General features: G+C 34.8%; 25 protein-coding genes, 1 long non-coding RNA gene, 1 other non-coding gene and 1 pseudogene across 41 annotated transcripts in view; 14 read left to right on the top strand and 14 right to left on the bottom strand.

The window, feature by feature from the left end:
* The window catches only part of LOC149423630 (uncharacterized), a 34,562-nt gene extending 11,147 nt beyond the window's left edge, over positions 1 to 23,415 (bottom strand). Inside the window, exons 1-15 of one of the 2 annotated variants that reach the window (XM_089631691.1) lie at positions 23,284 to 23,415; positions 22,088 to 22,274; positions 14,992 to 15,133; positions 13,223 to 13,439; positions 11,710 to 13,108; positions 11,406 to 11,600; positions 10,150 to 10,401; positions 9,546 to 9,714; positions 8,521 to 8,677; positions 7,619 to 7,778; positions 6,366 to 6,499; positions 3,706 to 3,833; positions 3,315 to 3,501; positions 1,695 to 2,084; positions 472 to 619 (exon numbers count right to left, since the gene is read on the bottom strand). In XM_089631691.1, coding sequence (XP_089487817.1) covers positions 472 to 619; positions 1,695 to 2,084; positions 3,315 to 3,501; positions 3,706 to 3,833; positions 6,366 to 6,499; positions 7,619 to 7,778; positions 8,521 to 8,677; positions 9,546 to 9,714; positions 10,150 to 10,401; positions 11,406 to 11,600; positions 11,710 to 13,108; positions 13,223 to 13,439; positions 14,992 to 15,133; positions 22,088 to 22,269 — 3,860 coding nt within the window. In that variant the 5' untranslated portion in view covers positions 22,270 to 22,274; positions 23,284 to 23,415. Of the gene's footprint in view, positions 1 to 471; positions 620 to 1,694; positions 2,085 to 3,314; positions 3,502 to 3,705; positions 3,834 to 6,365; positions 6,500 to 7,618; positions 7,779 to 8,520; positions 8,678 to 9,545; positions 9,715 to 10,149; positions 10,402 to 11,405; positions 11,601 to 11,709; positions 13,109 to 13,222; positions 13,440 to 14,991; positions 15,134 to 22,087; positions 22,275 to 23,055; positions 23,135 to 23,283 lie in introns of those variants that run through there. The other variant, XM_089631692.1, reaches the window with a different exon arrangement.
* Positions 23,416 to 24,440: 1,025 nt separating this feature from the next.
* Positions 24,441 to 38,601, top strand: Taldo (transaldolase). Of its 2 annotated transcripts, none has more exons than XM_089632049.1 (7): positions 24,441 to 24,654; positions 26,726 to 26,849; positions 29,021 to 29,128; positions 29,227 to 29,358; positions 33,553 to 33,678; positions 37,414 to 37,642; positions 38,268 to 38,601. In XM_089632049.1, exons 1-7 carry the CDS (start codon positions 24,591 to 24,593, stop codon positions 38,451 to 38,453), a joined length of 969 nt encoding a protein of 322 aa, XP_089488175.1. In that variant the 5' UTR covers positions 24,441 to 24,590; the 3' UTR covers positions 38,454 to 38,601. The 2 variants fall into 2 exon arrangements, with proteins under 2 accessions (XP_089488175.1, XP_089488176.1); XM_089632050.1 differs by having other exon boundaries at positions 24,508 to 24,654; positions 26,709 to 26,849.
* Positions 38,602 to 39,458: 857 nt separating this feature from the next.
* On the bottom strand, positions 39,459 to 54,620 carry Ugalt (UDP-galactose transporter). 2 transcript variants are annotated; one of them, XM_089632046.1, is made up of 6 exons: positions 54,512 to 54,620; positions 53,965 to 54,026; positions 53,636 to 53,746; positions 49,968 to 50,182; positions 46,533 to 46,805; positions 39,459 to 42,648 (listed from the first exon to the last, which is right to left on the bottom strand). In XM_089632046.1, exons 2-6 carry the CDS (start codon positions 54,008 to 54,010, stop codon positions 42,289 to 42,291), a joined length of 1,005 nt encoding a protein of 334 aa, XP_089488172.1. In that variant the 5' UTR covers positions 54,011 to 54,026; positions 54,512 to 54,620; the 3' UTR covers positions 39,459 to 42,288. The 2 variants fall into 2 exon arrangements, with proteins under 2 accessions (XP_089488172.1, XP_089488173.1); XM_089632047.1 differs by having other exon boundaries at positions 54,504 to 54,608.
* Positions 54,621 to 57,060: 2,440 nt separating this feature from the next.
* On the top strand, positions 57,061 to 62,476 carry LOC149423627 (uncharacterized). Its single transcript, XM_089631689.1, has 2 exons — positions 57,061 to 57,562; positions 61,394 to 62,476. The coding sequence occupies exons 1-2, from the start codon at positions 57,211 to 57,213 to the stop codon at positions 61,495 to 61,497; spliced, it is 456 nt and encodes a 151-aa protein (XP_089487815.1). The 5' UTR covers positions 57,061 to 57,210; the 3' UTR covers positions 61,498 to 62,476.
* Positions 61,896 to 106,792, bottom strand: LOC149423626 (uncharacterized). 5 transcript variants are annotated; one of them, XM_089631684.1, is made up of 23 exons: positions 106,451 to 106,792; positions 105,661 to 105,766; positions 104,121 to 104,326; positions 102,848 to 103,069; positions 100,290 to 100,442; positions 97,597 to 97,989; positions 96,078 to 96,230; positions 95,357 to 95,602; positions 88,811 to 89,017; positions 88,157 to 88,424; positions 87,790 to 87,913; positions 87,266 to 87,597; positions 85,343 to 85,539; positions 81,150 to 81,346; positions 75,336 to 75,456; positions 74,636 to 74,887; positions 74,048 to 74,174; positions 68,192 to 68,283; positions 67,653 to 68,102; positions 66,357 to 67,030; positions 62,956 to 64,582; positions 62,208 to 62,283; positions 61,896 to 62,007 (listed from the first exon to the last, which is right to left on the bottom strand). In XM_089631684.1, exons 1-23 carry the CDS (start codon positions 106,577 to 106,579, stop codon positions 61,991 to 61,993), a joined length of 6,369 nt encoding a protein of 2,122 aa, XP_089487810.1. In that variant the 5' UTR covers positions 106,580 to 106,792; the 3' UTR covers positions 61,896 to 61,990. The 5 variants fall into 5 exon arrangements, with proteins under 5 accessions (XP_089487810.1, XP_089487811.1, XP_089487812.1 ...); XM_089631685.1 differs by having other exon boundaries at positions 88,157 to 88,418; XM_089631686.1 differs by having other exon boundaries at positions 88,157 to 88,409.
* A 3,251-nt stretch (positions 106,793 to 110,043) lies between these two features.
* On the top strand, positions 110,044 to 145,000 carry Naglu (N-acetyl-alpha-glucosaminidase). The gene is given in 16 exon segments (XM_089631682.1): positions 110,044 to 110,289; positions 110,371 to 110,531; positions 110,635 to 110,810; positions 111,307 to 111,525; positions 119,007 to 119,168; positions 120,214 to 120,343; positions 121,171 to 121,316; positions 133,942 to 134,020; positions 134,948 to 135,097; positions 135,397 to 135,612; positions 136,863 to 136,949; positions 138,113 to 138,303; positions 138,451 to 138,571; positions 138,895 to 138,988; positions 141,498 to 141,668; positions 144,484 to 145,000. Coding segments are annotated over 16 exon segments (2,406 nt in total). The 5' UTR covers positions 110,044 to 110,192; the 3' UTR covers positions 144,690 to 145,000.
* A 145-nt stretch (positions 145,001 to 145,145) lies between these two features.
* Positions 145,146 to 151,298, bottom strand: LOC149423624 (antileukoproteinase-like). Its single transcript, XM_089631683.1, has 3 exons — positions 151,149 to 151,298; positions 146,558 to 146,755; positions 145,146 to 145,432 (listed from the first exon to the last, which is right to left on the bottom strand). Exons 1-3 carry the CDS (start codon positions 151,201 to 151,203, stop codon positions 145,155 to 145,157), a joined length of 531 nt encoding a protein of 176 aa, XP_089487809.1. The 5' UTR covers positions 151,204 to 151,298; the 3' UTR covers positions 145,146 to 145,154.
* A 17,390-nt stretch (positions 151,299 to 168,688) lies between these two features.
* LOC149423623 (whey acidic protein-like) lies at positions 168,689 to 233,301 on the bottom strand. Its single transcript, XM_089632272.1, has 3 exons — positions 233,247 to 233,301; positions 169,993 to 170,182; positions 168,689 to 168,920 (listed from the first exon to the last, which is right to left on the bottom strand). Exons 1-3 carry the CDS (start codon positions 233,299 to 233,301, stop codon positions 168,689 to 168,691), a joined length of 477 nt encoding a protein of 158 aa, XP_089488398.1.
* SP1173 (major facilitator superfamily domain-containing protein SP1173) lies at positions 193,355 to 349,886 on the top strand. 2 transcript variants are annotated; one of them, XM_089631679.1, is made up of 16 exons: positions 193,355 to 193,437; positions 193,779 to 193,918; positions 262,816 to 262,904; positions 336,239 to 336,459; positions 337,328 to 337,466; positions 338,123 to 338,303; positions 338,715 to 338,819; positions 338,908 to 339,084; positions 341,043 to 341,268; positions 341,994 to 342,195; positions 342,585 to 342,842; positions 343,497 to 343,661; positions 343,944 to 344,110; positions 344,584 to 344,751; positions 344,992 to 345,186; positions 347,994 to 349,886. In XM_089631679.1, the coding sequence occupies exons 4-16, from the start codon at positions 336,396 to 336,398 to the stop codon at positions 348,083 to 348,085; spliced, it is 2,139 nt and encodes a 712-aa protein (XP_089487805.1). In that variant the 5' UTR covers positions 193,355 to 193,437; positions 193,779 to 193,918; positions 262,816 to 262,904; positions 336,239 to 336,395; the 3' UTR covers positions 348,086 to 349,886. The 2 variants fall into 2 exon arrangements, with proteins under 2 accessions (XP_089487805.1, XP_089487806.1); XM_089631680.1 differs by having other exon boundaries at positions 193,416 to 193,537.
* Positions 240,460 to 287,040, top strand: LOC149423622 (uncharacterized). Its single transcript, XM_089632271.1, has 3 exons — positions 240,460 to 240,645; positions 240,769 to 240,950; positions 286,902 to 287,040. Exons 1-3 carry the CDS (start codon positions 240,460 to 240,462, stop codon positions 287,038 to 287,040), a joined length of 507 nt encoding a protein of 168 aa, XP_089488397.1.
* A 52-nt stretch (positions 349,887 to 349,938) lies between the features above and the next one.
* Positions 349,939 to 366,876, bottom strand: ADD1 (ADD domain-containing protein 1). Its single transcript, XM_089631678.1, has 6 exons — positions 366,612 to 366,876; positions 366,457 to 366,528; positions 364,859 to 365,109; positions 359,048 to 359,196; positions 357,817 to 358,450; positions 349,939 to 354,411 (listed from the first exon to the last, which is right to left on the bottom strand). The coding sequence occupies exons 1-6, from the start codon at positions 366,706 to 366,708 to the stop codon at positions 352,627 to 352,629; spliced, it is 2,988 nt and encodes a 995-aa protein (XP_089487804.1). The 5' UTR covers positions 366,709 to 366,876; the 3' UTR covers positions 349,939 to 352,626.
* Positions 360,767 to 363,667, top strand: LOC149423620 (uncharacterized). Its single transcript, XM_089632227.1, has 3 exons — positions 360,767 to 360,825; positions 361,129 to 362,796; positions 363,664 to 363,667. Exons 2-3 carry the CDS (start codon positions 361,130 to 361,132, stop codon positions 363,665 to 363,667), a joined length of 1,671 nt encoding a protein of 556 aa, XP_089488353.1. The 5' UTR covers positions 360,767 to 360,825; position 361,129.
* A 5,900-nt stretch (positions 366,877 to 372,776) lies between the features above and the next one.
* LOC149423618 (bestrophin-4-like) lies at positions 372,777 to 489,804 on the top strand. 5 transcript variants are annotated; one of them, XM_089631674.1, is made up of 13 exons: positions 372,787 to 372,879; positions 373,106 to 373,558; positions 454,346 to 454,456; positions 459,369 to 459,540; positions 461,137 to 461,339; positions 462,114 to 462,282; positions 464,413 to 464,673; positions 465,306 to 465,563; positions 467,308 to 467,548; positions 471,934 to 472,078; positions 482,886 to 482,989; positions 486,641 to 486,817; positions 488,593 to 489,804. In XM_089631674.1, the coding sequence occupies exons 2-13, from the start codon at positions 373,488 to 373,490 to the stop codon at positions 488,865 to 488,867; spliced, it is 2,187 nt and encodes a 728-aa protein (XP_089487800.1). In that variant the 5' UTR covers positions 372,787 to 372,879; positions 373,106 to 373,487; the 3' UTR covers positions 488,868 to 489,804. The 5 variants fall into 5 exon arrangements, with proteins under 5 accessions (XP_089487802.1, XP_089487801.1, XP_089487799.1 ...); XM_089631676.1 differs by having other exon boundaries at positions 372,777 to 373,558; positions 465,306 to 465,521; XM_089631675.1 differs by having other exon boundaries at positions 372,777 to 373,558; positions 467,308 to 467,521.
* Positions 489,805 to 491,568: 1,764 nt separating this feature from the next.
* Atox1 (Antioxidant 1 copper chaperone) lies at positions 491,569 to 494,920 on the top strand. Its single transcript, XM_089632045.1, has 2 exons — positions 491,569 to 491,695; positions 492,392 to 494,920. The coding sequence occupies exons 1-2, from the start codon at positions 491,687 to 491,689 to the stop codon at positions 492,599 to 492,601; spliced, it is 219 nt and encodes a 72-aa protein (XP_089488171.1). The 5' UTR covers positions 491,569 to 491,686; the 3' UTR covers positions 492,602 to 494,920.
* Positions 494,921 to 495,047: 127 nt separating this feature from the next.
* On the bottom strand, positions 495,048 to 497,908 carry LOC149423616 (uncharacterized). Its single transcript, XM_089632044.1, has 6 exons — positions 497,672 to 497,908; positions 497,369 to 497,587; positions 496,835 to 497,160; positions 496,463 to 496,547; positions 495,837 to 495,956; positions 495,048 to 495,547 (listed from the first exon to the last, which is right to left on the bottom strand). The coding sequence occupies exons 1-6, from the start codon at positions 497,789 to 497,791 to the stop codon at positions 495,359 to 495,361; spliced, it is 1,059 nt and encodes a 352-aa protein (XP_089488170.1). The 5' UTR covers positions 497,792 to 497,908; the 3' UTR covers positions 495,048 to 495,358.
* Positions 497,909 to 498,208: 300 nt separating this feature from the next.
* Positions 498,209 to 540,631, top strand: Ranbp21 (exportin-5-like protein Ranbp21). Of its 2 annotated transcripts, XM_089631671.1 has the most exons (20): positions 498,209 to 498,284; positions 498,753 to 498,919; positions 503,656 to 503,815; positions 504,886 to 505,104; positions 505,915 to 506,085; positions 506,403 to 506,567; positions 515,247 to 515,375; positions 515,485 to 515,870; positions 517,342 to 517,489; positions 518,016 to 518,202; positions 518,956 to 519,239; positions 519,931 to 520,205; positions 521,140 to 521,302; positions 521,805 to 521,974; positions 522,730 to 522,941; positions 524,183 to 524,331; positions 524,700 to 524,902; positions 533,250 to 533,478; positions 535,737 to 535,868; positions 536,489 to 540,631. In XM_089631671.1, the coding sequence occupies exons 2-20, from the start codon at positions 498,780 to 498,782 to the stop codon at positions 536,651 to 536,653; spliced, it is 3,687 nt and encodes a 1,228-aa protein (XP_089487797.1). In that variant the 5' UTR covers positions 498,209 to 498,284; positions 498,753 to 498,779; the 3' UTR covers positions 536,654 to 540,631. The 2 variants fall into 2 exon arrangements, with proteins under 2 accessions (XP_089487797.1, XP_089487796.1); XM_089631670.1 differs by having other exon boundaries at positions 498,215 to 498,919.
* LOC149423615 (myrosinase 1-like) lies at positions 499,769 to 501,980 on the bottom strand (annotated as a pseudogene).
* A 110-nt stretch (positions 540,632 to 540,741) lies between the features above and the next one.
* RpL39 (ribosomal protein L39) lies at positions 540,742 to 543,369 on the bottom strand. The gene is made up of 3 exons (XM_089631672.1): positions 543,244 to 543,369; positions 543,035 to 543,138; positions 540,742 to 540,876 (listed from the first exon to the last, which is right to left on the bottom strand). Exons 1-3 carry the CDS (start codon positions 543,244 to 543,246, stop codon positions 540,828 to 540,830), a joined length of 156 nt encoding a protein of 51 aa, XP_089487798.1. The 5' UTR covers positions 543,247 to 543,369; the 3' UTR covers positions 540,742 to 540,827.
* Positions 543,370 to 545,494: 2,125 nt separating this feature from the next.
* Positions 545,495 to 559,760, bottom strand: Tdrd3 (Tudor domain containing 3). The gene is made up of 7 exons (XM_089631669.1): positions 559,637 to 559,760; positions 559,374 to 559,458; positions 558,895 to 559,294; positions 556,803 to 556,993; positions 555,152 to 556,528; positions 552,385 to 552,499; positions 545,495 to 549,686 (listed from the first exon to the last, which is right to left on the bottom strand). The coding sequence occupies exons 1-7, from the start codon at positions 559,669 to 559,671 to the stop codon at positions 549,580 to 549,582; spliced, it is 2,310 nt and encodes a 769-aa protein (XP_089487795.1). The 5' UTR covers positions 559,672 to 559,760; the 3' UTR covers positions 545,495 to 549,579.
* Positions 559,761 to 564,579: 4,819 nt separating this feature from the next.
* Positions 564,580 to 599,020, top strand: Tsp74F (Tetraspanin 74F). Its single transcript, XM_089631667.1, has 6 exons — positions 564,580 to 564,825; positions 592,194 to 592,282; positions 593,276 to 593,467; positions 596,989 to 597,246; positions 598,163 to 598,294; positions 598,390 to 599,020. The coding sequence occupies exons 2-6, from the start codon at positions 592,205 to 592,207 to the stop codon at positions 598,435 to 598,437; spliced, it is 708 nt and encodes a 235-aa protein (XP_089487793.1). The 5' UTR covers positions 564,580 to 564,825; positions 592,194 to 592,204; the 3' UTR covers positions 598,438 to 599,020.
* Positions 599,021 to 599,175: 155 nt separating this feature from the next.
* LOC149423609 (protein kinase C-binding protein NELL2-like) lies at positions 599,176 to 717,592 on the bottom strand. Its single transcript, XM_089632270.1, has 17 exons — positions 717,498 to 717,592; positions 717,159 to 717,352; positions 634,911 to 635,012; positions 623,151 to 623,301; positions 619,144 to 619,420; positions 618,709 to 618,864; positions 617,276 to 617,404; positions 617,000 to 617,093; positions 611,053 to 611,244; positions 610,605 to 610,724; positions 609,522 to 609,782; positions 608,623 to 608,862; positions 608,110 to 608,217; positions 605,641 to 605,915; positions 604,323 to 604,490; positions 602,867 to 602,916; positions 599,176 to 600,390 (listed from the first exon to the last, which is right to left on the bottom strand). The coding sequence occupies exons 1-17, from the start codon at positions 717,590 to 717,592 to the stop codon at positions 600,183 to 600,185; spliced, it is 2,820 nt and encodes a 939-aa protein (XP_089488396.1). The 3' UTR covers positions 599,176 to 600,182.
* On the bottom strand, positions 687,749 to 688,976 carry LOC149423610 (uncharacterized). Its single transcript, XR_016302221.1, has 3 exons — positions 688,299 to 688,976; positions 688,120 to 688,198; positions 687,749 to 688,037 (listed from the first exon to the last, which is right to left on the bottom strand). It is a non-coding gene; the product is annotated as an uncharacterized LOC149423610 (long non-coding RNA).
* Positions 717,593 to 735,393: 17,801 nt separating the features above from the next.
* On the top strand, positions 735,394 to 742,932 carry Aasdh (Aminoadipate-semialdehyde dehydrogenase). Its single transcript, XM_089632269.1, has 5 exons — positions 735,394 to 735,734; positions 735,840 to 736,705; positions 737,195 to 738,134; positions 740,156 to 740,471; positions 742,636 to 742,932. Exons 1-5 carry the CDS (start codon positions 735,502 to 735,504, stop codon positions 742,930 to 742,932), a joined length of 2,652 nt encoding a protein of 883 aa, XP_089488395.1. The 5' UTR covers positions 735,394 to 735,501.
* A 787-nt stretch (positions 742,933 to 743,719) lies between these two features.
* On the bottom strand, positions 743,720 to 745,741 carry Gdi (GDP dissociation inhibitor). Its single transcript, XM_089631666.1, has one exon. The coding sequence runs from the start codon at positions 745,640 to 745,642 to the stop codon at positions 744,311 to 744,313; it is 1,332 nt and encodes a 443-aa protein (XP_089487792.1). The 5' UTR covers positions 745,643 to 745,741; the 3' UTR covers positions 743,720 to 744,310.
* A 1,650-nt stretch (positions 745,742 to 747,391) lies between these two features.
* On the top strand, positions 747,392 to 946,775 carry LOC149423605 (phospholipid-transporting ATPase VD). The gene is made up of 15 exons (XM_089631665.1): positions 747,392 to 747,570; positions 749,945 to 750,751; positions 916,344 to 916,548; positions 929,714 to 929,906; positions 930,322 to 930,475; positions 931,584 to 931,743; positions 932,411 to 933,903; positions 934,427 to 934,664; positions 935,495 to 935,585; positions 936,360 to 936,511; positions 936,706 to 936,829; positions 937,898 to 938,160; positions 939,628 to 939,815; positions 941,212 to 941,355; positions 942,705 to 946,775. The coding sequence occupies exons 2-15, from the start codon at positions 749,955 to 749,957 to the stop codon at positions 942,757 to 942,759; spliced, it is 4,257 nt and encodes a 1,418-aa protein (XP_089487791.1). The 5' UTR covers positions 747,392 to 747,570; positions 749,945 to 749,954; the 3' UTR covers positions 942,760 to 946,775.
* LOC149423606 (U12 minor spliceosomal RNA) lies at positions 809,160 to 809,308 on the top strand. Its single transcript, XR_016302248.1, has one exon. It is a non-coding gene; the product is annotated as a U12 minor spliceosomal RNA (small nuclear RNA).
* Positions 946,776 to 952,268: 5,493 nt separating the features above from the next.
* Positions 952,269 to 959,389, bottom strand: Syt12 (Synaptotagmin 12). The gene is made up of 8 exons (XM_089632042.1): positions 959,030 to 959,389; positions 957,256 to 957,458; positions 956,009 to 956,166; positions 954,333 to 954,980; positions 953,840 to 953,969; positions 953,393 to 953,596; positions 952,856 to 952,981; positions 952,269 to 952,762 (listed from the first exon to the last, which is right to left on the bottom strand). Exons 2-8 carry the CDS (start codon positions 957,439 to 957,441, stop codon positions 952,445 to 952,447), a joined length of 1,770 nt encoding a protein of 589 aa, XP_089488168.1. The 5' UTR covers positions 957,442 to 957,458; positions 959,030 to 959,389; the 3' UTR covers positions 952,269 to 952,444.
* Positions 959,390 to 1,001,310: 41,921 nt separating this feature from the next.
* On the top strand, positions 1,001,311 to 1,003,998 carry LOC149423603 (uncharacterized). Of its 2 annotated transcripts, XR_016302220.1 has the most exons (4): positions 1,001,311 to 1,001,825; positions 1,002,325 to 1,002,486; positions 1,003,045 to 1,003,140; positions 1,003,804 to 1,003,998. XR_016302220.1 is itself a non-coding variant. In XM_089632041.1 (3 exons), exons 1-3 carry the CDS (start codon positions 1,002,375 to 1,002,377, stop codon positions 1,003,908 to 1,003,910), a joined length of 315 nt encoding a protein of 104 aa, XP_089488167.1. In that variant the 5' UTR covers positions 1,002,198 to 1,002,374; the 3' UTR covers positions 1,003,911 to 1,003,998. The 2 variants fall into 2 exon arrangements, 1 of the variants encoding a protein (XP_089488167.1); XM_089632041.1 differs by lacking the exon at positions 1,001,311 to 1,001,825 and having other exon boundaries at positions 1,002,198 to 1,002,486.
* Positions 1,003,999 to 1,117,470: the final 113,472 nt, after the last annotated feature.

Raw genomic sequence — 1,117,470 nt, 5'->3', positions numbered from 1 at the left:
GGTAGAGAAGATGTAAGAAGAGACTAGAAGAGACAGAAAGGGGCGATAAGATGTAAGAATATGCAAGAAGAGACGAGAAGATACAAATATATGTAAGAAGAGCCAAGGCGAGTCAAGAAGAGGCCAAAGGAGCCAAGATAAACTAGAAGAAACAAGAAGAGATAAGAAGAGCCAAGAGAAGAGACCATCCTTTACTCTTGCATTGTACATTGTCCCAAATCTCGTGTCGCTTTGTAATATATTGGACGTAAGTCAGTTAATTAATTAAAAAATAAATGAACTTGGTGGAGAACATAAAAAAAATAGTAGGTATAGTTTAATGGTTCCATGATAAATACTAGATTAAACAGTTACCTACATAACCTATTTAATCTAGTTTTTGATTGATCACGTTTCATGACTTTATAACTTTTTAAAGGTGTGTTGAATTATCATTTTGATGAGTTATCCGGTCACCAGTTTAATGGTTACCTGTGTGAGACAGAAGGAGCGACAGACAACAGCGAACTGCAAATCTTCTTCTTCTCTTTGGCTTTCTCCAGAACATTCTTGGCGTCCCCTCGCAGAAGGCCCAGCACAGCCCACAGATCCCAATTCAAATTTTCTTCATGCTTGTGTTCTGTAAAATAAAAACACATTATGTACTACTTTTTAATGTATCCAACACAGACATAGGAATTAATAGACGAGAAGATAATGGCGAGGGGTAAAATCAACTGTTGAAGAACGAAGGGAGTAAGGCTGACTGTGATTCGTCAATAAATCAATCTGACAGTAAATAGGCATCTCGCATTATAATATCACCATTTACTTCTTAAAAGTAAAATCTGCCTTTGAATGAATAGACATTTTTACATGGGAGCGCAAATTACTCGCCACGTTATGAACAAATTTGCGAAGTCCAAATTCGGCAAAAAAATTCGGTTCTATTTTCAGAGTCGAATATTTCGTTTAAGTATTTAATTAAGACACTTTTATAAATGTTCATAATTTACTTCCCAGCAACCAACCAGCTTTGTGTTTCGCGTCCAGACGTTTCTCGATGTGATAGTATATGTTTCTAAAACTGATCTATATTATACGATGTGAATATGCTTAAAATAAAGTAAAATAATGCTTATATATGGAATGTAATACGACAATTGGGTTTATTCTCTTTTTCACATCTATTTTTACAAGTTTTCATAGTACAAGTCAACATTTTGCCATGTTATTTCGTAAAATGAACCGATGATGCCTCGACCATAGTTCGCACAAGAATGATGACGTCACGTTTTCAAATTTCACTTGAGGCCATACGCGAGCACAGCCGGCTCCAATGGAACCGGTATGGGGAGTGGGGATAATACGCTTTTAATCACTTAGGGCAGGTCTACTAATATTCATATGTCTATGGTATCCAAGTACTTTGAATGAACATTTTACGCTGATTCGAAATTTCCTTGATAAAACATTTGAATTGCATTGTGATTTACCAATGTTTTGGCAGTTGGATAAACCACTATTGAATAAATTATATATATAAGAAGGTGCGCAGATGCACATCTCTTGCTGTGCATAGAAGGCTCTGATTTATTAGTAATTCGTTAGTGGCTTGCCACGCCACACTCGCCTCCCGAACCTCGCTTCCTTCTGGAAGACCCTAGGGAATGGTCTTTTATTTTTGGTCAAACTATAGCAAAGTTACAACTTACGCTCCAAATCTAATAATTCCGTGACATCATTATAGCCCCCATATATCTTGAGGTAATCATAGCCGTTGCTGTAGTCCAACTCGACTGCGTTTTCGTCATCTCCTTGAGATTTCCTAGCCACGTACTGTTTGAAGAGCCTCCTGCATCCTTCCCCCGGATCGCTGATATCCTTATACTGCTTCCACAGCATTGCCAAAGGTGACTGGTTCCTTGAGGATTTCTTCTTTGGTACTTTCTGTAGAGTGGCCAACTGCTCCGAAGACTCGTATTTCTTTGGGCATTGTTCTTCGCTCACAGACAGCAGGGACTGAGGAGTGGTGTCGTCACTTCCCAATTCTTTGGATTTTACTGCGTTGCCTTCTACTAGGGCTAAATTCATCTTCCTCTTCACTGAAAACATTCAATTATTATTATGAGCACAGAGTATTAAGTAGTATAACAAGAAACCCCCGACCACCCTCTGTTTTGATGAAACTATAATAGATGGCAGTGCACTTTCATTCACTAGCAACCAACTTCATACCTAAGCACTAATTGTTAATTATTCTGTTTGGAGCAGTTTATTTTTGATTTAAGATAATATGTACTACCTTCAGCAAAAGTAAGATTGAGGGTTTTTTATTATAGTTATCATCTCTCAATATTTAATGATTCACTTAATTAATTTATTATTCATTTACCTAGAACATGGGAGTAGTCTAATAACCCCGTATAATGGAACCACTTTTACTTAGTAAATTTCCCACCAAACTTTGAAAAGAAAAAAAGAAGCTGGCAAATAGTGTTTGTGAAAATACATGGTGAATTCACTTCAAGGACACTCGATCAATATGTTTGGTAAGGTACCTCCAGACTTACAGAACATGTTGCTAATTGACAAATTTTTCAATAATTGTTTTAACAAGTGCATATTTTGCATGAAACAATAATTGATACAGTGTAAAATGCACTCAATAGGAATAAAATGTACTGCCAGTCGGGAATGTGGGAAAAGATCATTGGCGCTAAAAGCCGTTTTTTGGTTTCCACCGTTTTTTCATGCGTTTGTTTTTCATTACATTACTTATTTAACAATCATAAGTTTAATTTTCCTTAGATTATATTTTCTAACTCATATATAATTATTTCCACAAAGATATACATATTTTTCATTATTTGGGGGTCGGGGCTACACGGACTCTCCCTAATGTGTTGTATAAATGGGTTACTGAGATATATGGTTGAAGAGATAAAATCAGATAAAAATATATCCAATGTCCAAGTGGTATAATTTACTGTAGATAATAATTCATGTAACGTACTGAAAAGAGAATTTTAATGGCTATTGGACAGAAGTACATATTTCAAGGGAGAACCTTATTTAAAGGAAAGGAACGAATCAACCTCAAACGGCGGTTCGCTTCTTTGTTCCTTTCCCATGATTCGTGGTTCAACTCACATATGTATATGCGTCATTATGAGACATAGCAAGGGAGAGAAGATAGAGACAAATCAAGAGAGAGAGAGAGTAAGCACATTCGGGGAGGAAGAAGACATGTCAAGGGAGAGAAAGCGTTATTAGGGAAGGAATAAGGCACATCAAGAGAAAAATGCATAATTAGAATAGTATTGGCTACTAACGTTTAAGTTTCCTATGGTCGGGCAGGTCCTGCGGGGGGTGGTTGGTGAGGTCCCATACGCGCAGAGTGAAGTCCTCCCCAGCCGAGATGACAGATAGCGGGTTGACGGGGCACCACACGCAGCACAGCACGGGGTCCGCGTGCCCTAGCAGCGTGTGCGACACGCACTTGTTCAACACGTCCACTACCTAAAATAACAACACATATCATCACCATTAACTACAAATAAATTATTTGCAATAACCGAGACATGATCCCTTGCAACCATAACACAGTGTGATGGAAACCCGCTTATGAAATTCCAAACTAGAATTAAGTGGTCAATCAACACAATCTAAGAACTAAACAAATTTCATTCATTAAACAATTGAAAATAATCAAAAGCTAAGTACCTGAACGGCTTGATCGTGGGATACGGACAGGAGCTTCCCATTGTGGTGGGGGCTCCAGCATAGCTTGTTCACCCGGAAGCGGTGATGGCTGAACTCCTCGTAGGACTCCAGCTTTACTGATCCATCGGCTGAAAATCATTGAAAAATATGTATGTAATTGTAAACTCTCTTTCTGTTCCATGCAGTGGTGGATCATACCTTTGGAGTGTGCTACAGTGATAAGATTGAAAAATAAATTATTGGTGTTATTGTAGTGGAAAACGATTTTTTTTTTTAAAACATTATAAATTGTAAATGAAAAACCTTCAACAAAAAACATAATTTTTGAAAAAAATAAATATATATATATTTTTTAATTTAATTAAAATCAAATTTACATATTTCATATTCTGTGGGGGTATTTTGTATCATGTTTTCTTCACATTAATGTTATCTTAATTGTTTAATAATGATGAAGCAGTTATTAACACATTGTTTGCGGGAGACGCTTAAAAGCGTCTTTTGCGTACTGTTGGTAGAGAGCGGGAGACGCTTAAAAGCGTTTTTCGTATTTGTACACTATTGGTAAAGCGCGGGAGACGCCAAAATGGGTTGTAGGTACACTTAGAGTAACAATATATTACGAGTAACGTATGATGTTGGTTACTCTGTGAAGTAAAACTTATGCGTCAGCTCTCGTGACACGTGTACTAGGTACCTGGCAATTCGTAGAATTGAGTCGGGTGGCCGGCCGACTGTGGTCATAAAACATACACTTGAAATAAAATAACTGTAAGATAAATATTTCGTTTTTTTTTTAAATCTTTATATTTCTTCATTGTTAAAGCGATATTGTTTCGTTCAAGACGTTCTCTATTTTCTTTTCTGTCTACATTCCGCTTTAAAAATTTCGTACAAAGTATTTGTGTGCTGTGCTCGAAAATTTATTTGTTACATAATAAAGGGATATTTTTTCATAAAAAATACCCTATAAACTGGACTACGGTAATGATAATCGATTACAATAAATATATGAAAGCCATTGACCTAGCAGACCAATATCTTTCGTATTATTATATTTTAAGAAAAATCACTAAATGGACAAAAAGACTAGCGATGTATATAACAAATTGTGCATTATTCAACTCATTTGTTGTGTACAACTCTGTAAAAGAAAGGAAAATAAAATATAAACAATTTTTTAAGGAAATCGCAGAGCACTGGGTGGCTGATCAGATTTCGTCAGATAATAGTCAAGACCCGGAACCAACACCATCAACATCTGGTATCGAAAAAAATCTTCAAAATCTGATCCTCCAGGAAGACTATCGATGGATATGCGAAAACATATATTGGAAAAGATTGAAGGCCCTGGTAAAAATAAGAATCTGCGAAAGCGATGTCGTATGTGCGCGGTACACAAAATACTTAGCGAAACCCGGTACGTGTGTAAATTCTATGATGTACTTTTACATGAAGGGAATTGTTTCCAACGATTTCATACTTTCAAACAATATTAGTGTTTAGTGGTGTGTATTTAAAAAAATATATATACTTTGTTGAATGTGCATAAAATGACTAAATAGACAATACGACAAAAGTGCAGTTTTTTCAATTTTTTTTAAATTTAAACTTATATATCGTAATTTTTTTTTCAAAAATATAAAAATTTGTGACCAGATCATAATAAAAAATTTCAAATAAGGTAAAATACTGAAAATTTTACTTAAATTTGATCAATAGTTCAGAAGTTATAGCTATTTTACATGAAACGGAATTTTGGGCGCGAACATGATAAAAATTGCCCGCTTTACGGCGTAGATTGATTAAAAAACCCCCCGCAAACATTGTGTTAATTTATTTAAATGTGTTATATTGTTTAGGTTTTGTGAACATAGTTCTACCTGTTAGTGCCCATAAGTATGTAACCTGGCCGCCATCTTACAAAAAAAATTTTTTTTACAAGATTATATTTTTTTTCCTAAATAATATTTGACAGAAACAAATACGATTTTTTATATGCTGGGGGCCCCAGGGAGATAATTTCCCCCAGGGCCAGTATCGCAGTACACAATACGCATGAAAAAAATTAAAGGAACCTATGTGTCCTGAGTTCCAAAGAGCATTTCCATTCAAATTATATTTACCTAATTTTTAAATTGCACACCTTTTATTTTTATTTTATTATTAATAAATGTAAGTTTCTACATAGTGTATATAATTTATCATTTCTATATTTGTTTAGGTTCTGATTTATAGTTGGCTACTGTGACAAAATTATTGGTCCATTAATCCATCCACGACGTACAAATATGATGCCACGTCCCTAAACTCTAAATCAATTGAAATAATTTTTTTTTATAATTTACAATCTTTAACATCAAAAATAAAACAAAATATGATATTTTCTTTATATATTTCTAGATTTTATTTTCTTTAGGCCGCCACTGGTTTCAAGTGTAGTTTATGAGAAAGAGGGAGACATTAGCGCCCTTGAGCTGAGTTATCAAAAAAACCGCACTACACAAATCATCCAAATTTTTTTTATTAAAACTGATCAGCGATACTCAGTCATCTTTAGTACTCTCTTATAACCATCCTCGATAGCTTATCCAAAGAATAACATATATTTTAGATTTAAGCAGGTTAACAAATAAAGCAGACACGTTATAAAGTGGTACCTTCATCTTTTATCATTTTCATGATGACAATCGTGGGAGAAGTGGAGGAAACAGCAATCAGGTCATAATAAGGTGATAAACCATCTTCTGAAGACACAGCCAGTGGGTGCCAGGCGATGCACTGTATGCTCTTTCTGGAATAACAAATAAATTAAATATTGTTAAATAATCATACTATATATGGTGGATGTTATGCCTCTCGGAGACTTTACTCCGCCACTTCTGTAGTATCCCTCCATTATCTCTGTACCATCCATCCAACTAAGCTTAGGCCTCACACTTTCTTTACAGAGGAATTGCATTAGAAACTCGTTAATTCGAAATCCACGGGACATCAAAAATCAAATTTCGAATTAACAAATTCCCTCGTAATTCGAAATTTTATGAAAAAAAAGGACCCCGAAAATCGAGTTCCTTGGCCGCCCCTTCAAATTTGGGTAGTATCTTTGGAGTAAATCTAATTTTCACAGCCGATTACCGTCGCGTCGGCCCTTCAAGTTCAGTTATTCAAAGTAAATTCGTTAAAATACCACACATTTCCGCATAAGTCACAGTCGGCCCTTTTAATTCTAATAAAAGTAAAAATACGATGTATATCCACGTAAATTGAAATTTCGCAGCCGATTTTCGATGCGGCCCGCCCTTCAAGTTCAGTTATTTTAAGTGAATTTGGAAAAATACGATATATTTCCGCGTAAATCGAAATTTCACAGCCAATTTCGCTGACGGCCGCCATTTTAAATTCAGATATTTGATGTAAATTTGTAAAAATGTGGTATATTTCCACTAAAATCGAATTTTCTCGGCAGAATTTCCTCACAGCCGGCCTTTTAAATTCAAATATTTGGTGAATATCGTAAAAATATGGTATGTTTCCGCCTAAATCGATTTTTTTCGGCAGATTTTTTATCGTGGCCGGCCTTTTCATACTCATATATTCAAAGTAAATTCGTAAAAATAGATATATTTACCCGTAAATCGAAATTTCGCGGCAAATTTATACCACCACAAAAAATTTATGAATTGTATACACATCTTAAACTGGGGTAACTGTTTTTCTTATCTATAGTTCTTTTTCCTTATAATTTTTATGATTCTATTTGTTATTTTATTTTGTATTTTATTACTAGATTATGAAAAAATTTGCTCACATCTAAATAAAGCTTAAAACAAACAAATAAAATCTTAATGTATTACACCTATTTAGGCATCAAGAAGAATGCAGTGAAATAACAATGATGAATGTTGGTTACCTGTGCGGCACACCCGAGGCGACCATGTCGTAGGGGTAGTCTGGCTTCAGCAGCCCCAGCTGCCCGTCTGAGGAGCCCACGGTGAGGAAGTCCTCGGTCCACACCACCGTAGAGACACCCCACTTCCGGCCATTAGACATCACCGTCAGCTTCTCGGGGTCTGAAAACAAGAATGTAAACAACATAAGAAAGATAATGATTAGTTTCTAAGCAGGCGTGAAAATTAAAATATGTGGCTTTGTACAAATTATAAATACATAATCCTCTCACTAATTCGCCACCCCAAAAACCGTGCAAGAGTCCAATTAGTGAAAGCGGCGGATTATTACGATATATACAAAATATCCTAAAAATTAAAACGAATATTTCATAAAAACAAATAAACACGGCTATCGATCTTTTGTAAAGTTTCCATTTTTTGTAAGTAGGTAGTTGTGGCGGATTATGGAAGTTGTTGGATCGAGCAGTGGTTTACTTAATAGTACTGTATTAAGAATTGATTCGAAAAAATTTATAATACTAATAATTTTTAATTTTATCATTGGTCACATAAGAATTGGTAAGGTTCGATAATTCGTGGGAAATCCCATGCACTTTTATATACTCCGAAAGTGAGGACTTCTGCCTATCAGAATGCGTCCATCAACAGAGCAATTCAACTGCTTAATGATTTACCATCAACATTTTCAACAGCACGTACAGACAGTTCAGCAACTATATTTTGAAGCACGTCACAATATAGTAAAACTGCCCCCATGACCTTTTTATACTTACTTGTAACTCAAGTTTGTAATATTCTCAATATTATATTGGTGTACAAATAACCGTTTTATGGAGAACATGAAGATATAAATAATTAACATCAATTTTGTGGCGCTAGCGACCGGAACGGATTAAAGTACCTCTGTTAATATGGCTAGTGTTATACACCACCAGCTCTCCCCCTCCGTTGGCAAATAACACATTCCTGGGTCCCCAGCAGATGTTGTAGACCCCCAGGGACAGACCGGGCGGCAGCACCTTAGCGGGGGACATAGCGCTGGCGTCTAACAGGCCCACCTAAAATTCATGAATAATTTAAACTCAGTTCCAGAAATAAAGGGCACCGGAGCAGTTGAAAGCTCCAGGGGCGAGATTCGGTTCTACTTAAGAATAAGGAACTGTCCTTTATCTTTATTCAATTTATTAACGACTTTTACGTTAGTTTTCCAGTTCTCTCATGAACGAATGACAGCAGAATTGGGAATTAACGACTTTTTCGTTAACTGCGATTCCGGAAGACAACGAAAAAGTTGTTAATTTTAAGATTAAGGACAATTCCTTATCCTTAAGTAGAACCAAAATCGTCTCTCTGGATGATTTAATCATTGAAGATAATATGTATTAACTACTCTCAAACAAAAAAGGAGGAAAATAAAAAGTTTAGGTCTCATCTAGGAATTGAACCCATGACCTCGGCTTTGTCGGGGCTTTGTAAGGCTGATATCCCGGGTTCAATTCTATTTCTGATTTTTCTGTTTCACATTTTTCATTTGAGAGTCATTAATATAACTATAACTAATAAACCAGTGTAGAAGATACTCTTAGGACGGGTTGTTTTGAAGAATTTGAACAATTCTTCAAATTTCAACGTTAATTTGCGAGCTCTGTGAAAGATATTTTCTAGTTCTGTTATTATTTCAGTTCTGTCAAGAAACTAGCCTATAATGATATAATATCAGAACTTGAATAGGACTTTCACAGAACTCGCAAATTAACATTGAAATTTGATGAATTGTTCAAATTCTCCGAAACAACTGGTCCTTAGTATTGCTCATTTCCATAAAATACCACCAATAAAAAGATAATTTGGATTAAATTTGTTTAGTTTTGGCTCAAAGCTCAGTATGTTGTAAGCTATGGTGAATATGTGGATATTAGCACTCACCCTGCCCTCTGAGTTGCTGAAAGCGAGGCAGTGTTCCCGCGTGGGATGCCACGCCACGGCCTGCACGCGCCCCTGCACGCCGTTCCAATAGTGGCGCATGCCACTAGCAACGCCATTCTCAATACGTTCCCACACTCGCACCATGCCATCGCCAGCTGCTATTGCAAACCTATAACATAAACAAATACCGCTAAATTATCTCAATGTTTTAGCGTCTACTATGGTTACGTCCAAATAATATCTGACAACTGGTAAAATGGCCACCGAATGGCTTTATAAATTACCATCCTGGAATGGTGCAAGACTCTATGTGAATTAAGATCACAATTGATGCAAAGCATCAGTGAAGACTTGAGGAAAGCAACAACAAGCTCATACAAGTACAGGCTACAGTCGATTCCAAGTGGTCCTCACAGCTTTAGAAACACAAGATTTATGCCTCCATTCAAATTATATCCAACACAGCAGTCTGACAAGAGAGAGCTAGTGGAAACTGGACACACGTGAAGTTTTTGCAAATGGAAAGCACCAACATCTATAGGAAATGTGAAAAGGATAAGAAAAACACAATTCATTTAATTCCCAATTCATGAAAAGATGTTACCTTGAAGGAGCAATGGGCGACACGGCAATGTCGTAGACGTGCCCCCCGAAGGTGGTATAGTTGGCCGCCACCTTACTGTCGTCGGCCGAGTAGCCCACGAGCATACGGTCCTGCCCAGCCGTCCAGATGGTGGGCGAGGCAGCCGGGTTTCGCCAGTCCTCATCCGCGCTGTCTGTTGCACTAGCGCCGATGGCAAACAGGCCGCGGTTGTGCTCCTCGTGCAGGATGGTGAAGCCGAAAGTCTTGGATCTACTGTAATAATAATATTGATATTTTATAGATAGCTTTAGCTTGATTAGCCTGTAAAATTCGTGAGAGCAACAAATGTTGTTGAAACATTGCTGAATCAAACCCTTATTGAGAGGTTAATGAAATTCTCCCTTAATTCTGATATTTTAAAAGTGTTATAGTTTTCTATTTAAAACAATATAATGCACTAGCTGAAGCCCCCGGGGTTGTCCGGGCTTTAAGCAGGGTTTTTCAAAATCTGGTAGAGACAGTAATTTTCCTCTTATTTTGATTGCCTTGGCAATCTTTGCACAGCAATATTGTGTTTGCGACATTGCCTTTGCACACTTGTGTGCAAAATTTCATCAAAAAATATCAAAACTCCAGTTTAAGTGGGGGAAAGGGGAGGTGGTTTTTCGAAATTTCATGTATGCAAAATAAACCTTCCTCTGGTTTTTTCAGGCCTTCATTAATCTTGGAATAAAACTATAGAATTGTTGAAACCGACACCGGGACAGTCTTCTTTTAATACAGGGTGTTAAGGGATGTACTTGACCAGTTATTCCAGGCATTATTCAGACCAGTTATTAGGGCATTATCTCACGAAAATGGCGTTATATAAATTAGCCAAATATTATTATTATTTGGAGTAAAAAAAATAAACTAAATTGTGACCTCTGCTGACAAGTTTTTTGACGAAAAACATTGAAAAATCAGCAGGTTTGACAGAAAGGACAGTTGAGGTCGGGGTGAGGGGTTGAGCGGTTACTCGGCAGATAAAAATTCTTAATAAAATTATGACTGATCAGCAGAGTGGTCCAAAGTGTTCCTTTCCCTCCAAGGCATTGTGGGTTCAATTCCCTGTTAGCTAAGTCCTCCAATATTGCACAAGCAATATTTCCAGCTTATAATGATGAAAGGAATTTAAATACGGTTAAGTTATTCATAACACGGGAATATTTTCTACTTGAATCGAATAATGCGTACAGAAAAGCGTGAGTATTTGTTTAGTGCACAATTTAAGTTACGAGTAGCAGGCGTGGAAGTTGCAGCGCAGTAGCTGCGAGGATTTGGAGCAGCAGAGCAGCACCCGCGAGGAGGGCCAGCTCAGAGCGCCCCAAGGGTGCCCCATCTTCTTCTGCTTCTCCTCCTTGGCTTTGTCTGCCATCATGATGGTGCCCGAACACACCAACCCACCACCCCAGCGCCAAATACACACTTTCCTGAAACACAATAAATTAAACATCAGAAATGAATACATAGAAATTTGAGCTAAAAACAAAGCATAGTTAAGGATTGATTGATAGATGTAAAAATGTATTATAAAATTACCCTTTCTTACAGCAGGTGGCTAAAAAGACAGAACTTTCACCAGTCTTGGCATCACCTTCAGTCTCAAAGCATTCTTCTAGTTTTGTGGCCAAAGAAACACCCACATCACTGGGCGTCTCCAACTCCAGCTTCTTCACATTATTAGACAGCTCAGAAATCTCATTCTCTGAGGAATTCTCATCACTCTTCCCGGCCACCATCTCCTTGAGCTTGGCACATTCCAACAGAAAGTCGGAAGAGACTTTGACCCTTGGTTTTTCATTATCCGCTTCGTTGTCTGACTGGCTGGGAATGTATTTAGAGTGACCAAATTCATAAAATGAAGGCTCCTTGTAAATATCAAAGATATCAGATTCATCGGCAACATTGACGCTGCTCTCATTCCTCAAACTGTGGTCTAGGAAGTCATCGTCGGTGTTTGCTTCATCAGTAGATCTGTGGAGATTCTTATCGGATTCCTTATCGCTCTCTTTCTTCGCCAGATCTTCATCTTGACTTCTCCCCGAGAGAATTTGCTTCTTCGATTCCAAAATATCTTGCAGTTTCTTGCACGCATCTAGGAAGTCCACACTGTGTGCTTTTTTACCCACAGCTTCAACATTGCACGGGGCTGGGACTACTTTGGGTTTCTCACGGTCATCTTCATCGTCAGATTGACTGGGGACATATTTGGAATGGCCGAATTCATAAAACGATGGCTCCTTGTAGATATCAAATATATCCGACTCATCGGCTGGATTTATAGAAACATTGGCACTGTCAGGTTCGACTGGTACGACCTCAGCTACGGAATCATTAAAAGAGTCATCAATCAGGAAGCTATTGCTCACTTGTGATTTGATTGCTTTTCTAGAATTCATCAAGTCTTGCAACTTCTTGCATTCGTCTAAGAACTTGGAATTGTGGGCAGAATCTTTGTTAGGGTCTTCATCCTTAATTTTGATGGATTCCATGGCTTGAGTTAGATTTGCGCTGCTCTTATCTAACTTTTGGTATTGGATATTTTTCCTCAGGAGCATGGAAGGGGTGTATTTGGTGTTGGCATTATCCTTTTCAGAATCTGAATGCGGATTGTAACCGAATTCTTTGTAAGAATGTTCTTTGTAGACGTCGAATATATCTGATTCATCGGCCTCCTCACCTGACGACTGTTCATATAATCCATACTCAGATGTATTTAGGAAAGCCTTGTCATCCTCAACCACCTCATTTGGCTGGCCGTTTTTCGATATAACTTCAGTTTTTTTGTTGGCCACCTTTCGCAATTTCAAGGATTTTATTTTGGGTCGTTTCATGGCCAGCTGCTTCTCCAGGGGCTCACAGTGCGGTGAGGGACACCAGCAAATAGAAGTCACTTCAGTCTCATGGCCGTGGACTTTGAATAAAATTTTGAAAGAATCTGAAACACAAAGATCATTTTACATAAAAAATGCCTCTAAAGCAACTACCGCCCCTAATTACCGAATAAAGTACATCAGATATTTATAGTACATATAGTGAATATAGTGATCACCTTCAACGGACACAACCAGAACGACTCCTTGCTTGGTGCCCAGAGCCACAGCGTGCTTCCTGTGCGGGCAGGCAGAGAGGCAGATGGGCTTGTACGACTTGAGTAGCTTGGAGTCCACCTTCACGCTGTTCTGCCGCGAGTTCCACAGCACCAGCACCCCCAGGCTGCCGACGGACACTATGTCCCTCTCGTCCAAGAAGGCCACCCCTGCTACCGTCTTAGTAAACAAATTCAATTTAGTAACAAACAAAAGGACAACCATTTTATGAAAGCATGTAAAATAAAGGTAAAGAACTTTTATTAAATGGTGGCTATAATACTCAGTAGCATGCTTTTATGCATAGATAATAGAAACATTGGAGATAGACCATGAATCATTAAGTTCTCAGTTTGGGTTATAACTACTCGAACGAACGCGTTAATAATTGAAAACCGAGTCAAGCGACTGTGATTCCTTAGCGTAGGATTTGGAAACTTGCCACCACATAAAAAAAATCATACCTCCGAATTTTAATACAGAGATATAAACTGATTATAGCCAATGAATTCATCTATATTTTACCATTTATCCCATATTTAAGACTTATAAAAAAATTATTAATAAAATCATAATCTTTATAAACACGCTAATTCTGTTCGTTAGTTCCCTTGAAATTGTAGTGCAAGGTACTTATTTGGGTCAACATTGGATTTTTCTATTTCTGTATGTTGTCTATGGTCTACTTTATAATCACAGATACAAATATATATTATAATTATGAATTTGAATAGGACGTTCACGGAACACGAAAATGATAGTTGAAATTTGATGAATTGTTCAAAATCTATGAACCAACCTAATATAGTAATGCAGTTATTGGTTGTGTGTTCTAAATATTAAATAATAACTACTGAAATTAGTGCAGGTAGGTAGGAACTGTCCGATATTACTGTGCATCGGGCACTACATAAATGCATCTATAGATATTGGAATTACCGGTCGCTACACAGTGGTGTTGTAGCGATGCTACGAGAATTTTCTAGTATGTTCCCCAATGCAAAACGCATTTTAGCGAGAACGCTCTAGTGGCAATGCGAGTGTTCGGCGTCCTATCTACAGTTATGAAATGTTCTCGAATGCGCCCGGGCGGCTATATAATGAGGCGCGCCCAGAAGTACTTAGCCAGTCTTTAATTTGATTCTTAGAATCGTGCCTAAACAAAGTGGGGCAGTGGTAGCGTTCGACCACTGCACGAAATGACTGGCCGTGCGCCGGCAAAATGACCGGTGGTACGCCGTCATCGCGTTCCACTCGGTTCTCAATTCTGAGAATCTTGCCTTAACACAGGAGCAGTGATAGCGTTCGACCACTGCCCACGCCCTTTGAAACAGGCACAAGGCCCTGAAAAAGGCAGACAAGCAGCAACACTCATCAGCTCTACTTCTCTCTCTGCTCTGCACTCTACCTCGCTCCGACTTCTGCCTCTGCTCCACTTTTTTCTCTTCTGACCCTCGCCCTCTCCTGGACCACAGATTTCTCTACCTTTTTGGACCAGACCCGGAAGCGTCTACAGAAAGAACCCTGCAAGCGATCGGACCAGCTACAGAGACTGCAGACTACAGTGGCTACAGATACTGCTCGTTCTCCTCCCCCACGCCACTGAAGGAACGACATCTTCCGCCTCCACGGATTGGAACCTCCAGTACTATTACAGTCTTGTGTATCTCACCCCGTCTGATACATTAGGTATTTTATACATAATATAGTTTGATTGTTGCAAATGACTTACCTCCTTGGCTTCAGCATGGGCATTGTGTGCCACAGCATATGAATAAGTCTCGGCACTCCACAGCTTCACCAGGCCATCATCAGCTGCGGATACAAAGTTGCGTGTGGTCAACCAGCCTGGACACAACGCTATGCAAGTTACCCTAGAAGTACAACATTCAGAACTTGAAGGTCAATGGTCAATAGTTGACTTCAGTCACATAATGTGACCTCATATCGTCAGACTGATGGAGATGATATGGAAGATGCCTGTAGAGAAGAAAACGTATAGAAAAAGTTAGAAATTGCTAAATCATCGTTTTATACTTCATGTTGAAAAATTTATTCTCTAAAGTACCGTAATCCGGGGTTATTCTGCTCCCAAATATATAACTTTGCTCCAAAAACTAAGGAGGTTTAAATATAAAAAATATGTATTTAAAAGCATTGCAACATTTTTATTTATTTTTTATTTTTAACTGGCTGTGTGCCTTAAGAGTGGGTTATAGGGCAGAATGGTGATTTGCTGGAAAACGGCTCTCTAAAACGGCTTAATACTGCCTTTCGTATGTCATTCTCAAACTTCATATTCTTTGTTACCAATTAATGGACTATTATTTTTCAGTCTGCCTATTTTTTTTTTGTTGTTGTAGGCATTCGACCATAAAAAATAAAAACATTGATACACCATACAACCCACTTTTAAAACTTGGATCTATGATTATCGCGTTAATAACGGCTTTACACAATATTTTTAATTTAAAATATGTATATAATACACACATCTGTAGAAGTACGGCCTCTTATTATCGTTATGCTATCTGTGGATATTAACAATTAAATAAATACTTCATCTTGCACCAAATTTTCAACACATTTCACAGTTTTTTAATTATTCCGGGATGGAAGCCCCCGGTGATGGCGGTGAAACTATACGCTCCCTGTTTTACGGCGTATATATTTCGAAAATGCCATCAAAATGTTTCATTAATGGGTCTAAAAGTAGAATACCGACTCACTTAAAGAATTGCAATAATCTAAGGAAGCTACAAAAACAGTAAGTACTCACAAATTCTCTTTTTTCATGTAAATTTGACGTATTGTATTTTTTCAAGTGTCATATTTTTTAAAAGGCGTAAAATACAACATTTAATATGTGTTCCTTTTCCTAACGGTTAGCACTAACGTCATGATGTTTACTGGCGGCATCTTTATGCAAGTGTGTGTGAGAGAATTCATTGTCTTTACGCGCTCTGACTAAGTGGGAGAGTGAACGTTTTTTCATATGGCACGTTAGGTAATTAAACCAAAAATTACCATCTCACGCCAGATCATTTGTTGGTTTGGTAAAATCGGACGTTTTAAGTGAAAACAAGTCAAGTTTTTCACTGTTCCTACCTTACATGGTAAGGGGTATTAACACGTTGAACGCCATTGTGGAAATGAAAAAACATTACCATTTTAAATTTGAAAAAAAAATACTCAGATGGCATCGGCGACCATCAAAACGTATTCCTTTTTTTTTTACCAAAATTTTCCATGAAAATCAAGAAAATTAACTGCGGTCACCGGTGACCGTCATGGCACTATGGGAGAAAAATGACGATTTTCGTTATGAGGAGTAAACAAGTTTATTACCGTTTTTTTTATTTTTATCTTTAGATTAAACAGATAAATTTTTTTTTTAAGGAAATTAACAATACCATCGCCTTTCTGCATATAAACACGTAACCATTCACACGTTGTCAAATCATAGATATTCTATCTATGTGTTGTGTTGTAAATTCCAAACAATAATATTATTTTTCTCTTTGTAGATCAATATATGATTTATCCATGGCAGCCGGAAAAAATACTCCAAACAAGGTATGCTTCAAGTAACGAATAAATGAAAAAAGATTATTGTTTAGTTGTACTAAATAACACAGAAAAATTTAACAAATATATAAATAAAAAAATATAATTTATTTTATTTCTCGAGGTCAATTTATTAATGATGTTATTAACGTGTATAGATATTCTATCAAATATAAAATTAAGAAATTTACCAAATAAATCCACCTTCGATTTTCTCGAAAACGAAAGCTCAAATAAAAAAAGTCATAACCCAAAATTGACAATAAATGAAAGGTTATTCACAAGTTATCCCTTTATAGGACAACTTTTTTTTAAACGATACGCCCTTAATGGTTTTATTTATGTATTCTATATTCATTTTGATGAACAGAAAAAAACTTTTTTTTGCTTAGCTTTTTTGAAATTTTCGATTTTCCAGCGGGTTTTTTTCTGACCATTTTTCTGGTCCATTTAAAAAAAAAATGATATAAAATTATTGTTTTCATTACAAAACGACAGGTTGGTAAGGAAAAATGTACTTTTATTTATTTGCGTTACAGGGGAATAACTGCTTTGATAATTTTATAGAGAAACTGACCAGGACGCGATTTTCGTAAATTTACTCAACATGTGCGAACTTCGGGCGGTTGGTTCGATTCAAGACCTCTGTGCGTTACCTCAGAATGATTACAACCCAAGGGGTTATAACTTGTAAACATAAAGAAATATAAACCTTAATGTTGCAGGTCTCAAAACTATCCGTTTTTAGCTTATGACCTATAAAGGGTTTTACCGTTTATACCACGAGTTTCCGAACACCGTGTAAAACAAACTATATGTATCGGAAATGTTCCTCAACACTAATGACAACAGCAAGTGAATGACGAAACATTTATAAAAAATGTCAAATTAAATGCTTTACCAAAATAGTAGGTTCTGCAAATAAGTCATACCTTTTTACTAAGTTGTTTGTTTTACTTAATATTTCACATTCATATTATACGTTCGTTGCTTTGCGACAAACGCACATGTGACGTTATATTTTAACAAGTTCATTAATGTACAACTACCGTCCTCTAGTGACAAAAAAATGAAGACAGTTTGCGAAATTTCGCTATCATATAACAAGCGCTTAAGCGCCGGCCATACAAAATGAGCGCGTTAACACGCTGTTCTATATGACGATTTTGCTTGTCAAACTCAAGTAATTTGAAAAATCTAAAATATGGAACCCACGGTGACATCTAGTAGGATGATGAAGAAATAATTATAATATAACAGTTCACAGATTATATCGACTTTAGAGTGATCTAAATGAAGCTTCAAGGTATCGGTGTAAAAAAATTCGCGGCCTGTCGGTACATCCAAGCAAAATGCCTTCCGGCATTTAAAGGGTTAAGGAAACAAACAGTCATTTATATATTTAGCATAAACAGCAATTATTTACATGTTCTAGACCAATAATGTTCCATTAAATCTAGTTGTTGATTCAATATTACATTTTTGCATTAATTTTTATTTCATGATTAGAAACATTCTGAGTTTGGATATATACAGTTTTCTATCTTTCAACCATTTTATCGATAATTCATGACATTTTGTTACAAATAATAAAGTGAACTGTTGCAATGTAATATAGAGTAGTTTCACTGCTCCATCTCACGTTTTCGTTGAAAATTATGATTTTTAACCCCTCAGACTAATTTATTCACTATTGGAAACAGCTCATATGGTCTCATAGAAATTATTGTCATTATCATCTCCCTTAGGATCATGGTTACAAATATTGATCGAACGCAATGCTACCCAAAAGCCACAAAGCAGCTTTCTGACCATAGAAGGATAAGTAAGCTAATATTTACATCGTATCCCCTTCCCGACCAGGGATGACTGACTAGAGCGAGAGCTGCGGACCCAGCATTTACGTCGCATCCTCTCTCTTTTGTCCAAGCGCCGAGCCTGGCCAGACACTGACCAGCGATCGTAAGCCAATCACCGCAAAGCACGAAAAAGCACATATAATTACGCAAATTAATGTTAGATTTGCGTGAGTCTAGCCGCAGTAATGCAACATAAAAATATACAGATTGAAAGGCTGGACTCGCGTCTATGTTGTAAAGTAAGATTGAAATATGTAAACATTAATACTAAGTAGTTATAAGGATTCCCTCACACCAATGTCGGGTTGAGGACCCACTGATTCATATTGTACAATTTATTATAAAAACATAAAAAATGCTAGGGAAAAGCAGTTTTCATTAGACGAAGCGGCGTAAAGGGTACTATGAATAAATAATTTTAATATTGACTATTAAAGTCACGTGAAAACACATTCAGCTGCACAAAAATGCACCTCGTTAACATGGGACGGTCCTGACGCATGCACACCGATCTGTGCACGGTCCCGCTACCCCCTTTATATACTGCGCGAAAAGCAATCTCAAGTCTCTCTCTTCCGACATCTACTCTGACCGCTTCACTCTGGACTGCTTCTTCCCGCTGGAACCACTACAAGCGCCTTTTACTTCCAACCTTGCGCTTCCTTGGACTACCAACTACTCTCTCCTTGGATATACTACATCACAGCAACCGGACCAGGCCCTGAACATATAGCAGCTCACCGAATAGAAAACCCAGCACCCCTTATTTACAGACAATGTAAAGAACTCCGATCTGATACAAATATGATCTCAACTTGTAAATGTTGTTATATATACAAGGCGTATCCAGAAAGTAAGTGTACTGAGGCTCTCACGACTGAATGAATTTTATTTTCAACATGTTAGCTACACTTACGTGTAGCCTGACTCTTCCCCTCCGCAACGAGACCGGTTCAAGGTCAGTATGTTGAGAAGTGTCGACGCGACAACTTTTCATGAAAAATGTCAATCCAATCTCCCGCCAAATGCGAAATACGCGGCGTCATCCGTTATCTCGTTTAGAAGGGAAAACCTCCGTTTGAGGTTTATAATGAGGTGAAAACTGCATATGGTGATAAAGCTATGAATCGTACGAGCGTGTACAAGTGGCATCGCGAGTTTAAAAACGGTCGTACGTCTGTGCATGATGATCAGAGGAGCGGAAGACCTTCAATTGTGACTGACGAAATTGTGGAAAAAATCGAAAATAATAAAAAAATCCGTGACGATCGCAGATTGACTGTGGAAGAACTTTCTGCGATGTTTCCACAAATCTCCAGATCTCTACTACACGAAACCATCACAGAAACCCTCGGATATCGGAAACTGTCCGCGAGGTGGGTCCCAAAACAGCTGACAGACCAACACAAGTTGAATCGAGTGGAAACCGGACAAGCGTTTTTGAGGCGCTGCAAACTCCATGGAGATGAATTTCTCCGCTCCATCGTTACTGCAGATGAAACTTGGGTTACACACTACACGCCTGAAACCAAAAGGCAGTCTCAACAGTGGCGTCACACCTCTTCACCCTCCGCCAAAAAGTTCAAAACCACAATTTCGGCCAAGAAAATCATGGCATCCGTGTTTTAGGACTGTCAAGGCATAATTTTGATTGAATATCTGCCTCAAGGGGAGACCATCAACTCTGTTATTATTGTTAGACCCTAAAAAAATTGCGGAAGGCGATTCAAAACAAGAGGAGAGGCATGCTGACAAAGGGAGTCAGCATGATGCACGACAATGCCAGACCACACACGGCCTGCTTGAAGGAACTGCTTGCCTCGTTTAAATGGGATGTCCTGAACCACCCCGCACATTCCCCTGACCTAGCACCTTCAGATTATTATCTCTTTTCCTCCCTGAAGCTGTACATGGGTGGAAAAGGGTTTTCAACCAACGAGGAGGTAAAGGAGGAGGTGGAGAAGTGGACGAAGGGGTTAGCGGGAAACTACTTCGAGGAAGGCATCAAAAAGTTGATACCCCGCTTCACCACCTGCATTGAGAGGAATGGCGACTATGTCGAAAAATAGCTTACATATGTACTACGGTAACCATGTAATTTTTTTGTTTCAATAAAAAATTTTGTAACCTACAAAAATTCAGTACACTTATTTTCTGGATACGCCTTGTATATATATATCCACAGTCAAACATGGTTATTTAACGATAGTGGCAATAGCGAGTTCACGGCTATAATGAGCAATTACAAAACAATATTTTAGTTCAGTCTTATCTTCATATAATTTTTTACTGTTATAACGAGGTTGATTCACTGAGCAAATAATTTCGTCAACACAATTTCTGAATACATGAATCGGTCATAAGGTCTGAAAAAATAGTTGGGAATTTTTCAAGAATTTCCTAACCCGTTAGGGAGGGATTCATATATTTATGGCACTATCTGTGTAAGATTGCCGGCTATGTGAATCATTGCTATCCATCGGACACAATGTAAAATTGTCATAAAATCTGCAAAAGTCATGCGAAATTTGAGCTTTGCAAATTTGTTCCCTTTTTACGCCTTCTTTCGTATTACAACTCACCATTAATTCTGTTTTAAAAACCAATGTTTATGGAGGTACCTAGTTTCGAGTACCTACATCTCTGCATGGGATATATTTATGATAGTGATGCACAACTTTTTCAGCAGAGGGGCCGTTTGCCTATTTTTCAAACAGGCCGCGACCTACAAACATTTTTTTTTGTGTGTTAATTCAAGATTTTAAGGTTTCTGTTGATTGAAATGCAGAGTAAATTAACCAAAATTCTACATATTAATACAAGTTGGGAGATTTAAGTCACCCAATAATAAAATATTATTTACTCATTGTAGCGAAGATCTGATTGACTCTTTTGATTGACCACTTTGCATTTCGTCTGTCGGTAAATTTGTTTGTGTGTTCCGTGTCCAGTCAATCCTGTAAAGATGTTTCATCAATCAAAATATTTGTGGAATGAACGAGAGATTTGCTAAAAACATAAATGTATTCTGCTCTCCTGAACATTAAGTGTTTTGGAGTTGCATCCGTATGCTTCTCGGGTACAGATATCTTCTCTTAAATTTCTAAACCCCCAGTTAAAAAGACCACGAACCGCCACTGCAAATAATTGTCAAAAGTGCTATTATTGAAATAACCGTGTAATTAAAAAAAAGTGTATCTGTACTTCCCAACGATCCTCTTCTCTTCACCCCTCTCCTTCCCCTCCCACTCAGCCTCACAACATACCCCACTGCATGTTTTAGCTCCTTCTAATTGAACTCATTGCCTTTCTTAGATATCTCAAGCGCCTAGAAAGCATTAATTTAAAAGTTCCAACGACTGAACTTCTGTATAATAAATTCTTTAAATTATGAACACTTACCTCAGTTTATGAGCCACATGTATAATCTTTATGGAGAAGGTTCGGTGCAAGGGGTCGGCATTGGGGGTGAGGATGGTAATGAAGTTGGCACAGGATCCGTACACGATGCAGCCATCGGGAGCCACACACAGCACGCTGGGCAGGTACCAGTTGGGCGACGGGGGAAACACTACCTCCAACATGTTTACTGAAATAATCAACCATCTAATTGAAACAATCGAATGTGTAAACATCAAGATTAGATTATTAGTGTTTGAAACAACTATGGAACAATGTAAGGTAAAATTAACAAATTCCGCCTCGGGGGAAATGTAAAACATGCATAAAATAGGTTTTTAGGTTGTTCTTTTAATAGTTAATGCATTTTTCCTAACCCTCAAACCTAACTTAATTGAGAAAAAATGGAACTTTAAATTTACCATCTCCACCCTGACAAACCGTTGTTTCTTGAAGTAATTAAATTGCAACCAAGAGCTATTTTTTTTGCTTATTAAATGCGAGGCAGAATTCCACAACTTTATCCAATGTAAAACATAAAATACAATTTCAGAATGAACCAAAAGACGAAAGTAAAATACAAATAGCATCATAAGAAACGTAGAATAAAATCTTCATAACACCGCAAGTAATAAAAGTTGATTTTATTGTCATTCTTTGTGGAAGGATTTGAAAACATGCTGTCAATGTTTTTTTTGCAAAAATATCATAACAATGCTAAAAGTGTAGACGACAATCTTGTCATTGAAATACACGAATAAAATAAGGTATGATATCAGATTTGTTAATTATTTGATAAAGTATTAAGAATTTTAACTATTTTGAGAGAACAAAGGACAATAATAGATTAACAGAACGAAGAAAGGAGAGCCGAAGGAGTAAGATTTTGCAAAAAAAAATAACGGAAAATGTGATCGTTCTTCATTTTAAGCTCAAAATACATAATATTTCAACAGGTATTCTGTTTGTACCCGTAATTCTTTGTTAGGTGTTGAGCTCACAATCATAATCACACAAGCAAATACATAACTATATGTTTTTATAAAAATCGATTGTATGTCGGATGCAGTCGGCAAATGCAGCAGACAAAATAATTGAACATACGTTAAGATTCATTTACTCCAAAAAAATGTGCGTTACTAAATTTTGAACAATACGAAAATACAGACGAAATTTTATGTGAAATGGAGAATAAATACCTCAAAACAAAAATTAAAACGTGAAAAACCGTCTGCAGAAAACCCGGCAAACAAAGCGGTAATTTCTGACAGATTTCAAAAACTGATTTTTCTTCTTGTTTTTGGTCTTCGGGCTGCTGTGAAGATTCAAACTTCATACGAAAGAGCATTGTCTATGGGTATGGATTTGATGAGAGTGGTATATTTATGGATTTGATCCTGGACCTAAAAAGCCGAAGTCGGAGCAATTCGACAACAATTAGCCGCGGGTAGAGAGGAAAGATGTATGGAAATTCCGAAATCTATTTAATTTTTTTAATGACATATCCCATTCCTTGTATCATCAAATACTAAAAAAATCATAAGCCGATATAACTGCATTAACAACACAAAAATAAAATAATAGTTCTTTATGCACCACTTTGCATACAAACCCTTCCTTCCCTTCCCCCCACCCGTGCTTCAAATTGTTTTCGAATAATTCCGTCCGTCCTAGGCCGGCCCCGGCGAATTGTCATAGCGCCAAGGAACTGATAATACCTAACACCTAACGGTCCTAACACATAGCCCTTCAGATTTATTTCATAAAAACGGCCCTATACAAAAATACAAATCATTAATGAATAACATTGATTACAGTGATCACATATCTTGGCATCTACTGGTTTTGACAATGGGCGCTAAAATTTTACTCGCGCCAGGCGCCGTCTGGTTCAGAGACGGCCCTGCGTCCGTTGTTAGGTTGACAGGATTCAGGGGCAAAATAGCGGATATTACACGACCACTTCGGAGTGATGGTACCACTCATAAATCAACTTCTAGTACCACTCAAACAATGACTTCAGGCCGCCGAGCAGAAAAGTAAAGTCCGAAAGTAAGGTAGCGGTTTACAGCACGTTCCAATGTTGGACTTTTCTATAGCTTATTCACGTAAATTATCATTTTAGCGTTGAACTCTAATATTTTCTAGTTTCCCACCCCCCTCCCTCTCAAACTTAATTCTGTCCCTACTTTGGCCATTTAAGGATTTTAGCTACTATTTCGCTCTTTTTCAGGTTTCATCTAGCTTTAGTTAAAAACACTGTTTACCTTATTTTTGTTTCGGTTTTAGCATGGTTCGAGCTACTACAAGCTATTAGCAACCAGTGATTGGTTTATTTATACTAGCAACATTGTTCACAAGTGTCATTGAAACACCTTGAATTATTATTTGCTATCGCAAGTCGCGTCATTTTATCATTTATTGCTATAATATCATTTCATATAAGTTAGTCGCTTAGGTTAGAGGTACAAAGTGTAGTTACAGCAGCAATAAAAAAATATCTAAAATGAGTTCCCTTTCACAACTTAAAACAATGACGTTGGTGGTGGCCGATACCGGGGATTTTGAAGGTATTATTTTTGTGCTATGTATTTATTTCGTGAAAGGATTATTATTGTATTAACATCTCAAAATTTGATAAAATATTCTTAGACCCTGACATTGCTAAAGCCATGTAATACTGAAGGTGCCCCAGATTTATAATCATTAAAATTTATTTCTGCAATAAACCGGTGTTTAGAAGAAACTATGTTTCTTTTTTGTAATGCTCCACTTACATTTAGCGCGGATAATTATTACATCCAGTTGGATTCTTGTTACAACTATGGTCAACAATATTACGTTGCATAAAAATGCGTTTTGAATCACAAATAAAGTACATAAGTAGGTAATTGTAATACATTTGTCATAATTTTATTGCTTGGAACCATCATACTATTCACCATTATGGTGCCCTGGTATCATGGTATGATACAGTCTCAAAGAAATAAACAAGTACTCAATGACGTTACAATTGGAAGTACCAAAACTTTTTTGTATTCTCGTGGAGGAAGGAACATCCAACCACAAAATAAATATTATGCATTATGTATATTGAATGTTAACTAAGTAACTTTCGTGAAATTGTTGAAATTGGTCAAATGTAATACATCTATCTAGACGTACAATAGTATGTATGTAAGTGATTCTTTTTCTGTCAAGAATAAATAAAATCCTTGACATTATTATCACAAGTAAGAGCTGAACCGGCATATTGTACTACTAATAAATAATTTAATTCATCAATACGTGTGTTCTCTATGTTTGTTCCAACTTTATGAAACTCTAAGATCATTTAATTGAACAAAATTATTTACGGTTTTTATGTTTAATTTGTAGATCTTCATTTATTTTTTGCAAGCTCTGCTAGTTTATTATATTGGAAAATGACAGCTGAAAATCATCAAACTGCCATTGAAACAGACAGATTTATTATTCCTTCAGAGGGCAGCAGACCAATGCAATAAATAAAATTTATTATTTACTTTATTGTATTGCACAAATTTTCATCTTAAAAGATAGCTGGAGAAATTTAATAGCATCATTCGTAATCACTAACCATTATTGCGATTCTTTATCTATGAATTAATATTGATTTGATTATTAAAGTTTATCTTGGCAATTGAATTCTGAAGTTTTATAAATTTGATTTGGTAAACAAATAATTGACGTACATTCGCTTGATGTTTTCTTTTGATAGTACACAGTATCTGTTGATATCACAGCTGACTAAAAGATATTATTTTAAGTCGAGTACTACTTGGAGACCTTGAGGAATTCCCTCAGGCCTATGTCACAAGTATGCGTGATGTGTGAATGGTTACTTGAGGTTTTTTGTGTCAAGGATATTATGTGTGATTTTATTGTACATTCTCTATAAACTAATTAAATTTAACCATTAATCTGTGATTGACTTTTCTACAGTATGGTGAAAAGGCTTGGTTTCTCACGCACCACTTGCCACCAGAGGTGGCTGGTGACTCATTCACTCAACTATGTTAAATTGGCAAAATAATTGAATATATAATATAATATATAACACTATAAAAAAAAATATATAAAAAAATCAGCGTTTGCAAAATCATCTCGATAGTAAAGGACACGCAATTCATTGCTGAAAATCTCGTGAAACCGTATGTCTATGTCCGAAACCATTTAAATTCAGGGCCAATGTGTGAATGTTCCAGCTTTAAAATTGTAAATTAGTATTCCTAAACGAATTCCTTCCAGACACATTGCATTACGCCTCACCAAAGTGGAGCAAAATTCAAATGCCTTCAAGGCGTTTCACGCGTGTCGATATTGCACGGGATGAGTTATATATCTGCACTACTCCAATACATGATTTGGCATTATGAGCATAATCTGTCTCGCTCATGTCAACGTTTTGGTGGACCAAACTGGTCCAGTAATTAATCTGGAAATCGGTCCATTAGTTATTGAGTCTGTAGGGGACAAACAAACAATAGATGACTCGACAGTTGCTTACCACTGACGTATAAATGCACAATTGGGCCGAGGGATTCACTTTCTTATTTTCTTCTCTGTAAATGCCAGATCAGGTGTAAATTAATAAATGTGAAAGTAATTATTTTATTGTAGCAATGAATGTGTACAAACCTCGAGATGCCACCACCAACCCTTCCCTCATCCTGTCCGCCGCTGGAATGCCACAATACAGACCTCTGGTGGACAAGGCTGTTAAATATGGAAATGAAAAGGGATCGTAAGTATTCAATCTGTTCCTTTTCTCGAAACAATCGCCAGTGTAATTCTGTATCTTTTGCGTTAGCTTAAGGGTTACACAATCTTGGCTCTAGGAAAAATAGGTATAAACATAAAAATAAATTTTGACACAGCTATTAAAGATATAAAATAATTTTTATTTTATATATATACAGGGTTTTCCAATAAGAGGTGTTATTTTGAATAGCCCGCTATTTCGGTAGATGTTACTTTTGAAGCTGTCATTTTTTGACATTTGACAAGTAGAAACTACGCCATTAATAAAAATGGAACGATACACGCTTCAACAACGCATTGCAATTATTAAAATTCACTTGAGTGAATCAAATGCAAATCATCTTGAGTGATGAGGCCCATTTCCACCTCGGTGGCTTCGTCAACAAGCAAAATTGTCGCATCTGGGGCTCGGAAAACCCAAGAGTTATTGTTGAAAAGCCTCTCTATCCTCAATGTGTGACTGTTTGGTGCGGTTTATGGTCCGGCGGAGTCATTACTTTTACAGACCTTACTTTTTCGAAAATTAGGCTGGAGCAACAGTTACGTTGAATGGATCGCTATCGAGAGATGATTAATGATTTTTTTATGGCCGGAATTGGATGGTATTGATCTGGACAACGTTTACTTTCAACAAGACGGCGCTACGTGCCACACAAGCAACGAAACCATTGATCTTTTACGATTGAATATCAAAATAACACCTCTTATTGGAAAACGCTGTACATAGTAGTTTTATGAATAATTTGAAATGATAATGAATATATATTTTTTTTTTTAAATAACAGGTATGACCCCTCAAGTAGGACCCTCTTTTGAAAATCCTTGCTAATAGTATTTTTTTTTTCTGTCAGGCATCGTCTGAAATTTTTTTTTTAATTATTTTAAAGGTAAATTACCTAAGATGTTGACGAGGGAATTTTTTTTTGTAGAAATGTAAGCTGTTTATAAAAAAAAACTGATTTCTATTTTGAGTTTTTTTTTTTTAAATTTTAACTTATGAACGTGGCATCCAATCAAAAATAAATTTCCGCTACATCTTAGATAATATTATTAAACATATGTGTTGTAAATTTTAAGAAAGTGGATCTTGAGATATCTTGTATACCAGTTTGTAAGAAAGTAGTTTTGAATAAAACACAATACACCAGGTCTTCCATTGTTGCCGCAATGTCTTCCTACTCCTTTTGAGAAGCTCTTTTCGATTTCCTGACCTCTTTAGTCTTCTGTTGGGCTCTCATGTTGGCTATAGATATTCATCCGATCGCTACCTGAGTTTGCCGACTCTGCCGCGCTCACTTCTAAATAATTAAAATTTTGAAATGGTTAAACGTTTAAAATATTCTTTAAAGTATAAACAATTTATCTAGCCAAAAACAAATGATTCGATTTTCTGAAAATCTCAAGGTTGTGTAACCCCTTAACGTAGGTTAATCGGCGTTAAATCAGTTGAATGTATCGTACATAACAGGAGTTTTGATGAAGATGGGTCGGACGAGGATCAAGACGCTAAAGAAGTTCTGATGATGTAATAAGATATTGCAAACAGTTTTCAAATCTCGAAGTAATGATGGCCATGTATAATTGCATTATAATGCCTAAAATTGAAATCGCCTGAGCTGTATGGGCCCCATAACAGCAAAAATACATTGAGAAATTACAACAGATTAAAAAAAAGTTCCTTAGATTATATGAGAAAAAAGTATATGAGAATGCATGGAGAGTACCCGCGATTCATGCATCACAAAGATTTGTTCAAAAAAACGCACTACAAAAGTCTCCAGTCGAGGAGGAGTGGGGCACTTGCAGTAACGGCTCTTACCTACTGGAATGCTATAAGTTATTTGTACCAAACAACTACAGCCAGGGACAGCACCATTATTTACTATGCATCCCACATAGCAGAACAGACGTACTGGCTCGGCAAAGTATTACACGAGGTATGGGGCTATTAAACAATGTCATTTGTTGACATTTTTATCAGTAACCTTGAAGGATTCAAGGGGCATTTAAATGCCATTCATTACCTATTGTAAATATTATTTTATTTTTCTTCTATTTTTTTATATTAGTTTATGATACATGTGCATTGTAGAAGGACAAAAAGTCTGTTATGCATATAAAAAATACTAAGCATTTTTTTTTGTTTTATTGCAGCACCCTTGATGATAAGATTTCAGAGACCATGGATGTGCTTAGTGTAGCATTTGGTTGTGAAATATTAAAGATCATTCCTGGTCGAGTGTCCACTGAAGTAGATGCCAGGTAATGAAATCCAATATAATAATGTTTGGTCTGGGTTTTAAATACGCTCCAAAAGTTTTTAATAATGATTCATTAATTTGTGAATTTCCCAATTTCAGATTATCATTCGACAAAGAAGCCAGCATAACCAAAGCATTGAAACTAATTAAGCTTTACAAGGAGAATGGAATCGAAAAGGAAAGGGTTCTTATAAAGCTTGCGTCCACATGGGAAGGCATCCAAGCTGCCAGGTATAATATCATTGAATTACTCAATGACATTACAATACATGTAGTAACCTTATTGTCTCACTAAATTTAAAAAAAAATGTGACAAGTAACAAAAACGTTTCCAGTAAATTCTTAATTCAAATGTGGTTCAAAAATGACAAAGATAGATTCAAAGACTATGCGTGTATGAACAAAATACAGGGTTTTCCAATAAGAGGCGTTATTTTGATATTCAATCGTAAAAGATCAATGGTTTCGTTGCTTGTGTGGCTCGTAGCGCCATCTTGTTGAAAGTAAACGTTGTCCAGATCAATACCATCCAATTCCGGCCATAAAAAATCATTAATCATCTCTCGATAGCGCAATCCATTCACCGTAACTGTTGCTCCAGCCTCATTTTCGAAAAAGTAAGGTCCAATGACTGCGCCGGACCATAAACCGCACCAAACAGTCACACATTGAGGATAGAGAGGCTTTTCAACAATAACTCTTGGGTTTTCCGAGCCCCAGATGCGACAATTTTGCTTGTTGACGAAGCCACCGAGGTGGAAATGGGCCTCATCACTCAAGATGATTTGCATTTGATTCACTCAAGTGAATTTTAATAATTTCAATGCGTTGTTGAAGCATGTATCGTTCCATTTTTATTAATGGCGTAGTTTCTACTTGTCAAATGTCAAAAAATGACAGCTTCAAAAGTAACATCTACCGCAATAGCGGGCTATTCAAAATAACACCTCCTTGGAAAACCCTGTAGATACAGGACAGGGCTGTGTTTTTGTATTTAAACAGTTGCGTTGAATAGTACATACTACATTACAGGTGTGAATGAGATGGCCCTGCGCTTACTCGCTTACACTAAGATGAATACGGAACACTATATGAGACAACTTACTGCCAGTAGGCTGAATTTCTTATACTTAAAATAATCAAAAGTACGACAATTACCACGTCTTTCCTTTGGCACTTTTGAGATCTCTACAACGTGTCTATAGTTTTTAATTTCATTGGAATTACTTCCTTTTTTTCCCCGACATAGTTAGGAAAAAAAATCTTTAAGAATTTGAAATAAATAGGGCATTTTAAAAGTCAATAATTCATGATATTTTTGACAGGCCAAAGTATATTGGCCCGAACGTAAACATATTTTTGTATCAATTTCTGTGATCTAATTTCTTATAAATGTATATTCACTAAATACCTTATCTTAGCCGACTAAATTAGGTCAGTATTAAGAAAATAATATTTATATTTGGCACATAGTTTAAATCTTTGATTAAATCATATATGGTGCAAAACTTTTACAAGAATTTGGCTACTAGTCTGGCTACTTAGTTTATTTTATTGAATACTAACTGTGCCCGGCCTACGCGGTGCTGTGGCTCAGCAGTCCGTGCAGATAGAGAAACAATAGAGCTTGTTGCTTTTACGTCCAATAGATGGCGCTATTTAACAAAAAAAGCATGTTTTCCAACAGATGGAACTGTTTTTCAAAAACCATATTTTTGCCTGTCATAGATATCTATGCAATATAGATATTTTTATATACATATATATATACAAAAACACAGGCATATTTGAATGCAATGTTGTGTCAAAATTTCAAAGCAATCGCAAGCAAAATTTCAAAGCAAATTTCAAGTTATAGCATTTTCCAATATGGTGATTACTTTTGCCCCACATGTCTTGTTGATTTGTATTCTGCGTTTGTTAACTTCACGAATATCAAAACCAAATTGACATTTGGCGCCATTTGCAAAAGTTGTAGTGTTTTCCAATAGGGTGATTACTTTTGTACCACCCTGTACAACGTGTTATTCTATTCACACATTATCTTCTCGGATACAATAAGTATAATAATTATTTACTTAGAACTTACATATATCTTATATGAAAATAAATTTTACACCATCCTCTACTGCTCTGTCAACTCTTCGGGGATAAAAAATATTAGTAGATATAATAAGTACAATGTTATTTCAAGAACCACATCAAAAATATGAACATGGTAATCTTAGTATTCTCTCAATTCATTATTTGTTGTTAAAAGTAACATCACAAATTGAATTCCCCTAAAAAATCATGTAAATTATAATATGCCCATCATCCGGGTAGTAAGGCTATAACCCTTTATTTCATATACTACAATACTAAAACAGTAAACAAGCACAAATTTCGCTCCTACAAAAATCTAGTAAACTATATGTAAAGTGTGTTATTTGTGAAACTCGAATTAAAATATTAAATTCAACAATATACATTATCCCAATACAGTGAACAAAAGTGATAAAACTAAAATAAACATAATTTTGTGCTAATCGCCACACTCTGTTATATTTTTCGAGGTTATGTTAGTTGTCAATCCATTAATAACAACAGCAACGAAAGTTAACTGTAATTAAAACAATTTAAACTTAAACTAAACCATAATAAATTAATAATAAACCTTAACAATTATTAAATCACGCCGTAACATTGCGAAATTTTGTGAGGTTAAGTGATCATAACATAAAAAAAAAAAAACAAAAAACAAAACACCAAATGAACTGAATGTGAACTGTAATCAAGAAAAAATAAAATAAAAACTCCAATTAAATAACAAAAAGTTGCTGAATTACTACAATTAAAACGAACAATTTATTTAAATTCTAAATTAATAAAATTTAACAACTCTTTTAAAAACAGTTCTACAGTGACACCTCTTGGCGCAAACACAAAGCTAATAATAATAATATTATTTAGCTCCATCTTTCAATAATTCTTGGAGGTATAACAATAATATTTTCATATCATTATAATAAATTTAATATAAACTCGACATTCCAAAATGAAGAATACGAGGGCAAACAAAGGCGCTGAAGAACCTTTACAATTAAATGAAATCGTAAACCAACTTACAAAAACCATCGTTGAAAAATTTAAGGAGTTAGAAAAAAACATTATGTGTAGACTTGACACAAAATTAAAGGAATTTACGGAACAATTAGAACCCATTATAAAATCAGTAGAATTCTTATCTACGGAAGTTGAAACTTTAAACGGCAAAGTACTAACTTTAACCAGTAAAATCGCTAAAATTGACCCTCTCGAATGTGAAATTATTAATTTAAAGGAGATTATTAAGGAAGTAAATACCAAAAATAATCAACGAGAACAATTTGATAGACTGAGTAATATTGAGATTCACGGAGTGCCAACTTCTAAAAGTGAAAACCTTCTTAATATCGTGGAAAATATATCCCAGAAGGTTGGATTCCAAATACAAAAAAATGACATTGATTTTATCCAAAGAGTGCGACCATGGCCAACTACAACTCCAAAAGTTGTACCAACATCCACAACTACTTCCAATATTATCGTACGTCTTCTTCGGCGGGATTGCAAGGATGCTTTATTGACAGCTGCCCGTCGCCACCGGACCCTGACCACAGCAGACATCGGCCTTCCAGGAGTAGCAAGCCGCATATTCCTCAATGACCACCTCACACCTTCTAATAAACTTTTACTGAAGAAAGCAAGGGATCAAAAGACTCAAAACCACTTCCAATATTTATGGACAAAAAACGGCAACATATTTTTAAGAAAAAATGATGGTTCCCCCGTCATGCGGATTTCTTCCGAGGCAGATCTAAAAAAAATCTCTTGACATATTCTTTTTAAAATTTCTCCATACTTCTTACTATTTTATTATCATTACTACTTTCCTAATCACCTTTTACTGTTTCTTTATAATTTTTCTCTAAACTTATATACTATTATATTTATCAAAATTTAAAGGTACTTTACATATTATATAAAATTACGATGTTCACAATACATCCATCTCAGATTTTATTATATTACATTTATCAAAACTTAAAGGTACTATTATGTACCTAAGTTAAAAATATTACTTCTGTATTGTTTAGTATTCTCTTTTTAATCATTTTTCATACACACTATGTACTATATTACTTTTTATTAATTTATAGCTTTTATAAATGTTATAAATGGAACTTAAGTGGTTTAAATCATGTTCTATATTTTATATTCAATTATTTTTTGTATAACTGTATGTTTCCTAAATAAACTAAAAAAAAAAAAAAAAAAAAAAAACCCTTGTGGACATTGCCCCAAAAACATACTTTGACAGTACATAATACAATACTATTAGGAATTATCTATCACTGGAGAATGGAGGTACCTAATACTATGTATGTTGGTTTTTGGTTTCAGGGAGCTTGAGAAGACCCACGGCATCCATTGCAACCTGACCCTGCTGTTCTCGTTCGCCCAGGCCGTAGCATGTGCCGAGGCTGGAGTCACCCTCATCTCCCCCTTCGTGGGGCGTATCATGGACTGGTTAGTACCTACCTATCTGCTTTTGCCGAGAGACCCATTCAATGCAAATATCTAATGAACCTGATATTAATGATTATCTAATGGGAGCTGAAACTTACAAATATTATCAGTAATAAAGAACTCCAGTCAATACAGTCACATTAAAGCACACCATTAGTATAATAATTATAATATATAATATTCACACATATTAATATTAATTATTATAATATATATAATAATTTATTTTTTTTATGCTTCCGATTTTTTTGTCCGGGTTAAATCTTCCCCATAGGAAAAACTAAACCCTTCCACTCACTTTTCCACAAACGATCATCTAGTCAATCTACACTATGCAAGTGCATTATACGAGGCGTATCCAGAAAGTAAGTGTACTGAATTTTTGTAGGTTACAAATCTTTTTATTGAAACAAAAAAATTACATGGTTACCGTAGTACATATGTAAGCTATTTTTCGACATAGTCGCCATTCCTCTTAATGCAGGTGGTGAAGCGGGGGATCAACTTTTTGATGCCTTCCTCGAAGTAGTTTCCCGCCAACACCTTCGTCCACTTTTCCACCTCCTCCTTTACCTCCTCGTTGGTTAAAAACCTTTTTCCACCCATGTACAGCTTCAGGGAGGTAAAGAGATAATAATCTGAAGGTGCTAGGTTAAGGGAATGCGCGGGGTGGTTCAGGATATCCCATTTAAACGAAGCAAGCAGTTCCTTCGTGGCGTTGGCCGTGTGTGGTCTGGCATTGTCGTGCAGCAGGCTGACTCCCTTTGTCAGCATGCCTCTCCTCTTGTTATGAATCGCCTTCTGCAATTTTTTTAGGGTCTCACAGTATCTTGTAGAGTTGATGGTCTCCACTTGAGGCAGATATTCAATCAAAATTATGCCTTGACAGTCCCAAAACACGGATGCCACGATTTTCTTGGCTGAAATTGTGGTTTTGAACTTTTTGGTGGAGGGTGAAGAGGTGAGAACCGTTTTTAAACTCGCTATACCACTTGTACACACTCGTACAATTCATAGCTTTATCACCATATGCAGTTTTAACCTCATTATAAACCTCAAACGGAGGTTTTTCCTTCCAAACGAGATAACGGATGAGCCGCGTATTTCGCATTTGGCGGGAGATTGGATTGACATTTTTCACGAAACGTGTTGTCGCGTTGACACTTCTCAACGTACTGACCTTGAACAGGTCTCGTTGCGGAGGGGAAGAGTCAGGCTACACGTAAGTGTAGCCAACATATCGAAAATATGATTCATTCGGTCGTGAGAGCCTCAGTACACTTACTTTCTGGATATGCCTCGTATAAGCAAAATAAATACAAAACAATACAATAACAACATGTCAACTCACCAGAGATTAAATGGGAAAATAATTCACCGACTCCAGATATTTTCATATCAGAGGGTTCGGCTCGGTAGAACTTATTAATTAAACTTAATAATTATAATATATATTTTATTATATATATTATATATTAATTATTATATATTGTAATAATTATAATATATAATATTCACACCATTATACACATAGTACAACTTAATCTGCTATTGTTCACAACCAGTCTACGTGATAAATATATCTATGGTCTACAATATCCACAACAGGGTTGCTAATTCATGGAAAATTCCCCATATTGTGGGATATTTCTAAGATTTTTCATGAATTGGGTTTTCGCGGGGAGAACCGTTTGTGTGGAAAATTCAGGGATTCCGAAAAATTCTAGAAATTAAAGAGAAAATGACTAGATCATAAAAAGTAAATGATAATTTCTATAGAGTTTTGTTTCTGTTTTTGAGGTAAAGGAAATTGTGGGGAATCTGAACATTCTCTTCATCTCTTGTGGGTATTTTAAATGTTGTAATGCAGGTTTTGAAATCAGATGCAGTCGTGGGTGTTATTTTGCATATTGGTTCAATACCATAACATTAATGATGAGATGCTAACATTTTACCTTGTGTTCTTCAATGTTAAAAGCGGGTAATCTTAATAATAAACGTCATACGTCATGTCCATAGTTTTGGTGCGTTTTCGGAAGACCCAAAAAAATTTTAACTTTGAAAATTATTTTAACTATTAAAACTAACTACAACAATAAAAAAACATACTGGTATATAAGTTACAAGGTCACTCACTATTGATTTAAAAAAAATGGACTGGAGTTCCTTATTAATAAAGTGTAACAATTTATGTAATAATAGTTGTTAGTACTTTGCAAAAATTTACTAATGAAATTGAGGGTAGGTACTTACTTCCTTGAGGGATTTCACTTCGTATTTGAATGTGTTCTACTTTTAAAGTTCACTAAACAATATCATTTTATTACTTTGTTGTTTTGACAGATGATGCCTTACGGAGGGAAAATTGAAGTTTAGGCGGGAAAAAATAGGGTTAGTAAAAGGTTTCAGATTAGTAAAGTTTGAGATCTAAGAAATGTGTTGCCTAAATGATACACCAAATGCAGGTTTTGATAAGAAACGGGAGAAAAGAAAATATTTTTATCAAAAGAATTGTGTATTGTAAACACACAATAAATAATATTGTAAGAATAAAAAGTTTCAAAGTATGACTATCTATTAAATTTAATGGTTTAAATTTAGTGACCGTTTAGACACTAAAGTTACAGATAACGCGGCAGAATCAGGCATACATTTATGATTAGAATTCGGTCATAAATAATGTTATGTAAATAGTTGCTGGGCACATAATACCGCAAATGTGAAAAATTAAAAAAAAGAAAAACTAATTTTGAAGCAATAAATTTCTGAATACGTAATAATAAATTGGCAGTCTCCCTTTATTTTCTTGCTTCGAGATGAGTTTTATCGCTCTCCTGTAATATAATTTTTTTTTTTCACCATCAAATGTCACAATCAATACGGTGACCGGATAAATCATCAAAATGATAATTCATCACATCTTTAAAAAGTTATATAAAGTCATGGAAAGTGATGAAACAAAAACTTTATTAACTGGGTTAAGTAGGTTAGGATAGGTTAAAAAATAAATTTCTTTCATGGTTTTTAATGACTTTATATCACTTTTTAAAAGTGTGTTGAATAGTCACTGTGTTGAGTTAGCATGGAACTAATCAATACATATGACATACTGAAACTTGTGGTAAAAGCTGGAAAATTGTGTAGAAGTTGTATCATGAATATTATGAATCGATGTTTTAATGTCTTACCATCTAAGTTTTGACAAAATTATACATAAGCAACAGTGTTTGTGAAAAAAATTTGAGAACAAGATGTGCTATTTCACATTTAAGTAAATAAATTAATATAAATTATATTTACGCTTCGTTCTAGAATGGAAGATAGATACCACAGTAAAGATGCGACCGTTCACCATAGAAAAGTTGCTTGAAATGACCAGATTTGAATAAGCAAGTACTTTCCAACCTTTATCATTTCCCATTCATCCCACACATTCCCCATTCCCCAAAAGGCTAAGCCACAATTCCACAAACTGGCAATTGCAATTCCTGTACATTTTCATAAAACATTTGCCACATGAGAATGGGTTGTGTTTATGACTCATTCTTGTATTCAACTGCTGATGTATTCCGGCCTATGTGGTACCTTCTCAAAATAACCTCAATGCAACATTCCCTTAGACAACACTAGGCCCCGAGGGAAATGATTTCCCTTAAGGCCTCATGTGTAAAGTTAATAATATAATTTTATTATTATTTCAATAAGTACATAATGTAAATTGTTTTTGTATTACAGGTATGTAGCAAATACGGCCCAGAAGTCCTTCAAGCCCGAGGAAGATCCCGGGGTGGTGTCAGTCACACAGATCTACAACTACTACAAAAAGTACAACTACAAGACGGAGGTGATGGGGGCGTCATTCCGCAACACAGGTGAAATTCGCGCCCTCGCTGGCTGCGACCTGCTCACCATCAGCCCCGGCCTGCTCAAGGAGCTCGAGGAATCTACCGAGCCCATTGTAAAGGTGGGTTTATGATTCAATTAACTTAACTCGCATCCAGAGGTTGCTAATTCCAAACCTCGCTACTTTGCACCTTGTTTTGAAGGAAAATAAACTCCCAGATCACCCTGGCATCTGTCTGTTAGTACACTCAGTTTTTCTAAACTATGTAACGGAGTTTGATAGGGTTTTTTTTACTATCATTTAGAGACTTTCTTCTGGAAGGTTTATATATATAATACATGGATATTATATTTATTGAAAGTAGAGAAAAATGGAGCGACGCCGGGTACACGTCAGCTAGTTTTGTATTAAATGGAAAAGTATAGGAAAATCATTTTAAAGAGGACATGTTTGAATATATTTGTGCACACCGATAGTCCCGCAGTCCCCTCTTAGCCAGCAAAATCCCATACAAACTTTCTGTTAATCAGGCTCTTGACATGAACCCACTCAAGTATTAGATCTCTTGATCATGTTACATCTTCATCGGGCATCTTTCTCCTGTCTTCGTTCAACCGTTCCGCATGTCCAAATTATCTAAGTGTCCCTTTCTTAATCTTGTGTTCAGCCATGTATTTTTTCAGTGTCTCCACATTTGTAACACGTTAATGCCTTTCCCTAATGTTTGTATTATTTGTTGTTGCAGAAATTGGATGCGAGCTCTGCGACCAAATTGACATTGGAGAAAGTGACCCTCTCGGAGGCCGCCTTCCGTTGGCAGCTCAACGAGGACCAGATGGCCACCGAAAAGCTCTCCGACGGAATTAGGAAGTTTGCCGCAGATTCCCGCAAACTGGAAACCCTGATCAAATCCCTGATCGCCAAGGCATAATCACATCCAAACTGTACATTCTATTAATTCCTGTTTCATTCCAAATGAGTGTTGGCATTTTTATACATATTTTTTTACACGGTGCGGCAATTTTGGTGACTTTTTGTTACATAATTTTATAAATTAATAAATTTTCTAAGGAATCACAGTTGAGGTTTTCGTTTATTTTTTAATCCCTTTGGTCTTTTTGTGCCTTTTACATCTTTACCTTGTACACCGACGACAATCTACTGCCGGCACAAACTGGTAACGTCTCTGTGCTATCTCATTTCGGCAGTCTTAGAAAGTGATAACACCACACTAGGTATTATCATTTAAAAGTTTACAATAGACACTTTTTAAAATAATTGTAATACATATTCTAAAAAGACATCGACGGCCATTGCTCGCGTGTTTGCAAAAGATTTGTCAAAGTTTGTGAATTTTTTATATGAAATGAAAAAGTGACAATAACCTATTATAATAAATACATTTGTGTGAACTAAATATATTTTTAGTTTTGTATAAAGTGGTATTTTTACAGTTCAGAAAAAAACAACTGTAAAAAATCCCTCTATTTATGAAATCAAATTTTTTATATTTTCAACTGCAATATCTGTTTAAAATTTGAAAGTCTTTCATCTGCTTTAAGATAAAAATTTCATTTTGGGAAAATTTTCCAAAAATAGCTAGTTTATTGGAAAATTAATGGCAACCCAGAATATTTCTAAATAAGTCGTGACTGACAAAATCTCAGAATACCCCAGAAGTTACATTCCTGGGTTACAAATAATAACCCGACAATTTAATTATTTTTTTTATTTTAAAAACTCTTATTACTTACCATCAAGTGGAAAATGTTGCTTATGCAATGATGGAAGACATAGCTAGTATGTAGAGGAATTGAACACATGAAGCCTGGGTGGGAAGGATGCATTTATCTATTCGGTTACTAACCGGTCAAATAATAATAATTTTATAATGACAAGTACATAATGTATAATAATATTGATTTTATTATTAAAAATAAGTAGTTTGAAATACATTAAAATTAACAATACCTAATTCATAATAATTAAATGCATTATTGACTCGGTAAGTACCTACATCAGATCACATTTCATAGAAATTTTGATTTATAATAATAATACAAATAGAAAATAATTCTATTTCGTATTGAAAATTTATAATAAAATATTACACAACATTTAAATTTAGCTCATTTAAAAAAGCTGTTTTCAGTCGAAAGATATTTGACATAATTTATTTAATTAATAATAAAATAGCAAGATGTAAAAGAAATACTGAAGAAGCTGAGTATCAGGAGATCAACATAATAATATATTAACGAAGGTAGTGCCGTGCACGGGTTAATAGTAATATTCATTCCTGACTAATGATATGGTCGGTGCAAGACCAATACCGCGGAAGAACCATTCGTAAAAATGTTCAGAAGAGATGTACGACTGGGGATGGTTCGTTCACGGCATTGTCTTTAACCGAGTAGTCTATTGGTCAATTTCTAAATTTGAAACCACCAATCAAAGAAAGCTTGTGCTGTTCCACTGAAGCACCAAAAAACGTATTTTGAAATTATTAGCTAATACGTGGTATTGAATTTACATAGACGATATAGTACCTACTTAAGATACACAAAGACGAATTCATAAAATTTCATCACTAAAAAATAATTTATAAAAATGGCATGCAGCCGTGTATGTATTCACAAAAGTGGCTCGAAAATGACAGATATTCTTAAAAAATTGGCGATTCGGGATACAACATACATTTTTATGTGTTTTTTTTATGTTAAAAAAGTTATTATTTATTTACACAACATATCCAATGACAACCCTGGTGAACTTTATAAAAGGGACCAGGTGACTGTTACAGGAATGAGGTAAAATGGGAGAAAGCACAATGGGCCTATGGCCTAAGTGCTCACAGGAACTATATGTAAACCGTCTCCGCTCTATAAATACACAACCCTCATATAAAAAAAAAAAATTATTCTAAAATCAATAATAAATTATGTCTTTTTTAACATCAATAATCTTATCAATTTTCATGCCAGTGATTCAAAGGGTAGGATTGGTAAGATTGTAGGGTGATCAATAAAAGTGCTTTGGGGGGTTATTTTATATGATTTGGTGATTGGGGAATAGGCATACTTTGTGCACTTTCTTCATTATAAACTCTGTAGAAATAATACAGTGCTTTTTTGTTGAGATTTACGTTTGGTGCAACTTAAAAGCTTCCGTTTCTTAACCACTCGAGCGATGGCTATCCAAATTCAGGTAGGTGAATCAAAATTAACTATAAATTTAATGAATTTTGAATGTTTTTTTAAAAAAACCTAAAAATTTAAGATAAACCGTGAAATCTGGGTGGATTAATGTGTTCCGTATTAATATTTGCAGGTATGATATTAAGTAAATTGAATGACTAATAGAAAACCAAACACCTGAAAATCTCCATCCCTCGAGTCGATAAAATTCCAAATGTTTTCATGACAAAAACTCACTTACCGAATGATAAGAATCAACAGCATTTATTGGTTTGTCCTTCGGACTACAAAATTTTATGGATGGAATGCTGAAGAAAAATTTACTTTAAAAGTGGAAATGGGCCCAAAAAGGTAACCCGTGTTAAGCCAAAAATGAATGTTATTTTGCGATAGCCACTTTCTGTTGAAATGAGAACTCAGGACAGGTTTATATAATACTTAACAGGATTTTAATCTCAGATGCTTATAAATTATAAATTGTCAAACATGAGTAATTATTTTCTTAAACTTGTGAGATGTGATAGTAAAATGTAGCATTATTTTGATAAAATTTTGTAAAGCCTTAAAAAAGAAATCTCCAAATAATCCATAAGAGTGATTAAACTTTAAAAATATATGATGTAAGATAAATAATGTTTAAAAAAAAACTATTTCTAAAAACTTATAGGAATTCAAAAGTTTACTGGGCGGCTGGTCGAGCCATAAAGTACGAAATAGTATTAGGGCCAGTTCTTTATCATAAATTCAAATATGTATAACATTTTCATCAAATGGCAAATCAGCTCCATTTTGTTTTTTTGACCGTTGAAATTTCCTCACTGAACGCCGATTCTAGGTTCGTTTCAGCTTTTGAACAATTTGTGATCTTTGATAGAAAGCTGAAACCACAGACCAAAGAAAAGATAGATCTGCCCATAAGGGCGAGGGAAACAAACCAACTAGCGCGGAACGGGGAGGTGTCGTGGGCCGACAGTCTACAGGCAACTCGCATTGTAGAATCACTATTTAGTCTTCGAAAATAAAATCTGCTTATGAATAACTAGTCCTAACAATGGTCCATGAATTGTTCGCTATGTAGTATCAGCTTGTTTTCAAAATCGAATATTTTGTTACAGTATTTAAAACACTTTTACAAATGTTTTATAATTTACTCACCGTAGTGCACATGAAAGATAAGTGAACACTCAGGCGGTCTGGAGAGAAACAAACATTCAGGCCTTGCACATAAAAGTCCCACAATGAACTGTGCTGCAAACCTTTACCTTACTTTAATGAACGTTACTTTTCTGCGCAGTTGGCGGCCAGTGTACGAATGATGTCTTAGTTCATGACATACTCTACCCCTGCTGGTGCCAAAAAGATTGTCACGTGGTTTGCCTCCAGCTCGTCGAAATGATGCTCAGATTTTGCTTTAGGGCATGTCTATATCTTCCGAGTCTATGTCTTCATGTGGTTGAAACAGACATAGAATCGAAAAAAATTAAAACAAAATGGGGCTAATTAGCCATTTGATGAAAATTTTAAATTTGAATTTGTGGGAAAAACCCCAATCTTAGAGTCATCAATATTTTACACCTTTAGCGGTACGCTTTCTGTTTTCTTGGGCTCATAGCCGTAGAGGAATATCGAACTGATAACCAGAAACGTTCCCAGAGAAAACTGAAAGGTCAGGTCAAAGTCAAACAGATATATGGAAGCCACGCATGAGATGATGATGGCCAGGGATGTGGCAAACCCCTTGAGGATGTTATCTGCGTACTTGACCACGACAGCCACCACCAGCCCGCCGCCGGCCTGCAGGCACACCAGGTACCAGACAAAGCCATCGAAGCCGTTAAGCAGTTCCCCCATGTTGCCGCCGCCCAGCAAGAAGGTGATGAAGCCGAAGGGCAGGGAGAGGAGACTCAGCTGGACATTTCGCATCCAAACCTGGAATTGCATAATTTCATATTTGTTAAAAAAACACCAAAAAACACACACACAACTTAGAGTTTTAGTGACCATTAAAACTCTAAGTGACCATTAAAACTCTAAGTGACCAACTCCTCAATCCACTTACGTACTTGATAAACCGTAGAAGGTATTTTTCCAAGCTGCTTAAAAAATGGACTAGTAATTCCTATTTACAAGTCAGGACCTAAAAATGATATCAACAACTACAGACCTATTACTCTACTAAATACTTTATCAAAAAGCTATTAAAGAACAGCTCTACCATTACCTAGAAACCAATCTTCTACTCTCGAAGAACCAGCATGGCTTTAGAAATAACAGAAATACACAACGCGCCACAATAACAGACTTTATCAATTCTAACCTTGACTCATAGAACAAAGTAATCTCAATATACCTAGACTTATGTAAAACTTTCGATACAATATCTCACAATATTCTATTTAAGAAACCTATTAAAAAAAGAAAATTTGAAAAAGTACAAAAGGCAATTATTAAACTAATTCTTCAAGTACCATGCGATACAGACTCCGAAAATATTTTCAGACATCTCTATGCAAAATCGTCTATTCTTTTCCTCTTCAAATACAAACCACAGATCCCTTCACTATCTCAGTCCTCAAGAATAAACCGGTCTTCATCAAACCTAACAATCCCGCTAAAGCACACGACCCACGGACAAAGATCATTCAACTACTACTCCATTAAACTGTATAACTGCATGCCACCTTCCTAGAAACAACCTGCTGATAATTCACCAAGACATCAACTGTACCGGACGGTGTGTACCGCTCTCGGCGGCCGACATTTCATAATGGTCGAAGCAAGGAGCCGGAGCGTGGTTTTAAAACTTACGTTGAGCCTCGATACCTCGAGTCCCGCTCGCCCCCGCGTCGCTTCCCCTCAGCGCGGGCGCCCGGCCGGCCCCAGGCGACCGCCTGGAACCAATCAACGCGCCCGTAAGCAACGCCGTACGGCAAAACATTTTGAATTGAAGATTTATTGAAATGTTTAGACTAAGTTTGAGAGAGTTTGGCCGTAGATATTACGAAATAAAATACATTGATAAAACGGCCGGACTCTCCTAAACATAATTAGTTAATAAAAATTAGTATTAATTTAGAATTAAGAAAATTAATTACGATTTCCCCTGAATATGTTGGGCCGGGGACCCCACACTGAATGAATGTATGTACAAATGATTAATAACTAAAAATGCCAGAGAGGAGTGGTTAGGATCGATTAAAAGAGCATAAAGAGTAGAGTAGTTCTAAAGGTTGTGACCTCCGCTAATTAAATCTTAGCGGACGTCACAGCCCGCGGATCATCAACAACCCGCGAATGAAGGCAGCGCGTCGACCCCGCCCTCCCCAAAGTCGGGAGAGGGGGATTGCACAATAAATACGGCGCGCCAGCCTTCAGCTCGCTCTCTCTGCCTTGGACCGCCACCAGCTACTCTACTCTGCTCTTCCCGACCACTTCTCTCTGGATCTGAACTTGGATACTTCTTTGACTTGGCTCCCTCCTGGATTTCTGCCCCTGCCTGCCTCCTCCCGCACCGAGGATAAAGCAGATTCCGGCCCCGAACTGAGCAAGGATAAAGAAGATTCCTGTACCGACCGGAGCAAGGATAAAAGCAGATTCCTGTACCGACCGGAGCAAGGGATAAAGTAGATTCCTTTACCGACCCGAGCAAGGGTAAAGCAGATGTCTACCCGGACCTAGCGGCCATCTACGGACTGACCGGCCCCCTATTTTACAGTCTGTGTAAAAGACCCAACTGGTCGATTACATCAACTAAAAAAACATATCACAGACTGGATAAAATCTAAAGGCACACTATTTTTCCAAAACCTATTTGCTCCAAACCAAACATAATAATTAATTTAGAATTTAAAGTATACAATTAACTGTAATATAACTTCTGTTTTGACTTTTTTTTCCTCTCAGCTTAACTGCTCGTTAAGTTCCTTTCATGTATATTTCTTACTTTTCTTTTCATTACTCATATATGATATTATGAAGTTTAAATCATGTTCTACATTTGTAAAATGTACCTGTCTGTACAAGAGTACAGACAGATACAGGTACAGTGTGTCTACAGAACATTTTGATACGTAACTTACCTCAAATTACTACATTGTGTCTATATAAAATTACGATGAACATGTCAACACAGCTTCTAACTTCTAACCTAGTAATGTAAAATACTGCCACCATGGGTGGAACTACGGTGGAGACTCCCAAGGAGGATATTGTGTTTCCACCTATGACGGCAGAATAACACCCATGCCGACACCTCGGCATAGGTTCTCCTAGTCATCAATCTAATCATATCACATTTCATTCTACTACCACGTTTTATATATGGAACATCTGTTTGTATTACTTGCACCCAATGTCAATATGTATACATACCTATAAACTGTATGTATAAGTGAATAGATAAATAAATAAATAAAAAATAAATGAAAAAAGTGATTTATTTATGGGCTATTATGCCCTTTTGCGCTACCTCCTTCTTTAGACAACATTTTGAGGTTTTTAACATTAAAACATTGGCTAAAGAAGTAGGTAGAGCAGCACGGCATAATAACCCAAAAATAGATTACTATAATACTTTCGGCCATGAAAATCTCAAATCATATCAGTTCGCTTATGATACAATAATACATTGCAAAATATGGCTTTACAGTTTAAATATTTATACATCTTGACAGACTCCAGATTGTGCTTATCTTTGGGCCAACAATTAGGAACTCGATCTCACACTTATCGATTATCCTTCCTAAACAAATATCATATTTTTTACCAAGCTCAATCTAAAAATCTAGAATTGCCTTCCCTCCTTTTGTGATTACATCTCCACAGTCTCAAAGAATTGTTGTGGTCTGCAGTCTGTAGGGTGAAGATTTCCCCGATAATAGGAAAAGGCATCAGAAGAAGAAGAATGGTCTCAACAGCATAAGAAATGTTTAAATTATTATTTACAAAAATACTTACTAAAACAACGCATTCCCCCTGAATCAGTGCTAAAAACCATTGTGGTATTATATTTAGATGAGACATGAAGTGAAAAAATAGGTTCCTCTTTTTACCTCCACTTGACCTCCAACTGACCTCCGGCTGACCTCCAACTCTCCCAACGCTCTAACTAAAACTACCGAATCCGGTCTACACGCACCGATTATCGTGTTCTAATAGTGGAACAAGTTTCAACGAGATAGCAGTAGAAGCAGTAGCGCCTCCAATTGTAGTTCTATGCTATGAACCCACTTTACGGGGTGAAAGCAGTGAAAGCTAAACAAGATTGGAAAAAAGCACTTACATTAACAAAGTAAATTCACGCACACAACACAAAAATCTTTAAAATTGCAAGCCTAATTTATTTGTATTATTTGCTTATAATTTCTCTTTCCTGCATCAAATTTCACTATTTTTGCACAAGTAGCTAGAGTAAATTTATATCCATTTAGAGCGCCCGCAGACGAGAGACTTTAGTCGCTGCGATAGTTGCGTTGCAACAGTTGCAGATGGATAAAAATCCATTACGGTATATGGAGGTGCGCACATGAGTGATGCAACATTAGTTTGAATTTGTATGAATTTTGGAATAGTTTCCAACTGTCGCCGCAATATAAGTATTTTGTCTGCTGGTGCCTTTAGACTATGATAAATCTGTTTACATGTACATATGTACAAATCGGTAACCGGGTAAAACAGAACATGATAAAATAATAGGTTAGGTTAAGTTTGAAATTTGTCCTCACTTGTCTTCCATGTTCCGTTGTGTTTTGTCATGTAACTGTAGGTACTGATCAATCAATAAATAAATACAAAAAAGTGTTTTATGTACTCACAGATATGTCGGAGCCTTTGAGCATCTTTTCAAAATATATTCCTGCAAATCCAGAGATAAAGCAGGCGGCTAAGGCGGCAGAAAAGCCAATCAGACGGGACTGCGGGGGGGCGTTGAGGTTGCTCACGGGGGGTGGGGGGGACGAAGACAGCTGCACCAAGGCAACACCCAGGGCCAGGAGCGCTAAGGCAACCCATTGACCGTTCTTCAACACCCGTCTCAGAACCAGCACGGCGAAAAACGCCGTGGTGAGAATCTTCAACTGGTAAGTCACCTAGAAATAAATCAGAAAGATTGGTACCTGAATAGGTCAGACCGAGGAAGAGGTGGCTAGACTGTGATTGAAGCTAGAACTGCTTGAATGAGGATTGGAGTAGGACAGGAAGAGAATGGCGAGGGATGAGTTCCTGAATAGCCTTACTGTAAAACAAAAATCTGTTTCTGTATCACTAAAAACAGTGAGACACCACCAATTCTCACAGCTCTATCTGGCTGAAATCTATAGGTCAATGCAACTATTTACAATTTAAAATATCATTTCTATCACGAGTTATAGACCTTTGTAATATCCATTCACCTGTCGTAACATGTATGAGATGTCATATTTAGTATAACAAAATTATTGGAACCAAATCAAACATACTATTTCGGATTTCTGTGTGTTCTCATGAACTCTGATCCAATATAACTAGTACAATAACTGCCTCAACACAGGCTAGCCACTAGCTTAGTGGGGTTATGAGAATCCTAAACTTTATCAAATTGTTATGTATTCTATCTATTACATGTTTACAGCTACAAATTTATTAAATAAAGATATTATTATTATTAATGAACTTAAACTTATTTTGAATTTAAGTATCATTTTCAAAATTCAAACTTCGTGAAGGATTCAGACAAGTGATAAAGTAGGTACCTACCTGTAATATGTTTATTTTATTTTTATTAATACCCCAAACTAGGCAAATGCCCTTATTATGGTGGTAACATAAATAAGAAAATATAAAAATAAAACATAAGAAAATATAAAATGAAATATAAAAATAATTATACAATGTTGTACATTATATCGTTATGCAAATGGTAAAACAAAAACAAAAATAATAAATATATATACGATAATATGGATTAAGTCGGAATGAATTCACTTAATGGTCTTTTTTCAGTCAGACAATAATTTCTTTCAGGAAGCTTTCCGATTATAATATTTGAACAGATTTTTTTTTTTCAATATTTGAATTATAATTTACAACTAATTTAGAACTAATAAAATCCATGTACCTAAAAGACCCTGGAACCTGGACAGAGAGAATTAGGGTGATTTTTAATGAATGACGTTGAAGTCAAATCTAGGGTGAGGTGAAACTGCCTGGCAGCCATCTTGTATTCAAACAGCTGTCATCGGTAATCATGACACACTTTTGAAAATATTTGTAAGCAATGTGGTATAAAATTAATTATTTTATGTTTATATTATTAATACATATAATGTCTTATGATTTTTTTTTGTTATTTGATGAGAGAGAGAATGGGACGTGTTATGATAAAATTAAGTAGGTAAGGCATTTTTTATACATCCTCCCCCTCACCCCGCAACCAGTGGCCGCCAGCTAATATGTGCTCCCGAGCGCCGAACAACCAACAAAATATCCGACATGGCTAATCGCAATACGATATTCGGTTCGGTTACAATATCTCATACAAAAGGTACCTACTTATTAAGCGCGGTTAACTTGCAGACCCGACTGTGTCTTGTGCCTATGTTCGTAGCAGTTCGTTTTCGATTGTGAACCAAAATTTGACTGCTTTGTTCGCGTATTCTGTGGAACAGTCGAAAGCATGGGTACATACTATTCTTTGCAAATATTAACATAGCGAGGACGGCGTCCGGAGCTTTACCACCACATCAGAAGGAACGGTTTGTTCAGTAGAAAGTTAAACCAAAACGCAGATGTGTGATATTATTGTCGATATTATGTCTTCAATTTACCATCTGCTCTTTTTCAGCGAATGTTCAGTTAAAAGGTGAACTCCCCTAACGATTTTTCAAATGCTGATGACACTTTGTCAATTTTGCAACTTTTTAATAGAACATACTTGTTTATTAGAAGACTTTTCCGAGACTGCAAAATTACTAAAACTTGTGTGCAACATTACAATGACCTGAGTTGAAAGTGAAAGATGTTTCTCAACGTTAAAAAGAATAAAATATAATAAAAGGAGCGGAGAATAGAATGTCTTTATAAATAGGTAGGTGTACCTTTATTTAATATATTTTCTGACTTAATGTTGTATTCCTTTGAACCCCTACATATTTTGATCATCGGCCGCCACTGCCCGCAACATCAAATTATTCTCAAATAGATCTATCCAGGGCCTTTTAGGTTCATGATAAAATCAATCAAATCACTCATTGAATAGAATCTTATTTGTACAATCAAACCTTATATTTAAAAACAGTTTTAGATAACCTATAAAGGCATTTGACTTAAAACATAAATTTGTTATTATTTAAAAATTATATAAAATAATAATGTGGGTGTGGAATCTACGTGATACTTGTAATTTTTGTTATCAGTTCATGAATGACCACTAAAATTCATTAATGACTAAGTATTGGGATTTAAAAACCGCCATATCTGTTGCTGATAAGTTATAATTAGGTAAACTTATAGATAATATGTATATACGGATAGATAAAAAGTTACATCCGATTGAAAAGTTAGATAAAATCATATTTTTGTAAGCCTTTCCCACAAAATCCATAATTAAATTAAATAGAAAAACGACATAAAAATAATGTTATGATTATTCACGTTTACTTCTTCGGATTCCTTTTTGTAGCTTTATTTTGGTTTTAAATTTTGAATGTTGTAGAAATTTATATCATTGACCAGTAAAATAATGTTATTGGTCTATGATATAAATTTCTAACACTGTCAAATATGAATGCAAATAAATAAATATAAAATCCCAATGTGAGCAAATAAAATTAAACCATGTTATTAAAATATATTTAAATAAAATGTATATAATAAACTAGGTGTCCAGAGGTAACTTTGGGAGGTGATTACTATTAATAAGTACGAGAAAAAAAGATAAATTACTTTTTATTCGTAATTTAAAGGTAGTTTGCAGGATAAAAAATTCTTCTACGGAAAAATATTTTTGTATTGGTAAAAACAATGGAATTTCGAATAAAGTTGTTTGTTTTTTTTACTTCTACCACCATCATCATGTAACCATAGTATAAAATCACCTCCTGAAGTTAGTGCCCTTTACCCCCGTACACCCTGTATATGTATAGTAAATTTGCAACACGTAGAGTGTTACATACTCTCAATATCGCTGGATGGAGGTTCTATTCAGAATGGTTGCTTGAGCAGTTGGGACTCTGGCTGAGATGTGGGATAGGCTTAATAGGGTTTATTCTCACTTGATATGTGGCTGCATCCAAGTTGGAGGCGGACACATACAGTAAGTTGTTCTGCAGGATGTACAGGACGGAAGGAACACTTATCCGCAGCGTGTCGTAGGGGTGACCAAACACCGTCACCCTGATCGCCTTTATCCCCTGATGCGTGCTGCCAGTCTCTATAATCACCAACCCGATGCACACAAAGAGTTTCACCAACTCTGCCAAGAGAACAGCTGAGAAAAATTGAAACATTTTATGATTAATTATAACATATTTTTGTTAACACCCTTTTTTTTCAATATGATCTGAATTTTTCACTGACTAAAGTTTTATTATATCCCAATTACGGTGAGTTCCCAAAGTGGCCAAAGAAATAGGAGGTAGAAAAGGAACAGGACGAAGGGATGATAGGGGTATACACATATACAAGGTTTAGGTGAAATGTTTAGCATACAGTTTGAATTCAATTTTTTTCATACAACGGAAATGAATTTCACGAAACAGTTGAATACAACTCTTTTTTATATTGGTTTTGGGAAACTCGTAGTACAAGCGGGAAACTGGTGATTTTTATATTGGTTTTGGGAAACTCGTAGTACAAGCGGGAAACTGGTGATTTTTCAGAATAACTTTTTTTGATTTGAGCTTTCGCTTTCAAGTAAATCTAGTGCGAATTTGGAATTTTATATGTCAAATTTTAAAGAAAAAATACAGTCACTAGGGGGTTAATATCAGCTGTTCAATTTATTTTAAAATGCATTGAAGTGTAGACATGACTGCAAAAAAAAAACATATATTATAAGGCTTTCCTTTAAATAAATACAGTAAATCCGAACTATGACATTTGACTTTGAATTTTGCAAGGCGCCTTTTTAAAGATAAAATAAATATGTTGGCAAGTGACGAAAGGACAAGCTAGAATATTATTAACACATTTCTGGCGGGTATTTTTTGCGCTGGCGCTACGCTGTCTCTAGGCGAAAATAAAGGTCCCGCAAGAATTTCTTTAATTTGTTTTAATGAATGAATTTGTTTTAATATCTTCGAAAATAATTAAAATATTTTAATAAAAATTTCTAAGTATGTTATTTCAGTATGTTAGGAGCATTTTTTAGGTTCAAAATACTATAAACTGAAGCAAGTGTGATGAGCCACTAGCATAAGGGGTTAAACAAGATAATGTGTAGTCGAGTGCTTTGACCACAGATATAAACCTTTGTCTAATATAATCACCAAGAGATTTAGCTAAGACTGATAATTAATAATAATATACCTTTGAAAGTAGCTATAACTTTGTGGTTATCCATTATAAATAAATTAAGCAATTTTTATTTTTTAATAAACGCCGACCGGTTACAAAACAACCATCCCTTCCTCAGGGCAAAATATATGCTAACTTAACCTTACAAAAGTATGGGTTAACATAATACAGGGTTTTCCAATAAGAGGTGTTATTTTGATATTCAATCGTAAAAGATCAATGGTTTCGTTGCTTGTGTGGCATGTAGCGCCGTCTTGTTGAAAGTAAACGTTGTCCAGATCAATACCATCCAATTCCGGCCATAAAAAATCATGAATCATCTCCCGATAGCGCAATCCATTCACCGTAACTGTTGCTCCAGCCTCATTTTCGAAAAGTAAGGTCCAATGACTCCGCCGTACCATTAACCGTACCAAACAGTCACACGTTGATAGAGAGGCTTTTCAACAATAACTCTTGGGTTTTCCGAGCCCCAGATGCGACAATTTTGCTTGTTGACGAAGCCACCGAGGTGGAAATGGGCCTCATCACTTAAGATGATTTGCATTTGATTCACTCAAGTGAATTTTAATAATTTCAATGCGTTGTTGAAGCGTGTATTGTTCCATTTTTATTAATGGCGTAGTTTCTACTTGTCAAATGTCAAAAAATGACAGCTTCAAAAGTAACATCTACCGAAATAGCGGGCTATTCAAAATAACACCTCTTATTGGAAAACCCTGTATATTACGTGTAGTGGGGTTTGTTGGCGTGACTAGGGATTAGTGAAGAGTAGGATGTAAAATTTTATATATTAATAATTTTTCAGTTCAATGTTGCAAAACTCTCTAATATTAAACCAGCTTTTTATACAAGAAATAATATTGATATGTTTTTGAGGAACGCTAAAGATAAGGACCACAAATTGACTTATTCCAGCACATATAAACCAAAATGATGTTCCTCATTTTATATCGGGAAAAGAGGCCAAATAACATTTAGAATCAGAGAACATTTAAGGTGTCCATATCATATATCATTGCCAACAATCATAGTTCTGAAAAAATGCAGGGATAAATATTCTTCATAAATAATAAAGGTACACAATGACATAACTTTGAAGTCTTGAAATAAAGAAATCCCTTAATAATAATGAGTCCATTATCAATAAACAAAAAATGTTATCTTATAGTCCCATCTTAGACATGTTCCCTTTCACCGTACGTTCCACCCCCACCCCCTCCCCCACTCTTTACTAATCCCAAGTCACACCCACAACCCAATACTTCAAGGAGTATATTATGTTAACCCATAGTTTTGTAATGTTAAGTAAGTATGTATTTTTCCATGAGAAAGGAACGGTTGTTCCGCAAACCTGTCAGCGTTTATTAAAAAATAAATATATAGTGGTTCAAAGTTACATTTTTTAATTTATAATAATAATATTGTAAATTATTATGAAAAATTATAAAATGAAGTAAATGAAACATCAACCTTGGCTTGTGACTTAAAAATCCTGTTAAAATATTATTAATCTAGAATTACCATTATTTGTTATTTAAGTACTATTTACATAAAACTTATCTTTATTGACTGTTTTATTGGAAGATAAACATAGCAAACTCATAAAAGCTTGCAAATAAAGTGTCGTTCAATGTGAAAATTTTCAATCAGTCAATATTTTCTAAAAGTGAAATTTTTTTATTGTTATTTATTTTATAATCAGACACGATTGAAATATTGTTTTGTTTAGAAAACATACTATGAAACAGGCATCTGGATGTGTAATTTGATTTGAAATAAAATTTATGAATAACTAAGTAGTAGATAATAAAATAATTAAGTATTTTATATGTGCAGCAACACTAAATGATATTGTAGATATATTAGTGTTGGGTTTATCTATATCAAACACCTATTTAAATTAGGCCCCAAATATGTGTGAGCTGCTGTTAGTCTACTGGCAGTACCATAGGCCCATTCTGCAAGTCTTGGGACATGTTGTAGTCTAAAGTGAAGGAAAATCCAATACTTAATAAATGGAGTTATGCCAGTTAGTATGTTCATTTCCAGACAAGGTATGTGGTTTCACAGAATTTGAACAATCCATCAAACTTCAAAGCTGATTTTCAAGTTCTGTGAAGGTTCTATTCAAGTTCCGTTATTATATCACTATTAGCCAGTTATTTTTCAAAACTGAAATAATAACAGAACTTGAAAATCAAATTATTCAAATTGTGTGAAACAACCCATCCGTAGTTATTTTGTACAATAAAGGTTTGAATTTGAATAGATCACTAAAGTGATGTTTGTCGCGGTGAAGAAGAGTTTTTGGATGTTGCGGATTATTGAGTTTAGTGGCAAAAAGCGTAGGGGAGATAAAGAAGGCTGGCAGAATGTGTGTAATGTACTCTTGTAGGAAAAAAAACTAATAGTCGGTGCTTACCTGCAGCCGATGAGAACATTTCCACATCTCTGGTCCGAGCATATCGCATGCTGAGCCCCAGAACGGCATTCTGAACTGTTAATATAACTAAACTCACATATTTTATATAATCTGAAACAAAAAAAAAACATATTTATACAGTAATCGAATTATTAACCATGATTTTGTAAATACACCATTAAAGGCTAGGCCATTCTTATCCCACATTTCCCATTCGCTGCTTGGACACTAGAATTCACTCTCCCATTCCGCATCCAGATCATTGGATGATCTATGTAAGGGTAGGGCGATACCTTCAGTACAAGATAAAAATACTAAATATTTCTTACTGTTAGGTTTATGCATGATGAGCGCTGGAGGTTCAGTGGCAACCATCTTCTACCATTGCCATCTAAAAGGAATTACAAACATTATTGCACATTCTAAAAAATATAGCATTGGAATGTTTTATTGCTTGAAAAAAGTACCAAAACAGTTGGACTATTGTTGTGTTTGCACTTTCCCTGGATCCAAAGTTTTAATATGTGGTATTTATAGTACCACTATAAAATTCCATAAGTTTATCAACTTTACTAACTAAACCAAACGCGATTATATTATTTACACTCTTCATATGAGCAGATCAAACCGCATATAATAAATCAAGACAGTTTATAATTAAAATTAAATCAATTATGACCGATCTTATTTTATAAAGTTTATAAACTAGGTTCTGAATAAAAATAATCCAAAACAAATTATTTTGAGCGCAATAAAACATATAAATATTATTTCAAATTTCTACACCAAAACGGATACTTTTATGACTTTGCGTTGACAGGTATTACTTAAAATGTAAACCACAATTAAATACAAAAAAGTAACACACATAATCACCATAAAAATGATAATCACTCAAAGTATACGGGCATTAGAATACAAATATATATTTTAAATAGCGCAGCCCCCACGTCAACATTTCAAATTTGACATTGGTGACGTGATTAGAGAAGAGGCGTATTTATCGTACCCAGTAAAAGTACCGGGTATTTTCATGCGGTACTTTGTACTTGTGACAAATCTCCAAAATACCTGGTTCCAAAATACTTGGTTGTATTTGTATCACAAGTTTTGAAGTACTTCGTACTTTAAAATATTACTGACTTCTCACTCTCGTCTGCTAGAAAGTTATATGAGGAAAAGGGAAAGAGTAATATTTTTTCCTTCGGCACTGTAAAATACAAATGCCTTTTCACAAACACATTGCATTTCAAACATTTTAAGCTATAACGAGTATATATTTAATTTTTGATATCGTCATATTTTGCTTTTTTATTTGAATATTATGAACGTTATAATGTTGGGATTTTAGGATAAGAGTGGGATTTCATTTAATTTGTAAAGTATTATTATACAGGGTATATCGGCACGTACCCGACAAACTTTAACCAGCAATTCCTTAGCATATTTGGAGTAAAAAAATTTATGGGCACTTTGCTGTACGGTAACATTTTTTTTTCAATTATAAACAAAAAATTAATAAAAAATCCACACTCCGTCACTGTCATTGGAATTGTTTCTCGTGTTAAACAGCTGTTATTAGCAAGTGTGTCAATAAGTGTCCTCGCTCTTTCGTACACACTAAATAATAATAGTTAAAAATGAGACGAATGGTGCCGTGCCATTTCGTTTTGATTGTAAAAGCGCGCCAACGTAGGTACGTACGTACATTATTCAACGAAACTCGAACAAAATATTGCCAGACGGGTTTTCAAACTTTGAGAAAGGATAAAACATTGGTGACATGTGGTGAAAATATGAATAGTAATTTTTTTATTAAAAAAAATGTTACCGGACAGCAAAGTGCCCATAACATTTTTTACTCCAAATGTGCTAAGGAATAGCTGGTTAAAGTTTGTCGGGTACGTGCCGATACACCCTGTATAACAATTTATTTTTATATAAAAACTTTCACAAATTGGTACATAGTTTAACGCATATATTAATTTTATTTACGTGTTTCTTTTTCTTATATAATATTTTGTAATATGAACCAAGATCGCCAATTTAACTGTCCAAAAACGGGACTAGTAGGACAGTCAAAGTCTTCAATGGATTGAAAAATAATTTTTGTACGGTAAAAAATAAATTTATACATTTTTATAGAATATATTATTTTTTAATGTATAGTATTCATTTAAAATTACTCCAAAAGAGGTGTCTGTAACCAAATTCACCATAATGTTTTATGAAACCTGCCTAACAACATTACGCTACGAATGTACAAAAAATAAAAATCTTACAAAAAGTTTGCAAACATTATTTATTTTGAACACCTGTAAGTAATGTTATACCTTCTTGTTCCTCCCATCCCTACCCCCAACTTCCCTTCTCAGTGCTCAGCACGCCTAAGGTCCCCGTGACTCGCCGCGCCGTCCCCAGTCCCCAGTTGCCCCAGTTGTACCTCAGCACGTCTCAAGCTGGGTCCAGACATGTTCTTTTGTACGTACCGTACCTCCGTTTCGTACCAGCGTCGCTATCCAAAAACTCTGGACGCATCATCTTTTGTCCGTACCGTACCTCCGTTTCGTATCCACGTCGCGATCAAGAGCCCGTATCTCCGTAACGTCGCTGCGATCATCGCGTGTTCATTTCCTCCCACCATGTCGTCGACTGCGGAAGTGTTTGAGAATTTGACGATTGCTTGCGCGTCCTTCATTGTTATTCACAATAATATAACGAAAAAAAAACAAAAAAGGCGACGTTGGTGGGAGTTAGAATTGTTCAAAAACAGAGAAAGATGTCGCACGCCGCGAACACGTCCAGACTGGCGCAGACCCGTACCGTATCGCCTTTGAACGGGTCGAAAAACCGACTCGCGATGGATCGGGGCGTACCTCTATCCGTATCAAGACGCCGTACCACCGTACCGTACCGAACGAGCGTCCAAACTAGCGTTCTTGATCGCGACGCTGATACGAAACAGAGGTACGGTACGGAGAAAAGAACATGTCTGGACCCAGCTTCAGGTCTCTGTCACCATCCTTCATTTTATAGTACCAGTCCCCAGATTACTCAAAATAGGTATAAAATACTTGAAAGTATTTTGTACTGGATATTTTTACCAGGTATTTTTTGTACCTGGGCTCACTAAATCCAATATCGGATCGTACTCACAGAACCCACCTCTAGACGTGATCTTCGTTTCATTTTAGCTATGGCTTTTATTTTTTTATACTCTTTTATGGCAAGTCGCAAACATAATATCTAGCAAAGGTCATTATGACCTTGTTAGAGTAGTTCTTGCTCTACGGGAATTTACTTGCTTTCTAAAAGTAGTCTATGTTCCTATACTTGAGAGATGTTTTAAAGGTCACTTTCAAATATCAGTAAATTTATGAACATAAGTATTTCTAGCTGCTCGTCAAATGTCATCATTCGAATGACAAGACATTCCGGAAATATAAAATAGGCCATAGAAAAGTTACGCTTTGCAAAATCGCTTGATCGCTTGCTTGCGGCCGGTGCTCTCAGTTTCTGTTTACACACAAATTATTGTTGAAATATAGTATATTTTTAATAAAAAAATAATAATAATGGCTGCCACAAATTATGACTATAGTGGTTTCTTCGAACAACGCCCCCAAATTGCTGCTCAGTATCATTTTGGATCATGCAAAGTTGAAGCAGCGCGTGGCAATCACTACACCAGTACCAGCATAAAAGAACAACAAAACAGCCAAATGATACATATTTCAAACAACACCTATTATGGTCATCATCCAGCGAAACCTCACGGCGCAGGACCCCATGATGGCGATGACACCAGGTTAATGGATTGCGACATGGTTCCGATTTCGTCATACTGTACGCCGGAACGGACACTTGGCAGAAAAAGAGCCAGCGATGACGTCAGTTATGCAAGTTTCAAGCGATTCAGACAAGAAGGTACGTTCTATAAACAAACTATGTTTCGGTATACGCATGTAAAAGTGAACGTTACGTCTCCATTGGGGGCGATACTTGTATTGCCACTTGAAGTTTAGTACTTGAATAACTTAACGGTACTGTTTACCGTCATCACTTGTACATGCATTAAATAACCGATTCTCTAAGTTAATTTGCCATGGGTTATTTATTCACAGATTGCTTTAAGTGGAGATAAGTGATTTCATGACACCGATGACTATTTTAAATAAAATAATATTTCCTGGTGGCATGCATACAAAATGAAATGTAATAATATTACAGCGATTTTAACTAAAATGTACCGGTAGTCGGTTTAGCATACTGACTACAGCTCCATATCTTCATAATCTAACTCGCTCAAAACTGCCAAACCTTGATAAAAATCTGAACAATTCAAGTATTGTGGTGGTTCGGTAATAATATATTGTCTGTTGATTACGCAGAGCACTTTATTACTCTGTTAAATATTTCTTATGAAAAGGTTCCATAAGCAAACTGACTAGTTTTGGTGATGTTAGTTAAGATTTCAATACATCGTTAAAAGTTTTATCAAAAAATTACAAGAATAGTACGTTGTTAAGATTCCTATTTTTAAACAACATAATAAACAATAGTTAGTCATTTTTTGGAATGTTTAAACATGATAATTTTTCAAGTTTTCATTAGAGTTCAAACAAAGGTATTCGATTAACAAGTAAAACCACAATGGAGTCGCCATTCAGTTGTGGAATTTATCTTTTATTCATGAAGTAAATAATAATGTGTTTTTACTGATTAAATAATGAACCTATGTTTATACAGTTGGAAAGATATAACCTTATTCTGCTACTTGACACAAATGTAGTCATAATTATTTGAGTTATTAGCTACGCTGAAATGTGAAATACGCTGTCTACAGTAAACCTACATACATACATTGTTTTACAACAGAATACATTTGCATAAGTGTTGATTCAGAATGTATTTAAGAATGGGAACGACAGTCAAATGCTTTCACAAAAAATATCTAATTAATTTTTCCATTATCCTGCGCTATCTGCAATATTACATTTTTCAATGTCTTCAGTCAATTTTTTCTCCGAGATATAATTATTCTGGTAATCCATATTATTACTTAATCAATTTTATTGATTCCATGGATAACCATTTATTTAAAAAACATGTTGTCCTTCAATTATAACTAGGAAATTTTGTTGGGGATGGTGCGACTAACTCAAAAAGATACTTAACGGCCTACGTTAAAATATATTTTTTTGAAATAAATTACAAGTTATATGGTACTAACATAAAAACATTTTTATTGGTGTGCTAGAAAAATTTAAATAATTTATTATAGCTTTTGTTAAATACGTTGTAAACTGTTTTCTACATCGCTGTGTTGAATACAATACCACAGCCAGTCTAAAATGAACGTTTTTGTTCAAAATAATGAACCAACATAATTGCTTTATAAAGTTTATTGTGATTATATGGAATTAAACCTTAAAGTATAGGAAAACAACCTGATTAAATTTATTCACACTTTACTGTATAAATTTTACTACCGTCATGAAGAAAATAAACTTTTAAATGTAATGAACAATAATTTCGCTTTTATTTTTTCTCAAATCATGATCTCAAAATCTTATTTTTTTATTGTGTTGGTCTTGTATTCACAGAGATATGAGACGATGTATTTTATATTCAATTTGGAGTTTTTTTTTTTTGCTTGTCATTCATCTATGCACAAAATTCTTTTGCGAGAAATTAATAACAATTATTCTTATTTTTTCCAACATAATGTTACGCAAACATAGCACACATATTCTGGTGATGTCTGAAATAGCTTCTTTGCTTCAATGGTTTAGAAACTTGTTTCGATCAAGGCACAAGAGAAAGTATTTTGTAACAGTAAAAATACTTCATACAAGTGGATAAACGTTTTACATCTCTATCTAAGCTGCCACAGACTAACGCAACTATTAGATGTAACTATTTCTGACTCACCTCTATTTCAACAATATTTACTTAATGACAGTAAACCAATGTTAATCTTTTCTCAGTCGATATCAAACTGAATCAGTTAAACTTTGATATTCACATATTTTCAAAGAAAGGCCCTGATCTTTTTAGTTTAGTTTTTGTGTAATGTTTTGTACAAACTTACATATTCTGTTTTGTTAGCACCACCGCTACCTAACATAAATTTCAGATGCCAAATAAATAATCAAGCTTATGTCTTCGAAAACTGTAGTTTGTAATATTATACAGGATGTACAGGAGGTAAAATGCACTAACTTCGGTAGGTGATTCTGCTTGATGGTAGTAGTAAAAAAGATAAATAACTTTTTCGAAATTTCATTTTTTTCCCCTACAAACAATTCAACTTTTTTTTTACATGAAATATACCTTTAAATGTAGGAATTTCAAAAAAAGTTACTAATCTTTTTTTACTTGTACTATCATGTAGAATCACCCCTCCCCCCCCCCCGAAGTTAACGCACTTAACCCCCTATTGTTACAGCACTGTATATTTTTTTAATAATTTATTTTTTATATATATATATAATTTTGTTTTTATACTGTGGTTTTACTCAGAACCATTAGTTTTCAATCAATCGATCTCTTCATTTTGTTTTTTTAACACAGTACATAATCAAAAAATTTGTTAATCAATTGACATTAATTCGGGTGAGAAAGGGTTAACTAAAGATCATGAAAATAATACGCTACTTTATTTTATATTACTTTGTGCTGGAGGGGTTTGGTAGAGGAAAACCCCGAATAAATAATAAACACAGAACTCTTGGTAATCTGTCCATCTGCTCCATTATCCAACAATTACTATAATTCGCCCTTATTAGTATGCCAAATTTAGCAGTGTGCCTAGACCCGAGCGCCAAGCTTTGTACACCGACGGGATGAGTTATCTTAATCACTCAGTTAATATACCTCCGTTTAGCTTGCTCTTGCTGATCATTTTGCCAATCACCGTGGTTCATTGTTCTTGTTTTAGAACATTTCTGTTAGTCCTCTGTGTATTCTAGAACGTGTCGCATGTGGTTCTGTTTGTTTCATTCTGCCACATTTTAGTTTGAATAAGTTTACAAAATGAAGTCTCGCAAGCGTAATGTAATTATGGAACCTTAACTTTAAACTAAAATTATACTAAAGATCGATAGCGGTGTTTGTTTTCATTTTTAACATATTTTATATGTATGCACTGTAATTCACCGCTTTCATTAATTAATTGTTTCCTGGATATTGGAGTGGCGGTTTAGTGAAAAGAGTACTATATTTACTTTTGAATCTAAATAAAATTCATAGAATTTATTTGGTGTAGTAATATTTCATGTATAAACTTGTTACTCAGTTGCTTTGAAATAAATTTGTTATTAATTCGGTTCCACTACTCAACCCCTCTTTCAAATTGTGGTTTGGGAAAATATAATAACTAAGTACTAAAAACAGTGCATCATAAGTTGACCAGAAGCCGGTGATTCAATACTAAGTGGATATAAAGTCAAGTGATTCATGTGCAACAATTTAGGAATATTTCTGCAATATTCAAGAAACAGGGTCGGTCTTCCCGGATGGAGCTCAAACGATGAAATCAAATAAACGATTGACAAAAAATGATCAGAAATAGATACCACCAATCAGGTAAGTATATAATCTTATTTTGTTTCTCCCGTCTAAGGGTGAAGTCTGAGGAAGATCGACCATGGTCGGAGCTTTCTGGTCACCTTGTGATTGTGACGGTGCTTCACTTATCTCCACTTGGTAAGTTCGCTGGGCAGGTATTGTCACTGTCTGTGGCTTGCCTTTCAGAGCTGGTGCCCCCCCCACAGGCCTACCAGGCCCCCCAGAGCTTCGCGCGCCCTACGCACTGCAACCCGGACGTAACCCGCTGCCTCATGGCGCACATGATCTAACTAACCCCCCGAGTCTCGTCGCTAAACTGGGCCTTGTTTTCTGCAGTGGACAGGACTGAGGGAGCACGGAGAGTCAAGCCACCCCAACCTCCCTCGTTGGAGGACCTCCTGGCGGGGACGCACGGCTGCCACATGTTCCATTACATCCAGTAGCAGCAGCAATTGGCAGAAGGCTCAGTGTTGTGTAGTGTTTTCTGTGCAAATCTGTTCATTCAATTATATTAATTTGAGTTAAGACTAATTTTTATCATTAAATAGTTTAAGTGGTGTTCTAAATATTGTTGTACCATATGATTGTATTGTTACTATGAAATATTTTTACTAATAAAATTTACATTCTCGCCAGGTGTTTCATTGAAATAAAAACAATATCCTTTTATAGTTTTAAAAATTTATTAGCCTTTTAGAATACACACACTAAGTTAAATATAAATAAGTCAATGTTATTATGATTGGCAATCCGTCGGCTCACGTGTCGGGTGTTGTTGGGTGCTCACGCCTGACTCGAGTCTGTAACAAAACATTTCATTTCGTGTTACTAAAGTCTTTGTTTGTTTCAGGTACCATCGCAGTCATCAACTTAATCCATTCATATTTATTACAGGCAACGGCGGGGATGCAATTTCTCGAGCTTTTTGTACCTCGTATTCAAGGCTCTTGAAGCTGGTCCCCGGCGTGTGGTCACGCCAAGGCATGTCACTAATACGCACCGCTTTGGTTTCCAGGGTCCTCCGTCTGCTGCAGGCGCGTCGGGACCCGGTCTAGTCCCAGCCATTCGGCTTCAGCCTTTAAAAGAAACAGGCACTTAAGATGATTGTTACTAAGTTTCATTTAAAACTGATCTAATGAAGATCTGTGATATTTTCTGTGATAGAAGCATTCAATTAACTATTACCACTATTGTTCTTTGCTGTTTACTCATGTTATTTATAAATAAACTTGTACAAATTATTATTTAGTATTTATTACAATACCTTTCCCATCTATCTATATAAATAAAAACATTAAATGTTCATTTGTTCAAAATCTTAAATCTCCAAAAGTTCTTCACCAATTGCTTTGAATTTTGTTTTTTATATATATACCTATATTAAATGTGTCTTCAGGTGACAGGTAACAACATGTTTTTTAAAATAGCGCCATCTGTTGGGCATGAAAGCTACATGTATACCCTATTTTTTCTCTATCTGCACAGACAGACGTGGCGGGGTACAGCTAGTTTTTAATAAAAACATAATGAGATGGCTGCATTCAAGAAATACTATATAAGAGTTATTAGAAATAATTAATTAATAAAAATTCTAGATCTAGTTGATTCAATTTCAAAAACATAACATTTTTTTTTTTTATTTGCAATTATTTAGAAATGAAACTATCTATGATTAAAGAGATAAGTATTGATTATACATAAGCACATGGGCGTTTCATCTTTAAGTGAATTCTATATATGCAACCTGCCTCAGTGGGGGTCTGTTCCTCCGTGTCCACCACATCAGGTAGGAGTCCATCCAGGCCACCATCCCCCGACGTAGCGGTTGTCTCCGATCCATGTCGACTCTGATCAGCTTCGGCCAAATCTCCATTGTACGTCTCCACACTCTCTATCAAGTCTATCTTGGATTCCGGCATGCTGCCGTATCTGTTGGATGCTTCGTGAGATGAGCTGTTAGGCGGGGAGTACAGTCCCATGGCTTCATTCTGGCTGCCGATCATACTGGCTACACTGCTCGCCGCCCCCATTTCTGAATTGCCCAACAAATGCTGTGAAAAACTTCTTTCATTTGTATTATCCTGATATGACAGGTGACGTTCCTCTGAATGCAGAGCCTGAGCTATCTCTCCGGAGCTTTCCGTCGCTGCGCTGGAGGATTGCTGGTTCTTTAAGTCGGCAGCGGAAAGAATTCTAGAGATTGCAATCAATAAGTCATCGCTCACATCTTCCAATTTGCATCCTCTAAATTTAACAAAACAATCGCGAAGATTCTGATCAAGTTGTGATTGGTCAACGTGATTTCCTCTTGCTGCCATTACAATGTGTCTTAAAGATTCTATTAATTCATCGTTGCAAATCTCCGAGTGATGAGAGAGTATAAATCTCACCATTTCATTGGTAATATCTAAATTTATGACCGCCGACTCATCAATAGGCACCCCTTGGTTTTGACTCCCACTCAAATTTCTCCGTAGGCTCCTGTGATCATCGCTGGCGTCATAGGATTCAGATTCCACGGCCAATAAATAATGTGAGATTAATTCCTGTATAGATTGCAAAGCTCTTTGCCTCAGTGTGTCTGAACTAATCTGTTGTAGATCTCTAAATAACTGTATGAGAAAATGTGGACGAGATTCATTAGCGCTTATTAGAGCAGTTACTTCAGAGTAAACATTCTCGCGAAGCAGATCAAATAATTTGGTTGTGGATTTTTCTTGTGTGTTGGAGGAGCTAGTGCAAGCGAGATTCGGGTTAAAGACTTCATTGCTGGCGTTAGTTTCCACATTTCTATTGTGAGCATAGTCTAAAGAATAGTTTCCAGCATTTGAAGAATTCTTGGCGGGAAGTTTGGAAGATGATTTCTTTTTGTGAGCGCCATTAGATCTTGGCAGATTCAGATTGTTAGAGTGAGCTTGTATGATTTCTGGGATAGGATTGGTGGTCAGCCTGTTGACGTTAACGTTGACTGAGCCATGAAATCGGTTGTTGCCTGGCAGTGGTTCCTCGGAATTGGATAATAAATTAGTTAATAACTGGTTAGGCTCTGCATCGAGGTTTTGGTTAACGTTCAGAACATCAGGTGGGGCGGTGAAGTATTCAGTTTCTTGCGCCAAGTTTCTCCGTCCCCTGCGTTGGGTGCTGCTATCAAAGCTGAAGTCAGACTGGGAGTTATGTGGGGCACCGGAGGGGTAAACATTGTTGACGTTTCTCTTGGGGGTGTTGGTAGCTTGGGCAGTGCCTGGGGTAGCGGAAGGGGCCCCCGAGTGGAGGGTGTTGTGGGACCTCTCCACCAGGGGGTGAGGACTGTGGGTGGGGAAGGCCGGGTCCGCATTGCTCTTGCTGCTTCCCGACAGTAGATTCTGTCTGGAGTAGCTAAAAATCAAATGATCATTTTGTAACTTTATTTATTGCTAATTGGACAGCATGGTGAATGTTATAAAGATTATAATATTTTGCTAATAAAACAAGTTTTAAAACATCTTGCGTATTTATTGTTTTACAAAAATATTTTTTTTACATTTAGTTATGAGCTGGTAAACAATAAACAAACTGTATGAATTATCGAGTATATTGATAAATTTTCACTAGATTTTCATTGGGAAGAATAGTGTATGGAAATTAAATATCCAAGAATATGAATATTGTTACCTACTTATAAAGGTATGTATTAACTAATTGAGAATAATTTTAATATCAAAAGGAAAAATTGGAGGGAGACGGAAAAGCTATAGTTCCAGATGGGTTGGTTGGTTTATGCAGCCAGGGTAAAATTTTTAAAGAAGGTCTTGGAAAGAAAAATATTTTATTAGTCAATTTGGCGAAACTGTAAAGCGTGGTCTCCTGTGACCGTTTCCACAAACAATACATCAAACATTTTTGTTTTCGTCCACATTACGACTCCTCCCTTTGTTGAAACATTGGGGCACGGTGGGAGTGGCCATAGACATTTTCTCATTATTTTGTAGATGTCTGATGAGGAAGACGCATGTACTCTCGGTTTTTCGCTGTCAACTGTCAAGATGAGTTTCTGACGAGGAAGACGTTATCGTAGAAATTATTACACCATGTAGGGAATACAGATTTCGAGTTCGACCGTACCTTCGACCTCGAAAATATAATTTGTATCCAAAATTGAAAATAGAAGACAGATTCGATATAGGTAATTTCTTCCGCCTCTCGAAAACTGATTTCGAAGAGTTAGTTTTATTTATTCGGCCAGATATTTAAATGTTATTTCGCCGGAAATGAGACTTGCTGTTACATTAGGATTTCTTGTAACTGGGGATTCATATACAAGTCTGATGTCCACTTGAGAATCTTCAAACAGCAGCCGTCAAAAATTGTTCCGGAGGTTTGTTGGGCCGTCTACAATAGACTTCAAAGACAAAGATAGAAAGAATCATCCATACGACATTATATTTTTACAATTTACTAAACTCACAAATATTATACTCGCTCAGTGCACACAACCTCAAAAAATCATACGATTTATGCTTCGTGACAGACCACACCGCGCAGTGGCTTTCAAAAAAATTAAATAATCCCCCCCTCTGTCTTCCCGTTTTTAACATGCGTGGAGAGTTTTTTACATCGGCCACGGAAAAGACGAACATTGCAAAATGTGGATGGGAACCCCCCTTTTCGAATGTTTGATGCTATGTTCGTTGTAATTTTGAAGTAATTAATGTAGTGGAAACGATAGCTGGAGATGCGGCTTAACAAAACATATTGCATGAGGTGAAATGCACCAAATCCAAATTCAATTCATAAATAAAAGGTGGATGAAGAAATGACTAGTCCACAGAACTAAGAAAGGTTAAACTTGACCCTGATCTAAACATTTATCAATTATACAATGCGGCCGATATTGAAACTAACTTTATTATGAGGTTAAATTTTTACTTTGGAAATCCTGCCAGAAGTTCACACAATTATAAAAAAATAAAAGTCTTAAACACCAGGGGAAAACGTGCTTCGAGATATATCGAGATATCCTAGTAAATTCTTTAGTCTGTGGACTATTTCAATTTTTGACAGTTCAAGCATTTCTCTGTAAATGTATGTTTGCGAGCATTTAGTGTTTTAAGAATGAATGAGTAAATAAAATACGGTAAAATGAAATGAACAGTTAATGAGCACTACTTACCTCCTGAAATTGTCCCAGTAATTGTTGGCGCGGTTGCCGGGTGGCACCTGATTGTTTAGTGCGGTGCTCTGTCCAGAGAGAGTTTGCGTCCCCATCAGGTGAGGATTATTCATGGCCACATGCGGTGTTAGGTTAAGCAGGCAATTGGGATTCCGGTTGTTCTGGATGGGCTGCGGGATGGACTGGCTGCTCAGCACATTAGGGTTAAGTTGTGCGGGAGGCGCGCTATTGTTAAACAGCGGCTGATTACTCAAAGGCACGTTGCTGTGAGGTACACTCATCATGTCACTGGACTGATCACTTTGGTAAAGGTTGGAAGGCAAGGTAAAATTCGCCGGGAGCTGATTATTGAAGTGTTCGGCGGGGAAAGGTGGGATGTTCGGAGTCACTTTAGGAGCTCGCAATTGGTTTAAGTTTGAAGGGTAGACATTGGCCAGGCCGGGAGGGGGCGCTGGGATGTATTGAGGATTGACAGCCGCGTTTGCGTTGCTAGTATCAATGTTGGAGAGATTAGCCTGCGATTGTATGTTCCAGTACTGTGATTGGGAACCGGACTGGGCCGAGTTGGCCCTAGCTCCGAGTTGACTCGGAGTGTTCTCCGGGAAGTTTACATGGGGCGGGGTGGAATGCGCTCGGGGCATGTTCAGGTTCAAAGTTTGCAGCCTTTCCTCCAACTGAAATAAATTATTATAAAAAAAAATTAGTCAATAAATCACAAAATGATTGTATTACTTTTTTGTTTTATTTGAACTGAAAATTTGTACCTGTATTATCGCAGATGTAATGTAACTTGCCATGTCACAAAGTTTGTAACAAAAAATATCAATAATTTAAAGCAGATTTTTAAGATCCAAGAACCAAAAATATTGCAAAAGTAATGAAATGTGAATGTGCTCCCTTAAGTCTTTCTTAGCTACTGATTATATTTTAAAATGATATTCCCAAATACTCTTAACCGTCTGGGGGCAGCGAGTCTATGGCATAAGGGGGGCCAATTGGGGTAAGTTCTGAGGCTGAAAGGGTGGGGAGGAGAAGTACCTGGCAATTCAGATATGGTCACCAAAGTCAGGTGGTCTTACACCAGGGCGACACTGAGAGTATCTTCCACTCTGGAATGTGCCGCAAATATACTATCTATATGTTATTTTTAAATGAATAAGTAGTGAAATAACACAAAATAAACCTGCCACCTCAGGATTGCTAGTCGAGAGCCTTACCCCTCGACCAAGGAGGCCCTTAGTATTTACCTACACGTCTCGTATTATCACTAAATAAATAAATGTAATTTTAACTAACATTGCTGACAGTGGACCTCAGCGAGGATATCTCTCTCTGCTGAGACAGGAGGTGCTGTATGCAGTGAGCGCTGCCCCACGCTGCGGCCGCCACTTGCTGTTGCTGCAGGGCCCACAGCTGCCCCCCCGCTCCCATCATCATGTCCTGGCTGAAGTTGGGCATCATCATCCCTCCCATCCCCATATTGGGAGGGGGCATGAACATGGGATTGTTGGCGTAGTTCTGGAACATGGCTGGGTTTGCCGCTGCATAATTGGGGTAGTTTGGATGGGTAGAGTGCGTGGGCAGACTCATGGTGCTGTTGTTCTGGTAGTTGGGTAGGAGGATCGAGTTGGGGACTTGCGTAGTTTGCGAGGAACTGTTTAGTGTGGAAGGAGTCATTTGGCCAGTCCTCTTGTCTTGCAGAAGAGACTGGCAGAGGTTGTTGGTCATCTCCAATTGCTGTTGCAGCTGTAATAGAAAGAAATCAAATTGAATTACTAAAGTTTTATAAAGATTAATAATAATAAGGAAATAAATTGTTTGGGGTTTACTTTTACCTGGTTAGCTTTGTTGTGCCACCACATAGTGACTTGAGATTCTGAATGAGGGTTATGCCACTGTGGAGGCACCATGTCGGGGTTAGAATGATCTGCAATCAAATAAAAACAAGCTTTTATAAATTACGTACATAAAAACATTCACAATTAGTATTTTTGAATAATAAGTAGGTATACCAGTCCCAGGGAGAGATCGTATGCAAGTCATCGACAATCGTCCTAAAAGACGTTTATAAAAATCTTCCTATTCACACGTCTTGTATGAAAATTAAAAAAACAGAAGATACTAGAATGTCGAATGTCTAATCATAATCCTTTCCTGTAGATATTTCGCAAACGTACATTTTTTTCGAATTGTATAACTATTATGGTATTGCCAGCTGTAAAAACAAGAAGAAAAAAAATTAATTGATTCAAGTAGAAAGCATCTTGGCCTTGGAAATAGTAATTAGAAATAAAAAGTCGTTTTATCATAAGCCTAGAAAAAATAAATAAAAATACTCTGAAGCTCGAAATCTCCTATTTATGAATCTCTTTTCAAATGCAATTTTATTGTATAATGTTGCAAATTAAGTTCTTTGCAAAATAATTGAAGAACATTTTAACATTTGTGCCTGAATTTCATAAAATAAAATAAAACATGCATTTTGGGGATGTTTTTTGCACGTCGAATATGTAACTAAGAATTTTAACCTTTTGCAATCCACCGAAAGACTTATTGATTGATCATATCAGTTAGTACCCACACCGATTTGAAGACGAACTTGTGCCTCTGGCCACACAATGCTTTGCTCGGCGAAAAAGATCTCTTAATAACCGAATAACAAAATACCGTTGGGCTAGAGATTATTAAGAGTCTCAATTGAATTTTAAATATCGCACGCTTTCGAGCAACAAAATCAATGCACAGTGGTCAAATTTTAAGAAATCATAAATTATTTAATAATTATTAGTTAAATTAATTTTCCATATAAATTTAATTTAAACAACAATTTATTTAGCATTACTGTTTGGACTACCACATTAATTTAATAATAATAATAATTGGATAATTTGTATAGCGGAGAAAGATCCTGGAGGATAATGGACTAAAAATTAGCAGGAAAAAGACGGAATATTTGTATTTACCATTTGAAGACCCAAATGCTGTAACTCCTTCGATGCAATTGGATGGAGTAACATTAGCCAACTGTGACTCATTTAAGTATCTGGGCTCACTCATCCACAGAGACGGAGGATGTGCAGCGGATGTCAACCATAGGATAGGAGTGGGATGGATGAAATTTAGATCCGTAACAGGAATTTTGTGCGACACGAAAATGCCAATAAAACTTAAAGGAAAGACATACCAGACTATTGTTAGACCCGCGATAATGTATGGCTCCGAATGCTGGACTATGTACAACTCCTACTCTAGGCAACTCGAATCAGCAGAAATGCGAATGCTTAGATGGACGGCAGGAGTATCATTAAAAGATAAAATTAAAAGCTCACGCATTCGTGGTAGCCTGGGTGTCACTGACATAAACAGTAAGCTAGAGGAACGACAGTTAAGATGGTATGGGCACATAAGACGGAGACCACCAGACCACACTGTGAAGCAGGCAATGTCTATAGAGCTTCAAAGACAGTCATCCAGAGGTAGACCAAAAAACTCCTGGATGACCCAATGCTCCAAGATCCTACAAAGAAACGGCCTAGATGAAAGCGACACTCAGAACCTAACCTAACCCTATAACCTGAGAACGAGAAGAGCCGACCCCAACAGCCTACCTAGGCAATGAGTTGGGATAGTGCTAGGAAGAAGAAGAAGAAGGATAATTTGTATAGCGCCGTTTGAAAAATCACCTAGGGCGCTCTACAATTTATTATGAGTTCTTGGGGTTTAGCTAATTTTATGTACTTATGTACGTTATATAGCAATGGTATTTTTAAATTTCGCCTTTATATGAAATTATTTTTAACATCCACATAATAATATCAAATATCAATAGAATAGGTAGATATTATAAATTATATGTAAAATGTGTATATATCTTACATAGCATAATAATGATATATATTATGTAAAATTGATTAATTTGCCCTTTTCACTGATAAAAAATGATTTGTTGGTTGGGAAATGCATCGGACAGTTGGAGCGCAGTGGTGTACAGGGCTATTCACATTCATGCATCATCTCGTACATAATCTTCTTAGAGTGTTTAGGGGCTTTGGAATTCCTTGCAATTTGGAGCGCAGTGGTGTACAGGACTATTCACATTCATGCATCATCTCGTACATAATCTTCTGAGAGTGTTTAGGGGCTTTGGAATTCCTTACAATTTGGAGCGCAGTGGTGTACAGGACTATTCACATTCATGCATCATCTCGTACATAATCTTCATAGTGTTTAGGGGCTTTGGAATTCCTTGCAATTTGGAGCGCAGTGTTGAACAGGGCTATTCACATTCATGCATTATCTCGTATATAATCTTCTTAGAGTGTTTAGGGGCTTCGGAATTCCTTACAATTTGGAGCGCAGTGGTGTACAGGACTATTCACATTCATGCATCATCTCGTACATAATCTTCATAGAGTGTTTAGGGGCTTTGGAATTCCTTGCAATTTGGAGCGCAGTGGTGTACAGGACTATTCACATTCATGCATCATCTCGTACATAATCTTCATAGTGTTTAGGGGCTTTGGAATTCCTTGCAATTTGGAGCGCAGTGGTGTACAGGACTATTCACATTCATGCATCATCTCGTACATAATCTTCTTAGAGTGTTTAGGGGCTTTGGAATTCCTTGCAATTTGGAGCGCAGTGGTGTACAGGACTATTCACATTCATGCATCATCTCGTACATAATCTTCTGAGAGTGTTTAGGGGCTTTGGAATTCCTTACAATTTGGAGCGCAGTGGTGTACAGGACTATTCACATTCATGCATCATCTCGTACATAATCTTCATAGTGTTTAGGGGCTTTGGAATTCCTTGCAATTTGGAGCGCAGTGTTGAACAGGGCTATTCACATTCATGCATTATCTCGTATATAATCTTCTTAGAGTGTTTAGGGGCTTCGGAATTCCTTACAATTTGGAGCGCAGTGGTGTACAGGACTATTCACATTCATGCATCATCTCGTACATAATCTTCTTAGAGTGTTTAGGGGCTTTGGAATTCCTTACAATTTGGAGCGCAGTGGTGTACAGGACTATTCACATTCATGCATCATCTCGTACATAATCTTCATAGTGTTTAGGGGCTTTGGAATTCCTTGCAATTTGGAGCGCAGTGGTGTACAGGACTATTCACATTCATGCATCATCTCGTACATAATCTTCTTAGAGTGTTTAGGGGCTTTGGAATTCCTTACAATTTGGAGCGCAGTGGTGTACAGGACTATTCACATTCATGCATCATCTCGTACATAATCTTCTTAGAGTGTTTAGGGGTTTTGGACTTCCTTGCAATTTTACTTGTAAATATGTGTTGTAAATATCTAATTATACGCACTGGGAAGATACTTCTGTACATGTAATGAAGGGCGCTGCTGCTGAAGAGCGTAATGCAGGAAGAACGTTTGGATTGAAATGGTGTTTTCGAATATATTTTATTTAGTTATAGAATTTTGTCCTATTAAATCTAGTATTTTACTTTTACAGCAGTGTATAATTACCTATTCCTACCAATATTACCTAACTAACCATCACGCCGTTTCACCACAGGGGTGGGCAGACAGGACGGACCGCCAAACAACTCGGTCTTGGCACACACTTCTTGCCTCGTTCACATTCATACATCGTCTCATTCATACTCTTCTATTATTCTGACTCTTGACATGGCCCGACTCGAGTATCTGATTCACTTGATCGTGCCATATCTTCCTCGGGCTTCCCCGACTTTCCAACCATTCGCATTTGCATCATATATTCTCCTTACACTTCTTTCTTCGCTCATTCGCTCTACATGCCCAAACCATCTAAGTATCCTTTCTTAATCTTACTCATTACGCTTACATCAGCCTTGCACTCTTCGCGGATCTCCACATTTCTCACACGATCATATACGGTTTTACCACACATATGCCTCAGAGATCTCATTTCAACAGCATTCAGTCTACTTTCATCCTTTCTCTGTTAGTTCCATGCCTCACTTCCATACATCAAGGTAGGTACCAGCACTCCATTGTGGACGGATAACTTAGCTTCTTTGGACAATTTTTTGTTAGCGCCAATTGCGTTCGGTCCTTCATTAATGGATTAATTAATTACCTTTGTACTAAAAAATTTCTTTCACAGCATCGCAAGGCTTTCAGCTTCCTTTAAATTAGTATCGTTCCAATGATGGTAATGATCAATGGTTTTTGGGGAATCATTCCATGTAAATAGACAGATTGCCATATTTAATTTCTTTCACAACATCGCAAGGCTTTCAGCTTCCTTTAAATTAGTATCGTTCCAATGATGGTAATGATCAATGGTTTTTGGGGAATCATTCCATGTAAATAGACAGATTGCCATATTTAATTTCTTTCACAACATCGCAAGGCTTTCAGCTTCCTTTAAATTAGTATCGTTCCAATGATGGTAATGATCAACGGTTTTTGGGGAAGCATTCTATGTAAATAGACAGATTGCCATATTTAATTTCTTTCACAACATCGCAAGGCTTTCAGCTTCCTTTAAATTAGTATCGTTCCAATGATGGTAATGATCAACGGTTTTTGGGGAAGCATTCTATGTAAATAGACAGATTGCCATATTTAATTTCTTTCACAACATCGCAAGGCTTTCAGCTTCCTTTAAATTAGTATCGTTCCAATGATGGTAATGATTAATGGTTTTTGGGGAATCATTCCATGTAAATAGACAGATTGCCATATTTAATTTCTTTCACAACATCGCAAGGCTTTCAGCTTCCTTTAAATTAGTATCGTTCCAATGATGGTAATGATCAACGGTTTTTGGAGAAGCACTCCATGTAAATAGACAGATTGCCATATTTAATTTCTTTCACAACATCGCAAGGCTTTCAGCTTCCTTTAAATTAGTATCGTTCCAATGATGGTAATGATCAACGGTTTTTGGGGAAGCATTCCATGTAAATAGACAGATTGCCATATTTAATGCACAGCCGAAATGTAGGAATGCTTGTTTGACAATCATTTTTTGGAGCCTGCTCTAAGGAACTATCAGCATTGATCACCTGTGCACAGGTGAACATGCGCAAAAGTCGAAAGACGCGAGCGGAATACCCGTTCACAGTTGATCTAAGTTCGTGAGAACGGGTCGTTTCTTCAACTTGTTTTTGTGTAAGTCGGCTCGTATGTGGAACGGGCTACATAAAACTGTTACACCTACTTAATTCACTCCAGAACTCTTCAAAACCCGTATTAATAAATCCTTTCCTACAGCCCCTTCCTTAACCCGTCCCACAACGCTGCGCGACCGGCAGCGATATAGCTCCACCGTTTTTATACTGTATAGACAGAGGCACTCAAATTCATAACAGTTTCATAAAAAAACAGTTTTTTGTGATTTCTCTAAAATTTGATAAATGGAGGTTACACATTATGTGAATTAAGAGGTCGATGTATGAGTTTTACAGTGTATTTTGACAATCCAGTTTTTATTTTATTATATTTTTTGTATTTACGACAAATTTTACCAGTGTGTGTTTTAGGGCGTAACTGCGAGTTGCAGGTTTGGCGCGGACTTCATGTCTCATCAAGTATTTTATAATGCTTCATAAAACGCCGAGCCCCTTCCGATTTGGAAATAATTTATGACGTACATTAGGTACTTTAGAATGCTCCATGATGACGTGGATACGAGCTCTGCCTGGTTTAGTAGTGAAAGGTGAGTAGATACCGTGATTGTTCTTGAGATGCCTGGAGGGGTGGCGCGGGGGAAGAGTGGCCATGGGGGGAGGGATTGGGTCCCCCTCGCTGGTGCTGCCGCTGCTGGCGTTCGACACATTACTCACGTCACATGGATCCTGAAAACAATCATTATGTTCAATTTTAAAAAACATACCACTGAATAACTTCAATAAGGATAATCAGATTGATCTTATATTGAGTTTGAAAAGACAGAACGGAAAAACCCTATCTTTTACTTCAATGCATTTATGGAAAACTTTTAAATAGAAATTCATAACATGTTGTTCTCTCTTTCTAATGTTTAATTTAACCACATGTAAATCATATATCTCATCGTAATACAAAATGAGATAGCGTGAATTTTATAGAAATATCTCTCAAAAAGACTAAAAAGAGAAAAACTTCCGAAAATTATTAATTAATTATGTATTCCATATTAATCTCAAGGAATGATCAAATACCACCAGAATGTTGGTGGTATCTGTATTGGCTCCATGGAGGAGCCTTGTCCACCGTGGAATTTGAAGTGTTCGCAATCCTCGGCAATGAAGAAAGAAGAATTGGTCTCAAGCGTCACCTTGTTCCTCCCTGTGCCCCCGTTGTTACTGACGGGCAGCGTCAGGAAGCAGTCGGGCATGGGTTGGGGCGGCGGCTCCCCCTGCCCCTTGACCCGCTGCTCCTGCATCTCCTGGGACAGGTCCATCAGCGTGCGGGCCAGGGCCGGCTCCCGATTGTGCTGCTTGCTGCTGCCGGGCTTGATGTGCTTCATGCTCTGGGAAGTGAAGGATCCGTCCAATGACTGTGTGGAATCGCCGAAATAGCTGGTGTCCTGGATATAAGAAAAAATTTATAAAATCAACTTTTCAAATATGTACGTTTAAACCATTATTATATGTCCTTATGTGAGACCCTAATGATAGTTTTTTGACGGAACCATGATTGGTAAATCGATATTGTCCGCTTATAAGTGAAGAGGTAAACCAATTTAACATAAAGTAAGCTCAATTTTATCTTACTTTATGTTAAATTGTCCATACATTTTTGTAGTGGACGGGTGCGCCACCCAAGTACAGCAAGTACACAAACAAGCCATACACTATAATATATTAAAATTCTAATATCGTTTTATAATATTCTTACAGCAGCCCTCTTATAACATTTGACTGATTCCAAACTAGTTACTTTATTTGACTTAAATTAAGTAGTAAAAATTATTACGACTGGGTTTTTTAATCAATATGATAATTTCAATCAAGTATAAAAGGCAATATCTGTACCTTGAAGTTGTCAATAGATGAACCTCTGGATGGGAGCTTGTGAGAAGGTTCTCCGCTGAGCTGGTTGATGTTCAGCTGGTTCCGGGATGGAGACAAGTAGGCCTCATCGTCATCTTGGTCACTGCAAATGACAAACTTTTCAACAAACAAAATTTTTTAAACTTAATTTACTAGTTTATTTTATAAATAAAATCCAAAATTTACTCTCAAATGGGGTAAGATTTGTAAGTAGATACTTAAATACCTACCTACTTAATTGCAAACAATGAATATTTTATTTTTTTTTAAAATTTTACAATTTTTCGAAAGAAATTTCACCAATTCTTTTTAGCAACTTTCTTCAGGCAGGTAGGTAGGTACTATAATCATAGAATGAACCACGATCATGCAGTATCCAGAAGGGTATAACTCCGATCGAAAATTTGAATCGAAGAAAAGACACGGTAATCTCCATGGCTTGTGACATCACATCATTTAACCACATCCACCAATGAACAACTCTGAAAATCTATGGAAAAACTGTTGGAGGCTGAGTGGTTTGATACGATTCGATTGATTGTCCGTAAATGAGGTATAAAAAAAGATACTTTTAAAGCTCTTTTTCGCAGGGCAGTACTTTAGAATCCGGTTGTCGTGGGTGAACATTTTGAAATTCAAATATTTCTATTTTTAAAATAATATGTTATTTATTGAATGGGATAGGCTCGGAATGAGAATTATATTGTCTATGGCCGCACCTTTTTTTTGAGTTTCCTCTATCCTCGCCGATGGTGTATGACATAGAACAGTTGCACGCATAAAGTGTGTCTAAATATTGGCATATCTATGGTTAAATAGAGGACCAATTTGTTTCATGCATAAAGCATGGAGTTATCATTCTAATGAGTGGTTTATTTATGGTAGTATCTAGCATGGCAACAATCTTGAACCGGAATGTAACAAACAAATTTACAATTATTTAAATGCCAAACGGTCGAGTTAAAACAGGACTTCACTGCACTCAGTCAATTAAACAACACATATTTTTTTTGTACGTCAGGAGAGAGTGAACTTTTCAACAATGGAACTGATGTGTTGAAGAAATCAACAAATTAAAAAAAGAATCTTTTCAAAACCAGACAAGCAATTAAGTAGACCCTGTGATGTTTTGGATACTCACATAAAATAAACGAGACAAACATACTCCAAAAAAAAAAAAATTTTGTTTAGAATATGAGAAGATTTATTGACAGGCGGGCCTTGAAGAAACAGATTCCCACGGGAAAGGAGAGATCGGAGGGACAGTCGAGTCTTGAACTTAGATACGTTGACAGCTCCGAGAAATCAATACAAATCAGAAGTGTTGTGTGAAATTAGAGTTAATTAGTGAATTCAGATGGTGTTAGAAAGCTTTGTTGGTTTTTGAATTAAAGTGAAAGATTATTGAACCGGTGTTTGTGTGAAGTGAAAGTGGTTCGACTCAGTGAGAATACAATTAATAATAATGACAATAATAATAATTGGATAATTTGTAGAGCGCCGTTTTGTGAAAAATCACCCCAGGGGCGCTAAGGGTTGGGCGATCGCGATTATAATATAAAATGTGTTAAATTAAACGTGATTTCGTAAATGTGTAGTTCAAACTAAATTACTTGTCTTAAAAACATGAAAATAATAATAATAATGATTTCGTTTTAAAACAGAGTGACCGTATATAAAGGCAGCAAGTTTTTAATCGGTCTAGGGAGGAATTGATTTGGCGAGATCTATCCACGGAGACCGAAAACCAGAGGATCAAACAAATTATAAACTCGGGTTCGAATCCCAACAGAGATTAGGGAGGTACAATTGTATTTACAGAATTATTTAATTACCCTTTTATAAGCGTAGGGAGGGGACCAAAATTGAACAGATTGCAAGGAAAACAGATCGCTAAAATGAGGAAAGAAGCCGATAGGGGGGAGATCAAAAATTGAAGTGATTTAGCTATATAGTGTAACCAGGTAAGCTTCACGCTGAGAATGAGAGATGACTAACTGGGTGAGTTTTTTTAATATTATTTATTAAATTTCAGAGGACCCCTTTAAAAGACGGATACAACCGAGGTACAGGAACTAAGTTTACGACACCTGCCGCCCAAATAATGTTATCATTAAAAGGGATGTGCTAGGCGAAATGTCAATCAGCCGTGAGCGAGAGACGAGCCAACGACCTTTTCATATGTAGGCCGATAACTTTGTCTTAGGGGAACGCCTTGGACCGAGGGTCATATCGAAAATTTACCTACCTGCCGATCTGTTATTCTTTTAAAACATTACGAATCAAATCATGACGTTGTAGGTATTGAATCGCCGACGAAACAAAAAATACCTATTACAAATTAGGCCAACCAATATAAATTCGCAGTATAAAAATACCTATCTACAGGGTACCTACCACAACACGGGCGTACAATTGAAACAGCGAACACTATGAGGCCGAGAGGCGTGTAGGCTATGGCAGTGTACAGTCAGTCAAAGGGGAAGTTTTGCTAGCGTATGCCCTCCCGAATTGAAAGCGATCGGATGCAACCAGACGGAACAAAATGAAAACTTTTCTTCTGTTATTTGACTTTCTAATTTAATACTTTTCATCTATTGTTTGACTTTCTAAGTTACGAATTGGGATGCACAAAAACATATCTAGAGGCAAAAGAGGGAGATGGTAATCTCCGAAATAAAACTACCAACCGAACAACTTTTCTCAACAGGTACCTTTCGAGAGGTAGGCAGCCTCTTTAAATTAAATGCAAAAATCAAACCAATTATCCGTTTATACCTACCTGAGAGGATAGGTATTCAGTAGAAGTTACCCATACCTAATACACGAGGATGCTAGTAACCTCATAAAATAATTACTAGAACCAAATATTAAAATACAGACAGTCCTCATCCTAAATTTGGCATCTCGAGTAGACCTTACATATATCTCACATGATAATTGGCTGAATGGGTAGGCACACAACCTATCGCTAAAAAGCAGGCTAAATGTCGACAAGATTGTCGTGTGTTATCTATGTTATTGACCTAGAAAGGGATGTAAATCCCCGACGACGAGGGAGTTACAACGTTTTCTAGAGGTGGCACGTAACTTAGGACCTTACGTGTCACATTTTCGCGACTAGATTCGTGACAAGGGATGTCATGGCTTTCCCCTTCTACACTCAGTAAAGTAGATTTCCTGGAGGTGTTTGAGGTTGGGGCAATTCTGAAATTGGTGATGAGACCTGGTTTTCTTTATTCTGGCGTGACGGTTGCCGATTTGGAACAAGGGGAGACCCGGCCGGTTGTGATATCCAGACACGCAGATATCGATCGCCTTGCTCAAATTATCATCCATCGGTTTTGTTTGGTAAAGAGGAGGAGCCAATCTTAACTTGAAAAAAATTCATTTCCTTTCCTCTCCTTCCCCTCCCAAAATATATACATGGATGGCGCCGACAACTAACACCATAAATTTATCGTATGTATATCACATATATAAAATCTAACACTTTATTATATTCACATTACCCTACGATAGATAGAATCGCGTAGCCAGTTGGGGGAGCAGGCGACTTAGAAGAAAGGTTTATAAAATGGCTTTAAAACACAGCGGTAATGGATTCAACTCACTCTATCTCAAAAGAACCAAGGGATACCACACATACATAGATAACTAGGTTTCTAAACCGAGAAACAAAAAACCAACACAACGTTCGGTGAAACCTTTTTATACTGAACCGTCACGTGAAATGAGTACGTTCAAGGTCGTACGTCACGTAGACAAACTAGGAAGTACACACTTGAAGGGGTGTGTAATAAGGAGAGGGACAAAGGCTTGAAAGACGGAAGGGAAGACATTCCTACCCCGGATATATACATAACCAAAGCCTTATGGAAAAGTTACCTACGGGACTTAAGGAAAATTTATCGTAGAAAGAAGAGAAGAAAAAGTTTGAAGTAGAAAGGGTAGATCATTACAACCCAAAAATATAACATAGGTATTATAAGCAGACAATATCGTTTTTTTTTCTACATTTGAAATGTGCATACATTATTATGACTCACTTTTACAGGGCATTTTTAAAAGTGGAACTATGCAAGTACATAGTACATCACGTGAATTAAAAATATAAACTGAATAATTAATTTGAAATGTGCATACATTATTATGACTTACTTTTACAGAACATTTTTAAAAGTGGAACTTACAACTTGCAAGTACTTGGTACATCACGTAAATTAAAAATATAAACTGAATAACCAATTTGAACTTTATAAGTTTTTAACTAAAGAAACCAGATTCAATAGACTAAAGTTCAGAAGGAGAAAGAACTTAAGATTTTAGTTAATTAAAACACATTTCAAATAGAAGATGATTAAGACAGACAAGATGTGCATTTATTCCACTAAACTGCACTTGCCCATCTCATGATGGTGCATATTAATTATAATTAAAATATATCATACCAATGCTAAAGGATGACTAACAGATGACATAATATGTATTAATACCTCAACCTTCTTATATGTCATATTCTTCAGTGTAAAGGCACTTAACTCAACATTCCTATAATTATTAAGATTTCTTAAAATCACTCAATAATGCGATTTATATACTAATGGCCTGCAAACATAAGTAGCGTAAGAATATATTCATTTATGTAGTTTAAATGACAATACAATTAACCCCCCAGGCCTCTGGTATATTTTGGCAGAAGATCAGAGTATTACCGCTTTGCCATAAAATCCAATTAAATGGAATATTTATGAAACTAAAAATTGTTTTTGAAAGGTGATTAAATACGCTTACAAATGTTGTTATTTGAAATAAACATATAATTTTTGAAATATTAAAATTTATAATGCAAAAGTAAAAAAGTTTTAAAAATGGCTCACCTTACGTTTTTTATAACTAAAATTACTGTTAACGATTAAATAGAACAACACACATACATTTTATTAGGAAAATGGTTCCACGATATTTCATCAAAATGACAATTAAACACACCTTTAAAAAGTGCTGAAACAAAACTAGGTTAAATAGTTACCTATGTAACCCAGTTTTGTTTCAACACTTTTCATGACTTTATATCACTTTTTGTAGGTGTGTTGAACTGTCATTTTGATGAGATACCCGGTCACCTAGGAAAATGTATTATATATGTTACAGTCACCTCACTTTTTTGCCGTTCATATAAAAATAATGAATGAAAAATTCACAAAGTTTCATACATTTTTTCGAATTGCGATCGGAAACTTTGGTTCCATAGAGGTCCACATTTTAATTCTTCTATGGTTAACTTCTAGATTTAAAAATAAAGCAAGGTGTTTTCTCTTTCTAACACCGTTTAGATCATATTTCTCACCATGACGGTAAGGGAGACAAAACGATTTATATGAGCTGTTTCCAAAAGCAAACAAATTAGCCTGAGGAGTTAATTTCTAAAATTTAAAAATTTACTGAGTTCCATAAAGCATGGTTCTCAACTGCTGATGAATATTAATTGAAAGACACAACAAACAAATTTTAATGCTAAATTTGAAGTGATTTTAGACAATTATAGAATTGTGAGATACTAAACTTATGAAAGAACTTTTATCAATCCCAGGAAATTATTCAACAATTTTTCAAAACCTAAAAATTCTTATTTCTCCCCTATTCTGTTATGATGGGCAACTAGTGTTGTTGTATTTTGGATGAATGCATACATACTTACCAGATACTAGTTGAATGGTAGTCTTACATGCCCCTTAAGATATTCTGCAGAGATCATAAATTGCTAAAATTGCCGGTATTTAAACGCACACATACCTCGAGTACCCATTATCAATGTCGGTTCGCATGGTCAGCGCAGAGCAGGCGCAGTCATCCTCAGCAGCGGGGGGCCCCGGGAGCCCCGCCCCCCCAGGGAGCCCCATGGACGCTGCCTCCTCAGCCCCAGAAGGGGTCGGCTTGGACACAGCAGATTGATCCAAGGCGAGGGACTGCTGGTTGGTCCTGTGGTCCACCTGCCATTCAAATTAATATATATTAGTTTGGGATTAAAAATACCATCAACTCAATGCAAATCAGGCAATGTTTTTAGCCACTGGAGCGTTTTTGGCCATATTTTGTCCAATTGGCAACACACGCGAGCGCACGCTAGCCAAAGGCCAATTTAAAGAGATACATTAAAACATTTATAGGAATTATTTCAAAAGTTCCCACGTGTTCGCAACTTGGATATTCACAAAGCTAGTAGTTTCACAGATTATCAATAGATGTCTCGTTCCTCTAGTAAATACGGTTCCATGATAACTCATCAAAATGACAATTCAACACACCTATAAAAAGTGTTATAAAGTTATGAAAAGTGATGAAACAAAAACTAGGTTAAATAGGTTACATATGTGTGACTATTTAACCTAGTTTTAGTTTCATCACTTTTAATGACTTTAAAACACTTTTTATAGGTGTGTTGAATTGTCATTTTGATGAGTTATCTGGTCACCAGTAAATACATAAAGATAAACAATTATCTCAGTCAAGAGTTTTTTTTTTTGACGGTATGTTGTCACGTTAAAAATTCCTGTGAATGTTTATTTTACACAAATTTTGTTATGTATCATGTATCAATGTATTCGTTATTAAATTCTCTGCTTATTTAAAGTTATCTAAAATTAAAAAAAGATGTGAAAGCGAGTTTTAATTTGCACCTAACAAAAAATTTACTTTTTTGGTGCAGTATGTGCATTGTCCTTAAATAAAAGGTGTAATATTGTAACTTATATGATTATTAATCCTAATTTAAAATAATAGAAATAGATACAATTTTTATTATTCTAGGATAAACTTTAGTCTGATAAATTATGATTGAAAAATTATGTCATGTGAAAAACAAATGATTTTTGCAGTTTTCGTAAGTACATTCTACATTTTATTTAAATTAAAATAATAATATGTAATGTTAAAATATATCAATAATACATTTACAAACATGCTGTAAGAAGTACAGTTTTAAACCATTTTTGTTCATCAGACGATATTCACGCGTTTGTGAACTTGATGATTTTTTTTTAATAAAACCTACAAACTTAAGATATACATATATAGAAATATAGGTAAATTCATTGTCTTTAAACGACAGTTAACAGATCAGTATTTGGAGGTATGATTTTTTTAATGAACGCAGGTAAATTCAAATCCAAACATATGAAAATCTCCAGCGCTCAATGCATTTTATCGTAAACATCTTGGCGCTCCAATGGCTAAAAAAACCCCTATGGGAAGAGGTGGATTGATATTGTGTGAGGTCAATACCCCAAGTAACATACATTGATCAACGTGTTGACTTTTGTCAAATGAGAATGGGTTGTTTTTATGAATCCTTATCAATAGCAAAGTTTCACAATAACCAGTTAGCTTTGTTTTTTTTATATTTGAAACATCTTTTGGTACTCCTAGGGAGGGTAAAACTGACTATTGCGTAGCACAGTACGTTAAGACAGGACAACGCACTAGCATGGACCGAGAGCTTCATTCGGCTAGCCTCATGACTCGTCGGCTCTTTCCGCCCGACGGCCAAGACTCTGTGCGGTATATTTGCATCTATTCTTACTAAAATTGGCAATGGATCTAAATCAATCTATCTAAATGATGAATTTTTAAGTTGTAAAATATATTCACCGGCCTCAAAACGCTGAGCAACCGGGTAGCGACATAGTTCTCCTGCCTTTACACTGTACAGAACAGACAGGGCTGCTCTTGTGAGACGACATAATAAATTTAATTTTTAAGTTGTAAAATATATTCACCGGCCTCAAAACGCTGAGCAACCGGGTAGCGACATAGTTCCCCTGCCTTTACACTGTACAGAACAGACAGGGCTGCTCTTGTGAGACGACATAATAAATTTAATTTTTAAGTTGTAAAATATATTCACCGGCCTCAAAACGCTGAGCAACCGGGTAGCGACATAGTTCTCCTGCCTTTACACTGTACAGAACAGACAGGGCTGCTCTTGTGAGACGACATAATAAATTTAATTTTTAAGTTGTAAAATATATTCACCGGCCTCAAAACGCTGAGCAACCGGGTAGCGACATAGTTCCCCTGCCTTTACACTGTACAGAACAGACAGGGCTGCTCTTGTGAGACGACATAATAAATTTAATTTTTAAGTTGTAAAATATATTCACCGGCCTCAAAACGCTGAGCAACCGGGTAGCGACATAGTTCTCCTGCCTTTACACTGTACAGAACAGACAGGGCTGCTCTTGTGAGACGACATAATAATTTTAATTTTTAAGTTGTAAAATATATTCACCGGCCTCAAAACGCTGAGCAACCGGGTAGCGACATAGTTCTCCTGCCTTTACACTGTACAGAACAGACAGGGCTGCTCTTGTGAGACGACATAATAAATTTAATTTTTAAGTTGTAAAATATATTCACCGGCCGCAAAACGTTGAGCAACCGGGTAGCGACATAGTTCTCCTGCCTTTACGCTGTACAGAACAGACAGGGCTGCTCTTGTGAGACGACATAATAAATTTAATTTTTAAGTTGTAAAATATATTCACCGGCCTCAAAACGCTGAGCAACCGGGTAGCGACATAGTTTTCCTGCCTTTACACTGTACAGAACAGACAGGGCTGCTCTTGTGAGACGACATAATAAATTTAATTTTTAAGTTGTAAAATATATTCACCGGCCTCAAAACGCTGAGCAACCGGGTAGCGACATAGTTCCCCTGCCTTTACACTGTACAGAACAGACAGGGCTGCTCTTGTGAGACGACATAATAAATTTAATTTTTAAGTTGTAATATATATTCACCGGCCTCAAAACGCTGAGCAACCGGGTAGCGACATAGTTCTCCTGCCTTTACACTGTACAGAACAGACAGGGCTGCTCTTGTGAGACGACATAATAAATTTAATTTTTAAGTTGTAAAATATATTCACCGGCCTCAAAACGCTGAGCAACCGGGTAGCGACATAGTTCCCCTGCCTTTACACTGTACAGAACAGACAGGGCTGCTCTTGTGAGACGACATAATAAATTTAATTTTTAAGTTGTAAAATATATTCACCGGCCTCAAAACGCTGAGCAACCGGGTAGCGACATAGTTCTCCTGCCTTTACACTGTACAGAACAGACAGGGCTGCTCTTGTGAGACGACATAATAAATTTAATTTTTAAGTTGTAAAATATATTCACCGGCCTCAAAACGCTGAGCAACCGGGTAGCGACATAGTTTTCCTGCCTTTACACTGTACAGAACAGACAGGGCTGCTCTTGTGAGACGACATAATAAATTTAATTTTTAAGTTGTAAAATATATTCACCGGCCTCAAAACGCTGAGCAACCGGGTAGCGACATAGTTCCCCTGCCTTTACACTGTACAGAACAGACAGGGCTGCTCTTGTGAGACGACATAATAAATTTAATTTTTAAGTTGTAAAATATATTCACCGGCCTCAAAACGCTGAGCAACCGGGTAGCGACATAGTTCTCCTGCCTTTACACTGTACAGAACAGACAGGGCTGCTCTTGTGAGACGACATAATAAATTTAATTTTTAAGTTGTAAAATATATTCACCGGCCTCAAAACGCTGAGCAACCGGGTAGCGACATAGTTCTCCTGCCTTTACACTGTACAGAACAGACAGGGCTGCTCTTGTGAGACGACATAATAAATTCCTTTGTGTATGTTTTAATAATAATTGTTAATAACTTGGGTCTCCTCAATACCCACAACCCATTCCTGAACAGAGTTAAATTTTCAAAAGTATTACATATTTAAGAACCCTTGACACGAATTTCATGATGAAATTGTAAACACATAGATCATTTGAAACTAAAAAAAAATGAGTGATGTATGCCGGTCAATTAACATAAGGTAACAATTGATTTAATTATTTAACACTCAGTATAAAGTGTTCTCAAAGTGACAGTCAACACAGTAGATAAAGACCAAATCTGTTGTGTGTTGATTTATAATCTGTGCGGGTGACTTACATCCTTGCTCATGAGGCGCTCCAGCTGTTTCTTTTTGGCCTCCAGCTCGGCTTTAAGCGCCAGCTGGCGACGCTCCACCGGGCCCCCATAGGGCGGGTAGCCCACCACTGTGTTGGAGGAGGTGTTGCCCCCGCTTAGACTATTGGTGCGCTTCTTGTCCTCCGACTTGATGGAGGAGCCACTGGACATACATGTGTCTGGAAATTATTTTTCATTCATTTAAAATACATTCGGTACATACTTAAAGAAATATCTCTATTCTGTCTTGAAAATGATTTTTAACCCTTTGTACTACAAATATTTTTTATATGGTATACCAGCTACTCCATAGAGTGCAATGTAAAAATATGCGGAAAAATTAGATAGAAATGTTTTTTGGTAAGGCAGTAAATAAAATGATATGTGATGTTTGGTAATAAGTTGGGTTTTCAAGCGATAGATAGCACCAGTCATAAAGCTTACTCCAGAGTCCGACAGATGTCGCTAGAGTGTAACAATTGCCTGTGGGATATTATTGCCAGACAACAAGCTTCTAGAAACAAAGAATTACCAACCCTCGGGTAATGAACAGTGTAGCTAAATCCAGATTTATTTATTGTAACGTAAATAAACGCAATTATTGTCAGAACCTTTTACTTTTTCAAAGAGTTCCCCAACACAGAAATCTGCAAGTAAGCAGAGATATAACAGTTATGTTAAGAAATATATATTTACTATCATATAAGATTGTTAATAAAAGAAAAATTTGCATATTCTATTCTTTATAATTTTTTAACGTGTGGTATTTTAGAAATCAGTAGCCCAAATGCATACGTGGCTTGTTAGGACACATGTCACAGTACTGGTTTCCCGTCTGCCACCTTTTACTTCCCTTTTCGAGCAGACCACACAGTCCCGCTTGGGACCTTTTCTTAAAATATGGAGGTTCCCATTGGCCTGGTCTCTGATGGAGTGAGAATATTTATTGCCCAGTAAAAATATTCAAATAAAATGAATGCATTATGTTAAATTGTGAATAAAATGAATGCATTATGAAAAATATTCAAATAAAATGAATGCATTATGAAAAATGAAAAACAGAGCAAAAAGCACAACCAATCGTAAGTGGGTACAAGTCTGCAGTCTTTGCAAACCCTTCCCCTCATACTACTTCCCACTCCCATTTTATGACAAGACATTAACTCTACCTATATTTGTTGTTGTTTAAGACGATTAGAAGAGTTTTTAATATGTTTTGTATGTATTAACAAGTCTGCTGTCTTGACAAACCCTTCCCCTTGGTATGTAAGTCTTATCTATGGTATTTAAGTCTCCTTCTCTATGGTATTTAAGTTAGAAGATCATTGATAAAAATAAAAAGATGGAGTGCAGTTCCCCATTACTGCACATGAAAAGTTTTAGCCCATCGTCCCACAGGTCAGAAAGCAATCAACATAAACCGAATGCTGCGAACCCTGCGCAGGATCGGATACAAATAATTTGTAAAATTTTTAGAACTGGTAATTGGTAATCTGAAAACAATACTTTCTGTGTATGGGATTTTGAGCTGGAGCTCGGCATATCAAAGGTTAATCCATTTTGTCCGAACCGCCACAATTTAGGGCGGCTATCTTAGAAGGCCTTCTCTCTGGGCCGCCATAATTTAAGCAAAAATGTTTATTTTTAAGTAAACAATTGCCATTCAGCCATCTTAGGCATTTATTTTTATATTATTAAAATTAATAAAAAAAATTATATTAAGAAATTAATTTATATTAAATAAATACAAAAACAAAAAGTTGTTATTTTTACTACATCAATAAATTCAGGAAAAGTTCTTACAACAATTAATTCAGTTGCTGTGGTCAGATTCAGTGAAAATAATTTCAGATGGGATGGGTTAAAAGCAATGCAGGTTTCTGTGCTGATAGTAATGATTAGTACCTCTGTTGGTGGCGTGTTTCAGGCGCCTTCTCTCTTCGCTCAGTCCCTGGGCTGCCTGCTTCAGCTCGTGGGTCAACTGCTGGATGACTGCCAGACCAGAACCAACACTGTCACCAGTACCTGTGGTTTGGTTTTGCTCACTGACATTAGTGCACTTATTGGATCCTGACGATATGCAATTCTGAAGTCTGGACAATCCCAGAGGAGTGTTCTGACTCTTGGAGTTGGCGCCACTGTTCTGGGCCCCCGACTGGCCGTCTTTCATTATTTTAGAAGATGAAGACGAGTCTGTTCTGCAGAGAGGAGCATTGTTCACGGATGATTCAGAAACTCTGGAAAAAAAAACCTCTTTTTAGATGCAGAAGCTGTGCGAGGAGAGACTGGGCCAGTGATGGACTGAGGCCTCCAAAGTAGAGCAAGGACACCTGAGGTTGTCTTGTCAAAACAATGGTTACCTGTCTCCACTAGGTAAAAAAAAGAAGTAAAAAAAACTCGGCAGTCACGAACAAAGGATAAATATGTACCTATTTTGATTTCTGTTATGGTTTTCTTGAGGAATATGAGGAGTATTGTGAAACACATGTTCTTCGTCAAAAGTTGAATTGATTCCGAAATTGTTTTGGATAGAATCTACAGTCCTCAGCATATCTGAAAAAGAATTAAAATTAATAAACCTTTAAAAATATAATTCTGTTTTTGAAGTGGAGCATATAGTAGTGAAGCTACGGGATTTTGCCATGTACACATAAAATTTTAAGAAAACACTCTTTTTTTTATTACTTAAGGCTACCACAGATTAACCATAATCTCTATGGACTTCATGCCTTGAACAAGCATTTTTAAACACTAATAGGAATGATTCTACGTCGTAAATTACTTTAATTAACTCACTTTTCAGTCTTTCCAGTTCCACTTTCATTACATTGACGGCGGCCACCTTGTGTCTGATGGTGTTCTCAATGGTGCCCCCCTCCTCCTCGCTGGCTTCAGAGCCCCCCCAACCTCCGCGGCCACCCTCCTGGCTACCCCCATCCCCACGTCCCCCCTGTCCACCCAGGACCCCAACATTGTCTATGGTCGGGGGCATAGAGACGGCGTCAGCCAGTGAAGAAGTCGCCGCGTGAAGATTCTGGATTTTTGCCACCTGCGAACTCTGAAACTAGTTAGAATCGTGTCAGGCTTAGAATACAAAATATATCATTACATTTTCTAACAAAAAAGTCAAAGATTCCCGAGTTACGAATAACTTAAAATATTTAGAAAAACTCCTACTACCATCACTATAAGCGGAAAATGTTGCTAATGTACTGATGGGGGTCTAAACCAAATACAAATAAATATCAGTTATTTTCCAAAATTTAAAATATTGAATTATCAACGAAAGATATTAATTTATTTATAATGAGTCGTGATTACAATGGTCCTGCCGTTAAAAGGTTTGTAACCTTACTTTCCGATACATGCATTTATTAGAAAAATGTAGGCATTTCAATGGAAATATCATGAGTACTCATAGGTGAAGAGTATTCTCTGAAGTGTGCATACCTGGCTCTCCAGATGCTGTCGCCTCATCTGCAGGTCGCGCAGCATGTCAATCTCCGCCTGGTCCGAGGACACCACCGCCACAGCCACCCCGCCTTTACTGCTGCGACCCTCCGAGGGTTCGCGCACAGTGGAGAGAGTTCGCTCATTCAGCTCACGCTCTCGAGAACTCGATGCTCGTTTGCGGGCTCCCTGGTTGTTCCAATTATACTGGGGAAATATATTATAGAATTATAGGGTACTTGTTATATGGACACATCATTCAAATTTAAATAAAAACCTATTTTCTTAACCTAACCTAACCTAACCTAACCTAACCTAACCTAACCCAACCCAACCCAACCCAACCCAACCCAACCCAACCCAACCCAACCCAACCCAACCCAACCCAACCCAACCCAACCCAACCCAACCCGTGGCGGTAAAATGCCGAAAAATTTATTTTTAAGTGGTTTTACATCATCCTAATTAGTATTGTTATTTTGTAGATCTGAATCAATTTACACTGGATATTGTCATATTTTTAGAAATTATTTAGAATATCTGAGTTTGAAGGGCCGAGAAAATTCGTTTTACGCGGAAAAATTTCGTATTTTTTACAAATTTACACCAAATATCAGAATTTAAAGGGTTGGTCGCGAAATCTCTACTTACACGGAAATAGAGATTTCGCGATACGATAGTATTTTTACGAATTTAAGTCGAATTTAAGAGGAAACCGGGTGGTGTTTTTTCCATACAAACGTATTCCTCATTTCCCTCTCTGGATTTTGACACTAGAGAAAATATTTTTTTTACATAATATGAATATTGACCGCAAGCGTGTCGGTACGTTTTGATTTTTTTGATAAGTTACTTTTTATAGGAGTTATAACCCTTCAAAAATTGTTAAAATTGCCTTTTTTTAACGCCATCAACAAACGTTCAGTATACAAATAAGACGATGTATTTTTAAAAAAAGCAAAACGTACAGACATAGAATGTTTTCTTCCAATACATTTGGTAAAAAAAATCTTGGAAATCGGTTCAGTTTTGGAGTAGAAAAATGAGGACTACAAAACCTCGATTTTGACAATTTTATTTAGGTATTTTCAGGCTGAGGTGCATGTGTCCCTTTCTCTCAGTATTCGGGGGTGAGGGTGGGCGGAGAGGGTTTTGTTGAATACGTATACAGTCAACGAAGTGATGTGACATTCTCAATAATTATATCAATACACTAGTCCACTAGTGTTGTCATGTCCCGAGTTATCGATGTTTTTTTAAAATTATTTTTCTGTTTGGTGACTTATCTTGAGTGTGCCAATACTTACCGAGCTTATTTACTAAAGTTATTGTGACAAATTTAATTTGTTTACGTCAAATAAATTAATGGAAAAAAATTGAAAAAAAAACACCTGTTACAGACAGACCCCGAGATGATTCCGTTCCGTATTGCCGAGTTGGATATGGAACACAAAAATTAATTAAAATATTTTTTGATAACTTTTGAAGGTTGTACTCAACATAATATTATCCCTTTATAGGACACTTTTTTTAAGATACAACTACCGAACCAAAAAAAAACTTTTATATTTGACTAAATATATTGTTCTAGATTTAAAAAAAAAAAAAATTATATTTTACAAGAAAATGTGTGATGGTAAGTACATACACCACTGATCGTTTGATGGAATGCTGGTACAGCGTATGTTCAGTGGTACATGCATCTACCACATGTTGTTGAATCGATTATGTTATTATAATATCATATTATACAAATGAATATTGAAATCTATGTATAAGAGGCACCATATTGTTTATTGTGCTACATATTAGGTACATACACATAACTAGTTTAGTTTTTATTTAATTTTTTTAATACGTTATATTATTACAGAAAAATGCACTTTTGGGAATACCTCCTACATCACTTGACATTTTCAATCTTCTTCAATGATCTAATATTTTTTTGTTTTTAAATGCTTTATTGTAAAAAAAATTACTGTTTAACATCTACACAATGAAATTAAAACAATTTATGGTCCAGACCTTTCCCTCGCCGGTAAATTTCTTGGTATGCGACCGTCAATTATTTCTGGTAAAAGGCATTGGTGGTAGAAATTTTCTAACAGTGGAACGATTTTTTGCCAGATTTCATCGTCCCTCTCAATTTTTTCATACAGCAAACCTTTTGGACTCCACACAACAAAATAACAATAATTACGACGAGTAATATGTAACTGGCCTTGTACTTGGTAGAAGTAATATGTAACTGGCCTTGTACTTGGTAGAAGTAATTATGATTCCGTTTTAATGTTAAAGAATGGTCTTCCAATTTACAGTAATCAATTATCTTTTGTGCAATTCCCTCTTCTGGTGACATATTTGCTATACTATAAGGGCATTTAATTTCAATTATAGAATCCTCACCGATAAGGCCATCCGGACTTGCCGCTAAAAAGTTTTTGGTTTTATCGATAAATAGCCCACAAGCGGATACCTGCAAACTTGTTTTTTTTTCAAATTGCTCTATTGCTAGGCTTTCATTTTCTTTTCCATAATTTGTGGCCATAGTTCCTTTGAATTGTGAATACAGTATAGAGTTTAATACTCCCGTAACTGAAGTTTTTTGCCGAAGCTTATATATTTTTCCAAAGTTAGACGCCGTTATCCGCTTACGTCTTTCAATTGCCCACAGATTGTTATTGCTTTGGCCTACCGTATTCCGTTCGAGCTCTTCCTTATTCGTTTAAGATAATTCTTTGAGAAATTCCTCTTTTTTCGTTTCAAATATTTCAGGTGGCATATCTGGTTCTAATTCCAATTGACCATAATTTTCATCAGGCCCTGTAACTTTTTTTCTTTTTTCTGTCGTATTTTCATTATACTTTAGTTTTTTTTTTCGACACATTTGTGTATTCTCCTTCGAACGTCGTTTTCTCTCTATAAAGTGCTTCGTGTATTTGCCGGGACTGTGGCCTTGGATTTTCTTTTGTATTCTTGAATGGGTTGCCAATTCACTATTCCACGAAGCTACTGCTCCAAAACATCTTGCTTGGTAAGATCCTCTTGTAGTAAAATTTACCCTTTTTTCACCTACAAATTTAGCGATAACGTTGTTGAATTGCTCCACAGTGTTATTTGTCACGTCAATAATAAGACTTTCTGCATTTGCTATTAGAGACAATAAGAATTGTTGGATATCAGTCCATATTCCACAATCTCGAAGATCGCTTACTAAATTTGGATCATCAGTATACTTCTCCGGCTTGCAATAGTACGATGCACAATTTTTATGATCACCAAACACATGATTTGCGGTATTTTTTATGTCCATTTTCAAATTTTTTATTTTATCACTTTGTACTGTGTTTTCTTGCTCTTTCCTGTAATTTACTGCTCCAACTACAGCTCTTCTCATGCGTAAAACGTTTGCTTCAACCTTTTTCCTTATATGAACTGGTACAAAGCCTTTAGCGTTGTTGCTTTCATTTTGTTGCAAAAATTGCGGAGTAAGTGATTTTTGCACTCTATTTTTTGTACTATAAGGTTAGGACCATATGGCATTTGTTGCATTATTTTTTTCATGATGCTGGAGTCGCCATCACCAACTAGTTTGTTAAATTTCAATCCATGCATTTCCATGCTTCTCGAGAACCCTTCTGCTATAATGTGGGCTTCCATGGCATTAGCACTGTCACGCCAGTTTATGAAGCACCTGTGCTCAGAAGCAACTATGTGTAGTTTAGTAGCTCTAGCACATATGCAGCAGTATGAGTTTCGCACTCCCAGAAATAAAACCTTTTTAGTTCGTAGTCCAACTATGCACCCTGCGCCAGATGAGGAGCTAAATCCACTTTTGTACGACCTCTTTGCCCAGGAGCCATCTGCAACCACCGTTACCAAAGGATAGCCACCCTCGTCTACGTCACCGTTTAAAATGGCTAGCCTTTTTTCTTCTTCACCAGCTGCGATCATTTATTCTAAGGCACATTCTTCAATTGTTGGCGCTAAACATTGTTCTATGTTCGTGTAAGTCTTACAATCCATATTTGGCATATTTAAAACCCCACAAATTTCATTCCATTGTGGCGATTGAGCCGCGGAGATGATGACTGTAGTGTTACAAAGCACGAGATTCGTCCGTGAGTATTATAAATTTCGTTATACTGTGTTAAATTGGAAAACGAAAGGCAGCTAAGGAGGGTAGAGGCACAGAGGTCGAATACTACGTGGCTGATACATAGAGTTCCAGCTCACATTTGGCATATTATAATCGCCTATTACTAGAAAAATGTCATTTGGAAATTCAGTAGTTAAGTCAGATATGGCAGTTGTATGACTATTGATAATAGAGAAACGCTGTGCATTAGACAACTTAGGACTAACTCCTGGTAAGTAAGAGCAACAAATATGAATATTTGAAACGCAATGTTTTGAATGTCTTAGTAATAGTGAGATCCATATATCCTCGGCTTCTGATGTCCATGATTTTTGAGATCGAACTTTAAAGTCTTTTTTTATACCTATAGTAACGTCACCCCCTTTGTTTTACCCATTCAATTAGTATCTCTATCATTTCTATATACGTTATACCGGCAATCAAACAGCTCATCATCGGATATGCTGTCAACTAACCATGTCTCGCTAATTAATATTGTCGAATTCGTTGATTAGGACGTTTTGATAGAATTCTTTCGTCTTGGATCCCGAGCATAACCATATACCATGTTCATTGATTGCTTGTTGCTTTTTACACGAGGAACATTACTGTTTTGGATGCTCTTCATGCCATCTATATTATCATATTTTTGCTACATTTTGTGCTTTAGACGGTTTGGAGATGTTTGCTAGGGGCTCCATACAAAGTGAAATTTCCCAAACTGCACGGTTAGCTTCATCGCACAGTATGGTACATACAGTGGAACCTCTCATAACGAGTAATTTGCGTGATGAGCAAAACAGATTGTGAAAAAAATGCTCCCTTAAAGAGCGACATTTCGCATAACGAGTGATGCAGAAAGGGGAAGTCCCATTTTCACATCTCTCACTTGTGAGCCGACTCTTTCGCGCCAGTGCGTCAATCTTTGGTTAGCACTCGTTCCGCTAGCACGCTAGTGTCGCACATGATCACTCATTTTCACATCTCTCACTTGTGAGCCAACTCTTCCGTGCCAGTGCGTCAATCTTTGGTTAGCACTCGTTCCGCTAGATTGTTAATTAGAGTTACATAGTTTATAGGCTAATGTGAACAACAATTTATTCCTTTTTTATTCAATTGATTTGGAGGATATTGGCAGATCATATATTTTTATTTCATTTTCTTAAATTTCATGTTACCTAAGTTTCGTAAACTCTTGTTTCATGTTATCTATATTTTGTTAACCTATGCATTGTTAAATCTTATATTTTATGTAATCTGTATATTCTTATATATATATACATGGTGTCCGAAAACTCGTAGTACAAGCGGGAAACTGGTGAATCTACATCACATTTGGAGTCGATTTTGTAGTATAATTTTTTTTGATTTGAGCTTTCGTTTTCGAGTAAATCGAGTCAGAAGTTGATTTTTTTTTTGATCAAATTCTTATAAATTATTACTGAAGATCAAAGTACCCAACTAATTAAAACTATTTAAAAATTTAAAAGTAAAACAAGTAATGTCGAAAAAAATTGAACCCTGAAATAGCCGAAAAATATATATTTTTGGTTTTTTTTTTTTTTATAAAAATTCTCAAATCAAAAAATTTTATGTTTTTTTGGGTTCCCCGTGTGGTATACATTCTCTAGTTTCCGGCTTGTACTACGAGTTTCCGGACACCATGTATATATATATATATATATATTTTTTTTTTAAACTTTGTAAATTTGTAAACTCTTTACTGTTATTGTATTTAAAAAACATAATTACATTGTATGTAAAAGCCCTATGGGCGTTTAAATGAAATAAATAAATAAATGATCACTCATTTTTCCAAACTTGTATTCAGAGAATATTTGTAATTTTTTTTGCAATGTTTTAATAACCTTTGCAAAAATGTCCCTGAAGAAAAAGCCACAAAAAGACAGCCACAAGACAATAAAAGTAACTAGAAACAAAACGTAAAATCATTGAAAAGCGAGAACGAGGTGTGAGCGTGGCTGATCTAGCAAGCACATTCAATCGGTTATATCAACGATTTGCACTATCCTCAAGAACAAGGATAAAATTAAGAAGATAGTTGCAGCAACACCACTCCATTATGGTTGACAAGATGTGGGAATGGGTTACCAAGAGGACCCTCACTTCTGCTTGGAAGAAGCTTTAGACAAAGAGGTGGCAAATTTATTCAATTATAATGCTATGTCATATTTTCACCAAATTTTGAAGTGTCGGCAAAAACAATGGCAAATTATTTATGTTGAATATTAATACGATTTTTTTATTGTTTTTGCAAATCGACATTGAATTCCAGGTTGTTACGCTACTCAACAATTTATAAGTATGGGAAAAATTTCATATTTCATAGCAGGAAATTTGTGATTAATATATATATATATATAGCTTTAAAATAAAATAATGGTTACATTATTGTTGTGCTGATTTCCATCGGTCACGTGAGGCAGCGTGGTGGCCACTCCGATCTGGTTAGAGCCATAAACCCTGGCAGTCTGACCTTGATGGGCTAGGGGCTGGTGGTGGTAGTTGGAAGGTCCCGAGGAGCCCTGGTGCTGTTGATGCTCGTGCAGGTCACCCCCCGAGGACCCCGGGTGCTGCTCCTGATGGCCGTTGCGGGAGAGATGCATCTCAGCAAGTTGCTCCTTAGCATCGGCCTGGAAGGATAAATTCATTGTAATTAAATGTAGAATAAAGAAGAACATAATAAATGCTGTGTAATTACAGGGGGGGGGTGGTACATAAAAGACAAAAAAAATGCTCACAACCTGATTAGCCGTTGGGACAGAGAGCTGGATAAGTTGTAAGTTCAATATAGTTGATTTTTATGAGAAAAAAAAAGTGTTTTATGTATAGTGAGATGCAATAAATAAATAAATACAGCGTATGAGCCAATAATTTCAAAATACGTTTTTTTTGGCATTTTTAGTTGAACAGCACAAGCCGCATTGATTGGTGCTTTCAAATTTTTAAATTGACCAATAGGCTGCTTGTACTCTTAAAGTCAATACACAAATGAACCATCCCCAGTACATAAGCAAGCAAGAGCGCAAATATCCCAAGATAGTATTTGTCCCTCCTGAAATTTTTTTTACAGTATTGGACTTACCCGAAACATATAGGAACACATACCTGATACTTAAGCAGCCTCTTCTGCTCTTGTAGAGCAGCTGCCAGCCGCAGTTGCGATATCTCCATGTTCGCCTTTAGTTCGTTCTGCCAGAGGTCATTATCGCTGTACGCCGACACGCTGCTCTGCGCGGAGGGGGGGCGAGGGATAGCCTCCTATAAGGCATGCAACGTCGGGGTTACCACAAATATAATTATCACAATAAAGGAGTCAACACTGATTCCAGTTTGATAGGAAGAAAGGATAGGGTTTCACAACATTGAACATGTCCCAACACGAACAAAATACATCAACACCGTCTGTGAATTTCTTGCATCTCTCTGCGAATTATAAATCTGAACTAATTAAAGTACTATATATTTAAAACTGAGACTGTACATTGCATTGTTTGTCGAACATGGCACCAAACTTAGATCAAAAATACATTCAATGTTTTATCTTGCGTGTTATTTGAGTATGTTAAAAAGATTTAATCCAATCCAATCATACAATCAGGTCATCACACAATTCTTGTCACGAAAACACACATCTTGTGTAAAACCAACATTATTTGTATATACACTTTCAAAAAGAGGCCAAAACGTTAGGTTTGCAAGACATCAAGGTTAAGAAAACAATTATACACAAATATTTTAGAATAAAACAGCCGACAAGAACATCTTTGCTTTGTTGAACATGTCAGCCTGCATTGGTATAGCAATGAAATTATCAAACATTTCAGTAATGCAGAAGTGATATCTATTAAGCGTTGATAATGATAAAAATTATCTGCACTATCGAAAATCAAATTACATTTGTTATTTCAAATAATATCATTTTTTTTTTAGTATCTATGACAATAACATAGCACATTATATACCAACTATAAAAGGGCAGAAGGGAATATGTAACACTTTTTATAAAGAGAATAAGGATTATAATATGTTAATTAATCTTTTAAAATCGAATGGACTCTTCTATCTGATAAGTAACTTAAGATATTCGGCTTGTTCTCTCTTCATTGCATTATAAATAAGTCATAAACAAATTGGTAGGTGTCCTTGCTCTTTTGTTGTTAAATGCACCTTGAAAATGATTTCTAGCATTTAAATATCACCCGGCACATCCGGTTACGTCTACCTTGATAAGATTTTAAAATTAAGGTGAAATTAAATATTTTTTTAATTTATCACTATCACTTATATAATACGTATTTCCTTTTGTCAGAATACCAAAAAGGGGATTTACGTGAGGCTACTTTCCTTCTGACTTTTCAGTCAATATTGTTGGTCATTGAAGAACAATTATTTTTTGTGCTAACAACGGTTACGGTTAAAGATCAACATACCTCTAACTTGAATTAGTGAATCTAAAAACACCTACAAATGAAACCATAACTATCCAAAAGGAATGTTTGCGCATTTATAAGGGTTATTGTATCATTGTATCATGCAAAAACACAGCAACCAAACAGCAAAACAAATCAAACATCGGTAGCGGGGAATTGTCCAAGCTTTGAGTACAGCTCCATCAATAATTCACCTGGTCTTTCAAGCTAGATTCACTGGCTTCCGTTACATCTGTGATAGTCACACTATCGTTGGACCTCACAGGAGTCCAATCCTTCAGAATGGACACTTCAGAATCTTGATTTTGAGAAGACTCCGAAGTCTTTGCTGTTTCAGGTTCGTGGCATACAGCCTTAGTCTCCAGGATGCCTTCATCTTCATCGTCTGACCATTTATCACCATATGCTGTTAGTATGTCTTCCAGCTTTTTCTCGCTGTCTTTGAGGTGGCTCAGGGTTGCCATCAGGTCTGCGACGTCGCTGTCGACCTCTTCCCTTTCACCTCTTTCAGGCTCCTGGCAAACACTCCCAACCGTCCCCATTAGCAAATCGTTACAGCGCCTCAACGAGATCAGTCTTGTTCGTAACTGTACAACATCAAATTTATTTCACGACGTACATTATTCAAATGGTTAAAGTTGTTTAATTCTATCGATAACATTATAATAACATGATAATATTTCCTATTACAGTAGAACCCCGTTAATTCGAAATCCAGGAGACTTAATGAATTTTCATGTAAAAAAGCGGCGAAAATCGAGTTTCGCGGCCGTCTCTTCAAATTCGGATAGGTTCTATGGTGTAAATTCGTAATAATACGACTTATTCCCTTGTAAATCGAATATTCGTAAATGATTTCCGCCGCGGTCGGCCCTTCAAGTTCAGTTATTCAAAGTAAATTCATACTAAAACGAAATATTTCCAGTTTTTCGCAGATTCAAATTCAGATATTCAAAGTAAAATCGTAAAAATACAATATATTTGATCGTAAATCGAAATTAAAAAAAAATGTCGTATTTCGAATTTAAAAAACATTATGTATTAAAATAATTTTCTGGCGAAAAATTAAATTATGCATTTTTTCAAATTACCGGGGTTCGAATTATCGGGGTTCGAATTATCGGGGTTAGGTAGTGATAAGAATACAATAACTTGGGTCAGGTTAGTGCTGTATATTCAGCAAGAACTATAAGTAAATAATAACAACTTTGGTAGCCATAGCTCCAGTATTTCAGTAGTTGGCTTTTTATGCTTATTTTATATTTATATTGAGAAGTTGTGAATGATGAATACATGGAGCAGGCGAAAGGGTTTGTGTATTTGGAGAGAAGAAGTGGAAAGGCTGATAGTGATACTGAAAGAAGGGTAAAAGTAGGTACATAACTCCATTAATAGAGGACTGAACAACAATGGAGTGTGGGTACCTACCCTGATGTATGGCAGTGAGGCATGGAACTGGCAGAGGTGTACGTGTGGTAAAACCACGTATGATGGTGTGAGAAATGAGTAAAATTAAGGGGGGGCTAGGGTTTTAAAATTTTTTTCTTGCATTTTTTTATTTTTTTTTAAATAAATGCTTAATATGTTAAGAATATTGTCTTCAAATTTCAAGTTGATTGGAGCAAAATTGACAAAGTTACGAGTATTTTTATACCTGTCGGATTTTAATCCCTACCCGACCATACGTATAAGCCGAGCAAAGCAGGAAGCTGAGAGACAAACTAAAGAAGGCAGGATTCGTCGTAGACAGGAGCAAAAAGGTGCTTTAGACATCATGGATGATAGCAACATCCTTTATGGACCTGGCATTGATGATTCAGTGTGAAGTAAGCTGATAAAATTTGCTTATAAACGTTTGATACCAGATTTTTTAGTGTTCTAAACTTTATAGCGTTTTTCCCACAACTCACGTTTTCAAAGTCGGTGACCGTCATAACTTCAAAACTACTGCACCGATCCTTTTGAAATTTTGAAAACTATTTCTGTACATAATTTACGAGGTAACGCTGGAGAGTTTTTTTCGAATTTGTTAATAATTATTATTTTACAATAACAAATTAGCCGATTTTTTTCACTAAAAATAGCGTTTTTCCCTTCAAAGTGTTTCAAAAAGGTGAAAAATTAAAATTTCGAAAAACCCTCCCAGCGTTACCTGGGAAAAACTATTATCTAACGAATGAACTTTGATTTTTTGATTTCAGATGACCCAGCACCGAGTTATGAGGGGCACCGTCATTCTACTTTTTTTTGAGACACGTCCGAATAATTGCTGCCATTGCCGTGTTTTTTAATATTTCTCTGTGAAAATTTTATACAACATTCTTAAAATGTCATACTTTACTGTCTTATTAGATTTAATAAAGAAATTTTAACTGTGTTGTCACAAAAAATTCACAAAAAAATGCCTTTTTTCGTACTAATTAACCCTAGCCCCCCCTTAAGAAAGGGACATTCAGATGGTTTGGGCATGTAGAGGGAATAAACGAAGAAAGGAGTGTAAGGAGAATATATGACTCAAATGTGAATGGTAGAAGAAGCCAGTGACGCCCAGATACTTGAGTTGGGCCATGTCAAGAGTCAGAATAATAGAAGAGAAGGAACGTGAATGGGGCAAGGAGTGTGTGCCAAGACCGAGTGTTTGGCTGTCCTTCCTCCCTGCGGAGAAACGATGTGATGGTTGGTTAGTTAGATAACCCTAATCCGACTCATAACATTCTTGAGTATAATGAAATACCGGCCTGTAGTAATTCATGGCAAGATATTGCACTGGCGCATCTCTTCAAAGTAATACTTTAAGTTTGAATAAAGCCCCCCTGCACGCTACAATATGTTTGTTGGGCAATCTGCACGAATGAGCTTCAGTAAATCTGATGGGGGAATGGCTCACCTCATCCTCCGAGTTCCTCATGCTGTCCACGAGGGTGGAGGTGACACGGATGTACTCTCGGATCTGTCCGAGACGCTGCTCCACACGAGCCGTGTCAGGGCAGGCGGCCACCATGCTGTCTCCGGTGGAACGCGCAGCCTCCGTCCGCGGGAGCTGATCATGGAAAACATCTCGTTGAAAATATCGATTCCATCAAAAGGAAAGTTAGGAAAAGTGAAAAAAAATACCTAACTAAACTAATTTAACCCCTAACCTATTATTTTATCTGTTCTGTTTTGCCATCATTCTGTTTTATCCGGTTCCCGAAAATATTGTACAAAGAACTCATTATCATTGGAATTGTTGACAATTTGATTTTATTATTAGTGGCAATCCAATTATTTTGGAAATCTGCCTACTTAAATTGGTATCATACAATTTTAATATTAATTCTATGCAAATAACATTAATAAATACACATCGTCACTATGGTTTGACAAGGTTCTAACTGACAATTTGGACCAAAATAACCTTTGAATGGGAAACCGTTTCTTTAACTCATATCTATGTCCAAAAGTAATTCTGTTGAGTATTAACGAAGTTAGTAATGTGCCAGAGTTCTAATATCAGACTTTTATTTTTAATTTATTTTGACAAGGATCTGTTCTCCAACTTTCTGATATCATCTTTAAGAAATATAACGGTCAATATGTCAGATGCCTGAAGGGTTAATAATAATGAAAATAAAGACACAACTTTGCAACGCACCATTTGAATCCAACAAGTTTTGTTTCTAACTGTGAGTTAGGAACAAAATGTCAGTTGAACAAGGAGCAAAAAGGACGTTATAACCTTGTAAAATTATACACGAGGGTGATCTGAAAAGTTTCCGACCTCAACGCAAAGATGGCTGTACTCGTCAATAAAAGCTAGTGAATGTAGTTGTGCATCTTTTGACAGTTACTCACCAAAGTTTCGGCCATTTTGGACGTGCCGTTTTTAGTTTACAGTCGTTTGAGTGAGTCGATGTGTGTGTTTTCGTGAAAATGGAAAAAATTGAGTATCAAGCTGTTATTAAATTTTTTTTTTGAGGGCAATACGCCTACGCAAATCAAAGATGAGTTGGACTCTGTGTATGGGGATATCATTTACCACAGTGAAATTTTGGGAGGCTGAATTTAAAAGTGGCCGTAAGAGCATGGGAGACGATGAACGTTCAGGACGTCCAAAAACTGCAACTACTAACGATAACATTGCTAAATTTCACCAAATAGAGTTAGACAACCGCTGAATTAAAGTGAGAGAGATAGCAGAGGTTATGAAAATGTCCAAAGAACATGTCTGTCACATATTAAATCAAGATTTAGACATGAGAAAGCTGTACAGAAAGCTGTTGGGTGCCGCGTTTGTTCACGTTAGACCAAAAACGTGTTCGAATGAACATTTCCAACGCTCTGTTGGCGCAGTTTAGGCGCAATAAATCCGAGTTTTGGTGCCGATTAATTACTGTAGATGAAACTTGGATAACCATTATACGCCAGATGAGGAGGCAATCACCTTTGTGAACAATTATTTTGCAGAGAAAAACGCCGACTACTATTTGGACGGGTTAGAGAGATGGGAGCATCGCTAGGAGAAGTGTGTAGAGTTACAAGGAGACTATGTAGAAAAATAAATAAAAAAAATCTTGTTTCATTGTTAGGTCGGAAACTTTTCAGACCACCCTCGTATTGTGTCCTTGCTGGTCGAACATGTTTCTAACTTCACAAGTAGGTATGTTCAAGAATCTAAAATATACATCCAATTTGTACATTTCTTTTCTTTGTTTGTAGTGAAAAACTAAAATACTATTAACACATTAGATCAAACCATAAATTTAGCAATTGTTATAGACATTATGAGAAATTGACATTGTAATGTTTGGAACCCCATAACTCAGAATAAGGTAATGTTCAGTTACAACCTTGTCAAATCAAAGTGATGATATACAGTAGAACCTCTCATAATGAGCTTCATTCGTTTGTTATGTGAAACACTCATTAAACCAAACAATTTTTCCCATATAAATCAACTAGCTGACATGTAGTTGGTGATGCTCCACTTTTCTCTACTTCCAATAAATAAAATATCCTTGTATTATATATATAAACCTTCCGGAAGAAATTCTCTAAATGATACTAAAAACCCTATCACACATAGTTTAGAAGGACTAAGCTCACAAACAGAGAAGCGGATAGTGACTTTGTTTATACTATTTAGAGATGTAAAATACTATAATGCATTCCATGCCAAAAATACACAATTTTTTTACATTTATTTAAATAATTACGTTGCAACAGTTTCCCATGCTTTTAGCATTTCTCTTATTGCGCCAGAAAACTGTTGCTCTGCTACTTCCTCCTCATCCACTAACAAACTCTCCTCCATAACTTCTTGGTGTGAAACCAATGCAACTCCATAAGCTCTTCTGTGGTCAGCTCTTGACTGTGCTCTTCCACAAGCTCATCAATATCATTGTTATCCACCACATTTGACAACGCTCTTTGTCTAAATTTTCACAAAAAGTTAAAATATTATACCATGTTATGTTCCTGTTGATTCTGCACCATATTCTCATTGCCGTGTGTCTGGCCGTTGCCGCCATTCTGGTAGACAGAATCATGGGAGTCGTGGGCCGTGTTGGTGGGCTTTGGGCCGCCCCCGGCCGGGTGGGGACACACGGGGGCTGTGTTACTGTAGGAGCCCTCGCGGCTCGAAGAGGAGCCCCGCACGTTGTTCCTCGCGCCCGAACCCGAACTATTCTGAATGACGAAATATACAATTTAGACAATAATTAATACAAGATAAAATATTTATTTGTAAATGTCTTGTAATTTAATAATTATCATCAATTTTTTGGCTATTTTATGGCCTCTGTGGTTGAGTGGATACGAAGTAAATTCATTCAAATTAACTTATTTAGGGTTATTTCATAATAATTTATTAATTTAAAAATAATACATAGTATGTTAGCGGCACGTTCCAAGGCGGTAGATACTTTCAGTATCTCCCTGGAATTGAGGTACTTCCCCACCTTCCCCATCTCCTTCATCTTCCCACTACCTTCAGCATCACAACATAACTCAATTGGGGTTACCATAGTCTCACTGGCTCCAGACGGTTGGGAGGAGTTTATTATTGTGACTTGTGACAGTTGTTACAGAGTTCAAAGCCTATATCAAACTGTATCAAAAAAGGCTAAATGTATTTTAGTTTCTTAAATCCTTTAACCCTTGGTGTACGCAAGCTAATTGCTAAGTGCTTCAATAAAATAAGAATTTATGAATATTTATACTACGTACATAAAGAGAAATAGACATAGTATTATGATACAGAGCTATTGTTTATGAAAGTTGTGTTTAATAAAAAGTACACAATCCAGGATTCAAATTCGAGTCTGCGCACACCAAGGATTAATATTTATTATTCATTAGCGCCCTATCAGGCTTTTACAGAGGAAATATACAATTTATATATGTAAGTGTAACATAATGCATAAATAATAGCATAACTATATACATATAAAACAAACAATTGACCAGTTATAAGAAGCCGAGTAAAAAAATGGATCAGGTTCCCACGCAGGTGTGGTGGGTTCAATTCCGCCGCTACCTAAATCCTCCATCATTGTACAAGCCACATCTTCCTCTTGTAATGATGATAGTAGGAGTTTTTCAAATATTTTCAGGTTATTTGTGACCTGGGAATGTTCAAATCAAATCAAAAATTATTTATTGTAAAATAAAAATTACAAAAGGTGTAGCTTATGGGTAGACCTCATTTCTTCCAGCTAACACCACATCTTGCTCATACCATATTCTGATTAGAGTTTGGCGTGGTGGGGTTCACTATCATGATAGCCGTGTGACTGGTGTGGGGGCTGTGTCCCCCGAGGATGCTGCCGTAGGGGGCGCTCTCCTCGGCACTGTCCAGCAGGTCGCGCTGGCGGAGCACCAGAGTGCGGGGCTGCGGGCGGACTGGCACGAACCTGCTGCCGCCTTCGTGAGTCGTGGAAGAATCTAGGTGGATACATTGATTAGACCACAATAATAGGTGGAGACACGTCAACATAATGCATGCATCATTTTGTAATGTGAATACAGCACAACAGTCCACACTGCTCCCAACCATCTGGAGACAGTGGAACTACGGCATCCCAATGGATATTTTGTGAGGTTGAGGACAGTGAGCAGAGGAAGGAGAAGGGTAGAGGAAGGTGGGAAAGTACTTGGCTATTCAGATTTAGTCACCAAACAAGGCCAAAAGCCACTTCAAGCAAAGTATCTATTCTGATTGGTGGTCTTTCTCCAGGGCAATACTGGGCATAGCATCCACTCTGCATAAATATTTAAAGTTTTTTTTATGTGAATACTGCACATGAGTCATGTCTTCAAAAAATTTCATACCAATTTAAAGAAACATTTTGAAAACTTTTTTTAAAGATTTTTCTTCCTCATCTCCTTCCCCTCCCCAGTACTTTCAGCCCCACAACACACTACAACTGGGGATGCCATATTCTCACTGGTTACAGGCAGTTCAAAGAACCGGACCTCATGTCCAAAGTATGTTTCTAGTCTTCTCTTATATAAATCGAAAGCAAAATTTCCTCTAAAACCATAATATTTGTAAGTAGGTACTTAAATACCTACCTACTTAATTAATAATCAATTCACATTTGATAAATAATCTACACTGAACCATTAACGGCCACCATCTTCAATCGGAATGTAACAAACAAATTTCCAGACAGATGAAATGTCAAATGGTCGAGTTAAAACAGGACTTCGCTACGCTCAGTCCATCAATTTTTCCGTGCAGTGTCAATTAACAATAAACAAATTTAAAGTAGACAAAGAGAGAACTGCAACGTTCAATACAAAATTAGGTAAGTTGCTGAATTCCGCCTCAACATGCAATTTAAAAAAAAAATAACACTAGATTTCAACTTACTTACTACTGGGAACAACTATTTAAGTCGGTGGAGATGTAAAACATAAACAAAATAGGTTTTTAGGTTGTTAATTTTTTGGTTATTTTAATAATTTATGTGTATTTCCTAACCTTCAAACATAACTTCGATTAAGAAAAAATGGAATGCAATGCATCTTTTACCATCTCCCCAGACATAAACTAAGTTGAAACCAAGTGCTGCTTTTAATTTTTTTTGCATAATAAGCGTGAGGCGGAATTCGGCAACTTTATTCAAAATTATTCCAAGTACAATCTACTTGTAAATAATTCAGTTAACATAATATGGTTGTAATACAAAATGTAATACTAATACACTATTTTATACATGTGATAACATTAATTGAGTAATCATGGAAAATATTATATGGACTTGAATACCAACCTAATTCAGCGAAATCATTGTCTGTTGGTATGTTGGTCGGCTTGCGGGATTTGTTCTGTGATGATCTCGTATTATGTTCAGATACTGACAGCCAATCCACAGATGTCTGTTATTGGAAATACAATGTTATTAAACACCCAATTATAAACACAATGTTGCTGAGAGCAGAATGTGAATCATTCATGTAGATATTTATGTAAATGTGTTATGGCGAGACACTTGATATACCTATTATTAATAACATCATTCACAAAATATTTTAACATCTAGGAAGACACGTAATTGAAATTTGTCAAACCAATTGCTAACACGAATAAGAACAGAACTTAACACTGAGAACATATCTCAGGGTGAGCAATTTTGTTAAAAATACAAGTTGGGAGTATTTATAAATTACTGTCATTGTGAAATCCACCACATCTAAGGCTTCTTTTTAACGACATTTTATCAAATACCGTACCTTCAAGAAGGTCCTTTTTATATCAAAATGGTAACTTCGAATTCTAGAACCGAGCCATAGTTACACTGTGTTCTATGCACTGCCAACTAATTTTGGAACATCGTAAGCAAACTTATCTAAATTTAGAAGTCTCGTGTGGCAAAAGCGTGTAAGAGAGTTTGGCATTAAGTCAGCAAAATTCAAACAGTTACCGCCTTTTCACAATGGATCTGATATACAAATTGCACCGGTGGAATATGAATTGCACACAATTATACGAAATGCCACCACTGCAAGTTCAGTATGCAATTTTGATGATTCTAAAGTTAAGTCTACAAATATTTTGCTTACCGTCATAATATTTGTAGAGTGAATATCTCTACGGGTAGGTGTGACAACTTCTTGAGGAACATTGGAATTATTTCGAGCCTTTGTTTTAGGCACCGTGCCTGTTTGGCGATCGCTCCCTCCAGAGGCCATAATCGTTTTCAGAATGTAGCTGTAACATGTAACACCCAATTATACATTTTCCTTCATAAACGGATGAAAAAATGTTATTCCATATATGCCGCACTTCCGATTAGACAAAAATGCCACTTTAAACGGTGGTTATAGTTTCCGTAAATATTTTTTACACATGTCCAGCGCAAATTGAAAAGCAACACAGAATCATCATAGAATTCCAACTGTCAAGCTAAAATGAAAATGATCAAAATAAGATCAAAATAGTTGCCTTATATAGAAGTATTATAATTTACTCCGGTAAGCAGGTACCCCTTTCAGGTGAAAGTTTTTTTTTTTTTTGGGTACTATTTTTGCAAAAAAATATATTGTCATACGAAAAAGTGGGACATGGTTAATAAGCACATTGAAAAAAGTACTTTGTCTCAGTTAGATAATTATGAGAAGTAAGTATTTCAGTTTCCGGGAATGGAAAATAAGGCATTTTAATGTTTACGATTGTGCACTTGGCGGCCATTGTTATTGCTGGGAATGTTTTAAGGTTAGTATTATTTCTTCGCTTATTTAACCAAAAACATAAATCTTAGAATTAAAAATAGCTTTTTCATTTGTTTTTTTTTTTAAATTAACAACCTCTATTTAAAATTGTTATGTCAAAACATGGCGCAGAGAAAAGACAAAAGATTATGCGTTTTTTTTAACATAATAGCTATTGAAATTTATTATTTTCCATTTTCGGTTACTGAAAAAGTTGTTTCTCATTGTTATCTAATAAATCGTTTTTTTTTAATAAAAATTAATCGTGCCTTATGATCGTTTTAGACCACACCTTTTTTCATCCAGTTTGTCTAATACCCCTTTCTCTCAGGGCGATTTTAGTTGATCAAGTCAGAGTTGAATGACACTTGAAAGCTAATTGACAAGTGTGAACAGCCTTTTATCAGAGTTGATCAAGTTTTTAGTTGCACGACAAAATTTGAAAGCCCGTCTACTTTTGTTGTTCAAGTATGAATCATCGTTCGATTTTCCTGCCGAATCGAAACGTGTGCACATATGTTTCAAGTCGCTTGCGATTTTTATAATAAAAATTTTATTTCCCTTCCGGTCGGTATCATGGCATCCATATGGCATCTACTTCAATGAAAAAATGTATTAAGTGGTCGGATGACATGATGTTTAGATGTATCGATCTATATCAAAGCCATCCCTGTATTTGGGATCAATAGCAAGTATTTAACAAAAATAAGAATGCCCGTGACACTCCAATTAATAATATTATTTTTGAAATGTCACTGTAACTTAGTAGTTATTATTATTAAATAACAAATCTCTGAATGTTTCAAAAAATTATATTTTTTTTACCTTCATAACAAATTTTAGGGCATCAACTACTGCAACGAACACTTCTTTTATAAACAATCATATCGTATTTTTTGGAACTCCGTGCATACGTCAGACCTGAAGAAGAATCCCCGTTAAATTTGTAACTTAGTTTTTGCTGGGACAGCCGCGCGCATAACTGTGTCCTGTTTTTGGATATTTTCTTGAATCTTAGACAACAGTACATCAAATTGTTCTTCCAAAGTTCGTAAATGATTGCGATAGCCTTCGGTATCTTCTAACGCCGTATAATTAAATCCTTATATTCCATCTTTTAGCCCACATAAGAAGGTTTTTGTGCTTTTTCATATTCTAAAGTTCGTTCCGTAAAAGGTCCGAAATCATAGGGACGCGCGCAGCAATAACTTCGCTTGACGCCATCTTGATTAACAAAATCGGTTCGAGTTAAATTGAAGCGTCTGAACGACATCTTGTTCAATTTTTGTCGTTGAACTAAAATCGCCCTGTCAGAACGGGGCATAATAGATATACGAGCCGGCATAATGCCGGCGCCAGACATGTGTTCAAATAAGTGAACACTTATTTGAAGACTTTGCTCACACATTTGGTCACTTATGTGTGTCTCTGCCAGATATGTGTTCAAAGATTTGATCACTTCTTTGAGCTCACAGTTTTCAAATAGACCTCACAATCTCACATAACATGGACGACGATTTGGTCGACACAGTTTGCTTATTTTATTTATGTGCTAGTAATTATTCTCCTCGATAGCGCAAGGTATTGAGAAATTCCGTTGAATACGGCTCCAGGCGTCATTAACGTTATTTCTGTTTTTATGCCCTTTTCTTTTTGTCAGGCTCTCCTTGTAATAATTCAATGAATTCAAATACGCCCTCATTATTCCACTCCATCGCTAGTTCGCTTGGTTATGGCTTGTTTGTGTACGCACGCGGCACGACAACTCTCCACGGCGACGTCTGGCGACGTCGCGCTCATAAATGAACCGAACCTGTCACGCTACTGGGCTTCGCGCAGTGTGGCAGGCATGCAAACATTTTGACTTTGATCCCTTTGGAACCTGTCACGCTACTGGGCTTCGCGCAGTGTGGCAGGCATGCAAACATTTTGACTTTGATCCCTTTGATTTGCGCCAAAGAAACCGACACGGAACGGCAAAGCGCACTTAAGTGCGCAAATAAGTGAACACAGTATCAAATGCCCGTGCCACACATGTGAACACTTATGTGAACACTTCTTTGAACACATGTCTGGCGCCGGCATTTACGAGTGATGATCTCTGGTTATGTACAAGGTGTTGTAATTTTTTGGCGCTGTACTGTCCCAAAATATTATTTCTTCTCTAATGGCAACTATCTGTATGAAATCGTAGGTATGAAAATACGAAAATGGTCATCGTGTAAAGTGAGTAATTTATTTATGGTGTAAAGCGAAAATTTCCCGAATGGGTCCTGATTTGGGAATCGGTATGAAAAAAGTATCGTCTAAAGCACACATCTCACACCTCAGTGTATTTACGATAATTTGTTGTAAAACGTGCAGTTACTTATCTGATAATTCTTTTATTTAAGTTTCCACTGTTACATTAACTAATGTAGGCATCTGCCTTATAATGCTACGTAAACATACGCAAGCCGAACTGAACCTCAACTTATGGGAAAGGAATGAAGCAGCCGGAAATGGTGCGAAACGCCGCTTGCAGTTGTTTCGTTCCTTTCCCGTAATTCGTGGCTCGGTTCGCGTTTCGGTTCGCAAATGTATACTTTCAATAATGAACTATGTACATATCATGGGTAAAAGTTTTTTATAATATCTTCTAAAAATGGTATCATTCAACGAGCAGTAAAAAATGTAGCACCAGACATTTGTTTTATTTCTAAAAATGTTTTTATTATTTCGAAAATAATACAAAATTATCTGATTAGTCTATGGTGTTAAAGGAAGTAATGCAAAGTAATGTGTTTGTCTATTCAGAAAAATGTAGTGCCAAAATTCAAATTTCATGCTGATAAAATAAAATAATAATATTATTATTATCTACCTCGCGGTTATAGAATTAAACATCTTTGTTTTCCTGCAATCATGACATTTAAAAAAATGATAAGATACGGTTCAATAGCTTATGAAATACGGCAAGAGGAGAACAGTGGAGAAGTTGGTAGATCGCGCGGAGCAGAGATCAGTTGGGTCAGTTGTCAGTTCAAGTTTTTATAAACAGAGTGGTTTATTTATGTTATAAACTGTCAACTGCTGTCAACAGTGTCAACGCCGAATGATTGTCAATCTCGACATAAATATGTCATTACGTTTGTTTTTAGCAATACTGATTTCTTTAGTAGTTTTTAATGAAGTGGTAGCAAATTTGTCAGGTATAAGTTATTAATTTACGACTGCAATAATTTTGTGAACTTTAAAAATTGCGCTCTCGAAATTGGTGTTTTTTTTTGCAGAAACGTTCCAGCATTTGGACCGTATTCGTTCTCAAACGCCTTCTGATGCCCAGGCTGAAGCAGCTAAAGGGGTTGTAAAGCGACTATTGCCAGATAAACATGACGTTTTCACAATCGTTGTAAATACAACAAATGTAAAAGATGGCAAGGATTCATTTTCGGTTAGTTGTATTATTTAATGAATTTGTTTGGTCCTTAATAATAATTTGTCGCCTAATTTGTAAATTGGGTGTAACTTTTATGACCAGATTTCTTTGTCTTTAGATTAAAAACAACAACGGACAAATTGAAATTTCGGGCAGCAGTGGAGTGGCTGCCATTTGGGGTTTTCATTATTATCTAAAAAATTACTGCAACTGCCATATTGGTTGGCAAATTCAACAACTCCATTTACCCGAGGTACTACCGGCAGTAGACATCACTATTAGTGCAAAAGATAGGTAAGTTATGCACAATACAGTTTTTTGATTACCAGTAATTGCCCTTACGAGCCAGACTCTTCCTCTCCGAGTGGTCCTGCACTGCACGGAGAGTTGCGACAACCAAAAGTTCCGTACGCCTAAATTCAGGACGCCCGTGATCTGTGATACTTGAGCCAGCATTTGTTTTAATGACTATGTTCCACAATTTTTTTTCTCTCAACAATATAATTTATTGAACCCATTGTAAGTCTCTACCTAGTGTGTGCCGTATGTATATTATGGTATATTTGTATTTTTTATTTATTTTTTTTAAAAGAAAGACAAACATTCCCGGGTCACGGATAACCCAACAATGTTTGAAAATCTCCTACTACCACCACAGAAAGCCGAAAATGTTGCTTGTGTTGTGATGGAGGACTTAGCCAGCCGAGGAATCGAACACGCGACGCTCGGGTGAGACCCAAGCGCTATGCCCACTCAACCACTGACCGGTCAAATTATTTGATTTTTCCAGATTTCGTTATTATCAGAATGTCTGCACCACTTCGTACAGCTTTGTATGGTGGGGGCTGGAGGAGTGGAGGAGACACATTGATTGGATGGCTCTAAATGGAATAAACATCGCTCTTGCTTCTCACGGACAGGAAGCCATCTGGGAACGAGTTTACAGGAAACTGAACCTTACGGAAGAAGAGATTAGTCTGCATTTTGCAGGCCCTGCATTCTTATCTTGGTATGGTTTTGATGATTTTTATAATAGCTCTTCAGCATACTGTTGTACAGCTTGTCATTAAGCTTGAATGTATATCTCCATGAAGTCAATTATTTCCTGCACAAGGAATTCTGTTGTTGAATTCCAAAACAATCATTTTTCTAATTGGATTCTATTTGAAACAGGTTTGCCTAATATCTGGAAGATGGCGGTACTGAAATAATTATTTTATTATAATATATATATGTTTATTTTATTGTTGGTCTAAAAGTTTATTTCTAAACATATTTATTTGCTAGACGGCAGTATTGCAGAGCAGATTCAGATTATTATGTTTTTACATAATGGTTAGGGGTAGAGTTCTCGACATCGAATCCGGAGATCTAAAAGTTTATTTACAAACATATTTATTTGCTAGACGGCAGTATTGCAGACAGTAGCGGCGTTAGGGTAGGGCGCGGTTGGGCGACCGCCCAGGGCGCCGGATTTAAAGGGGCGCCACAGGCGCCCGGCGCGCCCCTTTATATCCCTCGTTCTTGGAACGAGGCCTACTTAACTACTTACTCGTAAATTCCCTAAATATAAGGAAAAAATTGTTATGGTTGCAACGCTAGAATCTAATTCAGCGTCGTTGGTTAATATACTCCGTTTCTAAGGATCAAATTTACTGTTTTTGTTACAAGCTATTTGATAGTAGCTCAACGTCGAGTTTAGTATCTGAAGGATATAACAACTGGAAACACTTGTCTGAAATGTTAAAAAATCATGAGAATAGCACTTCACACAAGAAGTTTTACCTTTCATGGGTTGATACTGAACTACGATTAAAAACAGGAAAAACAATAGATTGCCAAGAGCAACATTTGATTAGAAAGGAAACTACCAGATGGAATAATGTTTTGTCTAGATTGATGCATATTACACTTTACTTAGCTGAAAACAATATGGCGTCCAAAGGTACTTCTGACAAACTATATACCCCAAATAACGGAAAGTTCTTGGGCTTAGTACAACTACTAGCCAAATTTGATCCAGTTATGCAGGAGCACTTGCGATTAGCTATGAAGGGTGATGTTTCAGACCACTACTGCGGAAAAGACATTCAAAATGAATTAATAGAGTTGATCGGTGAAAAAATAAAGTCAGAAATCATATCTCGCGCAAAGAAATCAAAATATTATTCTATTATAGCTGACTGTACTCCGGACATTAGTCATGTAGAACAACTTTCACTGACAATACGATTTGTTGATTTATCATCAGATGACGATAAAGTATCAGTAAAAGAGCATTTCATAGAATTTATACCTGTAAATGAGTCGACTGGTGAAAAACTGACTGAAGTTATTATTGATGTTTTAAATAAACACGGACTGGAATTGAACGACTGTAGGGGTCAGGGTTATGACAACGGAGCGAATATGAAAGGGAAAAATATTGGGGTTCAAAGGAGGATTCTGGACATAAATCCCTTAGCTGTTTATGTACCTGGTGGTTGTCATAGCTACAATCTCGTACTATGCGATGCCGCTAAGTCATCCGAAAAATCAGTCACTTTGTTTGGGGTACTTCAGAGGTTGTTCATATTGTTTTCAGCTTCTGTTCATCGATGGAAAATTCTAACCGATCATTTGGGATTATATACTATAAAAAAGCTCAGTGACACACGTTGGGAAGCAAGAATAAACAGTGTTAAAGCAGTCCGGAATCAAATTAGTGCCATCCATGACGCTTTAATTACTTTGGCTATTGAAACTCAGAAAACTGATGTTCAAGTCTCTCATGAGGCTACTACTCTAGCCGAACAGTTAAAAGATTTCAGCTTCATAGTTTCGTTGGTTGTTTGGTATGACATACTTTTTCAAATTAATGTCGTTAGTAAATCTCTACAATCAACAGATATGGATATCAGTAAATGTACAGAAATGTTGAAAAAATGCTGCACTTTCTTGGAAGAATATAGAAATACTGGCTTTAAAAGCGCCATTTTAACTGCGAAGGGATTGGCTGAAGAAATAGAAATTGAACCTGTGTTTAGAGCCACAACAAGAATTCGATTTGTTAAGCGTCAAGCTGGTGAAACTGCCCACGACGAGCCTATAACTTCTCCAGAAAAAAATTGAGGGTGAATTTTTCAACTCTCTCTTGGACACTACATTAATTTCAGTTAATGAAAGATTTGAACAGTTAAATGAGTACTCGGAATCTTGGTCTTTTTTGTACAATATAAAACAGATTCCGGAAAAACCCGACCTTGTCAAACTCTGTGGTAATCTCCAATTGAAATTAACTGTAGACTCTAAATCTGATATAGATGGTTGTATGTTGTGTGATGAACTCGTAAGCCTGAAATCTTGTTTGCCTAATCAGAATATGGTTACCCCTGCTTATGTTTTAAATTTTATCAAAGATCGCAACCTACAAGAACTGTATCCAAATGTGTGGATAGTATTGCGTATATTATTGACTATACCTGTAACGGTTGCTAGTGGGGAGAGGAGTTATTCTAAGCTTAAGCTGATTAAAACCTATCTGCGATCGACAATATCATAATCTAGATTGACAAACTTGGCAACTTTGTCAATCGAAAATGAAATTGATGAAAATATCGATTTTGATAGCCTTATAAAAGAGTTCGCCGATAGAAAGGCTAGAAAAGTGAAGTTTTTTAAATAAATAGTTTTTTTTTTAATAAACGGTTATTCCATTATATTCATTGCCTTTTTTCGTATGGAATTGAATTGCAGTTAGGGGGCGCCGTAAAAATCTCGCCCAGGGCGCTGATAGTACTAAAACCGGCCCTGATTGCAGAGCAGATTCAGATTATTATGTTTTTACATAATGGTTAGGGGTAGAGTTCTCGACATCGAATCCGGAGATCTAAAAGTTTATTTACAAACATATTCATTTGCTAGACGGCCTAGGAAATACATAATATTTTTGATGATAGAAAGAGAAATAATATTTATAATGGATGTCATTAATAATATCCTAAATGTCAATAATAAAATCCTAAAAATAGCTAAAATGAATAATTCATATTTCGTGCCGCTATTGTAACAATCGGTTTAACTTTAAAAATTATTTTTTGTTTTTTATTATATGAATGAGATAAAAGTGAAGTTACAGTTTTCTTACAAATTCCCCAAATAAAACGATTGTCTTTTTAAAATATCGACATCTCTCAATTTTTCTACGATTGAAGTTAAAAATTAAGTAAAAATATGATTAGCGTTTTTCACGTTTGATATTAAAATTTTATTATATTAATTTATTTAATTTTATTATTATTTTAAATACATACACAGGAAAGATAATTTTATCTTGTTTCTAAAATAATATTTTTTTGACAGAAAATTATAAAATAAGATGTATATAGCGCATTTGAAATACACAGAAAACATTGCAAACTGAACCCTTCAGTACTTTCAACACATTGGTTTATTTATTATTTCACATTTATTTCATATAAAAAAATATATATTTATTTTACTGGTGAAAGACCATTAATCAGAATGGTAACGTTGCTTTTGTTACATTAGCTCCACACAGGAGGCCCTGAGAAAAATAATTTCACTCATAGCTTAAGTCATCTTTGGGGTTGTGTGGAGGTTTATTTAAAGAAATGAAAGAGAGGATGATCTGAAAAGGAAAAGGTATGAGGGGTGTGTAGGAATTTGGGGGTCAGTGTGTCCAGCAGTGACGGAGGTTTGAGTTCATCCGAGAATCCTGTTGAATAGGTAAAAAGATCTCCCTCAAATGCACCCCTTCACACGGTACGTGGGCAGACATATCTCCTGCCAAGACCTAGAGAAAGCTCACCCCATGAACCCGGGTACCCCTGCTAAGAGACCAAACTTAGCAAACCACTTAGGGTGACCTATGGCAGAAATGTTGGTTATCCAATGAGTAGATCCCGGGGCGGCGGTACCTATAGCCGCCTCCCAGCTTGGAATGGCTTCAGCTGTGTTTCGTGACTAGTTCTGAATAGCTAATTATGTACTTAATTAAGGAGTTGGCGGCAGGTAAAAACATAACAATTTGGGAGTAATAAGTGGTTAGGGAAATGTCCGAGACTAGGAACCCGGAGGTTGCGTGATACATTAAAATAATGTATATGTTAAAAAGGCCTACAGAAAAGTCGGCATTGGTAAATGTCTATCTCCTAAAGATAACCCTCAGCAACGCCAGGTACACGTCAGCTATAATTAGATAAAGAGACCTTGTGAACGCTTGCTGAAATTCAACTACATTCTTAAAGAATAAAATCTCACTCAAAAGTACACATTTTTGGTGAGCGGTAAAAAACCACGAATATATACTCGTAAAGGACCCAAATCATGCAAACAAAAGCTTACATCTGGCAACCGGGAAGAGTCAGTCATCATGTAGCAGGTATGAACAAGGGACAACTAAATGTCTAGTGCTGTCTGGAACGAAAAGAGCCGCGCAAACATGGTAGCCTTTTTTACATAGGTACTTCTAGAAATTCTCATTCCTAATGAAATAGTTCTTTAGTTTAAAAGAGATTCCAAAACCGTCCTATGAATTATCCACCTAGTATTATTTATACGTCTTGACACCTTTTCTAGTGACAGTCTTGCTTTATAAGATGTTTCCACTTACTCTCTGCTGCTATGCTGCTATCTAACAAAATACAATCCTCTATTCACCTGCAGTTATTTTAATATTGGAATTTTCTCATCGTTTAGAATTTGTGGATTTTTCGATGTAATTGCTCCTTACAAAAATCGTCAGCGATAATTTTCTTCTTGTGTGGAACGTGTTTCCCGTTTGGGATGGCAAGTTAATTATAGGCAGGTACATACAAGTGAATGTTGTCAAAAATACCCTCTGTTATCCCAAAAATTTGGTTTCTAACTAGAAATATATGTTAGATTTGTCGGAAGCTAGTAGTTTGATATTAATTTATTTATTTTTTATTTTACGCCTATAAGGCTTTTACATATGTATATATATAAAAATATTTACGAAATTATACTCGTAAATAGTGCAGGAAACACCTGTTTAAAACACGTGCACAAATTTAATATAAAGTTAAAATATTATTGAATTTGATCCACACAGTAGGTAGGTACAAAATATAAAAAATCCAAAATAATTTTTTTCTTTCAGCCGACAAAATACTGTTAATGTGTTAGTCAATTTAAATACCTTTACTAAAATATTCCCCTACTTGATGAAAAAAACTTCAATAAGGTATGCTTATATATTGAAATTGATGTACTAAATATATCAACAACATCGGAGTATTTGTTTCCTAGCTGTTGAATCCGTCGCGTAGGAGTGTAATATTGGGACGTTGATGTAGAATTGCTACAATAATATGGTAGGTACTGTCTTGTAACTGACCTGATTTTCCACTAGAGAAACCATGTATAGGAGAAATAACGTGGTTTAATCGGAAAATAATTTTAATAAAAATAATTTTTTTATAAACTTTAGGAATTGTTGATAAAGGGCACACCGGTCTGTAATTAATCACCCCGTGTTTATCGCCTTTTTTAAAAATAGGCGTAAGGAAGCTGAATTTCCATTTAGTAGAAAAACATCCTGTTCGTAAAGACTGATTAAACAGCAAATATAAAGGATACGCCAGATTGGTAGCACAATTATTCCAAAATACAGGAGGTATTTTATCTGGTCCACCACTTTTGCTTTGATCTAGTAATTTTAGTTCAGTCAATACATATATCATTATATTCCATGTGGATAACAGATAAATTAAGATTATGATCAGTGGTAAAATTTGATGCTGTACTAGAAGAAACTGGTGTATCACATTCATAAACGATACTTTGAGTGTCTTTGGCCTTTTTACCTCCATATTCCAAGTTGGCGGGTATACCAAAGTTATACCAAAATTATTTTTCATTGATTTTGCATAGTTCCAAAAATTCTTTGCATTATGATTTATTGAAGTTTCAACATTATTACTAAAAGAATTGCAGGATATTTTTGATAAGATTTTACAATCTTTTCTAACGTTTTTAAATTCAATATAATTAGGTATTATAAATTGATAAAGTCCTGTCTTCTTTATATTTCTTATGTACACCTTTTTAAAGAGCAGTTAATTGAACAAGTTCTTTATTGAACCATCTCGGATATTTCGATTCTTTAAAATGAATGAGTGGGATGAGATCTGAAATAATTTTATCCAGCCTTCTTTAAGAAATTACCAATCTTCCTTGTGGAGACGATCATTTGTGTCCCGATAGTTCGCATTTTTAAAGTTAAACGTAGGAGTTTAAATTTTTTGATTACCTTTCATAGTACAAGGGATAAATATTGCTAGTGGGGGATGGTGGTTGAATAGACTCTAATGATTCATTTATAATTCCGTTGCTCTCATTTGACAAAACTAGATCAAGAACACGTTTATTAATATTACGTACATGGTTAAATTAAAAAGTAAAGACACATCTAGGATTACTCGTTCGCAGGAGGCTGCTGGTATTGAATTAAAATTACTGTCTAAAACTTTGAAATTGCAATTAGGTAGGTAAGGTTAGGTTAGGTCTAAAACGTTGAAATTGCAATTAGGTAGGTTATAATCACCGCAAATAATTATTTTATGATTTGGGTATTTTGTTTTTACTAACTCAACATCTTCACAGTGTTTTTTATAGATTGATATGTTGGAATTGGGAGGGATATAAACAGTTCCAATGATAGTTTTCTTGAAAGCACCACTTAATAATATGAACATTTGTTCCACATCAGTATTTTTGATTTTAAGTACTTTCGCTCTTATATTGCTCCGTTCGGATTGAATTGGCTTCAACTTACAGTAAGATAATTCATTAATTTAATAATAGCGAAATATTTATGAGATGGTGATTTAAAAATATGAAAATTATTTTAAAAAGTGGAGAAAAATAATGGCAATTCCATCTCATTTCGTTTTCATTATTGTTTACGAAAAAATTAAACCACAGAATCCTAATCTCATTTGTTTTTTTAATTTCTAGAAAGTTTAGAAAAAAACCTTCAAGGTATTTTTTGATATTTTCAAAATTTAAAAATTACACTCCATTTTAACTTTGCAGGCTGTCGATGGTGGAACTAAATATTATTTTTTCACAAAACGTACTTTTCATTTTGAATTGAAAGTTTAGCTGGGTTCACTTTCAGAAAATAAACAGACGTGTGATCTATACAAGAAATTACATAAGATATTTCGACTCATAGGTTCCAGACAGTCCAAGAAATTGTGTGTTCAAGATGAAACTTCGATATTCGAAATAAGTTTTTCCCAAAATATGGGAAAATTGACAATTACTTCGGGCACACCAGACACGCCCACAGCACACTTATATCGGTTTATCTCTTTAGTGACTCAAAATCAGGACAACTTGGCGCTTCCTAACATACAACCAATAAACCTCTGTAATTTTTCCAAATCATTGAAATAAGTTAATTCAATTGATTGAGTTAATTCAGAAAAACGTGCATACATATTATATAATTTATTCCAGGCAGCGAATGGGCAACATCCGTGGGTGGGGAGGCCCTCTCAGCTCCCATTGACACCAGCACAGCCTGAGCGTGGAGCACTTTGTGGTGGAAGCCATGATGCAGCTGGGCATGACACCCGTACTGCCCGCCTTCGCAGGACACGTGCCCAAGGCATTCAAAAGGTCTCCAACACATTTCTTTACTATTTGAACATAATAATAATGTTATTTTTATATGACTAGTATAATTAGTACCGTTCCGTAGCATCGTCAGGAATGTGAATGATGCAGGAAGCCACCAACTAACACTAGACAACTATAAATAAATCAAAACCTTTGTTTACCACTCCTTATTTTACTTTGCGCTCTATTTCTGGGGTGCTAGAAGTGCCTATCAAATACGTGATTTGTTCAAGAGAGTTTATTGTTTGTCGATTTCTTGGCCTAAAATATACGGAAACTTCTTTTTGTTATACACATTAGATAGGCCACAATTCCATTAATCGTGAATGGTTGTCATATAGCATTTTTATAGCAATCAATGAACGGAGTTCTTTCTGACACCTAGCTCAAATTATCAAAATGGACCAAGGCACTTCTTTAGAGTTCTTTCTGACACCTAGCTCAAATTATCAAAATGGACCAAGGCACTTCTTTAGAGTTCTTTCTGACACCTAGCTGAAATTATCAAAATGGACCAAGGCACTTCTTTAGAGTTCTTTCTGACACCTAGCTCAAATTATCAAAATGGACCAAGGCACTTCTTTAGAGTTCTTTCTGACACCTAGCTCGAATAATCAAAATAGACCAAGGCACTTCTTTAGAGTTCTTTCTGACACCTAGATCATTTGAGGATCAAAATGGACCTAGGCACTTCTTTAAGCCCCAGAGTTATGGTTAAAAGCACTATTCGACTTTAAGAGTTTTACCTCTCTTAGAATTCTCCTTATTCAACAATTAAAAATATAAAGTGTACAATTTGGCCGTGTATTTTTGTGGCTCTTTTGGCATCAGACTTTTATTGGTAAAAAAAAGCTGAAATGTTTTAGAATTATGTTTCGGGGTGACAAAAGGTTCCTCTCTGGATGTTTTATTTAATTAGCAATGTTCTCTATCTCATTGTCATTAATATTATGATACACCTTAGCTTGCATTGTCGTAACAGCACTGTGAGGCTTTTGACGAATCTGAGTGTGCCCATATATTATAGCATTGTATTCTGTTACAGGTTGTTCCCTGATGCAAAGTATTCAGATGTGGAGCCATGGAATCGCTTTAAGTCGGAATACTGCTGTCCGCTGTACTTGCAACCCAATGACCCTCTGTTCCTTACTGTTGGAAACATGTTCCTGACTGAAGTAACAAATTCAATTATTTAATGCCTTGCAAAACCAATATGATCCATTAACCTCTCAGCCAGTGAGTTTGGCGAACTTAATTGAATGTGGGGAGTGAATTTTTTTTATGTTCAGTTTTCTTTTTTCTAAATATAGATCAACTAATAATCATCTTATATTTTGAAAAAAACCTCATCGACATCAATGCACGCAAATAAAGCAAAAAAACTGATAACGTGTTTTAGTAAAAAAAAAGTCAGATATTTTCATTAAATTTGAGAGTGTTTGAATATTAAGAGAGCTTAAAATGAGACCTTCATTTTAAACAAAAATAAAGTTTTTAAAGTCACACAACGATGGTTTTTATCCTGGAACTATGATTGAATCACACTCTTTGGCTTTTATTGTGTAAACTGTGATTACTCTTTACACAAAACTAAAATGCATATTTAATTAGAAAAGGGTATTATAAAAGTTATTGTCACTTCACCTTTTTCATTTAATATAAAAATGTTTATTTAAAAATTTGAAAACCTGGACAAATATTTTTGAAATGCTAAATGATGTTTCATAAAATTATTTCAAATCATTCGGGAGCGTTTGTGATAAATTAATTTATAAATTTTTTAATGCAAACTAAAATCGTGGAATTCTCTCTCTCTCTAACACTGTTTAAATCATATTTCACTCCCTAATACAAAATTAGATGTTATAACTTTTATCAGACCGTCTCAGGCTGGGCAATATATCTCCTAGAAATACTCAAACATATGGTTGTTTGTTGTCTGGAAGAAAATCTCCCAAAATTTGCTTACAGAGTCAATTTCATCAATTTGGGTTAATTTTAGATGATTCAAGAATTTGGTGCCTCGCATGTGTACAGCAGTGATCCATTCAATGAAAATAAGCCAACGTCTGATGATCCGGAATTTTTGAGAAGTGTCGGAGCTGCCATTCATCAGTCCATGGTCATCGTTGATCCAGATGCTATTTGGTTAGTTCACAATAAGAATTTTATAAACTAAAATATATGAATATGATAATTTTAATGATATTAATGTAACATTATGATCATCAAGTCATAATGTTTGCAATTCATTTGGTTAAATATTCACAACTGCTTCACCACACAAAGCTAGTTAGCATTTCCCATGTCTTTAAAGCACTGGTTTTTTGTTGTAGTTGAAAACAACTTTTTTCACACACTTACATATACGTATTATTATATACACTAACACTATTGTATTTTCATTATAAAAATTCAACATAGGTATATACATACACAATGTATTGTCGCGCGTCGGACCTGGGGGGGGCCCTGACTTTCCCTCGGCCAGCTCAGAGCGGGGCATGAGACGTCTCTCTCATAGTCAGGGTTCGGGGTCAGCGCGAGGCTCAAGAATCCATATCCCACCGTCTACACAAAACACTCCCATACGACTGCTATTCCCAAATGAAAGAGGTTAGGTTTTTATGAATCAACATTGTATTTGAGCGGCAAAATGGACATTACATGGGTGAATAACAATAGAATACAGGTTGTTACATCCTAACTGGAATTATCATCAAAGGGTTCCCTAATCTCTCTCTGGGGAATAATTAACAGCTCTCTCTCTCTAGACCGACAGGCAGCGTGGACGAATTTAGGTTATTAGCGGACACATTCAAGGGTAATAGGAAACGTAAGAGACTCACAGCGTGGTGTTGTCGGGGTATCCTGTTGATTGTAGGGCTGAGCGCCGTGTTTCAAACAAACGGTGCCAGCCTGCCGATGTTCAAAGCGCGCCATTCTCGTACATATTGCTTTTCGACCGAGCGGTGCGAATTTGGGAACGCGGGCGCTGAGACTAGCACACGTCCAGCTAGGTCAGAGGTCGGCGCGTAAGAAGGAGGAACGAGGCGCTTGGTCGCCGGGGGTGGGGGGAACTGTAGCGGATCTTTTGCGCGTTATTACTACGTTTGGCCCAGCAACTAACCTGATAATTCCCGCTCTCAGGCTGGCAACTGTAGGATCTTTGCGCCTAAAATCTGTTATATGACACCTCCCCCCGCGCTCGTAAAAAGGGCGACGTGGTAATGGAGCATCGGGGTTAAAAGATCCTCTATGTGCCTCCCTTGGGGTTTTTTGACAAAACAAGAGTTGCCCTTAGTTTGAGAGACTTGGATGGCCAGAGAGATGCCTAGCTAAAACATAATGACTAGCTTATGCCATAGGCTAGGTAACAATATTTGTGGGGAGAAATGAGGAAGGGTACATAGCATGTTTGGAGCAAATAATTTTGGGGAGAGAGCAGGTGTGGAAACAACAAGTAAAATTATGCAATTAGAAAACAATAGACATGGTTATGCAATTGAAAGACAAAAGACAAAATTATGCAATTGAAAGACAAAAGGGCATGGTTATGCAATTGAAAAAAAACAATAGACAAAATTAAGCAATTGAAAGACAAAAGGGCATGGTTATGCAATTGAAAAAACAATAGACAACATTATACAATTGAAAAAAAAACAAAAGACGGAATGTTAAGGTGTGATTCTAGGGTTTCATTGGTCTGGAAGCTAAGTTTGCGTTGCGTTGGTTTTTTTGGTTTCGAAGAGTTGCGAAGGAAACGAGTTTTCACTGACTCTAAAAGATTACATTATCACTGTAATCTGACCCATTGAGATAACACTCAGGAGTACACTTAGGCCTTGGAAAAACACTTTGCTTCGTTGTGGGCGTTGATGTTTGCGAAGTGGGGCTGTGGTTTGCGGGGCTGCGGCTATGGTTACAGTGGTCATTGGAGAGAGTAGTCCAGGTTCCGTAGTTATGCCAGTACGAGTCCTATGTGCTATTATGGTGGGCACGGATCGTATGTGTTGGTTATCGGAGCATAATGTAGCTCAGGATAACTTTTTAGAGGTGCGCAGTTTGTTGTTTACTGGAGGGGCAAAGGGTAATTATGTTTCACCCATGACCTGGTATGTGTCACTGCATGACAGAGCAAGAGACGGTATAACTGGCATTGGCATTGAGGGCAAGAAATTTGAACTCCGGGACTAGCGTGTCCGAAAGGTAGTTCAGAGTGTCATAAAGTATAGTGGGACAACTCGGCTTGCAGTGGTGCGACAAACGTCATACATATGAGTGGTATTGTCTGTGCTTTCAGGAACAAGATGGAACAAGTGTGTAGCGAGTAGTAGTCGAGGGGCCTTTGTAACCACAGCGCAGGCTGCTAGGAGGTGAGGCTCAGCTTGGCTGCCGGAGATGGCGTCCGCCTGGGCTTCTTTTTAAATCCGGGGGGAATTATTATTAAAGCAAATTTCTTGAAGTTTACCTGCCTAGGGACCAATGAAGAAAAGTTTGGAGAGAAACAAAATGTGTCCAGAAAAAATAAACAAACGAGGTTTAGCTGCCGGTCCGGAGAGTGACGAAGAGTGTGAGAGAGAGGTAGAGAGAGGTTCCTAACTAGTTTTGATTACATAAACATTATCCTTTATTAGGATGACTTGGCGTTTGCCGAATGACAAACTGTCTTGGTTGAAAAAACAACCGGCCTTCTTTGGCCTATGTTAACATACAGGTGGTAACATTTTCGTAGGATTTCAAAGAACAAGACAAAAAATTCGTGAACGAGTCACGGCAACAGCAGGGAAACTAATTCATGAATAAAGGTTGTCAGAAAAGACAGACGATACGCCAAGTGCGTATCATACATATTCAAAATTCATGAATGTGTTTCGTTGAGGAGAGAAAAAAATGACAACATACGTGAAAGGTGAGGTAGGAAGCCTGTTGGTGACCGGAACAATTACCGATTCGAACTCGAAGTGAGGGCGAAATATGGTCGACAACAGATTTTCCACTTCGTACATATGCCTGAGGGCATGGGGATAGGGAGGGGAAGGAAAAAGGACGGGAATTGAGTTACGAAATTTGCTAGAGACTGGACTAATTTCCAATTCAACCTCTATGTGAGAGTGAAACATATTCAACCAGCAGATTTCCTGACTCTTTACATTTTAATAAAGTGGATTAATTTTAAACAGTATTTGAATACACATTGTACTAAAGAGGCTAATCTTTTGCGTGTATTTGGCAAAAGATTAGGGGTCGTTTTAAACTTCTACATGATTGTGAGAAAAGACAGACCCTAGTTCCAATTTCACAAACCTGGGATTCTTCTTATTCGTTTCCCAGACGACGAGTTTAGTGGTTTTGTGCCCATCGATTAACTCCTGCGGCACTATGCCCCATAATTGACAGTGAAGCTGAAAACTAGTCCTTTTGGGATAGTAGATATTCCTGGGCTTCTTTTCTTTTTGGAAAGCAGCAAAAACAGGAAGTCCACGGGCATTGGCGTTGAACAAAGAGGTTTCTGTGAAATACTTACGTAGTTCACATATAAAGGTTTGATATTATTTCGTTCGCACGATTCATGGTGAGTATTGTAACGTCTTCACGTATAGTGTACAAGTATGCAGTATATGCAAGGTACAACTCAATTATAGACAGAAGTCAAAGAGTGTAAAAAAACAGTTCCTTAAAGGAGATGACGATGTCGATATTATGTCGTTCACACGAATCACGGTAAGTATTATTATTACGTCTCCACGTCTCGTGTACAGGGTTGTACACAATTATACACAAAAGCGGTTCTCATGACATGTTAATGACACACGACCAAATTATACACAAAGGCGGTACTCATGGCAAATTAATGTCACACGACCAAATTATACACAAAGGCGGTACTCATGGCAAATTAATGTCACACGACCAAATTATACACAAAGGCGGTACTCATGGCAAATTAATGTCACACGACCAAATTATACACAAGGGCGGTACTCATGGCAAATTAATGTCACACGACCAAATTATAACACATGGTTATAAGTATTAAGTAATTGTAACGAACTTCTCGTGTAGTGGTGGATTTTGTAAGGATCTCTCCTATTGCGTGACAATTTTTACATTTAAATATAATTCAACAAAAGCTAGCAATATCATTTGATACTGTTTGCAAAGATTTGTTAGATTGACTAACTCCGTAGCCTGGAGAGGCGTACGATGGAACAATAGAGAAGATAAACAATTTTAATGTTACTTCATGTGTTACAAGGTGCAAGATGATGGTAGAAGGTATTTCTACTTACATCGTGCGATGGGTGAGAACAGGCCCATAATGGCTTTACATACTGTTCATTGTAGCGTGCAATTGGGTTGCAAACACTTGGTTAAATGGTGAGACAAAGGTTGGGTGTTTATATTATGCAACGATGATCGAACAAAGTCCTGTTGATTTACGTTGTGATATAATTATTTGCGTTCGAAGATCAGGATAACCGTAAGGTTTTACTAACCTGTCCCGTAGGGTTGAAACGTGAGGTACGAGACATACGTGACGTAACAGTAGAGAAAAAGAAATCGAGATCTCGTCATACAATAAAAGACCTTAATGGGTTTTACATACTTTTAGTTGAAGCGAGTCCAGTTATGGTATATGGTTTTATAGGACCGACATTTGGTTTTCTTTTATAAATACAATTTCCCAAAATGGATGTGTCAAAATCCGATTTTTGGTAAATGTGAGCTTGGGTAGGACGCCATCAATTTTTGAAAGGAAAAAATTGAAAAAAAATGAAAAAAAATTATATACATACAAAGAAGACAATTATGTGATTAATTGCTACTTGGTTCTTGCCTTTGAGACCACTATAGGGTTTTACATACTCAAGGTAACGTTGAATTGGACAAGAAGGAATTAATGGCTGTACTTGACAGGTTTTCTTTTTTTTTAAAAAAGGGTCGGTATTTAACACTTTGGAATTTACAAAATCCGAACTCTTTTGGATGGCACTCTTATGAGTGATTACCAATCGTTATTTTACAAGGAACAAAAACAAAAGTGGGGTGGTTCTTTCTAACACGACGAAGGGAACAAAATGAAACGAAAAATGGGGTGACATGACATAAACATTGCATAGTGTAGAAGTTGAGAAGCAAAAGCGGGTTCGCGACTTCCCGGCGATTGTAACTCGAAAACGTGTCTCTATTCTAAAATGATCAGTTTCAGAACAGGTGAGAAAATAAAACGTAAAAAGGGAGAAAACGATTGTCGTGAGGGAAAGAACGTTATTACAGGAATAATACTTCATGGTCATAATATGTTAATATACATTTATTTACAAAGGTAGGTTAAACTCGTTTTGACGAATAGGTTGACATGTAGTTGACACTTTACACGCCTAATTATGGTAAGACTTCATAAGCTTACAATAGTTTGTGATAATACACAATGGGTTAGTTTAAAGTTGCTGGGGTGGTGGGGCAGTTTCAACTGTCTCCTCACTTCCAGACTTTACAATGTCCTTAATATGGTAATTACCAGTATGTTTGCCAGAGGAGTCGGACAGGTAGTAAACTAAGTCCGATATTTTTCTTACAACCTTGGCCTTGACAAAACGGGGTGCCAGCTTGGCAGAGAAGTACAGGGCTCCTTGAGAGAGGGTGTTATTCCTTCTCCAGACAACATCGCCTACATTAAAAGTGATGTGTTTCCTACGTAGGTTATATCTGTCCGCACTTTTTTGGTGGGCCAGCAATAGGGCATCAGTAACTTCACTATAAATGGCAGTAAGTTCTTCCAAACGATGAGCGTAATCAACGGCAGGATTGCTTGTGGAGGTGGTTGACGTGGGGAAATTCGTGTTCCAGTGCAATGAACCATGTACCACCTGTTCCATACCGTGTTTTAAAAAGAAGGGGGTGTAACCAGTGGTTAGGTTAACAGTGTTATTCATGGCAGCTTGAATTTTATCTAAATTCTTACACCAATTACGTTGGTCTTTGTCAACCAAAATGGCCAGAGCTGTGTTAATAGTCTGGTTATACCTTTCGACAGTGTTATTTTGGGGAGTGTACAAGGTATTATAATAAATATCTTTAATCCCGTATTTAGCAAGGAAATCTTTAAATTCTTGTGCTATAAACTGTTTTCCGTTGTCAACTATTACGGTTTTGGGAGTTCCGTAGGGTATGAAAATGTGTTTTTCCACAAGTTTGACAATGGCGGCGGCGTTGGCTCTTTTTAAGGGGAAGATCCAACAAAATTTGGTAAAGATATCCACAATGCTGAGTATATGCATGTGTCCAGAATAACTCCTGGGAAAAGGTCCGACGAGGTCCATAGATAACGATTGGAGGGGTCTATCAGCACGTTTGGGTTTTCCCATTAGGCCGGCAGGGGGTGCCGTACTATGTTTGTAAGCTTTACATGTTTCACATTTGGAGATGTAGTTGCGAACTTGCTTGAAAAGACCAGGCCAGTAATACTTCAAGGAAATCTTTTTATACGTCTTGAAGGTTCCTGGGTGTATAGAGTCGGGGGCACTATGATTGTTGATGATTACTTGTTTTCTCTTTTCGAGGGGCACAACGAGTTTCCAAGAGTAATCTTCAAGGATGGACAGTGGGGCCTTACAATTGCGATATAGTTGTCCTTCTTTTATAATAAAATTGGGAAACTTTTGTTGATTGTTTTTGCACCCTTCATAGATTTTAAGATACCATTCATCTTTTGTGGATGGGGTAGAGGCAATTGTATCGATGTTTAATGTGGCAAGTTCAATTCTTGACAGGGCATCTGGGACAATATTGTCCGCACCTTTACGGTGGATGACATCGAAAGTGTATTGGGACAAACGAGAAGCCCAGCGAGCGAGTCTGCCGGAGGGATTACTTAGAGAGATCAACCATTTCAAACTACTATGGTCTGTGACTACAGTAAATTTGCTACCGTCTATGTAACCGCGAAAATGGTGAACAGAATCCAATACTGCCAGTAACTCTTTTTCGGTGATTCCGTAATTTTTTTCGTGTTTATTCAAGGTGCGGGAAAAATAGGCTACAGGGTGTTTGCCATCGGGGAATTCCTGAGTTAGGACTCCACCGATCCCTACGTTAGAAGCATCCGTATGGAGGGTAAAAGGTAGTTCCATCTTTAGCTTGTTTGCAACAAACCGAAGAAACATTTAAGGTCTGGTTAAAATATTTAATGTGTGATAACCAATCAGTCCATTCCTTAGACCTTGGTACAGAATGAATACCTGAGAGGTTATTATTTAGTTTTTTGGTTTTCTCGCATGAAAATTCGGTGGGGGTTTAGAGAAATCCACTTGAGGTTTAACAAAGTGAGGGTCTTGCAACCTTTCCATGTTATTTCTTGATTTTTTGAAAATTTCACGCAGTTCGTCGCGTGGAGGAGAACGATCCCTGGAGCGATGTCTCTTTAAGGTTCTGGGTTCTTTAGCTTCCAGAAATTTGGCCTGCTTGAAACAAGTGGTTGCTAGGTGACCTACTTTTTTGCAAAAGGAGCAAACTTTTTTGTTGTCAAATTCTGGTTTTAATCCAGAAGGACGGCTTGGTACAGTGATATTGTCCGTGGTGGTTTTGTTGTTTTTCCTGTCTTGGTGGGATTCCAAAATGAGGCAAACTTCGTTTAAATGGGCCAACGACACAATTTTCTGTGAGGTGATAATGTTTTCATATCTTTGTAGGAGGCCATCAGTTATAACTGGTAATAATTCGGCTTCCGAGACAGGGTGGGAAAGTTTGATGTTGATGGATTCGGCCCTCTCTATGAATGTTGCCACAGTTTCGTTTACTAATTGTTTAATGGATAGTAACGATAATTTAATTCTGTGTTGGGCCTCTGATTTGCCGAAGCTAGTGATCAGGGCTGATCTGAGTTTATTCCAGTCCTTGCATTTTGATTTTTGTATTCTGTGCCACGGGATTAATTCTGCAGATATTAGTTCTATAAAGTTTTTCTGCAGCACTTCAAATGGAACATTTTTAATTGAGGCCGTTTCTTCGATTCGGTCAATGAAATCCAGTACATCAGAAACACCGTTATATTTGATCCTCCAAGGAGTGAGATCGTATGTTTTTTCTTGTGCCGTGATGGGTGCATTGTCTTGTTTTAGTGTAACATGTGTCCTGGTTTCTTTGTTAGAAACGGGGATTTCCAAAACTGGGGTATTGGGTGCCTTGTCTTCACTTGCAACGGATAGGTTTATTTTCCTGATGAACTTCTTGTTGAATAACAAAGCGTATGCTTTCAATGCTGACTTTGATTTGTTTAGTGGTGATATTCCTCTGTCTTTTAAGACGGCTTGTAGGTGCACTTTGGATAAGTTGTGTACATTGGGAATGACACCCATGTCCAAAGATGTAGCCATTTGATTGGAATTCATTGTTAAAAATGGTTTAAGAAGGAAAAAAAAACTCCGAAATTCTTCTAAGTCTTTTTGAAGAAAATTTGGCCAGGGGGACACTTTAGGATTTGCATTATTTAATTTTTGTGGGCACTATTCGCACTTATATTCACTGCACTCGAGGAAAGGCACGAAAAAGGCACAAAAACAGCACTTTAGAAGCGAAAAAACACTTTTGATGGAAAGATTTTATATTTGCTTCATTTACTGGCACTAAATCGTGAGATTGAACACACGTTCTTATTATTGCGTCGAGAAAACACTTTTTTGCAAAAAAACACTGCACTTCTGAAGTTAATTTGAAGCAATTCACTTAAAATCACTTTTATAACAGTCAAAGCTGAAAAAAAGAATATGGACAAACACCGTACCTATATAATTAATCGGGATAAAGAATTACTTGTGTTTTACAGGTTGTAGCTGATATACTTTTTAGAAATCAGCTTCGATGGGCCGTTGGGTGTATTGTGCTTTTTTTTTTAAAAAAAAAAATCACTTCCGGTGTAAAAATTGGCTTCACAGTTCTAAATCCTGACTGTTATTATTACGGTGCAATTTATGCCGAAATTAAAACAGTGGGTTTGTTTTGTTTAAACAAAGAACACAGAATCTATGTTATTGAAAAAACATTATGTTCAAACTTTCGTTATCACAGCATTTTGGCGGGAATTTCGCGCGTCTCTTTTATTCGTTCGAGAGGGTTCCTACCGTTATTTTTTCGCGGCAAAAATGCGCTTGGCAACAAAATTGCATAGTACATGTTTTCAAATTGGGGACAATCATAAAGGCAATTCTGTGCAGTCGGGAAGGATATGTTTAAAAAAAAATTCTGCCCTATGTTGGTCGCCAGTGTCGCGCGTCGGACCTGGGGGGGGCCCTGACTTTCCCTCGGCCAGCTCAGAGCGGGGCATGAGACGTCTCTCTCATAGTCAGGGTTCGGGGTCAGCGCGAGGCTCAAGAATCCATATCCCACCGTCTACACAAAACACTCCCATACGACTGCTATTCCCAAATGAAAGAGGTTAGGTTTTTATGAATCAACATTGTATTTGAGCGGCAAAATGGACATTACATGGGTGAATAACAATAGAATACAGGTTGTTACATCCTAACTGGAATTATCATCAAAGGGTTCCCTAATCTCTCTCTGGGGAATAATTAACAGCTCTCTCTCTCTAGACCGACAGGCAGCGTGGACGAATTTAGGTTATTAGCGGACACATTCAAGGGTAATAGGAAACGTAAGAGACTCACAGCGTGGTGTTGTCGGGGTATCCTGTTGATTGTAGGGCTGAGCACCGTGTTTCAAACAAACGGTGCCAGCCTGCCGATGTTCAAAGCGCGCCATTCTCGTACATATTGCTTTTCGACCGAGCGGTGCGAATTTGGGAACGCGGGCGCTGAGACGAGCACACGTCCAGCTAGGTCAGAGGTCGGCGCGTAAGAAGGAGGAACGAGGCGCTTGGTCGCCGGGGGTGGGGGGAACTGTAGCGGATCTTTTGCGCGTTATTACTACGTTTGGCCCAGCAACTAACCTGATAATTCCCGCTCTCAGGCTGGCAACTGTAGGATCTTTGCGCCTAAAATCTGTTATATGACAGTATATGCAGTCAATAATTAATAATAATTTATCGGTTGTCGTAGTATCATTATCAGAAAAATGAAGAGCTCGGAGCAAAAGAAAAAAATCTATCTTGCGAAAATAATATTTTTGAAAAAGGTGTTTCAATTATTGGATTATTTGTTCAGTATTTCTTCAGCGAGTTTTTCCCACAAGTCCCATAAGCATAATCGTGGCTAAAAATGTATATATTTCAGCCTCCGTGGTGTCTTTCCACTTTATCATTTTAGACTTCAGAGAAATGTCTAAAGAAAATTTTGCAGCGTATTTATTTGTTTCGCTGACAATTATTTTTACTGTATCAAATGTGAAGAATAACTCAAAAAAGTCTATTTCCAATGAATTTTCACTAACTATATATTTGCTCTTATACCTGAGTTAGTTGAATCGAATTCGTGAATAATGGGCGTAAACTTACACTGATCCCATTTACGATGATCAACTTTTCTCTTTTTGGATGTTGAACAACTACGGAGAGTTTCATTCTCATCAGATGTATCAGATTCGTCGAATGAGCTATCCGAATGTATTGGCAAATCATGAAGATCCTCGTAAACATCTTCATCTTCACTTTCGAATAAAATATCAGCAATGTCTTGTTCATTCAAATGGTTAATTGAACAAGTTATCAATACGAAACACAAAGTCAAATCACAGTATAACGAATAATATTTTAAATAGTTCACAGCACTAAGATTAACACTATTGAATTTTGTTCAAACTGTCAAAAACTGTATTCAAACTGAAAACAAACACTATCGGTACAATATATGTAATAAATATTCACATCCAAACACGTGAGGTAATTTTTAATGCAAGATGATTAAGTTATTCAGTGTAAAAACGAACAAAAACCACAAATTTCACTTCACACAAGACGTCGCTCACAATAAAAATGTTGTTTACCACCAACTGCCAGACAGTGACGTCACGGAATATTTAAATTGTGAATAACTCCGTTGGTAACATACCCAAATTGCTAAAAACTTTTGCAAGTTATGACAAATTGTCCAGAGATGGCAGTAACTTTCGGTTCTCCGGAAGAAATTCAATAATTAATTAATTTTAGGCGCTATCGTACGGGTACGGTCATACTCCTTGCGAACTATTTTTGTCACGCCGTACCTGTACAGTCATACTACCGGACAGGTTAATAAAATTTATCGACAGTCGAAAATAAAATCATTCTTACCTTAATGACTGCATAATATTAATTTGTTGCTTGGATTTTTGCAACAATTTTATTAAAACATTTTACTGATTATAAATTTAGGTTGCTTCAGAGCTGGATGTTTTTACATGAAGTGTTTTACTGGACGCCTCAGAAGGTGGAAGCTCTTCTGACCTCAGTTCCAGCGGTGAGTTGTTCTGGCCTGTGGACGTGTATTGGGACTTCTCACACTTCTTGGCTTTGGATTCCATGCTTCATGTTTTGTTACTAACTCAATGCTCTCAACTCTTTGCTTTAACACATTCATGGACAACTTCTAATGACGTCGTTTTTACATGAAGTGTTTTACTGGACGCCTCAGAAGGTGGAAGCTCTTCTGACCTCAGTTACCTCCAGCGGTGAGTTGTTCTGGCCTCTGGACATGGATTGGGACTTCTCACACTTCTTGGCTTTGGATTCCATGCTTCATGTTTTGTTACTAACTCAATGCTCTCAACACTTTCCTTTAACACATTCATGGACAACTTCTTTTAGTCAGGGATGCACTACAATGGACTGGGAAGTCAAGTTTTGTATTGTAGTATGTAGAACACTTTTATGCTTGATAGTGTCACACCCATAGACATCCAAATTGATAGACTTGCCCTAACATGTATTATTTCAACGAGCTGGAGGCCAACCACACTATATTTTGGGCACCAGGAAGGTTCGAGAGTGCTTTAAATAAACTATGACGACAGTTGTATATTGAACGCCGAAGAGCTCACATTGAAATAGCCATACCATGCGCAGAAAAGTAATGTTCGCTAAAGTAAGGCAAATGTTTGCAGCGCAGTCCATTGTGAGACTTTTCTGGGCATGATCTGAATGCTTTTCTGGCGACGCTAGAAATGCGTGCGGTGGGTAAATTATAATACGTAAAGTGTCTAAATTTGAATATTATGTTAAACTAAATAGTGTTAAAATATTCAATTTTGGAAACAAGCACAATTTTTGTTTACCCGATTTGGGATTTGTAGTTAAGTTTTTTATGCAGCCAGAAAATTACGCTACATTGTAAAAAGGACTAGTAATTCGTAAGCAGATTTTATTTTGGAGGACTGAATAGTGATATTACAATGCTAGTTGTTTGTATACTTTCAGATTAATTTATTGACAAATCACAGAAATTAAGACGGTCACTCCGCCTCCTGCTTCCCCTTCCAGTTGTTAGTTCCCCTTTCCCCATTTGACTGGTCTATCGATTTGAATTTCTATGGTCACACCCAAGGTTTACATTTTTATTACACTGACTTTCATCGACTTCACAAAACACATGTGACAGCGTGTGTCGTGTCACAAAGCTCTGTTTTCCAGCGTTTTCTGGCAAGTGTCTGTCAATGTGTTAAACTAACTGCTCCCCCGGTTGCTATTTAGAACACACCTTTGTCTCTATTAATGACTGATGATGGACATTGATAAATAAGTAAATTGCCTCTTTAACACAAAACATTGTTTATTATTTAATTATAGTTGTGAATCTTATCTCAAAGGCAGTTTTCAATGACCTCAAATCCATTTCCCCAGGTTGTTGCAAGCTTGGATGTTCCTCGATACTTATTGGACCCCGTTATTGGTTCGTTCTCTCCTCACCAGTATTCCTGAAGTAAGCTTGTATTATAATTCTTCACCTCGGCTTAGTAGTAAAGTTGTATACATTATTCAATAGATTTAAATATTACAGTACTAACTATTCTGCCGTCATATTATTCCTTTCTTCAAACATAACACCTGCATAAGTTAATTAACAATAATTGCATGAAATTGCTTTCTGTATCGCATTGGAAAGAATCACCTTTCTGATATTGAAAGGTGATTGATGAGGCCTCAGCTACGGTCTCATAGTATACTTGAGATGCCTTTGGTCTTTTGGATTATATTACCACTAAGCAATTACCTATAGCCCGTTAGCCATTATATCGCTCGCCATACAATCAGTATGATTCGGAAAGGGACGCTTAGATGTTTTGGATGAAAGCGAATAAACGGGGAAAGGAGTGTAAGGAGAATATATGACGCAAATGTGAATCGTAGAAGAAGTCGGGGACTCCCGAGGAAGACACGATCAAGTGAACCAAATACTTGAATCGGACTATGTCGAGAGTCAAAATAACAAAAGTGTATGTATGCGTGTGAATGCGGCAAGGAGTGTGTGTCAAGCCAAGTGTTCTTTGGCGGTTTGTTCTCTCTGCCTACCCCTGCGGAGAAACGGTGTTATGGTTAGTTAGTTACAATCCCGGATAGTTGTCACAGATAGGTAATATAATATATCTGTGACCACCGTATGGGATTGTACGGCGAGCGATATCTTAAGTTTGTTCTCTCTACCTACCCCTGCGGAGAAACGGTGTGATGGTTAGTTAGTTACAATCCCGTATAGTTGTCACAGATAGGTAATATAATATATCTGTGACCACCGTATGGGATTGTACGGCGAGCAATATCGTGAGTATTGTTTAATGTAGGATTTTGAAAGGCAACACAATATAGTGAAATATTATTAACATGAGACTCAAACAAATCTATTTTCCAGGGTAAAATGTTAATTCTGGACCTACAATCGGAGCAGTGGCCCCAATATGAGAGGTTCGATATGTATTATGGCCAGCCTTTTATCTGGTGCATGCTTCACAACTTTGGGGGAACTTTGGGGATGTTTGGGGATTCCCAGAGCGTTAATACGGTAAGTATATATTTATCTTGACTCTATCCCATTGTGTGCAATTATTTATTTTTTATGTTACACCCCTGTCTTACACTGTACAGTGAAAAAAAAGGGAGGGAATTATATCGCCACCCGATTGGGCAGCATTATGAGGTGGCTTAAGATAGGATTTAATAATGGGGGTATTGAAGAGGCCCAGATTATATGAAGTAGGAAAAACAGATGCCGGTAATATTCTCCAGCTATTCCTCAAAAATATATCATTCAATATGTAATAGTAAGTTATTCCCTTTAATTATTTAACATTTATATTTCAGGACGTGTATAGTGCCCGCCGTAGTCCCAACAGTACCATGGTGGGCACAGGCCTCACTCCCGAGGGCATCAACCAGAACTATGTGATGTACGACCTAATGTTGGAGTCAGCCCTCAGGGATGGACCCCTGGACATAGACTCTTGGGTGCAGAATTACACCGTCAGACGGTACGGATTCAAGGATAAAAATGCTGCCAAGGCTTGGAGCATTTTGATGGTCAGTCGAAACGTCTTCTTTTCTAGAGCTGAAATATTATCCTTTTTTTTTAAAATTGTTATCCTATCAAAAAAAAAATGATTTGCAAAGTTCTAGTACAGTAAGAAAGAACTTTATTATCTTTTTAGTCATTTGTTTGTATTTCTTTTTAATCAACTATTTTCCCCTTCAAGTGCTTTGCCCAATAGTGCAAATTAGCAATGTGTAAAAAAAAACAAAATGGAACTGAACAAATTTGTGCACAATTTGAGAGAATATGTCAAATACTTACTTTGTTATAGCTTTTTAAAATGGCATACATAATAAATGGTTCCATGATATCTAAAAACCAAAGCAACCTGGGTAACATGCATATTAGTGCAGATAAAATAAATTTTTGATTTAGTAAAATAGATTTCAGTAAAGGCCCTGGACCTGATAAAAGTTTGTCAATTGCTGTGCAGATTCTTTACATTTACCGCTTTTTTATTATTTTGAATGAATCTTTAACCATGGGAACTTTTCCTGACTTGTGGAAAGAGGCACATATGGTATTTAAATCAGGTGACCAATATTTAATAAAAAATTACAGACCAATTAGTATACTAACATTTTTTTGCTAAGGTTTTTTAATCGCTGATATATAAAAATATTTTTCACACTTTGAACCCCTTCTCTGCGCTAGGCAACGTGGGTTTGTTCCTCACAGAGCTATCAATTCAAATCTTTTGTAATTATTTGTGCAATTCTTTTAATGAAAGTTTACAAGTAGATGCAATTTATACCGATTTCCAAAAACCTTTTGATAAAGTTAACCACTCCATCTTACAAAAAACGCTTGATTAAATAGGAATACACGGAGGCCTATTTTGCTGGTTGAAATCATACTTATATAACAGAACACAACTAGTGCAACACAACGTCTGGTGTACCATAGGCTCAAATACCTGCTTTTTGTAATATTCATAAATTACCTTAAAAATGATTTAAGATTTTCACGGCCAAAAGTATTTTTGTTATTTGTTTTTGTGGTGTTATGCCGTGTTGCGCTAACTCCTTCTTTAGCCATCGTTTCGAATATTGTTACAGTCCATCATCAGGGCAGATGTATAAATCACCTTGGTTCAAAATTAAACTGCGATCATGCTTTAATAATAATATAAATATGTACATACATCCATAGTTTTATAAAATAAGTTTCTTTGACTACTACTACTACTACTACAGTAAGTTGGTTTTTTACTACAACTTATTTTTCATTTAATTTGCAGAGAAGCGTTTATAATTACACAGGATTGAACAAAATTCGAGGAAAATATGTCATCACCCGTCGCCCTAACTTAGATATTAAAACATGGGTAAGTTGTTAATATTCCATTCTACGTTTAAAATTGTTTACTAAAAGTATACATACATCATAATACTATCGTAGAATGGGATAACAAAAATGTACATACACAATAATACTACCATAGAATGGGATAACAAAAGTGTACATACACAAAAATACTGCCATAGAAATGGGATAGCAAAAATGTACATACAAACATGGGCGCCCGCCGAGGGGGGGGGGGGGGGGGGGGCACTTGCCCCCCCCTGGATTGATTGAAAATAGTCAAATAATGTTACTTTTGTTTTAAATCACTTTGTGTTGGCCACAAATTTACACGAGTTTTGAACAGTTTGAGGATATAATGTCTACTATTAATCAGGAACACCACATTGATAATTTTGAAACTGAAGCCTTGAGTTGGTTTGATTTTTGGAAAATGCGAGAATACAAAAGTAGCCAAGATTTCATCGACTTGTTACCTTTTACAAAGTTTTATCCGAGTGTCAGGTATGCCTTACTAGTTTTGCTAACATTACCAGCAACAACATGTACGGTAGAGCGATCGTTCAGCACATTACGTCGTGTAAAAACATGGCTGAGATCTACAATGTTATATGAACGTCTGTCTGGATTGTGCATGTTAAGCGTACACAGAGACAAAGTGAACTGCAACAAAAAAAGACTTTATGGACAAAATTGTAGATATGTTTGGTAGTGATAACAGACTACTCCAGTTTTTGTTTAAAGAATAAATTAAATATTTTTTGTTATGCTCGTATATTGTGTTAATAAAAATATGTTGCTACAGTATGCCCTTCATTACTACTGTGTCCTGTCCGTTCGTTTACCATACAAATACGCTACAATAAATTAAAACTACATTAAAACATTACTAAAAAATATTTTGCCCCCGTCCCCCTAGAAAATTTTCTGCGGGCGCCCATGCTTACAAAATAATACTATCATAGAATGGGATAACAAAAAAACACATTATTATGTTTTAACCTCAACTAACTATACTTTTATTTTCTTTTTATCTTCATCATATTATTTTTGTTTTTTTTTTTTCTGTCAATTTTATAACCTTAAAAAAAAAACTACAAATCAATGTACAATATTCACCATAATATGCATTTATAGTTGCAATGTGCAAACTTTCTTAACTAAAGATATATATTATTATTACAGACTTGGTATTCCAGCGCGGAATTGTTAAGTGCTTGGGAACACCTGATTGAAGCACGACATGCCTTAAATTCTTCAGCTGGGTACAACCACGACTTGGTTGATCTGACCAGACAAGTTCTGCAGTATAAAGGAGATCAAATCTACCCTTTCATCATGGAGGCTTTCGAACTAAAGGATTTGATAGCATTTGAGTAAGAACCTGAATTTAACCACTTATAATTTTGGCGGCCACCGTAGCGTATAGCAATGAGCGGAGACGAGATCTTCATTCACTTGTGGCATACGGTGCTGTCTTTGATATCTGTAATATTTAAATTATTATTTTCTTCCTTTTCCAGAAAGCATTCTGACATCTTTATGGATGTTTTTGCTGATCTGCAAGAGATCTTGTCGACAAATGAAGGATTCTTACTGGGAAAATGGATAGAAGCAGCTCGAAAAGTAGGATATAATGAAAAAGTAAGGGAATCATATATTCATTTTAAATACACTAATTTCCCATACATTCTGCCATCGGAATGTATGGGAAATGTAAGAAGTTGGAGGTATTACATATAGGTTTATTCACAGAATAATACGAGAAAGCACTAATAATATTTTGGCGTGGAATGCGGGCGACTAACTGGGTCAAGGTTACTAGTTTGACGTTTCTCCGTTGTCTGAATGGACGGAGGCTGCTGAAGTAAAACAGGACAAGGACGCCTAGAGCCGACCCAACTAGGACAAGTGGAGGATTGATTACGAACACCAACATAATTTAATTGAACAATCCTTTTTTCCAGGATAAAAAACTATTTGAATACAATGCCCGTAATCAAATAACTCTTTGGGGGCCAAATGGTGAAATAATTGACTATGCAAACAAGCAGTGGGCAGGTTAGTTATCATATTTTTTTTAGGCTAATATGTCCGCTTTTGGGAACAAGTCATATGGAGTCATAGAAATCCTTGTATCTCCCTTACTGTCATGGTGGGAAATATGATATGAACGGTGTTAGAAAGAGAAAACACCACCCTTTATATTCAATTCTAGAAACCACAGAATAATTAAAGTGTGCACCTTTATGAAACCAAAGGTTTCGAACGCAATTTGAAAAAATATTTATGAAACTTTGTGAATTTTTTATTAATTATTTTTGTATGAAACGACAAAAAATGAGTTGACAGTAACGTTTGTAATACATTTGTCTAATAAAATGCGTGTGTTTTATATATTTTTTAGTTATCCGTAATTTTAGTTACAAAAAACGTAAGGTGATCCATTAAAAAAGTAAATAAAAAAATTTGAATATATGAGGGTTGTCTGAAAAGTTTCCTACCTAACAATGAAAAAAGAATTTTATTCTTAAGTTTTTTATTTATTTTTCTATACAGTCTCCTTGTAACTCTACACACTTCTCCCAGCGATGCTCCCATCTCTCTAACCCGTCCAAATAGTACTCGGCGTTTTTCTCTGCAAAATTATTGTTCACAAAGGTGATTGCCTCCTCATTTGACGAAAATTTCTGTCCTCCGAGTGCAGTTTTTAGATTAGGAAACAAAAAGAAGTCGCTTGGGGCTAGATCTGGTGAGTAAGGCTGATAGTCAAGCAGTTCAAACCGTAATTCGTGGATTTTTGCTATGGAAACCGCTGAGGTGTGAGAAGGCGCGAAACTTCTTGGTGAAACAGGATTTTCTTTTTCTGCAAATGTGGCCGTTTTTCCGCAATTTCTGCCTTCAGCTTGTCAAGTAATGATTTGTAGAATGCTCCTGTAATAGTTTTTCCTTTTTGAAGATAATCAATTAAGATATCTCCATGACTATCCCAAAAAACAGTTGTCATCACTTTCCCAGCCGAGAAAACAGTTTTTGCTTTTTTTGGAGCCGGTTCCCCCTTTGCAGTCCACTGTTTTGACTGTATTTTTGTTTCGGGCGTATAATGGTGTATCCAAGTTTCATCTACAGTAATTAATCAGCGCCAAAACTCGGATTTATTGCGCCTAAACTGCGCCAACAGAGCGTTGGAAATGTTCATTCGAACACGTTTTTGGTCTAACGTGAGCAAACACGACACCCAACGCCCGGACAGCTTTCTCATGTCTAAATCTTGATTTAATATGTGACAGAGACGTTCTTTGGACATTTTCATAACCTCTGCTATCTCTCTCGCTTTAATTCGGCGGTTGTCTAACACTATTTGGTGAAGTTTAGCAATGTTATCGTCAGTAGTTGCAGTTTTTGGACGTCCCGAACGTTCATCGTGTCCCATGCTCTTACGACCACTTTTAAATTCAGCTTCCCAAAATTTCACTGTGGTAAATGATGGTGCAGAGTCCCCATATACAGAGTCCAACTCATCTTTGATTTGCGTAGGCGTTATGGGGGTTGGTAGAGTGATGTGCGATAGAGATGCCCATAGATTATCTGACTCCAATTTATAAATTAAATAAATCATTTAAAGTTACAAGGAACATCCGTAAATTTATCAGAAGGAAGAGAATAAGAACTAGATAACTGTAAACGAAGGGCGCGAGATCTCGAATGATTTACAAAATGGTTTCGTTCAACAGCTGACGCCGGCACGAGGCAGAATTGCTATCTTTCAAACATTGCCAGCGGCCAAAAAGAATATCAAACCATGATAAAGTGTTAGTTTTTGTTCTCTACAGCGTATTGCCTTTCAAAAACAAAAATTTAATAACAGCTCGATACTCAATTTTTTCCATTTTCACAAAAACACACACATCGACTCACTCAAACGACTGTCAACTAAAAACTGCGTGTCCAAAATGGCCGAAACTTTGGTAAGTAACTGTCAAAAGATGCACAACTACATTCACTAGCTTTTATTGACGAGTACCGCCATCTTTGCGTTGAGGTCGGAAACTTTTCAAACCACCCTCGTACTGTTTTTAGTTTTTCGGATATGTACAGAAATATTCCATTTATTGAATAGTGGAAATACTTCGACCTTATGTCAAAATATGGTAGAGTCTTGAGGAGTCTGATCTACGAGGCTGTCACATATGTGGTCCATGGGCGCAGGGCTGGCTCTAACCAAACCGCGCCTGGGGCAATTAAAATTTTGGTGCCCCTTGTCAAAACCAGTAACCACCTAGGGAGGTAATCACTGTAATCAATAATATTCTGATGATTTGTATTTTTGTGTAGGGCCGTTTTTATGAAAAATAATGTCAAAGGTTGGGGTTAGGACTGTTCCCCGTACATGGATGTCACAAATGTGATCCATGAAGCTTCACTAACAAACCACTTACATTATATCAATGTATGCTGAATGGTGGGATACATTGCGTTGAGACAGCCTACGTCGTGATGGTTAAATTTCTCCAAATATATTTTAACCTTTATATGTATCAATAATCTGATTGAAGTATTCATTTTCCAGGAATAATATCAGACTTCTTTGCCCCGAGATGGAAAGGCTTCCTTTCAGCGATGTTCAACTCTGTTTTAAACAATTACAAGTTTAATAAAACGGCCGTACAAAATGCTATATTTGCTACAGTAGAGAAACCCTTCACATTTGAGACAAAGGAATATCCGAATTTTGCCATTGGTAAATATAAGTTATTTTCCTTATAGATTTCCACGAAATTTACGAAATGTCGGGTTAATATAATGTTATATTATTGTAATGTCTTTGCAATTTGTATAATGATCTTTTTAAGGTTTTACTGTCTTATTGGGAAGGCAGAAGTGTACATAGCCTTCAGACTGATTTGTGGACGGCTTGAAAACTTTACTACCATGGAGAGCATTAATTTCAATGTTCCTGATGGTTTTCTCCATCACCGATATTATAGACTGCTATGTTTTATTTCCCATCCTGCAAGACATTATTTGCGGCACATTCCTGAAGAAGCTCTTAGTTTCGCCGTATTATAAGACCACCTTTCAGAATTGAAAGGATGCTTGAAATGGCTTTGGCCGTATTTGGTGACCAGATCCGAATAGCCAGGTACTTCCCCACTTCCTCTTACCTTTCTCCTTCTCCTCCACACTACCTTCAGCTTCACAACATACCCCAATTGGGGATGCCATAGTCTCATTGGGTTCTAGACGGTTGGGACTAGTTACGACTCTTTTACGGTTTTTACATATATATTTTTTTCTTAACTTTGGATGTTGGCATATTTAACATCAATTTTTTTAATTTTTTATTTTATTTTACAATTTAAACCTGCTAAACTGCTTTTGCAGATTGTCAGCTGACAATCGACAGACAGACAACACTTCATACAATGACACTGTTAAGTTAATATAACACGGTTAAGTTAATATAACAGAATAGAAAAAATTTAAATATATTTGCAGTATAAGTTTTAAACAGGGTTTTCCAATAAGAGGTGTTATTTTGAATAGCCCGCTATTTCGATAGATGTTACTTTTGAAGCTGTCATTTTTTGACATTCGACAAGTAGAAACTACGCCATTAATAAAAATGGAACGATACACGCTTCAACAACGTATTGAAATTATTAAAATTCACTTTGGCGAATCAAATGCAAATCATCTTGAGTGATGAGGCCCATTTCCACCTCGGTGGCTTCGTCAACAAGCAAAATTGTTGCATCTGGGGCTCGGAAAACCCAAGAGTTATTGTTGAAAAGCCTCTCTATCCTCAACGTGTGACTGTTTGGTGCGGTTTATGGTCCGGCGGAGTCATTGGACCTTACTTTTTCGAAAATGAGGCTGGAGCAACAGTTACAGTGAATTTTTTATGGCCGTAATTGGATGGTATAGATCTGGACAATGTTTACTTTCAACAAGACGGCGCTACGTGCCACACAAGCAACGAAACCATTGATCTTTTACGATTGAATATCAAAATAACACCTCTTATTGGAAAATCCTGTATATCAGACAAGTACAATTGAAACAGTCACATCGAAAGAAAATCCATATTTAGCTTACATACTCGTAGGTAGGTACAATTTACTATATATTTTTAAGTTCCATTGCGAATTCCGATTATCTATACAAGGCCTCAGTAGGGCATCAGTACATATCATCTGTGTCCAATAGCCATTTTCTTAGATTATATTTGACTCTAGTGGTACATAAGGTATTATTTTTGATTGACATTGGTAGATTAGATATCTTGGGCGCAATGTAGTCTAGAGTTCTTTCTCCGTACTTATTGGTACATTTCGGAACCACTAATCCATCATTTTGAGTGAATCTTGTATTATGTATATGGTAGACTCTTTCCTTATACAAGGAATCCGACGATATAATTTGTTGACTTATGATATTATTACATATTAATGAAGCAGAGTTTTTAAATGGCAAGCTTTGTTGCGACTCGTATTAAACCTGCATTTTATAATAAATGTCTATTTGTATTCTGTACTTGTACTGATTGTTATTAATGTTTAATTATTAATTGTAATTTAGAGATTGTCTCATTTTCATGTCAACCATCTCATACAAGTCACATATTAACACACTTTATACGGGCAAAAACAAGGGTCCCATTCTAGAAAATGGATTTAGTTTTTAAACAATATCATTTTTTAACATAGTACTCATCACACCTTAACTATAAAATTGTTGTCTGAAATTAAGCCTACTTTTGTAATGCGACTCCATAATCTGAAGTTGAACGTTTAGAAATCGCTAATATTGTCTTCAATAATTAAATATTACAATTTGAGGTATTACTCAATAAAATTATTCCAAAAAATAGATATTAGATAATCCAAGACTTGCAGAAAAGTCAATAGATGTCGCACATTAAAATAAATAATAAGATAGGTTTATCTAATGACGCTGTCTAGATTGCATTTAGTTCGGGTTGAATCTTGCGATCATTCTTAAAGATAGTTGCCAATAAAAAATGTGCAGTGAAAAAATGAAGACAATGTTCTTATTACAACAAAGTTAGATATTAGTATTTGAAGTATGATACAGTTAAATGTGACCGAAGGGGATAGGGTCCCATTAGCTCAGTGGTAGAGCGGTGCCCCGGCAAGACAAGGGTCCTGGGTTCGAGTCCTAGATGTGACGTATCCTTTTCTGATTTTTTCTCTTTCAGATTTTCGTTTAGAAATCGCTAATATTGTCTTCAATAATTATTTTTTTGTGCTCAAATCATTACAAAACATACTACGGGTTTAAATATAGTTTACTTTTGATTAAATATTCTTCCATTCAAAAGACAAGGATTTAAAGATATGGGAAGACTTGGTTCACATTTTCAAATACATTTACATATAGTTGGGACCCTTACAAAGAGATTGGTATAAAAAATTATATAAAATTATCGGACAGTAATGTATTTTCCGCCATTCAAGCAGGACCGGTGTAAAAGTGTGTTAATTGCAGTTATAAACAGCATATTTTTATGATAAATCAAAAACATTTTCCAGGTAGCACAGTGGAAATAGCCTTGAAAATCCAAGCCAAATGGCAGCTGGTTGACTTCCCTGATATTCCAATAAATATCATCTCTAAAAAGGTGGAGAGATCGGACGTGTCCTACAAGAGGCTTCTCTTCAGGCAACAGAGGGAGACAGAAGGAGATGATATGGACATGGACAATGAGATCCAGTACCAAGTTGTACTCAGTCCTTAAATTACATTATTATTCGAAAATTTAATGACAATAAATAAATTAACTGTAGATATTAAATGTGAATCTGTAATAAACTATATATTATGTATGTATTGTATATCTCTATTGCCGCTCACAGAAAATAAATTAAAACACTGTTTTATTTTTTTCGGGATAATTTTTTATATGGTTCAAATTTAGCAATAAATTATTCTGTACATAAAAATGACATGTACTGTGTATGTTCCATTGAAAACCAGATATCAGAGACTGTCCCCAATGATTTTTGAGAATTTATTCTAACACAAATAAATGCTGTTTTGTAAATGCAATGCTTTTGAGTTTGAAAATTACCCCTTTTCAGGACATCCTAAAACCTAGAAAAGGCTTATTGCGGTCAATGGAGCTGACTTAGGAACCGTAAGGATATTATATAATAGTGGCACTGGCCTGGATCAGTATTTTATTGGATTAAGTTCAGAGATATTATTCAATTGCCAGTTCAGGTTGTTCAGGCAACACAGGCTGAGCTGGTCTTGCAAGCATTTCTGGCTGAGGGGGCCTCTCTGGCTGAGCGGGTCTCATAGGCCTGGCGGGCTGTGCCGGTCTTACGGGTATCACAGACAAGACGGGCGGGTAGCACCCCTTGGCCCCGCACTTGTTCTTGCAGCACTTGGTCTTCCCGTGGCAGTCTCCGTCTGAGGAGCACATGTTGGAGCAGAACCAGGGTCCTACGGGCACATCAGGACACAGTCCAGGCTTCACTGCAATTTCAAAATATTATGTTTATTTACTGCTACCTTAGCATGTGACATCTTTAACCATTATTAAATTTGGTAATCTTTTTTAAACTTTTGTTTACCTAACTAACTATACGACCCATTGTAAGGCAAAATATTCTGTATTGATCTTCTGTGGTTTCTTGTAAGCAATGTAGTCTTTGCCCAGACAGATGCGGCTACTGCAGCTAGCATTTGGGGCAGTTGGCATTTAAATAATTTTCACTAAATAAGTAATTTAGCAGTCAAAAGGGCAAGATGAAATAATGAAGATGAGAAATCATTTGAGACTGTCCCATATAAATCAACTAGCTGACGTGTACTCGGTGTTGCTCGACTTTTCTCTACTTTCAATAAATATAATATCCATGTATTATATATATATATATATAAACCTTCCAGAAGAAATTCTCTAAATGATATTGAAAACCCCATAGAAACTCGGTCGCATAGTTTAGAAGAACTAAGCGCACAAACAGACAGATGCGGATAGTGACTTATATAGTGATACCAATGTATTGTCATGATTGCGAATTTACTAAAAGTTTATCAGAAAACGGCCTGTAATCCCGTTTTTAGTTCATTATGATCTGGGGTGTTCCAGAATATTACCGAACATTCCACAATGTTGTGGAATGCTCTCGAATAGTCTCAAATGTTCTGGACTGTTCTATAAATTTTTAGAGGGCGAAACTTCCAGCCCTTATATCTTCAAAAGCAAGCCCTCCAGGTAAAAACAGGTACCTTCTTCATGGATGGGGAATAGAGGGATATCACACCATATAACTCCCTTGATCGTACCGGGACTTGTTTCTGAGTTTTAGCGGCACGCACATTGTACACTTACTTTTATAATAAATATTGATTGATTAAAAAATATTAAGAAAAGCCCAGATGTATTAATATTCGGCCTTTTCCATTTGTCAACTATTTTTTGATTCACACTTGTCTAGCTCATTTGTTACAGTGGAGTCTGGATGAAGTTATTGAAAGTGGATCTATTAAAATTGACTCAGTTTAAAAAAAAATGGTTCAGCTGTTGTAAAACATTTAAAAAAGTATCTACTGCTCAATCTGGAAGATAGGTAAGTACTGTGTTCTTATTCTTACCTATGCGTAGGTTTTTGGGTGCGGTGACAGGACGAGAGCACACGCGGCCCCCGCACTCCGTTCCGCAGCATTTGATGCCCCCTGGGCAGTCCTGGTCACTGTTGCAGGTGTCCCAGCAGACCCTTCGCGGCAACAAGGGGGGGCAGACCCCTTCCTTCTTCGCCGGCGTCGAGTTGGACTGTTGGGCATAACTGCCACCTGAATGTAGACAAGTTATCAAAATAAGATCTTAATTTTACATTGATTACATCTCTATAATACTAGGAGAGGGCTCCATTACTGATGTCTCCCTTTGTTTCCTTATCCTTATCCGACCATCTAAGTTAAGGTCTTCCCTGCAGTTCAAATTCTTGAGTAGTTTTTTTGGCCATAAAGTACAAAAAAATAACACATGTAAAAACAAAAATGTCAAGCATTCGCCCAACGAGAATTGTATATTTATGCGCCCAACGTTCCGGGCTTTTTAGGTTCTTGGTGAAATCCCATGTTTGTTAATACATCGACCCTTTTTACATATTCGTACACTTTTTCCGTTACCTATGAAAAAATTAAATGCCATTCGCCAATAATTTTGCAATATCTGCTTCTCTTGTATTCACGAAAAAACATGTTTAAGACGATGCACTACGTAGTAATTCAAAATCATGTGTTTTTGGTTTGAAAATTTGGTCGCCTAGGGTTTCAGATGCTTTAAATAAATACCGCGAGTATAATACATCTTGGCCTTTGAAATAATCGAGTATTTTTTATAAGCCCACAAAAAAATAATTTATAAGGCCTATGAAAACTGCTTTAAAGTTCAAAATTTCCTATTTACGAACCCATTTTCGGTTATGGTTTTATTGTATAATGTGGCAGATTAAGTTATTTATAAATAATCGGAAAACATTTAAATATTTATGCCTGAACATCCACAAAATAAAATAAAAGGCACTTTTTGGCCATGTTTTTTCTTGCCTAAATCAAAACAGCTGGATGGTGTTAAGCGGGAATTTAAGCCTTATCGTCATCTACGTAAGGAATGTTATTGATGGCGGCTCGATTCAAAATATTACACGACGTAGTGTATCGCCTTAAAGGTTATACTTTAGCATTTTACGTAGATGAATTAAATAGATTTAATTTTATCTTCGATATATCAATATTTTGTCATTCAAAAATGGTGTCATCATATACCTAATAGCTACCTACATGAGAGGCGAAAAGGATGATGGTTTATTTTATAACCACTATACTTTTTTTATTCTTCTTCGTGTGATTCACCCTGTTTCGCGAATTGCACTATGACCAATAACTTAGTTCTGTGTTTGCAAAGGTTTCTGTGTAATTGGTTTGTTTGCTGCACGATGCCTTTATTCAGTAATTTATATCCTTTTTTAGCTCGTAATGATCGCATCAGTTGATGATTCACTATATATCATTGTTTAATTCCTTGCCGAGTTCCATCAAGATGTGCCAGAACCTAAACTCGTATAAAATAAATGTTAAAAGCTGGGTAAGAAAAAATCTGGAAGTGAGAGAATTTTTTCTGTAATTTGTACTACGAATATAGCTAAAATATGCCATTACCGTCTACATTTAAAAAAAAAAATCTATTTAACTTCAACTTTAACTGTTTAATATTTATTTATAGTTTATTAACTTTTATTAATTACGCAAAAACTCCAGTAAAATCACATTAATCTAACTATAGGTACTATATTTCTTTTTTTCTTTATTTAACCACCAAAGTTTTGAATTCATAACTTATAATGCCCACTCACAGGCTTCGCCTTTGTGGGATTTTTTTTGTTACTGTCTTATGTTTTGTATAATTATATATGTACCAGTATGTATAAAAAAAATTGGCAATAAAAAAAAAAAAAATATATATATATATATATATATATATAGGGTTTTCCAATAAGAGGTGTTATCCGAAATAGCGGGCTATTCAAAATAACACCTCTTATATTTATATACAGGGTTTTCCAATAAGAGGTGTTATTTTGAATAGCCCGCTATTTCGGTAGATGTTACTTTTGAAGCTGTCATTTTTTGACATTTGACAAGTAGAAACTACGCCATTAATAAAAATGGAACGATACACGCTTCAACAACGCATGGAAATTATTAAAATTCAGTTGAGTGAATCAAATGCAAATCATCTTGAGTGATGAGGCCTATTTCCACCTCGGTGGCTTCGTCAACAAGCAAAATTGTCGCATCTGGGGCTCGGAAAACACAAGAGTTATTGTTGAAAAGCCTCTCTATCCTCAACGTGTGACTGTTTGGTGCGGTTTATGATCCGGCGGAGTCATTGGACCTTACTTTTTCGAAAATGAGGCTGGAGCAACAGTTACGGTGAATGGATTGCGCTATCGAGAGATGATTAATGATTTTTTATGGCCGGAATTGGATGGTATTGATCTGGTCAACGTTTACTTTCAACAAGACGGCGCTACGTGCCACACAAGCAACGAAACCATTGATCTTTTACGATTGAATACCAAATTAACACCTCTTATTGAAAATCCCTGTATATAACTACTCGAATTAATGAATGCTGCAAGACCCTGCATAGAAAATTAAGATCACTATAGCAAGGTGTCAGCAGCGCAGTTCAGTGTGGTACGTTTCTGCGCAGGGTCTTACAGTAGTAGATTGCTTACCGACCCGTGGGACAATGGGCTTATAAGAAAACCACATAATAATTAATATTGTCGGTGTTTACAACCGTCATAGGACAAATGTAAAAGTACCTACTAGTTACAAGCATAGATATACCATAAATCATATTTTATGGCGATTATACACATAGGTGCGAGCGTAACATTGGAATGGGAAAAGAACGAATCAATAAATAAAAATAAGTACCTAATTGAATGGAACGAACCAACCGCAAACGGCGCGAACCGCCCACGTTTTATTATAATTTGTGCAAACCATCGACCAAATGGGACGAAAGTTTTTCTAACTAGTTTAAAACAACCGCCCGCAGTAGACCAAGGTTCTTAGAAAATAAAATACATTTTCTACGAACACACTATTTAAAGTGTTTGGGTTCAAAAATCAACCAGATTTTTTTCACTATTTCAGCTCTCTTGAAAAGTTTCAGTTTGAGTCTACAGTTGAGCCGTATTCAATTTTTTTGACAACAGAACAATTTTTTCAATCGGTAACTTATAAATTGTCCTTTCAGAATCGAACACATTTTATATTTATCGTAATTCACTTGTGAATAATAAATACATTTCAATCCAGTGAAACGTATTTATGATTGAACCCACGTTAAGATATATCTGTGATGTTAAATATTAATAACAAATTTAATGATGAAATATGTTATCGTAAGGTCAAATAATGTTGTGTTTACTAAACATAATTTTATTTTTAAACTATCCGATCAATCAATATCAACATTAAATTTACTGCAGTAAGGACAGGAGTAAGAATTAATTCTTGTCAAATACTTTTACGTTTGAATGTATTTGTGCACACCGATGATTGACAGTGGTTTCTGTTAGCTTCCTAACAAAAATAAAATAATTAATAATTAATAAAATAATAAATTATTAAGTAAAACTATTTTTGATCCATACAGTACAACACTACAGAAGAAAGGGTCTCTTTAAAATGATTTATCTGCAAGTAATAATGACTTTTTGAATGCGGTGATATTTTATTTAACGCGATGCACTACGACGTGTAATATTTTGAATCGAGCCGCTATCAATAACACACCTTAGGTAGATGGCAATAAGGCTTAAATTCCTGCTTCACACCATCCACCTGTTTGGATTTATGCAAGACAAAAACATGGCCAAAAAGTGCCTTTTATTTTATTTGGTGGATGTTCAGGCACAAATATTTAAATGTTTTTCGATCATTTTATAAATAAATTAATTTGCCACATTATACAATAAAACCATAACCGAAAATGGGTTCGTAAGTAGGAGATTTTGAACATTAAAGCAGTTTTCATAGGCCTATACATTATTTTTTCTGGGCTTGTAAAAAGACTTATCTAAAAAATACTCGATTATTTTAAAGGCCAGGATGTATTTTACTCGCAGTATTTAATTGAAGCATTTGAAAAAATTCTAGGCGACCAAATTTTCAAACCAAAAACACATCATTTTAAATTACTACGTAGTGCATCGCCTTAACCAAAGTAATTTCTACAGCATGAAAACAAATCTTTTTTGCTTTAATCGTCGTGTGTGAAATTATATCAACCGCAAAATTGCAGAAATAATAAATATTTCACAATTGACGTAATAATTTAAACAGTTCACACACCGTATCTCACGGATCGGTTATTAGAAATTCACATCGGTAGACGAACAGTTAAAAATCCGCAAAATAAGGTAAGGTACTGAATTCTTTCAAATGTTGCAAAAGAAGCAAAAAATGCGTAAACTTTCGATTGCACTGCACAGATGACAAAAAAATCATAATAAGTATAACAAGCAGTGGCGGTTGGTGCCATTTTTATGTTAATTGTTATTTATTTTGGAATCCGAAAAACATGTATTGATGAAGAAATTGGTCGCAACTTACATATATACATACATGTATAGTTAATTGATAGATAATGATGCAAACTTACCTGTCAAAAAAATCACCACGGTAGAGAGCACAACCAAAAAAATTAACCGACTCATTTTAGAAGCTCACAAGTTTTGCTTGCAAGTTACAACAAATGGTTTCTTCACTTCTCTTGGCTCCGCGCAACCTTCCTGCCTTCGCTTGTTCTCAACAACGAATGGGAAATTGTTCTAAGGAGATGTGAGTAATATAACGCAACGATTGCTGTGAGGCATAATGATATTATGATAACATACTATAGTACATAAGCCACCGCAACGTCCGCAAGGCTTTTTGCTTTTTTGTAAAGGAGGGGGATTTTCCGCTCTTGACATTATTTTTTATTATTATTTTATTTTTTATTTTTTTATTATTTAACATTATAAATGATAACAATATGCAGACTTATAAATAATTTGTTCATTATTATTCTATTTCTCCATAAGTTGAGCTCCAGGAGCTCGTGTTTATGGGAGGAGTCTTTACATTTAGTTCTAATGATTTAACAATAATCAAAAACTTTTGAAATAAATACAAACATAATATTAACATAGGTACACAAATTAGAAAATTGTTTTTTTAAAGATAATTAAAATAATTCATCTAATTCATCTTAATCTTGACATTGCGGACAAACCAATAAGGGCTCTAAATATCAAGAAAATGCTTTTCTTTTTTATGATTCTTATATGTCTTTTATTTTATTATTATTTTTATTTTTATTTATTACAAGTAAATTATTCATTACAAATAATGATAACAATATACAGACTTATATCTTTTTCTACTACTCCATAATTTGAGCTCCAGGAGCTCGTGTTTTAATTTTTTTAAATTTGTTTATTTCATCAAAAAAAAAACAGAATATTTAATATATCATTAGTAAGTAAAATACCTAAATGTAAGTTAGTAACAATGACATAGTTGAAAAATTAATGTTACAATAATAGAACAGTTTCTAATAGAAGAAAAAGTAAATATGTATGAGTGTTATAAAGATATGGCATAATATACTATATTTTAAGTTGTGCATAACCTGCCTCACTAGGCGAACTTGTGTTGAGGCAGATTTTTTAGTTAATTATTTCTCGCATTTTGGGGGGAGGGGCACCAGTATATGCTCGATCATTTGAATAAATCCAAATTTTAATATTTTTTTAAAACTTTTTCTGTGTTTGACTCAGTTTAATATTTTCTGGGAGCATGTTGAATATTTTTGTGGCAAAGTATCTAAAGCTACGTTGACCAAAGGTGGAAGAAAGAGCTGGAGCTTGCAATATGTCTTTGTTCAAATTACGCGTAAATCTTAAGTTAATTTTTTTTTTCGTAAATTATTTGTTTTTTTTTAAAGAGATGCATGAGGATATTTTTTACATAGATCTGTCGAACATCAAATACTCTCATTATGTGGAAAATTAAGTTTGAGAATAATTTTCAATATTGTTTTCTGCGCCTTTTCAACAGGATCTAGAGCTGATGAAGTAGCCCCTCCCCATGCAATGATACCATACTCAATGATGGATTGTGTGATTGCAAAATAAATCGTTTTTAGAATTTATAAGTTAAGTAAGTTCCTTATGGATCTGAAGAAATGTATTTTTTTACTAATTTTATTTGCAATGATCTGAGTATGTAGATTCCATTTGAGGTATGGGTTAATGGTGAGGCCGAGGTACTTCATCTGTGGAGTGCGCTCTATACTGGGGCACTCATTACATTCATTGGAATTCGTACAATTATGTATTTTTACGGAGTAATCATCATTAGGTTGGCCTGAAGTATTGGTGCTTGAAGTGACATATTTTGTTTTTTTCGTGTTAAGGGTAAGCGTGTTTATATCTAACCATTTTTTAACTAAGTTAATATTTTTTTCAGCTTTTTAAATACAGCTGACCAATTGTTGTCTTCGAACAGTAAGATAGTATCGTCAGCAAAGCTAACAATGCTTCCCTCGATTTCTAGGTTGCAAAAGTTGTTAATATACAGTAAGAACAGAGTTGGTCCCAATACGCTTCCTTGTGGAATTCCATAGTCAGTTGAGCGCTGATTACTGAGGGTATTCTGTATTTTAACCTGTTCTTTGCGTCCATTTCGGTAGCTTTTAAAGAAGTTTAGCTCTTTGTCCGTAATGCCGATTTTTTCTAGTTTTTTTAATCAGTTTGCTGTGTGATATTGTATCAAAAGCCTTAGAGAGGTCTAAAAAGATTGAGATACATTTATTTCCTTTATCAAGGCTTTTTACAATGAAGTCTGTCACACTAGCAATGGCATCTGAGGTACTTTTGTTTTTTTGAAAACCATGTTGATTTTTTTAAAGTATTTTATGGCTCTCGACGAACTTTAAAAGTTGTGCATTAATGAGTTTTTCAAAAACTTTAGATAAGCTATTCAGTAAAGTAATTGGTCTATAGTTGTTGGTATCTGTCTTGTTTCCAGATTTGTAGATGGGAATTACAATACTTTGTTTTAGGTTAGAGGGGAAGTAGCCCTGTGTAATGTAGGTTTATAAGGTATTATAGAGGCAATTTAATCTCCGAAGACGGAGTTTTAGGAATTTTGGTTGGAATTTCATCTGGTCCAGCAGAAGAATTGTTTTTGAGAGATTTAATTGTTTTGAGAATTTCTTCCTGTGATACAGTTTGGAATATAAATTTTGTATTTTTGTTATTTGCTTGATCCACTGCATCGATAGATTGGGTGATTCCACTCTGGGCAGTTTGAGAAGCAAGATTTGGATCGATATTAATAAAAAAATGTTTATTTTTGTTTATGGGAGGAGTACCTTTAGAGTAAAAATAATGTTCTTACGATTTTTTTAAACAATAATCAAAAACTTATGATATAAATACAAACTTTATAGGTCATCCTAAGTGGTTCGCTAAGTTTGGTGTGCCTGGGTTCGTGGGGTGAGGTTTGTCCAGGTCTTGGAGACGGGCTGATGCGTCTGTCCACCAACAGCATGACAGGGAGAGGCCGGTTGAGAATACGGTTTGCAAATCCCACCACACCCTTTTCAAAGCCTGCGGGATTGTGGGATATAATTTATAAATCCTGCGGAACTTTTCGGGATTTTTATTAAAGGGTATTAAATGATAAGTTGAAATGATACCAATATTCATATACAATTAATTAATCATTTTGAATCAATTATCTTTGATACTAAAATATTATAAAAAATACTTTGAAAAGGAAACATTGCAAGTCGTTTAAAAAGAATTTTTGTATCCACCATTTTTGGAACTAACATATTATTATAAAAAATATATTGAAAAGGTAACATAATGAACATTTTAAAAAGACTTTGATAAAAAAAATCGTTAAAAAATATTTCTAAAAAACTGTCATTCACAGGACTCTCCACAGACATTTGCGATCAAATAGTGAATATTTAATATATTATAAGTTTTAATTTTTTTTTCGCCAATTTAAAAAAAAAAAAACAAATTGTTTATTGCTTAACTACTAAAAAATGTATTTTTCTCAGTGGAATATTAAGAGTGTGTTTTATGTGTTATGTAACAAAATTATAAAAATATTAAATAATAATAATTTTCTGCGCACTTGATTAAAAAATCTTTTCCATAATAATAATAATATTTGGCTTATTTATATATCGCCGTTTTTGTGAAAAATCACCTCAAGGGAGCCGTTCAAATATATTTATCATTTAATAAATATATTTGTACTGGGCCCTTCTTATATATTAACAGCTAAATTATGAAATCGACTTTAATATTGAAAAAAAACCTTTTTATTTCCATTCTGTAACTATATGCAAAAACTGCAGATAAAAGTTTCGATTTTTTTAATAACTTAAAAAATATTCATTGCATTTGAATGTCAAATTATTTTCAGCTTTATAATTAACAAAAAACACATTCTTTCAATATTTATTAGTGAGAAAAAAGATGATAATGTCCTATGCAAAATCGTTGGACAGTTACAAAATGGTACTTTAGGTTACAAAGAGGACTTTTAAAAAGGTTGGTTCACAAACACCATGTTTGCATAAGGTCGTAATTTAGGGCGAAAAAAATTGTATTTGTGTAGGGTGTTTTGGACTCTTGGTTTGGACTGGTAATTTCAAGTAGGTAATACCTCATTCACAGCGGGTTGATACGCAGGGCCACAGTGGGCTGAAAATCGCCTTTCATAGACATAGAGACTTGAATTTTCAAGGGTAATTTTTTTGGCTAGAAATGGATTCTGCTGATCATTACTATGCTATAAAATGTCGTACGAAGCAATTGCGTGTACAAATGAAGGAGTTATATTTTTTTTAAGAAAAATTTGTATGGAACTGACATTAAAAATGAGGCTATCTCTGGAATCGTAAGGTTGGCCGTTCTATCCTTACACACAGATAATACTACTATTTATTTGTATTTTTTTGACATACTTCATATTGTGGCACAAGGTGCGATTTTTTTTTTTTAAATCCTAAAGTGGAAAAAATATCTTTTTTTTGTTGATGATTCATTTTAATGCTTAAAGGCTTTACATATGAGTATGCTTTGTCTAGTTTACAATATTTTATTTACACTGCAAGCCAAAACACTGTGCACAGTGGGCTGAAAATCGCCTTTCATAGACATAGAGACTTGAATTTTCAAGTGTATTTTTTTTGGCTAGAAATGGATTCTGCTGATCATTAATATGCTATAAAATTTTGTATGAAGCAATTGCGTGTACAAATGAAGGAGTCATCATTTTTTAAAGAAAAATTTGTATGGAACTGACATTAAAAATGAGGCTATCTCTGGAATTATAAGGTTGACCATTATATCCTTACACACAAATATACTTCTATTTATTTGTATTTTTTTGACATACTTCGTATTGTGGCGAAACTTGTGATTTTTTTTATAAAATCCTCAAAGTTGAAAAAAAAACTTTTTTATGTTGAAGATTCATTTTAATGCTTAAATGCTTTACATATGAGTATGCTTTATCTAGTTTACAATATTTTATTTACACTGCAAGCCTAAAAGCATTTAAGCATTAAAATGAATCATCAACATTAAAAAGGGTTTTTTTCAACTTTGAGGATTTAAAAAAAAAAATCGCACCTTGCGCCACAATATGAAGGATGTCAAAAAAATACAAATAAATAGTAGTATTATCTGTGTGTAAGGATAGAACGGCCAACCTTACGATTCCAGAGATAGCCTCATTTTTAATGTCAGCGCCATACAAATTTTTCTTAAAAAAATTATAACTCCTTCATTTGTACACGCAATTGCTTCGTACGACATTTTATAGCATAGTAATGATCAGCAGAATCCATTTCTAGCTAAAAAAAATACACTTGAAAATTCAAGTCTCTATGTCTATGAAAGGCGATTTTCAGCCCACTGTGGGCCGGCCCTGAGCCGAACGGCTGCCGCGAGTAAAATTTTAACGCCCCTTGTAAAAACCAGTAGACGCCGGAGATAGGTAATCAGTGTAATCACTGTAATCAATAATATTCGGATGATTTGTATAAAATTATGAACCTTTGGTTCGAAACGATACCAACCACTGCAAATTAGCAAAAGATAACTTTTTTCACTAATTTACATGGCGTAATGTTAAGACCTATAAATATATAGAAAATTGGGACACATTTTTTTTTTTTTTTTAATTCTTTATTCATAAAAATATATTTGGATACAGGTTTTTACATGCTTCTCGACTATCACATGTCCGTATTATGGTAGTCGAAAGTTTAATATGCACATTTTATTTTAAAACAGCTTTAATTAACTAATAATGAAAAGTGTTTCAGAAAATAATGTATTTTAGTAGCTATTTAAAAAAAGCATAATTTGACTGTTCTTCGCGCCATGTTTTGTCGTGATAATATTAAAATGGTTTTTGTATGCTACTTTTTTGGTTTATTTTTTCTTTAAACCCATACTAAGAAGTTATTATAGGAATAGGATTTGGGATGAGAAAAGAAAAAAAAACTAACCTTAAAACATTCACGTCAACAACAATGGCCGCCAAGTGAACAATTGATTTTAATTTAAACGAAATGAATATTAAAATGCATTTATTTACATTTCCCGAATTATCTAACTTCAAACGTATTTTCTGTGATACACGAGGGTGAACCAGAAGAATATCACCGGTCCGTTGGAGTGATCAGGGCCGGCCCTATGCGGGCGCAATTGGAACAGTCTGCTCCGGGCGTCGAATTGGCAAAGCGCCAAGGCCCTGAAAATACCTGCCACCTATCTCATTACATTTGAGATTATTTTTAAAATACGGCGCAACTCAAACATAAAAATCATCAAAATATTATTAATAACAGCGTCAGATCACCTACCTAAAGTGACGTCTACTGGTTTTGACAAGGGGCGCCAAAATTTTACTCGCGCCAGGCGCCGTATGGCCCAGAGCCGGCCCTGTGAGTGATCACATCGGTGTCCTTGGCTCGCCACGCCCCGCTGAACCTCGAGGAGTGGAAGTATTAAATATTCAGCCTTTATTTTTCAAAATAATAGTCAAATTAGTTGGTTTCTTATTATATTAGAATATATATTGTCAGTTGAATTGTGAAGCTGATTTTTTAGATATTTTCAGAAAGAAAGAAATGTTTTACAGTATCTGATAGTATTAATGTCCCAGTGTCTGGACGATGTAGGCCCTCTGATTGGTCAAATTAAAATTGTGTGATTCGGATAAATTCTGCATTGGGGGTCTGCAGGCAAAAAATACCACTCTGCCCCTCAATTTTAAGCAACCGTAAGGTTCATTTCGGTTTGCAGGCGACCGGATACAAAAAAAAATAAGACATTAAAAATTAAGACACGATTTCATACTGAAATAGAATCGCCACATGTAATACGATATTTCTTCAAAAATATCGTTTCTGCTCATACAATTTTTGGATAATATCGAAGAAAATATGTTTTAGAAAGTTCATAATCCATGGGATTAATTACATTACAGTGAAAATTATCCACAATTACGTGATTACGTTTGACGTTTGACGTTTGACGAAAAAAGCACGCGTTAATTTAATATGGCCGATACGAACCGCGGCAATAGGTGGCCGACAGAGCGCACCTCTGGCGGTGTAAGAACGAACCAAATGACTGGCGCGTATATTTAAATATGCAAAATTACTTGAACATCAAGCGTTTAATAATAAGATTTCTTCTGGAAGTTTATTTGAACTTTGCAATGACAGTTTGATAATGCCTTCAGAGGGCGAAACAGCTGTCACGCGTAATAATAATTACACAGCAGAACTTGTTTAAAAATAAACTGTTTTTATAAACCCAATAATAATATTATTGTATATATAAAAAATAAAAAAATAAAATGGAGTTCTACAAATTAAACTTAATAACAATAAAAAAAATTTGCAATGGCATTTTTCATTATTATTTATATTTTTTTTTGCTTATTAATTATATCTGATTATATTGACATGTTTTCTAATTTCTAAAATTTCAAAATTATTTATTTGCGATGCTTTAATCCTGAGTGAAGACCTGAATTTTTATCGAAAGTGTGATTCAAAAGATGATTTAAACTCAGATTCACTATTTCCATTTAGAACCCTGAGATGTGTTTTAGTTCTGACTTCAAAGTTTCTATTGGTTCTACCTTTGTAAAAGAAATTACAATCATCCCAATTGAGTTTATAAACTCCTGATTTTTTTGTTTGATTTTCGCCATCTTTATTATTAAGAATATATTTCTTCATTCTGTTATTAGTGTAAAACGCCGGTTGAATAGTACCAGGAATGTTTTTATGTATAATTTTAGAAGTATCGTTATCCACAAACAGAATTCTACGCCATTGTTTATTTATATCTTAAGAAATAGGGTAAAAATACCGTTTGAAGAGAATATGTTTAATTTTTTTATTTAGTATTTCAACTATCAATTTACTAGAATAACCGTTATTAAATGTTATTTGTCTTCTGAATATATTGTTTTATGGTTATATACAATTTTTTTTCAGGTCTTTAAATACTTCACACAGGATATAAAGCATCACAAATAAATAATTTCGAAATTTTAGAAATAAGAGAACATGTTTATAAAAGTAGATATAATTAACAAGATTTTTTTTTATAAACTCTCTTTTAAATATTTTCCCACTTAACTGGTCTTTCATATTGTAATTCCTAATTCTTATAAACCCGCCTACTCTTACCCCTCCCCCCTCCTTCGACTTCTTTTTTCCAATTGTAATCTATATTCAATTTTTGACTTCGGTGTATACTTCGTTCATGAAACATGTATTGGTTGTATATGATAAAGTGATGTTAAAAAGTTATTTGTTTTTTTAATAAAATAAAGTTTAATCGGATAACATTATTTTATCTATTTCCATTGTATATCAATGCATACGTACATAATAAAATGTAAACATTATATTTATTTATTTATTAATTGGACAATTTGCATAGCGCCGCTTTTGTGAGATATCACCTCAGGGGCGCTATATTGTAATAATCTACCTTTATATATAGATTTTTACTCTCGTGATGAAGGTGTATATATAATCTAACTTTAAACTTTTTTAGATACAGTAACAGTTTTAGGTAAAGAATTACCACCAGTTGGAGTAAAATTCACACCTTTTAATTAAACCGACTGCTTTTTTTTATATATTTTTTTTATAGTGAATACCTCACAAGAGTCCCAACTGCTCCCGTCTGGAGCCAGTGAGACTATGGCATCCCCAATTGGGGGATGTTGTGAGGCTGAAGGTAAGTGGGGAAGGGAAAGAGGAAGGTGGGGAAGTACCTGGCTATTCAGATCTAGTCACTAAACACGGCTAAAGCCATTTGGAGCAACGTTTCAATTCTGAATGGTGGTCTTACACCAGGGCGATACTGGTAGTATCTTCCACTCTGGAACGTGCCGCAAATATACTATATATTATTTTAATTAATTAATTGTGAAATAACACAAATTAATCAAATAAAATTTACTTGCGCACGCCGGGTTCGAACCCGCGACCTTCGGAATGGCAGTCCAATGCGTTACCACTGGACTATGCCGGCCGACTGCTAATCTCATCGCACAATTACCCTCCTTTTATCCATAAACACGAGTACAATTAATCAATATGTAATAATCTATTATTTCAGTCAACTTTGTTATAACTATCTTTAATTGTTGTGACAAACTATACGATATTGATTCAACATAGACATTGACGGTTGTAACACATATTTAAGCACTGCAAGTCTCCTATGATTATATTAGGTACCATAACAGTTAATATCAGTTGTAGACATGTAGTCAATAATAGTGTTTCATTTGAAATAATCCATCACAAATACGTAAAGTTTCATTTATTCAAACAACTGTCATTCTTATTATGCCTAAATTGAGCATATTATTATTCATTAACTCCTTCCTGTTCCGTGTTTTAACAATATATACTCACCCTCTCTCTGTGAATGACCTAATATCTATCTATTAAATGTAACTGTTGTTAGTATCACTTAAACTGGGCGCAGCCCAACCAAGTGCCGCCCACAGGGCCTAGCAGCAAAAACCCACGGAGCGGGTTTTTAACTGCTAGTATATATTTATTACAATAGTTTTGTTTAATTTATATTGTGATTTACATCAGTTTCTCTCGATACACACAAATTATATACTATCACCGGTTCCATGCTAACTCAACACAGTAACTATTCAACACACTTTTAAAAAGTGATATAAAGTCATTAAAAACGATGAAAAAAAATTTTTTTTAACCTAACCTAACCTAACCTACTTAACCCAGTTAATAAAGTTTTTGTTTCATCACTTTCCATGATTTTATATAACTTTTTAAAGATGTGATGAATTACATTTTGATGATTACACTATCACCATATGTACTTGAATATTCGTCGCATTGTTTGGAATTGGCGGTATCATTGTAATAAGCTTATCAAAATGGTATCAAAGTCGCTAACTCCGAAAGGTGACTTTGATCATTATTAATAAAAGTTGGTGAGTAAAAAAACATAGTGATAGTTTAAACATAAGTTGTTTAGTTTCATTGTTTAGATGCACGGTTTTCAAAAATAAGCAAATAATATTGTGTCTAAACGCCTTACTATTATTTTTATGTTATTATCAATTGGGGGCGTTTATAAGGGATGGGGGGAGGGTTTAACCCCCCTCAAAATTCCGTTTACCTATCGTTTTAGTAATGTGATATGTAAATAATAACTCTTCACTTCTTTCTGCACCTCCAGGAGGGGACCCCCCTCCCATTCGAAAGATATAGCTACGCCACTGTTATTTATACTTACCTGCCATTACAAGAGAGAAAATTAAATTTTCAGGTAGGTATAAATGCTTTGAACCTACGTAAAATCTACTTTACAATATTTAGGTATATGTAAGAAAGAAACCTGGATTTCTTCAAATTGGCGATGTTTTTCTAAAAAGATTATAACTAACTCAAAGATTTCAAAGAAATCATATTATAACTGCTACCTAAAAACTGGTATTTCTTATATTTTTTATGCAATTAATTATGTGCACAAATGTTGTCTGGGGTCAGTGCTCCTGTTTTCCCGCTTAAGGCGATGCACTACGTAGTAATTCAAAATCATGTGTTTTTGGTTTGAAAATTTGGTCGCCTAGGAATGTTTCAGATGCTTTAAATAAATACCGCGAGTATAATACATCTTGGCCTTTGAAATAATCAAGCATTTTTTACATAAGTCTTTTTATAAGCCCAGAAAAAAATAATGTATAAGGCCTATGAAAACTGCTTTAAAGTTCAAAATTTCATACTTACGAACCCATTTTCGGTTATGGTTTTATTGTATAATGTGGCAAATTAAGTAATTTATAAAATGATCGGAAAACATTTAAATATTTATGCCTGAACATCAACAAAATAAAATAAAAGGCACTTTTTGGCCATGTTTTTTTCTTGCCTAAATCAAAACAGCTGGATGGTGAATTTAAGCCTTATCGCCATCTACGTAAGGAGTGTTATTGATGGCGGCTCGATTCAAAATATTACACGAGGTAGTGCATCGCCTTAAAGAGCCAAATCTTCAGTTGTATTGTTATCAAAACTCCCGGTTAACCACAAGTCTTACGAGTACCGCAACAGGATGCCTCCACTAATCTTATATTTTTCAAACATTGAAAAGTCGTAAACCATAATCAGAACAATCAACTCACCTTACTATATTAGGGACTAACCGCAAAAACGAATATGTACTTATAGGTCTCGCAAGTTAAGTTGGCTTCATCACAGTACTCACACAGATGCAAAACTTACATACAGCGTGTTTCGATTTAAGATTGAAAAAAAAAACAATTGATGATTATTTCACAATTGAGAACTCTAAGCCAAAGCGTGTTGAAGTCGGTCACATAAAACTTATTTTGTTTTACGACATCGTTATTGAAATATTGAAGTTTATCATTTTTTTTTCTAAGACTTATGAACTAAATGAAAATCATACACACATCTTCTAATAACTTCCTTACCGAAATCATCCACATCTGATTTGGTTGATAGTCTGCGTCGTTTCTTCCCTGGTGTGCTGAAGGTTGGTCGTTGAGTTGACGATGATGACGGTTGTGTTTCTGCTTCCTTTGCCACTCCAGTTACGATACGTCGAATACTAGTCTGCGATACTCCAGTTGCCTTAGACGTCAAATCATATAAGTCAGTCGTGCTTAAAAATTGACCACCGTTTTTTATATTATGCATAAAATAATTAAACACGCGGAATAAAATTTCACGACTTTGTCCATTCAGTGATTTGCCACGTCCCGTTTTGTAACAGGACTCCATGATGTCGTAATAAATATTCACTTGCACACTTTAAAAACACTCTGTAAATCTACTAATTCGAATTAAAAATGATGAAAACTATTTATTATTTCAAATTCAAAAATTGGTAATTATTTCACTTGCGATATGTAGGTGCACGTATGTTTAAATCAAATTACGAACTGAATGAATAGGACACCCCGTAAGTATACCCCGTAACGGTATTGTTAAAACTTGCCTCTCTTCTAACTAGTTACAATAAGTGAGCGTAAGCAAGACAGAGAGCCTTATCGCGTTAGTGGGCGGCGCTTGACGTTCACACAGATAGACCAATACATCAATTCTAAGCATTTTTATTGCTTCCTTCTTTCGTTGCGTTACCTATACCTACCTAATAGCAACAGATGATGTAAGATTGTGTTAATATGTGTGTTTTGACTACCACAATAGTGGAGTGCTTACTTTATTAAACTACCTACCTAATCGGATACGTGAGGTTTCAATGTACCTAAATTTACTTAAAACCACCAATTTTAAATGCTATCTTCCTTTTTATAAAATTAGAGATAATGATATCCTCCCGTGCTAAGGATTTCATTTGCGTATTATTAAAATACAGTAGTATGGATAATACAGGGTTTTCCAATAAGAGGTGTTATTTTGATATTCAATCGTAAAAGATCAATGGTTTCGTTGCTTGTGTGGCACGTAGCGCCGTCTTGTTGAAAGCAAACGTTGTCCAGATCAATACCATCTAATTCCGGCCATAAAAAATCATTAATCATCTCTCGATAGCGCAATCCATTCACCGTAACTGTTGCTCCAGCCTCATTTTCGAAAAAGTAAGGTCCAATGACTCCGCCGAACCATAAACCGCACCAAACAGTCACACGTTGAAGATAGAGAGGCTTCTAAACAATAATTCTGGGATTTTCCGGGCCCAGATGCGACAATTTTGCTTGTTGACGAAGCCATCGAGGTGGAAATGGGCCTCATCACTCAAGATGATTTGCATTTGATTCACTCAAGTGAATTTTAATAATTTCAATGGGTTGTTGAAGCGTGTATCGTTGCATTTTTATTAATGGCGTAGTTTCTACTTGTCAAATGTCAAAAAATTACAGCTTCAAAAGTAACATCTACCGAAATAGCGGGCTATTAAAAAAAACAACTCTCATTGGAAAACCCTGTATATGAAGTAGGTAATTATAAATATATGTAGTGTTTTTTTCTGAAATAATTATAAATATATTACCGTTGGTTTTTTTAGTGCTGTTGAGTAGTTTCGGTTTCAGTCTGTATTTGGTTTCAGTGCATTCTCTATTTCTGACCTCCCTCTGTTTTGTATCCAGCTTTTTACTTGAGATTTGAATAAATATTGTTGTGAGTTTTGAATGAGTGTTGGATTTTGTTGTAGAGTTTAGTAACATCGTATATGAAGCTTTTTCCCCAAATGTTGTATTTTTTGTAGTTGCTTGTTGGATATTTATTAATTTTCGTGAAAATATGTTTTTCACCCTAAGATATAGTTTTTCTAAAATATGTGTTGGTTATTATTTGTACGTTGTATATTTATAAAGATGAATGGTTTTAGAATAGAGTTGTTAAATTGTTAAGGTTGTTGAAAATTTCGTCAGTGCTAGTTCTTACAGGGACTTTGAATAATTCTAAGGTTTGGCCTGCGCTTGCGATTTCTAGTCGCGCGATTGTTTTGTCGCAAAAATTGAAGTCTTTGTTTCAAATACAAGTGTACAACAATCGCAGCGATTAAAACAATATAGCCGGTCCTATTTTCGCTGCGACGCGCGACGCGACTGTCGCTCTACCCAAATGGATCAATAGTTTTACTTGTTTAAAATGTCTGACAATAAATCTACCTGAGGTGATGATGGACGAATATTAACACTAATTGATACTGAGTTTCTGATTAAAGAATTTTAAAGGAGACCAGCTCTTTATAATACACAAACGACCAACTATTATTACTAAAGTTACTGACAAACCTTCTTCTGAGTATAGTTTCTCCGCCTGTATACATATTTGTTACATAGACTTCACGAGGTATTATATCTGTTTTGAGGTCTACGTTTTACAATATTATTGTTTTACATTATTCTTCTATGGTGATTTGATCCTCTAATATAACAATAAACAAAGAGATGTGTTAATAAATTCCTTAGTGTGTTACTCCTGTTAATTAATGTGCGTGTTATGTATGATTTATCTTGTTAATTTTTTCCAGTTTTCTAGCAATTCGTCAAAATACTTTTTTTCATTCGGTAATACAGGAAAAACTTTAAAGGTTGCTCATACAAATCTTCAAATAACTTGTAAATATGCCCTTTAAATAATCCATGACTTGTTATGTACCCAATAACGATGCTTCCGCCGTTTACTTCTCGCCCGAAGCAAAATAGCGATCCGAAAGAAGTAGTTTCAATGACATCGATTGGAAAAGTGTTCAAATTTAACGATTTATTTATCGCAGTGTGTGTACCTTGTAAATTTTCTGCTGCAGCGATATTTTGGTCGCCGCGACTAGGAATCGTGAATGCCAGGGGATCTAGCATAGTGAAATCGATTACTTTATAATATCGGATCGGTAAGCTTAACTACCGATGATTTTATAACGATTTCCCTTGCACGGTCGCACTTATTGATACCCAGACCAATATTTACAATGCAAATCGTTGACATACGCTGTCTGTGAATTGAAATTCCTAAATGTTAGACTTTAATATACATTTGCAGTCCGCCTATACTTTTTGTCACTAAGAAGTTAATTAGTTCAAAAAGTCTTTAGTTATTGTTTTGGCTTACAACTTCTGTTTCTCCAAGTTGGCACAGTATAAATTGATTGCTAGAGGAATTAATTAAGTCTATGAGTCGTATACGGTTTCTCTCAGCTCTAAAAGTTTAGTTAGTTCACTCCCATACAACGTACAAAAAAAAAATACAGAAAATTTTATATATTTTGTATTTGTTATTGAATACAACTAACAAGCTCTTTGCTCTAAGGTGAAATAATTTTAATTAAAAACATGTTTAGTAAGTGTTTATAACAAAATATTATATGCAATTTGACGGCTTCGAACCCGCATTCTCTATCCACTGGCAAAAGCTCCTAATCCAACATACTCCAGCCATTGAGCAATGAAGGCCACCGATGTGTTTGAGGTAGGCGTTATACGTGTATTCTGAAAATTAACTTGCACTTTAAAAACATGGATGGGTCAGTTGTGGTGGCAATCATTGTACAGTCTGACAAATGAATGGAAAAAATGAAAAGTTTAAATTGCTTCAATTGGCAACACCAAGATACTTAAATGCGCTATACTTTGTTGAAAAAATGAACTTACTAGGTTTAAGTTTAAACTTTTACATGTACCAAATTTACCTACATAGTACACATATCTTTCACAACCGGTCTGATAATTACATAAATATTGCTTAGTTTTTATAACTAACTTATTTATTTTAACTTCATTACTCTGTTTATTTTACTTTATTTTATTTTATTTCTTTAAATAATTTTAAGTTAACATAACTTTAAAACAGTCTATTTTATTTACTCTGTATATACATAATTTGTTTAATTTAACATAACTTCAATACAGTCCATTTTATTTACATTCATAATTTGTTTAATTTAACATAACTTCAATACAGTCCATTTTATTTACATACATAATTTGTTTAATTTAACATAACTTCAATACAGTGCATTTTATGTACATACATAATTTGTTTAATTTAACATATGTAACTTCAATAAAGTCCATTTTATTTACATACATAATTTGTTTAACTTAACATAACTTCAATACAGTCCATTTTATTTACATACATAATTTCTCACAAAAAATTGTAAACCGAATAATATTTTATAAAAAATAAAAACCAATTATGTACTAATAAATAAAAGACATTATTAATTTATATATTGTAAATAAAGTATTTAAATTAACGTTTAAACTAACCGGTTTCGATTCCACCTGAACTTTGGTCATGGTTTTATAAAAACATACTGAAATAATTACAGTGTACAGGAAACATGGAAGAAGGAAAGAAAACATCAACTTTGGTGATGGTGCGAGGGAGAGAGGTATGAGAGAAGGGGTAAAAGTGGGTTTAGGGAAAGGGAAGGTGAACATGTTAAAAATAGGGCTGTCTCATAAATCTAATTGTTTATTTTTAAAACATATACATAATTTGTCTGTGATAAGCAATGTATATATCTTATGTATCTTTCCATGAACTATTTTTTGTCAGTTTCTGTTTTACTTTTCAATTAGTAAGGTTTTCATATACACGGTCGTTCATCAATAGAATAAAATTTCACCACATTTTTAGTAAGACCGTTAACGTATTAAATTCTATTTTTTTTCTAATTTGGCTCTGGGCACCTTAGATACAGGTAAACTTAAACAAAATATTAAATAATTATTCGAAGACAATATCAGCGATTTCTAAACGAAAATATGAAACAGAAAATGATACGGTCACATCTAGGACACGAACTGGACCCTTGCCTTGCCGGGGCACCGCTCTACCACTGAGCTAATGGGATCCTATCCCCTTATAGATGTGGCCTAGATGTGACGTATCATTTTCTGATTTTTCTGTTTAGAAATCGCTGATATTGTCTTTAATAATTAAATATTACAATTTGAGGTTTTACTCAATAAAGTTATTCCACAAGATATTAAAGTTGTATAAACGTTAAGCAGAAACGTTTTTAAATTTAAACACTACAATAATGCAGAAAATATATTGAAAATAATCACTTGTGATATGTTATAGATACAACTATTCGATTTAGATTTTTTTATCGCTTTTGTTGGAACACGAAATCACAGAATACAAAACCATTTTTCACTCAAATGAATGAAACACGGAAGACAAATCGAGCAACCTGTCGTGAAGACTAACTTCCCAAATTTCAAACGGCCTGACCTTGACCCCAAGTATACCCTAAAGGCAGCTTGAAGATCATTGAATAATTTTATTCCCTTGTAAACAACATGATGCTGGGCTGCTGTTGCACGTAACAGTGGTTCCGTTAATCCTCCCATGATGTTTTTTCCAAAACAAGTATTTATTTCTGAGTTTACTGAGGTCTTAAACTTACTGGTGTCAGTCGTAAAGTATATTGTATGTTTTTCATGAAGTTTAATTCTGTAAATTATTTTATTATGTTTTTTATGAACTCTGGGGAAGGTTAAGGTAGAACCGATTGTTTAAGATATTCAATAAAGTGGTATCTTAAGAGGAAGCTACAAGCCAAAAAAGTGTATATTCTTGTTATACCTTATATTGTAGGTAACAGGCATTAAAATCGCTTGAGTCGGAGTCTAGAAAGGTTCGATTTCAAGCACAAAACTGTTTTTTATTTATTTTCTAAATAATTAAGAAAGCAAAAAAGTTAATCAAGTAAAACTGTCACAGACAATCTTAGCCATAATAATTTATTTTTTAAAGTTGTTTCCTTTACGCGTTCACATATTTCTATTGAAAAAATATTTATTTTAGTAGTTTACATTTATATTTTTTATTGAATAATTTATTTTTTATTTGTATTCTACTCAAGCGAAACGATAGGAAAACCTTCAATTTATCTAAATCATATTTTTTGGTATTCATAATGTACACCAATTCTTTATTAAGAATAATCAAAATGGTGATTTAGCATTTAGCTTCGCCTTAACTAAGTTTTTTTATTCTAATTATTAAAAGATTTTTCTGAAAAATGTTTGTCAGATTTAAAAATAACAACAACAGCGGGCCAGCTATTAATAGTAGGGACTGTATTATTTCTTACCAGCAAGCGGATTTTTTACGTCCAGTATCTGTCCAGTAGATTCCTCGATGATGGGGCTGGAGCACACGCGACCCCCGCAGCCAGTTACGCAGCACTTGATATCTTTAGGGCAGTCGTCGTCCACATCGCACATATTCCAACAGATTTGCGGAGACAACGAGAGGGGGCATGTTCCGTCCCTCTGCCGAGGTGACGAGGGGGGCGTAAAGTAGAACCGCGGACTGGAAAATACAGGGTTTTCCAATCAGAGGTGTTATTTTGATATTCAATCGTAAAAGATCAATGGTTTCGTTACTTGTGTGGCACGTAGCGCGGTCTTGTTGAAAGTAAACGTTGTCCAGATCAATACCATCCAATTCCGGCCATAAAAAATCATTAATCATCATCACTCAAGATGATTTGTATTTGATTCACTGAAGTGAATTTAATAATTTCAATGCGTTGTTGAAGCGTGTATCGTTCCATTTTTATAAATGGCGTAGTTTCTACTTGTCAAATGTCAAAAAAGGACAGCTTCAAAAGTAACATCTACCGAAATAGGGGGCTATTCAAAATAACACCTCTTATTGGAAAACCCTGTTTATACATAGCTTAAGGAACTGAAACTTCCGGACACCAGAGAATGTTCAAACATTCAATGTGAGATGGTTCGTTTCAATCAGAGACACCTTCAGCCCACGAGCACGCTTCTGCTTTGGTCTGGAGGTCTAGCACAGTGAAATCGATATCTTAACAATATCGGATCGATAGGCGTAACTACCGATGAGTGTATACAGATTTACCGAGCACGGTCGCGCTGTCGATAGCCAGACCAATATTGATAATGCAATAAACAAAAAATCGATGTAGGCTGTCAATACTGGAGGTATTGTCTATGAATTGACATTCCAACATGACATTATGGTAAGTAGAGGTCCCAAAACCTTTCTAATAATTTTCCAACCCCCCTTTCGCCTTCAAAAACTTTGCGACACCCAGGAAGAAAAACGATGGTCCCGCGTTGCCCAGACAGTGACCTTCCTCTTGTTTTTAAGGTCAAGTGTGCTCTTCTTTTTAAGATGCTTGCGGAAAACAACACACAAATCAGCAGTGACAGTAACCAACTGTCATTGCTCGATGGCAATGACTTTATCACGTGACAGTTCAAAATCCGTCGCACCCCAATACCTGTACTGTAGTCGGCCTTGATTAATTTTTCTACATAAACCTCCATAAATATGCTGGAATTCATCTAGTAAAGTATAAGAGTACCAGTAAATCTGCTAGGAATTATTGTTTTTTTTACCTGCGGACCCGTATTTGGGCACGGTGATGGGTATCCTGCACACTCTCCCTCCGCACTCCGTCCCACAGCACTTGGTACCTTCTTTGCAGTCGTCGTCAGTATCGCAGTCTTCCCAACAGGTCCGCGGTAACAAGACGGGGGGGCAGACCTTATCCTCATCCCTCGGTCTCCCGGGAGACCGTCCAGCAGAACTGCCAACTGGAAGCGAAAAGGAAATAAAGTCAATTTACCTCTTTATAGTTTTTATCAATATTCAAATGGAGACTGTTGATTCATCTAAATATGGCTTCATTGGCATCCCTAATTGAGGTATATTGTGATACTGGAGGGGAAGGAGATGAGGAAGGATGTTAATAAAGTCATTAATGGTGCTAAAGCGGTAGGTATGGCAATGAATAAGTTTAGACTTTTTTGGTATTGAAATTTTGCCTTTGGCGCCTATCCTTTTTTGAAAGTATGAAAGGGTTTTTGTTTATCTCTCGAAAAACTACAAAAAATCAATTAGCGCATAGAAAAATGTTTTATTTGAGCAAACTGGCGAATCCTTGACTCTGTGCAGAAACGGGCAGTCCGTTTGATAGATTCCCCAATCTTAACAAATGGACTACAATCTTTAGAGCACAGGCGTCAGGTAGGTATGCTGTCCTTGTTCTATCGGTATTACAATGGAAGATGCTCTAAGGAACTAGCGTCATTGATCCCTTCGGCACCGGTGCGTAGTCGGGATACACGCCAAACGCGCGCCCAACATTTGTTCTCGGTTGACATTTGTCACATGAGAACGGGTCGCTTCTACGATTCGTTCTTAGGTTCAACAGCTCGGCTGTGGATCGAACTGCCGGCCTCTGTGTTTCCTCCCTCCTACAACTTGGGACTTTTCAAGACCCATGTTCACTCCTTCCTCTCCACAAAAAGACCCTCCACACAGCATCCCCAAAGATGACATAGGCCCTGAGGGAAATTATTTTCTTCAGGGCCTCCTGTGTGGAGTTAATATAAAAAAAAAGAATCACAAGTAAAAAAATAAATTTAAAAATCGGTAGATTTTTGGAAATTTCGGTTGATTTTCACAAATTTCGGTAGACCCACATCAAACCCACAATGATAATGGATAACTATGCAACAAGAATGGAGAAATTGTATTTTTATTCAAAAAATAACAAACAGTGGCGGTTGGTAACATTTTAACATTCTAGTATTATATTGTTTTTGAATATTTTCTTTGAAGTCGATGTAAATAGCATTACAGGTTGAAAAATTGGAAAATGAAAAAACTTACCAATTACACAAAGCACCAGGGCAGAGAACATAATCAGAACGGTAAATCGACTCATTTCATAAATAAGTCTGTATTGTTAGGCGCCACGCAATCTTACTGCCTTCGCGGGATCTAACCAACGAATGGGAAATGATGTGTGGTTGGTAGATACATGAAATTGTGATAACGTACGTAAGCCACCGATAGACATTCGTATTATTACAGAGGAGCACAAATGTATTTTAGGCTTTTGAAGTGAAACCTCTCCGCCTGATGTATATGGATTATGATGGCCAACGATTGCCCCATTCCGACGGCCTTGGGATTTTTAAAACTCCGGCATTTTATATTTTTATAATAATAAATTGTTTTTTTACGGAATGTGGGGATGTTAATGTAATCCCACACACACATATGTATATATACAGGGTTTTCCAATAAGAGGTGTTATTTTGAATAGCCCGCTATTTCGGTAGATTTTACTTTTGAAGCTGTCATTTTTTGACATTTGACAAGTAGAAACTACGCCATTGATAAAAATGGAACGATACACGCTTCACCAATGCATTAAATTATTAAAATTCACTTGAGTGAATCAAATGCAAATCATCTTGAGTGATGAGGCCCATTTCCACCTCGGTGGTTTCGTCAACAAGCAAAATTGTTTCATCTGGGGCTCGGAAAACCCAAGAGTTATTGTTGAAATGCCTCTCTATTCTCAACGTGTGACTGTTGGTGCGGTTTGCGATTGCGCTATCGAGAGATGATTAATGATTTTTTATGGCCGGAATTGGATGGTATTGATCTGGACAACGTTTACTTTCAACAATAAAGCGCTACGTGCCACACAAACAACGAAACCATTGATCTTTTACGATTGAATATCAATATAACACCCTTATTGGAAAACCCTGTATATGTCCCATAAAGCAAAATTATACATACCAATCATCACCAGTTTACAAGCTAGGGGGGCAGTTTAAATTTTTTATAGAGCTTACAGGGAAGGAACAAGGAAGTAAGTCAGAATAAATAAGAAATATTTACATACAAGCTACGTGTACCCGGCGTCCATCGGGGTTATGAACAGGGCCGGCCAACGCCGTGCCTGCCGCGAGTAAATTTTGACGACCCTTCTCAAAACCAGTAGACGCCTAGGTAGATTTAATAATATTCTGATGATTTGTGTTTATGTGTAACGCCGTTTTAAGACCTTTAGGTTGTAACAGTTTTGAAACAACAAACCCCAACTTCCATTACTAATATCGATTCGAAGATCTAGGCAATCGTATCGATGCGTACCAACACAATCAGGTGTGTTTGGCTTGCTGAACATCAGCGATGCCATACCCACCGATTTCGGCAAATCTACCGAAATTTGTGAAAATCAACCGAAATTTGCAAAATATCCAACCAATTTTTTATTTTATAAAAAATAATTTTGTTCGAAAGTTGAAAATTGAATAAATTCACCCTATTTTACGATACCTAAATTTCATAAATCAATTTTAATGGTTTAGTTTTTAATTTACTTACAAAGAAAGGCCAATGAAAATATGATTTAAGATTTTCACGGCCAAAAGTATTTTTGCTATTTGTTTTTGGGGTGTTATGCCGTGTTGCGCTAACTCCTTCTTTAGCCAACGGACAGCATCGCAGTGTCCATCATCTGGGCAGATGTGTTATTTATATAAATAATAATAATAATATAAATAACACATCTGCCCTGATGGTGGACACTGCAATGCTGTCCGAAACGTTGGCTAAAGAAGGAGTTAGCGCAACACGGCATAACACCCCAAAAACAAATAACACAAAAAAAGCCAATGAAAATGTTTATCTGCTCAAGAAAGTATTTCCTTGTTCTGAACGGATTGATCAATTTACCTGAAGTAAGAAAAACTCAACTTATTTCGGGCACATGGACACGCCCACTAAATATGTTTGTCTGTTTACCTTTTCATAAGATAATATATTTTAGTTATATACAGTAGTCACAGAGAGAGATGGAATGCACATCATATACGACCGTCCTAAGACCATATCAATAAAATCTTCATTCTCCCACTTCAGTAAAAAACGAAAAAGACAGAAGACGAATGTCGAAAATCTCTTTAAGGCGATGCACTACGTCGTGTAATATTTTGAATCGAGCCGCTATCAATAACACACCTTACGTAGATGGCGATAACGCTTAAATTCCCGCTTAACACCATCCACCTGTTTTGATTTATGCAAGAAAAAAACATGGCCAAAAAGTTCCTTTTATTTAATTTTGTGGATGTTCAGGCACAAAAATATTTAAATGTTTTTCGAACATTTTATAAAAAACTTAATTTGCCACATTATGCAATAAAACCATAATCGAAAATGGGTTTGTAAGTAGGAGATTTTGAACTTTAAAGCAGTTTTCATAGGCCTTATACATTATTTTTTCTGAGCTTATAAAAAGACTTATCTAAAAATATTAGATTATTTCAAAGGCCAAGATGTATTCTACTCGCAGTATTTAATTAAAGCACCTGAAACATTTTAGGCGACCATATTTTCAAACCAAAATCACATAATTTTGCATTACTACGTAGTGCATCGCCTTAACCATCACCGCCATCTTTATTACTACAGGCCGTGCTGTAGAAAATGGACTGACAGTTAAAGATACTTGTTTTCGGACATCTGCACTGGGTTTAAAAAGTTTAAGTACTAATCCTTGCTACTAACCTATCCTAACTATACTACTATACAGGGTGTCCGGGGGTAAAGGGCGCTAACTTTGGGAAGTGATTCTACATGATGGTAGAAGTAAAAAATTTAAATAACTTTTTACCAAATTCCAATGTTTATTTTCCCATCCAAAAATATATTCCATGGCAGAATAATTATGTTCTCTTACAAACAATTCATCTTTATTGCCTGAAAACTACCTTAACATTAAAATTTCGCCCCCTAATTAAAACCCCCCTAAGTTAAGCGCATTTTACCGCCGGACACCCTGTATATACTAACCCAGTGCAAAATTTCTAAAACAGGTATCTTTAACTTTAAGTTATTTTTTTACAGAACGGCCTTTATTACTAAAAGATGGCGGTGCTTTAGCCGCTTTTAATGAAAAACTTTAATGTTTTAATTCATAAAACACATAAAATTTGCACACGAAGAGGTAAAAATCACACATGGTAAAATTTACATGATATCTACGTTAAAAATTAACTAAGTTCCTTTCTCTCATTGTGAAAATGTAATTTGACGAATTCTCTGTTAATTGTTTGTAAAAATTTAACTAAATTAAAGATTATTTGGATACATTTTTAATCTACCTAGGAATGACATCTAGTGGACAAATAATTTATTAACAGTGATGACAAAATTATTATGATAAGCTTAAATTGTCGGTAAAATGGGAATTTCCTCTTTATCCATATGGTTTGTTACCACGGAAGTAGGTACCTACCAATGTGAGGTTTTATTGAGAAAAAACTCCATCCGCCGTCAAGTTGACCGTGGTGAAATCAGGAACACCAATTAATTTGGCACAATTTTTTCATAAATATTACACCATAGTATATTTTATTTCTGATTCCACCGCAATCAATCAATCTTAAATATTTATGTGCCACTGTTTACCCTATTTTAGAGGTTCCCCTCATTCCTTATATTTCCCTTCAGGTAAAGTAGTTATTTTTGTTAATATTAGAATAATTTTGAAACAAACATAAATACATAAAAACCCTCGGAAGAAAAAGGGCTCTAAAAAGTTAGAAACTTTAACTACAATCCTTATTATCATTTTCTTGGTTCTTGTTCATTTTGGTTTAAAAGAAGATTCACGGTCTTATTTCTGCTGATAATTCCATCGCCAGTATCGCTTAATTTGTATTCAAAAACGTCAGTATTTCAACATGTAAACTTCTAATTTACTATTTGACCCATTTAAGTAGATGACGACATCTTCAAGGTAGGAACTTATAAAAGTATTTATTTTTACCAAAGAAAATGTACATAAGTAATTTATTGTCTGCTGTCAGTCGACTATTTCTACATAGCATGAGGTAGAGTGCTGATATTGACTTATTTGCTGATTTTACTTTTTCATTAATGTGCTTAGCCCGCGTTAATTTAGATCAGAGGTTCCCAAACTTTTTTGCCCCGTAGACCACTTGCCAAATATTTTTTTCCGTAGACCCCCTGCCTGCCGAATATTGAATTTTCATAAAACTATTAACGTTCCATGTGCTAATCATTTATTTTTTTCGTAAAAAGATTCCCTTCCCTTGCCTGCCCTACAACCGGGTGGCGATATAGTTCCTCTGTTTTTGCACTGTGCAGACAGGGGCGACCTTGTGAGGTATTACACCAAATGACAATGGAGCAGGATAAGCAACGGGAATTTCTTTCTGTTGCTAGCCCTACAGAACTGCCCCTTAAGTTCTTTGTTAGCGCTTATTCCGATCAGTTCTTATTGGCATATGATGTCCGATTTTCAACATTCCATTTTCACAGTCAAAATGTCCTCAAACTTAGTTTTGAAGTCTGTGAGAAGTACATCTAAATGTTGAACGCCATTGTTAACCAGGACGTTTTTCAAAAACAAGTTGGGGAACTAGGAAAATTTGCGGCTTCCAATGTGCAATGTTTTGGTTCAATATATTAATTCTGGCGAGAAAAGGAACGTAGACTCTATTTATATACCTCAATGAACAACTTTACGATATTTAAAAATACAAATATCAAATAAGTAATTTATCAGTCTATTATTAGTCTGTGTTATTTGTGTTAGGTGTATTGTGTCATTTACGGAACTCCTAAATATTGAGTTGAGGTAAATGGGGGTCCGCTCGTATGTACCCTCATTTGAATCTTGTGGACCCCCAAATTTTTTATAGACCCCAAGCAAGCCGATATCGACCCCTGTGGGTCCATATAGACCACTTTGGGAACCTCTGATTTAGAGTCTGATGTTATTACGAGGTATTTAATTGATTTTTCCCCAAATAGTATTATGTTCGCGGGCTGTTTAGGCACTCTTCGAGAAAAGACTGTCGCAGCACTTTTAGTGGGATTAATTGAAATTCTCAATTTTTTACTGTAATTTTTTGAGCTGTACGCGGCGTGTAGCAGTGGTAACAACAGGTGAACTTGAAATTACATTTGTATCGTCTACGAATTGAGAAATGTTTTCGTCATGGTTGGGGAATATCGCTAGAATATACGTTATACAGAACAGGAGACAGCGATGTCCGACTTCGGGTACACCGGCTTTTAGTGGACGTGTTGAGGATAGAATATCATCCAATTGTACTTGTAAAGTACGTTCTGAAGGCTAGCATAATTTCATTTCAATAAACGCTTTGGTAAAGCCTATAAGATACGTTTTATATAGTAAACCGTAATGCCATACTCTTGTAATGCTTGTCTTATGTCGAGCGTATGGAAAACCGTCATTGATGTATCAATGATCACCGATCACTTTCTGAGATGTGCTCGACTACGCGGAGAAGTTGATGCATTGAAGAATGTCCCGGTCAAAAGCCGTGTTGGAAATCTGGCAATGTTTTATTTTCACGAGTAAATGATTCTAATCGAGTTTTAATGATTTTCTGTAGTATTTTACCTAAGCAAGAAAGGAGACTGATTGGGTGCATGTTTAATGCTTTAGGAAAGCAACTAGGTCGTAGTGACGTATTGTACATGGCTGTTAGGGCGCAGATGCCTTTAATAGAGAGACATTTTACTACTTTATTTGATATGCAGTCTGGACCGGCCGCTTTTTCATCTTAAGAGAGTCAATAATTTTTTTTGATTTCATTAGGTGTGGAGAATTCGATTGGCAAAATTCTGTATTTAAAGCATCGAAGACTCGGGGCTAGTTTACAAGCTACAAACTAGCGAGTTTGCTAACAACTTGTAAACTGGCCTTGTGTCATCGGCTTTTTTACAATCTGTTAGTTGACTATCCGATTGTAAAAAAGAAGCGAGTAAAATAAAAAGCCGGGCTAATTTACTTGCCATTTGCTGGCGTGTTGGCTTATAAGCTAGTTAACTAGCCGTGTGTCATCATCGCTGCTATTGCGAGTATCTTTGCGTTTTGGCAGTCAGCAAAAATGTCAATGGAAATAGTTCGCGCGGCAGTGGTTATCTTAGGCTGGCCGCATACATACGTTTTCCGTATTCGATTTCCGAATTCGTTTTCCGTGAGACTAGCGCAAACGTTCGTTTTTCTTCATTCGGAATGTATAAACGTCAGTACCAGTGTTGCCAACAAGGGCGATATATCGCCATTTAGGCTACTCTAAAAAATCTAAAAGGCGACTGGTCGCCAATTAAGCTACTTCGAAAACATCAATTTTAAACATGTCCCGAAATTCTCTAGCCACCCCCCCCCCCCCCCCATGAAATTTATTTGGGGGCAAATTTTATATTTTCTTCAAATTCTCTAGCCACCCTCCGCATGAATTTTTTTTATTTTCTGGGGACAAATTTTATTTTTTTGAAATTCTCTAGCCACCCCCCCCCCACGAATTTATTTATTTTCACGTAAAAACATCAATTTTAAACATGTCCCACCTAACAGCAAATTCGGCTACTTTAACAGATCCGTTGGCAACACTGAATTACGAACGGAAATTTCCGTACGTTTGCATCGGCACAAACAAACTGTATGCAATAGCTGCGTTCCACATGACGTCATTGGGTTTTTTCCATTCGGTTTCTCCGAACGCGCCGGCTCGCATTCGGAACGTGCGTAAGGAATTTGTTCCGTTCGGAACTAAAACGAACGTGTGCGGCAGTTAATGTATTTTCTACTGATTCCGTGCATTCGGATGTCCGAATACGGAAAACGAATTCGGAAATCGAATACGAAAAACGTATGAATGCGGCCAGCCTTAGCTTATGCTATCAAGAAGGATTTACGACGAAAACTAAAGAAAAACTTGAAGCAGAAAAGAAAATGGGCAAGATTATGCATAGAAAAACTCGATGAATATGGTGCTTCCAGCCGTTTATCGAGAGAGTTAAAGGACGAAGATCCTTTAGCTTATAGAAATATGTTGAGATTAAGTAGTTCCAAATTTGATGAGTTACTGCAGATGGTAGATAGAATTCAAAAAAGAAAAATTACGACAGTGAGTCCGGCAATACCAGTATCTATGAAATTGGAAATAACATTACGTTATCTAGCCACGGGCGATTCTTTAGAATTCTTTAGAAGTCTTTAGAATACCTGTTCAGAGTTCCAGAATCAACTATTTCGAAGATATTTCTTTCTTTTAAGTTCTGTTGTAGCAAGATGGCTTGTCGCCTTGGTAGAAGGCGGAGCTCAGATGCAACCACAGACATATGAATATTAATAGACTAGAAATTAAGGATGAGGGGTAAAATCAACTGTTGAAGAACGAAGAGGGTAAAGCTGACTGTGATTCGTCAATAAATCAATCTGATAGTATATAGGCATCTCGCCTTATAATATCACCATTTAGTTCTTTAAAGTAAAATCTGCTTTTGAATGAATAGACATTTTTACATGGGAGCGCAAATTACTCGCCACGTTATGAACTAATTTGCGAAGTCCAAATTCGGCAAAATAAATTTCTTCTATTTTCAGAGTCGAATATTTCGTTTATGTATTTATTTAAGACACTTTTATAAATGTTCATAATTTACTTCCCAGCAACCAACCAGCTTTGTGTTTCACGTCCAGACGTGTCTCGATGTGATAGTATTTATGTTTCTACAACTGATCCATATTATACGATGTGAATAAGCTTAAAATAAAGTAAAATAATGCTTATATATGGAATATAATACGACAATTGGGTTTATTCTCTTTTTCACATCTATTTTTACAAGTTTTCATAGTACAAGTCACCATTTTGCCGTGTTATTTTGTAAAATGAACCGATGATGCCTCGACCATAGTTCGTACAAGAATGATGACGTCACGTTTTCTAAATTCACTTGAGGCCATACGCGAGTAATACGCTTTTAATCACTTAGGGCAGGTCTACTAATATTCATATGTCTATGGATGCAACAAATTTTCCAAACTGGTCATTGGGCTTCTCATCAGATGACTCCTTGGCAATTTCATCCAATTTTTAATAGTTTGGGATATTTCAGAAAGTGTTTCTTCGGTTGCTGGACGTTTTTAAACCTTTTCTTTGACGTCGGGGGTGGTTTCATTTTTTCAGGCAACTTCTTAGAACGTTCTTCTGAGTAGTTGATGTTTTCAGACTGACTACTTTTTGACAGTTCCTGGAAAATATAACTTTTTTTTGTTCTCAGGTCCCTAAAAAAGCTGATGAATGGAAATAAATCGAAAATAAATTTCTTCAGCGTTGGAATTTTCCTAAATGTTTTGGTGCAATCGACGGGAAACACGTTATCATTAAGAGGCCTCCTTGTTCCGGTTCAGTCTACTTCAATTATAAAAAACCTACAGTATAATATTATTTGCTATGGTTGATGCAGATTAATGCTTTACTTACATTGACGTAATAATAATATTTTCAAGACCGATTGATTTGGCACCGGAAACTATCGATAAAGTGATTTGGGCTGCTTGCAGTCTTCATAACTGGCTACGAAAGTCCAGGTAACTACAGGCCACAACAAGACCTTTGGAGGGTAAATGCTAATATTGTGCAGCCTATTAATCACCTACGAGGAAATCATTACAGTCGGACTGCTGCAGCTGAAGGGATCAGAAGAGCATATGTTACCTACTTTACAGAAGAAAATCCAATGCCTCGGCAATGGGAGAACGCTGGAGTAACGGTCTAATAATAAATATATTGATTTGACATTAAATATATTTTATTATGTATTTCTTATCAGTATACGTCTTTAATTGATTTTATTTTTGTCTTCAATTGCTTAATTCTATTGACTTAGAAGTGGCGAAGTGACTTGCTTCGTCGGGAATAGAAGTTGACACTGACGTACTGTCACTGTGTCATTTAATTTTTATTACGAGTTGGCTTGTATGGGACCATTGGATTATAACCACCTGTGGTCGGATGTGAGATGTAGGGAGTGTACATAACATGTATCTTTTAGCATGACAATGTCGATTATATCCGGCTTGCCATTTGGAGGATAATGTGTGGGTAGGTCCGGAACGTCTATGACAATTGAATTTGATATAGAGTATTTTGGCTATGTCAGGAGGCAAGTTTCGCATTCAAGTCACCGGCTATAATAGTGGGGACGTTTTCAGAGAGGAGTGAGTTTAGTTCGGAAATAATAAAATTTTGTTTGAGAGGAGTATATACGGATATGAATATAACTAGGCCATAAGAAGTATTGATTTTAACCGCAGTGGATTCAATATTATCGTTTGAAAAGGAATGTGCTATACAATGGTCAATGTTACTGTTTACAAAGATAGCGGTGCCACCTCCTTTAGTGGTGGTTCTGTCGTCACGGAATACGTTATAATTTGGTATTCTTAGATTCTGTGGTGGTTTTAGCCACGTTTCATTAATAAGAAATACGTCTAGATTTTAATCTTGGAGAAATTCTATGATATCTTCGCGGTTTGTAAATTGATTTATCTAGAATCTAGAGACTCCTGTCTCGGATTATAGTCGTGTGGTGGCTGGTGGATGTGTGGTAGCTTAGCAAACAACCACAATCCCCAAAGCGGAACCCTGGTTAAAAAAAAAACCTATTAATCACAACACAATAAAATTAAGAATAAATACCCACAATAGCTTTGCAAGATTTAGACAAGAGAAAGAGAGATTCACGAACGAACTATCCGCAAAAAAAAACAAATCTAAACAACGTTCAAGTTCAACTCAATAAACCAGTAACTCCAAATTACATTCCAAATCAGCAATGCCCATGGACGCAGCGATCACCTATAATACAAATACTATCATAATAAATATAATAAGATACTATCATACATGCTCTCTCGGCTTTTTAGGTTCATGGATGAAATGTTGCCCTATCCTTGTGTCGGCTGCATTTGACATAATGTTGCCATCAGCATTTGGAGGACGTGCGAAGGAACAAACTAACCCGTTTCAGACGATAGCCTTTATGAGCTCTGCGACACCTGTGACATGATATTGATTGCCACATGAACAGAATATTAACTAATAATGTGACTAAAGACTTGTTGACAATAATAAAGTTTCTACCTGTTGACAATAATAAAGTACCAGATTTCGACAGCGGCGTTTAGCGCCGTTTGCGGTTCCTATGCGTTTCCATAATTCCAGTTCCCAATTTGATTTTGTCCAGTTTATACGCAGAATTACGTGTGACTGTGGAAAACTGGGCACGGGTGTATGAAAAATGAACGACTGTTCGATTACAGTTGATGATAGAATTGTCCGGTTCCATTTTGACCCTTGTATACCAGTGATTTGTTGATTGCGGTGGAATCAGACACAACCATAGATTAAAGGTTTTCTTCTTTATTCTATGGAAACAACAGATATTATAGTGTGATGTTTAAAAAAAATTGTATCTAATTAACCGCTATTCCTGATTTCGACACAGTCAATTTGTCAGTGGTAACAAGGGAGATAGGCCACGAGCGATTATTAGTAGGAGCGTATCGTCGCCAATATCTTTCTCCCATAATACTGGCGCATGTTAAGAGTTTCCCGGCAAGGACCTGGCTCTGTTTCTGAAATTGAGGAGACTCTCAACTGCGGAGTGGGGATTGCGTTCTCCGACACATCGTCTCCTGTATGGGGGGGATATACGTGGCGCAAGTCTCGTATGCAGCCTCTGTGTGGGAGCATCGTCTAGATAACGTATTGATGCACTCTGCACTTAAGCGAAGCCAGCGAAATCCCTTGAGGGCACTGGCGGCTACAGAACTGTGGCTTTGGAGACTTTGCCTTTTCTTGCCGGCATTTTGCCCATTGATTTGGGAATAGGGGAGGTGCTGACGAGCTAATAGATGAAGGCCAGCTGTCCACCAGGGTGTTGATTTAACTGTTGAAAGAGATGCGCGAACTCACGAGTGAAGTGAATGGCAAAAACGTTGGGATAGGTCGAATATGTGTGGATGGCCCTTCAGTTAAAGACAGAATGGAAGGGGCTTTTATCAATTTGGATCATCACCTAACACAGATACTATCCGGTCATGGAGAATTCAGGGGAAGATTACACAGCCTGACCCTGTCTCCCCGTCCAAACTGTGTGTGGGGTGACAACAACCAATCAGCCGATCACATTCTGTGGCATTGCGAGATTTTGACGGACGCAAGAGACGAAATGGTCTGAAAGTAATCATGTGACCAGCTTGGAAAGCTGATCTCTTTTCGAATAAAGAGAATCCGAATGCCTGGGGAAATTTGTAATAAATTTTATGAACTTTTTCGTCTTGGCAAATGTGTAGAAATTATCTTCAGAATAACATAAATTTAAAGTGTTCAAGGGAAATGTGTTATAAATCGGTAGACATTCGGAATGCGTGGTCTTAACATTGAGGTATATACCATTATATGACAATTATAATTAGTGTGATCCAAGCTATTTATATGTGTATATCATTTATTATTATAACACTGGTGAAAATCACTTAATGCCATGATTGACGTCAGATGTATTTTTGTACCCGCCTCAGTGAGACATCCTTTCTTTATTAACTCTAGATCGATCTGCGAATATCACCTACTTCCACCGGGTGCTATCGAATGTCACAAAGTAAACAGGTAATTGAATCACCTGACGCGGGAAGCGGCGGACGGAAGTGCTGCCAATTTATTCCGCCGGAGAATCTTGTTAGTTTAGTGTTCAGTCCATAGCCTGCTGCTAATTATTACGTATAATGGATACAGGTGATATGATATCACAGAATGTCGCTGGAATAGATTTTTTTAAATAGAATTATATAATATATTAGTTACGTTTTACATACTTGAGATGTACAGGGTTTAGTATGGCACATAAGTTCATTGGTGCTAGAAGCTGTCACCAGCTGTCACGAACACGTCGCTCTAGGCTCTTTTTGTGATACAAATTGCCTCCCTACGCTTTTGAGAGGTACTCAAATCAAAAACCAAATCTTTTTTCCATTCTTGTGTGCTCAAATATCACTCATTATTTCAATAAACACAATTATTCACACAGATTTTTGTTGCATGCTCGCCCGTCAGTGGACCGCCGCATAAAGAAATGGCGGGCGTTCATAATAATACTCGTATAGTTGTACTTACATATTCTTTGAATGGATATCCCTTTCTAATGCGTTCCGTTGTATGCTAGACAGGCATGTGTATATATTTCATCTATTCACGTACCGTTATTAGCTGTCTTTTCGTATGTGTTTCGTTATTTCGCTTTGCATCTAAAAACTAAACGTGCTTTATTTTGTGTTCTATTATTATTAACACATACCTATTTCTTTCCAGGAATGACTCACATTAACAAACCTCCTTTTAATCTAAAAATCGTTCAAGAATTTCAGCTTAAATTCCAGAATCAATTATGTTATTTTTTTTTCTGTTTTCGAAAAATCTTGCGTTTTTCTTGATATTGTTATTTGTAATATTTTTTTACTGCAATGATTTTATTAGATCTTAAATTCCATCACCAAAATCTCAACTTAAATATTAATATTTTACAATGTGACCAATAAAAAAATAATATATAAAACTTATTTTTTATTCTTTTCTCCCGGATGCAACCATGGCCCTTTATATTGTCGTAGATCAGTTTTGACAAATAATTACAAGACCCAACTTGTTAGTAAGTCGATTGTCTAAAACAGAGGTTCTCAAAGTGGTCTATATGGACCCCCAGGGGTCGATATCGGCATGCTGGGGGTCTATGTCAGCGAAAAAAATTTGGGGGTCCACGTGATTCAAATAGGGGTACATACGAGCGGACCCCCATTTACCTCAATTCAACATTTAGGAGTTCCGTAAATGACACAATGGACCTAAGACAAATATAATAGGCAGAGAAATTACTTATTTGATATTTGTATGTTTAAATATCGTAAAGTTGTTTATTGAGGTATATAAATAGAGTCTACGTTCCTTTTCTAGTCAGAATTAATATATTCAAGCAAATCTTTGCACATTGGAAGCCGCGAATTTTCCTAGTTCCCCAACATGTTTTTGAAAAACGTCCAGGGTAATAATGACGTTCAACATTTAGATGTACTTCACACAGACTTCAAAAGTAAGTTTGAGGACATTTTTACTATTAAAATGCAACGTTGAAGAATCGGATATCATGTGACAAGAAGAACTGACTGGAATAAGCACTGACAAAGACCTTAAGGGGCAGTTCTGTAGGGCTAGCTACAGAAAGAAATTCCCGTTGCTTTTCCTGCTTCATTTTCATTTGGTGTAATACCTCACAAAGGTGTCTCTGTCTGCACAATGTAAAGACAGAGCAACTATACCGCCACCCAATTGTTGAACAGGCAAGGGAATGGAATATTTTTACTAAAAAATAAATGATTATCACATGGGACGTTAATAGTTTTAGTAAAAGTCAACATTCGGCAGACAGGGGGTCTACGGAGAAAAAAATTTGGCAAGTGGTCTACGGGGCAAAAAAGTTTAGGAACCTCTGGTCTAAAAAAACCTTTATTGCCGTCGACGATGGAAATTCATAAAGAATGCTGTTATGAAATTAACCTTAGGAAGATGTAAATTTTCTAAAATTTGTATGACACGCACCCTCCGGATATTTATTGCACAGTCATGTCAATGTCATGGGTTTAATATTTTTTACAGAATTGATTAATTCTGTATATTTAAATGTACTTGTATCATAAATCAATTAGTTTCACTCAAGAATGACCTGTAAAGTAATGTGGTTGCACTTTTAAAAATTTTGGAACGCAAAGTCTGGTAAAATATTTTATAAGTAGGTGAAGATATTGGGTACTTACTTATTTGGATTTACATAGAATTTTTGTAATGAATGTATCATTAATCCATGCGTTCACTGCACTTCAATGAATGCGTCACAATTCATGATAATCACGGTCGTTCTAGAAAGAGTGATATCAGCAGCAACTTCTGCTGGCTGCAGTCATTCTCAATAGTGCACAGGAGTGATGTCAGAGCTACTGCACATGACCTCGTCCTATAAGCACGACCAGAGAAGGTAACTCAGTATGCAGTGCCATTACTTTCACTACTGTTCTTTATTACTAACAGAATGCATTTCATTTTCAATACAATTACATTGTTTTGTTTATTGACTTTTTAGATCTAGGGCGGGTATTATTAACTCTATTCTAGACACATTTTTTTACTCCCTGCCGTCATTTAAGGCGATTCACCACGTCGGGTAATATTTGGAATTGAAACAAAAGTGAATTTTTTATAGATGTAGGGGGTCTTACATTTTATTAGCTGTCCTATTATGAGCTATGTAAGGGGTTTTACAATGAGATTCCTCATGTTAAACCCTCTCCCACTGCCTCTACCCCTTCCCCAATAGTAGACAGATTTCATTCAAATACCGTTGTTGAACAAGGAATAATTAGTTTACCCGCTGTGTGTATCGAACTCGGTCCGATTCGATCCAAGTCGAGCGTCCTACCCACCAGGCTACCGACAGTATCTCCCGCATCTGTTGTATGATTACACAATATATTATTTATTTATTTATTATTCATTATCGGCTGTTACAAGGAAATTGACATTTGGTTACAGTGTGTAAGAATAGCAGGATACATAAATATAACTGCAGTAACGCTATTATATTATTACCTTTAAGACATTCTTAAAAACATAATATCCGCGATATAAAAGAAGCCTTAAATTCCCCAATAACTCCCCTCAAAGAAGGTTCACGGGGAATTCCCCTTCGCTGCAGCCTTTGGGATATTGGGTTTCACCTACAGCCTAAAAGCATCGTAAGATGTATTTACCTTCTCAGTTTCAGCAATCACAGTGCATAACGGAGTTGCTGACAAACTGAGGATTATTAGCTAGAGAATAATATATGAATTTGACCATTATTTATTTATACGGTTTTTGACATTACCAATTTGATTCCCAGCAATTTTTCTCTTGGTGTTTGAATTTTGAATGCGCCTGTAACAGGGTTTTAAAATCCGGAGCCGAGAAAAAACGACAAGCAAACGAAAAATTTGTTTCCTATTCGAAATGAAATAAAGCAGCGACTTTCAACTCAACAATCACTAGTTGCGGGCAACGTATTCCTCATCCCAAGAGATCGATGTCTAGCACGGTTGATCGATAAATGTTTTATCGATAATGTCCGTTTTCATCGTTCCCGAACGTGATTGCAGATTGTCAATGTACAAACAACAGTTCATAACGTGTTCTTAATTTATTCGACGTGAACTGTTATTTGTACGTTAGCGATCTGCAGTAGTACTCGGGAACGATGACAAGTTATCGATAGTAGCGATAAATTCTTTATCGATCGATCGTGATCCACCCCTATTTTCCAGTCTGTGTTTACTTACTTTAAATAAAACAAATTTAAGTAAAATAAAAGTGATGCATAAAATAAATACGAAAGCAATCAATGTACTACCAACTACCAACTCGTGCTCAATGCTTAAGAGGAAGCTACAAGCCAAAAATGTGTATATTCTTGGTGTACCTTATGTTGTAGGTAATAGGCATTAAAATCGCTTGACAAACGGAGTCTAGAAACGTTCGATTTCAAGCAAAAAACTGTTTTTTTCTTATTTTATAAATAATTTTATAAGAAAGCAAAAAATTTAATCAAGTGAAACAGATAATATTAGCTATAAAAACGTTATTTCATTTATGCGTTCATACTATAAATACTCTATTGAGAAAATATTTTTTGTAGTAGTTTGCATTTATATTTTTTATTGATTTTTTTATTATTTGTATTCTACTCAAGCGAAGCGATAGGAAAACCTTTAATTGAACTAAAACATATTTTTTGGTTTTCATAATGTACACCAATTCGTTATAAAGATTAATCAAAATAGTTGTTTGGCATTAAGCTTCGCCTTTTTCTGAAGGCTCCCGGTACCTGCTCAAACTATATCAAAGGTTAGTTGGAAAACGGATAATTTGTTGTGATAGTTGGAGAGGTATAAACATTTAATTATTATCGGGGAAATAACTTTATTATAACAAAGAAGTTACCTACAGTATTTCAAATTAATTACAGAGTGACCTTGTTTATTTTTAATACGTTTTTCATAATCATCAATTGCAACCCTCGGAGAGTTCTGACCACCTCTGGGAAACGCTTACATTCCTGCTGGTCTCCTGCTGGTCTCCTGCTGATCTACTGCTGGTCTTCTGCTAGATTCATGCTGGTTTCCTGCTGTGTTCATCCATCTATGCATAAGATTAGGCTGGTGAAAGATCACCTTTCAGAAGCGAAACGCTGTATGAAATGACCCACTGGCTCTGGACAGTAGGTAGCAGTTGGAACTATTTTTATTTTATTTATTTATTTTACGCCTATTAAGGCTTTAACATACATATATAACAATATTTAAGCAATTATACTCGTAAATAGTGCAGGAAATGACTGCTTAAAACACATATATAAATAAATATATTGTTGAATTTGATCCACACAGTATGTAGGTACAAAATATAAAAATAAAAAATCCAAAATAATTTATTTTTTTTCAGCCGACAAAATACTGTAATACTATCAATTTAAATAGCTTTATCAAAATATTCCCCTACTAGATGAAAAAAACTTCAAAATGTATGCTTATATAATGAAATTGATGTACGAAATATATCAACAATATTTGCGATACATATTCATTTAAGAAAGGAAAGTTTTACTAGACTCGCCATATTATTAAGTCGTACCCATAGGTAGGGTCGTCATAAATCCATCCTTACCACTTTTCCAGACTGCAGAATGAAACGAGTAATCTAGCCTAGTGTATAGTGTATTGTACTACTATCGATCTTATTATCAATCCTAAGCTCAGGGCTTGTGGCGTCAGATTCCGGGGGCGGGGGGTGGTTGGCATTGTACAATGTTAATCCCAATTAAAGCAATTTCCGTTGAATGGATGCTGTGATTGCATATTCCGGGTGACTGACAGACTTGAATGCTGTAACGTTTAGGAATGGTTCATTTTGGTATCGCACATTAAGTTTATTTACTAAAAACAAATAAAGAAATCCTGTCCATTGTACCTATTCAATTATGAATTATCATAGGTTCTCAATTTATGTATATGTAATATTTAAGAGAGTACTGGGATCTCAAACTTTCAATCCGTGAAATCTGTTTTATATTTTTTTATAAACCGTAAGGAAAATGAGTTTATTAGTAGGTAATAAGTATGTATATGGATTTATAAATTCGGATGAGCGTGATATTGCAAAGCGTGATTACCACTGTCCTAGCATCTCTGTTCTTATGTTAATTCTAGCGCAAACCAGTGAAAAATCACGGGATTGTCTAAATTCTTGACACAATCAGTTCCGATTTTGAAAATGGAACTTAAATTCAAACCAAATCAGAGTTCACTGGACCAGACTTAAAATCACAGACAGACACACAGCTTAAATTATTAGGATTTTTGATTTTATTGGATATTAATAGGTACACACAATAATAATGATTTCTATAGACATTATGTTGATAAATGTCTTTATACAATTATTTTGGTACTTAAGAATACAAAACTTTAATTTGGATTTGGGGCTAAAATACCCTTACCCTTACCTGAATTTCTTTTTTTAATCCAAAAGCAAATAAATCATACGGAGTTGTAACTAATAAAATAATAATCTTGCCTTATCAACCGTGTTAATATTATGAAAATAAATTTTTAAATAATATCGTAAAAAAAGCGTTATTTGGGTGGAAATTTTAATTTACATCCGACAAATTTGTGTTCCAATGTCATTAGTATTTTAAAATTAACGCCCATCAATGTGCTTTTTTATTTACACTTTAACATAGTAAATATATCAAAATTATTTTTTAATAATTATCATTAACTAAAAAATAAGTTTCCTCTAAAATCATGAAGAAATGAATTCTTTAAATGGTCTATATTGTACAGGGTTTTCCAATAAGAGGTGTTATTTTGAATAGCCCGCGCTATTTCGGTAGATGTTACTTTTGAAGCTGTCATTTTTTGACATTTGACAAGTAGAAACTACGCCATTAATAAAAATGGAACGCTAATGCACGCTTCAACAACGCATTGAAATGATTAAAATTCACTTGAGTGAATCAAATGCAAATCATCTTGAGTGATGATTTACATCATGAGGCCCATTTACACCTCGGTGGCTTCGTCAACAAGCAAAATTGTCGCATCTGGGGCTCGGAAATACCAAGAGTTATTGTTGAAAAGCCTCTCTATCCTCAACGTGTGACTGTTTGTATGGTTTATGGTCCGGCGGAGTCATTTACTTTACTTTCAACAAGACGGTGCTACGCGCCACACAAGCAACGAAACCATTGATCTTTTACGATTGAATATCAAAATTACACCTCTTATTGGAAAACCTTGTATAATAAATTGTTAATAAATAAAATAGTACACATCTTTATTAGATATTTGCTATATCTTTTGATGAAACCAATAATTATTCAGTTTGGCTAAGTATTTTGGCCTCAAATCTAAATTTAAGTTTTGTATGAAAATTTCCCTTATGCAAACTCTCACAAATGTTGTAAGAATGAAAAATGCGACGATTTTATTCTGACTCCTAATTACGGGCAATTTCTTTACACCTTGCTAGTGTTGCAATAACATTATTGGTCATTGCTTCGTGATGATATCATAATAATTATTTTATAACTTACTGTTGGCTGGCCATCACTGCCACTGAGCCAACACATTGTCTTAACACATTGCTGACCGGTATAATAAATATATTGATGATTTTAATTTCAGGGGAACTGCGTGCACACAAAATAACATTATAAAAAAGATGTTTACGTAATTCAATGATATTTTACCACAAGTGCACAACTTCACTCGCACATCTTCGGAAATAAGTAATATATCAAACCCAATCATCAATATTGACATCAGTTGAATGTACATCTAATGACCTACTATCAGACAAGAGTTTCATTTCATAAACGATAGAAATTTTCCGAATACAGGACGTTAAAAAATGATGCGGGTGGTACAACATGTGTCATCTTCTTGACCTAAAAAAGGAGCAGGTTAAGTCAAATATAGGTCATTCACTATACGAACGTTGAAGAGGACACACGTGAATAATTAGAAAACAACCCCTTAAAATGAACACCACAACTAGACTAACTCGGCAACTTGCCGTTCGACGGATTTTCAAACTGTTTAACTCGTCGGCATACCTGCAGCCAAGATTGATTGGGGGGTTTGCACTTTTTTCGCATCGGCATATTGCCCGCCCCATTGGGGCGACTAAAACTTTTCCCAGATACTTAGATAGTTCACAATAAAATTATAATATACTCGGTGTCCGGAAACTCGTAGTACAAGCGGGAAACTGGAGAATCTACACCACATGGAGAACCCAAAAAAACATAAAGTTTTTTGATTTGAGCATTTTCACAAAAAAAAAAAAAAACAAAAAAAAATATTTTTCGGCTATTTTAGGGTTAAAGTTTTTTCTGGTGTTTAGGGTTGAACAACAGATGTTTTAACCCTGCAGAGCAGAAATATTTTATGATTACACCGGGTTAAATGAAGGGTGATTTCAAAATAATGCTTCAAATAGTTTTAATTAGTTGGGTACTTTGATCTTCAGTAATAATTTATAAGAATTTGATTAAAAAAAGAAAAAAAAAAATTTACAAAAATCAACTTCAAACTCGATTTACTCGATAACGAAAGCTCAAATCAAAAAAAAAAATATACTACAAAATCGACTCCAAATGTGATGTAGATTCACCAGTTTCCCGCTTGTACTACGAGTTTCCGGACACCCTGTATACAAAAGCATAAAAAGTGTTTAATTTGGGAAAATATGGGGTGATAATCCTTCTCAAGTATGCACAGATGTCACAAAAAAAATTAGTATGCCGATGGGTTAAAAAGACAGTGGCTTCATCCGGAGGCGTGAATCAGGGCGACGACGCGCGACGCTGCAAACCAAAAGAGACGATCACTTTATTGTCTCGTAAGATTTTGCAGTAGGTGCGATTTTTGTGATGCTGGGTGTACCTAAGTTGTTGTTTCTTTTTAATTACTTACTTCAATAATAATTAACTGTGGAACCTGACTAAAAGAACCATCTTATCGAATATACTTTAACTAATTTGATATCCATTTTTTTATTGGAAAAACTTTTCTTTAATAACTTTTGAAGGTTATGAATGTATTATATCATTGAAGAAGAAGATAATAATAAATCTAAAAGAAACATTGAACAGAACAAGACACGTCTTTAACCACTCGACCATTGGGACCTAATTATTATAAGTCATTGTTGTCGATCTCATATTTCATATTCAAAATTAACAAATATTATCTTTCAACTAATTTTTACCATATTTAAAAAATAAAAATTAGTTGCATGATAATTTTGTTTATTTTGAATTTGAAATACAAGATCGACAAAAAGAATTGGTTTCTCACCTAAAATATGAGAAACATGTCCGATTTTTATGGGATTACTTTGATTAGGTCCCAATGGTCGAGTGGTTAAAGACGTTGTCCCGATAAGACCGAGATGCTGCATTCGATTCCGAGTTGATACCGATTTCATTTTATTTATTTGTCTTTTACGGTTTCATGTTTCTCCTCTACCTTCCATATACAATCATAGTCTCACTTGTTCCAGACGGTTGTGAGCAGTTGGAACTCTTGAGTGGTTTCCACAGACATAGGAATTAATAGACGAGAAGATAATGGCGAGGGGTAAAATCAACTGTTGAAGAACAAAGGGCGTAAGACTGACTGTGATTCGTCAATAAATCAATCTGACAGTAAATAGGCATCTCGCATTATAATATCACCATTTACTTCTTAAAAGTAAAATCTGCTTTTGAATGAATAGACATTTTTACATGGGAGCGCAAATTACTCGCCACGTTATGAACAAATTTGCGAAGTCCAAATTCGGCAAAAAAATTCGGTTGCATTTTCAGAGTCGAATATTTCGTTTAAGTATTTAGTTAAGACACTTTTATAAATGTTCATAATTTACTTCCCAGCAACCAACCAGCTTTGTGTTTCGCGTCCAGACGTTTCTCGATGTGATAGTATATGTTTCTAAAACTGATCTATATTATACGATGTGAATATGCTTAAAATAAAGTAAAATAATGCTTATATATGGAATGTAATACGACAATTGGGTTTATTCTCTTTTTCACATCTATTTTTACAAGTTTTCATAGTACAAGTCAACATTTTGCCGTGTTATTTCGTAAAATGAACCGATGATGCCTCGACCATAGTTCGCACAAGAATGATGACGTCACGTTTTCAAATTTCACTTGAGGCCATACGCGAGCCCAGCCGGCTCCAATGGAACCGGTGTGGGGAGTGGGGATAATACACTTTTAATCACTTAGGGCAGGTCTACTAATATTCATATGTCTATGGTGGTTTCACATTTAAAAACATAATTTTAAAATCGAGAGGTAAAAAATATAAGGTACCTACATCGATAAAATGAAATAATATAGAGTGAGAATAAAATAATTATAAATACATTAAAAATATTTAAATATTTCCGACTAGATTTGATAGTTTTCTTTCGTTGATAATGATATCTAATTGTTTTAAAATGTTTTAAACTAAAAATGAATTAATGCTTATTAGCGTTTCTTACAATTTACGATGAATTTTTTTCATAATTTCAACAGGAATTCCTCACTCGTCAAAGTCTAAACTTGTCATTTCAAGATCTAAAATAAGGCCGAAGCTCCCCCATGTCTCCAATGGGTTTATATCAACTTTATTTTTACTTTTTTATTTCCGATTCAATGGCCGATCCCGTTTACGCGGCAAAAGCGAATCTCATCTGCACGACACAAAAATATGTCAAAGAACTATATACAAAAGGTATTTTTCAAATACTCTTTACAAATACTGCGTTTACGTTTACGCTTTGTGATGCTTTGACTTTTTGATTAGGTGTTTATGTTTTGTTTTCCAGATCTAGGTAGGCGACAGTATAGCGTTTTAGCCACACGCCACCACATTGTGCGCCAGTTACCAGTTGCTTTTTGGTTCATGTTGCGTGAGCACGCCTTGAAGCGTTCAGTGTTTTCAGTTCTGGCAATACTTCAGCCGCGGTGGCGCGCATTTCCCGTTAGTGTTCTTTTTCAAACATTCGACAAACGCCCCCATTTTCATTATTATGATTATGATACAAATTCGTAGTTCCGATTTAAAACGTTCTTAATTTGAAGTGTTTTGTTTATTTTTTATTATATTTTATAGCTGCAGTTTGATTTTTATGTTTTGTGTTATTTTATTAAGAACTTTCGTGAAATTGCTAAAAAATCATTACTCTCAACTATTATTTGAATTTATCTGTGGAATACATTGCGTTTATTTGAAACGAATAAATTCCACATTTTAACACTAATAGTCGTTTGAGAGGAGTGTTTTCTTTTATTAATAATTGTTAAGAAAAATTTGTGTTCCAGGAATTTAATTTTATAAGTTACGAATTCAGTGTTGTGTGTGTCAAACTCATTTGATTTGTTTATAACGAAAAAGTGGTGACTATAAAACAGTTTTACGACTGGACCCATAACTGAAGGACACTAAGAAACATCATCAAACTGTAAGCATAATATTATGTACCTACATTTTAAATAACATTATTATTTTATCCAATTATTGAATACAAAATTATTAAATAAACGCACCATATTTTTGTACCTACCTAATGAATTCACGAATTTAGCTGGCATAAGAGAACAGGAATCTTCCAAATTTTAAAGTAGGTACTTATTTTAAATTTGAGGCTGATTAAATTTCGTTTTTTTACTCTGCCATATTTGGATACGCAGCAGTGGGTATGACTCACATCGCGAACTGGCCTCAAAACAAGAAAAGTAAAAAAGTAATCAAATTCAAAGGTTTTGTTTTATGACTTGATGCTTGAGTCACGCTGCATTGTGATGTGTGGATATGGTCTTGCCGCTGAGAACTGCGTTGTGAACCAGAAAGAGGGAGAGGCTACAAAAGAGCTAACAACGGCATATCTTTACCTGCACAAGTTCGAATGAGGAACTTTTAATTTTCCCCATCGATACAGGAAAAAGTGAGATACCACCTATTAATTTAGTTACTGCTGTCTCAACGATGTGCCTATCAACGGTTTTTGCGCCTATCTTTTTCTACCTCAACATACCCATGAACTCTTTGGCGTCACTGAAAGTACCTACCGAATGACTACTGATTTCTCCATCGGTTGTTCATCTTTCGAGAAATGTGCCAAGTTGACAGGTACGCAATTTTTTTTAAACACAAGATTTAAACTTAATTGGAAATAAAGTGTTATCAAAAAAATTAACATCTTTTTTACTCAAGGGAGATAGAAAAATATGTACAAAATAGGTTAGTAGTTCCTTAGATTGAGTTATTTAAATAATTTATGCTTATTTCCGAACCTTCACTTTAAGGCGATGCACTACGTCGTGTAATATTTTAAATTGAGCCGCTATCAATAACAACCCTTACGTAGATGGCGATAAGGTTTAAATTCCCGCTTAACACCATCCGCCTATTTTGATTTATGCAAGAAAAAAACATGGCCAAAAAGTGCCTTTTATTTTATTTTGTGGATGTTCAGGCATAAATATTACTTTTTTTTCGATCATTTTATAAATAACTTAATTCGCAACATTATAAAATAAAATCATAACCGAAAATGGGTTCGTAAGTAGGAGATTTTGAACTTTAAAGCAGTTTTCATAGGCCTTTACATTATTTTTTTCTGGGCTTATAAAAAGACTTATCTAAAAAATGCTCGATTATTTCAAAGGTCAAGATGTATTCTACTCGCAGAATTTAATTAAAGCATCTGAAACATTTCTAGGCGACCAAATTTTCAATCCAAAAACACATGATTTTGAATTACTACGTATGGCATCGCCTTAATTGAGAAAAGAAGGAAAAAATCTCCCCCGACATAAATAGTTGGTTGTTTCTTGTGGTAGTAAAGTTGAAACCAAGTGTTATTTATTTTTATTTTTTGCGTATAAGCGTGCAGCGGAATTTGGCAACTTTACCGCCATTTGTTTTTTTTTAAGTCTTCATCTCTTGTTTACTTCTGCATAAGTTTATTTTTTGATCTCTCCACGTGATGTCTAGCGAACATATGTTCATCGCACGTTGCTTTACATTCAATTTTTTGACCGCATTATTTCTATTTAGGTTAGGTTAGGTTTTGCATTCGTGTTAATGTATGACGTGTTTTGTAGAATCCATTGGAACTATTAAATTTAAGTATTTAACTATTAAATTTAAATTTAAGTATTAATTTCTTCGGGGGGTTATGAGGAGAAGAAAAAGATGAGGGTTGAAATATATTTGCGTAGTGGCTATGCAGGTCTAGTCAATAAACATAGTCAAAACCGTCTAAGGTAATGTTTCAATTGTAAGTGGTGATATCTGGTTCAATGACATTTCATAAAAATGAAAATTCAAAAAGCGATAGTCATTAAAAGTGATGAAACCAAAAATAGATTTTTAAATTCTCCAATCTCCAATCGAGGCGCTTGCAATCGCCGTCGAAAGTACATACATTGGTCGACATCCTTATTCTTGAGTCTCGTCGAAGGGCCACACTTACATACGTCAAACGTCAAAAGTCACTCCACTCGAACAACGAGTGGGTCGAACCACTCGTTGCTCGAGTGGAATGACTTAGTCGAGAATCGAGGCCAAGGGCGATACTGAACTTATGTGAGTGAGGTTTAGACGAAATAATATGAAACGTAACCCATAGTGAACTAATTAAATATACCTTCATTTTTTGCGCCCACGCCGGGATTTGAACTATCAATAAATATATCAATTATTATGATTTTATTCGTGAACAGTTAGACAATATACTAACAATAAGTACCTACAGACTACAAATCAGAGAGAAACCAACGTCAACCATCATACCTACTTATTCATTATCGAGACCGGTCGGTGGCCGAGTTGACATCGCGTTTGGGTTCCACCCAGGCGTAGCGTGTTCAATTCCTCGGCTGACTAAGTCCTCCATCACAACACAAGCAACATTTTTTGCTTAATGTGGTGGTAGTAGGAGATTTTCAAATACTTTCAGGTTATTCGTAACCCGGGAATGTTTGTCTTTCTTTTTAAAAAAAAGAAAAAAAAAAGAAAATTGTCTACTGGGACACTGTTTGCACAAACATAGAATCAGATGTTTGCGCAAACATGCAAAATGGAAGCGTGGCTGCACACTTGTATGCAGATGCAATGTTTGTGCAAACAGGAGCAGGAGACACGGTTTTATCCCGGGCCCATACATAAAATATTCTTAAGACAATCTTGGCCAGTGATTTCTCCATTCATACTGCGAAACAAATTAAAGCTAGAAATTGAGCTACATAATTTATCACTCCTTTGTTTAGAAAAAACATCTCGTTTAGTTCGTGTAAAAAGTTAACGCTTGAAAAACACGTTCCTCTCGATGACATCATGGCTAATGTTGGAATTACATAGGTCTGGTACAGAATTGAATAACTTCCACACCGACTGCGTTCCGGCTCAAATGTACCACGATGCATAGGAACTACTTACTTCTAATTAAAAGCGAGGTTGTGTATTTTCACCTTTTCTACTATTATAATAACAATAATTTACTTACAAAAATTGATGTTAACTTACAAGAAATTTTTTGAAAATATTAATTTTTTGGAGATTGAATGGATACAAAAAAATGTTTTAAAATAGTTCATTCGTTGGATATTTCCTGTTTTAGATTAATGCACTAGTGCACAGATCTGTACTTGAGTTGGACGCTACCAAAACACACTTTTTCGACATGACATAAGGAATTTTATTTCTAAAAAAAATTTTGTGATACAGACGTGCTGTGCAAATTTCACGACGCCAAAGCTCTGAGAGCACCCTGCTCGGCAGTTTTTGCTGCCTCAGACACAGATTTTCAATGCTATACTCTATACGCTATATAACTAGATGATTAAAGGTAAAAGTGCGAAGGTAAGTGGTACGTATTATTGGATTTCTAATTGAGAGAAGGTATGTTAGGTTCCTACTGTGATGTTGTTTTATCCACAGTACCTACCTACATTTCTAACCATCAATGTATAGGTCTAGGTGCTAATTTGAAACTATTTGAAAAATTCGAAAAACAGAAGAAAGTGAAAAATCGATTTCTTCTGTTTTGGCCGGGAAGAAAGAAAAGTATTGTCTTCGCGAAGTTTGTTGTGAAGAAAAAATAGTTTTTTTCGTAATTACCTCTTAGGTATGTGTTATTGTTGGGCTATCGTTAAAAATGCTAAAAATGGCTAAAAATGGAATAAATAAATGTGTTTTATATAATGTGCTCGAATTCCTCCAGCAGATGTTCTCGTGGCCTCATTTTCTTGTTTATATCCTTATACACACCCAATTTCTTCAAACATTTTTGTCGATAAATATTATTGTTTTACAGTTCATTTACAAGTTCGTCTGAAACTATATAATTCTGTGCAGTTTCCAAAGTAACAATTTTTTATTTTATTTTATTTTATTTTTTTTATTTTTTATTTAATATTTTTTTTACATAGATAAATAAGGATATTGACAAGATATAAAACAGTAGAAATTATAGCCTTTCCTCACCATAAAGAGACAATGCTCTTGTGTTTGGTGAGGGAATTCTAGTTCAATTATGTACATAATTAAAGTAAATAAATTATTAAGAAAGAACACAAGATTTCAACAATATTACTTCTAGATGTAAGTAGTGAACGTATTATGGACTTATAATAGTTTAGGGTAATTTTTTAATTTAAGGTGAAATTCCTGAATGTTTTCGATATTATAATTAATTACCTACCATATTACATAATAATATGGATTTATGTTTTTTACACAACATGTTAATGTTTCAAAACATTAAAAATTTGTTTGTAAACAACTAAAGCAAACTAGCCTCCCAAAAATCTAAGCTATTCGCGCTATTCATACCAACATTATAATAACAATAACGAACAGTTCTCACAGTAGCAAATTCATTTCTACTGTCTTTTAATTTGGGAAAATGTCTTGTAAAGAATACCTTCATTTACAAAATTAGGTCGCACCATCACCCGTCATATGTCATTCATTGGATTTGTGTGTCGAATGACACATATCCAATACCCGTGTATGGTCCGTACTTGCAATGTAATTAATATGGACGTGAATAAAGTACTAACCAAAAACAGACGTCAAATTATTCTTTTATCGAATAATCAATCACTTGCTAAAGATATACCCTTGAGAGCTCCGTTGTAACTTCTCTTCCTGCCGCTTTCTTATTATGAACAAGAACTAATATCAGATAATAAAAAGTCTAAGCCACAGGACCATATTGTCGTCTACTTCAGCCCAAAGCCATGGACCTACATCATTTTAAGGGTCACGGGACTTAATTATGTTTATGTGAATTACTCACAACTAAGTCCCACTACTCGAAGCTAAAGTTGAACTGTAGGGTTTTCCAATAAGAGGTGTTATTTTGAATAGCCCGCTATTTCGGTAGATGTTACTTTTGAAGCTGTCATTTTTTGACGTTTGACAAGTAGAAACTACTCCATTAATAAAAATGGAACGATACACGCTTCAACAACGCATTGAAATTATTAAAATTCACTTGAGTGAATTAAATGCAAATCATCTTGAGTGATGAGGCCCATTTCCACCTCGGTGGCTTCGTCAACAAGCAAAATTGTCGCATATGGTGCTCGTAAAACCCAAGAGTTATTGTTGAAAAGCCTCTCTATCCTCAACGTGTGACTGTTTGGTGCGGTTTATGGTCCGGCAGAGTCATTGGACCTTACTTTTTAGAAAATGAGGCTGGAGCAACAGTTACGGTGAATGGATTGCGGTATCGAAAGATGATAAATGATTTTTTATGGCCGGAATTGGGTGGTATTGATCTGGACAACGTTTACTTTCAACGAGACTACGCTACGTGCCACACAAGCAACGAAACCATTGATCTTTTACGATTGAATATCAAAACAACACCTCTTATTAGAAAACCCTGTATAAGTAACTAACTCCAGTTGGGGGATGTTGTGAGATGGATGATTTGGAGAAAGAGAAGAAGATGTGAAAAGAGGAAGGGTAGTAAACAGGATCTGGCTGTATCGCAATTATGCTTTTTTTATTAGCGAACATACATAATATGCGAAAATCTAAAGCAATTCGAAGAGCTTTTGTTTATTTGATTATTGAAGATGTGTGACTAGTTTTAAACACAAGACAAATATACGCAGAGCATTGACTACAATATTACTACCTTCATATAAAAATATGTACAATTGTATAGCGCCTAAATGGATTTAATAAAATGTCAAAGCTTAGTACGAAAAATAATTACCGTAATTAGTAAATTCCAGACGGAAAAAGCTGTCCAATATTCACCACGCCATAGTTCCATATAAACTCAACTTAAAATGATAGTAGGTTTTTATTGTGTTAATAATAATTTAATCTCATGTAAGGTTTCCAAACCCCAAACGTTTTTCAAATCCCGCGGGATTGCGGGATAGAATTTAGAAATCGCGTGGGAATAACGAGTTTCTTTTACTTAGGGGTATTAAATTGAAAAATATTTTTATTTATTATTTGTTATACATTTAATTATCTTTGATATCAATATATTATTTTTTTTAAAGTTTAAAAGGTAACAAAGTAAGTCATTTATGTAATTTTCGTATCAATAATCTTTGGAGCTGCATTATTATAAAAAGATTTTGAAAGGGCAAGATCATAAGTAGTTTTAGAACACTTTGGGTTAAAAAAGTTCATAAATTTTTTTTTTTTTTAAATGTCACTGACCGGACTCCAAAGTTATTTTCTCTCACAGCGATCAATCTTTGGTCAAATAATATTATAAATTGTCTTTGGTATTAGTAACATAACAATCTTTGGTACTAGTAATATTATAAAAATTAAAACTTGTAGTAAGCATTTTAAGAAGACCGGGAAGAAAGATCGGGATTGCGGGATTCCAAACCCTAGTCTCATGTGGTTGATCGTGTACCCATTGTATTATGTTTACGAGTAGTGATATAAGTATAGGCCATTTGTAAATTAACACCTACCTAAACATATGAGCAAATTCAAAGTTCGGAATAAAAAAATAAAAATTATTAAGATAATAAAAAATATAAAAATTTATAGTATGTTGAAGCAAGTTCCGGGTGGAAGATACTCTCAGTATCGCCCTGGTGTAAGACCACCATTAAAAATTGAAACGTTGCTTGAAATGGCTTAGCCGTGTTTGGTGGCCAGAATAGCCAGGTACTTCCCCACCTTCCTCTTCCCCTCCCCACTACCTTCAGCCTTACAAAATACACCAATTAGGGAGGCCATAGTCTCTCTCCCTCCAGACGGTTGGGAGCAGTTGGGACTCATGGGTGCGGTTTCATCTCACTTGTCTTGTATGAAGACGAAGAAGACAGAAGATGCTAGAACGATGAGTGGGATTTTTATACAATTATAACATACTCGAATATCGTTAAGGCGATGCCATACGTAGTAATGCAAAATCATGTGTTTTTGGTGAAAATTTGGTCGCCTAGAAATGTTTTAGGTTCTTTAATTAAATACTGCGAGTAGAATACATCTTGGCCTTTGAAATAATCGAGTATTTTTTAGATAAGTCTTTTTATAAGCCCAGAAAAAAAATAATGTAAAGGCCTATGAAAACTGCTTTAAAGTTCAAAATCTCCTACTTATGAACCCATTTTCGGTTATGATTTTATTGTATAATGTGGCAAATTAAGTTATTTATAAAATGATAGAAAAAAATTAAATATTTATGCCTGAACATCCACAAAATAAAATAAAAGGAACTTTTTGGCCATGTATAATATATAATATATAACTTGCATAAATCAAAACAGGCGGATATTTAAACCTTATCGCCATCTACGTAAGGGTTGTTATTGATAGCGGCTCAATTTAAAATATTACACGACGTAGTGCATCGCCTTAAATAATCGTGCGAACTGTGTAAATATTTATTTTAAACTTCTATTTTAGAAAATATCACATGACTCGGTGTTTTTGAACTCCTGGCATTTGTGGCTCACCCCAGTAATAACAATGGCTACTTTTTTATTACATTTTTTCCTTCGTCCCACAAAAGCGGTCGTCTCCAGTCTTGTTGGAAACCGTCGACCGAATTCATTATTAACACCACCGGGACAGTACAAATTCCTAGTTTCCTAGAAGCACCACAGTCGAATCAACCAAACCAAAAAATCATCATCAATCTATTTCTCATATGCTTGGTCTTACCTTTTTAACAAAGTGCGTTCATTTTACCTGCAGTTTACCTGTCATTTTGTTAAGGTCTAGGCGCGGTTAAGGAATTATTGACGGATTATGTTAGGCCGGTCATTTGATCTTTTTAATATTTTTTCATGTTTATTATAATGCAGGCTTAAATTCTGCATAAGGTATAAGTTTTGGTATTGATTTATGCTTATCCGATTAACGTAATCCTGCACACATGTTTGTTTGCTGCGTGTGCCTTAATTCAATAAATATAACTTTTTAGCTTGCATACAAAGAATGCAAGGGTAAAACGGATATTAGAACCTTTAAAAAAATTCTGTCTAAATTTGTGTTTTTTCCTTGTCCGGTCAATCCTGTCAAGGTGGTAGCCGTGTTGGATGGTATCTTTTTACTCCGCCAGAGTTCGCATGAGCGTTACGAGGTCTACATTTCACAGAACTACTAGTCAATGTTAATTTTTGCTTCCTTAGGTATTAGACGTGTTTTTATTTCCAAGTTGATGAGTGTTTTAAAGTAGGTACCTATACATTTTTTTATTTTCCAAAAATATAACAACACAAGTAACGTGAATGACAGTTTTTTAAATAGTATTATTATAACCTCGTCATGTTATTATAACTGAACAAACCACATCTAATTAAATTTTATCGTGCGACTCAGAATTCATATTGTAGGAAAACTAAAATAAAACAGGACGAACCTTCAAAACAGATTATTTCAACAAATTTTAGAACATTGCAAAATGAACGACTAGGAAGAGAATTTCGACCCCTCAGTTCAGGGGCTGAATAGATAAGAGTTTGTGGGGTATATGGGAGATATATGGGGGTTACAATTTTTGTCTGCTAATCTCTCGAACTCGGGAACGATATTATGAAACAGATTTTTTATTTCTCAAAGCTGACGTATTTTCAAAACAATATGTACTATGACAACTAGTATTGATGTAATGAGAGACCTTTATTCTCTCCCAAAACCTCCCTTTCCTTGGTATTGGTTATGCTGTTAGTTCTTTTTATTTATTTTTAAATCTTACCCTATAATGGTATTTAATAAAAATAATTGAAACTAAGTTTTGACTTAACGGAATTTTTTTAAAATGAATAATTAATAATATGGATTTTTTCAAACTACAATGTATTATACATAAACACGTGTTGGAAGTGCAGCCTCACTAATAAACGTAGTAAACATTTTATTCAATTGATAAACAACTGTGTATTCGAAAATCTTACTAATAGACACGTAAAATAAAATAAAAACTGACATAAAATAGCTCACGGAAAGAAATATAAATTGTTTGAACAGTTAAAGAGGGTTGTTTATCTGTTGTATATATACTTGAATTTTCTCATCGACTCATCGATATAGAACACTTTTTATCTCGTTTTATTTTATTTTATTTTTATTTTATTTTATTTGGGATACCAACAGTTTACATCAATAACAGCATAATAATAATTTAGTTACAGTAAATAAACCATTTACAGGTTTCCATATAGGTATTATATACAAGTGTAGTGATTACGAGATATTTACTAATGAAAATTACTTTTCAAGAAACAAGTTATTTAGGGGGGAATAGGGAGGGGGTAGGATGAGGAGGGATCGGTTAGGTTGAGGTATGTATAAAGGAAGATAATAAAGTGGTGGTTGTATTAGATGGTATTTGTAGTTATTGTTATTGTAAGGTATCGAGAGAGTGTCTGTGGGATTTTAAGGAGTGTGGTGCAGAGTTAAATATGTTAAATTGTGAATAGTGTGTGTTAAAAGTGTTGGACGCACGATAGATGAAAGAATTAGTGTTGCATCGAGGGAGGCTAAAAATCATATCTGATCTGGTTCGTCTGTTAGGAACTCGTATCTGTATTCGTTCTAGAAGTTCTGGGCAATCAACAACGGACCTGGCTATTTTTTGAAGAAAGAGTACATCGGCCGAGCTTCTTCAAACTTCTAATGATAGTATATTGAAGTACTCTGCTGAATCATGGTGACTTAGATGTGGGCGGTAGCTGCGGAAATCCAAGTATCGTAGAAAACGATTTTGAACACGTTCTAGAATTTCCACATACGATATGTATTGCGGGTTCCAAACTTGGGACGCGTATTCTAGTAAGCTGCGGATATAAGCAAAATATAGGATTTTCATTGTTCTAAAGTTATTGAATTCTTTACATGTCCTAAGAATGAATCCTAACATTTTAGAGGCTTTTGATGTGACTGAGTCTATTTGAATATCAAAAATAAGCTTAGAGTCCAATGTCACTCCCAAATCTTTGATTTTTGTTTTGTTGATTAATATTGAGCCGTTCAGATTATATATTGATAATGATATTTTTATTTCGTGTGAAATTCACAACGAAACACTTTTTAACATTAATTTTAAGGGTATGCTGTGTACAGTAAATATTAAGACGGTTTAGGTCCTCTTGTATTTTTTGACAGTCAGCAGTACATCTGATAGGATAAAAAACCTTCATATCATCTGCGTAAAGTAATGTTTTGGAGTATTTGAAGTATTGGCCTATATCATTGATGTAAATGTTAAACAATTTTTAACATTAAACAATTATAGTAATAACTCTCAGAGAATAACAGACATTTATTTTATTTAATAACATAACTTTCATTGAATTCTTATTAAATTCACGCGTCAAGTCAATTAAACATAATGTTTCCGAAATAACCTCACTTTTTACAGGTGAAAATTTCATGTATTAGTCTGCTGACTGAAATGCAAAGTTGCCAGCTCTTTTGTTGCACAGTTAAAGACGTCTTTATTCAATGCGTAACTAAAACACAATTTAACGGTTGGGAAGTGTTTTTTTATTAGTAAGGCTGATGTAGCAGATAAACGATAAGCGAAATAATATTATGCATACGGAAACCAAACATGACATTTTTCGAACTATTTGAATGCCAATGCAAAGTTCAAAATGTTCGGTATTGAAATGTGAACACAGACTATATAGGTACAGTACGTACCAACTCAAATAATATGTTATCACGTTATATTATTCTTTATTGCACTCTTAACCTCAATTGATCAAAAGCAGAAAAACAAATAGGTGGTCACAGACAAATATAAACAAATGTCGCCATCTCATTCATAGATAGATATCGCTCTACAACAGAGGCGGATTTGCAGTCTTGGCCGCCCTAGGCCCCAGACCATGTAGCCGCCCCTTTCTCAGTACCCATCATATTGACCAGGAGTATCCAAACTTTTCAGTAAGTTCCTAGGGTCAAAACCGTTTTCATTTTCCTGCCATTATCATTCATGGTTCATGGGGTGAGATTTGTCCAGGTCTTGGCGGCGGATACGTCTGCCCACCTGCTGCGTGGCGGGCCGGATCGAGAGAGACTGGGTGAGGGAGGCCTTTTGACCTTTCCAGCCGGACTATCTTGACCCATCGCCTTGCACCGCAGTTGGAGGGATGTATTCATACGTATGTCACTCCTGGACACACTAATCCCCAGACTCCTACCCACCGCTCATACATTTTCCTTTTCAGAACTTCCTATCCTTCCCTTCCTTAAAAAGAACCTCCACACAGCATCACCTAAGATGACATAGGTCGTGAGGGAAAATATTTTCCTCAAAGCCTCCTGTGTGTGGCGAGGGCGGCTGCGGAGCGTGGGGGCGCGCTGTGTGCTGTGTGTGAACACGCTCTTACATATCGCTATTTTGTACGTAGAATATTTAGGTACTTAGGAAGTAATTTCTTGTTATCATCTGTGACTTTTTTGTCACGATTGGCCGCCCCTAATATCTGGCCGCCCTAGGCCCGGGCCTACATAGGCCTAAGGGCAAATCCGCCTCTGCTCTACAATTAACATTATTTTTTTCTGACACATTAACCCTATTCAAACTATGTAGTTATTTTAATAACCAATCACCTGATAACAAGTAGTAGACTGGCGATCATTCATTGCATCATTGCATGGAGGAAACAATGTTCACGTAGTGTTTAGTAGTGTCAGAGTTTAGTGTGTCAAATGGCCGCTTTGATGTAATCTCCTACTCAAATCATCCACAGTTATGAATGAAACGTACTAATGAATCGAGGCGTGTGTCGGGTATTTTAAGTACCATTTACGAGTAACTGCAATGCTCATCACATCCTACGTAAAATGTTACACGCAAATCGTAAAGTACTAAAGTACATTGTTGCATCTGGTATTTTTAGAATGCAGCTAATAAAGTAATCTTGAAAGATACAGTTTTATGGGAGGCAAACTTCTTGTACATTTTCAGACTGTTATTTTTAATTAGGTAGGTACTTAAGAGCCTTTAAAATAAATCTACAAGCCAAAAATATGTATATTCTTGGTATGCCTTATATCGTCACGAAAATAGATAATGGGCATTAAAATCGCTTGGCAAACGGAGTCAAGATGCGCTCGATTTCAAAAGCAAAAGTGGTTATCATTTATTTTGTAAATAATTTTATAAGAAAACATAAAAATTAATCAAGGGAAACTGTCCCAGATAATCTTAGCTATAAAATTGTATATTAGTTGTTTAATTTATACGTTCAGACATTTCCATTGAATAAATACATTTTTTAGTAGTTTATATTTATATTTAATATTGAGTAAACATAATTTTTATTTTTACACCGCGCCTTTTCCCAAGGGATGATTTTGAGTTTCCACAAAATGTTCTCCACTAGTTCTGAGCCATTAAGTTTTCAAGTCTTCCCATCTTGTTCCAATATACCTCCACTCAACCAGTCCACCTCGTCTAAAGCTCAGTCACCCACTACGTCATAGTTTTCAAGTCTTCCCATCTTGTTCCAATATACCTCCGCTCAACCAGTCCACCTCATCTAAAGCTCAGTCACCCACAACGTCATAGTTTTCAAGTCTTCCCATCTTGTTCCAATATACCTCCGCTCAACCAGTCCACCTCGTCTAAAGCTCAGTCACCCACTACGTCATAGTTTTCAAGTCTTCCCATCTTGTTCCAATATACCTCCGCTCAACCAGTCCTCCTCGTCTAAAGCTCAGTCGCCCACTATGTCATAGTTTTCGGCGTCCTGCCATTTGGTATTCTAATCTCACGGTTTCATGGTTAATTAGATTTACATTATTGAGTGTACGGTTCATTTTAATTCTGTGTGATTCATGGGTCGATAGTTCATTAGAGTACCCATGGTGTCCCTGGAAGATATAAAGGTAATCAACTAAAGCTAACCCTAAAAAGGAACCATTATAAGATAAATAATGAATGGATATAATTTCAAATTTTTATATCTTAACCTTTCGGAGGTTAAAGTGGTTGACTTAATATAAGATTTGAGTCATTCACATGAAGTGACGGATTGAACAAAACAAATTTGGCCGTTGCGATGTCGCCCTCGCTGCATCACTCGTAATTATAGTTGTTGCAACATAATATATAATACGCTTTCGTCAGATTTAAAAAAATTTTAACTTTCACAAAATATCGAAAAATATTTTTATTAGATTGCCACGCCATTTTTACGTTAGTTAAATTCTAAAAAGGAATCTCAACTTACATAATACGCTTATGATTACGAATGGACAATAAAAAATGCTTAAACGAAAAAGGTTCTTTATAGGTATGCCACTTGTTTGTATAAAATAGTTTTCTTGTGGAATTTTCGGAAAGCTTTCCTTCTTACTCTATTACAAGGTATATATCTAAAATGTGCATAAATTGATTCAGTACAGAAAACTTAACTACGTTGACCTGTGACCCGCGATTGACCCAGTTCATATAAAACACGTAATTGTTTCACATGCAGCAATGCACTTCTACTCTGTTCTAATATTTATCAGGCATTGAAGTACTGAAGCTTTCGTGCTCAGTGTCCATTTAATCCCAAAGGTATTTTTATTTCAATGAATGTGGACATTAACAACAAATTAACAAGAAAATAATGTCACGCTCTGCGTCATGGCAAATTTACACAGACAGGGGGAGGTCTGTACCTAAATTTATAATCTGGTTAAAAATACAAGGCCTATTTGAATCCGCTAATCATCAAAAGCAAAACACCTCTCACCCTTCCCATGTTACCCCAATCCTTACCGTTGAGGTATCTCAATGTTCCTTACACCCCATTTAAAACTTATTTCATCCTCTGGGGATATTCTGAAAATTTACACTTGTTTTTAAATCTTAATGTTTCCAATTAGCCGTTACTTTCAGAGAGCTATGTTTACAGTTAACACGATAATTAAAACACGTTCTGCAAACAAACCAGAAAATCAAAGAAAGATCTTCATGTGATATATACACAAGCATTTGACTGAAAGATCGGCGCTTCCCTGATTGCTACTGAGTACTACATTACAGTCTCTCTTTCTGATACACACAGTATTTATGTTAAAGGGGGAGAGGTTACAACGGACCTACCAGCAGTATACTTATAAAAAAATCAACAGTTTATATTAATCCGTTAGGCACAAAAATGTCGAGCGTAAACAACCATCACCTCTCAGATAAACTCCAAATTATCAGGAATATACGTATTTAGTATGTAGGATCTATTAATAATGTTCTAAGCGCCATCAAAGAACTCGAATGGGTGTTGATAAGATGCTTTCCCAAACGCGTCGGGGAGAAATAATTCAAGACACTGCCTTCAGATTTCACCAAATCTGAAGCTAGTTCTTGAATTATTTCGGAAAATATGATCTTTATTTATAGTCCAGATTGTGGAAGCAAACATATTTGATGTTCTGTTCAATAAACATATTTAGCACAAAAAGGCTACCAGATAACGCGAATATTATCGACATCTAAATGATCTACATGTCCTTTTATTTTTTTTCTAATTGAAACTTTTTTTGAATCAATATTTAACAATTTCAATTATTACGGTATCATTATTACGATAGTCAATAATGAACATGTTATGTATAGGTAAGTGCATATATTTAAAAAAAAAACTTTGAAATGTTTAAACATAATATCAGAGGGTTAATAGCACTGGGAGCCACAATTATCAACAATGTAAAATTACCCCGATTCTACAAATTTGTAACTATGAATAGTTATTAATGTACAAATGTATGGACCGTTGAATCGTGATTTCTCGACAACTTAGGAATGTACTACGAGAACTAAATATAAAATTAATGACGCAGGCAATGCAGGCATTGCGTTTTTAAAAGATACATTCACAGCAGTAGCATTTCAATTGAACTATATACACGATAAGGAATATAGCTAACAACACAATAGCATATTGAAATGGTAAAAACACCACGATATGTGACCTGTTTGCCAGTCTATACTTGCCTTGCCTGTTGCCACGCATACGGGGAAATAATTGTCCGGTGGAATTCGCGTGCGGAACAAGGTCTACAAACTTGTCGCATTACAATTTAAATTACTAAGTACATCGCCTGTGTGACTGGTCACTGCAAACAATTATTTCTGGACTTAGGATCCTTCTCATCTTACGACACCAAACGAGCCAACTTCTACCAAGAAATGTAGCAAAGTTGCAACTAAGCATATATGCTTTTAATTATGTCTATTTTTAATATAAAACAATAGGCACAGCCTTTTTGTAAAAAGACATGACTGACTTAGTACGAAAATATTCACCAAGATGAACTTTTCGCTAGAGCTTGTTTTGTTCTGGACCTAGACTCACTAGTATTATTTTTTAGACTTCTCCCGACGGTTATTCTTTTGTCTCGTTGATGGAACTTTGCTTTAACGTAGCTTATTCCAAAATTTAGCAATTAAATAAATAATCTTTTGATGTTTGTCTTTCCTCAATATATTGCTTAAATAAATTTTTGATCGATTATTTCAAATGTAGTTTCCACTATTCTTGCTTGGAATTTATACTATGATAATGTGATATACTATGATAAATAGTGATCGTGGAAATCTAGACTGAACGACATTCATATTGGAATACTGACCGACATATTTTTAACCTCTTTTATGAGTTTGGTATAAACGTTCCGAGACCATGAATTCAATATATATATTACATATATTTACTTATGAGAAATTAATGGTGCCCCAGGGTTAAATTAAGCTCTAGGTTTAAATATGGTTTCTGACTAATATGGTAATTACGTAATTAAATTAGTAATTATATTATTACACGGAAGGGCAGAATATCACCTGAATAGAATAATATGTCTAACATTCTAAATTCTCTTCATATTATCCCTTTTCTCAGTCTTCTTGCATGAATGTCTGGCATAATTTTAATTTTTTTTAAATTTATTTTAAAAAGAAAGACAAACATTCCCGGGTTAAGAATAACCTGACAATATTTGAAAATCTCCTACTACCACCACAGTAAGCTGAAAATGTTGCTTGTGTTGTGATGGAGGACTTGAACACACTACGCCTGAGTGGGACCCAAACGCGATGTCAACTCGCCAACCGACCGAGAATGAAATTTGAAAAAAAATGTCGTTTATTTTCAATCAATACATATATATAGAAATCAATGAACGTACTATGTTCTTTCTGAATTGTACCCTTTCGTTGTGCGTTGTGTAGAAATAGTAATTGAAACTAATATTGTTTTTGGTTTCGACAAAATCGTTGAATAAATATTTTTAAAATATATATATTTTTTTTTAATAACAATGTTATTTATTAAATAATTAATCAATTTACAGTATAATAGTATTACAGAGTATAATCAATAATGTTAACTAAAATAATTCATCCAATTAGTTTTCACTGCTTTTGATTTTTTAATGTTCCTCTTCTGTAGAAGCTGGCGCTTGTGTCTAGAAGAGTGGTGAGCATCAAGATTAACAATATTTAGTGTTGGTAATTATGAATATTAAAATTTATAATTACTTAAAAAGATAGTTTCATCATTTTGGTATTTTTACATTGAACTTCTCTTCAAGGCGATGCCATACGTATCAATGAAAATTCATGTTTTTTTGGTTTGAAAATTTGTTCACTTAGAAATGTTGTAGATGCTTTAATTAGATACTGCGATTAGAACACATCTCGGCCTACTAAATGATCCAGTATTTTTAGATAAGTCTTTTAATAAGCCTAGAAAATAATAGGTAAGTTTTTAGATTTTCACGGCCAAAAGCATTTTTGTTGTTTGTTTTTGGGGTGTTATGCCGTGTTGCGCTAACTCCTTCTTTAGCCGACGTTTCGGACAGCGTTGCAGTGTCCATCATCAGGGCAGATCCGGTAGATCCGAAGATGTGTCTACCGGATCTGCCCTGATGATGGACACTGCAACGCTGTCCGAAACCTCGGCTAAAGAAGGAGTTAGCGCAACACGGCATAACACCCCAAAAACAAACAACAAAAATAGAAAATAATAATTTATCAGGCCTATAAGAACTGCTTTAAAGTTCAAAATCTCCTACTTACGAACCCATTTTCGGTTACGGTTTTATTGAATAATGTGGCAAATTAAGTTTTTTATAAAATGATCGTAAAACAATTAAATATTTGTGCCTGAACGTCCGAAAAATAAAATAAAATCCACTTTTTGGTGATGTTTTTTTCTTGTATTTATCAAAAAAGACGGATGGTGTTGAACGGGAATTTAAACCTTATCGCCATCTACATAAGGGGTGTTATTGTTAGCAGCTTGATTCAAAATGTCACACGACGTATGGCATCGCCTTAATTGCTTTTAGTGGGTGTTTATCGTTTTCTATTGTTCTGATATTTTCGGGTAGGCTGTTGAAGTATTTTTTTCCCTAGATATATGTAATGATGTTGAGCAAAAGTGGTGTTACATTTTTCTGCTGGAAATATATGTTTTTGACGAGTACGACTTTCAGTTAAAAAGCTGTGACTTTTTTTGCTTCTATTATTTGAATTATTATGTTTTTTGGACAAGATTCTTCAAAAATTCAAAGTATTAATTAAGCTTCCACATAATATTATGTTGACAGATTTGGTATTAGATCTACTCTAATCTGTTATTCGTTATCCGATCTGGTTGGCTTTCCACAATTTTCGACATTAATGCGTTCCTGCTATTAGCTTCCATGGAAAATGGACCAAGATATTATTTATGGAAAATATTTACTGTGCCTTGAGAAATCACGCTTCCAATAGTGACGGCGATGATATAATCATATTATTATGATTACGCTATAAAAATAGCTTTCTGGCGTTAACATTAATGAAATCTGTTAGGAGATGAAAGCAGTTGGCTTTGGCTGTTTGGAAGAATGAGATCATTCTTAATCCGCTCCGGATTGAATCACATTGGTCTTCCGGAAACTGCGTGAAATGTTAATAGTATTAAAAATAAACGTCTCAAAGTAATTCTATTGAATTTAGTGGCATTTATGAAATTATTAACGGTGTGGAAACATGGACACTTAGCCCGTCGTTCCCAAAAATCTCACAATGGCTGCTCTGCAAATCGCAGCGAACATTATTTCTCTGCACACCGAGCCGGTGCAGTGGGACGACGGTCTTAGAGCCAGCGAAATAACCCTGGAAATGTGGTGCTGGAGAATTCCAGGGTTGCTCAGGATTCCTTTACTATTACTCATTTTCTGTAAAAAAAATTGTTACGTATAACAATTTATATTTTTCTATTGGTTTATAAGAAGTGTTGAAACTCCTGGTCATGTTTGAAATATAGATTAAAACATAAAATAATAATTAATAAAGTAGGTAGGTACATCAGAATCAACCTGCAATCATATCAATACATTAAATTCCACTTTGTTTGCCCAGTGTTCAGTGTTCAGTGTTCAGTGTTCAAGCACACGGGAAGTGAAGTAAAACGTCAGGTTCCCGTCAACAGTATTATGGCGAGCAAACAGGCCTCAGGCCACTCCCCGCACACTTATTATTCATTCAAATATTGAACGTAATGGCAAATGTCCGAGGGATATTCGATGTTAGGAATAAGGCGGGAATTAGGTGTGTTATATTTAAATGAGACATGAAGCGAAAAAAATGGTTCCTTTTTTACTACAATATTGGAATAAACAATTGTGACGAAGTAATCGTTGAAAACAAACATTAGAACTTACCTCAACACTATAAACAAAATAATATCATCGATATTCCTCATCGATTGATGAATAATCGAAGACTGTACTGATAAAAGTGTGCAATTTACATAAATTTCGGAAACTATACAATTTTTTTACGTAAATGTCAATTTTGTTAAATTTTAGCAAAGATTCACGTACTTAGCGAACATAAAGATCAACATATATAACCTATTATTGTTTACGTCAGATTCTATGTGTGGCTTACGGATGTGGAGGGAATATTTAGTTTCATTGGATTGCATGTAGAAATTTCATTAACCTATTGTTTACATTATTATAATACTAGCGCAGACGCTTGACCAATTTACTTTATCGCTTTACAATCAATTCCATTTTTTTTTTAAATGTTACTTAAAATCAAAACAAATCGAGCTCAGAACCAGAGTTACAATCACAGGCAGATCCACAACCGAAATTAGTATGTTTTTGTGTTTAGCAAGGCTTAAAATTTAAAGGTTTTTGCAAATGATATTAAATTAAGAGAAAGATTTTTATGAATATGTTTTTAATCTACTTGTAGGGAACGATAAATCCCAGAGAGTATTATGAAATTATCGTTCTAGTATCTTCTCTCATTTTCGCTTTCATACAAGTCGTGTGAGAAGGAAGTTTTTTCGTCGATTACCTACGTACAACTTTTCTCTGGGACTACTACTTGTCAAAAATATTTGGACTTCAAATAAGACGATTTGTATTTGAAAAATGCTGTGGGTACATTTATATTTTATCCTTTCTTTGCTCAACTATTGCAATGTAATTTTTTATCTTTGATGTTTTCTTTTAGATAATTACGACACAATAAACCTCGAATAAGACAACATACGAACATCTGTCATTTTGTTTGCACAACCTTTTTAGAAGCTCGAGTCGTGGCTAAGAATATTAATTATTTGATGTTTTGTTTTGATTACGAAATAAAACATCAAACAATGTATAAATATCTTACCGGTTGGGTTAGGTTAGGTTGGATAAGCACTACGCTTTACCCACTGAACAGATAATCCCTAGAAATGTAATAGATATTATCGGAATTGAAAGAAAACTAATTTCGCCAATTTACACAATACTTTTCGACTCCTTTACACAGACTAACAAAATCTGCTCAAGAAAGAATTAAGATATTTAAAAATGGTTTGTCAATTTCTCTAGAATTGCCCTTTTTCATTCCACACGGACCCGCACTCAACCCATTTCTATTTTTTACCACGTACTTTTATATTAATTGTAAAGGTAATTATTTCTGCATGTTTTCTAGTATCTGCATACATTTTGCACTTTTCATAATAATTATTTGAAAATTGAACGTGTAGTTTTATTAACGGTAAAACTCTTAAATGCAACGGCTTTAATTAAAAATTCAACACATTAGTTCGCCATTTAGCTATATTACCTGCTTGCAAAAAACTTATGTAAATACGTTATGCACTTTTGCACAGTGCGGTATGGAAAATGAACAAAACGACTGTGCATGCTAATATGGCAGAATTACTAAATACTATCCACTCAACTAGCACTCACTCACATTATTCAACCAATAATACAAAACTATGCGATTCTTTATTTAGCACCCCAGGCACCCTTACTATATTAAATCAAAACATAAGATCCCTAAACAAAAACTACGACGAACTAGACATACTATTGTCCTCCTTTAAAATAGACTTCAATATTATTATATTAACAGAATGCTGGATCCCAACCTCTTTTACTGTAAAATACAAAAAAAACTACTCCTCATATTTCACAACAAAATACAAAAACCAAAATGATGGAGTTGTTGTTTACATAAAAGATAATCTTAACGCCTCTGTCTCAGAATTCACCCTAGAAAACTCAAACTGTTTACAAATAATCGCTGACCCAGATACGTGCATACTCGCTATTTACAGATCACCTTCATCACACAACATTACACCCTTTCTAATAGCTCTCGACTCTCACATAAAAAAAATTACCCACTTCAAAAACATCATCGTAACTGGTGACCTAAACATAAATATACTCCCACAAGGCCATCCCCAGAATATCGAATACCAACTGATGCTCCTGGAACATGGCTTAATAAGCGCCATCAACACTCCAACCAGAGTTACCAGAGACTCGGAATCATGTTTAGATCACTTAATGATCAAATCCAAAAACAAATTCTGTAGCGTAGTTTTCGAATCCACAATCACAGATCACTACACAACAATGATAGGACTGACCACACAGGCATTGAACCCAACAATTCAAATCAACATCACAAAATTTGAAACTGACTACGTGAACCTAAAACATTGCCTAGAAAACCAAACGTGGGAACACCTTAAAAAAATTAACAACACTGAAGAAGCCTGGAATTACTTTATTACATACCTACAAACGCTCATTACTCAAAACACCACAAAAACATTCAAATCCTTCACGCACCGCAAAATAAGACTCAAAAAATGGATTACCCAAAGCATAATAAATAGCATTAAAAAACGGGACAAACTGCACAAACAAGTCAAACACAACCCAAATGATACTTTTCTGAACTCTTTCTATAAAAGGTACAGAAATACTTGCTCTCTAATTATACGAAAAGCCAAAGAATTATATTACAGAAACAAACTGGTAACTGCTAACTTTGACCCGAAAAGCGTTTGGTCTATTCTGAGGGAAAGTACAAATACACAAAAAAACAAAGATGATGAAATAAAAAAAATACTTATCAACGACGAAGAAGTCGACTTCCACAAAAATCCTACACTTATCCTGAACTACATAAACAGACATTACACAAATATCGGAGCTAGCCTAGCCGAAAATATAAAACAAAAATCATCTAGTAACGATAATCAAGAAACTCAAAAAATTCCGACTCAGTGCACACACAAAAATAGTGACAGTCTATTCAAATTACATAGAGTAACTCTGGAAGACACCAACAAATTAATACATTCCCTAAAGAATAATACAACATCAGGTCCCGACGGAATAGACTCTAAAACAATAATTACACTAAGCCAACAACTACTTACTCCACTAACATACGTTATTAATCTTAGCCTGAAAGAAGGAATTTTTCCGAGCATCCTAAAAAAAGGTTTGGTTATTCCTATTCATAAATCAGGACCTAAAAATAATGTAAACAACTTTCGACCCATTACACTATTAAACACATTGTCAAAAATTCTTGAAAAAGCAATAAAAGAACAGCTGCAACAATATCTGGAAAACATGCAAATACTCTCAGTTAACCAACATGGCTTTAGAAAAAATAGGAACACAGAAAACGCAATTGCCACTGTAACCGAGTTTATTACACATAATTTAGATGCAAAAAAAAAAGTTATTTCAATCTATTTAGACTTATCTAAAGCCTTCGATACAATTTCGCACAAAAAACTTTTCAAGAAGCTAAAAGACATTGGCATAAATGGAGTAGAATTTGAATTAATGAAAAGTTTCATGTCTGACAGAACACAACAAGTTAAAATTGATAACAAGACAAGTGAACCACTCTTAATCACATACGGAGTCCCACAGGGGAGTGTCCTTGGTCCATTAATATTCCTCATATACATAAACGAATTATGTGACATTGAAATTGATGGTAAACTCGTGACCTTCGCTGATGATACAGTTCTTCTGTGTCAAGCAGCCACATGGAAAGATTTATTCATAACAGCTGAAAAAAGTTTGTCTATTGTCATAAAATGGCTAAACAGAAATACTCTTACCGTTAACACAGTCAAAACAAAATATATCACACACAGTATTACACAAAGAGGTCAACCTCCGTCTAACTTGGACTTGTTTTTGCATGAATGTAAACAAACATCATCCAATTGCCAATGCGAACACATTGAAAGGGTTAAACAAATAAAGTACCTAGGAGTTATTATTGATGCATACTTACAATGGACTGACCACATTACTTTTATTACCAATAAACTAAAACGAGTCTTACACCTAATAAAATCCATTAAAAACATTTTCCCACTAACAATACTCAGATCAATATATTTTGCACTGTGTCAATCCATTGCCACTTATGGAATATTAGCTTGGGGAAGCGCTACAAACACAACAATTGACCCAATTCAAAAAGTTCAAAAGGCAATAATAAAACTCATATTGCAAGTACCATTCTACACAGACTCAACCAAAATCTTCAAAACACTAGACGTCATGTCAATAAGACAACTTTACGCCAAAACTGCTCTCCTACACCTCATCCATAATAATCTTCATATTACAAATCAAGCAAAAGCCATAATAAAAACCAGGTCCTCAACAAATAAAACACTGAACATTCCAATAACACACACCACACACGGTCAAAGACACTTTCAATACTACGCAACCAAACTTTTTAACAGTATGCCCATTACTTTGAAACAATTATTGACTACAAACACATCTACAAACTTTCTCAAAAAACATATCATAGCCTGGATAAAAAATCAAGATATTCACTTTATTCAAAAGATTATAATTCCAAACCAAACATAACCAAAATATAACAAGTAAAATTTAATATTATACACGTTCATCAAGAATTATCCACAAATTCATACACTCACATATAAAAGTGTGTTTTCATGTTTCAATATATGTCTGTGAAAAAAAAAAAAAATAATAATAACTTTCTACCACAACACATAAATACCTGTCACCCTTAACCACAAACACGTTAACACCTCAGCACAGGTTCTCCTAGTGAGGTGCTCACGTTACATATAATATCACACACACACACAGTTTTACCTAAATCAACCTATGTTCTTCATTTTTTATACCTTTTTTCTTCATTTTTTATACCTTTTTTCTGTACTTCTTTTTCTCTGTACTGCAATATAAACCACTGTAATAATTTGTAAAACGTGTATTCAAGATTAGACATAAATAAATAAATAAATAAATAAAATGTTTAGATAAATACGTACGTGCAACCAATGCATTTATCGCTGTTCAAACTAGGTACAAACTTCTACAATAGGTAATAAATTATGACTGATTGTCTTGATTCCTTATTTTATATTTTTTAGAGTAACCGGTAAATAATATTGCTTGGATTTTCCTGAAGTCTCGATAACAAAATAGAACGTACGATACGATGTATAAATTAAAATGAAGCGAGGAACGTAGAACGTACGTCTAGAGGTCTAGGCAGAAATATAAGATATAGGAAGCGAACACAGCAGCGTCCGTACGATAGAGCATCCTCTATTGGCAGCTCGTCCACCAATAGCAGACGCGATGATTGGCGTTATGCCTCCTGCACCGCGATGGGCCGAGCCAGCCGGAACCGATTCATTCCATTCCTGATTGCCGAGATTGCGACACCTTATAAAGTGTTCCCGTGTTCGCTCTTCACCTTCTCGTTAAAATATCACTATTTAATTATGAGTGTTAACTGATTGTAAATTTACTTGTAGGTAACTTTCTTAGTGCACCTTCTTCATGTTAGGTACTTTGGCGCCCTCTCCTATCCTATTATCCAACTATTATCAAGTCAATCTTCACCATGCAGGCTATAAGCCAGAACAACACAGTGGTACTACACTCGTACGATTTGTACCAATCTTCAGAATTCACAATTGCGTAATCGTATATTTCTTGTGACCAAGGCACTGGAACTAACAGGAAAATACCGATTGTTAGTTGGACGAGCTGTCCAGAACATCGGGTTCCCAGTATTCCCACCAAGGCGTCGCGGGTTAAATCCTCTATTAGCTAATAGCTAAGTTTCACTACGCAAACGACATTTTTCTCTTATTTTTTATGGTAGTTGTATGAATTCAAATAAGTTATTCATAACCTGTGAATTTTGATCTTTCTTTGATTTAATAATATTAATTATTAATTTATTGTCTATCAGGATGGCGTAAATTACACCACGTTTAAAAACTCCCTATGTGAAAATAGACAAAGAAAAAACATTTTAGTTTTCGAGGCTTGTGAATTACGAGCTGTGTTGGATGTTTTAAAAGTGCCGAACCTTTGCTTTGTTGAATCTGTTATTGATAAATGGCCTTTCAGACTATTACAAAGCTTTTAACTGTAGATAGTAGTCCATTTCATAAATTAGATTCAGTCAAAGTTCCTTTGATGTCGCCGTTCTTGCCATGTCTACACCGCACCGCCATCCAAGCGATTGGTGGCCATACACCATCGCATCATCATCGTATATGGAGAAACCGTGACAAAATGTGACCTAAAACCTTAGCCGGAGTTACAAAACCAAATCAAGGCCAAAAATATACAAATATTTCTAGGACCTAAGCTAACCTATCCATGTTAACTAATATTTCTAGGTCTTGAAGCCTGACCAAGTTATCTAACCAATCAAAATACATACACATTATTAGGTAGTTTTGATAACTATTATATCTTTTTATAGATAACGTTCTTTACTTAATTACCCTAGAATTGTTTTTGTATAATTTTGAGTTATACCTAATGTACGAGTAGTTTCTACTCACTGCCCGGTTTAACCCGAGTTTCAACACCCTGTCTGCGAAATCTTCGATCTTATTGAACAATTAGAAAAATGTTACACACAATTTGTGGATTGTATTTAGTTCTTGAAGAATCTTGAAATTATACGTAAGCATCCAATCAAAATATACGTTAAGCAAATTAAGATAATGTTGGTAGTTCTTAGTTAAAGAATGATACAGTTAAATATGACCGAAGGGAGTGGAATTAGCTCAGTGGTAAAGCAAAGCCCCGATAAGGCTGAGGTCTTGGGTTCAATTCGTAGATGCGACCGAATCTTTTTCTGTTTCAAATTTTCGTTTGAGAATCGCTACTATTGTCTTCAATTATTAAATATATTTATAGCATTTTGCGCCATGGGCCAAGAAAATTCAAATAGAAAAGTCAATGTAAATTTCATGACAAATGTCCTCGTTCGACAGTTTTTTTAAAGTAGGACACACAACGAGATTATCTACTAGTTAATGCGTGTATAGAATATTGAAAAGTATTTGGTTTTGAAGTTCGGTTGTAGGTTGTGAGTGAGTCAGTGGATATAAGTGGTGAGCGCGACAGGTAATATAAATGGTGAATATGACAGGTCAATTCGTGGTACAGCATATATTTTATGACTGCCGACGTCAAATTCATAACTTACTGGTTATGACGTCATGTCCAATTTACCAACAAGACGCAAAACTTTTATCCACTGTATTCGAAAAAGATTATAAAATAAAGTTAACCCATAACACATCAAGTTTAAGTTTATATTTTTCTATAATCTATATAATTAATTAGCTGTCTTTTAATGTTATGGAAGAGAAGTAAAAAAGTACAATTTTATAAATATAAAATAAACAGATGAGTCCAGTCGAGTAGAAAATAGGAAAAATGGGGGATAAGGTTTTTAAATAATGTTACAAAAATGGGGGATAAGTTTATTAACTAATGTTACAAAAATGGGGGAGAAGTTTATTAACTAATGTTACAAAAATTGGGGATAAGCTTAATAACTAATGTTATAAAAATGGGGGATAAACTTAATAACTAATGTTACAAAAATGGGGGGTAAGTTTATTAACTAATGTTACAAAAATGGGGGAGAAGCTTATTAACTAATGTTACAAAAATGGGGGATAAGCTTATTAACTATTGTTACAAAAATGATATTAAAAATAAGTAGCTATTAAAATCTGATACAGGGTGGCGCAAAATGACCTTCGCGGTTTTAATTCATTACAACTTTATTTTGTATTTCAGAGTTAATTATATAATACATATTTTATTTTATTTTATAAAGTACAGTAGGAATACAAATGGGGAATTTTATTGACCTCATTGGAGATAAAAAAAGTGTAATCAATTTTTTCGCTTCATATCTCATCTAAATAAAATAAATCAATGGTATTAACGCATTTAAACCATAAAGGTCATTTTGCAAAATCCTTTATAAGAACCCACTTTACACGTATGACCAAAACATTATATATTTTTATCCAATTTTTTTTATCAAAACAGCAGGCATACTTGCTTTTTAAACTTGGTTTGGAGATTTGAGACAACATGACGATATAATATAGCAGAGATGTATGGAAATTGAACTAAAATTTTTATATGGATTGATGAAGCAACGTAATGTTAAAATCGTTTTGATGTATTTTTTTCATGGACGAGGATTGTAAATACATACCACATGAAACATTTATTATGTAATGAAATCAAATCAAATCATGAGATGCTTCACAAGCGAAAAAATAATAATTAAGTACTGTTTCTCAAACATAAACTTCACTCGTTTGTGCACTGTGTCATCGATAATGTGACCTAAAAAACCTCGAGAAAAACGACTTCGCAGTTTTCTAAACGGCTTTCAAATCTGTTTTTTAGGAGTTTTTATTATGCTAAATTCTTAGAAGAATGCCCCCTGCTGAACAAGTACAAAACAATATCAACTCAACACTCCCACATCCATGTTGCTCGCATGTTGCTCGCATGTTGCTCGCATGTTGCCGAATGTTGCCAAAAGCCGGATTATCGTGTCTCTCTTCACGGGAACAGTAACTAACCGCGCGTTGGAATAAATGCTCACAGCGAAAACTGGTGATGTCATCCTTTATTATTATTTTTCTCATTCCGCCATATTGCGCTCCGTGATGTCATTTTTCAAATCAAAATTATATTTGAATTTCGAATGCAGAGAGAGTTCCACTTTTTTTAAATGTAAATTGAAACCGCCAGAGCCATTAAGCCATTAAAAAATTAAATGGCCGCATTGGATCGGTGGCATAATATCAAACATACAATTTCCGGAACACACTTTTAACGGGCTTTTGCGTTTTTCGCTCTAAATTGATTATTTTACAACAAGATTTAAAGGTGCAAACACCAAACTTATAATACAACTTATTGTATTAATGAATTTGCTAATAATTATGAATGATTAGTAATTACTACCCGGCGTTGCACATGTTTCAAAACTCTTTTTCTAAATCATCTTTTCTGTTAAAAAACAGTTTTTCTGCCTTTTTGAAGATGAACCGCGTATTTTGAAAATCATTTGTATTTGTTTAATTTTTATTTGCACGTGTGTTTAATGTTTACCGTTTAAAATTAGTAAACCGCCTGTCTACTTATACACTGTCTACCAACCTGCTTCGGTTCGATGTGAAAATAACACCTATTTATACTGTTGCATAACACGTGGGGGCGTCGCTATTGTACATATTATAGACACAAATATAACATAATTTAAAAAAACACCTCCCACCTAAGGGAAGGAGATGAGGTAGAGAAAGGTTAGGAAGTGGTATCTGGCTATTCAGATCCGATCACCAAACACGACTAAATACATTTAAAAAAAACTTTGTAATATCATTTAAATTCTTTTTACATTATCTCCACACAAGAGGCTCTGAGAAAAAAAATTCCCTCATGGCCTGTCATCTTTGGAGATGCTGTGCGGGGGATCTTCTTAATTGAAGAAGTTCTGTGAAGAAAAAAGTATGAGTGGGTGGGAAGCTGGGGGTTAACGTGTCCTAGAGACCCACTAAGTTACCGAACGTAGTAATGGGGTGACGTATGGCAGAAGTGTTGGTTATACAATGAATGGTTCCCGGGGCAGCGGTACACATACCCACCTCCTAAATTGGATAATTTTTTATTAAATTACTGTATTGTGCATTTCACATCCTTCGTGATTCAACATTATTAGAATTATTGACGCATCCAAACAAAAAATACAATAAAAAACAACAGATTACAGTTAAGTAGTCACATTTACAGTGTCAATCAAAATAACCTGTGACCCTGATAATGCTAATCAAAATGCTGCTATTTTCATTTCTACATGTTCAGCATATCTCAATTTTTCATTCTTTTAGAAGAGTCATAGGACCTCGTTTTATATGTAGAATAACAAGCGAAAACCCGTGAAAAATCACGGGATATTGTTATTGTAGGATTTGTGAAGCTGAAAGTATTATTTTTATTATTATTAAAAATATATTTACTCAGAATCATTGCCTTTAAAAACAAACGTTGTCATTTTGAGAGACTATCAGAAATTGACATTTAACCATCACCGTTAGTAGTAAACATGAAAAATTACTTCATCTGTCAAAAACTTTAACAAAAGGAAAAAACATTTTAAATACGGAATTATCAATTAATTAATTAAAATTAAATAATTTTGGTAAATACTTGTATTGTTCTTAAATTAGTTCCAATATTGAAAATTACACTTAAAGTAAAAGCAAATCAAGGTTCTAGAGTTAATTTAACCGGAACCACAACCGAAATTAGTAGTTTTATAGAAACGTAAAGCCATTTCAAGAAATAAATGTATTAACTACAATGCGTATACAGACAATTATATTATTATTGAACAGAATAATTTGGGGGAATCGCTATCGTGAATAATGGCTTCTTGTTTAATTTTTTTTCTTCATCTTTTGACTGTATTCAAAAATACTACTGTGTAATATACGTATCGTGTTATACAAAAAACTTAAACACGGAAGCATTGATTTCAGAAACTTAGAAATACTTTATTTATTTTCATTATGAATGGATTATTGTTATTGCCAAGTCGTGAAAAACCTCACTTAAGTAGCTATAGATTACCCAACAAAGATCATTCAACATTCAATCATGATAAAAGAATGGCAATAGCTAATGATTTGATGTTAGTTATTATTGTTAATGCCAAAAGTGAAGTCTAGCCTCACATAATCCTGCCACTGAGAACTCTATTCTATATACCACAATGATTATAACGGAGAGTTTACAACGGATCCATCAGTGGTTTGCCTCACAAATATACCCAACAGTCGGCAGATATTCGCCTCAGCCCGCAGGCTTTGATTCATTTGCGAGACAAAATGCTGAGGAAATAAAACGGCAGATTAAAGTCCAGACATTCTTAAAGTGACGGAAATTTGAGTCTGGGAGTCAATTGGATTTAACGCACATGTTTAAAACTCTAATGGTACGTTTACATTTGCGAACCGAAACGCGAGCCGAGCCACGAATTACGGGAAGGGAACGAAGCAAGTGCAAGCGGCGTTTCACGCCATAATTTTATATTTAACTCGGCAGTGCAGCTCGCGTATGTATACGTAGCATTAGAGAATCCTAAAAAACATTCCTGGTTTATAATAATTAGCTAGTTTCACCTCCCGGGTCCGCGTGGATTATTATTATTACTTTATTAACTGGATTTAGTAGGTTAGGTTAGGTTAAAAAAATTCATCGTTTGTAATGACTTTAAAAGTGTGTTGAATAGTCACTGTGTTGAGTTAGCATGGAACCTGCTGGACAGCTGAAAATAGTAATTATACATAGAAATTTTAAATAGAGAATATTTTGCAAATTTCGTGGCGTCAGAGGTTTTAGAGTAAGCTTGTAAACCGATTTTTTGCTTAAAAATTAAGTAATCACAAAATTTCAGATGCTTTTTACAATAATTGTCCAGTACATTCATGTTCTTTCATTCAATTTTGAAAGCAAGAAGTTAATAACGGTTTTATTTCTTAAATTACAGGTACCATCCTACCTGGACGTTTATAGTATGAAATATACCCTCCAATATTAATGTTTTTTCAAATGTATTATCACTACAGCCGAAGTCGATACCATGACTTATTCAGAGTAGCAAAAGGCAAAACCGACGTCCTGGCAAAGCATAGCATGACGAGGGGAGTGGTGCTGTTGAACGAACTAGCAAAGAATTTGGATGTAAGTGACTATTCTCTAAATGACCTAAAACAATTATTGAAGAGTAACTTACCCAAATGCTGATATGTAAAATTGTACTGTAAGTGGAATGAATGTTCTGTTGTACAAAAAAAAATCATTTAATAAATTTCATCGACATTAATTTTTTATCGTTTTTAATATGACATTTGTTTTCCTGTTATTGCTAATTCTTTATCTCTTTTTAGACAATTGAAAATTGAGACATTTGAAATACTTTTATATTTATGCGCCACGGTTCATAAACCTCCATGCGTAATGGCGACTATATATAGCGAGCTAAAAATAAAATATATATCACATTATTGCCGTAATGTGGTAATGTGATAGAGGTGAATTGTAAACCGTTCAAACTTTAAACAGTTTCAAATTAGGTTTCCTTAACGGTTAAAGCTGTTGTACCTAACTAGTTTTTTTAATAATCCATCTATAGAATATAATAGCATTGTCATATCATTAAATTATAATAAATAAATATCACAATTATTCATGAGAGGAGTTCTTTTAGCACGATGCAATTTTCGGAAGATACATACAAGTGACTGAGCTCGGTACTAGAACGCTGGAATGTTCGTCTTCCTTTCACGTATGTTTTGGATATTCATCTTTTCTTAGTGAAAATTAAATGACGCCTACTGAAGGAGCAAATGTAGATAAATTCCTGTTAGATTGCATTCACATCAGAATAATAGAGATAAACAAAATTAAAAACACTAATTTCATTCGTAACTCCATCTATCTGTCTGTAATTCCGGTTCAATGAACTCTAGAACTAGGATGTGCTTTCTAATAAAGCGATAAATCAATAAAGGCTGCCTTATAATATAATATTTTAACAGAAAATCATTTCCATTTTCTTTTTCGAAATCGGAATTTTAATAAATACCTTGTGTTTTATAAATAAAACACCTGTCGGCGGGAACAAAATGCCAGGAGCACACACATATATATAACAGGGTAATTAGTATTAATTTCCGCAGTGGCCTAAAAAAATAAAAGTCAAAACGTGAACCTGCCGACAAGAACAAAATACTAGGAGCACAGAAATATGAACGGGTATCTCCGTTTGGTTATTAGGTATTAACATTTATTGCTCGGTGACAGTAGTTGTTAGAAATCAAAGTACTGTAGGTACTAGTAAATAGCTTCTTACTCACAACTGATTCCGTATGATTGAATGAGTCAATGAGCCTCTCCCACGTGCTATTAAATCAATCGAGCGTCACATTATTCATTTATATAGCTTCTCCAGCCCTCTTCAAATCAGACATGGGCCATTTATATTATTCGGAATATTTTGACATTGATAATAGGCCAGCTCGAATATCCCACAAGGTAGAAATAATGTTACTTTACATTTGATTGAGCGGGCCATTCATGGCATCATCTGTAAAAAGTAACAATTATGTCATTTCAAAAAATTGTGTTACAAAGGCTTACATTATTATCATTATGTTAGAATGTTAACGGCTGATGACATAAGCCAAACTGACAAACAAATTTAAGTAAAATGTAACACAAAAAATATAAAATTCTGTGAACTAAGATGTTAAATACATGAAAATCGCTTGAAAATATCCATCAATCCATAAAGAGATGCATTATTTTCGATTTACGGCAATTAATAGGTAATTTTATTTTTAAATCTTACAGGTCAAAAGAGTGTCCCTGTCAGGCACAGTGAAAAGACAGCGGAACTTTATTGCCACCTGGTTGGGAATCATTGTGAGGCGCCTTAATTAGGTAGTAGGCTGTAGGAGGGGATTTACTAATGAGGGTCTTAAAGAGTCCACATGAAGGAATAAAAACAGAGGTAGCTCGTACATGCGAGCCGTATCACACAAAAACGAGGCGAAGAAACCACCCACAACAATCAACAACAACTGTGAAAGGTGACCACTCTTGTTCGCCGAATTTCGCATAAGTGCACCCGTGCATAGGGGGTCAATGCTGCTAGTTCCTTTGAGCCACTCCATGGAAATACCTGTAATATCTTCGATTGAATCATTGATTTCGTTATACCTTTATGTGATCGAAAAAAACATTGCTAGTAGTAGCCGGCGAGCCTATGAACTAATAAGGTTTTTAACTTATCCTCAGGCTTAATCTTCTATTTGCCTCCACATTGATAATTAAGATCCAACATTATATCTATGTTAGACCTATTTCAGTCCCAAAGGTTCGGTTGGAGGTAAGGGTATGTTTGTTTTCGTAATATAAATAAGATAAATTAAGAAGATAATCCTCACCCCGCTTTGCTTGAAATATTGTAACACATTTGCCCTTTCCGTCGTTTCTTATTATTTACCGGACCAACGGTGTCAATTTTCCTTTCAATCAATCAAAATTAATTAAGTAATTAAAACACAGCATTTCATAGACATATCCGATACTAGATTCCGAATTCTCACGATATTATTAATTTCATGGACTAAAATTATGAACAATTCTTCAATCCATTTATCACCCATTTTGAACAATAATTAAGTAAAGTAAGGAACTTTAAATTTGATCGTAACTCAATATAATTTGGGGTCTACTTCATGGCTAACATTAATCGACCCAACGTGACGTTGATTAAAATAAAAATCAATGAATAAATTTTAAATTGCGGCTTCCTGTGTGCAAAAAATACATTTGGATCGCTTCCGCTGCATTTTTTTGGAACGAGACTTCCAAAATTAGCGATGATTTCCTTAGTGGCCAAATGCTAACCGTAAACCGAACCAATCTATTCAGAGATGAATAAATTATGAATACGTAATTACTGGGCTTGGCTAGTGTCAGAATTCGGACTTGCGATTATATTCTTTGACGTGTGTTTTTTTTGCTTTACCGCTTGTCTGTTACTTTATGCAGTCAGTTGTTTGAGATAAATCAGGTCATCTATTTTCGAATGAAGGAGGGAGGCCGATGCTGCGAGCTAGATCAACATTTTTTTGATACAAAACAAGTTTTTGCAATATTGTAAACGTTTGTATAATGTCATGTTTGGATTCTAATATAATTTCGGCTGTGTTTTTTCGGACTTGGCCAAACGACCGTACCTTGGAAACCTGTTCGGTTTATAGTTTTAGGCGATAGCCGGAGTGTTACGAGTTGTGTTGCTTCTTTCGTAATGATCGACATTATTAAAACATATAAAGCTTTACAGTTTATGGCACATTATTATTTATGATGATCTGATGTTATGGAATCTTCAAAACACTGATAATAAACTGTATCTTATTCAGACATCTCGAGTACCCTCATGTTCAAAAGTATGTCGTAAATTATATTATTGTATTTATTTTGGCAGAGGAAAAAGCTCTACTGCTGGCATTTTGGAGAACCCACCTCCAATATAAGGTTATTAAAATAACATTTGCTTTGTAAGTCGTTTATATTAATTAGTATGTATGCTTCGTATACCTGTATATAATGTACAATACAAGTTCTTTTTACAATAATAACAGATCCACACCCCACGTGTTATCTTCCTCTCCTGTTTATTATTCCTCTAATTACACCTGCACTATTTCTTACTTTCCTACTTCTTCTGACCTCCAAACACACTCAAAATTTTCTCCGACTATTAGTACCACTACTCTAACTTGTTTTCTCTTCAAAATAATCTGCGTGACTAAAACAAATTCATTACTTTTGTTTGGTGCATTGTGAGAATGAAACATGGTCATATAATAGACACAACATAGAAGTATAAATGATATCTGTGAGGCAAACATAAACCTCCCAAATATCATTTCTACTTCTAGCAGCAGCCGTATTCTGATTTACGATTGCGGATATCCGAAAAAATACAATACAAGACTGATGGCGTAATTAATATTTGTTATTATTTATAATATAATATATATAAATGGTTCCATGCAGTGGCGGTTCTTCCCTTAGGTCAATTGGTGTTTGACACCCCAAAATAATAAGACAACAATAATAATGTGTGGGATAGCTCGGATATTACTTCTAATCTGGTGTCATGTTGTTATCTTGATGTTCCTTCCCAAGCCGATCAATTAGAGGTAGAAGGTAGAAGTAGTCGGGTTCGCCCCACGGAACTAGTTGAAAACTAACTATGGCTGGGTGCATAGAATGTGAAAGAATATTATACAAGGCTTGATTATTTTAATCAAATTGTTGTCAGTTATAGTTACCTAATATAAGTTGACAGACATCCATTCCTCGACGCCGTTGTCATCGTTGGGGATTTTGTGATGAGGATTTTTTGGTTGTGTGTGGATTTAATATTCATAAATTATCCTTTTATTGTCAAACGCTTTCTTTGACAGTGTTATATCTCTGCTTACTTGCAGATTTCTGTGTTGGGAACTCTTTGAAAAAGTAAAAGGTTCTTTACTATAATTGCGTTTTATTTACGTTACAATAACTAAGTCTGGATTTAGCTACACTGTTCATTACCCGAGGGTTGGTAATTCTCTGTTTCTAGAAGCTTGAAGTCCGACAATGATACCCCACAGGCAATTGCTACACTCTAGTGACATCTGTCGGACTCTGGAGTAAGCTTTCTGACTAGTGCCATCTATCGCTTGAATACCTAACTTTTTACCATACATCACAGAAAGGAAACTAAATTACTTTGGATCTTGGATCTACATATAAAAATAAAAATAAATTATACATTACTTAGGATTGAAGTGTCAATTTTATTTTTGATATCTACGAAAAAATGTGTTATAGAAATGATGATTTACTATTAAAGACGAACTAAATTGCAAAGAAATATATACCTTGCTTTTTTATTTCTTAAGTGATTATCGCACAAGTCTCCCAACTGCTTCCAACCGTCTGGAGCCAGTGGGACTATGCATCCCCAATGGGGGTACCGATCTTAAAAGTTGCCTGGCTTTTAAGATCTGGTCAGACCATTCAATCAACGTTTAAGAAGCAAACTAATCTAGGAGTATGGTTAACGTCTATTAGGTTAGGTTAGGTACATAACAATACTGTTCGTTCAAATGGTTACTTCTTGACGGCAATTTATCTTATATTGATAACTAGGAAAATTTTAAGGAAGACCTCCGGCTCAATGGCAATGCATAATAAACCAATATTTTTTTTAACCTTTTCTGACCAATGTTTTTTTTTGTAACAATGTGCTTACAAAAATGGTGATCTCACTCTCATTAGTGGCGTCACATGACGGTCACACGTGTAATCCGTTACATTAATATTCATAATAATTCACTTTTTTAGACTACAGGATTCAAATCCAACTATTTTTGGAGGCTGTAAAAACTATGACATCATGTTTCGTAACCGTTATAACACCTGAAATTAACTAACAAGAAAATAGATGGAAAATTAAACTTGATTACACTGGAATCTATATTAATGCAAATTGCACCTCTACTCTGTTTACAGAGAGCTAATCACAAATTAAACTAAATGACATGTGACTTACAATAATTTGGGAACATATGCTTTACTCATGGGCTTTGCTAATAAACATTTTTTAATGTACGTGAATGATGGTTGTTTAGCAGTAGTTAAAATTTTTAAAACATCTTTATTAGTAAGGTTTGTAATAGGTAGTAGTTAAAACCATTCTAACTAAATAACTAACTATCACGCCGTGTCCCCGCAGGGGTAGACAGAGAGGACACAACCCGGTCTTGGAGCACACTCCTTGCCTTATTCACATTCATACATCGTCTCATATTTATGATTCTGACCCTTGACATGGCCCGACTCAAGTTTCGTTGAACGTGCTATGTTTTCATCGGGCGTCGCCAACTTCTTCCACCATTCATATATTTACGTCATTTTTCAGAAGTGAATTTTGTATTTATAAGATTACTTCTTACGCGAATACCAACTAATACGAGTGAGTTGGATAGAGGCATGACCAATGCGTATGTGTTTTGATGCTGAAGAGAATGGGGAGGAGAAGGAGATAGGAAAGATGAAGCCTGGAAAGTGTCTGAATATCCTGATCCCTTATGTAGACACTTTTTTTTCACTAGGGCGATACTGAGAGTACCTACCACTCTGGAAAGACATTTTAAACTATAATGCATTTATAAGTGAACAGAGTATAGCTTCTTGTTAGCTATTAGCTATTAATCATTTCTCTGTATACTCAAAATTACTAACTTACTAACTTACTAACTTACTTACTCTGTATTGTTAAAATTTTTAAATTATCTTTCTATATTTTGTTATTACTGTTTGTACTGTTTTTCTTATATTAACGAGCACTCCTTCAAAAAAAACAAGCACCAGTTTACATTAGGAAAGAATATAATATCACACAAAATTATACGTTGCAAAATAATGTAAACAAAAAAATAATACTATCTAATATAGAAAAAATATACATGTATAATATTTATTGTTAATTGTATCACGTTTATATTCTTATTTTAAAAATATCCACCAGACAGAAGTGGTTTTTCCTTATTTTGCTTATATGTAGGTATTGCATGAAATGACAGAATATCATTCGGTTTTCCGTTGTTGACAATAAATTTAATAAATGCAATTAGTTGATTATTTTACTTCATTTTATTACATACGTTTTTAGTAATGATGACATCATGTGACAACCTACACAATACAGTGTAATAATTTCACACACTCCATGCGGGCACTTTAGAAATAATATTATTGTTCATATCCACGGAAATGTTAAATTTACATTATGCATAGCTTGTACAGCTGGTGGCCTAGCCTGCATAAAATGTTTATGCAATTTCCATATTACATTTACGATCGGCTAAATTCAATAATTTATAATATTGTATAATACAAGTTGTATTGTATTATGCGACCATTGTGTCTCGGTGCTTGCATAATAAAGGTCACTGCTGGGATATTCGATTCATTACATTAGATTAGATCAATGGTTCTCAACCGGTGATCCTCAAAACACTAGTGTTTAGTGTTCCGTGAACCTGTTACAATAATTGTTCAGCGACATTATTAAAGGGTCAGTGGCGGTTCATAATGAGACAGGAGAGGCTGTGCCTCCCATAAAAAAAGAGAAGAAAAGGGGAAAAAGATGAAACTGAAGCTCTAGCTCACTGAAAAGTCGCGGACCGCCACTGGTATCCAAGATATGATAAAACTTGAATTTAATATTTTCCAATTTATACGAGTATGTTGTGCCTTAAAGTTAATTCAATTTAAATATTTCCCATTAATATTTTCGTATTTCAACTTGGAGTGCTTGTCTTTATGTAACTCACCCTCTTGGAAAACTGTTGGCCAAACTTTGAGAAATTTTTGATTGTCGTCCAAACAAAATACTCAGCTTTCCACGGGGCAGTGAAATATTAATTTTAATATATTATAACATTTGCATGAGTTGAGTTTTTAGCATAAAATCTAAAAACAAATACGAAGAAATGAGGGTCCGTAGCATTGTCACATAGTATTGTAGAAGTATAAGGACACTAGGCACAGGCAAATCATTTAAAGAGACCCTTAGTTGTGAAGTGGTGATTGGATGGATAAAAATAATTCAATTTTATAATAATTTTGTAAGGAAGCTGAAGAATGAAACAAAAAAACATAAATAGTCTAAATTTAAACGAAATCGACTAATATCGCTAGACACCGCGGGGTAAAAGGAAACTGCGGGCGGGTGTTCTAAACTAATTAAAAAAGTTTCTTGAAACTATCGACGCCAAATGCGTATTCTTTAAAATAATTCACGTGCACCAGTTTTTGTAAATGAATTATTAAAGTTTTTGTGTTTTTACTGTTACGATTATAATATGTATTGAATTGTTCTGCATTTTTTCTGAAATCAAATAGTGGCTTCAAATAGTGGCTTCAAATATGTTAAGAACCACTGAATAAAATATTATAAAATGTACTAATGTGCAACAAACAATACAGAATACACTACGTACATATATTATAAAAATACCCATAACCTCGGCGTCAGATCTTCCTGTTACAAATTGCTGTCTCCAATCTCCACGCTTAATGAAGAGTGGAGAATGAAATTATTCTTTCTTGCTCTTCCAAATGATTTAAAAATTTACAGCAACTCCTTGGCTATCGAAGCAAATTTATTATATGATATGAAAGACAGGAGTAGTCGACCAGACTCTTTCAAAGTTTTAGTGTATTTTAATGATAAATTTATTTATTTTACAATAATGTTTTCGTATTGTTCTCAATTTTTTGATCAATAAAATAAACAATCGTAATTTATTGTTCGTTTATTGAATACTCGTCAAAATATGAAACATTACCTCATGGGTCTATAGCCTTTTAAATACAAGGTTTTTGGGTAGGTCTGTACAATAGAACAATACGTTGTGTGTAAGTATATCTAATAGTCTTTATATTTTTACTCGTAAAATCCGAGGCTTAATAAATTACTTAAATGACTAATTACTTATAGAAGTACATATTTAAATACTATTACGTAATAAAATAAAGGAGTAATTTTTTTATCTGTTTTTTGAAAACAGTTCTTTTCAAAGACTTTCGAAACAAGTTATAAGATAACCTACTTGTTGGACAAAATCAAATGCATTTTTAGTTGGCAAATTTATGAACGTTCTTGACCTGTGATCTTTGACCTTCGCTTCGGCGTGATCAGAATAATGATTATTCCCTGAGATATTTCTGACAGTTGACACGAACAAATATTGGCACACATCATGTGTGTCTGTATCATTTATAAATATACTCAATTACCTCAGACGAACACAGGCATATGTACCAAATGACATCATCTTATGCAAATTAGCCAATGGTTCGTGAATATCTAATAACATAGGTGTTCAATCCAACCTTATGCATTTATACATTTCTATAAATACATGAAGTTGTATCATGGTGTCATAATATCATTGCTGTTCTGACTCAACCTCGTATCTACAAAATCATGTTTTCGCAGGAGTTGAAAAACTGTATATTCTGCTAACCTCTAGTGCAGTGGTTCTTAACCTTGTTGGAGGTACTGCCCCCCACCAGTTTCATGTGCGGATTCACCGAACCTTTCTTAATTGGAAAAATAAAATATGATTTTTTCAAATTCAAAACATAGGTGGACAAAATGAACAAACCATTAAAACATTTTGTGAACTCCTGCAACTTATAAACATACATACACCCACAGTAACAACACGACAAAATACAATATTCTACAGCAGCACACATAAGCGTAACTACATTGCCCACTCTCCGATACAACGACTTCACACCATGGGAAATCATTACTTGGGTGATATTGACATATTCAATACCAACTTGGCAAGTTTTGTGGATCATTTAAAACATTTATTTCAACAATACTCCTAAACACATCATGTAAACCAAAGATATTAGATGTAAACCTACAAAAAGCTGTAATTTTCTGTTTTTGTTTCTTGTGTTTGTATGACTTGTTGCATAGATTTTATCAAATGTAATTTTATTCTTATTTTTTATGTTTCAAAATATCTGTCAAATTAAAATTATACTACCAACCATGTAAAAGCCCTCTGGGCGTTAAATAAATAAATAAAATAAAAATAAACATGATTTTCACACAAAAATTATATTTGTTATACATGTGAATCCATATTGTACATATTCGTTTGACCACTTTTGTATGAAGGGATTCAAGTATAAAGAAAGTATCACACAACGTACCATCACAACAGTTACAATTTGACTACTGGGCACACCAAATTCCCTGCAGCACAGATAGGCCAAGCGATGTTGCGTGATCACCTGCAGGCAATGACGGACAAGCGGGTCGTGTCATTACGAATCAAATGAGTCGAGGGTGTATCTTGACCTCCGCCGAACCCTCGAGACTAAATCACCGAACCCTTGGGGTTCGATCGACCCCAGGTTAAGAACCACTGCTCTAGTGTGCCGACGCGCGACGTACCCAAAATACACAATCAAAAAAATTACTTCGCTTAAGTATTCTGGGGAAACTGCTTATGGTAGATTATATTATATTTATATAAACGTATAAACCCATTCATTATATGGTAACATGTTCCAATTTACAGTAAAAACAAATTAACGTAAATAGAATCAATCAACTGGCGGACAGCGAAAATTTATCGTCGGCGTACCAAGAGTTGAATCATTTTAAAGCAATGTTTTTCTTTACTTTATGAAATCTTATAATATTTTTAATATTAATTCAATTAACCCCTAGAGACTGGAGCCCTGCATTTGCAGTGTTGAATTATCGTGCAAATAATAGAAGAAGAAGATAAAAAGATTATAAGGGTTCAATTCCTAGTTAAGTTTTATTTTTCTATTCTTGTTCTGTTTCATGTTTCGTTTAAATTTATTAGTATTATCTACTTTTTCAATAAAATAAAAATGTGTTAATTAATATAATCAACTGAAAGATGGTAGACGATTATTTTTAATTACTGGAAATAGACTATCGTACCAAAGAAATGTATACAGTCTAATTAATTATTCATGCTGACATTATTCAAATGATGTTATGATTACGGTTTAATTTGACATTAATGAATTGTTTATGGTTAACCGCGTGGATTTACTATCTATAGCGAGTCGTCCTTGTTTACTCGCCATAGATAACAATATGAGTCCTTTATAGGATGATCCTCGAGGAGTCATTGGGTTTGAGGGAATGCAGTCTGACCACTGATAATGATGCATTATTTCTGAGTCACGCAGACTGGTCTGGTCAGTTGTGCGTCACTGAGTTCCCCGTATCCAAACGTCATTTTGCTTCTTATCACAAAGGAGTATAATGATTAACATCCTTTGTAAATATATATTTTAGCGTCTGCCCACGTGTACATACGCAATTTCTATAGTATATATATATATTGTGTACATACAGGGTGTTAAGAGACGTATCTGTATGTACATAACTTCAACCAGTGATTCCTGGACATATTTGGAGTAAAAAATGTAAATAAAAACCCGACCCTAACTAACTGTACAATATCTACTGATTTAGCTTCTGAAAAATTGTAAAAAACTGAAGATGGCTGTGGTAGGCTGAAACCGGTAACGGTTAAATATTTTAAAAAGTGAATAAAAGTTTTCAATTGTTTTAATAAATCAAAAATGACATCGGGGATCAAAATGTCACCTACATTTCTTACTCCAAACAACCTCAAGCAACGGTCAAAAATAAAAATAAAATAAATGATAAAATTATTTTTTTCAAATCACCAATCACTTAACATCTTGTATACAGGGTGTATCGGCATGTACCCGACAAACTTTAACCAGCTTTTCCTAAGCACATTTGGAGTAAAAAATGTTATGGGCACTTTGCTGTCCGGTAACATTTTTTTTCAATAAAAAATTTACTATTCATATTTTCACCACATCACATTGTACCACAAAATTGTAAAAAAACTGAAGATGGCTGTGGTAGGCTGAAACTGGTAACGGTTAAAAATTTTAAAAATTGAATAAAAGTTTTCAATTGTTTTAATAAATCAAAAATGTCATCGGTGATCGAAATGTTACCTACATTTCTTACTCCAAACAACCTCAAGCAACGGTCAAAAATAAAAATAAAATAAATGATAAAAAATTTAATTTTTTCAAATCACTAATCACTTAACATCTTGTATACAGGGTGTATCGGCACGTACCCGACAAACTTTAACCAGCTTTTCCTTAGCACATTTGGAGTAAAAAATGTTATGGGCACTTTGCTGTCCGGTAACATTTTTTTTCAATTAAAAACAAAAAATGATAAAAACAATCCACACTCCGTCACTGTCATTGGCATTGTTTCTCGTGTTCAACAGCTGTTATTAGCAAGTGTGTCAAAAAGCGTGTTCGCTCTTTCATACACACTAAATAATAATAGCTAAAAATGAGACGAATGGTGCCATGCCATTTCGTTGTGATCGTAAAAGCGCGCTAATGTAGGTACGTACGTATATTATTCAACGAAACTCGAATAAAATATTGCCAGGACGTGGGTTTTCAAACTTTGACAAAGGATAAAACAGTGGTGACATGTGGCGAAAATATGAATAGTAAATTTGTTGTGCCCATAACATTTTTTACTCCAAATGTGCTAAGGAATAGCTGGTTAAAGTTTGTCGGGTACGTGCCGATACAGCCTGTATATGTATAAACATGAATCAAACATTTTATGCGTATTTCAATTTAAATATTAAGTAGGTACTTGAATTTAAAATTATTATCAAATTTAATAGTATAATCATTAAGTTCTGCAAGTATTTTTTGGCTTTTGTTATTGTTACAGCTGTTTCGGCTTTCAATACCATTTTCAAACTGTAAATTTAAAAAAACCCATTTATTATGATGGTTTGTTATGTTAACATTACTGGGCTATGTTTTGATTTTTTTATTTGATAATTTTTCTCTATTCTTTTTTAAAATTTCCACCATGGAGTAGGAGCGGAACTGTTGTAGCAGGAATGTTGATGCCTGACCAGGGCAATAAAAATACTATAGTCCTTTTATATTCCTGTTGAAACGAGATCATTTACCTGGTTTCGTATGTATACTTACATGAGAAACATTATTATTTGCATTATGTGGGGCTCGTAACGTTCTTCTATTGTGAATTTTGGGCAAAATCAATACTCCCCATCGTCTTAATTTCCCTATAGCGTGTTCCGGTAACATAAAAATATCTCGCAACTCCGGGGGCAGCTCGCGTCAACTCAACCTACGACGTGCGTCATATTATGTAAATCGCAATGAAGTTACCGCCTTTCTTACGCCGAACAATTTCACATAGTTATTTGTTTACGTAATATTGCACCTTCCATTGAAAAGAATTCGCAATTATGGATAAATCAATCATGGAAAATTAGGTATCTACCCACTACCTTCTAACTAATACCTATTAATTAATTTATTTATTTATTGGACAATTTGTATAGCGCCGCTTTTGTGAGATATCACCTCAGGGACGCTTAACAGTTGATGCAGGTATTACAAAAAATATAAATATTACAAAAATAAAGTTAAGTTAAGTAAAATGAAGAACAGCAACATATGACACGAAGATAGAACATGGAGTTTCTGCAGCAAGAATTCTAGGTGGTGAAGAAACTGGACCAGCTGCTGCAACGACAGGTACAACGCGTCCACCAACAGTACCAGCACGAAGTTCGTCTTCCGTCCAGGTATGTGTCTGCTGCTAATAAAGCGCTGACACAATATCTTCACAAAGATAACAGACCTTGGAATGAATTCCAGGAGATGACCGGATAGTTGTGGGCGTGTTCGTGTCCCCAAAGTAAGCTCAGTTTTTCTTTACTTCTGGTGAAATTGATAAGAAATTTGAAATATCAACATTCTTTCGTGAACACTTATTCAATTTCTTTAACCTGTCTGGGGCCTAGGAGTGGATTTAGATTTCTAGAGATTACGTATTCAGTGCTAAACTTTAAACGAATCATTCATTTGTGTGCCGTAATGATTCTTTGAAAACGATGTAGGTTCTCTGAACTTCAGGAAGGCAATAATTATATCTACCTCAATTAATGTTGACTTTTTTTCTTTTTAGTCGAGTAATTAATCGTTATTATTATAAAAACCTAATACTAATGCCTCGTTTAACGTAATGGGATCGGCTCCATAAAACAATTACCTATAATAATTAAACACAAGACAACATCGACGAATGTTTAAAAAATGCTTATGTAAAATCTTCCTTCTCACACGTCTTGTGTGAAAACGAAAAAGACAGATAATAATATTAATAATATTTGGCTAATTTATATAGCACCGTTTTCGTGAGAAATCACCTCAAGGGCGCTGTACAAACATATTTCTTAAATAGTTAATGTAATATCTTGGTACTAAAATGATGACTTCACATAAGACCAATATCTGGAGCTACTATTTATAGGAAACTTCGTTATTCGACAAAAAATGCATAGAAAAGCTATACCTACTGATTAGGGTTTGCAAATCCCACACGCTTTTCAATCCCCGCGGGATTGCAGGAAAGAGTTTAGAAATCCAGCAAGATTTACGGGATTTTTAACAACGGGTAATATTGTGAAAACCATAGACTAACGAGAGTCCTCTCACCCATACGTGAACGGACATTAAATTTGTGCGCGCAATAGCCCAGAAGCGGAAAACGCTTCCACACTAGTTGGTGGGACTATCAACAAGAAGTTGTAATTTATCTGACGGCATCTCCCTCCGATAACTCCATTCTCACTAAGGGACATCTCTTTCTTCAAAGTAGATTCTAAGTCTTAAAGTTTCCAAGCTTTTTCCGATGCTTCCTAGCATCAAGATGAGTTCCGCTTTCAATGTCAAATATTCATGCCGCTAATCACAAACGTGTGCAAATCAAAACAGCGTGTTTTAGTGTAATCCCGCAGATCCACGGAATCAAATATTGCTGTAATCCCGGGGGATTGCGGAATGCGGTATTGTGGGATTGAAAACCCTAATACTGACGGTGTAAGGGGTAAGTAGGTACGATTTTGTAGTTACACAATATTAAATATTGCTAAATAAGTCAATTTAAACATTATTGAATTAATTCAAAATAAAATTGTTCATCTAAAAATTCCACATTTTGGTGCTGTATTATAATAAACCAATCAATCGTAAAGCACTCAAGAACACCATCCTTATAAACTTCACACATACATTAATATTCCCACATTACCATGTTTTATACTATTGAATAAAATATTCATCCCCTACTTTCTTGAAGATAATTCTATAGATAGATAAATAGTCCTGGGGGGGCGGGGGGTGGTTTACCCTCACTCTGTACTTCAGTGGGCTGGGGTCGTTATTATGATCGCCACAAATAATAGATGTTTGTAGAATATTCCTTGCGTCGTGCAGTAACACATCTGTTAACGAAGCTGTTTAGGACAAGAAAAGTTTTATTATGTTTTAACGATGAAAACAAATTCATTGAGTGTTTTTTAAGTGCTGCGCGACACAAGCTGGTGTAATTATGAAATTTTAAAAGTCCATTTTGAACATGGAGATGTCAAGACTTTTATTTTGATTTTAAGAAAGACTACATCCCGAACTACGAAAAATCTGACAATGTTTGAAAAACTCATCATAATATCATCATTATAAGCAGAAAATGTTGCTTGTGCAATGATGGAGGACTTGGCTACCAATTGAATAAAATGAATTGAACTCACTTTGGGTTCCCGACACATTTGTTCACCCGGCATCTAATTGGATTTTTTTCCTGTTTGACAAAGTTAATTCTGTGTGTCTTATATTGGTTGTTATACAAGATTATTTAAAAAAAATTATCTTCGTTCTTACTAACTGATCCAAACTCAACTGGCAGCTGGCAGCGTCCGTATGAAATAAAATAAAAATAGATTCATTAGAATAACATACCTAGTATTTTAGCTGCAAGGGGAATCGAGCTCATTATAATTTCTAGACTCAAAACCAAAATCTTACCCCATTATGCTGTATAATGTACGTAACTTATAGCATGCTCTAATAATGCCAAGTATTTATAAAGAAAAAAAACATTTTTGTGAAACACAATGTCTCATATAATCGGGATACCAGAGTAGTATTCTTTTACCTTTGACCGCCAAGCATTTCTTTTATGGCGGAGGGCGATGAACGGGTCACTGCTCCACAACAAGGTATGGATATTATATACCTCATAGTTAACCCTTTCCTTACCAGAGTTCTTCTGGAGGAACACGAAGGAAAATATTTAATTTCTCTTGATTTTACGAACCAAATAGCCCCGAATTTCGCATATCGCTTGAGGAAGATATTGCTTATAAGGAATAGAACAAATGTCGCACTGGAAACCCATAATATTACTGTTATTTCGAATTAAAAACGCGTGTTTTGCAGCTTTTAACGGTTTGACATTTCTCGGATTTCAACATTATTTTAAAGGTAAGATATCGCATATTTCTGTGGAAAAAAATTATTATATTGTATATACATGTCTAATCTGATATGTTAATATGATTTCCATTAAAAAACATTGGTTTTTCATTTGGTTTTCGGTCATAACATTCATGTTCCTGAGCTGGCACTTTGGTCGTTCGTGGATGTTTTTCATAGAAATCTTTCTTTGGCCTTTAATATTGTTTTACTTGTTTTTATTTGATTCTTTCAAGATATATTAATTTATTTTATTATTTTCCGGTAGACTTTAACTTATTTTATTCATTTTTATAGATGGAGCATCGTGGTTTGACACATGAGGAGATCACAGTGATTCTGGAAGGAGATATTTCCGACGTGGAGTTGGAGTTGGAAGATGAAGATGAAGAGGGCTGGTCAGTTGAATATTTCCAATATGCTGCAGAGGAAACCAATGTGGAGACATTGAGCCAAGCTTTTGGAATGGATGTGGAAGTCCATGTAAGTACTTTTGTCATTATTTCTTATTTTTATATTACAGCAATTATTGCGTTTGAAGTAGATTTAAGTATGAACAAATTTGGGTTTTAAATGAAACCATAAAATATATATTTTTAATTATAGACTTTGGAAGAGAGGCAGCAGCCAGTGGAAGACGAGCCAGAGTCCTGGACCGTGCCGCAAGGACATCCCAGTGAAGCCTCAGCTTCCCATGGACGGAGAACCGATCTACGGTGGATCAAGAAAGATGTCGATCATGTGGACTCCTACTGTGATGTTACTTTCTCAAAACCACCACTGGATATGTCTGTTCTACAATATTTTTTATGTTTCATAGATGAAAATATTATAAAAAATACTTTTGAGCAGACAAATTTGTATTCAGTTCAAGAAAATAGCACCAGCGTCAACACCACATCATGATGGGTATCCTTAAGTATCCGGAATTCCACCTTTACTGGGCCAATGATACGAGGCTCTCTCTCATCGTTGATGTCATGCCTAGAAATCGTTGCACTACGTTACGCTTGTGTCTTCATTTAAATGACAATAGCTCGTTGATTCCAAGAGGACAAGAAGGTTACGACAAATTATTTAAAATAAGGCCGATGGTAAATGCCCTCCTTGAAAATATGGCCAAGATCGAACCTGAGGAATTCAATTCTGTAGACGAGCTCATGATACCGTTCAAAGGGAGAAGTAGTTTGAAACAATATATTAAAAACAAGCCACACAAGTGGGGCATCAAAGTCTTCTCCCGAGCGGGAGCCAGTGGGCTCGTCTATGATTTTGGAATTTACACGGGCAAAAGCACGAATGTCGGTGTGTGTCTCCAAAGAGAAAGAAATTGTTTTGTTTTATTTCACCACAAATATTTTTGTTCTATTTGTTTTTCTTACGTTAATTTAGGGTAATGGTCCGTTTTTTAAAAACAATATATATTTTGATTTTTTCTTTTTTACTAAAATTATTTTACCATAATATTAAATTGCAATTTAATATGCTTGCCTTTACAGATTAATAGAATTGATTTTTGTGTATTTATTTTCTATTTAAACAATTAAAAACACTTTAAAATTATGTATGCTCCTTGTACTACCCGTTCTTTGACTTACACCCCCTAAGCCCCAATGTTCTTCCTCAGGAACATGAAATATTTCGAAAACCGTATGGAAAAAAAAAAAAATTTTTTTTGTAAAAATATTGAAAAAAATCACAGAACTCAATAATGTAGACAAACATTTTTTTCGTTAGCTGGAAAAAGTCTGGTATTGAAAGGGTTAACTATGGCTGCCAGTGTTGCCAGGAACGTTTCCAGTTGCCACACTCGACACAAACCCTACCAACCTACCAGTTGTACCTACTTACCTTAGGTCAACACAAAGAGGTATGTGGGCTACCACCTTTGGGATCAATCCCTCTACTCTTAGTTTGTGTTAATGCTTACGGGTAAATACATATAAAAAACTAATATTACCCATGATAGCAAATAATGATAATCGATAAAATTATTGAATTTGTGATTCATAATAACTTTTATTTCAAAACGCAATTAATTTCGTTTTAATCACTTCATTTTTTTATCTGCCCAAGAATACGTCAGTTAATCGGTTAATTAATGTCATTTGTCTGGATATAAAAACAATAGAAGTTGGCATTCAATTCAATTTGTATTATTCTGATATTACTACAATGTTCACTGTTTAGGAACTATCACATACAATAATTTTTACGAATTGTTAAGGGTTAAACAAAGTTTTGGAGCCAGATCTACGCTTCGACAAAACAGCTGTTATTAACACCTTAACAACATGTTGTATCACAAATAATGGAATGGGTGGTAAATAAATAAAAATAGCTAATTTGATTACCGTTCCCAACACTGAATACACAATTCCATGAAGTGTGATCTATAGCGATTAAAAAGTTACACAATAATTGTTGTCAATATACATTGGACTCTCTTTTTACACGGTGGACAATTCCGTGCACAAATATCGTATAAAAAATATACTAAAATAATTTAAAAATAATGGTTGATAGTTTTCCTTGTATAAAAAATAATTAAAAAATAATGGTTGATAGTTTTCCTTGTATAAAAAATAATTTAAAAATAATGGTTGATAGGTTTCCTTGTATAAAAAAAAATCAGAATATCAAGAAATAAAATTCTTTATTGTTTGTTGTGTCGTAATTTTATTAGAACCCTTAGGGTTCATTTGTTCGCTTTTGGAAACGAGGCACATGGTCTCATAAAAATATTTATACCTCCCTTACTGCCATGCTGATCACACGAACAAAAACACAACGCTTTATATTCAAATCTAAAAATTAACAGGAGAAGAAATAAAATGTGCACTTTTAAGAATGCAAAGGTTTCCTACAAACGCAATTTAAAAAAATATAGTAAACTTCGTGATTTTTTAATTATTTTTTGTTTTTGAAATAACAATAAAGTAGGATAACAATAACGTTTGTAATACATTTGTCTAATAAAATGTGTATTTTTTTTTCGTTATCAGTAGTTTTAGTTAAAAAACGTAAGAGAGCGATTTTTTCTTTTTTTTATGTGGATTTCAAAATTTTAATGTATCGAAAAATATATTTTTATTTACAATTGTAAAATTTGAAAGCGAATTTTATCACCTTTCAAAAGCAGTTTTCGCATACGTTCTGTAATATTACAATTATTTCATTGCAAAGCAGAAATACGGTGGAGGGGAACGGAGTTAAAAAATCACAAAAAAATCGTAATAAAGATTATTCACCATCAGAAATAGACGAACCCGTTTACTGGATTTAAACAAATTTTCTGTTATCTGTGACCGTTTTTTTGTTAGTTCTCTGTATAAGTCTTGGTAACGAGCCATGCAAGCGGTCAAATCACGTTGTCATTATAGAACTCGTTCAAAGTTTGTGATCATTTGTTATAAAATGATTTCCAAGTTTATCAGTACTTCTTCCTGCTTTCCGCTCACTGCGCATAGTACATACTGAGTAGTAAGTACATGCAAGGAATATACCACAGTGTTATTTCGAAACCGTGCTTAAAAAACAGCGCAAAAAGAGTCCAGTGTGTATATATTTTGAACTTTGTTTTTACAAAAAAAAAATACATGTAATAATAGTTTAATACATATAATATGTACCCCCATAATGAATGTAATTATTTATGTAATTATTAGGCCCCCGACAAGCCAGTAAAAATGATTTCATGTTCAAGATATAATTAAGATATTTTATCACACCCGAAGAAAGATACAATTGGCCTTACTTCAGGCACACAAGCACAAGGACACGTCCACAGCATACTTCTATTGGCCCGACTCAAGTATCTGATTCACTTGATCGTGCCTTATCTTCCTCGGGCGTCCCCGACTTGTGCTACCATTCACACTTGCGTCATATATTCTCCTTACACTCCTTTCTTCGCTCATTCGCTCTACATGCCCAAACTATATAAGCGCCCCCATTACGCTTACATCTTGAACTCTTTGTGGATCTACACATTTCTCCTTCAATTTCCATACTGATTTTATATATTATTATGCAATCTTGCAGCGCGTTGCCACATGAACTATTCGACATTATTTAAACAGTCATTGGCTAGAAAAACATCGCGAATTTTTTTTACTCCCAACGTGAAAATTTGTTGTGCTGCAATGAATAAGTAATCACGCCATCTGGCCGGCACCATAAAAGGTGATCTGAAGAAGTGCCGGCTGTCGCCGGGCCATCGATCTGCTTGATGAATGCATTATTAATGCGGCCCCACTCGCATCAGGCTGCATTGCATTCAAAGGAAAGGATTACGACTTCCTGCCCCGTTTCAGACACAGTTATATTCTCACCGTGTTCTGTACTTGCATTGTTTCAAATTTAAATGGATTCGCTTTCAAGAGGCCGGTATTTCGTGTATGTAAGCAATAAGCATCAGTCTGGGAATTTCAATTAAGATGTTTATTGTACCTAGTTATTAGTTATTCCGAAAATAAATTTAATATTTTTACCCGCAGTTTATTTGCTCGGGATATGGGAGCAGATAATCAATTATTAGTCGAAACAGTTGTTTTTAACTTATATCATTTTGAGGTTAGTATTATTCTAACAGGGGTGCCCAAGTTCATGGGGTGAGGTTTATCCAGATCTTAGCGGCGGATGCGTCTGTCAGACCGGATCGGGAAACTGGTTGTGTGAGACCTTTTGACCTCTTCAACAGGACTCTCTCGGAACATACCGAGTGTGAGGGATGGGTTTATACATCCGTCACTTATGGACTCACTGACCCCAGATTCCTTCCCTTCTCTCATACCTTTTTCCTTCCCAGAACTTACCATCCTTCCTTTCCTAAAAAGACCCTCCACACAGCATTCTCATTAATAAATAGGTAGGCAGATATAATTCTTTATTTATTTTTGTTTTATTTTTTTATTATGTACAATATTTTTTTATAATTCAGGTTTTCCAGTAATGTAGGTATCACTGGGTGGCTTGCCCGTGCTGAGGCCTTCATTTTATAATATGAAATATAAACTACATAATACATTTAATGAGAAAAATTATACATTTAAAATTAAAAATACATAATAATATATTTAAAATTAAAAAAAAATAGTACATTGAAAATAATCTTGTGTGTTTATGAGTGATGTGTGTTTATATTGGTTTTGTGTGTTACGTGAAGGTTTTATTTTATTATATTTTATTTTGACATTTAAAAAATAAGCATCTGCACAGACGTAGGAATATAAGCAAAAAATAAGCCTTTTCGCATGAATGGATTTAATTTTCACAGGCCCCAAATTTAAGGTGACAAATCCAACTATCAGAAAGCCACGATTTATTGGCATTATATCAATACGAATATCTTTTTTCTGAGCATCATTCGTTCCACAAGAATGGGCACCACGTTTTGCGTAGATCGTTTTAAATTTAAGCCCACATTTTTTGCGAATCATCTATAATATTAGTGTAAAGATGAATTATGAGTTTCCTCCCCAAGATAAACAGGGTTCGATGTTACTTTGACAATAATCAAACATTCTAATTTCGGTTGTAAGTCTCGGATTTGTTAAGAATTTAATTTTTAAAATAGGAAATGATTGTGTCAAGAATTCAGATAAGCGATAAAGTAGGCAACTACCTTTGATATACAGGGTGTATCGGCACGTACCCGACAAACTTTAACCAGCTATTCCTTAGCATATTTGGAGTAAAAAATCTTATGTGCACTTTGCTGTCCGGTAACGTTTTTTTTTAATAAAAAATTTATTATTCATATTTTCACCACATGTCACCACTGTTTTATCCTTTGACAGAGTTTGAAAACCCATCTGGCAAATATTTTATTCGAATTCCGTTGAATAATGCACGTGTGTACCTATATTGGCGCACGTTTTCAGTCACAACGAAATAGCACGGCACCATTCGTCTCATTTTTAACTATTATTATTTAGTGTGTGCGAAAGAGCGAAGACGCTTTTTGACATACTTGCTTATAACAGCTGTTTAACACGAAACGCAATGCCAATGACAGTGATGTAGTGTGGAAATTTTAATTTTTTTTATTTTTAATTGAAAAAAAAATGCTACCGGACAGCAAAGTGCCCATAACATTTTTTACTCCAAATGTGCTAAGGAATAGCTGGTTAAAGTTTGTCGGGTTAGTGCCGATACACCCTGTATATTTTAACAGAAAATTATTTTTATTTAATTTTCAATATTGGATCTGATGAGTTAAGAATTGAGACAAGCGATAATTTTTTTTTTTTTTTTTTTTTTTTTTTTTTTTTTTTTTTTTATATTTACTCCACACAGGAGGCCCTGAAGAAAATAATTTCCCTCAGGGCCTATGTCATCTTTGGGGATGCTGTGTGGAGGGTCTTTTTGTGGAGAGGAAGGAGTGAACATGGGTCTTGAAGAGTCCCATGTTGTAGGAGGGAGGAAACACAGAGGCCGGCAGTTCGTTCCACAGCCGAGCTGTTGAACTTAAGAACGAATCATAGAAGCGACCCGTTCTCATGTGACAAGTGTCAACTGTGTACAAATGTTGGGCGCGCGTTTGGCGTGTATCCCGACTACGCACCGGTGCCGAAGGGATCAATGACGCTAGTTCCTCAGAGCATCTTCCATTGTAATACCGATAGAACAAGGACAGCATACCTACCTGACGCCTGTGCTCTAAAGATTGCAGTCCGTTTGTTAAGATTGGGGAATCTATCAAACGGACCGCCCGTTTCTGCACAGAGTCAAGGGTTTTTTTCAGGTATTTTGGGGCTCCAGACCAGAGATGGCTGCCAAATTCGACAGTAGGGCGCACTTGCGATTTGTACAGGGTGAGCAGTTGTGTACTATTAAAGTATCTGCGGGCCCTGTACAGTACGCCCAGCTTCTGAGAGGCCAACTTTACTCTAGCTTCGATGGAGCCCCCGTACCTGAGCTGGTCACTTATAGTTACACCAAGCATATCAATGGAAGGCCTGTTCGGAAGATTGCTTCCGTTGAAGGAGACTAGATTATCATTTGGATCCCTTTTAGACGTAATCAGACAGGATTGGGTCTTTGAAACATTAAATTCGACGAGATTATTTTTACCCCAGGAGGAAATACTCTCGAGATAACCGTCCATTCTCTGCTTCAAAGCCCTCCGAGCCGTTGGAGTTTGTGTGCCCTTTGGGGGCTTGTCAAACAAAAAGCTATCATGAACTGTACTGTCATCCGCGTAACAATGAATCGGTGCACATGTCAAAAGGTCATTGATGTGCAACAAAAACAAAGTCGGAGACAGAACCGATCCCTGTGGGACGCCAGCATTTATGGAGTGCGAGGAAGAGGTGAAACCGTCAGCAACCGCCTGAATCGACCTATCCCTTAAAAAGTCAGCAATCCACGTACACAGGGATGCGGGAAGTCCGTAAGAATGCAATTTGTTGACAAGTCCTCGGTGCCAGACCCGGTCAAAGGCCTTGGATATGTCTAGTGCGACCGTTTGGGTCTCACCGTGACGTTCCAGGCACCGCCCCCAAACATGCGTCACATACGCGAGAAGATCACCGCACGAGCGGTTCCGCCGGAATCCGTATTGACGGTCGTTGATAATTTTGTTCTTCTCGAGGTATGTGAGCAGTTTGTCGTTGATCACACGTTCCATCACTTTGGACAGAACTGATGTGATCGCTATGGGGCGGTAGTTGGCCGGGTTGGAGCGGTCACCTTTCTTGGGAATAGGGTGAATTACCGCTTTTTTCCAACCAGAGGGCACAGTGCCACACTTCAGGGACATTTTGAAGAGCTTTGTCAAAACTGGAACTATTTCCGCAGCACACCTCTGCAATACCAGGGCAGGTATTCCATCAGGTCCACTAGCTTTGTTAACATCGAGCCCCCGTATGACGTGGAGTACATCCCGATGCCGGATCCTCAGCTTTTTCATATAGAAGCCGCAGTGAGGAACCGACGGCGGAACAGCACCCCCGTCGTCGAGGGTTGAGTTTTCCGCAAACATTTTCCCTAAAAGGTTTGCCTTTTCGGTGGCGGTGTTTGCTAGTGAGCCGTCAGGTCTGGTAAGAGGTGGCAAACTGGGTTTGCAAAAATTTCGACCTATTGAGCCCGCAAGCGACCAGAATGCTCTGCTGCCATGCGGGCAGGCAGCCAGCTTTTTGCTGATCTGCAGGTCGTGTTCGAATTTTGACCTATTGATGATTCTCTTGCATTCCTTTGCCGATTTGTTGTATGCTGATCTGCTTTCGGGCGTTCGAGATGTGTTGTAGGCTCGGTAAGCCGCGTTTTTTCGTCGAACTGCTTCGGAGCATTGTCGACTGAACCACGGCTTTGAGCCCACACCAGTTTCTTTAGTAGTCGATTGTATGAAGCCATCCATCGCCGATTTGATGACTTCACCAATCTCCTGGGCACATCTTGAAGGGTCCGAAGTCCGAAAACAAACAGCTGACCACGGAAAAGCATTGAAATGGGCCCGCATACCGAACCAATCTGCTGACCTATAGTGCCACACTTTTCTCCTCAGCCTCTCATTGGTTGGTCTGAGGCTAACGGGGATTGATGTCGTCACTAGGCAGTGGTCAGATGATCCCAGAGGCGCTGTGACGTCAATCTTATAACCGTGTGGCACAGTAGTTAAGAATAGGTCTAACAGATTGGAGCGGTGAGTCTGGACATCAGGAACCCTTGTAGGCTCCTGAACCAATTGCTCTAATCCGTAGCAAATGGCAAAGGATTCCGCCTGTCGGCCAGCCGAGTCCGTTGGGCCTGAGAACTTCAACCATGGTTCGTTATGAACGTTGAAGTCCCCCAGAACAACAAACTCGGCCGAAGGGTAGCGGGGCAAGAGATCATCAATAGTATCGCTCAAATGTTTGAAGAGCTCGGAAGTGTCTGATTCGCTATGGTTCGGTGAGCGGTATAGACATGCGTAGAATCTTGCCGTACTGGCAAGATTGACGCGCACCCACATTACGTCGAATCTGGAGTTTTCCAGACTCAATAGTCGCACACAGTTGACGTCAGCTCGACTATAGAGGCAGACTCCTCCTTTCAGTCGGAATTTGCTTGCGAGGGTAAAGCCCGGGCAGTCCAGATAGGAGGAGTCTGGCGGCTCGGCTATCTGAGTTTCGGATAGGAAAAGAAGGTTGGGACGTTGGGACAAAAGATGGTGATGGACGGAATTTAAATTTGTGTGCAGGCCGCGAATGTTGGCAAAATTTACCAACAGTTTTGGCCCGCACCGGGGACGCCTGCTACTCGCCGCTGTAAAGATGTTATGTTTGTTTTTATGTATATTCATGATTTTAATTTTTTTTTTTTTTTTTTTTTTTGTTTTTTTTTGTTTTTAAGGGTATGAAGTGAAAGGAAGGTCTGGAATGGAAAGGTGTGAGGGGTGGGTAGGAATATGGGGTTCAGGCTGTCCAGGAGTGATGAGCGTTTGGTTCCAGCCCACCCACTGCGGTGCTAGGCGATAGGCTGGGAGAGTCCGGCTGGAGAGGGCATCCAATGCGCCCCAAACGCTGCTGCTGGGTCCCCTCCGGTCACGAACCGGCACAACAGCAGTGGCGGGGTTTTTACACTCGCTGATGGGGCAGCCCACCCTTAGTCGTGAGCCTGAGGGTCGGGCCCCTGTACTATCGAGCGGCCCGGACAGCGGTAACCGGTTGTAATAATAATGGTCTTTATTTTATAATGTTTGTAGGCAAGTGAGCAAGACAAAACGTCTCGTAGAGAGTATAATACAATTCAAAGTTACATACAGGGATTTACGGGACATTAAGTAAGAAAATATTTGTAAATAAGAATAAAAATAAAAATAAATGGAAAAAATAGTAGTATCATAAAATAGATACAATAAAAAATTTAAAAAATGAAATATATCATTATTTATTGATCGCTTATATGCGTTATTGGTCCAACAGATAAAGTACCTACATATTATATAAGTAATACTTTTTACCATATTATTATTTTTATATTAAATTGAAATTTTTGCCATTTTCAAAAAGCGTTATATTTACTAACTAGATTTACTAACATTTTTCAAAGGTCTGCGTAAGTTAAAGACAATAACGAAAAATATTTTTGTGATTTTTACGTCACTATTCAAAATGGCTACCGTAAGTATTTTTTTTGGTCCGTGGTAAAATGAAACAATAGCTTTTTTTTCGCTCCATTTTTCGTAAGATGAATAGAATGTCAAATATCAGATACGGAATACGATGCATTGTATCATCCATAGACATATGAATATTAGTAGACCTGCCCTAAGTGATTAAAAGCGTATTATCCCCACTCCCCATACCGGTTCCATTGAGCCGGCTGGGCTCGCGTATGGCCTCAAATGAAATTTGTAAACGTGACGTCATCATTCTTGTGCGAACTATGGTCGAGGCATCATCGGTTCATTTTACGAAATAACACGGCAAAATGTTGACTTGTACTATGAAAACTTGTAAAAATAGATGTGAAAAAGAGAATAAACCCAATTGTCGTATTACATTCCATATATAAGCATTATTTTACTTTATTTTAAGCATATTCACATCGTATAATATGAATCAGTTGTTACTATCACATCGAGAAACGTCTGGACGCGAAACACAAAGCTGGTTGGTTGCTGGGAAGTAAATTATGAACATTTATAAAAGTGTCTTAACTAAATACTCTGAAACTAACTACGACTCTGCAAACAGAAGAAATTTACTTTGACGAATTTGGACTTCCCAAATTAGTTCATAACGTGGCGAGTAATTTGCGCTCCCATGTAAAAATGTCTATTCATTTAAATGCAGATTTTACTTTTAAGAACTAAATGGTGATATTATAATGCGAGATGCCTATTTACTGTCAGATTGATTTATTGACGAATCACAGTCAGCTTAACCCCCTTCGTTCTCCAACAGTTGATTTTACCCCTCGCCATTATCTTCTCGTCTATTAATTCCTATGTCTGTGGTATCATCATTATTTATGAGGTAGAAAGGGTAAGTACCTAGGTAGGTTACCCGCATAAAATATTAAATAAATTAATATATTTTGGTTACATGAAATTTTTTAAATGTGCATAACAAATTGAATAGAAATCTTTGCTACCTTTTTAAAATATATCAATTATTATTAGAGCACCATTCCAAATAAGGGGTTCGAATTACATAAAAAAATAACAATATGGTGTTCCCCTAATGCTCAATTTGTACCGTGACAGTTGTATAACCCGAGCCAATTATTTATTATGCTTTATCATTATACCCGTAAATCAAAGGACAATGGACTTTATTACCATTTCACGGTTTGCTAATAAATTCGTCTAATATGCTATTTTACTTGCTATGATTTTTTCAAAGCCATGATTAGTGCTCGTAGGTAAAATAGTAAATACGTACATATTACAGAATAACTTTAAGGTTAAACGCAACGCTCGTTGTATTCTACGTGTTCACAGATGGCGTTAATTAATTAATTTTGTTTAAATACGCTTTTGCAAGGTATTGCTTTACAGTATTAAGACAAATTATTTGTTTGCGCCCTCGTATACGCAATATGAATATGAATAATTAGTTTTGTCCATATAAAAACTCAATTCTATCGAGAAAGGCATACAAATACAATATTGGATTGAATCATCGGTAAAATATTGTATTTGTGTGCCTTTCTCGAAAGAATTAAGTCTTTAAACGAACAAAACTATTGATTCATATTCATATTGCGTATATACGGGCGCAAACAAATGATTTGTCTTAATATTGTAAAGCAATACCTTGCAAATAATTAATTAACGCCATCTGTGAACACGTAGAATACAACGAGCGTTGCGTTTAACCTTAAAAACTATTTTTGTCAGTAACTAAGTTGGAATAATTTTCCAACAACCAATTTAAACTCATGATGAAAGAGAAAGGGGCCTTTTTGGCCCGGAGCTCTGTATGCCAAAATGACAAAACTAAGTTGCAAGGTAGGTAGGTACTTACCATAGACAAGAGCAGCTTACTCACCAATAATCTCCCACGCTGTAAGTATTTGAATTGAATTACAAAACAATATGATAATATTTATAAAATCCTAGCTTTTAGTCTATTAACGGCTTTTTAAGGTAATTTGAAATACATTCATAAAACATGAATTATTATTATACCGGAGTGTGGATTTCTTATGTATTACCCATAGACCAATAGTCTTATTACATCAATGATATTACCGAACAAATTTTCATCCAGTTTCTAAATGATTCGTTTTTCATTCGCACGAATCCATATTTGGGATGAAAAAAGAGCATGTTCAATTTTTATACCGATTTTCGTATAGTTTAAGATGGCGGACATTATTTTAAATCCGTCATCTGTCATTATTTTACGTAACTATATTATGTGAAAATATATGTATGTATATTTCGTTTTATATTTAAAATGTTGATAAAAAGAGAAAAATATGTGTTTATTACGGATTGTGAAAGTGTATTATTGTTCGGGATTGTGAATTTCGCCTATATTTTTGATGATTTGTTGACGGCAACGAAAAATGACAGAAGATGCTTTTATTCGGCCTAGGGTTATGTTCAGTGTTGCCATTTTTGACGATTTAATACCTTCCTGCCTCTCTAATGAAAACTATCTGCATAAAATAGTAAGTTTGAAAATAATGATCGTATAAAACAATGATTTTTCATATAGGAATTGATATAGTTTCCAATGTGATTATTGCAATGATAAAAATCATCGTGTAAAACACCCACTACTTCGTGAAATTCCATCTCCAAGGTGGGAAGAAGGAATAGTAAAGAGGAAGATTGACAGAACCTACCTATTACTGGAAGCAGATAATATCAATTTTGTTGATTTTCAATCAACAAAATGCATATTAATTTATTGCAAGATGCTCGCATTGTCTCCTGTCCAAGCGCTGACTTCTACGAAAGATGCTTTTAACCTTGACAAGTGTTTACCTGTAATATTACGATGACGCCACACCCACTGACATTATCCGTTAACCTCGAAATTATTATTAAAATAGACTGTAGATTAGGTAATACGAGTATTTGATTATCATGGACAAATCTTGGCATCGTAACAAATAAAATTCCACAACGGGTACTGACAAAATTCTTTTTCAAAACAATGTATACCTACATACCAAAAACTCTGTACAATAAATCTTAAATTTAATAGATTTTTTTGACGGTAAAATTGGCTTAACGTTTTTACTGTCATTATTTCTCCCTCTTTTTTTATACTATTTCAATAAAATAATTCAAAATGACACCTGAGTTACCTGCCGTAATTATTCTAAGTCTTAAAAATGGGGGACTATTGCAGGAGTATGAAAAGGGTGGCCCGCGGTGCCCATTCGTTACCGCATTTTACATTTCCACCCCAATTGAACCATTGAACCATTGAACCCGTCTTGACAAACGCACGGCTGGCGATAGAACCGAGAGATAACACCCTAGAGTTATGGGGTAATTTCATTTTAAAATAAAATAAAAATTATTATTATTGCAGCTGTAATGTGTAAGCAAGGGAAAAGGTGGTGCTCAGCGTTACATTGAATGCGCTTTTTAAATACGTATTTTTACTAATTTATTTCAGAATGTCAGCTTGTTTGATCGTAAAAATGTCAGTTTCGAACACTGATCTTAATTAAAATATTTTTAATAGGTAACCGGATAAATCATCACAATGATAATTCATCACATCTTTAAAAAGTTATATAAAGTCATGTAAAATGATGAAACAAAAACTTTATTAACTGGGTTAGGTTAGGTTAAAAAAAATTTTTTTTCATCGTTTCGAATGACTTTATATCACTTTAAGTGTGTTGAATTGTCACTGTGTTGAGTTATCATGGAACCTTTTTAATAATAGTGCACATCATCGGATATAAGATCTATGTACGAGACAATATACTGTCCGTACAATAACTGTAGATACGAAGGTAGCTGGGTACACTTGTCAGCGTTTTCAGTCTTGGTAGATGTTGTAGAAGTTCGTGGTAGAGTTTGAAGCCACGATCAGAGAGGAATTTATTTCCAGATCTGAACTGACGAAAAGAATTTAATACTTGGCAAAACTGAATTTACTACTGAATAAAACACTTGAAAATATTTCTTGAGACTTTTGGAGACTTGGAGATGGTTCTTCAGGAGAGAGGATTCTCTTTCAGAGGTAGTTGTTGAACTGACTTTGTATGGAATTCGGTTCTCTATTTATAGAACGTTTTCAAATCGAACCCTCTCGGAGGCGTTCTATCCTCTTTCGTGAGGAGTAAAGTGGTTAGGTATTTTGAATCTGTTATCAGTGTTTGATAAGAAAGTCAAGGTGACATGCTGGGCTGTGATTGGTTGGAGACGGCGGCCATCATGGAATTTCATCCGGGGAGTAGTGGAGGGGGTCCTACGTAAATACTGAGTAGCCTTCCTAGCCGCGGTCACTTCGTGGGTTGGTGTGTCCGAGGGAGGTGGTGGATGATTATTTTCAGATGTGTTTCAGGTTCTGCTATTATATTGCTATGTAATTATCTTGATTAATCACATATAATACATCATTTGATTGAGTTATTTTGATGTAAAGATCTCCAAATGTGTCGGCGACACGGTATCAAGCGGTTTCGGGGTTTGAGTGTTTTTGTGATTTTGAGGTTTTTTATCCAGTTAAGAATTTTTCCTCATAAAACTTATTAATGTAATATAAAATCGGTCAAGTAAATACAACCATCAGATGGTAATAGTAATAAGGCCAAATGAGCCGCAGTACTAGTCAGCTAGAAACATGAAGGGTATTGTTATAAGCCCTAGCTAGTTAGAGGATTACGAAAGAATCCATAAAATCAAAAAAAAAAAGATTTTGGCGTAAATATGAATTCTTTTGAAATATTCTGGAGGTCTGGATACGTATGATACAATCTAATTAGAAGTAATATAATAATACATTATGCATGTATTATTATATTTTGCACAGAAAAAAACGCATTTAAAAAATAAAGTACTTTATTTATTGTCTAAGTTGAAAATATCAGGATATAACAAATGCGCTGTATGTGCATTACAAGTTTCACTTTTTCAAAATTGAAAGTGATGAGGTGATATCGAGATACTCCTATTGGCATCAAAACTTGAGATAATATCTCAACGTGTAACTGAAAAAACTGCAACTCTAATAGCTACCTACTTCTAAAGAGAAAAAATCAGTATATTATGTCCTATAAGGGCTCTCTCTCTCTCTTTGCTTAACCCTTTAAGTTATCAAAAAAATAATTAGTTAGTTTTGAAGAAAAGCGGTAATTAAATGAAATTCCCTCGATAGAAAAAAATCGCAATGGTCCGAAAATTAGTAAAAACACGTTTTGTTCTGTTATTTTATATGTTATAGGTATGAATTGAAAATTCACAGTACATCTTTAAACGCAACTTAAGCATTTGTCGAGAGATTTTTGCACTATTTCAAACGAGTCGTGTTTTATAAAATATTTTTACAATTTTCGCTTAATTAGTATAGTTTTTTTTTAATATTAGCGCGCTCTCTCTAAAATTTTTATTTACATACCTCCCTTTCAAACCATATTTGACCGCTTACTTACGGGACCTTAATCGATTAGACAACCCTTGAATTTCCGAACCGCCACTCGAAATCATTCACACTTCTCTTCAAAGGATCACACCTTTGAACAAGCTACAATATGATATACTGGGTTTCATTTTATACGCTACATTCAAGACTAAAAGAGTCGCATAGGTGTTGTTCCCACCAGATCATTTTGCTATCCAATGCTTCCCCACTTTACAAAACTGGGTAAGTTCAGCTTTAATAGATTAGTTACAATTTGGGAGGCGGGTATAGGTACCACTGCCCGGGAAATATATTTATTGGATAACCCACACCTCTGTGATCCTTTCTTCAATAAATTTGGTTACTTAGCAGGGGGCCCCGAGTTCATGGGATGATGTTTGTCTAGGTCTTGGCGGCGGGTTCGTTTGCCCACCTACTGCGTGGCGGGAGAAATTGGTTGAGGAAGACCTTTTGTCCTCTCCAGCCGTTCTCTATCAACCCCAACGCCCTGTACCGCAGTGGCTGGGAACTATTCATTCATCACTCCTGATTCATCATCAACATACTTCTCCCCGGATTCCTACCCAACCCTCATACCTTTTACCATCTCAGAACTTTCTCTCCTTCCTCCCCTTAAAAATATCCTCCTCACAGCATCCCCAAAAATGACAAAAGCTCTGAGGAAAATTATTATCCTGTGCTTCCTATGTGAAGTTAATGTTAGAAAAAAATCTAGTGAAATTTAAAAAGTACCTACCTTAAGAAAATTACAAAATATATATGTATGTATTAGAAATTTAAATTAGAATTTTAAAATGGACCTGTGTCATTGATATATTCTTCTTTGACCTGTGTATAATAAATATAATAAATAAAACTGGGTTGCTTGGAAAAATGCCACCAGGCGAAGGCCCACCTTTATATCACCATAAAAATATATACCTTAGCATATATTCCAAATAAAGTAATAATGAATAAAAGTTCGATTACTGTTAATAGCAGCATTCAATCACAGTGACGTTAAGATAAAATTTCCAAGTACGTCCCCATATTACAGCTGTCCCATACTTGGCTTTGAAGTTGGATTCAATCCACAGCTCGAAATGTCAAGTACGCAGAGTTGTGCCTATGCCGTAATATACTTGTAAATAAACGTGACATGTTTATTGAGATATTGAGCCCGCTCATTGGAATAAGCCGTTTAATCAGACGGGTTTTGTTCACCTTGTACCGGCCTGAATGGATATATTATTTGTTTAATGCAAATAAACAGGCGGTATGATTTTACATTCATTAAAATTTTATCTATAAGGACGGTTTGTTTCACAAAATTTGAACAATTCATCATCTTTCAAAGCTGATTTTCAAGTTCTGAGACGGTTCTATTCAAGTTATTTTATTAGTTCACTTTTTTAAAACAACTGGCCAATAATGATATAATAACAGAACTTGAATAGAACCTTGACAACCGTGGTAACGACTGTAACGAGTGGTACCAACACTCTAAAAACATGTTTTGATAATTTCGATAAATTCATCGAGAAATGTCATTAAATAAATTTAGAGGAAGTTACAAGCCAAAAATGTGTATATTTTTGGTATACCTTATATTGTAGGTAATAGGCATCAAAATCACTTGACAAACGGAGTCTATAAACGTTCGATTTCAAGCACAAAACTGTTTTTTATTTATTTTTTAAATAATTTTATAAGAAAGCAAAAAAGTTATTCAAGTGAAACTGTCACAGATAATCTTAGCTATAATACTATATTTTTTAAGTTGTTTCCTTTACGCGTTCATACATTTCTATTGAAAAAATACTTTTTTTAGTAGTTTACATTTATATTTTTTATTGAGTCATTTATATATTTATTTGTATTCTGCTCAAGCGAAACGATAGGAAAACCTTCAATTTATCTAAAGCATATTTTTGGTATTCATAATGTACACCAATTCGTTATAAAGATTATTCAAAATATTGATTTGGCATTAAGCTTGGCCTAACGTTATAAGTAGATACAAAGGAACGTGGATATTTGTTTGGAAGATTAAAAGGTTTTTTATTAATGATTAAGGCGATTTTTTTGTGATAATGATTCGCCATTGCAAGTAACTTACAACAGCTTTCATGCCTTCATTATACACAATACAGATTACACATACATACATGAATGCAATTTTAATTTAAAGCCTCCAAAACAATGCCTTTTATCTTCCAGTCCGCCGTAATACGGACTGTAAAGCTTTCCGGCCATAGAAAATTTAAAAGCTCGTTTTTTGCTCCTGTCTGCGAAGTATAAAGCAACATTATTGCTGTCTGAAATGCTGGGCTTTTGGTTTAAAGAATTCTCTTCCGTCATGCACTTTGTGTGGAGTTAGAAGTAGGCTCGACTCTTTGTAGAATTAAACACAATGCAACCTAGCATGATTCTATGCATACAAATATTTAGACGCTGTTCATTAAAACTTATTCATTCACTGCAGAAATTATTATATGAACATTTAAGCCCCAAAGTTAAATAAAGGTTAATTTATGTAGGTAATTTGTTAAATCTGTAACCTATTTTATGTAATATTTGTTCTTTTTTAAATCAATGACATAATATGTTTTATATTTATATTATTTCATCCTTGTCCTTTCTAATTAATAGCATAATGTAATACTTTTTTTCTTCTTTTTTCTTGGTCGTTTTTAAAATTAATAGTTTTTAATGTCTTTTTACAATCAAATACGTGTAACACCTCATGGTCACTCTAAATGTTTACTAGCCTATATTATAATGCTGGAATTATCTTAGTAGGTACAGAATTTGTAGAAACATAAGGCTAAAAATTCTAACGTAAAAAAAGAAATAAAAAAGAATAAACAATAAACAATAAACAATAAAAAATAAACAATAAACTATAAACAATAAACAATAAAAAATAAAAAATAAACAATAAACAATAAACAATAAACAATAAACAATAAACAATAAACAATAAACAATAAACAATAAACAATAAACAATAAACAATAAACAATAAACAATAAACAATAAACAATAAACAATAAACAATAAACAATAAACAATAAACAATAAACAATAAACAATAAACAATAAAGAATAAAGAATAAACGATAAACGATAAACGATAAACGATAAACGATAAACGATTAACGATTAACGATAAACGATAAACGATAAACGATAAACAATAAACAATAAAAAATAAACAATAAACACTAAACGATAAACGATAAATGATAAATGATAAATGATAAACTATAAACGACGTTAATCTTTGTATTATTTTGTAAAAATTATTAACCATCAATACAGGCTTGTCCTAGTGAGGTTAAAAATTCGAATGTAAACAATGATACAATGTAAAGAATACTATGCATAAAGCAACAATATGTAAATTGGGTATACAAAATAAACGGTGACCGGTTAAATCATCAAAATGATAATTCATCACATCTTTAAAAAGTTATATAAAGTCATGGAGTGATGAAACCAAAACTTTATTAACTGGGTTAAGTAGGTTTATATATAAATATTATATGTCTTATTTTCAATGAAAATATTTTGAAAGACACGTAGAAAATTGAGTATTGCTGATTTATTGAAATCCGGCTAAAAAGGGACTGCACGCCGTTTCCTAATAAAATTTTACATTCAGAATATATAGGAAAACGTGTTCAAGGAACTGTGTTTGCCCTGATAATATACATATAATGACGAAATGCGAAAATATATTGATTTTTATTATGAATACGTGTTCCGACATCGCGATAATTCTATCTTTTTTTACTAAGAGTTTAACATGAAACTAAAAAAATATTAAATCATTCGTTGCAGTTCCCTTTTTAACTGGATGACGAATAAGTTGAAGAGATTTTTAATAAAATAGCAATATTTGGCAAAATCAGTGAGTTTTTAAGCGCACGTTAATTAATAACAATAATACAATTATTTATTTTTAAAAAAAGCCAAATCGAATCAATCAATCACTTTGCTTTATGAATTCAACAAAATTGATTTACCAGAAGGTAGGTACAAATAAATCTCAAAATAATATTAAATGTATTACGTTTACTACCATATTTCTTTTGGGACATTTTGAAATTATGAAAATATCTACTTTGTCGCTTTGTTTTAGCAATGTCGAGTTCATTATGAAAACTCTAATCCTTGCCAGGTAATTGGTAATTTGTAGTCTTGCCTCTTGCCACACCCAGTCGTCGTACACCTGCCAATCTGCAATCCACCTGCCAAGAGCTCTCGCAAGTGGCAAATATGAATGCCACGCATGAAATAGTGCGCCGTCGGAGGCATAACCATGAATGAATTACCAACCCACCGACTAAGCTCCCTGATCATGCATATTTTACACATATTGTATGCAGATGGGAGAAAGATAATATTATACTCTCAAAATATTTGCCTCCTAAAAATACAGACTTTTATCTATGAAATTTGTAGGTAGAAAGGTATTATGTATAGGTACATCGGCATTATATTTTCTTTGCCTCACTTCCAAAGTCTGTATAATAACAAAGATTTTCCATCGAAGGTACAATGTAGATATCCTTTCAAAGATTCCTATGAACTGGAACGCATTATTTTAAGGGGGGTAGAGTCTTCAGATATCCTCATTTATACTTAACTGCACTCCTTGTAAGGGATCAGGGCCGATACCCCTGTATAATGCCTTCATTAAAGTGCTTATTTTGACAATATCAAATAATGGGAATACGTGCAGACATTTTTATTCACAGGGATTTTTTCGTCCTCCGCCATTGACCACTTAAAAGGGGATAGTTCATTATGTTGAACAAACCTACTCATTTATTTTTGATGTGCAAAAACAATCATTCTTTGGAGTATTTTGAAAATATTAGAGTACGAGCCCATATTATGAACTATACGATACCCACAAGGGGGAGCTATCACAACCAAAACTCAACAACAAAACACTATAAATAATAATAAAGCCATGATGAAATAGAGACGTTAATATTATTGTAGATAATTTGGACAGCAAGACGACTTCACACTCTACTGATTCCTGATTCATTACTATAATTCTCATAGTGTATCTTGCATCGAAACAGGTCGAAATATATGATTCATATTCAATATAAGAGTATGTGCAAAAGCACCCATATACGGACTGGTTGGTCTATTTTTATCCGATTCAGTACTGATTGTTTTCGGGGCATCTTTATGAAAATGCATCTAAAAAGACCTTTCGAATTACTTTTTTAAATTTCACACAAAGTGTATCTTATTTCAACCTCAGAGAAATCTGCCTGAAGCTTCTATTCACTTTACTCGGAAGCTTCTTTTAGCTACCCTTGTTTGTCTTTCATCCCCTATCCTTCTCCCTTGTCCTGCGGCTACCCCCCGGCCTCTCATTAGCCCTAATACATATTGCATTATTTGCAGGCGGTTCTCATTTTAAGCACGTCGCTTGGGGTGATTATTGGGGTGACAATTATCACAGGTTTTACTTTTTGTAAAACATAATTGAATCGCGAATCGATAACCACAGTGGAAGGCAGGTAAATCAAGTATTGTCGCAGTGAACGAACACAGACCAGAAATGAAACTGAATCTTAAAGATCAAGTCTTTGAGGTGATCGATATGCCGGTGAGATTCTCAACTAGCAGCCGAATGATTTCTATATTTCTCTATACCTACTTCTATTCCTCCATCCCATGTTGGTGGTGGAATTTGGTACAGGATGCTTTTTTTCATACCGATTTCCACATGGAAACTACATCGAGATCCGAATGAAAAATCTTTATTTTACTCTTTTCATTACGACTTCATACAGATATTTTACCAATAAAAACCTAATAAGTAAAAAAAAAAACATGCGAAATTCACAATGCTGAACAGTAATACACGTTGACAATCAGCAAAACGCGTGTTACAATCTTCCATTTCAAATGTAAAACGAAATAAACCTGCAATATTTCCACATGATAAATTGTAAAGCAATGACAGACGACAGATGCCAAATAATGTTCTCCATCTTAAACTCTTTGAAAATCGGTACCAAAATTGAACACCTCATTTTTTCAACCCGAATCCATACCATGAAAAGACGACCATTATGGAAATAGGACCGAAAAAAGCACCGTAAAACGCCAGTCACTGATTTTTCAACATGTTATACTTAAAAACGGTGTATTAAAATGGTGAAACGGTCTGTATTATAAATCATATGGTTTATCTACATTTTTTTCAAGTTAGCTTTTTCCAAACCATCTTCTTCCCCTTCTCGATCCTCTCTCGTAATAACATTGTTCCACTTTCTACTCCTGGCAGTATGAACTTTTGTGAGATAACACTCATCTTTTTTTTAAAGTATTAGAGGTATTGAGTCATGTTAGGTAATCAGTAGCCAGATTCTATCATCCGTCATCTACTACGTCCCTTACTTCATAAAATTATCCTTGTTGGGAGTGCCATAGTCCCACTGGCTCCAGGCAATGAGGACTTGTGTGGCCATCACAAAATGCAGAACAGTTTAACCACCATTGACTAATATTCTTATTATTGTGATTCTTGGCATTATTAGTAGTAACTCACTGATTACGGTCGATTTATTTCTCCATCTAACGACCCGATAATTGGATTTTTATGCCGCCCACGTCTCTGGGCCACGGATCATTTTATTTAGAAGATTATTACTATATTCAACATTCAACTGATGGTTTAAATTATGTACCTTTTCTTAACATGTACATGTAATAACCGTGTCTTCATCTGAAAGATAACGAGCATCATGAATTATTTATAAAAAACTAATCATTCTAATACAATCTACAGTAAATATTTGAAGAGATACTAAATCACTCTGATTGTTCGATTTTTTAAAAATCTGTTAATGCGAATGACTGGTAGTACTAGTGGTAGTGTTAGTAACATTTCGAGTAAGTTTCTTTGCGTTTTCAAATTTAATTTAGTGATGACTTACCTGTTTTTCGTTTGTAGGTTCTCGACAGTCTGCAATATTCATAAATTTATTTACCACAAAACTTTATGTATCTGCAAAACAATTGAAAAGTATAAAAAAGACTGCTTTTGTTTGCAACTTCCTAACTAAATTCTCTTATTTTATTCCAGATATTTGCGGGCGGCAGGAACATAATTATCATCTCAGGAACTAGCCGAAATTTACAAGCTGATATTGCGCCAAAATTCACACTCATAAGGTAGATCTATTTGAATAATTAAAATAACATTATTTATTATGATAAATATATGATATAATAAATATATATATATAAACTAAGTTATTGTGATAAAATGTGTTTTTATGTATGTAGAAGTGATACCGTTCTGCGAGCGTCGATCCTCGCGTGACCGGTATTTCAGTATCATAATTTGTTAAATTAATGTGGTTTTCGACGTTTAGTTTTGGTATAGCCGACGAGTACCGGACGTCGTCTCTATTAGTTAATATTGATGGAGTTTTGTTGATTTCAAGGAAAGAAGGAGGAAGCGCAACACAGCATATTATCTCATACCCCAAAAATAAATCACGATAATACTTTGACCGGGAAAATCTCAAATCATATCTCACTAAAACAATATTTACGTTATGTGAGATATTCTTGGTTCGCAGTAGTAGAAGGCTGGAATTCTAGAGTTTCCACTGCTGTCTATAACGAAAAATAATTAGGAGGTTCTGACCTCGGATTCCAGTCCGAATGGAAAGCAAACAATATATCGCAGGAATTCATCTCCTGTTGCAGTATTCGCAGGCACCGGGGAGATGGGAGGGACCAAACACGCGCGCTATTTTATTTCGGAAAAAGATATAAATATTTTTCTATTTATTTGCAATATTCAAGAACTTACAAATTTAAACATAGGTACACCAACTGAAAAATTGATAAATATGGATCAAACAGAATGGCGTCTGTCTTATTTTTGGTACTCAATTGGCTATTCCTAAACTCGATAGTAATTACAATTACAATTTCAGGTTTTACTCATAAGTTATTCCAAAAAATAAAATATTCACCATAGACTTGCAGAAAAAAAGTCATTAGATGTCACACATTAAAATTAAAATAAGATATGTTTATCTAAGACACTGGTCTAGATTGCATTTAGTTCGGATTGAATCTTGCGATCATACATAAAGAGCTGCCAATAAAAATGTGGGGTGAGAAAAATGAAGATAATTTTGGTAGTTCTTCTTCGAAGTATAATACGGTTAAATATGACCGAAGGAGATAGGGTCCCATTAGCTCAGTTGGTAGAGCGGTGCCCCGGCAAGGCAAGGATCCTGGGTTCGAGTCCTAGATGTGACTGTATCTTTTTCAATTTCATGACACCTGACGGTGAGCGTCTTCGTTCGGGAGTTTCTACTCGATGGATTTTACGAAGCGTTGATTATAATTGTCGAAAACAAAGAAGACATTGTATAAATAAAAAACTACGGGATTAACAAACACAATCACAATTCTCTACTCTTCCATAGAAGTGACATAGTGATCATAGGACTGTCACACACATCGTGATATAGGACTGTCAGACCATCGGCTCGTTTGCACTGATATTGATTTTAACCCGCCTAGAGTACCATATAGAACAATTGTATCAAGGGAATGGCGTAAATTTTGCTTTAGCGATTTTCTGGAAGAGTTACAGACCTCTCTCTTATGTACACCCAATGTTTGGGAAACAAAGACCCCTACCGAACTTGTCAAGACATATAATAAAACACTTTCATGTCTGTTAAATAAATATGCCCCGACATCATCAAAAACACGGAAAGTTCGAAAGTCTGACGGCTGGTTTGACGATGAATGTCGAAACCAGAAGAGACTTATGCGGAAATTAGAGAGGACCTATAGGAAAAACTCTTCTGTAACTACAAGAGACGAGTGGATCCTTGCTCAAAAACTGTATACGTGTAAAATTAATTCCAAAAGATCAGACTATTGGAAAGAAAAGATTAACTCTGAGCGAACCAACCCGCGACGTCTTTGGAACTCAATAAAGACTGTAATTTCCGAAGTCACTGTTCCAAAGAAAATAGATATTACCCCGGAAGCCTTCTCAATTTTTTTTTCGGGAAAAAATTGAATCCATTCGTGCTTCCGCATCTCACGCCCCTCCGCCAATATTCACTTTAAATTCTAAAGGAATTTTGTCGTCCTTCAAACCCACAACGCTGGAAGAAGTAATAAAAATTATTTCAAGCTCGCCTAATAAACAGTGCAGTCTTGATCCCATACCGACATGGTTATTAAAACAATGTTCTACTGTTTTAGCGCCATTCCTAGTTCACGTTTTCAATAAATCACTTAGCACGGGTGACTTTCCTGAACCACTCAAGTCAGCTGTAGTTACACCAATCCTGAAAAATTCAAAACTAGACGCCGATAACTTAGGTAATTATCGACCCGTTTCAAATCTACCATTTATTTCAAATCCTGGAGAAAATTGCTGCCGCACAAATAACCAGTCACTTGAATTCAAATAAATTATTCACAAAACGTCAATCTGCGTACAGAAAGTTCCACTCAACTGAAACCGGACTACTTCGTATGCTATCAGACATAACTCTTGCCGTAGAGTCAGGTAAGTTATCACTTATCTCACTCCTAGACATGAGTGCAGCGTTTGACACGATTGATCATGAATTCCTCATAAGGAGATTAGAGGAAACATTTGGTTTGAAATCCGACATAAAAAATTGGCTGGTATCCTATTTATCCAATCGCTTACAAGCCGTGAGGGTTGGAAATAAACTCTCCAACTTCGCAACACTTTCTTCAGGGGTACCCCAGGGATCCGTTTTGGGTCCACTTCTCTTCATCCTTTTTACAAATGATGTCGCCAAAATAATCGAGTCATTTGATCTCTTGTCTCACTGCTACGCTGACGATCAGCAAGTTTATTTTTACTGTGCTCCAAATGAAATCAATAGTCTCAAGATCCGTATAACTGAATGTCTAGAAGCAATAACTCGTTGGATGTCTTCAAACAAGCTGAAGCTCAATCCATCTAAGACTGAGTTTCTCTGGGCAGCCACAAACAAACGTCAACATTTCATAGACAATTCACCTATTACTATTTCCGGCAGCGATATCATCCCAAAAACAACAGTTAAACTTCTCGGTGTCAATTTAGATTCAGACTTTTCGTTTAAAAGTCAAATAAATAGGACTGTAAGCACCGGTTTTTTTCACCTAAGACAACTCAAGTCTGTCCGAAGAAACCTTCCTACAGAAGCAACAAAACTACTTGTCAACTCTTACGTAGTCTCACGTCTCGATTACTGCAACGGCATTTATGCCAGCCTTCCAAAATATCAAATTGACAAACTTCAATCAGTGTTTAATGCAGCAGCACGGCTCATAACCGGGGTTTCAAAATATTCACACATTTCAGAACACCTTCGTAACCTTCACTGGCTCAAGTGCCCTGAAAGAATCCAGTACAAACTGTGCTGGGTGGTGTTTAAATCCATCAATGAAATGGCCCCACCCTACATCTCTGAACTATGCGTCCCGGAAAACACTGGTCTGAGGCAGTCAACGCTTAGATCAGCAACATCATCAGCTGTAGGCAGACTGATAGAACCTAAGCGCAAGCCAAATACTAAGTTTGGTGATCGCGCTTTCGGAGTATCTGGGCCGAAGGCTTGGAATAAACTCCCTCCGGAACTAAGATCCATAACAAGTCCAACAGAATTCAGGTCTAAACTGAAAACTTACCTTTTTGAGCTGTCGTACCCTTAAATTAAATATACCATTCCTAAGAGAAAGTCCAGTTGTATTCAATTTTTCAATAAAGTCCTAAATCCTGTATCTAAATTCCGCCAATAAACAATTCGATAATGTTAATAGTGTTAATCTCAAGTGACCTACCAGGTAAGTATTGTACTGTATATTTTCTCCATAAGTAGTTAAGTAAGAACATAGATTATAAGTTTGTACAGCGCCCTTGAGGTGATTTTGCACAAAAACGGCGCTATACAAGTCATCCAATTATTATTATTATTATTAAGTGTACAATTTTATTGCCTAGTTCTCTGAAAGTTGATAACTTATAAAATAGTGAGACGTGATGCTGTCAAGACCCACTCAATAAATAATACTGCTGTTCAATATTTTTACAGAATTTTTAAGTAATTTCACTGCATGATGTAAGACGGCAGAAGAGTAAGAGAGGTAAACCTTCGGTAATAAACTATTTATGTTCCCTCCACGAAGACATTTGCAAGGAATACTTACCGATTTCATCATCGTCATCACTTTAAAGTATTAAACAGAAGCGGTGAGCAATTAAACCCCTGCGGCATTCACTATTAAGTTTCCGTGGCATTTTATTGACTTGACCCACTTCATCCTTTAGTAATAAGCATAGCGACCGGTAAATGTTGGAAGTATTTCTTGGAACACGGGAAATCGACAAGCTTTATGACAAAATAAATCTACAAACTTGCAAATAAATAGGATATTGCATTGCATGAGATACTGAAAGACACTTTCTTTGGTGCAAAAACCATGCTAAGTGCAGTTCTTAGTAGGTACCCTCCTATCTACCTACGATGGTCTGAAAGTGTAGAGCAGATGAATGATGAAAGGAGTGTTAATATAATAATAGAAGTTAAGGACGCCCGAGGAAGCCGATGCACAATAAAGTAAATCCAATACTTGAGTGGTGTTATGTCAAGAGTCAGAACAACGGAAGAGTATGTGTTAATGTGAATGAAGCAAACGGTGTGTGCCAAGACAGATTTGTGTTGAGGAACGGCATTGTTAGTTAGTTTAAAGAAAAATGAATAAATTGTGACCCTTTCTTAAGAAAGGCACTGCCTTTAAGCCAATCTCTCCGTAATCTTCCTTGTATAGACATTGTTGACACTATCATTTATTTTATACCAGCGTGTTATCAATCAAAACATGATTGATTGGTAAAAAATATCAGAGCCAAGACAACCGAATTCGTTAAAGCTTCAGCCTTGTGTTACTTCATACGTTACGTAATTTTCAATTATATAGTTGACTGAGTTGACAAATGCGTCGGATTACCACCCAGACGTCGTCGGTTCAATTCCTCTAGCCTAGCTAAGTCTTCGAACGTGGCCATGCAGGAATAATAATATATGCATGGAGAGATAGCTAAAAAAATATTACCCAACTTATGTAAATTTGTGAAATCTCCAAGGAATTCACATAGTATTCCATAAGAGAGAACGAGATATGAAAAAGTTTCAAATAACCGTGCGTGGAAACCAAGGTATGAAGGCAGTTTACAAATTCAAACCTAACATTATGTAGGGCTTTACAGTGAAAATGTCAGCAAAACAAGTTTGAAGCATTTGCAGTGTTTTCATACAAAAATAACATATAAATATACCTATCATAAAAAATCATGTTACTAGTGGTCGGAAAGAAAATTTTTCTTTTTTATTATTGTTTCTACTCGAGTTGTAGGTACTTCTTTTGAAAACCATAAATATGTCGGTGAATATATTATTTCCATGCATCGTACCCACAAGCTGTTCCTAAAAAAGTATTATGAATATTGACAATTTATTGGGGTCGATGGAGATGTAAGCTCCCCTGGTGATACTATAGGCTATTTTACGACACAAATCGGTTACAATTTATCCCCACGTAAAGTAAAAGACGGGCGTTTTAGTTATAGAAGTATGTTATGTACCATGGTAATATTTGAATATCAACTTGTTGCTACGGAAAAAAACAAGGATTCTTTTGACTGATTTTAAATTTGTCAACATCATAGATGCCTCTCAGAACCTAGCTAACATTATAATGAAATATGTGTAGATACACATGTAATTATTTTGTATAGTACTTATTTCAAATCGCTCTCTCAAAGCTCGATCCAGTAAAGTAATAGATTTGTCAGATCAAGAGTCACATAAGGCTAGCTTTAGACTTGTAAGTTTTTTCGTAAATTTACGACTTCTAGCCAATGGGCATATTGCATTTTGAAAATCCAATATGCCTATTGGCTAGAAGTCGTAAATTTACGAAAAAACTTACAAGTCTAAAGCTAGCCTAAGACGCTCATCTGAAGGGAATTAAAAATAGCGGGAAATAAAAATTATTAATTTCATACTTGAGTGCCCGTTGATATTTCATTCTATACATTGCCTAGGCTTTCTTTAGAATGCCCTATTATCAAAAATTAATCACTCTCTCTGACTATATCCCAGGGCGTTTAGATGATCGCTCACCATGGACTATTACATATTATTCACTTGGTATAACATAATATTACGTGATATTAAATAATAATAATTATTATTATAAATCCACTCATTTGGTTTCGCGTATTACATCGGATGGATTGTTCGATAGGGGCACGTGGATCTCTTTTTACCTTACGAGTAATGATAATTAGGGTGAACTTCCGATTTTTCCGAAATTTGAAACTCCAGGCGTTATCTATCCATCAAGAGAAGTTGACAGGGCGCTTTTGGGCTGGGCGGACGACATACACTCATAATATATCATACCGGACATGTAGCATAATTCTCCACTTAGCAGGGTGGGTGCTTTGAGACTCCACGACAAAGCAATACCTATTATAAATATTTGAATGGCGTCACTGGACGACCAAAATGTTTCAAGATGGTCAATATTAAACCTCTATAAAGATAAATATTTATCTGAGGATATTTTTATTCGAGTTTCAGTCATGGTGTGCCTTGGAGATCAGGAAAGACCACCCAATGAAATTATATCGTAATTTTTGTGTTACCTTTTTAAATCGGGTTTAGGGCATGGACTTTTATGTAGGCTCGTATATTTTATCCTTTATTCAAAAGGGTATTAACAGAATGTTTGGTTTTGGCATTTAAAACTATCGGCTTCCTATACGTTGATAACAGATCTACAAAGTTCTGTGCAGTCGATCGATACTGTATATTATATTGTGTATTAGCAATATATTGATTAAAAAGATATTTTTATGGTTCTGTATTTCCTCATTTGATCACCTGCAACGAGTATAAAAATATGGCTTTATAATTTCGACAGGATTTTTATTTCATAGTCAGTTCTGTGCCATAGAAAAAACTATCTACAAAAGTGTAAAATAGAGCAAACTTTACACATAATTTTAATCAGTTTTAACTTTACGGATCCAGAGTGGTAGATATTCTCAGTATCGCCCTGGTGAAAAACCACCATTCAGTTCAGTTCAGTTCCGATAAATCGGCGTTAATTTAAATATTATTTTAATATTTTTATATAACAACAAAAAGAACAACAATATTAGTAGGTACCGTAATTGATACCGTACCGTGTTTGATTACCTTGGCTACCTCACAAGGTGTAACCTGTTCTGAGGTAGATGACAGAAATATACAATACAAATATCAATTGCAATTTTATTGACAGATTAAGGAACTGTTTAATTAAGATAAATATGTGAAGAAGAATTAATAAAGTGTAAAAGGAGAAGAAAAAGAATACATTTTTCGACATGTGAAAATGTTAAGACAGTAGGTACTAATATGAATGCATAAAGTCTTCAATTACTATTTCATGAGATCTTCAATTTTTCGTGATCTTATCTCAATAGCAATTCAGAAATGTTTTTGTAAAAAATATTTTTCATTCTTCTCTTCTTCCTTTCTCCTTCCCCTCCCCACTTGCTTCAGCGTCACACATACCTACCCCCAATTTGGGATGTGCAGTATTTACTAAAAATTAATTTTGAAATTTACGAAATAACTGAAATTATTTTAATTACAAACTGCATATCTATCAATTAGTATTTTTTATTATGTTTTTTTTCGTTTCTACGGTAAAGTTTTTACAAAATAAAGCATAATATAAGAATAAATACAACGTTTTCAGAGTCCTCCTCACTATGGTTTCATGTGCTATAATGGCCTGCAGTTTTTTTGTTGTTATTTTTATTTATTTATTTAGTGTCTAGTTGTCTTTATATTCTCTTCGTAATATTTGCAAGTTGATTGTCATTCATATCTCGTAGGCATGTTTTTATATTTGTTGTATTTGGTAATTAATCATTCTCTTTTCAAAAATTATATTCAAACTGGGAGTAGGTAAGCAGTATATTTTGGTCTATTGCCCTGGTTGAGTGTTTATGTTGGGCAGTGGAGTATTCAGAATTTTTTTAAATTTTATAAATAATTTTATTAATAAAGTTTGAAACATTTAAAATTTTGAAGATTTTAAATGTTTCGTCTGTCGGAGTTCTAACCGGAACTTTCAGAATTGTTTTCAATGTGCCCTTTTAGTTTACTAATTATTTTCCCATTTATTATAACTGTTGCATGATTTTACTGTGGTTGCATTATGCATTGTGAAGTAAGCTACAAATAGGTCGATCGATCCGGCGCGGCAGCGGGGGCGTCCCATTGAGTCATTGGTCCACTTTAAAATTAGAAGCTGTTTACCCCGACGCGAAATGCTCGGGGACATTGCTTTATCTGTCTATGGACGCTGATCTATGGTTTCTTTCTTGCTTGTGGCTTACTGCGCTCACAAAGCCCGCGATGCGTGAAAATAAACGAAGCGTAATAAATATTAGTATGAGGCAATGACATTCAAATGTTATCTCCATTTCCGAAGGTTTCACAATATTTCTATGTGTTGGTTTGTATGGTATCATCAGCCCTGTGTAACTCTGGTTCAATAAACTCTGGACTCGGAATTGCTTAATTAAGACAAGCGATAAAGTACAGCGAAAAAGCAGATATATAATATTTTAACAGAAAATTATTTTAACTGTCATTTTCTTAGTCAAAGATATTAGTTTCGGGTCTGACCTGTAAATCTGGTTCAATGACCTCTGGAACTCGGATTTGCTTTAAATTTGTCATTATCAAAAGTTGAAACTGATTGTGCGAAAAATTCAAACAAGCGATAAATTACCTACCTAGAATATAAAATTTTAACAGAAAATTATTAATACTTGTTCGTAAATGTTCTAATTTGTTCTTTACTATTGTATCTTTTTCAATTTCATGACACCTGACGGTGAGCGTCTTCGTTCGGGAGTTTCTACTCGGTGGATTTTACGAATCGTTGATTATAATTGTCGAAAACAAAGAAGACATTGTATAAATAAAAACTACCGGATTAACAAACACAATCACAATTCTCTACTCTCCCATAGTAAGTGTACAATTTTATTGCCTAGTTCTCTGAAAGTTGATAACTTATAAAATAGTGAGACTTGATGCTGTCAAGACCCACTCAATAAATAATACTGCTGTTCAATATTTTTACAGAATTTTTAAGTAATTTCACTGCATGATGTAAGACGGCAGAAGGGTAAGAGAGGTAAACCTTCGGTAATAAACTATTTATGTTCCCTCCACGAAGACATTTGCAAGGAATACTTACCGATTTCATCATCGTCATCACTTTAAAGTACTAAACAGAAGCGGTGAGCAATTAAACCCCTGCGGCATTCACTATTAAGTTTCCGTGGCATTTTATTGACTTGACCCACTTCATCCTTCAGTAATAAGCATAGCGGCCGGTTAATGTTGGAAGTATTTCTTGGAACACGGGAAATCGACAAGCTTTATGACAAAATAAATCTACAAACTTGCAAATAAATAGGATATTGCATTGCATGAGATACTGAAAGACACTTTCTTTGGTGCAAAAACCATGCTAAGTGCAGTTCTTAGTAGGTACCCTCCTATCTACCTACGATGGTCTGAAAGTGTAGAGCAGATGAATGATGAAAAATAGAAGTTGGGGACGCCCGAGGAAGGCGATGCACAATCAAGTAAATCCAATACTTGAGTGGTGTTATGTCAAGAGTCGGAACAACGGAAGAGTATGTGTTAATGTGAATGAAGCAAACGGTGTGTGCCAAGACAGATTTGTGTTGAGGAACGGCCTGATTGTTAGTTTAAAAAAGAACGAATAAATTACGATCATTTCTTAAGAAAGGCACTGTCTCCGTAATCTTCCTTTTATAGAATTGTTGACACTATCATTTATTTTATACCAGCGTGTTATCAATCAAAACATGATTGATTTGTAAAAAATATCAGAGCCAAAACAATGGCATTCATTAAAGCTTCAGCCTTGTTGTGTTACCTCATACGTTACGTAATTTTCAATTATATAGTTGACTGAGTTGACAAATGCGTCGGATTACCATCCAGACGTCGTCGGTTCAATTCCTCTAGCCTAGCTAAGTCTTCAAACGTGGCCATGCAGGAATAATATGCATGGAGAGATAGCTAAAAAAATATTACCCAACTTATGTAAATTTGTGAAATCTCCAAGGAATTCACATAGTATTCCATAAGAGAGAACGAGATATGAAAAAGTTTCAAATAACCGTGCGTGGAAACCAAGGTATGAAGGCAGTTTATAAATTCAAACCTAACATTATGTAGGGCTTTACAGTGAAAATGTCAGCAAAACATGTTTGAAGCATTTGCAGTGTTTTCATACAAAAATAACATATAAATATACCTATCATAAAAAATCATGTTACTAGTGGTCGGAAAGAAAATTTTTCTTTTTTATTATTGTTTCTACTCGAGTTGTACTTCTTTTGAAAACCATAAATATGTCGGTGAATATATTATTTCCATGCATCGTACCCACAAGCTGTTCCTAAAAAAGTATTATGAATATTGACAATTTATTGGGGTCGATGGAGATGTAAGCTCCCTTGGTGATACTATAGGCTATTTTACGACACAAATCGGTTACAATTTATCCCCACGTAAAGTAAAAGACGGGCGTTTTAGTTATAGAAGTATGTTATGTACCATGGTAATATTTGAATATCAACTTGTTGCTACGGAAAAAAACAAGGATTCTTTTGACTGATTTTAAATTTGTCAACATCATAGATGCCTCTCAGAACCTAGCTAACATTATAATGAAATATGTGTAGATACACATGTAATTATTTTGTATAGTAGGTACTTATTTCAAATCGCTCTCTCAAAGCTCGCTCCAGTAAAGTAATAGATTTGTCAGATCAAGAGTCACATAAGACGCTCATCTGAAGGGAATTAAAAATAGCGGGAAATAAAAATTATTAATTTCATACTTGAGTGCCCGTTGATATTTCATTCTATACATTGCCTAGGCTTTCTTTAGAATGCCCGATTATCAAAAATTAATCACTCTCTCTGACTATATCCCAGGGCGTTTAGATGATCGCTCACCATGGACTATTACATATTATTCACTTGGTATAACATAACATTACCTGATGTTGAATAATAATAAGTATTATTATAAATCTACTCATTTGGTTTTGCGTATTACATCGGATGGATTGTGGGATAGGGGCACGTGGATCTCTTTTTACCTTACGAGTAATGATAATTAAGGTGGACTACCGATTTTTCCGAAATTTGAAACTCCAGGCATTATCTATCCATCAAGAGAAGTTGACAGGGCGCTTTTGGGGCTGGGCAGACGGCATACACTCATAATATATCATACCGGACATGTAGCATAATTCTCCACTTAGCAGGGTGAGTACTTTGAGACTCCGCGTCAAAGCAATACCTATTATAAATATTTCAATGGCGTCACTGGACGACCAAAATGTTTCACAATGGTCAATATTAAACCTTTATCAAGATTATAATTATTTATCTGGGGATATTTTTATTCGAGTTATTCAGTCGTGGTGCCTTGGAGATCAGGAAAGCAAGACCACCCAATGAAATTATATCGTAATTTTTGTGTTTCCTTTTTAAATCGGGTTTAGGGCATGGACTTTTTTGTCGGCTCGTATATTTTATCCTTTATTCAAAAGGGTATTAACATAATGTTTGGTTATGGCATTTAAAACTATCGGCTTCTTATACGTTGATAACAGATGTACAAAGTTCTGTGCAGTCGATCGATACTGTATATTATATTGTGTATTAGCAATATATTGATTAAAAAGATACTTTTATGGTTCTGTATTTCCTCATTTGATCACCTGCAACGAGTATAAAAATATGGCGTTATAATTTCGACAGGATTTTCATTTCATAGTCAGTTCTGTGCCATAGAAAAAACTATCTACAAAAGTGTGAAATAGACCAAACTTTACACATAATTTCAATTAGTTATAACCAAAGAGTTATTACCATACTGATCCAGAGTGGTAGATATTCTCAGTATCGCCCTGGTTAAAAACCACCGTTCAGTTCAGTTCCGATAAATCGGCGTTAGTTGAAATATTTTTTTATCCAACAACAAAAAGAACAACAATATTAGTAGCTACCGTAATTGATACCGTACCGTGTTTGATTACCTTAGCTACCTCAGTAGGTGTAACCTGTTCTGAGGTAGATGACAGAAATATACAATACAAATGACAATTGCAATTTTATTCACAGATTTAGGAACTGTTTAATTTAGATAAATATGTGAAGAAGAAGAATTAATAAAGTGTAAAAGCAGAAGAAAAAGAATACATTTTTTTGACATGTGGATAAAATAATACAAAGTGAAAATGTAAGACAGTAGGTAATATTAAGTCTTCAATTACTGTTTCATGAAGTCTTCAATTTATCGTGATCTTATCTCAATAGCAATTCAGAAATGTTTTTGTAAAAAATATTTTTCATTCTTCTCTTCTTCCTTTCTCCTTCCCCCCCCCACTTGCTTCAGCGTCACACATACCTACCCCCAATTTGGGATGTGCAGTATTTACTATAAATTAATTTTGAAATTTACGAAATAACTGAAATTATTTTAATTACAAACTGCATATCTATCAATTAGTATTTTTTATTATGTTTTTTTTCGTTTCTACGGTAAAGTTTTTACAAAATAAAGCATAATATAAGAATAAATACAACGTTTTCAGAGTCCTCCTCACTATGGTTTCATGTGCCTGCATTTTTTGTTGTTATTTATTTTTATTTATTTAGTGTCTAGTTGTCTTTATATTCTCTTCGTAATATTTGCAAGTTGATTGTCATTCATATCTCGGAGCCATGTTTTTATATTTGTTGTATTTGGTAATTAATCATTCTCTTTTCAAAAATTATATTCAAACTGGGAGTAAGCAGTGTATTTTGGTTTATTGCCCTGGTTGAGTGTTTATGTTGGGCAGTGAAGTATTCAGTTTTTTTTTTGAATTTTTCAAATAATTTTATTAATAATGTTTGAAACATTGAAAATTTTGAAGTTTTTAAATGTTTCGTCTGTCGGAGTTCTAACCGGAACTTTCAGAATTGTTTTTAATGTGCCCTTTTAGTTTACTAAATATTTTCCCATTTTTTATAACTGTGACATGATTTTACTGCGGTTGCATTATGCATTATGAAGTAAGCTACAAATAGGTCGATCGATCCGGCGCGGCAGCGGGGGCGTCCCATTGAGTCATTGGTCCACTTTAAAATTAGAAGCTGTTTACCCCGACGCGAAATGCTCGGGGACATTGCTTTAACTGTCTATGGACGCTGATCTATGGTTTCTTTCTTGCTTGTGGCTTACTGCGCTCACAAAGCCCGCGATGCGTGAAAATAAACGAAGCGTAGTAAATATTAGTATGAGGCAATGACATTCAAATGTTATCTCCATTTCCGAAGGTATCACAATATTTCTATGTGTTGGTTTGTATGGTATCATCAGCCCTGTGTAACTCTGGTTCAATAAACTCTGGACTCGGAATTGCTTAATTAAGACAAGCGATAAAGTAAAGCGAAAAAGCAGATATATATTATTTTAACAGAAAATTATTTTAACTGTCATTTTCATAAAGATGCTGGTTTTGGGTCTGACCTGTAACTCTGGTTCAATGACCTCTGGAACTCGGATTTGCTTTGAATTTGTCATTATCAAAAGTTGAAACTGATTGTGCGAAAAATTCAAACAAGCGATAAATTACCCACCTAGAATATAATATTTTAACATAAAATTATTTTAATTAATTATTTTTCGTGAATGTTCTAATTTGTTCTTTACGTAAATTTTCAGCCTCACAAATCTAACATTTTTCATATCCCGTGATTTTTAAAAGAGTGCGCTAAATTGAATATTTTTGTGTTCAATCTTAGTATATTTTTTCTAAAGCCCAATAAGTAATTTTTTCTTACTTTTGCTGAAATTGATTTTTTTTTCAAACATTTTCAAATATCGAAATTATTTCATGAGCAGAAAATCTGTCCAGTGGCTTCATAGAATTTTCCTTATTTTTTTGTAATACTTAAATTTTACAATGGGAAAAATAATTTAGTTTAAAAATATATCCAATGGACATCGAAGATGCATAAATATTGGGTTGAACTTTCGCATTCAAGTTCAAGGGGTCTTTCCGAGTTGAACTTCACCGCGTCTGGTTCACTGAACATTGATTAGACTTGGCGGTGACAGCTGTACTGATGGGTACGTACCCACCTTTACAAGTTACAAGTACCTTCTTATCTATATATACTCTGTAGGCACTATAGGTAGGCGCAGTGGGTAGGTACCTACAGAAATTTTAAGAACTAAAGCCAAAATTTAACATTACCATGGCAACACAGATTTTCGAACAAATTAATATTCTTTATATTCTTTATATAAATTTAAATGTGGGGTTATTATTAGGGTTGCCAGACGTCCTTTATTTTAAAGGACGTCCTCTATTTCAGACCCAAAAATTGATCTTGTTCTCTAATTTAAAATCTTCAATAGAGGACAATACTTTATCGTTTAATTTGGCAAAAATAAATGAATCAGCGTAAATTGATGCATTGTATGAAGAGTTCTGTATATTAAAGCCTCTCCTGACGAAAATTATAGACAATAAGAAGTGTGAAAATATTCTTGAAATTTGGATTCAGATTCTCAAATCTACGGATGAAAACAAGAATCTGCTAAAAATAATACAATACGTATTTTCCATCCCCGTTTCTAATGCCCAAGCCGAAAGGATTTTTTCCTTGTGTACGAATCCGTGGACCAAATACCGAAATAAGTTAAATATTGATACTGTAAAAGCAGAACTACAAATAAAGTCGAACTTCAACATGAAATGCAAAAAAAAATATATAATTTCATTATAGCAAGCGAAGAAGCTCTTAGAGCAGCCAAAAGTAATACCAAGTATAAACTTTATTTATTACTTTAAATGCAAAATGAATAATTAAGGTCGTACTTCTTACTTGGCTTCCATTAACATTGTGTATTAACATTGTTTTTTATTAATAAATGTAACTACTGATACCATAACAGCATTTTATTAAAAAAATATTGATGTCCTTTATTTTCATCATATGTCCTTTATTTAATCATATTAAATCCTCTAATTCATAAAACGGGAGCTGGCAACCCTAGTTATTATTGACTTGAACGAATCGATAGAAAACACCTCTTTCTTCCACATTTAATTTTTATTTTGCATGAACGTCGAATGCTCCTTTATACCCAAATATGTTTTTCAGAAGTAATAAAAACACAATTCAATGCAATTAGCGTGCAAAGCGTAAAAAACTACAAGCTTAAATTTGATATTACCTCAGAGTAATTAGATATTTTTAAAAAAAACCGCGTGAATTCTGTTTCAATGGTTCTGGTAGCTCCAGTGAGTACGTACTGCAGGTAGGTTAATATATTGACACTCTAAGGTAGGTAGGTATTGACCAACGTTGCCAGATTATTATTTAAAACTCGGTATTTAGGATCAAAGATCAAGAATTTAACAGTCTGCGACAGGTAATAAATTTGTCCTTAAAAAGCGTCCCGCAAAATACGGATCGTCTGGCAACGCTGGTAGGTAGTAGCAGTAGGTACTGTGCTACTGACTGTCAGTGGAGGAGGTCTTTAGTAGCTCTGCGGTCGGTTGACCCGCGCTGTGCAGCGGGCCGTTTACTTTCCGGAATAGTGAATACCTCCCACATTCTCATCACACAGCGACAGCACACGGCTGATCATTTTGTCAGATTAGAGCAAACTTTCCCCCTTCAATTGAACTGCCTTCTAGGAAATTTAGGTATTTGGTAAAAAATAAAGTAGGTAACCCTTCTTTCCGTTTTACCTTACATCCATTTAAGATTGAGATTATTAGCCCCGATAATGCAAGACTATCTAAAACTTATTATCGTTGAGAATATAATGGAGTTTTAAATATTGGTTTCATTATTATCTTAAGAGGAAGCTACAAGCCAAAAATGTGTATATTCTTGGTATACCTTATATCGTAGGTAATAGGAGTAAACGGTAAAGGAGGTAACGGAGTCTAGAAACTAGGTTTTTATTTATTTTGTAAATAATTTTATAAGAAAGCAAAAAAGTTAATCAAGTGAAACTGTCACAGATAATCTTAGTTATAATACCGTATTTTTTATAAGTTGTTTCCTTTATGCATTCATACATTACTATTGAAAAAATATTTTTTTTAGTAGTTTGCATTTATATTTTTTATTGAGTAATTTATATATTTATTTGTATTCTACTCAAGCGAAGCGATAGGGAAACCTTCAATTTATCTAAAGCATATTTTTTTGTATTCATAATGTATACCAATTCGTTATAAAGATTAATCAAAATAGTGCTTTGGCATTAAGCTTCGCCTTAAACGATGGCGCAAAAAGTAGGTTACTACACTACCAGAAATAAAATTATAGGTATAAAATGTATTTCAGTACAACGTGACAAGTTGATGAACTTCGTATCGCCCTTTTTCTTTGTTTGAGCCGTGGTACACTCCCCAAATTGCTTTTCACTCCCTGAAACCAATTCCTGATGGCGTGACGTGATTTGGTGTTTGTATTCACATGATAATATTTAAACACGTGTGTATTATGTAAATAGAGGTGTAACGAAAAAAAAAATAAAATAAATGGTCCTTTTGTGCTTTATTCCCAGCTGTGAGATGGTAGTAAGCTATCATATTATGGAACAGGATACGAACGACACCAAAGCCAGTACCTTTTATATTAAATCTTCATTAATAATTTGACCTTACCTAATCTAACCTGTTTTCATAGTTCGCCTGAAATCTAAATATTGCGATGATTCTGCCAAGCCAATAATATGCCAAGTTAGATTCTGCACTAAAGTCTTAAGAACCAAAAACATACAAGAACCAAAATAATATCACCCTAATTGATTTTTCAAATTTAAGACAAAAAACACAGTAAAACAAGATCATGATTACGCGCTGCTTTTTGTTATTTCCTGAACTTTATTAATAAAAAATATACTTCCTAACACTTCCTAACCAGTTGAGTGCAGTCATTTATCACGTGTTTTATGAACTCACAATGTTTCTTCTGAAATGGCTTTGGGCGGTACTAAAAAGCAATGAATAAGTACATATTCCATCGCGTCGACAGTAGAACGAATAGAGCATGGGTGTAGTCGTGTGCTGTGGCGGTTCGTGTTCTTTTCAACTTGGGGTTCAGATATTTAAGAGAAGATATATTTAATCAAAATGTACTTACTGTTTTCGTCGCTGTATACCGGAGAAAGCTAAGTATTGCATTACTATCGAGTTAGACAATAAGGAATTTGCCGAATCTTTCGTAAAAGTAAATAAAAAAAGGGTTAAATTTTAAATACGAAAACATAAGTACCAACAGATAGATTAAAATTTGTTCATTTTACTAGTAGATTTACAGATGCCATTAAGCAAAAGGTTGGAGAAATGCAGGAACATGAACGTAAAAATGTAAAAAAAAAACTAAAACTTCCATAGAATGCTAAATACCAAAAAATAACAATTAACTTGAATCCTTATTGTGACCAAAGACTGGTCGACCGCTCCATACGCCAATCTCCGGAGGTCGCGTGCCATCAAACATCGTGCTTGACGGCGCACCAGGATAGAGTTAATTTGGCATAGTAATAATAATTGGATGACTTGTATAGCGCCGTTTTTGTGCAAAATCACCTCAAGGGCGCTGTACAAATTTATAATACATTTCTACAGTGATCTATGTTATTACTAACTATTTATGGAGAGAATATACAGTACAATACTTACCTGGTAGGTCACTTGAGATTAACACTTAATTAACATTATCTAATTGTTTATTAGCAAAATTTAGATGCAGGATTTAGGACATAGTTGGAAAATTGAATATAACCGGACTTTCTCTCAGGAATGGTATATTTAATTTAAGGGTATGACAGCTTAAAAAGGTAAGTTTTTAGTTTAGACCTGAATTCTGTTGGACATGTTATGGATCTTAGTTCCGGAGGGAGTTTATTCCAAGCCTTCGGCCCAGATACTCCGAAAGCGCGATCACCAAACTTAGTATTTGGCTTGCGCTTAGGTTCTATCAGTCTGCCTACAGCTGATGAATTTGCTGGTCTAAGAGTTTACTGCCTCAGACCGTTAAAATTAAGCATTTTGTGCTGATTCTATAACGCCCAAAACGGAAATACTCTTCGACCTCTTTTTCGGTCGCTTGGATTTTAAAGACAGAATTTTAATGACGCACTGTTTATAATGTGCTGATATTATTATAATGCAAGTTCTTAAATACTTTCATTTTCTCGTCTTTTTAATAGGGGGGCTCACCGCGCAAACTCTCTTTTAATAAAACCGCCACTGATCGTGTGAATGGTGTTAATTAATGTTAGATGCATCGGGAATCCTCTGTTTATTTCTGTCTAACACCATTTAAACATGATTATTGCATATCTCCGATGGGAGACAACAACCGACACATTCGTACAACATGATACATTATGGCCTGGTTATGTGGAGCACACGAGATTAGCCGTTGCAGTAAAAATAAAAGTGCGATTGTGCATTGTGCGTGACGGACGATCACGTGGCCAGTTTGTGTAACAATAAATACCTATTTATTTTTTTTAAACGTAACGTAGTTACTACTTACTACTTGACCATTTTTTGATTTTCTCTAACTTTTCAAAAGAGCGAAAAGTAAAATAATTGCAATTTTTTTTTCTAAACTTTATTATTTTTGTATTTTAAATATACATTTCAAAGATTCGTAGATTTTTATTAAAGTTACACTAAGCTGAAAATAGTCAAATGATCTTGCATTCAAATTTATTTTAAATGACATAAACATCAATCGGTTAATTCACCGAGCCGAGGGGAAAATGCATCGAGTCCAGACGTCACAATTTAATTCCTCTGCTTAGCTAAAACCATTGCTCAAACAACATTTTCCGCTTAAAGTAAAAAGATCTATGTAAACTTAAATTAAGATGCATAATATTGTAATGTGTTTATATAGGTAATCATTCTAGTTATATAAGGGAAAATGTAATTGGCTTTTTTTTGGAAAAAAAGGTGTTAAGAGTTGTAGGTTTTTACAGCAATGTATAAATAAGGCGATGCACTACGTAGTAATGCACAATCACTTGTTTTTGGTTTGAAAATTTGGTCGCCTAGAAATGTTTCAGATGCTTTAATTAAATACTGCGAGTAGAATACATCTTGGCCTTTGAAATAATCGAGTATTTTTTAGATAAGTCTTTTTATAAGCGCAGAAAAAAATAATGTAAAGTCCTATGAAAACTGCTTTAAAGTTAAAAATTTCCTACTTACGAACCCATTTTTGGTTATGATTTTGTTGTATAATGTGGCAAATTAAGTTATTTATAAAATGATCGGAAAAAAATTTAATATTTATGCCTGAACATCCACAAAATAAAATAAAAGGCACTTTTTGGCCATGTTTTTTTCATGCATAAATCAAAAAAGGTGGATTGTGTTAAGCGCGAATTTAAGCCTTACCGCCATCTACGTAAGGTGTGTTATTAATAGCGGCTCGATTCAAAATATTACACGACGTAGTGCATCGCCTTAATAAAGTATAGTTAATCTGCAACCATGTGCGTGATTATTGCGCGTTTGGAAAAGCGTCTTGAGCGATCGCTTGCCATAATGTGCCAAATTTATAGAACCTAACAATATGAAATGTAGGTGGATTCGTTGGTTTTAAACCGCAGTAAGTAGTTTTCATATGTTTCCGTAATAATATCTTGAGGAATGATATTAATAAAATCTAATGGCCAAATCTAAAACAGAACACCCATCGCTCAAGTGGATATACATCTACCTATAAAACGCAATAAAAGTTTCGGAAAAAAGGGCGGAATTGTTTACATAGCTTTTGGAGCTTTATGAAGGGAAGACTACCAAAGAATGCCTAATGGCCGGAACTCTGCAGGCTTTACGCTTCCTTGCACCACCAGAATGTTATTATTTGATTCCAAATGGCGATCATTATATGTCTATCACTCTGTCATCCCCGGTGCACAGGACCCCTCTCTCCTCTCTTATCCCGTTCAATGAACTACTACGTCGTAAAAACTGAATGACACATCGTAGGTTGTTGTATCAGTATGAAAATTGAATGAACACATGATAGGTTGTTGTACCAGTATGAAAATTGAATGAACACATGATAGGTTGTTGTACCAGTGTGAAAATTGAATGAACACATGATAGGTTGTTGTATCAGTATGAAAATTGAATGAACACATCATAGGTTGTTGTATCAGTATGAAAAACGAATGAACACATGATAGGTTGTTGTATCAGTATAAAAATTGAATGAACACAATATGATAGGTTGTTGTATCAGTATAAAAATTGAATGAACACATGATAGGCTGTTATATCAGTATGTAAATTGAATGAACACATCACAGGTTGTTGTATCAGTATGAAATTTTTATATAGCTTTTATATTGTTGAATCCATGCGAACTTATTGTCCTTCATTGTGTATTCTAGGCTACATTGTATTTTGTAGGTGAAGTGAGAAGTAAGCGGTGAGCATGTTATAACGAGTAGGGGTTCCTTCCATTGATTAATGTATAATGTATAATATACATCAATGGTTCATTCGCATTGTGTCCGTACGAAGGTGGCGTGGAATCTGGTACAATCGATCCCAAATTAGGGGAAAATGTGAACGACCCCTAAAAAGGCGAAGTTTACGAGGACAAACGTTACTTTATTGATTTCAGATTATAAAACTAGTTTTTTAATAATAATGGCCAAAATTATTATTTTGCTCACTTCGATTGCCAACACTGATTGGTACGACTTTTGGTTCGTGCTTTGCAGCAATTTTATATTTTAAACATGTTTGCAAAATACTTGTCTTCGGTTTTAAGCATGCACAGATAACCCTTAAAGCCTCTGACATTTAGCAATCTACTTATCATGATAAGAACTGTCAGAATTCAGATTGCGCTGAAAATATTTTCAATTTATAAATTCGCTATTTTTTAATGTATTTCGAAATAAAATACCGTTCTTGAAAGCAGATGAAAGACCTTCAGATTTTAGGATTAAAAATCGATTATGCAATTAAAAATATTTAAATTTTGAACGCAGTTTTTTTTTAAGTCGCTTACCGATGGCTTTTATCGTGTAAACTGTAATTAGGTCATAGACATATGAATATTAGTAGACCTGCCCTAAGTGATTAAAAGCGTATTATCCCCACTCCCCATACCGGTTCCATTGGAGCCGGCTGTGCTCGGGTATGGCCTCAAGTGAAATTTGAAAACGTGACGTCATCATTCTTGTGCGAACTATGGTCGAGGCATCATCGGTTCATTTTACGAAATAACACGGCAAAATGTTGACTTGTACTATGAAAACTTGTAAAAATAGATGTGAAAAAGAGAATAAACCCAATTGTCGTATTACATTCCATATATAAGCATTATTTTACTTTATTTTAAGCATATTCACATCGTATAATATGAATCAGTTGTTACTATCACATCGAGAAACGTCTGGACGCGAAACACAAAGCTGGTTGGTTGCTGGGAAGTAAATTATGAACATTTATAAAAGTGTCTTAACTAAATACTTAAACGAAATATTCGACTCTGAAAATAGAACCGAATTTTTTTGCCGAATTTGGACTTCGCAAATTTGTTCATAACGTGGCGAGTAATTTGCGCTCCCATGTAAAAATGTCTATTCATTCAAACGCAGATTTTACTTTTAAGAAGTAAATGGTGATATTATAATGCGAGATGCCTATTTACTGTCAGATTGATTTATTGACGAATCACAGTCAGCTTCACTCCCTTCGTTCTTCAACAGTTGATTTTACCCCTCGCCATTATCTTCTCGTCTATTAATTCCTATGTCTGTGAATTAGGTACTATTTTACACGAAACTTTTTTTTAAAATTAGTCAATTATATTTTTAAAGTTACTGTCACTTCACTTTTTTTCATTTAATATAAGAATATTTATAAAAAAATTATCAACCTTTGATAAATATTTTTCAAATGCTAAATGTTGTTTCATAGAATTATATTAATTTTTTGCGAGCGTTTACGCAAAAAAATTTAGTGTAGACTGAAAGGGCGGGATTCTCTCTTTCTAAGACAGTTTATATCATATTTCGATATATTTCAAATTGTCATAGGTGAAATGTTCAAATTACGCGTTTTTTTCATGTTCGCGATGAAATATTTAAAAAAAAAATAATGATATGGTTTATGTGAAAAAACAGGCAGTTTTAAAGGATGTGGATTTTTCACGGTAACGAATATAAACCAGCGGGCATTTCGGTGTTTTCATACGATATTTAGTTATCAATAATAGTTACAATATTATTTCAAAATAAACAAACAAATTATCGTGAGCCAAAGCTAAAACAATATTGATGATTAAAAATAAACTAAAATTCCGACCCTTACAAAACAAAAGAGGTTCATTGTACCGAGAAGTCCAGCCATCGGAGAACTGAATAGAATAGGGTACACCGTCCCGAGCTACGAAGGGTCTTCGTGACCCTTCCTCCCCCCATCTCCTTCCACCAGAAATTCCTCCCCCGCCCCCCGCGGGTTGATTGCTGGTGATAGTGAGTGGTCACGCATTCTGTGCTACCCCTGTCTGAGACCCTTAATCGTAACGGCTATTTTTACCAACCCTTATGTTTTGTATTGCATGGAACCCATCATAGTATGTTATGATTAGTCTTAGTTTAAAGTTAAGCAAACGATACGCCGATCATGTGTGACTACACTATATTATTTGACCAAAATACTAAAATTGTATAGATATACCTAAGTTGTTAAGTAATCTCTTTTTGGATTTACAATTTCTTTAGAAACGTTTCTAGTGGAGATGGTGGTCTGTGGTGTCAGGTAATTCAGTAATCGGATATGTTAAGGCTAATACTCCTGCTTCTTTATCTTTTCGTTATATTATGCATATCGTCGGCTTAATTAACTCTCTAACTTTATCTTTGTCACAGTTAAGAAATGGCTAAAACCGCTGTCCTTTTGTATATATATTTTCCCCCGTGGTGATGATCTGGCTTGTAAACCACACAGACCATCAGGGAATAATTAATTCCCTATGAAAAAAAATGAGTTGATTACAAAATTCACTCTGCAGGAAAAGTAACAAATTATAATCCAGCCACCAAATACAAAAAAAACAGTGAACTCACCGAATATATCACTCGCAATGAGTTTGCAGCGATTCCTTAATCTCCAAATTCGGCAGCGGACGGCAATCGGCACAACAATACTTGCATTCGCACCATGAAATTATAATCTGTCACGACTAGCTCTCAAGACAGTAGAATTTAGAAAAAAATAATTAACACATTGTAATTCTAAAGTACTGTCACTTTATTGTGACAAAAATATTTTAATCCTTTAGTCTTAAATCGACCAAACAGGAATAGTGGTGCCCTCTTTTGTCAAACAATATAATTCGGATGAATCCAGCTGATTAATGCATAGATGACTGTACTTAACTATCACTTCACCTGCAGAGCAAAATCTATGCGAGAATTCCCAGAGAGGTCTATCCTGTCCATTATTTTTAATTTTAAGTTAACTAAATTTTAGTTTACTGCTTCTCCACCCCGTCTAATAGAAACGTTAATAAATTGCAAAAAGTTATCTCACTCCGTACAATACATGAAGTAGGCAAAATTCTTAAAATACTAGTAATTATAGAGTTATACTTTAATTATTTATTCTCCATAAATGTATATTTCTTAATCATTATATTTTATGCGAACATATATTATAAAACATATATACACAAATAAATTTTACTTGGCACATTGATAATTAAGCTGGTGGTAACAAAATATGCTTACAAATTTAATGAGTTCGTTACTTTTCTTTCACAATTCTTACCTTTTTAGCAATAAAAGGTGTAAATAAATTAATGTTTTATACTGCGCCATTTTCATGTAAAAATCACAAAAAATGCGCTTGAATCCACCCGTATTCTGCACAATGTTTCTGATAACCTTTTTGTTATTTCCTTTAATAATTAGCGGTGCTCTGCCGTTTTACCCACCCGCCACAGGCGCGCCCCATCTCCTTGCCCTCCCCGACAGGTTTGGCCCCACGCCCCCGGCCCGCAGTCGCACCCGACACGCGAGGTGCGTGCTGTTTACCTGTGAACTAGTTTAAACTTGCCGTGGGTTACAGCATTGAGTTATCGCTTTCATTTTAATCAAAACCTGGGCTTGTCTTCAACTTGCTACCGCTCAATAGCTACTGGGTTCACTAGAATCACTAGACCAACAATACGACAAAACACAGGTGTATAGAGGCATATCCATCGAACAGGTAAAGCCTGATTAACCGCTAAACCTGTGGAAGTGAGCTGTGGGCGTGCTTTCCTGGTGTGCGGTGAAAATAATGCCATTTTTTCCTTACTTTCGGTGAAATTAATCAATCTTTTTGAAATATCGTTATTCATTCTCACTGATACCTAATCAATTTGATTTGCCTGTCTCGGACCTAGGTGTCAAAAGGTCTGATGTAATTTTTATAAGATTGAATTATGTAATTGTGTACTTATTTAAGTTTAGTTAAATTTCGTGAACACCTCTCTAATAGAATCGATGCCGAGGTGTTAAAGTGTGTATGTGTTAAAATTGTGTATGCGTTATAATTCGGTAGGTATGTACGATCAACGATTGATACGTCTTTATGGCTTAAAAATATATGTAGGCATCGCATTATATCCCAACATCAAGCCAATTAAGCGATCCAAGCAACATAAAAACCAGTCAGTGTGTTATTAAGTTTCATATATCTGACTATTATGAAACGGAGCAAGCATAATAGTTAGCTAATTGATCAGAAATAGAGATGAACAACATGATGTAGCGTATATATATGTACTATAGTTAATGTAGTTTTTAGCGCACACCTACTGTCATCTCTTGAGATGGGACAAGATCTAGATACAAGGTCTCGTGACCCGTGTGAACCCCAACAAGTGTTGGAGAGAATCCATTGTAGTGATGCTGAGTGTTGGCGCGCGGCCATTGAATTCCTTTCACTAGAACTCTTTGGTAATCAGATCGTTGTGATCTAGATACAGATGTGTCTGCCGCAAACTGCCGGTGGGATCCACTCTTACTTTCATGTCTCTTTTCATCCAAGTGATTTATTTGTCGCATTGTTGAGCAATTGTGTAGTAATAAAAACATGTTCACGTAGGTTAATACAATGCCTAAATCATTGATGGCAGACTCATCGCTTTTAAATGAAGACTTCGTCAAGCGTATTTTCAAACTGATTACTCATGTATTTTGTTCTCTGAGCCATCATATAAGTTACCTTTAGGCATTGAAGGAAGACCTTGGGGAAACCTGACGGTTAGTTAGAACATTTAAAATAATTTTCTTAGGTATTTTCATAGAGAGCAAGTACTTTTTCATTATTAGGTATACGAGTACATATAAAGCAATCTACTTTAAAATGCTACTCCTTATTCATATTTTTGACGCCGATAAGGTATCGCTTGTACCCTTGGGGTGATTTTTCACGAAAACGGCGCTATACAAGTTATCCAATTATTAATATTATTAATATTAGACAACTTTACAGCAACTGTGTTCAGTAACTAAGACTGAGTAGCCAGGAATTACTTGGGAGGGTATGGCAGTGAGACTATTGTGTGGTGTTACATTAATAAATAAATAACTTTTCAACTGGAATCCATTAAAACGAGTTTATAGCTAAATAATTATTACGTATCTGCACAGGAGTCACATTATATGTTTTTTTTCATAAATTATCCCGACAAAAAGATATTTCTTTCAAACTAACTGTTCTAAAATAATAATTTTCAGATATCAGGTAAGACAAACCTACTACATAATGACATTTACGTTTTTTTATTTGTTGAGTTAGTTTCTACATATTACTTTTTCGTAAATAAAATGGTCTTAATAATATAACAGGACGAAATGCAAAAATGTGAGTACTTTGATGAACACGTGTTCGGACATCATGACAAAACATTTGTATTTTACTTTAAGTATTTTTGAATACCTATCAATTCATTCGTCAATGGCCTACAATCCCGTTTTAAGCAGGAATACGAATAATTTGAATAGATTTTTAAAAATTAACAATATTTTTTATCTGGAAGTTTTCTCCGTGCGGCAGTTTAATTCTATTCACATTTCTGGTTTCACAGTTAAGTTTATTTTTATTAAATACAATTTAATGTATCCAAATAGTTAACGTATTTTGGCATTTGGTTTTTCATAATTTATAACCCAAAATTATTTTTTTACACATTTGCCTTTCCTTAGAATACATCTCATAGCTCTTTTTTGTATAATTTCTAGTTTCTATAATTTAGTACATATCAAGAACAAACACTGCTCACTTGTCATTACTATCAAAAGAGAAAATTACAAATTACAAAATTTAACTCAAGTCAAAATATCCCGCAAATTATTCGCAGCCGCAGAGATATAGGAATTCAAGCGATGAGATGATGCGGTGACATCACCAGCGAGAGGTCGCTTGGCTCATGGGCTGTGGGCCGTGTGCTTCGGGCTCTGTGACTTCACTGATCACTCCGCATGGGAGGCAGACGGTGTCGGCAGTCGGCAGTCTGCACCCGATAGCACATGGACCAATTCTCCACTCGCCAGCCTGCCTCACTACCCACACACTGCCTTGCTAACTGGTACAAGGACGCTGTATTAATCATGCTTGCTATTAATAAGTGTTATTGTCTGATAAATTGTGTTTTGTCTTTGGTACCTTCAGTCACTAACCGGCATCGCCCAAAGGTCGATTTAAAATATTAAACTAACAATATTGATATCAGAGAATAATTTTTTTTAAGCTATTCTAAAAACTCAATTTTAACTACGTCGTGTAATATTTTAAATTAAGCCGCTATCAATAACAACCCTTACGTAGATGGCGATAAGGTTTAAATTCCCGCTTAACACCATCCGCCTGTTTTGATTTATGCAAGAAAAAAACATGGCCAAAAAGTGCCTTTTATTTTATTTTGTGGATGTTCAGGCATAAATATTTAAATTTTTTTTGATCATTTTATGAATAACTTAATTTTCCACATTATACAATAAAATCATAACCGAAAATGGGTTCGTAAGTAGGTGATTTTGAACTTTAAAGCAGTTTTCATAGGCCTTATACATTATTTTTTTCTGGGCTTATAAAAAGACTTATCTAAACAATACTCGATTATTTAAAAGGCCAAGATGTATTCTGCTCGCAGTATTTAATTAAAGCATCTGAAACATTTCTAGGCGACCAAATTTTGAAACCAAAAACACATGACTTTGCATTACTACGTATGGCATCGCCTTAAGTACGTTAACAACTTGTTCAATCTCAGTTTAACATGTTAACCAATTAAAATATCGAAAATTATTCCTGTTTTAATAGCAATTGTACTTATATCTTCCCCTAACACGATACAATCGCAATTTTACACAATAAATTATCCACAGTTATAATTTATTTCAGTAATAATAATAAACAAACTTTGGGGTAGATGTACAAACATTGGCGAGTATTTTTTTACGACAGCGAATCATTTCTGATTATTTTATTAGCAGTTTCGAGTCAGGCTCATTTCCGGGCCATTCGAGAAATGAACACGGGTTTCATTGTATGCTGTATGGAAATTGGCCCGAAGAAATCACAGTGAGGAAGCAATTTTATTATTTGTTACTTTTTATGACTTGAGAAGGGTGGGCCACCCTAACTCCTCCCAACCCCACGTGACTGAATGTCTTGTATCATGGTAGAACCATTGATAAGGTTCTCAGTAGATTGGTGCTTTCTGCGCAAAAAGAACATAATAAAATTTTATAAATAAAATTAATATACTCTTTTTGAATACCGAACAAGAGTCTAAACTGCCCAGAGCCAGTGTGACTATGGCATCCCCAATTGGGATATGTTGTGATACCAAAGGAGTGTGGACGGGAAGGAGATGGGGAGGAGGAAGGTTGGAGAGTATCTGAAAGCTATTTCAAGCAACGTTAGTGATGGTCTTTTATCAAGGCGATACTGGGCAGAGTATTAACCACTCGAAAAATGTCAAATTTAAATGAATTTTATACTGTTTTTCCATTCTGTAGTCTGATTGTTGAGCCCAATTTTCTTTATTTGCTTGCTAGCGGGGGCGCATCTAGCAGATTGTATAGCAATGCCCATGTAAGGGTGGCCTACTTCGCCCTCGTCTCTAGATTGCTATTTTTGGACACAATCCATGTTATTTCAAGCCAAAATTTGGACATAATCCGTGTTATTCCAAGCCACAAGATATGTTTTATGATGAAAATGTACGAGTAGCTCATTACGCCGTAACATAACACTGTCTTCCAAGTGTCCTGTTATATTTTCTTTATTTCCTCTCTAGTTTTCGCCGCTTCATGTTCTAAAGTCAGTTTTCACCAGTTCTCGAGTCAATTAATAACAGTTTCGTTTATTATTCTTCTACAATAACCTTCCCACACGCAAGTCTATTATTGAGCTGTTTATCATTTCGACATTATTTGTTCTGCAACTGCATTTAAAAGTTCATTAGTTTGAAGATGTGTATTTAATTTACTAACGAGCGAACAATAAAAAAATATATATTTAGTCTGCCAAATAAAAAAGATAAAAAGTTACTCCATTGTTATTTACTTGTTTTATAATTTCACTAGTAAATATCCGGCTTAGCCCGATTTTCAAAATAACTGATTCCATGTCTTTTTTTCTTATTTCACAAATTGAAATTATGGAACAAGTAATATGGCGTGGTGTCTTATTTTTTAACAGCTTAAAATAGTTAAGACGGAAATGAAGTTGCGAGGTTAGTTGTGTTGTCCTAGAAGTTCATAGAATTTAAAAAAATCCCACCAACCGACATTTTCCTGCTTTGTACATAAGATTTCATGCTTAATATATTTAAGATTTCACGCACCTAGTACCTACCTACTTACCCAGATATATTTATTGGTGTTGGTAGAAAATACGATTTTTTTTGTCTGGGTTTATTGCCAATATTCCAAACGCACATATTTTCACAATCTGAAAGGAAATGGATTCTAGTAGACAGGTACCTGTCTAGTTTTAGTAAATAATATTTATATTCGATTTACCAACCAGAGACTAGACTATTCACTAATGTTAGATTTTTGTTGACAAGTGTTGCCCTTGTCAGCTCTTAAGTAACTTTACTTATTTCTAAGTAGATACGAGATAATTAATTACTGGCAATAAATAACGGCATTCTAACCCTCCAATGTATCATAGAGATTTACACTCAAATGTAAGCATTCCACTTATGTGCCCCAATAATTATAATTGTTTCTTCTACGTCCATAAATCACGACATCTTTATGTTCCAGTGAAATATTTATTCTATGTATCAATTTCTCAATTACACCGACGATAAATGTGTTTATATTTTGAAATACACTTCACGTGACGGCGGTAATAATTCACGTGTTAAATATTCTATTTTTTTAGATCCCTTCGTAGTATTTAACAAGACCCTAATCCAGGGATGGCAAACCCATTTCCTCAATAGTTTCAAACTTGGAGCGAGGAAAGATAGACCCCTTGTATCATATTTTAATTGAGATTTTGATGGTGACGGATACGCGGCTGTCACAAATATGATCCATGATGTTATATAGTCGATAAATACTTATTGGTATTTTTAGATAAGGTATTTTTTGGTCAATATTTATTTAATTAAGACATTTTCCAAAGATTTCTTCATTACGTCAGGATGGCAACGCTCTAGAACGTAAAAAAACATCCAATAATTTTTTTACGATTGGTTTACATTTTAAAATAAACAGTCCGCACCGACTGAGATCGTCAATTTGACTTTAGTAATTTCTAAAAATTTAAAATACTAATGGCCGATCCATTGTTATGTAGCAATTTAAAAAGTATTTAGTGAGGAATTTAATAAAAATAAACATAGAGCATTACAAAACATTTTTTTGACGTCATAGCTAAATATCAAGGCCGACTACGGTACATTCCTTGGCGCTTGATGAATTTTGAAGCGTCACGTGATCAAGTCAGTGCCATCGGCAATGACTGTTTATAAATGGCGGCGATTGTTGTTGTTACTCGTAGCTTTTGAGGATTTTGTGTCGTTTTATCGCAAGTATATTAAATAAACAGAGCTATTAGACTATTTTCAACAGCTAAGTTTATTTAGCCACAGCACTAACTTCGTAAAGCCTGTACTCTAGTCGGCCTTGCTAAACATCACAAATTTAATATTTTTTTAAAACTGTAAATATTAAATTTTTCGTGGCATTTTCGTATTCTCAATAGAAAAATCTATTTGCTTTTTTTTTCTAAGCCAATGTAAAATGTGTGTAGTGAGTCACCAATACTGTTGCAGCCTAATTATTGTGGACATGTCGACAATTTTTCTTACGTTCAATAAAATTTATCAACGAAAATAATAATTTGCCCACGTTGACCCAAACATTGTCAAAACACCGAAAATATGAAAAAGCGAAAACGTATTAATTCAACGCATATCAGGTTCGCTATACCCTCTCTAAACTTTCGTTCTACCTTCCTTTCCTTCTCTTTATACCCTTCTAGATCTCCCCCATGGCCTACTACAGTACAACCAACAGCATGCACGAAGATTATTCTTAAGGCAGTTCTATACTTTAGGGTTGATGCTCCCCACGGAATCATTTATTTCCACTTAGGCGCATTAGCATATTTCTCAAGTTACTCGCTTTGCCATAACATTTTGGTAGAGAAGGGTCATTTAGTACGTTAGTTCCGCAAGTGCGAAAATTGAGCTTAGTTTCCTTCCACGAACACATAGACATCCTACGAACATTATAATGTAAGTAATTAGACAGTCCCTAAATCTGTGATCTATGCGGATTTGAAAGAAAACTTATTGAAACGTCAATGTATATTTCACCTTTCGACTCCTATGCGCCAGACATGTTAATTAAATTGAGTACCTACCTGTTCAAGATAAAATAATATGTGAAAAAGTTTACTCGAAAACATAGAAAATTGATTCATCAACAAAACATCAATATTTGCGGTAGACATACTTTCTTAATTCATTTTTTACAATTATTCACACTTGTACTGGACACCTACGCCAGTGACATCAACTGTAAAATGCCGGTTTCCTCTCGGGAGAACCATAAGGAAGGATTTGCAATGAAACACAACTTCACGAAAGTCGTCGGAAAACTGACTGATTGGGCCAGTTGTTTGCGTATTTATTGGGTTAAAATTCAACATTTTTACACGTGTTAATGTGGAGCAATTATTCTTATATCTAAACAGAAATATTATATGCGTCACAGAGCCGAGAATTAATTAGTAAGGTCCCACAGTTTTGTCGTGCGAGTAATTCATCCTTGAACTGGTGATATGACACGCGTACGGTGATTTAAAAACTTATAAAAATGACTCATCGTGTGAGATAAGCCTGAAAGGATTCGGCATCGTAAAATGTGTGATAACAGATAAATATTCATCTCCTTAATTATTTAGGTACATCCCTCTGCTGTCCGGTACAACACTTTGAACACTTTTAATCTCAGTAATTTTATTCGGGATTTTAGAGTTGGACGGCCTGGTACATAAGAGATATCTGGGAGCTTGTTTTCTTCCTTGTTGGCAATCTAATTTGCTTTGCATTTCTAGTCCCAAATGTCCGTGCATCTCCTGAATGTAATTTATTTTTCTTTTCAGTTCCTTAGACATCATACCTATGTTTATTTTATGTATGAACATAAATACATTCAATTATATAGTTTGCTTCACCGTCATCAATGTTAGCAGTAGCAGGTATATGTGATTTTTAAGATTTTTGTACCGCTGAATGTTATGGAAGGTACTAGGTACAGATATATGTACCGTTGAATGTTGTGGAACGTACTAGGTACAGATATAAATTCTAAAATCGTCATCTTATTCGCATTCTTACATAATATTTGCATTTGTATGTAAAAACCTAAATTCATAAATAAATTAAAATTCTCCGCTTCCCAATTAATAATTAAGTGCCAGTATCACGACGCGCTTAAAATATCGTAAAGTGAATTTTTGATGTTGCCTAGAATCAATATCTATATTATTTAATACGACGCAATAAAATGCCAAAATTATTCCTTTTTAATATGCGTGCCTGCATCTGCTAGAAATACGTATGTTCATCATTATTCATGACTTATTTCTCAGTAAAGCCGTATATTTAGAAGCTTCTTGTATCAGGTACCATTATATTCAATAATAATTTTATTACATTCATCTTAATAATAATTGGGCGAGATAAGATCTCTATTAGTAATTCAGCAGGTGGTACATAACATGTAACGGAGATGGTAAACGGTGAATAAATTGCAATCATTTTGTACAACTACCCGATGGCGATTTTTAGCAACTGTTTTAGTTTCTTATGAAATATCGCACAAGAGTGACTCTTGAAGAGACTATTAAAGAGTTTCAAATGCCTGGAGCCTGGAGTCAATTGAAGTAGGTATGGCAACCCTAAATTGGGGGATTTTGTGGGGCTAAAGTAACGGGAAAAGTAAATAGGAAGGTAAGGAAATGCCTGGCTCTTCAGAACTGAGTCACTAAGCTTGGCTATATCATAACAAGCAAGATTCTGAATATTGATCTGTTAGCAGGAATGTGATAACAAGAGTACCATCCCCGTCAGTTGCTATAATTTTATTTAGTAACTCATCACGCCGCTTTCTTGCAGAGGTGTGCAGTGAGGATAGAAATCCACACAACTCTGTTACAGCGAAACACTACGCAGTAATGCAAAATCATTTATTTATGAATTAACGCCACTTTTCGGGGCTTTTACATATGAATATTAAGAAATTTACATTATTTATTGTACATAACTTAATTGCTTCATTAACAACATTTTATATTTGTTTAAAGATAAATTGAAGATGTCCACTGACTTGGTATAATTGTTTCCCTCCATTAATATTCTGGGCAAAGACGAATACATATTATGGTAGTTAGTCCCAGAATTTCTGCACTGAAATAAATCCTGACTTCTAGTATTACGTTGTGGAATCCGGAAGCTTATCAATTCTAGCAATACCGGACTAACAACTAAATAATTTAGAATTTCATATAGAAATACCAAGTCAGTGAAAATTCTTCTGTCAATTTGAGCATATTCATATAATTTAACAGAGTGTTGTAGTTCAACATAATTGCTGGAATAGCCATTTTAAAATTTATAAAACGTTAGAATTTGTTTTGTATTCTTTCAACAGCTTGTATATTATAATGTGGGTTCCAGACAGGAGAATTGTACTCAAGTTGACTTCTTACATAATAATATTTGGCTAATTTATATAGTGCCGTTTTCGTGAGAAATCACCTCAAGGGCGCTGGTAGACAAAATATAACAATTTCTGGTTAGCCTAGTTATAAATCCCAACCTTTTTAAGCCCTTATTAGAGATTTCTGTTATGTGGTTAACAAATGAAAGATTTGATTGAAAAGTGATTTGTGTTAATGTCTCAAGAGCATTGTTATCAATGTTGTAATCAAAAATCACTGTTTTTTTATTCTCAAAAATATCTAACTATTTGACATTTTGAGATATCTAAGTAAAGTCTATTTTCATTACACCAAATTAATAATCTGTTGATATTGTCTTGAAGAATGTTGCAATGGTTAATACGGTTATTCGTATTTTGAATAGTTCTATAAATTTTGAGGACTTCAGCAAAAAGTAAGATAGATATATCATGAAATTTTTTTGGAAGATCATTTATAAACAAGATAAATAAGATTGGGTCAAGGTGTAAACCCTGTGGAACTCCACTTGTTGCATTAATTTTTTGACAATTTGTTGTCTACCAGTAAGTTTTTATGTTGGTTGTGTTTTTGGTTTGTAAATTTAATCGATTAGAATATATAACATTCTTATATAGTTTATATACTAGTAGAACACATCTTGTTCTTTGAAATAATTAAGCTTTTTTGATTATTAAAGAAGTGCAGAAAAAAAATCAAGTAAAAGGCCTATAAAAACTACTTTAAAGTTCAAAATCTCCTGCTTACGAAACCATTTTCGTTTTATTTCCATTATGGTTTTATTGTATAGTGTGGCAAATTAAGTTATTTATAAAAAGATCGAAAAAGATTTCAATGTTTGTAACTTAACTTCGCAAAATAAAATTAAACACACTTTTATGAACTGGTGTCAAACTAAACCTTATCGCCCTCTACATAAGGAGTGTTATTGTTAGCGGACCGATTCAAAACGTTACACTATGTTGTGCATCACCATAATAATGATTCGAATAGCGCCGCTTTTGTCAAAAATCACCTCAAGGGCGCTGTATCGTAATTCTTCTAACGATCAATTCTATTACCATCATACTTCAGACATAATCATGAGGCCTCCGTGGTCGAACGGTGGCATTCCGGAGGTTCATAGTCTCACTAGCTCTAGACAGTTGGAAACGGTATTAACATTAAAAAAATACATGCTCTTCTGTTGAAAGTTATGACATGAAATTACCTTGTGTACTCAAGTACGTAATCTATTTACACAATTTTTTTTTTATTTGAAACGTTTCTGCCTAATCATTTTCGAAATAGAAGTTAAATGGATAATATTAACCAATAAGATACTATACAATCTCCCTCTCTTATTCTAGGGGTACAAGAAATAGCGATCCCAAGTCCCAAGGCTTTCCTGGGAAATTTATCTAAGGCGGGAAAATAGGGATTTCTGCACGTAGATTATTATATTTATTTTTCCCTCTGAGAAAAACTGCGCTTTTTGTGAGGGTCGTTACATTAATAGCGAAGTCATTAAAAATAGGTACAGAACTTTTCCTTTAATGGCTTGGGGACTTTAAAAGAACATCTCAGGAACGTGTTCTTTATTCAATTTTATAAAAGATTCAACCCCCGAGGCATTTCGAAAGAAATATTTTAAGGGTGTTTTCTATGCTAAAAGATATTTTGTTATTGCGGTGTTTATACTTAATATCATTTCATGTGAATACCGCACAAGAGTCCCAACTGTAACCAACCTTCTGGAACCCGTGATACTATCGCATCCCTAATTGGGAAATATTGTGAGGCTGAAGGTAGTGGAGTGGGGAGCGTACGGTGGGGGAAGTACCTTGCTATTCAGATCTAGTCACCAAACACGGTTAAAGTCATTTCAAGCAACTTTTCAATTCTGAACAATGATCTTTTACCACTTAAAATTTTAAGGGCGTACTTCTGCTCTTAATTCTGGGCGCAATGTGCTCTTTCATAAAGGGTGCTTATTTTATTATTTCAGAATAAAAAACACTCTTTGAAAATCATGCTTTAAAATATTAAGATTCATTATTTGTTTGCAATCGACACTCGCAATATGAATATGAATGAATAGTTTTATCCATACAAACTCAATTCTTTGTTTGCACCCGTACATTCGCAATATGAATAAATGGTTTTATGCATACAAACTCAATTCTTTCATAATAATAATTCATCTTAATATTTTAAAGCATAACTCGCAAAAACTGTTTTGCCAAAAATAATTAAATTAGCACAATCAATGAAAGAACAGATTATTAATTATTATAAAATTACCCTTAAATGAATAAATCGTAAAATAAGACAAATTGTTTAAATAAAATTTTCATGGGCACACCGGGATTTGCACCCGCAACCTCCGGATACGTAGACAGAGCCTTAGGGCCCGTTCCCACTTCCGTTTTCAAATCGGAGGCGGGTCCCGTTTTAAAAACGGATGCCCTAGTGGCTGTAGTGGATGTATGGAGCTGTTCACACTTGTCCGACACGATTTGAAAACGGATCCGACATTTTTTGTCGGATGGCTCGCCTACGCAGCGCGTCCGTTTTCAAATCGTGTCGGAACACGCTCGCTCATAGTGTTGTATGGAGCTGTTCACACTTGTCGTCCAGTCGTTCCGGCAGAGTCCCCGCCAAACCCCGACCCCTCCCCGCCCGCTCCCTGTCGCAAGGAAGCAGGCACGCTGCGTGCTTGTATTTGGTTATTTTGTTAAGTAAATAAATCAAAACTACAATAATGGATAAGGAAATAAATCCCGAAAATTTAATACCACTGGTCGAAGAAAGAGTATGGTAATATTTTATCTTTAACCAAATAAAAACAAAACACTTGGTGTACACAACTTTTGTACATCAAAATTTTTATTTTTATTTTTTTAAGTTTACTTTTTTTAAATTTTAAAGCTTTAATGAGATGCACGGAAGAGCTTATTATTTTAATAAACACATAATAAAAAATATTTGAGTTGTTATTGTTTTCTTACTTTAAAATATCGATAGCCTTTCTTCAGGACAAATGCACTTTCTCAATTTTGTATTTTGATATGTTAAGCTCTCTGAAACTCATTCCAGTAGATGGTTAAAGGAAGTGATAGACATTCTCTTAAGCCATTAAGCGCCCTTGAGGTGATTTTTCATGGTGAAAACGGCGCTATATAAATAATCCAATCATTATTATTCTAAAATAATTAAAGAACTTTAGTTCATCACTTCTCAACTCACCAATTAACACTTGGAAAATTCCTACAGAAAATCATTCGGCTATGATTGGGTGTACCCAAAATTTTCTTTTCACTTTTTTCCTTCTTTTTAATAAGTACAACATGACAAAAAGAGCTTCATCGTCGTCCATTGCGCACCATTACTGAAGAATGAGCAAATAACATGTTTTTGTTGAATCGACAATTATTTTTTTTTCGTAGAGTATGGTCCGTTTTTAAAACGGATCCGTTTTTAAAACGGTAGTGTGAACAGGGCCATTGGCCATCCGTTTTTAAAACGGGACCCGCCTCCGATTTGAAAACGGAAGTGGGAACGGGCCCTTACCCCTCGACCACGAAAGCCATCAAAAGTATATTTTATCCATAGAAACTTTTAAGTGTTTTTGACTTTTTGTGACCTACTAGTGTAGGTTGGTACTTATCGGATGCAAGAATCATCGGTGTTTTTTATTTTAAGTTTTTAACCCTTTGGGGACGACAAATATATGATATGTTTTGTTAGATTGGTAGTAATATTTCTCCACAACTTAAAACCTTACATTAATACACGTTTACTTACGCATTTGCTGCAACACGTTTTTGTTCACCGTGTAGGTCACTAGGCTTTTGGGGTGACCATATTTTTATTTTTTGAAAATAAATGGATCTACGTAAAATATCCGGAGGTAAGGTGCTCTATATAATGATTTGTCTTTTGTACTTTTACCATCATGTGGAGTCACAACCAAAATTATTGCTCTTTACCACTGTATATTAAAATAAAATGTTTTTTTATGCGATCAGTGTACAAGTTGTCATATTATAGTTGCAATACAATCTTGGAGGTAAATGGCAAATTTAGTCTTGACAAAGCGTCCGATGTTAATTTTCCTTAGTAAGGAATAAATTAATATTTATTATATCCACAGTCAGAATCATCCAAAACTTGCCAATATTTGTACAATAAGATTTATGCAGGATGGTCACCGTATACTTGTGTACTAATCCCTCGAGCAGGTAGATAAACGTACCGGTTCGAACGTACAGTACAGGCTGGTTAATAACTTTTTTGCAACTGATAAAATATGAGAGTCAAATAATTTTAGGAAAATACGTACTTTCGAATAAATGTGTCATTAAAATTGGGTAATTTGCATTTTCGAGGATTTTTCACACCTGGTATAATCATAATTAAGGGAAAATTTACTCCCGATTTCTCAGAAAACGTATTCAAACAAGCTGGACACTGTCACGCGCAGTGCGCGGGGTACGACCATTCTGACTAAATATGATCCCGCGCAGTGCGCGGCATTCGCCCGGAAATGTTAAAAGCCTGTGAAAGTTCAGTGTAGATTTCGTTTTGTGTGTGAATATTTGATAACAAATGTAACAAGAACCAAGTAATGAATACCTATGGCCTTTCAGATACATTGATATTTCAAAGCTTTGCAGTTCAAGGTAGAATTAACATTTCAAGCTTAAACTAGTTGCATTGTCCTGAGAATTCATGACAACAGAGCTCAATCTTCAAGAGTTTTTGCTACTAAGATAGGTAAGCGGATTTCTGCTTTATAAGATCTGTTAATATGGTAAATAGGTAATATTTTCAGTAACAAACTAAATGTGTTATCCTAGAGAATTGTTTAAGATGACACTCAAACTAAACACAACAAACTAAATGTGTTATCCTAGAGAATTGTTTAAGATGACACTCATAGATGGCACTAGAAAGTAGTTAAAGAGGCTATCCATAGATATAATATATATCCATACTTGTTCTTAACAGGAATGCTCGATTTCAATACATTAGAAGCCCACAGAAAAATATTTTTAGGCAAACACTTTTTTAAGTTAATCTCTGATACAATACACAATCCGCCTACGTTGAAAGAGGTTAACTTTTATGTCCCTAACAATTATACTCGAGGGAGATCCCATGCACTCTTATATGCTCCGAAAGCGAGGACTTCTGCCTATCAGAACGCGCCAATAAACAGAGCGACTCAACTGCTTAACGATTCTGCATTAGCCATCGACATTTTCAATGTCACCTACAGACAATTCAGTAACTATCTTTTAACACATGTCACAAAATAGTAAAACTGCCTCTGTAAACTTTTTAATTTGTAATCTTCTCCATGATATATTGGTGTATAACCGTATTATGGAGAACATGAAAAAATAAATAAATAAATTACTGTCGATAAGGGAGGTACTGAGTCTGTAATAAATGGGGTTGCAAACTTAAGGTCCAGGTCCACAATAAATTCTACCGCCTGTTAAGGAAGCCATCTGAGTTCATTGTATCTATCACAATAAAGTCCAAGTGCTATGTTGAGCCGGAGTTTTAATTAAAGAGTTGTAAGAAGACCCGGAGATACAACACTACATAAAACATTACGGATGTCTATTTTTGAGACGAGGCGTAAGTCTTAGGATTTCATTTAGCCTTAATCTCGTTACGACGTGACTTAATTGCTTTTCATTATCTACTTTCTACGTGGATCCCACAATAGATGAATAGACGGATTATGTCTAAAAAAGTCTGAGGTTTTTCAAACACCATTTTGTTTTCGTACCTCTTTTAGTTGACATCCTACATTAAAAAAATAATGATTAGTTTATCATAGCACATAGTAAACAAAGTTAGTTGAATTCCATAATGACACTAATAATTTTTTTTTAAAACCGCGAATTAGCGACAAAATACTGCGCCCGCTTTTTCCGTATCTACCCATTTCTGACAAATGTATACATGTAGATATAACAGTAAACCTATCAATTCTTTCGTTAGGTGCCTGCAATCCCATTTTTAACCAGATGAAGAATAATTTGAAGAGATTGTTAATAAATTAACAATGCTCATTTTTCTCCGTTTACATTTGGAGTCGATTTCGTGATATACATGTAGATATAACAGGAATCCATCCATTTCTGACAAATGTATACATGTAGATATAACAGGAATCAACCCATTTCTGATAAATGTATATAATATGTAGATATAACAGGAATCCACCCATTTCTGACAAATGTATATAATATGTAGATATAACAGGAATCCACCCAGGTAAGTTTTTAGATTCTCACGGCCAAAAGCATTTTTGTTGTTTGTTTTTGGGGTGTTACAAGATGTCGCCACTTCCGTTGGCATTTCGCACTTGGACGGGCCCAGGCCACAAATAAATAAGCACAAACTCGACAACCAAAATTTACACATCTTCGGATCTACCGGATCGGCCCTGATGATGGACACTGCAACGCTGCACTGTGTTTCGTTTCATATAGCTAGACGGAAAAAAGTCACTTTGGAATTCTTGAAAAATGACGTCATGGGGGTATTAACAGGTAGTTAGTGTGACAAATTCTTTTGGAATTGGGGTAATTAATGCACGGGTTGACTCATACCAGAGCCCTAAAGTTAGGTAAATTAATTAATGAATTATCAGTTGCTTTTATTCGCATCTTGTCGCGCGAGCTGTAAGGTTGTTTATGTGGTTAAAATAATGTGTTTTGGTTCTAAAAAAAATGGAGGCTACTTTGGAAGGTATGTAGTATGTTATAATTGTAAAATTTTAATATAAAACATTACAGTTTTTTTAAAAAATAATGTTTAACTTGTGTATTTTTTTGTGCTTTAAAAATATTCAATTTCTAACTTCTCGAGAATTTTTTTCGGATAAAGTATCAATAAGGTTCCGTGATTTTTTTTTTTGTAGATTAAACAATTAATTTTCTATTCAAATCAGTTTCGATATTTTTGCTCATTAATGCTCACCAATCATAATTTGTCATTTCACAGGCACCACATACCAGATTTCCAGGCAGGAATTGTTCGAGACGTGGAGAAGTTTACCCAAGAAAGAAAGGTTTCAGGGAATATATAATCATATTTTAAGTAAATTTAAACGTCAAAATCTCAGTGCAAGCAGTGAAAAAAAATTGAAAAGCCAAGTACAGTTAATATCTTTGAATATAACCAAAAAGTGGATCGCAGTTTCTCGGATTTGATAAATTTTAGAATTAACATTGAAGATGTAGATTTGAAAATGTAAAATTTAAAATGTTATTAACTATGGTAGATGGCAAAATTTGCAATTTAATGGAAACAAGTCGACTATGTCGTGTTATATCTGTGGTGCCAAACCCAGTGAAATGAATACTACGGTTATCAATAGAGTTCCACGACAAGAATTTTATTCCTTTGGCTTATCTACATTGCATGCCTGGATAAAAACTTTTGAATGTTTTTTGCATATCGCTTATCGAATACAACTCTGGCAAGTCAGAGGGGATGCAAATAAACTAATTTTAAGTACTAGAAAAAAGGGAAAAAAAATTACAGGAACGGTTTAAAAGTGAAATGGGATTAATTGTAGATAAACCAAAACCTGGGTTTGGCAACCCAAACACTGGTTTTTTCGGCTCTGCGGGGGCATATGCGGGGCTCATCAAGAGGTTTTGTATAATTTTGAGTACAATAGCTTCTGGGTATAGCATTAACATCGAACATTTTGAACAGTATGTGCATGACACTAAGGAGTTATATCTTAACCTATATGATTGGTATACCATGCCAACAACTGTTCATAAACTTTTATACCATTCATTTGATGTGATTAGTTCGTGCATTGTACCTATTGGGCAGCTGTCAGAAGAGGCGCAAGAGGCGCGAAATAAAGACTGTAGAAGATTTAGGTAATTGCACACCAGAAAAATCGACCGAACATCAACAAACAGAGATATGTTAACCATGCTATTAATTACATCAGATCCAATAATAAATAGTTTTAGAGAGGTTCCAAGAAAAAAAATCGAGCTCACTTCCCTCTGATGTGTTAAATTTACTTGAAACACCCAATTCCGAGTCAAGAACACAATGTTTGCGATCTGATGACTCCTCTGAACATTATTCTGATGACTCCTCTGATTATTATTCTGATGATTCCTCTGAACATAACTCAGATAGCATCTAGTTTCAATAAGCATTATGTTTAAGCACTTTCTCACAAATCTATTGGTTCTGTACTCTGTCTTAAAAAAATTAAAGATGTTTATGTGCAGTTAATTTCTCTCGCCGCAAATGACTCAGATACCACTTTATTAGATAAGTAATATTTTTTGTTTCGTTACTGTTCTTGCATAACTTTTGATATTATTATTTTATTTTCTGACTGTACTTTCTGCAACTAATGCTTGTTTTTATTAAGTTCCGTTGCTAAATATGACTAAAATTGTTTTCCTAGATTAGTAATAATGATTGTTTTGATTATTTTTTAGCTATTTTTTATAATTTTTTTATACTTTCGCAATTGTTTCGTGATTTGTATTATATTTTTTGACTGTGCTTTTACATATTTATTATTCTCAAAATAGACATATTTTTAACTTTTTAAATTTGTTTTCTTCAAAAACCTCAAATACGGTATTAATACTGTTATGAATTATTTAAAAGATTTTTTTCCGATTTTTTTTAGAAAAAAATTAAATTAATCACTTTCAATCCAAATTTTCAATACATTCAGATTAAATACTCCCCACAAGAGGGTTCCAAACACTTTATAATTATAAAAGAGTTTTTTCCGTCTAGCTTGTATGAAACGAAACACTGTGCGCTGTCCGAAACGTCGGCTAAAGAAGGAGTTAGCGCAACACGGCATAACACCCCAAAAACAAACAACAAAAAGGAATCCACTCATTTCTGACAAATGTATACATGTAGATATATGACGTGTTCCGACATCGTACTAATATATTCCTCTTTTACTAAAAGCTTAACAGGAAACCTATCAATTCATTCGTTAAGGGCCTGCTAAATAATTTTAAAAGATTCTTAATAGTTTGGAGTCGATTTCGTGGTATAAAATTTTAAGTTATAATTCGTAAACTTCGTGTCCTGCATTGTTGCTCGATATTTATGTCATCCCTACATATGACAGATGGTTCCAAAACATTTTCCTAAACATTAACTTTGCACGTTTTATTTCAACGGCCCTGACACGACCGGGAATTCTCGGGAATTTTAACAATGGTGAATAGTGTTTAAACACGAAATATGTTGAATAATGTAATGATCACGAGGCGTGTGTCGTGTATAGTGTAGTGTGTGTGCTGAGTCTTTAATGTGATCCATATCCGTTCATTAAAACACTACAGATGCTCCTAATAAAGCCGGTCACACATTAATAATAGCAAGCTCCAAACAACCGTCGTTTCCGACTATCTTCGTTTTCTATCGCTTTACCAAATTTAGTTTATTATATCTGATCACGTCACCGGACATAGAAAGTACCACGACATGTTTCTGTGCTAAAGTCTTGCCAAGTTAGAAATTCTAGTGGGCATCTGATAGTAACTTTGTGTTAAAACAAACCCTTTTCTGCGGAACTCGACTCCAAGCAAAGGTTGATATCAACTATTTGTAAGTACATCACACATAATAGCAAGTTTTCATTCAACTTTGGAGGCAGGTACCGCCTCAATAAATTAATCAACACCTCTGTCATAGGTCATCCCATATGGTTATCTACTTTTGGTAACTTTGCGGGATTGCCCGGGGTTTGCAATGGGTGAGGTTTATCCAGATTTTGGCAGCGGGTGCGTCTGCCCACCAGCTGCGTGGCGGGCCGGATACGGAAAGACCGGCTGAGGGAGACCCTTTGACCTCTCCATACAGACTCTTTTGACACCGCAATGGGAGAGATGGATTCATACGTCCGTCACTCCTGGATATACTGACCCCCAGATACACCCCTAATACTTTATTCCTTCCCAGAACTTCCTCCCCTTCTTTTCCTTAAAACAGCATCCCCACATAGCATTCCTACAGATAGGTCCTGAGGGAAATATGTTTTCTCCTATGTGGAGTTAATGTAAAAAAGAATGAAAATTATTGATCTCTGGATGTAGATAATTACCTAATATTTTCTAAATTACGATCCAAAAACCAACTTGTTCATATCCGCTGTATCTAGACACGAGACTGATCAGGGCTCTAAGGGGGTCAAGTGGTCTGAGACTGCCAGTGCGTAATACGAGGCAGTCCACGGCATTGAGACACTGATTAATACGGGTATTTAAAGACACATTTATTAAAGAAAACTATGTAACAATAACCTTGCGCGACTGCAAATGAATTAACCCACAAATGCGTTGAGTGAATCTAATGAAAACTCCTGACTTCTGATGGATGTGAATGTTGCGAACTGCCAAGAAACATCAAAGCTAAAAGTCTTGAAGATATGAAGAAGGACCCCAGGGTATCTAGCACAGTCGATCGATAAAAAAATTGTCGATAACTTTTCATCGTTCCCGTGCACGACTGCAAATTGCTAAGGTACAAACAACAGTTCACATCGAATAAATTAAGAACACTTAATCGTTGTGAACCATTATTTGTTCATTGGCGATCTGCAGTTCTGCTCGGGAACGACCACAAGTTACCGAATTAACCTTTATCGATCGAAAATGCTAGATGCCCAGAAAGCACTATATCGTCAATTATCCAGATTTGATGACGGGACATTATACTCTTCACAGTTTTGGCACTTGCCACACCTATTCTACGGTCGATAAATATAATATAATCAAAACCGTATGGGTCGACGCCATGAGGTCAAAAAGTTCCCATAAAAACCAATATAGGATAAAGTTGAATATTTTTCTTTAAATACCAGAAATAGCAGCCAATCGCAGAGAAATCAATCAGATTAATATTTAGGCTAACAACCTTTTAATGGCTAATGTGTTCAATGACTCCGGCGATACCACTAATCTTTTTTTAGCTCCCAAGCAGCATCTGTAAAATATGCCTTATTTTTGGGTGGAACTGCCTTAAGCCCCATAGACAATTAGATACATAGAGGTACATAATGTTCCCTTGAAGCGAAACGTGAGCCATAAACACGTTAGGACTTTCGTACAAATTTCCCATTATCCACTCTAATTCACGGTTACGTTCGGCTGTAAACTTGGCTATTAATCTTTTGGATATAAACATCGAACATGCTGTTTTGGCCTAGATAATGCTTGATGATAAAATGTTTATATAGAAAACAAAATTAATTATACTTTCTAAGAGAAACTAAAAAGAAGGGATTGTTTATCTTACCTATTATTTTATATTATTATTATGACAACATACAACAGAAAAGCTTTGTGTATTCGATAGTGATCTAAGTTCTAAGTGATTTTTTAAGTATAGTAGTCTCTTCGTATAATATAGATAGCTGATACTGCTGACATTGACCATTATTCTACATTCTTATACTGTCGTGGGTTGAACATATTTTTTATTCGTCTTATTTTATAACACAATTCGACGACCTCTGTGGAGGAGAGGAAAGGTCTTTTTTTTATTAGCTTCACACAGGAGGCCTAGTCATCTTTGGGGATGTTGTGTGGAGGGTCTTTTTAGGGAAAGGAAGGAGAATTGGGGGTCAATGTGTCCATGAGTGACGGACTTATGAATCCATCCCTTCCACTGCGGTGCAAGGAGATGGGTCGAGAGAAAGTCCGGCTGGAGAGGTCAAAAGGTTTCCCTTAACCAGTCTCTCACTATACAACCCGTCACTCAGTAGGTGGGCAAACGCATCCGCCTCCAAGACCTAGACAAACCTCACCGCATGAACCCGGGCACCCCTGCTATGTCACCGAAAGTAGCGAACCACTATGGCAGGAGTTGGTTATCCAATAAATGGTTCCCGTGGCGGCGGTACCCATACCCGCCTCCAAAAAGATTCTGGGTGTCCAGACTAGGATTACGTGATAGAAAATCGATGATTTGCGAATAAACATTATGTACCTACACCTGGTGATTTTTCACACATAGGGAAAAAAAACTTTTATGTTCATTTTCACTTCGTTTCGGAATGGAAGTAACTTTTAGTTTTGGTGTTAGTTATAATTTGTTGAAACTAGATTCGGATAACAAAGTACTTGCCTACTTTCTACACGGAGAAAAATTAGCAGTAATCATTTTTCTTGATTTAACCTCTGTATTCCACATTTCCTACTCCATATCCTTACAAACAACAATCCCCAAGTGGGAATGCCATCATAGTCAATACTCGAGTAGCGGAACTTTTGGTTAATATTAAAACATTAAAAACAAAAAAAACTTTCCATAATTTAAGCAGGGTCCGATTGTTGTTTTCAATTTACCCACAACAAAACATTAATCCGTCTTCGTCTTTTCTAATTAATTTTTAATCAGCTTTCAGGCACTCCACAAGAAAGTTTAAAAACAATTAAAAGGCGGTATAACTTTTTTACACGGTTTGTTGGCAACACCATAAGGCTCTTTCCGTTCCGCCAGATCCTAATTAGGGGGCTATTGTTTCCGGGAATTCTACTTCTAACGAATTTACATACAAACCCGCTCAGACAACGTAGTTCTAGGCACAGACGGTTCCATTACCATAACTCAGACCTTGGGGCTAAATCAGTCAAAATTACAGATGATGTTGTACACTATACACGCCTAAAGCCATAGGATATCTACAAATCTACACTACTATTTCATACTAAGTATACCCTTTAATATACTAGTATACCTATGGTTCTAGATAATCATAATAATTCAACCGAATCTCCTCTACTGATGATAACATTATTTCCACGACATTAATTTGTACCGGACGCGGACGTCAGGAACTTATACCTATGTACATTATACCTTCGTCAATATTCAGTTCGCACTACTATATTTGTGGTATGTGCACGTCTGCGATCTTCAAATAAAATGAAATGAAAAAGATTAGAATACCAAATTAGTTGTTCGCCAACTTCTAATATTAGATGAAATGTTTTCTTTCACAAAACCTCAACACTCCAAAACAAAGCTTTGAAAGTGGAAGCCGCTTTCTATCACAGAATAATGATATTATTTTGGACGTCTTGTTCCCTACAGTATTCTAGTAAATTTACAATATTTTTCTTGTAACCCTCTTTTCCCCACTGCTTTCCCGCCTAAACTTTTGTTTTCCCTCCAATTGCTTCAATAATCCATCTATCAAATACCTAAATGTTGTGCTTTTGTTTATTACACATTAAAATCGAACACATTCAAATATTAATAAAATTCTTAAGCAAGTAGGTACCTACCTAACGCAATTTGGACATTGTATTGATGTTATTATTGATATTAATCTTGACATGCATGTATGTGAATGAAGCAATACCCATTCGGGCAAACGGCGTGTTGGTTAGATAGTTAGTTATTAATTATTGATATCTGAAAATTGCAGAGGGTACCTATTTAATAGTTTATTCTTTTATAATGTTGTCACAAATCTAGTATATCCACTCATGTGATTAATTTCGGAGTGCTTATGCATGAAATTTGAAAGTTAAAATTCCCTCAATAAATTCGCCGAATTTCAGACCTGGCCTGGCCAGTTATTTGTTGCTTTTAATCTCTTATTAAGTTATTTAATGAAAGGGTGTTTCAGGGCCAAGCCTTTTCGAGGAAATTTAAAATCTCGCGTGATAAAATTGTAATGTGCTTATTTCGTTAATTCTTTGTTGTGATGGTGATATTGCAAAGCAACCGGTGAACTAGATACACATCCACAAACACTCCCACTTTGTGATCATCAAATAAATTACTTAGCGTGATATGGACTTTTTGATATACTTTACTTGGGTACTTTATTTGCTGGGTGATGCTGTCTATTTCTAGCAATACCAATAATGGCTGCTACCCATTGATGTAATATTGGTCGATGCTGCTACCAATCTTTTAATTTAAAAAAAGGTGTGCTTCGGAGCGAAAGGTAGTATTTTTTTTTCTCTCGGTGGGGTGTCATTTTAACATTATTTGACGGTTAACATATCGGTCCCCATTGCAAAACTTTAGTTCAATGTAAAAATGATTTGGGTATTGACAATACTGTGTAAAATAGTGATTAATGCTACTAATTAACCCCTAATTTGGCTAATATGTTCGCTTTTGGGAACAATTCATATGGTCACACAGAAATCGTTATGTATCCCTACTGTAATGGTGAGAAATATGTACTAAACGGTTTAGAAAGAAAACACCACGCTTTATATTCAAATCTAGAAGTAAACCACAGAAGAATTAAAACATACGCCTCTATGAAACTAAAGGTACCGAACGTAATTTAAATAAAATTGTGAAACTTTGTGAATTTTTGTTAATTATTTTTATATGAATCGAAAAAAAAGTGAGGCAACAATGACGTTTGTAATACATTTGTTTAATGAAACATTTTTTTAAAGAAAGACAAACATTCCCTGGTTAGGAATAACCACACAATATTTGAAAATCTCCTACTACCACCACAGTAAGCGGAAAATGTTGCCTGTGTTGTGATGGAGGACTTAGCCAGCCGAGGAATTGAACACAATACCCCTGGGTGGGACCCAAACGCGATGTCAACTCAGCCACCGACCTGTCAAATATATTTATTTTTAATTTTTTGTTTTTTTCGTCCTTAATAATTTTAGTGACTAAAATTGAATTTATGCCATTTAAATTTTTTTATGTTTGCATTCATAATTTGAATATTACAAAAATATACATATTTTTTAGTTAAAATTTGAAAACCTATTTCATCACCTTTCAAAAACAGTCTTTAGATTTCGGATGTGTTCAGAAATATTCCATTTATTTGTATTTTATTGCAAAGCGGAAACACTCCGACATCATTCTGACAGAATATGCCAGAGGCCTGGAGGGTTTAAGTGCACATCTCCTAGAAGTCCTAAGACTCCTTCGTCCTGCAAACCTATTATAGACGGCTGATAAATGATAACATTTAATCATAAAATAAATCCATGATTATTATTATTACGTAGAACCAGAGATGTGCTTTATTTCAAATAAATCCATTTCAAATGGAAATGCAAAATGCAAAATGGGTATATTCCATTTTGAATTTTAAATGCTTTTCTAAAAACCATTTTGCATTTTGCATTTTAAATGATTTTCTCAATGCATTTTCCATTTTAAATGCTTTTTGCAACATTCTTCCTACTATCTCCACTCATCTTTTTTTCATAAGCCCCAAATATCAGTCGGTCCTCAACCTCGCTATGAGAGATAATTTACATTTCTCAAGTTGCTCCCTGGTAGGAGCCCTGGCAATTGAGTGATACCATTACAAAAAATACTGAACAAGGGGCCATGACGCTGTAATATTAAACGTTAGATAGCAGTTTCTATGTTTTACGTTGGCAACATTAGTCCCGCGCAAATTTTTTGTGGTTTCATAATCTGTAGTCGTGGTGTTTTTGGATTTACCATCATGTAATATGTTTGTTCTACATTGATGTCCATTATTAAATGACAAAATTGTTTAAAAATTCTATAATTATTTTAATTGTTTGACCTGAGAAACCATTTTGCATTTTCAATGAATTTTGAAAATAGGTATTTTGCATTTTGCATTTGAAATGCTTTTCTAAAAACCATTTTGCATTTTCAAATGGAAAAGTTTTGACCCATTTCCATTTTGCATTTCAAATGGTTTTGGGTACCCATTTTGCACATCTCTGCGTAGAACATAATGCAACCGAAGACGTTATTTTCGACACTCCAAATAAAAATAGGGAGAGTCGGTAAGCAATCGATGTAAACCAAACGCTTTAAGACCCTGCGCAGAAAAGGTCTACACTGAACTGCGCTCAGACTATTACCTGGTTTGTCTTCAAAGGTTCCGCAACCGACTAGCCAACAGCCCGCCATGGGTGCTTACAGCCCATTAAACTCACACAAGAGCACACTTGAATTAAATAAAACTATTCCGACCCACAAGTTCTACGGTCTTCAATGAGTTTGATTGTAAACAATCGATGAAGAGCACCTAATTACAATACATACTGTAATCCGCTTACATTACCGCACGCCATAAGCAGCTAGAGGCATCACCATTACGGACGATCCAGCCATTACAGTAATGAAATAACATCAACACATCCGACCGCATAACAACACGTTGCCGCTTGAATTACACACTTAGATTAACTGTTGGATAGTTATTACTAGTGAGACGTGTTGAGGTTTGTTGATGTTTGTATTTCACTTCACTTTCCGCTAATATAAGTGCCCATAACCTACGAGTACAACAGTTATAGGTACAGAATATTATTTTTGGTTAGTATTGATTTGATTCAATATTAACTACTGCGTGTGCGTACTGTTGACATAATTGCTTATTGTATACTACCCGTTTATCATATTAAGGTTCCTGTACCTATTACCCTTCTTTTGGTGCCCTATCCCATCGGAGGTTGGCTTTCTTCATGGCAATGTTCAGTATGTTCACGCTGCAGGTTGCAACGCAGAACCACGTGAGCCACAATTTGAGACCACGAGGAATGGTAGCTAACAGTGATGTATGTCCAAGATATGTCTTGCACATTTATCAGCTTTTAGGCTTTCGATGAAGAAATTCGAGCCTAATGCTAAATCACTATTTTCGATTAATATTTACTACGAATCGCTTTACTTTATGAATACAAATAAATATATTTCCTATCGTTTCGCTTGATTAAAATTAAAATAATATTATCGAAGAAAGCAAACACTTTGTGGCTTGACATTATACAAAATGAAACAAACACTTAGTTTTAAACCACTTTATTTATTAGTGGTTTAAAACTAAGTGTTTGTTTCATTTTGTAAAATAATATTGCTAATTCTAATTACTTCATAAAAAATATTCAAACAATTAAAATTACTAAACAATTTATTTTTGAAGCATAAATCTATGAACGCAAATACAAAATCATTTTTAAAATACATACTTTTATGGTTAAGATTATCTGTGACAGTTTCCCTTCATTAACCTACTTGTTTTATAAATGTTTTCACAAAATAAATAAATAAACACTTTATAGTTAAAATCGACCGTCTCTATACTCCGTTTGCCAAGCGGATTTTATGTTTACTACCTGTATTCGTGGTGATATAAGGCACACTAAGAATATACACATTTTTGATACACAGTATTTTGAGGATATGCCTAGCTAGATATTCCACTAGAGCGTCCTAAACCAAATAATTAATGAGATTTTCATTGTTTCTGGGGAACAATAGCACAATCCTTTAAGTAAAGTGAGTTATCGTCTTGCTTTTAGAAATCAAAATAAATCCAATTGGCAGCCATAACAAAATTATTAAACGAAGGAAACTAGTTTCACTGCGGCGATATAAAACTCACTCAACTGAATTTAAAAACAAACACCGAAATAAGTTATAAAAGCAGACATTTTATGTATTCATAATACATTTATTTATATACGATTAATATTTACTACGAATCGCTTTACTTTATGAATACAAATAAATATATTTCCTATCGTTTCGCTTGATTAAAATTAAAATAATATTATCGAAGAAAGCAAGTCATCTCTTTTTCTCGAAAGAAAAACACAATATTATATCCATACTTAATTAAGAACAATATTTTAAACAGGGTAAATGTAATAAGAGATCTTGGAGTTCTATTAGACAGTAAGCTTATGTTTCAATCTCACGTCGAGCATATCACGTCAAAGGCTTTGAAAATGTTGGGATTTATACTTAGGGTAAGTTCAGTTTTCAAAAATCCACAAACTTTTAAGATTCTTTACATCTCTTACGTCAGAAGCCACCTGGAGTACGCTTCGACAGTGTGGAACCCTCATTGTTCTACTTATAAAGCACATCTAGAAAGAGTTCAGAAAAAGTTTATCAAATATGTCTCCTATCGCGTACGAAATGATGAATACTATGTCCCTATAAACCTTAAATCTCTTGAACAACGCCGTGATATCAGAGACCTATTGATGCTCTATAAGATACTTCATAACCATATTGATAGCCCATACTTACTACAAAATATTCATTTCAAATGTCCAAAAAGAGTTACTCGATCTTTGGATACATTTTATATACCTAAAAGCAATACAAACTACCTTGAAAATGTATTTATAAGAAGAAGCTGTAGCATATTTAATAGATTATGCCCAAACATCGATGTGTTTAACACGAACCTAGCTAAATTCACAGCATCCGTAAAAAAGTGATACTGCATCTTATTTAACCAAAAAACTTAATAGTTCATTGATTTTTTTTTAAATATTTCAATTGATTAATACATTTTTGATAATTGATGTACTTTATCAAAATTGTTTGTATTAGGTATGTTGTTATGTATTTTTCTGTTATGGTTTGTTTTGTCGTTATTTTATTGGTCAATGACATAACTACTCTGATCACTGTCAAATATGCATGTATAAAGACTGTTTATAACGCTAATAAATAAAATAAAATAAAATAAAATAAAATAAAAATAAAATAAATACTTAAACCATTGAAAAATATGGCTGCAAGATATTTTGGGGTCTTGTCTTATTTTTTGAGAGTAAAATTTATATTATTTAAAAGCTCTATGACTTGCGACACAAATCGCTTTAAGGCGAAGCTTAGTGCTAAATCACTATTTTGATTAATCTTTATAACGAATTGGTGTACATTATGATTACCAAAAAATATGCTTTAGATAAATTGTAGGTTTTTCTATCGTTTCGCTTGAGTAGAATACAAATAAAAAAAATAACTCAATAAAAAATATAAATGTAAAGTACTAAAAAAAATTTTTTCAATAGAAATGTATGAATCCATAAAGCAAACAACTGTAAAAAAATACAGTATTATCTGTTACAGTTTCACTTGATTCACTTTTTTGCTTTCTTATAAAATTATTTACAAAATAAATAAACACCAGTCTAATGCTTGAAATCGAACGTTTCTAGACTCCGTTTGTCAAGCGATTTTAATGCCTATTATCTTGAATATAAGGTATACCAAGAGTATACACATTTTTGGCTTGTAGCTTCCTCTTAAGGTTAAACGCAATGCTTGTTATATTCTACGAGTTCATAGATGGCGTTAATTAAATAATTTTATTAAAATACGCTTTTGCAAAGTATTTCTTTACAATATTAAGAAAAATCATTTGTTTGCCCCCGTATATACGCAATATGAATATGAATCAATAGTTTTGTTCGTTTAAAAACTCAATTCTTTCGAGAAAGGCATACAAATACAATATTGTACCGATTATTCCATCCAATATTGTATTTGCATGCCTTTCTCGATAGAATTGAGTTTTTATATAGACAAAACTATTTATTCATATTCATATTCATATTGCGTATATGCGGGCGCAAACATATAATTTGTCTTAATACTGTAAAGTAATACCTTGCAAAAAGCGAATTTTGATCAAATTTATTAATTACGCCATCTATGAACACGTAGAATATAACTAGCGTCGCGTTTAACCTTAAGATGTGAAAATAGTTGCGTCGATCTACAAATTCAAGACAGAACATGCTGTGCAAATTTCGTAATATCACCATTAGGTGAGCTCTGGCGTTATGAAATGAATTTAAATATGAAAATTGTGCGGCCGAAACCATTTATTGGATAACCAACACCTCTGTCATAGGTCACCTCAAGTGATTCGCTACGTTTTGTAATTTAGCAGGGGTGCCCGGGTTCATCGGGTGATATTCCCACCGGCTGCGTGGTGTGCCGGATCCGGAGAGGCTGGTTTGGGGAGAGCCTTTGATTTCTCCAATTGGTCTCTCTTGACGCATCGTCTTGCGCCACAGCGGGAGCGGGTACCCACCCCTCACCCTCTTTTCCTTCCAAAAACTTCATCTTCTTAAAAATACCCTCCACACAGCATCCCTAAAGATGACACAGGCCCTGAGATAAATTATTTTCCTCACCGCCTCCTGTGTGGGGTTAATTAAAAATAAATAAAAAAATTAGTAGTTTTTAGTCGTACTCCTAAACAGATTTTACTTATTGTATCGCCATAACGCCAAAGCACACCCATAAGAGATTTGTACTCACAAACAGATTTGCTGCTTTATCGTTATGATTCTGTAATGTGTCACGTATTGCATTTTCATAGCGACACGAAAAAGAATGCATGCACAAAGAAATACTTAACATTGTTTTTGTACTACTTGTGCTCGAGGGCAAGGAACTGTTAGTTCTAGAACTTGTTCTGTGGAAGACAATGCCATGCCATGGCAATTAAGTACGCAACCACACAACACACAAACACACACACGTCTTGTCTCCGGCAGGAGAAGAATATATCATTTGATCTTATCTTACTCTTATAAAGTTTAGCATTGAAGGAGGTATCCAACTTGATTTATTGGCATCCTATAAATATGTGTGCAATCGTTTTAAATTTAAAAAAAAACACATTCTGAAACTATAGGTACTAGAAAATATGGACTGGGCAGCTGTCAAAGAATGGCCAGAAAATCACAATAAAATTGGCCTACGAAAGTTAATGATCACCATAAAGTATGTATTTATAAAAAAAATATTTGAGAATCTAATCTATATTAAATATTTAAAGAGATAATAGAGAATAAATCACATCCGATTAATCGAAAATATTTAAATCTCGGAAAATATATTTAAGTATACATATATTGCCTGCATAAGCTAGACAGACCGCGAACTATGAGTATGAATAAATTTATATATATTAAAAAAAATATTTATTAAACTTTTGTAAACTACATAATAATTAGTTTTTCAATGGGTTATTGTGTATCTTATGTTTTATACTGCTCTACCATGAAAAGTGTTTGCTTGTGAATGAATGATTGAATTGAATTTTTACACTGCTTTCCCATAAATTAATTAGTTTCTTTTTAAATGAATTAAAAAAAATATATGCTTCAAAGCTCTATAACTCGTGATGGAAGTGATGTAGTTAGCTGGATATAATTGTGTTTCCCACCGTACGAGAGTTTTTTTCTCGATTCATGTAATAGGATTTCTGCTTACCATAATATTATCATTTCAAAGGCTTGTACTTTTGTATATTTTTTATTACCTCTTATAATGTTCTGTCGAATGTGTTCAGGATCCCTGAGATATAAATATAAAGGTCTGGTAGCTCGAGGAATGAATTACATGGTTAGTCGGAAAATGTTTCTGTAATCGTTGAATTCTATCACGTTTGTATTCGACTCGACGAAAAGCGCACGCATTGAAAAAAAGTTTGTCTTGCCATCAGGAGTGGACTAGGTAAAGGAGTGAACAAAGCAACAAGTTATTGTCAAGACAGAATTGTGTGGTGGTCATCATCTCTACCTACACATACGGGGAAATACCACGATGGTTAGTTAGTTCATACAGTAAAAAATCTTTCTACCACAGATCTACACTAGGTAGATACGTCGCGCGTCGATGACACTAGGTATCATTTTCTGTTTGTTTTATGGAACCAAATATTCAAAATGGCGCTGATCATTCAAATGTAACGGTCGGTCAAGCAACTGACCCCAAATAAGTTTCTGTGAAGAGTTGATTACATATTATGTGAGTGGAATATACTCTCTCCCTTATAAAAGACCACCATTCAGAAATGAAAAGTTACCTGAAATCGCTTTATCCCGATCTAAATAGCCAGATATTTACTTCCCCTTCTCACTACCTTCAGCCCCAAAACATGCATTGGGGATGCCATAGTGTGACTGTTTCCAGGCGGTTGGGGCAGTTGGGACTCGTGCGTGGTATTGAAGGTTATGTTAATGTTACATTATAAAAGAAAGTTTATTATGTTGATGGTTGCGAATGACTTTTATTAAGGCTATACACCACGTCGTGTTACATTTGGAATCAGGCCGCTAACAATAACACTTCTATAGATAAGGATAAGGTTTAAACCAAGGCTGCCCAACCTTTTTAACAGTTGGGCGAAATTGACGATTTTGAATCACTGGCGGGCCACTGAATTCCTGACGGTTCCTATTTCCATGGGGGGGGGGGGTTGTTAGAGAATTGAAAAATTTCCGCGCACCCAAATACATCATATGTGATTCCCCATAACAATTTTTCGAATTCCATGGGGGGGGGGGGGTGGCTACAAGATTCCATTTCGGAAAAATATTATATCAAAAACCGGTGTATTTTTGTTTAAAAAGTAAGTTCAACAGGTTAGATTTTTTCGTCGCTGATTCTTGTTCTGAGTAGCCTAAATAGCGATAAATCGCCTTCGTTGGCAACACTGGTGACCGCGCGCAAGCTGCATTGTTTGTTTTACGGCGGGCCCGCAACACTTTTTCAAATTGGTGGATTGGCGGGTTTTTTGAAAATGGTTCACGCGGGCCACTTATAATTCGTTCGCGGGCCACATTGTGGCCCGCGGGCCTGGGGTTGGGCAGCCTTGGTTTAAACGATGGTTTGAAATGGAGATATGTAAATACGTATGTAAGAGGGAGCGCTCTAATATTTAAAATACAAATATCTAAATTTGATGCTTAAGTTGCATTTAAAGATACACTGTGTTTTTTTTTCATGCCTATAACATATTAAGGTGATGTTCGTCGTTTCGTCACCACGTCGTTTAATATTTTGAATCGAGCCGCTATCAATAACACACCTTACGTAGATGGCGATAAGGCTTAAATTCCCGCTTCACACCATCCACCTTTTTTGATTTATGCAAGAAAAATACATGACCAAAAAGTGCCTTTTATTTTATTTTGTGGATTTTCAGCCACAAATATTTAAATTTTTTTCGATCATTTTATAAATAACTTAATTTACCACATTAACCATAACCGAAAATGGGTTGTAAGTAGGAGATTTATAAGAGAACATTAAAGCAGTTTTCATAGGCCTATACATTATTTTTTTCTGGGCTTATAAAAAGACTTATCTAAAAAATACTCGACTATTTCAAAGGCCAAGATGTATTCTACTCGCAGTATTTAATTAAAGCATCTGAAACATTTCTAGGCGACCAAATTTTCAAACCAAAAACACATGATTTTAAATAAAAGAACAAAACGTGTTTTTAATAATTTTCCGAGCTTACTTAGCGATTTATTTCAATCGGGGAAATTTCGTATAATTATCGTTTCGGCTTTACAAATGTATAGATATTATCTTCAAAAATAAGATATTTTCAATAGTCATATTTCTTTTGGAACTTAAAAAGTTCAATAAATGAGAAATGTGTTATAAATCGACGCCTGTTTTGATTTATGCAAGAAACGATGTGTGAATTTTTTAGTTTTTTAAGTTCAGGCACAAATATTTAAATGTTTTGCTATAATTTTCTAAAGAACTTAATTTAATTCCAAGTTTACCTCTGCATAAGAAGCAGACGGCGCGCGGCGGCCGCCCTGAGTCAGCCATTGAGCTCAGATAAAACCTGTGCCACTCGTATCTGATTCACAGAAGTCGCTCGCAAAGAATACCAACATTATTTTGTGTTAAATTATATACCTAACTATATATAACCTTTTAAACATTTCCCAGAAAAGTTTTCGATGTATTATTCGATTGTTCGGAAATTTTGGCCAAGGACTTTGTTGTTTGTTGCAGTTTGCAATCATTTTCATATTTGTACAAATAACGCGATGTTTATGGTTTTACAAGGGCATGCCAGGAATCCCTGGTGCATAAAAAAATAGCTTAATGGGTACTCATTTCGAACTTCTCCTTATTTCTCATAAACAACGCATTTATCAGAAACAGTGGTTACAGCGGAGCTCTCAGGGGCAGAACAATAGGAAGGTACCTAAATCCGTTCTTGACTAAAATAAAAATCATTATTATTATTAACTACGAATTCCTACTAAAATTCTGAATTCTTTTTTTTGCTAACTTAGAAGCAAGGAAAATATTGCCTATTTCGAAGCTCCATGTAAGAATAAAATAATTTAAAAAATAAACAAAAAAATTATAGGAAATAAGTTTTTTTGTTTAATTTATTCAGTTTTTGTTTTACAATTATTTATAAAACTGAGTAGATTTAGTTAATTGTAAGATATGTCTGTTATACATATAATGCTAGTTGAAGTTCCCGGGCCTTCGTAGAGTTTTTAGAAATTGCATGATGACACTGACTTCCCTCTTGTTTTGAAGGTCGAGTGTGAAAAAATTCATGGTAACTGGGAAACTCAGGAGAGCGGCAATTCAACACTATCGTGATAAGTGACATAAAGTCATGAAAGGTGATGAAAAAACTAGGTTAAATAGGTTACGTTAGATTAGGTTTATAGGACGATTTTTTTTTTCATCACTTTTAATGACTTTATGTTACTATGTGTGTTAAATTGCCACTGCCCTGAGTTGCCATTGAACTAATTTCATCAATCTTGGAATAAAACTGTAAATTTGTATAAAAATCAAATCCACGCCGCCCGCCCTGTGTCCACTAGACACCACAGGGCACTAAATTAATTAACCAAAAACCCTTACTCTTTTCAGTTATATGTAAGCGCATTTTTCATGGTTAAAACGGTATTACAATAATTTAAAATCTGCTCTTTGTTTCAGACCATTCGATCATGAGCCACTAATTACATAAAGAAAAATTATTTAATACAACAAAACTATGCTCTCAGTTGACGACCCCTGGACGTCCATAAAGTTGAATGGAGCACTTGAGACGGGAATACATCAAAATGATGAGCCACTTTTTATTTCTCAAGAAACGCGCGTTTGTCTCCGTCACAGGATTCCAAGTTTTTTTATTCATTTAACTCCTCTCTTAGGCCCTGTCCGCACAGCGTTTTAAATTCGCGCGTTTTAAATTCGCGCGAATTATATTCCGCGATCGGAATTACAACTAGTACGCACTGCGAATAAAATTTCGTGCGATTTTTGACAGTATAATATAGTTCTCGGCTAAGACGCACGTGTAAATGGATAACAGAACTAAAATTTTAATGTATCTAATTCTACGGCGGCGGCGTAACAGAAAAAGATGTCACGAACATTGGATTCACCCATTTACAGCATTGAGACCTATGAAAGGATTTTTCTTTATAAAACATCAAGAGCTGCGAAAATACAATAAAAAGTTTTTTGGGTATTACAGAATGACAAAAAAATCATTTGATAATTTACTACTAGATACTAGTTGGTCCGGCTATTACCCATCAAGATTCGAATTGGAGAAAAGCAATTTCAGCTGAAGAGAGACTCTCGATAAGTCTAAGGTAAGATATTTATATTACGTACAGTCAACAGCACATCAGGCTACCAATCGACTATGTGCCTTACTACAAACAAGTTAATACAATCGATTGAAGACATTCGGTTGAAGACGTTTTGACAGTTTTGGGTAGTCTGAAGTGCCGTTGACCGTACCTATATTTCTGTAACATTCCAATGAATATTTAATAACCGACAGAGGTTAATAAAACAATAATTAGTCATATAGCATCATTTTTTTATTTTTTTTATTTTTTTTAACCAATACATTTTAACCAATATGATATTAACCAATATCTATACATAATATATAATATTAGTGGTAACCATACCTCCCTAATTGAGAAATTCTCGTGTTTAGAGAGGGAGCACTATCAGATTGACAGTACTGTACATACTTTTAACAGTTGTTACAATTTGGATGTATGTAGAACTACTTTTTTATACATAAAAAATAATAAATTGGCATTTTTTTGGTACATAATGAAACATAATGTGAATTTTCATACATAGAGAAATTATAAGTTGGCATTTTTTTGTTCATAATGGAAATATAAGTTGGCACATCGTTACACATACTTAAATCTAGTTAATAGTAAAATGTTTTTTAAGTTTTTGTTTAAAAAAAAAAATTTACATAAATTTATCAAAATTTTACATATATAAAGAAAATTACTTAGGTAACAAAAATTTACATAAAAAAAATATTTAACAAAAATTAACTTTCATTTAAATAAAACATAATTTTTCATATCAAAACCACTCCCCTCTAATACGTATGAAGATCGACTATTTGGAAAATTTGAATCGAGAGAGAGCGCATATTGGGTTGGAGATTGATCAGGCTGAGATTGAGGAATGACAGTTGGATTACGAGATGGCTCGTATTGGGTTTGAGGAAATAGATCAGGTGGAGTTTCAGGAACTTCAGTTGGATTACGAGATGGCGTGTATTGGGTTTGAGGAGATGGTTCAGGTGAAGTTTCAGAAACGACAGTTTGATTACGAGACGTGTAATGGGTTTGAGGAGATGGATCACGCTGATATTGAAGAACGACAGTTGGATTACGAGATGGCATGTATTGGGTTTGAGGGGATGGATCACGCTGAGACTGAGAAATAACAATTGGATTACGAGATGAAATTTGGGGAGAAGGAGATTGACGGATAGTATTTGGATAGGGTGACGGCATATTTGGATTGTAAAATGAATAGGATGGTGATGAAGATCGATGCTGAGACAGAGTGGAACTGGCTCTAGGTGGCATAAAATTTTCTTGTGAATATTTGGTTGCTCTGTTAAGTGCATTGAGAATTTCAATTTTAGCGTAATGTTTTTGCTCTGTTGAAAGATTTTTGAGCATTGGTATGATCATTTCACAAAATGAAACATCCTCGTCGTATGTCTTATTTTGCAATAATTTCAATAATTCATCAACGCTATTATTCTGAATTCTGGTCTTTTTACGCATGCTCGCTTTATTTCTTCTATTTCGTGTAACTTCTGTGTCAGTGTCCTCGTCGGATGGATTAGTATGGTTTTCGGCATTGCTGTTGGTGCTTTCTGTATCTCTAATATTATTTGTCGTATCTCTGATTGATTTTTGACTGGATAAAAATGAAAGTGAACTCATGTGTATGTATGGTCGTTTTTTCTTCTTTGCGGCTTGACCGGAAACTACCGCTTTATCCGCTGCTACCTCTTTGAAGTACGTATCTTTAAGATTTTTCCATTTTTTTTGTACATCAGCTCCTGTCAAAGAAAATAAATGATTTTATTTTAAAGTAATTTAATTGTTACAACATTGTACAAAGGCACTACATATTAGGTACTACAGAAATCTCTTCCTGTAGGCCTGAGAGAGGAAATGTTACGTGTGTGCTGGTTAATATACTAACATAAACCGTAATTACATATACCTAAATACATACATACTCAATTAAAACGTACATACACATATATACATATATATATATATATATACATGGTGTCCGGAAACTCGTAGTACAAGCCGGAAACTGGAAAATGTATACCACACGGGGAACCCAAATAAACATAAAGTTTTTTGATTTGAGCATTTTTATAAAAAAAAAAAACTAAAAAAAACTATTTTTCGGCTATTTCAGGGTTCAAATTTTTTCGTCATTATTTGTTTAATTTTTAAATAGTTTTAATTAGTTGGGTACTTTGAACTTCAGTAATAATTTATAAGAATTTGATCAAAAAAAATCAACTTCTGACTCGATTTACTCGAAAACGAAAACTCAAATCAAAAAAAATTATACTACAAAATCGACTCCAAATGTGATGTAGATTCACCAGTTTCCCGCTTGTACTACGAGTTTCCGGACACCATGTATATACATATATAGATATTTAATTTTGCGTTAATTTTTCATATTATATTTATTATATTATTGGTTTTACATATTTTTTACGACTGTTGCAGGTACTTGGCTTCAGGAAATAGCTACCATTCGCTATATTATGAATATTTAATTGGTATCTCTACAATTGGCGAAATTATAGAAGACACGTGTAAACACCTATGGTCATGCTTACAACCTTCATACATGCCAGAACCTGATGAAAGAACTTGGTCCCATACTGCCGAAATTTTCTATAAAAGAACCCATTTTCCACACTGCTTGGGAGCGGTGGATGGAAAGCATATAAGGTGCGAAAAGCCTAACGGCGCGGGCTCTGAATTTTATAATTACAAAAAATATCATTCCTTAGTTTTGATGGCGGTTGCTGATGCAAATTATAGTTTTATCAGTGTTGACATAGGTGCTTACGGCAGCGGTAGTGACTCTACGATTTTTAAAAATTCTGCATTTGGGAAGAAGCTTGAAGGTGGTCAGTTATTACTTCCATCACCAAATTGCCTGCCAAATGATGAAAATGGGAAAAAAATGCCTTATGTCTTTGTTGGAGACGAAGCGTTCGCTCTCTCAGAACACATATTGAGACCATACCCTAGAAGAAACCTGTCTGTAAATCAAAGAGTTTTTAATTACCGACTCACGCTAGCAAGAAGATTTGTAGAATGCACATTTGGCATACTTACTAATAAATGGAGAATTTTACATCGAGCTTTAGATGTAAAACTTACAACTTGTGACCAAATAATTAAAGCGTGTTGCATTTTACATAATTACGTTCGCAAACATGATGGAATTCGGTTTAGCGACAGATTGTATGGGACAGAGTTACAAAGTTTGCGCCCTAGTCCTGTGAGATCTAGAATATCCAGCATTGAAAACAGACAATATTTTGCAGAATATTTTGATTCATCGAAAGGGTCAATTTCATGGCAATATGAAAGAATATAAATATCTAAACATCTACCCTATACCTACACAAAGACCGAGAAAAATTAACGATACTTATTTTCAAAAAATATGGATGACGCCGTATCCCCGCATATCGCACTTCGATTGAAGCCGGCCATTTTAATTCTACTTACATGCCGCATACGTACTATATACTTTACCTAAAGATGTGTAAATAAATAAATAAAGTATTTCGACTACCATAACACAGGCATGTGCCTAGCATGGTGGTCGAAAAATCCCACAATGCATGTAACAAAAATCCAATGAATAAAGAAAACTTAAAAAAAAACTGTAAATAAAAATAATAAAAAAATACTTACCTTTTTGTTTTCTTTCGGCATTGCTGCAGTGTTCCCAATTAAAATATAAGTTTTGATATATTTCCTCCCACAATCTCGCCTTTAATATTCTGTCGTGGTACTTTTGATCAAACTTGTCCCACAGGGGAGGCCTCCTGTGCATCAGCGAGATTAATTGCTCCACATCAATTTCGTCATTTTCTGGTAATTCCTCTGCGCTCGCCGATCGGGTGGGAGAAGAAGCGCGCGACATCCTGTCAGTAGCAGCGACGTAGCACAACTGATGTGAAACGCGCGAATTTTATTCCGCAGTGCGGCCATGGCCATACTATTTCATACTGCACAAAATATTCGCGCGGAAATAAATCCGCACCGCATCGCGTTCAATTTGCAGCAAACCACAGAATTTTTATCCGCGCGTTTTTTTTACCGCCAGTGCGGATAGCCCTATAAGATCCCATGTGTCACAGAATTTGCGAAAAAAAAACGCGCGGTGAAAAACCGCTGTGCGGACAGGCCCTTATTATTCTACCAGTCAAATATATAAAACACACCAGAAGGGCCCTTCGCTGAAATAATAGACAGTAATAACATCGATCATATTTATATAAAATCATTTTGATTGATATACTTATACAAGCAATATACGTAAGTAGTACTGGAAAATAAATGCCGGCCGTCGGTCAACTTCAACTTGTTCGTTGAGTTTGGTCGCGTTAAGGATTCAGGCGACATCAGGAGACAGTCGCCACACCTCACTTCCCGCACGGAAACAATATTTCACACTGATATTGCAAGGAATGTAGAATCTATCTATATGTAACTCAATGTATACAAATACCTTTTACTACCCAGTTTTGTCGAAGTTTCTAAGGTTCCTATTCTACACCATTTGGATCGAATGGATTTTTATAGCCCATAAAAATAACTGAGCTGAATATAGTTGCGTTGACCTATAATTTGGGACAGAAAATATCAAATAAAATGTCTTAAAACTAAAAAAAAACGTTCACGCCGTTCACGTCTCTGAGTATGTAATAACAATTAATACTTATAATATTTACGGCGCTATTTTTCTTAAACGTCTCCTCATAAAAAAAGATTAACTGTTCAATTGAGCCGTGGTACGGTTTACCGAGAGTCTACGAATTCGGCTTGTCAAAAAGAGCTAGTTCAATTGTGCGACTCGTAATCGCTACATTATGGTACTTATACATTTGCAAACCAAAACTTGAACCGAGCCACGAATTACGGAAAAGGAACAAAGCAACTGCAAGCGGCGTTTCGCGCGATTTGCGGTTGCTTCCTTCATTTCCTATAAGTTGAGGATCAATTCGGCAGTTCAGCTAGCGTATGTATACATAGCATTACACGCGGTCAACTAGCGCGTTATCTCAGTAACGTTGTCTCAGTAAGATTTTGAACATCATTTTTAACGCAGCTTAGCGTCAACAAGCGACCATCTCACCGAGTAGAAAATGTTTGTTGAAATTTGTCTCTTGTCTCTAGCCTCTACCCTTTCAGTTTTTTTTTGTTTTATTTTATGTGATGGTAACACGAAAGTGCCAACTACCCAGAGCCATTGGGGATATGGCACTACTCCCAAAATCGGGGATCATTGTGAGGCGGAAGTGAATGATATGATCGCTCATTTAGCCCAGTCAATGAAGGTTTTGTGTCGGAACTAATTCCCCGGAAGCTGAATTTTTCACAGATGTTAGAAGACCTTTAGACATGTATTTTTACAAAAGTCCCCGACTTTCCCCCTTGTGCTTCCTTCCCCACCCCCTCTTGAATATATTTTTCAAAGCCTTTCGGAATACGCTAATATCTCCTTAATGGTTTTATAAAATCATATTATTTATTTTTTTTTTAGTTTTTAATTAGTTATTTTAAAAAATTGTACTCTTTCATTTTTGCGAGAAAAGTTATACAATCTCTACAATTTATTAGTAAAGGAAAAATATCAGTTTTTAAAATAGTATTTCAGAATATATTTGCACATAACTTTTTTCTGAGCCTCTTAACGAAAAAAAATAAATCAACAAAACTTGTAGAAAATATTTTTAGCTATAAAATAATGTATATAATGATGGGTTTTAATTTATAATAAGGCACGTAGGCTGTTAATAAGGAGCACGGCGCGCGGCGGCTCGAATACGCAGCGGTTCGCGGCGCAGCGAGAAATTACAAAAACCTAAGGAAAGTGATGACTAATTCATGGGTTTGCTTTTTTTATAACAAATTCATTTAACGTTGAAGAGTTTTATTGTTATTTACCAGTTTTAGTTCGGAGGGGAGGGGGGTAATATAAATATTTTCCCCTGCCCAATGAAGCGCTTTCATTATCCACCAACCGCCGTGCCCCGGTCTGGCTAAACAGTCTTATTATTTTGTATGATTGTTTGTTACTTATTATTTAAATAAAGGTATGTGGGAAATTTATGGGAATCAGTTTACGCGTCCTCAACAGTAACCCACATGCTCCAGGGACATGAATATTCTCGGGCAAACAGAGCCTACACTTTAACAGCAGCGTCTCTTGTCCACGTAATGAGAGAAGAATACCAAGATATTGATGGTAAATTAAGACAAATAGAAAAAATGTATCAAGATTTAGTTACGTGGAAAAAAGATATGGAGGAGGTTAATAATGATGACAATCTAAAAGAGACGATTTCATATACTGTAGCAAGTGAAGGCAGGATTAAGGAATCATCGAGTAGGACTGCCAAGTTATGGCTTTACCTTCTACATTGCATCGACCTCATGCTTAGATTTATATTTGCAGAGAAGTCCGGGAATCGGAAAATGCACCTAAATACTATTGTTGATATGCTTCCATTTTTCCACCCGGCAGGACATTTACCATACGGAAAATCAGCATATATGTACGTTCAAAGTATGTTGCAACTCGAATCAAGAATAACTAAAGAAGAATATTTACTATTCACTGAAAATGGGTACTTTACAATAAGAAGAAGCGACAGATATTGGTCCTGTACGTGGACGGACATGATCATCGAGCAGTGTCTCATGCGACCAATGAAATCAGTAGGAGGTTTGACACTTTGGCGCGGAATCACTGACAGCGCTTTGTCAAAGTGGAAACTTGGAACCACTTACTGCGTGAAAGTGCAAGAGAGCATTGAAGAATTCATCGGTATAGAATTTAATTTTACTGAACAGCATGTTGAGCTGCGCGAATCACGGAAGAAAAGGGATGAGCTAGATATAGAAAAATATACATCATGGCTAAGACAGCACAGCCCGTTCACCAAGCTCTCGGGGGAGCTGGTGTATTTATCTTCAGGGTTTATTTCAGATAATAGTGTCAATTGTGATAACGCTTATGAGGTGAGCCTGGCAGCTATGCAAAAAATGAAAGGATGTAATTTTGGAGATATACGACTGAAAAGGAAAGACATGGTGACTACCCAGCAAGATTCAAATCCGCAACTGTTAGGACGAGACAATCTGTAGTAAACCCCCAGCAGCTATTTAACAGAATACTGTGCATTAGTGATAGTCCTAGCAAGCTTTAGACCTACTTAGGATATGAATTGGCTTCATGACCCCTTCTATTTTTGATGAAGTCTCCCTTTGTAAAGGAACAAAATCATGTATGGCGAAAGTATTTAGCGAAAGTATTCATGACGAAGTTGATTTGGAAAATGCTGCAATAGTCATCGATGGGGGATACCTACTACACTCTGTTGTTTGGCAAACTGAAACTGCTTACGGAGACATCATTAAATCATACTCACGTTTCGTCCATACAAAATTTGGCAAACATTCTATTGTCGTTTTCGATGGATACCCTGAAGAACCAACTGTAAAATATGAAGAGCAAAAACGAAGGTCGGCTAACAACTCATCGTGCGATATTCAATTAAACTTCACTACACGTTGTTTGACTAAGAAGGAAGCTTTCTTATCTAATAAGAAAAACAACAAAAATAATGATTGAAGCACTGTGTCATGAATTTAGTGAGTCTGGTTTGAAAACAGTCACGGCCGCAGGTGATGCCGATATTGACATTGTACTAACCGGCATCGAACAACTCAACATCTTCTCAAAAGTGATTGTTGTTGGCACGGATAGTAATCTTTTGGTATTACTTGTAAATCTTGCTCCTGAAGGAAAATCTATTTTTTTCTGTATAGATGTTGGTGGAAAGGCCTATTCAAGAACTTTCTACATCATAGAGAAACCTATAATGTTACATAAAGAGATTCTAAAACACGTGCTATTTACCCATGCCATTACGGGCTGTGATACTACCCCATCTTTATATGGGTTAGGAAAGATAAAAGCTGTTGACATGATGAAAAACAATCCCGAAGCAAAACGCGCAGCTGAGGCATTTCTGGAAAAAGATGCAACTGAAGAGAACTTGTTGCAAAATGGAGGAAAATTCGCTCTCGCCATGTATGGTCTTACTAATGTAGTAAGACTGGTAGCTACTCTAATTGAAACGAAGCTCGATACTATAAGTTTACCAGACTAACGACAAAATCAGCTTTTAAATCTAAATTTGACTTAGCAAAACTACCACCGACTTCAGAATCGTATCATCAACATTTGTTGAGAGTTTATTTGCAAGTACAGTTTTGGTTAGGAAACAAACTAAACCCTATAAACTGGGGATGGAGGTATGAAAATGGTGGAAAGAAGAAATTTTTAAAATCATTTGCTCCTGATGACCTTACTGTGGCTGCAGAAAATCTGGATTTACCTGCTCTGCCATGTGCTACAACCGTAACGGATTATCATGTCTGAACACACCCCAGTATGATGAATAAATGGAAGATTCTCTTGACTAGAAAATTATTTGAATATTTGCCTAATTTTGTCATAGATAATATTGATAAGTATATAATATAATTTACAAACCGTTTTGTCATTATAATTTTTTTTTAGGTGTATTTTAAGAAGCTTTTTTGAAAGTAAACCATTTTAGATCTATGCACTATTTTTAGTGATTTGTTGTGTCGGTATTTTATTGTTGATAGGTGCACATAATAAAACAAGTGAGAATTTCCACAAAAGATTTTTTAGAACTTCGCCATAACATAAGGTCTGCAATATTTTAATGTTGTTAAAGGGTAGTCCCACGCTGTTGTAGGTATTTTTGGCTTATTTCACATAACTTTATTTAAATAATAAGTAACAAACAATCATACAACATAATATGACTGTTTAGCCAGACCGGGGCACGGCGGTTGGTGGATAATGAAAGCGCTTCATTGGGCAGGGGGAAATATTTATATTACCCCCCTCCCCTCCGAACTAAAACTGATAAATAACAATAAAACTCTTCAACGTTAAATGAATTTGTTATAAAAAAAGCAAACCCATGAATTAGTCATTACTTTCCTTAGGTTTTTGTAATTTCTCGCTGCGCCGCGAACCGCTGCGTATTCGAGCCGCCGCGCGCCGTGCTCCTTATTAACAGCCTACGTGCCTTATTATAAATTAAAACCCATCATTATATACATTATTTTATAGTTAAAAATATTGTCTACAAGTTTTGTTGATTTATTTTTTTTCGTTAAGAGGCTCAGAAAAAAGTTATGTGTAAATATATTCTGAAATACTATTTTAAAAACTGATATTTTTCCTTTACTAATAAATTGTAGAGATTGTATAACTTTTCTCGCAAAAATAAAAGAATACAATTTTTTAGAATAACTAATCAGAAACTAAACAAAAAATAAATAATATGATTTTATAAAACTATTAAGGAGATATTAGCGTATTCCAAAAGGCTTTGGAAAATATATTCAAGAGGGGGTGGGGAAGGAAGCACAAGGGGGAAAGTCGGGGACTTTTGTAAAAATACATGTCTAAAGGTCTTCTAATATCTGTGAAAAATTCAGCTTCCGGGGAATTAGTTCCGACATTGGGTCTTTTTTTCCCTTCATTGACTGGGCTAATTGCATGGTCTTGTATTATATCCGACGTACAGTCTGTTTGATGTGAATTCACCTCTTGTTCCACAAATGAAATAAATAAATAATTCAACGCCTGCAGTCCTCTCTTGCGGCACCGCCCGGCGCACAGTGGGCTGAAAATCGCCTTTCATAGACATAGAGACATGAATTTTCAAGGGTATTTTTTTTGGCTAGAAATGGATTCTGCTGATCATTACTATGCTATAAAATTTCGTATGAAGCAATTGCGTGTACAAATGAAGGAGTTATCATTTTTTAAAGAAAAATTTGTATGGCACTGACATTAAAAATGAGGTTATCTCTGGAATCATAAGTTTGGCCATTATATCCTTACACACATATATACTATTTATTTGTATTTTTTGACATACTTTGTATTGTGGCGCAACTTGCGATTTTTTTTATTTTTATCCTAATAGTTGAAAAAAACACTTTTTAATGTTGATGATTCATTTTAATGCTTAAATGCTTTACATATGAGTAGGCTTGCAGTGTAAATAAAATATTGTAAACTAGACAAAGCATACTCATATGTAAAGCATTACGGCATTAAAATGAATCATCAACATAAAAAAGTTTTTTTTTCAACTACATATTAGGATTTTTAAAAAAAAGTCGCGCTACAATACGAAGTATGTCAAAAAAATAAGAATAAATAGTAGTATATCTGTGTGTAAGGATATAATGGTCAACCTTATGATTCCAGAGATAGCCTCATTTTTAATGTCAGTGCCATACAAATTTTTCTTAAAAAAATGATAACTCCTTCGTTTGTATACGCAATTGCTTCGTACAAAATTTTATAGCATAGTATGATCAGCAGAATCCATTTCTAGCCAAAAAAATAACCTTGAAAATTCAAGTCTCTATGTCTATGAAAGGCGATTTTCAGCCCACTGTGCGGCGCTGTGTATATTCATAAATATATGTCGCCAGTCGCCACCACAAACACTTTTTTCGCTATTTTACATTTACTGAAACGGAGCAGAAGAAGTTGACCTTTATAAACCTCTAAATTCTTGAACAGACTGACAAAATAAATTAAATAGTACTAGGTAGGTGGGCAGTTCCTACCTGCGTTATTTATACAACTCTTTCCTTTAGTTCAGTTTCACGGCCCTCCACACAAGCGACCACAAATTCAAAAAAAAGGATTGTGCTTAAGAAGAAGCTACAAGCAAAAAATGTGTATGTTCTTGGTATACCTTATATTGTAGGTAATAGGCATTAAAATCGCTTGACAAACGGAGTCTAGAAACGTTCGATTTCAAGCACAAAAGTGGTTTTTATTTTTTATTTTTTTATTTTTTTTTTATTTAATGCAATAAACAACATAATATATTATAAATTTACTGGTCTTCCATTAAAAGCCTTAGCTTGTGGATGGAAGAAGAGTTAACATTTCACATATTATGTACAAATAAAGTCACGTGTACAGTTAATACAATGCAGTTAATACAGTTAATACATTTCATATAATTACAATTACTATTTACTATAATCATTTATTTCAATATATATGTATGTGTAGATAATATAGACACATGGCAATCAGACCCGTTAACTAAAATATGTAAACATATATGTATTCAGTAAGAAGAAAAACAAGTAAGATTTTTAGTGTGACATTCTCTAAAATACTTTTTGATGGAGTTCAACAATTGAATTTTGTTCCTAATGCTTCTGATTTCTATTGGTAGGTTATTGAAAAAGAATTTTCCTTGGTGAGTATAATGGTGTTGTGTAAAAGAAGTGTTTAATTTGGGGCACACAAATACATGTTTAAGTCTAGTACGATTTTCAGTTATGAATGCATATTTATCTTTTTCTTTTATAATTTGTATAATTGAATTTTTTATAAATAAGTTTTTAAATGTTGGAACTTTGAATTCTTCGAATATGCTGTCAGTTGGGAAGTCTGGAGGTTTTTTTAGTATAATTTTTATTATTAGTTTTTGAACAATTTCTATGGGGGTCAGATTAGTTTTGTAAGCTGCTCCCCAACTGATAATGGCATACTGAAGAATAGACTGTACTAATGCGTAGTATATTGAGTATAGGTTTTTCGTTGATAAGAAGTTTCGTATTCGTAAGAATATATGAATTAACTTCCTAACTCTTTTTATTGTATGGTCGATGTGATCTTTCCATTTTAGGTTTTTATCTATGATTATTCCAAGATATGTAATTTTATCCGCTATTTTCAGAAGTGAACATTTTTGTTGGCAGTGATTAGTATCGTGTTGTGCGAGAGAATGATTATGTAAGAATATTTGAAGATTTGGAGGTACAATGTTAGTGTTAATTTCGAAAGGAATGACATATGTTTTATCACTATTTAACGACAAGAGGTTATTGTCAAACCATATTTTTAGATTATTTATGTCTTCTGTAGCTTTTAGATAAATTTTTTCCCAAGTTTTTTCTTTTATTATAAGGACTGTATCATCAGCGTAAGAGATAATTTGGCCATGCAATGGTTGAATAAATATGTCGTTTACATACAAAATGAACAATATTGGTCCAAGCACGGTGCCCTGTGGGATACCAAAATTTGATGTTTCTTGGTCGCTAGTTTGGTCATTTATTTTAACAAATTGTGCACGATTGTTCAAATAACTTTCTATCCATTGGACGGCTTTATCATTGATGTTATTTAATTTCAGTTTTTTGATAAGCTTTGCGTGTGAGATACTATCGAATGCTTTTCTTATGTCTATGAATATTCCTGCGCATTTATTTCCTTCATCAAGTGCAGAGTATATAAATGATGTTACATTTGCTATTGCATCTTGTGTGCTTTTTGTTTTTAAGAATCCGAATTGATTGGAATGTAATATTTTATTGTTTTCTAGAAAATCAACAACCCTTTTTTTCACAATCTTTTCAAATATTTTTGCTATATTCGATATTAGTGATATCGGTCGATAATTTGAAACATTTTGCGGGTCGCCGGTTTTAAAGATAGGGGATATTATAGATTTTTTATAATTTGTTGGGAATATGCCTTTAGTCAGACTGAGATTGATAAGGTGGTTTAGTGGTTTCAGTAGATACATTTTCATTTCTTTAAGAATTTTCACAGAAATGTGGTCAAAACCTGGAGAGGATCCGTCTTTCATGCTTTCTATTACAAGTTGTATTTCAGTTTCGGTAGTTTTTTTAAAAGTGGATAGTGTATTTTGTTTTTGGGTATTAGTTGTTATAGTTTTTGGTGTGTGTACAGATTTAGTGATTTTATCAGCGAGATTGTTTCCTACTTTAGAGAAATAAGAATTAAAAATGTTTGCTGTTAGTTTTGGGTCTTTGGATACATCTATGATATTATTTTCATGTTTTAAATATTTTATAGAATTATTTTTTTTCTTATTTTCAATTGCATAGTTTACCGTTTTCCAAATAACTTTTAGATTGTTTTCTGAAGTAGAGATTATTTTTTTAAAGTAGTCGTCTTTACTTTTTTTAATTAAAGCTGTTAATTTATTTCTATATTTTTTGAGAACTATCTTAGCATTTTCATCGTGTGGATTTTTAATTGTATTTTTATATAGCCTTTCTTTTTCTCTGATAGATTTTATTAGGCCACAAGTGATCCAAGGTTTTATACGTCTGAATTTTGAATTCGTGTATAATGAGACCTCTGTTGTGGAGGTTTCAATATGATCCATAATTTGTTTTTCAAACATATTTGAGTATTGTTCGACATCGTTAGATTGTAGTATCGTACACCAAGTTTCTGCTTTCAATTTTTTCTCTAAAGTGGCAATATTTGTGGTTTTTTTAATAGTAATTGGAGCCTTAATTTGTGATTTTATTTCATTATCATACAATAATAAGCAAGTGTGGTGGTCAGTAATATTCGTTTGCCAAATCATTGTTTTGATTTTATATAGGTTTTGTAATTTTATGTTTATCCAAATATGATCTAAGCAAGACGATTTTTGTCCGTGCATTTCTCTAGTATTTTTGTTTATGCATGATTTAAAATCTAATTCAGTCATACAATTTAGGAACTCATTTTTGAAAATATTTTCTGATTTTTCGTTAATGTTAATATTAAAATCACCCGCGATAAAACAGGTTTTATTTTTAAGCGGTAGTAATATATTTTTCAGTTGAGTTATAAAATGTGAAATATTTGATTCGTGTGTTCTGTAAATGGCAATTATGTGGTAAATATATTTATCGAGTTTAATTTCGATTTGAATACAGTTAGTCAGTAATATTGGGTGTTCTAAAGTCGTGACAATACTGAATTTGGTGTGAACGAATATTGCGATTCCACTATTTTTATTGATATTTATTTTAGTTGGGATGTATGTATAGTTAGGAAGTTGAAAAGCTGGTGACTCATCATTTGTAAATGTCTCTGTTAATATTATACAGTCTGGTTGTAATATTAGATTATTGATTTTAATAATAAATTCATCAAAATTTTGAAACATACTACGAATATTTTGGTGTAATATGAATAAACCGTTAAATTTGTGTGGGAAAAATTCATTACATGTCTCTGTGCTTGCACATTCGTATTCATGGATTTTGTAGAAATTTTCTATTTGGCTAGATATAAAATCATCCATTTAAAATTAATTTTAATTCATTTAGAGCAATTGATAGCACATACATCCATAAGCTTGCCAAAACTATGAAGAATTAAATTAAAAGAATTACGCTCCGTTATTATAATTATATCGGTATCGTGTCTATTAGTGAATAAAGTGTACATTGTATCTGTTGCGAATGTATAACATGAGCATATAAATAATACATAACATAAGCATATACCTAAATAATATATAATATATAACAGAAGAGTGTGTAAGAATGTGAACGAGACAATAAGTGTGTGCCAAGACAGAGTAGTTTGGCGGTCCGTCATCTCTGCCTACCACTGTGGGGAAACGGCGTGATGGTTAGTTAGTTAGTGAGTTAATTATAAATCAAATCCAAATTTTCCTCTGAAATCATAAGATTTGTAAGTTGGTTCTTAAATAACTACCTAATTAATTATAAACTATATATTTTATGGAACACACTTATAATAAACATCGTTCAGTCGGATTCTCGAGGTTGCCGGGAAATGTTTGCCCTTTTCATTCTCATTTTCGTTTGATGTCACAAAAAATAAAATCTCGTTTCGTGACGACATTTGGAAAATTTTTTACATTTCAATTAAAATTTTAAATATTATTTAAAGTATTTTTTTATTGTTTTAGGTGGAGTCAACCAGTGGAGCAGCATGGGGAGATAGCGTAACATCTCCAAGTACAAAGTCACCACCACCACAGCTGGACCGCGGGAAGGGGTACAGAGTATCATCACTAAACAGCACAAAACGAGTTTTTCAATGAGGACCTGAGCAAATACTTCAAAATGAGGCAATATTTTAACAAAAATCTTGTGACGCTAAAATGCGTTCTCTTCGCGTTTTTCGCGGGTAAGTTTTTCATTTTTTTAAGTACATACCTACCTACGTACATTTTTTGCGCCACTCTTTAGGTAGGTACTCACCTACATAAGGCATATTATAATTTGTCCGTCGCCTGTTCTAATACTACGTATACATTTGCCGAGCCACGAATTACGGGAAAGTAACGAAGCACCTGCAAGCGGCATTTCGCGCCATTTTGCGGTTGCTTCATTCCTTTCCCATAAGTTGAGGTTCAGCTCGGCAGTTCGGCTCGCATATGTATACGTAGTATAAGACTCTGCCAAACTCAAAATAATTCGTACCAACGTCATGTTTCAAACTAAATTGATGGTTTATTCTAGTTTAGTTTATCCATTTATTTAATTAAATTCACCAATATAATATTTGAAAAAATTGTCTTCCAAAAAAAAATCAATCCTAAAATAACTTTTATTTTCCTACTGATATTAATGAAGAAGAAAAAAGTAAATATAAATAGAAAAATGGCACTTCTTGCCTTCGTTCCAAGGCCAATATAAAAGCTTTGAAATACCTACATAAAAAAAAAAATTCATTGGCTCCGTCCACACGATGCCCGCACAACCCACTGAGAATGCTCCCAACTAGCAAGCAAGTTAATAAATACTTAAACATTGATGGAAGGCCCGAATACACTATTGTGGTCACATTTGATTTCATTCACTTTATTTTGCCCTTTTGACAGCTCAATTATTTATTTACTAGTTGGGAGCGGCTTAGTGCGTTGTACGGGCGTCGTGTTGACGTAGCCATTGATTGTTCAGAATTTTCAGTGTTATACCTGCTTATATGTTACCAATAATTATTTCAAACTCTAAATTTTCTCTTTAATAACTAATGTATTATTTGGTACCAGGTATCGGCTGCTTGTTCCCGTTTATGACAGCGCACATCCGGGCAGTGGGACTGACCTTTGAGGATGCCTGCATCATCTCTATCGTGGCTCCGTTCTTCGCTATCTTGGGACCCCTCATCTTCGGGCCCCTTGCCGACAAGTGAGTCCATATTCTACTCACTTATTGCAATAAACGTACATCGGAGATGGCATAATGAACGCAAACGTATGTCCTGATTAATGTAAGAATGTGAAAGAAGGCATAAAAGGCATGTACGCTTGTTCAAGAGATCTCTTTCTTTTAAACCGCCAATCAAGTTATCCCTTAAGATAAAGCTACAAGCCAACAATGTGTATATTCTAGGTATGCTTTATATTGTCACGAATATAGGTAATAGGCATTAAAATCGCTTGACAAACGGAGTCTAGAAACTTTCGATTTCAAGCACAAAAGTGGTTTTTATTTATTTTGTAAATAATTTTATAAGAAAGAAAAAAAGTTAATAAAGGGAAACTGTCACAGATAATCTTAGCTATAATACTATATTTTTTTAAGTTGTTTTCTTTCCGCGTTCATACATTTCTGTTGAAAACATGTGCTTACTCCTGGCACAAGAACACAAACAACCCACTTATATCGGTTTATCTTTTCAGTGTAAATAAAATCAAGTTTAACATAAAAAGTTTTTTTTTAACCAATTGGGGTGATGTCTTTATGATAACAAAAATTACACTTGTAGAGATAAAACTTTTATTTTCTCTCCTGTACAATAAATAATAATTAATTGATTTCATCTGCCCATTTTTGTGTTCTAGACTCTCCGTTGGCCGAGGATGTGAGACGACCATAGCAAATGGCAAATCAGACAATCCCAACGCCAGCATCATAGTCAGCAGTGGTAATGGGGTGCTCAGGTTCATGATTGCCACTTGCATCTTGCTATCTGCACTGTTCTACGCACTGCTGATGGCTGTTCCTTATGCTGAATCCTTGGAGGTAAAAGAAATCATCAAAAACTCAATAATTTAAAAAAAGTAAAGAAATATACTGACACAAATATGATATGCCAAAAAGTTCACCGCTTGCATAATTTGGTGTGGCATAATCCTTTATTCCAATTAATTACTTCGGCGGCCTATGAGAACCGCTACACTGATTACGGAAATATCACCTGTCTATTTTTGTTGAAAAGGAAAACATATTTCAGAAAATCTGTGAATGGATCTCAATGAGAGGAATCAAATAAGCAATGTTACTATAAAACCATGGTTACGTGGTTTTGTCGTAACACGGTAGCCTTCTACGACCCATGGAACAGAAAGAGAATTAGGAATGGACCTTCGAACGAACGGAATTCTGTGCATTTGCAAACTTTCATTAATCTTTTGAAATTTCTATTATTTTTAGCCTCGCATGTCATCTGTAAGTTTCATGTGCGATGCCAATGGAGCCACGGTCTTCCAAGAGATGTGCAGCGAAGAAAAAACCTGTCATCATTGGGATAGTGAAAAGGTTTGTTTAAATAATTAATAAAAAAAAAGAAAAAGCTCAATATATAATAAATTGATAGTTGATATTTTTGGTTCATTGTGTGTTTTAGTTGGGCTCCCTGCTGCTGTCAGACTGCCACTACGAGTGCGAGAAGCCCCCGGAAGTGCGGCCTCTGTATCTCGGTTCTGTCTCCACCTCTGAAAGCCCCAGTGAACAGGACTATGATATCTATGACACAATCAAGGAGGGAGAAGGTGAAGTGGGTCCTGAAGCCGAAACACTGGTGGTATGACATATTTTCCAATTCATCTTGTGTTATAATATCTCCCATATTTAATCCTGGACTGATATGAATGTATAATATAAAACTTTAATGATAGACGGTGACTTTTTATCTTGAACTAACAGTTTATTATATTATTTATTTATTTCCAAGCCCACCCTGGCACAAGAGGTAATGTAACTAGGTGTAAATATTATATAATCAACGTTGTAAACAGTAAATTTAAGCATGTTACATATTATCAAATAAAATGTAAAATGTTTGATATTTATCAAGTTATTAACCTGTAAGTTGCAGACTGCATGCATTTTCAATGTCGTTTTTGCTAATTAACTTTGTAAAAACTAAATATCCTCTATGTTCATTAGCGCATTTGAGCCAATATATTAAAAATACGTGTTTTTGGCACTTCCAGTTGAACAGCACAAGCCGCATTGATCTCCCTTGCATCTCAGATTTCTTATCAAGAACTCTTGACAAGGGTGACCAGGTTGATTTAGCTTACTTATTCGACAAGAAGACAATTCTGCTAAACAAGTTAGCTTCGTTTGGTTTTTCCTTAAGACTATTCCATTTTTTGCTTCATAATTCCGAAATCGTAGATAGTTCGTTTTTTATAAGGGTTCCAGTTCTTTGGAAATAAATGGTTTTTCCTAGAGTAGGAACAGGACAGGGGTCTATCCTTTTTTTCTGCCCTTCATTAACGATATTCATACTTTTTACTTGAATGATGACTTGAAACTATTGTTCAATTAAAAGTCTTCTTGACTGCGTTCTTTTTCAACGTGATATCGACCGTGTCTCAAACTGGGCCAAAATAAATGCCCTAAGCTTATATACGCCGAAGTTTTGTACATCGTCTCGTGTACAAGATCGAAGAATCTGTACGTAATTGATTGTACGTAATTGAACAAATCAAAGATCTAGGTGTTTATCTACGACAATAAACTAACTTTTCACCAACATATCAATGATTTAGTAAGCAGAGCATTCAAGCTTCTTGGCTGGGCAATTAGAAATTCGCGTTTGCTTCACAATGCACAAACCCTAAGAATGTTATATAACACACTAGTCTTAAGTGTATTGGAGTCAAATTCAATTATCTGGGCCCCACACGAACTAGCGTACATTTTGTGCATTGAAAGAGTCCACAAGAATTTTATTTAGATTCTTATTTTTGCGTCTCTATGGATATTACCCCTGGCTATACCCAGCTATTTATATTTTGGGCATGACCAATTACCTCTCCTTAGAGACACATAGAGGTATTGATCTGATTATATATTTTTATCTTTTACTAAACGTATACATATCTAAAAATGAGATTCTGGATCAAATAAATTTCTTTGTATCAGAGTCTCACTCTTGAGGACGTAACCATAATCTCCTTTACTACAGAACCAGCCGCACCAATTTGTTCATGAACTCACCGGTGGGGAGAGCCACATACTTCCTAAATGCAGTTGATCAAAAGATCGATATGTTGTTCATTCTTATAACTCACTTACAAGACTTTTGGTACTGAACAAACTACATTGTTTAAACAGTACAACAACATAGACCCAAAATCTGTAATGTTAAAAAAAATTGTATGATTGAATGGAATAAATAAATATCACTTGATAGTTTTTGTCCCTCTTGGACAATTTTACAAATGATTCTTCAGCAGTATTGGACTTACATGATGATATTTATGCGAATAGTGTATTAGTAAATATCCAGAATGGAATATTGGATGACTTTAAGAAAGTTTCTCGGACAAAAAGTAGGGAAATGCATGTTTCATTGTTATTCATGTTGTTCAGGAAAATATTCTAGCATGGTATTAATACATAGTAAGGCAGGATTAATAAATTATTGCTAAATAGCTTACAGGTTAGTGTAAATGTTATCAAAATTCAATGGTTATGTCGTTTTACTACAACTACAAATTAACACTTCTAATGACAACTGTTGTTCAGGAGGAGGATGAAGGAGACCGCAAGCGCCGGGCCCTGAAGGGCGAACCTGACGTGGAGCCCCCACACCTCTGCCACACCTCAGCGGAGCGCGAGGTGCTGTGCGAGGCCTTCACCGAGAACTCCAAGCTGCTGAAGATCGACGCCAGCCTCCAGTCCGCCAGCCCCGTCATCCAAGAAGAAAACCAGGAGTCTGAAAATGCTACTTCCTGGTGTAAATACCCTATGGGTAAGCATCAACCTTTTTAAATATGCAAAACAGTGTGGAGTTAATGCTGGAGAAGATTGCTCAGGATGACAGCTTTTTTTTATTTTTTTATAGTGAATACCTCACAAGAGTCCCAACTGCTCCCGTCTGGAGCCAGTGAGACTATGGCATCCCCAATTGGGGGATGTTGTGAGGCTGAAGGTAAGTGGGGAAGGGAAAGAGGAAGGTGGGGAAGTACCTGGCTATTCAGATCTAGTCACTAAACACGGCTAAAGCCATTTGGAGCAACGTTTTCAATTCTGAATGGTGGTCTTACACCAGGGCGATACTGGTAGTATCTTCCAGCTAAGTGCACAAATAAAGTTTTCTGGATGAACTGTAGGGAACCCGCTTGCACAGCGCAGGTGTGAACTATGCGCCCTAAATTTTAGGTTTAGACTTACGGAATTCAATACTTTGTTTGTGTGAAAGCACTATGAAACAATACATGCTTATTACTTCAATGGCATAAGCTAGAGATGAAAAAAAAGAGAACTCGACTAGGAGCATCTCATGATAACTGGCAAATTGAAAGACAGGAGAAAGAAATGAAGAGAGAAGAAAGAAGAAGTGTTGACCTATTCTCTATGTGGTGTAGGATCGTGTGGAGTGCAGCAGTTTGATTCATCAGGGCAATTGAAATACTGGTCTCTATCCTCGACAGATATTAATTTATAACAAAATAACCATTTACTATTGCTTTTCAGGAGGAAACTTCCAATGCCTGGTTCCTGCAAAGTATGTGAAGTGGCTGGAGGAGAAGCAGGAAGATAATTCCACCTGCAACCCCGTCATCCAGTGCAACGTGGAGGACCCTTACGACTCCCCCGACAGCGTGTTGGCCGAGTCCCAGTGCAAACGCTTCATCGGAGATCCCTCCTTCAGCTTCTGGACATATTTGGTGTTGAGGTATACTGATTGTTTTTAAGGCAATGCAATGCAAAGTAATCTAAAATCCTGTGTTTTGATCGGATTTTGAACACATTACTGCTGATGATGGTTGCAATATTCGTATACACCAATTTACCTTGGCAGCAGTGGATCAAGTAGGGATGATGAAAAATACATAAACATAAATAGAAATTATAACAACATTTTTTTAGCAATGGTTTATCACAAAATTTGTATCTACCCATGAAACACATATGTTTTTATCACATCAACAAATAATTATAATCTCCACTCGCATTTAAAAAAATAAAATAAAAACCAAAAAAAACAAAAACCAAAATTTAAAGACAAAATTTTCTTACTACAGTCAGTAGCTATATTAACATATTTTTATTGTATCTTTACAGAGTCCTGGGTGACATTTTCTTTACTGCTGCCCTCTGCCTCCTTTGCACAGCCTGCGTGATTGCCACCAGGGAGACCTCCATCGGCCGAGGAGACGTAGGACGTCAACTTCTGTTCGGAGTCATCGGCCTCACTATCATTCCCCCACTGATTGGGCTCATAAACTTGAGTGTTCCCGAAGCTACTCCGACCTACGTGGTTCCCATAACCTCTGCTGTTATCCTGTTCTTCATCGCTGCTGTGATTATGCTATTTGCAAAGTGAGAAAATGTCATATTCATAACACAAATAATATTATGTATTCAGTGCAATTTACTTGCCTAGATTTAGTTTAGTTCATTTAAATAATGACTGTACCTAGTCTAAATTCGTTCAAAAGATCTCAAATAATGACACTATGACACTAACAAGTGTATATTATTTTGTTACTGAAGGGTCTTATCGCCCTCTGCAGGATTTTGTCTCAAACTAGGATTATTGTAAGGCTAAAGGAAAGGTGATATTCGATTCTGACATTTCAGACTCCATGAAATACACCAATTTCTTATCATTCTTTTTCTCCAGACATGAAACAAATAATAAAAGTGATAAAGTGTCAACTAGTAAATCTTAACAATACAATATGTTTCTCGAAACAGCTAAACTCTCGAACAGTGACCTCTGGCATAAAATTTACTTATCTGCTTCCACCAGAAATTTTTGGATTAAGCACAACTCTTTTCCCCTGCACCTTCATGGAGTTTCCATAGCTCATGAGCCTATATTTTACGACTTCCTATCATAATGAGAAGCCATAAATTGCAAAAAAATGTGAGGAGATGCCATATTTTTCAATTCAATTCTCAGGTAAAGCCATGTATGTAGTAAAATCAAATGATTATAGTTTGTTGATACCTGCTATGTTTGTTTTCTAGGGAAATCCCATTGTCCCCTCCTGAATGGTGGTGGCACACCAAATCGGGTATGCTGGCCCTGCCCATGAACACGGTGCGGCGCTACGGCCTGGAGATAGTGGGTGTAGTGCTGGTGTTGGTGGTCCTTGGAATCTTCTGGAGCGGACTCAACACTTATTTGCCATGGTAGGAAATCAAACTGTTACTAACCAAAATGTTGTCTCACAGATAATGGAACGCTACAAGGCTGTGTCTTGAGCCATGTCATAAAATATAATTAGGTACTTATTATATTGGCAAGAAATCAAACTGTCTAAACAAAACTCTATCTCACTGTAGCATTAGGTACAGATAATGGAATGCCACAAGGCTCCGTCCTGAGTCCTGCCATAAAGTATAAATACTTACGTATTATGATTTTGATAAGGCACTGGATGATTATCACAACCATATTCTTGTTCTTTCCAGGGCTGTGAAGGAGATGATTGGAAGCGATATGATTCTCAGCCTCACCATGTCGGTGGGTGCCCTGCCGGCTATTCCAGTTTTATGGAAAGCAGAGCGCCTTGTGGATTACTGTGGACACTCAAATATCTTCATTGCTGCATTCACCTTCTACATTCTTAAATACACAGGTAAACAAATCCAATATTACAACACTAACACACATTCTTCTTCTTTGGTCACTGATTTGATCTCTTGGTATACTGTTACCTGGTATAATACCTAGTTTATCTGATACCCACATCTACAATATGCTTTGTGATATCAGTTCATTATAATGTTCTCCTCAACAAGAGTTTTCAAAATGGCAAACCAACATTATTTATGGCACATTTTTTTGAGTCTCAATGAAACTTATGAACCGTTTTGTTCTCAGTCATTTTCAGTTAAAAAATGTGAATGGGTTTGATTAGTGAAGTTTTCTCGTTGACTTCATTTCACCATGTTTTTTAATTTCATTGTCTTATAATATTATAAACCATGGCCTTTGCTTTATCAGCATTCTGAGAAATACTCATGACTATTATTTAACGTGACAATAAGGACGGAGAAGAAGGAACAATCAATATTTTGACAATGTAAAACAAATGATTATTCTTTGCAGGCATGGCGATCCTCGACAATCCCTGGTGGGTGCTAATGTGCGAGGCCTTTGAGATGTGCACCCTCAGTCTCATGTGGGTGACGGCCGTGCTGTACTTCAGACACCTGGTACCCAGGAAGTTCACCAGCACTGGACAGGCCCTGCCTGTCGTTGCTCACTTCTGTCTTGGTAAAATATTTACAGCTAAAACTACAGCTCTAACCGGTGGAACTGTTACGTAGTAATCTCAAATCCAGAAGATCTATTTATATGAAGCAGAAAAAACTCTTGGACATTGAGCTCTGGCATCATGAAATTTTCACATCTTTTCAGCTTAGAATTTTTAGGACATCGCAAGTATTTTCAGAAAAATTATGTATCTATGGTTTCTAAAATTTGTTTTATCATTTTCCTAATTGTTTTCTATAGGTCGGTGTTTCGGTGCTCTTATTGGCCTGGCTGTGAAGAAGAGCCCCCTCATCATGAAGCTGCAGTCCATCTACGCCGCCATGGCCATCGCGGCCTGCGTGCTTGGTCTGGTGTACCTGGCGCTCTACCACCTGCTGCTGGCGCCCTGGTGCAGGGCCTCCACCACAGGGCCACCCAACCCCCTGGCCATGCAAGGTAACAATTATCCACCTACCATCAATCTATAATCAACCTAACATCAATATAATCTGAAATCGACTTGACATTAACCATACATCAAAATATTATCAATCTAACATTACTCTATCGTCAACTAAACATCAATCATGACACTAACCCAACATCAACTCCTTGGCCATGCAAGGTAACAAACACTATCCGTAACTCATCATAGTTACAGCTTAAAGTCAATCTTAAATCAATATAACATCAGCACCTGTGAGGTGACTTTTCACAAAATTATTATTATCACCAAAAAAATCCAAATGTTTTGTAATTAGATGACTAGGCTTCCTCCGTAATGCAAAGACAAGTTCTTAGTTTTGGAATGGGAGGTTGAAGGTTCGATTCCTGCAGCAACCTAAAAACTGATGATGCGAATTTGCAAAAAAGGCAAACGGGGAGATTGCGATGTTACCTGTTGAGTTCGTTGGACCTTTCGAAAAGTATCATAACAGATGTCGTTTGCTAGATAGATAAGTACCAACATTTCATAAACTCTGCCATTTTGCCTCAATCCAATAGGTTATCAGCCTTAGTTAGACTGTGTAAAAACGTTTTGTATGTAAAATGACCTTTGTGATAAAGCATCTGTAATCATAATCTGTTTTTTAATAATTTGTTTTTTAAATGCGGTGTGCTGCAAAGATCGTGTAAGTTCCATTGTATGGTAGAACACAAAATGCTTTTTTGCAAAATGTGGGATGAGTCAATTGGAAAAATACCAAATTATTTATTTACCATTTGCATTGTCACAGAAATTTACTTTCCATCACAAGAGCTGTTTTTGCTGGGCTTGTCACTGATTCTTCTTTGCAGAGCAATAAGCGAGGCTAATTGGCTTTCTAGAACATACTTAGCCAATTGTGTGTTCAATTTATCACCTATTTAGTCCATAAAGTAAAATCCATTCATTTTTATTACTTACGATATTTGCATTGGCAGCACTGCTAAATAATTTTATGTTTTGTGTGAAATGCTTAAAGAATATGGCAGAATTATTTCTGGCATTTTCCTAGAACTTATATACCTACATTAAATTTTAACTAATATAAAGCAGAAAATTGTGTTTTAAGGTGAGCTCTGGCACCATGAAATTTGCAATTTTTTCTGTCTCGGATCTATTATTATCAGCTCGCAACTCCATTTACAACATGAGCTATGGGGCTTTGAAATATCAAATAACAACATAAAAAAGTTTAAAATAAAACAAGACAAGACACCGTAATAGTATGATTGGTTTGTTCATACTGTTGAACAAGAAGGGGTGTTGAAGATCAGACGAAATTATTGATAGATTATAATTTATTATCTTAACAAGAAACTATAAAATTGATCTGAATCTGGCAATAGTATTGGCAAATAAGGGACTCGCACTGAATGTTTCAAAATTATGGGGTATAAAATTAATTAATGATTATTTTTTCCATGCATATTGTTAAAGCAAGCACCGTGGAAACAGAAATGAGAGGTAAAACATTAGTGGGTGAAAATATTAGAATATGCAGCACATGAGCACATGAACAAAATTGCAAAAAAACTCTGCATAAAAATATACTGTAATCAATATTATATTGCATGGAATTTAATACTATCTACTTAGTTATGTGGGATATTTGAAAATTTGTAAAAAAAACTTTATTGCACTTTTCAGCACTCTTTTTCATATGAAACTAAGTTTTATGCACAATATTATAACACATTATTGAATTGTGCACTTTTTAATATTATGATACTTTTGATACGTCTGCAATATAAAATTGTCTTCTTAATCTATTATTAATATATTATTTAATTGTAAATTTTGCGCAATGGCAATACTGAAACCATAAAATTAACATGTGGGTTCAATTATTGTTGTTGGTATCATATTTGACTTGCCATTGAACATGGAGGAATAATTCGAGGTTCAAATTCGGTCACGGAAAAAAAAGAATACGCAAAACATTTAAATATTGTATACTAGCACAGTCCCTGGTGGTGTCCGGGCTTTACGAAGTTTTCAAAATCAAATGTAATTTTCCTCTTATTTTAAACGTCAAGTGTGCAAAATTTCATCCAGAAGTAACAAAACTCTGCTTTAACCTGTTGAAGGCTGGAGCATAAAACGAAAAAAAAATTTTGAGACGTCATTCATAAAATCAAAAGTAGAATCTAAAGTTTTATTAGATCAAGTGATGCTGATTTTGTTTTTCAAACATTTTTCGAAGCATTAAGGGCAAAATAGCATCGCAAATTATTCTAAAAAGTAAAATATTAGAATGCTTGCATGTTCTCCAGAGACCCATGGTTAAAGGGCGGGAAAAGGGGACGGGGTGGTTTGTGTGACCTTCCTCTTGTTTTGAGGGCCAGTGTGCAAAATTTCATCTATTTGTATAAAAACAAAGCCACCCACCTACAGGTACTCTTCATATATTAATGTAAACATAAACTAATATCTTCAAAATCCCGATTGTTGAGAGCACTTTAAAGTTTATTTAGATTTAATCAGTTAATATTTGGAATTACAGTGATAAACATAAACTTTAAACAGCTCTCCTCAAAAATGTGGATTTCCAAGATACAATAGTTTACATAGGAGGGGTCGATACATAGACTATCCACATTTTGTTCCAGAGTGTTAGATGGATACCTTCTCTCACTATCCATTGCGAGATACTTTCCAATGTTCCTCTTCCCCATCGCCATCCTCTCTCTAATCCCTCCAGCCTCTCAGCATTCCCCTGATTGGAGATCCCGATGCCACTGATTCTCAACTAATAACATATTATGATTGATTATAGGACTAAATGGAAATGGAACATCAAACGGAAACTACACTCCGCTGAGGGTCTACCACAATGAAAGGGGGAGGAAGGGACAGTTCAGATATTAGAAACCTCTATAATTCATACAATAGATGTCTTAATTATATTTTTCAATACGCTTCTCGAAAAATCAGCAAGCCCAAGCTTGCGCCCTTTTCAGCTTTTTGTCTTGGAAACACATTGTCAGTTGATAGAACTATCCATTTTCATGTTTGAAAAGGCTTTTGTTGTATTCATTCTTTCAATCTTCCCTTCCATATGGGTTTACAAATTTATTATATATGTAATGTTATCACTGTTTTCAGAATCTCAAAAAATAGGATTTAGCGATTTATGTAAAGGAGTTTGTGTAAGTCATGAAGATTGCTTTTTTCAACTAGCTTCTTCACATCTTAACTGTTAATTTTTAAGTATAAATATGAATCAATTTTCTCAAATGTAAATATATAGCAACCTTCGGAGTTCAATATTAACAATCAAGATTCGCAGGAGTAAGTCCAATACCGCAGGAGAACCATTTGTAAAAATCTTCAGGATGGACTAAAAACTATCTAGGAATATATGCACTCTTGCTTACTTAGGTGCCGGGGATGTTTCATTCGCAGTATTGACTTTAACCAAAACCTCTCAGATCACAAGGCCGGGATACTGAATCAAATCATCCTCCTAACTTGTATGAGAAACTCCAAAAAAACTTTTTTTTTTTTTTTAAATTGGCTAATTTTTTTAAAAATGATTTAATTAAAAAAAAAATTACAATTTTTTTTTTAGGAGGCTGCTTTAAATGAGTGTCCCAGCCTTGTAATCTAGGAGCTTTTGCTTTAACAGAGTACAAGCAGTCTATTGGTCAGTTTCGAAATTTGAAAGCATAAATCAAAGCGCCAAAAAAACTTATTTTGAAATTATTGGTTCATTTGCTGTTTTGAACATCCATAGACAAATTGATCGTTCTGGTAAAATGAAACTTATTTGTTTATATTGTACAGCATATTTGTTAATATTGCACATCCAAATAATACTTTCAATATGATTGATTCACTCCTCATTCGTAACAAACGTAGATGCCGTGTGTTCATATTCGGAGTCAAAAAAACCCTGGCATCTTTCAATAACCAATGACAGCCTCAAAAAGACCTCAGGAGATTTATGACTTCCAAAGTAAACAGAGCATTAGATGTCCCTCATTTTTTAAGAAGCCTCATAATTTGTAATTATTATTTTTGTAATGAAAGATATTATTAAATTTTGTATAAAATACTAAGTACTAATGATAATTAAGTCACAATAGTGTACTGCGACACGTTAAAATTTATGTTTGTGATAAGTATGACAGCTTTTCAATGACTTCTATGTTTGAATGTCTCTTTTAGGTATCTAGCGAACATGATTTTAAAACGACCAAAACATTTTGGATGTACTGAAGGGTAAAAATTTTGATGAAAGTGTGCCTATCTGTATTTTATCAATAAAATATAAAAGAATCAGAAATCCGTGCAGTGGAATTATTAATGTCAAGAAAATTTTCTGTAATAAATAAAAATATTTGAAAGTAATGAATAAGTTGTGTTCAAGTATCAGTGTTCCCTAGCATTATTCACCTCGGATTGGTGTTGTACTCTTAAATATATCACCTGCCCGCTGCCTCTAAAGATTTAAGCATTTATAACATTGTCAAAACTTGCACCTTGATAATATTCATTGTTAATATTAAGGATATGAAAGAATTCATATTTATTGTTTCGTGTATGCATTTCCTAGTTCATATTTTTTCGATGTGTTCACCATGTTAAAAATTCTGTGTAAGTTTTTATTTAAAGTTTTATATTGAATATTTCTATGGCAACATTTAAAATAAATGGTTTAATTTTTTGTGTGTTTTTTATTGATGAAAGGTAACAAAAACGGAATTAGACAGAAAGAAACAACGGTTTTCCACAAACCGTATAATTAGCAGTATGTAATAAGCAATGAATTACAACAATGATTATACAATACATTCCCATACTTCTTATTTTATTCTTAAAAATATCTTAATTTGATTACATAAAAAATATTTAACAAACAAAAAATGTAGTTTTCATAAAACTCAATCAATGTCTAAATGAAACCATTAAGTTCAATCACTACTACATTATATTAATTACATCAATACATTCAAATGAGTGTTGAATTTGTGAAGAAGTTTAACATCAAACCATAATAGGATACAAAAACAGTGCTTCCATTCATTAAATACAGTAAAACCCTAATATAAAGTTCCCCACTAAAGTTTTATTTTCCGGTCCCTTGAGAAAAACCTTATGAGAAAGTTTCACTGTGACTTGAGGATTATTGTCAAACATCGCTATTATGGTCAACTGTTTGTTACCGAATATTTATCCAATTCAGTAATTATGTAGTTCATAAAGGAAAAACATCACTGCCAGCTTCTATAATATAATGAAGAAAATATAAATATATTTATATTATCATCGGTTCAAAGGTAAAACTCATTATGTGGTATCTTTGGACCGACGGTATAGAACTCTGAAGATATACGAGACAATTTATGATAATATTATATACATTTTAAATTATTCCTAAGTCTTTATAATAAAAGTAGTATTTCACAATACCTCCGAGTCCCGATTCCGAATGCAAAACTTCAAATTCCAAAGTAATTTTTTTAAAACATACATAGTTTGTCAAATTAACATGAAAGGACTTTTACACTAATGCATTTATTTACGTACAAAAAAAATTTTTAGTTAAGACTATTAAAATAATTTCCTAAAATGCAGCTTTTGCAACAGATCTCTGATTTGGAAACTTCTTATGAAACATAAAACAACAACATTATTCGAGTTGGTGGTCTACAGATGCCACTACCGGTGACACTTGGTGGAATTTCGGGAAGAAATTAATTGTTTTGGAGAAGTTGGACCAGTTGAAGAAATCCCAAAATATAATTAATACATTAGTATATGAACTAAAAAAATAAAGTAGATATTTCCCTCAGAGAATCGTCAAATTAATGTGTCAAACATGTAGATAATAACACAGGGTCATTACTACAATATTGTAATTAGGTTTGTCTCTCTGAAATCAGATTTTTCGAATTACACACAAAATACAGTAGAACCCCGTTAATTCGAACCCCGATAATTCGAAAAAACGCGTAATTCGAAATTTTCACCAAAAAAATATCCACAGAATATTTTTTTTCATACAAAATGGTTTTCTAATTCGAAATTCGTTAATTCGTAATTCGAAATTTATTTTTGTCCGCACACGAAAATTTGTCTGTGTAATTCGAAAAACTCGATTTTTTCGAAAATATATCATAAAATTTCGTAAATCTGAATCTAAAAGACAGCCATAATGGTAAAATGCCGAAAAGTGTATTTTTACGTGGTTATACATCGCCCGACGAAAAACGGCTCCCAAATTTCAATTTACGCGGAAAATATCGTATTTTTTACTAAATTTACTTCGAATATCTATGTTAAAAGATCCGGCGATACGGAAATGGGTTGCGAAATTTCTATTCACGCGGAAATTTGACTTATTTTTACGAAATTTACTTCAAATATCTGAATTTAAAGGATCAGCCGCTACCGAAATCGGCCACGAAATTTCAGTTTACGCATAAATATATCTTAATTTTCGAATATCCGAGTTTAAAGGACCGCCCGCGACGTTAATCGGCTGCGAAAATTTGATTTACGCGGAAATATGTGGTATTTTTATGAATTTGCTTAGACTAACTGAACTTGAAGGGCCGATCACGACGGAAATCGGCTGCAAAAATTCGATTTAAACGAGAATAATTCGTATTAATACGAATTTACTGAGAATTTGAAGGGGCGGCCGATGAACTCGATATTCGCCATTTTTTTTTTTTTTGTTCATTTCGAATTAACGAGGTTCTACTGTATACCTCTATTTCCTAGCCCATGTAAGCCTCAAAAATAAAATATGTATTTGTGGCATACATGTACCCAAATGTAAGCCACAAACATATAATATATGTTGTGGCATACAAGAGCGAGATATGGTTTTGTGTGCAACTGGATAAAGCTGATTTGGGAGTTACCTAATTGCAGTAATTACCCCACGATATTGTTTCATGTGTTTGTCTCTTAGCCGAAGCTTGCGTGTTGCTGGAAAGAGAGCAGCACACATACAGAATTCCTATCATCACAACAAACAATTCTCTAATCCTTCCGTTCATGCACTTGGAAAGTTAAGTTATCACTATTATATACATTTACAGATCGCAACTAAACTTAGGAAGCCTAGAACATCAAAAAGGTGAAACAACTTAGAATTTAAGCAAACCATAACACTAAAGTAGAAACTTATTCCCGAGCTAAAAGTCTGTAGTCTGTAGGTAATATATTTCTTAGAATAAAATTCATAAAATTATTCTTCGTGTCACAAATTTAAGAATCCCAATTAGCTAAAGAGCTCGCATCGTAGTGACGGCAACTCTCGATAAAGAATAATCAAAATGAATGCTTCAGCCGATCCTTATTAACGAAATACCAACACAAATCATCACAGATGGCTGTACACTTCCTAAAGCCATAATTTTCTCCTTTGTATATTAAAATATACTGTAAAGGAGTTACTCTGTTGCGTCCGCGGTATTGGCATCTCCAGTTGGACCATTGTCTGACAAGGTATTCTCTAAATTCTTTAATTCGTCTATTCCTGAATCGGCTTCCATTGGCTCAGAATCGTACAGCAGTTTATTAATGATGTCTTCCCCCATGGAATCGTCAGTGACCTTGGAAATTGGTTGGGCGCTATAGCTCGTCTCTCCATTCTTATCTGGAGAATGTTTACCGTTGGATAAAACGTCATCGGCATTGCTAGTATTAGTATTATCATCTACATTGCTGGTGTTTTCATCCATGGTACTGGTGTTCTCGTCAACATTACTTAAACTATCCTGTTCGTCATCTTTCTCTGTTTCACCCGTGACTGTAGTGTACTTGGCATTGGGAGTGGTCGCATCGGTCGATTCAACTTTCTCATCTGTATTTTCATCCTTATCTTTCCCTGAAGAGGTCTCTTCATTCACCTCGGCTTCTTTATTAATATCTTCTGAAGTATTGAGAGGATCCTCAACAGCTTTCTCTTTTTCGTCACTCTTATCACCATTTTCACTTTCTCCAATATCCTCAACACATTCAGGCTCAGCAGCAGTTTTGGTAGAAGAAAGAGTAAGGTTTCCAGCAACATCCTCTTCTGCCTTGGAAGAAGCCACAGAAGTTTCATCTTCTTTGGCAGAGTTTTCCTCCACTTTAGCGTCATCTACTAATTCACACGAAGCATCTTCCCCATCTCCCTCACCGGAATTATTTTTAGTAGAATCATTAGAATTTTCATCAATAAAGATTGGTTCATCATTGCTGGTGGGTTTGTTGGGTAAACTTGGCTTCTGAGCTTGAGATTCTTCGGTCTGCAATATTTGTACTTCATCCTCGTCATCACTCAGCATATCCGTACAATTCTTTTCTTTCAGCCAATTCTTGTAGCCTGAATTGAGAGTTTCTCGAACTTCCTCGAATCGTTTGCATGAGGTTTTGAGGGTTTGTTCAAAATTAAGGTGCATCTCTTTGACGTCGCTTATGCTTTTTGTCCGCAATTCTTGGGATGAGTTTTTGATCTTGTTGAGTTTTTGTAAAACATAATTCATAATATCAATGGCATCCACAACGTTGAACTTGAACCATTCTACGGATCCAGCTGGAGCATTATTGTCTACAACATTCTTGGTGGGGGGCGGAGCCAGAGAGGTGCTGGAGACAATGCGGGGGCTGCTGACGGCTTTCCCTTTCTTGGTGACCACTGGGGTGGTCCAGCTGTGCAGCTTGGGGGGCGGCGAGGGGACAGGCTTGTTCTGTCGCTGCAGGCGCTGCTGCAGTCTCTGCGAGCGTCCCTGTGTGATACCGCTCCGAGCCAGACTGGCTTCGTCGATAGCCACTATGGTAGCCGAGTATCCACCTGGCATGTTGGGATTGTTGTTGACGGCAAATATGCGACCGTCGGGTAGTTTGTACATTTTACTAGAAGACAGGGTGGACGGATCCACCTTGAACTTGAGTCCGCCCGTGACCTCGTTAATGGTGACATCGTTCTCCGTCATCTGAATGATGTTGGAGAATGCTGTGGAGGGGAGTACGGCAGGGTACTGGCGTGGCTTGGGTTCTGTGAGGGCGGACAGAGGCTTGGGTACAATCTTGGGTGTGGGGGTGAGGCACTGGACATCATCATCGGGCTTGGTGGTGACCACCGGCTCCTCTTCCTCTTCCTCCTCTGTGTCCATGGGCAGGTCGGGAGTGCACACCACCGCATCGTCTTCGTCTTGGGAGCTCATGGTCGGCATTGCTTGCATGTCCAGCCCCTTCAAACATTCAAGCAATTTCAACATGTTATTAATTAATCAAGGAAATTAAACAAAAACGAGCTGATTACAAATTCATCGCTATTTTGTTAATTCATTTTCTATGTCAATAAGCAATGACAATACAACATTTGTACATTTTTCAACTATCAGTTACACATTGCTTGCTCAGAACCCCAACGGTACTCAATCTTAGGGAACACTGATTACGTATTTATTTGTTGTGTAAATAACAAGATATGGAGCAAACTAAGAAAAAAAAAAAGGCTGATAAAATTTTTTCTGAAAATGTACAAAAAATCCTAACACCCTTTATTCTGTAAAGTTAAGCTTCAAGACCCTAAGGGCGTGAGCACACAGAGAGCGGTCAGAGTTCTGCGTTCTAGTGACCGTTGACCGCTCAAGAGTTCCAACGCACACAAGCGGCGTTCAAATTCTCGCGTTCTAGTTTCGTTTGGGTCTTTGCATATGCAACATGTCACTAGAAAGTTCATCATCCGTGAAAATATATTGCTCTTGTGGAGCTTAACAGCTTCTAAAAAGAAAAGAAAGCATTGGGTGCACCCAATCAACACAACGCGAGAAGAACAAGGCGAATTTACTAATAATAAAATTTACTTAAAATTTAAATTTACTAGTAGCAATTTCAAACCAAGCTTCGACTTTTTTTTCGCGTTTTTTATAATTTACATCACTTAAATCGTATAACAAACTCCTTTCCCTAACCAATTCAATTAACTTTTCTGTGTTTGTAACCTCAAACATCGCGGCGTTCTGGCGTTCTCTGCCTCGGCGGCAAAAGAACTCTTAGAACGCGGCGTTCCGTTTTGACCGCCGCGGTCTGACTGCCCGCTGTGTGCGTTGTTGTTATAGTATCAGTACATTCTAATGAACGCCGAACGCGGAACTCGGAACTCCTGACCGCTCTCTGTGTGCTCACGCTCTAAAAGTAGAAGTATGACGAATCCAATGGCTGTGATTCAGAAGGCGTTTGAATCACTCCAGGTTAGCAAAATATAATGGAACTAATCCTGCCGGATTCACTCATTCCGAACTGTAGGTGGAACTGAGAAGCCGGAACCAAACATATTGGTTGACGAAAACATTTTTCAAAAAGAAAGTGTATTATCTCGTAATCAAAAGATAGCTAAAAGCATTGCCTTTTACCTTTTATTGGTCTGCATGGAACAAATTTGTCTTCCAGCAAGTTTGCGCCAACTAGGTATTATTCCTAGCTTAATGAAAATCATTTCTCAAACACAAAATTGAAGCAGGTATTAATATTTAGGGGTCACCGCATTAACAATAATAAAGTCTGGTTGTTGGTTTTCACTCAATTACCGTGGTCAGGCAGGTGTCTATTGCTTTCATTAATATAATCTTGGTAATATGGGATTTTTGGATCCCATATTACCAAGATTACAATAGACGCCTGACAACTGTAATTGGGTGAAAACCATTCAATTAAGGTATTCCCTAAATAAATAGACAATTAATATTTAACTAAGAACAATGAATGGTGAGTGTCATTTAAATAATAGATAGTTAATGAAATCAAATCTTGAAAAGCAAGTAAGATGTTATGTAATGGATACATTTATTTTTAGGTCAAGAATAAATCAAGAATTTGTTCCGATTCTGTGTCTTAGGTTAGTAAATCTGATAAGTTTGTTCACTCTTCTGAACTCTTCTTGTAACTCCGTGACGTTCCTTCGGGTCCGGCGAGCCCAGCTGAACTAACTCAATGAGTCTGGTTCCAGCTGATTCGATGAGTCCGGAGGAAAGACACAACGTGTTTGATTCCATAGGGTTCGGTGATAGGGTGGAATGAAAGGAATTAGGTTCGATTTTTATTTCGTTTAAATAGTAGGATAATTTTTGTTATTTTATTCCACTTTCAAGTATTTAAAAAATAAATCGAAATCAATATACAGTCAAACTTGGTTATAATGAGCATGAGGGGACTGACTAAATTTGCTACTTATAACCGTTAATCGTTACAACCAAATCAGTTTTTTTTAAATCTCTACTATCAATATACTCACAAATGTGCAGTATATTTTCAAAATACGAGTAGGTATTACTTATTAAAAAATACACTTATATTTCTCAAATTTACCAGCAATGATTGTTTTAAAGATTACGCTTTCATGCTTCTCAATTTCTTCTTCAAAACAATCAACGCATTATAACTATCATCACATAGTTCAAGGCTTCCAAGAAAAACATAACTAAATTATCTATCTTTTTATCACCAGCTTGTGCGTGCAGTGTGCGGGATTGTTTTGGTTTTCAACTGTAAAAATTTACTTGTCAAAAGCTTGTGATGCACAACCCGCGGCCCCATTCTTGCGGCCCGCGTGCCAATTTTATACAGCCCACTTCGCTATAGAGAAAATCTAAATGTTTGGGCTTTAAAAAAATAAATAAAAATTTTGGGGTAATTCTTGAAAACACTGGCTGAGAACATTGTTTTATAGTTTTGGTTAATTTACCCTGCATTTCCTAAATGGAAACAAATTTGAAGAACCGGTTTGCCTAACACAAAATTCAACAGAAACCACAACTCTTGAATATCGCTGTCCTCCCCCTCCCCTTCAACGACAACAAAAAATAATCTGCCTGTAGGTCGCGTTGTCTGTTTGAAAAATAAGTAAAGCGGTCCCTCTGCTGAAAAAATTGTGCATCACTATCATAAATGCAGGGATGTAGGTACCTTCATAAACATCTTTATTGGTTTTTACGGTGAGTTGTAAATCAAAAGAAGAAGTGAAAGGGAAACAAATTTGCGAAGCTCAAATTTTGCAGATTTTATGACAATTTTACATTGTGCCCGATGGATAGCAATGGTTCACATAGCTGACAATCTTACACAGGTAGTGCCATAAATATATGAATCCGTACTTAACGGGATAGGAAATTCCCGCCACTTTGTTTGTCACTACTTATTTCGAGAATAATTCTTGAATAAATCCCAACTATTTTTTCAGACCTAATGACCCATGTGTTGACAATTATATGAGGATAAACCTGTACTAAAATATTGTTTTGTAATTGCTCATTATAGCCATGAACTCGCTATTGCCGTGATCGTTATAACCAAGTTCGACTGTATTATAAATTCTTTTACTTAATAATAAACCCATTTTCCAACCAACAACGATTTCATTCCTCTTTTTTCTACGTACGCCACTATGTGTTTGTAATTTTTATTTTTTGTGAATGTGAATACTGAACTAAGAATAGTGTATATTTCTGTACCGAAAACTATAATATAATAACAGAACTTGAATAGAACTTTTATGGAACTTTAATCATAACTTTGAAATTTGATGAATTGTTCAAATTTTGTGAAACAACTGGCCCATAGAAATAACTATTTTATTGTATAAAAATAGAAGTCACCTGAGTTAAGCTGTCCAGTGAGAGATTGAGGCTATCGTTGACGATGACATTGGAATAGAGGTCCCTCACGGGCACCGAGTAGTTCTGCTGCGGCACATATCCATTGTACATGTTCATTTGGGGCATAGACTTACGGCCCTGCTTCCTCTCGGGGCGCACCATGCCTGGCACCATACTGTTAAAGCGCGCCACCAGCGGCGGGGGTAGGTTCTGCGCCATCACGGGGGCGGACATGCGCACCCGCTTGGGAGCACCCCCAAACTGGGTCGCCATGGGGTTCATGGATACCTGGGGAAGGGTCATTTTCATGTTAGCCATTGTGTGCATGGGTAGCACAGGCTGGATAGGAATTGACGGGACCGTCACTTTCTTGATGCTGACTGGAGAACCCAATCGCTTTATAGCTTGCCGAGCTTCATTGATAGACAGCGCTTTCTTCTGTTCGGGTGTTTGTAGTTTCACTTCAGGTAATATGGTCTTCTTCACATCGCTTAATCTCTTCTTGTTGTCTATGATAGCGGGGGCACTGTTCCGTTGTCTGCCGGTGTTGCGCTTGCAGCATTCTGATTCGTCCACCTGACATTTTCTAAGCAAGATTACCTTTTCAGCGCTATCGGTGCAGCCTTGAGCTTGCCTGAAAAAGAAAAAATCATTTTTAAATACATTACCGTGTGAATAGCATGAGCACAGATTTTCCTAGAAGACATGGCTAATATAGATTAGCTCCACGCACCCAGAGGGAAATAATCTCCCTCAGGCCTATGTCATCTTTAGGGATGTTGTGTGGCGGGTCTTTTTAAAGAAATTAAGGAGAGGAGTGGGTAGGAATCTGGAGGTCGGTGTGTCCAGGAGTGACTTAATCCATCCCTCCAACTGCGGTGCAAGCCGATGGGTGCAGCGAGTCCGCCTGGAGAAGTGGAAGAGTCTCGCTCAACGGGCACGCCACTCACCTGGTGGGCAGATGCATCCGCCACCTAGACCTGGACAAACCTAACCTCACTGAATGTAACTATAATAAACAATAAATTGAAGTGCGGATTGGAGGGACTCTTTATTCAAATTAATAATCTTGACTTATTCAATGAATAAGAAACTCTTTCACACGTCATAATTATTGTAATTTATAAAAACAAATAATTCAAGATGTGTGGATGCAAAAAAAAATCAAGGATTGTGGTCACAGCGTTGTGTGATTTTTCATGCTCAGGGGAATATTTAGTTATTTACTCACTTGTTTTTGAAATTACAGTAGAGGATGAGGACCCAGTATCGAGCCCTGTGGAGCCACAGTGGTTTAGGATTGCAGACAAAACATTTCCAGTCATCGTTGGATTCTATCTCGTTGATCTTTTGTACGCCAAAATTTCTTTTGATGCATTTCTGAGAAGAAAGAAGAATATAAAACAATAAACTTATACAGGTGACCACAAAAAACGAAATTAAAAAATATCTGATAATTCCAGGATAAAAGTTTTAAAAATTTTGTGTGATATGTTTAATTTGAAATACAGGCATATCTTTCAAAAATTTATTACAAATACTGCAAAAATTTACATTGTTTTGACATTTCATCCACACCAGAAGAGTCAAATAAATTAATATACATAATTCTAAAATGCATTATTCGAAATTTATGCCAAAAAAAAACCATGGAAAATAATAAAATAGAAAAAAAAATCATTTGTTCTTAATTTGAAATTCATTTTTGTCTACATAAAAAAAATCATTTTTGTCTACATAAAAAAATTCAATTTGTGTGAAAATACATGATTTAGTTTTTTTTTAAGTATGTTTACTCAGTTTTTTTATGTACATATTTCATTTTACACAAATCTTCAGTTTGATTGTAAGAATTGTAAGATATATATGTATATACATATATGATTTCGTATATCTGAATCTGACGATATCTCCATCCAATAATTCCATATTAACCACTTAGTGCTAGGGTTTTTTAATATATAAAAAATTGTCAAATAGTCTATAAAAATTGCCAAAGATATATTTCCCCCATCTAAATTTTTTATGATATTTTCTATGGCGTTGGCAGTAGTCAAGTTTTTCCTAAAACTTAAGTACAGTTGAAGTTGTTTTTTTAGTACTTTTTCCAATATTTTAGAAAGGTGCTTAGAAGGCTTATCAGTCTATAGGTATTGATATCATCTTTACATCCTTTTTTACATATGGGTATAACAGTAGCTTCTTTAAGAGACATAGGAAATATGCTTTTATTTATGGACAGATTGATAAGGTGTGTCAGTGTGTAAGGTAATTTATTCACAGAGATGTTTTATAGCATTGGTTGAGATAACTTCATCCCCTGATGATACATTTGGTCTTAAGGATATTTTAACATGTTTTTATAGTTCATAATAGAACTAGAAACAAGGTTTAAAATAAGATATATATCATAACATTAAACATTACTATTTTTACTTAATTACAATACATTTGTTTTTTCATGTTGACAGTTCATTTTTCTATCGTAATTAACCTTTAATTGCCGACGTGGGTGTCTGTTAGACGGCACGCATACATTTAATCCTATGTTTCCCTCTCGTTCTGCCATTCCACCCCTCCAAGTACCTTCCTAGGATCCCTTAGTCTACCGATCAGGGTGCATTTCGTCATCGGAGCAGTAACAGTGTTTGTTGTGTGCAAATCGACCCGTCTGGTAGGCGGGTGGTCAGCAATAACGTAAGTATTTACTTGCTGTTTCTGAGGCAGGTTATCAGTATTGGGGTGATTCTCTCATAGAAACTTACAGAAATTGTAATTTTATGTGGAATAAAAACATATGTAGGGTCAGTGGGTTAACAGTGAACCAGCAGGACACAGTGAACCACCACCTCAACAGCAATAACTGTAAGTGTGTTAGTGTTAAGCTCGTACTTGCAGTGCCGTCTCAGGAACAGACAAGATTTGATTTAGTGTGCTCCAGTGTGCAAAGGCGACAAGACGTTTTAGAAGCTAATATCTGATTTTTGCAAAGCACAACATCATTTTCACGTAAGTGTTTTTGTTTCATTACTAAATTATTTTGTTGCCAAGGCGAGATTTTTTACTGCTTTCATATTAAGTATTTAGTTTTAATTGTTACCTATTACTAGCAATTTTCAATATCTTATAGGTTTAAGAAATATTGGCTAGTTAATTCAACATGGCATCATGGTACACACTGAACCAGAGTTATGTGGGACACAGTGAACTGGTTCACTGTGTACACTGTATCTGGTTCACTGTGTACATGGCTTCTGAAATAATATGGATTCATAGAATTAGATCAACTTAAGTGTTTTCTTTGGTCAACAGAATGGGTCGTAAGCAGAAAGATGCAAGGAAAATCGGTAAACACACGGAGAAAGAGATGAAAAAAGGTTTGGAGATGATGAAAGAAGGGCATAGTCTTCACAAATCTGCAGAAGCTGCTGGCATCCCGTACCCAACTTTTCGGCGCTACTGGCTCAAGTCGAAGACTTCGGAGCAGCCCATAAGATTAGTTCCACATTACGACGTTAATAGAATATTTAGCGAAGATCAAGAACGGACCCTAAAGGAGTATATCAAGAAATGTGCTTCTTTGTTTTATGGACTATCAATCTACGAATCCCGAAAATTAGCTTATCAGATGGCCAACGTGAACGGCATAAAAGTGCCGGCATCTTGGCATGCCAACAAATTAGGTGGCGTCGACTGGCTTCGTGGCTTCCGCCAACGACATCAAGATCTATCTCTCCGTAAACCTGAAGCCTGTAGTTTGGCTAGAGCTACCGCTTTCAATAGACCAAATGTGGATACGTTTTTTGATAATCTGGAAAGAACGTTAATGCGGAATCCTGCTGCTTTTGCTGATGGAACCAGGATATTCAACTTGGACGAGACTGCCACCACCAACGTACACAAACCGGTTAAAGTTCTGGGTCCAAAAGGAAAAAAAAATCTTGGAAAAGTGACGAGTGGTGAAAAGGGCACACTTGTCACTACGTGTGGCATTATCAGTGCAAGTGGACAAGCCTTGCCACCTGTTATGGTATTCCCAAGAAAAAACTTCTTACCGAAAATGATCAAAGGTACACCACCTGGAACATTGGGGCTGGCTACTCCCACAGGTTGGATGAATAGTGACCTGTTTGTAGAGGTGATAAAGCATTTCATCAAGCATTCTGGCAGTTTACCCCAGCATCCAAGTATTTTGATATTTGATAATCACGAATCTCATTTATCTATTGAGGCGTTGGATCTGGCAAAAGCATCTGGAGTAACGATTATCACATTACACCCGCACACGTCTGCTAAGCTCCAGCCTTTGGACGTTGGTGTTTTTGGCCCCTTCAAAGCTTACTACAATAGTGCAATAGATTCATGGCTGCTGAGAAATCCTGGTATTCCACTGACTATCTACGAGATCGGCGAAATGGTGGGATATGCATTCCCACGAGCCATGACGCAAGTAAATATTATGCATGCTTTTAAAAAAACCGGAATTTATCCATTCGACAGAAATATATTTACGGATGATGACTTTTTACCGAGCACAGTGACAGATCGCCCAGTTCCTGTCCAGACATTACCAGATGGTCGACCATCAAACTTAGTTATTGAAAAAGATACATCACCAGCAGACTTCGAAGACCTTTCAATAACTGGACCCTCTGGGCTTTCAAGAGCAGAGTCTGTTTCTTTTATTGGTCCTGAACAATTCCGCGATTCAATGAAGGCAGGCCCTCGGAAAAATATGAGAAAGCCTAGACAACTAGGTCGTAGTTTGATTGCTACAGATACGCCTGAAAAAATCGAAATCAATCAACAGCGATCAGCTGCCAAAAAGAGGAAGGATGCCAAAAATAAAAAAATTATTCGTGCCGTTTTAGCATCCAGTTCAGATGATGAAACAGAAATCTCCATTCATGATTCAAGCATTGACATGAATTGGATGGAGAATGATGAGATAGACCTGACAGAAGAAATGATGATGGACCCGTTAGAGAGATCCCCCGGCGAAGGAGATTTTGTTGTGGTAGTGTTTGACACGAAAAAAACAAGAATTTATTATGTTGGGAAAGTTCTTGAAACAAGGAATGATTCCCTTGAATACTTCATCAGTTTTCTTAGACTACAGAAAAGAGGTCCAGAACAATTTTCTCTACCCAATGTTCCTGACTTATCATATGTAAAAGAGCATGACATTAAATATATTCTCCCAAAACCTATTGTATCTGGAAGCACTAAGAGGCAGCAGCAGTCATTTTATAAGTTTGATGTTACCTTTGCTATAAATATTCGCTAAATCTTTTGCTCTAAAGGTAAAAAATTACATTACTTATTTTTGTATAGCTCTGCGAGTTTTCATGTTTTGTAATTTGTAGTTTTTTTCTTATCTTGCTACTTTTTTTTAGTTATGGGTTTTTCATATTGTATAAATTATGTTTATAAATAAAGTCCTGATTATTTTCTTCATTTATTTGTTTTATTGCGAGGATTATTTATATATTTTTCAGGAGAATTAATATGTTGGTTCACTGTGTCCTTCTTCGGCTCACTGTGTACCATGCCTGCGGTTCACTGTGTACCAGCATTGTACACAGTGAACCAAAATGTCATTTTTTATATAAATCATTATATATAATTACCAGTAATTTCTGCGAAAATGAGTTTATGCACATAGAAAGCCAAATAAATACTGAAGACAGCAACATTTATTTGACAGTTCTACGTTAAATTTTGGTGGCCCAGGTCAACTCGGAAAAAAGTGTGGTTCACTGTTGACCCACTGACCCTACTCTTATCAATCTTTTTTAATAAATAAAAAAGCAAGCTTGTTAAATTCAATTGTTTTTGCCATTTAAGTTAATAAAGTTCCTCTTATTCTGAATTGTTTTATTGAACTTGTTTTTTGTTCTAAAATTAATAAAGATATCTAGAAAAAAAAATTGAAAGTATTTTTTATGTTTGTACAAAATTTTGAAGGCAGTAAGTGGTACACAATAAAACCCGTCCCTCGGAAGGGTCCTCAACAATAGTGTACCTACTAACCCACGTCAACAGTTAAAGGTTAAACAGACTAAAAATTGTCCTAGAATAATAAAAATTATATCTATTTCTTTGTTATGAATCACTCTAACGGAATTAATATTAAAAGCCGCACACATTAGGATATCAGAAATTCTTCAGCTGCTAACAAAACTACACTTTCACATTTTATTTTTAATTTCAAAACTTTAAATTAACTTAAATTGAACAGAGAATTTAAAACGAACACATCAACATTTAATACATAACAGAATTTAAGCTAAATAAACACTTTTTTAAACAAAACCACCGCAAACATTGTGAATGAAAAAATAATTCTAACTATTACATGGACTACTTAACTGTCAAAATCTATGATTATATTCATTGAAAACGGATGAAAGTCATCTTTTGACTAAGGGTGAAAGAATTAAGTGATTCCATTATGAAAGCATCTACCCACTTCGTGGGTGCCAAGCATTCCAGTAGTTAATAATAAATAAATTGAATTTACATTGATAACCTAGTGTCGTACGACAAAATAAAAATATGCACGACAAAATAAAAACACGGTCATGTCAAGGGAAATATTGTGTAGATGTATTAATTTGAGTTAGTTAAATGTATCTTTTTCCATCACCCCTGCCTAGGGCCAGCCCTGTGCAGGTGCAATTGGAGTAGTCCATTCTGGGCGCTAACTTGCCAAGGAGTCAAAGCAATGATAATACCTAACACCTGTCAAAGCGCCCTTGTGCATTTTACCAGCGCCGGGCGCCATTTGGCTCATGGCCGGCCCGGCCTCTGAAGTATATAGTTGTTTGTAGTAGTAATTAAGTTGAAACGAAGTGTTATTTAAATAATTTCTGCATATTGAGTAGTAAGCGTAGTATGGAAAATTTAAAGACTTAAGTGAATCCCGAAGCACGATAGATGCATGGGATAACGGTTGATAAGACTAACATTTGTTGATGGAGCTAGCCAGTGACCAATCCAAAGCGATAAGTATATTAGTCAAAAGTCCAATTTAAATTACCTCACAGAACACCACAGGACAGCCAGAGCAGCAGTAGACCTGCCCGCCCTGCCCGCACCAGCGGCAGTATAGCTCGCTGCCATCCTCGCCCTTCTCAAATTCCCCACTGTTGTAGAAGTCCTGGCATGAGATGCACACCAGTGAACGCAGCAGTGGGTGCATTCGGTAGCGGTTGGTGTGGCGCGTCAGCAAGCCCAGGTGCTTATCGCACGCGGTGCAATGGAGTCGCCCCTGCTTCACATTCTTCAACTCTGGAAGACAAACGAGTATTTTTACTGGTTGAAAGCATAAAATCAAGTTCTATAATTCTCTGACATTCGTGTGTCAAATTTAGTAGTCCGCCGCATGCCTAGATACGAGCCAAGCTTTAAACATCGACTGTCCCAACTGCTCTTCACTGTGTGGAGCAGGTGAGGAAGTAGGAACGGGAAGGAAATGGTGAAGAGGAAAATTGAAAGTATCAGGCTATTCACCAAGCATGGCTAAAGTCATTTCAAGAAATGTTTTGATTCTGGGTGGTGGTCTTTCACCAGGGCGATACTGAGAGAATCTTGGATATACCCGATTCAGTGATTATGCAATTACATTTACACTAAATCAGAAGGATTAACGTGACACGGAGGGATGTTGAGCTTGTCAAAACACCAAAGAGAAATGGACTGCTTGCCCGTTAACTGTTCACTTATAATGTCACAAATATGGAATGGTATGTTAATATTAGTTTGACATACTCTACTACATATAATTATCCCTGCGTAATAGTTACACTGTTCCCTAACATTCTTTTTCTTAAAAGTGACTTACTAACCAACGCATACCAGTTTGGAGTAACATTTGTTCAACAGGGATTACGGAGAAGATCTTGGTGGTTTTAAAATCTGAGTAAGCTCTACGAAATTTTACTTCATCAAAAATATTATAATAATATTTGGATGATTTGAATAGGGCCGTTTTTGTGCAAAATCACCTCAAGGGCGATGTGCAAATATATAATACATTTCTACAATGATCTATGTTATTACTAACTATAGACTAGTCAAACTTTTATCAATTTATGTCTAACAGATTGCATCCACCTGTTCGTCGATCACTAATACAAAGCTATATAATAATAATAATATTTGGACGATTTGTATAGCGCCGTTTTTGTGCAATATCACCTCAAGGGTGCTGTATAAATATATACAATGCATTTGATTGATGAACATTATGCTAGAATAGATGTACAGATGTTATCATTTTTATTTATATTTTGTACAGGCAGATAATATGAAGTACCGTGCTTACCTGGTAGGTCACTTATAACCAGATATTTGGAACTAGATTCACTTGTGTGATAGGATTTAAGACCTAAATGGCCATTTTCAATCAAAATAAGGTGTATTTTTACTTTACAAATATATTAGGAAAATTAAAGTTTTTAACGGTTTTTAAGAAGGCCGAAAGACAAGTAAAAACTTAGGAAACGACAAAAGCTTATTTAAATTTACAACAAAAGCTGCCTTACATTTACCTTTTCAAAAATACCATTAAAATTAAGTATAATTTTTTTAGAGGTTTTATTTTTAGTGAATAAAGAAATAAACCGTTCTACTAACCATCAAATTTCTGCAGATAATACTTGCGTTCTTCTTGCTCAATAATATCCAGAAAATCGGAATCACTGGGATCTGAAAATAAATAAAAATTATCACTACAAATCAATTTGAAGAGCAGAATAAGACACAAGCACAATTTTTATGTGTATACGAACCAGGAATATCGTCAAGAGGGTCTATTTCGCTGTTAGCCGCGTTAGAACCTGCTCCAGAGTCGGCATTTTTACCGCCCTCGTCCACAATTTTAGGCATTTTGACGGGAGTTAAGAACTAGTATTATAAACTATACATTAAAATTTAAAGATACTGAATATGCTTATGTCTTTAAATTACGTGTTATATTCCAATATTTTAAAGTTTTCCCGATTAAAAACAAAAATGAAGTTACACGGAATGCCTCCAAGAGCAAGCTTCTCTTCTCGACGCCATAGAAAACAATGGTTTTTCATAGAAACAGAGACTAGAGACAACGAACTTCTATTTCAACCACCAAAAAATGTCGAATATCTCAAGGCCATTTAACATTTTTCATTGAATTTATTTTTCAATGTTGGTTCAACTGATTTCTGGTACGAATCCGGACGTGGCAGTAATGGCCAACCCATAAATAAACCGGCCAACCTGGGCCTACCGGAGGCTGGACACCATTGTTGCTATTTATATGATATTTAGTGATGGCTGCCTGCCAGTTTTTTAAAGTAAAAACTTAACCAACCGAAAAGTGAGATTTTTTTTATGAAACTAGACGTTTTTATTATTATTTATTTCAGTCTAATTTGATAATTCATTCATGTTAAGGCCGGTGACAGACCACGCTATAAGCGCGCTATATTTTCGTATCTTGGAGTATTTCAGCGTATCGCTCGCCATGTATTCCAAGGTAGTGTATGGCGATCGATTTGCTAAAATAGACAATTATATGTTTTAAATAATTTTAACAATCACATGTCTATAAAAATTACCTAGATTAACCCTTAGGAAGCCGGGGATAAAATGCCAATCGCCCGCCGTAGACCGGCTGGCAATGTTGTCGTAATAACTTATTTGTTTTGTTTTTTAAATAATGTTTTTTGTAAATCTTACTGGATGTGTTACCGTATTTAAAAACAAATTATATATCTATCTTATGTGATTTTCCCGGAATAGCTACTTATATTCAGAAAAAATATTTTTTTTCTCTATCTAATGTTAATGAATAAAAAAATATAATGTAACTAGCTGACGTGTACCTAACGTTGCTGGTAGACATATATCATCGCGGACTTTTCCGTTGGCCTTTTTAATATATACAATTCTGTACTATCATTTCGATATGTCTCATGAGGTTTAGCCAGCGTTAGCAATGTAGTTATCGAAAATATATTTTTACATCTTGATTATAAAAATCCACTTTTCTCTACTTTCTTTATGCATGTATCACAAATGTAAATTTTCCGGAAGAAATTCTCTTAATGATAGTGAAAACCCTATCAAAATCGTTTAGAAGAACTAAGCGCACAAACAGACAGACGCGGATAGCGACTTTATTTTATACTAAGTCATGCGAAGTAGTCGAGAGAGGGTAAACCTCTCGACTAACAATCCAAAGATCGCAGGATCAATAAAGTAAAATTTTATTTTATCAATTTGTGTCATGATAATAATATAATCATAATAATAATAATATTTGGATGATTTGTATAGCGCCGTTTTGGTGCAAAATTACCTCAAGGGCGCTGTACAAATATATATTACATTCTACGATGATCTATGTTATTAAAGATAATACAGGGTGTCCGGGGTGAAAGTGCAGTAACTTCCATTCAACATGATGGTAGAAGTAAAAAAGATAACTTTTTTTGAAATTTCAACTTTTAGATGTACTTTTCAGCTACAAACGAAAAATTGCGCCGGCGTGTGCGTACTGCATTATTATTGCTTTTGGATCATTTGAAATCGACCGGCCGATCCTAGAACTAACACCCGCTAACCCCCACCCCTTCCCGCGCTTTGGGGCTAACAGTTGGAAGACACCAAGACACTTTCTGTGAACGAGTAACCATCGTGTTCAACCCCTTAAGAAGATACTTTATTGTCCGAGGAAACTATTTGGTGAAAAATTCTTTTTGTACCGGACAGCAGGTGGATGTACCTAAATAATTATTGAAATAATTAAGGAAATTAATATCTTCTGTAATCACACATTTTACGACGCCGAATCCTTTATGAGGCTTATCACCGGACACGTATCATGTGTCAAATGGGATTTAACCGTAGTAATTAAATTTCGGTTATTTATCTTGGTTCCTTAATGCTCTCATGCATCCTGTTTAGAGATAAGAATAATTGCTGCACATTAACATGTGTAGACACTGTTGAATTTGAACCCAATAAATATGCAAGCAACTGGCCCAATCAGCCAGCTGTCCGATGACATTCGTGAAGTTGTATTTCAATTGCAAATCCTTCCTTAAGGTACCCCCAAGAAGAAACCGGACTTTTACAGTCAATGTCACTGGCATAGTTGTCCAGTACAACGTGTGTTTATAACGAGTTTAATGTAACTGGGACCTAGTGATTGTCTTTAACTTTTCAGGGATCTGGTAGTGGAGACACGATGAAAGAGGTTGTGAAGGTCACAGTGTTTTTATTGTTGAGTCAGAATGCAGCATGGGAGATGACTTCGGGACCGAATGATGATGACCGATGACACCGGATGCAGGAGGTGAAGTGGTCTAGGTGGACTCGTGGTTGTGTCAGGTAGCCGAAGATACGATGGACCTGTCGGCGGTTGAACGGGAGATATAGGCCGGCGAGGATGTCGCGGGCCGATATGCGGACCGGCGAGGATACCGCAGGGTCCAGGCGCGTCGATGTAGCGCAGGCCAGGAATGCTGAGGCCAGAGCGCTGTGATGATCCCGTAGGAGTCCATGGTTGAACCGTGCAGAGCCGGGTTTATGTATCGGAGGTCCGAGGTGCGGCGCGGAGGCGCGGAAGTCACTCGCGAGATTGCGGATCGCTACAACTTTATTGTTTTATTAAAACTTGATAATGTAGTGTCTTTATCCAGTGTGTATTTGACAAGACATCCCCATTCTGTGCGTGTTTAGTTCAAATAATTTTAACATCAAGTTTATTTAGTTAGAGACCTACGTAACTGTTAAAATTATGTTTTTTTGCGTAATTGTAATTGATTTACTGCACTTTGACCCCGGACACCCTGTATACAGTACCATACTTACCTGCTAGGTCACTTAAGATTAACTAATTGTTTTAGCGAAATTTAGATACAGGATTTAGGACATAATTGGAAAATTGGATATAATTGGACTTTCTCTCAGGAACTTTATATTTAATTTAACTTATGACAGCTTAAAAAGGTAAGTTTTTAGTTTAGATCTGAATTCTGTTGGACTTGTTGTGGATCTTAGTTCCGGAGGGAGTTTATTCCAAGCCTTCGGCCCAGATTCTCCTAAAACGCGATCACCAAACTTAGTATTTGGCTTGCGCTTAGGTTTCATCAGTTTGCCTACAGCTGATGATGTTGCTGATCTAAGAGTTGAGTGCCTCAGACCTGTGTTTTCCAGGACGCATAGTTCAGAGACGTAGGGTGGGGCCATTTCATTGATGGATTTAAACACCATCCAGCACAATTTGTACTGGATTCTTTCAGGGCACATGAGCCAGTGAAGGTTACGAAGGTGTTCTGAAATGTGCGAATATTTAAAATCCTAATTATTCTACTACTCCATATGTGCTCCAGTAGCTCGTGTTTACAGGGAGTATTTACATACAAAAATAATGCATAATTGGAACAATATGTAAAAATTTAGCCATTTAGTCAATTAAATTTTTCGGTTCAGTTAACTCCAATGTTATTTTTGTGTACTCTGTAGCTCAACCTGAGACCGACTCATAAAATTCGTTCTATCTCCTTTTGTATTACGGTGAGACATGATTTAAGCTGTTTTTGAAAGAAGTAATACCATAAAAATTTTCCATACACTTCCAAATAAGTGTAATATATTCCAAAAGATTTGTCAAAGTTTGTGAATTCTTTATTAATTATTTTTATACGAACAGAATAAAGTGAAATGAAAATAATCTATGTAACTAATTTGTGTAATAAATTCGTTTTTTAGTTTCGGTTAAAGTGGTATTTCTGCAGCGTCAAGGGGACAAGTTAAACTTTTTTTTACATAAAATGACACCCCCGGTACACTTGCGCTCGCCCCGCGTAGTAGGTCATACCGTAACTGACACACACGCTGTATCTTTTGCACACACCGCCCCAAGTACACTATTGTAAAATTACATACGAAGGTGAACGCTGTAAAATGATATTGGATTATTGAGTTACGATAAATTACGTTTAAAATAACCGTTTTTTTAAATATATTTTTGTTTGTTAAAAATAAATAAAATAATAATAATCCCACATAAAGTTCGTAACATATCGTAACCCACAAAATGACAATTTTGTGGGTTACGATATGTTACGTAGGAGGGGTCGATATTATAAATAGTAAGCCAAAAGTAGGTACACATTTCTAAACCTTAACCCCAAAAAATAACAATATTTGAAATACATTATCATAACTTCGGTGGTTGGTTATTGATTTTTCTATGATAATATTTTAATAGTTTTTTTTTAAATATTTACAAACAATATACAGCTTAAAATCACCTACATGAAATTTCAATTTCGTCAGAAGTATAGTAGATAAATATGTATATAATATAAAAAGAAAACTCACAAACAAAAATTTTCATACAAAACCAGAATGAAATGGAATCAAAGCCTACTTTCATAAATAAACTCACCAAATCGATATTTTCTGGCTTTTGTATGTAACAAATTGGTCCTAAAAAGGCATAGATATTTCAATATATAGACAGTACAATTCTAATTCGGAGTCTACTTATTATAACTATACACCAATGAAAAACTCTGAAAGTTCATTCCATAGTAGGCTCAGTTTCATTGGTTTATATAATTAGGCAATCATATGACGTCACAATATTTCGGTTCCAATTTCCGATCGGAGTTATACCCTCCTGCCTACTATAGTCATGTAGTAGGCCGTAAATTGGATGCGATGACATCAGAATCAACCGATTCAGTCGTGCCAACCAAACAGGGCATTTTTAATATGAGGGCGTTTTATTTATTTTTAAAGCACGATATATAAATTCTGCTCATAATAATATTAAATAAAACTTATATATTCAGAATCAGAATTTATTGATCTATATGAATATATTTTTTTAAGCCATAATATCTGTCACTTGGGGTATAGATAGAAAGATAGAAAGGTGAAACGTATTCATACTTAAAAAAGAACATTTTGTTTCAAATTTACGGTATAACATTTTATTGTTTTGGGGTGTTCAATGTATTTAAAAATGCATCAAAGCGTGGACTCAGTTTCAAAAGTTTTTTTAACCCTATCGTTGACGAATTAAAAAATAATAATTAAAAAACATTGAAATGCTCTGATAAAAAAAAGTTGGGGTTCTCTATGTGATTTGGATTCACCAGTTTCCATTTGTACTCTGAGTTTCCGGACACCGTGTTTCATATAAATCAAAATGGCGCCTCAGCTTCAGAGAAGAAAGGTTCCCAACCCCTGATGTAGAGCCATGAGTAGCGCTTCGCAGCTATGTGCCATAAACCCAAAAGACCCTGGACGGAACTATTCGAGAACAATTTATAATCAAAGTGAGGGGGGAGATGTATGAACAATTCCAAAAACCTACTCAAATTTTAACATTCCCTGTCTCATCAAATACACCAAAAATTATAAGCCCTTACAATTGCATAGTACAAAAATTAAATAGTTCTCTATATATTTCAGCGCCCCTGAGGTGATTTCTCACGAAAACGGCGCTATATAAATTAGCCAAATATTAAATATTATAGACTTTGCGTAGAAATCGTTTCAAAAGTTTGTCATACAAGATGGCTGCCAGGCAATTACCCTCACCCTAGATTTGGCTATTCCATTCGTACAATTTCATACTAATACTCTGTCCAGGGTGTTTTAGGTTAGTGCTATGCACGTAGCGCAATTCTTTTCAATAGTTAGTAGGTTAGTACTAGTTCACCCCTGAGTTTATGGTATATTCTCATGCCGGCCTATAGACAATAAATCTCTGAATAGAGTTAGCCTTTTATGTGCACCAATCACGAGACTGCGCTGTGTGTTTGCTGTTTTGTGATTGGATAATTGCGCACTTCATATTTTATCGGTGCACATGATTTTGCAAGTACCGCATACATATTACAAATGGGATGTACAATACTTCAAAAATCTGACAGTTTACAGGCAGAATTTGCCGCTATCGCAGGTGTTTTGTTCCGTCTTCTGTATTGACTTCTTCGATCCGCATTGCGTGCGGTTCGTTTATTATTTTAACCGTTATTATAACTTGCGTTTTCCGTAATTATATCTTTAAATAGTGATAAAAATTATAATATATTGTGTTCCTTTATATTGCATTATTATGTGATCGTGTTTTATTGAAGAAATTAATTGTCAAGTTCTGTTTGTTAATGCATTGTTTTAAAATGCAATGTAAATAGTGCACTTTATGCAAGTATCCGCCTGTTTGATGTGATTTTTTTTCTGAAAAAATAATTTTGTGTTTTGTAAATTGTTTTGACAGACGGCGTAAATTGCAAAATTTCGAAAGATAACTGCCATAGTTATTGTTTGCGAAAATGAATTAAAGCTGACGTTCACGTATTATTTCATATACAATGTAATTATATACGAATATGAGATTAACATTCCTGAAATGAATTTGGGATAGTGAAAGAACAATTTTACTTACTACAATATGTAAATAAGTGCATAAAATATACGGTTTCTGTGATTTAAAAATAAAAACATTTTTGACGTTTTTTTAAATAATCTTTCGGCTTTATAATTAAGCGGCAAGTATTAGCAATTTCCTTTTTGGAAGATTGTGTAATCTGTGATATTTATAATTAAATTATAAACTGTAGTAGTTGTATGATAATTTATTAAAAAAATAAATATTAAAAATGACAGTGACATATACAGCGGAGGTAGCTACCTGCAAGGGGTTCGGATGCTTCCTCAAACTATTGTTCAGGTAAAGAATCCGATTTATTTATTTTTTCTGTAGGGTCTTGTCTATACCGATTTTTTTTAGTGTAATTCAAAATTAAAATACCCCCATGCTAATGAACAACCCTAATAAGAATCTGACCCTTCAAATTGTAGGTACATTATTAATAATAAATAAATTATATACCTGTACATAGGTACCTACTGCAAACCCGTAAGAGTGGAGATACATTATGCTATACGCATCATGGATTGGTCTATTTCAGCATATTGCTAGCCATACACTACCAATGGGAATGTATGGCGAGCGATATGCTGAAATAGTCCAAGCCACGGAAATATATTTCTCTTACAGCGTGGGGTGTCACAGGCAAGCAGAGCAAGTTTTTGTCGGCAAAACTTGCTTGTTTTACAGGTACATGCGTGTGCTCATCCCGGTTAATCTCAATTTTTGCTAAAATTTTTTTATTATATGGCTATCATTTCAAAACTTTAAATATTTTAAGTAGGCAATAGTTTGGGAGAGTAGGTACGGCTGTGAAGAAGTAAGTAATAATTTCAAACTAAAATAAATAAGATTTTTGGCCTTCTAAAGTGGTTTCTTGGCCTGAAGGCATCTACAACTGACTATGCTACGCCTACCAGATCATAAGGAGATGGTAGTTAGGTAAAATTGCTGCCCGTTCGTCCTCACAAAGTCATTCGATGGTTAGTTTATTGAACCCAACATAATTACTGCAGTTAGGCGAAAATTTAAGCGCACCTAAAACATTTATGCGCGGATTTCATAGTTAGCATAGCCAGTCCAAAAGGAGAGGAAATAACAATTTTGATTCACGTAACAAGGCCTGTAAAAAATTACAAATTTAATACAACACTTAATTTCGTTCTTAATTTGTAATAAATATAGAGTAGATCCAAAAGGAATGCAATGTAGATGTATGTGCATGATGCTTCCAAGCATCGGGGGGGGGGGGAGCTTAAAAAATATAGAGCTTACAGGGAAGGAACAAGTAGTCTAATTAGGAAAGGTCAAATAAAAATGAAATATAACCCAACTGGAGTAAAGTGACTAGAAAGAAGTGATTGGAAAATGGAATCTCCAATTGGGGTAGGTGTGTGGTGAAGGGAGTAGAATATGAATTGTTACTTATTATTATCACTGAAAAAGCGCCGCAGGCGAATGTTTTTCCAAGTGCTTTTAAAATGCTTTCGATTTTTATTTTTCGGAGAGAAAACATTCTAACAAATTTAGACGGATTCCGTCGGAGTTAATCTACTGCAACATTTTCCGCTTACATATAAAAATGAAATAATTAGTCCTGTATCCTCAATGTGTACCATTTTCATAGCATCCCTAAAGATGTCACATTAGGCTGCAAGAAACTTATTTCCCCTCAGGGCCTCCTGTGTGGAGTAAATTAAATAAAAATCGGTCCCTAGATGAGGTCCTAGGCCAGGCCTCTCGGCCCTAACCGAAACGACGCGTTACGCACGTATCTGGCACTAAACTTGTCACATTTTCTATTAAAAGTTTTGGCGCCAGTTATAAACGTTTTTTTCCTTTAAATTATTTTTCACCTGCTGTGCTGGTACCTACCTTGATGTATGGAAGTGAGGCATGGAACTGGCAAAGAAAGGATGAAAGTAGATTAAATGCTGTTGAAATGAGATCCCTGAGGCGTATGTGTGGTAAAACCATGTTTGATCGTGTGAGGAATGTGGAGATCCGCAAAGAGTGCAAGGCTGATGTAAGCGTAATGAGTAAGATTAAGAAAGGGACGCTTAGATGGTTTGGGCATGTAGAGCGAATGAGCGAAGATAGGAGTGTAAGGAGGATATATGATGCAAATGTGAATGGTAGCAGAAGTCGGGGACGCCCGAGGAAGACATGGCACGATCAAGTGAATCAGATACTCGAGTCGGGCCATGTCAAGAGTCAGAATAATAGAAGAGTATGTATGAGACGATGTATGAATGTGAATGAGGCAAGGAGTGTGTGCCAAGACCGAGTTGTTTGGCGGTCCGTCCTCTCTGCCTACCCCTGCGGGGAAACGGCGTGATGGTTAGTTAGTTAGTTAGTTAGTCTGCCACCCCTGCCGACGCCCATGTGTAGGTGTAAGTAATTAACGAGATCAAAGGGACGCTTAGATGGTTTCAAAGGTAGAATGGATAGACTTCCCGTAGTAAGACAAGGCACGATCAAGTTAATCATTCTGACTTTCGATTTGAATCATAGCACCTTGTTTTTGTATTTTGTAGGAGTCGATAACAATAAAGCACATCAAATGCACCAGGTACCGAGGTACCTGCTTAAACAAATTATTTTTCAGAATCGGAACAAAACAGTACAAACCCGTAGGGGCAAATGATGAAGGATAATAATTCTTTATTTAAATTTGCTGGCATTCGGTGGATAAAGGGAAGCCACATTATTCGATCCATTCTAATAAATGTAATTACCAATATTGTGTACTAAACGTAAACTACATATCATGGGCCTAGCTTTGTGTTAATAGTGATGTAATAAAAATTCGACATTCGACATAGGTAGATACTATTTCGAAAAGCTTCTTATTCCAGTATTATATAGTTCGAATGAATAAGGGGCGTACAGATCGACACACTTCATTTTGCATTAGGGGGCGTCGCCACTGTTCTGTTCCGATCCTTCGTTCATGTTTTTGCTCTTTTAGCCTCCTGTAAAGTTAAGAATGTCAAGTTGTACGTTGACTTCAATAATATGTGTTTTTTTATTCATCAATTAATTGGAGTGTGCCTTACATACCTACGGTAGTAAATAATATTTTTATTAGTCGACATAATTGATACTTTTTTAGCAATCTAATTAAATTTTTATTTGATCCCTGAATTAATAAATTTTATTTCGAATTAACAAAAAATCGGCGTCATCGTTAGTTTTATAAAATTGAAAAGATTTTATATTAATTTTGTTTTTTTTTTTAGTTCGCACATCTTACTCCAAATCGACAGTTTATTTCCGATGGATTGTTTCGAAACATCATTCGATTTTTTAAATGTATCCGCCATTTCGATTACGAATCAAATTGTTTCAATAATGCCCATCACTATACATAAACAGATAGGGATATTCGTGTCAGCGGTCTATAATGGCGAGTTCACGTAACTATCGCTAATTCCTAGTAAATGCTTTCAAATGCGACCGTAGTTTCGTCATCAGGGGACAAATCAGATAAAGCTCACCTGTGCCCTAATAATTCTCACTTGTGTTTTAATACACCCTCCTGTATTTAGGGTTGAACTACGTAATGCCTTTACATTCCAATTAAATATAGTGGAAATATGTATACGTGTACATACAAGTATAATTATTTGCGTAATATTTATGTAATGGGAATAAAATTATTTTGGTGGCTCTTTGGGTGTGTCAGGTATAGGCGAGTATCTTGAATTTGGTACAGGCAAAAGTGTATTATTGTCTACTAATTTGTATAATTATTTAAAACATTTCGGAACGTAGCATTTTAAAATAATATGAACTTCTGTGTGATTTTTTATTTATTTTTTTATTTTAGTAAAAGAAATTAAAATATTTTCCTTTCTAGCTAAATACATAAATAATTTCACACAATATAACAATAATACACAAACATATCATCAACAATTATTCTACATTATTGTACATTATAAGTACATTACAATTCTGTTCACTTATCTTAATATATAAGTACATTATAATTCTGTTCACTTATCTTAAGAGGAAGCTACAAGACAAAAATATGTATATTCTTATATTGTAGGTAATAGGCATTAAAATCGCTTGACAAGCGGAGTCTTGAAACGTTCGATTTCAATCACAAAACTGGTTTTTATTTATTTTGTAAATAATTTTATAAGAAAGCCAAAAAGTTAATTAAGTGAAACTGTCACAGATAATCTTAGCTATAATACTGTTTTAAAAAGTTGTTTCCTTTACTCGTTCATACATTTCTGTATGTAATTTATATTTATGTAATTTATAAGCACACAACATTTATTAACACAAGCAACATTTTCGGCTTTCTGTGGTGGTAGTAGGAGATTTTCAAACATTGTTGGGTTATTCGTAACCCGGGAATGTTTGTCTTTCTTTAAAAAAAAAAAAAATAAATAAAATATTTTTTAATGAGTAATTTATTTTTTATTTGTATTTTACTCAAGCGAAACGATAGGAAAACCTTCAATTTATCTAAAGCATATTTTTTGGTATTAATAATGTAGGTACACCAATTCGTTATAAAGATTAATCAAAATAGTGATTTAGCATTAAACTTTGCCTTGAGATATACTCGTAAGTACATTATAATTCTGTTCACTTATCTTAAGTATGAACATTTTTTCTTAAATATAATTTTCGTATTTAATTTGATTTGATTAAAAAAAAATCAAATTCACATAAAGAACTTTTAATTAAGCTTGCGAATGGGAAGCTTTTAGCTTTTTTCTCTTTGTGATTTTTAATTGACTTTTCCCATCTAGCAATTAACCAAAATGTATTCAGTAATTTCTTTTTCAACATCATTAATTCGAATGTTGAAAATACATATTAGATTACTCAATTATTATTTGTTTAAAATTTCTCTCATATTTCTATTCTATTTTCACTCCCTCGACCCTAGTCAAGCTAAATTCTGATATTTTACTTACCTACTATAAAAAATAATGTGATATAATATATAAGAGAGAAAAAATATTTGTACGATGTGTTTTATTCGCAGGATTTAATTAAAGCAATAAAATTATTTTATTATTTGTATACTTTATTTCTAGTCGATCCATTTTTAACCAAAAACATATAATATGATTCAACTTAATTACTGTATTGCGTAGTTAGTTCAAAGAATGGCTCCGTTATAAACGGACTTCCTTATAAATGTAAGGCTTTATACCTATAGTTTTCCTCGTATCAATTTAATAAACATATGATGAGAATTTTATGGAGAATTTTTTGGAGATGATTATGCATATTTAGAGACACCCATTCATAGCTTTAATTTTTAAGAAATGTAGCATTAATTATTGAAAAAATAGCTTTTATAGCTTTAATTTTGCGTTTTCATAGCGTTTATAGCTAAATAGGATAACGTCAAGGAATGGGAGTCGACAAGAGGGGAAAAACAATTAAATTAGCAAAATCACTTGAAACATGTTTATTGTATTATTGATTGAAACTCAACATGGCACATGTTTCTACAGTAGAGTGTGTCATGTTCGTTCTACGATCTGTCAATACAAGATTATAGCGACTAAAAAATCTTTTTTAGTATCGCTAAAAACACCATTTATCGCTTTATCGCGAAAATATCGTTAATGATATGAATGGGTGTCTCTATGCATATTTATTGTAAGAGTAAAACATCGTAATTTTCTCATGAAATCAAAAATTTCTATGATGGGAATTAACTTGTTGTGGTTACACTTAAAATATCAGCGTCATAATTCATAATGCTACATCAACAAAAAAACCACAACTTGCACTTTTCATTAGAACCCAAAAGAACGAAAGATTGTAAAAATACGATTTTCTACTTTCCTTTTTTACTTCATAACTTTTTTAAAGCTTATGTTATTGATGACAACCAGAAAAACCTTGATTCTATTTATTAAAATACATATTATAATAGTTTCAGGCTAATAATTATTGCTTATAAAATAATTGTTACCCTTTGTGCTATGCATAAAAAATCTTGTCTTAAACATTAGTTTACCAAAAAATAATAATTATTATAATACATATAATATACCTACTAGCGCAGACCCGTTAATTAATTGTATGAATTTATGGATTATTGATTGAAGGATTGTAATAATTATGGACTATGAATTGTAGGATTTATGAACCTGTAGTTTGAAAAAATGTATTTGCGCCTTTCAAACAATTTTGTCAATTTTAGAGACGATCAGAAATTTACCTTTCGAATGAGCACCGTTAGTAAACTTGAAAATTGCGACATGTGTCATAAATTTAAACAAATGAAATACACATTTCGTATGTGGAATTATTAGTTCATTTATTCAAATGAACAAATTATGAAAACTACTTTATTGCTTGTCTGAATTTATTGTTCCTATAAAGTTCCAATTTTAAAAACTACACTTAAATTCAAAGCAAATCCAAGTTCTAGAGTTCATATTAGTTTGTTAATTTTTTGTTTTATTGTCAAGATCGCATTATCATGACAGTTAAAATTAAATTTGAATAGATGTCAAATTAAAATATACCAGTCTGAATATGCTTGTATAGGGTGATACCATAGACTAAATACATACATCAATGGGTGATACCAGTCCGGTCTAAAATAAATATGTGCTGAAACGTTATTTAAGGCCCAGTTGTTTCGCATAAATTCAGGTGTGACAAAGTCAAATCAAATGGCCATTGTGTATTTTTGACAGTTTGAAGGTTCCCTTTAAGGCGATTCCGATACGTAGTAATTCAAAATCATGTGTTTTTGGTTTGAAAATTTGGTCGCCTAGAAATGTTTCAGATGCTTTAATTAAATACTGCGAGTAGAATACATCTTGGCCTTTGAAATAATCGAGTATTTTTTAGATAAGTCTTTTTATAAGCCCAGAAAAAAAAAATGTAAAAGCCTATGAAAACTGCTTTAAAGTTCAAAATCTCCTACTTACGACTTACGAACCCATTTTCGGTTATGATTTTATTGTATAATGTGGCAAATTAAGTTATTTATAAAATGATCGAAAAAAAAAAATATTTATGCCTGAACATCCACAAAATAAAATAAAAGGCACTTTTTGGTCATGTTTTTTTCTTGCATAAATCAAAATAGGCGAATGGTGTGAAGCGGGAATTTAAACCTTATCGCCATCTACGTAAGGGTTGTTATTGATAGCGGCTCAATTTAAAACATTACACGACGTAGTGCATCGCCTTAAATGCCGATTCTAAGTCCGTTTCAGCATTTGACCAAATTGTGATAAGTAGAAGAGGACTCTCAGGATGTACAAATTTGTAGTTTTGCAGTAGAGCTTATTAAAGTTGCGTTTCTGAATTTTTACTGTTTTCGAAATCAAGAAATATAGTATGGTTTGATATTTTGCATTAACCCTTAGTTATTTAATTGTAGAAATATGTTGACAAAAACAGTAAAAATGAAGAAACGAAATTTTTATCAGTTCTACTGCAAAGGTACAAATTTGCACATCAGACTTTGTTCTTTTTCAAAAAATTGAAACATAATAATGTTGTAGGTACGTTTATTATTAATTGGGGTCCCATGGTTATCCATATGTTGAAATCATTATCGAAGCAATTTACAGCGGGTTTTTAGATCTCAACATTGATAAAATTTAATTCGTCAGTCCCAGTTTATGGATTTAGGCAGTCAATATTTGGTTTTCTCATCATAGAGGTAGTTATTTACGGGGTCAATAAACTTGTAAGCACCAAAGCAGTTATAATGTATCTAGGTGTGTAGGAAGAGATTAACGTGTTGAACTATGAATGTGTTTGTGTTATGTAATTTGTTAGATTTGCACGGTGGTGTAGAAATTGCTTTGATTTTATAATGTTCTGAAGAAGGTATTTATATAAATCATCTTCTTATCTTGTAACATTATATAAAAAATAATGATATATGTAAGCATAATGAGGATGATAATCTAAATAAAAGATTCATATTAACGGAATATAATTTATTGTATAACAAAAACATAGCAAGAGACTCAAAGAATAATTTAAATATAAATAATCTCAGGGTGCGACTAACCTCGAAGAAACGTTAGTAGGTCGGTATTATTATGTAAAAATAATTAACATGGTGATTGAATAGTTATTCTAAATTGTAGGTGGTAAAATGAATTATAATTTTTAATATCATTACTATAAACATTAAGGGCGCCAGTTCCATATAACGATAGAACAAAATTTATTAAATTATAGTAAACCAATATTGCAAACAGAAAGAAACTAAATATTGAATATTTGAAATGAATATTGAAATGCATGATGATAAACTAAAAACTTCCCGATTTCGTGTTGACCGCCATCCGCGAAGAGTCCTTTCTTCCCCGTACGTGTGATTGCTGGATCCGCCACCCGAATACTGAAGACGAAGCTCCTTTTGTTCTGTCAGCCAAACACCGAACCTTCTCTCATGGTGTCGCCAGTTGTCGGACATCCACACCAAATAATGTAAATCAACGGGTACTTAATTTATCCCGTTACATTACCCCTTTCCGTTGAGAAAAAAAAAATTATGTTTATGTTATATTATAATTATTTTTTTTTTGTAGTGCCTCCTGGCACTTCCTTAAAGTCCATTTTGGGTACAGTGCAGCCCTCCGGTTATAAGAAGTTTGAAGAGAATATCCAACTCCGCATGAAGCCTTTAGAGCCAAGCTATTCCATAATTTCTTCTGAGATGAATGCCAAAGGGTATATAGTTCATTATGAAGTAGAAGGCTGATAGTCGTTGAATGTGGGGTTGAGAAGAATCCAAGTAGTTTACGTCTTGATGATGAGATTGCCCGTAGGAGATGCGAAGTAAAGCCATGCGATGTTCATAGCCTCTGTAGTAGTCAATTGCTTCTATGTTGAGATCCTTGGTTCCGCTTCTTTTTTTCCAAGTCTTCTTAAAGTCCCCTATTTTCTAACCCCTAATTTATTGGTTTACTTAACAAAGAAAGGCAAGAAGAAATTATAATTAATCATATTAATAATATAATCATAAAATAGAAGTGATGATAAACACTACCAAAAGTTATAATTTTGATTGAAACATACTGGCCCCAATAATCATGATATAATGAAATTGTCATAACCAATTATATGGAATTTCCTAAATTTCCAAAAAAATAAAATAGAAATGTATGAGCATCAGAAGCGATCAAACTGCAATGCCAGTTATTATAGAAAAAAAACCAAATGTGTCAATTAGTTCTACTTATGTACGAACATTTAAAAAAAATTAGGTAAACAGTGTAAAATAGAATTAAACACCTATTTAAAATTCAATGGTATTTTCTAAAAAAAATATATAACCAATATTAATATCAATTAATGTCAACATCCTATCCAAGGTGCGAACCTTTTAGTTAAAAGTGAGCTCGAAGTTTAGAACAATTTCCAAAAGATGGCAGTTAATATTATTAAATTTCAAAATAATAATTATGAAAATCACAAATCTAAAGTGTGAAAATGTGTAAAGATTACATCATAAGTTCCTATATTATGTATCTATAAGTTGAAATAAAGACCAAAATAACTTTACTGTTAAGTCAAGCGATAAATGTTGTCATATTTGAGCTACCCTGTAAAATTCGAATGCGAGATCATTTATGTATGAATTTAAAATTAATATTTAAATCATCATTAATTATTATCGATGAATGAAAATGTAAGTTGAATATTAAATTTTATTTTACTTTAAATAAACTGTACGAGCACAAGAACTCAAAATTACTGATAGATTGTATAAAATTGTACTTCGATTGCCATCAAATTGAACTTATTTTAAAATAACAAATTCAATTGAATTTGTTTCTACCTGATATGAATATCTCAGGAATATTATTATGTAAATAACAATAACCATATTACGTTATTAATTACTTTTGAAATCCAAAAAACAAAGTTTCCGATAAATCCTCTATTATAGAGAAGGAAAATGACCAAAATAGTCCGAATTTATAAAAAAAAATCAAAACAATGGACAATTAAACATAAAAACACTGTTTATGAGTTTCCAACAAATCCTCTATAAGAGATGGAAATAGTATGAATTACTGAATTTACAGCAATTGAAAAAGAAATTGCCAAATAATATCTTATATATCCTCTGTAATAGAGATGGAAAATAGCAAGAATTGTCTAAGATTTACTGAATTTACAGCAATAAAAAAAAATAAAATTGTCAAATAATAACCAACATATCCTCCGTAATAAAGATGGAAATTAGCATTTGAACAATTTAATCCTTTACTTAAAAAAAAAAACAATAAGAAAACACAAAACAAAAACACGCTCTCACAAGGAAATTAACGTTATGATTTTCCATTTTTAAAAATTATCACCTTCCAAAAAAAATGCCCAAAACACTATCAACTATTTCATCAGGTGCACACTCAGAGGCTTATACAAGCATGGCGGCATTTAAGAAAATGTACTCTCAGAGGCTAAAAAGCATGTAGTACTTTTCTCCCGAGAAAAATTGCAACAAAAGCCAATTGCTTTCACTATATCACATAGCACATAGTTCCCCTGTCTCATGTAGGCAAAAACATCCACACGCTACAGGCCCTCTATGCCCTATGGACATAAGATGTAAATACATACATCATTCCCACCCTTACAGTCAACCCTTACGAGCTGTACAAAGCCTCAGCGGTTTTATATTAAAAAACATGTGCAATGTAAAAGAAAAATTCACTTTCAGAGGCTACCCAAGCATGAAGTGACATTCCCACTGCAAGATACAGGCTACATATATATATATATTTTTTTTTAAGTTGAAAATCATACGTTAAGACCTACCCAAACAAAACTTGACATTATGACAAGACACTGAACAAGACTAAAACAAAACATACATTTAATGTGTAAACATACGCGTTACGTTTACGCATCAAATGTAAGCGATCAAATTGTCATTTCTCGTTTGTGGCGTTCAAACGATTACGAGAACTTGTTAAGAACGAATAATATAAATATTTATAGTGAGATAGACAACATTATTTTACCATGTTGTAGTAAAATATTCAAGTGTATTTTAGTAAATTTTACTTGAAAAATCATCAACATCAAATATGTGTTGTGAAAGAAAAAAAAAATATGCATATAATAATAATTGTGTGTGTGTGTGACGTTACTTTTTTTTTATAGATAATATTGACATTATAAATCTTTCCTCGAATAAATATGTAACATTGTTCTGTATGTAAAATGTTAAAAGAACCATTCTAATTAAAAGGGTGATTTTATTTTAATCATTTAATAATCTCCTTTAGAAATAAAATAACGCAAAAATAAATGTCTGACTTCAAGAAAAAAATTCTTCAGAAAATTCAAAATATCAAACTAGGCAAACTATGTGTTACATCCACAATATAGCAATAAGTTAATTATATCGAAATTACTAATGGACTTCCATGTTATGATTTAAATAAAGCATGTAACATTGACTATCAATTAATCCCAGATGATGCAATACCAATTATAAATTTAAAGTACCCACAATAAAAAATTAAAGGTTCCACAGTTAAAAAAATAATTATTGAGAAAAATTTTTGTTTTTGTTTTTACTTGAGTCAACTCCTCCGAAACCAATTGAACCGATAAAATGACTTTAAATCCTTCCTAGAAGATATCATTATATCACCTCGCATAGCCCCAAAGAAAATCAACAAAATAAACAAACAATATAACCTCTTTATGCAATGCTTATACAGGCAAACCGCAATATACAGGAGTCGTCTGCCGCAGTGATGAAAGACGTCTCCTCCAAAACTACCAGCAAGCGATCCCGTGATACTTGACTGCATTGATGTAGAAATCTGAAATTCACATTTATATATTTCATTATCTTATCTAAAAATAAATAAAAATAACTCCCTTTTGTTATTGATGGAAAGTTTAATTATTTCCTATAACAGGAAAATATATTTCAAAATAAATAAATTGTTAATTTAAAAATAATTTCTATGTATGCCTTATAACAGGAAGATTTAAAAGTCTATGTCAATTGAAATGAAAATGACTAAGAAGTATCATATTATAATGTTATTATTACAATTATACAGGATTTGAAATGGTATGCAAATGTAATTCAACATAACCTGAAAGAGGAATATTAATATATCTTGAGGAAATTTTGCACAAAAATGGCGTTATGTGAATCAAATAATAGTAATCATTATTATTATTCATTTATGAGAAAAAATCCATGATAACAATAAGAATTTAACTTACTCCGTTTGATCAATTAATTTTGTTGCAATAAATAGTCACCAAAAATTGCGACGCATGTTGTTCACGAATATTGTGAAAAAAATAAACTACCGGTGCACTGAGGAAAAAAAATTATAATTAGTTTACCCACACATAATCATTATACATATTGAAATAATATTATTTGCCAGTGAATCAAGTATTCTGATTCAGAATGTTTTAAATAACGTGATGACGCCTTACTAAATACGTCACGGATTCAAAACGGTAACAATTAAAATAAAATATATGACGAAATAGAATTTTACGTCACAAAGAAAAAAAATAATGAACGCTTGGCGTTCTGAGTATTTGGTGGCGGACTGCAAAAAAATGTTCAAATTAAAATTAAACCCCCGATTGCAATTATAACGACGGAAGAACAAAAAACTCTCGCGAATCAACACGAACTCGTGAAGCTTCATTTATGCATTTCATTACTCAAAAATTTTAAAAAAATACATGAAATTAACATGAAACTATTCAAACTACCCACAACAGCACATTAAATCACCATGAAACAACAACAAAAAAAAACGGTTTAACCACGATGGGTCGCCATTGTAACATTATATAAAAAATAATGATATATGTAAGCATAATGAGGATGATAATCTAAATAAAAGATTCATATTAACGGAATATAATTTATTGTATAACAAAAACATAGCAAGAGACTCAAAGAATAATTTAAATATAAATAATCTCAGGGTGCGACTAACCTCGAAGAAACGTTAGTAGGTCGGTATTATTATGTAAAAATAATTAACATGGTGATTGAATAGTTATTCTAAATTGTAGGTGGTAAAATGAATTATAATTTTTAATATCATTACTATAAACATTAAGGGCGCCAGTTCCATATAACGATAGAACAAAATTTATTAAATTATAGTAAACCAATATTGCAAACAGAAAGAAACTAAATATTGAATATTTGAAATGAATATTGAAATGCATGATGATAAACTAAAAACTTCCCGATTTCGTGTTGACCGCCATCCGCGAAGAGTCCTTTCTTCCCCGTACGTGTGATTGCTGGATCCGCCACCCGAATACTGAAGACGAAGCTCCTTTTGTTCTGTCAGCCAAACACCGAACCTTCTCTCATGGTGTCGCCAGTTGTCGGACATCCACACCAAATAATGTAAATCAACGGGTACTTAATTTATCCCGTTACAATCTGAAAATAATAATCATGAATAACCTGCTTTTTCTTATATTATGATTGTGATAAATAAAATAATCTCAAACTTTAGTTGGACCTTTTTTTAAAGAACTGTTTAACTGGGCAGAAAATATATTTTTTTGTTACCAAATTGAACAATATAATTTAATTGATCGGTAAACTAAATAAAATTCGGAAATGAAAAAGTGTGAATAAGCTAAAAAATGCTATTATTAAAAATACGTTATGTGGTTTATGAAAAAAAAAATTCCACGTTTATTTTTTGATGATTTCCACAGTTTTGCTTATGATTAGGTTCATAAACCCATTTCATAAACGCATTCACTGCCGGGAGTTTTTGTTACCATTAAAATTACATATGATTGGTCCGCCATCATAAGTGTTTTTTTAGCAGAACGTGATCATTAGCTTTATTATAGGTTATGTATGTAACATTCAATTGAACTCTTTGTTTCCTCTCTCCTACAACACAGATCTCTTCAAGACCCAGGTTCACTGCTTCCTTTCCTCTAAAAGACCTTCCACACAGCATCTCCGAAGGCGACTTAGGCCATGAGGGATGATTTTTCCGATCGGCAGTTTAAAACAAACAGAATAAATAAATTTATAATTTTTGATTTTACCGAATGCCATTTCTAATATTTTGCTGATAGAATAAATAGACTATGATTTCTGGTAAAAACATAAATATTGGATAATGAACTTAATAACTAGATTATCAAAATATATTTTTGGGAAATCGTTAATTATAATTTGCTGTCCAACTTTCAGTGCTCAAATCAAATATGATTGCAAAGTAAAAGTTGTTTTTTCTAGTTTTTGAAAGTGGCTGATTCCTTTCAACGGCTTTGGAATCAGCGTGGGAAGAACATTGCACTCAATATCTACAACAAACTAGTGAAAAAACCCCGTTAAAATTGAATATAGTAAATGTAGGATTGATAATTGCGTATTGAATAAAAAAAGCGCAGACCCTTGAAAAATCACGAAATCTGACTTTACTTGTGTATTAAACAGAAGAAGAAAACATTTAAAAAATAATTAAATATGTTTTTGTTGAAAACTATACTACATTACAGGTGGGTACATACTTTTATCAACTGTCGGAATTCTTGACACAATCAGTTTCAATTTTGAAAATGACATTTAATTGCAAAATATTCATTCATCATTCAGTTCATTGAACCAGATTTACATCACAGACTCACAACCGAAATAAGTATGTTTGAAATAGCATAATGCATTATGGTGGTAAGTGTTAAAGTGTGTCTCAGTTGACCAGAGTAAGATTTTGAATGTCCGGTGTTGCATAAAACGATATTCATTCTTCTCAAGCCAGTCTAGGGCTTCGGGCGTCGCCACGTGGACCTCATCAATCCCGCCGGGGAATGAATGGAGCGGGCATTCGTTGACCACATCATAAAAACTATATTCATAAAATATACCTTTCCTTTACGTCTACTATACTATAGGCGTGATTTATTTTACTCATATCAGAGTAAAATACGTGCCCACACTATCGTATTCGGTCAACTTCGATCAACTTCGCGAGTAGTGTAGCTGGGCTATAAGATTGTATATTGCGCCTGGTTTTAGTGGTACCATAAAATGGGGTGACTTTGTCAATTTTCAACATTGAAAATAAATAACTTTTTATAAAATGTGTCGAAAAATATTAATTAAGGACGGGTTGTTTCGGAGAATTCATCAAATTTTAACGTTCATTTACGGGTTTTGTGAAAGTCCTATTCAAGTTCTGTTATTATATCATTATAGGCTAGTTGCTTGACAAAACTGAAATTAAAACAGAACTTGAAAAAATCTTTCACAGAACTGGAAAATGAACGTTGAAATTTGATGAATTGTTCAAATTCTCCGAAACAACCCGTCCTAAGTATTTCATATTAATTGCACATGTTCAAACTATCGAAATGTACGTAAAAATGTTTACAAGTTTGGGGAGTCAAAAAACACGGTTTTCAAAGTCACCTTTCGGAGTCAGATGTAATATTTTTTATAAACTTATTATAACGATAATCCAATTGCATTTTTTAAAAGTAGTACGGAAATTCAGTTATACATTTGTATATGTATATCGATGGAGACACTGATATACTTGACAATACAAATGACACTAAACTATTACAATCGTTGAGGAATTTATAAAATGAATATACATTTTTGATTTCTCTTTCTGAAAATATCTAGAAAACACCTTCTCAGTTCAATCACCAATATGTTTGAATATAACTAGAAACCCAGTCATTTTATCCATCGTACCCACAAAAATATTAAAAAGAAGCGAGTCATTCCTGAGTGGTATTCAGAATTATGCAGATATCCGTGAAGATCAAAGATGCCCCCCGATTCAAAATTCGCCCCATACTACGGTACATTTATTATTATTGACGGCGGATAGTCTAATCCTGTTGCAGACAATCTACAAGTTTAGTAATCTACATACGTTTGTAAGTTTGTACGTGCTATGAAAAATGTGGGTGTGTCCACGACTCCTCTTCTTTGTATTCTGCGGTACATTTGTTTATTCCAATACAGATATAATATTATGTCCTGCCACTGAGAAATCCCGCTGAAACCCCTCTTTCTGTTACATACGTCCTTTACGAGAAAGAGGGAGAAGCTACAACGTATCTATCAGCGATTTATGCTTATAACGTGGCACACGTGTGTAAGTGGTAGAATCTGTAGTGGTGTTGGTGTTCAGGTAGCATGTACCATTAAATTTATCCTTGACCACGGATCGTGTTTGAATCCAACAGTCAGTTGTTTCTAACCGTTTGTAGACCGCGAATCTCTGCAAAATAGCTTTATATTATTCCCATGTCGAGAGCATGTCGAAAGTTTAATCAGTATGCGAAATGCATGTTAGAACTTCAATCACTTTACTGTATGCACGTGGAACTTCATTATGGCGATTGTATGGCGTGCAAAGCTTCCGAATGCACTACTGAGAAAGTAGGTAGCAGCTTAGAGACGTTGAGTGTTTGCGTTAATTAGTGTACGGAATAGGTTAGATCTTAGATCACATTCATGACCTAATGGGCACATACTAATGAGACAGTGCTGCCATCAAATCCCTTATTTAACATGAGTAATTTCTGGAAACTTATTGTTAAGTGCTAACTTTAAAAAATTGGCTGCTGAGGAAATGGGTAGTACTCATTGACTAATACATCAATGGTACTACTACTACATGAGAATTACAAATGTAGCCAGTATATCTATGTATGGTATGTCTTTTTTAAGGCTTGTTGTTTGGCTGAAAAAGTTGTGGGGGGGACAGGATAAATGTGTTGTCTTGCCTAAGGACGATGATGTCTTCTCTCACACTGTATGACCCCTAAAGTCCAGAAAACCCTTCTGGTTGGAAGGAGAGGGTCTCCTCCAGATCGGTGGAAACTTGAGTGCAATAGGCTGAAATGAGAAATGCTCTACTCGCACATGACCCCAGTGTGAGACCGCCTGGGTTCTCATTGTCTCGTAAACGTTGGACCTCACTTTGTTCCGACAGCCGTTGTGCCCACACGAACATGAACCTGCTCACTAAATACAGCCAAGCAATATTTAAGGTAACGTTTTGGTTATGAATGGTACTGCGAGTATCTCTCAAAGTAGAATCAAATGAATCGACTAGTTACATTGACCAACGAAGTCTTGGGAAAGGGCGTGCGGGTGTTGACACTTGACACCGAAACTTTTTGTTGGTATCCAAAAAACAAATTTGTCTCCCAAGATATTATGCTTTTGCAGCGCGATGATGGGACGGGATTATGGCGAGTGTGATTATGAAATTACTCTTTGGTAGGCCGAATTTGTAAGAGTTATCTATATAAATAAAAATGTAAATGTTAGCTTGTTCAAAATCTTAAATCTCCGAAATTTCTTCAATGATTGCTTTTAAATTTTTCATTCGAATACGCGTGTATTTTTATAGGGTGACCGGATAAATCATCAAAATGATAATTCATCACATCTTTAAAAAGTTATATAAAGTCATGGAAAGTGATGTAACAAAAACTTTATTAACTGGGTTAAGTAGGTTAGGTTAGGTTTAAAATTATTTTTTCATCGTTTATAATGACTTAATATCACTGTTTAAAAGTGTGTTGAATTGTCACTGTGTTGAGTTATCATGGAACCATTTTATAGATGTTACCTGTGACAGGAAAAAACATGCTTTAAAAAAAAACAGCGCTATCTGTTGGAGGTAAAAGTAAAACGCGCTATTGTTTCTCTGTCTGCATAGACAGACTGAGCCACAGCAACGCGTGACGAGGTACAGCTGTTTAGAAATATAGAGGTGCTTCGGTAATTATATATTGATTTTTTTTAATAGATGTACCTGTGATATAGCATTTATCAGCTGAAACCGGTTTGTTAAGGAAATTGAATAACACATCTATAATCTGCACAGTATCATAATAGATGATGATGATGATATGATACGTATGATCCTGCCGTACCCGCAAGAGTGGGCAGATAGATGACGTTTTAGTTAATTAACGTTTAGCGTTTCAACGTAACAAGGTCATCAAATGAAATCATTAAATAACAAATTTGAACAATATTTATCAGATTTTAATAATTTGTGCCTGCATAATCGATTTCTACATGCGCTTTACTCGCGATCGTATGAAATAGAACCGTTTCATGTTATTCTTTTTCGCATTGAATATGATTATATGCCCCATTTGACATGACCTCAACATATGGGGCATCTCATACGAAGTCCGTTATAAAAACAACTTATTTTACTCTGCAGAGGAATACCACAATGTTTACATTTACTTATGTGTTTCTACTTTCGCCACCATCACAGATCAAATAAAAGATTCTGAAAATCCTTCATCGAAATGTAATAAATTAATAAATAATGGAGTATTATTTTGGTCTGCGGCTCAGACGCATGGCAGCACTTTGATGTAACTGATTCCAACCATCTGGAGCCAGACCATGGCATCCTTCTGTGAGGCTGAAGGTAGTGGGGAAGAGGAAGGCGGGAAAGTACCTGGCTATTCAGATCTGGTCACCAAACCCGGCTAAAGCCATTTCAAGGAAGGTTTTAATTCCGAATGGTGAACTTTCACCAGGGCGATGGTAGTCGAGTGCCTTACCCCACCACTGAGGCCGTCATGAGGTAATGACATGACGTAGTCGTGTTCCATCAAAATCCTGTGCCATAAAGGTAACATAACTTAACCACTTCTTCATTTATTGTTATTTAACACAATTTCAATCATTATATCTCCGTTTCACCCTAACTGCGTATGAAATTATAGAATGAAATAAATAGTTTTTTTTTAAAATTTAATATTTGAAAAAAATATTTATTTACATAGATAAGTATACAGGATATAAACAAGATATAAAACAATAGAAATTAAAGTAGCCTTTCCTCGCCTTAAAGAGACAATGCTCTTGTGTTTGGTGAGGGAATTCTAGTTCAATTATATATATGTTAGTATTAAGGTAAATATATTATTAAGAAACAACACAAGATTTAAACAATATTACTTCTAGATGTAAGTAGTGAACGTATTTTGGACTTATAATAGTTAAAGGTAATTTAGTTGAATAAATAATAATATATATAATCATAATTTAGTTGAACTAAATACTAAAATAATTTTTGTTAAAATTTTTTTTTTTTAATTTTGCACTTTAAGTTTTCCTAAACTTTCTTTTTGGATTTTTTTCGAAAGAGTTTAAAAACGAAAAAGAAAATCTTGTGAAGAGATTTCATTTCATGCATCGGATGCAAGCTTTCTGCCCAAAATCGCGTCGTGCTTCACTCCTCGACCATCTCATGTTTCCCGCACTGATTTGCTCCTCTAGGGATATTTTTACTCTGTGGCCATCATTAATTTCTCCAAATGCCCACAGAACTATTTTCGTACTAGAGTTTTAGAACTTGTGATAATTTTTAATTAGTCATAATTTCGTCGACCGCGTGCGCGTGTTGGGAATGCCCGGTTTCCCGCGGCAGCGGACCCCTTGAGTAGACCCAGTCAAGGATCTTAACCTACTCAGTTTATACTTTATATGACGTGTTTCATTCTTCAAAGCACATTTTGATTATCATGCCAAATAAATATTCCGTCGACTTACCTTTGTAATAGTAAAAAAATAATTCAATCTTTATTAAATAATATTATATTAGCGCAAACCCGTGAAAAATAACCCGTTAGTTAGTAAATAACGCAAAATGGATAATCGCAGACCCACGAAAACTGACTTTATTTGACACGACAAAGCCATAGAAATTTGTACAAAATAAATATTCAAATATAGAATTGTATGATAGGTAGGTTCTTTATTGCTATTGTGAATTCTCGACACATCAGTTCTAATTTTGAAAATGACAATGAAAATAATTTTCTGTTTGTATATTATATTATAGGTAGGTATTTTATCGCGTGTCTGAATGCTTGACACGATTAGTTCCAATTTTGAAAATTACACTTAAAATCAAAAGAAATCCGAGTTGTTTGAAACAGAATTACAGTCAGACAGACAGACTTACAACCGAATGTACCTAGTATGTGTGATGACAGTCACATGTATTTATATTTTATGTGTTACTGCTTCGGTTATTGGTCATTTCAGCCCGGAGGTAGTAGGAGCAAGGAATCCTTAATTTGTGAAATGCTGTGAAGCTGGAGGAAGTGTGGGAGGGGAAGAGTCCGGTTGGATCTCCAAACATTACTAAAACCATTTCAACCACCATTACCACTCTAAATGGTGGTCATTCACCAAGGCATTAATTACTGAAGGTGTATTTGACTCTGATTATTGAAATATAGATATTTATTTAATTATTATTATCGCAGACATATTATTATTCGCTCTGATTATTAAAATATAAAGAATTTATTTACTTATTTTTATCGCAGAAATTCGATACTTGATATTTTTAGTAAGATGCAGTGTGATAAGTGATAAATTAATGTGTATAATATAAATGGTGTTTGGAAACAAGCGGAGAATAAACATCAATTTGCAGTCGATTTTGTAAAAGAGCTTTTTTGATTTAACCTTTTTTTATCGAATATATCGAGTCAGAAAATAGAATTTAAATAATTTATAGAAGTCAAATTTGAAAAAAATGGCGCTGGGAGTTACTTTCAACTGTTATTGTCTTTTAAAATGCGTGAAAGCGTGGATCCGCCTGCAAAAGTTTTTTATAAAAAAACATAGTTTTTTTTGGGTTTTCTATGTGATGTAGATTCACTGGTTTCCGGACACCGTGTATTTCTAAGGCCTTCTACCAATCTCCAGTCTAGATAAATTTGATAAACCCAGTGGGAAGCGAATTATCGACCAAATTATATTTTTTGTCGGACGGCCTCGTCGAACCGCGGAACCCAAATTACATTCCAGGTAGGTACTCTCTTGATGGAGAACATTGTTTCCCAAACTATCGACATAGCTTTAGACACCTCTTTTTATTTATTAATGTTGCTGCAAAATTTAATTGCGTTATTTACATTACCTGCATATAGGGTTGCCAGATGGTCCAGATAATTTTTTTTTTTATTTTTATTTATTTATTTTTTTTTTTTCGTAGGAAGCAATCACTTTGTGGTTAGACATTATATATTAAATCAAATAAAACACTTTGTTTATTAACCATGACATAAATAGTAACTTGTCAGACCATTTATTAAATACACAAATTAACTTATCTAATCAAAAAAACACATTCTATAGTCCTATATTTAACTTGTTTCCCACAATACATTCCACTCCTTAATAATATGTTTATCTTTTTTCTTATGTCTTTAAAATGTATTATTATATGTATAATTCATGTATAATTGCTTTTTTGTACTTTGTTATTATATATCTTTAATTCACTATGCCTATGTAATATTTGACTCCTCCCACTTTTATAATGTGTTATATTCTGTCTCCCTCTGCTTTCTTATAAATATGCATGACCTCTGTCTTAGTTTTTAGTTATATTTCACATCCCGATGAAGCTCGACCGTAGCGAAATCGGTAGATGTAATAATAAAAAAGTCGTGGTTAATAAACAAAGTGTTTTATTTGATTTAATAAAAATTTTGTTGTTTTGATTTTATTTTTTTTTTGTACATTTTGTCGAAAATCAAAGGTTCCTTCGATAATCACAAACCCCTTTGGTTTTGGCCAAAACAAAACAGAAAAAATCACCGAAAATTTCTGAGGGTGAACACAATGAAACATTTAGTAAACATTAAAACTTATATTTATTATAGCCACTATATGCTACTCCTTTAAATAATCGTTTATTGCCTGAATCGTATCTTTAAATTCGGTGCAACTGACATTTAAATTGAAGAAAACATATAATACCTACGCTTTTTACGGTATTCACACCTAGTAGATTTCTTTAGTCAGTCCATACATTACCCATTACACTAAAAACTCTTTCTACGATTGCATTGGAGACGGGAAAACTGCACATATATTGTACCATTTTGAACAGATTTGAGCAAGTCTTGCTACCACCCGCCAGAATCGCTCACGCCTTTTGCTCTGTAAATTATCTCGTGGGTGAGGTATATATCTCGCGTATTTAAAAAAAACCGGACATCTGGCAACCCTACCTGCATACCTCGCTAGGTGAGGCGGGTGGCGGAAATGTTTAATAAAATATTTCAATATTATAATATAAACTAATATTGACAGATACAAGACATAGGTATGTTATAGACAACCCTATTTTTCAATATTTATATCTGTACCTCAGAAGTCAAAGGTCGGTTGTCACATTTTTGAAATTGTTCAGGAGAGAGGAAATAGTAAATTTTTTCCTTTGAACATTGTAGGGATACCAGACCTTTTATGTTGACCTAACTTAGTTTCACATTGTCGTGGGACAACCGTCTTTATACTTCTGTGTAGATACTGAAAAAAACTAAAAAGTCTCATACATAATTAATTTTCACAAAAAAACTGGACAACCGACCTTTGACTTCTGAGGTACAGATATTTAACTGATAAAAACTAGTAAAAATCACGGAATATAACATTAAAATATATATATATATATTTGAAAAGAAAATTGCCACAGCCGAGAATCGAACCCCAATCAACTGCTTAGAAGGCAACTATGCTGACCATTACAGTACCAAGAATTGTAAGAACGGGTGCATAAATTCATTATTTATGTATGTACTTACTGAAAATATAAGAATTGTGTATTTTTGAATTTTAGAATGTAACAAAATCACGTTTTAGAATGTAAAACTCAAAAATCCAGGGATAAGTAGGCACTATTGCGTACTAAAATATCTCCAAACCACACAAGAAGCAGTGCGCGGGGACTGGATTATATTGCACTCATAACACAAATAAGGTTGGTCGTCGTTGTCACTGGAGTTGTATTCAAACCAAGTAGTGAAACATGAAGCCATTAAAAATCCGAATGGTTTATCAGAAAAACGTATTTGTGTTTTGTTTTTTTCTAAAATTAGAAACCGATAATATTATGTACTTAAATCACTGCTTCAAATTCAAACTTTTTAATGGCTAAAATATAACTTATTGATCGGAAAAATATTGTTGTATAGTACGAGCAAACTCCTGACGTATACGTACGTATATGTACGCCATAATATAATGATAATGCTTTAATTTGAAAAAAGTTAAACCTAACCCGGTTGAACCTCTTCAGATCATAGTTACAACAGTTTGGGAAACACTGGCGTTGGATACAAATAATATAATTCGCCGGTAGGATGGCGTAATTACTATTTAATATGTTTATGGCTAACTCCAGCCATAGAATGGATTGTCTTTTGCCATGGGTTAATGGCATTACTTTGTCTCTCCACGTGCCATTAATTAATATGGATATTAAATGTTTGCATTCGATAGTATTTTGCTTCAGAGTAGTAATAGGAATCATAGTCTCATAGGAGTCCCGGGAAGTGTGAGATAAACAGGAAGACGTGAAACGTCAGTAAATTCTGTGACAGACCACGCCATATTTTCGTGGCTTGACCTATTTCAGCACATCGTTTGCCATACATTACCATTGGTGAAATAGGCCAAGCCATGATGCGTGTACCGTAATCTGTCGCCTACCTTACAGAGATCTTCAGCTATGTATGCATCATCGGATTTCTTAGTTTTTAATGCGAAGTATTTTAAATAATGTTTTTTTGGGTTAATATGCCAAACTTTTTTTGCCAAGTATTACATACTTAAATTCAATGAACTGACAATGACGTGAGTTATTTCTGTATTGTGATGGTAATGTAATAATAATTGGGTTTCTTTGTCTGACATTCGTTCAACAGTGATTTCCAGCCCAGGTTCGAAATGAGTTTGTAATCACTTGCAAGGAAAATCCCAAAATCTTATTTTATGCAACTGAAAACCGGTGTTGGTGTTGAAATGCCACGAAAATATACGCTTATATATAGTGAACATGATCGTATTGCAGTCATCGATAAATATAAATAATGAGAGATTGATCAAATACTGGGAGATATGTCTACGTAATCTATTATTGAGAGAAATCGCCGCATTGTTATCTGGGAATCCTTTCAACAAAAAATAATATTTTAAAAATGTCTGTGATAAATCAGTTATCTCTTATCATTCATCGCGTTTGATAAAAACCGCGTGTTTCCTTTGTCGGCTATCTGAAATCCCAGCCTGACGTGTTCGTTACTATTTTGTATGCATTTTATGATATTTTCTCGTTCAACTGTCACACTAAAGAGCGTATTTTAATGGTGATCAAATATAGTGCCTACGTAGAGCTCCTGTCGATAATGCGATTGTTATAAATCCAAGGACATCCGCGTAATGATGCATGATTACTGTTGCATAATACCCCCCTCCCCCACTTTTGTACATAATTCTGTTTATAGATTGTAAATAATGCAATAATTCTTTATCGAAAAAACTTTTATCGCCGTTGAAGTTTGAGTAATGTATAAAATTGCGGTTACAACGTTTAAAAAATCGGCAAAGTTTACTCAGTAATAATGTTGCTAACCGCAATCTACCTTCAATTTAAACGAATCTCTTATATTAATTTGTCTTTCCGTGTAGCGTTTACTTTTCATAAATATATTTTGAATATGCAATAGTTCTTGGCAATGCATATATTCTGATCATTTCCGTGTCAAGGGATTTCACGGACAACTAGTGTAAATCTTTCGTGCCATTATTTTTGATTTGTTGTATCACTTTTTTATCATCTCGTTTTCACGATCAAATGGAAGCATTGAATTATAGGTGTCTGTCTATTATATAAAATATTCAGATATAGGACTCTTTTTGCGTGTAATATTGCAAATCAATATTCGCAGTAAAGACAAGCACGTGCGGATCTTGCAAGAACAGGTGGATTCTCTTCCATACTTACTTTAGAATGATCTCATCGCGCCAGGGTATCATGTTTTGGTAGAGATTATGTAATTCCACTATTTGTAAAGCTGTTTTAAGCTATAATTTTAGAGCATCATCTGTATTGCCGATATGCACCATTTAATTCCGAGAAGTTGATGAAGGCTGTCGTTCTATTTATCATTTGACGCATGAAGCAATCACTTATGTATTTTTTATATCTACAAAGAGATACAAACAGGGTCATGAAGACCTAAATCGGACGTTGGTTAAGTTTCGTGTGATCTTTATTGGTCACATCAAGAATCGAGGGTTCAACAAAATACAATTTTAAATGTATTGAGTCTAATCTGCTTCGAGTTGTTTTCTTTGCTAAAATAATGATTTTTGTATATCCGGGGTTTTCTATTAATCACTCTTATTCAATAAAACTCCGGCTTCAACACAACACTTTTATTGTGATAAATTAAAAAAAATGGTTCTCATATCTTAATTTGCAAACGGTTGGAATAATATGGACCCCTACCTTGAGTTTTCTCCGTATTTATTATCCTACTACTCTCCACAGCTGACGCCATCTATGGGTAACCTACTAAAATAATTACGTGCCATCTATGGGTGAGCTCATACACTGACATGAACAGCGCCCTTGAGGTGATTTTGCACAAAAACGGCGCTATACAAATCATCCAAATATTATTATTATTATTACAATGATGAAATTAATATTAATTAAAGCTGCAAATCTAGCTAAAATTTTACTTTTAATCTGTTTGTTTATCTACCCCCATCAACAACGAAAAAACCTTGACAGCCCAGATATTTATTAAAACACATCTTTGTACTGATCGATTTTTCTATGTCAGTAAACATGCATCCATTATAACTATATATTTTTATGCAATGCATAATATTTGTGACGATTTTGTTTTAGATATACAATTCAATAATAAGAAAAGAACTGTTGTATAATAATATATCTTGCTGAAATCGGCAAGTGTCCTAACAAAACGACGATTCCCGACTCTTCTAAGTATAAAATGAATTAAAGTAATGATTTTCTTTCTTCAAGCAGGTACCTACCTAAATAGTAGAAATAATTCCACAAAAAATCGGGAAAATACTTTAGAATGGAAATCCATCAGTATTCAAATTTATGGATTAATGAAAGAACATCAACATTAGAAGCATATCGCCTCAAATTAACTATGCCGGTGACACAATGAAGTGTGATTCATTCACAAAACAATCAGCTTACCATATCACAGGAGAGACAATACCGTTCATAATCCACGATATAATTTACAATAAATGACGGCGTCCTGCTTCGAGTCCCGCCGAATGCCTCAGCTAGGTTTTTAAAATCCGGATTTATTTAAACTCAAAATCCGGATATCCAGATAAAAGTTTTATAAAAATATCATTAAAAATTCACATTATTATTCACGTTATCATAAAAACCCCTAGTTTTACTGATGTCTGTTGATGTAGAGGAACATATTATTAAGAGGGTGCATTGTCGAATTCGTAGGTATATGATACGTGTATTACTATTTAGAACGACAGATGTCCACGAGAAGCTGTGGAGATTTTAGACTTCCCAAAATAAAATGTCGGGAACCAAAAATAATATTAAAGGTATTTTTTTTATTGTTACTAAGTTTATTTTGTAGAACTCCAATTTATTTTTTTTATTTTTTATATATTCAATAATATTATTATTACGCGTGACAGCTGTTTCGCCCTCTGAAGGCATTATCAAACTGTCCATTTGACACAAACTGTCCACAACTGACAGTTTGATAATGCCTTCAGAGGGCGAAACAGTTGTCACGCGTAATAATAATTACACAGCAGAACTTGTTTAAAAATAAACTGTTTTTATAAACCCAATAACAATATTATTGAATATATAAAAAATAAAAAAAATATTAAAGGTTTCACGATATTTAATGAACTACCGACGGATGTTAAAGCAGCTAAAAGTCTTGCCTAAATGATATATATTTTTTTAGATATTTGTAAACCTAATAAAATAAAACATTAAAAAACCTTTTAAAGTTTATTTTTCAGTAAAACACATTATTTAAATGCTCTGGGTTACGAATAGCCTGACAAGAGTTGAAAATCTCCTACCATAATAAATGCGAAAGATGTTGCTCGTGCAATAGTGGAGGATTTCGCCAACCTAGGAGTTGAACTGCCGACGCCTGGATGGTAACCCGACGCATTTGTCAATTGAGCCACCGTCCGCCCCATTATTACATTCTATTTCTCATTCATATTGTTTATCTTTCTTATATTTAATATGTTTCTCTGTTGCGTTTAATATTTTTGAAGCTAAATAATATATCCTGTGTTGTTGTATGATGTGAAAATTTGGTTATTAACATCATCAGCTGTAGGCAGACTGATAGAACCTAAGCGCAAGCCAAATACTAAGTTTGGTGATCGCGCTTTCGGAGTATCTGGGCCGAAGGCTTGGAATAAACTCCCTCCGGAACTAAGATCCATAACAAGTCCAACAGAATTCAGGTCTAAACTAAAAACTTACCTTTTTAAGCTGTCATTCCCTTAAATAAAATATACCATACCAAAGAGAAAGTCCAGTTATATTCAATTTTCCAATTATGTCCTAAATCCTGTATCTAAATTTCGCTAATAAACAATTATATAATGTTACTTAAGTGTTAATTACAAGTGACCTACCAGGTAAGTATTGTACAGTATATTATCTCCATAAATAGTTAGTAATAACATAGATCACTGTAGAAATGTATTATAAGTTTGTACAGCGCCCTTGAGGTGATTTAGCACAGAAACGGCGTTATACAAGTCATCCAATTATTATTATTACTAGGCCAGCAACCCATTGATGTTTAGTCTATGCAGCAACCTCATACTCTTTCATAGGACAGTGCGTTGCAAAACACTCCTTTTTTCCGAAGTTCTAAATACTTACGAACTAAATACAGTATTTGAAAATCTGACCAAAATTCAGATTGCGTTGTGAATAATTCGAAAATTCGGATTATTCGAAATCCGGATTTTCCGGATTGCCATCTCTAGCATCGGCTTTTTGCTTCCCACCGTGACCTTCAAGGTGGCGTGCATAATGAAAAAGAGACCGACACTGCTTGGAACCAGTCAGCTACGCGAATTTGGCCGTTTTTATATTGGTTTTTATGCCACGATGAAGCAATGGTACCTACCTACATCCTTTTTACAGACACTATACATACAAAGGTTGCCGTGGACTGAGTTTCCACGAAAACTTTATACAAAATATTTATATGTATAACAATTGTTAATGGTGTACCTATGTGTTATTTTAAACACGTACTTGAATTTAACTTTTTTTTCCGTAATGAATGAATGCAAATCTTTGAAGCGAATATTAACCCATTTCCCGACATCCAATCGAGCTTTTGCAGATTTCATCGTTGTCGATGACAGTGCATTCTATCAACTTTTGGTGGCAATCACACATACACACGCGGACATATAAGGATTTCTCTGAAATCGGTTGACATTACAGCAGTTAATGTACTAAATAAATTTCGGTCCTACCAGATCGGCATTTGGCGGGATTGGTAGAGTTGTCGACTCCGATTCCTGGGTAGGAAGGTTCAATCCTTAGTCAAACCATAATGTTTCACAGGTCACAATGATAATTAATTTCAAGCTGAAAATAGTGTCCAGAGGGTTCAAAGTTTGTAGGTTTTTTTTGGCTGATTTTATTTAAAAATTGATTGATTTAAATATTCGATTGAAATTTATTGCTCTGTTTCGATTTTTAAAATGATTACTTGATATTCGTTTGAGTATTTAGATGTTCAACACAATTGATATCGTTTTTACAAATATAAAAAACAAAATTGATATACATATGTTCAGAACATCGGTTTATCGATTGAAATTAATTCGAATAAATAATCGACTTCTACAGCGATTAATTGAATGAGTTTTATGATAACTGGCCAATACTTCAATATATTCAGAACATCGATTTATCGATTGAAATTAATTCTTATAAATAACCGACTTCTAAAGCGATTAATTGAATGAGTTTCATGATAATTGGCGAATACTCCAATATAATCAGAACATCGATAGAAATTAGTTCGAATAACTAATCGACTTCTAAAGCGATTAATTGAAAGAGCTTCATGATAATTGGCCAAAACTTCAATATATTCAGAACATCGATTTATCGATTGGATTTAATTGTAATAAATAATCCACTTCTAAAGTGATGAATTGAATGAGCTTCATGATAATTGGCCAATACTTCAATATATTCAGAACATCGATTTTTTTTTAAATTTTTTTTATTTAATATTTGAAAAAAAAAATTTTTTTACATAGATAAGTATACAGGATATAAACAAGATATAAAACAATAGAAATTAAAGTAGCCTTTCCTCACCATAAAGAGACAATGCTCTTATGTTTTATTTATCGATTGAAATTAACTCTAATAAATAATCGACTTCTAATGCGATTAATTGAATGAGCTTCATGATAATTGGCCCATACTTCAATATATTCAAAACATCGATTTATCGATTGAAATTAATTGGAATAAATAATCGACTTCTAAGGCGATTAATTGAATGAGCTTTGTGATAATTGGCCAATACTCCAATATATTCAGAACATCGATTTAACGATTTAAATTAATTGGAATAAATAATCGAATTCTAAAGCGATTGATTGAATGAGCTTCATGATGATTGGCAAAACTTCAATATATTCAGAATATCGATTGAAATTAATTCGAATAAATAATCGACTTCTAAAGCGATTAATTGAATGAGCTTTATAATAATTGGCCAATACTGTAGGACAGACAGGCAGGCGCCCAAAATTTAAAACGGTCGATGTCATCAAAGTTCTGACGTCGTTGTTTTTAATGCAACCCGTTTACAGAATGACCTCCGTGGCAGAAGCACTTTCTCTGAGTCTGGAAGTACATGGGTTCAAAACAAATAAAAAGGTTATCTGCTCGGATTGTTACACATGTTTACTGTTTAAAATATTATAATACATGTACTTCTTTCCGGAATGTAATATTCCCGCATTCAATTAGGTCTATCCACCGAACAGAAAATCGCTAGAATAAGAAAATCCATCCCGATTTTCGAAAATGTTAATTAATATTCAACTGAAGTAGACATCTAAGATAAAAAATGACCTTACTTCGGGCCCAGATACATGCCCATAACACAACGGTTCTATCAATTTATCTATTCAGTGGTTCTTTCAAAAATACCAATTTCGGTTATGGGTCTCTCCTACTGTCTGCCTATAACTCTGGTTCAATAAAGATTTAAATATGATTTAAGATTTTCACGGCCAAAATTATTTTTGTTATTCGTTTCTGCCGTGTTATGCCGTGTTGCGCTAACTCCTTCTTTAGCCAACGTTTCGGACAACGTTGCAGTGTCCATCATCAGCCCTAAAGAGGGAGTTAGCGCAACACGGCATAACACCCCAAAAACAAAAAACAAAAAGAACTCAGATTTGTTTTGAATTTAATTGTCATTTTAAAATTTGGAACTACCTATCACCCATATTTCAGTACCTATCTATAATATCATTTTTAACCGAAATTTATTTTATTTTACATTTCCAAATTGGATCTGATGTGTAAAGAACTAAGACTATCCCGTGATTTTAATTATATTTGAATAATATACTGTGCTTTATCGTCCCCTATTCTCTTTCATCTCCAGACTTTCTACCTCCTCACAAGATTATTCCCCGATTCATGTTGCTATAGTCCCACTTGCTCGGAACAGTTTCACACGTGTGTAAGTAGGTACTCACCTTAAAACTATTGATGGTTATACGGAACAAATCCACAAAAGCATACCATTTGAATAATTTTCCAATTATATCTGTGCATTACTGTGAATAGCTCAAATATTTAAAGCGCATAATTTTAAACCTTTGCTAGAAGCAAGATTCTCAGAAACACGATGTAATTTGTGCAAACTATTCACATTATTTAACCCACACACAGAAAGCCGGCTTATTTTCCCACACAGGTGTAGGTTATAATTTTATATCTTCGTGTGTATTGACGAAGGTGTTGTCGGTTTATTGACTCAACATGTTTGCTGCATTCACGTATGTTTGTGGTAGGTACTTGTTTGTTGTCAATCCTTTAAATCTGCCAATGATAGCTACGTTTTGATATTTCTCCCTTTTTCATAATGGACGCATGTGACAGAAATAGAGGTTTTAGCGACAGAAACATAAACATTAATTACGTTTAAAATATATATATATATATATATAATTGTTTTTTTAAGTATTATCCCGTTAAACTATAATTAAGCAGTTTATTAAGGCGAAGCTTAATGCCAAATCACTATTTTTTAATTAACCTTTATAACGAATTGGTGTACCTCCATTATGAATACCAAAAAATATGCTTTAGATAAATTGAAAGTTTTCCTATCGTTTCGCTTGATTAGAATACAAATAAAATAATAAATTACTCAATAAAAAATATAATATATGTAAACTACTAAAAAAATTTTTTTTTAATAAAATTTTATGAACGCATAAATGAAACAACTTTAAAAAAATACAGTACTATAGCTAAGATTATCTGTGACAGTTTCACTTGAATAACTTTTTTGCTTTCTTATAAAATTATTTACAAAATAAATAAAAACCAGCTTTGTGCCTGAAATCGAACGTTTGTAGGCTCTGTTTTTCAAGCAATTTTAATGCCTATTACCTACAATATAAGGTATACCAAGAATATACACATGTTTGGCTTGTAGCTTCCTCTTAACAGGATGTATATGCATGTTCAATAGCAATCTAATTATTATTACTAATTATAATATACATAATTCATTGTTACTACTTATATAATATTCAGATTATTATTATTGGCACATATAATCTAAAATAACACTAAATCCACATGCTAATAAATAATAACTATCGATCGATTGATCGATAGTTATGACTAGTATAAAATATTACTACTTATGAGCAACATACAAGCATATATCTTAATCTATTTGGGAATTTACATTTTTTTATGTTACTTGGCAACATGTTGAACATTTTGGGCACGTTATATTTATTCTAGGGTTCGCTATCCGTATTTTGGAACAAGCATGCCTTCATTCTTTGTGAACCTAGTGTGGTGTTCATGTTCCAATTTATTTTTATATTCAAAGTCATATATATGGTGAATCAATACTGTGTCCCATAGTAAGGCATGCACAGGCAAAATATTTATGATTCGATACAACAGTGAAATGTTGAATTAACTCTGTGAATTTTTTTTAGTAATTTAACCATAGAATTTTGTTCTGATTGTAGGTAATTTAAATTAGTTTTACAAGAATGTGTCCCCAAGTGGTTATTCCATGTAGTTTGTTTAGGCAATTTTCAGTTTGTTTAGGCAATGTTTGAGTGATAGGTTTGTTCCTCATAATTTATTTTCGTTTGTTTTTCACAAAGATATTAGAAGAACGAGATATGCTATGTTGGTCGCCGGACCGTAGCCGGAGTACTACCTAATTAGGGTACTTTGAACGGTATCGGGACGTGTACGTACAGAAATCTGTTCTATGTATTAGTGCGGATACCTTAGCGTAAGCGAAGGTTTGCAGTAGTATTGGTGAAGAAAACCGGCGACACTGGGCAAAACAATTCCACACAGTATGAACTGCTCATAGCACATCTCGTTCTTCTAATATCTTTGGTTTTTCACAACGATTTTAACGGATCTGCTTGTCATTTATTTGTTCACACCATTAAATAAGGTTTCCCAAAATTTCTTAGTTATTACTCTAATTAAAAAAGTATTATGGAACGGGATAAATTGACAATTTATTTTTAAAATTACGCTGTATTAAGTTATGATATTTTGTCATATTAGACTTTATTATTCACTTTGCGTAATGATATGTTTGGGCCAACACAACGTCAACTATTACAGGTCAATAACTAGTAAATTTGTGTACAGTAGACTTCGCGTAATGTTGATCCGACTTGACAGCTCGCATCAGTCGCAACGCTCATGCGCTCTGGCATGGCTCTGGCGGAAAATAAAGGTACTGTCTAACACGAACGCGAAATGCGAAAAGTGGTCTAGACGAAAGAGGACTTCGCTACGCTCAGTCAATTATTGTAAAGAGCACTAAAAAGTGTTTTTTAGCAAGAACCTCGTTTTACAAATCGTGTGGTTACTGCCAAAAGTTGGTAACTACATTTTTTGGGTTTTTGAGGTTGCGACGATTTTAATGTTTATATATTATAATCTAAGTTTGAAATAAGTCTATAAAACTTTGTAACTTTATTTCTTTACAATGAATAGTAAGAGAAATTACTTACACAAATAAGTATGTTTGTTTAAGAAACAACGCCGTAATAATTTTTTGTAATTAACATTAACATTATTTCCCAAAGCCTTGTATTCATAATGAAGATTAAATTATTAGATTGAGTTTACTCCTAAACATGTCTTGGTTAGTTACCAACTTTTGGCAGTAACCCCACGAAATGATCAAATTATCATTAATTTAGATTCAGGGCATATATTCTTCAATCTTAAAATTCCAGACAATAAAGAATGAATGTTTAATTTCTTACATTGAAGTTAATTGCCCAATTTAAGCGTAATCTTGAGATTCCCAATCTTGCCACACTGTCCCACCAAGTTCACTTCTGTCGTATGTACGCTATGTGACATGATAAAATGGAAGATGTGTTTCCCGTGGCCTGGCCTATTTGATTCTGCAACGTTCATTTGAATTTTCAGAATGTTCAAACAATAATTTAAGTTGTATAATTTTTTTATAAAAAGGTCTAATTATTTTTATTTCTGATAATAGAGCTCTGTTAGTCGTAATTACACAATATTTAAATGTCATAAATATTAATAAAGTATCTCAGTTTGTCTATTCTAGTCGTTTGATAAAACTCCCAGATAACCACTGTTATGATGCGGTGTAATGAGATCATTTAAAGCAAATCTCTATGAAGTAATGCAAAATCATGTATTTTTGATTTTTAAAATTTAACCGTCTAGAAATATTTTAGATGTTTTAATTAAATACTGCGAGTAGAACATGTCTTGGCGAGTAGAACATGTCTTGGCCTATGATAAAAAAAAAATTGATGAAACTTTTTTTAAACCCAGAAAATAAGTTCAAAATATCCTACTTACGAACCCCATTCGGTTATTGTTTTATTGTAGATATAACGTGGCAAATTAATTTCTTTGGAAAATGATCTTAAAACATTTAAATATTTGTGCCTGAACTTCGCAAAATAAAATAAACGTACTTTTTGGCGGTGATATTTTTTTGCACAAATCAAAACCAGCGAAACCTTATCGCCATCTACATAAGGATTGTTATTGTTAGCGGCCCGATTCCAAATGTTTCATCACCTTAAATAGGCTTCGAACAATTTATGTACATATCGTAATAATAATATTAAAATTCGAGATGGAGTGAGAATTATAATGAATGAAGAAGAATTATTGAAATGAAATGTATTTTGATCGGCGATGAAATTTTATTGAAATCTATCTATATATATATATATATATATAAATAAAAATGTAAATGTTCGTTCGAAAGTTCTTCACCTAAGAAAGACATAACGTTTCACCCGAATACGTTTTGTTTTTGCAAACCTATGTTTTATACATGTCACCTGTGACAGGTATATGTTTTTTTAGAAAAACAGGGCCACCTATTGTATCTCTATTTGCACGAGATAGACTGAGCCACAACAATGCGTGGCGGGGTACAGCTAGTTGAAAATTAAAAAAAATGCTTATCAATGAAAGTTAAAGAAAAAAAATAATTAGAAGAGCAAAAATTTTGAAAGGTAATCATTTGAAAATTTTACAATAGTCGTAAAATTTTACAAATGTTTACTCTAAATTTTTGCTGTCCTATTTATTTTTATTCTTTAAGGCGAAGCTTAATGCCAAATCACTATTTTGATTAATCTTTATAACTAATTGGTGTACATTATGAATACAAAAAAATATGCTTTAGATAAATTGAAGGCTTTCCTATCGCTTCGCTTGAGTAGAATACAAATAAATATATAAATTACTCAATAAAAAATATAAATGTAAATTACTAAAAAATATACCTATCTCTTCAATAGAAATGTATGAACGCATAAAGGAAACAACTTAAACTTAAAAAATACAGTTTTATAGCTATCTGTGACAGTTTCACTTGATTAACTTTTTTGCTTTCTTATAAAGTTATTTACAAAATAAATAAAAACCAGTTTTTTTCTTGAAATCGAACGTTTCTAGACTCCGTTTCTCAAGCGATTTTAATGCCTATTACCTATGATATAAGGCAGTGCTCCGCAACCGGTGTGCTGTGGCACACTGGTGTGCCGTGAGCCGGACACAGGTGTGCCGCGGTCAAATTCAATCTATTTGACATTTTACAATATTTCATTATGTATTTAATACACAATGACAAAATATTTGTCATAATATTGTCTATTTTTCATTGTCTGCCGATACTGTTAAAAGAGGTATTTACGATATATATTAGAAACACTGATTAGAAAACTGTTATTGGCTGAAAAATTTGGGCTTCAGATCAACGAAACAACCGATATTAAAAATAAAGCACAGTTGATAGCTATTGTACGTTTCGTTGACGAGGACTTTATTAAAGAAAATTATTTATTTTGTAAGGAGGTTCCAGAGCGAACTACCGGTGAAGAATTTTTTCAAGTAACCGATGATTTCTTTAAAAAATATAATATTAAATGGAGCAATTGCATTGCTGTTTGCACGGATGGCGCTGCGGCAATGACGGGTAGTAAAAAGGGTTTTGTCTCTTGTTTAAAACAAAAAAATCCAACATTACAATTTACACACTTGCTGCATACATCGAGAAGCATTGATGGTCAAAAATTTACGGAGGAACTTTGGAACAAGTTGAATGAATGAATGAATTAAAATCGTAAACATAATTAAATCAAGAGCCCTAAACTCACAAATCTTTGGAATACTCTGTGCAGAAATGGGAGCCGAATATGAATCCTTATTGTTTTGTACTAAAATTTGTTGTCTATCCCGAGGCAATGTTTTGGCTAGATTGTTTCCAGCCAAATCTAGCTTCTTCACGAGGTGTGTGAGTTTCTTTTAAATCAAAATATGCCCAAACTATATCAGCACCTAGATGATAATTACTAGATAGCCAAACTTGCATACATGGCTGATATATTCGAGCATTTGAATGAACTTAATAACGAACTTTGGCAGAAAGAGTTGCAAAAGGGATGTTTGGAAATGTACCAAAGGACCAACCATAGTACAATTGAAAAAAAAAAACAATTAACTGTGGATCTGGCCCAACAACATTTAAGTTTGTTTCAGCAGAAATTTGATCAATATTTTTATTCCATTAATACGGAACAATGCGATTGGATTCAAAATCCTTTTGCAACCAATGCAATAAATTCTATGGAAGCACTGCCTCTGCAAATTCGAGAGGAATTTACAGATTTAAATAATTACATGACATTAAAAATTCACTTCTCCGAAGATCCATTAGATGTTTTCTGGATTTACGTTAAAAAAGAATATCCTTGCATTTTCGTCAAAGCATTCTTAACACTACTTCCATTTTCAACGAGATATTTATGTGAGCAAAAATTTTCAACGCTTGTATTAATTGAAAATGATAAGCGGTCATGCTTAAAAGGTCTTGACCAAGAACTTCGGGTTGCGCTGTCAAAAACCGAGCCAAATATAAAACTTTTGTGTTCATTGAAACAAGCGCAGGTTAATTTAACAATTAATCGCTCATTAATTTATTATTATTTTATAAAAATTATTAAGATTGCGTAAAAATAAATATGTTATAGTTATATGTATGTATGTATACTTTTCGAATAAAAAAACAAGAAATTATTGTAAAATTTGTGTATCAATTTAATACCTATGTATTTTAGCTTTTGGTGTGCCGCGGAATTCTAGGAAGAAATTTGGTGTGTCGTAGGTGAGAAAAGGTTGCGTAGCACTGATATAAGGTATACCAAGAATATACACATTTTTGGCTTGGAGCTTCCTCTTAATGAGACGATTAATACAATCAGTTTTTACGACGGGATGTGTCATTTCCCAGTATTTTATTAATGATTTTATGTATTATTTCATATGTTTAATAATGATTATTTTGCAGTCTTCCTTAGGGGTAGAAATAATGCTAAATAAAAGTACATACGAAATGTATATATTTAGGTGATATATGGTTAAAGCAATGATAAAGTAATTTAACCATATAAGATATTAGAGAAATAGAAGCGACGGGATTGACAGGTTGGGGGAGGTGGAAATAGGTTGTATTACCATCGATTGGAAACATGCCAAGTATGGGCCTGCATGTAAAGTTTCATTGATTATTTATTAATGACTACCGTTCCATAAGATGGCGAAACGTGAACTTCTATCTATCCAAATAATCCTAACCGTCTTGATTGTCCTCACAAGTAAATCAATCACTATAAACTCATATTGTATACATGGTGCTTGAAAACTAGTTGTACAAATTGGGAAACTGGTAAATCTACATTATGTTTGTAGTCGAATTTCTGGTAACTTTTTTTGAATTGTGCATTCGTTTTCGACTCCGAAGTTGGAATTTTTACGTTCATTTTGAAAAAAAATGGTCTTTACTATCAATGTTTCATTGTATTTTAAAATGCGTTAAAGATCCCCAATTCAAAATTATTTTTAATCTCTTCGTTACGCCAAAAAAGAAAATAAACGTTAAGATTCACCAGTTTCCCGCTTGAACCACTAGCTTCCGGACACCATGCATAGGTATTTTAAAAATACTTAAATAAAAACTCAAAAGTTAAATAAATGTCATTCATTTTACCGTACAATGTTGATTTTTTGACCACTCTAAACACAACTATGAAGTCCAATATTATTTGTTTGAAGTCCGGACAAAAAGTTTGTATAAACATACCCTTGACCTTCCAAATGTTTTGCGAACACAAGCTCAACGATTGACGCGCGCAATCTTAATAAGAATAATACGTAAAAGGAAAAGTTAGGCTCACAATACATTTTTTCAACAAAGTATTTATCAAATATGTCGAGTTGCTATGTTCGAAAAACTTTGTTCGAATTTTTTAATAATAATGATTTCTCGACGTTGGTCATCCCAGCCCGGGTCATAGATTGCAGAAGATTACAGGCTGGGAGCAATTGCAGATGGAGATGTTGTGATGCAATCACCTTTAAAGAGAAGGAAGTCAGCTTCTATTCTGGTGTGTTATTTATAACAAGACCTCTGATGCTAATGAAAGGAATGACACGACTGATATAAAATTGCAAGTTATTCCCTTGAATTACCTTAATTGAGTTTGTCGTTCTCTGGATTTTTCTTATTTCCTGACATACTTAACAATAATAATTGTTAGTTCCTTGACTTGGCAGCATAATTTGCAATTGAAATTGATAAAATGCTTATCAATGAGAATTTAACGGATAATTCTCCCTAATACCACGCGAGCGTAGCCGCAGGTAATGAAATTAATCAATGGTTGTTGTTAGGGAAACACTTCGCAAGAGCCCTAAATAACACACTTGTAGTTACCGTAGAAAACCACAATTATATTCTTTTGATTTTACACAATTCCGCAGTGATATTTAATAAAGTGTAAATTCCCACTGAAATGTTTGTCCAAGGATAACATGAAAGATAAGGAAGCAAGCGTTTTCTAGAACATGCCAGTAACCGTGGTGTGAAAATATTATTTATGGAAAATATACCGAATATATGGATCTAGAATTTTATAACTATCGCACTAGAATACTTGTTTAGGTCTGCCTACTTGTTTATGAAATACCAGGGGTTAGCCCAAGACATTGTCAGAACCAAAAAAAAAACCATTTCAAAAGAAATTGATGCGTCACTCAGTTTTCTTCAATTTTGTTAGCAAAAATAATGTTAGGTATGTTACGGGGGAAAAAAGTTAGCATTTGTTTATTTATATCAAATAATATTTAGCACACTTGGAGTGCAAAAATGAAATATCGATAGTGATCACTGTGATCAGTGATCGATTACTGATATACTGCCCAAGAATCTTAATCTTGTTGTTAAAAAGTAAATTCAATAATAATTTTTTTGAGGACTCTGATAAATTTTCTCAGACATCATATAACTAGTCTACTAATTTAATTTAAATCAGTTTTTGTTAATGTCATTACCAGAAAGTGCTCTAAAACGTCCTTTATTTTAATACTGTCAATATGTGTCAGGTGCTCTGCATTGATCAAATTGTGACCTATCTAATGTACAATTCAAAATGTTGTTTCATCATCTTCATTCTAGAGCGATTTACTAATTGATCTTTTAGCATTAAGCCCCAGAAATCAAGTAGTGTGCTTGTTTATGTGCCATAGACTTAAGAAAAATGAATTAAATAGATAAAATAAATGAATTTTAAATGCTTGATCAAACTGACATTTGAATTATGGACCAAATCTATGTTGGTACTTATTTAATTTATGTATTATTAGCAGAGATGTGCAAAATGGGTACCCAAAACCATTTGAAATGCAAAATGGAAATGGGTCAAAACTTTTCCATTTGAAAGTGCAAAATGGTTTTTAGAAAAGCATTTGAAATGCAAAATACCTATTTTCAAAATGCATTGAAAATGCAAAATGGTTTCTCAGGTTCAAAATAATTATTGAATTTTTAAACAACTTTGTCATTTAATAATGGACATCTTCTTCTTCAATGGCGCTACAGCCCATTTCGAGCCTTGGCCTCCTTTAACATGAGCCTCCACCGCCCTCTGTCCTCGGCCGTCGTCTTCCAATCTGCAACATGGAGTAGTCCTCTGGAATCTTTCCTGACATCGTCCTCCCATCTCAGCCTAGGTCTGCCCGCCTTTCGTTTGCCTCCCGGGTGTCCTGTTAAAACCTTCTTTGGTACACGTGTGCTTGGCATTCGGTGCACATGTCCGGCCCATCTTAGTCTTTGGAGCCGTAAATGAGTAGAGTCTGGGAGCTTGGTAGATGTCATATAGCTCCTTATTGTGGCGGATTCTCCATGCCTCTCCCTCTCGCACCGCTCCTAAGATTCTTCGAAGTACCTTTCTTTCGAAGGTGTCCAGCCGTTCCGCAGACTTTGCTGTCAGTGTTCCCGCCTCACATCCATAGGCCAAGACCGTTCTAATAATTGTTTTGTACAGGGTTATTTTGGTTTTCCTATGGACGTTTCGGGATTTGAACACTGGCAGCAACGCGAAGTAAGTGTTGTTAGTGGCTGTGATGCGCTTTCTTACTTCTACTGGGTCTTCGTTGTCCTGCGTTATGATGGAGCCCAGGTAGGCAAACTCTTCGACCACTTCAAAGTTATATGAGTTTTTAAAATTCACTTTATCTTTTATTCTGCGGTGTGGGGTTCTGGTTTGCATCCTGATTTTAGTTTTGTTCTCGTTGATTTGCAAGCCCACCTCTCTTGCTGCAGTCTCCAAAGGGTCAAACACCTCTCTTACAGCCTGTAAGGATCTTCCGACAATGTTAAGGTCGTCTGCATATCCAACTATTTGATTGCTTTTGTAGCAAATGTTTGAGTCGGTAGCAATCATTGTCTTCCTCACGACGTGCTCCAGAACAATATTGAAAAGAGTGGGAGCTAAGCCATCACCTTGTTTCAGCCCCTGGGAGACGTTAAAATCCTCAGTTGTTTCACCTCCTATCCTTACTCGACATCGTGAACCAACCATCGTTGCTTTTACAAGCTTGACTATTTTGGGCGGTATACCAAAATTTAGGAGTATTTCATATATTTTCTCCCTATCTATACTGTCATATGCCTGTTTGAAGTCAACAAATAGTTGATATATGTCTATATCGAATTCCCAGCATTTTGTCAGGATTTGTCGAGTAGTAAAGAGTTGATCAGTGGTGGATCTCCCCCTCCTAAAACCTGCCTGATACTCTCCCAGCAAGTTCTCTGAATGACGTTCTAGTCTTTCTTTCAAAATCGTTGTGAAGATTTTATACGCTGTACAAAGTAGCGATATTCCTCTGTGATTTTCACATTTCAATTTGTCTCCCTTTTTATGTATGGGGCATATTATACTAGTTTGCCACTCTTCTGGTACTCTTTCGGCGGTCCATATTTTTACAATAAGATTGTGTAGCAGGTTTTTCAGATGTTCGTTTCCATATTTATAGAGCTCTGCCGGGATATTGTCTCCTCCCGGTGTTTTATTGTTTTTCAATTTATTTAGGGCAGCCCTTACTTCTGCCACCGATGGCGCTCTAGTCGTTTCATCATTATTTAGCTCATCCGGAATGTGAGTTGGTTCGACTGTCAGGTTGTTATTGGGATTCAAGAGCTGTTGGAAGTATTCTTTCCACCTAGTCTTAATCTTTTCCTTATCTCCTATTATGTCTCCATTACTATCTCTGCACAGGGATGTGTTGGGTTTGAAGCCCTTTTTAAATACATTGACGCCTTTATATGCTTCACGTGGATTGTTATTAGCAAAATCATTTTCCATTTTCAACAATATGTTGTTAAAATATAGTCTCTTCTTTCTTTTAATCAAATGGTTAGCATCTCTTCGTGCTTGTTCGTAGGCTTGTCTTTTTGATCTTGTTCCTATTTCTATACATAATTTTCTTAGCTCATTTTTCTTGCAGACGCTCTGTATGCACTCCTCATCGAACCAGGGATTTCTAACCTGCCTAGGTCTATTTCCAATGCCTGATTCTGCCGCTGTCAGCAGTGCATCTCTCAGACTGGTCCAATCCTCTTCTAAATCGTTTGAGGAGAGCTGATCACTCAGTTGGTTTGGTAGGTTTGTTGACAGTGAGTCGTGGTATCTATCCAATCCTTCTGGTGTTTTAAGAGCATCGATGTTTAGCTTTGGGATCCTTGGCTGATTTCCTCTTCTATCTCTTGCTATTCTGCATCTATAGCTGGCTACTACCAAATAGTGATCCGAATCACAGTTAGCTCCTCTGTAACTTCTTACATTTGTGATACTGGTCGCCCCTCTTCTTTCAATTAGGATATGGTCTATTTGATTATGGTATCTGCCGCCAGGTGATGTCCATGTCCATTTATGTATATTCTTCCTTGGGAACTGTGTTGAAGCTATTATCATGTTTCGTGATTCTGCAAAGTCAATCACCCTTGTTCCATTGTTATTGCTTTCCATATGAAGACTGTTTTTTCCTGTAACCTGTTGGTGTGTCGGATCCTGACCGATTTTAGCATTAAGGTCTCCAATAACCATTTTAATATCATTGGATGGTATGGTGTCATATGTCTGCTCCAGTTTGTTATAAAATGTATCCTTAGTTGCTTCATCTTTGTCTTCTGTCTCAGCGTGAACATTTATGATGGAAATATTAAAGAATTTGGTTTTTATGCGGAGTATGCATATTCTTTCGTTTACAGCCTTAAAGCCAATTACTTGATTCTTCAATCTTTGATTAACGATGAAGGCTACTCCGAACTCATGGTGTTTTTCATTGCCACTGTGCATTATTGTATGCGTTCTAGTATCAAATGTATCAGTGCCTATCCATCTAGTTTCCTGCACTGCTAGTATATCTATGTTGTACTTTTCCATTTCTCCAAGTACTTCTCCGACAATAATGGACATCAATGTAGAACAACTTGTGGAATAACAAATCATACATACTGATATGTCCTGTGTAAAAAACAATTGTATTTGAGTGGAATATAATAGAATCTATTATTAAATATTGTCATTTTTAATGATTTTTTCTTAGGGCCATCATCATTTGTGTAGTAACTCTCTAGTGAGGGGACATCCACCAGTGAACAATAAAGAAATACAGGACAGTGAGAATCAGACAATATAAAATGTTGTTTTCTATTGCGCACCCATTATTTGACCATAGATTGTCACAAAAAACTCCAAGCAGGCGCACTAGAAAACCCACAGATAATATAATACAACTTTGAGAAAACCAATATATATTCTATATTATATAGGTGTTATGTAGCCTTAGCCATTATTAGATTTTAGAATAACGAGCTTCTCAAAAACATCATCACTCATCTTTCTTCTATGAGGTCTCATGATTATACCTCCATTTGAAAAGAGACATTCAACTGGTGCTGAACTCGGAAGACAAGTATTGCATTTGATGAACATGTGCCTAACAGTAGGGTAAAAAATTTGCTCGGGACTAATATTGGCAACGTAAAAAATAGAAACTGCTATCTAAAATTTAATAATACAGCATCATGGCCCCGTGTTCACTATTTGAATCTGTATTTTTTAATGGTATCACTCAATTGCCAGGGCTCCTACCAAGTAGCAACTTGACAGACGTAAATTATCTCTCATAGCGAGGTTGAGGACTGACTGATATACGGGGCCTATGATAAAAAGATGAGTGGAGATAACAGGGAGAATCTTGCAAAAAAGCATTTAAAATGGAAAATGCATTGAGAAAAGCATTTAAAATGCAAAATGCAAAATGGTTTTTAGAAAAGCATTTAAAATGCAAAATGCAAAATACCCATTTTGCATTTTGCATTTCCATTTGAAATGGATTTATTTGAAATAAAGCACATCTCTGATTATTAGTCAATTGCGATGATGATCGGTGCGTATAATATTGCAGAAAACATGTAATTTCCGTAAATAGAGCTGAATTCAGACTGTTCCTCCATTATTTATTAATTTATAACGTATACTCGGTTAAACCTTGATAACAACGGACATCTCGGATTGCCGGAATGCATTTCCTGTCTTTCTGTACTCGTTCTAGGAATAAATATTTTTTGCAACACTTTGCCGCACTGTTTTCTTCTTTTTGGCTTCATATAAAACTTTGGACCCGGACCGAACGTGGTTTGACCGGGATTTGCAATGAATTTAACAAACCGAATGACGATTTAAGAAAACCATGACGTTCATAACTATTAATTACACACTAGATATAAAATGTAAAAAAAATAAAGCTAAATAAAATATGCTTTAAAGAAGTGAAATAAAAATTAAATTCGTATGCAAATTATCTTTACCTTAAAATATCATTCCGTAGCAAAGTTTTAATTCTTCGTTTGTTGTGGAATTTGTTTCGCCAAATCCTCCAAATATTTCGCTTTTTTACATCAAAATATATCATTCTCCAAGATGGTAATTTTTTTTTTTTGAATTCTGTTTACCACCTCTCCAATTATGTGTGGTTTCCCCCTCCCCTTGATGACAAATATGAAAATCTACTTTTTTCGAGCAGTGAAAACACGTGCACGACCGATTAAAATCTGGAAAAACGAGCACAAGTCGATGACCGATTTATTTGAGTTTCGTTTCATATCGAGTGTAGCGTAAATTCATGCGAACTAGAGGATTAGGTTAAGGCCAAGTTTTCTCAAATATCGCTAGATAAAAATACCAATTTAGTTGAACTTGAGCTATTTGGTTCGGACACTTCGAGCATAGAATAACACCAAAATGCCACTGCACCGTTATGACAGATGTGAAATGTTGCATAATGTAGCAAAGTGTTAATTTAATGGGCGGGATCAACGTTAACTACAATAATTATTAGCTTTGCCATTTCAGGCTGAAGGTACGTTAGTGACGTGACACACGCTACGCGGCGGCCGTCAACCATCGACGCGACGTCGAATATTATTTCATCACAATTTATTCATGTAGTTTTAATTGCTTCGCCGGAATAGCGACATCTGCATAGTATAATTAATCCATTTTTACATAGAGAATTGGACGCTTTCAACCATCAATTTGTCCAGTTATTTTAAAACGCTGTAACTACCCAAGCGTAAAAAAATAATGTAAGCTAGTATTTAAATACACAGGTTTGAGTTTATTGATATAAAGTAGGGGTTATTGAACTTGGAACCATGACCCACCAATTTTAGAACTCGAGAAATAATAGAACTTGAGCGAGGAGCGCGAAATTAATGTAGTTTTGTTATACAAAATATAAAAAAAAATGTTTCGGTATCGAGATACTACTGAATACGCAAATCTACTGTTGTACATTTATTCTGAACATGGAAGTACTATTACATTTAGTCCTACGTAGCTCCGCTGTTTCTGTTTAAGAACGTTGAAGTGAATAGTTCTGCTTTATTTCTGTCTGGAACGAACAAGCGAACTACGCTAGTAAGGGAAAACATTGACCCTCAAAAGGATAAACACATATGTTTACATTATATAAGAACATTTTTCCTTCCTTTCCTCTTTATTTTGGCTTTCGCGGAAAAACACGTTTCAAGCAGTTGAACATTATTAATTTCACGTGTAAAATTCCAGCACGCGATTTCGTGAAAAAACGCGATGTGGAGCGTATTTTTATTATGTCTTTTTGACGTGTTTTTAAACCTCGATTTAACTAGAACTAGAACTTTGTGGGAGTGTCTGGTAAAAGCTCTTATTTAACATTTGTATTAGACCGTATACGTTACGGAGGTTAAAAATAGTTCCAAGCACCTGTTCTGGAAAGGTTATACCCATTAATTCATTGATGTGATACAAATACGCAAGAATTACCCTTTTGTCCAAAAGCTATTGTGTAATATAATGTGATATGAAATATTTTTGGTTGTTTTTTTACTTAGAAGTAAAAAAACTTTTTTCTTATGTAATATCTGAAGCTGCAAAATTCTGGCGTCATGTAGTTTGCACAGCTTTTCTTCTCTGGCTTTTCGAGATAAATACATTTTCTGCTCGCGAGATCTGTTCCTTCAAGAATCTAATAATACTCGTTTTAACTTTGATGAAGGACTTATTGTACCTAAGCACATAAATAAATATGGACAAAGAACGTTAAAATATATGATTCCCAGTTGTTTTAATATGTTACCTGCTTAAATTAAAAAATGTGCCCAAAACAAACAATTGGTGAACTTACTGAAGACTTTCTGAAAGAATTAATTTGTATTAGCTTACAATGATATATTATTCTAAAGACTTTTAAAATTGTTATTTATGTTTTTTCATAATTTTCGTTTGCTATATTTCTGTAATATTTTTAATTTTTTGTTTTATACATATAATTGTAAAAATGTAATTGTAAACTCACCATAATAAGATTTATAATGTAAAGAACCCGTTGGATAAACTGCTAAAAAGCAGTTTATCGGGACTTTTTGCCTTATATTTTATGTAAAGGTTGTAAAATATAATTTAAAAAAATCATGACATGAAGCATAGAACTTGATTGTCAAAACGTAGACAAGACGTCATATTATTTGTACCATATTTTTCCTTTAGCTAATAAGGAGAAGATTTTTCTCGTGTAATATCTGAAGCTGCAAAATCTGGCGTCATGTAGTTTGCACAGCTTTTCTCCACTGGATTTTCGAGATAAATACATTTTCTGCTCGCGAGATCATTTCATTCAAGAATCATGACATGAAGCATGGAACTTGATGGTCAAAACTTAGACAAGATGCCATATTATTTGTTCCATATTTTTCCTGTAGCTAATAAGGAGAAGATTTGAGCAGTTAAAAATTACATGTTTAGTTCGTATTTTTTTTAATATGTCATTATATAACTAACGTTGTATAATTTTTTTATTTCTCTGTGTTGTATAGCATCTATACCAAGTGATGCATTTCTAAATAGTATAAAATAAAGTCGCTATCCGCGTCTGTCTGTTTGGGCGCTTAGTTCTTCTAAACTTATAAACGGATTTTGATAGGGGTTTCACTATCGTTTAGAGAATTTCTTCCGGTAGGTTTACATATATAATACATGCATATTTTATTTATAGAGGGTAGAAAAAATACGATGTTTTGTAATCAAGTCGTATAGATATATTTTCGGGCACTACATTGTTAACGCTGGCTAAACCTTATAACATACATAAAAATAATGTTCTACGGATTTATATATCTTATAAAGGCCTACAGAAAAGTACACGATGGTATATGTCTATGTCCTAAGGATAACCCCCAGCATCGCCGGGTACACTTTACCTAGTAAACCATAAACTATACATCATGTGAACATTTTTAACGTGATTGTTTACACTTACGCACTTCCCAATACTAATTTTATAAATATGTCATGTTAATACTCTGTAAAAAAAGTCTGATTCTCGGCTAACACTGAGCACGGATCGAGGTTAGTATTTTGTTCATAGTTAATATTCTTAGCTATGTCTACAATATATCATTATATATAATCATATTATGTACACAACACATATTCCTAGCCATACGTCTTATTTTTCCCACAATAGACCAATCCCTTATTTTGTGACTATAACAGGTTTTCTGTTTATTTTCGTAGATAAACTAAGAAATATTCAAAATAATCTAGTATTTGGCGTCCTCCAGAATTACAAGTTTATTTATGTGTTGCTATAAATTGATAAAGAAGATTGCTAGATTACGACATATTTCAACGTACCGAATTGGGTGCCAAGGTACATATGTGTAGGTTTGCCGCTCGATTTTGACATTATATTTTTATTGTACAGGTAACCTTTAGGTAAATTATTCTCAGAAATCGTTTCCATTGCGTAACTAAAACTAGCATTGATAAAGTGCTAGTATTTAAGTATGGTTTGACGTTTTTATTTTAGAAATATTAAGTTGTTGTCCTTTTAGGTAGTAGTTTAATAGATGTGTAAGGAATAATGTGACCATTTTATAATAATACTAGGATTTTTTTTTCCAAAGGGTTTTAATTTTGCGATGGCATTATTAATTTAATTATAAGACTAAAAACTTGGTTTGAATCGCTTTATTTAATACACAATTAACGTATTTCGTGGATGATGTCCAATTATTCAGAAATAACTGTATACAAAAGTTAAAAATTAAAATATACATTACGTATCGCTAGTTAAAGTTCTCGGCTTTGTCTGGGTTTTAAACAGAGTCTTAGAAAATCAGATGTTCCCCCTTTAATAATAAACGTTTATTTTAAATATATACATATATAAAGATATATTGACTAGCGCATACCAGTGAAAAATCATGGGTGGTATAAATTTAATTTTTATCTGTCACAGGTGACATATGATATATGTATATAAAACACACGCGTATTCTAATGCAAAGTTGTTGCAAATAATCTTTACGGAACTATTAAAACGGCCATCATCTTGAAATGGAAACGGAACGTACAAAAGAATTTAATGGCAGACGAAATGCAAAACGGTCGAGTTAAAAGGTCAGTTCGTTTTGCCTCCTTATCTAACTTTTTGTTTATTATTTTCCATTCACTAGATTTCTTCATAACATTACACTGTATGTAGGTATAATATCGACATCATTTTCCATTTGCAGCAGTCCCACTGTTCTCCATTACGCCTTAGTACAAATGATAGAGGTAATTGCAGATACAGTACAATCATTTCAATTTTATGACATTTCATTATTTTTGCCCTGTCTAAATAGGCCAACGGATTGTCTAGTGATATTATTCATCGATATTGATTCCACCTTGCGACCTAATTTTGTGAATTTGTTCTAGAAAACGTATGAAATTTCAGCCTTCTATACTTTAGCACGAAAGCAGTTTGTAGTATGAAAAAGTTTCTTTGTAATACATTCGAAGAATTCTAGGAAAAACTAACACCATGAGTTGGTGTTTTTTCGCATGTAAAATAATGTTATTATCTACTTGGATTCCTCGGCATTTATTATATTATTATATGTTCATCAAGGTGGGGTGAAAGTATTAAAATTTGAAAAAAATGTTAATTCTTTTTTGTACGCATTCAGCTTGACACGGTTAACTTTGTAAATTCAGGGGATAGCAGTGCAAAATAAGTCCCTAACTAAGGCTTTATTTTAAACAATTAATTCTGCTCAACAATTATTTATTATCTGAATTAATTTATTAATTATCATCTTGATTTATTTAAATTTAATTAGGAGTTTTAAAAAATAATATCACAAGGAAACATAAAATGATAATAGCAAGTCATGAGTACCTACCTATACACGGTGTCCGGAAACTGCGGAAGCAACAAGGGAAACTGATGAATCTACATCACATTTGCAGTCGATATTGTGGTACAACTTTTTTGATTTGAGCTTTCGCGTTTCGAGTGAACCGAGTCCAAAGTTGGATTTTTTTCGGTCAAATATGAAGAAAACAAAATCGGTCGCCAGGGGGGGGGGGGGGGGGGGGCTAATATCAGCTGTTTGATTTCTTTTAAAATTTGTCTAAGAGAAGGTACATACATCCGGCTTTAAAAGTTTTTTTACTCTAATTGCCGAAAAAATTTAAAAAAAGTATATTAAATGCTCAGATGTATAAAATTCAAAAAAATATTTACTGCACAAAAATACAGGGTGTATCGGCACGTACCCGACAAACTTTAACCAGCTATTCTTTAGCACATTTGGAGTAAAAAGTGTTATTATTATTTTTATGTCTCAAAGGGTTATTTTTTATTAGTAAGGAAAAAACCTATCACACAAACAAATGTTTTTTTTTTTTAATATTAATTTACAGTTTAACGTACATAAATACAGGGTGTATCGGCACGTACCCGACAAACTTTAACCAGCTATTCCTTAGCACATTTGGAGTAAAAAATGTTATGGGCACTTTGCTGTCCGGTAGCATTTTTTTTTAATAAAAAAATTACCATTCATATTTTCACCACATGTCACCACTGTTTTATCCTTTGTCACAGTTTGAAAACCCATCTGGCAATATTTTATTCGAGTTTCGTTCAATAATATACGTAAGTACCTACATTGGCACGCTTTTACAATCACAACGAAATGGCATGGAACCACTCGTCTCATTTTTAACTATTATTATTTAGTGTGTATGAAAGAGCGAAGACGCTTTTTGACACACTTGCTATAACAGCTGTTGAACACGAGAAACAATGCCAATGACAGTGACGGAGTGTGGAATTTTTTATAATTTTTTGTTTTTAATTGAAAAAAATGTTACCGGACAGTAAAGTGCCCATAACATTTTTTACTCCAAATGTGCTAAGGAATAGCTGGTTAAAGTTTGTCGGGTAGGTGCCGATACACACTGTATAGAGTACAAAGGGTATAAGGTATACCTTATAGGTTACATCCTATTTCTTCCAGCTAACCCAACAAATACACATTATATTACATAACCCAACAATTACATGTTAACAAATGTATGTAAATAAAAAAAAATATGTAAGGTATTTATGGTGTAGTGACATTTGTTTAAAAGAAATGTTTTTAGTGATGATTTAAATTTAAGTATGTCGGTTATTTGTTTGATGCTACGTGGAAGGTTGTTATATACTTATGGCCATGTAGTGTGGTCCTTTTAGAAAAATATTTTTGTTTGCTTTTGGGATTAATAAGTTTTCTGTGAACCTTGTATACATAGATACATCAATGGCTCAAATCGATTTTCCGGACACCGTGTATGAATATAAAAAATATGTTTAATGTAGTATCTAAAAAAACCTACAATAATGTTTCGTGCATATATTTTCGTAGGGTTTCCCATTTGTAACGCTTATATAAATAAATATTTAAAAAAAAAAATAAAATAAGAAAGTTTGACGATTGAAAATAATTTGACGGTCGTTTCACAAAACACATTGCTATTTTTATTTAACCGTGTCAAGCTTTACAGTTTTTTTATTACCTATACAACAAAAATCATAGATATATGTCGAATAAGTCCCATTCCAACGCGTGTATAATAATTTTCTATGCAAACACGAATCACTTTTAATATGGAATACGACAGAATGTGGACATTTTGCGGATTGTCGTGTACTTGTTGTTTATTGCCGTGTCAGTCAGGTTGTCATGAAGCCTTCTATGATGATAAGTTATGCAAATACCTACTATCAACATAATTGGTCAACTTGTATAATGTAGGTAACCATGTTACAGATTATATTTTCGTAGCTCTAAGATAATCGTCCTTTAATAAATAACCAATAAATCCATAAAAAATAAGACAAAAATACACTCAGACGTATATATATTAAAATAACTAAAATATAAAAAGTAACGATAAACAAAATATGAACATGAGACAAAACAAGTCAAATGAATAAAGAAGAAAAATAAAAATAAATCTGACAACATTTAGGATGGGTTGTTTCGGAGAATTTCAACAATTCATCAAATTTCAACGTATATAATGATTTAATAACAGAACTTGAATAGGACTTTCACAGAATCCGAAAATGAACGTTGAAATTTGATGAATTGTTCAAATTCTCCGAAACAACCCGTCCTTAGTATTGAAACACTTTTTACGTTTTTTTACTGTGACAATCGTATTAAGGTAGTTGTGCCAATCATCAATCTAGTCTAATAGTATTATTGTCCCAGCGTCTGGACGATGTAGGCCCTGTGATTGGTCAAATTCAAATTGTGTTTAAATAAGACTTTAAAGATTAAGACACGATTTCATACTGAAATAGAATCGCCACATGTAATACGATATTTATTCAAAAATATCGTTTCTGCTCATACAATTTTTGGATAATATCGAAGAAAATATGTTTTAGAAAGTTCATGATCCATTGGATTAATTACATTAGAGTGAAAATTATCCACAATTACGTGATTACGTTTGACGTTTGACGAAAAAAGCACGTTCATTCAACATGGCCAAAGCGTCAAGCACCGCGTCAAAGATAGCCGACAGAGCGCTCCTCTGGCGGTGAAAGAACGAACCAAGGGGCTGGCGCGAATATTTAAATATGCAAAATAAAAAGATTTCTTCTGGAAGTTTATTTAAACTTTGCAATGTCATCGTTTCTAAAACAAACATTTGATTCAACTTAATGACAATAAACAACAACTCTTTGCATGTACGATTTTGAAAAATATTGATATTTAATATTATTTACGTAAATAATAATTTCGCATTATTTTGACAGAACACCGATATGATATACGCGAAAGTATAGGCACTGCCAACTCAATAAAATAACATGAAAGACAATCGGAAGATAGAAACGCTTCGTTGATTGTAAAATTAGCCAACAAATCTCTCTAATCTGACATGTACTTATATGTATAATAAAACAATCATTTTGCCAGGTATAAATATTTATATAATATAATATATTAAGGTATTATTCGGAAACGCTGGACAAGGATAATACGAAATATTTTTAAGTAAAACCTTCGGATTTACCTTAAATAATATAGAAGGAATCTGAATGCATTCGGGAATTTTTGAATTTTAGCATTTTAATTTTTAATCACGTAAAATTAAAATTTGCTTTCGTTGTATTGGATGACAGCCGGAATAATTTCTATTGATGACATTTTCTTTTTTTGGTATTCCTGATATGAGTGTCTAGAATTTTTACCATAATTTACTCTATGCAAATATTATTTTGGTATTTTGGTTTCTTTTACAAGTAAGGAAATATTTAAAAAAAGGTTATTATAGGTTAGGATAGGTTAGGTTGGGTTATGCTAGATTAGGTTAGATTAGGTTGGATTAGTATAGTTCAAGTTAGTTTATAGGTAAGGTTAGATTAAGTTGGATTATTATGGGTTAGGATAAGTCAGGTTATGTTAGGTTAGGTAACGTTAGTTTGGGTTATTATGGGTTAGGTTAGGTTGGGTTATTATAGGTTAGGTTGGATTTGTATAGGTTAGGTTAGGTTAGGATAGGTTAGGTTAGGATTGGTTCGGTAAGGTTAGGTTAGGTTAGGCTAGATTGGATTATTATAGGTTAGGTTAGGATATAGGTTAGGTTAGGTTGGATTATTATAGGTGAGTTAAGTTTAGGTCAGGTTAGATTATTATAGGTTAGGTTGGATTATTTTAGGTTAGGTTGGATTATTATAGGTTAGGCTGGATTATTATAGGTTAGGTTAGGTTATTATAGGTGAGGTTAAATAAAATAATAGTCAAATAAATCATTTGTGCTAAGTAGGCACTATTTTGCCGGAATATTGTATTACATACCGACAAAAAAAAATGTTATCAACAGAAATTATTCAGGCTGTCATCCCATACAGCGAAAGCGAATTTTCATTTTACGTAATTAAAAATTAAAAAGCTAAAATTAAAATTTTCCCAAATGCTGTTCGATTCCTTTTATAGTAATTAAGGTAAATCAGAAGGTATTATTTAAAAATATTACCTATTTTCCGTGTCCAGCGATTCCGAATATTTACCTATATTAATTTACCTTTAGCCATTTAGGCAATTATTCGGGAAAGGTAAAGTTTTACCCGAACAACTGTCATTATTATTATGCCTAAACGCCTTCCTGTTCCGTGTTTTAACAATATATACTCACCCTCTCTCTGTGAATGACCTAATATCTACCTATTAAATGTAACTGTTGTTAGTATCACTTAAATTGGGCGAAGCCCAACCAAGTGCCGCCCGCAGGGCCTAGCAGAAAAAAACCCGCGGAGCGGGTTTTTAACTGCTAGTTTAGTAATTAACGCTTTAGCTTAGTGGAGACTAATGGGATTTTTATAGGTTGTAGACACGATACAAAATTAACGTACTGAAAGCAACGTTCTATAAAGTTCTACATCGATGAATGACATTTATTACCCAGTATCTGCTGTGGTTTTCGCAAAAAACGGGCTAGCCTTTTTTGTTAGAACGATGAAGATGTTATGGAAAACCAGAACGCGATGTTTTTCAAAAAAATCCAATAATATATTTATTGTTTTTGTGTTTAATTCGTAGAACTCCATTTAATGGGATCCCCTTTAAGCCCACTTCTAGCGGAGATATTTATGGATCATATTGAAAATATAATTCTTAAGTCTCCCTTAGCTAAATATATAATATACTATGTCAGATATGTAGACGATATCTTAATATGTTGGAAAGGCACCAACCATCAATTAGATATCTTTATTAATTGGGCCAACACTGTTAATAATAAAATCTGCTTCACAGTCGAACATGAGATCAAAGGTAAAATAAATTTTTTAGATCTAACAATTGGAAAGAGTAATAATAGACATACTTTTGTAATATTTAGAAAACCAACTTTTACAGACACTACAATAAATGCAAATTCAACTCATCCTTGGTCTCATAAATTATCAGCTTACCATTCAATGGTACATAGAGTCATTAACATTCCATTGGACAATAAAGCGTATGAGAAAGAAAAGGCAACGATACAAACCATCGCGGTTAATAATGGATATAACATAAATAACATTGAAAAAATTATAAAAAATAAGAAATATAAAAATAAAATTAATTTAATATATCCGGCAAATAATAAAAACATAAAAAAATTTGCATGTCTCGAATTTATCGGTCCAATATCCATAAAAATAGCAAAAAAATAAAAAATGCGGTCTAAATATAGCTTTCAAAACCAATAATAACATAGGAACAAACCTTAACTCTAAAAGTAGAAATCCCAAACTTAATAATAGTGGCATATATTAATTAAAATGTGACCACGCCGACTGCAACGCTACTTATATCGGACAGACGGGAAGGGCTTTCTCAAATAGATTTAAAGAACATATAAGATGTTATAATAATAAAAGCACCTTTTCAAAATTCGCAGAACATCTCTTAGTAAATAATCACGTCCCGCTTGACAACAATGAACTTAAACCCTTGCAAATAGAAAGAAAGGGCCTTAGATTAAATTTACTTGAACAATTAGAAATCAATAAAAGAACCAATGACCCTAATATAACATTAATTAATAAAGTAAGGAAAATTATTTATTCCCCGCTTCTAAGTATGTTCACAAAACCTAAACAATATAATGGGACTGGGACACGGTCAAGCGGCTTGATCGCAAGCACGTAGTTTATTGTCTATGGCACTTTGTGACAAGCATTTTGACCGTGTACCGAAGCTGGCTTGCAAGCATTGCGCAATTCTACGTGCTGGCGGCGGGGCTTGATGCGAATTTATATTTTTGTGGGAATAGACAAACGACAATAGACAAATAAATATCACGTATCATAAACAATGATATAAATTGAATAAAATTGTTATAAAATAGGTACTTAGTTATTGTTTTTGTGTTCAATTTGTAGAAATCCATCTAATTTAAAAATTCTGGAAGTATTTTAGTATTTTTTAATAATTATGACAGCGGTTTTTAAGGTCATTAATAATCAAACTGTAGAATAAATAATTTTCTGAATTTTCAATGGAGAAAACATATTTTTTGTATGAATACCGCACAAGATATTCATACAAAAAATAGCTGTAGCCTGTAATACACTTTGCAAATGCTCATGGGTAAAGCGGTACCTTAACTTGTACCATTCTTGACACCAAATTCGTTTCTTTTTATTATTTTATTCAAACATAAAGCTAACGTAAGAGCCAAGAACGCTTTGTCTTTGACAGATTCCATTTTGCCGCGAGTCACGAAATGACAGAAAGGCATAGAAGTACATATACATAGACCACCACGAAATCACAGGAAGGCGTGGCCATGCTTGACGGAGAGGCTTGATGCGGGCTGTCAAGCCGCTAAGCATAGACAATAATAGACAACAATAGACAAAAAAACTACGTGCTTGCGATCAAGCCGCTTGACCGTGTCCCAGTCCCTTAACACATTTAAATAAATTAATAACTGCTACATCATTATTGAACAATTAAGAAAACATTAATATGGGGAAAACAGACTTCAAAATACCCCCACAGAATATGAAATCTATTGTCACAATTATTTTTATCAGTAAATTGGTTTAACCGGTAATAAATCATTTTAAATTTGGGAGGGGGTAAAATAGAATCATATTAATAAGTCGTCTAAACGTGGATAAACCACAGTTTGAAAATGGCCTTGTAAGCCGAAACAGCTGTAACAATAACAAAAACCAAAATAAATTTGCATAACTTAATAATTATATTATTAAATTTGATTTTAATTAAATTAAAAAAAAATCCAATAATAATTTATTGTTATCTCTACTCTTTAAATTTTAACTTTTCAATTGCGATAGTAGTGTCAACAAACACCCTAACAATCATTTTGAGAGGCGGATTTTGGTACTGCCCCTCCCGGGCACCATTTATTGGATAACCAATACCTCTAACGTAGGTTTAGCAGGGGTGCACGGGTTCATCTCTGCGTGGCGTGCCAGATCGAGAGAGACTGGTTTGGGGGACCCTTTGACATCTTCAACTGTCTCTCGATTCACCGCCTTGTACCGCAGTGGGAGTGGGAGTGGGATTCCTACCCACCCCTCATAAGTTTTTCCTTTCCAAAACTCCTCCTTCCTTTCATTAAAAAGACAAAAGAAAGAAAGATTTGTTTTCCTCAGGGCCTCTTGTAGGGGTATAATGTAAACAAACCAACAACAACAACTTACGCAAGCCTCCCTAAAAGATCATATTAAATATTATTAATTTTTTTTTACATAATATTCGTATAATTCGATTGAAACAAGGAGTTTGAACTTTTTTTAAACTTTGTTAGTAGACCTATTTTTTTAATAGTTATTTTTTACTCGGCTTTAGTCCATTACAGAAATTTTCGTATCTTTTCTAAAGTCTTTAATTACTTCTTTTCAGTTTTCCAAACTGTTCATATTTTGAATACCTTGCTTTTTAAAATATTTAAGAATGCTCGCAGTTGACGATTATCAAGAAGAAGGCTTATGATCACTATGAGTTATAATTGTCTTTTTAATTCTGCTGAAAATAGATTATTTATCTGAATTTCGAGAATTTTACACTTTTATTTATTAGTTTTCCACGAACTGGTCAAATTAGGGTTAATACATTTTTTATTAAATTTTCCGTAATGTAAAAGAATTTTTTTTCCGAAAACATTTATAAAGAATAATCTAATCATATAATGTCATTGCTGAGAAATGTAGAACGTGATGGTGAATTGAGTAAAAAGTCGGGGACGCCCCAGAAAGAAATGACAGGATCAATACTAGAGCGAGGCAAGACAGGTTGCATCGTGTGCTGTTACATTCTCTTCCTACCCCTGCGGTGAAAAGGTGTGATGATTGTTGCTATTCATATTTCGTATCAAGTACACGAAAGTTTACTCGTGATAACTAAACTATTTTTAAGGTCCTGCCGCTGAGAGCTCCGTTTTCACCTCTCTTTCCTATGTGTCGTTTATGAGAATAGGGAGAGGTTTACAATGGAGCTCCCAGCAGGATGCCACTAACTGAAATTAGTATGTTGAGAAAAAATATATCGATCGGGTTTTGGTAAAACTCTTCAAACCACATTTTTTGGCAATGTTACTTTCGGTGACCGGATAAATCATCAAAATGATAATTCATCACATCTTCAAAAATTATATAAATTCATGGAAAGTGATGAAACAAAAACTTTATTAACTGGGTTAAGTAGGTTAGGTTAGGTTAAAAAAAAATTCATTGTTTTAATGACTTTATATCACTTTTTAAAGGTGTGGAATAGTCACTGTGTTGAGTTAGCATGGAACCGTTACTTTCGAGTGGTTTCATATAGAAGAGTCTTTAAAGTACAGCTTGGTAAAATAATTTTTGCCGATGAAGGCATTTTTTAATACTTGAACCGTAAAATTTTTTTAGGTAATTTCTATAAAACTGTTGATGAAAGTGCTCAATTCTCAAATCTCTCATAATTTTACGAAGGATAGAATATTTCACATTAAAATTTTGGTAAACAATAACCACGCTCATATAAACACGATTTTAAGTTAGTTTTACTAATTTGTAAATATTCGTTTTTATCGTCTCCTGTAAAATTTTCACTTTGTGACCTGAATATTTACCAAAACACAGTCGATATTCTATTCCACGTAGTTTCCCAGGATAGCTATAGCTACTCATATTCAGAGAAATGTTTTTTTCTATCTAATATCATAAAAAATATAATGTCATGAAGACATGCAAAAACATTTTTTTTTTTTTAAAAAAGAAAGACAAACATTCCCGGGTTACGAATAACCTAACAATATTTGAAAATCTCCTACTACCACCACAGAAAGCGGAAAATGTTGCTTGTGTTGTGATGGAGGACTTAGCCAGCCGAGGAATTGACAATACGCCTGGGTGGGACCCAAGCGCGATGTCAACTCGGCCACCGACCGGTCGAAACATTTGTGAGTTTTATTATGTTTTCCAGCTAAGTCAGCGTTCTTTACAAATAAGTCATGTGAGACCATAAATACAGTACTATGATTTAAAAAATCATATCATGATATTTGGCATTGAATTTTTTCACAGATAAGTAAGTGACCAAACGACAAGCTAGAATAATATTGAGATAGGTACGCTAGGAGCATTTTTTAGGTTCAAAATACCATACAATTGAGGCTAGTGCGGTGAGCTACTAGGAAATCCACGGTGGATTTCATAAATATTAAATCCGACAAGATTATTATTATCATCTTATTGAAATCACTACCGACAGTTTCTACTACTTGACATACTTGGAATACGTAAAGTAAGTAATAAGATAAAATATAAAGTAGTAAGATAAGTAATACGTATAAGCAAGTTAAGTTTACGTACTCGTGACGCCCCCTGTTGTGACGTCAGCCTCTCCTCAGACCTCGTGACGCCCGACTCTAATCGGAAGTAGAAGTCACGTCACCAAGAGACGCACGCTGATCCGAATATTCATGATATTTTTATCATGCGTTGAATGTTATCATGTTATCAATCAAAACCGTTATGTTTGGAATTTATTTCGGTGGATTTAAAACGTTTTGCATATTTGATTGATTACGCGATCTTCAGTGATTGCGTGTAATAATATAAAATATTTTTGTACTGTTAGTTTATCACTATTTTCTTATTCTTTCTTCTATGACTGTTATTAAATTTACTAGCGCAGACCAATCTTGAATCAAATATCTTCAAATCAGTTCCAATTTTGAAAATGTGTTATATTAAATATATTTAAAATATTATATTATATATAGGTACATTATTCATCGTTTGTTTAAAAAAACTCTTTACGCAATTTCCTATTTTGAAATTTTTTTATTAAAAAATATTCTGTTATAGGTACCTACCCTCTTTTTAGTTTGTCTGGATTCTTCCAATTTTGGTTATAACACTTAAATTCAAACCTCATTGGACCAGATTTCACGTAGGACTAACGCACAGCACTGACAACCGATATTAGTAATGTTTGATTATTATTGTTATCCCTATCTATTAAACCCCCCCCCCCCTAATTAAAAATTAGAAAATTTTCTGTTCCTTTTTTCTGGATAAAAGAAAATTATATTTTTACTTATTTAACTAGAAATAACTAATACGTTACATAACGATAATATTCACTTTCATAGTTTTGTCGATTGAGCATAAAAGTGAACTTTTTTTAAAAATGTTCCTATTGATAATATTCACTTTCATTGTTTTGTTGATTGAGCATAAAAGTGAACTTTTTTTGTTAAATGTTCCTATTGATAATATTCACTTTCATTGTTTTCTTGATTGAGCATAAAAGTGACCAATTTTTTTTTAAATGTACCTAATGATAATATTCACTTTCATTGTTTTGTTGATTGAGCATAAAAGATAACATTTTTTTTAAATGTACTTAATGAGATAATTCACTTTCATAGTTTTGTTGATTGAGCATAAAAGTGAACAATTTTTTTTAAATGTACCTACACTTTTTTCATTTTTAATTCAAATAATTGTCTGGGAGGCAATTATATATGTTGCTTTCCTCGTAATTAATCGATTACTTGCCATAGTGAGTATGTATGGTGTTTAAATGTATGTTATCGTGTTGCAGTGTAAAGTGTGTGTGTGTGTACTTGGGACGTTTAAATGAGTTTTGTATTTGTATGTACGAGTTTATTATTTATTTTGTATATTAGGAGACATGTATTATATTCATATAATTTTTTTTAATGTTAATAGTTTTGTTTCCATGTATATTTTTTTGTGGATGTTCTAGGTTTGAAGTGAAATAGCTTTTTGATTACTTTGTTTTGTGTTACCTTTAGTTCTTTTATATATGTTTCATATGGTTCCATGATAAATCAATACATCGACAATTCAACACACCTTTGAAGTGATATAAAGCCATTAGAAACGATGAAAAAATAATAATTTAAACCTAACCTAACCTACTTAACCCAGTTAAAAAAGTTTTTGTTTCATCACTTTCCGTGACTTTATATAACTTTCACCGTTTCATATGCCAGATTTCAATCAACTACAGGGTTTTCCAATAAGAGGTGTTATTTTGAATAGCCCGCTATTTCGGTAGATGTTACTTTTGAAGCTATCATTTTTTGACATTTGACAAGAGAAACTACGCCATTAATAAAAATGGAACGATACACGCTTCAACAAAGCATTGAAATTATTAAAAATTCACTTGAGTGAATCAAATGCAAATCATCTTGAGTGATGAGGCCCATTTCCACCTCGGTGGCTTCGTCAACAAGCAAAATTGTCGCATCTGGGCTTCGGAAAACCCAAGAGTTATTGTTGAAAAGCCTCTCTATCCTCAACGTGTGACTGTTTGGTGCGATTTATGGTCCGGCGGAGTCATTGGACCTTACTTTTTCGAAAATGAGGCAGGAGCAACAGTTACGGTGAATGGATTGCGCTATCGAGAGATGATTAATGATTTTTTATGGCCGGAATTGGATGGTATTGATCTGGACAACGTTTACTTTCAACAAGACGGCGCTACGTGCCACACAAGCAACGAAACTATTGATCTTTTACGATTGAATATCAAAATAACACCTCTTATTGAAAAAACCTGTAGTTCAAATGTGAATGTACTAGGCTATACTATATACCTTTTTTAATTTTATTTGGTAACAGATATGATAACCGTCTAAATACGCTAATTAAGGGGGTGATTTTATCTATTAATTTAAGGTAACTACATTTTACCTCAATTTTCATGGAGATCGACTTCTAACAAGAATTATTTTTTCTGTTGTTTTTTAGTTCTTTCAAACTATGAACAATTAACAGTTCCATTAGCAGATAATCACGAATCTAGCAAAAGCTATTAGTCATTTGACTGGGATTTATTTTTATGGAAATCATGTAATATCAATCAACATTTGGAATGTAAGCTTAGATAGCAAATTAAATGATCTCTTGTCTTCTAAATGATATCAAAACAATATCGTTTGGATTTTGTTCCTACTATTGTAGTAAAAATATTTTTTTCCCGAAATCTTAGACAAATAAATAAAAGTCAGACATCTTTCCATGTTGATACGACTTTACGCGCTTATCGACCCTTCCTACCCCCTAACGACCCCTGGCGAAATATTACATTGTAATACCTACAAACGTCGCCACCATTGTTATGGAATCACGGAACTTATCGGGGTATAAAACTGCGAAAGACATTTTATTTATTACAAGATAATACATTACAAAATTATAACAAAGTTATAATGTGTTATACAGTGAGTTTACAAAACTCGTTTCGGGAAAGACAACATTAGATTACAATTTCAATTACAATTACGATTGACAAGATAACACAAATACATTAAAATAAATAAACGCAGATGTTATTATGGAGTTCCAAAGAAAGATGGTGTTCGTCATTAATAAAACTGCTGAGGAAAAAGCTTTTAAGAGCTTTTGCCAATGTTTTTTGTTCGTTGCCGGAAGTTTTAGATTAATAGGTAATGCGTTGTATTGCTTAATTTTATGATTGGGTAGGTACTGCTGGACATTGACTTTGTTTCAAACCATTACAGAAATTAATTATTACATTAATTAATAACTCATCCCCCTGTTACTTTATCCAAAAATTACTCTTATATAATAGCTCTGCAGACTGCCTGTGGCTTAAACAACCTATGTTTGATCACATTCTATTCATAATAGTGATTGTTTCTAACTATTTATAAGTACTGCAATCAATACAGGTCTACGCATCGATATTCTTACAGCATGACAGTTCATAAATATGTTAGGTATTTTTAGAACCACATTAATAAAATTCTCTTTACCTTGTATGATACTTTGGTATTCTAAAATTTATGTCAATAATACATTACACATTGATATAATATCTATTCGTGCATTTTAAATTCTTGAGATTTGTCCACGTGAGGGAGTGTGGCTACTACCCGTGACTCTGTCCTACAGACTTTCTTTTGGGTGTGCTCGGAATGAACTATCTACGAGTCAGGAGGGATGTTCGCATTGCTACACATCTCTTCAGACTGATTCGTGGATGGTTTGAAAACTCGGTCATCATGGAAAGCATTCATTTCATGTTCCCGATGGTTATCTCCGTCACCGACAACATAGACTATTCTATCTTCCAGCCTGCAGGACTAACTTGCCAATGGTCATGCCTGCGGGGAGAGCAATCTTGCTGTTGAACAGAATCAATTCGGACATCGACATTTTTAGCATCAATGATGATGCTAATTGCAAGAATCTTCGAAAAGGTCATCTTAAATTTAAAGGAAGATAAGCTCAATATCAAATGGGCTTCAAAGCTGGATGCTCTACTGATACGGCCATATATAGCATGAAACAAACAATAGAATACTATAAAGCCAGAAAAACAACGGTGTACGCATGCTTCCTAGACTTAAGCAAAGCCTTTGACAGGGTTTGTCATAATGCGTTGTGGAAAAAACTGACCAAACGACAAGTTCCACCACAAATTGTTAATATACTGAGAACATGGTACAACCAACAGGAAAACTTGTCAGATGGAATGAAAGCCTATCAGAAGCAGCCAAATTAAAGTGCGGCGTAAATGTAAGAATTTTTATCACCAAATGTATTTCAAAAACGCATTCAAATTAACAATTTTTTAATGTTTTTAAAATGAATTTATCAATTAGGATTTAGTGGAACTAAACAAGGCTAGAAAAAAACACTAACAAATCAATGCTTTCCGAATAATACCCCATATTGTTTTTTGGTATTCATAATACCAAACTTGTTTATTCCATTCTACTGGTTGTCATCCTTACTCGAGTTTGCTACAATAATAGCTGTAGACTGTAGACGGTATTGGCGATTAACGGTCATTGGAAAAGCTTTCCACGTCAATCAGACTTCAGAACCCCTGACACTCAATTACTCTCTTAATGGAGTTTGTATCGGAGTGCTCGCTAAATACGCACTCAATTCTTTACCAGTTTTATTGGTACTTTTCATGCTGCGCCACAGTGACAGTGTACGGTTTTGGTTGACATATTGCTTAAATTATAATTATTTTTTTTTAAACTAATAAATTTTAAAATTTGAAGTGTGGACGTAGTTGAAACATTTTACATTGAGAGTGATCGTAAAGGTGAGGTTTACGTTCTGCGACACCATGGCGACCAAACAGATAACACTTACGTTATGTTTTTAAAGCAATTAACTTTTGCAAGAAATCCATTCCAAATCCATTCATAACACTGCTCATATTCTGCTTGAAATTTTTCAAAGAAAAAAATGGTCCTATTTGAAGAAATATTTATTTTATAAAAAAGCGTACTTTCGATAACCCTTCTTTTTCGGTGCTAGAAAATCATTCCAGTTCTGGTGCCTATGTATTCAGTACACTTAGAATTTCGTCATTTTTATGTTTTATTGCGTAAATCATTTTATTAACAGCGCCCTTGAGGTGATTTTTCACAAAAACGGCGCTCTACAAATTTTTTCCAAACTTCCGATTTAGTTGTCCGGGTTAAGTCTTCCCCAAAGGAAAAACTTAACCCTTCCACTCACTTTTCCACAAATGATCAGCTAGTCAATCAACACTATGTAAGTGCATTATATAAGTAAAATAAATACAAAACAATACAAGAACAACAACACGTCAAATCACCAGATATCAAAAAAAAAAAATCCAATTATTATTATTATTATTATTATTATATGGACACGTGGTAAAAGTAAAATATTATGTTTTTGTGCTGAAAGTGAGAAAAAACCATCAGTATGCAATCATAAAACGGATGATACGTCCATGACAACTGCGCATCTTGCCATGATGAGCTTATCGCTGTAACAATCTCGCTCACGTATACGTTGTTTCCCCGGTTTTTCGATAAAACCTTTTTTATGTTGCGTTCGATAAATACTTACATATTTTAATTATTTTATCCAAAACTTTGTTGCTGAGTAACACCTAATTTTATTTTATATATTTTTTTTTTATTAAAAAGAAAGACAAACATTCCCGGGTTACGAATAACCTGACAATATTTGAAAATCTCCTACTACCACCACAGTAAGCTGAAAATGTTGCTTGTGTTGTGATGGAGGACTTAGCCAGCCGAGGAATTGAACACACTACGCCTGGGTGGGACCTAAACGCGATGTCAACTCGGCCACCGACTGGTATATTATTAGACTAATATATGAACCCTGTGTTTAGTATAAATACTTGCAGAGATATTAAAATAATTGTTGACATCTCTAATCAGTTTATAGCACCGGCTAGGAAGGGTTAAGAAATTATCTCAATTAATCATACTATTGTCTAAGCTTCCAGTCCCACAGCTTTTCCAGATAATCCCTAATAATGTTCCACCCCGTGGGGTCATCTCTGGTGATTAGAGCGTCATCCCCAATATTCCTATATCCTTTTAAATATTCATAGGTCCAACCCCTCACCTAGTTATCACCACGCTACAGTCACTTTTCTAGTTTAATAAGTATTTCTTATTAATAACAAATAAAACGTCCTACAAAAATAAGTATTTATATAATATTATTGTGTATTCATAAGTACTAACCTAATCAAAACAAATCGAGATAAAAGCGATGACATTTAACCAATTAAAAATATAATCCCCTTCAAGGCTTCCTCACCTTGACGATGAAATCTCAAAGATTGCAGCATCTGACATCAGATGAAAAATTTGAAAAATCGCATTAACCTTCAATACATAAAATACATTCTTGCTTTCAATCCTCATAACCCACTAGCCATAACAGTTTGAAGAAATATTTGATAAGATCAGGAATCAGGAGACATTTAAAAGACATTGGCAAAGGCAAAGATTCTTTAGCGACTGGTCCTGTCTATTAAATAGAAAAAAAAAATTATGAATGGGGCGTTTATGGAGGATATTTGACCGCCTCTCGTCTCCACAGGTCCATTAGGGGAGGGAGGGAAGGGGGACTCCGTCTATTGTACCTTCGTTTAAAATATCATATAAAAAGTGAACATCTATAGACTATGGAATTTTTTTAACATTTGTATTGATATTTAAAATGTCCATAGCTCAAGGAAATGACATAGAGTGATAAAAACAGCTGAGTGCTAGAAAGGGTTATGCAATTTTCATAGCGCTAGAGGTCACCAATCCTGAGTTCTTTATTGATAAATGCAAATACGTATTCATTACTCCGTACAGATTTTCTGCACCATTGTTTTAGAACTTGATAAATAAATTTCGAAATTTGCGTTTGGGTGCACCGTTCAAGAATGGAACAAAGAATTCATTTCAGTGATTATATTGTTGAAGGAAAGAGCCCATTAAGCCTGACGTCACCACACCGGTTTGAGAGTGACTTAGCTCAGTGACAAATCAAATATCTACATTAGGAAGCGAGACCAATTTCCTAGAAGCTGAAACACTATCCAACCAAATAATACTAGCCTCGGGACAATTAGGACACTATAAAACCACTTTGTTCACTGATCATTATAATCCCTAGAAGTGTGATCCATACCGATTTTGAAAGAAAACTGATTTCGCCAATCGCATATGACCTTTCGACTCCTAGGCCTTTGATAGGTCAATGAAATTGCGTATCAACTCAAGAATTGTATTAGTACCATTCATCAAAGACCTTGGAGTTATTTCCGACAAATTCACCTTTTATTGTCACTGCGAAAGGACTTCAATAAGACAAATAAATTTAAAGTTTTGTAATACAAAAGGGTTCGTATAAACAGGATAAAATTTCCGCGAGCCAAGTCACGAATTACGGGAAAAGAACGATAATAATTGAACAAACATTGTGAAAATATTTAATGAAACACGACTCGTTTGAAGTAGAGCAAAAATCTCTCGACAAATGATTTAGTTGCATTTAAAGATACTGTGAGTTTTTTCATGTCTTTATATTATATAACATAACATAACAGAACAAAACATGTTTTTAATAATTTTTGGACCTTACTTTGCGATTTTTTTCTGTCGAAGAAATTTCATATAATTAACATTTCAGCATAACAAATTTGTAGATATTATCTTCAAAAATATTTTTTTTTTTTGGAATTTAAAAATTTAAAGATTTAACGAAAAACTTGTTAAAAATCAGTAGAAATTCGATATGCGAGGACTTAAGTACTATAATAATAAATATAATACTAGAATTCATCGTATCGTCCACTGTTCATTTTCGCAATCGTTCAATTCCTCCAGAATGAAATACAGTAATTATTATTAATAGAACAGTAGATAATGACGAATAGAATTGTTTTAATTGAAAATATGGACAGATAATATGTACATACCGTACATTCCGTGAAAGCAATTTATTTTATTTTATTTATTTATTTATTTATGATTTCTTCTCGATGGACACAGCTTATATACATAAATATAGGTGTAATTATGTTATTATTTTGCTTGTGATGGGGCTCCTGTTATGTGTGATTTATGGACCCAGGAAAGATGCCAGAGGACTACTCCATGTTGTAGATTGGAAGACGACGGCCGAGGACAGAGGGCGGTGGAGGTTCATGTTAAAGGAGGCCAAGGCTCGAAATGGGCTGTAGCGCCATTGAAGAAGAATACATACATACTGATGTGATATATCTTTTTTTAAATGTTTTTTTTATGTTCATTTTTATTAATTACATTTAAAGATGTGCTGTGCGTCTCACTAGTATCTCCTGTGTTGAGAGCAGGCGCAGTTTACAACAAGCAGTTTACAACAAAAATAAAAATAACAACTATATTACATTTTAAATAAAAGGCGAGCAGCATCTTTTCATAGAAACGCATACTTATTGAATACTTTTAATAAAGTCGTTGATGTTTGATTTGTCTTAGCTGGCGATCAAAGACTTACGGCCGTTGTTCCCAATCCTACTTATCAACTAATGAGCCGAAATTTTGGCTCAAATGCACAACTAAGTCTTTCCAACGCAAAAGTGACCACTGAGCGATCAACTATCTTAAGGAACCTAATTTACTGGATTTGTATTTCAAATAATTTGTGCTCTGTCTAATAGCCAGTTGAAGTACATCGTATACCTAGCTTTGTTGCAAAGTATCTTTGTCAAAATTGATAACTAATTTATAATATTATGCCTACAAAAGGCATTAGCCGTGGAAAATATATTGCCATGGTAATGCTAAGCCGGTAAGCAATAAATATTTTAAGATGATCGTTATATTAATTACGTGTTCAATGTTTTTTCAATAAAAATAAATTTCTATACAAGGGTGTTATAATTTAAAATCTCGTGCGTAGCTGGGTAGTAAAGCCAGTGTATTTATCTCTAAATATAGGGTTTTCGAATAAGAGGTGTTATGTGTATTTAATTCCGGCCATAAAATGATTTTTTATGGCCGGAATTGGATGGTATTGATCTGGACAACGTTTACTTTCAACAAGACGGCGCTACGTGCCACACAAGCAACGAAACCATTGATCTTTTACGGGAAAAGTTTCCGGACCGTGTTATCTCTCGAAGTGGTGATCACAATTGGCCATCGAGATCTTGTGATTTAACACCTTGCTACTTCTTCCTTTGAGGCCACGTGAAAGAGAAGGTCTACGCCAACAGCCCAGCGTCGATTCAAGACCTCAAAGATGGAATTCGTGAGGCTATCGAGGACATAAGGCAGCCACTTTGCGATTTGGTTATGGAAAATTTCATGAAAAGGATATGGTCCTGTAGGCGTGGTCGTGATAGTCATTTGACTGATGTTATTTTTCACTATTAACGACATACCTTCATCTTTATAATGAAATAAACTTTCTATTATTTCTATTAAAAAATGGCATTTTTCTTTGAATATCAAAATAACACCTCTTATTGGAAAACCCTATAGCATAAAATAAAGTCGCTCTCCGCGTCTGTTTGTGCGCTTAGTTCTACTAAACTAAGCAACGGATTTTTATATGGTTTTCACTCTCATTTGGTGAATTTCTACCGGAAGGTTATATATATACATAATACATGCATATTATATTTATAGAAAATAGATACATTTTAAAGACGACGTTTATCCTGGAATTTACAACCTCAAAAGTTTACTCCAAATCACAGCCCTAGCAACGCCGGGTACACCTAAGCTAGCAAAGAATAATTCTCCTTGACATTAACATTGTAATTTTTAATGATGTATTTCACGGAATTACGTTTGCCAAAAAAATATGCGTCAGTTTCTTTTATAGAACTTTTTGCAACGTAGCGTGTCCTAAACCCATACATCACAAAAAGGAGATAATGTTCGCATTACATAATACACATATACATATACGTGTATACATATATACATATATACATGGGTTCATGTGTACCATCTAGTAATGTGATTATGCTTTTATGAGTAATGATTGTTAGAATTCCAGTTAAAAACAGCAAAGGTATTTTTTTCTCAATTAACTACCAACCACGTAGGTACCTAAAAACAATGTGAGCTCATTATCAAATTTTTCGTAATTTGGTAAGAGTTTCTGGGAATTTATTATTTTTAAGAATTTTGTATACGGTGTCCCGAAACTCGCTTTACGATAGGGAAAATACTTAAAACTTTTTTTATTTGAGCGTTCGTTTTCGAGTAAATCGAGTCCGAAGTTGGGTTTTTTTGGTCAAATTTGAAAAGGATCGGTCTGTAGCGGGTTAATATCTGCTGTTTTATGTATTTTAAGTTGCGACGAAGTGTAAACCCGGCCCAAAAGTTTTTTTTAACCATTTAGGTGGCGAAAAAAACGGTTAAAAAAATAGAAATGCTCCCATCGATTTTTTGTTTTTTGGTTCTTTGTGTGATGTAGATTCTCCAGTTTCCCGCTTTCATTTATTACAAGTTTCCGGCACGGCGTCACAACTCTTGGGGAGCCCTGGCCGCCCCACTCCTTCATATTTCCAAGAGTTTTCCGAAGCCAGTGCACAGGGAAAAATGAGTATTGCTGATTTATTAAAATCCGGTTAAAACCGGGATTGCACATGTTCATGCACCCTGATTTTATATAATGACGAAATGCGAAAATATAATGATTTTTATGAACACGTATTATTATTACTCTTAGTAAATTAATTCGTTAAGGGCCCGCAGTCCCGTTTTTAATCGGATTACGAATAATTTTAAGAAATTTTAAATTAATAAATTAGGAATATTTTCTATGGTAGGTATGTTGCGAGGTTGAAGGAAGCGGAGAAGAGAAGAAGATGGGAAAGAGGAAGAGGAAGGGATATACCTGGCTCTTCAGAGCTGGTCACTAAATAAGGTTAAAATCATTTTAAGCAACGTTTTGATTCTGAATGTTGGTCTTTCGCCAGGTATTTCTTTTTGAGAGTATCTAAATTAATCCCGTTTGACCTTGAACGCATCATAAATTCAACTTGACCCCATGAGTGAGCACACTTTTTACCCACCTGTAGAAAAGCCTCGATATGGTTCAAGTCGAGTTCAATTGTTACTAGTACATGTATTTAAAGTTCAATGAACTTTTGATTCAAAATTGGAACTTCTCAACATATCAGACAAGCGGTAAAGTAGGTGCCACAATGTATTATTTTATTCATTATTCCTTATTTTTTAGAAATATGTTTTATTTTGTTTAGATGTTTGACAGAAGTTTAGATGATTTAATATAGTGAAGATACGTTACTGAGACAACGCGCGTGGTAGGTCCAGTGGACATACTTTAGCGTCCCCTTCATAAGCGTACATATAATTTGAATGGCTATCCTTTTCATAAACGCTACTACATTTTTTGTTCGATTAGTATGTAAATAACGTGTCTTGTATTTTTATAATGTCATTGGGTTTAGTTTACTAACATTAAGTATTAAGTTTACTAACATTCGATAGGTAAATTTCTACTTTTAAGATCCCGAGAAATATTTTTTTATTAATACTTACGAATCTTACGATTATAATGTCCCGTTATTTTTTACGAGTCTACGTTAGTATATTATAATTTCCTTTGTTTGGACCTTTAAATATTACAAAGTTAGTCCCACTTTTAATTATTACCTGCGAAAGTACGCCAACCACAATATTGCATGTGCATTTTAAATTTAGAATAAAATGATCGCCCGACATCAAATAATATACATTGTAACTTTGGATCTGATAAAAAAATATTCCACGTCGTTGCAAATATTATTGAATCGATGGGAACCAAACAAACCTGGTTAAATAAATTGCGTTTTGCGGTTGACTGTGTGAATTACTCGCCCAAGTTTTAATGGGAATTCTAGTTTATGAGAATATTTAAAAAAAGTAAATATCGGAAAAATTTAGGAATTTCATTTGTTTTTTTTTCAGATTTTGTTACGTGAGGAACATTCTTATTTTTTTCTGTCACGGATTTCCAACAAATAAAAAATTATATGTATATTATAACATTACATGCATATCAAAAAATTAAATAGTAATATGCATAGTATTTAATTAATGCATGACAGGATTATGATCTGTTTCAAAGAATATGGATTTCTACTCATAGGGAATTAATTCAAACAAAACCACGTGTTAATTTTACTTGGCTCATTCAGGTGTTCAACAGCTCAGCTACGAATGATTTGCCGCCCTCTGTGTTTTCTCCCTCCAAAATTGTTGTCTTCAAGACCAAGGTTCACTCCTTCCTTTCCTCAACAAAACCCTCCTCACAGCATCCCAAATTTCCGTCAGTGTCACCAGTGCGGAGTTGATATAAAATTTTATAGTGATTTTCCTAAATTTGTTACAAAAAAGCTGCCCGGAGTCTTTCGGCAGCAGATAGAAAAAGTCACCGTGTTTACTCTGCTGCTGTCTGATAGCGGTTTAAGAGGAAGCTATAAGCCAAAAATGTGTATATTCTTGGTATACCTTATATTGTAGGTAATTGGCATTAAAATCGCTTGATAAACGTAGTCTAGAAACGTTCGATTTCAAGCACAAAACGGGTTTTTATTTATTTTTTAAATAATATAAGAAAGCAAAAAAGCAAAAACTGTCGCAGATAATCTTAGCTATAATAATGTAATTTTTTTAAAGTTGTTTCCTTTACGCGTTCATACATATTTTTCTTAGAATATAATTTATTAAAATATTGTTTTTAGTAGTTTAAATTTGTATTTTTTATTGCGTAATGTGTATTCTACTCAAGCGAAACGATAGAAAAACCTTCAAATTATCTAAAGCATATTTTTTGGTATTCATAATGAACACCAATTCGTTATAAAGATTAATCAAAATAGTGATTTAGCATTAAGCTTCCCCTTAATAAAAAGACTCGCAAAACTCTTGAGTGAATAATTATGATTTCATTTGAACCCTTTTGAACTTGGCTCTGCCCCTATTCTTAGATAGTTGGTTAAATCTCTTTGTTCTATTCCGGTTCTAATGTCGTCATCGGCCTGATCCAATGACATTTCAGTTAAATGGAATCGAGCAATTAAACCCCGTGCTTCCAACAGTCACTCCTTTTATATTTTGGCAGACATGGTGGCATCTGTTGTACCTATTCTTGAACTTATTCCAAATGCTTTTTTTAATTCTTCTTTTTCTTATTTCTACTAATACTCATTACTCATCTGTCCGCGTTTCTCCACAGAGGTCGAATATTAATTTATTATAATGAGTTTGATGACTCTACTCAAATAATCAAACGTTCATTAAGTTACGGAAATACATGGTTATTAATTTTACTTGCGATTTTTCCAAACTAGCGTTTTCTTTGCGAATGATTTCAACTCTTAGAAAAATGCCTCAAAAGCTTTTTTACTGCAAATATCAACAGGGCTCTTCATTTTCTCTCATTTGACCTCTTTTTTTACATTAGCCCATACAAGAGGCAAAAAAATCCCTCAAGGAATATATTATCTTTGGTGGTCTTTTTTGGAAAGGAAGAACAGGAAGCTCTGGGAAAGAAAAATGTTTGAGAGGTGGGTAGGTGCGCTCCCACTGCGGTGTAAGGCGATGGGTCGAAAGAGTCTGGCTGGAAAGGTCAAAAGGTCTCCCTCAACCAGTCTCTCTCGATCCGGCCCGCTACGTGTAGGTGGGCAAACGCATCCGCCGCCCAGATCCAGACAAACCTGGCCCCTTGAACCCAGGCACCTGCTAAGTCACCAAACGTAGCAAACTACTTGGGGTGATCTATGGCAGGGGTGTTGGTTATCCAATTAATGATTTCCGGGGCGGCGGTACCCATATATGTGTAAAAATTGTCCGTAACCTACTGTTTTGTACCCCGATATTGCAATTATTTTTAAATTAAACTGATATTTAGATTATTAAATTGTTGTAGAAAACAATTTTAAAAATTATCGGATACATATATATGTGTATATCAATTTCAATAATTAAAATGTAACGGAATCCAATTTATCAAACGTTTCAGATACCGATGATATTTCGATTATTAAATTGTTTCAATATGTATTATGATGAAATTCCATCACGAATTGTCAGTTTCACTAATTGTATTAAAAGCTGCAAACATGGCCTTATTTTTATTATCCTTTAGTAGATATAGTTACACTGCGGAAACTTATTGAAAAAAAATATTGCAATTTTTTTTTAAATGTTGACAAATTTTTCGTATTCCTGTAAAAAACGCGACTTTAACGAACGAATAGAGGCACATTTATTTCGTAAAATAAATATTATTAAATGGTACACTATTGTTCGCTAAAATGTTTCTTTCATTCTTTAAAAAATCCAATTAACGCTCAGCACTGCGAAGTAATTAAAAATCAAGTGTTTTTGGTTTGAAAATTTGATCTCGTAGAAATATTTTAGATACTAATAAAAAACGGCTAGTAGAATACGCAACTTGACCTTTGGAATAATCGAGAATTTTTTTCAAAAGTAACTTTAATAGATTATAATAGTCTTAAGTCTTTTTACAATCCCAGAAAAAATAAAGTATCATTCCTATAAAAAAACTGCTTTAATTTCGTAATCTCCTACTTACGAACGATCTTTCGGTTATGGTTTTCTTGTATAATGTGGAAAATTTAGTTCTATTTAGAAATTGATTGCGAAACCTTTATATTATTGTGCTAAAATAAATTAAAATAAAATAAAACACTTTGGCGGCTGTTGTTAAGGCGAAGCTTAGTGCCAAATCACTATTTTGATTAATCTTTATAACGAATTGGTGTACATTATGAATACCAAAAAATATATGCTTTAGATAAATTTAAGGTTTTCCAATCGTTTCGCTTGAGTAGAATACAAATAAAAATATAAATTACTCAATAAAAAATATAAATGTAAACTACTAAAAAATATATTTTTCAACAGAAATGTATGAACGCATAAAGGAAACAACTTAAAAAAATACTGTATTATAGCTAAAATTATCTGTAACAGTTTCACTTGATTAACTATTTTGCTTTCTTATAAAATTATTTACAAAGTAAATAAAAACCAGTTTTGTGGTTGAAATCGAACGTTTCTAGACTCCGTTTGTCAAGCGATTGTAATGCCTATTACCTACAATATAAGGTATACTAAGAATATACACATTTTTGGCTTGTAGCTTCCTCTTAAGCGGGAATTTAAACCTTATTGCCATCTACATAAGGAGTGTTATTGTTAGCAGCTCGATTCCAAATGTTACACGTCAGACGCTCTCGTACTTAGGATTATTTACAATAACATTATATGTCATTGAATAAAAGAAGATAATACTAATAAATCTATACGAAACGTGAAACAGAACAAGACACACAAAAATAAAAAGATAACGATGACATCTAGGAATTGAAGTTAGGATCTCTTATCTTACCGGGACAGGTGTATTAAACCAAGAGATGCTGGGTTCAATTCCTAATTGTGACCGTTATATTTTTTCGTGTTTCGTTTTGATTTATTAGTATTATATTCTTCTTCAATGATGTAATAAATTGTTGGGTATATATAACCTTCAAAATAAGTTAAAAATAAAAGTTGTTCCTGAGTAACATAATATTTTGTTTGAGTTTTTAGTTTTGCTATTTCCAAAACAGTTGTCACATTATGTCGTAATGCACAACTGAGTTAAAAAAAACTACTGACACCAGCATTTCGTATATTTAATATTTGTATACATTTTTACGGTAACCGGATAAATCATCACAATGATAATTCATCACATCTTTAAAAAGTTATATAAAGTCATAGAAAGTGATGAAACAAAAACTTTATTTACTGGGTTATGTAGGTTAGGTTAGGTTAAGTTAAAATAAAAATAATTTCATCGTTTCTAATGACTTTCTATCATTTTTTAAAAGTGTGTTGAATTGTCACTGTGTTGAGTTATCATGAAACCATTTTTACAGCACATTACCTGAAATTACTGCAAAGTAATCCGATTCCATGATGTTGCATTTTACAATTTTCCGATCCATTTACTTACATTAAATTTTCTCGTTAGTAGGTACCTACTTACGTAAATTCCGATATGCATTTGAAATTTTATTGTACACGTAAATTAATGGTCTTTTCCGGTGAACATAATAGTATTTCAGTGATAACGTACAAGTAGTTGCCTACGTATATTTAAGCCCTAGAAATGGAAATGGCAAAATGACCATTGGTTCAATTTCATTGCCTAGTTTTTCCTGAAAGGGCCTGGGGAACAGTGTTGCCAGTATTATACAAGCCAGTTATTCCCTAGATTCTCCTACGGCCGTTGTTCCCAATCCTACTGAGCAACTGCTGACCCGAAGTTTTGGCTCAACACTGCTCAAACGCACAACTATGCTCTTTCCAGTGGAAAGGTGACAATTGAGGGATCAACGAATTTAAGGAAGCCAAATTACTGGATTAAGCTTGCCGCAGTAAATCACTAGTTATAAAAAGTGAAAAATATTCACAACGCCAAGGCACAGTGATATTAAAATCAAGCCAACACTTTATTTTTAACATATTTCATATGCTTGCTTAAAAATATATAAAATATCGGTTTACGTTTTACAGTATTTGTTGAAAAATGTTAAAAAATATATGCATTAATAATAAATACAATAATAAATTCGTTAATATTAATTTAGCATTGAAAGATTTTACTTTCATGTCATTTTATTGTCTATGAAAATGGGCGGGGCCACTTAAGATAATCAACAGTAAAGATGTTTGGAAACAGGCGAATCGAACGATATTGAACAATTCACTTGGCTGTTCGGACTCCGAGATTGATCGTTCGAAATGTTGGAAACAACGTCCGTTAGTCTCCCTTCTCGCCACTTTTCGCCCTATACATAATATTATTTTGATAAAAAAATTTATATACAACACTTATTTAATTTGACGAATATCGCCCGCAACCATTTCGCGGGTAATCATTCGTTATTCGCAATCCGGATGTGCCGCCTGTGAATAATAATGAGCAAAGTCAGATTATGCAAATATTTTAGTTCCCTAGGAATGAAGTGAAGTCAAGTGCTGAACACATGAGTCTGTTTATGTCAAATAAAATTACTTTATTTTCATTCGGCGTGAAAGCACAAGTGTATTCCCTTGAGGAAACTCGTTGGAAAAGTGGCATCAGATAACTATAAACTATAAACCCTCTTGGACCCTCTTAGGCATTTGACAAGAATTGTCCATCGGTATCATTTTGGGAGGTGAGTATGGTAACCATTCATTGGATAACCAACACCTCTGCCATAGGTCACTCCAAGTGGTTTGCTACGTTTAGTGACTTAGCAGTGGTGTCCGGGTTCACGGGACTGAGGTTTGATTATGTCTTGGCGGCGGTTGCGTCTGCCCATCAACTACTGGCCGGATTGGGAGAGGTCGGTTGAGGGAGACTATTGATTTGACCCCTCTAGCCGGACTCTCTCGACCCATCGCCTTGCACCGCATTGGGAGGGTGGATTAATCCCCTGATGCTTTTTCCTTCCCAGAACCTCAATTTTAATTTCCTTAAAAGACCCCCCCCACAGCATCCCCAAAGATGACATAAGTTTTCAGGGAAATTATTTTCTTCATGTACAAAAAAAATTGAACCTAGCCTTGTCACAGCATTGTACCTACCTACTACATGAGATGATGTTTGTTTGGCATCGAGGCAAGGAGTGTGTGTGTGTGTGTGATGGTGTGAGGGTGTGTGTGATGGTGTGAGAGGGTGTGTGTGTGTGTGTGTGTGTATAGACAGAGTTGTGTTCGATCCATCCTCTCCACATAACCCCGTGATGAAATGGTGTGATGGTTAGGTTAGTTTTTATGTTTCAATTTTGCTTACTTTTGTTTGCTTCTTTTTCTAATTATTTATTTATATATATACGCCCAAAAAGGCTTTTACAGGAGATACTGACAGTAAAAAGATATAATCCATTGTAAAGTAGATACAAAATACACAATTGTAAAATTGTAATTACAAGTATAATGAGAAAATATTAAGAAATAATTTAAAGAAAAAAAAACTAAATATGAAGCAATATTAGTAAAACATAAGAGTAACATAAAGTAAAAAATAAATTACAACAAAACTACATATAAGACAAAACATTAAAACTAATTTACCAACGCAACTCTAATTTGTAGGATTCGACAAAGTGTTGGTATAGAATGTATAGATTATGCTTAATTCTATAAATGGAGTCAATAAATAAATCAATAGCACCCCTATACTTGTTGCCCAGATCATGCATCCTATTGGTCAGTGAGTGTGTCTGATAGTGTATGTATTGCAGAAGAATGTTATATTTTGTCTTGTATTCCTAGTCGGCACATGGAATTCTTTCTCTTTCGATCCCTTACCTATGCTTTACAGCGTGCAGTTTTCCATTCCGCGTTGCTTTGCTTTCAGCTTTGAACGCCTCGTTAAGAGCTGTTATATTATCTCTAAAAGTGCTAAATGTTAGGCGGGCAGTAGATACTCTGTTAACAACGATATTATATTAGTGCAATGCAATAATTATTGCCATCCTTATTTTGTTCTAGCTGTACCCCGCCACGCGTTATTGTGGCTCAGTCTGTCAGTGCAGATAGAGAAATAATAACGCGTATTGTTTTTACGTCCAACAGATGGCGCTGCTAAGAATAAAGCGTGTTTTTACCTGTCACAGGTGACACTTATACAGGGTTTTCCAATAAGAGGTGTTATTTTTATATTCAATCGTAAAAGATCAATGGTTTCGTTGCTTGTGTGGCACGTAGCGCCGTCTTGTTGAAAGTAAACGTTGTCCAGATCAATACCATCCAATTCCGGCCATGAAAAATCATTAATAATCTCTCAATAGCGCTATCCATTCACCGTAACTGTTGCTCCAGCCTCATTTTCGAAAAAGTAAGGTCCAATGACTCCGCCGGACCATAAACCGCACCAAACAGTCACACGTTGAGGATAGAGAGGCTTTTCAACAATAACTCTTGGGTTTTCCGAGCCCCAGATGCGACAATTTTGCTTGTTACGAAGCCACCGACTACGTGGAAATGGGCCTCATCACTCAAGATGATTTGCATTTGATTCACTTAAGTGAATTTTAATATTTTCAATGCGTTGTTGAAGCGTGTATCGTTCCATTTTTATTAATGGCGTAGTTTCTACTTGTCAAATGTCAAAAAATGACAGCTTCAAAAGTAACATCTACCGAAATAGCGGGCTATACAAAATAACACCTCTTATTGGAAAACCCTGTATAATACAAGTATATAAAAACACACGCGTATTCGAATGCAACGTTGTGTCACAATTTCAAAGTAATCAGTGTAGAACTTTCGGAGATTTAAGATTTTGAACAAACGAACATTTTTATTTAAATAGATGGAATCCAAAGATATTAGAAATGGAATCTGTCGTGTGAATCAAATCAAGTTGAGTTGCCGGCCGGCGAATTTGCAAAGCAGTTTATGCCTCTGTTTAGTGTTGCAATTGGCTAATTAAAGAAAATGCTTGTTCTTTGACTCACAGAGCAGGCCATAAGTAGAATAACATAACAATAATAATTATTAAATTATTGTTATTGAATGCATGTTCGTGTGCTTGCGAGTACCTTCTGAATCAACCGGAAACTGCGCTTTGAATCGTTCTCGTATGTTATAATTTTATGCCACATCAAAGGTCTACCCGACATTACAGAAAGAAATATATTTATTCAGTGGCGTAGCGATAGTGCTAGTACAATTTAAGCAAAATTTGTACCTGCTCTGAAAATTTTTTCTTGTTGTTTTCTTGACAAAATACACCTACAATTTTCGCCTGAGGTGCTATTATTCTCATTTTTCTTTACTCATCTAATTTTAGGCTCAGATAAATGCATGTTAAATGTTAACGCTCTGTTGTAAACATTAAAAAAGAAGAAGAAGATGGTTTGAAAGGGATATATGTAAATACGAATTTTAGAGGTAGCCCGCTAATATAAAAAAAGGATCGTTAGGCGTTAATATGCGTAATTAATAGGCGTAAGCAAAAATATTTAATAAAGTATGTCCTATTATAAATGTAGCAAGTATCTCAAATATCTAGAGTAAGATTTAAAGAAACATTGTGTTTTTTTCATACCTATATCGGCTCGGAAAAGGTATAGAGATTATCTTAAAAAATAACTTTTTTTTAATAACGTTATAAATCTGTAGAAATCCGTTATATAGATCAACAAACGCTGATTCTGAATTTATAAAAGTTTTATTTTATTAAATTACACGTAGAATGAATATATCGTCAACGATTTAAACCGTGAGACCCTCAAACGCCCTGTGATTGGTCGGCGGGTTCTGACAGCACTTAAACGGCTATCGCACGGGTTGACCGGCCGCGTGCATTAAGAATCGCACAATTTTGTGCCAGTTTAGCTGCGTATACTCGCACATGGGATCACTACTGCGGTTTACAAATTATTTAAAATAAATCAGGTTTTTTGGATATCTTGCCAAATGTTAAAATTAAATTGTTTTTTTTTTGTTTTCATCCCGACCCGAGTGGGATTGAACTTACACCGATAAAACCGAGGTGCGTTTGACGTCACGCGTACCCCGTCAGATTTTGATCGTTTTGGCGGACTTTGAAAAATGCAAAATATTAAAATTATTTCACCTATGAAATCAACATTATTTAAAAAAACAAAATAAATATTGGTATTTAAGTTAGGAGGTAATAGGTAATGTTTTATGTATTTTTTAATTTGATTGGAATTCCTTATTTTCGAAGTGAAACAAATTAATATAATATTATTCACATCTATTTTTATAGACTTCTTGAGGCTCGGGGTTTTAAAAAATTATTTGTTTATTGTTATGTGAAACCGCACAAGAGTCCCAACTGGTCCGAACCGTCTGGAGCCAGTAAGACTATGGCATCCCCAATTGGTGTATCTTGTTAGGCTGAAGGTAGTTGCGGTGGGGAATAGAAAGAGATGAGGATGAGGAAGGTGGGGAAGTAACTGGCTATTCAGATCTGGTCACCAAACACGGCCAAAATCATTTCAAGCAATGTTTCAATTCTGAATGGTGGTAAAATTTACTTGCGCACGCCGGGATTTGAACCCGCGACCACCGGCTTGCTAGTCGAGAGCCTTACCCCTTGACCACGGAGGCCGTTAATTTTTCGCCACGCCTCTATTTTGACAGCTACAAAACCATTCGATGTTATTTTTACGACTAGTATTAAACTCACTTTACTGTGAGTACTTGTTATATCCAATACTGTACTATAGAGAATCAGTAATAAATAATACTTCATATATTTTCCACTGTAACAATACGATGAGTGATTTGGTAAACTTTATTTAGGTCATAATGTTAGTAGTGACGAGATTTTCCCACGAATTTTCCTATTTTCGCGGAACTTTTACATATTGACACAACTGAACAGAATTATTATGCCATCCTTATCTCTAGGCATGAGTCAGAACACGAAACTTCAATGCTCTCAGAAAGATGAATGATTCGTTTAAATATTCGGAAGGGTGACGTACGGATCGGATGCCCGAATAAACATTTAAATCTCTTTTGAATTATGAGATCCTGTCAAATCATAGTAATTGGTTTTAATAAGATTGTGGCCAACAGGTGAAACGTTATTAATTTGTCGTGTCTTGAACGGATTTGCTTTCTACTATTTGTTTAAGTGTTTTATATAGGGTGAGTGTCCGGGGGAAAGTGCGCTAACTTCGGGAGGTGATTCTACATGATGGATGGTAGAAGTAAATAAAAACTTTCTTGCCTACAAATTACCTTCAAACGTTGGAATTTCAAATTTTATTTTTCTTTTTTGCCTGCACTATCGTGTAGAATCACCTCCCGAAGTTAGCGCACTTTACCCCCGGACACCCTGTATAATGTGTTCAACGAAAATAGCATTTCTACAGAAAACTCCTGCATTAGAAATCCAACAACTTTTAAATGGGTTGTTATTTAAAACATTATTTATTTAATTATTGAAGACAATATTTGCAATTCTTAAACGAACTTTACTGAAAAATATACGGTCACATCTAGGACATGAACCCAGGACCCTCGCATTGCCGGGGCATTAGATTTTAGAATAATGAAATAATACACTTCGAGTACAACTCCTAAAGTTTATCCAAATATATATATATATATATTTTTTTTGGAAATTTAATTCAATTTTTCTCAATAATAGCTCTGAGTAAGTAGTGATCTAGGTAGGCATGTAATAATATCAGATATTAATATATTTTTTGATTCGACATGGAATTCAGAATTAAGCCGGTTGGTACGCAGGTACTTGTGGAGTGCCTGCAATATGGGGGACCAGGAAATGTTATCCACTTTTTAATGGTGGAGAAAATATAAAATAAGTTTTTAAGGTATTCATATTTTAGAGACTTCGGGACTTTCGAGACCAGGTTATACGTCAGCCTTCTTATCTGGAAAACCTTGCTAGCAGACGGAAAGCTGCTTTGATGATAATGGCCTAAAACCTCTTGATCGGTCACATCAGCAATCCAGAAATTTTAGACAAAATTGTCCTTTATGTCCATGACAGTTTTACAAGAGCGCGCATGGACAGACTTTTCCTTGTTCCGAGATGCAGAACTAATCTACCGTTGATAATGCCACTCAGGAAAACTATGAACTTGCCTGTTGTCAACGTTTTCCTTGTGAAAATTTTTAAATTAAAAATGCTAATAATTAAGTAACCAGTATCCACTGTAATCACTACTATTGTATACATTTGTTATTGGAATGTGTTTCTGTAATTATATATTAATGTGTACATGTAAAAAAAAGTTATAAATAATTGATTGTGCGAGGTATGTTTATTAATTGGCTTTAAATATATTGTTTTCCAGGTGGAAGGCGAGTATCTACAAGCTAGTATGGCTGGACCTGCTCTGTTTCCTCAGCATCTATTACATGCTCAACTTCACCTACAGGTGGCTGCTGGACGACCCAGGAAAAAGGTAACCAACAATTCTACAGGAATTTTATACTTAAGTCTTAACCCTTTCAATACCGGTGTTCCTCCTGAGGAACATAAACAAAAAAATTAATATGTATTGATTTTGTGAAAATAATCGTTCGCTTGTGAAGGATATGCCTCGTGCCGTCTATTTTATGCTACGTTGCAACCTTTATTCCAGCAACAAATAGTGTAAATGGTTCCATGATAACTCAACACAGTGACAATTCAACACACCTTTAAAAAGTGATATAAAGTAATTAGAAACTATGAAAAAAAAATTAAACCTAACCTTACCTAACCTACTTAACCCAGTTAATAAAAATTTTGTTTCATCACTTTCCATGACTTTATATAACTTTTTTAGGATGAGATTAATTATCATTTTGATGATTTATCCGGTCACCAGTGTAAATATAATGACATATCCGTTTTGGCTGTTTTGCTGTTGGATTCATTATTATTTAAAAAAAATTATGTTATCTTTATACAAGGTGTATCCGCACGTACCCGACAAACTTTAACCAGCTATTCCTTAGCACATTTGGAGTAAAAAATGTTATGGGCACTTTGCTGTCCGGTAACATTTTTTTTCAATAAAAAACAAAAAATTATAAAAAAAATCCACACTCCGTCACTATCATTGGCATTGTCAACATGTGTGTTCTCGTGTTCAACAGCTGTTATTAGCAAGTGTGTCAAAAAGCGTCGTACGTACATTATTCAACGAAACTCGAATAAAATATGGCCAGATGGGTTTTCAAACTTTGACAAATGATAAAACATTGGTGACATGTGGTGAAAATATGAATGATAATTTTTTTATTAAAGAAAATGTTACCGGACAGCAAAGTCCCCATAACATTTTTTACTCCAAATGTGCTAAGGAATAGCTGGTTAAAGTTTGTCGGGTACGTGCCGATACACCCTGTATTTATGTACGTTAAACTGTAAATTAATATTTAAAAAAAAAAAACATTTTTGTTTGTGTGATAGGTTTTTTTCCTTACTAATAAAAAATAATCCTTTGAGACATAAAAATAATAAAAATCAAATTAGAAAAAAATCTAAATTGGTAAGAAAAAAAAATTATACTTACAGGAAAATTTTGCAAATAATTGTTTAAGTTGTTATCAAGCTTAAAATATGGTCTATACTCAGAAATAAAAGTGCGGCTCTGAAAGGGTTAAATGTATTCTGCCTTGAATTTTGAATATTGTAGCCCACCTAAATACAATAACATAGTGCAGGTTTTAAAAATTATTTTTACCACCATATTTTAAAATAAGAACAGACAAAAAAATATCGTAAGAATTCGGGCCCCACTCCTTAAAAGCATGCGTCACTGGTTAGCTGGTGGAGGGGAAGGAGATGTAGAGGAGATTAACTATGGTTCAATAATAATATCTCAAAAAAAAAAGAAAAATTGTCTTCGTAATAATAATATATACTCTCCTAGGTGTTAAAATAAACTCATTTTAGGTATCACTTTAATGTTTTTAAACTGTGTAATGAGTTTTTTAAAGTTATTATTTACAAATAAAAATTGTTTAGGCAATTTATTAACAATGGAAAACCACCAAGGTATTTTCTCATTATTGTCATTATTCATCAAATCTGTTTCTTAGATGTATTTTACATAATCAATTGCAATTATTGACTAATCATTATTATCAGTTATGTGGTTGTTTAGATTAGATATTCAGAAATTTGAAAAATGTCATAAGTGAGAAAATAAGAATACAGTTTGAGCTGAAGAAATTAAAATGCGCTGGAAGTTTTTTAAATTTAAAAAAAAATATATATTATTATGTGAATAACCAACAAGAATCCCAACTGCTCCCAAACGCCTGGAGCCAGTGAGACTATTGCATCCCCAATCGGGGTATGTTGTGAGGCTGAAAGTAGCGGAGAGGGGAAGTATATGGGGAAGAGGAAGGTGTGGGAGTACCTGGCTATTCAGATCTGGTCACCAAACACGGCTAAAGTCATTTCAAGCAACGTTTCAATTCTGAATGGTGGTCTTTACAATAGGGTGATGCTGAGAGTATCTGTTACTCCGGAACGTGCTGCAAATATACTATATCTTATTTGAAATATAAAAAAATGTGAAATAACACAAATTAATCAAATGGAATTTACCTGCGCACGTCAGGATTTGAAGCAACGAACTTCAGATTGCTAAGTCGAGAGCCTTACCCCTCGACCATGGAGGCGGCGTCAAATTGGAAGTAACTTTATATCATCCAAATTCATTCACTTATAATAATATGAATTTATTGTTTTCATTGTTGTACAGAATTTCTCTTGGAAGTAAGAACCTGAGGAATGGAATTCTGTATGTAAAGTATGGTAGGCAGCTTTTAGGGCATACTTGAGGTCCTGTCGTTTACCTGTATTTTACAGAAGGTGCCCAGAGCCGAATTAGTTCAAATTAGTAATTAATATATTTAAACTTTTATAATAATAAAGTTCCCAATTTTGTAAATAATCAACAAATATATGTAGTTCATTAATAATTGTTATTTTGCATTTGTGTAATATATTATGACGTGTCCGATCACTAATACAAAACTATATGTACAATGTTTGATCAACCAATGTGATGCTGCCAATGGACATATGTCACAATTTATTTACATTCTGTACAGGCAGATAATATAGACACTGGACCATACTTACCTTGGAGGTCATTTGAGATTATCACTGTTAATTGTCTAATAGTGAAATTTATATACAGTTCACGTGCAGAGGACATAATTAGAACATGTGTAATTGGAAATGCTATGATTAATTCTTGTATTTATTTTATTAATGTATAATTATGTTCTTTAATGAGCGTGTTTAGGAGAGGAAAAGCAACTCTTATGTTGGACGGTACAAAAATACAAGGATTTGATTAGAATTTATCTTCCCAAATGTGATTCGTCCCTTGGTAAGTCGCTTCGAATAATGTAAATCCAATAAGAAAAGTATGATTAGAATACATTGTAGACAATAAAAGAATGCTGCTCTCAGGCACGTATGTTTTGTTTAAGGGTATAAAAGCCTATAAAGGTATGTTTTTAGTTTGGACCTGAATTCTGTTGGGCTTGTTGTACCTATCAACTATTTTTTATTGTTTTATCAGGTTCCCAAGAGATTTGGAACATCAATTTTTACTGGAAACCTAAAGACCACCATTTTATTTTAAGTGTTGTCTTGAATACTGAAAATTTAATGTACTTACTTAAGATTTCTTAGGTCAGCTACACTTCCTTATGCTACGTCATTAGGTTATTATTATAAATTTGTTTATTTTTGATGATTATAAAAATGTAACTACTACAATTGAAGTGAGGAATGTCAATAATTACATTTCAAAAGAGATGTTCAATCATTACTGCCCGACTGTGGTTTTTCCAATTTACAATGTTGGTTGATAAGCCGATAATGTTTTTATTTTATTTTTTTTATTTAATTCTTTTATTTTTCCCAATTTTTACATTAATTACATACAATATTATATAAATCAATACGAATAATGTGAACAAACTATGGCGCAGCCTGTGCGTGGGTAATATATTTAAGTTATTATATTGTTGTACCTAGAAATAAACAAACTGTGGGCATATAAAACAAAAACAAGATTAGATTTTCTTTTGTCCAAGCGGTTTGTATAAAAATTGTTTCCAATAGAGTATAGTGAAGTTATAAGTGTTTAGTGTAATATATGGTGAATATTTTATGAGAAACATTAATTGATACAAATTAAATAAAACAAGTATCAACTGCTGTATCGAAAAGCCATAATTTTAACTCTTTCAAATATTGAGGATTTGCCCCAAGTTTAGTAATCACTTGAATATTTTTCGGTAAAAGATTGAAAGTACAAGGTCCAATGAAACTGCAGTGTGTTTGCATTTGTTTTGTGTTCGTTTGGGGAGTATAAAATACATTATTATTTCTAATGTTGGTTCTGTTTTCATTTATTTCGAATTTATTTTTGTTTTTAAAGATGTATTTCACAGTTTGCAAAATAAATAGTTTATAGAGACAGAATAGTTTAGATTCTTTGTATAACTTATCTGTTGAAAATGTTCTTTTCCGATTATACATAACTTTGATGGTATAATTTTGAGTTATTTGTAAAGGTTTTATATGTGCATGAAGCGATTCTAAATTGGATTTACCTCATAATGTACTCCAAGTGGCTAGATACGTCGAATTATACCAATGATCAACTGTCATTATGTATCTTTCTTCATCTCGCTTTCTTCTACTTTTGTTGAATATAAATTTATATTAGGTATTTTATATTACTAGATTTTATATTGCCCCAGCACAGGTAAAGTACCCAGTGAGGCCCAAATTATCACAAAATATTTGAAAAAAATACATTATATTATGTCAATAAAAAAATGTATTTAATCTTTATTACTAGATTATGTTATACCAATATCTTTAGTTGATTTCGCCAATGTTGGCCAACATTTGGCAAAACAAATTGTTACAATATATTTATCCAATAAAAATGCAACTAACAGAACATATGAAATATGAATTGTAATTTGTAAGTCAGGTTTCCGTAAATATTATTTTTTCAATTGTGAAATCCTTGTGTTGTTTAATTAAGTAGGTAGGTATTTAAGTACCTACTTACAAATCTTGTGATTTCTGACGAAATTTAGGTTTTGCATTTTTTTATTTATTTACTATAACTATAAACTATATTACTAGAACTGTATTTATTTTTTCTAATATCATTGTGGAAAACAACTTTTTTGACAGCTGGATCTTGTTTGGGTGCTTTTTTTAATTTTGAAGCAGAAATCCCAGCTAAATAAAACCCGTAGAAAGATGTTTTGACTGAAATTCTTTGCTGATTGTGAAAGGATCAAATCAAATAATATTTGTTACTGTATTTATTTCAGAGTATTTGAGGGCATAGTGCACTACTGCCTAACATACAGCGAGTTGATTCCCCTTTCCTTCGTGCTGGGTTTCTATGTTTCCATTGTGATGACGAGATGGTGGAACCAGTACATCACCATACCCTGGCCAGACTCCATCGCTGTGTTCGTCAGCGCCCATGTTCATGGACAAGTGAGTAACTGTTAAAAATATATATTTATATATACCAGTGTTGTTTCCGCTTTTAGTTTTTTTTGTCTTTATGATCAGCGAGAAGGAATCATAAAAAAGTCCTATATATTAAGTAGGTACAAAAGACTAATCGGGATTTTTTAGGGTTCATCTAATATCATATAATAATATATCATATAATAATTTCATTTTTTAGGGTTTATCTAATATCGTCACACACAAATAAATGTAGTTATGTTAGAAAAGTATACTGCCATGAGCGTTTTTCTATAGAACCTCTTGAACACAGCAAAAATTATAAAATACTTAAATTTCTTTAACCAGTCTGCACATATTTAGGTCTAATCGCTCTAGGCCTTGAGCGATGCTTGAACTTTAAACAACAGTAAGCAATTAATATGTTTCCATATTAACATTCGAAGTTATGATTTTTTGAATGAGCGCTGCTCGAGGCGAGCCGTATTTAAACAATAAAATAAAGTTGATTAAAACAAAAGAAAATCAGTAAATATTTATAGATGTCGCTGCTTGGATTACTAAACATACAAACTGTTAAGAATGACACAGATAAAGGTCTAAATTTGCACATGGAAAGCTAAATCTAAATTGGCACGCATATGTTGAGTGAATTGCCAACATTATTTGTCTTATCTTCTTCATTTAGGACGGGTTGTTTCGGAGAATCTGAACAATTCATCAAATTTCAACGTTCATTTTCAAGTTCTGTGAAAGACTTATTCAAGTTTTGTTTTTATATCATTGTAGGCTAGTTGCTTGACAAAACTGAAATAAAAACAGAACTTGAAAAAGTCTTTCACAGAACTTGAAAATGAACGTTGAAATTTGATGAATTGTTCAGATTCTCCGAAACAACCCGTCCTTGATCTGTGCCTCTTCAAGAATTTGATTAAAAAATCCCTTCCTCATCTCACCTTTCAAACCAAATTTTAAATTAAATGGATCCAAAATTTAATAATGTTCATCTTGTAATACACTGAAGAGATTATGTTCTAAGATGTGTCACATAAATTGCCTCACGGTTCCCTATTTGGTCATCCTAATGGCGATTTACCTAATCAGATGATTACCTAGTATGGTTAAGTACGTAATCTGGTAATTTACCCAATGTAATAATCTGGTGATGTACCTAATCAGGTGATGTATGTAATCTGGTAATGTACGTAATCTGGTTATGTACCTAATCTTGTGATGTACCTAATCAGGTGATGTATCTAATCAGATGATGTACCTAATCAGGTGATGTATCTAATCAGATGATGTACCTAATCAGGTGAAGCATGTAATCTGGTAATGTATGTAATCTGGTGATGTACCCGATGATGTACCTATTCTGTCATTGAACACAATCTGGTGTTGTACCTAATCAGGTGATTTTTGTAATCTTGTAATGCAGGTAAGTAATCTGGTGATGTTCGTAATCTGGTGATTTAGGTATGTAATCTGGTGATCTACAAAATCGTTTCTTTCTCTTTATAACATGGCACTGTGAAAATTTCTTGCGAGAAGTCACATGAAAAAAAAACCTATGAAGTTACAATTAATGACATTCCTTTGACTTTATTTTTCCCTTCTTAGGACGAGCGAGGGCGGCTGATGCGGCGCACCATGATGCGATACGTGTGCCTTTGCTTAACCATGGTGCTGACCAACATCTCGCCCAAGGTGAAGAAGCGTTTCCCCACGCTGGACCACCTCATTGAGGCAGGTCTGCTGCTGGAGAACGAGCGCCAGATCATGGTGGACCTCAACGAGAAGTTTCCCAAGCCTTCCAAGCATTGGTAACACTCTAATTTCATGATACATGTGTATTTTTAACCTGATCTACGCGCCTGTTGCATTTGTGATCCATTGGCGGATATCCCCGTACACGGATATTGCATGTATAATTCTAATTTCAGTAAAACGTAGGGTCGGACAGCAAAAAACTTGATTTATTACAACGGCTTAGGTATAGTTAACCCCTCAGGCCTCTGGCATATTCTGTCAGAAGAGAATTATGTTGCTATAGAATAGAAATAAATGGAATAATTTTTAATGTATCCGAAAACTAAAAACTGTTTTTGAAAGGTGATAAAATACGATTTCAAATTTTATTGTTAGAAATAAAATGTAATTTTTAAAGTTTTGAATGCAAACATAAAAAAGTTTAAAAAAATGACAAATATATTATTAACATTATTGTTTTTTGGATTTCATTAGATTATTCATCACAAAGTTTCATAAAGTTTTCTCAAATTGCGGTCGGAACCTTTGGTTTCATAGAGGTATACATTCTAATTCTTCTGTGGTTAACTTCTAGATTTGAATATAAAGCTTGTTGGTTTTTTTCTGACATGTTTCTAACTATGACCGTAAGGGAGACAACGATTTCTATGAGACCATATAAGCTTTTTCCGAAAGCAAAAAAAAAAATTATCTGAAGGGTTAAAACAGCCTTATTGGGCTTAAGGCCAGTTTAATTATACCAACGATGAACCGGTGTGTAAGAAACTAATAAGTAAGACAGTTTAAGTTTAATAAATTATTTTATGTTGACGTTTGGTTATTTTCAGGTTGCCGATCGTATGGTCGGCTAGTATAGTAACGCGGGCGCGCAAAGAGGGCAGAATCCGCGACGATTTTGCCGTGAAAACTGTGATTGACGAACTCAATAAATTTCGCGCCCAGTGCGGCCTACTGACAAGTTATGATACCATAAGCATTCCTTTAGTGTATACTCAGGTTAGTTCTAATTACCATACATTTTAATACTTATTTATTGCACATAAACCAAAATTCTAAGCCAGATTCTCATATGGCCGTCAGATAAAAATAGAGTTTTAAATCATTTCATTTTTGAATTTTCTATATTATTCCCATTGGGATTGTATGGTGAGCGATATGCTGAAGTAGGCTAAGTCTCAGCCCCATTAATGAGCAGGCAGGATTTTGCTGATGCGCTCATATCTGATTTCACAATAAGTTTGAAAGTACTTGTATTATTTTTTACATGAATTTTGACTACCAAACTAGACACATGCCCGTATTACGGCAGTCGAATTAGCATTGAACTGCTCTTTTTTCAACAGTAGTTTTATTTGGATTTTATTTTATTTTATCATATGATCTTTTCACTGCCAGAAGATACTTTGATGTACGATTTCTGTCCCCTTTGTGGGGGGCATTTAATTATCATCTCTAAATAGTATAAAATCAAGTCGCTATCTGCTTGTCTGTTTATACGCTTAATTCTTCTAAACTATGCAACGGATTTTGATATGGTTTTATAATTTAGAGAATTTCTTCCGGAAGGTTCTCATATATAATACATACATAATATATTTATATAACGTAGAGAAAAGTCGAACAATGCCGGGTACACGTTAACTAGTTATTACTATTAGTTAATGAGCAGGCAGCATTCGGCTGAAGTGCTCATATCTTATTTCACAATAAGCTAATCCTTTCTTCTCTCCAAATACGTATTCAATCGAGTTTTAAATTACTTTATATTAGTAGCATCAACGGCGTGTTGTGGAAGTTTGTTCCATGCATGAACTACTAGGAATGGATGCAAAGGTGTTTTGTTTCACATAGATTTATATTTTTGTTATTAATGAAAATTTCTTGGATGCCAGGGCAATTATAATGTCCAGATAAAATTTATAAAGTCTCAATCAAGTCACCCCTTTCTCTTCTTTCTTTTAACGTTGGTAATCTTAGTTCCTCGAGTCTATCTTCATATTGCCGGTCTTTCAAAGCTTTTTGTAAATCGTCTCAGTACTTTCTCTATTAGATCTATATCCTTCGCAAAACTTGCAATCCATATTTGGAAAGCATATTCCAGGAGAGGATGGACATATGTTTTCTATATTTTAACGTCATGTCCAGTGATATGTGAAGGAAGGCTTTCCTGATAAAATTTTTTATTGATTATTAATTTGATTAATTTTTGCTCTTTTGACAATCGCTGCGATATGCCGTTCCCTTTTTAAGTCTTGTGATACCATAACTCCTAGGTCTTGTTATAACGTCACTGCTTTTAAAGGTGTTCCATTAACCCATTGGCCTCAAACGACGCCGTCGCGGCGTGTGTATGGCGGTGTGTCTTAAAATCAAACGACGCCGTCCCGGCGGGTCAGATGTTTGTCGGCTTAAAACCGAAAAAGGATACATTATTGACATCTGCGTTTAAAATTATAAATGCCAATCGGTCTGTAGATAATTAAGCATTCATTTCGTAGTAATTGGCAGGACTCCGTTGGTACAGTTTTTTCCTGATATTTACGATTGAAATTTTGTTTCGGGAATTCACAAGCTTGTTCGTAAAACACGTGGTGGGCGGCTAACATCAGCCCAAATTGAAAAAATATATATTACGGTAATAAGTATGATAAATGTAAAACTTTTCATCCAATTATAAAAAAATGAAAAAAAAAAATTGGTTTCTATAAAAAAATATTTTTATGTCCTCGTTTAATCATATTATTATTATTTTTTTTTTTAAATTGCATATATTTTTTACATACCTTAATTCAATGCATAAGTAAATTAAAATAATTGTTTCGTTTGCATGTTTAGTTTAAATGTTATGTAAGATTTAGTACACCACTGCAGATTTAAAACTTTGGTACAAAATTAATTCGGATGTGAAGGACAATTTTTTAGCTAAACAATTTGGAGGCCAATGGGTTAAGTTATTCGACTCTAATGAACTTTGCCAAAGGGAATGGACAAGGGAATGAAAGATAAAATATGAAAAAAATAGGGGGGAACAATAAATTAGCACATTATTCGAGTTCTTACAAAAGCTACATAGATTGACTACCGAAATTATAAAGCATAAAAAACACCGATCTATAAACTTTCCAGGTGGTTACCCTGGCCGTGTATTCGTACTTCGCCACGGCCATAATGGCGCGGCAGTGGACCGAGGACAAGATAGTGACCACCAAGGCGGGCGCCACGGAGAGCAGTTACGTGAACAACATCGACGTGTACTTCCCCATCTTCACCACGCTGCAGTTCTTCTTCTACATGGGCTGGCTCAAGGTGGCCGAGTCGCTCATCAACCCCTTCGGAGAGGATGATGATGATTTCGAAGTCAATTGGATGGTGGATAGGAATATCCAAGTAGGTGTCATATTCACGGTTTTAACTTATGAATTAACCGTTCATAGTTGCTTTAATTTAATTTTTTTATTATTTATTATTATTAAATCAATTTTTTTTACCTATATGCTACTATGCATTAGGTATATATACAGGGTGTTACAGCACTTACTCAAATGATTAACCAGCGATTCCTGGGCATATTTGAAGTGAAAAACGCAGATGGCTGATGATTTTTTTTTTCAATTACAAACAAAATATATTTTAAATCACTCCTCGCGACTGATTAACACACAACACAATGATATCCTCACTGGGATCTCCCATGCTGAGAATATTATTCTGCCTGTAGAATATTATTTGTGTACTAGTAAATTGTTGGTTGTCCTTGAAAAAAAACACGGAATGTTACTTGACTTGCTGCACAGTTCAACTTATAAAAATGGCTTGTAAAAGTAAATTTGAAACATAGAATTAAAATAATTGTCTTTTAAAATATATTATAGGAACTGAATCGATTGTATGGATTTTAAAAGATTTTTTTTTAAATTTATTCAACAAAATCAGACACGATTTTTAAAAGTTTATGCTTTTACCTGACAAGGAAAATATAACGTTTAATAATTTAATATTTACAAATTATAAATTTGCAGGTATCGTACTTAATAGTGGACGAGATGCATCACGAACACCCCGAGCTGATCAAGGACCAGTACTGGGACGAAGTGTTCCCCACGGAGCTGCCGTACACGCTGGCCTCCGAGGGAAACCGCGAGTCTGCCCCGGTCCCGTCCACGGCCAAGATCGAGGTGCCCAGCAGCCAGCAGGCAGTGGTCATGACCTCCTCGTCCGTTAAGATCGACGAGCTGGTGCGTGAACAGAGCGTTAATTACAAGTTTACGCCGCCCGAGGTTAGACATGTTTACAAGGACGCCTGCATGTGGACGCAGCTTGCCGGTGGATTGCATTTTGCCAATCACGCACCCTATTGTGGTTAACCAAAGGTTACGGTTGTAAACATTCAACAATCTCTTTATTGTTCTGAATAATCTTTTTCATTCTGGTTGTGTTAATAATAAAAATAAATTTTATTTCGGCTTGATATCTTTAATATCCATTTTAAAACATTGTTTGCTGACATTTTTTGCAAATCCACACTGAAAAACTAGTGTATTTAAAAAAAAAATTATACACCAAAACATTTCACAAATAATTGCTATTCCTTCTATTGCTTATTTTGAACTAAAACTATCAACATCTTCCATACATTTTCTAACTTAAATTAAGACATATTTGCGAAATATTCCATAATATGCAAAAAATTGTTTACTCGTCTCTGGCTAACAATGTTTTTTAGGTGTAATTTTGTTGTCTTCTACAGCGCCCTTGGAGGAGATTTTTTCCCAAAAACGGTGCTATATAAATTAGTCAGACATTATTATTATATCAATCAAAATTCTTAATTATTTATCTCTTATGCATGTTGTCTCTTAAATATGACTTTGTTATACTGAACTGAAACCAAAACTCCTAATTATGTTTTATAAATAAAATAAAAATATCTTAATTTGTAAAGAGAACCAGCATTTAAAAACTTCAATATTCATTATGCAATCATTTCAAACCATATTTTCTGATCCGCATAGTTTAAACGACAATATGAAATTATCTAGTAAATATATACTGGTAATTTTAGGTTACAGCAGCATAGATAATCTGACTTTGATTTGCATGTAAGATTAATTCTTTGTGCCTTATTTTTGACAATAATAATTTTCTTCTATGGAAATTAACCCTAATGTTAATTAATTGTTTGTTTAACCACTAACAAATTTTGTTGAAACTAAAACAACTAATGTGTGAGTTTTGTATGTAATCTAATTGTGTTGTGTTATTTTACTAACGCAAATGACTTACGCTTGTAAAAAAGCCCACCTGTATCCAATGGCAGTTAAACCAGATAAATTTAATTTGGTATACCAAATTCTGAGAATAATTAAAAACAAATTTATTAGTAAAGGGTTCCTTTCATACTTATTCTAACAATAACAAAATATAATGGGTGTTTTCTATTAATATTCACAGTGTGAAGCATGCTTATTTATCTTGTAATTTAAATTTAGTTAAAATGTATAATGTAATCAGAGTGTTTTCTTATCATAAGAATGCGGGTTCGATTCCTGCCTTCCATCAATATAAATTTGATGTTTTTTACTTTGAAATATTTTATAGTGACTTTTCAACAGAAAATTAACAGTAAATTTTATGGTCAGTGCTGTCTTTTTGTGCAAATAAGAGAAATTTTTTCTCAAATAATTCAAAAATAATTATTTAACAACAATAACTTACTTACCTCGGGTGTTTCAAATTCCGTCCCTGTTAAAAGTTGATTCTCAGTCCAGCTTTTGATCAAATTGTGATTGGCTGTCAAGTATAACGGTCACGTTGTTATGCTTGTCAACTGATCACACTGTAATCTAAAGCTGAGATGGGCCGAGAAACAATACAAACGGTAATAAATATTGATTAAATTGAAACAAAATGTGATAGAGTTTGAAAAACCTCAGCTTTAATAATTTAACTGTTTTATTTAATATCCTTTATTATAACTAAAAAAAAAATAATAATTTAACTAATCATTATTTTGTTAAGTAGAATCTCAACGATGACGCAGTTTCCGGCATTCACTTCTCGGCCAGCGGGCGTCGAAGCATCCGCCGTAAGCCGTCGGTCAACTCCTCGGCTTCCCTCCAATCCACGATGCAGACCCCCGTGCCGGGATCGTCCATCCCGAGGGTGAACTCCGTCACCTCCGTGCTCAAGAGGATATTCTCCCGGGAAGATGCCTCCCGGGTCGAGACAGACGGAGGTACTAATGAACTTGGCAGAGAAAAAAGTATTTATGATTTCATTTTATTTTTATTATTATTTTTAACGGTTCCACGACAGAACAGAACAGTGACAAAATAGAATATTGAAGAAAAGTTAAGACAAAAAAAAACTCAACCTACTATTCTTTTATTATGTTCTGTTTTGTAGCTTTTTAATTTTTTCCGGTTACCAATTTAAAACACCCTTTCACAAAGAGGAGTAGATATTCGGTTATGGTGTTTCAAACTCAAATCTGACAATCAGCGACTTTTTGAAATTTGTGGGTCTCTGTTAAATTCATGTTATCGGCCCATTTCAACTTTTGATCAAATTGTGATCTTATTACACTATTACACTTGTCAACTTTCACAATTTGATCAAAAGCTGAAGCAGGCTGAACCAATTAGCCATCTTTGATTTATTCTTTTTGATTTTTGGCCTCTATAATCATCAAATTCCATGTAAAGCCTAGGTAATAAATAAATCCAGAAAGGAGCTTAACAACTCACTTAAATCTTTGCAATCGTCTAACAAGATTAGAAAATAATTAGTTTAACCAAATACCCTATAATATTAATAATTCCTCCATCTTCTGACGTTTTGCACACATTCTGATGGCAACAAGCTACATGAAATAATATATTTTTATTTTCCGTTAATAAATTATGAAAGTCTAAAAATTTAAAAAAATTTTATATTCCACTTATGACCTTACTGCTTTTTTTGATCATACAATAAAAAAATATGAAAGCGGCTATTAACTCTGTCTTTGATGGTTTAGAAAGGTAATAAAATACTAATAACCCATACTTAGCAATATTTATAATTATATTTTCGTGGTGTAATCAACGTTTTACGTAATCAAGAAAAATTTTTTTGCTTGGATTTGACGAAATCATTTCACCAACTATAAACCTGTCAATGTTTTTTCGTATCTTGAAAAATGACTTGGGAGTGTTTTTGTTCACAAACTGAACCACGGAACCTATTTATATTTTTTATCAAAATACAAATTAGAAAGCGCAAAATACCGCCATCAAGTATTAAATAAATTCAATTTGCCGCCATTGAAAGGAATGTCAAAGTCAACATGCTACACTAGCACCTCTAGCGGTTTGAGTTGTTGATATTGCCACTATTTTACTGGAGTTGGACGTATTATTAATATTATAGGGTATTTGGTTTAACAAAACATCTATAAATATGCAAAATTATGACACAGTAATGTAGGTTGACAGTTATTCTAACAAACTTGTAACATTCGACCTGTGCGTGTGTTCATGTCACTCTGCATTTAGAATGTTTCACACGGCGTAAAATATGTTTAGAATTTCATCTTTATCTAAATAATTTGTTTTTACAATCCTGTTGGATTTTGACACACTGTAATATTAATTATTTTACTAAATACAAAGTGTAGCCGTATGAAGAGGCTTTACAAACGGCCACTTTCTCCACGCTTACCAATTTCTATGAATGCATCTAAATAATATCATGGCCCCATCTTGAAAATAATAAAGCTTCGTTTGACTACATTGTGTTTGGGAAACAGCGGTGTAAGTTATAAACGAAATGTCATTTTGTAAAAAAAGCAAACTGAATGTCGTTTTTTTTCTTTATTATTTTCTTTTTTAAATTCACTGTACAAAACTTTTGGCAAACAGAAAAATATAATTTTTATTTTATTAATATTTTACTATTATTATATGTATTACATAATATTTATATTAAATAAATATTTTAAAATAAAGGTGTCAAAAATCAAACCAAAACACTTAAACACGGTGTCCGAAAACTGGTGGTGCAGCAGAAAAATCTAATCATTTGCTGCAGATGGAGAACCTAAAAAAACAAAGTTTTTTTCGATTTGAGCATATTACTAAAAATATTTTTTGACAACTTTAGAGTAAAGAAACTATTGAAGCCAGGTTTATGCTTCGACGCAGTTTAAAAGACAAATGACAGCGGATAATAATTCCATAAGCAACCGAAAATAATTTAATTTGAACAAAAAAAAAATTACAATTTCTCGAAATCAAAAGCTAAAAAAAGTCATAATTCAAAATCTACTCCAAATGTGATGTAGATTCACAAGTAATACAGTTTATTCCATGAGTTTCTGGACACCGTGTATAACAAACTTTCCATGTATCAGAAATGTTCTAAAGGCGATTTGTAAAGCCAACAGCTGTTCAAATCTAATTATAATTTGACACTAGCAAGCGAATGATGAAACATTTATAAAAAAGGTCAAACTAAATACTTTACCAAAATAGTAGGTTCTCCAAATAAGTTATACTTTTTTTTACTAAGTTGTTCGTTTTACTAAATATTTCCGATTGACTATATTGCTATAGTAATGCATGATGAACGCACGTTTGATGTTGTATTTTCACAAGTTCAAATGCAAAATTACAGCCCTCCAGGGACAAAAAAATTAAGATGTTTTGACAGTTGAGAAAATTCACTGGGCATGTAACACCCGCTTAAGAATAAAAAATGTCTCAACTCTCAACACCGCCATACAAAATACAATGCCTGTTGAAATAAAACATTTTCTCCTTTTGACTAGTCACGTCACACAGACAGATCCGAAATATTAATAGTTTTAAAATTATTTTAACTATTAAAACTAACTATAAACGTAAATATACTAGTATTTAAGTTAGAAAGTCATTGATAAAAATGACAGTAGGATTTCTAAAAAATATATTTATAATATTATTATAAACATTATTTTATTTTGTTCTAATATTAATAAGTTTTCAGAAATTTTGACAGATTTTTCGTAGTTGTTTTTTGATCTAAAGTAACGATTTAGAATTGTTTTAGTATGGAACTGGTAAATATAAAGAATAAAGTATAATTGTTAAAAATAATAACCACTGTCATTCTAAAATTACCATGTTGGAACTAGTAGATATCAATATTCTAAGAATTTCCTCATACTTAACTCAAAATTTTTTGAGTTGATGCACTTTGGAAATGAGGTATCGAATATATTAAATTGATCATCATTGATTGACATTTATAAGATTTTTTTAAAATTGGCTCCCGAAAATAAATTTGTTTGTAGGTATATTTTGCCCACACCCGGGAATTTTATAAACTTGCATTGAATCTAATAACAATCTTCTCGTTGATAATTTTCTTACTTTGCTTTTCAACATATTACAGTAGAACCTCGTTAATTCGAAATCCAGCGGACATCAAAAATCAAATTTTGAATTAACGAATTCCCACGTAATTCGAAATTTTATGGAAAAAAAAAAAAAAAAGACGGCGAAAATCGAGTTCCTCGGCCGCCCCTTCAGATTCGGGTGGTATCTTTGGAGTAAATTCGCATTAATACGAATTATTCCCGTTTAAGTCGAATTTTTGCAGCCGATTTTCGCCGCGATCGGCCCTTCAAGATCAGTTATTCTAAGCAAATTCATAAAAATACCACACATTTCCGCGTAAATCAAATTTTCACGGCCGATTAACGTCGCGGCCGGCCCTTTAAACTCGGATATTCGAAAAATACTATATATTTATGCGTAAACCGAAATTTCGCGGCCGATTTTGGTCACAGCCGACCCTTTAAATTCAGATAATTTAAGTAAATTTCGTAAAAACACGTCATATTTCCGTGTGGATCGAAATTTCGCGGCCGATTTCTGTCGCGCCGGATCTTTGAAATTCAGATAATTGAAATAAACCAGTAAAAATGCGATATATTTACGCGTAAATCGAAATTTCGCGTCCGATTTCCGTCGCGGCCGACCCTTTAAATTCAGATATTTATAATGAATTCGTAAAAATACGATATATTTCCGCGTAAATCGAATTTTCTCGGCAGATTTTCGTATATTCGTAAAAATATGTCGTATTTCCCCGTAAATTGAAATTTGGCGTTCGAATTCCATCGCAGCCGACCCTTTGAATTCAGATATTTGGTGTAAATTCATAAAACTACCAAATATTTCCGCGTAAAACGAATTTTCTCGCCCTTCAAACTCGGAAATACGAAAAAATACGACATTCCAGTGTAAATCGATTCCGATTTACAAAATAATAATACTAATTAGTGCGATGTATAATCACATAAAAATACACTTTTCGGCGTTTTACCATCATGGCTGTCTTTTAGATTCAGATTTACGAAATTTTATGATTTATTTTCCCAAAAATAAGTTTTTCGAATTACATAAACAAATTTTTGTTTGCGGACAAAAATAAATTTCGAATTACGAATTAACGAATTTCGAATTAAAAACCATTTTGTATGAAAAAAATTTTCTGTGGATATTTTTTTGGCGAAAATTTCGAATTACGCGTTTTTTCGAATTATCGGGGTTCGGATGAACGGGGTTCTACTGTATATAAAAATAAAATTTTTTAATTATTTGCATTACATAATTTGTTTAGGTTTCCGAGCCGACACTACCAGCACCACGAGCATTCCTGGCAAATATGCCGGTGGAGGAAGCATGCGCATCGCAGACCAGGTCATTGAGGAGTTGGATGAACAGAACACCATTACCAGTATGGCTACCAAGCAACAGGAGAACAGGTTAGCCAATCTTTTCCTATTTGCTAATTTTTAAAGTTTTCTTATATTATTTATTTATTTATTTATAATGTATTACAAAAAACATGGTAAGTAACACATTATTCCCAATGAGTTGAGATAAAACTCATTACGGGAAGTACAGACACATAAAATACATTTTACAAGGATATTACACTTTTAAAAAAATACAACATATTGAAAAGGAAAAGAAAAATAAATAAAAAAGGAAAAATACATTGTTAAGAATAGAGATTTTAGAAATACTGAGAGACATCTCTATACACATGAAACATAGTAAACCAACATATGAAAGCGAGCGAAAATTCACTGGTTTAAAAACATTTTCAGGAAATAATCTTTAAGCGTTTTAACTAATATTTTTTTGTTAGTTACTGATTGCTTTATTTCATTAGGTAATGCATTGTATTGTCTATATGCAATATATTGTAATGAGTTAATACCAAATTTTGTTGTGTGGGTAGACGATGCTAGGTGTATTAGATTTTGGGACCGTGTTTTGTGCTGGTGTATGTCTGAATTAAATGCTGGTTTGATGTTAGTGTGTGAGGATCTATGTATGATTTGTAATATTGTACAAGTGATATTGTATTTAGGTAGAACCGTAAAAGGAAGTATGTTTGTCTTTAAATATATATCTTTGATATGTGTATCCCACGGTAGACGGTAGATATTCCTTATTGCTCGATTTTGAATCACTTGTATTTCTGATATTTGTTTTTTAGTAATAGTGCCCCAGATACTAACTAAATAACTCAGATGGGAGTGAATCATCGCATAGTATGTGGCCCGTAGTAGAGATGTAGAGAGAAGACCTTGGAGTCGGTACAGTACGCCGGTTATTGGGGATATTTTAGATTTCACATGCTCAACATGGGAATTCCACGAAAGTTTAGAGTCTATTAATAGCCCTAAATATTTCGTGACTTCTATATTTTGGAGCTTCTCAGTTCCAAGTGTGATATTCATGGGCACATAATCCTTATTACCGAAAGTTAGGTAGTGTGTTTTTTTTTATATTGAGGCTCAATTTATTAATACGCAGCCAATTAGCTAGAATTGAGACATCTACATTCATTTGAGACTCCAGGTCACTCAGGCTTGTACTGTGATAATAGATTACAGTGTCATCCGCATAAAGTTGGAGGTTTCCAGAGATACCACATTTAGTTATGTCATTGACATATAGCAAGAAAAGCAGAGGCCCAAGAATTGATCCCTGTGGCACTCCACATGTGATTTTACCTAAGCCACTCGAGACACCTTTGACTTCAACAAGACAAAATCTATCATCTAAGTAGCTTCGGAGGAGATTTAGGGGCTTCCCAACAATTCCCAAATATTCCAATTTCTTTAAGAGTATTTCATGATCGACCGTATCAAAGGCTTTTTTGAGATCTATAAATATGGCTGCCACATATTCACCCTGGTCTATATACTGTTGAAGGTTGGAGATAAAATCAAAGGCGGCACATTGAGTACTAGAATTTTTCCGAAAGCCATATTGTTGTGGTGTAAGGATATTATTCGCAGATATGTATTTTAGGAGTCTATCTTTGATTATGGTCTCAAATACTTTTGAAAAAACCGATAGAAGTGATATAGGACGGTAGTTAGAGATACATGTTTTACAGTCTCCTTTGTGTATAGGTATTATCTTCGCTAACTTTAATTCATTTGGAAACTTTCCCGAGGACAGTGACCAATTAAAAAGTTCTGTAAGGTGACCCGCTAATTCTTCTTTACAAGTCTTAAGAACTGATGGTGTTACTCCATCGAGTCCCGGTGCTGCTTTCAGCTTAGTTTTAGAGATGATCCTCAGTACCTCATCTTTGTTTGTCCTAGCCATGTACAAGGATTGGCAAGCCTTCGGTTCCACAAATACGGTATTACAGTCATCCGGGAATGACGGAATGGTAGCTGCTAGCTTTTTTCCTATTGAGAGAAAAAACTCATTAAATGCGGATGCTATTTGGCTCGGATCCTTAATTACGCAGTCATTTACCACGAGGGATTCTATTTCGTTAGTTGGTTTATGTGTTCGGTTTGATAGAATAGAGTTTATGATTTTCCAGGTTTTAGTGGGGTTATTTTGGTTTTGTTGAAAGCTGTTCGCATAATATTTGTGTTTTAGATTTCGCCTATAATTAGTAATGGTATTTCTCAATCTCTTTTTAAGTGTTACAAGAGTAAGATTACCAGGGTCTTGTTTCCACTGCTTGTGAATCTGGTTTCGTTCTTTGATTAATGTATTTAATTTTTTATTATTTTATTATTGATACATTTTTTTTACAATATTTTATATTTCAATTTAGTAATGTTGGCCTCACTGGGTTGTTTACCCGTGCTGAGGCCCCCATGTTATAATTTAAGAATTTATACATTTAAAAAAAATAAAAGAAAAGAAAGACAACATTAAAATAAAGATAAATTTAAAATAAAAAATAAAGATTAAAAATTAAAATATAATTATAACACTAAAAGAAAAATATCAAAAGAGAATGTAAATCGGCATTTATAATGATATATGTGTTTGTGTGTGTTGTGTGTTTTATATTTTTTTTTTGTGTTGCGTGTATATGTTTTATTCTTTTATGTTATAGTATTTTGGTAATAATGTCTTTTTGTTCTTTAATCCATTTTTTTATTTTGTGTTTGAATTTATTTTTATTTTCCTCAATTTTTGTTTCAAGTGGAAGACTGTTGAATGCTTTAATAGCGTGGTATTTATGGTGTCTTTGTCCAAAGGTAGTGTTTACCGTCGGAGTTTTTATGTTTTCTTTGTACGCTTGTCTGACCGGTCTATAAGTGATATTTTGTGTTTGTTGGGGTTTGTTTTTTTGGTCGAAAATGTAGTTTAGTAGTGTTTTAACATATAATTGGCGTATATCAAGTACGTCACAAGGACAGGACCTCCTGGAATACCTGATGACAGTGAACCTTGAGATTCTTAATAGAGGTAGGGAACCCACCTTCGTTATAAGTAACAGACAGGAGGTGATAGACCTGACCCTAGGAACATTGAGAGTCTCAGGATGGAGAGTATCGGACGAACCATCCCTGTCGGACCACCGACACATAGAATTTAAACTAGAGGGAGAAACAAGCAAAACGGGGACCGATACATATAGGAACCCAAAAGCAACTGACTGGACTAGATACTCGGAGGAACTAAATATAGGAATGACAAGATTCCCAGCTAAATACGGCTGCCCCGAAGAAATTGAGGACGCAGTAGAAGTACTGAGGGACTCAATGATAAGTGCATACGAAAATAGCTGCCCTCTGAAGACAAGTACCAGGGACAAAACACCGTGGTGGAGCAGAAGACTGCAGGAGCTACGGAAAATAGTAAGGCAAGCTTTCAACAAGGCCAAAAAGTCAGGAAACTGGGATGCCCACAAGCAATACCAGAAAGAGTACAAGGTGGCAATCCAGAAAGCCAAAACATGCTCCTGGGAGAAATACTGTGGGGAGGTGGAAACCATCCCACAGACTGCAAGAATCCAAAAAATTCTTGCAAAAGACCCAGGGGCAGCAAAAGGCCCATTCAAAAAATCTGATGGAGGATTTACCAACAGTTGGGAGGAGGAGTTGGAGGTACTGCTGGGGAAACATTTTCCCGGCTACAAAAAGTTAGAAGCAGATGACACCGGTCCACCACCAGCCCGAGTTACACGGGAAGGTAAGGACTGGGACACTGCGGCTAAAATAGTTACTCCCTCCAGAGTTAAATGGGCAATCAGAGGGTTTGACCCTTTTAAAAGCGCAGGAGAGGATGGAATCTTTCCGGCACTTCTACAGAGGGGCCTAGATACAATCCTACTTCCGGTGACGAAGATCCTGAGGGCATGCTGTGCCCTCGGATACATCCCCATACCATGGCGGAAGACAAGGGTAGTGTTCATACCCAAACCGGGGAGAGCTGACTACGACCAACCAGGTGCATTCCGCCCAATTAGCCTCACCTCATTTCTTTTGAAGACAATGGAGAGGCTAATGGACAGGCACATAAGGGACGGGGCACTGAAAGAGAAGCCCCTCCACGAGTTACAATTTGCTTACCAAGCAGGTAAGTCAGTCGACGCGGCACTGCACAGGTTGGTGTACAAACTGGAGCAGGCACAAGCGACTGGGGAACTGGCGGTAGGGCTATTCCTGGATATAGAGGGAGCATTTAACTGCACCACTATTAAATCCATTGATGAAGCGGTAGAAAGACATGGACTCGACAAAACCACCAGAAGGTGGCTGAGGAACATGCTCTCGGGCCGGATACTTACGGTGACAAGGGGTGAGGTAAGCATCAAAGTGCTGGTGACACGAGGGTGTCCACAGGGAGGGGTCTTATCACCCTTGCTGTGGAGCCTGGTGGTGGACAACCTCATCCGGAAACTCAACAACAGGGGCCTATATACGCAAGGGTATGCGGATGACATTGCAACCATAATAAGGTGTTGGGATGCAGACACAACCCGAGGCCTTATACAGTCAACACTGGCAACAGTGGAAGAATGGTGTGAAGAAACAGGACTGTCAGTCAACCCAGACAAGACAGAACTAGTAATCTTTACGCGTAAAAGGAAACTAGAAGGATGGAGCAATCCAACCTTCTATGGAAAGGAATTAGAACCCTCTGACACGGTTAAGTACCTCGGAGTCATCATAGATGCCAAACTGAGCTGGAAAAACCAGGTGGAAACTGTAGGCAGAAAGGCCTGTGCTCTGATGTGGGCAACTAGGCGAATCTGCGGCAGAACGTGGGGTCTCAAACCTAAAATGATGCAATGGCTTTACACAGCCGTTGTAAAACCAAGGATCATGCACGCAGCCCTGGTCTGGTGGAGGAGAACAACACTGAAAACAGTGATGGTCACACTCAATCACATACAGGGACTTGCATGCAGAAGCATCACAGGAGCCATGAGAACCACTCCAATACTAGCCATGGGAGTGCTGCTGAACCTACCCCCACTAAACATAGAAATAGAGGGGGCGGCGATGGCGGCAGCCTACAGGTTACATTGCAATGGCCAATGGAGAGGAGAGTTGCCCAGAAACAGTCACACGGAGATAGGAATAAGACTGAGGGCAATTAGTCCGACGGCTGGGATGAAGCAGGACGGCAAGCAAGCCGAATACTTCTTCGGACAGCTGTTTAAAGTGACGTACCCCACAAGGGAGGAATGGGACACGGTCCCAGGTCCAAACTCCAAACAGGAACTAATCTGGTTCACAGACGGGTCCAAGATGGAGGAAGGAACAGGGGCCGGGGTCTGTCTACAGGGATCTAAGAGGGAACTCAGTATACCTCTAGGAATGCACTGCACTGTGTTTCAAGCTGAGATGAAAGCCATCTTAGCCTGCGCACAGGAGAATATGAGTATCGGGTACAGAAATAAGAACATAAATATATGTTCAGATAGCCAGGCGGCCTTAATGGCACTGGAAAGTAACCGATGCGACTCCAGACTGGTGATGGAATGCAGGACTATCCTTATAGAACTGGCGACCATCAATAAAGTAACCCTGCTCTGGGTACCAGGACATAAAGGTATTGAGGGCAACGAGCGGGCTGACGAACTAGCAAGGAAAGGGGCGAAAGCACCACTTGCGGGATCCGAGCCGGCCGTAGGAGTAGCAGCTTGCCACACCAAACTACATATCAAGAGGTGGGTCAAATCCCAACACTGGAAGGAATGGAAGAAGGCACCCGGAATGAGGCAATCTAAAGTACTCATAAACGGACCGGACCCTAACCGAACCAGGCAACTACTCGATATGGACAGAAACTCACTGAGGGAACTGGTAGGACTATTAACGGGACACTGCCATCTCAGGAGACACATGCAACTGTTGGGAGTGGAAAACACCAACATCTGTAGGAAATGTGAAGAGGAGGAAGAGACTCCAATTCACCTATGGTGCCAATGTCCCGCTCTGCTGGGAATAAGGCTCAGATACCTGGGAAGACACAGTGTGGAACCAGAAGACATCGCCACATATCCAATGACAGCCCTGGTGAACTTCATTAAAGGGACCGGGTTACTGGCAAGGGAATGAGGTAAAATGGGAGATAGTACAATGGGCCTATGGCCTAAGTGCTCGCGGGGAACGTAAGTAAACCGCCTCCGACTTAAAAAAAAAAAAAAAAAAAAAAGTACGTCACAGCTTTTAAATATTTGGTCTGTGTCGGTTAGTTTATGTTTTTTGAGTATTACCTTTAATATCGTTTTCTGTGCGATTTCTATTTGAGCGATAGCTGCGTTTGTCGCTCCTCCCCAAGCAATTATTCCATATTCTATTATTGATTGGCATAGTGCATAATATATTGTTTTCAATTGTTTTATTTTATATATGTTTCTTATGTTTAGGAAAATGTGTATTGTTCTGAGGAGTCTATTTGTGATTTGTTTGATGTGATGTGTCCATCTAAGATTATGGTCAATTAGGATTCCTAGATACTTTATTTGTTCTGTTTTTTCTAGAGGGGGGCAATCGCAGATGTTGGTGTTTATGCATTCGTGTATTTTTATGGTGTTTGTATTGTTTTTTGGCTGTCCTGTGTTAGTTATGCTGTACGTTGTGAATTTTGTTTTCGATATGTTTAGTGTGAGTGTATTTGAGTCCAACCATTTTTTCACTTGCGTGATTCCTAGATTCGCTATGTTATAAACCTTATTCCAATCCTTAGATTTAAATAATAAAACTGTGTCGTCTGCGTAACTAATTATTTCTCCATCTATTTCCATGCTGCAAAGTTCATTTATGTAAATTATGAAAAGAACGGGCCCTAGTATGCTTCCTTGTGGAACTCCGTGTGTAATCGGCAGTGGTTTGCTAGTATAGTTATTAATTTTGACTTGTTGTGTTCTGTCGCTCATGTAGCTTTTTAATAGTTGTAGTTCTTTGTCTTTGATACCCATATTTTCTAATTTTTTAAAAAGTGTTTTGTGGGATATTGAATCAAAGGCTTTAGCCAAATCTAAATATATCGCTATGCATTTAAACCCTTGATCTAAGTTGCTATGTATATAATCTATTGTACTTGCTAAAGCTTCTTTTGTGCTTCTTTTTTCTCTAAATCCATATTGTTTGTCCGAGATTAATTTGTTTTCTTCCAGGTATTTTATTATTTGGTTTTTTAATAGTCTTTCGAAAATCTTTGATAGAGAGTTTAACAAAGTAATTGGTCTATAGTTAGTTAATTTGGAATCAAACCACGGAGTATTCAGTTGTACCCGACTTCTTAATCCTGTTTTTGGTGTAGTTGTACCTGATTCTATTGCCTTTTTAATGTGATAATTGAAACTTTTAAAAGGGTCTTCTGAGTTGCTTAAGTTGATCGTGAAATTGTTATCAAGAAGATAGGATTTTACTGACATACTGTTGATGATAGGTCTCGTAATCCGGGATTTGGTTCTATTATTAAAACATTTTTTTAAGTTGTTCTTATAATCAACAATAAGTATATTATGGTCACTAAGTGGATCATCAATATTCGATATAGTAGTCTGAATGTTTTGCCTATTTGATAAGATGTGATCTATTAAGGTGCAGCTTGTATCAGTGACTCTCGTGGGAAATGTTTTGTTATGTATTGAAAAATTGTAAGATTGTAAGATGTTGCAAAAATTTAATGAAGAGTGTGTGGATATGGATATGTCAATGTTAAAGTCTCCGAATATTAATGTATCTTGTCTACTTTCGTTCAGTATTTTTTCTAGATGTATTAGAAAATCCTGCATATTTGTGTTGGGTTTTCGATAGATAGCATAGATGTTAACTGGTTTCCTATCACTGCTACTAAGCGTTATACCTAAAAAGGAATTTTCATTTGAGAAATTTTCAATAATTGCACACTTCATAGTATCAATCACATATATTGCTACGCCGCCTCCTCCTTCGTTGGGGCGAGAAGCAAAAACACTTTTGTAACCATTCAGGGAGTAAAACTTTTCCTCTCCAATCTTAAGCCACGTTTCCGTAATGACGAGCACGTGTACAATGTACCGCGAACTTCTTACTTTTTCTTCGATCTCATCAAACTTATTACGGATGCTTCTCGCGTTCATATACATTATTCGTAGACAGTTCGTCACAGGATTATAATTCTCGATGGTGAGGCACTTATGCTCATGTATGTTACACTCCATAATCTATAGTTGCAAGGTCGTTCTTGAGTGCAGCGATGTAGGCCGGGCAGTTGTCCCTATCTCCAGTTGAGTGATCAGCAGGCTTACCAAATCTGGTGCATGTCGCGCAAACTGGTTTGATGGTGGAATTTGGGCAGGACTCACCAGTATGATTCTGTTGAGCACAATGTCCACATGTGGGTTTGGTATCTCTGCAATACTTGTATGAGTGACCAATCATGTGGCATTTGGTGCAGACAGTAAGGCCAATAAAATCTCGGACGCGGCAAATAGTCCAGCTTATAAATACTTTCTCTTGCTCGACTAGAAATTTACGTACGGTAGCGGGTACTGCGTAGATACGGTGACAAGCGTTACCTGTGCGAGCACCAGCCAGGTGACTTAGTTTACAGCCTGCAATAGTTTCTTCAATGTCTTCAACGTTGGGAATACCAGTGAGAGCCATCCTTAAAAAATCTTCGTCGTTCAGGTCCCGGGGAACATTAAAGAATATCAGTCTCGGTAGACGCTTTGACGGTAGTCGGGCCTTCAGTTTGCTCGAGTTGTCGAAGCAAGGTGCATTTAATAGCTTTTGTTGTTCGCCCGTGGTTGCCGTATTGATCAAGATACCTTTATTTCTTATTTTTTTTATTCCCGTGACCCGAACGCCTAGTTCAGATGGCCGAATTGTATCTTCAATCATTTTTTTCGTACCGTCACTGTCCTTTGTGGCGTCCGCATCCGTTGGAAAGATGCAAACGGCAGGTCTTGGTGGTCCGACGCGATGTCCTTGTTGAGTGATTGGTGGGGGTTGGTGAGCATCATATGGCTGTTTTCGGGCGATGTCAGCAAAAGAGAGGGTAGCCTCCGTTGCCACTGCCACTCTCCGTATTACAGGCCCGAGATCAGACTCTAATTGTATGATTTTTTGCTCAAGGTGCCTTTTTTCCCTCTTCTCGTGGCGTATTTTTATTTTGCCATTCTAAGTTGTGCTGTAACTGTAGCTAAATCCGCACGCATCGTCTCGCGCTCCAACAACAGCTGAGATACGGATCTGAAAACTTCCGATACGTTTCTAGCGATCCTCAGCTGCTGGTCTTTTGAGACCTTAGATTGCTTCTCTGCTAACACAAGTTGAAGAGCTGTCAAATGTGCTTGGGTTTCATTGAGCACATCTACTCCTGAAGCGCAAGGATATTCCGCTTCGGTGACGTCCGAGCCTTTGGATGACGTAACCGAGCTGTTTTCATCCGCATCCTCAATCGTGACGCACTTTCCTCCTATATCCTCTGGACTAGGAGACATCATGGTGCTTATGTGTCGTTTTTTAGGACGATTCATTATTAAACACTACTTTATAAGGACACATAAAAAAAAAACAATGTTTGAAACAAAGTATTAGTTCTGTTCAGCTTTGCGCCTGAAAATTCGTAGGTGGGCAATCGGTCTAGCTCTATGTAAATCAAAACAAAAGTCGCCGTATCGAGTTTTTATATCACGATTTTTTTTATATTTGCACTAATTGAGCACAAATAACTTTAAACAGTTTATCACTATGAATGTATCTACGAAATCCACTATCGGTTTTACCGAAAAGTTTCTGTTTTATTCACGAAATTATCGGATATGTTTTTTTGTAGGTTTTGGATAATTTTATTTAAAAGAAAAAATACACAAATGTATACTAAAAAGTATTTTGCGAGATGAGAGTAATCTCTTTCGACGCACAATTGTCACTTTAAAAGGATTTAATACAGAGAATTTAGATAGTTTCGATTGTAAACAAGGGGTATCACAAATTCACAACACAAAAGCAACCAATAGGAGCCCTGAAAGGTGAGCTCATAATTAAAGCGGCCAATCCGCGCACTTTATCCGTTGTACACAACACTTTGGTTTGGGATGCAGTGAATTTTATAGTTTATATTATTAAAAAAACAATGGTAAAATGTTAAAAAGTCACTGGAGAACACTACCACGTGTTAAACTTTCGTTGTTTTTAACGACGATTACGTTTTTTCTTCCGTCGGATTTATTATAAAGTTGTTTACTATTATTAACGATAGCTTGACCAAAAATTAAATTATAAATTATTAAAAAAAAGAACTCTAGTACTTCAAAAACTCGCTGTGATTGATGGATTAGAAGATGGGAGGATAAACAGACGATCCCCTAACTTCAATTAAAAGAATCAGAAAGAACAGATTGAAAAATTCCTATTTAAAAAATGACAAGCAACATCTTGTTTGCCTGTTTCAAACTTGGCTTAGCTTAGGTAACTCATCCCTTATTATCCGCAGGTCCACCCACCATTTTTCTCAATCCATAGATAAAAAAAATGATATCAAGAGTCAGGGGCAGCTGCCCCTTTAGGTCAGTTGGTCAATATCCCCCCAAAATTATAAGACGGTAATAGTTGATATAAAATATTAAACAAATCATATATCCCGCAAGGCCTAGGGGAACAAACCAACTTTTGTGGACTGGGGGAAGCGGCATGGGCGTGTCCCTTTCAGTGATGTGAAGAATGTTCGGAGATTTAAAATTTTGAACAAACGAACATTTACATATTTATTTATAACGATTGAATAAATCGGAAAGAACAGATTGAAATTCATTCTTTTTAAAAACTGTTTATCATTGAATCATTTCAGACCAACAGCAGCGAGCATCTTTGGCCCCCCTCCGCCCAGCGCCCCCATGAACATGCCCTCTCACCCCCTCACTAACTTCAGAAACGCCTTCTCCAACGAACCAAGTAAGATGACAGCCATTCTCTTTAAACTATAACACGGATACGCCAAATGATGAAACAATAAACACAGCAATACTCATTTGTAAAAGTCGTCTTGGCTGCGTATTTCCTTTTCCGTGTTCAGTAGGAGGCAGTACGGCAGTACTATGTACCTTGAAACACGCACGGGTTTGTTATGCTAATTGTCTTTCTAAACTCTAGTAATGCCTCCTATTAAACACGGAAAAGGAAATACGCATTCTGGCTAACTGAGAACCATTTGAGATTAATAATATGTCGATACATCTTTTATTATTTTTATTGTTACATTTTTGTTCTTACAAAACAATCTGTAATGCTTTGCATTCAAATTTTAATATTTGATTTAAAGTTTTAGTTACTTTAATAATTACACAAATATTGCCGCCGATTCAAAGTAGGTATGCATTAAGAGGACATGCTTTCTCAATAACAAAGAGCCTAATTTAACCTGCAGATCTTTCTTTTTTTCTTTAAAAGCATGACTCCCACTCCTATTCCGCTCAAAACGCTAAAGAAGACAAAACAAATGTGACATATTTATGTAATATATTTTGTTAACAATAAGCAAGAAGATGCATACGAAACTATTGTTACAGTTCATTAAAATCTGTAAAAAATAGATACTTTGTCAAAAAAATAATGATTGTACCTTTGATTGAGTTTGATCTCTCCTTTTAACCATTTAATTAAACCCGTGCGGTTGCGTAAGTTGTCTTCGTGTGCAGAAATGAACATTAAAGGGAATGTTCATTCTATCTCGCATGGTTTTCTAGAAACATCTTCAATTTAAGCAATGTTAAAAACACCAGCATGTTAAATTAAGATAATTCTTAAGGATTCCGTAGTTATAGATAATATTTAAGTGGTGTAGGTTTTATACACATCTCTTATTATTACTTTGTATTAATAATTTAGACAAGCTCTCCATAAAATATTCTGCATATTTGCAAATCTGTTATCTACGCAAGCCAACTTTCGAATCGATAAAATTTTCCTATAATAAACATAACAAATATTGCAACCCGATTTTGCTGATATTTAAAAATAATATTCTTTAAAGAAAATGTCAAATCCTACCATATTTTTTAACAGTTAAATAAATATTTTAAAGCTTCATAGGTCGTGATGGAATTAACATTGCAAGCTGAAAATAGGTGGGTTGACTTTGAAATTCCATTCAGATTATTTGAGAATTATCGCTGTTTTTGACAACCTGTTTTTCCACTATATGTTATGATACTTGTTGTAATATCAATATCTAAATGATTTGTGACAAAAATAGAAAAAATTTCAAAGTCTCTTAGAAAGTAACAGATTTGCAGATACATTATTTTGAAGAGGTTAATATGTCTGTGAAAAAAGAAATTATTTATCTTGAAAATGCAGTTATGGAGTTTTGGTTTGGTTGATTGTCGATTAGCCCATTGCCCCATGATTTTCAATTCCGAAGACAAGGAGGTTAGTTTTAAGAAAATGTAGAAGTGGAATAGAATATTGCATGCCCTAGAAATAAAGGGGAGATGGTACAGAATCATTCATGGTGAGACAAAATATCTTCTGGTATTTTATACTCTTTGTTACCATACATCACTATTTATATTACTTTTTATGTGTAGATACAATGTTAGTATATTATATTATATTATTTTGTGTAATTTGTTTTTTCTAGTTAAATATCTTGACTTTACATTACTGTGGATTCATCACCGCTTTAATCTTCCCCATATACCATTTAACTTCAGCTATCATAATGTGTATATACGTGATGCCATAATCAAAGTATTAAAATCATAAAGCCAGCCATTCACTATTATATATACCCCGACCCGACCGCGGACCCGTTCATACACCTTATGAACCTCTATCGGTGCTCAGTCATTACCGGCCACGTAGTTTGTCGGATCATGTGTCCTTTCATGAAGTTGCTCTTGCAGTCGGTGTAGAAAAACCGAGCCTTTCGACATAGTGGTTTCGGGTTCGGTGTGAGGTTCAGTGGTCATTCGACCGGACTGCCCTTCCGACACTTCCAAGCGGATGCTAGTGGGAATGGACCGATACGGCGGATAGGCTACAACGTGAATGGCGTGCATAAGAATCCCAACTGCCCGAAGCTAGTGGAACTATGGCATCCCCATTTTACATTGCGGAATATTGTGAGGCTTAGGAAAATTTGAGTAGGATCTTCAACATCTATCTTCAACTCCAAAACCAAACTAATTTATGTGAAGATCTGATATTGTTTAACTTTTTGGACGCGATCGTATCAACTGATACTGCAAGAAATCATAATTGATAAGTAGCCGCATCAACCCTTGATACTGCAACTTAGTTGTCGATAATGTTCTGCATAGAGGGAGGTATTGAAAACCTGAGTTAGTTAATGCGGCCAAAAGGTTAATAAATATTAATTTACATATTTGCCTTGGCCGAGTTTCGAACCATCAGCCTACTGGGAACAGAGTAAAGGAGCTTACCGCTGTCAAAGAGGTCAGATAAAGCATTGCCAATATTTATAATGAAAATATTTTGTTCAATGAATTCATGAAATTGCCTATTTTTCTTTGTCTTGTGGCCGAATATGATTTAAGCGGAGATGAATTCACACTGGTGTCTAGGCGATGTGATTGATTTATTGATTGATCATTCAATGTGTCACTCTAATAATTAAGCGCTGTGTAGTACAAATTGCCTACAGATTCTAGTGCTTAGGGTTCTAACCCCAACACCGATATAATTTAATAATTAATTTAATTTTAATTTATCAGTGGAAGCTTGGGCCTAGCTTGAAATGTAAGAAAATTTTAATCTTAGCATGTCTCATTAACCCTTCTCGCTATACATGTGAGAGATACATGTCACAAACGCTATCACGTCACAACTGGCACGTCTTAACTGACATATTTGCTGTTATATCTCAACTTATACGACGGGTATTAATCTAGATCGGTCCAATATTATTTATTCATCAAGGAAATATTGATTGAAATTAAACAAATCTACGAAAATATCACAGCAGATAATTTGTTTAACAAACAGCAATTAGTTGTAAACAGGTAAAAAAATTGACATTTGGACAGATGGAAATATTAATCACTTTGTGTTTGAACGATCCTGATGAAAGGATATATTATTTTTTTACCTTTCCACATTTCACAACAACATGATGAGAATAAATAATATTCGGAATCTCGTAAGGTTTTTAAGTAACTTGCTAAGCTTTACACACATGTTATCATTTAGTGCAAGATTTTTCTGTTTAGCATTTCAAGCATGCTACAAAATGCTAAAAAAATATTATGATATACAAATATATTTTATATCTTATTTTATTGGGTTGTGAATATTCCAAGCTTCATAAATATATTTAGAAACTATGAAAATATGACAGATCTAATCATGTGTAAGAATTTATTTGCTTAGCATTTCAAGCATGTTGCAAAATGTTGAATATATATTTTTCAACCTACCTTTGTACACATGTTGGGAAATGTTGAAAATGCTCTATCGGGTTAGCAATTCAAGCATGTTGCAAAACGTTGAAAATATTTTTTCAATCTGCCTTTATGCACATGTTGGGAAATGTTTGGTCTAATCGGGTTGTGGTTCTGCCGCTAATAAGCCATTGCCTTCCAGCGTTTAACCAGGGCAGGCCCGTCACAGGTAACCACCTCATGTCGAGCTCCGCCCCCCTGGCCTGGGGGGAGCTGGCCCTGCCACCCTCACCCGGGGGGCTTAGCCTCGAGCCCCCGCGCTCCCGCCTCGACAGCGACATCGGGCCTTCGCTGAGCGCCGCCGCCAGTCGCGCCATGGGTAAGGAACTGGCCATACACACCATAGTGTGTCAGAGCCAGTGTCACGCGGTCATACAAATAAAAATATGGTTTATACAATTTTAAATTGATGGATTGAATAAGATGATTTTTATGATGATTCATTCAAAAGCCCATTTTTGTTGTTGAATTACCATTATGATATTATTGATTTCATAACTCACATAACACTATATTAAAAAACATAGGGTGCAAGGAAAGATGGTAGAATTACTCCCGGTCAGGTATAGAAAAGGGACTTATTTTTGATAAGCTATTATTTAATAAAGCCAAAATCTCTTTGACTATGATTTGGAGAAATAGATTATTTTTTATGCCTAAGATTTATATTATTGCCTAAAATCAATATCTAAAATCTTGAAACATTTTTATCTTTATGATGTGAAAATCAATTTATCTTGTAACACCATTATTTTATTTTGTTTTTATGTTAATATGTGCTCACCCCTCCAAAAGTCCTGTGTAACATGTCATGTAGTGTCCAAACATTTGTTTTGTTGTTTTTAATTTGTGTGTTGTCTAATTTATGTCACTAGATCCTAAACCTCCAGACCCGGACCCTCCGCTCGCCTCCATCCTGCGCCCCTACCCTCGCACCCCCACCCCCACCCCCACCTCGGACACTCCCGCACCCCCTTCCAAGAGTATTCGTATCATTACCTCGGAGCCTTTAACACCCAGTGCTACAGTGCCCAGTCCTACGCCTAAAACATTTACCCCTTCAGATCAGCAAGCCCCCACAATAATCCCCCCAAAGCATCCTACACCCACAATCTCAGGAATTCTTAAACCCACTCCCTCAAGGATTATAAGACCCACCTCCACGGGGCGACGAGCTCCCGAAGTTCCACACAACGTTACTCCGAGCTATAAGAGGAGTTTCAGTCGCACCCCAACAGAACGTCGCACTCATGTGAAAAGACATAATACCCCGGCCCGTATTCCAACACTGCTTCCCGTTAGCGACCCGACTTTCTCAAGGAAAAAAACTTCTCCTTCCGCCGACCCCGGACCTTCGCGACGCACTACTCCTTACCCTTCATCTTTACCCAGTGGAGGCAGTTCTCGACCCGCTAGTCCTACTCGAGCACCCACTTCAGGTCACACTTCACCGTCTTCTAATGCCAGCACTTCACAGCAAACTTCAATGTCTTCTAGTAGAAGCACTTCCCCTGGCACCCCCAGATCAAATAGTCCTCCAATAGACCCTTCTCACCCTACTCCAACTCGCCGTCCTACAACTAAAAAACATTCTAGAATTCCTAAAAGAAAATCAAAATGATCCTGATCTTTCCTAGAAACTGTTCCGTGAAAAAGGTGTAAATTTAAATATTTTAAAAATTGTTCAGTAAAATTAATAGTATAGTTTATCTATATGTAACAGTAAAGAGAGTTGAAATTCTCAGTTAATATGATTTTAAATTATGTGAGATAAAAATACGTAATACACAATGTAATTGTTATTTCTGTCTGAAAAGTAAAATGTAATCTATGTATGTTTCTAGCATTGAGTAACAATTTATGAATAATAACTATTGTAGCTACTCTCAACTTTCCAACTAACATCTATTTAATCAAAGCATGCCTCATTGGTGTTGGAATAATCTAACAACAATTTAAAACTAAAATTCTAACCCAGCTTGTTCGGTCAAAGTGTGCTAATTTCCTAGACCAATGTTCATTAATTGTAGATCATTGCAGACATTTGTCGATATAGATTTGAACGAATAATGATATTGATTATTAATTCCGTAGTTGCTGAAGATGAAACGGCAAGTATATCAGGTTCGGAGGAGGGAGAAGAAGAAGATGAGTTCCACCGCTTGAAAGCCGCACGAGAGCAGGAGAGGCTGGCACGCTACAGACAGAAGCTGATGGCGAGATCGGTGAGTGCGCAGCAGAACATGAGCGCCGAGTGCTACGCGGACAACGAGATACTCCTGGCGGAGCTGGCTAAGGAATCCAAACGAAGGAATCAATCCAAAAGCAACGAGGGTTCAGATTTCAGCACCAGCCCCAAGGAAACATGATAAACATTCAAAGTCAATGTGGAACATGTCTAAAGATGCAAGATAAAGTATTTTGATACATTCAAACTAAATGTGGTACAAATTTACAACTGCTCTAAAAATACATTCAAACTAAACTCGGTACACATTTAAAAACTGATCTATATATACATACAATGTGATAAAGATTCAATGATTTAAAAGTGCTGCAAGTTTAAAACTGAGTAGATATTTGTTCCACAATTAAGTAGTTATTTTTATATGATTGACCTGTAAGACTCGACAAGTGCTATTGTATTCAAGTAGTTTTTATTACGATAATTAACATATACTCAAGTAGTTTAATGTCACAAGTAAATGTGTTAGAAAATTTATGTAATATGTAGTCATAGGTAACCCATTCCCCGTGCTTTAATTAAGTGTCAATGCATGCAAGCCTAATCTGTTACATTTGTAGGAAATATCACATAAAACATACAGTTTGAATTTGTTTACTAAAATGTAAAACCATCAGTCGGTGGCTGAGTTGACATCGCGTTTGGGTCCCACCCAGGCGTAGTGTGTTCAATTCCTCGGCTGGCTAAGTCCTCCATCACAACACAAGTAACATTTTCCGCTTACTGTGGTGGTAGTAGGAGATTTTCAAATATTGTCAGGTTATTCATAACCCGGAAATGTTTAGCTTTCTTTAAAAAAAAAATACCACCTTATCCCTGTCATGTTTAATTTGTTAACATGTTTTCTCTTTTAATATAATATTTTGTGAGTAGACAAGATTTAATTCGAAATAATATGTGTCCACATATTATTAATTTGTAATAAAAATTTTGCAATAAAATTGTAATATTTTTTTGAGTGTTCAAAATTGATATAAAAAGTCATATTCATCATTCAGTTCCAAATTGTTAAATATAAAGTAATAATTATGTACTTACTAGAATATTAATTTTAATGTAAAAGCACAAACTTTCGGAAGTTAATTGTATTATTATGTGTTTTTAATGCTGTTCTATTCATTTGTTGTATTGCGTCCCTCATTACTTATATTATAATTATATTAATCAGTACCAGCATATGCCTTTCTATCATGCGATTTTTCATTAGTAGAAAAAATTACTATCTTAGAATTAAAAATAATACCACGCTTTTAAAATTATGATATCTCTCATTCATCATCACTATGTATTCTGTTTCGTGCCTTTGTTAATAGGCAGATGATATTTTATCTAATAATCGCATTTTACAAATAATATAAAGATAGATAATGATGATAGATTAATACAATCGTTCCCTATTCAATATTTTTTCAAGATTGTAGAAATTGATGTTCACTAAATTTAAGTATTAATTTTGCAAGTTCAAGTAACCAAGTATAAATACTTATCACATTGCTGTCTGATTTCGAATCATCTATAATAATTAATTAGGTGTTATTTTCGAATTTGACAAATGTACCTAAGTGAAAGTTTTCTGTGATACATAAATCCATCTGATATTTTATTATTGTATATATTCTTTTGCATTTTCTATCTGTTTTTCTTTTGGTACTTTACGATTTCATGTCTACCAACAACTGATTCAATAAGCAGGCAACCAACATTACGATACTCGATAGGTAACATGCCTTTTTCTAACCTAACCTAGTTTATTATAATGGCTTGCCCTGTAATGGTAGACATGAAATTGGTTATCGCCCTTTTTCTGTGTGTATTGAACCTTGATATTATTGTTCTTCTTTTAACATATTTTTATTAAATTCTTGACTTTTAATATTATATTGTATGCAAAATTTTCAGCACTACTAATTACAAATAACTTTGTTTCTTTCTATAATACTTTTTGCATACCACAATAATATTTTTTTAAATATGGAATCAATAATACACATCACATTCCATTTTCATAATATTATATTATTTTCCCCAATGATAAAATTTAAAACAGATAGTCGTATATCTTAAGTATTTATTTAATGATAATAAAGATTTTTCTATTGAAACCTTTTTTTATTATTTTGTTTTTTGATGTTGATATTATAAAAGGAAATCTTGATTCTTCATCACATCTGTTGTCTAAATAGCTGGGGACTTGACTATTAAATTCTTAAGTTCCTCGAAAGTACCCATTGGATATGAAAGATTTGTATCCAAACGCCGGCGTGTCAGTTGAGTAGTCTGAAAACATCCTTTTTTTCATAGTATTTTGCATCTTAAAAATGTTGGTAGATTACTAAAATAAATCTTATTCGATTGGCAACAATTTAATAAATCACATAAGAGTTCTTGCTTTTCGTTTCGTAAAGAGTAGATAATTATAAATAATAACAACTGTGTCATAATATGTCCACCCAACGCACAGTTCGTATTGTGTGCATTCTTCATTGTTTTCTTTATATTTTATTAAGAAGTATTACACTACATACTACGAAGGTATATTAGGTTACGGGAGCTCGGAGTTCCAAAGGTTAACTCTTGAGATCCAGGCGGAAATAAGCCAATTTCTGTTACTTAATTTAATTGTTTTTTTTCGGGATGTTATGAAAATGAATCACAAAATACTTGTGAAAATGATTTCTATTTAGATTAACTCAATGAGATTATTTAAGTACGGCAACATTTACAATGGTACCAACATTGCGATACGAATGTGTGTTTATGTTGTTCGACTGACTGTCACTTTCGTTTGACAGCTGTTGTCGGTCAATTTGCGGCAGGTTTGGATTGGTTTGGATTGACCTATTTGGACTTGTTGAGATATTACAGATTAAAGCGATACCTACAGCACGTATCTTGAGATAATTTTTCCCATTGGGTACAAAGGAAAAGGAAAATCTTTCGACAATGTCGCAAGTATGACAAATCTAATTTTAAAATTTCATTTTTATACCTACTAGGATTGACATAATGTTATTTTATTTTTGAACAAATGTTACTGAGTGCGTCGTTAATTACTGGTAAAATATTATAACGTAGGTAAAAAATTACCTATTATAACAATAATGTCACAGGAAATATTTATGTGTATATGTTATTACCCTGCAATTCTCCAGCTTTGTACAAAGCAATTCCTTTTCATTCAGCTCCATTATTCAACAATTGAAGCGGAAACTCAATGATTATACAATAACTATTTTCACTAAACTTATCTTAACCTAATGACTTGCGACATACTTCTAGAACAATATTAATGATTTGATAAAATAGTTTTCTTAATCAATTCACTAATCATTGAATTAAGATTAACTGTTGCAAGGTTCATTGAACTTACGCATTACTTTGAATGCCACACTGAAAAACTCCCAGTATCACCCTAGTGAGAGACCACCATTCAAAATGGAAACATTTCTTGTCATGTTTTTCCTATGTTTAGCTTTAGAGACCACATGTGAACAGCCAGGTACTTCTCAACCTACCTCTTCTTCTCCCCCACTTCCTTTATCCTCATAATATTCCCCCAATGTCAAAGTTCTACTGACTCCAATTTTTTTTATTGCAAAATATTTTTTATTCTTATTCGTCAGAGTAAATAATTATTGTCTATCGTAGGTTCACGCTTTCCAAGTTAAAATGACGTGCGAAGGCTGTTCGGGTGCCGTGGAGCGCGTCCTCAACCGGCTGAAGGGCGCCGGAGTGGAGGACTTCAGTGTCAGCCTGCCTGACCAGAAGGTCATCGTCACCTCGACCCTCGGGAAAGAGAAACTTCTCGAGATCATCAAGAAGACCGGCAAGGAAACCACCTACATCGGCCAGCTGTGATCTATCGGTAGTGTTAGGTAGGGTAGCTCTTTCACCTTTTGATCATTATTAATGATAAATTATTGTTATTTTAATCATGTTTACTTTGAAGCCGTTGATAATGAAGGCATGAATGTTTAAGTAATAGTAGTTAATATTTAAATAAAATTTTAAAATGTATATATTTTTTTTACATACATATCTGTTAATAAAAGCAAGGGAGATGGGCCTTGGACCGTCATTAGTATGATACCGTACGCACAAAATTGTCGCCAATATCTTTCACCCATATTACTGAAGATCGCATCTATCCTCAGCGGCGCCCCGTCTTTGTTTTTACCTAAACACCAAACGCATTACTTTCATTTCATAGCCGCTTTGATAGTTAGCGTAGTTGGGTCATAGCTTGGTGACAGTCAGCATTCTTCCATGTCAATTCTCCCTGTGCTTCTATTATCTGTAGTTATGTATTAAGTTTAGCTAGATTATCATTTTCGTGGCAGTTTTACCTTTCGAAGGCATAATCTATAAATACGTATGACTAATTAAATTTAAATTATAAACAATACATAATAATAATTCAAATAGAAATTTAACTGGTTCATTATTTAGGTAGGTAGTTACTATGAGATACTTTGAATATTGAAATTGAATCGGCCTTGAATGCCGAAACAGCTGTCACAATAATAAAAACACTACCATACTTGTGGAACTTATTAATATTATTAAATTTGAATTACTTTAATTTCATATTATAGAAGCAAAGTATTTTGCTTGAAATCCCTAGGAAAAGTGTATTATGTACATAAGTAGCGCAGACCTGTATAAAATCACAGGATATTCAAATTTCAATTTTGAAAAAGACACGTAAAATATTTATTTGTTTAATATTATATATAAGTTCATCGCTTGTCTGAATTCTTCATATAATCAGTTTCAGCTTTGAAAATGATTCAAAGCAAATTTGATTTCATAGAACCAGATTTTGAAGCAGGATGTGCAGACAACCAAAATTAGAATATTTTTTTTTTGGTACAAGTCATTTTATGTACAAAACCAAATAACATGTATTTCATACAATATTTGCATAAAATTCCAATAATATTTGCTTTCTCTTGAAACAGTTTTATTTTATGTCGCATTGTTTATTGTATTGAGCGGTATTGTTTTTGTCTCATTGTTTATTGTATTGAGTGGTATTTTTTTTGTCAACATGATTTTTTCAAATTTTTATTTGTAGAATTTTAATATTGATAGATCCAAATTTACGAAAATATCTGTGATTGCATACTTAGGCTCAAATTTAATGAAACATCACGCCACTATGTCAGAACAGAGATATAAAAAGAGTAATGATTTATTTTGGCCGCGCTTTGGACATTCATCAAAAGACATTATGCTCAAATAACCGATCAGTGGCCGAGTTGGCAAATGCGTCCAGTTCCCTCCCAGGCATCGTGAGTTCAATTCCTCAACTGGCTAAGTCCACCATCATTGCACAAGCAACATCTTCCACTTATAATGATGGTAGCAGGAGATTTTCAAATATTGTCAGGTTATTCTAGACCCAGGAATGTTTCTTCAAATATATATTATGATTATGGCAGCTCATATATTTTTATAATAATGTAAAATTAAAGTAATGAATTTTTTACATTAATAAAAGAATTTTTATTTTAAACACTTTTTTCGATTGTGTGAACAAAAATATGTATTTTAAATTATTGATTTTATTTGTAAGTCTGTTAATAATGATTATATTATAAATATAAAACATAATATTTATTAATAAAATAAATGTAGCTTCATAAAATAAATACATAATGTCAAAAGATGAAATTATCATGCACATAGTAAAAAAGTTATAAAAGATTTGAGTTTTCTAAATTGGTTACTCTTTGATCCAGTATTTGCAGAATGTTTTGAATTGACAAAAGGTTACAAATCATTGCCTTTACAGTGGGCACAATGGTGGAATCATCTGGGTAAATTATGCATGCAGAATTATCTTGTGTATAAACTGGTTCACAAAAACAATCACCAATTCTTTGTTTCTTTGACGCTGGTTCTTCCAACTGTAAATCTGGCACCATTGGGAATTCCGGTTGTTTCAACATATCATTAGAATCACAAAATCTAAAGTAGAAATTACCAGATCCAGATGTTGGAGAGACTATTTCCAGCGGGGATCTAGGAATGTGAATCTCTTCAAACTGTTCATCATAATATCTTCTGAATAAATTACTGTAATACAGGTTCCTTTTTGAGTTGGAGCCGTTGGAAAATTTTGATTTTGAAGGATTCGGTGTAGAACTGAAATTTTCATGTCTATAAATCAAACCGGAGTTTGATTTGCATCCATCTTTGACATCGCAGCACTCCTTTATTTTGAAAAATGTGCGAGAATAAAAAGAAAGACAATTCGATATATACAATCGTATTATATTTTCAATAAATACATGTAAATATTTTGTTAAAATAACATAACTTAAATGTTCAACAAAAACTGTTTTCACCTTACGGTGAATGAAATAAACAGTCAATTGTTGAAAATTATACACAAGATATTGTTCATAATAATGATCAAAAACATGATCATTATGTTTACAATATTAGACAAAGCGCCATTATACACCAATAGAAAGAAAAAGTTTTATCTTTGCTGCAGAAGTCATGTATGTACAGCAGAAAGCAGGAAGGGAGGAGGATGTTTATTTTACTATTGGTCAAATAGTAAGCATTTGTTACCACCAGGAAGTGAAACAATAAATCAAAAATTTATGATCTAACCTCATCATCATTATCACTATCTGGGCGGAAGAAAGTAGACTTTCTGGCATCAACTAATTTTGTAAGATCAACCTTTTTTTCTTCTGCAGTATCAATGGAAGAATCTAGCGCTGAGATGTTTTCTTTAGAATCTTCAAAGTTTTCCGCATTAGCAAAATTAGTTTTCCAAATCATTATCTAGAAAAAGACGGAACATAGGGTTTATTATAATTATATTTAGCAAGCATGGAAAATAGCCGACCATCAACCAACTTCTCTGTCATAAGCTTGCAGAATTAAATAGCATTGGGAGGTCAAAACAATAGTTGATGTTATAGATGGTGTTGAAGAAAACACTGCTTTTTTAAGCAAAATAAACTGGAGGTAGATAAATAACAGGAGTCCAAGGATTGTAGTTCTGATGATAATGAAAGTGTTTATTCATGCCAAAATTAAGCAATTCTTCAAAGCAAAAATTATTATTTACCTGTTTGTCAGAACCTCCTGAAGCAAAATATTCCCCATCATTGGAAAAGGTTACAGCTGTGATTGGACCATTATGTCCCATAAGGGTGTAAATAGGCTGTCCTTCTAGAAGGTCCAGGATCTACAAAAAATAAAATCTTATGTGATCAAAGAAATCTGTTATTTTAATTCAGGCCGCATGTGGCCCACGAGCCCACCTCGTGCGGCCCATTTTGTACCACACTTGTACTCCAGGCATGCCCGCGAAGGTTTGTAAAATAGGTAATGCAGCCTGCTAAATAGATTGTGCACCACTGTTTCGATTCTAAGGTACACACGTATATTCATGCTCGACGGTTAGGCTTGATCGAAAATGTTGACTTGGAAGTATGCTTGTCATTGCGTCCATGCGAATGTACCCACATTGAGACATGTTTGAATGAGCGTAAAACCATCGAGAATGAACAAGCCTCAGTACTTAGCTTAATAGTTAAGCTAGAAGAAATTAGATAAAGTAAAAAAAAAACAAGGGTTGATTATATCTTTAGTTTGAAAAATCAATAAATTTGAAATTAAAACACGTCCCATTATGCACGGCTACTGAAAAATGCATTCTGGCATGTTGTTACACTCGAGTAAAATAATCACCTTCATCTTTTTATCTTGACTGGCAACAATGAGGAAGTTGCCACTTGGGTGAAACGATAACTGGGTGATGCCTCCTTCATGTGCTCTGCAAAAGATCATATAAATTCATTAGAAAACTATCCAATTTTACAAGAAATTATTTATCTATCGGAATTTTGCAATGGTAACGCATTCGCCCTGGAAAGCAGAAGATTATACGGAGTTTGCACCTTGGTTGCACATGTGCAAAAGGATTTAAACTTAATATAAGTAAATTTTCTTCGATTGGTGGAGGTCATGATAGACATCGAGATCCCTGAGTTAGTCTGGGGCTTCAGGCGTCGCCCTGTTGGACTAATGATGAAAATTATTATTGATAAAAACAATTCTTACCGATAATGCTGTAGAAGACAGTTTTTCCTAACATCATACAGTTTAATGGTTCCGTTGGATAGGCCGACTGCTAAATAGGACCCTGAAGGATGCCACGTGACGTGGGTTCCGTATCCTTTCAGCTCCTCAAAGGTATGGATGCAGTGGGCACTGTCTGCATCCCACAGTTTAACGGTTTTATCGTCGGAGCACGATGCTACCATGCTGCCGTCTGGTGAGAACCTTGCGCAACGCACCCAGTTTTTATGCTGCACATATGATTGGAGGAATTTCCTTCTGTGTACAGTCCATAGTTTTAGCGTTTTGTCATCTGATGCAGTAATAAGCTAGAAGTAGCAAACATTATTTTTAATACTACATGCGTCCAAGGAAAAAAAAGTCTATGTAACGATTCAAAGGAAGAATCGGTTTGCAGCACTTTATTTTTCTGTATGTACCCCTTTAATGATAAACATAGTAAATGTTAAGTGAATGTCTAGGTAAACGCAATTATGGAAATATATATTTATGTTAAGGAAAAATATGATTTATTACCTTTGTTCCTGTGGGCGAAAAGTCCACAGATCTCACAGATTTCGAATGTGCACGAAATTCTCCACACTCTCCCCTGACGGTGGGCACCCACAGACGTACTGAGCAATCTCTAGATGCAGATGCTATCAGTTTACCAGAAGGAGAAAAACTTGTATCAAGCACAGCATCCCTGTGGCCTTGAAATCTGTAGCATCTTAAGGTAGATTGAAAGTTCCATAACTACAAAACAATTAAAATATTTAATTTATTGAATCGTACAAAAGAAAATATTGGAAAGCTTAATTTTTTCAACTGAAAACATACCATAATAGAATGATCGAGTGAACTCGATGACAACTGGTTAGTTGATGGATGAAAGGATAACGAAGTTACTGTATCCCTGTGACCTTTGAATTGTCTTTCCAACGTGGGATCGGATTCCATTTTTGTGTTTAATAAGGGCTAAAAATAATGTTTAAAAAGTTCAATAACAAATAGATGAGTGGTATCGTAAATAAACCACTGGTATTATTTCTAACAACTTTCTGATTTCAAACTTCAAATTTGCCATGGAAACCAAAACCTTTTCATAATAGCAGCCAACATAACAATAATTTAAATTGTACATCTTTCTATGTTTTCATATCATATTTCAATAAAGTGGAATTTACGCATTTCATTTAAAATACATAATTAAATATTTGTTAAAGGTAATTTAAAATTAATGCTAAAACATATTTATTTGGCTTTGAAAAAGTATTTAACCAACAATTTATTTACGATTTTTTTATTTTATCAATAAACAATAATTTAGAAGAGAGGATGTAAGCACTATGGCACTATGGTAACATGATGGTAACACTTTATTAAAAATATCAAGTTCTCAGTGGCACGAGGCGTTCTTATGTTTTTAACGACGAATTATTATAAAATTTTGGTAAATAAAATAATAAAGTTATCAAATAACCTCATAAAATACAGCTAAATACTTTCAGTAATAATCTGTTTGAATTAAATACGATAACTTCGTGTCTACGTTGACATCTATCGAATTACACATGGCGATGTTTTGCAGCTGCTTATTTCTGTGGCCGGCATGATTTTGAAGTTTCTCTCGTAGTACGAATATCTTCCCGTCATAATTGTCCTTTTAAAATTTATTAAAAGTCTTCGTGCATATTGCACTTATATAATATACTTGTCTACATCGTCTCCCAAGAATGTGAAATGTAGACTTATTGCATTTGTTTTTAAATTAGAATGCAGTGAATAGTCAAAAGTTAGTTGTACTGTTGGTTTGTAGTGTGCATTAGCTGGGGGTTTGTTTTTTTTTTTAATATTGCCGGTGTGGGCACGCTTATTAGCCCAAAGAGGAGAGTTCCCGAAGTGTGTGTTCTGTGTGCAGATATACCAAGAGGAGTGAAGCAGAGAAATGAACGGCGTGGAGTCGGGGTCGTGCGGAGGAGCCGAGGGGGCGGCGCTGGCCGAAGAGTTAGCTCGGGCTGTGGAGCTGGCCATGAGCCCCACCGCCTCCCAGGACATCCGGCGACAAGCCTACAACGCTTGCGAAAGGTTTGTCCCAACATTCCGTCATAATTACCCCAGTTACATCATTAAAAACTGGACAATCAAAACATTTCTAATAAATTTACATTCAATCTTTAATATGATTGCAATTGGATAGTTTATTATGGAATAATTTTGTAAAGAAATTACCTCAAGGGCACTTTGCGTAGTTATTGTATGTATTTATATTTTACCTTTTTAAAAATTTAGTTGTTTTTTTAAAACTGTCGATGCAAATTGCAATCTCTGAAATATGCTGTTCTTGTTTTCTGTACATATTCGAAAATTCAAATCGACGTCTGGAACATACACATCTTAACACTCTGAGGATTTGACTTGTTTCTTTCGTAGCAGGTGGTTAGCATCTTGATAAACAGCTTTTATGTTTCCTAGAGTTTCCTTGACATGATTATATTAATTTGACTATGATTTTTAGTTTTACAATGTGTCTTGCATCTGGTACCATTGTAAATACTATTATAAGTTGATTTATTTATTTCAAATTTTACCATGTTTGTATTCTCCTTGGCATTGTGTTTATTGGTTTTCAAAAATTATTTATTTCATTTTGTAAAATCTGTTTGCATGTCAAAACCTTTAATAACCTTTGAAATAATGACAAAGGCATATTAAAAAATTATTAATAATTGACATCGCATTAACTATTAGATGGTTCACTTTGGGAAAAGTAGGGTCTTGGATAGAATGGCTTGTATGTGTAAAGTACCTGAAGTCTGTGGTCTTCAAGTCGCATGCATAAGTAAATTTTATTTAATTGATTTGTGTTATTTGTTTGTTTTACAATTAAGTCATTTAAACTAATAAAGGGTATATTTGCGGCGCATTCCAGAGTGCTCAGTATCGGCCTGGTGTAACACCATAATTTAAAATTGAAATGTTGCTTGAAATAGCTTTAGCCATGTTTGGTGACCAAATCTGAATAGTAAGGTGCTTCCCCACCTTCCTCTTTAAAATCTCATTCCCCTCCCCACTACCTTCAACCTCAACCCAAAACAATTGGGGATGCCATAGTCTCACTTGCCTCCAGGCGGTAGGGAGCAGTTGGAACTCTCGTGCGGTATTCACATTTAAAAAAGCCACTAAACATACCTAAAGTCATTTAAATTAACTTTTCAGTTCTGAATGGTGGTCTCTCGTCAGGACGACACTGAGAATATCTTTAAAAAAAGAAAAGTAAAATGATGCCATCAAGGCATAAATAAACCACCCTAACTCTGATAACTCTGTGATTTTTGCAAGTTGGTCCACTATTTAATTTAACCATATATATGCCAACATTTGTTTTTCATGTGAAACGTCTACGTCTTTCACACCATCGACGAGGATAGAGGAAACTAAAAAAAAAAGGCGAAACCATAGACAATATCATTCTCATTCGGAGCCTGCCCCATTCATTAGCCTAAAATATTTTAAAAATAAACAGTCAAATTTTTTGAAGCATTGAATTTTGATTTTTCTTTACAAGTAACAGAAAATGAAAAACTCAGTTACTTGTTAAGTATTTTTATTTCAGCAAGACAGTTAATTATAGCTACATAGTAAGTTAAATCATTAATGTAATAGAATGATGGAATTATACCTTGCGTGATATAATTAAGGTTCAATACGGCATCACAATACGCACAATCCTGGGAGGAACAATGATACATAATAGAGCTGGAGTAGTGATTTAGTTCGAAGAAGGCGTAGGTCCCCTTGACGCACTCGACTTCCTCAGGAGTGAAGGCGGGAAGACGAGAGGAGCTGAAGCCCTGCTGCGCACTGCGCTGGGCTATCTTCTGCTTGAATACTGCGGGGTAGTCGCTTTCCTCAGAGAAAATTGGATGACCGTACCACCCTGCCCAGAAATTATTTATTAAGCATAAAACACTAAAATCATTTTAACAAAAAATAGAGGGTGTGTCGGCACTAACCCGACAAACTTTAACCAGCTATTCCTTAGCACATTTGGAGTAAAAAATGTTATGGGCACTTTGCTGTCCGGTAGCATTTTTTTTTCAATTAAAAACAAAAAAATTAAAAATTTCCACACTACATCACTGTCATTGGCATTGCTTTTCGTGTTCAACAGCTGTTATAAGCAAGTATGTCGAAAAGCGTCTTCGCTCTTTCGCACACACTAAATAATAATAGTTAAAAATGAGACGAATGGTGCCGTGCCATTTCGTTGTGATTGTAAAAGTGCGCCAATATAGGTACACACGTGCATTATTAAACGGAATTCGAATAAAATATTGCCAGATGGGTTTTCAAACTTTGACAAAGGATAAAACAGTGGTGACATGTGGTGAAAATATTAATAGTAAATTTTTTATTAAAAAAAACGTTACCGGACAGCAAAGTGCACATAAGATTTTTTACCCAAATATGCTAAGGAATAGCTGGTTAAAGTTTGTCAGGTACGTGCTGATACACCCTGTATGATGATGAAATGAAATCAATGACAAATTAAAAATGTTACCTACACTGTTGCTTGTAATGTCATGTCTATAAGTTTCTCACTGTGAACTCAAAACCTTTTTAAAAAGCCTCGAGATCAGCAGCAGAATTAGGATTTCTGGTTCATTCCAATCAATGTTAATACTCATTCCCACTCTTCCTGAAAGCATTAAAGTAGTGGATTGATATATTTCTTGGTTTTGTCTGAATACATCATCGTAAAGATGGTAGACCCTGTTGTGGGATTTGATCAGAGTGTGTGCACACAAGTAGTCAGCAATATCTAGGAAATTACCAGAAATTATTAATACATAACTTCACAAAGATTTGTATTTTATTTTCACAACATAAGATTCTTGCCATTGAATGTTTATGCTGATTTTTTTACCTGAGAAATTCAATGCAGGAGCCTTTCCAGTACCTCCACCTCTATATCCTTGCTGGCATACTATGGGAGGTTCTCTAAAAGTCAACCACTTTGTGACTCTATCTCCGGATGTGTGGATAGCAACCCGAGCGTAATTTGCAAAGTGTTTTTGATCAGGGGGTTCAGCCACCCTCCACTATCTTGTAGCGGTTGTGGAGGATGTCAGTGGTACAAAGACATCTCGCTAATATCTGATACACAATATACTAAAATCTGTCTTTATATTTAAGTCTCCACAACAGCGTAGTAACTAACACAAAGTTCAAGATGTCAAACCACCATACCATAGATCAGGGCTCCGCAACCTTTTCTCACCTAAGGCACATCAAAATTTTTCCTAGAGTTCCGCGGCACACCAAAAACTAAAATATATAGGTATTAAATTGATACAATTTTTTTTTTGTTTTTTTATTTGAAAAGTATACATACATATAACTATAAGATATTTATTAAATATTATAAAATAATAATAATAAATTAATGTGATACCTGCGCTTTTTTCAATGAACACAAAAGTTTTATATTCTGCTCGGTTTTTTAAGCACGACCGCTTATCATTTTTAATTAATACAAACGTTGAAAAACTTTGCTCACATAAATACGTCGTTGAAAATGTTAAAATTTCTAAAATAAAAAAGTAGTGTTAAAATTTATTTGTTCAAAATGCGAGGAAATTCGTATAGGATAACGTAAATCTAGAAAACATCTAATGGAATTTCGGAGAAGTGATGTTTTAAAGTTATGTCATTACATAAATATGTAAATTCCTCTCGAATTATATAGAGGCAGTGCTTCCGTAAAAATTATTGCATTGGTTGCAAAAGGATTTCGAATCCAATCGTATTGTTCCGTATTAACGGAATAAAAGTACAGATCAAATTTCTGCTGAAGCATACTTAAATGTTGTTGGGCCAGATCCACAATTAATTGTTTGTTTTCAATTGTACTTTGGTACATTTCCAAACATCCTTTTTGCGACTCTTTCTGCCAAACTCGATTTTTTTTTCAACCCTAGTAATTTGTATTTTGCATTTTTTTAAAGTTCATTCAAATGCTCCAATATATCAGACATGTATACAAGTTTAATCAATCAGTAATCATATAGTTCGTGCATATTTTGATTTAAAATAAACTCGCGCACCTCGTGACAAAGTTCAAACAATCTAGCCAAAACTTTGCCTCGGGATAGCCAACGAATTTCAGTATAAATCAATAGGGATTCATATTCGACATCCATTTCAGCAAAGAATATTCCAAAGATTCTATACTATCCTTCGAAAAATAGACAATATTATGTAAAAAAAATTGTCATTGTGTATTAAATACATAATGAAATATTGTAAAATGTCAAGTACATTGAATTTGACCGCGGCACACCTGTATCCGGCTTACGGCACACCAGTGTGCCACGGCACACCGGTTGCGGAGCACTGCCATAGATATAGCACTCGGCTGTCAACAATTTTTCCATAGACATTCAGAGTTTTACATTGGTGGATGTACTGGTGACCTTTTAGACCATGGAGATTACCGTGGCTAATTACTCATATTTGTCCTTTTTCCTCGTACACCTTTCTAATAGGACCGAGCAAAAAGGCATCAGTATTTTACAGTGCGATGCATCACAGCAATCGATAAAATATACCAGATATACCTATGTAACATACCAAAGTGAGAAGTTAGTAGTATTTTGAAGTACGAAGTAAAGTACTTCAAGGCATGTGATATTTATAAATACTAAGGAACCAGGTATTTTGATGATTTGTCGCAAGTACAAAATACAGCATGAATATACCCGATACTTTTACTGGGTACGATAAATACACCTCTCTATTGTGCACTTGTTTTGTTGCAGCTTCAAGGAGGGTTCACCGTGGTGCGCGCAGGTGGGCCTGCTGCTGACCAGCGGAGCCCACTACTCCGCTGTGGTACGCCACTTTGGACTGCAGCTAATGGAGCACACCGTCAAGTACCGCTGGAATCAGATCTCACAGCCCGAGAAGCTCTTCATCAAGGTGGGTGTTTGAATCTTACTAACACTAGCTAGCAGGCCACAATGGATAACAACCTTGATGTATGTCAGTGAGGTATGGAACTGGCAGAGGCTGAGGCTTATGTATTGTAAAACTATGGAGATCTAGAAACAATGCAAGGTTGATGTATCTAAGTGTAATGGCACAGATTAAGAAAGGGACGACACTATGGTTTTGGCATGTAGAGCAGATGAAGAAAGAAAGGAGTGTAAGGAAAATATATATATAACGCAGAAATGGATGGTAGAAGAAGTTTGATATATGCTTGAGGAAGACACGAGTCATAATAATAAAGAAGAATTTATGAGACCATGTATGAATGTGAACAAAGCAAGAAGTGTGTGCTTAGACAATGCACAAAATAATGATTCGTGTCCACAAGCCCTCCTACCTAAAAAAATCGAACAAATGCAAAATCTGTTGTCAAATTAAATAGCTGAAGATACAGTATTGAATTTTAATAAAACCGTTTGAAGGTGGATTGTTTCACAGAATTTAAACAATACATCAAATTTCAAAGCTCTGTTATTATATCACTATGGGCCAATTGCTTCGCAAAACTGAAATAATAACACGTTGAATAGATCTTTCACAGAACTTGAAAATTTACTTAGAAATTTGGTCAAATGTTTGAATTCTGTGAAACAACTGGCCCTTAAACTTTATTCCACTGTTAATTTTTGGTAGGCTGAACCGGTTTCAAACTGTAATGGTAATCTTCAGATTGGTGCATAAATAAAATACTTAACCCCTGTAGTGCAGCTGGCTACATTTGCAGTCCAGTGAACATATCTATCTTGAGGTGCACTGCAGTGTGCTAAAGATAATTTAATGTTTTGAATGTATTTCATTATTGTCAATGAAAATTCCAAACTAAGTGTTTCTATTATTTTGATTATAGTTTTCAATATTATATTTGGATTTGAGAAATTTACTAAATTTCATCCTTCTCATAGGGGTTTAAGTAATGCGTGCACCAGTATAACTTTGCTAACCATGTAAGTGTTCTAATATCTATTCTAATTAGAAATAATATCTATTGTATTGTTCAGGAGAATGCAATGAAGCTGGTGTGCGCCGGAGGTTGGCCCGCCACTCACATGAACGATGCGCTGGCCCGGGTGGTGGTGGAGATGGCCAAGCGCGAGTGGCCGCAGCAATGGCCTGCATTGCTCAGCGAGCTCAGCGATGCCTGCTCGCGGGGCACGCGCCACACCGAGATAGTACTGCACGTGCTGCTGCGTCTGGTGGAGGATGTGGCCACCTTGCAGGTAATATCACCCATGACTCTGACCGTCTGTCCTTTAGATAGGTGTTCAATGTCATTAAAATTATTCCAACTTTCCATTCATATGGCGGTGTGATTTATCCCATCTCTCTATTTAGTCAATGAGACTCATTACATCCCCTTAAAACAGATGGCCAATGTGACTTATAGCGTGTTTCCTGTTATGTGAAATATATCAGGGAGAACAGGCTTTCTATGTCATAGAACGCCATAGAAATATAAACTCAATTTGAATCAACTTCAACTTTTGTTCTATCCTATAAAGAATAGAGCAAGAGTGAACGCGCAATAATTGCTTCCCATTTTTCAAGTTCGTTCTATGAAATAGATCGTAGAATATATAAGGTGGGATTCCAGCTTTATATGTACATTTTCATAATCCATCTCTCCATAAAGGTGGCCAATTCAACTTCTTTCCATTGACAATGTGATTTTTTTTTTTTTTTTTTTTTTTTAAAAGAAAGACAAACATTCCCGGGTTACGAATAACCCAACAATGTTTGAAAATCTCCTACTACCACCACAGAAAGCCGAAAATGTTGCTTGTGTTGTGATGGAGGACTTAGCCAGCCGAGGAATCGAACACGCGACGCTCGGGTGAGACCCAAGCGCTATGCCCACTCAACCACTGACCGGTCGTTATGTATCGTATCTCCGCATTGCAGTGGCAAATGTGATTTATCCCATTTCTCCCATGACTAAAGTTGACATCTCTCCATATACGCAGATGACTAACCCAATTGCATAATCTGAAAAATAAGAATAATTGTTAATCTAAAGTATATCTCTCCAGACTCTGGAGTCCAATCAACGAAGGAAGGATATCTACGCGGCCCTCACCAGCAGCATGGCGGAGATATTTGCATTCTTTCTCCGTCTCATCGAACTGCACGTTCAGAGGTTCCGGGAGTCCACCCAGGTGGGCAACTACCATGTGGCGGCTGAACATGAACGCGTTGTGCAGGTACCCATTACATACACCATCCATTATTGTTGAAATAACATTTTCCAACTCTCTGTTAAACTTACATAAATACACCATTGGCACTAAAACCTTCAGAGTCGTGGCCACCCCTAAGAAATCTGTTTACATATGCTTCCCCACATCCAAGGCAGCGGTGTTTGCCTCCACACCATCCATAGGTGATCACCTAAGCCTCCCAACACTTTGTCCTGCAGAAGCTCTAATGGTCAGCTTTTTTCCATTCTTGATCTATGTCCTGCCTAGAGATGCCCCGTCTCTGTTAGCCGCAAATAACCATATCAAAATTTTGTTTTCAGGTTGTCCTCATGACTCTGACAGGCTTCGTGGAGTGGGTGTCCATGAACCACATCATCAGCCAGGACGGGCGACTGCTGCAGATCCTGTGCATCCTGCTCAGCGACGAGGCTTTCCAGCTTCCCGCTGCCGAATGCCTGCTGCAGATTGTCAACAGGAAGGGACAGGTTTGTGACTTAATCTTTCTGCTGATTTTTAACGCCACATTAAGAGGAACGGATGCGGGGCTTTTTTCATACAGAACTTACATTTTAAGGCCAAAATACCCAACCAAACTGCATAATAATTTTTTTGATCAAAAGGAATCAATTTGTATTGAAATGGTCGCGCAGCCAATCCTATTAAAAGCACTAGTCATCAAAAAATTCGAAATCGAAAGGGGTGTGGCATTTTAGGAGGGATTGTAGAGTACTTGAAAAGATTTGACAACCAATAAAAAGAAACGGCGCACCAACTATTAAGGTAAGTTACGTTAACAATTTAGGTGAATCAAAAGGTTTTATTAAAAACAAAAATTGTGGGTAAAATAGTAGATTAAGAAAATAGTAAAGTACTAGATTTAAAACAACTAAATAAAATATTTAAAAAAAACACCACTTCATTCCAAACGACTCTCCAGCATCACGCTCTTCAGCAGCAGCGTTCTTCATTACGTCAACAAAAGTATCTTCCCAGTGTGTATAATTAGATTAACACATATTTACAAGTAACATTGTTACAAAGTCCAAAGCCCCTAAACACTCTAAGAAGATGATACATGAATGTGAATAGTCCTACACGTGTACACACACCACGCTCCTAGTGTCCGAGGCAGTCCTCAAACACAAATAATTCTTTTAGCAGTCAGTCAAAAGGGCAAAAATTAAATCACAAAAAACACATCTAATTACTTTTTTTAGCACATTTTACATAATATGTACTATTTAATTAATATTATATACACACATATCATTTATAATATTTTAATATCTACCCCTTCTATACATATTTGATATGTGGAGTTTAAAAATAATTTCTTATAACGGCGGAATTTAAAAAATCGCATTGATCGCCAACTCGTAATAAACTGTTCACAAAAATGGCGCTATAAAAATTATCCAATTATTATTATATTATTAAATGAATGTGGTAGTTCAAACAGTAATGCTAAATAAGTTGTTTTAAATTAAATTTATATGGAAAATGAAATTAACTAATAATTTACGATTTCTTAAAATTTGACCACTGTGCGTCGATTTTGTAGTTCGAAAGCGCGCGCTATTTAAAATTCAGTTGAGACTCTAGTTATCGATAGCGTAATGGTATTTTGTTATTCGACAAGGATATTTTTCACCGAGCGAAGCGTCGTGCTGTCGGAGACACTGAACGAGACCGTCTGTTAGCCTCAAAAATAGAAGTTAGAAAAAATAGTTAGAAATCTGTACAGATACTAACCGAAAAAAAGTCACAAATTCATTACATGCTTGAAACTTGAAAGTGTTTTTAAGTCTAACTTCACTCTTTTTTTCTAGGCTTATAAAAATACTTATATACATTATTTCCAAGGCTAAGATGTATTCTACTCGCATTATTTAATTACAGAATCTATAATGTTTTTTTTATTACTTTGCATTGCATCGCCTTAAGTAACCTTGGTTTAGTGCATAAATAAACCACTCACTAGATTGATAACTTCGACCTTTTGTAGGGAGAAATTTTGTCCACCGATGACGTCATTACAAGATTTGAGTCATAAACAAACCACTCAGCAAAGTATAGAAAACAATAAAAAAAGATGATCTTCCCTAGGTAGGCACCTAGGGAAGATCATATTGTGCCATTCATCAGCCTAAAATATTATTTTAAAAATAAATGTTAGAAATGTTAACAGATTCTCTCAGGATGACAAGGCTCCAACTCACAAAGTGCGGTCCTGAGAAAATGAGCTATAAGGTATCATTCCTTATGGCACATTTTCTCAAGACGGCGCTTTGTAAGTTGTAAATCTGTTTTCCCGAGGCCGTCGTAAAAATAGCTTGAAATTACTTGAAATTTGAATTCCTTTACTTTAAAAGGAAAAACATTTTGATGCACAATGATTGTGCTTTTCTACGACAGTATTGAATGTTAACATTTCTCTGTTTATCAGAAAAATGAAAAACTTTGTTACATGTTGTGAAGTATTTTTATTTTATTTCACTAAGATAACAGAAACAGGAAACACAAATAAATTTATAAGCACAAAACACATTTTAAATGTACCTATACCAAGACTGCGAATGAATCTTTTTCTGGTTTAAATATTCATTTGGGTCGCTAATAATGTTATAAATGATTAAATATTTCAATTTGAGGTTTTAGTCATAAAGTTATTCCAAAATTAATATGATTAAAGAATTTATGAGCACAAAATATATTTTATATGTGTATCAAGGCTGCGACTGAATCTTTTTCTGCTTTAAATATTCATTTTAGAGTTGCTAATATTGTTTTTGACGTAGGATGCCCATTATCCTCATTGAGTCTGGTCCATTATACGGTCTTGTGTCTTTGCCACTTTTTTTTATTGATATCTGCACACCAAGAATTACTGATGACAGTGAATTTAATAATTGCATCGACCAATTTTTGTTTTGTGTCCTACAATTAATCCAATCAAAACGCACATATTTGGCAATAGTTTCGTTAATTAAGGGGACAAGATGTAAATTTTCACAATTATGATTAAGTACATACTCAACAACATAATGAATTTCCAGAGCATTGATAGAAAAGTTTTTAATCGAGTAATTAAGGCAGTCTCTCTGTAATGTGTATTCACACGATAAAATGTAAGAATTTATGGGATCACAATATGGATCACCAATGCAAGATGATTTACAATATTTCACTAAATATTTCAAGCCAATGATTACATTATTCAAAACATAAGGAAAAAAATAATGATTATCAAACAAGAAATTATAAATATTCTTACACAAGGATGCATCGTTTTTCTGTGTGGCGACTGAATTACTGCCGCTGGGTCGAAGTAGGAAGGAAAGGAATTAAAAATCTGCATAATTGATGAAGAAATTTTAGAATATTTTCAAGTAACATAGAACAGATGTTTACCTTCGTAATCTTCTTGACCTTTTAGTAGAAGGAACCACACCGCTGGTACATGGGATGATATTACGTTCTGGAATAAACATATTTATTGCTTTAACTAAAGTTCGTGTACTAATCTAAGAATATTATTCCTTTTCAAGTAACGTAGAACAGATGTTTACCTTCATAATCTTCCTTAATCCTTTTGGAAGGAGGATTTATATCTTGTAAGACGTAATCATGGTCTTTTGTGACATCACACCGTCCTGTAATGTAGGGCGGACTGTCTGTCAGTACAGCCTTTCATGTTTACCTTCATATTACTGGACAGATATCAAGAATATGTGTTAAATATATTATCTAAGTATGGGATTTCAACCTAACAAAAATATTTAATTTTATCGTTATGTTTAAAAATGAAATATTTGTAATATTATTTAATGCTAAATGCATGGAAAACTATTTCATCATATTAACTGTTCATTACTGTATTATGCTAAGCATAAACACAGGTATTATAAAAAAATGTATGTAATTATATTGAGTATTAATTTGAAACATTATACAGGGTGTCCGGAAACTCGTAGTACAAGCGGGAAACTGGTGAATCTACATCACATTTGGAGTCGATTTTGTAGTATAATTTTTTTTTATTTGAGCTTTCGTTATCGAGTAAATCGAGTTTGAAGTTGATTTTTTTTTTTTTTTTTTTTAATCAAATTCTTATAAATTATTACTGAAGATCAAAGTACCCAACTAATTAAAACTATTTGAAAGTAAAACAAATGAAGAAACTCGGATTTGAAGCATTATTTTGAAATCACCCTTCATTTAACCCGGTGTAATCATAAAATATTTCTGCTCTGCAGGGTTAAAACATCTGTTATTCAACCCTAAACACCAGAAAAAACTTAAACCCTAAAATAGCCGAAAAATTTTTTTTTTTGGTTTTTTTTTTTTTTTTTTGAAAATGCTCAAAAAAAAAAACTTTATGTTTTTTTGGGTTCCCCATGTGGTGTAGATTCTCCAGTTCCCCGCTTGTACTACGAGTTTCCGGACACCGTGTATAGAGATATTTCTTATAGAAATATTTCAATATGTAAAATCAACCAAACTTCGTATCAGCATCTTATTTTACTGCATCAAATTCAACTACAAATTAAATGGCGCATAATAATTTTCAAATATAGGTAATGATAACGAAATAGAAAGTAGTACAGTAAATAATTTAGAAGATTGGAGAAAAAAAACAAAACACAAATACGTCTAATAAACTTGTTTGAAGCACATTGACATTCTGATGCTATGTGAAACATCTATTCAAACTGAAAGTATGTGTATGTACAATATTCCCAGATTTAATGCATATAACTACTGCAGGACTGATAAGTCAGGTGGAGGTGTTATATTGTGTATATAAGAAACAAATTTAAATTTAGACTAAAAACCTTACAATCTTATTACATTTTGAAAATATAATAGGAAAGCTCATACTCCAGGACAAAACTAAAGTCAATATAATAGCTATCTATAGACCTCCTAATTTCAGTAAATCTTCATTTCTGACGGAATTATCATCATATCTTGAGACAGAAAATATTATCTTACTTGGAGATATAAATCTAAATTTGCTTAATGAACAAGACAATATTGCAACTTAATATGAAAACTTACTTACTAACCATTATTTAACTAAATGCATCAATGTAGTAACCAGAGAAGCTGTATTAAATGGACAAATTTAGAGGCAAGAAAATAACTGCTTGCGTCTGTGAAAATAATATTGCCGATCATTTTATCACTGCTATTAATATAAAATCTCATAAACGTCAGGTAGAATTTGCAAATAAGTATATTCAAATCATCGATATTGATAGATATATCAGAGATTATAACTGGAGTAAACTCATAGAGGGAGAAGGATTGTATTTCATTATACATATGAAAAAATAAAATCTTTATTTAACAAATTTTACAAGAGTAGTTCTAAAACGATAGTGCAAAAACCGAAAACACAACCTTATGCAATAAATGAATGGGTAATCAGTGAATTATTATGTCATATAAATAAAAGGGATAAATTATATAAAAAATGGAAAAGTACACCAACAAACAGAATACAAAAACTAATCAATAAACTTGTAATAAAGATAAAACTAACTTTGTACTATAATAATAAATTTAAAAACTGTTTTAATGATACAAAAAAAACCTGGGACGAGATAAATAACATTTTAGGAAGTAAACCCAAAAACGATTGTGATGAAACTATAACACGATATACGTTAAAAGGGTGACCGGATAAATCATCAAAATGATAATTCATCACATCTTTAAAAAGTTATATAAAGTCATGGAAAGTTATGAAACAAAAACTTTATTAACTGGGTTAAGTAGATTAGGTTAGGTTTAAATTATTTTTTTTCATCGCTTCTAATGACTATATCACTTTTTAAAAGTGTGTTGAATTGTCACTTTGTTGAGTTATCATGGAACCGTTAAAAGATAGAACTGAGGATTCTGTGTCAAATGATTTCGTGAATTACTTCTCGGATAGCATCAGCAACACGTTACATAAATGCAATCACAAAGCTACTAATATAGTACTGGAAGAACTACCTCACAGTTTATTTATACCAAGAGCTACTATAGCTGATATTGAAAACATTGTTAAAAAAATGTAAAAATGTAGCATTACTAAACCAATATTTAAAGGTGGAAAACACATTGAACTGGGAAATTATAGGCTTATTAGTATACTACCTGCGTTAGAAAAAATTCTCGAAAAATTTTTATCAAATAAATTAAATAATTACATTGAAAAATTCGCTATCATAGATCCAAATCAATATGGCTTTCAAAGAAAAAAAAATACTGAAAAATTACTGCAAGAGTTTTCCAATTACATAAATAATCAATTAAATAATACATTACATGTTATTGTGTTATTTATCAATAACTCTAAAGCTTTTGACACAATTAACTCTAAAAAACTGCTAGAAACCTTTGAAAAAATTGGAATAAGAGGAAATGTGTTAAATTTATTTAAAGATTATCTTAGAAATAGAAAAATATGTACCAAAATAAATAATACTTTTAGTAAAACAAAGAATGTATCTGCAGGAGTTCCACAAGGTTCCATATTGGGACCTACACTATAAATAATTTATGTAACTATAATGAAAAAACTTTTCTCTTTTGTTAAACATTTTGTATTTGCAGATGATACGGCATTGGTCATATCACATAAAGATCTAAAAATTGCAATTGAACTCATGCAAATTGACTTTAATCAACTTTGCAAATGGTCACATGATGCAGGACTATTAATAAATGCTAAAAAACCAAAGTAATGCATATAAGATCACCTAATACCAAATTTCAATTTAATCCTAATATTATTTCTCATAATTTTAATTGCATCCATAAAAATATTCAAGTAATTGTAAATGTGAAAACTTGGAATTAGTTATGGAAAATGTCTATCCTGGTATTACAGTAGATTGTTTTTAAAATGGGACAAACATATTAAAAAAACCTGTAAAAGGCGTCGCATGGTTTCCCGGGGAAATGGAGCATAGCCTCTCTTTCTGTTACACGGGTCTTATGCTGGAGAGAGTGAGAGACCAAACCACGACGGGTTTTCATTGGATAGTTTTGTGAAGACGTCATCAAAAAACCAAAAAAGTATCGGAGTTATACCCCCCGGGTTTAGTGTTCACAAAGTAAGAAAATCATTAGCCACAAGGGAGGAATTATCGGCTAACAAACCAAAACCTCGGGATCAAAAATGATGAGATAATATAATAATAATAACGGGAATTATGTAATTGTGGGATTTGTGAAGCTGAAAGTATCTATGTATAAAATTCAGTCTATTTTCATCAAATTTTCATAAAATAATTTTGGTTCCGACTTTATTGGTTTCTGTTTAGTTCCAATTTTGTAAATTAAAAGTTCATTGTGAACTTGAATAATGTTACGCATTACATTGGAATATTTCACATTACTTACTTACCTATGCATTAGCAGAAATTAGTATGTATGTTTGATCAATTTTAAATCAGTCATACTCAACCTGCAGCCCGCGGGCCGCATGCGGCCCGCCGAGCTATTTTGTGCGGCCCTCAATACATTTAATATCAGGAACATGATTTACAAAATCTGGCATTCTATATCACGTTTCACGTTAATTTGAGATTAATTGCGACTTTTACTTTATTTATTTATTTATTTATTTATTTATTTGTTAAGACATACACAGTACAATAAGATACAGTTAGATTTTTTTTTAGTTATTACATAGTTGTAGTACCTATTACGTATGTCCATAAAATGTCATTACGTAATTTCGCCTGAGATTGTTATAAAAGGAAGGAAGTGTGTGGATAGATAATAATAAATGAATTGAAAATAAGAATTATAATAAGCTCACGAATTGTAATTGACTGTTAATACATAGGAGTTTTGAAAAATGATGTGAAAATATTTTTGAAATTTGTCATGCTAAGAAATTTAATAAGTTAGTTTTGTATGTTAGAAAGGAATCATGAAAGATGTCTAAATGTAGTAATTTTTCGTAATGGGTGTATGTTGTGATTGCGCGAGTAATTACTGAGTTTTTTGCTGCATTGGTATTGTTGGCTTCAATATGAAATAGTGTAGTGTGCCTGGTACGCCTCGTTGGAACATTTAAACCAATGACGGATAGCAATTCGGGACTATCTATTTTATTATTTAGCAGATTATGTAGAAACAACAGGTCTGACAATGTGCGTCTTTTTTGTAAAGTTAACATATTATTTGTAGTATTGTTGTATTTCTTGAGTAAATGTTTCGAAAATTTATTCTGTATACTTTCTACTAAATCTATGTATACCTTATATTGAGGACTCCATATTGTGGAAGCATACTCCAGTGGACTTCTGACCAATGAACAAAACAAAATTTTCAGAGTCTTAGCACTTTTGAAAACTTTGCATATTCTTAATAAGAAACCTAGCATTCTGTAGGATTTAGAAATAATGTGTTCAATGTGCTTGTCAAAAATTAATTTGCTATCTAAGTAAACACCTAGATCCTACGTACAGACATTGAAACCCGAAGAGGATAGTATAAGTATAATATACTATCTATCTAATATAATATGGTATAAGAGTGTTGCTACTGCACACCATAACTGCACACGCTATATCTATCTCTAAAAATCAAAGATTTGACAGACAAATATACGCGCAAATAATTTTGCTCGTGGCAACACATAAATTTTTGACAGTTCCAAATTTAAATGGTTAACAGGGTTACTACCAACGAAGGCGATGATTATATATCTATTTGATATAATTGTTTTGCGGCCGGAAATTTTCTAAAATGGAATTCTCTAGCTACCCCCCCCCCCATGGATTTCGAAAAATTGTTGTGGTGAATTACATAAGATGTTTTTGGCTGTGCGGATTTTTTTCAGCGAAGTTCTATAACAACCCCCCCCCCATGGATTTTAAATATTTTGCGGGGAGCACTCATTTTGTATTTTTTTTGTGGGGAATTATTATGTTTTACAGAAATTCTCTAACAACCCCCCCCCCCCCCCATGGATTTCGAATAATAAAAGGGGGAGCTCACACCGTTGGCAACACCGACCAGTATAGTGTTGCGGCCCGCGTAGCTTTACAAACATATGAATGTGGCCCGCAGAAGAAAAAGGTTGAGTATCACTGGTTTAAATCCTCCATAACAGTAATCCTTTTACAACACAGTGTGTATTTTGTTGTTCTCAGGTGAAGGAACGCAAGCCTCTGATGATTCTGCTAAGTGAAGACGCCATAAGCTGCATACACCGAGCTGCATTGGCCAACACCAACACCCTGGATGAGAAGCATTACCTCTTTCTGAAAAAATTGACACAGGTATTTCATACTTTAGCCCCTTTAGACACCTAATATTAATTATCTCTTCCTTTTGTGTCCCAGATGAGCTACATTGTTCAAATGAGCTACATGTCTATAACAATTTCAGGTTCTTGCGGGCATCGGTCAGCAACTCTCCTCGCTGTGGGGTCGGGAGGAGGGTGTCACAGAGCGCCCCCCACACCTGGCCATCTTCCTGGAGTCGCTCTTGCTCTTCTCGGCGCACCCCTCACTCTGCCTGGCGCATACAGCCGCCTCCGTCTGGTCCGCCCTCTTCAAGCACGAGCATGCGCAGAAGGACCTGGTACTACTGGCGTTTGTGCCGCGCTGGGTCAATGCCACCGCCCCCAAGCTGCTCAGGGTCACCTACCCGAAGTCCAGACCCGTCGGGGTGACCCTCGACACCGCCAGCTATGCCGCCATTGATTTCGATTGCGAAAATGAATTCTCCATGTACTTCTGCCGGTGTAGGACAGACTTCTTGGATAACTTTAGGTGAGATTTCTTTCATTTTGTGTTTTGTAGAACTTATTTGTTCACTTAACTTGATAAAGTTATCTATACATGGTGTCCGGAAACTAATAGTACAAGTGGGAAACTGGTGAATCTAGAATTTCACATAGAAAACAGTATTTCGGTTTGAGCATTTAGATTTTTTTTTAACTCTTCCGTTAATTTGTTCCCTTTTGGGAACAACTCATATGGTCTCACAGAAATCGTTAAGTCTCCCTTACTGTTGTGGTGAGAAACACAATCTAAACGGTGTTAGAAAGAGAAAACATCACACTTTATATTCAAATCTAGAAATTAACCAAAGAAGAATTAAAATGTGCACATTTATGAAACCAAAGGTTCTGACCGCAATTTGAAAAAGTTATGAGACTTAATAAGTGTGTTCCATTATGTAACATGTATTTTGTAGTGTGTAATGGGTAGAGCATATTAACCTTGTTCAGAGGGAATTGTGGGAATATGAACTCACAAATAAAACTCTCATTTCTCACGTTCTTGTAATTGTGGAATACATTCTTAGCTCGCTATGTTATCTCCCAAATTTGCTTCATCACACCAAGCACCGGGGATATAGGAAGCGAAATCTTCGTGACTCAAACTGATGCACATAAAAAACAATTGGAGTTAAATTCACTTGGAATATGTGTTTTTATTCCATGTCAGCCCACTGTATCCTCCAGTCTCTAGTCCATGAACCTCTCCTTTAAAAGATTCCCCGTTCAATGACTGCCAGGCCCGTAGGCCGCTCCACCTTCCCACTCTCCTTGAAAGTAATTCCGTGAATGTTGGCTGATTTGATTCTCCGCACGGACATTCGGGGACCTTCGTCTGCTCGGCAAACTCCAGCTAGAGTTGGGATAGCAGGAATAGGGATGTATATGAATAGGGATTTGGGTACCAACTTATTAGTAATAATTTTAGTTACAAAAAACGTAAAGTGAGTAACTATTTTTTGTCAACTAAAAGTTTTAGTGCCGGGTCTATGCTTCGACGCACTTTAAAAGACATTAAACAAATGATATTGACCCCCTAATATACTCGAAAAAGAAAGCTCAAATCTAAAAAAGTTATTCATACCACGAAATCGACTTCAAACCTGATGTAAATTCACCAGTTTCCCGCTTGTACTATGAGTTTCCGGATACTGTGTATGTATGAAGAATAGTGTCTCTGGGTTTGGTTTTTTATGCAAATCTACAGTTTTATTCCGAGATTGATGAAATTTTGTACACTTGAACTTCAAAACAAGAGGAAGGCTACTGACTCTACAAGATATTTCGAATAACAACCCCATCCCTTAAAGCAGAATAAAGCCCGGACAACGCTGGGTGTAGTATTATTATTTGAAATTGAATTACAATGACCAGGTTATTTTATCATATTACGTATGATGGCCCTTTCAGCCTTGTTATATTTTAGGTATGATAAAGTTAGATAATATTTGCATCCTCAGACAAGCGACCCTGATAGCACCTCTGGTGACCTTTGGCTACGTGGACCAGTGGGTGCGGGTGGTGCTGGGGAAAGCCGTCTCACATCAACACAACACAGATGGAAACATACACGATCCCGTATATCTGGAGTGGGAAGCTTTGTCTATTGTAAGTATCCAATCTTACCCATAATATACTTGTTTTACGTCCATCGGAGTTTGGCTACCTAAACTTAAGTTGGGAGGCGGGTTTGAGTACTGTCGTCCCGGGAACCAGGTCACCTCAAGTGACCTGTTACGTTTGGTGACTTAGCAGGAGTGTCCGGGTTCATGGGGGAAGTTTGTCTAGGTCTTGACAGCGGATGAGTCTGCCCACCTTCTGCGTGGTGGGCCGTTGGAGATACTGGTTGAGGGAGAAGCTTTTACCTCTCCAGCACGGCTCTCGACTTTCATCCGTCCGTTACTCCTGGATTCACTGACCCCCAGACTCTTTTCCTTCCCGGACCTTCCTCTCCTCCCTTTGCTTAAAAAGACCCTCCACACGGCATTCCGAAAGATGACAGGCCCTGAGAAAAATTATTTCCTCGGGGCCTCCTTTGTGGAGTTATACCAAATAAATCAGGAGATGCGGATGTTACCCAATAGTTTTGTTACCTAAATTAAAGGAATCTTTGTTTTACATGATTGATTTCTAGCTGCTGGAGAGTGTACTGTCCCGCATCCTGCAAGTGAGTGAGCGCCCCAGCGTGGCGTCAGGCTTGGCCCTCTTGGAGATGTGCCTGTCGCTGGAGACCCAGGACCCACTGCTGCTCAGCCTGCTGCTGTCCTTCATATCAGCGCTCTTTGTTTTCCTCACCATGTCCTCTTGCCAGATCAGCCAGGGTGAGACCTCCCATACTTTTTTGTCTTTGCCTCTTAAGTATAAGCTAAGCCATCCTTTTTAGAGAGAAAAGGAAACTAATAAATCTTTGAGCAATCTTACCGCAGGTCGTGTTTTATTTTAGTGACTATTTAAACAATGTACATATAAAATGTGATATTGAATATATGCATAGTAAATTGTGTTTGTTTTCTATGTTTTTTTCAGAATTTTTTCATTAATGTCTTTCAGCCAGATTTTTGTTCTTGGTTTGTAATCGTTAAACTTTTCTATTCACTTTATATCTGGGGGAAGGATCTTGTGGAGTTTTGTCGCAAAATAAATGTAGTTTATCCGAATATGGTTTTATAACTTGGAATATTTTTTATGTCTTTGAGATTTGATCTAGTGTGATGAATACGCATTATTGTAGAGGATTCAGTATTTTTGAATAGTTTCAATAATATATTTTTAGCATATATTCGTTGAACATTTGGTACATCAAAACTATTGAAAAATTTAAAAATGGCTCACTTTACGTTTTTTCATCTATACACTAAACTCAAATTACTGGTATCGAAAAAAAACACATTTTATTAGACAATTATTATAAACATTTTTGCCACCTCACTTATTTTTCGATTCATATAAAAATAATTACCAAAAAGTTTTTTAATTATTTCTTATTTTGTGTTATCAATCGAGTGACAAATACTATGTTGATGGGTTTTTGTGAATTACAGACTATTTTTTACAGCATATTTTTAAATTTGCAGGTAACTGTGTGGCCATGTCGGGCGTGAACCTGCTCCCGCGTGTGCTAGACAAGATATTCAGCGCACTGGTGTACACGGGCTGCGGGCCGGGCCAAGAGGACAGCAAGGGGGCACGGCCACGCTCGGTGCGCAACGTTCGCCGTCACGCTGCCAGTCTGCTGGTCAAGATAGGACACAAGTACCCCCTACTGTTGCTGCCCGTCTTCCCGCGCATACACACCACCGTGCGTAAGTTGTGCCAGGAGCCCTCACAACTCAGCACTATGGAAAGGATCACTCTGCAGGTAATTTTAAAAATATATAGTGAAACCCACTCGTAAGGTTCCCTCATTAGAAGTTTTAATTTTTTTCTGGTAGTATAACCAATTAGTGGAATGTTTTGATTTGGAGTGAAGTGGAGAAGGGAAGAGGATCGTCGGTGTTCCGTGCTCACTAAGCACTGTTTCCATTCCATTATTTTATAATGATGAACCTGCATGTCTAACTTTTCAATTTAAAACTTCACTTTGTAAGTTTTCACTTTAAACTTCACTTAAAAATTATCTCTTAACTTCACTTTATAATATTTCATTTTATAACTTTACATAACTAATATGCAAGGAGATAGGGTCCCATTAGCTCAGTTGGTAGAGCGGTGCCCCGGCAAGGCAAGGATCCTGGGTTGGAGTCCTAGATGTGACCGTACCTTTCTCTGATTTTTCTGTTTCAGATTTTCATTTAGGAATGGCTTATTTGTAATACAATAAAAACCAATATTATTATGTTGCAATACAATTTTGTGATCTCTCTCCAGGATGGTACTGAAAGTATCATCCATTCTGGATACAGATCATTATCCATAATATTATCAGCTTGTCTCATTTTACCAGATGTAATTAGATTTTTATTTATATTGATGAAACTGATCAAAAACATCCTACTTATCAAAATGTGTGTCAAAATTATTTATATGCAATAATTTGTTCTCCATTCCAGGAAGCCCTACTCCTCATATCCAACCACTTCTGCGACTATAACCGCCAGAAGGCCCTCATTGGCGAGATCCTGGGGTCATGCGCAGCTCACTGGGCCGCCATGGCTCCCCACCTGGAGTCTCCCGGAGCCCTGATGCGCTTCGTAGGGCTGGACCGGGCCCCCGTGCCCCCCTCGGCCCACGATCACAACGGGCAGAATCGCAGCCATCTACTGCACTGCGTGAATCTCATGCTGGGTGTCATCAAGCGGTGCGCTTGGCCTGACGATCCAGACAAGTGAGTAATGTCTGAAATTTGATTGGTTATTTTTTCATCTTAATTTCTTACTTTTCATCTAAATAAATTCAATTTGTCGCCATTGCAAGGAATGTCAAAGTCAATATGCTATACTAGCTCCCTCTAGCTGCTAGAGTTGTTGATATTGCCCCTATTTCACTGGAGTTGGACGTATTATTATTATAGGGTATTTGGTTTCACTAATGTACATTTTGTCGATCTAAAAAAAATTTGGTTGCAAAAATTTGTTTTTATTCCTTCTTTGAACGACTGCAAAATTAACCATGTCGAGCTGTACTTGCTTTCAAAAGGTATTTTGTTTTACCTTTTTGTAATATACTTCTAGTAATTTCTTCCGCAACAAAAGTATTCTTGACTCATTCAACTAGCACAAACTGTGTGATACAGATTTAAAAGTTGAAATCTTTTTGTGTTACTGACCATTTGAACCCTCAAATCACTATCTCTTATTTCATACAAATTTTATTTATTATTAATAAAATATGTATGAAATAAGAGATAATGAGTTGCGGGTTCAAATGGTTACAAACACAAATTCACTGATGAATTCGAGGGCATAAAGTCAAACAACGTTATTTACAAAATTAGAACCAAAAGTAAAAATATATTGTTTAGGGCCGATCCTAATTTTGGCATCCCTTGTCAAAACCAATAGATGCCTAGGTATGTGATCACTGTAATCAATAATATTCGAACGATTTTATTTTTGTGTAGTGCCGTTTTTATGAAAAAAAATCTCGAGGGCGATGTGGACTGTTATAAATTATCTGCGCCGTGGTAATTGTGCGCCCGGAGTGGACTGCTCCGATCGCGCACAGATAGGGACGGCTCTGAGTGATGGCCATTCATTTTCCATAACTATTTCAACCCGTCTGCGTCTATGAAGAGAATCATTAATTTCCATTTATTCCAGAGCTTCACGTGGTGGCTTTGGAACAGGCGTCACACCCGGCGGCAACCCTATCTGGAGGAATCCATGCGCTGAGCTAGTTCTGCCCATCCTGCCGCACGTGCTGGCTCTGTTCCGGGCTCTCAACCAGCTGTACGACCCACAAGCCATGCAGCTGCTGCATGAGGTTGTTATTTCATACAATCATTACACCAGTTTGCTTCACTTATGTCTGGAACCTAACCTAGATATTTTCATTGAATCAACCAATCTAATGGATAACAATTGGCAAGAGTGGTTGAAGGTATTTTCACAAAAATCAAAGTTGTCAATGAGTCATTGTACAATAGAGACAATATCAAAATATCATATTTCGGTTTGTTCTTTCTGTAAGTGTAAGACGACGTGATTGCCTCGTGTCACCCTACGTGTCATAGAGAAGGACTTTGTTCTCCTCTCTGCCTTTGAACACCTGTGAATTCAAGCTTGAATGCCCCACACCAAAATGAGAGTATTGCACAAGAAAGTGTACTGATCGCAGGCACCTCTTAACATGGACTATCTCCCTGTGAATGTCACTATAGATGTCAAGGTCGTTATTGGTGCAGAAAAAATTAAATCCATCAGGAACCAATAGCATAGATATGTCATCACGAAACAATAAAGTAGAGTCTATTGTATTATTTCAGGGCTACCGTTCTGCCTATAACATGCTGGAGGTGGAGCGACAGAACCTATTGGGGCAGAACTGGGGTGTGGCAGACCCTCTGGACCCCAATGTGAAGCGGCCCCAGTCTCCGCTGGATCGTATGCAACACTTCCTCTCCACACTGCACGACTCCTGCTGTCATATGCTGGGGTAGGTCCTACGTCCCATCTCTCAATCAATGACACGCTGGTGTTTTGTGCTATTTATATGGATAAACCTTATCTAATGGAATATGTCTGGTAGAAGAGACTTCAAATGAAGAGAATCAAATACTCAACTCCGAACAGAAGTTGTATGTATGAATTTGAATGAAGAAAGGAGAGTGTGTTAAAATAGTTGTGGAGATCCATCCATTCTGCCCACCTCTAAGGGGAAATAGCGTGATGGATTAGTTAAAAATTTACCTGCTCAGATGATACAATAAATATTTTTTTCACATTTTATATCAAGTAACAAGTCTGGACATTCATTGCCTTATAATGATTTGTCGTTTTCCTTTATGATAGTGCAACTAAAGAGTACATCAACTGTAGGCTGTCCACAAGGGTCAATATTAATATCGTGTGCTGGCGAATCTATCTGGGATTTGCTTCTTACCACACTTACCTCGATTTTATGACATTTTGAACCAAAAATGCTCCTAGTTTACTAAAATGTCTATTATTCGCTTGGCAAGGAAATAATGTTTCTTAATATTATTCTAGCTAGTCATTTTATAACTTACAAATATGTTAATCCTATCTGTGAAAAAGTGCATTGCAAAATTCCATGTCAATTGTTATAATTCCCATTTTCAAAAGTCACATTATTTATTTACAGGAAAGCCTCATATCACTTATTTTTATTGTGAGGAATGCTCATTTAGCTGGAAAATAGTGCTAAATCTTTTGCATTTGATTGTTTAGTTCTGCGGGCCCATCGCTAGGCCGTGAGCTCTACCAGATGGAGGGCATCGGGCCGGCCATGGTCCAGTCTGTGTTGGTGGGATTGGACAACGTGCCCGATTACCGGCTGCGCACAATCGTGCGTGTGTTTCTGCGCCCCTTCGTGTGCTACTGCCCGCCCACGCATCATATCGACGTCATCATGCCCATCATGGCACACATGGCCCCCTTCAGTAAGCCAATATTCCAAATAGATAACTCATTTGTTTCTAACTAACTTGATATCTTCATAAGCACCATTTCAAAATTAGCACTTTTCATATCATCACAAAAGGCAGAGGGTTAACATAAAAATTACAAAAATATGACTATGATTAAAAAAGAAATATATCAACTGTCCAATAATGCTGGACAACATCAATATGTATACAAGAGAAAATAAAGTGTGAATCAGGTGAAAATAAAATAATGCTTAATCCCTCAGGGTAATAATAATAATTTTATTGCAATGCAGCAATAATAAGGAATATATAAAATTAACTAAAAAAGGGATGAATTATTAGCATAAATACATTAAAATCTGTTCATTTTGCTAGTAGATTTACAGTTGCCAATAAGCAAACGGAACAAGAAAATAAAAATTTACTACAACTACTATAGAAAGTAAAATATCAAAACATAATGAATAACATATAACTGGTCAGTGGTGCCGCAGCGAACAACGGATATCCGTGATTCTCTGGAGGTCACGTGGCATCAAACATCAAGCTTCGCGGTGCACCAGGATATTCTTAATTTGGCATAGATTTGCGACAAAACCGTCAGGGCGATTTAGTTGTTTCGATAACACACAAAATGGGATTATCGGGTTGCTCTTGGACCGATTTTCAGTCCCATAGATTTTATTGGCATACTGTTTGTAATGTGCTAATAATATTATATTGCAAGTTTTCTTAAATAAATAATTTTTCTGTTCTTTTTAATGGGGGTTCACCGAACAAATGCACCTCAGAGAAAACCGCCACTGAATGGAAGTACATAAAACAATATTATACATATTAAATGTTTTGTAGTGGGTATTAAATTAGGTTCCCTTGTATATAATTTGTTATTTACATTGAGCAGTTTCAGGGTGACATATATAGTGTAAAGTGTGTGTGTGTGTGTGTGTTTATAGGTGTGAGAAGTATTGATATTGGTATTGAACAGTTTATATCATTGTTCGGTACGGTCGATGTTATTGTTTAAAATTCTTTGTAGAAATGTTATAACAGCTAGTGTTCGCCTTTGTTACAAGTTCGGTACGGTCGATGTTACTGTGTAAACTTCTTTGTAGAAATGTAAAATCAGCTACGTTCGCCTTTGTTACAAATATCGAAATGTACATTGAAAGTTATTTTTGAATTTGAGTACCGCACAAGAGTTGTCAACATATTCTAAAACGTATTATTTTATGATAATCTTCTGTTTGCAGTGTTGAATCGGCTGTGCAACCGCTGGCAGTATATCATGTCTCTGTATGAATCTGGAAAGTTTGAAGAGGAGGGTTCCAACGACACCCAGGAAGTTATAGAAGACATGCTCAATAGGAACTTGACTAAAGAATATTTGGATGTCATTAAGGTAATAATAATATTAAATAGTTCAGATCTCATTAAATTATTTCAAAATTATTTTTCGCACAGCCATAATTAAGGTTTTTGATTTATTAATCTAACCCATATGTCTTCCAAAGTATGTCATTTTGTTATTTCAGTTTTTAATGCACCGAATAACAAACTTCTCAAACATGAAAACTTATGTAAGAACCTTATTTGTGATTTTAATAACATTTTATAATACTTATACAAGATAGAGTGCCTTATAACTTAATATTCTATAAGAGGATCTTATATAAATAGGCGGGCAAGTTGATTCAGCGTCCTGGCCTGGGTCGAGGTGGTGATGGTAGTGGTGATGTTATATTAACATACTATTTGCTGGTACTTCAGGCGGCGCTCATTGGAGGCACCCTGCCCCCCCAGGGCGAGGACGGCATGGAGGCGGAGGACAGCATGGGCATGGACAGCGCCCCGCGCACACCCCACAACGCCCACACGGCACACGCACTCGGCCAGGAGCATGTGGGCGAGCTGGGCACCATGCTGCTGGCTTGCGAGCAGACCAGCACGCCCATTCTCCTCACCATTCTCAGGTAGGAACTCCCATAATGGTTCCATAGCAACGTAAGACAGTTCAACAGCAACAGCAGTAGGTGACAGATGAAATGTAATGTAAGGGTGTTTTTCAGCTCAGCCTGCATATGTTGCCAGAGACTCCCTTCTAGGAATATAGTGGTGTGGAGGCTGATTAATGTGTAATAGTTTAGCATTATAAGGATGAAAAACAAAAAAACTTTGTCACATCTGATGAGCATGGACCCTTGTCAATCACCAGGGCTATGATGGGGCTAAGGCAAGGAGGCAGAATGTGTGAAAGCATTGAAGAACCTTGATCATGTTGTCATGTCTGAAGGTGTTTGGAGAGTCCGCCAGCGGTGAGCAGGACGACAGGTCCCCGTGAAATCCGTATGAGTTAGCTCCGGGTAGAGATTCGTGGGAAGGAGTGCGCGAGGCCATCCTCAATTAATCAGCATCCATTGAACGTTTGGCAGGCTACGTGGGGACAATGATGATTCATCTTTGTGTCACCCCGACAGCATGCTTGGTAATCCAGTTTAGTCTCCAAGGAATTACACTTCAAAAACACTCACAAATAAAACTATTTTATAATCCAAATAACTGATTGTCATCAAACAACAACACTCGAACAAAGAACACGCTGATCTCACGCAGGAGTCAAAACGTTTGTTTTATGTTTGGTTAGTTTACACAGAAAGTCTGTATCCTTCAATATTTTAATCTCACCGAACAACAACACTCGAACAAAGAACAGGCTGATCTCGCGGAGGAGTCAAAACGATTGTTTTATGTTCGGTTAGTTTACACGGAAGTCTGTATCCTTCATTCTCCGAAGGATCGGTTCATGGTATCTGCGTGCTCTTTTTCATTTTGTCGTCTGTGTTGTCACCCCGACCTTCCTACCCGCGTTATCTAGCCCGCCCCGTACCACCGATCGCAGGGCAGCCACCCAAAAAACTCTCAACAAAACTATAATCTGGCACCACCCTGGCAATCCAAACTTGCACAATTCTATAACGTTACAACTTCTAATGTCAATCAATCGCTATAATTAGCATCAAAAACACAATTCCAAAGTGGAATCCTGGTTAATCAAATGAGTACCCCTCATGATACATAATAAAGTATAAATACCCTACATCAGGGTTCACCAAATGGCGGCCCGCGGGCCGGATCCGGACCACCGACCTATTTTGTGCTGACCTTGTGGTAACAATACAAAATATTATACACATGTAACTTGAGTACGTAATTTTATAATTTTTCCCGCACTTTATCTTTGCTGCCGTCAATTTGCCAACGGATGGGCGGGCGCAGAACGCAAGATCGTCAGTCGTCGGGTGGGTAAAGGTTACGGAGCGGTGTGTGGGCGGAGGTGTACGCGCTCACTCAGCACGGCCCACGCCGCTGCCCGCGCCGCGTCTTCAGTGTTTTTTTTTTGTTATGTTGAGTGACGGACGCGAACACCGCGTTTGCCTGGCTACGCTGCGAGTTAAGGTACCTGCTTAAATTTGCACATTATTTTTACAATGGCACTGAAATAAAGAAAGGTGGAAGCCGAAGATAGACAGTTTTTGCCAGAATGGACCGATTTGTATTGTTTCACGTTGCCAAATCATTCACCTGTGTGTTTGATTTGTCAACAAAAAGTTTCATTAATTAAAACTCGAATATAAAACGACATTATGAGACCAAACACAAATCATTTGCTGACAATTTTCCACTTGGCAGTAACCTGCGTAAATCTAAAATTGCAAATTTAATGTCAAGCTACGCATCTTCGACTCAAGTCGTGAGTCCTTCAATGACCGAGCAGGAGAAATGTGGTGAGGCTTTATGTATTTCTTGGATTCTTGCTAAGCATACGAAACCATTCACCGATGCTGACATACTTAAGGAATGCATGCTCGAGTCAGTACATATTCGACAGATTCCGTTATCTGCGAGTACTAACTCAAGAAAACCACACATTTTGGCAGAAGAAAATCATTATGATGTGAAACGGCAGTTGAATATCTCCGACTATTATGCCTAGGCTATGGATGAATCATGTGACATTACTGATAAAGCACAATTGGTTATTTTTGTACATTTCTTGGACAAAACGAGAGAAACTTTTGAAACGAGGAGAAGACATGATCGACGCGGTGATGGATTATTTTGTTAAAAATGAGTTAGACTTAAGAAAACTTTTATCATACAGTTTATTAGCAACAACAATCACGAACGGTTCAGTTTTAACGTCACAATGAGGGAAAAAGTGAAAAAATCGTTATTAATGAACTTCTTACGTTTTTATTCAATAAAGTAGATGTGTTAGATGAAGTGTCAATCGTACAAATTTGTTCCACGCACTTCAGTGAAGACAGGTTGGAACTATCGAAAGATCTCCACTTTCCGGTCCGATCGGTGGCCGAGTTGACATCGCGTTTGGGTCCCACCCAGGCGTAGTGTGTTCAATTCTTCAGCTGGCTAAGTCCTCCATCACAACACAAGCAACATTTTCAGCTTACTGTGGTGGTAGTAGGAGATTTTCAAATATTGTCAGGTTATTCGTAACCCGGGAATGTTTGTCTTTCTTTTTTAAAATTAAAAAAAAATAATCATAATAATCTCCTGTACTCAGAGGTTGACGACAGAAGAATCACCAGGAAGGGCGATGGAAAAAAGGTAAAGAACCTTTATTAATGCCAACTTTTGTGGCTAAAAACCTGCACAAATTACCTCCAGTTTGTTTTGATTCAGTTGACATAACCTCACTTTTAAAAGATATTTTGTCTTTAAAAACTGAGCTCTTTACCATAAAGGCACAAATGTGCAAACAAAATGATGTAGAAGAGCTACGAGAGCAGATGACCCTTTTGAGGAACGAGCTGAAATCAAGGAATGTCAATAATCAAAATGATTATTCTAAATGTATCGAAGAAATGCCCTTGGTTTGTCAAGGTCACGGAGCAGGACAGTATTAGTACGCACACCAAACAAAAGACGTATTCTAATGCACTAGCTAATAAATCAAGCGTGGAAACCCAGAAACAGTTAGACAACGGCCCGCGGTCCGATACAAAGACATCTCGGAATTATCAAAACAACGATATACCGGTTTTACGGTTGTGAAAAAACGAACAGTAAATAAAAATCACAAGGGAACAGGGCTCATATCTAATATCAAGGCAGTTCCTCTAAGAACGGCAATCTATGCCTCAAGATTCGCAACAGAAATGAGTGCTGATGACCTCAAAAAATATGTTACTTCCAAACTCAATCTTTTATAGACGTAGAATGAATGAAATCATTCAAACCGACCCCTTTCAAAATAACAATTCTCGCGCAGAAAATCAGTATTTTTATGAAGAAAGATTTTTGGCCTGAAGGAATAGTGTATCGAATCTTCAAAGAAAGAAATCACAGCTCAGAAAAAATTCAAACAATACACATAATGGATCCTCTTAAAATTATTACTATCAATTGCAGATGTGAAGAATATGATGGTATTTTATTACAAGAAACATGGCTATTACCCACTGACATAAATTATCTTTTAGAAATACAGTGAAACTCTCTTAAGAAGTTTTCCAAGGGACCGGGGAAAAAAAACTTCTTAAGTGGGAAAACTTCTTAAGTGGGATTCAATTTTAGCCATTTAATAACTCGAGTCCGGGGCATACGTCATTCCTATGTCTACCTACGTTAAATTGTCGTGAAAACAAGCTCATATGATCCAAGCGGTCAAAAATAAAAAAATATATATATATACATCTTCTAGTTATCATGGTAATTAGTATTATGTATTTAGAAAAAGGTGGGAAAGTGAAATAAATGAAAAATGGTAGAACATAGTTGATTATAAAAAGTTTATTTACATACCTACATATAATTTTTTTTTTTTTCGAAGTATTTATCTATAGTAGATTGCTTAACTCTATTATTGAATTCTTTTGTTGTAAAATTTTGACTAAACATTACAAATCAAAACAAAACCATCCCATGGACAAAGTAAACACAATTTTAAAACTGTTAAAGTACATCCCTCGAAAAAGCCACTCGAATTCGGATAGTAAAAGTTGCAGCATTCCAAAAGGTTCATACTGTTGATGTTACTTTAAATTGGTGTAAAGGCAATGGATTATACATATTTACTTGTTAGTGATTACTCACTCTTAACTTGACAGTTGAAGACAGAGCTGTGGATATACGCCGTCTCTTTTTTACGCTTTCGTTTACTATATGAACTGAGGGAGAAAGAAAGACTTGTTGTGGTTAATTTTACCAAGCGGTTTGATAAAAGGACACCGCAAGTAATTTTGTTAACCGCAAACTAATGATAGCGGGTTCTTTGCCTCAGAACCGTTTGCGTACTGCAACCCTGCCATGGCACTGCACAGAAAAATCTCACAAAGTCTATGCGGCAAACTGCTTATTAGTTGGCGGACTTTAACTTTTTTGCACGCTTGCTGCTTGCTCCAATGGCATTTGAGATTTGAGAGACTATTGTTATGATGTATTTTCGCCAGGCACAGTCGACTATCGTATATTTTTAAAGATATTTTAATCCTTTTCTAGAAATTCCTTATGAAAATAATATGCGCAGCTCAATATTATGTACCTGTAGGTTCATTTATGGTCCTACCTAACTAGCAGACATCGAATAGCTACGATTTCGCACATATGTAAATAAATGGCTTGATGCTTGAATCAGAAAGTTATATCATACAAGCTGTTTGACGCTGGAATTATGTATAATCTGTGAACGCATCCAAAAACTACAAAAATCATTTGCGAAGTTTCGTTTCAATCTACATTTTAAATTTATGCATATGTATTTCCTAACCTTCAAACTTAATTTACGACAAATGTCAGATGAAACATGATGCACGGCAATTTTTGATGTTTGAATGAAAAAAACGTAATTATAATGCATATTTTACCATCTCCCCCGCCATATAATCATGTTGTTATGTATTTAAAGGTGAAATATTCCGTATTAACCGTGATCCTATAGATTATCAAAAGTTTTTCGTGTTTTACAAATTCGATGGAATAAAAATTTTATACAATAATATTACGAAACATCTCTATGTTCATTATCAAAGAGAAGATTATTGAAGGAGGCGTCAAATGTATGCAAATGTAGATCTAGCCCACGTTGTCATTAAGGTTGAGTTTAATATAATCTTTCATGTTATTTCGGCCTTAAAGACGCTTGCATATTTGTTACATAATTCCGCATTGTTTATTCGTTCCATTGCTATTTTACCTAGTTAGGGGATTAGGAGACGGGGTATTTGGTTTATTTATTGGATGTTTATTGGTTACGGCAGGTTACGGCTTACGGCCCGGCGGCCGACAAAGGGTTTTATGGTCTCAGGTACTAGGTATGGGTTTCAGTCAACGTCTTTCAATTTATGACTTGGAAAAAGGTTCATTTTAGATATTTTGCGACACAATATTTCGTTTGTGTTGATTTTACCGCCGGATTTCTAAAACCTCTTAAGCGGGAAGCAGTTTTAGCTCTAAAACTTCTTATGTGGGAAAAAATCGTGTTTTTTGTATGGAATTTTCAAGGGACCAAAAATCAAAACTTCTTAAGCGTGAAAACTTCTTAAGTGGGAACTTCTTAAGCGAGTTTTACTGTACACCCAAAATTTTCAAGCTTGAGCACGGCACCATAGATACAACTACTGGCATACTTCGAGGGTGTCCCCACGGTGGAACGGGCATATTATGGCGCAGCACAATAAGGGCCAAGGCCATCGACTGCAATGACAATAATTTATCGGGAATAGAAATAAAACTGGATGAAAGATTGTTGTGCATTCTCACAGTTTACATGCCAACCTTCTGCAATGATAACTTACCCGAATTTTAAAGATGCCTGGTAAACCTGCATTCACTTATTAAAGATAAACAATATACGAACTGCCTTATTATGGGTGATTTTAATGCCGATCCAAGAACATTATTTGGGAAAGATTAGTATCATTCTGCAAAGAAAACAAATATCACTGTATCGATATTGAAAAACACATAACACAACGAGCTGGTTAGATCACTGCATAGGGGCGGCCACAATTCAAAAGATGACAAAAAATATTTGGGTAAAGTACGATGTTGACTGGACAGACCACCGGCCCATGTTAATTTGTTTAGAAACAACAGGTATAACTGCAACCGTGGAAATTTCCCTGATGGCTTTGGATCCAGTAAAATGGAGAACACATAATAAATCGCAGATCATGTCATATTCTGCAACAGCATCATTTTTAACAAACCCACAGACATAGGAATTAATAGACGAGAAGATAATGGCGAGGGGTAAAATCAACTGTTGAAGAACGAAGGGAGTAAGGCTGACTGTGATTCGTCAATAAATCAATCTGACAGTAAATAGGCATCTCGCATTATAATATCACCATTTAGTTCTTAAAAGTAAAATCTGCTTTTGAATGAATAGACATTTTTACATGGGAGCGCAAATTACTCGCCACGTTATGAACTAATTTGCGAAGTCCAAATTCGGCAAAGTAAATTTCTTCTGTTTGCAGAGTCGTAGTTAGTTTCAGAGTATTTAGTTAAGACACTTTTACAAATGTTTCATAATTTACTTACCCCAGTAAACAACGATGAGCACACTTGAGAATCGCTACATTGTGATGTGATAGTATATGTTTCTAAAACTGATCCATATAATACGGTGTGAATAAGCTTAAAATAAAGTAAAATAATGCTTACTTATGGAATGTAATACGACAATTGGGTTTATTCTCTTTTTCACATCTATTTTTACAAGTTTTCATATCACAAGTCAACATTTTGCCGTGTTATTTCGTAAAATGAACCGATGATGCCTCGACCATAGTTCGCACAAGAATGATGACGTCACGTTTTCAAATTTCACTTGAGGCCATACGCGAGCCCAGCCGGCTCCAATGGAACCGGTATGGGGAGTGGGGATAATACGCTTTTAATCACTTAGGGCAGGTCTACTAATATTCATATGTCTATGAACAAACCGCATTAAATGTATCAGCGGGGTCGAACTCTGTAAAAAGTCAGGATGCAAAAATAACTTTCATAAAGATGCCATCGATGAACTATAGGGGAGGATTGTAGAGTCACTAAGCACTGCCGCTAAAAACGTCTTTGAAAGTGGGCGCAAACATAATAGAACCACATCCAAACATATTCCTGGATGGAATGACAATGTTTCGATTCATTATGAAGCATCACGAAATGCACTTATGAAATGGATTGAAAATGGAAAACCCCTCTCAGGTCCCTTGGCAGAAAATAGAAAAATACTGAGAAGAAAGTTTAAATGTGAATTAAGAAAATGTCAAAAAAACAGCGGAACAAATAAAAATGGACAAAATATCAGGTGCAATTGAGAACAGAGACTAAAGAACTTTGGCAAAAAACAGGCAACGTTTTAAAAGCTAAAGCACAGATATCCACCCATATTGAAGGAGAATCGGACGCAGAAAAAATTGCTAATATTTTCATAACCAACTTTTCAAAAATATCAGAAAGAAACGAACCCACCATCTTAGAAAAACCATTCGAAGATGAGGACGATAATTTTTTTCAAAGAATTTTTTTTTGAAAAAAATTTCGAATTATGCTGATGAAACGTCAAAATTTTAATTCTAAAATATGTACATTTTTAAATATGTGCCCTTATATCAAATAAAATATATCAGGGAAAATGTAAAAATTGCTCTGGAATTATCAGGGAATTTTTAAATTCGTTTTCTGTGGCCTTGAATATTAGGATTTTGTTTATGTTACATTTGTTAAAAACAGAATCACCCTAGTTGAACCCACCATCTTAGAAAAACTATTCGAAGATGAGGACGATAATTTTTTTCAAAGAATTTTTTTTTGAAAAAAATTTCGAATTATGCTGATGAAACGTCAAAATTTTAATTCTAAAATATGTACATTTTTAAAGATGTGCCCTTATATCAAATAAAATATATCAGGGAAAATGTAAAAATTGCTCTGGAATTATCAGGGAATTTTTAAATTCGTTTTCTGTGGCCTTGAATATTAGGATTTTGTTTATGTTACATTTGTTAAAAACAGAATCACCCTAGTTGTTTTTATGCTCACTTTTCTCCTAGGGAATAATGATTTATTATTCTGATATGGTTCAAATATTGTTACAATGTATACTCAAAGTATGGCCAACTGGCCACATATAACATATTTTTTCTTCTTTCTTTTCTCCTTGTAATATTTTCATTTGATTAATTATGTGAAAACTTATGTTTTGCCAGAAGCTATAAATAATACCTGCCATGGAGAGGTCGATTAGGGCATTTAGAGATTAGATTATGTATGTGGTAATTATAATTGCAGTGCCCTCTGGTGGAGTGACAGCATCTGTTCATTGCGCGCCTGTCTTCTGATGAGCAGCTGTGCCCGTTCCCCGGTGTCCCTGCCCCCCTCCTTCCCACCGCGAGCGCTGACTGCCGTACTGCGTGCCCTGCAGCAGCATGGCCAGCACGACGCCAACCAGGCGGCCCTGCTGACCCTGGGCGTGCAGCTGCTGGAGGCGCGGCGACCCCGCTGCCCCGCCATGCTGGAGGTAATACACATGACGATACTGCTCCCTGGTGTCTCTCCCAATTGCTCATAATAGTCAGTTAGTAGAATGTATTGCAGTCTTTGAGTACAGACGTCAGGTGGGAATGCTGTCCTTGTTCTACCCATAATGGAAGATCCTCATTGATCCCTTCAGCACTGGTGTACAGCTGGGAAACGCCAAAGTGACAATGAATATGATTTACAGTTATGTTAAGAAAAATAAGAAATAAATTAGATGTAAATTATCATTGAAGAAGAAAATAACATTAATAAATCTTATTGTATTTGTGCAATGGAATGCTGCAAATTCATCGTAACATAAGATTTTATATAAGTAATAGAAAAAAAGGATAACAGTGCAGTAATAATGAAAGAATTTGTGCGCCAAATATCGATGTACGAACCTACGCTCCGCTCATTATAGATTCCCGCCGTATCATTTAAACCTTATCAATTCCGTACTAGACTCGCGTTGTGCATATGTAGAAATGCCGAAGACGTGGCGTAACATGACGTGTTGTCACTATGAGCACTAGCTATAGTTGCTGGAACCGTGACATGAGGGAGACAGACTACTTTCATAATGGCACTTCACTTATTAGAGCAGTCAGCTCGTGCATTCACTCTGCAAGCCCAGATGCATTCTTGGTCGTTGACAATACCTTGCACATGCGTATACCAAACGTTTGGAATGAATTAGTTGGGATTAACGGATTTGGAACTAATTAACAATGTTAGAGGGCTATAAATCTAGATTCAAACTTGACGGTATGAATTCGTTACTAGGCAAAAATTGTGAACCGGGTATTTAAAAAAATAACTTTAATCTACATTATCATGGCTTTGGTGATGTGATTGTTAGTTTGCCGTGTACAATTTTCGAAGTCGATGTATTGTGGGGTGACGGATATGGATCCTTTTACTGAAAAAAAGGGAATTACAGGTATGCAGCTCCCGTTATCACTTAACCCTCAGGCCTCTGGCATATTCTGTCAGAAGGTCGGAGTATTTCCACTTTGCAGTAAAATCAAAAAAAAAAAAATTATTTTTGAACTTATTCGTTAACTAAAAACTTTTCTTGAAAGGCGATGAAATACGCTTTCATATTTTCGTATTAGAAATAAACATATAATTTTTAAAATTTTAAATGCAAACATAAAAAATAAAATGGTTCACCTCACGTTTTTTGTGACAATTCTTACTGATAATGAAAAAAAAAAACACATTCATATTTTATCAGAAAAATGTATTATAATCGTTATTATCACTTCACTTTTTTGCCGTTTCATATGAAAATAATGAATAAAAAATATCCCTTAAATTAAGTTCTGTAATTTTTTTCTTAAAATCTCGGACATAGCGATTGGTTTTATAGAGGTGTACATTTTAATTATTCTGTGGTTAACTTCTATATTTGAATATTAAGAGGGATACAACGATTTTATATAAGACCATTTGAAAAAAAATCCCAAAAGTGAACATATGAACCTGAGGGATAATTTATCTATATAGATAACATGTCACCATTTTTTAGTGCAATGCACTGCTGTCAAATTCAGTCACGAGCCGCTACCTCTGCATGCAAGTAATTTTAAAGGTTTATACTAGATATAAAAAAATTTAATTTTTTATAACTAAATAAAAACACTTAAATTCCAAACAATATTTGAATATAAAGTGTGAGATTTTCTCTTTCTAACACCCTTTAGATCATATTCCTCACCATTTTCGTTTCTGAATAGTTTGACCTGCCTTTTACTGAGAGTATCTACCACTCTGGTACAATTCTTTCCAATCTTTTTTTAAATTTTTATAGTGAATACCTCACAAGAGTCCCAACTGCTCCCGTCTGGAGCCAGTGAGACTATGGCATCCCCAATTGGGGGATGTTGTGAGGCTGAAGGTAAGTGGGGAAGTACCTGGCTATTCAGATCTAGTCACTAAACACGGCTAAAGCCATTTGGAGCAATGTTTCAATTCTGAATGGTGGTCTTACACCAGGGCGATACTGGTAGTATCTTCCACTCTGGAACGTGCCGCAAATATACTATATATTATTTTAATTAATTAATTGTGAAATAACACAAATTAATCAAATAAAATTTATTTGCACCGGGTTCGAACCCGCGACCTTCGGAATGGCAGTCACATAGTATGCGTTACCACTGGACTATGCTGGCCGTCGAATTGAATGAATGCTCAGATTGAAGAGATGTTTAAATTACATAACATATAAATGAAACGTGGATTATCTTTCAGGTGATGCAACAAATACCAAATGTAAATGTGGCAGACTTGCACAAGTTGGATGAGAAGCTTGCAGCTCCGCCTGCTAAGGGCAACAAAATAGAGAAAGGAAAGAAGGATCTTTTCAAGAAAATCACTAGTCAGGTTAGTTACAATAATCATACATCACACTTTTTTTTTAACTTTTACCATGCAATCTATCAAACCATGAGGCATGTTTTAAAACATTGTATGTGTTTTTACTTCATGGATCACATAATATACGACATACGCTTACGGGGACAGCCGCCGATGGATTACTTGTGCTATAGCTGTGTAGATGAGGTTAACCCATTCAGACAAAATGTTAAGTTTTACTTAAATACATAGTTTTTTTTTGTATTAGGCAATTCTACTTAAATAGTAGTATGCATTTCCATTTTACAACATATTTTTTTAAATTTTAAAAATTTATTAATTTTATTTTATATTAAAAAATAAAATTATTTTACAACATATTTTTTTAAATTTTAAAAATTTATTAATTTTATTTTATATTAAAAAATAAAATTGTTTTAAATAAATACAAAAACAAAAAGTTATATCATTTTAACTACATCAACAAATTCAGGACAAGTTAATTAAGCAAAATAATTAATTCACTTGGTGTTGTCAGTTTCAGTAAAAAAATAACTTCAGATGGATGAGTTAATCAATAATCCCGTGTATATGTTTTTGTTACATACAATCTAACTGTTTTGTGTTAATGTTTTTTTTGTCATCAGTTAATTGGTCGCAGCGTGGGGCAGCTGTTCCGCAAGGAGGTGCGCATCGCCGACCTGCCGCACTTGGTGCGCCCCGCCAAAGACCGCTCTTCGCCCCCGTCGCTGCTGGACACCCCGGCCGGGGCCAGCCTGGGCAACTTCTTCACAGAGAACACCATCTCGTAGCACCCCCGCATTCCAACCACCCATTATATGTACTCACCGTGTGATTTGTTCCTTTTTGTCGGTAAGGAGACGACTGTGTTGTGGGTCTGTTGAAAATCATTTAATTCTAAAACCTATTCTGTTAATATGTAATACCACAATACAAATTATTATTAGTGCTTATTGAATGTTTACTGCTTCTCTCTCTTAATTTGGTGAGTGGGACACTTTACAGCGTCTTCTACCATAAGTAAATTTTGAAATGAGTGAAATCTATAAATATGCGGCAGCGGTGAATGTATTACTTATTATCATTACTGGCTTACAGACTCCATCTAATTTGAAGTAAACTTGTTGAAAAGGATAGGAAAATGGATTTGGTTTACGGAAATGGCCTAACATTTCGATATGTTTCGTTAGATGAATGAATTCGCAACGTTAGGAGCATCGGTACTGTAGCTATTTTGATTCGGACACAAATAAATGTTGTTCGTTTCTGTTATATAGTTCATCCTGCCCAAATATGTTTGTAAATCCGTTTTTCCCCTTGTTTATGTAATAATAGCTGTATACTGTGTCTCTCTCTGGTTTATTCCTTACTGTTGCATAGATGGCGCAACATTCCATACTGAATCATGAACATTTTAGTGATTGCTACCTTCCAATCCTGGAGATAAAGTCATCAGTGCATGTAAGTTTGGATAGGACCTATCCCCCCCTATGCTACGTTAGTTATTGGCACATTAAAGTTGTGGTCCTTTGGCCTGATGGGGTTAAAGGCAATAGACAGCCAATCTTTTGTGCAGAATGCGCTTCTTTTATCTGCAATTGAAGTGTAGTTTTCCCAAATTAATCATGTTATTGTGGCAAACAAATTTTGGTAAATGCGAGATGTGTATTGTACTATATAAAATGTGTATAATTTGATATCATTATTTAGGCATATATTATAAATTGTGTAGGTCTTAATCAGCTCTATATATAAAATAAATAGTTAGTACCTCTTTCAATTTAACAAAATAATATGTGACATGTAATTGTCTTAAAAATTCCCAGTTAATTAATAACTAGTAGATAAAAATATAGAAATTGTAACCTAAATGTAAAACATATTATGATCATTAAAAAAATAATGAATTGAACTTAATTATTTTTCAGTTACCTTTTAAAAAGGCAAGATTTTGGTTCACTAAGGACGGGTTGTTTCATGGAATTTGAACAATTCATCAAATATCATAGTTGATTTGCAGGTTCTATTACTATGCAATTATTGGCCAGTTATTTCACTAAACTGAAATCACAACAGGACTTGAATAGAACCTTCACAGAACTTGAAAATCAACTTTTAAATTTGACAAATTCTGTGAAACAACCCGTCCTAAGGATGTATCGTCATATTATGTATTAATGAACTCATCGAAGTAATAAAGTGAAATTGTTTTATATTTCTGTAATAATCACTGCCCGTTTTGTACAAAAGGTGACAATGTTAGAGTGAATGCTGAACATATAAAAATGTCATCCTTGCATGTGCCTGAATCTAATGGTTTGATGGAGCAATAAATAGAAGATCTAATTTAGTGTAATGGTCTATGCATTTGACTAGGTTGAAAGTTGCCGGTTCAATTCTCACTCCAGTCTGAGTATGTATAATCACTTTACCGGCACCTCTATATCTCTTTTTGTAAGGTTCATCGAACTTAAGTATCTTCTACCTCCTGTACTAAAAATAAATGCATAGACAACTTGAGGTTGATTGTGAATGAATGTTTTAAAAATGGTTTTGGTTGTTGTAATAAATATAATATGCATTTCCTTACTGGAAGGAACACTGGTAGCTAACTACTAATGCTACTTTCACACTAAAAATAGTTTCTACGCATCTGTATTTAAAATAAATATAGCCTGTATTTTTAATAATTATAAATTTATTACAGATTCAGTGTTTTTATCTTTTTAGGTAAAAGTATGATTTTCTTCTTATCCTTGTGTATTTTCTTCTTATGCTGGGCGGATCTAACTTTTGTGAACGATTGATTCTCTTTGATTTGTTAATTATTGTAAAAATTGTAACAAATATTTATTTTTCCTCCACCTTTAGTTTCATGACATAAATTAATAATATTATAGCGTGTAATTATTGTAACGACGGAATGTGAATATATGCCTAATAAAATTTTATAAATTAATAAATTGTTATACAATACATGTGTATATGAAATGTAATACATATTTGTGATGGACATAGAACTGATTTGATACTTATATACCTTTTTACGAAATAATATTTACTTTGAATAAATGTTTTTTTTTTGTTATCACATCACATCAACATAATTTAGAACAGCCAATCAATTATTACTACTAATTGGTAAAGATTTTAACATTCTTTTTTTATGATGCACTAAAATCTGTCAAATCCAAAATGATGGTTATAATTTTTTTTTAGAAAATCGTAATTTTACTGCAAATATGTAATGTCGGGACAGATATGCGGCGTGACCTTAGATCAATGATACTCAACCTTTTTCTTAAGCGGGCCACATTTATATGTTTGTAAAGCTACGCGGGCCGCAACACTATACTGGTCAGTGTTGCCAACGGATCTTGGCCTAATGTTGCCGTTTTTCAAACATTAAGTAGCCTAATGTAGCCAAATTTCAGTTGCAGTAATTCTAATGAACTCGTATAAATTCTGCCCACATATTCCCCACAAACATTTGTGAGCTTGATTCCCCCTTTTATTATTCGAAATCCATGGGGGGGGGTTGTTAGAGAATTTCTGTAAAACATAATTCCCCACAAAAAAATTCAAAATGAGTACTCCCCACAAAATATTTGAAATCCATGTGGGAGGGGGGTTGTTACAGAACTTCACTGAAAAAATTCCACACAGCCAAAAACATCATATGTGATTCCCCACAACAATTTTTCGAAATCCATTTCGATTTTTTCGTTGGCAACACTGATAGTGGTATGACAAAGTTGTGATTTGTTTTTTGGAGATAGATCTATTGTGTGAAGTAGCAAGACTCTTATACCAGATCTGATGTCGACACAACAACTTTCCTCTTCGGTTTCAACGCAATTAATCTCAAATTAACGTGATATAGAATGCCAGATTTTGTAAACCATGTTCCTGATATTAAATGTATTGAGGGCCGCACAAAATAGCTTGGCGGGCCGCATGCCGCAGGTTGAGTATGACTGCCTTAGATTATCAATTTCCACTTCAGTTCTGAATCATACGGGTTTGACAGGGTTTTAGAAGTGAGAAGATCACCAATCATCATACAGTATCTCTTGGAAGCTGAACTAAACTAATGTTTTAAACATCAACATATGTATTTTCCCAAGCAATTTTTACTGACAATGTTATTGAATGTTTTGAAATAGGTGTTATAATAAATTGTTATTTTTTTTTGTTGTATGTTACTCAGCATCTGGGCTGTACTGAAACTATTTATTATTATTTGCGCTTTGGTCAATATTTTTTGTTTAGTGTTAAGTTTTATATACAATATGAAAATGTTTTATTTTTTAATAGTGGTTTACTGTGATCGATCAATCACATTGTCCAATAATTATTCACTTTTAAGAACTTTGGAACATAGTTTCAATGATCAATTTCTGCAACTGCCATACATTATTTACGTGAATATAATTTCTTTATACTTATTAAAAAATAAATAAAAACAAGTCTTTTCTTGTTCAAAGATGACTGACAACACAAATTGCATGCATTTAATGGAATTGGAATGAAATAATAATGCATTCAAAGATCTCTGCAGTAAGAAAACTGACTTCACCAGAGTGTATGAAAATTCATCATAATAAATGTTTTAAAATATTAAAGTGATTTTATTTGTCTTTGTTTTCATGGTTCTTTTATCAGTAAAACGAAGAACTAAACACCCTCCGTAAATGGCTGGTTTCATGACAAATAAATTTGGCAGGAAAAGCATGGGAAGTAAAAAAAACTAGATATAGAAGCAGTCACCCATATTCTACATTGCCTCTCTATCAGACAAATTGCAATTAAAACTAAAACTTAATAAGTAAGTTAGGGTGGGGGGATCTGGGAGAACAAAATGAATGAATAGAAAATGTTTACGGATCAGAAAGACTTAATTTATTAGTTGACCATACATTGTACCACGATATTCTGTAAAGGTAATGTAGTTTGTGGTACAGCTTACAGCTTCAACTTTGTACGCCTCCAGTGACGCCTCTTGGCGTTGTATCTGAAATTAAAAAGATACAGTTAAAACCGTGTTCACTTAGTTCAATTCACAGGTTACAAAATTCATCAGTAATTAATTATTTACCCAACGACTGCACTTTTAGCCACAGATTATGGAAATTACACTTCGTTTCAACATACACTAAAAGAAAAGTATTTACATATACAAAATAGGTTCTTAGTTACGGTTAATTAAGTAATTATACGTATTTAGATTTAAACAAAACTCACAAACGTTAACCCATTCTAAAAAAATTATCCAAAATGGCCGCAAAGGAATCATTTTACTGGGGAAATTTTGAACTTAAAATGAAAATGGATTTTAATTCATCTTTTATCATCTCTCCTGTCGGAATTACTTGTTTCTTGCAGTAATGAAGTTGAAACAAAGTGAATTTTCCTAAATCTGCGTATTAAAACTGAAAGGGTTAATTAAATATGAACAAAATCATCATGGTCGAGCAGTGATGTTAACTTCTAGCCAAATGTTTCACAATATATCCACATGCCTGATTTGGAGGACAACATGAGGAGATTAAATTAAAGGTTCCATGATTTTCGTTTTCTTTTTTAAAAAGTGATATACCTAGTCATTAAAAGTGATGAACAAAAACTAGGTTTAAAATATAGTTACATAGTTTTTGTTCACTTTTTGTAGGTGTGTTGAATTGTCATTTTGATGACATACCCGGTCACCGTAACATTGCTCACTAATAATAAATACATTATATTGAGGTGCAAGAATATTGGGTAAATTTTGGATAGGGCCTGACACGCTTATTACGAATAATTTTTAGAAAAAAACTTTATATTCGCCTTAATTACAATAAAAGAAAACTTTTTGCATTTCGGGCGGCCGAAAATTATGCATTTTGATTTTCAATTGCGTAAAACCAAAATTCACTCCGCGAATCGATGTGGCGACATTAGGAACGCACTGTTATGTTGGTATCACTGATGCATTAACAAGAGCTAAATACGACCGTTGCTATCTTCGTGGGATACCTAGGTTTGTGTAACATGGTTTGTGATACAAAGGAAAGTGCCCCTTAATAACGCCTGCTCGCGTCAAGGCAAGAAAAACATCCCAGTTTTCAACTAGTTTACCGGCTACGCTAGGTTTGTGTAACATGGTTTGTGATACAAATCCATTTGTCTTCCACGAAGTTAGCCATAGTCGTATCTACGCAATGTATCAGGGATACCAACATAACAGTGACGTACCTAATGGCAGCTGATTGCCGCCGCATCGATTCGCGAAGTGAATTTTGGTTAACGCAATTGAAAATTTAAATTCATAATTTTCCGCCGCCCGAAATGCAAATAGTTTTCTTTTATAGTAATTAAGGCGAATATAAAGTTTTTTCTAAAAAATATTCGTAATAAGCGTGTCAGGCCCTATCCAAAAATTACCGAATATTGAATTATTAAAATATTATGTTTTTTACAAACATAAATCAGCCAAATAATATTTTAACAATTTGTAGAGTGCAGTTTTTGTGAAAAATCGCCTCAAGGGCGCTGTACAAATATAAAATGTATTTCTACAATGATCTAGCTCAGAAGTAAGAGGCTGAATTAAATTTTAATAATTTGTTGTAAGAATTCCACATTAATACAGCGGTAATATAACTGTGCTACCAAACTTGCAATGATTTGGGGCAATATAATTTAAGCTTCGCTAAGCATTATGAATAATATATAAATAAAAACCATTATGAATAATATATAAATAAAAACCATTATGAATAATATATAAATAAAAACCCTTATGAAAATAATTGCCATCATACTATTTCTGAAAGTAAAGCCTCGAATCAATTACCACAACGCCATGACATGACAGCCGATTATAGGTTAGAATTCGACTCGGGCTAGAAAGCCGCGATACGATTACAAATCATCAATCTTTAGAACATGCGTTGGAACATTTTACGAGGAAAAAATGCGTTACAATAATAATACATGTGAACGAAACCGCGAATATGATCACAGCCGTTCTCATAATGTTGAGACATAAAATTTGAAAATGAAGTTTGAATGTTTACAAGTATGTATAACATCGTAAAGTAAATATGAGGCAAATTCACAATAAATCTAAATCATGCGTGCAAAAATAAATAATGAGCCGTAAACATTACAAATAAAAGGGCATTTACCTGATAGTGTTACCGGTGCGCATTCTGATCCATTGGGGAATGGGCCTGTTTTGTTTCAGCTTTTTCGCAAGCTTTCGCTTGATGATGAATGTCTTGTGGGCAGACTGAAAGAAAAGGAAAACTGATTTAATAAACGTTTAAAAATATCAAAAACTACGAAATATAACTGATGTTTTTGATAATAACGGATTTTAGTCAAGAAAACGCACCATGTCACCGATCTGTCAAAACACTTAAGGAAGAGGAAGTGCTCGCCAAAACCATAGAATACTAATACTAAACTACAGGTTTACCAACATCAGCAGATGAGCTCGTCATTTTCCGGCAAAAGTCAGTACCTACCTACATCAAAAATAATAGATTCAATTTGATTATTATGACGTACAATCTGCAAAAATAACAATCAAAGCGCTGTTTTCGTGAGAAAAAAGATATATTCAGTAGAATGTGTGTATGTTGTATGTCAGTAAAAAAATATTTGGGTAAAATTTCAATGCTCGATAGACCTAACATTCAACCAAGGAACTAAAGTTAGTACGATTTTGTATGAATGATGAATGGCATTGAAGTCAAATCTAGGGTGAGGGAAAATTGCCTGGCAGCCATCTTGTATGACCTTTTGAACTGATTTGTATGCAAAGTGGTGCATAATTGTACTATTTTAATTTTATTTTTGTGTTGCTAATGCAGTTATAACGGCTTATGATGTTTATAAAGTGTTTGATGAGAAAAGGAATGGGATACGTCCTTGAAAAATTGAAGTAGATTTTGGAATTTTCCGTACATCTTTCCCCTCATCAGCGGCTTCAAACTGTTCTCGAATTGCTTCGTCGTTAGGTCCATGCATTCAACTGAGTGGTTTATTTATGCAGGCCTTCAAATTTGGCTTCAATGCCATTTGTAGTAACTCTCTGTCCAGGGTTTCTTAGGTTCATTACTTGTAGTATCCCACAAGCAAGTTTTTATTTTATTTTTTCAAACGTTTCTGGCTTTCACCCTTCAATGATGTTCTTGGCCATCATTTCAAATTATGGAGAGGTGAATTTATATATTGATTTATTTAAATTGGCAAATTTCAAAATTATATGGAAGATTGGAGTCGAATTCAGACTTGGAAAATATGTATGAGATGTTGAATGGAGGGGAGGCAATTTTAGATAAGGCTTGATAGAAAAAAAGGATAAACCTAAAAATATGTGATAATGTTAATGCTAATTTTCCCACTTCTAGACAATGTACAATATGAGGAGCCAAGCAAGTGAATTTTAAAAAGATGAGAAGGAACGGAACAATGTCCAATCCTCGAATAAGTGAGGATTTCTTTTTTGTAGAAATGAGGCAACTGTTGAAACCACGGTTTTGATAAGACAGTCCTTTGTATTGAGGCAGAGCAGGCTCACTTGGATTGACTAGCAATGTGCCAATACCCTGACCAAACATTGCAGGATCTAATCTTTGAAAAATGTCAGAAAGGGGAATGTGGTTTACGAGGGTAACAATAGGGTTGGATGCTCCTTGTTCAACAAGCAAGTTAAATCCTCATATGTTAAAAAAAATCATCAAAACTTCACGATTATTAGTCATTTTATTTAATTTTACTCGTTAAATGTATGCTCACTAACTACGCATAACGGCTCCCTAAGCAGACTGATTAAAGTTGGTTCAATCACCCAACCACTCTACAGACGATCCAACTCGGTTGGGTGGTCTGGCAGTACAATCGTTAAATTTATAGCTACACCCCCTTTTCGCATCTCCACATGGTTCAATTCAACCAGATTGATACAACCGCTCAACCAAATTGAATGGTCTGTAATGCCCATTACGTAATCCCCTTCTTTATCTTCCAAAAAAAAATTATAAAACTTCATTTCAACTCAATGACTACGAGAAACAACTATTTATTTACGTCGGGAAAGATGGAAAAAGTTGTATAAAGTTCCAATTTCAAATTAATGCTCCTATGTTCACAGTATTTCTAAGCCATGTTTAATCTTGTTAGTATGTGATCTTTGCCAAAAATTTCCACTTCAATCTAAATATGCACAAATTATAACCTAACCCAAACTAAATTCCTATTTTGTGTGTTATACCACAATATAAATAGTGTTTTTGTACTGAGCTGAAACCAAGTGTTATTTCAATATTTTGGGCTTATTAAGAAGCAAGCAGATTACGGAAATTTTACCATGATTTGATTTTTTTCTCAACACTTTGCCCCCCACCCCAATTATAAAAATGCTGCCCTGCAGATAGATAGCTATTGCTCTTGAACTACAAAACATCATGATGATTTTGATCGTCCGATAATCAAAATGTATCGATCTTCCTTCATTTTATATTATGTAAAAGCCGAGGGTTATACTTCCGGATATTCTTGGATGGGGAGTTATTTTTCCTTGTCTAAAACACAAATAAAAATTATAAGTTCAGAAAAAAGATTTTTTTATTTATTTCTGATATGACTACTATAATAAATAATACATACATTAATTTTTGCTGCCAAATTAAGAAAATAATTGATGACAAGATGTAGTTTTCACAATCATACAATGATCCTCCAGCTGAATTTCCACAATCATATAGGTTTAAGATGATCATAATGGACAATAGTAACCAAAACAAATGATTTCATTATTATATTTTTATGTTGGAATATATTTAAAATTAAACAGTTTTATTTTTATTTATTGGTTGGTAGATAAATTTAAGCTTTGTCCTCTGCATAACAATGTGGGGATTGTGGGGGCATGGAAAATATGATGTTGCTTTTGCGTAAAATTCGGAATTAACCCTTTCTCAGTCAAATTAATTTCTTATACATATGTACTTATTTTGGGTGTGATTTTATTTTACTGTAGATAGTTTTGTGACATATCAATGTAGATTTAGAAAACAGTATTTTTGAAGTGCACTAAACTACATTTAAATTTAAAAAAAAAAAAAACATTTTTTAATGTCCTCATTTTGGCACAAAAACAAAAAAAAATGTATATATGCACGTATATTGCGATTAAAATTAATACTGATTGAGAAAAGGTTAAAACTGTATATTAATAATTCATCTTAAACACCATGGTCCAATGGTTAATGAGATTTTAATAACCAAAAAAGCGTCACTGAAAAAAAAAGGTTTACAGTAACATTACTATTAATGGTATAAGAACTGCCTCCGACAATGTTAAACTTAATAATAGATATAATTTAGTAAACAGATCAGATCAGCATTAGGAACATTCCAAAAATTAACATAACACCAACATTCAACAATAAATCATTAAAACACTTCTAACCTAGAATTTATGACTGGGCGTAGAAATCATGACACCTGTTCTGCTACTGCACATACATCCGTCTTATCTTTCCAAGTCAATAATTAATAATATGAATGTGTTAGTTGAACATGAATCCTCTAAACAGTTCAATGGACTAGTCGACTACACCTGCAAAATATAATATTTAGAAAACTAGTTAATTTGTAGTGGATCATTATTAAAAATACATATCTTGGTACACACAACTTTGAGTTGGAAATTGTTTAAGTTGGAGAGGGAACGGTTGTTAGAAACAAGTTGGATTATGTGATATTTGCAATAAAGAGCGACTGATGAAGAGACTGATACATGCATTCATACATTTATATAAGATCTGCAAACATCCTTACAGATTTAAACTCAAGTAAAGTAGTGTTTACTGAGATATGTATATAATTCCTAAGTTGAAACGCATAGGTACATTTAAATGGGAGGATCTAGATACTTTTTATAAGTTTACTTTAGTTTAAAATATATTTTTTTTGTATTTTTCTCATAATTGGATGCAGAATATTTGCATCGTTTGTAATAGTTAATAATCTACAGGGGAGTACAGATCCAGGGCTAATGTGCTAGTTATTTAGTATTGCCAATTTAATAGTTAGTCAATAAGATTATTGCAACATTTTGGTAAAAAAAAATTACAGTAACTATCACTATAAAATAATGTTTTAGTTAGTTTGGTTTATATGTACGTAATTGAGATGTTCCGAGCTCAATAGAGACAGAATTTATTGCTTGAAATTATTAATTGTATTTGTATATTGAACATGATTGAATCAAAATTTTTCTGATTGGTTGCTTTTCATTCGGTATTGTAATATGTAGTACATAATATGTGATAGTACACTTACAAATAATAATATTATCGACTATTTATAAATATAACGTTATTCATGTCAATAATACTTGTAGGGTGGAAATGTATCATTTTTATACGAAATGTTAGCTACGTATTTCAAAATCATGTACCAAAATGTGTAAAATAATTTCTCTTGTATATGGTTCATATAAAATTCAAAAAATTGCCCACAAGACGATCAACGACAATTGTCAATATTTTATAAGAAAGACTAACATTGCCGGGTTATGAATAACCTGACAATATTTGAAAATCTCCTACTACCACCACAGTAAATGGAAAATGTTGCTTGTGTTGTAATGGAGGACTTAGTCAGTCGAGGAATTGAACACACTACGCCTGGGTGGGATCCAAACGCGATGCCAACTCGGCCACTGACCAGTCAAAATATTATCATAAATAATTCGTCCATGCGCGACGAACGACCTACACAAGTGTAAACAAGTATCGAGCAATACGTAGCTGCACACTAATGAAAATATTATTAACAGTCACAAATAATTTCATGCATTTTATTTTTGCCTTTTGGGAGCTTAATTATTTATTTGCTAGTTGGAAATGTGTGTTTTGCGTTGCTTGAAAGGTCTGAATGAAAGATTGACAATATTGATTTTCTCATGGGCACTTAATGTATCTGTGATTCACCAACATATAGATTCTGATAATTTCATCATTAATAGTTCAGATCTTGTTCACATTGTGATTTAAGTTTTTACCAATTGATTTTCTCATTAATCTACTGCTGTGCACACACGGTATGAGCCGAAATCTAAAAAATCCTATCTTTTCATGAAAATGTTTGTCATCTACAACTGGAAAGTGATTACCCCAGAAGAATAAAGTTATTATGTATAAATTCACATTTATTTCAAGAAACATACAATCAAATGATAATTAAAAATAAAGATATATGAGCGGGCAAGCACCTCACCCTGTGCAGTAACCGAAGATAGCGAGGGTAACAGAACGGGGCGCGTACTTCACTCAATGCGGCATTTATTACTGTCACTTTCATAATTCGATTGTGACTGACAGGTGATCATTGGGTGAGTGCGCATAGTGTGTGCAGAGCGGAAATATAATGAACTAGGATTATCTAAACTCCCGAGATATTTCGTCCATTGCTTTTCCTCGCAAACTGCAAAACACAGGGTTTGCCGCGCGCCCGGCAGTAGGTTAAAGTTACATTACGTTTCTATCAGTCACTTTCATCAATAAAAACCAATCGCTCAGTTAAATAAATAGTTTAAAGCTTAGAGATGGATTAATCAACAGTATTTATTGTTTGCGGAGCGACTGAACATTCACTCAATGTATTGTTTGCGAAGTGACTGAACATTCACTCATTGTGTTGTATGCGGAGTGACTGAACATTCACTCATTGTGTTGTATGCGGAGTGACTGAACATTCACTCAATGTGTTATTTGTGGAGTGACTGAACATTCACTCAATGAAAAATATTAAACAGAAACTAAATACTTTTGTGAAAACACATTTTATTTTGATTCCTGAAATACATAACCCAATAATGTTTACAATTTTATTAGACATTTTAGAAAAATGTTGTGTTTTTGATTCTTTTTGCTGTCATTGCAGTCGACCTACCAAAAAACATCTGTTTTGATGCTTTAATCCGCTTCAATTAAAGCATGCTGTTGAGTGAAATAATGCTCAGCCACATCAGCTCAGGTCACTGAAATTACGCCATTGACTCAAATCTTAGTGCTCAGTTGATGATGTATTATGTATATTTTTTGAACTACTTAGTTTGAGCCAATACTTTATTATAAAAAAATAGACACTAGTATAATTATAATATGTATAAAGGAAGTTGCATTGATAGAATGTTATGTTCATAGTACAATTTCACGCACACAAGTAAAAGGCAAATCCAGGCAGTATGGTCTACTCATAAATATAACCGTGAACTATAAAAGAATTACCCGGTAAATAAATAATCGCCAGAATATTATGTACAGTACCTCAAAAAATAATTTTTCACTATAACTTCCATTCATTAAGTTAATAAAGACTATTACAAAACATTTGTGGTAGTTGTCACTCGCAATATCTGAATAAATCTATCTCATAAATTAATATGCTTAGGGTTAGAAAAATAATTAAATTTAAAACATTTACTACTTAAAATAATAAACTCAATTATAGTTAAGGAAACGGGATAAAACAGAAAGCGGTAAAGACTGGAAAATTGGCATAGAAGCGTTATTACTAGTAAACGAGTCCAAGTCAGGCTAAATAATATTCTATGTTTCACTGAGGACTCGGAAAGGTCCGGTTTGGGCACTGTCTCGCTGGGGGCCCCTGGCTCTCGGGAAGGGGGGCCCTGGGGGACCTCTCAGACCTCCTGCTAAGGCTTCCGCTGGGCCGGGGGCACATACATGGGCTGGTGAAAGCGGCCAGGGCGGCTGTCCCCGCGCGTGGGGGCTCCTCCATCGCGGTTGAAAGGGCGCCCCACTGAAGTCAAGGAAAACAAGAAATGAGACAATTACCAAGATTAAATCACGTATTACTAATTGGATACCATAATGAATATTTTATTGGGGGAAAATTTAAAGAAAATCCCAACGGCTGGCCTCAAACAGCAAGTTTCACATTTAATTCCCACACAGTGCAAATATATATAAACATGGTGACATTTCAACATTATGTGCGTATTTGTTATATACAATTAGAAATAATAACACATTTGGTGGTGATGAGGGTGTAAAATTGATGTAGGGAAAAAGATTAAAACGTAACAGAAAAGCAATACTGCTGTTAAGACAATTACAGCTAATGGTACGTTTACATTTGTGAACTGAAACGCGAACCGAGCCACGAATTACGGGAATGGAACGAAGCAACTACAAGCGGCGTTTCGCGCCATTTGAGGTTGCTTCGTTCCTTTCCCATAAGTCGAGGTTTAGTTCGGCAGTTCGGCTCGCGTATGTATAGGTAGCATTACACAGAACATTCATTGCATGCTTTTTAAATCTCATTATTCTCCCCTTGTTCCTTGGCTATAAGAAAATTTTATTAAGGAGAACCGTTGAGCGGCCTTTCTCATATAAAACTTAGAAATTGAGGACAAGATACCCAACTGAACTGAATATTTTTATAATCAAAGGGTTAGCAAAAATCTAGTATGGATTTGTGCTGCTTTATTTATTTGTTTTTCATATTATAAAATATGTGCAATTAAAGAAACTGATTTTTCGCAATTTTAGAGGCAAGTTTGGCAATTAATTGTGACTTAATGGTACTTACTGAAAAAATAATCTTATCTTTTTTATATTCAAATATAATGACATATAAAATATATTTATTATTAAAAAAACTGTTTTGATAGCTTTACATTTAATTTTCAAATGACCGATTTATTACGTCCGAACAAAAATTTGTCCTAAATAAATTTTTAATACTGACACAAAAAATGTATAATTTATATATAGTTGTATTTGAATAGTTGGTTGGGAAAGATTATGTTTTAATAATTAGCATTAACTCACAAAAGTTGTCAAAGTTGCCTCTAAAATCCTGAAAAATTGATTTATGAATGGTCTATATTTTTATTTATTTATTTAATACATGTTACATTATTTTGAAATTTACATAAAGTAGATATAATGAATCACCATACTAGGCGGCTGCCTGTTTCATGGTGACCAATTGAGTGTAATTAATTTGTATGAAATATGAAATCTAGTGTAAAGATATGAAATTAGTAACTATAGATGAAGCTAAAATTTTGGAAAAATTGTAATAAAAAGTAGAAGATAGAAATTAGAAAGGAGAAAGAAGTAAATTAGCATTAGATTGTAAAAATGTACATAATTAAATATATAATTTTTAATATGTGTGCATGCAAGCACACATGTGTATATAGCAGCAGACATACCTATATATATAACAACTTTTCTAATTTAAAACACAAATAAATAAAGCAGCACATTTACAAACAAGATATTTGCGATAAATTTTGATTAAAAACAATAAATATTTAGTTTGGTCAAGTATTTTGGCCTCAAATCCCAATTTAAGTTTTGTATGTAGAAGGCCACGTAGACGTTCTTCTTAACACTGGTTGAAAAGGGAACAAGTTTTTTTTGTCCGATTTAAAACTTAATTTTTGACTGTTTCAGCAGTATTGCTTACATTTCTATGTAATGGGGGATTCACGCTATTGATTAGCGACTCGCTGCACAGTCACTCTATTTTCACGGTCCTTTAATATCACATGTGACTAGTTAAATTTTGCTTAAAAATTGCGGCGAGTGATCGATCACCTGTGACTGAGCGTTTTCACTGTCGATTTTGTCACCCGCTGCGTGCGATCTATCTCCCCAAAGCTGGTCTTGGTTGCAATTTTAGTCACCTACAGCTTGTCCAAACAACTATTTACAGGTAAATGGAAAAAATCGACTCTTGTAAATCCCGCATAAGTTTTCTCGAGTTAAGGGGCCGTTCAAGTATTATGTAAGCACTATAGGGGGGCAGGGGGGTCATTGCTTTGCTTATTTTTGATGACATGGGGGGGGGGGGGGTCGAGATAGTGATTACGTCAGCACTGCTCAGCAGTAGTTATTTTTTTTTACACATTGCCACCCTACACATTGTCTATGTTTAAAAACCGAATACAAGAGCACCTGAGGTGATATCTCACAAAAGCGGCGCTATACAAATTGTCCAATAAATAAATAAATATTCGGGGATTCCCACAAATAATTAATACGTTTAGGTACTCGCTTAAAAAACAGAAAAATGCATATAGGTACCAATTTTTACGTAAGCATGGGAGGGAGGGGGGGGGGGGTAAGAGCTTTGCTTACTTTTGGTGACAAGGGGGAAGAGGGGGTAAATAATTGTAATAAATCTGCTTACGTAATACTTAAATGGCCCCTAATGTTTCACAAAAAAAGTTTTATAAAATTTAGCTAAGTATTAAATTGCATTCTATAAATATCCCTAAAAAATAATTATTTTTACTCAGAACAAAAATTTTTCAAGCATCAGAAAAGGTTGTTGACCCTATGCACAAAATGGAATTAGGAACATAACAAGTAAAAAGTATGAAATGGAATTGAATTCAGCTGGTTTGTTAGTAAAGATATGTGTGGAGCATGAAAGTACTACTTACTAGTTGATTAGTTGTAAAATTGGATACTAAAATTACCAGGAGTATTTGGTGGAAGACAATCAGTTTTCAGAACCTCCTCATGGTTCCCATAGGCCAGGAACCGGACCACAACGGTACTAGCCGAAACCCCCGTTATCTCTGCATCGTAGAACTGGAATATTATTAAATTAATTATAATTTATCAGAACTTATTTACTTATCCTTAAATCAATACAATAAGGAAGTCCAGTGAAAAAATATTAGGGCTTACATAAATATGTTCATTTATATCAACAAATGCTGATTCTGAATATATGTTTTATTATATATTACTATAAGTATTATATATTTATAAATCTTCAATTAACCACTCAGAACATTAGAACGTCAAAAGACGTAAATATGATAATAGCTGTCAAGACATTAGAACGTCTTTTCACGTAAACGCGCGAGATTTTACAAAAATCGATTTATTTCCATCACTAGCATACGGATTGCCATGATTTAAAAAACAGAGTATCGATAATGAATAACGCTACGCGTCTGTATTCAAGAATATCTATGGAACGTAGAGGTGCATTATCTAAGCCGATTGAATCTGTCATCTTGTTCGTTCATAATTTATTGCGTTTCTAAATAATTTATTAAAAATATTTTAGTTTGGACGGTTAATATTTTGAGGTGACTAATAGTTTTTAATTATATTTCTTCAATATATAAAGTGTTATTTCTTTATGATACTCAGAAAAAAGTACATTTTTCACAGCTTTGAAATAATGGTAAGCGATTTTTACATATTTTTGACGTTTTCATAAAATGTATATTTAGAAACGCAAATATTTACGTATAACAACACAATACGATAGTGGATTTCATAATCTTTCCAAAACATTTTTTAGAATGAGGCTACGTTTCCCAAAACGTGAGTTATGAAGCTTTTAGCAAAACTCGTAAATAACACAAAAATTATCACGTTTCGACAGTTCTCAAAGGAACACATAGTAAATAAAAGTCTTTGTCTGAGAGGTTAAAAACTAATATATACAATAATTGTGAGAAAGTACTATATTTAATTTAAAGTCTATTTATATAAAACAGAATTTTGTTTCATTTTGCAGGTAAAGGAAGGCGTGGGGATTGATTGATTATGCCTTGGCAAATCTGGTCCACATTCACATTAGAACCTATGAAAATGTTGAAATGTAGGTTTTTTTAATACTGGTAAATTGTTTATAGGGTGCAGTCATTGGTGTATTTTGGCATTTTGGTTCGATACAATAACATAAGTGACGAGATGCTACTTTATATAGTGTTATTCAATGTTAAGAGCGGGTAGTCTTAAGAATAAAAAATGTCACAACTCCCATACAAAATACAGCGCTGGTTGAAAAAAAAGTAGGCTCTTTGTAATAATTATAAAACTAACTACAGTTAAACTTGGTTATAACGAGCACGAAGGGGCTGACTAAATTTGCTCCTTATAGCCATTAATCGTTATATACAAAATAGGTTTTTAAAAGTTGTATGTACCTACCTACCTGCCTCTACTATCAATATATTCGCAAAAGTACTGTATATTTTCAAAATACGAGTCGGTATTACCTATTAAAAAAGAATTTAGAAAAATAGTCTAATTTATCATCAATGATTGTTTTAAAGATTTCGCTTTCATCCTTCTCAATTTCCTCTTCAAAACAATCAACGCATTATAACTATCAACACCTGGTTCAAAGCTTCTAAGAAAAATATCACAAAATTGTCTATCTTTTTATCACTCCCTTGTGCATACTGTACCTACCGCTTGTAAAATCGCACTTGTCATAAATAACTAGCTTTCGAGATAGTTTTGGTTTTCGGCAGTAAACCCGCGGGCCCATTCTTGCGGCCTGCATGTCAATTTCATATGGCCCACTTGGCTATGGAGAAAAACATATAAATTTGGGGTAATTCTTGAAAACACTGGTTGAGAACATTTTTTAATAGAGTTTTGGTTAATTTACACTGCATTTCCTAAATGGAACCAAATTTGAAGAACCGGTTTACATAACACAAAATTCCCAACCTAATAACCACCTCCCCCTCAACAAAAACAAAAATAAAATCCGCTTGTAGGTCGTCTTGTCGCTTTCGTCTTCGCTTGTCTCTGCTGAAAAAGTTGTGCATCACTTTACCCCGTGCAGGGATGTAGGCTCTCGTAACTAGGTACCTTCATAAACATATTTACTGATTTTTAAAACAAAATTGACGATGAGTTGTAATACATAAGAAGACGTAAAAAGGGAACAAATTTGCAACGCTCAAATTTTGCATGACTTTTGCAGATTTTATGTCAATTTTGCATTGTGCCCGATGGATAGCAATGGTTCACATAGCCGACAATCTTACACAGGTAGTGCCATAAATATATGAATCCGTACTTAACGGGATAGGAAATTCCCGCCCCTTTGTTTGTTACTACTTACTTCGGGAATAATTCCCAACTATTTTTTTAGACTCAACAACCCATTCACGTGTTCAGAAATTGTATTGACAAAATTATTTGCACGGTACAACAGTGAATCCACCTGGTTGTAACAGTCAACAATTATATGAAGATAAGCCTGAACTAAAATATTGTTTTGTAATTGCTCATTAGAGCCTTGAACTCTATTAATTAAATTGAACTATTGTCGTAATCGTTAAAACCAAGTTCGACTGTATAACAATAAAAAATACAGGTATTTAAGTTATAAGGTAATTTTTTTTTTAAAATGGACCGGAGTTCCTTATTTGCATGAATTTAGTTTACACAGTACAGAAAAATGAATTATATGAATTTTCTTACTGTATTATCTTCCCAATACTTGGCGTGGCATCGGTCACCAATGATCCAATTGATTTCTGATCCTTCTGCCAACATCTTTCTCGCCTGTTCATTAATGCTTGCATTTTGAAAACCTACAATATTGTTGGCCTGATAAAACCCATTTCCTCGCGTGGTAAAGTTATTCCTTTGGTCGGTATTGGGGTTGGGTGGTTGCTGTTGTTGGCGGAAAGCTTCCATGACATCCGGCTGCCTGAGGTGGTTTTGGCCAATCTTAGCTTGGGGTTCAGGGTACGGACTGTAGAATGATTGTCCCATGGGCTGGCCGTTGGGAACATTATTTGGCATTTGAGACTTATTACTATTTACGAACTGAGCCCCCCTCTTGAAGTTCTGGTCAGGGTAAGTATTCTGATTGCTATAAGCTGGCTTCCCCGGGTAAGCGAAGTTGTTAGGATTGGAATAGTTGTTTTGCGTCACGTTTGGTCGGCTGTTGAAGCGGTTTTGAGAATTCGTTTCTAGGCTCAGATTGGCAGCCGCCTCGGCGAGACTGTCCATGGGCGGCTGTAGAGGTTGGCTGTAGAAGTTCCTGGGCGCCTGGTTCCTGCTCTGGTTATCATTCATATTTCGCCGCTCGGGATTGTAGCTCGGCTGCGATTGAACCGGCTGTTGGTAAGCAGGAGGATAGGGAGATTCTTGAGGCATGTTTATTGTTTGTTGCCTTCTCACCTCTCCGTCATGTTTCTTTTGGAATCTAGGAGCTTTCTCATTAGGAACTTGGTGGGAGTTATAAGAATTGTGAGGTCGGTCTTCCCTTTGGTAATTGTTGTAATTTCTCTGCGAGTCATTATGGCCATACGTTGGATTCTGAGAGTGAGGATATTCATTGCGACTATTGTGTCCCATGTTAAAGTTCTGTCTGGGAGCTCCCCCGGCTCCCCGTGGGCCTCCCCGACCACCGCCCTTGGCGCTGTGGCCGCCCCGACGGTCCGCATTATTACTTCGGTCTTGTCTGGTGTCCTCCTTCATATACTGAGCAGGTTCGTTGGACTTGGCAGGTTTTTCTGGCTCAGGAATGGCGGGAAGTTTATCCTCCAGGAAGTCGAAGAGGGAGACCTTGCCGGATGGTTTTACGGCGATCACTCCGTCCTCATCGACGGCTTCCCGGGAGCGGCCCTTGCGCCCGCCACGCCCCGTGGGGGCCTCCGAGGGCTGCTTGGGAGGACGCTCCTTCTTGGCTTCCACAGAACCCTCTCGCTTTTGAAGTATTTTGAGAGCTCTGTCCGCATTGTTTCTGGTTAATTTGAGGGTATTTTCTGCCTGCTCTTCGCTAAATCCAGCATCTACTATTTTCTGTACATTTGTGTCCAGCATAGGCTTGGTTCCACCCCCGAATACCTTAACAGAAAAAAAACTAAGAATTAACATTTTTCATTTAAAGATCAAAGGACCATTTTCAAGAAATAACATACATTTACGATGGGTTGTCAAATTTCAATGTTATTATTTCAGTTCTGTGAAGCAACTGGCCCATAATGATATATTATCAGAATATGAACAGGACCTTCACAAAACTTGAAAAATGATGTTGAAATTTGATGAATTATTCAAATTTTACGAAACAACCAGTCCTTTAGAGTAATCTAAAATTATAAATACGGAATCATGTTACCTTCTTGGTCCCGGACATCTTCTGAGCCTCCGCAATAGCTCCCTTCCGCTGCGCCTCGAACTCCACATTGTCCAGCTTGGCAGGGTCCTGTAGGCTTTTGAAGTCAGCACTCGGGTCCCGCCCGTCCAGCGGCTGCCCAAAGGGGATCCACGGTGGCGGGGCACCATCACCTCCTCCCCCTGATACAAACACTTATTAGCAACAACAATCAAATAGTCAGAATAACAGAAAAGTAAGTATGAATGCTAATGAAGCAAGGTGTTTGTGTCGGTTCATCCTCTCTGCATACCCCTGCCGGGAAACGGCGTTATGGTTAAAGCTTTATTGATATTGTGATTAATATAATATGAAAGGATTCTAACAATCCCTGTCTAATAAAATCTAAGAACTACAAGTCAACTCCTAGCTGTCTCCGAATGGTAGGTGGGGTAACTAGAGAATTTCCAAAGAAAAATTCCCCAAGATCTACGAGGTTTCGAAAACTTCAGTATATTTGTGTGAATATCGGTGTATTTTAATTGTATTCGGTAGATTTTCTATGAATATATTGGTAGATGATTTTTTGCCGAAATCGGTAGATCTACCGAAATTTCGGTAGGAGTAGCATCACTGTTAATATGAGTAAACAATACTAACAGTTGCTTAAAAAGTGTATGAATACTCAAATGGTTAATGCTCAGACTATAGTCGTTTCACTCTCACTATAACAAGTAGGGCTCAGACTCTCGATGTGGGTTTTGATTTATTGCTTCAATCTCCAGACACGAATTGGTGATGCGTTTTGTATTTTCACAGAATTATTATTCTCGTTTAAATACTGCATCTTCCACTAGTTTGCCCTTGGCACGTTAATAAAAAAAATAATGGTACGTGTTTAACCAGCGTGCTCGCTCTCTCCCCCTCCAATACACATACGCCTATGTGTGTCCTTTGCACTCATCCTCCACTTATTAAAAACTGATTGGTTACATTAAATCTTTTGAGAAATGTGAAGAAAAAATATACCGGTTGGATGAGAAAATAAATTCCTGACGCTGCACTTTCAAAAACAAAACAAAAAAAAATGGTTGGATTCAAAAATAAATTCCTAGTCCTTGCACTTTTCAAGCAATAAACCAAAATCAAATTAAACCCCCCATCAAGAGCCCGAGGTCTAATAACAAGAAAGTTCTAATTTCACAAAATATAATATAGATGTGATAAATTTACGAGAACTATTTTTCTTGTATGAATACCAAAATATAAAACAGAAATCTGAAAACTTCAATTGGGCCACAGGTTGGGCATGCCTGAGTTAGCAGCTTGCTTATTGACGAGGAAACTACAATCGGCTGTTGCATTTTACTATGGTTGACAATTGGACAATTCTGGTTGAATATTTTAGGTCGCTCCTAAAATATACAATGCATTGAACACCGATGTAAAGTCAAATAATTCTATATCCACTTTTATTTGAAAAGGGACAAGCTTTCTTTAAAGAATAAATGAGTTCCTAACACTGTTCTATCATCTATCATGCTCTATCATGTAATTTTTATTTTTTATATCACTAAATTAAAATGTGACCGTAAACAGTTACACTTCTAGATAAGCACGTACCATGATTAACCTGTGTTAAATAAAATATTGATACAAAATAATTGGTATAATTCTGTATTTTTCTAAGTATTTTAATGTCACTTTTAATATTTTGTTTTTTATTTCTATTTTCTTTAAAATATATTTTTATCAATCAGTTTAATCTTTATTTTTAATTTCTAATATGGTTTCTATAATAATATGCATTTTTGTTTTACCATAACATGTTCTTTTCCCTTGTTTTATTATTTGGTCTACAAAATATTATTTTGTTAGTTCTTACATAATTCATGTACGACTACCATAATACGGGCATGAGCCTAGTATGGTTGTCGAGAAAATCATCAAAATTATATTTATTTTTAATTTCATCAGGGCTTCGTAGACACGAAAAAGTAACTTTTATTTCATATAACAACAATATATATTTGTATAGCGGCTTGAGGGGACAGTTGGACAAATTGTTATTAATCATGTGCAGAATAAGGAGATAATAGCTTGATTAGGTAAGTACCTCTGGTATGCTTGGCCAAACTTCTGTTCAGCTCCCACTTGTCCACCATGTGCGTGACATGACCCCCCAACACCTTGAGCGAGGTGGGCCCCACGAACAGGAAGCCATGCGCTGTTGTGAGGGGACCCGCCTTCAGCTGCAACTTGGTCCCCGGGGGGGTGTTTATACTCAGGCAGGAGATGTGCTCCACTTCTATGGCCTGGCAAGTCAAGTGGCCGTCGGTCAAGATCAACTTGAGCATTCGCGGAGCATGTTTCGATTCTTCGTTCGCCTTAGGAGCGGATATGTTTCTGACTTTTTGAACTTGCACAAAAACTGGTTCCTCCAGGATTTCGCATTTTGTACCACTCTTGCAGAACTCTTCCGGAAATGCAGGCGCTCCGATTTCTCTCAAGTCCAACTGTAAACAAAACGATTTTCAAATATTTTGGTAAATATTACAGGGGCCAATCAATACCATTCGATCACCTGATACTTACATCCAGGACTTTCTTCAATATTATATTAGGATCCGTTGTGGTTTCCGGAATCCCAAGGGTTTCGATGCCTTCTGAAGTTAAATGACTGCAAAATAAAAACAATGTTAATCGGCATTTTACACAAAAATAGGCAAATTACGTAGGGGTTCCACCCACAACAAAAAATGCCTCCATCATTAAAAGTGAGCATTCAGTTGGGAAAACGTGTCGGTTCTATTATAAATTGAGCGGCTAATACGACTGCAAATTAGCTGTATATTTACCATCCTTCTTCTTTTAAGATATCAGAAATAGCCATGATTTACAAATCCCAGATGACATTACTCCACAGACGGAAAAATCAAAACCGAAGTTAGTCGTTTTAGGATTTCGTAAACAAAGATGACATCTTGAAGAAATAAAATGTATTGCCATTTATAAAAAATATTTGTTCCCGTAAGTAAGTCCTTTTTCATATAAACACTTTTGGATTTGAGGTTAAAATACCAAACCAAACTGAATCTTTTTATCTCAAAGGTATAGCAAATAACTAGTACTGTTCATAAGTATTTTTTTATTTATTGTTCAATTGTAAAATTTAGGTATTTACAAATTAATTTTTTTATGATTTTAAAAGCAACTTTGGAAGTCTCTCTTGGAGGAAATACGAGTATATAACACTACTCATTGTGATGAATCAATTTATTTCATCTCATTGATGGAATCTAAATCGTAGATCAGAATTCGAATAATGAAGTCCCCGGGTTGTCCGGACTTCTACAGAGTCTTTCGAAATAAAACTTAGTCATTGACCTTCCTCTTGTTTTGAAGGTAAAATGTGCACAAATTTCATCAATCTCGGAATAAAACTGTAGATTTTTATAAAAATCAATAACGATTGTCCGCCCGGTGCCCGCCCGGTGTCCGCCCGGTGTCCGCCCGTCCGCCGGCCGCCACAGACAATCTTATTTATATAAATTAATAGATCGACAGAAGATTAATCTGATTACTGAATTTATTTTATTCACCTTTATGACGAAATATTTTAAAGTTTTTGGAGATCCTCATGGCGTTCATGGTTTATTAAATAAATTTTACATTATTACGCACCATTATACCAGAAATATCGGTAAGAAGAAAAAAGATACAAGAACAGCCAGGAAGAGACAAGACCAGTCAAGAAAGGGCGAGAAGACGCAAGAAGATCCAAGGCGAGCCATGAAGAGCCAACATAAACTAGAAGAAACGAGAAGAGACAAGATTAACCAGGAAGAGACAAAAGAGGCAAGGAAATGAAAGAAGACATTTTGCCTGTTACATATTCCATTTTCCTGCCCATACTAAATTAAAATAATGGCTATATTGGTTGATTAAACTTCAACCTCCTTCCCATCCTCAGAACACGTATTCCAAATCCTAACAAATAATTGCCCCATGGTGTACCGGTGACACCGGGGCAGAAGTGCTCCTGGCTGGGGTGGTACAATCGTATCGTATCGTTTGTGTCGATTTAAAAAAATCTAGATTGACTGGTCTACCCAGGTCTACCATGATTATTTCTACATTTTACATGAATTAAATACATCTGTTTCTATTTGTGTATGTAAACATTGTAAACACTGTAATACGTGTGCTTTATTTTTTGTGAATTATCTGCAAGAAATAGGATGTACCCAGGGTCGGCCCTGAGCCAAAAGGCTCCAAGCGAAAGTAACATTTTGGCGCCCCTTGTAAATGCCTAGCTAGGAGGTCGCTTCAATCAACAACATATCAGTAGACGCCTAGGTAGGCGGTAGGATGTCGCTGTAATCAACAATATTTGGACGATTTGTGTTTCTCAAGTCCGATGTGTTAGGTGAGGAATTATCGGCACTTTGGCGCCTTGGCGATTCGGCGCCCGGAGCGGACTGCTTCAATTGCGCCCGCATAGGAACTGACCTGGATGTACCTATAAGCCACCTATATACCCTTTGTGTTTTTTTTTATATTTATCTTCAGGAACTTTCCCAGATTTGTGGAAAAATGCACATATTGTTCCAATACATAAATCTGGTGATAAATCTTTTGTGAAAAATTACCGATCAATCAGCATTTTATCTTGTTTTGCGAAAGTCTTTCAATCTATAATTTATATTTCTGTATTTTCACACTTTAAACCCCAATTATGCATTAATCAACATGGGTTTGTTCCCAACAGATCTACTAATTCAAATCTTCTTGACTTTTGTGATTATGTTTGTAATGCTTTTAATGAAAGAACTCAAGTAGATGCCATTTACACAGATTTTAAAAAGGCATTTGATAAAGTTAACCGTTCTATTCTACTACAGAAGCTTGATCGAATAGGTATTCACGGTGATCTTTTTAGATGGCTTAAGTCTTACTTAAAAAATAGAACACAATTGGTACTTATGAATGGGTACGAATCACCTCCTTGGCCCTCTGCTTTTCTTAATCTTTATTAACGACCTTGGACCTATGTTACGCTGTGATACGACCTGTGACGTGACCTGTGTTACGATTTTGTTCTATTTGCCGATGATCTCAAGATTTACCGCAAAATTTCCACTGATTCTGATCATGTTAAGCTTCAAGAAGACCTTTGCACACTAAATAGCTGGTGCATTCAAAACGATATGTTTTTAAATATTTAAAAATGTTACATTATTACTTTTACTCGTAACAGAAAACGAAAGGATTTTGCATATTCCATTAATAATGTACGATTAAATGCAGTCACCACTATAAGAGATCTAGGAATCACTCTTGATTCAAAGTTTATGTTTGATGTACACATAAATGATATTATAAGTAAATCAATGAAAATGATTGGATTCATTCATAGAATATCGAAACCATTTAAATACCCCCAATCCATTATAACATTATACAACTCGTTGGTCAGAAGCAAATTGGAATATGGGAGTGTTATCTGGAACCCACATTATATAAAATATTCTAAAACTATTGAATCTGTGCAAAAAAAATTCCTAAGACTGTTATCATTTAAACTTGGATTAAATGCCTCACTCAAATCTTATGAAGAACGACTACTAAACTTCAAATTTACAACATTGGAAAAAAGAAGACAATTTGCGGACTTAATATGTTTATATAAAATTATTCATGATAAACTTCTTACCACTAATTGTCTGAGCAATATTCATATTAAAGTCCCTAATAGACATAATTTAAGGAGCAAAAATATATTCCATATCGAAATATTTAATAACAATATTGCATATTTCAATCCACTATCTAGAATGTGTCATCTGTACAATACAGTTGAATGCGACCTTATAGATATATTCGCAAAGAGTCTCGCATATTTAAAAAAACCAATTAACAATCTTCTACCATGATATGTTATAGAGAACAGTTAAGAGATATAATTGCTTTATTATTTTCTTTACTTTTCTTCCTTATCCTTTCTCTGTACATTGACTATATTTTATATTTCATATTTAATATTCATGTTTTATATTTCTTTTATTATTATATAAGTTTTTTTTCTTTCACTACTAGCATCTCCGCCTAATATCAACTAAACCTTGTTTACGCATGCTGTGAACATTTTTAATTGGGGTGTTAATATCTGTGCACATTCCCACCCAAATAATATAAATGTAATAATTGTTAACACTCTGTAAATGTTACAAACAATAAATAAATAAATAAATATATTATAAAATTAATGCATTAATAATGTCCGGAGTTACTAAATAAGACGCTCTTTTGTCCTATTCAAAGTGTAACAATGTAAAACAAACTGTAAACAAAATTCTTGCTTGAACAAACTCAGGGCGCCCCATAAATAAACCCCCCACGCCCGCGCCGGCCCTGAGTCAAACGGCGCCTGACGCTGTGTGATAGTACATTGGGTTCATGACTCTTCGGCGCCTTTTTAAGTCTGCGCTGGCACAGTGCTAGCCCTGAATACACTATGTAATGTTTAAAATAGGTAACATTATATTAAAAGTTACAAACATACCAAAATAAAGCCATTCGCACAGTCCTGGGAGCCCCCAAGTAAATGAGGGTCTCCCAGCTCCACCGTGACTCCGAAGTCCGCCTCCTTAAGGACCACGTCATAAGTCTCGCGGAATCCTTTTATTAGGGCATTCCAACCCTTACTAACTCGTCCATTAATTGTCTCGCCCAGTACGACGCAAATGCCAAAACTCAATTTAAAAACTCAAACAAATATTACGATAATTACCCCCCTTATTGCAGCCATGTTTTCAAATTCAAAAAAAAATTTCACAACAAAAAAAACCTAAAATAATTTTCCAACAACCAATAATACTCATGATGAAAGAGAAAGGGGCCCTTTTGGCCAGGAGCTCTGTATACCAGTGATACAAAATGACAAAATGATATCAAAAGTGGATATCTTCCAATACGTACAAAAAGTCTTTAAAATAGTGTTTTTCTGACAATCTCATGAGTAACTTTTCTGTTGTTGTTTATGTAATTCTGTAATGAATTTAATTGTTTTACGTCTTGTCTTCTTATTATATTATAATATAACGGCTGTTTGTTTGTTTGTTTGAAACGTATAATTCTGTTTTGTTCATTTCGCATGACAAGGAGGAAATCTATATTTGCTTTATTTTTGGTTCAAAAATTAGTAAATAGTAAGGTATTTATTTCCCTAATCGCCACACCCTTAAGCACAGATTATAGAAATTAAACTTCGATTCAATAATTTCAACAAGTTAATATTTACATGAACAAAATAGGTTATTAGGATCTTAGTTTAGGTTAAATAATTTATGCGTATTTAGATTGAAACCAAACTTTCGAAATTATCACTCCATACATAAAGTCCGAAGTGGTGGCACAGGGATCATTTTATGAGGTGAAATTTGAACATTGAATAAAAATGGAATTACAATGCATGTTTAACCATATGTCCCGACGCAAATCGTTATTTTGTGTAGTAATTAAGTTGAAATGAAGTGTAATTTCCATAATCTGTGCGTATTAAAAGTGCGGCAGTTAGGGAAATATTTACTAATAATAATATAAGATGAAAAGTATATTTATAGTTTAGTTACTTTGCTATAAAGTCCAATGCCTTTTCCCGCCAATGCACCTGTATTTTTTCACAAGAGGAGGTGGCTGGTCGTTGTTTTGCCCCGCCCCCCTCTCCTTCACGGAGCAGCAAACCATACACCGGCAGAACTCTACACCTACCCATACCTTTACAGCAGTGTTAGTTTAGACTCCGTGTTCGAGTGCCGCGCTTCTCAGTTTTTTAATTTTAAATTTCGATCTTCGAATAAACAAAGATTTAAAAAAGCAGCATTCTTGAAGTGTCAACGTTTTTAGTTAATTGACGTCGTTCGTATACATAATAAATAAGTGACAATACTTCTTGTGTTGTATTTAAAAGTTTGTATTGGTGCCGTTTGAGTGATATTCAGTTTAACAAAAAAACATAGTTTCATCTGGAATTAGTTTGTGCATGGTTTGTACCTATCTACTATACATATTTTTAATCTATTTTCAGTGACAGTAAGATTAAATTACGTGCACGTACTTTTTGGGAAATTTGTAAAATTGTGGTTTAGGTATGTACCTACCTAATGGAGATTTACGTTTTCTAATACTGTTTTTTATCCAAAAATATATTATGATAATAATACCAAGTTATTTAATGTGTCTAACAATGTTTCGTCAATTAATTTCGCATTGTTTGAATACATCAATCATTTTGAACATTCTCGTATTTTGGCTCGTGAGAATAACACTAGTCGCAAAGAAAGGGAAAACCTTGGGAACCGCGATTCAATTTGAAGGAAAAATATAAGAAGACAGGTGACTAGAAGATGCTTTATTTCAATACATAGAACCTGTAGATAGTGTAGATAATAATGAGTCAATAACACAAAGTTTATATCATCTTTAAAATAACTTTTGTTTTACCGCTAAATGTTTTCGCAAATTCGGCATCTTTATGTGCTAAACGAATCTGCATTAGGTCAGTTACAGTACGGATTCTTCAATTATTTATTATCAGTTTTTTGTGTACAGAGACAGGTCCGTTTTGAGACCTTCGTTTGCCCTCGGCACTTTTATTTCTAGAGATGCAAAATTTTAAGAAAAAAACTGTCCTCTCCAAAATTTGCGCTTACATTTTATCATATTTCTATATTTCGCAAGTAGATACAAATTAATAATCCATTTATAAATCTTGAATTACCTTTCAATCGCAATTCGCAATGCACAGTAAGTTCTTAAGGCCCCGTAGTAAGCGTTCAAAGATGGTTTGAAAGGGAGATAAGAATATACGAATGTTAGTAGGAGCGCGCTAGTATTAAAAATATGCGAAAATAAGGAAAACATTTAATAAAACACGACTCATTTGAAATAGAGCAAAAATCTCTCTGCATTTAAAGATATATAGTGATTTTTTTCATGTCTATAACATAATAACAGAACAAAACGTGTTTTTAATTAAGTTTTTGTTTAAAACAACTTTGTTTTATACTATTTAAAGAACTTAAAAAACACAGAATGACTGACATTGACCAAATATTCAACATATTTGACATACTATATACATATACGCCAAACATACATAAAACACTACTATAGTACATTTATGACCAAAAAAACAATTTTCAAAAAACAAAAACTACCATCTCTCAGTTATACAAGAGTGCAAAAAATATGAACTCACTGGGAATAATAATTATTGTTATTATTTTGTTATGTTTTATCACTAAATAAATAAATAAGAACTCCGACGGTAAACACAAGCTTTAGACAAATGCACCATAAATACCTGGCAATAAAATAATCTTATTGTAAAGGTATAAAGAGATATAATGAATTACCGACCGATGTTAAAGTAGCAAAAGCCTTACCGCTTTTCGTGGGTTATGCCAAGATGCTCTAAAAAATATAAAAATGTATTTTTTATAACTAAATTAAATAAAACATTAAATAAAATAATAAAGCCACTCATTCAAAAAGATTCAAATACAATCATTGAACGATGGGTTAAATAACAATAAAGGGAAATATTACGATATAAATATTTTTTGTTTCATTACTGCTTTTATTATTTTATTTTATTTTATTTGATCTCAGTTTTATTTTATTTTATTTCAATTTATTATATTTTTATAAATTATAAAATGGGGGTCTCAGCGTGGGTAAAGTACCCTGTGGGGCCGCATTATCATTTATAATGTTTGAAAAATAATAATATTATTGAATAAATAAAAAAATAATACCGTAAAAAAATTCATATCACTATGCAGGAATATATTTTTTTCACGAATAACTTGTTGGCCGGGGACACTTGTTAAAACGTACGTACGTATGCTAGATAAAAAAGCAGGCACCAAAAATATTTTTATCTTTTAGTGAGAATTTGTGATACTTAGAATAATAATCTTCTTCAACAACCCTTAATTTTTCTCAGCGGAACCCGATTTGCGAAATGCTGGGATATATAGAAAGAGCGTTTTGACTCTCAATATACTCTCAAAATTATATCAATTCGGCCTAAGAAAAAAAAAGAAAATAGTACTCGTAGATTACAATCATGAAAAACACAACAATATTATTTGCACCAATTTTTTTATCAATGTGATGTAAATAATAAATTGTTGTAAGTATAGGTCCCAAAAAAACTTTTTAATAAATTTTCCAACTCCCCCACTTTTCTCCCTTACCCCTACCCCAAGGTGAAACCCCCCCCACCCTTACGATCGAACACCCCCTGACAGCGCGTTTTGGTTTTACGTCCAAAATATGGCTCCAGTTTTTACAAAAAAAGCATGTTTGTCCAACAGATTACGATGTTTTTCAAAAAAGGATGTTTTTACCTGTTGCAAGGGACATCTATACTATAAAATAGATATATAAAAACACACACGTATTCGAATGCAGCGTTGTGTCAAAATTTCAAAGCAATTGTTGAAGAACTTAAGGAGATTTAAGATTTTGAACAAACGATAATTTACTATTTTATTTATATAGTTATGTATGTATGTTTAGTGACCAGATCTGAATCACAGTTCCCCCCGTTTCTTTCTCTTACTTTCATCATCCTCTCAGCTTTCCCTAAATTAGGATGAAATAGATCCACTGGCACTGGCTCCGGGTAGTTGTAACTCTTGTAAGGTAGTACCACGTTAAAAATAAATTTAAAGTAGTGAAGACGCGACTGCGTTGGCGGACTGCGCAGCCCCTGCCCCTGCAAATATGTACTTATTAAAAACCCTTGAAAAAGCTACTAAAAGTTTTAACTGCGGTATGTTTAATAAAATACATTTTTAAAGTGAATTGAAGGTATTTAGGGTCTTGGTAATTACTTACCCACTGTTCATAATAATAAAAAATTGTATAAACTGGGAAAGGTCCGTAATATATTATGTCATCTTTAAGGTCGTCTACTATTATGACTGTCCAATTTTTCAAAAGATGAGGGTACATAAATAGGTAGGTACTTACTACATATTTATATACAATGTCAGTACCTACGACATAGGACATACAAGGCAGATACTATAATATAATCACTTGATTACCTTTAGGACGTAGTGTGACACCATACTATTAATAGGTGCAGGTGCTTATACATTATTATATAAAGCAATCTGTTTTATTTCGCGATGACCATGCAGATACAGATTTATAGGTTATGTCTGACCACCGCGTTTCGGCCATCGCTGAATTTGCATCAATGTGTTATTATAGTTCGACCTACATTTGCCCGCGATTTGTAATTACGAAGGTTAAATGACTGATCCACTGAAAACCATTGTGATATATTATGTAGCTATGTTAGCGCACAGAGGTTCGAATTGCAACTTTAACTGGACCAAAAGACCAAGTTAAAAATGGAGATGTCTGATTTTAAAATTATATGGTGGTAAACATTTTAATGACGATTTTCAATCAGGAATCTTTGAATAAGAATCACATATTTCCAGCTGGTTTGAAGTCGTAAACATTTTTCCATTGCAAGACTAGGTTTGGTAAATATTTTCTATTTAGACACTTCATTTATACTTATCGCTAGCAAAAACGATACTTCATTTCAACCCAAGTCTAGTTTGTGGGCATCTTGAATGTTTATAGAACTATTACCTGTATCAATGTGACGTTTGAAGGTAGGTTCTGCTAAAAATAACGAAATAGGAATGCAAAACTTATCTATCTATCTATTCTATCGATTAAAAAAAAACTATATAATTATTTATTCATATAAAAAAATGTCTTTAGCGGTCGGCGCGCAATTGTTTAATTTATATACAAATCTATAGTTATAATCCTTGATTGATACACACTTGATCTTCAAAATAAGAGGAAGGTCACTATCAAAGTCTGATTTCGAAAAACTCTGAGTAAAGCACGTGCATCACCGGGCACTTCAGATAGTAATTTAATAATGGATTGCTTGCTATTTGTATGAATTATTCTCCATTTTCGTAAATTTTAATATTTTTTCTTACCATAATTTGGTTGAAACGAAGTATTGTTTCTGGTAATTATGCGTTTTAAGAATGTGTCTAAATAGTAAATATTCATCCGATATTCATTGGAAAGAATTCGAATATTCTGTCTATTGGTGATAAGTTTTTTTTTTTTTTTTTTTATATTTACTCCACACAGGAGGCCCTGAAGAAAATAATTTCCCTCAGGGCCTATGTCATCTTTGGGGATGCTGTGTGGAGGGTCTTTTTGTGGAGAGGAAGGAGTGAACACGGGTCTTGAAGAGTCCCATGTTGTAGGAGGGAGGAAACACAGAGGCCGGCAGTTCGTTCCACAGCCGAGCTGTTGAACTTAAGAACGAATCGTAGAAGCGACCCGTTCTCATGTGACAAGTGTCAACTGTGTACAAATGTTGGGCGCGCGTTTGGCGTGTATCCCGACTACGCACCGGTGCCGAAGGGATCAATGACGCTAGTTCCTCAGAGCATCTTCCATTGTAATACCGATAGAACAAGGACAGCATACCTACCTGACGCCTGTGCTCTAAAGATTGCAGTCCGTTTGTTAAGATTGGGGAATCTATCAAACGGACCGCCCGTTTCTGCACAGAGTCAAGGGTTTTTTTCAGGTATTTTGGGGCTCCAGACCAGAGATGGCTGCCAAATTCGACAGTAGGGCGCACTTGCGATTTGTACAGGGTGAGCAGTTGTGTACTATTAAAGTATCTGCGGGCCCTGTACAGTACGCCCAGCTTCTGAGAGGCCAACTTTACTCTGGCTTCGATGGAGCCCCCGTACCTGAGCTGGTCACTTATAGTTACACCAAGCATATCAATGGAAGGCCTGTTCGGAAGATTGCTTCCGTTGAAGGAGACTAGATTATCATTTGGATCCCTTTTAGACGTAATTAGACAGGATTGGGTCTTTGAAACATTAAATTCGACGAGATTATTTTTACCCCAGGAGGAAATACTCTCGAGATAACCGTCCATTCTCTGCTTCAAAGCCCTCCGAGCCGTTGGAGTTTGTGTGCCCTTTGGGGGCTTGTCAAACAAAAAGTTATCATGAACTGTACTGTCATCCGCGTAACAATGAATCGGTGCACATGTCAAAAGGTCATTGATGTGCAACAAAAACAAAGTCGGAGACAGAACCGATCCCTGTGGGACGCCAGCATTTATGGAGTGCGAGGAAGAGGTGAAACCGTCAGCAACCGCCTGAATCGACCTATCCCTTAAAAAGTCAGCAATCCACGTACACAGGGATGCGGGAAGTCCGTAAGAATGCAATTTGTTGACAAGTCCTCGGTGCCAGACCCGGTCAAAGGCCTTGGATATGTCTAGTGCGACCGTTTGGGTCTCACCGTGACGTTCCAGGCACCGCCCCCAAACATGCGTCACATACGCGAGAAGATCACCGCACGAGCGGTTCCGCCGGAATCCGTATTGACGGTCGTTGATAATTTTGTTCTTCTCGAGGTATGTGAGCAGTTTGTCGTTGATCACTCGTTCCATCACTTTGGACAGAACTGATGTGATCGCTATGGGGCGGTAGTTGGCCGGGTTGGAGCGGTCACCTTTCTTGGGAATAGGGTGAATTACCGCTTTTTTCCAACCAGAGGGCACAGTGCCACACTTCAGGGACATTTTGAAGAGCTTTGTCAAAACTGGAACTATTTCCGCAGCACACCTCTGCAATACCAGGGCAGGTATTCCATCAGGTCCACTAGCTTTGTTAACATCGAGCCCCCGTATGACGTGGAGTACATCCCGATGCCGGATCCTCAGCTTTTTCATATAGAAGCCGCAGTGAGGAACCGACGGCGGAACAGCACCCCCGTCGTCGAGGGTCGAGTTTTCCGCAAACATTTTCCCTAATAAGTTAGCCTTTTCGGTGGCGGTGTTTGCTAGTGAGCCGTCAGGTCTGGTAAGAGGTGGCAAACTGGATTTGCAAAAATTTCGACCTATTGAGCCCGCAAGCGACCAGAATGCTCTGCTGCCATGCGGGCAGGCAGCCAGCTTTTTGCTGATCTGCAGGTCGTGTTCGAATTTTGACCTATTGATGATTCTCTTGCATTCCTTTGCCGATTTGTTGTATGCTGATCTGCTTTCGGGCGTTCGAGATGTGTTGTAGGCTCGGTAAGCCGCGTTTTTTCGTCGAACTGCTTCGGAGCATTGTCGACTGAACCACGGCTTTGAGCCCACACCAGTTTCTTTAGTAGTCGATTGTATGAAGCCATCCATCGCCGAATTGGTGACTTCACCAATCTCCTGGGCACATCTTGAAGGGTCCGAAGTCCGAAAACAAACAGCTGACCACGGAAAAGCATTGAAATGGGCCCGCATACCGAACCAATCTGCTGACCTATAGTGCCACACTTTTCTCCTCAGCCTCTCATTGGTTGGTCTGAGGCTAACGGGGATTGATGTCGTCACTAGGCAGTGGTCAGATGATCCCAGAGGCGCTGTGACGTCAATCTTATAACCGTGTGGCACAGTAGTTAAGAATAGGTCTAACAGATTGGAGCGGTGAGTCTGGACATCAGGAACCCTTGTGGGCTCCTGAACCAATTGCTCTAATCCGTAGCAAATGGCAAAGGATTCCGCCTGTCGGCCAGCCGAGTCCGTTGGGCCTGAGAACTTCAACCATGGTTCGTTATGAACGTTGAAGTCCCCCAGAACAACAAACTCGGCCGAAGGGTAGCGGGGCAAGAGATCATCAATAGTATCGCTCAAATGTTTGAAGAGCTCGGAAGTGTCTGATTCGCTATGGTTCGGTGAGCGGTATAGACATGCGTAGAATCTTGCCGTACTGGCAAGATTGACGCGCACCCATATTACGTCGAATCTGGAGTTTTCCAGACTCAATAGTCGCACACAGTTGACGTCAGCTCGACTATAGAGGCAGACTCCTCCTTTCAGTCGGAATTTGCTTGCCAGGGTAAAGCCCGGGCAGTCCAGATAGGAGGAGTCTGGCGGCTCGGCTATCTGAGTTTCGGATAGGAAAAGAAGGTTGGGACGTTGGGACAAAAGATGGTGATGGACGGAATTTAAATTTGTGTGCAGGCCGCGAATGTTGGCAAAATTTACCAACAGTTTTGGCCCGCACCGGGGACGCCTGCTACTCGCCGCTGTAAAGATGTTAGGTTTGTTTTTATGTATATTCATGATTTTAATTTTTTTGTTTTTTTTTTTTTTTTTTTTTTAAGGGTATGAAGTGAAAGGAAGGTCTGGAATGGAAAGGTATGAGGGGTGGGTAGGAATATGGGGTTCAGGCTGTCCAGGAGTGATGAGCGTTTGGTTCCAGCCCACCCACTGCGGTGCTAGGCGATAGGCTGGGAGAGTCCGGCTGGAGAGGGCATCCAATGCGCCCCAAACGCTGCTGCTGGGTCCCCTCCGGTCACGAACCGGCACAACAGCAGTGGCAGGGTTTTTTCACTCGCTGATGGGGCAGCCCACCCTTAGTCGTGAGCCTGAGGGTCGGGCCCCTGTACTATCGAGCGGCCCGGACAGCGGTAACCGGTTGTAAAGGGTCTCCCTCAACCAGCATCTCCCAACCGGCCCGCCACGCAGAAGGTGGGCCGACGCACCCGCCACCAAGACCTGGGCAAACCTTAACCCATGAACCCGGGCACCCCTGCTAAGTCACCAAACGTAGCGAACCACTTGGGGTGACCTGTGGCGGAGGTGTTGGTCATCCAATAAATGGTTCCCAGGGCGGCGGTACCCATTCCCGCCTACCAAATTGAATATAATACATTAAAAACTTACATATAATATTTGACAACCTTTTTTTAACACCGTTTTTGTTTGAAAACAATTATTAAATCACATGGTGCAATTAGATCGATAAAAAAGAATTTGATGTAATCTAATTTAATCGATTTTTATTTTTTTTATTCTTCCCTTTTTTGTACAAAATATGTATGTTAATTCGTCCAAGCTTTGACTCTCCTGAAACCGGAATTCCTCCTAGTTAAACAGTCTAAATAATTAATTTAATACAAATGTTCAATATGTATATCCTTATTAAATAAATATTTAAAAAATAATAGTAAGTTAAATAGTTTTGTGGGTAAAACGGTTCGGAGAAATTTCTCGCAAATAAAGCAATAAAAGTAAAAGTATATTCGTCAAATTCATTTTTTCTTCCAGAAAAAACTACTATTTTTATATTCATAGAGTCAATTAAAATCAAATCAAAAGAAAATAATAATATTATATTATATAAAATATTATATTTATCAAATTTATTTTATAAAAAATCAAATTTACATTATAATTATGAAATTTACAATATATTTATGAAATTTACATTATATTTATTAAATTTACGTTATATTTACCAATTTCACACTATATTTATCAAATTTACATTATATTTATCAAGCTTATATTATATTTATCAAACTAGCGGACCCGGCGATGCATCGTTATTGCGAATATCTCCATCGGTCGTCGGGACTTCTTTCACCATTCACTGCTGCACATCACAATGTTACTTTTAAAGAAGAAATTCTCTAAATGATAGTGAAAACCCTGTCAAAATCCGTTGAGATTTTATACTATCCTCACTACCTTCAGCCTCACAACATACCCCAATTGGGGATGCCATAGTCTCACTGGCTCCAGACGGTTGGGAGCAGTTGGTATTCGAGACTGACATCCATACAAAAAGGTTAAATAGATGGCGGATGCATAATATTTGTGTAGTGATATTTATCAAGATAATTTAATGCTTCTAATGAGTTTTAACTCTTTTAAAACCCGCATTTTTGGTCATTAGGTGTTGCGATCCGGACGTCTGTGCGATGGCCTTCCTATCCGTAGATTCATTAGGTACATATATGTTACTACGATTGTATCACCGTATGTTCAGTTTACTATTCGCCAAGGCTTATTCAATATGACATGAAGGAAATGCTACCATTACAGGAAGGTATCTTGTAATAACGCAATCACTTTGCAATCCGGAATAACAATATTAAATTGACGGCATTGCTTACTATTGACACACATAAATATTATCTCATGTATATGAACACAGTGGCGCATGGCGTAACGATCGCCTTGTCAATATTGCTACCCGCCGGGGACTTCCGAAGCCGCACGGTGGGCTGAAAATCGGCTCTCATAGACATAGAAACTTGAATCTTCAAGGGTATTTTTTTGGCTAGAAATGGATTCTGCTGATCATTACTATGCTATAAAATGTCGTACGAAGCAATTGCGTGTACAAATGAAGGAGTTATAATTTTTTTAAGAAAAATTTGTATGGCGCTGACATTAAAAATGAGGCTATCTCTGGAATCATAAGGTTGGCCGTTCTATCCTTACACACAGATAATACTACTATTTATTTGTATTTTTTTGACATACTTCATATTGTGGCGCAAGGTGCGATTTTTTTTTTTTAAATCCTTAAGTTGAAAAAACCCTTTTTAATGTTGATGATTCATTTTAATGCTTAAATACTTTACATATGAGTATGCTTTGTCTAGTTTACAATATTTTATTTACACTCCAAGCCAAAAAACTGTGCACAGTGAGCTGAAAATCGCCTTTCATAGACATAGAGACTTGAATTTTCAAGGGTATTTTTTTTGGCTAGAAATGGATTCTGCTGATCATTACTATGCTATAAAATGTCGTACGAAGCAATTGCGTGTACAAATGAAGGAGTTATTATTATTATTATTATTACACGCCCTATTGGGCTTTTACACACCACAAAGTTTAATAGTAGAGTATCACAGTTATTATAGATTCTACAAAATTAAAACAATAAAGTTATAATTTTTTTAAGAAAAATTTGTATGGCGCTGACATTAAAAATGAGGCTATCTCTGGAATCATAAGGTTGACCATTATATCCTTACATACATACTACTATTAATTTGTAACTCTCTCTAACTAATTTGTAAAAAAATTGTAACTCCTTCATTTGTACACGCAATTTCTTCGTACGACATTTTATAGCATAGTAATGATCAGCAGAATCCATTTCTAGCAAAAAAAATGCCCTTGAAAATTCAAGTCTCTATGTCTATGAAAGGCGATTTTCAGCCCACTGTGGGGCGTCCATATTTTATAAAAGTATTTATCTTTTTTTCTATGATGCGGAATTACGTAATTTTTTTGACTCTAAAAAAAAAAATATAATATATATTTCAGTTTGCCTCTAGTATAATGGTTTGCATTAGTAAAATCATAAATATAACAAAAATGAATGATTCATATAAAAAAATATTATTTAAAAATAGTAATGTTTAAATGCAAACACCGGAAAGATAATTTTATCTAGTTTCTAAAACAGAATTTGTTTTTACCGAGAATTTAAAAAATTAGATGTATATAGTGAATTTGAAATATTTAGAAAATATTGCGAACTGAACAAATGTGTTGAACGTACTGAATAAGTTATATAAAAAAATCTAAAATTATGGTGCTTGAATTATTTTTCTTATTGAACAATTGCGGCGATTAACAAAAATTAGGCTTTAAAAAATGACCATATCTCTACTAGGTCTGTGATAGTTCAGTAATTCTGAGCACCACTTAGGTGACTTTTTCAACTGATTAGGACTAAACGTCCTGGCACCCAATTCGCCAGACTAACCTGACGCTATATTCTTTTTATAGGTCACAGCTAGCGACAGTTACCACAAGTAGGTTCAGGTAGGAGGTACAAAAACAGATCGATACCTTTATTTGTATACTGGGAAAGGGAGACACAACTAGCATTTTAATTTACTGTGTAGTTATTAACTTACTGTTATTCTGACTCTTGGTAAGGCTAGCATTACACTTGTAAGTTTTTTCGTAAATTTACGACTTCTAGCCAATGGGCGCATTGGATTTTCAAAATGCAAGATGCCCATTGGCTAGAAGTCGTAAATTTACGAAAAAACTTACAAGTGTAATGCTAGCCTATGGCCCAATTCAAGTATTTGATCTGCTTGGTCGTGCCATGACTTCCTTGGGCGTTCCATAATTCTTCTATCACTCTCCACTCTTTTGTGCATTCGTACTTCATGTCCAAACTTTATCACCGTTATCAATTAACCGTCGCTTTCTTAATATTATCCGTTTCTCTTACATCAGTCTTGCATTCTTTATGTATCTCCATAATTTGACATAGTACGCCTCAGGGATCTCTTTTCTACAGCATTCAGTCTATTTGCATCCTTCCTCTGCAAGTTCCATTCCTCCCTGCCATAAATACAGGGTTTTCCAATAAGAAGTGTTATTTTGATATTCAATCATAAAAGATCAATGGTTTCGTTGCTTGTGTGGCACGTAGCGCCGTCTTGTTGAAAGTAAACGCTGTCCAGATCAATAAAATTCAATTCTAGCCATAAAAAATCATTAATCATCTCTCGATAGTGCAATCCATTCACCGTAACTGTTGCTCCAGCCTCATTTTCGAAAAAGTAAGGTCCAATGACTCCGCCGGACCATAAACCGCACCAAACCAGTCACACGTTGAGGATAGAGAGGCTTTTCAACAATAACTCTTGGGTTTTCCGAGCCCCAGATGCGACAATTTTGCTTGTTGACGAAGCCACCGAGGTGGAAATGGGCCTCATCACTCAAGGTGATTTGAATTTGATTCACTCAAGTGAATTTTTATTAATGACGTAGTTTCTACTTGTCAAATGTCAAAAAATGACAGCTTCAAAAGTAACATCTACCGAAATAGCGGGCTATTCAAAATAACACCTCTTATTGGAAACCCCTGTATAACCTTATGTTTATTTTATTTGTAAGTACGGGATATAAGCAGAGTTTTTTTTATAAATGTACATGTCATAGACACCTTTATCTTCTTTTGTAGGTCAAGAATGCAAAATTTCATCAATTTCGGAATAAAACTGTAGATTTGTATAAAAATCAAATCCACGCCGCCCGCCCTGAATCCGCCGTTCTTCATATAAAAAATAGGTGACCGGGTATCTCATCAAAATGACAGTTCAACACACCTTCAAAAAGTGATATAAAATCATGAAAAGTGGTGAAACAAAAACTAGGTTACATGTGTAAAGAAATCATAAGTGTCAATGGATATTGTTAAATGTCTGTTAAAACGGCTAATTAATTCACATGGTCATACAAATATTTGGCCATTAATAAAACTGTGTATGAACTAGAACATTTTTGAGACTTTCCAGGAATCAGGAAATAACAAAATCAATTTTTTTATTTAACTATTAAAACTATAATGAAAATTTTTCAATAAAGAAAGTTTATTATAATTAGATATTTAATTAGTAATTTATTTAACCTAGTTTTTGTTTCATCACTTTTAATGACTCTATATCACTTTTTAAATGTGTGTTTAGTTGTCATTTTGATGAATTTCTAGTGCCTTTTATAATGTTGAATACATACGTTTGATCAAACTCATTTTGTTTTATAATCTCTTATTTATTAAATGTGTGGTTATTTTATTGCATAAAACAAAGAATCATAATCATTATTTCATGAATATTATTTACTATACGGTCATTACTTAATGTGTATTCATTTTCAGTGCTTAAATCATTTGTTTCTAGTAATGAGGAAATATTGAATAAGCGTACTTTGTATACTATAATATATTATGGATGTTACAATGTCAGCTTGTTCATGCAGTAATTATTATTATTGCGAATCCTAATTTCAAGGTTTTCGGTGTTGGTATTTGCTCTTCCCAATTATTTTGCAAATTAATCACTACATACGGAATCATGCATGAATCTAATTTTGATACGTTTATTATTTTAATTTCAAAATTTAAAATATTGCCGTTAAGAGGAAGCTACAAGCCAAAAATGTGTATATTCTTGGTATACCTTATATCATAGGTAATAGGCATTAAAATCGCTTGACAAACGGAGTCAAGAAACGTTCGATTTCAAGCACAAAACTGTTTATTTATTTATTTGGTAAATAATTTTATAAGAAAGCAAACAAGTTAATCAAGTGAAACTGTCACAGATAATCTTAGCTATAATACTGTATTTTTTTAAAGTTGTTTCCTTTACGCGTTCATATATTGAAAAAAATAATTTTTTAGTAGTTTACATTTATATTTTTTATTGAGTAATTTATTTTTTTATTAGTATTCTACTCAAGCGAAACGATAATTAACAATTTATCTAAAGCATATTTTTGGTATTCATAATGTACACCAATTCGTTAAAAAGATGATTCAAAATAGTGATTTAGCACTAGGCTTCGCTTTAATTCCAAATAACCAAGATTTACAGTAGGTAAAAAAATTTGCAAGGTTTTTTTTATGGATTGTATCCTTCGCTTAATTATCCTTATCCTTCATATGATTGATCCATATACCGTGATTTTTTCGGTATCATTTATTTTAGTTGGTTATCTTTGCACCAACTGAAAGGGTTTCATAATATAATTTGGATAAAATTACACAAATGATACGAAATAGTCCTTGCATCTTTTTGTAGCTGGTTGGAATAATTAATATATATTATGTAGGTAATAAAAAGCATTAATAATTACGTCAAAATACCTAAGTACAAGCTTGAATCAGTACTGTGACACATCTTCGGATCTACCGGATCTGCCCTGATGATGGACACTGCAACGCTGTCCGAAACGTCGGCTAAAGAAGGAGTTAGCGCAACACGGCATAACACCCCAAAAACAAACAACAAAAATGCTTTTGGCCGTGAGAATCTAAAAATTTAACAGCACATATCATGTTTAGGAAGTAACAGGTTTTGTATTTAGTTTTAAAAAAATGAAAACAATAGGAAGATTACCTACATATCGTTTTTCAAAATTTAAACGGTTAAACCTAGCCTCCACTTGCGATTTCTAGTCGCGCGATTGTTAATAATAAAACTCATTGTTTCAAATACAAGTGCACACATTTACGACTAAACAATCGCAGCGATTAAAAAATTGCAACCGGTCCTATTTTCGCTACGACGCACGCGACTGTCACTCTGCCCAAATGAATCACACGGATAGACATGGACAATATGGACAGGCATCTACATACTATAGTTTAGTCGCAGTTCTGAAGCAGCCTCGTTCTGGTCTCTCTTTAAAACACTGCAATTAATTGCAATGAATCTCTCGGAGGTGATGATGGACTAATATTAACAGTAATTGATACCTAGTTAATAATTATAGAAATTGAAAAGTGATCAGTTCTTCATATTAAACAATTACAGGAATATAGTGACCAAAATGTAAGAGAAAAACTGTGGGCTGAAGTTTGTAGTTTTTAATGTTCATTTGTTTTGTTTGGACCACAGACATAGGAATTAATAGACGAGAAGATAATGGCGAGGGGTAAAATCAACTGTTGAAGAACGAAGGGGGTAAGGCTGACTGTGATTCGTCAATAAATCAATCTGACAGTAAATAGGCATCTCGCATTATAATATCACCATTTAGTTCTTAAAAGTAAAATCTGCTTTTGAATGAATAGAAATTTTTACATGGGAGCGCAAATTACTCGCCACGTTATGAACTAATTTGCGAAGTCCAAATTCGGCAAAGTAAGGCAGCTTCTATTTTCAGAGTCGTAGTTAGTTTCAGAGTATTTAGTTAAGACACTTTTACAAATGTTTAATAATTTACTTACCCCAGTAAACAACGATGAGCACACTTGAGAATCGCTACATTGTGATGTGATAGTATATGTTTCTAAAACTGATCCATATAATACGGTGTGAATAAGCTTAAAATAAAGTAAAATAATGCTTACTTATGGAATGTAATACGACAATTGGGTTTATTCTCTTTTTCACATCTATTTTTACAAGTTTTCATATCACAAGTCAACATTTTGCAGTGTTATTTCGTAAAATTAACCGATGATGCCTCGACCATAGTTCGCACAAGAATGATGACGTCACGTTTTCAAATTTCACTTGAGGCCATACGCGAGCCCAGCCGGCTCCAATGGAACCGGTATGGGGAGTGGGGATAATACGCTTTTAATCACTTAGGGCAGGTCTACTAATATTCATATGTCTATGGTTTGGACCAATTATTCCCAACAATTTGTCAAAATTGCCTTTTGTCATTGGATGTATCCATTGACGAAGCGTCCGCCGTTTTTTTTTCTCGGCCGAAGTAAAAGCGCGATCGATCACACAAGTATGAAAATATTTTACTGACATCCATCGGAAAAGTGTTCAAATTCAACAATTTGTAGTAGGTTTAGACAACGAAACCTTGTAGATTTTTTGCAGCAGCGATTTTTCTGGTCGCCGCGACTAGAAATCGCAAGTGGAGGCCAGGCCTTAAGTTCAAAAAGGGTCTCTGCTTAGAACATATTGACGATGTTAACATGCTCCTTGTATATTTATATTTACCAATCTGCTTCCATGTGGGTATGCCTATGTCCATTATGTCATCAGTTGCACGTTGGTGGTTATGCATTGTTGTGTAGGGTTTTTTCTGATATTTCTACATTGTTGGTCACAACTACCTGCTTATCAACAGTGTTACAAATTCAAATAGTTTGGTTCAGCACTGCTTAGGAAATGTTGACATGTTCCTTGTAAAGTCCTATTAAGTGGGTAAGTAAGAACTACCTATACCAATCCATTATGTCATTAGTTGCATAGGTACTGGAATATGCAAGTCGACGGTTGTGCAAATTTCAACATTGTTGCTTACTAGTAATTTTAATTACTCGCATTATAAATTATTGCATGTACGCACACTTCAGGTACCTATTTCTATACCACCTCTTAACATTTGTTTCTTATGAAGTTGCTATTTATGAAAAATATTTTATTTTTATTCTCTGTAGGTACCCTAATGATGACACAGGTTGTGTCGAAACTGGTAGCCGTATGTAAAAAATAATTGGTTTTTATCAATAAAAAAGTTTGAAGAATGTGTAATATGTTTGTTCTACATTGATGTCCATTATTAAATGACAAAACTGTTTAAAAATTCTATAATTATTTTAATTGTTTGACCTGAGAAACCATTTTGCATTTTCAATGCATTTTGAAAATAGGTATTTTGCATTTTGCATTTTAAATGCTTTTCTAAAAACCATTTTGCATTTTGCATTTTCAAATGGAAAAGTTTTGACCCATTTCCATTTTGCATTTCAAATGGTTTTGGCTACCCATTTTGCACATCTCTGATCTTCGAGAGTGTCAACACATTTTTGATGGTCATCTGGAAACTACACATTATAAGACTTTTGTTGTTAACATGTATTTACACCTAAAATCTGTTTTGTAAAATCTAAAGCATACTCACTTTAGAAACATCCTGTAGAACTCGAACTTCAATTTCGTGAACATACAACTGCATCAGTAAGTTGATTACTATGATTCATCGTAAGTTGTTTTTTATTATGTAATCATACGGATTACTATCGGCGTTAGTCAGAATGACGTTGAATATACCTACGTTATAGGTACAACATTCTTAGCATTACTTTGAGAACACCAAAAATGTTAATTTAAAGAAGAAGAAAAAAAATGTTAGTGTTTGGTAGGTCGTGAGTCTATATTTGTTTTGTTGTTGAGAACTATTTCTAATCGAAGAATGATCACAGTCTTCACAGTTTGCACAGTAGAAGTGATATTGTACCTTGGAGGAATAATGGAGACAGTCGAAGGCACACACCACTTCCCCGAACCATGCAATTCTCATTTAAAGAATCTACTTTTTTCTGAAACGTAGCTACTGTTGAATGATTCTAAAAGTCCCCACTGTCATATATACTTACCATAAACGTAAGTGTTCTCATCCAAGGCAGTTAGAATAATGGATACAAATGGTAGTTAATTGTGGTTATAAGGTACATCGGGACAGAATAATATCTGGCCAACAGCAAGCAGTGGCCACTGTGGCCATTGAGGAGTAGGTACGTGAAGGAGGCGGTGTGGCCGGTAGTCAGTTGGCAAGTTTGTTTGGTAGCTGGTCTTGGCTGGTCTGTTGGTTTGGTGTGACACACATCTGACATCGGGCCCGGGGCCGGCCTTGTCACCGGTCGCCAGTCGCCAGTCGCCTAGAAGTCAGTCGTCACTTTCACCTGGCCCAGTGTCGCTCAGTGGCCACGGAGAACGCTGCGCTGGTTTCGCTTTCAGCCAGGCTCTGTCAGATCAGGCTTCTATAACCTACAACACAACAGACAGACTCGGACACTTTATTACACTGCAAGTTCCCAGTTTTTGTTGCTCCCAAAAGTAGACTGAAGAGAATTTTCGTACTAAGGAGGACTTAAGCCTCTTATACTGCCGCGGTAACTAAAAACACTCACTCTGCCATGAGACTCTCAAGGAAGACACTGTGTTTTTATATGTATACCACAGCAGTATAGTCCTAGAGAGTATATTGTCAAACACGGCTACCATCTGGACAGGATTGACTGGGCACGGAACACACAAAAAATGTACAGAACTTGGCTACGTTCAGTGAACAATAAAGTGTTATAATATTTTGCTACAGTTTTTTTTGTAAAAATATATTTAAGGCTTCGCACGAAAAAAAAATTTAAATACATCTTTTTGAATTTCTCAGTCAAAGCAATTCAATTTTTTTTTATTTAAAAAGTCACCACGAAGGTTCAATCGTCAAACTAAAAAAATGTGCATTTAAATACACATTACAGCTATTTGTAGCTGCATAAAATCAACTTTTCGAGATAGAAGAACATTATCATTAAATTCTTAAATCCATGTTATTAACCCAATTAATACGGGAATAGTAATTTTTATGGAATTTATTATTATCTTGATTTCAATGCATGTAAACTACTTAATTAGTGCCTACCTAACAATGGAGTCAAAATCACATTATAGGTAGGTACTAGTAGATATCAACCATAATGAATTATAAACAAATTACTAAATAAAAACAACGTAAATTTTGAACAGTGGTATAGCCCGCTATTCGCTGTTGTATAAGTTTGATAATCGCATTACGCTGGAACACTTTTATTTTTTGCATTAAATCGTCTAAAACCGTAACAAAAACTGTAATGGATTATTGAATCTCGTTCTGCAGAATGAAGCTAGCCAACACAAAACAAAACGGGGATAAAAAATGAACACATTCGTGAAGAGTTCATTTTTCGGGCTAAATACAATAGGCTGACAAATTGAGAATTGAAATTAATTAATGTCTATGGATAACCTAAACAGAGCCCCAACTACTCCCAATGACTCCCTGGGTATCTATCACGATCGACTGATAAAGGTTTTATCGATAATGTCGGTAACTTGTCATCGTTCCCAAGAACGACTGCAGATTGCCAACGAACACACAATGGTTAACAACGACTAAGGACTTGTTGTTCCACAGAATTTGAACAATTCATCAAATTTTAAAATTGATTTTCAAGTTTTGTAAGTTAATAATATTAATGATTGGATAACTTGTATTGCGCCGTTTTTGCGAAAAATCACCTCAAGGGCGCTATATGTAATATATATGTACATATAATTATTTTTTTTATTTAATATTTTTCCTCCGGCTCTCGTAACTTCCTGCTCAGTTGGGCTTCCACTTCTGCAACATGCGCACCATTGGCTACATTACACCCAGATCTGCGCAACTGCCAACTGCTGTATTTGTAAACACTTTCTCGCCGACATACAAGCGAAGGCGGAGGTTGTAGAATGAGCCAGTTGCACGATAATTTATTTTTTCGGTTAGGACAAGAGATTGATGATGAGGTGAGATTTTTACTGTTCAAAAAAGATTTTTAAGGCAGTCACTATTATTTAACCCGTTTTCATCGTATTTTAAAAACTGAAGCAATTTACAAAAATATATGTTTGTATGTTATATAATTGAATTTTGAAATCATTAAAGCAATCTTTGTGACGCTTTAATTTAAACAGATGTCTATCTATTTATGTAAAGAAGAAAGATAGCTGTGTTTTTTTTTTGTTTTAAAAAAATCTTCAGTTTTATTCCGAGATTGATGAATTTTTCACACTTCAAAATAGGAGGAAGGTCACTGTCTACATGAAATTTTTAAAAACCCACCCCCTTTTCTCATCTCTAAGCAGAATATTGATACTTCTTGATGAAATTTTGCACACCTGATGTTAAAAAAACGAGGACAATAACTGTCTCTGATTCTGATTTCGAAAAACTCTGCATAAAGCTCGGGCAACGCCTGGGACTTCAGTTAGTTTGTAAAAGAGTCCACGTTATTTAAAACATGTCGTGATCCCGTATCTCAAAATTAAACACTAAAAAGATGTAGGTAAATAACATCGAGTTAAGTTATTTTAGTTAAGTTAAATAAATCCAACAATAACTAACGTGAAGAACCTAAAATCATCAATTTCACTGTTAGTTTTAAACCCATCCAGTGCTATATTAGTAAAGCTCAACTAATAGTAGTAAAAGTAGTTTTATAAAAATAAATGAAGGCGAATAAAAAAATCAGGCTATTTTCACATTGCGTCGCGATTAGCACACATTTTTGATGTACGTTTAATTTATTATAAACAAATCAGTAGGTGGATATTAAAGAAATAGCATTTCCCAGTTAAGAAATCTAAAAATAATTAAATTTAAGTCAATTATAAATTCACTCCAGTGGCTCATTAGGATTGAATTGACACCGGCATTATTTGGACAAAACTATTGGGAATGGCAAACAGAGGGAATGTAGAATGTTACGTGGTACATATTCCACAAATACCTGAATGCTTTGTATATTGTTGGATAGGACGTAAGATAAGAGAACGAGGCTTGACTTCAAATTCCTACTTTTGAACGTTTTGGAAAGTTTCATAAGGTTTTGCAGGAAGGTTATGTATTGCGTATCGAAGCCAGATTGTATTCACCGCGAAAGAGTAATTTCAAAGACACATACAGCTTCCGCCAAACGAACTGAGCGAACTACGTTCAAACGTCACTGATGTGTTCAATATGGGTGTCACCGAAGCGATTGAGAGTCTAAGGAAAACATAAAAAATATTTATCGCAATATATGTAATACGTAAATAATAGAATAAATAAGAACCCAATAATGCCTTGTGGGCGTGTTTCATGAACCAAATATTTTCCCAATCTAGGTTTAAATTTCCAATACAAAACTGTGATTACGAAATACAAATGGAACGGAGATCTACGATGTCAGGCGAGTGGAAACAAAACCTCCTATATCACAAGGCCGGGACACTGAATCAAATCAGCCTCCTCACTTGTATGGGAACCTCAAAAATTTAATTTTTATGAATTTTTTAAATTAACTTAATTGAATATATATTTTTTTTTTTTTTGCAGAACCTCATACAAGTAATGAGGCTGCTTTGAATGTGTGTCCCGGCCTTGTGATCTAGGAGGTATTGGTGTAAGTGAGAGCAGAGAGACTGAGTGCTGGGTTATTGGGCTAAATGGAACATTTGTTTCCATTCAAATGTTTATGAAAGGCATTTCTAGTATGTAGATAGTTTATAACAAAGTAAGAATTAAAATCTCCTACAGTATCTAGCAGCGATATTTGTTTCTTTATTTGAATACCGCACAAGATTCCCAATTTTCCAGAGCCAGTGGGAGTCCAACCAACTCATCCGTATTCACAACCCCTGTTGTGAATAGGGATGAGGAGGTGAAATATACGGGGAAGAGTAAGGTTGAGAAGAAGAACCTGGGCAATTCACATCTGGTTTCGAACGTTCAATTCTAAATGGCGGTCTTTCACCAGGACCGGACCGATACAGTGACTCCGAAACTATACTCATACCTAAGTGTTACGAAAATTGAAGGATGTACCTACGACATGTGTAGTATATTAACAATTACAGATATATTTTTAATTTTTACATTATTTTAGAAACAAACAGTACATAGACAAAATGAGTGGTAAACAGTTTTCAAGGTGTTATTACAAGTATCGGTACCAATGACATGTTTCTACGAAATATCTGGTGGGTGATTATATACATTTACCGGGCGGGGTTAGTACATACATGCTAGGGATTGATTTGAGGTAAAGATAAAGATAAAGGATATATAGAAATTATTACAAGTATCGGTACCAATGACATGTCTCTACGAAATATCTGGTGGGTGATTATACTGATTATATACATTTACCGGGCGGGGTTAGTACATACATGCTAGGGAATGATTTGAGGTAAAGATAAAGGATATATAGAAATTATTACAAGTATCGGTACCAATGACATGTCTCTACGAAATATCTGGTGGGTGATTATACTGATTATATACATTTACCGGGCGGGGTTAGTACATACATGCTAGGGAATGATTTGAGGTAAAGATAAAGATAAAGATAAAGGATATACAGAAATTATTACAAGTATTGGTACCAATGACATGTCTCTACGAAATATCTGGAGGGTGATTATGTAAATTTGTCGGGCGGGGTTAGTACATACATGCTAGGGAATGATTTGAGGTAAAGATAAAGATAAAGGATATATAAAAAGTATGTAGTTTGGTGTGTAATAATTTGTAATATTTAGCGTTCTACGTACTTTAATTTTCGTAAATACTTCGTAGGTACGAATATGGTTTGAAGGCATGATGATTCGTAGATTACATTCCAAGAAAATACAAGAATGTTATTTGCGGCATCTCTTTAATTATTATTTATTCTATTTTAATGTGATCTAAATAATAAGTTGTGGTTAGTAGAGATGCCAAAAAACTTATATAAAAATTAATAACTAAAAATTCCCCCCTCCCCTCTTGCAATCCGCACGATCCAACCTCCCCCCCCAGGGTCGAACCTCCCCCCCAGGGTCAAACCTAGGGTCCCCTTTAATGTCGAACCCCTTCCCCGCGTGAATGCTATAGCTACCTTACTGACACACATCCCTAACTACCTGAATTTAGGCCTCCAAAGTAAACCTTACTACGAAACCACATATCACAAAGAAGTCTTCAACTCAATAAATTATTATTTATTGTCCATTGTTTAAGCTTCCACCAAACAGCATTAATTGAGTTCTCAACATTAAACTTGAGGCCAGGGCATCAAATTAAACGTCAAAAACACAGTACATAAAATAAGCGGATTTCCGTTTGTTGAACGTTAAACATTACAATAACATTTAGATATTTTAAAACAAAGGCGGATTCTATTTCTGGGCAAATATGAGGTCATTCTCGCTGTAAAGGTAATCTCTCGCAACAATCCGGAATAAGGCCTTCTCGTGAAAAGTGAAAACATGTACAAGCTTTACCAGACCAACTCTTATTATTTATTGTAATAATATATGACTGAGATCGTTGTGCTTCATTCATTCATCTTGTCATAGCTTTCTTATTTTTTGTTTGATGCCAGTGTCGAGCGGATTACTTAAAAAAATACTTTAGTGTTGTGTAATTTAATCATATGTAATGCGGCCAAAAAGTATATCTAGGTAACGTAGTTAAAACGTGATATAAATATATAGCATATAGGTAATAGGTAGTGAGTAAGATATATTACTCATGAACGATAGCGAATCGTAAGTTGGATTAGTAGAGGAAGAAAGATACTGAAATGAGGTCATGCGTGACTAGAGAAGTCAAATGACAAATAATCTGCATTAGAGTTAGGTACCTACTTATGTACCTACGTCGCCGTGATGAAACCAAACACATTCCATGGTGAGAACTACGCAGGTGCTTACTTTAATAGCAAGTCATCAGACCTAGAAGAGAGGAAGAAGTGATTTCAGTGGGTAGCTACCTTTAGACCGGTGGTCTCCAAACTAAATAAGTATGATGCAACTTGACAATCAGCAGTCGATTAAAGGAGAAACTATTTTATTTGAATACCAAATTTTTTTGTATCTTCAAAATTTACGATGGTAAAAGTTATCAAGTTTTAGAGCAGAGGTCGTTTTTTTAGTTCCTTGCGCATTTTTTAATCATATTTTTCTTCAACGCCCCCGTTCCCTTTATAAACAACATTTCATCGCTTACCCTATAAAACGGAAACGATTCAAAATTATTACAATTATTATAAATTGCACGAAATGTAGATCTCAACAAAAAAGCGCTGGATGATCTACATTGTTTATAACAAAGTAAGTGCATTTAATTCTTGATCGCGGCACAAGTGGCTTAAATCGCCCAGTGGAGGGCGATATTGTTAAAATTGGAACCACTGCCGTAGAGTGAATGACATTTCGGGAAAATTATTTATTTTCATCGGTTTACGCTTTTCTACGTGATTTAATTTTTGGTAATATTAATCTCAATTTGGGAGGCGGGAATGGGTACCGCTGCCCGGGAACCATTTATTGGATAACTAACACCCCTGCCAAAGGTTAGTCTAAGTCGTTGGCTACATTTGATCACTGAGCAGGGGTGCCCGGGTTCATGGGGTAAAGATTGTCTAGGTCTTGGCGGGCCGGATTTGGAGAGACTAGTTGAGGGATATATTTTTACCTGTCCAGCAGGACTCTCGACCCATCTCCTTGCACCGCAGTGGGAGGGATGGATTCAAACGTCCGTCACTCCTGGACCTCCAGATTCCTATCCACCCCTACATTCTTTCCCTTCCCAGAACTTCCTATTCTTCCTAGCCCTAAAAAGATCCCCCATACAGCGTCCCCAAAGGTGATATAGGCCCTGAGGTAAAAACAACATCTGCAGTCCCAATTGCCCGGAGCCAATGGGATTTTGGTTTCCCGAATTTCGGGAATATTTTTAGGTTGATGGAAGTGAAACAGGAAAGAAAAATGAAGGTTTTGACTGTTATATCAGTTATCTGGTTAATATTAGATGTTGAATGGTGGTTTACCAGGGCGATACTTAGAAGTGTGTTCTACATTGAAACGATTTGAAAATGATGCACTTTCTTGTAATTTATTTTCATTTTACTGGTACCTATATTAGAAAACATCAAATATAATTATTTATTGATAGACTTTCATTGACTTAGTCTTGGCGGAGTTTTTAATCCACAAACTCTAGAAATTAATTCAATCTTCAAGCTTTTAAGAAAATCGATATAAAAAAATAATTTACTCCGGATACCATCATTATCACTCGTTCACGTAGGCCAATATTGTGATATAAATCTTCGAATTATATATAGTTTTTTAAATATCGTCGCGTACTACCAGTACCTCGCGATCAACAGTTTGGCTATCACTGCCATAGGTTAAATTAAAAATCGAAGAAGAGAAACTTTAGTTTTTTATATTGATATAAAACGGTTTGTAAAAATGTACCTACCTACCAACATCCATTAAAACCATAACGGAATGTGTTTTTATTATGAAGAACATAAAAATGCCCGCAGAGGGGCGATGTACAAACATCTAACGTGAAACGAATAACAATTGCATAACGTCTTTGGAAATTATGTGCTTATGGTACATACTGTTATTATCTTTTGTCTACTGGTTACCACTGTATTTCTTAAACGGTGAATCTAAACCACTTTACTGTCGACGCAACTACTTTCTGCTCACAGCGTCATTTCCATCATGAACTATGGATCATTGAAATGTCAGTAATCGCAAATCGCAAAAATAATAAAAATAAATAATGGTTGTTTTTCACTATCGATTTAAAAAAGAAGTTTGTTCGTTGGTTCCTCCCTCGGCCGCCTGAAAAGTTAAGTTTGTCAAGCGGTAACTTGGGTAAAAAGTATTTATAAATGTCGAAAAAAATCATCAGCACACTCTATTGCATGTCATATTAAATATAAAGAAAAAAAAAACAATTTCATAACATGTTAAATAGTGTTGAGTCATATTTTAATGACAAGATAATTTTTATTACGCCTCTTTAATTAGTAAAAAAATATTTATGTTTTGGAAATGGATGAATTTTTGTCATTAGTGAAATAATTAGGCTGGCCGCTAATTACATGTTATTATTTATTATTTGAGGTGGGGTGTTATAAAACATGGTTTTGCTTACCTAAAGGCGCTTCCCATTATGGATGTAAACGGTGTCCGGAAACTGGTAGTACAAAGTACAAGTAGGAAATTGATGAATCTACATCACATTTGGAGTAGATTTTGAGGTGTAACTTTTTTTGTTTTCAGCTTTTGTTTCGAGTAAATTTCGAAATTGGAATGTCCAAAGTTGGATTTTTTGGGTCCCAAAAGTTATTTAATCCTTTAGTGACCAGAAAAAGATTAAAAAGTAAAAAAAAACGAAATGCTCAAATCGAAAAAATGTAGAATTTAGATTAGGACACCTTGCCAACGGACAAACATGTTTTTTAAATCTGACGGATTTTTTTTATCGTTAGAAACTTTGTTCAAATTTTTTTCCGAACTTTACAACTATTTTTAAATATTTGATGTGACCAAAAGATATTTCCGATCTATTTTATACATAGCTTTTTTGTCTACCCACGGGTGAAGCCTTGTATTCAGGTTTTTTTTGCAAAGAGAAATTTTACTTTGCCTGTAAATCAATACTAAAAAATGTGGAGTCGAAATATATGGGAAAATAAAATAATATGCAAACGAGTGCCTATTATATGTATAACATTTTTCTCTATATTTCCCTATTTTCTAAATTTGAACTGATTGTGTGAATAATTCAGACAAACGATAAACTAGGTACCTACTTACCTATAATATCATACTAACATATTTTCAAAATTGGAACTGATTAGTCAAGATTTCAGATTATCACGTGATTTTTCACTGGGATAGTAAAATTATAAAGTCCGTTAAATATGCCGCATTATCCGCAACATTGCTCCTCGAGTTTCGCGACCATTCCCCCGTATTTTACTCCGTCCAAAACAGGTTCTTGGCATCCGTTTTGAACTTCGCAGGACTCATTGTGTGACTGAGGAAATACCTGTGCGTACCGCTGATAGCTCCGTCATAACCTATCTCTCTCTTTCTCACAATCGATGATGATGCGTGTATCAGAAAGAGATGTTACAAAGTTACTCTGGCCGGCAAGACCATACTTGCGTAGAACCTATGGTACATGTGTTGATTGTTTGAAATACAGAAGTTATTTTTAAAAACTACGTGTTATCAAGCAAAGATAATGATTTTTTCTCTCGTGAGAATGGGAATGTAGTGTTCACATCCTTGAAACGATGTTTATATGTTATGCAGAATACGCTATGTATCATGTACTTGCTAACACTCGAATTATGACTGTTGTGCTGTCTAATGCTGCGTATAGACAGGAGAATAAACTAAAATTAAATTAGGCGAAAGGAACGAAGTCACCGCAAGCAACGTTTCATGCCATTTGCGGTTGCTTTGTTCCTTTTCCATAAGTCTGAACTGAAGTCCAACTGCCGAACTGAACAATTCAACTTATGGGAAAGATACGAAGCAACTGCAAATGGCGCGAAACGCCGCTTGCAGTTGATTCGTTCCTTTCCCGTAATTCGTGGCTCGGTTCGCGTTTAAGTTCGCAAATATATACGTACGATAAGCCATTAGATATCAACAAGTTGTTGAACAACTGGCGTGACCTCACTTTTGCTTTTTTGATGAGTTACTTCTTATGCTACGTATACATACGCGAGCCGAACTGCCGAGCTGAACCTCAACTTATGGGGAAGGAACGAAGTAAACGCAAATGGCGCGAAGTTAGTGGTTTATTTATGGGCGCGAAACGCCGCTTGCAGTTGCTTCGTTCCTTTCCAATAATTCGTGGGTCGGCTCGCATTTCGGTTCGCAAATTTATACGTACCATTATAGGAGTTAGTACCCTCAAAAAATCATTAAAATTGCCTCGTTTGAACGCTATCAACAGACATTCAGTATACAAATTAAACAGTGTATTTTTAAAAATTCATCACGTATATTTTCTAATACAGTTGGTAAAAAAATCGGTCCAGTTTTGGAGGAAAAAACAGGGGAATACAAAACCTTGGTTTTGACGATTTTATTTAGGTATAATCAGCCGAGGTGTAGTTGTCCCTTTCGCTCAGAATTCGCGAAGGTAACAGCGACAGTGACAGCAACAGTTTTGTAAAATACTTATATTTCAAATTTCTCAGCGCCCGCATTTCCTCTTAAATCCACTCAGCCAAACGCATCGCATTGGTGTTGTGGATTTTGCCCAACCTCCGGGAATATTTACTTTTAACTAGTGGACCTGTCTTGGTTGGGCGCTTCCAACTTCTTCAAACCATTCACAACTGTACCACAATATTACTGTTAGAAAACAACATTACATCGATTTAATTCGACTCCGTTTAATTCTATCCGGCGTCCTTGACTTATCCTACCATTCAAACCACTCATGGCACTAATAAGAACAAAAATTGAAATTTTAAGAGATATCAGTCGACTAGTTTTCGATTTTTTTGAGATTATTCATGTTGTTACAAACTCGAAAGTTTCGGTATATTTTTTATCATTTATCCAAATTTCAACATAGTAAAGTGAATATAACCCTATCAAAAAGTTATTGTAGTCTACATTCTGTAGTTTTAAAAAAAAACTGTTTTTTTCTTCTAGTAAACCTAAAAATGGGATTTGGACAAGAGATGGACGGCTGCGGCCGTTGCATGAAGTATGGACTCTTCGTGGCCAACATTATGACATTTGTAAGTAAAAAAAAAATAATATAGAATAGGAATTTGTTAGGGACCGAAGCACCATCAAACAAATAAATATGAGTTATTTAAAAAAATATTCATACTGGAAGCTCTGGCCAAAATAATTCCTCTCAGGGCCTGTGTCATCTTTGGGGACGCTTTATGGAGAGTATTTTTAGGGAAGGAAGGAGAGGAAGTTCTGGCTAGGAAAAAGGCATGAGGGGTGGGTAGGTATCTGTGGGTCAGTGTGTCCAGGAGTGATGGACGTATGAAACCATCCCAACCACTGCGGTGCAAGGCTATGTTCAAATGCTGGAGAGGTCATAGGAACTGGCCTGCCACGCATCTGGTGGGCAGACGCATCGGCCACCAAAACCCGGACAATCCCCACCACATGAACCCAGGCACCAGGGGCGGTTCCTTGGTATGTGCATTTGTGCATTGCACTGGTTGTCTTCAGTCTTCAAATAACAACTTACAACGACATCTGTGTCCCAGTCATCGATGTATGAAATTACGCTCCAGTCGTAATTCCCGCTAGGCCGTGCATACCCCTATATGCACAGAACCATGATTTACCATACTACTGAAACAGCATCGGGCGGTATCGAGACAGCCCGACCTTTTACTCTCGAGCGACCGTTTGGCGACCTTCTGGTCTACCACATCCACGTCAAGATTGCTAATTCGTGGTGAATTCCCCAAATAGCGGGGAATTTCTAAGATTTTTCAAGAATTGGTTGTTTTGCGGGGAGAACCTTTTTGTGGGGAAATTGTGGCGATTCTGGGCATTTCTTGATTATTCAACCGTATTGAAAAATTATAATTAAAATAATTGAGAGAACATGCTGTATATTACGTTTTCGTTTGCAGCAAATTTTCAAAAAACTCAATCGAAAGAGAATATCTATAAAAGTTCGAAAGTCGTTATTGATAAAACATACAAAAAAACTGCATTGGAGTTACTTATTATAAGATGTATATATTATTTAATATTTTCAGGTTGGTGGATTACTGGTGTTCTCCGTGGGACTATGGATGCTGATCGACAGAATGTACATAAACGAATTGCTAGGAACAAATCTCTTCCAAGGCTCCATATATGTGCTGGTGGCCACTGGGGCCCTTATCACCATCATCTCCTTCTTCGGCTGCATGGGAGCTGCCAAAGAGGTCAAGTGTCTGCTGTTGTCTGTGAGTCTTCATTTACAAGAAAATACCCCATAATAGCATGATTAACATGATTGCTGCTTTGACTTTCTACACTCGAAACCTGATAAACAATGGTGAGAAACAAAATGTTATATATTGTTTTATAATATATTGTTGGTCTGCCACTTAAAATTCGTCTAATGGTTTCTTCCGGCCTTTACAAGTCTCAAAAAATTGTTCCTTAGGGGCCGTTCAAGTATTATGTAAGCACTATAGGGGGGCAGGGGGGTCTTTGCTTTGCTTATTTTTGATGACATGGGGGGGTGGGGGGGGGGGGGGTCGAGATAGTGATTACGTCAGCACTGCTCAGCAGTAGTTATTTTTTTTTTACACATTGGCAACCCACACATTGTCTATGTTTGAAAACCGAATACATATTCCGGGATTCCCACAAATAATTAATACGTTTAGGTACTCGCTTAAAAAACAGAATACATTAACAGAAAAATGCATATAGGTACCAATTTTTACGTAAGCATCGGAGAGGGGGGGGGGGGTAAGAGCTTTGTTTCCTTTGGTGACAAGGGGGAAGAGGGGGTAAATAATTGTAATAAATCTGCTTACGTAATACTTGAACGGCCCCTTAAGTGCTTGTTTGTTATCAATAATACTGTAAGTAACTAACTAAGTACCTATTGTTATTACATAAGTGTTTTTTGATTTTAATAAAAATATAAGCAAGTACCCAATATTATCAAATAATTATCAATGTAACAATGGTAGGTTGTAGACATAAATCTTTTTTTAATTTAATTTTTACAATTTAAAGATAAACATCCCAAAGTAAGAATATTTAGGGTTGAAATTTTATCAAAATGTATTTGGTAATTATTTTTAGGTAAGTTAACGAGTCCCAGCGAGAGCTCGTACGGATGTCATCGACGTTTGTCCTCTTTCTACTCATACGTCTTGTTTGAAAATTAAAAAGAAATAATATACTGTAACTATAATGTAATATAGAATCTCTCGCTGGGACTAGCATAGGTACCGACCTATATATTATCTATATCAGTCTTTCTCAAAGTGGTTGATAACGCCCCCTTGTTGGCGCTGGTGTCTTTCAGGGGGGCAGTAGAAGGATCACAAAAAAATAGGGGGGCGTTAAGGAAATCTGGAGGAGCGACAGCAGAAAAATTGTATCTATAAAATTTTTCCCACGGAATCTAGCTGAATTAAATAATAATAATAGTTGGTTTTGGTTCCTTATAACTAGACATCGGATTATATGCATTTGCATATTTGCATATGCAAATGCATATAACTCTCTAATTACGACGTTAATGCATATTTCAGCCTTTTTTCCCGAATCGTGCATATTTCGTTTAATAGCGGGAGGTATCATCTACGTATAGGGAGCTAGGTGACGATGACGCGTAGGGCACGAGCTAAATTGATTTCCTCTACACCAATAAATTGATTTCCTCTACACCAATAAATTGATTTCCTCTACAAAAAAAGTGTTTTTAAAAGCACCGTCACGTGTGCAGTCTTATAAAGAGCAATTGCCAAATCTAGCATTGCCGCCAGAACACATAATTACTCGATGGGGTTCTTGGCTAAAGTCAGTATTATTCTATGCTGAAAATTTTGAGGCCGTAAAACAAGTAGTTGGGCAATTTGACAGTTCTGAGGCCATTGCAATTCATTCAAGCAAGCTAGCATATGAAGACGCATCCATTAAACAGAATATCGCCCTAATCTCAACACATTTCCACAAGTTACCAGATACCATAAAAAAATTGGAAACAAAAACCTTCCTCTAATTAAAGCAATAGAAATACTGGACACAATAATCGAACTCGCCAACGCCCTTTCTAATTCAATATCAGAAAAGATTCGTAAAAAGTTACTCTATTTTGCTTAAAAACCCGAGTCTTGAAGATATGAAGAACATTAATGCCTAAACAGATATCTCCAGAAATGGCGCCAAATTTTAAATTTTGTCCAATGACGTCAGTTGACGTAGAGAGGTCGTTTTCGGCGTACAAATTAATACTGGGTGACAAACGTCACAAATTTGAGCTCGAAAATTTGGAAAAATACTTATTTGTATATTGTCACAAAAACTATGCATAATTTTAAGAATATTTTGCTGTTTTTGTACGGTATTTAATTAAAATATATAAAAGTATAAATGGTTTTTTGATTTTGCATTGTGCATATTTTGGGCAAATCAAGAGTTTTTAGTGCATATTTGGGCCTTTTTTAGTGCATATTTGCATGCATATTTTGGCACTTTGTTAGTGCATATAATCCGATGTCTACTTATAACATATCTTAAGGAACAATTCCAGGAAATTTTAAACATAGGCATAATAGACTGGGTGTTGGTTCTTTTTTTAAATGTCAACACAGCAGAATAAGAACAAATTATAGAACGGACAACAAACAAAGAATTAAAATTAAATTCATGAATTGATATTAACAAACTCGTTGAAATGCATCAGATAGTTATGTAAAGAGGTAAGTAAAAAAATATGGGGACTAGATTTTTTTTTAATCTCCAAGTTGCTTTGAAATTTTGACACAATGTTGAATTTGAATATGCGTGAGTTTTTATATAATAAAATATAATTTGACGGCCGGCATAGTCCAGTGGTAACGCATTGGACTGCCATTCCGAAGGTCGCGGGTTCGAACCCGGCGTGCGCAAATAAATTTTATTTGATTAATTTGTGTTATTTCACAATTAATTAATTAAAATAATATATAGTATATTTGCGGCACGTTCCAGAGTGGAAGATACTACCAGTATCGCCCTGGTGTAAGACCACCATTCAGAATTGAAACGTTGCTCCAAATGGCTTTAGCCGTGTTTAGTGACTAGATCTGAATAGCCAGGTACTTCCCCCACCTTCCTCTTTCCCTTCCCCACTTACCTTCAGCCTCACAACATCCCCCAATTGGGGATGCCATAGTCTCACTGGCTCCAGACGGGAGCAGTTGGGACTCTTGTGAGGTCTTTACTATAAAAAAAAAAAAAAAAAAATATACCTATATTATATAGATGTCACCTGTGACAGGTAAAAACTTGTTTTATTTTTAAAACGGCACTATCTGTTAGAAGTAAATGTGCTATAGTTTCTCTACCTGCACAGACAGACTGATCCACAGCAATGCGTGACGAGGGACAGCTAGTACAGAATAAAAAAAGAAGAGATGTGAAATTATACGGGAATATTTTTGGTTTTTGATATTGTATAAACATTGAGTTTGTAAACCACTGGTTTATAACAAAAGTTATTTTTACATTTTCAAAATGTGACATTTGTCCATCTTTTGGCGGGATATAGTTCTGTATTGAGTGGTATATTTATCTGGTGCTGATCTCAACGAGCAGTGTTGCCAATATTATAAAATTTTCGAAGTGAAATTAATAATCATCAGTGTTGCAACTTTCTGTCATTCGCAAGTAGGTATTTATGAATAATGTTTAGTATTCAGTGTTGCAACATTCTGTCACCTGCAAGTAAGTACTTATAAATTAAATATTATCTTTCCAGTACAACATCCTGGTGTTCATCCTTTTTGTCACCATGCTGGTGGGGGGCATCCTGGGCTACGTGTTCCGCGAGAAGGTGCGCACCTCCATGGAGCAGGAGATGACGGCCTCGCTGCGCTGGTACGGCAACCGCGAGGAGTTCAGCCGCGCCTGGGATGCCACGCAGCAAGAACTCATGTGCTGCGGAGTCAGCGACTGGAGGGACTGGCAGGATAAGATACCCACCTCGTGCTGCAAGGAGGTTGAGCGATATGGAAGGGTAAGATAAATATTTAACCCTTTTAAGCGCCTGCAGTATTTTTTAATTTCGTTTTCGAATCTTCCAATTATCAGCAAATATTTAATAATCAAAACTAAAATATTAGGTGGAAAATACCCTTTTTAAATAAATCTATTTGAATTTCACTTTTGTTTCTGTAATAAATGATTGCTAATCTTGGAAGCAGAAATAAACCCGTTCCCGACATCCGATCGAGCTGAAACTCAGTAGATAGACTCGTCGATGACAATGCATTCTATCAACTTTTGGTGGCGATCACATACACTTGCAGACATATCCGCATTTCTCTGAAATCTGATGACGTTACAGCAGTTAATATACCGGTTCTTGAGTAGGTCCAGTCCCCGGTCAAACAATTAAAAAAAAAATTGTTTTTAATGATTTAATAAACAATTAAAAATAGATGTTTAATAGTAAAAAAACTTGTTCTTTAGGGGTTAATTTTTTCAGATTAGGTACTTATGTTTATTATATAGATGTCTTTTACCCAGAATGGAAAGAATTGTGTATGTATTGTAGTTCTTAAGTTAGGTATTTATAACTTTTATGTGTAATGTGACACTTCCTAAGAGAAGAGATTACTTTGTTTTTCTGTCTTAGAGCAAAGTGAACTTTATTGACATCTGACTTTTAGAGACGTTAGATATGGGTTGTATTGATAAAGGGACTAAAAGAAGAGAAAATACAGATACATACCAACGATTTGTTCTACATATGAGTAGTTTTATGAAAGAATGTTTCAGATCAATAAACCAATCAATCTCTTATATTCTACCAATACAACAAGTAGTATAGCAACTGTATATTCAGGATGCCTAGATATTGAGTGTGCTAAAATGAGAGTAATTAATCTGTCAATCGGTTCTGTTATGTTGAATGTATTTTTTTCCTCCAGAAACTCCCGTGCACCGAACTGCAGTCAGATGTGACCATCTACAAGGAGGGATGTCTGAAAAAGGGAATTGAGTTCATGAGGGAGAATGGAGCTATCCTCGGAACTGCAGGGGTTTTAGTGGCTCTCCTTATGGTAAGCCTTTATCATATTAATATTTTATGTACTTACATATATCACAATCCGCAAGTATATAATATTATTTATTTGCATAACTTTTTTCTTTACAGATTTTTGGACTCATCTTTTCATGCGTTTTATTCATGAAGATTGAGTGAACTTCCGGGGCCCACTTGCGGAGGAAAATTCAGATCTCACCATTACAAAAGGATGAAGACGGAAGAAGTGGATTGTTAAAAGTACCTTAATATAATGTAGATTTAAATTTTACGCTTTAATGTAAGATTAACATTCCCTCCATTTTAATAATTCTAAGTGCACATATATCGATCCAATCAAATGTGATGTATTTTTGAACTTAGTGTCCCAAAGCAGATTTGTGAATTAAAGAAAGAAAATAATATACCAATTTAAGGTTAAATGTTGCTAAGGGCACCCTGTCGTTTCAATCTGAATGTTATGCATAATGTTCAGAAGAAAACAAACTTTAGTCTAAAAATATTTTTAACATAGCTTTTTATATGACACTTTCCAATTCATTTATTATTACACCAGTGTTGTTAACAAGGTAAGTAGGTACCAAAACTCTGAATGTTTTATTGTATTGGAATAAAGAATTTTAGGGTAATTTCATTGTCCAGTAAATCCAATGGACATGGAGGAATATTTGAAGTGTTTATTATGCGTTAAACAGTGTAAAATCTGTTATTGTTGTTTGCCATAAAGTAAAAATTTTGTATAAATCTTTTATTAAATGACAATCTTTAAACATAAAGAAAACCTTTCATTAAACAGGTTATTCAACTTTTTTAGTAATGCTTTGATTTTGAACAGTGGCCGGGGTAATGACAGTTTAAAATGAAAAACTGATAATATTTGTCAATAGTTATATTTCTGAACACAATACAACATGCAAGCATTAAAGAATGCTCTTAAGAAAAGTAATAAATAGTTAATTTGTCACTAAATTTGGTATTCTATACACTGCCATGATGTTAATTTATTCTCAACACAAGTATTTAATTTAAAGTATCTATTAGTCTAGGGAAGATAGTGTTTTATTTATTTTGAAGCAGTATTTCATTTGAATGGCGGAGAGTGTGACCAAGTCTCACTTAAAGAGTATGAAGTAATCCGAGTAACCTCGTTTGGTAATCATAGATCGGTTAAGGGAAGTTACAATTCATTCAATGACGTACTTGAAACATTATACACAAACATAAGAAATAAATAATGTATAAAAGGTTCTAGCCAAAAGGCATATTTCAACACAATGTCCAACTTTCGCCTGCAGTAGTTGTGGTAGTATGAAAGGTGTATATATATATATATATATATACATACATATATTTATATGTAGAATATAATATTGCTTGAGACAATCACTACACCAAATTCGTCATTGAACTCAAATCGAACATAACTATAATATAACTATAATATAAACATTTGTTCCAATATTATTCACCTATTTTTAATTTTTACAATACTAAGCTCAATGGATAATTTGTAAAAACAGTTAACTAGTAACACAATACATAGTGAATCTGTCAGATAATTGGCGAATAGGCAATTAGTAATCTCTTTTATTTCCTATAAGGCCTTCAAAGTAGACAAAAAGTGCCTCCACTCAATCCACTCTACCAGTTACTCTGTCTCTCTCACTCCACACTATCTCGCGTATCTCTCTCTCACACGGCGCTCACTCTTCCTCACGCACCGGACCAAACAAAACACATTCCCCACATTATTCTATCTAAAATAAATATGTTTATCAACAACATATAATGGTAAATTCATTGTGCTCGGTAGGATTTAGGCAATTTACAAGTTATTACATATTATTGCACCATTAGATTATCGCTTCGACGATAAACCATTGGTTGGCGCGCTCAGCCAGGCTCTATGGAGGGGCTTCTCTCACCCCGCGGTGCTTGCGGTGACTCCGCTCCTTGGCTCCGGGTCCCCGGCTGTCCGGGCCCGTTCCCAGTCCGCGCCCCCAGCTGGGGCGAGCCCCCCGCAGCTTGCTCCCGCCCGGCCGCGGGCACGGCTCCAGGCCCAGATCCAGGTTCAGCAGCCACCACACCGCCACAAGCGCCACTAGGACACTCCTGAGGGGAAACAGTCACAGTATTAGTCAACACACTCTCGCCTCTCTAACCACCAAACAAACAAACAATCCATGCATCGCAATACAATACTCTACTTAGACAGTCCGTTGTCTTCCCAATTCAACTTTCTATTTCAAGTAACTCAGTATCGATAATAGCCTGGATGCAAGGTTCCTTACGTAAGTTACATTTACATTATTACATCTTGACCAGCCTGTGGGTAACGGACCCGTCAGACCATCTATAAATTCAAAAAAAAACTTTATCATCAGATGTCTAGAATTGACAATTATCGATACTATAAAACACATTCTTCAAAACAGAAATATACATTTTATGAGATAAAATCACAATTCTAAAAATAAGACAAGCTACATTCCAGAATAAGAAGCTATGAAAAAGGTTATTGAATGAAAGTTATAACTTAAGCACAATATTTAAAGAGGCAATATATGTATTGGTATTAGGTCCACATTTCCTGCAAACTTCTTAAAAAATATACGTATATTTATTACTTGGTACTTGGTAATGAGACGAATGCTTTAGCTAGTGCAATGTTTGAATGTTGTAGAATTAGTGGAATGTGACTTTTCTAAATCTACTGAAATTACTTAAAGAGAATAAAGGGTGATTGGTTCTCAGTATAAATGCAAAGGACCATGCGATGCTTCAGATTTTGAAAGGGGATGAATGAATTCGTGCTGATTTCAATTAATATCTTCGGAATTTACAAACCATGCAAAATTATTATTGTAAAAGTAAAAATACACAGAATATTTAAAATATGAAGATCTAATTGCACAATGGTTTGTTTTATCTCCGACTGCATGAAATCTTTTTTCTCTACTGAAATTATTAATTCATCATTTAATTTGTTTCTAACAAACCACAATATATATAGGTAAGGTCAGTCTGCGGGCAATTGCATCAATTCAAACTGCTTTATTCAATATCAAAAATAATAGTATGTATGTACTTCCATCTTCATAGTAGGAAGTTCACTAGTTGGAGCTTTTAACAATTATTTCATACATTAAATCAATGAGTTTGAATTGCCTAAGAGACAGACGCATTGACCCCAACTGACCATAGCCTACAATATAATTTATGATTAAATGCAACGCTCGTTATATTTTACGTGTTCATAGATGGCGTTAATTAATTTATTTTATTAAAATACGCTTTTTGCAAGGTATGTATTGCTTTACAATACTTAGACAAATAATTTGTTTGCTCCTGTACATACACCATATGAATATGAATAAATAGTTTTGTTTGTTTAAAAACTCAATTCTTTTGAGAATGGCATACTAATACAATTAACCTTAAATAAAAAAAAATGTATGTAATTATTATGTAAAGCTGGGCTTCTGAATTTTTCATTTTTTAAAGAAAAAGTAAATATTTTATATAAAATGAGTGTGTAAATGATATTTCTAGTACGTATGTATATGCTAAAAAGCAGCAAACCAAATCTAAGCAGTTAGTTTGATCCAGGCGTCCCAGGGAAGTGTTCCTACAGTGTCAGTTTGTAATATACAAAGTGAGGTGTGCTTCCTTGTTTCGTACCCCATAAGATAATTGCCACAAACTTGTTGGAGGTTGGTTAGACTAAACATGTGTGTCGAGTGTTTGTATTATCAACAATACTTTTAGTGAATAGCATGCCACATAAAACAGTGCGGAGCTAAGAATTCAGAATCATGATTAAATGACTTGGAGAATGGGAAAAGCATGTGTACATTTGTATGGTATCGATTTGATGCTCATTTCCAATTGTAAGAAGCCAAATTTTGTATAATTCTGTGCTGTACCTACTTCATAAACTGATGGCTATGAGAAATTAAGAGATTGCTGGATATCCAATTTTGTTAACTAAATAAATCAAAATAAGATTCACATATGAGAAAATTTCATGTAAAGTTTTCCACTGGCAATATTATTTTGGACGTATAAGTGAGTTGTAATAGTGATTGAAGTGCAGTTTTAATGGTTCTCTGTTTTGTGGGCCAAAATAATAATCATATGGCTTACGTAATTCTATTACAGAACTAGTTAGTCAGAGAAATACATTTTAACCCATTAAACTCTCTTATTTCTATTGGTGTTAAAATAAATACATAGCAGATATTACGTTCTTCAAGAGGCTGGGCTCAGTCAAAAAAGAAACTGTTGTTGCAAAAAACCCAATTTGTGAGAATGAAAAGTGAGAGAAGACATTTTAAGAAAATGATGTAATATTGTATTGAATTGAATAAAAATCGAAGTCAGACACTAGACAGAGAGTGATATGGTGATTTTGTGCATCATGTTTCTAGAATATACCGCAGTTAGGTTGAATAATAATAATATTGTATTTCCCGAGGGGAATAATGTGAACCAAAGTAAGATATGTATAACCCGAGAGCCTTGAGTATCATGCCGCAAAGGAAGATATAAGTGAGGTAAGGAGGAGAAAGAAGAGTGAGGTGGTTACCGATGCACACAACACGCGATATTGCTCACCAGTGAAGCGCAGTACGCCATCTGTGGACAAGGAAACACGTAAGAACATACATATTGCTGACAAATGTATAATTACTCCCGGTCTGCAAACGGGCTATTTAAATATGGCTAAATTATTGTCAATAACACTTCATTTTCATGTGTTATTAAGCTAAATTCAGAGACGGAAAAAAGAGGACAGGATTGGAATGTGAACAGGATAATTATTTGCATTGAGTGCAGCCTGTTTTGAACACACCATCAGTTTTCACATTTTCTAGTGGCAATAAGCAGCGATATCTATCAGTTTTGTGGTGACACTACTATTGCTGGGGAACCACTCCAATACATTGAAAAAATCTGAAATGGCCTTGCAGACAGGGCCGGCCCTGTGCAGCTGCAATTGGAGCAGTCCGCTCCAGGCACCAACTTACCAAGGAGCCAAAGAACTGATTATATCTAATACCTAACACAGCACCCAAGGTTTTTACTATCATCAGGCGCCGTTTGTCTCAGGGCCGGCCATGTTCACAGAAACAATATTTTACTTATGAATCACAATCACAAGCACAATCAGTGTTTGTTACAACAGCTTTAAGTTGACAGTAATTTGTGTACTATCCAACAGACAACAAAATACATTACAACACTTGAAGTGCCCATACTGTAATGTGTATGTGATGAACAACATCAAAAATAAATTTTGAGTAATAAAGGGAATTGAACCTGCAAGCCTCTGGTTCAGAGCAAAATGGGACATGCTTAGTCAGGATGCTATTGGTTAATGAAATTTGTTCACTTTTAAACAAATAATATATTTACACTGTGGAATAATAATAAATCTAAGTAAATGAAAATATTATGCAATATAAATAATAATTGGGTGTTTCGGAACAAATAATATTTATCACATACATAATTTATTTATTTTCCATACCTCGAAATTCTTTTCCATAGCATTATCATATTATTGGTAATTTTATAATATATTATGTAAAACCAACGACAATTATATATATTACGTAATTATGAAGTGGATTATGGTGGTTTAAAATTAACTTCTTTATAAAATGATTTTATCAGGGTCGACCCTTTGCAGGTGCAATTAGAGCAATCCGCTTTGGGCGCCGTCTTGCTAAAGATGTAAAGTAGCCAAGGAGCTGAAAATACCTAAGACCTAACTCAACACCCTTTTACTAGCGCCAAGCGCCGTCTGGCTCAGGGATGGTCTTGAATTTTATGTCATACTTTATTTAGTCAATGGCAAAAGTGGGTTTGATTAAAGGAGTTAAAAGATATAGAATAATTAGATATCTCACATAATATTTTGTAGTTGGACCCATATTAGGAGATATCTAATAACATCATTCTGCAGTGAGTTCTACATTGTGCAGTGAAGTTAACCCTGTCAGTGGGGATAATTCCAAGGTCTATAGGTGGCAAGGTACCTGACAGTCGGGGGCCGCATGATGAAGTGCTCGAGGGCAAGGGGTGGAGGAGTTGGGTGAGCAGGGGGGCTCCTCAGGGGAGGGGGAGGGGTCGGGGGGCGAAGGGGGGCAGCACGGCACCCCTGCGCCCCCCGGACACTCCAGCTCCCAGCAGTCCACTTCTCCTAGCTGGAACACAAAAGGGACACATTTTATTTACTACTTTATTTTCGATAATACTACAATTTTTTTTCTAAAATACTTACATTCAATTTGGTGATATTAATTAGTATTATTAAATCTAAATGGAGGTAAATTTGTTAAAACAGGAATAATATGCCAGTTTTCAATGATATATTTAATATATAATTTAAGGTTATGTTCATGACCTCATATCTGTATGAGTATGGTAGCCAAGGCCCTGAGTCAAACGGCGCCTGGTGCTGGTAAAAACCTAAATGGACCTGTGTTGGGTGTTAGCAGTGCCGGCCCTGTGCAGTCAACCTTGAGATTATTACTAGCGTCAGGCACCGCTTGGCTCAGGGCCGGACTTTGGCGTTAGGTATTATCAGTGCCTTGGTTTCTCGGCTACTTGGCGCATTAGTCCGGAGCGGATTGCACAGGGCCGGCCCTGATGGTACCAATTTTAGCCACTCTGTGAACATGATTCACGAATGTAGACATAACATTTACAGCACCGGCTATTTCAATGCAATCCATTCAATCACGCGACATATTTTGACACAATGAAACCATGTGTTTTAGCGAAACTTCATGGATCACATAATGCGATAACTGCGTTTAGGGGTAGCCACAGATGGATCACATATGCAACATCCGTGTACAAAGGACTGTGCACTGTGCAAGTGGAGGTTCAAACCCCAACACAATGTAGAGCAGTGTTCACTCTACCAGTCCCTTGGGACACAGCGATTTAGCCCTGCTATGTACTTATGTAGGTGCCAGACAATGCAATATGAATATGTTTCATCAATAGTCTAAGAATGAGCCATTCCCAACTAGCAAGGATCAATAAGCAAGAGAGGTATATACTTATGGACTATATGACGGGAGATTGCATACCAGCCCTGAGAATAGGGCACCTTGTTGTTTCATGTATCTGAATGAAGTAAAGATATTTCTTCTTGAATATTTCTTGACTTTCCAAATCACATATGCGTCAAGTGTGCATCAGCCGCGGGTAAAAAGTTAATAAGCCCTTTATGTCTTGTTTATTACAGATCTTTTGACTGCTTAATTATTTATTTGCTGGTTGGGAATAGCCTACCAGTGTTGTATGGACTGTCTGAATGAAGCTAATATTAAAAAATGTACTAACCAAACATTCACAAGTCTGGCACTGATACACCCATCTCTCGCCGCTGTGGAACACGACATGGTGCAGCTCCTGGTGACGACAGTCGTTGGCCGCGTCGCACTGGGGGCAGCAAGCGGGGGGCGCCGCTCCTCGCACCCCCCGTGCCCCGCCCACTCCGCAGCGACATGCCACGGGGGCACACGAAGACACGCCTCGTGAGCAGCTACACGTGCGGCAACCACCTGCCTCCACCCACTCCCGTCCGTCGGGCATCTCACTGCCGTCGTGCATGCAGCCTGGAATTGGTAATTTAGCATTGTTATCTCAGAAGATTCAAGATACCTATTATATTATAGATATATCCTGTAACGCCTTATTAAAAGACCATATACCAGAAACCAATTATATACTTGATTTTTAGGGTAATGAGGGATGTTACAAATGATACCACTATTGATTGATGAGAGCCATGGAAATATGAAACAAAAAGGAGAATAATTATATGTGAAAGAGAAGAAAGATTGTATTTTTCAGTGGAAGAGACATTTCAGGGACATGCAGCGTAAATTCACCAAAACTTTATAAAAAATATTCTCAGCCAGGATTTTTGAAGAATTACCCCGAACATTTAGATTTTTCTCTAAAGCCAAGTGGGCAGTATAAAACTGAAAAGATGGCCGCAAGAATTGGGCTGCGGGTTGTGCATCACTGGTTTGACAAGTAAAATTTTGCAGCCAAAAGCATAACAATCGCGCAAGCTAGTTATTTACGACAAGTGAGATTTTACAAGGGGTACGATACGCACAAGCTAGTAATAAGAAGATAGAAAATTTTGTGATATTTTTCTTGGAAGCTATGAATAGGTGATGATAGTTATAATAAGTTGATGTTTTGAGGGGAAAATTGAGAAGCATGAAAGCGAAATCTTTTGTTAATATAAGTGAATTTTTCTATTTTAATACCTTCTCGTATTTTGAAAATATACTGTACATTTGCTAATACATTGATAGTATAAGCATTTAGGTAGGTACATGCGATTTAAAAAAAAAATTGGATAAAACAATTAAGGGCTATAAGGAGCAAATTTAGTTGGTTCTCTTGTACTTGTACAGGGTGGCGCAGATGGATCGGGTGGTTTTAAAATACTTGTCAAACTGTCAATTTTAAAGGTATTGGATTGAAATAAAATGAAAAACGTGTAGTTACAATGGAAATTTATTAAAAAAAAATTGTAAAGTTAGATTTTAAAATTACATCCATCAAATGCCCTCCTTCTCGAGCGACGCATTCTTGGAGTCGGTCCTTGACGTTCCGCATTGCCCGCTCAAGCACATCACCAGGAATTAATGTGATTTCGTTGTGAATTGCTGCCTTCAACTCCTGGAGTTGAAGGCAGCAATTTAAGCAAATTGAAGCAAGAGGCAGGAAATGAAGGCAAATTTCCATTGTAACTACACGTTTTGCACTTTATTTCAATCCAATACCTTTAAAATTGACAGTTTGACAAGTATTTTTAAACCACCCAATCCATCTGCGCCACCCTGTATAACCAAGTTTGACTGTATTTACTAAAATTGCCGTTTGTTGTACCTACTTGGAGCAATATTAAATATTATGACTTCTGTGTATTGTCTATGGCCTAGTTTTAACGTGCATTTTTTAATATGTAAACACATGATCAATGATTTGTAAGAAAAAATATTTCAATAATTTTGGTTCATGGAATGTCAATAACAAATAAGTCAGAAGATATGCGAGACATCTTTTGTTAGAGTGTGAAACTACTAAGTTAGCTTTATGATTAATCGAATATTCCAACGCGCTGGAATGCACGAAATATGTCCAATAAATGTTTTAAAATATCTCTTCAAATTGACCACATTTTGGACAGCGTGAGCTTGCTGCCGTTTGCAAATTGGCCAAAATGTAGCCAAATGAGGTCCAGTGGTTAGTGTACAAAAGTACATGCGGACTGCCAATGTATTTTAAAGTTATTATTTCAATTCGTCCTTGTCAATTTATTAGTGCATGTCATCATTACTGAGATATGTTATTATAGCCTTCTTGTAACTATATTCCGTACAGTTGAACCCATCTACCATTTCTGCAAAAGTGTTGCCAACTGCATGTAGTCTTGGTACAAGTAAGTATCTAAATGACTCAGTCCTGATATTGTTGTTGAGTAGTTCTAGTTGGTATATTGAAGGTGATTAGGCTTAATAAATCAGGGCTGTCTATAATTCCATCAAGTCAAGTCGGAAACAAGTCTGAGGGCTATAATAATTTTAATTCTTTCATCAAGTGGTTGTATTGTATGCATATTGGTTCGGCTATCGACAGCATACCAGGGATATTGTTATAAAATCGTCAGAAGTTGAGCCTATCGATTCGATATTGTTACGTTACCAATTTGATAGTTTTAGACCCCCTGAGCAGACTTTCATCCAGCAGCGGATCAAGTTCAGCTAAGAAAAAAAGATATTCACTCACTTAATCTGCACTCTGGCGTAGAACATTTGCACTGAAAGGAGCCTTCAGTGTTGACACATTGTGCGCTCGGGTGGCAAGTCTGCAATCCCTCCATGCATTCATTGATATCTGAAGAAAAAAAAAACAGTTGTATTGACACTAATACATGCTAAACGATTTTACAAAATTAAAACTAAAATTATACCGGTTGTTACGTTTTTTTTATTTTTTTTTTTTAAAAGAAAGACAAACATACCCAGGTTACGAATAACCCAACAATGTTTGAAAATCTCCTACTACCACCACAGAAAGCCGAAAATGTTGCTTGTGTTGTGATGGAGGACTTAGCCAGCCGAGGAATCGAACACGCGACGCTCGGGTGAGACCCAAGCGCTATGCCCACTCAACCACTGACCGGTCGTTATTAACTTATTATTGATCGAAGACCACCCGGATCAAGCAGCTCTTGGGGACAGTGCGCGTGCCCCTTGTAAGCAGCTTCCATACCTAGTACATCATTAATGATTAGGTTACCTTGGCAAGATGTAGCTTGTGAGTCTCTCCCCAGTAGCACGGAGCGGTATCCTGCCTTGCACTTGCAGTAATACCAGCCCGGCATGTTGACGCAGTTGGCCGTGTCAGAGCAGTGGTGTGTGTTGGTGGCGCATTCGTCCAGGTCACGCTCGCAGTGGGCGCCTGTGAAGCCCGCCCGGCACGAGCAGCTCTCGGGGGCAATGCATGTGCCGCTGTTCAAGCAGCCTCCCGTGCATATTGCTGGAATATGGGAATAGAACCGTTGTGATAAAATTCGTATTTTTTTTTTCAGAATATTTTTAATAAAGAGTAATAAATCTTCTTGATTTTTTTTTCCAGAATATGCTGTTATAAAACAGGCTTATGACATTATAATAAATAGAATCTATGTACATAACGCCCTTGAGGTGATTTTGCACAAAAACAGAGCTATACATATCATCCAAATATTAATATTATTATCTATATATATAAAAAGTATTTGTGGCAGGCAGGCGGCCTGGCTTTGTTTTATGTACAAATCTAGTTTTATTCGGAAATTTGATTTAGAAAAACCACCACCATCCCCATTTCCACCCCATCAAGCAGAATTTTGATACTACTCCATGAGGTTTTGCACACCTGACATTCATAATAAGATGAAACTTACTGTCTACATCTGATTTTAAAAAACTCTGCATGAATGTCGGGCAACGCCGGGGACTTCAGCTAGTGATTAAAAAAGACCTTTTAATTGAATTCGTTTGTAATATCAGTAAGAGTGGTAATTGAAACAAAAACAGTATGCAATAGGAACATCTAAAGTGACACATGAAGCCATTTGAGATGTGAACCTACCCCAACCAATCTGAAAATGGCAGAAATTAATAAAAAAGGTGTCTAACTCAATTTAGGCTTACGTTGGCAGTCATAACCGTCGCCTTTGTATCCCTGAATGCAATGGCAGGAATAGGAGCCGGCCGTGTTGACGCAATGCGCGTTGGAGGAGCAGCGGTGCTCCCCGGACGCACACTCGTCCATTTCCACGCAGTTATACTTGTCAGAGCGTGCGTAGCCCTCCTCGCACTGGCAGATGTATGAACCAATGGTGTTGACGCACTTTGTGTGAAGGTGGCAGTGGTCACCCCACAGGGAACCGTCTGATGAGCATTCGTCAATATCTGAAAAGAAAAACTGATAACATTAGTCATTTAGATACATGGAGCGTTTGTTGATTGGGATAGATCCCACCTAATTGAGTACAATTTGAGGTCATTGTCTTTACAAGGATTCATTATAAATTACTATGTATAATAATACAAATAGTTGCTTTCAGACGAGGCGCACAACACACTTGAACCACTCCCAACCAGCACATAAATAGTGTATCAATATGGTAGAAGAAAAATAAAGTAACATTGAACATAAACAAAACAAAATTTATGAACATTGGCAAGACGGTGAAGCTTTGAAAGAAGGTTTGAAATGAAATATCTGGAAGTAATACTGGACTCTAAACTGACTTTTTTTCGAAACACAAAACAAATTATTTAAAAAAAATCACTGCTGGGAAGAATAAGGAGATTCCCAAACAGTCTCCAGTAAAAATGAAGTATACTATGCAATCATTGTACCACACGTTAATTCCTGTAGAAGCAATTTAGTAGTATTCTTATGACAATACTACAAAATAGAACTTAAAGAATTATACTGAAGAAAAATAGATATACGAAAATCAAGGAAATATCAAAGGTGTTAAATATCTTTTCATTTAATTTTTTTTTCACACTAATTATTTATTCTTAATCCACTAATAATGGCAAATACATCAATTGAATTTCTAACAAATATTGAAAACAATCAATGTTCGGGTATTTCTTAACTTACTTGCTGCTTGGGAGTGGCTCAAGTGCATTGTGCGTTGTGTCTGGAAGCAACTAATGAAGAATATAGATTGTCATAAAAATATGACAATGTAGAAAAAAGAAGCAATATTGATATACCTGTACAAGTTTTTCCATCGCCTTGAAACCCTTGGTTACATTTACATGTATAATCTGTACTTAGATTCATACATGTAGCATTCTCGTGGCAATTATGTCCTAGACTGCAATAGTCCACTCCTGGAAATAAAATATATGTTTATATCATTTGCTTTAATCAATTGGCATTCAATTATTACCATAATTTAGATTAAAATCAATTGGAAAATTGTTAGGGGGTACCTGCCTATTCAGATCCGGTCACTAACCATGGCTGTTGGCCATTTCAAGCAACATATCAATTCTGAATGGTGGTCTTTCACAAGAGTGATATTGAGAGTATTTTTCACTCGGTATATCATTTCCATTTCCGAGAGAACTACACACTTTCGGCCCCTTGTATGTACGCCTAAGTTAGATTAGGTAAGGTTAGTTTGTGATGGAAAATACAATAAGTGGTGTTTCGTACCTGGACAGAAATTGCAGCACTCCCCGGGCACGGAGAACTGCTCCTCAGTGGGGCAGAGCAGCGGGGGGCACTTCTTCTCGGGGTCCACGCGGTTGCAGCCCATGTTGCCGTTGCGGCACTCACACTCCACGCACTGCCTCAGCGACACCTGCACGCCATGCTCGTATAGTACGCCCTTCAGGACGCATTGTTCTGCAAATAAATTACACAAAAATTATCATCAAAAAAGTTCCATGACAAAACAGAACATATAAGAAAAGTAAAGAGAAAGTGGGGTTGGAAAGAAAAAGTCCCAATCTAACCTAACCAATTATTTTATTATGTTCTATTTTATCGGATTACCCATCAAAACATTCACTTACGATTACTCTACTATTTTAATGTTCGAGGAATCCATTGCTTCGTTTTTGTGTTCTTTTCGTTACGAATAACCTGACAATATATAAATTATACTCCCTGTTTCCATTGATTGTTGTTTAGCTTGCAGAAAATTGAACCCGTGATGCCTGACTGCAAAACCTACTCTTTGAACCACTCGGTCTGATGTCTGACGTCTCACACAAACCGATCATTTTCAATTCATTGGAAATGATTAATTCACTGGGGAACTAATATGTTTTTACACTGTAATACAAGTAGGTAGGTAGCTACTTTCCTTTTTGGATGTTTGCGGAAAACTCGACCCTCAACGACGGGGGTGCTGTTCCGCCGTCGGTTCCTCACTGCGGCTTCTATATGAAAAAGCTGAGGATCCGGCATCGGGATGTACTCCACGTCATACGGGGGCTCGATGTTAACAAAGCTAGTGGACCTGATGGAATACCTGCCCTGGTATTGCAGAGGTGTGCTGCGGAAATAGTTCCAGTTTTGACAAAGCTCTTCAAAATGTCCCTGAAGTGTGGCACTGTGCCCTCTGGTTGGAAAAAAGCGGTAATTCACCCTATTCCCAAGAAAGGTGACCGCTCCAACCCGGCCAACTACCGCCCCATAGCGATCACATCAGTTCTGTCCAAAGTGATGGAACGTGTGATCAACGACAAACTGCTCACATACCTCGAGAAGAACAAAATTATCAACGACCGTCAATACGGATTCCGGCGGAACCGCTCGTGCGGTGATCTTCTCGCGTATGTGACGCATGTTTGGGGGCGTTGCCTGGAACGTCACGGTGAGACCCAAACGGTCGCACTAGACATATCCAAGGCCTTTGACCGGGTCTGGCACCGAGGACTTGTCAACAAATTGCATTCTTACGGACTTCCCGCATCCCTGTGTACGTGGATTGCTGACTTTTTAAGGGATAGGTCGATTCAGGCGGTTGCTGACGGTTTCACCTCTTCCTCGCACTCCATAAATGCTGGCGTCCCACAGGGATCGGTTCTGTCTCCGACTTTGTTTTTGTTGCACATCAATGACCTTTTGACATGTGCACCGATTCATTGTTACGCGGATGACAGTACAGTTCATGATAGCTTTTTGTTTGACAAGCCCCCAAAGGGCACACAAACTCCAACGGCTCGGAGGGCTTTGAAGCAGAGAATGGACGGTTATCTCGAGAGTATTTCCTCCTGGGGTAAAAATAATCTCGTCGAATTTAATGTTTCAAAGACCCAATCCTGTCTGATTACGTCTAAAAGGGATCCAAATGATAATCTAGTCTCCTTCAACGGAAGCAATCTTCCAAACAGGCCTTCCATTGATATGCTTGGTGTAACTATAAGTGACCAGCTCAGGTACGGGGGCTCCATCGAAGCCAGAGTAAAGTTGGCCTCTCAGAAGCTGGGCGTACTGTACAGGGCCCGCAGATACTTTAATAGTACACAACTGCTCACCCTGTACAAATCGCAAGTGCGCCCTACAGTCGAATTTGGCAGCCATCTCTGGTCTGGAGCCCCAAAATACCTGAAAAAAACCCTTGACTCTGTGCAGAAACGGGCGGTCCGTTTGATAGATTCCCCAATCTTAACAGACGGACTGCAATCTTTAGAGCACAGGCGTCAGGTAGGTATGCTGTCCTTGTTCTATCGGTATTACAATGGAAGATGCTCTGAGGAACTAGCGTCATTGATCCCTTCGGCACCGGTGCGTAGTCGGGATACACGCCAAACGCGCGCCCAACATTTGTACACAGTTGACACTTGTCACATGAGAACGGGTCGCTTCTACGATTCGTTCTTAAGTTCAACAGCTCGGCTGTGGAACGAACTGCCGGCCTCTGTGTTTCCTCCCTCCTACAACATGGGACTCTTCAAGACCCATGTTCACTCCTTCCTTTCCACAAAAAGACCCTCCACACAGCATCCCCAAAGATGACATAGGCCCTGAGGGAAATTATTTTCTTTAGGGCCTCCTGTGTGGAGTAAATATAAAAAAAAAAAAAAAAAATTCTCAATTGTGTGGATGAAAACCTTCAGCATTTTTTTTTTTTTTTTTTTTTTTAAATACAAATTTAATTTTACAAAAAAAGGTGTCCTACCAGCTCCCAACTGGCTGGAGTAAGACTATGGCATGCCTAATTGGGGTATCTTGTGAGGCTGAAGGTAGTGGGGAGGCGAAGGAGATGGGAAGAGGAAGGTGGGAAATAAACCTGGATATTCAGATCTGGTCACCAAACATGGCTAAAGCTATTTTAAGCAACGTTTCTATTCTGAATAGTGGTCTTATATCTAGGCGATACGAGAGAATCTATATATTATTTCAAATGAGTAAATTGTGAAATAAACAAATTATTCAAAAAAATTTACTTGCGAACGCCGGGAATTGAGCCCGCGACCTCCAGCTTGCTAGTCGAGAGGCTTAACCCTCGTACACGGAGGCTCTCATTGTGTAACACTTTACACGAAACTAAAAAACATATTTGATTAGACAAATTTTTTATAAAAATAATTGTCACTCCACTTTTTATCGATTCATATAAAAATATTTATTAAAAAATTTGCAAACCGTGATAAATATTTTTCGTATAGAATTATTTAAAAAAATTCAAACTGCCCAAGGGGTTAAATCGTTAAGAAAATAAATGAAAATGTCATCATTAACATAATTTTTTCGACAGTAAAAAAAACTGAAAATACCCTATTTTGGGTTACACAAGTCTATTTACCACGCATACAATTCAATAATTGTTTAAAAATAAATAAATGGCATTGTAATCAACTAAGCCGGTAAAACTACGAACCAAACACCTATTTGTTTGATTGATAAAAGCAGAGCAAATAACCATAACATAATATGCAGGTTCTGGCTTTATTTGCAAAAGGAGCTCTAATGGATACGTGTTTGCCTACAATATGCCTTTTTTGCATCATTAGTACAAAGCAAGCACTAATTTCAATTAACTTCCACACCTCTGCCATTGTTTGCAGTGCTAACAGACACGTTATATATTCTGCACATACATGTTGTATGTGCAAACATAGGCTGAGCGACCAACTGTAAGGAAAATTGTAGCCTTTTATAATATTCTGATAGAAGTATTTTCACCCCTAGATTTAATTTAATTTTTTTACTATGGCAATATATTGCGTGACGAAAATAACTTAACACCCAAGGTGTTTGATAGATTCCCCTGTTTTAACAAACTTATTACAATCTATTGAACACAGGCATCAGATGAGAATGCTGTTATTGTTCTACCGGTATTTCAATGGAACATGCTCCAGTAACTAGCGTCATTTATCCCTTCGGCACCGGTGCATATTCGATAAACACGCCAAACACGCGCCCAACATTTGTGTGGTTGACATTATTTATCTCATGAGAACAGGTCGTTTCTATGTGAGTGAGAGGGAGATTGGGAAGAGGGAGGTGAGGAAGAGGGAGGTGAGAAGAAGGGAGATGGGGAAGTGCCTGCTATTCACATATGGTCACCAAATACGGCTAAAGTCATTTCAAGCAAAGTTTTCGATTCCGAATGGTAGTCTTTAACAACTTTCACCAATGAGATACAGAGAGTATTTGCCACCCTTTTACTTTGAATGAGTAAAATTATTCATACACATTTATTTATATGAATAAAATTATTCATGCATACATTATTCATATGAATAAAATTATTCATGCGTACATTTATTCATGTGAATAAAATTATTCATATATACATTTATTCATGTGAATAAAATTATTCGTACGTACATTTATTCATAGAATAAAATTATTCATACACATTTATTTATTTCTCTCTCTTTGAATAAATAATAATTTTGTCAATAGTTTCATTTCAACTTTCCCTGTCATATCCTTGTCATGATAGTTTGCTAAATAAGACATTCCTATTGTAAATTTGAATCTCTACAAATTCCTAGAATTTTTCCCTTTTATCCCGAACATTAGTTTTAATTCTACTCTCTAACCACTTGACACCCTTCAGTCATGTCTCACATTCCCTATTTAATTTAATTCTTAAATAAAATATTCATTAATCAAACTGCAATGCATTAAAATAATTATTATGTATAATCAATCACATTATATATAAATTCAATCTGTAAACTTCACCCGCCATAACACAGGGATGTCCCTAGCATGGCGGGTCAAAAATGTATTTACTGTACGAAATTCACTACATGAAATAAAGAAAATTAAAAATAATAACAATAGTACCAACGTATTATTCATAAAGACTATGACAGGCCATGCTATAATTGTGCTATATTCTTGTGGCTTGGCCTATTTCAGCACATTGCTCTTAACACAATCCAAATGGGAATGTATGGCGAGCTATATGCCGAAATAGGCCAAGCCATGGTGCCTATAGCGTAATATGTCAGGCCCATCAATCATTTGCTGTATTCAGTGTTGCTTGGATACACTTGTGTTACAGTAAATTCAAATCCCGCAGTTGGAAAATGAACTTCAAGATCACTTTCTAACTAATCACTGCTCAACCCTGTTGATTAGTGAACCTTGTATATATTTATCATATTACGTATTGTATTTAGCGTAAATATTTTCTAAGAATCTTACTTTTTTTTTTTTTTTACCTTAATTTTACAATGTTTCCCTGGCACTAGGTGCTTTGTAGTTCCCGTGAGCACTTAGGCCATAGACCCATTGTGCTATCTCCCATTTTACCTCAATGCTTTAACAACAACCCAGTCCCTTTAATAAAGTTCAGCAGGGTTGTCATTGGGTATGTGGCTATGTCTTCTGGTTCTACTGTATGTCTCCCCAGGTATCTGAGCCTAGTTCCCACCAGGGCAGGACATTGGCACCATAGCTGAATTGGAGTTTCTTCATCCTCTTCACATTTCCTGCATCTATTGGTGTTTTCTACTCCCAATATCTGCGCATGTGTCTCCTGAGATGGCAGTATCCCGTTAGTAGTCCTACCAGTTCCCTATGCGAGTTTCTGTCCATATCGAGTAGTTTCTTGGTTCGTCTAGGGCAAGGCTGCCCAACCCCAGGCCCGCGGGCCACAATGTGGCCCGCGAACGAATTATAAGTGGCCCGCGTGAACCATTTTCAAAAAACCCGCCAATCCGCCAATTTGAAAAAGTGTCGCGGGCCCGCGGTAAAACAAACAATGCAGCTTGCGCGCGGTCACCAGTGTTTTACTTTTTAAACAAAAATACACCGGTAAATTTTTGATATAATATTTTTTGCGTCCGAAATGGAATCTTAATTCGAAAAATTGTTGTGGGGAATCACATATGATGTTTTTGAGCGCGGAATTTATTCGCGAAGTTCCGTAACAACCCCCCCCCCATGGATTTCAATATTTTGTCGGGAGCACTCATTCTGAATTTTTTTTGTGGGGAATTATGTTTTATAGAAATTCTCTAACAACCCCCCCCCCCATGGAAACAGGAACCGTCAGGTACTCAGTGGCCCGCCAGTGATTCAAAATCGTCAATTTGGCCCAACTGTTAAAAAGGTTGGGCAGCCTTGGTCTAGGGTCTGTTCCTTTTATAAAAATAAATAATAAGAAGATAAAGGATACACTTACTGAGGCAAGTTGGGCAGCAGTCTCCGGGGTGTAGGACAGGGTTCTTGCACTCAGAAGGTGCACACTCAACGGGCCGGCATGTAATTTGACCTTTCTGAAAACATATCAACATTACATTATTAAAATCAGCGTTAGATATGTAGTTATATGACAAAAAATTTTATCAATTAATTTATAATAAACTAAAGTGGCGAGTCAGATTAGCAAAAGTTCTATTTAGTTTATTTAGTACTGTAAATAAACTTCCATGGTAGTAATTTTGAAATGTATAATTACCACGCAGGAACATAAATTACAGTCCTTCTGCCACGTAGCACCATCGGCGTGAATCGTTGTGTTTATCACGCAAGATTTCTGGCAGTCGCACCCCTCTCTCACCGTCACTCTTGCTTCAACGCTGTTAAACTAGAAAAAATATTACAAAATCGTTATTAAATCAAATCCTACAAGTAAAATCAAAAATAAATGCCAACTCAAAATTATATAACCTCAAATAAAATTGCAACGTTTTAAAATACATATGTAAAAAGCTATTTATTATTGGATATAAATGATTCTTCTGTAGCAAAGCAAGAACTGCAATTTTTATTATTTTGACATAACATGTAAAAACCCTAAAACCACAGAAAAACTTTCCTTTAATAATGTTAGGTATAATATTGATTTTATTTTTATAATGTTGTGATTATAAACTAATATCAACTCTGTAGTGTTTATGTTAAGACATAGGGCCGGCGTGAGTGGTTTATTTATGGGGCCAGCCCTATGCGAGCGCAATTGGAGCAGCCCCATGAGCAGCTCACTGATAATACTTTGCAGCTATCAGTCCTAACACATCCCCAAGATTATGTTTCATAAAAACGGCGCTTCACAAAAACACAAATCACCCAAATATTATTGATTACAGTGATCACCTACTTAGGCGTCTACTTTTGGCTCAAGGCTGGCCCTGTTAAGACACACATCTAATCATCTGAACATTTGTCTACATTCATTTGCTATATTTGTTTATACAAGTTTGTCTATTCCATGTGGAGATTTGGTTTTTTATAATATAGTTTTAAAACACTGTTCTTTTATGGCGAAGAATGCCCACTTTTACTGTACACAGGTTCCTATTTTTATAATTTTATTATACCTACTACATATTACTATAACAGCGCTTTATTGTTGATGTTAGTCACTCTTCTAGAATTTTCTGTATGTTTGTTTACTCTCATTCACTGTATTTTTTATAAACAGTTTCTTGTAATCGATTTCTTGTATAATAAAACCGAAACTGAAATAGTTCGTAAAGCATACATAAATAGCTGATTTAAACATTTTTTAGAATTTGAAAATTATTATAAAATAAAATAAATTAATTGCGTGTGCTTATTGAGAAGTTTAATGTTAATAAGTTATGATATATTATATGTTTTTTCTTTTAAATTTGCATATTTTCCCTCCCAAAATCATTTGTCCAAATAACTCCTGTGTTTTTTTTTGAACGATTTAAAAAAAAGAACATGTAGAAATACGGAGTAAAATCTCTATCCCAATTGTTAAGAAACTACCCCTTTGTGGTGATAAGTAATTACATTACCCTTTTTTAGATTTTTTTTTTGCACAAACATGTGATTTTTTCTGTTATGCTTATTTCTACGTCCGATGTCGCTGTAATCATATTATAGGTACGATTGAATAAAATGAAAGAGTTTAATACAAACCTTCGATACGAGGGTTGCCAATTGGTTTTCCAAGGTTTGAATCCTTTGTTCCATGACGGAGAACTGTCCGCATGTTGGACACGTAGCAGGTACTGCGGGGCACTGGCTCAGGTAGCCGTGCGGTCCCGTCACTATCCTCACATCAGCGAATTCACCCTGGAACATGACCACATCATTATGCATTTATTCTTTAATGAGCAGGTAGAAATCTGTTGATGCGCTCATATCTGATTTCACAATCAGTTTAACAGTAATTGAGTTGTTTGAAATATAAAATAAATTAATCCTTTCACTCTATTTTTTAATGCTTTGTTTTGTACAGAAATGTTATGCGTGTTGGATCGAAATCTCACATTCAGTAATACCGTGTGTTTCTCTTGAAAATAATGGCTAATACTACTTAGATTGTGAATGTAGATTATGTATAAAAGTAACCTTATAAAAGGAGTGTTTTCCATTTCTCTGTCCCAGCCACAGGGCGAGCTGCGGGTGGGAAAAGTTCCTATCCGGGAGGGAGATGATCCTCTTGTAGATGGGAAGGCAGTCCAGTAGGAGCTGCACCTCGGTGCCGGAGACGGAGAGGGCGATGCGGTGCCAATCGTTGTCGGCCAGGCGGTAGGGGAAGCTTTCCATCTTGGCGTTCTCGGTACCGGCCACCGTGTAGTGCAGCCGGATCTCGTTCTTGCGCCCGCTGGACTGCAGCTCCAGGTACCTGCGCCACACCACACTTAGTTCTCATCCACGCAGGCGGGAGGGGTTCCGAGGTACATGTCACAATACCACAGTGGAAACATCACAACATACATAGGTACTTTACATCACAACACCACAGAACGGATGCGGTTCAAACATCGAGTTACGCGATATACAAGACAGGCGAGTGATGTGAGTCGTTAATTATACGAGAGAGGGATATATTATGGCACAACGATGTCTAGATCTCAAAATCGCCACTTTAACTTTATACATAGGGGACGCTCATGTACCTCGGAACTAATGCTGCCAACTAGTACTAATTCAAAATCAAACTGAAATAGTTGTTTTGAGGGACCTTTGCTAAAATTATATTACGTTTTTTCTTTTCTATTATTCTCGGAGAAAGTAAAGTGAATAGTTAAGTTAAGTAATGGCAGTTGACTAATGTGACAAATTTATATTTTCACATATCATCAAGCGTGAACTATGTGATAGGAGAAAGCGGATTCTCATGTTACTTGGAATGCAGTTAACATGCAACTCTTTAAATCTCAGTAAGGTCTGGTTTCCTCCTCGATTCTGGGATTCTCTTGAATCCAAGCAAACTGTCAAAGGAAGGGCATCGCATCAAGTATCTTTATTCCAGTTTGGGTTGGAAAGTGACTAATCATAAGTGTGTCGATATGGATGGCAATCATTATTGGAAACATCAAACGAGAACAACAAATATGGATCGGGACTAAATAAGATAAACAATTAAGATGTTACATTACAACATGTTAAAATCACATGGGTTTCACAGAACACTGAGCGGTTAATTATAACACCAGGTTGAAAATAAAACATGACAACACGGATAATAACATGATGGAAATACGAGTCACGCATGCGAATAAAGCCGGCATTGCTTGGGGAAGTATTGACCACAGGAGCATGATGAGCTTGGCATTCTTCAGTACGAACATGCACACAAAGATTGAGGTTATATTAGGCTAAGGAGGACCATTCCGAGGTACAGAACATTCCAAGATACATGATTCTCCCCTATATATAAATGTGTCAGTCAAGAGGGTTATTTACGTGATCCACCATCGCATTCACGGAACAAATGAGTGGATCCCGTGCACCTAGTGACAAGTAGAGCTCACCGAGATGCGATGTTGAGATTTAGACTCACCAGCCTCTGCTTGAGGGACCTTCCTGCACCTGCAATCAATAAGCAACTGTTACAGGACTTACCCTAGGCTACTTACACTGCTACACCTACTAACAATAATAGACTCCTATCCCTTCTTCTCCGCTCACTGCACCTATATTACAACATGTACATACAATACAATGCTAACGTTTGATGTATCATCCCTGTTATGACTATTATAGCTATTTAGTTTTCTTTCAGAACTGGCCGATGTGCAGAGGCGAATCTAGGGTTCAAGAAGTGAAAGGTAATGTGAAAAAATGTTATATATTTGATTTTATTTGATACTGTATTAAATGTCGATTGTATATTAATTTGTAGGTACGCACAGGCAAATCATTTTAAAGAGGAGATGTTGGAATGTATTTGTGCATACAGATAGCATTGAAAGTTTCAAAAAAGTTTTACGAACTAGTTTGGAACACCCAATGCCCGCAGTCACCCCTTATCCAGCAAACGTAAGTAAAAATATAATAATTCAATTTTAAATAATTATTTTCAGCTAACAGCAAGATACTCAAGTAGGTACCACTGGAGTTCATTTGGACATATTTTGGTCAATTTGCAAAACCCTAGAGCTAACGGTTTTTCACCGCAAATGGTTTCCCAATTTTTCGATAGATGTCTCTCATCTCTAATAAAAATAAGATTATCGTGAGTATAATATTATAGAGAGTGGTTTATTTATGATTTTCAGATTCGAAATATTTTTTAAATGTCTTGTCGTGTTATTTTACTTTTAATAAGTTCTATTATTTATATCAATGTATTCGTTATTGAATTTTCTGCTTATTTAAAGTTATTTCAAAGTCCTAAAATGAAAAATAAGATTAAAAAATGTTCTTTTTCGGTGCCGTACCTAAATTATCGTAAGATGAGATGTGTAATATCGTAACTTATGTAATTTTTAATACTAGTTCAGATAGAGTGATTCATAACAAAGAAATATATACAATTTTTAATTATTCTACCATAAAATTTAGCTTGATAAATTACGATTGAAAAATTATTTATCAAATTGCGGTTTTCGTAAAGACATTATATTTTTTTAAATAATTATAATAGTAATGCGTAATGTTATTATTAATATATCCGTTAAAACCTTGTTTTTAGATCTACTGAGCATTATACATGTTACAAAATTTCTTGTAAGTACCATTCTAAACTGTTTTTGTTAACAATCAGCCTTTTTTAATATAAAACCTACAAACTCAAGATAAATTACGAAATATAGGTAAATTCATTGGCTTTAAAAGATAGTTAACAATTTATCTGTTTTCGTATCAATATTCGGAGGTATGACTTTTTTTATGAGAGCGGGCAAATTCAAAACCAAACGTACGAAAATCTCCAGCGCTCAACGCATTTTATCGTAAATATCCTCTCCAGTGGTTGAAATAATTCGTTTAATTTAGACTCGCGATTGGATATATTTATTCTTTACATTTTATTGTTTTTTGGGTTAACCCAAAGAAATAGGATGTACCTGTAAGTTACACTTTGTACTTTATATATTATATCGATTTGAATTTGCATCCAAACGTCAAGCGTTGAATAGGCAAAAAACAATTATTTTTATCCATCAAATACATAACTACTCAAGCAAGGGTCTCTTTAAAATGATTTACCTGTACCTATTCGTAGATTCTTAATAAAATAAAACCATAATAATTTGATTAACTAACTAACTAAACATCACGCCGTTTCTCCGCAGGGGTTGGTTTAGAGAGGACGAACCGCCAGACAACTCGGTCTTGGCACACACTTATTGCCTCATTCACATTCATACATCGCCTCATACATACACTTCTATTATTCAGACTCTTACTCAAGTATGTATCTGGTTCACGTGTGCGATGTCTTCCTCGGGCGCCCCCGACTTTTTCTACTATTCACATTTGCGTGATATATTCTCCGTATACTCCTTTCTTCGTTCATTCGCTTTACATACCCAAACCATCTAAGCGTCCCTTTCTTGATCTTATTTATTAAGATTACGTCTTGCATTCTTTGCGAATCTAACATTCACCCAATCATCATTCATACCTGATACGCTGCTGGAATCACTGGGTTGTATAAATGTATAATCAATCACTTTTATTTTATATATATATTAGATCTTTTTGTGATCGATTGTGCAATGTACATTTTACACGACAATTTAAAAAAAATGACTGCTGGTGGAAGGGAAATAAGAATGTACACATGAGTACATACCTAACTATATTATTATTATACATTTCACACATATGTCAGAATACATTTTAATAGTTTTACGAACGGTGGGTACTTTTTGTGAATACATTAAGAACTCTCATAATAGTCCCGGAGAGAGGTCGAGAAATCTTCCTTCTCACTTGTTTTGTGTGAAAAAGATTTAAGGTGGTAGAACGATGATGTCACGTACGACCTCTCTCTGGGACAACTCAGTGGCCGGAGTACTGACTCTGTTGGAGTCAGGATTTCACACCGATGTTGGAGAAGGGGGATTGGAGAAGGAGAGGAGAAAAGGGTTCGGAATGTACAATGTCCAGTACAGTGTTGGTACCTGTTGTATCCGTGTGAAAAAGAAATAATGGATCCGGAGTTGGCCACGTCCTGCTTGAGGACGGCCATCATGGTGAACTCCGGAGATCTCCTCAGCAGCTCCACCGCTCGGTTGAACGCTAGCGGCGGTATTTGTAGGTCGCGGTAATCACCTGCAATCATTACAATACATTGAGTTGATAAATACCTTAGGTTCTGCCACACGTACACTTCGGAGCGGCGGTACCACGCGCCACTACAGGCCAAAGTAAGGTAACGGTTTACAGCGCAGTCAATTGTGAGACCTTTCTGCGCAGCGGCCTGGAGCGGCGCGTGGTACCGTCGCTCAGGAAGTGTACGTTTCAGGGCCGGCCCTTGTAGCACCATATTAAAACTTAATTCAGTTACTTCTGTTTTCAGAAAAAAACATATGTTCGTGAACCCCTATAAAACTGAACACATTAAAAATATATATCATAGGACAAATATTTTCTAAGCACAAGATCAAACCAACCAATATTGTTGTTGATTTGTTATATATTTCAATAATTTAGCCCAGTTGACTGCACGAAAAAGGCTCGCGGGCCGCGGGTTCTAAAGTTTTTTTTGTTTATAGTGAGCACCGGAAAACCGTTATATTTTTCGTTCAGGCATATTGAAGGATCAAATATTGCAATTTTTTTTTAAATATAATAAAAAAATGTAACGCTTACAAGTATGTAAATAGGTAACGTAAATTATGGATAATTTAATTCTAAAAAAATAATAAATAGGTCATTTCCACATATTTCTATTGTAAGTTTTTGTTCAGGTTTGGAAATCTATTAAAAAATGAAGGTATTTATTTATGTTAGAGATTTTTGTGCCATTGAAATGGCATGTCATGTTTCATGAAACTTTTTACAAGAATTTAGACGCTATTGTGGAGGACCGTTTATTTTTATTAAATTTCTTCAGATTTTTTCTAAATGGTTTAGAACCAAAATATATTAAGTCAGTGGCACATTTGTTTCCATTCAAATTTAGTTTTTTTTATTTATTCTATGTTTTTAGCAAACAAGCTTATTGTATGACCGGTCGGTGGCCGAGATGACATCGCGTTTGGGTCCCACCCAGGCGTAGTGTGTTCAATTCCTCGGCTGGCTAAGTCCTCCATCACAACACAAGCAACATTTTCAGCTTACTGTGGTGGTTGTAGGAGATTTTCAAATATTGTCAGGTTATTCGTAACCCGGGAATTTTTCTCTTTCTTTTAAAAAAAAAAAAAAAGAAAGCTTAACGTCATTTGGGACAAATTTAGGTACTAACACGACTTTTTGCAGTTAGGTATTCATTGTATTTCGGTCGAATGGCAACGACATATTTATTGGAAAGCGTTAATAATAATAATACACTGCATTAGTATGTTTTAGAAGCATAAGTACAAAAACTATTCGTATCTTCAGAACAAGCAAACGGAAGTTTTTCTTCGACTGGAAAATGAGAAAAGTTTTTCAATTCGTAACAAGATAATCTGCGAATATATCGTATGTGTCGCAATTCTCAATTGAATCTGGTAGAATTGAAAAGGGGATGATCGTGATTTCGGAACCAAGGGTATAACAGCAAGCACCATTTAACAGGGCTAATAATGCGTTTGCTAAATTTATCGCCGTGTAATTTTGACGGCGGAACTACCCCCGAGGAATTTAATGCGCGAGGGGACGAAATGTCACCGATATATTTTTATTGTAAGGCGTCTCTGTTACCTACCAACTTTACTACTGGTTGATACTACTGATTAGTACGGGTTCAAATAACATTAGCACTTTTTTACAGATTTTTTAAAAATAATACACGAAAGATTATTTTATTTTGTCTACATTGGTGAAATCTTTTTCTACATCGACTTTGTGGGTTTCATTTTCGTATATATCTAAGCTCCCCTTATCGTGGTGGCTCTTAAAGTCAACGTGCTCTTCAAGTGTCTTTATTTCTGTTGTTATAGTTTTAGACCTCTCGGTTTATAATTGTATTTCGTATGCGAATGGATGTATATGCCAAATATATTGGGGCAAAAACTGACAGTATTGTTTTCTTGCCTCTAATTACACTCCTTTTTCTCTTTTCTCGAAAAGATACGCCCGACCATGGCTTCTCACTGTTATTTTTTTAACAATATAATAATCTTAGATACCTTAGAAATTTTCCATAAAATGTGTTTGATAGAAAATCCCAAATCAGCAGTAGCATTTTAATATTCACAGAATGTAGACTTCCAGGTATCCTAGCAAGTAGCAATGGAGGATTTAGCAAGAGGAATTTTATTTTTATTTCTTTTTTGGTTTAAAGATGTACAATAACAATTTATACATAATACAATTTTTTTTTAAATATCGGAAACAGTATCGTAAAACACCTTTTTTTATGAGGAAACGCTCGCGTTAAAAAGTGGAGAAACGTAATTAATTACTATTTTAACAAATTATTATTTTAAGCTAAGAAAAATTAAATAAAATTTACAAACAATTGTTGTGAAAAATTAATAGGAAAAAGGAGGAGAGAAAAAAGAAGAAAGCAGAAAAAAGTACCTATATCTAATATTATTTTAGAGAATTATGATATTATTTTAAAAGAAGAAATTAATTTATTAAATAAATGAAGAAATTAAATTAATGACTTAATTAAATAAATGAAGAAATTAAATTAATTACTTAATTAAATAAATGAAGAAATTAAATTAATTAATTGATGAAATAAATGAAGAAATTCTACTGAATTATATTTTTAAAAGTGTTTTTGAATTTAACGTAATTTTTTTGTAATCTTACAGCCAGAGGTAATTGGTTAAATTAAATTAAATTAATATAATTGAACACACTTCATCTGGATGGGACCCAGACGCGATGCCAATTTAGCCACCGACCGACCGAGAGAAATGAGCAAAATGTACTGTAATGTAATACTTACAAAAGAAAACTTAAATATATTTTTTTTAATATTTATATATTTTTTTACTTCACTTACAAAACCATATATAATGTAACCTTATAATGGGGGTACCCCAGTAGGCCACGTATAAAAAATTGTTTAAAAAAAAAACTTTTCAACTTTATTGTTCCTCTCCTAATTCTAGAGCCCTCTCCAATAAGAGGTTTATCATCAGGGCAGTCTACAATGTCATCACCCCCGAGGCTAATTTTCATGACAGAACAACAAAATGTGTTTTCATCCTCATGCATATCTAATAATGTAAACATACGCAATGGTTTAGCTGTGAAGCAATTGAATAAAGAAAATAATTATATTTATTTTTGACAACGCTTTAGGTAGGTATGGCGAATTGAATGTTGTGTGTTTTCCACCCCAATGAGCATTACCACCCCTCATTATTATTCAACCCTTCTCTGTACGTGTCGAAAACCAACAAACCGCCACGTGCAACCGCAAAGTGTTACAGTTCACACGTGGAATTAAATCTATATACATTTGTACAGATTATTTTCAAAGAAAACGAGCTTCCTGTATCAAATTCACAAATGCCAGAATCCGATTATTAAATCGTCAGTCTTACTAAAACTGTTAACTTTTACATAGCAAAGCTGAAAAAAGCCTCATAGGAAAACTTTTGGTCGGATTATAACATTGAAAATAAAATAAAAGCAAGATAAAATGTCGCTTCTTGTGAGATTTACGAGTTGCGTTGCTCGTAAAGTGTTCACAATGTCTTTGTTGCGAGGCGGCTGGCCAAAAAGCTCCTTGCACTTGCCAACAATTCCATGCTTCGAAATATCATAAAATCTTCTGCATCCTACATTTTACGACGTAATACAATGTTTAAACTTCTAGAATAGGCACCGCTTAAATCAAATCTGAACTTTAAAATAAGCATCCCTCACTCTTTCCAAAGCTCTAATCAAATCTAAACTTTAAGAATAAATCATTTCTTACTCTTACCAAAGATTGAATCAAAAGTAAACTTTAAGAATAAGCATCCTTTAAGGACCCCATCAAGAGTGGAACATACTCTCAGTATCGCCCTGGTGAAAGACTACCATTTAGAATGGAAACGGTGCTTGAAATGGCTTTAGCCGCATTTAGTGACTAGATCTGAATATCCAGGTATTACTCAACCTTTACCTCCCCGTCTCCTTTCCTTCTCCATTCCCTTAGCATACATTGGAAGCATATTGAGGGGTCACATTCACATTTGAAAAAATACCTTATTCTTTCCAAAGCTCGAATCACATCTAAGCTCTAAGAATAATCATCTCTTATTATTTATTTCCAAAGCTCGAATCACATCTGAGCTTTAAGAATAATCATCTCTTAGTATTACCAAAGCTCGAATCAAATCTAAACTTTGTCAATTCAGAATGAATCACTCTGCAAATTGGCCATTTATCACCGTCCTTCCCGAAGTTTGTCGCTAAAAGCCGACAGAGTAGCGCCGGGCAATATTGTGTCGGGTATTAATTGATATTTATTCAGGCGGGGGATTAAATTGCCCGTACAATAATCACCGCAGAGGCTTTCACACCGCCTCGCCGGGGGAGGTAGGGAGATGTTGACTATATCAAATTTTATTCAAAGGGAGTTCGGCACTTTTCAATGCCACCTATAGGTGGCATTGAAATGTGCCGAATTGAAGCAGCCTTTAGGGACGCAGTCATATGTTTAATTCACACGTCACACAATGGATTCACCAGACTTTAAAATGAACAATTAAATTGGTACAGAGCACGACTGTATGATTCATAGAATTGTGGGGCTCTTTGGGGGTAAAATGGCGTAATTCTGTGATGCTTTGCCAAAGAGGTTAATCCCCGAATTCAATTAAATTATTGAGTTAACTTTTTGAGGAAGGAAGTTGTGATAGTAAGAGTTACAAGACAAAGATGACTCTAGTATAGATAGATCTTAGAGGTTATAGAGTTATCCGGCAGATGTCGGAGGAATATAGGGTCGCCCCTCCACGTTTGGGATCAAGGTATGGTGAATCGAAAACAGAGAGCATAATGTAGAGGACATTAGCCTCCAGGCCGTTCCAGACACGCGTTTCTAATTATAAGAATTTTTAGTCTACTTAAAAAGACACAGTGTTTTGTTGTCAAGGAGTTTTATTAGCAAGAACCATTAACAACTTGTTTGTATTGTTTGAATTGTTTTTTTAGTATGCATTATTTTTTAAATTAAAATATGTGTGGTATTGTACATTTCCATTGAAAGTTAACGTTTAGATGATTTAATTCCCATTTTCATAGTAAAAGCAGCAAACTTATTTTTAGATAACCAAAATTCAAATTATTAAACCGTATTCTTCTTTCTCCTCCCTCATGAGCCAACGTTTTCCACAACCTCCTCACAAATTCTTATCCTAATCTTGCGTAATAGAGATTGTTAATTAAAGTTACATAGTTTATAGGCTAATGTGAACAACAATTTCATCCCTTTTCATTCAATTGATTTGGAGGATATTGGCAGATCATATATTTTTATTTCATTTACTTAAACTTCATGTTACCTACGTTTCGTAAACTCTTGTTTCATGTTACCTATATTTTGTTGACCTATGCATTGTTAAATCTTATATTTTATGTAATCTGTATTTTCTCATATATTATATAAACTCCTTATTGTTATTGTATTTAATAAACATAATTGCATTGTATGTAAAAGCCCTATGGGCGTTTAAATGAAATAAATAAATAAATAAATGTCAAGTGTTCAGCAGAGTAGAACTGAAAATTGAATACATTTTATCGTTGTCTACGGCTACAGGCTGGAAAATTAATACGCCCAACATCCCTTTTTTAAACCCTACTCAAAAGCCTCCCGTTTCTTTAAAAACTCTCTCTCTTTCAGAACGATTTTAATGTGACGGAATAAATTATACTTATAATTTATACCTGAACAATATGCGGAAACACGACTAGGGCTGGGGAGGAGGGAGGCCCTTGACAAACGTTCTATTATAGTCAAAGACCTTTCTTTTCTCAGTTTCTTTGTTTAATCACTTATATTTTACGAATAGGGGAAGACACCACCCTTCGTGAAGATAGAAATGTCATTGAATTAACATGGTTCTGGGTGGTTACGAGTAAAATACCAAATGGAAATGAATTTAAATTACTTTGAAAGTCTACAACTCTCGGTTAATGAGCCATCATTTTAAAGATGTTAAATGAAAAGTGGACTGAATATCTTTTTACTGATACAATTTTTTTTTAAATTATTTAAATGCATTAAGTTATTCCGTAACTATAAATTGGTTTACAGACAGCATTTTAAATATTTATGCCATGTCGGTAACAATGTGTGTTCTAGTTTATTTTTATATTAAGATTTCACGACTTGTCCAAGTTTTCCTACCTTGGTCCAATAACTCTTAAGTAAGGATAACCGGTAATAAATCATTTACGTTTATTTAAAAAATGTTATTTGACTTTTTATTTAATGTATTTATTTTTTTTCGATTTTAATTATTTCTTTCTCGTGTTCTGAATTATTCATCATGTCAAAATTATACTACATTTACTTATGTAAAAGCCTTACGGGCGTAAAAAGAATTAAAAAAATTACAATTTCAAGATTTTGAGTATAAAATAAACCAGTTAACTTCTACAATCAAGTAAGTAGAATCATATAATGACCTTGAACGCTGTTGGGAAGTAAGAGCTTCATAGATGCACGCACAGAGGGCAGTGCTTAGAGCTTGCGTGGAAGTCCGCAAGATGGAGCCAGTGGCCAGTAGTCGCCAGGGCCAGTGGGAAGGCTCCCAGATAAACTTACTGTTTCAGATTCCAATTAGCCAGCTACTAGTTAGGTCGACTATCCAGTCTCCATTATTATACGTGGAGTATTAATAAATCCCTGATTAATCTAAAATAACCTATTATTTATAAACTCCTTCCAAGACGAGTTGGAGACCTGTTTGTACGAACACAACAAACGCCGAAACAGCTGTCACAATAATAATAAAAAACTAAAATACTCGCAGAACTTAATAATATCATTATTAAATTTTATATATATTACTTTTTTTTAAATAAGGTGATAACCTGAATCACACAAAAACGACTAGTCTGATTAATTACGAACATCAAAGCCTCGTTCAGACAGGATTCAAAAAGTATCCGGAACTTTTTTAGAAAACGACAGACGTTAAAAAGTGTAGCCGATGGTTTTGTCATTTAGTTGTTGCTGGCTAGAAAATAGCTTAAAAATTCCCCTTCAATCTGAAAATCCTGGCGAATCTAGTGAACTAAATATTTCAATGAATGAAACATCACTTACTGACTATTTTATCACCAGTCATTTACCAGCAAATGGCGATTATAAAAACGATAAAATTAGCATCAAATGTTTATTTAAAATTCTAATTTATCTCATGTTGAATGTCAAATGTGCAATCTGATCTAACACCATTCAAATGCAGTGTAAATCAAACCTTCCTTCTTTATAAGTAACCCGTCATTTTTATGGAGAGGGGCGTGATACATAAACATTGTTAGAGCACCATTATTATTTATGCATAAACGTGTGTGATTTAGTTGCACGTGTCAGGGTAATTACTATTGAAAAGCTCATGAATTCTTGGTATCTACTTGAAATTTAATGCCAACTGGGTCCCAAAGCCCCCGCCTTTGACTGTTTTCTAGTTTCTTTATTTAGAGAGCGACTTGCTACAGAAATAAATAATTAATTATGTATTTTGATAGAAACCTACCGTCAAATTAATAAGTAAAACTCATTTGCTATTACAATGCTTTTCAACATGTGTAGTTCGACGTAATCATGGCGGCTGTAGCCGGAGATAAAAAAGGTCATTGGATTTGTATGGTTACAGTTTTTTACGGTTTCAGCTACTGTTGAAAAATAATTGGGTAAGTACTGCTACGGTTAAAACCTCATTGGGTAGGTACTGCTACGGTTAAAACTTCATTGGGTAGGTACTGCTACGGTTAAAACCTTCTTGGGTAAGTACTTCTACTGTTAAAATCTCATTGAGTAGGTACTGCTACTGTTAAAACCTCATTGGTTATATACGGCTAGTCTACTCATTGGGTAGGTACTGCTAGGGTTAAAACCTCATTGGTATGCACTTCTACTGTTAAAACCTCATTGAGTAGGTAATGCTATCGTTAAAACCTCATTGATTAGGTACGATAGGTGTATTCATTGGATAGGTACAGCTAGGGCTAAAACTTCATTGGTTAGGTACGGCTAGTGTACTAATTGGGTAGGTACTGTTATGGTTAATACCTCATTTATATGCACTTCTACTGTTAAAACCTCATTGAGTAGGAACCTGCTATTGTTAAAACCTCATTGGTTAAGTACGGCTAGTGTACTCATTGGGTAGGTACTGCTAGGGTCTATTGTTAAAACCTCACTGACTAGTTACTGCTACTCTTCATACCTCGTTGGTTAGGTACGGCTAGCGTACTCATTGGATAGGTACTGCTAACCTCATCGAGTAAGTACTGCCTCTGTAAAAACCTCATTGAGTAAGTACTGCCTGTGCACTAGATTCAGAGAAAGTATGGTAAGATAACCATCGCTCATTGTCTGTTGTGTAGGGGAGGAGCGGCACGCCCTGCCGGCCCACCGTCCCCTACCCGGCCCGTGTCTCACTGCCCCTCTCTCCTCCCAGGCCGGATTAGGGGGTATTAAAATAATATTAGAGGAAAACAATTCCCGGGTCAGCGCTCCTACCCCCGCCTGGGGCCCGAGGGAAACTTCGCATTCAAATATTAATGGAGGAATTTCAATTGGGCATTGTGCTGGGCAAAGTTGATAATATGCACCACGAAGTCGGGACGATGACACGAATGAGTGTTGTGGAATAAATTCATTAATATTAATATCTTAATTATTTTTATTTGTGGTTATAAATTTAGACCACATTCAATGATCCTGCCTTTTCTAAAGTTCATTCAGAGTTATAATTTGAGGGTAGGATGATAGGATTTCTATTATTTATTCATATTAATGATAATAATAAATTTATGAGTAAAATGCGCGGGTGGAAATTCGAAAATGGCAATTTTAAACAGATTTATAATCACTTACAATCGCACGATTGGCAACGTTTGATGAATTTTAATAACGTTAATTTAGCCGTAGACTATTTCTATTCTACTATTTATAATTACTTCGATGTGTGCTTCAAAAGGAAACGCATTCCGAAGAATGAAAGAAAGTATCCTCAATGGTTTTCCAATGAAATTATTAGTGATATAAAGCGAAAGTTCAGACATTTTAGAAAATGGAAGAAAACTGGACTAGTAAGAGAACGTGAAATGTTTTGTTGTGTTAGAGCTAAAGTTAAACGCAGTATGCAATTGGCCCATACCAATTACATTAATATCATTGAAAAAAACATCAAATCTGATCCCAGGTCGTTCTGGAAATATGTCTCATCCAAAAGAAGTGATGGTGGGTTTGTCGACCATGTCACTTGGAATGGACAATCACACTCGGGAATTGATATTCCCGAAGCATTCGCGGACTATTTTAAATCGGTTTACAGTCAGCAAGTTACGGATTTAAGTTCATTTATACCGGGGAATTATACATCATCAGCAGAATGCAAAAGCGCAGAATGTTGATATTCCTAACATCACAAAATCTGATATGTTAGCTGCAGTTAAAAAACTCAAAGCGAAAACGTCATTTGGACCTGATTTTATTCCGTCATTTTTATTAAAGGGTTGTATAGAGCCTATATTAATACCCCTACTTTACATTTTTAATTTTTCACTTAGCACGGGAACATTTCCTAATATATGGAAGATCTCTAAAGTTACACCACTGTATAAGGATGGGGATAAATATTTGGTCTCTAACTAAAGACCAGTAGCGATCCTCTCCTCTCCGGCAAAATTGTTCGAACTAATAATTCATAAATATATCTACGCCCAAGTAGAACCTTATTTAATAGACGAACAACATGGTTTTAGATCTGGCAGATCGACTGTGTCAAATCTGATGGTCTTTACGGAATATGTATCTCAAGCTCTTGACGGTAACAACCAAGTTGACGTCTCATAAAACGACTTCGCAAAGACTTTTGATACCGTAGACCCGCTGATACTCTTAAATAAATTAGACCGTTTTGGATTCTCGGTAAAAGTTTTAAATTTATTTGTAAGCTATTTATCAAGTAGACAGCAATACGTAACATATGGTATTTCTAACTCGACGTACTTTCCCACAAACTCTGGGGTTCCTCAAGGGTCTAATCTTGGTCCTTTACTTTTTTCCCTTTTTATTAATGATATTCATCATGCTATAAAGTTTGCGAAATTTTTATTATTTGCAGATGACTTAAAGCTATTTTTAAGAATCCGGACCTTAGAAAACTGCGCACAGCTCCCGAGAGACATAAATGCTATCGTGGTATGGAGTGAAATTAACAAATTAGGTTTTAATTTTAAGAAATGCGCCATAATGTGCTATACTAGAGCAAACACTGTGATTTACTTCAACTATAGGATGTCCCAATGTTCTCTTAAACATATTTCTGAACCGAAAGATTTGGGATTAACCTTTGACCCACACTTAACATTTCGCGTTCATATTGAAACGATATGCAGCAGGGCTTTGAGAATGCTTGGATTTGTGCTATGTAACTCCAGGCATTTCTGCAGCTCTGCCGTGGTTCGCTTGCTATATTTTAGCCTAGTACGTAGTATTTTGGAAAGTGGCTCAATAATATGGGGACCAGGGGTTGCAACGTACAATTCTATGGTAGAGAAAGTACAAAAGAAGTTTCTACGTTATCTTTATCTTAGAGACTTCGGGTACTATCCCTATTTATACCCATCAGCCTTCCTTTCCGGAATGCTAGGTATCGATAGTCTTGTCAACAGGCGGAATGCTGCGTTGCTGATGATGGCCTATAACTTGTTGAACGGTCACATCAACAATCCAGAAATTTTAAATAAAATTTTATTTTACGTCCCTGATAACTTCACAAGAGCGCGTAGACACAACCATTCGTTCTTCCGAGATGTAGGACTAACTTACCATCAGCAATGCCTCTCGGAAGAATGATATGCCTTCTAAACTCACTAGCCTCTGACATCGACATTTTCCACCTGAGCGTTACTAAATTTAAATTGCTAATTAGGCAATTATGATTGTATAATGTATCTTTGTTATTGGATATTTTTATTCTGTAAATATACATTTAAAATATAAATAAATGAATAAATAAATGAATATTATTATACGCCCATACAGGCTTTTACAAACATGTTATATACATATTTAGTATCAAAGATTATAAATAATTTTTAAAAATTGTAGAAAACAATTGATTGACGTGTTCAGTTATTTATATTAGAGTAAATTTGACGCTTCTGAAGTATATATATGTATAGCTAAAATCTAGCGATTACGTTACGAAGGTAGACAAACTCTAAATCAGTGTTTCTCAACGTAAGGCGCAATTTAAATGTTTTGGGGAATAATTCACAACACATGAATTATTATTCGTTACATTTTGTTGTGGTGTTTTTTTTAACATTGAATTAACGAAAAAAAATGGCAACACTAGAGACACGTGCTGGGTATACGAAGGTATAGTTATTTTTTTTATGTTTGTGGGCTTGTATAATTATTTATTAATAATAATTATTTTTACTATTAATAATATATTTATTTTTAATATTTCATTAAAATCATTGCTTTTATTCGGGGAAGGGAGACTGTTTGGAAATGAATTAAAGCCAAGGGCTATTTTCGGTACAGGTGTTGATTGATGAACCAATAGGATGAAGAATAATGGTCTTACCTGTGAATATGTAGGACGGCGGCTGCTGATCCAAGGCGGCCGCCACCCCCTGGCGGGTGGAATTGTGAAGGGACATGTCCCTTAACAGGTCCACCTCTGCGGCTGCAAACAAAACAACATTCTTCAAAACACAATTCCCACAATATTATAGAAAACAGACATAAACCCAATCTAACCTAACTCCATCTTTCGTAAGACAGCCAGTAATTGCGTCAACTTGGACACGGGGGATGCAAGTACCTATTCATGTAAATCAAATATTCAATTAAGGAGACACGTACAGCTGTTGAGAGTGGAAAGCACCAAAAGATGCAGGAAATGTCCAGATGATGAAGAAACTGAACTTCACCTATGGTGCCAATATCCCACCCTGATGGGAACGAGACTCAGCTACCTGAGAAGACACATTGTGGAATCAGGAGAAATCCCAGTTACAATCATGATGAACTTTAGAGGCATTAGGTGAAATGGGAGATAGCACAATCGGCCCATGGTCTGAGTACTCGCGGGAACTATGGTAAATCGCTAAAAAATATTAAATCAAATATTGATGGAGATAGAAACAGCACCCATAAGGTTACGAAAACAAAAGTTGGCACTGTAGGCACTATCGAGATTCCATGTAGTTTCACAAATTCAAGTTTGAGTTCGAGAACCACAAAGGAGAGGAAACAGTTTCAAACACGTAGGCAATAAAGGGGTAAGGAAATGAGAAAATATAGACAAGATACATTTTATATACAATGTTGATTTAAGAGGAACTAGAGAGACCAAACAGAATACTTGGCGAGGTGTTTGTAGCGTCAATGTATAGAAGACAGATATTAGTATAAAAGGCATTACGAAAAGGAAACATTGTCTACAACGAAGGAAGTATAGATAGTAGGATAGAATATTAGGTAACGATGGAAAACAATAATTTAGAATTTTGAGTAGGTACTTTTGACAAAATGACATGGAATAGCCCTATATACAGAAAATGTGAAGTAAACACTTGAAAATGATACTTGTATCCAAAAAATCAATAATGTCAAAACAGGAAATTATTTATTAAACTATACGCGTGTGTAAGATAATGTGTATATAGTGAAGTGAGGTAATGTTGGGAGCTAATATGATTTTTAACGACACTATTTTTCTCAAATAACGATTTTTAATTTCTAATCTCGTTTTCTACCCTCCCTCGCCGTAGTTTCATTTTTAACTGCACAATTAAACAATATGAAATATTATTTCATCTTGCAAAATTTGTTGACACCTAAACGGATATTTGTTGGCTCCATAATCGATGGAAATGACGTTGCGAGCCGAAAAAAGTTGGGATGACACAGATATTTTAGGCAGAAAAGTTATGCAAATTTCACGATGCCAGAGCTCAATGATGGTGATTTTTTTTCTGCTTCAGAAAAAAAAAATGCTCTTTAGTTAGATAGTGAATTTTGCGTTTTGGGTTGAAAGTAAATATTAGGTATCTACTCGCGACTACCTTTCGCTAAAACAACAATTGGCAAAAGAAATTTTGGTTACTTTGTAACAAAGCTTAACAATGCATTTCCACTGGCTATTAGACAACACACAAATTACGCTAAATATAAATTGGACACAAAGTCTTGGAAAAATAAAATTTAAAAGCAAAAATCCTTCATTTGTACGAAATCCCAACCCATTTTCTGTGTTATCCAATATCACCACAGTAAATAATTAATTTTGACCATGAAACTAGTTATGAAGGCATCATTCATTATGGATAAAGATGTTCGTTGATAGAAAACACGCCATAAAAAGTTATAAGAACGTATTCTGATTTCGCCCTTGATCGTTGAAATGCCTAAAGGTAGAAACACACTGGGTCGACATACGCTACGTAAGCGACGCATTAAAATATCTGGACTAATTACAATTCATATATTTTCTATGGAAATAGAAATAGAAACACACTGGGTCGATTTACGCTACGGAAGCGACGCATTAAGACATCTGGACCAATTCTATGGAAATACATGCTTTAGAAACACACTTGTCACACGCAACGCAAACCGACGTTTCCATCGCTGCGCCAATCTGTCCTGTCCACATTGGCGTGGAACGTGTAAAGATGGAGGGGGTGGCGTCACATCCCCAACGAGTTGATTTCACATCTATGAGTGATGTTCTCGTTGCATCTACTATTATGTTTGGTGTATATATATGGTTGTTTGTTTTGACAGTTTAAAATAATAAAATCATCATCAAATTCGCTCTCTGAATCGCAAGACATGACAAAACTATGAATTGCGTCTGCTGACAAGAGAAACACATAAAAATAATCTTAAAATAAACTTCAAATCAATTGACGCGCCTGCGCGCCGCGTGCTTAAGAACTAGAGACCACTTGTCACGTGGTCACACGCGTTGCATGTGTAGAACCAGTGTGAACGTAGCAACGTAGTAATGCGTGTATCGCGTACACCGACCCAGTGTGTTTCTACCTTTAACGTCCTCCTCGTAAATATGACGAACCTTTTTATTTCTCCCCATTTCTGCGTTAGAATATAAGTTGGATAATAAATATCAGTAAGGAACTTGGGAGAAAGTTCCGTCAGCCAATTGGCCGGGCCAATTAGCTGCCTGAGCGACGAAGAAGATGAACGATTGCTATATTAACGTCCCTCATTACTAGTAACCAAATTCTTAAGATTCAACCGAAGATCTAAATTTTAAATCGCAAAAAATCAATAGTGCAGCCTAACCTAACAAAAATACATTTTTCGAACCTTTTCAACATTTTAGTTTCTAAATTATGTTTTCTAAATACATACCTAACAGTTAATGAACATCTCAATTCTATAAGCTTTCAAAGATAGTCGGGGAATTTCAAGATCTAAATTTATTTTAAGGTGTTTTTAGCGTAATTAACCTCTACGGGCTGGACTCTTGTAATTGCAGTGTCGAAAAATCATGCCCGATGTATGATGCACTGCAATTGAAGTCTTGAGCGTATTCGTTCATTTTGCCTACAGGTACGAACACTAAACAACGGGAGTCGATATAGAAATGTATTTGTCAGATAGCAAAGCTGCATTTTAGATATTGGGTGGCTAGTAGTGTGGAGGGCAGTTAAGAGATAGATATGTAATAGGTAGGTACTGACTTACCGCCAGACATAATTCACAACCGTTCACCCCTTCCCCCCTTGCACAACATGGTGCGGCCATACATACTCGTATTATATCGGCGGCCAGTGCGGGTAGAGTTTCTTAGGGTGACTGAACATTACTACTTGAAATAATTGTTATACGTTTTAAGGCTATCGAATTTAATTGAAAGAAATTCGATATCTTTTACGTTGCAGGCGTACCAACTTAACAGCAGTAGCTACCTAACATTTACAAAGTCGAGGAAGGGTCGTAATGTAATACCTTATTTAGTTTTATTTTATTCGTAGATCTGTGATTTCGTATTTCCCTGTACGAAACTCATTGGGTTATATTTATTTATTATATGTTCTAATATGTGTGTTTGATGTCTAGTAATCAACCCCATTTCAGACGTAAGCCATTAAAATATATATTTCTTAATTCTACTAAAAGCGTTTATATGATAAAGTAACAAAGTAAAGAATGATACGAAATATTGCATCAAGATCAATACACTAACAGAAAAATGTTGTCTCTAAGGTAAATAATGTATTGAAGTTATAAATAATATTCTGGGGTATAAATTAATATATTGGTGAACACATTACAAATTAATATATTGGTGAACACATTACAAATTAATATATTGGTGAACACATTACAAATTTCAGGTGTACTTCCAGGACTTCCAGCCATCTTATCAGAATCTATTTGGAATCATGACGAAATGGATCCTTACACACGGAATACATTACAACTACAAAACCCATTCATTCTACAATCTATCAATTTAATAACCTTTCAGACAAAACATAATATATCCATATTCCGCGGTATAGTATGTACATAATTAATTAGGGTGATCTATTTACTTTTTTTTTTTAATTTTAATTTCTCAAATATTTCATCTTCTTATAATTCTCTAACTTCTCCATCCTCTTCTTGCAACCCGAACTAGCTATACATCATTTTTCTTTTTTATATTATATTAATGTATAGATTCTATGTCCGTAAACTGTAAAATTCACCCGCCATAACACAGGGTCATCCCTAGCATGGAGGGTGAAATGTCATAAAAAACCACATGTACTCTCTAAATCATGTATCAATAAAATAAATAAATATTTGGACATCAAATTAATATTTTTATTCCACTCGACCTACCGTCTTACCTCTTTAAGAATATAAAGTGTTCTGTTTTTACTATTGTATAAATATATTTATTCTTTGACATAAAAAATTAACTTGATAATCCTTTTTGTAAATATCCAAATACCCATTCATAAGATACATATTTATTATATCAAAACCTAATTTTTTAAAGAAAATTTAATAGGTTGTACTTTTTTTTCTATCTTTGTACAGTGCCTACTAGGTAATATTTCATAAAAAACTGAACGCAGGGAGTGCTGGCACCTACCGTATGTGTGGTAAAACCGTGTATGATCATGAGAAATGTGGAGATACGCAAAGAATGAAAGGCTGATCTAAGCTTAATGAGTAAGATTAAGAAAGGGACGCTTATATGGTTTGGGCATGTAGAGCGAATGAGCGAAGAAAGGAGCGTAAAGAGGAGAATGGTAGCAGAAATCGGGGACGGCCGAGGTAGACATGGCACGATCAAGTGAATCAGATACTTGAGTCGGGCCATGTCAAGAGTCGGAATAATAATAGAAGAGTAAGTATGAATGTGAATGATGCAAGTAGTAGCAATTTCGATTTTTTTATTTGTTTGGTTGATTGACGATTAATTCTTCCAGGGACTAGAGTCAACCGCGCTAACAACTGCGCCAAATCCCGATTGGGTAGGACCGACGTTTGTTTCGTATAACTGCTGTAATGTCATAATAGAATCCGCAAGTCAATATTTATTTGTAAGTAAATTAAAATGAGTCACGAGTGTAATTCAACAGCACGTTCCTAACGGAAACGCGTAAAGGTAATAAACAACATTTAAAACGGGGAGCATGTGGATTAACGAACTAAAATTACCTGCGCGATCATTATACCTCAAGGCGCAATATGACACATGACCGCACAAAAACCTCCCGCACCGACCGAGATACCAGACCATAGCCCAATACGGTCATATTATACTAACTTCCCCGCTTCCGAATACCGCACGGCGAGGAAGTTAAAAAAAGTAAAAGGACTCTCACCGCATGGAATTTACTACCGTGTACTAACCCACCCCTTTTGGCGTATTAAAGAGAGAAAAAACTACCACATTCTAGCGGCAACGATGCGAATTCATTAGGGCAGAACTATAAAGGAGCTTATTTTGCCTATATAAATGTCTAGAAATTTGTTTTTAAACAGTAAATGAACGAAAACAATATGAATAATTTCATGTTTTTCTGCAGAGAGTCTTTTTTTTTATATTTACTCCACACAGGAGGCCCTGAAGAAAATAATTTCCCTCGGGGCCTATGTCATCTTTGGGGATGCTGTGTGGAGGGTCTTTTTTTGGAGAGGAAGGAGTGAACATGGGTCTTGAAGAGTCCCATGTTGTAGGAGGGAGGAAACACAGAGGCCGGCAGTTCGTTCCACAGCCGAGCTGTTGAACTTAAGAACGAATCGTAGAAGCGACCCGATCTCATGTGACAAATGTCAACCGTGTACAAATGTTGGGCGCGCGTTTGGCGTGTATCCCGACTACGCACCGGTGCGGAAGGGATCAATGACGCTAGTTCCTCAGAGCATCTTCCATTGTAATACCGATAGAACAAGGACAGCATACCTACCTGACGCCTGTGCTCTAAAGATTGCAGTCCGTTTGTTAAGATTGGGGAATCTATCAAACGGACCGCCCGTTTCTGCACGGAAGATATTATTACAGACTTAAGAGGAAGCTACAAGCCAAAAATGTGTATTCCTTATATTGTAAGTTATATGCATTAATATCGGAGTCTAGAAACGTTAGATTTCAAGCACAAAACTAGTTTTTATTTTTTTTTTTTAAATAATTTTAAAAAAGCGAAAAAGTTAATCAAGTGAAACTATCACAGATAATCTTACAAATAAAACTATATTTTTTAAAGTTGTTTCCTTTACGCGTTCATACATTTCTATTGAAAAAATATTTTTTATTAAGTAATTTATTTTTTTATTTGTATTCTACCCAAGGGAAACGATAGGAAAAAATTCAATTTATCTTTTTTTTTTTTTTTTGGTATTCATAATGTACACCAATTCGTTATAAATATTAATAAAAATAGTGATTTAGCATTAAGCTGCGCCTTAAGAAGATTTTGACAACATTGCAAAAAATAAATAGCATTTTAAATTTTTACATAAAAGTTATACGAGCATACTAAGTGACATATATAGAAAACAATATTTATTATTGAAGTGCAAATTATCATAAAATAACATTAATTATTTTCATATTTTAGCAGAAATTCTGGCGTCATGCCATTTTCACTTTGAAAATGTCCTGCTTGTGTCCTTTTCTAGCCAATGACAATTGCCATGGCAACAATCGATACTAATTGCATATAACTATATACAGGTGCAAGAAGCTTATTTACATCCAACGGGACATTAACATCACTCAAACGTTGCGCATCAATTAATTACATGTTATCGATACATAAAAATTACAAAAAAAAAACTCCGCATTAAAATAACATAATTTTTTACAATTCCTATCCGCGTGTCATTCTAAAGTTTACAATTCTTACCCGCATGTGATTCTAATGTTTAAAATTCCTATGCGCTTGTGATTCTAAAGTTTACAATTCCTACCCGCATGCGTCTCTAAAGTTTACAATTCCTACGCGCATGTGATTGTTTACGTAATTTACGTTTAACTTTTTGACAAATTTAAATCTTACTAACGGTGTTCATTCGAAGGGTAAATTTCTGATCATATCTTTAATTATTTTTTTGATGATAGATAATGATCCTGAAGCAAATGTTTTATAAATACTTTCAGTTTCACAAATCCTACAATTATATTATCTCGAAATTTTCACAGCACTGTGCTAGTGTATTATAAGTATATTTTGATAGAAACAATTTAAAACCCCTTCATAAACTACCTGTAAGTGTTCAATCAATAAAACACATGACCTGCAAATGAATTCTCAATACAAAATTAGAATAAGTTTTGCCAATTCACTCTAGGTGCGGTATCCACTATCCACTATATTATAATGTAGGTAAATTCACCCTAACCCCCGCAACGGTGGGCTCACGGGGCGTGACGGCACCCGGCGGCCGGGCCGGCTTGCTACTCGGGCTTCTGCTCGCCACCTGTCTGTTTTTCGGTGCCGTACTATCCTATGTTCTGCTATCCTAATACCTCGTAATAAACTTTATACTACATTGTACAGTTTGCTTACTGGCTATCCTTTCTTAGATCGAAATGTTACAGTTCTGTCCTCTTGGTTCCTATAGGTCGCGCAATACCATATTGTCTCTTATTCGGTGACGTATATCCTAACTTCTGCTACCCTGATACCCCGTAGTAAAATTTATACTGCATGGGTGTTTGTATTGTACAGTTTGCTTACTGGCTATACTTTTTAGGTTGTAATATTGCAGTTCTGTCCACTTCTGTCTTCTATTGTCACTGTTTTTTAATTCTCGGTATTTCTTCCTCTGTGATCGGTTCAAATCCCTGCGTGCGTAAACTGGAAATTTAGCCGTGCTTTTACCGCGTGGGTGCTCGTACCGTCTATTATTTTGATATAGTGGTGTTTTGGGTGTGGTGATAGATACTTTCAGTGTCGCCCTGGTGAAAGACCAACATTCAGAATCTAAAAATGTTGCTTGAAATGGCTTTAGCCATGTTTGGTGACCAGATCTGAATACTCTCTTCTTCTCCTCTCCACACCTTCAGCCTCACAACAAACTCCAACTGGGGATGGCATAGTCCACTGGGTCCTGACGGTTGGGAGCAGTTGAAACTCTTATGCAATGTAAATATAAAAAAGTATTGCTGAATTGCTGAAAAGTATTAAATTACTAGCCTCGCTGTTCTATTTTCCTCATACCTAAAAATAAACATATAAGGGTGCGTATAAACTGGACAAAATTTCCGCAATACGGGAAAGGAACAAAGCAACGGGTGTTCGTATCGTCTACCGGCTACCCTATTTTGATAGAAAGCTGTTATTTAGGTGTATTCGTGTGTCTGCTCACTGTTATGATAGAAATGTGTTATTTGGGTGTATTCGTGTGTCTGCCCACGGTTTCGATAGATGTTTAGCTAAATCGCAATAAGTCTAGCAAAATCTAGCAGACACATTTGTCAAACTTCCATGTCAACTACGACTCGACCCGCGCCTTGTGAATTCCGCGAGTGATGCAGCAGCATAAGTTCAAAGATTACATTCGGCAAGTCCTCTCATCTCCCTTAATACTACATTTCTCATTAGTATAAATGACCTTCGATTCAACACACAAAATTTTACACATTTACAAATCAGATATATTTAATCAAAATGTACTAAATCTACTGTTATTGTCCTTCATCGAATCTTCGAATAGGTACAACATAATACTACTACACTACACTACTTTATACACTACTTTACATATAAAGAATACAAGAATGTTCGCGACAATCAATAAATGCAACTGCTTTCAATTTCAAAGCCGAAGAAATAAATACTCGAGAAAACTCAACACAATATTGGATAACTAGCGACTTGGACAATATGGCATTTGCCGAAACTTCATTAAAAGTAACTAAGGAATATTGCCTCTTATGTAGAAAAGGATTGAATTTTAAATACGAAAATATAAGTATAGATACATTAAAATCTGTTCATTTTACTAGTAGATTTACAGATGCCGCAAACGGTTGGAGAAATGAGGGAACAAGAAAATAAAAATGAACAAATATTTACTTTATTTTTATTAATTTTATATAACTATAGATAGTTAAATACCATAACTTGTGTGTCAGGGCGATTGTGTTGTTTTGATTTTTGTAATTTTTGCTGATTCTATAACTCACCACAGAGAATGTCGGGATGCACTTCAACAGGACTTTTTGGTCACGTAATGGATTTTTCGTGCACACTTTAGGAAAAACCGAAAATGTTTATTTATGCTATTTACGTTTTGTAGAGTTCTGTTGTCACATTATCGTCTCTGAGACTCCAGAAGGAATTAACTAGTATTAATAGACTGACTCTTTACCGCCGTTCAAACATAATAATTAAACTAAAATATAAATTGTATACATACATTGTATGTTAAGGGACGTACTTGACTTACTTTAACCAGTGATTTCTGACATTATTTGGAGTAAAAATTTTTGGTCTTCGATGACATTTTTGATGTTTTTTTTTCAACTTAAAACATAAATCAGTAGGTATTGGACAGTTAGAGTTGGGTTAAGAGGTTTGCACTTACTTGGCTGAGTGACCAGTGATGACATGTCGAAGAAAACTTTATAAGATCTCTTGTAAAACTAATTTATATAAATAATGCAGTATTACTGTGGCATTATCATCAAATAATTTTTACAATTTTTACAATTTCAGTTCTGTGTCTGTTCCGGTTCGATGAAATCTAGCAAACGGACTTGATTTGAACTTACATGTCATTTTCAAATTTTAATTTTTACTGTAATAAAGCGATAAATCTACAACGTACCTGCCTATTTATGCAAATGTGTTATTTTTAACATTATTTTGAATGCCATTTTCAAAATTTCAACGTATTTTTATAGAGAGGTCGCCTACAACGAAATTTTTTGTTTTTTACAGACGTAGATCGCATTGATTCAGGACCAGTCCTGAGTTTAACAGTGCATGGCGCTAGTAAAAACATCAAGAACGCTGTCAGTGACTGCTCCAATTGCGCCTGCACCGGGCCGGCCTTGTATTGATTAAAGCATTCTGAGGACGGAACTTTTTGAATTCTTAGAAAATACCGTATATTTATTTATTTATTTTTATTTATTAATCTTAAGTTAGCTCACATCTTCGTGTGTGCTAATAGTTTTATTAACATATAAACATGTACATTGTTTGGCAAACATAATCTTTCTTTAAATATTTCAATAAAGTCACAAAAAAAAGAAACATTAATAATTGAGATAGACATATTTTCTTAATTCATTATTGAAGATATTGAAGATGTAATCCGTCAATACGTTGATATTTGCTGCTGGCCGAAAAGCCTGAGACATCGGCGGTACTGCAGCACTACCATTCGTATTATGAATTATACTGAATCGTGTTTATTGTGATGTCACGACCATTTTAACTTACATACAAATAAAATAAGAGACAACCTTATTTAGAACTTCTCGTGAATTTCACGTGTCTGCACTATTTTATAATGATAAAGAAAAATACTGTTCGGGGTTGTTTTTTTATCATACACGGTTTAGTTTTATAGTGCTAAGGTCAATCTTCTATGTTCTACATCAATACCAACTGCCTTCAAGTCTCCCCCAGCACATGTACGTTTTCACATCTCGGCTGGCACCGTCTTGCGAGCGTTCTGCTTTTAGGGGTGCCTCCCCACCCATTCCACCCGTCACCCCCCCATCGGCACGGGCCCAGTTATAGCTCCATGTGCAATGTGTCCTTAACCCCACACTGCCAAGTTAAAAGTAGGTATTTTGCCATATTGCACCTTTCAGCAGGCCATTATTACGGTTACGAAACATTAACGGAAACGGTCGTATTAACCATAACAGGTTCTCCTATCAAAATACTTAAACTTATTAAAAATAGGTACAGAACATATGCCTACTTTTGTATGTTTATTCATTTGTTTACCTTCATTTCATAATCATCCCTAAAATCTTATAACATGGAGTAAAGGGAGTTTTATTTAATAAACAAGTAAAAATCCAGACTCGGCCCGTGACAGAAATTTCAAGCAGTGCATTTTTTTTTATAATGGACCTAGTGTGTAAAATGAAACAAATTAATTAATGAGGGTTCCTACTGCAATTCATTATTTCTACTATGTTTCATTTGTAAAACAATAATGCTGTGTCAGCGTTAGCAAAATCATCTCGACAGTAAAGGACTCGCAATTCATCGGTCCAAATATAGCGAAACCGCTTACATTCACCACGCACGAGTGCCAATGTTTGAATGTTGTAGCGCCAACTTTGTAAATTAGTATTTCTATAACTTTCTTTCAAAACTTGTGAGTTTCTTCCATGACCTTCAAAATTTTTCGAACTTTCAACAGCAAACAAAATTTATTGTGCCTTTTTATGCGAATACCCCACATGAGTCCCAACTGCTACCAACAGTCTTGAGCCAGTGAGATTATGGCATCCCCAATCGGGGTATGTTATGAGGCTGAATTTAGTGGGGAGGGAAAGGAGAAGTGGAAAAGAAGGTTAGGAAGTAACTGGCTATTCAGATCAGGTCACCAAACACGGATAAAACCATTTCAACCAATGTTTCAATTCTAAATGGTGATCACACACGAGGGTGATACTGTGAACTTTTACTCTGGAACGTGCCCAAGTGAACTAAATATATTATTTTAAATGAATAAGTTGTGAAATAACACAAATTAATCAAATAAAATTACTTGTGCACGCCGGGATTGATAGTCGAGTGCTTTACCCCTCGATCAATTTCTTTTTCAAACTATTTTACATACTTTTTCAATAAAATGTTTCGTGAAATTGCAGGAAAATTAACTACCCAATTTTCGATTGCATAAATGTACCGTATAATAATTACAGGAAAAATAATTATTTATTCATTTACTTGCACCACACCGCGAAAGCATTCCACAACCAATTAATTAGATAATAAGTTGCAACTTTGAGACAAAGCCGTTTGAAAAATTTTCAATGAAAAAGTTTTCATTTCAAATGAATTGAAAAGTGCAGTGGCACATTACGCTGTTAACTAGAAGCTTGTAGTTAAAGTGAAAAGAAAATATACCAACGTAGGTATCTTAATAAAAGATTTTGAAAGATTTTCGTCCGTCGTCAAGGTGGGCAGCCTCTGTAAGAATTGCAATCCATCTACAGACAATATGATCCAATAACTCTTGAATTATAAGTCAATAGATTGTAACCAATATACCGATAAAGTCAGCATCGAAAAATTCTATTCTCTGTCTGAAAATATTAAGGCGATACAATGCGAAGTTAAATACTACACGTAGAATACGTTTTCGCCTTTTCTACGATAGAAAGTTTTTTTATAAGCCTTAAAAAATAATGTATAATGTATGCGTTTTGATGTATAAAATCGCCTACCTACAAACCTCTTTTGGAATACAGTTTTATTATTAAATATAGCCAATTAAGTTCTTTCGATTATGATCGAAAAATATTTTGCCTGAACCTCGCAAAATAAAATAAAACATTTCAGATTTTTTTTGCATAAATCAAAACGGGCCTTTATCGCCATCTGCGTAAAGCCATATCAAGCAACGTTTGGTGACCAGATACTTGGTGACCACCCTCCTCTTACCCATCTCCTTCCCACCCCTCTATATTTAACCTCAAAGCCTAGCTCTATTAGGGATGCCATAATCTCACTGACTCCAAACGATTGAAAGCAGTTGGATTCTTGCGCGGTATTCACATTAAGAGCGGGAGCACACAGAGAGCGGTCAGGAGTTCCGAGTTCCGAGTTCCGCGTTCGGCGTTCATTAGAATGTACTGATCACAGACATAGGAATTAATAGACGAGAAGATAATGGCGAGGGGTAAAATCAACTGTTGAAGAACGAAGGGCGTAAGGCTGACTGTGATTCGTCAATAAATCAATCTGACAGTAAATAGGCATCTCGTATTATAATATCACCATTTACTTCTTAAAAGTAAAATCTGCTTTGGAATGAATAGACATTTTTACATGGGAGCGCAAATTACTCGCCACGTTATGAACAAATTTGCGAAGTCCAAATTCGGCAAAAAAATTCGGTTGTATTTTCAGAGTCGAATATTTCGTTTAAGTATTTAGTTAAGACACTTTTATAAATGTTCATAATTTACTTCCCAGCAACCAACCAGCTTTGTGTTTCGCGTCCAGACGTTTCTCGATATGATAGTATAATATGTTTCTAAAACTGATCTATATTATACGATGTGAATATGCTTAAAATAAAGTAAAATAATGCTTATATATGGAATGTAATACGACAATTGGGTTTATTCTCTTTTTCACATCTATTTTTACAAGTTTTCATAGTACAAGTCAACATTTTGCCGTGTTATTTCGTAAAATGAACCGATGATGCCTCGACCATAGTTCGCACAAGAATGATGACGTCACGTTTTCAAATTTCACTTGAGGCCATACGCCAGCCCAGCCGGTTCCAATGGAACCGGTATGGGGAGTGGGGATAATACGCTTTTAATCACTTAGGGCAGGTCTACTAATATTCATATGTCTATGGTACTGATACTATAACAACAACGCACACAGCCGACAGTCAGACCGCGGCGGTCAAAACGGAACGTCGCGTTCTAAGAGTTCTTTTCCCGCCGAGGCAGAGAACGCCAGAACGCCGCGATGTCTGAGGTTACAAACACGGAAAAGTTCATTGAATTGGTTAGGGAAAGGAGTTTATTATACGATTTAAGTGATGTTAATTGTTTATTCGTATATTTTGTTATTATTTATCAATATTCTAATGTCTTTGCTTATCCTTAATAAATAAATACATTCCTTAAAAATACAGCCAGTCTTTCTTTTGATGAAACACAGTTCCTCCAGTTAGTATTTTGTTTTTCGATATCGGGTTGTATGATGTTATACAATTCATTAAAACTATTAATCGGCATTCGAAAATAAATATAGAATTGGTGTTCATCTTTAAGTAAACCCTGAAAAATACTAGTAAATTCGCCTTGTTCTTCTGGCGTTGTGTTGATTGGGTGCACCCAATACTTCCTTTTCTTTTTAGAAGCTGCTAAGCTCCACAAGAGCAATAATTCTTCATCGGATGATGAACTTTCTAGTGACATGTTGCATATTCAACATTGACAGTTCAACTCTAATGCATATCCTACAAATTCTGGTGTGCCGCAGGGATCCAATTTAGGACCCCTATTGTTTTTAATTTTTATAAACAATATTCAGGGAAAGATTAAATTCGTCCGTTTTCTACTTTTTGTCGATGACATCAAACTTTTTCTGAGAATAAGATCGATAGAAGACTGTAGAAAGCTCCAGGAAGATATCGATGCAATTATTGACTGGAGTATTGATAACAAACTTGGGTTCAACTTCCAAAAATGTTCAGTGATGTGCTTTACAAGGGCACACAAGACCATATATTTTAATTACAAAATGAAAGATACGTCACTGAAGCACATGGTGACTTGCAAGGACTTGGGAATTGTGTACGACATTCGCTTAACATTTCACGCTCATATTGAAAAGATCTGTAAATCAGCCACTAAGATGTTGGGTTTTGTCATACACAATTCGAAAGACTTGACCAACCTTGCAGTAATAAGGCTGCTTTACTTTAGCTTAGTGCGTAGCATTCTCGAGAATGGATCTCAGGTATGGGGGCCAGAGGACACTGTCTATGTACTAATGGTCGAGAAGATACAAAAAAAGTTTTTACGATACCTCTACATGAGAGAGTTTGGTTATTACCCATGGCTGTTTCCAACAGCATTTATCTCGGGAATGCTGGGTATATGCAGCCTTAGTTCCAGAAGGGATGTTGCATTACTCCTGATGGCGTATAAGCTACTAAACGGTTTAGTATCAATACCAGACATTCTGGCTAAAATAGGATTTTATGTCCCGGATAATTTCGCGCGAGGCCGCCAACACAGGCTTTTGATTCTTCCTAGGTGCAGAACTAACTTACCAATGGTGATGCCCTTGGGAAGAATCACTAGGTTAATTAACTGCCTCGCAGGAAATGTGGATATTTTCCACATGTCCTACAACGTATTTAAACGTGAAATATTATTATTCAATACTTAAAATTGTAAATCTAAATTTGAAACTTTTTTCTTTGTCCCACTTGTAAATGTACCTATTTGTTATTCACTTTTTTGTAAATGTTAATTATCGATATTGCAATGTTCTGGTTCATACTGTTTTTGCAAATAAACAATAAATAAATAAATAAATAAATAAATAAATAAATAAATAAATAAATAAATAAATAAATAAATATGCAAAGACCCAAACGAAACTAGAACGCGAGAATTTGAACGCCGCTTGTGTGCTTTGGAACTCTTGAGCGGTCAACGGTCACTAGAACGCAGAACTCTGACCGCTCTCTGTGTGCTCCCGCTCTAAAACGTGTATAAAATTCATATTCGTATTATTATAAAGTGGTACTGCCTTAAATGTTTTAAGATTCTTGTACCTTACATAATGCGATGTGTCTAAGCCGTAACTATCAAAAAATCTCAAATAATTTTCCAAGGTATAATTCATTAGATTTATTATCTATACAAAATAAACAAACTTAAACATTTGGAGCTTAATGTACGCGATGGTATTATTATGTCTATTGCTTTTGCTCTTAATACATTTTACAGATAACTAATGGCCTATCATTTTATAGACACAACATTTAAATGTGCGTATATGTCAGTGGCGTGCGTACACAATTTTTTTATTTGAAATTATTAGTTTTTTAAATTATTTATCTTTAATCTTTTACAAAAGTGAATATCAAATCATCAAAGCATATTTACAACGGTTTTAACTTATTTAATATTTATTTAGAGAATATTAATAATAATGTGAATAATAATTTAATAATAGATACCTGCCTAACAGCTAGCTGTAAATGGGTGATAACAATAACAATACAATTGAGGTAAACACGTCGTAGCAAAATATGGGATAACAATAACAATACATACTTGTACTTGTACAATACTTGTATATATACATACATACTTGTACAATACATACATACCTTACTAGGTAAACACGTCGTAGCCAAGAAGATGCAATAACAATACAAGTAAGGTAAACACGTCATAGCAAAGAATATGGGGTAACAATAACAATACAAGTAAGGTAAACACGTCGTAGCCAAGAAGATGCGATAACAATAATAATACAAGTAGGGTAAATACGCCGTAGCAAAGAAGTTGGGAAAACCCATAAAATTGTAATAAAATCATTGTTTACCTCCCCTGATACCCCTTCCCTTAAGGCGATGCACTACGTCGTGTAATATTTTAAATTGAGCCGCTATCAATAACAACCCTTACGTAGATGGCGATAAGGTTTAAATTCCCGCTTAACACCATCCGCCTGTTTTGATTTATGCAAGAAAAAAACATGGCCAAAAAGTGCCTTTTATTTTATTTTGTGGATGTTCAAGCATAAATATTTATTTTTTTCCGATCATTTTATAAATAACTTAATTTGCCACATTATTCAATAAAATCATAACCGAATATGGGTTCGTAAGTAGGAAATTTTGAACTTTAAAGCAGTTTTCATAGGCCTTATACATTATTTTTTTCTGGGCTTATTAAAAGACTTATCTAAAAATACTCGATTATTTCAAAGGCCAAGATGTATTCTACTCGCAGTATTTAGTTAAAGCATCTGAAACATTTCTAGGCGACCAAATTTTCAAACCAAAAACACATGATTTTGCATTACTACGTATGGCATCGCCTTAATGTTGTGTACATCTACCATAGTTACTGACAAACGTGTACCAAGTCTGAAGATGTACAGTAATGGTCAAAAATTAAAAAAAACTGGTAATAAGTTTAAATTGTTGAGTATCAGGTTATTACGTTATTATGTTTTGAAATCCGTTACTTTAGATGGTACTCCTCTGCTTTTTTATCTCTGTATTATTGTTATGGAAAATTACTTGTCGCGTGCCACGCTTTATAACGCGTGGGCCCATCAATTGTGTATTAAGTTACCAATTGTTGATTAAAACGACATACGAACACTGGAGGCGCTATCTACCTGATCACCCGCATTACCATTGTTCCTATGGAGTTGCTTGGAAGCAAGTGTGATTGGTGTGTTACACTTTAAATTATCAGGGGCACGTAATATCAGGTATCGGTAACGAAATCAATACTCCGCGAAAATACACTGGACAAGCAGATGCATGGAACTATGATAATATACTCGTACATACTCTTAGGGCAGATGGTACGAAAGTCCTTTCGGAGGGATATTATTTGCTTAGGTCGTTTTAGGGGCATATTTGCTAGAGGGAAAGTGGTAAATGTTGGGGCTATGGGGTGCACTGTACATTATAGTAGATACTATGTTAACTAATATGCAATATTAACTTGATTTTAAGGATCCCTGATTAATGAAGAAATGAAAAAAAAACATAGATGTAAAAACTAACTAAAAATCAGAGAAGACGGACCTCTAAACAACTAGGTCTTGGCACACACTCGTTGCCTTATTCACATTCATACATACTCGTCTTTTATTATGACTCTTAACATGGCCCGAATCAAGTATCTGTTTCACTCGGTCGTGCCATGTCTTCCTCGGGCGTCCCAGACTAAACATCGATGTAATTGTGCAATATCTAATACCTCCCCACCGATATTGTAAGATAGAGAATACGTTTGGGGAATCATAATCGTAATAACTTCAAAACTTTTGATTGAGTCTCCTGCCTATCATACCAAATTAGTAGACAAAACACAAATATTAATATGTGTGGGTACTAACGTCAAATAGTAAATAAAGGCACGGTTATTGGCTGAGTGGTCTCAAGCGTCTGGTTCCCTTCCAGGCATCATAGGTTCAATTATCATCTAGCTAAGCCCCACATAAAAAGGGCATCATAATAAAAAAATACCCTCACCAATAAAATTTGTCAAAAAATTCTCAATTAGGTGACTTACTTTTAATTTATAATCCAACACATTTTTGTACGAAAGTTAATGCTTTTAGCCTTTTTATTGTATAAAATGCAAACATTGAGGTCACGCAGTAGTTGTCATTGTCAACTAAAAGAGAAAAGCTTGTATAATTTGACCTTTCCAATGTTATACATCGCGGACATTGAAATCATTTCAGGTGATTAATGAATATACCTGCCATTCTTTCGGCTAATTTAGTTCCCACGCCTCGCAATATTTCCACCTGCTGTAAGTACCTAATATTATATTGTCTGGGGTTGTTTAGGGTAGGTTTACAATAGAGCAAGTTAACTTTCGGCGGGTCATGGTGGTGTGTATGAACTTTAGCTAATTTCCCTGTGACATGCGGCGATCTGTATGGGAGCGATGAGGCGGAACGAGGGTTCTAAATGGAGCCAGTTTGTCAGCAATCGACTATTTTAAAAGTTTGATGTTTTGATGGGCATCAATGGAGCTTTTTAATAATCGAAAGATGTTTCGAATAAATCACTTAGATGATGTCAAAAAATAAAGATTTTTTGTTGTAAAAATATCCTAACTAATCCAACCAACCCGAAGCCAGTGAGACAATGGTATCCCCAAACGGGGTACCATATTGTGAGGCTAAAGAAAGTAGGGAGGAGAAAGAGATGGGAAAGAGGAAGTGCGGAAATATCTGGCTCTTCATATTTAGTCATTAAACACGGCTAAAGCCTCTTTAAGAATTGTTTCGATTCTGAATGGTGGTCTTTCACCTTGAAATCACATGCTTTTCTGCTGTCTGCAATTTCTTTTATGGCTTATATCTTCGGCACTGTTCCGTATTTTCAAAAAATGTCTGTCCTCAGCATTCTCTTTTAGTATTGTGGAGTCAAGAACTGGCAAATAACTTCAAATAATATTTTTATATGGAAACACAGTTTTAGGGATCGCCACCCGAAAACAGAGCTCTCACCAGTTTCGGTCAACGACGGCCATTCCCGTTTTTCACGTCCGACTTGGCAGTTGACAGTTCTTGGCTCCTAAAAAATCCTTCTGATAAAATTTCGTGTTATCGTGTAACGTATTTTCATTAAACATATAATTATCAAACTACATCTTTTTACTATCACAACACACATTTAAATGGTCGGCGCTGTTCTTGGCTCCTCAGTATAATACATTTGTAAACATAATTGGTTATTATGGGGATGTCATAATTTTGATGAAAATTCCCGCAGGACAGACTATCAAACTCTTTCAGCTTCGTGGAAACCAAATGAAACATAAAATTCACTCCACACCGTTGCTGGTGTCTGTGTGTTTACGCGACATTCGACCAATGAGAATATTTTAAAATTATTATGTATTTCAACCAGTTCCGTTGGTTGCATCATGTTTTTTTGTCGTGTGAGTTGAAAAGAAAGACAAACATTCCCGGGTTACGAATAACCTTAAAATATTTGATAATCTCCTACTACCACCACAGCAAGCGGAAAATGTTGCTTGTGTTGTGATGGAGGTTTAAGCCAGCCGAGGAATTGAACCCACGATGCCAACTCAGCCACTGACCGGTCAAATAAGACTAATCCTATTTTAAATTTGGAAATAAATAATTATTATTATTATATTTATTTTATGCCTAGAAAACAATGGAAATGTAACATCCAAAAAAATTATGAAGGGACTGCGCCTGCTATGTACAATATAGAAAATAACTTCTCTGTACCCACTAAACCAATTACTTAATGAATAACCGATTCTACTTGATATATATTTATGTACTCATAATTCGCATTAATTTACTGATATGAATGATGGTGTTTGGAAAAATATTTTCATTGCGCATAATGCGAGTATTTCATAGAATAATTGGTGATTTTAGGAATTATTTTTACGAACTGAAATACAGCATATAATATGGTATAAAAAGAGTGCCACATGATGGTAATAAAACGATTTATGTACACGCAAAAGTTCGGCAGCCACTTCGGAATAAAAATACGTAAAACAGATTGAATTAATTAGTCTACAGATTAATTTTCTATGCAAAACTAACTGTTTTAATATTGCTGAAATAAGTTCATGAAAAGGGGGAAAGTCCATGAAAAGGCGAAATTTGATTATCTGACTGCTATTTTCTTAAGGCCCCCTAGTAAGATGGTTTGAAAGGGAGATATGTAAATACGAATGTTAGAGGGAGCGCGCTAATGTTAAAAAAACGATAATAGTTAAGCGGAAATTGTGAAAATATTTAAGACGATGCACTACGTCGTGTAATATTTTAAATTGAGCCGCTATCAATAACATCTCTTACGTAGATGGCGATAAGGTTTAAATTCCCGCTTAACACCATCCGCCTGTTTTGATTTATGCAAGAAAAAAACGTGGCCAAAAAGTGCCTTTTATTTTATTTTGTGGATGTTCAGGAATAAATATTTAATTTTTTTCGATCATTTTATAAATAACCTTATTTGCCACATTATACAATAAAATTATAACCGAAAATGGGTTCGTAAGTAGGAGATTTTGAACTTTAAAGCAGTTTTCATAGGCCTTATACATTATTTTGTTCTGGGCTTATAAAAAAATTTATCTAAAAAATACTCGATTATTTCAAAAACCAAGATGTATTCTACTCGCAGTATTTAATTAAAGCATCTGAAACATTTCTAGGCGACCAAATTTTCAAACCAAAAACACATGATTTTGCATCACTACGTATGGCATCGCCTTAATAAAACACGACTCGTTTGAAATAGCGCAAAAATCTCTCGACAAATGCTTTAGTTGCATTTAAAGATACACTGTGAATTTTTTCATGCCGATACCATATTAAATAACAGATTAAAACGTGTTCTAACTAATTTTCGGACCTTATTTTGCGATTTTTTTCTATCGAGGGAATTTCATATAAATAACGTTTCTGCATAACAAATGTAGAGATATTATCTTCAAACATAACATATATTTTTTTTAAACTTAAAAACTTAAAGAGTTAACGAGAAACTTGTTATTATCGGTAGAAATTTGGTATGCGTGGGCTTAATTTTACGCGTAAGTGAGATAAGTGAGATATTCCATTTGTAGTGTTGTGTAAATATTATTAGGGATAATAATTAGGGACAGATGTGATAATATTATGAATTAAGTTCTCTGTTGAATAATAAGTCCTTTGTTGAATGCGGCACCGAGATGTAAACATATTTCGTTATCTTATTTATGAATAAGGTAGGCGACACATTACGCTATACGTATCATGGCTTAGCCTATTTCTGCATGTCGTGAGCGATATGCTTAAATAGGCCAAGCCACGAAAAGCGCTTATAGCATAGTCTGTCACAGTCTTAATGCTGCTGCTGCGTAGTAATATGTTAATATTCCAAATTGTCTGTCATATCACAATTCTACCTTTGTCTGCCGCTTGTCTGAAGCAACAAAAGCTCTCGAACATTGAACTCTAGCATCGTAAAATTAGCACAGTTTTTTTTCTGTGTGGTTTTTCTGGGACGATGCATCTTTTTTATCTATGAAACATCCATTTTTCTATAAATAAGAGAAAAACTCACATTTTTGTTCCATTTATTGCAGTTAAAATCTCTCGCGGAACCATGTAGTAATGGTAGTAAGTTTATCAAAACATTGCCATCTTCATTTGTGGGGGAGGAGAGAGAGGCAGGAGGATAGTTGGGTTTTGTCAAGGGTTCTCAAAATTTAGGGTTTGGGATTTACTTTTTACGCTAGTTTTCATTTACTTCTAACCAGAATCTAACAAGTTTTTTTAGGTCTTTGAAAATTAAACCGCTTAATAAACAGATAAGCACGAATTCTACGAAAAATTCCAAATTTATATTCATCTTTGGATGTAAATTTAAAAAATATTAAAATTCACAATCATAGGTAGTTATGCAAATTTTTCAAAATTTGCCTTTCAATTTTATTATTATATTTCGTCGATAAAAATGACAAACAATGGTCAGGTCTCAGTAACTCAGTGGTTAAAGTGCTGTCCCGATTATACAGAAGTATCGGATTCGATACCTAGTAAGCGACCGTAACCTTTAATTTTATTTTCTTCGTCTTTTTTGTTTCATGTTTCGTTTAGAATTATTAATATCATCTTCAATCACAAATATATGCCTTGCTTACCTCCATGTCCCCATCTCCTACATTTATAATAACGAAGATATCTGCCTCAATATTGACTCCGTAAGTGTGTTTATTGGCGCTGCAGCCCCAGCAAAGTAAACAGTAAACATATCGGTTTCCTCAGAAGGAGAAACTTCCCTTTACTCTTCGATCAATCACCTTCTCCCCCTGGCGCAGCCCCCGCCAAGTTAAGGGCAAAAGTCAGGGTGGAAGTGACAAGTGAAATACAGCTATCATGGAACAGGAGGAGTCGAGACTTTAGTGATGAATTCATTGAAAAAGACTTTTCTTGATTTGAGCAGTGCATAATTCGTCACGAATACAATTTATTCCCCGTTTATGTGCACTGGGAGTCAAAAGCTCCCGCGTCTTACCTCACCTAACTTAACCTAACTAAACCTAACCGAAGAAGTTCTCAAAGTGATGTTTTCGGCTCAAAATAGTAACCAAATTTGCCACACGGGATGTTGTTGACTACAAAAGACGGCGACAGTTTTTTGACTCGTAGTTTAACTGTATTTTAAACGATTGGTGTTCACGTTCACACTCACACCCCTAAGGGTTCAGCAAAGGTAGCTTTAATATTCATTTTTAGTGTTTGCTTCTATTAGACATATTAATATGTTATGAAGTAATCAACACTAATGACGTAATGAAGAAATAAAACAATTTAACATAGTGTTTCAATCTTTGAAAAGTCTCCACATTTGAAAACAGAAAATACCAATATAAATTCTCGGTGGATTCTAACTCGTAATTTCTGGACCCAGAACCAAGTATCTTGGCGCTCTGCTATGGAGGTATTAAGTAATTAATTAATCAAAATTAATCCTTATATTAGGTAATTATATATTAATATTCTGGTACTTCCCAGCTCTCTTAAAACTGATATTTTCAGACAATCATATCCATTAATTGTAAAAACGCACTCCCAAATTGCACAGCTAGGCTAGCCGGTTACTTATCTATTCACGCCTTGAAGGTTTATCTATAAGGTTTAACATGTACACATTATTATGTATAATTTGTTCGTGATTAAAATAATACGTGTATAGTACATAAGATAACAAACTGAGTAAGGTAAAACACAGGTTATCACAGAAAGTTCTTTTGTACAAAGAAGTTAATTAATTTATTATATATTATAACAAGAGTACAAAATAAGTACATAACGTACTATGAAAGTAGTTACAGAGCAATCTGTAGTAACTTTGTTGGTATTTATATACATAAACATGAACACTTTGTTCATTGTTGCTTATTTATTCATGCACTAGTACGCAAAAGCTGTACAAAAAGTAAGAAACTTTTCACAGTCCGCGACATTTAAAACTATTAAAATAAAAAATTTAAAATTATCCATTTTGAGATGCCACGATCTCAACGACTGAAAAGAGAGTATGAAATCTTCAATTGTATTCACACAACTCATAGCTCAACGTCTTGTTCGTAGATATATTATACCGACTTACCGTAGATATATTATACTGTGCGTGTGCCAAATGGCGAACCGTTAAATAAATACATGCAAAGCATTTATCACGCCATCCATACATCACAGGGAGTACTGGTATATAGTTGGATTTAAGGGTTAAGGTCCCAGACGAATGTGCCAATGTTTAATAACTATAATATTAAAACGATTCACATTTCATTGGAGATAAAACGGTTATGAGTCTATACCATGCATTCGCATGCATAACATTTTAATGGGTACCTAACTCCATAGAATTAACTAGTTGAAAGATTAGATGTTCAATTCTATTTTTCTTAATTTTGATGGTTATTTTATTGGTCTACGGTAAATTACGTAAACTAGTTCTCAAGAAAATAGTTATTTTTTATAATAGCGATATAAAATTAAAAAAAAATAGTTATTGCTTATAAGGGCGATGTAAAATAAAAATAAAATAGTTATTATTTATAATGGCAATGTAAAATAAAAATAAAATAGTTATTGTTTATATGGCGATGTAAAAAAAAAAAAATAGTTATCAGTGAACCTATAAAGAAGTTGTTAAAGTGTATTACAATATCTTACTATTGTTGAACTGCTCTAAATACGTTTCATACTTGCAAATTGATTACACCCAAAATAAAGACTAATTGTGTTCACCGTTAAAATTTCCCATTTATTTAGGACTTTTTGCCTCTACACGAAGTAAACTTTAACCCGTTTAAATTTACGCAATAAATTTACCCAGCGCATTAAAACAATCCCTTAAACAAATATTTCATAAAACGGTGTAATCGCTTCGAATAAACCCTTAATTCAATTATTTCAAAGGATTATGTGTCTCCGTATATTTCTAGAAATAAGCCACAGAAGCAATTAATTTTGCGTACTAAAAATGGTGGGCAAATAAAATGAAGTGTACATGAATTCATATTTGGATTGTCGCCAGTAACCAATGTCTAACGATCTAAGCAAGTACAGAGTTGGACTGGGGTTTCCTTTATGGGGACATTAAGCGTGAAATATCGGTTCAACACCCTTGAGAACCACGTACGACTGCTTGAAGGGATGAATAATTTAAGGCTGTATCGGATATTTGCACTGGGAGGAGAATAACAGTTCACATGTCAATATTGCTGATTAATTACTAGACCTCTGATATTGATCAAAATTGTGATGCAACACGTACGAAAAATTGTTTGCTATTTAATAAAATTTGTACGTGTAAGCAGTTCAATTATATTCAAATTATTTGTCAAATGCCCGTCCAAGAAAAACAAGATTATTGTTACGAAATTGATTCTTTGATTCCAACTTTCAATCACAAGATAAAATTTATGCTTTCTATAACGTTATAACGTTATGGCGTGATTATATATTTTTTTGTGTGACAAACACACCGCACAAGAGTCCCAACTGCTCCCAACAGTCTGGAACCAGTGAGACTATGGAATCTGAAGACAATAGTGAGAAGAAGGAGATGGCTAGGAGTGGAAGGTGGGGAATTACCTGGCTATTCAGATATGTTCACGAAACACGGCCAAAGCCATTTTAAGCAACGTTTTAATTATGAATGTTAGTCTTACACTAGGGCGATACTGAGAGTATCGTCTACCCCGAAACGTTCCGCAAATGCAGTATGTATTATTTTCAATGATATATACCTATATATATATTTTTTTTATTTCAAAGAAAATCTACATCGGATGATACATTTTGAATGTTATTTCAACCGCCATGCTAGGGATGCCCCTGTGTTATGGCAGGTGAAAGAACACAAATTAATCAAATAAAATTAATTGGCTCATGCCGGGATTCGAACCCGCGACCTTCGGATTGCTAGTAGAGAGCCTTAACCCTCGACCATAGAGGCCGTTGATACTATGGCCGTTGATACGTTGAACTATGGGGGATTTCTAAAAGCGTGCCAACTTTTTCGTAATACTAACCCGGCGACGAAACAAGGAATTCACTAGTATTACTGATCCTTCCTCCTGTACAGAGTTGACAGTTACAAAATTACTTTAGTTTCATCTCTTTCCCTCCCCCAAAACACGGATTTTCTTCAAAACCCAGGTTAATCTTCATCTTTCTTAAAATTGCTCTCCGCGTAGCATTTACAGAGATATGAGAAATATTTAATAAGGATACAGAGAACCTGCCACAACCCCTAGTGTTTATATTATGCGTTATTCCTCGGTTACAGCTGGTTTATACCCTCGCAGCTTAATTCACCGCACTTAGGGTCATGTGGTTTACTGAGGCCGGTATGTTTAATATATCTACGCTAAAGCTAACACTTACGGTAACTGGATGTTATGAAAATTCAGTTTTATAAACCAATTTCGTGCAATAAATTCTTATGATACGTGATTGAGATATTTGATAAAAGGCGGCAATGGCTTCAAATTGATGGTTTGTGTTTTTTGTAAATGTAAATGATATGAATCAAACGAATTAGTAATGTAAAATAGCAAAGTATTTTTAAAAATGGCTAAAAATTAACTGATCATTATCAATTTACACATTATGAAAAAAACGATAGTGAAAACAAAATTTCCAAGCTTTAAAATTAGTGATAGAGAAGGATGATGGTTTGAACATATAGAAGTATAGACGGTTGGTGGAGAAAGGGATGTCAGGAAAATGTATGACATGTACAGATGTAAGAAGTCGGGGATGGCTCAGGGAGAGATGGAAAGTGAATCAAAAATTTGTGTCGGGTTGTGTCGAAAAAATAATAATACAAAAACTACGTTAAACCCTCCAGCGTTTTAGGGTCATATATGACCGGGCGTCCATATTTTATGAAGTTTTTTATCTTTATTTCTATCATGCGAAAATAAGTAATTTTTTTTATTTTAGACAGAGAAATAATAATTAAGAAAATCCTAAAAATAACCAAAATTAATAATTCATATTTCGCGCCGCTATCGTGACAGTCGGTTTAACTTTAAAAATATTTTCTTATTTTTTATTATAGGAACGAGAAAAAAGTGAAGATACAGTCTTTCTAGAAATTTCCCAAACAAAAAGAATGTGTTTTTGAAATATCAAATATCGACTTCTCTCATGAATGGAGTAAAAAAATAAGTAAAAATGTGGTTAGCGTTTTTCACAAATTTTTTGACGTTTGATATTAAAATTCTGTTATTTAGAAATAGTAATGTTTATTGTAAGTTCTTACACTGGAAAGATAAATTTGTCTAGTTTCTAAAACAGTATTTGTTTTTAAGGAAAATTTAAAAAAAAACAAGGTGTATGTAGCGCATTTGAAATACTCACAAAATATTGTAAACTGAACAAATGCAAAGAATGCAAGGCTAATGAGTAAGATTAAGAATGGGATGCTTAGATGGTTTGGGTATGTAGAGGGAATGAACGTAGAATGGAGTGTAAGGAGAATGTATGACGCAAATATATAAATGTGAATGGTAGCAGAAGTCGGGAAGCCCGAGGAAGATACGATCAAGTGAATGATAGAATAGTATGTATGAAAGTAAATGAGGCAAAGAGTGTGTGCCAAGACCGTGTTGTTTGGCGGTCCGTCCTCTCCGTCTACCCCTGCGGAGAAAAGGTGTGATGGTTAGTTAGTTAGTTTTACTTAGTCATCCGAGTGTTTTTTTTTCACCTTAAAACTTTCTTTCAGTCTGACTTAGGGTAAGGGAAAGGTCGCGTGACTGTCAAAAACCATTATTTCTTTATGGCAGACACATCAGCTTTGGTCCTTTTGCCTGTCTAACTGCCTATTCGTCAAATGCACCTAAAAATAATTGTCAGTGACTCAACGCCATACGTTTTAGTCAGAATTATAATTAAAGTCTAAAATGCTAATTTCCTTTTTCCGGGGTGTGTGATTCGCCAAGGAGAATATATGCACTCATTAACTTTGACTATAAAACGTGTACACTATAAATATAATACTACGGATAAACCAGCAAAGATCAAGAACGGTGAGTGAAAATCGGCGTCACGTAAATTGAAAATTTTTGAACTTTTATGGTCAAGATACTGTTTTCAGAAAGCAACATAATTTCCATCGTGAGCTAAGGAGCTTTGAAATAACCGTCTAGTTGTAAAAATAATTAAATTTAATTTAATATATGTTTTAAACCGGGCAGTAATTCCTTGTATATATATTTTATAAGCGTGGTATTCCGTTCGTGTTCCCTTATTCATTTAAGAGAATTAAGATTGATTACTCTACATAAAAACTGTCGGGATATGACAATGCAATAAATAGTTCCGATCGATCAATACGAAGCTGAAGGCTGGCTGCTGCCTGTTAATATTCATTCATCCCCTAATTCATTTCTAAACGGTAACAATTTCTGAACGGTGAGTGATTTCAGGAAAAACGGAGAAATTATAATACTCTTTGGAAAATACATTTCTTTCAGACAAAAACGTGAAGGGGTTTATACGAATGCTGAATGCGTTATCGTGATTAGCATTTGTAGATACCCAAATGGGAATATAAACAGACACGAGTTATGCAGGAAAATAATTTAAAAAGGAAGGTTTGGGGTCTTGAAAACTGCAGTATTTTCTGTGTGAGATGTCCAGAAAAATATTTCAGCTCGCAGTGCTTTTTACAGATTTTATCCCATGGAAATTTGAACCATCTCAAGTGTTAACAAATAAAACAAGATCCCATTATGTCGGGCCAGATTTTTTAACATTTAATTATTGCATTGTGATCACTTCGAGTCCCAATTGACCAGCAAAAGCGGGACTATAACATTCCCAATTTGGAGAATGTGAGAAATATGCTGAGACCGTTTCTTCATAATTTCTTTCACCTTTTTAATTTCGTCATAGAAAAAAAATTGTTTCAGCTTTTACAGTGAAATATACGGTAATATTAACGATAGAAAATAATAAACAATAATTTAAACTAGTATGTTATGGAACTGACAAATAATTGCATTGTATATTATCATCTTTAGGAATTAAAATCGGAAAGTTTTCTTGCAGGTAAATTCATGAATAATTTATGAATGAATTTCCAGGTCTCCCGAAGAATAAGAAGTAGGATCGGTTTATTCGAGCCTTGAAAAATATCGCTTTTCAGAAACATGGCCATAAAATAGCAGAATTACGCGGTGGGAAACTTAAAACGTAGATAAATATCAGGTATTTCTCACATACCCCAGTTCCAAAGGTAGTATACCCCAATGTGGAATACATCCATACTTCCACAGTTACGCAACCGAGGTTGTTGAACTTAGTGGAACTTTTGTCTAGTAAAACTCTCGTTTAGTGGAACTCTCTACTAGTGGAATTCTTGTCTGGTGGAATTCTCGAAGTATATTATTTGTTTGTTTGGTTTTTGAGTGTTTTTCTTCGAGATTCGTGACTTGCCGGCGACTTGATTGTTTTAGAAAGAACTTTGGATCTGATGAAAACGGTATATTAAATGTCTTTCTGTTTACTTATCGAGGGAAGCAAATAACACTCATTGAATCGATAAGTGATAAAAACTTTGCACTTCTCCTGCAGAAAATAAAGTCAAGATTAGAAAAAGGATTAACGATTTTCCAATAAGAATTTGTATTAGAAGAGCACGTTCAAATTGAATTTGTAGATATTAGAATACATTCCAATATCACTCTTATGGAAGAAATACTGGGTGGTATATCTATTTATATCACACAATACTAGTTGCAAGCCAATCATGCAATGCTAGTTTAAAGACTCCCAATGAGGCATGAAACTGGCAGAGCAACGATGAAAGTAAACTAAATGCTGTACAAATAAGATCCCTGAGGCATATCGGCGTATGTTTGTAAAACCATGAATGAGCGTATGACAAATGTGGGATCCCGAAATAAAGCGAAGCTAAATTAAGAACGAGAGGCGATGCGATTGTTTTGTTATGTCAGGATAACATATTAAGCGAAATTGAATGGTAGAAGAAAGTCACGATCAAGTCGATCAAATAGATTAGATATTTAAATGTGAATGAAGTGTCAAATAAGAGTTAGGATAGTTAGATAGTTATTTGCATATATTTAATTAAAATTTGTAGCGACAACATCCACTCAAATGAATTTATGAGTAAAAATTATTATTTAATTATGGAAAATAAATATTAACCTCTCCCAAACTAAAAATGTGAAACAGAAAAGACAGAAAAATATTCGATCGCGTCTGGGAATTAAACCAAGGAACTCCGCCTTGCCGGTGCATTGCTCTTACTACTAAGCTAATTCGACCATACCAACTTCCGTATTTTTTAGCTGTATCATACTTCGAATAATAACTACCAACATTATCTTCAATTTGTAAAAAAACTTATTTTTATAAGCAATAATTATTAGCCTGAAACCCTCATCCACATTGAAAAATCTCCTGATAAAAGATACATGACGCCAACGGGACATGAACCCGTGTCCTTTCGATTTCCGGTCGACAGCTCTGACCACTGAGCTATGGCGGCTTATCTCTTATCCGCGAAATAATTCAATATATACTAGTGTTTCATTCAACAATTACTGCTTATTACATTTTTTCACCTGAAAACAACCAACTTTATTTTATAAGTTCAAGTCCCGTTGGCGTCATGTATCTTTTATCAGGAGATTTTTTCAATGTGGATGAGGGTTTCAGGCTAATAATTATTGCTTATAAAAATAATTGTTAAACTTTGTGCTATGCATAAAAAAATCTTGTCTTAAACATTAGTTTACCAAAAAAAATAATAATGCAAAAAAACTTGATGAATGGGTTGCAAAAATTCAGTAAATAACGCTATTAAAACATGCATGAGTAAGTATTGTCTCTGTTTTCATAATTTAATAGCTGTTTATTGGTTGTTAAGGACTGGTGGATCTACTAGGGGTAGGGTGTGCTCGTGTTGGCGCAGGAAATGGGCAGCGGCGGGAGTTACCGAGGTGTCTGCCGGAAATACGTCTGGGAAAGTTACTACCAATACGTACCGTACACGTTATATACGTTCTAAGTGATAAATGCCCTGAAATGCAATAGCTTTGGCTTTGGAGCAGACGTGTCTGGATTGGAAATTACTTTTTAACTTGTTTATCCGAATTCAAATTCATACATTTTGGGTGAAAAATAATGGTTAAAAGTTGAACTACAAAATATACAGGGTGTTAAGGGACGTACTTAACTTACTTTAACCAATTATTCCTGACAATACGTGGAGTAATATGTTAGTAAAATTTAGGAATCCAGTGACTTTTTTAGAGTTTTTTAAAATCATTAAAAGTTCTGTACAATTCGTTATATATAACGCTGCTGTCAGTGGCTCGCTAGTATTGCTTTTTTTAGTTAAAGATATAAATTACGTTCTGTATTCTGGTTATGAATAAACTGACAATATTTGAATTCCTCCAATTTCCATAATTTTAAACGGAATATGTTGTTTGTGCAGTGATGAAAGACTTAGTTAGTAGAAGTTTGAACCCGACGCATTTGTCCACTCGGATACTAACCGGTTGTGGGTATATAAAAGGTTCTAATTTAAACAAAAATATTAGTTTGTTAGTTCTTCGTTTGGCTGCCTGTAGAGTTGAAAAAGATTGTTTAGTGATGTTGAAAAATATAGGAAAGAATTCGAATTTCAAAAATAATTTTTTTTAATCACCATAAAATGTTCTACTAAAAGGTAGGTACCTACACTAAAATGGCCACATTAACTTTGTACGCAGAAATTGGAAATAGTTTGTAAGGTGCTTAACTTGCCACTCGATCATAAGTTACAAACTATGCACGTATATTTCGCGGCATATTAACCGCTTAAGTTCTAACTTGGGAAAATGTAACGCATAAATCGATAAAGTTAGGTCGATGGGTGATTAATTGATTATGAATTGGTGGCTCTTCTTTGTATGAAAATAGTACCCAAAGTTAAAAGACAGATAAGCAGAATCGTTGTGGGAAAGAGAATATTATCAGGAAGTTAAAGAGTAGTCAAAAAGAGAGTTTCTCTCCATAAGAAAGACAAAACACTGCAGATAGTACTTATCCACATTATCAGAAAACAAAAATACCGCTTCACTCTAATTTTTATCACGGAAAAAATTGGATTGCCATGACCAATATTATTATAGGATGCTTGGATAAAGTATCTCAGACCAGGTCAAGTATCGGAAGCTCGAGTAAATCTGGTTTTCGAGAAACTGGGCTTCTTGTGTAGGGATCGCAAACTCTTTATATAGGACCAGCGAACTCTGTACAAATTTCGAATAGGTTCAACAATTGAATTTGGGAGCCACCTCTGGCTTGGGGCCCCAAAATAATTGATAAACCTACTTGATTCTGAGCAAAGGAGGGCGATTGCACATCTCTAATAAATATACCCTATTGAGTCTGTTCTACAGGTATTTCAATGGAACCTGCTCCAAAGAGCTAGAATAATTCATCTCCTGTGCATTTACGCGTCAATAAAACAATTTTCTATGCAATAAATAAACTTGTTAGAATTATATCTGTTTTAACCTACAAATAAATCCCTGAAGTACCTTTACTGGCTGTTATAAATCCATTCCATCTTTCATGAAATATCTTTTATTCATCTCTATCATTCAGCCCCTCTAGATAACTGAAAACGATGAAAATGAGCAGAAACGCGCCGCGGCGCTTAATGACAAGTCATACGGAAAGGTCGGGAAACTAGGTGACAGTTCATTTTAAATTCAGAAGGCGAGTGGATAGTTCCCAGGAGACGTGCTGGCCAACTTCTCGCGGAACCGTTCCGGTGACACTGGAACTGGAACTGGCACTGTTCTAGTTGGGTTGGATACTCCGTAGCAACAAGCTGTTTGGTGTGAGGGATGACGCGCCGTGTGCAGGGTCGGCATTATTATCTACAAAATCGATAAGTGAAGCTTCTTTTTTTTCTCTTTGAGTAAGAAATGAATTAATGCATGAAATTACAGATGAGTTAGAAATGTTACTTCGAAGAGGAGAGCGTATCCTAATGCATCATATAAAACTCACAGCGCTTTACATAATATCATACAAATATTTATCAGTTATGCCTCTACGTTCATAATGACAAAAATGGAAATGTGTGTTATGAAGCATGTAAATAACTTAACGATCAGTTAAGAGCGAAAACTACAATTTTATTTAACTTATTCAGGATCGATCGCAATAGAATACATAAATAATAGACTAGTATTGCGGGTTTTTGAGTTTTTCGTGCAACGGGACTAACATTGAAAACTAGCGTCGTGGCTAGAATTTTTGATAAAGTCAATATTTTTGTATGAAAACTTTGAACATTCTGGTGCAGCGTGGCGCTCCAAAGTTTTTGCAAAGAAATATATTTTGTTTGTCTTCTAAATTAAACAAATAAAATTATATGTGACACATCGGAGGTCTGAATTATAACAAGAAAATTTATGTTTAAATTAACTCAGAAATTTACATATATTTATATTTAAATAAAACGTTTTAACAAAATATTTACACGGCTGAGAATCGAACACCGATCATCTGCTTGGAAGTCAACTATTTTGACCATTACACCACCTATTATTTTATATTTATAAATTTTCATTACCATAATGTACTGAATTATAGCGCATACCAGTGAAAAATCACGGATATTCTGAATTCTCATCAATCAGTTCCAATTTTTAAAATTGCAATTAAAATCATTTTCTGTTAAAAATATTATGCTTTGAATATAGGCAGTTAACGCTGGTCTGAATTCTCCATACAAATGCTTTCAATTTTTTTCAACACTTCAAACAAAGCAAAGTTCCAGAGTTCAGTGACAACCGAAATTAGTGTTTTTAATAACACAATCATTAAATTAAATAAACCTAATACAATAAAAACTAGACTTAACTAATAATTTTCCTTTTCTTTCTACTGTTTCCTGAATATTTCCACTAATTTCTCTTATAATGTTTATATAGTAAGCCAACGATACACAAAACTAAAATAACATCATATTATTTAAAGTTCTACTCTGACCAGAAGCGGATGGGTGGGGGAGGTGGGTGGGGCGGGCCAGTGGGGTTCTTGCGGATTTCGTATTGATCTTGTTTTTATAAACTCTTTAGCCAAGCCTCCATTCAGCTGACCTTAGCTGTATCAAAGTAAAGTTACAATATCGCGCAGACTGATCCGTTTCTTGGGCCAAATAATATTGAGTGACAGATTATTATTCGTGTCAACAATCTTTTGGCCAGAAAAAAATGCTGATGCTTGGAAAAAAGGATTTTGATTGGTTTATATAAGCCGATTTCAAATAACAGAAGCGAAATTATGTGCTTTTTATATAATTCACGTTTTAACATTCACTTAATATTTGATGTACACAATCACCCTGTTTTTACTTCAGTAGAAGGTCCGGGGCCCCAAAATACTAGACTCTGTACAGAAACAGTCGGTTCGTTTGATAGATTCCCATTTCATAACAAACAGATTAAATCTTTAGAGGTGGGAATGCTGCCCATGTTCTACTGGTATTTTATTGTAAGATGCTCCGAGGAACTAGCATAGTCGGGAAACACGCCAAACGCGCACAACACTTGTACACGGTTGACATTTGTAACGAGAACGGATTGTTTCTATGACTGTGGAACGGTGGAACCGACTAGCTCGGCTGTGGTACAATTTACCGGCCTCTGGGATTCCTCCCTCCTACAACATGGATCTCTTCAAGATAAGAAAGACCCTCCATACAGCATCCCCAAATATGTCATAGTGCGTCCCAACTGCTCACAACCGTCTGAAGCTAGTGAGAGTACGGCATTCACATTTGGGGCATAATTACAAGCAAAGTTATTCAATTAATTAAGAAAGAAATTATATGATGGATTTTGTGGGATATGAAAACATCGCTCCTAGTTTTATATACTAGACAAAGATATTAAGATTTATGTCTAGACGTAAACAATTTTCTGGGTGGGGATCCAGGTTGAAAACTATTTCCAAACTCAGACAACACGGGGTGGTTAAAGTTTTTTTATAGAAGGAAACTTGGATATTTTTACCAAACTAGAGCTGATTGCTCGCATTTTATGAAAAAAACAATTTATCATTTAGGATACATTTGTATTTTTCGTGTAGGCATAAATAAAGAGTTGGAGATTCAGAGCTTTTCCAGTGAGCTTTCGAAACATACAAATATCTGGAAGCTGTCGTCAGACTATTGATTTTGTGTCTATTCTCACTATCAAGATAAAATTGTTCGTCGTAAGTTTTCACAGTCAGTGAAAAATCGATAAAAGTCAATTGTTTTGTTGGCCAAACATTTCAGATATCAGGCATATCAAAACCGTGTTACATTTTTGTTGCTTCGTTCAATCATTTGTTTTTCAGATTTCCTCTTTTATTTTGAAGTGGTAAATTTGATCTCACTGCATCGTAGATAATATAATAGCGAATAACCATTCTCGATTTTATTAATTTAGTAGCACAAATAATTACCTATTTTCTAAATCGCCAAAGAAGCAACAGTTTCAATCGTTACAAAAAAAAACAGATTACTTACATAGAGTAATTTCTTTTAGTTCAAATAACATTACCTAGAGCCAAGTTATCCGTAAAATTTATTCACATTTTCCGCTTGATTACACTGCACTCTTCGAAATGAATTTCCCCTGGCAGGTACGAATTCATATACCAGCTGGTTTCCATTAACTGGAAAACTATGGGAAGATGGAATTATTCTCTGTCAGGAATGAATTTATTTCGTGACAGTCAGCCAGAAAACAACTCATGCATATTTAATGAACGAAAACATATTTAATAATCAGAAAATCAATATGAAATTAAAACGTATAGAGATGTTCGGTTTCTTTAAAGGGTTGAGAATTTTTCCATGTTGTTATTATGCAGGGATTTATCATGTTTACTGTTTTGTACACAGGTGCTGTAGATACTTCACAGACTGCCAATTTCCACTGTGACAACCATAACACCAACTAATTTTGGAAAAAAACTTATTCTATTCATATTTAGAAAACAGTTCCACTATTTGGTCCTCATACTTTATAGCACATAAAATATACATTGAAAAAGTTCAACACAAAATTTTAAGGTTTCAAATTTCAAACTATCTATACTCGTTGAATAAATTAATTTAATGAAATAACTTGATTTAACCGACTTAAAAACCATGTTCGATTTGGTACTTTTACAGAAATTAGTTAATGGCTCAACGCCATTAACTAATTCACCTAACTAAACAACGCTAATAACGTTTAGAGTACCGAGTATGAGAACGAGGCTTCCAGAGATGTTCTTTGTTTATTCGTCGAAAACAATTTCATTAATTTCGCAGTCTAAAGCCTACATAGGCCTGAAAATAAATTCAGTTCCGTTGATATTTTCATTTATTGCATACTCCATATTATTCTATGGATTATATAATAGAGTATGCTCAATCAGAAATTTATAACATTTCGTTTCCCTAAGATTATTCTATATAATCAGTAAATTACTTTTTTATGTTAATATTTACTATATTTATTCACTAACTTTTACCCAACCGCCAATACAGATTTATACAGACATTTTCGACATATTAAATAGCTCCCAAAATAAAAATAAAATAAAATAATTAGTTCTGAATGTGTCTCTAATATTTATTTTATTTAATTTTCTAGGATTATTTTTACAATGGAAACTAACTAATTTATCTACTCCTATGTTGCCTTGTTATTGTTCGACATGTATTGTATTTGTAAAAGCTCTACTGGCGTTCAATAAATAAAATACAATCTAAAATAAAACCGATAAAAGATGTTGCATGTCGCGTGGCTGTACCGAGATGCACACGATCGTATTGTGCGAACCTAACCTAACTTCAAGTGAACAGATGTGGGGATCGGTCAAATGGGCAATTAAAAAAGAAGACGAACGCTGTTGGGTTGGGTTAGGTTACGCAAGGTTAAGAGGGGCGCGTAAAATTATTATTGAACAATGCAACCGTGAGCATTTGAATTAGATTGTATTTTTCTTCTATGTAAAAGGTTAAAAATGTATCAGTTAATATACCTGCATTACTTGTATACGTACATCCAAGACTAATAATATTAAATAAGATATACAGAATAAGCGTTCTCTTTTCAAAAAGGGTTGAAATTATTGTAAAGAGTTGAGTTATTTTTCCAGCGGTTTTTCATGAACACGTGATTAATAAAATACATTGTCTGCCTTGAAGAAATAGCACCCCGTATTAATCCGTGACAGGTAGGAACTCAGTGCCCTTAATGGCGTGTTTACAGCCCCTAGACGTACTACAGTAAGGTTGTTCACTTCACGTGGATTAGCATTATCAGCCTTTATGGGCGTATCGATGAAACTATGTCTTCATGAAATATCACGGAAATGCCCAGACGGGCGAGTAAAGAATGGGTAATAAAAATAGACAATTTCAAGATTTTATTGATGTCTTAGGTACCAGGAACAGGGAATGCCACAAGGCATAGTATAAATACCTACGCTAAATTAAGCTTTTTTTAAATTTATTCTATGATCTAGCCTTACTCGCTGCACGAGAGTAAAGGTTACTTGTATTGTTTAAAACTACGCTCTTGGGTATTCTTTCATATGGTTTTCCTTTTGAGTTTTTACTACTTTCGTATTCAGAAGTATATGTGGTATATTTCTTTCTACCTTGTTCAGAAGAGAGAATACTCGGTCATTTCATTTTAACGTGTTTATATTATTACACTATTATTATTAGGAAAGCAGCCGTTAGTTTTTGCCGTGTTTTAGAACTCGGTTGTATCATTGTTTACACTTAAACGTAAAAACAAAGTTAATAAACATTCCTATTTCAAATTCAAAACAATTTTATGAATTTTAAATATGCATTTAGCTATTATCTTCATTAAGAAATAACAAATAAAATTATGTAAAAGTTTATATTCATAGATATTTCACGCAGATTTTAATCTAGCATGCAATCTCACACAGAGATAAATGAGTATTGTTAATTTATTAAGAGTCTTCATTAATCCAATTAAAAAATGGGATTGCAGGATTTTAACGAATAATTTCAGGTTTCTTGTTAAAATTTTAGTCAATTTCAACACTTGATAAAATATTCCAAATTTACTGAAAGTTTACCACGAAATCTCTTAAATTATTCGTTAAAAACCTGCAATCCCGTTTTTCACCAGATTACTAATAATTTGAAGATATTATTAATAAATTAGCAATACTCATTTCTCTCCGTGCATATAAAAATATTATTTTAACAATAATAGGTATTACGCTATATAATAATGTAAGACACTAATTTAATCATATTAAAATCCAGAATTACCCAAAATAATATTTCTTTCAAAATGCCGGTCTTTCCTAAGCCCATTAAGCACTACGTTTATGTCCCTAAATTCCTGTAAGCTGTGGTTTACGTTTACAGTTACGGATACGGATATAGACGTAGTTCATCACCTTCTCCCCTCCCATACTCCCAACCCCATAATTCCTTAATCACACTTTAGTCAATTCCCGCCACCAGGATTTATAGGTGTCGTCCATACGCCGCCATTCACCTTTCCCGAAATGATAAGCTCCTCGCAACAAGTTTAATTCCAACACAAAGCTTTCGGAGACGCAGCGAATAACAGGTCTTCCCTCTACTTAGTTTGTCTTCATTTTCTTTGTACGTAACATTAATGTTTTGGGCCACAGGATGCTAGGCATACGAATTTATCACCGAACTAGTAAAGAGGACGGCTATACCTACTGAGATGATACATTATATTTCCACTAAAGTTTCCTCTTTGTTTGGGCTTGTAATTTTGTTCGCCACGTCTAGTCTAATTTATTAAATTATTATGGTAAACGGTTAACCTTCTATAAGTAGGCATATTAAATTCCGAGGCTTACAGCTTAGAGCGCACATCTAAGACTTTTTTTTATGACTTTCTGTCAAAGAATACTTAAAAAGCTCTATTAAAATGAGTTTGAGTGTTTTGGTAGTGCATATAATTTCACCACTCTGTCTAATTCAAAAGAAATATACATTTATAATATAGATTTGTTATAAAAATAGATTATTTTTGGTACCTACTTTATCGTTCCAATTTTGAAAATCATTACTCAGGAATATTTTACACCACGCACTTACACCTGCAATTAATATGTTTGATGATTCTAGAAAAACTATTTCATTTAAAATTTATTATCTGAAAGCTTTGTGCTTCTTTCTGGAGTAATTTTTTTCAATAATTTTCGCACTGTACTTTTTTTTACTCTTACAATGATATCTACACAATTTAGTTATCAAGTTGGCGCTATCAAATGCTGCTCAAAAGAACGGTAGAATCCTTTATGATATACAATATCACGATTATTTCTGTACAAGAAACGTAAAAATATCACAACAGTATGCAAAATAATAAAATCATCCCTCCTTCGAGACAATCATCAAAAGTACAGTTTAGGGAGACAAATGTTGCTTGTGGCACGCGGAAAGAATTGTGTAAGTAATAGGCGAGGAATGTGTCGTAGTAACCAGAAGGGAGTGGATAGAATAAGACGTCTAGAAGGGAGTGTATAGAGTCTAGAAGACGTGTGGAAGGGATTGTATGATTCATGTTAGTCACGTGCTGAGTGCAAGAAATCTGGAGGCCTGGGGAGCATTAAGACGAGTTAGGGGAGGAAATGGGGCGTGACGGAAACACAAAGGGATAAACAGGAGATTGAGGAAAACTGGAGAGTGACAACAAAAGAAAAACAAATAACGATTGAACGGCAATAAACTGACGAAATTCTGTTCATTGTTCGGGTAGTTGGGGGTATTCGATAAACAAAGGAAAACAATATCGGTATAATTTCTTTCCGATTGTAGTTATTTTGGTCCTTAATGATATCGCATTTGAACATATCTTCTTTCTGATAGTGAAAGAATTCCAACTGTGCAATATAATGATGTGACACGCAATAATGAACTAGAGTGAACAATATTATGGATTAAAAAACATATATTCATATTTTGTTGCGCTGCCTATATTCGCACAATATACTCGTACTGCGGCTTACAAATTATTTCAAAAGAATTCTTGTTTCTTTGTAAAACTCCCAATTGGGTTTTTTTGTTTTCATAATAATTTTCGTAATCAGTTTGCACATCTGCCCTGATGATGGCCACGGCAATGCTGTCCGAAAGTTGGCTAAAGAAGGAGGTAGCGCAAAACGGCATAATACCCCAGAAACAAATCGCTATAATCTCTAAATATGGATTATTGAAATAAATAATTGTTACCCCATTATAATATTTGATATTTTAATGACAGAATCAAAGACTCAATTTTGCAGGCAGATTAATTAACATTTTATTAAGAGCACGTCGATATTGCGAGTCGGTATAAATTTTTAGTGTATTTTATAGTTGGTCTTCGGGCGATAAACACATCCCAGTATTTGTAACTTGTTATGTTGGCTGACTGTCAATGTTTGAACAGGGAGAGCTTTATCTATCATTATCTCCAAACTGTACCCGAAGAGATTGGTACAACCATTCCATACACTCTGTCAACCAAAATACCCCTTCAAAGGGAACTGTTGGAAACAGAATTTCTTTCTTTGTCGCCTCAGTGGGCTAGTGAAAAAAGCGTTTTGGGTCAACATTTGATTCGTAAAGAAGTGAAGTGTTTGCGGAGATTAGGCGGGAATCCCGTACCTGTGGGGAGTCTTTATACCTTTGATGTTTGCTTTACCATAATCTATTGCTCCTCTTGTGAATGCTGACTTCAGACTAAGTCTTTATCTCTCTGAACTCTATTTAAGACATTCTTCAAAATGTCAACCAACGTAGAAAAATTATTACGTTTTCGCTGTAGTTAGTAATACACATATTTATTTACGCCCCAGTGGGCTTTTACATGAAGTAAATATAAATGTAAGTAATACAGTTGTGTTAACTAGGTATTTATTGTACATTGTAACGATGGTAAAGCAAATACATGGCGTTGCTCGACTTTTCTCTCCTTTCTATAAATATCATATGAATGTATTATATATATAAACCTTTCGGAAGAAATTCTCTAAATGATAGTACAAACCCTATCAAAATACGTTGCGTAGTTTAGAAGAACTAAGCGCACAAACAGACACGGATAGTGACTGTTTTATACTATTTAGAGATAAGTAAAGTTACAAAACGTTTAAGTTAAGCATATTTTAAATAATAAAGACAACTCACTTCTTTAAAATGTGTAAATTATAAAACAAATATAATAGTATATAAAATTCACTACAAAGTGGTCAACTAGTACAAGTCGGAAAGTAATTACGCATATTTCGTTTCATCACTAATACGGAATATTTAAATATTTAGTCTACAACATTACCAAATCTTTAACCAAAATTATACAGTCGATTTATCAGTCGGTGTATGAACCTGGTATTTTGGTTAAATTGTAACATATCGCTTTGTCTCGTATTTCTGGTAGGTACTCGTACATATAATTTTATTTTGCTGATAATTTCAGGGCTGTCAATAAAATAATTTATAATTTTATTTAATAAAATAAGGTCAGAAATAATCCGCCTATCTGCCAGCGTAATCAAATTGAGTTGTTTAATCAGAAGGATATAGTTTATGTTTTGAATTAGAATATTCAGCTTAGAGTTAATACATTTTTGCTATACCCTTTCTATTTGTGATGGAACATAAAAAAGACAGTTTAAAAAAAAACACTTTGCTTAGAGCAAATATAAATAATATGTTACTATTATTTTGTCATTTATTTACTAATTTATGTTGGATTATTTATTAGAATCCAAATAAATTAATGGTTCTGTTAACAGTAAGTAGAATTTTCTCTTATTTTAACCCTTCATCACATTTGTTCAGTTCGCAATGTTTTCTGTGTATTTCAAATGCGCTATATACATATTATTTTTAATTTTACGTTTCATTTTGGATATTTTTAGGATTATTGATGGATTCCAGTAAAAATATTTGTGGCAAACTGGAAAGAATTATTTTTTATTTATAATTAAAAAAAAAGATAAAAAATTCTTTCATAAAATATGGACGCCCGACAATATATGACCCTCAAAACGCTGGAAGGGTTAAATCAAAACCAAAATTAACCTTTCCAGCGTTAAATCAAAACCAAAATTAACATTTCCAGCATTAAATCAAAACCAAAATTAGGTAACCTTTCCAGCGTTAAATCAAAACCGAAATTTCCTCTAAAATCGTAAGATTTGTAAGTACATAAATACTTTTATCTGCATACTTAATGAATAAACAAGACCATTTCACGTTTTTAAAATTTTTTTTTTTGCTGAACGGCCACCATCTTGAACCGGAACCGGAACTTAACAAACACATTTACATACAGATTAAATGACAAATGGTCGAGTTAAACAGGACTATGATACGCTCAGTCGATGAAAAAGTATATGTGCACCCTATCACAGAGTGGAAGGTCAATTAAACACTCCCTCCCCATCTCATTCCCCTCCCGATTCTCCTCATCTTTATCACTTCCAAATTTGGATGCGATAGTCCCACTGGCTCCAGAAGGTTGGAAGAACTTAGAACTCTAGTGCTGTATTCACAAAAAAAATGTTAACAGTGAAATGTGAGAGTAGATTGCCTATTATTTTTTTAAGTTAAAATAGGTTACGGCCTCTACTGTACCGGAGACCTCCGCTGAGTTGTATTCCGCTCAGGAAATGAAACGTAATAATGTACGTGATTCAATTTTCTGACTGGAAACATCTATTCAATTTTCTTCCGAATGGGAAAAGCGTTGCGACTCAGAAAACACAGATGTCACCATGATGTCATTGGAATAAATGACATAATATTGTATTCGATAGGATAATCCCAGCATTTTAAAACAATTCCTCTTGCTGTTGAATTTCCATAAATTGTTTGATCACACTGTTAGGGGACCGCTGGGACTAATTGGAAGCTGGTCAGAGATTCAAAGGTGCATGATTGTTTTGTTTTTATTATGGCCACTTGTTCGCCAATCGTTTTTGATGATTTACCCTTAAGAAAACTTGTTTGAATTGCTTTCTCACGGAACGGCACGATAAGAATGAGATCTGAAATAGACGAACACGTTATATTTTAAATCAGGTAAATAAAATGTGATTGTTAATGATTTAACGAGTTCATAAATTTTTAAATGGGTTACTATTTGAAGCAACGTTCGATTCTCAATGGTTGCCTCTCACCAAAGCGATACCAACGGCCGTTGTTCCCAATCCTACTGATCAACTGTTGAACCGAAATTTTGGCTCAACATTCCTCAAATGCGCAATTACACATGAGGAACCAAACAGCTGGATTAACCTCTGGCTCAGTAAAAGATTTAGTTATAAAAAGTTTCAACAGAGCGAAAATTGACAGCGAAGTGTCGAACGTCATTTGGTTCACACATTCTTTTTCATATTGCGTATTGCCAATTTTACTATAATTTTTGTATCAAATTAATATGGACACTATGGACAGTGAAGATGAAGATATTAATGATATTATTTTTAATAGATATTGCAGAATGAACGATTATATCGAGTTACACAGGCGGCGACAGCCAAACATCGAATGACAATGATTTCTTTAACCATTTTCGATTTTGAAAAATGCCGGAGGATATTGTAAACTCCACAATATTCATTTACCCGTTCTGTCTAAAGTTCTTGCTACTTTTGGTTTTTATTTTGTCCAAGTTGCGGTTTCATGGAGGAGAAACATCAATCGTCCAATTTGTATCAATGTATTTGGGCGCTTTTGCAGAACTAGTAAAGGTCAAGTTAAGGCTTTATTTTTAATATATTTACATGCGTTTGTTAAAAATATTAAATCTCGGTTTATGTATTACGGTACTTAAAACATATTATCTGTATTAATAATAAGTAAAATATTATCTCATAAATATTAATTTAACATTGAAAGTTTTTACTTTGATGTCATTTTATTGTCTATGAAAGTGGGCGGGGAAACTTAAGATTATCAACGACAAAGATGTTTAGAAACAGGCGAATCGAACGTTACTGAATAAATGGCTTGGCTAATCGGAGCCTCAGATTGATCGATTTAAAAGTTGGGAACAACGGCCGTAAGAGTATCTACCACTCTGAATGTAAAGCGTAAACTAAAAGTAAATTAAATAATGTTCATGCTTCCTATTGCATTGTCGTAAGACTTTTAAGCATAAGATTGGTTAAACTTTAGTTAAAAAGTTAGAAGAATATCGTAAGGCTTTATGAACTGAATTAATTAGTTTTATAAGTCTTTAGAAAACCTGAGTAAAGCTACCTAATAATAAAAAGACCTCCAGTTCTTTCACAAAGCAAGCGAGGGTCGGAGGAGGCCATTAATCTGCTGAAAATATGTTTTACCCTTTCGTACCAGACCTGCAGAGTGAAATTACCCGACTTTTCCATCGAAATAAATCAAGTCTTACAATTTGCAACATTTGCGTGCTGCGGAATTTGCCGGGAAATATGGTGTATCTTTCTATTATCTGCTGACCTTGACCCAGGAAATTCATTTTCAGGCAAGAATATTTCGAATAAAAGTCAAAATTAATTGCAGAGATTTTAAATTATTCATTCACTGTTACGTTTGTGCAGAATACTAAACTTGTAAATTATTAGAGAATACTACAAGTATGTTGAACGTGCAGACTTTATAACCTTTAGAGATCATAAATATTTATTTTTATTAAGTCTTTTTATCTTTCTGTTCATATTTTAAAGTGTTTTCAGAATTGTTATTCGTTATTTAATTTTTGACAGTTTATGCCACAAATCTATTTTTTTCACCATGACAGTGCGCATAATCTGTGAATAACAATTTATTCAAAACCGAACTTTTTACTAGATTTGTGAAATACCCTTGAGGTGATATTTCACTAAAATGGCGCAGTGGAAACTAGCCAAATTATTATTATGTATCTACTAGCTGTACCCCGCCACGCGTTGCTGTGACTCAGTCTGTCTGTGCATATAGAGAAACAATAGCGCGTGTTGCTTTTATGTCCAACAGGCACCGTTTAAAAAAACATATTATTATCTGTCAAAGGTGACGTCTATAAAAACAGGTATATAAAAACATACGCGTATTCGAATGCAACATTGTGTCAAAATTTCAAAGCAATCGGAGAAGAACTTTCGGAAATTTAAGATTTTGAACAAACGAACATTTACATTTTTATGTATATAAATAGAATGTAATCATCGAGAGCCAATTTAGCAGCGAAATTATTTTTTAATATTTTCGTAGAAAGCAATCACTTTGTGGTTTAACATTTTAATGAAATAAAAGAATATTTTTTGTTTAAAACCACGAATTTTTATTAATTTTAAGACCGACCGGTTTCGCTACACCCGAGCATCGTCAGGGTACAAAATTAAACTAGTCAATAATACAAAATGTGTCATTATATATACATACAGAGGGAGATAGAAAGTAAAACCAAAATGAAACAAAAATATATTAAAAGAAAACAATTAGTGTATATAAATATTATAATAATAGAGAATAGGCATTAATAATTGTAAGGTGATTAAGGGATACTGGGAATTTTACAGTTTACAGGGAATATTCCCAGTATTGGGCTTTTTGACAAATCTAATTGATTATTCAGAATTAAACTTTTGGTTTTAATGGCTTTCTTAATTTCTAACAATTGTCCAGCGTTTTATATCGGGAAGACATACCTTCAATAAAAGCACCGGTGCTAAGATTCTCCATAGAAAAGACCATAGTAACAAATTGAATAACCTAGAAGCACTAGAAATTAAGAAAGCCATTAAAACCAAAAGTTTAATTCTGAATAATCAATCTTTTTCAATAAGATGATTGGCAAACTCTGAAAAGCCATTGCTATTTAGGCATCTAAGATGTTCTTTAATCCTAATGTTTGCGCGTTGTCTTCCCGATATAAAACGCTGGACAATTGTTAGAAATTAAGAAAGCCATTAAAACCAAAAGTTTAATTCTGAATAATCAATTAGATTTGTCAAAAAGCCCAATACTGGGAATATACTGTAAACTGTAAAATTCCCAGTATCCCTTAATCACCTTACAATTATTAATGCCTATTCTCTATTATTATAATATTTATATACACTAATTGTTTTCTTTTAATATATTGTTGTTTCATTTTGGTTTTACTTTCTATCTCCCTCTGTATGTATATATAATGACACATTTTTGTATTATTGACTAGTTTAATTTTGTACCCTGACGATGCTCGAGTGTAGCGAAACCGGTCGGTCTTAAAATTAATAAAAATTCGTGGTTTTAAACAAAAAATAATCTTTTATTTCATTATTTTTTAATAATTTCTTTACATCTTCTTTGGGTCTCTAATATTCATATGTCTATGGGTCTATTCAACTTATTTTAGCGTAATAGACGATGCACTGCAGCCTTTCCTTGAGATTTTGGGAAATCAATACATTGTACGCGGTGCTTGGAATCTGCTAAATTAATTCTTCAATGTAGTGTAAAATTTTCAACAATTCAAGGCTTGACCTACTAAGAAAACCTGTGAAACAACAGAAAATCAGGTTTTTGGGGAGTGGAATCTAGAAGAGTTTTTCAATGAAGCTTTGTAAAACTACTAAAGGCAATGAATTCTAGAATACGCAGTGTATTTACGGATGCAGTTTGATAAAGAGCTATATCTGTCGTCTAACCTTTAGTCAAGAGGATTGGGGATTCATCTTTATCTATTAAGGCGATGCACTACGTAGTAATGCAAAATCATGTGTTTTTGGTTTGAAAATTTGAAATGTTTAGAAATGTTTCAGATGTTTTAAATAAATACCGCGAGTATAATAAATCTTGGCCTTTGAAATAATCGAGTATTTTTTACATAAGTCTTTTTATAGGCCCAGAAAAAAATTATTTATAAGGCTTATGAAAACTGCTTTAAAGTTCAAAATTTGCTACTTTCGAACCCATTTTCGGTTATGGTTTTATTGTATAATATTGCAAATTAAGTTATTTATAAAATGATCGGAAAACATTTAAATATTACTGCATGAAAATCCACAAAATAAAATAAAAGGCACTTTTTGGCCATGTTTTTTTCTTGTCTAAATCAAAACATTTGGATGGTGTTAAGCGGGAATGTAAGCCATATCGTGTATAAAGATGCACTCAGTTCTTACTTCTGTACTGAATTCAGTATATTGTAACTGTATTACGTATCTCTTTTGGTTCCACGTAGGTTCAACTGTCTCGAGCCAGAAGCAATAGTAATTCAGATCAATGAGCATCAAACATTTAAAAGCTCGGCACTTTTTAAATTATTAAATTGAGGTTTAGAATTAACGATCGTTATGAGTTATATTGTGACTTGATTGAATTTTTAATATATGTTTCTACAAATACACACACCCTTTAAAATAATTCGGTATGATTACTACATCGCCGTTTATGCAGAAAATGGCGTCAATGGAGCTTTGCAACAATCAATCAAATGTCCTAAAGAACTGAAAGTTCAGAAATTCAAATCAAGCATATTTATCATACGACATAGATTACTTAACCAATAGGATATTTGCACTGTTTTTTTGTCGAAAAAAATTAATATAGCGAATGTGTTTTTATATTTATTTTGTCCCACTTTCGATTTGCCGCAAGAACGATATGTTCGTGGTTATTCGTGAATTCGTGACAGCCGTCTTACTAGACATTGGCGTTTTCTATGTCATAATGACGTTGTAGCCAGTTGGAACTATTTCGAAATGCGCAGATTTAGATCGCTTTTGAAATCAATAATTATGAATGAAAATCTTGAAAACACAAATTTTTAGTGCGGTAATCATAATCAGAGAAATAAACTGTAAATCTTCCGCACGTTTTTAACGGTATTCATAGTTTGTGAACATACCCCATTACTGATAAACTATTTTACCTTTATACCTGTTAATAACTAATTAGCATTTAACCAATTATCACTTATGACAAGATTTTACAAAAAAAATGTGAAATGTTCAAACAATTGGCAATAAAATATATATAATGCGATAACGAAATATAAATATACATATATATATATATATATATATATATATATATATATATATATATATATATATATATATATATATATATATATATATAATAACGAATATTACTTACATTTTATACCATAAATTTTCATAAAATACGTATGGAAAGGAGGTTTCTTTTCTCAAGTATTATCATGAAAAGTATTTTGATTACAGAATTTATACCAATCTGGATATTTTGATAACTGATAACTTTGCATGCTGTCAGTAACATTCGCTATTTATTTTTTTCCATACGACAGATTGAAAAATAGCATGAACTGTTTTTTTGTTATGTACGACGTGGATAGAAACATAAATTAAATCTTTGTTATTATCTAGAAAAGTAACAGCGGTATTTCACAGAAACTGAAAAGCGAAACACGTTCTTAGGTGCTTTACGTTTAGGGATGAAAAAAGCTAATCTTTAAATGGCGTGTTAGCAAAATGAGAAAAAAAGTAGGAGCATTGGATTGGAATATGAATTTAGCTTAAGGCGATGCCATACATAGTAATGCAAAATCATGTGTTTTTGGTTTGAAAATTTGAAAATTTGGTCGACTCAGATGCTTTAATTAAATACTGTGAGTAGAATACATCTTGGCCTTTGAAACAATCGAGTATTTTTTAGATAAGTCTTTTTATAAGCCCAGAAAAAAATAATGTAAAGGCCTATGAAAACTGCTTTGTTCAGGGTTGTTATTGAAAGCGGCTCAATTTAAAATATTACACGACGTAGTGCATCGCCTTAAATCTTTCATCGATCCCGCGACATTATTTAATATCTCGTTGCCATCACGCGATCATCTATCATTGTAATTTGTACTGCCAAATTGAATAATATGTATAGTATAGTAGTACCAGAGAGAGATCGTAGTCAGAGTAGGCAGTATGAAAACAACGAATTAATTAACATATAACACAGCTACTGGTTTTAGCCGGAATTAGTTGGGATTATTTAAGCCACGTCCAATATCAAAATCGCCTTTTCGTTTTTTGAATTTATTAATTTGCATGAAAGCAAGCCAATGATAATTATTTCGTTAGTGTAGGTACTAATTTTGCACAAAAGCACTGCTTAAACATTAACATAGAATGCACACCCTGCTCTCAGCATACGTATTCTGCTTAGTATGTAAACGTTGAATAATCTTTCCTTTTTTTATTCTAGATAAAAGAAAATTACATTTTTCACATATTTAACTAGAAATAACAAATGCATTACACATAAATATATTACACAACGATATTATTCACTTTCATTGTTTTGTTGATTGAGCATAAAACTGAACAATTTTTTTTTAAATGTACCTACAGTTTTTTCATTTTTAATTTCGTCTGGGAAGCAATTATATATGTTGCTCCCCTCGTAACCAATGGATTGCTTGCCATAATTAGTATGTATGGTGTATGTATTTTATTGTGTTGCCGTGTAAAGTGTGTGTGTACTTGGGACATTTTAATGAGTTTTGTATTTTTATGTATGAGTTTATTATTTATTTTGTAAATAAGGAGACATGTATTATATTCATATAATTTTCTTAATTTTAATAGTTTTGTTTCCATGTATAATTTTTTTGTTGATATTCTAGGTTTGAAATGAAATAACTTTTTAATTACTTTGTTTTGTGTTACCTGTAGTTCATTTATATATGTTTCACATGCATTTCCCCAGATTTCAATCAAGTATTTTAATTGTGAATGTACGAGGCTATAATATAGACCTTTTTTTAATTTTATTTGGTAACAGATATGATATCCGGCTAAATAGGGGGTGATTTTATCTTTAATATCTTGAATATGCTGTTTAAAAGTTAGCTGTTTATCAATGCACAGCCCAAGATATTTCTCCTGTATCAGGAGATCTCCTGTATCGATCAATTCTGACATTGGCGGCACTTGAGTATCCGTAGTTAATGCTTATGCCGCGTTTTAGTAGGATAAGGCTGCAATTCGCAGCCGAACTTCGCGCGTTACTTTGAAAGTGTAGATTTTTTTTTTCATTAATTTATATTTTGAATGCTATGCGAATACGATAGGGTATGTAGTACTTATGTGGCTATATGGAAAGCACGCCCCTAGTCGTCGGTCATCGACGATCGGACCCTTCCTTCTCACGTCTTGTACTAAAACGAAAAAGACGGAAGATAAAAGAACGATGACGTCACGTAAGACCTCTCTCTGGTACTACTTTATTTGACATTAAAGTCGTACCAGGATCTAGTATTTTCAACCACAAACAAGAACAGATAACTGTATCGTTTGCATAATAGTAAAAGAAAAATCATAAAAAAATCATGAACATCTCCAGAAATTTCGAAAAATTATTTTACTAATTATTTAAGGAAATATTAAATTTTGCTGAGGCATAACAATTACGAAACTTATTATTTTTTGGTAAACTAATGTTTAAGACAAGATTTTTTATGCATAGCACAAAGGGTAACAATTATTTTATAAGCAATAATTATTAGCCTGAAACACTCATCCACATTGAAAAATCTCCTGATAAAAGATACATGACGCCAACGGGACTTGAACCCGTGTCCTTTCGATTTCCGGTCGACAGCTCTGACCACTGAGCTATGGCAGCTTATCTTTTATCCGCGAAATAATTCAATATATCGTCGGTGCATACATAATATGAACAATGTAAGCTTTAGTACATTCTGAGATAATCGATAAAAACTGTTTAAAAAAATAACGAAACGGAAAACGAGAGTTCTATTTATGAACAAAGTAGGAAATATACATTTTATTCAGTAAAATAAAATGTTATTTGCAAATATTAATTATTTTGTATCAGAAAATCACATTTTAATGCGATTTTGCTCACATGGTTCATATTCTGTGCATGGTTTTCGTCACATTGTTCATTTTCAATAGCAGCTGTCAAAATATTTCATTCAAGTCTTGTGTTTAAAGTAGAGATTTAAAATGGGAGACTATTATCACAAAATATATTATGTGAATGTAGTGGTGTGCAAAGGATATGACATTTTGTTTTATTATTTATATCAATTTTTGTATAATATTTTGGAAAAGTATAAATTATGTGAATGAAACTTTTTATTTTAAGATTCCCAAGTTTTAACGACACACATCTTTGTCATCACAACACCCATATTTACACAGAAGAAAATCCATCTCTAAAATATCTTAAAGATAACTAACTAACTAACCATCACGCCGTTTCTCCGCAGGGGTAGGCAGAGAGGACGGACCGCCAAACAACTCGGTCTTGGCACACATTCCTTGTCTCGTTCACATTAATACAACGTCTCATACATGCTCTTCTATTATTCTGACTCTTGACATGGTCCGACTCAAGTATCTGATTCACTTGGTCGTGCCATGTCTTTCTTGGGCGTCCTCGCCTTCTTCTACCATTCACATTCTTAGACCTCTGCTAATTAAAACTAGTAACCTCCTGACAAGTTCAGTGAGTGGACCATTGCTCTCATTTTTCACACTAGTTTTAGTAAGTTTATTCTTTAAGAATAAATTTAATAACTCGATAATATTAATAGCATAAAATCATACTTCAATGAAATACATAATAGTAAAATAAACACAATATTATATTTTTTAATGATGTTTTTATTGGAATATAATTACTAAAAAAGAGGAAACATAATTCACACTCAAATTATTTGTTTTTTCTCCCACAATTCTACACATAAGTTAGAGAATCATAAAATGGGTGATGATCCTTATCTATTACCAGTTTTAACTCTTGCAAATGCCTGAATTTAGAATCTGATAAAGCAAGGGGTTTGGTGTATAGAGGCAATGGGGGAACATAGCCAGTCTTGCGGCGTTGGAGCAATTCCAGCCAATCCTTCGACTGGTCTAATTTATAGAGGATATCCCCCGACGATAAGTATTTAAGAGCCCTCAAATCTGTGACAACGGGATCCCCTACTTTCTTTCCCGGTCTCAAAGATGTTAGGTTTGTATTCAATGATTCGTAATTTAAAAAAAAGTCGAAGTGGACATTTTTTATATTGTATGGCTGTTTGGGTCGAGCCATTTGCATGCGAGATAAATAATCACTTGGAGAATATATTGGTGGCTTGAAGTAATGCTCCAGCACCGAATGGACATTGTCGGCTTCCATCATAGTATGGCCCTTCTCCAGAAAAATTTGATCTATTGTGACTGACGACCTTTTAGAGTAATCACTCAATGCACTTGCCAGTATTCTGTTCCGATTTTGGTAATTGCAACCATCGGAAATAAGGATGACATTCTTATACTGTAGGGGTAAGCTCTCCAGGTAGTTGATTATACAACTTGTGAATTCATTCGCGGTCACACCTCCATCTGCTTCATGCCACGTGTAGAGAGTGACATCTGCATTGTTTAGGACGTATAATGTGAAGTTGTGGAGTTGAAGTTTCTGCTTGTAGTATACAGCAGACGCTAGTAATTTGGGACATAACAGTACACTCTGCAAGTCCATAGTGACAACTAATGTAGTCTCACTGGCAGATTCTTTTGCTGCATTCTTAGCAATTTTCGCTTGATCCTTGCGTATAATATGCTGCTCATAAACTTCTCCTCCAATAGTACCGCATTTAAAACCCACACAAATATCACATTGATCTTTGCGTGGGTGGTGAATGGAAACCTTTTCAGCTTTTAAAACGTCACTGAATAAGTTTCTGTTGACTTTTGGCACATTATTTTCAGTGCACCAAATACTGAAGACTGAAAGCATGTGTTGCTTCGATAAAAAGAACGATTCCACATATCGTCTATTTGTTTGTGATCTGCAGTAGTGACTCGGAACAACTGGCAGAAGATTAAGCCATTTTTTAATACTATCCACTGCTTTAGTATGCTTGGCAACTTTTTTACTTACAGTGTTAGGGGATACGTTATCCTCGTCATTGACAACTTGATTATGATAGCTCCACCTCCTGAAAGTGCTTTTTGTAATGCTCAACGTATTCATAAACATTTTGTGACACACCTTATATTTATCCCCGTCCTTGGTAAACAGATATACATCACGTCCTTGTGTCTTTTTCGTGCAATCTGCGCTTTCACGACGACGCTGTCTTATAGCATGTACTGCTACAAAGCCCAGGAAATAAGCTCTCTTCTCCGACCAAGTTTTCAATTTCCAAAAACTGTTGAATGTGTGCAGGCGATCCTCTTCCGTTATTTTATGACAATAAAAAGAATTTTTAAGTGCAAATTTGGGTTGTTCGTGTTCACATCTTATTCCCATAGACTTTGCTGACTTCAATTGGCTTTGCTCATATTTCCCGCAATGCTTTTTATATCCGACATACTCTTTGCCCAAGACTCTACATCTCTTATTTTTTTTAATCTTCTGAACAAGTGAATCAGAATCTAATTGTAAAGAAACATTTGTATTATCATTTTCTGGGATCCACTCTCCAGTTAATTCACACAGACTTTTGTCTCCAGAGATAACATCGTTCCGTGTGGAGCCAATGTTATTCGACAGGTTTGGAATAAATTCTCCAGTCACAGGACATAACATCATGTTGTCATACATTTGATTGACTGGTTCAAGATCTTCAACATCCATTTGATTGACTGGTTCAAGATCTCCAACATCCATAACCTCTGATACAGAACTACGTATCGTACTTAAACGTACAATCTCCCTCGTGCGGTTTCGGTACATTCTGGAACAAAATCAAAATTAAATACATAATTCAACATCTTTCCTGCTACAGTACTAGTACAGTAATAAAAATATGAACTCACATAAAAATTTTTGAACTTGTCAGCAAACAACAGTGATTTCTCTACACGTTTCTCTTATTATAGTCAAAGATATATTTATCTGTAAAAGAAGATACACAGATTGAAATATACATTACATAGTACGCACAAATATGACAACAATATAGTAAAATATAGTTAAAAGACAGACAAATACTTACAGATGCCAGTCAGATGATAATGACATGTAATGCTTAGAATAATCATGTATTTCTCTTATTTTTGAGTTAAATTTTAGTATTAAACTTTCCCTGAAACATAAAAACAAAATAACTTTAATATTTTTCCACATTGTGTCAAAATTCGAAGTTTATCACAACACTGGACTCAAATTATTGACGCTTCAAAGGGCAGCCATTTTTCATAAATCCTCGGATGACATTTTGTTACTGTTTTTAGGAAAATACGTGAAATTTATAAAATAAAACATAATAACTTACCGCTACTTTATAAACCAAATGGCCACGAACCGTCAAACAATAATATTATGTCGGATTTATTTATTTATTCACTTCAAAAACAGCTAGAGCGTGTACAAGGTAGAAAATATGCGGGAACAACTTGACAACTGTCAGTGTAATCATAGATGTAGAATATGAACAATGTGACCATAGATGCGGAAAAAAGCGCACATTTAATATGAACCATGTAAAATAAGTTCACATGGTTCTTATTGAGATGCAAAATTTTGACTGCCTGCACATGATTCGTTTTCTATCTCCATAAATATTGGTTATTAGGACATGGTTCATATTGTAGAAGGTGGAGAAAAAAAAACTAAAAAAAACTGTATATTTAGTTCATTTTCGTCAAAAACGTTACATTGTTCATATTATGTATGCACCGACGATATGCTAGTGTTTCATTCAACAATTACTGCTTTTTACATATTTTCACCTGAAACAACCAACTTTATTTTATATGAGAAAGGCATTGTAAGTGCTAACTCTCTCACTAAATGGCGTCGAGACAAATTGTCTACATTTTTTGGTGAAAATACTAGAACTTGTCAAATATTAATTATTACTTTATGGTAAACTAATGTTTAAGACAAGATTTTTTATACATAGCACAAAGGGTAACAATTATTTTATAAGCAATAATTATTAGCCTGAAACACTCATCCACATTGAAAAATCTCCTGATAAAAGATACATGACGCCAACGGGACTTGAACCCGTGTCCTTTCGATTTCCGGTCGACAGCTCTGACCACTGAGCTAAGGCGGCTTATCTCTTATCCGCGAAATAATTCAATATATACTAGTGTTTCATTCAACAATTACTGCTTGTTACATTTTTTCACCTGAATTTTATCAGGAGATTTTTCAATGTGGATGAGTGCTTCAGGCTAATAATTATTGCTTATAAAATAATTTTTACGAAACTCGCTTATCTACTGAATGCTGGAATATTACAGAATCTGCACTATCCATAAGGGTGAGAATAACTAAAAATCATTATTGGTTAGAAAGATTTTTTACGAATATTATAAATAAAACTATGATTGGTTTGAAGTTAGAATTGGTATCTGGTTTAATATAATAGTTTAATGAGGTAGTTTTGTATGCCTCCCAACACGTCAACATAGTACCGAATACATAATATATAAAGGACACAACCAAGGTTGCATACGAATAATATTCGTGATCAAGTGGCAAGCCTACAAATTATAGTGTTCATGGAAGAGTCAGAATATCGTAGCTACTATAGTTCTACGACAGTTTCACTGTGCTGGACATACGATCATTGCGAAAGCAGGTGTTGTATGTAGGTACTCCTAATTGACTCGATTCAAACACACCAAAGGCAAGGAAGGTCAAATTGAAACCACCAGTAAACCAGTAAAAACTTTTATCCAAAGATACAGAAAATATCTAGTAAGGATAAGCGTGACTTTATACTTTGTAGAGGCCATAAAAGAATCCAATTTTACGTAATTTTAGAGATTTAATTGTAACTAATAAAAATATAATCTTGCTTTATCTACTAGGCTAATGTAATAAAAAAATAAATAAAATCGTTATTTGGGTAGAAATTTTAATTAACATACGACAAATTTGTGTTCTAGTGTAAATCGGTCATTAATATTTTAAATTTAATACCCAACAGAATGCATTTTAAAATTATTTTTATTTTGTATTATTTATAACATATGATTATAGTTAATAATGCATTTTTTTAAATAATTTTAATTAATCACAAATAACTGCCAAAGCTGCCTCTAAAATTATTGAATTGAATTCTTTAATATCTACTTTATAATTGAAAACACACTAATAAATAAAGTAGTATATATCCGTACTAGATATTTGCTATATCTTTTGACTGAAAAAATATTATCAAGTATTTATGTCTTAAATCCAAATTTAAGTTTTGTATAAAAAGGGCTGCGCAGTCGTTCCCCTTAACGCTAATCTCTAAAGAGCAAATAAAAATGTTTCTCCTTCGTTATTAAAGAAGGAAAAAAAGGAACTGGGGACAGCACATAATATGCCGCAGACGATTGATAAAAAAGGAAGGGAAATTAAGAGCTCCAGATATCAAAGATTCTCCATAATTTGAGAACTTTTCAGCATATCAAAAACCCACAACAGCGACAGACAGTCCTTCGCAATAACTAGGATGTTCAATGATGTTTTGGTTGGTAATATGCAAAGAACTGGATTTATATTTAGATATTTTAAACTGTTCATTTAACAAATTTTGACAAAATTTTATCGTGTATTATTAAAATAAGTGTATTAGGTAATAATAGCCTTTTGATTAACTATTCAAGAAATTTTAGCACAGGTGTTTATTATGAAAAATTGCTTTAGAAGCACGCCACGACTAACACGAGTTTCCCGGAGCGCAGAAGTACCTACGAGGGCTAGACGTTTTGCTTAGTCTGCAATACGGGGTTTTGTTTATGTCTCGCGTGACACTGAAAATAGACAAGTAAATAATGATTTAATACAATTATTACTAAACCTCCACCTCCGCGATTACTTTCATTGTGATTCAGTAAAAAACCTAATATCGTTTAAAGATCAACAATGAATTCGTGAATTGGATTTAGACAGACGATTTCCTTGGATCTTATCCAGAATGCTTAAAGTAATCGACATACTTTTCAATCAACCTTTGCATACATATAATCAATTATTCGGATCTGATTAGACGACAATCGATTCCAAAGTCCAACTGAGTAGTAATGGCAGAAAATATAATCTGGATGAATAATGTGTTTGTACCGGACAGCAGATGGATATACCTAAATAACAAGGAGCTGAAGGAGCGCGGCGGCTCGTCCCTGCAGGCCATCAAGAAGTACATCACCGCCAACTACAAGGTCGACGCCGATAAGCTTGCCCCCTTCATAAAGAAGATACCTTGCTGTCCGAGGAAATTATTTGGTGAAAAATACTTTTTCACGTTGGGGGTGTACCGGACAGCAGATGGATATACCTAAATAATTATTAAATAATCAAGAAAATGAATATTTGTCTGATGAAGAATCCTTTGTTGTTTAGTCGCACTACAAACCGTGGGACTTAAGAATAATTGCTCCACATTTACACGTGTAGAAATTATTGTATTCGGAAATTATTGTATTCGAACCACGTGTCATATCGCCAGTTCAAGGGTGAATTAGTCGCACGACAAACCGTGGGACCTTAGCATATGTTTAGATTAAGGAATATTTGTCCACATTGACACGTGTAGAAATTATTGTATTTGAACCCAATAAATACGCCAACAACTGGCTCAACCAGTCAGTTGTCCGACGACTTTCGCAAGTTGTGTTTCTATTCAAATCCTTACCCAAGGTACCCCCAGAGGAAACCGGCATTTACAGTCAATGTCACTGGCGTAGGTGTCCAGTACATTTATGGTCCTTCGAGCCGGATCTTCCTCAGAAATCAAGAAACATGACACCGTCACTGCGCTCCTGGAAAGGCGCCGAAGCACCTGCTTCCAGGAGAGGATTAGTGCCGGCACCCGAAGACAGCGGCAACTCACGCTCTACTTGGGATACAGTAAGAGCATTGCGGGAGGAGAACTGGCGCTTACAACGTCAATTAGAAGAGAGTTGGCGCTTACAACGCCAATTAGAAGAGTATTGGCGCTTACAACGTCAACTAGAAGAAGATGGGCGCCCACAGCGTCCACAAGATGAGGAGACTGCACGGCATTTGGATGCACTGATTGCAGATTTCCAGGGTGGCCGGATGTCCACCCTCACAATATTGGCTGAGGATAACCTGCAGACTTCGTTCTCACCTCAGCAGATTACGCCAGATGGATTCACGGCTGTGATGGACATTCCACAGTTATCGTCGACTTCTGAGCAGATGCTTCATAAAAATGAAGAATATGAAAATGCACAGAGTGCAACTGGTGGTGAGAAGACCACCCTCACATTACTGCCTGAGGATATACCGGAGACACCGTTCCCGCCTCAGGATCCGCCAGAGGATTCTACAGCTGTGCTTGAAACGCCACAGCTACCGTTAACCTTTGTGCGGCCGCTTCATAAAAATGAAGAAAATTTGGAAAGAACACTGTCGCTTAGGAATGTCAGCGAAAAGAAACGACTCACAACGGAAGGGGTCGACAATCATCCACATAATATGGCGCTGATGGAACGTGAAATTACTGATGCCACATTATCATCCGGAGGCGTATGGAGCCCCGGAAACACCATTCACAAGGACGATTCAAGATTTGTGAAAATTGTGAAATCTGTGAAAAATGTGAAATTTATAAATCTGCCGAGTGATACTTATCACCAAATTAATCCATGTGAAATCGGAACACTAGCGGCACAAGAAGTGTATCCACTAAACATATTAATCGAACAAGATAATGGTGACAGCTTTGTTACACGAGAAAACAATGAAGATAATGTTTATGTTGCGCCCATAACGACGCCCAAGTGGAGAGAGTCAAATTGGTTCCTAGATACGGGACAAAGAATTGTACAAAGAATTGTAGTTGCTGCGAACATGAAAGAAATATTTCTCCAGGTGGAAATGAAAACAGAATACCATAAAAGGTTATTTCTGCCGGGGGAGAATCACCTGGAAGAACCGTGCAGATTCAATATGACGAAATCGAAGTTTATTGGCGCGCAATATGGAAGAAGTAAATATCCAGATGCCATTGCAGATACTGAGAGAATCATTTGTATTTCCTACTACTTCGTCTCTAAAAATATTGTTGAACTTATCCAAATGGCACGAGAGTGGAAATCATTCAAGAAAAAGGTTGTTGCTGTACAAGCTGCTAACTTCATCCTCTGAGCCGAGGAACAAAACTAAACAAGGCGCAATTGAAATAAAGATGGGAATAAATAATAAGTAAGGAACCAGATAAGGTTCAGATAAACAGACAGTAATAACAATAACACTGATTCACGAACTTGAACTAAAAACGAAAGATTTGTTTATTATAAACAAATACCTCACATGTAAACACTTGACATGTGGGTCACATAACCGAAGGCCGCCCGTTATTTAACAGGCGATTCGTTCATTCATTCTTCTGAAATATTTAGGACGATTACTTTAACGATCGCCTGATACCGTGAAAAGGATATGGATTTTTAATCGATATTTACGACAACATAGCAGCACCTCTCAACGACAGAAACTTCAAAGAATAACCCCTTAAGAAGATACCTTGCTGTCCGAGGAAATTATTTGGTGAAAAATACTTTTTCACGTTGGGGGTGTACCGGACAGCAGATGGATATACCTAAATAATTATTAAATAATCAATAAAATGAATATTTGTCTGATGAAGAATCCTTTGTTGTTTAGTCGCACTACAAACCGTGGGACTTAAGAATAATTGCTCCACATTTACACGTGTAGAAATTATTGTATTCGAACCACGTGTCATATCGCCAGTTCAAGGGTGAATTAGTCGCACGACAAACCGTGGGACCTTAGCATATGTTTAGATTAAGGAATATTTGTCCACATTGACACGTGTAGAAATTATTGTATTTGAACCCAATAAATACGCCAACAACTGGCTCAACCAGTCAGTTGTCCGACGACTTTCGCAAGTTGTGTTTCTATTCAAATCCTTACCCAAGGTACCCCCAGAGGAAACCGGCATTTACAGTCAATGTCACTGGCGTAGGTGTCCAGTACAGTGTTTATAACATTATTTCTGGAATGATAAAATTATTACATTTGGATGAAGTCCAGTGATTCTAAATTTATTGTTCTGTTCAAAACTAAGTCAGTAATAAATATTGTACTTAGGAATTGTTTATGTTGACAATGAAACAATACCTGGATTTTCCCAACAAATCAAAGATATTTATAGGTTCACGCAATATTATTAGTAATACGCGAAACTGCAAATACTTGCCCCAACTTTAAAAGGCGGGAGGCAAAGCACATCTGAAATTTCCGTGGAATTCTATACGCTACAAATATTTAGCTTTAATCGTTATAATTTATATCTTCAGAAAAATTGCTAGGTTTATTTACCACCAATTTCGTATTCTAAAGGTTATCTTTTGTCACTGATCACAATTATTATTGACGGCACTTTTATTTACTGATACTTTACCCCCAAGTGCACGTTACTCGAATAACCTATGTATATTTATTTATTTATTTATCAAACGCCATAAAAGGCTTTTACAATAATGTGATACATGAGATTATAAGTACACAGTGGTACATAGGCGAATATTAGTATTACATTTAAGAACACAACAATATGTATACAAAACGACATTGAATGTTATACAGCTGAAATTTTCTTAAGGCATAGAATGCTACAATAATAGAAAGCACTTAATTTAAACAGGATAACATATGCAGAAAAGGTGACTTGCCAACAGATATAATCTAGCAAAATATTATAATAGCGCAAATAGTAGTGAGTTTATTGTTACAATCAAATTTATCTCCACTTGGCCACTATGGCCGGCGGTATGTCAAAGTAGCTTCAAAAATGTTATTACAAAGATTTTAGATAAGGGGTGTTCTCCATACTTAAAATTAAATCAAGTTTAATAATAATGTTATATTAATGGTTTAGCTAGTTAAGTATGAAAAAAACTTAGTATGATACTCACCACGACATTAAACTCTTGAAATAAGGCGAAACTTAGTGCCAAATCACTAATTTTATTAATCTTTATAACGAATTGGTGTAAATTATGAATACCAAAAAATATGCTTTAGATAAATTGAAGGTTTTCCTATCGCTTCGCTCGAGTAGAATACCAATAAAAATATAAATGCAAACTACTAAAAAAAATATTTTTTCAATAGAAATGTTTGAACGCATAAAGGAAACAACTTTTAAAAATACACTATTATAGCTAAGATTATCTGTGACAGTTTCACTTGATTAACTTTTTTGCTTTCTTATAAAATTATTTAGAAAATAAATAAAAACCAGTTTTTGCTTGAAATCGAACGTTTCTAGACTCCGTTTGTCAAGCGATTTTAATGCCTATTACCTACGATATATGGTATACCATGTACGTTGTAAATTAATTTTTAAATTATTGTGTCGCGCCGAACAATATTTAGAGGTTCTCAGTGTCCTCGATATGAATGAAAACGCTGAGTCGGCTTCGCAAAGAAGACGGAGGAGATGTACGAGTATTAGAGGTGGGAGAGAGAAGAGAAGAGAAGAGCTGAGGATTGATGTTAGTGTGTCAGGTGTGAGAAATCAATATCCCCAATGCGATGGTAGGCGGACTTATTCATGAACAAACACTTCCCAGAATCTCCCCGCTTTGGGGTAGAATAGCTTTCAATAACGGAAAAAACGGAAAACTCGTATCTATAGAACGGATAATTCCTTTCGATGGAACGGAAAACGTATTTTTATAATGGAAAACTTTTCGCGGCAGCGGAAAATTAAACAATGAATGAATGAACTTTGAATCTTAGTGGCGAAAATTTTTTCTTTTTATGCTTTTTATCTTTCAGTTTCAACTTACATGCTTTGGAAATGGCTTGAAAAAATTAATGATAAGTTATTTACTTATTTACGCCCTAGTGGGATTTTACACGAAGTAAATATAAATGTATGTAATACAGTTGTGTTAACTAGGTATTTGTTGTAAATTTTAACAATGGTAAAGCAAGTACATTATATTGATTTATAAAAAAAATGAGTTACATCACGTTTACGTTTAGTACATTAAAAATAATATAGACAACTCACTTCTTAAAATTCAGAAATAATATTAACTAATTTAATTAAATAGTGTAAATTATAAACAAATATAAAAGTATTAAAAAAATTATCTATGAAATTTATATATATAGAAAAATAAAGAAACAGGAAAAGATAAAATCTCGTACAATTCGGAAAAGTAATTATGAAGATTTCTTTTCATCACTAATACAGAATCTTTAAACATGTTTACAACATGCCCAAATTTATTACCAAAATTATGCAGTCGATTTATGTTTGTACGACGACTTCGATGTCCGTCTTACAAGACTTAAATTACTTTACAAATATACAATTAAGTGATTTTGATATATAATCGATTTTTTCTCTTAATCAAGGTTTCAACTTTTCAGTGATTATGACGCGATTTTGTACTACACAAATGATTAATTTGATACTAGTATCATAAATTTATTTACAGAATTCTATCGGAGTCCATTCTCGTCTAAATCTAAACTCAAAACCCACCGTGGTTTATTAATTTACAAAGTGCCAATAGTTTTCAAATATTTTATGGGAATCGACCTGAATGTAGTTCTGGCTCGACGGAGTTGAAACTACGTGAACCCAAAAGCGACACGTAAAATACAGTTTGAAATAAGAAATGACATAAGAGGAGCCCGTATGTCTACATCTTTATACTGGGCTGAGGGGTGATCTGCTCACTTTACCTCCCCCATACTACAATCCTCTAAATTCTAAAGAGGGTGGCATTAAAACGAAGAACGCAAAATACAGACATCTCTTGAAATTTTGGTTTTGTATGAGGATGAGTGATGCTTTATATATTTAGCGAAACACTTTAAATCAACATATTATTTGCTGCTTCACTAACTATAATAAATCAAAAGAAATATTTTTTATTGAGATGAGATAATTTCTAAATCATTGCAATTAAAATTAGAAAACTTCGTTAATTTTACTTTTAATGCTTTCCAAAAGCAATGGACATCTTCAGAAAGGTTTCGACAGTCTTAATATTAATATTACATTAGATTTCCAACCCTAATTTGAACGAAACAGTGCTACCGATCACTTCTAAAAAGGACACATTTTACCAGATTTGACAGCCTCCGTGATCGAGGGGTAAGGCTCACGCCAGCAAACCAGAGGTCGCGGGTTCAAATCCCGGCTTGCGCCAGTAAATTTTATTTCATTAATTTGAATATTTCGCAATTATAATTATTTAAAATAATATATGGCACATTAATATGCGGTGCGTTCCGGAGCATAGCACTGTTCAGAATTAAAACGTTGCTTGTACTTTTAGCCCTTTTTGGTGACCAGACCCGAATAGCCAGTTGCTTCCTCACCTTCCTCTTCCCTATCTCATATTCTCCCCACTACCTTCAGTCTCACAGCATACCCCAATTTGGTGTGCCATAGCCTCACTGGCTCTCTTACGGTTGGGATTAGTTGGGAATCTTGTACGGTAATCACATTAAAGAACATAATCTTCGCTAAAGCAAAAAAAAATAAATAACTCAATGTTCACCGTAAAACACAATGACTGAATAATTGAAAAACTTAGACTTGCATGATTAATAAATGAAGAACCTTTCAAATATCAATTAATTAAAAAATATATATGACTTCGTCTTACTGCTGTCAGTACGAGAAAACAGACACATTCTCATCCATTAGTTTGATTGAGCGATTAAAAAAATTGCTGAAACATAATTACGAATCATTAATGATTAACGACATTTCGCTGTCGCCTGTTAGGTTTTCTGTTCATCTGATAAGATAAGAACAACGAATCCACGCAAACGACACAACACAAGGCGAAACGTGTTAAAATAAATGATCACAGGGTTTTTATAAAGAGGAAGCCGTAAAAAACAACCTAAATCTCGGAATAAGATTTTATACCAATACATTTTATTCGCCTCAATGTATGTATCGAATGTCTCACTTGTATGTATGTACACAAGTGAGACATTCTATTTTGAATAAGGTGGCAGATGAAATTAGATAAAATGGAGGAAAGTGATTTATAAAGGTTGATATGTACATTTATTCAAGTGATAACACAAGGAGCTTCTTTCGACAACATTGAGAACAGCCTTTCCATTGTAAGTTGTAAGGACAACAACACAATAATGATTCAACGTTAATATCAAAACTCTCATAACACGTTGGTTAGAATTAAAACACCATATTAAAAGAGTATTTAAGCCTTCGCATTCCGAATTTCTACCGATTTATAACACTCTTGAACACATTTTTAAGTTCCTTCAAAAATATACGTAATGAAGATAATATCGATAAATTTGTAAAGCCAAAACTATATTTATATGAAATGTTTTGCTCCAATTTATTAAAAACACATTAGGTTTTGTTATTTAATATGTTATAGGTATGAAAAAACTTACAGTGCATCTTTAAATGCAACCTAATCAAGAGATTTTTGTTCTATTTTAAGCGAGTTGTGTTATATTAAATATTTTCATAATTTTCGCTTAGTTATTTTTTTTTTTAATATACTGGGTTTTCCAATAAGAGGTGTTATTTTGATATTCAATCGTAAAAGATCAATGGTTTCGTTGCTTGTGTGGCAGATAGCGCCGTCTTGTTGGAGGTAAACGTCGTACAGATCAATATCATCCGATTTCGGCCATAAAAAATCATTAATCATCTCTCGATAGCGATTCATTCATCGTAACTATTGCTCCAGCCTCATTTTTGAAAAAGTAAGGTCCAATGACTCCGCCGGACCATAAACCGCATCAAACAGTCACACGTTGAGGATATAGAAGCTTTTCAACAATAACTCTTGGGTTTTCCGAGCCCCAGATGCGACAATTTTGCTTGTTGACGAAGCCACCGAGTTGGAAATGGGCCTAATCACTCAAGATGACTTGCATTTGATTCACTCAGTGAATTTTAATAATTTCAATGTGTTGTTGAAGCGTATATCGTTCCATTTTTATTAATGGCGTAGTTTTTACTTGTGAAATGTCAAAAAATTACAGCTTCAAAAGTAACACCTACCGAAAAAGCGGGCTATTCAAAATAACACCTCTTATTGGAAAACCCTATATTGGCGCCCTCCCTCTAACGTTTGCATATACGCAATTTCTCCATTTCAAATCACAGTCTTATTCTTTAACTCTTACTACGGAGCCGTAAGTGTTTTTTTGTATACCAATAGTAGAGAGTCGTATGATAAATATAGGTCCCTATTTATGTTCTACAGTCGTAAATTCATACAAACGCTTCCATTACCTTTTATTTTTTAGAGTTAATCAACATTGATGATGCTAAATGATGGTCGAACCATAATGTAATTGCACTAGTTTGGTATTTCTCTTAGACGGTCGTAGCATGACTTAAAATCGAAGCGCTGCAATAACGCGGAAGTTCAAACAACACTTTGAAATTGGGTTTTTATAAAACCAAATCTATAAAAAAAAAACACAGAGAAGAGGAGAAATGGTTTGCTTTGCATTAATTCGCTGAGAGTCTTGACATGTAAAATGAATTATAGACACCCGAGTACGTATTTTGATTGTGTCAGAAATGAATGTCGGTTAACCGCTAACGGGCGCTGTCTTCAGAAAAGTTAGATCTAAGGCCGGTAGTCTTTCTTTTAATGGGCGCTTATATTATTTCCATTTCCAAGTGTCCACATCAGTAGCTCTGTCTGAATTGCAAGAGAAATAATAAACGGATTTAATTTCAGGAGTGGGTGGGCCGATTGAAGATAACGTATGTGGGGCGTCTTCTGTGATAAATTTAGACCTAGATCAACAAATTTATGAAAATATATTCATTAGAAGACAGAGGAAAAATAGTAGAGATACCGCGTAAGCATTTTTTGGATTGGAACTTGAGCAGAAACTACATCAATGAGGAGGTGTTTTTTGACTATCAAATTCGGTGCTCATATTTTGATCCTGATCAACCAATTCAGGAGGCAGGTTTGGGTACCGTCGCTCCGGGAAACAGTTATTGAATAACCAACGCCTCTGCCATCGATCACCCCAATTGGATCGCTACGTTTGGTGATTTAGAAGGGGTGCCCAGGTTTATAGGGTGAGGTGTGTTCAGAATGCCACGTTTCGTTCCAGAATAGTAGAGGCTGATTTGGGGAGACCCCTTGACTTCTCCAACTGGTCTCTCTTGAGACCTCGGGAGGGATAGACTCATTCATCCGTCCCAGAATCCCCAAGGATGACATAGACCCCAAGAGAAATTATTTTCCTCGTGGCCTCCTGTGAAGTGTTTAATGAAGAAAAAAACGTTATTAGTCTGAACACCAAAATGTTGACCAATTTTGAATGTTTAAATACTATGTTTAGCGACAAAAAACACAAATATTTGGACACAAATTATAATCAGTCTTGTATTATTAATATTTTTAACTTTGCAATAAAAAATAATCAACTGCCTGCAGTGACACAAACATGGCAGTTTATATTCAAAGCTAAGAGAATCGTTAAGAGATGCTTCAGAGCTTTATGGTGTCTGCTTCCAGGTTTACGGGCGCTAACTCCATTTTCCGGCTCGTTTCAGGATCCTGGACGAGGGAGGGAATAATAAATTCAGCCCTGAATATTGATCAACTCTAAAAAATACATAATGGAACGGTCAGATCTGTTTTTTTCTAGAGGATTTTCAGAGATTTATTCATGCTTCTATTTTTGCAGAGGACGCCGTTCTATGGCGTCGAAAACAACGTGTCTGCTACAGTGCAAGTTTTGTTGTTGGGTTGAACTTGGTGGTAGGGATTGCAAGAATTATAGCCATCTTCCAATAGGCGAGGGTACGAAAATAAGATTTCAAGAACAAAAGGTACCAGATGTAATTGAATTAAAATGTTTTTTTTATCCAATTTTTGCATAGGTACATATTGTTAGATTCGTTAAATGAATAATACTGCGATTGATTTGGGCTGCCGTTTTTTTGGTATGGTTAGGTTAAATTAAGTTAGTGTGGGTTAGGTTAGGTTAGATGGGAGATTTTCGACGTCTAGGGCTCGATAAATCAATCTACGTACAGTAATAATGAGTCTATTTACGGATGCAAATTTGTTTAATCTCTGAGATTTGCATCTCTCTGCAGATTCGTATCAGAGTATGGCATATATTACTATCCCTGTTATCTCTTAGTAAGTAGTGTGCTGATAAAATCTGTTATCAATGTCTATAGTGGCGTGATGTTATAATCATCGCACGTGGGCAAAACAGTTGGGAAAATCATAATAATCTATGAAGTTGAAATCACTCGTTGATATAAAATTCATGAGGCGAGACTCCAGAATCAGATAATGGCATATTGAATGAAATGGAAGCCCTCTTTAAGAGGAAGCTACAAGCCAAAAATATGTATATTCTTGGTATTCCTTATATTGTAGGTAATAGGCATTAAAATCGCTTGAGTCTAGAAACGTTCAATTTCAAGCACAAAACTGGTGTTTATTTATTTTGTAAATAATTTTATAACAAAGTAAAAAAAGTTAATCAAGTGAAACTGTCACAGATTATCTTAGCTATAGTACTATATTTTTTTAATTTGTTTCCTTTATGCGTTCATACATTTCTATTGAAAAAAAATATTTTTTAGTAGTTTACATTTATATTTTTTATTGAGTAATTTATTTTTTATATGTATTCTACTCAAGCGAAACGATAGGAAAACGTTCAATTTATCTAAAGCGTATTTTTTGGTATTCATAATGTACACCAATTCGTAATAAAGATGAATCAAAATAGTGATTTGGCACTAAGCTTCGCCTTAAAGCTCTTATTCAATTCCATAAAGTCCATTCATTTTACTATCGGGTTTCACCACTCTCTATCCGAAATAATAAAAACCACGGAAAATGGCGTATTCTCTGAGTTTTGGTTTCAAAGGGGAATTATAAATCCAAAAAACTTAATTCGTCACATTATACAATAAAACCAAATCCGAAAAGAGTTTCGTAAGTAAAAGATTTTACACTTCAAAGCATTTTCATAGTGGAATTTTTCACATTGATTATAAAAAAATTGTTAAAAAAAAATTAAACCACTTTTTTTCTCCAAATATATATTTATTGTTTATTAGTTACTAAAAAAATACAATTACATAATAATGAATCTTTGACTGTCCAACTGGGAAGGTTTCCCGTTTCAGGACAATCAAATTGATAGGTTTAGTTCATTTGAAGTAGGTAATGTAACAAAAATACATAACAATAAATTCATGTCATTGGAGAAATTACTTCTTACATAACATTTAATTCATAGCATTGACGAAATTACTTTCATGTTTACAACATAAGAGAAAAGTTAGGTAAGCATCTTAATTTTTTCATCGTTTCTATGATGTGTATCTGAAAGAAATATTATTTAAAGTGATTTAACACGTATTTTGTGGTGGGAATTTTAGGTTTAGAGGCCAAAAATATTAAATAATTGTATGAATGCATAACGTATATTAAAGCATATAAAAGTATATTAAAGTATATGTATCGTGTTTATTTCGTTGAACTCGATTTATTTTTTTTTCAATCCAGAAATTTTTTATTATTACAGTTTGATAATGGCTTTGAACTCCGGAACCGTTGTCACAATAATCAAAACTTAAATACTTATAAAACTTAATGATAACATTATTAACTCGTAATTTTGAATTACTTCGCATTGAATTGCCAAAAGGATATCTGATCACATGGAAAAGCTGTTGAAATCTAAAAATAGTTGCGTTGTCCTTTAAATCACAGAGAGAAAAGCTATGGAGTTTTCATGATCGAGCTCTACGATTGCCACCAGTAAAATCCACCAAGCTTTCAGATCTTATACATAGTGCAGTGGACATCGTCGTGTTTTAACTTCTAGGGTTTGTCATAAGATCGTACAAACAGTTATCTAATCCCAATGATGGCTATTTATAATGCATTGTAAGTTCTAAAATTGAACACGCCTTCGGTTTATGGGCCCCATACCAGCAAAAATACATTAAGAAATTAGAACACATTAAGATTAAGTTTATTAGATACCTGTGAATGAGAATGCATGGAGAGCTAATGCACTACCAAAATCTCCAGTCGAGGAGGAGCGGGGCCCTTGCAGTAACGGCGTATAAAATCATTAATAATTAGATAGCCTATGCCTCCTGGAATGCTATAAGTTGTTCGTACCGAACAACTACAGCCAGGGACGGCACCATGATCATATCATGAGGGATACCGCTGTTAAATAATATCCAACACTGTTAACATTTTAACAGTAGCCTTAACATTCTAACAGGATTCAAGAGACATGTAAATGTACTCTTATAATATGTATGTCAAGTTTATTTTTTTAAATAAATATCTAAAAATATATAGTTTGTGTTACATGTGTAAATGGACATACAGTCTGTAATACAAAAAAAAGAGAAAACACACGAAACGTGTAACTTCCCAGCTGGTAAAGTTTGTTAAAATATAAAAAAAAAAAATTATTAAATTAAATAATTATTTATGATTATCAAAATGTTAGGTTATTATTACTTAGGTCAGCACAATTATACATATACATGAACTCTTTCATGAGAATTAGCTTGAGTCACTACTCAAGCTAAAGTTAGTAAAAGTCTTTTCTACGTGACAACCAGTCTATAAAATATTCAGTATTTTAAGGACGATTTAACTACTATTTGAATAATACTTTGAATTCTCATATCGCTCTACACAATCAGGATATACCATTAAACTATTTGAAGTATTTTAGGACCTACGTACCGACTGATAAGCATCAAGCTCGATAACATGGAGTGACGCCTTATCCATTAAATAATGGTTTTGAATCACATATGATTACAATCTTTGCTTACGGTTAGAAAGAAAACACAGTTGGCTACAAAACATGTTTTATGCTTTTAATTTATATTTTTAAAACCAATGTCATTACGAACTAAAACAATAATCAACAATTTTAAGATATCCATTATTGGGTTACCGTAGACCATTTTAGTGAAGGCAGTATTAAAATTCACAATTAATTTGTTTTTAATAGGAAGCTACAAGCCAAAAATGTGTATATTCTTGGTATACCTTATATCGTAGGTAATAGGCATTAAAATTGCTTGACAAACGGAGTCAAGAAACTTTCGATTTCAAGCAAAAAACTGTTTTTTTTTATTTTGTAAATAATTTTATAAGAAAGCAAAAAATTCAATTAAGTGAAACTGTCACAGATAATCTTAGATATAATACTGTATTATTTATAAAACGGTAGAAATTGGGAATGCGGGGCTTAAGCAAAAAGCTTCAAAGCAAAAAAAGAGCAGGCATTTGTTCCTTGATTGTATGAATATTAGAGGTAAAATGATTAACGACTAATTAAAAGTGTTGGTTATAATTCCTATTTTAACTCGACCTTTTTCCATTTCGTCTGTCTATAAATTGGTTTGAACGTTCCGTTTCAAGATGGTGGCCGTTTTAATGATTCAGTAAAGATTATTTGAACTTTCTTATCCGTTTTTTTTTCAATATTATGGTACCTACTTGCCTGAAGGAATTAAAAAAGGTTGTCATTGTTATTTGGATAAAATGTATAATTCGTTATTTGAAAATTTAAAAATGTTACATAAAATATATATTATGGTTTATACCGACGTAGGTAGGTATTGAAGTACCTACATACAACTCTTATGATTTCAAAGAAAATTTCGTTTTAGATTTATTAAATAAGAACAATTAGAACAATGGTTTTTTGGATGCGAGGCCTACTAACTATTCACAGAACGTCTAATGTAACATTTAAGTTACGAAAAACATAGTAAATATTGATTATGTTCAAAAATGGATATTGCAAATAGTTGAGTGGGTATGTTTTCATGAATATTTTGGGTTTGTATTAAAAATTGTGGAATGAAGACCAAGTAAAAAGGTCCCGCTAACACACCACAGAATTAAAGCAAAAGCTATTATGTTCAGACCTTCTTAGAAACGGCATGCGTTGCGTGTCCTCTGTAGATTAGCTTAAAAGTTCGTGAAATTTGGAAAAGCGTCGCCCGTTTGTTCTAGAGTTGGCCAGAGGTAAGAGTTACACATTCTACATAGTAAACAGTAGATACAGTGACAATATTACACTCAATACAGTTAACATTCGTAGTAGGTGTATAGTTCTAGGAATTATGGCTCAGAAATTCAGTTACATGAATCTAAAACGGAATAAAACTGGCTTTAATACACCTTACACTATTTGTACACATTACAAAAAAAAATGATAAAATCCAGGTTATAGTTAAAGTTTTAACTAATCTGGACGATTAACGTAATCAGACTAACCCGTGTGACTTTATTTTTCGGATCAATCTAAGTCATTGGGGTTTGGCCGTCCTAAGACATTGTCATAATCAAGAGGGTGTAAATAAATTTTATACTTCTTAGGAGGAATTTACACTTCGATTCATGTCAATATTTAGTTATTAAAGTTTGTATGTATTAGGTACCTCTTACTATTAAAAACAATGCAGTATTTTTCTGTATGTTGGACGCCGAAAAATATCAAACAACTGATTAACTGGATACTGCATTTAAAATTATTGATTTCAGTCCTCAATTCTGCATTCATTTGTTTGTCACAATCATCCTTCTGGAAATAACTATAATATTTTAATATTACTGCAATACAAGGGATCGTTTCCGTAGTTGACATAATTTGAAATTTTTGCAGCCAAAAGTATTGTCAGTATTCATTTTTGGGTTATTATAACGTTGAGCTTCGTTCTTCTGTAACTAGCGGACACCGATAGCGATATAATGTTACAGTGTCCATCAACAGGACGAAACGTTCGCTAATGAAGGAGGAAGCACAACACGGCATAACAAGCCAAAAATTAATCATGATAATATCCGTAGTACGTTAGATCAAAATTATTGTTGAAATAATTAGAAGTTTTTTGGGTAGATATAATCAAACCTAATTAGGTTTGAATGATTATTAGACCAACTTCTCAAGCATCTTGAGCAATCGTCCAGGAGGAGCCCACAATCGAAATTCACTAAACAATATCACATTGTGTTCAATTAAGTGATTACAATTATTGAATGTTTTTTTTTATAATGATTTATAGAAATATTCAATTCAATTTACTATTTGAAACTAAGTTTAAAATTTTAAAAATTAGGTATCAAATATTCTAGTAGTAACAGAACTTGTCTTTTAAAGGTAGCTTAATTGATGCTAAATATGTCGATATCTGTTAGTAAGAGCTTCATAGTGCACGCACAGATGGCAGTGCATAGAGCTTGCGTGGAAGTCCGCAAGATGGAGCCAGTGGCCAGTAGTCGCCAGGGCCAGTGCGAAGGCTCTCAGAGAATCTCACTGTGGCAGATTCCAATTAGCAAGCTTCTAGTTATTAGTATTAATAAATCCCTGATTAATATAAAAGAACCATTTTATTATTAAACTCCTTCCAAGACGAGTTGGAGAACCGTTTGTGCGAACACAACAATATCCAAAATGATTCTGTTCAACATCAAGATTGAAGGGCTTTTCTAAGATAACGAAAATATATGAATAATGAATAATATCGACATTAATAATAATCTGTTTCGTTCAAAGAGGGAGTAAAAAAGCTCCACTCTTCTAGATTTTTTTTACCCCTTACAAAAATAGGGCAATGCAGTCGCAAAAGCTTGACATACAATAATGAATTTTAAATGCACAATCTACTTCGCATTTTTGTGAAATACAAAAACAAATAGGAGCAAGTTGGGTTACAGGTAGGTAGATAGCAGATATCGATGGCAGAAAGATAATTGAGTAAAAAAGTTGCTGATTGACAGAAAAGTTTTCCAATTGATTCCGAAATCGTTGAGCTTTCTTAGGCTATCGCTGCTATTCTTTTGTATTTATTAGCGAAATCACATTATCGTTGGTGAAATCTGGGGCACAATATTACTGCCATTCGAATAACATTCGACATAAACCTCACATAAAGATCCCGCAATAAAGTTTGCCGGTTAATCGGTACCTAACTAACCACAATAATATATATATATATATATTATACAAAGCTGGGTGGTGGTAACTACCCCGTAACTAATACTATAATACTACGTCATGTAGGTGGACAAGCTTGAACAAGTACCATTTGTACCTTGTATTTTATTTCCACGGTTTGTTTTCAATTGTTTCCATGGTGCCGGCTTGCCCACCCCGAATTCTAAATTTCCAAATATTCCACAACCCCGTTCGAGAAGCTTTTGGAAGGAAAAATGGAGCCAGTTTAAGGCCGGCTGTTTTAGCTTTCTTCATTTGATCAATAGCGGAACATTACGCAATAATAATCAATATTTTAACAACATATTAACTGCCGATACAATCTGCTGTCGCGTCGGTGGTTTAAACTGACACGTGGACTGAATGAAGGATTATTTATTGATAAAGTGTCGTAATATTTTGAAAACTGTTTTTCATTCAAGAATAAAGTAGATACAGGAATAATAGGAAGCCTCCAAAAGAAAATTATATATTTTTCTTCGTTTGTTCACATTACCAAATGTGTATTTTTATTGAGACATCAAAACCGATACAAATTAATGATGTGTTTGACCTTTCATGAAATATTTTTTGTATCTGATAAAACACTAATGACGAAATAATTTTTCATTTACGATAAAATAATTTATGACAAACACCGAGAAAAAATTGCGTTCTTATTAGGTTCATAGAATACCTGATTTGAGACAGCCGACATATCAATTTTTTAAAGAATTTAAAGTCAATTGAATCAATCTTAACCCAACCAGTTTGCACCCAACCCAATGGTGGACATGAAAGTAATTATAAACAAAAATAGTGAACATATGTAACAATAACAAATAAATTGATTTTCGTATCCTACTACAGCTTAATATTATTTATTTAGTAACATCGTAGCTCATGGGACAGAAATCGTTCGTTCCCCAATAATCCAATAAATAACACGTGACAGCGATTCCCCATTATAGTGCAAAAGATGTGATCTAGTTATTCAATACTGTTAGTGACATAATACCGACGTAATCCTCTCTAATTCATCTCACGGATTTTGGGGTGGCTCGGGGTTCCCCGACCACCCCCGGACACCCTGCGATACCCCGGGTCGGGATTACCCACATTACCCCATTATTATTAGGCCTCTGTAAATGGGACTGGGGTAATGCGTTTGCTAATTCTGTTGACAAATGAGCCGATTCGGTATTCATTGGTGCAATTGGAAGATTTGCATTGCTGCATTTAGTGCAATGCGCCGTTGCAATGAACATTGTAACACCGAGACTAACAGTGCAATTATTTGTTGTTGATTTATAAGCTAGATTTAATATCTCTTAAGTGCTTTTGTGGGTAGTTAAATGAGTATAGAACTCATTTTTAAATCAAGCAATTAATGGTTTTGTATTGTATTATTTATTATATATTATTATACGCCACGTGAATGGGTGCTGGGCCCAAGCTCAACAGTTTTTCTTAATTTCTTGTTTTTTTAAACTATTTTTGGATTTTCTTGTATCTCAAAAAGTTCACTGGATTCACGTAATTGTTGTTTTTATTTATTTCAGATCTCGTCTATTTCATAAAAATTTCTTTATTCAAATAATTACTGTTTTTTGAATAAAGAAATTTTTAAGAATTTGCAGACATGAATTTTTATGGATTTATATATATTTCCAAAAAAAAATCCTTATTTTTTTTTTTTGTTCTTTTTTTTAAAAAAGATAGACAAACATTCCCGGGTTACGAATAACCTGACAATATTTGAAAATCTCCGACTACCACCACAGTAAGCTGAAAATGTCGCTTGTGTTGTGATGGAGGACGTAGCCAGCCGAGGAATTGAACACACTACGCCTGGTTGGGACCCAAACGCGATGTCAACTCGGCCACCGACCGGTCGGTTCGTTATATTTACACATCTATTGTACAATCAATGTGTATACCTATATGAGACGTGTGGGATTTGCACTAACTTCCCCACATATGTATTTTACAATCAATGTGTATGTGTATACCTATATGAGACGTGTGGAATTTGCACTAACTTCCCCACATATGTATTTTACAATCAATGTGTAGTGTATACCTATATGAGACGTGTGGGATTTGTACTAACTTCCCCACGTATCTATTTTACAATCAATGTGTATACCTATTTGAGACGTGTGGGATTGCACTAACTTCCCCACATATCTATTTTACGATCAATGTGTACACCTATATGAGATGTGTGGGATTGCACTAACCTCCCCACATCCTCGAATAAAAAATATTAATATTATTATTAGAGTTAATCCAGTTGGGTACCTAAACTTATTTTCATACAAGAATTAAATTTAGTTTTGATGCTAAAATACTGAACCAAACTGAAAAAAAATCAAAAGGTACAGCAAATATCTAGTAATGATATGTGCTATTTTATTATTTTTTAATAATAATAACAATATTTGGATGATTTATATAGCGCCGTTTTTGTGTCATCAATTAACCTCAAGGATGCTTTTGTTTTAAATAACAAAATATAGTATAGTAATAGTTTATTAACGAAATAGAATTTTGGCTACTTTGTCTATTATTCTGAGTTAATTCATTATAAAAAATAATATTGCCCTACTTTCTCCGCAAATATAAAAAAATATAAAATAAAAAAATACTGAAAAATCATTTTGATGGGCCTAAATTTAACTTTAAAAATAATATTTTTTAATTTTGATCCAAAAAAGCTCTTTTATAATAAATGTTTTTTAATTATACTATAATGATTGGATGAGATTATTTTTATAATAATTACTATTAACTCACAAAAAAATAAATTTTATTCTAAAATCATGATTAAATGAATTCTTTAATGGACTATATTTAATAATTTAAAACACAAACAAATGAACATGTATCCGTGCGAGATATATGTGTTTTGCCCTAAAATACAAATTTAAGTTTTGTATGAAAAACGCCATACTAAACATTATTATATTCATTAATTTAAATACTATCACAAGTTTGACATGTCTCATTATGATATGTTGTGACAGCTGAGAGCTTTTACAATATGTATTTTTTTATTACCGTTAGCATTTATAATATTAAATAATGATTGAATATAAATAGTTCTCATGATGTCATTCAAATGTAGGTATTTGTACTTATCAACGACTTTTATTTGAAAGTAAAATAATTACTCTTTAAAAATAACTCAAAAATAATTTATTTCTTCACTATAATTAATAATGGAAATATTAAAAAATCAACCCATCTAAACAAAGTTTTTACTATAGTTATATTAATTTTCCTACACAGGAAATGGAGTCGACAACTATACCAACCTCGCTAAATGCCGATCGGGTAGGACCGAAATTTATTTCGCATATTAACTGCTGTAATTTCATCCAATTTCAGTGTACGTAATTGCCACCAAAAGTTCATAGAATGTTTGATCGGATGTCGAGAATTAGGTTAATTTCATTCGTTCATTCATTTCCGAAAACAAAAGAGAAATTCAATTAGATGTATTTGTAAAGGTTAATTATAGATACAAAGCTTTTAAAAAGTTTGTTCAAGAGTAAAGTCTTGTCTACAAGGATAATCCAGTCTTTGCTAAGATTATATCACCAATGTTAGGGTTTAATTGTTATGAAATTAAATTAAATTTTAAACATTAATTTTCCGATTCCAGTTGAAATGAAAGGGAACTATACTTGGACGCCAGCTTACCCAATGTATTATTGGAAAGCACGAACACCTACATTTCACGAAATTGATAAAAGGTGCAAAAGATCTACACGCTTGATTATGGTGACACGTTTGTGTGAAATGCTAATTTTACTGATTTCCACCCAGTTTTTCTCGTCGCCGTCTAGACATCGGTACGCCACGTTAATCTGCACGCAACTGCGTAGTAGAAAACTGGGAGGATAAAACGTGACAAAGTAACAAAACGGGCAATGCAATCCTATTCTTCAGATGTAATTGAATTGGGTGTTAATAAATTTAGACACTTTCTACTCGGTGGTGATTTTTTCATTATTTTTCTAGACGGTCGCTCGATGATCTGCACCCATTGGCGCAAGTCGTTTGGCGGCAATTTTCAAAAGGCGTTGCAAAAAATATCTGGGCCATTTCGTAATCTAAAGCCCTATTTACACATGTGATAATGGGACAAGATACAGAGAGCTCTTTCTGAAGCGGCCATCGTTCTTTATCTGGCAATACCCGGGCTAATTATTTACATGCAGTGTTTTGTTCAAGGATAAATAATGTCGATTTGAATTGGTACCCCGTGGTCCAAGGAATAACAACATTCGATGTAGGCACTGTATTATTTTTTTGATAGTTATTTCATTAGCACGAGAAAAGATTTTGCTAAAAATGAATCCTTGAAATTGTTTTTTTTTTATGAATACGGTGGTCAATTTTAATTATGAAAATGATTTCTGTCCTCTACGACTCTACGCCGTTTAACCAGATTACATCAAGTTTGGTAAATTATATCTGTGATGATTTATATTGATTTAAAACGCGATCAGCTGTTATTCGAAATCAACTTTAAATAATAATTAATAAACATAACTTTTCGTTATTTAAAATAACTGAAATACCCTGTCAAGTTAAGAATTTAATAAATTTCTCAATAAAATAATTTGCATGGCATTTCCTAGCTATTTTGATAACATACAACATCTACAGAAATTTGATTTCAAAAACATCATTCATAGAATTATTTTACTGGCTTTATAGTAGTCATCCTAGTGTTGAAATTATAAAAACATTTCTAAAAAAAAAAAATTTTTCAACATTGCAAAAAATAGGCAGTTACCGGCATATGCAAAAAAAAATAACAAAGCCTTTGAGATTTGCAATTTACTTAATATCATCGACGTATTTACATTTGAAAGAAAAATAATTTTATGTTTCATTTTATGCAATAACATGTGTTTGTTATCAATATTATTTATTACAGGAAAATGTTTATTGTTAAGATACCCATCAGGTTATTGTTGATTTGATGATAAACAGAAATAAACTATTTTTGAAAAACATCAAAGGTAAACCGAGAAAGTAAACAGCAGGAATTCAAAACAACTCATATAAGCAGGTATGTATGTACACATATATTAAATAAATACCCTTGGATATTAATAAACATTGCATTTATGAGTAAGTATGGTGGGTACACATTTTTTAATGTTGCAGAGTTAGTTAGGATGCCCGGTTTGAAAATGCAGATAGCAAAGTAAATACAAGTTTAATAACAAAAACATTTTTTATGTTCATCGAGAAGAACTTAATTTAAAAATTCAGGCTGGCACCTCTCCGGGTTTGACCCGGAGTCTACGGGTTTGCATGGTGCATGTCCGGGCTACGGGTTTAACATCAATATCTCCGGGTCAGACCGGCCGGTGGTAACAAAGCGACAGACGACTGAGATGACCATCACGGCGCGGAGCGCGTGACTGTATGACTGAGTGAAAGCATGATGAATTTCACGGTGTCAAAATAATGAGAAACATAAAGTTTTTGAGGCCTTCTGATCAGGATCAATTAAAAAAAGAAGCCAATGAAGTTTACAGGAAAACTCTTGAATACATAAAGAAATATTATGATTTTGAGGATTCTGTATTCAAAATCTTTTCCAAATTCGATCTAACAAGTGCAGTCGAAGATACTGTGGAAGCTGTCGAATCACTTGGTTTGAAAAATGTCGACGAAGATAACCTTCACCGAACTGCCAAAAATAATTGTAAATTTTTTTTCAATCCCTATAAGCAATGCTTTTGTTGAACGCGTCTTTTCTTTAATGGGAAATTTGTGGACAGACGAGCAAAACTGCTTGTCAGTAGACATGGTGAAGGCAGAGTTAATTGTGAAGATTAATTATTAATTAATATGAATTGCCAAGAATTTTTGAAGTTTTTGAAGAAACCTGAGCAAGAAAAGATGCTTAAACAATCCCTTCAGAATGAAAAATATAGTTTTAAGTGTCAAGCTGGTCCAAGTCAGCTTAGCACTAGCTAGGTCATTTATATTTAAAAAAAACATTACCTTTGTTAATTTACCATGACATTTTGCCTTTATTAAATAATTTACACTAAAAAAGTTTTATTTTAATAAAAAAAAACTATATTTCAAAAATCTCCGGGTCTACTGTTTTTGAAAGGTGGCAGCCCTAGCTACACGTTGAGAATACAGTATTCAACTTATACGTGTTTTCAATAACATAAACATCGGAATGCACTGTTGTCACTTCAGATCGTAGATACTAGCTGTCACTAATATCCCCAAATAAAGTAATATTAAAAGTTTGTTGTACTTTCATTCATAAATTACAAACATTGATGACGTCAATTCAAAATCAACGTCAAAAAACGAAGTACCAGTCATTTGAAAATTTATGCACATCGATTTTTTTTCGTTTTTAAAAACGAATGATAAACATTATGTCGGGATTAGAATATCCTAAAAATATTTGAAAAACTCGTACTACCATCATTAAAGCGGAAGATCTTGAAGATGGAGGACTTAGTCAGGACCCAATACGCTTGTCGTATCATGTCTTGGCCTCTTTCGGCGTATCGCTCGCTAGCGATATGCTGAAATGTGCCAATCCAAGCAAATATAGCGTGCTTATAGTGTGGTCTACTGGTCTGTCATGCTTAACTGACTGACTAAATGTTGGCTTTTATCGCAAATAAAAATTCGCAGTCAATAATCGTTCAGCTGCATATATATTCATTGAGGAGGCAGCTCGACTTTATGGCTTCGGTCGACTCAAAATTTCACGTGACGTAACAAAAAGAATAAAAGTGAATTAGGGGAGCTTGGAGGGAAGGTGCGCACTGCACTGTACACTGCACCGCACACTTCACTGCACGGTGAACACGCGATGCTTTAATAGCGGGACTCGAATAATAGACTTCCATTGAACAGAATACTGATCTAGCCATTTTATCATGAACCAATCCTCTAAAACCGACATGCCCAATGGAAATGAACTACATTACTTTCAATTTCAATATTAACCAACCAAAATATAAAATATATTTGATGATTGTAGTTTCTTCGGTTGCTCTTGCATTATTTGTAATGGTTTTTGACCTACAATGCGAAAGAGTGGGAGTAAAAACATTAAAGTTTCCAGGGAAGCTATTATATTGTTTTATTTTCATTTAACTTGTTACGTGGCAGAATTTTTTGATTTGAGTAACTAAGTATGGAAGTTAAATTGATTAAAATCCTGAAAAAACGTGATGGCATGCCATTTCCAAACTATCAGTACATTCAGAATATATGTGAACATGTGATTATCCTAATAAATATAAATACAAAATGAGAAAATATAGAATTTTTATGAACACGTGTTCCGACATCCCTATAACATATTCGTGTTTTACCGAGAATTTTTTAGTAACTCTGACGATACATTCATTAAAGGCCTACAGTCCCGTTTTTAACAGGAATACGAATAAAAAAATGGTTTATGGGTGTGTAATAATCATAATCTGTTTAAATACTAGAATCATTTTCAAAACACAGCTAACGGAGTAGAGAGAGGTTCAAACTACTTTAAAAACCAAATATGATTTAAGATTTTCACGGCCAAAAGTATTTTTGTTATTTTTTGTTGGGGTGTTATGCCGTGTTGCGCTAACTCCTTCTTTAGCCAACGTTTCGGACAGCATTTTAGCGTCATCATCAGGGCAGATATGTCACACATAATTGAGTTAGCGCAACACGGCATAACACCCCAAAAATTTTAACAAAAATACTTTAAAAACCGTTTGAAACGGCACCTTTCAGTATTGACAACGTCTTAGGACGGGATGACCCCCATGACGGATTGGCCAGTTTTTTTATTAGTGATTATGAAAATAATAGTAATTCACTTAGAAAAATACTTTTAGGCACAGGAGTATTAAATAAAGGTAAATATATACTTAACCGATGCACTTTCAGTAGGCACAGATTATGAAAAATACTCTTCGTTTCAACTTAACTATTATAAGAAAAAAAAACTATTTAGGTCTAGAGAAAAATTCGATTTTTTCCAAATTCAAAATTTCCCTGATATAATAACTTATCTATCGCTATTTTGTATGGAGTTATATTTGTGAAAGTTTTTTTACAATCTAAATACCCACAAATAACTTAATTAACCCAAAAAAAATAGTTTTTTCTTGCAGTAATTATTGTTGAAACGAATTGTAGTTTCCATAATCTATGCCTGAAATTGCAGCGGTCAGGTAAATAATAAAAAATCCTTCATTATCAGATGAAAATATTTTAATAAAAAACTTTATTTGTTACCTAGTGTTGAAGAATATATAGGATACGATATAACTAAAAAGAAAACCAGATATAATCGGATGAAGACAGGTGCGAAAACTAATGAAAAATAAGGATACGATGTAACCAGAACTAATACCAGATATAACCAGAATAAGACAGGTGCGAAAGCTAATGAAAAATAAAATGATGTAACACTAATTTAAAGATAGTAATTATTAAATAGTGTTATATTATGATTTAATTATAATTAATTCAGACGAAAGCACAATGGCCTCCGCATTTGAGGAGACCATTTTCGGGAGGTCGCGGGATCAATTCCCACTCTACCCAAAAAATATATCTTCAAATCTAGTACATATTAAGTTAAGATTAGTAAACCTTTAAAAATGGCTTTCAGCTGTGGTAATTAAGATAGCTAAATAAATAAAGTCAATGATATAAGGATCACTCACTACGCAGGTAAATGTTCAACTGTCAAATTTATATTCTCTAGTGAATTAGTGCACAGTGTTTGGTGAATACATCGATTTGTCTTAACTAATTAGTTAAAGCCATTAATTAATCTAACAAGCACATTAAGGGTAGAATTCTCTTTGGCAAGGGGATGAACATATTACGTAACATCGTATTGTAAAAGTTTTATACTTGCGATAACACTAATTTCAAAGGGGGCTGATGGTTTGTAAATAACAAGTATAATTTGATGACAGTGTATTGTTGATTTGAGATATTAATAAGAGGTTCGTTATTTCACATCGACGCGGTAAAAAAACATTAAAGTTATGAATGCGGAACAGTTTTCATATTAAACGAAAAGTTTTACGTAATACACTTTGAAGTTTATTAAGATTAGGGAATGAAAATTGTTGTGGTTATCCAGAGGTGTTGAAAATTATGGACTACATTAACACTTAAAATAAAAAGATCTGTCATAAAAAAAACAGTAAGTAAAATCTTACTTAAAATTCGGACTAGAATAAATTGCACACATACCTAATATTATCATTTATCGGCCTAGCAAAAAATTGATAGTGCCTTGAAAAAAAATTATAGACATTTTGATATTGTGAACCAACGTACAAAATTTACGTATTTTGCAATATTTAAAGTAAAGGGTAAATTTTCAGAAATTCAATATCTACCAAATCAGTTATTTTACGAGACTATAAAAAAGATTTTTGAAAGATTTGGAAAATTTTCACTAATGTAGGTTATGACCGCAACAATCAGTCAGTCTACAAAAAAGGTTTATTACGAACTTTTATGAACATTTGAGTGAAACGTTACATGAATATTTTTACTTATATTAATTGCAGTTATGTGGAAATTATGCAAATTATAATAATCCGTTCATTTTTACTTATATCGTGTATCATATAATCTGTCGAAATACTAATTTTAAGGGGTAAAAAAATATTTTTAAATAACTTGTTAAAATAAGGTTTTAAAATTTTCAAAATCAAATGTCGCATGGTCAATTTGTACATAACAGTCCATTGATTGGTCCGTTTGGGCAGGGGGAAAATTGGATAAGAGAGTCGGCTAATCGATAAGGGGTGGGGGGTGCGAGACTTACCGGTGGTCGGCCGCAGGCAGCAAGCCACAGCGACCAGTAGCGCCAGCAGGCCGGGCATGTCTCTCCTAGCGCGGCCGCATTCTCGGGCACCCGCGGCACGTGCGCGCGCTGCGGCTCGGCGCGGCAGACTGAACCCGGCCGGCGCGCGCTCGATACTCAAAGCCTGCCCGCACCGCGCGCACCACAAGGGGTGCCTGTCCACTAAAAAGAAAGCACATCACAAAAAGAGATAAACCAAATACAATGCACAAAAAAATCTTGCATACTTTTGAAGTAACTTTTTTATTGAGTGCCTTGTATTCGTAGGTTTTTCTTCGTGTTTTGGAGATGAGCACCCACCCCTCCCGCGGCGGCTTTTCCCGCTCCTCGCATTCCCCCCCTTGCGGAGGGTTAGTCCCCCACTCCTCCCCGCCCCCAGAGCGGCCGCACTGCATCGCACGTGACCCGGATTGTAGTGCAGCGGAGACTTTTTGAAAATTCGAAAAAGGAACGCGGGAAAGCGTGGCGCCGTTTTTCCGGAAGCTGTGGGCTTCGGTACATTATTTTATTGTATTTTCATTCGCTTTTTTGCTATTGTTATCGACGTGCTTATTTATTGCTTATTAACTTCGGGAAAGAGCTTTTCGGAAGCTCGCTGGTTAAATGTGCAATTATTGAATAGAAAATACAGTACACGGGAAGTACGTTGTACTTCTCTGTCTGGAGATTCACGATTTTATTATATTATATGTATTTTTTATCAGTCACGTAGATTTCAAAGAAATGAAGTAAGGAAGGTCTCTTCCTGTGATATGTCTTAATTCTAGTAAAAATCTTTGTAAAATAAATAATAAAGCTCAGCTACAAAATTATGAGAAATAGATTAAGTAATAGTTTGATTTTATATCCCTCCTCCCCTCTTTTAGATTTCGCAGCATCCTCAACGGACTACGTCTGATGTGCCCACAATGAACTGGGTTACTATGCCAAGTTTTAACTCTCGCCTCTACGTCTTAAAGTCACTTGAACGTACAGGAAAATCCACATAATAACCATTACAAAGATTACCTCATCTGACATAGTGCCAGTGGCGTGCATTAATTTTTTTTTGTATATTATCACCCGAAAAGATATTCATTTTTTATTCATTTTAATTTTATACAATCTATACATATAAATTATATTTTTAAGAATCAGAAATTTTTTGTCTTTAAAAAACCTATATTTAATATATTATGCCTTGGTCCAATCAACGCTACAATATGGTATCATTAGTTGGGGATCCACATACAAAACTAACCTTACTCCAATAGAAGTGGTACAAAGGTTAATAATTAAAATAATATTACGAAAACCTTCCGAATACCCAACGGATCGATTATTCGAAGAATTTCAAGTGCCTTTATTTAAAGATCTTTATATTAAAAATGCACTAATTCAAATCATAAAAGAAAAAGACAAGTATCAATTTCTAACTGAAAACCGTACTAGACTTAAATATATTTTTCCATGCCCAAAATTAAACACTTCCTTTGCACAAAATTATTACACTTACCGGGCAAGAATTTTTTTCAATCGACTACCTGAAGAAATTAGAAACATTAATGATAACATCAAAATAATAAACACTGTAAAAAAATATTTTAAAGACAAACTCACAAAAAATAAAAATGTTTCCAATTGAATTAATCTTTAGAATAACTCACTTCATGAAAAATAACTCACTTCATTTAAATAAGTTTAAAATCATTTAATTTTTAATTACTTACTTATTGCAATAAAACAATGTACACTCCTCTTCCAGCCACAAGCTAATGCTTCTATGGAAGAGGGGTCCTGAAATATTTTATCTTATATTGTAACAAACAAACAAAAATGTACTTATATAATAAATGTAATAAATAAATAAAAAATAAAAAAATTTAAAAAAATGTTAATTTGTTCAAAATTTTAAATCTGAAAGTTATTTACAGATTGATTTGAAATTTTGACTGAACTGAACTGTATTTATATATTATTTAGATGTCACATGCCACAGGTAAAAACGTGTTTTTTTTTTTAATAACGCCATCTGTTGGATGTAAAAGCAACACGCACTTTTGTTTCTCTATCTGCACAGACTGACAGAGCCACTTCTCCGCACTCTCACTTCCCGGCGCTACCAACCAAACAAACAATCGTGAAGAAGTTACTGGTAGGTCCCTGTTTATTTACTAACAATATTTATACATTACGTTATGATTTTCAACCCCTCAATAATTTTTTTTTTCATTCTCTCATTCTGGATGTAAAAATACTAAGCATATTGAATTTGAGGACGAAAAACCACGGCACGCCAGTGGTATCTACCCCCCTTTGTAGACTGAACATGCATGTACCTACTAGGGTTTAGCCTGTTTTAAAACATTGTCTCAACCTCCGACAATTCGACGGCCTCTGTGGTAGAGGGGTAAGGCTCTCGACTAGCACGCTAGAGGTTGCGGGTTCAAATCCTGGCGTACACAAGTAAATTTCATTTGAATAATTTGTGTAATTTCGCCAACTATGGTAATTTTTTAATTAACCTTTCTAACTGGTGCGGTGCAGACTACCGAACATGTGGTCAACGAATGCCCGCTTCATTCATTCCCCGGCGGGATTGATGAGGTCCACATGGCGACGCCTGAGGCCCTAAAATGGCTCGCAGATCTAGATGTCCCCCTCTGACCCCCCACCATACAAAAGAAGAAGAATTTCGCCAATTACTCATTAAAAATAATTTACAGTATATTTGCTGCACGTTCCTGAGGGGAAGATACTCTCAGTATCGCCCTGGTGTAAGACCACCATTCAGAATTGAAAATTTGCTTGAAATGGCTTTGGCCGTGTTTGGTGACCAAATCTAAATATCCAGGTACTTTTCCACCCTCGTCTACTCTATATCCTTCCCCTCCTCATTATCTTCAGCCTCACAACATACCTCAACCGAGGATACCATAATTGTTATAGATACGATGCCATGATTGGCTCCAGACGGTTGGGGGCAGTTGGGTCTCAGGCAGTGCGGTTTCACATAAAAAAATGTAGCGCTGCTTACTTTATTACGGTGACCGGATAAATCATCACAATGATAATTCATCACATCTTTAAAAAGTTATTTAAAGTCATGGAAAGTGATGAAACAAAAACTTTACTAACTGGGTTAAGTAGGTTAGGTTAGGTTAAATTTCTTTTTTCATCGTTTCTAATGACTTTATATCACTTTTTAAAAGTGTGTTGAATTGTCACTGTGCTGAGTTATCATGGAACCCTTTATTACTAACCCCCTTCCTAATAAACGTGTTTATTTTATACAACTGATAACCGACAATGTATGTACGGTAAACGGTTGTTTTTCAGGTGTGTAAAACTTTTATTAAAATTTTAAAGGAATCGACTTTGTGATCACACAGTGTAGCTTTGAACCCGCTACCTTCCCACTTAAAGCCAAAAACATAACCCACAACTCGGATCATATCGAAGCCCGCAAGGCTCCATGAAGGTCATCGGTTGGAATATTGGTATTGTAATTATAATTAAATAAACGCAATAAAGAATAATAGCCACAAAAATAAATATAATGTTTACCACGACAACATTATGTTTATAACGCGATGTTTTTGATAAGGTACGGTTTTACGACTGAGAAATGAGGTGATCGATAGCCCGGTGGGTAGGACGTTTGATTAGCAGTCGGACTAGCCGAAGTCCGGTACTCAAAACGTAATAAAGTAGGTGATAATCAAATCAGTCAGACTAGCCGAGTTCAGTAGGTACTCACAACGTAATGGGAGTAGGTGATAATCAAATCAGTCAGACTAGCCGAGTTCGGTACTCACAGCGTAATGGAAGTAGGCGATAATCAAAAGCAGTCGGACTAACTGACTTCGGTACTCACAGCGTAATGGAAGTAGTTGATAATCAAAAGCAGTCGGACTAGCTGAGTTCGGTACTCACAGCGTAATGGAAGTAGACGATAATCAAAAGCAGTCGGACTAACTGACTTCGGTACTCACAGCGTAATGGAAGTAGTTGATAATCAAAAGCAGTCGGACTAGCTGAGTTCGGTACTCAAAGCGTAATGGAAGTAGGCGATAATCAAAAGCAGTCGGACTAGCTGAGTTCGGTACTCAAAGCGTAATGAAAGTAGTTGATAATCAAAAGCAGTCGGACTAACTGACTTCGGTACTCACAGCGTAATGGAAGTAGTTGATAATCAAAAGCAGTCATGCTAGCCAAGTTCATTACTCACAGCGTAATGAAAATAGGTGATTATCAAAATATTGTCAGGTTTTCGAAGCCCGTAAGTATTTTCTTTAAACAGAGATTTTCGAAATCAGATGGTATTTTTAATTTATTAAGAATCACTTTAAATTATTGTTAATCCGGTTAAACACGGGATTGCAAGCCATTTCCTGAGAAACTTTTAGTAAATTCCTAATATATTGGATCCCGTGATCATGATAAATTAGCAATACTCATATTTCTCCGTGTAGACAGTAATTTTAATCTTATTTTGAACGTCAAGTGTGCCAAATTTCATCAAGGCGTATCAAAATTCTTCTTGTGTGAGAATAAGAGATCTTCCTTCTCTTGTGACGGTCAAGTATGCAAAATTTCATCAATCTCGGAATAATTCTTTTAGGAGTTTTTCGAAATCAGATTTTGACAGTAGTCTTCCTCTTATTTTGAACGTCAAGTGTGCAAAATTTCATCTCGAAGTTTAAAAATTTTGCTTTTAGGGGTAAATTAAGGGGATTGGGTAATTTTTGGAAATCTCATATAGACAGTCATCTTCCTCTTATTTTGGAGGTCAAGGATGCAATATTTCATCAATCTCAAAATAAAATTGCAGATTTGTATAAAAAAAAAAACAAAAAAACGTGGCCACGTAGTTCCCCGCCGCGCCGCCGCCTCTACAGACATTCCTCTTTTGTAGATGTTTTTGCATTGGAAATCAGAAACAAATTTGAAACAACTACTTACCGTAAAACTCACTTTTTATGCGCGTATTTATGTGCTGGCCGAGTAGCCGAAGGTGCATTTAGCAGGCCAAATCCAGTCCAGAATCAGGGTGTTGGTTGCTATATTTGTTAGTCTTTATAAAAATGCTAAAACTCTAATAAAAGCGTTGACAAGAACAAATTAACGGTCTTGGGAGAAAACAACGAGATTTAAAAAATGTAATTAAATCAAAATATTATACCAAAGTACTTAATGAAAACTTGAATAAGCCACAACGAACCTGGAAAACGATAAATTCCATTATATCAAATAGCTCGCAAAACCTAACAATAGCTTGTAAATCTCTAGTCATAAATGACAAAGAACTGCATTTAACACATTTAAAAACGTCTAAAACTGATGTAAATACGATCTACACGGAACCTCAAGCAATACAGTATTTTAACATGATCAGGACAAATAGAAAGGGAATCTTACGTCACTTCTAATCTAAAATCTAATTTAAGGCGGTAGCTGGTTTCGATGGTGTAACCTCTCTCCTACTCAAAAACAGGTGGATTACCTCGTATTCTTAATAAATCTCTCTCTCTCTCAAAAAGGTAACTTTCCAGAAAAACTAAAAATTGAGAAAATTTTACCTTTACATAAAAAAAAATTCCACAATTATCGTCCAATCTCTATAATTCCAGCCATCTCTAAAAATTTGAATATGTCATAAAGAAAGACTATTGAAATATCCAACACAACAAAATTCTCATGTCAAAACAATACGGTTTCAGAAGATGGTCTAACACATAGGACGGGTTGTTTCGGAGAATTTTAGCAATTCATCAAATTTCAACGTTCATTTTCAAGTTCTGTGAAAGATATTTTCAAGTTCTGTTTTATTTCAGTTCTATCAAGCAACTAGCCTATAATGATATAAAAAACAGAACTTGAATAGGACTTTCACAGAACCCAAAAATGAACGTTGAAAATTGATGAATTGTTCAAATTCTCCGAAACAACCCATCCTAAATGTACAACTCTCGATTTCATATCGAATCTAATGCTTTAAAAACATATAAAAACGAAAATACGTAATCTTTTCGTTTTGTGTTTTGTCTTATTTCTTTCTCTCTCCTTTTCTATCCCCTGTATTTGAAATTGGGCATGGTCTATTTTTACCAATGTATTAGTGGGTAAGTACCTTTTTGTAAATTCCTACCTTGGCTTTGTGCTTATGTGTATATCCCTGTTACCTTTTTGTTTTTTTCTTATTTGTTCTACTTAACTTCCCTTTTTCTACAATTGTACTCTTTCGTATGTGAAACTTATAATTTTGATATTAAAATACCAATGTAAAATTGTTCCTATTAAGTACTACCTATGTATTGTAAGTTCCTGCTGTCCTACACGATGAGTTTTATAACTCATCGGGATTGCTCTAGCAAGAAATAAAACTTAAATAAAATTTAAAAAGAGTAGTTTCTTAGATAGTTAGATTTAAAAGTTTAGAGTGCAATAAATAGTATAGGAATAATTTAAACAAAACAAGATCATATTTTTACGTCATTATTTTATATAATAAAAAATTGTGCATTTCAGATTATTAGGAAAATTATGTACAATTAGTTAAGATATGTAAATATTTGGTAGAAAACAGTGAGAAACAGATCCTTATGATATCAGATGAAAATAGTAAAGGTCCTTTGCAGGTACTATTTTTTTCACCTTTTGCTATTTCTTTTCATGATGAATTACAGCATCCTATATAATTAGTCCAATATATTATATGTAGTCTTTCAATGTCACTCACTTTATCAGTACACTATAAAAGCTTGCAATCACAAAATTTTCCAAATTCATTACTTTTAATTTTTTCATATATCCTTCCCTCTTCTCCCATTATTTAGAAATTGTTTTTATAGATGAGAAACGTGTGTCAATTTATTATTATAGTATTTCTTGCACGGGTGATCTAATTAAAAATTGTCGATCTGAATTAAACGGTAGGAACAAATGCTGATTATAGTATTTTTAGTTTTGCGCTTCATTTCGTGTAACGTAATCAGATAGGTGGAAACCTAGATTCTAAATGTGCCGATTTGTTTATTATGGTGATGCCGCGCAGTAAGTAACCCACTGTTGTAATAATAATAACAATCTAAACGATTTCTGTTTTTTGTGTCAGTATTCAAATCATCTTTGGATGGAATTTGAATGTAGATCATCAGAATTTATATTAAATGTTAAAGGTAACCTACATTAACATCTATTGATAATTCTTCCGCCTACCGAGGTACTGCAGTGCTACGGAAATTTTCATGGAAGGATGAGATTTTCAAAGTACTTCTGAGCACTTCTAGGTCGCCGCATGGAAGCTTATGGCGCAGACTACGCCACTTTAAAAATACCATCATTACTGTCAAGGCTGCTCGGGCAAAGTTCCTTTGACCCCCTGAAAAGGCTCTCTGTTTTCCTATTTTTTATTTCTTTTTTCATCTTATGTTCAAGAAAAAAAATATTTTACAAGATCCAATATGACAGCGTTTAGTACAAATAAACTATTAATAATCAGTAGTTTTAATTAAATTAAATAATTTAACACTGTTTTTAATTACTAACTAAGTGTTAATACAAATAAAAAAAACTGTGTTTCATTATTATTCACTTGGGGTGAATTGTTTCACAGAATTTGAATAATTCATAAAGTTTCGAAGTAAATTTTTGCTTTTGTTTAAGTTTTTTGAAACAACTGGCCAATAATAAATATAATAACAGAACTTTAAAAATAATTTAAAGTAATTTTAAAAGTTAAGGTTCCGTAATAATTGTTCGAAAAGAAGTAGGTTTGAAAGGGAGGTATGTAAATTCGAATGTTAGAATGTTATTATTAGAAAACGATTATAATTAATTGGCGTAAGCAAAACTATTTAATAAAGCATATCTTATTTAAATTAGAGTGAAATTCTCTCGACAAATCAGCCTTTAAAGAAATACTGAATCTTTTCATGCCTATAATAAGTAAAAAAAAAAAAAAACTAGCTGTGTTTTTTATTTTATTTTCGGAGCATATTTTGCGATTTTTTCTGCCGAGCGAATTTGATGTAATTACCTTTTCAACTCGGCAAACCAAGCTTAAAAACTTAAGGTGTTGGTATTAGAGAGAAATATGTTATTTTTCGGTAGAAATTCGGAGTATATTTTCCGCGATCGTATTTTTCCATGTTATATCTGCTTTTTAACCCCCAACACTTATCTAAGTATTCATAAAATAGGGGTTTTAAGGTTTCAGAGAATATGCGCGAATCGTCCGGGGTATCGTAACGTTCATAAACTCCAAACATCCGACGCTGTATACTCCCTTGGCGGCCGTAGATTCTATTTAGGCCTGAACTCTAAACTTCCCACTTACCCCGAAGGAAAGTTGGGGTACCCTACCCACCTCACAACCCTTAACTTGCGATGTAAAATAATACAGCGTTAAATAATAACCGAATTGAGGGGTGTTGTGTTTGAGACGCGAAGGTCATTAATTAGGTAGCCTTAAAAGTAAAAAGGACATAATTAATTAACGTGTAATATTTCAGTTTTCCGTGTCATTACATTTGTCGGTTTGATATTTGATTAGCATAGTTTTAATGATGTGGAAAACTAAACAGGTTTCACAAATTAATTAAGTTTTGTGTTAGTAGATACTATTTAGATTAGTAGTAGGTATTAGAGGGTTGATGACTTTATTTGACAGGGATTCATGTTCAAATTAGTCAGAAAAGCAGGGAGTCGATTATGAAAAACAGTGAACAAAACCGGTAACAAATTTCAGGGTTTTTTATTACTCTTGTCTGCGATAACGTTATTTTATTTCTCAGCTATTTTATTTAATCTACGAAAAAATAATATCATCTATTTTTCTCAATTCAAATATTTACGCCTCAGATAAAATTGGGATACATCTTTTGCATAAATAAAAATGTTCATTTGTTAAAAATTTTAAATCCGAAAGTACTTCATCGATTGCTTTGAAATGTTTACACAACGTTGCTTTTGAATGCGCGTGTTGTTATATATTATATAGATGTCACCTGTGTCAGGTGAAAACATGTTTTTTTTATCTGCGCTATCTGTTGGACGTAAAAGCAAAACGCACTATTGTTTTACTGACTGAGCCACAGCAACGCGTGGCGGGGTACAGCTAATTTATAATAATATTAAAAATAAATGTAATATTAATATTAATTATTATATTATTATAATTTGAGGTTTTACTTAATAAGATTTGCCACAATCAAAATATTTAAGAAATACATTAAAATAAAATTGTTCTTTATTTTTAAATACGTAATACGTTTTTTTATGCTCGGAAATGAACACTGTTTGATTCTTTTTTTCAGGATATCTATTTCCCAGGTTGTGTATTTATGATGGGCACTGTAGGTACATTCGAAGTAATATTTGAGTTTGCTTAAGGCCAAAAAGAGATCATTCAAACAATATTTTTAACCAAAATTCTTTTTTCAGAAGGACGTGCACAAAATACAATAATATATTTTCAGACGCTGATATTTTTCATTTATCCTTAGTTCAGTTAAATGCATATTAGAAAAAATTATATCGAATTGTTAATTACGTGCCCTCTCCCCCTGCTGTGTGGAAGATACCTAAGATATCTCAGTTATTTTCAATATGGTGTTTTGATGTTTTTCTGGTAATTTTTTTTTCTGTATGTGACATGAATTTTATGTGGAAACATCACTGGTTAATGCAACATTTAAAATTTAATTATTTATATAAAATTATAAAACTGTTTGTTTCACCAATAAACTAAAATAATATATAAATTAAAATATTCCTAGCATTTTCATTCAATTTCAGACTTACAATCTTTACAATAAACAATATAAAACATGGACTAAATATATAGGTCGGGAGTCTGATTAGATAAACATAATTAAACAGTACGATGCAGGTAGTAATTTGATCCATTGAAGTAATACCATTGTTATTTTCACCGCATTGCTTTGAATGTTTTATTATTTTAATGACTGTGTCTTCTCTTTAGATTAATTGCGTTTGAAATGTGATTTGTATTTTTTAATTCTCCAAACATAAACACGGACCGCTCGTTTCCTGATAGGTGCTTTTATTAATACGCCTGCATTTTTTAATTTCACTTACGATATCACAATCCAGACGTTTCCATAAATATAATACGATTCTGGCGTTTGAAGTTTGATATCTTATTTTTTATTGCAAGACAATACCGCCACGCTTTACACCTGCCGAGTGGTATCTGATGTTTAAGGGGACAATGCACATACAAACAATTCCTATTTTCTCTTTCACGTGTGACTTTTATAAATCGAGAGTAAGTAGATATGTCTTGTTGAATTTTGTATTTTTAAAGAGAATTCACTTTTTCGTTTTTTACCTCCGAAATAATTTGAGTTAAATAAATTGACGGCCTCCGCGGTCGAGGGGTGAGGCTATCGGCTAACAATCCGAAGATTGAGGGTTCAAATCGTAAGTATACTTGCAGCACCTTCCAGAGTGGAAGATACTCTAAGTATCGCGCTGATGTAAGACCACCAGTCAGAATTGAAACGTTACTTGAAATGGCTTTTGCCATGTTTGGTGACCAGATCTGAATACCCAGGTACTCCATCACCTTCTTCTTCCCCATCTCCTTCCCCTCCCCACCACCTTCAGCCTCACAACATACCCCAATTGGGGATGCCGTGAGGCTTAAGGTAGTATGTTCCACTCTGGAACGTGTAGCAAGATTATTATTTATTATTTATAGTATACTTGCGGCATGTCACACTCGGACTGAGAGACGGACGATCAGAGGGTTGGGAGCAGTCGGTAACTCTTTCGCGGTATTCACATAAAATAAAATAAATAATATTTGAATGATTAGTACAGAGCCGTTATAGCGAAACAATAATGAATGCATGGATTTGTACAGAGCCGTTCTAGTGAAACAACGATGAATGCATGGATCTGTACAGAGCCGTTCTAGTGAAACAATAATTAATGCATGGATTTGTACGGGGCCGTTTTAGTGACACAATAATTAATGCATGGATTTTTTTTACAAAGCTCTCCGTTTTTAGCAGATTTATTGATGCTAAATATGAACTTATCTAATTTTTAGATAATTTGACTTAGATCCCTTAAATAGTCCCCTCTAATAATATATATGTAGATATGAGGGAGGTAAGTCAGAAAAAATATTGTACTAAGTTAAGAAATTATGACTGCATTCCCTGAAACAACTAAGGAACCTATTTTAAAAAACATTGAACTTTTAAGTGCAATTTGACATTTAAGCTACGACAGCAGAAGCAAACTTTAACACCGTCCTTTATTAATCTTTCTCTTCCCATATAAATCTAGGTGTCTGCCTACCTACCTAAGTTTATGCGACGCTATGCAGAATAAAACTAGCAAACATGGATTTATAAATATATATATTTTTTATTATTATTTATTAACCTATAAATTAACATACATTTTTTAGTAAAATCCACCTCACTAGGCTGAGCCTGTTCCGAGGTGGCTGGAGTTTGATCTAATTTTAGATAATGCGAATTTACATAGAATCAAAGATATAAATAAAATATATGTATATAGAAAAGATAAATAAGAAAGATAAATAATTAGAAAGATAAAATTTAAAAAAAAAAACATAAGAAATATTGAAAATACAAATAAATGAATGAGAACAAAATAGAAAAATTCAGGCGTGGAGTGTGCTATAATTTATGGTATTGTATTTGTGTTATCTGTCCGCAGTATACAATGCCTTTGTTGACTATCCATATGTGGATTTTGTGTCTTATATTTACATTTGTTGCCAGGTCTTTAATTTCTTTTTCCATTAAATTTAAAATTATTGGGGCCAGATTATGAAAATGTCTTTGTCCATAGGTGGTATTTATCTTCGGGGTCATGTGTTGATGTCTGTTTCTTGTTTCGTAATTGTGTTGTATAGTATGATGGTTAAGTTTGTCTTTTTGGTAATATACAGTTATAATTTTTATGTATAGTTGCTGTATGTTCAGTACGGTGAAGTCCTTAAATAACTGTATTGTCGAGAATCTGTAAGGTTTTTTTGTGATAACTTTAATTAAGGCTTTTTGCACTTTGACAAGAGGGTTATATAGAGGGACCATATTAGTTTTAGCAGCACCACCCCAACCAATGAACCAAACCTTATGAAATATCTGGAAATGAAAAGTGGGATTTTAAAAAATTAATAAAATTCTTCTTTCTTATGTATTTTATTTTTATTTATTTAATAGATTTTTCTATTGAGAATACGGAAAAGCCATAAACAAATTTGAAAACTATACTAGTACTATTAATAATAAAGTCGCGCTATAAAAATAACACGATTTGTCATTTATGTACCGCGATTTTTATATTATTTTTATAAAACTTTATAATAAAGTTTATTGTTAATATAACCGCACTGGGTCATATTATTTAACTCTAACGTTTTTGTTATAAAAAATGTTTTAAAGTGGCTTTTTTATTTTTGAATTAATTTTTTTCTTTTAATTCTCACTTACATATTATAAGATAACTTTGTGTACGGGAAGGTCGGTTATAAGTTAAATATTTAAATTTTTTTTAAAATTATGATTTTTTATATATTTTTATTTTTCTGGCCATCTCCATTTTGCAAAACTACCCCTGTTTAATTTTAATTGTAATGAACACGCCATGCTCAAAGCGGCTATGATTCATCGGGACTGATTTTGCTGACAGTTTGCATGTTGCTTGTTGCTATCTCTGTGGAAGTGTAGAACAACCTACAGATATAATAAACACGTAGTACAATCAGGGATGTTCAGCTCCCGCCTACTCCCCCCCCCCCCCACTCCCCCCTACTCCCCCTACTCCCCACGGCTAATATTAGGTTCATTTATTTATTCTCACTACCAATATATTTATTATTAGATACAATAAAAAAGAATTTTAAAATTTATTTCGTTTTTCGCGATGTTAGATAATTGTATGATTCCTATTATTTCTTACACCGTCAGGTAAGACTTCTTGTAGTCAGTGGCGTACATTTTACGTAGGCTGAAAAGCAGTAAGACACCTTAAGCCCCACATACCTAATTTCTACCGATTTATAACAAGTTTCTCGTTAACGTTTCTCGTTAACGTTTCTCGTTAACGTTTCTCGTTAACGTTTCTCGTTAACGTTCTCGTTATTTTTAAGAAGTTTTTATGTTCCAAAAAAAAAATGTTAAAAAATTCCTAAATTCTCTAAATTTGGACAGTTTTTTATGTCACAATCTAATTAAAATTTTATGCTCAAAAATTTCTTCATTCTATTTTCAACCTACCCCAAATGCATAAATAAAAATACTATCTTTTTATTGATGGTATTTTTAGCTAAACCAAATGGGATACATCATACATCGCTCAAGTCACTCTAAAATGAGCACTACATATTTTATTAACATATCACACATTTTTAAAGGTTACAAAAGTATTCTGTTTTATGCAATTATAATCGAAAAGACTACAACCTAGCCTTAGTCATAGAGCAATGCACGCCACCGACTTGTACCTAATTCTCCTTGCAGGAATTACATTATTTCCGTAATATGGGGCGGCTACAGAATCGGGGAGAGACAATCATTGCGAAAATCTGCAATAATAATTCTCGTTACCGCTCAGAAATTACTCGCCTCCTTTATTGATTTTTTCGGGTAACGTGAGTACAATAATAATATAATAGTAATAATAATTTTTATTCCAAGATGTGGGGAGGTTAGTGCAATCCCACAAGTTCCATATATACATATTTTTTTTGTAAAAAAAAATTAAATGCAAAAATAGATAAAGGAAAGAAAATGTTTAGCTATACCAAATGGGATACATCATATCGCTCAAGTCACTCTAAAATGAGCACTACTTATTGTATTAACATATCACATAATTTTAAAGGCTACAATTTTAAATAAGTCTCAAGTTAGTTGGTTTTGAGTTACATTCAAACATATTGTCGGTTTTATGAAGCCATTTTAAAAATATTTTCAGTGGTGGAAAAAAGAAGTAGATTCACTTTATATATTCCTAAACGATTATAATAGTTTCGTGTCATCCATGTTGTATTAATGTTGCATTCATGTTGTTCAAGTATATCAATATATTCCGAAACTTATAATAAACGATCTAGCATTTTTTACGAAATTGTTGGGGATTGTGGCATCGTCGTAATACGCTTCAAATATATGTAATTCAGTTGAAATAAGCTTATAAAATCACGGTAAATCATGGTAAGTCGTTTCATTCCAAAAGGTTAATTGTTTCATTGTATTTGTTTTTTCACTCCATTACTACATTTAAAAAGTAAATATTTCAATAATTTACTCGGACAAAAAAAATCCAACCCAAGTGTTTTTTTATATAAAAGTTATTTAGTTTCAAAGTTGAAAATTGATCAAACTCACCCCCAATTTAGGGTACTTTTAATTTAGTCTGATAGTTTTACTTACCGGGGAAAAGCAGACAAGATCGAGACTGCTTTTCGGCCAGCTTGCGTATCGGATCGATATAATATGTAAGTCAACTTGAACAAATATTCCAGTCAGTTTTTTTAAAACCAATTCTGGTGTAGTTCAAATTCAGATTTTTTTTCCACTTGAATGTTTTTTGGAGGGCTGCTTATTAATCCGAGTTTTGCCAGCAAAAAAAATGGTTGGCATTTAAGTCATAGCCGAAAATCATCAAAAAAGTTTTTTTCCCGGTTTTCTTTATTATAACTCAAAAACTATCAACTTTGGGAAAATATTACTTATTTAAAATTATTTTATTTATAGAGCGGAGACGGTTTACATATAGTTACCATGATCACATGTGATATCTCCCATTTTATCTCATTCCTTTAACAGTCACCCAGTCCCTTTTATACAGTTCACCAGGGTTGTTATTGAATATGTCTTCTGGTTCCACAGGGTGTCTTCCCAGGTCTCATCTCTCCTCTTCAATCCCCTTTGGTTCCCTGAAGGCCCCACAAGGGAAGAGTTCACTGTGGTGGCCTCATCTCTCCTCTCCACTTGGCTCCCTAAAAGTTACACCAGGGGAAGAGTGTATAATCTCTCCCCTCGACTCCTCCTTGGTTCCCCGAAGGCCCCGTGAGATCTAGTGTTTCTAACATGTGTGTTAGTTGTTATTTCTTGTGTTTTGTATTTATGAATGTAAAGGAGTATTGTTTTAGAGTAGAGTTGTTTAATTGACATAATGTTAAGATTGTTTAATGTTTCGTCAGTGGTAATTCTTACAGGTACTTTCAGAATAACTATCATAAACTTTTTGGGTTTTAATAAATGATTTAAGGATATTGTCATTCAATTTATTTCATATGTAAATCTAAAGTCCAGTCGAGGGGGGCGGCAGTCAGCATTGACAGGGTTAGGAAGCAGATAGGGAGGAAGGAAAGGTAGCCAATAATTATGATGAATACAAATCAGCACAAAAAGCTCACAATTTTCCTAATTATTTCATGTACCTACGGATATTAAGAAATTCGACCGTTCGATCTGCCACTGATCTTGGCCGCTTTTAGGATGATGGTCCAAAATCAAACTACATCATCGGTGTTTTTCTCGACATCCAAAGATAACAAGACCTCAAACAAACCATAAAGTAATTCACCATGATCATCTTCATCACTATATAATTATCTATTATTCGGTAGTAGGCAATAATAGCTAATTAAGGCCGTTTAACAGGGCCTTAAGTTTATTCGAAATTAATTTACATTGCGAAATTCATTTTTATGTTTTAATTCATTTTTAATTTCCTATCAATATTTAAAACAGTATGGACGTGTGGGATTGCACTAACCTCCCCATATCCCGGAAAAAAGAATTATTATTATTGCAAAAAATGTTCTAACCCTCAGACAAGAGAAATTATATTAGTGGAGATCAGTTGTGATGGGAAAATTCTGGGGAGTGAATTTCAAAAATTTAGATATTTTTACAGGGAACATTTGCCATCTACGTACTATGTACTTCACATCTATGGGTAAGGCTTGACACAATTAACTTTGAAGTCGGGGGAGTCGCTAAAATAGATTTTATGATAAAAATAGTTCTTCGGCCGCCAGCAAGTTAACCATGTCAAACTTTAGAGATGCGGAGTTGACAGTAAAAGGAAAATGTGCGCACTGCGCGTGTCTGTTTGGCATCCATCACCATTAATGATCATAGAGTCATCGTTTAATTTTTGACACGGTGCAATCAATTCCAAAGTACAGTCAAACTTGGTTATAACGAGCACGAGGGTACCGATTAAATTTGCTCCTTATTTTTATAATGGTTTTTTAAAAGTCGTACGTACCTACCTACCTGCCTTTACTATCAGTACATTAAATTTTCAAAATACGAATAGGTAGGTACATTAATGTATATTTCTATGAGTTGGTATTACATATAAAAAAGAAAAATATCAATGATTGTTTTGTTCGCTTCCATGCTTCTCTATCATCACCTGGTTCAAGGCTTCCAAGAAAAATATCACTAAATTGTATATCTTATTATCACTACCTTATGCGTACTGTACCTACCGCTAGTAAAATCGCACTTGTCTGGTTTGTTTTGGTTTTCGGCTGTAAAATTTGACTGGTCACAAATCAGTGATGCACAACCCGCGCCTCATTCTTGCGGCCCGCATGTCAATTTCATACGGCTTACTTGGCTATAGAGAAAAATCAAAATGTTTGGGGTAATTCTTGAAAACCCAGGCTGAGAACATTTTTTTATGAAGTTTTGGTTAATTTACGCTGCATTTCCTAAATGGAACCAAATTTGAAGAACCGGGTTGCATAACATGAAATTTTAAAAAAATCAACAGTAACCTTAACTCTTGGATTTTGCTGTCAACCACCTCCCCATCAAAGAAAACAAATAAAAATCCAATTGTAGGTAGCGACCTGTTTGAAAAATAGGTAAAGTGGTCCCTCTGCCGAAAAATGTGTGCATCACTATCATAAATTTACCCCATTCCAAAACACCTTCATAAACATATTTATTGGTTTTAAACAAAATTGACGATGAGTTGCAATACAAAATGAGACGTACAAAGTGAACAAATTAGCGAAGCTCAAATTTCGCATGACTTTCGCAGATTTTATGACAATTTTACATTGTATCCGATGGATATCAATGGTTCACATCAGCCAATAATCTTTCAGCCGATAATCTTTCACGGGTAGTGCCATAAAAATATGAATCTGTCCCTAACGGGATAGAAAATTCCTGCCAGCCGCCGTTGTGCGCCAGGCAGCCAACCGGCACTACGAAAATAATACCCAATAATTTTTTAGACCAAACGGCCTATTCATGAATTCAGAAATTGTGTTACAAAATTATTGTTCGGTATATCAGTGAATCGACCTCGATAACAGTCAACAATTATATGAAGACAAGAGCCCTGGCAAGTTAAGCCTGGTGATTCAACTACTAAAAATTATTGATATACCGGGCCTTACATGATTTATTTCAAAACTTTTTTTTACTATGCCGCACTAGCCAACTTTACATGATTATCACTCTTCTGCATTTCACTTTGGATTTCAGAATGCATTTTAAAAAATTATAGTAGTTATAAATTCTTCGTCTGTTCGCAAAAAGTATACCCAATTTAAGATACAAAAGAAAAAATATTAATCAACTATTGTATTGATAACAAACTTATACCATGGTCTGTTACATTAAAATTTCTTAATATTATATTTAGTAATGGTATCACCGGGCTTACCTTGCCAGGGCTTCTACCACAGAGCAACTTGACGGACGCAAATATCTCAATTTCTCAAAAGAGAAACTGACGTACCGGCCCATAATACAGCAAAAAATAACGAATATTATAGACCTGATGGCCCGGAACATAGGTATTTTTTACAATGGTCAAGGGCGTAGCTATAGCATTCACGTGGGAGGGTTGTTGGATTAATATTTGTTGTGTTTTTCAGGAATGTAGTCTACAAGCACTATTCTTTTTTTGCCTCTATATTATTTACTATACTTACTTGGTAATAGTATAAATAGGCTAATCTTCCCAAGACTTCTACGGGAGAGCACCTAGACGGGCTTAATATGCCTCTAAAGCAATTGATATACCGGCCCATAATAAACGCAATAACAAGCAGAATATTTTCTTAGTAACTGGGTAAGAACTATCTTTGCTCAAATATGTTATTTTTTTATGGATCAGTTGGTAGCACAGTTACAATTAGCCAACAGAAGTAACAAACGTCAGTGCCAACTGTCATCTGTCATTCGAATTGCACTTATTTGAACATAATAATATAATATATTTTTTATTTTATTCGATATACCTTCGTGCTACACCTTATTGTACACGTAGTATGGAGAATTTGACGTATTGGAAAATATTTGAGCACACAGCTACTTCTAAAACAAAAAACACAGCAATGATTGTTTACGAACAAGATACAAAGTTATGTCGGAAAATAACCTATGGAAAATTGCAAGAAATATCTGATCTCTTATTCAACTCGCTAAGAGAATTTATTTCTAACGGAGATAATATAGGAATTATAATGAAACATAATATCGTGTTACCCTCGATTATAGCTGCGTAAGATTATTGTATTTACCTTGTTTTAGATGCTATCATATTAAAAATATTTTGAAACAAGTATTTCAGTTTTACCTTATGACACATCCCCTTTTTATATTTTAGGATACATAGATGTGATTCAGCTTTTGTATTTTTGGATCCTGAGCAAGAAAATTCAAACAAGCAATTAATTGAGGACCTGAAACTTTACACAATATTTGCTACCAGTGATAACATTACCTATAATGGTTTTAAAAGTACCAACCTGTCACATATTTCGTGCGAACAAATCAAGACTGAGCTTTATTTGTGGACATCCAAGCAACCGTGTTGTTCAAATGGAAACAAAAGCACACTAAAAAATATAGCTTACTATATGAAAACATCTGGATCTACTTCGATAGCTAAGGATGTTGCAGTAACTCATCCTTGCATAAACATCAATATTAAATCCTTGAATGATGTCTTTAATGTTACTGAGAAAGATATTATCTATTTTTCAACCCCGTTAACTTTTGATCCGTCTATTGTGGAATTATACTTAGCTGTTTTATCCGGTGCCGCATTATTTATATGTCCCAAGAATGTTAACACTACAGAAATACTGTTTCCTCAAGAAAACTTTGATGGTATTAGCATCACAATATGGCAAACAACTCCGTCTCTGTTCATTAAATCGGGTGTTGACAATATTAAAAATATAATACTCAATGAAACCTCCAAACTTCGGTTACTGGCACTGGGGGGAGAACCAATGATTGACTATGAGAAACTAAACAACATGAAATGCACGAATAACAAAACTGAGATTTACAATCTTTATGGAATTACTGAAATATCTTGTTGGGCGTCAGTTAAAAGAATAAACTTCCCAAATCTTGAATCCAATGAAGATATTTCAATAGGAACACCATTGGCAGAAACCTTCATTAGAATTATAAACGATGATAATGAAAGTGTGAACCTTGGCTTAGGAAATATACAGATAGGTAAGTTCTAGGAATGCTAAAATCCAATGCCTTAGCTCAAGTAATACGCTGTATTGGTTCATTTTTATACTTTATTGTAGAATGGGGTGGCTTGACTCATTTAATTTATTTTAGAGCCGAGTATGGATCATTATCAAACACAAAATACATTACACTACCTATACACCAATGTTGAAAGAGGTAAACTTGTGTCTGTCTAACAAGTATACTCGTGGGGGATCCCATGCACTTCTCTATGTTCAGAATGCGCCAGCCAACAGAGTGACTCAACTACGTAACGATTCTGCATTGACCATCGACATTTTCAACGTCACAGACAGTTCAGCAACTATCTTTTGACACTTGTAACAAAATAGTAATACTGCCCCATGATATCTTTATATTTACATGTACCTCAATTTTTAATCTGTTCTGTAATATATTGGTGCATAACCGTTTTATGGAGATAACATGACTAAATAAACCATTACTAACATTATCTGTTCACAGGAAGCAGTACGAGGATATGCTTAGTTGGTTCTGAGATACAGAATTTAACTCCGTCATTGAATAATGATAACATCCTTTGGCGTAGCACGGGAGATCTTGGAGAAATAAATTCAAATGGTGAAATATTTTTCCGGGGTCGGAGCGATAGAGTTATCAAGAGATATGGACATAAAGTAAACTTATTGGAAATTGAAACCGTTGCTTCTAATTTATTTGAAGTAGATCATTGTGCCTGCGTTTGGTTGCCAAAGTATAATTCTCTACTTTTATTGTTCTCATCTTTGACTGATTTGAATGAAAGCTTGTGGAATTATTTGAAAACTAAGCTTAAACATCATTCCTTGCCTGATCATATTCATAGAATCAATGAAATTCCGCTGAGCAGTCATGGAAAGGTTTGCACATCACAGGCCTATGGAATTTACGAAAGCCTTATTAAGTCTAAACAAATTCAATTAGATAATCTGTTTTTAAATACCTTACGTGAAATGTTACCATCCGCTAACCAGAATTTTATAGAAAATATTGAAGAGAAATCTTTTTCTGAGCTCGGTGGTAACTCCATAATGTCATTACAGTTCATAAACAAACTAGAGAATATAAAAAATATAAATTATACCAATATCTATTCATATTTGATGAGCAAAAACTCGTTACAAACTGTCATGCGAGCAATTAAAACAGAAATTGTGAATTCCAAGAACTTTCTAAAACTTAATGCAATGGATTTTCCTGATAAATGTTTTTTAAATAATGAATCTGATGGCAAATTGATATCAGGAGATGAAAGAAAAAGACACTCAACGCTGGATGAAGGATTTTCTAAAAGATCTTGTATTTCTAAGATAAATGACAACAATGTTGCTGAAATAAAAATGCAATGGAAAATTAATTTGGGGAAATGCATCGACGCTAATCCTGTTCTTTTCTTCAAAAATGAGTAAGAAATATTTTGTTAATCGAAAAGATATGTCGGATGAGAAAACTTCTAACCATCTAACTTCAAGGGCCAAGACACATTGAGCGTATCTTGCGCAGCTCATTTTAGGTCGCGTCACGCGTATACATCGCGCTACATACAAATTCTCCTGCACGGCCTCTCCATTCGTATTATACGCCATTATGCCGAGTGTAATAAGACCTAGAAGTCTCATGCACACTAGCTGGCCTTTTTAAATGACTTAATATATATTCGGCATATTTTCAGCGGCTACAGCCATACTTAAGCCCCCGCATACCCAATTTCTACTGATTTACAACAAGTTTCTCGTTAACCCTGTAAGTTTTTAAGTTCTAAAAAAATATAATGTTATTTTTTAAGATAATATCTAACAATTTGTTATTCCGAAACTTTAATTACATGAAATTCCCTCGATAGAAAAAAATCGTAAAGTAAGCTCTGAAAATTATTAAAAACACGTTTTGTTCTTTTACTTAATATGTTATAGGCATGAAAAAATTCACAGTGCATCTTTAAATTTAACTAAAGCATTTTTCGAGAGACTTTTGCTCTATTTCAAACGAGTTATGTTTTATTAAATATTTTCACCATTTTCGATTTATTGTTATCGTTTTTTATTATTAGCGCACTCCCTCTAACATTCGTATTTAGATATCTCCCTTTCAATCCATCTTTGAACGCTTACTACGGGGCCTTCAGCGTATGTTGCATTGCGTATACGCAAGATACCAGTGTGTTTCGGCCCTAATACATATTCTTTCTTAAGTTCCCAATTGTATCTCCATTATTGAGAATTCCCAATGAAAGAATAATCAGAGATATTACTCTAGTTAAAGTTCACGGCAATTTCCTCTCCAACTAGCAAAAATTATAAATATCTTTACAAACCATTCTTCCCTCATTGTATTATCATTTTTTTGTAATTTCCTCATTGTATTATAACATATATCAGGGCCCATCATGGTGCCTCCAGTCATCCCTGTCCTGCAGGTACAGCTGCTGAAGTAGCTATCGCCAACTGTATCTGAGGTGGCCAACAATACAAATTCCCTCTGGAATTGCTGCTTGTATTTTATTCGGAATTTGGTCTTCTGACATTCTCTTCATCTGCGGCTTTTCTATGAAGAGTAACAATAACTGAATACTCACTCATTTATCATACAGATTAGGTGATCGTATCTTCATCTTGATACTAACTAACCATCGCGCCATTTCTCTCTGCAGAGGTAGGCAGAAAGGACGGACCGCCAAACAACTCGGTCTTGGCACATACTCCTTACCTCATTCACATTCATACATCGTCTCATGCATACTCTTCTATTATTCTGACTCTTGACATGGCCCGACTCAAGTACCTGATTCACTTGGTCGTACCACGTCTTCCTCGGGTGTCCCCGACTTCTGCTATGTTATTTTCTTATCACAGAGCTGTAAAGACATAGAATAAAGAATAACAATAGAAGTGCCTTGTGAATGTGTTTCGTGATCCAAATATAAGCCACATTTTGGCCTATATTTCCATCCAAATTGCGTTTCACCATGATAACGAAATACAAATGAGATGGCAATATACAATTTCAGGCAAGTATCCAAGACCACATGCAAAATGGTCTAAAACCAGAAAGTACTAAGTCAGTGGCACATTTGTTTCTATTCAAATTTATACAGAAGGCTCTTCTAGTTTTCTTTTTTATTCTATGAGTAAATAGGATGCACGACACAGCTTGTCGCATCAATGAATTTACTGAGCATAGCGATTTCCTGTTTTGACTCGATCACTTTCCATTTCATCTGTCTGTAAATTTGTTTGTGTGTTCCGTATCCGGTCAATCCTGTCAAGATGGTAGTCATGTTTGATAGTATATCTTTACTCTGCCAGAGTTGCGAGTGTGAAGTCGGAGTAATCACTATATAATGAAATCTACTGTTCACAGAACTACTAGTATCTAGTTAAGTACATATCCATTTATTGTTACAGAAGGTTTCTTTTTTCATTTCAGTATGCGTCCCCTAGTTTTGGTGGGTAGCCACTCGGGAAAAGTGGCAGCAGTGGATGTCTGTTCGGGAGAACTAATACACATGTTGGATGTTTCCTCAAGAGTGGAAGCGCCCATTTTATGTTTTGAAGATGCTACTTCACATTCCCACGCTGTCATTGGGTGCTACGATGGAACCCTGTGGTGCTTGTCACTAGAAGATTTTACTGTTAAATGGAAATCACCTCTTAACAGCATGATCAAGAGCAAACCATGTTATCAGGGATCTATAATTTACACTGCTACTTATGAGAGTGTAATCTGGAGTATTTGTGGAAAAGTAAATGAATTTCATTATTTAACACACTTCAGGTGGGAAAGGTAGTTCTATCCGTTCAGTCGATTGATGCTTAACGGCGGGAAGGGTAGTTCTACCTTTTGCGCCGGCCTCATTTCAATGGCAGAAAAGATGGAATTATTCAATGTTTTTATATGAATATTATAAACCAATCTCTTTGTAAAGGTTCCAACTATATGAACATAATTATCGAATCGTAATGCAAGTCTTTTTATATTTACTTTCGTTTACATCGGTATTTCAACAAAAGGATAATATATTATTTAGATAACATGTTTTGTTATTTTAATAATTCAATTCCTGGAATGTGGGTTTTTATAACCGTGAAACCAGATTCAAATCTTTATCTCTGTTCCGCACCCATTCAACTCCTATGTGCAAGGGATGTGGGGCGTATTTAAAGAAAGCAGGTATGGGCAAATACCAATAAGCGGACCGTAATAAACATATTACATTGTTAATTGAGTTGCATTTCAAATAATATTCCACTTTTTCTAGTGCTTTTATAGCTTGGTGACAGCTGAGTTACTACCTAGAAATTTTTATTATAAATATAGAGATTTTAAAAAAATTATAGAGATTCACACTGGACCCTTATTTTCTCCCAGAGACAGCGTGGCGCCAGTGTAAAAAAATACCCACCAGAAATGTGTTCATAAAATGCACATAAAATATTTTGTACTAGCAGTTTCAAAAACATTATTTTTACATTTAAAACCTACATAGCTTATGATGTTGTGGAAATTGTTTCATTGACCTATTTGACCAGGGGTAAAGCTCTCGACTAGCAAGCACGAGGTCACGGGTTCAAATCCCGGCATGCGAAAGTAAATTTTATTTGATTGATTTGTGTTATTTAACAATTTACTCATTAAAAATTATATATATATAGTTTATTTATGACGTTCCAGACTGGTAGATACTTTCAGTATAGCCCTGGTGAAAGACCACCATTCAGAATTGAAATGGCTTTGTCCGTGTTTAGCGACCAGATCTGAATAGCCAGGTACTTCCCAACCTTCCTCTTCCCCTCCCTACTACTTTCAGTCTCACAATACACCCAAATTGGAAATGCCATAGTCCCACTGGCTCCAGATGGTTGGTAGCAGTTGGTTTCACATAATTTTTGAGCTAAGGCATTGGATTTTAGCATTCATATAACTAACCTATCTGTATATTTCCTAAGCCAAGGTTTACATTTTTATTATCATCGTTTATAATCTTAATGAAGGTTTCTTCCAATGGTGTTCCTATTGATATATATACAGGGTGTATCGGCACTAACCCGACAAACTTTAACCAGCTATTCCTTAGCACATTTGGAGTAAAAAATGTTATGGGCACTTTGCTGTCCGGTAGCATTTTTTTTTCAATTAAAAACAAAAAAATTTAAAATTTCCACACTACATCACTGTCATTGGCATTGCGTTTCTTGTTAAACAGCTGTTATAAGCAAGTATGTCAAAAAGTGTCTTCGCTCTTTCGCACACACTAAATAATAATAGTTAAAAATGAGACGAATGGTGCCGTGCTATTTCGTTGTGACTGTAAACGTGCGCCAATATAGGTACACACGTGCATTATTCAACGGAATTCGAATAAAATATTTGCCAGATGGGTTTTCAAACATTGTCAAAGGATAAAACAGTGGTGACATGTGGTGAAAATATGAATAATAAAATTTTTATTAAAAAAAAACGTTACCGGACAGCAAAGTGCACATAAGATTTTTTACTCCAAATATGCTAAGGAATAGCTGGTTAAAGTTTGTCGGGTACGTGCCGATACACCCTGTATATATATATTTTTTTTTTTTTTTTTTTAAATTAAACATGAATCACTCAGATTAAATCTGTGCCGAGTTTGTGACACCAAAGCTTACCATTCAATAATGATTGCTGCTTGAATACACAGATTTTCTGCTTTTTATTTACTCAATGTTGGATTAAATGCAGATTGAGATTCTGCCATCAACAAAGTCTTCCCAAGTTCATATTTTAGAATAAAACAAGCAGGTATTTACAGTCCTAAGATATGCTTCAGCAAATAATAGATTATTATTTATTTAAATTGGTTCGGGAAGAATACCCATTGACTTTTTTTTAGTAATTTACTTTTCCAATTTGTTTTTATAACATTTTTGCAGACAGGCGATATTTTGTCAAGACTTGTGGTTGGAGGCCAGGGAATTAGCGCTGACTTGGCCGTATCGGCGGATAGTGTATTTGCAGCAACCTTGAATGGCACAATTATCTGCGCCAGAGTGATAAAAAATGAATTGTCCATCGAGTGGAAAAAACAGCTCTCCAGCCCAGTTTTTGCCAAACCGACATTCCTGCAGAATGACTTGCAGGTTTTGTTTTCCGAAGTGAAAGGTATTGTACACTGCTTGGAGGTGACATCTGGAAACACGGTGAGAAAACTTCAATGTAATTTCCTTTAATGGGGTCAGCCATACCACATACATAGATCACAATTATGTTTCCTCTTTATAATTATTTATTCTCGATCGCCTAACAAGTTATTAAAATAAAACTAGAATAATGAGTAAACAATTCCGTACATTTTTAGAACATATATATTTGAGCCAATTTATAAGATATTACAATAACAATAATTATTGAAACCAATACAGCTATAGTACAGTTACTTCCTCACCTCGTGAGATGTATCCAACCTTCAATTATTATTCTTCACGCTTTAGTTCACTGAATTAATGATTTATTCATTACGTTTCTTGATGGAATAAGAATGTAAGACTAATTAATGAATAGGCGCACAGCACACTGAAGAATTAATCTCCAATTGGATGTTTTCAGGTGTGGACATTTCGGGAAACACAGGGACATGTATTTTCATCGTGTTTAGTCTATACTTGTTCTCAGCGTAGCCACGAAGAACTTATAGTGTTTGGTTGCCACGATCATCACAGCTACCTCCTCCATCGTCCCGATAAGCAGCAATATGTCCTGGACACGAGGATCCGACACTCTTCTCCAATATACGCAACTCCAGCAGCGGGGGAAGACAACATAGTCTGCATTGCCACTGAGGGCGACTTACAAATAATCAATTCCCTAACTAAACAAGTAGTGTGCACATATAAGCTGCCGGGACAAGTGTTTTCTTCTCCCGTCATATTCGGGGATCTTATAGTTGTCGGATGCAGAGATGACTATCTGTATTGTTTGAAGGCGAGTTTGTGAATAAATTAATTAAACAAGGGCGACTAAATTGACATTTTTATTTTTTTTATCACTGGTTTTAGGACATAAAAAGAGATATGATAGTAAATACATAATATAATGGATAACATACCAAATGGAATGCGACGCTTAGATAAAATGTTTACAAATAATATGCCAGCAGTCATCTGCTAATGCTACCTGCCAAACCGACATGCGCCAGAAGAAAGCCATACAAATCCTTTAAAAAAATAATTTTAACTTAGTAGTCTTAAAGTCCTGCCTTGGCAAATTTTTGGAAATGATCTTTATAAAATTAAAATATTTTAAAACCAATTTAGCTTAATATTATGTTTTGCATCATGGACACAAAAGGGTGTGAAGGCGTTCAAATAATAGCAGAGTCAGCATGCGTACAATAATAATTCTATTCCACGTATCTATCCAAACATTGTGAAGCTTCAACATATAAACATTTACAGATACAACTTAAGGATAATGAATATCTATAATATAATATATACTAAGCGATATGACATAACTCCCGATGCCTCAGTAGTGTGGTATTATTTTTACAATAAATTCCTGTAAAAGCCATGCTCAGATGCACAAGGTCAAGTTACACAGTCTGTTCTGTTACTGCTCCTCATCTCCCAGTTCCAATTTGATCTTAGAGAAGTCGAACTCTTCGCCGGTTCCTCTTTTGAATATATCCAACACATCTAGACAGGTGGTCTCGAAGTGGGTCGTGGCATCGTAGGATTCAGAGATGAAAATCTGGCTGTCCAAGCCGTTGTCGATGGGCTCGAAGTAATCAGCCACGGACAAGAACTTCTGTCTGACGGAGCCTAATAAGTCCAAGCCTGGTTTGATTTCTGCCTCTGGGTTAGCTGTCTCTACAGTGGTGGACACCATAGCGATGAACCAGCCCTTGGCACTCACCTGGTGAGTGTAGGAGATGAGAGATACGTAGATGTCTGAGTGTCGACCCACTTGCTTCTGAGGGATGATGATCTGCGTGGAAAGGGCATCCTTTGTCTGGGCGATGGGGTGGTCCAGTAGACAGATGCAACGAACCACCTGAGCGCGCTTGCGCACCTTCTCAGGCACATAGCTCGGATCACAGTACACCTGCTTGCACTTAGCGATCTCGGTGCCGGAGCGCACTCCTACCACCTTGCCTCCCTCTCCAAGCACAATCTCATCGATGGGTTTGTCCAGCATGTAGGTGCCCCCATAGATGGCTGACAGGCGAGCGAAGCCCTGAGGCAGCTCTCCTAGCCCGTACATGGGGTACAGATAAGGAGACTTGCCGTAACGAGCCAGAGAGTCACTGTACAGCTTGATGCGGCGGATGGTCTGCGTGGCCGGCTGCAGGAGGTAGTCGTCATCTCTGTACAGAGCTAGGGCGTGCCCTGTGAATCCCTGAGTCTCCTTGTCCAAGCCGAACTTGTCGTACAAGCCTTGCATGTTGGCTGTTGTTGGATCGAAGTCCTTCCATGTCTTCGGGTCGTCTTCTTGGAAATCCTGCACGTAAATCAGGAAGTTTCGGAAGCGACGCTTCTCGAAGACGCCCATTAAATCTGAAGCCAAAGCCTCCTTCTGGTCAACGGGAACCTTGGAGATCTTGCCTCCTTTGTACACGTAGCTTCCTTCCACGGACTTGAACTCCAAGTAGCGGGTCACGCCTGTGTGAATCAGCAACTTGACGAGCAGCCCATTAGCCATCAGAAACTTGGGGATGAGGTCAACATTCCAATCCCGCCCTCTCCCGTACGTCTCGTCAGGGGCGGGAGCGCCGAACTTAGCGAACAGTTCTTCTAATGGAGTGATAGATGCAGAGTCACCGCCGTAATACTTGTTACGATCGATGTGCAGTACCTTCTTTCCAGATACAGAAAGCATCCCACTGAGGATGCATTCTTTGAGCCCAGTGCCCAACACAATTGCGTCGTACTCTTCATCCATGATTGAAACTTTCAGTAGACGTCACCGAATGCAAAACTATAAAATTTCACTCCCAGCCGGGTGTAAATGTCGGACAACGCACTACGTCAAAGGTGCAATACCAACCTACCGGAATTAATGAGGCGATTTTATTTGACAGTATTTACTCAGACCTACCTAGAGGACCGAAATAAAACTAGAGATGGTACATATAATTTGATTTTATAAGAACTTTGCTAAAAATACACATTTTAATTCTCTGGTACTCTGGCACATTGACCGTTATATTTCTTAAAGATGTTGTCAGAAAGTCGAAGAATTTATGCGTATTTCCGCTCCTCAATAAAATCCAAATAAATGGAATATTTCTGAACGTATCCGAAAACTAAAAACTGTTTTTGAAACGTAATGAAATAAGCTTTCAAGTTTATAAAAATACATGTAAAAATAAATAATAAAAAGATCACAAAGTTTCATTTTTTTTTCTCCAATTGCGGTTGTAACCTTTGGTTTCACAAAGTTGAACATTTTTATTATTCTGGGATTAACTTCTATGTTTGACTATAAAGCTTGACGTTTTCTCTTTCTTATGCCGTTGAGTTATATTTCTAAATATGACGGTAAAGGAGACAACGATTTCTGAGACTGTTTCGAAAAGCGAACAAATTGACTCTACGGTAAATAGCTGAACATAGCAAACTCAAACGAATAGCAAACTCGATAAAATAATCCTGAGGGGTTAAACATAAAAAAAAAATTGTTAAATAAATAACAAAATTCTACTGAGCGTAAAAAAATTGAAACTAATTTAGGATTTTGGGAAGAGATCGGTTGTGGAAAATAAATTATGATCAAACATTTTTTGCGCTTACCGACGCCAAAATTTTAGTTTGAAAACGATTTTATTTAAGAGAAGTATGCAACAGACTTCAAAATGGCAGGTAATCTAGAAAACTAGGAGCAAATAGGTCTGGTGAGGTCGGCGGTCAAATGCATAATATGAAGGCCATGTGATATGATTTAAATATGGTGGTTGGAGTATCAAAGAGTTATTAAAAAAGAATTGCGAAATAGAACTTGCAAAATTGATTTGGAAAGGGGAAGACTTAGTTTGTTTGTAACTTAAACTTATTTCAGATTATTTTCGTATTAACGTATATATTTCCACTTATTATAACAGAATAAAGTAAGAAACAAGTTTTGCTGTTTAATTTCAGGAAGGCGACGTACGACACAAATAACAATTTTCGAAAGATTTTCTCAGAGGCAGAATGTTGGAAAGTGAGATTAAATTATGTTTTGAAAGCGGTGCACTCAAACTAGTTTACATTGATATTTAAATATCGTTTTACTCAAATCAGACTGTACTTACGATGCTAACAGATTCCATAGGCAACACATAGTAAAAATAAACAAAATTTATTGCATATGCGAGATTTTTTAAAGATTTTTTTAATTACTAAAATATTATTAAACTTTTTTCCTTGCATAGGAATAAATATAGTTTGGGGCTTAGCACGACCGCCAACTAGCGCCAACGGCTGATTCGAGCGATCAGCGATGTTATTTCATTAGATTTTTAAAAATCAATTCAGAACTACTTACCAAATTAGATGACTCTTAGTTTTATTTTTAGTTGAGGGTATGTTTAGGGAAAAAAGATTTGCGACCAATTTTGAACATTTGCAACATTACTACTCGATAGTTCCGTTGGCGAAACTGATGATTGACATTACTGGATTGCGCAGAGTTCAGTGTTGTTCGTTTGGTTTTCGTGTTTTGTCGTGTCGCTCGAGTTCCGCTTATCGTTGTCGCGTTGTACGAATATTGAAACGTGTACTGTTTTTGTTGATGTGATTATATTTATTGTTACTTTACGAGTGGTTTCAACTGTCTTGATCAATGAAGACGTGTCGTGAAAAAGATCGTTGTTTGTGATGAAGTATAAGGTAATTTATGTTGGAATTTTCGCAGACCTTTTAATTTGTGACATTTCTAATATTATGCCTTATGTTTTTGTTTGAATGTGTTCACAAGGACACGAACTTTTTCAAAACTTATCCAAACTGTCATCGGCAGAAAGTACTTCTTTATTTACGTTATTCTACGAGTAAATTACAATATAATGTTATCTGAAAAGAATTCCTCGAGTAATAGGTTGTTATTGCGAAATTTGTGCCAAATTAAAAATGGATTTTATCATAACACAATACTGTTACCAATCAATCCATTAAATTGAATGAACTATGCATCACAAAGTTTATGAAAGAACTTTGCAATTTTAAGCAGTAGGAAACTCCATTCATTTGTCTTTTTATATACCGACTCGGTGCAGCCCCATCTCCTACTCTTATTTAGGTTACGCATACAAAATAAATTATGGACACTCTCTTTCTATAATTTTATTGCTAACATTTTATTTTAGAGTGTGAGGAAGTTATGAGTAACCTACCTACAAGTTAAAGTGATTTAAAAAATATATCTTTTGACCTTACTTTCAATTATTGAAATTGCTGTCGACATTATAGCTAGTATTTTAAAACGGTTGAGTTTTAAATTAGTAAGTAGTAAGTAGGTATGTAGATATGTATGGTTATAAATTATAATTTGGCTATTTATCTATTATGCTATTATTATATTGCAGTGTTGTATAAATTACCTATGTATACAATCGTTTTTTCTATTAGTTACAGTATTATATTGCAGAAAATGCTGTTATAAAAAAAATGTAATCAGTCGGATCATAATAATAAGGTAAAAGCCTTGATAATAATAATATTATTATGGCTTTACCTTGTTTGGTGTGCACTGGTCTGACTAAGTAGAATCAAGGATGATTAGTGGAAATGTACAAACATTAAAAAGACTATGCCAACTTAGTTACTGCTACAATAATATCAATTAATATACATGCACAAGTAATATCATTCGAGACATAGTCATGTTTTCTGTTTTATGCCTTTGAATGTTTAAATTATGCTTATCTTCGTTTATAATGATACATAATTTCTTGATTTTTTATTTATTTTTATAGTGAATACCTCACAAGAGTCCCAACTGCTCCCGTCTGGAGCCAGTGAGACTATGGCATCCCCAATTGGGGGATGTTGTGAGGCTGAAGGTAAGTGGGGAAGGGAAAGAGGAAGGTGGGGAAGTACCTGGCTATTCAGATCTAGTCACTAAACACGGCTAAAGCCATTTGGAGCAACGTTTCAATTCTGAATGGTGGTCTTACACCAGGGCGATACTGGTAGTATCTTCCACTCTGGAACGTGCCGCAAATATACTATATATTATTTTAATTAATTAATTGTGAAATAACACAAATTAATCAAATAAAATTTATTTGCGCACGCCGGGTTCGAACCCGCGACCTTCGGAATGGCAGTCCAATGCGTTACCACTGGACTATGCCGGCCGTCAAATATATTATGATACTTATTTATGTGTCATTTTTGATTTTCATATAATTTTTATTTATTTATTACTTTATTATCGCCCTTTTTAGGGGTTTTTACATATGAATAGTAAAATAATATATTTATACAGTACATTTTTATTAAATAAAATAAATTGTATCAGTACCAAAATCTTTTGTATTTGTGATAAATTAAAAACGTCCAGTGACTTGGTATAATTATTTCCCTCCATAAGTATTCTGGGCAATGAAGAATACATATGGTAGTTAGTACCAGAATTTCTGAACTGAAATAAATCCCGGCTTCTAATATAACGTAGTGGAATCCGAAAGCTTATCGATGCAAGCAATTCTGGACTATCAAATGCTTATTAAAAAAAATACATATATTATATTTTATTCAGCCATAACATTTTAACATTTTATGTCTAATATGTACCTATTCTAAAATAACTTTAATAATATTCTATTACCTACGTACTAATATTTGGATTCACAACATTGACGCATAACACACGAAAAGCTGCAAGAGTTTTGGTTTATGGAAAGTTCATCCAACATTTTAAAACCCTTATAATAAATAGTGGTTTGTACTGTATTAATAGTACTTTGACTGTACTATTAATACTAACACTTTTCAACATATAATCTGGTACCAATTTATTTTTTAACTTATAACTATATACTAGGGTATTATAGTCTAAATGTTGCCAACACTTATAGGATTGAGTTGTCGTTGCATTTTTTTTATCATAGTTTTATTGCTCATGAAAATGACCCTTGTGCAGTAACTTGGGTATTCATGTACCTATTTATATCATTAATGGATAATATTTTAATCAATTCATAGTTGTTTTCCAAGTTAGCAATGAATGATATAATAATAAAGTTTTGTGTGTCCGCAGATGTGTAAGGATGTCTTCAGCAGGGAGCGGAGAGACCGAGCCAAGCCCTGCAGCGGGAGTCATGTCGGGGCCCGAGCACACCTATCTGTTCCCGCGCGGCCGCGGACACACACGCTCCGTCAGCCACGGGGGTTCCTCCACGCTGGGGGCGCCGCGCTCCGCCTTGCGACCACCCTCGCGGGGCCATCAGCGGGCGCTCTCCCAGGGGCAGATGCCCCCGGAGGGTCCCGCGCGCCCCGGCCACAGTCGCGCCGGCAGCAGGACTGACTTCATTCTGCCCCCGAGCCATCGCGATCCTCCGCCGCCCAGTGCGTTGAATCCCCGCCCGTCAGCACGTGGACACTCTCGTCAAGCTTCACGCTCCGAGTCCATTTACACGCTGCGCCGGAACTCTGGTCCATCGCTGTGGAGACGCGCAGTGGGATGGATGCTACGAAGGCCCCCTGCGGCAGATGAGCGCAGATACTTCAAGGTGTACCCCAACCACGTGGTACCCCCGAAGACCCCTAAGAAAGAACACCCTAACGGGAAGCGAATAGACAATAAAGTTCGGACAACAAAATACACCCTGTTATCGTTCATCCCCAAGAACCTTCTGGAACAGTTCCACAGGGTGGCCAACTTGTATTTTATTCTTATAGTGCTGTTAAACTGGTTTCCCTCCATAAACGCATTTGGAAAGGAAGTGGCCATGATCCCCGTGCTGTTTGTGCTCGGGGTGACGGCAGTGAAGGATTTGTTTGAGGACAGGAGACGTCACATTTCAGATAAACGGATTAACAACTCCACCTGCAGAGTTTACAAAAGGTAGGTTTCTTACATTATTCTGTTTTATTGCATTTTAAACAAACATGTTTTCATTTCTACCGCATGTATTGTGTATGATACATTAACTCTCACTACTTATTTTTAAATTAAGTATATACGAGTACATATAAGGTTGTTTCAGAAACTTTTTCAAGCAAGACAATGCGCAAAACTTATATGCACTTACAAGAATACTTATTTTCATTCCTTCATACTACAACTTTAAGCTGAAGGTTGCAATTTGTTTAGTCGTTGGAAGTGCATTATTATCTGCCTTGGAATTTTGCTCTATCCTTAGATTGTTAGGTTGTTAGGAGTTGTAATTGTTCCGTAGACCAAGGTTCACAGCCAAAAAATTCATATAATCAAATATAAAATAGTGACTGTACACATAATATAAATATAAGTATTCTTAGTGTAGAAGACAATATAACCATTACAACATAATTCAATGCATACATTTGGAACATGCATTCTTGACATGCACATTTTTTATGGTTTTGTACACATTATGCAGTATAAAAAGTCATGATTGCTTATTCATGCTCTACTTAAAATTGTATCAATATTCTCAAATTGCATATTATTACAAAGTACCTAATACCTGATTTGCAAATGCATGTTCATAAAATAAACCTAGAACTCTGTTACCTTTCCTATGGGTATTAATTTATATTACTTTATTTGCATTTAGATTAGTTATTTATAGGCTTTGATAACTAACATTCAAAATAATTCTGTCGCCACAATCTATTTGGTTTATAATGTGTGTAAAAAAATTCATTACACATCTAGCTCTTATTTTTTTATCTATACACAAAGTAATATGATGTCATGTTTTAGTGGAACTTAATCTTTTGGTATTAGTGCACTTCCACAAATTAAACATTTATTTGGGTCATTTATATCTTCTTGGTTTTTTGACAGTCACCAAAAGTATGTACCTTTGAGTGAGATTCAATTTTTCTAGGTTGGTCGCATTGGGGAAATCCTGAATTCAGGAATTTAGTTTTTGAACTTCAACACGGGTCCAGAATATCGCTTTATCTAATTATTATATTTGTCAATAAATAATCTGAACATCTAAATAATATTTAATGTATCGTGTAGGTAACTTTATTTATGTACCCACACTAACTACTGTAAATCATAGAAAAAATATAAGTTGTTGGGTAATTTTTTCTCCCTCATCTCATAGATCTGAATAAATATAAGTTATGGGGTAATTTTTTCTCCCTCATCTCATAGATCTGAATAAATATAAGTTATGGGGTAATTTTTTCTCCCTCATTTCATACACCAGAAAAATATAAGTTATGGGGAAATTTTTTCTCCCTCATCTCATAGATCTGAATAAATATAAGGTGTGGGGCAATTTTAGCTCCCTCATCTCATAGACCAGAAAAACTATAAGTTGTGGGAAATTTTTTCCCTCATCTATTAGATCTGAAATAACATAAGATGTGGGGTAATTTTTTCTTCCTCATCTTATAGATCAGAAAAATATAAGTTTCGGGGTTAATTTTTTCTCCCTCATCTCTTAAATCAGAAATAATATAAGTTGTGGGGTAATTTTTTCTCCCTCATCTCATAGATCAGAACAAATTTTTTTTTTTTTAAATTGTGTGTTTTTAAAGATGTTTAAATTAACGCCATCTAGTGAGAGAGTTAGCACTTACAATGCCTTTCTCATATAAAATAAAGTTGGTTGTTTTCAGGTGAAAAAAATGTAACAAGCAGTAATTGTTCACAATATCACAGACACGGGTTCGAGTCCCGTTGGCGTCATGTATCTTTTATCAGGAGATTTTTCAATGTGGATGAGTGTTTCAGGCGAATAATTATTGCTTGTAAAATAATTGTTACCCTTTGTGCTATGCATAAAAAAAATCTTGTCTTAAAAACATTAGTTTACCAAAAAAAAATAAAAAATTTAAATTAATGTTATTATTTAATTAGGAGTTCAAGAAAAATTAAACCTTTTTTTCCCTATATTTTAATTATATAATGTTTTTAATAAAGCGTTATAGATTATTTATTTAGGTACCGTCGTTTTATTACTATTTAATTACTCAGTAAAAAGCTTACGAAAACCACGGTATTTTACGTGGTATTTTTTACTTCTGAAACGTGTATTTTTGTTGGATATAGGCATCAATGATTCTGGTGGCCTTTTATCTTTTGGTCTTCAGTTATTTAATCAGAGGTTTGCTCGTTTCAACATGGGCTATCCTTTTGGTAATGTCAATGTCAGGAATCATCTCTCAATATAAATAATTCTGGGGATCAATGCTAGAAGTGCCTACGTCAGATTTTAGGTGTAATTTGATTCAGGTATCAGAAAGTACTCCGAAATGCCCCTCTTATTATAGTAGATAAATTATTAAATAAATATGAATTAATTGTGACCTATCTAATGTGGTGGTCAAAATATTGTTTTAGCATTTTGATGTCTAGAAATCGACAAACAATCTCAATATATCAATCAACATATTTGACATAGGCACTCAATAGATATTTGGCATTGACACACAGTAGATATTTGACATTAGCTCGCAGTAGGTATTTGACATGGTTCCATGATAAATCAACACAATGACAATTCAACACACTTTTAAAAAGTGATGTAAAATCATAAGAAACGATGAAAAAAAATTTGAACCTAACCTAATCTACTTAACCCAATTAAAAGTTTTTGTTTCACCACTTTCCATGACTTTATATAACTTTTTAAAGATGTGATGAATTATCATTTTGATGAGTTATCATTATTTTTATCATATAGGCGCGCATTAGGTATATAATTTAGTTGATGCAAAACCTTTAGTAAAGGCCTTCTACAAGTTTCCACGCTATAAATCACCATGTGTTACATTTTTATGTAAAGTTATTTACTTGATAAACACACGCATGCTAACCAAATTTAAACGGCCATATACAATAATGAAATCAGAAGGTCACTCCTTTACATTTCGCTAAATCAGTAATCGGAATCGGGTCCGATGATCGTCCATTTCCGATCGATTCCCGCCCTCCAGTGGCTGGTGGCATGTTTGGGCTGGTCGGTAATCTATGGGCGGAAGAATTCTTAATGCAATCCGCCCTCACCGCCCCCACCCTCCTTATTGTCTTTTGGTGAATCTTTAATGACTGATTTTCGACGGGTTTTCAGAAGTGGACTAATGTTTGATGAAGCTATGACTAGGGAAGTAAGGTGAGTAGTTATTAATTTGTTTGCTTGCTGTCTTATATGGTCAGTAAATGAATAAACGAAATTATAGTTACTTATTTATAATTTTTTTCATTTTTGTGAAATCGACAGTTTACATTTAATCAGTTTGTACATAAATGCTATTTAGTAAAATAAAACCAATTTTGGTTTTCCTCCTTGTGACTACTGAGACAGCATAATTTAAATTTGTGAGAAAGGAATATGAATTAAAAAATTATTATTATTAATTAAACAATAGAGACATAAACATTATTCACAAATCATCAGAGAAATATTCTTTGATGGACCTTTTGTATTTGGTAAGTTCGCAACTGAAAATATCAACCTTAGATAATACGCTATTTTAATTATTACATTACATTTTGTCTTTTGGCACGCAAACTTAAGGTGCCTGTGAATGCCCTTAAAATCTAAGCCAATTGAGAGAATACTTATACTCTTGCCTCCGATATCGAATTTTTAAAATTTATTTTGATTCATACAGTGTGTCCGTTGGTAAAGTGCGCCAACTTCGGGGGATGATTCCGCGTGATTTTAAAATAAAAAAGATCAATAACTTTTTTAGAAAGTGTAATGTTTTAAGGTAAAAAAGATGAATTGTTGGTTTGGGAAAATAAATATTCTTCTATGGAAAAATATTTATTTTTACTTGTTTTTTACCCTGGTATATTGAGCCTTTGTTTTTCCTACCATTATTTTGCCATCTGGTCTTGCTGCAACAGTTGCAGAGTTTTCTTAATTGTTATGCTACGTATAAACAGGACAAAAATTCCGCGAGCTGAGCCACGAATCATTGGAAAGGAACGAAGCAACGGCAAACAGTGCAAAATGCCGCTTGCGGTTGCTTTGTTCCTTTCCCATAATTCGTGGCTCAGCCCTCGGAAATTTTGTCCTGTTTATACGCACCCTTATATACCGCAGACATCTATAATTTACTCTATGATAATCAAACAAAACAATATGGGCACACAACACACTACACGTAATAATATTTTATTTCGAATTAGATGTTTTGACAGTACATGAGAAGCAATAGATATATTTTGTTGGTAGCTGGGCGTATAACCAAAAAAAAATTAAATATAAGATTATCTTAAAATGTTAAAGTGAATAATATGGCCAACACTGTGTTGGTTACAATGAGGTTTATATATGGTATAACTTACGCTGTTGATTGTGTAGTGCCACAATCGAAACACACGTGAATTACATTAATTAAATAGGTAACCAATTCGGCTTCAATTGAATTTTGGTATTGATTCGACATTTTAAAATCAAAATTCAATTAGTTTCACCTGGGGCATATAAAGTTTTCACGTGTCCACATGGCGTGATGTTCACTGTCAGCTTGTATATTTGATGGTGACCCGGAATAATAGATAGATGATGTAAGTGTGCAGGGATGTGTCGCCCCAACCTCGCCGCCTTTCTGCTTCCCTGGTAACTGATACCTGGCGTGATTGCATTCGTGTATTTTTTATGATTTCGTTAGGAAACTACTGTCGTAGACAGAGTGGGCGTTGAAACCACCCATGTTATTCAATCCTTTCAAATGATGGCGTTTTTGATTTAATTAATTTGTTGATCTGATTGTTAACATTTTCTTTGATTATCCGGTTTATAATTTACGTATGGTATGTATGGGAAAAACAAGCACGTGGCTTGTGTTTCAAATATCGCATTAGTGATGCCATTAAACCCATTATGTCAACGAAGAATCAAAGAAAAAACTAAACGCTTGATCCTTCCCTCTTGTTTTCGTGATTTGTATTATTTATTGAATTGTTGATTTTTCTCGTGCACATTGTTTTATATTATCTCTGTTACAAAAAAGAAGATAATAAAACATTTATTATCATTATTACTGATCTCAAATTAGGTTAAAATGCAACAGGAAAACCGGGGCTTTGACATGTGGAATCTATGTACCTGCTTAGAAATCTGTTTTTGTCTCATTGAACCCCGACTTTATGGAATAGGGCTTTGAAATATCTATTTAAATTTATTTTATTTGTTTATGAAAACCAACAGATTTTCTTTGTAAGTAAAAAGGTAATACTCTTGACGATTTTTTTTGTCCAAGTTTACTCTTCAATGTAAACACTTGGTGCAGACTACACGAAGAAAATCATGCTAAATGATATGTTCCTAACTTTTTTTTACCTATACCTCCACCGCAGGAAGTCCTGATGAAAATAATTTCAAACTCATCCCAAAAAATTTGGCACCCCTGCCAAGTCACCAAACGAAGCGTACCACTTATTTGACACTTATTTTCGGTTTCGAGCTGTAATGTAATTTTTAAGATCACTTCTGTCAACATCAGAATGCATTCTTTATGCACCGGGCGACAAATGTTGCAGATCTGACTCCGCCAGGAAATTTCGCTGAAATTTGTTTTCCAGCAGAATTTTCCAGAATTTCATCGAGTGAAGAACTAAGAAGGGGAAGTTATTTTAGACTGACTTCCCGAGAAGACGGGAGACGCGAGATGGAAGACAGTCCAGCAGCAGACGGCAGGCAGTAAATGTACCCCATAAAGCATAGGTGATACGGACACAGACTATAGGCCGCTATTAATGAACTCTCAGCTATTTACGGCACATTGTTTAAAGTGAGACTACACGGCCTGTGTAAACTTAAATGATTCACATTTGCTTTGTGGCTTAATGGCGTGATAATTTCACTAGGAGTTCTGTAGTATGTATTTGCCTGTAACTGGGAATGTGCTAATATTTACTACTAACGCTCATAATCGAGATATCGATTACCACTAGTCTATTTTTAATGTTATTTTGATGTTAGGGAAATTATGTTTGAGAACAAAATCGTCGTCGTCTGAACTCGAGTTCGAATAATTCGAAATGTGATACTTAGATGCCCATCACTAGTACCGACTTATTCTCTCTCTATATAATAAGTAATTAGTTTAAAAACGGTAATAGATTATATTGTCTTTAATGTTAACAGAAGATGTGAAAAATACATTAGCAATGGTAAGTCTAATCCTATAAATGAAGATAATTGAATAAAAAGCATGAACACACTGAAAGCTTTTAGCGATCTTGCATGGACGCCGTTTTTTCCCCTCGTGTGAATAGGGTTTTAAACTTATCGGAATGCGAAGAAAATAAATATCGAGTTACATCGAATGTTGAAATACCAACATGATTATCAAACTCTTCATTATGGGAAAGGTATGAAGTAATCGCAAGCGGCGTTTCGCGCCATTTGCTCTCCCATAATTCGGGGCTCGGCGCGCAAATTTATTCGCGCCCTAATACGGCCGTGTTCTGCTCGGGTTAAAATCTTTACTAATAATAATACTCGTGCAAAATTGTTTAAGATTGGCACCACTTTCTTCCAAACTTCAACACGGTCATTTTCGCATTTCGTTGCTAACTTCACGTTTCTTCAGGTGAGATTTGTAATGTCATTGACCCGGTCTGTTTTGAATTTCGTTGAAATCCGGTCAATTCGTTTATGTGTTCCGTATTTGCTTTGGTAAATCTTTATTTCGATTTAAAATATTACTCTGATAGTGCTGCGAAAGGGTATTACTGCTTTTTTTACATCTTCTTTGCGCGACGGATTTTGTCAAATCAACCAGATTGTTAACAGTCCGCTATCTCCGTCTTACTACGATCGTAATACGTCCCTATTCCCGAGGGTCGAGCGGTTTAAAAATCTGTCAACTACTAATATTACAGTATTACGGTCGGTATACGCAATACGCATGATCATGAGTAACGTTTTCTACTAACCCGTTCTTATACCCCCGTATTATCTATTATGAGTAAGACGGATAAGGTATTAGTATAATGTGTCTAAAATGAAGATATCGGTAAAATAATTGGTTTTCAGTTAAGTAAATTGCAAAAGATGAACCAATCATGTTGTAAACTGTCGATTTCCCAAACATAAAATAAATAATAATGTCACCATAGACATATGAATATTAGTAGACCTGCCCTAAGTGATTAAAAGCGTATTATGCCCACTCCCCATACCGGTTCCATTGGAGCCGGCTGGGCTCGCGTATGGCCTCAAGTGAAATTTGAAAACGTGACGTCATCATTCTTGTGCGAACTATGGTCGAGGCATCATCGGTTCATTTTACAAAATAACACGGCAAAATGTTGACTTGTGATATGAAAACTTGTAAAAATAGATGTGAAAAAGAGAATAAACCCAATTGTCGTATTACATTCCATAAGTAAGCATTATTTTACTTTATTTTAAGCTTATTCACACCGTATTATATGGATCAGTTTTAGAAACATATACTATCACATCACAATGTAGCGATTCTCAAGTGTGCTCATCGTTGTTTACTGGGGTAAGTAAATTATGAAACATTTGTAAAAGTGTCTTAACTAAATACTCTGAAACTAACTACGACTCTGCAAACAGAAGAAATTTACTTTGCCGAATTTGGACTTCGCAAATTAGTTCATAACGTGGCGAGTAATTTGCGCTCCCATGTAAAAATGTCTATTCATTCAAAAGTAGATTTTACTTTTAAGAACTAAATGGTGATATTATAATGCGAGATGCCTATTTACTGTCAGATTGATTTATTGACGAATCACAGTCAGCTTAACCCCCTTCGTTCTTCAACAGTTGATTTTACCCATCGCCATTATCTTCTCGTCTATTAATTCCTATGTCTGTGAATGTCACAGATATCGGAGATACATGAAAAGATTTGCATGTCGTAAATGACCATACTTATAAATCGATTTGTGAACAAATTACTTCGATTTGTCTTTTTGAATATACCTGGCTTTCTCTCTATCTTTCTCAAATATTTGCAGCCTAAATTAACATTAATTAATGTGGCATATCACCTGCGTGACTTTGTGTACATAGAGAGGTCAATTGCTTTTGTAAGTTACAGAACTCTGTACAAGTTATATTTTTTATTAATCCTAATGTTTTTTTAAGATACGCCTATTTCAATTTCGTTTTTTTCTCTTGATTAAATGAAGTGGAATCTTGGAACTTCCCGACATCCGATCGAGCTAAAACTCGACAGATAGACTCGTTGTGTATCACGCCAGCACACGCGCTCACACACGTATTTTTTTGAATTTTTATGACATAATATTAATTAATAAATAAATAAATTTCAACTGTAAATATACGAAATAAATGACGGTACTATACAATTCAAATTTTATCTAGGATTTAGTGTTGTTTATTCCAGTCCCTGGGGAGGAAGAATCAGCCCTCAGTCAAACCAAAAAATATTTTATTTGTTTTATTATAAATATCTATTAGTAAAAATAGATAATATTAAAATCAAAAACTTGTTTTTATGGGTTGATTTTTTTCTTATTATTAGCTTTTACCTTTTTTTTAATGAGTTTTTATTATTCACAATGTAGCTAGTTAATGTTAATGTAGCTAGTTAATGATAGTTAATGTAGCTAGTTAATGACACGGACGTGTCGAAACCGGTCGCTAATTTTATAAAAAAAATTATACGTAACAAATGTACATTGTGAATAATAAAAACTCATTAAAAACAAAAAATGTCTAGAAATTGTTACATAGTGAATGCCAAAGAAATACAAAAAAAACTTTTACCTTATTTAATTGCTCGAAACCTTTCGATATTGTTATATTATAACTTTTAAAAAAGGTATGTAATCCTGTGATTCACGTTATTTGTACTTTCCGTCTATGTGCATGTACAGTGTCTTAAAAACAATTATCTCTTCTTTGATATCTATCCAGTTGTCAACATTTTTTACGATGCATCCTTCAATCATGGGATATTGGCCGCTTTCAGTGTCGATTAGTTTAAAAGCTATTTTACGATCATTGACGTGGCGGACAGGGCTAATGGAAGGAAAGGCTATACAATTGTAATATATGTACCTGGCAAACAATTGTTAATCAAAACTCTAATGAAACATGGAGAAATAGCCCCTAAATGACATTCATGGTTTTTTGTTTCTGAAGCTTTATTTAGATGTACGCAAATTTTTCATACATCTAGTAATATTTTTTTATATTGACATCTTATTTCAGAGAAATGCGCGTGTGTTTGCATGAATTCACAGAATGCATTGTCATCGACAACAAGTTTATCTGCCGAGTTTCAGCTCGATCGGATGCCGGCAAGTGACAACATTAATTCGTTCATTTATTCATTCGTTCAAGAAAACAAAATGGAAAATCAAATAGATGTAAAACGGAGAGGCAATTCGTTAATGTAAACTTCAAATCATTAAACATAATTTATACCGTTTTCCTTGTTTTACACCAACTTTATTTGCACAGATAAATAAAATATGATTACCATGTCGACGATAACCCTCCGCTGCACATATTATATAACGTTGTGAAAGTAGCCTGTACAATGAATGTTAAGTATGATTATAAAAGATAGCAATTTTATCGCGTTTTTACTACAGTTTTACAAATGTGCAGCGCGGAGCATGCACTGGGCCATAATGCATGTGAGATATTGCGACTTGTAACATAGTTTTAAAACCTAAACTGGAAAGATCAAATCAACCAAACCGTCAACAAAATAAGAAAATTAATTTATATATTTTATTATAACATCAGTCTACCACGCTTTGGTACAATCAAATCTCCAATACGCTGTAATTAGCTGGGGAGCTGCATACAAAACAAATCTACTCCCTGTTGAAATTGTACAACGTCTAATTATAAAAATAATATTGAAAAAACCAAGAGATTATCCAACACACCTAATTTTTGAAGAATTTAAAGTAATGATCTGGTCCAAAAAATATAATAATTCGAATAATAAAAGAAAAACAAAATAACAGGTTTTTAACTGAAAGTTGTACTCGTCAAAAATATATGTTTCCAACACAAAAATGTAACACCACTTTTGCTCAACATCATTACATATATCTAGGGAAAAAATACTTCAACAGCCTACCCGAAAATATCAGAACAATAGAAAACGATAAACACCTACTAAAAGCAATTAAAGAGAAGTTCAATGTAAAAATACCAAAATGATGAAACTATCTTTGTAATTAATTATAAATTTTAATATTCATAATTACAAACACTAAATATTGTTTATCTTGATACTCACCACTCTTCTAGAATTCTAGACACACGCGCCAGCTTCTATAGAAGAGGAACATTAAAAAATCAAAAGCAGTGAAAACTAATTGTATGAATTATCTTTGTTAAAATTATTGATTATACTCTGTAATTGATTAATTATATTTAATAAATATATTTAAAGTAAAACAAATACGTCTTAGTTCGCCTTCCGCCTCGTAGAGTAACTCGCCTCTTTACAATCTTCCCAGCTGTGTTCGGTACCGTACCCCGCGTCTCTTGTACTCTAAATTACCTGTACTGTAAATTAACCGTTTTATCGCTGGCTATGTGGATTACCTGTATTATAATTTTGATGGTCCTCTTTCAAGGCGCCTTTGTTCCGATTCTTTTTCGACGGTTTTTATCAAGAGATGCTCCGCTGGGGCCGGTGAAATAGAATGCGCAGATTGGCCTCGTGACCAACTTTAACGTGACTTAGCGAACGATTCAATTGCAATAGATTTTTTTTTACGTGATTTTTTAGCCTCTGGGCCTTCACAAAACGATCTCTGTTAAACATAACAAATCAAACACAACAATTGAATTTATTTAGATTTTATTTTGTAAAAAGCTACCAGCGAGTTTGCTAAATTCTGAAAGCATAATTCTTTTAATGTTTTTAATAAATCTAGAAAAAATGTTTATTAAGGATTTAAAAATGCTTTAAACTCTAGAATTTCTCGATGTTTTTACGTATGATTTTTTTTTTTTTTTTAGTGAAACGCAATGCCATTCGGTAGCTTTTTGAATGGGAGGGCTCACTTGTGCATTTAAAATCAATGATGGGATCCCCATGATGCCATTTTAATGACGAAAGATAGTTGCGTTGGGCATCAAGTGCCGAAAAATAATGTAATATTTCACGAAAATTGCGTCAACTGCGAATATATAATAATATTTTCGCGCTGAAATAATTTTTCTCTAATCGCCTTATTATGCTACATTAATTAATTTATTGCTACGCTTTCCTTGCATAATAATGAAAATAGTACTTACTTATTGTACATAACCTCTTTTTTATGTGTGCCTTAATTTTTTAATGAATTCCAGGAAGTTATAGTTTACTTTTTGTAAAAGGAAATAATGTTTGTTTACAAAATTATTAGTCCTTGGTAATTCACAGAATTTAAATATTATTACTACCGTCGGAATCAAACTTCCATCACTCATATTATAATGGTTATTATTTTATATATACAAACTAACCTAAACACATGGTACTTAGAAAATATATACCTACTTACTTACATATATGCATTTGCGGTTCTTGCCCGTCATCGTCATGAATTCAAAATGCTTTGAAGTAACTGTTCTCAGAAACTTTAGGAAAGTTCTTAAAACAATAACATAAAACTCTACTACGTAAAATCTGAAAATCCTTTTATTATATTCCCCGTTTCAGTTGAAGGTGCTCTGAGGAACTTTGATACCATTGATCCTTTCAGCACTTTTACACATTCTGAATATAAAACTAGGCTTTTCTTTATATTTATTAATATCTTTTGAAACCAAGATGTTACATGATCTGTTAAAATGGTTAGATAATCGAATGATCCAAAGCGTCGGATTCATCCTCTGGATTCAATCCTCTGCCTAGCCAAGTCCATCATTGCTCAAGCAATATTTTCGACTTGTTATGATGGTATTAGGAGAAATTCAAATATTGTCAGGTTATTCGTAAGTTCGTAGGTTATTCGTAATTTATCAGGTTATTCGTAATTTATCAGGTTATTCGTAATTTGATTTTAAGTTTTTATTTCAGTTTTTTGAAGTTACTGGTCAATAATGATATAATAATAAAACTTGAATAGAACCTTCACAGAACTTTAAAATTTGATGAATTGTTCAAATTCCGTGAAACAACCGGTCCTTAGTTCCCCAGTTTCAGTTTCCTTTCAAAATGGCCCACAGAGCCAATTTTGGCTTTTATTATAGTAATACGAACATGTTTTGACCGTGCTTCTCCCGATCATATTATTTTTCTGCCCAATTTCATTTTGCTTTTCTTGGTGTTGCCACAGAATGGATAATATCCGCTTTTGGCTTACTTTCAGTTGGCAGCCTGTAGGGGTGGCACCCATACGTTTGCAGTTAGGGTAGATAGGACGGGAGGGTTGTAGGGAAAATAGGTCAGGCTTCAGGCGCGACCCCCCACCCTCAACCTTCCACTGGCCTACTTCCCTCCTTCCCTCCTTCCCTCCTGGGTCACGGTGATTCCTGACACCCTGCACCCTTTGTTACCCTGGTAGGCGGCAGCCAATATGCCACATATTTTATGGGATTCATTCATTGATATGATTCCTTTCTATCTCCAATATATAAATTATAAATTCCAGTTGATAATATTTTCGTCTTGTTACCCGGTGTTATATGGAATAAATAATTTGGTGTTCTATGATGTTTTTGAGAAGTTAAATTTATTTGTTATCAGACTATCCAATAATAACTAAGTACAAAGCATATAATACGAACCGAAAAACAATAGCAAAGCGAAGAGAGTGGTAGGTAGCTGGCTACTAATTAGATGCACCCGAATAAAGCAATGTCATATTGCAATAAAACATACATCAGTACTATTATGTATATTATTATGGAATCTGTCATTATTCGGGTGTATCTAATTTGTAGTAGTAGGTACCTGGCTACAAATAAGATAAACCCGAATAAAGCAATGACAGATTGCACTAAAACATACATCAGTACTATTAAGATTTCTGAGCAATGTTTTGATGAAATATATGATTCATGCAATATCGCAAGTTTTTCTAGTTGCAGTGTAGTCCAGTCCTGATGAATGTACAGATGAAGTTATATATTGATCATTGGAATTTATCAATCCATAGCAACGATTTTTCAATATTGAGCACAATGCATTTTATTTTAATTAAATGTGTACAAGAATTATTATGTCTTGTCATGTAGATATTAGTTCCAAGCTCTAGGCAGTTGCATGTTCTAAGGAACCAAATGCCAAAGGAATTATGCTGTAAAAATATTATTTTCACTAAAACTATAGTTCAAAGCTTCAGTTTCAATGTTTCAGTTTTAGTATTAATCAACTATTTTTATTCGTATTCAGACGTTAGTTGTTCAGTATACTGACGCTTTTATATTGAAACTATAATACCGCAGGAACAGCATACATTTAACAGTTAATATTACTGACCTAACCTAACGCCTTTTCTTACCTAACGGAACTCATTTAAAAAATCAAGAGCATCTTTGATATGTATTCGTGTATTGGGCTGAAAAGGAACGGCTGCGCGACCTTATTCATACAAAACTTGAGAGGAACAACTGCGCGGCCTTCTTCATACAAAACATAAAATTTAGATTTGAGGTCAAACTGAATAAATTTTTTATCAATAGCTATAGCTAATGTCTAGTAGTGTTTTAAATCATAAAATATAGGCCATAAAATTATTGAAATTTTCGCAATTTTAGAAGAAACTTTGATAGTTTTTGTGACATAATGGTAATTATTAAAAAAATCGTCTTTCGCAACCTAATATGTAAATATGATGAAATCGTACTAAAAAAATGGTTTTTTAGATCGGAATTAATATACAACGAATTTGTGTTCCAACGTGAATTTTTTTCTTAATATAATTAATATTTTTTATTTTATATTCCACTGTATTTACAAAGAAGGTAAGGAAAGATTTATTTTTAATTACCATATTAATTCACAAATATTTATCGAACTTGTCCCTAAAATCGTGTAATATCGATTTCTTTAACGACCCATATTTTATAATTTGAAACAAAAAAAAAAAAACAATGTTACAACTTTTGATTAAAAAAATAATAATTCAGGCTGGTGGGGTATTTTGGCGTCAAATCCAAATTTAGGTTTTATATCGAAAAGGCCGCGCAACCGTTCCCCTTAAATATTTTTATTCAAATATTTCATGAAATATTCAACATTGGATGACGACTACAATGTTTTATTTTCTTAGCATTCCTCTATTCCTTATTAAAGAAAAGTCTAAATCATTTCTACATTTAGAACCTATAGAATAAAAAAATTAAAAAAACTAAAAATACGTTATAAAGGTTATCAAAACAGTCAATGAATGGATAGTTTTTTGTTGTTGACGGCGTGGGCTCGGTTGTTTGCTTTGTTTGTTTGACTTCTGAAGCTTTCGGGCATTATAATAAAGAATAAATCAACCTTCATTGATCCTTTAATACTTTTTTCTAGTGCTATCATCTAGCCGGTTTCCGCAAATCCTTAATTGATTTTAAAAATGTCCGGAAACCTGAAAAAACTTTAGCTTTATCACTCTGATGTCCGTAATTTAATAATATACTCTCTTCTTTGCTTCAGCCGTTTATTGTATTTGAATGCGTCAAAGTGTTGACACGGCTTCAAAGGTTTTATAAAAATTTTAATTGCACAAAAAAAAGTTTAAAATCAAAATTTAGAAAAGGGAAAAAATTACGTGTTTTGGGTTCTCTGGTGATGTAGATTCTCCAGTTTCCCGCTTGTACCCATTGAGTTATATATAAATAGAGTATACATTCCAGTGTGAAATATTGTTCCCGTGCGGGAAGTAGGATGAGAGGTGTGGCGGATGTCGATGTCGCCCGAATCCTTCTGAACGCGAACTAACTCAACGAACGAGTCCAAGGTGACCAGCAGCCGCCCACGGCCGTGCAAATGCTCCACGAGTTTTCAACATTAATAAGTCAATTTACATGACTACTGATTATGGAAACACCCTACTTAACGGTCAAAGGTTATACCATTGCTTTCCCTATATTTTCCAGTACGACTTGTACAATATCTCAGCGTGCATATAGGCATTTTGAAGTTATCTTTTTATCGGCGAGCGCTTTTAACCGACTGATGCGCGAGATATCTCGCATCGGACAATGATCCGATATGTGTGGCAAAGCTGACTATCTATATACCTCATTGCTAAATGTAAATTGAACAATTACAAAAACATGAATTGTTAAAAATTCAATTGTTGAACCCAATGAGTAGCCAATCGAGCAATACATCAGATTTCCGGGGATATTTAGATAACGTATTCTTGTAGGTATTCCCTTGTAAATTGTTTTTTTAACTAAAGTAATTATTACATGATTTTTTGTTGTTGTTGGAAACCCATTATTACGGTAATTGTATGACACCACTGTATATTATGCATTCTTTGCATGCATATTGCATAATGTCTGTGCACGATATGGGAAATGGGTGACTAAAGAACAGTTATCAATAAAATGACCCGGCGAAACAAATCTACTCATCCAATTTAAATATAGCTGAGCTTGAAGAACGACTATTTCTGTGAATGAATGACCTTTTAGAAATAGCTTGCTATCTGCGTCCACTCTCAAAAACACGTATTCAAATGTTTTCTTAAAGTAAAACAGAAATCTTAGTTAGCAAGAGTTAACAAAATAAAGTCATAATCTTTAAATTTTAACTTACGCGAAATTATAAAAAAGGACCACAAAAATGTAATATATATAAATTATATTTATATATATATATAATTTATTCGTTCACTGTGAATCGATTTCTGTCGGATCCGACTTGTCGGTCTTTCCTCCGAGGTGCTCAAAAACTCACAAATGCTCACTGAAATATCAGTCGAACATAATATGATGTATGACCGATTGCAAGTATTTTGAATATTCACTAAAAAGTTTACGTCCTGTTTTTCACATCTATGTAATATAGGTATATAAAAACACCCGATGTCCGACATCAGAAGGTACTGGTTCAATTCCCGTCGGCGGCATTATTTTTACTCAGGAGATATTTTCAACTTGTATTGATTTATCGGGCGACCAATCATTTCTTATAATTATTTGTTATCCATAAAAACCTCGTCTTATAAACATTAGTTTTTCTTTAAAAAATAATATACTGTTTTATTTATATAGATTATCGAATTTTATGAAATTTTTAACGATTTTTACCATTTTTACCTTTAAAAAATATTGTACTATATAATAAAGTATATATGGGTATTTTTTTCTATGTGATATCGCACAAGTCACAACTGCCTTTATCTAAGGAATCTCCAAGTTGGTTTAGTTTCTTATGTTAAGGCGATGCCATACGTAGTAATGCAAAATCATGTGTTTTTGGTTTGAAAATTTGGTCGCCTAGAAATGTTTCAGATGCTTTAATTAAATACTGCGAGTAGAATACATCTTGGCCTTTGAAATAATCGAGTATTTTTTAGATAAGTCTTTTTATAAGCCCAGAAAAAATGAATGTAAAGGCCTATGAAAACTGCTTTTAAGTTCAAAATCTCCTACTTACGAACCCATTTTCGGTTATGATTTTATTGTATAATGTGGCAAATTAAGTTATTTGTAAAATGATCGAAAAAAATTAAATATTTATGCCTGAACATCCACAAAATAAAATAAAAGGCACTTTTTGGCCATGTTTTTTTCTTGCATAAATCAAAACAGGCGGATGGTATTAAGCGGGAATTTAAACCTTATCGCCATCTACGTAAGGGTTGTTATTGATAGTGGAAGGTCCCATACCCTTTTTTATGCTCCAAAAGCGAGGACTTCTGCCTATCAGAACGCCCCAGTCAACAGAGCGACTGAACTGCTCAACGAGTCTGCATTGACCATCGACATTTTTAACGTAACCTACAGGCAGTTTAACAATTATCTTTTGACGTATGTCACAAAGTAGTGAAACTGACCTTTTTATGTGTTTTGCTATACTTTTTGTCTAATTTGTAATCTTCTCCATAATGTATTGGTGAATAACCGTTTTACGGAGAACATGAAAAAATAAATAAATAAATAGCGGCTCAATTAAAAATATTACACGACGTAGTACATCGCCTTGTTAAGTCGCTATAGAAAGTGGGGAGGGGATGAAGAATAAGGAGAGGTGTAACACCGCCACAGCCAAACAACTTTACAAACATATTGAAGTGAAATGTTTTAACCAATTACCCATTAATATAAGATTGGAAACAAATTATGTATACAAAATTTAACAGTACAATAAAAACTCTTTCAATAGTATTTCTCAATTATTATATTATATGTAATATTTCTCACATAAGATATCGTTTTCTTTTCTTCTTCTTTTATCATTTTCTGTTTTATTTTTATTTATCGTATTATTCCGTTACAATACAAGTAAGCAGTTTGTTAACAGGATGTACATGTTCAATTACAATTTAAATATGTAATAATATAATTACTAATTAGAAATATGTACCTATATAATATTGTTACTAATTATAAAATATTCAGATTCTTATTATTGGCACACACAATTGCTAATGAATAACAACTTTCGATTGATAGTATAAATATTCGTAAATTTTTATTTTTTTTGCCTCTTTCTGAAAAGTTTGAAAAAATTTATATTAAAACATTATTTAACTACTTACGATGTTACGTCTTTTAACACGAGCGTTTGCTCTAAAAAAGTGTAATGTGATCATTATTTAATAATAGAAAAAATAAAACATAATGTATATATTATTTGTATCATCGAGATTAATAAATAAATTTTAAAAATATATTTCAGACTATACCCGGACACCATGTATTTATCTGGTTACTAAATACGGATTTTTAATGTAAATTCATTGATTCTTACGATTGAATAAATAATCTTTTTTTTTAACATTAGATTTTGAAAAAACTATGGTTTTTACATTTAATTTTTATTTATTCGTGTAGGTCCTTCAAAAATGATCACTCCTGGGACACAGTTTTTTTAAAAAAATCTCACTCTCCGAGAGGATAAAGGAGGTGAGGTAGGGGAGTATATAGGAAAGAGGATGGTTGGAAAAGTATCTGGCTATTCAGACCTTATAACCTAACATGGCTAAAGCCATTTCAAATAACGTTTTGTTTCTGAATGGTGGTCTTTCACCAACGCTTTACCGACAGTATCTACCACTCTGTGAGACCATATCAGGATATGTTTCTAATCTATTTGTGTGAATTCTACTGCTGTATTATTTACAACTGAATGACGATACGCCTAATAAAACATTTTCTTTTCATCTCACTTTTATAGTAGACAGTGTTGCTGAATAAAAATCACGGTCCGTCTGACCGTCTCCACACAGAGGTGTTAAAATCCGCCTTTACGATTCAAGCGATATCGCAATAATTATCTGTATTTTAACACTAAATTTAATAATTCAATGAAACACAAATGTAATAGATACCCTGGTAATTAAAGTTTGTTTTACCTTAGCTTGTAAATTCCGTAATAACGCCTCTCTATCTCGAATCTCGTGTCGATAATTTTCTCTTTATAATCCTGCAGATGATATTTTTTATAAATTTAATGAATATTTTAGTGATATTGATGAATACTAATTTCTATTTTTAAAGATAACGCAATTAAATGCCCAATCAATGTTTTAATCCCGCAATTAAAATCAATGCGAAAATTATCTTGCCACGTAATTTAAAGGTATATCGTGATTCAGTGATAGGCGACAGTGGCGCAAAAAACCAGGTATTTTGATTAAGCCACACAGAGAAAAATGACTATTGCTAATTTATTAAGACGAGACAATACCGTAAAATAAAAGCAGAATCTTAAAGACGTAAGTGAAGCAGCCGTGCACAATAAATATGTATATTGGACACACCTGCAGTTGAATTTGCCTTATCAAATCTCTAAAATAAAGTGGGTATCGTAACGACATAAGTGATGAAGTCGCGTAACAACAATATTCTGCGCGCGGTCTGGCGTAATGGACGAACCTACGGTCGACTTTGCCCTGGCAGGCCTAGAAAATCGGTCTTTCCGTAGGGTTTATTTTAATTATTTCTGATGAACGTATTACTAAAACCTCAAATCTTTCTAGGGGGATCCCTCGGGAAGTTCAATCTGGCGCTTATCGCTAATTTTGAAGTTGAAAAACGTTCTACAAATTTTTCAAGCCATATTTTATTGAATTAAATATAAATTACTCGCATCCGTAGGGATCCCTGTAGAAATATTAGAGATTTTAGTAATACGTTCATCAGATAGAATTAAAATGTGTGCGTCGAGCAAACCCCCGTTATTAGAGTCTTATGTCGCCTTAATCACTTCAAATTATTGCATAATGCAGGTTTTCTGATAAACTTTTAGTAAATTACGAATATATTATCATGATGTCGGAATACGTGTTCATGTTAATCGGAATATTTTTGCATTACAACACAATTTCTTTGGGTCGTCATGACATATTAGCTAGGAAAATCGATGAAACATTCTTAAATTTATGTTTTATTGATAAGTTCTGTTCGATTTCTCTCCGTACATTAACAAAAAATATTAACACAAGACTTCCAGACAAATTTCAACAAGCGATTATCGAGTGAAAAGTATGTAGATGTCATTTTGTTTGTTTGTTTGCCGGTTACTTAAAAAAAATTACATTAACTCCACACAGGAGACTCCGGGGAAAATTATTTCTTTCAGTGTCTATATATCTTTGGGGATGTTTAATGTATCTTTTTTTTTAGTGGAAGTTCTCGGAAGGAAAAGGTGTGAGGGGTGGGTAGGAATTTGGGGGTCAGTATGTCCAGGACTGATGTAGACGTTTGAATCAATCCCTCCCACTGCGGTGCAAGGCAATTGTCGAGTAAGTCCGGCTGGAGAGGTCTAATGGTCACTCCCCAACCGGCCTCTCCCGATCTGGCCCTCACGCAATTAGATGGCAGACGCGTCAACCACCGAGATCTGCACCAATACAAACCTCACCCCATGAACCCTGACACCCCTGCTAAGTCACCAAACGTAGCGAACCACTTGGGGTGAACTATGGCAGAGGTGTTGAATGGTTCCAATAGCGGTACCCATATCCGCCCCCCAAATTGACATAAAGAACCTTGCACTGTCGCTACTGCAAGAACTTTAGGTGAGCCCACTTGTACCACGTGGTACGCATCATCACTGTCTCCCACAGCATTTTACAATATATGTGGTGCGGGGGCCGACGTTTGCTACACCCTGAATACTTATACTAAACATTTATGTTTGCTGTCTGACCTGCTAATTCTCCAAACTTACTTCATTTTAGAAATAATTTGAATTCGTTCCGGATGCACGATGGTACTCGTATTATAACTAAATTACTTTATTTATAAAGCTATGTACACACGGTATATTCATTCTCGACGGTTTGACTTGATCAAACATGTTGACTTGGAACCATGATTAAATCGTAATTTTTTTGTCGAACATCGAGAAAGAATTACTGTCGTTGAATCTTTTTTCCCACCGAGCCGTTGTTGGCTCGAAATCGAAAAAAAAGCGTCGAGCAATAATACCACACACTTTGAGACAAATCCGAATAACAGAGACAGTCCGAATGAACGCAAAACCATCGAGCATGGACGAGCGTGGATAAGTAGCTTAAGGCGATGCACCACGTCGTCTAACCTTTGGTATCGTGCCGCTGGCAAGAATACTCCTTATGTAGACGGCAATAAGATTTAAATTCCTGCCTAACACCAGCCGCCTGTTTTGATATATGCAAGAAAAAAACATCGCCAAAAAGCGATAAATAATTATTTTGCGAAGTTCAGGCACAAATGTTTTACAATGATTTTCTAAAGAACTTAATTTACCTCTTTATGCAATTAAACCATAACCGAAAGTGGGTTCGTAAGCAAAAGATTTTGAACTATAAAGTTGTTTTTATAGGCCTGATACTTTTTTTCAGGGCATATGAACAGACTTTTGCAATACTTTTGCGTAAAATTGTATATGAAATTTCAATACAAATTGAAAATATCTCCCGAGTAAAAATAAATGCCGCCGACGATTGATGTATTGATATTTCAGGCGACAAATTTGGTCTGGGTGACAAATAACAATTTCGTTGGTCACAAGTCTGGGAGGTCTTTTTATCGATGTACGTAAACTTCAAGACTAACACGGAATTCTGTTACTGCGACATTAAAAAAGAGTTATTCTAACCGTAAATCGTGGGTTTGACATCTGCACGACCAATGCGTAAAGCAGAGAACAATGGAGACCGAAGTCGGAGTCATAAGGTAGAGGATTTAATATTTTTGAGAGCGTATCTAATGCGATTTAGATTTTGCAAGGTGGCCGACTGTAGCCGAGCGCTGAATGGTAATACAGGCGGCCACGATTCTCACGTTCTGGATTCAATAGAGGCTCGAGATTACAGCATCCATGGCACGATGTTAGAAGTCTCTCTCAAGGTGAACTTGTTACGTATACAGACTACGGTAGTGCAGGATAGTCGTCCTGCCACGCTAAATTCTGTGACGTTGTCTGCTAAAACCTTCACCAATAATATTTTATACACGGTGTTTAGAAACTCGTAACACAAGTAGAGAACTGGTGAATCGACATCACATAGGGAAATCGAGAAAATGTTGTTTGGATCTGAGCATTTTTCATTTTTTTCTATTTTTTAGCCAACTAAAGGGTTAAACAAAACTTTTGGAGCCAGGTTTTACGCTTCAAAGCATTTTAAAAGACAGCGGCTGATGTTAATCCCCTAACAACCGATATATTTCAAATTTGACAATCTAACTTTGCACCCGATTTACTCTAAAACAAATGCTCAAATCCAAAAAAGATGCACCACAAAATCTACTCCAAATGTGATGTGGTTATCATTTGTACTACGAATTTCCGGACGCCGATCGTTTTTATTTTAAGTGACTGAATCATAAAATGATTACACGACAAGATAAAGATTGATTCGATCACGACCATGGTAGTCAACATTTTCATTTCAATTTGTGTGCATTAGTTTGTTGCGAGGAAAATAAATAAAGTTTTCACCTGGATTTCATCTCAAAGATTTTAAAAGTGCGACTTAGAAAAAAACGGCAAATATTAAAGTTCTTACTACATTAGCTAGCTTATATGTTTTATACATTGTATTGGAATTATTGTCACACTCGGAGGTGTTGTATAACAATGCTGCAGTACCTCTAAAATGTTTGCATATTGACGACTTCTCAGATTCTCAGTGATGAGTCACCATTTCTCCAAGTACAAAATGAGGAAAGTCACGAGTAGAGACAACCATTCATAGCATTAACGATATTTTCGCGAATTAAAGCGATAAATGGTGTTTTTAGCGATAGTAAAAAAGATTTTTTAGTCGCTATAATCTTGTATTGACAGATCGAAGAACGAACATGACACACTCTACTATAGAAACATGTGCCATGCTGAGTTTCAATCAATAATACAATAAACATGTTTCAAGTGATTTTGCTAATTTAATTTTTTTACCCTCTTGCCGACTCCCATTCCTTGACGTTGTCCTATTTAGCTATAAACGCTATGAAAACGCAAAATTAAAGCTATGTTTTTATTGAAAAAATTAATTATTGATTAATGCTACATTTCTTAAAAGTTAAAGCTATGAATGGGTGTCTCTAACAATGAGCAACAATAACAAATGTACCTTATATTAAGTGCTTTAGACTACTGCAAATGAATACTGCTTATGTCAGTTTATGTCCCTTTGGTCTTTTTTTTTATTTTTTATAGTGAATACCTCACAAGAGTCCCAACTGCTCCCGTCTGGAGCCAGTGAGACTATGGCATCCCCAATTGGGGGATGTTGTGAGGCTGAAGGTAAGTGGGGAAGGGAAAGAGGAAGGTGGGGAAGTACCTGGCTATTCAGATCTGGTCACTAAACACGGCTAAAGCCATTTGGAGCAACGTTTCAATTCTGAATGGTGGTCTTACACCAGGGCGATACTGGTAGTATCTTCCACTCTGGAACGTGCCGCAAATATACTATATATTATTTTAATTAATTAATTGTGAAATAACACAAATTAATCAAATAAAATTTATTTGCGCACGCCGGGTTCGAACCCGCGACCTTCGGAATGGCAGTCCAATGCGTTACCACTGGACTATGCCGGTCTGGCAGATATCAACAGTGGGGATATGATTGCATCAAAAAAGTCAAAATTGATTTGTTGAGCAGAATATTTTGTTTACGAAACAGCAGCAGGTCTGGCCCGCTGTTTTTTCTCCCTAGGCGAACCAGTCGGCGAAAACAGCAAACAACATAAAATACATTAAAGTTTTTTTTAGTCTTTTGAGTATTGTCTAGAAACCGGTGGAACAGCTAACTAATACTGTGCTAATAAAACCACCAAGGACAGAGTCGTCTGAAGTGCACTAACTGAAAATAATAAAACACCCATAGACTACAAACTTACGAACAAAAAAACATTGATTAGAGTTATCAGATATCGTGCTTTAATAAATAAATTGCTCGATTATACCAATGAATAAATTCATCACGAAAAAATAAGGACTCCACTGCGATTTTTGCGTTTCAATCGACATGCAAAATTCGGACATTTTTTTGAACTCTTGAATGTATTTTTTTAAGATAATCTCTATTCATATACCTTGTTAAAAACGTAATTATTAGAAATTCATTCGATAGAAAAAAAAATATCTAAAAGTATGCTGGACTGAGAATTGAACTTTCGTAATCTGCTATGAACTTTTAAAATGGTATTACTTAGGATTGAACCATCCTCCCCAGGGACTGGAGTTAACAACGCTAACGCCTATGCAAAATTTTAATTGGATAGTACCATAGACATATGAATATTAGTAGACCTGCCCTAAGTGATTTAAAGCGTATTATCCCCACTCCCCATACCGGTTCCATTGGATCCGGCTGGGCTGGCGTATGGCCTCAAGTGAAATTTGAAAACGTGACGTCATCATTCTTGTGCGAACTATGGTCGAGGCATCATCGGTTCATTTTACGAAATAACACGGCAAAATGTTGACTTGTACTATGAAAACTTGTAAAAATAGATGTGAAAAAGAGAATAAACCCAATTGTCGTATTACATTCCATATATAAGCATTATTTTACTTTATTTTAAGCATATTCACATCGTATAATATAGATCAGTTTTAGAAACATATTATACTATCATATCGAGAAACGTCTGGACGCGAAACACAAAGCTGGTTGGTTGCTGGGAAGTAAATTATGAACATTTATAAAAGTGTCTTAACTAAATACTTTTAATTCCTATGTCTGTGGATAGTACCGACATTTTTTAGAATATTAAATTGAATATCGATTCTGTTTGCTTGATTGAATGAATGGGAAAAATGGAAGTGGAAATTAACTCACTTCCGACATCCGATCGAGCTAAAACTCGTCAGATAGACTCGTTGTCGATTACTCTCTTGGTGGCGATCACGCATACACAAGCAGACATATACACACTTTTCTGAAATTGGATATCATTACAGCAGTTAATATACGAAATAATTGTCGGTCCTACCAAATTGCGATTTGGCTCAGTTGTTAGCGCGGTTAATTCCAATCCCAATCTGGAAATCCAAACCCAGAAGGTTCAATCATCAGTCAAACCAAAAAAATAATAAGAACATCTATCAATAACAATAGAGATAGAAAAATGTTTAAAAAACTTATCATAAAATGAGCATGCTTTTTTAACTTTACTGGTTTTCGTTATTGTGGGGAGAAATACTACAAAATACATATCTTGTCACTCCTTCTAGAAACGACACATTTATACTATTATAACGACATTTCCAAAAAAATGAGAACAGGGGAAATTACTATTATACTTTTTACTTTATGGGTAGGTATGACGTCTGATGGTAGATAAATTGTAAACACAGTGCAAGTTTAGTGCATCAATGACTGACTAATGGCGATACGCGAACAGACCCCGCTCTTTGTTAGGTTGTTATCAGCTGTTAGCTGTTAGATCAGGGCCGCAACTTATTATTAATAATGTCATTCAGTGAATTCCCCTTTTCCGCTTGGCCATGTGAGGGGCGTCACAAAATCAAGTCAGTTAATTCACATTCACTATTCCCCCACTGAGCACTGAACACGAAAAGAATTTGAACAATTCATCAAATTTCAAAGTTACTATTAAAGTTTTGCTATTATCCAAGTTATAACAACCGGCCCATGATGACATAATAACAGAATTGAAACGATTTGATGAATTGTTCTAATTCTGTGAAATAACCGTCCTAAAAAAATGTGAACTGGGTAGGCTTATTTTACTTGATAACAAACTTAATAATGTAATGTTTTTGCTATGCCTGTGAAGATCCCGTGTCGATTTTCAACTTTCTACTCTCATCCCCCCAAAACGCCAATAAATTGGATTAAGGCGATGCACTACGTCGTGTAATATTTTGAATCGAGCCCCTATCAATAACACACCTTACGTAGATGGCGATAAGGCTTAAATTTCCGCTTAACACCATCTACCTTTTTTGATTTATGCAAGAAAAAAACATGGCCAAAAAGTGCTTTTTATTTTATTTTGTGGATATTCAGGCACAAATATTATTTGAATGTTTTTCGATCATTTTATAAATAACTTAATTTGCCACATTATACAATAAAACCATAACCGGAGATTTTGAACTTCAAACAGTTTTCATAGGCCTTATACATTATTTTTTTCTGGGTTTAAAAAAAGACTTATCTAAAAAATACTCGATTATTTTAAAGGCCTGGATGTATTCTACTCGCAGTATTTAATTAAAGCATCTGAACCATTTCTAGGCGACCAAATTTTCAAACCAAAAACACGTGATTTTGCATTACTAGTGCATCGCCATCAAAGATATTAGAAGAACGAGATGTGCTATGAGCAGTTCATACTGTGTGGAATTGTTTTGCCGAGTGTCGCCGGTTTTGTTCACCAATACTACTGCACACCTTCGCTTACGCTAAGGTATCCGCACTAATACATAGAACAGATTTCTGTGCGTACACGTCCCGATACCGTTCAAAGTACCCTAATTAGGTAGTACTCCGCCCACGGTCCAGCGGCCAACATAGCATATCTCGTTCTTCTAATATGGAAAATGTGAACTCATGGATTAAAAATTGGCAAGCGGACAAGTCTACAACGCGTTTCTATCGGTATATCTGTTTAGTATTGTCCTGCTGCGGACAACTCTGTTGCTTCCTCTCTTTCTGTTGCATGATGCGTCGTTTATGAGAAAGGCGGAAAAGTTACAACGGGGCTATCGACGGCATGCCGCTGAGACGTCCGTTGCAACCACTCTATCTGTTGCAAGCCTCGTTTATGAGGAAGCGGGATAGGTTGTAACGGAGCTATCAACGGCGTGCCTTTACAAAGAATCACATTTTAATATAATAATATCATAATGATGTCAAGGTTACTCGAGACTGATAAGAAAAGCGACATGAATTTAATCCGCATTGATTCAATTTAATTCCGGCGTGTTTCATATATTTAAAATATTTTTCCACGTGCTGTATTTAAACACATTACACCTCTGTCCCAAATATGTACCTACTGTGTAGATAACTTATTTGCCGCGACAAGCGACAACGGAAGCAGTTGACCATTTTCCTTGTTCAATGTTTTAAATTTACGTTAATTTAGAGACAATGTGTTTTTATTATTTTTTTAAGGATTCTATGATAACATTATTCAACTATTTGGAAGCAAGTCAATCATTCTCACATAGATAAAAAAAGCTGAGCAACTGCAACGATAAATGATTAAATAATGAGTCTTTCGAACAAAACTTTTTTATTGGTTTTAGGAACTCGTTAATACCTTATTGCTAACAAAATTTTATCTCAAAATCCATTTTCAAAGAACCCTTTTAAATGATTTTCCTAATCCAGACGATTAGTGCTTATTTTAAATGTTCTCGTGTAATGGCTAACTTTCCCAGGTTCCCATTGGGGCAAAGTGTTGATACTAACCAGAGTGGTAGATATCCACCTGTTCTTAGTATCGCCATGGTGAAAGACTACCATTAAGAATCGAATCGTATTGCTAGGTACTTCCCAACCTTCGTCTTACCCATCTCCATCACTTCTTCACTTTCTTAAATCTCGTAACATACCCCGATTTGGGATGCCGTAGTCTCGCTGGCTCCGGACAGTTCGGACTTTCGATAAAGTCTTCATTGTAGTGTTGCTATTTTATTTATATCCAGCGGACCCCGCAATGCTTCCCTATTGCTAATGTAGTATTCCTCAGGCGTCCCCGACTTCTACCATTAAAACCACTATATAAACACTCTTGGCACTAATAAGATTAAACTTTGAAATTTTCAGCGATATCGGTGTAGAACTTTCGAAGATATAAGATAATTTTTATTTATAATATAGATTATTTAAGCAAGCTCCTACTTGCAATCTATTCACGTGTACGTATTCCCACTGTTCAAAATAATACTAAACTAACAACAAATCTAAAAACTAGAGGTACAAACGCACCTATCTTGTCTTTTTTATATCTATAATCCAATCTCCCATTGTGTAGTACCTTTCATATAGGCGTACTACAACTTTGGCCATACAATTTGGTTTCGATTACCTGTTGCTCAACTTGCCAAGTACTGAGGTACCATGGTCTAACGTTCTATTAGGTTGCTACCAACGTAGAGTTATATTCTACAATAGAGTTCTTGTACATTATAATCATTACAAGTTGATAATCTCGCTATAAATACCGTAATACTTAAACCATTGAAACGGATGTGGTAACTGCCGATGGAAGAGGAAATTATAATTATAAAAGAAACAACGCAATTCTACGGTATGTTTATAAGTACTTAACTATTATTTTTTAAACAGATCTATTTGAATTTCGCTTTTGTTTTCTTGTATGAATGTACAAATGAAGTGGAATCTTGGAAGTGGAAATTAACCCATTTCCCGAAATCCGATCGAGCTGATACTCGGCAGATAAACCCATTTTCGGTGTCATACATTCCATCATTTTTTAGTGAAAACACGTATACACATTAGGGTGTATTGATTTTTAACTTTTTTTTTGTTTTCAAATTCCAAGTTGAAAAAAAGTTGATACTAGGTACCACAACTTACCACAAAAAGTTTTGGATTTTTTAAAAAAAGTTTAGGTCTTCCGCACAAGGCCTAAAGTTTGATTTTTTTTCAAAAAATATCAAATTTTTTTTAAATTTAAAAAAATAAAATCGCAACTTTTGTGTTTATTCCAAATTAAAAAACAGTAATATGAGGGCATACAAATAAGTAAGAACGATTTTTTTTAATAAAAAATGGATTTTATGATTTTTTTTATAAAAAATGGATATGTAAAAATGGATTTATGGATTTTTTGAAAAAAATTATGTGCGGGAGACTAAAAATTTTTTTAAAAACCAAAACTTTTTGTGGTAAGTTGTGGTACCTAGTAGCAACTTTTTTTCAACTTGGAATTTGAAAACAAAAAAAAAGTTAAAAATCGATACACCCTAATACACATGCGGACATACATATCTCTGAAATTGGATGACATTACAGAGATTTACAAACAAAAAATTAAAGTTAATGTAAAAGTTCACAGCAGTTAAGATCCAGTTTCTGGAGAGGAAGCTTCAATCCTCAGTCAAAAAAAAATAAATACATTTATTTGTAAAAATTGATTTATTATAGTAAAGAAAAAACTTTGTTTTTTCAGGTGATTTCTGCTTTTTCGTTATATATATATTTTTTTTTTAATATTTTTATTTATTTTATAAAATACAGTATAATGTTTAAATTTACATAGTAAGAACATATTTCAATAAAAATTAACATGTTTACCTTTACAAGAGTCTAAAACTCGTGTGTAAAGGGAAAATAATAAAATTTAACATACATATGTAAATAGAAGAAAAAAAGAATCATAAAAACATATAAAGTGAAGAGATTTTAGTTTTTTTATACAATAATTTATAAAATAATATAGTGAGATATCATCGTCATTCTAATTCGTTAAATTATTTATTGTAGTGAAGTTAATTTTATTTTTAAATTTATTAAAATCCGGTTCTAATCTCATCTCAGTCGTTAATTTATTAAACCATACCACTCCAGTGTACGTGTAATAGTGTACGTGTAATATATCTGACGTACTTGTTTCTGTATAAGATTGTAAACTGCCTTATTGACTCACCAGCTCTATTAGAAAGGACTGCATTTCGTTGTCCTAGACTCAATAGATTGAATACCTACTTTATTTTTTATACAACATTTCAAATCGAAATACGCACAAAAGTTTTTACTTGAACGTAACTGCAAATCTTACAATACCCTAAGAGATATTGATATTTTCCACTTTACCCTTAAATTATTTAAAATCCAATCTTACAATGTGTTTAAATAAAAACTGTTATTTTCTTATTGTTTATCTATTATTTTCATTAATATTTTTTACTTATACTATGCAGTATCATATATTTTTAGAGATGTTCCGACTAGTCGGCGACTAGTCGGTAAAGCCGACTATCCGGCCACTATTGTAGTCGGCGACTAATCGGCAAAGAGCGCCGACTATCCGGCTTCTTACGTTGTATGTATTTCTCAATAATATGAATGCGGGGGAACTACATGAAATAAAAACCTTTATTATATATATTTTCTTTTTATAATCAGTCTTATACATTAAAAAATGTAAAGCAATCTTTCCTTTGGTAATCACTTTTTAAAATTACTTGCTTGTAAAGAAAACATAATTATGACATTTATTGAACAAAATTAGTATCTATCCTAATTAACATAAAAAACAACATAATATCTTCTTATCTTCAATGAACATTTATAAGTATTTCTTATTATTAAAATAAAAAGTAGATTTTTTAAATTAACAATCTCAGTTATATGTATTAAATCAAGATTGTATGTACAAGATGCACAGTAATATATGTATATATTATATATATATATATCCAAAAATTCTAAACATGAACTGTTTGATAAAAACAAAAAAAAATGAAAAAAACATATTTCTTTTAACCATACCTACATAATCTAATCAAATCAAAGTCACAATTGTGACAACCAAAAATATCATAATCTCCTTATATTTTTTATAACATACTTATATTTTTTAATTAAGGGTAAATTATGATGTAAGAAGACTAAAGCTTCTGCCTTTCTGGTAGCAATCGATTTCTTTTTGTTTCATATATGTTTCCGGCCTCTGAGAACAGCTTCTCACTGTAAACAGAACTTGCTGGACAGCAGAGGTACACTTTGGCCATGCGCGACATTTCAGGGTACCTAGAACTATCCCCGAAACCGTAATCGGCTTAGCCGACTAGTCGGTCTTATTACAACCGACTAATCGGCTAGTCGGCTAGTCGGCGAAAATCATAATCGGCACATCTCTATATATTTTATTATCTACTCGCTTCCATCTGTAACCATAAATTTTGTAAATGGAACTTTCGTTCATTTTAAATTCTACAATGATTAATTATCTCATAATATATTTTATTTTTTCACTAATATTTATTCAACAAAGGCTTTCCTTTTTTATCAGACCTTTTCTTTAAAGACCATACCAATCGAAATTGTCACATGAGGCATCGAGAAAGTTCAAATTTTTTTATACAATCTTACCAATAGATTTCCTGCTTTGTATTTAAGATCGAAACTGGTTCAATTTCGATCAACAATTAACTAAGACGGGAAGTCACTGCTACCTGTCGTAGATTCAGTACTTACTAATTAACAATTTACTGTCCTTTCGCGTCCATTGTCTCGGCTTTTAGTTACTTTCGCCATTATTATCATTTCAGACGCCTCGCTTAATTGATTCACCGTCACGGGCGACAAAATGGTCGCTATTTGTTAACTGGACAGCAGTTTATTGGCCGGTGAAGCGTACAAGATAACAACTGGCTACTAAACTGTCGCTTTCTTCATTGTTGTCGGTGATGGTGTTGGTGATAATTTAATTGACAAAGGTTAGCGCTGAATTAGCCGCCGGAGGACAAGTCCGCGGGTCTCTCCATTATTCCGCTCAGTGTCACGCTCGGTTATCTTGACAGGAACTAGAAACTCTGGTGTGATACGGCTATGCGGTACAGTTGAATCTCGATTATCCGGGGTGGACAAAAATATTATTTGTAAAAAAAATGGTGACGTGAATAAAGGGTACTTGATTGTTATACAGACACAAAATGCAATCGAAAAACTGCAAGTTTTTGAGTGGCTGGGTCGACATGCTTCCGATCAAATTCTACAATGTACATGTCCCTCCTAACCTAACCTTATCTAACATATATAACGTATGTGGGTATCAGCCAATGGTTAATAAAACAAAAAAGAGGAATGGCGTTGGGTTAAATTCGGTTAGGTTAGGAAGAAAGGGATAAATAGATAGTATAACTGTATCATGCTCAAAAATTTTCTAAACCTTTTAATTCCTACGACGAATTTGTTTAGCTGACGAAAATAATGATGAATTAGTCTACATAAAATTCAATGGTAGCAGAGTTAATTATGTAGAAGTATCATAGAAGAACGTTGAACATTTTTTTGAAAATACCTTTAGTAAGTTTTAGTAACAGTATCACACAGATACATCGATATATTATCATCTCTAGATATGACGTGTCTTACAAATTCGATCGTATAATTCGGCCCACCAAATAATTTCAAATTTCGAGTAATTTCATAAAAAAATCCCCATCTAATTCCGTCGGCTCGCTTCGAAATCATAATATCTTGGGAGACAAATATGTATATAATATGCAATGTAACCAACGGTTACCAAATTTTTATGTTTTAACCTTTTATTATTATGTACATGTACGTCTTATTTTATTATTATTTCACTACATTTATATTATTTTCATCTCTTTAATAATCCTAGATATAAAATTTGTTTGTCAATTTATTTCAATTTTGCCTATCCTAAAACGGGAATTTCTCCTAGTTGGACAGACAAAACATTTTTAAATGTATATAATATTCTGTACTTAATAAAATTAAAAAAAAAAATAGTCCTCGCAGACCTACAATAGATAAAAATAAATGCTTCTTGCGTTCTTTTGACTGCGAAAGAATGCACTTTCTTTTTGATAAATGTTTTCGTAACCCAATATTTTGGAATCAATAAACTTGGTTTCGGAATCATTCTGAACATCCACACGCCCTGTCTTAATTTTGTTGGTCGATGCACAGATCCCAATTATTTTGTGGTGAAGAAATATTTTACAAGCAAAAAACATGGGGTCAAGCATGTCCCCCATATACCAAGTTCGTGTGATTAATGGGGCTCTTTTCAATTATCCGCAATTTTATCTGCATCTAGTCAGGATAACAGAAACACTGCTGTACTACCGGCATTCCTAACTCTGGTGGAATGTGTAAAAACTTAATTATTTTGTATTATCTATGTGTATGCTAATGGAAGTGAGGTTTTTCACTCTAGGAAACACTTTATGATGCTTTTGTAAGTGCCCGTCAAATTGAAGGGTTAACACTTATCTATTATACTGAGTATAAATATTTACTGAAGTTAACATATTATGCTATCGCATATTTTAACTTTAGGAAGCGAATACTCCCGTGACATGATGTATATTATCAAGTCTCATGTTTTATGATTGCTCCTTTATTGCTGTTTTGCCGTGTATGCATTTGATATAATATTTTACGAGCTCTAGAATGAATTGCAATTTTGTTTGTGGATTCAAACCGTAGATAGAAGGTATCTTATATGTCCGATATCGCCCAAGTTTTAACACTATCTACGGAATCATCTTTATTATTTAATAATCGATTTATATTGCACAAACAAAAAGGCGTCTAGTCTTGTGTTTTGACAGTTAAATTGATTTTTAAAGCTTCATAGCTCATGGTCAATTTTGAATATTTTTGCATTGACTTTCAGACGGAATGAGCTGTGCAATTTCCATAAAGCCATAGCTCACCTTTGGAGACTTTTTCCGGTTTAGATTTAAAAAAATAGATTTACTGTTTTATAATAAGTATTATCTACGTATTGGTTAAAAATAAATGAAACAGCATTTAACAAATGTCGCAGACTTACCGCAATCACATTTGAGCTAGATAAAGTCACAATTAGCATTTTACTAACTAGGTTAAATAAGTAAATTTGTCAGGGATTAAATATCTCAACTCGCTCAGTAGGTAAGTAGGTACCTACTAATGCACTTAGACACTGTCAATTTTTTTTTTTTTTTTTTTTAATTTTGTCGTGATTTTAAGTTCAATTCTGAGCTAATATCAAATATGTTCTACACTAAATTTGATTTAATTACTCCCTTCTCATGTGCATCTGGGATTATTGTATCTGTATTTTTTCTCCAACATGAATTTTATTTCGTTGAAACGTCTAGTTCTACCTACTAGACTTACCAATACAATATTTAAAAAAAACTTTATTTTTAATCCAAATTTAATAATTACTGTGTTTTTTATAAAACACTAACGTCTAGTAACCGGCATTTCCCTGGATTTAGATTTTGGTAAAAATGGGTTTAAAAAAAATAACTTACCAATTTTTATATTTAGAATTATTTAAGATGCTCCGTGTAACTAGCGTCGTTGATCCCTTCGGTACGAGTGCATATTCAAGAAAGACGCCAAACGCTAGCCCAACATTTGAACACGGTTGGCATTTGTCAGATCAGAGCAGGTTATATCTCCAACTCGTTTTTAAGTTCAACGGCTTGGCAATGGAACGATTTGCCGGCCTCTGTGTTTCCTCCCTCCTACTACATGGGTCTCTTCATAATCCGTGTTCACTGCTTGCTCTTCTCAAAAAGACCATTTACACAACACCTCCAAAGATGATGTAAGTCCTATGGGAAATTATTTTCCTCAGGGCCTCCTGAATTGAGTTAATGTATAAAAAAGTAGAAGAAAGATGAGATGTACGGGTAGTTAGTTCACTTCGCTATGTTTGCTCTGGGTCTCAGAGTGCAAATGAGGTTATTTTTATCGCATGACATTAATATAGTTAACATTTATGTCTAGTGGGTGGGTTGGACAACCGGAGTGAAGGGAGGGTTGCCCATGATAGGCATAATAAGTTTTTAGTCATCGTCTTAAATGTTGTCTTTCATTCTAAATTACCGAACATCACTGTAGCCTTGGGCCTATGTCTTCCAATTTGGAAAGATAACCATGCCCTTGGCTGAACCCTTCACCAGTCATTTCTTGCTTACATACATATAATATGGCGTAATAAAGGTTTGCTAAATACAAACATGCTTTATGTTTAACTGTTCATGTTTATTTTTATAAATATCAACATGGTGACTGCACGTTGCTTTGTAACTGTGAGTACTTTCATAGTACTCTTTTGTACAACAGAACTCTCTATGGCAACTTTTATTGTACCTGCTTATATCGTTCATACTCATTGTATTATTTCATGTACTATACATTGTACTCCTGTACATAAAACTCCTAAAACCTTCAAGGCGTGAATAAATATACTCGTATATGTGCGCATGAAATAAATATAATTTCAAAATTATAAATTACCGTATTGAATCTTCCTTCTTGGCCACAATCAAGGTCTATGTCAATCACTATCCACTAAAATCCTCTAAACTTTCCATATCCTTTCCAAAGAACCAACTTACCGTTCTCCCTGTTTATAGAACATCCACCGTAGTGGCAAGCAGAGACGGCTCTAGGGATCCAGTAGTGGAAGGTCAATCGAAAAAAATGTATACAAAATCTGCACGAATATTAAAACTAAATTAATAATCGGATAGATAAACGCGTATTCGAATGCAACGTTGTGTCAAACTAAATTAATAATCGGATAGATAAACGCGTATTCGAATGCAACGTTGTGTCAAACTAAATTAATAATCGGATAGATAAACGCGTATTCGAATGCAACGTTGTGTCAAACTAAATTAATAATCGGATAGATAAACGCGTATTCGAATGCAACGTTGTGCAAACTAAATTAATAATCGGATAGATAAACGCGTATTCGAATGCAACGTTGTGTCAAACTAAATTAATAATCGGATAGATAAACGCGTATTCGAATGCAACGTTGTGTCAAACTAAATTAATAATCGGATAGATAAACGCGTATTCGAATGCAACGTTGTGTCAAACTAAATTAATAATCGGATAGATAAACGCGTATTCGAATGCAACGTTGTGTCAAAATTTCAAAGCAATTGGTGAAGAACTTTCGGAGATTTAAGATTTTGAACAAATATTAACATTTTTATTTCTATATATTGTTTTTTGTTGTTTTACACACTTTTTGTTTTATTCTTATATAGTGTTGTGTACCGTTATTGAACGTTTGATATTATTTATTCTTGTTTGTATTTTATTATGTTATCCCTCTGTTGTGAACCTACATTATAATAAAATAATACAAATTTTTTTTTTAAAAGTTAAAAGATATTTTTCATTTATAGTGATTTAAGTATTTATGGTAAAATACATTGTTTTTCTTGTTTTGCAATACTGCTATTCTCCTAAAAATTTTCGGCTTGCTGCAGTTAATTTCATCAAATCCTTTTGTTTTGGCGTTGAAATGTTATGCTCCCTACACACCAAGCCTTGTAGATTCAACACAATCAATGAACTCAAAACAGAATTGCGTGGTATCTTTAGCAACGCGTTGAGTCATGAACAAATAATACCAAATCCCATTTCCCTGCAGACGCATCAGAAAGAATTATAAAAAAAATACTTTGTATTCCTAACAATCCTAACCGCAACACCCACTCCACTGAGCCAGCGAGGTCATAATGTATTTACAATAACACGGTTCACGTGGTATCTTAAATATGTTTTTTTTTAATATTAATTTTAGAGATGCGTAATAATAAAATAATATTGTTTTTGACACACCTCTATTCTCCTCCATGTTTACTAGGTAAGGTTCAAAACATCTTACATTATTAGTCAATGTCCGTCTAACGTATCTTTTTACGATTATGACACCAGCGTGTGACTTCACGATGGAGCTATTTAGGTATCGGCGAGAAGGGCAGTTATTTGTTCTAGCTTCGCGCTATCTGTAAAGTAGTGAGTGCGTCATGATTAGGGTTACCAGATGGTATACAAAAAGAGGACATGTCCTCCTTTTCCGCTTAAAAGTAATCATTTCATTTTAGAATCGATTTCTCCATTAAAATTAACCAATAATTCCCTCCAAATATGATCATTGGACGAAGAAAGAGGAAAATCATTGAAAATATTATCCCTAACAGTTTCATCTATACAATATAGGTACTTAACACCATTCGACTCGTAGGTCACAGACAGGCCAATGAAATTTCTTACCTGCTCAAGAAAGAATTTCTGTATTTGCAAAACGTGTCATCAATTTCATAAGAATTGAATTGGGAAAAATTAGTCTACTTCGTGTACACTAACACCTAACACCCCCACTACCATTCTATCGGTTTTTTCTTCAGTGAGCAAAATAAACTGCAGTTGGAGTGGGAAATTTTGTATGCGAATCAGTTTGTGGTTTTATTGTGGACTCTAATCAACATTTGACTCGTCTATTGGAGAGCTCTGCTTAACAGTCAGAATTGGAAAGGGATTCAGACTAATTGTAGCGAATCGATATTATATTCTTGAAGGACACTGCGGGTGATCACTTCGCAAGGTTCCGCAATAGATTCTAATTAAACGCACTGAGGGAGCACATTACATATACACTGCGCAGGTTTTCATAACAGACTGATATGTGTAATAAATTGTTGCAATGTCATTTATGTATGTACCTCACACCGTCAGACAGGGACAGGTGGAGGAATGCAGGAACATATGTTAAAGGGAGATGCGTATATTATAAATATGTGGCATGCTTAGATTTTTAGAGTTATGACTTATGACTAAGTGAATGGTTTAATTACCATGATGTACGATTTTTGTTTGTGTGTGTGCGTTAATGTTTTCTTTCATATTCATTTTTAAATAGTCCCGATTTCCGAAAATGTTGTACACTTTTTTATTACGATGTTAAAGTTTGTCCTCTTGTATTTTTTTCATCTGGTAACCCTAGTCATGATTCATCTGAGCGGATGACGTCATAAGCCCCTTTCCAGGTCACAGTGGGACAGGCCCGTGTCATGAAATGGCCCGGAACAGCTCGGAACCGTTTGAAACTCTTTTGGAAAGTTGTTCCGGACCCAATCTTGGCAATGATACCACTATTCTGAGGCCTTAAAGGCGGGAACAGGCTATAATATGCTAATTAACTTATTAAAAAGATTCGCAAAACAAGCTACACGTATACTTTATACATATTATATACACACATTTAGAAGATGGTTGAAATCATGGAAAATTACATTCAATAGGAACAGGTTTGCGTCACGTGTTTAGTATTTTTTTCAAATTTGATTATAGTTTGTCTATAAAATATTTATGACGATACGCTCTGGTTAGATTCCCAAACATTCATAAACTAGATTGGAGTTTGATGGATTACTCAGGTAGTAAAATATTACAATAACCCGTATAGTATTATAACGTTGTTATTTACGAAATACTTGACAGCTTTCAACTGTCATGGCTCAATTTAACCATTATACTTGCCAACCTATTGTTTTCTGTTAACAGCGGGATTCATAAAAAATGTTTTTTTTAAATGTAATTCCCATACATGTGTTTTAAATACCCGAAACACTATGGCACAATACTTTTGGAAATGTTGTGAAATTGTATCTCTCACCACGCTGAAAAATAATAGTGTCTTCCACTTTGTGGTCCTACCGCTGAAAGCTCCTTGTAACCTCTCTTTTTGAGGTGATATTACAACGATGTCCTTAAACTTTTTTTTATGTGAATAGGTACCGCACAAGGGTCCCAACTGAACCCAACCGTCTGGAGCCATTGAGACTATGGCATCCCTAATTGGGTTATGTTAGGCAGAATGTAGTGGGGAGAGACAATGCGGAAATACCCGGTCACCAAACACGGCTAAAGCTATTTCAAGCTTCGTTTCAATTCTGAACGGTGGTCTTACACCAGGGTGATACTGAGAGTAACTTCTACTCTGTAACGTGCCTCAAATATAATATATGTGTATTATTTTCAAATTAATCAATTGTGAACTTAATAAAATATAGTTTACTTGCGCACGCCGGGATTTGAGACCGCGACCTCCGGAATGATAATCGAGAGCCTTACCCCTCGACCACGGAGGCCGTCATTATATGTATATTATAATAAAACAACAGCATTTAAAAATGAACGATTAAGTTAATGATTGAATTATTTTTATAGCGCCGTTTTCGTGAGAAAATCACCTCAAGTGCGCTTAAGGCGAAGCTTAATGCCAAATCACTATTTTGATTAATCTTTACAACGAATTGGTGTAGGTACATTATGAATACAAAAAAATATGATTTAGATAAATTGAAGGTTTTCCTATCGCTTCGCTTGAGTAGAATACAAATAAAAAAATAAATTACTCAATAAAATATATAAATGTAAACTACTAAAAAAAAATTTTTTTACAACAGAAATGTATGAACGCGTAAATGGAACAACTTAAAAAAATACAGTTTTAAAGCTAAGATTATATTTGACAGTTTCACTTGATTAACAATTGATGTAAACTACTAAAAAAAATTTTTTTTACAACAAAAATGTATGAACGCGTAAATGGAACAACTTTAAAAAATACAGTTTTAAAGCTAAGATTATATTTGACAGTTTCACTTGATTAACTCAAATAAAATCATTTACAAAATAAATAAAAACTAGTTTTTTGCTTGAAATCGAACGTTACTAGACTCCGTTTGTCAGGCATACCAAGAATATATACATTTTTGGCTTGTAGCTTCCTCTTAAAATCATTATTGCAGATCACTCCCAAATAGAGTAGATGTTCGGAGTTTGAGTTTAGTTTGAAACCTAATATTTTTGTTTTCTCTGTGTTCTTCTATATTATATTATTTGAGAATTATTGATGTATTATCAATAATAAATCTAAAATGGATTATGTAAACTATTTATTTCTTCTGCCAATGTGGCGTAAACTGAATTCGAAAGTAACAATTTAAGCCACCATGCGCCCAATGTTTCTGATAACATGTTTTATGGCCGATCCATTCGTCTGGATTAAAGTCTCGGAGAATTCGCCGATCTGGTTTTATTTTGGGTTAATTTATTCCTAATGTTGTCCTCATTTTCAAAAAACAAATTGCCCTCTATTGTTATTCAAATGGGATATTATTTTTAAATTCCATCATTTCAGTAATTTCTCTAATTTCCACGGAAATTTCGAATGAATGGAGTACAGAATGGCGACTAAAAATAGTGCCAACGTGCGTTGCATAGCGGTACGCTCCCAAGCTCGAAACCCTGAGTTTTTAGGTTCGAAAGCTGGTGTGGAGAAATATACAATTTGATCATATTTTATGGCTTGTAATTATTATAAGTTACCTACTAAAACATAAAATATCGTTTGATCCATATTGGTTTATACATTCGGTATCAGTATAGAAACGTTATGCCACGTATACATCCGCTAGCCGAACTGCCGAGGTGAACCTCAACTTATGGGAAAGAAACGAAGCAACCGCAAATGGCGCAAAACGCCGCTTGCAGTTGATTCGTTCCTTTCCCGTAATTCCTCGTACGGTTCGCGTTTCTGTTCGCAAATGTATACGTACCCCTACGTTTCTTGAATTGGCTTTGGGTAGTGTATATATATATATATATATATATTATAATATTTTTGCGGCACGTTCCAGAGTGGTAGATTTTTTCAATATCGCCTTGGTGAAATATCATCATTCATGATTGAAACGTTGCTTGAAATGGTTTTAGCCGTGTTTTTTGACCAGATCTTGAATAGCCAGAAACTTTCCAACCTTCCTCTTCCCCTCTCCATTACCTTCTGTCTCAAAACATACATAATTGGGGAAGCCGCAATCTCATTGCCTCTAGACAGTTGAGAGCATTTGGGACTCTCGTGCGGTACGCTTCCCAAACCTTTATCTTACCCACAGTTCTCAGGACCTGGGTTATTTTCTACCCCTACCCAATTATTTCAACCTCACAAAAATCTCCGTTTCGCCTTGGTTCTACTGACTTCGGGCAGTTAGTACTCTTGTACTGTATTCACATAAAAAAAGACTACTGTTAATATACTAATTGTAACCTTTCCCTCGCTTATAAATTACACAAGTAACAAAATAAAACGTTTACAACGGAGCACTCGTAAGCAGGATCGTAAGGTACATGACCTGAAAGTTTAAATAATTTTTTGGTTGTTTACACTCCCACCACTATAACAGCGACGACCCCGATTCTGCAATGTCTCGACCTACCGCTCTCGTCCTCGGTACGATGTGGCGCTGAAAACGGCGCACTGGAAACTCGTGATTCCAATTAGCACCATCTTGTCATTGTCCTTTGCTTTACTGGTAAACAGATCTGTTATTGCTGTACTGAACCTTATGTTAATTTGCATTGAATTGGAAAATATTTACCCTTTATAAAACATAATGAGCTCCTTCTGACTAACTATTTTACTACAGCTAAAAATAATAAGTACAAAAATGACCCAAATTGACACATCTAGTTTCATGCTTATGAAAATTCCTGTGTTATTCGCTGCGTATAATAAAATAAATATTGAGGTTTGAAACCATGTTCTTAATCATGACACTAAGGGCTAGTTGTATCACAGAATTTGAACAATTGAGGACTAGGCTGCAAAAAGGGCAATTTTGCAAAAAAATGTAAAAAAAGTTACGAGCTTAAATTGTGCTTTTAAAGTTTTTAAGACTTTGTCAAACTTTTTTGAATCTGCTTACATACATCAAAATAACTTTATATCGTGCTTTATTTATTTGGCTATGATTATAAGTGTTAAATATCTAATAGTTATTTTTATATAAGGGAATTTTGCGTTAATTCATTTGAAAAAAGTTTTTATCATAATATATTTATTTTAATAGTGTTGAATATATATTTTAGCTATATAGCAAACAAGAAGATATAAAAACAGCCATTTTCTCATTTCGTCTTTTTTCAAAGATTCCAAAACTAGTGTAAATATCCAGTAGTTCCTCGACGCCAATTTTATAATACATCTTCGTATAACAATTTGTGAAAGTCTTAATATTTTGCTGCCAGGTACAGATTTGTACTTTCTCCGATTTTTTCACAAACTTTCAATAACCTCTCTTTTTACACCGACTTAAAGTTTTTTCTTCCTAAAATATGGTTGCAATTCAGCAAAACCAGATTATTCATAACTGCTTGATAATGACTTCTTTGAGCAAACATTCACATAAAACTATATTTTATAGTTCTGTAGTATAATTTTGTCAAAACTATGTAAAAACACAAGTAAGTAAGCAAAATGAACATGCGTCACATTTGACAAACCCTATCCTATGCAAGAAGTGCAATATTTTAGGTCCTCTTGCGAAGTCTGTATCTCGGTTGGTAATGCAGATATCGCATGGGAGTTTTATCTGCCACATTTTAAAAATTCAGGGAATTAAAAAAGCGATTCTCCGGAAAAATGGCAATTTGGACTTGTGGCCCCTATTGCAGCAGGCTCCTCAATCCATCAAATATCAAAGTTAATTTTTTAAATTCTGTGAAAACTCTATTCAAGGTCTGTTATTATTTTAGTTATATGAAACAACTGGTAAGTAATGATATAATAACAGAACTTGAATAGAACCTTTACGAAACTTGAAAATTAACTTTGAAATTTGATGACTTTTCAAATTCTGTGAACCAACCGGCCCTTGTATTTATGATACGATGAATTAAAAATAAATGTTGTTGTGGGAATTTTTTTCCATAGTGGCACCCACTTGCGTCATGCACCTTCATATGTTCTGTTTTTTTCAACTTTTGACATGACTCGTATATTTGATTAATTTACCGGATCTTCGAAGGTCCCGATATTTTTTCTGTCGCGAAGAAATTCCGTCTATACGCCCGTTTCTGAATCACATTCACCACGCTTATTAGCACCGTGGCCAGGTACATTAACCTTCCCAAAGTTATGTAGTTCTGAATTTTTGGTATATTGTGTGTACCTAGGTCGTACTTAAAAAAAAATCTTTTTTTTGACAACCGCAAGCGCGCACGTCGGTATAATCAGATTTCTGTCACTATTTTGGTATAATCAGATTTCTGTCACTATGTTTTTATTAAATAACCCTTAAATGGTTCGTCCTACAAAAAATAATTCGTCTACACTTTTGTAAAACATAATATTTGCTACAATTTAACTAAATTGTAACTTAGATATTTTTTTTTACACAATACTTACCGAGATACTTAGTTTCGAAGAAAAAAAGTTATGAAGATTTCTGAAAAAACACATTTTTTCAAGTTAGGAGGTTATTAAATCTGCATTACTGCAATTGAACACAGAATTAGGAATACGTTGTATCCTTAATTAAATATTTTGTAATGTGTATAGAGATTTATATTCAAATGGTACAATTAGAAATAAATTTTACAGAAAGAAGTGACAAAAATCTGGTCGTAACGACGCGCGCATGTGCGTTTTGTCGGGAAAATTTGTTTTTTTTTTAATTACGATTTTGGTACATACAACATTAAAAAAAATCATAACTACATTACCTTTTGCAAGGGAATGTAATCAAAAAGGGGAGCTTTTTGACAACCCATTGACTTGTACCCTTTTTGATCTTCCCATTTGTAAAACCATCCTTGCCTCGGTATTTGAGTTAATCCTATCATATTGTCATCCTGTGGTGTCCCCGATTTCTTTCTTATTTTGCTACTCTGCATGACGTGTCCAAACTGTTTATGCGTCCCTTTTACTCAAACATTGACCTTGCATTCTTTTCTGATTTCCTCATTCGTAACATGTACGGTCTTACGTGGTTTTGCAAGGTAGTCATATAAAAAAAATCCAATGGTTTTCTTACGCGTGGATCGATTGAAATTGTTTTAGATAAGAGCCGTTCAACTCCGAAATTTAGGATGAGCACAAAAAACTACAGGATTTAGGACAGCGGAGTCACCGTGCGAATAATAAGTGATCCGCGCACCTCTTTTGGAATATTTTGGTCAGCTGACATTAGCATTTGGAATTCGGGGGCACTGACCCCTGAAGCCGTAATAAATACATCCACACGGTCGACATACAAAACACAAGATACACGTTAGTTCCTTTAAATTACCGCAGTATTGTGTACATAAGTCACACTGTTAAGCAAAAAATGACGAAGGAATAAAATAAGATATTGGCGTATTGCTGATATCTCCGTCGTATTCACTCTCTTTTTCTCTTGTTACTCAAAGAGAGGTTACAACAACTGTGGCAAGACCATTTCACGTGGGTGAGTATAAAAATGGTGCCATAATTTCAAATGATTGCTTACTGCCGAATTTGGTGTCCGAGAGGCCATAAAGGAGGTAATAAGAAATAAGCCAATTGATTTTTATTTTATAATTCATTTCAATGTCTTATTTTAGATTTAATTAAAACTCTGATCCATACATATCTGGGACCGAAATTATATAATAAAATCCCCCAAGAATTAAATATTAAAAATGTAAAATGTCCTTCATCGGTTCAATAATAACTAAATGGTTGATTGGCTTGGGGAGGGTGGAATCTGAAAATCTGTTAAATAACGGCACTTAAAATTTTACATGGTTACCTATTAATGGCTCATTTAGTAAAAACTTAATATATATTCAATTTAGATTAAAAAAAATAACAACAACACTTTAATTTTCCAGAATAAATTTTTAGCAATTTTAACAGCATTTGGTTCCTTAGAACGGGCAATCTGCCTAGCTAGGAACTAATATCGACCTACAATTCATATACAGAATTTTAAACAATGACATCGACTGTACCGAACTTCTGTCCCTTATTAACTTCAACATACCTTTGAGACGTACACGACATACAGTGCTATTCTACACGCTTAATTATAAAACAAATGCACCATCTAATTCGCCAACTAACCGAGCTCTTCATACTGTAAATAATATTTGTCTAAACTCTAACATTGACATTTTTTCGGATTCACTGCCCAAATTCAAACGTGGCATCATGTCAATAATTTAAACTGTTCAATGTGCATACATACAGACACACTCACACATACATTACACACACTCCTATATACTACACACGTCACTTGGTAATTAAGGAATAAAAATACCACTTAGCAGACATTACAAGGAAACGTATCATAGGTGCTCAACATAAAGTATCTTATTCCTGTATATTGTTTCATCTCGTGAATCATGTACTGTTTGTTGCTATAATATAAAAAAATAACACTTGTACTTATTTTTAATATACTTATACAGTTATTGCAATATTATTATTTTGTCATTTTTGCTACATACATTACATGTATCCAATAAAATAAATAAATTAAATGAATCCCTAATCGACTAACAAAAGATAAGCCAAACATATTTCTTTGTGCTGCATTTTATTATGTTTTGCCTTTATTATTTATAATTTTTACGACGAAAAAAATAAATTATGTGATATCTAATTAATGGTAATTTTGGGATTGATGTTCTGTAGGGGAATAGGATGACTGAAATTACTTGGAAAACCAGTTATAATCTCTAGACGTAGCTAAATACACTTCATACATATTTGGTACTTCGCGGATGATGGAATTTTGAAACAAACAAGGTTTGAAATCAAATCAATAACACTCGACTCTGTTTTAATTTAATTTCCTAGTATTCTTAATTACTCGTCAGAGCCGAGGTTACAAATAATCCTTCCCACAAGTATAAACGATATCTATAAATTAATATTTTTTTAAATTGACGTCTTATTGTAATATAAATTATACGAGTACATTTTACACACATATCTTTCAAAATATTATATTTAAGGTTAATCAGTGATTTAAGGACATTCTTGGTCATGTTTACCTTATCATATCAAAGTGATAATACAACTATTATTTAATCATTAAAGACAACATTAATGACTCTCAATCGGAAAATGTGAAACAGAGAAGACAGAATATTATTGAGTCGCACCCAGGACCGCTTCAAAAATATGTATTCATCCTAGACTTGAAGTCAATAGATGTCGCACATTAAAATAAAAATGGATATGTTTATCCAAGACACTATCCAGATTCCATTTAGTTCGGGTATAATTTTGCAGTCATAGTGCAGACAAAAAATACGCGTTAATAAAATTAAGATAGTGTTGGTTTTTCTGATAAAATTTAAGCACAATAATTCAAACTTAAAAGAGATTCATAGCCTTTGATTAAATTAAAAATCGCAGTCGAAGATGTGATATAGTTAAATTAAGTAAATGGTAGATTTAGCTTCGTGGTCAGAGCTCTTAGCTCTAGAAACAACTGAATATTTTTCTGTCTTTTCTGTTTCACGTTTCGTTTCGTTTGAGAGTCGTTAATATTGTCTTCGATGATTAAATATTACAATTTGTGGTTTTACTAATTAAGTAAATCCACCATAAAAAAAACTAACAGATTAATTTGTGGGAGTACGGATATTACGGGATTAGTCATTCATTGTATTTTCTTTATGTTTACGTTATGCATTATTGTATACTAGATGTCTTTAGGAGATATACAATTATACATATACCACCATGGACTTTTCTGTAGGCCTTTTTAAGATATACAATTCCGTAGTACGTTATTTTGATGTATCTCATAAGGTTTAGTTTGCGTTAGCAATGTAAGCGCCAAAAATATTTTTTTTACGACTTGATTACTAAACATCAATTTCTCATCATAATATGCATAAATTATATATATATAATTTATATATATATATATATATATAAATTATATATATATATATATATATAAAAAAAAATATATATACATATATATATATTAAAACTTAATTTCCAATGAACTTTAGCATAAGAAACTTCTGTGGCTTGACTTCAGTTAACTTGTAGATATATTTATAACTATCATTGTATATTGTGTAAAAGCTGTTTGTTTCTTACAAAATAAATAAATATACACTTCCCGTGAAAAATGATAGTGAAAACTCTATCACAAATCGTTGCGTAGTTTAGAAGAACTAAGCGCACAAACAGACTGGCGCAAATAGCTACTTTATTTTATACTATTTAAAGATTGTTATCGTGTAGCATTTGTGCATATTTTGCTTATCAACATCAATCATTTATTTATTACCGTAGCGTACCATTATCGGCAAATTATACGGAGTATTTTATTTATAGTTATTTTTAAATAAAATGTTTAATTTATGTAATAATTTCTCATTTATTTTTCACTTTTTATTTGCGAAAAAACCAGTATAGCTATTAGTATTCCTCGATAAGGCGAGGATTACCGGTGATGAAATAAATATGAGTCAATTTAATCGAAATAGATTAGGTTTGTTATTATTATTATTTGACACGATTTAAACACAAAATCGTAGCACCTGTTATCATCGTCGTTTTAAGATTTTAATCTCTTCGATGTTGAACGTGTTTACTCGAACACGTTTCACTTTTATTGTGTAGTCTTATCAGGATGCTAAAATTAATTCATATTTTTTTAAATAATATTTCGTTAAAAGCTAGTGGCATTGCCCCTCGACGTCTTTGTAAGTTTAAAAATCAACTAAAAAACAATGTTTTTTATTGAATATGTCGGTTTTAAAATGTCTTAGAAAAAACATTAAAAAAAATGTTTCGTCTGAGTATTGAACCTTCCTACCCAAGAACTTAACAAGAATTATTTTTGTATATTGACTGCTGTAATGTCATTCGATTTCTGAGAAATGCGTATATGACAATGTTTGTGTGCGTTGTTGCCCCCCAAATAATTGATGCATTGTCATCGACAACCAGTCCATCAGATAGATGGAATGTCGGGAAGTGGAATAATTTGCTTCCTTGATTTGCATTTATTCAAAACAAAAGCGAAATTCAAGTAGATTTAAAATATACTACGCATAAAGTCAAAATAGGTAAGTACTGATTCAAATTCAATACTTTTATATCCCTTTAATATTGAGTAGAAACACTTTTCTATTAGTGATGAGTGATGAGCATTCTTAAAATGTTCGATTTCGAAACGTTTAATATATATGTTTCGAATTATATTTTCCTAAAGGGACGACTTCAATTTGGCTGTTGAAAAAGTGAGTTTTTTTATTATCTAAAAAATAACGGAAATTTATTTGTCTAAAATAGGTAGAACGATTGCATTTCAGAGTGTAAAAACATCTACATCGGATTCATTATTTTTTCTGACGTTACTGTCTTCAGACGAATATGCCGGTAGTATTCGAGCTAGAGATTCGATTATTCAAATATTTCGATTCTTTCTATTGGTTCTGATCGTATACTGAGATTGTGATCATCACTATCACTGATACTAATAATAATATGTAATATATAATTGAAGTTGGTATGTTTATATATGTGGATTACTTAAAATTTATGTATATATATATATATATATAATTCAGGTTTTACAAATGGTTATTTTATATCTTAAGATTTATCCTGTTCTACCTTTAGAAGCACGTGCTTGTGGGTGAAAGAGGAGTTCACATAATATAAGTACTTGCATAATTTTCTACATTTCTGTTCGAATTCAGATTTTTTTAAAGTGTACGTTGTTAATATCGTTACATCGTAATTCGTAATCAGAATAGTGATTATGAAATTAAAATAAACAATATTTAGAAAGAAGAAAAAATAATGATGGAGGATTACATAGAATATTATAGGATTATGTATATAATTTCAGATATAAATAGTGGAAACAGTTTTTTGTAATTGATTTCTATAAAATATTTCTTGACAGTGTATATTTTTATTGTATCAGTAATGCTTCTGATTTCTTCTGGTAATTTAATAAATTTTTATGTTTGCATAAAATGCATGCTTTAATTTTAGTTTATTTTTATTTTTTGTTAGCAAGTCCAATAGTGTATTTGTTCACGATAACTTACTGATATAAAATATGGTTCATTTATAAAAAAATCTGATCAAATTTTTCATTTTCCTGTTGAAAATGGGACTGGAGGCCTATAATGAATGATTTAAAATTTCACAACAAACTATCAGTAAAGCACGAATATGTTATGAGGAAGTCGGAAAACGTGTTCTTCAAAATTATTAATAGTTTCGCATCTCGTCCATTATGCTTATTCGGACAGGGTCACCTGCGTGAACACGTGTTCAAATATATTCTGAATGACTAACGTTTTATTGTGAAATTATCTACACACACTTATATCGGTTCTAGGTGAATATATATACTAGCTGGTTAAACGCCAACCTCCTCAAAGCAGGTGTTCCAATTTCCAAGAAATAAGCGCCCCCTTTGTATTTACTGCTTGCACCGGGATAGGAGTGCCCCCGACTGACTGATGTTATAATATAGAATATTATATTCGCAACAAGACTCAACCAGCCCCCTTCTCATCCGATCCGATCCTTGTTTACACCTCTGCGTCGGTAATACAACCGTCCCTTGATTTCCAACAGAGACGTTAATAAAAAATGCACAATTACTCGTATATAATGTATCTCCGGCATTGACTACATGTTCTGAAGTGTTTCCGTTGATAACTGAGGGCGATAAGATAACATGAGACTTAACTGATAACTGAATTCATCAGTAACCCAGCGTGTTAGGTTTAGCGTTCAATTGCAAAATGTAATATTTAACCCTGAACGTTTTAATGTTCTCAATATACCTAGTTGGGTTTTGGCTTATTTGTGTTTTATTTGACGTAGATACTGGTTCTGTTTGTGCACCTCTGGCTGTCAGGTAAGCAGGTTGCTAGTCGAGCCATCTGTTATAATAATTTATTTGTTTTCGGCCTTAACGATGTTTGCGCTCGAAACACAACATTCTCCGTATATTAATTCGCGCTTCTTATCGCGTGTCATAATCAGACGTATGGACCCGGAGATGTCCAATTTGTAGGATTTTCACGCGGACTAAAGCGCGGACGCGTGACAGCATTTCATAAATCCCGTTGGATTCTTGGACCGAAGGTTTGTGCACTCACACCGTTACAATATAGTTCTAGCTACATAGGTACACCCAACAGTTGTGTGAACAGGAACATGGATGTTATGAAGACTTAACTTGTATTGTATGTAATTAGGTGTAATTCGTATATGATTACAACTGAACCGCACTACAACCGTCACAGAAGACAGTACTGTGCGCTGAAAAACCATATCTCGCTCTATTAATGCCGTAGTCTACGTCTTTTCTGGTCGTATATCTTTTGCACCACACTAATTAAACCTAATACCTGATATGCCTTGTCCCCGTAATATCGAACCTTTTTCGACTCGAAATTTAAAGAGAGAAATGATCCGAGGTTTTGAAAGAGGTTTTGCTTGAAAACCCCCACACTAATAGCAGTGTAAGTAGCACATTAATTAACCCTAATACTTGATCTGCCTTGTCCCCGGAACGACGAACCCTTTTCTATTCGAACTTTAAAGTAAGGACTAAATCTGAACCTTGAAGCTCCCCATATTCAGCAGTGGGAAAATAAAAGCCAACAATTATTTTCACAAGGTCCCCGAGTGCTGATTGGTAATGAGCATATTTAGATATTAGACAAGCCACCTATAATATTTAAACAATGTCTTTTTTTTCCACAAACCATGAATTGTAAATAAACCATTCAAGATTAAGTAGATCTGCATTGTATATTTAGTACATTTACACAAAATGTAATTAATTTCTTCAAAGCCTTATATTTTAGTTGTTGTTTATCTTATGTTGGTAATTGATTTCTAATTCTACACATGCTACATTCAAATATTTAGCAAGGTTATTTTTTATATATACAGTGAAACCTCTATCTATCGTTCCTCGAATAATCGTTTTCCCGGATGTATCATTTATTTCTTCTAGTCCGAAATCATTTCATACAAAAATAGATTGCATCGATCGTTTCTATGTCCACCATTTTCCCGCATTCATCGTAGGAATTACGTCGCGTATTTGATATATTTTGTCTATGTTTAAACGGCGCCAGACGGTACTCGTTACGATGCGCGAAACTTTTGAGAGAGAAAGAGAAAGAATAACAGTTTGTCACCGCCATCAGTCGCTAGTTGTCGTCAGTTGTCGCTAGATACCCGAACTTAGTGGAGTGTTTGCAGTTATCCTTTTGAGCTTTTAAACTATCTTCGAAATGAGCCGTTTGATGAAAAAAGTACGTTCTCTTACGTACGAAAAAAACCCCGCTGAAAAACGCGTCGATATAGCCAAGCGTTTAGGAATCGCGGCATCCACGTTAAATTCTATTTTCTTGAAAAAAAACGAAATTCGGGAGCAAATTCAAAAGTGCGGAAAATCTTCGAAAACTAGAAAAACCAGTAAAGAATCAAAGTTTAGCGAACTGGAGAAAATTCTTATCTCTTGGTACCAATTTTGACAAATTTTAACAATTTTGTTACTTTCGACGACAATATTCTAACTTGTGGGATAGAAACTATCGAAAGCTTGTGTGACGCAAGATTGACGGAGACAACAGAAGAGGTCGATATTGATGAAGAGGAGCCGCTGCCTGTACCTTCATTTTCAGAAGCATGCACCCTCTTTGAAAGATTGAAAACTTTCTACTACGCACACTCAATATCTGATGCCGAAAAAAATATCATTTGCAAAGCTGAAAATATACTGTTGACTTGCGGAAATAAAACAGTAAAAAAACAAATGTCGATGAAAGATTATGTATTTACAATGCAATAAATTTAAAAAAAAAATTGGTTCTGTTTAGCTTTGTATTTTTTAAAATAAATACATTTATTTACATCTAAAACTTATTTTCTTCTTATAATTTTAATCTACCAACGGTTATGCAGATTGGGAGGACGGTAACTTTACTGGATCGTATCTCCTTGTGTTTTGTCCTCTTAATCCCGCATTCATTGTTTCCCCGCATTCATCGTTTATTTCGATAGGTCCCTTTAAAACCAATAGATAGAGGTTTCACTGTAGTCGATTATTTGATAAAAATCAGCAATGAAAGTTGCTGCAGACATAACATTGTTATTATTTATGTTGACCCAAATATCCTGTTGGCTGCTATTGTTATTAATCAAAACACTTTTTATAGTGGCTTCAATTTCTTGTCAATCTACGCCCCAGGACATTGGACCATGTCAGTATAGTATAAGCCAGAAGGAATTATCTCCCTCTTCAGTCAACTTCATAGCCAAAATTATAAGGGCAGTTAAAATAATCAACTAATCACCACTAAGTCAGTATAAAACTATGCCTTGTCCTAGCAGACATAGTCCATCAAATTTATTATCACATCTATCGAAAACCGCAAGTAGACCACTAAACGAGGAAAAAAACATATTTAATTGGTTTTGTTCTACCTTAGGTACTTTTTTTTATTTAACAAAATTAAAAATAAAATAATAACGCCAACCACTATTTTTTCTATTTTTGAATTGTTAAGGCGATGCACTACGTAGTGTAACATTTTGAATGGTGCCGCTAACAATAACACCCCTTCTCTAGACGGCGATAAGGTTTAAACTCCCGCTTAACACAATCCCCCTGTTTTGATTTAAGCAAGAAAAAAAACATTACTATAAAGTCGCTTTTATTTTATTTTGCCGACGTTCAGGCACAAATATTTAAATGTTTTACGATCATTTTATAAAGAACTTAATTTGCCACGTTATACCAAAAAACCATAACCGAAATTGGGTTCGTAAGTAGGAGATTTTGAACTTTAAAGCAGTTTTTATAGCCCTTATACAATACTTTTTTCTGGGCTGAAAAAAGACTTATCAAAAAAACACTCGATCATTTCAAAGACCAAGATGTGTTCTACTCGCAGTATTTAATTAAAGCATCAAAAAAAATTTCAAACTAAAAACACATGATTTTGCATTACTCGGTAGTGCATCGCATCGCCTTGACGTGCAAATTAGATACATTAACTATATAAACTATAAATTACAACCACTTGATGAAATAATAAAACTCCCAGATAGACCACTTGTTTCTGACTGATGGAATTATAGACAGCCCTGATTTACTGAACCTAATCATCTTCAACATACCGACTAGAACTACTCGATCGAAAATTCTTGTCAAAAATAACATTAATCAGGACCGAGTCATTTAGATACTCGCTTGTACCTAGATTGCATGCAGTACTTTCGCCGAAATTGTAAATATGTTGGAATGCACAGAATGCACGGAATATAGTTACAAGAAGGCTATAAGAACATGCCTCAATAATAATAATTAATAAGGAATATAGTTACAAGAAGGCTATAATAACATACCTCTATAATAATAATAACTAAGGATAGTAATACTATTCTTCTACATGGGTTCTATATAAACTAGCTATACATCATTTTTATTATTTTTCTATTTTATATTATAGTAATGTATATTATAGTAATGATTCTATGTCCGCAAAATGTAAAATTCACCCGCCATAACACAGGGTCATCCTTAGCATGGAGGGTGAAATATCACAAAAAACCACAAGTATCAATAAAATAAAATAAATAGATAAATTTAATTTTAATAGCAAATTTTACTTCGCGATTACTCTTCCACTAAATTATGATGTATATCCCATATTTGTAAAAGTCATTTAAAAAGTACATTTTGTGTATAATATCACATTTTTGTAAAAGCCTTCACGGGCGTATAATAAAAATAAATTATTCAATCAAATACATTATAAATGCATTCAAATAGAATATTTTTACATATTATAGTTTTCAAGAATCACACTCGCACCAATTCCAGAGCCGATACAGTTAATAATCCTGAGGCAGCGTTAGGCTCACAATTGGAGTAATCGAACTATCGAGAATGCCTCAAACTGCTTTCAATGGCTCACCTACTTAATGTCAAGATTCAACCTTTGCAAATGGACTAGGTGGGTTTTTTTAATAATGCTTTAGTATTACTGAGTACAGTTATGCAAAGCTGTGCTGTTTCATTGGTGATTCATCGAGCTGTTGCATTATTTATGCAGTTTTAATAAACACTGCATTTTAATTGATTGACTTATTCAATTTTTCTCGGTGACAGGTCAATAATAAAATTATGCATTATTATGAAGACCTGTCTGGAAAAACGATTTTCTTATCATTCTGTCATTTTTATTTTTATCGTTAATTTTCCAAGAATTGTGCTGTCAATTAAGGACTGAAAGAAAATCACGACTGCGATAGGTATCTTTTGTTCCGAACTTGTGAACGTTCAACAATTTATCTCTTATTCGTAGATCCTAACTACTTAAAAGCTTTGTGTAATTGGATCCTTACCAATAAATAAGGAAATCATTGGAGGAGAAGGTATGGGCGAGAGTTCCCCGATATTTCATCAAAATGAAAATTCAACACACCTTTAAAAAGTGATATAGAGTCAGTAAAAGTGATGAAACAAAAACTAGGTTTAATAGTTACTTATGTAACCTATTTAACCTAATTTTTGTTTTCACTTTTCATGACTTTATATCACTTTTTGGAGGTGTGTTGAATTGTCATTTTGATGACATACCCGGTCACCGTGGGCGAGTTATGGTAATGGGGATGGGATTCAAAAGTAATGTCAACATATCTGGATATGCCCGACCTGCTATAGTATATTAGTCCAAGAGAGAGGCACGTAACGTCAACAACTCGTTTAAAACTCACCGTACGAATAATTTGTTTTTTCTGCGGTCCTTGTATTGCATGAAAGTGCCAAAAATCTGATTTGATTACGTTGTCTTTTATTAACCCATTGAACGCAGACGTCACAGCAGTTGGTTGCGAGCGACCGTGCCCCGTGTGCGGACGTCACAACAGTCGTCTTGCGAACACGTGAAAACGTATCTGTGCCGCATACGGCCGCACCTAGTATCGAAACCAGGATCATGTCATAAGTCTGCACACGTAGGTACTGCAAAAAGGGGATCAACAAGTGCAAATTGATTATGAAACATGTAATAACGTTTAAGGAAAGCAGAATAAAATTTTCCCTCTGCGATCTGATTTAGAGTACATACTTGTTTCAGTATTTAATTGGAATAAGTATTTAATTTAAAAACGTTCAAGAATTGAGTATACCCATCAAACATCTCTCATTTTGACAGGTTGTCTTGGGATTCTGTACGTATCCCGGTCATTACGCACAGTTCAATCAACTGAATAGCATCCCAACTGTACTTCCCGGTGTTGCAAACGAAATGAAAATGAAGTTATTTATACGCGCAAGCACAATAGAGTTGTGTTATCTCGATATCATCACCGCTCGCGTATTCTGTCTGAAACAATAGCCTTTCATTCTTGTTCCCGTCTTACCGCGTGCAATTAACTAGCAACAAGTGTGCCACACTTAGCCACGTTTACAACACCGTCTACAGTCCATATATTTAGCTACGGACGCCAGTGGGGTGCCTTACCGCCTTTGCCTACATACTCCTAATGTAAGGTGTGGTAAAACCATGTACGATCGTGCAAAAAATGTGGAGATCTACAAAGAATGCAAGACTGATATAAGCGTAATGTAATTTCATGAAGAGTCAGAATAACAGAAGGGTATGCGTGGGATGCTATATGAATGTGAATGAAGCAAATAGTGTTTGCCAATACCGAGTTGCCGACCCTGCGGGAAACGGCACGATGGTAGTTGGTTAGTTAATTGTGTACTGAGCATTATTTAGTTACTCTCAGTAGGCAAAAGAAATCTCCATCAATAAAAATACAATATTTGAAATATGTCGAATTATAGTGATGTTCAACACCATTGGTTAATTAATAGTCATCCCAGTCACGTGCAATCCGTACGATGAGATCCAAGATTCAATGTTTACCAATCTCAAACCGTGTGTAGACGACTGTGTAGTATATTGTGCAGTGACTCCCATGGGAAATGAGAATCGATGTACGATGAGATCCAAGATTCAATGTTTACCAATCTCAAACAGTGTGTATGTAGACTGTGTAGTATATTGTGCAGTGACTCCCCTGGGAAATGAGAATCGATGTACGATGAGATCCAAGATTCAATGTTTACCAATCTCAAACAGTGTGTAGACTGTGTAGTATATTGTGCAGTGACTCCCCTGGGAAATGAGAATCGATGTACGATGAGATCCAAGATTCAATGTTTACCAATCTCAAACAGTGTGTAGACTGTGTAGTATATTGTGCAGTGACTCCCCTGGGAAATGAGAATCGATGTACGATGAGATCCAAGATTCAATGTTTACCAATCTCAAACAGTGTGTAGACTGTGTAGTATATTGTGCAGTGGCTCCCGGGGAAATGAGAAACGATGCAGTCTCCTACGACTATGTTTTTTCTTTTGTAGTTCCGGTTCATTTTTCCAAAAATCTTTAATGTCCAGTCTCCAATCGAGTTACGTCTTTTCACGTAGTTATATTGCAAACGGAACGTAATACATGTACGTTTTTTTAGAATGGGCTACTACCAATCAAGTTAATACAAAAGCACGCCGCTGACATTAAAACTTCAGCCGCTATCATACATTTAGTTGTGTTACACTTTAATGATGTTAGTCGGTGGTGTACCCGCCATAGGTAGTATGTAGTCTACAAGTGTGTGTGATGTGTAATGTGTAGAACTGTAGACAGACAGCGAAGGTTTTGGAAAGTGAGCGTAGTAAGGTGACACGACACATTATATCAGTCGGACGTTAACATTAATAATTAACAAAGCACCCGCATGAACCGCGATTGGATCGTCGTGATTTCTGTTTCGTATTGTTGTTAATGAATGAGACAACGACCTAGGGACATGGTCGCTGCATTGTTTCGCTTCCACCCATGGGATTCTTGACACATACTAAGCACTTCATTCGTTTAGATAATAACGCAGTCATTTTCATCACTTTATCCCCCTTTTTGTGGTCGGGTGAGTGACTCATTATCTCGGCAGCCTCGCTACGTTGAAGGTCCAGTCTTTCTTCGCACAGCATCTACATCTGTTTTCTTTATATTTGTCTATTCTGTGGCGCTTAATCCCCCGACAGTTAATCCTCCAGACACTTGATTCCTCTGCCGGTTGATCCCGCAGACACTTGATCCTCAAATGATATTTCTATTGAACTTCCTCCCGGGTACTGTATGCAGAGTGAATATACTGCCGTATAGCCAAAGTTCTATCGAAATATCCCCGGGTGGTATATGATATACCTAACTCTGCAAGAATCCTCAGAATTCTGCGAATAATGTCAGTTTCGTATCCACCAAAGCACAACGTCTGGTATAGATATTGTATAATAATTATTTAATCAGGCAATAATGTTATTAGCAAATTATTCACTGATAGTTGTTCTACGAGTATCTATTTTAGGCTACAAGAAAAATATAAAACCTGTGCAGATTTTCAGTCTTCAAACGTGTCAAAGTTTTTTGCGTGGGGAAAATATGACAAAGTCGACACAATATTGATTCTTGCTAATCCTCATAGCTTCTTTCACGTGTAGATGTTTTATAAAATGCTCTCTAACATCGTTTAAAATGGCGGTACCAGTTTTTTCGGTATCATTTTTAGAATTTTAGTCATCACGCTTTTTTAATTCAATTTATCTTCGAGTTTTTCTTATGTCCGTAACATATAACTTCTTTTGCGTCATTCTTTTGACCTTTCCTTACATTCTTATAAGTGAGCTCATCCACGTTTCAAAATCTACGTGCCGCTGCCGAGTTGGTATTATATTTCTTTTTTCGAGAGATAAAAATTATAAGTAGATATATAATTTGGCAATGTTACTAATGGTAATTATTTTATATCGAACTATTATTAGCCAGTTTTTATTGTGCTAATAATATGCGTTTGCAATGGCTGCCCATTTCACGGTCATACGGAGAATGTAGTGGCCTTGTTTAGTTTAGTGCGTCACTACTGGCTGTTGATCGCCTGACCATTTTCTGTTCTCCTGTTTAATTTATATCCATTCGATAACCGCCGGAGTTAAATAGATTGGTTTCTATATTTAAATAGATAAAACTATTTAAATCCCTGGAAGTTACTAAGTTCAATTCCTAAAAATAAATACTATATTTTTTTATGACTGTTAATGAGGAGAGATTTACGAGTATGCAAAGTAAATTGAGTAAGGCCTTATTCAGATAAGGAGTCTTTTTTTTTCAAAAAATACTCAGCACAAGAAATCTGATAATCATGATTCGTTCACAGCAAGCTGATTCTTGTATTGCACTGAAATTTTATTATTTCTATCCCGATCTTTTGCTGAGTATTTCAAGAAATCTGATAACAATGATTCATTCACAACGAGCTGATTCTTGTAGTGCACTGAAATTTTGTTATATTTATTACAAAATAATACAAGATTTTAAATTATAACTGTATGCAAAATGAATATAATTTTTTTCGTAATTATTAAATTATCCATATCGTGAACTCCTAATATTTATCCTGATCGGGTTGATGGGTGAAGAATCAGATTGTTGTGAACGAATCATTGTTATCAGATTTCTTGTGCTGAGTATCTGTTGAGTAACGCAATGATTGGCCAGAAAAAAGCCGAAGTTCCACTAATTCCCACTAACTCGTTCGCCTTATGAACTAGGCATAAACTTTGAAAAAATATATCTGTGATCGACATTCTGCTGGTTATTTGCGTTCTCGATAACGATCAGCTATATTTATTTATACCCGGCTGAAATTATTGTATATACTTTTTATCGCGTTGTATGGGTAACCTTACAGTAATGATCGTACGTATTTTCTGCGTGAATTATACTAATGCCCAATTGTATGTTGTACTTCTTTATTTCTATCTATCACCAACTAGTTTTTAGGACTAGGACTAGGACTTTAGTTTTGAAACTAAAACCATCCATAAAACCAGTGATTTTCCAAAAATAGCTTTTAAAATAAAGTCTCAATGAAAACAGATAAAATATTTGATTTTTATAAAATGACACATCTTTTAAAGAGTCTCTTTTTATTTCGAAGATAAGGACGGTTCACCGATCATAATCCACAAAAATGACAACGCAATATTATACATGGTGTGTGTAAACTCGTAGGGCAAGCGGGAAACTGGTGAATCTACAACGCGTAACTTTAAAAAATTAATCAAAATGATAAGATCGAAAAAAAAAGTTTTTTTGGTTTCTCTATATGATGAGGATTCACCAGTTTCCCGCTTTCACTACGAGTTTCAGGACACCGTATATGCATTATATTATTTTAAAATTCCTTGTACTGAGTTTAGTGTTTGTTATTTCGGAGTAGAGATGGCGTAACCGCTCTTAGAGCTCGCCTCACGGAGCGAGGTGCGCTGCCTGTATATAGGCTGATACCATTATCAAAAGTGTGCCTTAAACTAATGAGTAAGGAAAATATTAAGCCTCGGTGACGCCTGGCTATGCTTTCTTAAGCGCTCCTATTTTTGAAGAGGTACAGGTCGTCCCCTGAGTTATCCGCCTACTTTTGCAGATGATTCGGGTGAAGCGATCTGCCTCACTTGGCTTTGAAAGAAAAATAAAGTGAAAAGCGAAGCATTTGTTGTGTTCTCTTTTATTCTGTTGTCCTAAAAATTTCTGGAAACCGAAATCATCAACTTATTTGCGAAAAAGCAAGTAAAAAAAATTGTGATTTTATTTCTTAAGTATTATTTTTTTCAGTTGTTTCATGTACTAGAGGTGAGTCGTACTAGCTCTTCTTGATACTCGGAACAATTGGTACAAGTATGAATAAATACCTAGTCCAAATACCTGTTCCCTAGTATTTCACTTATAACTCATTATATGAGGGGGGGGGGGGTTGTTAGAGAATTTCTAAAAAAGTAATTCCCCCAAAAAAATTTTCATTTCAAATCCATCATGGGATTTCAATTTCAATGAAGCAAAATAAAATAAATTTTTAAAACTTTATTTATTACTGTCTGAACGAACCGGTTTCGGAGATTCTCATCTTACCTAACCTAATTAATTTGATAAATGAGTCTTAGCACGGAAAACTTGCTACCTAAATAAGAGGCCCCGAGAAGTTAAATTATTAAATGTCTGTCATCCCATACAACGAAAGCGAATTTTCATTTTATTTAAATGAAAATTAGAATGTTAAAATTTAAATTTCCCAGATGCAGAGCAGATTGCCTTTTATAGTAATTAAGGTGAAACAAAAGGACGACACAGTGCTACTAATAAAAGCTAAACATAGACGGAAGTAAACAACATGGCCAACACAGATATATCAATGAGCTAAAGAAGTGGTTTGACATAAATTTACTACTTAACACTATGTTTTAAAAAAAATTATTATATGCAATTCTGCATAAAAAAACAAGGAACACTAAAGAAAAATAAATTATAATCAACTCTAAGCAAATACACAACAACATAACTGCAATATCTCGTGTTTAGTGATAGAAAGCCAAACCGAAATAAAATACCTATACATTACAGTAGACAAATTAATGCATAAAATCGTCCACACACATTAACGTACTCAAAGACAGAGTGAGGAAACTAAGATACATCATAGATTCAAAAAAATAATTCCACTTAAATCATATAGGTACATATTCATCAGAACTTCTGTTCAAAGAATTTAAAGTCAGAAAACTAAATGCACTATTTTTATATCACGTAATTTTACAAATTTACAAAGAAAATAGTCTAAATAAAACTGCACCTTAATAATAGAAAACCCAGGTAAACATCAACTCTCACAACTCGAAAAAGTAATTAAAAAAACAGTGCAATTCAACTATAAATATCTTGGAGTGAATTTTTTTTAATACATTATCAGAAAGTATTAAAAATAACAATAAACATTTTAAATACCACCATAAAAATACACTGAAAATATAAACAGAATACTCATAGTAAAAATAACGAACATAATATTACACCCCCACATACACAAGCCAAGCTTTATTATGGTGGTGCATCTCAACAACGAATATTTTAAATGCCAACAAAGAACACAGTGAAAATATTTTTTTATAAAGCCCTATTATTTTATTTCTAGATGGCGCCACTTTCGTTCACAGTTCGCACAAGATAGATTCCAATTTTCGAAAGCGAGAAATAATACATTAGCCGTGCACTAATTATGTGCACTAGGTAGGAAGCGCCCGGCCGGACCTCGTCTCCGGCGATGCTTTTGTACTCTTGCTAAAACCTTTTTTAACTGGTGGACGCATACTGTCGGAATTTATTGACAATACCAGTCGAGATCGCGCTGATCGCGATCTTCTAAATTCAGTATCATATCCTTTCTCGCTTACTCACCTACATAAGAAGAGTGTTTCCCTAATATTCAAAGATTAGGGAAACACTCTTCTTATGTAAGCGAGTAACGAGATGCCTATACATATGCCCCGCCCTCGGTATGAATACGCGAGACGCGAGACGCGCAAGACGTCCAATACTCGCAAGACGTGCAATACTCGCAAGACTCGCAAGACGTCCAATACTCGCAAGACGTGCAATACTCGCAAGACGTACAATACTCGCAAGACTCGCAAGACGTGCAATACTCGCAAGACGCGCAAGACTCGCAAGACGCGTAATACTTAAGAACAAATACTAAGTACGAAAGTCTCTTTGAAATATCTGTTCCAAACATCTGTTCTAGTAAATACGCTTCACCTCTATCATGTACTAGAGGTGGGTCCTATGAGTACTTTTCGTTACTGGGTACAAAGAAATACCGGTGACAAAATACTCAAAACTATTTAATACCGACCTGAAGATTGATTCAGAATAAGTAATTTCTAAACTGCACTCACATAAATTCTGCCCACAAATTTTCTACGTAAGCTTGATTCCCCCATTAATTATTTGAAATCCACGGGGGCGGGGGGTTGTTGTTAGAAAATTTCTGTGAAACTAAATTCCCCACAAAAAAATCATTTTTCCTATCATAAAAAAATACCCATCAGGAATGCCCATCAAAAGTACCTATTAAAAATATTTAGTCCCGGTATAAAATACTCGTGAATATTTTGGAGATTTGTCACAAATACAAACTGTTTTACTGGGTACGATAAATACGCCTCACCTCTATTATGTACACTATTGTATTTTACACAAATCTTATTACTCAGTTTTATGCTTACATGTCCATGTTTTCCCTACATAATTACGTGTCTTGGATATGGAATATTACATGTAATTAATTATTATTGATGTGTCGAAGTGCCAACATTAATTTTCCGGTCCATCACTTACTGTCCAATAATTACTCTATCCGTAGGTTATCGGTATTTCTATTTACACTGTCAATAGGGAATTTGTGAATTAATCATCCTTCGGTTAACGAATACTCAGTATAACCACGTAGATAAACGATTAATATTATTTATAACACAATTACCATATTATTTTAATCGCTTTGTTATTATTTTTTCGTTACTCACCGTGCCATCCACGGAGCAAAAAATAAATATTATATTTTGGTAGTATATTAATATTATCTATTTATATAGCAGACGTGCACCGGGCGTTGCTCGACTTTTCTCTACTTTCAATAAATATAATATCCATGCATATACAGGGTGTATCGGCACTAACCCGACAAACTTTAACCAGCTATTCCTTAGCACATTTGGAGTAAAAAATGTTATGGGCACTTTGCTGTCCGGTAGCATTTTTTTTTCAATTAAAAACAAAAAAAATAAAAATTTCCACACTCTATCACTGTCATGGCATTGTTTTTCGTGTTCAACAGCTGTTATAAGCGAGTATGTCGAAAAGCGTCTTCGCTCTTTCGCACACACTAAATAATAATAGTTAAAAATGAGACGAATGGTGCCGTGCCATTTCGTTGTGATTTTAAAAGCGCGCCAATATAGGTACACACGTACATTATTCAACGGAATTCGAATAAAATATTGCCAGATGAGTTTTCAAACTTTGACAAAGGATAAAACAGTGGTGACATGTGGTGAAAATATGAATAATATTTTTTATTTAAAAAAAAACGTTACCGGACAGCAATGTGCACATAAGATTTTTTACTCCAAATATGCTAAGGAATAGCTGGTTAAAGTTTGTCGGGTACATGCCGATACACCCTGTATATATACCGGAAGGTTTATATATGTATAAACCTTCCGGAAGAAATTCTATAAATGATAGCGATTGTGTAAAACCCTATCAAATTCCGTTGCATAGTTGGAAGAAGTAAGCGCATGAACAGACAGACGCGGATAGTGACTTTGTTTTATACGGTGACCGGTGATCACATCTTTAAAAAGTTATATAAAGTCATGGAAAGTGATGAAACAAAAACTTTATTAACTGGGTTAAGTAGGTTAGGTTAGGTTTAATTTTTTTTCATCGTCTCTAATGACTTTATATCACTTTTTAAAAGTGTATTGAATTGTCACTGTGTTGAGTTATCATGGAACCGTTTTATACTATATAGAGATGCCAATGTATTGTCACGATTACGAATTTATTAAAAGTTTATCAGGAAACGGCCTGTAATCCCGTTTTTAGTTCATTATGATCTGGGATGTTACCGAACGTTCCAGACTATTCCCGAACATTCCGTAACATTCCAGAATGTTCCGGATGTTCAAAAATACTCAAATAAGCACTGACGACCAAAAGGGCTCAAATATAACTATGTATTTATTTTGATATTTTCCTTAACACTTTGCTTTTGGTTGTTAGAAATCTATTTGTTAATCTACTTTAGACCATTCTGAGATTCTATAATCTTTGAAGAACTTTTTCTCTTTTTTCTTTTAATATAGTCTTTTGAGGAAATTCTCTCTATAATACATTAACCAAATTACTGATTAAAAAACATAAAAACAAAATTTTTACTAAATAATAATTTAAATTAGTGTCAACATCATATTGAGTATTTTATTTGTGCATGAATTGATTAAACCAACAATGGATGAAGTATAAAAGCAATACAAATATTAAAACTTTAATAATTTGACCGATTCGTAAATATGATTTATATCAACATTATAATGTTTCGGCCAAGCTTCGGCCTTTGAATAATTTAAAACTACATTAAAGAGGGAGTCTTCTTGTCGAATAAATATTTAACTAGTTTTCCTGGAACTTTGTTTTTTTGTTTCATATTGTAGTTACGACGGGTATGTTGATTTTACCGAAGGTAAATAACTCATTATGAAATAAACAAACATGGTACTATAATAATATGTTAATTTATTCGTTCCGACGACAACTATTACTGTATGATATTTTTTTTACCTTTATTTTTTCCTATATTTTTTACACAATTTTAGAAGTGAAAAAATGTTTTAAAAAGTTAAGTTAAGAGAACCCACTGCCTGTGCGTGAAATAAACTAAAAAAATTAATTATTAAAATACAACATCGAGCAAGTTGTAATGTCAATGCGGTATAGCAATGTAATATTCTTGTAAAGAAGTGAAACATAATATTTCAAGATTTTATTAAAACTTTAAACATAATACAATAACAAGTAGGTATATTAATAATGTTAATCAAATAATAATATTTTATTTTATTACTGTACCATTTAGCATTTAGGTTCTTAGCGAAAAGATCACAATTTTCTCTATTTAATTTGCTCCAAAACTAAACATTTCGAATGAAGACGATGCACTATGTAGTAATGCAAAATCATGTGTTTTTGGTTTGAAAATTTGGTCGCCTAGCCTAATGTTTCAGATGCTTTATGTAAATACCGCGAGTATATACATCTTGGCCTTTGAAAGCCTTGGCCTTAAGCCCAGAAAAAAATAATTTATAAGGCCTATGAAAACTGCTTTAAAGTTCAAAATTTCTTACTTACGAACCCATTTTCGGTTATGGTTTTATTGTTTAATGTGGCAAATTAAGTTATTTATAAAATTATCGGAAAACATTCAAATATTTATGCCTGAACATCCACAAAATAAAATAAAAGGCACTTTTTGGCCATATTTTTTTCTTGCCTAAATCAAAACAGCTGTATATGGTGTTACGCGGGAATTTAAGCCTTATCGCCATCTACGTGATGGCGGCTAGATTCAATTATTACACGACGTAGTGCATCGCCTATCAAAATTTTAATATTTTTCATACTGGCCAATTTTAGTGATCCACGATTTTAATCTATGCGTCTTTAAGAAAGTATTTATTAACTCCTTATTTACAGTACCAATGCTGTGAACATTAACAACGTTACATTTTCACATAAACATGTCATCTCGACTTTCAATAGTCAGTGTGTTTTGAAAGCTGTGTCGCGCGTGTTGAAAATTGCAATGGATCAATTGAGTCAATCGTTGAAAGACGCATTTGTCTCAAGGACCTTCAAGATCAATTATTATTATTATTGATGTGAATCGGTGCTGCAGTTAAAACAACCGTGACTTTGAAGCGTACAACTCACTGGACCTGTTTTGAAAATGCAAATCGATATCAATATTGTGTTAGTATTTCAATATCAATAATATAATTTCACAAAGCTTTTGTTTTAATCACATCCTGTTGGTAAATCAGTGATACGCATTTTTAAAGTATACGATTGATTATCAATATTCTGGAAGTTTTCGTGTTCATGCCTAAAGAAATCCTGTGGTTTCGTGATGAAGACGTCGTCAAGTCATTTTTGAAAAGCAGCGTCGTTATTAAATGATAATATACTCGGAAATTATTGTGTTGAGCGTGGACAAGTTTAAATGTTAAGAATATGAGGGGTGTGGAAAATTCTCACAACCTCTTGAACATACGTTTTTCTATTGTTTCAAATCCTATGGTGTTATCTACTAAAGCATTAAAATAAAAAATGTCAAATCTACACAACTAAAAACGCTATGAAAATATGCATTATTTTTCTTACGCCTTTTACATGTTCGATTTTATAAGCGGAACATTGATTCGTCGATCATTCGATTCTAATCATACATTTGAATTCAGGCGATGATTGCTCTTGTTAGTAGCGAAAGTGATGTTTCTCTTGCTTATTATGTCGAGCGTATTTTCTTGAAAATCTAATAAAGAAAGTCTTCTTTATTACTTCCGATTTGGTCATTGCCTAAATAAATCATCGGGCCAATATTCAACAAGTGGAAAGTGAAAATTGCAAATAATGGCGCTTTATATTTCTTTAGCAAAGTTGTTATAAGAAAGTGTTTATCCACAAAGACGAAAATTTAAATTAATTTCGATAGACTTCGGTTAATTTATTGCCTGTCAGCATGTCAGGCTGTATACAATTTTATTGTACCTCAATGCCTATCAGTGGAAAATACGTCCAAATGAGTTATCCGAATCCTTGAATAAGAAAGTAAGAAAAAGGGATCTATATACGTATTACAAGGAGAGGATAATTTGAGAAAGCGTAGGTACATGTAATAGTTTCAGATAAATATCTTTTATACTATACCATGTTCCACACTCATACCATGAAACTTTGAGGGGGGGGGTTTATTCTTTGAAAAAATGTTGGAATTTTTTTCCATTAGTTCCCAAATAAAAACGTAGTTTTTTTTATTATACTCCCGACCCGGCTTTTACAAACTTATTACAAAATGTAGTGGAATGTTATTATACTGAAATATTGACGTACCTTGAATAGAACCTTCACAGAATTTGAAATTCAACTTTGAAATTTGATGAATTGTTCAAATTCTGTGGAACAACTGGTCCTAAAAGAATAATAAAAGTTAACATTAGTACTTATGAGATTAATTATTTACCGATTACCTTCTTGTAACTAAATTCCGTGTAGTCGAACATATCTACTAATAATGTTTATTTATGAGATACATGTTAATATAGCCTTCTTTTAACTAAATTCCGTGCAGTTGAACACATCTACTATTTCAATGAATGATTTATTTATTTATTTATTTATGTCTATTCTTGAATACACATTTTACAATTTTTTACAGTGGTTTATATTGTAGTACAGAAAAATAGGTATAAAAAATAAAGAACATAGGTTGATGTAGGTAAAACTGTGTGTGGTTGATATTGTATGTTACGTGAACACCTCACTAGGAGAACCTGTGCTGAGGTGTTTACGTGTTTGTGATTAAGTGTGACAGGTATTTATGTGTTGTGGTAGAAAGTTATTATTATTTTTTTTTTTTCACAGACATATTGAAACATGAAAACACACATATATATGTGCGTGTATGTAATTTTTGGATAATTCTTAAAGAACGTGTATAATATTTAATTTTATTTATCATATTTTGGTTATGTTTGGTTTGGAATTATAATCTTTTGAATAAAGTGAATATCTTGATTTTTTATCCAGGCTACGATATGTTTTTTGAGAAAGTTTGTAGATGTATTTGTAGTCATTAGTTGTTTCAAAGTAATGGGCATACTGTTAAAAAGTTTGGTTGCGTAGTATTGAAAGTGTCTTTGTCCGTGTGTGGTGTGTGTTATCGGAATGTTCAGTGTTTTATTTGTTGATGACCTGGTTTTTATTATGGCTTTTGGTTGATTTGTAATATGAAGATTATTATGGATGAGATGTAGGAGAGCAGTTTTGGCGTAAAGTTGTCTTATTGACATGACGTCTAGAGTTTTGAAAATTTTGTTTGAGTCTGTGTAGAATGGTACTTGCAGTATGAGTTTTATTATTGCCTTCTGAACTTTTTGAATTGGGTCAATTGTTATGTTTGTAGCGCTTCCCCAAGCTAATATTCCATAAGTGGCAATGGATTGACACAGTGCAAAATATATTGATCTGAGTATTGTTAGTGGAAAAATGTTTTTGATGGATTTTATTAGGTGCAAGACTCGTTTTAGTTTATTAGTGATAAAATTAATGTGTTCAGTCCATTGTAAGTGTGTATCAATAATAACTCCTAGGTATTTTATTTGTTTTACCCTTTCGATGTGTTCGCATAGGCAATAGGATGATGTTTGTTTACAGTCATGCAAAAACAAGTTCAAGTTAGAAGGAGGTTGACCTCTTTGTGTTATACTATGTATGATGTATTTTGTTTTGACTGTGTTAACGGTAAGAGTATTTCTGTTTAGCCATTTTATGACAATTGACAAACTTTTTTCAGCTGTTGTGAATAAATCTTTCCATGTGGCTGCTTGACACAGAAGAACTGTATCGTCAGCGAAGGTCACGATTTTACCATCAATTTCAATGTCACATAATTCGTTAATGTATATGAGGAATATTAGTGGGCCAAGTACACTCCCCTGTGGGACTCCGTACGTGATTAAAAGTGGTTCACTTGTCTTGTTGTCAATTTTGACTTGTTGTGTTCTGTCAGACATGAAACTTTTCATTAATTCCAATTCTACTCCATTAATGCCAATGTTTTTTAGCTTCTTGAAAAGTTGTTTGTGCGAAATTGTATCGAAGGCTTTAGATAAGTCCAAATAGATTGAAATTACCTTTTTTTTTGGCATCTAAATTATGTGTAATAAACTCGGTTACAGTGGCAATTGCGTTTTCTGTATTCCTATTTTTTCTAAAGCCGTGTTGGTTAACTGAGAGTATTTGCATGTTTTCCAGATAATGTTGCAGCTGTTCTTTTATTGCTTTTTCAAGAATTTTTGACAACGTGTTTAATAGTGTAATGGGTCTGAAGTTGTTTACATTATTTTTAGGTCCTGATTTATGAATAGGAATAACCAGACCCTTTTTTAGGATGCTCGGAAAAATTCCTTCTTTCAGGCTAAGATTAATAACGTATGTTAGTGGAGTAAGTAGTTGTTCGCTTAGTGTTATTATTGTTTTAGAGTCTATTCCGTCAGGACCTGATGTTGTGTTATTCTTTAGGGAATGTATTAATTTTTTGGTGTCTTCCAGAGTTACTCTATGTAATTTGAAAAGACTGACACTATTTTTGTGTTTGCACTGAGTCGGAATTTTTTGAGGTTCTTGATTATCGTTACTAGACGACTTTTGTTTTATATTTTCGGCTAGGCTTGCTCCGATATTTGTGTAATGTCTGTTTATGTAATTAAGGATAAGTGTAGGATTTTTGTGGAAGTCGACTTCTTCGTCGTTGATAAGTATTTTTTTTATTTCATCATCTTTGTTTTTTTGTGTATTTGTACTTTCCCTCAGAATAGACCAAACGCTTTTCGGGTCAAAGTTAGCAGTAATCAGTTTGTTTCTGTAATATAATTCTTTGGCTTTTCGTATAATTAGAGAACAAGTATTTCTGTACCTTTTATAGAAAGAGTTCAGAAAAGTATCATTTGGGTTGCGTGTGACTTGTTTGTGTAGTTTATCCCGTTTTTTAATGCAATTTATTATGCTTTGAGTAATCCATTTTTTTAGTCTTATTTTGCGGTGCGTGAAAGATTTGAATGTTTTTGTGGTGTTTTGAGTGATGAGGGTTTGTAGGTATGTTATTAAGTAATTCCAGGCTTCTTCAGTGTTGTTAATTTTTTTAAGGTGTTCCCACGTTTGTTTTTCTAGGCATTTTTTTAGGTTCACGTAGTCAGTTTCAAATTTTGTGATATTGTTTTGAATTGTTGGGTTCAATGTCTGTGTGGTCAGTCCTATCATTGTTGTGTAGTGGTCTGTGATTGTGGATTCAAATACTACGCTACAGAATTTGTTTTTGGATTTGATCATTATGTGGTCTAAGCATGATTCCGAGTCTCTGGTAACTCTGGTTGGAGTGTTGATGGCGCTTATTATGCCATGTTCCAGGAGCATCAGTTGGTATTCGATATTCTGGGGATGGCCTTGTGGAAGTATATTTATGTTGAGGTCACCAGTTACGATGATGTTTTTGAAGTGGGTAATTTTTTTTATATGAGTGTCGAGAGCTGTTAGAAAGGGCGTAATGTTGTGTGATGAAGGTGATCTGTAAATAGCGAGTATGCACGTATCTGGGTCAGCGATTATTTGTAAACAATTTGAGTTTTCTAGGGTGAATTCTGAGACAGATACGTTAAGATTATCTTTTATGTAAACGACAACTCCATCATTTTGGTATTTTGTTGTGAAATATGAGGAGTAGTTATTTTTGTGTTTTACAGTAAAAGAGGTTGGGATCCAGCATTCTGTTAGTATAATAATATTGAAGTCTATTTTAAAGGAAGACAAGAGTATGTCTAGTTCGTCGTAGTTTTTGTTAAGGGATCTTATGTTTTGGTTTAATAGAGTAAGGGTGCCTGGGGTGCTAAATATTGAATCGCATAGTTTTGTATTATTGGTTGAATAATGTGAGTGAGTGCTAGTTGAGTGGATAGTATTTAGTAATTCGGCCATATTAAATTATTAGCAATGTATTTAATTTACTTTAGGTGGATAAGTCGTCTAAGTTTGTTTCCCCATTTTTTTAGGTCATTTTCGTGTTTTATTTGGAAGATTTTATCGCCAGTTGCTTTGCGGACAAGCAATTTATTTGATTTAAACCACACGTATTGGTAGTGGGTTTCTTTAGCCGTCTGCTTAGTTTTCCACAGAAGTTCCTTAAAGTACGGTGAGAGCACCTCGCTGATGAAAATGGGAGAATTTGAGTCTATGGTTTTGGCCGCATTTTTTTTTGAGAGCATAGATTCCCTTGTATTTTGATTATAGAAGGTGATGTGGAGTTTGTCTGGGGTGTTTTGTCTTCGATCTTGAGTCCTGGTCACCATGCGTATATCTTGTGGTTGCAAGGGCAGTCCCAGTGAGTTGGCTACTCGAAGTACTGCTTCCGAGGCTTGTTCTCCCGGCCGCAATTCCACGCCCGCCATTTCCAAGCTGTCGGAGAGCTTCACTTGCTCTAGATCTGCAAGACGGCTTTCCAGGGATGAGATTCTTGTGTTTTTTTTTTCATTCTCTTCTTTTAATAATTTTATACCTTTGAGGCCCTCCTCCAAATCTTTAAAGCGTGTGATCAGGTCATCATACTGGTTGCAAATAAAGTTAGTGCTTTTCTTAAGATCGCTGATTTCTACCTCAAACAGTTTTTTCATTTCACTTATTTTGTTGTCAAAATGTTTAGTGAGGCGATCAAATAATATATCGGCTTCTGAACCTAATGTTGAGGCCGACGGAGCAGGTGAGCTCGGCCGGCTTTTACATTTTGGGCATTTCCATGTTTGTTTATTTTTAGATGCCATTTTTTTAAAGCTGCTATCAGAGATATTTAGGCAGTTATTATGAAAGGCAATGTTGCAGATGGCGCACGTAAGTGCATGGTCATTTTTGGAGATAATGTTCAAGCAGGCTTCACAATTCATTGTAGTTCGATTTATTTTTGTCTTGCGTCTGAGTAATGGTATCCCGTTCTCTTTCTTGTTATTAATTTCAGTTGTGCACAAGGAAAAATAAATAATATAAAAATAAAAATCTTTGGCGGCAGTTGGGATCGTTCCGGGGTCCTTCGGATGTCTGGGCGAATGCAATATAGACTGCTAGCTATTCGAGCGTTCTAACCACTAGACCACGAACCGGTTACAGCTACTCGACAACTAAGAGTAATATTAACTTGCTCACTCTTGTTATTGGTGAATCCGATAATGATGATTTTTTGTTTTAGGCAACAACACTTCTGTCACAACACAAAATATTAAAACACTTAAAATGAGAGTAAAACCGAATTTTTGTAGTTCACTAAAGTAGAAAATTCACTTTATTGGTTTTTAGGGACACGTTTACCGGTGAATTGCTTGGATAACTGTGTATTGTATAGTTTAATTAAGGTGATTTCAGAAGAGCGAAATTTGACGTGCGGTCTGTTTGTGATCCAATTACTTTCGTATGATGAATGTATTTTATGTATTTTTGTATGAATGTATTTTTTTTGTTTAGTTTATTTACAAAGCGTTCCTACGAACACACCTTTATATTATTATTATTTCTCCGCGCCTCGGTCAGTTGTTCTATTGTTCTGTTGAAAATAAATTGCTTTGATTTTGGACTAATTTTATTTTTATTTGTTTAACTTTTAAACGATAATTGGAACACGTTTCCGAATGAATAACCGCTGTTACTAACTAGGCTTGTACCTAAAGTCTCTCAGAAGTTATCCGAAAACGTGCATTTCGACTCGCGAAAGTAAAGCAAGGTTTGCACTAGACATTTTTTATATAATTAGAATTGCTTTGTTCATAAAACTTTATTAGGATTTTTTTCTTAGATTATCATTAAAGAAAAACCCCAAAGTTCCGCGCTCGGAGAAAACTTACTGATACAAAATATTGTTAATTTATTAAAAATATTGTCAAATTATTCGTATATCTGTTAAAATGGGACTGCAGGCCTTCAACGAAAGAATTGACAGATATCCTAAAAAAGTATCAGTAAAACGCGAATGTGTTACGAGGACGGCAAAAATACCAATATTGTCGCATTTCGTCATTATATTTATCAGGAAAAGAACACCTGCACGAACACAGGTTTCGATATATTCCGTTTGGACTCATATTTTATCAGGAAATGGATTGCTATCACGTTTTTAACAAGATTTTAATAATCAGCCTTACTCATTTTTCGTGCGGTAAGAGCGTGGAACAAGGTGTATAATTTATTAATTTAAATCTGTGCTACTAAATTAATATCCCGCATTATCATAGTACTTCACAGTGTAGTAAATGGATCACGCTTTTTACATATAAATAGTTGGATTCTAACAGAGTACAAAAAAATATATGAATACCCATTTAATGTATCTGTGCGATTTCAGGTCTGGGTGTAATGATGTTGATTGTTAGTTCTGTTGGGTCACACAAATAAGTATTGCTCAGTTGTAATGCAAGGAAAAATCCACTATAATAATATGAAGTTATGTTGAATTAATTAAACATAAAAAATTCCATTTAGTTTAATGTACTTGTTGACGAACTGCTAGTAGTTAGACAGGTTTTTATTAACAAGAATCTAAAGTCTTTCCTTGGTAAGTGTATAAACGGTAACCGGATAAATCATCACAATGATAATTCATCACATCTTTAAAAAGTTATATAAAGTCATTGAAAGTGATGAAACAAAAACTTATTAACTGAGTTATGTAGGTTAGGTTAGGTTAAGTTAAAAAAAAAAAATTTTTCATCGTTTCTAATGACTTTATATCACTTTTTAAAAGTGTGTTGAATTGTCACTGTGTTGAGTTATCATGGAACCGTATAAACAGATATTCCCTGATTTGTATTCAATGTGTAATTTTTCCTATAAACATATGTTGTGTAGGAACTCGTTCTGTGTGTTTTCCGAAGAAGCATTGGTAATTATTTAATAATCTTTATATTTTGCTTAATTATTTTTTCTTTTTGAGAAAACAAATTACCTACACCCAATTGCGTACGACTTTATTTCTATAGCTGATAAATTTATTTTTTCCTTCAAGAGCTCCACGATCGGTCATGAACGGTTCTAGCGAAAGATGCAATCCTGAAACTTAGATACGGGTAAGAGTAGAAATAATGGCCATAGAAGCTTTTATGTGACAGCACCGAGCTTGTCCTCCCTGGGATGGGAATGACCCCATCCCGGTGGTAGATTGTACCAGCATTCCTATACACAAGCGAGACTTGAATTCTGAATGCAGTTTCATTTAACAAGATCGATGCCTTAAAAAATGTGGCTGCAAAGGAGACTGCTGACCACACAAGAGAAGATTCTAAGCTTATTCAAAAGGTAGAATGAGCCACTGAAAAATATATAGAACAGAAAAATTGTAAGTCTCAAACACATCTCGAGTCTGCTATATGGGTCACTCTCCCTAATGTGTTCGCGCTTTTTTTCACGTTAAATATTTATTAAGTGTGGCTTAAGTACTGTATATATCATAAGTGGCTTTATGTTGTGGCATTACTAAATAACTAAGTTTCATTTGAAAATCTTGATTTTATCCGAAATAATCAATGTGTTAGTCATTGGAGTGATTTTTGTAATCAGTCTACATAAGTGATTTTTGGACCACAAAATATTGATTATTTCGGAAAGCTTTAAACTTGGTTGGTTCTTTAGTGATTTCACAACATAAAGCCAATTATGCTGATAATGTAGTAAATATTTAACATGAATATCGCGCGGAATAATTATTACCTGCTTGGGGAGTGATCCTTATACCTAAATTGAGCACAAAAGTAGGTATGTAAACCCTTAGGGGCGTAGGATTTGCAAATAAGTATTTCTTTGATGAAGAATATTCTCCAGTGGACAGGTATTTTACGGTGTTGACACCCTTAAGAGGAAGCTACAAGCCAAAAATGTGTAAATTATTGGTATACCTTATATTGTAGGTAATAGGCATTAAAATCGCTTGACAAACGGAGTCTGGAAACGTTCGATTTACAAAACTAGTCAAGCGATAAAATAAAAATAGGAAGGAAATAAATAACATTAGTCAACAATATATAAATAGTATTCTGTTTCTAGACATATGTGCAACGAAAAATAAGTTTCTTGTAATTTTTTTTTTAATGTCTGCCAAAAGAATTAGTCCATCCGCTCACGGGGCAACTGAAACTGGTTGGCGATCGAGCTTCTCTCACGGCGCATCTCAAATTTACGATTTCACAAATTATCTAAGCTTGTTTAACCATAGAATAAAGAAAAACACTTCAGCTGTCATTTGTTACTATCATATATCGTTAAAAATGCCCGTAGAATCAAGTGACGATGAAGCCGTCATTATATTTTTGTTCTTTTTTGTATAATCAGGAAGCGTATAGTCGTAAATACACGGTAATTTTTCAACCTCCTCAACAAATGTAATGTTTTCCTGCTCAGATATATCCTTATCTGACAGCTCTTTTTTTTGTATTAGGCAATTCACCCTAAAAAGAGTGATATCTTGAGGCATGGACGAATCGCAAATTTCATGAAAACTGACATATCTATGAGCAACTGGCAAATGAAAACGCGCAGGCGGTGTTGCGAGTGACTGGTTGCGTCGCCGTTGAAAACTGGTTTTTGGTAAGTTGCGCCGTGTGCGGACCGCCATTGAAATACACAGGATAGCAACTTTAGTTGCCAACTGGTTTTTTTCAGTTGCCCCGTGAGCGGATGGACTTAGTCTTAAGGATTTACTCAATGTGGCTTTGAATTTTATCACTCGTGTCACAAGTGGAGTATCCATAATTCCTATATAAACCTCGTCTATCTGTCTAGGTATATCATAGTTTTAAGGGATGCGATTTGTTATAAGTTATGACTTGGTAACAAAACCCTTGCGGATCCGGGTCCAAAATCATTTTTTTTTATTTATTTTATTTCATAATGGCCATGGGAGTATGTGTTCCCATAACCTTGAAAGAATTATTAATCGCCTCGTAACTCGTTACACTGAACTAATTAACACATTGAATGTGACCCAATAGTTTTTTTCTCGACAGGTTTGTAAATTATACAAGATCATGATTCTGTCTGTCTGTTTGTAATAGATGTTCCTTACTATCTTATTGCATCATACTAAACAGACATCCCACATGCAATTTAATGTGGATTTATGAACGTTAAATTTCAAATAAAGGTTTTAAAAATATCATTACAGATTTTGTTCCATACATTAGCGGTAATAAATTATTATTCGATACGCGAAGAATTTTATTGATTGCACCATGAAAACATCCTGAAGATGATTCAATTTGAGTCACCTGAGGCCGACCAAGTGGATGTGAATTGGTTTCTAGGTCATTCTCTACCGGTATTTGATTTTGTTAAAATGTTCAAGTGTAATGTTATGAACACGCGTACATTTTTGTATTTCTAAGTATGTATAGGTACATATATGGCTTTATTTGTTCTTCAGTGACCTGCTTTTCAAACATGCGAATTAATTAATCATTTTTCTATCCGGTTGTAACAGTTGCGGTGTTAGGAATATTAGTCAAAAGTATAGGTAGGTTAATTTTTTAATTTTTAAAAGAAAGACAAACATTCCCGGGTTACGAGTAACCTGACAATATTTGAAAATCTCCTACTACCACCACAGTAAGCTGAAAATGTTGCTTGTGTTGTGATGGAGGACTTGAACTTAGGAGCCAGCCGAGGAATTGAACACACTACGCCTGGGTGGGATCCAAACGCGATGTAAACTCGGCCACCGACCGGTTGTTTTTGTATATTCAATCGTACTTCGCACGTCTAACATCACAACTCTTAGGGTTATTATTATTATTGAAGAGAATCGCTCAAGATATCCAAATATTTCATATCAGCTAGAAGAGTTGAACGTAAAATCATCTCTCTTTTATTAGTATGGCCGTCACCATTGGTTCATTATCATTCTTACGAACATCTACCGCTTAACTAATCACTTCTACGTACCTGACGAACTATAATGTTATGTTTTACGAAATTATGTATTGCTTTAGGTACTTACAGATGTTTGAGCTTGTTGCAATAAATGTTCTATTTATAAATCTACTTGTAAAAATTACTTTGTGCCCATCACAAAATACCCACATCTTAAGTAATAGGCAATTGTGTAATCAATATAAATCTTTCGGGGCAAGGTTAATAATTTTAAAATAATGTTATGATATATACCTCAAGCAACCTAGATATAATAATTTATTATTAATTGTTTCCCGCTTGTGTTGTTACGGGCCTGAAGGGAGTATGGAAAGAAATGAGGTAGGGAAGAGAAAGATAGGGATGTTGTTTCCAGAGATGTGCTTTATTTCAAATAAATCCATTTCAAATGGAAATGCAAAATGGGTATTTTCCATTTTGCATTTTAAATGCTTTTCTAAAAACCATTTTGCATTTTAAATGCTTTTCTCAATGCATTTTCCATTTTAAATGCTTTTTTGCAACATACTTCCTACTATCTCCACTCTTTTTTTTTTCATAACCCCCAAATATCAGTCGGTCCTCAACCTCGCTATGAGAGATAATTTACATATGTCAAGTTGCTCCCTGGTAGGAGCCCTGGCAATTGAGTGATACCATTACAAAAAATACTGATTCAAATACTGAACATGGGGCCATGACGCTGTAATATTAAATGTTAGATAGCAGTTTCTATGTTTTTACGTTGGCAACATTAGTCCCGCGCGTATTTTTTGTGGTTTCATAATCTGTAGTCGTGGTGTTTTTGGATTTACCATCATGTAATATGTTTGTTCTACATTGATGTCCATTATTAAATGACAAAATTGTTTAAAAATTCTATAATTATTTATTGTTTGACCTGAGAAACCATTTTGCATTTTCAATGCATTTTGAAAATAGGTATTTTGCATTTTCAAATGGAAAAGTTTTGACCCATTTCCATTTTGCATTTCAAATGGTTTTGGGTACCCATTTTGCACATCTCTGGTTGTTTCATTCAAAAGTATTCAAGTGTAAATTTGTGCTTTTAGTAGCCGATGAGCTAATTTCCTTCTAATAAATATTTCTTTTAAGAGTAAAGTAACTTGTACGTATTATATACTCGGGCATATTATTACGATTATTGTGTTTTTTTAGCAGAATGTATATTCTACAGTTTTGCTTTGTGATAATGGCGTCGTAATTTGAAGGACTATCTGCTTTATGGAATATCGCATTTAATTATTAAATGACATAATCCATTTACCTATAACCTGCTCACCTTCTCACCGTGCACCGTAAATAAACAGAGAGCTTTATTTGTGGACGGATAAATCTGGTAACTGATAACACGTTGACATCGTCCAGTATACACGGTTAACCAATCACTGGTTATGCTAATTTTAACGTGTGGTATTTTTGACGTCAATCTCAACATCATTTTATGTTTTGTCATGAAGGTCCGATGACAAAACATAAAAATGATGTTGTCATCGGACCTTCATGACAAAATAATTTATGGTTGATTATGTGTGATTATGACGTTCATTATTAGGTCATTTATTTATTAGGGTATGTTGTGAAGCTGAAGGGAGTGAGAAAGTGAAGTGCCAACCTTGTTCTTATCTGATCACCAAACGTAACTAAACCCATGTCAAGAAACTTTTTGTTTCCAAATAGAGCTATTTCATATCGAAGAATATTTAAAATTTATGTCTCGTTCAATTTGTATTTATTTTTTACTACTTTTGAAACTGAATTCTTGTTGGGATATAAGTTTTAATGTGCACCTATTTGTGAATAAAAAAACCATCTTATTTCATATGTGTATATTTAACCTGACCGGTTACACCTTTCAACAGTCATCTTCAAACTGAAAAATAAAGTTACAGTAGGTTAACTTCATGTGAGGTCAAAAATAATAAAAGTGAGAAGGGTATTTTTAATCATAAATTCAGTTTTTTTACGTAGCTTAAGCTTATTGTAAAATATATATATATATATTTATTTTTTTTAATGTATATTTTATTTAGTTATAAGAGTTTACATCTTATACCTAATATATTATTTTCTATGACTACTACAATATTATTTACTTCTTACATACTAAAATTTAGATTTAACAACATTGAGACATAATCCACGAAAAACTGCAAGACTTTTAGCTTCCTTAACAATTACCGGGAGTTCATTGAACATTTTAAAACCTTTATAATAAATATTGTTTTGTGTTTCTGATAAGTGTGTTTTAGGAAGCCTAAAATCGTTGCAGTTTCTCGTAGGATATAAATGAAATATTATAATAATTGTGTTACCTTTTGTAAGTACTGTTCAGAGCACAGACATAGGAATTAATAGACGAGAAGATAAAGGCGAGGGGTAAAATCAACTGTTGAAGAACGAAGGGAGTGAAGATGACTGTGATTCGTCAATAAATCAATCTGACAGTAAATAGGCATCTCGCATTATAATATCACCATTTACTTCTTAAAAGTAAAATCTGCTTTGAATGAATAGACATTTTTACATGGGAGCGCAAATTACTCGCCACGTTATGAACAAATTTGCGAAGTCCAAATTCGGCAAAGTAAGGCAGCTTCTATATTCAGATTCGTAGTTAGTTTCAGAGTATTTAGTTAAGACACTTTTATAAATGTTCATAATTTACTTCCCAGCAACCAACCAGCTTTGTGTTTCGCATCCAGACGTTTCTCGATGTGATAGTAACAACTGATTCATATTATACGATGTGAATATGCTTAAAATAAAATAAAATAATGCTTATATATGGAATGTAATACGACAATTGGGTTTATTCTCTTTTTTCGCATCTATTTTTACCAGTTTTCATAGTACAAGTAAACATTTTGCCGTGTTATTTCGTAAAATGAACCGATGATGCCTCGACTATAGTTCGCACAAGAATGATGACGTCACGTTTTCAAATATCACTTGAGGCCGTACGCGAGCCCAGCCGGCTCAATGGAACCGGTATGGGGAGTGGGGATAATACGCTTTTAATCACTTAGGGCAGGTCTACTAATATTCATATGTCTATGGTTCAGAGCATGAATGAATAAGTCGCGCTGTAATATGCCTATTTTTTGTGGGGCTAATAGTAAATACGATTTAGACAAAAAATGCTTAAACCACCAAACAATCGAACCTTTTAAGTTCACTGTCGGCATTGTACCACCTAGAAAATTAATTGTTTGAGCACCTGCACAGCACACCTGTTGAATGCATGTGTTTACAATAAACCAACAGTAATGATTTTTAACAAAAAATAATATGCATTTAATATTAGAATAATATTAGAATCTTTAGAAATTACTCGCTTAATTAATAAAATAGACCCTAACTTTGTAATGAATAAACAATTAGAATCATTTGCCAAGTCTCCGCTCTTGTATCCATTGTAATTTTCATAATAATTTCGATGTTAAAATATGTAGTTAGGTTAGACCATCCCTACTTCAATGTAAACATGTACCCCTTCAATAAGTAACTTTGTAATTAATAAGCTATTAGTATTAGTTGCTAAGTCCCTACTTTCTTAATTCCTATAATAATTTCTCAAATGTAAACATGTATATTTTCAAAAAGCAAATATAATTCCATCATAAATAATGATTTGACATTAAAATTAGGTCATTAATAATGCATATTACCTGTGAGGTTTTTTCCCTAATAAATATTGAAATGAGCTACAAACCCAAGGTAATTAGCTTACTGGATTTACCAAATATTTAGAAATTCGACAATCTTAAACGACTTAGGAACAAATAAAATTGATTAAAACCCTATAAACTACCCCTCTCCCCCCTCCCCCATATGTTGTGTATATAAACCGTAGACTAAGAATTTTGTGTACCAGTCTGAAGATGGCTTTGACGAGCTGAAACCGGTTACGGTCAAAATAAAATTAAGTGGAATAAAGTTTTTTATTTGTTTTATTATAATATATTATAATGGAATTCCACCACGAATTATCGGTCTCAAAAATAGAAATATTAATATGCAGTTCATTCTAAAATTGTAATTGTAACTTGGAAAATCGCGGAACCGATGAGATTGAGGGGTATTTATTGTTTCCGTGACGATTTTAATATAATCGAACAATTAAAACAAAACTGTAGTTCATGGTATCTTTCAGGGACGACTTTGTTAAACATGACACGTTCAAGTTAATTAAATACATTATGCATTTGTATAATATATTGTTGCGTGTGTAATGATATTACTGAAATAATTATAAGCAGATTGATAAAGCAATTACTTTGTTTCTTTACATGTAATTTATGTCGATGGGTTTTCTGAATAACCCTTCCATCCTTTCAATCAAATCAATCGTTTTATCTATCTGTTATAATTATTGGTAAATCTCTCAATTGAAAAACTTCTTCGAAAAGTCTTGTTTAGTTTCACAGAAATTGCGTAAAACAGTGACTCTTTCACGAGAGTAATTTCCACATATCTCCCACACTGACTTTAGAACTAACAAAATAAGATTCTTTGTTGTTTTACGAAATTGATGGATTATTTACAAAGAAGGCACTATGTATGTTTACGCCATTAAAATGACCCCATGTTTTGTATTTTCTTTTTGTTTAAAAGGAATCAACTAATGTTTGTTTTCTTTTTTCCAGGTAAGAACGGAAAATCATTTGGAACCTTTTACCTCGGCGCTTTTGACTCAAAGTTTTGGTATATATTTATTTTATCATACTATTTTAAACACTCATAATTCAATACGTTTTGGCTTCCTGATAAACCTCCTTTGAAATTGGCCGACATAATAATTATATTGACTTGCTTTACGTAAATTTATTTATCTATTCATAATAATTATGTAGAGAAGAAGAACGCCTAGAGAAGGAATATTGGTGTTTTATTTTTCTTTTAATCACTTACGGTTGCGCAGATTCCTTGAAACCTCATTCACAGGGGGGTAAAATGTTCGGCGTCGAGACTTATCTCGTGGCGTAGTTTTCGCTTGGTTGTGCGCTTTTTGCTGCAATCACGCCAGCTTTACGTTTACAAATATTATCACAATTTATTGCAATGTTAGTAAATTTATAATTAGACATCGGATTATATGCACTAACAAAGTGCCAAAATATGCATGCAAATATGCACTAAAAAAGGCCGAAATATGCCCTAAAAACTCTTGATTTGCCCAAAATAGGCACAATGCAAAATCAAAAAACCATTTATATTTTTATATATTTTAATTAAAGACCGTACAAAAACAGCGAAATATTCTTAAAATTATGCATAGTTTTTGTGACAATATACAACTAAGTATTTTTCCAAATTTTCGAGCTCAAATTTGTGACGTTTGTCACCCAGTATTAATTTGTACGCCGAACACCACCTCTCTACATCAACTGACGTCATTGGACAAAATTTAAAATTTGGCGCCATTTCTGGAGATATCTGTTTAGGCAGGGTATGGACCTGTGCCGTTGATGTAGGCACATTCACATTCATATCTTCAAGACTCGGGTTTTTAAGCAAAATAGAGTCTAACTTTTTATGAATCTTTTCTGATATTGAATTAGGAAGGGCGTTGGCGAGTTCGACCATTGTTTCCAGTATTTCTATCGCTTTAATTAGAGGAAGGTTTTTTGTTTCCAATTTTTTTATGGTATCTGGTAACTTGTGGAAATGTGTTGAGATGAGGGCGATATTCTGTTTAATGGATGCGTCTTCAAATGCTAGCTTGCTTGATTGAATTGCAATGGCCTCAGAACTGTCAAATTGCAAAACTACTTGTTTTACGGCCTCAAAAATTTCAACATAGAATAATACTGCCTTTAGCCAAGTACCCCATCGAGTAATTATGGGTTCTGGCGGCAATGCTAGATTTGGCAATTGCTCTTTATAAGACTGCACACGTGACGGTGCTTTTAAAAACACTTTTTTTGTAGAGGAAATCAATTTATTAACATTCCCATACTCTTGCCGTATCTCTTCTGCAAGGCGATGAAACCCGTGAGCTAAGCAGGTAATGTGTAGTAAATTTGGATAAAAAGTTTGCAAGGCTTGGCCAGCTTTCACCATGTATGGCGCAGCATCAGAAACAAACATGCATATTTTTTCATCCACAGAACAATCGAGAAACAAAGATCTTATGGAATCATTTATGAAACGAGCAACAGTTGAATGATTTGTTTTTTCTAGGATTTTACAGACAACCAAGTGGGGAATAGAGGACTCCTTTGTTAGTTTTCCAACTATCAAATTCGTTATATATCGTCCACATGAATTCGTAGTTTCGTCAGCTGATATCCAGAGTAAATTGTTCTGCAGATCTGCACGAATTTCACTTAATACGTCAGCCACCGCGCTCGTGCCCTACGCGTCATCGTCACCTAGCTCCCTATACGTAGATGATACCTCCCGCTATTAAACGAAATATGCACGATTTGGGAAAAAAGGCTGAAATATGCATTAGCGTCGTAATTAGAGAGTTATATGCATTTGCATATGCAAATATGCAAATGCATATAATCCGATGTCTATTTATAATAATGTAATAACAATGATTCAAAGGTGATGGAATTTATATTTAACATTGATTACTTTGTGAGATGTACACGGACACGGGACGAGGAATACAAAGCGCAAAAGACAAGGAAAAAGTGTTTAATTTGTTACCTAACATTAGATTATTAAATCAATTATAAGTATAGAACGCTTGCGTTATTATCATTAATGTTTTATTTAGGGCATTATTTTATCGGGACACCACAGTGGCACAATCAGTCCTGGTGAATTAGGGCTCACGATGAGATGTAGTTCGTCTTCCAGAATTATCTCCATTCAAACGTAAATATTTTATCAACACAAAAATACGTATTTGGAATAATGATGTCTTTATTGCATTTTAAACCTCTAGAGTTTTAGCACATTTAAAAGACTGCAGAATCGCTGGACCGCGACCACGGACCATATTTTTATGCCCATTCCGTACAAAATCAGGATGGCGTAAATTTGCATCGCGCCGCTCTTTCTGAATGAGGCTTTGTTAATTTTAGTATATTTCACATGTGTGCACGTAAAATATCGACACAAACAGTTTATTATTGTAATGTGAGTAAAATTAAATAATAATTAACATAATACACGGCTCACGCCACGGTGTATTGTGCAACTGACCCGATTCTTACGGAGACTCCGACTGATTGGGCAGTGATCTTGACATATCAATTATTATGTCAGCCTCTCCAAGGTCTCGTGAAAACACCGATTGCATTGCGTTCCTTTGCTGACGGAGTTCGTATAGCATCGACTTGCCAATATTATTGAAAATGCGAAATATTGCTTCACTTTTCGACATTCCAAAAAAATTGTAATAGCAAGATTGGCAAGCAATTCTAGTTTAGAATAACCTCTTTGTTTTTGTAAATTCCTTCCATTGTTGTAGGCGGAGTGCATTGATGTAGAACTTAGCTAGCAGAGGAGCCCGACGCTTTGGACCCCTCGCTAACAATCTATTAAATCTAAATATCTAAATTATTCATTCGAAACGAACGTCAGGGTAATTTATTACCCCAACCGTTGCTTTTTATTGCGGACAGAATGCACCACTTCAACAATTACCAGGAACAGGATTACATGGAGATAAATGATGGACTTGCCGAACGTCACAGCGGTGCTGCCAGGGTCTCTTATCCATGTGTGGTGTGAGGTGTCAGCGCTTTATTAGCAGCAGACACATACCTGGACGCTGTTGGTGGACGCGGTGGACTCTTTTGCTGCAGCAGCTGTTCCAGTTTCTTCACCACCTAGGATTCTTGCTGCAGAGTCTCCATCTTATATCTTCGTCGAACGTCACAGCGGTGCTGTCAAGGTCTCGTATCTGTGAGAGGATGGTGTGTCAGCGCTTTATTAGCAGCAGACACATACCTGGACGGATGACAAACCTCGTGCTGGCACTGTTGGTGGACGCGGTGGACTCTTTCGCTGCAGCAGCTGGTCCAGTTTCTTCACTACCTAGGATTCTTGCTGCAGTCTCCATCTTCTATCTTCGTCTCATCTGTTCCTATACTTCATTTTACTTAACTTAACTTCACTTTATTTTTGTAATATTTATATTTTTTATAATACCTGCATCAACTGTAAAACGCCCCTGAGGTGATATCTCACAAAAGCGGCGCTATACAAATTATACAATAAATAATAATAATAATTAAAGTATATACAGGTTTGTTTTTAATGTCCAGCAAAAAGAGTTCCTTCTAAAATTAATAATAGAGCAAGATGTCACTGTTTCATCCGATTCTACTAGAAAATGATTATCATTTCTAAATCCCATATTGCGACATAACAACGTGAAAAAAAAAATTGGTTTTTATCATTAAGAAACTTATGATAATATTTTTTAATCTGTTTTGCACGAGTATTAATCTATACTATCGTTTTCTCTATTATACCCGTGTCATAGTAAATAAAGTTATGTAAATAGGTACATATTTATTTGATAAATTATAATTTATTTTGCCATTTCATTGCATGATTTTTTTTATTGGTAATAATAATGAATTATTATTATACTTTTTTATATAATGATATCGCCGAGGTTGGGGCTCTATGGGCTAATGGACTAAGAAGTATCGATAGTTGTTGGCGTAACCGAAGTCATTATGTTATTATAACGATCGCTGTTTCTGAAACGGATTGACAATGAATAGTCATTATGGTCAATCGAGGGCTAACTAGCCACAACTGCATGCATAAATAATGAAGTACGACCATTGATATATTAGAAACGAGTAGATGACTGCTCGAAAATAACCTTTTTTTCTCATGGAAATGAAAATTGTCTTCAATCCGGCTTGAAGAACCAATTATTTGGTCAACGGTATGCATATGGTGTATTGGTCCGCCATAGCAAGGGCAAGTTATTTTGAAAATGGGGTCCAAACATACAATAAAGCGACTTTGTTGCCCGGGGTTGCCCGGGGAATCACAATCAAGTTAAACATGGAGAATATCACGGAAAAACAAAGCAACTTCAAAATCTATTTATACAGGGTGTATCGGCACGTACCCGACAAACTTTAACCAGCTATTCCTTAGCACATTTGGAGTAAAAAATGTTATGGGCACTTTGCTGTCCGGTAGCATTTTTTTTCAATTAAAAACAAAAAAATTAAAAATTTCCACACTACATCACTGTCATTGGCATTGCTTTTCGTGTTCAACAGCTGTTATAAGCAAGTATGTCGAAGAGCGTCTTCGCTCTTTCGCACACACTAAATAATAATAGTTAAAAATGAGACGAATGGTGCCGTGCCATTTCGTTGTGATTGTAAAAGCGCGCTAATATAGGTACACACGTACATTATTCAACGGAAATCGAATATAATATTGCCAGATGGGTTTTCAAACTTTGAAAAAGGATAAAACAGTGGTGACATGTGGTGAAAATATGAATAGTAAATTTTTTATTAAAAAAAACGTTACCGGACAGCAAAGTGCACATAAGATTTTTTACTCCAAATATGCTAAGGAATAGCTGGTTAAAGTTTGTCGGGTACTTCAGGGCCTTCTGTGTGGAGTTAATATAAAAAAAAAATTATCTTAAATAATTTTCGTGATTTATTTATCAATCAATGGTAACATTGTAGTTTCGACCTAGCTTGAAGCAGTAAGAAGCAAGTTCATACAATTGTAACACAGTATTACAATATTACTAATAGTATTGTAATATTACAGTATTACAACACAGTACTATAGAGCAGGTACTGTATTTTTTGAAAAAAAATCTCACTATACTTCGTAGAAATACAAAGAAATAAAGCATTATTTCATTGAATCAAAGCCTTAATTCTACAGGTTAAACTATAGGTTCCTATATCATTTAAAAAGAAAGAATTTATTATGGTAACAAGGTTTTTGCACAGTGACGAGCAAAAACCTCACTACGGAGCACGCATAAATCATATTTTCATTCAGTTGTTTTTATATCACACATAAAAATAATATGCAAAATATTCACAAGAGCGGCGGCCGCCTATCGGAGCCGGCTTTACTTCGCGGGCCGCCTAACGACTTGTTTACATTCGCGGGGCTAGGAGGATAATGGAGGTCGTTAAAACTGCCCTACGGTTTCCCGAGTGATTTGGAACTATTTCAAATTTGTAATATTTTCTAAACGAACGCGCCCTACACAATCAATGATTTTTTGCAGAGCAAAAATAGTGTATAGTTAATATGTTTAGTGGTGTATGCTACAGAAATTATATATTTAAAAAAGAACACATTTTTTACGGATCGATTTTTAAAATAATCAAATAACGTGCTCAAGGCCCCATAGTAAGCGTTCAAAGATGATTTGAAAGAGAGATATGTAAATAATAATGTCAAAGGGAGCGCGCTAATATAAAAAAAAACGATAATAATTAAGTGAAAATGGTTAAAACATTCAATAAAACACGACACGAGAGACGTTTGAATTAGAGCAAAAATCTCTCGACAAATGCTTTAGTTGCATTTAAAGATACACATTTTTACATGTCTATAACATAATAAATAACAGAACAAAACGCGTTTTTTAATAATTTTCGGAGCTTACTTTGCGATTTTTTTTATCGAGGGAATTTCTTATAATTAATGTCATCATAATTTATAACAGAAATAAATAAAATAGCTCGATTATTGCGATGTTTATTTGCGACAGCAAATCTTAAAATTATAATACATGTGATAATAAAAATGGTTAACTATGCCAATTATGAACATTTCACTTCATTAAATATATTAATAAAAGTTAACTATGCCAATTATGAACATTTCACTTCATTAAATATATTAATAAAGGTTAACTATGCCAATTATGAACATTCCACTTTATTACATATAATAAAACTGGTTAAATATGCCAATTATGAACATTCCACTTTATTAAATATAATAAAACTGGTTAAATATGCCATTTATGAACATTCCACTTTATTAAATATATTAATAAAGGTTAATTGTGCCAATTATGAATATTCCACTTCATTGAATATATTAATAAAGTCGTTCCCAATATCCCAATAGCTCCATTATTTTTCTTTGGTCTGCGGTTTATACCATTTACTCTGCGAGACCAGTCGTGTTTTTTGTATTTTTCACAAATCGCGTGCCACATTATGTGTGTCATTCATGGAAAACGTTTCAAATTGCCTATGTTACTACCCATTAAATTCGTCACCTTTTCGTACACTCTTTCTCCCCTTGCGTGCGGGTTTAACATGGATTTTTACACAATTATTTTATCACCTATAACATTATTCTACCTCTTGTTTTTTTTTTTTTAATACATCGTTGTCATACATTTTGTGTGTACTTCTGACGTATGTAGAAAGTTTTTATTTTACCCCTCTTTTCCGTGAAAGCAGTTAATATTAATTGATGGGCATAATCGATTGATGTTTGGAATACTGACAACGTGGATTTTAAGGTTAAAAAAGCGACGAAATTAATTTGTGGTTTCTGGAAATGGCGATGCTTTTTTGTTTTCTGAAAGAAGACGACCATGAATTCTACAAAATAATAATGTCATTGAAATTGTCGATTATTTATTCATAGTTTAGACGCTGCGCTTTTGTCTGAATAATAGAATATCACGATCATATTCAAACGATTCGTTTGAACCGCATTCGAATATTTTTATATGTTACACTGAAGGCTCTGGTAAACGAGCTTTACTGCCGTCAAGAATTCCTTATTTTCGGTATTGCAATATTTTCGTGTAGGTATTTACAATTCACCCGGTTACCGATATTACGACAATATTGCCGGGCCAAATCTTACTCACGCTGTTACACAAATATATGTGCGACTCTGTTCGATAGCCCCGAACAGAGATGCACATAATATATTAACGCACATACCCGCTACCAAAACTACAGGGTTTTCCAATAAGTGGTGTTATTTTGATATTCAAAGAAAAATACCATTTTTTAATATAAATGATCGAATGTTTATTTCATTATAAAGAGGAATGTATGCCGTTAATAGTGAAAAATAACATCAGTCAAATGACCACCATGACCACGCCTACAGGACCATATCCTTTTCATGAAATTTTCCATAACCAAATCGCAAAGTGGTTGCCTTATGTCCTCGATAGCCTCACGAATTCCATCTTTGAGGTCTTGAATCGACGCTGGGCTGTTGGCGTAGACCTTCTCTTTCACTTGGCCCCAAAGGAAGAAGTCGCAAGGTGTTTAATCACAAGATCTCGGTGGCCAATTGTGATCACCTCTTCGAGAGATAACACGGTCCCGTAAAAGATCAATGGTTTCGTTGCTTGTGTGGCACGTAGCGCCGTCTTGTTGAAAGTAAACGTTGTCCAGATCAATACCATCCAATTCCGGCCATAAAAATCATTAATTCCTTAATTAATATTCAAAATAACACCTCTTATTGGAAAACCCTGTATCATTATTTCGAACGCAATTAATATTAATAAATAATTTCGCGATTTTGCTTCCAAGTTTATAAAGTTAGGTGGAGTTATTGCAGGAGATCGTTTTTGGCGTTGTGAATTATTTGTCTTACATTACGGCAATCTCGACGGGACACGGAAATGTTGACGGCCAACACCTTGCCCGGTAAAAAAAGTGGTCAGCAATAGGCAATAATAGTTTATTTATTTTGCTCGTTTACCCGCACCTTAATATAATACTTGCACTAATTTGTTCAATTTTGAACATTGATAGTGTTCAATGCAGTGTGTCGAAACATTATTCAACTAGAGTTATGATGATGCGGTGCTGATTGCCAACAGTAAGGAAGATCTACAGTCTCTCGTGTCTAGGATGAACGAAGTATGTATGCAGAATGATTTTATGATTAACGTAAGTAAGTCTAAAGTCATGGTGTTTGAAAATGAGAGTACGAAAACAGTGTGCAATATAGTTGTGAATTAGGAATACTTGCAGCAGGCGGATGAATTTGTGCATTTAGGAAGTATGTTTACGAGAGATGGGAAGGCTGACAGAGACATAGGGTAAATACAGGTAATTCCACTAAAACAGATACAAGGACTCTTGTCTTATTATAATCGAAACTTTGATTTCTAGCATTTTTAGAATCGCTATTTGCTAGTTAAAAACTAATACTACCGAGGGAAATTGACCACGCTAGCTAGTAATTTTAACTACGATTTTGTGGTATAAACACAGATTGTTGAATTAGCAGCCACCTCTGGTCCGGAGCCCCAAAATACTTGAAAAAATCCTTGACTCTTTGTAGAAACGGGCGGTCCGTTCGATAGATTCTCATACATAGAGCACAGGCGTTAGGAGGGAGGTATTTCAATAGATTCGTATACGATTGACATTGGTTCCATGGAAGGGTGGTTTCTATCACTTGTTCTTGAGTTCAACAGCTCGGCTGTGGAACGATCTAACGACTTCTGTGTTTCCTCCCTTCCACAAAATAGATCTCTTCAAGACCCATTTTCACTCCTTCTTCTTCTCAAAAAGACACTCCACACAGCATACCTAAAATTACGCAGTCGAGTTAATTTAAAAATTTAAAAAAAGACTTTATAGGAGAATCTAAGATTCAAACTAAAGGAGTTTAAGGAGAATCTATGATGCGGAAGTATATGTTAGAAGAAGTCGGGGACCCCCGGGGAAAACATGGCACGATCAAGGGAACAAAATTGCTTGATGGTCAGTTCGTGCAATTCCTTCGCTCTTACCCAAACAATAGCAATATGTGTATTGCGAAGTAAGTTCCGGTACATTAGAGTATTTTGTCTAATCTGATATCCGTGTTATGATTGCCACCGCTGTAGATTCAAAATGTCAACCGCTTTTGCTACATCCGTGCACCACATAAAGGTTAAATTGAATAGTTAAAAATATGTTATTTTCATTACAAGGATTAACTTTTATCAACTTTTTTACTAAATTTGTATTCTAATGTTTGGTAACAACAATGTAACGCTCGTACGTAGTATTTTCAGGATTTAATTTATTTATTTAAGTATAAATACTTTTACTCTGTCTACCAGTGTGCCTCTGAGGTCTAGACGTCTAGACATAGACTACGATGCATGTTTAACGAATCATCTCCCGGTATCATACCTACCCCTTTAATTTAACCTTCCCTTCACGCAAAAACACGAAAATTCCTCTAGTTAGATAGTAAAAAAAATTAAATTGACATGTTTTCCCTTTTTTTCCTGTTTAATTTTTAAAAACGGTCAAAGTCATTTGCAACAACGCAAAATTGAATTTAATTGCATGTCGGTTTGTAATATTAGATGTGAGCATTGTAATATAAGTTTTTTTACATTACCGTATTTCATTTTGTGATGTTTGTGACGTTCTAAAACAGCTAATCAATATATTTCAAATTTGAATATTTATTCATAAATCTATAATACGATAGATGTTTATAACTGAAATTGTTGTATATACGAGGCGTATCCAGAAAGTAAGTGTACTGAATTTTTGTAGGTTACAAATCTTTTATTGAAACAAAAAAATTACATGATTACCGTAGTACATATGTAAGCTATTTTTAGACATAGTCGCCATTCCTCTCAATGCAGGTGGTGAAGCGGGGTATCAATTTTTGATGCCTTCCTCGAAGAAGTTTCCCGCCAACCCCTTCGTCCACTTCTCCACCTCCTCCTTTACCTCCTCGTCGGTTGAAAACCTTTTTCCACCCATGTACAGCTTCAGGGAGGTAAAGAGATAATAATTTGAAGGTGCTAGGTTAAGGGAATGCGCGGGGTGGTTCAGGATATCCCATTTAAACGAAGCAATCAGTTCCTTCGTGGCGTTGGCCGTGTGTGGTCTGGCATTGTCGTGCAGGAGGCTGACTCTCTTTGTCAGCATGCCTCTCCTCTTGTTATGAATCGCCTTCCGCAATTTTTTTAGGGTCTCACAGTATCTTGCAGAGTAGATAGTCTCCACTTGAGGCAGATATTCAATCAAAATTATGCCTTGACAGTCCCAAAACACGGATGCCACGATTTTCTTGGCTGAAATTGTGGTTTTGAACTTTTTGGTGGAGGGTGAAGAGGTGAGAACCGTTTTTGAATTGGCGATACCACTTGTACACACTCGTACAATTCATAGCTTTATCACCATATGCAGTTTTAACCTCATTATAAACCTCAAACGGAGGTTTTTCCTTCCAAACGAGATAACGGATGACGCCGCGTATTTCGCATTTGGCGGGAGATTGGATTGACATTTTTCACGAAACGTGTTGTCGCGTTGACACTTCTCAACGTACTGACCTTGAACAAGTCTCGTTGCGGAGGGGAAGAGTCAGGCTACACGTAAGTGTAGCCAACATATCGAAAATAAAATTCATTCGGTCGTGAGAGCCTCAGTACACTTACTTTCTGGATATGCCTCGTAGTTTAGACCCGAGTGGTTAAATGAATGAATAAATAAAATATCCCCGCAAGAGAAGGTGAGAACTGACCTTGCTCTCTCTATTGCGTGAGAAAATGGGAAAAGTTACAACTTGACTTTCAGCGGCAGAAACTTAAATACGGTCTGTAGTCTGTTCCGAGTGTATGCTATACCATACAAGATGTCACACTACTTTGATTCTTCGACTATGGTACCCTCAATTCTGAATGTTTTGTGGAACCAGTTGGTGTTTGATGAAAAAATTACCTTCTAAGTAAATAAGACAGGCATCGAACCGCGCCAAAGCGAGGTCCGCACGTCCCTGAGAACCTTCCCGAGGATTGTATCATAATCATGGCGTTATTCTTTGATTTCTCTAATCACTCTGAAAATCTGCCAGTCACGTCGCCCAGCAATAAATTGTACGTGCCAGCTCCGATTGATTGTGAATTCTGCCCGCTGTCTGGCTCTTCAAACAAGCTGTTCAAACGTCACGCGGCGAGTTATTAATTTTTATTTAAATTGAACCAAATCAGTGAGCGACAGGGGTCAATTAGACGCGCGCAGATGGACACCGGACCCGCGATAAATTATAGCGAAATAAAATCGTTTCCTTACTCCACTTGACTCTAGTTGTCTATTTGACTATTATTGGCAAAAAGATGGACTCGGTAACAGTGGAAATAATCCATGAGCTCAACGCTGTTTGTTCCAAGGTCATCGCTGACGTTTCAGAATTATTATTGTTATTCTTTTCTAGTATGATATATTGAAAAGTTTGGGTGACGCTTTTGAATTCTTCTTCCCTTGTTATCGGAAGGTTAGGTGACGTTTTCTAATTCTTCTTCCCTTGTTATCGGAAGGTTAGGTGACGTTTTCTAATTCTTCTTCCCTTGTTATCGGAAGGTTAGGTGACGTTTTCTAATTCTTCTTCCCTTGTTATCGGAAGGTTAGGTGACGTTTTCTAATTCTTCTTCCCTTGTTATCGGAAGGTTAGGTGACGTTTTCTAATTCTTCTTCCCTTGTTATCGGAAGGTTAGGTGACGTTTTCTAATTCTTCTTCCCTTGTTATCGGAAGGTTAGGTGACGTTTTCTAATTCTTCTTCCCTTGTTATCGGAAGGTTACGTGACGTTTTCTAATTCTTCTTCCCTTGTTATCGGAAGGTTACGTGACGTTTTCTAATTATTCTTCCCTTGTTATCGGAAGGTTACGTGACGTTTTCTAATTATTCTTCTCTTTTATGATACGAGTGGACCCGGCATTGCTTCGCTATTGCTAATGTCTTCCTCGAGAATCTCCGACTTCTTCCACCATTTACTACTGTATACAGTGTTACTGTTAAAAACTATATTACATAGACTTTAATTGTCTCCGTATCTTATTCCGGTGCAGAGATATTGCGCTAATTATAACATCGGGCATCCCAGACTTCTTCTTCCACTCAAATCACTCCCTAAACACTCCTGGCACTAATAAAAACAAACAAAGTTTTCAGCGATATCGGTCGACTGCTTTTCGAGTTTTGCAAGCGCAAACATATGCTGGGTGACTAAAGACTGGTTCCTTTTCCCCTGTATGATTCGAAAGGTTTATTTTTCACAGGAGGTACTGACGAAAAAAAAATCCTCAGGGCCTATGTCATCTTTAGGAATGCCGTGCGGAGGGTCGTTTTAGGGAAAGGAAGGAGAGAAAGTTCTGGGAAGGAAAAAGGTGAGGAGGGGTTGGTAGGAATCTGGAGGGTCAATAGGTCCAGGATTAACGGACAAATGAATCCATCCCTCCCACTGCGGTGCAAGGTGATGGGTCGAGAGAGAGTCCGGATGGAGAGGTCAAAAGGCTTCACTCAACCAGTCTCTCCCGATTTGACCGCCACACAGTAGATGGGCAAACGCATCCGCCAAAACCTACACAAACCTTACCCCATGAACCCGGGCACCCCTGCTAAGTCATCAAACATGCATCACCACTTGGGGTGATCTATGGCAGAGGTGTTTGGTAATCCAATAAATGGTTCCCGGGCGGCGGCATTTTAGGATTGTTTTCTTTCCTTGTATGAAATTTGGGAGACTTTTATAATTGTTATTCTTTTTTTTTTTTTTTTTTTTTTTTTTTTTTTTTTTTTTTTTTATTGTACAACAGAACATTCGTTCCAGTTACAGTACAATTTTACAAACAGTATAATTTTACAACATATCAGCATTTGGGTAAGTGACTCTTCAATAATTGTTTTAGGTCGTTTAAAGAACAGTCATTTACATCCAAATTCTTTGCTAGTTCGTTCAACAGCACCATTCCCCTCGTCATGCTATGCTTTGCCAGGACGTCGGTTTTGCCTTTTGGTACTCTAAATAAGTCATGGTATCGACTTCGGCTGTAGTGGTCTGGTACATATAAATCATAGCATCCCAAGAGGAATGGGCTATCAATAAAATTGTTCCAAATTTTGAAAGATATAGTGGCTAGGCTTGCTTTCCGCCTAGTTTCCAGACTCACAGAATTGGTTTCCTCAAGTAAGTCGATATGGTGCATGAACCTGGGATAGGTTCCATGCGTCCGCATATAGACATACCTGAGGAATTTCTTCTGGATTTGCTCTATCATTTCAATGTACTTCTGGTGGTACGGTGCCCAAACATCGCTCGCATACTCCAGCTTGCTTCTCAGTATGCCATCGAACAATGCTAACATAGCATCTTGGTTATTGAACTGCTTGCATGTCCTAATGACGAACCCAAGAAGTTTGTAGCAAGACTGAGTGAGCTGCGATATATGGCCAGAGAATTTCAGTTCGGGATCAAAGACGACACCGAGATCCTTTACGGAATTTACACGTGATAGTGTTTCGCCCTTTATCTTATAATCGTAAAGTATAGTGTTTAAAGAGCGAGTGTAAGACATAGTGACACATTTTTTTGTATTGAAATCTAATTTGTTTATCAACGACCATTCAGATAGTGCATCCAGATCAGCTTGCATTTTAAGACAGTCTTGTTGGGAGCTTATTTCCATTAGAATTTTAAGGTCATCTGCAAACAGTAGACATTTACTATTCTTAACATAGTTTTGGATGTCATTTATTAGTATTAGAAACAACAGCGGTCCGAGGTTAGACCCTTGAGGAATTCCAGATTTCGATGAGAATTTTTTTGAATTATGTCCATTTACCGAAACAAATTGTTTTCTGGATTTTAAATATGATGAGAAAAAGTTTAGTGTTGGTAGGTCGAAGCCTAGTTTAAACATTTTCCTCAGTAAGATATCATGGTTAACACGGTCAAATGCTTTGGCAAAGTCGGTGTAAACTACATCTGTTTGGTGCCTTGAGTCTAAACCGGTGGCTACCAATCTCGAGAAAGTAAGCAGATTTGTGACTGTTGATTTCTTTGGAAGGAAACCGTGTTGATTTTCTCCAATGAATGGCATAATCTGGAGACTTAATTTGTCACAAATCATTTTTTCAAATAGTTTTGGTAGCACTGATAATACGGCTACCGGTCTGTAGTTTTTGACGTCTGTCTTGTCACCAGCCTTGAAAATGGGACTGACTCGGGTCAGTTTCCATATCTGGGGGAAAGTAGAAGTTAAAATACTGGTATTAAATATATGACAAAGAGCTTCACTTATCATTGGCGCTATGCTAATGATAGTACTGGAAGGGATTCCATCCGGCCCTGTAGCCTTGTCAGTCTTCAGTTTACGGATATAAGCTTCTACCTCTGTCGGGCTCGTTAATCTTAGGGAAATGTTACCTACGTTCCATGGGACCTCTGTTCGCGTAAAATCTGTACTAAGATTAGGGGTTTCACTATCATACACAGATTGAAAGTAGTCTGCAAATTTCTGACAGATAGATTCTGAGTCCGTTATAAATTTGTCTCCACTATTCAGGCCGTTATGTGACCTGGAGTTAGCTTTCTGTGATTTTATAAAATCCCAGAAGCATTTGACATTGTCTTTAATCCCGTCCTGAATTCTGTTTAAATATTGTCGTTTAGTTATGACAATATCTTTTTTGAGCTCGGATCGCATCGATTATTATATCGAAATTACGATTCGGACAACGTTACAGTGTCTATCATCATGATGGCAGATGTGAGCAAACACATCTGCAGCAGCGTTGAGCAAACACATCTGCCCTGATGATGGACACTGTAACGTTGTCCGAAACGTCCACTAAAGAAGGATTTAGCGCAACACGGCATAACACCCCAAAAACAAATAACAAAAATGGCCGAAGTCGTGAATTCCATCAAAACCTTGTTCCTGTCTTGACGTTGACATTTTCTCTATTGTTTTTGTGCCCTATTTTTGTCCTAGCTATTGGAACATTTCTCCTTGTATTAACTTTGTGTAATATGTAATGTGTTAATTGGCCTTGGTTCGTTAGTAAATAAATAAATATATTATAATAGTGTTTCGTGAACACCTCACTAGGAGAACCTGTATTGAACTTCACTTGGTTTTGATGCAGTATTGTCGTGAATTGATTGTATTATTGTGTTAAATAATATAATAAATTATCATATGAAAGACAAAAAATACAGATAATAAGTATAATTAGTGTTATTGCGTTGTTTCTATGATGTTATTAGGTTATGAATTCTGTACCTTTTGTTTTTATCCAGACCGAACCCCAGACATTCATTTAGTGTATACTAGTAGGCATTAGTTGCAATGCCCCAGCCTAGTTCGCCACTGCTTGCATTGTCTTGTGATAAATTCAGATCACAATCGGTTTCTTTGTGTAGCTGTATAGAGATAAAATAGAAAATATTGACCGCGCTGCAAAGGTGATGATATAACTCTCAGAACAATACGTGCGTAACATTTTATATTGCAATTGTGTACCGGCACTTTCTCAGCGACTTCGGGGGCGTTGTTGTGATGAATCGTTTGAGGATTGGGTTACATCTTACGAGTGTTCTTTGATTGCCGAGATATATGGGAGGGGGGCGATTTATCGAGAATGTGATACTATCTAGATCAAATATCTAACAAGCATTCTACTGCAAGTGATGTTAAGTTTGATACGAATCAAGTAGAATTGTTTGAAAGATAAAAGTTATTCGTTCTGTATTTGTAGAATATCCTAATCAATAAGTTACCCGAACCAAATGAATATTGGACAAAAATTAGCAGAAAAAACGCGTTCTGCCAGAATTCTACCCAGGAGGAATCCTGGAAAGGTATCACTTCCGGTGTCATTTTTGGGAACAAAATATCCAATATGTTAGTTAACTAAAAATAACGGCAAAAGTTCACGGCTATTTAGTTATGTAAAAAATAGGTTCTGCCAACTTTTGTATGGGGTGTAATACTTGACAGACGATATTCTATGGTCATCGCTTGACTATATGTCTCAATTAATTTATATTTTTCATTGGCACCTCTACCCCCGCCCTGGCACGATTCTCGACAAAGTCATTCTACTCGAACAACTCGAGCAACCACTCGAACAACTCGAGTGGTTCGACCCACTCAATGTTCGAGTAGAATGACTTTTGACGTTTGGCGTTTGTAATTATGTACCGTCGACGAGACTCAAGAATAAGATGTCGACCAATGTATGGCGATTACGAGCGGCCTAGATTGGAGAATCGATACCCAGGTAACCATTTCAGTGGAACGTAAGATCAGTTCACATAATAAATCTGGATCAGTATCGTGAGAAACAATCCATCATCTTTTAAAAAAAATTCATAAACTAATCACTTGAATCGGTTCGTTCTTCGAATACACGGAGAAAAATGAGTATTCCTAATTTATTAAGAATCTCTTCAAATTATTACTAAATGGTAATCAGGTTGAAAACGAGAACGCAGACCGTTTCCTGATAACCTTTTAGTAAAATAATAATGTTGCGTAAAACGCGAGCCGAGCCTCGAATTATGGGGAAGGAACAAAGCAATCTCAAAGGACGCGAAACGCCGCTTGCAGTTGCTTCGTTCCTTTTCCGTAATTCAACACATGTTCATGCATCTGCATTTGCCTTGATAATATCTAATGACGAAATTCGAAAATATTAGGATTTTTATGAACACGTGTTCTGACATTGTGATGTAACTGTAATGGAATTTTATTGGAGGCCTTTTGATAAAAATAAAAAAAAAAACCTAAAAAATATGAATGCCAACGTTTGTTTTGTCAATCAATACTTTCAGTGATTTGGTGAACTTCGTGTAATGTAGGTAATTGCGTGTCATTATTTCACGGTACGGCCATTAGTGAATGAGGAAAAAAATGATACTTTGAATTCCATTAGTTTTGTTTATTTGCTATTAATTGGGCAATTAATCAACACGATTTTTGGTAATATTACCTACATATCGCGTTGTTTCTTTATTGAAAGTGAAGACTAGTCTTGGAAATATTATCGCAATAGTTGTGAATTATGAATGTTCGATCATAGAAACCTTTATAATCGAATTAACCTTTAGTATTCGGACGCCGTCGATTTTTATGGCGATTTAAAAACGATACCGCAGATTTATTTTCCGAACAAACCTTATCAAGGAAAATGACGCGATGAAGTGAATTGATTTATTTATCGCCGTTATTCATTTGTTAAAATATTTCGAAGTAATGTTTAGATAATTCACATTCATTCGATTCTACGCATAAAATTCGATTTTTTTTAAATTTATCTATCATTTCAAGATTGTTGCGATTATGCCCGCTCGGTATCGGAATCTTGAAATTCAAAATAAATAAATCCTTAAATATATGATATTTTGGTCCAATGTACTTTCTATCTACGTTTACTTACTCTTTTTTTGTTGAAAAAGCATGTCATTATTTTTATCTGATCCATTTATTTGACCTTTATACTACTGGTCCCGATGCCTTTCCATTATTTTGTTCTAAATGTATTTTTAATTTGACACTAAACTTCTATTCTTGTTTTAAATAATTTTATAAAAACTTTTCACGAATCATTTTTACTGCTAGCATTGACATTGGAAATGTCAATTAAAATAAATTACGCTATTATTATACATTCCGAATGAAATATATTTATGTTATCGGGGTAGTTTATTGCTTTTAAAACAACCCACCTGTAATTGTTGACATTGACAACGGGCTAAAACGTCAGATCACACCAGGTACACGTACAGATGTAAAGTTTCACCGCTAGTGATGATGAATTATTGTATTTTGGCCTCCCTTAGTATCGCAGCGCTTCGCAAATATTTGTGGGCGGAGGAATGCATTTGGCGACACATAGGGGCATAACGATATATCGCTATCAAAAGTATTGGTCAGAGAAAACGCATAATATTACTTGCACAGAAATTCTGAATATTTTTTGAACATGTGAATATTCTAAAAAGCTACTTTGGAGTGTGTTGCGTTTGTTGCTATTTTATTGTTTATGCTATTTGATTCATTTAATCGCTGAATAATAACACAAAATAAAAACGCAGCGGTTGCGGGACAACACCTTTAACAACTCGGCCATTGAGAATTGATTATTTTAAAGTGTCTCTGATACATCTATTCGTTTTTTTTCTACGTGATTATAATACCAATTGAGTTTTCTACGAGTCTAGGATTAATACGTAATAACTATTGGAGCTTATTTATTTATTTATTACACGCCCTAGTTAGCTTTTCTTAAAAAAAAATACAAGCATTTTGTATCAGAGTAAACGCTTAAAAATTAATACAATAAAGAAGAATGTAAATATAATGGCAAAAATGAATCCTCACGCATATAATTGAGTTTAAAAGATTCAACAAAACAAAATAGTAGAAGCGGAGAAGTTATATGGGTACATAGGTCTATTTGTGTATAGAAGAATAAAAGTGATAAAATTTACAACATTTATACTGATTAGTTTTCAAATGAAATATATCACCCAGATCAGAATATTTGTTTCCGAGATTGTGAAGTCTCGAAATCGGAGAATTTTGGTAAGCTAGTGTCCTGGGGTTATTGAAGTAAAAAGGTAAGAAATGTATATATTATATTTTTTTACCCATTCATGTAATATTTAAACATTAAAAAAGGATAATATTAATAAATCTAAAAGAAAATTGCAACAGAACAAGACACAAAATAAAAAAAGGTAACGGTCCTAACTGGGAATCGAACCCAGGATCTCTGTCTTACCGGGACAACCCCTTTAACAACTTCACATTTCTAAAGGGCGACTCGTCTGATGACATATTCTTACGATCTTTGTTCGGTTTCATTTGCCTTACACGTCACCACATGATAATTTACTATGTAGAAATGTCGTGGGTTGAGAAGGAAACATTATTTAACAATATTATTTACTCGTATCTTGACAACATTAACATTTTATTGCTAATAAGTATGAATTGTCACTTATTATTTTCAATTTTATTTATACATTGTACATAAACATCCGATGCATTTTCCGAGAAGACTCATCAAACAGAATACGTAGAAATCACTTTATTACATTGTGTACTGTGTAGTGTATAATATACCTATATTGAAAGGAAACTTATATGAAAAATCCACTACGTAGATCCCACCTTAGTTGGAATGGAGAATTAAATTACCTGTAATTATTTTGTAATTTTTCAGCTGTAAAATGGATAGTTATCCGTTTTACCATTCTGCTATCGATCCTACCCGCTCAATAACACAATTTAAAATATTATTATACCATAAAAATGCACAACATAAATATATTATTTTACCATATAATTAAATTATATTTATTTATTTTGTAAGAAACAAACAGCTTTTATATAATATATAATGATAGATATAAATATACAAGTTAACTGAAGTCAAGCCACAGAAGTTTCTTATGTTAAAGTTCATTAAAAATGAAGTTTTAGTATCTTAAAATTAATTTGGTGTTAAAGGAAGGGGAGAGGAAGAGGAAAATAGGAAGAGGATAGGAGATGCTTCCGATACATTCCATACTCTCATATTAATAATATATGGTATAATTTTAGAAAATCTATAGCTTTGAACACAAATACGATATATAATTGATTAATTTGTTATTTTTAATCAATCAAAATGGTTCTGCAAGGCGTTGAAGAATCATCAACCATTTACAAGTCTTGTTGTATTTTGAAGCGTGCAGTATTTCATTTGATTCTTTGTACCAAAATTTAAAAATCTCTAGCTATGTCAGAAAATTTAGTTCTCATAAGAAGAAATCTGCTAAGCTTGGCGTCTTTTACAATGATGTGTTTCACGGCCGCAAACAGTTCTTACTAGCTTCCTCTATAACTTAATTTTCTTAAAAACTATGTTACTACCATGCAAAAAACGTCAAACATTACCTCTTCAAGCAGTACCTTCCTTCATCAGTTTTTTTTTTCACCAGTACACCTACCTTCTGCAAGCGGTATATTTTTTTAGGTAGTTTAAATGTCAACACACCTTCAAGGCAAACCTAAGTTGTTCCTCATCTGGGCAAAGCAAAGGTGACTCAAGGTTTACAACGAATGACCGCATTCTCATCAAGGATCTCTCACTTTGTAGGATGTAGCTGCTGATACATCCTACAAATATTATTTCGATAACCTCGAACGGTATCAATAATGATTGTTTGTCAAAATGAATAATTTAACATTGTAATGTTCCTGACCCATCTGTTATTTACTTATGAACATATTTGTTTGGACTTGTTTCTGAAGGACTTGTTGACCATCATATATATATCCCACTCGCATATCTATGGTAGCGTGCTTTATCTCGAAATATGTCAAACTAATGGTGCGTATACATGTGCGATCCAAATGCAAACCGAGCCACGAATTACGGGAAAAGAACGAAGCAACTGCAAGCGGCGTTTCGCGCTATTTGCGGTTGCTTTGTTCCTTTCCCATAAGTTGAGGTTTAGTTCAGCAGTTCAGCTCGCGTATGTATACGTAGCATAAGATGCTGAACTTTGAAGTTTTGCATCTTTACTAATGTACGTAGATAGGTATGTATTACAACGAAATAAATAAATAATAGTCTGATATTGCATCTTCACTAATGTACGTAGGTAGGTATGATAAATAATGAAATAAATAAATCTTGAGCCGAAGGTCGCGGGTTCAAATTACGGCGTGCGCAAGTAAATTTTATTTCATTAATTTGTGTTATATCACATTTTATTTATTTAAAATAATACAAAGTATACATGCGGCATGACCCAGAGTGGAAGATACTCTCAGTATTGCCCTGGTGTAAGAACATCATTCAAAATTGAAACGTTGCTTGAAATGGCTTTAGCCGTGTTTGTTGACCAGATCTGAATAGCCAGGTACTCACCCACCTCCCTCTTCCCCTTATCCTTCCCCCCACACATCCTTCAGCCTCACAACATACCCAAATTGGGGATGCCGTAGTCTCACTGGCTCCAGACAATAGGGAGCAGTTGGGACTCTTGTGAGGTATTCATATAAAAAAAAGAATAATAATTATTTAACAAATGTTAATTATATAACAGTTTTGCACCACGTTCTGAGTAGGTTTTGAATAATTAAAAAAACAAGGTACTACGAAACGTAGTCTCGTAAGCCAAACACTTTTTACTACTGACAGTGGGTCCTACTCTGTATCTCTCGGGATAACAAACCAGTAAGTTCGTGGTTTAACCTTTCTTGCCGGTGCTGTCAACTTAGTGAACATTGTCTCTAATTAATAAAATATCTCTGTAAATATACTAAACACAGGGTTCAAATTTTTTGGCATTTCTCCGCAATACATTTAAGTATTGCATTAAGTAATTACAATGTATAAATATTTACCGAGTGTGTAAGGGAAGGGTTAATACGGGTTTGTGACGTGGCTAAACCGGCGGCAGGAAAGTTTCGAAAGATACACAATCGGCCCCAGTGTAGTTGCGGGAGTAGGTATATATGATTTATTTATTTGGTTAAGTCAGTTTATATTTTCTCATAACTATTTGAACGATCAATCATTTTTGGTGGATTTTTATCTGAACTTACCTCAACCCTCATCATATTAGTCGACAAGAATCGAATTCACCAATTTCACTAACTTCAAACTTTGCACATTTACATAGATACGCCTGAGCGTAATGTTCAAAGATTTAAGCGAAATTCAATAGAATAATTTTAATATGTAAGATATTAAGTCACTTTCTTGTAATATGGCAGAAAAGTACCCACTCGATTCAGAATATAAATGACTGATGATAATAATACTAATAGTTAATCCCGCTGTCACGCGAGGCGGCCATGATTTGTGCATATCAAGTTGACAGTTTAGTAGTGGTACAGTATACAGAACAGTGCTGCCCCAGTTTTCTGGGTCTGCGGTGACCCGGGCTAGTGACGAATAATTCTCCTCTGGCCCCCGCTAGCGGGTTTCGTGTTTACTCTGGCGTCATTGCGCTAATCTAATTATTTAATTTATGATTATTTGATAATGTAGAGGTTTTTGTGATTTGTCTTATCGTTTGTATGTTCCATTTTCACTATTTTTGTTATGGTCAACCTAGGTAGGACCGCTTCTTCATTTTAAGTTACACAATCAACTTATTATTTGAGATTTCATAAAGCATTGTACCCAAGTTTTTTTTTTTTTTTGTCAAAATGAATGAAGGTTCCACAACAATTGGCAGCTTTTTCTTATGTTCAAGCGCCTTCACGTTCTTATGACCAAACGATTGTTTTATTAATTCTACGTTTTTGTAAATCATAAAAATAATGTTTATTATAAGTGCTTCCAAAATCGGCGAAGAGCTAAAAATAAATTCAGAGGTTAAAACAGAATATTTGTTTAATATTTATATATTTTAAAGAAATATTTACCCTTTAGATAGAACATGAATATTATATTTCAAATATATATCTAACCTTTAGATAGACCATGAATATCAAACGACGATAACATTATTTTTATATGTCAGGGACAGTTTGAAATTGCGAAATTATTGTTTTTACTGCATTAAGCAAAAAATGACATATTTTAAAAACTATATACATTATATTATTATATAGTCGAAATATATTTAAAATAATGAATATTAAAAATGAAAAAAAATACAGCTAAAGAATTCCAAATATCAGAATAGTATTAAAATCTCAAAATTTATTACCAAACACATTCAAAATATCTTATCTAGATATAACTTATTTAAATACCTCTCATTAAATCTAAAAATTATCTAAACAATTCAGTTTAAATTGAAAAATTATCTAAAACAACAGAGTCCATTGTCTGTTATTATTTTTAAAAATCATAAAATCTCTTGTTGATAAATCTTGTCGTTTTCTTACTTACATAATTTTATATAATTGAGCTAGAATTCCCTCACCAAACACAGTCTATGGCGTGGAAAGGTTATTTTTATATTTCCCTTTATAACTGTATAACATTTAAAAAATGTATATTTATTGTAAAAAATAAAAATATTAAATTCTTCTTTGATTTATAACATTTTGAAATCGGTTTTTCAATTTAGCCCGTCGTCCCACTGGCTCGGTAACGGTATGAAATCGACAAAAACACGTCACCCTGCGCAGAAAAGTCCGACAATGGCTGCTCTGCAAACCGTAGTGAACTTTACTTTTCTGCGCAGGGTCTCCGGTTTTTGTCGATATCGTACAGTTACCGAGCTAGTGGTACGACGGGCTTATATTCAATTTATCCTATTTTGCCTTAATTTTTAACACTATTATGTGCACCGACGTTTGCTCTGAAATTAGAAACGAGTTTTATGTGTGAGTAGGTAGGCGTACAGCACACAGCGTACATTCTTCTGACTCTGTGCAGATTAAAAAAATAATAGTTAAAAGTTAATCTTATTTTACGTCTATGTCTAACGCTTTTCTTGTAAAATTGAATAGATTGGTCGTAGTGGTAATTTGTCTTCAAATAAGGAATCAAATTTTTATTTATTTATAAAATACATGATTATACATTAAAATATTTATTTATATATGATACCTACATTAAATCACCATACTAAGCGAGTGCCTGTTTCATAGTGACCAATGGAATATAGTTATGTGAGGTCTAGTGTGAACATATGAACTAAATATATAAACGTGTTGAAAATAGGAAGGATTACAGTAGACAATTTATAACGGAAATACGAAAAACGAAAATAAAGAATAATGAAGAATAATTTTTTTATAATGTTTTGTTTCAGAACTTTGAAGATTATTTATTTCAGTTATATTCTTTCCAACCTACCCCAGCCTTGTGTCTGAGTGTTCGATGAGATAGACGTTTAACATTTATCTCACATTTATCGTAAAAATAATGGGACATTATCGTTAGAACTATTGCTATATAGTAAGTTCCTGTCCAGCACAACCTTCAACTTATTTTAGACTTGTAATGCTACGTATACACTAGCGAATACAATTTAGACTTGTAATGCTACGTATACACTAGCGAATACAATTTTTAATTGTTGTTTCATTATGTTCATAACGTGAATTCATTAAAATTGGCTCTCGCTATGAGCATATACGTGACAAAAATCGCATATACCTCCATTATCTCTGCTTGGTAGTTATAATTCAACTAACCCAAAATATTTTCATCGTGACGTAGGTTGTTTTTTATATAAATTAATGCTATCTCTTTGGAGATACGCCTAATATTCCTAAGCCGGAAAAGATTAGGCTTACGTAATTTTCTATTGTAAAAATGGATTAAAGATAATATAATGACTAAAATGACTGGTACTTGAGTTTTACTCACTGATAAATTGTTTGATAATTTTATAATTAAATTACTCAATGTAAACAAATAAGGTAATGAGATATCTGTTCTGAACGATGCCTTTAATAAGTCTGAAGAAATAATAATATCCTATCTGATTAAATTGGGTATTTGTTGTTCTATCTAGAAACTAGATCAAGATCTGATTTAATTTAACCTTCTAACTGCTAATGTTAGGGATAATTTGTCAGTTGTCCACTTTGTTTTGACCTTTGTATCAACACTTTAAGTGGTTGAAAAAATAATGTCAAAGCGATGATAAAACATGATTTGTCACCTCTCCTATTAAGAATTGATTTTTCAAGAATGATAATTAAACTTTATAACGGGTTTTCCAATAAGAGGTGTTAATTTGATTTTCAATCGCAAAAGATCAATGGTTTCGTTGCTTGTGTGGCACGTAGCGCCGTCTTGTTGAAACTAAACGTTGTCCAGATCAATACCATCCAATTCCGGCAATAAAAAATCATTAAATATCTCTCGATAGGGCAATCCATTCACCGTAACTGTTGCTCCAGCCTCATTTTCGAAAAAGTAAGATCCAACGACTCCGCCGGACAATAAACCGCACCAAACAGTCGCACGTTGAGGATAGAGAGGCTTTTCAACAATAAATCTTGGGTTTTCCGAGCCCCAGATGCGAAAATTTTACTTGTTGACGAAGCCACCGAGGTGGAAATGGGCCTCATCAATCAAGATGATTTGCATTTGATTCACTCAAGTGAATTTTAATAATTTGAATGCGTTGTTGAAGCGTGTATCGTTCCATTTTTATTAATGGCGTAGTTTCTACTTGTCAAATGTCAAAAAATGACAGCTTCTAAAGTAACATCTACCGAAATAGCGGGCTATTCAAAATAACACCTCTTATTGGAAAACCCTATATGTACTTTCTGGTGTAATATTTCAGAGAATAGTACCTCAGTTTCGTCTAGATTCTTCCTGAATTTTTTTATTTAAATCTATATAAATAAAATTGTAAATGTTCGTTTGTTCAAAATCTTAAATCTCCGAAAGTTCTTCTCCGATTGCTTTGAAATATTATATAGATGTCACCTGTGACAGGAAAAAACATGTTTTTTTAAAAAACAGCGATATCTGTTGGACTTAAAAGCAACACGCGCTATTGTTTCTCTATCTGCACTGACAGACTGAGTCACAGCAACGCGTGGCGGGGTATAGCTAGTTTAAAACAAATCTATTTGAATTACACTTTTGTTTTAGCTAATGAATAAATCAAATCTTGGAAGCGGAAATTAACCCACTTTCCGATGTCCGATCGAGCTGAAACTCGGCAGATATACTCGTTGTCGATGAGAATGCATTCTATCTCGCAATCACGTACACACTTGTGGACATATACGCATTTCTCTGAAATCGGATAACATTACAGTAGTTAATAAACATTCGTACGTATCAAGGTAACATTAGATATACATATAAGAACAGTTAAGTATAATTTAAAAAAAAAATGTAATAGCTAAGTAATAACAACAGAACAATATTAGTCATATTTAAGTCGGACATAACCTGCCTCACTGGGCGAACTTTATTAACTTTGTAATTTCTGCCTCTATAACTTGAATTGATTCAGACTTTGTTTAATTTAATTTAGGAGATATATCACGAAACATTAATTAAATTATTCGGGAATCTTTGACAATCACCTTTCTTTGAATCAGTTCAAATCACAGAATGGCGGTACGAGAATTAAAAATTACTGATATTCGTAAATTTGTATATTCTGTAAAATATTATTAAAAATTTCGTTTAAAAAAGTATTGTTTTATGTGATCACTTTTTTGAATCGCTTTATATATATTCTTTGTGGCATTCGGAATCCAATATTATTCGTGGTCTGAATCAAAGAAAAACACATTACAGGTAATTATCGTTTCGTTCCTTGTTCCTACCGGCTAAGCATTATTTTTACGGGTGGGTATAATCGTAAAAGAGGGTGGTTTTCAGGTTAAACCGCAACACTAATGCGAGTACAACCCACCCTTAACCTCTAGTCTTTAAAACCTTTTGCCCTTAAAAATTTATTTCCACTTTTACTACCTTTTAGGCTTGTTACTTGGTCTGACTCTAACCTTTACGTTGTCTCGTCATGATGTTAAGTGCGTAGGAATTTGTAGCTTTGTTGATCACTTGGCGGTAATGTTCTAAATTATTAAACAATGACTTCATATTTTAAACCCATCCAACCCCTCCGTGGACCTCTTAGGTACTCTTGTTCAGTCAAGTACCTAGTTAATTCAATAACTTGTTTGTTTTTATTTTTTATGGTTCTCTTCAGATAGGTTGTCTAACACCTAAAGGGTGGCGCAAAATTTATAACCCCATCGGAAGATGCTCTCATTTCTGCAAATGGTGTCTTATGTCTTCACGACTTTGACATTTGTAATGCAAACAGAATATACGTCGACAAACCAAGGATCGCTATACCTACTCCTGAAGATCGCTGAATAATTATTTTTATTTACAAACAAAGTCTTAAGAAATCGAGTGAGGACTTTTGCGCCACCTTGTATAATTATATGAAAATTACTTCATGCTAAACAAACCAAATTTGAAATCAATATACCTAAATATATCGCGTTTAATATGCGTGAGAAAAATTGTTTTGACTATTCGTGAGAACATTTGTGCGATTTTAATACGCAAAATCGCATTGTTGCTAATTTTTGGTAAGCACGTACTCTTCACAAACATAGTAAAATTATACTTCACACCCCATTTATTTTTCTATATAGGAAACACAAAGCGGGCAGCGTTGATAATAAATTGAATGAAATATTATTTCTACATAAATAATAAGTTGTCAAATCTCTTAATAGTATAAAACAAAGACGCTACCCGCGTCTGTCTGTTTGTGCGCTTAGTTCTTCTAAACTACGCAACAGATTCTGATAGCGTGTTCACTATCATTTAGAGAATTTCTTCCGGAAGGTTTATATATATAATAGCATTATATTCAAATATTTATATTACAGTTTTAATTATTTAGGAAAGTGTGTAAAATATTTGAAAAACTCTTACTATCCGTCGGTAAGCAATCGACATGAACCAAACATTTCCACACTGAACCGCGCTGCAGACCGTTCTTTACCTTACTACAACGAACTTCATTTTCTGCGCTGGGTCTTACAGCACTCGGTTTATGTGGATTCCTAACCGACTCGTGGGACAGCGGGCTAAATAAGTGGAAAATGTGTGGGAATTGAACAAAGGATGCTTGTGTGAGAACTTTGAGAACCCGCTGCATTTGTCAACTCAGATACTAAAAGGCAACTAAATTGAAAAGATTAAAATAATGTGTTCACCTATTGGTGTTGTTTATATGCAATACGTCAATTTCTAAATATTTATTTTTATTTTTTACTTAATATAACATATTATAGCTTACACATTTTATACACTCTCCTACAAAAGCTGACGCTTCTATATGATTATAGAAAAAAGAAATTGAATGAAATAATAGTATAATTTTAATTCTTGTGCAATTTCAAAATAATCGGTGGCGCTGGCTTGGCAGACGTTATAAAAAAAGTTTAAAAAAAAATATTTTCTGGGTTTTACTTTAAAAAATTGGCCTTCGATTTTTTCAAACATAACTTTAATAACTTTTATGGAGATTAATTTTGCCTTATGATTATTCCGCTGGCAACACCGATTCAACGATTACATTTCCACCTGTTTAAAATCATTTGTATTTCTCAACTTTCTACTACGTCCAAAGAGAATAATTACGATACATCCACAACTACGTCATCTCGGTCGGCGTGATGTGTTGCGTGACTTCAATATTATTCTCGCTTCTCTTCGTTCTTACTGTAATCCGGACCGGAAGGAAATTAGGTATTATTATTTTTTCGTGATATCCGCATCGAGTACTTACCTGTTATTATTATTATTATTTTATATGACCGTGTAAAATGGCGTTGGGAAACTGTTCACGTAATCTTGTGATGTAAACATGTGAAATGCGCTGTATCACGTAAAGTAAGTTATGTTTTAGAAGGATAATCAACTATTCTCTGACTGACCACATAATATAGACATAAAAAGAACTGGAATGAATCTCAATTCCTCAATATGAATCAATTCATTTGAAGATTAAAACAAACCATTCACCATGAATCGATTCATTTTGGTCTTCATTCAGTATGCTTAATATTTGCTACAAAATGGAATTGATTTCTTAGCTGTCGTAAGGTGGGATATATTTTTTTATAGCTCCATACTTCTATGTATGCGGTGAAGTTATGTGTGTGTGTGTGTCGGTGTGTCCAAATTTTATCTTACGGTGAAATTGATCAAACGTTTTGAAATATCAGCATTCTTTCTTGAACGTATGATCAGGGGCCCAGAAGCCAAAAGGTCTTATGTTATTTGGCGACGGCGGTTTTATTTCAAATCGGTATATGCCTATAGATCACACTTCTTCTCCTTAATAATATTAAATAGTGGTTTATTATCTTTATTTTCATATTATCGGAACCTCTCTTGTCAATCGTGATATTTTTAACATGTGGGTTCTCACCTTCATATTATAGATATCAATATATTCGACTGAATTAAACTGAATGCTGTGGAAATGAGATCCCTGGAGTGTATGTAAAAGCATGTATGATCGTGTGAGAAATGTGGAGATCCGCAAAGAATGCCAGGCTTATGTAAGCTTAGTGAGTAAGATTAAGAAAGGGACGCTTAGATGGTTGGGGCATGTATACTAACATCACGTCACTTCATAAGCCGCGATTTCGGTTGCTAGTCCTACGTAGCCACACGGTAACTTACTGCTTTCCGCTAACGTTTAAAATTTCCGCGTGGGGATTATATGATTTACCAAGAAATAATATTATACTCCAAATGGTCTTCGAGTTACGTCACGTGCTTGCGAGCGACCCGATGCTGTTTTCCCGAAAAGTGCATGTATGAGCGAACCTTGTTAAATATATTTTTTACGACTTGGGCTAGGCCACTAAAATTATGAAATTGTGCCCATTTTTCTCCATGTTTTATTTTGTCTTTTTGCCTAAAAAGGAATCAACTAATGTTTGTTTTTCTTTTTTTTCCAGGTAAGAACGAAAATCAATTTCATCGATTTGGACATTTCGCCTCAGCGGTTTGGACTCCGGATTTGGTAGATTTTCTTTTATTGTACTATTTTAAACATACAGAGTTGTAGATACTCTCAATATAGCCCGGGTGAAATACCACCATTCAGAATAGAAATGTTGCTTGGAATGGCTTTAGTTTTAGCCGTGTTTCGTGATCAGATCTGAATAGCCAAAAACTTGCCAACCTTTCTCTTTCTCATCTCCTTCTTCTCATCACTCCCGCCAGCCTCACAACCTTCTCTAATTAAGGGTGCCATAGTCCCACTGGCTCTGGACCGTTACGACCATTTGGAACTTTTGTGCAGTATTAACATTTTAAATAAATACCACTTCTCGAACCGATAAATGAATAAAACGTAATACTTATTTTACTATAATAATTTGATAATAAAGCCACGAAGCGTCTTTCAGAAGATATTTCACAAAACTGACTCAATAAATCTTTAACGAACGCTGAATATCCGTGGTAATTGAGGGACACTCGAGCCCGCATTATTGAACAACAACGATTAATCAAAATTATGTTTTTGCTGACAAATATATAGACACAAGACAAACATTCTGGAAACAGAATTTATCTACCAAATTAAACAGGTACCTTCGAATTTGCAATATTTCACTGTGCAAAATTTCGGAACAGAATGCTTGAAGTATGTTTAGAGTGGAACCTGTTTGTCTCGAATACTTTCTTCGATCATAAAGGTATCCACCAATATACGTGGGAAAGAGGAAATGAGAGGTCAATTATTGATTTTGTAGTAATTGACTCTAGGTTGAGAGCTGTTACCGAGGACACAAGAGTTTTCAGAGGGGCTGAGGTCGAAACTGACCACTTTCTTGTAGTGTCGAGATTAAACCTCTTTCGTGGTTGGCGCTCTAAAGTGAAAACGGTACCAACTCCGACAAGAGTCAAAATAGAAAAACTGCAAAACGATAATGTGAGAAGTAAGTATGTGAATTGTGCAGAGATAAGATTGAATGCGAAGGAAATGGATGGTCTAAGCATAGACGAAACATGGAACCACATAAAAGTGTGTCTTTGTGAATCTGCTAGGGAGGTTTGTGGAATAAGTACGCAAGGTAGGAAGAAAGGTGATGCATGGTGGGATGATGAGATTAAAGCACTGGTCTCAGAGAAGAAGAAAGCATGGTTGTGTCTGATTGCGGCTGGCAGTGCTTCCAGCGAAGAGAAGTATCGAGCAAAAGAAGTATATAAGGAATGTAAGAAAAAAGTAAGAGTTGGAGTGAAAGAACGAAAGAAACGCCTGGAAGAGGAAGAAGGAATGAAAATGACAAACCATTTCCAAGAAAACATTAAGTTGTTTTGGAAAGAAGTCAAAAGGTCCCGGAGTGTCCCAGAAAACGGAAGCATGAAAGTGATAAAATCAAAAGATGGAAAAATGTTGACGAATGAGGAAAAAATAAAAGAGAGATGGATGAATTATTTCGAGGAAGTCTTCGAAAGCGAAGTGAGTGACAGTGATTCCAGCGGCGAATCAGATATGAATGACGATGGAGTGAATGTTACCGAAATTAGCATGGATGAGATAGAAAGCTCGATAAAATGTATGAAGAATGGTAAGGCTGTTGGGTTTGACAATATTGCTGCTGAATATTTTAAAGGAGGTAGCCGTGTAATTCTCACATGGTTGTGCAATCTTTTTAACCAATGTTTAAAGGAAGGTTACACGCCTTTAGATTGGAGAAGGGCTGTGATCATGCCATTATACAAAGGTAAAGGGTCACGTATGGAATGTGGGAATCATAGGGCTATTAGCCTGCTTAGTTCAGTTGGCAAGCTGTATGGTAGAATTTTGATTGAAAGAGTAAGAAAGGAAACAAAGGATAAAATATGGGATGTGCAAGGTGCTTTTATGAGTGGAAGGGGGTGCATCGACCAGATCTTCTCATTGCGTATGCTCACTGAGAAGTTTCTGTCAAAAAACCAGAAACTTTTCTGTGCCTTTGTAGATTTACAAAAAGCATACGACCGAGTCGACAGGAAAAAGCTATGGAAGGTGTTGTCCAAGTATGGAGTGAATACGAATCTGACTCAGGCAATTGCGTCTCTGTATGAGGGAAGCGTTGCATGTGTTAGGGTAAACGGTGGTTTTACGGGGTGGTTTGATATCACAAAAGGTGTTAAACAAGGCTGCGTAATGTCACCGTGGTTATTCAATCTATACATGGATAATTGTATGCAAGAATTGAAAGAGGTGGGATTGGGCGCGAATTTGAATAATTTGAAAATATGTTGCCTGTTGTATGCTGATGATGCGGTGCTGATTGCGAATAGTATAGATGATCTACAGTCTCTCGTGTCTAGGATGAACGAAGTATGCATGAATAATGAGTTAATGATGAATGTAAGTAAGTCTAAAGTAATGGTGTTTGAAAGAGAGAGTACGAAAACAGTGTGCAATATAATTGTGAATGGGGAATACTTGGAGCAGGTGGATGAGTTTGTGTATTTAGGAAGTATGTTTACGAGAGATGGGAAGGCTGACAGAGATATTGAAAGAAGAGTAAATGCAGGTAATTCCGTTAATGGAGGACTAAACGCCGTAGGCGCTAACAAAAAATTGTCCAAAGAAGCGAAGTTAGCAGTCCACAACGGAGTGCTGGTACCTACCTTGATGTATGGAAGTGAGGCATGGAACTGGCAAAGAAAGGATGAAAGTAGATTAAATGCTGTTGAAATGAGATCCCTGAGGCGTATGTGTGGTAAAACCATGTTTGATCGTGTGAGGAATGTGGAGATCCGCAAAGAGTGCAAGGCTGATGTAAGCGTAATGAGTAAGATTAAGAAAGGGACGCTTAGATGGTTTGGGCATGTAGAGCGAATGAGCGAAGATAGGAGTGTAAGGAGGATATATGATGCAAATGTGAATGGTAGCAGAAGTCGGGGACGCCCGAGGAAGACATGGCACGATCAAGTGAATCAGATAATCGAGTCGGGCCATGTCAAGAGTCAGAATAATAGAAGAGTATGTATGAGACGATGTATGAATGTGAATGAGGCAAGGAGTGTGTGCCAAGACCGAGTTGTTTGGCGGTCCGTCCTCTCTGCCTACCCCTGCGGGGAAACGGCGTGATGGTTAGTTAGTTAGTTAGTTAAAATTTCTGCTTTCACATGGATACTAATTATTGATCGCAAGTCCCAGTTAATCGGCCTTTTACTGTATATTTTATTCGAATCAGAAATATCAGACTACATATAAAAAAAATCTTATTATGCATATTTTCGAGTATGAGTATTATATCATATGAGTATGCTTAAATGCTTTACATATGAGTATGCTTTGTCTAGTTTACAATATTTTATTTAGGATATAATGGCCAACCTTATGATTCCAGAGATAGCCTCATTTTTAATGTCAGTGCCATACAAATTTTTCATAAAAAAATGATAACTCCTTCATTTGCACACGCAATTGCTTCATACGAAATTTTATAGCATGGGATCAGCAGAATCCATTTCTAGCCAAAAAAAGACCCTTGAAAATTCAAGTCCCTATGTCTATGAAAGGCGATTTTCAGCCCACTGTGCGCCGCGCCGTTTCGGCTTACATATGTGATTTCTGGAAGGGATGATGCATCCATGATGAATATATATATGTCATGTTTCAGTTCTAGAGAGAAAGTTGCTTCCCGGTGCCTACAGCGCTTGCTTCAGAGTTCAGCTAACCCAGAGAGAGAAAATACTCACTGAAACCCTTTTGGCAAAACAAAGGGTTAAGGGAACATACGACCATCCTTTTGGGAAGAACGATACAAAGTAACACGTTTCTTAGTGAACCCAAAAAGTGATTGTTAAAGTTTATTACACTATCATGTATTGAACTGCTATAAATACGATTGTACCCAACATAATGACTAATTGTGTTCACCGTTAAAATTGTGCATTTATTTAAAAATCCCGTCACAAAAATTTACCTCCGTTAGGATATACAGGTTACTTTTTATACACTTTATATTTTAACTTCTCCTAGGGGACATGTTAAAATTCTACATAAAACAGTGTACTGTCGGAATTACACATTATTTTTAAGCGCCCGGAAGTAAACACAGCTAACTTGCGCAATTATAGTGAAATAAGCATGTACTATCAACGTTGAGGTAACTACGTTACATTATTGTTTGTACAATTTAGAGAGGTACTTCGTAGCGAGATCCGCTAACCCTGACATAATAATTTATCTAAAATGGCAACTGCAACAAATTAAGCCAATGCAGTTCAGCGTTCAAAGCAGCAACGATTACGAATCTGATTGAGGTAATAGCTATTTGAATATGTGAGGTTATTGTCAAATTTCAGATTACCTGTACGATTATCGAAGTAAAAGTAGGTACTTATTAAAAAAGAAATACCCGTAAAAATGTGTTTTTTTGTTTTTGTACATCTGGTAATTATTCAAATTTAGAGCACGGCTCAGTGAGAATTGCTCGATTTTACGTTTGACGCGAACATTACGTTTTGTAGTTATGACTGATGTTTTTTTACGTTGTGATTGAGGATATTACAAGGTAGGCTGTTTTTTGCAAGCGGCTTAGAAAGCTAACAGCAGTAACAGTGTTGGTTTTGTAGTTTTTATTTTAGTTCGTATTTGTTTTCTCGAATGAATTAATGAATAAAATGAAATATTTTATGTGGAAATTAACCCACTTTCCGACATCCGATTGAGCTGGAACTCCGCGGATAGACTCGTTGTCCATGACAATGCATTCTATCAACTTGGTGGCACTCACGCACACAACTTGTGCACATACACGCATTTCTCTGAATTTGATATGCAATAATATTTTGATATGCATTAATATTTATTTATTTATTTAACGCCCAGAGGGCTTTTACATGGTTGGTAGTATAATTTTAATTCGACAGATACTTTGAAACATAAAAAATAAGAATAAAATTACATTTGATAAAAGCTATGCAACAAGTCATACAAACACAAGAAACAAAAACAGAAAATTACAGCTATTTGTTGGTTTACATGATGTGTTTAGGAGTATTGTTGAAATAAATATTTTAAATGATCCACAAAACTTGCCAAGTTGGTATTGAATATGTCAACATCATCCAAGTAATGATTTCCCATGGTGTGAAGTCGTTGTATCGGAGAGTGGGCAGTGTAGTTACGCTTATGTGTGCTGCTGTAGAATATTGTATTTTGTCGTGTTGTTACTGTGGGTGTATGTATGTTTATAAGTTGCAGGAGTTCACAACAGTCAAATTTAGAGTTAAGTTTTTTGAATAAGAACGTTAAATCGTTTATTTTACGTCTATTTTCTAATGTATGTATTTTTAGAGTATTTAATAAGAAATTGTATTTTAAGTCTTCGGCAGGGATATTTAATTTAAAATATATAAAACGTAGAAATTTTTTTTGTATTCGTTCAATGTTGTTAATGTGAATTTTATAAGATGGAGACCAAACTACTGAGTTATATTCAATTAGACTTACTATAAATACTTATTACAGCTATTTGGATGACATTATAAAAAATTACAGCAGTTAATTATAACGATATCATTTTATAAGAAATAAATCTTCGTACCATCCAATTAGGATTTGGCTTAAGTGATTTGATAATCGCGGTTCGCTCATTTTAGCGAGTTCCTGGGGGGGGAGGTTCAATCCTCGGTTAAACCATTTTTTTACAGACATTTGAAAAGTTTACAGCGAGTAAGAGCCAATCCCTGGGGACGAAGCTTCAACCCTCAATAAAACAAAAAAAAACTTAAGGCGATGCACTACGTAGTAATGCAAAATCAACTGTTTTTGTTTTGAAAATTTGGTCACCTAGAAATGTTTCAGATGCTTTAATTAAATACTGCGAATAGAATACATATTGGCCTTTGATCGATCGAGTATTTTTTGGAAAAGTCTTTTTATAAGCCCAGAAAAAAAAATATATAAGGCCTATGAAAACTGCTTTAAAGTTCACAATCTCCTACTTACGAACCCATTTTCGGTTTTGGTTTTATTGTATAATGTGGCAAATTAAGTTATTTATAAAATGATCGAAAAAAAATTAAATATATATGCCTGAACATCCACAAAATAAAATAAAAGGCACTTTTTGGCCATGTTTTTTTCTTGCATAAATCAAAACAGGCGGATGGTGTTAAGCGGGAATTTAAACCTTATCGCTATGTACGTAAGGGTTGTAATTGATAGCGGCTCAATTTAAAATATTACACGACGTAGTGCATCGCCTTAAATTAAACACGTCAACTTCGGGTAGGTAGGTACATCTCTTCACGTTTATGACGCTTACCCTGTCACGGTTTTGTTTTTTAAGATTTTATTTTCAAAATACATTTTCTCCCAGTTCCTAAATCATTTTGTTGACTGGCTGCATGTTAACATCGAAACTTCAGTCAGCTGTTGTAAAACATTGTTTTGAATAAGATCTGTTTTGATAGATTCGAAACTAATAAATTATTACTAAACTAGAATTGTGTTGAAAAAAAAACAATATTTGAAGTGATAATATACGCGGTATACTGTTAAAACCGTACGCCTTGTCTATAGTCGTGTCGGAATGCGATCTTAATCTAGCGACATGTTTGCTTTTCTGCCCTCTCACACATTCGTGTTCGTTACATAATTTAATATTTAAATCCAATTTTGAAGAAGGTCACAGCCGCGGTCGCAGCTGTCCCTCGGACATGTACAATGTACACTTGTTTGTGGACACTGATACATCACCTGACCAGAAGGTTCTCACCTCCATAACGCCTCCTTTCAAGGCCACGACCTCCACACTGCTGATAGTCAGGTTTCGGGTGTTAAGCATTTCGGCCGTCGTATACAAATGTTTATTATTTGTAGTACATATTATTACTGGGGCCGCATGATAAAGGCGGAACGACATTGATTTAGCGACCGTCCGAGGGCCGTGCTGTACCTACGTGTTAAACAAATAATTCACACCTTTAAGGCACGCCCTAGTGCGTAAATGTAAATGTTTCTATAGTGTTTTACAGGCATATCATTTTATAGAGAACACGTTTAAATGTATTATTTGTGCATCCCAATACATATATATAATATGTACTATCGAAAGTTTCAAAAAAGTTCTTCAAACTAATTTGGAACACTCGCCCTAAGTCCCCTCTTACCCCGGTAAATACCCAAATATATGCACTAGTGCATAGCGCCGTTTATTAATTCCGTTTAAATTTATACGCGCCATTTAATTCGACAATGTTTTTTTATGTTTTGTTCTTCGGCTTCCTAACAAAAACAAAATGATTATTAAATTATTTTTGATCCATTCAGTACACCACTATACACGGTGTCCGGAAACTCGTAGTACAAGCGGGAAACTGGAGAATCTACACCACATGGGGAACCCAAAAAAACATAAAGTTTTTTGATTTGAGCATTTTCAAAAAAAAAAAAAACCAAAAAAAAATATTTTTCGGCTATTTTAGGGTTAAAGTTTTTTCTGGTGTTTAGGGTTGAATAACAGATGTTTTAACCCTGCAGAGCAGAAATATTTTATGATTACACCGGGTTAAATGAAGGGTGATTTCAAAATAATGCTTCAAATCCGAGTTTCTTCATTTGTTTTACTTTCAAATAGTTTTAATTAGTTGGGTACTTTGATCTTCAGTAATAATTTATAAGAATTTGATTAAAAAAAAAAAAAAAAAAAATCAACATCAAACTCGATTTACTCGATAACGAAAGCTCAAATAAAAAAAATATACTACAAAATCGACTCCAAATGTGATGTAGATTCACCAGTTTCCCGCTTGTACTACGAGTTTCCGGACACCCTGTATAAATAAAAGTCTCTTTAGAATGATTTACCTGTACCTGTTTTCGATTAGTCGATTTTCAGCGTATGTTAACAGTAAAGAAATCCATGTTAATGTTCAGAGGCATTTGGATTACGACAAGCCCTTTTGGGAATGTTTGAGGCGGAAGAAAATGTGGAATGGATAGGAGAATAAAGGAATGCTTGGGCCTGGTGATACCAGCTATGTGATAGTAGCTGTAAGTAGGTAAAATAGGCACATATTTCGAATGAGGAAGTAAGTGAATATTAACCCCCCCGGCTAATTTGTTCGATTTCGGGAGCAGTTCATATGGTCTCATAGAAATCGTCATTTCTCCCTTACTGACATGGCGAGAAATATGATCTAAACGGTGTTGAAAAGAGACAACACCATGCTTTGTATTCAAGTCTAGAAGTTAACCACAGAATAATTAAAAAGTACACTTGTTTATCACTAATTTATCTTCTAACTAATTAATCTATCTTTTTACTAATTATTTTTAGAAACAATGTCATCGGGTACTCAGAGTCTCATTGTTAAACGACTCAACAAATTTATCTAACACAATCAGAGCTCGAACTAAACCTCTTCCTGCCATCTGTAAAAAAATTCAGTCTCTCAGATCTTCAAATAATCTAAAATGATCTTCTTTCCTCATACAAATTAAAATACAGACATGCCATCCTTTCTCCAACAAATTTAGAAGGGATCGGCATCCTTAAAAGCCATTCCAATCTCCCAACCCGTACTGTCAACAATATGTCCAATGGCATTATTTCATCTAAATGGCCAAACTCCTCTCTTTTATTTACTGATGGTTCCAAATCTCCAAACTCTCCTAACTGTGGCATAGGTATTAATGTTTACCACAATAATTCATTCAATTTCAAACCATTTTCAGTGTTTTCAGCCAAGTGCATTTCAATAATTAAATCTCTCAAATATATATTAAAAAATAATTTTGAACGTTCCCTTGTTGATAGCCTCTATTCAAAGCTCTGGTAAAACCGTAACTCTGATTTGGATTCCTGGACTCGTTGGCATCGTGGCTAATGATATCGCGGATTCATTTGCAAAACAAGGAGCATCCAACCCTATTGTTACCCTCGTAAACCACATTCCCCTATCCGACGTTTTTACCATCCTCAAAGATAGACCACGCAATGTTTGGTAACAGTATTGGCATATTGCTGTCAATACAAGGGAGCCTGTTACGCCTCAATACAAAGGTCTATCCCATCAAAACGGTGGTTTAAACAATTTCCCCATTTTCTCCAAAAAATAAATATCGTCACTTATTCGGATGAGGATTTGTTCATTTTCATCTATTTAAAATTTACTAATTTATCAATTTAATTTGGGAACTTTAGATATTGTTTTGTTTGTCCCTCTCCAAACAAATATCCTCTCTTCTATCAAGCCTTAACTAATATTGCCTCCTCTCCATTCAAGATCTCATCTCTTCCATGTCTGAATTCGACTCAAATCTTCCATATAATTTTGTAATTTGTCATTTTAAACAAAATTACTGTATAAATTATCTCTCCATAATTTGAAATGATGGGCTAGAACAACACACTTTAAAAGGTACAATAAGGAGTCAACAGAAACCAAACAATTACTGGAAGTTTTAGAATATGGCTTAGTATAAAATATATAAAAGAAGTTAAAATTTAAGAATGGTAAGATTTTTTAAATAATTTTATTTTTAAAGCCCGTTTAAATTCAGCCAAATTCTGGAGATATTAGTAAGAGCCGAGGGAAGTCTATTCCAGATGAGCGGGCCCGTTACACTAAAAGAACGATTATAGTAAAAATATATAAAGCGGAAATACTCCTACCTTCTGGCAGAATATAATAATAGGTAATACTGGTCGGCTATATTATTACATTATTAAGAAAATAGACAATGTTTGTTTTTGACAGCAAAACATTTTATGAATACTTTCATCCTATAACTATAACATACCTTGATTTTTCACGGGTCTGCGCTAGTTATACAATAATTTTCAATTTGCTTCAATTCACAAGGCACAAAGAAGGTCCAGTTTAATAAATTTTATTGGTTGGCGCCAAATGAGGCAATAAACAAGAATTATTAGAGCTCTTAGTGTGTCAAACGGGTAGTTTTAGCACTTTATCCACTTTACTTACCTCTTTACAGATACGTCTTTTGTAGAATTATTGCATTCACATAGAAATCTTGTAGAGGTCATTATGCATTCAAAGCATCCATCGTGTGAGAAATTATCTATACATGATTGACGGCCATCTTTGCTGCTAGTGTCTGGGCCTTTTATACAGGTGGTATTTACCATCTTTAATTAAAATAATCTGTCAGCATTTATCACAATACCGTTACCCCTTCAAACCATCACAGTCCCCTCTCTATAAAAAATCCCACAATTTTTTATTTTTTTATTTATTTATTAAGTTAAAAGAAATTTACATTTCACTTTCTTTACTTAAATATACAACATTAAATAAGTAGTTTTCTAATATTGTTCTAATAACTTAAGATTAAAAAGTTTTTTTTTTAAATACTTTTATACTCTCCATTTTAAGTTTATCTGGAAGGATATTTGTACACCCTCGTGGCCAATGCCTCTTTTGCCACTTTCAGTCATTACAGCATGTGTGTACAATTTGTAATGCTGCCTAGTATAATGTTCGTGTACTTGTGACGTTTGTTTAAATGTTGTGTTTGTGTGTATAAGTCCATTTTGTATTTTGTAGATTAGTAGGCATATGTTGTATTCGTACAATTTTCTTATTTTCAAAAGTTTCATTTCCTGATACAGTTTTTTTGTGGGAGTGTCCGGGTTATAATTGAAGAGTTTTTTAATAACTTTGTTCTGTATTGTTTGTAAATCATTTAGGTATGTAATGTATGTGTTTCCCCATATTTCTATTATTATATTTTTATTAACCCTTCCTTGCCGGTGCTGTCAAATAATTTGACTGGTCTGTAATTATTTCAATATCTATGTAAGTATAGTAAGACAGAGTTCATATTTTACGTGTCTTCCCTCAGCAATACGTTTTGAATAAAATAATTTAAATATGTATTTAAGTATCATTCGTTTTATGCGTGGCCGACGTTTTTTTTATCTCTTTCAGCACTTTTACATAATCTTTTACTTAGGCCCATGTGTCCATATTATATACGGTTTAAAACAATTTAAATAAATAATACATAATGTTAAAAGTAATAATGCCCTAAAGTTTAGGTTTAGACTTACGGAATTCAATACGTCGTTTGTGTGAAAGCACTATGAAACAATAGAATGTTTTTTTTAAACTATTCTTTTTATCAAACTTAGAAATGCCAATGTTCTAAATGTGTAACACTGTACATTGAGTACACAGCACCGGAACTCAAAGGATTTTCTAGCACCGTAAGGGAAGTGTTAAGTATTGATGTAAAAGGTGTTGGTCCAAATCTAGGTTAATGGTGAGTATAATGACACTGGGTGCCGGTTTTAATGGCACGCCTGATGTGACTTCGAACAAACACGTCTGTTTTTAGAAGAGTTAAATTGCCATGATTTTCGCATGTTTTAGTGCTCACGTTGATTTATTTATTCCTTTTTGATGGCTGATATCCTACACAAAAGTCCAAACTGCCCGCAGCCAGTGGGGAATTCTAATGTTAAATAGGGTGAATGTCCCAAAGGTCAGCCTCTTAAGATTTTTACTTGATTTATTACAGTTTAAAAAGTAGTAAATAGCGTTTAAGATTCTAACAATTACACCTTATTATAGTTCAAAGAACAGACTATTCACTTATCATTATTGGAAATGTATTTGTTTCAATGAAAATGATTTAAAGGCCTTTCAAAAATTAAATGCCAAAATCACCCAAAGTCAGCCACCATGTGCCTATCTCCAGCCTTTCGAGTTCCTAAAGTCAGCCTAGTCGACGGCTGAGGGTTTTAAATTATTACATATGACGTGAAATTAAAAAAATAGGTATTCAATATTAGCAATTTTATTTATATCTACATAGTAAGCAGACAAATATGGCAAGTAAATTGTTTAGAAGCAACTTCCGCATAAGGTGTTTTTGGGTACACTTGAGGTGATACCATCTTGGACAGATGTCACAACCAACATTTTTCAGATCATCGTCTTCTACATCACTGATTAATTCTTCTTCACATCCAGTGCATGAAATTTTAGATTTTTTCAGATCATCATCTACTACATCACTGTGTAATTCTTCTTCACATCCAGTGCTTGAAATTTTAGATTGAGTAGATGTTACATTTAATTTCTTCTAGGTTTCTCCAGTCTTTCGTCCTAGGTTCTTGTATTTGTCAGTGTTTGCTTTTCGTTTCATTTGTTCTTCCCTTCTTTTCGTTCGTTCTTCTATTTTTGTAGCCTGTTCTTCTTTTCTTTTTTTATTGCTTCTTGCCTTTCAATCCTCTTTTTTACTAGTGCCTGTTTTATATCTTCTTTTTTGGCCATGTAATTCTTCCAAGCATCAGACGAAATTGCCATCGGCATCGGTTCTCCTGGTTTCAATTTTCTTTTTCCAAATTGCAAACATTTTGGAGTGAACAAGTGATTGCTGAAGGAGGGAGATATTCCGCTTTTAATTTTGTTGGTTACGCACGACAAAGGTGTTGTTGCAGGCACCGGCGGTGGTGTATTTACAGACTTAGTAATAATTGAGGTAGGGCTTGAGTGGAGAGAGAAATTGGAATGATTTGTCATGTCCAGTGATTCAAAATCATCATCAGGAATAGACAAAAATAAATTATTTTGAGCATCTTCTTGGTCGCAATTTACTATGCAATCACTAATTTGTAATTCATTTGCTTCATAGCCTGAAGTTGAGGGTTGAGGGTCAGCATCTGGTTCCAGAACACCTTTGGAATTTAAAACGTAGTTTCCAATAGTGACAACACGATTGTCTGCTTCAGTAAAAGAAGCTTCGATAATTTCGATAACACGGAGTGCATCTATGTTCTCATCCTCTAATTGTTTTTTTATGCTTTTGATGACGTTTTGTGCTGTTATTATTTCTTGTCTGTTAAAAGTAACCGCATCTTTTGGAGTGGTTAATTGTTCAATTCTGTTGGTATTTTCCGCACGCTCTAATGTATTTTGAATACACTTAGTGTAGTCAACGGCATCCGGGATAAAAGGGAACAGCCCACATTTTCTAAACCCATTCTTAATAATATCTGTCATATCTTTTTGTAGCACTTTGTTCAGTAATGGACAAAAGGTGCTCTTAGACAAGACTGAATTATAATTTTCCGAATTCCCTTGCCATTCTCTAATAGTTTTTCGCCATTCGACTTTAAGAGGCCGGAAAACGCTGACGTCAGCTGGTTGCATCAAGTGAGTCGTGTTTGGGGGTAATGAATAGAGAATTATTTGATTATCATTGCAGAATTTGCTCAGCTCAAGAGTGAGGTGGGATTTATGCCCATCTACTAACAAGAGTACTGGTTTTGGAACAGAGTTTTTCTCCAACCAAGAATTCACTGCATTGGCTACGTATTCAAAGAATATTTCACTCCTCATCCAACCAGTCTCCGAACGACCAAGAAACCACTCATCGGGCATACTTTGTATTACATCTCGCGGTGGTCGAACATATGGAAAGACGACCATCGGTTGTAAGGTGTCACCTGCAGCTGTGAAAACTAACAATACCGTTATAGTTTCTTTTTCATTCCCGGCTTGAATTTCGTATACATTTTTCCAGCCTTTTGGTGCGATAACTTTTCCAGTTTTAGGGCAAACACTAATACTGGTTTCATCGCCATTAAGTATTCTTCTCGGGTATTCCAAAAGATCTATAGCATTGATGTCACTTAAATACTTTTTGAGATCATTAAACCATTTGCGTATGTACTCTTCAGTAACAACCGCTCTACCCTTACTTATACCTTCCGGGACACGCTCATTCAAGATTGGATGTCTCTTAATACATAGGTCGTACCATTTTCTTCCCGGTCTATCATTTGTGAAGGGGTTTGGGCGTTTGTCATCCTTCATATTTTTTTGAACTGTGTTTAAAAGATCATCCTTCTTTCTTGAAAATCCACATTTGGCCAATTCGGATAACCATTGCACCAAAGACTCTTCTTCCTCTTTAGTTAATGTGGTATCTCTACCCATATTTGTTTTATCAGGAACTCTGCCGTGGAGACGATCTTGTAAAGTTCTCCTGGGAACTCCATATTTTCTGCTGGCTTCTCTGATGCTAATTTGATCTCCCCTTATTGCTCGGAGAGCATCTTCAATTTTGCTTCGGTCGTATTGTAGAAGGGGTTTGTTTTATATCCCTTTGGTTTGACGATCTTCTCTTTCGGCATGTTGAATTTCGTTTTTATGAATACCTACCTAGAATTCAAATACAACATTAAATCATTCACCATGCCATAAAGTGTATTAGCACGTTGATGGCTGACATTTGGATCATTAAGTTCCTAAAGTCAGCCACGTCTACCCCAAAACAAAATGAGGCGGCTGACCTTTGGTGTTTTTATTTTAATGCATTTATTTGTGTATGTAAGATCACATTGTAAAGATAGAGAACACTACTGCACACTTAGATTCCATATTTGAAATAACCTACACATGGCCTAAGGACAGCCCCCCCGGCTGACTTTAGGATGCTCTAACAAAATTTGTATCTAAAGTCAACCACCACAACATTGCAAAAATCAAACATCATAAACATAATTTGAATGCTTGAAAACAATGCAAAATAATCACAGAAACATAAAATAACACTTAACTCAACAATATTAGTAAAATTCAGGGTTTTTAAACTTACTTTGAAACCGTGGTCAACTGCAAATTTATTATGGCGCGCGGGAGAATGTCTGACAGGTCTTCACTTGTTTGAAAGCAACGGTCGAATATAGGGACAGAAAATAAGTTAGAGCCTCCATTTTGAAACCATGTTTGGTTCATTAGTTACTAGTGCGTGAACATTCTCATAGATGGTGATAGAGTGCACATTTTTCTTATTATTCCACGAAATTATGAAAGAGGCTGACAATAGGCACAGGCTGACTATAGGAGCGTTCACTATGGTTATAATTTTAAAAAAATAGATTCATAAAAAACAAAAGTCGATTATAATTAATTAATCGATTTCGAAAAATGGTTAAAAGTCTTTAGATCTAAAAAGTAAAACATTTCTACAGTCTACATATTTGTAATTTAGTTTTAAGTAAACCCTGAAGAAGTAAGCATTGCTTACGAAACTTGTCGGTGGTTTTCAAAAACATGAAATTGGATAACTCTAAGAGCCAGTTGTTTCACCGAATGTGTACAATTCATCAAATTCAAAGTAAATTTACAAGTTCTATGAAAGTTATATTCAAATTCCGTTTTTATTAGGCCCATAGTTATATAATAACAGAACTTAATAATAGCTCAAAACTTTGAAAATTATTCAAATTCTGTGAAACAACTCGTCGTAAGTGTTGATTATTTTTAAATAAAACAACATCTCTAAATAGTATAAATTTAAGTCGCCATCCGCATGTTGTTCTTCTAAGAGAGAATTTAAATATTTAGAGAATTTCTTCCGGAAGGTTTATATATATAATACATGCATATTATATTCATAGAAAGTTGTGAAAAGTCTCCTAGCGACGCCGGGTACACGTCAGCTAGTTCATAATAAATGAAACAAAATGTACCTTCCTCATTTATCTTGACCCTCAATGTAACTAAATAGGTACATATTTGAATGGTGGTCTTTCATTGGGGGACTATTGAACTACACTCAATCGTAATGGAATTACAAAACAATGTGTTTGTAGTTACCACCTGTAGAGCTCACAGATAAAATGGAAACAACAATGACATACAATATTTGATCACGCTATCTTGAGATTGCCATCTGATAGCGGTCATCGATCTTAACATAATAACATAAACGTGGTCATAATATATATTTTTTTAAAACATGTACCTTGTTTATCTTTGCGTTTTCATTTTTTTTCCTTGACAATCGGTTCCACTATTCTACGGCCATAAACAGTTATATAATTCATTTTAGCCATGATAATTAACTAGAGATGATTTGGCAAATAATTTTTTCCCCCTTCATCTTTTTTCCATCCCCAATTTTTCTGATTGCGGTGTCACATATTTTTTTTAGATTTCAAACACAGAGGCATGTCACGATCGTGATGTGTGCCGTTTTACCCGTTCGTCGCGTTAATTACAGAATAATTAAGTAATTACCTGATAATTTGTTCTGATGTGTTTTGTTTGTAGTGTAATTGTTCCTCCTTTCAGTAAAATTACTAGGCGTACATAATATAGGTGCTTTAATAGGTTAGGTCATACGACGACTGCAATGCGAGGTACCATCCTTAATCTTTTAGAGCACGTAATAAAATAAAAGAAATAGGTGTGAACTGCATTAGTAAGTGGTAAACGAAGGTTCCGGTTCCGTGGTAAACACCATAGATAAATAGAAAGAAGGGAGATTAGCCATTAACTATGCGCTCCATTAATGAATACCAATATTGCACAATACTACTAAACCTACACGAGTGGTGTGGTTTTTTTAATTTATTTATTAATTAATTAATTAACGGACTTACGTCCAATATATTACAAAGCAACACGAGATTTGGGACATTGTACAATGCAAGAGTAAAGGATGGTATATAAAAGCAGAGACAAACACGGAAAATAGAAGTGTCAAGTCACCTTGCTGAATTTTTAAAACAAAGTTATACAAAATATCCTCAATTGCAACAAAATCAAAGTCTTGACGTGAGTTGATCATTCTACATATTCTGGACAATGGTGAATTATAAGCATAATTAGTCAAGTGTTGATTGAGGAAGAGCAGTTCTTTATTTCTGAGTCTACAAGAAGGTATATTGAATGAGATGAGTTCTAGTAATGTAGGTGAGTCAGTAAAATTGTTGATAATTTTAAAGAAACAAATGAGATCAGATTTTTTCCGACGGCTTGTAAAGGAGAAAGGTTTACAATTTGTTCAATTTCATAATACGAGTAATTGCCTCTTTCTAATCCTAGCCTCCTAGCAATTCCTTTTAGGAACAATCAACTAACGACAAAGCCAAAGCCAAAAAATTTAAATATACAATATTACCTTTAATAATATCACATTAGTTTTTTTCTTATACAATTATTTATTGTATTAGTATTATATTATTTTAACTTTATATGTACTATTATATTAGTTTTTTCTTACTTCAGTTTATATGTAGGTATAATTAATTATATATTTTAATACAAATATGTATGTTAAGATTTTAATCTTGTCTATACAGTGTACACAATGTAACAGTATGGCATTATCAATATTCTCACCGTGTCTGCTGATACGGTATCAGTGGGATCAACGTTTTAAGATGCGTTTTATATTGTAAACAAATCACGTCGCTTTGTTTTAGTCATTTATATTCTATACAGTTTTTTCTAAAAATCACGATTGTGCTTCCTAGAAAAATTTCGACACAATTCGCTTGCCGTTTACGTTTTCTCTATTCTCGTATTCTCTTTCAATTTATTTATCGGATATTAGGTATGTTTGTATGCAGGTACGAATCTCTGTTTCTTTTCCTTCAAGTGTCTTCTCCATTCGGATACTGTGCACCATACCATACCAAAGGCTTCCTTAAATCTTCTCCTGGGTGAACTTATATTTATAATAAAAACGCATAAATTTGTTTTTGACTACTATAGTTTTATTTTCACTCTACCGGTTTCGGAAGATCCCTTCCTTCGTCAGGAGAATATTTAAAACTGATCTACTACACAAAATATTTACATATAAATATAAAAATGTTAAGTGTTTGAGGGAGGGGTGGACAAAGTGGCAGGGGTAATTACGGGAATTCCAGGAAGAACAGAGCGGTTAACTGGAAATATGTCTAGAATAGGACTATAAGACAGATTAATTTGGTTATTTATTATACTGGAGTTATTATTGAGGGATTTTCTGATTTCAAGTGCTTCTAAATTATCTAATTTTTTACCTTTATTACTACGGTGAAGAATTTTAACCCCTGTATCTTTACTAAAAGTATGATCGGTGGAAATGAGATGATTGGCAAACTCCGAAAAATTATTGTTATTTAAACATCTTAAATGTTCCGTGATTCTAATATTTATATTCCTAGTTGTCTTACTTATGTAGAACGATGGACAATCATTGCAACATAGTTGCTAAATGCCTGAGTGGCTAAATTTGTGATCTTTATCTTTAGTATTTTTAAGTAATTTTCCCAAGTTGTTATCAGTATAGAACGCGGGTTTAATGTGGGTAGGCAAATTTTTTTTACTAAGTGAAGAAAAATTGGATATGTATAAGATTTTACGCCATTGAAAGGGATTTATGATCCCTCAAACACTTAACATTTTTGTATTTATATGTCAATATTTTGTGTAGTAGATCAGTTTTAAATATTCTCCTGACGAAGGAAGGGATCTTCCGAAACCGGTAGAGTGAAAATAAAACTATAGTGGTCAAAAACAAATTTATGTGTTTTTATTATAAATTATGATGAGCCACAAAGTGAATGCTTTTTACAATTACGGAACTTATATTTATTTAGAATCTACTTAGTAAGTAAGACCAAAGTGAATATATCTTATTAATTAGATTCTTATATGCGCCCGTTCAACGTTGGTGTTGTAGAGCCGACCTTAAGCCTGGTTTAAGGCTGTTTTAATCACACAAACGTCGCGGTAATAAGTAAATTTCTTTACTGTTCCGATCTTTGCGCGCCGCGCAATATTTACACCGCGTTTATTAATAGTAATGGGGAGGATTTAATTCTTTTAGTTTGTTTAAAATTCATCATCCATCCCATGTTTAGTGCTTCTAGGCCGTTTGCCTTTAGATAATAAGTATGTAATGGAAGACTACGTCATTATCATTTATCTTCATTATGCACTTTGCATGTTAAATGTAAAATACAGTTGCTGAATAGATCACATATTTCAGTCAATCCGTAGGTATATTATGAGCTATATTTTTGAAGGTGATGCATTAAATACCAAATTATAAAATAATAAACTACAAAACACTTTTTAGACTCTCGGAGAAGACTACGAAAATAAGATAAGAATTGATATTAATGTTTGAAGTTGGATGACCAGCAATCTTATTCCTTGGCTTCATTCAAATTCTGGTCCACTCCTTAATCATCCATTAATTTGGTCTCCTGGTACTCTTCATCTAGAGATTTTCCTGCAATAAAAGCAATCTGGGAAATTCATATTGCTTAGCTCTTTGAAGGTTTCATGGAAAAGATATCGCGTGTAAATGATAGTTAACACTATGCAGCTCTCCGGTGCATTTGGCATGGTATAAAAATTGGGGTTTCCACTTGAAAAAAACATGTTTTATTCCAAGAATATTCTTTGGAATCAATCTTTCAGATGTGGTTCTGCCGCTGCGAAATGTAACCTCTGATTCTGTTAGATATATCACTTATGATATGGGTGCAGATTTTTCATCTGAGCTGCACATATCAGAGATTGCATTTAGCACCGCGAAACTATTTGTCTAATAAAACAAGGAACATTTTTCATATAAACGAAGGCTGCTTCATTTTGATCAATTATTTATGCAGAGTATTATTTTATCGTCTACGTAGTACGAATATAAGTATGTTGTTTAAATTTTTAATGCCTACTTATTCGAATAAGTGTGTTATTACTATCTTTAAGGTCAGCTTATTCCTGTTAATCTGAAATATTTTATTAAGGGTATTATTGACGATTCGCGTGCATTTTGCATTTGCCGCATTGTTTCGACAGAAATCGATCAACGGCGGATAATATTATATGTATCATACATTTTGTCTTCTTCGGATAAAAAAAATATGTTCTATAATGACGCGGAAGAAATATTCCCGGTCTTGCAGTTGCTTTTGAATAGCATGGCAGAATCTGCTAAATGTGTGAATAAGCTATTTTCTGTTTACTGAGAACGAATCATTTTAAATTGTTCGTAAAAAGTACAACCCCTGTGACTTGTAATGCACCTTTATGCCATTCTGATTTTTATTTCTGCGATGTTTGATCTTTGTGACTCGACGATTTTAGAACTCTGGTTAGTTCCCGGTTATACGGGGAGCTACTGTCTTTGTAACTTGACTGTTTTAGAACTCTGGTTAGTTCCCGGTTATATGGGGAGCTACTGTCTTTGTAACTCGACTATTTTAGGACTCTGGTTAGTTCCCGGTTATATGGGGAGCTACTGTCTTTGTAACTCGACTATTTTAGGACTCTGGTTAGTTTCCGGTTATATGGGGAGCTAAATGAGGTAAATGGGGGTCCGCTCGTATAAACCCCCATTTGAATCTCGTGGACCCCCAAATTTTTTTCTCGCTGACATAGACCCCCAGCAAGCCGATATCGACCCCTGGGGGTCCATATAGACCACTTTGGGAACCTCTGATTTAAATGCTATTATTTTAAATGAGTTATTACACATCCACCCTAATATTTGCCAAATTTTATATTTCTTTTATACAGTATTTCATGAATAGGTAGTTGTTTTCAGTGAAAACTTCGAAGGATCATAAAAAAACTATTAAAATTTCGTTTGGCTAGTGTTCTGCGTTTTGAGTTTTTAATAGGAGTGAACAAAAATAATGATCGGTCTCAAGAAGTTTAACAAGACGCCATATTGTGTGCTGATCTGAATAAAGTCGTTTTAGAAAAATAATAATAACTCATAATTACTCGAAGTTTTAAAAACCTTTGATATAATAAATCCTCATGTCAACAGTATAGGTATTGACAATGAATCAATACCTACATATACCTATGTACTAGGCTACTGACTATGCTATAGGTATATGTGTAATATTATGTTTGACATGGTCCGGCTTTAAGGCGAAGCTTAATGCCAAATCACTATTTAGACTAATTTTTATAACGAATTGGTGTACATTACGAATACCAAAAAATATGCGTTTAGATAAATTGAAGGTTTTCCTATCGCTTCGCTTGAGTAGAATACAAATAAAAATATAAATTACTCAATAAAAAATATAAATGCAAACTACTAAAAAAATTATTTTTTCAATTGAAATGTATGAATGCATAAAGGAAACAACTTAAAAAAATACTGTATTATAGCTAATATTATCTGTGACAATTTCGCTTGATTAACTTTTTTTCTTGCTTATAAAATTATTTACAAAATAAATAAAAACCAGTTTTTTTGCTTGAAATCGAACGTTTCAAGACTCCGTTTGTCAAGCGATTTTAATGACTATTACCTATGATATAAGGTATACCAAGAATATAAACATTTTTGGCTTGTAGCTTCCTCTTAAACAGTTTATATTACTACTACTAGTTTTAATAATCGCCACACTCGTAGGTACCTACCATATGTATTTTTAAAAAAAATCAAATGTGCTTTATAACTTTTAGCATCCAAGTTTTGTTAATTGATTTGAATCCATTGAATGAGTGGCATTGTTACTTAGAAATCATGTATTCATATCATGATAACACTTTTATTTTTACAAGAAACATTTGTTTTGCCTCCGGCGTAAAATTCTGTTTTTGTTATTTCTTTTAGATCTATCAAAGCTCAGTAAATAAATTATTACTGTTTTTAAAAACTGTTAATTTATGTTGGAATTCTATTGTAATGATTTCATTTCAACATTTAGGTATTAAAGTTTATTTTTATATGTTCTGTATTTATTTACCTACTGTAAATTTAAAACGATTTTAATTATTTAACATTTAAACTTTATACCTACAGGCAGGGTTACGAACAAAACATCACTGTCGTTGATATGCTGATATTTGGTTTGTCACTGAGAGCTTGATAATTGATCTGAGATGGTAATTTTGAACAAATAGACTTGCTGTTCAAAATAGCAGGGTTTTCTAAAGAACTTCGAATCAGTCTCAAGAAATGGGTGGCAGAATACCCACCCCTTCCAAGAAGAGAAATCCGATCTGAGTTGGTAGGGAAGGTACCTGGTACAGCTATGAGGTAGTAGCCCTACTCCTTCGTGTAGAGAAATCTCTAAAACTTATTTAGAACTCTCCAACTCGAGGGAGTTCTAAATATCTCACTTCCTCTTCCCGACACCAGTTACTTCTCGAATAATAAATGGTTTGTAAACAACTTGGCAGTAACAGAAGTTTGAAGATAACTAGTAACTCCCCTTATTTTATCTTCTTCCTCGTATCCTATTCGGTCGGGGACCCTTCGCCACCTCAAGGTGACTTCAGGCGTTCCTGTCCTGCGCTACTTCAGCGGGTCCCTTTCATAGTAGGATTAGCATCTCCTCGAACATCCTCCGGAGATGCTTTACCCAACTTTTCCTGGGACTAACCACTGAACGTCTTCCCTCTTCAATTGCACTAAGTATTGCAGAAGTCAGTCATTATATAATGGCGCGAATACATTTGCGGTTGCTTCGTTCCTCTCCCATAATTCGAGGCTCTGCTCGCGTTCCGCCTCGCAAATGTATACGCAGCATAAGACACCTAATATTTTTTCTTTGCACAAAGAAATACATGTAGTATTGTATTGAAATGGCGATCTTCGTTACGTGTGCAAAGCAGTGTCAATTCTTCATTACCACAAGTGGCCTCACTAAATGATTCCTAATGAGTAGACAATAAATTTCTATTGCTCCCATAGCCGCAATTCACTGTACCAAATTTTTAAAGCATAATAAAAGTCAATTGTTTTATGAAAGAAAATTATTATTAGCTGATGATCGTTGGTGGCAGTGTTGCCAGATGTGTTTTTTTTTAAATTTATATCTCTTCTTTTTGGTTCATTTATACCTTCATGGTTTTAAAAAAAGACACGATTTTTTTCGGTCACGAAAAATATGTAATTTTTAGTAAGATACGCCTTTTTAGCACAGGTCGCGTGGGGGAAATGCCAAATTTATTTATAATTTTTCCTACTATTCAAAGGCAAATTAAAAATAAAGCATTTGGTATAGATAATTTACTTAGGGGCCGTTTTTTTAATCCTTCAAAACGTGTTTTTTTGCCCCTGAAACATGTTTTTTTTTTTTTTTTTTTTTTTTTTTTTAGTGTAAAACATCGCTGGTTTGTTAGAAATTTATTTTTTAGAAAAAAAAAATTTTGCTCTTCCATAATCCGAAAATACTGATACTGCAAATCCGTGTAACGAACTTTTGCATTACCGCGTAAGTTCTCCGAGTAGCAAAATTGAGATTTCGCGCGACATCAAACTACGTGCTGATGAACACATTTTAGTCCAATCGGCGTGCAGTTTCGTCCAATGTTCACCGAGATACATCGTATGATGCATAAACGCGGAACTACGCCGTTCGAAAGCTGCTACTAATACCGCGTATGTAATATCAAACGCTAGTGGGTAGACGTGCACGTATTTCGCGTTTGTTTTGTTTAATACAGCTGAACAAGAAATAAAGTAAATATTTTTTTAGTGCATCATCAGAATTTTATAAAATACCGCTTTTAACTTTTTTGATAATATTTCAACACAGATGTATTTACATGCAAGCCGCCAAAGAAAAATTGTTTGCCAGGGGCCTCCAGGAATAAGCTGTTTACAAATGAGAAAATATTTCCGTATTCAAACGGATGAAAGATGAGCGTGACTCATGCTGTGCTTGTAGAGTGGAAATATGTCTGAATATCATTACAACAACCATATAAAGATCAAAGATTCAGCTAAAGACGAAAAATCTAAAGGTTATAGAGTTGGCAAAAAAAGGAAAGATCCACGCCATAATTGGAGACGTAAAGGGAGCTGTAAAATTATGTGTCCCCACCTTAATGCCAACTCATTAAATTTTAGGACAAAACACGTTGTTTACAATTTTATGGTTTAGAAACTAGGAAATAATCATGTGCTGTGCTATTGGTTCGACGAAATGGAGTCAGATTTAAAAGCAACGACGGATGCTGCTTTTTTCGTCGAGTATATTATTTGATCATAAGAAACCAGTAACTATCTTCACTTCGGCTACCCCGCACAAAATAGGGACTACGTTTTTTCTAATGCACTTTTGAGACTAGCAATGCAGAAAAATGTCACAAATATCTACTATTTTTTTTAAAACGGGTATATATAAATGAAGTGTGACTCTGTGCACTCAGTAATCTAAAGAAAACTCGCAAGCAAGGGGATCTTTCTGCCGAGAAACCTTAGGAAGCTGTCCACGCGTTTTTCGGGGATTATTCCGCTAAACTATTTTTGATTTATGATTCGATCATTGATAATGTGATTGTGTACTCAGGGTTCTGAGATACAATCATAACGGAACTATAGATTATAAGATAGCATCTGACAGAATATTCGACTCTATCTGGACGTGCAAGAGTCTCGCCAACTATGGAGACAATCATTTAAATCCGTTGCATAATTTCCTACTTTAAATCACCGAAACAAAGTTCAACCATTTGCAGGGACTAAAATCTGTAAAACCAGCAGAATGTCACAATTTTTTCGATCTCATGAAGAATTAGTAAAACTTTTTGTAATTTTCACTCTTTTTTGCTCAGAGCTCCGATATCTACAATCCTACTAGTCATCGAAAAACATGTGCCCCTCGTGTAAGGCTTCATGACTATCTTGTGAAGAAACAGTTTATTTTTTAAATTAGTTTTTTATAAATCTTGTTTAGTAGTTCAAGACTTTTACGAGATTTTTTTATAAAATTTGTGTCAGTCATAAAATGTGCGTAATTTAGTAAGATAACTGTGTTTTTATTTTTTATTATAAATATTAGTAAGAAAACTTTATTTTTTATTATATATAAATACGAGTATATAGGGATAACTTTTTTTATTTTTTTATTATACATATATATATTAGTAAGATAACTTTATTTTTATTTTTTATTATATAAATAGAAGACCGTTGATGTAGAGTTTTCACGAGTACTATGGTCATAGGCCCATTGTGCTTTCCCATTTCATCACATACCTTTAACAGTAACCCGTTCCCTTTTGTAAAGTTCTCCAGGATTGTCGTTGGATATGTGTTCTGGTTCTACAAAGTGTCTTCCCAGGTATCTGAGCCTTGTTCCCAATAGAGCGGGACATTTGCACCATAAGATAACTCTATCTATCTATGTGAGGATATTGTGTCAGCGCTTTAATAGCAGCAGACACATGTCAGCGCTTTATTAGCAGCAGACACATACCTGAACGGATGACGAACCTCGTGCTGGCACTGTTGGTGGACGCGGTAGTCTCTCTCGCTGCAGCAGCTGGTCCAGCCTCTTCACCACCTAGAATTCTTGCTGCAGTCTCCATCTTCTGTCTTCATGTCACCTGTTCCTGTTCTTTATTTTACTTTACCACTTTATATTGGTAATATATATATATATTTTTTTTTTTGTAATACCTGCATCAACTGTAAAGCGCCCCTGAGGTGATAACTCACAAAAGCGGCGCTATAAAAATTGTCCAATATTATTATTATTATTATTTATGTGTGTATTATTTATTTGCAAGGAAAATAAAAATTAAGTTGCAAATCTCGATGATCCAAAAAAATTTTAGCTGTTCAAAACCGCTTGTTATATCTTGCATAATTGTTTAGCTAGAAGGTAAATAACTAAAAGAATGATGCGCGGGACCGAAATGAGTAACACGTAGAGTATTATAGGAAAAAAAAAAGTTTTTTTCTCTCTAAAATTTTTTCTTAAGCCCTCCTTACGCGGTACTTTTTTAGTTTTGATGTTTTATTTAATTTAATTATAACATTTTAAAAATCACGAATAATAATTTAATTAATTATTAATATCTAGTATTATAAACCTTTATAAATATCTAAAACTTGTTCACAGTATTTAGGCGTAATCCACGAACTTACTTACACGAAACTTACGCAAGGCTTTAAGCTTCTAAGGCCCTTCTTCAAGGCACCGTATTAAGCGTTCAAAGATTGTTTGAAAGGGAGATATGTACATAAGAATGTTAGAGGGAGCGCGCTAATATTAAAAAACGATTGAAATAAAACCAAAATCTCACGACAAATGCTTTATAGGCCAGTGCAATTAGCGCCAAAAAGGGGGTCGCGATCGTAATTATTCCGGTAGTCCCAATTTTTTAAAATGTTTTATAAACTGATCCCCTGATGTAAAATCTGAGTTTCCGACCTTGGCACACCTGTGCTCGCGCCGCCATTTTGAAAAAACTAAACCTAGTCATGCAAAAAACTTCTTTTTTCAAAAATTTACGTACCTTTACGACTTTCTACCTCGGTACCTATTAGTGATACAAGAAAATTGTTTGCACAAAAGTTGTAGGTAATTTTATGTTCTATTATACTTGTTAAGCCAATTTAGCCTAAATTTGCGTTGAAAATCGAGATATTTGGGAAAAACTATATTTTGGCGCGATTTCGGCCGGTTTTTTCAAAATGGCGGCGCGAGCACAGGTGCGCCAAGGTCGGAAACTCGGATTTTACATCAGGGGACCAGTTTATAAAACATATAAAACAATTAGGACTACCGGAATAAATACGATCGCGAATCGCTAATTGCACTGGACTATTAGTTGTATTTAAAGATAGACTGAATTTTTTTATGCCTATATCATATTAAATAACAGAACAAAACGTGTTTTTAATAATTTTCGGAGCTTCCTTTTTTCTATCGAGGGAATTTCATATAATTAACATTTCGGCATAACAAATGTATAGATATTATCTTTAAAAATAACATAATTATTTTTGGAACTTAAAAGACTTGTTATAAATCGATAGAAATTGGGTATGCGGGGGCTTAAGATCTGTCGGTAGTTCATTATATATCTTGAATCCTTTATTAAAGTTTAATAGAAGCAATTTTTGGCTACACGGATTTGCTGTATCGCCGACGCATCGTCAATTTGTACTTAGTACTTAGTAATATTTTATGAAAATGGTTGAATGTCAGGAAATGGTTATAAATACTTCGAAATTTTTGATTGTGTTGGTCTAAAGTTGGTACAAAAAAAAATTATTCCTAAAATTTATTTTTTTAAACTTTGTTCCTACCTTAGGTACCTATTGTTGATTATTTATATGGAATATTGGACTTGAACAATGTTTCTGAAGATTATCGAATTATATGAAACTAACAAGAAGTAGGTGGTGCAATTTTTTACGTTTTACATATGCCGACAGAAATCCTTGAAGTCCCACAGAAGGCGTCTATTGAGCATAATACTTTCTGATATTTTGAACACTAGTCTTGATTATTTGTATTCCTTGTGCAACTTATAACAGCAAAAAACTGTTTCTATTATTTTTATTTTGAATTTATAACGAACTCGCGCAGTATCTTTTGTCCGCACTGTTTGACTTTCATGTGACCCCTCAATGTTGGCATGGTTTATTTACAATAACTTGTGTAGGCAATACTCCTTGGCAAAAATATACAGTATTGATAATAGTATATTATCATGTTATTGGCTTCCGTCATTACATCTACTATTATAAGCAGCGTGATATTAAGGCGTGTGGTATAATGCAGTATTTTTAATCTTTTCAATCTTTTAATTTTTTCGATTATTCTATTATTATTATTTCGATTATATTACAGACAACAGAGAAAATAGTAACTCCCGAGGAGTAAAATATATAACAGTATTGAAATTAGTATATTATTAAGTTATTGGCTTCCGTTATCATATCTCTTATAAGCAGCGTGATATTAAGGCTTGTGGTAGATATAATTCAGTATTTCCAATCTTTTAATTTTTTCGATTATTCTATAATTTCGATTATATTACAGAAAACAGTAAAAATATTAACTTCCGGGGAGTGAAATATATTACAGTATTGACATTAGTATATTATTATGATATTGGCTTCCGTCATCACATCTATTATAAGCAGTGTGATATTAAGGCGTGTATAATTCGGTATTTTTAATCTTTTAAGTTATTTCGATTATTCTATTATTATTTCGATTATATTATAGAAAACAGAGAAAAGAGTATCTCCATAGGAGCTGGGTTAAATAACATTTATCTGCGATATGTGTGTTTATTTTATATTTTTTAACTGATGGGTTTTATGGAAAACTTACAACTCTATAGACTCATGTACTCGTAGGTTTCCATTTTTATATTGTTGGTTATTTAGCGGTTTTTATTGTTACCCATTTCATAGACAAGCGGTATTTTTTATTGAAATGCCTCAATGTTTATTCTAGTAAGTTATACATGCTTCACAAATATTCCTTTGCAAGTGTATGCATGCAATTAATATTTTAAATATTATGAATTTATTGATGCATCTAATCATTGCTGACGATTTTCACGATGAATTTATTTGTTCTTTAACCACATTGTATTACTTTGACTTAGAACTTACCAAAGTCAAACCAATTGATTTTTTACAGTATTTTTAAATTGTCAGATTTGATCGTTGGCTACTGATTTTGCTTTACTGGTGGCTAATTTTCCGGTCAATTTGACAGCAGAATCGACATCGTAAAGCAGGTGACGTTGTGAACGACGCGCGACCTAGCTATTTTATCATCAAAGAAGACTTGAAACTTCAAAGGGTTATTTAGTTTTAATGTATGCAGACGATAATACCATTAAATTAAAGTGTAAGTGTCCTGGCTACACCTCTATCGAAGAAAAAATATTTTATATTATTGTTTAAGTTAATATATATACTTATCTTCGCTAAGATAACCCCTACTACATTAAATAGAGTAGACTTGACTATACAGGGTGTATCGGCAAGTACCCGACAAACTTTAACCAGCTATTCCTTAGCGCATTTGGAGTAAAAAATGTTATGGGCACTTTGCTGTCCGGTAGCATTTTTTTTTCAATTAAAAACAAAAAAATTTAAAATTTCCACACTACATCACTGTCATTGGCATGCGTTTCGTGTTCAACAGCTGTTATAAGCAAGTATGTCAAAAAGCGTCTTCGCTCTTTCTCACACACTAAATAATAATAGTTAAAAATGAGACGAATGGTGCCGTGCTATTTCGTTGTGACTGTAAACGTGCGCCAATATAGGTACACACGTGCATTATTCAACGGAATTCGAATAAAATATTTGCCAGATGGGTTTTCAAACTTTGTCAAAGGATAAAACAGTGGTGACATGTGGTGAAAATATGAATAATAATTTTTTTATTAAAAAAAAACGTTACCGGACAGCAAAGTGCACATAAGATTTTTTACTCCAAATATGCTAAGGAATAGCTGGTTAAAGTTTGTCGGGTACGTGCCGATACACCCTGTATATCTAGTGCAATTTAATTATCAAATAAACTTCAACAATATAACATATATATATAATTAATCAAATAAACATAAAAAAATACTAATGTTACTGATCAATTCAAAAGTGAATCTATACTCAAACTTAAAAATGATTTGTTTTTAGAAAGACAAACATTCCCGGGTTACGAATAACCTGACAATATTTGAAAATCTCCTACTACCACCACAGTAAGCGGAAAATTTTGCTTGTGTTTTTATGGAGGACTTAGCCAGCCTAGGAATTGAACACACTGCGCCCGGTCGGGATCCAAACGGGATGTCAACTCAACCACCGACCGGTCATCAACAAAAGTATTGTGTTGATGTTTACAACTCAACTTTCCCCATGCGACGTTTTTGAATGTATCGGTTTCCTTTCAAATTTGTATACAAAAGAAAGCGTTTGACGCAAAGCTGGGTTTTATTGCAAATAGTGTAATTTACATTAATTTATAATATTAGGTACTAACGCAGACTCACCGGATAATCTGAATCAGGACGTCTCCTATTTTTTAAATGAAAATCTATTGTATTTAAAGAGTTAATAACGAAAGTAAAATTGTAACGGAGAAAACTACAAACCCCGGACTGAGATCGATTCTTCAAGATATCGATCGATGAGAGACATCTTTATTGCTACCCGTGAGCTGCGCAGCACATTGCGCAGAGAAGAGGAGAATCATTCATTTCTCCAGCCAGTCAGATTTTGGGAGCGGAGCAGACTACTTGTGACTTGCGGAACCATCGGCGACCAGTACCACAACATGGCGGGTTGGAAGAAACTTTCACGTAAATCATCATTTAACTTTAGATAGTTTTTCGGGTTATCTTTATCCTTTTAAATCTTTTTATTTCTAGAAGAAATAAATGGCGCCCTTTATATAATTAACCTCTTAACTTTTATGATGACTTTCATTTATAAAATTCAACATGCAGATGCTCTTCGAGTCCTGCACACGGCCCTGAGAATCCTTTAGTTTAAAAATAGAGTCTCCTTTATTACTTCATTTATTTAATTAACCTTATATTGTACTTGCTTCCATTCTGAATAAACGATTATTTGTTAAACTCATCCTTCTTTAATTTACAGTTGATTGAATATGTTTTTATTTCAGAATACACGCAATCCATATTTGATTTACATTTTATTAGTGGTGCTTTTGGGCATAACTAATCATGGATATTTCCTTTGAAAATCGTTATAAAATTATTTTTTTCGATATTTACAAAAATTATTAAATTGGGTTTTCAAAATGAACTTGGATGAAACGTATGCAATGGTGTCTCGTGACGTCACACGAGATCACAATTCATAATTTGAATTGCAGTGATGCAGCAGCCGTGAAGTAAGCTTTTCTGTCGGCCGCAAATGTCAACATTTTGACGGCTTATATATTCGGTACGGTTCGCTATATTTAAAAAATATAAATGTTCTATCTTCAGCATGCTCTAATTAATATGATACATTTGTAAAAAACTTGAAAATTTAGACAAATCAGTTCCAATTTTGAAAATGATAATTAAAATAATTTTCCGTTAAAACTTTATAACAAGGCAGATACTTTGCCATCGCTTGTCTGAATTCTCCAAAGAAACACTTCCAATTTGAAAATGACACTTACAAATTCAAACCAAAGGTTCTAAAATCATTCATTCAACCGGAGTTACAGGCAGACAGATGGAATCACATAGAAATTATTATTTTTAATATTAATATCAGATTCAGAATGCTACATAATATTATTTTCTTTTCTTTTTGGGAATTGATACTTCTAATCTACAGGTTTTTCCAATAAGAGGTGTTATTTTGATATTCAATCGTAAAAGATCAATGTTTTCGTTGCTTGTGTGGCACTTAGCGCTGTCTTGTTGAAAGTAGACGTTGTCCAGGTCAATACCATCCAATTCCGGCCATAAAAAATCGTTAATCATCTCTCGATAGCGCAATCCATTCACCGTAACTGTTGCTCCAGCCTCATTTTCGAAAAAGTAAGGTTCAATGACTCCGCCGGACCATAAACCGCACCAAACAGTCACACGTTGAGGATAGAGAGGCTTTTCAATAATAACTCTTGGGTTTTCCGAGCCCCAGATGCGACAATTTTGCTTGTTGACGAAGCCACCGAGGTGGAAATGGGTCTCATCACTCAAGATGATTTGCATTTGATTCACTCAAGTGAATTTTAATAATTTCAATGCGTTGTTGAAGCGTGTATCGTTCCATTTTTATTAATGGCGTAGTTTCTGCTTGTCAAATGTCAAAAAATGACAGCTTCAAAAGTAACATCTACCGAAATAGCGGGCTATTCAAAAGAACACCTCTTATTGGAAAACCCTGTATTATACCCCAAAGATATTATAATACAAGTAGGTACATACCTATATTATACCTTTAAGTACCTATATTACTGATGGGTTTCTGTTTTCAAATTAGCGTACAAAGAAATTGATGTCACGCAGAAACAAATCTGGGCTATTATTTATGCTAATATGTCAATATGCAGATATTCAATCAGTATAATAATAATAGGTACCTTTTTATTTATTTAAAACACTAATAACACAGTTGCTTCGTAACAAAACAATTGTGTTGATGTTTTTAATTTAACTTTCTCCGTGCGACGTTTTTTAAGACCGGCATTTCTTTTGTAATTATAGTATGCATTTTGTATTAGTATATTACTTATTCTCATAAGGTCCGGCCATTAAAGTCACATCAAATACCCGTTTAATGCTTCCACAATGCATAGCTTTTCTCTTATCCTTTCAATGAAAATGTCTAAGAGTGATGAGAGTAAAATAATATATTTTGAACACTTGTTCATAGTTGATATCGGCAGCGTGGGAAGTCATTTTACTGACTAGTTATTTTGTGAAACGACGCTATCCTGAGAACCAGCGACACATTTCATGTCGGTAGGAAAATGGGTCGCTTCTTTGACTTGATGTTTTGTAAAATGGCACCAACGATTTATAATAACAATAGATTAGCCCTCTTATATCTAATTTCAGTCTAAAAATAACACCACCTAAGAGTAATTTCATAATACGATTGGGAATGTATGGCGAGTGCTATGCTGAAATAAGCCAAGCCATGGGAATATAGCGTGGTCCAAAGATATTAGAAGAACGAGATGTGCTATGAGCAGTTCATACTGTGTGGAATTGTTTTGCCCAGTGTCGCCGGTTTTGTTTACCAATACTACTGCACACCTTCGCTTACGCTAAGGTATCCGCACTAATACATATAACAGATTTCTGTGCGTACACGTCCCGATAGTATTCAAAGTACCCTAATTAGGTAGTACTCAGCCTACGGTCCGGCGGCCAACATAGCATATCTCGTTCTTCTAATATCTTTGGCGTGGTCTGTCACAAGCTTTATTGTTACTTTTGTCGATAAGCCGCCTTGACGCTATATATTTTTTTAATATTCACGTATCTGAAAGTTCGCGAGAGCACCTACCTAAAATATTTCTAACTGCCTCTATTTCGTGTTTGGGGTGCCCGTGCTCATCGGGTGTTCAGGATGCGCTTTCCCACCAGAAGCGTGGCGTGCCAGATCGGGAGAGGATGGTTTGGGGAGACTCTTTGACCTCTCCAACTGGTCACTAACCATCGCTCTGCGCCGCAGTGGGAAGGATATACTATGTCCGTCACTGATCCCTAGATTCCCACCTTCCCAGAACTACCTCTCCTTCCTTTCAGTAAAAAAGACCCTCCACATAGCATCCCAAAAGATGACATAGGCATGGGGGAAATATTTTCCTCAGGGCTTTCCTCCTGCGTGGGGTTAATGTAAAAAACATCCAATGAGCGTTGTACGAACGTTGTTGTTGGAACGAACTTGCTGGAAGACAATTTGTTCCGTGCTGACAAAAGCTAAAGTTTAATCCGGGCCTCTTCAATACCCTTAAACAAATCCCTTGTGACAGCCTTTCTTTAACCCGCCTCACAACCCAAGGCAGGAGATCTCTTCAAAAATGTAAAAATATCTTTAAATTAATTTTATTTTTTTTGTTAAATTCCGCACTGAATATTGCCCTGATGATAGCCAACTTCCGATAGGAGAAGGCAACAAAAGGAGTAGAACCTTAATTAAAAAAATGTTATTATTAGTTTTCAGTATATTCCACGAGTTCTCGGACATGTATTATGATGTGTTAACATACAAACGCAAAAATCATCAATAATAATAGGTACATTATACATGTGTTAAAGTAATAACAACTTCAATGTGAAAGGAATTGTTACGCAAAGCGATATATTAATTATATGAATATCATTCTGCTACCGTTGCTGCTTTGATTCGCTCTGAATAATCATTATTAATATTAAAATAATATAATATATTTAAACAAATGCGCCGGGTCTCACAAATGAAATTTAATTACACTTTCTACTAGCGCGCATGTGATACATTCTTGTACCTGGCTTTTCCACGGCAGGATGTTATCACTGGCAGTAATCAACACGTCACCTGCCAATTATACTGCGAAAGTTTTACATTAGTTTTCCCAACTCTTTTCCTTCGACAGAACTGGCTCTACAACTACTCCTTGATACATGTATTAATCCACTATGGGTTTCATGGTAATTTTTACGGTGATTCAGAATTTGCTCTAGGTTTGGGATTTAATTTTGTTTTGTATGTGAATTCCGCTGAAGAGATAATGATTTTGTTCTATGGTGAATTAGAATATCAGAATGAGTGTTTTAAAGTTCTACAGCATCCCCATTTGGAGAATGTCGCTAGGCAAAATGGGTGGGGTAAGGGAAGGTGATGACAAAGAGGAAGGTTGGTCATTTCAAAACAAAAAATAACTACATTAAGGACATTAAATCTTGGCTTAAGGAACTACCGGATAACTTACTTAACTTACCGGAGAACTTACTAGCAAACTTAAAACATCGTCGCAGAAGTTTATGGAAATCCTTCCCCAAAACATGAAGTTGAATCATAGAAGTCGCTGAAAAACTTTCAAAACCTAGTCCCCCTCAACACAGGATCTCCTAGTGAGGAGGACCACGAATATAATCAAAATCTCTTATACATATATATAAATATACATATTCTTGTAAAAATCTAAAAAAATATATAGTTATTAAAAAAAAAATGTGGCAATGTAAGTACGAGTATTATTTTATTATCTTCAATTTTTAGTGCAGTTGAGAGTTTCGGTTTCAGTCTGTATTTAGTGTCAGTTTATTTTCTGTTTACCTAAATTTAATAATATTGTGATTTTTGAATGAGAGTGGGAGAGTGATTGTAGAGTTTAGTACCATAGTATAGGAAGCTTTTTTGCCGAAATGTTGCTAGTTGCTTCTTGAATGTTTTTGACCTTGAGATTTAGTGCTTCTAATATGTTAGTTGTTATTTCTTGTGTTTTGTATTTATGAATGTAAAGGAGTATTGTTTTAGAATAGAGTTGTGTAATTGACATGATGTTAGGATTTTGAAGATTTCGTCAGTGCTACACCTACTGGGACTTCAACAGTTTTCATTGTGGATTTTCGGGTTTTCATTTGTGATTTTATGATGTTGTCATTTGCACTGCCCCATCCGCTGATGCCGTATTCTAACGGTGATTTGCAAAGAGCCAAGTAGATCTTGATTTAAGTCTTTTTTTATGAGGATATTCCCGATGGTTTTCAAAAATTAACTTAGTTTTAAAATTTTATTATTTAAATTTTTATGTTCAGTCCGTTTTAAATTTTGATTAACAAATGTATAAAGCCATTTCAAACATTTCGATTCTGAGTGTTCTCTCACCAGGGCGATACTGGGAATACTCGTGGAACGATGGACAAAAATACTATTACATATATTAAAATCCTAATATTTTGTAGGTAGGTATATTCACATTTTAAATTTTAAAGTTCGAACCCAAGTCTGAAATTAGTGCCCATAGAAATGATGATTTTTCTAAAAATACAACTTTATGCATTTTTTCTGACTGATTTCGTTTTGGACCATGATTCTTATCACGATTCCAAAATTTTAGCCTGTTTGGTAGCACAGAGCCTGATAAAATGGCTTCTAAAGTTCGAACCTAAGTTTGAAATCAGTGCCCACAGGAATGATGATTTTTCCAGGAATGATGATTTTAATCCCATGTACTTGTCCTTCTATAAGTAGAGTTGATAGCATTAAATATCTTGGTATTCAATTAGACGATCGTCTTAAATGGAATCTACATGTTACAAACCTAACGGCAAAATTGAGGAAACTCATCTACTTCTTTAAAAACGTTAGGGATATCTTAAATAAAAAACAACTGAAACAAGTGTACTGTGCTCTTGTACAATCATCCCTTGAATATGGTATTATCAGTTGGGGTAGTGCCTCAAATACTTGCCTGGAACCTTTAGCAAAGATTCAAAAACTAATTCTGAAGGTTATTCTCAAAGTCCCATTGAGGACGAGCACTGATTTTATTTTTAAGGCACTTCATGTTCCTAACTTGGAAAAATTGTATTCAAAAAATATCCTGCTGCACCAATTTAAAAATGCACATATGTTTGAAGAACGAATAAGCACTAGAGCCCTAAGACAGTCACATATAAAATCTTTTAGCATCCCAGTTTGTCAAACCTCTTATGGTCAAAGAAGTTTTAAATACAATGCTACTAAACTATTCAATTCTTTACCTACTGACATTAGAAATACGCAAACAAAAAGTTCATTTAAAAGTAAAATCATCGATTACCTCCAATAAACATATCCATTGAGTAATTTTAAATATATTGTCTTATAATACTTGAATTGTATAATTTAAAAAAAAAAAAGATTCTATTTTATTTTATTATTGTGTCATGTTTCCTAGTATGTTAACAACCGCTCTGTAAATTGCCATCTCAACACAGGCGTTTTCACACCTAGTGAGATGGGCAATACTTGATCACTCTGTTATATGTAATATTAAAATAATTAAATAAAAAAATAAAAAAAATAAGTATAAATTTCTTGCGTTTAGTATATTTACAGTATAAAAGCAGATGTGTCCGAAAAGCAATCACGATCAAATTTCTGTATAAATCTGTTCTAAAAATATGTCTGCCGTTTTTAGTATGGCATGGAATCAAGAGTAGTTTTATAAATAATTGAATGCATAAATCCAGGTCCGCTATGCGTTTTAATTGAATCTGCTCTTCTATCCTAGTCTCACCGTTAGCTGGAGATGTGTTCCAGAAGTGATCCAGAAATAGCTCCGATACTCGAATATTAATATCCAATCATCGGGGCATTCTCCATCCTAATAGGCGAATCGTGGCACAGATTCAACTTATATTTAAAGCTCAGACAATTAAGCCGGTAAAGTTTTATGTTTTGTTTGCTCCAAAAACTATTCTTTAATGAGATGGTGCAATATACAGGGAAACTTACAAGCAGAAAACTGGTGAATCTACATCACATTTGGAGTCAATTTTGTGTTATAACTTTTTTATTTCTTTCGTTTCGAGTAAATCGAGACAAAGGTTGGATTTTTTTTTTGGTGAATTTTGAAAAAAATCTGTCGTTAAGGGGTTATTTTAAGCTGTTTAATGTCTTTTAAAATGCGTTGAAGTATAGATCCGACTCCAAAAGTTTTTTAATCCTTTAGTTGCCGAAAAATATTAAAGTAAAAAAAATGATATATAGAAATGAAATACGTAAAAATTTGTTTTTGGTTATCTTTTTCCGAGTGTCCGGAAGTATTGCTTGTACATCTTCCGGACTCCAGAGTAGAGTCGAACATAGTAGTTAAACATGATGCATTGCTTGCGTGCAGCATGATTCAAACTTGTTTTTGTACATCAGAAAATTAAATTCCAGTCAAAATGAAAAAAAAATAACCATAAAAAAAAGTTTTCAGATATTCAAATTCGATGATCGTATAGTTAGTTACTTGTGTTCCCTTTCTTGCTAGTAACAATAAGTAGGCGTAAGCAGGACAAAGACTGTTTCTGAATGACGTTTTGAAAAGAGTCGGATGTGTATACAGTTACACCAATGCCCCCAATCCTAAATTTATATTGTTTGGGTCAACTTTAGTTGCGCATTCAAGGAGAAAAATAAGTATGGGTGATTTATTAAATCCTGTTAAAGACGTGATTATTAGTACATTCAGAATATGTCAACATTTTCCTAGAAAACTTTCAGTAAAACACGAATGTGTTATGAGGGATGACCGGATAAATCATCAAAACGGTAATTCATTATAAAAAGTTATATAAAGTCATGGAAAGTGATGAAACAAAAACTTTATTAACTTGGTTAAGTACAGGGTTTTCCAATAAGAGGTGTTATTTTGACATTCAATCGTAAAAGATCAATGGTTTTTGTTGCTTGTGTGGCACGTAGTGCCGTCTTGTTGAAAGTAAACGTTGTCCAGATCAATACCATCCAATTCCGGCCATAAAAAAATTATTAATCATCAATTATTGAAGACAATATTAGCGATTTCTAAACGAAAATCTGAAACAGAAAAGGATACGGTCACATCTAGGACTCGAACCCATGACCCTTGTCTTTCCGGGACACCGCTCTACCAACTGAGCTAATGGGACCCTATCCCCTTCGGTCACTTTTAACTGTATCATACTTCGAATAAGAACTACCAACATTGTCTTCATTTTTTCACCGCACATTTTTACTGGCAACTATCTTTATGTATGATCGCAAGATTCAACCCGAACTAAATGCAATCTAGACAGCGTCTTTTTTTTAGATAAACCTATCTTATTTTTTTATTTTAAATATTCATTAATCATCTCTCGATAGCGCAATCCATTCATCGTAACTGTTGCTCTAGCCTCATTTTCGAAAAAGTAAGGTCCAATGACTCCGCCGGACCATAAACCGCACCAAACAGTCACACGTTGAGGATAGAGAGGCTTTTTAACAATAACTCTTGGGTTTTCCGAGCCCCAGATGCGATAATTTTGCTTGTTGGCGAAGCCACCGAGGTGGAAATGGGCCTCATCACTCAAGATGATTTGCATTTAATTCACTCAAGTGAATTTTAATAACTTCAATGCGTTGTTGAAGCGTGTATCGTTCCATTTTTATTAATGGCGTAGTTTCTACTTGTCAAATGTCAAAAAATGACAGCTTCAAAAGTAACATCTACCGAAATAGCGGGCTATTCAAAATAACACCTTTTATTGGAAAACCCTGTAGGTTAGGTTAGGTAATTTTTTTTCATCGTTTTTAATGACCTTATATCACTTTTTAAAGGTGTGTTGAATAGTCACTGTGTTGAGTTAGCATGGAACCGTTATGAAGATGTCGAAACAAGAGTTCCTTTTTCAACACTAGAAAATCTTTCAATTCATTCATTAAAGGCCTGCAGTCCCGTTTTTAACAAGAATACGAATAATCACATTAAAGTGTTCTTTCGTTTTGTTAATACGTTTTGTCTCTGTGCTGTTTAGTGACTTAACCGTGCAAACATGTCTATTAAATGTGTAGTCAAAATGAGTTTTGAATCTTACCTTATCATGTTTAATCTAAACTGTAAATCACACTCGTAATGTCACAAATATTTCACGACCTCTCCAATTCCGGATATGTTTCCGCTTTTCTTAACATTTCACGACTTGATGCCTCCATCCTTGTCGGTTCCATGCTTTGCTTTGCCACTTATTTCCGTCTAACTCGGTTATCTCCTCGATCTGGTCGGTTTTAGGGCGGTTTAGAAAGTTTTTAGGGTGGTCTTGAGCTCTCTCGTTTACCCTTAGGCGACACTGAATGATGAGATTGGTCTACAGATTGTGCGTCCTCCGAGTGACATGTCCTGTTATTTTGTTTTATTGGCGTATTCAACTATGTCAGTTACTTCTTTATCTACGTTTCGTTTCCGATCTCTTCAAGTGTTCTATATCTTGCACTTTACTACCCACGTTACATTACTTTCAGTTTTATATATCTCTTTTTTATTCGCAAAAAATAGGAAAAAATCTTACTTGATAACTACAAAAAATCGCAAAACATTCATGGGGATGATTTGGATGCCCCTAGGCTTCCGCTTGACCCTATTTTTTGGAACACCCTGTATATGTAGTCATAAAAATTATTTGTCTATTTGCTTTTTGTCGTCATTCATTTATCGACGAGTGTTCACAGCGTTTCGCCTTTAAATTACACGCATTACGGTGATTAGTTCTGACATTTCCGATTTAACAAACAAGCCGCCATAAATCATTCGCCCGCTGGCCGATCACCCAAGGGGTGGTCGGGTTGGTGATTGGGTGATGGTGACAGTGTTCTCATTACAACTTGACATTACTCGCGGCTAATACCGAACACCAGGGGCGGTCGGTGAGCTTCTGAGCCAGGCAACAAAGCATCTTTGAAAATGTACACAGAATGCTTCTCCTCATTTTCTCTCCTTTCACTGCTAGCCACATTAGTGCTTCAGAAAATCTCTGAAGAAGTCTGGGCTTGCTAGATGTATGGGTGCCAGCTTCCTTTACGAAAAAGTGACAGAGTTATATGATCGCAAGAAAGTAATGAACTGACATAACTATTTTTTTTTGTTTTACATAAACCCACTCAGCAGGCCCTGCGGAAAATAATTTCCATCCGGGCCTATGTCATCTTTTGGTATTCTGTGTGGAGGGGTTTTTTTAAGGAAAAGAAGGAGAGAAAGGATGGAAGATAAAAGGTGTGAGGGTTGGGTAGGAATCTAGGGATCAGTTTTTCAAGAGTGACGGACATATGGATATATTCCTTCACTCGATAAACCCGGGCACCCCTGCTAAACCACCAAAGGAAACGAAGTACTTAGGGTGACCTATGGAAGAGGTGTTGGTGAACCAATAAATGGTTCCCGGGCCGGCAGTACACAAACCCGCCTCTCAAATTTAATTGGTCTTTAAAATTGATTCTAAGTAGATTGTAGATAGATCTAGCAGTCGGTAAAGATACTAATAATTTGAAAGCGCAACCTAGGATATACATTTTTTGGATACATAATATTTTAATACATAGACTGACTGCCCCTGCAAAATACCAAACACCATAGTCTACAGTTCTACATACTACAGACTATGCTGTCAAATATATTATTCAGTCTAGGTTTGTCAATGAACATGTCCGGCCGAATTTACCGTCACGGAGATATGAATAAATGATTTGTTCTCTCCCATCCCCGTGGCTCTCTCCCTCTCTCGACCCACCCCGTTGACATACAAACCTTCGCCCTATTCCAAAATCACAACACAGCCTTCACAATAAATCCAAAGGCAGTGGTTGTCAAACAACGATCGCGGGCTAACAGTAGTAGTTCGTTTGAGGATGCATGGAATTTTATTTCTCCAAGGCCGTTTGTAAAATGTATTTTAAAAAAATGGAATTAAAGTGGGTACCATTCTTCTCAACTAGTATCATTTTGGATTCATATGTTTGGCAGATAGCTTGATCACTAATTATTAGGAAATTAATGTAACATTAGGGTTGTTATAGTATTGTTTTTTTCTTTTATTTTTTTAGAGAGAGACATAAAACATACTCGGGTCAATTTATTATTTATACGGACACTTGTTTTACTGTGGTTTTAACCTCTCTCCATGGCTATAAATGTATTGGTTTTGTAAATTTTTCGTTTTATATAACCTTTTGTTTTGTATAAATTTTTTAATTCATATTCCTTTCTCACAAATTTAAATAACTTATTCCATATTATGCTTTCTCAGTTAAAGTCACAAGGAGGAAATCCATAATTGGTTTTATTATACTATATAATACTTATGTACAAACTGATTAAATTAAATGTAAACTGTCGATTTCCCGAAAATGAATAAATAAATAAATAATAAGAAAAATCTGCTCTAGTTTTAGTAAGCGGGTTCTCCCCAGATTTCAGCACATTGAACAATTGAAAAATATGGAACAAGCAATATTGTGTCTTGCCTAATTTTTCGCCATTTAAATGATGATGCGTTGACTTAAAATTTCTATATAGATAGAGCTGTGTGAATTTCGTGACGCCAGAGCTCACCGTAAGATAGTTTTTGATGAAGTACAATTGATTGATAATGGTTGAATTTCCCATAGATACTACCCTCCCACTACTTGATTTTCACTTTTGTTTATGTGGAATGAAATAACGTAAATCTTGGAAGCGGAAATTAACCCCCTCCCTATCGATTCTGAAACTCTGCAGATAGACTCGTTGTCGATGACAATGCATTCTATCAACTTTTGGTGGCAGTCACGTACACACACGCGCAAATATACGCATTTCTCTGAAATCGGATGACATTACAGCAGTTAATATATTAAATAAATGTCTGTCCACCCGATCGCAATTTATCGAGGTTGTTAGCGCGGTTGGCTCCAGTCCTTGGGAAGGAAGGTAGAATCCCCAGTCTAACTTAAAAAGGGCAAAAACTTTATAATAAGCTAAAAAGGGCATTAAAGAAGTCACAAGTCTTGGCACTTTTCGTAGGATATGTGCTATATATGTAAAAAAAATGCACACGAAAGTACTTTTATACCAATTTAATTGTATTTTTCTTTTTATTACATATTTTATTTTGTATTTTATGTATTTTTTCTACTAAAATAAAGTCGAAATCTTAACGACGTAAGTGAATCTACAAAAAAAAATACGACACGCGGCCCGATGTATTTATTGGACGGACCTAGGGTCGGATTTGCCCTGGCAGGCCTAGAAAATTGTTCTTTCTGTTTGTTTGAATTAATTCTGATAAACGATAAAAATATTTCTCAGATTTTTCTAAATGAATAAATACTTCGCGATGTTACTAATTTATCGTCTAGAAAAATAAAATCCGGTGCTTACCGCCAATTTGGTTTGAAACTTTTGAAATTTTTGAACTTTTTATAAAATTTTCAAACCGTTATATGTTAAATATTTTAATGTTAAGTTACTGATTTTATTAATCCTACCTATAAATAACTAACATCCATGGGTATCGGTCTGAAAAAAAAATTGTTACGAATTCGTCGGAATTAATTAAAATGTGAGTTCAAAAAACTCTTATTGTATTTCGATAAGCAATTTAAATTGGAAAACGATTTGTAATGGTTAAATTTGACGACCACTGCCCTAGGATTGTGCTGTTTTTGATTTACCACGAGCTGTCAATTTCACATCCATCGGGTTAACGATGGTAAATGGCATGCAATAATTACCAAAGGATAGTTTTGTGGTTCACTACACCAACTTGTTATCGTGTTCTTGCTTATTATATTTATCGTTGCGTCGTTAATTCATATTTTTAATTTAGATATGACAAATTCAAAATTTCACTCGTTTCCGAGTTGAAGATGTTCCCGGAACTGCCCCGCTGAGAGACCTCCATTTAAAATCGATACCTTGTTTGTAATGAATTTAGCCATGTTTTGTGACGAATATTGTCGAATAGCTATTATATAAATCTGTCTAATAGCTATTATATTTATATTTATGTTCAAAATTGTAAATGGTAGTGTAGACAGCCTTGATTTAATTAACCTCGTTGAATTTCATGTACCCGTAAGAGCTACTCGTTCTAAAACCCTCTTTAATTGTAACAATTCTAAGACTGAACATTTCAAACACTCGCTTGTACCTAGATTACATGAAATTAGTAATAGGTACGCAGATGTAGCGGATCTGTTTAACTGCACAGAAGCTAGGTACAAAAAGGCTTTAATATCATATCTTTTAAATCATGACCAATAAAATGTAAGTCTACTCATACTTACGTAAAAAGTCAAATAAATATGTAAATAAAATGAACTGCCTGGAGCAACTGAGGAAACTTGGGTCAATAAGATGAACCAACAGCTTGATTGGCACTTACCTACTTTCAACCAAAACTTGAAAATAAATGCATACATTTTAGCTATTGTAATATATTATATATCATGTATCTATACCATCATATATTTCAATCAATACTAATCTAACCTAATCTACCTATAAGTTTTGCATGTACTTGTATCTCTAACTTTTTATATCCATCTAGAGTTTCTGTTAATTGTATATTTTCTGATGTCACTGTTTATAATTTACTGTATATGGTATATTTTATACCGTTGATATTAAAAAATAAATATTATATAAGTAAAATAATCTAATAGCTATTATATAATCGAATAGCTATTATATAAGTCTGTATAAAAAAATAAATTTCTACTACAACACATAAATACCTGTCACACTTAATCACAAACACGTTAACACCTCCACACAGGTTCTCCTAGTGAGGTGTTCACGTAACATACAATATCACCCACACACAGTTTTACCTATATCAACCTATTTTTTTTACCCCTTTTTCTGTACTACAATATAAACCACTGTAATAATTTTGTAAAATGTGTATTCAAGAATAGACATAAATAAATAAAATAAAATAAATATTTATTTATGCTATTGCGTTATGTTTGTTCTCGGTATCTCCCCGGTGATATACCACCATTCAAAATAGAAACTTTGCTTAAAATGCTTTTAGCCATGTTTAGCGACCAGGTCTGAGTAGCTAGGTACTTCCCAACCTTCAGATAGCAAGACCCGATCTCTTTCTTTTATCTTTTCCTCATAACATATACTAATAGGGTTGCCATGGTCCCACGGGCTTCGGGAAGTTGGTACTCAAGAGTATCTTTTTAATGGCCTTAGATCTCTTTATTACCTAGATGTGAATAGCCAGGTACGTTACAGTCTTCCTCTTCAATATTTGTTTCTTTTACCCTTACTTCTGTCAAATCAGGAAAATCAGAGGTGGCATAGTCCCACTGATTCCTGACAGTGGAGACTATTGTGTTGTAACACATTAAACAAACTGGTACGAGTTCATACGTATACCAAGAAGTAGTAGATATGTTTACTTAGCGAGACATTTACTCAGTTCCAATCGGGGTTTCTGAGAAGGAGTTCGTTTGTTGTTCCAATCTCCGCATGAAGCTAAATACACACTTCGATATTGACTCCCAAACTTTCGCTCGCTTATGGTACGTATACAATTGCGAACCGAGCCACGAATTATGGAAAAGGAACGAAGCAACTGCAAGCGGTGTTTCGCGCCCTTTGCGGTTGCTTCGTTCCTTTCCCATAAATTCAGGTTCAGTTCGGCAGTTCGGCTTCCTGAAGGAATCGGAAAGGAAGGAAGGAAATTCGGAATCCTTAAGCTACGTATACATACGCATAAAGCGCTTACCTTACAATGTGAAATTACAATGACAAATCATCATCATTATCAAGGCGCTACATCTCAGAGTGGGATTTGACCTCCACAAATGTTCTCCGCTGGCTGCGGTTGTGTGCCATTCGTCTCCAGTCCTCCGTCGTTCTCCAATCCTAATCCTAATTGCTTTCAGTGGGGCACCCACTTGGTCATAGTTTTCAGCTTTCTATCATCTGGAATTCTTTCTTCATTTCCAGTCCATCTCAGTTTTTGGGATCTACGTTAATCTTACAATGGTCTCATACTAAGATTTTGGAATTCACGATACGTCATTCGAGTAAAATTCATGTTCTCGTGTAGGTCAAATACTGCTAACTTGGTTGGTTGTTGATGGGGGCAAATACCCTCACGCCATCATATTATTATTTTCACATCGACGAATGTTTGTCACCAACAGTCTCACTTTAAAAAAATAATTTCAGTCTCAGTGTTTACGATATATTTTCAACACCATTTCTGTTTAAATTAAATTTACTTTCGCTTATTGGGTGTCTAGTTTGAGAATCTCTTTGTGTTTGTTATTGGTATATTTTCGCCAATTCAAATACTGACGAGGCGGGGGGCCCGCCCGAGAGGTCTATTAGCGGTCATTACGCCAAATGTGATAAATAATTGGCTCTGAACAACCGATATACCACACTCCCTGGTGGTTTTAAATATCTGCCTGAAGCCTGCCTGTCCAATTGTAAAATCATAATATTCTACGTCAGCAATACTACTATCGTCATGGAGTCTGATTTGATTCAATTAATAATGCTTCTTCTCCGATGGGCATCACCGAAACATTTTTTTATTGTTATTAAGTTTAATTTGTAGAACTCCATTTTATTTTTTATATATTCAATAATATTATTATTGGGTTTATAAAAACAGTTTATTTTTAAACAAGTTCTGCTGTGTAATTATTATTACTAAACTTATTATTAAATTTAAAAATAAACTGTTTTTATAAACCCAATAATAATATTATTGAATATATAAAAAATAAAAAATCACCGAAACATTTTAAGTCAAGACTGATTTAGCAGATTTTCTTTCTTGTTACCCCCAACATATATGCACACATCAGGTAACAAAATATTTTGCTTTTCCCCAGACAGACGATTTAAAACATAAATAAACGACTCACAAGATCGATATTTTCGGGCTTATTGTATGAGACAAAATGGTCCTTCGTTTAACCAAAACCTCCTAGATCACAAGGCCAGGACACTCATTCAAAGCGGCCTCCTAACTTGTATGGGATTTTACAAAAATAATCCTTTAATTTTTATTTTTTAAATTTATTCTTACTTATTAAAACATCTTAAAATGTTTATTGTTCACCTAAAAAAAAAAAATTCAAAACATTTTTCGAAAGTTCCTATACAAGTTAAGAGGCTGAAATGATTCAGTGTCCCGGCCTTGTGATCTAGGAGGTTTTGATTTAACCATAGATGTGCCAATATTGAGATAAATTTTATGCGTGCGATAATATTACTTCACACACCGTCGACGAGGATAGAGGAATCTCAAAAAAGGCGCGATCATAGACGGTATAATTCTAATTCGAAGCCTACTTATTAGCCTAAAATATTTTTTAAATAAAAATCTTTGAAATGTCAAAATATTACCTCACGACAAGAAAATTAATAACTCAGTTACATGTTAAGCATTTTTATTTCAGCAAGATAATAAATTATAGATACATATAGGATAAATCATTAATGAATAAGGTACAGGGTTTTCCAATAAGAGCCGTTATTTTGATATTCAACCGTAAAAGATCAATGGTTTCGTTGTTTGTGTGGCACATAGCGCCGTCTTGTTGAAAGTAAACGTTGTCCAGATCAATACCATCCAATTCCGGCCATAAAAAATCATTAATCATCTCTCGATAGCGCAATCTATTCACCGTAACTGTTGCTCCAGTCTCATTTTCGAAAAAGTAAGGTCCAATGACTCCGCCGGACCACAAACCGCACCAAATAGTCACACGTTTGAGGATAGAGTGGCTTTTCAACAATAACTCTTGGGTTTTCTGAGCCCCAGATGCGACAATTTTGCTTGTTGACAAAGCCACCGAGGTGGAAATGGGCCTCATCACTCAAGATGATTTGCATTTGATTCACTCAAGTGAATTTTAATAATTTCAATGCGTTGTTGAAGCGTGTATCGTTCCATTTTTATTAATGGCGTAGTTTCTACTTGTCAAATGTCAAAAAATGACAGCTTCAAAAGTAACATCTACCGAAATAGCGGGCTATCCAAAATAACACCTCTTATTGAAAAACCCTGTATAACGATAGAATTCTACCTATCATGATATAATCACGATCCAGTACGGCCTCACAATACGCACATTCCTGGTAGGAACACGGATGTCTGAAAAAGAAAATAGATTCATTTCTGCGGTGAAGTTAAATTCAGGCTATTACAAATTAGCAAATTAAAAAAAAAAAAACGAATAGAGATTCTCACCTGTTTTTTGGTTACAAAACACTTGCTCTATTGTGTGTTCGAGATGTCAATATTAAGCGTTGGCAACGCCTTATTTCATAAGGAACCACTCGGCCTTTTGCTTCCGATTGAGAAATGAGAGCCACAAACTAACGGACATCTCGCTAATATTGGATATACAATATAGTAAAATCCTCCAAAACTACACGATAACGGCGTAATTCGAGATCAAAATATCAAACAATCATAGATGTACCACTCAGCCAGTAATCAGCTGTCAACAGTTTTTTCCAAAGACATTCAGAGTTTTTTATTGGTGGATATAGTTAGGCATCAATATGACGTCACAAGCCATGGAAATGAACGTGTATTTTCTACGGTTCCAATTTTCGATCGGAGTTATACCCCCCTAATTTAAACTAACTTCGGCGTCTCAAACGAAATAAGAGAACCCCGGAATCATTCATATAAATACATTTCGAATGTTCGATTCTTAAAAAATGATTCGTTCATTTCGAAAAGATTACATTACATTACATCTGTAATTTATTTGGTAGAAGCATCGACGTTATTTGATACGTCAATAGGGTAGAAGCGTTATTTTTTCTTACATGTACACGGAGAAAACTTACTGATGTGAAATACTGTTAAATTATTAAAATTCTGGTAAAATTATTCGTTTTCTTGTTAAAGTGGGACAGCGGGTCTATAACGAATGAATGGAAAGATATCATAACAAAGTATCAGTCACTAGCAAATATTTTGTGAGGACGGCGGAACATGTGTTCATACAAATACTGATATTGATACAGACATACTTATATTGCAGCATTTCGTCATGATATCTATTAGGAAATGGAAACGTGTTCTCGATATACGAGGCGTATCCAGAAAGTAAGTGTACTGAATTTTTGTAGGTTACAAATCTTTTTATTGAAACAAAAAAATTACATGGTTACCGTAGTACATATGTAAGCTATTTTTCGACATAGTCGCCATTCCTCTCAATGCAGGTGGTGAAGCGGGGGATCAACTTTTTGATGCCTTCCTCGAAGTAGTTTCCCGCCAACACCTTCGTCCACTTTTCCACCTCCTCCTTTACCTCCTCGTCGGTTAAAAACCTTTTTCCACCCATGTACAGCTTCAGGGAGGTAAAGAGATAATAATCTGAAGGTGCTAGATTAAGGGAATGCGCAGGGTGGTTCAGGATATCCCATTTAAACGAAGCAAGCAGTTCCTTCGTGGCGTTGGCCGTGTGAGGTCTGGCATTGTCGTACAGCAGGCTGACTCCCTTTGTCAGCATGCCTCTCCTCTTGTTATGAATCGCCTTCCGCAATTTTTTTAGGGTCTCACAGTATCTTGCAGAGTTGATGGTCTCCAATTGAGGCAGATATTCAATCAAAATTATGCCTTGACAGTCCCAAAACACGGATGCCACGATTTTCTTGGCTGAAATTGTGGTTTTGAACTTTTTGGTGGAGGGTGAAGAGGTGAGAACCGTTTTTAAACTCGCGATACCACTTGTACACACTCGTACAATTCATAGCTTTATCACCATATGCAGTTTTAACCTCATTATAAACCTCAAACGGAGGTTTTTCCTTCCAAACGAGATAACGGATGAGCCGCGTATTTCGCATTTGGCGGGAGATTGGATTGACATTTTTCACGAAACGTGTTGTCGCGTTGACACTTCTCAACGTACTGACCTTGAACAGGTCTCGTTGCGGAGGGGAAGAGTCAGGCTACACGTAAGTGTAGCCAACATATCGAAAATATAATTCATTCGGTCGTGAGAGCCTCAGTACACTTACTTTCTGGATATGCCTCGTAGTTTGAATGACTAATATTTTATCAGGAAGTTCGCATGCTGTCACTTTTTTAACAGGATTATTTTCTCCATGTATTTATTATAAGCACACCAGTAAATTCCACATTTTTAAGTACCTATAAAAGTTAAATATGTTTTCCGAAAACAGTAAAAACTTCTCAGTGAGTTCTGGCGTCATGAAATGAGCTATGGAGCTTTAAAATATGAATTTAACTAAAATAAGATATTTATTCATTTTTCAAAATAGGAGTGCTAAAATCGGGCGAAGCCGGGTTGTGACTACTAGTCGTATATAATAAATTATAAAAAAATCTCGTTCTTCCAATATCAACGCCTACCAAAGTGTCACCCTGTGGAACAGTTGCACAATTGTAAAGAGTATCTCTTTGATGAAAAAAATCGTAGTATTATTATTTATATCTCTGTGAGTTTCTCTTACGATTCGCAAAGCGCTTTTCAATATCATTCAATTGTACAGTTCTCTTAGTCTGTTGGTTGGTGTTTATCGCCGTGTTACTAACCAAAGACTTCAATTGAAAAATAAGGTCATGATTGACTGTTGCAATCTCAATGTTATCGTTAGATATTCGGCTGTCGTAAACATCGGCTTTTTGAAGTCTCTGTAAATCTTGCCAATGCAATTCGCTCGTCATTACCAATATCACGTTTCACTTTGAGGCAACCAAGGCAAGGCGATAAAAATAAGCAAAAACAGCTTATGTTCATTCGCGAATGGCTAGTTCTTGAAGCTATTTAGAACCATTGCTCGACCGATCTTCGAGCCCTGTCGAACGAGATAGACTTCGATAGAAAACAGTTCAAGTTTAAGATAAAGCCCTACCCTAAAATAAAGCCCACAAAAATGTACGGCGCGCGGTTTTGGTGTTTCGGACAGACCTCTGTTGAATTAGCGCAATCAAATTTCTAATCTTAAGAACATAAGTGATGAAGTCGTGTAAAAACAATATTCGGAGCGCGACCCGGCTTAAGGCGATAATGCTAAATCACTATTTTAATTAATCTTTATAACGAATTGGTGTACATTATGAATACCAAAAATATGCTTTAGATAAATTGAAAGTTTTCCTATCGTTTCGCTTGAGTAGAATACAAATAAAAAAATAAATTACTCAATAAAAAATATAAATTTAAACTACTAAAAATTTTTTTTTTCAATAGAAATGTATGAACGCGTAAAAGAAACAACTTTTTAAAAATACATTATAATAGCTAAGATTACCTGTGACAGTTTCATTTGATTAATTTTTATGTTTTCTTGTAAAATTAAGAATGTACACCTTTTTGGCTTGTAGCTTCTCTTAATGAACGAACGTAAGGTTGACTAGGTTGGCCCTAGCATGCCTAGAAAATCGTCTTTCCGTGGGGATTATTTTAATTAATTCTGGTGAACGTATTACTAAAATCTCAAATGTTTCCTGATTGATCCCTCGGTAAGTTACTAATTCATCGTCTGTAAAATAAAATCGGGTGCTTACAGCTAATTTTATAGTTGAAAAACGTTTTATAAAATTTTCAAACCGTTTTTCACAAAATATTTTTATGGTAAGGTCCTGTGTTTATTAATCTTAAATATAAATAACTTACACCCGTAGGGATCCCTCTAGAAACATTTGAGATTTTAGTAATACGTTCATCAGAAATAATTTAAATGTGAGCGTCGAGCAAACCTCCGTTATTATAGTCTTATGTCGCCTTAAACGAACCTTATTTTCGAACCCATGAAAAATCGCGAGATATTATAATTGTAGGATTTGTGAAGCTGAAAGTATTTATAAAATATTTGCCTCAGGATCATTGCATTTCATAAAGTAAATATTGTTTTTTCCTCAGATTCGATCAGCAATTTTCCTTTCGAATGAACACCGTAAGTAAACTTGATAATCTCGAAATCTGTCACTAAATGAAAATTTAATCAAAAGAAATACACATTTCAAAGGGAAAATTATACAAACGAAATAATTCTTTGATTATAGGTTAGCTACCTACTTTATGGCTTGTCTGAACAATCGGTTCCAATTTTGAAAATAACTTTAAATTCAAAACAAATTTGAGTTGATTGATCGTGAAAATTTCACGCAGGAATAACTAATGCACATCATCACAGACAACCCAAATTAGTATGTACATATGGTGATATATATTATGGTGAATACTCTGTCTATAAATTCGAACGAATGATTCGATTTACATTGAATAATCGGATTTTGTAGGTATTACTTACTCGTATCAGCGATTACGATAACCTTTAAGGTTAAAATGATTTGCAGTTACTCACTAAGTACGGGAGTCGTTTTTTGCATAACTAGTTTTCACTTATTTGAATAATAAATTATAGTTACAAAATTTACCGAAACCTATTACCATAAATTCTTTTTTTTTCCTTCTCACTCGTATAAATAACAATGATTCGTTTGACTGACACCAAAAACAGTTTTTCCAATTCAGAATAACTTCATAATTTATGCATTGTCTGCCCAACGCGTAGATGGAGAAAATTTGCAAATTCTCACCAAAATAAAATATGTACATAATAATGTAAGGATTGATGTACTTTCCATTGAACATAGATCCATTTAGTAAATAAATATGTGGAAATGTGTCGGTACATTATTCAAAATTGTTTTCTGTTGACCGATTGTATTGTCAGAGCAAACCTATATCTAGACCTTCAATCATATTGTTATTTGATATGTTCCGAGGACATTTTTTTGACTGTCATATGAAAGATATTGGAATTAGTGAAGGGCATATGAATATTTTGGTACCTATCGAAAATTAATATTGTCCTCCACGCTTGGAGTTCACTTGTGTTGTGGAGGATATTTTTCAAGGGGTTTTCATTTTGATAGCGGAATGATATTTCGAATCACCAGAACAGTGGCAAAATCAAATTGAATTTTGAAAAAAAAAAAAAAAAATGGTGTTTAATTCGTAGAACTCCATTTAATTTTTTTTTTAATTTAATAATATAATTATTAAGTTCTGCAAGTATTTTTGGTTTTTGTTACAGCTATTTCGGCTTTCAAGGCCATTTTAAAATAGCTGTAACAATAACAAAAACCAAAAAATACTTGCAGAACTTAATAATTATACTATTAAATTTGATTTTAATTAAATTGAAAAAAAAAGTTACGATGTTTTGTTGATTTAAAATGTACATGTCATTGTGGTAATGTAATCGACCGATTGTTATAAGTACTCACTTAATGATATTTCGCTATTTTATAACCATTTATTAGAAACATTGCTAAACATTAAAACATGTTTCGAAACCTTCATTCGAATGAATTTTAATCGATATCTCGATTATTATGCTGCCCATCACTAATTGAACTAAGAAAATCTATTTGAAAAGCTATTTTACCTTGCGCCTATTTCTAGAAGACTGTTTTCTCAATGGTGATCAAAAAGTCGATTTCTAAGTGGATATTAATTGTGAATTCATTTCCTCGTCCGTGTAAGTAACACGTTTTCCTCCTCCGGTACTTTTACCCTTTGGCATCTTGAACCAACGTCATAGAAAATACTTTTTGTAGTTCATTTCGATTTCCGATTTTTAATCGACTGTAAAATCTACCCTTGTTTACGACCTCATTTACCGCCTCATTTTCTTGGCATCTATCTTACTTAGCACAGTGCAACAATACAACAAACACTATTTTGGAATTAGCAGAAATAGATCCACCGTTACATTGCTAAAATGCAGGGAATTAATTAAATATGTCTAATTTAACTAAGTGTTTTGTTATTTCTCCCATAAATTGGTCCTTTTCTTTGTCTTTATTGATAAATATCCACCCTACATATAAAAAGTTAATCAACAAACGGAATAATAATGATCACGTCATTTCCGTTATAAGATATCCATTAGATTGATTGAAGAATAATATACTGTATCTCTCAGAAATAGTACTCGAAGTCAAGACCCGTGTTTTCTCCGATTTACTGAATTTCTGTTAAAAATAAAACCTATGACCAGTGGCGGCTAGTGCACCCAAAAATTAGTGGTGCGCTAAAAATCTTGGACATAATATATACCTACGTAGGTACTGTAGTTAAAATAAATATGAAAAAATCTACCTATTTACCGATTAGGTCGATCCTCCATTGTCTCTAACTGGCAAAGACGTCGGTGACCCTGTTGTTGCAGTCCGGTATATACAGGGTTTTCCAATAAGAGGTGTTATTTTGATATTCAATCGTAAAAGATCAATGGTTTCGTTGCTTGTGTGGCACGTAGCGCCGTCTTATTAAAAGGAAACGTTGTCCAGATCAATACCATCCAATTCCGGTCATAAAAAACCATTAATCATCTCTCGATAGCGCAATCCATTCACCGTAACTGTTGCTCCAGCCTCATTTTCGAAAAAGTAAGGGCCAATGACTCCGCCGGACCATAAACCGCACCAAACAGTCACACGTTGAGGATATAGAGGCTTTTCAACAATAACTCTTGGTTTTTCCGAGCCCCAGATGCGACAATTTTGCTTGTTGACGAAGCCACTGAGGTGGAAATGGGCCTCATCACTCAAGATGATTTGCATTTGATTCACTCAAGTGAATTTTAATAATTTCAATGCGTTGTTGAAGCGTGTATCGTTCCATTTTTATTAATGGCGTAGTTTCTACTTGTCAAATGACGGCTTTAAAAGTAACATCTACCGAAATAGCGGGCTATTCAAAATAACACCTCTTATTGAAAAACCCTGTATATTGAATTAGGCGTTTTTAAATGCTCAGCTTTGACAAAGCATTGAGTCGTCTATGTTAACTAATTAATAAAGATTTAATCTTGTAGAAAAGTGTTTTTCGCTCTCTACCGACATCACAGAGATTGTACACAATTTAACAAACTCGGAAAAGCATCCGAAAATAGATATTGACCCATCGGCATTTGTAAACAGTTTATTTCTTAATTTAAACATACAAAAAATGCCTATTTATATAGGCTCAAAATCTAGTTCTGGAAAATTTGTTGTTTATTCAGGAAACTTATCACAATAGAGTAACTTAGTTGCTGTTAGGTGATCTGTGAACTGAAATACTGAATATACCTATAATATAATATCACACACTTCTTTACAAATCACCGATTTTGTAGTCTTAATTATTTTGAATCACCATCTCACTAAGCACGGAAAACAAAAATTGTCCTGGCTTCGAGTTCTAGATGTGACCGTATCCTTATCTGATTTTTCTGTTTCAGATTTTCGTTTAAAAATCGCTAATATTGTCTTCAATAATTAAATAAAGTTATTCCAAAAAAAAACTGTTCTGTTTATCACACTGTGCGGGTGCAGGGTGCGGATGTACCAATCTGCATTATTTCTCCTCTAACTAATGAATAGTATAAAATAAAGTCGCTATCCGTATGTCTGTTTGTGCGCTTAGTTCCTCTAAACTACGCAGTGGATTTTGATAGGGTTTTTACATCATTTAGAGAATTTCGTCTGGAAGGTTTATATATATAATCCATGCAAATTATATTTGTATAAAGTAGAGAAAAAATGATGTTGTGTATTCAAGTCGTAAAACAAAACATTTTCGAACACTTACGTTGCTAACGCTGGCTAAACCTTATGAGATGCCTTAAAATAATGTACATACTAAGGAATGGTAAGGTCTACAGAAAAGAGCGCGGTGGTATATGTCTATCTCCTAAGGATAACCACCAGCAACGCCTGTTTCACGTCAGCTAGTTAGTTACCTATAAAACTCCTTTCAAAAACTACAGTTTTAGGTTTTTGTTTTTGACTTGCACTCCTGTAATACATAAAATGGGCCTTTTTCAGCGCATTGTTTTTTTTTTGTAACACCAATGATAATTATAGAATTATTTTTTAATTCTTTCTGTCTCTCCCAAAAAACAAATTCCAGTGACAGACATATTGACCTGTCACAGCTTGTCTCTGCATTTTGTGTTGGTTTGGCGAAACATTGAACGAAAGAGTAGTAAAATAGACACAGTCCACAACAATATCACACAAACATCACGGTAAAAATGCTACTGACACTCCGTTAATTTGATGTGGTGAAAAAATTTCGAACTCCGTCCTCCCTGGGTTAATAATTTTACCTACGATTTCGACTAGATAACAATATACGGGAACATTCCCATAACATTCTTTGAGCGATATGCGAAACGAAATACTATTCTGAATATAAGTACAAAGCGCTCTGTTTTTGTTCAGCACGCACTGTATAGACACTTATTTATAACTACGCGTTATGTTAAAATCAAATCGAGTTTTGCGGTGAGGCGAGTCAAAAATTTAGTTATTATTAATATGCGCTCGGGAATTTTTAGATTCGCAGAAATTCAGTTGAGTGCGTGCTTTTCCGCTCCTCAGGGCTAGCCGCTACTACCAATGACAAATAAAGAAATTCAGGGAGTGCGTGCTTTTCCGCTCCTCAGGGCTAGCCGCTACTACCAATGACAAATAAAGAAATTCAGGGAGTGCGTGCTTTTCCGCTCCTCAGGGCTAGCCGCTACTACCAATGACAAATAAAGAAATTCAGGGAGTGCGTGCTTTTCCGCTCCTCAGGGCTAGCCTCTACTACCAATGACAAATAAAGAAATTCAGGGAGTGCGTGCTTTTCCGCTCCTCAGGGCTAGCCGCTACTATCAATGACAAATAAAGAAATTCAGGGAGTGCGTTGCTCTTCCGCTCCTTAGGGCTAGCAGCCAATGCATATGACAAATAAATACGACAAATACAAATCTTTCGTCAGTGTGTCAATTTTTCAATATATAAAGATTATCTTTTTTTATTTTCATTCGCTTTCATAAGAGGTTATTACTAAGAAGTTTACCCAGATATCAAACGGTTACCTCCCGGCTTCGCCCGTGCTCCTTTCCAAATAGTTTTAGAAACGTTTCTTGAAATATCATTACCTATGTTTGGTGACCAGATCTGTATAGCCAAGTACTTACCCGCTCTTCTTCCCCTCCCCATACTATTTAGTCTCACTGGCTCTGGTAAGAAGGGAGCAATCGGGACTCTTGTGCGGTACCCACATTTTTTCAAATCACCAAAAGTAAGAAATAACTTGTATTTGTGAAAATTTAAAATTAGACAGAAAAGGCTGTGCAAATTTCATAACGCCTACGCCTACGAAATTCAAGAGTTTTTTTCTGTTTCAAAACAAACGAACAATGTTTTCTTTTGAACGTTTAAGATGACTTGCTCATTAAGTCCCCGTTTATTCTCCGGATTTATTCATTAGATTCTTCTTCTGTTAATCGGTAAAGCACTACGAAGTTATGAAAAATCATGTGTTTTTGTTTTGAAAATTTAATCACTTAAAAATATTGTGGATGCTTTAATTAAATACTGTAAGTAGAACACTTCTTGGCTTTGAAATTTTTGAGCACTTTTTAAAATTATATGTAAGCCCAGAAAAGAATAATGTATCAGTTCTGTAAAAACGGCTTTAAAGTTCAAAATCTCCTTCTAACGAACCCCCTGTCGGTTATGGTTTTGTTGTATAATGTGGCAAATAAAACACGTTTTTTGGCGATTTTTTTTTCTTGCAAAAATCCGGCTGTTGGTGTTCAGCGATTCTAAATTATATATACGACGTAGTGCATCGCCTTAATACTCGTAATATGTTTTCATCAAAGGCTAATTTAAATTTGTTTGTTCTTTCAGCTCGATAGACCGCTACAAGAAGGTGCTATGGAAAGACGTTCGCGTCGGAGACCTGGTGCACCTGTCCAACAACGAGGTGGTGCCGGCGGACCTGGTGCTGCTGAGGTCCTCGGACCCCTCAGGACTGTGCTACTTGGATACATGCAACCTGGACGGGGAGTCCAACCTCAAGCCCAGGCAGGTGGTCACTGGATTCCAAGATAAGGTAAACAGACACCTTCCATTTGGTTCTACGACAAAACATGACGTTGAAGGAAAAGAACAAACAAACCACAAACCTTACCTAAGAAAGCTAGCCTAATCTAACCTAACCTAACGTAGCCTATTATTTTATCGTATTCTGTTTTGTCAATATTCTCTGTTGTAACCGGTTACCCACCCGTCCATTAATATTTTTCAATTGATGCCGATACTTAGGCCTAGTTGTTCCGCAGAAATTCAAATGTAATATTGTCATCAAATGGCCATTGAGCAATTTTGTTTTTTTTTACATTTGAAAGGAATATCACTGATTCTAGGTGCGTTTCAGTTTTCCATCAACTTGTAATAAAGTAAAAAGCCTAACAACATGATCGTTATCCTCTTCCGTTGATCACTAATATGTTCAAAAGCTGAAATGGACATAGAATCGGCATTTAACGAAAATCTTTGTTTCTGCGAAATTCATTTGGAATGTTGCACGTGAATTTCTGCGAAACAACTGGGCCTTAGAGGTCTCCATCGTCCAATTTTATCCTTGTCTCTTCTCGTCTACTCTATGCTTCTGTCGCCTGCCTTCACTCAGTCTCGTGTCAGATGTTTGTGTCCTACTCTATTCTAGGCTAGCGAAAGGACTCGAGGTAGCCGTAGCGGTAGGTAGCAGTAGACCCTCCACACCATTAATAATGGTGAGATAATGGTGTGCTTAATGGGCTTACGCAGCCAATGTATACACCACCAATTATAATCCAAGCAACAACTGCGTGATACGTCAGTGAAGAAGCACGAATTGGACTCATTTGCCCTGGGAAATGTTTTGGCAAGAGTGTAGATTAGGCCAGACTGATGGGTACCAGGTACCATCGAGTTTGATGTCTTGGTGTCTAGCGGTAGGTTGATTACACTAGTCTGGACAGACTGCCAGCCTCGGGGTATTTTTGATATCGCGAAGGCAAATCTTGCCTTTCTATATCCTGTGGCCGTAGAAAGACAACTGTAACAATTTGTAACCCGTCAGTAAAATCGTCTTTTTCCTGGGCTACCATTTCTTATGAATCCCAGGTGTTTCAAGCAAGATCTGTACCAGCTATCTTTAGGTGATTTAGTTTCCTAACCCTTATTTTAATACTTTTCGTAATAGGAATTTGAGCGAAAATTATAAAAAAAACATATATTCATATGGATCAACAAACGCTGATTCTGACTACATAAATTTTATTATACATAATGTGACGTTACGTGTACCCCGCCAGATTTCTTTCGTTTTGGTGGGCTTTGCAAAATGCAAACTTTGAAAATTATTTTAACACTAAAATCGACAAAATACTGGTATTTAAGTTAGAAGGTGAACGATTATAAAAAAATATTCAAATAATTTTTTTACACAACATTCTAATCAATGTTTTATGTAAAATTTTGCAACAGCCATATTAACCCATTGCGATTACACTAGTTTTGTCGAATTAGGTTATCAGTTTCCTTGGTCAAAAAAGGGTCACTGAAATAACATTAAAAAAAACCCAGATAAAACGAAAAACTACATTATTTAGCAAATTTCAACACGTTGTCCTCATTGCATTTTCCGGGATCCATTTAAATAATAAATATTCCATCATCGTGGATTGATATCTCACGTGCATGACGGCTGACGACTGACTGCGCAGTCCAGTCAGCGAGACCAGTCCTGGCACGAAGTAGACCAAATGCTATCGGCCCCGTCATCGGTATAATGATGGTGGGTTTTGTGCATGCTGCACGCTCCGCCCTTCGCCCCCTGCGACGGACCATCGACACTGGGTGAATGTTAAAAGTTTCCACTTCTGACCGCCACACTTCGGTGACCTTGCTCGCTAGCCGACCATCAGCCGTGGTACTGTGTAATGTTGTGCATGTACGGCTTCGTTTCTCGCCTGCAGTGGCTTGTGTGGTAATAATCAACCAATCTGCTTCTAATTACTAATTTGCTATCGAGCAGCGTCTCCGTTGTTCAAGCAGAAAGGTTTTTGCTAAATACTTTTTGTTAAAATTTACATTGTATGAAAACATTATTTCGTTTTAGTACTTTGCCAAATATACAAAACTATCTAATCTCGATTGCCCGGAATTTACGCAGAGTTTTTAGAAATCAAATGTAGACAGTAATAATATTTAACGTCAAGTTTGCAAAATTTCACCAAGAAGTATCAATATTCTGATTTAAGGGGTGGGAAAAGGGGATGGGGTGGTTTTGAGGGCAGTCACCTTCCTATTGTTTTAAAGGTCAAGTGAGTTATATTTCATCAATCTTGGAATAAAACAGTAGATTTGTATAAAAAAACAAAGACAGGCCGCCCGTCCTTCTTTATGTATACACTACAGATAGATACTTGTTGACATAATTAATGAGGAATTACTGTGTAACTTCTTTTTTTTTCAATATTCACTGACTAACTTACATGTCAGTTATGTATTTTTTGAAGCACGCTTTCATATTAAGAGGAAGCTACAAGCCAAAAATGTATATACCTTATATTGTAGGTAATAGGCATTAAAATCGCTTGACAAACGGAGTCTAGAAACGTTCGATTTCAATATTTTTCATAGAAAAACCTTCAATTTATCTAAGGCATATTTTTTGGTATTCATAATGTACACCAATTCGTTATAAAGATTAATCAAATAGTGATTTAGCATTAAGCTTCGCCTTAAGTGACGCGGGAAGAGTTTGGTATCGGATGACGTCACATTGACATTTGTCGGTTGTCAATCTACCTGTATGATAACATCCCGGACGGTTCTTATGACGTCAGAACTCGTTCGTCATAATATGCATCATATGAGTAACTTATTATCGGGCCACTTCAACACACCCCACATTATTTCATTTGGTAATGTCAAAATTGACGTAATTTTACGGAGAAAGGAGCATCGTAAATTTACTCCAATGTTATTTATTCTCCTTTATCAATTCGACCGCTACATTTTTGTCAACACAATTTTTCCTGATGCTTTCCTCTCTCTGTCGTTCATATTATTCTCGTCATTAATCCCATCTTAACATAATGCTTTGAAATAAACTGATCCGGGAAGGAGGGGGTATTTTGGGTTCAAGTAATAATCATGTATTTGTCAAAAAATCTGTGCTCATATTTTGAATATATATTAGCAAATAATTATTGTATAAAGAAAAGCAATAAATTACCAATATAATCTATATAAATAAAAATGTTTGTTTGTTTGTCACTATAGACTCAAAAACTACTTGACAGATTTCGCTGCAAATTTCAAAGTTTGTTCTTATTATTACCAGGAGTGTTTATTTAGGTTTGAATGGTATAAGAAGTCGAGGACGCCCGAGGAAGACTTCGCATTATCTCTACACTAGAATGAGATACGGAGTCGAATAATGCAGTTTTTTAATAGTAACAATGTGATATACAGTCAATGGTAGAAAAATTCGGGGACGTCCGAGAAAGACACATCGCAAAAACATAACAAAATGCGTCATATCTCCACTGGAATGAGATATAATTTAGTTTTTTTAGTTGTACCAATGTGATATAATAGTAGTGAATGGTGGAAGTCGGACATGCCAGAGGAAGGCGTGGCACAATCAAGTGAAACAAAACTTATAAAAAGTAAACTTTTCAATTCTTTAGAATCATATTATCTCCACCTTAAAAATAGACCCAGTTTTCAGGTACACTGGAATTCACAAGCTCAAAACTTTATTTAAACCCATTCATAACCCCGACCAACGCCGGGTACACGTCAGCTAGTTAACAAAACTTTATTTAAACCATTCATAACCCCGACCAACGCCGGGTACACGTCAGCTAGTTAACAAAACTTTATTTAAACCATTCATAACCCCGACCAACGCCGGGTACACGTCAGCTAGTTAACAAAACTTTATTTAAACCATTCATAACCCCGACCAACGCCGGGTACACGTCAGCTAGTTAACAAAACTTTATTTAAACCATTCATAACCCCGACCAACGCCGGGTACACGTCAGCTAGTTAACAAAACTTTATTTAAACCATTCATAACCCCGACCAACGCCGGGTACACGTCAGCTAGTTAACAAAACTTTATTTAAACCATTCATAACCCCGACCAACGCCGGGTACACGTCAGCTAGTTAACAAAACTTCGATTTAGCTTTTCTTTGTCGCTATTGATCCATCGGATTGGAGATTATTGGAGCCAATATCTTTCTTCAATTTGCTTCAATACTCGAATCTGAAATCTGACATGACTATGGGATACCATTATGAGGACATTTGTGGAGTATTTGCTCCTGTATATGATTCATTATTATATTTCAGCTTAACATTATTTATTATTAGATCAGGACAAAAACTCCGCAATGTCTCGCTGATAATTGCGGAGGAAGCCGATCATAACAACGTTTGTCGCAGCTATATTATTATTTTTCAGATAAGGTTTGTCATATCTCAAATGCCTTTGCTGCGGCATATATCAAAAGAAAATCAAATCAATAAACCAGTGCGATATCTACTTTTAGAAGCGTGAATGGTGAATATAATATGATATGAAATATTGGTGAATACCTTATATTGGCGCTGAAACCACTTTGTTTGAATGTCTGAATGGGAGGTTATTTTGTCTGGATGATTTCCTTTAATTTATTATTAGCACAGATCTGTGAAAAATCACGGGATATTAGAAACCTAATAAAAAAATAATACAAAATATATATGGAGAATTGAACTGTTGGCCATGATGACCATTACATCACCAATCATTTTAAGAACGACGACATAATTTCATTATATTATATGTAAGAATAAGGAACTCCGATCTACTTCTGTCGTATTAAAAAGGACATTCTAACTTAAACACCAGCATTTTTATTTTTACAGTTAGTTTTTATAGTTAAAATAATTTTCAAAGTTTTAATTTTTCAATGCCCGCTAAAACTCCCGTGACGTCACAAGGAGTCTCGTGACGTCACAACAAGCTTAATTTTTAAATATATCTATTTGAATTTCACTTTTGTCTTTCTGAATTTGGGAAAACGGATATTAACCCACTTCCCGATAGATTCCGAAAGTCGACAGATAGACTCGTTGTCGATGACAATGAATTCTATCAAATTTTGGTGGCAATCACGTACACACACGCGGACATATACGCATTTATCTGAAATCGGATGACAGTCATATTTTTTTAAGTTTTAGGACATTTTAAAACAGATGTATTATAGTAAATTTTTTTTTCGGTTTTTTTCATATTAGCGCTCCATTTATCATTCGTACTTACAAATCTTTGTTTCAAATCATCTTCAGTTATCTTTTTCCCTTTTTCGAATGTTTATAACAAAGTATGTGCCAATCAGAGATGTGCAAAATGGGTACCCAAAACCATTTGAAATGTAAAATGGAAATGGGTCAAAACTTTTCCATTTGAAAATGCAAAATGGTTTTTAGAAAAGCATTTCAAATGCAAAATGCAAAATACCTATTTTCAAAATGCATTGAAAATGCAAAATGGTTTCTCCGGTCAAAAAATTAAAATAATCATAGAATTTTTAAACAATTTTGTCATTTAATAATGGACATCAATGTAGACCAAACATATTACATGATGGTAAATCCAAAAACACCACGACTACAGATTATGAAACCACAAAAAATTTGCTCGGAACTAATGTTGCCAACGTAAAAACAAAGAAACTGCTATCTAACATTTTATATTATAGTGTCATGGCCCCATGTTCAGTATTTTAATCAGTATTTTTTGTAATGGTATCACTTAATTGCCAGGGTTCCTACGAGGGAGCAACTTGACAAATGTAAGGAAGAATGTTGCAAAAAAGCATTTAAAATTGAAAATGCATTGAGAGAAGCATTTAAAATCCAAAATGGATTTTAGAAAAGCATTTAAAATGCAAAATGGAAAATGCCCATTTTGCATTTCCATTTGAAATGGATTTATTTGAAATATTGCACATCTCTGGTGCCAAGACAACGTTGTGTGGTGTTGGTTTAATTAAAATAATGTATTCACGAAGATATCTGTAAATACTAGTCAGCTCTAGCCGACCTTTAACCTCTTAACATATCATGGTAATTATTACTTTACCGGACCGGATGAATGATAAATTATGCATGTATGGTAAATGGATCCACGTGTAAAATTACATTATTTTTATTGTGTAAATAATATAATTGTTTTATACCGCATTTTGTTTTATGCTAAGTTTGATGAAACTAAATTGAAGAATATTTGTCAGCCAAAAGTTGTTTCAAAATGTCACTCAAATCCAAATTTAAGGTTTATATGAAAAGGGCCGCGCAGTCATTCCCCTTATGTGCTTGGATTTCTTTAGGCTAGCATTACACTTATTGGATTTTCAAAATGCAAGATGCCCATTGGCTAGAAGTCGTAAATTTACGAAAAAACTTACAAGTGTAATGCTAGCCTTACAACATCCGTGTATGAAAAAAAAACTTTGTATACATGGTGCCCTGAAACTCGTAGTACCTACAAGAGGAAAATTGGTGAATCTGCATTACATTTGGAGTAAATTTTGTGGTTAAGTTTTTTTTTATTCGAGCGCTCGGCTCCGAGTAAATCGAGTCCAAATTTGGATTTTGTGGCGGGGTACAGCTAGTGTTATATAAATAATGAAAATATTGGAAATCGAAACCGTCCACTTAATTTTCTCGTGTAGTGCAAACTTCACGCTTTTTCATTTTTTCGAAATTAGAATTATGCGTTCATAACGTCTTGTTCATTAACGGAGGTGGAAATAACGGTTACAATTTAAACGTACAAATAAATTGATTTATATAACTGTTGGTTAATAAACCGCAATGAGTTCCCCCTCTACTATGTATTATAGCGTTATTTGTATCTTGTATGCATGTACTAATTCATGTATTTAGTGTAAAACTGTCCCAAACAACATTTCGGGTTCAGTACGTTAGTTTCAATCTATCCCTACATCTATTCGAAATATTTATCAAAAAGTATATGTTTTCCTGTTAATTTACAATGTAAATTAGTCCTAAACTACAAATCAATTTTTACTAGGCACGGAGCACAGTTTTACTTTCACATAAATATTACATTTCAATCATGTTTTATTTTATTGTAAAGCTATCCTGTGTAGGTATTTGATACAGTTTAATATTTAAAATTGGTAATGCTATCCTGTGTAGATATTTGGTACGGTTCCATGCTAACTCAAAACAGTGACTATATAACACACCTTTAAAAAGTGATATAAAGTCATTAAAAACGTTGAAAAAAAATTTAACCTAACCTACTTAACCCAGTTAATAAAGTTTTGTTTCATCACTTTCCATGATGATCCTTTTTAAAGATGTGATGAATTATCATTTTGATGATTTATCCGGTCACAGTTTTACAGTACAGGTATTTGGTACAGTTTTACATTCAAAATTGTCTTCGATTCTCGCTCGAATATAGACATCTATGTCTTTTATTTTGAAATTGTGCATATGAAAAAATCTCAAGCGTCACGATGTCGGTTAGGTTTATGTTAGGGTACGTATACATTTGCGAACCGAAACGCGAACCGTACGGCTAGCGCCACACTTGACGGAAATTCCGTCGCGGATCTTCCGCTGGAGTCAATCCGTTACCATACGTTGCAGCCACACTGAATATTCAGTGGCGGATTATCAGTCGACTGCCAACGCTTATACAGCGTTGTCGTAATGGATCCGATAGAAGTGATAGCTATTTATGAGGCATTAGAAGAAGAAAGAAAAAGAAAGCGTAAATATTGGGTTCATCCCATAAATACTCTTCGACTAGAAATTGGGCAATTTCACACCTTGTATATGCAACTAAGAAATTATCCAGATAAAGTATTCGAATATTATCGAATGTCCATACAATCATTTGATGTATTGCTGAATTTAACGAAGGACTATATTACCAAGCAAAATACAAAACTTAGAACGGCTATATCTCTCCCAAAGGCAAACTCTATTTTGCACTTCGATAATAAATCTTTCAGTGTCAAACATCCTGTGCGTTCGTCGTCGCCGTGTGTTATCCGCCGAATGTGGCGCGATGCATACAAATACTTGGAATGCGACTTTGCCGATCTTCCGCCGACGGAAGATCGGTGCGCGGAGGACGGAACAGACGCGAGTGTCGGCGGTCCGCCACGGAGCGACCGATCGTCCGCGACGGAACGACCGATCTTCCGCGTAGTGTGCCCGCTATTTGTAATTTATATGCAATTACATGTATTGGCGTTCCGTCACGGAAGTTACGCGACGGAATTTCCGTCAAGTGTGGCGCTAGCCTACCACGAATTACGGGAAAGGAACGAATCAACTGCAAGCGGCGTTTCGCGCCATTTGCGGTTGCTTCGTTTCTTTCCCATAAGTTGAGGCTCAGTTCGGCAGTTCGGCTCGTAGATGTATACGTAGCATAAGGCCAGCGCCACACTTGACGGAAATTCCGTCGCGGATCTTCCGCTGGAGTCAATCCGTTACCATACGTTGCAGCCACACTGAATATTCAGTGGCGGATTGGAGTTGGCTGATAATTATCAGTCGACTGCCAACGCTTATACAGCGTGGTCGTAATGGATCCGATAGAAGTGATAGCTATTTATGAGGCATTAGAAGAAGAAAGAAAAAGAAAGCGTAAATATTGGGTTCATCCCATAAATACTCTTCTACTAGAAATTGGGAAATTTCATACCTTGTATATGCAACTAAGACATTATCCAGATAAAGCATTGGAATATTATCGAATGTCCATAAAATCATTTGATGTATTGCTGAATTTAACGAAGGAATATATTACCAAGCAAAATACAAAACTTAGAACGGCTATATCTCTCCCAAAGGCAAACTCTATTTTGCACTTCGATAATAAATCTTTCAGTGTCGAACATCCTGTGCGTTCGTCGTCACCGCGTCTTATCCGCCGAATGTGGCGCGATGCATACAAATACTTGGAATGCGACTTTGCCGATCTTCCGCCGACGGAAGATCGGTGCGCGGAGGACGGAACAGACGCGAGTGTCGGCGGTCCGCCACGGAGCGACCGATCGTCCGCGACGGAACGACCGATCTTCCGCGTAGTGTGCCCGCTATTTGTAATGTATATGCAATTACATGTATTGGCGTTCCGTCGCGGAAGTTACGCGACGGAATTTCCGTCAAGTGTGGCGCTAGCCAAACACTATTAAACAATGACTGATCAGCTGTGATCAGCCTAAGCCGGTGAGCAGTCCTCAATGCCACTTATAACTGAATCAATAAACATAAAAATATATTTAGACATGTAAAATGTCGCATTAGGAGAAATAATTACTTTTTCCCTCTAGTCATACTTTTATGTAAACAAAAAAGTTTAACACGCTCTTCTGTCCTGTTCAAGGTGGATCAATGCAAAACGAACTCTAAGCAGAATTCTTGCCTGAACAGACTATGCAATAATTACAATAGCGTATTATCCAAGGTGGATATTTTCAGTTGCGAAGTTACCAAATACAAGAGGTATAAAAAATAAAATTTCTCTGATGGTTTGTGAATAATGTTATTTTTTTTATTTTTTATTTTTTTTTTATTTATTTAATATTTGTATGTTTTTTACAATTTATACATATTATACAGTGTTATAAAGGTAAATAATAATAGCTTTTCCTCACCATAAGTTATGTCTCTATTGTTTATATTTCTATTATGATTTGATTTATATCTACAACCTCTCTCCATGGCTATAAATATATTGATAAATGTTTTGTCATTTAAATTTTTCGTTACTTTTATGTAATCTTTTGATTTGTATAAATTTTTGAATTCATATTCCTTTCTTACAAATTTTTCCCGAAAATTAATAAAAAAAATAACAAATTAATTAATAAAATAAAAAAAAAATCAGAAAAAAATCTCTCTTTGACAGTTGTCATTTAGTGCAGTTTTACGTACGAATGTATACGTACGAATTTTAGTTGTACGTACGAATGTAATTTGACCCCACGCTTCCCATTTCCATCGCGTGTCTGTATATTGAATTTAGATAAACCCACATTCGGTAGCCAATCACGATTGCATCTTTTATTCACCAGGAGAATTATGCGTTTTCATTCCCGGGCCGCGTGCCTATAGCCTGTACTGTTGTACTTATTTACCACATAAGTTATCTATCTAGTATATAGCCTGTACTGTTGTACTTATTTACCACATAAGTTATCTATCTAGTATATAGCCTGTACTGTTGTACTTATTTACCACATAAGTTATCTATCTAGTAATTTTTATTTTTTTATTATGTGTCCCTGGTTCCAAAATGTCACGCGACCGAGTGAGTAATGAAAACCTCCTAATGAAAATTCAATCAGTCTTCGTGAAATCTTTTTTGTACGTTTCTGCAATTGCCTCAACTTTCTTGCCACAAATTTCCGAATGAATGACTCGATGATTTTCTTGATTTTCCTTGGTTAACACCCTTACGCCCGTTTGACAAAAATAAGCAGAACCCTGCGAATTTCTAATAGATTTTTTGCGTCTTTTTCTTATGCAGTACAAATAATAATACTATTTGGATGATCTGTGTTTTTAATAAAAATCACCCCAATTTTTATTCAATATTTTTTTCAAATGCTTTATCCTACTGCCAACTATAGATAATCTATTATAACAACGTATGATTGCTTCCACAAACTCATCACTCGTCACGTATTAAACAAGCTATTCTATGTAGATTGTAGGTATTACATCCAAAGTTGTCTTCCGTTCTCGCTCGTTTGTATACACCTAGCGGCCCCCAAGGAATCACGTAAAAAGCTCTCCTGAACAATTTCCTGTTCATTTTACGCTAAATAGACGGCATAATATGTAATTGCAGTGATTGGAAGGTACTGCTTTTCACGCATGCCTATTGGAGTCAGTTTCTAATTTCCACAGGCTTGCGATTTGTATTCGCGGCGACCAAAAATCTAGTTCGAGTTGTTTGGTCGCATGTTGTGCCCCCCTGTAACAATGCGTTTTATTTGTGCGACTGAACAATCGCGCGACTATAAATCGCAGTGGAATCCAGGTCGGGTTAAGGTTTCCGTTGACCTGCGGGTCGGTGTAATCATTGAGCAGGTCGTCACGTGTCACGTGCGAGCTCCACGTGGGCTTTGCGGCCGGTGATGAATTAATCGAATGTTTGGTAATTTAACCTACGTACTCTCGTGACTTGTTGTGGCGTGGCTTAAAGGTTTCCGTGTGAAATTCGACATGAAATAAACTTATCTTCAAAATGACACGCGCCTAAGGATTTATTCCTTAATGTTTAAGGTTTTTTTTTAATTCATCTTACTCAGTCGCCGAATCGACGCAATTATGTATAATTACAAGTACTTATGTAAAAAAATCACTGTCAATATCTGGCGTTTTTTACAGTATTCAGTCCTGCAAGACCTCCGTGATTTTTTTTTTTTTTTAAATTTTAGTTTATTGGTGAAACAAACAGTTTTATACTTATAAATAATTACGTTTTACATGTTGCATTAACCAGTGAAGTTTCCACATAAAATTCATGTCACATACAGAAAAAAACACAAATAAACAGAAAAACATAAAAACACCTTAATGAAAATAACTGATATATCTTAGATATCTTACACCGTCTTCTTCTTCTTTCGTATGGTGGGGGGTCAAAGGGGGACACCTAGGTCTGCGAGCCATTCTAGGGCCTCAGGCGTCGCCATGTGAACCTCATCAATCCCGCCGGGGAATGAATAGAGCGGGCATTCGTTGACCACATGTTCGGTGGTCTGCACCGCACCACATTCATACATCGCCGACTATTTAAGACTCCATCTGTGCATCATGTGGGCACAGCGGCTATGAGAGCACCTTAACCTATTGATGGCGGATCAGGTTTTGCGAGGCAATGAGAACCCAGGCTGTCTCTCGTTGGGGTCCTGTATCTTATAATATTTGGCTAATTTATATAGCCACCGTGATAACCGTTGTTATCTTTTTAAATGCGTGAGAATAACAAATTAAGAATAAATTTACAGAAAGAGGTGATGCCTATACTATCCGCACTACAGTAATAAATAGATTTATGTGATTTTGATGGTTGTTGGTAATATGATGATATACTAACTCACTGACTAACCATTTTCATACTAACTAGTCGTTTCCCCGCAGGGTTAGGCGTTGAATACAGAGGATAGACCGCCACATAACTATGTTTGGCACACGGAGAATAATGAATATTGTCGATTTATTGAAATCCGGTTAAAAACGTGATGGCAGGCCATTAACTAACAAACTTATTAGCAGCAGACACATACCTGGACGGATGACGAACCTCGTGCTGGCACTGTTGGTGGACGCGGTGGACTCTTTCGCTGCAGCAGCTGGCCCAGTTTCTTCACCACCTAGGATTCTGGCTGCAGAGTCTCCATCTTCTATCTTCGTGTCACCTGTTCCTATACTTCATTTTACTTAACTTAACTTCACTCTATTTTTGTAATATTTATATTTTCTGTAATACCTGCATCAACTGTAAAGCGCCCCTGAGGTGATATCTCACAAAAGCGGCGCTATACAAATTATCCAATAATAAATAAATAAATAAAAATAATAAATAAATAAACTATTAGTACGTTCAGAATATATTGGAACACGTGTTCATGCATCTGAGTTTATCCTAATATATATAATGACGAAATGCGAAAATATTCGAATTTTTATGAACACGTGTACCGACATCCCCAAAACACATTCCTGTTTTTTACTGATAGTTTGTTAGGAAACCTGTCAATTCATTCGGTTAAAGGTCTGCAGTTCCATTTTCAACAAGAATACGAATAATTTGACCAGATTTTTAGTAAATTAGCTTTATTTTATATCAGTAAGTTTTCTCAATGCACACAATCCTTGCTTCATTCACATTCATTCATTCATAGTATCGTACAAAATCTTCTATTTTTGTGACTCCACAAGTCCTGAGTATTTATTATTATGTAATGAGCAGGCAGCATTCTGCTGATGCGCTCATATCTGATTTCACAACAAGTTTGACGTAGGGTGTCTTCTATGGGCGTCCCCGACTTGTTCTACCATTCACTTCCGCGTCATACATTGTACTTACACTTTCCGATTATGATGATCGTCGGTTGATAACATTTGATTTAACATAATATAATGTATTGTTGTTTTTTTAGCAATCCACATTCACGGCGGGCAACTTTGTGAGCCTGGTGGAGGTGGACGCGCCCTCAACGAAGATCTACCGGTTCCACGGGGCCGTGGTGCACCCCAAGGGCGGGCGCGTACCACTCTCCTCTGACAACTTGCTGCTGCGCGAGTGTCGCGTCAAGAACACCGACTATGTGGAGGGCATCGTGGTCTATGCTGGTTGGTACTCAAACATTACACTATACACGTCAACTGTTATTTTTAATTTTCTTTAATTTTTTTTTTTTTCTATTTTGATGTTAAACATCTTTTGGCGTGTTGCATAGCAAACGTGACGGGACGACGCTCTCGACGTTCGGCCAGTCTCGTGACTCTTCGGCTCCTTCCGCCCGGCCGCCAAAACTCTGTGCGGGGAAGGCCGATTCTTGTGTGGCATGATGCAACGACGCTTTATTCGTCCAGTTTCATCTCTTATTTATTTTACTTTTATATTTACTTTTGTATTTCGTAGACGACTGCCTACGCATGGATACCATTAATCCAGCAATTCTTGGATAGACTCGAATCAATCTTTGAAAATCATCGTTTTGTTATTGTGTCGATAAATAAATTAATTTTGTTAATAATGTTTTAGGGCACGAGACCAAAGCGATGCTCAACAACGGCGGGCCGCGCTACAAGCGCTCCCGACTGGAGCGGCAGATGAACACCGACGTGATCTGGTGCGTGCTCATGCTGCTGGTCATGTGCTGTGCCGGCGCTGTGGCTTGCAAGTTGTGGCTCGACAAGTACGTTCAATTTATTTATTTTTATTAGACACCCACAAGGGGAATATTAGCAGCTCATTCTACATAACTGCTGTTTTACAAAAGAAAATGTCTGTATGTATACGTACTGACGTTTTTCAAACTGTTCTGTTCCTAAAACTTAACAATTAACAACAATAACTGAGAATAGTTATGTGAAGGATGTCATTTGTAGTGAGTCCCGTTTCGTGCCATGTTCTTGAATCAAGAGACATCGCAAAACACCGGTGATCTTTATAAGAGACTTAATTACTCTCCAAGGATTGAGGATCTATATGGAAGTTAGAACAATGGGTCGTTGTTATTAGTGTTATTACGCATTCATTTCGGTTGTCGATGCATGGGTTCATTCGTGAAGTGATTGTGTATTCCTGCCAAATATGCAAATTTATTCAAGTTAAATGAACAGTTTTCAAAATTGGAACTGATAAGCATAAATCATATAAGACAAGCGATAAAGCAGGTACCAAATTTATTTCATTATTTCTCTTGCTTGTATTAGTAATCGACCATAATCTATTTTTATCAATGTACTAGTGGGTAAGTACCTTCTTCTAAATTCCTACCTTGGCTCTGTGCTTATGTGGATCCCTGTCCTCTGTCTTGTTTCCTTTTTTGTTTCTTCTTGTTTGTTCTAATCAACCCCCTTTTTTCTATTTCTGTACTGTTTTGTATGTGAAACTTATAATTTAAAATACCAATGTAAAAATGTACCTATTAACTCTCACCTATGTATTGTAAGTTCGTTCCGTCCTGCAATGAGTTTTGTAAGTCATCGGGATTGCTCTAGCAAAAAAAAAAAAAAAATAATAATTCTTTATTTGATATGTGTATTTCTTTTGTTTAAATTTTTTACAGATTTTTCTAGTTTACTAACATTCGAAAGGTTAATTTCTTCTTTTGAAAGGCAATGATCCTGAGGCAAATATTTTTTTATAAATACTTTCAGCTTCACAAATTCCACAATTATATTATATCCCGTTATTTTTTATGGGTCTGCGCTAGTGATAATGCCTTTGCTCTGAGGCAAGGTTCAACATATTGTCAATCGGTACCGTACAAATCGCAATTAATTGTGTTGTGTTTTCAGACAAGCCCCGGCCCCCGTGAGCGCCACCCAGCAGGGCCCTCGTACCACATACGGTCTGCCCACCTCCCCGCAGCGCCCCCTGCCCCCCTACATCCCCTACGCCTGGGAGCCCGCCTACGAGGGTCTGCTCAGCTTCTGGACGTTCATCATCATCCTGCAGGTAGGCCCCCAATATACGACCAACCTTACATTCTTAGTAAACTTAACATAACCTAACCTAACCTAACCCGAACCAATCCAATTTTTAATAAAAAAAAATTTAACACATGTCACATCATTACATAGTTAATTTAACTTTTTCACATGTCTGCTTATTTTACTTTAACATATTTAATTTTTATACTTGTTTTACTTTTACATACATTTAACTTTGCACCATATAAATTTTTTACTTTTTCACTCTTCTTTATAGTGTACAACGGTCACATTGAGATGATTTACAATAAATAAATATAAAATTTATTTTTCGGAATAACTTTATTGAGTAAAACCTCAAATTGTAATATTTAAATATTTAAGACAATATTAGTGATTTCTAAACGAAAATCTGAAACAGAAAAATCAGAAAAGGAAACGGTCACATCTGGGACTCGATGTGACCGTTTCCTTTTCTGATTTTTCTGTTTCAGATTTTCGTTTAGAAATCACTAATATTGTCTTAAATATTTAAATATAAAATTGATGGGCCTTCAGTAATGGTTGAAACCTTTTCATTCTATTTCTATTGTAACACCTATTATTTTGTTGTAATATGTACACAATCTTATATTGAAATAGTATGTCCGATTCATTGCACACATTACTACTTTTTTCTATATTTTTTTCAGGTCATGATACCACTATCGCTCTATGTGACTATAGAGATGACAAAAATAGTTCAAATATATCACATTCACAACAATGTAGATCTGTATGATCCTACCACTGACAAGAGGATAGAATGTCGAGCCCTCAACATCACGGAGGAGCTGGGGCAGATAGAATACATCTTTAGTGACAAAACTGGAACACTGACAGAAAACAAAATGGTGTTTCGGAGATGCGCAATCAACGGAGTGGACTATAATCATTATTCTCCCGAGAGGACACAGCATCCGATGGGATCACCCGTCAATTCTTCTGAACCAGCAACACCCATCACTGCTAACCCACAGCTGCTAGAGGAACTGTCTTCTGAACACGTGGCTGAAGGAAGTCACGCCCAACGCGTGCGGGAGTTCCTCCTAGTTCTAGCTTTGTGTAATACAGTAGTAGTTAGTCACACCCCTCATCATGACAATATGGACGCCAGTGGGGTCGTCGAGACACCACCCAACCCTCCCAATCCTCGCATGCCAAAGTTTATAGTCAATGGAACCAAGATAAAAAATAAGCAAACACCTCTCAGCACAGAAAAGTATTCTAGATTGGCAGAGTCCAGATCTGTGACTCCTTCTCCTCCCCCATCAGCTCTTCCCTCTCCGCGCACCCCCTCTGCATTGCCCACTATCCCACACTCCCCGCCTGATAGACCTAGATTCCTCCAGATCCCTTCCTTGTTCAACCGGGAAAGGAATGCTGAGAATGGCAAAAATTCCCTGAACTCTTCAGTTTTATCAGATTTTCCGCCAGCATCTCCAAGGCCAATATTTGAGGCAGAGAGTCCGGACGAGCTGGCTTTAGTAGAAGCTGCGTGCGCGTACGGCTGCAGGCTAGAAAAGCGAACTCCGCGCGAAGTCATCATCAGCATGAACAGGGAGTTTGTTTCCATCCCAGTTTTGACAGTACTACCGTTTGATTCAACTAGAAAGTGCATGTCCATCGTCGTGAGAATGCCCAACTCTTCGGAAGTAACGATATACAGCAAAGGAGCAGATTCTGCCCTGCTGGAGGTGTTGGCACCTTCGCCCGAAGGTTCAGTAGAAAGAGCTGCTCTTATGAGAACACAGCAACAACTGGACTCGTATGGAAGACAAGGACTGCGTACACTAGTGATTGCAAAGCGCACCCTTACCATAGAAGAGTTTGAAGAGTGGGCGGAAGATCTTAAAAATGCAGAACTTAGCATAGACAACCGGGAAAGAAAGGTGCGAGATTGCTACGGTAAATTAGAAAACAATTTCATCCTCCTTGGTGCTACTGGGATTGAGGATCGCCTTCAGGAGGGAGTGCCCCAGACTATAGCGGCTCTGCTGGAGGCTGGAATTGTGGTCTGGGTGCTGACTGGAGACAAGCCTGAAACAGCCATCAACGTGGCCTATTCCGCCAAACTGTTCCCCCCTCAAGTGGAGTTGCTCAAATTAATGGCCAGAAGTAAATCGCAAGCTGAATCCACAATCAAGTAAGTTGAACATGCCTAATCAAACAACATCAAAATGTCTACCAAAGCATTACATAGTGTAAATTAAGTTTTTATCATTTACTTTTTTTATTAGCCTGCATAATATGCATGCTTTGGTGGAGTTTTATACAAAGAAAACTCATACAAACTTTGTTTAAATACCTCTTCGTCAATAGCATGTTTTTAATTCATCACAATTCATTTCTTCTGAATGATTTCATCATCTGTTTAAAATGTAGCCAAAATATTAGCATAAAACGAAAGGTATTCAATTAGTGTTTTCTTTGCAATATTATTTGTTACAAATGATTGTAATCTACCATGGATAAAGACTGACTTTCTAATTTACAAGCAAGTTCACAAATTTTTAATTGTTTTATTTTACTTATACCAGCAATAAGCCACATTATAATTACACAAAGAGAAAGAATAAGAATAGATAGCATAAAAAAAACAATAATAATCATACATTATGTAGACATAAAAAAAATCATGTCTAATAAATTTAATTTGTTTTTTTTAGATGCTACCTGGACAGTATGGACAATATAGGCGTCAGCGAAGATGGCAACAGCATCGTCATCAGCCCTCTCCCTTCAAGGTCCAGTAAGGGTCGCGCCCTGGTGGTGGACGGGAAGACCCTGACCTTCATCTTGGACAAGCGCTCTAACCTCACCGGCCCATTCCTGGAGCTGACGAGGAGGTGCATTTCCGTCTTGTGCTGCCGGGCCACTCCACTGCAGAAGGCGTACATAGTCAAGGTATTTATTGCTTATTAAGTTTTACTCTGTCAAACTAATTGTTGTTTGTCTTGAACATTAAACAACTTGAAAACTGTGAAAAATTTTCTAACCTATCTCTAAATTCTTTATGCCACATGCTTTGTGTTCATCACTATACAGGATGTCCCAAAACTCAATGTTATCCTCTGAAAGGCTGATAGGCCAACTCATGACAGACTAGAATATCATGACATGACTTGAAATGTCGTTAGTTTACGAGATATTGGCACTTTTATAAATTTTCGTAAAAATCGACGCCTTTGATCAATTTTTTGAGTGCCGCCAGTAATTTTCCAAAATACAAGTTAGTTACGATAAAAATAGGATAAGATGCACAGTGAAAATTTTGCGGCGACACCCCAAGTGTTAAAAGACATAACCCTTCAGGCTGATTTGTTCGCTTTTGGAAACAACTCATACGGTCTCACAGAATTTGTTGTCTCTCCCTTACTGTTGTGGTGAGAAATATGATCTAAATGGTATTAGAAAGAGAAAACACCACGCTTTATATTTAAATCTAGAAGTTAACCACAGAAGAATTAAAATGTGCACCTTTATGAAACCAATGTCCCAACCGCAATTTCAAAAAAAGTTATGCAACTTATTTTCTTATAAAATGACAAAAAGTGAGGTGATAGTAATGTTTGTAATACATTTGTCTGATAAAATTTTAATTTGTTTGTTTTATATATTTTTTTCATTATCAGTAATTTTAGATAGACATTACAATAAAATTTGAACTACGAGTTTCCGTACACGTGTATGTTATTTGAGATATAATTACATAATTTAATTATTACGAATTGTAGGTTGTGAAGGAGGAGATGGGTGTGACAACACTTGCGATAGGAGATGGTGCTAATGACGTGTCCATGATACAGACAGCTGATGTTGGCATTGGTAAGTTACATTATTTTATAACGTGTCTTTTTACAAATTCTGAGACTTAAATTTATGATACAGTAAAACCGGCACATACATTGATCCCTTCTTAAGATTCATTCTTAACTTTTCAGACTGTTTTGTTCACTTTTGGAAGCGGCTCATAGAAATCGTTGTGTCTCCCTCACTTTGATGGTGAGAAATATGATTTAAACGGTGTTAGAAAGAGAAAACGCCACGCTTTATATTCAAATCTAAAATTAACCACAGAAGAATCAAAATGTACACATTTATGAAACCAAAGGTTCCAACCGCAATTTGAGAAAAATTTATGAAACTTTGTGAATTTTTTATATAAAACAACAAAAAAGTGAGGTTAAATTAACGTTTAAAATACATTGTCTAATGAAATATATGTTTTTCATTATCAGTAATTTTAGTTCAGTATTTCGACAAAAAAATGTAAGGTGAGCCATTTTTTTTGCATAAAAAAATTTAATATTTCGAAAAATTATGTGTTTATTTCTAATAATAATAATATTTGAAAGTGGATTTCATCACCTTTCAAAATCAGTTTTTAGTTATCAGATAGATATGTCCAGAAATATTCCATTTATTTGGATTTGATTGCAAAGCAGAAATACTTCGACCTTCTGACAGAATATGCCAGAGATCTGAGGGGTTAAGAAGTTTATCTTAAAAATGAAAGTGGTGTGATGGCCTACCGGCCTTTTACTGTACAATCTTTTTCTTCAGGATCCTATTGGTAATAATAATAATTTGTTGTTCCAGGTATATCGGGTATGGAGGGGATGCAGGCTGTGATGGCCTCTGACTTTGCGATCTCCAGGTTTAAATACCTGGAGAGATTCCTTCTCGTTCATGGCCATTGGTGCTATAATCGTTTGGCCAGAATGATATTGTACTTTTTCTACAAAAATGCCGTGAGTATAACGAATCTTTTTCCTTTTTTTTTTCTTTACTGTTTTTTTTTCAATATTTCTTGTCCCTTTAAATATCTTTTTATAATCCATCCTTAGAGTAAATCTTCCTCTTTCCCCGAGTCTGTACTCTACTTCTGGCTGGACTGGGACAATTTACTGTATCACACTAATAATTATCTGCATTTTTTTTTCAGACTTTTGTGTTCCTGGTATTCTGGTTCCAGCTATTCTGCGGTTGGTCTGCGTGCGTGATGGTTGATCAGATGTTCCTTATGTTGTACAACCTGTTCTTCACATCGTTGCCACCCCTAGCTATTGGTAAGCCACTCCTTATATTGCAATCTGTAGATTTTGTAATTTACTTAGTCTGTCATCTCATTGAACCCCCATAATAATTATGTATATATTCATTTACCATATTATTTAATTCATTCCTCAAAATATTAATACAGAAATATATGAACTGCTTACTGTGGTTTAAAGCCAATGTATCCACCTAGATTTCTCCGCCTATCCCATGTTTTTAGGTTCTATAAATTTTGCACATTATTATGACGAGCGATTGCTCAAAAGCTTTTTGGAAATTTGCCATAATATGCCAAAAATATATATTTCGTACGTTGTACAGTTTGCTTATCAAAATCTAGGCATGTTCGTTTTTTTATCAGAACTCTTTACAACGATTGTTATGAAGTAATTTTTTATTTGATTTATTTCTAAGAAACAAACAGCTTTTATTACAAAGATAAAAAATGTGTAAATACTCATTTTGCATATACACATTTTTTACACACAGGAGGTTAAAAAGCTCCATTTTTGTTAGACCCACAGACATACAGACTAGTAATACGCATCATATTTTAAATGCCAAAATGTATGTCTATTTATATTTGCACTGAAGTGAATCAAACCCATAACTTCCCACCTCCAATTACAAATAATGCAAATACCACTACACTATAGAGGCCATCACATCAAACTTGTTGACATGAAATGTTCCTACCACCAGCTCACATGTTTTTTTGTTTATTTTCTTCTTCTCCTTCATAAGCCTTTTGGCGTCCAGCTCTGGTAATAGGCCCCCCTTAAACATCTCCAGTTTTTCCCCTTTCTTGGCTTCCCTATCCCATCTGGTATTAGCAGATTTTTTTATGTCATTAGTCCATTCAATGAAAATGATTTCTGATGTTCCTATGTATGAGTGGATAGATTACATGGAAGAGGATTGCAGCAGGACGGGAAGGACTTGTCCTTCAACTGAAGGCGAATGGCGAGGGACCGCAGCCAGTGGACAATATTTGTAGAGGAGGCCAAATCCCACCCACAGATGCTGTGATGGTGATGAAGAATCCAAAGTATAGTCAACATATTCTGTATTTATTCTAGGTGTGTATGACCGATGTGCCCCTGAGGCCCTGCTTCTGGAGCGGCCGGGGCTGTATGCAGCCTCCAGGTTGGGCAGCGCGTACCGCCCGCGCTCCTACTGGCTGGCCATGTTGGATGCCCTATACCAGAGCATTGCGCTCTTCTTCACGGCGCTGCACTGCTTCTGGGGCTCACCAGTCGACCTGTATGTCTTCGGCACCACCATCTCCAGCTCCTGCATTATCATCATGCTGTGTCACGTGGCCATAGAGACGCGCAGTTGGGTGAGTTATAATAATGACCTTGAAAAGCTTAAAGTTGGATTTATCCAATTATCCAACTGGCCTGCAGTTCTAGACCAGTTTCTGCATATTCTGAAATTGTCACTTTTCCATTTCTCCTAAGTTAAAATTTTTTAGTTGCAGTAACAGTGTTACTCAAAAATGATATCACTAGAATTTTATAACTTTTATCTACCAGTAAAGTAATGTGATATTTTTCTCTATTGGTATTTACTGATGCCGTATAATTTCAAATAGAGATATGAGGAATAAATAGCTCATTCTTTACCACCGAAGACTACAAATAATAATTACTTGCTTTCTTTCCAAAAAATTGATCAAATTAAAAAACCAAATATAAACTAATTAATTGTGCCCTTGAAGATATTTGAGATCTTCATCGGTCATTTCCTGTTTCAAATTTGTCCACCCTTTACGGTAGTGTGGAAAAAAACAGTACCGTCATGCATAGTTCAATATCCTTCTTTACTGACAAATATTTGTCAACCATCTTTCCTCCTCCACTGACTGGGAGCATTTGTGGAGGAGTCTCTCGAGGTTTCCTCTCCACTCACCTCCAGTCCTCTGTCCTTCCTCTCTAATACTCTTCCACACAGTCTATACACCTCTTTCTTCGGTCTGCCTCTAATTCATACATACATAAACTAGTCCCAAGCAAAGATCGTATGCACATCATTGACGATCGTCCTAAAAGCCGTTCATAAAAATCTTCATTCCCACGCGTCTTCTATAAAAACGTAAAACAGAAGATACTAGAATGTCCAATATCTTTCATCATATAATGCACACAGTGATAATAAAATTCGCACAGGATGAAGTAGATATTAAGCGTACATACTTATTTGTTAATAATTTTACTGTAAAAATAATATGATATTATCGTTATAAAGTTCTGTCCCGGATGACTTATTTCTAGATTTGTAACACTTCCATTCAAATGTCTTCATAATGAAATGGTGAGGACACCACCCAATTTTGAATATCGGAATTATTAAAACACATGAAAAAATATATTTATATTAACAATATCTCTTGTTTTTTTTTTTGTAAAAATATTATTTAACAATTTTTTGTTATTATTTGTCAAATGTAACTAAGTAAATTTTATTTAGACACAATTTTACATTTCCATTATTATTTCTTCAGACATATATTTTTGGCAAAATGAGTCTTTTACTAACTCGCATTTTAATTTCGATTCCACATATTTATTAATGTGTATGCATACAAATAAAATATTATGAATCTTAAATATCATTATTTGTAGGGACCTATTAATATCACAATTTAAATATAAATATATTATTTTGTAAAGGGTCCCGTTAATTTTAGGAGAATGGAATTATAAGAAACAAGTTACGACTTACGTTCCTTTTGAATGCTCCATTATGACGAATGCCCGGGAATACTACGTTACCTTGTTAATAAAGTTGTCATTTGATATTCCAGACGGTCCTGCATGTGCTATCGCTGCTGGGGTCCCTGTTTGCTTTCTACGGCTTTTCGCTGATCTACAGCTCCATCTGCGTGCAGTGCATGGGTCTCCCGTCCAACTACTGGATCATGCAGACAGCCATGGCCACGCCGGAGTACTGGCTAGTCATTGTGTTGAGCACGGTCATTGCACTCACTCCTAGGTAATGATTAACACTTTGATGTTATATGTAATGTGAGATATATGCTTGTAAATTTCTTTTGAAATGGGTTACAAGTATACCATTTTTGAGTTATAATAATAGGTGTTTTACACCATGCTTTTGTTTCATCCAGTTTGAGGGTTTAGCCATGGTTGATGTTGTAACAATGATAATTTTTATAATTCTTCTATATTTAGAATCAAAGGATATAATCGAACTTTAAGCCATTGTTAGAGGTTCTGGGAATATATTTTTTTAGGTAATTGTTTAAAATATTGTAACACATTTTCATCCACCGAAAAATATATTATTTATAAAAAACCTAATTTTATTTTATGATAAACAAAATAGAAATTGTCCAAACTTTGCATCGAAAACAGTCATTTTGCTCGGCGTGCATATTTAGCTCTTAATACAAACACTACAAAATGTATTTATTACTGATTGTGAATATTAGGTATTGTGAATTTCGCATGTATGTTTGATGATTTGGTATTTTGTTTTGAGGAAATTTACATATGTTCTGTTAACTCATAGATTAAAGAATATTTGTGTGTATTAACTTCATATTTTTATTCATTAATGGATAGAGACATGGTTGTGACAGCTATATATGTATATGAATATTGTATCGATCAAGATATGGGGATCAGGCAGGCAATTTTGCCAAGGCTTAGGCACTTGTAAAAGTCATTATGACAAAGATTGAAACGACAACCGGTTAAACAAAAACATTGATTAGATAACGACCAAACACGTGACACAGCACCCAAATGGCAGTGATTTTATGATTGTTGTCTTTGGTTATGTTCAAAGTGTTGCCATTTTTTGACGATTTAGTACCGTCCCAAAATATTATTTCTTCTCTAAGGGCAACTATCTGGATGAACTCGTAATTATGAAAATAATGATTTTGTAAAGTGAAGAATTTTAATTTGGTTCCCGATACGAAAGTATTGTGTAAAACCCCTAAAAGATAAGGTGTATGTCCTTCGTAATTGGCTTTGGAAGGTCTCCGATAATTTTAAATTTTATTGAGTTATGATCAGTTGTGAGTTGAGACATGCATGTCTACTAAAACTTGGCTTTAAACCTCTTTGATCATGAATACACCATAAACCATGGTTTGCCCAACATGGGTCCACAAATAAATCGGTATTGAGTTTGATAAGAAATAATGTGTCTTATTCATTCTCGGTCTTCATCAGCTTTCTGTTATGTCCAGTTTTTGGTATAGGGCTCCCCGGATGTCTTTCTCAGTCAGCCCATTTAATCTGTTTCTCTTCCCCAATTAAAGATGCCATCTGTTGTTTGAATTACAATGGTCATCCGTTAGCCGTTCCACATGCCCACCCATAGTTAACTGAACTAATAACCCATCTATTTTTTATTCCAGACTAGTATGGCGATCGCTGAGCGCCTCTCTGTGGCCCGGCGCGCTGGGCAGGGCTGTGCTGCAACGGCGCCGTGACCGCAAGCTGGCGCGCCTGCCACTTGCCGCGCACTACCACAACGCCTCGCATTCCACGCACATCTACAGGTATGGCGCAACCCTGACATAGGCGCGAGTGTTAGGCTCACACTTTAACATATCTAATACACCAAAAGGAAATGAAAATATTATCTTTTTTTCCCCAATGTATTTCCTTCTGCTTTCCAGTTTGAAAAGATGAATTCTTTTTTTTCTTCTTATTCGTATGGTGGAGGAGAGTTGGTGGAGGTCAAAGTGGGATGCTGAGGTTGTTCAACCGGTCGACGGAATCCAAAGTCACTTGGTGCGCCACAGATGTGCCTCTGGGAAATTTGTGAAGAGGAAAACCTTCTGCGATATGTTGTGTTGCTTGAATATGAGTGACACTGGAAATCATCCTATCCTTAAACTTGTTTTTCAAATAACACCACACGATATAAAAGCAAAGAAAGCCATCTCCATAAAAGTGTCGCGATTGCTTTCTTCAATTTTTATCATGATATTATGTATTCACTTTTTACTTTACGACCTGGTTCTTTAGTCTTTTAGTATTGGTTCAACGTTTCTTCACACACGCCCCTGTTTGGAACATTGTTTCACGCGCTTGAAACTGGGGACCAAGCTTTTGTATAATCACTACAAATTAATATTTTGGGATTGATTTTATTTTTTTGTAATGTTATTAAAAAACAACATAGGCATACTATAGCTAAATAAAACCACCTTATGGGAAATAATTTGTTCAATTTTATAATATTCAGAAACTAGTGATTTTTAACAACATACATACTTTTAAACAGAGTAAAATCTTCAGCTATATAGATAATGAAACACTTACATTAAAAATAATTTCATATTAACATTAATATTCTATAAGTTCCATAAAGGCATTTTGACGTAATTTTATAATTATGTCTAAGCGCCTGTTGACTTTACCCATACAACAGCATGCGTGCGAAATTCGGGACCGCAAGTCAAATTATGTGCTGAAGTGCTCTATCACTGCATAAATCACACCAGCAAACTTGCAGGCAGGCCGCCGAGGCAATCTGACAAGCAAACAAACATTCGCCTATGTGATGAAAGATAACCAAATTCATATTGTGCCTCTAGCCTCAACTTCATTTTTTCAACTCCATTCTGAACTAAAGATCTTATTGGTGTGGTTTCATTCTAGGGTTGGTTTTTCATTCCCCCACAAATATTCTCTACTAACTTTGGGTTTTACCCATTTACCTCCAGTCCTCACGCCTTTCTGCTCTGCTTTAATTCTCTTCCACGCTGTCAGTACACCCTTTCTTCGGTCTACCTCTGGTTCGTGCTTTTCATCTTTCATCATCCTGTCTATTGGCAGTCTTTCCGCATTTGAATGTATTCTTTAAATTCTTCAGTTTTTAAGGTGAAATGTTTATTTTCAGGCCGACCGTAGAGGACACAACGAGAAAGCGCTCCACGCTGACGGCTATCGGATAACACCTCTGAGGACTGCACTGTGGACTGCGAAGTGATAAGTCCTCGAGGCCGTGCAGGTCTCGGGGCGGCAGGAGGGGAAGGGGGTGAAGTGGTCTTATCATTGACATAAGTGACAGCAGACATTGTCAGGTGAATTTGTATAGAATTTAAATTGGACGTACCTCTGGTGTTTTCTGAGGCCATTGTTGAACGCTCGACGCTTGACGTTCGCCACGTCACGGCGACTGGTGACTGTATTGTAAATACACAAGGCATGATATAACCAAATAATGTGCCGTGTAATATACCTCGACCCGCTTCAAAACGGCTGTGATCTCTGTCCTAGGAATATTAGTTTTTTTACAAATGAATACAATAAAAGTGTAATTTATACAAATGATTTGTGTAATTAATCTTAAGTACATTGTTTATGGTAGGCCTTGAGAGTTGAATTGCATAGAGACAAAGTGTTGCTTGGCATTTTCTAATTAGCTGTGTTTGTAGGGGGGACCAATGTTTTCAATCGAATTAAACTTTAAAATATTGTCTATTTAATAGGAGACCATCTATTTTTCTAAAGCAAATTTTGAAGATGATATTTTGATGAACATTGTTTGTATTATATATATGATGACATAGTTTATTAATATTGAGTAAATACAAGACTGTTTCAGATTGTAAAGATACCATAAATGTTTGTAACCCGTTTGATTAAGTAAAGTTTCATTTGGTATTTGACTGAATGTAAATTAACATGAATTTCTGTAACAATTATCTTTATTTCTGATTCTTAGTTACCAACTGCCATGTTTTTTAGCGTATCATTAATGAAACAAGTACCTATTAGTAATGCTTTTACGATACATTCTAATGATAATTTAAAATATGACTAAATGCTTGAAGGTGACTCCCTCGCCAACTGCGGGTTTTCCAACTGCAGATTTTCAAGAGCCGATAATAACAATTGTTGTTGCCTTCCATATTGTTACATTATTTGATTTGTTTAGTGAAAATTCAATGCTTCCTAGAGAGAATCTATGATTACTTTACATATTTTTGTAATTAAAAACAGCCACAAGAGGAAAAATTTTATGTATGTAATTAATGTTTTTGGTACTTATTAATTTCACGTATACCAAGCCTTCGGAAAGTTGTTTGAGTGAAGAAAACAGACAGCCGATATTATGACTTGAACCTTAACCCCTCAGGCATATATTCTGTGAAAAGGTAGGTGTATTTCCGCTTTGCAATAAAATCCAAATAAATAGAATATTTAGTTTTTGAAAGGTGATGAAATACGCTTTCAAATTTAACAATTAGAAATAACATAAATTTTTTTAAATTGTATGCAATTATAAAAATGGTTCACCTCACTCTAAAAACGAAAATTACTGATAATAAAAAAATTTATAAAACACGCATTTTATCAGACATTGTCATCTCAGTTTTTGTCGTTTCATTTGAAAAAATTACAATTTTTTTTTCATATTTCAATATAAAACAAAAATCACATTTTTTTTTCATATTTCAATATAAAACAAAAATCACAATTTTTTTTCATATTTCAATATAAAACAAAAATCACTTTTTTTTTCATATTTTAATATAAAACAAAAATCACATTTTTTTTTCATATTACAATATAAAACAAAAATCACATTTTTTTTCATATTTCAATATAAAACAAAAATCACAATTTTTTTTCATATTTCAATATAAAACATGGTGTTTTCTCTTTCTAACATCGTTTAGATCATATTTCTCATCATGATAGTAAGGAAGACACAACGATTTCCATGATAACCAAAACGATCAATTAGCTGGAAGGGTTAGCAATAAATAACAAAAATCTAAAATATTACACTTATTGTGACTTGTCTCTTGGCCATACTTGTACAATACAACCTATATTGTATTATCAACAGTCGTAATGTAAAAATAATAATTATCCAAAGTCATAACTTAAAATCCCAGTAAGATCGGCAGCAGTTATAATTGAAGTCAAACAACAGAGCTCTGAAATTCATATAACTCATCCAGACTTACAGTGGTATGCGTGGAGCTAATAAGAACAGTATATTTTCCTAAATTGTTAATTCATTTTTTATTATTATAAAACAATTTTTTACTTGCAAATAAATGATTTATTTATTAAATAAAAATATTTATGTAAATTCAATTTAATGAAAAATTAATTGAATCTTGTTTATCTTTCTTTGTGGCCAAATGTAAATGTTATGTCAGTAAGCTTTTATTATATAAGTAAAGAAATTTATTTAATGATCTTTCGTCGTCAATTTTCAGAGGATTTGTTATTTATTTGTTGTAAGGATTGCGACTGGATCTGACAGGAATGCATTTAATTTGAAAACATAATTCAAATTAATTTTTAAATTAGGCCTTAACCATTTAAAAGGAATAAGTTGGATGCTTGACTCATTAAATTAACCATTTTATAAAGTTGACTATTTTTGCAAGAAGCCAATTGACTTATGGCTTGTGCTTTGGTCTTTGGATTCATCTCAGTTTGCCAGCAAGTCCGTTTGTGTATTTTAAGACCAATTTACAAGGCGGGTACACTGCTTAGAATCTCTGTTTAATCTTTCATGTTGCAAAATATTGAATTCTTAAAACATTTGACTTCTTTGCCAATAAAAATAACATTACTTTAATATCAATTTATTAGCATTTTCTTCACCGCAATGTTCCACTATTTTTTATTTGCTTTTTTCCTTAAAAAATCTTGAATTTGGTATTTTTATAATTGAAAACATATTTTTCTCTAACTTGTTATTTTAGTTTCTAAAATAATATGGAAAAGTATGTAATCTCTGTAAAGCTTTCTTCAAATGTCTTTGGCATTAAAAATACCATTGACAACTTTTTATTTTGCAAAATGGCAAAAATTAGAAGAAAAAAAACATGGCGCTTTCATTGGAATATTTAAATACTATGTATTTAAATTAAAAAAATATATATATATGATAAACAGCATTTCGTGTATAATATTGTGGATACAACATCTAATACATTTGCGATCGTTAACGCGAGCCGAGTGACGAATTATGGGAAAGGAATGTAGCAATTGCAAGCGGCGTTTTGCGTTATTTTGCGGTTTCTACGTTCCTTTCCCATATGTTGAGGTTCGTCTCGACAGTTCAGTTTGCGTGTGTATACGTAGCATTAAATTGTAAAAACATTAAAAATACAAGCATTCTTCATTGTATCATGAATACATTTCTGTAAAGTGATGCTATTTTCTGGATTTCTAAATAGTTCATCATTATTTGATAATCACTGTTAGGCAATCTTTGTGTGGCTAAAATAAATTATATTTCTCTTCTGTATAATCAAAAAAGTGTCTTTTACTCAACAAAAAATAATTTTATGGCCTCCAAAAGAATATTTACTAAAAAATACACAATTATGAATTTCCATATTTTTTAGGCATTACCTGTCAATTTGAAAAATGTTGATCCATTTGGATTTTACAAAAGATGAATACATAATATACTTATTGCAAAAGATTACATATTTCTTTCATTCCTTTGTATAAAGGCTTCTGAATTTGGTTTGAAATATTCAAATCTTACAAACTTTTATAATATATTAATTTGTTTATATTATTAATGGGAAAATCCTTTTATCAATATTATTAAAATAATGACATTAATATTTTTGAAACATTATCGCGGCTGATTCTTTTTAGTTTTTTTAATTTTTGTTTTGATAATTTAGTCGGCCTATTATGTGATAGAATAAATGTCAGCATTGGGGGTTCAGCTTTCTGTAGAAACACAAAGCCATTGTAATTTACTTACCTTGATAATAACAAGTTGCCTAGTTGAATTGAATTTTATCTAAAGTTATTATATTTATGTAAGAAGAGTGAATATAATAAATGAAAATGTTGATAATTATTTCTGTTTTTTAATGTTCATTATTTTCAGAGACTTCTCCCCCTACTAACCTTTAAGAAAGTGAGTTTCTGAGAGAAAAAGTTTTCAAATGAATGAGTTTTTTAACCTCCAAAATTTCAAAAAAAAAAAGTGGTATAGGATGTGTATAAAAATCAAACTTATAAAAAAATATATACATAGATCAAAATAAGTTAATTATTCGGAAATTAAAAATATGTTTTGTCAACCGTCTGTTCATGCGCAATATACAACTCAAAACATCAATATTGCAAATAATAAATAAATGATATTACATATCAATATTTATTTTAGGTTTACATATATAAAACATTACAAATTATCATGAGAAATCGATTTATTCAATGGCCTATCTCTAAATAGTATAAAATAAAGTATCTGTCTATCTATGTCTAGTATCTGTATCTAGCTATCCGCGTCTGTCTGTTTGTGCGCTTAGTTCTTAATACGCTACTGATTTTAATAGGGTTTTCTAGATAACTAGCAACACCTTTTGATTAAATAAAAAAATATTATTCAATTTGGTTCAAATCCAAATTTATGTTTTGTATGAAAAAGGCCACGCAGCCGTGAAACTAAAGCAACAATTTTCATACAATCTTTTTGCATATCCCACTCGAAAACAACAAGTATTAATTTTATTTATTAATGATACTACAAACGAGATCGACGCAAATACCTAATTCATTGTTACATCACCTATATATTTATTTTTACATCTATAAATAATAAACTTATAAACTATTCAATCTCTTAACAATCTCTTGACATATTTTTAAACATCAAATTATAGCAAAGAACTAAAGGTCCAGTACCTGTGGGCTAAAATATTCAAAATTGTAAATATTAAATAAATAATAAAATAAGATATAAGAACATAAATAAGTGACAATATATAAAAAAAACATTATCCTCACTACACCACCAACAGCAAAAATCACTAATATATACCTACAACTAAACTGAAGAAATGTTTATAAAATGAATAGTATCCAACTGAACAGGATTCATAGCAACAACATGATAACTTGCAGTATGAATAAAAATTATAAATTATTCAATGTTAGCTCGGATATATTTTTTAAATGTTCTTGAGTTACACGTTCTGATTATAAAAGCGTTTTGTCTGTTATTAGTAGAGTATTTATAAAAATGAAAAATTGATTTATGTCTGTTTCTCGAGCTTGGGACTGTAAAATTAATCTCAGACAAAAAGCGGCAAACAATCAATAAAGCAATTGATATTTTAATGGAGATATATTATATCTGCGGAGTCTCTTTGAGTTTTAAATGGCTTTAGTCCATAATATTCCATCGAGCTGTTTGTGTCATGATTACCAAAATTTATCTTAAAATTTAATTGATGGACAAATTTTCTTTGGATGGCTTCATTGCGCTTTATGTGAATATATTGAGGGTTCCATATTGAGGCAAAATTAAAATGAGCGCGAACATAAGAAAAAAATAAAATTTAAGTGTTTGAATATTATTGAATTCTTTTCCAACACAGAATAAGAATCCTAACATTCTAAGGGCTTTCTTCTCAATCATATCAATATGCGCCTCAAATTTCAGTTTACTATCAAGCAGAACACCTAGGTCACGAATATGTGTAACCTTTTTAAGTAATAATAGTACACTCTTGTAATTTATAGTAGTCGATAATAGAATAGAGAGGAATATTTTCACTGGCGAAAAGTATAACATTTGCATAGTTTTATAGCAAACATTTTATAATGTCGTTGATGAGAATTGTGGTCCCAAACAGCAATGGTCCCAGATGAGATCCTTGGGGCACACCTGAAGGTATATTTACAATCTCAGAGATGAAGCCATTCATTGTTACTCCTTGAGTGCGCTCATTAATATAGGAGACTAGACATTGATACAGATCCCCGTGAATTCCTAGAGCCACATAGTAGTTTGGATAAAAGAAATCAATTTTATCAAAAGTTTTCGAGAAGTCTGTATAAATTATGTCAACTTGGATTTGATCATCCATTGATTTAGAAATATTTTCAATGAATACTGCAAGATTAGAGACAACCGATCTCTTTTTCATAAAGCCATGTTAGTTCGCAATTATTGCAGACTGGTTGCAGTCATATACATCATTTTTAGCTCCAGACTTAAATATCGGTGTGAAAAGAGCACACTTCCAACGATCCGGAAAGACACCTTCTTTCAATGAGGCTTGAAAGAACAATAATAGGGGTTTTGAGATTACTTTGCTACACATTTTGATGAAGTGTGCCGGAATTTTATTGCTGCCTCAGTGAGCTAGAAATAGTATCAATTATATTTTCTACTAGCTGTATAACGCCACGCGTTGCTGTGGCTCAGTCTGTCTGTGCAGATAGAAAAACAATAGCTCGTGATGCTTTTACGTCCAACAGATAGCGCTGTTTTTTTTTTAAAAAATTATAGTCCAACAGATGGCACTGTTGAAAAAAAAAATATAGTTAGCAGGTGACATCTATATAATATAGGTATATAAAAACACACGCGTAATCGAATGCAACATTATGTCAAATTTTCAAAACAATCGGTGAAGAATTTCCGGAGATTTAAGATTTTGAACAAACGAACATTAATATTTTTATTTATATAGATGTTTTCCTTTGGAAACTGATACTGAAGAGACGTTAACTTGATTGTCTGCATGATAGTTGGTAGAGTATGCATCGGAAACAGTGTTGCGATTAAAGGTGCAGTCGAAATGTTGTGAGAGCAGGTTGCATATTGTGAAAACATTTATAAAATACAACAGGTTTTAATAAAAGTAAATAAAACACAAATATAACTCTTTTGGACATTTTTATTGTCTCTGAAGTAGGTTTATTACATCCAAATTTACACGGGAAGAATGATTGTCGGTTCTAAGAAACCAAAGGAAAGTATTATTTACCTAATTAAACTCATTCAAAATACACACTTATAATTTAAATAAAGTGACATACATAATAATTAAATATCGAGGTTAGCAGGAGGTTCTGGTTTTTAATAAATAAATCTGTTTACTTTCAGTCTAAAAAAGATCTCACTAACTAAAGGTATGGGTATTGATCATAATTCTTATTTAACAAGATAATGATATTTAATATTCAGTTAACATCTTATCCATTTACTTCTAATATTAATCAAAATATTATGTAAATCGAATACAAGTTTACTGCAAAAGTTGCATATTATAAAATTTTGAAAAAATGGACCTTCAGTAGAGTACTCACTATAAAAAGAATACAATAAAGTTCAGAGTTTCCTGTACAGTACATTATTAATAAAGTTCAGAGTTTCCTGTACAGTACATTATTAATAAAGTTCAGAGTTTCCTGTACAGTACATTATTAATAAAGTTCAGAGTTTCCTGTACAGTACATTATTAATAAAGTTCAGAGTTTCCTGTACAGTACATTATTAATAAAGTTCAGAGTTTCCTGTACAGTACATTATTAATAAAGTTCAGAGTTTCCTGTACAGTACATTATTAATAAAGTTCAGAGTTTCCTGTACAGTACATTATTAATAAAGTTCAGAGTTTCATGTACAGTACATTATTAATTAGATAGAAAAGGCGTTATTTGATTCTGTAAAGGGAAGATTCATAAGTATACTAGATTATTGTTTTAGAATACTTAAGGGTAAAGCACCGCTTCTCAACCTTTGTAGCAGACGTTTTCCTTGCGCCATTTTCTCATAACGCTGTTTCATATTTACTCTGCTTGATCGTTATATTTATTTCTGCATCGAAAACATCTGGAAAACTCTTTTCGGAAGGAGATGTTTAATTTTTTTTGGAGTACATTTTGGCTTTGTTACCATAAAAATTTTGTTTTTTGTTTTTGTGTTTTTTGTAGAACTCCATTTAATTGTTTTTTTTTTAAATTTAATTAAAATCAAATTTAATAATATAATTCATTTTGTAGTAGATAATAATTGGAATAAAAAGTCACTGTTTAATCGGGGCCCTACTATGACAGGATTTATTGAATTAGAGAACTGCCATGCTTATAAATTGAGTAAATTAAGGATTTAGAATTATTTGATGTTCATTATTGCTTAACAATGATTTATTTCCGAAGAAGGTTAGAACCCTGTCATAGAAAAATCACGAAAATAGGGACTTCTGTCAGTTTGATTAATAAAAATAAAACCGGGATCAGAGCAAAAATGAAACAGCATTTTTAAAGAGATTCAGTTGCGATTGGTTTAATGACGCATTTATGTATGCTTACTGCTCAGTATCAATCATCTTCCGTTTTATTCTTGTGTTAGTAAATACAGAAATATTTCCTTACGATAAGTAAGAAGTGTTTAAATATTAGGCAGTGTTTAATATAGTACACATTTGAAATCTAGTAAACGTTGAACACCAGGAGTTGTAAATGTTTGAAAAGTTTTATGTATTTACACAATGAGTGTTTGAAAGAAGAATGGCTATACATAATATGTAGTTTGTATGATTTGAGAATGTCTATTATAAATTATAATTTCTTATGAAGTAGAATATTTACATTATGTTAGGAGGCGATATTTTAAAATTGAGATTATTATGTCATAATATGCCCTAATTTAGAGAATTTTTAAATTCATATAGATAATATTTATCTCTTCAAAGGGCACAGATTATTTTTTAAGCGTTTTTCTTCAAAACTCCACCTAAAATTGTAATATTCATTCTCACGAAAAATTTATGCTTTGTCGTTAACTTTATTTCGCTTAATCTCACTGATTTAAACATACAATGATAACTTCCTGTACCGTACTTTCAGAACTTATCCTTTACCACCATTTATTATCCGTGCATTTTCCTTTAAATCATTAGCATTGTTACAGTCTTGTTGTACCTGTAGAAACTTAACATTACGTAGACTAGAAGTAACGATATAATATCACGAGTTGACTAAGAGACTAGGAGACTACACTTGACTAGTAACATTGTTAAAATTTTAGTTGGCCAGCAACTTTCAATAAAAATGATCAACAATTATCAACACATTATATAGTTTGTGTGTATAAAAAATACATACATTTAATTCTAAGTTATTGCAGAATGTATTTTATCACAAGAAAACAGATTTTTTAACAATTACACATTTGTGAAATGGTTCTTAACCTTTACAACGCTGGTCTTTTCAACGCAATCTATCCCATCATGCGGCACATTTTGACACTTTGTACGTATATGGTTTAGTGAAACCTCATGGATCACATATGTGACTTCCATATAAGATAGCAGCCTATGGATCACATTTGTGACATCCGCATAAGGAGATAGCCGCCCACGGATTACATATGTGACATCCTTGTAAGGAGATAGTCGCCTGTGGATCACATATGCGATAATCACATAGATAAGGTTAAATGATTCACAAGCGCAACTAGTAAAAAATTTGTTTTCAAAAAGATTTACACATTTCCACGGGGCTACTAGGTATAGTTTGATATCTAGTAAGCGTTTGATATTATTATTTTCAGTAATGGAAGCATGAAGACAGACCAGTATCTGGTATTAGAATTAGGTAAAGTATTATGTATATTAGAGGTAAGATCCAATATGGGACCCAATATATGATGAAAATCAATGTCTGTTTGATTTGGTAACCGGATAAAACAGTGCAGTAACAAAACAGATAAAAGAAGAGGTTAGGTTAGGTTGGGTTTATTCTTTGTTTGATATTTTTCTCTAAATAATTTGTTTTGTTACTGCTTTGTTTTGTCATGGAACCGATTGATTTATTGGTTATTTACAATTTGGTCACCAGGACTTATTTGTGTTGTCTCCTTAAAGCATGCCACATGGTGATGGGTTTCCTCAGCGAAGTGACCATTTGGTTCCAATGGTTCCCGGCCTTCCCATGGGCCTCTCTGCTCAGGAGGATGTGTCCGATCTTCTGATGCTGGCTGAAGTCCAGGTACTCCGCGCCCACTGGGAAGTAGACCAGCGTGACTCGGAGCTGCACGGAAGCCAGAAGATGTGGAGGTACACTGAAGATGAAGGCCTCGTTAAAGGCGGGACTCGTCTCACTGCGTTTTATTGAGGAACGCTTCTTTGCCACTTTTTTACCATTTTTCTGTAAATATACCTGGAATGCAAGAGAGTAAACAATAAGTAAAGAACATGTCCCATTATAATATTATGTACTTCAACATCTTCTTTGGGTGATTTGGTGATTTACCTTCACAACTATGTTGAAGCCTATGGGATCCGGTAGCCTTCTGGCCCGCGTTAAAATGAGTGTTAACCGTTCTGCCGTTGGTAGATATGAAGTTGATAGCATCAGCTCTCCAAATTTGATTTCACCCTGTAAATGAAAACATTAACTGATTTCGGTTGTCTTTGATGATGTGCGTGATGTGAAATATTCCTGCACAATGTGATGTAAAATTATTCACATTCAATGAACATTTATTTTCAAAATTGGTGAACAGCTGATTGTGGAAACTAAGTAATTAAGTAGGTATCAAAATTATTTGCTCAATAATTATTTTCTATTTGAAATATGTATTTCTTTTGCTTAAATATATGACATATCTGTAAAGAATTGACAGATCTAAATCTGAATCATTGATGAGTTTACTGATGGTATTCATTCGAAAGTTAATGAAATAATAATTTATGAATAATTTCAGCTTCACAAATCCTACAATTGTGTCTGCGCTAGTTAATCATAAGATTCTTTGATTGCAATGATCAATAATCAATAACTGAGTACCTGTTCAGTATCAGTCAGGGTTAGCCATGTGGTGACTGGCTGTTTGTATGAGCTGGCATCTTGCAGAGACAGTTCTGCCTCTCCGATTAATGTGCATGCATCTTTTTCTGTTGCGTATATATGGAACTTTAACTTCTTGTTCGACTTTCCAATATCAACCAGAAAAGTTTCATTATAGCTTGGACAGTTTGTACCCCTGCACACCTGGAAAAAAACGTTAATTAGTATTCTACGATGAACTCTATTTTCTTCTAGAAAATCATAATGGGATCTTAGAATGTATCAAATGACCCCAAGAAACTATAACTTACGACATTATGATAAGTGAACTACTAGTAATTACTTAAAACATCTGTATGTCAGTTTATTAAATAAATATGCAGGAATTTAAACATCTCAGTTAGCTGAGTTAGCGCCGAAATCAGCCCAATGAATAGAATAACCAACCTTTGATTTGAAATGACCTCCTTGATGCTCTGGTGAAAGAAATATTCCCACATACGTGTCCGGGGATTCACCAGCCAGATTTCTTGCTTCAATCACATTCACAGCTAATAATGAGTCGTTAGAATTTATCCTGAAATCAATAAATGAGCCCGTTTATAGACAAATATACTATTAACCTTTCCGGGAGTAAGTTACGTAATGCTGGCCGTGCTCTGGGGAATGAGTTTTTTTAAATGTATGCTTGCAAAGTAAATAACAGCCGATATCTCTGTCGATAATTATGTCAAATGTTTAAAATTGGTGTAAAGTTACAGGAATATGCCCATAGATGGCAATACGATGGCATACGATGAATATGTGACGCCTGTCGTCCATAGCTGTCCATACTCCTTTGGCGAAAGTGTGTACCGTCGTTTATTAGCGTCCGTACTCCCAGAAAGGTTAAGATATAATTTCTTGATGATGACCTTTGGATGTAAGATATTGCTCTTACCTGTAACAGCGCAGGGACAAACATAACTGTCCAGTGACTGTTGGCAAAGGAGACTCTAGCGGTCCCAGAGATGTATCAGAACTGACGGAATCACAGGATATCGCTCTACGGAAGGATCCACTGCCCCCTGCAGAGCCATCTTCACTCTGATTCTCACTCTCAAAGCTATTCTTTCTCACCAATGTGAACCTATTGAACTGATGTACACTTTTAGGTTTAATTTCGCTTTCATTAATGACTTCAGGTGTTTGGGATGAAGATTGTTCCCCTCCAGAGAGGTTCTTTTGCAAATAAGGTTTTTCGCAAAATGGATTAAATTGACAATTAATTTCATTTCCATTGGTTAGAAATGGATTTGTACTAATATATTCAGGTTTTTTATAAATATTTAAATTTCTTCTTGTATTCCAGTCATTTTGGTCATTTTCTTCAGTGTTCAAGGCCTTCTCAATCTTCTCCAGTGGACTAAACATGACTGACGGCTGTACTGTGTTATCACATTTAAGTTCTTTGGTCGTTTCAGAGGAGATGAGAGACCGGGTCATGGCAGTGCTAATGTTGTAGTGGTAGAATGAGTCTGACTTCTCGTGGAATACGTTTTCAGAATCAGTGACTGTTTCATCAAATGAGTTTGGTGATCGAGGTTCACTGGGAAAATATAAAAATGTTTAATCAACCGTAAGGCAGAAAGTGAAAATTACTAAGGACGGGTTGTTTCGGAGAATTTGAACAATTCATCAAATTTCAACGTTTATTTTCGGGTTCTGTGAAAGACTTATTCAAGTTCTGTTTTTATATCATTGTAGGCTAGTTGCTTGAAAAAACTGAAATAAAAACAAAACTTGAAAAAATCTTTCACAGAACTTGAAAATGAACGTTGAAATTTGATGATTTGTTCAGATTCTCCGAAACAACCCGTCCTAAGACAATGTGTATAATATTATGAAAAAGCCAGGAGCCAGATTAGTTTAATGTGGCTTTTACGAAGATGTTTCTTTTTGTTACGTGACGTGAAAGATTGAATGTTATATACAGGGCTGGCCCTGTGCAGGTGCGATTGAAGCATTCCGGATGTCGAATTGCCCAGGCGCTGATAATACTCAACACCTAATACAGCCCCTTTGAGGTTTTTACTAGCGGCAGGTGCTGTTTGGCTCAGGGCCGGCCCTGGTTATATAGTGCACTCCTGGTCACATGTGTCTCTTAACCTTTAGAATGCCACCATATCCTTAAGGATACTTTAAAAAAAGCATTTTTATGAATATAACCAGTTATTCTAGGGAACTACATATGGCAGATTATATATTATTTTTATAAATATATAAACACATTATCAGGTAAGACAGTCAATTTACAAAAACACAATTTTCGAAAAAAAATGTAAGTTATGACATATAGAATCGAATGAAATGGAATCAGATGGCGAATCTGAAAATTTTGCGCTGGCATACCACGTTTGTCATTACCCAATTAGTCAAAGAAGGGATGGGAAGACAGATAGTTCTAAGAGGCAGGACGACTCATGAAGAACATGGAGGAACATTCAACAATTCATAGTATGGTAGAGCTCTTTTGAGAATGGTCAATTGGTCACTATGTGTGTATGAAGAATAGGCAATAAGATGAAGTAATGACGAGAATTTACAACATTAAGGTAAATAATGAAGGTTTCCCACTGTGGTATGATGTTAGGTGCAGGTCGGAGAGGCTGCGGAGGGATGCTCTCACTGATGGTGACGGGAAAGATGGTCATGGGAGTCATGGAGTATTCTGAATCCACCGAGTCGAAGCGATGAAAGCCTTCACCGCCAAAATCATCTGAATCAGTCTTTACCTGAAATCACACAAATTAACATAAATATGCAGGAGTAGGTAATATGTATTGAATGATGTGAGTAGTAAATGCGTAGTAGAATATACATATTTTCTAAAAAGTTTACTTTGTGGAGCAACATTTCCCAAAACAAACTTGCTGGAAAACTGTGTGTCTCTCTACTAAGTATTTTTTTTACCCAGGTTGTAGGTTCTGCAAAATTTTTACAAATGTACATAGATACACACTGTTCTTCTCCATTACATTTATTAGATAAATTGACTTTCCAAATGTTGGCAATAATCCAACGATATTATGGGCTTCCAAATAAATGTCTAGAGTCTGCTCAACAACAGTGACTCAATCCTTTTCAAAATGTAAATTTCAATTATAGTAGAGGATAAATTGATATATTTATTCTAAGAAGCTTTCATTTTTGCCAGGGTTTTACTATAAAGACATGTTTTGAATTGATCAAATAGAGAGAGATCTTACAAAATACACCCTAGAAATGCCTTCCATGTAAATTTGAATGACACCGATGTCGCCATGACTTAGCACCTTTTGGTTCTAGCCCATTTAGCATGTGGCCCGTCTCTTATACAAATGGCATATAGCCATTACATTGATCAATACGAAAATATCACAATGATGTTGAAACAAATTTCAGTACCTACCTAGTTGAAATTTAAAAGACGAACGCTTTTACTTTTGGATCACGAAATATGCCTACATCGCTTTTCTTATCCTTCTTCCTTTATATTTTAAGTTTTTTATTTCATTATTCAAGAATATTATTAGTCTATTTATAAAAAAGCAGTTAATTTATGAACAAATTCTACTGTGTGATTATTGTATTGATATTATCAGAATTTGAGAAATTCATAAAGTTTCAAAGTTTGCTTGAAAATCTTCTTTTATCTATGTGGCAACCCATGTGGATAAGATCATCGCAATGAGCAAAATAATAAGAGAAGTGCTTATTATGAATAAATGTTGCTTGATTTCCTCTCTAAATAGATTGATTCATATTGAACTGTCTCTTGAAACGGCAAAAAGTTGACTTCCCCTTGGTAATCTATTCAGCACAACACTATGCATGAGAATTACCAGGAATCCATTGGCATTGTAGACCCCGCAGCGTGTGAGGTTGGCTTTCTCCTCCACCGAGGACTTGATCAGTAGCCAGGAGGCAGTGTGGCCCAGCCCCGACCAGAGTCCCAGAAGGCGGCACAGCGCAAAGGTCAGCGTCAGGGCCACCGCCACCCAGCACAGTAGGCCCACGAACCAGTGCATCACTCAGGCCGGTTAATCTAGGGAAAACAATAATAATTCATGTGTTTAATATTGATATCCTCTGGTTTCATGACAAAACAGAACATATTATTAAAAAAAGTGAAAGAAAAAAATCCTAAACTAATCTAAAATAACTTATTTTATGATGTTCTTTTTGATCTGGTAATCCTATTTTCTATATGCCTTAAGAGTCCCACTTTTCGGAAGTAGTAGGACTATGTAGTAGGACTCTACCATTGAGATATATTATGTTTAGTAAACAGTTCTATCAAAAACAACATCAAGATAAGGAATTAAGGAAGTAAACATGACTATGAGGAAATCATAAAAAAGGAAGTAACATCAAAACAACAACCTAGAGTCAACATAGAGTGAAAATGAGGAAATCAATGTAGACAGTCAAAAAACATGAAGATGAGGAACATAACGCAGGAAGATGAGGTCTATAAACATAAAGACGAGGAAATCAACAAACGTGAAGATAAGGGCATTGACATAATACACAAATATGAGGTCTACAAACATGAAGATGAGGAAATTATAAAAAAGGAAGTAACATCAAAACAACAACCTTCAGTCCGCCTCGGACCACAAACCTCTAGTGAATATGTGGCTGTGAATATACTAATATTATGTATTTTAAATAGTAATTAACATTTGAATATAATTTCATTAAATATTAATAAAGACAAACCTACCTACAAACTTTTTTTTAATATCATTTCGGAGTGGAAGATACTTTCCATGTCGCCCTCGTCAAAGACCAACATTCAGAATCAACCTGTTTCCTTTAGTATTTATAGTTTTTAGCTATGTTTAGTAACCTCATATGAATACCAGGTACTTCCTAACCTAACCTGACCTTCCTATTCCCTTTCCTCCTCCGATTCTTTTACCTTCACAACAATTCCCAAATACTTGGCTTATATACTTGAGCTTATAATATAATACTTGACTCCACTGGCTCCGAGTAGTTTGAACTCTCGTGGGTGACCTTAATTCCCACTGATTCAAGACAGTCGGTGTGTTTGCTTTGTACCACATAAATAAATAAAATTGGGAGGGACAGAAGAATGCTGTGAACTAGGAGGAAAATTGAGGTCAGGTTATGTAGATATGTTATTATAGTATGATTAGGTCAGTGCTATGTCTGGTTTGTTGGTGAATAATAAAGAAATAATGAGGATTTTTGTAATAATAATCAGATTTTCGGTTAAATATGTCACAATAAAATCGATGGTTAAAAAATTACATGTCAAACGAAATGAAAATGTTTTTCTTACCTTGTCAGGAGTTTCTTTTTGCTTTGGAGTTCTTGTGAGGATTAACAAAATTAATAATATGTATTTAATTAAAAATCTACATAATCTATAGTTAAAAACATATTCTGGAACCCTTTAGAAGGATTTGGCAAAACGATCAAAAACAATCAATTTGTTTTCAGAAATTCACATAATTAAGCATGATAGATGAATATTGGATTAGAACTGTATTATAAATGCGTAGAGCAATGATTAAAGGATCTACCTACTCTGATATCCTCACAAATAATCTATTTTGATAGAGTCTTAAAATAGAATCTATTTACCTGTTATTTTCTGGAATGATCACCGATGCAGGTGAGAAAATCTGTCGTACGGTTGTTCCATATATCTTCTAAATATCCAATATCGCCACATCCAATTTAAAGTAGGTTTGTTTTCCGTGGCACAGAACGTTTTTAACCTTACAATACCAACAAATCGTGTCACATACAAACAAGTTATGTACCTACATCAACCGTATATATTACTAAACCGTTAATAATTATAACTTATATGTAATTTATGATTAGTAAGAGTAATACCCTGTGCGAGGGGGTTTAACGTGGTAAAAATGCAGCCGTTGTCACATCGTGTAATCTCTGTTTATGTACAGTAAACCACCTCTTCCTATTTTATAAAGTCACTCCATGAGACATTCATGGCGAAACGGCTCGCGGGGATGCCCAGGCAAAACCATGGCGTAAATAAATCCTATATAGCAGAAAACTTTTGTTTTGTTTTATTATCTGAAGCAGTAAAAACTTTCGAATGTTGATAGGAGACATAAATAAATATCAATCAATTTAAAATCATTTTTATGTCGGGTCTTAGGCCAAAATAACTCTTCAAAATTCGTTTTTCCCATGAGATATGGACTTTTCAAATTACCGTTTAAATGTACGTAGGTAGTGCTTTCTTTCAAATTATCATTTACTCGTAATAACTATAGTTATAGTCCTTTCTTGTATAATTATGGTTCTTTCATTTTAATGGTTACTGATCGGAAAGTGTACATCTATTTTATATCTATCTATCTATATAAAGAAGAGTTTTAGAGAATTTTATTTGCTTAAAAATCTGCAGTTGAGTCTTAGAATCTTCTGTTCGTGTTTTCGTTGAGGCAAAATATAAACTGTAGGTCCATCTGAAATCTTTCAGACTTCAAAAACTGGCCAAGGACTCGCTTTGAATCGCTTCTAATTCCATGAATATTATACATAATACATCAGTGAGTATTTAGATTTACATTGAAGTAGGAAATATTCCTATTTTTGATACTGTCAAGTCGTGGTGGAAATCCATTATAATTTTTTTAAAACTTTTATTCATTTTTTAGTAGGAGAAATCTGTTATAAAATAATAATACAATATTACATTTATAGATTCACGATAAAACTTTCGTAAGCCAAATGCGAAAAAAACATTAATATGAAGATTATTAGGTGGATTTTAAAAACACAATTAAATAATCTAAACATTAAAAATCCAAGTCGATATGAAGAGTCGATTTATATAATTTATAAATATTTTCTTCTTCGTCTGCTTGAGAAAAAAAATCACGATAAAATAAGAAGATGAACGTAATAAATAAGATCACCAAAAATGAAAAATAACTTGAATTTTTGTAATAAACATAAACAATTATATTTATCCCCATGTGCAGCAAGCTTCCGAGCCAGTCTCCGCGAAACTAATCGATCGGCGCGTGCGCACCCGACCTGCACAGCCTTCCCATCGACCCCCGCCTCTCCCAACCCTGTTCCCCCTTCCCAACATACCTTACAACCCCCAACTGGGCGCAAGGCCGCCCACCCCTGCTCCACACCTACCCTGCATAATCTAAAATACACAACGCGCTGTGTCTCTCCTGATGAAATGTATTACCCTCGCTCATCTCGTTGCCAGCCAAAGCCAGGCATCTCGCCTTATAAACAAATTTAAAATGATAGCATTTTAAACGATTCCATGAGCTGCGAAAACCGTTTCTTTTGTGACGCGGAAATATAGGACAAAAAATACTTTTAAAATCATCACTGAAAAAGCCAGCATACTTTTTTGGTGTTGCTACGAAGTGTTCCTTGATAAGGTTCTTTTTTCTTTCACATTACAATCCAGTTAGACTACGTAATCCTGTAGTTCAGTTCGTCAGCACGTATATTTCATTATACTAAAAATCGTTATTGGACACATTGTAAGATATTTACACGTAGGTATGTATAGATGGCAGAATTAACAGTTACATGGTAATGGGTACATAATATAAAATACACAGTGTTCCTTTAAATGCTACTTAAGAGGAAGCTACAAGCCAAAAATGTGTATATTCTTGGTATACCTTATATCGTTGATAATAGACATTAAAATTGTTTGACAAACGGAGCCTGGAAACGTTCGATTACAACTAAAACTGGTTTTTATTTATTTTGTAAATAATTTTACAAGAAAGCAAAAAAGTTAATCAAGAGAAACTGTCACAGATAATCTTAGTTATATACTGTATTTTTTAAAAGTTGTGGCCTTTATGCGTTCATACTGAAAATCATCACTGTTGAACTATTGAAAAAATATTTTTTTGGTAGTTTGCATTTATATTTTTTATTGGGTAATTTTTTTATTTATTTGTATTCTAATCAAGCGAAGCGATAGAAAAACCTTCAATTTAACTAAACAATCTTTTGGTTTTCATAATGTACACCAATTCGTTATAAAGATTAATCAAAATTGTGATTTGGCGTTAAGCTTCGCCTTAAGATATTTTCCGAAAGATTTTCCCCCTATTTGAAATACTTTTATTTAATATTTTAGCTAACCCCTATTAATCATAAACAATTTTTTTTACATTGGCACACTCCCTCTAACATTATTATTTACATATACCCCTTTCAAATATTCTTCTTCTTCTTTTTGAACGCTTACTAAAAGATGGGAAAAAAATATTGAACGAAGGATTTTTGGAAACAGGACACCTAGCGGATAACACTGCATAAACGTAGGTAAATAATATTTCATATTGTTGGAGCTGTTACCAATCGATTACTGTTTAAATTATTTACATGGGACAGTTAAAATTATTCAGAATTTGTGTATTGACGGTTATCATTATATTCTACCCATAGACATATGAATATTAGTAGACCTGCCCTAAGTGATTAAAAGCGTATTATCCCCACTCCCCATACCGGTTCCATTGGAGCCGGCTGGGCTCGCGTATGGCTCAAGTGAAATTTGAAAACGTGACGTCATCATTCTTGTGCGAACTATGGTCGAGGCATCATCGGTTCATTTTACGAAATAACACGGCAAAATGTTGACTTGTGATATGAAAACTTGTAAAAATAGATGTGAAAAAGAGAATAAACCCAATTGTCGTATTACATTCCATAAGTAAGCATTATTTTACTTTATTTTAAGCTTATTCACACCGTATTATATGGATCAGTTTTAGAAACATATACTATCACATCACAATGTAGCGATTCTCAAGTGTGCTCATCGTTGTTTACTGGGGTAAGTAAATTATGAAACATTTGTAAAAGTGTCTTAACTAAATACTCTGAAACCAACTACGACTCTGCAAACAGAAGAAATTTACTTTGCCGAATTTGGACTTCGCAAATTAGTTCATAACGTGGCGAGTAATTTGCGCTCCCATGTAAAAATGTCTATTCATTCAAAAGCAGATTTTACTTTTAAGAACTAAATGGTGATATTATAATGCGAGATGCCTATTTACTGTCAGATTGATTTATTGACGAATCACAGTCAGCTTAACCCCCTTCGTTCTTCAACAGTTGATTTTACCCCTCGCCATTATCTTCTCGTCTATTAATTCCTATGTCTGTGATTCTACCCAATTAAGAGAATATTTTACAGTTTAGCAATAGTGAAACACCAATATTTTGGAATAAATTAATTCATAGTGGACATCATTATGCCCATGATAAGAATAATAATCGTGTCTATCAACTATCAACCAATGGTGTTGTGGGGAGGGTATTAGGTATGCCAGCCAGTGATAAGGTCACGGAATAGAACTAGAAGGAACTTCGGTAGGTTTCAAATGTCACATACATTATGATTATTATTATGTTTGCACTAACACAAAAAAACCTTACCAGGCTAGACGTACTACGCAGTGTAAGATATATAATTTATTGTCATTTTATATTCTTTTATGTTAGGTTAGAAGCCTGTGTACAATATTCTCAGCTCAATTTATCTAAATAGTATAAAATAAAGTTGCTATTCGCGTTTGTCTGTTTGTGCGCTTAGTTCTTTCAAACTGCGCAACAAATTTTGATAGGGTTTTCACTATCATTTACTATCAATACTTCCAGAAGGTTTACATGTATAATACATGCATATTATGTTTATAGAAAGTGGAGAAAAATCGATGTTTTGAATTCGAAACCTCAAAACTTTACTCCAAATTACTTACAACGCTGAACAACGCCAGATACACGTCAACTAGTTCATATTAAACTAGCTGAACTTCCCGGCATTGCTCGGGCTTCATTCAGAGTTTTTCATAATCAAACTGACAGACTTCCTCTTGTTTTGAAGGTTGAGTGTGCATTTTCATAAACCTCGTAATAAAACTTTAGATTTGTATATGATAACAAATCCACGCCGTCCGCCTTGTTAGGTGAGGTTTACTTTATATAATAGATTAAGTTTTTTGAGTCGTGGATTTTTCATTTTCGGACTAATACAGTGACAATTTGAAATAAATCGAACCAAATAAAATCAAACATAAACAAATTTGCTTCGAATTAATATGCCATTTTTAAAATTGCAACTGATTGTGAGAAGAATTCAGACAAGCGATAAGTACCTACCTATAATACTTTAACAAAAAATTATTTTTATTGTCTTTTTAAAAATTGGAATTACAATAGGGACTACTTGTAGTGGTCGTGATAAGGTTAAAAATGCATCTTTGCCACGATTTACCTTTCTCGCGTTATGCAAGAATTCACCGAAAGGCGTTTTTTAATTTATTTTCTGAACACCAAATAAAAATTCATATCAGGATTCGAACAGCCATGTTTTTCGAATCATATCTCAAATAAAACCGCATGGAAATAATACTAATTATATGTCAGAGTTTCGAGAGTTCAAAGCAGTTACTAAAAAAAAAAAAATTTTCCAGGCTTATGAAAAAATGTATTAATTATATAATTATTTTGGACTATTCAAAATCATTAATTTGAGGTCGTCGAAAAAATCAACCGCTCAGAGATAAAAAGTAACAAAATTCAGGAAAAAATAGCTTTACCAAAAAAATGATTGTTAGAAATATGAAGTAGGTACCTAGTACCTTTGTCTCCAATTTATTTTTGATTTTGTCTCTATGTTTGTTAATATCATTAATATATTTTTTCACAATTTTTTTAAATTATGTACCATGCTTCAAACACTTTGAAAATGTATTCGATGCATGCCTAAAAATTATATATACCAAATCAATAAAAGAAGTAAGGTTTTCTCTAAAGTGGAAACTGTCCCGATGATGGCCGACCTCCGGTATAAGAATTCATAAAAATAAGATGAAAGTAATTCACAGAAACTTAAAGGATCTTACGTGATATTTAAACTTGTAGCTAAGGAAGATTTTGCAACAGTCAAAGAGTTCTAGTAGTGCCCTACTTCCGTAACAAAAAATAATGCATGTTTTATTTTATAAACCTTCATTTTGGAAAATAATGAAATTTGGGTTAGTGACATTTAAGCAATTTACGTAGGTATTTCAGTTTCACGACTCAAACAATATTATTTAAATTTAAATGAAACCTTCCCAATACTAAGTACATTATCGCCTTTGAAGGTCCTTTGTTGTTAAATTTCCTCAATCGGACCGAATAATCTGAGAGCTTTTATCAAATTTAACGAGGCGTTACTGTAAGCCCCGTATCCTTCCCTCGGGGCTCATACATCTGGGTCGTCACTGTGCGGAGCTCTTTACAGGAAATAAGGTTGGTTCGGAACCTTGCAGAGAGCCACGTGGAAGGAAACAGAGAGTCAGGAGAGATTACTAATTAACTATCGCGCCATTTCCCCGGTGCGGTAGGCAGATAAGGTAGAACGCTACGCTTTGTCTTGGCACACACTCATAGTTTAATTTATATTCACACATTGTCTCAAACATGCTTTTCTGTTGACCTAACTTGAGCGTGTCATTAATTTTTTCATGCCTTGACACTCTGAGACGTCTCTGATTTCTTTTTCAATCCACTTGGGTGCCATGTATTCTACCGTTGTACATATCCACATCATCAATTTGCCCAGCACCATTATACCCACCAAGGAAAACATTTATTTAATAAATTACCAGAAGAAATCAGAAGCATTAATGATAAAAAAATACTGAACTCAAAAATATATATTTTAGGGAAATGATTAACAAAAAAATGATTCCCCTAGTAAAATCTCACAAATTATCCTACAATACTCTATTTATCCTCCATAATATATATTTTTTCTTCTTTCCAAATACAAAAATTTGTATGGATTTTAAATTCGTAATTATTTTTTACTTTGTAACCAAGTAATATTATTTTTTAGCAAATGTACACTCCTCTTCCATCCACAAGCAAATGCTTTTAATGGTAGTGTAGTATAAATTAAAACAGTATGACTTGTAAACATTGTATATTTATTGTAAAAAACACAAATACTAAAATATGTATTAAATATATTAAATGACAAAAAAAAATCTAAGCGTCGCTTTCTTAATCTTGTTCAATACGCTCTCCGATGGGAGCGCCCTTGCTTAATTTTCGTAGCTCGTCATTCGTAATATAATTTTAAATGCACGGAGAAAGGTGAGTATTGCTGATTTATTAAAATCCGGTTAAAAACATGATTGCTGACCGTTTTCCGTTAAATTTTCAGTACTTTCCTAATATGCCAAAATACCTATTTATGCACCTGCATTTGCCCTCATAATATATAATGACGAATTGCGAAAATATAATTATTTTTATGAACACGTGTTCTGACATCGCGATAGTGCATTAATTTTTTATTAAAAGTTTAAAAACCTATCAATTCATTCGTTAAGGGCCTGCAGTCCCGTTTTTAATCGAATTACGAATAATTTAAAATTATTCTTATGAAATTAGCAATATATCAGTAAGTTTTACCTCATATCCGCCTCGGATACCACATTTCCACTGCATTCAATCCACTTTCAACCTTTCTTTTTATATTTAAAAAAAACTACCATACTACTAATTGATTTTCGCCTATTCGTAAGATATTCAAAATGAAGGCGTTCGAGATATAAAATTAAATTTAATTTCCATTAAACATTTTATCCGTTATTACGGGTACCAGAAATAAAAAAAACTAATATTAATTTGAATTATTTGTGATAATAATGCATGTTATGGAAGGTACAATTTTATTTCTATTTTTTAAGTCGTGTCTGAAATATTTATTATCAATACCCCTTGGATAGGGGATTAACCTCTAAAGTTCAAAAAATAATCTTGAACAAAGGCCAATGATCTGTAAATCTATACTTTCACATTATCTAGTATCTAGTCATTTGCAGTCATTTGTAAACAAACCACGCAAACCTGTAGACGGGCAGACAGTGATGTCTATAATTTCAAGAATGTCTATTATTTTTAAAACATGAAAAACGAAGTCACATCAAATAAAGCAGAATAGCTTTTTTGTTCATTTTATTTTTTTAACTTTATTTTTAATCTTTTTTAACTCCACACAGGAGGTCCCAAGGAAAATAAATTTTCACAAGGCCCATGTCATTCTTGGAGATGCTGTGTGGAGGTTTTGTCAAAGTACGATACCGTGGTCGAGGGGTAAGGCTCTCGACTAGCTAACCGGAGTTGGTGGGTTCAAATTCCGGCGTGCGCAAGTAAATTTTGTTGATTAACTTGTTTTATTTAACAAATTACTCATTTAAAATAATTTAAAGTATATTTGCGACTTGTTCCAGAACGGAAGATACTCTCAGTATCGCCCTGATGTAAGACCACCATACAGAATAGAAACGTTGCTTGAAATGGCTTTGGCCGTGTTTGGTGACCAGATCTGAATAGCTAGGTACCCCACCTTCCTCTTATCTATCTCCTTCCCCTCCCCACTACCTTCAGTTTCACAAAATACAACAATTGGGGATACCATGGGGACGCGGTTTCATATAAAAAATCTATAATATAATTTAAAAAATAGTGTCCCGTTGTATTTTGACCAAATCTACAGAATTATTTCGAATTTGAAAAAAAATTGCACACGTGACCTTCAAAATAAAAGAAAGGTTACCGTCTACATGACATTTCCAAAAAACCACTCCATCCCATTTTCCCACCTCTTAAAACAAAATTTTGATACTTTTTGATGAAATTTTGTAGACTTGACGTTTAAAATAACATGAAAATAACTGTCTACATCTGATTTCGAAAAAATCTACTTAATGCTATGTAGTAAACGTTCAAAAATAAGTAGAAAATTAAGATTGAAGGGAGATATGTAATGCGAATGTTAGTTAGAGGGAGCGCGCTAATATAAAAAAAACACTATTAAGCGAAAATTGTGAAAATATTTAATAAAACACGACTGGTTTAAAACCGAAAAAAAATCTCTCAATCAATGCCAATGTTGCATTTAAAGATTTTACACTGTGATTTTTTTCATCCCCATAACATTAAATATTAAATTAAATAACAGAACGAAATGTATTTTTAATAACTTTCGGAGCATGGTTTGCGATTTTTTGCGTTCAGGGAATTTCATATAATTGCCGTTTCGGTTCTACAAATGTATAGAAATTATCATCAAAAATATATTTTTTTTGTACTTAAAAACTTTACGAGAAATATGTTATAATATATATTATATCGGTAGAAATTCGGATTGCGGGGGCTTCAAACCTAAACTAAACTCTTTTAAAAAGTTTAAAATTCAGCTAACCCCTTGAAAAAACTAGAAAAATGTTAAGATTTACTTAATGTTTCATGTTGTTATTCAGTGTTGTAGAACTTAATTACCATATCGAAGGTTTTGTGTATAGCGTAAACAATTTTGGAGGCTTAATTCTCTTCAAAATCGTTCTTACTACTACAACAACAAACACGGTGGCTTGAGGCCTAGAATCCAGTCCTTAATGCAACAGGTTGAGTACCTATTATTCCCCACTTGCTCCAGTTCTTTCCTGGCCAAGGGCACCGGGTCACTAGGTCCTGCGGAGGAACTAGGTAGCGGGGAGGGGAAGGGCAGGGTGGGTGCAGACTGGGGCCCAGTCGGGTCAGGGGGCAGGCCGGGGCCCAGCCGGGTCAGGGTCCCGTCACAGCCTCCGAGATATTTTAAATAGGTCGTGATCCTACATCCACCTACAACCAGATACAGTTAAATCATAATAAGGGCATCATGATTTGACCCTCCTGTGAGGCTCTAAACTACCACTGCGCAGGTTGCGGGTTTGGCTAGCGTGTTGTGGTGCGTGTACTTACCTTATAACTGCCAATAAATGTGTATAGTGTAGGTTATGATAGAGTGAAACAGATGTAGTTGATAATTTAAGTTTATTGCAAACACGTTACACTATTACACGATTAGAATATCAGAAGGATTTAGTAGGAATCAAGAAATGTCGACCGCCAGGTCAGATCAGAGAAACAGGAATGCTCGCCGGTAATGGATTGGCAGCGAGCTCTGTTTCACGTCGGGTTGCCATCCGTGAAACAGTGTTTCCGTATTAAAATATTATTTTAGGCTGGCAGACAGTTCTTGCCCCCACATACCTTCCCCCCAGTGTCAACGATACATAAAAGAAAAAATTAGGGGTTCTAGAAAAAAATATATACATATCACAAAATTTGCATGACGTCGGTTACATAATATAAACAAATTCGGTGTGTGACGTCATCGCAAAATAACATAAGCCTATGCGTTCAGAAAGATATCTCTTAAATGGTGAAGTTACTTTATGAACAATACATTTATATGTTTGTGAACGCATAGTCATGAACAAATTCCTAATAATAACATTATTTGAAAGTTAAATCCTTTTTTTAAAAATGTGTTGATATAATTACATGTTCGGAGCATGTACTGCATCTACGAACTGTATGTTTTTCTTGGAGCATTTACTGCATCGACAAAATTTTACATTTATAATTGGAGCATTTACTGCATCGACAAAATTTTATATTTATAATTGGAGCATTTACTGCATCGACAAAATTTTACATTTATAATTGGAGCATTTACTGCATCGACAAAATTTTATATTTATAATTGGAGCATTTACTGCATCGACAAAATTTTATATTTATAATTGGAGCATTTACTGCATCGACAAAATTTTATATTTATAATTGGAGCATTTACTGCATCGACAATTGTATGTTTTGTATTTATTTTCAAAACCAAAAGTTGCAAACAGAGTGCATTTAATACTTTAATGTTTGAAAACAATAAATGGTATTACAACATTTGACACAAGTGGTTATTATTTAACTTATCTAAACCTTTTTATGTGGTAATGCATCTACGAACAGTGTTGTCGGAGCATATTATGAAATTAAGCATAAGTTAATTATAAAATAAAAAGTAGGAATTTATTTCCATTTGTATATATTTTTAATAATGCGTCTACAAACAGTGTTCGGAGCATGAGTTGTCAATTATTGAGTTATTTTTAAAGTTGATTATTCTAAATATTATTTATTACATATTTAAATAACTACAAATTTGTCTTATAATATAGGAACATGATATTAACGTATAAAGTATGTACAGAAGTGTTTCTTCAATCTTTGAACAAAAAGAAACGACGATTAATGTCACTATATTATAAAATTATTTATATCCGTGTTATGGAAAAAAGGTGTAAAAAAAGAAAAAAATACATATTTAAATGTTTTTGTAAATGAGAAAAGTGTAAAAAAAGGAAAAAAATACATATTTAAATGTTTTTGTAAAAGTACATTTAGCAATAGCATGGCTGTGAGTACATAACTCTAAATGTTTATCTTTGAGATTACAAGATAACTAAAAATATAACAAAAAACAACTGTCATATGTTCGTAGAATGTGTTTGTATAGATAATATTATCAAAAGGCTATGTTTTCTTACGAACAAATGACAATGGTTCAATTCTGTAAAAAAATTAATAATAATACATATATGTCTCAACGACATGTTACATCAGAATGCGTGATCAGTACATTTGATCTAACATGGTTAAAAGCATTTATATTTATAACAGAGTCATCACATATAGTGGTAAGTTATTTCTAAACAAGATTTATACAAAAGTTGTCGCATATAGCGAAATGGATAATTATTCTAGAAAATATATGTATATGAGTTTGCACTATAATATGGTAAGTTAAAAGTTAGCTAGGTAACTTTGTGCGATTACATGGTATCACTTCATGGTTTTAAAGGATGAAAGTATTTACCGTAATAAGGTTTTTTATAAAATGATAAAAAACGTAGTAATTTGCAAAGTAACTATAATAAGAAAGGTCAGGTTTTCATCAAGAACTTGGACACTTAAATATTATGTATGTAACATTAATTTAGAGAATATAAATGTTGGTATATGGAATTCAATCTTTAAATCGATAGCAAGAGTAGATTCTTAATCATTGTTTCTATCATGAGTTACAGAAAATTTATATGTTAAAAAAGTTGTGTCTTTTGTGCATTAGTATGTACCGTAACTTATTGGAAAATGGACTTGACGACCCGATCTTGTAGTTGTCTTTGATTCAGGTGGGTCTGGAACAGATGTATGATTATCGCGAGGGAGTCTTAGAGTTCTTCCATTAGTTAGTTCGGCTGGCGAACATTTCAATTCCTCACGAACAGTAGATCTCAGGCTGGTAATATAAGTGGGAGGGTTTCCATCCAGTTTTGCTCACCACTTGCCATGAAAGATGCCTTTAAACTGGTTATTGCTTGTGGGTGATAAGCGGTAGTCGTGCTGAGAGATGATGTGACAGATTTAGAATTCTCCGGGTGCGCGCGATGGTTTGCTTTGCGGCTTGTTGGTCAAGCGCGGGTCAGTGTGTCGACGCCGGGCGCTGGTGACCGGACTCGATGATGATCAGGCACTGGGGAAGAACGTGGTTCTTCAAGTACGCCAGTGCTGACGTAAAGGCCGAAGGTACAGTGGACCTTGCAGGCGATTGAGCGGGAGTTGTTTGGACCAGTGAGGGTGTTGCGTGTCCTCGTGGTGGTCGCGATGTATGGATGAAGCGCTGGTCAGATTGCTGGAACCAGGGCGTTCAGATCCGATGTAGGCTGGCCAGGGATGATTCCCGGGACCTGGGCGCTACAATGATGTCCCGATGGAGTCCATGAGCAGAGCCGGGAATATTGTCCTTCGCGCGATGAAGATGCGCGGGTTATTGCTTGTGTTTCTCTCTAATTGAAGACGGCTGATTGATGACTGGTTTGATTTGTTCCATTTGAAGGGGCAGCTTTAGTATTTGTTTTTGTAGGTAAAATACATGATGTACATCTGCTTCCGAATGTGCTGCGCGTTGGTCTTCCATATTGTTCAACTTTTCTTGTGAAATTGTTACAGGTTCTTGAAACGATGAAGGTATGTTTGTTTCTTCCGATGAGGTCATTTCCAATAATATGTTACGTAATACGTTATGCAAGACATAAAAAATCCAAAAAAACTAGAGAATACTGTGTAAGAATCTATTCCATCTACCGGATATCTTAGCAAGTTATTAGCGAGTTCGCGTTTGTATTGTATTTCAGTGAAGACGCAAACCGCGTCACGTAAGCTATTGTGATATACCAATATGCCAATATGGCGCTATTATTATATAGTGCAATAATAATTTAAATTTGTTATTACAAAATAGTATGATGTTAAATTACCTCAAAGTAAGGTTTGGCAATTATTGGACAATAACCTTAATATCACTACAATAATGTACATCTAAAACATGATTATGTAGGTATGCTGAACAATTCATTGTTTTGCGAAATGGCAATAAGAAATCGTGATATAGGTTACTTGATTGAGATATGTGGGTAGGTTGGCTTGTTCAACTGCAGGTTGTCCACGTGGATTGTTGCGTCATCTTCCTTGTCCGGGGAGTAGATGCTGCCGTTGTAGGTTGTAGTGGGTAGGTTGTAATTCATCGCAAGATTATGATGCCATGGTTAGCCACGTTGTTGACAGCCTGATTTCAGGATCGTTCTCACTGAAATTAATTTTAACACGCACTTAATTTTCATAAAAATAGTAAAACATTTCAAGCTAGGGATTGATTGACAAAATAGGGTATTGATGGGAACTATACCACGTGTATATTTCCTTAAATTACCGGGACATTTACTAGCATTTATATTAAAAAATTGATTTGTAAGAGATATATGAATTGGATTTTACTTACTGATCTTGCCCGGGATTGCTGTTTCTCTTTTCTGATCCTTGGCGGTGACGGAATGTTGCAAAATGATTTTAAAATACTAAAGTCGGTATATTGTTCTGAGTCGATGGGTCACCAATTTGGCTAGGCGTGTTGTGATATAGTCGGGGTCACCAATTTGGCTAGTGTGTTGTGTGTGTGTGTACTTACCTTATAACTGCCAATAAATGTGTATAGTGTAGGTTATGATAGAGTGAAACAGATGTAGTTGATAATTTAAGTTTATTGCAAACACGTTACACTATTACACGATTAGAATATCAGAAGGATTTAGTAGGAATCAAGAAATGTCGACCGCCAGGTCAGATCAGAGAAACAGGAATGCTCGCCGGTAATGGATTGGCAGCGAGCTCTGTTTCACGTCGGGTTGCCATCCGTGAAACAGTGTTTCCGTATTAAAATATTATTTTAGGCTGGCAGACAGTTCTTGCCCCCACACGGGTTCGGAACCCGGCTTATTAAATTAATTTGATTAAGTTGTGCCATTTCATATTTTAATTCATAAAAAACGTATACTTGCGGAGTGGTACATACTGTCAGCATTGTCCTGGTAAAAGACTAAATTTAAAATCTGAATCATCACTGAACCAGATCTGAATACCAATTATGCTTTACCCCACCTTTCTCTTTACCATTTCTTTCCTCTTCCCACCACCTTCAGAATCACAACATACCTCGATAATTTTGAATTTCACAGCCTCACTGGCTCCGGTTAGTAGGAATCATTCGGGTCATTTGTGAAGTATTAACATACAAACGGAAGGAAAAATCGAGTTTTTTGCTTGCGTTGTGGTGTACTGTATCATAGGACTATTGCGGGGTAAGAGGGAATAGGTGTTACAAACTAGTTGAAATCAGTCCCTTCAAAATGATTTGCGTGCCACATGTATTCAAATATAAAAGAATATTAATAATTATACTGGATTTTGAACGTTTGTACAATTTCAACTGACATGTCATTTTGAAATTTGGCAAATTCCTTATGAGGGAGGCTGCTCGGTTAAGACGCTCTCTTAGATGGATATTTGGGTTGGGTTTTCCAGGTCGCTTGCAAATGAATATTTGAAAATGAACGTTTACAAATATTTACAATAGTGCTCATTTTAGATTATTTGAATAACCAATTGAGGTGACTTTAACACAAAATAGTGCTTTATAAAGTTGACCATTTATATATTTTAAATAAATGAAATGAAAATACTTGGCTTCGGGTCACTTTATTGATAAATTTTACTGTCTACCGGTTTTGGTACCACCGTACCATCATCAGGACAGTTATAAAAATTATATATCGTACATGTTTTATCGTACAAATTTTTATTTACGTAAATAATATCAAATATCAATATTTTTCAACATCGTAAAACGCAAAAAGTTGTTGTTTATTGTCATAAAGTTGAATCAAATGTGTTTTTTTAAATGCATATTAAAAACGGTAGTAGTAGTATTATGCCTAAATTGAACATGTTATTATTCATTACCTCCTTCCGTGTTTTAACAATATATACTCACCCTCTCTCTGTGAATGACCTAATATCTACCTATTAAATGTAACTGTTGTTATTATCACTTAAAGTGCCGCCTGCAGTATTCTAATATTATAAAAGAGATGAATTAAAAAATACGCTTGTATCTATTGAAAAAAAAAATTAGTAATGGCAAAATACCGATGCCGTAATTAATATCGAATTTAAATAATAGGACCTCAAATGGAAAATAAATCAAATAAAAAGTATAATATGTAAATCAAGCATGTTCGTGAAAATAAAATACAAACATAAAAGGAGCATGGGATGTACTTGTTTAGTATTGAAACAGCTTTTGAATATTACCTACAATTTTTCCTTACTATCCATCTCCTTCCCTAAAAACAGCCCTACCCACATTGGACCTTATGAACATTTTATGTTGCACTAATTGTCGCAAATACCAGTTGAGCTCGTGTCGTACATCAAGAAGGTGCCACCTTTAATTTCGTCGTCGTATCATATGTACAAATACCAAAATAAATTTTTTTGTCGTTCGTCTCGTTGTGGAAGAAAATTCACCAGTGCAAGTGCATCGAGAGCCCGTATTTTGCCCGGATTCATGGGAGTTCAGGTAGGCTGTTTTCCTTCTTCCACTATTCCCGTGATATTCAGAACCAATTTAATGAGCGTCTAATTATCGTTTTTTTTACAGTTCACTCAAAGTGTAATAGAACACGCTACAGTACTCGTAGGAAGTTATAGAGAAAATATTTTTAAAAAGACAAAAAAGTTAATAACGAACAAATAGGTCTGAATTAGTTGCCTTTTGAAAAATACATCAATATGAATGTTTGTTTGCAAGAATATGAATGATCGGAATTGGTGAAAAAATATAGTACTAAGTATTTATTTATTTATTTTATTTATTATTTTATTTACGCCCTAATGGGCTTTTACATGAAAATATACATTTACATTGATTACAATAATTGAACATAAGAAGATAAATGGAGTTAATTGTAAGAAAGCAACACATATAATAAAATTTTGTGCAAATTAGCAAAACACTAATAAGATGGATTCAATATAAAATATACCCAAGCATGAAATAGTAAGTAAAAGAAAGTTCAACATAAAAAGTAAGTAAGTGGGTGTGTTTAAACCCAGTATTAATTGTGAGTTTAACAAATCGATAAACCAATATAAATTAGAGTGTAACTTACTCGTGAGGTAAAGAACATTATAACAGAGATTTAAAAAAAAAAAAAAAAAAAATAACAAAATAAGAGTTGCACCTGTAAAAAGCAAAAACTAATAGAATTTAGCAATATCGACATGAATAAGAAATAATAAGATCTGAGATGGAACATAGTGTTATGTATAAAAAGTAGTTAGTAGGTATATGCATACAATTATAAGTGTATAGTAGAGCAAATAAAAAACAAACAAATATGGATATAATTTACTTGAAAGGTTTCGAATGGGAGAAGATGTAATAAAATTATTAAAGCTATAAAAGTTAATTATTAGCCGATAAAATCGAAATAAGTTGCCTTTTAAAGCTCACAAAATTGTCAAAACCAAACATATCTATAAGTTCACAGTATTTATTCGCAAGGTTGTGAATTCTAGGAATTGGTGAAAAAATAGAATAATTAGTGTTGAGGTTCTTGTTAAATTTAAAAGTATCTTTACTGCGAGTTTGCCTAGCAGGAACATTAATGCAAATAAGTTCCAACAAATTAGGGCTGTCAATTAAAGATTTAATAATTTTGAATAAAAATAGCAAATCAATTAACACTCTTCTATCAGATAATTTAAGAAGTTTAGTTTCAGCAAGCAAGTTATTGTAATTTATAAATTCGATTGGAATTTTCATTTTAAAATTAATGTACCGAAGGAATTTATTTTGTACCTTTTCTAATGATTGAGAATGGACCTTGTAGTACGGTGACCATACGGTGGAATTGTATTCTAATTTGCTTCGTACTAACGAGCAATACAGATGTTTTAATGTTGACATACTTTTAAAATTTGCTCCCATTCTCAAAATAAAACCTAGTATTCTCATCGCATCGCTTGTTATTTCATCGATGTGTTCGTTAAACTGTAGACTCTCGTGGAATATAACACCAAGATCACGAATCTGTGATACACGAAGAAGATTAGCACCATTCATAAAATAGGAAAAATTAAGTGGATTTTTGCCTTTGTAAAAACTGATAATCTGGCATTTACCTAAATTTAGTTGCAAATCATTGACAGAACACCACGCACATAGTTTATTAAGGTTCAACTGCAAAATTGCGCGATCGTCATCGTCTTTGATTATTCTGTATATCTTCAGATCGTCGGCAAATAACAGGACTTTAACATTAGTAAAAATATTAACAATATCATTGATAAACAAACAAAATAATATTGGGCCCAAGTGAGATCCCTGTGGTACTCCGCTCGAGGCAGCAAATGTATAAGAAGTAAACGAATCTATCTTGACTGCTAAGTACCTTCCTAATAGATAACTCTTAAACCATTCCAACATGCTCCCTCTTATTCCCAACAATTTTAGTTTACGTAATAATATTTTGTGGTTTACTTTATCAAATGCCTTACTGAAGTCAGTATATATGGAATCAGTTTGATGTGATGCATTAAGGGCATTAACAATATCATTCGTGTACAATATCAAATTGGTAAGAGTAGATCTACCTTTAATGAATCCATGTTGAAGGGGAGAGATGGTTCGATTGATTCGGGATATCAACTTATCTAGTACTAGGCTTTCAAAAAGTTTGGGTAAAGTAGACATTATACATATTGGCCTATAATTTGTTACTTCGCTCTTATTACCTTTTTTGAAAATGGGCGTTAAAAGACTAAACTTCCAAAGGTCCGGGAATACACCTGATGAGAGTGACTTTGTAAATAACTTATGAATAGGATATGACAATGTATGCATACAATTTACTAAAAACCTGGGCGGAACATTATCAGGTCCTGCGGATTTTCGGGAATCAAGACTCTTCAGCTTAGATATAATATCGTCTATGGTTACATTACAGTCAGATATATCAAGAGTTTCAACCAAATCAAAGCACGAAATATTGCTGTCTTCACTTGCATTAATGTAAACGCCGCTAAAAAAATCAGCAAAAAGATTAACAGTTTCCTGAAGATTTTGGGATAATTTAGAATCGAATGACACACTACTAGGTATGTAAGTACCATTTTCTTTTTGGGATTTAACATATTTCCAAAAGAAATTTGAGTCGTCCATGATAGAGCCTTCGACATCACTAATGTAATTTTTGTAACATTTTGCGGAGAGCTTATTGCACTCTGCCCTCAATTTTTGAAACGCAGTATAATCGATGGCCAGGCGACTTTGTTTGAATCTCTTGTGAGATAATTTTTTGAGGTAAATTAAGTCTATCAGGTCTTTTGAGAACCATTTTGGGTATAGAGTTTCTCTGTAAGTCGTTAAAGGAACAAATTGTTCAATTGCAGAATTAACGATGAAGTAAAATTTTTTAAGGTGTACATTAATATCATCGTCGCTATCAAAGAATGACCAGTCAGTCTGTTTAAGGAAATTTGAAATTTTAACATAGTCAGCTTTTTTGAAATTTCGAGTTTCTACTACCTTTTTTACGATAGGAATTGGTTTAAGATTGGACATGCATATTTCTAGTGGTGGATGGTAAACATCGACAGGTAATAGAATTTCGGTACTTCTCACAACACAGATGTCAGACACATTTGACAGTGCCAAATCCAACGTACGACCTCCTATATTAAGAACATTATTACACTGTGTTAGACCTAAGAACAGTGCCATATCTCTAATAACACGAATATTAACATTAGAACAAGAATTGACAGAATTCATATTACACCAATCATAATGTGGCAGATTGTAATCACCAACTAGAAGTAGTTTAGTATTAGGATATTTAGCACAAATTGATTCAACCTCGTCGCAGTGATTGCTGTAGCTTTGGACATCAGAATTCGGAGGTAAGTATGCACATCCCACTATTATTTTACCTCTAGAAGTGTTCACATTGACAAATAGTTGCTCGATGGATGTGTTTTTTGTGGATATTTTTGAAGAACTGAGATTTTTTGAGATAGCAATGGCTACACCACCTCCTCTCGTTTTGGCACTTGTTTTAGAATTCCTATCCATACGGTAGATGTTGAAATTAGGGAAGCCTAATTCGGCGGAATTGATTCCTGAGTCGAGCCATGTTTCGGTTAAAATGAAGATATCACTGCTGATAGTTGCCGCCGAAGTCAGCAACATGGGAAGTTTAGTGCGGATCCCTCTCACATTTTGGTAGTAGCATTTTATTTTTTGTTGTTTCAGTTTTTTGGCGCACATTCAATAATTTTAGGTACAGAGTTCACATATTTGATAGTTATATTGGTTTCACCGTTGTTCTTCCTCGTCTCGAGTTGTTGGCGTAAATCTAGAAGTTGAGTCCTCTGCAATGGTGTTTGGTCGTTACTGGCCTTTATACCGTTTTTCAGTTTTGCGTTCCTGGTCAAAACCTCACGAGCCGAGACAGAGTCATTGAATTCGACCTTAATCGGTCTAATTTTGTTGGACTTTTTTACACCAAGTCTGTACGACTTAACCACACTCGGTATTAATTCATTATTTATATCACTAATCGCTGAAACTACTTTATCGCTGTCCATTTTAATAATTGTTGTTGTTGATTCTGAAATACTTTCGGGAACATTAAATAAAATAATGTTCTTTGACCGGGTTTTTCTTTCCTCGGCCTCTGCGAGCAAATCATTTATTGAAGATGAAGTATTTGTCGGGTTAGTAACAATAGACTGAGTATCCGTTACACTTTTTAATGTTGACAATTCTCCTTCCAACATTCCCATACGAACAGCCATCAATCCTGTGGTTCCTAACAGATCCGTTGTTATCGGGGTAATTTTACCCATTTGCTCCTTCGTAAATTTGTTGCCGGGGTCATTAATAATTTTTATCAGCGAACAGAGTAGATCCTTGGCCTTGGTCATATAGTTAAGAGAGTTCTCGTTTAAATCCATATTAAAATTTATTTAAAAAGAGTTAAAAATATGTTAACTTTATTCGTAATTAGTTTATACACAAACGCCTGTTTCCCGCAAACTGTTTAGCACTATTCAAAAGTGACGACACTTTCGACCAATGGCGATAGTAATGACGGACTGATAATGCGCCTGCGCGTTTGGTATGTTTACCAGTTGAAAATTGTTATTTTAATATTTTTAAAACACAGCACTGCACAGCACACACGATAATTTAAAAATCTAACTGATTGAATATTTCGAAGATGAAGTGATTTAACTACTTCGACACTTTATGTTGTGTTTACTTGCAATTTTCTAATGTTTTGGAAGTTTTAATGTGGAGCGTATTCACTATCTGTGTAATCAATGACGGTAGGTATTATTATATTGAGGTTATTGTTACATTTAAAAGTGCATTTGCTTCGATTTTGTCCGGCAAGTACATTCATATAAATTAATGTCAATAATTCAATGCTCTCAATTAGAGATTTAATATTTAATACGCCATATTATCCAAGTTGTTTTAGGTTGGGGTACTTGAAACCCAATCATATGTAATGACCGTCAAATCGGCGATCAACCCCATTTTGAATATATGACATTTAAATGGTGATCGATGAACGTTGATTTTCGGCCCGTATCAGCTTCAGATAAAAAGGCCCACAGGGGAACAGAGTCAAAAAGACAAAGTCTTAACTTTACAGATTTGACCGAATGTTTCAGGGATCCATACTATACATTTCCCATTTTAAATTCAACATTTGAAAATGATTAATTAAGTTGTAAAAATCAACCAATTAGAATAGTTGTTTAACTACATTACATCTATATTTGGGTTGGCTGAGGATTGAACCTGCCTCCCCAAGGACTGGAGACAGCAAGGCTAACACCTAAGCCAAATTCTAACTGTACGATACCTACATTTACTCGTATATTAAGTAAAAAAAATATTTATTAAATATAATGTCATCCAATTTCAAAAAGTGTTTATCAGTGCCACCAGTAATAGAATGCATTGTCATCGACAACGATTCTATCTGCCGAGTTTCAGCTCGATCGGTTGTCGGGAAGTGAATTATTTTCCACTTCCAAGATTCACTTCAATCGTTCATTTATTCAAATAAGAAATCAATGTTTAAAATGTTAACCTTTGAGGATAACCAAAAACTTTAAAGTTTTCATGTTAAACAGTTCGTGAATATTTGAAATATGGTACCTATATCAAAGGAATATATTGTCAGTCGTGTTTGAAGTAAGTTTATGAAAGATACGTCGTGATGAAAAAACTTATCTGATACGAATCGGAAAAGTATTATTTTCAGATATATGAACTTTTCTCCCCCCGGGCAGCAAGAATCCAAAAGGTTTTGTGATAGAATGTCTAAAATTTTTGTCAGCGCTATCAATTTATTTCTAATAAAACAAATCTCAGACATTTCTCCACAAAATTTGTATGTGACTGCCAGTATTTAGGGGAGAGTATGGTATATCGTACCACTTCGCACTTAACTCTCAATGCTGTATGATCGAAATGGGTTAGAGAATTGTTAGTGAATGGGTTAGTGATACTAACAACAGTTACATTTAATAGGTAGATATTAGGTCATTCACAGAGAGAGGGTGATTATATATTGTTAAAACACGGAACAGGAAGGAGTAAATGAATAATAAAATGTTCAATTTAGTAATAATAAGAATGACAGTTGTTTGGGTAAAACTTTACCCATAACTACAGATTTTAAACCAACGAATGACCGTAGTCTAGAGTAGTGTTTCGCAAACTTTTTGTGTTCAAGGAACACCTCTCAAATAAAGAAATTTTATAGGTACACCTAAGAAAAAAACAATTTTTATTTAATATTTCTTTATTACTAATATCAATATACCTAATATGAAAAGATGTTAAGTGAGAAATATAAGCCCGTTTAACTGAGCACAGGCGATAGAAATTTGGAGCAATCGTTGATAAGGCTGCTCTCATCTCTTCATTAGTCGTCCTCAGGCGTTCTCTTTGTTCCATTTAATAGTACTGAGAAATGAAAATCCCAATTCACATAAGAAGGTTGTGGCAAACGGTAATATATATTTCACAGGATGCTTTGAAATCAGTGGATACTCATTTTTTATATGCAACCAAAAATGTGGTAGCTCTACTTTGGAAAATTTTTGTCTTAAGAATGCTTCCTGCTCGTTTATTGGTAAGTGTCAAAGGGAAACGATATCCGAGAGTGGATTTTGTAGCCAGTCCATAGGTTGAAGGTCACGTTTAGGTTAATAACAGTTCATATTTTCTGCTAATAGCTCACTAAGTGTTTCACCATTAAAGCCTGCACTTTGTTTGTGAATCGGCAGCCATGACATTTGGAAACAATTCATTACTACCATTGACAGCGTGGCTGATTCATAATACCAACTTAGCGCGAAAGGCTTCAATTTAGTCCGATGACGTTAAAATATAAGAATTCCGGCATTACATTTTTCTGTTGAGCTCATTTAAATGAGCAAATATGTCCGCCAGATATGCAAGTTTTACTACCCATTTTTCTTTTTTAAACACAGAAGCAAAATCTGAACCCGGGCCTCTTAAAACGTCTGGGACTCATTTTTTAGCTCGTAAATCCGAAATAGTACTTTTCCGCCAGAAAGCTATCGTATTTCTGTATGAAACAGAAGTGACTGATATTATCTCTCATATGCTCCCATTTGCTTTCTTATTATCTTCACAATACCTTGATTTTTTTCCGCGGCACACCAACTGATGACCACGTTACACCAGGGTGCCGCGGCACACGCTTTGCGGAACACTGGTCTAGAGCATCCCACTGAAGATTTTTTTGGCCAGTTTTTTGTGTACGCATGCCTATATTATTATGTAAATATATTATAATAACAGTCTTCGTAAGATTGCCTAGTAGTTAGAAGTGCCTAAAACCGCCTCGCCGCCGTCGTAAGAGCTGCGTCCGACCGGAAAACTACGGAAACTTATAACTTTCGCGTACCCAGCCGCATCGACTATATCTAATGGATGAATGAAACCAACGAATAACTGTAGTCTAGATTTCTAGATCATCCCATTAAGGCGATGTCATACGTAGTAATGCAAAATCATGTGTTTTTGGTTTGAAAATTTAGTCGCCTAGAAATGTTTCAGATGCTTTAATTAAATACTGCGAGTAGAATACATCTTGACCTTTGAAAAAATCGAGTATTCTTTAGATAAGTCCTATTCTATTTATAAGTCCAGAATAAAATAATGTAAAGGCCTATGAAAACTGCTTTAAAGGTCAAAATCTCCTACTTATGAACCCATTTTTGGTTATGATTTTATTGTACAATGTGACAAATTAAATTATTTATAAAATGATCGAAAAAAATTAAATATTTATGCCTGAACATCCACAAAATAAAATAAAAGGCACTTTTTGGCAATGTTTTTTTCTTGCATAAATCAAAACAGGAGGATGGTGTTAAGCGGAAATTTAAACCTTATCGCCATCTACGTAAGGGTTGTTATTGATAGCGGCTCAATTTAAAATATGACAAGACGTAGTTCATCGCCTTAAAGAATTTATCGGTCGGCTGACCAGCAACTTGGCAGTTTTTTGAGTTCGAATTTTAAAGTTTTTATTTTTGTAATTGAATTATTTTCATTATCATATTAATGCATTATCTATGATAATAATAAAAAATAATTGAGTGTTGCGATCGGATAGGCTATTTAGATTATCGAGGATATTTTAAGTAATTTAATTTTTTTAAACTTGGGACAATATCTTCACGTGGTATAAAAAAAAATACAATCAAAACAGGCGTTTTTTAATTAATCACCCAATAAAAGTAATCACAGTTTATAAATTTGAAATCACTCTCCTGAAAAGTGATTTTGACTTGTAATTTTTATGCTTAGCACGATAGAAATTATTCAAGTTCAATGAGCTTTTAATTTTCACAATTGGAACTGATAAGTATAAATCATCAAAGTAGGTAAAAGCATTATTTAATAAATAATCTTTATTTGAAATATGTGTTTCATCTGTTTAAATGTTTTACAGATGCTTAGATTTCATTTCATCAATTTTTTTTTTAAATACTTCAATTAATTAAAGCATTTATCTTTTAAATCCCATTTTTTGTCTCCCACGCCAACAGAATGCGTTGATTTGTTCTTCGTAAAGTGAGATCGTTTACTAACGGAATGGCAATAGGAAGAATATATAAAGCCCTCGTTCGCAGTATCCTAGAATATAGCTCCCTTAGTTGGCCCCCCTCTCAACAAAACAATATGGTAGAAATAGAAAAGTACAAAGGAGGTTTATGTTTTATGAGAGAAAATACGTACTATCCATTCCTATATCCATCCTAGTTCTTGACAGGAATGCTCGATTTCAATACCTCAGAAACACGCCGAAAAATATATAACTAATCACTGGAACTATACTTAATCCACTTATAACTATACACAATCCAAATCTTCAAATAATCCTACATGATAATTCTCTCACACAAAACGACGTTAATCACTTTCGACAAACATGCTCATTTCTGAAAACAGCTGATAAAATTACATATCTCGGAATAATCATTGATAAAAACCTAAAATGGAAAGATCACATCTGCCGTACAGTAAAAAAAATCAGGGAATTAATATATATATTTTTATGAATCAGAAATATTATGCATTAGTACAGTCTGTTCTTCAATATTACATTATCAGTTGGGAAGCAAGTTACAAAACTAGCCTGACCCTCAAAGAAATTGATCAAAAAATCACAACACGACTTCCCCACTGAACGCGTATTCAAAGAATTTAAAGTTCCTACATTTGAAATTTTATTTATAAGAAATTCAATTATTCAAATTATAAAAGAAAAAGATTACTCATTCATAACTGAAAATCGAACCAGACTTAAACATATATTTGCATTCCCTAAACTACACACTTCTTTTGCCCAGCACCATTATACCCACCAAGGAAAACATTTCTTTAATAAATTACCAGAAGAAATCAGAAGCATTAATGATAAAAAAAATATTTAAATATTGAATTTTTAATAGTATTTTAATAATATGATTATGAACAAAAAACCGTTTCCCCTAGTTTCACTTAAAATCTCACAAATTATACTACAATACTCTATTTATCCTCCATATTATATGTTTCTTCTTTCCAAATAATAAATGTGTTTGAATTTTAATTTTTTAATTATTTTTTACTTTGTAACCATAAACTTAATGTAACATAAATCTTTAATTTAAAATATATTAATTATTTCACCAAATAATGCATTATATTACCATACCATTATTGTTTTGCAAACCTACACTCTTCTTCCATCCACAAGCAAATACTTTTAATGGAAGAGTAGTATAAATAGAAAACAGAAGCTATGTAAAACCTCAATTTTTAATATTATGTTCAAAAGTTTTTATAAAAAAAAAATATATAAATATAAATATATATATATATATATATATATATATATATATATATATATATATATATGTGGGAAGCATAGAATGAGGACAGTTTTTCGAGCGCGCCCATACTTCGGGGACATTTGTATAGTTTGGGGACAGGCCCAAAGTATCTGTCCCCAAACTAACACTTTGCATTATATACGCAACGCATAGATTGAAGCCAATTTTAAAATTATGCAGAAGGCATGCTTTGAGCCATACATTACTAAAATATCCATAGATGCCACTATCGTATCGTTCTCAGATTTTTGAAATTTTCTATTGTGAATTTTCGAATTAGCAAAGGCTCGGTACCTATTTACCTAATTTATGTTTGTATTCTTTCTCGCTTGCTTTTGTCGGAGAATGTCGCATTTTTAAACCCGGTGTCCGCAAATATTTTTTTTATTTAATTGTTGGTATTATTTTTTCTCAATAGATAATAATATAATTAACATGCTTATAATATATGCTCGTACATAATATTATGATGGTGTATTAAAAACTGATTTTAAAATAATCTAATACAAATAATTACACATATTACGTTTGTGCAAACATTAAAAAAATACTTCAATATTTTTAATCATATTACAGATACATGTATTTTCAAAATAAATTTATTTTCATACTTTGACAATGTGGGCTTCACCACCCGTACTGAAATTTATACTTTTTATTTTTATGTTTTTTTTTCTAGTTACCTATTCAAAAGTATAAATGTACGTAAAATAATAATGAGAGGTACATACTTCCTACTCTCATGTTACGTGAATAATGCAATAATAATATAACTATAAAAAAAGAATTCAGAAATCGCGGGTTCAAATTACGCCGTGCAATTTGCATAATTTCACAATATTTGTTTGTTTAAATAATACGTTAGTACCTATATGGTATATTTGTGGCAAGTTCAAGAATGGTAGATAGGTACTGTCAGTATCGCCATGTTACGTGAAAAATGCAATATTTGAAATAACTACAAAATAGTTGTTAATTTTTTCGCCGTTGAGATTGAGATTACGATCCTTGACTACGAATTTGGAGGTCGCGGGTTCAAATTAGGGCGTGCGCAAGTAAATTTTATTTGATAAATTTCTATAATTTCACAATATTTATTAGTTTTAAATAATTCGTTCGTACCTATATGGTATATTTGCGGCAAGTTCAAGAATGGTAGATAGGTACTTTCAGTATCGCCATGTTACGTGAATGATGCAATATTTTAAATAACTACAAAATAGTTGTTCATTGTGTCGCCATTGAGATTGAAATTACGATCCTTGACTACGAATTTGGAGGTCGCGGGTTCAAATTAGGGCGTGCGCAAGTAAATTTTATTTGATAAATTTCAATAATTTCACAATATTTGTTAGTTTTAAATAATACGTTAGTACCTTTATGGTATATTTGCGGCAAGTTCAAGAATGGTAGATAGGTACTTTCAGTATCGCCATGTTACGTGAAAAATGCAATATTTTAAATAACTACAAAAAAGTTGTTAATTTTTTCGCCGTTGAGATTGAGATTACGATCCTTGACTACGAATTTGGAGGTCGCGGGTTCAAATTAGGGCGTGCGCAAGTAAATTTTATTTGATAAATTTCTATAATTTCACAATATTTATTTTGTTTAAATAATACGTTGGTACCTAAATGATATTTTTGCGGCAAGTTCAAGAATGGTAGATAGGTACTTTCAGTATCGCCATCTTACGTGAATAATGCAATATTTTAAATAACTACAAAATAGTTGTTCATTGTTTCGCCGTTGAGATTGAGATTACGATCCTTGGCTACGAATTCGGAGGTTGCGGGTTCAAATAACGGCGTGCGCAAGTAAATTTTATCTGATAAATTTGTATAATTTCACAATATTTATTTGTTTAAATAATACGTTAGTACCTTTATGGTATATTTGCGGCAAGTTCAAGAATGGTAGATAGGTACTTTCAGTATCGCCATGTTACGTGAATAATGCAATATTTTAAAAACTAAAAAATAGTTGTTAATAGTATAGTGTTTGAGGTTGAGATTACGCTCCTTGGCTACGCATTTTGAGGTCGCGGATTCGAATTCCGGCGTGCGCAAGTAAATTTGATTTGAGCCTGAATTGTTGATGACTTAATGCGTTCATATGTGTTCATTCCGTGTCATGGGGAAGTATGGGAAAAGGACACGAGGTTTCCATGTCTAATGGTGGGCTCTGGCATTTTAAAATTTGTATGACCATTTTGCAACTAGAGGCGCGCGATTCGTTTCAACAGATGTGTATATTTCATATAGTTTAGAATCAGGGTAAGGAAGGCGAGAGAAGGAGGGGAATATCGGAGTGGGGTAGGGTACGAATTATGGGGAGGGGGGAAAGCGGGGAAAGTGGAAGGGTAACGCGAAAAGGAGTGACGCGGAAGGGGAACGGAGCGGGAACGGGGGTTTATGGGAAAGAACACAAAAGTTTCTATATTTCATGGTGAGATCTAGCGTTTGTATAAGCATTTTACAACAGTGTGTGTATTGCATAATGTTTAGAGGCATACATGGAAGGCGGGAGCGGGGAAGGCGGGGAAAGTGTAAAAGGAATAATTTATATGGCAGTCATTGTACAATAATTTTATTTAAAAAAAAATTGTTAGGTTCCAAATTTTTTTAATTAAAAAATTTTGTTAGGCACAAGCTTAATGTAGATGTGTAAATAATAATGATAGATACCTATTTCTAATAATAATTATGTGACGAGAATATTGTCAAAATGGTGCCGCACAAATTATAAATCCATTTATTATTATAATTATGTCCTCTGCGTGCAAACTATATCTAAATTTTACTAAAAAACAATAGCGTCATTCTCAACCGACCTTCCAGATTAGTATGGTCCTGTATATTATCTGCCTGTATAGAATGTAAATAAATACATAATAATTGTACATTTTAACGCAATATCACGTTCGTTGGTCAAATGAATTGTACATACATATTGTCTTGTATTAGTGATCGATGAACCGGTGGATGCAATCTGCTAGCCATAAGTTGCTATAATGGTTTGCTTAATCTGTAGGTAAGATAGATTATAGAAATACATTAGTGATATATTAAATAACATATTATAAATTTGTACAGAGCCCTTTAGGTGATTATGATTTTTCACAAAAACGGCGCTATACAAACCATCATTAGTATTATTATTATCCAACAGTTTTTTTACGCCAATACCGCACAAGATGACGCCTCCCTGGTCTAGAGGTATCGCTTTTGACTAGATATCCGGAGGTCGCGGGTTCAAATCCCGGTGTGCGCAAGTAAATTTTATTTCACTAATTTGTGTTATTTCACAAATCATTGATTTAAAATATTATTTAGTATATTTGCGGCACGTTCCAGACTTGAAGATACTCTCAGTATAGCCCTGGTGAAAGACCACCATTCAGAATAGAATCGTTGCTTGAAATGGCTTTAGCCGTGTTTAGTGACCAAATCTGAATAGCCAGGTACTTTCCCACCTCCCTCTTCCACATCGCCTTCCTCTTCCCACCACCTACAGCCTCACAACATACCCCATTTTTTTCAGAAAAATAATATCTTCCGCACATTTTTAATTGTATTCATAGTTTGTGAAACTTTCCAAATGGATTATTAAATAAATCCAACATGAACTTGACCTCTTTAAAATCGAAAAACTTTTAATTTCATTAATTTTGTGTAAATAAATTGATTACATTTTTCAGAAAACTTATTGTTCATAGATATAATAATAATAATATTTGGCTAATTTATATAGCGCCGTTTTCGTGAGAAATCACCTCAAGGGCGCTGTTCAAATATATTTCTTAAATAGTTAATACTAGAACTACCGACTTATCTCTAAGACTTATATCTAGTGACTTACGACTAAGGCCTATAACTACTATCTTAATGATATATATACGACTATGTAATACGGCTATGTAACTAGGTACCTAGGTAACTGGGCTAAATATTGGTAGGTTACAAGATGAATTTTAATTTAATTGAAAAACTTCATAGGTAGGTGGTTAATAAGAAGTGTAAAAATTAATTCATAACAAAGTCTCAAACGATTTGCTATGAATTCACTCCGCGAACACGTGAACATGTTAACACGTGTTACTGACGTGCTCCTGCCACCGCGCAGAAAAGAGACAGCTACCCAACAGTTTGTTCCATAATTTGATTGAACCCTTTCCACATATTCTCGACCGGATATATTCCAGACAGCTATCGGATTACATCGATATTGCTTTTAGGAAAGGGTTGTCACAACCAATGATAATTAAAATACATTTTTAATATTATTTTTAGTTAGTGGCCATATAAGATTATCGGTATTATCATTCTGTGAACCATCATTTCTATTTGTTGTATTTTAGGGAAATCAACAGGAATAAACCAGTTTTAAAATGAAAAATGTTATCCTTATCAAAATCGTAATAATTACTAGTGTTTAATTTTTTATCAAATCTTGTATTATAAAATTCTAAACAATGGCCGAGACTCGCCAGAGCTTACAAATTTAATAAAAATTCCAATTCCATCAAGATCAACCCGACAATCCAATTTATTCCATTTGCCCACATGTAGAACAAACATTAGAAAAAAAATCCCAATTCCCGGAATATGTACGCATTATAACAAAAACATTCACAGCATAGACATTTAAAAAAAATCTTCAGAAATGTCGAATAGAAGAAACGCGTACGATAAATTAATACGAAAGTATGAAATGTATCGGGAGCATCTTATATCCTTATCATATATTCCTCTCCTTTTTCTCTAACCAAACATTAATTTTAAGATATAATAAAACTCCATCTCCAAACCAATATTAGCATTAGAAACTTTTTTGGCTTGACTGCAATTCACTTGTGTGAATACACAAGTGGATTGCAGTCGTATTGTAGGTATTTATCTCTGTATTATATATTATGTAAACTGTAAGCTGTTTGTTTCTTACAAATAAATACATATCAATTAGTTAATTACTTATCTAACTTATTTAAATATCGAATAAAATAGTTAATATTTATTCAGTTGTTAGATTTGAAGAGGTTTTAATTAAGACGTTTACACAGTAATTAACTAGGTTTGAACAGTCAGGATTCGATTGTATTCTCTTTACACTCTTTTCTCCATTAATCCGTGCAATATGCCTAATCCATATAAAGCGTCCACTTCTTTATCGTGTTCATTATAATAACTTTAGTCTTGCTTGGTGACCAGATATAAATACCTAGTCAGGAACCTTTACCGCTCCATTCCCTTCTCCTCGTACCTACAGTACCTAGTACAAGTAAATGTTCGTTTCGGGACACCGACTGGATTCTGATTTGGTAAGTACCTAGATAAACAAAATACACCAGAGATTTTTCCGAAAGGCGAAATAGCGAACCTAATTGTATTGTAAGAACTGTGGTAGGTATGCGGTCTATCTTCTATGATCTTACGAATTCGAATCAATTTACAGAATGCAGCATAATTATATTCCTACCTACTTTTTACATATCTTTTCATAAATTATCATAAAGTCCAAGTAAGTAGCGACCTAGGTAGGTACCTGCCTACCGAAGTCTAAAACATCAAGATTTGATTTAACTATCGATATCAAGCAAGAAACTAACTTGTTTGTTTTGTGTATCCCTTGCCGGAAACCCTTTAGGTCTTGTGGCGTGATACATTTTAGCTCTCACTGGTTAGTGGTGTTATGTCACACTATCGCGTAGGGATATATAATAGTGCTATTCTATGGGAGTTCGATTTATATGCACCACTTAAAAATTTTCAACACTCCTGATGGAGAAAATTAATAATGTTTGTGGTAAGGTTTGGTCGAGGGGTAAGGCTCTCAACTAGCAATTCGGAGTTGCGAGTAAATTTTATTCAATTAATTTGTCATATTTCACAATCAATTCATTTGTCTTATTTCATAATCAATTCATTTAAATAATCTGTTGTGCACTTGCGGCGCATCGCATTAGTGAAAGAGGCATTCTGAGTAAAACCACCGCTCACAATTGAAAAGTTGCTTTAAATAGTTTTAGCTATATTTAGTAACAAGATCTGAATAGCCAGTTATTTTTTTTAAGTTTTCTTAAGAAACTGTTTTTTACCTTCCGTACAAATTAAATTGGTGTGGCATGGAGTTATCAAAATATTGATCGATGAAAAACATGAAAAAAAAAAAAATTTCTTCCTAGTTATAATATAATAAAGCTTTGTATTGGGTTTTGGACATTTTGAAGTCTGTTTCTACATTAAAAAATATATTATGTTGCCCTACGAAAAGTTGCGGTTTCGGAATTCGGTTTTGTTATCGAAATATACGAACATTCTTATCATATCTCACTGCAAATTTTTTATATATTTTTTTTAATTGTAACATTTCGATATTTATGATATTGTGATATTTCTACGAACCATAAAAAGTGTTTTAAGGGGCGCCCACATACTTGTCTCGGCTTGGCAAGCGTCCGCAAGCTCCAACATGTTTGGCTTGGCTTGAATAGGCTTGCGATAGCTTGCCGCCGATCAGGCCGGGGTCCGGTTGGTATTCTGTCCACAAGGCCCGGCAAGCGTTGGTAACTTGCGCCTTGTATATGGCAATTAACCCTGAGAAGAGTACAACTCCGAGCTGTTTATAGTAAATATCGAAAAAATGAATAACTGGACAAACGATAATCATTTTTTTTAAATTATATCAAGCAGGGTCCTATGTATGGATTTATTAATTTAAAAACATATTTAATTAATTCAAGTAAATTAGTTAATTTTTATATGAAAAGGAACAAGTCACAGAAAAATAAATAAAGTAACGGTTGAAACTGGGTCTCTCGTATATCCGGGACGAATGCATTATACCACTCTTTTTGTGTGTGAATACCGCACAAGAGTCTCAACAGCTCCAAGCCATCTGGAGCCAGTGAGACTATGGCATCCCCAATTGGGGTATGTTGTGATGCTGGAGGTAGTGGAGGAGGGGAAGATAAGTAAATGGGGAAGAGGAAGGTAGGGAAGTACCTAGCTATTTAGATCTGATCACTAAACACGGCTACAGCCATTTCAAGCAACTTTTCTGCTAGCGAGAGCACTTATTTTTAAGTTGTTTCTGACGATTTCAAATTTCAAAATTAACAATATTATCTTCAACTATTTTTTCCCATAGTTTTGGCAGCAATCTTTTTACATTATTTTCAAATTTCTTCTCAAATTATCAATAAAATTAATTTGTCTTTTTTTTGGGCAATTTCTTCGTTTAGCTTTTAAATAGAAATAGGAAAAATGACAGCTGTCACAGCTGATGTAGTTGCCTCAACGTCCGCCAAGAGCGTAGATGCCGACGTTTGGCTTGCCTACGCTTACCTAGGCTTGCGTTGCCACAAGTGTCAAGTGGCAAGTGTCTGGGCGTAGCATAGGGCGTTTGACGGCCGGCATAGTCCAGTGGTAACGCATTGGACTGCCATTCCGAAGGTCGCGGGTTCGAACCCGGCGTGCGCAAATAAATTTTATTTGATTAATTTGTGTTATTTCACAATTAATTAATTAAAATAATATACAGGGTGTATCGGCACTAACCCGACAAACTTTAACCAGCTATTCCTTAGCACATTTGGAGTAAAAAATGTTATGTACACTTTGCTGTCCGGTAACATTTTTTTTCTTTTAAAAACAAAAAATAAATAAAATTTCCACACTCCGCTACTGCCCACAGTATAGGGGTAAAATAATTGGCAACGCCGCGCTACTGTCATCTCTTTCACACATATTCTGTCTCAAGTCCCGTGTGGTTCCCGCCACCCCGTCTCGTATCAGTGGTCAGTGCTGTTTTGGGAGTTCGCATGTCATCAAGTTTCTAGTTTCGTTTTTGTTTTGTTATCTAAGTTTTTACTGTTGAAATATGCCCCTCAATTATCCACCTGCCGAGCAAGCAGATATTGTTTTTGTTTATGGATTTTGCAATGGAAATTCACGAGCAGCCGTAAGGGAGTATCGCATGAGGTTTCCTGGAAGACGCGTCCCACACCATGCTACCTTTGTCCAGGTTTGTACCCTATCAATTGTTTATTGAAACTATTTACATTCATTGATAATGCCAAAAAGCGCTTTTGAAATTTAAACTGGGAACATTAAAAACATAACAAGGGGCCACCAACTTTAAAAATGTAAATTGTACTTTAGGTGATTTGTGTTCAGTGGTCACTAAACGGCGTTTTAAAAAGTTAATTAATTTTAATCTCTAATAAATGCATCATTCACTGCAATTGAATTCACTCCCTTTCTCACCATGGGATTATTTAAATTACTTGAATTCAATTTCACCCCTGTGAATCCAAGATATCAACCGTACCTAGTTAAGAAAATTATAATTTAAAACACTTTGTTATACATTTTACTATAAAAAAATGAAATAAATGAAGAGAAAACGTAAGTTTTCTGATATGTGCCTAAAATAAGTGTTCTTTAAAAATAAAATGAGTGAAAAAGCCCGCGATTGTTTATTTGACATTATTACTGAGCTGAATAATAAAAGCAGTTGTTATTTGTTGTTTTGTTTCAGATGTATCAACAATTGCGTGACTGTGGCATCGGACGGATTGAAGGCGCCGGCGGAGGACACAACATCGTTCCTGTGGCAGTTGAGGAGAGAATCCTGAACTTAATTACCGAAGACCCCACGCTGTCCGTGCGTCGGGTCGCTCTGATGATAGGACACAGGGAACACATGGCGGTATGGAGAGTTCTGAAGAAGCACGGGCTCAAACCTTTTCACTATAGGCGCTGCCAAGGCCTCATGGAGAATGACCACTTTTCCAGAGTCGTGTACTGCAGAAGAATGCTGCATAATGTCATAAGAGATGCAGACTTCATGAAAAACATATTGTTTACCGACGAAGCACAGTTCACTAAAACAGGAGTGCTAAATGTGCACAACTTGCACCATTGGGCTGAACAAAACCCCAAGCTTGTTCGGGAGTCGTCGAGCCAGGACAGATTTTCCATCAACATGTGGGCAGGAATCCTGGGAAATCAAATACTCGGTCCAATCGAGTTGCCTCCCAGACTAAATGGACCGATGTATTTGGAGTTCTTACAAGTGCAACTGGGCGAGATTCTGGAAGATGTGAACCTCGAATTACTACGGAGAATGTGGTTCCAGCACGATGGAGCCCCACCACACTATTCGATTGCCGTGCGGAACTACTTGGATGTCGAGTTTCCTGGTCGTTGGATAGGCCGTGGAAGTCCGGCCATTGCTTGGCCACCAAGATCACCCGACCTGACCCCCCTGGATTACTACCTGTGGGGGGCTCTCAAGGAAAAAGTGTATGCTAAGCCAATAGCCTCAAGAGAGCAACTGCTCGAACGAGTGATGGAAGCCGCTGCAGAAATTAAAGCAAATCCTGCAAACTTAAATAATCAAAATATAACAAGACTACACGCTTGCATCGAAAATAATGGTAGTCACTTCGAACAAATGCTCCAATAAAAAAATTAACATAAACTACATGTCCGCATTTTCATTTATTATTTATTGGTAAAATTCTCACAATGTCATTCATTTACACATCAATATTACCTACATATCAATATTTAATAAAATCTGTAGAAGAGTATGCCCGTCGGCATTCAACAAGTTTTTCGACAAGTGTGTCGAAAAGCGTCTTCTCTCTTTCCTACACACTAAATATTAATGGTTAAAAATGAGACGACTGATGCTTGTAAGCGCGCCAATACGTAAAAACAACGAAACTCGAATAAGAATTGCCAGGTGGGTTTTTTAATCGCTTTAATCTGACTTTAAACAATAATTAAACACGTAAAAATTATTTAATATAATATTACAGTACAGTACTTTGAACCTTCGCAATAAATTTATTTGATTTTAAGTTTAGTTTGTAGAACTCCATTTCAATTTAGAGATTTTTTTTATTTTAACAGTCTTATTAAAAAATTTATAAAAACAGTGTGTTTATAAACAAGTTCTGCTAGTTGTAATTATTATTACGCGTGACAGCTGTTTCACCTTCTGACGGCATTATCAAACTTTGGTAAAGCCACTTACAGACGACGTAAGTGATAACTTTCTTTTTTTATTATTCTGGCTTTATTGATTTCCGAGTAAATTGTCGTAAATTATTATTTGCTAATCCCAATATTATTTGCTAATGCTAATAATTAAGTGAAATTTTAAACAATGCAATAATAGGATTATTGCATTGTTAATTTCACTTAATGTCGTTGGTATTTCCAACTGATGACTCAGGGGTTTATTTCCCTGAATAATTAAGTATTTTGGGGTCTAATTATTATGCATTTCATTACATCCGATAATTTAAACAATTTTTATGTTGAATTGGGGTAAGTTTTATGGCTAAGGGAAGGAGTGGAAGGTGAGGAAGTACCTGGATATTCAGATCTGGTCACCAAATACGGCTAGTCATTTCAAGCAACGTTTAAATTCTAAACCTGGATATTCAGATCTGGTCACCAAATACGGCTAGTCATTTCAAGTAACGTTTAAATTCTAAACCTGGATATTCAGATCTGGTCACCAAATACGGCTAGTCATTTCAAGCAACGTTTAAATTCTGAACCTGGATATTCAGATCTGGTCACCAAATACGGCTAGTCATTTCAAGCAACGTTTAAATTCTAAACCTGGATATTCAGATCTGGTCACCAAATACGGCTAGTCATTTCAAGCAACGTTTAAATTCTGAACCTGGATATTCAGATCTGGTCACCAAATACGGCTAGTCATTTCAAGCAACGTTTAAATTCTAAACCTGGATATTCAGATCTGGTCACCAAATACGGCTAGTCATTTCAAGCAACGTTTAAATTCTGAACCTGGATATTCAGATCTGGTCACCAAATACGGCTAGTCATTTCAAGCAACGTTTAAATTCTGAATTAATTAATCAATTACGAAAAAGCGTGGGGTTAAGAATATTTTTTTTAAATTATAGTTGTAATTTATTGTCGATTTTTTAAAAAAATTGCGATATTTTAAATAAAATTTAATAATTATTGTTTAAATAAATTAGCAATCTGGCAGCATTCATTTGCAGGTGGTCAATCCAATGCAGTCATGACGTTTGTGTGAGTGCTTTCCTTTGTCTCAGTGTGTTGCGCAGCAGTTTTATATGAACCGTTTTTTGATTCATCGGGATTGTTTTTAAAACTATACATTCTTTGTACCTTCAAATTAGTGGAAATAAACTTAAGTGTGTCAAGCTGCTCGTTATATTCCGGTAATTCTGGAAGGCTTTTAACATAAGCAATAATATTCATAAATCACATTCCGCGAAGTTGTAAATAACTAAATTTATTAAAAAATATACGTTGTAGGATAGCCTAGCAAGTAACATTTTGACAGAGCACTTACGGTGATTTAAAAAACAACGGCGCTGTTCAAATAATCCAATTATTATTATTGATAAGTACCTAAGTGAGGAAAATTGTTTTTAAAAGTGCTCAGAATTATTGGACTTCGATTATAAATTCAGGAAATCTACTAATTAGTTTCTTAGTTTCAAAATTAGACTATTTAATACGTGAAACGCGTAAGAGGTGAAACCAAAGCATTCCAGAGGTGAAACAATTTAGATACAAAAATAAAACTGATGTGTACAATACAAGAAGACAATCAGTGATTCGCATACGAAAAATGTGAATAATCATTATTGTTAAATAAAATATTTCTTTTCTGGTACTGGATTATGTAATACGGGCTTCGTTCGCAGCAACACGCGAGAGTTGCGATGTTGCTTTCAAATTTTGACAAAGGATAAAACAGTGGTGACATGTGGTGAAAATATGTTTAATTAATTTTTTATTAAAAAAAAACGTTACCGGACAGCAAAGTGCACATAACATTTTTTACTCCAAATGTGCTAAGGAATAGCTGGTTAAAGTTTGTCGGGTTAGTGCCGATACACCCTGTATAGTATATTTGCGGCACGTTCCAGAGTGGAAGATACTACCAGTATCGCCCTGGTGTAAGACCACCATTCAGAATTGAAACGTTGCTCCAAATGGCTTTAGCCGTGTTTAGTGACTAGATCTGAATAGCCAGGTACTTCCCCACCTTCCTCTTTCCCTTCCCCATTTACCTTCAACCTCACAACATCCCCCAATTGGGGATGCCATAGTCTCACTGGCTCCAGACGGGGGCAGTTGGGACTCTTGTGAGGTATTCACTATAAAAAAAAAGCATTCACTTTTCGTCGGGACAGTTTTTTTTCGAGCTTGTTGCCGTGAATTCAAGGTAAAATACTTTATTATTTGAGGTGATTTTTAAATTACTAAGAAAGCGGTGTAAGTGGTGTAAACAAAGTGATTTGTTTTTATTTAATTTGTTATTATTATTAGAAGTGAGTGCATATAATAAAGGCTTCGCATTTATCGTTCTCGATGGTAGTCAACGCGCATGGACTTGGCACGCGTGAATCGAATGTTACCTACAGGCTGTTTCAAAGTTCGTTCGTCGCTCAACAATATTAAAATATTTAGGTACTCCTATTTCGGATTTTCTTCGCTCAGCAATATTAAAATATTTAGGTACTACTATTTCGGATTTTCTTCGATCAACAATATTAAAATATTTAGGTACTACTATTTCGGATTTTCGTCGCTCAACAATATTAAAATATTTATGTACTACTATTTCGGATTTCTTTCGGAAACTGCTTCCTTGAACCCATTATTAGAACCATTTAGCGCCCATCTTTCACAAAAACGGCGCTCTACAAATTATCCAATTATTATTATTATTTGTATTTGCCTGTGATTAATGAGGATCGTTAATTAAGCTAGTGTGTGTCGGAGTAATCGATAAATACTGAAAGCATGCCTTCCGTTCGATGTTTCCTGCTTTAATTAAGACAGTTACTATTGGCAAACTGCGTTAATTGTATCATTTTGTGGAACAATAAAAGAAATCAGTTTTAATCGAATACTAAATGTTGTTTTATTAATTTAAAACCAGGAATATTTCTGTGTCATTTATGAAAATGAGATGTAGTATATATGCAGTTCTACTATAAAAGGTAAAAAAAGTGTTTTTATTTTATTTAATGGTGTTACTAAGGTTAGGTAAAGAGATGCAACTCGGTAAAAAAAACTTAAGTATTTAGAAAATAAAATTGGTATAAATAGGTATTCATCAAAATTAAAAAGTAATTATGGGAATAGAGGTAAAATCTTTTTTGTTATTTGTTTTTGGGGTGTTATGCCGTTTTGAGCTAACTCATTCTTTAGCCAACGTTTCGGACAGCATTGCAGTGTCCATTATCAGGGCAGAACCAAGAATCAAGGGCAATAATTAACACATCTGCCCTGATGATGGACACTGCAATGCTGTCCGAAACGTTTGCTAAAGAAGGAGTTAGCGCAACACGGCATAACACCCCAAAAGCAAATAACAAAAATACTTTTGGCCGTGAAAATCTTAAATCATATTTGAGGTATAATCTGATTACTATAACATGACGGCCACTTTTGTCTAAATATTGACGTAAATAAACTAACGTGAAGTTGACAACACGCCGAAAATGTTAAATGCTAATGAGTATTGCCACGCTAAAAAAATCGTCACCAATATAATTCGTCAAATCTTCTTGTAAAAAATTTACAATCCGGCAGGATCAGTCCCCTCCCCAGAATAGCTAGTACGATGTTGAAGCGTCGTTTTAGGGAATATTTATGAGTAGGGCCGTAGATATATTTATTTTCAAATGTATTGACTTAATATTTAATATACGTAATAAGTATGCAAGGACATTTTAAGAAATAAAGGAAGTGAGAAATTAACTTTATATCTCCTAATGGAGAATAGGGAATTCTCGTGCATTTTGTAAATAATTTATTTCAATAAAGATAATTATTTTATTATGCGCCTCTTTTTTTTCTTTTTTTTTTAAATGCATTTTCAATTTTTTGTAGTTGTTTTAAAAATTGCGTGCTATTTCGGCTCTGAAAACGGTCATGCGCCATCTTGACCGCTACGTCACAAGTGCTACGTCACACCTTTGCCGCCGCTGCCGCCATCGGTTTGCAGGATCTACTCGGGCCGGTCAACAGTGACGTCATCGTTCGCCCTTGAACGCTTGATCAATCACCGGGCGTTTTTAGCTGCATTGAAATATTTCGTTCGCGCCTGTTTTTAAAGTCATTATAACTTTAATAAATGATTTTTGAAAATTATAAAAACTATGTATTCTTGTGTCTGAAGTGTTTCTACATATGAATAATTTATAATAAGTGATTTTTTGGTGTGAAGAGAATTCCCTATTGTGATAAAAAATATTCATCTAAATGTTACAGATTTAAAATTTAATGTGTTTTTGTTGCTGTAGGTAAATGCTTATTTTTTTTTCTGAATGTTTAGTCGAATTACACATTTTTTGTCGAAATCATAAAAATATATATTTTCAATTCATAAACGTTTCCACTCCTTTAGTAAATCCTTTTTTGGTTTGCGAAGGATTACCACGCACAAGTTTCATCATGAAAAAGATTTACGGCAAAAAAATTACTTTGTGAACTCCATATATTATACTTTGCATCAAATATGCACTCACTCATTCAAGGCTTCGGCCAATAGTGTTATACGAAAAAACTCACACAATCACAGACCAAGTTTTACTCCCCACACGATGCAATCTCTGAGAACAGGAATTGCGTAGAAAATTAGTGCGAGAAGCAACTACATTAAATGGAGCATGGGGTCAAGTATTGTATTTATTGGGTACGTACTAGGTCAGGGCTGCCTGACCAGATCTGAATAGCCAGGTACTTTCCTCTTCCCCATATCCTTCCCCTCCCCACTACCTTCAGCCGCAGAACATAACCCAATTGTGGACGCCATAGCCTCACTGGCTCCAGATGGCTGGATGTTGAGACTCTTGTGCGGCATTCAAATATCAACTGAAAACAATACAAATAACTCCTCGATTAATATATTTGTTATGTGAATACATCACAAGAGTCCCGAGTGCTCCCAACCGCCTGGAGCCAGTGAGACTATGGCATCCCAAATAATTGGGGTATGTTTTTATATACATATATGTGACACCTCACAAGAGCGTCCCTGCCTGTGCAGTGTACCGACAGGGGAACTATGTCACCACCCGGTTGGGCGGCGTTGTGAGGCGGATTAAGGTAGGGGCTGTAGGAAGGGATTTATTAATGCGGGCCTTGAAGAGGCTCGGATTATAGGAGGGAGGAAAAACAGATGCCGGTAGCTCGAAATTGCTCGTTGATAAGCTAAAAGTATTGGAGAGAGGAAGGAGATGTGGAAGAGAAAGGTGGGGAAGTACCTGGTCACCAAACACGGCTAAAGCCATTTCAATCAAATTTTCAATTCTGAATGATGGTATTACACCAGGGCAATACTGAGAGTACCCTCCAATCTGGAACGTATCGCAAATATACCTTACATTATTTTTAAAGATAAATTGTGAAATAATACAATGTCATATCTGCTTTGTTTCTATTATCTATGGGTAAAACCATGTAGGTGCCTACCTAACACAAAAGTTAAAATGTGTAACGGAATAAGGAAGATAGGCCATTAATCGTTGTTAGTTTGTGTGTAGTGTCGCCAACATCATATAACCTAACAATGCCCTGCATCTACACTCCTACACAGTCACCAAACGTACAACCCGTGCAGTATGGTCTAAGCTCGATGATAGTTGGCAAACTTCCATGCCATATCCGCCTTGTTTCTATTATCTATGGGTAAAACCATCTAGGTACCTACCTAACACATAAGTTAAAATGTGTACCGGAACAGGGAAGATAGGCCATTGATTGTTCTTAGTTTGTGTGTAGTGTCGCCAACATCATATAACCTAACAATGCCCTGCATCTACACTCCTACATAGTCACCAAACGTACAACCCGTGCAGTATGGTCTAAGCTCGATGACAGTTGGCAAGCTTCCATGCCATATCTGCTTTGTTTCTATTATCTATGGGTAAAGCCATGTAGGCACCTACCTAACACATAAGTTAAAATGTGTAACGGAACAGGGAAGATAGGCCATTAATCGTTGATAGTTTGTGTGTAGTGTCGCCAAAACTATATAACCTAACAATGCCCTGCATCTACACTCCTACATAGTCACCAAACGTACAACCCGTGCAGTATGGTCTAAGCTCGATGACAGTTGGCACGCTTCCATGCCATATCCGCTTTGTTTCTATTATCTATGGGTAAAAGTTTGTTGGTACCTATAAAAAAGCTAAAATTAACAATAAGTATTAAAAATGTTTTTTTTCGATATGGATGAAATTTTTCACTCTTACCTTTCGAAAAACTCAACGAAAAAGTTTCATAATGGATTTGACTTGAAGACGAAACATTACTTTATCATAATGTACCAAATTCACAGCGCGTAAATATCTACATATTTGATATTATTATTTGTGCCATCTGGCGTAAAAAATATTAATAATTACACATTATTCCAATGGAAGTTTCCTACTTACCATAGGTCCAAAGTATGCTTTATGTACACGAAACACCTCTCTGTGAAAAGCATTATTTGAGACCACGACGGGAAATTATATATAACGCATACATTGAGGACTGTCTTCAAACTATCGTCTGTACAGAATAAAAATATGTCTTCAAAGTATGCTCTAGATGTATGTATCGATATATATTTTAAACGGTACATCATAGACGTATATAGCTGTGAGGGGGTAGTTTTAAAGGGTTGATTAAACAAAATGGCATTAAAAAAAAAGTGTATATAATGTGGCTCAAAGTATGCTTTATACAAATATATATATATATATATATATATATATATATATATATATATATATATATATATATATATATATATAGGTTTATGATACGGCACTTTGTACATCTTAGCGTCTGCAAATAACCGGAACTATTGGATCATTTCGACTTACTTGATCATTGAGCACTTACTTGATCATCGACAAATTGAGATTTAAATGCCATTTTAATCGTCTCGGCGAGACGAGATCAGTGGCATTTTCAACTCAATTTGATGTGACAAGTGCGATTTTCGTGAGCATTAGATATGCTCCTATATGCGATTTTATCTCAGATATTCAACCTGACTTTGTTAATTATTTCTATCGTATGTTAAACTAACTTCATTGATCTCAAAAAGCGACGTTGCCATCGTTATTTGTGTCAAACGCAGGTGTACAAATAATTTTCTAAAGTAATTAAATGTTTTAACAATTGTATGCAAAAATAGCCTCTAAAGTAATATTATTTAGAGCTTATTATCGTACGACATTGCGTATTGGTCTAAACAATATTCGAAAGGAACTATAAGGCTCAAGAATTGTATGCAAAATTAACCTCTAAAGTTATATTATTTAAAGCCCATTATTGAATGATGTTGTTTGCTAGCACAAGGCTGGTTTGTTTGTATTGGTCCATTTGAAGCTAGCTTCAGGTTAGTTTTCTGAAACACTTAATGACTTGTAACTGGCTAACAGATAATATTAAATATTACCGTTATTCAATGTTCGTATATCACGAATCAGTTGACAGGTTGATTTGTTTTTGCGTTTTATTAGCTTTATTACGAAGGAGATTTAATAAAATCTTTCAGCTTTGCGAAATGGATTTTAAATACGGTAAGCTATTACATATTTCTAAATAGGTAATAACCTTAATTGTAAAATATAGAATTAATATAATAAATATAATATTAACAATTTTAATCTATGCTTATCAAATGAGTACAGAATAATTACCGTATTTTATTATATAGGTCATGATTTTTTTCTTTCTTTTTTGAGAACCCAAGCAGTAAAATTATTTTGAATAATAGATATATATTATGTATTAACAAAATTCAAAAAAGCTAACCTAACAACTTGTGGTAAAAATGTCAAATCAAACTAAAGCCATATTCCTATACTAAAATATGCATTTAAAAGCATGTTTTGTTTTCAAACAGTTGTTTCTTAAAATAATTAAGTTAAAACGAAGTTTTACACGTCGGATAATCACCCATTAATTTGTTCATATTCAAATTAAACAAATTCCTTTGTGGAAATAAAATTTGCAAAAACAGAAAACTGCAGGTACATATATGTATGTTTCAATGTGTTTGTTCTTGATATTTTATAGATGTTCCAAGAACCAGTGATTTACGTACATCAATAAACAGTACTGACGACATGATCTCGTCTTCACCCTTTTCGCTAATTTCCAAAGGACAAAGTTTAATCATCAGCAATATGCAGAGCATACTGGGCGAAGAAATTAACCATGAAACTTCCTCAGATTCAGGTAATATTCACTGATAATAATCTGAAATATTACAGAGCTACCTTAGCTTATAGTAAATTGTTATAGGTAATATCAGAAATGCTGCTAATTAAATATTCCGTTGCAAATGCTTAATTAGTCTGTTGTTTTGTCATTATATTAGGTTAGGTTTCATATTTGTGCACATGACTTACTTACTACATTGAGATATTATTATTGGATAAATATATAATATATTTTTTATTTTTTATATATTCAATAATATTGTTATTGGGTTTATAAAAACAGTTTATTTTTAAACAAGTTCTGCTGTGTAATTATTATTACGCGTGACAGCTGTTTCGCCCTCTGAAGGCATTATCAGTTTGATAATGCCTTCGACAGTTTGATAATGCCTTCAGAGGGCGAAACAGCTGTCACGCGTAATAATAATTACACAGCAGAACTTGTTTAAAAATAAACTGTTTTTATAAACCCAATAACAATATTATTGAATATATAAAAAATAAAAAATAAAATGGAGTTCTACAAATTAAACTTAATAACAATAAATATATAATATATTATGCTTTATTTTAGAAACCAAAACTGAAGTAATGTTAGAAAGGAGTCCGCCGACGTCCGAAGATGATTCACTATACAAACCGAACAACGTTACTTCTTCGATAGAATCAGGTATCTACAGAAAACATGTTTAATACTCTTGAAACAATCAATACGTAACATATAATTTGATTATTATATGGTCAGAGGTGCGGCCCAGAAAGCCGAAGGTCCGGTGCGAGTCCCAGATGTGACCGTATCTTTTCTGTTTCAGATTTTAGATTGAGTGATGCTAATATTGTCTTCATTTAATTAAATTATTTAATTTAATTATAATTATTTTAAAAGCAATAATTATTCGCCTGAAACACTCATCCACATTGAAAAATCTCCTGATAAAAGATACTTTATTTATTTATTTATTTATTTAAACGCCCATAGGGCTTTTACAGATAATAATGTACATCTTTATTTATTTATATATTTTTTTAATTATACAGATCTTATATCTTATATGATAAATATATGTTATACAAAATAATATAAGAAAATATCCGAGTTAACAAAATATAGGTACAAATAATTGAGATTTACATAACGCCAACGGGACTCGAACCCGTGTCCCCTCGATTTCCGGTCGACAGCTCTGACCACTGAGCTATGGCGGCTTATCGCTTATCCGCGAAATAATTCAATATATACTAGTGTTTCATTCAACAATGACTGCTTTCTTATAATTTGAGGTTTTACTAATTAAGTTTAAAGAAAGCTAAATAATGTATTGTTACTTTTTAGATATGAAAATTTCCAACGCCGATGATGAGCAACATCATTTAGAGAAGCAGGAGGCAATCGAAGTGTCATCGACTACAACTCGAAGCACTATTTCTACTAGTAAATGAGCACGAGTGCATGACCGTAAAAACTCATGTCCATATTGTACTAAACTGGTAACGAACATACCTTCAATTTCAACCTTTGATTTAGCGTTTGACCCTGTGCATTTTGATGTTTTTATTAAAGCCGTACAAATAAATAGTGGTTACGATGAAATTACAGGTTCTGTAAAAATTCCTAGCATGCCTCAACGACTTTGTACAATCTTTTATAGCCGTACAAAGTCGTTGAGACATGCTAGGAATTTTTACAGAACCTGTAATTTCATCGTAACCACTATTTATTTGTACGGCTTTAATAAAAACATCAAAATGCACAGGGTCAAACGCTAAATCAAAGGTTGAAATTGAAGGTTTCTGTTCTTTAATAACTATATACACCTTGGCTAAATCCCTCATCTTCGATGTTATATGTGTATTCAAATGGTGTTCCGTGTGATTACTTAATAATAAAGACCCATATGAACATATTAATGGGTCAGACATTGCTATTTTTGCAATATTATCATTTTTAAATACATGAAATATTTGAGTTTCTTAGAGATTCTGAAATTTCAGAATTGTCTGGGCATAATAATATAGAAGATGATTTTAGTACTCTAACACGATTATGTGGATTTTTCTCAGGTAACGTACTTTTTGTACATTTTAAAGATAATTACCTCTGTTTCTAAAGGATGAGTTGAATTTGCATTTTCTGGCTGTTCTGAAGGATGAGTTGAATTTGCATTTATTGTAGTGTCTGTAAAAGTTGGTTTTCTAAATATTTCAAAAGTATGTTTATTATTATTCTTTCCAATTGTTAGATCTAAAAAAAATATTTTAGCTTTGATCTCATGTTCGACTGTGAAGCAGATTTTATTATTAACAGTGTTGGTCCAATTAATAAAGATATCTAATTGACGGTTGGTGCCTTTCCAACATATTCAGATATCGTCTACATATCTGACATAGTATATTATATATTTAGCTAAGGGAGACTTAAGAATAATATTTTCAATATGATCCATAAATATCTCCGCTAGAAGTGGGCTTAAAGGGGATCCCATGGGAAGTCCGTCCAATTGCTCAAAATATGTATCATTAAAAAGAAAATAATTTGTTTGTATGCAAATTTTTATGAGCTGGAATAACTCTTTTCTTATTATTGGGTTGACATTAGATTTTTCTAGGATATTTTCAATTATTTTAAGGCATTCTTTAATGGGGATGTTGTTAAATAAGGATTTTACTAAATAAGGAAAATTAATTAGTTGAAAATGAATGCAATTTTTTTTTTAAGTGTGATTTATTTCTCTATTTTGTTAAACTCTGATAATGTCAGTTTGGTATGACGTTTTCCATATTATTTTAAACTGAAATTATGTAAAAATCATTAATTAATTATTTTTTAAGTATGTTTTATTTCAATCGATTTTGCTATTATATATTTTGTTAATATCTGATAATGTCAGTTTGGTATGACGTTTTCCATATTATTTTAAACTGAAATTATGTAAAAATCATTACTTCATTATTTTTTAAGTATGTTTTGTTTCTCTCGATTTTGCTATTATATATTTTGTTAAACTCTGATAATGGCAGTTTTGTATAACGTATTGTATATTTTTTAAACTGCAATTATGTAAAAATCATTACTTAATTAGTTTTAAAGTTTGTTTTAGTTCTGTTGAATTTCCTAATGAAAGTTTTTAAAAATGTCTGAAAATAAATAAATTAAAATGTGAATTTTTTCAAATTTGTTTTTATTTTACCAAACAATGAATTTGTGCAAAATTTTATTAAAACACAAGACTTGTTCAATATGTGGCTAAGGTAGATTATACTACAGCTACTGCCGGGTACATTCCAGAGTGGAAGACGTGACTGGTAACCCCATGGGGAATGGCGACCATTCAGGAAAGTATCTTCTAATCTATTTACAATTTGGTACTGCCACCCCGGGAACCATTTATTGGATAACTACACCTCTGCCATAGGTCACCCCAAGTGGTTTGGTGACTGTGCCCGGGTTCATGGGGTGAGGTTTGCTCGGGTCTTGGCGGTGGATGTGTCCTCCAGCTACGTGGAAGGCCGGAGAGACAGGTTGAGGGAAACCTTTCAGGCAGAACTCTTTGGGAACATCGTCTTGCACCGCAGTGGGAGGGATGGATTCATACGTCCGTCACTCCTGGACCCACAGACCCCACCCACCCACCCCTTATCCTTCCTCTCCTTCCCTTCCTTTAAAATACCCTCCACACAGCATCTTCAAAGATGACATAGGCCTGAGGGAAAATATTTTCCTCAGGGCTTCCTGTGTGGAGCTATTGTTAAACAAACAAAAAAATGGCTCAGTAACATAACTAGTTCGAAGGTCGCGGGTTCGAACCCGGCGTGCGCAAATAAATTTTATTTGATTAATTTGTGTTATTTCACAATTAATTAATTAAAATAATATATAGTATATTTGCGGCACGTTCCAGAGTGGAAGATACTACCAGTATCGCCCTGGTGTAAGACCACCATTCAGAATTGAAACGTTGCTCCAAATGGGTTTAGCCGTGTTTAGTGACTAGATCTGAATAGCCAGGTACTTCCCCACCTTCCTCTTTCCCTTCCCCACTTACCCTCAGCCTCACAACATCCCCCAATTGGGGATGCCATATTCTCACTGGCTCCAGACGGGAGCAGTTGGGACTCTTGTGAGGTATTCACTATAAAACAATTCACTATAAAACAGTTCTGAATATTTCAATTAATTGAGGTTAATGAGGGCGTACTGTACAGGGCCCGCAAATACTTGAATAGTACACAACTGCTAACCCTGTACAAATCACAAGGGCGCCCCACGGTTGGATTTGGCAGCCACCTCTGGTGTGAAGCCCGAAAATACCTGAAAAAACCCTCGACTCTGTGCAGAAACGGGCGGTCTGTTTGATAGATTCTCCCATCTTAACAAACGGATTGCAATTTTTAGAGCATATGCTTGTTCTACCGGTATTTCTATGGAAGATGCTCCGAGGAACTAGCATCATTAATCCCTTCAGCACCGGAGCATAGTCGGGAAACACGCCAAATGCATGCCCAACATATGTACACGGTTAACATTAGTCGCATGAGAACGGGTCGTTTCTACGACTCGTTTCGGTGTTCAACGGCTCGGCTCTGGATCAAATTTCCGGCCTCTGTGTTTCCTCCCTCATATGACATGGGTCTCTTCAAGACACATGTTCACTCCTTCCTCTCCTCAAAAAGACCCTCCACACAGCATCTTCAAAGATGACATAGGCCCTGAGGGAAATTATTATCCTCAGGGCCTCTTGTGTGGAGTAAATGTAAAAAAAAAATCAAAGATTTATTCCACTAAAAAATAATAATAATATCTTTATTTAGGAAAGTTTACACATTACAACTATACATACATATTATGGTGTACATTGATTTGTAACTTTTATATTTAAGGTTATAAAATTAACAAAAATGAAGAACTATTAATACAAAATATGTATTAATAGTTATTATTATACACCAGCACAAATATTGTGTACAAAAATCGTTTTCTGAAAATCATATAATAGGTATTTTATAATAAAAGGAAAGAAAACAACTCAAATAAATCAGATTTTATAAAATATACTTCCAATAATACTGTAAACACAATACTAATATTATTGAACTTTGGTATTTTAATTGTAAATCAATCTACATTTTCAAATAATAAATTAATGCTATTAAAAAGATAGAATATCTTATAAAAGCCTGTTCTACAAAACTAATTTTAAAATAATTAATTCAACTGTAAACGTAATATAAATAAGTTTTGATTGTATAACTTTACTTTTAAATAAACCCGCAATTTTAAATATTCGCGCCAAACGTTCCAATGCATTACGTATTTTCGAATATTCAACCAACAAATAAATCTGTTCAAGTCCGTCCAAACAGAAGCTCGACAGAAGGACAAAAGATTTGGCAACATTGCATATCAAGTAAGTGCTTTCATAAAAAAGATCAACATGCGTTCATGATTTAATGATGAAAATTTTGTGAGCATATGCATAAAATAGCTGTATATATAATAGCTGACCACATTTTAAATTTATTTCACAAAAAAACATGTTGCCACGTAATTTACAGCGTTATATATCACATGTGAAAGGATGATCAAGAAAGGTGGTTTACTCAAAGATGTTCCAATAAGTGTTGTCCGATATAAATATATATATATATATATATATATATATATATATATATATATATATATAATATATATATATATATTTATATTTATATATTAAAAGAAGTTAAATTATATGTCCCCTACAAGTTTACTCGTAGAACATCACATGGACTTTTTCATACTACGATAGCGAGGACTTCTGCCTATCAAAACGCGCTAATCAACAGAGCGACTCAACTGCTTAATATATTAGTCAGTATCTGACACAAATACTTCCTTTTAAGATTCTGCCAAAATATTATATCACAACTGCCATTCAACACTCCTCACACACCACCACTAAAGCAGTATTTAATTCCGATATACACCAGCACAAAACACGATCCCAAAATCCAATACACTTATCGTCATCTACTTACATGACTAAATTTTGAATTAACTCCTTACAATAGATCGCACATAAGCAATACAATGTATTTATTACCTAGTAACCTAAGCAACGAACACAAAACATTGGCAAAAGATCTTATTTCCTCAGCAGTTTTATTAATGAGTGACACTCTCTTTCTTTGGAACTCCAAAAGAACTTCTGTGTTTATTTCTTTTATGTATTCATAAAATATTTTCCATTTAACTGCGTCTAGTCCATTTCTACACTGTTAATTGAACTTTATTTTAAATTGTTCTTTTATAAAAATAAGTTTCTTTTATTTTATTAATGTTGTCTTTACCGAAATGAGTTTTTTTAAACTCACTGGGAATAATATATTATTGTTGTTATTTTGTAATGTATTAACACTAAATAAATAAAAAAAATGGATACCTGTTCATAAAATCTTATATATTATTAAGAAAAACGCAGGTGCACGAATACGTTTTTAGATATATTAGGAAATTACTGTAAGTTCAAGAAACGGCTATCAATCGCGTTTTTAACCGGATTACCAATAATTTAAAGATATTCTTAATAAATTAGCAACACTCATTTTTCTCCGTGTATAATAGATAAGATTTGAGGTGGCAGATTCACCGCGTATAATATATAAGATTTGAGGTGGCAGATTTACCAGTAATGAAACAACGTTGGTTCATATTCAAGCTTGGCTTAAGAGCAGCATACTGAACTATTTAAAAAAGTTTTTTTTCCATTATTTCTGGCTTTCACCCTTCAAGGGTGTTCTTGGCCATCATTTGAAATTATTGAGAAATGAAAGGTGAATTTAAATATTAATTTTATTTAAATAGGCAAATTTCAAAATTATAATGAAAATTGGAGTCGAGTTCAGACTTAGAAGAGATGAGATGTTGAATGGAGGGGAGGCAATTTTAGATAAGGCTTGATAGAAGAGAGGATATTTGTTTAGATAGGGACAACCAAAAAATATGTGATCTAAAGTTCCCACTTCTAGACCACAGAATGTACAATCTGGGGAGTCAACAACGTGAATTTTAAAAATATGGGAAGGAACGGAACAATGTCCGATCCTCATTCGAATGAGTGAAGAAATTTATTTTTTGGAAATTGCTGAAACCACGGTTTTGATGGAATAGTTCTTTGTATTGAGGCATAGCAGGCTCCCTTGGATTGACTAGCAATGTGCCAATACTCCGACCAAACATTGCGGGATCTATCTTTGATGATGGAAAAAATGTCAGATAGGGGAATGTGGTTTACGAGGGTAACAACAGGGTTGGACGCTCCCATGACACCAACATGTCCAGGAATCCAAATCAGAGTTACAGTTTTACCAGAGCTTTGAATGGAGGCTATCATCTCTCGAATAAAGCATACAAAATGATCATCAGGATGAAGAAGAGGACTGGATTTAAGTTTTTGGAGGGAACTGAGAGAGTCAGAGAGAACGAGGGAATGTTCAAAATTATTTTTGATTATATATTTGAGAGATTCTATTATTGCAATACACTCGGCTGAAAATATTGAAAATTGAATGAAATATTCTGTCATTAGAATTATTGTGGTAAACGTTAATACCTATACCACAGTTAGGAGAGTCGGGAGATTTGGATCCATCAGTAAATAAAAGAGAAAAGTTGGGCCATTTAGATGAAATAATGTCATTGAACATAATATTATTATTGACAGTTCGGGCCGGGAGATTGGAATGACTTTTAAGGATTCCGATCCCTTCTATTATTGTTGGGGATAGGGTGACGTGACTATATTTTAATTTGTATAAGGGAAGTAGATCATTTTGGATGATGTGAAGCTCTGAGAGAGACTTAAAATTTTTACATATGTCAGGAAGAGGTTTAGTTGAAGCTCTGATTGTAGACGAATGGGTTGAGTCAATGAACAACGAGACGCTGGGGATAACCTGATGACATTTAGAATTTAAACATTTAAGAACAAATTTGTCAGCAAATAGTTGACGCCTTAAATAAAAAGGAGGATCAGAACATTCTACTTGAAGGGAATTGATGGGTGATGATTGCATCGCTCCAGTTATAATTCGCAAAGATTTAGATTGAATTTTGTCTAATTTATCAAGTACATTTTTTGAGGCAGTACTAAAAAGTGGGCAGGCATAGTCAAGATGGCTTCGAATAAGTGCGTTGTAAAGCAACTTAATGCAAGTAGGGTGAGCTCCCCACCAAACCCCAGATAATGATCTGATGATATTTATATTTTTTTCGCATTTAGTAACTAAATTATTAATATGGGAAGACCATTTAAGTTTCCTATCAAATGTTACTCCCAAAAATTTTACTTCAGAAGCGTTGGGGATTGGAGAATTTTTAAATAAAATTTGAACGGGGGGGTTTTTATGGCGGTTTGAGAAGGTGACACACTGAGTCTTTTGGATTGAAAGTTCAAGACCATTTAACGTGAGCTATGTGCAAAGGGCATTCATGGCTTCGTTAAGATATTTGACGGCGAGAGGGATGATTTTGGATGATAAGAAGAAAGCTATGTCATCTGCGAACTCAATAACTTTTACTTGTGGGGGAATAGCGACATGCATATCATATGTGTATATATTATACAGTAAGGGGGACAATACATCGCCTTGTGGTAAACCCTTCCAAATAGACCTACTTTGAGGAATTTAAAAAAGTTAAATATCCACAATTTCGAGATTGGCCGGTAGTTGTTTATATCAGTTTTTATATTATTCGTGAAGCTGGAAGATATGTATGCAGATTTCGAAAGTAGAGAGACAGTGCATAAGTTTAGAGAACGGATGCAAATTAAAGAAAGAAATAAGGTATTTAAAACGATTTCTTTTGTAACTTATATTGGATATGTGGTTCCCGTGGTCAATGGGGTCAAGGGCAGCTGTCGGTGGGTTTACTGAAAACCAAACTGAAATATTAGGAAAATAAATTAGCAGTATCTGGTTCCATTGTTGGCTTTCAGAGCTCCTAAATACAAACATTTGAAGAGAAAAAAGCGAACCAGGATCTTAAAAGACCCACGTTATGTTGTGGGAAATAGCTGGCGAGTCGATCCAAGGCCTCGATTCTCGACACTCGAATGAGTGGTTCGACCCACTCGTTGTTCGAGGGAATGATTTTTGACGTTTGGAGTATGCAATAATATACCTTCGTCGAGATTTAAGAATAAGAACTTCGACCAATGTATGTACTTTCGAGAGGCCTGGAATTGGAGAATTGATACCTTGAGCCGAGACAGGCACGAGAATAAGTCGCAAAAATAAAAATGACCCATCTTGAAATGTCTTCCGTGTACTGATGTACAAATCTCCTGACTGCGCATCGGCGCTGGAGGGATCAACTACTCAATGTTTTTCAGAACACCATCCGTTGAAATACTGGTAGAACAGATACTGCCTTACCACCTGTCTTCTGAGTTCAAACAATTGCACTCCGTCTGTAAACATAGGAGAATCTCTCAGTCGGATTGCCTGTTATTGCAAAGAACCTGGATAGTACAGCCAGGTACAGATTGTACGGGTCTGATTCCCATCCTACGCTTCCAATCTGATTGAAAATTCAATACATTGTTAGTGTCTTCCCTCTTTGATCACCAGGTTGCAACCCACAACCTTTACAAAACAAAATGTCAGTGGTTTCTTTTGCACAAATGAAAAAATCCATGTGTAGGATTTGAATCGATTTCATGCATTTGTTCTAATGAATTGACAGAGAGTGATATTAAAAAAAATCAAAGACCATTATTTTTCAGTCTCTTTATTAATGTATTTAATAATTGAATCTATATCTCGAACACAATATACGAGTAGCTTTTTATAACAGTAGAAGTATTTGTTTACGTAATCAAATCAATATCTACTCCAACCGTTATATGATATTTTCTGTTGTTTTTTATTTGAGATTTGGGTAGCAGTAGAGCCTATTCAGGAAAAATGATTATTAATTTTATGAAAACGGCGCCAGGAAACTGTCGTCATATTATTATCGGAAAATAGAGATATTTTACGTTGGAAAGACTTTTCCAGTCTTGCAAAATTTCTTTATGGCCAAACTTAAAACACTTTTATATTATTCACACAAGGTGCGTCTTTTTCATTTTCGACTCTGTTTTGAAAATTATAATTTAATTTTCAAACAAATTGGCGTACGTGTGAAACTTCTTCTCCTGGCGCTCTCCATCGTAGGTTGATCATCATCAGAGCGATCTTCACCCAGGCTGCAGCACTCACGCAAAAGTCACGAAAACTTCGGATCCAACATCTTCCTCTCTGTGTCTTGTTTATGGATCTTCTGAGTGGAACAGTTAAAAAGTAAATTGGCAGTGTACATTAAAATGTATATTTATTTTAGACCACATGAAGTGGAGCGATTTTAAGTATTATAAATAAAATTAAAATATGTATATACATATGTGAAGGTATGAAGTCTTCTTTCATATGGTGGGGGGGTCAGAGGGGGACATCTAGGTCTGCAAGCCATTTTAAGGACTCAGGCTTCGCTATGTGAGCATCATCAATCCCGCCGGGGAATGAATGGAGCGGGCATTCGTTGACCACATGTTCGGTGGTCTGCACCGCACCACATTCACACATCGCCGACTCTTTAAGGCCCCATCTGTGCATCATGTGGGCACAGCAGCTATGGGAACACCTTAACCTATTGATTGTTTTGCGAGGCAATGAGAACCCAGGCTGTCTCTCGGTGGGGTCCTGTATAAGATGGACATTTTCCACGTTGGCGTAAGTATGACCTAATAACAGCATAATATATATATTATTTTTTTAAATATATTTTAACTAGTCCCAACCGCCCCCTCTATGGCATCCCTAAATGGGGCATGTTGTGAGACTGAAGGAAGTTTGGAGAAGAAGAAGGTGGGAAAGTACCTGGATATTCAGATCTAGTCACCAAACACGCCATCTCAAGCAACGTTTCAATTCTGAATGGATGTCTTTCATCAGGCCAATACTGAGAGTATCTTCCTCTCTAGAATGTGAAATAACACAAATCAAACAAATATAATTTTACTTGCTTACGCCGGGATTTGAACCCGCGACCTTTGAATTGCTAGACCACTTTATTAACGAATTTATGGGTTTAGTTTCCGAGCGTTGTTTACAATGGAAGTTTGTATTTGGCAGCTGTCAAGACCCGCTGTAATGACGATTATGTCCTGCGTCAATGCTTAATAATAGGGAGGCAGTACGAGTAGTTAGTATCCAAATGCTACGGGACGTGAACGGTAAGCGACAGTGTAGACTGATCACTGGTTCGGCATACTCATATGACTCAGGTGAGTGGGCTAATTAATCATTATTATTATATAATAATACAAACAAAATAAATTAAAGCGAGTCGAAATCGAGAATTCAACAAACTTTTTAACATAATTTTACATTACAAATGGTTTTGTTACAACGATAAAAACCAAAATTCAAATAACTGTTTATTTATTTTGTTTATTTTTTTATAGGAAAAAGTACAAATAAGTAATAAGGTTTACAATTACAATGATATTTAATACTACTCTTCCAGAGAAGCATTAACTTGTGGTTGGAAGAGGAGTGTACATTATAGTATTGTAGATATATATATATAATATAATATATTTTTTCGTACTTCTCTTGATTCTATATATATATATATGTATATATATAGAATCAAGAGAAGTACGAAAAAAAATATTGTAAGTAATATGTACTACTACTAGCCATAATATATATGTATATATTTGAACATGATTTAATTAGTTTCTGGAATAAAGACCATTATTATTATTATGATTTGTATTAATATGTACACTATATTAGAAGGAGAAGTTGCTTCTTAAGTAGAATATTTATTATTAATTTTTTTATAATTTATCTTTAAAATATTTTATTTTAAAATGCTCAAAGCTTTGCTTTTGTCGTTAATGATTCTGATTTCCTCAGGGAGTTGATTGAAAAAGGTTCTTCCTTGGTATGTATAGTAATTTTGTGCAAAGGAAATGTTTAATTTTGAAACATAATCATTTCTAATTTTTCAATAATGTTTTAGTAAAATTTGTGTGTAAAAATATAAATTGTATCAATTTGTAAGTGTGTAAATAAATACAAAAATATGGGGGATTTTCGTCACAAAACGCGTCCAAGTATTTTATTATTATTAATTTTATTTAAAGTAAAATTAAAATTCTAAAAAGTGCTAACGATAGATAATATAATATTGCATAATATTGTATAATAATATGACATGGAATATGTGTTGTTTATTTTAACATTACGTTTAAAATTTAAAAAAAAATACGCAACGACCAACGGTATAATTTTATTATAATAAAAAATGACATACTTTTTCAAAATTTAAAAAGATACTTTACAAGATACCCGCCATAACACAGGGGCATCCCTAGCATGGCGGTTGAAAGAACATTAAAAATGTATATATATATAATAAAAAAATAAAAATAAAATGAACAAAGATAATTTAACAAAAATTCGAAATCGATTTATATTTTTTTTTTAGAAAACAGTTGATTTTGTAGAATTTAATTTAAAATCACAAATTTTCGGCTGTGTCTGGCTCTCTTAAATAAATTCATGAGGTCATTAGCCGTAACTCAGACCTTTGTTTCTCGAAGCTGAAACGGAATCAATTGATCGCGTCTTAGGTCAAAGATTTTGTTTTGATTTCTAGGATTTATGTATGAGGTATGATACAATGAAATATGTGGGTATTATGATAGCCCGTACAAGTAAACAGCCGTTATACGACGTTTTGTACGATATGATTCGCATTGTTTTTCTTGGATGAAAACCAATAATTATTTATAAATATTCTCATTAAAGATATTGCACTGAACCGTGAAAAATCTCGGGAAAAATATTATATTTTAGGTAGGTACCTACATAAACGCTTGTTTGAATCCAACACACAATCAGTTCCAATTTTTAAAATGACACTTAGATTCAAAGTAAGTTTGAGTTCATTGAACCAGATTTCACGAGGACATATAATCACGCACAGACCACCAACATTATAATGTTTGATTGATGATTTGCCAGTAGAATTACACGAGCAAGGGGTTTTTTTAAATAAAATGACAAAATATATTTAACAACCTTTTTGGCAAAGAGGCAAGTAATGCATCTATTATGTATCTCTAAAGCCCTGTTTGTAATATTTAAAAAACTCATTTCGTTATTGACTGAGTGAAGTCCTGTTTTAACTCGACCATTTTGCATTTGTATCTGTCTGTAAAGTCTGTAAAGTCTGTAAACATTATTTTTTTAATGTGAAATAGTCGCGGTTATTTAGAGTACCTGCTTGAAGAAAACATGAAAAAAAATGTCTTTGAGATGACGTTTCTTTGGACAAAATGTATAATTCCCCATGTAAAAAAATGCAAAAATGTATGGTTTTTAATTAAGTTGGTAGATATTTAAGTACCTACCTACTTACAAATCTTACGATTTTAGAGGAAATTTTGGTTTGCATTTATTAAATAAGAGAAAATTAGAAAAATACTTTTTGGAGGCAAGGTCTTCTGTTAAATAGAATATATTCATTTCTAATACACGTACTCTTTTTTGCAAGACTTATAAAATAATAATTAAAATTAAAATAAAATTCGGGGCACTACCTCCCATTTTGAACATCTTCAATTTAAATATGTATGTGAATATTCGAATTTTGAATGAATCACACTGGAAAAGTGAACGGCTGTTTTGTGAAAGCTTGTTTAATTATTAATTATTTTGAGTGGATTACAAGCGAAAAAATCTGATTTATACAATATATTATCTTGGTATGGAGGTAATAAAACAATACGAACTTTAGTGAACTTTCAAGAAGAAAGTTTATAATTCGTGGAAAATAATAAATAATTAACTGTGATAAGAAACTTTCGAAAAGGCCGATAAAACATTAATTACAATTATAATCAGTGGTGTAACGAAAATTTAAGTTTTTTTAAATATGGTCGATAAAAGTATTTTTAAATTTACAAAATAACTGCTTTATTATATCTGCTGTGTAATTATTATTACGCGTGAAAACTGTTTATTATTATCAAACTGTAGTGAAGCCGATTACAGACGATTTGTTTATGTTATTTCCATATAAAAAAAAAAAAAACAAATTCATTTTAATTTTTATTACCTATGCTCATTATCGAGTAAAATATTGGAAATCATTATTGGTTTTCTTTCTGTTTTTTTGTAAATTGAATAATAATATTATTGAATATATGAAAGAAAAACTTATAATAGAGTTCTACAAATTAAACGTGATAATAAATAAAGAAAAACTTTTTAAATTAAAAAAAAAAATGGAAACCAATAAAACCCAACCCCCATATAATCAATTTTTATTCAGATAATGGATAAAGCTAAATGTTTATTGCTCGTCATCTTAGGAAGCAAATTATTAAAAAAATAAAAATCTACGCCACAGGCGTTCTATATTCTGTATAAACATTCGTTTTCATGAGTATAATAAAATCAGCGTGCATTTTTGCTATTTTAATATTCTCGTACGGGTCGCTTTTAAGGTTCGGGCCTCTGGGCTGTTGCACAGTCTGCTTAGATGTTTGCTACCCCACTGAATATATCTACGTGTATTATAATTACAGTAAAGTTGACATTTAAATTAATTCATGTACTTTAAAGTAATACTTAAATGTAATTGGATTGCTAACAACTTGTTTTTACAGCCCCGCTTTAAATATTAAAAAGCATTGTTTTTACAAAAAATACACTTTAACGGTTCATTGTGTGTATTCATGTGAATTTAGTCTCCAAACGAGTTAAGTGTTTTTGCTAGTGGGTAAACAATAATTACCACAAAATCGATCATTCCAACTGTAATTAAATCGTAACAAAAGTGTTGTTTTGCTATCTCGAAATTTAGTATAAAATAAGTTTACCATACGTTCAAAGTGTCTACAAAGAGAAGATAAATAAACATGTCACAGGCGTTACACATCTAGTGAGATGGGCAATACGTCACTATTGTAACTAAATGTAATATTAAAATTAAATAATCACTTCGGTAATATCAATCAAGAATAATCCAGAATAAATATACTCAACCTGAGTTGTTTACATTGATCATACTTTGAAAAAGAAGTTTTGCACACCGTAAAAAATATTTTTTTTACAAAATATAACGTATAAAAGCATATTTTATACACTCTCCTACAAAAGCTGACGCTTGTGGTTAGGAGAGGACAACTTATCAATAACTTTTAAAAAAACATAACAATTTAACATAATTAGAGATTTAGACATAATATTTTTTAAGATTATAAAGGTACTCGTAATTAAAACAAGAAATGTATATGGGATGTACATAAAACATTAGGAATAACAAAACAGTCAATAATATATCATAAAAGGAAGTTAAAATTATATGGTGGTACTATAAAAATATGATTTTATTTTTATTTTTATATTTGTCTTTTTTTCTGTTCGCATATCAGCTGGTAATTGGTTACATAATTTTATTCATTTATATACAAAGTGATTCTGTGATTTTGATATACGATTATATATAGGTATATTGAAATTTTGCGCAGGGCATTATTGAATACTAAATAATGCCAGCGAGAAAACACTCGCTCCAAATCAAAAAATAATGTCATTACGTCACCGAGTCCCTTGCCAATGGAGATTAATCAGACCAAAAAAATTGAACTACATTGATATGATAGAGCAAATCCAGAAGAAATTCCTCAGGTATGTCTATATGCGAACGCATGGAACCTATCCTAGGTTCATGCACCATATCGACTTACTTGAGGAAACTAATTCTGTGAGTCTGGAAACTAGGCGGAAAGCAAGTCTAGCCATTATGTCTTTCAAAATTTGGAACAATTTTATTGAAAGCCCATTCCTTTTGGGATGCTATGATTTATATGTACCAGACCACTACAGCCGAAGTCGATACCATGACTTATTCAGAGTACCAAAAGGCAAAACCGACGTCCTGGCAAATCATAGCATGACGAGGGGAGGGGTGCTGTTGAACGAACTAGCAAATAATTAGAATGACTGTTCTCTAAATGACCTAAAACAATTATTGAAGAGTCACTTACCTAAATGCTGATACGATGTAAAATTGTACTGTATGTAAAATTGTACTTTAACTGGAATGAATGTTCTGTTGTACAATAAAAAAAATCTATACATGGCAGAAATTAAAAAGCTACTGACTTCATTAGAAATTTGATGAAATACTAGCCAAATTAAACGACTTGGCGGGTATAAAAATAGAAGTGTAAAACAAAATTTACAAATACCTGTGAATGATGAAAAAAATGAACCATATTGATATCTGTCTTGCTGAATCAGAGCAGAATACCTTGCAAAACCAAATTGAAATATCTGTAGTAGATGAAAATACAAATGACAACCCAGTTGAAACGGCAAAGGATATTGCCAATAAGCTAGGCATTCACTAATGAAGTATTATGAATTACTTTTTAATAAATCATATTTCGAATGCATCCAGAATCTGACAGACTGTGAGTTCCTTTTATCATATACTCCAAATCTGGACTAGTCTTATGTTCCAGAAGCCCAGGTTTAAATATTGAGGAATACTGTTTATCAAGTTTAGCGAATGCATTAAAAGTTAATTCCCTCGTATAACATTGCAATTAACATAGTTCCTGGGTGTGTTGCGTAGGGCTTATTCCAGCAGCCCCTCCTATAACACCAACTAATACAGCAGTTTTGAAACAGAAATATCAATACATAATATACTTTTATTTATTAAATATGCAGAAATTTTATTGTAAAATTTCTCACAATTATATTAGTATTTTATTACCCTTCTAAACCATCAAAGACAGAGTTAATAGCCGTTTCAATATTTTTTTATGTATGAGATCATAAAGCAGTAAGGTCGTATGTAGGTATAGGTTTTGATTTCTTTAGTTTATTAAAGTAAAATAAATAATATATTTGTCATATATTCCATTAAAATCTATGAAAGAAATTAAGGCGCACAACTAACGCCGCTAGGAGGCTCTAGTGTGGCATGTTGCAATTAAAATGTGTGGGAAATGTCAGAATTTGGCGGTATTATTACTGTTATAGGGTATTTGATGAATGTGGCATCGTTATTTCGAAATATTATAATACATAAAAGCTCCAGGAGCAAGAAAATAATTATCTCCCGTCACGGATTCATGATAAATAAATATTTTCCCACTTAACCGGTCTTTCCCTTCTAATGACATTGTAATTTCTGATTCTAATAAACATTCTTCACTCTTATTCTCCCCCCTCCCTCTATCGCCCTTCTATAAGGGTGGTACAACTCCGATCAAAAATTGGAACCGAAATATTGTGACGTCATATGATTGCCTGACTAAATCCACCAATGAAAAACTCCGAAAGTCTATGGAATAAACTCTCAGAGTTTTTTATTGGTGTATAGTATAACAAATGGGCTCCGAATGAGAATTGTACTATCTATATATTGGCTTATCTATGGTTTTTAGGACCAATTTGTTTCATACAAAAAGCCCGAAGATATCTATCTAGTGAGTGGTTTACTTATGGTGTGCATTTACTTGTGATGAAGCGAACATTGTTAGCGAAACATGTAGATTGTTATAAAAATAAAGTAATGTAAACTAAGTTAGTTGTCTTTTAAATTAAATAAATAAAGCCATGTTACAAAATTATAACCGGTTAAAACTTTTTTTCGAAAATTAAAAAAAAAAAACATTTAAAGGATGTGACACTTCAAAAAGATTTTGTTTACTATTTTTTAGAGGGGAATGTGAAGGTCATTTGGATGAAATATTATTTCTTATGAATGTTAGTCCGAAAGTCATCCCATATTTATTTATGGTATGTTCCATTTGACAGTAGTCAGCGAAAGTTGCCAGTATTTAAAAACATAGTATCAAAAAACCAACTAACTAACCATTAAGCCGTTTTCTTGCATGGTATGGTCTCACACTCCTTGTTTCATCCACATTCATACATCATCTCATACAAGCGCTTCTGACACTTGACATGATCAGACTGAAGTATTTGATTCAATTGATAGCACCATTTCTTCCTCGAGCATCCGCGACTACTTCAACCATTCACTTTTACGTAATATATACTCCCTATACTCTTTCCTCGTTAATTCTATCTAAATGATCAAACTGGTAACCGGATAAATCATCACAATGATAATTCATCACATCTTTAAATAGTTATATAAAGTCACGGAAAGTGATGAAACAAAAACTTTGTTAACTGGGTTATGGAGGTTAAGTTAAAATATTTTTTTATTGCTTCTAATGGCTATAGGTATCACTTTTTAAAAGTGTGTTGAATTGTCACTGTGTTGAGTTATCATGGAACCGATCAAACCATCTAAGCGTTCCTCTCTAAATATTGGTCACCAGTCTTACATTCTTTCCGATTCTCCACATTCGTAAATGGTTTTACCACACACACGCCTTGGGAATTTCATTTCCACGGTTTTCAGTTTACTTTCATCTTTGCCTCACCACTATTCAGCAGGTTGGGATCAGCACTTTATTATCGACCATGATCCTTGGTTTTTATTTCCAAGAAACTACATATGAATATATGTTTAAAATTTTTTTTTTGTATTTGTGAGCTTACTCGAAGAAAAAAAAAATTTACAAGACTTTTTGAAGTAGGTAATAAATTATTGTAATATTCAAAATCACCGAAGGCGTAGAATTTCATGTTTTCTTCCCTAAGCCTACCCAACCTAATTTCGGAAAACTTTTGCTAAACTCAGTCAAGGACGACAAATTAAGCCGTTTCGGAATTTTCAAACTTAAAGGCGATTATTGTCCTTCATTTTGTGTATCAAAAAACTCCGCTAAATGTCAATATTAGAATAAATTAGGGAAAGCTACTTGGAAATCTTAAATAGTGATGGCTGTTCATATCGTTCAAACAATTAACATAGTATTACAATATCTTACATTTATGTCAAGTTAGCTATTCAAAATTTAAGAAACATTAGATACGTATGAGGAACGAGTCAAATAAAAATTATGTTCGATATCAAATCTGTTAGTTGTCGCGCTTTTCCATCTCGTCATTAATTTTGTCTTTCTTTTTCTCTCTTGTGTACTCCCTCCACCATGTGTATTAATTTAATATGAACCTATAGTATGTATTTAATACCTCTATGTATTTTGTTTAGTCACTAAACCGGCTTGACGAAGTTAAGGTCGAACAAAAATCTTGTCGTTAAGGCGATGCCATACGCAGTAATGCAAAATCATGTGTTTTTGGTTTGAAAATTTGGTCGCCTAGAAATGTTTCAGATGCTTTAATTAAATACTGCGAGTAGAATACATTTTGGCCTTTGAAATAATCGAGTATTTTTTAGATAAGTCTTTTTATAAGCCCAGAAATATGTATAAGGCCTATGAAAACTGCTTTAATGTTCAAAATCTCCTACTTATGAAATATGATATTTTCGGTTATGATTTTTTTGTATAATGTGGCAAATTAAGTTATTTATAAAATGATCGAAAAAAAATTAAATATTTATGCCTGAACATCCACAAAATAAAATAAAAGGCACTTTTTAGCAATGTTTTTTTCTTGCATAAATCAAAACAGGCGGATGGAGTTAAGCGGGAATTTAAACCTTATCGCCATCTACGTAAGGGTAGTTATTGAAAGCGGCTCAATTTAAAATACTACACGACTTAGTGCATCGCCTTAAGCATTTTCAAAACGTGGTTTTTAAACAGAGTGTTTTTCTTAACTATCAACTTATTTATCAAGTGACCAAAACTATTTTATAAATTATAATCAATACATAAAACATTCGCAAAATGTACATTTTTGTAATGGATGACCAAACAAATCACCCGAGTCGTTTTGTAATTTCGCACCGTGTAGTTCGTAGTATTATGTCACGTATTTGTAACAACTAATGAAGATTGAAATCTGCCGGTGTTGATCACCGGATATTGTACAATCGGTCGCTAGTGGCGCAGTTTCCACGGCAACCAGAAGGCCGCCAGCGCTGCGACGCTTTCCCGTCCCTCCCCTTCCAATCCCCTACCCCCGCCCACTCCCCTCACCGATCTTATGCTTCACGTCAACAGCTGTTGTCATTCAATCTACCGCAATCTGCTACTCACCCCTATTCATATTGGCAGGATTTTTGCAGTTGATATAGTGAACTTAAACCCATTGATACTATAAAATAGTGAACCATTGAACCAGTGAGCAACCAATAACTAGTGTACCAGTGTGCTTCTCGGAATTAAACCCCGAACAGTGCTGAAGTTTGAGACCTATGAGTTTTGAATCTTGAACATATGGTTTGTTTACACTCTCTAAATTTGTTTATAACTTTAAATTATGCATATTTATTGCTTTATATGTGCTTTATTGGCTTTAAAATTCACCAAGTACACGAAATGTATCTAAATTAATATGAAAATGACACTGATTTCATATTAAAACTGTTTCAATATTGTTGAGATTGATGAAAAGGTTACGCAAAGCTGACTTACCTTTCCTTCTCAGTCAACGTGATTGATTCCTAATAGAAGTAAATTCTATTTTTTAAAGTATTGGTATTCAACAGTAACTCAAAAATAATGTATTAATCATTTGAGATATAGATATCTTATTATTCACTAAATCATTCTCATTTAAAAAAAGTTTATACTGTTTATAATTACGCGTATTTTTCCAACCATATGGACTCAGTTTAAAATAAACATTTGTTGTTTTTTTTCTTATTAGGACAATATTTGAATAAATTAATTGCCAATATTCAAAATAAATTTGCATGTTCTTGGTTATGACGCCACGAAGAAATCAAATGTCGCGGAGTACAACAGATTTAAAACTGTTATTAATATAGACAAGAAACTTCATTTAAGAGGAGATTTTATAAATTCATCCTCCTCTTGTTTATTATGTAATGATAATCTTAACAAAAGTCTGAAAGCTCTGGTCTAGGCTACTCGATAGTTACATAGTTCAATAGCAAATACTTTTTGTTACTGAACTAACTTTTGTTAGTGAATCACGTATTGATTGATATTGATTAATTCTACAAAGAAAGCCAGGAGAAAAAAATTCCCAGGGACTTATCTTAGGGATGCCGAAAGGAGGTTTTTTAAAGGGAAAGGTAGGAGATGAAGTTCTGGGAAGGGATGGTATGAGTGGTGGTAGGATGTCCCGCCATAGCCCTCGCCCAAATTGAAACAAGTCTGCATCGACTTCTCAGTGACTAAGGGCCAGTTGTTTTATAGAATTTGAACAATTCATCAATTTTTTTTAGTTAATTTTCAAGTTCTGTGAAAATTATACTAATTTCTGTTATTATCCCAATATGGGTCAGTCATTTCACAGAACTGAAATAATAACAGAACTTGAAATTTGGTGAATTATTTAAATTCTGTGAAACAACCCGTCCTAAGAATGATAGCGTTTTTCACGTGGTACATTCTGTTGCGATTCATTTCCTAATATAAATCGTCACCTTAATTAATAAATCCCCTTTCTTTCACAACTTGAGATAAATATGAACACCATTTTACAGATTTTTTTAAAATACAGGTTAACAAAAAATGAGAACAAAGCAAAGAAACAGTAAAGAATAATCATAAATAAAATCCATAAATATAAAGAAAAAGATTTAAACGTTATTATTTTATAATTTATTTAAGATAACATTGTGAGGTAGTTGATTTTCAAATTATTTGCGATAGACAAGTTTTTCTTCGATAAAATCTTAGGACAATTCTACCTAAGCGAAACGATAGAAAAACCTTCAATTTATTTAAAGCATATTTTTGGTATTCATAATGTACACCAATTCGTTATAAAGATTAATCAAAATAGTGATTTGGCATTAAGCTTCGCCTTAAAGTGATTGTTTTGAATATTCAAAATCTCGATTTTGACTCACGTTCGTTTAATTGTCTGAATTTTGAAATAACGATCCTATATTTGAATCACTTTATCATTCCATGTCTATGACGTCTACGACTACCTCTTTCATCCACTTATGGATATACGTTTTGTATCATAACCTTGTTATGACTGAATGTAACATCAATAAACCCAGATAATAAAAATGAAATTACTTCAGAGTCCCGTCGTATTTACCGTTTTATATGTAATAAGAGTCCGTATTATTTTTAGGACAGGTAGAAATACCAATGTGTGCTTTAGTTGCCGTATGTATGTTACATATTTAAATATAAATTGGATTGGTAAGAAATAGATATCGGTGGATTGATGCGAAATATAGACTTATCTCTATTTCTGAGAGGAAGCCCTCGAAGATGTAAGCCTTCTGCAATCTCGGCATTCTATTTTCAGCACTGTTCGTACATTTTGTTCAAAATATATTTGATCAGTTAATTTTTTTCTACCTTCAATTATTTTTTCTACATAGTTGTTTCAACGCTGGAGTTTACTGTTTAAGACGACACAAGACTAACATCGGGGGTTTGCTCGACGCTCACATTTTAAGTATTTCTTATGAACGTATTACTAAAATCTCAAATGTTTCTAGAGGGATTTCTCGGGAAGTTACCAATTCTACGTCTACGTTATCAGGCTAATTTTATAGTTCAAAACATTGGAATCTACGAGACAAGCAGCAAAATATACACCTACCTACTAGGCTGGGAAGTTTCTCGATTCTACCAGGCGTAAGTGTGCCCTGTATAAACCGGCTATGTCGAGATACCTAGCTAGTCCTACAGTCAGTCTTAGAAGTGAGTCAGTCCCATTCAAGACGTGCCTAGTCGCTTCGCTGCCCCGCCGCACAGTGGGCTGAAAATCGCCTTTCATAGACATAGAGACTTGAATTTTCAATGGTATTTTTTTGGCTAGAAATGGATTCTGTTGATCATTACTATGCTATAAAATTTCGTACGAAGCAATTGCGTGTACAAATGAAGGAGTTATCATTTTTTAAAGAAAAAATTGTATGGCACTGACATTAAAAATAATGCAATTCAATTGTTGATGATTCATTTTAATGCTTTACATATGAGTAGGCTTGCAGTGTAAATAAAATATTGTAAACTAGACAAAGCATACTCATATGTAAAGCATTTAAGCATTAAAATGAATCATCAAGATAAAAAAAGTTTTTTTTCAGCTTTGAGGATTTAAAAAAAAATCACAAGTTGCGCCACAATACGAAGTATGTCAAAACAATACAAATAAATAGTAGTATATCTGTGTGTAAGGATAGAATGGCCAACCTTATGATTCCAGAGATAGTCTCATTTTTAATGTCAGTGCCATACAAATTTTTCTTTAAAAAATGATAACTCCTTCATTTGTACACGCAATTGCTTCGTACGAAATTTTAAAGCATAATAATGATCAGCAGAATCCATTTCTATCCAAAAAAATACCATTGAAAATTCAAGTCTCTATGTCTATGAAAGGCGATTTTCAGCCCACTGTGCGCCGTGAACCGTGCCTGCTTACTGCGCCGCGCTTCCCGCAGTATCTACTAAGTGTACTCGGCGTCGTTAGCGCGGTTCGAGCCCATCATCAGCCAACCAGTTCCACTGTACCTCTGGCTTACTTCACACTGGAGTACCAGGAAGAACCGTGGTCTGAACCCCACCTGCAAGTCCATTCTCCACCGACGCGGTGTCGAGCCAACGACTTCATTGACGTCATCATGGACCACGGATTCACATCATACCGTGATGTGACTTACATGCATCCCATCGTGATGCACACCATCTTCCATGGCGACAACTTCATCATCGTCAGCAAAAACTGTGACTACTCTTGCTACTCATTTTGGACTGTGTAAATCAGTGGTTCAAAAAAATGGTCTATATGGACCCCCAGGGGTTGATATCGGCTTTGTCAGGGGGTTTCTATGTCAGCGAGGAAAAAAATTGGCGGTCCACGAGATTCAAATGGGGGTACATACCTCGACTCAATATTTAGGAGTTCCGTAAATGACACAATACACCTAACACAAATAAAACAGTTTACGCAATACTAATAATATACCGAGAAATTAATTATTTGATATTTGTATTTTTATACATCATAAAGTTGTTTATTGAGGTATATAAATAGAGTCTACGTTCCTTTTATCGTCAGAATTAATATATTGAACCAAAACATTGCACATTGGAAGCTGCGAATTTTCCTAGTTCCCCAACTTGTTTTTGAAAAATATCCAGGGTAATAATGACGTTCAACTTTTAGATGTACTTCACACAGACTTCAAAACTAAGTTTGAGGACATCTTGACAGTGAAAATGGAATGTTGAAGAACTAATCGGATTAAGCGGTAACAAACAACTAAAGGGGCAGTTCTGTAGGGCCACCTACAGAAAGAAATTCCCGTTGCTTATCCTGCTTCATTTTCATTTGGTGTAATACCTCACAAGGACGCCCCTGTCTGCACAATGCAAAAACAGAGGAACTATATCGCCACCCGGTTGTAGGGCAGGCAAGGGAAGGTAATCTTTTTACGAAAAATATAAATGATTATCACATGGGACGTTCATAGTTTTAGGAAAATTCAATATTCGGCAGGCAGGAGGTCTACGGAAAAAAAATTGGCAAGTGGTCTACGAGTCAAAAAAGTATGGGAACCTCTGGGATAAATCGACTACCTCAATAAAACCGCTACTAGGTCATCTACACTACATCTTTCATTCATCTCCTCACCACATCCGGAGTCCTAGAGTCCCTGGGTCCGGAGTTAAGAAGCTCTACCACGGATATCGTAAATAAATCCTGAAATGTATGTCGAACGCTCTAATATCAACACTGTTTTCATTTAAATTTAGTGTCAGTATAGTATACAATACAAAATTAATATTGTAAGGAAAATCCAATATGGAAAACCCAATATTTGAACGGTTAGTAATTTGATTAATATGACATTTGAAAAATAATCACAGTGAGCGCTCTAACAGTACCTACTGTTATTTTGTGTTTTATAGGTAGGTGCCTACACCTATGTAAGCATCGCTCGACAACGATAACTTTGCAGTCGGTGGTGTCACTGGGTTTGGGTACCGCCGCCCCGGGAAACCATTTATTGGATAACCAACATCTCTCCCATAGGTCTCCAAGTGGTTCGCCACGTTTAGCGATTTAGCAGGGGTGCCCGGGTTCATCGGGTGAGGTGTGTTCAGAATGCGCATGCCCACTAGCTGCGTGGCATGCCAGATCGGGAGAGGCTAGTTTGGGGCGACCTTTTGACCCCTCCAACTGGTCTCTCGACCCATCGTCTTGCGCCGCAGCACGAGGGATAAATTCATACTTCCGTCACTCCTGGATACACTAATCTCTAGATTTCTTCAATCCCTCATTCCTTTATCCTTCCACGAACTTCTTCTCCTTCCTTTCCTTAAAAAAGAACCTCCGCATAGCATCCCCACAGATGACGTAGACCCTGATGGGAATTATTTTCCTCAAGGCCTCCTGTATGGGGTTAGTGTAAAAAAATCCTTATACGAATTCTTTCCATATTATGGTGCGTATAAACAGGACCAAATTTCCGCGAGCCGAGCCACGAATTATGCGAAAGGAACAAAGCAACCGCCGCTTTCTTCGATCCTTTACTATGGCAAAGCCGAACCGCAATTATGACTCGGCTCGCGGACATTTTGTCCTGTTTATACGCGGCATTATGATTCTTCATTAGTATCGCTTTATGCATATTATCTTTGGCTTGACATCATAAAAAAATAGAAAAATACTGAATCGACGGCCCCCGAGATTGAGTGGTTACGATCCTTATCTAAGAATCCGGAAGTCAAGCGTTAAATCCCGGCGTGCGCAAGTAAATTTTATTTCATTAATTTATATTCTCTTATATACAGTTTACACAATAAATACCAGTTATACAAAAAAAGTTAATAATCTTAACTGCATGGGTTAGTGTCCTCGAGATTCTCAAGGAGGATTGATTACTGTGATTCCACCCATGGCGGCAGTATTCTAGGCATAGAGACACCCATTCATAGCTTTAATTTTTAAGAAATGAAGCATTAATTATTGAAAAAATAGCTTTCATTTTGCGTTTTCATAGCGTTTTTAGAATGTCAAGGAATGAGAGTCGGCAAGAGGGGAAAAACAATTAAATTAGCAAAATCACTTGAAACATGTTTATTGTATTATTGATTGAAACTCAACATGTCACATGTTTCTACAGTAGAGTGTGTCATGTTCGTTTTACGATCTGTCAATACAAGATTATAGCAACTAAAAAATCTTTCTGCGTCAACACTATTCACAGGGGCCTACACAGTAATCAGAGCTGCCTCAGCCAATTCTCTGTGAACAATTTTTACAGCTAAGAGTAGCTGAATTATGTCTATAGTGACGCCATCCCTCACTTGCTGTACAAACTGTCCTTGAAAATAGCTGTTACCTTCCAGGAATTTACTGTCATCAACAGATTTGAATGTTGGTGCAAGCCATTTATCGCTTTGATTCGCGAAAATATCGTTAATACTATGAATGGGTGTTTCTATGTATGCATACTAGGTTGGTAGCCGTCAGAATATTACATATTGTAGTAATAATTTAGTGAATAGAGAAGGATACTACACGACGATTAATTTGTGATATTTCACAATTTATTTATAAATATTTTATTTGCGGCACGATCCAAAGTGAAATATATTCTCAATATCGACCTGAAATACCTACCATCATTCAGAATCGAAACTTAGATTTAAATGGTGACCAGATCTGAATAGCCAGGTACTTTTAACAGGTACCTCCTCTTCCTCTTCACTATTTATTTTCCCTAACACTCACAAAATTCATCGTCACAAAAATACCTCAATCGAAGATATCATAGTCTCACTAGCTCCAGACGGTTGGGAGCAGGTGGGACTCTTAAGCAACATAAAATAAAGAATGACAACAAAACAATTGCGTCTTTAGTTCCTCTTTTGGCCACCTACACAGCTATCATTGTCAAGCTATGGGATTATTACAGCTACATAATATATTTTATCATACTAACTTCAGACATGACAGGATTGCCATTAAAATATATTTTGTGGTGTATTACTATACTGAACTAACTTTAAACATAATATTTTCGCTGGACATTTTAAACATACATAATTACGTTTTGATGGGGCTTTCATGTTTATATGCCTATGATATTCAGTTTAATGTCGCCGAGGTAATGGCACTATCCTGTGTGTGATTTAGCAACGTGTTTGTGCACAGTGCACACACCAAGCGCCAAGGTATAGAACGCTATACAGGGGTAGTTTAACAGCTCTCGCCTTTTAACGAGGAACCTTGCTAATGATTACAACAACACGTCTTGGAAATATGGCAAAACTTTGTCATCTCACTGAGTTAAGACTTTAGGTATAGCGCCTTTTATGCAATATCCTAGTTTAAAATATATAAAAAATAATGGTTAGATTAAACTTTTCTGTTGTTCTTAAAAATTATCAAAAACCGTGTTTGTAATGAAAATATTATAAGTACAGTTCTACGTCGGAAACGGTGAACACAAGTACTACAAATGTAGTTAAGCAGATGCTAAGTTAACAATGAACCAAGAAACTTATTGCTAATTATTAAACATACAAACTTCGGTTGCCGGTGCATGGGTAATGTGAAATATTTCTATGTATTCATGTGTAATAAGTAATACTTATTCAAAGAACAATGAGAAAGTTGAGTGAAAAATATTTTGACTTATAAAAAATATGTTCATGTAGATCAAAAAATATCGCTTCTAAATATATAAATATATTTCTATATTATTATTCTTAGAAGTAGTTAAACGTTGTAATGTTTTTAAGAGTTTTGCTACAGTTATCTAAGAGTATATTTTTATTTGTATACTCCCGACCACGGCACTGAAATGACCCTACCCCTCCCGCGTAAACGAATTTCGCTTCTACGTTCTCGCATCGTGAAAACTAATGCTTTGAAATTTCTCATTCGCACCGTCCCGCGGTACGTCAACCCTTCAATCTTATCGAATTAATATGTCACGTTGTGTCAATTTTTTGTTTCGACAGTGATTAATTCATTGAAGGATCTTTTTAATTGGTTGTGGTAACTTTGATTCTTTTTAGATGAGGCGTGTTACATTCTGTATGGTTTGAAAATAAGACAATGACCGACTACCCTGATTTTAACTACATTTTCCCTACCTTTTTTATTGAAGGATCCTTTTAATTGGTTGTGGTAACTTTGGTTCTTTTTAGATGAGGCGTGTTACATTCTGTATGGTTTGAAAATAAGACAATGACCGACCACCTTGATTTTAACTACATTTTCCCTACCTTTTTGCTCGCCAAATCGTTTCTGGCTACTGCAGTCGATGATGTGCTAATATAATGAGACAATTAATTACAAGCACATGAAATTCTCTATAGACAATTCAATTCAAGATGCACAAGATTCTAGGTTAATGATTAGACTACGGATTGTTAGTTTTGTGAGTTATTTCTATGAGTAGGTATTTTTGGGAATAGCTAGAGACAAAACATGTGTTGCTTTCGATTGGTCTCCGTCCAAATCCTATCCATCAACGTGACCAGCTCGAGAGCAGCCAAATTGATGGTCTAATCCCAACACCTCCAGAAATTAATTGAATATCGCTCAGCGACGGATGAAATAATGACATGTTTTGCCTCCTGCCGGAGGGTGATGAAGGTAGGATTCATTTGAATTCTGATATGTGGGTCCTTGTTGGTAAATGATAATGTTGATGATGATGATGATTGATGAAGATTCATCTTATACCGTTAGGTACAAGGAGCTGCTCCGGTCCGGTGGCATGATAGCCTGATGTCAGGAACTATTTGGGGTTACGTGGGTGGCGCGAGTTTTAGGTCGCGTCAACCTCCGCCAAATCGATGATGAGTTAAACTCCGTCAGCATGCCGAAAGTTAGGAGTCCACTCTACTAACCTCAAACATAAACATATACTGAAGTGGTTTGCATCAGCAACGTCAGGAGTTCGGGAGTCCCGTGAACACCCCTCTGGTTTACGCTAGTAAGAATAAGTTGAATTCAGCTTCAGTTTGTTCGCCTTCGCCTCTGCAGTCACGTCACTCCAAATAGCTCCTGGCTCCAGTCTATACAGCTTCTCGTTCCAGAAGAGGTAATGACACATGTATATTATATGTGCAATACAGAACATACTTCAAGTCTTTCGTCCACACTCAAAATAGTCATATCAATATTTAATTTGAATGAGGGCATCCATCCGACATAACGAATGTTTCCGGGACGGGAGATCTTACTCCACTTTAAAGTCATGGTCACTCGCTCTATCGTTTGTTACCTTCCTTTCGCTTCAAATATCAAAGAATGGTAGAAAATGGTATCCTCGACTTCCGGCGCTAAGAATCAGGGATTTATTTATTTATTTTTTAAGACATACACAGTACAATAAGATACAGTTAGAAATTTTTTAGTTATTACATAGTTGTAGTACCTAATACGTATATCCATAAAATGTCATTACGTAATTTCGCCTGAGATTGTTATAAAAGGAAGGAAGTGTGTGGATAGATAATAATAAATGAATTGAAAATAAGAATTATAATAAGCTCACGAATTGTAATTGACTGTTAATACATAGGAGTTTTGAAAAATGATGTGAAAATATTTTTGAAATTTGTCATGCTAAGAAATTTAATAAGTTAGTTTTGTATTATTTTTTATTATTTTTTTAGTTAGTTACATTTTTTATATTATAATTTTACTGGTCTTCCATTAAAAGCCTTAGCTTGTGGATGGAAGAAGAGTTAACATTTCACATATTATGTACAAATAAAGTCACGTGTACAGTTAATACAATGCAGTTAATACAGTTAATACATTTCATATAATGTATGTTAGAAAGGAATCATGAAAGATGTCTAAATGTAGTAATTTTTCGTAATGGGTGTATGTTGTGATTGCGCGAGTAATTACTGAGTTGTTTGCTGCATTGGTATTGTTGGCTTCAATATGAAATAGTGTAGTGTGCCTGGTACGCCTCGTTGGAACATTTAAACCAATGACGGATAGTAATTCGGGACTATCTATTTTATTATTTAGCAGATTATGTAGAAACAACAGGTCTGACAATGTGCGTCTTTTTTGTAAAGTTAACATATTATTTGTAGTATTGTTGTATTTCTTGAGTAAATGTTTCGAAAATTTATTCTGTATACTTTCTACTAAATCTATGTATACCTTATATTGAGGATTCCATATTTTGGAAGCATACTCCAGTGGACTTCTGACCAATGAACAGAACAAAATTTTCAGAGTCTTAGCACTTTTGAAAACATTGCATATTCTTAATAAGAAACCTAGCATTCTGTAGGATTTAGAAATAATGTGTTCAAGGTGCTTGTCAAAAAATAATTTGGTATCTAAGTAAACACCTAGATCTTTACACGTAGACATAGGTTGTAAAGGTTTGTTATTCAAGTTGTATGGATAGATGATTTTGTATTTATTTCTAGTAAATGTAATCGAATGACACTTAGATATGTTTAAGGACAATAAATTTGATTCACAATATACGCACAAATTATCAAGATCGCTTTGCAATTCCATACAATCGGATAAACACTGTATAGCTTTATAAATTTTCATGTCATCCGCGTATAAAACAAAGTAACTATTTTTAAAGCATACGGAAATGTCATTTATATAAATATTAAATAAGAGTGGTCCAAGATGCGATCCCTGGGGCACACCTGAGATGATTTCCGTTAAGCAAGATGCAAAACCATTGACAACCGTGATTTGGTGCCGATTATTGACGTATGATGCGATCCATCTATAGAGGTCACCGTGAATTCCTAGACCTAATAACTTTTGTAAAAGAATATAATGATTAACACGGTCAAATGCTTTAGAATAATCCGTATAAATGGCATCTACCTGGCATCGCATATCCATTTGAGCATGAAGAAATTTTGTAAAAAATGCAAGATTTGAAGTTGTTGAGCGATTTTTCATGAAGCCGTGTTGATTATTTAAGAGTGAGGGTGAGATAGTAGAATACAATTGATCGTAAACAATTTTTTCCAATACTTTACTTAGTATCGGTAATTTGGATATAGGTCGATAGTTCGAGACATCATTTTTACTGCCATTTTTATATATTGGGGTAATCAGGGCTGTTTTCCATTTGTCGGGAAATGTTCCTTCGGATAGCGATAGTTTGAAAATAACAAAAATGGGGGGTGTCAATTGTTTACTACAATAATTTATGAAGATCCCTGGAAGTTGATCATCCCCTGGTCCCTTTTTGATATCAATGGACTTAAGGTATTTGAATGTGATGTCTTCATTGATCTCGATTGAGTTGATTATGCTATTTGAATTAGAGCAAAGACTGGCATTGCTTGTATGTGCAGGTTGAGCATTCGAAAATACAGATCCAAAATACTCAGAAAATAAGTTGGCTACTCCTCTACTGTCATTAGCAGTTTTTTCACCGTAAATCATATGATCAGGGATGGCAGGAGATTTTCTTTGAGAATTGACGTAGGACCAAATTTTTTTAACATTGTGCTGTATACCGGATTCTATTGTAGAAATGTAGGTTTTGTAAGCTGCTGAAGCGACTGTTTTTTGCCTTTTGCGAAGCAATGAAAATGAGAGATAATCAAGGGGGTTCCGATGGCGCTTCCATTTTCTAAAGAATTTTAATTTTTCGTTTGTTATTTTTATTAAGGCTGCCGTGTACCATAGTGGGTATTTTCCAGATTTCACAACTTTCTTAGGAATAAACGCTTCGATAATCTGTTCAATTATAACATAAAACGAATTTAACGCTGTATTTACATCTTGTGCATTTATAACGGTTGACCAGTCGGTTTCTTTGAGTCTCTCATTGATCTCTGCATAATCTGCTTTATGGAATAATTTTATTGTTCGAGGAGTTGAGAGGGTTGCAGTAGTGGATGGAAATTCTAGTTCTACAATCAATGATTTATGATGAGCATCTTCTTTAACTAATGGGTGGTCGGCAAGCGACACATTAACTGAAGTGTTACAAAAGACGAGGTCCAAAATTCGACCGTATTTGTTAGGTAAATGGTTAAATTGGGTTAAATTTGCAAAAGATAAGCAGTTAAGTAACGCGAGTGCGCATTGATCTCTATTACTTGGCATTTGTTGATTATTCCATTCGATATTGGGCATGTTATAGTCGCCAATGATTAAAAACTTGTCATTGGGAAAACGGATTGTTAAGTCAGAAATAGTATTGGTATGACTAGTAAATAATGCTAATCTTGCTGATGATGTTAATTTTGGACCGACGCTAGGTAAATACACGCAGCACATATGAATATTATAACAATGACGATTCGATTTTGATGTATTGACAGTTATCCAGATATCCTCAGCGTCTGATTTCCAAGAGCGAGGGGTAACAAAAAATTCTTTTTTAATTCCTATGAGTACGCCTCCGCCAGTTGATTTGCTAGTGCGGTGTATATCCCTATCATTTCTGTAAACAGAATAGCGATTGCAGGAATAATCAGGTCGTGAATCTGAAATCATCCGATCTTCGTCACCTCAAACGGTTTCAGTCAGAGTCAATTCCCAACCTAATTCTAGATGACTTTTCCTCCTATAGTGGGGTAAATATTTATTGAATGTGACAGAAGGGCTGTCGGAAAATCGTCGAAACAACTTCATATTCGTCACGATCCCTTCGTTCTGCCAATGAGAAAATCTCCCCCATACGTCAGAAAAAGATAGCATAGCCACTATCCGCTTTGTTCCTTCGTCTACCAAGTTAACTCAAGTAGGAAAGCCCATTGGCAATCTTCGTTCCCTTCGATTGGAACTCCGTGAAAGCGTCCTCTTACCAGCTGAAAATACTCGAAACAGGGGTCTATCCAGGGTAACCATCTTAGGCTGGTCCTCCAACACCTTCGACAGAAACCGATGCTTTTACGGGAATAACTCAAACACATCAAGAGCACGGGAAAGGCCGGCGCTGCTCTACTGGGATAAGCGCTACCTCGGTATTCAGGGTTCCGATTTTGCTAACACAAAAAAGTCCCTATTAGGCAAGTCAATTACCAATTTCGATTCCTTCGCTTTTGTCGCTTTGATAAGATAGGACAGCCTACGGAAAATTCGTACACTTTGTCCCAAACCAAACTTATGTGTATGAAAATCTCACTTGACAGAATAGGAAAGCTAGACAGATGTGTTCTCTCGGCGGCTACCTTCAATCCGCTGTGTTAATTCTGCGAATACTTTAGTAATACCAAATATATTGAATGTCCAAGGAGAATACGATAACTTATTGTTAAATAACAGGTATTGAAGCATATAATTAACCGTTCTATCCGTTACTATTCCGCCTATAGGTATCTGATTGTTTCGACTAATAACCGTTCGCCGGATTATAAAAACATCGCATAAATACAATGGTTTATATTTTATAAATTTTTGACGCTAAATATAACTACTGGAGAATTATTTTAAATCATGTTAAATTACGAAAGATACCTAACTCGTAAATAATGCCTATTGTTCAATAATCTAAACGTGTTTTTAGAGTAGCCGCTCGTCGTCCCTTTTTTTGTTTTGAAATGTTCAAGTCTTATAATTTATTACCTCTTTTGCTAAAGGGTCCGGACTCTTTGTCACGTTCACTTCCGTTCAAGATTTTAACATAATTAACTATAATATTCAAGTTAAATACTCTTACTTCAAAATACAATTGAATTATTTGGTTTACATAAGGGAAATAAGGGTTATTAATTAGTTTATAATAAGACTTACCAATTCATCGTAGTGCAATCCAAATAATTATAAGAAAAAACCACACTCACATGCAGTAAAATACCCATGCTGTTAGAAAACCACACTTTCTACACTAAATGACTTTAGCCGCGTTCGTGTCATAAAATCATAAATTCTTTGTTGACGCGTCTCCTAGCTTTTACTGAACTCGACTATCTTAAAACGCTGACCGATCCTGGTCATGCTTGACCGTCCTTGAATGCCCCCTGATCTTCACTATCTGAATCTACTTGCCCGTCTTCCAACGCTTTCAAACCCTGACTATCTGCCCGCGCTCTTTAACCCCCGACTCTCTCCCCCCGCTCTTTCACGCTGACTGTCCCCTTGCACTCCCGAATCTAGACTCTCGTCCAACCGCGCTCGCGCTCCCCCCACCCCCAAATCAACTCTGCCTTACTCCATATGGCGATATCTAATTTATCTTTTTCGAAATCTGAAACTTTTCGTGTGTTCAAGGACAGAATTGCACTAAAAAGACCACACATACTGAATGTCCAAGAATCCGTCACAATCGTTTCAAAACCGATAAATTGTTGCTTCTTAAATAACCTGTCAAATTCTTCGTTCAAAGGAGTGAAACTCGATCCATACAGTTCAGTGGCGTGTTGGTCTACCAGCTTGTTCGGCTTCCAAATTACCAACCTAATTCTAGGATGTATTAAACATCTTTTATTTATAAGTTTTAATTTTAAATCTTCTTGCAGGATTTTAATTAAACTAAGAAACTCCCAAACTCGTCCTGTTAAAATGTGATTTACCTCGCCAGTCACAATTATAATTCGTCTAAATCTTTAGAAAAATTATGTAACTATATTTAACGGCGTATTTCCTACTTAGGAAGTCACTTAGTAGCATTGCTTGACGGAGTTGAATTGTTTCTTATTGATCTTGTTAGGGTTTTTTTTCTACCCGCCCCAACCTGCCAAATTCATTGCTACTGCACTGGAATAAATCTGAGAATTCAAAACACCATCCCGGAGGTCTCTGCTAAACGCAGGGCATGTTCCAAGTTTTTTTTCTTTACCATCATAAATTTAAGCACTTGTTTTTAAAACAGCTATCCAACATCTGGTAAATCCCTATTTCGTGAAATCAACTGAAAAATTCTTTCTCACCATAATAAATCAATAATACAAAAATTTATCCCAGGGCAAGTTCATCACAACGTTCTTGAAAAAGCATTAAATAGCAATAAACTGAATACGCTCCACGATTGGTCGAAAGAATTCTGACGTCACATGTGTCGTGACTTGTACGTACAACGGATCACCTATGGTTCATCTCTTCTTATTACATGAGAGATGATCGGTTTAGATGAGAGAGGTGTATAGGCCAAACGTTTATTTGGGCCAAATCACAGCCGGTCGTGGAGTTAAAGCTTCCAAGTAAGTATATCAAATTATTAATTGTGTTCATTTGTACTTTACGATAAATATAATACATTTTTACAGTATAATAATCATTGCGTATCTACAAATCTGACATTTCGCCATAACCACTACTTTTGTGCAGGTATATTTATTGATTTCGCATGACATGATAATCATTCTCTACTCATTATAATATATATTATAATGTGGTGATGGTTTTTAAATATTTCATCTTTTGTTTACCATATAATAATGCACTGCTGAAAACCAGCTGCATTCCCGGAGAAACCCCTTTGTCAATAGGATCTATATGAAAAAAATACCTCCCATCTATTGTCAAATATTTATGTAGGTATTTGTTGTTATTATTATATAAAATGGATTTCTAAAGATACATATTCGTATGGTGCTTTATAATAATATGTTGTTTATTGCATCGCTTAGAAGTTTTTATTATTATACATGTCACATTACATGTGATTACACTTCAGGCCTCCGCGCAGAAAAGTTTCACAGTGAACTGGGCTGTAAGCCGTTATTTTACTTTTGGTCTTACTTTTCTGCGCGGCGGTCAACAAATAGCGTCTTCAATACCGTGCCGGGCAGGAGAAGCAAATATTCTAACTTAAAATATTAATTTAACTATGCAATCTTAATCAATTTTCTTTTTTTTTTAATAAAATCAATTCTAATAGACGGTTAACATTGGTGAAAAAATCACTGGAATTCCTTATTGAAGAATTAAATTTTTTTCCATACAAAATGTTTAAGCGACGTAGTTCTCACAGTTTGAATGACGTCACACCCACACCCCGCCTCTTACCGCTCGGATCCCGCTCGTTTTGACGGTCTTAATAAAATTTAAACTTTGTGAATTAATTTAATTATGAAAATAGACTTTTTTTTAAAAAATACCAGTATTTAAGTTTGAATGCGAACATTGATAAAAAAAAATAAAAAAATGGACTCAAATTCCTTATTGGTTCAATCCAATATAAAATCACAACAAAATGTCGACTTGTTGTCTCCACGTTCCGTGACCAAGGTATAGAAAATATTTAGTACGCGTATTAGTTTTAAATAAGAAAATATAGGCCATTAAATAACTCAATTTTTCATGATTTTACAGGAAAATTTGACAATTTTTTGAGAGTTAATGATAATTGTTAAAAATAATTATTTTTTTATACTTAAATCTTACTATACACTTAAAATAAAACAAAAATTAAACAATAAAACACTATAAAAAAGTAGTTTTTTGTGTCGGAAATTAAAATGTATATACGACAAATTTATGTTCAAACGTTTTAATTTAAACCCATCAAAATAGTAAATAATAGTAGTAGTTAAACCCATCAGAGTAAAAAAGATGATTTTTTAATAATTTCTATTAAATCACAAATAATTGCATAACTTACCTCTAAAGTCGTGATAAATCGATTTCTTTAATTGCCCATATTTTTAATTTGAAATACAAATAAATAAAGTAGCACATATCCGTGCTCGATTGTTGCTGCATTCTTCAAATAAATCGAGTGAATGAATGAATTGAGAATTTAAGGTTGATTAAGTATTTTGTACTCAAATCCAAATAAGAGTTTTGTATGAAAGAGGCCGCGCTACCGATGTTTCAGTTCAAGCTAGCGCCATAACATGATATATTGCAACAAGTTTGTCATGCGTCATATACCTCGATGTTTTAGTGCAAGCTAGCGTCATAACATGATGTATTGCAACAAGTTTGTCATGCGTTATATACTTCAATGTTTTAGTGCAAGCTAGCGTCATAACATGATATATTGCAACAAGTTCGTCATGCGTTATATACTTCGATGTTTCAGTGCAAGCTAGCGCCATAACATGATATATTGCAACAAGTTTGTCATGCGTTATATACTTCGATGTTTCAGTGCAAGCTAGCGCCATAAGATGATATACTGTAACAAGTTTGTCATGCGTTATGTACAGAGATGTGCAAAATGGGTACCCAAAACCATTTGAAATGCAAAATGGAAATGGGTCAAAACTTTTCCATTTGAAAATGCAAAATGCAAAATGGTTTTTAGAAAGGCATTTCAAATGCAAAATGCAAAATACCTATTTTAAAAATGCATTGAAAATGCAAAATGGTTTCTCAGGTCAAACAATTAAAATAATTATAGAATTTTTAACCAATTTTGTCATTTAATAATGGACATCAATGTAGAACGAACATATTACATGATGGTAAATCCAAAAACACCACGACTACAGATTATGAAACCACAAAAAATTGCGCGGGACTAAAGTTGCCAACGTAAAAACATAGAAACTGCTCTCTAACATTTAATATTAGAGCGTCAAGGCCCCATGTTCAGTATTTGAATCAGTATTTTTTGTAATGGTATCACTCAATTTTTTTTTTTTACTATTTTTTTATATTAACTCCACACAGGAGGCCCTGAAGAAAATAATTTCCTCAGGGCCTTTGTCATCTTTGGGGATGCTGTGTGGAGGGTCTTTTTGTGGAGAGGAAGGAGTGAACATGGGTCTTGAAGAGTCCCATGTTGTAGGAGGGAGGAAACACAGAGGCCGGCAGTTCGTTCCACAGCTGAGCTGTTGAACTTAAGAACGAATCGTAGAAGCGACCCGTTCTCGTGTGACAAATGTCAACTGTGTACAAATGTTGGGCGCGCGTTTGGCGTGTATCCCGATTACGCACCGGTGCCGAAGGGATCAATGACGCTAGTTCCTCAGAGCATCTTCCATTGTAATACCGATAGAACAAGGACAGCATACCTACCTGACGCCTGTGCTCTAAAGATTGCAGTCCGTTTGTTAAGATTGGGGAATCTATCAAATGGACCGCCCGTTTTTGCACAGAGTCAAGGGTTTTTTTCAGGTATTTAGGGGCTCCGGACCGGAGATGGCTGCCACATTCGACAGTAGGGCGCACTTGCGATTTGTACAGGGTCAGCAGTTGTGTATCTGTGGCGTCGAGAATAATCCAGATTAAATAATTAATAATAAACCGCTCGACCTACTTAGGTACGTACTTGCTAATTGCTACTTAGGTACATATTTGCAGCCGAAATCAAAACAAAGCAACCTACCTGTTTCAAGTATCTACTCGCGACAATACTATCGTGCAATCAGTCTGGGACATTACGAGAACTCGTCAGAAGGTTCGAGTCTACGGCCTATGCATAATCGCCGCAATGTCGAAGGTTCCCGAAACACACAGTCCGAGCGAGTGGTCTCGATTTAATTGCAATTTACTACCTACTGTCGCCATCGGCCGAGTAGTATAAATAAGCCCGACGCAGCGAGTCAGTCAGTCAGTCTGTTATCCATCAGCCGTCAGTCTACGAGGCTCAACGAGTGATCAACTGCGCTCTTCTTACTAGCGCGAAGGACGTATACCCGGCTTCGCCCGTACTACCATGGACTCTATCGGGACATCATCTTAGCGCCTTGTCCAGATCGCCGTTCCTGGCAAGCGCTGCTCGGATTACAAGCGCCCTGGTTCCAGTGTCTCTGACCAGCGCTTCTTCCACGCTACCATGACCACCACGAGGACACGCTGCATCCTCACTGGTCACGCCGTTCCCGTTCAACCGCCTACAAGGTCCGCCGCACCTTTGGCCGTCTCGTCAGCACTGGAGTGCCTGAAGACCTACGTTCTTCGCCAGTGCCTGACCTCCATCGAGTCCCGGTCACCAGCGCCCGGCGTCGACTCACTGACCCGCGCTTGACCTACCATCACAGCCAGCATCCGGTGTATTCTTCTGTCCAGCGTCAACTCTCGTTACGGCTACACTGACTCACCAATAAACACATGTGACCTTCACAACTTTCTTTCATTTCGTGCCTTCTCACCTGATCCCTAAATATCATTTAAGTATCTGCGTGCCCTGTACAGTACGCCCAGCTTCTGAGAGGCCAACTTTACTCTGGCTTCGATGGAGCCCCCGTACCTGAGCTGGTCACTTATAGTTATACCAAGCATATCAATGGAAGGTCTGTTCGGAAGAGTGCTTCCGTTGAAGGAGACTAGATTATCATTTGGATCCCTTATAGACGTAATCAGACAGGATTGGGTCTTTGAAACATTAAATTCGACGAGATTATTTTTACCCCAGGAGGAAATACTCTCGAGATAACCGTCCATTCTCTGCTTCAAAGCCCTCCGACCCGTTGGAGTTTGTGTGCCCTTTGGGGGCTTGTCAAACAAAAAGTTATCATGAACTGTACTGTCATCCGCGTAGCAATAAATCGGTACACATGTCAAAAGGTCATTGATGTGCAACAAAAACAAAGTCGGAGACAGAACCGATCCCTGTGGGACGCCAGTATTTATGGAGTGCGAGGAAGAGGTGAAACCGTCAGCAACCGCCTGAATCGACCTATCCCTTAAAAAGTCAGCAATCCACGTACACAGGGATGCGGGAAGTCCGTAAGAAGGTAATTTGTTGACAAGTCCTCGGTGCCAGACCCGGTCAAAGGCCTTGGATATGTCTAGTGCGACCGTTAAGTCAGCAATCCACGTACACAGGGATGCGGGAAGTCCGTAAGAAGGCAATTTGTTGACAAGTCCTCGGTGCCAGACCCGGTCAAAGGCCTTGGATATGTCTAGTGCGACCGTTTGGGTCTCACCGTGACGTTCTAGGCACCGCCCCCAAACATGCGTCACATACGCGAGAAGATCACCGCACGAGCGGTTCCGCCGGAATCCGTATTGACGGTCGTTGATAATTTTGTTCTTCTCGAGGTATGTGAGCAGTTTGTCGTTGATCACACGTTCCATCACTTTGGACAGAACTGATGTGATCGCTATGGGGCGGTAGTTGGCCGGGTTGGAACGGTCACCTTTCTTGGGAATAGGGTGAATGACCGCTTTTTTCCAACCAGAGGGCACAGTGCCACACTTCAGGGACATTTTGAAGAGCTTTGTCAAAACTGGAACTATTTCCTCAGCACACCTCTGCAATACCAGGGCAGGTATTCCATCAGGTCCACTAGCTTTGTTAACATCGAGCACCCGTATGACGTGGAGTACATCCCGATGCCGGATCCTCAGCTTTTTCATATTGAAGCCGCAGTGAGGAAGCCAGGGCTCCTACCAGGGAGCAACTTGACAAATGTAAATTATCTCTCATAGCGAGGTTGAGGACCGACTGATATTTGGGGCTTATGAAAAAAAGATGAGTGGAGATAGTAGGAAGAATGTTGCAAAAATGCATTTAAAATGGAAAATGCATTGAGAAAAGCATTTAAAATGCAAAATGCAAAATGGTTTTTAGAAAAGCATTTAAAATGAAAAATGGAAAATACCCATTTTGCATTTTGCATTTCCATTTGAAATGGATTTATTTGAAATAAAGCACATCTTTGGTTATATACTTCGATGGACGCCGAAAGCATTTACGACAGTTTTCCTGGAAATTTATTTTTGTGTTTAATGGGTTCAAATTTGTTTTTAAATTTAATGACTATTTCCTGAATAAAAGTAGCGCAATTATACTGTCACGGACTCGCCCATTTAATTTTTTTATGTAATACTCGTACCTTTCTGTTACATACCGTAGTTCACTGTGAAAACTTACTTTTAAAAGAAAAAAAAATACAATTTAAACCTGCTTTTGCAGTTTGTCAGCAGGTACATACCGACAACACTTCATACAATGACACGGTTAAGTTAATATAACAGAATAGAAAAAATAAAAATATAGTTGCAGTATAAGCGTTATATATCAGACAAGTACAATTGAAATAATATCCATATTTAGCATAAATAGGTAGGTACAATTTACAACATATTTTTAAGTTCCATTGTGAATTCCAATTAGCTATACAAGGGCCTCAGTAGGGCATCAGTAGGTACATATCATCTGATATAACATATTGCCAATTTATTGAAAATCTCTTCACATTCTGTGTTTTCCTGTTGATAACAGGACCGTAGGCCTTTAACTAATGAATTGACAGATTTCCTAATAAAACTTTTAGTGATACACGAATGTCTTATGAGGATGTCGGAACACGTGTTCATCAAAATTATAGCATTGTTGCCTGTTGTCATATTTATTAGGATACGCGCAGCTTCAAGAACATGTATTCTGAAATAATCTGAATTTACTGATATTTTCTTGTAAAATGGCGTGCTATCACGTTTTCGGATTTGATTAAGGCGATGCCATACGTAGTAATGCAAAATCATGTGTTTTTGGTTTGAAAATTTGGTCGCCTAGAAATGTTTCAGATGCTTTAATTAAATACTGCGAGTAGAATACATCTTGACTTTTGAAATAATCTAGTATTTTTTAGATAAATCTTTTTATAAGCCCAGAAAAAAAATAATGTATAAGTCCTGTGAAAACTGCTTTAAAGTTCAAAACCGAACTTACTTACAAACCCATTTTCGATTATGATTTTATTGTATAATGTGGAAAATTAAGTTATTTATAAAATGATCGAAAAAAAATCAAATATTTATCCCTGAATATCCACAAAATAAAATAAAAGGCACTTTTTGGCCATGTTTTTTTCTTGCATAAATCAAAACAGGCGAATAGTGTTAAGCGGAAATTTAAACCTTATTGCCATCTACGTAAGGGTTGTTATTGATAGCAGCTCAATTTAAAATATTACACGACGTAGTGCATCGCCTTAAATCAGGAGCACTAATTTTTCTCCGTGTAATACTGTAATACACGTGTTATCATCAAATTTAAATTAGGTATTTTATGTCACAAAAAAATCTTGGTCATCCTGAACTTTTAATATCAATCTGATAACATAATAAAAAATAAATTTAAAAAACACTACAAAATCCAACGTGTATTAATATTTTGCAATGATGAAAAACATTTAAAATAAAATTTTAATTATTTCCCATACACGTATATCAACTTACAATGTTTCTTTGAATACGTTCATGGCTTATATCATAGGTATATCTTATATCATAAAACCCGTGTAACACAAGTGAAGTAAAATTAGTCGGTAAACTGACAACACTGGCTGCTGAACCCGGGAGGGGCGCTGGGTGGTCACCCTACATACCTTTGTAAACAGCCCGTTACCCTAGCCGCGGTGAAGGGGTGACCATCAATTATGCGGCGGGCTGAGACATAAAGGCCAAGAACTGCTGGGGGCTAATTAATAATGTGGGAGCATAATTTTTAATTATCCTTCAGCACCCGCTTCATCCGTCAGAGTCAACGTTCAGACATTACGTAACTATGAAGCTCAGTTCTATGGAACTCCGTTAAATTCTACCTTTCCGTTATACGCGTTGTTTATGAGAAAGTGGTAGAGGTAGTGAGAGAGAGAGTGTAGTGTACATTGTGTTTTAGAGGTTTTCTTCGTTTCTAACTATTTGTATAAATTCAGATTATTTATTAATAAATTCACGCCCGGCTGGGTTTTTACATGTTATTTTCTTATCTTTTTACAAAAAACATCTAAATAAACAACAAAATAAAAATAAAAAAACAAAATCAAAAAAAAATATATAAGACATAATAAAACACAACGTGTCAAAGAAAAACAATGTCAAAACGAAATAAGATGGAAACTAGACACTCCACCATGCAAGATGGAAAAAGTATAATACTAGGAAAATTACAAAACTTTGAAAGATAAACAGAGCTACGTAGTTTCCATAGTTAAATTACATTATATTTGATATTCTTCTTTCTGAAATAAATTGGGTAATGACTTGTTTATATTTGGTGAATGAAGTGTTGAATATATCAACGACATCTTTATAGTCATTACCCAAATTTTGTATACGGCGAACGGGGGTATAGAATTGAGATTCTGTGTTGGAGTTATCACAATAGATCGGTAGATAATGCCTCGATGTTGGTTTGCGAGGTAGATGTAAAGAAATCAAGAAAAGATATCAAATCAATTATTGAATTTATGATTTGATATAAACATTTTAGGTCATTAACTATTCTACGTTCAGGAAATTTTAATAAATTGAGTTGACATAGTAGATAATCATAGTTGATGCATTCCTTTGTAATACCCATTCTGAAATTATTAAATCTTAAGAAATTATAATGCTTAAGTCAACAAATCATTCAAGCACCTTTAAATAAAATATTTGTACACTTTGTAAAACACCACTTTTATCAAAGTGTATTTTTTCATTTAATATATAATGTCACATCACAAAGTGTTTGCTTACTTCGATAAATGATTTGTTTTTCGGGAAACAGCCACGACGGGGTATTTTGATGATTGCAGCACTAGTTCGAACCCCCCCCCCCAAATAAGACGAAGAACGATAAAAAATACTGTTATATCTCCTCTAGTTAAAAAAATTATTCATTTTGTGGTCAATTTTGGTCCCTTTAAATATTGCGCCCGGGCCAGTGGTCAGTTTCCATTGTTCAGCGTCATTCTGGATCTTGTAGTACTAAACCAATGGGCTAGATTATTTATAGTAGGTATCTTCTTTAGTAAATTCATATTAAATACACTACTTCTGGTCGTAGACCTCTTAACACCCATCCCCGCACCCGAGAATAATGTATTATAAATTATCTATGAAACCTCTCTGAGACCATTCAATATAGATGGTCGAGGTACTCCTGGAAGGTCATCTGGGTCTTTAGGGCTAGATTATTTCATCTCATTGAGCCTAAACTCCCAAGTCGAGATCAAACTATCAAGCAAAAATATCATATTTCCAAGAACTCAATATAATATTCATTCATACCTTTGTTATAATACTTAATGGATTATTAGATAACGTTCATTAATTCATTTAAACTATATGGCTATTATAATAAATTTAAATAAATCAATTTTTACCTTCTCATAAAGAATATACAAGGAATAAAAAAAATACATTTTCAAAATAGTTTTTTTATAAATAATAGTAAAGAACGTTAATAAAGTGCAATTAGGAAATCCAGTAAAATTTTGTGAAAGCTCACCATCTATATTATATATAGTTTTTTTTACAAATTTCGATTTCAAAGTTTGCGTTGCAAAAACGATCAAAATCTGACGGGGTACGAGTGACGTCATACCGTTTTATCGGTTAAAGTAACTTCAATCCCAATCGGGTGGGTATGAAATCATCAAATACCAATTTCAATATTTAACATGAATTATTTTGAAATAATGTGTATCCAACAATGGTAACCCGTGTGTAATACTAGCAGCGCAACTTTGCACAAAATTACCGGCATTTTAATGTATGCGGCCGACCGACCCGTGAGGTAGCCGTGTAGGATCTATCGGTAACCCGCTTGCATATCGCGGGTGTAAACTGTGCGCCCTAAAGTTTAAGTTTAGACTTACGGAATTCAATACTTCTTTTTTGGGAAAGAACTATGAAACAATCACATTGCGTTTATGTTTCTCACGGTTTTCATAGTTTTTAACTTACGATTTATTAATTCTACGGATAATTACAATAAAACAATTCAAAATAATATATTCAGAAACAGCTTTGTTGTTCTGTGTGAATATGCGTTTTTGAAGCCAAAATATTTTTCACTATATTACAGCACTATTTGACTAAAACACCCCAGTTTCACACAAGGAATAGGCTGGAGGATAGATCAGTGTCTTGATACAAAACTCACGCTTCATTCACATTTATACATCGTTTCATAAATTTATCAACAATAATAAGAGTTTATTCCAGAATGTATGCTGGGGTAGTGCAAACAACACATATAAGACAAAATAACAATACATAGGTTAGCACAAAAAATGCAGAATAGAAGTGAAAAAACTTAAATAAGGAGCCATTTATGTAGGATATTTAAAATAATAGACTTCTCTTGACGTTAATCTATCTACTAAAGTATTTGACACACTTGCTAATACCATGCGTTAGTGGGGCACTCCCTAATTATTCTTCTTCCTTCTACTTGTATATTGTATTTATATTCAATGATATTTTTTAACATTAAAACATGAATTCTACATATCATGTACTTGTAAATTTATGTAATTTGTACTTTAGCCTGGCTTACTTTCATTCTTATTATATATACATTCAAACTAGCGGATATGTATAGCCTTACAATTAGACGTGTTTTAAATTTCACACAACTGACAAACAACCATTTACGATACACCAATGGTTACGAATCAGTTGCGTTAGTTAATGTTTATTAGTAAGGCTCTAAATCTTTAAAATTTCAAATTGATCCTATAACATTCAAATGTTTTGTTACATTAAATATACACAGGCAAAAGCCTCAGTGAGTCCCCATTACTTAATTCTTATTTTATTATATTATTTATACATGGATACGTAATTTTTTTATTATTTATTATACATACAAACAAACAACACAATCAATGTATTCTTCTATGTAAAAATATGGGGTTTATAAAAATCATCCACCATCTAAACATAATTTTAAAGCTAGTTCATAATGTAACACTAACAAAACAAAGGCTTTATAAAATATTAATTACGAACAATATTTAATTCTGCTAGTGAATCGAACCAACAACCTCCCGACTCGTAGTCATATACGCACACCACTTAGTCATGGAAGGAAATTAATCACATATTAAATCCAGGGCTACGACGGAAAATGAAGGCTGCTTTTAAATTGTAAGAAAATTCTTTGAAAAATTCGCCAATTCGCCTACCGACAAGCAAAATTATATTCAAGCTTCGGGCAATTTCTGCGCTTTTCTTGGTCACACGTTTCGTACGATTTCAAATTTACTTTTACATAAATTCACTCTCCACTTGGCGAACCTTTTCCCATAAACATCGCGTTTCAGGGTGGTAATGCGAAACTCTTAGGGAAAGAATATTCATAAAAATCTAAGGAAAAAAAGGAACGCGCAAATAGAGGATTTGTGTGACTGATCCCTTTTTATATAATTTAGATATACCTACGCATACAGGCGGTAATGCAAAATCTGTTCGACCGACTGAAACCTAACAACTTATTGACTATTTTGTAGTACCACAAAAGATTGATTCATTGTAAAGCTACTACCTCTTTACAAGTTTTTGAAAACTTCGCCCGTTGAATGTGAAATTTCTTTGATCGACCATAACCTAAAGACTAATTGGCTATGGCTATACCTACCTATGTCAGAACGTAAAGGCACGTGCGTACATATTCGTTATACAAATTCTAATTCTAATTTTCTCTTTCAGCAAAACTTCATTGGTTTTTTGAAGTGTAACTTCTTTACGCGTGTTATGCATTTTCGAGGACCGGAGTAAAACCGACTCATGACCGTCACGAAAAACCGTGATCATTTCGCTATAGGAGCTTAGCTTATATTATATACCTAGTTTAGGTCACTCTCCAAACTCAGCTTCGCGGTCTAGAGGCACAGCGCCCGAATGTCGTCGTGAAGAACCGAGGTTCGATCCCCGCTTTAACTATTTTTTTTTTCTTTTTGTGATTTTTTTAAAACGAGGAAAAGTGATAAAATGCTCTCGTGCTGCGACTTTGTCAGGCATACATATAAGAAGATATCTACATGATTTGTAATAATGTAGTAAAAAATTACATAAATTTGTTAATTTTAACCGAGAGTCTCCCGAAATGTCTAAATCCATTTAGTGAGACTCTAGACCGGCAGGTGTTCACTCAAGTAATTGACTAGACGTAACGGTCGGTACCTATATGATATTTTGGTCGAAATATAGCTTACAAATCGAGCCGGTAGAGGCGCTCGGTATTTTGATTAATTATTTTTATTTTGAATCATTAAAATTACTAATCAAGGCCGATAACGTGACTAATTACCCTTGCAGACGTGCCTGACAAGTTTTTTTAGTAAAAAACACAGCCGTAAGTGAGTTTTTCAAAATTTAGAAATGTTTTTCAAATTTAGACTCCATACGGGTATGAGACTATTAAAACACGATAGATCTTTTCCAAAACGGACAAATATACGGAAATATTTTGAAAAACGACAGATATGACTTCACACTGCCGATATATCTTCGATTCGACCCTATATAAAGCGTTAACGAGACGTTATGTGAGATTATTCATTTGCCGTGTTTGAAAACGAAAATTTTCGCGGGACAAGTCAATTGAGGAGTACACGTTGTATACGCGGTTCTCGTCGCGCGAGATACCTCTCCTCGCGGTCTAGAGGCAGAGCGTTCGATACTCGTTATGCAGGACCCGGGTTCGAATCCCATATTTTTATAACTTTTAATTTTTTTTTTATCACATGCTACTTATAAATATGTCAATATTAGGAATCTAGTTAAACGTTCATTTGTTAACAACATGCCTATAAATAAATTTATGCTTTTTAAAACTATAATGTAATTCTGAATAATAATAATATGAAATGAAAAGAGAGAGAGAAGAATACTAAAAGTTTCACTTCCGTCGTGCGTAGGCTTGCCACATACTGTATTTTTTTTATATATCGTGAAGAATCCCCTCCTGAAGATTCGCTGTCCTACCCTGAAACGCAGTGTACTCTAGTTTCTCTTTCCGGGGCTTTTGGCCGCGCGGCCTTCCTCCTTGGATACCAGGGCGGCGCGGGGTGTCGGCGGGGAACGATCGGGAAGCTGATTGTCAGACGTAATTGAATTTTTAATTGGGCGGGCCCCTCGGGAGGCCGGGGATTAGGGCTGCTACGCTAAATAACCCTAAGACTAGCTTACAGTACAACGATACTTGCCTGCCTAATTATTTATAAGACCCTAAGCCAGAGTTAAACTCCTGCTGATTAATTATGTTATTGCACCCGATAATATGAATAGATATAAAATAGATGAATAATGTTTGATTCGCCTGCTGTAAGGCGTGTTTTATTTATCATGATTTTATTCTTTACATTCGTTATTTAAAATTAAAGTTTTCATGGTTGCTTACTACTACATTAACGATGTATAATAATGCAGTATATGGTACGATTTGTTTCGGGTTTGAGGTAAGTATGTGTATTTTGATTGTTTTGTTATACATTTTAATATGTTTTGTTTTGTGGAAATTCTCTCTAGATGTAAATGTGCTTATTATGTTAAAATACTTACAAAGTCAGCCATCTTTGGCAAGGAGAAATCTTGATCTTCGGCCCTTTACAAAATATATTGTATTTAAAAGCAAACAATTTATCTCTTCAGAGCTATTGCCAGAGTTTGAACGACGCAATGCTTGACTGACTCTAACGATAGGAGCTAAGTTGATAAATGCGTCGGGTTTTCAATACTTCTGCTAACTCCCCCCCATTATCGCACAAGCAACATCTTCCGTTTACGATTTCGGTAGAAGGAGATTTTCAATTATTGTCAAATAACGTGCAGTGAGTTAAACGGCGTTGAATTTTTGAACTATCCAAAGTGTGGACCCATAATGTTTCCAAAATTTTTGCTAACACGATTTGAGATAAGTACTTAAGTTTTTTACGCAGCAATGTGAGCGGCATTGTAAAAAGGACTAGTAATTTGTAAGCAGATATTATTTTAGAGTACTCAATATTGATATAACAATGCGAGTTGCTTGTATACTGTCAGATTCATATATTGACAAATCACCAAAAGTAAGGTCTTCACGTCACCTCCCTTATTCCGTGCAACTTGGTTTGTTTCCTTTTCCCTGATTGGCAGGTCTACCAATTTGAATGTTTATGTTTACTTTATCAATTCTATCAATTTTTACCTTCTTAACATTTCAAAATGAGTATATTTTCTTAAAATAAATTATTTTTTAAAGTTGTATTTCGAATGCAAATTTTCCATTTGATAACATGAAAAATATTTTCAAGTATAAAATACCAGCAACAAAACTATTTTTCAATGATACTTGAAAGCCACTGCACCTCTTTGCTTGCGGCTATACAAAATAGCAAATGTTTTTTTGATCTTCCACCCCATAGTAGTGACTGACACGAGAATATCAATTGAATATTATAACACATTATATATTCAATATGCCCCATCCCTGATCTGTATGTTGCACGAGAGTTTGTTGGAGATGAAGTCTGAAGCTAAGCTACTCTGTTTGCCTTGGGCACTGATGTAGGTAGGTAGTATAGATAGATGGCAGGTGAATGTACAGGGTGTAGCGGTGTAGGTACGTCACTCCGAGGAACTGGGATCTGAAGGGCATTCTGCAGGGGATATTACTTATATACCCGCTTATCCGCATTATGTACATAAGTAAAGCTTGCGTCGGTGAATCTCAAACTTTCTTGGTTTTCTACCCTGTTCTATAGGGTTCTAGGTTTTGCAGTACTCATAAGAACCCGGGTGAAAGGAGAAGATAAACAACTCCATGAAAGTCCTTGTCACGAAATCGCGGAGTCCTGAATCCAGGATCGAAGCGCAGTAGAGAAAGTTATTGGCCCCATCAATTTCACATGCCACAGATCATTAAAGTTTATTTTTGGTCTATGCATTTTGATGTACTTTTATTATTTTTTTATGCTACGTATACATCCGCGAGCCGAACTGCCGAACTGAACCCGAAACGCCGCTTGCAGTTGATTCGTTCCTTTCCCGTAATTCGTTGTACGGTTCACGTTTCGGTTCGAAAATTTATACGTACCCTGTATATACTTTATGGAATGTGTGGGATTGTACTAATCTCCCTGCATTCTTGAATACATAAATAATTATTATCATAAGTTTAAATCAAGTAACGTTCCAGGAAATAAACTCTAACCTAACCAAAGTTCAGTTTAGTATAATGGCGATAACGTAGGTATACAAACCAATGCTCTGCGCTGCGTAGATATAAAAAGTGTGTTTTCGAAAAATTTCGTGACAAATTTGTCTATAAATTTAGCTACCGCTGTTTACATTTGAAATCTTTAAGCATCGGTAGATTCACAAAAAATATATTATTATTTATTTCTATATTTTCCTCTAAATAATAGAATACAACGTCACTGGCGAACCGAATTTCGGTAAGCGAAAATCTTAGAACGTATTGCTCATTCACAGCATCAGCATCTCGCAAATATCAATAACTTTATCTATTCTGAGTTGGCACGTATATTACTGTCAATTTACTAAGTGTTTCTAAACTTTGTGATGGAAGTTTCTACAAGATGTGATCACTTACATTTTACAAAAAAAGTATTTAAATATCCAAAGAAGATATTTTTTTATCTTTATTTAAAAAAAAAACTTTTTAAAATGTACACAAACAATGCTACTTCACAGGAGATTGGATCGGATTCTTAATACCTTATAAACATTATAAATGAATGATGGATACGCTTTCGGATTACACTACGTAATAATAGAAGTCAGGATTAATTTCAGTGTAGAAATTCTGGGACTAACATTGCTCAGAATACTAATGGAGGGAAATATTTATACCGAGTTAGTGGATACTTTTCACTATCACAAAACAAATACAAAAGATTGTAACGGAGGCAGAATAATTATGGATAATAAACTATAAGTATAAGTTTTACAATGCGTTATTTAAAGCCCCTGAAAATAACGCTTATAAATAAATAAATGATAAATAGAATGTAGTACCTACATTCTGTGATATTTTATCAAACTTACTAATTTCGGTTGTTTGTTCTCAGCATTATTTAAAAAAATGAACGTAGACGGTGAAACTGTTTTAGTCTCTGTCGAACAAGGGATGTGCGATGGCAAGAGAAGAGTGCAACTACGCGTATTATTAAGGCATTGCCTCTGTTCATTGTCTATTCAATGTAATATTCTATAACCGTACAGCAAAAACTTTGAGAACCTCTTAATTATATTATTATGTACAATCCCTTACATAAATATGTACACATTTTCATATAAAGCCCTTTGGTTTATGTACACATTTAATCCACGTCATTATTTTGTACGGCATATTATTTTCCATTATTTTATGTTTTCCCAAGGTTATTTCTGCTATTACGTTTCAGTGTGACACGGTTTAGAAGGGTAGTAAAGGATATTCCACATTTAATTTGAAGCAATAATATTATTATTATGTAAGTTTTTAAAGAGTTTGGTGTTTTTTTTATGTTTTAATAATGTTTCGAATGTTTTTCAGCTCACGTTAAAAAATGCTAAAAACTACTATCATAACATAGCTGTTAAGCTGTAAAAAATGTTTTAATACCTTTTATTTTGAAGGTACACAAAATTTTAAATTTTAAAACACAATTTGAGTTTAATTCCCAATTTCGTAGTCATTCTTATTTTCACGTAAAAACATTTCGTACATCAATTGATTCAAAAATCTGGAGCCATTCTTAAACTCCTTACATTTTGAGCTTAACTTACTCAAAAATAAATCGGAGATATAAATATTGATATCCTGGAAAATGGAAAATCCAAAAAAATATGATTACATACATACACTAGCTCGCCATGGTTTTAAAAGCCTGGTTGATGAACCTACACGAGTATGCAATGAAAGCAAATCATGCATTGATCATATTTTTAGTAATACTGATAAATTAACTCAAACCATTATTTACCCTTCTACACTGACTGATCACTACACAATACTTCTATCTATTAATAATAAAAATACATCTATAAATCAAAAAAAGAAATCTGTCATAGCAAAGTCTGAAACAAATACGTTAAAATCGAGCTACAAATTGCTGACTGGTCAAACCTTCTTGGCAATGATGATACTGATGCTGCTTGGAATTATTTTATTGACTTTACTCAGAACATTATTCTATCAAACACCATAACGACAGAAAAAAAGATATCTCATAAAAATATTCATATTAAACCCTGGATTAGTCAGAACATTATCAACTCAATCAGGAAAAGAGACGAACTCCACAGAAAAGTAAGAAACCACCCCTATGATATCCATTTACATCGCTTCTACAAAAGATATCGTAACATATGTAAAAATGTAATCCGTTATGCTAAAGAAGCATTCTATAAAAAAAAATCGAGGAATGTAATAATGATTTCCGGAAATTTTGGCAGATTATAAACGAAATTACAAACGCTAAAGCCTCGCACAATGTTAAAAACATTAAAGAATTAAACATTGACAGGATACCAACATCTTTTGCAGAACATCCAGAAAAAATTCTCGACTTTGCAAACAACTATTTTTGCAATATAGGCTCGAACTTAGCGAATAAAATCAAACAATCTTCATTTACTGCCGAAAAAACAGTGTGGAATGAAAATGTCAATCAAGAAAACTCCCTTAACATAGTCAAGATAACAAGTGAAGATATAAGAAATACCATAGCCTCCCTAAACACAAATACCTCATCGGGAAATGAACTGATATCAAACAGAGCAATTAAATATCTACTAAATGAGCTAATCTACCCACTGACGTACCTTGTAAATCTTTCAATAAGAAAAGGTATTTTTCCCACACGTCTTAAAGTTGCTACGATTATTCCAATATACAAAAGCGGTCCCAAAAATGATATATCTAACTATCGACCAATTAGTCTATTACCAACACTATCGAAAATATTGGAAAAAGTAATAAAAAAACAAATGGTTAAATTTTTGGATGAAAATAAAATATTATCAACGACGCAATACGGTTTTAGGGAAAACCTGGGTACTGGTGATGCTATAGCTAAAGTAACAAATACAATTATAAAAAACTGGATGAAGGTAAAAAATGCTTGGCAGTTTTTATTGACCTTCAAAAAGCTTTTGATACAATTGACCATGAAATACTATTTTTTAAATTAAAACAAAAATGGAATAACACAAACAACTCTAAATCTAATTAAAAGTTACTTAACTGGAAGAGAGCAGTATGTACAAATTGGTAATAAAAGTAGCAAAACTCTATCAATCAAGTACGGTGTCCCTCAAGGAAGCGTATTGGGTCCAATACTAAGGACATCAAATCTTGGCTTAAGGAAATATCGGAAGAAGAACTAGCTAATATATTTAAAACATCATCTTAGTTGCTCAAAACGTATACTAACATATATAGTCCCCCTCAGCACAGGATCTCCTAGTGAGGAGGACTTCAATGATCTGTTTTAATTTTATATATATATTTTATTTCATGTGCCATACAAAAATGTACCTAATTATTTAAAAAAGTAACTAAATAAAAAAAATAAAAAATAAAAATTAACCAGATATATAAAATCAAGCAATGCTTTTTTATTTTGTTTTTATTTTGAAGCTTCACAAATAAAAGTTAGTGGCTTTGTGTACGTTAATGCGAGCACAATCTGACACGTGTAAGGAGATACTAGCTAGTGGGAATGTGTTGAAAACTTAGTAAGAGCATTACGCTAACAAGATAAAGTTTATATTATTAACAAAATGTTTTCGGCTGTGAAATGTTACTTTCATTCTACGAAACGTTTTCTTCTTCTATTATACTCTTATTTCATCAGGGATCTTTTGGGAAAGTTTTCTCCGTATGCCAGGTCTTACAACTTTAGTTTATAGTTTATATGAACAGAGACGTACCTCAATTTTTTACTAAATTAATCATTTTTTGGACTCTACTCCACGTAAATCCACCTTTTTATATCGAAAACCTGCGTTTGTTTTGTTCTTCCTGAGAATAATATTATAAATAATTAAATATATCTAGCATCCCAAATTCGAAGAGGGTTGGAATGAGAAGGTTGGGTATAGGTAAATTATTGAATCAGAGGACACGTTTGAATGTTTTTATCCGTGGTCGAGGCTCTCGACTTGCAAGCTTGAGGTAGCGGGTTCAAATCCAAGCGTGCGCACGTAAATTTTATTTGATTCATTTGGGTTATTTCACAATTTACTCATTAAAAATATTATATAGTATATTTGATGCACGTTCCAAAGTGGAAGATACTCTTCGTATCGCCCTGGTGTAAGACCACCATTCAGAAATGAAATATTGCTTGAAATGACTTTGAACGTGTTTGGTGACCAGATCTGAATAGCCAGGTACTTCCTATCTTCCTCTTCCCAATCTTCTTCAGCTCTCTACTACCTCCAGCCTTACAAAATACCATAGTCTTACTGGCTCCAGATGGTTGGAAACAGTTGGGACTTTTGTGCGGTATTCATATAGAAAAAAAATTGCACACTGACAGTAACGAAAGTTTTTCAAAGTGCCTAAAGTTACTGTGTGTAGCGTTTAATTTTAGACTCGAGATTCAATTTTAGCTTCCTAACAAAAACAAAATGATTATTAAATTGATAGACAATTAAAGGTCTTATTATAATAATTTGTTTGAGATCTCGTTAGCACCCATAGTTAAAGTCATATCAAGCAACACGTATCTCGATTGTATTTACTAGTCTCCCACCATTGCGAAGCCGAGAGTATTCTTCACTCTGGAATGGATACCTACTAGCAGAGGCTGTTATTTTGTATGTACATTTGTACATTGCACTGCTTGTCTTCAGTCTTCACATAAATTACAAGGACACCTGTGCCCCAGTCATCGATTTACGAAAGTACGCTGAAGTCATAATTCCCGTTAAACATCATTATGTGAGTACAAGACCCCACAAAACTTTACTATAATACAGGGCCAGCTTCGTGTGGCATCAAGACAGCTCGGCCCACTGAAACGGTGACATGAGCGTTACAGATTACGCTCCTAAAAAAAAATCACTGTTGGAGTAGTGCAGATATATAACTCATCCCGTGCACTATCGACACATGCGCCAAGCGCATTGAAGGCAAGTGAATTTTGCACAACTTTGATCATGCATAATCCAATGCGTCTGGGATGGATTCGTCCAGGAATACTAATTTAAAATGTAAGCGCTACAACATTCATACGTTGGTATTCATTCGCGGTGAATTTTAACGGTTTCGCAAGATTTTCAGCGATGATTTGCCATATTTGAGTTGAGATTATTTTGCGAACCATGACAAATGTAACTTAGTGGAGTGAAGGAGAGAAATAATTGCAGTACCCTTATTAATTAATTTGCTAAACCTATATTACATAATAAAAGTACATAAAAACGCAGTAACGTACATTTTAAAAGTGAAACGTATTTCAGTCACGAGCCGCCTCTACCTTTAGGTACCTAGGTACTTATTTATAATTTATTTACCTAATTCAAAAATAAGTTTTTCAGCAAGGAAATATGTTGTGCTTCCCACAATTTCGCCTTGTTCTACGTTATAAAATCTAATTCTTTCCTAAAGTAAGGTTTCGATTATGATTTATATATTCTGAGAAAAATTGGGATATAAATTTTAAATAACTTGACCAAAAATCTGTTTTGAAAATTGAGAAAAAAGTTACGGCACGCCAATGGAAGTAAAGGTCGTATAACATCAAAGTAAAGTCCTTTTATCAAGGGAAAATTGAATTATTTATGTTATCATTGCTGAAATTTAATATTAAAACTGAATGAACCTCAAACAATCAAGAATCCTTTGATAGATAGAAAAAACTCCCCTAGGTATTATAAAACAATGTACAGACTTTGTTTTAGCTCTAAGATTCCTCTTTAGAAAATACCTCGTTTATTCTATTTTTCATTTTCTTAGAAAGAATGAAATGAAAAAACACCGTTCGCTTACACGAACGTTAAAGTATTTTCGCTTATTATATTATAAAACCGTCAAAACGACCATTTTTTCATCCTTTATTCTAGATGTCACGTGTTCAATTTTTGTGGTAAATTTAGGTAAAATTTAAATGTATACATGTATTGATAACATTTTTATCTATTGTACGTACGAGTAAGATTAAAATTTAGCTGGTCAATGCTAAGCAACAAAAAGGGAATGTTAGTATGTTATTAATCATAATAATGAATTTGTTAATAATTAATTTTTTTTTTTCTTTATTTGTTTAACAGTCTCACAATATATAATTGATGCTATGACACATTAGGTTTTGAAATAAATTTTCGGACTCAAAATATACTATTGGTGTAAGATTAAAACATATTAAGGCGATGCCATACGTAGTAATGCAAAATCATGTGTTTTTGGTTTGAAAATTTGGTCTTGTAGAAATGTTTCAGATGCTTTGATTAAATACTGCGAGTAGAATACATCTTAGCCTTTGAAATAATCGAGTATTTTTTAGATAAGTCTTTTTATAAGCCCAGAAAAAAATAATTTAAAGGCCCATGAAAACTGCTTTAAAGTTCAAAATCTCCTACACACGAAACCCATTTTCGGTTATGAGTTTATTTTATAATGTGGAAAATTAAGTTATTTATAAAATGATCGAAAAAAAATTAAATATTTATCCCTGAACATCCAGCCGGACTCTCCCAGCCTATCGCCTAGCACCGCAGTTCCTTTCACCTCCTACCCTTATAAAAAAAAAAAAAATTCATGAACATACAACACAACAATTTTAACATCGTTACAGCGGCGAGTAGCAGGCGTCCCCGGTGCGGGCCAAAACTGTTGGTAAATTTTGCCAACATTCGCGGCCTGCACACAAATTTAAATTCCGTCCATCACCATCTTTTGTCCCAACGTCCCAACCTTCTTTTCCTATCCGAAACTCAGATAGCCGAGCCGCCAGACTCCTCCTATCTGGACTGCCCGGGCTTTACCCTCGAAAGCAAATTCCGACTGAAAGGAGGAGTCTGCCTCTATAGTCGAGCTGACGTCAACTGTGTGCGACTATTGAGTCTGAAAAACTCCAGATTCGACGTAATGTGGGTGCGCGTCAATCTTGCCAGTACGGCAAGATTCTACGCATGTCTATACCGCTCACCGAACCATAGCGAATCAGACACTTCCGAGCTCTTCAAACATTTGAGCGATACTATTGATGATCTCTTGCCCCGCTACCCTTCGGCCGAGTTTGTTGTTCTGGGGGACTTCAACGTTCATAATGAACCATGGTTGAAGTTCTCAGGCCCAACGGACTCGGCTGGCCGACAGGCGGAATCCTTTGCCATTTGCTACGGATTAGAGCAATTGGTTCAGGAGCCTACAAGGGTTCCTGATGTCCAGACTCACCGCTCCAATCTGTTAGACCTATTCTTAACTACTGTGCCTCACGGTTATAAGATTGACGTCACAGCGCCTCTGGGATCATCTGACCACTGCCTAGTGACGACATCAATCCCCGTTAGCCTCAGACCAACCAATGAGAGGCTGAGGAGAAAAGTGTGGCACTATAGGTCAGCAGATTGGTTCGGTATGCGGGCCCATTTCAACGCTTTTCCGTGGTCAGCTGTTTGTTTTCGGACTTCGGACCCTTCAAGATGTGCCCAGGAGATTGGTGAAGTCATCAAATCGGCGATGGATGGCTTCATACAATCGACTACTAAAGAAACTGGTGTGGGCTCAAAGCCGTGGTTCAGTCGACAATGCTCCGAAGCAGTCCGACGAAAAAACGCGGCTTACCGAGCCTACAACACATCTCGAACGCCCGAAAGCAGATCAGCATACAACAAATCGGCAAAGGAATGCAAGAGAATCATCAATAGGTCAAAATTCGAACACGACCTGCAGATCAGCAAAAAGCTGGCTGCCTGCCCGCATGGCAGCAGAGCATTCTGGTAGCTTGCGGGCTCAATAGGTCGAAATTTTTGCAAACCCAGTTTGCCACCTCTTACCAGACCTGACGGCTCACTAGCAAACACCGCCACCGAAAAGGCTAACCTATTAGGGAAAATGTTTGCGGAAAACTCGACCCTCGACGACGGGGTGCTGTTCCGCCGTCGGTTCCTCACTGCGGCTTCTATATGAAAAAGCTGAGGATCCGGCATCGGGATGTACTCCACTTCATACGGGGGCTCGATGTTAATAAAGCTAGTGGACCTGATGAAATAACTGCCCTGGTATTGCAGAGGTGTGCTGCGGAAATAGTTCCAGTTTTGACAAAGCTCTTCAAAATGTCCCTGAAGTGTGGCACTGTGCCCTCTGGTTGGAAAAAAGCGGTAATTCACCCTATTCCCAAGAAAGGTGACCGTTCCAACCCGGCCAACTACCGCCCCATAGCGATCACATCAGTTCTGTCCAAAGTGATGGAACGTGTGATCAACGACAAACTGCTCACATACCTCGAGAAGAACAAAATTATCAACGACCGTCAATACGGATTCCGGCGGAACCGCTCGTGCGGTGATCTTCTCGCGTATGTGACGCATGTTTGGGGGCGGTGACTGGAACGTCACGGTGAGACCCAAACGGTCGCACTAGACATATCCAAGGCCTTTGACCGGGTCTGGCACCGAGGACTTGTCAACAAATTGCATTCTTACGGACTTCCCGCATCCCTGTGTACGTGGATTGCTGACTTTTTAAGGGATAGGTCGATTCAGGCGGTTGCTGACGGTTTCACCTCTTCCTCGCACTCCATAAATGCTGGCGTCCCACAGGGATCGGTTCTGTCTCCGACTTTGTTTTTGTTGCACATCAATGACCTTTTGACATGTGCACCGATTCATTGTTACGCGGATGACAGTACAGTTCATGATAGCTTTTTGTTTGACAAGCCCCCAAAGGGCACACAAACTCCAACGGCTCGGAGGGCTTTGAAGCAGAGAATGGACGGTTATCTCGAGAGTATTTCCTCCTGGGGTAAAAATAATCTCGTCGAATTTAATGTTTCAAAGACCCAATCCTGTCTGATTAAGTCTAAAAGGGATCCTAATGATAATCTAGTCTCCTTCAACGGAAGCAATCTTCCGAAAAGGCCTTCCATTGATATGCTTGGTGTAACTATAAGTGACCAGCTCAGGTACGGGGGCTCCATCGAAGCCAGAGTAAAGTTGGCCTCTCAGAAGCTGGGCGTACTGTACAGGGCCCGCAGATACTTTAATAGTACACAACTGCTCACCCTGTACAAATCGCAAGTGCGCCCTACTGTCGAATTTGGCAGCCATCTCTGGTCTGGAGCCCCAAAATACCTGAAAAAAACCCTTGACTCTGTGCAGAAACGGGCGGTCCGTTTGATAGATTCCCCAATCTTAACAAACGGACTGCAATCTTTAGAGCACAGGCGTCAGGTAGGTATGCTGTCCTTGTTCTATCGGTATTACAATGGAAGATGCTCTGAGGAACTAGGGTCATTGATCCCTTCGGCACCGGTGCGTAGTCGGGATACACGCCAAACGCGCGCCCAACATTTGTACACAGTTGACACTTGTCACATGAGAACGGGTCGCTTCTACGATTCGTTCTTAAGTTCAACAGCTCGGCAGTGGAACGAACTGCCGGCCTCTGTGTTTCCTCCCTCCTACAACATGGGACTCTTCAAGACCCATGTTCACTCCTTCCTCTCCAAAAAAAGACCCTCCACACAGCATCCCCAAAGATGACATAGACCCCGAGGGAAATTATTTTTCTTCAGGGCCTCCTGTGTGGAGTAAATATATATAAAAAATAATAAAAAAATCCACAAAATAAAATAAAAGGCATTTTTTGGCCATGTTTTTTTCTTGCATAAACAAAACAGGCGGATGGTGTTGTGATGGACTCGCCCTGGGATAATTTTTTTTTATTGTTGATTTATTATGGTTAGAAAGAATTTTTCAGTTGATTTCACGAAGTAGGGGTTTACCAGATGTTGGCCTTAAAGCTGCTTTAGAAACAAGTGTTTAGATTTATTAGGGTAGAGAAAAAAATAGGAACATGCACTGTATCGTCACAGACCTCCGTGATGGTCGTTTGAATTCTTAGATTTTATTCAGTGGGGTAGTAATGGATTTGCCAGAGTAGGGGGGGATAGGAAAAAAAAAACCTAACGAGATCAATAAGAAACAATTCAACTAGGTTGAGCAATGCTACTAAGTGGCTTTCTAAGTATGAAATACGCCGTTAAATATAGTTACGTAATTTTCTAAGGATTCAGACGAATTATAATTATGAATAGCGAGGTAAATAACATTTTAACAGGACGAGTTTGGAATTTGCCTAATTAAATTAAAATCTCGCAAGAAGATTTAAAAAATAAAACTATCACATCATAATTATTTACTACATCCTAGAATTAGGTTGGTAATTTGAAAAGAGGCTAAAAACTGGTGGGCCAACACGCCACTGGACTGGAAGAGTCTTGTTACATTCTTTTGAACAAAGAATTGGACATTTTACTTGAGAAGTAACAATTTATTGGTTTTGAAACGATTTAAATTGATGTGTTCCTTTAGTGCATTTCTGTCTTTTGAATACAAAAAGCATTCAGAATTCAAAAGAACATAAATTAGAAATCGCATATGGCGATTTGGGGGAGTTGGTTTGGGGAGGGGGAGTCTGGATTTGAAAGCGCGGGGAGACGGTCGGGACAGTCAGCGTTGAAGAACGGAAGAAGAAAGTCGATAGTCGAGGGTGAAAAAAGCGGTTCAAGAGAGTCAGGTTTTGAAAACGTTGGGAGGCGGGAAATAAAGTCAAGGGGGTCAGAGTTTCAAGGTCTGGGAGACGGTCAGGAATAATCAGGATCGGTCAGCGTTTTAGGATAGTCGAGTCGGTAAAAACTAGGAAGCGCGTCAACAAGAATTAATCGTCGGGACGCGAACGCAGCTAAAGTCATTTAGTGTAGAAGGTGTGGTTTTCTTACAGCATGAGTATTTTACTGCATGTGACTGTGTTTGTTCTTTATAATTATTTGGATTGTTGACACTAAGATGTATCGGTAAGTCTATTATAATCTAATTATTAACACTTATTTCCCTAATGTAAACCAAATAATTCAATTGTATTTTGAAGTAGGGGTATTTAACTTGAGTACTATAGGTAATTATGTTGAAGTCTTGAACGGAAGAACTTGGGACAATGGTCCGGACCTGTTAGCAAGGGAGGCCATAAATCACCTATTGCATTGAAGCAACCGGGTCTTGGCGATTACAAAAGGACTAAGAGCGGTTACCCTGAAGCCGCTTTGGATCATTCAATAATAGACATTGTTTATGAGTTAGACTATTTTATGCAATTTAAAATGATTTAATAATTCTCCAGTAGTTATATTTAGCGCCAAAATTTATAGAACACAAACCATTGTATTTATGCAGTGTTTTTATAGTCCGGCGAACGGTTATTAGTCGAAACAATCAGATACCTATGGGCGGAATAGTAACGGATAGAACGGTTATTAGTCGAAACAATCAGATACCTATGGGCGGAATAGTAACGGATAGAACGGTTAATTAAATGCTTCAATGCCTGTTATTTGAAAATGAGTTGTCGTATCCTCCTTGGGAATTCAACTTATTCTTCACGGAATTCATAGAATATATTTAATTAAATATAATTTATTCAAACATCACTCTTTTCATTCATTTTTGAATCGGGATAACGCAGCGGGTTGAAGCTAGCCGCCGAGAGAATGCATCTGTCTGGCATTCCTATTCTATCAAGTGAGACTTTCATTTTTCATAAGTTTGGCGGGGACGGAGTGTACGAATTTTCCGTAGGCTGTCCTATCTTACCAAAGCGACAAAAGCGAAGGGAACGAAATTTGTAATTGGCTTGCCTAATAGGGACTTTTGTGTTAGCAAAGTCGATAACCCTGGATACCGAGATAAAGTCTATTTTCAGTAGAGTAGCGCCGGTTTTTACCCTGCTCAGGTGTGGTTGAGTTATTCCCGTAAAAAGCACCGGTTTCTGTCGAAGGTGTTGGCGGACCAGCCTTAGATAGTCAGCCTGAATAGACCCCTGTTTCGAGTATTTTCAGCTGGTGAGAGGACGCTTTCACGGAGTTCAAATCGAAGGGAACGAAAATTGCTAATGGGCTTTCCTACTTGAGTTAGCTGGTAGACGAAGGAACAAAGCGGATAAGGGCTATGCTATTCTTGTCTGGCGTGTGGGGAGGATTTTCTCGCTGACAGAACGAAGGGATCGTGACGAATATGAAGTTGTTTCGGCGCTTTCTGACGTCTTTCCTGTCAAATTCAATAAGTACTTACCCCACTATAGGAGGAGAAGTCATCCAGAATTAGGTTGGAAATTGACTCCGACTGAAACCGTTTGAGCTGACGGAGATCGGATGATTTCAGATTCACGACCTGATGATTCCAGTATCCCTGATCCTTAGCGCCGGAAGTCGAGGATATCAATTTCTACCATTCTTTGATATTTGAAGCGAACGGAGGGTAACAAACGATAGAGCGAATGACCATGACTTTGAAGTGGGGTAAAATCTCCCGTCTAGGAAACATTCGTTATGTCGGATGGACGCCCTCATCCAAATTAAATATTGACATGACTATTTTGAGTGTGGACGAAAGACTTGAAGTATGTTCTGTATTGTACATATGATAAATATGTGTCATTACCTCTACTGGAACGAGAAGCTGTATAGACTGGAGCCAGGAGCTATTTGGAGTAGCGTGACTGCAGAGGCGAAGTCGAACAAACTGAAGCTGAATTCATCATTATCCTTACGAGCGTAAACCAGAGGGGTGTTCACGGGACTCCCGAACTCCTGACGTTGCTGATGCAAACCACTTCAGTATATGTTTATGTTTGAGGTTAGTAGAGTGGACTCCTAATTTTCGGCATGCTGGCGAAGCTTAACTCATCATCGATTTGGGGGAGGTTGACGCGACCTAGACCTCGCCTTACCCACGTGACCCAAATGGTTCCTGACACCAGGCAATCATGCCACCGGACCGGAGCAGCCCCTTGTACCTAACGGTATAAGATGAATCTTCATCATTCATCATCAACATCAACATCAACAGTTACCACCAAGGACCCACATTCCACCTTCACCACCCTCCGGCAGGAGGCAAAACATGTCATTATTTCATCTGTCGCTGAGCGATATTCAATTCATTTCTGGAGGTGTTGGGATTGGACCATCAACTTGGCTGCTCTCGAGCTGGTCACGTTGATGGATGGGATTTGGACGGAGACCAATCGAAAGCAACACATGTTTTGTCTCTAGCTATTCCTGAAAATACCTACTCATAGAAATAACTCACAAAACTAACAAACCATAGTCAAATCATTAACTTAGAATCTTGTGCATCTTGAATTGAATTGTGTATAGCGAATTTCATGTACTTGTAATTAATTGTCTCATTATATTAGCACTTTATCGACTGCAGCAACCGGAAACGTTTGGGCGAGCAAACAAGGTAGGAAAAGGTAATTAAAATCAGGGTAGTCGGTCATTGTTTTATTTTCAAACCATACAGAATGTAACACGCCTCATCTAAAAAGAACCAAAGTTACCACAACCAATTAAAAGGATCCTTCAATGAATTAATCCCTGTCGAAACAAAAAATTGACACAACGTGACATATTAATTCGTTAAGATTGAAGGGTTGATAAACCGCGAGAAGAGCCAAATCAAACGAGCAAAATATTAATTCGTTAACAAGGAGTTAGGGGAGACGGTGAAAACATTACAGTGTTAAGCGGGAATTTAAACCTTATCGCCATCTACGTAAGGGTTGTTATTGATAGCGGCTAAATTTAAAATACTACACGACGTATTGTATCGCCGTTTATTTATAATCGGAATATTGAGTTATCATAAATTTATTTATTGTTATCGGGATTATTTTGTACAACTCCATTTTGGGGAAATGGGGGAATTTTAAAGTTAGATTGAATATTGGAAAAAAGATTAAATGATTGTTTTGTTCGAATTTTTACTAAGGATCTATTTCGGAATTTATTTTTTAACTTTCAATATGTCATGCTGCAATATTACTTAGAATTTAGAATATAAGGCCGGTGACCAAGTTAAATTTCGGCTTAGTTCCGTGATTTGCTGCGCGGACGCTGATGGCGAGAATTTAGTGACCGAAGGTGCTGCCACTTGCGGCGATTGCAAGCACTAGCGTGTGGCAGCTTCGACTATTATTGAAATATTGAAAATATCTCTCGAGTAAAAATAAAAACTGCGGACGGTAATTGAACCCGCACCTTCTGATGTCCGGTCAGGACCTCTGGACCACTGAGCTACGTCGGCTTTTCCCAACCCACCAAATAATTCAATTTGTACAAGTACTTCAATAGACAATTACTGCGTATTATATTGTATTCACCTGTAAACAACTGAATTTATTTTTGTAGGAGAGGCTTTGTTAGTGTTGAATTTCTCACTAGATGACGTCGAGATATATCATAACTATATTTGTTGGTGAAATATATTATTATTATTAAACCGCTACATAAGGATGCATAGGTTTTCCAATACTGCTTCATCCATGCAGGCTTATTAAAAATGTCAGCCCTTTGCTGGTCGGCTATCTTGCATTTCCTTGAGAGTTAAGTATGACTTAAATTTTAAAAGATCTCTTTTTTCAAATCAGCTTTTCATTTTACAACAATTGTATTTTACAGAAATCTTACAAAACTGAGTACATTCATTTTGATTATAAGAAATCTCTCAATGTAGGTATTAATAGTAAGTAAGTTTTGTTTAATATACTCATAAAAGTTTTACTTGATACTTATTTTAGTAAGATATTATAAGGTTACGCAAACTCCAACAGCTCGGAGGGCTTTGAAGCAAAGCCTCTTGGGGTAAGAATAACCTAGTCGAATTTAATGTTTTAAAGACCCAATCATGTCTGATAATGTCTAAACGGGATCGAAATTATAATCTAGTCTCCTTCACCAGATCAATCTTCCCTAAATGCCTTCAATTGAAATGGTTGGTGTAACTCTAAATGACCAGCACAGTGACCAGGCACCGGTGTTCCATCGAAGCCAGTCAAGTTAACCTTTCAGAAAGTGGCCGTGCTGTACAGGGCCCGCAGATACTTTAACAGCACACAACTGCTTACTCTGTTGAACTTGGCAGCCACCTCAGGTGTGGAGCCCTAATATACTTGAAAAACCCCTTGAATCTTTGCAGAAATGGGCGGTCCATTTAATAGATTCTCCTATCTTAACAAACAGATTGCAATATTTAAAGCACGTAGGTATTTGTACTTGTTCTACCGGTATTACAGCAGAAGATGCTTCAATTAACTAGCATCATCGTTCCCTTCGGCACCAACGGATTATTTTCGTATATATTTGTTATCGTTTTCTGCGGAGGTAGAATAAATAACTGTTGCTTTTATTTTAGAAATAAATGTTTCTTTTTTATGTCTTCACGGAACGCTTTAAACATTTCAGCAATTTAATGCCTCTCTCTATACAATTTATGATTTATTAATAACACACCTTTGTGTACGTATATCTCGGCATAGTAGTGTAGTTGTGTTTCACGATTTTAGTAGGGTAGTTCTGTGTTCAAGAATTCACCCTGCTTTAATTGGTAATCTACAAGCTATAATTAAACTAATTCTAACATTCCAGAATAAAGCTCAAAAGGTCAGATATGATCCACACCTTTTAATGTCCGCACGACACGAGTACTACACGAGTACGCGCGCATTACGTACGTAGTTTTTATCTTATCAAAGCAGAAACAATCAATACTCCTCGCCCGCCATCACTTTGTCACCAAGGTGACTATCCGGAATTGCTACTTGGGTTCAATCGGGTTTCAAAATACATACCTTATTATACTCCAACTCCTCGTGTAGTTAAAAAGGCAGTCATTCTTTAACCCGGATTCTTTAAAGTTCTCCAACTATTGTTTAAGAAAGTGAAAAAGTGATTTTTAAGCAAGGATTCGTGCTTTTATAGTTGAAAGGTGAGATTTTTCTATATTATTAATCGTAGGCATTTGCTTCATTTTGTGTGTCATAATTAAGCAGTTTTAGCTAAGGTACCGCATTTAAGAGTGATTTATTCATGATGGTTTAAAATTATTTATCCATGTAAGGAAGGTGTTATTCAATTCTCATAACAATTATTGTACAATGTGTGCTGTATTAACATTGTTTTACAATCGTGTAGCTAATGTTATGGGCAATAATTTTGTATCATATCTAATCATTAATGAATCATTATAATGGTTTGGCTGAGGATTGAACCTTCCTCTTTAGGAACTGGAGTGAACCACGTTAACAACCGAGCCAAATCCGAATTGGGTAGGACCGACACTCATTTCATTATATTAACTGATGTTATGTCATCCAATTTCAGAGAAATGCGAAACCAAAAATACATTGTAATCTGCAACGAGTCTATCTGCCGAATTTCAGCTCGATCGGATGTCGGGAAATGGGTTATTTTCCACATCTAAGGTTCCATTTGATTTATATATTCATTCAAGAAAACACATTTCCAAATTAAATCTAAGAAAATTTCTTAAATATATTTTTGGCTTAGAACAAGGAGTCCGGAAATTTGAAAATAAATACCCCGGAAACCCTAAGAAACACGCCGGATGACAGAACTGAATTAATGTAATTAACGTGCAAGATTTCCTCATTTTCCGTTTAACGAATCTAACAAACAAATAATTTAGTTTTCATAAAATATATTATTCAATTTCCATGAATTTCTGCAGTATATTTTACAGGTAGTTCAAGTAGTTATTCCTTGAAGTAATAAGCGAAAACAATTCGTTTTGGGAAAGTTAATCTTGCTTTTAGGTACAAATGTACCATGAATTAAATGGTAGGGTGTTCAATCATTCAGTGTCGCGTCACAAATTCGTCACAAAAACACTGGGTTGTCAAAAATAATAGATATCATAACAACACGCCGATAAGCAACATTCGCAATTCAGAGTTATCATAGACATACCTCCGCCTATACGCTTTTTATATGTTTAACGTAAAAAACAAATAAGTTATTTTCTTTCGTTTTTTCTAACAATCTTTAAGAGAATACACAATTGGGTGGGCGTTATTAGACGGAGGATTTAAAAAAATATGTATCGTTATTCTATCGGGTCTAAAAAGTTACATTAGGGAATTAGAGAGATTTTAGAGAGAGGGAGAAATAATAACGTTATTTTTTAAATAACGAACCATCAAGCCGATTCTGTATCGGGTAAATAAAGAAAATGGACCACTATGTAACTCTGTATTGGCAAAAACGCTTTTTGCTTAATTTACATTTTGCTTCTGATATTCTGACGTTTAACGTAACGCAACTCTAGAATTTGATTCACTTGATCAAAACATGTTAATAATATATTTTTTTCCTTTGTTTCAACAATATGATGATTCAGGTGTTAAAATCCATTGGTTTACACGGTTCTGATTAAAATCTTTAATTGCTGGTTTACTAACTTATCAACTTATAAATACAATAATAATAATAATAATAATATTAGGATAAAATACTAATAATAATAATAATAATAATAATTGGATAAAATACTAAATGATATTAGGATTAAATTTCAAACTAGGATCAGGAAAATTTTAAAATGCAATCTATCTGCTAAAAATTTAGTAAAAGTAATAAATACTTGGGCAATACCTCTATTAACGTACTCATTTGGCATAATTAAATGGTCCAATACAGATTTAGATAACTTAGAAAGATTAATTAGAACTACGCTAACAAAGTTTAATTGCCATCATCCAAATTCAGCTATAGAACGAATAAATTTACCTAGAAATTTAGGAGGTAGAGGTATAGTCAAAATAACTTCTTTGAAACATAATCAGGTAGAAATGCAAAGAATTTTATTCCATAGGAAAGCTCATAGCTCAGAAATGCACAAAATAATTTGCAAGGCAGATAGAAATATTACACCTTTAAATTTATACGATGAGAATGCCAACATTTTTATAAATCCCAACCAGGAATTATTAGATTCCTGGTCAAATAAAATTTTACACGCAAAACACTTCAATTATCTCAACCAAACGTATGTTGACAAATTTTCGTCAAACAAATGGTTGAGTATTGGAGAGTTGAGCGCAGAAATAGAAGGATTTATGCTTGCCATTCAGGATAGAGTCATTAATACTAAAAATTATAGGAAGCATATAATCAAAGATACAAATCAAATTGATGATTTATGTAGAAAATGTTTGGCTTTTCCGGAAACTATAGAACATATTATATCGGGATGTTCTATATTAGCACCGTCCGAGTATACATTTAGGCACAATCAAGTTTTAAAAATAATTCACCAAAGTTTGGTAATTAAACATAACTTGATTGACTGCCGTAATTTAATACCATATTATGAATACGAACCAAATTCATTTTTAGAAAACGAATTTTATAAAATATATTATGATAAAACTATACTAACAGACCAAACGATTAGACATAATAGACCCGATATAGTTTTACATGACAAAATTAAAAAAATAACTTATATCATTGATGTCGCTATTCCAAATTCCTGTAATATTCAAAAATCTGTTAATGAAAAAATAAGAAAATACACAGATTTAGGAAATCAGATTAAGAGAATTTGGCATTCTCAGACTATAAAAATATTACCGTTCGTTATTTCGACTACTGGCATTATACCTAGCTCTCTAATTAAAAATTTAGGCGTATTAGATCTATCAAAAAATTTATATATAAAGATGCAAAAGTCAGTCATTTTGAATACATGTAGGATAACGAAAGATTTTTTAAATATTTATGTTGAGGGATCAGTAGGATTTATAGGCCCTGTTAGAAGTTCTACCGAGCCGAATATAATAATAATAATAACATGGAATTTATATAGCGCAGTTTAGTGTCATTTCACTTCAAGTGCTCTTGAAGTGAACCCTCTGATATGAAAATATCTGGAGTCGGTGAATTTCTTTTTCCAATTTGATCTCTGGTGAGTTGACGTCTTGTTGTTCTTGTATTGTTTTGTATTTATTTTACATAATGCACTTGCATAGTGTTGATTGACTAGCTGATCATTTGTGAAAAAGTGAGTGGAAGGGTTTAGTTTTTCCTATGTGGAAGATTTAACCCGGACAATAAAATCGGAAGTATAAAAAAAAAAATAATAAGTGTTTTTTTTTTGTGTAACAAATAAATATAATGATATCCTCACTGGGGTCTACCGTTCTGAGGATTTCATTTACATATTATGTATAATTTAATTATCAGAAAATCAATATTACATCAAAGTTGCAAATAAATTTAATTATGAACAAATATCATGCAATATAATTTTTTTTTAATAATTTTAAAATAAGTAAGATGTTTTATGATATATATATATATATATATATATATATATAAAAACACTACATATATATATATATATATATATATGTAGTGTTTTTTGGTATAGTTATATATATGAAATGTTTTTTGGTATAGTTCAGTTGATTCTGTTTTAGTCTGTGTTTGATTTCAGTAAATTTTCTATTTCAGATCTCCCTATGTTAAGTATCCAGCTTTTTTATTTCAGATTTAAATGTTAAAGTGTTGAGGTTTAATAATGTCATCAATATTTTGAATATGTGCTGGTTGTAGACGATATTGCGTATATGTGGTAGATCAAAGATATGTTTATAAAAATCTGTCTTGTAGTAGAAAAAAAAACATTAAAAATACTTTGACTGTAAATAATAAAATCAAAAAAAAAAAAACTCCCCAGCATTCAAATGCCCAACCACCGAAGATTTCAAATAAAAATTAACTCATCAGCATTCAAATGCCCAACCACCGAGGATTTCAAATAAAAAAGCTTTGATGGCTCACTCTAATATAAAATATATTATCATAACAAACTCGTATTTTTTTCCAAAAAAGGTTATCATAACGACATTCGTATACCTTAGTAACAATCAAAATTCACTATCAAAAAAACGTATTGTTACTTAAATTTTGTTCCTTTATGAGTTTCTCTAACAATCGCTTAGTTAGAACACACGATGTCATTTCAAGTTCGTTTTGTTTCATGACGAAACATATATATTTACAGAGTTTTTGTTATGATACGTCTTTTTTTTACTTTTTGCCTGTCCGTAACAGCCGTGAACAGATTGAGTTTCTTCCGAAAGCCCCCAATTACATATTTCAGACATCGCAGGCACATAACAAAGCTTCCGTAAGCTCCGGGGATAAGGCTTTGATCGGAAGACCGGAAGGAAATGTCCATTGTTTGTTGTAGCAAGAGTCGAAACATTTTTAGGCTTTTGAATATGAAATATTCATCCTGAAAGCATTCTAATATTCATTCCAAATGCTAGCTGAAACGAATTTTAGGCTGAGCATTCATCCTATACAGAATGCCTATTATTTGATGGAAAATATTTAGGGAGTAATCGAGGAGACGTTTCCAAGCAAAACTAATAAACTGAACAAACATAGTTCCATTTCTCAAACATTACGAAGATACCCAGTACAGCAATACTTACTACATTTATACCTAGTACAGCAATACCTAGTATAGCAATGAAAGAAAAAAAATCAATAACTAATATACTTTTCTACATTCACATCTTTATTTACGTGTTCTTTAATATTTCACTTGAAGTAGATTCCATTCAATATATCGTAATACTGAAATAAATGTATAATATAATATTTATAGAATATAATAATTTATATAAAAAAATGTTAAGCACAAAAGTAAGTACTACATATACGTAAAATGAATATATGCATTCTTATTGTGCTTTATTATTGAACAATAACAACCAATTCATGTTTTATGTTTATTTAGGTCCGTTTGGTTTAATTAATATTCTGCTATTGTTCTAACGGTAAAGCCAACATAATACTATTTGTACAGGGATAGTTAACATGTTGCGGTTTCTATGAATTATAGAAACATTTCTATTTTTCATTTTCATATCAACGGGCAATTTTCAACTTATTGTGATACTGACTCTGAAGGGGGTGACAGATTACGCTATAAGTTCAAATCGTTTTATATAACTACATATTGCTCGCCATACAATCCCATACAGACCTGTCACACCTAAAAAGATGATGTGTTATAAGTGTGGACAATATGCGCGGTGATCTGCTGTCCAATCTATATTTGAAAATTATGCCACCCCCTCATGTGGTCAGAACAATTTACAGAGTGCCGTAATTACGCGGGTGTCATCTGTCAAAGTGACAGATCCCATACAAAGATTTGATATTCCGCGGCAGTTCCCCAATTTATCTGACCCCCTCTCTTGAAGAAGATTATTGCGCAGTATTTCACCCCAACATATAACACGTATATGCCACGTCATGTGTCTAAGGATTTATGGTTGGCACATTAGCATTTTGGACAGTGGTGGGGAGCCTTTTTGGTGCCAAGACCTATTTAGGTATTTATACAAGTGACTTATAGTGTAAACGTAATAACTCGTAAATACGTCCGGTACCTACATACATAACAGGTAATTCAAAATTAGTTTTGTTGTAAAATTAAATAAATTGTGTTTGGTCATATATTTACTTTTGAAATTTTCAACCCGCGTTTTGCTATCGACAACGAGTCTATCTGCCGAGTTTCAACTCGATCGGACGTCAGGAAGTCAGTTAATTTCATATTCAAGTAGATATATTTAATAATATGTAATAATGTCTGGTATAATTATATTATTTACGTATATCTCTTGCTTTTATTTGTATTATATTTCATTTTAATGAGTTTTTGTAAATTTATCTACCTTTGGCTGAAGTATTGTAATTATATTGTTCTAACTGAGTTTTTATAACTGCACTGTCCACAATCAGAACATCTGTTAAACCTCAGAACAAATAAAAAGTTAACTTTCTTAACAATATCAATATTTTAAAGTTAGTGCACACATAACCAATAACCATGTAGCTTAAGAATTAAGTACACTTATTATTAACGTATTCGTCGAATGCTGTTCCAATAATTAATTCGCATCAAATTGGACAAGTTATTATTAAAACAAACCTTACAATATATTTACGTATGCACGAGAGCCATATCTATGTATATAAAAATATTGTTTGTTAGTTTGTCCCCTATAGACTTAAAAACTATTGGACCGATATCGCTGAAAATTTCGAAGTTTGTTCTGATTATTGCGAGATGTTTAGAGAGTGGTATGAATGGTAGAAAGAGTCGGGGACGCCCGAGAAACACTTGCCGCGTCATCTCTGCACTGGAATAAGTCGAATAAAAGTCATTATAATGTAGATTTTTTAGTAGTACTGTAGTGGTACGCAACTACTTCATTCGAACGAAATTCTAGAAGTCTCGATTGTTCCAAACAAACTTCTTGGATGTTCTTTTATTTATTTGTTTGGAAAATTCTACATAGCAACCAAATTGTTCCAGAAGCTTCTTCACCTTTTAAAATCGACAGCTTGAAGAAGTCAGTCAGTCATCAATTCGCCATCAGTTAACAAGGTGCTCAACAAGTGATCATCCGCGCACCTCACTTGCGCGAAGGACACTCTTCCCGGCTCTGCTCATGGACTCTATCGGGATATCATCATAGCGCTTTGGCTCAGATCGCCGTTCCTGGCCAACGCTACATGGATTACAGCGCCCTGGTTCCAGCGTCTCTGACCAGCGCTTCATCCACTCACCATGACCACCACGAGGACATGCAGCATCCTCACTGGTCAGCTCAACTCCCGCTCAACCGCCTAAAAGGTCCACCGCACCTTCGGCCTTCCCGTCAGCACTGGAGTACTGATTGCCAAGATCGCCAGTGCCTGACAGTCAACGAGTCCGGTCACCAGCGCCCGGCGTCGACTCACAGACCCGCGCTTGACCTGCCATCACCGCCTGCATCCGGAGAATACTACATCTGTCCAACGTCATCTCATCACGGCTACCTGACTCATCAAATAAACACTCTGACCTTCTCAACAACATCTTTCATTCCGTGCCTCATCACAAGATCACCAAAGTACCAATGATACAGTAGTGAACGATGGAACTGGGGCACGCCCGAGAAACCGTGGCACGATAAAGTGATATAAAAACTTATAAATGGTAACATTTTAAAATATTTAGAATAATATTATCTCCACCTTAAAAATCTACACCGTTTTCAGACACATTAGGATTCATAACCTCAAAACTTTAGTCCAAACCATTCATAACCCCGAGCAACGCCGGGTTCAGCTAGTTATATAAATCGAATAAAGAAATAACGATTAGCATACCATATCAGTGTAATTTTGCAATAAAAATTGAAATATTTTCTTTCTCGCAAACTTCCAAACGAGGTTCAAGAAAAATAACAGTTCATTGTACTGATACGTCTCATTCTGAACAGAGGGTAAATCTTACAACGCCTCGAACCTACTCACAAACAGACATTTTACTAATAAAATCGTAGATATGCGAGTTTTTTATAAGCCTGTCACCATCGTTCAGCAAAGAATGCTTTAAAAGCTAGCCCTGGAGTGATATTCGACATTCAAATAACAGGTTTAACGCCAACATCAAAATTTCAGCAAAAGTTTTCAGAATTTCGTTTTCTTGTTAGTAAACCCATTTATTATTTTCTGGCTGACATCTGCCATCCATATCGCATACATAATACAGCAGTAGTCTTAGAAATGTGTACGAAAAAACAAAATTCACCTTAATAGTTGATTTTCTTTGACTCGCCCCTGAAAAGCAATTCTCCACAAAAATAACATTCAGAGAAAATAATTAATTAACTAGAGACTTGTCTCAGACTTTGTTCGTACGAGTAACAAAAGTCATGTCAATTTATTTTTTATTTGAACGTAAAATGTCATTCCTGTTTCTATTGAAATATATTGAAAATATAGTATAAATTTGATGTATTAATTTGGTAAAATTTTCCCAAACGCTTCAGTCAAAATATATTATGGAATGCAAAAAATCTGCATGCTGTAGCTAACATTTTCGAATGGTGATCTCTGATATCATTCAACTTGCACATCAACTTACGTCTGGAATTTTATTGTTAGTGAAAATATTTGCTGGTAACGATGCTTTAATCAAGAGCTGGAAAGCTTTGAAATATTTGAGTACTAATGATATGTCTTATTCATTTTTTTCTATTTTCTACTCCTCTTTTCTTCAATATTTTGATTAATTTTAAACAATTTAGATAAAATTACCGAGCTTCGATTTGCTGGATTTTTTTAAAGTTAGAAAATATAATTATAAAGTGTGTTTGTTCAGGCATATACAATGATGGGCCCCATGGAGCTGGGGGCGCTGTCAGCCCTGGCTCTGGTGGGCGGCTTTGCACTACTGCTGGGGCTCTACCGGCTGGGGCGCCGCCTCTGCCGTCCTCGCGCCAAGTCCTGGCCCTCCACCCTCGAAGACGACAGGGCCCCGCTGTTCGCCGCACCCTACAAGGTCAGTGCGCCCTTCACTAGTAACACATCTAAGTTCAGTTGCCCTAGTGGCACTGGTAACATGTGATGTTCGTGTCAAAAACCACCGATATTTTATACATAACTAATTTTATTGTTACCTAAGTTAATACGATCGTTCTCAAATATATTTGAACAAAATATGTATCTGAATGTTTCGGGCGTGTTGTGACGTCATCGGAACCCATGCCACTAACTACGAGTGTGAGAATGAATAATTTTAATTTAGTAATCTGAAAGTATGTTACCTGTTGTATGCTGATGATGCGGTGCTGATTGCTAATAGCATGGATGATCTGCAGTCTCTCGTGTCTACGACGAACGCAGTATGCATGAAGAATGTTAATGAAAGTTAATGATGAATGTAAGTCAGTCTAAAGTAATGGTGTTTGAAAGAGAGAGTACGAAAACAGTGTGCAATATAGTTGTGAATGAGGAATACTTGGAGCAGGCGGATGAGTTTGTGTATTTAGGAAGTATGTTTACGAGAGATGGGAAGGCTGACAGAGATATCGAAAGAAGGGTAAATATATTTCAACTTCCTCCATTAATGGAGGACTGAACGCAGTTGGCGCTAACGAAAAATTGTCCAAAGAAGTGAAGTTAGCAGTCCATAATGGAGTGCTGGTACCTACCCTGATGTATGGAAGTGAGGCATGGAACTGGCAAAGAAAGGATAAAAGGAGATTGAATGCTGTTAAAATGAGATCCCTGAGGCGTATGTGTGGTAAAACCATGTATGATCGTGTGAGGAATGTGGAGATCCGCAAAGAGTGCAAGGCTGATGTAAGCGTAATAATGAGCGAAGAAAGGTGTGTAAGGAGAATATACAATGCAAATGTGAATGGTAGCAGAAGTCGGGGACGCTCGAAGAAGACATGGCACGACCAAGTGAATCAGATACTTGAGTCGGGCCATGTCAAGAGTTAGAATAATAGAAGAGTATGTATGAGACGATGTACGAATGAGAATGAGGCAAGGAATGTGTTCCAAGACCGAGTTGTTTGGCGGTCCGTCCTCTCTGCCTACCCTTTCGGAGAAACGGCGTGATGGTTAGATAGCTAGTTAGTTATATTTACTCCCTTTGGGCTTTTTCATAAAAAAAGACTTAATAAATTCTATTAGTGCATAAAAATTTAGAAACCTAATAATAATAGTTTTATTCCTAGCTACATGATATGATAGAGTGCAATTTGATTTATCCATATTGGCACTATACCAAGCAATAGAATGTAAAAAAATAAGATGTGAACAAAGTGAGTCAACGTAATACTCGTAGGTATAAAAAAAGGCGGAATGAAGAGAGGATCAAGGAGCCGAAATAATCTCTTGGTTCAAGGCTTGCTTTTCTATTAAGGGGATAACTTCGTAAAATTTATTATCGAATTTGATTTTTGGGTTATTACGCCGTGTTACGCTTCCTTTTTTTAGTCAACGTTTCGGACAGCGTTACAGTGTCAATAATTAGGGCAGATTCACGGTGAATCTTTAAATGCAACTAAATTATTTGTCAAGAGATTTTTGCTCTATTTCAAATGAGACGTGTTTTATTTTCACCATTTTAGCTAAATTGTTAATGTTTTTTTAATATTGCTTTGCTCCCTCTAACATTCATATTTACATATCTCCGTTTCAAACCATCTTAAAACGCTTACTACAAGCCAAAAATGTGTATATTCTTGGTATACCGTATATTGTAGGTAATAGGCATTAAAATCGCGAAACAAACGGATTCTACAAACGTTCGATTTCAAGCACAATAGTGGGTTTTATTTATTTTGTAAATAATTTTATAAGAAAGTATAAAAGTTAATCAAGTGAAACTGTCATAGATAATCTCAGCTATAATAATGTATTTTTAAGGTTATTTCCTTTACGCGTTCATACATTTTTATTGAAAAAATATTTTTTTTAGTAGTTAACATTTATATTTTTAATTGAGTAATTTATTATTTTATTTGTATTCTACTCAAGCGAAACGATAGGAAAACCTTCAATTTATCTAAAGCATATTTTTTGGTATTCATAATGCACACCAATTCGTTATAAAGATTAATCAAAATGGTGATTTGGCATTAAGCTTCGCCTTAAGGTCTCGAAAGTAGAGTTGTTGACACTGTGCATAACATGTTGTCGGGATTTGATATGACATATTTGTACAAAAAAAAATTTGATTAAAAAAAAGGATTTATGCTGACACGTGTAATGCTGGGTATACGAGGAAATAAACATGGTTTATGTACGTGTTTATTATCATTGAAGTTGTTTACCCGAGTATGATTATATGATATATGTGTTTCCCAAGAAATAATGAAATACCCACAGACATAGGAATTAAGTCTATGGAAATACCCTATTTTATTCAGGCTTTATAATATGTTATTCGCACCACAGAATTTTACAAATTATTAATAGCAACCACCTCAGAGGCATTTCGGGCCGCTGGAAAGTTTTAATGTTTCAGTGATTTCCGTAATTTTTGTTTTGGCATTTCCATAAATGGGAGGATTAGATGCTTGGAAATTTCATGGAATTATAAAAACTATTGCATACCGAGCTTTACCGAGAAACTTCAAGAAAATTGTATTTGGGAGAAACTTTTACACGAACATAAAGTACACTAGATGGATTCCACGCTTATAATCTTTTCTAGATATAAAACATATTTAGTTATTTTTGCGGGCACATTTTTACACTAAGGGCCCGTTCCCACTTCCGTTTTAAAAACGGAGGCGGGTCCCGTTTTAAAAACGGATGCCCTAGCGGCTGAAGTGGATGTATGGAGCTGTTCACACTTGTCCGACACGATTTGAAAACGGATCCGACCATAGACATATGAATTTAATTCCTATGTCTGTGGATCCGACATTTTTTGTCGGATGGATCGCCAGCGCAGCGCGTCCGTTTTCAAATCGTGTCGAACTCGCTCGCTCATAGTTTTGTATGGAGCTGTTCACACTTGTCGCCTAGTCGTTCCGGCAGAGTCCCCGCCACACCCCGACCCCTCCCCGCCCGCTCCCAGTCGCAAGGAAGCAGGCACGCTGCGTGCTTGTATTTGGTTATTTTATTTTATTTTATTATTTTATTTTATTTTATTAGGAACATTAACAGGTTTATAACATAACATGCATAGAGAGAGAGAAAAAATAAGTAAAAGAATTAGGTTACAACCCAATAACCAATGTTCACATCATGCAATAAAGATAAAGAAGGTTAAAAAGCAATAAACAAACAAAGAAAACAAAGAAAAATACCTCGGCTATTCAGACTGGTCCTAAAGCTCTGCTAAAGGCATTTCAATCAACATTTCGATGCTTAGCGGCGGTCGTTCACCGGGGCGATATTGAGTGTATTTACTTAGTAGTTAGAGTAGTCTCTGGATATTAGTTATTACGTCGATTACTGCAACGGCATTTATGCCATCCTTCCAAAATATCAAATTGACATGCTTCAATCAGTGTTTAATGCAGCAGCACGGCTCATAACCGGGGTTTCAAAATATTCGCACATTTCAGAACACCTTCGTAACCTTCACTGGCTCAAGTGCCCTGAAAGAATCCAGTACAAACTGTGCTGGATGGTGTTTAAATCCATCAATGAAATGGCCCCACCCTACATCTCTGAACTATGCGTCCCGGAAAACACTGGTCTGAGGCAGTCAACTCTTAGATCAGCAGTTGTAGGCAGACTGATAGAACCTATGCGCAAGCCAAATACTAAGTTTAATGATCGCGCTTTCGGAGTGTCTGGGCCGAAGGCTTGGAATAAACTTCCTCCAGAACTAAGATCCATAAAAAGTCCAAGAGAATTCAGGTCTAAACTAAAAACTTACCTTTTTAAGCTGTCGTACCCTTAAATTAAATATACCATTCCTAAGAGAAAGTCCAGTTATATTCAATTTTCCAATTATGTCCTAAATCCTGTATCTAAATTTCGCTAATAAACAATTATATAATGTTAATTAAGTGTTAATCTCAAGTGACCTACCAGGTAAGTATTGTACTGTATATTATCTCCATAAATAGTTAAGTAATAACATAGATCACTGTAGAGATGTATTATAAGTTTGTACAGCGCCCTTGAGGTGATTTTGCAAAAAAAACGGCGCTATACAAGTCATCCAATTATTATTATTATTGAAATTTGATTTAATTGGTCCTACCATGTACTTATAGGTACCTGTAATACTGGACATTCTTAAAAAAATACTATAATAAATAAATAAATCTACTACCTGAAGTCCCCGACGTTGCACGGGCTTTTCGCAAAGTTTTTCGAAATTTGATCCAGACATTAATTCTGGTTTAAGGGATGGAAAAAGTAAATGGGTGTGGCTTTTCGATATCTTTACAGAAAGTGACCTTCCTCCAGTCAAGAAGGTTTGGAAAAATTCATCAATCTAGGCTTAGAACTGTGAATTTGTTTGAACAAACCGGAATACTTTTGTTTTATCCAAAAATACATTGTGAAAGATAGATTTCTCTTTATTTCGAGTGTGTTCTAAATTTAAATTAAGCCTCGAGACATTTGAACTACTTTGACCAAATTCCAAATGTACCTCTCGCTGAGCCATTTGGGTGTGTACCCCACGGTTCCAGATAGCAATCTATGGAGAATACATAATCCACGAAACGTGCCATTAAATAATAGAAAACGAACAACGTTCGTGCCATTATTTAGTGAAATAAGCTTGGCCCATATTACTGAAGTTAAATAATGAATTCTCAGGAAGAATGTTCAATATTTTCTCCATGTTTATTCGATACTTTAATATCGTTATTTTATCAAACACTCATAAATAACCTTCATTCGAAAAAATCGCTGCTACTTTTTTCTCCAACTCAAAAAAATAAATTTGTTTGTTTTTGATAACGATTATGTGGTATAACTTTATGACCGGTCAGTGGTTGAGTGGGCATAGCGCTTGGGTCTCACCCGAGCGTCGCGTGTTCGATTCCTCGGCTGGCTAAGTCCTCCATCACAACACAAGCAACATTTTCGGCTTTCTGTGGTGGTAGTAGGAGATTTTCAAACATTGTTGGGTTATTCGTAACTCGGGAATGTTTGTCTTTCTTTTAAAAAAAAAAAAAAAAGAATTGCGTTATATTTAAAAAAAACGATCGATAGGCCGTTAAAATCACCCGCTAAATGTATTTTAAAATGATTCGAAGTGTGGACCCCCGACTCAAAAAGTTATTTCACTTTGAATTGACGAAAAAAAATGGATAAAAGTTGAAAACACTGATAAATTGATTATTTTTTGGTTCTCCATGTAGATTGACCAGTTTTCCGCTCGTATCACTTGTATTCAAAGTGAAGAAAAAAAGTTGAATTCTTGTAATATTTTTAATATCTTAATACGTTAATGATGATTTTTTTTTATTGAAAGTGTTCAGAATTACAGGAAGTATTTTTTTTTATTCAAAGCCAGTCCATTTATATAATTTTATTTGGTTTTATTTGACCCAGCCGGGCTTTTATAATACAATTTAAAATTTTATTTTATTTTATTTCCTTGTACCGCATCAGGCGTCCCTGTGGCTCCTTCCAGATTTCTCGAACTTTCCCTAACCTTTTAGACACGCCAATAAAGTTATTGTTTTTGAGGTAGAAACAATTGTCCATTCGCCACTGAAAGTAAATGTGATGCGTTGTAATATGGTGGAACGATGTTGGCGACTCTTTTGTGCCTCAATAATAATGGTTTGTGGCCTTGTTTCCATTATACATATATGAATTTCACCAGCAATGTTAAAAGAATTATACTCTCATACTCGTTCACGTAATAAGTGATCCAATATTTGAGAGAATAAAATGATATAATGTGGTGTACATACACATTCCCAGAGAAAATAGAAAAGATCTTATAGAAACGTTGGAGGAGTTTGGGCAAAGCAACAAGTTGAAATAGAAATCCGGATCGTATATTCGAGACACGCAAAGTTTCGGAAAAGTTGAGGAAATATCTATGTTTGGTTTGCCCAATGCCTTCGGCAGGAAAAATAGCTGAATATGAGAAATAAAAAAAGTGAACATGGGAAAATTTTCTACCGCATGTTTTTCATGAAAAGTTTTAAACCAAAAATTCAAATGAAGGGTAATATTTAGCTGTGGGTCTTTCAATTATGCAAATGTAATTTAGGGTGTGGGACACACGTGCAGAATTGTTCTCCTTCGCGGACATTTTCGTTTCGATGACGACGCTTGAAGATTGATCTTTAATAATAACAATAATATTTGGATGATTTGTATAGCACCGTGTGTGTGCAAAATCACCTCAAAGGCGGTGTACAATAGATATAATACTTTTATTGTTCTTATTTATTTATATTTTCTAGAGGCAGATAAAATACATTATCATACTTACCTGGTAGGTTACTTGACATTAATATTGTTTATTAGAGAAATTTAGAACCTTCATCACATGACGCTTAAACACGGAGAAAAACGATCCTGTTAAAAAAGTGATGGCATGCCAATTTCCTGATAAAATATTAGTCATTCAGAATACATCGAGAGCACGTGTTCTTTTCCAAGTAAATATCGCGATGGAATGCGAAAATATCAGTATGTCAATATCAATATCAGTATTTGTATGCACACGTGCTCCGCCGTCCTCGTAAAACATTCCATTTAAACTGATACTTTGTTAGGAACTCTTTCAATGCAATCCCGTTTTTATCAGGAAAACGAATAAATTTTTAATATATTAAGTATTGTAAATCAGTACGTTTATATCAGTCTTGTACTTTTTTAGTATTTTTTTTTACTAACTGTGGATAATGAATTTTTTTACTAACTGTTGCGGTCAAGTGCGACCAAGTTGACAGACCGCTATATTCGTAATGAAATATTATAATTAGTTGTTTATACAGAATTCACGGTTAGGGATGAGTTATCAAATAACAAGTCGTAACATTTGATGAGCGGAGATTGAAACAACCTAATCTAAGATCGTACAATCATTATATTAGCTAACAGTGAAACAGATACTAAACTTGAAGGCGATGATATTTAAACGCAAAATAATAAACAACATGTTTTGAAAATACTTTCAATTATTTACAATAAGGATATTCACAGACAACACAAGGATGTGCAATGAATTCAGGCTACCAAACAAGGACAAAGCGAACACGCAAAACAGTTAACTAAATTGGAATGAAGCGAATAATGAAAATAGTTTACTATACAAGATAAAGTATTATAATGCGTTGCCGGAAACTTTAAAGTCTGCACCAATTGATTGTTTCAAGTTGTACCACATTAAGCAAGAGAACATATAGCATATAATATATAATATTTATAGTATTTTTACATACAAATTATTATTATTTTATTTTTTATTGATACATCAGTAAGTATTTTTTGTAATAAAATATATTTTGGTAATGTGAGCCTCACCGTGGTGAGGCCCCCATTTTACAATTTTATATGACATATTTACAAATTCTGCACAAGAAAACATCGTTGGTCTAAAACGTACTTAATATGCTAGTACTATTGGCATTCAGGCGTTTTTAAAATGTAGAAAAAAAAATTGTTCGTCTGCAAGAAAATAGAATCGCTTGATGTGTTTCAACACCAACAGCATAAATTTTAATATTTTATTTGAGAGTAAAGTTTTTTAAAGTAGAATAAAAACTGATATTGTTATGCAGCCTTGAAATGTTCGGCAATGTAGGCCAATACGACTCATCCATTTACCAAATCCACCGAGTAATAATAATAATATCACTTTTCGGAATATTTTTTTAACTCAAAATTGGCCTTGACATACATAACGGTTTCCACGTTACGATTTCAGGAATATATTGTAGGCAAAAGCAGACATCATCAGTATAAATATATTGATTTTTTTATAAGTAACCTAATACATTAAACTTCTACATTGTAAGTAGCCTAATACATTAAACATCTACATTGTAAGTAGCCTAATACATTAAACATCTACATTGTAAGTAGCCTAATAAATTAACCTTCTACATTTTGAAGATATTCTTGGTATGTAGCAAAAGGAGAAGGAATCCTCTATTATTAAAATTGATAGTTTGCGTATAACATTGCGTGCTGCGTGACTATGGGTTTGAAGGGTTAAGCGGCTTCCATGGAGCCATGAGAAAACCGAGTTAGATACTTAGTCACATTGCGTGCTGGGTGACTATGGGTTTGAAGGGTTAAGCGGCTACCATGGAGCCATGAGAACACAGTGTTAGATACTTAGTCACATTGCGTGCTGCGTGACTATGGGTTTGAAGGGTTAATCGGCTACCATGGAGTCATGAGAACACAGTGTTAGATACTTAGTCACATTGCGTGCTGCGTGACTATGGGTTTGAAGGGTTAATCGGCTACCATGGAGCCATGAGAACACAGTGTTAGATATTTAGTCACATTGCGTGCTGCGTGACTATGGGTTTGAAGGGTTAATCGGCTACCATGGAGTCATGAGAACACAGTGTTAGATACTTAGTCACATTGCGTGCTGCGTGACTATGGATTTGAAGGGATAAGTGGCTACCATGGAGCCATGAAAACACAGTATTAAATACTTAGTCACATTGAGTGCTGCGTGACTATGTATCTTTGATAATGGCTTTGAAGGGTTAAACGGCTACCCTGGAACCATGAAAACCCAGTATAAGATACTTAGTCACATTGCGTGCTGCGTGACTATGTATCTTTGATAATGGCTTTGAAGGATTAAACGGCTACCATGGAACCATGAGAACCCAGTGTAAGATACTTAGTCACATTGCGTGCTGCGTGACTATGCATCTTTGATAATGGCTTTGAAGGGTTAAACGGCAACCATGGAGCCATGAGAACATTTTAGTATCGCCCTGGTGAAAGACGACCATTCAAACTCGAAACGTTTTTCAACTATAAAATTAGCGGTAAGCACCAGATTTTATTTTTCTGGACTATGAATTGGTAACTTCTGGAGGTATTATGTATTTATTTTCCACACTAAACACCACACAGGAAGACCTGAGAAAAAAATTCCTCAGGGCCTATGTCATCTTTGGGGATACTGTGTGGAGGGTATTTATATGGAAAGGAAGGAGAGGAAGTTTCGATAAGGAAAAATGTATGAATCCATCCCTCTCACTGTGGTGCAAGGCGATGGGTCGAGAGAGTCTGGCTGGAGAGGTCAAAAGTTCTTCCTCAACCAGTCTCTCCCGATTTGGCCCACCACGCCATAAGGTGAGAAAACGCATCCGCCGCCAAGACATAAACAAACCTCCCTCCATGATCCCAGGCGTCCCTGTAAAGTCACCAAACATAGCGATCCACTTGGAGTGAACTATGGTAAGAGTATTGGTTATCCAATACACCGCCTCCCAAATTGAAGAAATGAAAATAAGATTTTTTTCAGAATTAATTACAATAAACCCCGCGGAAAAATCAATTTTCTAGACCTGCTAGGGGAAATTCAATTCCGCTTCTTTACTTACACCATTAAGATTCGCACTTTATTTTACAGCATTTGCCAAGGCAAATTCTACTTTAGCTACGTCCAATAGGCCGGGCCGCACGGTTCAAGTTTTTATACACGACTTCTTCACTTACTTCGTTAAGATTCGTTAAGATATTGTGTCGACTTAAGATTTAAAAATTCTATAAGCAACTTGCTAAACTAGCAGATATCAATAATAATCTACATATTATAGTTTGTGCTATAAAGGAGATTAGCGCAAATAATTTATGGAGATTATGTAGTTACTAATAAAAAGTTGTTAATGGAAGCAAGACTGGAAGTCTACCATAGAGTAATTAAGTAGAGTAAATCATAGAGTAAAGTCAAGAACTAACGCTGACTAATTATTATGGTCATGTTGGTTGGTATGTTTGTTGAGAAGCAAACTAAGATTCAGCATTTTGTAACTCAGGTAAAATTCGATGTCATAATAATATTTCAAGTTTTGCCATGTCAGCGTGTATTAACTTATATATCTACCCTGAAATATAGCAACAGCGCAGCGAGAATATAAGAGATAACAGGAATGCACATTGATCGAAAATTCAAAGATAAGCCCTACATGTTAATGTTGTGTCGGGTTACGAATATCTACTAACCAGCCACGTATCTAAAACAATTATCACCGTTCAATTTATTTCAATCTTTGAACATTTTAGAAATGAGTTCACAAAAAACGAACCACAAAAATTGATAGCATTTACTAGTTCATATTCTGACGCCATCGACGGTTGGTTGATCGATTTTCAACTTTTTAAATATACTGATTATTGCACTGCCTACGTAAGCATACAGGCGGGTAGTGAATTCAATGAAAATATATTATACCTCTTAATAACATAAAAAAACATAAACAATAAGTAAAATTCACTCAGAGCTACTTACCAATAATTTTTCAGCTCGATAAACAGTTTAAAAGCATTTATTATGATTTCTTAAGCTTAAATACAAGATACGTTATATTCATACTAATCGAACAAAAATGTAGCACCGCTTATATGTAAAGGGTAGCTATTCAGAGAATGTTTATATGAACGGGCCGCTAAAGCGTGTCCACTGGACCTAGTTGAGTGAAATCACAAGCACAGTCTCAGTAACGTATCTTCTCTCTATTAAATCATCTAAGCATTTGAACAAAAAAATTTAGATTTCTAGTAAAGAATAATACAGTATCAAACACGTAGTTCCAATTTTGAAAAATTAATAGTTCTTGCATCACGTAGAATTTCGTTACATCACCGAGAGCAAAATGAGTGTGTCTAATGCCCAGTTAACTGTGACCGACACAGTTATTTGACCACAGATATTTAAAATGGTCGCAAATCGATTACCAGCTCCATTATGAATATTTCGGCATAAGCAAGGTCCCCATTAATACTCGATTTTCGTCCTGTCAAGGTTATGTTAATTTTAGATGACCGGAAAGCTTGATTTCTTAATGAATGACTGATGAACAACTCAACATAAAATGTTAACAAACCTCTCGCGCTGAAACGGATAAAGGGGTCCGTTAAAATGTTAAAAAATTCAATCGATAAAATAACTTGCCCTCTGGGTCTACCTTGTCCACTGTATCTCTATGGTAAGAGTAAGTAGGTAAACAATGTTAATTATTTTGCGGGCAAACTTTCTAGAAGTCCCTGACTACGCAGGTGCGTAGGGCGCAGGTACTCGCGCTCGGGGCTGCTCGGGACCACTCCCCACTTAGGCACCCGATGAGAAATGAGAATTACAATTTAATGAAAATTATTTCATTCAATTAAGGAACATTATATTGAAGGCTTCTTTCGAAAGAAGCACAATCTTAGAACCTACAGTTAATTTAAATTACAAAACATTACACAGCAAAATATGTGTTCAAAGCACAACAGTCCCAGTTGTTCCCGATTGTCCGAGAAACCAATATGATTTTGGCATTTCCAATTATTGGATAAAGATTATTTATTTAATTATTTGACTTTTTTGAAGATTAACATTTCAATTTTATATTTTTTTACAGTTTTAGCTTTATACCATATAAAAACAATTTCAGATTTCTTCCTTGTGATAAGAAATGAACAGAACAGAATTATATGAAATAAAAAAACATGACTCAATAAGAGGATAGGATGTAAAATAAATCAAATTCATAGCAGAATCGTTTATTTAGGGTACATGCAGGTACATTTTTAAATACAGAACAAAGAATAAAAAAATATTGCAAAACAAATGTGCAGTGTAAACGCACTAATATGATATAAATTAGCAAATATTTTCAATCAGGCTATAGGAAACGAAACGTAAAAAATTAAACAAAAGTAATTAGTATTAAGTAATGTTTGTATCCATTTTTTGGCTTGTCTGAAATATTTCGAACGTGAATAATTTTACGCAAAATATTTTACACACCACGCACATCATCACAGACAAACGAAATTAGTATTATCTGATAATTGTAATCTAGTAAGAAAAGAAGTATTCCATACTGAGAAGATAATTAAACGTTACAGCAGTATAAATAACAGATGATGCTGTTGGAAGGATGGCTGAACTGAAGCGGTCCCACGGGATGGTGACATTGCTCTTCTTGAGAACAACAGGTAGAATTTTCTGTATATGTATAGATAATGTATATAAACAGTACACAGCTATTGTACGTCCGGTAGTACTGCTGAGCCTGAACAAATCCCAAGTGCGCCCTGTCTTTGAGTTTGGAAGCAACCTTTGGTTTGGACCCATAGACACATATATATGAATGGGGAAAAAAAACTCTCGACTAAGATCAAAAATTGGCAATCGGACGGAATTGTGGAAGAAAAACATCAATGTGCCTTGTTTATTCTATGGATATCTCAAAGGAAAGTGCCTCTACGGCTGGAAGCAGGAAAAACACTTTAATTTTTTTTATAAATTATCTCCACATAGGAGGCATCAGGGCCTATGTCATCTTTGGGGATGCTGTGTGGTTCTTCTGATACGCAAAAAGGTACTAGGGGTGAGTAGGAATCTGGTTGTCAATGTGTACACCTCGCCTGATGAGCCCAGAACCCCTGCTAAATCACCAATCTTAGCGAACCACTCGGAGTGACTTATGGCAGGGATGTTGGTTATCCAATAGATTCCAAAATAAAAATGAAAATTGGTTTTAATCGAAACGTTACTTGAAATGGCTTCAACCGTATTTATGGACCAGATCTGAATATCCAGGTGCATCTCATTTCCTTACCCAATCCATCAGCTTCACAACATTGGGACTCTTGTATATTAATGCAAAAAGCATTTAAAATATTCTATGTACATAATTATATCTGAAGTGGGGTTTTATCCTTCAAAAGACTGTACCAATATAATATTAATCCAAAATGTTTATGGATGAGAAATCTACAGAACTATTTATCCATTAACAACATGTTATGTCCCTGACCTTGACCTATTTCAACATTAACAACATGTTCTATCCAGACCATAGTACACTTATCCTTGAAACAGGAACTAATCGCAGATAGGCTGTTGAATAACGTAGACGCTACGTTAAACAGAAAATATCATCCCTCAGCCTTGGTCCTAGGTATTTAACTAACCGCAATAGTGCCAAAATGATTCCATTATTTACTATTACAAATGAATTATTCGAGTTCTTAACGTCAGTCTGAGTTATAAATAATATATGTATATATATAGCACCCCAATCCAAACTTACGTGAATCAGCATAACTGTTGATTCCTGGTCTAATTTACGACAAAACTTTGTCTACGTAGTGTTTTAACAAATTTAAAAGAAACATGAAACAGAACAAGACACAGAAAAATAAAAAGGGAACGGTAACATGAAAATAAGTTAAAAAAAACGTAATATTAGCTCGTGAAATTGGGCTCTAGTAGAAATATCTTTCTATGTGAGTACGGTCCACTAGAGTTGAATCTGCGTAGTGCGACAAAGAGAGAGAGAGCAGTGTGTCCTTGTTTGGTTAGGGGGGAATAGGGGGATCTGTCCGGGCGGCTCCATCGATCAGATCCCCTCCCCCCATCTCGTCCCCCCCCCTGACCGCTCGGTCCCCCCGCACCCCATCTTCCTCGCTTGAACCGCAAGATATTGTTTGACACACACCTGACAGTGGATACGTTTTCTTTCATTGAATATCGGAGGTAATCGATTACGTGCAATAAATGTATCGAAACAATTTTTTTTCAATTTTTCTTGAGACCATTTTTATTCTTAATCCTGAAAAACAAGAATAGTGAAACTTCACGAACCCTGAAAACAAACATGAGTATATACTGAAACAAACGTGAGTATCTGCTGAAACAATCGTGAGTATCTACTGAAACAAACGTGAATATCTACTGAAACAGTACAAATCTTTTAAATAACTTTTGTCGAGCAAAATTCCAGAAAAAAACTTATTTGACACCGAAAGTTAAACTGTTAAAAAATTTTTCTAACGAAGAAAGGAGGCTTTTCGACATTTTTAATAAATGAAGTGCAGTAATAAAATATTATCTTACACAGAGAAGCCTACATAACTGTTTTGATTATTTAGGTACCTGTCTTCCATTGTGATCGTAAATCAATTACCATACTTCGTAATGTATACGTACTCGAATTTATTTATATTTTTTCGCCTGAAACATCTAAAAAGCTGTTGATATTTTCACGATGCTTTCGGAAGATAAAACAGATGTCACACGTAAAAGTACCTAATGTTTGGATAAATTTCGTTTTATTAATTTTTTAGAAGTATCCATGTAACAAATATTTTATAAATAAATGTCACTAGTTTGAGTTCAATCTTAAATTTTAATAAAGTAAGATTTTAACCGTATGATCAAAAAGTATCATGAAATTTACAGTTGTGTTGTGATACGTGTTGTGGTACCTACTGGGTAAGTATGGTACTCTATACTATCTTCCTGTACAAAATTTAAATGAATAAGAATAAAACATATGTACATTTGTAGAAATGTATTACATATTTGCACAGCTCGTGATTTTGCACAAAAATTGCGCTACACAAATCATAAAAATATTGTTATTATTATTACGTTGAAACACGCCAACTTATGTGAAAACTCTGTTACGATTATTGATGTCGACAACGTTCACATCAACCGCAAGATTAGATGTGGATTTTGCTCTCTGTGTACGCATTTTCTCCGCAAGTGCTTACATCTTACACCCCTTATTCAAGCCACACAGACACACCACCACACTGAAAGACTGCCACACAGACATAATCACGCAGTCCCACAACCCCAGGCATATGGCCACACGGGCGCACAAATACTTAGGCATATTATGTAGACACACGACAATACAGACACACAGTCAAATACACCTAAATAACCACACTATCACTGCCATATAGCCACCTATTCACCTACCCCCATAACTCCCCCCACCGCCGATGGTATCGCGTTACCTTACCTTCGTCAATGTCGAGAGGCTGGGCTGAGCAGCAGACTCTGGGTATCATCGATGATAGCGATGAAATGTATCAGAAGTAACGGTTGATGATATCATCTTGAGAGGGTGGTGGATTGGGAAGGAAACCTTCTAGGTGTTATGGGTATTACGTATTACGACCAACGAACATAACGTTACCGTGTTTTTAGAATTTGGGACTTTGGAAAACCAAACAGTGAGAAATTTGTGACCACATTATTGAGTGGATATTTTGTCGATGAGTTTGTATATAATAATATATTACGAATTGTAAATGAATTAAGAAGTCAACAAACACTCTTTATTTCATTACAATAAGTTCAGGGGCTTGGGATCACAGCGGCCTAACTACAAAAACTGGTGTTTTGAGTTAAGCTTGGTTTCTTCTCTTCTCTCTTCTCCCTTTAGTTAAGTCCCATTAACCGTTAATCCAAGATCCCAACTATTTGTATTAGAATACACGCTCGTTATTGAATAAAAAAAATGCCGGCTATACCAAGGTTAATAAACGTTACATTCATAACTACATATAACCATTATCAACAAGCAACGTTTAAGCTGTTAACGAGGAGGTATATCGTACGCAAATTCTGATAGTAGGTACCTATCTTGCTCTGAGAACAGACAAACTTATAATATTTACAATTTAAGTATAATAACCTTTTTTTAGATAGTAAATAATAATAATAAAATTATAATTAATTACAAGCATAAAATCAAGGACTTAAAAATATGATTTGCTGTATGGGAAAAACCGATAACTGTTTTTATATGACTTTATTACTCCGGACAACATTAAGCTTGATTCAGAGACAGATTACAGAAAATAATTATATCTTCGATTCCCACCACTTACAATAGTCACAATAGTTTTGGGTAGTTGGGTCTGTTGTGGGGTGTTCATATAAAAAATTAAAAAAATGTTTTTGAGGCTCATTGGCATTTAAAATTTGTCATTTTGAAGGAAAATAACAGTTCAATAAATTTTAATTTGTTTTTAAATATGTAAAGTGATCGAATATCGCTGATCAGGGCATCGATTCTCGACAAGTCATTCCACTTGAACAACGAGTTGTTCGACCCACTCGTTGTTCGAATGGAATAACGTTTTACGTATGTCAGTATGTACCTTCGACGAGACTCAAGAATAAGAACGTCGACCAATATACGTACTTTCGACGGCAATTGCGAGCGGCCTGGATTCGAGAATCGATACCCTGTACTAATAATAAGTTCAAGAGCAACATTGCAAAGAATAATTATTGATTGTTTTCCTGGTAAGTTAACAGCTTTTCAATGTCCAGGGATAAGAACGAAAATAAGCTATACTGTTTAACTACAAAAATGTATTCCAAATCGAAGAGATACATTTACGAGTTTTTGTATATCTTTGATTTACACTACAGATAGTCCTGTCAGTGGGGGATAAAAAAGGGCTCCACCTTGCAAAAGGTTAGGTAGTAGCGATTTTCACATATGTTGTTAAGATTGGGACTCTAAAGAAAAAAAAAAGTTTTCGACCTTGGGGGGGTCGAGCTCGATCCGCCATCTTGGATTGAAGGTGCCAAAATTTGTTTTTTTCAAAATAATTATGAAGTGGTTGATTTTACAACCAAATTGTTGAAGGCAAACTTAAAGACAACTAAATTACCTACATTTTTTGTCGAAAGTTTTTTTTTGTAAGTGTAATAGGTAACGAGTTACAGCGGTTGAAAGAAGAAAATTTTTACAAAAAATTGTAAAACTCCAGTTTTCTTGAAAAATTTTGTACGAACATATTACACAATATCATTTTAACATATTTCTACGTTACAATATACTTATATAGCATCATCCGTGTACTCGATGACGTTGATTTGTTAAAGTGGGATCCTAGTCTACAGCTGACTTGGCAACACTGATTGAGTCCTGGTTACAGGACGTTGCCTGGATGCTCATGTCTGCAGATGTTCTTTTCGATGAAACAATGCCAGTTCAAGTTTCACAAGAACGATTTTTAGCCAATGAAAATAACAAAGTCCGTCTGATTTCGATGCTTACAAAGCAATTTATACAGGATGATTTTACAGTTAAGCAGGCTGAAGAAGATGCTGATGAGTTGGTTGTCAATACTGCGATTTCCTTGTGTTCATCATATGACGCTGTTTTCATTATTGGCAAAGACGTTGATCTCCTAGTTCTGCTGACAGCATTAGCACCACCGAAAAGTAGTATATATCTTCGCAAACCCGGGAGAGGCAAAACTTTTGAAAGACTGTGTTCCGCGAATAGTGTGAAATACAAAGAGGCGGCTGAGAATATTCTGTTTCTTCATGCCTTTAGCGGCTGCGATACAACATCGTCCTTCTTCAACCAAGGAAAAACAAAATTATGTTCGCTTGTGCAAAACGACACAAGACTCAATGCCATGATAGGAATCTTCAAACAACATGATGCAACACCAGAAGACATAGCAGTTGCAAGAACACGCTTTCTTGTTGCTTTGTACGGGGGTGACATGGATAAGGAAACCTTGGAAGAAGTCCGCTACAAACGTTTCGCAAAGTCGACAACAAAAAGCAAATTCAATCTTGCCTCTTTGCCACCAACGAACGACGCTGCACGGTGCCATGCATTTAGAACGTACCATCAAGTCCAAAAATGGTATGGAATCCAAAAAAATCCAGAAACTGGGGCTGGAAACGTGACACCAACGGGCTTGTTCCAGTAAGAATGACAAAGAAACCAGCACCCGAGACTTTATTAAAATTTATTTCATGCAATTGTAAAAAAGGATGCGGCGTTGCATGTAGCTGCACGAAAGCTGGATTGAAGTGTTCTATTGTATGTGGGTGCTGTAATGGTCAAACATGCTGAAATTCGCTAGAGGTTCACATCGATGTCGAGGACGAAGAAGAAGAGATTTTGTCAATGAAAGCCCAGAATCTCAGTATCACAGGCAATGAGTTAGATGATGACATTGGCGACGAAGACTGTTATTAAGTAACATAATTTATAGTAACATAATTCATAGTAATGTAACATAATTTCGAAATCTACCATCGTTGGTATATCTGTGGAGTAGACCTACTGGAGATACCACAATAAAAAAATGCGCCATGTTCTATACCTCATGGTGGTGTGGAAATGAGTTTACAAAATTATTATAATTATGTAATGAATAACCCGAAAAAATTACAAAGTTGGGAATTTCATCATTTTTTAGAAAAATATTCACAGTTCCGCCACTGTAACTCGTTACCTATTAGACTTACAAAAAAATACCATAATACAAAATTTATCAAGAAAACTGGAGTTTTACAATTTTTTGTCAAAATTTTCTTCTTTCAACCGCTGTAACTCGTTACCTATTAGACTTACAAAAAAAACTTTCTATAAAAAATGTAGGTAATTTAGTTGTCTTTAAGTTTGCCTTCAACAATTTGGTTGTAAAATCAACCACTTCATAATTATTTTGAAAAAATCAAATTTTGGCACCTTCAATCCAAGATGGCGGATCGAGCTCGACCCCCCCAAGGTCGAAAACTTTTTTTTTTCCTTAGAGTCCCAATCTTAACAACATATATCAAAATCGCTACTACCTAACCTTTTGCAAGGTAAAACTCCCCACTGACTGGACTAAGAATGAAAGGGTTAAAAAAATGTATATATATATCCACATAACCCTTCGATTTTGCAGTCAATTACTTGACAGGATATATACCCATGAATATAATATTTTTTTTAATTATTAAAGAAGAATAATATTAATAAATATAAATGAAACGCGAAACAGAAAATAAAAAGGTAATGGTCGCAACTGAGAATCGAACCCACGATCTCTATCTTACCGGGACGACTATCCACTCAGCCATTAAAACCTGATTAGTTCACGTCACTTTTGTCGTATTTTTTGGTTGATTACAAAGTTCCAACATAACTTATTTGTAAGCTAAATAATATTCCGGAAATACCCATCGGATTTTCATTTATATGAAATTATATATTCTTAAGGTTATGCCTACCTACCCTTTAATGTAATATTTAATCATTGAAGAAGAAGATATTACTAATAAATCTTAGCGAAAAACAAAACAGAACAAGGCACAGAAAATGAAAACATCTACAAAAATGACATGAAATAAACAGGTCTCAATGGCCGAGATCCTGGGTTCGATTCCCAGTTGCGAAGGTTACCTTTTAATTTTCTGTTTCATTCACATTTACTGTCATTCGTGTCTTGTTTTGTTTCACGTTTCATCTAGATTTCTTGGTATTGTCTTCATTTTCAAGTATAATTTTAGTTCAAGATAATCAACCCACGAGAGTTCCGAGGGGTAAAAATTCTCGGGAGGATTGACTTCCTTTATAAAGGGAAAATAAATTAGATCGAAGCCATTTTTCTTATTGGTTTAAGGGAATAAATAACTTCAAAAATATTGACTGTGAATAGGCAGGGTGGAAAAAATATTCCAAATTAAAATTAAATCAAAAATATTTACCTGGTGATCCCTCCTAGGGAGACACTTAATTATTATTTTTTTACTGTTGACAACCCCGAAATGATTAATCGATAGACATGTGTTGTGGGCGTGTCAGTGTGTCCTCTGGTGAAATTGATTCAAGATTTTCAAATATCGAACTTCATTCTAGAGTAGAAAATTAATTTCATAGACATACAGTCTAGGGCCCAGAGTATAAGGTAAATCGGTGACCAGTGGCAGCTCGTGACTTTTGAATGTACTAGATTGGTAAAGTGGCAACATTGATCGTTGATGTTTTTTTACTTGTACTCCTTATGCTTAGCATGATGGATATATTCGCAGTTTACTAAAAGTTTATAAAAAAACCTGTTAATTCATTCGCTGAAGGCCTGCAATCTCGTTTTTAATCGAATAACCAATAATTTGAAAAGATTCTTAATAAATTAGCGATGCTCGTTTTTCTCCGTTTATACAATATATACTATTCGAGTTAATGGGAATATCAGAGAAACGAAGAAGATAAATAAATTGAAAAATAGAAGAGAAAACCTTAAAGAATACTTAAACTACCTTAATTTCCCGCAGATGTTAATTTCTGACTGCAAAATACGATTATCGTAAAGGTGTTTTCTTCAAAGGGTTTATTCGTGGGAAAACTTTAATATCCTGGAAGCTGCCGTCTTTATGGCTTACCTGTTGGTCCCTGACCCCACACGACCAGACACACCCCGCCATCCCTTTAGACACGGGGTTCAACCATATAACGATTTATTTTATTTGGCCATAATACCCGGGAGACGATTCTGTTATGTTTTCGATGAATTTGAGCTAACAAAACTAATCAACCAAAATGTATGAAGTGTTATAATTTTTTTTATTGAAATTTTACTGATTGTGAAAAATCCGAATCTCTTTTGGTCCGAATGTTGAACAAGCAATAGATTATTGTCTCCCTTCGGAACAGTGCGTTAACATATTTAGTTTTGCACCGATAGATCGTCGGATCAAAACGTTCCAAGTACCTAAATATAAAACAAAAATGATGTTTTAGCAACAATAAAAATCTTCTTATAACGGGCTGCAGCCTACCGGGCGAAGATTTATCTGATTATAGCCAACCTTCAATAGGAGAAGTAGCCAGAAAAATAAGAATATTTTAGTGAAAACGTAGTATCTACAATTGCAAACACATTTTGACGTATTGATTGCTTACATAATTGCATCAACCACTGAAGTTTTTTTTTTTTATGAAAATGATAAACTGGATAGTGAAACTGAAAAAACAAAATCTTAAAATGAATGATCTAGTTAGTTACAATAAACTATCCAATTTCTAAGAAACACCATTTAAAACAAATTAAATATGTGTACGTAGATAAGATTTCAATATTTCTCTTTTTGATAAGTACCTTCTGATAATTCGTGGTAGAATTTCATTATAATGATATATTGAAACAATTTTTAACTTTTTTCCACTTTATAGTGATTTATTTTTAAGGTATTGTGCCGTGTTGCCCTACCTTTTTCTTTAGCCAACTTTTCCGACAGCATTACAGTGTCCATCATCAGGGCAGATGTGTAATTACACTTTCGATCGAGAAAATCTCAAACTACTCGTATATCTACAGATCCTCATGGGCCAATCAATAACATATTTTACATTTGAACAAGTCCACTGAGCTTTGTTAATAGTATTCTTTGTAAAGAGCCGGCTCCTACAACGCTGAGTCAATTGGCTCTTCCTAATAATCGCTAATGATATTAAACTATCCTAATATCAAGCACACCGTTGTTAATAAAAATAAATGTGATTTTAATTTTTACAAAAACAATATTCTAATTGTATTAATTAAAGAAGCAATAGATTCAAATCACCACAGATAAGACAACAAATTTATCATCAAACATTTACTTTTGCGTCGAAAACTTTGAACGAACGCACAATTTTTGCGTTTTGTATGCAAACTGTCAAACAACAGTGGATGATATATGTATAGTATTGCTACTAAATTTAAAATATCTACAGTACCTACCCGATGCATTTGAGAGCTACCGGCCCTTTCAAAACCTGTCTCCACTATGCCACTTCTCTTCTAAGTAAAGTAAGATCCATTTCCCTTCCTTGTTACCCCCTTACAAAATTCAATCATAATAATTAACCAAACCATTGGCTTAAATACGCCAAATTGAGCTTTTACGGAAAAACACTCTTCATATTCGAGCTTGCTGCGTGTTTATTTTATCTGTATTTTTACTCCTTCCATCGTTTGATCGTGAAAGACCTGTTTAAGGATCGGATTTTGCAAACCCGATCTTTCCAACTTTTATTCCACTTATCTCTGGAATACCTTTGTACACAGCCACTCTCGCTATATCAAGATGATACATTATTTATTTTCAAAGGAAGCCAAAGCCAAATTCATGGAATAAGTTTATGCCAAATGGAAAATCTTATCAGAAGACAAACCGCAAGAGGTAAAAGAGTATTTTTTGTATATAAACTCACCTTAAAAGGAATCTCGTGTCCCTAAAGCCAACCTTCACATTACGAATTACTGTTTTTTCATGTTTTTCCAAGCACTCTTCCTCATGTTTATATTTGTATGATGTATCTCATAAGGTGGTAACCCTTTGGTTAGTGTACCTACACACGTGTAAACTTCTTATGGAGCAAATATTTATTTATATCTATCGTAGCTTCTTACAGTTTGTCTAAACATTCGAATGCTTTCATACATATTTTACTGGGGAACCGACATATGATTATCAACTTCTTGTATTTAAAAAAGCATTATCCCGGGCTTATAATAATGCGCGAAAAATATCCGAGCGCATTCGCAGAACTACTTAAAATAATAAGTCATTGACCAGGAAATTATCTAAAAACATAATAAATTATTTAAATAAAAACATTCTTTATTATAGCATTACGGTTTACAGCATTTAGTTCCTGCAAAAGAGGTTCAAAAACTGAGATGGAATAAATTAATTGGTTTCAGAACGAAATTACACAGGTGGAATTTCACGCGCCAATATTAAATGGACGGAATTGCCCATGGACGAAAATATACGTGAAAATAATTACACACGTAGAAAATGAATTTCATAATGTGCAAATTAAATGTAGTATTTGGTTAGGTTACGTTTTTGAACCGCTTTTCAATCTTTGTGTACTGCACTCCTCTGACATCATATAGGTGAAGATAATATATTCGTGATAAAAATGCTTTTCCTACTATGATTATATCTGGTAAACTCGCCATTTTAATGTCAAACCACAGAGTTGTCCTCATGGCCTCTATTCACGGTCCGATTTGCTGAAAACTGAACAGCAATGCTGGGGTTGTCAAATTTGGTGGTGAGTAGGCACAACCGCCAGCCGAATCATTATTATTTCACTGCCAGGCGGTTGGAACGGGATCACATCAACAATTTCATCACAATTTCCCTAAAATCAAAACCAAAGTTGAAACATGAGTAGGCAAGGCTCCAACTCAGCACCTAATTTCTCGTTACGAGAACGTTCCTCGCGGTTTTTGGCGACCTATACATTGTCGATTAAGGCGAAGCTTAATGCTAAATCACTATTTTGATTAATCTTTATAACGAATTGGTGTACATTATGAATACCAAAAATATGCTTTAGATAAATTGATGGTTTTTTCTATCGTTTCGCTTGAGTAGAATACAAATAAAATAAAAAAATTACTCAATAACATATATAAATGTAAACAACTAAAAAATATTTTTTTCAATAGAAATGTATGAACGCGTAAAGGAAACAACTTTTAAAAACTTTAGTATTGTAGCTAAGATTATCTGTGACAGTTTCACTTGATTAACTTTTTAGCTTTCTTATAAAATTATTTACAAAATAAATAAAAACCAGTTTTGTGCTTGAAATCTAACGTTTCTAGAATATACATATTTTTGGCTTGTAGCTTCCTCTTAATGATATTTTTCCCAAGAGATATGCGAATGAATATTATTTTTTGTAGTTAGGTTCATTTATACTGCCTCCATGGTTGAAGGAAAATGCTCTCGAATATGAATCCGGAAGACGCGGGTTCAAATCCCGGCGTTCGAAAGTAAATTTTATTTAATTAATTTTTTTTGTTTAACAATTATTTCTTTTTTATGTGAATATCGCACCAGAGTCACAACTGATCCCAAACGTTTGGACCCAGAGTGAGTAAGTGATTAGGGTATGTTGTGAGGCTGAAGGTAGTGTAGAGGGAAAGGAGATGGGAAGAGGAAGGTGTGGGATTACCTGGCTATTCAGATCTGGTCACCAAACACGGTTTCAATTCTGAATGGTGTCCTTACACCAGGGCGATAGTGAAAATATCTTCCACTCTGAACGTGCTGCAAGTATAATATGTATTATTTTTAATTGATATAACAATTGCGAAAAAAAAATTCTCCCCCAACATAGGTATTTGTCGTTTATTTTAATATTTATTTCTAACAAAACACATTTGGCATACTACATATATTTAGACAATAGATAGGTAGTCCCGCGAAGCTGCCACATGGCTGCTTATCTGCAGGTACAAATTATGCTTATTAGCTCTGTCCATTTATTACTCTATGTCTCAGTAGAACACGTTGAAGGTTAAATTATTCTTATTGAACAGTTCTAGAATAACGTGTTATTCTAGAACTGTTCTAGAATAACGTGTTATTCTAGAACTGTTCTAGAATAACGTGTTATTCTAGAACAGTTCTAGAATAACACGTTATTCTAGAACTGCTAAGAATCGAGAAATATTAACACTGCTGAACGTGTTCATTTTAAGGCTTATTTTGATGAACAGAATCAAGAGGTAATATAATACCATTTGTTTGGTTGTTTTATTTGTCTTATACAGGGTATCCGGGATTTCACATGATAGTATAAGCAAAAAAGATGGTATCATTTGTTTCGAATTTTCCATTTTTAAGCTAAATAATTTATTTAAATAAATACATTATAATTGGATTATTATATTATCGAAGAAAGCAAACACTTTGTGGCTTGACATTATACAAAATGAAAAAGTTTTTTGTTTTAGACCACTTTATTTTATTATATATGTCGACCGGTTTCGGTTGTTCCCAAACTTCTTCAGGACAATGAATATTTATATGTAGTTTATATATTTTTTGTCCTGAAGATGGTTGGAAACAACCGAAACCTGTCGGCGTATATATTAAAATAAAGTGGTTTAAAACAAAAACTTTTTCATTTCGAGATTATTATACTTCTACCACCACGTAGAGACACCCTTTACTAATGGCCAAACTAACTTAACAAGTCTATTTAATTATAATTTGGTTCCAAGTTAGCTTTACTCAAAGACTTCCATGTTTCAGGCAAATCTATACAATTTTGGATATCAATTATTTCGGGAAACAATTGAATAAAGTGTAATTTTGCTTTATAAACTTAAATAATGAATATATACCTCGTTAACATTTAATGAAGATGTAAATTGTCTTCTAAATATGTTTGGAGAAAACATACAAATATACATATAAATTCATTTCAAATATATGTTCAGAACTGATAAGTTTATACATATTTCAATTTAATTCGTACTTCAATGGAAATTGATACATTCATTCAATATAAGCAATCAGTTCAAAACAGAATAACAACATTTAAAACAGTGCGCACGTCAAATAATCGCTCCACAAAAATCGCTCAAATTCATAGTTAAAATCTCACCAAAATCAAACAACCGACGGTTGGTGTTTACCTGAAAAACCAGTGAAGTGATTCATCCAATTTAGTTTAGTCTAAACGGCCTAGTCATTACAATTTTAAGTGATTAAAGTGACAATTTGAAGTGACAGTGACCGCCTTGCTAACTCAATCAAAACCTTTTATTACAACAAATACAAACGGACCTGTGCCCTCACAATTAATATTATAATTATTTATCGATACGTCACAGGCGGTCAGTAGCCTGGTGGTATAAACGTTTCGCCAATTCTCTCCGTGGAATACGGGAAGTCAGTTCAAACCCCACAGTTTCCAAAAAAAAAAAAAAAACTTTGCTGCTTTTTTTTTTCAACCGCATTTTTTTGTTCTTTTAAATTTAATTTTAATATAATAAATAATATATATATAATATAATATATAATATAAATAATTTAATTTTAATATGGTATAAACGTTTCGCCAATTCTCTCCGTGGAATACGGGAAGTCAGTTCAAACCCCACAGTTTCCAAAAAAAAAAAAAAACTTTGCTGCTTTTTTTTTCAACCGCATTTTTTTGTTCTTTTAAATTTAATTTTAATCTGCATTGTAACGTGTGATATTTTTGAAACCCTTTAAACAAAAAATATAGAACATCTAATTAAACAATAAACTTATTTTAAAAAATACACAATGAGCAGCACCAGAGGCAAGACATCCATTCTGGATAGCGAAGATAAAATCATACAGTTCCTAGAAAAAAAAATGGACGTAATGAAAAAAGACATAATGTCTCAAATAGCTATTCAAAACATTGAAAACCAAAAAAACATCGATAGCTTAAAAAAAGATATGTCGGAAATTATAGAAAAAAAATTCTCTGCTGAATTAAAAGATGTAAAAAACCTCAAGAACCAGCTGTGCGAACTCACCAAGACCATTGACTTCCTTTCACTAAAAATCGATGACTATGAAGTAGAGAGAAATAAACTACACAAAAAAATTAAGGAAGTGGAAAAAGAAAACAAAAATTTAAAATCTGTTGTAAATCAATCTCTACAAAACTGCCTTGAAACATCGCTCGAAATCAACGGAATCGAAACTAAAAAAGAAGAAAATCCTAAATTACCTATTGAATGCATCTTTAAAAAAAATAGGGTGTGAAGATTTACTAAATAATAATTCCATAATAAACATTTACACCAACTCACTAAAGAAATGTATAACAATAAAGATGGCTACAAAAGAATTGAAAGACAGGATCCTTTCCCAAAAAAAGAAAGCGGGATATTTCTCCGCCAAAGATATAAATCACTCCACCTCGATAAACCCTATCTACATAAATGAAAAGCTGACGCCACAAAACAAGCAATTACTCTGGCTAGCGAGAGCAACAAAGGCGATGGGTTACCAATACGCGTGGACGAAGAACGGGAACGTCCTTCTCCGCAAAAATAAGGATACTCCAATTATATACATCAGAGACGCGAGCGACATACCCCTTCAATAACCTGGACTCCCTCCTGTACCTTCAAAGATGACCTCCGGACTCAACTAAAAATGGCCCCTTCAGAAGAAAACAGCATCCCTGAAACTCTTGAATGTGACAATTTTGAAGATGTAAACACACTTTTCTACGACACATCTTTCAACATACTAAACATGAACATCAGAAGCATTCGAAAAAATTTTGATGATTTCTGTATCCTTTTAAATTCGTTAACCTTCCAAATTGATTTTATTGCACTCACTGAAACACAAATGCGTGAATGTACCCCTTTCAACTTACCAAACTACACTACTTTTTCAATTCCGTCTAGACACACCTCTCACGATGGCATAACCATATTTTACAATATACACACCATATCCAACATTAGCATAGACAACACTCATTTCAAATATGCAAATGCCGTCCATGCAACCTTCTCCTCCAAAGGAAAAAAATACTCAATTTTAACAGCATACCGCTCCCCTTCCTTATCCCCAATTTTGTTTACACAAGAAATCAAAACTTTTATCAACAATAACAGCTCTAATCAATTCGATTTTGCATTTTTTATGGGTGATATTAACATAAATATACAAAACGCTGTATTAAATCCGACCGCAAACGAATATCTAAATGTTCTATACTCCACAGGATACCTATCATATATAAACAACACTACCAGACCTAATCATCCAAACGATACATGTCTTGACCATATATTTCTAAAAACACACAAAAATTTCCAACATAAATCCGCTACATTAAAAATCGACATAACTGACCACTATCCCACCTTTTACGGCCATCATACACCAAATTTATCCATCTCTGTTGAACCGAAAAACAAAGCAATGATTAAAATCAACTATTCAACTTTAAATAACTTACTGAACGAAGAATCGTGGATCGCTGTCCTATCTAATGACAACCCAAATTTGGCTTTAAATACCTTCTATGAAATACTTCAAAATTATATTAAAAAAAGTCAAGAAACAATAGCACCGCCAAAAAGTAAGCACAAACACATAAAACCGTGGATTACGCGCGGACTAATAATCTCAATACAACACAGAAACAAACTTTTTAAGATCTATAAAAATCACGAAAAATATTGCACATCCAAAAACGAAGCACAGAACCACACCAAACGGAACGAATACATTTTATTTAGAAACTACCTAAACTCAATCATAAAAAAACAAAAACAACAATACTACTCTACACAACTACATAATGCTCATAACGACTCCAAAAAAACATGGCACGTCATAAACGAAATCTCAAACAGGAACCAAAAAGTTCATAAAATTCCTCAAAAAATCATTACTGACAATAACACAACCATCGAAGACGCTGAGAGCATTGCAAACAATTTCAATCACTTCTTTACAAACATCGCCTCAACCCTCATAGATGATAATCCCAGTCTTAGCATTCACTCGAATCAAATTCCTCCCGGCCTTTCAGATTCTAATGTCACTACATATGAACTATCTACATTCAACGAAATAACAGAACTTGAAATCTCAAAACAAATTGACAACCTTAAAGAGAAGTCTGCAAATGGCCCAGATAACATTAGCAATACCACAATTAAATCAATTAAAAAGCATATAATCATTCCAATACATCATATTTTCAACAACTGCATCAGGCATAGCATTTACCCCAATGACTTCAAACTCTCTCACATCATTCCAATACATAAATCCGGATCTCAATTCAAAACAGACAACTACAGACCTATAACTTTAACTTCTCAATTATCCAAAATCTTCGAAAAGTGTTTAAAACGACAAATTATGAACTTTCTAGAATCTAATGATATCCTCTCAGCTAATCAATACGGCTTTAGAACCAAACTGTGCACCGATGACGCTATCTTTAGCTTAACCAAAAGCATATACTCTAACCTTGACTCTAACACTAAAACGCTAACCATTTTCTTGGATTTAAAGAAAGCGTTTGACACAGTCAACCACAGAATTTTATTAAAAAAAATCTCTAAAGTCGGTATTAAAAACAAAAGTTTCATGTTATTAAAAAGCTATATATTGAATCGCCAACAACGCACAAAAATAGGAACAAGCTTAAGTACCTATGACTTGACAAAACATGGTATTCCTCAAGGAACTGTCTTAGGGCCACTACTCTTTCTAATCTACATCAATGACCTATGCAATATTGCAATACCAGGTAAAATTCTCTCTTTTGCCGATGATACTGCAATAACAGTACAAGGTAAAACGTGGGAAGAAACAACCAGTAAAGCCAACAAATGTATTGCAACAGTCAAAGATTGGCTTGATAGAAATCTCCTCAGTCTAAATTTGAATAAAACTATCTTTATTCCCTTTTACAATTCCCAAAAGTCATCCCCTAAAAATAATCTTAATCTGAAGTTCCACAACCCTAATTGTAACTTTGCGACATGCTTAAATTGCGAAGACGTGAAATTCGGACAATATATCAAGTATTTAGGAGTTACTATAGACTGCCAACTCAAATGGACTTACCATATAGAAAAGACGGTCAATAAACTGAGATACCTAAGTTACATTTTCAAACGAATGAACAACATTGTCAATATAAGAACCATGAAACTTGTTTATGACGCGTTAGTGCTTTCATCTATTTCCTATGGAATAATCGCCTGGGGAGGAACTTACAATAATCACGTAAAACCCTTAGAAATCGCTCAGAAATCCATCATTAAAATAATGTACCAAAGGACCAAGACATATCCCACCAACCAGTTATTTCAAGAAACAGAAATCATGGAACTAAGACGGATCTATTGTATTCAATGTCTCAAATTTATATTTACGCGTCCTATCAATTTCACCAAAAACACAAATCGCTCGAGCCAGAGACATACCACATGCGTGTTCACAGTCCCTCACTGCAAAACTAGGCTGGGCCAAAGGCACATCAACTATATCGCCCCAAAATTGTTCAATTCTTTACCCAATTCCATCAACATGTCTCAAAACCTGAACTTATATAAGAAAAATGTTAAAAGTTGGATAAGAAATAATTTCGAAGCGAGTAACTTTTTTCTATAATTTAAGCCATCTGTTTCTAAATAACTAAACTACCACATGTCTTTCTGTAAATTAAAGATTAATTTCTTTAAATCAAAGAAATATATACATGCATCTATGTTTTATGTGTGTGTGTGGGTGTGTGTGTGTGTGCGTGAGTGTGTGTGCGTGTGTCTGTGTGTGCGTGTGTCTGTGTGTGCGTGTGTCTGTTTGTGCGTGTATCTGTGTGTGTATGTGTGTGTGTGTGTGTGTGTGTGTGTGTGTGTGTGTGTATATGTTTGTAAATTAAAAAAAAAAAAAGAAAAAATAGAAACTTCTCTAAAAAAAAAAAAAAAACCAATCACATTGATCTCTATAGATACATTTAACAAGTTTAAAAAAACTATATTTTAAACACCACTGTTTTATCCTTACACTATAATACCCACGCTCAGGCTTCGCCTTTGTGGGATTTTTTTGTTACTCTTTCATTCTATATTACTATGTATGTACCTGAATTGTATATGTATCAAAAATTTTGTTAATAAAAAAAAAAAAAAAAAAAAAAGTTTCCTTTCAAATTCACTAACAAAGAAAGCATTGAATACAAATTAGAGGTGGCTTAAGTGGAGCACGTAGAAGTTTCATATTAATTTTGCATCAATTTTAAAAGCGTTATGCTTCACTTCAATTACATTTAAAAATCCCTTCAGGCATCCAACAAAGCCACCATTAAGAATTCTCAAAGCCAAGGTAATCCTAAAAATAATTAAAGAATCAGAATCATCAATGTTTATACGCTTAATAAAGTCACAACAGCAAAAACTCTAGGGATAATTTTGGTACCGAAATAAACGACAACCTTTGCTCAAAGACACCCCATATTGTTATGAGTTGCCCATATCCTCCATTAATCAAGCATCCCCACGACTACAAATCGTAGAGGATACACCACCACACAGCTGCTCCCCTCCAGACAAATTGGCGAAAAAAATTATAGACTAAAAGACGTTTGTAACTGGCGTCGAAACTACAAATCTGTTAATTTTTATAATAAATGTTTAGTGCCAGGTACAGACGAAATGCGTCGTCTCGGTTAAATTAATTAATTTTCCACTCGCTCTAGTCACTTACTCCAGTTGGGATGTTTTAGTTCCACAGGGCTCCGAGATTATTGAGGAATTGGGACTAATGTGCAGTATTCGAAATTCTTTTTTATATCTAGGTATTTATAAAATCTAAACAAATAAAAAAGAATTATATATTTGACCATCATAAATGCAAAAGAACGCCGGGTACGCTTGTACGTAAATATTTCTCATTTATTCTAACTACTTCCTTGTGGCTTCCCTATAAGCTCTATAAAAAAAAAATTAGGCCCCCCCTAGCTTGGAAACTGGCGATGCTCCTGAAGCCATTCTCGTATTTTACAATGAGTGCAATGATAAAATTCTAGTTGCACACTTTGTGTTGCAAAAATCGGAAAGAACCATTTTTGTGTTCTGGGTGTAGTTTAAATTTGGGCACTCGCACGAGAGTTAGAATAAAAACAGTAATGATAAAATTCAATTTGTGGATTCATCTGCTGACGCATTTTGAAGGAAATCGTTATCGTGTTCGAAGTGCAGTTATAAAATTCCCCCTTCTCACCCCCGGTCTAGAACATATGAAAAATTATTATTTAATAAACGCCGACTTATCGACACTAAAACTGAAAAAAAGAACAAAAACTGATTCATCCTTCTTTAAAATTAATAAATATATATTTTTTTAATTCTTATCTTAATGATAACAACGGTTAATGGAGTTATGTGATAAATGAATTGTTGATATTTGGTAGTAGTTTAGGGGTTGCTATATATCACTATAACACAACAGGGGATGTGACGTAAGCTAAATCGAGTAGAGATATTGTAAACAAGTTATGTAAATATTATTTTTGCTAAGTATTATTAACCTGCCTATTAGTATTAGTGAATACATTTGTGCTTAAACATTATCAGCTTGCCTAGATTCTAAGTATTAGTGAATACATTTGTGCCTATGTATTATCAGCCTGCCTAGATTCTAAGTATTAGTGAATACATTTGTGCCTATGTATTATCAGCCTGCCTAGATTCTAAGTATTAGTTAATACATTTGAGCCTATGTATTATCAGCCTGCCTAGATTCTAAGTATTAGTGAATACATTTGTGCCTATGTATTATCAGCCTGCCTAGATTCTAAGTATTAGTTAATACATTTGAGCCTATGTATTATCAGCCTGCCTAGATTCTAAGTATTAGTGAATACATTTGAAAATTATTGGTGGGAGAGTTTTCTGAACTGTAACTCAATATAATTTGCTTTTCTAACTTTATTTGATGATCTCAAGAAGACAGGGCTCGTAGTTGAGATGCCAAGCAGTGGAGCAGTATCTCAATTAAGATAATTAAAGTCTTCTATGAACAATAAATTTAAGAATATTTGATTTATATATTACTTTCTTCTAAATGGCTTACAAGTCAGGAGACCAAGTTGAGCATCGACTCGGAAGATGGAAGCATTGAAATGTAGATATACCATAATAGGCGCGCCCTCAGAATACCCTTCACAGGTAGTAATGAAGAAGTTATTCATAGAATTGCCAAAATGAGGAGTGACAAATACAAGATTACTCGACTAATAATCCAAGGGGAAGATTACTGGAGAACGTTAGAAAGGGAGAGGCTTTAATACTTGCGTGTTTAGTAAAGATGATTGCCAATTACCGGTACGTGAAAGATTTTAAATTAAAGAATCATGTATTTATAGGTAAATTTAAAAAAAAACTTTTTATTCCTCATTACGGTCTCAAATCGCCGCAAGCTTTTTGGGATAGAAAAAGGTTGTCGCGAAATAGAAACATATTTTCACGCTCTTAGTGCGAGATAACCTACTCCCTGGGGCACGTCTCAACCTTTCCAACCACGCCGAACTTTTATTTTCACCCTTTTTGTTATTGAATAAAAGCACTCGATTTTATTGGATGGAAGTTCTGCCTTGCCGTCTGATGGAATGAACGGAAGTGCCCGGTGAAGATTTTGCGGCGACAGAATCATTAAGTGGTCTCCCACACGCCATACTTCATCAATGGGGTATTTTATCAACAAGATACAGAGTTTTATCAACGAAACTCTATGTTGTGAGATAGAAGAGGTTTTCGAGGGATGATTGTATCAGAAAGAAAACATAACATGGGACCATTAAGAATAAGTAGGCGCACTTGAGAGGTAAGACTTCTTCAAAGTTTTTGCTTTTATTGTTAAACTTGGTAAAAGCAAGTACTTCATAAAACACAGAATTTACCTCATATTTTTTACTTAACATACGAAAATTTTAAAAGACTACTAAATAATGCATTATGATGGAACACATATAGACTGACTTTATATATTATAAATACATAAGATAAAATAGGGACTTGATGTTTAATATTTTCTTTTAATTGTTATAAATAATAGTATAACAATTGTTACAATAAATTAGTCCCGGATTATACCTGTCTTTAAAATCACCTTGTGAAAGGTGACAATCATAACAATAACTTCAAATTGGGCAGAGATTTCAGCATATGCTAAAGGCGGTTATTTTGTTTTTTGCTTTTGGGAACTTGATAATTCAGGTAATCAGCTTTCGGAAGCATTAGAGTTCTCAGTGAGAAATTCTCAGTCATAGGAAATCTAAAAGAGTACCTAAGAGATTGGTTAAAAAATCTACAGTATATTTTTAAATAGTGTTTTTGTAAGATTATCACTTTAACCTACAAGCAGGATATTTTACATACCGGCACAGAACCTGTGACAAACACTAGAAGTAGTTGTTGAAAATAGCCTAGATTATACTATTTGTGAAAAGGCTTTCAGAAGGAAATGTGGAAACAAGTTGGCCCATTAAGGAGCCATTCCTTGGAAGGTATGGTCGCATACAAACGGGGATTACATTTTAAAGTGCCTTTCCTAGAAGGTTGGGAGACAAAATTAGCTTTTGGCGAGAGAGACTTAGGCGTTTGTCTACATTAGCAACAAGGCTTTCAGCTGTATAAAACACAGGTAATAATATTGAAATGGGAATAGCTCTCAATGGAAAGCAAAGCAAATTAGTAGAATTAGACGGATTATGTTCTATATTGAGTATTCAATTAAATAGTCACATAGTTTCCAAGAAAAGCTCATCAAATTAAATTGGTTCTAGATGTATTTGTTCCAAATTCCAAGTTTAGAAAGCTCAATGGAACTCAGAGTTGAATAAATTCCGAATTCGAGAATACAATTGTGTGGCGATAACGACACTTTTATCAAGTATTTCTGAAGCAGCGCTCTCAACAGTATAGTGACATATATATATATATAATAGTTTTATTCTAATAATAGAGATATTTAGAGAAATTCATTAAGCCCTGGGATTTCTGAGATTATGCAGTCAAGTTACTTTGATGATACGTAGGATGTAAGATTTAGTTACCGACACTACCGGTTAACATTAATTTTCTAATAGATTTGCTATTTTCGAACGTATTCCAAAATAAAATGTCTTTGTTTGAAAGTAGATTATTTATTTACTGACTTCAGGTTCCACAATGTGTCTTTCCAGATCTCGTCTCTCCTCTCCAATCCCCCTTGGTTCCATGAAGGCCCCAAGAGGGAAGAGTTCAAAGAGGTGACTTCATCTCTCCTCTCCTCTACTCCTTGCTTCCCTAAAAGTCCCACGAGTGAAAAGGGGTCTCATCTCTCCTCTCCACTCCTCAAAGTAGATTAAAGACTATTTCAGATTTTAATATTACGAACACTCTATATTCCCTTTACACCTCATATATTCGCCCGCACTTGGAACACTGTACACCTATCTGGACTCCTTTATACCAAGCCCATATCGAAAGAATAGAAAGAATTAAAAAAAATAATTTTTAAACACATAATTATAAACTAAATTTACGCTTCTCAAATTATACCGAATCCATTAAATTTCATAATTTTAACTCCCTCCAAACACAACGTCAAATTTTTGATCAAATCTTATTGTTTAAAATCCTAAATAATGGTCTGGACTCACCAGAACTCACCAATTAAATAAATCTTCATATTCCGTCTAGATCAACCCGACAATCTGATTTATTTTATCTACCCTCGTGCACAATATAATACAAAATTTTATAGCATTGAAATTTTTGGTAATAACCCAAAAAAATATCGATATGAAGTAATGCGTACGATCGTTTATTAATATGAGAGGTTGTTATGTATCGGGAGCATCTCCTATCCTCTTCCTATTTTCCTTTTCCTCTCCCCTTCCTTTAACACCAAATTAATTTAAAGATATTAAAACTTCATTTCCAATGAACTTCAACATAAGAAACTTCTGTGGCTTGACTTCAGTTAACTTGAATATTTTTATATCTATCATTGTATATTATATAAAAGCTGTCTGTTTCTTACAAAATAAATAAATAAATAAAAATAGTGGAATTTATTATTGTAATGCATTGACTATTCCTTCTTGTAAACTGTAAAAATACCATTTCATACTAAAGCAGAAACACAAACTAAAAACTAATTTAATCACACAAACGTAACACAATCTGAAACTGGATAGCACGGCGTTATTTGTCTATGTAGTCGCGAAGACCTAGAACCATTGATGTATCTTTTATACCAATGCCTTGAACGCATCGACCACGCCTAATTAGGGAGGCAATTGAAATCCACAAAAACCTATTCGTTATAATAGAGACGACAGAGTCAAGCTAAATAGTTCTCGGTATCAGGTACTCGATGGCTACACCAAAAGAAAATGAGGAAACCATATTAATTTTCACAAAATATAAAGAAGGAGAAAAAACAGCACGTCATAATACCCCAAAAATAATATACGGAGATATTTACTTATTTTGGTAAACATCCAAGTGTAGATATTTTCAGTACGGCCCAGATGAAAGACTGCCATTCAGAATTGAAATGAATCTAGCCATGTTTGGTAACCAGATCTGAATAGCCAGGTACTTCCCCATATCCCTCTTCCCCAACACATTTCCCTCCCGACTAACTTCAGCCTTACTACAAACCTTAATAATTGGTGATGCCATAGTCTCACTGGATGCAGACGATTGTCAGCACTCTTGTGCGGTATTTATTAAAAAAATATACATCAAAGGTATTTTATCATTCTACAAAAGCTCAACAGGAGCGGTGAAGGATAGAAGCTAGTAGCGGTATTGAGGGAGGGCGAGCTTAAATATTCTTGATTGCGCGATGTGACGTGAATTCCCAATGAAGACTGATTCATGATTAACGCGCTTCTCCATCACGGAGCAATCTCACGGTAGTTAGGTGCTCATTACTCGTGGCTGTTAATTAACCCCCCCACCCTCTCCCCTCCACCACGGTCATAGCCATGATTGTCTACTGCTGACCGCCCACTGCTATTTTGCACACCCAAGGTTCTGTTCTGTCCAACCTAATTTCTAAAGAGGTTTTTTTTTTAAATTATTCTTTACACAAGCTTACTGGTTTAGAATTGGACACAACCCGAGTCATCTTCAGGATACACATTATACTATGCAATTTATTTTTATAAATTTAAAATATATGTGAAACCCTGACAAGCCTCGGAAGGACATTACTAGCCATAAACACCACATTCCATTAGAGGCTCTGAAGAACATTATTAGCCACAAATACCACATTCCATTAGAGGCTCTGAAGAACATTACTAGCCACAAATACGATATTCCATTGGAGGCTCTGAAGGAAATTACTAGCCACAAACACCATATTCCATTGGAGGCTCTGAAGGATAAATCTGACTGGGGCGTCCATACATTTAGAAGTATTTTTGTGTTTTTTCTATAATGCGTGGATATGTGATTTGTTCGTCGTTGGAAAGTTAAATAATTATTATGCTCAGTTTGTCTAGAATATTTATACACGATTACATGGAGAAAATCCAAAATATTGTCAAAGTGTACGATTACAAATTAGTGGGATTGACAGCCGAAAGATAAATTTTTTAAAATTATTTTTATTGGAATGTGTTTTCTAAATACATAATTATTCAAAAATGTTAGTGTTAACATTTTCATGTTTAGTATTTAAATTTTATATTTTAAAAATATCAACGTTCAATTAAAATACAAATATTACAAAACATTTTTTTCTTGTTTGTTAAATTATATTTGCTAACGACAACTTTATAAATAAGAAATATATAGCATATTTTAGATACTTCGAGGGCATTCCGAAATTCCGTAAAATTTCACCGTGTTGTTGGGATATGTTGGAAAAAATATTTTAAAACCGAAGGGTCAAAAAACAAATTTCATGAGGAATATAACCTTTTTTGAATATTGTTTATCAATTTTTTAAAATTCCATTTTCAAACTTTTGAATCTTATTTTCAAAACCAAGTTATAAGGTCATAGAAATAAAACAAAAATCAATATCTCTTACAGAGAAATAAATTGAAATGGACAGAAGCTCACATCTACAACATCGAATACACAAAAGAAATAAATACATGAAAGTATTTTATGGGCGTGTCCGCGCGCTCAAAGCAAACTCAATTCATCCTTACCACAGTGAAAATAAGCATTTTTTGTAAAGAAATTAATTCTTGAACACAACCGATTTACCAAGCCTTAGTTGGCGAAATCAAGTTTCTTTAAAATTGATTTCATTATAATTTATTGGGTTAGTTAGTACAGAATTTTAATATAAACTAATATAAACAAGATAATATTTCATTTTGAAACTTTAAATATTTTTACAATAAACATAAAATTTCTTTTTGAATACATTCATTCTTCAGACTTTCAGGCAGTTCATCATACATCTTTAGTCTTTTGTACATTAGGCAGTTCTGTGATTTTGATTTCATATGTGGCAATCTAATTCTATTTACATTTCTGGTTTCGTAATTATGAACATCTCTATTAAAAACAATTTCATCCTTAAAATATTTTGGCATTTGGTTGTTCATGACTTTATGCACAAAAATTAACACATTAAATAACAGTCTATTTCTTATTGGAATCACTCTTTCATGGTCTCTTTCTTTCTTATTTAGCTGCTTTATCATTTGATTAATGCTTGCATATTTGCATTTTCCCAGTGTACATCTCATAGCTCTATTCTGAATAACATCTAGTTTGTTAAAATTTCCTTCATTGGCCAAATATAACATAGTAGAGCAATAATATAAATGTGGAGCAACTATAGTTTTATAAATGAACTCTGTATTGTTTCCATTTAGTTTATTTCTTAATCTTCTAATATTGGTATAGATTACACTTCTAGAGTTTTTCCGTTCAGTGGTCGCAAATGAAATTCCTCCCCAGCACTTCCGATGGTGCACCGTGGGTATAGTTGGAACGTGTAACAAAGGAAACAACGGTAAAATCCCACAGAAATTGCGTATTATTTTCTTATATAAGCGCAAAATCAACAAAATAAACTTTTTTTTTTTTTTTTTTTAAAAGAAAGACAAACATTCCCGGGTTACGAATAACCCAACAATGTTTGAAAATCTCCTACTACCACCACAGAAAGCCGAAAATGTTGCTTGTGTTGTGATGGAGGACTTAGCCAGCCGAGGAATCGAACACGCGACGCTCGGGTGAGACCCAAGCGCTATGCCCACTCAACCACTGACCGGTCAATAGGAAGAATATCGAAGGAAAAAAATACTTCGGTGTGTGACAATACATATTAAATGAAAAAATACACTTGGTAATACACCATTTTCATCGAATAAATAAATGACAGCCAACCAGGTTTCGCTTGTGTCAAGCTATTTTTTCAATATGATATACAATACCCTTTTTTGTATTATAATTTAATCTATAAACACAAAGCATTCACTTTAGAAGATCGATTTATACATTATTGCCATCTAATAAATTATCAATAGCGTACACGGGACGCATTTTGAACACTTAAAATCGTAAATCTTCTTTTTGAACCTGCACACGTGTCTTAAAGAAAATTATGGATTTTGTAACCGCCAGAGAGTGAACCAGTTGCGCCCTTTCATTGTTGTCCATGCATAACGCCAATCACCAGGTTCACTAATACAAAGATGACATGATTAAATTTGCAGTCAGTGTTCGTAGCGGTGAAAATTTTTATTTACAAAAATACTGATTTGAAAAACACTTGATTACTATTTGGTCGCCTGAAAAGTGAAGCGTTAATTCGTATCGCTAGTGTAAGTTCTGATGTCGGGGGCGAGTCATTAGTAAATGCTAGTCAAAGTAGTTTAGATTCCAACTTACTAAAACATTCTCGTTATTTTACGATGCAGGGATACCCTCAAAATGATTTGGGATTTTTATTTTAAATTTTATACTTTATTTTGATGAAGTCTCAAGAACGGCAAAAAGTTACCAACAAACTAGATACGTAAATATTTAACTTTATTATTTAAAGTTAAAATAATAACCAGCTTCATTTAAGAAGAACTTAAAAAGTAGATGCGTTTTATTAAGTAAAAGTTTTAATACTTGCTTAAGTTATTTAAGAGGGTAATTTAATCTTCTTTAACTTGATTCTTTGACTTGATTTCTTTTGTTGAATTGATTTTTTGGCGACACACATTACCGGAATATCATGTTGCATATTTATTTGAAGTTAAGTTCAGTTATTAAGAATTTTTATAAGAATTCAATGTTTTTGTTAGTTTAATTTACACATATAACTCTATGCTAATCTTCAATAACAGTAGAAAATCTCTTTCTTTCTCTCTTTTTTGTATTTTGTTATTTGTTTTTGGGGTGCGAAACCGTATTGCACAGACGTACTTAAGCACACATTTCACCACTATCAATTACACATCTGCCCTGATGATGGATACTGTAACGTTGTACGAAACTTTGGCTAAAGAACGCAACACGGCATAACACCCCAAAAACAAATAACAAAAATACTTTTGGCCGTGAAAATCTTAAATCATATATTAGAAAATCTGTTTGTAAAACCAATAAGAAATCTTGAACGGCAGATTTTGTCCGACATACTTATAATTATTTCAAGAATTTGTCCTAAAGCTATAACCAAAAACATATTTGAAATCTAACTTAACCTAACATAATATCCTCAAAACACAATTCAAGAAAACTTCAAATCTTGATTTAATAAATAAATAAAAGCATACGAAAATATATAATTAAATAGCAGCTAAAACTTTCGACGGACCAGAAAGATCAGCTTAATTGAAATCGTTGTCACGGGTATGTATAGAATAATAAAAAAACAAGCAGAACTTAGCATAAACCTTTCGGTATTTGAAAAATAAACCTTCTAATCTTGGCGCAGTTATCTCGTTTCTTCAATTCACAGTATCATACTAAAATGTCTCTTTAACAATGACAAATGAATATGTAAAGTTATTCATATAACTATGGTTCGTAGACAGGCCTACTACGCCGTAAGATAAAACACCCTTATACGGCGCGGTCTGAGAGTCAACAGGTAACATAGAAATACTACGGATAAATTCCACGCCTAAACATCTCTACGCCGCTACGATGCTACGACAAGAAATCACTACGACCGTAGAACAGCCCCGGAATATTTTTGGAAGGTAAATTTATTACGGGGAAACAGTCGTATTGCGGGGGATAACCGGGGCATTACAAATTATGTTTCAGAGTCTTGCAATATCTGGAAAGTACATCCTTACATTTTAATTTAACAAGTTTTAATAAGTTCCAACTTTGAAACTTCAGCAAGAACGGAGAGGATTTAGGATCTAAGCGGTTTTCTTTTTTCATTAAGAGAAGAAACTCTTATTCCAGAGTTTGGTACGTAAAATAAATAAAAAATAGGGAAATATCAACAACATTTTTATGGTTTTTGAAATATATGCCATTGAAGAGTTATATGTACTTATATTATAGTCACGATCGATTTTTTTATACAAAGTGAAAATCTGGAAATAATGCACTAATTTTAATCAGGTATTAGAAAAGTTCTTGATCGTCACAATAAATATTTTTCTCGGTGGAATATCTAAGAGGGATAAAGAAAGATTAGTTTACCAAATATTTATAGGTATATCGGACGTGCTAAGTCATACTTTCGCATCTTTGATAAAACCCTTATCATCCTTATCTCGTTTCCTTAACCTGAGATCAATGCAATTAATTTACGGCCTTATCAGGCATTTCAAAATAATGTCCTGGGTTTAACTCCGCTATCTCATGTATTCCTGTGAAGAGATAAGGGTTATCACCGTTATTAAAATAATTAATCCTATCGAACACATGTGTGAAATGTACAATTTCGCCTAGTAAATAGATATCTGACAAATATTCTGGAAAATACATTATTTTAAGACATCTTTTAGAATAATCTATTACTTATTATTATTTACGGC

Source organism: Hesperophylax consimilis, chromosome 5 (assembly GCF_061612785.1).
Source record: "Hesperophylax consimilis isolate HC1 chromosome 5, BYU_Hcon_1.0, whole genome shotgun sequence".
Taxonomy (NCBI): Eukaryota; Metazoa; Arthropoda; class Insecta; order Trichoptera; family Limnephilidae; genus Hesperophylax; species Hesperophylax consimilis.
The sequence above is the reverse complement of the archived record's forward strand: the minus strand, read 5'-3'. Positions and strand labels throughout refer to the sequence as shown.

Excerpts from the sequence above, each read along its gene's own strand:
- Taldo (XM_089632049.1), top strand. The coding sequence starts at position 24,591 with ATGAGTTCCCTTTCACAACTTAAAACAATGACGTTGGTGGTGGCCGAT. Across the intron at positions 24,655-26,725 it reads CGATACCGGGGATTTTGAAG|CAATGAATGTGTACAAACCT; the intron begins GTATTATTTTTG and ends ATTTTATTGTAG. Across the intron at positions 33,679-37,413 it reads GTGGGGCGTATCATGGACTG|GTATGTAGCAAATACGGCCC; the intron begins GTTAGTACCTAC and ends TTTGTATTACAG.
- Ugalt (XM_089632046.1), bottom strand. The coding sequence starts at position 54,010 with ATGGTTGCCACTGAACCTCCAGCGCTCATCATGCATAAACCTAACA. Across the intron at positions 53,747-53,964 it reads CATCATGCATAAACCTAACA|ATTATATAAAATATGTGAGT; the intron begins GTAAGAAATATT and ends TTTTTGTTTCAG. Across the intron at positions 46,806-49,967 it reads TGGATGCAGCCACATATCAA|GTGACTTACCAGTTGAAGAT; the intron begins GTGAGAATAAAC and ends ATTTATTTCTAG.
- LOC149423627 (XM_089631689.1), top strand. The coding sequence starts at position 57,211 with ATGGCTGCCACAAATTATGACTATAGTGGTTTCTTCGAACAACGCCCC. Across the intron at positions 57,563-61,393 it reads CAAGCGATTCAGACAAGAAG|AGCTGGTGCCCCCCCCACAG; the intron begins GTACGTTCTATA and ends CTTGCCTTTCAG.
- LOC149423626 (XM_089631684.1), bottom strand. The coding sequence starts at position 106,579 with ATGGCCTCTGGAGGGAGCGATCGCCAAACAGGCACGGTGCCTAAAACA. Across the intron at positions 97,990-100,289 it reads TGAGGAACTCGGAGGATGAG|TTACGAACAAGACTGATCTC; the intron begins GTGAGCCATTCC and ends GATGTTGTACAG. Across the intron at positions 87,914-88,156 it reads GGAACTGGAAAGACTGAAAA|ATATGCTGAGGACTGTAGAT; the intron begins GTGAGTTAATTA and ends ATTCTTTTTCAG.
- LOC149423624 (XM_089631683.1), bottom strand. The coding sequence starts at position 151,203 with ATGAGTCGGTTAATTTTTTTGGTTGTGCTCTCTACCGTGGTGATTTTT. Across the intron at positions 146,756-151,148 it reads CGTGGTGATTTTTTTGACAG|GTGGCAGTTATGCCCAACAG; the intron begins GTAAGTTTGCAT and ends GTCTACATTCAG. Across the intron at positions 145,433-146,557 it reads ACCCAAAAACCTACGCATAG|TGAAGCCTGGACTGTGTCCT; the intron begins GTAAGAATAAGA and ends TTGAAATTGCAG.
- LOC149423623 (XM_089632272.1), bottom strand. The coding sequence starts at position 233,301 with ATGAAACTGGTGGGGGGCAGTACCTCCAACAAGGTTAAGAACCACTGC. Across the intron at positions 170,183-233,246 it reads TAAGAACCACTGCACTAGAG|TTGGCAGTTCTGCTGGACGG; the intron begins GTTAGCAGAATA and ends TTTCGCTTCCAG. Across the intron at positions 168,921-169,992 it reads ATCACCGTGCCCAAATACGG|TCCGCGGTTCTACTTTACGC; the intron begins GTCCGCAGGTAA and ends TGTATTTTCCAG.
- LOC149423622 (XM_089632271.1), top strand. The coding sequence starts at position 240,460 with ATGGAGCATCGTGGTTTGACACATGAGGAGATCACAGTGATTCTGGAA. Across the intron at positions 240,646-240,768 it reads GAATGGATGTGGAAGTCCAT|ACTTTGGAAGAGAGGCAGCA; the intron begins GTAAGTACTTTT and ends TTTTAATTATAG. Across the intron at positions 240,951-286,901 it reads TCAAAACCACCACTGGATAT|CGGTGCTCTGCCGTTTTACC; the intron begins GTCTGTTCTACA and ends TTTAATAATTAG.
- SP1173 (XM_089631679.1), top strand. The coding sequence starts at position 336,396 with ATGAGGCAATATTTTAACAAAAATCTTGTGACGCTAAAATGCGTTCTC. Across the intron at positions 344,752-344,991 it reads CGTTGCTCACTTCTGTCTTG|GTCGGTGTTTCGGTGCTCTT; the intron begins GTAAAATATTTA and ends TGTTTTCTATAG. Across the intron at positions 345,187-347,993 it reads CAACCCCCTGGCCATGCAAG|GACTAAATGGAAATGGAACA; the intron begins GTAACAATTATC and ends GATTGATTATAG.
- LOC149423620 (XM_089632227.1), top strand. The coding sequence starts at position 361,130 with ATGGGTCGTAAGCAGAAAGATGCAAGGAAAATCGGTAAACACACGGAG.
- ADD1 (XM_089631678.1), bottom strand. The coding sequence starts at position 366,708 with ATGCCTAAAATTGTGGACGAGGGCGGTAAAAATGCCGACTCTGGAGCA. Across the intron at positions 366,529-366,611 it reads CCCTCTTGACGATATTCCTG|ATCCCAGTGATTCCGATTTT; the intron begins GTTCGTATACAC and ends ATTTATTTTCAG. Across the intron at positions 358,451-359,047 it reads TACTGTAATTTCAAAAACAA|GCAAGCTCAAGGCTGCACCG; the intron begins GTGAGTAAATAA and ends TTTCTTTTTCAG.
- LOC149423618 (XM_089631673.1), top strand. The coding sequence starts at position 373,488 with ATGACAGTGACATATACAGCGGAGGTAGCTACCTGCAAGGGGTTCGGA. Across the intron at positions 464,674-465,305 it reads TGGTGGATAGGAATATCCAA|GTATCGTACTTAATAGTGGA; the intron begins GTAGGTGTCATA and ends ATAAATTTGCAG. Across the intron at positions 472,079-482,885 it reads ACCAAGCAACAGGAGAACAG|ACCAACAGCAGCGAGCATCT; the intron begins GTTAGCCAATCT and ends GAATCATTTCAG.
- LOC149423616 (XM_089632044.1), bottom strand. The coding sequence starts at position 497,791 with ATGGAATCCGATCCCACGTTGGAAAGACAATTCAAAGGTCACAGGGAT. Across the intron at positions 497,161-497,368 it reads TTTCGCCCACAGGAACAAAG|CTTATTACTGCATCAGATGA; the intron begins GTAATAAATCAT and ends TGCTACTTCTAG. Across the intron at positions 496,548-496,834 it reads TGTCTTCTACAGCATTATCG|AGCACATGAAGGAGGCATCA; the intron begins GTAAGAATTGTT and ends GATCTTTTGCAG.
- Ranbp21 (XM_089631671.1), top strand. The coding sequence starts at position 498,780 with ATGAACGGCGTGGAGTCGGGGTCGTGCGGAGGAGCCGAGGGGGCGGCG. Across the intron at positions 506,568-515,246 it reads TTGTCAACAGGAAGGGACAG|GTGAAGGAACGCAAGCCTCT; the intron begins GTTTGTGACTTA and ends TGTTGTTCTCAG. Across the intron at positions 520,206-521,139 it reads TGGCCTGACGATCCAGACAA|AGCTTCACGTGGTGGCTTTG; the intron begins GTGAGTAATGTC and ends CATTTATTCCAG.
- RpL39 (XM_089631672.1), bottom strand. Across the intron at positions 540,877-543,034 it reads CGCACCGGTAACACTATCAG|ATACAACGCCAAGAGGCGTC; the intron begins GTAAATGCCCTT and ends TTTTAATTTCAG.
- Tdrd3 (XM_089631669.1), bottom strand. The coding sequence starts at position 559,671 with ATGGCTATTTCTGATATCTTAAAAGAAGAAGGATG. Across the intron at positions 559,459-559,636 it reads ATCTTAAAAGAAGAAGGATG|TCATTTAACTTCAGAAGGCA; the intron begins GTAAATATACAG and ends TTTATTTTGCAG. Across the intron at positions 549,687-552,384 it reads TCTTCCACCAAATACTCCTG|TGGGGCGCCCTTTCAACCGC; the intron begins GTAATTTTAGTA and ends CCTTGACTTCAG.
- Tsp74F (XM_089631667.1), top strand. The coding sequence starts at position 592,205 with ATGGGATTTGGACAAGAGATGGACGGCTGCGGCCGTTGCATGAAGTAT. Across the intron at positions 593,468-596,988 it reads TCAAGTGTCTGCTGTTGTCT|TACAACATCCTGGTGTTCAT; the intron begins GTGAGTCTTCAT and ends TTATCTTTCCAG. Across the intron at positions 598,295-598,389 it reads TTTTAGTGGCTCTCCTTATG|ATTTTTGGACTCATCTTTTC; the intron begins GTAAGCCTTTAT and ends TTTTCTTTACAG.
- LOC149423609 (XM_089632270.1), bottom strand. The coding sequence starts at position 717,592 with ATGCAGTGCGGCCGCTCTGGGGGCGGGGAGGAGTGGGGGACTAACCCT. Across the intron at positions 717,353-717,497 it reads GAAAAGCCGCCGCGGGAGGG|GCACCCCTTGTGGTGCGCGC; the intron begins GTGGGTGCTCAT and ends TTTAGTGGACAG. Across the intron at positions 617,094-617,275 it reads GTAATTTATGTTCCTGCGTG|AAAGGTCAAATTACATGCCG; the intron begins GTAATTATACAT and ends ATATGTTTTCAG.
- Aasdh (XM_089632269.1), top strand. The coding sequence starts at position 735,502 with ATGGAGAATTTGACGTATTGGAAAATATTTGAGCACACAGCTACTTCT. Across the intron at positions 735,735-735,839 it reads TTACCCTCGATTATAGCTGC|GATACATAGATGTGATTCAG; the intron begins GTAAGATTATTG and ends TTTATATTTTAG. Across the intron at positions 738,135-740,155 it reads GTTCTTTTCTTCAAAAATGA|TATGCGTCCCCTAGTTTTGG; the intron begins GTAAGAAATATT and ends TTTTCATTTCAG.
- Gdi (XM_089631666.1), bottom strand. The coding sequence starts at position 745,642 with ATGGATGAAGAGTACGACGCAATTGTGTTGGGCACTGGGCTCAAAGAA.
- LOC149423605 (XM_089631665.1), top strand. The coding sequence starts at position 749,955 with ATGTCTTCAGCAGGGAGCGGAGAGACCGAGCCAAGCCCTGCAGCGGGA. Across the intron at positions 750,752-916,343 it reads ACCTGCAGAGTTTACAAAAG|CTCGATAGACCGCTACAAGA; the intron begins GTAGGTTTCTTA and ends TTGTTCTTTCAG. Across the intron at positions 931,744-932,410 it reads CGTTCATCATCATCCTGCAG|GTCATGATACCACTATCGCT; the intron begins GTAGGCCCCCAA and ends TATTTTTTTCAG.
- Syt12 (XM_089632042.1), bottom strand. The coding sequence starts at position 957,441 with ATGCACTGGTTCGTGGGCCTACTGTGCTGGGTGGCGGTGGCCCTGACG. Across the intron at positions 953,970-954,332 it reads TTGTCCCTGCGCTGTTACAG|GATAAATTCTAACGACTCAT; the intron begins GTAAGAGCAATA and ends TATTGATTTCAG. Across the intron at positions 952,982-953,392 it reads CCCTGACTGATACTGAACAG|GGTGAAATCAAATTTGGAGA; the intron begins GTACTCAGTTAT and ends TTTCATTTACAG.
- LOC149423603 (XM_089632041.1), top strand. The coding sequence starts at position 1,002,375 with ATGATCTCGTCTTCACCCTTTTCGCTAATTTCCAAAGGACAAAGTTTA. Across the intron at positions 1,002,487-1,003,044 it reads TGAAACTTCCTCAGATTCAG|AAACCAAAACTGAAGTAATG; the intron begins GTAATATTCACT and ends GCTTTATTTTAG. Across the intron at positions 1,003,141-1,003,803 it reads TACTTCTTCGATAGAATCAG|ATATGAAAATTTCCAACGCC; the intron begins GTATCTACAGAA and ends GTTACTTTTTAG.